This window comes from Hemitrygon akajei, chromosome 12 (genome assembly GCF_048418815.1).
Source record: "Hemitrygon akajei chromosome 12, sHemAka1.3, whole genome shotgun sequence".
NCBI classification, from domain to species: Eukaryota; Metazoa; Chordata; class Chondrichthyes; order Myliobatiformes; family Dasyatidae; genus Hemitrygon; species Hemitrygon akajei.
The window spans coordinates 24,785,328-25,938,760 of NC_133135.1; the positions used below are offsets into that span (position 1 = coordinate 24,785,328).

General features: G+C 40.5%; 1 protein-coding gene and 2 long non-coding RNA genes across 6 annotated transcripts; all 3 read right to left on the minus strand.

Moving 5' to 3' along the window:
- Nucleotides 1-63,986: 63,986 nt before the first annotated feature.
- LOC140736808 (dihydropyrimidine dehydrogenase [NADP(+)]-like) lies at nucleotides 63,987-952,854 on the minus strand. Of its 2 annotated transcripts, none has more exons than XM_073062742.1 (23): nucleotides 952,674-952,854; nucleotides 820,827-820,937; nucleotides 740,716-740,798; nucleotides 616,003-616,090; nucleotides 611,944-612,105; nucleotides 585,602-585,798; nucleotides 563,436-563,517; nucleotides 561,009-561,096; nucleotides 538,749-538,856; nucleotides 533,347-533,516; nucleotides 518,174-518,384; nucleotides 479,234-479,418; nucleotides 459,475-459,690; nucleotides 321,693-321,857; nucleotides 281,145-281,213; nucleotides 270,593-270,676; nucleotides 251,887-252,007; nucleotides 251,464-251,583; nucleotides 223,138-223,280; nucleotides 186,666-186,845; nucleotides 125,608-125,748; nucleotides 119,983-120,123; nucleotides 63,987-65,537 (listed from the first exon to the last, which is right to left on the minus strand). In XM_073062742.1, the coding sequence occupies exons 1-23, from the start codon at nucleotides 952,710-952,712 to the stop codon at nucleotides 65,379-65,381; spliced, it is 3,063 nt and encodes a 1,020-aa protein (XP_072918843.1). In that variant the 5' UTR covers nucleotides 952,713-952,854; the 3' UTR covers nucleotides 63,987-65,378. The 2 variants fall into 2 exon arrangements, with proteins under 2 accessions (XP_072918843.1, XP_072918842.1); XM_073062741.1 differs by having other exon boundaries at nucleotides 125,608-125,751.
- Nucleotides 952,855-1,083,929: 131,075 nt separating this feature from the next.
- LOC140736807 (uncharacterized) lies at nucleotides 1,083,930-1,096,603 on the minus strand. 2 transcript variants are annotated; one of them, XR_012101010.1, is made up of 5 exons: nucleotides 1,096,494-1,096,603; nucleotides 1,096,108-1,096,240; nucleotides 1,094,352-1,094,474; nucleotides 1,094,123-1,094,195; nucleotides 1,083,930-1,084,845 (listed from the first exon to the last, which is right to left on the minus strand). It is a non-coding gene; the product is annotated as an uncharacterized lncRNA (long non-coding RNA). The 2 variants fall into 2 exon arrangements; XR_012101011.1 differs by lacking the exons at nucleotides 1,096,108-1,096,240; nucleotides 1,096,494-1,096,603 and adding an exon at nucleotides 1,095,673-1,095,899.
- Nucleotides 1,096,604-1,099,993: 3,390 nt separating this feature from the next.
- Nucleotides 1,099,994-1,103,192, minus strand: LOC140736554 (uncharacterized). Of its 2 annotated transcripts, none has more exons than XR_012100968.1 (3): nucleotides 1,102,842-1,103,192; nucleotides 1,100,870-1,101,038; nucleotides 1,099,994-1,100,205 (listed from the first exon to the last, which is right to left on the minus strand). It is a non-coding gene; the product is annotated as an uncharacterized lncRNA (long non-coding RNA). The 2 variants fall into 2 exon arrangements; XR_012100969.1 differs by lacking the exon at nucleotides 1,099,994-1,100,205 and adding an exon at nucleotides 1,100,505-1,100,751.
- Nucleotides 1,103,193-1,153,433: the final 50,241 nt, after the last annotated feature.

The following is a 1,153,433-nucleotide window of genomic DNA, read 5'->3' on the forward strand; positions in this document are numbered from 1 at the left end:
TCTTTCCTATAACATGATGACCAGAACTGCACGTAAAACTCCAAATATGGTCTAAACAAAGATTTATACAACTGCAACATGATTTGCTAACTTTTATACTTAATGCCCAACTGATAAAGGCAAGCATGAAATATACCTTCTTTATAACCCCTATTGCTTCTTTGTGGGAGCTATGGATTTGCACCCTCAGGATCCCTCTATGAATGGCCCTGCTATTTATGAATACTTTCCTTTTGCATTTGACTTTCCAAAATGTAACGCCACATACTTATTTAGAATAAGCTCCATCTCCCATTCCTCTGTCTAAATTTCCACCTGAACTATATCCTGTTGTATTCTGTGATAGCCTCGCTCGTTATCAACTCCTCCAATTTTCATGTAACCTGTATACTTACTAATTAATTAGTCTACTGACTTTTTCATCCAAATCTTAATAGATATTACAAACAACAGAGGTCCCAGCACTGATCATAGCAAAAAAAAAATCACCAGTTACAGATCTCCAATCAGAAAAGTACCCATTCATTGAATTAGTAATACACACAAAATGCTGGAGGCAGTCAGCAAGCCAGGCGGCATCTATGGAAAAGAGTAAACAGATGACATTTGGGCTGAAACCCTTCATCAGGATCGGAAAAAAGAGGAAGAGGTACAAGGTGATAGGTGATATGTGAAACCAGGGGGAGCCTCCTCGGGTGACTTAGAGTGCTGGGAAGTTAATTGGTGAAGAAAATAGGGCTGGAGAAGGGGAAATCTGTTAGGAGAGGACAGAAGGCCATGGAAGAAAGGGATGGTGGAGGAGCAACAGAGGGAGGTGATGGGCAGGTAAAGAGATAAGGTGAGAGAGAGAAATGAGAATAGGGAATGGTGAAGGAGATGGGTGGGGGGATGGAATTAGCAGAAATTTGAGAAATTGATGTTCATGGTTGGAGGCTACCAAGACGGAACATAAGATATTGCTCCTCCAATCTGAGTGTGGCCTCATTGTGGCAGTAAGGTAGAATGAGAAGTAGAATTGAAATGGGTGACTGTTGGAAGATCCTACTTTTTTGGCGGATGGAGCGTACATGCTCCACAAAGCACTCTCCCAATCTACATTGGGTGTCACCGATATACAGCAGGCCACACCTGGAGCACCAAAATCAGTAGGTAATCCCAACAGACTTATTCTGAGTCTGAATGAATGACCTATTCATTTCTATCCTCTGTTTTCTATGACCAAGACAATTTATGATGTTTCCCAAATTGCCATAAATCCCATGAGACATAAACTTCTGGACCAGTCTACCATGAGATTCTTTGTCAAATGCTTTACAGAAATATACTTAACAACATCCATTGCCCTATACACTCATAACTGTATGCCAGATTCTGCTCTACCTCCGTCTACAATTTTGCAGATGTGGGTCATATCTCAAAAATGAGTACAGGAAGTAGATAACTTAGTAATATAGTGTCATAAGAACAACCTTTCCCTCGTTGTGAGCAGAACAAAAGATCTGATCATAAATTTCAGGAAGTAGGCTGGGGTACGTGCTCCTGTTTATAATAATGGTGCTGTGGTCAAAAGGTTTGAAAGCTTCAAACCTCCTAAGAGTAAACATTATCAATAGCCTGACCTTCTTCTACCATGTAGTGCCATGGACAAGAAATTTCACCAGCACCTCTACTTCTTCAAGAGGCAAAAGAAGCTTGACATGTCTCCATTAACTCTCACCAATTTGTATGGATGCACTATAGAAAGCATCCTCTTTGGATGTGTCAAAGGTTAAAAGTTCTAAGTAAATTTTATTATCAATACACATAAATGTCACCATATACAACCTTGAGGTTCATTTTCTTATGGACATTCTCATAAATCTTCAAAATAGTAACTATAACAGGAAGCATCAACCAGGGTGCAAAAGGCAACAAACGGTACAAATGCAAAAATAAGTAAATAGCAATAAATAATGAGAACATGATGTAAAGAGATATGGTCCTTAAGAGTAAGATCCAATGATGTAAGCATCACTAGCCTGTAATGTTCTGGATTAAAGCTGTTATCCTCCTTAAATACAATGAAACTGGCTATTCTTAAGTCTTCTTGGACCTTGCCTGTTGTTAAGGAGGATACAAAGATCTTTGTCAAGCCTTTCAAGCCTTTGTCTTGCTTTCTTCAGTATTCTTTAAGTTTTTCAAGATGCTCAACTTAATATCAACATTCTCTAGAATATCTACATACTCCTTCCTTATCTCACCATTACCCATTTCCTTCTCCTTAGAGAATATTGATGCAAGATAGTCATTTAGGGCCTCATCTAAATGTTCAAAGTTCAAAGTAAATTTATTTTCAAAGTACATATATGTCACCATATATAACCCTGAGATTCATTTTATTGCAAGCATACTCAATAAAAGGTTGGTTTGCAGGTGCAAATGCAAAAAGAAAGAAAAAATAATAATAATAATAATAATAATAATAATAATAATAATAATAAATAAGCAATAAATATTGAGAACCTGAGATGAAGGGTCCTTGAGTGTGAATCCATAACTTATGGGAACATTTCTAAAATGGAGCAAGTGAAGTTGAGTGAAGTTATCCCTTTTGGTTCAATAGCCAGATGGTTGAAGGGTAATAACTGTTCCTGAACCTGGTGGTGTGAGTCCTGAGGCTTCTGTGCCTTATTCCTGATGGCAGCAGTGAGAAGAGAGCATGACCAAGATGGTGGGGGTCCCTGATAATGGATGGTATTTTCCTGTGACAACACTTCGTATAGATGTTCTCAATGGTGAGGAGGGCTTTACTCATGATGGAGTGGGTTGTATCCACTACTTTATGTAGGATTTTCCATTCAAGGGCATTGGTGTTTCCATAACAGGCTGTGATGTAGCCAGTCAACATACTCTCCATTACACAAATATAGAAGTTTCATGCTGAATCTTTGCAAACTCCAAAGGAAGTAGAGGCAATACCATGCTTTCTTCATAATTGCACTTACATGCTGGGCCCAGGAGAGGTCCTCTGAAATAATAATAGCAAGGAATTTAAAGTTGCTGACCTTCTCCACCTTTAATCCTCCAATGAGGACTGGCTCATGGACCTCTGATTTCCTCCTCCTGAAGTCAGTAATCAGCTCTTTGGTCTTGCTGACAATGAATAAGAGGTTGTTATTATGTCACCACTCAACCAGATTTTCAATCTCCCTCCTATACGCTGATTCATCACCACCTTTGCTTCAGCTTACACAGGTGGTGTCATCAGCAAATTTAAAGATGGTGTTGGAGCTGTGCTTAGCAATGTAGTCATAAATGTAAAATGAGTAGAGCAGGGTCTAAGTACACAGCCTTGTGGTGCACCTGTGCTACTGGAGATTGTGGAGGAGATGTTGCCGATCTGAACTGACTGGCATCTGCAAGAAAGGAAATCAAAGATATAATTGCACAATGAGGTACTGAGGCCAAGTTCTATTTCCTCTGGCTTCACATATGAATTCTGACCTTTGCCCTTGAGTGCGCCTACCCATTCTCTAGCAACCCTTCTACGCTTAATGTGTAAAATGCATTGGGATTCTTCTTAATCCTACTCACCAAGGACATTTCATGGCTCCTTTTACCCATCCTAATTCCTGGTTTATGTACATTTCTATTTCCTTTATATTTCTAAAGGGCCTTTCTCGACATCAGCTTTCTAAGCCTTATGCATGTTTCCTTTTCCTTTTTGTCCAAACTGAACAATATCTCCAAGGAAGTGCTTTGTCAAGTATATCCCACCGAGCAGACCAGCAGTTTCCTTCATTACTCAATCTACCACACTTCCACCACCCAACAATGGATATTGCACTTGATTCCTAGGCTTTACCTGACTCCAAAACATTCAGCATCATTTTTGGTTTTATCATATCTCACAAACTGGCATCTCATCAACCATGATGTCTGTATTATGCAGAAATTGTGTAGGATTTTTAAAATTTGTAGCAGAAGGTGACACGTATCTTATTCTGCTGTGGGGACTCAGATGAGGATTATAATGGGCTTGGCTACAAGAGAAGATGATTTGATGGACATAATGAATTGTGTCAAAGCAGGGTCTATGTCATGATGCACGGGGGAGTCCAGGACCTAATTGGCCCTGGGGTTCACACAGAGTTTTCAGTCAATATTATGCATCATTGTATATAAGAAATACAGTCTCTTGTTCCTTGCATGAGAGATCCTATTACAGCAAAATCAGCTTTTATCAAAATCACACTGGTACCCTGGAGGCTCAGGCTTCTGTCACTGTGACTCCAGATATCACTATTCAAAGGAGCTTCCAGTGTATCACAACAGTCCATTCATCTTTCCTGCTAGAGATGAGTAGGATTGCTGAAGGCCTGCTCTAGGAAGATTGCGGTGCCCCTGGGAGTATAAACTTGCTTTTTCTCAATCTCAAATTGACAGTGTTCCTGTTGTAAACCCTGCCATTCCACCAGTCCTCATTAATGCCTGTCAGTCATTCCAGGAAGAATCACTGTGACAAATGATCAGATGGAAAATTATCTAGTCCTTTCCCAGAGTACATGATGAACAAACTCTTCTCAGGCTTCTAGCCGCGTGCAGGTGCCGATTTTAACCAACATTTCAATGGCAAACTTTGCCATCTTCATCAGCGATGATGCCTGGGCATGTCTAGTCCAGTGGTATTTATACCCCTGTCATCCATCCCTCCTGATTGGTTAGTCCTCATCTGCTGAAGAATTTACTTCGATTTACCATAAAAGAATTTTGTTGCCAATCACTATGAGAGACTATGCTCTGTTAGGGAACAGAAATAAAGACACAGATCTCAGCATACGGTTAACCCTTTTATTACATGATCACAGGGAATTGTTGTCTTACTACCCTAATAATGTCAAGATACAACTTAGATTTATACAGTATATTTTGGGCAATAACCAATAGCTAAACATACTTGGTCAGCAACTTCCAAAGCACTTGTTAGCACTTGTTGAAGCCAATCCTATGGCCATTGTGTATGCAAAGTTCTGCTTCTGCTGATTCCTCCGGCTAATCCAAACGGGCACACCTCTGTGCTCCTTGATGCGGGTTTCCACCACGCATCCTGTCTGACTGATGTTCGCTGCTCCTCATTCGGAGGGAATCCTGTAAGCACCATTGCACTTGCAATGGCCATAGGATTGACTTTGATGGCACAAAGCTACAGGGCCACGTCAATAGCTTTAGAAACCACCTGGTGAAGAGTATGTTTGCCAGAGGATCAGATGTTGTAGCATGAAGCCAGAGTTTCTAGATTCATCAGTGTTCTGGGATGTCCATCCCACCAATAATGTCATAGCCAGTGGGGAAGCACCTTGTATGAGAATTGGGAAGGGCACAACCACATGCAATACAGTGATTGGTTAATTGTGCACACATGATTGTTGAACAGGAATGCACTGCCAATTAGCCATGCTCCTGTTATTAGCCTAAACCAGTGAAGTTTTAATTATTCAGTCATTCCTTTTTGAAAGTTGCTACTACTTTCATCATCCTTTTAGGCAGTGCACACAAGCCATCGAACAAAAATAAGAATGATTCTCAATTCTCCCTCAGGTATAAACCTGTTTGGTCAGCTTCCCACCACATCGGCCTATGGGTACACTTCCTCTGCTACAAATTTTACCAAGTGAGTGTGAGCAAGGCCTCCGTCAGTCATGGTCAACCATGGATGTTGTGTCCTAGCTGTCTGGATACACAAGCCTGGCCAGTACGATATAGGGAGCAAGCTGTTGCCTAGGGAGCAAGCTCACCCTCTCCATGTATCTGATGAACCAAATGGATGGCAGAGACTGATACAGTTTGGTACCAGCAGCGTCGTAGGTGTTGTCTGCCAGCATTGAACACAATGTTGGACAGCCTTGGGGCTCCACCTCCAGATTTTTCTCCTGAACCCTTCCCCTTGAGTAGGTATAGCTGCAAGGCAGTGGAGGTTTGAGAGAAGAGCTTTCCTTCTCCTAGATGAGTTGCCAACCACAGCTGACGAGCCCCATTTGCCCGAATCGAATGGTTTTAAGGTGCCTGTAACCTGCCTTTGCCCCTTCTCCTGTCAGTAGAAATAATTCCGCTGGGTTTATTAGCTAAGCCACACGTAAAGGCCAGGAGATGAACATGGTTGTCAGAGGCTATTTGACTTGAATGCCATTGGAAGCATTCCTGCCACTGTTTGTAAGGAGTATCACACACAAAATGCTGGTGGAACACAGCAGGCCAGGCAGCATCTATAGGAGAAGCACTGTCAACATTTGGGGCCGAGACCCTTCGTCAGGAGTATGTATGTTTTCCCCGTGACCGCACGGTTTTCCTCCAGGTGCTCTGATTTCCTCCCACATTCCTCCCACAATTGTTAGGTCAATTGGACATTGCAAAATTGTCCCATGATTAAGCTAGGGTTAAAATGGGGGATTTCCGCAGAGGCAGTGTGTCTCGAAGGGCTGGAAGGACCTAATCCACACTATATGTCAATAAATAAATTTCAAAGGTTATGAGAGCTTGTCCCCATTAACACCTTTCATCAATAAGACAAAAAAAAAAGAAAATTATACATTAAAAGTGCTTAGATATTGGAATCTGAAACTGGAGTTGGTTTATTATTGTCACACGTACTGAGATATAGTGAAAAGCTTGACTTGCATACTGTTCCTACAGATCAAATCACTGCATGGTGCATTAAGGCAGTAGAAGATAAAATAATAACAAAAGGCAGAATAAGGTGTAACAGCTACAGAGCAAGTGCACTGCAGGTAAACAAAAAAGTGCGAGATCATAGTGAGGTAGATTGGTAGGCCAAGAGCCTATCCTATCGTACAAGAGGTCCATTCAAGAGTCTGATAACAGCGGGATAAAAGCTGTCCTTTAGCCTGCTGGTATCGCAATACATTGACTGTTGAATCTTTTTTACTCATTTTTTACTCATTTACAGGACGAGGGTATTGCTATCAAGGCTAGTATTTATTGTCCATTCCTAAATTCCCTTGAGAACATTTTGGTGAGCCACCTCCTTTAGCTGCTGCGGACCTTTTACTGAAGGGGTTCCCACCCTGCTGTTGGGTAGGGAATAGCAGAAGTTAGGCTTAGCTTTGTATTTTGTAGATGAATTTTGTAGCTACAGAGAGGGCAGGTGAGAACATTTAGAGTGTGGATTGAGAGCCAGCCAAGTGACCTTCTTTGTCTTGGTTGATGTAATTAAAATCACTATAGACCTCGTGATTATTTGTGTAGGATGTGTTAAGTGAGTCATAATTTTATGGGAAACCTACAATCGGGTTTATTATCAAGGACTATTGTCATTGGATCAAACCTGATGGGCCAAATGGAATAATTATGCTCCTATGGGTTATGGACTAATGAGTCAGCAACATTATAGTTTTGCGGCAGTGGTGCAGTGAAATGATATAAAATTACTATGCCTTACAAAAGGAAATGGAAGAATAAGGCAGAGTTCATGGATTTCAAGGACCATTTAGAAATCGATGACAGGGGAAGAAGCTGTTCCTGAGTCATTGAGCGTGATTCTTCAGGCTTCTGTACCCCTCCATGAGGTAGTACTGAGAAGAGGGCATGTCCCAGATGGTGTTGTTCCTGCGTGATGGATATTGTTTCTTGAGGCCCTGTCTCTTGAAGTTGTCCTGAATAGTGAGAAGGATTGTGATTGTGAGGGAGCCTTCACAGCCTCTTGCAATCCTTTGGTTTGGAGCTTCCATTCCAGGCTATGTTGCAACCAGTCAGAATGACTTCCACTATGCATCTCTAGAATCTTGTAAGTGAAGTACAAAATCTCCTCAAACTCTTAAAGAATTAAAGTCGCTGGTGTGCTTTCTTTTTGATGGTATCATTGTTTTGAGACGAGGATGGATCCTCTGAGATGTCAATGCCCAGGAAATTGAAGCTGCTCACCATTTTCACCACTGATCCCTCAGTGAGGAATAGTTTGTTTTCTCCTGACTTCCCCTTCCTGAAGTCCACAGTCTACTCCATGGTCTTACTGACTCTGAGTGCAAGGGTGTTGTTGTGACACCTATCAACAGCAATGAAGTCATGGGTGATTTACAGACGGTTTTCAAATTGCACTAAGCCACAAGTCATGACAGTAGACAGAGTAAAGCACTGGCTAACCTTTCGAATACTGTAATGTTCACCTGTCACCTATATGAGCCCTTCTTTCTGTCCTCTCAGTTTCAATTCATCCTGCTGTTCTCTTCAACAATATGCTACATGTCACCATGGTTACGTTGATAATTTAAGATAGGCAGATGGATATTTTTGTATTTTAATTCCATATTGGAAATTGAGACCTGTTTTGCATTACTGTGTATCCAATTAAAAATAAAACTAATTTGTTGATTCAATCCAGGTTGAAACCAAATTGCCACTTGTATAATAGGACAAAATAAACCAACATTTTGAGAAAGATTGGCAAACAGTAGTTCATGTCTAATCTCTCTTCTCTAGCCTGAATATCAATGCAAATATAATTTCAGACTTCCCTGCAATGATTTGCTGCAACTGAAAGGCTTCAAGGCATGAATCTTTGGAATAAATATTGAAGCTTTTAGATAAATGTTAGCAGCAAATCAAATACAGATATAAGCTTTCTGGAAGAAGATCTTAGAGTATAGATATCATTACAGGAGGAGAGGGGATTTTACCCAGTAAACAAGCTCAATGTGTTATCACAAATTACTCAGGATCAAGCTTCAAGTTGGAATCAAATTGATAAAGACAACAGTGAAAAACCATTTTTCCATCCTTATCTCTGTATGTTCCTTTAATATTTTCTGGCTATTTTGTTTACTTCTATCCAGACGCCTCTGTTTTTCATTCAATAGCCCTGCTTGTATTATAAAGAAACTAACAAAAGATAATTGACTAAACACATTAACCCTATGTTTTATATTTTCGGTTTGGTTTCAAATTTCCAACATCTGCAGGGTTTTATTTTTGGTTAAAAAGAATCAATATTTTAATCTATTTAGTCTTGCATCTGTCTTTTAGTACTCATGGTTGATATTAATATCTCCTGTCACAATTCATCCTGGAAGGGTCTTACCCATAAACCATCAAGTTAGTTTCTGCCTGTATGCTGCTACTGTACAGGGCAGCATTTTTTGCTGTTTCTGTAACAATTTTTTTTGACCAGTTAGTGTTGTTAGCCCGGAGCTGAACCCCTGGACCTGGAACATCAGTGGAACACACTTAGTCAAGCCTCTGCCCTTTGGCCTGTTTGGTGTGGGTGACACTACCAAGAGCCAAAGCACAAGACCCTAACTCCAGCCAATGTAGATCTCTGGGTCATTGAGGCATGCAAGCCTGAAATCCCTATGACGAGGTTGTGGTCCTCTTGGAGGCCATAACAGAAAGTTCGATACTGATGGTTTACAGCTTCCAAGAGGACCACAACCTTGTCGTAGGTTTTGGAGGCTTGTGTGCCTCAGTGGGCCTATTTTTTAGAGCACCCCCACCACTTTAAAAAATACTCTTGATATTTTAAAGTTATTATCTGAGCTTTCCACTCAAAGAATTTGACCTTATTATGTCTTGATGTCATTGTGGTTGTGTAATAAATATTGAATATATCTAACATGTTCCTTTGTTTCAAATTCTCCCTCCTTTTTTCCCTTCTATTTCAACTTCCACACTATTCAGGTGTATTTTCTCTTTTCACTAAGCTTTCCTCATCCTTCCACACAGCAGAACAGCGACCACAGGACATCTTCAATGTATTGGTGGATTCAACAGATTTCCTCAACTGTCATGTTGGTAAATCCATTCACCACCTTGTCAAGGTATACTCTCATTTATTACATACACAGAACATCATATTTATGCTTTGGCTCTTGGTAGAGTCACCCATGCCAAACAGATTAAAGGGTAGAGGTCAGACTAAGAGTGGTCCCTCGGTCTACCAGGATCAGGGCTAACAACCCTGGCTGGTAAAACAAAACTGTTATAGAAACAGCAATGAAGAATCCTTCTACATCTGTGTGCGATGGTGTTCCTGAATCTTCACTTGGGACTTGCAGAAGAAAGAAGAAGAATCAGTTTTATTAGCTCTGGGTGTCATGAAATTTGTTAACTTAGCAGCAGCAGTTCAATGCAATACATAATCTAGAAGAAAAAAAAGTTAGAGTAAATAAATAAGTAAATGAAACATGGTATATGTATATTGAATAGATAAATTCACAGGCTCATTGTCCATTTGAGAGTCGGATGGCAGAGGGGAAGAAGCTGTTCCTGAACTGCTGAGTGACAGTAGTGAAAACCGAGAAGTTACTGGCATGATGAAGGAAGTCCTGAGACGGAGGAATTTCATGGCTGCTCTAAACACCAGCCGCGTAATGAGCAGTAGGTGGAACAGCAAAGGAAAGGCCCTTCGGCCCACAGTGTCTGAGCTGACCACGATGTCAGGCAGTTCGCATGTTACTTTACATATTCCATATCCCTCTATGCTCTGTCTGTTCATGTGCTGTCTAAACATCTCTTAAACATTGCCATCATATCCGCCTATCCTGGCAGCATGTTCCAGTTACCAGTCACTCTCTGTGTAAAAATAAGTACCTCACAAATCTCCTTTACAATTTCACCTTAACACTATGCCCTCCAGTGTTTCACATAGACTGACTATCCACATTTTCTATCCCTCATAGTTTTCAGGAGTCCAGTCAACATGGTAGCATAGCAGTTAGCACTTCACTTTACAGTGCCAACGATCACCAATTGGGATTTAATTCCTAAAACTGTCCGTAAAGAGTTTGTACGTCATCCCTGTGGCCCGTGTGGGTTTCCTCTGGATGCTCTAGTTTCCTCCCACATTCCAAAAACATTATGCTTGGGGTTAGTAAGATGTGAGCACGTTGTGTTGGTGCTGGAAGCACGGTGACGCTTGTGTGCTGCCCCAGCACATCCTCGGTCATTGATGCAAATGTATCTCACTGTATGTCTCAATGTACATGTGACAAAGAAAGCTAATCTTTTCTATACTTTCTTCAGGCCGCCTTCTCAGCTCCAGGGAAAATAATCCAAGTCTGCCCATTCTCTCCTTATAGCTGAAACATGGTATTCAGGCAACATCCTGGTGAACCTCTTCTATGGTCTCCCAAAATCCTCCATAACCCTCCTATAGTTTGGCAACAAGTTCGTTATTGTTGGGATAGGTAAATCAGTATGACTAGAATGAGGACAAAATAACCAGTATCAATGAACATCAGTAGAATATAAGAATATATTTCCCGTGAGTATAAATTCTGGTTATCACAGGAGAAGCTAGTGAGCTTCAGCCAAATTATAAGCAGCAATGCAAAGGTTGAGCAGTTTAAATAGAGGAGGGTGTCTCCTTGCCAAAAAATACAAGGCATTAATGATCCAGTTGAATTTTTTGACAATTCGTGCTAACTCACAGTTATCTTACCATTTATCAAGGCGGAATTTAAATTGACAGTCTTTGGGTTGTTAATTCTGTAACAGAACTGTGGCAAGTTGTGACATTGTGAAGAAATGTCATGTTTTAGCACCATCTTAAGATGATGATTTTTGCACAGGGGTAGTTAAGAATGAATCCAGGATTACTATGACAGTGTCTAACTGTATTATGGCTTTCATAAAACAAAACTGACCAAAATCTTCATTCCAATCATGTTTCTGCTTTCCCTTTCTCTTATGATGCCTCAGGGAAGCTAATCCTATATATCCTATCTTCCTGATAGTTAACGGACCATAAGATGTAGGAGCAGAATTAAGTCGTTTGGTCCATTGAATCTGCTCTGCCATTACATCACAGGTAATCCAATTCGCTCTCAGTCCCAATCTTCCACCTCCTTCCTGTATCCCCTCATGCCCTGACTAATCAAGAATTTATCAATCTCTGCCTTAAAAATACCCAATTACTTGGCCTCTACAGCCACCTGTGGCAATGAATTCCACAGATTCACCACTCACTGGCTAAAGAAATTCCTCCTCATCACTGTTCTAAATGGAGTCCTATTCTGTGGCTGTGTCCTCTGGTCTTAGATTCCACCACAATAGGAAACATCCTTTGCAGATATCAAGGCCTTTCATAGGCTTCAATGAGATCCCCCCACATTCTTTTGAATTCCAGTGAGTACGGGCCCAGAGCCGTCAAATGCTCCTCATATGATAAGCATTTCAATCCAAGAATCAATGTCTTGAACCTCCTTTGAACCCTCTTCAATGTAAGCACGTCCTTTCTTAGATAAGATGCCAACAACAGCAAAAACAATACTCCAAGTGAGGCCTCACCAGTGTCTTATTAAGCCTTAACATTACATCCTTGCTTTTATATTCTGATCCTCTTAAAATGAAAGCTATCATTGCATTTGCTTTCCTCATCACTGACTCCACCTGCAAATTCACCTTTAGGGAACCCTGCACAAGTATGCCCAAGTCCCTTTGCGTCTCAAATTTTTGAATTTTCTTTCCATTTAGAAAATAGCTTATGCTTTTATTTTTTATACCAAAGTGCATGGCCATACACTTCACAACACTGTAGCCCATCTGCCATTTCTTTGCTCATTCTTCCAATCTGTCTAAGTCCTTCTGTAGCTTCTCTGCTTCCTCAGTACTGCCTGTCCCACCACCCATTTTTGTATCATCCACAAACTTAATCCCAAATCCATTAAATCCTTCTTCCAAGTCATTGACATATAATGTAAAAATAAGCAGTCCCAACACAGACCCCTGTGGAACACCACTAGTCACCAGCAGCCAACCAGAAAAGGCTCCCATTATTCCCACTCTGTGCCTCCTGCCAATCAGCCAGTTTTATATCCATTCTAGTATCCTTCCTGTAATAGAATGGCACTTAACTTGTTAAGCAGCCTCAGGTGTAGCACCTAGTCAAAGGCCTTCGGAAAATCCAGATACACAACATCCACTGATTCTCCTTCGTCTATCCTGATTGTTATTTCTTCAAAGAATTCCAACAGTTTTGCCAGGCAAGATTTTTCCTTAAGAAACCATGCTGACTCCAAGTACCCCAAAGCCACATCCTTAACAATCAACTTCAAAATCTTCCCAACCACTGAGGTGAGACTCACTGACCTGTAATTTCCTTTCTTCTGTCTCTCTCTTTTCTTGAAGAGTGGAATGATATTTACAATATTCCAGTCCTCCAGAACCATGTCAGAATCCATTGATTCCAGAAAGATCATTGCTAATGCTTCCACAATTTCTTTGGCCAACCTGTATCAGAATGCAGGGGTGCAGACCATCTGGTCCAGGTGACTTATCTACCTTCAGACCTTTCAGTTTCTCAGATATCTTCTCCCTAGTAATGGCAACTTCACTCACTTCTGCCCTTTGACACTCTTGAACCTCTGGCATATTGCTAGTGTCTTTTACAGTGAAGACCGATGCAAAATGCTTATTCAGTTCACCCGCCATTTCCTTGTCCAACATTTCTATCTCTCCAGTATAATTTCCCAGTTGACCAGTATCTACTTTTGTCTCTCTTTTACTCTTTATATATCTGAAGAAACTTTTGGAATTCTTTAGCCAACTTACCTTCATATTCCATCTTTTCCTTCTTCAGGACTTCTTTAGTTCTCTTCCCTTGGTTTTTAAAAGCTTCCAAATACTCTAACTTCCCACTAATTTTTGCTCTATTATATGCCCTCTTTGGCTTTTATGTTGGCTTTGACCTCTTGCCAGCCATAGTTGTGTCATATTGTCTTTACATTACCTCTTCTACTTTGGGATGTATCGATCCTATGCCTACGTATATTAGGGAAGAGGGTACTGGAGCCTTAGGCCCCATGCCACCAGTCATTATCATTCAACTGTCAATGTAGTTTCTCATTAATCCCATTGTATTTCTTTGTATCTTCTGTGAATGCTGGCAAGAAAATGAATTTCATAGTACCGGGGTATATGGTAATGTATACACTCTTTGATAATAAATTTACTTTGAACTTTATACTTGGACTATGTTACTTAACTCAATTATATTGTTACCAACTCTCAAACTGTGCCAATTAATAAGCTATTTGCTCTCTGTTTATTTTCCCTCTTTGGATGTGAAGAGAAAAGCCTTGTGGCAGAAATGTGCAACCTGTTGTATTAACTTCCCACCTGCCATGTGATAGAAAAGCAGTAAGCTGGATGAATTGGTTTAAATTACAACAATATTGGCATCTAATAACATTTTACTTCATATGATTATCGCACAGAACCTGACAAAGTGTAACAAAGCCATATGGCCTACTTTTCTCTTAAGCCCACCAAATTCATCATTTTAAAACTTCTTCCATATTTGCTGTTTGAAGTCAGTATTAAATTTGGCTCATACACCCCTTCAGACGGCACATTCTAGATCTTAATAACTCACTGCATGAAAAACAATCTTCTCATCTCACCTCTTGTTCTCTCACTAACAGCCTTAATTTTGCACCCAGTAATTATTTGGTCATAAAGTTATACAGCAGGAAAACAGGCACTTCAGCTCTTCAGGTCTGTACCAACTACCAAGCACCCATCTGCACCCATTTTGTTTTATTTCTCCAATTCCAATTAACTGCTTCCAGGTTTTACCACTCATCCGTACTTGAGAGGCAATGACCTATGAACCAGCATTTCTTTGAGAGGTGGAATCTAGAGTACTAAGTGATCACAAGGAGAGAATGAAAACTCCATCACCAGATGAATCCAGATCATTGGAGCTGTGAGACAATCAGCTCTAAAGCTGTGTCAATGTGCTATTACCATTTGAAACATTTTCTTTTTAATTATTCTAACAAAATCCTACATGGTTTTGAACACCACCTCTGCTTAACATTAGCTACTCTCTCTAAAAGAATGCCAGCATTTCTAATCTCCCCAGGCAGTAAGCCTTGCTGCTCTGCAATGGTTTTAGTAAATCTTTCCTTCAATTTTTTGATAAATGATTCATAAACTTTGGCATAGTTTTCTGGCAATTTTAACTAAATGCCCTTTGTTTATGAAACTAAAGAATCCTTGTGGCATTCCTAAGCAAGAGCTTGCATTGTTATTCAACACGTTTGAACATCTTGGGATCTGTTTCATTTGCTTATGGGGCCGGGTGAAATTGTAGAGGTAGGAAGGGGTAAGGCAAAGGAAGAATATGAAAACAAGTATGTAAATTCTAATTGTCAGACTCATTGCCAATGTGGATTCAATGGAATCAGGAGAAGTGAATGAACATGATTGATGCAAGTCAGGATATGTGCATCAAAGGTTTGGATGAACTTGTTTATGGGATTAGCTAGATTGGATGTGAGCCACCCCTCAATGATCAGGTGCTTGAACCAGAGGGGATAGCTTCACTCATCCTATTACTGGAAAGTTCCCACAACCTATAGACTCACTTTCAAAGACTTTTCATCTCATGTTCTTGATATTTACTGCTTATTTATTCATTATTATTTTTTCTCTTTTGTATTTGCACATTTTATTGTTCTTGCAGATTGGTTGTTTGTCCATCCTGTGTTGGGTGCAGTTATTCATTGATTCTATTGTGCTTCTTGGATTTACTGTGTATGCCCACAAGAAAATAAAGCTCAGAGCTGTATGTAGTAACATATATGTACAGTACTTCGATAATAAATTTACTTTGAACTTTGGAGGCATAAGCTACTGGAGGAGGGTCTCATTAGGAGATGAACTGAACTGGTTAGAGGGAAGATGACTAGAGACGGAAGTCATCACCTCTATTGATTACCTTCCAAAATGCACTAATTTCTACCTTTGTGAATAAAAATATATTTTACCAGTCTGTTCATGGCATCCTTCTTGTTTCCAAGTTTTATAACCCATGAAAAATTTGAAACGCTATCCCATCTGACCATTTCCAGATAATGATAATATATCATGAAGACAATAGTCCTGATTTCAAACGCTGACAGCACGCCAGTGAGTGTTTGTAAAACAGCATTTAACCAGCACTCTCTGTGGTGTACAGATCTATTTCTTGTAGCACAATAACTCCCCTTAGTACTACTTATTGACTGATTACTTACCTATGCGCATTGATTTGTTGCTCTCTCTCTGCAAAGTGAATATATAAGTTAACTTCACCTCTGAGCGCTTGCCTTTATTTATTTCATATGTAGTTGTACAGGCACAACAAATTGGTGATGAGTATGAACCTGAATGTCAGCTAATATCACTAACTGCACTGGCAGTTATGAGATGACAGAATTTGGAGGGAGAGAGGGAGAGGAAAGAGGGAACTAGTACAGAGAAAGCAGTCATGTATGCTAGCACAAGGGTACGTGAGAAACAGTGCACAGTACACAGTAATGGACGCACAACTAGCAAAGCTGAAGTGAAAATAACATCACGATAGCCTGAGTCAGGAAAGTTGACAAATCTGATTGTACTAACGAGGACTGGGAATCCTATATGGAGAGGGTTGATCTTTATTGTAATGCCAGCAACATGGATGAGGAAAAGAATGTCTCCATACTTCTTAGTTTAGAGGGTGCTGAAATGTACGGTCTTTTATGCAATTTAGGAACTCCTGAAAAGCCAGCAAGCAAGATATTCGACAAAATTGTTGAAATTTTACAAAATTAATTGAGCCCAAAGCCTCTACTAATAGCTGAGAGATTTGGAATTCACAGAAGGATCCAGAAGGATGAAAGCATTTCTGAATACATTGCAGAATTGGACTAACTTTCCCAATACTGTGACTGTAGAGAAGGACTTTCTGACACATTAAGAGGCAAGCTTATATGTGGCATGCATAGTCAAAGCACTGAAAAGTGGCTACTGTCAGAAAGAGACCTAACATTAGAACGGGCATTGGCCATTGCAATATCAATGGAGACAGCAGCAAAAGATGGACCAGGACTACAGAAAAAGAGTTTAGAATGTGAAATGCACAAAATGTCCCTGAATGGTGCAAAAAGTCCAAAATGTTATTGATGTGTGGCAAATCCTCCCTTGATGCAAATGATTGGTTCAAAGAAGATGTTTGCAGACCGTGTCACAGATAAGGCCACATAGAGAGAGTGTGCAAGTCTGACTAAAAGCACAACAATAGAGAAAAATAGTGAAAAGTTTCAAACACAAAACTAAACAAATGCATAAAGTGACTGAATGTGAAACTTAATTAGACAACACAGAATCTGACAAAGGTGAGCTGTCATGCCTAGAAATGCACAGCTTTACTGAAGCAGATCGCAAATCCATATGGATCACAACGGATGTGTCTGGTGTAAAACTGAAAATGGAGCTGGATACAGGGCCAGCTTTGTCTGTTATTTCAAAGACTGATTATAACAAACTGTTTTCCAAGTTACCATTAGAAAGTAACTCGGTGATGCTAAAGATCGACAAAGATGGAAAGTGTTTCCTAAAGGCAAACTGAAAGTGAATGTGATGTACAAGGGCAAACCACAGCAGTTAGAGATTTATGTGTTGAAAAGTGAAGAGGCGGCATACTTCAGGTGTGAATGGTTGAGAAAAATCCAATCAGGCTGGCACACAATCAAAGCTCTCAATGTGTCATCAACAGGCAACTGCAGCCCAAATGGTAGTACTAACCAGAGGCTGTCACAGCAGCTTAATGCGAATGAGATGGTGTTTGAGGAGGGCATTGGTAAACTCAAAGGCATGAATGCCAGAATTGAACTGGATGAAACAGGAATGCCAAGATTCTATGAACCGCGTCCAATGCTTCATGCACTATGTCCTAAAGTGGATGCTGAACTGCAGAACTTGGAGGCATCTGGCATTCTCTCCAAGGTTTAGTGGAGTAATTGGGACGTGTCCATTGCCCTAGTGATCAAGAAAGGGAAGGCCAAAGCTCTTTGCACATTCGAGGAGTTTGAAGTGAGCGTCAACCTTGTGCTGTGTACTGTGCACTATCCCCTGCTGCAAAAAAGAAGACACTTCTGTGTCTTTGGCAGGTGGGGAGAGGTCTTCAAAGATTGACTTGTCACAAGCCTATCTGCAAATGGAGAATGAGGTGTCAAGCAAGAAGTTCCTCACAATCAACACTCACAAGGGACTGTTCCAGTATAATCATTTTGTCTTTGGCGTCATACCAGCTCCAGCAATTTGGCAAAGAGCAATGGACTAGATGCTGCAGGATATCCCAGGAACACCATGTTACTTTGATGACATCATTGTGACTGGCAAGAAAGATGAAGAGCACCTCCAGAACCTTGGTAATCTATTTACCAGGCTGAGTGAGTATGGTCTGCACGTGAAGAGAAACAAATGTGACTTTTTCGAGAATGAGATCTCATATGTGGACATGTCATTGACAAGCATGGCTTACGTAAATCACAAGAGAAAACTTAAGCAGTGCTACAGGCATCCAAACTGAAAAATGTATCACAACTCAGGTCATCCTTGAGTTTTGTAAACTTCTACGACAGGTTTCTCCCAAATCTTGCTGTATCTATTGAATGCCCTGTTGCAGACAGCAGCAAAGTGGGAATGGTCAGAAAGTTGTGAAAGAGCATTCAAGGAAGCAGAGACTAATAACATCATATGAACTGCTCGCCCATTATGACTCATTTATATCCATCAGACCGAAGTGCAATGCACCCCCTTATAGCATTGTTGCCGTTTTGTCACACACTATGAATGATGGAACTGAACAGCTAATTGCATTTCCTTCAAAATCACTGACAAGTGCAGAACACAACTACGCACAGATCGACCGAGAGACCCTTAGTCTACTATGGAAAGTATAGAAGTTCCACTGCTACCCCTATGGACAAAAAATTACTATAATGACAGACCACCAACCCCTTGTGTCCATTTTCAATCCCAGGAAGGCAATCGCAGTGATGTCTGCTACCCAGTTGCAACATTGGGCACTTGTCCTACAAGCCCACCCCTACGACGTAGAGTTTAATGATACCAAACAACACAGCAATGCTGATGGCGTGTTATGTCTTCCACTGTTGACAACTGAAGAAGAAAAGTCTTCAATCTGTGACCCAGCTGAAGTGTTCCACACATCATTGGTGGAACAGCTGCCAGTAACAAATTCTGAAATACGAAGAGAGACAAAGACTGGCCTGACATTGTCAAAAGTCTATGTCATCACCACGTAAGGATGGGCAACTCATGGTAATCCTATATTTCCGGAGTTCTCAGTGAGATGAGACCAATTGTCTGCATATCAAAGTACCCTGATTTGTAGATCTAGTGTTGTTGTTCCCTCTGCACAGCAGAGTGTTAGAGAATCTGCATCAAGGACACAGGTACAGTCAAGATGAAGAGTCTCACCTGGAGCTATGTGCGGTGGACAGGAATAGATAGACAGATTGAAGACTTGACCAAAAGCTGTTTCAAAATGTTTCAAACACAAAGTTCAAAATGTGCCCCCACAGACACCTTTACATCATGGCAAAGATTACATATTGACTTTGCTGGGCCATTCATGAACTCCATGATTCTGATTGCTGTGAATGCTCATTTGAAGTGGCCTGAGGTCCTACCAATTAAATCAACCACATCAGAGATTTGTTTGTCAACCACATCAGAGCAGAGGACTACCTTCTGCTCTGAGAACTATCTTCTCCAGAAACAGCTTTGATGCACCATCAATAACTCACTCTGAGACGTAAAGGCAAGATATCGGCTTCTATTGACTGGAAGAAAAGGAACAAGCAGTGAGTGACCACTGTACTACATCCTGGAGACAGAGAGCCCGGGCTCAGACCTCCATCACCTTTATACAGGGGTCTGTGGGAGGAGCCACAGGAGCAGTCATCAGGGGCGTGTCCAGACAGGTATATGTAGTTCACCACAAGCTTACAAAAACAAATTACGGGTGATAAAGGACCGCAATACACATAAGAAGATTTCAAACTATTCATGAAGAAAAATGGCATCAGACATTGCAAATCAGTTTCTCACCACTCAGCAACGAATGGGTTAGCTGAAAACTTTGTCCAAACTTTCGAGTAGTTCATTAACACCATGGAAAAGGAGGACATTTCTTGTCAGCACAAGGTGGCAATCTTACCTTTTGTGTATTGGAACCCTGTTCATGTGACAACATATCAGCACCTGCAATGCTGCTCATGAGCAGGAATCTGAGGTCTTGCATAGACGTCCTGAAACCAGACCTATGGAAGAAGTGCAGAATAAAGAGTTCAGCCAGTTGACAAGTAAATCATCAAGGAGCTTCGAAGTTGGACCTAACGTGTGATTACTGAGAAGACAAGCAGACGCCCGGTACGATAGCTACAAGAACTGGACCACTGATGGCACTGATCTAAATCTATTGATTATAATATATCTTCTTCTTAAGCCTATCTCACATATTGGGGCATATCCTCTGTCCTGTGTCGATAGAAGTTTGATTGACCCTGTGGCTTCTACTTTCACACATGACTACATACGTCTTCTAGTTGAAAATTCTTCATCTCCCAGGGCTGAGATCTTTGAGGTACACAGTGGACGCTGGATATCATACAAGGGGACATCATGTGGACCAGATACTAGATGCCCAGCCAAAGAACACACCTGGGTTGTCTGCATCCAACAAGACAGACTCATTGCACTCACTGGACTTACCTCTCAGTGATGATCATGTCACGAACAGCAACACGACACCTCCAACAGAGAAAGTTGTCTTTGACAAGACACCTGCCAAACCTGATGCCAACGCACAGGTCCAGAGGCGCTACCCTGAAAGAAACAGAGCACCACCCAAAAGACTGACTCTTTAGTATAGTGAAGTTAGTTATGGACTGTTATTTGAAAATATATCAAGCAAACACTTTTGTTGTGAAAGCATGTTTATTTGAACATAGTCTGCTAAAGGGAAGTTGAATGTTTTGTTACATATACGGTTTCATGTTACATTAATCTAAAGAGGGAGGAAGTGTAGAGTACAGATCTATTTCTTTTAGCACAATGACTCCCCTTAGTGCTAATTATTGACTGATAACTTACCCATGTGCTTTGATTTGTTGCTCTCTGCAAAGCGAGTATACAAGTTAACTTCATTTCCGAGCGCGTGCCTTTATTTATTTGATATGTAGTTGTACAGACACAACACTGTCTATTTCCCATCTTTAAACAAATTTCCATTGTAGATTTACATGTCCCCTTGTATCCCACAGAGTTTAAAATTACTAATGTGCCTTAAAACATATTGTAACAAACACTTCAGAAAATCCACACACACATCATCAACTGCACTACAGTCATTAAATCATTCGGTTAATTCCGCATGGATTTCAGCCAAGTTAGTCAGTTAAGAACTTAGTCAAGCCTTGTGTTCAACAAACCTGCATCAGCTGTCACTTCTTAAGACATTTCCTTATTTGCATTATTTCTGTCCTTTTTGTGAATTGACAGCAGACATTTGCAATGAAGTCTCAGCCAAAACATAGACTGGCCATTTCCCTCCATAGATGCTACCTGACCTGCTGAATTTTGTGTTTTTCTCCAGATTCCAGCATCTGCTATCTCTTCCGTCTCCAGTGCACTGAGAGATTATTGTTGGTGATACCACTTTCTTCAAGCTTTCTTCACTCAGCAAGCCATGATGGCAATTATCTGAATCCATTAATTGTAGTATATCTTCTTCAGCCTATCACCCACATTGGAGCGTGTCCTCTGTCCTGGGCCGATAGAAGGTTCATTGACCCTGTGGCACCTGCTCTCACACACAACTTCATATGCCTTCCAGGCAAAGATCCTTTGTCTCCCAAGGTTGAGGTAACTTCTGTTGGTGTTTCTGTAGCTCTGGGTATTTAGGGGATGGAGCTACAAGCCCCATAGTCAACCCTCCTCGTTTTGCAGCTGGAATTGGGACTGTCCATGGTGCAGTTATTGATTATTGAAAATGACTGACTTTTAAATTAGCAAGGACTTGGGAAAACAAAGTCGTCCATTTAGTCTCCTTTAATGAATGCATATAAAAACTCTATGATATATAGACTACTGAGAGTTGAAAACATTCCAAAATTCCTTGAACATGCGTAGACGCTCAGCAATAATAACCACTTGGCTATTATCCTGTATTTAGTTAAAGATTGCTCTAAGAAGAGTTCAAGATCTTCCTTCCTATTGTTTTAACATTTGTTAACATGTGCTTGTTAAAGGAAGAACTTCAGCAGGAATGTTCAGCTCCAAACTCATAGCAGCATCATTTCAGAGATGGTTTACATTTTTGCATAGTTTTGGGGAATTGATAGGCATGGTCACTAATGCTATCGCTAATTTGACACCCACAGCAACTCATACTTGTGTTGTCATAATGGCAGCCATGGCTCACAAAGGGCATTCTTAATTTGAATTTCACACTAGTATTGATCAAGCTCCCTTGTACAATTTTCATGATCTTTCCCCTCCTTTGCCCTTAATGCTAATTTTCCTCATCTGTAACAGTGAAGCATAAACTACAAATTAGAACTTGCAGTTCTAAGACTCCATGTATTAGAAACATTTTTACATTTATGTTGAATTTTCATTGGAAATTTATACACGTAATCCTGTGTGTCAGTAGTTTATACATCAGAACACAAACAGAGCATTCCCTTTTCTTTATAACACAAACATCAGTTGCTCATTATTTATCCTTATTACTGGCTTCCTAAGCAGCACTCTTGTTTCTGTGCACTTTCGTATCTTTGTTATAATGGATTATAGAGTATCCTGTATACATTGCACAAAATAACAAGGCAGTTGGGGTTGAATTCCAGATGTGTGTGATGTTAGTTATTGGTTTCGGGGTTTGAATGTGTGCTCATTACTGTGCCACTCATGAACATATTGGACCCAAACCATCATGCAGTCTTACGCACATCGGTAATTCACATCCAGCCATCTGCTCTTCCATGTAACTTTCTGATTACATCTTACCTACGTATATGTGTTTTAGTTTGCTACAAATGCAAACGGGATAATAGATCCCACTTCCCATAAGACGATTAGACCATAAGACACAGGAGCCAAATTAGGCCATTTGGCCCTTCAAGTCTGATCATGGCTGATTTACTTTTCCCTCTCAGCCGCATTCTCCTACCTTCTTCCGTAACCTTTGACACTCTGACTAATCAAGAACCTATCAACCTCCATTTTAAATATACCCAGTGACCTGGACTCCACATGTTTTTTAGAGCAGCTTGTGGTTGAGCCTATGAAGGGAAAGGTAATTCTGGATTGGGTGTTGTGTAATGAACTAGATTTGATTAGAGAGCGGAAGGTAAAGGAACTCCTGGGAGACCCTGATCAATATATGATAGAAATTCACCTTGCAGTTTGGGAGGGAGAAGATAATGTCAGGTGTATCAGTATTACAGTGGAATAAAGGGGCATGAGAGAGAAACTAGTGAAAGTTGATTAAAAGCAGGAATGATAGCAAACAGCAATGGTTGGAGTTTCTGAGGCAATTTGGAAGGCACAGGATGGATACACCCCAAAGTTGAAAAAGTTTTCTAAAGGGAGGATGAGGCAACCATGGCTGACAAGGGTAGTCAAACAGCATAAAAGCAAAAGAAGTGAGATAGCAAAAATACTGGAAAGTTAGAGGCAAATACAAGGAAATCTGCAGATGCTGGAAATTCAAGCAACACACACAAAATGCTGGTGGAACTCAGCAGGCCAGGCAGCATCTATAGGAAGAAGTACAGTTGACGTTTCAGGCTACGACCCTTCATCAGGACTAACTGAAAGAAGAGATAATAAGAGATTTGAAAGTGGTAGGGGGAGGGGGAGATCTGAAATGATAGGAAAAGACAGGAGGGGGAGGGATGAAGCTAAGAGCTGGAAAGTTGATTGGCAAAAGGGATACACAGCTGGAGAAGGGAAAGGATCATGGGATGGGAAACCTAGGGAGAAAGAAAGGGGAGGGGAGCACCAGAGGGAGATGGAGAGCAGGCAAGGAGAGATTGTGAGAGGGACAGAGAGAGAAAAAAGAGAGAAAAAAAAGAATAAATAAATAAATAAATAAATAAAGGATGGGGTAAGAAGGGGAGGAGGGGCATTAACAGAAGTTAGAGAAATCAATGCTCATGCCATCAGGTTGCAGGCTACCCAGATGGAATATAAGGTGTTGTTCCTCCAAACTGAGTGTGGCTTCATCTCGACAGTAGAGGAGGCCATGGATAGACATATCAGAATGGGAATGGGACGTGGAATTAAAATGTGTGGCCACTGGGAAATCCCGCTTTCTCTGGCGGACAGAGTGTAGGTGTTCAACGACATGGTCTCCCAGTCTGCATCGGGTCTCACTAATATATAAAAGGCCGCACCGGGAACACCGGACGCAGTATACCACACCAGCCAACTCACAGGTGAAGTGTCGCCTCACCCGGAAGGACTGTCTGGGGTGTAGCTCTTGTTCCGCTTACAAGGATAAGTGCCAGGAGGAAGATTTGTGGGAAGGGATCGGGTATCAACTGAAGGCAACTCAAAAGCCATAAAGAGTGAAAAAATAAAACATGAAGGTAAACTAGCCAAAAATATCAAAGAGGATACCAAAAGTTTTTTCAGAAATATAAAGAGTAAAGGATAAGTGAGAGTGCATATTGGACCATTGGAGGACAAAGAAATGGCATACAAATTTAGTATTTTGAGTCAGTCATTGGTATGGAAGACACTGGAAACATGCAAGAAATTGAAGACAGAAGGATTTGTAGTTGTTATTATTAAGGTGCTTGCGAAGCTGAAAAGTCTGAAGGTAGATGTCACGTAGAAGGGATAGACTACACCTCAGGGTTCTGAAAGAGGTACAGTAGTTAAAGAGATTGTGGAGACATTAATAACGATCTTTCAAGAATCACTAGATTCTGGAATGGTTCTGGAAGAATGGAAAATTGCAAATTTCACCCCACTCTTTAAGAAAGGAGGGAGTCAGAAGAAAGGAAATTATAGACCAGTTAGCCTGACATCAGTGGTTTGGAAGGTGTTGGAGCCATTACTAAGGTTGAGGTTTCTGGGTACTTTCAGGCACATGATAAAGCAAGCCTAAATCAACATGGCTTCCTTCAGGGGAAATCTTGTCTGCAAGTCTGTTAGAATTCTTCAAGGAAATAACAGGCAGAATTGACAAAGGAGAGTCAGTGGATGTAGTTTACCTGGATTTTCAGAAGGACTTTAGCAAGGTGTCGCAAATGAGGCTGCTTAACAAGATAAGAGCCCATGATATTACAGGAAAGATACTAACATGGGTAGAATATTGGTCGATTGGCAGGAGGCAAAGAGTCGGAATAAAGGGGGTCTACTCTAGTTGGCTGCTGGTGACAAGAGGTGTTCCACAGTGGCTGGTATTGGGACCGCATCTTTTAATATTTCATGACAATGATTTGGATAATGGAATTGATGGCTTTGTGGCCAGCTTTGCAGATGATACAAAGAAAGATGATGGGGCAGGTAGTGTTGAGGAAACAAGGAATCTAGAGAAGGACTTGGACAGTTTACAAAAATTGGCAAAAAAATGGCTGTTGGAATATAATGTAAGGAAGTATATGGTCATTCACTTTGGTAGAAGGAATAAAGGCATAGACTATTTTCTAAGAGGGAGAAAATTCAATAATCAGGAGTGTAAAGGGACTTGGGGGTGCTAGTGTAGGACTCCCTAAAGGTTAAGTCACTTTTAAGGAAGGCAAATGCACCAATAGCCTTCTTTTCATGTGGACTATAATATGACCCAGGATGTGATACTGAGGCTTTATAAGTAATTGATCAGACTGCACTTAGAGTATTGTGAACATTTTTGGACCCCTTATCTGAGAAAAGATGTGCTGGCATTGGAGAGGGTCCAAAGGAAGTTCATGAGAATGATTTCAGGAATGAAAGTGTTAACGTATGAGGAGGTAAAGGGCTGAAGAAGAAGGAATCTTATAGGAGAGGAGAGTGGACCATTGGAGAAAGGGAAGGAGAGGCACTAGATGGATAGGTGAGGAGAAGAGAAGGGTAAGAGGGCAGCTGGAATGGTGAACAAAAAAAGAAAGAATGGGGAGGGGTAGAAATGACCAGAACTTAGAGAAGTCAATATTCATGCTATCAGGTTGGAGGCTAGCCAGATGGAAAATGAGATGTTGCTTCACCAACCTGAGTTTGGCCTCATTGCAGCAGTAGAGGCATTCCATTCCAACATATTGAAATGGGAATGGGAATTTGGTTTAAAATTGGTGGCAGCCACAAAATTCTGCCTTTCTTGATAGATGGAGCAAAGGTACTTGATGAAGTGGTTCCACTCTTCCCCACCCATCCACCTTGCTCCTTACCTGCTTTCAGCTATCACCTGACACCTTGTATTCCTTCCCCTCCCTCCACCTACTTCTTTATTACTCTCCATAGATGTTGACTGACCAACTCGTTTACAAAAAAAAATCCTACAAACACCAAAGAAATAATCTAACAATACATGCTACTTCTCTTGCCAGCTTCAACAGAAACTCCAACATTCTCCACGTTCTGAAGACCACTTCCAATTGGCTGTCTCTTTCTGTACAATCAAAGATCTCCTGAAAGCCTTTTGCACTGACTACCCCGTGGCCCTCCTGACATTTGCTCCCTGCTTCATCACCTGTTCTGTGAAATGACGACTGGATTGCACTGAGTGAGACCTACCGCCCCCACGTACTGTTCAGGTTCTCTACTGAACTGGCTTGGAACCAGAAGGCCAGAATTCTGAGCTTCACACAACTGAATCGGGTCATGTGACAAGGTTAAAACAAGACCTTCCCACGAAACAGCTGAGGAAACCTTCTGACAGATGGTAAAGCTTTTTAATGCTTTGATATTCACTGATATTCAGAAGCATTCAGACTATTAAAGATGAAATAAAACATCAATTATGTAGTTATAATGTAAAAATGATATAAAGCCATATAAACACACTTTAATATAATTAAAATATTATTGCTAACACAAGAGATTAACACACACCTTTTTTTCTATGTTTTCCTCTACCCAGCTGTAAAGCTCCTTTGAAGTGACTAATACCGTGCAGAATCTATACTCCATCCGCCAGAACACGTGGGATCTCCCAGTGACCACCCATTCCACTTCCCATTCCCATTCCGATATGCCCATCCATGGCCTCCTCTACTGTCGGGATAAGGCCACACTTGGGTTGGAGGAACAACATCTTATATTCCATTTAGGTAGCCTCCAACTTGATGGCATGAACATTAATGTCTCAAACCTCCAGTAATGCCTCCCCCCCCCCCCCCCTTCACCATTCCCATCCCCTTGTCCCTCTCTCATGTTATCTCCTTGCCCGCCCATTGGCTTCCTCTGGTGTTCTTCCCCCCCTTTTTTCTTTCTTCAATGGCCTCCATCTCTTTCACCAACCAACTTCCTAGTTCTTTGCGTCATCCGTCTCCCTCCCAGCTTCACTTGTCCCATGGCATTTCTCTACCCCTCCCCCCAACCTTTCAAATCTACTCCTCACCTTTTTTTTCTCCAGTCCTGCCAAAGTGTTTCTTTTTTTCCATAGATGCTGCCTGGCCTGCTGAGATTCTCCAGCATTTTGTGTGCGTTGCCAGGATCAGTCAGTACACCTCTCTGCTGGCTCATTGCTCAAGGGATCAATCCTCTCTGTGTGGAGTTTGAATGTTCCTTATGTGTGTGTGTGTGGGATTTCATTGAGTGCTCTAGTTTACTCCTACATCCCAAAGTTTTTTTTAATAGGTTAATTGGCTATTTTAGAATCAAGAAGAGAGAATGGGAGTGTGAGACAGAGACGGGCAGCCTGGGAGCATAGCAGTTATTGAAAGGCTAGTACAGCACCAGCCACCCAGCTTCTGTTCTGCTGAAGTCTGTAAGAAGTTTGTACGTTCTCCCTGAAACTGTGTGAGTTTCCTACTGGCTCATTGGATCATAAAGGCCTGTTACTGTACTGTGTCTCTAAATCATGAATTCCCAATCTTTTTTATGCCATAGACCCCAGGTTGGTAAACCTTATTCTAAATGAATAAATAAATATGAAATAAATATATTGCAGTACTACTGGGAATTAAGGGGAGGTGGAATTGGACAAATGGGATAGTCTCCTGGGAGCTGGCATAGATCCAATAGGCCAAGTAACCTCCTGCTGGAGAGTTATATGAGTTGGTAAGTGTCAGTACATCATGTCCTGCCAAGCAGAAAAAATATAATAAAATTAGCAGCTAGAACCTTAATAAATTTGGGATTTATACACTTGGACGTGCACATACTGAAGTTCTGTAACTGCCTGCATTTACTTTGATGAGATTTACGAGCAAGATTGGGTCAATGTGATATACCTGGCTTTGTTGGATGTTCTAGCTGAGTTGTCGAAATTGACAGTTCTTTTATCCTTTCACTGAACAGCAGTCTTAAAATTCCTTTCCTGCAACAGAGCTGACAAAAACTCTCTCAACGAAACTGAGCTGCAAGTCAACAAGCGGAATTGTTCCTGACTGCGCGCACTGTCTCAGCAAAACCAAAGCACAAGTCAGCAACTGTAACGCTATTGGTTATGTTCCCCGTCATAGGTTGACTGCCTGTCTTTCTGTACCGGAGCACAGTGTGATGTGAGAAATTGGACTTAATATGAACATATCCAAATAATAAATGAGGTAGATCTAAAAAGACCAACAAAGCTTTTGCTATTTTTTTACAAAGTCCATGAGATCATAAGACACAAGAAGAATTTGGCCCATCGAGTCTGCTCCACCATTCCATCATGGCTGCTCCTGGATCCCACTCAACCCCATACACCTGCCTTCTTGCCATATCCTCTGATGCCCTGACTGATCAAGAAACTATCAACTTCCACCTTAAATATACCCACAGACTAGGCCTCCACCACAGCCTGTAGTAGAGATTCCATAGATTCACCACTCTCTGGCTAAAAATATTCCGCCTTTCCTCTGTTCTAAAAGGTTGCAACTCAATTTTGAGGCTGTGCCCTCTAGTTCTGCATATCCCCATCATAGGAAACATCCTCCCCACATACATCTTATCTAGTCATTTCAACAGTCAGTAAGTTTCAATGAGATCCCCCACATTCTTCTAAATTCCAGTGAGTACAGGCCCAAAGCTGCCAAACACTTCTCATATTTTAACCCCTTCATTCCCGGAATCATCCTTGTGAACCTCTTCTGGACTGTCTCCAATGATAACACACCTTTTTGAGATATGCTGCCCAAAACTGTTGACAGTACTCCAAGTGTGGCCTGATTATCCTCTTATAAAGGCTCAGTATCACCTCCTTGTTTTTATATCCTATTCCCCTTGAAATAAATGCCAACATTGCATTTGCCTTCTTTACCACAGACTCAACCTGTAAATTAACCTTCTGGGAGTCTTGCATGAGGACTCCTAAGTCCCTCTGCACCTCTGATGTTTGAACCTTCTCCCCATTTAGGTAATAGTCTACACTATTGTTCCTTTTACCAAAATGCATTGACATACAGTTCCCAACACTATATTCCATCTGCCACGTTTTTGCCCATTCTCCCAATTGATCTAAGTCCTGCTGCAATCACATTGCTTCCTCAGTACTACCCACCCCTCCACCTATCTTTGTATCATCCACAAACTTTGCCACAAAGCCATCAATTCCTTCATCCAAATTGATTAATTGACTCTGCCTAATTTTAAACTTATTTTATCTACTTGTATCATGGCTAGTATCAATACATATTTAATATTATGTCATGTAGTTAATGGTATGTGGAGTACATTGGCAAGGCCAGCCTTTATTGCCCTTTCCTAATTGCCCAGCAAAGATGGAGCTGTGCTGCTTGCTTGAGCCAATGTAGTCCACCTGGTGAAGGGCCTCCTATAGTACAGTTAGGGGAGAATAGATAGAGGTATACAAAATTATGAGGGGAAGAGAGAGGGTAAATGCAAGCAGGCTTTTCACTGAGGTTGGGTGAGACTAGAACTAGAGATCAAAGCTGAAATATTTAAGGGGAACATGGCGGGGGACTTCTTCACTCCAGAGTGTGCAGAGAGTGTGGAACTAGCTGTCAGCGGAAGTGGTGAATACAGATTCGATTTCAACATTTAAGAGAAGTTTGGATTTGCATATGGATGGGTGGGTTAGGGAGGTCTATGGTCTGGGTACAGGTCAATGGGATGAGGCAGAATAATAGTTCAGATTAGATGGGCAGAAGGGCCTGTTTTTGCACTGTGATGCTCCATTACTCTTTGACTCCAAAAGCCCTATATGGTAAGAGGTGGCCATAAGGAATGAAAGTGTATTTCCATGTAAGGATCGTGTACAATCTGGAGGGGAATTAGCAGTTTGTGGAATTTGAATGACAATGTATTTTATCGTTTTTCTATTTTACAAAAGTGAAACACCAATGCTTTTTGATGTAATTACACTATTAAAATATTAATATGCTAGCCGTTTCTTTCTGTGTATTTCATTTTAGGAAATAAGCTCTAATGACATGTTTGGGGAAAGTAGCTGGGAGGAGTTAAAGTCTCTTGATGCAAGGAAGCTATTGTAATATCTGTTGATTTAGTATCTTTGTGAGACTGTCATTTCAAATTGGCTATGCATCAGCTTCTTTGCACTATCCAGCTGTGTGGCTCCTGTCAACCTATTCCTCCAGAGGCACCATTACTATTGAGATGTATAAATTGAATTCAACAATAAAATTCATCAAATACAAGAAAATAACAAATTGGGGCAAAGCTTAATTCATCTCAATCTTTAAAGGAATACAGGTGGGTAGATTCTTTTTTAATCAGAATCAGAATGTTTACTATCACCGGCATATGTCATGAAATATGTTGATTTGTGGCAGTAATACATTGCCATACATAATTAAAAATTAAATTACAATTATATACATATAAATTAAATAGGTAGTTGAAAAAGAAAGCAAATAAAGAAAAGAAAGTGAGGTAGTGTACAGGGGTTCATTATCCATTCAGAAATCTGATAGTGGTGGGGAAGGAGATGATCCTAATACGTTGAGTGTGTACCTTCAGGCTCCTGTACCTCCTCCTTGATGGTAGCCAATGAGAAGAGGTCATTTCTTGGGAGATTGGTGTCCTTAATGTTGGATGCTGCCTTTTTGAGGCATTGTATTTTGAAGGTGTCATCAATAATGGGGAGGCTACTGCCCATGATGGAGCTAGCTGAGTTTGGAATTTTCCTCATCTCTTTCCAATCCTGTGCCACTGTCCCTCCATACCAGATAGTGATGCAACCTGTAAGAATGTTCTCCACCATATATTTGTAGAATTTTGAAAGAATCTTTGGTGGCATACCAAATCTCTTCAAACTCCTAATGAAATATAACTGCTGTTGTGCTTTCTTTCTAATTGCATCAATGTGATGCGCACAGGATAGATCTTCAGAGATATTGACACCCAAGAAATTGAAATTGCTCACCCTTTCCACTGTTGAACCCTTGATGAGCACTGTTGAACCCTCAACTCCCCTTCCTGAAGTCCACAAACAATTCTTTAAAATGCACAATCAAACAAAGTCAAAATGAAAAGGGCAAAATAAGAGCCTCACATCAAGAAAGAGACTTGAATGAGGTACTCAAATTTATGAGGGACATTCAAAGTGTAGAGGATGAGAAATAGTTTTAAGCTTTAGAGGAGATCAGACAAAGTACTGTTTTTCACAGAGAATGATTGCAATAAGGAATGCTCTGCCTAAGTGAATAGCTGAAGCAGGTCAAAGAATCAAATAAATATTTTCTTGCTGAAGCTATGATAGGGCATAAAGTAAGGGAAATACACAAGATCCCAGATTGGAGGTCTGGATGTGGTTACAGAAATAGGGGATGAGATGTGATGAAGGGAGTTAAACACCATGATAAGAATTTTAAGGGCATTGATGAACAGGAAGCTAATGTAGCTCAGTATCTTCAAGGATAATGATAACATGTGCTTTATAACTTACGATACAGGCAGCAGAGTTTGGACGTACATTAATAGGGTGGAGTCAATAATGTGTGAGGGTTCTTCACCAGGCAATGAGCCAAGGCTAGAGTAAAAGGCAGTGATACTACAGAAAAAACAATTGACTTCCTCTTTATAAAGGAGAGGAAGTTATAATTTATAAAACATACCAGAGTTTCAGACTATTGATTTTATAGAGGGCAGCCAATGTTCCCTACTAGATTACTGCCCAGGGAGTGCAGAATAAAGTACATGTCATTTAGTGCTGGCAACTTGCCAAATCTATTGCATGGGTGTTTTCTGTGAAAATACTTTGGGCCTCCAACGATAGGAAATGTATTGCTTTCTCATGAGTGTCAGGAGGTACAGGCACAATGCATGGCACATAATTATAATGAGACTGCAGAATAATATTATTTGTGCTAGAAGTATTGGTATTCATCAAGCTTAATCTTGCTGAGCTCCTTCTCCTTTTCAAAAGATTATGTGACACAAATATCCTAAAACAGGTTAAATCAAAGGAAGGCTTACACTTACTTCTGATCAGAGTGTTCTTCATACCCAATGAGGTCAGGCAGCATCAATGGAGAGGAATAAACAGTCAAAATATCAACAGTTTTTTCCTCTCTATAGATGCTGCCTGACCTGCTGAGTTCTTCCAACATTTTGTGTGTGTTGCTCTTGATTTCCAACATCTCCAGAATCTCTTGCGTTTATACCCAATGAAGTACTTTGGGAAATGTGGTATTCAATTTGCATGCAGCAAGATCCTGCCAATAACATTTTATTTATTTATTTAGAACTACCACATGGAATAGGCCCTTCTGGCCCTTTGAACCTCACTGCCTAGAAACCCCCAATTTAACCACATCAATTTACAATGACCAATTAACCCACCCACCAGTATACCTTTGAACTGTAGGAGGAAATCAGAGCACCCGGAGGAAACCCACATGGTCACAGGGAGAACATAAAGGCTCCTTACAGACAGCGATGGGAAATTAAACTGAGTTGCTGGTACTGTAAAGTGTTGCACTAACCACTATGCTACCGTGCAGTGGTTTGCACAATGTGTGAGATCATCCTAGCCAAAATTATTTTAGCAATTTAATCGAAGGAGGAACACTAGCCAAAGCGTGTGGGAAGGAAGGGTCTGACTGATCTTGAAATAAGTTAAAAGGTCAGCCTAACATTGTAGGCTGAATGGCCTATACTATGCTGTACTGTTCGATGTTTTATATTCCGAACCACTCCTGCCCTTCAGCGAAATGGTGCATGACGTCTTTGAACATCCATGGACCATCTGTTTTAATATCTGATCTGAAGGACAACAGTCTTCTCCAGTATTGCGTTGGAATACTCACCTATTGAGAGTGGGATTTAGACTCAAATCTTTCATACTTGGAAAGGAGAGGAATAACATCTACCTCAATGAGTGAGGATTAACCAATCAGATGCTGCATTCAGCTGTCATTACCATACAGGTACTACTTGTGGGAACTGGGCCGCTTCTCCTGAAGAGGTTTTTGGCACAGATTGTGATTTTAGGATGGAGTGGATGACTAATATCTGCCATTAAAAAGAAAACCTTGAAGCAATTTGAACAATCTCATAACACCATGAGAAAAAGAAACAGGAGCAGGTCTTTGGAACCTGCTCTGCAGTTCAATAAGATCATGGTTGATCTGTCCCTCGTCCACCTTGCTTGCCAATAATGATATCCATTAATTCTCTCAGTTTCTCAATCATAGCCATGAATGTACTTCAAGTCTGGACACCCACTACAAAGAGGAGATAACTCCAAGGATGTACATCTCCCCAAAGCCTTATTCATGCGTCCATAGGTGATCTTCCTTAACCGTAGATTTTCCAGATGGAACAAATAACATCTGGATATCTACACTGTTAAACTCATTCAGAATGTAATATCCTTCAGTGAGAACACTTTTCATTTATTAACTCCAGTAAGTATATACCAAACTCGTAGGATAAACTCCTCATCTCAGTGAGCTATCTAGTGAATCCATGCTGGATTAACTCCAATGCAAGTCTATCTTTTCTTCAGTCCAAAGACCAAATCTCCACACAGTCATTTTTCACCAAATCTTTCTATCTGTTTGACTTCTTTAGTTCAATACTCCAAACAATATGTAATTCATGAAGCCCTAGCCTAAGGCAAACACATCTCTACAATTAAGGTCACCTAATGCTTGTAATTATTATGAAAAGAAAGTAGTAATAATTGGGCAAAGCACTTTCTGCCCTTATTCAATATTATTTGTTTACTTGCCTGATGAACTTTGAATGTGAAAGGTTTGGCCTTTAATTATTGATGTTCCGGTATTAACGAAAGAATCAGAAGATAAAACAATCCCAGGGTTGTATGTGGTGACTCGTATGTATTGTGATAATAAATTTTACTTTGAACTTTGAACTTTAATGTTTTTGCCACAAAGCAGTGCAATCCTGCGTGCCTTTAAGCATTTCTTCTAAATGATCTGGCAATACAACTGCCATTGTAATATCCAAAGATTGTTTGTCCAATGCTTCGCTATATTTTCTAGTGATGTCACAGGTAGGTAGAGTGGTGAAGAAGGTTCAACATTCCAAGTTAAGTTATTATCAATGTATAATATATACAAGTTTGAGATTCGTCTCTTTACAAGTAGCCACAAAACAAAGAAACCCAATAAAGCCCACTTAAAAAGGGAAGGCCATCAAACAACCAATGTGCAGAAAAAAAAACAAATTGTGCAAACAATAAGAGTAAGCAAATAATATTCAGAACAGAAGTTCACAATAGTGTGTCCACAGCTAACCCAGCATCCCGTTATTTTGGTATGCTGGCTTTCATCAGTGAATGTGTTGAGTTTAGGAGTTGGGACGTTATGTTGCAGTTGTACAACATGTTAGTGAGGCTGCACCTAGAGTATTGTGTAGAGTTTCAGCTACTCCATTGTGGGAAGATGTCAGTAAGCTGGTAATAGTGCATAGAAAACTTAAGAGAATGTTGCCAGGATCCAAGGACATGAAGAGAGGTTGGACAGGCCAAGACTTTATTCCTTGGAGCATGGAAAACTGAGAGGGAAACTTACAAAGGTGTACAAAATCCCAAGGAACATAAATAGGGATAGGGAGACAGGTAAAGGAAAGGTTCAGAGGGAAATGTGCCAATTTGGGCCAATGGGCATTTTATAAGCAATGGTGAAATGGGCCAAAGGGTCTGGGTCCATTCAGTATTATTTTATGACTCGATGATGCAACTGCTGAAATTAAGGGTGGGCTATAACTCAAGCTTCCTGTTAATGCAGCAAACTCAGAAAGGTTTCTTTAATGCTGACCGGCATTTATTCCTATTTAACACTGTGACTTCAAGGCAGTGATTGTGGGCTAGGGCGGGTGGTGTTTCAGGGGAAATTATGGCAAATTGCAGGGTCAGTTATGGCAAGAGGAAATCAGAAAAGATGATAAAGGACATAGATCAAAAGGATAGCCAGAGACATTCTTTTAGTAGAAATAGCTAATATGAGGGGGCATAATTTTAAGGTGATTGGAGGAAAGTATAGGGGTGTGTTGGAGTAAGTTCTTTATACTGAGAGTGGTGAGTGAATGGAATGCCCTGACAGGTGCAATGGTAGAGGCAGATACATTAGGGACATTTAAGAAACTCTTAAATAGGCACATGGATCCTAGAAAAATGGACAGCTATGTAGGATCGAAGAATTTGATTAATCTTAGAGTTGGTGAAATGGTTGGCAGAACATTGTGGGCTGTAGACCTGTACTGTGTTCTATATGGAAGGTTTGGTGAATCACTGGGAGGGAGGCATATTTGCTTGAGGGACTCAAGGAAGTTTCTTTCTTCCCCTGGACTCCATGTAATAACTCCACTAGAAGTAAACCTCCCCACCACTGTTCATTTTTGAGACACACCCAAGGGCTGCTAAGTTTCTGTTTTAGACTTTTGGGATATTAACATCCCAATCTCACAGGTTTAACGTTACCTCCATTAAATCTGAATCTCTGGAGATATTTTATTTGTTTAGAGATACAGCACAGTAACAGGCCCTTCTGGCCCAACAGGCCCGTGCCACACAATTACACCCATGTGACCAAGTAACCTACTGACCTGTTCATCTTTAGATCATGGGAGGAAACCAGAGCACCCAGAGGAAACCTACAGGGTGATGGGGTGAACATGCAAGTTCCTTTCAGACAGAGGTGGGCATTGAACCCGGGTCGCTGGTGCTCTAATGTCGTTGTGGTAACTGGTATGCTACTGTACCGTTGCCAAAGCTACTCAGCAATTTTAGCATTGCTTTTTTACATATACTGCCTCCACCACAGCAACAGGTCAACAGGCATGCTTTTGGGAAGAAAACTGAGATAGCTTTAAATAATTTGGGCTCAAAGGGATTGTATCAGTGTGAAGTTGTCAGTAGAAGCTATAATTTGGTGACCCTTCTGAATTATAAACTCAGGGAATTAATTGCTCAATTGCCCTTGAAAATGTCTGCCGGAGCATTGTGTACTCTGTGGGCCACACTCAAGGTTTGTCACTGAACAAAAATAAAAGAGAATGGAGGATATTGATTTAAAAAGAGGAGCAGAGAGAAGCCAGGTAACTACAGGCCAGTGAGCCTTATGTCAGTTTTAGGCAAATTAGTTGAGAAAATCCTAACAGATTTGTTCATCATGGGCACAACCTTCCCCACCATCAAAGGGTTGAAGCCTCAGAAAGGCATCATCCATCACTATCTCAGATATGCCTTCTTCTCATTACTACCATCAGGGAGGAGCCATGGGAGCCTGTAGAACCACTCTCTACGATTTAGGGACAGCTTCTCCCTCTCCATTATCAGATCTCTGAACAGTCTGCAAACCCATGAACACTACATTATTCCTCCTTTTGAAAAAAAAATGTTTATGTTTGTAATTTATAGATTTTAATGTCTTTGCTTTGTACTAGAACCACAAATCATCAAATTTCACATCATAAATCTATCATAAATCAGATAATAAATCTGATTCTGATTCTGATTTTGATTCTGATTCTAGAAAGGATTTATAAACTAATAGAAAGACAGGGGCTGATCAGGGATACTCAGCATGGCAGAAATCCTGATTCACTAACTTTATTGAGTTTTTAGGGGGTAACTAGGAAGATTGATAATGGCATACGTTTAAGGTGAAAGGAATGATTTTAAAAGGAGTTTGAGGAGAAATGTTTCACACAGAGAGAGCCTGATTATCTGGAACTTGCTTCCAGAGGGGTTGGTGGAACCCTATTAAGAAACCCTGGACGGGCATTTAAATAATCAAGGCTCTGGCAGATAGAGGCAAATAGCTTGAGTGGAGATGAGCAAAAAGGCCAGCATGCGCATGTTGGGCCAAAGGGCCTGCTTCACTATTGTACAAATCTGACTCTATGAATCTACAATACTCGGCATTTATTCAGACTTTTTGCCACAGGACCTTCACTTCTATGTTCTGTAACTCCCCCAGCTCTTTGGGCTCTACACATTGATTACTATTCTGATATTCCAGAGGACCAATTTTGTCCCTTGCAATCCTTTTGCTCTTAACATATCTGCAGAATCCCTTAGGATTCTCCTTCACCTTGTCTGCTAGGGAAACCTCATGCCTTCTTTTAGCCCACCTAATTTCTTCCTTAAGTGTCCTCTTGCATTACTAATACTCCTTAAGTACTTCAGTAACCAGGGCCTCAATCTCTTGAAAACCAAGGTTCCCTTACATATAATGAATACTGAAGGATGCTTAACAAAGGATGCTTAATCAAGCAATTTATTTACAATATTACTGAAATATTAAATACACAACACTTACATTCATGGAAAGCCAAAGAGAAGGCATATTTTAGAGCAAAGATTAGTGGGAAGTTAAAGGATTGGGAAGCTTTTAAATACCAACAGAAGGCAATTTAAAAAGTCATAAGAAGGTAAAGATGGAACACAAAAGTAAGCTAGCCAATAATATTAAAGAGGATACCAAAAGTTTCTTCAGATACATAAAGTGTAAAACAGAGGTGAGAGTGGATATTGGACTGATCACTGGAAACAATGCTGAAGAGGTAGTACTGGAGAACAAGGAATTGGTGGATGAACTGAATAAGAATTTTGCATCAGTCTTCACTGTAGAAGACACTAGCAGTATGGTGAATGTTCCAGGTGTCAGGGATCATGAAGTCTGTGAAGTTACCATCACTAGGGAGAAGGTTCCTGGGAAGCTGAAAGGTCTGAAACAGATGGTGTACAACTAGGGGTCTGAAAGAGGTGGCTGAAGATATTGTGGGGGCATTAGTAATAATCTTTCAGGAATCACTAGATTCTGGAATGGTTCTGGAAAATTGCAAATATCACTCCACTCTTCAAGAAGGGAGAGTGGTAACAGAAGAAATGAAATCATAGGTCAGTTAGTCTGATGTCAGTGGTTGGAAGGATGTTGGAATCCATTGTTAACGATGATGTTTTGGGGTACTTGGAGGCACATGATAAAAAAGGCCATAGTCAGCATGATTTCCTCAAGGGAAAATCTTGCCTGACAAATTTGTTGAAATTCTACATTTCTATGTTTCTAAGTAACAAGCAAGACAGATAAAGGAGAATTGGTTGATATTTTGTATTTCGTTCCAAACACGAGGCTGCTTAACAAGCTACCAGCCCATAGTATTTTACAGGGAAGATACTAGCATAGATAGAGCAGTGGCCAACTGACAGGAGATAAAGAGTGGGAATAAAGGGAGCCTTTTCTGGTTGGCTGCCAGTGACTCATGGTGTTCCACAGCTGTTTGTGTTGGGACAGATTCTTTTACATTGCATGTCAATGATTTGGCTGATAGAATTGATGGCTTTGTTACAAAGTTTGCAGATGATACAAAGATAGGAGGAGGAGCAGGTATTTTTGAGAAAGTAGAGAGGCTACAGGAGAACACGGACAGACTGGGAAAATGGGAAAGAAGTGGCAGATAGAATACAGTATCAGGAAGTGTATGGTTAAGCAATTTGGCTGAAGAAATGAGAGAGTTAGCTATTTTCTACATGGAGAGAAAATACTGAAAAACTGAGGTGCAAGGGGACTTGGGAGTGCTTGTGCAGGATTCCCTAAAGGTTCGTTTGCATACTGAGTCTGTGGTGAAGAAGTCAAATGCAAGGTTAGCACTCATTTTATGAGGACTAGAATATAAAAGCAAGAATGTAATGTTGAGACTTCATAAAGCACTTGTGAGGCCTCACTTGGAGTATTGTGAGCAGTTTTGGGCCCCTATCTTAGAAAGGATGTGCTGAAATTGGAGAGGGTTCAAAGGAGGTACACAAAAATTGTTCCAGGTTTGAATGACTCGTCATGTGGAGAGCGTTTGATGCCGCTGGGCCTGTATTCCCTGGAATTCAGAAGAATGAGGGGTGACCTCTTTGAAACCTTACGAAAGGTGAAAGGCCTTTATAGAGTGGATGTGGAGAAGATGTTTCATGTGGTGGGAGGGTCTAAGACCAGGCGACACAGTCGCAGAATAGAGGGGAGTCCTTTTAGAACAGAGAGGAGGAAGCATTTCTTGAGCAAGAGAGTGGTGAATCTGTGGAATTCGTTGCTACGGGCAGCTGTGGAGGCCAAGTCTTTCTGTATATGCAGAACACTTCATTTTTTGATCATCCATATGCCTATCTAAGAATTTCTTAAATGCCCCTAATGTATCAGCTTCTACCGCCACCCCTGGCTTTTATTTCTTCCCCTTTTTGATGTTTGGTCTGAACCCCTTAACCATGCATTTTATGTATTGGGGTGCTGCTATGATTGACTGAATAGACAGACACATTCGTTTTCTCCAAACGTTTGTATTAAGCTCTCTCGGCAAGAAATGATGACATTCAGTTAGCTTTCGGAATTACTTACTGCATTTGCACATTAGCCTCTTGTGAACCCTGCACCTGGACACCCAACTCTTTTGTATCTCAGAACTCTGCAATCTTTCACTATTTAATAACGATTTTTCAACCTTTTCTGCAATTGTGGACAACTTCACAGTTTCCTACAATCTACTCTTTACTTACTTACTTAACATATCTACACCTCCTTATTGCTGGAATGAATATTTTACTTGTATCCGGAATGGGAAATTCACAACCAATGAGAAACAAATAGAGGCATAGAGTCGGAGAAAAATACTGCATAGAAAACATGCCCTTCAGCCCATCTAGTCCATGCTGAACTGCTTACTCCCATTGACCTGCCCCAGGACCCTACCGCTACCATTCACGTACCTATCCAAACTTCTGTTAAATGTTGAAATTGAACTCGCATGCACCACTTGCACTGGCAGTTCTTTTCACCCTCTCATGACCCTCTGAATGAAGAAGTCTCCCCTTAAACTTCTCACCTTTTACCCTTAACTCATTTCTTCCCCATTTTGATGTTTGGTCTGAACCCCTTGACCATACCTGTATGACTGTTATGTATTGGGTTGCTGCTATGATTGGCTGATTAGATATTTGCATTAACAAGAAGGTGTATAGGTGTACCTAATAAAATGGCCACGAGTGTATACTTCAGATTTCTTAATATTTTTCTCTGGTTTAGACAGAACTGGTGTTTGTATAAATGCATTACTTTATACAAGTTGTTCTGCCTCCGAGTCAAGCTTCACAATTCACCAATCTTCATTTCACTTCTATTTTCTCTGTTCTATGACCTAACATTTTTTTTAAGGAACATCCCGATGTTTTGAAAAGGTGAAACACTGTTAAACACTCTGTGGATTGAAACTAAAATATTGCCTTCCCTAGCCTCACTCATTCTCCATCAATAGTGAGTATTGAGTTGACAAGTTCAATCACCCCTGTGATTAATGTGCACGTTGCTCCCTGCACTTTAGTCACTGCCTCTTTGTATGTGGCATGTCAGTGGAAATGTATAGTGGGGAACAATATTAAAATATGAAAGCTACTGAACAGCATTGAATTTAATTTTATCATCTGTCTCCTGATGCCTTTCTTATATATGAGCTTTCCCTGTATTGCAAGAAAATCCAGTTTATAAACCGTGGCAGACTATAAATAGGAAGCTTACTGTAAAGAACTATCCTTCAGGAGCAGAAAGCAAGTGAAAATGTAGCTAAGCCTCTTAACCATAAATGCTGTACTCAGGGGACATGTAGAGACTACAAATATTGGGAAGATTAAGAAGCAAAATGGCAGTGAGTGAGTTTGAAAGTCAATTCTTCTGATAGATATTTTAATAAGTATCTGCTATTGGAGCAAATGCTACAGTGCAACTTTTTGTCTCACCATTTTGTCTGGTCACACCGACTCATGTACGTGGTCTGCTCTGAAGCCCTTGAAATGGCCACAGAGGGAGTTCTCACTCTCTCTGCCGCCACTATTCGCAAAGCAGCTCAGGCTGAACATGCTGAGCTTCAGTCAGCAATATGAATTGGAACTTACTTTTTAACCACATGGTGTCATTAGAGTCCTTGCATTTTCAGTACTAAGCCAATCGTCATGGAAATATGGAATCCAAAGTTACCTGGATTTAAGGAGAAAGTCGGGAATGTTTAGAATGCTCCTTAAAAATTCCAGTAGGAGGGGAGTGAAGGATGAAGATTTTCTCTGTTAAGATGCACAGTATGCGTCCAGGAGACCCTGCCTCCAACCTGTGAGATTCCACCCATTCCTTGTTGTGGATTTGGCTGGGGGTGGGCATATATTTTCTGCACTCCCTCCCCTTTCAGTATTTCGAAGCTACCACTCTGTTTGTGACTCCCTGATCTATGCTTTCAGCCCTCGCAATGTGAACAAAACAAAAGAGATGGATGTTGACTTCAGGAGAGCACGGAGCGACCACTTTCTGCTGAACATTGATGGCTACTCCGTTGAGATCGTTAAGAGCACCAAATTTCTTGGTGTTCACCTGGCGGTGAATCTCACCTGGTCCCTCCATACCAGCTCCATAGCCAAGAAAGCCCAACAACGTCTCTACTTTCTGCAAAGGCTGAGAAAAGTCCATCTCCCACCCCCCATCTTCACCACATTCTACAGAGGATATATCGAGAGCATCCTGAGCAACTGCATCACTACCTGGTTCGGAAATTGCACCGTCTCGGATCGCAAGACCCTGCAGCGGATAGTGAGGTCAGCTGAGAAGATCATCAGGGTATTTCTTCCCGCTATTACAGATGTTTACACCACACACTGCACCCATAAAGCTAACAGCATTGTGAAGGACTCCACACACCCCTCACTCTTCTCCCTCCTGCCATCTGGCAAAAGGTACCGAAGCATTCGGGCTCTCACGACCAGACTGTGCAACAGTTTCTTCCCCCAAGCCATCAGACTCTTCAATACTCAGAGTCTAGACTGACATTGTAGTGTCTACTGTGCCTATTGTCTTGTTTATTAATCACTGTACTGCTCTGTACTGTTTTGTGCACTTAATGTAGCCCTATTCAGGTCTGTAGTCTAATCCAGTTTTTATGTTGTTTTACGTAGTCTAGTGTAGCCTTGTGCTGTCTCACATAGTCTAGTGTAGTTTTGTGTTGTTTCATGTAGCACCAGGGTCCTGGAGGAACATTTTTTCATTTTTACTGTGTACTGTACCAACAGTTTATGGCTGAAATGACAATAAAAGCAACTTGAACTTGAACTTGCATGGACTAGATGGGCCAAGAAGCCTGTCTCTGTGCTATAATGTACTGTGACTCTATTGCAATGTTCATTTCCCTTTTAATAATCAAAAATAAAAAGAACGGGAGATGTTGATATTCTGAAATAAAAACTGAAAAGACTGTAAATATTCAGCAGGTCAGGCTGCATCTGTGAAAGATGAAAGAGTCAGCATTTCAGGTTGAGGACCATTTCCCTGAAAGTAGGGTCTTTGACCTGAAATATTAATTCTATTTTTCTGCCTGATCTACTGAATATATCCAGTGTTTTCTTTAAATTTCAGATTTACAGGATCTGCAAATCTTTGTCTCTACACAGCATGCTAACCTTTGTAAGCTGCTGTGTATATTCATTTTCACTAATATGGAAGTTGAAATCGATAGAATTAGACATTTATCCTAAATGGATCCAGTTTTTAGGTTTCCACAGAGACTCGATTTGTGGATCTCAGCATATTTGGTAGAACCTTCAGTGTTCATTTTTAAACATTGCAGATCTTATTCATTTGGAAGATGCATGTTGTATTATGGTTAATATTGTAATGAGATTAAGATAATACTGCCCTCCAATGGCATCCACTAATAGGCTTTAATAATTAAGCAAATTAAGAGCATTTTATAATCACCAGAAAAGCAGTATTACTGAGAATTTATCCCCGGCCAGTCACATTAAACAACTATATAGAAAGTTTGTAAATTATTCCATGTTTCTGAAACAAAACTGAATTTTAGAAATATGAAAACTAGGGAGGAACCTCCAAGTATGTTAGTTTTGGAAAATTTGAAAAGGAATGTATAATATGGATTATGGAAAGAAGCATGGAAGGGATTATGAGATTAACACCAAACACTGCTACAACTACACTCTGTGGCCACCTTATTAGGTACAGCTGTACACCAGCTCATTAACGGAAATATCTGATCAACCAATAATGTGGCAGAAACTCAATGCATAAAAGCATGCAGTCAAGGTCAAGACATTCAGTTGTTCTTCAAAACAAATATCAGAATGGAGAAAAAATATGATTGACCTAAGTGACTTTGACCATGCAATGATTGTTGGTGCCAGATGGGGTGGGTTGAGTATCTGCAGGTCCCTTGGGATTTTCTTGCACAACAGTTTCTAGCATTTACAGAAAATGCTGCAAAAAGGAAAAAAAGTCTAGTGGCAGTAGTTCTGTGGGCAAAAAAGCCTTGTTAATCAGGGAGGTCAGAGGTGAATGGCCAGACTAGCTCAAGCTGACAGGAAGGCAACAGTAACTCAAACAAACACGTGTTTCAACAATGGCGTGTAGAAGAGCATCACTGAATGCAAAATACATCAAACCTTGAAGTGGGTGGGCCCTAGCAGCAGACCATAGACATAGACTCAGTGGCCACTTCATTAGGTACAGGACATACCAAATAAGTGGATACTGAGTGTATGAGTGTATATTGGGGGGGGGGGGGAGAGAGAGAGAGAGAGAGAGAGAATAAATTAAGACAGATTTGTATTTTTAGCAAACCCTTCATGTATAAGACATCTCAGAGTATTTTATAGATAGTTAGGAGGAACCGCAGTGTCATGGTTAAGTTACGCGTCATTATATTCAGAGTTTAGTTTAATGATCCAGAGACACAAGTTGATATCCCATAACTACAGGTGGGAACTTTAAATTTGGTTAATTATATAATCTGGAACTTTTAAAAACTACTAGTTTCAATATTGGTACTGTAAAAGTTTAAAGCCAAACTCTAGGATGCTGGAAATCCATAAGATGTAAGATGCTGGAAATACTCAGGAGGTAACAGCAGATAGGAAAACAGAGTTTGATGTTTCTGGTCAGAACTGAAAATAAATTTAGGAATTAAACATAAGACCATGACATAGGAGGAGAATTAGGTCAATAGGCCCATCGAGTCTGCTCCACCATTCAATCATGGCTGATCCTTTTTTCCCCTCCTCAACCTCATTCCCTGGCGATCTCCCGGTAAACTTTGATGCAATGTCCAAACAACAGCTTATCAGTCTCTGCCTTAAATACACCCAACGACCTGGCCTCCACAGCTGCCTGTGATAACAAATTCCACAATGTCCATCACCCTCTGCCAAAAGGAATTTCTCCGCATCTCTGATTTAAGTGGACGCCCCCTCTATCCTGAGGCTGTGCCTTCTTGTCCTATACCCCCCCCCCCACTATGGGAACCATCCTTTCCACATCTACTCTGTCTAGGCTTTTAGGCTTTGCAATGTTCAAAAGGTTATAATGAGATGCCCCCTCATACTTCTAAATTCCAGCAAGTACAGACCCAGAACTGTCAATCATTCCTCATATGATAACCCTTTCATTTCCGGAATCATCCTTGTGAATCTCCTCTGAATCCTGTCCAATGTCAGCCCATCTTTTCTTAGGTGACGAGCCGAAAACTGACCACTATATTCAAGATGAGGACTCAGCAGTGCCTTATAAAGCCTCAGCTCTTCTATTCTAGACCGTTTGAAATGAATGCTAACATTGCATTTGCCTTCCTCACCACAAATCTCAACCTGCAGGTTAGCCTTTAGTGTGTTCTGCACAAGGACTCCCAAGTTCCTTGGATCTTAGATTTTTGGATTTTCTTCCTGTTTATAAAATAGTCTAACCATTTATTTCTACTACCAAAGTGCATGACCATGTGTAACACGCTGTAAGGTTTCACTGCTAAGGCTGTTGTAATGGCTTCTATGTAATGTTCCACTGTTAAGGTGATGGTTTCTCTGTAGCAGCAATGTTTGGGTTATGGCTGGAGATAATGGGGCTTTGGAATGCAGGGATTAGCCAATGAGGAAATGTTGTTCTTTCTTATGTGTCTAGAAGCCGGGTTTCTCATGGTCTTTCGTCAGGGAGCGATGGAGAGAGAGGATGCAAATGGAGAGAGTCAGAAGACCACCAGACGGTGTTGACTGAGGAGAAAGGGTCTGAGAGCTGGCTCAGAGGCCTCGGAGGTCAACGGGAACAAATGAATGAACAGTGAGCTCCAACGATGCGCAATAGACTTTTTCCTTAAAATGGGCCCTTTTACTTTTTATTTTCTTTACTAACCTTCTATCCAGATTAAGATTTATAAAGTTCAATCATTTAATCGCATATTGTGTACGGTTTGATATTTGTAACTGGGCAACGCATCACGCAGCATCCACACAAATGAGATTTCTCAGTTTGGCGGGGCCAGAAGTTGTTTTCCCCTAGACAAACATGTGCTGGCCAAGCCTGAGGGTTACACATGCATTTTCCAATTATGTATTTCATTTGTCACTTTCTTGCCCATTCTCCTGATCTGTCTAAATCCTTCTGCTACCTACCTGTTTCCTCAGCACTACCTGCCCCTCCACCGATCTTCATATCATCTGCAAACTTGGCAACAAAACCATCTATTCCATTATCCAAATCATTGATATAAATGATGGAATAGATGGCTTTGTTGCTAAGTGCTTTCAAATGATAATACCTCAAAAAATTGATAAAATCTTAAGAGAAACAAGTAACTGTACATTTTCCCTAGGTTGGCTTTTTGAAGTCAATAGATTTCATGAGATCTATTATCAAACAGAAGTATTTTTTGTTAGATAAAACAACGTTTAGTTATTGTTGTTCTTCCATAGTTCTGACATTCACCTTCATGAAGAACTTCAAGAGACATCTGCAAATTTGGCAACAAAGCCTTCTACTCCATCATCTAAATCATTGATATACAGCATAAAAAGAAGCGGTCCCAACGCTGAATCCTGTGGAACACCACTAGTCACTGGCAGCCAACCAGAAAAGGATCCATTTATTCCGAGTCGCTGCCTCTTACCAATCAGCCAATGCTCTAACCATGCTAGTAACTTTCCTGTAAAACCATAGGCTCTTAACTGGGTAAACAGCCTCATGTGGCACCTTGTCAAAGGCCTTCTGAAATCCAAATATACAATGTCCACTACATTCCCTTCATCTCCTCAAAGAATTCCAATAGGTTTATCAGGCAAGATTTTCCCTTAAGGAAACCACGCTGACTTTGTCTCATCTTGTCATGTGTCATCAAGTACTCCATAACTTCATCATTAACAATTGACTCCAACATCTTCCCAACCACTGAGGACAGGCTAACTAGTCTATAGTTTCCTTTCTGTTGCCTTCCTCCTTTCTTAAAGAGTGGAGTGACATTTGAAATTTTCCAGTCCTCCAGAACCATGCCAGAGTCCAATGATTCTTGAAAAGATCATTACTAATGCCTCCACAATCTCCATCTCTACCTTTTTCAGAGCAACAAGGGGCAGTTCTGGGTGACTTACGTACCTTTTGGTCTTTCAGCTTTTTGAGCACCTTCTCCTTTGTAATAGTAGCTGCCCTTCAACACCTGGAACACTGCGAGTGTCTTCCACAGTGAAGACAGATGCAAAATACTCTTCTGCCATCTCCTTGTCCCCGTTATTATGTCTCCAGTCTCATTTTCTGGCAGTCCAATATCCATGCTCATCTCTTTTATTTGTTATATTCTTGAGAAAGCTTTTCCTTTCCACTTTGATATTGTTTGCAAGCTTGCTTTCATCTTTCATCCTTTCCCTCCTAATGATTCTTTAAATGGCTTTCTGTAGGTTTTTAAAAGCTTCTCAATCCTCTATTGTCCCGTTAATTTTTGCTTTGTTGTATGTTCTCTCTTTTGTTTTTATATTAGCTTTCACTTTCCTTGTCAGCCATGGTTGTACTACTTTGCCATTTGTGTGTTTCTTTGTTCTTGGAATACATCTATCTTGCACCTTCCTCATTTTTCCCAGAAACCCAAGCCATTGCTGTTCTGCTGTCATCCCTGCCAGCATCTCCCTCCAAGTTACCTTGGCCAACTCCTCTCTCATACTACTGTAATTCCCTTTACTGCATTCAGATATTGCTACATCAGACTCTACTTTCTCCTTAACAAATGTCCAGTTGAACTCAATCATATTGTGATCATTGCCTCCAAAGGGTTCCTTTACCTTAAGCTGTAGTCCACATCCCAGCTACTGTTTGGAGTCCTATATATAACTGCCACCAGAGTCCTTTTACCCTTGCAGTTTCTTAACTTAACCCACAAGGATTCAACATTTTTTGATCCTATGTCACAACTTTCTAAAGATTTGATGCCATTTTTTAACAGTAGAGCCACACCACCCCTTCTACCTACCTTCCTATAATGCATACTTATTATAGTTAGGACATTCAGCTCCTAACTATAATCGTCCTTCAGCCATTATTCAGTGATGACTTCAAAATCATACCCAACAATTTGTAAAATAGCAAGAAGATCCACCTAGTTTCTTATACTCCGTGCATTGAGAAATAACACTTTGAGTACTGTATTTGCTACCCTTTTTGATTCTGCATCCCTAATGCACCGATACTCACCCTGCTGGCTGCAACTTTATCCTATGATCTGCCTGCCCTTCCTGACAGTCTGACTGCATGCTATTTTGTTTTTCTTTTATCATCTGTCATACCCTGAATCCCTTCACTCCAGTTCCCGCCACCCTGCCAGGTTAGTTTAAACACTCCCCGACAGCTCTAACAAACCTATCCACAAGAATTTTGGTCTCCCTTGTGTTCAGGTGCAACATGCCCCTTGTGCACAGGCAATACCTCCCCCAGAAGAGATCCCAATGATCTAAGAAATTGCTGCCCTGCCCCCGCACCAGCTTCTCAGCTACACATTTATCTGTTTCCACCTTCATTAGCATGTGGCACAGGTAGCGATCCAGAAATTATTATCCTGGAGGTCCTCCTTCTCAGCTTTCTGCCTAGCTCTCTAAATTCTTTCTTCAGGACCTCCTTGCTTTTCCTTCCTATGTCATTGGTACCAATGTGTACCAAGATATCTGTCTGCTCACACTCCTTCTTCAAAGTACTGTGGGCTTGTTCCGATATATCCCTGATGCTGGCACTTAGGAGGCAACATACATAGAAACATAGAAAATAGGTGCAGGAGTAGGCCATTCGGCCCTTCGAGCCTGCACCGCCATTCAGTATGATCATGGTTGATCATCCAACTCAGAACCTTGTACCTGCTTTCTCTCCATACCCCCGATCCCTTTAGCCACAAGGTCCATATCTAACTTTCTCTTAAATATAGCAATGAACCGGCCTCAACTGTTTCCTGTGGCAGAGAATTCCACAGATTCACCACTCTCCATTCAGGTATCCTGTTCACATCCACAGAATCTCCAGTCTGTTCTTCTGATTACTGTGTGGCCTATCACCACCGCTCCTCTCTTCTCCCTCTTTCCCTTCTGCACCACAGACCCATGCTCATTGCCAGTAGCCTGGTCTCTGTGACATTCCCCTGTGAGGTCATTCCTCACAACAGCATCCAAACCAGTATACTCATTATTGAGGGGAATGGCCACAGGAGTGCTCTGTGCTAACTGATAATTCTCCTTCCTATTTCTTCTCCTGACAGTCACTCAGTCTCCTGCAATGTTGGGGTGACTACTTCCCTGTAACTCTGATCGATGATCTCCTCGCTCTCCCGAACAAGCCGAAGGTCATCCAGCTGCTGCTCCAAATCCCTAACAGAGACTTCAAGGAGCTGCAGCTGTATGCACATTATGCAGAGACTCAGGATCTCCCAGGACTCCAACATCCGACATGAAGAACACACAACGGTCATTTAAGCTACACGAAGTACGCCTGACACAGAAAGGAAGAAGGGAAACTTACCCAGAGCGATCGCCTCTTCCGAGCCGTAGCCTGACACTCCCACTCTCACCACTGGCCCACTCCTGTTTGTCCGCTCTGTACTTTTATTTACTCGTCTCTACGCTGCTCCTGCTGACCTGCGAGAAACCTCCTCTCTGTGCGCTGCTCCCACCGCTGATTGGGTCAACACATGATAAACACATGCTGAATGGCATGTGTTTAGATGCAGAGAAAAGAGGGGTGGGGTTGGAAATAGGAGGAATTTTTGGAAAGGTTGGATATCACGAGCTTGCTTACTGCCTATTACACCGCTGGCATTTAGGGTAGAAATGGAGGTCCTCCATCTCTGGCAGTGTTCAATGCTGAACTGAACTAATTCCCTCTGCCAGCACATGATGCATATCCCTCTATTTCCTGCATATCATGTCAGTCAAAAAGCTTCATCAATACTTCTTTTGCATCAGCTTCCAATACCACTCCTGGCGATGCATTCCAGGCACTAACCACTCTGTGAAAATCACTTGCCCGGCACATGCCTTTTAAACTATCCCCCTCTCACCTTAAAGCTCTTCTCTCTAGTATTCACCATTTTTATCCTGGGAAAAAGATTCTGACCCGTCTACCCAACCTGTGCCTCATATAAATTTATAAACATCTGTTAGAAGTTTGCCCAATTTCTCCTCTGTCGAGAACCCTGAGCAACCCATCTTACAAATTTGAAAAAAATTGTCCTTCTAACCTCAGATTTCCAGTCTTCAAAAAATGTAAGAATGTACTGCGTATGTTAATCAAAATGGCTTCTTTGTTTGTTAAAAGTAAAACTGCTTCTTTGTTATGCTAACTGGTGAGAGAGTGTTGTCTGGCAGAGCATTCTCGAATCTTCTCATGGTCTGTTTAGGTTTAGAATTGCTGATAACGGAGACTGTATTCATTTGTTAACCAATGGGGTTGGATGTCATTTTTTTCTTGTGGGTCTGGGAGCGGGGTTTTCGCGGTCTTTTGGGGAGTCGGGGAAGAAGACGCCGAAGAAGGTGGACATGTGACGCACTGCTCGGTCGACCACTTCGGGTGGTCCCAGGTGCGAGGTTGTGAAGGTCGGAGGAGAGCGAAGGGTGGTCGAACGGTTGGATGGTTGAGCTCCAACAATGTGCACTAAATTGACTGAACTCTGATAAGTTTTGGCGCCTTCTTCTTTATTCTTTTTCCTTCATATATACTGTATCATTAGTACTCAATTAGTTCTAGTAAAATTCTTAAGTTATATTCTATAACTGTATCTGGTGTGAGTTTGATATTGTGCGTGCAATGCTGCATTAACTTGTTTTCCACAGCATCTGCATATACGGGAGGCGGGGTTGGCGAGTGGCTGGAATTTCCCCCTAGACATATACCAGCCTGTCGCATAAGCGTTACAAGAATAAAAATGAATAATGGGGTACAGATAAATTGGAACATCTGACAAGCACCTCAGTTACCTGTTGGTACTAAATTCATAGGATTTCTTGTCACGGAGTTATGCAAAATCCTAATTCCCTGCATTGATATTCCTGCGATACTGAAATATTCAGTTCATAATATTTAATCATGGCACCCTACTGTTTGCAATTGTCTTCTATGATGTCTGCCTCTGGCTATAAAATTGTTAAAAACACCCACAAAAGTTCCAGCTGTTTACATTATATGAAACAACACAAATCAGTGTGTGTTTTGGAAGAAGAACACATTTCAGAATTAATGTAACTTTAATAATCATTTAAAATTCTCTTTTTCAGCTTTAATGTCAACTGCATTTTACTGAGATTTTGGTTAATGTAATATTCTGCGCACAGTTTTATTTGGTATTATTTTGCACACGTCTTCTGATTTCACTCACTGCTTCTGATGTCCACATCCAATTTATGATGACATAATGATAGCATGAATTCAATCATGAATGGTCCCAAGCCTGGCTGTGAAAGGAGAAGTGTTAGGCATGGGGCTAGCAACCCCAACCCACTAATAAAAAGCAAGATCAAGAGCTAATAGAACACCTCATCCCTGAGAGAGGAAGTATCTTGAAAGATGGGCTACAGTGGGAACAATTTGAAAAAACTGGCCCAGGACAGAGGACTCTGGGGGTTTGCTGCCAGTGGCCTGTGCTCCATTAGTGGTGATAGGCTAAGAAGAAGAAGGTTAAAGTATGAAAACTGGAAGTACAGTATAATTATATGGTTCAAAGCAGCTATTCCTTGGAGTGAAGTGGAATAACTTGATTGTAGAACTATGCTGGAAGTGTATATTTCTTGAGTTTCGCAAAAGTAGACTCTACTGTTATTGATAAAAACTCAGATGACAGTGAGGAAGTACAAGGGAATGAGACAGATCAGCTTTGTGAGCAATGTCACGACTCATTGCGAGCCCAAGGAGACCAAGGACTTCAGCAAGGGGAAGTCAGGAAAACACGCACTAATAACTCATCTTCTTCTACCCGAGGCCACGAACTTATCAATCACCCATCTGTGGACACTTTCTGGAGGTCCAAGATCCGTATGCTCCACGACCGCTGGACTAAGTGTGTAAATGTAGGAGGGGACTATGTTGAAAAATAAATGTGCTAGGTTTTCTAAAATTGACTCCTTCTACCTTAGGCCATGAACTTATCAATTACCCCTCATACCATACCCTTTAAACTCCTAATGAAGTTGTGTCTCTGGCATACCTTCTTCACAATTGCATTAAAATATTGCACCCAGGGTGGATTATTAGAGTTGTTGATATCCAGGAACTTAAAACTTCTCATCCTGGGGGATGGGGGTCTTTGGGGTTCTAACATTTAACTGTCATTCATTCTTTGTGGCACTCCTTTGTTTTCGTGGATGTTTGTAAGGAAAAAGCATTTCAGGATGTATATTGTATACATTTCTCTGACATTAAATGTACCTTTGAAACCTTTGAAATACATAAGCAATAAATATTGAGAACATGAAGTGAAGAGTCCTTGGAAATGAGTAGGTTGTGGGAAAAGTTCAATGATGGGGTGTGAAGTTCAGTGAAGATATCCCATCTGATTTAAGAGTTTAATAATTGAGGGGTAATAACTGTTTCTGAATCTAGTGATGTAGGTCCTGAGACTCCTGTACCTTCTTTCTGATAGCAGCTGCAAGAAGAGAGCATGTCCTAGGTGGGGGGAGTTACTGATGATGGATGCTGCTTTTCTGTGATAGCGCTCTGGTATAGATGTGCCCAAAGGTGGAGAAGGCTTTACCAATGATGAACTGGGCTGTATCCACTACTTTCTGTGGGATAGTCCTGTCAAGGGCATTGGTGCTTCCAAACTAGGCTGTATTAAAAAGAGTCAATGTACTCTCCACCATGCATCTATAGAAGTTTGTCAAAGTTTTAGATGTCGTTCCTATTCTTCGCAAACTTCTAAGGAATTAAAGGTGCTGTCATGCTTTCTTCGCTGGGCCTGAGACAAATCCCCTGAAATAATAATGCTGCGCAACTCTCCAGTTCTGATCCTCTGTTGAGGACTGGCTCATGGACCTCTGGTTTCTTCCTCCTGAAGTCAATAATCAGCTCCTTGATCTTGCTGATATTGAGTAAGAGGTTGTTGTTATGGTACCTTGCTAATGTCTAACAGACAAAATCCACTGCCCACTCATCATCTACCTTTTTGGATACCTCTTCAAAAAACTAAAAGGTTTGTCAAACACAAAGCACAAAGCCATACTGGGTCATACTGGGCCATTCTTCCTAATCAGACTCGGTCCATCCAAATGCTGGTAGATCCCGTCCATCAGAATCCCCTCCAGTAACCTCCCCACTACTGATGTCAGGATGGCTGGCCTTAGTTCCCTTTTAAAACAATGGAACAACATTAGACACCTTCCAATCTTTGGGAACTTCACCAGTGGCTAACAATGAAGCAAATACCTCTGTGAGAGCCTCCATAATTTCTCCTCTACTCTTCTTCAAACTCTGTTTCCCACAATGCATTACACTCTAACTATGACTCTAACCTGAATCCTTGTCCCCTGCATCAGCTCCTCGGCGACAAATTCATTTAGCCTACCTTTCCATTCTGACCTTACCAACACATGGCACCGGGAGTAATCAGGAGATCACTACCCTTGCTTCTTAACTTCTCACCATTGTAATCTTCAGGGTGGCCATGAGGTTCTCTGATCTCCCATATCTTGTAGGAGGAGCATTCCACTACCATATCTGCCAACATTGGATCATGTGCTAAAGATCAACAACAAAATAAAGCTTTATTTGTTTTTACCTGTGTTTCCTCAGTGAAACATTTTAAGGATCAGATCTCACACCCAACAGCTGGGCCACTTGAGCCCCTACAGCCAAAGCCCCACTGCTACACTAGCCCACTGTCACAATGGCCACTTTACCTGACCTTTCTACTGGCTGATGTTAATTAGCTCATTGTACAATCAACTGTTAATTAACAATCAGCAAATATGTCTCTTTTTAGAGTCCTGCAAAGTGTATTCACCTCTTCCCCCTGAGCGTCAGACCTAATTACAGGGACAAGCCCAATTACTGCTGCTTGCCCTTGAAAGAATATTCCCCTCAACAGTATCCACAGAGGTTTGTCTGTTAGTGAGGGGAATGGCCACAGGAAAACCCTTTTAGAGTCCAGCTGGTGAAACTCACAAGCAAGTCCCGAGACCTACCTCTTTTAAACTCCACTGCTCTCACATCCAAGTCCCAAGACATAGAGTCATAGAGACACTGAGCACTACTAGAAAAAGGCCCTCTGGCTCATCTAGTCTGTGTCAAACTAAAATTCTGCCTAGTCTCATCAACCTGGATCCAGACCATAGCCCCCTATATTCCTCCCATCCATGTACATATCCAAATTTCTCTTAAATGTTAACATCAACCCCACATCCACCACATCTACAGGCAGCTCGTTCCACACTCTCACCACCCTCTAAGTGAAGAAATTCCCCCTCAGGTTCTACTTAAACATTTCTCCTTTCACCCTTAGCCCATGACCTCTAGTTGTCATCTCACCCAGCCTCAGTGGGAAAAGCCTCCTTGCACTTACCCTATCTATACCCCTCAGAATTTTGTATGCCTCTACCAAATCTCCCATTATTCTCCCGCACTCTAGGGAAAAAAGTTCCTGGAGTCCTGTAAAGTGAAACTTCGAGCAGTGTAAAATAAAACTTTTGTCACAATTTATTCAGTTGCTTTTAGAGTCTTTGAATGTGCAATTCTTATTCTGTTTTCATAGAGAACATGACCCAACTCATTTTTCATGCATCTTCATCCATCTTGAGTAAAATCAGTTGAAGATACTTTTCCTGTTGTCTATATATTCAGCCAGGATGAAAAGCTTTGTTTGAAATTCAAATGAATCTATGAAAAATGCAAAGGCAGATTGGCAAGTTAGTACACAATAATATCTATATGAAAAAATGTAGATAGGTGGAATAATGCATTCTGCAGCACGCCGACATATGCCAAAGGGCCACCTTTGAAGATTGTGATATAATTGCATACTAAAAAGTATTACATAATCAGAACTGCAAAGCAGCCGCCTGGGATAATGGATGGTTTGTTCAATTACTAATGTGTTACTGATAAATCATCATCTGAATCAGAATCAGGTGTGAAATTTGTTGTTTTGAACCAGCAGTACAGTGCAAAGATGTAAATTAATATAAATTAAAAAATCAATAAATAGTACAATAGATGAGGTAGTGTTCTTGGACCATTCAGAAATTTGAATAGAGAAGGAAAGAAGCTGCTCTTGAATCATTGAGTGTGGGTTTTCAGGCTTCTGTACTTCCTCCCTAATAGTAGTAATGAGAAGAGGGCATGTCCTGGATGGTGACAGTCCATAATGATGGATATCACCTTCTTGATGTGCCTCCTGAAGCTGTTCTCGCTAGTGGGTTGGGAGCTTAATGTTCATCACAAAGCTGGCAAATCTATGACCTTCTGCAACCTCCTGCAGTCCTGTGAAATTGGAGCGTCCATACTACTGGCTGTGATGTAATCTAACAGTACTACTGTGCAATTGGATCCTCTATTTCCTCATTTACAGAGCCCAGCCAGTTCAGATTGGCAAGGACATCTCCTTCACAATCTCCAACAGCACAGGTGTACCACAAGACTGTGTGCTTACCCCCCCTGCTCTGCTCACTCTATACTTATGACTATTAGGCAAAGCACAGCTCTAATGCCATATTTAAGTTTGCTGATGACACTATTGTTGTTGATGAATGAAGTGTGGTGACAAATCAATGTGTAGGAGAGAGATTTGAAAATTTGGCTGAATGATGCCACAGGAACAACCTTTCACTTGGTGTCAGTAAGACAAAGGAGCTGATTATTGACCTGAAGAGGAGGAAACTGAAGGTCCATGATCCAGTCCTGATTGGGGGAATCAGAGAAGGAGAATGCCATAAACTTTAAATTCCTTGGTGTTATCATTTCAAAGGATCTGTCCTGAGTCCAGCATGTAAGTGCAATTACAAAGACAGCACCGTAGCACCTCTGCTTTCTTAAAAGTTCATGAAGGTTTGGCATGTCATCTTAAACTTTGACAAACTTCTAAAGATGTGTGATGAAGAGTACATTGACTGGTTGCATCACAGCCAGATCTGGAAACATCAATGCCCTTGAACAGAAAATCCTACAATATGACCCAGTCCATCACGGGTAGAGCACTCCTCAATATTGAGCCAATCTACATGGCACGCAGTCGCGGGAAATCAGTATCTATAATCAAGGACCTGCACTATCTAAGCCATGCCCTCTTCTCGCTGCAGTCTTCTGAAAGAAGGTACAGGAGCCTCAGGTTCAGGAACAGTTATTACCTCTCAACCGTCAGGCTCTTGAGTCATGTGGGATAACTTTATTCACACCATCACTGAACTCTTCCCACCATCTATGGGCTCACTTTTAAGGTCTCGTCATCTCATGTTCTTGATATTTATTTCTAATTTATTATTATCATTTCTTTTATTCTTTCTTTTTATATTTGCACAGTTTGTCATATTTTGCACATGTGTTGTTCAACCTTCTTATTGGCTGCAGTCCTTCATCGATTCTATTGTGTTTCTTGTACTTACTGTGATTTCCCAGAAGCAAATGGCAAATGAATCTCAGGGTTGTATATGTCCTTTGATAAGAAATTTACTTTGAACATGCGTCAGAAAAGTAAATGGTCACCTTTAAGGTGCTCCTCTTAGAAGTTTCCACTTCTAGTCCTGAAGAAATAAGTGGAGAAAATTGTGAACTGGAACCCGCTCCAAGGAAGAATCCTAAGGTGATAGGCTAATGGAAAAGCAAGCTGATGTTATGGGGATGCAATAGGGTTTAAATCAATATATATAAAAAAAGCATCATTTGAAAGTTCATATTATATAATACTGTGTAAATAGAATCAGAGTACAGGATTTAACTAGCAAGAACTTTGTTTTTGGAATTATCCCAAAAAATGTATTTACGCCAAGAATAATTTGGAACAATGTAGGCAAAAGAACAGCAATTATTTTAAAATCAATTGGTGATGTTATAGTGGGATAAATTAAGAAAGGCAGAGAGTGACCTCCTTCATCCCCAATTATCACTCTGTCTTGAAAATTGAAGACTTTGACACATGTAGCACATCTTTAAATCAAAACTCACAAGAGCCAGTTCTTAAATCTGTAGTTGCACGAGCTTTGAACAGAACATTTGGTAGCACTGGCACATGATGGTCCATGCTGAAATGTTTCATTAACCTTTACAGTCTGATCTCTGAAATCCATTGATGCTGCCATTGCACTTGCAATTTGTTGCAGCATTGATTATCCATGTTAGAACTAGTGAATAAAGAAGCACTTAACGAAAAAGGTAAGTAATTCAAGTGGCAGTGTATGTGGTTTGCGATTAATTGGGCAACTTTCGGTGTTCTCCAGGTTTATTTTGAAAATTCAGCAAAGATTTAGAACGTAGAACATAGAACAGGCCATTCAGCCCACAATGTTGTGCCAAACCAGCTAAAAAGCAAACCAACAACATCCAAACACTAACCCCTCCTACCTGCACTATGTCCGTATCCCTCCACCTTGCTTACATCCATGTGCCTATCCAAACATCTTTATAAACCTCTACTGTATTAGCCTCTACCACTATACCAGGCAGTACATTCCTGGCATCCATCACTCTCCGAGAAAAGTACTTACCTCTCACATCCCCCTTGAACCTTCCCCCTCTCACTTCCAATGCATGCCCTCTGGTATCAGACATTTACCTAAAAGATGCCTTCTACCAATTCCATTAATCATTAAAGGTGGGCTTCAGTGCTATTCCTTTCAAGATTGAAGGGTATTTTTAATTAGGAAATGTTGCTTATTGTAATGGGCGAGATTACTTCTGTTTAAAAAGTTGGGTGGTGATAAAAGTAGTAACTGATGGTAGGTGACAGATTCTTCAGAAGTGGGCTGCAGACATGCACCTGTTAGTGCAGTGGTTACGTTGTTGGACTAGGATCTAATATTCTGGGCACTTGACTAAGTGGCACAAATTAGGTAGATGGGGAGGTTAAATTCATGCAATCAAATAAATATAGAATTATTTTCTAAAAAGCCTTTTCTATTTTTTAAAAAGCGTTACTATTACTATTACTATGAAAATGATAGATTGTCATAAAATTCTGGCTTACTAATGTCCTTTAGGAAGTAATTTGACTATCCTTATTGAGTCATAACTATATAGTGAGCAGTTTTGGGCCACTTATCCAAGAAAGGATGTGCTGACACTGGAGAAGCTTCAAAGGAGGTTTATAAAAATGATTCCCAGATTGAGCAGCTTGTCATATGAAGAGCGTTTGATGGCTCTATGCCTGTATTCACCAGAATTTTGAAGAATGAGGGGTGACCTAATTGAAACCTATTGAATGTTGAAAGGTCTTGATAGAGTGGATGTGAAGAGGATATTCCCTATGGTGGGAGAGGACATAGCCTCAGAATAGAGGGGTGTCCTTTTAGAACAGAAATGAGGAGGAAATTCTTTAGCCAGAGAGTGGTGAATCTGTGGAATTTGTTGCCACAGGTGGATATTGAGGTTAAGTATTCATGTTCATTTAAGGCAGAGGTTGACAGATTCTTGATAGGTCATGAAGGGATACGGTGAGAAGGCAGAAGATTAGGGCTGAGAGGGAAAATTAATCAGCCATGATGAAATGGCAGAGCAGACCTGATGGGTCAAGTAGCCTAAATCTGGTCTTTTAGCTTGTGGTCTTATTTCAGGGAGTATCAGGATAGACAATAAATGTTGGTGTTACATTTTTAACTATGAATGAATAAAAATATGCCAAATTTTTATGTTTTTCCATAATACAGTATCTAGCTGATGTTTTCTCCTTATTAAACTTTAAATGATAAAAAATTGAAGAATTGTATTTATTTGGTGCCTTATTTTAATCCAAGGAGGTGGAGGGGTCAAATGCTGACTAAATGTTTCAGAATTAGGGAGCTATATCATAGGATAAGATGTCAGATATACTGTATAGGATTAGGTTCTGCGGGAATTTTTGCTGTGGATCTTGAGGATCTCTGCTTCAGAGGGCTCTATACATAATGCGGAGATCAATAAATTTTGGAATTCAGGGGAACAAAGGGATATCAAATTAGCCATGATTTTAAATGGTGAGCATTTCCATAAGGATTTATGGCCTATCCCTCCTCCTGTTTCTTATAGTCAACAAGTCTTTAAATCACCTCTCAAAACATGGCATTTATTTTATTTCTGCAGGTAGTGAGTAATTGAGTAAAGACAGCATACAAACAGGTCCTTTGGCCCAAACAAGATACCCGGCTAAGCTTGTCTGTGCTTGGCCTATACTTCAAGGACCTGTTCAATGTGTTTTTCAAGTGTTGTTATTTTGCCATCCTCGACCACTGGCAGCTCATTCAATATTGCATTTACAGTATATTGGAAAGCAGGCAAATTTGATGGGGTTATTTACATCCTACAAGAACTTGCAACCATTTAGTCAGAAAGGTGGTTTGTGACTGGTGACGTGCCACAGGGATTGGTGTTGTTTGTTGTCTATATTGATGACTTGGATAAAAATGTAGTTGGCTGTCAATGACACCAAAACTTTGGTACATGATCTCAGATTACAACAGGGTCCTGATCAATTGGGAAAGTTTGCCAAGTAACATCAGGTGGAATTTAACTCGGACAACTAAAAAATGTTGTATTTTGGGAAGTTAAACTGGCAGAATTACATATTAAATGACAAGCCACTGGAGAACGCTGTGGCCAGAGAGAATTTGGCTGTGAATACTTAGTTCCACAGGTAGACAGTGTGGTGAAACATGTGTTTGCCAACATTGTCTTCATCAGCCAGGACAATGGGTACCAGAGCTGGGACGTCAAGTTAAATCTGTAGAAAACATTGGTGAAACCACATTTGGAAGTATTGCGTGCGGTTCCAGACTACAAGAAGGATTATATTAAAAGTCAAAGCTGAGTTTATTGTCATGTGTACAAGTATGAAAGTAAGAATGAGATACTGGTTCTGATAGAGCAAAGCTGCTGTACAGAAAGCACATTGTGTTTTGAAGCTGCCAAAGTTCAACAGATTCAGCAAGAAAATACCAGGTGAGAGAAGCCCAAAATAATTCTGTTATGGATAACCAAAGTTAGATCAGAGGTGGAGAGTCAGTAACTTTAAATTCCTGGGCGTCACTATCTCAGAGGATCTGTCCAGGACCCATCATATAAATGTAATTCTGAAGAAAGCGACAGCTCCTCTACTTCCTCAGGAGTTTGTAGAGGTTTGTCATGTCATCAAAAACCTTAGCAAACTATAGATGTGTGGTGGAAAGTGTGTTGACTGGCTGCATTACAGCCTGGTTGGGAACACAAATGCCTTTGAGTGGAAAATCCTACAGAAGGTAGTGGATTTGGCTCAGTATATCACAGGTAAACCCTCCACCTCCCCCCCCCCCCCCCAACCATTGAACACAGCTACATGAAACATTGCTGTAGAAAAGCAGCATCTATCATCAAAGATACTCACCACCCAGATCATGCTCTTTTCTCACTGCTGCCATCAGGTAGAAGGTACAGGAGCTTCAGGACTCAACCCATCAGGTTCAAGAACGGTTATTACCCCTCAACCATCAGGCTTTTGAACTACACTCATCTAAGGATCTGTTATATTGTTATTTCATACTTGCTATTTACTGCTATTTATTTGCATCTGCATTTGCACAGTTTGTTTATAGTTACTGTTCTATTGAGAGATTGAGAGGGGATCTGATTGAAACATATAAGATTATTAAGGGATTGGACAAGATAGAGGCAGGAAATATGTTCCAGATGTTGGGAGAGTCCAGTAGCAGAGGACATGGGTTGAGAATAAGGGGTAGGTCATTTAGGACAGAGTTAAGGAAAAACTCCTCCCAAAGAGTTGTGGGGGTCTGGAATGCACTGCCTCAGAAGGTAGTGGAGGCCAATTCTCTGGATGCTTTCAAGAAGGAGCTAGATAGGTATCTTATGGATAGGGGAATCAAGGGATATGGGGACAAGGCAGGAACCGGGTATTGATAGTAGATGATCAGCCATGATCTCAAAATGGCGGTGCAGGCTCAAAGGGCCGAATGGTCTACTTCTGCACCTATTGTCTATTGTCTATAGATTTGCTAAGTATGCCCGCAGAAAAAGAATCTCAGGGTTGTATGTGGTGACATGTATGTACTCTGATAATAAATTTTACTTTGAACTTTGAAGTCTTCCCGCACCTGTGCAGTTTACTGTCAATCTAGCTGATAATTGGAAATGCTTCAAATAGTGATTCACTATATATTCAGCAGCGAGCAGAGTCGGCAGGGCGGAGGGAAAATTGAAAGCGTCTATCTTTCTACACGTAAATGACATCTACAATAGCTTTCAAACTGATGAGACAGGCTTTAAATTGGACACACTGATGACAAAGTTTGAGGAGTATTTTGTCCCAAGTAAAAACAACATGTATAAAAGATATAGATTCTTTTCTTTGGACCAAGAACAAAGTGTTAGGTTTCACCAATATTTGGCCAAGTTCCACACACTGAGTAAGTCCTGTGAGTTTGGAGACTTGAGAGACAAACTAGTTAAAAGACAAAATAGTTTGTTCCGGTGAGAAGATCTAATGCTAGAAAAGGCTGTGAATATGTGTAGAGCAGAAGAAAGCACATGAGCACAAGCGAAAGAGCTGCACAGGGCAAGAACAACTGTGCACGTTGTGAAAACAGAGAGGTAGAGCACAAAGAGGGCTTCCAAAGCAACAGCATATCAAAGAGGTAGGATCAAGCAGTAAACGCACCAAATGTGGAGGTAAGCACATCCCAAAGAAATATCCAGCTTATGAAAAGTCCTGCAATAATTGTGGGAAGAAAAATTATTTTGCAAAGTGCTGCAAGAGAAAGGTGCACACGGTTGCTGCGGAAATGGAGGAAGTTTTTGTAGATTCTCGATAGACTGGAACAGATAAAACAGAATGGATTGTTCCAGAGACTGTGAATGAGATAGTAATTCCATTCAAACTTAACACCAGAGCCCAGGAGAATCCGTTGTCTATGGATGATTACAAGACTCACAAAGTTTACCCAGAGAAGTGAAAAGTGACGGGCTATACTAGAGAGAATGTTCCAGTAAAACAGGGCCATATAGTGACTTCCAAGCACAAAGGAAAGCACCTAAAGACAAAATACTGATTGTAGAAAAGCAAGTACAGCCAATATTAGGTCTGAGTGCAGGCAAAAGGCTCAACCTGGTGGAAGGAGTTTGTGTAGTGACTTCACAGACCAAAGGGGACCAGGCAACACTCAATAAAGAGTATGCAGATGTCTTTGAGGTGCTCAGATGCTTACCTGATGTAACTCATGAGACTCGTAACAGCATCCATGAGAGATCCAGAGAGGTTATTGCAAGAGAAGCACAGCTCCACTTTCCATAGCCATCTATACCAGCTACACCAGCATGAGAGTCAGGATGCTGGTCCTGAACAGAGTGATCATGAAGAAGAAGTTGCCAGTCGTGTCTCCACATCATGCAGCTGAGGTCCAGAATCTGTCTCCCATCAACTTTCATTTAGAGATTGGAAATCAAAAAGATCTCCATGATCCTCTCTGAAGTTGAAGAGAAAAAAATGAAAAGGAAGATGGGAAGGCACACAGACCCAAAGATCAGGACAACAGTACCATTTCAACACAAACCAGCAGGAAGGGTTGTTATCTATGATACACAGCCAACAGAAGGAACTACGTGAATTGAGACAGACTCAGCTGCAACTTGTGCAAAGTCTCACTGATCACATGAATGTAGTTCAGGGCTCCATTATAAGGCAGTGGATTGAATTATGGCCTCACAACAAGAACAAGAACAGAGATGAACATATAGGATCTTGGCACAAGGATGTGAAAGAAATGGGCATGTCAATCAGAGTACTCAAAAGGACACTCACTGGTATTAACGCAGCAAGTGAATGCAAGACATCTGTGGAAATAGCAATCCAAAAAGAATCATTAAGCTACCATAGAGATGGATTAAGATTGACAGAGTGAATAGGGGATAATATTTGCTCATTACAATTGAAGTTAATGTAAATATCTGTACAACAAAGCATTATTGTGTCTTGCAAGTTTATTTTTATGAGGGCATACTATTATGTTTGTTTTCCTTAAAGAGGGGAGATGTGTTATTATGTCTGTTCATAATAAAGAACATCAGTTCCTAGTGTGCAATGCAGACGGTTCACCCAGTACTGGAAGAGATGTTGGTGAACTGGGCACACATATGCTCTTGGCCGGCTGAAAGTCCTGAATAAAATGTGGTCAAGCTGAAGCCGTTCTGTAAATAAAATTGCTCTAGCATTTTTACCCACACAAGTTTGTTTTTGTTAAAGAACAAATATAACTGTTGTCACAGTTTTGGTAAACTGTATTGATTAAGACTGTAAACACAAGAGATTCAGCAGATGCTGGAAATCCAAAGCGATATACACACAAAATTCTGGAGGAGTTCAGCAACTCCGGTAGCATCTATTGAAATGAATAAACAGTCGACATTCAGGCTGAGACCCTTCTTCAGGGCTAAACAAGGTTAAGGTTGTGTCAGTTGGTTCAAGAACCAAATGGTTGAAGCTGTTCTTGAACCTGATGGTATGGGACTCCAGGTTTCTATACCTCTTGCCTGATGGTTGTTGTGAGAAGATGCTGAGAAGGTAGAGAAAATATTGATAAGGATGTTACTGGGACTAGAAAGTTTGAGTTGTAAGAAGAGACTGGATAGACTAGGGCATTTCTCCCCAGAGCATAGAAGGCTGAGGAGTGAGGTATATAAAATCACAAGGGTTGTAGTGAGGTGAATAGTCTCAGTCATTAGTCCAGCATGGGGAAGTGTAAAACCAGTGGGATAGAATTAAAGTGAGCCAGGAAAGGTTTAAAGGGGACCCGGGGGGCATTTTTCATACAGCAGATGGTAGGTATGTGGAATGAGCTGCCAAAGTGTTATTGGCAGGTATAATCATATTTAAAAGATATTTAAACAGGTACATAGAGGGGAATGGTTCAGAGGGACATTCCTCAATCTCTAGCACATGGGACTAGCTCAGGTATGGAACCCAGTCAACTTGGAAAAATTTCACTGAAGGGCCCATTTCTGATATCTAAATCTAAGGCTTTGGGACTTTAATTGCAATTCTTTATTTTGGGGTCTTTAACCTCAGAGCAGATCACTGGTTAATGAAAAGAATGTTCAGAAGGCCACACAGAATTTATTTTACAGACGTTTTATACTATTGTATGACAAAAAAGTGAATACAAATCTGGATAAGCATTGATTTATTTATTAAACACATTATTTGTAACTTTCCAGGAAAATCAATTAATACTAAAAAATTAGCATTATAATCTAAATCATTATTCCTTGATTAATGGTTTCAATTCCACAATTCACTTAATCCTGATTTCAATTGCAAAACCAACTTCACATTAATAATTTTTTAAAGAAGTACAATATTATACTATGTTTGACTACATTGCTATGACATATTTAGAACATTTGTAAAGCTCTGAAGTAGCAATACAGAATGTCTCTTACAGTGTGCATCATACAAAAATATGTCAAAGGATATTAGTTAATAAGATACAGAAAATGGTAATAATATTGCAAAGTATCTATTTTGTGATCTGCTTAAATATTTCACTCAATTTAAATTATTTATATTTATAATTATTAGTCAGCAAAATAACGGAAAGTTAGTGTGATAGGATCAACATTAAAATCAAAGAAACAGAAGTGAACAGCTAAATGAAATAAAAATAATCACACAGTGTACTTTGTAACGGTTGAGGTGTAGATTAATCATAGGTTAAATTACAAAACTACAGAATAATTTGTTTATAAACTTACCCATTATTAAACATTATTTCCATTATACTTACATTTAATGATTTGGAAGCTAAGATATATATCAGATTAAAATAAAACTTCACTTTTCTCGCACAGTTTTATCATTCTCTTTTTTCCAGTAATTGGTCTCATGATAGCGTTACAAAAATGTGGGATCTGAATCAAATTATGTGAATTAATGACATTGGCAGAAAACAGCCGTTTCTATGGATCTTGGTGAGTTAAATCGCAACTGTAGTTTCCACAAGGGTGCTCAAGGCAGACACTATCAATATAATAGAATATTACTGAAGAAAAATATATCACATTGAGAGGTGAGTGTAGATTTTAGCTATTTAATAGATAGTGAATGTCTCTGTTCTTCTACATAAAAATGTTTATTAATGAAATAACTTTCTAATAAACTAATAGTCTACTAATTTCAGCTTTTCTGCTGTCAGTAGACATAAGAAACTGTTAATGTAGTGAAAGCATGCTAATAGCAATTAATAATTTTAATATAAGCTCTGAGCATGTAGATTGTATCCCGTTGTCATTGTGTATTATATGGTTGACCTCAATTCTATAGCTTTCTGCTTAGTAAAGCACAATTTTGTTTTATAATGTGGACACTTTCCTTCCAATAATTTTAACTCATTGGAAAGTGCAAGTCTACTGAACTAGGTTTAGTAAGATAAAATCAATACTTTAGGAATAACAGTTATCTGTCATGTTATAACACGCGAATGACTAAATCAATACTTTTAAGAACATATGGATATTAAGTCATATTTCCTGCTGGACCATGTAAATTCAACAAACTTGTTAGACTGCGAGAGGAATGCCTCTATTAGGTTCATAAGCGGTTAACCGGGGTATCATTTTAATGCAATCAATGATAGGACAGACACTGTAGCAAAGAGTGCAACCTGTGCAGTTTTCATTTACTCGAGGAAGGTGCGTCTTGGGATCGAAGGTTATGGCCTACAGAGAATTAAACAAAAAACAGAGATCAGAAACAAAGCCACAGCAAAACATATGACAATCAAATTATTTTAAAAAAGCACTTTAGAGCTGTATTTAGATGAAACAATGGCAACATCTATTAAATATATAAAGAACATTTATCTAGAATGTGAATTGCTGGTGTATTTTCAATTGTCAGTGATGAACTGTAGATGGATTAAAATGGCATGCATAAGAAACACTGCATGCTGGCACACATCACTTTTTCATTTGGATTCTTGATGTATGACCTTGCTCTCATCTTCAAAATTAGCATTCATTCATTAGTTAGTTTTCTGGCTGCCAGCTTCAATCTATGAAATTACTTTCAGCCAATTGGGCGCTGAACTATAAATAGAGACAAGCTTGTTTCAAACATCCAACAATGTCACTCACTGGCTAGTCTTAATCTTGCACAAACCTATATTGGGCAACAAGTGATGTTAGCTGTGATATTGCTCAGTCTGATTATAATTTTAGAAATTAAAATATTTCTCAGCAATAATAATGTATAAATGATTAAAGCGTCATTTGTTCTAATGTTTTAAAACTCTTTGGATAATCATGGAGAGATAGAGACAAATTTTTATTTATTTTTGTTTTCTTATTTGGGTCCTTCTGGCCCAATGAGTCTGTGGCACCCAATTACATCCATATGAAATTAATCTAGGTCTTGGAATGTGGAGGGAAACCAGAGCACCCAAATGAAGCCCACAGCATCACAAGGAGAAAATACAAACTCCTTATAGTGGTGGGAATAGATAGATAGATAGATAGATAGATACTTTATTCATCCCCATGGGGAAATTCAATATTTTTTCCAATGTCCCATACACTTATTGTAGCAAAACTAATTACATACAATACTTAACTCAGTAAAAATATGATATGCATCTAAAATCACCCTCTCAAAAAGCATTAATAATAGCTTTTAAAAAGTTCTTAATTGAACCTGTGTCACTGCCACTGTAATAGCATTATGCTAACCACCATTCTACTGTGCTGCACCACTATACAACATGTTATAACATTTTAAAACATGCTATATTATAGCATAATATAATGCTGTAGTTGAATCTGTAATGAATTAAGTCTGTAAATTGTTTTCACAAAACATGGGAAATTTCAACTTTAGGCTGATTTGTGCAAACTTAACTTTGTGATAATTATTTTTGATTTACAAATATTGCCCTATATATCAGGGTTACTTAGAGTTGTTCCACTGCTTGATGGTGGAGTTCTTCAATTCTGGGAAATGAGCATGCAAAACAGATTCCTTTTTCTCTCTCCCCAAACTATTATTCTGCTGAATGTTAGAGTTATCAAATCTTCGTTATCCAAGAAGCTCGGAGACCTTGGCCTTCACCCCGCCTTGTGCAGCTGGATCCTGGACTTCCTGCCAGATCACCAGCAGGTGGTAAGCATGGGCTCCCTCACCTCCACCCCTCTGACTCTCAACACAAGTGCCCCTCAGGACTGTGTCCTAAGTCCCCTCCTTTACTCTCTGTATACCCATGACTGTGTCAGCACCCACAGCTTCAATCTGCTAATTGAATTTGCTAATGATGCTACACTGATTGGCCCAATCTCAAATAATAACGAGGTAACCTACACAGAAGAAGTAATCACCCTGACACAGTGGTGTCAAGGAAACAACCTCTCGCAAAAACAAAGGAGCTGGTTGTGGGCTATGGAGACAGGATAACCCCTATTGACATCATTGGGTCTGGGGTTGAGAGAGTGAACAGCTTTAAGTTCCTCAGCATACACATCACCGAGGATCTCATGTGATCTGTACATACCGGCTGTGTAGTGAAAAAAGCACAACAGCACCTCTTTCACCTCAGATGGTTGAAGAAGTTTGGTATGGGTCCCCAAATCCTAAGGACTTTCTACAGGGGCACAATTGAGAGCATCCTGACTGGCTGCATCTCTGCCTGTTATGGAAACTACTTCCCCTAATCGCAGGACTCTGCAAAGAGTGGTGCGGACAGCCTAGTGCATCTGAACTTCCAACTATTCAGGACATTTAACAAGACAGGTGTGTAAAAAGGGCCTGAAGGATCATTGGGGACCTGAGTCACCCCAACCACAAACTGTTCCAGCTGCTACCATCCAGGAAATGGTACCGCAGCATAAAAGCCAGGACCAACGGGCTCCGGGACAGCTTCTTCCACCAGGCCCTCAGACTGATTAATTCACGCTGATACAATTGTATTTCTGAGCTATATTGTCTGTCCTGTTGTATATACTATTTATTATAAATGACTGTAACTTGCATATTGCACATTTAGATGGAGATGAAACGTAAAGATTTTTACTCCTCATGTATGTGAAGGACGTAAGTAACAAAGTCAATTCAATTCAGATCAAAATACTTCTGCCTTTCTCATTTCCTTGAACAGATCATTTTGTGAGTGTGCATTTATAATAAAATGTTATGACTGATTATAAGAGTTAAATGTGATTCCTCCTTGGTATATGCTAAAACAAAATGGAAGGACGTGGAAATTTGTTGGATCTGTATTTCCCTCTGGCATTCACACAGAGTGGTGGGTGCTTGGAATGCACTGTCAGCGATGGTGGTAGAGGTGGATACAATAGGGTCTTTTAAGAGACTATTAGATAGGGACATGGGGCTTAGAAAAATAGAGGGCTGTACACTAGGGAAATTCTAGGCTGTTTCTAGAGTAGGTTAAACGGTGGGCACAACATTGTGGGCTGAAGGGCCTGTAATGTGCTGCAGTTTTCTATGTTTCTATGATTATGTAAGGGAAAATGGTGTTATCTTGGAGAGGGATTGTTTTGAAAAAGTTAAGAGTTCAAGTCTACAGCCTTGAGGGTAGATAATTATGAATACAGGTCCACAATCTCTTATCCAAAATTCTTGGGGCCAGTTGCATTTCAGAATTCAGAATCGTTCATATTTCAGAATCTCTCTTTATTGGTTCCGGGACCCCCTGCGGATACCAAAAAACATGTATGCTCAAGTCCCTTATTTAGCCTGTCTCAGTGTGGGTGGACTTTAGGACCTGGCGGAGTTCCACACCTATGCACATGCTCCCGTATACTTTAAATGGTCTCTAGATTACTTATAATACCTAAATAGTTGTTATACTGTATTGTTTAGGGAATAATGACAAGAAAAATATTTTATTTCCAACAAAAACATTCAATAAAACATAAAAATATACAGCTTCAAAGGAACCCAATCAAACACATGGTAAATGACTTATTGGAATAAATGTAGAATGTCACTGTCACTATAAAACTTCAGTAACTCATCTTTCTGTTTCTTTAAATCATATACAGTTGTAGTACCCACACCATATTCTTCAGTAAGATGCCACACAGACACACCACAATCAAGCTTCTGCAATCACTCTACTTTCTGTGTTATTGATAATGATATAGATAGATAGATAGATAGATACTTTATTCATCCCCATGGGGAAATTCAACATTTTTTCCAATGTCCCATACACTTGTTGTAGCAAAAACTCATTACATACAATACTTAACTCAGTAATAATATATGCATCTAAATCACTAACTCAAAAAGCATTAATAATAGCTTTAAAAAAGTTCTTAAGTCCTGGCAGTTGAATTGTAAAGCCTAATGGCATTGGGGAGTATTGACCTCTTCATCCTGTCTGAGGAGCATTGCATTGACAGTAACCTGTCGCTGAAACTGCTTCTCTTTCTCTGGATGGTGCTATGTAGAGGATGTTCAGGCTTCCTTCTCTTTTTCTCATTGTTACCCATAGGGGTATCTGCAGCTCTTTTTGACATTTTCACAGTGAAACTAAACACAAAGTCAACAGTGAACACAAAATATCACCGAGCAGCAAATGCACGTGTAACCAGTACGAGAGCTGAGCCACAACTGACGTCTAGAGGCCTCTGCTAGTGCTGCCACCTCACACCTGAGTGACGTCAGCTGTTGGTGAAAAAAACTTCGGCTTTCGGAGCTCTTTGGATTTCGGAATTTCGGATAAGGGATTGTGGACCTGTATATGTTTGTTTAGGGAAGGTGAGGTCATGGTGCAGGTGCTGGTGCCAACTGGTGCCTTATACATGACTGAAGATTGTTTAATGTTATTTCCAGTACACAGGTGTAAAGGAAAATGACATAATTGTTACTCTGGACCCATTACAGCACAAAAAAGCCCAGTAAGTTCAAGAACACAATAATAAAAAAAAACACAATAAGTATAAATGCATCATATAGTTGGTATACATAAATTGACCGAATGTCCATAAAGAGACATTAGACACAGGAGTGTCTGTACATAAAGAGACTATAACTTTATTATTGAAAAGTACTGAGGTAAGAGTCATTTTTGAGTTTTGAAAGGTATAAAAAGGGGTAATTACTTTGTGCAAAAGGGGAATCTTCTCATAGGCTTGCCAGCACTAAGCGTTGGAAATGGAAACAAGGACAATAGAGGGAGAAGGCTGTGTGAAAGTTTGTTGGATCTGTGATTCCCTCTGGCATTCTACAAATCAGCTCATTTAGCAGATGATAAATATCAGTTTGTTTTCCGTACTGCTACTTCATCAACCATTTGTTTTCCTTCTTGTATCGCATCTAACTCTAATAAATTTAATTCTTGTGGTTTAACACGTGTATAGTAATCCCCTTGTTTGTGAGTAGGTATGCGAATACAATTTGCTGAATTGGAAAAGAATGCAGAACAAATTTTAAAATAATTTCATACTCTGATGTCAATATTGTATTTGCTGTTGAATCCAACAAATTGAAATCAACATCTGTATTAACCTCCCACCATTTTCAAACACACTTGCTTTCTCTGGCATGGCAGAGGCTGAGGGGAGATCTGTTAGAGGTTTATAAGATTATGAGCAGTAAGATTTGGTGGATAGTGGGTGCCTGTTTTCCAGGGTTGATATGTCTAATACCAGGGGGCATGCATTGAAGCTGTGGAGGGGTAGGTTTAAAGCAGATGTGAGGGGTTAAGTTTTTCACTCAGAGACTGTTGGATGCCGGGAATGCACTGCCTAGTATGGTGGTAGAGGCAAATTACATTAGAGGCTTTTAAGAGACATTTAGATTGGCACATGAACATAAGGAAGATGGAGGGTTATGGACATTGTGTAGGGAGGAGGGATTAGTGCTAGAGTGATTCTGATTTGCTTTTTAGCCAGTTCAGCACAATACTGTGGGCCGAATGGCCTGTTTCTGTGATGCACTGTTATATGCTCTACTACTGAGCTACACTTCCATTTGCAATTATTCCAACAAAAAGCTCAGCAGGGAACATGTTTAACAGCTGAGTAAGCAAAATATTGTTGGAAAAGCCCAGAAAACATGATTAAAATACTTGGCTGTCAGGTAAGCAACCTTACTGGAAAACAGAATATTAAATTGCCTATATTACAAGGAAATATTGAGCAAATCAATTTTTAGAGTAGTTCAAATGAAAATCTATGTGGGTTTCACTTTTATCCAAAGGCTACATAAATACAATCCAACAAAGTTGGAAATAGTCAGTAAGTAGCTGTGGAGAGAGTACCAGTGTTAATGTCCAAAATTATTGACCTTCGGATATGCAACCAAAACTCCAAAATATGATTTGCTGTGGCTTTTCGTAAGTGTAAACTGATATAAAGTCACCTCGCACAGCAGCACAGAACTGGCAATGGTGAATTGAGCTTCTTCCTGCCCAGTTTTCTTTTCCATTAAAGTTAATGAAATAGAACATATGGGGGAATACAAAATGGGCTGCCAGTGCTATACTACGCGAGACGAGTTTCCATTCTGCTTCTTACATCTGAAAAGATATAACTGAAAATCGCTTTATAACTGAAGATTAAAGCCAAATTTATTTAACCACTAAAAATCATGCAAATTTAGTACCCAGAGTGAATTATAACAAAGACTAACTGTAACAAGCCCCAAGCTGAAGTAAATGTGAAAAATGTACTGGAGTGACACAATAGATGTCAAACTCCATGCCTGCTGCTCCACACTGCTTTGTAGCCCCGATGTTCCTTTGCATGCTTCAATTTTCTACTATTGTCAACTGGCAGGGTATTGACAAATTACTTCATGTGAACTGTTGTCAGCCAACAATAGAGTGTATGCTTTTGAACTCATGAGGTGTCAGTTAGATGACAAAAGCTAGACAAATCCTGAAATACTTGAAACGTGTTGGGGGGGGGGGGGGAGAAATATCAAGATTATCTATTATGTGCGATTGATTTTAAAACTAATCTCTGAAACTAGTTCTTTTGAAATCCTAGCATGTATGAAATCAGGTCCAGGGGATTTTTAGCTCTTGATCCCAGAAAAATTCTCTAATTTTTTAAAAATATTAATTACTTAAGAACTTTAATCTCATTAGACTCTGGCTCCCTACAATTTCCAGTAAAATATTAGTGTTAGCTAGTGTGACAGATGCACATACTAAACTTTTAACATGTGTATCATTTTCTTGTTTATCATTATAAAGTTCCAATATTAAAGTTCAAAGTACATTTATTATCAAGGTGTGTAAGTATTATACAGCCTTGGGATTTCTTTCCTAATAGGCAGCCACGAAACAAAGAAACCCAAAATAACCATTAAAAAAGGAAGACTGTCTAACACCCAATGTGCAGAGATGAAAAAGCAAATCAGAATCAGGTTTATTATCACCGGCATGTGACATGAAATTTGTTAACTTAGCAGCAGCAGTTCAATGCAATACATTACCTGGAGGGAAAAAAACAAAACAAATGAATAATAATAATAATAATAATAATAATAATAATAATAATAATAATAATAATAATAATAATAATAATAATAATAATAATAATAATAATAATAATAAATCTATTACTGTATACAGAATAGATTAAAAATTGTGCAAAAAACAGAAATATTATATATTTAAAAAGTGAGGTAGTGTCCAAGGGTTCAATGTCCATTTAGGAATCAGATGGCAGAGGGGAAGAAGTTGTTCCTGAATCGCTGAGTGTGTGCCTTCAGGCTTCTGTACTTCCTACCCGATGGTAACAGTGAGAAAAGGGCATTCCCTGGGTGCTGGAGGTCCTTAATAATGGACGCTGCCTTTCTGAGACATCGGTCCTTGAAGATTTTCTGGGTATTTTGTAGGCTAGTACCCAAGATGGAGCCGACTAAATTTGCAACCCTCTGCAGCTTCTTTCGGTCCTGTGCAGTAGTAACCCCCCCCCCCCACCCCCATACCAGACAGTGACTCAGCCTGTCAGAATGCTCTCCACAGTACAACTACAGAAGTTTTTGAGTGTATTTCTTGATATACCAAATCTCTTCAAACTCCTAATTAAGTATAGCCACTGTCTTGCCTTTTTTATAACTGCATTAATATGTTGGGACCAGGTTAGATCCTCAGAGATCTTGACACTCAGAACTTGAAGCTGCTCACTCTCTCCACTTCTGATCCCTCTATGAGGATTGGTATATGTTCCTTGTCTTACCCTTCCTGAAGTCCACAATCAGCTCTTTCGTCTTACTGACATTGAGTGCCAGGTTGTTGCTGTGGCATCACTCCACTAGTTGGCATATCTCACTCCTGTACATCCTCTTGTCTCCACCTGAGATTCTACCAACAATGGTTATATCGACAGCAAATACAGAGAGTAGAGCAGTGGGCTAGGCACACACCCCTGAGGTGCATCAGTGTTGATTGTCAATGAGGAGAAGATGTTATCACCATTCCACACAGATTGTGATCTTCTGATTAGGGAGTCGAGGATCCAACTGCAGAGGGAGGTACAGAGGCCCAGGTTCTGCAACGTCCCAATGAGGGTTGTGAGAATGATAGTATTAAATGCTGAGCTATAGTCGATGAACAGCATCCTGACGTAGGCCTTTGTATTGTCCGGGTGGTCTAAAGCCATCTGAAGAGCCATTGAGATTGCATCTGCCATTGACCTATTGTGGCGATAGGCAAATTGCAATGGGTACAGGTCCTTGCTGAGGCAGGTGTTCATTCTAGTTATGACCAACCACTCAAAGCATTTCATCACTGTAGATGTAAGTGCTACCAGGTGATAGTCATTAAGGCAGCTCACATTATTCTTCTTAGGCACTGGAGTAATTGTTGCCTTTTTGAAGCAAGTGGGAACTTCCACCCGTAGCAGTGAGAGGTTGAAATTGTCCTTGAATACTCCTGCCAGTTGGTTGGGACAAGTTTTCAGAGCCTTGCCAGGTAATCCGTCAGGGCCTTCTGCCTTGCAAGGATTCACTCTCTTTAAAAACAGCATAACATCGGCCTCTGAGACAGAGATCACAGGGTCATCAGGTGCAGCAGGGATCTTCACAGCTGTAGTTGTATTCTCCCTTTCAAAGTGGGCATAGAAGGCGTTGCGTTCACCTGGTAGTGAAGTATCGCTGCTGTTCATGCTATTGGGTTTCGCTTTGTAGGAAGTAATGTCTTGTAAACCCTGCCAGACTTGTCATGCTTCCAATGTCACCTCCAACCTCATTTGAAATTGTCTCTTTGCCCTTAAAATAGCCCTCCACAAATCATACCTGGTTTTCTGGTACAGGCCTGGGTCACCAGACTTGAATGCCACAGATCTAGCCTTCAGCAGATGACGTATCTCCTGGTTCATCCATGGATTTTGGTTTGGGAATGTACTGTAAGTCATCCACACAGGTTTTAATGAAGTCAGTAACAACTGCAGCATACTCATCCAGGTTCGAAGATGAATCCCTGAATACAGTCCAGTCCACCGATTCAAAGCAGTCCTGTAGGCGCCCCCGTGCTTCCCTTGTCCAAACCTTCTTGGTCCTCACTGCTGGTGCTGCAGTCTTCAGTCTCTGCCTGTACGCGGGGAGTAGAAGTACAGCCAGGTGATCAGACTTCCCGAAGTGAGGGCGTGGAATAGCACGGTAGGCATTCTTGATTATGGTGTAGCAATGGTCCAGTGTGTTGTTTCCTCTAGCATTGCAAGAGATCTGTTGATGGTAATTGCTCAGTGATTTTTTCAGACTGGCCTGGCTAAAATCTCCCAAAATGATGATGAAGACATTAGGATGTGCTGTTTCATGCATGTTGATCTCATTGCTCAGATCATCTAAAGCCTGATTGACATTGGCCTGAGGTGGAATGGATACTGCTACCAAAATGAGCGTGGAAAACACTTGTGGTAGGTAAAAATGACGACACCTCACTGCTAAATATTCCAGGTCTGGTGCACTCATGTATTTGTGCACCAAGAAGGGTTGATCATGAGGAAAACTCCTCCACCTCTGCTTTTGAGGGACTGATGCAAACAATAAACGCAAGCAACAGCGTTCTGAACTGGTCCACAAAGAGAGTTGTCCCCAAGCCTTTGGTTCAACGCAGAGCAGAGCAGCCAGCTGAGCTGGCCTGTCCCTCACCTCCTTTTCTGACACCCTGGCCCGGTGCCTACATTGTCATCTAAGTATCAGGTTCAGTTGTTCTGATCCACTCTGGGGCTTGGACCCCGCCACCTCAATTCCGTTTGACCTGGCACTTAAATCGTCATTCAAATTTCTGTCCAAAGAGACATGCACTTTTTTTTCTAATTGTCAATTCAAATGCTCTTGCAATTATTTGTTTTCCTTTGATTTTCCCCTAACCTTTATATTTTTGCTCTGCTAACACTTAAAGTTTCTTTTTGGAAACATATGCTATCTGTAACGGTTAGCTTCTCCGATCTTGGCAACTTACTTGCTAATGTTTTGTCACTGTGCTGTTGATCACAATCACAATCAATGTCTCCTCGCATTGTGACAAATCATTTGCAAGTAAATTGCCAAGATTGGAGAACTGATCAAACTAAACGTCAACTGCCCAAGCTACACATTTCCAGCCATAAGACATAGGAGCAGAATTAGCCCATTCAGCCCATCGAGTCTGCTCCACCTTTCCATCATGGCTGATCCCAGATCCCACTCAACCCCATATACCTGCCTTCTCACCATATCCTTTGATGCCCTGACTGATCAGGAAATGATCAACTTCCACTTTAAATATACAGATGGGCTTGGCCTCCACTGTAATCTGTGGCAGAGCATTCCACAGACTTACTACTCTCTGGCTAAAAAAATCTTCATTATCCCTGTTCTAAAGGGTCACCCCTTAATTTTGTCCTCTAGTTCTGGATGCCCCCATCATTGGAAACATCCTCTCCTCATCCACCCTATCTAGTCATTTCAACATTCAGTAGGTTTCAATGAGATTTGCGCCCCCCCCCCACATTCCTCTAAATTTCAATGAGTACAGGCCCAAAGCTGCCAAACACTCCTTATATGTTAACCCCTTTATTCCCAGAATCATCCTCGTGAACCTGCTCTGGACTCTATGCTTAACCTCTCTAGTCATTCCCTAAGAAAAAAAAGGTATTCTTAGTTCTGTAGAAGCACTGGTCTAAGGCCAAGTATCCTGCGGCAAGTTATTCGCTTCCAGACACCCAAGTAATGTTCCACCATCTACAAGGCCCAGTCAAGAATGTGATACACTTGCTCCTTCAAACAGCTTCACCAGGTCAAAGTATCTACTTTGTTTGGCTCTCCATGCTTGAAATATCCTTCTTCTCCAACACCAGTCCACAGTGGTTGCATGTGTAATCGCCACAAAGATCACTAAAGCTACTTGCTCCGACCACTGCAACAGCACCTCCTGAACCCATGATTTCCAATATCAAGAAGGACAACAGCTTCAGATGCAGGGGAAAACCACCACCTTCAAATTCCCCTCCTGGCTCCACACTATCCTGACTGGTGATTGGGTCACCATGTCATCATGTAATTCATCGTTGCTGGTTCAATGGTAGTGTAGTGGTGAGCACAGTGCAAATGACACAGGTTCAATTCCTGCTGTTGACTGTAAGGAGTTTCTACATTCTCCCCATGACCTCATGGGCTTTACTCCAGGTGCTCCAGTTTCCTCCCACATTCCAAAGATGAACTGGTTGGCAGGTTAACTGGGTCATTGTAAATTGTCCTTTGATTAAGCCTGGGTTAAATCAGGGGTTGCTGGGCGGTGAGGCCTGAAGGGCTGGCAGAGTCTACTCCATGTTGTTTCTCAATAAATAAGTAAATAAAAATACTAAAACTCCCCCAAACAGCATTGCGGAGTATTTCTAGCTTTGTTGTATTCAATTAAGTAGCTTAGGATGAAAGTGAAACCCACATATATTTTCATTCCAAATACCTTTTATGTTTTATGTTTACCTTTTAAGGTGGCTTAGGTTTAAAAAAGTGACTAACCACCACCTTCTCAAAGATCGTTAGCAATGGGCAATAATTACTGCCTTGCCACTAATGCCCTGTAATTGAAAATGAATGGGAAAAGAGAAAATCAGAGAGTAATTATTACACAAGTGTCAAACACTGAGACATTCTCCAAGCTGACAAGAGTACTGAGAATGATTTGCAGTATCTTTCATAATATTACTCCTTTTTCTGTCCATACTTAATATAATCATAGAATCGTAATGCTTAACAGCAAGCCCTCAGGCCAAACAAGTCCATGCCAACAATCAGTCACCAATCCTACCCAATTCTATATTTTTCTTCCCATATTCCCATTCTCCCCTTTGATCCTACTTTTCATTCTAAACCAGGAGTAACTTACAGCAGCCAATTAAGTAACTGATATGTCTTTTGGATATGAGAGGAACCTGGAACTTGGATAGCAGTAGAAGGATCAGTCCGAGTCAGTATGGATTTATGAAGGGAAAATCATGCTTGACTAATCTTCCGGAGTTTTTTGAGGATGTAAGTATGAAAATGGAAAAGGGAGAGCCAGTGGATGTAGTGTACCTGGACTTCCAGAAAGCTTTTGATAAAGTCACACATAGGAGATGAGTGGGCAAAATTAGGGCACATGGTATTGGGGGCAGAGTACTGACATGGATTGAAAATTGGCTGGCTGACAGGAAACAAAGAGTAGTGATTAACGGGTCCCTTTCGGAATGGCAGGCTGTGACCAGTGGGGTACCACAAGGTTCGGTGCTGGGACCGCAGCTGTTTACAATATACATTAATGATTTAGATGAAGGGATTAAAAGTAACATTAGCAAATTTGCTGATGACACAAAGCTGGGTGGCAGTGTGAAATGTTAGGAGGATGTTTTGAGAATGCAGGGTGACTTGGACAGGGTGGGTGAGTGGGCAAATGTATGGCAGATGCAGTTTAATGTGGATAAATGTGAGGTTATCCACTTTGGTGGCAAGAACAGGAAGGCAGATTACTATCTAAATGGAGTCAAGTTAGGAAAAGGGGAAGTACAACGAGATCTAGGTGTTCTTGTGCATCAGTCAATGAAAGCAAGCATGCAGGTACAGCAGGCAGTGAAGAAAGCTAATGGCATACTGGCTTTTAAACAAGAGGAATTGAGTATAGGAGTAAAGAGGTCCTTCTGCAGCTGTACAGGCCCCTGGTGAGACCCCACCTGGAGTATTGTGTGCAGTTTTGGAGGAGTCGAACGGTTCGCTGGATGAGCTCCACCGAGTGCACTAAACTGACTGAACTTTGATAAGTTGGCGCCTTTTGTTTTTTTCTTGTATATATATATATATATTGTATTGCCTAATACTCTTTTAATCTTAGTAAACTCTTTAAAGTGTATTTCATACCGGTATTTGTTGTGAGTTTGATACTGGTGGCGGGCACGAGGCATAAACGCGATTCTCACAGCACCTGCGTGTACGGGAGGTAGGTTGGTGTGTGGCTGAATCTCCTTTTCCCCTAGACATATACCAGCCTGTTGGGTAAGTGTTACATTTGTGGGGGCTCGTCCGGGATTGGATTGTCAGGGGGCTGTGGAATCGCGCAGGTAGTGAGCGGGGATGGACAGAGATAAAATTGTTCGCTGGTGCGGATTTGAAGGTGTACCGGTACAGTATGCATGCGTAGTGAGTGGAGTGGATTTTTGAGTTTCGGGAGACACGGTAGTGTGGGGGTTAAGTTTGGTGAAGGGTATGGGGCAGGTAGAATTGGTAGCTAGACGGTGTGGTAAAGAGATGGAGTCTAGCTGGGTGTTGGTTAGTATGAGTGTTGACGTCAGGACGTTGGAACTGCCGGCGACGGTCAGTGTACCGGGGGAGGAGGGGCTGTGGGGGCTCCACCCCTTCTCCAAGGATGAGGCTGAGGAGACATCGGAGGAGGAGCTAGAGCTAGAGGAAAACCCCAGAGAGGTGGCAGGCACTAGCAAAGGGAGGAGGGAGGAGGGAGTCGTGACTAGGCCCCGCCCCCCAGGTAGGGGAGAAGCCTCGGAGCTGGCAGCCGCACTTAACTCCCTGGTGGGAGTGGCCGAGAGGCCATGGCTGAAGCTGGGGGTGTTCTCCGGAGCCAATCCGACTCCGGACGGGGAGGTGGACTATGAGACCTGGATCGAGCATACGTCCTTGATGTTAGAGGAGTGGCCAGGCTCAGAGGAGGAGAAGCGGCAGCGATTGGTGGGAAGTTTGAGGGGTTTAGCAGCCAAAACAGTTCGGGAGTTGAAAGCGGAGAAGCCTGGGGCCTCAGTGGAGGAATGTATAGACGTTTTGGAGGGAGCGTTTGGGTTGTCAGGGGAACCCTGGCTGCTTTTAGCAGAGTTCCAACGCCTGGAACAATGGAGAGGGGAAAAGCTCTCCGAGTACATATTTAGGATGGAGGGGATGCTCTCGGGGCTGCGGCGCCGGGGGGTAGTGAAGGCGCCTGACGTGGCTAGCGTGAGGATGAGTCAGTTATTCAGTGGCTCTCTGGAGGAGGACAAGGTGGCGTGGACTATTTGGCAGGCTTATAGGAAAGGCCCCCCCTCCATCGTTCGGGCAACTGATTAGAGAGGTGCGGGAGGAAGTGAGAGCGTTGGGGCGGAAAAGGGGCGCGGGCCTACAGAGGCGATCATCAGCAATACAGGAAGTGGTGGCTGGTTGGAGGAATGACAACCCACCGAGGGGTAGAGAACCCCTTCTGGAGGGGAGGGACAGGGGAGATACCCACTCTCAGGGGCGACCAGTGCCGTGGGTTGGGAGTGGGAGTCATCCTGGGAGAGGAGGGGCGGCAGGCAGCGTGTGCTTTAACTGTGGGAAAGAGGGGCATTTCAGGCGGGACTGTGGGCGGCCGAGGGTGTGCTATAGCTGTGGGGAGGAGGGACACTTTAGGTGGGATTGTGAGAGACAAGGAGTTCCGCGGAGGACAAGCCCCCCTGCGACTAAGAAGGGGGAGGTGTCAGGAAACTTAGGAGAGGCTCAGTGAGGGAACGGACTGGAGCCTCTGGAGGAAAACGTTCCCAGAGATCAGCCAGGGGACCACTGGGTGCCCACACCTCTATTCCAGATGGGCTGGTAGGACCTCATGCCAGTGTGGGTCTACGGATAGAGGGAGTTTACGCAAAAGCCGTTCTGGATACGGGATCGCAGGTGACCTTATTGTACCGGTCTTTCTACAACCAATATCTAAAGCATTTGCCCGTAACCCCATTTGACGCCCTGCAGATTTGGGGTGTGAGCGAGGGTGACTACCCGTACGATGGGTACCTATCAGTGAGATTGGAGTTCTCGGAGGGCGATGTGGGAGTGTCCGAAGCTATTGAGACGTTGGTGTTGGTGTGTCCTGACCCGGTGGAAACCGGTGGTGCTGCCCTCCTGGTGGGGACTAATTCCCCTGATGTGCGACGGCTCCTGGGAGCTTGTAAGGAGAAAGCGGGGGGAAGACTTTCTGGAGACCCTCTCGGTGCATCCAGTGTTTCGAGCAGTGTTCGAAGAAGGGGTTGCCTCCCTAGGACTGGTCCCGGAGTGTAAACGAGGGACGGTGTGGTGTTCGCAGGCGAGGCCCAAGGTGATCCGACCCGGGGAGGTAGCACTAGTGATGGGGACCCCCAGATTCCCAGGAGTGCCGACGGGCGAAGCCCTGTTAGTAGATGCCCCGGACGATCTTGAAGGGGAGACACGATTTCCGGCGGGGGCGCTGATGAGGCCCGAAGTGCAGAGACCAGGGGTGGTACATGCGAGGCGTATAGCTATAAGTGTCAGGAACACCACGGCAAGAGAAATCACCTTTAAGAGGGGAATGCCGCTGGCACATCTGTTCCCAGTGACGATAATGTCTAGCGCACCAGTGAGGACCCCTAACGGGGAGGGATCGGAGCATCGAAGGGAGCTGACGGCTGAAGTCTTTAACTTCGGGGATTCCCCTGTGTCGCCGGAGTGGAAACACAGGCTAGTGGGGAAGATGCTGAAGATGGAAGCTGTTTTTTCTCGGGGCGAGTTTGATGTTGGCTGCTCCAAAAGCACTCGCCACACCATCCGGGTGACGGAGGACACCCTGTTCCGAGAGAGATCCCGGCGGCTGGCTCCGGCAGATGTTGAGGACATGCGGCAGCACTTGTGCAAGTTGAAGGATGCCGGAATCATAGCTGAGTCCCGAAGTCCTTATGCGTCCCCAATAGTGGTGGCACGGAAGAAGAATGGGTGAGTGCGCATGTGTGTTGACTACAGGACGTTGAATCGGCGAACTGTCCCTGATCAATATACTGTCCCAAGAGTCGAGGATGCGCTGGCCTGCCTGAGCGGTGCGAAGTGGTTCAGTGTGCTGGATTTAAGAAGTGGGTATTACCAGATCCCGATGAGTGCGGGCGATAAAGAGAAGACCGCTTTTATCTGCCCGCTGGGGTTCTTTCAGTTCGAACGAATGCCCCAAGGCATATCGGGAGCCCCAGCCACCTTCCAGAGGCTCATGGAGAGAACTGTGGGGGATATGAATCTGTTAGAGGTGCTGGTGTACGTGGACGATTTGATAGTGTTTGGATCGACTTTGGAGGAACATGAGGAGAGGCTGTTGAAGGTGTTGGGCCGGCTTAATGAAGAAGGGTTGAAGCTTTCCCTGGACAAATGCCAGTTCTGCAAGTCATCGGTTAGCTACGTTGGCCATATCATTTCGCGAGAGGGAGTGGCTACTGATCCAACCAAGATAGAGGCCGTGACCACCTGGCAGAGACCCCAGAAAGTGGGTGCTCTGCACTCATTTTTGGGGTTCTGTGGGTATTACCGGCGATTTGTGAAAGGATACGCCAAAGTGTGTCACCCGTTGACTCAGCTGTTGTGTGGCTATCCCCCGGTGGGGAAGAAAAGGACGGGGGACCAGAGGCAGGACGCTGGAGGATACTGGAACCCGGCGGAACCTTTTGGCTCGAGATGGGATGATCAATGTGAAGAGGCGTTCCAATCTTTGAAAAGGGCACTGACCCAGGCCCCGGTGTTGGCTTTTGCCGATCCCCAGAAGCCATATGTGCTGCACACTGACGCCAGCCGAGAGGGTCTACGGCTGTTCTGTACCAGGAGCATGGCAAAGCATTGAGGCCGGTAGCCTTTGTCAGCCGAAGCTTGTCGCCATCGGAGAGAAACTATCCCACTCACAAGTTGGAGTTCCTGGCGCTGAAGTGGGCGGTGGTGGACAAGTTGGGCGATTACCTGTACGGAGCCAAGTTTGAGGTGCGAACGGATAACAATCTTCTCACTTATATTTTGACTTCAGCGAAGCTGGATGCCACAGGACATTGGTGGCTGGCGGCCTTGTCGGTATATGATTTCAGCCTGAGGTACAGGCCCTGAAACAAGAATGTCGATGCGGATGCTTTGTCTCGTCGGGAGCCGGGGGAACAGGAGAGGGACGAGGAGTGGGAGAGTGTCCCTGCCCCTGGAGTGAAGGCGATGTGTCAGTTTGCTATCACCGTGAAGGCCGAGGGAAGAGGGAGGCTGGAACGAACCGTGGACCTTTTGGGGGGTTTTGATGATGCCATACCCCTAGCTTTCTGTGACCTGACCGCACTGCGGACTAAACAGTTGCCGGAACTGAGTCCGGGGGAAGTGGCAGCTGCTCAGCAAAATGACCCGGGCATTGGCACAGTGTGGAGAGCGGTTGAGAGGGGGGATGGGGCGTTGGCTGAGAAGGCGAAACACCCATTCATGCCCCTGTTGTTGAAGGAGTGGTCTCGGTTAAAGTTAAAGAACCAAATCTTGTACCGGGTAACGGCGCCTCCGGACCAACCCCACTGTTGGCAACTGGTCCTGCCGGAGGAGTATCGGCAGGCTGTACTCCAGGCCCTACATGATGATTCTGGACACTTGGGGGTGGAAAAGACCTATGGATTACTCAAAGACCAGTTCTACTGGCCCCGGATGAGGGGGGAAATTGAAGAATACTGTAGGGGCTGCAGTCGTTGCATCCGGAGGAAGACCCCACCCGCGTTGGCGGCTCCACTGTCGCACTTGCAGAGTGCGGGACCTCTGGACCTGGTATGTATGGATTTTCTGTCGATTGAGCCTGACACCAGCAACACCGCAAATGTCTTAGTCATCACCGATCATTACACTCGCTATGCTCAGGCATTTCCCACTAAGGATCAGAAGGCGACGACAGTGGCGAAGGTGTTATGGGAGAAGTATTTTGTTCATTACGGCCTTCCCAGGCGAATCCATAGCGATCAGGGGCGGGACTTTGAGACCCGCCTTATCCATGAATTACTGACTATGCTTGGGGTTGAGAAATCCAGGACTACCCCTTATCACCCACAGGGAGATCCGCAGCCAGAGAGGTTCAACCGGACCCTGTTGGATATGCTCGGGACGCTGGAGATTGGGCAGAAAAGCAGGTGGAGTCGTCATATTGGACAATTGGTTCACTGTTACAATTGTACTCGCAATGACGCTACAGGATATTCGCCCTATTATCTGATGTTCAGGCGGGAAGCGAGGTTGCCCATTGACTTGTGTTTTGGGGGTGAAGTGGGTGAATTACCTGGGAAGTCCCATCTAAAGTATGTGTCCGACATGAAGAGGGAGTTACAGCGGGCGTACGAGTTGGCCGAGGTGGCGGCTACCAAACAAAATCAGAGGAATAAGATGCGGTATGATCGAAAGGTGAAGTTTGTTCAATTATTGCCGGGCGACCGGGTCCTTTTACGGAATTTGGGACTCCCTGGTAAGCACAAGTTGGCAGATCAATGGGCAGCCAGCCCCTATGTAATAGAGAGCCAGATGCCGAACCTGCCAGTTTACCGGGTGAAACCTGAGGATGGGAAAGGGCCTATCAAGGTACTCCATCGGAATCACCTGCTGCCGCTGGGTCAAGCGGTGCAGTGGATACGGAGCCAGAGTGGGAGGTTACGCCTAGTACAAGGACTCTGCGAGGGCGCAGAGAAAGGGAAGAGCCCGCTGCTGAAGAGCGGGGACGGGTCCCTCGCCCGGAAATGGCTACTGATTCGGAAGAGGACGACTCAGATGAGTGGCCCCTGTTCCCATTCGCTGGTGCTCCAGTACCAGGAGAGGAGGCTCCTGGCCCTTCCCATACTGAATTGGGTGAGAGGAGGGAAGGTCTTGAGGGTCAGATGGAGAGGCAGCCAACATTGGTGGGAGAGAGGGTGGAGCCCGAGCGTGAGCCGGAGAGATCTCAGGTGAGGGAGGACCCCAGTGAGGAAGGGGGTGAGGGTCTGTCAGGAAGACCTGGGGTGTCCGAGACAGTGGGTTCGCAGGTAAAGAGGGAGCCCAGTGGGGCAGAAGGGGTATGGAGATCTCAGAGGATTAGGCGCCCCCCGGAGCGGTTGACATATGTGGTACCAGGAGAACCGAGTGTGATTTCTACTGCTCTGGGTAGTTATGTCACTGCTTTTTGCACCTGGGTTGGGTTTTGTGTGTTGCAAGTAGCTTTGGGGAACTCTAGTAATGCCATGAGGGCATGACATTTGCTGGTGGGGAGAGAATGTACAATGTCCTGTGTATGTTACTCAAAAGGGCTTCTTTGGTTTGTTACGAGTAGGAATGCTTCTTTGTCTGTTAAATGTTTTTCTCGCCGTTGTTTCGCTTTAGAATGGCTGATATGGTAATTGTATTCATTTGTTAATCAATGGGGAATGTTATTGTGTTTTGTGAGGCTGGGAACTTGGGGGAGGGGTTGCGCGGACTTGGGGGTGAAGGGAGTCCGGAGGGAGACGCCGAGGAAGGAGGACGTGCGCTCGGAAGACCACCGGTGAGTCCGAGGTGGAAGACGTGGAAGTCGGGAGGGCAAGCGAAGAGGAGTCGAACGGTTCGCTGGATGAGCTCCACCGATGTGCACTAAACTGACTGAACTTTGATAAGTTGGCGCCTTTTGTTTTTTTCTTGTATATATATATATATATTGTATTGCCTAATACTCTTTTAATCTTAGTAAACTCTTTAAAGTGTATTTCATACCGGTATTTGTTGTGAGTTTGATACTGGTGGCGGGCGCGAGGCATAAACGCGATTCTCACAGCACCTGCGTGTACGGGAGGTGGGTTGGTGTGTGGCTGGATCTCCTTTTCCCCTAGACATATACCAGCCTGTTGGGTAAGTGTTACACTATTGAGGGAGTGCAGCGTAGGTTCACAAGGTTAATTCCCGGAATGGCAGGACTGTCATATGTTGAAAGATTGGAGCGACTGGGCTTGTATACACTAGAATTTAGAAGGATGAGAGGGGATCTGATTGAAACATATAAGATTATTAAGGGATTGGACATGCTGGAGGCAGGAAGCATGTTCCCGCTGATGGGTGAGTCCAGAACTAGAGGCCACAGTTTAAGAATAAGGGGTAGGCCATTTAGAACAGAGATGCGGAAAAACTTTTTCACCCAGAGAGTGGTGGATATGTGGAATGCTCTGCCCCAGAAGGCAGTGGAGGCCAAGTCTCTGGATGCATTCAAGAGAGAGTTAGATAGAGCTCTTATAGATAGCGGGGTCAAGGGATATGGGGAGAGGGCAGGAACGGGGTACTGATTGTGTATGATCAGCCATGAACACAGTGAATGGCGGTGCTGGCTAGCAGGGCCGAATGGCCTACTCCTACACCTATTGTCTATTGTCTATTGTCTATTGGAACAGCTGATGGAATCCCATGTGAAAAACGAGCCGAGGGAGGAAGTTAATAAGCCGGCAGCATCCGTAGAGGGAAATAGACTCTTGATATTTTGGGTCAAGACTGTTCAACTGGACTTGGAGTAGGGAGGAGATGACTAGTATAAAGAGGTCAAGAAAAGGGGAGTGAAAAGAGCTGGGACCAATAGGTGGATCCAGGTGAGGAGTGGTTGATTGGCAGATAGAGTCAGGTGGAGAAGAATCAGGGAGTCTTGGTAGCACAGAGATTAGTACAATGCTTAACTGTACCAGCCACCAGGGTTCAATTCCCACTGCCACCTGTAAGGAATTTGTATGTCCTCCTTGCATGGGTTTCCTCTGGGTGCTCTGGTTTCCTGTCACAGTCCAAAGACATAGGGTTTGGTAGGTTAAATGGTCATTGTAAATTGTCCCATGCTTAGGCTGGGATTAAATCAGGGTTTGCTGGGCAGCATGGCTCGCAGGACTGGAGGGGCTTATTCTGCATTGTATCTCAATAAATGAATAGATACAATAACAAACAAGAGAAAATCTCCAGGTGCTGGAAATCCAAGCAACACACAGAAATGCTGGAGGAATTCAGCAGGCCAGACAGCATCTATGGATAAAAATACTGTTGACATTTTGGGCCGAGACCCTTCGGCAAGACTGGAGAAAAAAAGGTAAGGAGTAGATTTAAAAGGCGTAGGAGGGAGAGAGAAACACAAGGTAATACAAGGAACCGGGAGGCGGAGGGATGAAGTAAGGAGCTGGGAAGTTGATTGGTGAAAGTGATACAGGGCTGGAGATGGGGGAGTCTGATAGGAGAGGACAGAAGTCCATGGAAGAAAGAAAAGAGGGGAGGAGCACCAGAGGGAGGTGATGGGCAGGTAAGGAGATAAGGTGAGAGAGGAAAAAGGGGATGGGGAATGATGAAGCGGGGGGTATTACCAGAAGTTGAAGAAATTGATGTTCATGCCATCAGATTGGAGGCTACCCAGACAGAATACGAGGTGTTGTTCCTCCAACCTGAGTGTGACCTCATCGCCACAGTGGAGGAGGTCATGGATTGACATATTGGAATGATAATGGAAAGTGGAACTAAAATGGGTGACCACTGGGAGATCTGGCTTCTTCCGGCGGATGGAGCGTAGGTGCTCAGTGAAGCAGTCTCCCAATCTATGTTGGGTCTCACCAAGAATAAATACAATAGACGGGATGGTGCAGAGGCTGGGATCACAGAGAGTATGTGCAAACTCCACATAGGAGGCATCAGAGGTCAGGATTAATCTTGGGTCACTGAAAATATGAGGCAGCAGCCTTATTAGCTTCACCACTATTTTCTAAGTTCTGTTGATATTATACAAGCTCCATGCACTGGAGAGACATGAATCTCAGGGTTGTATATGGTGATATATATGTACTTTAATAATAAATTTACCTTGAACTTTGAACCTGGCAATGCTCAGTTTCTGTTACCCTTCAGTGTAACAATGCTAAATTTTGAAGGAGGGAAGCTGGTGCTTTTCTCTCTCTCCTCAATCCAAGAACAGCAAGTATTGTACATCTTCTGCCCAAGAGAAGTCTTTATGACTAGGCCTCCTGGCAATGGAGCAAATCCAAAAACTTGTGAGGATGAATCTTTTAATCAGTAAACCTGCCCTTGATTCAAAGTTTCAGTATTACTGTCTCTGATTTCACGTGCTCCATTTGTGGACCCCCCTGAACACTGTCCTGATGCATTAATGGTTCCACCACCAGCACTTACGACAGAGTTACAGTGATGCTAACAATGATTTTGGAAAATTGGGGCAGTAGAGTTGTGCGATTAGTAGAGCTGCCATCTCACATTTCCAGAGACCCAGCCTCACCAGTTTTGTCTCCCCCTGATAGTCCACTTTGCTTCCGCGTCCCAAAGATTTGCAGATTGATTGGCCATTGTAAATTATTCGTGGTGGAATTATCTGAAATAGCAGGAGAATAAAATGGGATTGATGAAATTAGTGTTAATGGGTGCTTGATGGTCCAGATAGACTTGAGAGCAGAGGGTCTGTTTACAGCCAGGATAACCCAGCTACAGCTTTCCTTAATGTTGTGCTGAACGTGAATTCCTCAGTCATTTACAGAGAATAGAGGGTTTCCAGAATTGTTTTCGAGTGTCAGTTCTTCCTTTATATACTTCTTTATTTTTAGGGAAGTGGTCATTAAGGAGTTAAAAATAGCAGCAGAGAAATAAAAAAATAAGGCAAGACAAGAAGTAGGATTCACAAAAGAACAGTCGTTAATGGCACTTAGTCATCTTCTACTGATGTGCTGAGCACTTTGAGTCTTATTTTTTGCACTTCTGGACACTTCAGGTATGTTGTTCTGGTCTGAAAACAATCTTATTTACTCAGTTAATGCTCTTGGTTTTCCTTTCTCATTCCTTCCTTAAGCCCTCCAAATCCATTCTGCTGCTGTTGAGCTAACTCTGTGATTTACGCTCCTTCACAATTCTGCTTGTGGCGGTCTGACTGGGTAAAGGTGTCAGCCTTCTCCATTGTACTGCTTCACTTGAACCAAAATGGTAATGGAAAATCCTGCTTTAATTGTCAATAAATAATCTCAAAGGAAATGAAACACTTCACGGAAATGAAACATGCAATGCTCAGTTGACAAAATTAATTCATTCAAATAGCAAACCCTGATTTATTCTGCTCTTACATCTTAAGTTCTTATTTTACTTTGTTATACTGGATTGTACACGATATCTTAATATTTGAAAGATGATATTTGGAAAATCCAATACTTCAGCAAATATGTTGGATTTTCATTTGTTGTTCTTTGATAAACAACAACCTACATTTATAAGGCGCCATTGCTGTGTTAGCATAGTGGTTAGCACAACGCCGTACAAAACCAGTGACCCAGGTTCAATTCCCACTGCTGGCCGTAAGCAGTTTGTACGTTCTCCTCGTGACGGTGTGGGTTTTCTCTGGGCATCCGGTTTCCTCTCACAGTGCAAAGATGTACTGGTTGGTAGGTTAATTGGTCATTACAAACTGTCCCGTGATTAGTCGGGGGTTGCTGGGCGGCGTGGCTCCAACAGGCGGAAGGGCCTATTCCGTGCTGTATTTCAATAAAAAATAAAAAACATCCAGGGAGTGTTGAAGAACGGAACAATATCAGCTAGTTGAGTGTTGTCACAGTAACAACCTTACACTCATCGTCAGTAAGACCAAAGAGCTGATTGTGGACTTTAGAAAGGGTAAGGTAAGGGAACACGACAATTCTCACAGAGGGACCAGAAGCGGAGAGTGAGCCATTTCAAGTTCCTGGCTATCAAGGTCTCTGAGGACCTTATTTGGTCCCAACATATTGCTGTAGCTATAAAGAAGGCAAGACAGTGACTATATTTCACTAAGAGTTTGAGGAGACTTCGTTTGTCACCTAAAACACTTGAAAGTTTCTACAGAGTACCACGGAGAGCATGCTAACTGGTTGCATCACTGTCTGGTATGGAATGGGGGTGACTGCATAGGATTGTACTAAGCTGCAGACTGTTGTATAATTAGTCATCTCCATCATGGGTACTAGCCTGTGTAATATCCAGGACATCTTAAAGGATCGGCGCCTCAGAAAGGCGGCATCCATCATTAAGGACCCCCATCACCCAGCACATGCCTTCTTCTCACTGTTACCATCAGGAAGGAGGTACAGAAGCCTGAAGGCACACACTCAGTGATTCAGGAACAGCTTCTTCCCCTCTGCCATCCGATTTATAAATGGACATTGAACCCATAAACAATACCCTCACTATTTTTTTTATTATTTCTGTTTTTGCACTAGTTAGTTAATTTTACTATTTTATAATTCAGTTTTTAAAAATTCATTATGTATTGCACTGTACTGCTGCTGCAAAGTTACCAAATTTCACGACATATGCTGGAGATACTAAACCTGATTCTGATATACTGTACACTGACAAGAAAGAAAACGGCAAGGTTCCAGGAAGGTACAATGGATTACTAGGATTGGTCTTGCAGAGAACTGATGTGAACATAGTGAGTTGAATAACTTGCTCCTGTGCTGTATAGTTCAGAGTCTTGACCTCATAAAGTATCTTGTTATAACCTTACACCTTATCGTCCACCTGCACCGCACATTCTCTCTACTGTTACACCCTGGTCATTATCAATACTCTTCAGAGATTGTCTGCTTGGCATCAGTGGTCACATATCCAGGACGTGATAAGCACCAACTGCTCACATGGCTTCACTTGACCCTTTTCGGGGAGGGGGGTGTAAGCAGGTGCTACACCTTTCCCAAGAGTGACCTGCAGGCTAGCGGAGGGAAGGAGCACCTCACACCTCCTTTGGTAGAGATGTATCTCCGCCACCATCCAACTGCTAGTAGAACAGTTAAAACAGCCGACCAGAGGTTGCAGATACATCTGAATGGCTCAACAGCTGAAGGAAGTGCTGGAGGTATGGAATGTCACAGCAGTAGAGAAAATTTGAACACAAGAATGGAGCTCTCATCAGCCAGTGTAGATGAGCAAACATTGGGATGCACTATAAAGGAAGGTTGGTGCATGTCAAGTTCTAATCACAAATTTTCCAATGTCTTGAAGCTTATGAAGGTTAGGAATGTAGAATGGAGATCACAAATATATCCAGAACAATATTTGGATAAATATATATATATATATATCTCAGCTGTAGATTGGGCAGCTCTCTCACAGCTCCAGTGGGTGGGTTTGATCCTGACATCTGGTGCTGTTAGTGTGGCGTTTGTACATTCTTTTTGTCTGTCAGTGTGTGCATTTTCTCCAGGTGTTCTGCTTCTTCACCTCCCCCGCCCCCACATCCTAAAGACAAGCTATGGTAAATTGGCCTGTTATATTTGTATGATATGGTTTGTTCATAAGTATATGAGTGCTTGGGGAATGGGGTGGCAGGGTGAAGATACACCTCTACCAAAGGAGGTGTAAGGCACTCCTTCCCTCCGCTAGCCTGCAGGTCACCCTTGGGCAAGGTGTAGCACCTGCTTATCCCTGTGATCGGCGTCATGTGAAGCCATGGGAGCAGGTGGTGGGTGACTGTATGAACAGATGGTTCTTATCACAAGTCTTGGCTATGCAACCACTGACACCAGGCAGATAATCTCTGAAGAGTACAGATAGCTGTTGAAAAGAAGGCAATGGCAAACCACTTCTGTAGAAAAAACTGCCAAGAAAAATCACGGTCATGGAAAGACCATGATAGCCCATGTCATGCAACACGACACCTAACGAACAAACGAGCTTGGGGAATAAATGAGAACCAGCACTGACTCATTCAGCTGAGTGATCTCTTGCTGTGAAATATGAAACACAAGTGCATTCAAGTAGCCAGTGAGTGTGTGGGAGTGAGGAACAGGGCTTGCTTGGCTGTTTTTGTTTTGATGTTATTGCTCTGTTGTCATCGCTGCTGCTCGTTTTGTTCCGTGAACATGATGGGCATGCTCTGTTGGTGCCAGAATGTATGATGACACTTGTAGGCTTCCCCATCACATCTTTAGGTTGTGCTGGTTGTTCATGCAAATGACACATTTCGCTATATATCTTGGTGTACAGATTATAAATAAACAAATCTGAAGCTGTGAGGCATCAAAGGCCTCAACAACACGTCTAGCAACAGAGGAGCTGTAGGTAGAGGTGAATGGGCCGGAGTTCAGCAACAATGAAGGGCTAGAATGAAGATTTCAGTAGCCAGAGCACTGGATAGCAAAGAATAAAGGGAGACACTGAGTGGTAGAGACAAGAAGCAAACAAAATTTGTGCTGTATTGGAATCCAATTGAACCACATGTACTAGATACAGTGAAAAGCTTATATTGCGTACAGTTCATATAGATCAACCCATTACACAGCGCGTTGAGGTAGCACAAGGTAAAACAATAAGAGTGCAAAATAAAGTGTAACAGCGACAGAGAAAGTGCAGTGCAGGTAAACAATAAGATATATGTTCATAATGAGGCAGACTGTGGTGTCAAGTCCATTTTATTGTATTAGGGAACCAATTAATAATATTATAATGGTGGATAGAAGCTGTCCTGAAGCCAGAAAAAACAATCAATACTGTACGTTAGTTGCTAAAATAATCAATCAGTCATTCTTTATTCTCCCTCTCCTGCTGAGCTGAAGATACAAAAGCATAAACCACCAGAAAGGACGATGTCTATTCCCACTGTTATCAGACTCTTGAATGGACATCTCATACACTGCAACAGGGTTTCTCAACCGGTTCCATGGATCCCTAGGGTTCCGCGAGAGGTCATGATTAAAATAATTTGAACTTCGCAGGATGTGTCTTGCTAGCACTCGCGTGGTGGCTATGATCGAGCAGCCCTGTTAACAACCTCGTTGAGTTCTCTCAGGTCAGTATGGCTGTGTGCAGTCGGACCATGTTTATTTGGATGAGTCCATTCTCAGTTTTTGCTGTGAGATAGGGGAGGCTGATGATAATTGGTGAGCACTGTGTTGTACAGAGGGAAGGACAGTAAGCTGATGAGGAGCATATAAAATAATGTTTTAGACTACATTTTCATTCTTTTGCTTTGGCTTATGGTTTTTAGTAACTTTACTATTCAACATTATCAATAAATTTTCATGCCGTAAATAGCATTGATTAAAATAAATTTACAATCTTTAGTTAAATTAAATCTACTGAGCCTACCTTTAAAGAAGTTAAATCCCATTTTGGTTTAAGCCAGTTATTTAAAAGAAATTTATGATGTTAGCCTTATGAGTTTTTAAAATTTATGAAAGGGAAAGAAAGAGATTAATTTCAAGAAAGTAGAGCTAAGCTTATCTACCATTTTTTTTTAAGAAAGATTGGCTAAAAATTCATTATCTACTCATAAGAGCACTGACAATTATTTTTAGATTATTATATCTACAACTTACTGATCATGCTAGCATACCATGAGCTGTAGATATAATAATTTTTACACAGGGGTTCCCCGAGACCTGAATATAATTTCAAGGGTTCCTCCAGGGTAAAAAGGTTGAGAAAGGCTGTAGTCTGATATGAACTCTGGACCCCCCAAACTAGCTGATCGGGGTCTCTAAACTTTATTGCTGTTCAGCTACAGTGGCTGCTGTACTTGCTCTGCAACTACAACATTATATTCTTCATGTTGTTTTCTTTTTACTACCTCAATGAAATTTCATACGGTGTGATCTGTATGGATAGGACACAAAACAAAACCGTTTGAGTCTTGGCAGATGTGACAATAATAAAGCAAACTCCAATACCAAGTGATGGGCTCAGGTCTGCTGGAGCAGCCCAGCTGGACATGAGCTCCCAAAAGGAAGTAGATGGACAATTCCATGACAAAATGCTGGAGGAACTCAGAAGGTCTGATCTGATGAAGGGCCTCAGCCTGAAACATCGACTGTATAATCCTCTCGATTGATGCTGCCTGAACCTGCTGAGTACTTCCAGGATTTTATATATGTTATTCTGGATTTCCAGCATCTTCAGAATCACTTGTGTTTAGAATCTGCATAGTATTTTCCATTTAACTCAGATACCATCTCAAGGAAGAGAGAGAAAGAAGGCTAACCAAATAAAGAAAGATGTAGGTTAAATGTCAAAAACTTAGTCAGAGATATTATTCTTATAAATCTGAGAAAGATCTTTCATGGGTACTTCTTGGGTATAGCAAACTGATTGTTAAATCCATATAAATAACTGATGATGCACAACTTCTGTTGCCCCTGCCCAGCACATCTGGCAGTAGAACAACCGTTCCGGCTATCGACATTTCATTAAATTGTTCCACAAAGTAAAAATAAAACTCAGTAAATACACCATAAGCAATGAAGCCCAGACTCTCAGGCAAAAATGACTTCTTCAAAGTCTTGTGAAGGGTAAAGGATAAAAGTCATAAACACTTTAATGACTGGAGAGAAATATTATTTCTTTTTCAATCCATTAAAGTCACATTGGCAGAATGGAATCAGTAGCCTGTGCTTGCTGGTGTGTAAATGAACCTCTGCCTTTCCCAATCTCATGCTGAAGTGAGCAAACATTGAAAACTCTGTTCCTTGCCTACACTGATGTGGAAACAGGGTCAATGATAAATCTGTCACTGCATAATGAACTCACTATTTTTTTTTCTTCTTTACTTTCCTCCTAGTTTCATTTGATTTTTTAATTCCTTTTTTTTTACTTTTTACTTTTCTTATTTTTCTCTAAAGATTAGCTTTAATAAATATTAGATTTATTTGTTTGCAATTACTTCAAATTATTGAAACATACAATGAAATGTGCCGTTTTGCATCAACGACCAACACAGTCCGAAGATTGGGCTGGGAACAGCCCGTAGTGTCGCCATGCTTGTGGCACCAACATTGCATCCCACAACTTACTAACCCAAACCCATACTTCTTTTGGAATATGACAGGAAACTACTGCTAAGTTTGTACATTCTCTCAATCAACTGGAGGAAACCGACACAGTAGGTAAAGGGAAGGAAAAGTTGAATCTAATGGAATTTACAAGAGTAAAACTGGATTTATCAATTATCTGAGAAAGTTCCCATCCCATCTGAGTAAGGTGGATGCACTGCTCAGACAGCTGATCATGAAGGATATGGAATGCTTTTGGTTGGATGCTCATGAAGAAATGTTCGAACAAATCAGCTCAGCAAATGCAGAGTCTTCACTGTGATTACATTTATGATAAGAAGGGGCTGACATCCTAACTGTTGGATCCTAGAGCAATGATCTATGGGTTAGCCAATTAAGCACACAAGCTGGACAAATGCCACACAAGCTGTGATGGTGTTACTTGCTCCAATCTTGTACTGGCAAAGTTTCATTAAATAGATGTGGGAGAATGGTATACTTGAACAGCTTTCACAAGCCACTTGTGATCATTTAACCTGCGTTGCGATTGCAAAGAATGCCTGTGAGGAAACAAATATACAGTGCAAATATTCAGTTCTCTCCTGTCAAAGGTGATCATGAGGCCGACATGTTGAATCCAGCCTCCAATCTGATGGCATGAACATCAATTTCTCGATCTTCTAGCAATTGATACCACTTCCCCCATCTCTCTTTTTCCATTCCCCATTCTGGTTACCCTCTCACTCCTTCTCTTCTCTTCATCTTCCCATCACATCCCTCTGCTTTCCCCCTTCCTTCACTTTGTCCCATAGACCTATTAGAATCATTCTTCTTCAGCCTTTGACCTCTTTCCACATCACCTACCAGCTCCTTTGAGAGACTATTAGATAGGCACATCAATGAAAGAAAAGAAATGGAAGGTAGTGCTGGATTGATCTTCGAGTAGATTAGGTTGGTACAATATTGTGGGCCAATATTGTGTTGAATTAAGCTAATCTCAAAGACACGAGAGGTATCTTAGATTTGTACATCAGTATGGCAAGATGCATTTCCATCTTTCATTGTTGATCCAGGAGAATGAGGTTGTCAGTCAAAAAGAGACAATACAACTTCTGATATCAGTAAATCAATTCCCTGTTTGAGCACTTAAAGCAGACGTTGATGAAGGGATACAGGGAGAAGGCTGAGAATTGGAGCTGATAGGAAATTTGTATCAGCCATAATGAAATGGTGGAGCAGGCTTGATGGGTCAAATGGCCTAATTCTACTCTTATATCTTATGTTCCTATGGTCATTCTAGACCTCTATAGTATTCCAGTCAAGGAACGATGAGAGAACTTTTTTTGGTAGCAACGTGAGAACTCAACTCCCAGCAACAGAAATGCAGTTAAAAGAAAGCACAAAATCTAAGACGACAGAAGTCATGGAGCTGCAGCCTAACAACTCCAACAATCTTGGTTCAATCCTAATCTCGTGCTGTTTGTGTGGTGTCTATACATACACCCTGTGATTGCATATGCTTCTGCTGGGTACTCCAGTTTCCTCCCACTTCGCAAAGACATGGGAGATAAAGATAAAAAAAAGCTAGCTTTATTTGTCACCCATTCATCAAAGTGTCACATCATAGTGAAAAGCATAGCGTGTATCAATGAACAACGCAGTCCGAGATGTGCAGGGGCAGCCACAAATGTTGCCACACTTCCATTGCCAACAGAGCATACCCACAACTTCCTAACCCTGATTCATATGCGTAGGGGGAAAATGGGCTTTGTGTAAATGGGTGAAGACACAATGGCCAAAGGGTGAAAGCTGTGTGATTGCATGTCTCAGTGACAGGCTCACTGTTATAACAGAGATACAAAATACCTCCTAGTCTTTAGGCAGAGGCTGGAGCATTCATTGCCACAGATTTCCATGGAGGCCAAGTCATCGGGTATTTTTAAAGTGGAGGATGATAGGTTCTTGAATGGTAAGAGCATCAAAAGTTATAGTGAGAAGGCAGCAGAATAGGGTTGAGATAACAAGTAATTCATGATGCAGTGGTGGAACAGAACTGATGGGCTGAATGGCCTACTTCTGTTCTTATGCTATTATGGTACTAAGGATTAGAAATATAATGAACGTGAAGTTTGCATCAGATATGGTAGGAGAAAGTGGTGGCTCAATACCTGTTTATCTGAGATTGTATAAATTCAGGAGAGCATTCAATATCAGAAGAGCCAGCGCCAGCTCAGGAAGTCCAACAAAGTGGCTTGTTTATGGAAGCCACTGCATCTGCATCTTATGGAAGATGCAGAGATACTAGACAATGAACTGATAACCCTACACAGTGAGAAGCCCATAGCTCAACAACAGGCTCAGGGAATACCTTAGCAATTGGGACCAAATCTGGGATTGTTGACTGTGAACACACCAGTAATATGAACAAATCTGTGTGAAGATAAGACAGACTGGAGATATATTATCGGCTATTTTTCTTGATTTTTCATCATTATAAGAGGGAGGGAAGATATTTGGGATGTGTGACATTGGTTACCACTTTAAGAATTGTGCCTTGCAGCATCTTTCAGTGCAGAACTGCCAGTGTCCGTGGAGAAAACTACAGCATAAAGAATTATGTCTTGATACCAAACTTTGATTTAATTAAGTACCCCGCTGTAAGTTTGAATTACTATTTTCCAGTAGCTCAGAGAGAGAGAGAGAGATAGATAAAATTTTTGTGTTAAATGTACTAGCTATCAAGGTTAAAGCTTTTGTAAACAAAAGACATCTGAACACACTTGTAAAATGGTTTGCTTTAAAAGGGATCATTTTGCAGAGTGTGAAGATTCTTTTGCACTTGATTGAGTGAACAAAAAGAATGCCATTAAGCCAGCTCCATAAATATAGCAATACTTTTAAACTGATGCAATTTTTATAGAAATTAGTTGCTTTGGAATCAATACAATTTGTACGTCACGATTTATCGTGTACCAGACACACTGCTTAGTATATTTCTGAACTAGATTGACTATATCTTCAAACAATAAAATTAATTGGCCATATGTCTTGCGTTAAACCAGCAAATAGAAATGGAGGGGGATAAAAATAATGGAAATGCCCAAGGTCTCAACTTTATACCATAGTTACTATATATTAATAATAAATATGATGGGGTATTTTTGCCCTTACAAAGATTCTTCTGGTAAATAATTTTTTATTTGGCTTACAGCCAGCTATAAAACTATATCTGGATGTCAAGATGAGTATTTGTAGCTGGTGTGACGTGAGAGAAAATGGAAGAAAACTTGTACCATACATGCAATGGCATCGCTAGCAATTGTTTCCCACAATCATACAACAGAAGCACAGAATATGTTTTTAATAGGAAATGTCTTTTTGATTACAAGAGTCTCACTTGTTAGCCAAATGCCAGAATTCTTAATATGTAAGCAAAACCTGACCTCTCCAGGTCAAGATGAGTTTTCACTGGCTTTGTGCGTCCATGGTTATTAGACGATGTAAGTATCACAGCTGTTGTATTAGAGTGAAGATCCTTTCACTGGAAACTGCAGATATAGCCAAAATAGATAACCTGTAGCAGTTCTATAGATTCAAGGTTGGACCTTCTGAAAATACAGGCTTCAAATCATATGTTAAGATGACATTAATGTGATTTTTATCTGAGATTCCCTCATGCATGAACTTCAATTAAAACTACATAAAGGAGGTTTTTCTCCCCCCTCCCAACTCTAAATTGGAGCAGAGCAATTCTGATGCTTTGGCTTCTATATAGAGTAAAGGGCAGATTTCTGATTCACAAATTCGAATAGGTTAGTATTATTCACTGCTGTCCTGATTTAGAAATACTTGACATTGTTCTGGATCATCTGGTTCCAAGTAATGAGAAACATACTGCCAAGACACTGTGAATTCAGCGGAGTATTTCATTAGCAGAGTCTTAGCTTGGTGGAAGATGAAATACTTTGTTTTAAATTATTTATTTAACTGCTTGAGAATGTTAATCACAATCACAAGAAAATAAGAAAACACTGAAGGTTCACAACAGCTGTGGCTCATTTTAAAATACCATCACCACAGCCTTGGGCATTCAAACCACGGACCATAGACAATAGACAATAGACAGTGGGTGCAGGAGAAGGCCATTCGGCCCTTCTAGCCAGCACTGCCATTCACTGTGATCATGGCTGATCATACACAATCAGTACCCCGTTCCTGCCCTCTCCCCATATCCCTTGACCCCGCTATCTATGAGCTCTATCTAACTCTCTCTTGAATGCATCCAGAGACTTGGCCTCCACTGCCTTCTGGGGCAGAGCATTCCACATATCCACCACTCTCTGGGTGAAAAAGTTTTTCCGCATCTCTTTTCTAAATGGCCTACCCCTTATTCTTAAACTGTGGCCTCTAGTTCTGGATTCACCCATTAGTGGGAACATGCTTCCTGCCTCCAGTGTGTCCAATCCCTTAATAATCTTATATGTTTCAATCAGATCCCCTCTCATCCTTCTAAATTCCAGTGTATACAAGTCCAGTTGCTCCAATCTTTCAACATATGACAGTCCCGCCATTCCGGGAAATAACCTTGTGAACCTACGCTGCACTCCCTCAATAGCAAGAATGTTCTTCCTCAAATTTGGAGACCAAAACTGCAAACAATACTACAGATGGGGTCTCACCAGGGCCCTGTACAGCTGCAGAAGGACCTCTTTACTCGTATACTCAATTCCTCTTGTTATAAAAGCCAGCATGCCATTAGCTTTCTTCACAGCCTGCTGTACCTGCATGCTTGCTTTCATTGACTGATGTACACGAACACCTAGATCTTGTTGTACTTCCCCTTTTCCTAACTTGACTCCATTTAGATGGTAATCTGCCTTCCTGTTCTTGCCACCAAAGTGGATAACCTCACATTTATCCACATTAAACTGCATCTGCCATACATTTGCCCACTCACCCAACCTGTCCAAGTCACCCTGCATTCTCACAACATCCTCCTAACATTTCACACTGCCACCCAGCTTTGTGTCATCAGCAAATTTGCTAATGTTACTTTTAATCCCTTCATCTAAATCATTAATGTATATTGTAAACAGCTGCGGTCCCAGCACCAAACCTTGCGGTACCCCACTGGTCACAGCCTGCCATTCTGAAAAGGACCCGTTAATCGCTACTCTTTGTTTCCTGTCAGCCAGCCAATTTTCAATCCATGTCAGTACTCTGCCCCCAATACCATGTGCCCTAATTTTGCCCACTAATCTCCAATGTGTGACTTCATCAAAAGCTTTCTGGAAGTCCAGGTACACTACATCCACTGGCTCTCCCTTGTCCATTTTCATAGTTATATCCTCAAAAACCCCAGAAGATTAGTCAAGCATGATTTTCCCTTCATAAATCCATGCTGACTCGGACTCATCCTTCTACTGCTATCCAAATGTGTCGTAATTTCCTCTTTTATAATTGACTCCAGCATCTTTCCCACCACTGACGTCAGGCTAACCGGTCTATAATTCCCTGTTTTCTCTCTCCCTCCTTTCTTGAAAAGTGGGACAACATTAGCCACCCTCCAATCTGCAGGAACTGATCCTGAATCTATAGAACATAGGAAAATGATTACCAATGCATCCACAATTTCTAGAGCCACCTCCTTAAGTACCCTGGGATGCAGACCATCAGGTCCTGGGGACTTATCAGCCTTCAGACCCAACAGTCTATCCAACACCGTTTCTTGCCTAATATAAATTTCATTTAGTTCATCCATTACCCTAGTTCCTTTGGCCATTATTACATCTGGGAGATTGTTTGTGTCTTCACTAGTGAAGACAGATCCAAAGTACCTGTTCAACTCATCTGCCATTTCCTTGTTCCCCATAATAAATTCACCTGTTTCTGACTTCAATGGCCCAATTTTGGTCTTAACTATTTTTTTGCTTTTCACATACCTAAAGAAGCTTTTACTATCCTCCTTTATATTCTTGGCTAGTTTACCTTCGTACCTCATTTTTTCTACGTGTATTGCCTTTTTTTAAATCTTCTGTTGCTCTTTAAAAGCTTCCCAGTCCTTCGGCTTCCCGCTCATCTTTGCTATGTTATACTTCTTCTCCTTTATTTTTATACTGCCCTTTACTTCCCTCGTCAGCCATGGCTGACCCTTACTCCCCTTAGGATCTTTTTTCATCTTTGGAATGAACCAATCCTGCACCTTCTGCATTATTCCCAGATATACCTGCCATTGTTGTTCCACTGTCTTCCCTGCTAGGGTATTGTTCCATTGAACTTTGGCAAGCTCCTCCCTCATAGCTCCATAGTTCCCTTTGTTCAACTGTAATACTGACACTTCTGATTTTCCCTTCTCCTTCTCAAATTGTAGGTTAAAACATATCATATTATGGTCACTACCTCCTAATGGCTCCTTTGCCACGAGGTCCCTGATCAAATCCGGTTCATTGCACAACACTATATCTAGAATTGCCTTCTCCCTGGTAGGCTCCTGTACAAGCTGTTCTAAGAATCCATCTCGGAGGCACCCAACAAACTCCCGTTCTTGGGGTCCAGTACCATTCTGATTCTCCCAGTCTACCTGCATGTTGAAATCCCCCATGACAACTGTATCATTACCTTTGAGACATGCCAATTTTAACTCTTCATTCAACTTACACCCTACATCCGGACTACTGTTTGGGGACCTGTAGGTAACTACCATTAGGTTCTTTCTACCCTTAGAATTTCTCAGTTCTATCCATACTGACTCTACATCCCCTGATTCTATGTCCGCCCTCGTAAGGGACTGAATATTATTCCTCACCAACAGAGCCACCCCACCCCCTCTGCCCATCAGTCTGTCCTTTTGATAAGACGTATATCCTTGAATATTCATTTCCCAGGCCCTGTCCGCTTGAAGCCATAGAACCATAGAACACTACAGCACAGTACAGGCCCTTCAGCCCTCCATGTTGTGCCGACCCATATAATCCTTAAAAAAAAGTACTAAACCCACATTACTCATAACCCTCCATTTTTCTTTCATCCGTGTGCCTGTCCAAGAGGTTCTTAAATACTCCTAATGTTTTAGCCTCCACCACCATCCCTGGCAAGTCATTCCAGGCACTCACAACCCTCTGTGTAAAAGACTTACCCCTAGATTAGATTGGGTATTGAGCAATGAGGAAGGGTTAGTTAGCAATCTTGTCATACGAGGCCCCTTGGGTAAGAGTGACCATAATATGGTGGAATTCATTATTAAGATGGAGAGTGACAGAGTTAATTCAGAAACAAAGGTTCTGAACTTAAAGAAGGGTAACTTTGAAGGTATGAGACGTGAATTAGCTAAGATAGACTGGCAAATGATACTTAAAGGGTTGACGGTGGATATGCAATGGCAAGCATTTAAAGATTGCATGGATGAACTACAACAATTGTTCATCCCAGTTTGGCAAAAGAATAAATCAGGGAAGGTAGTGCACCCGTGGCTGACAAGGGAAATTAGGGATAGTATCAAGTCCAAAGAAGAAACATATAAATTAGCAAAGAAAAGCGGCACACCTGAGGACTGGGAGAAATTCAGAGACCAGCAGAGGAGGACAAAGGGCTTAATTAGGAAAGGGAAAAAAGATTATGAGAGAAAGCTGGTAGGGAACATAAAAACTGACTGTAAAAGCTTTTATAGATATGTGAAAAGAAAAAGATTGGTCAAGACAAATGTAGGTCCCTTACAGTCAGAAACAGGTGAATTGATCATAGGGAACAAAGACATGGCAGACCAACTGAATAACTACTTTGGTTCTGTCTTCACTAAGGAGAACATAAATAATCTTCCGGAAATAGTAAGGGACTGAGGGTCTAGTGAGATGGAGGAACTGAGGGAAATACATGTTAGTAGAGAAGTGGTGTTAGGTAAATTGAAGGGTTTAAAGGCAGATAAATCCCCAGGGCCAGATGGTCTGCATCCCAGAGTGCTTAAGGAAGTAGCCCAAGAAATAGTAGATGCATTAGTGGTAATTTTTCAAAACTCCTTAGATTCTGGATTAGTTCCTGAGAATTGGAGGGTGGCTAATGTAACCTCACTTTTTAAAAAAAGGAGGGAGAGAGAAACTGGGGAATTATAGACTGGTTAGTCTGACATCTGTGGTGGGGAAAATGCTAGAGTCGGTTATCAAAGATGTGATAACAGCACATTTGGAAAGAGGTGAAATCATCGGACAAAGTCAGCATGGATTTGTGGAAGGAAAATCATGTCTGACGAATCTTATAGAATTTTTTGAAGATGTAACTAGTAGAGTGGATAGGGGAGAGCCAGTGGATGTGGTATATTTAGATTTTCAAAAGGCTTTTGACAAGGTCCCACACAGGAGATTAGTGTGCAAACTTAAAGCACACGGTATTGAGGGTATGGTTTTGATGTGGATAGAGAATTGGTTGGCAGACAGGAAGCAAAGAGTGGGAGTAAACGGGACCTTTTCAGAATGGCAGGCAGTGACTAGTGGGGTACTGCAAGGCTCAGTGCTGGGACCCTAGTTGTTTACATTATATATTAATGATTTAGATGAGGGAATTAAATGCAGCATCTCCAAGTTTGCAGATGACATGAAGCTGGGTGGCGGTGTTAGCTGTGAGGAGGATGCTAAGAGGATGCAGGGTGACTTGGATAGGTTAGGTGAGTGGGCAAATTCATGGCAGATGCAGTTTAATGTGGATAAATGTGAGGTTATCCACTTTGGTTGCAAGAACAGGAATACAGATTATTATCTGAATGGTGGCCGATTAGGAAAAGGGGAGGTGCAACGAGACCTGGGTGTCATTGTACACCAGTCATTGAAGGTGGGCATGCAGGTACAACAGGTGGTGAAAAAGGCGAATGATATGTTGGTATTCATAGCAAAAGGATTAGAGTACAGGAGCAGGGAGGTTCTACTGCAGTTGTACAAGGTCTTGGTGAGACCGCACCTAGAGTATTGTGTGCAGTTTTGGTCCCCTAATCTGAGGAAAGACATTCTTGCCATAGCGGGAGTACAAAGAAGGTTCACCAGATTGATTCCTGGGATGGCAGGACTTTCATATGAAGAAAGACTGGATCGACTAGGCTTATATTCACTAGAATTTAGAAGATTGAGGGGGGATCTTATTGAAACGTATAAAATTCTAAACGGATTGGACAGGCTAGATGCAGGAAGATTGTTTCTGATGTTGGGGAAGTCCAGAATGAGGGGTCACAGCTTAAGGATAAAGGGGAAACCTTTTAGGACTGAGATGAGGAAAATCTTCTTCACACAGAGAGTGGTGAATCTGTGGAATCCTCTGCCACAGGAAACAGTTGAGGCCGGTTCATTGGCTATATTTAAGAGGAAGTTAGATATGGCCCTTGTGGCTAAAGGGATCAGGGGGTATGGAGAGAAAGCAGGTACAGGGTTCTGAGTTGGATGATCAGCCATGATCATACTGAATGGCGGTGCAGGCTCGAAGGGCCAAATGGCCTACTCCTGCACCTATTTTCTATGTTTCTATGTGTTTCTAATGTCTCCCCTAAACTTCCCTCCCTTAATTTTGTACAGATGCCCTCTGGTGTTTGCTATTGGTGCCCTGGGGAACAGTTACTGACTATCTACCCTATCTATGCCTCTCATAATCTTGTAGACCTCTATCAAGTCCCCTCTCATTCTTCTACGCTCCAAAGAGAAAAGTCCCAGCTCTGCTAACCTTGCTTCATATGACTTGTTCTCCAAACCAGGCAACATCCTGGTAAATCTCCTCTGCACCCTCTCCATAGACCTAAAGATTTGGATGGCAAAATCTAAACCAAACCACAGAGTGTGGTGTGGAAGAGATGCAGCACTGTCAAAGGAGTTACCGTTTGAAACAGATGTTAATGAGGCACTTCTCCTTTCTCTGATAGGTTTAAAAATCATTTAAGAGGTATTTCAAAGTAGTGTGGAGGAATTATAAACACAAGAGATTCTGCAGATTCTGGAAATCCAGAGTAACACACACAATATGCAGGAGAAACTCAGCAGTTCAGGCAACATCTCAGGGGAGGAATGAAGAGAAGATGTTACAGCTAAGACCCTTCACCAGGATTTCAAGTCATGAGTCCCGATGAAGGGACTTGGCCCAAAATGTTGGCTGACTTTCTCCATCATGAAGGGTGGAGGAATTGCCCTTTTGTTATGTATTGTAACTCCAAAAGATAAAATTAATTGGAAGAAAAACAAAGGAGCCTGAGAGATGCATGTAAACTTCATTTTTACTTTAAGTGAGGTGCTCATTTATGACGTGGCGTGAGATGTATGCTATTTACATACTTTGTATATATAACCCGTACTGAATAATGTAAATAAAAAAAGAATGCTTGATCAAACAATATATTTATAATATGACTGAAATATTACTCAAATATTAAATACACATCATGGAATTTACTCTTGTGGGATGTCTTTCCTGACAAGGGGGATCACTCTGCTTGGAGACTTGTGGATGTAAAGCAATCTCTGGTTCTGCAGCCTCCTCCGTGGTGGTTGTAGAAATTGACTCTGGGACTCCCAGAAGTAGTTATGACAGCACCGGACATGAAATCCTGAATAGTGCTTGCCAAGATACTTGATCTGCTAATCTATCTCAGGCCATCAGACAAAGCTTTGAGCCAATGTTTTAATTTTGTCCATGCTGGATGACCAGCACGTAGCTCCTCCAACACATCAGCTCTCAGTTTGGATGGTACAACAACTCTCAATCCCCAGATAAGGCAATCTCCATCAAGAACAAGTTGCATCATTAGTTGTCCTCTTGAGTTTGATCTTGTAGTTCTGTACTCCAAAAAACACAGCCCATCTCTGCATTTGTGCTGCTGCTGTTAGAGGAACACCCGTCTGTAGATTGAAAATGCACACCAGTGGTTGATGATCAGTTAAGAGGGTAAACCCTCTCCAATAGAAGTATTGGTTGAAATGTTCAACACCTCAAACCAGACTCAATCTGTCAATCTGTATATAATTTGTCTCGGCAGCAGAAAGGTAAAGTGATGCAAAGACTATGGGGCGTTCACTTCCATCACACATAACATTTGACATGACTGCACTTATACCATGAGAGGCATCACAGGCAAGTTTTACTAGATGATGTGGATCAGAATGTGTGAGTAAACTGTCCGACATCACTATTTCCTTTGCGTTTTGGAAAGCCACCTCACACTGCTTTGTCCATTGCCAGTTCTTCCCAGTGTGTGGTAATGAGTTCACAGGGTGGAGCACAGTAGCCCGGTTTGGCGGGAAATTGTGATAGTAACTGACAAATCCTAAAAGGCACCACCACTGTGACACATCTTGGCCTTGGTGCATCCACCTTGCCTTGAATGTTCTCAGTGTACTTAACAATCTGTGCATCAACGGTGTCCCCACAGTAAATGATATTTGGTTTAAAGAATTCATGCTCCTTACATTGAGCTCTGAGCTCATAATCTTATAACCTTTTCAACACTGTCCTGAGATTTTTCCTAGTCATCCTCACTGGTAAAATGAAGTCATCCAGGTAACACTGAGGACCTGGGCAGTCTTGCAGCACCTGGTCCTTTGCTTTCGGCTACACTGAAGGTGCTAACAGGTTTGATATGGCCCAGGTGTGGAGTGAGAGACACTGAAGTAGATCGATAGTTCACAAGCGTTAATGTGAACAGTGTTAAAGGGATAATAAACAATAAACGCTAGGCCAAATAAGCCCATTAACTGGAACTCTCAAATGGGAAATGAAGCCTAAACTGCAGCTCAAAAGAAAATCTAAACATTAAACGAATACCGCTAGTCTTCAACGTTAGTTGACTCGAAAGGCCAATTTCTCAGGGAAGGCCGAAAGCAATCAGGCAGCGAAGTGTTGCTGTGCTCTGTCCAAGTCTCGACAAGCACTACGACGACAAGTATGGAGTCACCATTAAATAATAGTTAGCTGACACGTACAAATTCACAAGCACAATTGCCCTATCTACTGCGCTGCCAAATCCGTGGTTGTGACAGAAGGTGCTGATGCTACCCTACAAATTTGCATATTATAGTGATAAAACCCTTTGTGAGTATTTATGGTGAGAAACACTTCCAACTTTTCTTCCATCTCCATCTGTGGATAAGCCACAGTTAAGTCCACTTTGTTGAAGTGTTACCTTCTGGAAAGGTTTGCAAAGACCTTTCCAGAAATCCTCTATATTGGGCAGAGGATCTACTTTCAGCACTGAGTTGATGGTGACCTTAAAATCTTAAAATAACCAAAGATCCTGATAGGCTCATTTATCTCAGCTATTGGGACCCCCTGCATTGCTCATCGGCTCCACTCAACCTTAGAAAGAATTCCTCCAGCCTCCGTGTGATCTCATCATCGGTTACTTTGTCACAGTATAATGAACCAGACAGCCTTTGTAAAACTTAGGTGTTGCATTTTGACAGACAGACATACTCTATTGATCCCGAGGGAAATTGGGTTTCGTTACAGTCGCACCAACCAAGAATAATGTAGAAATATAGCAATATAAAACCATAAATGATTAAATAATAATAGGTAAATTATGCCAAGTGGAAATAAGTCCAGGACCAGCCTATTGGCTCAGGGTGTGTGACACTCTGAGGGAGGAGTTGTAAAGTTTGATGGCCACAGGCAGGAATGACTTCCTATAATGCTCAGTGTTGTATCTCAGTGGAATGAGTCTCTGGCTGAAAGTACTCCTGTGCCTAACCAGTACATTATGGAGTGGATGGGAGACATTGTCCAAGATGGCATGCAACCTGGACAGCATCCTCTTTTCAGACACCACCGTCAGAGAGTCCAGTTCCACCCCCACAACATCAATGGCCTTACGAATGAGTTTGTTGATTCTGTTGGTGTCTGCTACCCTCAGCCTGCTGCCCCAGCACACAACAGCAAACATGATAGCACTGGCCACCACAGACTCGTAGAACATCCTCAGCATTGTCCGGCAGATATTAAAGGACCTCAGTCTCCTCAGGAAATAGAGACGGCTCTGACCCTTCTTGTAGACAGCCTCAGTGTTCTTTGACCAGTCCAGTTTATTGTCAATTCGTATCCCCAGGTACTTGTAATCCTCCACCATGTCCACACTGACCCCCTTGGATGGAAACAGGGGTCACCGGTGCCTTAGCCCTCCTCAGGTCCACTGCCAGCTCCTTAGTCTTTTCATTTAACACTATTTTACCCTTGATATGTCTGAGTTTTCCAATGCCATCCTTAAACACTGCTGCGGCAATATCTAGTACCTTTCTTAATTTGTTACTAGTTGACTCTATTGCAGGGGATGCGGCATACAAATGATGGATGGGTCTGCAGTCAAGCTGGTATTTGTCTCATCCAATCATGCCCCCATAACACTGGACCTCCAGTTTTTATCACATACAATCTCAATGTAGCTTGTTGGTTGTTGTATTTCACTGTTACAAATGTAGTTCTCCCAGGAAACTTTTCTCCAGAATAAGTTCTTAGTTGGATATCTGCAGGCTTCAGCTCAGTACCTTTGAAATGCTGTTCAAATTCATTTTGTGGAATAAATGAAACAGCTAAGCCAATGTCCAATTTCATTTTAATTAATTTGCGTTCACTTCTGGTGAAAGCCATATTGCTTGTCTCTTGTCAGTTTTCACATTGTAAATCTCATGGCTAGTCAATCCTGCGTCACTCTTATCATTATCAGATATTTTATCAGTAGCATGCAGGTTAGTGCTCTTTTTGAAACCGAAACTTACTTTTTATCTTCTTCTCTTCCCAGTGCAGTCCATTTATTTTTGTCTGCCCGACATTCACTTTGGATGTGCCCTACTTTGTTGCGGTTTCTGCAAGTTTCACCTTGAAGTCTGCATTGGTCTGTGTATGTGAACCCCGGCTAAAATGGTAACTTATCTTGATCGCCAGGCTGGCTTCTGTTTAGATGTTGCAATTTTGTTCACGTTCACTTTCTTTCCTGACTGCAACTCAATTACATCTCTGTCTGCTGTTTCTATTCATACAGTGATTTCAACTGCTCTTTTAAATGTAAGTTGTGCTTCAGTTAGGAGCCATTTTTGAATGCTTTCTTGTAAGATTCCACAAACTGAACGATCTCTTGGTGCATTACTAATCCCACCACTGAACTGACAATGCTCAGACAACTTCTTCATTTCAGCCACGTACGCTGAAATGGACTCCCCCTTCCATTTGATTCCATTTATGAAACCTAAAGCATTATGCAGTCAACAATGGTTTTGGCTCCAAATGTTCCTGCATTACTTTCACCAATGTCAGCACAGCTCACGTCGGCTGGTTTGGTTGGAGCAGTTAAACCTCTAAGAGAACTGCACCTAGCACACTGAGCAACGTTGGCAATCGCTTTCATTGGCTATTTCATTTGCTTCAAGCTGCTGCTCACTTTGCTCTGTATACAGTACCTGTTCAGTAATCAAATATGTTTCTGATGCAGACAGCCATTACTACTTTATTTATTTATTATTATTATCATCACTCATGACTCACTGTCCATTCCTGTGCTATTCCAAAGGGAAAAAAAAAGAGCCGTGACTTTTTTAACTTGAACGTCTTGCTGCGTTTCAACTGGGGTTCATTTTAAAACCTCCTCATCACCTATGCTACGTTTTGTAACTCCAAAGCATAAAACCAGTTGAAAGAAAAGCAAGGGAGCCTGGGAGAGGGGTGTAAACTTAATTTTTTACTTCAAGTGAGGTGCTTATTCATGCCACTGTGCCGTGATCATGTTTGCCATTCACGTGCTTTTTACCCATAAGTAAACAAGAAAGAATGTTAATTCAAAAAATATATTTATAATATTACTCAAATATTTCTGAAATATTAAATATATAACAGCGACTATCTGGTATTTTGTTCCATGATACAGACAATTAAGCTGCCTGTCTTTATCTCACTGACTTTCCTGGGAGTTTGCTGTGTGCAAATTGGCTGGCATGTTTCTAACGTTGGACAATAGCTACACTGCTATTTATCTGGCCAAAAACACTTTGAATCTTTTTGAAGGTGGTGTCAAAGGAACAATACAAATGTATCCTTTCTTTCTCTCTCTCTTAATAATTCCACCTCCACCAAAATTGCTCTCTTTCATTTCAGGCAGCCTTCTTCAGGCAAGAGCATGAAGCAGCTTGACCTGCTGCTGCCAATAATGTCATTTATGGTTTAGCTGCAGGTGCAAGTAACCCTTTCTTTGATCTCCATTCCTCCTTGTCATTGAGCACTTGAAGATAAAAGTAAGATTAATCCCTTGGTTTCCAGGACAGCATGATTTCAGGCCTTAGCAGAGACTGATATTCAGCCGATAACATAACGAATTATGCTGCCAAGCTAGTAATTTATTGGATTTTAGATAGATAGATAGATAGATAGATAGATACTTTATTCATCCCCATGGGGAAATTCAACATTTTTTCCAATGTCCCATACACTTGTTGTAGCAAAAACTCATTACATACAATACTTAACTCAGTAATAATATGATATGCATCTAAATCACTAACTCAAAAAGCATTAATAATAGCTTTAAAAAAAAAAAAAAAAAAAAGTTCTTAGGTCCTGGCAGTTGAATTGTAAAGCCTAATGGCACTGGGGAGTATTGACCTCTTCATCCTGTCTGAGGAGCATTGCATCGACAGTAACCTGTCGCTGAAACTGCTTCTCTGTCTCTGGATGGTGCTATGTAGAGGATGTTCAGGGTTTTCCATAATTGACCGTAGCCTACTCAGCGCCCTTCACTCAGCTACCGGTTAAACTCCACAGTTAATGTGAATTATTTGCAAACAGGCCTACAATTTGAATTTAATAAAAATTGACTTTAAAAATTACAACCACATAATTCCCAAAAAGATTAAATAAAGAATGTTTGTTGCACCTCCTGTGTGTATGAAATTCAAGAAATTTGTTCTGATTTTTTTAAAAAGAAAAAATCAACTGTTATTTCTATATAATTTCAACAGTGAGGGCCAAGTAACCTATCTCCATTCATGGTTCACACCTCTCTCTCAAATAAGTAATTTTAAATCTTGTCTAATTATGTGTTTTCAGAGCTTTTCTGACCTTACAGGTTTCAGTGGTAATCAATTTCTTACTTTTGATCTTGAACTCAAAGGGAGTCCTAATTCTTTGTCCAACTCACTTGGAATTAAGTTCTGCTGCAGCAGATTCAGCAAAAGTGCAACTTCATGATCCAAACGATCTACTTGTCACCAATTTCAACCAAACGTCTTTACACTCTGCAAATTTCCCTTCCCACTTGCATAAGCTCAACTTAGGTGGTGAGGGACAGAACATACAGCCTGTCCCTTTAGAACAGAGATGTGGAGAAATTTCTTTAGCCAGAGTTCAAAGTTCAAAGTAAATTTTATTATCAAAGTACATATATATCGCCATATACAACCCTGAGATTCAATTTCCCGTGGGCATACTCAGCAATTTTCCTGCAGACATACTCAGGCTGGTGATTCTGTGGAATTCATTGCCACAGATGGCTGTGGAGGCCAAGTCTTGGGTATATTTAAAGCAGAGATTGATAGGTTCATGATTAGTAATAAGGCAGGAAAATGGTGTTGAGAGGGATAGTAAATCAGTTATGATAGAATAGTGGAGCAGTCTCGATGGGCCAAATGGCCCAATTTTGCTCCTAGATCTTATAGTCTTATGGATATTAAACCTCCAAGTTCCTCCTGCAGACTGTCACTGCTACCACACAACTCTCCTGTTCAAAAGGTTCAGAGTTTGTCCACGTATACCGATACAAGAAAAAGGTTGAATACTGCTTTTACGTACATTGCAGCTTTTGCTTTTTGACTCATTCTAATTAATACACTCAGAGAACATCAACACAAATTATACAATCAGGTCTGATTAAAAACCTTGCTTTTAGCACCAACTATTTTGGTAAATTAAGTTGCAATTCATAAGTATAATTGAAGTCAGCAGCTGCAGTTGATCTGGCTTTATAACAATTCAGAAACTACATTAGCATTGCTACTAATCTACATTTCTTTCATATGAAATACTATAGAATAAATGCAATCTGGAACTCTTATGAGATAACTACTGTGCATAACGAAGTGTTGGGGCCCGTACTTAAAACTAACATGCAGAGAAGTTTAATAATGAATGTTCCAGCACTATAAGGGCCATTTTTCACAAAAGACTCAAAGCTGAATTTTAACTGTAATTGGTTAAAGCAAAACATAGTTATTAACTCAAGTATGAAGCCTATGTTTTTCTTTTGTTTGTACTCTCCATGCAACTCTTTCTACTACTGTAGTTTGTACTGAAATTAAAAGTTGCTTTTTTTTTTAAACGTCCTTAAGTCAGACAGATAGCAATATTATGGTAGCTACTTATTGTCAGCTAGTCTGTTACTATAGCAACAGAGTCTGATTCTTCTGAAGCAAAGACCACAATGCACACATAAAAATTAAAAATGGGAATTTAAATTATGAAAAGCAGATTGGTTTGAAAGAGAATTAAATTTTTTTGTTTATTATGATTCCTGTGAAAATGTTAAAAAATGGCCAAAGATGTGTGTTTCTAGCGTATCCCTGAGAAGAAAATGTCTGTAGAGTTGTGGAGGCTACAGAAAAGAAATGATCAGCAGGGAGAGGTTGAACAGTTGGAATAGGTTGTCAGAACGAGTTCTCACAGTCACATCACTGGAATCACTGAAGCACCACTATACTGTCTCAGTCTTGCCAGATCTGATTGGAAATATTCCCGGAGGTCACATTATCTCTCACCTTCCTTATCATATAGCACTCTTCCTCTCTACTCTAAAACTTCATAATCTAAAAGGTCTAAGATCTGGGAGAAAATAATAATAAAAAAAAATCACACAATATCTGTTTACTAGCATACTTGTTTCTCTTCAAAGCACAATAATTCCTGGTGGAAAGAAGACAGTACAAGAGGGTGAGCATCCATGTACTGAAGTGGACATGATTCAATATTGTAACAACAAATCCATAGAAAGCACTAGAAGTTGTTAGCAAAATGATAGATTGCCATAGCTTTGAGTACTGTAGAAGTTACTGCACGAGTCTTCAAGAGCTTTTACAATTGATCCAGGCAGAATTTCAAATTCTACCAAGGCAGCTAGGGATTTGAAATTCAAATACATCTCTATCATAAAACTATGGGATTGTCACAAATATAAAATCAGAATTACTAATGCCTCAGTCGTACTTCAATGTCACTACAAAACAACCAATTGTCTAATCTCAATCAAGAGGAAATCTGCTGATGTTGGAAATCCAAGCAACCCATGCAAAATACTGGAGGAACTCTGCAGGTCAGGCAGCAGCTGTGGAAAAGAGTACAGTCGACGTTTCAGGCCGAGACCCTTCATCAGGAGTGGAGAAAAGAGAAGTCAGAGTAAAAAGGCAGGGGGATGGGAGAGGGTAGTAGAAACATCAGGTTGAAGGTGATAGATTAACAGAGAGAGGGGGAGGGGTGAGGTAAAGAGCTGGGAAGTTGATTGGTGAAGGAGATACGGGGCTGGAGAAGGGGGAATCTGATGGGAGAGGACAGAAGGACAAGGAAGAAAGGGAAGGGGGAGGAGCACCAGAGGGAGATGATGGGAAGATAAGGAGATAAGGTAAGCGAGGGAAATGGGAATGGGAATGGTGAAGGTGGGGGAAGGGGGGGGGGGGGGGAGTCATTACCGGAAGTTCAAGAAATCGATGTTCAAGTCATCAGGTTGGAGGCTACTCAGGCGGAATATAAGAAGTTGCTCCTCCAACCTGAGTGTGGCGTCATCACGACAGTAGAGAAGGCCATGGACTAACATGTTGGAATAGGAATGGGAAGTAGAATTAAAATAGGTGGCCACTGGGAGACCCCGCTTTTTCTGGTGGCGGAGCATAGGTGATCAGTGAAGTGGCCTCCCAATCACCTCGCCAGGGATAGGGTTCCTTTTGCCCTCACCTACCACCCCACCAGCCTTCACATCCAGCACCTAATTCTCCATAACTTCCGCCATCTCCAACGGGATCCCACCACCAAGCACATCTTTCCCTCCCTCCAATTTCTGCTTTCCGCAGGGATGGCTCCCGACCTGACTCCCTTGTTCAATTGTCCCTCCCCACTGAATTTCCTCCTGGCACTTATCAACAGCTACACCTGCCCCTACACCTTCTCCCTCACTTTCATTCAGGGCCCCAAACAGTCCTTCCAAGTGAGGTGACACGTCACCTGTGAGTCTGTTCGGGTCACTAATGTATCTGATGCTCACAGTGTGGTCTCCTGTATATCAGTAAGACACGATGTAGATTGGGAGACCGCTTTGTTGAGCACCTAAGCTCTGTCCGTCAGAAAAAGTGGGGTATCTCAGTGCCCACTCTTTTAATTCTACTTCCCATTCCAACATGTCCATCCATGGCCTCATCTATTGCAGCAATGAGGCCACACTCAGTTTGGAGGAGCAACAATGTCTAGTTATCTTCCAACCTGATGGTATGAACATTGATTTCTTGAACTTCCGGTAGTGCCCCCCACCATCCTTCCTTCACCATTCCCCATTCCCATTTCCCTCTCACACCTTATCTCCTTACCTGCCCATCACTTCCCTCTGGTGTTCTTCCCTCTTCCCTATCTTCCATGGCCTTCTGTCCGCTCCTATCAGATTTTCCCTTCTCCAGCCCTGTATTTCTTTCACCAATCAACTTCCCAGCTCTTACTTCATCCCTCCCCTCCCCCTCCCCTGGCTTCACCTATCACCTGTCTTCCTCCCCTCCCCCCACCTTTTTACTTTGACTTCTCATCTTTTTCCTTCTAGTCCTGTTTAACGGTCTTGGCCCAAAATGTTGACTGTTTACTCTTTTCTATAGATGCTCCTGGCCTGCTGAGTTCCTCCAGCATTTTGCGTGTGCCATAATGTAATTGCCTCTTAACAGTCCACAGAATTGTCTGAGCAAGTCACTCGGTTCTGGATTCAATTAGGGATGACATTAAAATGACAACAATATTTCAGTCCTCTACAGGGATAAATAAAAATAATATAATACCACAGACCATAAGATATAGAAGCACAATTAGGCCATTTGGCCCATCAAATGTGCTTCACCACTTCATCATGGCTGATGCATTTTCCTTCTCAGCCCTGACCAATCAAGAATATACGTAAAGACTTGGCTGAACAGCTGCCTATGACAATGAATTCTGCAGATTCACCACACCCTGGCTAAAGAAATTCTTCCTCATCTCTGTTCTAAAAGGACATCCTTCTATTTTGAGGCTGTGTCCTCTGGTCCTAGACCCTTCCACCATAGGAAACATCTTTGCCACATCCACTCTATTGAGGCTTTTCAACATTCAATAGGTTTCAATTAGGTCACCCCCTCATTCTTCTGAATTGCAATGGATACTGGCCCAAAGGCATCAAATGCTCTTCATATGACAAGCTGTTCAATAGTGTAATCATTTTTATGAAACTCCTTTGAACCCTCTCCAGTATCAGCTCAACCTTCCTAAGATAAGGGGTCCAAACCTGCTCATAATACTACAAATGAGGCCTCAATATTCTTAACTTTAGAAGATGTACAATTAACAAGCAGGCCTAATTATGCAATTGTATGCCAGAGATCATTTCTCCACCGGAGCAGGTAGGCCTGAGAAACAATCAACACTGGCTTTCATTTAGTAATTAACAAGTTGCATCTTACTGAATGGCATCCACAGACAATTTGCCGATGAGGTAAAAGGGACTATAGATCTGCTGTAATGTCAGCAGTAATGTATCACTACCTGATTCCAAAAATACAGCAAACATTTTCAAAGAGATTTATCCCTCTGGTCTCATCTTACAGCAATATTCTTATGCATACAACTTTAAGCCAGATGTGGGCTAAGTGATTTCGAGCCCAACAAAACCACAAATGGCCTCATTCAAGGTAAACAACTTCCAGGAAGCTTAGAACATGGCAAAGGTCACTTAATAACAATGCATACAGCATAATGCTTCTCCTAAGAATGACATCAGTTTGCCTCAGCAACACCCGCACTGAGGTTACGTCAAATACATTTCCAATATTTGGTCCCATGGGGGCTAACTTCCTGAATTAGACTCATGTTCTCTATTAATTGAAAATCACAGAATTGTGGTTGCTGGAAATCCGAAATAAAAATATCAAAAAACTTGGAAACACCCAGCAGGTCAGACAGCATCAGTGAAAAGAGAATTATAGCTAACATTTCAGGTCAAAAACTTCTCACCAGGTCTGGGAAGGAGAGAAAACATGGGCAATTTTCTCATTTTCCTGTTCTATTGAAGGGTTCAACATGAAGTGTTATCTTAATTTTCCTTTCCACAAATGCTGCCTACCCTGCCAAGTACTTCCAGTGCTTTCTGTTCTTATCTCATGTTCTCCATCTTATCCAGCTGAAAGCAGAAACATTATGATCCAATTTGACCCTGAAAGCAAATCCAACAATTAATTAATCATAACAGAACTGTACCAATAAGTGCTTATTATTAAGTGAGGAGGGAATAATGCACTAAATCTGCTGAAGTATTTTGGAATGTATTCTGATTGAAACAAGTTGGCTGGCTGGCTGTCCATAGCTCCTCAAACTTTTCAGGTGAACTGATACAGAATATATATTATCTATATACAGATATTAGAAGAATGAGAGGGGATCTCTTTGAAACTTATCAAATGTTGAAAGTCCTAGGGAAAATGGACGTGGACAAGATGTTTCCTGTAGTGAGGGAGTCTCGGACCAGAGGCAGAGCCCCAGATCAGGAAGTTGTCCCTTTAGAAGAGATGAAAAGGAATGTCTTTAGCCAGAAGGTGGTTCTTCTTATCGTGTCCACAGACAATCTATACATGGCCCAGCCAGACTGGACACACTTTGCGTCTTGTTGTTTGGCAAGATCTGCTACAGTACAGGGTTCCTCTAGTGATGGACATTGCAGGAGATGTTGCATAGTTTGTGGCTCAGTTTCACATTCACAAGTTGTCGGGCTGGTTGTATATCCCCATTTGCTTAGTGACACCAGAAAGTGGTGAATCTGTGGAATTCATATAACCATATAACAATTACAGCACGGAAACAGGCCATTTCGGCCCTTCTAGTCCGTGCCGAACGCTTACTCTCACCTAGTCCCACTGACCTGCACTCAGCCCATAACCCTCCATTCCTTTCCTGTCCATATACCTAGCCAATTTTACTTTAAATGACAATACCGAACCTGCCTCTACCACTTCTACTGGAAGCTCGTTCCACACAGCTACCACTCTCTAAGTAAAGAAATTCCCCCTCATGTTACCCCTTAACTTTTGCACCCCTAACTCTCAACTCATGTCCTTTAGTTTGAATCTCCCCTACTCTCAATGGAAAAAGCCTATCAACGTCAACACTATCTATTCCCCTCATAATTTTAAATACCTCTATCAAGTCCCCCCTCAACCATCTACGCTCCAAAAAATAAAGACCTAACTTGTTCAACCTTTCTCTGTAACTTAGGTGCTGAAACTCAGGTAACATTCTAGTAAATCTTCTCTGTACTCTCTCTATTTTGCTGACATCTTTCCTATAATTCGGTGACCAGAACTGTACACAATACTCCAAATTTGGCCTTATATGGTATATGGAGGAATTTAAGGTGGGGGGTTATATGGGAGGCAGGGTTTGAAGGTCGGCACAACATTGTTGGCCGAAGGGCCTGTAATGTGCTGTACTATTCTATGTTCTATGTTACCAGTACGTTCCCAAAAGCTTTCTTCACCACCCTATCCACATGAGATTCCACCTTCAGGGAACTATGCACCATTATTCCTAGATCACTCTGTTCTACTGGCCTCAGATAGCTATGGAGGCCAAGTCATTGTTCATATTTTAAGAAAAGGCTGGTAGGTTCTTGATCAGGAAGGACGTCAGAGATTACGGAGAGAAGACAGGAGATGGGGGTTGAGAGGGATAATAAGTCAGCCATGTTGGAATGGCAGAGCAGTCTCAATGGGCAAGATAACCTAATGCTGCTCCTATGTCTTATGGTCTAATATACCCTGTATGTGACAGATTCAACAATTTCCTAATTGGATCTAACCTGCTCTGAAACATTGTATCCAAGCAAATAATAATGAAAATGGTAATAGACCCCATTAATAAATTGATCACAATACTCCATTCTTAAAAAAAATAGTAAAAAACAGCTGAGCTGGTACTCAGTTGGAAAAGTTTCAGGAGATCTGGAGTTAACGTGGAGGCTGTATTACCTTCCATCAACCGTAGGGAAGGAGAGCTTACAAACCAAAATCCACAGAGAGGATATAACTGGAGTGCAACTCTGACCTTCTCTTAGCACTCTGAAGCATCCCAGTTAAAGGAAAGCCAGTTAATCTACACCATGCAAGTAACTGTAGGGAGGCCACAGTTGTGGCTTGTGCCCTTCTCATCAGGGTTTGGGGTTTAAAGTCTTTCTTAACAATAGGTCTTTCCTACCTCTTTGAAGGTCGTGTTTAGAGGTGATGGGCAGTTGTGTCTGTGTGCCGCTCAAAGTAACTGCATGTTAACAAGATGCTTAGTAAGGTGTTGGCAATAATATGCCAGCTAAGGCATCCACCTCAGGACAAGGCATAAATGCCTCCCAAAAAAGCTCTTTAATGTTTTCCTTAACCTACTTAAGGTTGCAAAAAGACCCTTCACCACTCTGCGAAGTGCCAACCTGACCTGTAGAAAAACTGAGTAAACCAAGAGATGAATGTATATGCTGGAACGTGTTTTAGGACAGGCAGAAACTTCCAGAAGAGTCTTTCTCCTTCCCTCTTGCTCGATGCTGCTGCAGTCTATGGGTCTTGAGCACGGCTTAATCGATGCGGTTTGTGGTTTGGACTCTACACTCCACATAATGATGTGTTTCTGGTTGCCCCTTATGTGCTGTTTTGTCTAACTGCACTCGGGGCAGACTAGTGCAGATGGTGAGAGACGCGCTGCTGGGTTGAACTGAATGGGATATGCCCGGACTCTTGCGATGTCTTTATGATTCGGTGGTTTGCACTCTGTGCTCTCTGCTTTTTTTTTGCTGTTTGCACAATTTGTTTATTTTACGTGTGGGGGGGGGTCTGATGTTTTTCTTTAAATGGGCTCCATAGTTTTCTTTGTATCGTGGCTGCATGTGGAAAGACGCAACTCAGGGTTGTATATTGCATACGTACTTTTATAATAGATATACTCTGAATCATTGAAGGTCATAGTTTGAAGTAAGATCAGTTGCTTGAGTAGTCGGAGAGCATCGGAGAATTGTACCATAGAGTCACATAGGAGGGAAACAGACCATTCTTCCTGTTAAATCTGTGTCAACCATCAAGCACAGCTCCAAACAAAATCTATTTTATTCTCTACATATCCCTGTACCTCTCCTATTACATATATTAATTACTGTGGCAAATCCATCAATCTTTATGCCTTTTGGAAGCAGGAAGAAACAACATTATCCCGTGACACTGTACTTCCCAATCTGTAGATCTCTGGAACTAAGGGACTGTGATTTTTCCCATTAGATAGATAGATAGATAGATAGATAGATAGATAGATACTTTATTCATCCCCATGGGGAAATTCCAACTTTTTTCCAATGTCCCATACACTTGTTGTAGCAAAACTAATTACATACAATACTTAACTCAGTAAAAAAATATGATATGCATCTAAATCACTAACTCAAAAGCATTAATAATAGCTTTTAAAAAGTTCTTAAGTCCTGGCGGTAGAATTGTAAAGCCTAATGGCATTGGGGAGTATTGACCTCTTCATCCTGTCTGAGGAGCATTGCATCGATAGTAACCTGTCGCTGAAACTGCTTCTCTGTCTCTGGATGGTGCTATGTAGAGGATGTTCAGAGTTATCCATAATTGACCGTAGCCTACTCAGCGCCCTTCGCTCAGCTACCGATGTTAAACTCTCCAGTACTTTGCCCACGACAGAGCCCGCCTTCCTTACCAGCTTATTAAGACGTGAGGCGTCCCTCTTCTTAATGCTTCCTCCCCAACACGCCACCACAAAGAAGAGGGCGCTCTCCACAACTGACCTATAGAACATCTTCAGCATCTCACCACAGACATTGAATGACGCCAACCTTCTTAGGAAGTACAGTCGCCTCTGTGCCTTCCTGCACAAGGCATTTGTGTTGGCAGTCCAGTCTAGCTTCTCGTCTAACTGTACTCCCAGATACTTGTAGGTCTTAACCTGTTCCACACATTCTCCATTAATGATCACTGGCTCCATATGAGGCCTAGATCTCCTAAAGTCCACCACCATCTCCTTGGTCTTGGTGATATTGAGACGCAGGTAGTTTGAGTTGCACCATATTATGAACAAGATGCTAAGTAAGTATTCCATAAAGTATCATACTCAGTGGCTACTTTGTTAGGTACACCTGTTTGCTAATGCAAATATCTAACATAGCAGCATCTCAATCCGTAAAGATATGCAAGCACGGTCAAGTAGTTCAGTTGTTGTTCCGACCAAACAGCAGAATAGAGAACAAATGTGATCTACGTGACTTTGACTGTGGAATGATTGTTGGTGCCGCACAGGGTGGTTTGAATATCTCAGATCTCCTGGGATTTTCACGCGTAGCAGTCCCTAGAATTTACAGAGAATGGAGCCAAAAAAAACCCCAAAAAATAAAGTGAGCGGCAGTTCTGTGGGTGCAAACGAGGAGAAGGGCAAAACGAGTTCAAGCACGGCGACAGTAACTGAAATAACCATGCATTTCAACAGTGGTGTGCAGAAGAGCATCTCTGATCGCACAACATGTCAAACCTTGAAGTGGGTGGGCTACAGCAGCAGAAGATCACAAGCATGCAAGAGGCACCTAATAAAGTGACCAGTGAGTATACATCCATTTTTTTCCATTTTGAATCCATCACTAAACTAGTTCAATGTTGTTCTAAAATAGACACTGAAAGAGTTAGCTCAATGATTCAATCCTTCAATTCTTCCAGTAGAAGTTCTAGATTTAAGAGTTTGTGATTTAAATGAGTAATTTACATCCATTTATTCATTTTCAGGATTCCCAATATGAATTGATTTACTGTGGAGTGTATCGCCTTCAGCCTGGTTGGACTTGGGAAACAGCAGCCCGCTGAAGATTTGCTTATAACAGATATACACATGGATTTCAATTTGTACATCTAAATGCCTCATAAATCAGAAGTGATAATACACATTGTGCTCATTACTAATGTCTCCTTACCTGATAACCAGAGTCATTACAAGTCAGGTAGCATTTGCCACAGTTAATGCACATCTCCTCATCAATCAATGCTACCACATGGTCCTTGTTATTCAGCACTGTATAGGCTCCAATATATGACAGACTTCGGCCAATTACTTCCTAGACAAGAGCATGAAAAATAACCAATATAAATTGGAAAGGCAAAAATGCATAAAAATCTTCAAACAACACGTAAATTTTGATATAGTGATACAATGCAGTTCAACTATCTATGACTTGAAAGACAAGTAATACTTCGCTCTTCAAATTATTTAAATAAAAGTACACTCAGTGTCCACTTTATTAGGTACACCAGCTCATTAATGCAAATATCTAATCAGCCAAACATGTTGCAGCAACTCAATGCACAAAAACAAGTAGACATGGTCAAGGGATTCAGTTGTTGTTCAGACCAAGCCTTAGAATACGAAAGAAATGTGATCTAAGTGACTCTGACTGTGGAATGATTGTTGGTGCCGGATGGGGTGATTTGAGTATCTCAGTAACTGCTGATCTCCAGGGATTTTCATGAACACGAGTCTCTAGGATTTACACAGAATGGTGTGAAAAACAAAAAATAAAATCCACTGAGCAGCATTTCTGTGGGTGAAAATGCCTTGTTAATGAGAGATGTCAGAGGAGAATGGCCAGTCTAGCTCAAGCTGACAGGAAGGCGACAGTAATTCAAATAATCATGTGTTACAACAGTGCTCTGCAGAAAAGCATCTCTGAATGCACAACACATCGAACTTTGAAGTGGATGGGCTACAGCAGCAGCAGGCCACACTGGATCCTACTGCTGTGGCCATTTTATTAGGTAAACTCCTGTACTCAATGAAGTGGGCAATAAGTGTATTTTATCTCTGTTTTTAACAAAGCACAAGCAAATATATCTACAAACAAGAGAAAATCTGCAGATGCTGGAAATCCGAGCACCACATACAAAATGCTGGAGAAACTCAGCAGGCTAGGCAGCATCTGTGGAAAAGAGTACAGTCGATGTTTCAGCCCGAAACACCGACTGTACTCTTTTCCATAGACGCTGCCTGGCCTGCTGAGTTCCTCCAGCATTTTGTGTGTGAAGCAACTATATCTAATATTGTTTCTTAAGTGTAATTCATTAGGCAGGTCCTTGACTTAATAACATCACCTTTCTTTCCCCAACCCCCTGTTTCCTAATTCCTTTCAGTTTTTAACCTTAATGCTTTTGTTTTAATCTCAGGCCCACTTTGAAGAGTATCCCATTAGCACACTGAATAATATTCACTCTCCTTCATTATGGAGGACAGTAAGTCAATTTTACACGATTGTCTCCGTATCCTTGGAGGATGCAGGCGTGGCTAATCAGTAGAAGCCCCAAAGGAATCACCAGTGATGGTCATAAATTAGAACCTCCGCTGACAACTGTGAAAGGCCACTTTTAAAAATATCTTCCAGCTATATCTTATCCCTGTTTTATGATGCACATTATGCAGTTGTTAAAAAGATACACAGTCTTGAAAAGAACTTTACAATGGCCTAAAACTGTATAAAGTTGCAATGCACATTATTTTGTATTTGTGAATGCTCTCTAAGTGCAGTGATATTTGATCAAAGGCACCTGGATTACAGAGAAGCATCTGCTGTCTATATTAGAGTTGTATCCAACTGACCTGTTCTGGCAAATCCATGCTTGAATCGACTATCATTTTAGAGAGCAATTATAACCCTTGGTATATTGACCCTATCTAATAAGATTCAAGATTGTTCAATGTCATTTCCTATGAATGTAAAGGAGAATACATAAGTGTAAAAGAGAATGAGATAATTGTCACCCCAGATCTGGTGCAGCATGAAAAATAGAGAAAAGATAAAAAATAAAATAATAATAAATAACACCACAAGTATAAATACATAAGATAGCTTATATACATAGATTGATTGTATGTCCATAAAGTGATGCTAGGCTGTACTTAAGGTGACTGACAGGAAATAATAAAGTAGTGGTGGAGTTAGTGAGTGGAGGTGTTGATCAGCCTTACTGCTTGGGGAAAGTAACTGTTTTTGACTCAACGCACACAAAGTGCTGGAGACACTCACTAGGCCAGGCAGCATCTATGGAAAAGAGGAAATAGTCGACATCTTGGCACAAAGTGTTGACTGTTTATTTTTTCCATAGATGCTGCCTGGCCTGCTGAGCTCCTCCAGCATTTTGTGTGTGTTGCTTTGATTCCTAGCACCGGCAGATTTTCTCGAGTTTTTGAGTCAGACAGACTTGACATGGGTGCTGAGTAGATTCCTCCCTGATGACAGTGGGACAAACAGTGCTCGAGGAGGGATTCTGCCATTTGTGTAATTTGTTCTTTTTTTTGCATGTTGGGGGCTTGATGTCTTTCTTTGTAGGAATCCATGGTTTTCTTTGTTTTGTCATTGTCTGTGGGAAGACAAATTCCAGGGTTGTATACTGCTTATGTACTTCAATAATAAATGTACTTTGAACCTTTGAATCTTTTAATCTTTGCGTGGGATCTTTCATGATGTTACTGGTCCTTTTTTTGGCACCTTCTTGTATGTATCTCCTTGATGGCAGGTAGGCTGGTGCCAGTGATGCATTGGGCAGCCTTGCCCACCTGTTGTAGAGCCTTCCAGTCTCCCTCAGTACAGCTTCCACGCCAAACAGTGATGCAGCTTGTCAGGATGTGCTCTACTACAGATCTAGAGAATGACATGAGTATGGACGTGTAAAGTCCAGCTCTCTTCAGGCTCCTCAGAAAGTAGAGATGTTGGTGAGCTTTCCTGTGGATGTGCTCTGGGACCATGAGAGGTTGTGTGTGATGACTGACTCATTCAATTCACCTGTCCTGTGTCTGGAACAACAAGACTACAGAACAATGCGTCTGACATCCCCTTCTGCTGGATGACAACGTGCACAGTCTAATGTCGTCTGTTACCAGCCCCATCCTCTCTAAACTCATCCTCACCGCCATTTGAACAATTTATTTTCTATCTATTTGTTCTTGCAGACTACTGCGATATTCCGCAACTCTTCGTCTTTCAAGGTTGCTGCTTCCTAAATTTGTGTCAATCTTTCTAGTAGTTCTGCTCGGCAACACGATTCCACCCTGCCATAGCACAAAGGCACATGTAACATTGTGGGCCAAAGGGCCTGTACTGTGCTGTCTGTCCTAAGGGCTCAAATGCATCCATGGTAGCGTGACAATTTGTTTTCTCATTGTCCCCATATCTGCTGCATCTTTGCAGGAGAAATCATCTAGAGGCCCTTTGAAATTATTCCAACTTACATAAGATCTTAGACTTGGCATCAGATTCCTGCAGTTCCTATGACCCTCGGCTTCCTAATCTTCAACATCTGATGATCTACTTTCATCAATTCTAATAATTCATGACTACCCAAGAGAGAAAGTTCTTCCTGAGTTTCTAGCTAAATGGCCAAGCCTTTACTCCAAGTTCACAAGAGATTAGGTGGAGCTTTTTACTTGCTGAGGCCATGAAATCAGCCAAGAGGAATATTATGAAACTGAAACTGTTTTATTCTGAAACTGTGTCCCTCAATTTTTGGTTCTCTCACTAGGGGGAATAACACCCTCTCTGTGTCCACCCTGCCAAGCACACTCAGGACCTCAACTTTCTCAGTAAGTTCACCTCTTTTTCTTCTAAACTGCTGTTGCTGCATGAGTGTATTCACCGGTGACATGAAGCAGACACTATTGAAACAAAATAACACAAATAAACTGACAGCCTTTGGAGTCACAAGAGAGGGAGACGGAGGGAGAACCCCCCAAAATCCCTCAGACACTGCAATGGGCAAGAACACAACTTCCTTATCTGCTGCAAATAAGGCAACTAGTTTATTCCTAGTGTAAACCAAGCACAACTCCAAATCATCTCTTCATGTATCCCCCTTGATTGATTTCATGGCCTCAGCAAGAAAGAAGCTCCACCTAAACTCTTGTGAACTTGGAATAAAGAAGATAATAGCCAAAATTTCTACTCCAGTTCTCCTGCCAATGCATTTGTAATGCATATGAGTGTAGGGCAGGGGTTCCCAACTATTTTATGCCCTGGATCCTTACCATTAACTGAGAGCTAACTGGGGTTGGGAACCCCTGGTGATAAAGAACAGGGTGAAAAAACGGACTGTTATTGACTGCCAAGCCTGACCCTGTTGATCACCGTCTATCTGCACATTCGAAGAACATCCCCTTCATCTGAACAAACTGATGCAATCGTACACTGCCATTACAGAGAGCATCCTGTCTGGCTTGGTGCAGCATCTTCTCACAATACACAAAAACTACAACAAACCGTCATTGGTTGCAGTCGACCATCACTGCAGAACTTACGACCAGGACAAAGAAGCAGGCAGGAAAAATCACCGCAGACACTACCCATGCTGCAAACTGCCGTTTCCGAAAGCTCCCTTCAGGAAAGCATTATAGAGCTATTCAAACAAAAACTCCACACCACCTTAAATGTTTCTTTCCCCAGTTAATCTGATCAACCATTCTAGTTAGTTCCCCCCACTTCCCTTTATCTATTACCCCTTTCACTGCACTGCAATGTGACCATGTAAACCACTTTTTATAATGCTGTTTATATTGTAAATACATGCTGATATTTATGCATTTATGCACATTTTATTCCATATCTGCTCTTACAACTTTATTTTTATCTAATTCTTTATTCTGAAAAAGTGATAGATATTGTTTCTATTGGATGTTGCTCCAACAGCCCACAGAAAATCAGAAAATTTTAATACAGTGCATGTAAAAGTAAATAACAAGTAAAATTGATCCTGATCCTGATGCTCGACCAAGACACCAGAAGTCTCCCTTAAGAGCAGCCATAAGGCTGTAGAGGTCCGTGCCTACTGGAATACCTCCTTCCCTTCCTGCTTTGGCTGAGCTGAGATGCAAAACCAATTGAGAGTTTCCTCTCTTTTCATGCTGCATTCTTCACTGCAATTTTGTCTGCCCTCCCCGAATCCCACACACTCTCTTGCACCTCTTCTCAATCCACCAGATTAGTGCCTGCTCCACCCCAAATTAGTGGGAACACCAGGATTTAGGTAAAGAATGCTGATTGGCATGGGAACATTTTGTGCCTTGTCCTCCTCAATTGTGGAAAAGCTTTGCTTAGTACAACACACACACACAAAATGTGTGGCTTAAGATTTCAAACATCTGCAGAATCTGAGCCACCTAAATTTGTAGCAATATTGGCAATTATACATCTTCAGCCACTTGACTCCATATTCTGATACACTTTGAAACTCACCCACCTGATTCCCCTCTTTTAAAGTCCTTTTTAACATTCATCTTGTGGCTATTCCATTAAACCTCAAATCTTTTTCCCACCCCAGTTTTCTTCCGAATCATTCTGGAGTGCCTTTCTTAATTAGAAGGCCTCTGTTACTTCTGTTGAACTATCTGTCTCAGCAATAACAAAACAATAACAATTATATGGATGGGATGGGAATGAAGGGCTATGGTCCATGTGCTGGTCGATGGGACTAAGCAGAATAACAGTTCAGCATGGACTAGGTGGCCGAAGAGCCTATTTCTATGCTGTAGTGCTTGGTAACTTTATGACTCTATTCATTACCTGGACCCTTGGAATGGGTTTTTTGATCGTGAATGAGTCTGCACTACTCTCCTGCTCCACTTCATTCAACTCTGTCTGCTTGAGCTTTTCTTCAGCTATAATTTTCTTACGCTGTTCCAGGTAAGGGCCAAAGTTGGGCAACTGCTGAAACAAAGCATTTGGAAGAAAAACATAATAGAATTAGAGTATTTTCTATAACTTTCCATGTACATTTTGTCTTGACAAGTGAGTGCATAATATTAAACGTATAGATTAATAGAAATTCTAAAGAACATATTTAAATTTCCTATTGTACTTATAAAAGTACCAACATAGTATAAACATAAGCGATTCTGTAAATGCTGGAAATTCAGAAGAACACTCAACAGGTCAGGCAGCATCTATGGAGAGGAATAAACAGTCCATGCTTTTAGTAGAGACCCTTCATTAAGACTAGAAACGAAGGGGGAAGATGCTAGAATAGAAGGTATTATTAAGGTACAATATAAAGGTAGATATGCTAGTGTAAGTTTCATTCCTGGTTAAGGCTGAGCTTGGAACTCTAAATAATTAAACAATTTTATCCTAAGATGACATTGAACAGATACTACAACTAACTGTGTAATGTAGTAATTGTGTAATTGTGTAATATGATGTAGAGATGGACCTCAGATAAATTGATACACAGTTACTAACTCTACCAAACTTAATTCTTTTACGTGATTGCAGTGTTCTGCTACTTCTCTTTGCCTTACCCAGTCAAATTTTACAAAACTGTCCATTATTCTTTGAATACACTTCTGATGTGGGAAGCTTCTGAGAAGGCTCTCCATAAGCATTTCCTGAGATCTTTAAAATCCTAATGAGATGGTTAAATTGTTATTCATTTTTCTGAATATGGGTATCACCAGCCACACCAATCAATATAAGAACATAAGAAATAGGAGCAGGAGTAGACCATCTGGTCAGTCAAGCCACTCCTGCCAATCAGTGATATCACAGCTGATCTGAACATGGACTCATCTCCACCTACCAACCTTTTCTCCACAACCCTTAATTCCCCAACTATGCAAAAAGCTGATAAATATATTTAAATATCTGCTATGGTGAGCCACTGTTTTAGTGCTGGAGCTGCACTGGTTAAATTTTCTTTATTTATACAGAGATAAAGCACAGTACAAGGCCCTTCCAGCCCAATGAGCCACACAACCTAGCAACCCTAGCCCAATCACAGGACAATTTACAATGACCAATTAATCTACCAACCAGTATGCCCTTGGAACGTGGGAGAAAACCGGAGCAATCCGGGGCAGCCCATACACTTACGTACAAATGTTTTACAGAATGCGTCGGAACTGCACTCTGAACTCTGGAATGCCATGAACTGTAACACCATTGCATCAATCACTATGCTATCCTGGTGCCCCTTGTAGGTGTTGCTGTTGAAGAGTCACTTTCAAGGACTCTACAACCCACCTTTACAGTATTGTTTTTTTTTAAATTTGCTTTTTTGTATGTGTAAAAGAAGACAGACTGTCTTCTGTAAGGGTTTGTCAGTGTTTGTGTGTAGTTCTTCATTGATTCTATTGTATTTCTTTGTGTTGACTCTATTGTTCTACTGTGAATGCCTGCAAGAAAATGAAACTCATATGCGTATTTAATAATAAATTGACTTCGAACTTGGGATTTTGAGAGACAATTCCAGGATTTAGAACCAGCAGAGATGAAAGACTGGTGATATATTTTTAAACCAGGATGATGTGCAGCTTAGAAGATGGGTGATGTACAATGTGTTGCAATCTATGAGGCTCTCCTTTGTCCTCAAGATTCTTGAGAATTGTTGGAACTGCACCCATCCAGATAAATGGAGAGTGTTCCACAGATTTTTAGATAAAATCTACTTCCTTTGCTTGTCAATTCAATAGCACAGAGGCAAAAAGGGCAAAATTCATCTTAGGTCATGAGGAGTTAAATCATCAGATGCTAGTTGGGCTTGCCTCCACAAAAATAGTTCCACTATGATGTGCGTATTGCCAGACCTGTGATCTTGGGCCTGCCTATCTTTCTCTCTTTGTCAGCTATTTTATAACTCAATAAACAAACATTATAAGCATAAACCAATATGGTTGCCTGGTTGTTTTCAAAACTCAACACATGCAAACATTCAAATCTTAAGATAAATAAAACTCTCTCTACTTTAATCTATTAAATAATCAGATTGGTCAAGTTTCTGTAATCTGTATTCTTTGCACTTTTAACATAAAATTAAGATTATAAAAGCCAAATTAGGGGTATGCAACATGCTAGAAATAGATTTAGGATTTTACACACATGCTCCTGTAAATCTGTAACAAAAGCAAAAAAATTTGGAAATCTCAACAGCTGTTGACGCACATGTGCAGAGAGAAACTCTGCTTTGCTCCCCATATACTTTGTCTGTCCTGTTGATCATTTTCAGTGCATTCAGTTTTTATGATCATTAATGCTGCAAGTCTGATTCACTGATTTCTTGGCAGACAGCATAGATGGAAGGCGGAAAAGCTGCATGGTCGCGGGCCTCTAGCTGCGGTGCTGTCTGTTTACAGCCATCCAGGACAGAAGCATCAGAGTTGGTGCGCTCCACCAGAGAGCTGGGGGGCATTGTGGCATGGTGTCTGAGCTGGAGTTGGTGCTGCATCCAAATGCTCACCCAGCAGAAGACAAGGCATATTGTGTTCTACGGCAACATTCATGGAGTCAGGGTCTTGGACTATATTTCTATGTGATTGCATTTTATTGATATCTTACATGTGATAGCTGTCTTATATGCACTACATGTGCCTTGTGCTGTGTATTACTGTTGGGACTGTGTTTTACACCTTGGCCCCAGAGTAACACTTTGTTCGGCTGTATTCATAAGTATTCGTGCATGGTTGAATGACAATTAAACAAATTTGAATGTGGCCAAGCAAAAGTCAGAGACATAAAAGACTGCAGATGCTGGAATCTGAAGTAACATGCAAAGCACTGGAAGAACTCAGTGGCTCAGGCAGTATCTGTGGAGGGAAATGAACAGTTGACATTTCATATTGAGACCAGCCAGGTGAAGGATCTTGACCTGCAGCAGATGACCCACTGAGTTCCTCTAGCACTTAATCTGTTGCTCCAGCCAAGGTCTGAACTATTTGTGCCCAGTGTGGTTGTCAACTTCACCCAAAATGTCACCCAGAATCAAAAACCAACAAATCATTTGAGGTCCAAGACCAGAAACATCCCTTTTTGTAGAGCAATAAGAACGGTTGTGCATTAGAACACATGTATGCCTAATAGAGACACATTAAACAGCCTAAGTATAATTGGAATTCTAGAAATGTGTTTATTCTAAAGTCACGCACAGGGCTTTAGCAGAACTTTTATTACCGCCAACAGTTTTTTTTTCCCCAACAGAGCAATTTTGGTTGCTGCCCACTGAGACAAAAAGGTTTAGGAATTAGAAAATTATGCACATCACACAACTCTTTTTTTTCCTCTTGTTGTTCACTTAGAGTGATCAAAGCAGTTTTTGTGACAGATGCACACATTCAGACAGCATAAGTTATTTTAGCCATGCCTTTCCCTTGGGGAACATCACTAATGTATCTGGTCCCAATAGAAGTGCTAAATCCACCCCGTCTGCAGATAATGGGCACTTTCAGTTGCAACCTCTCTCCATCTTCTGAAAGGTATTAGGCTTTAGTTAGAGGCTGACAACATAATGAATCATCTGATGCACCAGAGCAGTCCTGAATTAGGAAAGCTTTTACAACAGTCACAGGACAAAAAAAAAACCCTCTCTATTATAATTGATTTGCAATCAGCTCTTAGCTAATTGAAATGCTCATAAGTTAAAATATCATACTGATGCAACATTAAAGAACTATAATATGACTGCCAAGGACAGTACAAGTCAAAGGCTTTGACATTAATCATACATTTCAATTTTTCAAAATTATTTGCACACTTAGTTCAAGATGCAAAAAGCTTTTTTTTTCCAGAATGGATACAACTAGTTGTCAGCAAAATTAGTGGATCAGTTTAAAAACTCCTATTCCAACAGAGTACAGAAAAACAGTACAAAGCTTCAAAGCATTTTCACTTTCTATCTGTTCACTGTTAGATACCGTTTTTGAATACTAATTACAATAATACTATTAATATAATGACAACAATATACCTATGTCTTTTCTATCACTTAAGAACTAACTCTTTAAACAGAGTTATGGAACCAAAAAACCTAGCTATTCAAAATTGTGCTAGACTGTATCATGGTAAAATCACATTTGATGAGCTAAGTGACATTTACTCACACCTGATGTTGATATTCTTAATTACATTTATATTTTTAGCTTTGGGGAGTCAAGGCATATCATAAATAATTATAAATAGTAGCTGCAATAAACCCCCCACCCCCAACAACACACACAGAAGGGTCTCCAAACCCAGGAAGCCCACCTCCGGACCTTTGACCTCCATGCCATGGTCCCAGACACACCAACCTCAGGGCTTCAACCTCTGGACCCACCATCTTCTGGTGTTCAGCCTCAGGATTCACTGATCACCGACCTCAGGACCTGCCAAATGATCTTGACCCACTAATTCTGGAACCCCCACTGACCTCAACCCTCATTCTTAGGCGCCCCCGAGGTCTCGAACGTCCATCTCAGCCTGCAACCTCGTAGTGCTCTGACTTGAATTCTGACCTTCAGTTCCTTCCTCTTACGCTTTGTTTGCCACCCCTGAGTTTTCACTTCCCTCATCCCTGCCCCAAACCTAACCAGACCCCTAACTTCCCCAATCAGTGCAATATAACAATTCTTTCCACCGGCTCTCATTTGCAATGACCTGCATTGCTTGCAGAACTTAATGAAGCTGGAGTCGCGTCATCAATGGCTCCGCTTAGTCATTCAGAATGGCACACCAGAATCATGTTTAAGATCTTCGAGTCAGACACTGCAAAAATCATTGACGAGATGGATTTCTTACTGAAGTCAAAGATGTACCATGCTGCTTGGCTTTGGACCATATTGCTCCTTACAGCATGGGCCTGGACGCACTATTCTTTGGAAGTTGACACCAATTATGCAGAGGTGATTCAGTGTGGTGCACTGCAACTCAGCGCCTCTCCAGTGGAAGAGGGTATGGCATGTATAAAATGGCTCCAGCAACCAGGGGCTACCACCTTCATACAATACTAAAAACAGAATTGTCAGGTTGCTTAATACTGTTGCAATAAATGATGCTTCACAAGAGTAACCCTCAGAAGTGACTAGGACTATCAACTTAATTCTCCTAGTTTATCCCTAATTAAAAATCACAGAAACAGGTAATCCAGTCATTACTGTGCTGCTCTGTATGCTAACTGACTGCTGGAAGACTGTCTGCCCCCAGCCCCTGGGCTAATCTCTTGGCCACTGCCACAGTGTCCACAGCACCTGTGCAAGGAGCAGCCCCTTGCTCTCAAGGGGGTTGTTCGGCTTCAGCTGGATCTTGAACCTCTGCGCTGGTACCGCCATTAGAGTTTTCCGTCTGTCGCCATCTGTGATACTTACATTCTTTGGGCTAAGAGATTAGCCTGGGGCCTGAGTGCCCTCCCATCAGGCAGAAGATGCAACAGCTTGAGAACATGTACCACCAGGCTCAAGGACAACTTCCATCCTGTACTTATAAGACTTTTTTAAAAGATATCTTTTACAGTAAGGTGAGTTCATCTCTCCCTCTACCTCATTCTACCTCCCTTCTACTTCATTCATCTACCTGTGTTGCACTTCCTTTGTAACTCTAACTCTGTATTCTGCATTCTGGTTATTTTCATTTGTCATAACTTGAAACACTTACGTATGGAATGATCAGTCTGGATTGCATGCAAGCCAAAAGATTTTCACTGTATTTGGGTAGATATGACAATAATAGACTAATTGATGCTGAGATGCATCCTAATATGTGCCGGGACACATCATCAGTGATACAATCCAGGGTCATCGGGTGTTTTGGGCCTTTCAACAACAGACACCCTTACCCAGGTGACCCAATCAGGATTGATCAGGCCTCGGCCCGTACTCCAGCAGTACTGGTCCAGGGGTGACACCCCTTGGTCCATAGCTACCTGGAGGCTTGCTCAGAAATGCTCCGTGATGGTTCTGATGGCTCGTTGCACCCCCATAATGCCAAGGAGAGAGCAAGTTCTACAGAGCGAGTAGCCAGCAAAACGTCTACACCCCACCTCTATAGGCTCAGATCTTGCCCTTCACCCTTGCCTCTGGCACTGTTCTACCAGCTCCAGGTATGTGGCCTTCTTATCCTCGATCACCTCATCAATCTGATCTTCCCCAGGCACCGCCAGCTCTACCATCACAACCTGATAATTAGTATTCAAAGACGTGTGGAAATAGTTTAAATTAAATTAATTTTAAAAGATTTAAATTAAAAATTAATCAATCAATAAAATTTAGAAAAATATATAAATTTGAACAATATAAAAATTAATTTTAATAATTACATCAGCTACTTTTTAATAAATGATGGTAATCCTCTTCAAACACAGGAGGCTGCCATTTGTACTAACCTTTAGAAAGTACTTCCTGACTATAAAGCGCATCAGAATTCCCTAAGGTCATGGAAGGTTTTTCTTTAAAGCTACATACGTAGTGCCAACATTACAGCAAATCAGAGTGCAAGTGACTGGATAATCCCCACCTCATCAAGATTAGTGAGTTGTCTTCTTTATCTTCTTCTAGTTAAGTTTAATGGCGGCTGGCAGACCAATGTAAGGTGCATTACTGCCATCTACTGAGCTGGAGACTGGACCAAACACACAGGAAGTGCACCCGCTTTAATCCCCACCCAAAAGAACAACTAAAATAATATCAAAAACTCTAATGCTTTCCTGAAAGTCAAATATGCACATATATATATTACAAAGGCAGTGATATTCGAACAAACTTTCCATCTTAAACTGTGTCTGTCACAAAGATCTCAATTTAGCAATTAGAAGTTTCCTTTGCACCTCATAGTATCTGCATTCAAACAAAATATGTTGCACCTTTTCTTGACAAGTACCCTCCCTAATAATGCCTGTATCATGCATATTAGTTCTAAACAAGGAATTATTCTGCCTATTATGTCCAATATGTAACCGTGTAAGAAAAACTTCTTTCCTTCCGTTATACCCATCTCCCAGTTGAGTTCCCACCATCCTCTGAATTTTACATAAATGCTGTACTTACTTTTCCTTGTCCCAACTTTGTTGTCACTGTAATCAAATGAACTTTATAATAATGGCTTTCACCTCCCTTTTATTCAAAGCCACTGTCCTTGATTTTTAGTGATTGCTTGGCTAGAATATCTGCCATTTCCCAACAAGGACAGGGACCCATAAGAAACTGAGATATACGCCTTAACCCTGCAGCTTCAACAGATGTTGTCCCGTTTTTAGAAGAATGTCTGGCCTACAATTTAAAGTACCTGTTTTAATAGATGACAAAACCAAAAATGATCAGAGCATAGAAGTACATAATCAGGATGTACATTTTTAATTTCCAAGGCTAAAGTGATAGCAACATCTCAGGTGTGAATACTGATACTTTATCTGATAACCTTTTCTTCATAATCACCTGAAACTTTGGTGCATAAACAGAAACTACTGAATAACTTGCCAATGGATCTTTTGAACCAACTGTATAGATATGTAAGAAACCACAATATCTGCCTTGGATGTATTGCTAAACTACTTTTACCACTGATATATAATCAATCTTCATCATGATCTATTATTGAAGGCTTAAATCAACCACATGCAAAGGGAAAAAAATACGGAGTGACAGAAAGGGTTTCACTGGGACCATTTTCCATGTTAAACAATCCCAAGATTTTGTACCCGTTCATTTCCCATCCACCCAAAACTAAAATCTTATGAATGAAACGCTCCAATCACTACTAATGTTGCCAATTTTGGATGACCAACTTTTTGTCCTCTTACGTTAACCATTAAACCATTACCAACAGTAACATGCAGAGATATAACTCAACCATTTCTACCAGTAATGCCAAAACTGGGGATGATTTAATAGCGCCACAACATCATTTCAATATTTGACCTTGAACTTTACCTGGAGGCTTTAAGCATAAGCAACACATCTATAATCAAAGACAGATCTGATTAAAGTGCAGCAGTAAGTGCAACGCTATTAAAGCTCAGGGCGTTCTGGGGTTTGAAGTTCAAATCCAGCACTGTTTAGTAAGGAGTCTCTCTACATCTTTCCTATGGAATGTATGGGCTATCTCTGGGTCCTCTAGTTTCCTCCTACAGTCCAAAGATGTACCAGATAGGTTAATTGGTCATTGTTGTCCCACGAATACAGTGCCTATTAAAAGTATTCACCACCCCCTTGGAAGTTTTTTATGTTTTATTGCTTCACAACATTGAATCACAGTGGATTTAATTTGTCTAGCCTGAAAGTTTGATTGTACTTTTTTCCATAGATGCTGCTGAGCCCTGCTGAGCTCCTCCAGTATTTTGTGTATGTTGCTTGGATTTCCAGTATCTGCAGACTTTCTCTTGTTTGTAATTAACTGAGTTTATTTTATACACATAGGTTGTATGTTTGAATCCCTCACTCACTTCAGGTTACTAAAGAAATTATTTTCCTTTTATTTAAGAAGTTGCTATTAATTTTTGTTCCCTTCCATTTTTAGACTTTGTTTATGAAGCAAACTGGTTTTTATTTTTGAATTGGGGCATACGGCTGGCTATCTACAATGCATTGATTGTTCCTGTGTTTTTTTTCCAATAAATAATGCAAGATATGTTTTGACAAATACTAAATAAATTAAACAGAAAAGCTTATACTGAAAATGTTTCAAAATCTCGAAACACTTAAAGAGTTTGAGTTCTTTCATCCTTTTATTCCGTCAAAGACAGATCCACAGTTATTTGAAGGTTAAATATCCAGGAAGAAGTTAGGAAATATATTAACAGAGTATTTGAATTAAAGACAGTCACAGTATGGGATAATGAAGTCTTTCTCTTCAGCCTCTCATGAGGAAAAACTCTACAAACAACAATGATTAATGGGGCAGTTAATTGGCACTAATTGTTATTAGGTTCAGTTGCTTGGCTACTCCTGGAAATGACTCTACTTTTAATCGTTACCATAGTAATGGAACTTCAGAACGTAGCTTTACTGGTGACTTTGGTAGCCTTGTGCCTGGCAAAGCTGCATTGTAGGTTTATAATGCAGCCATTCTTGCATGCCATTTTTATTTTGCATTTCTTTGCTCTTTATAGCTATCAATTAATGGTATAAATAATCCAAGTGAAATACTGTCAGTTCATTGGGGACGAGCAAAGTTAATTTGTTTTGATCATGTAAAGGGTGCAACCTATGCCTTGATTAGGATGTATTGAAGAAATTTTATGACCCTTCTCTACTGCCATGGAGTCGCAGAGAGAAAGAAGAAAACAGACCCTTCAGCCCATTGCTTGGCACTTAGCTTCCATTTATACTAATCCTATATTAATCCCATTTTTGGTTCTCTCCCAATTCCCATTCTCTCTCTCTCTCTCTCTCTCTCTCTCTCCCCCTCCCTCCATTCCCCCCCTCGCTCTCTGTCTGCAGTTTTGAAATAGTTAGAGTTATCATTTGATTAGAAATGGATGAAATGGGTGAATCCAGAGGGTTTGTGTTGGGATTAATAATTTATAATTGGAAATTACATTCAGTATATCCAGCCCAGCGATTAAAAAAAAATGTCTCCCCTCTTTCCTCTGTTTGGATCTTTCTGTGAGTTTTTAATTTTTTTTTTCTCATTTTGACCTGTAGTCTTTCATTTGACTCAGCTGTAATGAAATTCTCATGAAAAGTCTCGTAAAAAGATCCAGTGAAACATTTTAGATGGTTGAGTGATGTCACTGTGATTGTGGACTTTAGGAAGAAGTCTGGAGAACACACACCACTCTTTGAGTGTTCAGTGGGGCAAAGAGTGAGCAACTTCAAGTTGCTGGGTGCTAACATCTCAGAGGATCTATCCCGGGCTCAATGCCTTGATGCAATTACAATAAAGCATACCAGCAGCTCTACTTCATTAGCATTTTGACATAATTTGGTATATCATCAAAGACATGATAATTTCTGCAAATATACAGTGGAGAGCTTTCTAACTGGTTGCATCACAGTCTGATATGAAGGCTCCAACGCATAGGATCACAAGAGGCTGCAGAGGGCTCTCAACTTAGTCAGCTCTATCATGGGCACAACCCTCACTGTTATCAAGAACATCCACAAGAGGCGGTGCCTCAAGATGGCATTCCTTAGAAACGATCCCCATCATCCCGGATATGCCCTCTTTATACGAAGCTGAATTCGGGTCATCTACCTACAGGAGAGGTATCAATAAGTTTGAAACATTGCAGGGAAGATTCACAAGGACGTTGCGGGGACTTCATTCTTTGGGGTTTTTTCTGTTTTGTTGATGTCTATGAAGAGTATGGATTTCAGGCTGCATACTGTATACATTCTTTGATATTAAATTGAACCATTGAACTTGAGGACCTGAGCTATAGGAAAAGGTTGAATATGATAGGACATTATTTCCCAGAGCAAAGGAGCATGAGTGAAGATCTTATAGAGGTATGTAAAATTAAGAGGATTATAGATAGGGTAAATAATACAGGCTTTATCTCCTGAAGCTGGGTGAGATGGGAACTAGGTTTATGGTGCAAGGTGAAATATTTAAGGAGAATACTTGAGGTGGAATTTCTACACTCAGAGGGTGGTGTGAGTGTGGAATGAGCTGCAGGTTCATTTGCAACAGTTGAGATAAATTTGGATAGGTACATAGATGTAAGGAATTTGGAGGGCTGTGATCCAAGTGTGGGTAGATGGGAATAGGCTAGCATACAGTAGATGGGCAAAGAACCTGCTTCTGTGCTGTAGCACTCGATGTTTTGTGACCATTGACGAGGAGGCCACTGAGCCTGCAGACTCACACAGTGTTTTAAGAGTAGCTTCGTCCCCTCCACCATAAAATTCTTGAATAGTCCGTGAATCCATGAACACTAAATCGTTAGTTTTCTTTTGCATTATTTATTTAGTTTTGTAATTTATGGAATTTTTATGTCTTGTACTGCACTGCTCCATGAAACAGCAAGTTTCACAATATTTGTCAGTGATAAACCTAATTCTGAATTTGAATTTGATTCTGAGTCTGTCCTCTTCCTCTGCATTCATCCTCCAAGCTGTACATTTCTATTCCCTTTTCTTCCCAAGACTGTCTGTCTCTTAGTCTAGATTGTATCATCGTGAGGTTCAGCCTGTCTCCGGCTTTCAGATGTTAGTACCACAGTGGGCACATAAATTTCAGCCAAGAAACTCAACATATATTGCTTATGCCAGACTGAAAGCCCCTGAAAAACATTCATTCTTAGATAAGTAGAAGTATGAAAAAAAAGATGTTAAGTCTTCATGATGTGATGTAACATGATTTTACACATCAAAGAATACCACCAACGGGTGAGTAATTTTCCTCTGTTAAATTTTCAGTTTAATCATACTCAGATTGATAAAACTTCAACTGTGCTTCTATAAATGGTCATATTTGTGACACGAGATCAGTCCACCATTCAATTCAATTTCATACTTGTTATGTTGATGCACTTATCTTGTGTGATAAGACCATGTCGCCAAAATCCATTCCATCGCTATAGTTGTTTAACGGGCTGCAGACAGAACATATTTCCTTTCCTGGGAAACCAGACTTGGGCTGTAAAAGTGGCTGTTTCAGCTTTGCCCACACCCCATCAGCAACATTTATAAAAAGTCAGAGTGTCAGAATAACTCCACCATGGATGGTCCCAAGCCTAGCTGGGAAAGGAGGAGGGTTGGGCATGGGGCTAGCAACCCCATCCCGTAAAAACTTATAGCTACAGAGACACCAATAGAAGCTCCTCACATCTCATCCCTGGGAGAAGAAAGATCTTTGATGATGGTCTACATCCGAGGACAACATAAAAGTCTGGCCCAGGACAGAGGACTCTGACAAACTGCTATCGGTAGCCTATCCCCCCGTAGTGGGGATGGGCATAAGAAGTATGGTATCAAAATCGAAAGGTTCACTGAAATTAACATTGTGAGTTTATTAGTTCAAAAATAGCTGGAAAAATTACAGAAAAAGTCGCAGTCCAGCATTACTGATAGCAAAGGAAAAAAAATCAGCAATTTGTGAAAGGAAATGATTTTCAAATTAATTTGTTGCTGTGCAACTTTCTTCTTCATAAGCATCAGAAATTATATACCATTTTCCCCAAAGATTATAAAAGCAATTGCTGAAAGCATGCCTCTGTTATGAATGGATTGAGTTGGAGCTATCCAAGGCTGGCTTTGAATGACGTGATCTATGATTCTGTCTTACCATTGAAACTGCATGACCAAGGAACGGAACAATTGACTCCTTATAGGTATTAAATTATTTCCAGATTTCCCAATTCTTATATTATGTTTCTTGTTCTTAAGATGGTGGTGCATTCAAATGCAGCAGCAGCCTCTCGGGGGCCAACCAAATGTGTTTTTGTCTTTTTATGATCACAGGACAATGATGGACATTAAGAACTTCAGGTACTGCCGATCTAACCCATCAGTGAGCTGCTTGTTGCTAGGGGAACAGAACTTGGTGCAGACCATGTTACTGCCTGCTACAGCAAGGCATTGGAGTTGGTGTGCAGTCCAACAGTGAGTGATTGTCTTGGATGTTTCTCTTGCAATCGCAAGACCCCATTGGACACTGGTAATGTAAAATGCTGCAAGTCTGTTTCCCTCATATACTGCGGGGTACTGTGTGGCCTTGGTTGTAGTGAGGGCTAGGCCTAAGCCGCGTGTTTGCCTCTTGCAGTAGTCAGGATAGGGGACTCCAGAAGTGGTGTAGCGCAGTAATCATGCTGGCCCCTCCCATTAGTGCTGCCCTCCAGTGTTCGACTGGTGGAATGACAAGCTGGATTGTGTGTGTGCATGTGTACGTTTGTCTCTGCACTCCTATGAGCCACTTATCTTGCCAATAACACCCATGCAGGATATGTCACTCAGAGAATTGGGATTTTTTTTTGTGTGACTGTATATTAATCACTATCTCATATGTACTATAGGTGCCTTGTGCAGTGTATGAGTGTATGACCATTGGTACTTGTTTGCACCTTGGAGGAACGCTGTTTTGTTTGGCTATATTCATGGGTATTCATGTATGTGTGGTTAAGTGATAATTAAATTTGAATTTGTTTCATATTACTTTTTTTCATAAATTCTTTCTTAAGCCAATCACCCTCTCTACCTGTTTAATTATCTTCTGTATTGAGTTGAATTCACCCACATCTCTCTCTCTGCTGTTTGTGCTTTTTGTTCTATCCTTCAGTTTCATGGTTAATGAGACCAACTATAAAGATTAGCTTTATTTGTCACTTGTACATCGAAACATAGAGTGAAATGCACCAGCTGTATCACACAAATCAGCGAGCACTGTGCAGAGCAGCTTGGAAGTGTTTCCATGTTTCTAGCGCCAGCACAGCATTCCCAAAACTCTCAAACCCAAACCATACATCTTTGGCACGTGGAAGGAAACTGGAGCACCCAGAGGAACATATCAACTCCTTACAGACTGCAGCAGAAATCAAACCTTGATCTCATAGCTGGCACTGTCATAACGTTACACTTACCACTCGATAACAGTGCTGCACCCAATCTTTCCATCTGTGGATCGAGTATTCCCAAGGTCCCAATTTTAACACCATAATGTTACATTTCCAGATAATTCTCACATGAGAATTAAAGACCATAACTTTCAAAAAACTTCATTCTCATCTGGAATTGGTCTAGGGATAGTGGCATGTCCTTCGTATGAGATGTGGGAACTCCGGTCTCCTTGGTAACTACATCTGCATGAAGTGTATTGAGTTGCAGCTCCTTAAAGATTGTGTTAAGGAACTGAAGCTGCAGCGTGATGAACTTTGGCTCATACAAGACAATGAGGAGGTGATAGATAGGAACTATAGGGAGGTAGCCATCCCTAAGATGCAAAAAGAAGATTGCTGGGTGACTGTCAGGAGAGGGAAAGGGAATAGGAAGCCAGTGAAGAGTACCCCTTGGCAGTTTGCTTGAAATATAATACCACTTTGGACATTTTTGGTTGCGAGGAAAAGAACTAAAATGGTGAATCTGCAATGATCGGGTCTCTGGCACTGAGTCTGGCTCTGCGACTCAGAAGGGGGAAGAGAGGAGTACAGTAGTGATAGGGGATTCCATAGACAGAGGAGCAGACTGAAGGTTCTGTGGATGTGAAGGAGATACTTGGATGTTAGGTTGTCTCCCAGGTGCCAAGGTCAGGGATGACTTGGATTGGATCCACAGTGCTCTAAGGAGAGAGAGTGCACAGCCAGAAGTGGGCGGTACATATTGGTACCAATGTTTTAGGTAGGAAAAGAGATGAAGTCCTGAAAAGAGATAAAGGGACTTAGGTAGAAAGCTGAAAAGCAGGACATCAAAGTAGTAATCTGGATTGCTGCCTGTGCCAAGTGCCCGTGAGGGTAAGAATAGGATGATTTGGCTGATGAATGTGTGGTTGGGGAATTATTGCAGGGGCCAGGGTTTAAGATTTTTGGATCATTAGGATTTCTCTGGGAAATGTATGACCTATACAACAAGGACTGATTGCACCTGAAATCAAAGGGCATTACTATCCCTGGAGGCAGGTTTGCTAGAGCTTTTGGGGAGGTGGAAATGGAGTGATAGAACTGAGAATGGGGCAGTTCGTATACAAGTACATGCAATGTGTAGTGAGACTGTGGGGATGGGACAAAATTACATTCAGTGGGACGAGGTGAAGTGTAATATGAAAAGGGTGATGAGAAAAGGACTGAAGGTATTCTATTTGAATGCACACAGAATAGGGAATAAGTAGATGATCCTGTAGCACAGTTAGAGATTGGCAGGTATGACGTGTGGGTATCACTGAGTCGAGGCTGAAAGACGATCATAGTTAGAAGCTTAACATCCAAGGATATTAATTGTATTGAAAGGACCGGCAGGTAGGCAGAGGGGGGTGGGGTGGCTCTGTCGATAAAAAATAATATCAGATCTTAGAAGAGCTGACATAGGATCAGAGGATGTAGAATCATTGCAGTTAAGATGTTGCAAGGATGAAAAGAATCTGATGGGAGTTATGTACTGGCCTCCGAACAGTTGCCAGGATGTGGGCTACGAACTACACAGGAGATATATAAGCCATGTAAAAAGGGGAATGTTATGATAGTCATGGGGATTTCAATATGCCGGTAAATTGGGAAAATCAAGTTGGTACTGGATCTCAAGAGACGGAATTTATAGAAAGCCTAGCTGATGTCATTTTAGAACAGCTTGTATTTGAGCTCACTATGGAAATTCCTTATTGGGTGTTATGTAATGAACTGTATTTGATTAGGGAGCTTAAGGTAAAGGAACCCTGAGGAGAGGTGAGCATAATATGTTAGAATTCACTAGATTCACCTGCTTCATTACCAGATGAACGCAATGCTTTCTATACCCACTTTGGAAAGAGAATATAACTACAGCTGTGAAGATCCCTGCTGCACCCGGTGACCCTGTGATCCCTGTCTTGAAGACCGATGTTATGCTGTCTTTAAAGAGAGTGAACCCCTGCAAGGCGGAAAACCCTGACAAAGTACCTGGTAAGACTCTGAAAACTTGTGCCAACCAACTGGCGGGAGTATTCAAGGACAATTTCAACCTCTCACTGCTACGGGTGGAAGTTCCCACTTGCTTTAAAAAGGCAACAATTATAAGTGCCATTGTTGCAACCATGTTAGTAACCTTCCTGTAATACCTTGGGCTCTTAACTTGGTAAGCAGCCTCATGTGTGGCACCCTGTCAAAGGCTTCTGAAAGTTCAAATATACAACATCCACTACATCCCCTTTACCTGTCCTAATTTTAATCTCCTCAAAGAATTCCAACAGATTCGTCAGGCAGGGTTTTCCCTGAAGGAAACCATGCTGACTTTGTACTTTCTTGTCCTGTGTCACCAAGTACTCCATCACCTCATCCTTAACAATTAACTCTAACATCTTTCCAACCACTGAGGTCAAGCTAACTGGTCTATAATTTCCTTTCTGCTGCCTTCCTCCTTTCTTAAAGAGTAGAGCGACATTTGCAATCTTCCAGTCCTCTAACACCATGCCAGAGTCTGAGGATTTTTCAAAGATCATTTCTAATGCCACCACAGTCTCTAACACTACCTCTTTCAGAACCCAAGGGTGCATTTCATCTGGTCTGGGTGACTGATGTATCTTTAGATCTTCTAGCTTTTTGAGCACCTTCTCTCTTGTAATAGTAACTGCACCCACTTCTCTTCCTTCACACACTACAACATCAGGCACACTGCTAATGCCTTCATGAAGACTGATGCAAAATACTCATTTATTTCATCTGCTATCTCCTTGTCCCGTTAGTATTTCTCCTGCCTCATTTTCTCACGGTCCTATGTCCACTCTCATTTCTCTTTTCTTTTTAACATACTTGAAAACACCTTTACTATCCACTTTTTAGTTGCTCTCTGTAGGTTTTTAAAAACTTCCCAATTCTCTATCTTCCCACTAATTTTTGCTTATTTGTTTGCCCTTCCTTTTGCTTTTACAATAGCTTTGACGTCCCTTGTCAGCTATGGTTGTACTATTTTAACATTTTTGGAATACATATGTCCTGCACCTTCCTCATTTTCCCAGAAACGTATGCCATTGCTGCTCTGCTGACATCCCTGCCAGCAGCTCCTTCCAATTTACTTTGGCCAACTCCTCTCTCATACCACTGTAATTTCCCTTACTCCACTGAAATACTGCTACATCAGACTTTACTTTCTCCCTATTAAATTTCAAGTTGAAGTCAATCATATTGTGATCACTGGTTCCTAAGGGTTCTTTTACCTCAAGCTCTCTTTATTGCCTCTGGTTCATTACATAGCACCCAATCAGGTACAGCTGATCCCCTAGTAGGCTCAGCAACAAGCTGCTCTAAACATCCATCTCTTAGGTATTCATCAGAGTTAACTTTTCTGTTGGAAGAACGTCTCCAGCATCTATCATGATGGAGGACCTCAACGCTGCCCTTCAAGCAATATCAACCTTAGGGTATAGGTCCTTTGTATCCTTACACTGTGCCTCTTTTTAACAGGTTGCATTGGTAAATAAGCCTTTTTTGACTTCTTATAAGATGAATAGGCTGACTGTTTAAAAATGATGGGAGCAGGATGCACCTCAGTGCAGTTTAGTGATAGGAATGTATATCATCTTCTTCAGGTTTTGATCTAATTTAGCAGTGATTTTACTTGGCAGGTAAAAATCGCTGAACACCCTCACCATCCAGAACCTACCCTTAATATCTAATGCATGGGGCAGAGGTCAGAGTGTGTTCAGTTTCTTTGGTTCAAATTTTGTGACAGGGAACTATCAAGGCTGGCAAAATGTTTGAAACGAAGAACCTCAATTGTGCAGCTGATTTCTCACATGCAAATACTGTACCTAAAGCATCAATCTTTGAAAAGTACAAAAAAAGTCTTATTTTTTATTTTAGACTGTATCCTTGGTTCCAAATGCTTACAATATTCTTTTTTAGCATTTAGTATTCAAAACTCATAGCCTCATAATTATGTTGAAGTAAATGGATAGAAAGAATAACCTGGAAATTATTGTTGCTGTCACAATGAACATCTGTAGTTCCAGTTGGTTAAGCAGCCTGTCCTTTAAGTAACTCCTTAAAACATAATTTGACGCTCCAGCATTTGAACACTTGCCTAATATGTATTATTGCAGCTCGGAATCAGATTGTTTCTGCTGCTATTCCTGGAGATTGTTTTGAGATGGTTAGAGGTACAACATGTTTGCAAAAGACTGCAAGAATATTATATTAAATTAGAGAGTTTGTGGCTTTTTGATGCATGCTGCCTATTTACTGTTAGATGAAAATAGCTTTTATATTGCTGGTGACACACAATTGGGTTCCCAGATTAATTACTGCTGATTTAATAGATTTTTAACATATTTCTCCCCCAACAATTTAGGTTTGTAGCAGAGGTTTCACTTGGCTTAAATGAAAAGAGCGAGTTAAACTATAGCTGTAGAACGTTACATATTTTGGGTGCTGATTTACATGCTCCACAAGCACTGCAAAATTTTTTTCTGACATTGGGCACATGTGACCAGTGATGTGCCAAGGTTGGTCCCCTTTTGTCTGTCATAAATACCAATGATTTGGATAAGAATGTAGGTGGATTGTGGATGACACTGAAACTGATAGTGCAGTAGGCAGTGAAGGTGATTGTCCAAGATTACAACAGGATCTAGGTCAACTGTGAAAGTGGGTAAGGGAAGGGCAGATGAAATTTGACTCAGAAAAGTGCAAAATGTTGCATTTTTGGAAGTTAAACCAGGGCAGGATTTACATAGTAAATGAAAGGGCCCCAGGAACGTTGTAGAGCTGAGAGACCAAAGGGTACAAGTTCACAGTTCCCGGAAAGTGTAACATGTGTTGACGAAATGGTAGGAAGAGAACACACTTGCCTTTATCAGTTGGGACATGGAGTACAAGAGTTGGGACATATTATGCAGTTCTGGGTCCACTTTCTAAGAAAGAATGTGCTGACATTGGAGAAGATTTGAAGGAGGATCACGAAAATGATTCTGGGATTGAAAGGCTTAACATATGAGGAGCATGTGATGGCTCTGGATCTGTCCTTGCTGGAATTTAGAAGAATGAGGGGGGGATCTCATTGAAACCCGTTGAATGTTGAAAGGCTTAGATAGGGTGGATGTGGAGAGAATGTTTTCTATAGTGGAGGAGTCTAGGAACAGAGGGCAGTGCCTCAGAGTAGAGGGATGTCCGTTTAGAATCAGAGATGTGAAGGAATTTCTTGAGCAAGAGGGAGGTTAATCTACAGAATTTGTTGCCATAGGCTGTGGAGGCCAGGTCATTGAGTGTATTTAATGTGGAGGTTTAGATTTTTGATAAGTCAAGGTGTGTAAGGGGAGAAGGCAGGAGAATGAGGTTGAGGAAGAACTAGATCAGCTCGGATCAAATGCCAGAGTGGACTCGAAGGGCCAAATGGCCTAATTCTGCTCCAATGCCTTGTGGTCTTGTGGTTACAGCTGTACAAGACATTGGTGAGACTGCCTCTGGAATATTCTGATTGCCACACTATAAGGAAGGTGTGATTCAGCCAGAGCAGTGCAGAAAGCAAGCCTGTTGCTGAGATTGTAAGGCTTGAGTTATAAGGAAAGACTGGATAAGTTGTAACTGTTTCTTTGGAGCAAAAGAGGTTGAAGGATGACCTTTTAGAGAGCTATAAAATTACGAAGATGGTAATTATAAAATTATGGGATGATGCAGATCGAGACATTCTTTTTCTCAGGTTAGGGGTGTCCAACACTAGTGTGCAAAGGTGTAAGAGGAGAGGGGAAAATCAAAGGAATAAGATTTTTGCAGAGAATATTGGATTTATAGAACAAAGTGCCAGTGAACTGACAGAGACAGGTACAATTACAATGTTTACATGGACTGGAAAATTTTAAAGGGACATAAGTCCAAAGCAGGCAAATGAGATTAGCTCAGGAAGGCACCTTGGTTGGCATGGATACCACTTAGCCTCTGAGGATAGTCCAAAACACTAGGATATTTATTTTTCAGAGATGTTTGAACCCGTTCCTTTGCTGCAGCACAGAAAGCTGTTTTTAGAGTAAATTTGCAACCTATGTGAGCATGCAGACACTGAAGTCTAAGTGGTGAGGTCTTTACTGCAGAGAGGTTGCATCACAATGCTGAAGATGCAAATTATCTGAGCCATTGTAGCACAACGTTTCAGTACATTTAATAGTTTTTCGTTAGTGTACTCTCCCACTTACTTTTTTTATTATGTATATTAGTCCCTAGTCCCGCAATTGCCACTCCAGCTATAAATTTGCATAATGGCCATTTTTAAAACATTTCCAGAATTGAAATTAAATATTCCAAGCACTTTGCTAATATTAACTAGATTGTGAATAATATTTCAATTAATTCCTTTTTATATTCCCAACATTTCTAGGTTACAGAATATTACCTATTACCAGCATGTTACCACTGCTTGGAGAGTAGGCTTTGAACTAAAATGACAGAACCACTCATGGAGAGGGAAAATAGAAAACAGAATGGCACAATATGGGAACAGGCCTCCCGGCCTACAAAGTCTGTGCCGACCATAAAGCCTAATTAAACTAATGCCATCTGCCTGAACATGTTCGACATACCTCCTTCCATTTACCGTTTGTTCAGCTGCCCATCTAAATTTTCTTAAATCGAGCTATGCAGATATGAGTTCAGTGGGGCTGGAACAAGCTGAAACAATGGGTCTACCTGAATGGGTCCTTGACTCTGTTTTATCCCCCCTATTATAGTCCCTTCCTAACTACATCCGTAACACTTCACACACTCCTGACCTTTTCAATGATTTCAGGTTCCCTAGCCGCCATCATCTTACTTTTACTATGGATGTCCAGTCCCTATACACCTCCACTCCCCACCAGGAAGGCCTCAAATCTCTCCATTTTTTGCTGGACATCAGACCTAACCAGTTCCCCTCACCACCACTCTCCTCCGTCCAGTGGAATATGCCTTCACTCTAGATCATTTCTCCTTTGGCTCCTCCCACTGTCTTCAATCAAAAGATGTGGCCATGGGCAGTTGCATGGGCCCTAGCTATACCTATGTTTGTTGGCTATGTGGAACAGTCTATGTTCTAAGCCTACACTGGTGACCATCCTGCACTTTTCCTACACTACATCAGCGACTGCATTCGTGCTGTTTCCTGAACCCATGCTGAACTTGTCGACTTCATCCACTTTGCCCTCAAATTTGCCTGGTCCATTTCTGACACCTCCCTCCCCTTTCTCGATCTCACTGTCTCTATCTCCAGAGACTGCTTATCCACTGAAGTCTACTATAAACACACGAACTCTCACAGCTACCTGGACTATACCTTGTCCCACCCTGCTACTAGTAACAATGCCATTCCCTTCTCTCAATTCCTCTGTCTCTGACGCATCTGCTTTCACGATGAGGGTTTTCATTCTAGATTGAAGGAGATGTCTTTCTTTTTCAAAATAAGGGGCTTCCCTTCCTCCACCATCAATGTTGCCCTCAACCACATCTTTTCCATTTCACGCATGTCTGCACTTACCCCATCCTCCCACCACCCTACCAGGGATAGGATTCCTCTTGTCCTCACTCACCACCACATCAGCCTCCACGTCCAGCACGTAATTCACCAAAACTTCTGCCATCACCAACGCGATCCCACCATCAAGCACATCTTTCCCTCCCCCACTTTCTGCTTTCCGCAGGGATCGCTCCCTATGCAACTCCCTTCTCCATTCGTCCCTCCCCAATGATCTCTCTCCTGGCATTTATCCTTGCAAGCGGAACAAGTGCTACACTTGCCCCTACACCTCCTCCCTCACTACCATTCAGGGGCCTAAACAGTTCTTCCAGGTGAGGTGACATTTCACCTGTGAGTCTGTTGGGCTCATATACTCTGTCTGGTGCTCCCAGAGTTTGGGTAGCCTCTAACATGGTATCTCGATTTTCTGGTAATGCACCCCCCTTCTCCATTTCCCATTCCCTTTTCCCTTTCTCATCTTATCTCCTTGCCTACCCATCGCCTCCCTCTTGCGCTCCACTCCCCTTTTCTTTCTTCCATGGCCTTCTGCATCTTTCACCAATTTATTTCCCAGCTCTTTACTTCATCCCCTCCCCGTTCTGGTTTCACCTATCACCTTGTGTTTCTCTCTCCCCTCCCCCCAACCTTTAAATCTACACCTCAGCTTGGTTTCTCCAGTCCTGCTGAAGGGTTTCAGACCGAAATGTCGACTGTAATTTTTTCCATAGATGCTGTCTGGCCTGCTGAGTTCCTCCACACCTTTCTGTGTGTGTTGCTCTGGTATCAGGTTCATCAGCCTATAATTTCCTGTGTTATTCCTAGATGTTTTATATATAAGACAATAAGCTACAGGAGCAGAATCAGGCCATTTGGCCCATCGCGTCTGTTCTGCCACTTTATCATGGCTGATCTATTTTTCCTCTCAGTCCCAATCTCCTGCCTTCTCCCCGTATCCCTTCATGCCCCGACTAATCAAGAATCTGTCAACCTCTGACTTAAACGTACCCAATGACTTGGCCTCCACAGCTTGAATTCTACAAATATCTCTGCTAGAGCCCTGCAATTTCTGCACAAGCTTCCCACAGGATCTGTGGGAAGATCTATCAGGCCATGGGGATTTATCCAACCTAATTTGCCTTAAAACAGCAAACACCTCTTCCTCTGTAATCTCTATAGGGCCCATGACGTCGCTGCACATTGCTTTACATTTTTAGACTCATGTCCATCTCCCAAGTAAACACAGGGACAAAAAGTCTATTTAAGATCTCCCCCAACTCTTTTGGATCCACACATAGATTACAACTCTGATCTTCCAGGGTCTCTTATAATCTTTTTGCTCTTAATACTGTACTGTTTATCTGTTGAAGCCCTTCTGATTTCCTTCTTAAGTGTTCTATTGCATTTCTTGTACTTGTCAATTACCTTTTTTGTTCCTGCCTGCCTACACCTGCTATGAAACCCAGAATTCCCAAAACCTGTTATCCTTGCTCTTTAATCAGACAGGAACTTAGAAACACTGTACTCTCAAAATTTCAGTTTTGAAAGCCTCCCACTTACCAAATACATCTTTGCCAGAAAACATCCTGCCTCAGTCCTCTCTTGCCTGGTCCTTTCTGATACCATCAAAATTGGCCTATCTCCAATTTAGAAACTCAACCTGAGGGCCAGACCTATCCTTTTCCATAGTTACCTTGAAAGTAATGGCATTATTACCACCATAACACCGTAAGACATAGGAGCAGAATTAGGCCATTCAACCCATCGAGTCTGTTCTGCCATTCCATCATGTTTCAACCTCATACACTTGTCTTCTCGCCACATCCTTTGGTGCCTTGACCAATCAGAAAATGATCATCTTCCGCCTTAAATACCCATGGACTTGGCCTCCACTGCAGTCTGTGGCAGCGCATTCCACAGATTCCCTACGCCATGGTGAAAAAAATCCCTCCTTACTTCTGTTCTAAAAAGTCACCCTTCAATTTTGAGGCTGTGCCTTCTAGTTCTGGACACCCCCACCATAGAATACGTCTTCTCCACATCCACCCTATCTAGTCCTTTCAACATTTGGTAGGTATCAATGAGATTCCCCCCGCATTCTTCAAAGTTCCAATCAGTACAGGCTCAAAGCTGCCAAACACTCCTCCTATGTTAACCATTTAACTCTGGGAATCATCCTCGTAAACCTCCTCTGGACTCTCTCCAATGACAACACATCCTTTCTGAGATATGGGGCCCAAAACTGTTGACTATACTCCAAGTGTGGCCTCACTAGTGCCTTACCAAGGCTCAGTGTTATCTTCTTGCTTTTATATTCTATCCCACTTGAAATAAATGCCAACATTGCATTTGCCTTCTTTACCACAGACTCAACCTGTAAATTAACCTTCTTGGGAGTCTTGCAAGAGGACTCCTAAGTCCCTCTGCACCTGTGATTTTTAATCTTCTCCCCAGTTAGATAATAGTCTGCACTATTGTTCCTTTTAATAAAATGCATTTTCATTTCTCAACACTGTATTCCATCTGCCACTTTTTGTCCGTTCTTCCAATTGTCTAGGTACTGTTGCAATTGCATTGCTTCCTCAGCACTACTTATCCCTCCACCTATCTTCATATCATCTGCAAACTTTGCCACAGAGCCATCAATTTTATTATGCAAATCACTGACAAACAATGTAAAAAGTAACGGTCCCAATACTGGCCACTGAGGAACACCACTAGTCACTGGCAGCCAACCAGAAAAGGCTCCTTTATTCCCATTCACTGCCTCCTGCCTGTCAGCCATTTCGCTATCCATGCCAGTATCTTTCTTGTACGCCATAGCATTTTATCTTGTTAAGCAGCCTCATGTGTGGCACTTTCTCAAACGCCTTCTGAAAATCCAAGTAAATGACATCCACTGCCTCTCTTTTGTCCACTCTTCTTGTTATTTCCTTGAAGAACTCTAACAGATTTGTCAGGCAAGATTTCCCTTCACAGAATTGCAGGTTGACTCTGGTTAAGAATTCGTATGGTGTATTGGCCTTCATCAATCGTGGAATTGAATTTAGGAGCCGAGAGGTTATTTTGCAGCTATATAGGACCCTGGTCAGACCCCACTTGGAGTACTGTGCTCAGTTCTGGTCGCCTCACTACAGGAAGGATGTGGAAACCATAGAAACGGTGCAGAGGAGATTTACAAGAATGTTGCCTGGATTGGGTAGCATGCCTTATGAGAATAGGTTGAGTGAACTTGGCCTTTTCTCCTTGGAGTGATGGAAGGATGAGGGGTGACCTGATAGAGGTGTATAAGATGATGAGAGGCATTGATCGTGTGGATAGTCAGAGGCTTTTTCCCAGGGCTGAAATGGTTGCCACAAGAGGACACAGGTTTAAGGTGCTGGGGAGTAGGTACAGAGGAGATGGAAGAGGTAAGTTCTTTACTCAGAGAGTGGTGAGTGCGTGGAATGGGCTGCCAGCAACAGTGGTGGAGGCGGATATGATAGGGACTTTTAAGAGACTTTTGGATAGGTACATGGAGCTTAGAAAATTAGAGAGCTACGGGTAAGCCTAGCAATTTCTAAGGTAGGGACATGTTCAACACAACTTTGTGGGCCAAAGGGCCTGTATTGTGCTGTAGGTTTTCTATGTAGAAACCATGCCAACTTTGACTTACTCATCATTAGTCTCCTAATGCTCCAAAATTTCATCCTTAGCAATAGACTCCAACACTTTGCCAGCCACTGAGGTCAGACTAACTGGTCCATAATTTCCTTTCTTTTGCCTTTCCCCCTTCTTAAGGAGTGGAGTGACATTTACAATCTTCCAGTCCTCTGGGACCATGCCAGAATCAAGTGAATCTTGAAAAATCATGGATCATTTGTTATCGCTGCAGCAACCTCTCTAAAGACTCTGGGATGTAGTTCATTTGGTCCAGGCAACTTATCAACTTTAAAACCTTTGAATTTGCCTAGTACTTTTTCCATTGATAAACTAGATACAAATGTTACCTTGCACAAACGTCTGTCACCTGCCCTGTTTCATTCCCTAATAGGAGATCTAGTATTACAATCTCTCTATTTGGGACTTCTAGGTACTGATGAAGAGAACTTTCCTGAACACATTAGACAAACTCTTTCCCATCTATCCCTTTCACAGTATTGGAGTCCCCGTCAATATGTGGGAAGTTAAAATCACCTACTATAATAATCTTATGTTTATTGCAACTGTTTGCAATCTCTTTACAAACTTGCTCCTCTAATTCCTATGAACTATTGGGTGGTCTATAACATAATCCTGTTAACGTCGTCATATATTTTTTATTCCTTAGTTCTCCCCATGAAGCCTCACTAGCTGAGCTCTCCAGTCTGTCCTGGCTGAGCACGACAGTGACATTTTCCCTGACCAGTAATGTCAGCCCTCCCGCTAATCTCCCCCACTCTATGATGTTGAAAACAACAGAAAGCTGGAACATTGAGCTGCCAGTCCTGCCCCTCCTGCAACTAAATATCACTAATGGCTCCAATCTCATAATTCTATGCACTGATCCATGCCTCCAGCTTATCTGCCTTTCTTACAATATTCCTTACATTGAAATGTATGCAGTTCAGAACATTAGTTCCACCATGCTTGAACTTTTGATTGCTTACTTTGTATGTAGGCTTAACACATCTTTTTACACAACTATTCCACTATCTGTTCCAGCACTCTGGTTCCAATCCCCCTGCAGCTCTTGTCTAAATATTCCCATGCAGGACGAGCAAACCTTCCTGCCCGAACATCCTCTACATAGCACCATCCAGAGACAGAGAAGCAGTTTCAGCGACAGGTTACTATCGATGCAATGCTCCTCAGACAGGATGAAGAGGTCAATACTCCCCAATGCCATTAGGCTTTACAATTCAACCGCCAGGACTTAAGAACTTTTTAAAAGCTATTATTAATGCTTTTTGAGATAGTGATTTAGATGCATATCATATTTTTTACTGAGTTAAGTATTGTATGTAATTAGTTTTGCTACAACAAGTGTATGGGACATTGGAAAAAAAGTTGAATTTCCCCATGGGGATGAATAAAGTATCTATCTATCTATCTATCTATTACTTCCCCTCTGGTTCGGGTGCAAATTATCCCATCAGTACAGGTTCACCTTCCCTAGAAGAGGGCACACTGATCCAAAGATAAGAAGCTCTCCCGCATGCACTGTCCGTAGCCATGTGTTAAACTGCATGATTTTCCAATTTTTGGCTAACAAGCACGTGGCACGGGTAGCAATCCTAAGATCACAACCCTGGAGGTCCTGTCCTTAACTTATCACTTAACTCTCTGACCTCATCACCCCTCTTACCCATGTCCCTCCTATATGGACCATGACCTCCAGCTACTCACCCTCCCACTTGAGAATGATACAGACTTGATCCAAGGTGTCCCTGACACTAGCGTCCGGGAGGCCAAGTCAAGTCAAGTCACTTCTATTGTCATTTCAACCATTACTACTGGTACAGTACATAGTAAAAATGAGACAACGTTTTTTCAGGACCATGGTGTTACATGACACAGTACAAAAACTAGGCTGAACTACGTAAAAAACAATACAGAAAAAAACTACACTAGACTACAGACCTACCCAGGACTGCATAAAGTGCACAAAAAGTTGCAGGCATTACAATAAATAATAAACAGGACAATAGGGCAGTAAGGTGTCAGTCCAGGCTCTGGGTATTGAGGAGTCTGATTGCTTGGGGGAAGAAACTGTTACATAGTCTGGTCGTGAGAGCCCGAATGCTTCGGAGCCTTTTTCCAGATGGCAGGAGGGAGAAGAGTTTGTATGAGGGGTGCGTGGGTTCCTTCATAATGCTGTTTGCTTTGCAGATGCAGCGTGTAGTGTAAAGGTCCGTAATGGTGGGAAGAGAGACCCTGATGATCTCAGCTGACCTCGCTATCTGCACAGGATCTTGCGATCCGAGATGGTGCAATTTCCGAACCAGGCAGTGATGCAGCTGCTCGGGATGCTCTCAATACAACCCCTGTAGAATGTGATGAGGATGGAGGGGGGGGGTGGGGAGATGGACTTTCCTCAGCCTTTGCAGAAAGTAGAGATGCTGCTGGGCTTTCTTTGCGATGGAGCTGGTGTTGAGGGACGAGGTGAGATTCTCCGCCAGGTGAACACCAAGAAATTTGGTGCTCTTTACGATCTCTACCAAGGAGCTGTTGATGTTCAGTGGGGAGTGGTCGCTCCGTGCCTCCTGAAGTCAACAACCATCTCTTTTATTTTGTTCACGTTCAGAGACAGGTTGTTGGTTCTGCACCAGTCCGTTAGCTGCTGCACCTCCTCTCTGTAAGCTGACTCGTCGTTCTTGCTGATGAGACCCACCACAGTCGTGTCGTCGCCGAACTTGATGATGTGGTTCGAGCTGTGTGTTGCAGCACAGTCGTGGCTCAGCAGAGTGAATAGCAGTGGACTGGGCACACAGCCCTGGGGGCCCCCGTGCTCAGTGTGATGGTGTTGGAGATGCTGCTCCCGATGGCAGCACGCTATCCGGGAATCTTGCCCTTGTCCATAGAACCTCCTTTCTGTTCACCTGGACAAAAAATCCCCAATCACTGCAGCTCACTCTTCTCCCCCTTCCTTTCTGAGCCACAGAGCCAGAAGCAGTGCCAGAGACCTAACCACAGAGGCTGGGTTAACCGTATCCAAAGCAGCATACGTGTTGTTGAGGGGAACGGCCACAGGGGTACTCTGCACTGGCTCTCTATTCCTATTTCCCTTCCTGACGGTCACGAGTTACCTTTGTCTTGCACCTTGTGTGTAACTCCCCTCTGTATATCTTGTCTATCAACCCCTCAGCTTCCCGAATGATCCAGAGCTCCCCAATTCCAGCTCTGACTCCTTAACACGGTCTCTTCTCTTCTTGCAGGTTAAGTCATCAGGGACACTGCTGGTCTCCCTGCCTTCCCGCACCCCACTGCCCATGCTGTGGGGATGCCTCACTTCAGCAGGCCCTGGAAGGCTGTTGAAGGTAGAGGGTAAAATGAATGCAGCAAAACACAGGGAAATCCTGATGCAGTCTGCAAGAGAGCTGCAACTTGGAAGATTTATTTTCCTGTAAGACAATGACCCCAAGCATAAAGCCAAAGCTACACAGGAATGGCTTAAAAACAACGAAGTTCATGTCCTGGAGTGGTCCAGACCAGAATTCAATTGAGAATTTGTGGCTGGACTTGAAAAGGGCTGTTCACTCACAATCCCCATGCAATCTGACAGAGCTTGAGCAGCTTTGTGAAGAAAAATTGGGGAAAAATTGCAGTGTACAGATGTGCAAAGCTGATAGAAACCTATCCACCCAGACTCAAGTCTGTAATTACTGCCAAAGATTTATTTACTAAATCCTGATTTGAAGGGGGAGAATACTGATGCAATCAATTAGTCTGTTTTATATTTGTAATTAATTTAGATAACTTTGTAGAGATCTGTTTTCACTTTTAAGAGTATTTAAAATAATAAGAATATTTTTCTACTCAAAAAAAGCTAAATTAAATCCACTGTGATTCAATGTTGTAAAACAATAAAACATGAAAGCTTCCAATGGTGAATACTTTTTATAGGCACTATACTTTTCCTTCTCACTAGGGTCAAATGTAGCCCACTCTTAAAATCTTTTAGCTTTATCCATATGTATTTCTATACATAGGAAAGGTATTTTTTCTTGGTTAGCTATGTGCAACATTTGCAAGCCTTTATTGCATGAGTATGCTTTAAATATGAGAGTAATAAATAACCTGATGATAAAATAAAAAGGCTCCATGGACGGTGATTTGAAGAAGCACATAGTTCTGGGGCATTTCTTTTCATTGCCCTACTCTCTCTGCTATTTTAGTTTGGCCTCAAAGTGCAAAGTTTTCCAATGGAATTATAAACACAAGAGATTCTACAGATGCTTGAAATCTTGAGCAACACACAGAAAATGCTGCAGGAACTCAGGAATAAATAGTCAAAGTTTTGAATTGAGGCCCTTCATTGGGGTTAGAGAGGAAAGGGGTTCTGGGTTTTATTCCTTTTCTTTCTAGTCTTGATGAAGTGTCTTGGCTCAGAACATCGACTATTTATTCCTCTCCAAAGGTGCTGTCTGACTTGCTGAGTTCCTCCAGCATTTTGTGTGTGTTTCCCAATAGAAATATTGGCTGATTCTACAGTCTCACATCTAAAATTGTGGCTGTAAGGCTACTGGTTGGATGGATAGATCACTATAAAAAAGTTCAAAAGTACAAAGTAAATTTAGTATCAAAGTACGTATACTTCATACAACCTTGAGATTTGTCTCCTTACAGGCAGCCACAAAAGAAAGAAACCCAATAGAACTCATTAAAACAAAAGAAGACCATTAAACATCTGATGTGCAGAAAGAAAAAAAACAAGTTGTGCAAATAAAATAGCATCCAGAACTTCACTTTATATCAAAGTGTACACTATAGAGTAGAGCTAACATCAGTGATCAGCAGATACTGCAAGCTAACTTTTTGAATTAATTCCTCTTCAATAAGATAAGAGAAATATGCTAATTCAACAATTTGTCATGTTGGCTATATTGAATTTGCTAGTGGATGACCTGACATTCAAATAGAAGGGCGACATGAGCCCTTTAGCATGTCATTGCCTAACATGAAATTCCAGGGCTAGATCCAGTTGGGTATACAGCTTCAGATATCATATGATACTTTTTCAGCCAGACGTTAAAGAGTAAGCTTTTTATTTCTTGTGACCTGGAGTCTAGGAACCCTTCAACCAACAATAATGAAACCGATGATCATGTCATTACCATACTGTTGCTTGTGGGAGCTCACTAGGTGCAAATTTAATTCTTCATTTCCTACACTGAATAAGCTTCACAAAGTACTTTATTGGCTGTAACTTGACTTTGGATATCTTAAGTACCTAAAAGTTAATATATGAATGCAAGTTTTTCCTTATTTTAAACATGAGAAAGTCTGCAGATGCTGGAAATCTGAAGCAATACACAAAGTGCTGGAAGGGCTCAGGACAGTCAAGGTTCTGGGCCACGACTCTTCATCAGGTCTGAAAAGGAAGGGGCAAGATGCCAGAATAAAAAGGTGGGGCAGGGAAGGAGGCTAGCTAGAAGGTGAAAGGTGAAGTTGGTTGGGTGGGAAAGGTCAAAGGCTGGAGAAGAAGGAATCTGATAGGACAAGAGTGTAAACCATAGGAGAAAGGGAAGGAGGAGTGGATCCAGGAGGAAGTGATAGGTAGATGAGAAGAGGTAAGAGGCCATAGAAGATGAAGTGAGGGGGAGGGAAACATTTTTTGCTGGAAGGAGAAATCGATATTCATGCAGTCAGTTTGGAGGCCACCCAGACAAAATATAAGGTATTGCTTCTCCACCCTGAGGGTGGCCTTATCTTGGCACATGATGGAATGGAGTTACTCAAAGAAGCAGTCTCCAGATTTCTTTACTTTAAATTTGTGTGCTGTTTTATAAGCTCTAATATGAGTGGTTTAATTTGTATTCTGACTTGATGAATCATAATCCAAATATGATTGTTTGTGTTTTTATATAAAAATTCTACAACTAGGATATCTTTTCAAGAGGAAAATATTTTAAGACAACCTTTTTCAGAGTTGTGGTAGCAGCTTGTATCACTTAGCTAAATAGTAAGATAATCTGTTTTCCTTTATGTGCATGCCATTACATATCCTATATGTAGTACTTTGATGAAAGGGAAAAAAAAATCAGGTATGTACCTTTTTTTTTGCAAATGATATTTAATATCCCAAAAGTACTGTTCTGGGTTGTTAGGGATTTTTCATTGAAATCAGATACAGTTCTTATCATCCTAGCTAATTTGAAATGCTTCTATGTGCTTACTGATTGGCTTACTGTATTGAGAAACTGCAACCTCACAGGAACACGCAAGAATTACAGACAAATTACTGACTATTGTGCTTAATAAGAGGAAGCACAATAGAATGTAATTTGATACTAAAATTGAAATATTATTGCACAAGATGGGTCCAGGGCAGAAAATTGCAAGAAGATAATTGAACTTTGGAAACATAATCAAAATATGGCAGTAGCTGCAAAGACAGACAGAATATTAGAGTGGAAAAGATGGTGCAAAAACAATCAGACTAAGAAAGAGGCAGATGGCTTAGAAAGCACAGATAAGATGTCAAGTTAGGTCCAGCCGTGCTCACCACACTTAGGAGTGAATATAAAAGCAGTGGAAAGAATTTAGATAAGAGGAAATGTGGTTCCATGTTTTGGATCATTGAGCTGTGAAGGGAGCCTAGAAAAGATAGATTGTCTCCCGTTGCAGGAAAGTAATGGGCCACATACTCAGCAAGAATCCTTAATGGCACAATTGAAGCTGATTCAGAAAGAGCATGAAACCGGTGGGAAGGTCATTATTATTGTCACACTAGACTAAAAACACAGATAAATTAAAAACTAGATCTTAAAGGAAGTCATCAGTTGAGACATTAAAACGTTACAACAAAGTTAAGTTAGACGTACTTGTAAGCACATTTGTGGAAATAAAAATAGAGCGGGAATGATTTTTAAGTTGTACTCAAAGATGGGACAAAAGGTTAGCTGCTATTCCCATTTTAATCAGTTAACAGAGCAGAGAAAAATGGTCACGCTGTGAGGTGGAAGGGGCATTTTGAACAGACCTATTGCCTCTCTCACCTTAACTCCTTACCAGCCCATCACCTCCCTCTGGTGCTCCTTCCCCTTCCTTGAAACCATTCGAATGTTGCAAGGCCTAGACTAGATGTGGAAAGGATGTTTCCCATGGTAGGGGGAGTCTAGGACAAGATGGCAGAGCCTCAGGATTGAGAGGCCTCCATTTAAAACAGAGATGCAGAGAAATTTCTTTAGCCAGAGGGCATTGAATTTGTGGAATTTATTACCATGAGCAGCTGTGGAGGACAGAAGGACAGGTCGTTGGGTATATTCAAGGCAGAGCTTGATGGGTTCTTGATTGGACATGGCATCCAAGGCTGCAGGGAGAAGGCCGGGGAGTGAGGCTGAGGAGGTAATAGGTGGAGGAGGTAAAGGGCTAAAGAAGAAGGAATCTAATATGAGAAGACAGGGTAACCATGGAAGAAATGGAAGACGGGCAAGCAGAGGGAGGTGATAGCTGGATAAGAAGAAGAGAAGGGGTGAGAGGATAACCTGAATGGGGAATGGAAAAAGTGATAAGTGGGAGAGGGCAATAATTACTGGAAGTTAGTGAAGTTGATGTTCATGCCATCAAGTTGGTGGCTACTCGGACAGAAAATGAGAAGTAGCTTTGACAGCTGGTAAGCCCTGGATTTACTAGTTGTAAAATTTTGTCTCCTATCTTGAAAACCACAATTGAATAGCACTGTTCTGTGTCACCAAACCTAAACTGCTATGGTCTTGAACTCAACCAAATTTATGAAAATATTGTAAAATAGTGTTGTGATGCAAGATGGTGTCAGCAACCAATGGCGACATTTTGCAGACAGCTTACAAAATTACTAGATACTCGAGTAGATATACTGTACCTCTGAACTGTGTTCACTGCAGTCTGCAGCTTGTCATTTTCCTTTAAGGGATGTTCTTTTGAACCAACTGAATGATCTGGCACTTCTGTGAGGATCTGGAGGATTCTGTGAACTATAATCTAGAAAGTACAGGTGGCCATCGCTGAGTGTGGGTGCTGCGATGAGGCCTGATGGTGGAAGATGAACCTGTGATTGGCTCCATTACAATGCGCCAATTAAAGCAATCAGCGAGATTAAAATCACTGAGGATGAGAGTGGAAAATGAACATCTTTTTAGCGGTGTCCACCTGCATTTGGCCAGTATTCCTCTCTTCTTGCTTCTAATGTCGGGAGGGAGGTGCAGAGCTTTAGGTCCCACACTGCCAAGTTCAGGAGCATCTGTTGCCTTGCAGACATCAGGCTCCTGAACGGGCTCCTGGGATTGGCAGCTGTGGACTCACTTTTGGAGACTCTGCAGTTTACGTTCTGTTTGTTTTTGCCTGTTTTTTTTTGCTGTTTGCACGATTTGATCAAAACATCAAGCCCCAGGACAAGGGACAAACGGTGTTCAGCTCACAAATCCGCAAGAGTTACTCACTTCAGTACTGAACTGACTCTGTAGCTGTGGACTACAACCGTTGGCACTCACCTCAGCAAAGTACTGGCTCTGTGTCTGTGGACTCATTTTTGGGGACCCTGTGGTTAATCTTTGTGTGTTATTTATTTACGTTTTTATTGCTTGCACCATTTGTTCTTTTTTCACACATTAGGTGTTTGTGGGGTTCCTTAATGGGTTCTATTGTGTTTCTTTGTTTTGTGGCTGCCTGCAAGAAGATGGATCTCAAGGTTGAATACAGTGTACATACTTTGATAATAAATCTACTCAGAACTTTGATAACCATGAATGATAATTTGCAATCCATCAATATAGCTAAATAGAAAATGCTCTTCACCCACTTGATCTTTTAACTGAGAAGGCTATCAAAGTGATGGTTTTGGAAGAACGCACAAGTTATTTTTTAACTCACACATATTTTTTAACATGTCACACTTACGAAACAAGCTGTAACATAAAGTCATGTGCCCATGGAGCAATATCAATTGCATTTGATTGGAAGTTCCAGATATTCTTTTACTTAAGATCATAAATATGAAATATAAAAGGTCCGTTAGGTCACATTTAAAGCTACCTTATCATTCTGATTGGGATAGTTTCCTCTTTTCTAATTTCCATACTTAAATGCCAGTTGGAAAGAGTATCTGACATCTCAAGATTCACCATTGTCAGAATCAGAACCAGGTTTATTATCACCGGCAGGTGTTGTGAAATTTGTTAACTTAGCAGCAGCAGTTCAATGCCATTCATAATATAGAAGAATAAATAAATAAATTAGTAAATCAATTACAGTATATGTACATTCAATAGATTGAAAATTACACAAAAACATAAATAATAAATATTAAAAAAGTGAAGTAGAGTTCTCAGGTTCAATGTCCATTTAGGAATCAGATGGCAGAGGGGAAGAAGCTGTTCCTGAATCACTGAGTGTGCACCTTCAGGCTTCTGTATCTCCTACCTGATGGTAACAGTGAGAAAAGGGCATGCCCTGGGTGCTGGGCATCCTTAATAATGAACGCTGCCTTTCTGAAACACCGCTCCCTAAACTTGGGTACTTTGTAGGCTAGTATCCAAGATGGAGCCGACAAAACTCATGACCCTCTGCAGCTTCTTTCGGTCCTGTGCGGTAAACACTCCATACCAGACAGTGATGCATCCTGTCAAAATGCTCTCCACGGTACATCTATAGAATTTTTTGAGTGTTTTTGTTGACATGCCAAATCTCTTCGAAATCTATGAAGTATAGCTGCTGTCTTGCCTTCTTTATGAGTACATCAATATGTTGGGACCAGGTTAGATCCTCAGAGATCTTCACATCCAGGAGCTTGAAACAGCTCACTTCTCCACTTCTGATCCTATGTGTTCCTTCATCTTACCCTTCCTGAAGTCCACAATCAGCTCTTTCATCTTACTGATGTTGAATACAAGGTTGTTGCTGCGACACCACTCCACTAGTTGGCATATCTCACTCCTGTACGCCCTCTTGTCTCCACCTGAGATTCTACCAACAATGGCTGTATCATCTGCAAATTTATAGATGGTATTTGAGCTATGGCTAACCACATGGTCATGGGAATATTGAGCGTAGAGCAGTGGGCTAAGCACACACCCCTGATGTGCATCAGTGTTGATCATCAGCGAGGAGGGGATATGTTATCACCAATCCACACAGATTGTGGTCTTCTGGTTAGGAAGTCAAGGATCCATTTACAGAGGGAGGTACAGAAGCCCAAGTTCTGTATCTTATCAATCAGGATTGTGGGAATGATGGTGTTAAATGCTGAGCTTCAGTTGATGAACAGCATCCTGATATTGGTGTTTGTATTGCCCGGGTGGTCTAAGGCCTTGTGAAGAGCTATTAAGATTGTGTCTGCCATTGACGTATTGTGCAATTTCATGCAATTTCACCATTTAATGCAATTTCATTGCACAAGTGTAAAGGAGAATGAATAATTGTTAGAGCAGATCCAATGCAGCAGAAAGAAAAACACACAATGAGATAATCAGAATCAGAATCAGGTTTAATATCACAGACATATGTTGTGAAATTTGTGAATTTCCCGGCAGTAGTACAATGCAATAAAAAAAGAAATAAAAACGGAATTACAGTATTTTAAGTTAAAGTAAGTAGTGCAAAATGAGAAATCAAAAAAAGTAGTGAGGTAGTGTTCATGGGTTCATTGTCCATTTAGAAATCCGATAGCAGAGGGAAAGAAGCTGTTCCTGAGTTACTCAGTGTCTGCCTTCAGGCTCTGTACTTCCTTCTTGATGGTAACAATGAGAAGAGAGCATGCCCTAGGTGGTGGCGGTCCTTAATCACGGATGCCACCTTCATGAGGCACTGTCTCTTGAAGATGTCTTGGATACTAGTACACACGATGGAGCTGACTAGTTTTCCATCTTTCTGCAACTTACTTTGATCTTGTGCAGTAGCCTCCACCCCCCCCCCCACCACACTCCATACCAAACAGTATAAGTTTTCGAGTGTTTTAGGTGACAAACCAAATCTCCTTAAACTCCTGATGAAATATAGCTGCTGTCTTGCCTTCTTTATAGCTGCATCGATATGTTGCGACCAGGTTAGATCCTCAGAGATCTTGACATCCAGGAAATTGAAACTACTCAGTCTCTCCACTTCTGATCCCTCTGTGAGGATTGGTTTGTGTTCCTTCGTCTTAGTTTGTCTGAGTGTCCACAATCATCTCTTTGACCTTACTAACATTGAGTACAAATTTGTTGGTATGACACCCCACAATTAGCTGGTTTATCTCACTCCTGTACGCCCTCTCATCATGATCTGAGATTCTACCAACAATGGTTGTATTAACAGTAAATTTATAGATGCCTTTTGAGCTATGCCTAGCCACACAGTCACGGGTGTAGAGAAAGTACATTGGGCTAAGCACACATCCCTGTGGGGTGCCAGTGTTGTTTGTCAGCAAGGTGGAGATGTTATTTCCGATACGCACAGATTGTGGTCTTCTGGTTAGGGAGTTGAGGATCCAGTTGCAGAGAGAGGTACAGAGGCCCAGAATACAATAATAAGAAACATAATAAATACAAATACATAAGATAGCTCATATACATAGATTGATAGTATGTACATAATGTGGTCTAGGTACAGGAGTACCTGTACATAAGGTGACCGACAGGAAATGATAAAGTAGTGGTAGTGGGTGTTTACGTTCATCAGCCTTACTGCCTGGGGAAAGTGACTGTTTTTCTGAGTCTGGTGGCCCTGGTGTGGACGTAAACATAGTCTCCCCCCCGATGGGAGTGGGACAAGCAGTTCACGAGCAGGGTGGGTGCGATCCTGCATGACGTTGCTGGCCTTTTCCCGGCGCCTTGCTGTATAAATGTCCTTGATGGTGGGTAGGCTGGTGCCGGTGATGCAACGGGCAGTTTTGACCACTATTGCAGAGCTTTCCTTTCCGCCTCAGTGCAGTTTCTGTAGCAGGCAGTGATGCAGCACGTTAGAATGCTCTCTTCTGTGCATCTGTAGAAAGTCTGAGTTATGATGTGTATAGTCCAGTTCCCTTCAGCCTCCTTAGAAAGTAGGGGCATCGGTAAGCTTTTTCTGACTGTGTAGGAAGTGTTATGGGACTGTGATTTCCCTCTCATGTTTGGGATTGTTTAGTGGAAATGTTTGATAGACTTGCAATAACAATGATAATGTCCCTAATGTCTTGCAACAGCAAGGAAATCATATCCTAAGTATTTACAGTCATTCAGCCATCTCTTAATGAACTATAGATTCAATGTAGGCCTTTGAGAAAGAGGAGGGTTTGCTTTTATATTTTATAATGAAATATAGTATTTCATGTTTGTACACTCTCCCCATAACTGCGTTAGTTCACTCTGCGTGCTCTGATTTCCTCCCATAGTCCAAAGATGTACTGGTTGGTAGGCTAATTGGCCATTGTAAATTGTCTCATGATTAGGCAGGGTCAAGTTGTGTGTTGCTGGACGGTGCTTCTCAAAGGGCCAGAAGGGCCTAGTCTGTGCTGAATGTCAATAAGTAAGAATAAATTAATACATTCTGGAGGTAAATAAAATAATCAGGATCAAAATCAGGTTTTTATTACTGACATATATCATGAAACTTACTGTTTTGTGACAGCAGTATGGTGCAAAACATTAAAATTACCATAAGTTACACTGAAAATAAATAAATATATATTATAATATTGCAAATAAATAAAAGGGGAGCAGGAAAGTAGTCTTTGTGTGTGCATGGACTATTCAGAAATCTGGTGGCAGAGGGGAAAAAGTCATTCCCAAATAGCTGAGCATGCGTCTTCACGCTCCCAAACCTCCACTCTATTGGTAGTAATGAGAAGTGGGTATGTCCTGGATGGCGAGGGTCTTTAACGATGGATGCTAACTTCTTAAGGTACAGCTTTTTGAAGATGTCCTCGATGGTGGGCAGTGTCATGCCAGTGATGGGCTGGCGAGTCTACAACCTCTGCAGCTTCTTTCAATCCTGCACATTAGTTTCTCCATACCAGGGCATGATGCAACCAGTCAGGGTGCTTTTCACTGTATATCTGTAGAAACTTGCAAGTCTTTGGTGACATACTGAATCAGCTTAAGTTCCTAATGAAGTATAATGAAGCATGCTTTCTTCATGATGGCATCTATATGTTGGGTTCCAGAGAGATCACCTGAGATGTTGATATCCAGGAACCTGAAGTTGCTCACCACATCTACCACTGACATCTCAATGAGGACTGGTGTATGTTCTCCTGATTTCCCCTTCCTAATTCCTTGATCTTGTTCTGTTGAGTGCAAGAATGTTGTGGCACCACTCAACTAGCCAATCTCTCTCACTCCTGTACACCTGCTCATCGCTATCTGAGATTCTGCCACCAACAGCGTGTCTTTGCAATTTGCAGATGGCATTTAAGCTGTGCCTAGTCACACAGTTATGAAAATAGAGGGAGTATAGCAGTTGGCTAATTGTGCAGCCTTGAGATCACTTGTGTTGATTGTCAGCAAGGAGGAGATGTTATTACTGATCCACATTGACTATGGTGTGAATGTCAAGGATCCAGTTGCAGGGTGAGGTACAGAGGCCCAGGTTTTGAAGCTTGTTGATTAGTCGTAAAGGTTCAATGCTGTTGAATGCCAAGCTATAACTGATTATCAGCAGCTTGGCATATGTATCAGCGTGTTTTAAAGCTAAGTGGACAGCCAGTGAGATTGTGTCCACTATAGACCTGTTGTGGCAATCGGCAAATGACAGCAGATCCAGGATCCTGCACAGGCAGGAGTTAATTCTCGCCATGTCCAACTTTCCAAAGCACTCTCATCACTGTAGATGTGAGTGCTAATCTACTTAAATGTAAAATATAGTGCTTGGAAGAAATTTAGATTTTGTTCCAAGCTATGATGCTACTTTTAAACAAAGTGATATGATTCTTTAAAAGATACATATTTAACCATCAGTGATTGAACGTAATAAAACGTGGAAATGCCACATGAGGGGCAGCAGCGCTAGAACTGTTATGGAAAGTATTGACCATATTGTAAAGAATGGAAAAGCATGGAATGGTTTATTCTGATAATTAATATTTTTATAGTAAATAAAGTTTACTTTGTTAAAAAATATATTTCACATTTCTGAGTACAAATGTCCTAGATAATTTTTGAAGTGCAGTTACATGATATTTCATGATGAAAATATTGTAATTAATGCTGGAAATGTTCAGCAAGACAAGTGGGGGAGAAGAGAACAGATGTCACCTGACCTGGTGAGTATTGTCCTAGATATTTAATTTTACCTCAGACATCCAACATCCGCAGAAATTTACTTATCAATAGCGCAATTAAGAGATGAAAATATCAGGAAAACCATAGGTTTAGAATGAAAAAAAGCAAATCATGGAATCATCAGCAACTTGTAATAAATCTGCACAGATATTATCTTGCATATATCATTTGATAACTGAGCCTAGGACATAGAAATACTTCCATGTGAATATGAATCAGCAATTATGAGAACAAAGCATTCAAATAATTTCTTCATATACTTTTCTATATATCACACTCAACCAATGATGTTAGTGTTTGTTAACCATAGTGGGTATTACATATGACAGATTATGATAGAAATTAATTCAAACTAAAATGATAATGGCATTTCCTCTCTCATTTAATTTTGCTACTTATTACATTTTGAACTTATTTTTCTTACATCCCTTTGCCTATGATCATTCCCAAAAAATAAGAAAATGAATTGCAGAAGCTGGAAATCAACAATAAAAACTGCAGATGTTGTATGTACACAACAGTTTCTGCTGTATCTCTGGGAAAAGAAAGAGATAATGCTTTATGTTGAAACTTTCTTGTCAGAACTGTGAAGGAAAGAAAAAAAATTCAGGGAGGCTGAAAGAGAGGTTAACTCTGAAATGGTGAAAGTGGGGTTAAACCGGAAACAAGGTTATCCTGTCAGTGAGTGAATGCGAGTGAGAACACACACAAAATTCTGGAGGAATTCAGTATGTCAGGCAGCATCTGCAGGGAGGAATAAACCAAATATGTCTTGGGCCGGGGCCCTTTATCAGGACTGGAAAGGAAAAGGGGCAGAAGACAGAAAAAGATGGGCGGGGAAGGGAAAGGAGTACAAGCCAGAAGGTGATAGGTGAGACAAGGTGAGGGTGAAGGAGGGTGGGGGAGGGTGGATGACATAAGAAGCGGGGAGGGGATAGGTGGAAAAGGTAAACAGCTGAAGAAGAAGAAATCTGCTAGGAGAGGACTGTGGATTATGAGAGAAAGGGAAGGAGGAGGAGCACCAGAGGAAGATGCTGGGCAGGTGAGGATAAGGGGTAAAAGGAGAGCCAAAATGAGGAATGGAGAAAGACAGAAGAGAAGGAGGAAGTTAGAGAAATTGATATTCATATATGGAATATGAGGTGTTGCTTCTCCAACCTGTATGAGGCCTCATTATGGCAGTAAAGGAGGCCATGGATTGACATGTCCAAATGGGAATGAGAAATTTAATCGAAATGGGTGGTCTCCAGTGGATGGAGCGAAGGTGATGAAGAAAATGGTTCCCCAACCTACACTGAGTAGAGTAGAGTAATCTACCGAATCTACACATCTCACCGATGTAGAGCAAGCTGCACTGGGAGCACTGGATACTGCATCAGCCCTCAACAGACTTACATAGAGAAAAAAAAACATAGACAAAAGAGGTGCTGCACAATGCAAAACTGAAATTAATGCCCATCAGATCGAGGTGAACAGTCCTCCATTTCCACAGGAAAGGAAATAAAATGGGGAAAATACAAACTGAGCCGCTATCACAGATGGAAGACAAACAGAGACAGAAATCAAGTTACCTGAAGTGGTAGAATTTGTTATTGAGTCTAAAGGGGTCAACATGCCCGGACAGAAGATGATTGCTGTCTCTGAGGCCTGATAAGTCCTCATTTGCAACAGTGCAGAGTCCCCATGGTCACCAGGGTTTCAGCCTATCATGAATGTTCATCCTCCCCCACCCTCCCTGCAGTTCTGACAAAGCGTCTTTGACCTGAAATGTTAATCTCTCCCCCCCCTCCTGTTGAGTGTTTCTAGCATTTTCTGTTTTAATTCATTCCTATTATCAGATTTTTAAAAATATTTTATATGTATAGTATGTTGGAAGACATGGTTATATGTAACAAGCTGTAAAAGACAGTCAGTCCCCTGAGGGTTACGACTGAAATCTCTCAGATGTGAAGCGATTTAGACATGATTCACGCTGGAGATATGTAGTATCAGTCGCTATCACTAGTTTCCCTGTTTCCCCTTCTAATAGTTAGTAGAAGATGATAGTAATCTGTATGAAAAAGCTTAGATATAATGCTTGAGAAACAAAGTGTGCATGGTTAATTAGGGAAGACAACAAACTACCAGCTTTAAAATGCCACCCTGACACTGTAATTTATCCATTCAGAATGTACTGTGATATTCCATAATTAAATTTGAAAACCTAAATACATCATTTTGCTCAGCTGTTATTAATTCAACAGGGAGAGCCTGTGTTTCTTTACGTTTGTTTAGCCAACCAGTGCCTCAAAGTGTATCTTAGTAAACAGAATACATAATCCTAAAGTATTAGTACAAAGGATTCCAGGCCTATGGTCAACAAGAAATGTGTTTAAAGATTGCTGTGCAGCTGTAATGCAGGGAAGGAACTCACTTAGCTGCCTCAGACCTGTCTCATGTTCTGCATGACAGCGGATTTATGTTGCATAATAATTCATTCTGAGTTCCTTTAGAGGCATGCGAACTGCTGAACTGTGGCTACTTTAATGAGAGCCACTGGTGATGTGCATAATCTGTCAGGCAGGTGGCCGACTTAAGAAGAACAGGCCCCAGCTGGATAAATGCAGAGTGTTGCCACATTTAGAAATCTGTCAAAGTTGCTTCATGAAAGGGCAATATTACAAGTGCTGGAAAATGTACCTGTCAACTAGATGTTTCGGTAATCATTGCACCTGAGGAAGCAAAAACTTAAGCTCTATATAAAAAAAAAATCCTCTAAAAAATGCAACGAGCACAATTGTTGAATTAAAAGCAGAATGCTGAGTAAGACAGACAGGAACTGTGGAGAACGTAACAGATTTGAAGAACCATTGACCTAGATTGAAAATTCAAGTATTTCAATTTTTATGTTAACCCACAAATATTCTGCTTCTGCATAACTGTTGAACATAACTTCCAGCTGCTGTTTACCAGGGATGTTAATGAGGTGGCCGTGATACTACCGGAACTCAGAAAATAAAACCTCAAACTCTTAATCTGGGGGCACTTATTAGACTGTTAATTATGAGACTATTATATATAAAAATCAGTTCATTAGAAAACTGATAGTGACAGGAAAGCCTGATAGTTAACGTAATTCTTGTACAAATCTGAAGAACAGGAAATCAGATAACTTGAAACTAGTGATAGGAAAGATAACAGAATATTTTCTCAAAGATGTAACAAAATAGTAATTCGAGTCAAAAATAAGATAAAAATTTATATGAAAATGTCATGCATGATCAATCCATATGAAGCTTTTGAATAAATGATTGAAAGCTCAAGTTAGATAATGTAATAGATGCAATGTGTTTACATTATTGACACTATAGCTTGACCAAAAGTACGAGTTCATGGAGTCGGGAGGTGGGATGGAGAATGGATAGCAAGCTGGCTACAATGCAGAAACAGCGAATGGGGGTTAACTCAGATCTTGAAAGGTGGACTACCTTATCCATAATGAGATACACACAAAATACTGGAGGAACTCAGCAGGCCAGGCAGCACCAACGGAAAGGAGCAAACAGTCGACGTTTCAGGCCGACTGGATCTCCGGGCTGTGGATCTCCAGCATCGGCAGATTTTCTTCTGTTCTTAATGATATACTGTAAGCTGGTTCAGAATTTACACAAATAATTTGGACTTGGGTATCAGCAGAAGATTTTTTAAATTTCCAGTTGACAATGATGAAGGCATACAATTTCATACAAAGAAAGAATGCTGGCAAACTAATTATTTGTGTGAATTCCCAAAATGGCCCGAAACATCAACTGTTTACTCTCTTTCCATAGATGCTGCCTGGAATGATTGTGCAAATTAATTTCGGTATAGATCAGTGTGAGGTGCCAATTTCTAACAAACGATAAATAGTTTGTAGACTGAAATGGAATAGTATGGATGAAGAAAGGGAACTTCTAGTCCCTTTCGAGAGCCTGGTGAATTGATGACCCCTGAGTTTGAACCTGGAGTTCTTGGTTCTGTTATCGACTAGCCTGGGGTCAACATTTAAGACTGAAGCCTGAACATAGATTGAAGTCCAGAGGTCAAAAGCTGGAGACCGGAGGCGTGTCCTGTGGTTAGAGGATTTCTGCTTTTGTGGATGGGAGTGAAGGGGCTTGTTTTGCTGTTGCTATTTTTGTTGCTTATGTTCTGTGTTGATCTGCCAAGTGACACATGCAGGTTGTCCCCAGTAAATCGCGACACATATGGATGCCCCCAGCAAATCCTGAGGCTGTGTTGGCTGATAACGCTAAAGATGTACTGCACTGTATGTTTTGATGTAAATGTGATAAATAAATGAATCTGAATCTCATGGTCCAGATAGGTGCATCTCTAAAATAGTGCTGCAGATTTTTAAAGTCATTAAAAATTGTGTAATTGTTCGATAGAACTGAAAAGTTATGAGTTCTGACTTATGAAGAATCTTAGTTAGCCCACATATGGAATAATAAATACAGTCATAGTCATAGAGTCAACGAGTCATAGGTTGTCCTTGACAAACTTGCCAACCTGAGCTTGTCCCACTTGCCTGTGATTTGGCTCATATTCTTCTAAGTCTTTCCTAAACAGTTTTGGTTGGCATATTATAAAAAGATTGTAGAAGCATTGGAAAATATTCAAAAGTACTTATTAGAATGATTTTAAAACTGAGCTTATAATCTTCAGAAAATGCTAGAAGAATTTCAAACGTAGAATATTGAGATATTTCAGACTATACACGCTCATCGATTCAAGAACAGCTTCTTCCCCTCTGCGTACCGAATCCTAATTGGACATTGAAGCCTTGGACACTACCTCACTTTTTTAAAATATATAGCATTTCTGTTTTTTGCACGATTTTTAATCTATTCAATATACGTATACTGTATAAAGTATACTGAATAAGATTTACTTATTTATGTATTATTATTTTTTTCTATATTATATATTGCACTGAACTGCTGCTGCTAAGTTGACAAATTTCACGTCACATGCCAGTGATAACAAAACTGATTCTGATACAGATTGAAAAGAAGCTGAAGTCCGATGTATCAGTGTAACTATAATCTTTATGAGTATAAGAGGTTATATTACAGCTGTACTGAACATTGGTGAGGTGAAACTTGGAGTGCTGTGTACAGTTCTGGTTCTACACTATGGGAAGAACCTGCTAGCATTATACAGAGCGCAGGAGTTCACCAGGATGTTGCTTAGAATGAAGGCCTGTAGTTATAAGGAGGCATTGATAGGTTGGGTTATTCTCACTGAAACATAGGATGCTTAAGGGTGACCTTATAAAGTTTGTTAAAAAGATTAGGTTGGGTAAGTAGGTAATCAGAGCATTTTTTTTCCTGTGGTGGGGGAGTCTGAAACTATGGGGTGTAGGCTTAAGATGAGATGAGCAAAATTTAAAGGAGGTCTCAGGGGAAAGTTTTCAACACAGAGGGTAGTGGTCATATGGACATGCTGTCAGTGGAACACTTAAAATGTTTAAAAGGCACTTTGATAATTACTTGGATAGAAAAAAGCATACGGACCTAATGTGAGTAGTGTTGATAGATAACATGGTCAGCATGGATGAGATGGGATAAAGGCCCACTTCTGTGCTTCTCAACTCCATGTCTCTCTATATTGAAATAACTTCAATAGATATGAAAAAAATATTTTTACATTGGTTAACATTAAAATTGGGGACCATAACCATAAAATTCATCAATAAGTCTTGGCTGGCACCAGACCAGGAATGGATTCTCAATATTCCTGGATTTCAGTGCTTTAAAAGGGATAGTGAGGGGGGCAAAAGGGAAGGAGGGGTGGCATTACTGGTCAGGGATATTATTACAGCTACAGAAAGAGTGGGTAATGTAGCAGGATCCTCTTTTGAGTCAGTGCAAAAATAAGGTGCAAAAATAACAGGGTTGTTATCATGGGTGACTTTAACTTCCCTAATCTTGACTGGCATCTGATTAGTTCCAATGGTTTAGATGGGGCAGAGTTTGTTAGTGTGTCCAGGACAGATTCCTGTCACAGTATGTTGACAAGCCGACTGGGGGAATGCCATACTGGATCTAGTATTAGTTAATCAACCAATCAGGTCACAGATCTCTCAGTGGGTGAGCATCTGGGAGACAGTGACCACCGCTCTCTGGCCTTTAGCATTATCATGGAAAAGGATAGAATCAGAGAGGCCAGGAAAATTTTTAATTGGGGAAGGGCAAATTATGAGGCTATAAGGCTAGAACTTGTGGGTGCGAATTGGGATGATGTTTCTTCAGGGAAATGTACTATGAACATGTGGTTGATGTTTAGGGATTTCTTGCAGGATGTTAGGGATGAATTTGTCCTGGTGAGGAAGATAAAGAATGGTAGGGTGAAGGAACCATGGGTGACAAGTGAGGTGGAAAATCTAGTCAGCTGGAAGAAGGCAGCACACATGAGGTTTAGGAAGCAAAGATCAGATGGATCTATTGAGGAATATAGGGTAGCAAGAAAGGAGCTTAAGAAGGGGCTGAGGAGAGCAAGAAGGGGGCATGAGAATAGGTTGAGAGCATGAGAACATGAGAATAAGGGGCATTAAGTATTTAAAATTAAGAGGGAGATAGATAGAGTTGACGTGGATAGGCTTTTTCCAGTGAGAGTAGGGGTGATTCAAACAAGAGGACATGAGTTGAGTTAAGGGGCAAAAATTTAGGGGTAACACGAGGGGGAACTTCTTTACTCAGAGAGTGGTAGCTGTGTGGAACGAGCTTCCAGTAGAAGTGGTAGAGGCAGGTTCGATATTATCATTTTTTAAAAATGGATAGGTATATGGACAGGGAAGGAATGGAGGGTTATGGGCTGAGTGCAGGTCGGTGGGAAGGGCAGGTAGAAGGGCTGAGATGGCCTGTTTCCGTGCTGTAATTGTTATATGGTTATATGAGAAGGCCTTGGCGAGTAGGGTAAAGGAAAACCCCAAGGCATTCTTCAATTATGTGAAGAACAAAAGGATGACAAGAGTGAAGATAGGACCGGTTAGAGATAAAGGAGGGAAGATGTGCCTGGATGCCGTGGAAGTGAGCGAGGTCCTCAATGAATACTTCTCTTTGGTATTCACCAATGAGAGGGAACTTGATGATGGTGAGGACAATATGAGTGAGGTTGATGTTCTGGAGCATATTGATATTAAGGGAGAGGAGGTGTTGGAGTTGTTAAAATACATTAGGACAGATAAGTCACGGGGGCCTGATGGACTATTCCCCAGGCTGCTCCACGAGGCAAGGGAAGAGATTGCTGAGGCTCTGGCTAAGATCTTTATGTCCTCGTTGTCCACGGGGATGGTACCGGAGGATTGGAGGAAGGTGAATGTTGTCTCCCTGTTCAAAAAAAGGTAGTAGGGATAGTCTGGGTAATTATAGACCAGTGAACCTTACTCTGTGGTGGGAAAGCTGTTGGAAAAGATTCTTAGAGATAGGATCTATGGGCATTTAAAGAATCATGGTCTGATCAGAGACAGTCAGCATGGCTTTGTGAAGGGCAGATCATGTCTAACCAGCCTGATAGAGTTCTTTGAGGAGGTGACCAGGCATATAGATGAGGGTAGTGCAGTGGATGTGATCTACATGGAATTTAATAAGGCATTTGACAAGGTTCCACACTGTAGGCTTATTCAGAAAGTCAGAAGGCATGGGATCCAAGGATGTTTGGCCAGGTGGATTCAGAATTGGCTTGCCTGAAGAAAGCAGAGGGTCGTGGTGGAGGGAGTACATTTGGATTGGAGGGTGGTGACTAGTGGTGTCCCATAAGGATCGGTTCTGGGACCACTACTCTTTGTGATTTTTATTAACGACCTGGATGTGGGGGTAGAAGGGTGGGTTGGCAAATTTGCAGATGACACAAAGGTTAATGGTGTCGTGGATAGTGTAGAGGATTGTCGAAGATTTCAGGGAGACAGTGATAGGATGCAGAAGTGGGCTGAGAAGTGGCAGATGGAGTTCAACCCGGAGAAGTGTGAGGTGGTACACTTTGGAAGGATAAACTCCAAGGCAGAGTACAAAGTAAATGGCAGGATACTTGGTAGTGTGGAGGAGCAGAGGGATCTGGGGGTACATTTCCACAGATCCCTGAAAGTTACCTCACAGGTAGATAGGATAGTTAAGAAAGCTTATGGGGTGTTAGCTTTCATAAGTCGATGGATAGAGTTTAAGAGTCGCAAGATAATGATGCAGCTCTATACAACTCTAGTTAGGCCACACTTGGAGTACTGTGTCCAGTTTTGGTCGCCTCACTATAGGAAGGATGTGGAAACATTGGAAATAATATGGAGGAGATTTACCAGGATATAACCTGGTTTAGAATGTATGCATTATGATCAGAGATTAATGGAGCTAGGGCTTTACTCTTTGGAGAGAAGGAGGATGAGAGGAGACATGATAGAGGTATACAAGATATTAAGAGGAACAGATAGAGTGGACAGCCAGCGCCTCTTCCCCAGGGCACCAATTCTCAATACAAGAGGACATGGCTTTAAGGTAAGGGGAGGGAAGTTCAAGGGGGATATTAGAGGAAGGTTTTTTACTCAGAGAGTGGTTGGTGTGTGGAATACACTGCCTGAGTCAGTGGTGAAGGCAGATACACTAGTGAAATTTAAGAGACTACTAGACAGGCATATGGAGGAATTTAAGGTGGGGTGTTATATGGGAGGCAGGGTTTAGGGGTCGACACAACCTGTACTGTGATGTACTATTCTATGTTCCATATTCTATGTAAGTCCAGTAAAGAATTCACGTGAAGCCTCTTTGGCCATAGAAAAATAGAATATGAAACACTTCAGTATTGTTTTATATTCTGAAGAAGGTTCTTCAAAAGTTGAATTCTGAAGAAGGGTTTTCAATCGTAATCATTAACTTGTTTTACCTCCCACAGATGCAGATTGACCTGCTGAGTATTTCCAGTATTTTCTGTTTTTATTATTGATTTCCAGCATCTGCACTTTAAAAAAAATCAATACTGTATCAAGGTGCGTCATCGTTCCACTCACATTAATTGTTTGAGGGCAATCAATGCCTCACGTTATTCCCGATTGTAGAAGACAGTATAAGTGAATAGAATTACCAATCATTTTAAGGAAATTACAATCACATGACCCTAGATCTTGAGAATTAAAAAAGAAATTAAGAGAAGCAAAAGCAAGCAGGTGAAATTTTATGAGAGGATGAAAAGTCAAATTGAGCTATGAAAAAAATTGTGTGTAATTCTCAGCGTATTTTGAAATTCTTCAATGTGCTATGTTGGACTCAAAACACAACAACATAATTCAACACTGCTTGATCAAAAGATGATCAAATTTCTCAAATTTCCATTCCGGGCTATTTTCTTTTGTAAATGGAAATTTATGAAAAGAAGGCATGCTTTAGTTATAATGGGTCCTACAGACAATAGCTCACCTTCCCTAACTTACCAGATTCTGAAATGAAAGATATTACCCATCCTAATTATTTGAAGACTGCTGCTCGCTCTATAATTGTTTAAATTAACTACCTAAGGAACAGACACAATGGGCCAAATGGCCTAATTTTTCTCCTAATGGTCTGCTGGTCCTTCCAATAAAGGAAAAAGAGGTAAAGCTGAGTATGTCCAAGAGGTAGAACAAAATTTGAATTTTTATTGGAAATGGGTGATGCTCCTACTGTTACTTTGATGACAAGTCATTTGTAGTTACATTTCAGCTCCACAGACCAACAACAACAAAATTGAAGTTAATATTTGAATTATGCAGACCAATCGTGTGCATTACGCGGAATAACATTCGTGTGCATTGAATGTCATGCAAGTATTTTACTCATGTGACCTATTCTCTATAAAGCTTTATATGACCTATAAAGCTAATGGCATGCTGGCTTTTATAACAAGAGGAATTGAGTATAGGAGTAAAGAGGTCCTTCTGCAGCTGTACAGGGCCCTGGTGAGACCCCACCTGGAGTATTGTGTGCAGTTTTGGTCTCCAAATTTGAGGAAGGACATTCTTGCTATTGAGGGAGTGCAGCGTAGGTTCACAAGGTTAATTCCCGGAATGGCGAGACTGTCATATGTTGAAAGATTGGAGCGACTGGGCTTGTATACACTGGAATTTAGAAGGATGAGAGGGGATCTGATTGAAACATATAAGATTATTAAGGGATTGGACACGCTGGAGGCAGGAAGCATGTTCCCGCTGATGGGTGAGTCCAGAGCTAGAGGCCACAGTTTAAGAATAAGGGGTAGGCCATTTAGAACAGAGATGCGGAAAAACTTTTTCACCCAGAGAGTGGTGGATATGTGGAATGCTCTGCCCCAGAAGGCAGTGGAGGCCAAGTCTCTGGATGCATTCAAGAGAGAGTTAGATAGAGCTCTTATAGATAGCGGGGTCAAGGGATATGGGGAGAGGGCAGGAATGGGGTACTGATTGTGTATGATCAGCCATGATCACGGTGAATGGCGGTGCTGGCTAGAAGGGCCGAATGGCCTACTCCTGCACCTACTGTCTATTGTCTATTGTCTGTTCTCAGTGTTAAAGTGAATTAATATTTATTATGCCAGAAATGCAAGTTTAAAGAAGAACCCCCCACAAGAAGACTCAAGCAAAGGGATAAAATTACCAGAAATGCACAATAAGTTACTCATTACCTGTAAAAGTGAAACACAGGTTGATACTTTACAGAAGTTAGGAACTGTTGGATGAAAATCATCCAACATTTGTTGAATTATCTTTGTCCATTTCATTGGTCACACAAAACAATGTTAACAGAATTACAGTGTAATTATTTATTTAGCGATACTGGGCAGGGTAGGCGCTTCTGGGCCTTTGAGCCGTGCTGCCCAGCAACCCCTGACAACCCTGATTTAACGCTCACCTAATCATGGGACAATTTACAATGACCATGTACCTACCCGGTACATCCTTAAGCTGTGGGAGGAAATTGGAGCACCCAGGGAAAACCCACGCATTCTACGGGGAGGATGTACAGAGTCTCCTTACAGATTGAGCCAGAATTGAACTCCTTACGTCCACAGCCCAAACTGTAATAGAGTTGTGCTAGTCTCTACACTACCGTGGCTAATTGCTGTAGTCAAAAAAGGAATTGAGGCATTGATCGTGTGGATAGCCAGAGGCTTTTTCCCAGGGCTGAAATGGTTGCCACAAGAGGACCCAGGTTTAAGGTGCTGGGGAGTAGGTACAGAGGAGATGTCAGGGGTAAGTTTTTTACTCAGAGAGTGGTGAGTGCATGGAATGGGCTGCCGGCACCGGTGGTGGAGGTGGACACGATAGGGTCTTTTAAGAGACTTTTGGATAGGTACATGGTGCTTAGAAAAATAGAGGGCTACAGATAAGCCTAGTAATTTCTAAGGTAGGGACATGTTCGGCACAACTTTGTGGGCTGAAGGGCCTGTATTGTGCTGTAGGTTTTCTATATTTCTACGTTTCAATCTCTAACAAAGCAATTTATAATAAATTCAGGCAGAAGCCTCATAAGAGGAACATTTTGAGAACCACAGGTGTAACATCTGAAGTGAAACCCTTCTTTAAACTTGCTGTGTTTACCCAATATTAATTTCTCTTCTGCAATTAAATACTAATTAAAGGTACTGTATATTGGACCAGTGATACCTTCCATATGGATGGCCTAGATGCAGCAGAATGGAATTCAGTTTTCAGATCAGTTGTTTCAATCCTCATGTGCATGACAATGTCTACTTTGGATGGATACATCAGAGTCAAGAAAATGAACACTAAAAATGGACAAGGCATAGGAGGAGACAGAAGACACTGCTGATGCTGGAATCTGGACTGTAACCTTGCCTTTTGGATTATATCTCTGGGCTGGTACATTGATAAATAAACATCCTTAATCCCTTCAGAAATGCTCCGTGATTTAGTCAGACTGTGGTTGATTTGCCCCCATTTTACTGACCTTACCTTCTTATCCTCTCATACCTTCACTCTGACCTTCAAGAAAATTGTTTTCTTCAGTCTTCACAACATTAGTTAATCCCTCAAAGGTGATGCTGCTAAATTCAACAGTCTAGATTGCTGATCTTGGGCAATACACACAAAATGCTACAGGAACCTAGCAGGTCAGGGAGCATCTATGGAGTGGAATAAAGAGATGACATTTCAAGCTAAAGGACCTCTCTTTTCTCCCCTCCTTTGTAGATTCTTCTATCTTCAGAGACAGATTATCTACTGACATCTTTTACTAGTCTCTGAATTGCTGAATTGGCTATGGGGCGTCTCAACAAGGGAAAAGGGGCATCCAGGAAATAAATGGATTAAGTAAGCTGATGGTGCAACAGACACTCTTTGCTTATCATCCACATAAGTTAGTCTGCGAGGGGAAAAGATGTAATTTGAAGGAGAGAAACTAAGCTTGTTTCTATCCTCCCCCTTGTGTGTCCTCTGTGGTTGGTGGGGTGCAGATACGTCTCTATCAAAGAAGGTATAAGGTGCTCTTTCCTTTCTACAGGTCATCCTTGGGCATGGTGTAGCACTGGCCCCTCATTCAGGATCAGGTGAAGCCATGGGAACAGGAGGTGGAATGTCGTATGAGCAGCTGGTGCATATCACGGGTCCTGGTTGTGCGACTTCAGATGCCAGGCAGGCAAACTCTACAGAGTATTGGTAAAGGCTGGGGCCACATGTCTTGTAAAGACACTGTCCAGAAGAAGCCAATGGCAAGCTACTTCTGTAGAAAACTTTACCATGAACAATCATGATCACCTACATCATACGGCATGGCACCTAATGAAGATGACGTGTGGCCCTCTTGCTCTATGCAGATTCTTAGGCAATGTCTCTATTGTATTTTCATTGAAGGATTAGGGAATTTGATCTTCAAGTGTGATTTTGTTCTGTCACCAACTAAATGCATAATTTGAAAAACTAGTGTGCTGTCTATTTAGGCAGATTTTATGAACTCATGCATAGTTTATCGGGTGGCTAAGTATTTTTCTTATGAAAAGGTGATGGGGATATTCAAGGGCAAACTGAGTGTAATGTGATTACCTCTGATAGCTTATGAATGAATACTGCTAGACAATAGTCAAGCATTCACATCAGCATTATTCTAGGTTCTTTTCTATGTGTTTATACACTTACAGCATTTAATGGGCTACCAGTAGTACCAATTTATTATCAAGAGGTATGGATGTGTCACTTTATTCTTCCCACAAGCTCAGTGTAATTCATTGCGCTAGGTCCCACTGGAGACTGTCTGCTCCCCGCATTCGCTTCTCATGGGATGTCTGCAATCACATTTTCTTGCCTACCTTCTGCAAGACAGTATGGGCTACAATCAGTGACTGGGCTGCAGTGACAGATACTAAAACCATGCACATACATTGCCCTGTCATCTGTCTCACAGCTCAGGCAGACAGAAACATCTTATACCATCTCTAAATGGTCCTCATATACGTTTAGAAACAGTTGGAAGATATTAAGATATTTAAATAATTAAGAATTTTTAAAAGGAGATAATTCAAAGTAATTTTGAATCTCATTTAACGTATACAAATTATTGAATAAAAACTTGTTAAATAAAGCCAAATATTTAACTTTTAGTGAAGGCTGACATAATCATTGAAATGAGTAGGGCTTCTCTGATTAGTCCAGTCATAGTTGCCATAGAATTAGGTAGCAAATCCAGCATCTGCACATTTTCTTGTGTTTTAGCGTATTTATTTACATACTGAGATACCGCGCAGAATAGGCCGTTCTGGCCCTTCGAGCCATGCCACCCAGCAACCCCGAATTAACCTTGGCCTAATCACAGGATGATTTACAATGAGCAATTAACCTTCTAACGGGTACATCTTTGGACCATGTGAGGAAACTGGAGCACCCAGAGGACACCCACATGGTCACGGGGAGAACATCCAAACTCCTTACAGGCAGCAGCGGAAATTGAACCTGGCCCCCTACTGGAATACAAACCTGCTTCTTAACTCACGGGTGAATAGGCCATCACAAAATCATGGAACATGATGACACGCACAGTGCAGCTGCCCAGTGCCACTTAACGGGATTGTTGGCTAGACATCAACATAATTCAGTCCATCATGTATAATAGTTTCACAGATTAAATTATTAAATTGGTTTATTACTGAGATACAGTGAATAATTTGTCTTGTATATCATCCATACAGATCATTTCATTACAACAGTTCATTGAGGTAGTATAAGATAAGAGAGATAGCAGTACAGGAAACGATAAGGTGCAAAGTCATTTTGAGGTACATTGTGAGGTCCATCTAACTGTAATAGACTTGTAGTAAGACTTCATAACAGTGGGATAGATGCTGTCCTTGAGCCTAGTGGTGCATGCTCTACGTATATGTGGGTATGAATTTATACACAGAATACCTCATAAAACTTACATATGATTGTGCCTTCTTGATAATCACATAATGAAAATAAAGCCGACATGACAAACATGCCTCCATTTAGTATCTGAAGTTGTCATGGGAAAACGACAGGCAAAGTTTGTTTCTGATATTAGAGCACTCAGAAGGGTGTTGTGGTCTAAACGGAGACAGGTTTATTGAGGCAATACTGAATATCAGGGCAGAAGAAGCCGGAAGTGTATCAGTGTGTGCAGGGATGGGAATAAACATTTGACGTTTGTGGAAGGAGCCGGAGGTTTGGGTAAGGGTACAGAAGAGATTTACCAGGGTGTTGCCTGGATCAGCGAGTATTAGTTATAAGAGGTTGTACAAACTTGGACTGTTTTCTTCGGAGTGTCAGAGGCTGAGGGGACGATGCAACAGAAGAATATAAAATTATATACTTATAGGCTATGAGGCTGCAGGACATAGAAGAAGAAACAGGCCGTTTGGCTCATCGAATCTGCTCCAGCATGCCATCATGGCTGATTTATTAGACCTCTATTTATTATTTAGCCTTATTTATTTATTAGCCCTCTTAATCTCATTGTCCAGGTTTCTCCCCATAACCTTTAATACCCTTACTAATCAAGAACCCATGAACAGACAGACAGACATACTTTATTGATCCCGAGGGAAATTGGGTTTCATTACAGTTGCACCAACCAAGAATAGAATAGAGTAGAAATATAGCAAAATAAAACCAGAAATAATTAAATAATAATAAGTAAATCATGCCAAGTGGAAATAAGTCCAGGACCAGCCTATTGGCTCAGAGTGTCTGACACTCCGAGGGAGGAGTTGTAAAGTTTGATGGCCACAGGCAGGAATGACTTCCTATGACACTCAGTGCTGCATCTCGGTGGAATGAGTCTCTGGCTGAAAGTACTCCTGTGCCTAACCAGTACATTATGGAGTGGATGGGAGACATTGTCCAAGATGGCATGCAACTTGGACAGCATCCTCTTTTCAGACACCACCATCAGAGAGTTCAGTTCCACCCCCACAACATCACTGGCCTTGCGAATGAGTTTGTTAATTTTGTTGGTGTCTGTTACCCTCAGCTTGCTGCCCCAGTACACAACAGCAAACATGATAGCACTGGCCACCACAGACTCGTAGAACATCCTCAGCATTGTCTGGCAGATGTTAAAGGACCTCAGTCTCCTCAGGAAATAGAGATGGCTCTGACCCTTCTTGTAGACAGCCTCAGTGTTCTTTGACCTGTCCAGTTTATTGTCAATTCGTATCTCCAGGTACTTGTAACCCTCCACCATGTCCACATTGACCCTTTGGATGGAAACAGGGGTCACCGGTGCCTTGGCCCTCCTCAGGTCCACCACCAGCTCCTTCGTCTTTTTCACTCCGCTATAGAGTAGATTTTCAGAGCTTTTTTCCAAGGATGGGAATATCAAATATGAGAAGGCATTAAGGGGCAAAAAGTTTAAAGGAGATTTATGAGGTAAGTATTTCACACAGTGGTAGAGATCGGCACGTGCTGATGGAGAAGTGGTGGAAGCCGATATATGAGTAATTTTTAATAAGTGTTTAGACACATGAACAGGTAGAGAATGGAGGGGTATAGGTCATGTGCAAAGCAGATGTTCAGTTTAAATTGGCATCATAGTCAGCACAGACATTATGGGCCAAAGGACCTACTCTGTTCTGTACTGAATCCGAATCAGATGCAGATTTAATATCACTGGCATTTGTCATGAAATGTGTTCTTCTGTGGCAGCAATACAGTGCAATACACTAAAATACTGTAAGTTACAACAAGAAATATACATATTAAAAAAATAAGTTAAATAACTAGTGCAAAAAGAGAGCAAATAAAGTAAGGTACAGTACTTAGTGCAAAAAAAAACCGTCCAATCAGAAATCTGATGGCGGAAGGGAAGAAGCTGTTCGTAAACCATTCAGCTCATAAACACTTTATGGAAATTCTGTAATTAAAATCAAGGCTACTCAACACAAGAGCCAAGAAATTCTTTCACATGGTGCAGTGTTTTGGATTCAGGTACTTTTAGAAAGACTTCAAGATTCCGGGTCTTCTGTGCATATTTTTTGCTCTTGTGGGAAGGTGCCTGGATGTGCACGGTGGATACCCACACACGTGCTTGAAACATATGCATGCCGTTGGCACCCACACTCCAACTTAGCTTCAAAGATGTCAGGGTCTACTAGTCTGAACCCGCAAGGTCACTCCATGTACAGCAGTCAAATCTGCATGCCTTACTCTGGTAAACAATGGTGACTGTGGTTCTTGTCACCACAGTAAAAGAACGATGGGGTTGTATTCGAAAGAGTACAGAGGAGATTCATTAGCAGGTTAACTAGAATGGAGGACTAGATTGGATGGACAAGACTTATCTTCCTTGGAGAAATGGAAGCTGAGGGGTACCTGATACAAATATATAAGATTGTAAGAGGGATTGATAGGGTAAATAGTCAATATCTTTCTTCCCGTGGCAGCTGTATCAAAAACAAGACTTCATAGTTTTAAAGTGAGAGGAAGGAGATTTAAAGGGTGTTTGAGGTTAAAACTCAAGAATGTATGAGGAGTCTTTGATGTCTCTGTGTTTGTACTTGCTGCAGTTTAGTGGGGATATCAATGAAGCTTATAAAACATTGAAAGGCCTAGATAGAGTGGACGTGGAGAGAATGTTTCCTACAGTGGGGGAGACTAGAGCCAGAGGACACAGCCTTGAAATAGAAGGATATTCCTCTAGAACAGAGATGAGAAGGAATTTCTTTAGTGAGAGGCTGGTGAGTCTGTGGAATTCATTGCCACAAACTGCTGTAGAGGCCAAGTCATTGGGTGCATTTAAAGCAGAGGTTGCTAGGTTCTTTATTAGTCAGGGCTTCATGGTTACAGGAAGAAGGCAGCAGAATGGGGATTAGACGGAACACAAGTCAGCCATTATGGAATAGCGGAACAGACTCAATAGGCCAAATGGTCCAACTCTGCTTCTATGTCTTAAGGGCTTATATCTAGAAACATGCTGCCAGAAGGAACATAGAAACATAGAAAACCTACAGTACAATACAGGCCCTTCGGCCCACAAAGTTGTGCCGAACATGTCCCTACCTTAGAAATTACTAGGCTTACCCATAGCCCTCTTTTTTACTAAGCTCCATGCACCTTTCTAAAAGTCTCTTTTAAAAGATCCTATCGTATCCGTCTCTACCACTATTGCCGGCAGCCCATTCCACGCACTTACCACTCTCTCTTATCCCTGACACCTCCTCTGTACCTACTCCCCAGCACATTAAACCCATGTCCTCTTGTGGCAACCATTTCAGCCCTGGGAAAAAGCCTCTGACTATCCACACAATCAATGCCTCTCATCATCTTCCGTCGCTCCAATGAGAAAAGGCCAAGTTCACTCAACCTATTCTCATAAGGCAAGCTCCCCAATCCAGGCAACATCCTTGTGAATCTCCTCTGCACCCTTTCTATGGCTTCCACATCCTTCCTGTAGTGAGGCGACCAGAACTGAGCACAGTACTCCACGTGGGGTCTGACCAGGGTCCTATATAGAAGTAATGGAACCAGACACAATGACTATATTTAAAAGGCACTTAGATAAACACTTAAATGCAGGTAAATGGGACTAGATTAGATCAACAAAAAGGTAGGCATAGATATAGTATAGTGGGCTGAAGGCCCACCCTGTGCTGCTGGACTCTATGACTTGTTGTTAGGTGGATTAGCAAATTGTGAGAAGAGCAGAAAGAACCTGATAGGTTCTAGGTATAGATAGGCTAAGCAAGGGGGCAAAAGAATCGCCAAATAGGCTATAAAATAGGAGATTATCCACTTTGGATTCAAGAATGAAACTGCATTTTACTACTTAAAGGATTGAAAGTTTAAAATTTTGCAGCACAAAGGTGCTAGTACAAGAAAAAAAGTGGTTAGAGTGCAACTTCAGAAGGTAATTAGGAATGAATGTTCACAGTATGTCAGCTTTTACTGCAAGCAATATAAAAATAAAATTGTATACGAGTGTTCGTTTTTTTTGAGGAATGATACATTTGCATTGGAGGCAGTGCAGAAAATGTTCATCAGCTGGTTCTTGGACTGAAGGAGCTAGTGAAGAAAGACTGAAGAAATTGCACTGAAACTTAATTGAATATAGAGGAATGAGAGTAACTGTACTGAAATACAGAAGGTTCTAAAGATGTCAAGCGGTGAATACTGTTTAATACTGAGAGGACCTATCTCCTAATAAGGAACCTTAGAACTAGGCAGGGAGGCATAGTTTCAGAATAAGTGGGTGCCTGTTTCAGGTGGAGGCGAGGATGAATTTTATCACTCAGAGGGGTAATGAATATTTGAAATTCTCTTGGACCCTTTGGGAGCTGTGTAGTTAGAGATATTGAATACGTATATTGACAAGCGACTTACAGAATAGCGGAGAGAGTAGGGAAGTGGTGTTGAGATAAGGATTGAACTACCTTGATCTCCTGAACGATGGACAGGTACGATGGGCTGATTGGCCTTCTTGAACTCCTTTTTCTTACTTGCTTCTAAAGGACTTTTAAAGGACTATGTCTGTGTGTGGGTGAAAGGGAGGAGTGGGGCTTGTTTGGCTGTGGTAATTTTATTGTTAGTTGTGTTCTGTGCTGTTCTGCAAAGCATTATAGTCATGCTATATTGATGCCAGAATGAGTGGAGACACTTGCAGGCTGACTGTAGCACACACTTCGGTGTGCAGGTTGCTAATACAAATGACACATTCCACTGTATGTTTCAATGTGCATGTGCTAAATAAAATTGAATCCTGATCTTGAATCTCGAATCTTCTACTCGGCCATCCCTAAACCAACAAATGTTGCAGGTCAACTTGCTACATCCCATCATCAAAGCTGAAGCCAATCATGGACCATTGCCCAGCAGATTATGACTACCCCTTGCTTCCCTAATGTCCTGGCCTGACCCAGCTCTTCCTCTCCAACCAACAGCACCTTCTCTATTCTACTGCAACCTGGCTCTTCAGCACCATCCTCCTCCTCCGCCTAGGTTCAGTGACCAGCCAGATTTCTTCCGTTGGTCGCACAATGGTAGAGACATTGGTAGAAAAATCTACACCAATGCTTGTTTTTAATGCGCATGCATGTTTAGAATATTGCTGAAAATTCAGATTTAGATTTATTTTTCACATCTACATCAAACGTACAGAGAAAAGGATTGTTTCCATTAACAACCAGCACACCTAGGGATCCAGGCGTTGTCCCATTGTGCAAAACAAGCTTAAGGCTCTTTATAAGAGACAACACAGAGTCAAGACTGATAACCTTTGATCCTGATGCCATATTCTATGCAGATTATGGATAATAGTTGTATGTGGTCTGTTTAAAAGTTGTAAATTACCATTTTCCACTGAAGTTCTTGGGTTTGTAAACTATAAAACATGTTTGGTTCTGTGTGAAAACCACATTTAATAACATTTTACAACAGATTTCTTGCTCCACAATTACTACAACGTAATCTCTGTGGGCTGTACTTTGAAATCACTCATTTAAGGCTCTGCCAACAAAATCCAGTATACTTCTCCAGCTGTGTACAGACAGAATGTTCCCTCCGCACTCATCCGTTGGCTGAAGCCATTTGTTGAAACATTCAATTGTGATGTTTCAAGCAAGTGCCAGAAGAATCATTCCGAGGCATTAATTGCATGAAATCTCTGGAGTAACATTAGTGAGTTACTCACAAAAGGTTTCTGGAAGAATTAGACAAGACAGGCCAATGACTACACATTCATGCTCACACTCTTCATCTGTGCAACATCTGCAACAAATGGCCATCTTTAGTATTATAATAAAAGTAGCTAGTGAAATGAGCAAATGCAATTACCGGAAATAATTCAGTTGCAATTTTCTTTCTGTTTATAGGTAAACCTTCCATTACTGAGAAAGTCACCCACGTTATTGTGTTTTCATGCCTGGTCAGTTTCTGAGACTGCTTTGTATACTTTTAAATTAGGCAAAATGATGATCAAATCATGTCTGTATTTGTAATAACTTTCATAAAATATAAATAAATGTAAATAATGAAAATAATTAATTATGAATGACTGGAAATATGACAGAAGTTTGAAAGGCTGAATTTGTAAAATAGTTGAATTTTATGGCAAGGTTTCTCTTGGCATCACTAAAATGGCATAAATTTGATTCCCAGGTTTGGAGTGTGGCTGCTGGAAATCCGAAGCTGGGCTAAGATTGAGCTACACTAAAGACCATTGAATCTGTATTCCAATTATCGAATTATAGACCATTTGAATATGTTTTCATTAAACCTATCATAGAGATGAATGCAGTCCAATTACCCTTAAAGACAAATGCAATATCCTCAGCACAGCTTAATGGGTTTTGTCACAGAATCATTTAATTCTTCATGCCAGGGCTAGCTTCATACTACCACTGCCAACTCTGAGGCTGTCGTGTTTTATGGCACATAATTGGCAACCTAGAAGTAATTAGGTTCAATCCCATCACAGCAAGCTGAGGGGCAAAATTCAACACATGTGGTCACTTTCTAGGTTTGCTCTTCCAGCTCAAATCATCTTAAGTACCAAAGATCTTACCACTACTATGGGCAATAGTTTGTAATAATTAAATTTCCATATGAATATTCTTTTTCCATTCTATTAACAGAGTTTGTTTTAAATGGATGGAATGCCCTGTAAGATAGGAAGTTAACTTACTACACTTAGGTAACACACACAAAAATAAAACGCTGGAGGAGCTCGGCAGGTCTAACAGCATCGATAAGATGAATAAACAGACGATATTTCAGACCATGACCCTTCATCAGAACTGGAAAGGAAGGGAGAAGGAGCCAAAAGAGGACGCTGGCAGGAGGGGAAGGGATACATGCTGGCAGGTGATAGATGAAGCCAGGAAAGGAGTAAGGTAGGTGGGTGGGATAGGGGATATGAAGTGAGAAGCTGGGAGATGATATGCAGAAAAGACAAGGGGCTGAAGAAGGAATCTGATAGGAGAGGCGAGTGGACCATGAGAGAAAGGAAGGAAGAAGAGCATCAGAAGGAGGTGATAGGCAGATGAGGTGAAGAGAGGGGAATTTACTACTTGTTCACTTCCAAGCATTCATGATATTTTATTTAAGACTCCGTTGACAAGCATTTTTGGCCGACATGTTAAATTACTTTCTGCTTATTCACCAACCTGTTAATGTGTCAAAAACCATATTGAATAGAATTGCAAATTAGTAAGTTGGTATTCTTTGTAATTGTTTAAGACAATAAACGTTGAAGAAACCAAATATGAAGGCTTAAATTATACTATGAAACTATGAGCATGGAAATCTAATAATGAGGGGAATTTTAATGAAACCCACATGTAACTTCAATTCACATATGTGTGGATGTGAACTAGCTGGGAGGTTAGAACACGAGCACCATCTTGATCATGGCAGTTGTGGTGACTCCCATTACAATAAATTTCCAATCTACCACAGATCTACCTACAGAAATATGATGAGGATTTGCAGTTGAAGATAGAAGCAAAGGGAGAGATGAAAGAAGTTAAGAATTCATACCTGTCCAAATATACCAGAGATTTTAGCGACCGGCTTTCCTTTCTGATGAGTCATTGTTGGAGGACTCTGCCCATCCCAGTTTTGTAGTTCCTCAATGCTTTTCAAATACAGCAGTGCTTTCAATCCTGTGCAATAGTCATCAATTAAGGTAAAGTCCTGGTTCTGAACTGCACTGCATACCTGTAATCACAGAGGTTATTTTAGTTTAACAACATACTGGAAGCTTTTTGTCTGCAAAATACATTAATAAAAAATCATTTAACTGTTTGGCAAAAGATCTTTAATAAAGGTACAGGATGCAGAATCAATTCCTTGCTTGGATTAAAAGATCCTGCAGATCTCATGAAATGATTGCCTCTTCAAATGTGTTCAGTGCATCTATTATACTCTAAATGCAGCTTTATGGAATGATGTTCTGACTTGCTTTAAATGCCATCATTATCATCATACAACTCACTGCAATAAACTGGGGTGTCATAGAAACGCAGGAAAAAATAGAAGATTGGATTAAAAAAAACTGCACTGTCCATTTGGCCTATTCAAAAACGTAATAGCTTTGATTTACACTCACTTAACTAATTCTTTCTTAATCTTTCGATATTATCTGCCCACATTAACTCCCTAGGCACCCACAGTGTGAAATAGTTATATTACAATGTTCATACATCTTTCTTCCTATAAATATGAGCCAAATTCTCCTTGCTAGGAGAATTTGATCAAACCTTGAGTAAGCTATTCTTTTTAACATTTGTTATTATTTGAACCATCTCTCCCCTGAGTCTCCTCTCCAAAATAAACAATCTCAGGCTTTTCAAACCTGCTTTGAAGCCAATCTACAGAAAATAACATTATTTGCAATGCTCTGCATTGCCTCTAGAGCCAGAATATACTCGCTCTATAAAAGTGACCAGCACTTCATGTAGTTCTTAAGGTGCAACTGTATCAATGCTTATTTGGCTCATTATAATCTGCTGGGATTTGCTTGGCAACATACCTCAAACCTTTTCTTACTTCTGATTTAGAATATGCTATTGATTCTTTTGAACCAGCCAGATCCTTCATGTACTTTATTTTAAACCTTTGAGCCATTTAGTTTGTACTCCCATTGTTTATTTTTCTTTCTTAGTCTCTTTGTCCATATTATATGCTTTTTCCATTTGATCCCGTCTAGATACCCCCTATCTTGGTGTGTTTCTCTTTTATTCTTTGACTTCCTGTTTACTTTTCCCAAAATTGATGCAATCTGCAAATGTACTAGATGTCTACCCAATTTTTCAGCTCCAAATTTTTATGCATTGTGCATACAATATTTTCTTAACTTGTTTTATTAATGTATAGCCATTCACATCTGCTTCTACTTTCTCCAATTTTGCTCATGGTCAACCCGCTGTCCGGATTTCCTGCCCTGTGCAATTATTGTTTGAATGGCTCAGCCTCGCTGGGTTCTGGGCATCATGGTCCATTGGCAACAGAATTTGTCAATATGTTTTCCATATTTTTCTAATTTACTTTCAAAAATTGATTATGCATTAGCTCATTTCCAAACATCTGGTATTTACATTTCTAATATTTCCTAAAGATAGAGTTCGAAGTTCAGAAGTTCGAAGTAAATTTATTGTGAAAGTACATATATGTCACCATATACAACCCTGAGATTCATTTTCTTCCAGGCATACCCAATAGATCTATAATAGGTTAATAACCATAGTAGAATCAATGAAAGACTGGGCATTAAACTAGTGTGCAAAAGACAACAAATTGTGCAAATACAAAAAGAAAAAAAGTCATAATAAATAAATAAGCAACAAATATTAAGGACATGAGATGAAGATGAAGAATTCTTGGAAGTGAGTCCATAGGTTGTGGGAACATTTCAGTGATGGGGTAAGTGAAGTTATTCCCTCTGTTTCAAGAGCCTGATGGTTGAGGGGTAATAACTGCTCCTGAAACTGGTGGTGTATGTCCTGGGGTTCCTGTATCTTCTCCTTGATGGCAGCAGCGAGGACAGAGTTTGGCCTGGATGGTGGGGATGTCTGATGATGCATATTGCTTTCTGCATCAGTACTCCTTGTAGATGTGCTCAAAAGTGTGGAGGGCTTTATCCATGATGGACTGGGTCATATCCACTATTTCTTGTAGACTTTTCTGTATAAGGTGTTTCCATATCAGGCTGTGATGCAAGTCTCCACCACACACATGTAGAAGTTTGTCACAGGCTCAGGGGTAAGCAAATTCCCTGATCACTTTTACACTATCAAGGGATGAAACCAAGGGACTTTTTTCTTACCTTGCTTTATGCAAAATTGCTATTTCTTATGGATGCATTTTCTTTTCTATTCTGTACTCCTTTTTGGGAAATGCAGTTTCAGTAGTATAAGAGTTGCCATGAACATAGCAGAGAATTAATTTTGTTCATTTCCAACCATTGGTCACTTTTGTTATTACATCTCCTGGAATGAACAATTCCTTTTTTATTCACATGGACTTGACATCGTGCTTAATATACTTAAGGTCATTTTCTACTTTGTATCTGCAAAGTCACCACTGATGCTTTCTTAGTAACTGCAGATGTGCCATTTTAATTTCTATGAGTTTGCCTATCTCAACTTACTAGTTCAACAAGGTGACCATGTGCACCACATTCTAGTTGCACCCATGGAGCCTTCAGCCTTTATATCACAACTTGAAGTCAACTAAATTTGATGTCAGTCATTATACTGCATGATGTGTATGGAGTTTGGAAAGATGTAGGTACAAGTTTATTGGAGTTAAAGTGCTGAATATTCTTTTTGTAAAGAATCCAGGAAAGATGATTCAAATCCCATGCTAGATATTAGATTTGAGGAACTAGGGAATTCTTTAAGAACGGTATGTGCAAAAGCAAAATATTCAATGAGACACAAGAAAGACTGGATGTTGTTAATCTAGAGCAACACACAAAATAATGGAGGAACTCAGTGGCAGGGCAGCATCCATGGAGAAAAATGGACAGTCAAACTTTTGGTCCAAGACCCTTTATCAGAATTCTTCAGAAATATTCTCAGTGATATAATTTTGGGGATCTCCCTCCTGAAACATTCATTTCCAGGATTTTCTTGATGCAAATAGAGCTTCCATTTCTTGAGACCTAGTGAACATAATATATAACCTAAGGATGAGTAACCAATACTCAAAGTGATATATGATGTATATTGTTTCATGCACTGTGGGCAAGCTATGAAATGTACCTCAGACTTTTCTGTCTCAACGACATACTCAGGTAACCACATCACAAACATTGTTCCCACAATATCACACAAGGGATATGGGGAGAAGGCAGGAACGGGGTACTGATTGTGAATGATCAGCCATGATCACATTGAATGGCCATGCTGGCTCGAAGGGCCGAATGGCCTACTCCTGCACCGATTGTCTATTGTCTATTGCCCACTGGAGATCAGAATTAATTGTATCACAGGCTTAGAAATTTGTGCCTAGTTTCATCATGACCCTAAATAAACCAAACTGATATTTTGTATCCTGTATTCATTACCATTTGTACAGTGCTAACTGTATCCAATGCACAACTATTTAGAAAAAACATTCTCATTCAAATAGAAATAAATGTAATTACAGTACAGCACAGAACATTTAAGGGAGGATAAGTAATTTTCTGAAACAAATTTAAAAATGCAACTTGTAAAGAATGGATTGAATAAAAACAGAAAATTCCAGGCTTCCAGGCGTGGTATCAAACTCCCCAACTTTAGTTAGATCACTCTTCCTTTCTGCTTCATTCTTGCTGAACTAATAAGTTGAATCACAGGCAAACTCATGGAAATGAAAATGGCACATCTGCTTCAGATGTGGCCATTTCAGGATGCTATCATTTGGCAGATTTTGTTTATTCTATTCATATGGTCTGGCCTGTTCCACAGTCTCACCATTAACAGCAAACTGTGTGAACAAAGAAGTATAATGTGCTTCTTATTGCCACAATTAAGCTACTTGGACTCAGCCTGACAGAAATATTCCCTATACCCTCCTCCATCTTCTCTCCTAAAAACATATAAGAGATTCATAGGCACACGGATGGAAGGAAAATGGAGGGTGATGTGAGAGAGAAGGATTAGGTTGATACTACAAGCAATAATAATGCATAATAAAGTGTTACAGCTACAGAGAAGGTGAAGTACAGGTGAAGAATAAGCTACAAAATCATAATGAGGAAGGTTGTGAGACAAGAGAACTGCTTATCGTACTCATTTATTCATGATGTGCCTTGTCATATGATGTGGGCAGTTACGGTCCCACGACCATGATTGTTCATGACAAATTGTTTTTACAGAAGTGGTTTGCCTTTGCCATCCTCTGGGCAGTGTCTTTACAAGATGGGTGACCACAGCCATTATCAATACTATGCTAGATGCTTCACTAAGGTAGTGAGAGGGATGGACAGTGTCCATAGAGGGGAGGCTGGTTTCCACTTTATCCTCCAACTCTGGAACTAAATGGCAGAGTTTTGTGTGACTGTGGATTATAACAAGCCCCAGCTTCAAATCTCCTCGGATAAATAGCAAATGGAAAGCTCCTCACTAGATTTTATGTCCATCAATGTGATCAAGGATATTTTTTCCCCTGCTTCTGAATGTCCCTGTCTGTAAGAAAGAAACTTTTAAGATGGTGTAAAGCCTTTGTTTTAATAGCCAGAATGGAGTTTTTGGAAAAGGTCATTTGCTGGGTAGGTAGTGTCCACAATTATTTTTCCTACCTACTTCTTTGTCCTGGTCACATACAGTACAAGTGAAATAGACATAAAAAATTAATAATGTCCTCATTCAAATAAGTGGGGTCACTTATTCTTTGACAGATTTAATTTGGCACAAAATCCACAGTATATTTCCTTGCTAAATGTCGGGCAAACTCAGAAAGCTTCTGACCCACTACAGATGTCCATGAGATATGAAGTGATGATACACAACTAGCAAATCGCTGGCACCTGATGAAGGGTCGTGTCCTGAGATGTCAACTGTTTATTCATTTCTATTGGTGGCACCTGCTGAGTTCCTTTAGCATTTTGTGTGTGTTAATTACTGGCAGAGTTTGGAAAGTAAGTTTGGGACATCTATGTTCACACAGGAGCCCCAAACCTTTAATTTATTTCATCCCGAGATACAGTATGAAACAGGCCACACAGCCCTCAGCAACCCACCTTAGCCTAATCAGGGGACAATCTAAAATGACCAATTAACATCAACCAGCAGGCCTTTGGACTGTGGAGGAAACCAGCACACCAAGAGGAAACCCCCGTGCTCATGGGAAGGACGTGCAAACTCCTTATAGACAGTGCCAGGATTGAACTCTGAACTCTGATACCCTGAGGTGTAATAGCATCAGATGAAATCCCATCTTGACAAATGCTCGCAGACCCCAATGGAAGAGCCAGGAAAAGCCAGCAAAATCGGAGCCATTATGAACAAAGGTATTCCTCTTGTACTCAAATGTGTGATATATTTTACATGGAAGAACAGAAGTAGGAGCAGCAGTCACATGCTGCTTTGACATTCTGATGTCTCTGATTACATTTCGGCATTAACTAAATCAAACACTCTTCATCAAAAATTGATTTATTTGCATCTTTAGCCTGTTGTTTGCATCTAAGAGCACAGCATATATGTGGAAAGCAAAAATAGTTTGCATTGTGTATGCTTTTCATCCCCTAGATCACAGAGCTGAAGTAAAAATGGAAAATGCTGAAGATGCTCAACAGGTCAGGCCACATCTGTGGGACGAGAAGCAGAGTGAATGTTTCAGATCAAAATCCCTTCCATAGAAAGGGGAAGGAAATGAAAGAATCTCGTCAAGCAGCTGGGAGGGTGGAGAAAGTGAGGCTGTCTCCGACAATGTAAGAAGGGGGCAACTCAGGGTTTGATGCGGGAATGGGAGCAGTTTGAGTGTGAGGACATTAACAAAAGTACATGGAAACAAGAATGTGAGAGTTGTGAAATGCAAAGCAGGAAGCCACGTTGGTCAGGCAGACCATGTCCTCTGCTCCTAGATGGAAATAAGAACAATAGTTTAAAAAAAAACAAAGAGGCAGAGCCAATAACACAAATGGACAACTGGTGTGGGTGCACAAATCAAATTATATTGAAGACACAGGATGTACTGTGGATGCTGGAAAGCTAGGGCAATACACACAATGTGCTGGAGGAGCTCAGCAGGACAGGCAGTACCAAACAATGGGAATCAATGAAAGTCTGAGACCCTTAATCAAGATTGGAAAGGAAGGGGGAAGAAGTCAGTAGTCAGAAATAAGCAAATTATATTAAAATTCATGATTGAATTCAGAATATTACAGTTATTCAAAACATTGGTTGGCAGCATTTGGACTATTGTGTGCAGTTGCGGTCATCATACTAAAGGAAATATGTTAATATGCTAGGATGATGCAGAAACGATGCACAAACATTTTGTGTGGATTGGAGGACTTGGGTTCTCAATAAGTATGTTGGCCAGAAAGAATGACAGTCTACAAATCAGTGAATTCAAATGAATCAAAGACAGTGGAAGCAGACAGACTAATTGTCTTTGTTCTTGCCGCATGTTTGGGGATGAAGGCTGCCATTTTGTGAAGAAACTCTATTCTCCATTTTGTCAGCTTGACATGCTGGGCTTGATCAATGTTTTAAAGAAGACACAATGATACTTCAGGTAATCTGTTGGACTGGAGATAATTTCCACATAAGAAGTTATTTATGAGATGTTCTTTGGTTGGCTATAATATGCAGTTTGTGAATGTTGGGGTTGGTGTCTGCCTGGAGTGATTCAAGCTCATTGCTGATTGAGAACAATGAGCCGTAAATTATCCACTGTCACTTGATGGGAAGAGGGCAATAAATGGATGCTGGATTGGAGCAGAGCCGATAACAAGGTGCTAAAGGACAGACACATGGCCTGTGGCCAATGACACTGGAATACAATATTTGAATTGATAAGGAATGGATATCAGCGTGGATGCTTTGTGTGTGCTGGTAGCAGTAACTTCAAAGAATAACCATTGCAGATATAAACATGAACAACCCTGTGTGAAACACGTAGCAAGTGAATCGGGGCAACGAGGAACACCTGGCCAATGTAAACTCCTTTGCCCGGGTAACACCTTTGCTATTCTTTGACTATTCAGGAGAGTCAGCGATACTTAACAGGAGTGCACACAAGGTATATAGTGTATGAATTCACGTACTAGTTAGATTAAACAATAAAAGTATATGTCAGTAAATACATATCTCTCTGTGCTTCACTAATCATCATTATAAAAATTATTTTCTTTTACAACAAGTAGGAACTGGATCTTGAGCAAAGGACTCTGAGAGGTGACATGATGGAAGTATCGGAGGCATAGAAAGGGTAGGTATCAAAGTCTTTCCCATGTTAGGGCTGTTAAAAACTGTAAAACATATGGTGTGAGGGAGGAGATTTAAAATGGGCCAGAGGGGTTTGTTTTTCAACACAATGAGTAACTGATAAGATCATCAGATATAGGAGCAGAATTAAGCCACGGGACCTATCCAATCATTTCTGCCATTTAATCATGGCTGATCTAATTTTCCTCTCAGCCCCATGCTCCTGGTTGTCCCTATATCCCTTCATGCCCTAACCAATCAACCTGTGCTTTAAATATACATAACGACTTGGCCTCCACAGCTGCATGTGGCAAGGAATTCTACAGATTCAACACTCTCTGGCTAAAGAAATTCATCTTCATTTCTGTTCTAAAATGACTCCCCTCTATTCTGAGGCTGTGTCCTCTGGTCTTAGACTCTCCCACTATAGGAAATATCCTCTCCACATCCACTCTATCAAGGCCTTTCCCCATTCAATAGATTTCAATGAGGTCACCCTCATTTTTTTTAATTCTAGTGAATACAGGCCGAAAGCCATCAAATGCTCTTCATTTAACAAGCTATTCAATTCTGGAATCATTTCCGTGAAACTCTTTTGAGACCTCTGCAGTTACAACACATTCTTTTGAAGATAGTGAGCCCAAATCTACTCATAATACTCCAAGTGAGGGATCTCCAGTGCTTTATAAAGTTCCAACATTACATCCAGTCTTTTATATTGTAGTCCTCTTGAAATTAATGGTAACATTGCATTTGGATTCCTCACCAGACTCAACCTGAAAATTAACCTTTAGGGAATCCTGCACAAGTACTCCCTAGACCCCTTGTGTCTCAGATTTTTGTAATTTCTTTCTATTTAGAGAATGGTCAACCCTTTCATTTCTTCTACCAAAGTGTGTGACCATACACTTTGCAACACTGCATTCCATCTGCCATTTCTTTGCCCATTCTCCTAATCTGTCTAAATCCTTCTGTAGCCTTTCTACTTCCTCAAAACTACCTACCCCTCCACCTATCTTCATTTCACCTGCAAACTTTGCAATAAAGCCATCAATTCTGCCATCCAAATCATTGACATATAAAGTAAAAAGAATCGGTCCCAACACAGACCCCTGTGGAACACCACTAGTCACTGGCAGCCAGTCAGAAAAGACTTTCTTTATTCCCGCTCTTTGCCTCCTGCCAATCAGCCACTGCTTTATCCATGCTAGAATCTTTCCTGTAATACCCTGGGCTTGTAGCTTGTTAACCAGCCTCATGTTTGGCACTTTGTTAAAGGCCTTCCGAAAATCCAAGTACACAACATCAGCCAACTCTACTTTGTCTATCCTGCTTATTACTTCTTCAAAGAATTCCAACAGATTTGTTGGCAAGTTTTCCCCTTGAGGAAACCATGCCAACTACTGCCTATTTTATCATGTGCCTCCAAGTACCCTGAGATCTCATCCTTAATAATTGACTTCAACATCTTCCCAACCACTGAGGTCAGACTAACTGGCCTAGTTTCCCTTTTTCTGACTCTCTCCTTTCTTGAACAGCGGAGTGACATCTGCAATTTTCCAGTCTTTCAGAACTATTCCAGAATTTAGTGATTCTTGAAAGATCATTACTAATGTTTCCACAATATCTTCAGCCACCTTTTTCAGAACTCTGGAGTGTACACAATCTGGTCCCAGTGACTTATATACCTTCAGCCCTTTCAGTTTCCCAAGTACGTTCTCTCCAGTTATAGTAACTTCACACACGTCACGATCCCAGATATCTGGATCTTCCACCATACTGCTAGTGTCTTCCACAGTAAAGACTGGTTCAAAATACTTGTTCAGTTCATCCACTATTTCATTGTCCCTCATTAATCTCTCCAGCTGCATTTTCTGGTGGTCTGATATCCACTCTCACCTCTCTTTTACACTTTATGTATCTGAAGAAACCTTTTGTATCCTCTTTTCTATTATTGGCTAGCTTACTTTCATATTCCATCTTTTCCTTCTTAATTACTTTTTTAGTTGCCTTCTGTTGATTTTTAAAGGTTCCCAATCCTCTCACTTCCCACTAATTTTTGCTGTATTATATATTCTCTCTTTGGCTTTTAAATTGGCTTTGATTTCTCTTGATAGCTACAGTTATGTCATCTTTACTTTAAAATACTTCTTCCTCTTTGGGATGTATATATCCTGTGCCTTCCAAATTGCTTCCATAGATTCCAGCCATTGCTGCTTTGCCATCATCCCTGCCAGTGTTCTTTTCTGGCCAGCTCCTCTTTCATGCCTCTGTAATTCCCTTTCACTCCATTGTAATTCTGATACATCTGACTTTAGCTTCTCCTTCTCAAATTTCAGGATGAATCCAATCATACTATGATCACTTTTACGTTAAGCTCTGTAATCAATTCTGGTTCATTGCACAACACTCAATCCAGAATAGCTGATGCTCTATTGGGCTCAACCACGAGCTGCTCCTAAGAGCCATCCTGTAAGCGCTCTAGAAATTTCCCCTCCTGTAATCCAGCACCAACCTGATTTTCCCAATTTACCTGCATATTGAAGTCCTCCATGACTATTGTAACATTGCCCTTTTGGTATGCATCTTTTAACTCCCAAGGCTATTTTTAGGCCACATCCGTACTACTATTTGGGATTCTACATAGAACCCCATAAGGGTCTTTTTACCCTTGCAGTTCCTTAGCTCTATCTACAATGATTCAACACCTTACAACCCTATGTCACCTCTTTCTAATGATTTGATATAAATTTTTACCAACAGAGCAAAGCCACCCCCTCTACTTCCCTGCCTATCCTTTCGATACAATGTAAATCTTTGGACATTAAGCTCCCAGCTACCATCTTTCAGCCATGATTCTGTGATGCTCATGCCTCCTAATCTGCAAAGGTGCTGCAAATTCATCTACCTTATTCAGTACATAGTCAGCCCTCCTTATCCACGGATTTTGCATGCACGGATTCAACCAACCGCTGATTGGGAAAGCCCGGAAGTTCTCTCTCCAGCACTCGTTGTTTGAGCATGTACAGACTTTTTTCTTGTCATTATTCCCTAAACAATACAGTATAACAACTATTTACATAGCATTTACATTGTATTAGGTATTATAAGTAATCTGAAATGACTTAAAAGTACAGGCAGTCCCCGGGTTATGAATGAGATCCATTCCCGAGTCCATCTTTAAGTCAGATTTGAAGTCGGAACAGGTACATCCGGTATTATTTAGCGTCAGTTAGTCAAACATTTTTCTTAGTATATAGTACATATTTTACCTTTCTATGCATATAAAACACTTAAGAAACATCCGTATTTCAATAATTAAACTACTGCGTTGCTTAGTAATAATTGTAGCTTTCATCGGGACAGGGCCTTTCACATGCTCCGTTAAATTGTTCCGATCATTGACCGACTGTAGCCTAACGCTTTTCCAATGACCGATGGTATTTCACCTCTTTCTGATCGCTTTATTACTTCCACTTTATTTTCAATTGTGATTGTGATTATTTTCATAAACAGAAACACCGCGGATTCAGAGCTGCGACGCCAGGTCATAACGTCCACCACACTGAGACAGGTTAAATAATGTCTGGGGTTCCGCTGGGTCCTAAAGGCCACTGCACTGAGACAGATTAAATAATGTCTGGGGTTCCGCTGGGTCCTAAAGGCCACCGCAATGAGACAGGTTAAATAATGTCTGGGGTTCCGCTGGGTCCTAAAGGCCACCACACTGAGACAGGTTAAATAATGTCTGGGGTTCCGCTGGGTCCTAAAGGCCACTGCACTGAGACAGATTAGATAGATAGATAGATAGATAGATACTTTATTCATCCCCATGGGGAAATTCAACATTTTATCCACATTTTTTGGTATCCGTGGGGGGTCTCGGAACCAACTCCCCACGGATAAGGAGGGCCGACTGTACTGCACACTTTCAGATACAACCCCTTCAGTCCTGTATTCACTATTTTCAATTTTGTCCATATTTTACATTACAACTCGCCCTATTGACTGCAATTTTGCCCTCTGTTTGTAAACCAGCTACCTCATCTTCAGCACTATTATCAGCCTTGTGTACAATTCTTCTTGCATTGAAGTATAGGCAGCACAGGGCACCAATTGCACCATGCTCAACCTTTTGATCCTAATTCTGTCTGAAGTCTTACCAATATCTGCCTACACAACCTCTACACTAATTGTTCTGGCACTCTGGTTCCCATCCCTCTGGAAATCTAGTTTAAACAGCACCATGCAGCATTAACAAACTTTCCCAGTAGAATATTAGTCCCTTCCAATTCAGCTGCAAAGCATCTCTTCTGTACAGGACCCACCCTCCCGAGAAGAGAGCCCAATGATCCAAAAATCTTACGGCCTCCTTCCTACACCAACTCCTTAGCCATGTGGTAAACTATATAATCTTCCTATTCCTGGCCTCACTAGCACATGGCACTGGTATCAATCCTGAGATCACAACCCAGGAGGCCCTGCCCTTCAAATTAGCACCTAACTCCCTGAACTCCCCATGTAGAACCTCATCACTCATCCTATACATGTCATTGGTACCTACATGGACAATTACTTCTGCCTGTTCACCTCCCATTTAAGATTGCTGAAGACTCGATCGGAGATAATCTGGCCCCTGGCATCCAGGAGGCAACACACCATCCGGAAATCTTTTTCTCACCCACAGAACCTCCTGTCTATTCCCCTAACTAACAAATCCCCTTTCGCCACAGCATGCCTCTTCTCCCCTCTTCCCTTCTGAGTAACAGAGGCATACTCATTGCCAGAGATTGGACCACTGTGACATTTTCTGTTAGGTCATCCACCCTGATAGTATCTAAATTGATATATTTGTTGTTGAGGGGGATGGCCACAGGGTACTCTGCATTGGCTCCTTAACCTCTGTCCCCTTCCTGGCTGTCACCCAGTTTCCTATGTTTTGCACCTTGGGTGTAACTACCTCTCTATACGTTCTATCTATCACCCCTTCAGAAAGGCATGATATCCGAAATGAGGTGAGGAAAATGAGAACAGTAACAGCACTTCCAGAGTCACAAAGTCATAGAAAAGTTCAGCAGAGAAACAGGTCAATTGGCCCATCTAGTCTGTGCTGAACCCTTTAAACTTACTACCAGGACCATTGCTGTCTACACCCATGTATCTATCAAAACTTCTCTTAAATGTTGAAATCAAGCTTGTGTGCACCACTTGCGCTGGCAGCTCATTCCACGCTCTAATGACCCTCTGACTGAAGAAGTTTTCCTTCATGTTCCCCTTAAACCTTTTGACATTCACCGTTAACCCATGACCTATAATTGTTGTCAGAAACAACCTTAGAGGGGAAAAGCCTACTTGAACTTACTTTAGCTAAATCCCTCATAATTTTGTACAGCTCTATCAAATCTCCTCCCAATCTTTTATGTTCCAAGGATTAAAACCTTAACCTAATCAATCTTCCTTTATAACTCGGATTCTCTAGTCCCAGCAACATCCTTGTAAATTTTCTCTGTAATCTTTCAACCTTATTTACATCTTTCCCATAAGTGGGTGACTAAATCTGCACACAGTACTCCAAATTAGCCCTCACCAATGTCTTATACAACTTCAACATAACATTCCATCCCCTGTCCTCAATACTTTGATTTATGAAGGCTAATGAGACAAAAGCACTCTTTCCAACCCTATCTGCCTGTGATGCCATTTCCAATGAATTATGGACCTGTATTCCTAGATCCTTTCGTTCTCCTGCGCTCCTCAGTGCCCTACCCTGGTTCTGTAAGGCCTAACCCAGTTGATCCTACCAGAGTGCAAGATTTCACACTTATCTGCATTAAATTCCATCTGTCATTTCTTAGCTTGTTTTTCCAGCACGTGTAGATTCTACTGAAAGCTACAATAGTTTTCTTCATCATCCACTGCACCTCCAATCTTGCTGTCATCTGCAAATTTATTGATCCAGTTAACCACATGATCACCCAGATCACTGATATAGTTGGCAAACAACAATGGACCCAGCACCAATCCCTGCAACTCTCCACTTGTCACAAGCCTCCAGTCAGAGAGTCAACTATCTACTACCACTCTCTAGCTTCTCTCACAAAGGCTGTATCTAATCCATTTTAGTGCCCTATCTTGAAAGTTGAGCAACTGAACCTTCTGGACCAACCTCCCATGCGGGACCTTTGCGAATGCTTTGCTGAAGTCCATGTACATAACAGCCACAGCCTTGTCTTCCTCAACTTTCTTTGAAATGTCCTCAAAAAACTCTGTAAGATTGGTTACATGTGACCTATCACACAAGTAGCCAAGCCGTTATCAGTGCACATCTATCCAAAATGTCAAAGGTAGTTTAACAACATTTACTGAGCATGATCTAAAGGGATTAGGAGCTACTGTAAGCAAGTGGCAATAGAATGAATAAGACTGAGGACTGGCGTTGATGCAATGTGCTGAAAGGCCTGTTTCTATACGGTATATCTCCATGACTCTAAGGCTGCAACAGGCCCAGACAAGGAACAGAACAAGGTGCTGTTCCACATGCTTGCAGTAGAACTTATTATAACAGTCTAGGAGACAACAGACTGATAGGAGAGTTAAAAGTGATAATTTTAAACTTTATCCTTTAAAAATAAACGTATGTATTGAAGTGGTCTGTGGCTAGTACAATTATTGGATTTGATGGGCTGAATGGTCTCTTTCTGAGCTGTTACAGTCCTGTGCATTGTTTCCCACTGGAAGTATCATGTGTGTCATTATTCTATATTAGAACAAAGAACTGTACAGCACAGTACGTGCCATTCTATGCATGATGCTGTGCTGAATTTTTACCATATTCTGAAAGCAATCTAACACTCCCCTTCTACATAGCCATCCATTTGCCTAGCTAAGAGTTTCTCAAATTCCACTATTGTATCTGCCTCGACCACCACCCCAGCAGGGTGTTCAATGTCCCCATCATTCTCCATTGAAAGAGCTTACCTTTGACATCTCACTAAATTTCTGGGGAAACAATTTGTTAGAAATATACACTCAGTGGCCACTTTATTAGGTAAACATGCAGACCAGCCAGTTAATGCAAATATCTAATCAGCCAATTATATGACAGCAACCCAATGCATAAAAGCATGCAGACATGGTCAAGAGGTACAGTTGGTGTTCAGACCAAACATCAGAATGGGGAGGAGGTGACTTTGAATGTGGAATGATGGTTGGTGCCAGGTGGGGTGGTTTGAGCATCTCAAAAATTGCCAATTTCCAGGGATTTTCAGGCACAACACTTCCTAGAATTTACAGAAAATGGTGTGAAAATTTAAAAAAAACTTCTAGTGAGCATCAGTTCTGTGGGTGAAAATGCCTTGTTAATGCGAGAAGTCAGAGGAGAATGGCCAGACTGGTTCAAGCTGACAGGAAGTTGACAGCAACTCAAATAATCATGCGTTACAACAATGGTGTGCAGAAGAGCATCTCCGAATGCACAACACGTCAAACCTTGAAGTGGATGGGCTACAGCAGCAGTAGACCATGGACATACACAGAATGTCTAATAATTAGGTATAGGAGGTACCTTTTAAAGTGGCCACTGCTCGTTTGCCAAACAAAGAGGCCACTGAGTGCATTTTAAAGTCTGTGCTTTGCCAGCTAGTGGAGTGGTGCCGCAGCAACAACTTGGCACTCAATGTCAGGAAGACGAAAGACCTGATTGTGGACTTCAGGAAGGGTAACACAAAGGAACACATACCAATCCTCATAGAGGGATCAGAAGTGGAGAGAGTGAGCAGCTTCAAGTTCCTGGGTGTCAAGATCTCTGAGGATCTAACCTGGTCCCAACATATTGATATACGGTAGTTATAAAGAAGGCAAGACAGTGGCTATACTTTATTAGGAGTTTGAAGCGATTTGGCATGTCAAAAAAAATACACTCAAAAACTTCTATAGTTGTACCATAGAGAGCATTCTGACAGGCTGCATCACTGTCTGGTATGGGGGTGGGTACTACTGCACAGGACCGAAAGGAGCTGCAGAAGGTTGTAAATTGAGTCAGCTCCATCTTGGGCACTAGCCTACAAAGTACCCGGGACATCTTTAGGAAGCGGTGTCTCAGAAAGGCAGCATCCATTATTAAGGACCTCCGGTACCTAGGGCATTCCCTTTTCTCACTGTTACCATCAGGCAGGAGGTACAGAAGCCTGAAGGCACACACTCAGTGATTCAGGAACAGCTTCTTCCCCTCTGCTATCTGATTCCTAAATGGACACTGAACCTTTGGACACTACCTCACATTCTTTTTAAAATACAGTATTTCTGTTTTTGCTTGTTTTTTTAATCTATTCAATATATGTAATTGATTTACTTGTCTATTTATTATCATCATGTTTTAGTTTATTTATTATTATTATTTTTCTCTCTGCTTAGATTATGTATTGCATTGAACTGCTGCTGCTAAGTTAACAGATTTCACGTCACATGCCGGTGATAATAAACTTGATTCTGATTCTGATCCATACTGAGGAATCATTTCTAAGATATAAGCATGATTTTACAGAAAGAGAATCCTATCTAGAATAATAAAAAAGAGAATGCAACTTGATTGTGTAAGTATAGTATTTAGATTCTTCAAGGAAATCAGAATCTGCAAAATACCGACACAGAGGCGTTTACCACGATGCCTAACAACACAACACTTTTTTTACAATAGTGTTGCTGAAGGGGAGTTTTATTTGCAGGATTTGTTTTGTGATCATCAAATATTGTGCTAATTACTTATAAGCAAACCTCGTGGATCTCCTATATCCAGTGTATCACTGCATCTGAATTATACATTGGATAATGTTGAAACACTCTTGCATATTGTTAACTAAACACTAGATGGCTCCCAGATGAGGTAAATGCACTCAAAGCTCTGTCTCGCACAGCTTTTGTTAAACTTTGATGGAATATTTATCAGTTTAGAAATAACAGTAGCTAATTATTGCCACATTCACTTCGGTATTTATTTGCATGCAAGAGCTCCCTGCACTCACCAAACACTACAAAGAATCAATTACAATAAGTCACAGAGAAGGATATTCATAATCAAGCCTGTACTGATCTTAATTTTCCAACAATACGCAGTCAGCTTTCTGATATCAGTGCTCAAGGCATCTTACTCGTGAGCTTGGAAAATTGGTCTTTGCTTTGCTTCAGAACGACCCTGATCGCCCCCCAGGCCAGTTTACAGTCTCTTCCCACCCGGGCCATGAGACTATTCTACTCCCTGCCATCACCCAGGACTCATCGTGTATTAAAAGCCAGAGAACAGTGAACCTGTGGAATTTGTTGTCACAAGCGGCTATGGAGGCCAAGTCATTGGGTATATTTAAGGCAGAGGTTGATGGATTCTTGATTAGTCAAGGCATGAAGAGATATGGGGAGAAAATGGGGCTGAGAGGGAAATGGATCAGCCATGATGAAATTGCAGAGCAGACACGAAGGGCCAAATGGCCTAACTCTGCTCTAATAAGTAAATATCTAATGGTCTTATGGTCTTATATAGTTTACTTTAAGACCTCTGTTTTAAATGCATCTTACTCTAAATATCAATCTTCTGGAATATATTTTATTACTTGTTAATTTATTAGTGGTAATATTACTTAATGTGTTTTGTGTGAGTTATATGTACTGTGTTGTGGTCTTTGGTCCAACAGAAAGTTGGCTTATTTTAGCAGTATATATTCGAAAGACAATAAACTTGAAGTTTAAATTAGTAAACTGGCATATTATTGTGACAAGCACCAAGATACAGTGAAAGACTTGTCTGGCAAACCATTGTTAAAGATCAATTCATGAAACAGTTGATTGAGGTAGTACAATAGCAGTAGAACGAGAACAATTATAATACAAATAATGAGAGTATCCTCAGAGAGCAGTTTGCAACGAATCACCACACTCTGGCCCCATCGTCAATCGGATCTGGGAATCATTGAGAAACTGCTGAAAGCACAAATGGCTTTGTGGCTGAGAGCAAACGAATGGTTTGAAGAATGAAAAGTCTGATGCCAATGTAACAAAGCTGAGAACGAGTATGGTTTCAATGTTGACAGGCAGGGTGGATTTTCAGAAGGTAGTGCGTATCTTTTACCACCACATCCTGCGGATTTATTCCACGCCAGATTCGCAGCTTCAAAAGTTGGCTTCATTAAAAAGTTTGTCTTAGATGCAGATAGGGGGCATGCGAGCAAACAGGTTCAAATCCTTGACCCAGAAAAAGATGTCCAATCCTTGATGACACTAGAGTGATGGGGATGTTTGGAAGTGTGAGAGGGTGTATCCTCAAACACAGAGTGTTTTGGCTGGGGGTGAATAGTATACATGGTGAACTAATGGGGATAGGATAGCTGGAGGGCTGTGTGTGTGTCTACTGCTCTGAATGCTAGATCACTGGCTGTTCAGGAAAGATATTTACATTCTCCTGAAAGTGAATCCCACCAACATCCAGATACAAATGAGGTTTAAACTGAGACCATCATCGTATCAAGTTTCTTAAATGCGATAATAATTCACCTCTGTAAATTCCAGAAGAATATATTTTGAATGAAAAGTGCACTGGGCTTTCAGACTCTTAAAATTTTATCATGTTGGCAACCTCAAGCTATCCATTTTCTATGAGTTAAAACCCAGCCTCACCTCTCACTTCTTCCTGTCATAGCGGCAGCCCAGTACATATTTTACATGTAAATAGCTTTGACCAGCAAACATTAATCTTGCAAGGTGTGCCCTGAAACAGCAATGCCTCCGGAATCTCTATTATAATTGATTCCTACAGTAAAGGAGCATAACCCTGGGCTCTTGGGGACTGTTGCTGAGCAAGTTGTGTATAGCCCATTGGTTATACTGTTAAGTGTGATTTCATGTCATATGAGGACAGGTTGAGCGAACTAGGGCTCTGTGGAGCAAAGGAGGATGCAAGGTGACTTGATAGTGGTGTCCAAGATGACAAGGCACAGATTGAGTGCAGAGCCAGACACTTTCTCCCAGGACGGAGATGGCTAATATGAGGGTGCATAGTTTTAAGGAGATTGGAGGAAAGTATAGGGGGAACGTCAGAGACAAGTTTTTTAAGTTTTTATACAGAGGATGGTGGAGGCAGGTATTTTAAGGGCATTTAAGAATCTCTTCAGTAGGTACGAGGATGATAGAAACATGGGGGGTTATGTAGGAAGCAAGGGTTAGATTGATCTCAGAGTAGGTTAAATGGTTGCCACAGCATCATGGGATGAAGGGCCTGTACTATGTTCTAACGTTCCATCTTCTATGTTCTTAACAGGCAATCAATAATTGGGGAAAAGAGATAGGAAGAAGACCGTCCGATCTGAAACAAATGCTGCAGATGGCTGTTCACAGGGGTTTAGCTGGGAAATATGCGAGTGGGACAGCGGGGAGGAATGGGCAGTGGCAATTTAACTTCACAGTTCCCAGCCTGAATAGATGTCAGCCCCAGTGAGCTGGGAGGGCTTTCAGAAGCAGCCACAAGACCTAACAGTACGCCTGCAGTTAATTCAGCAAGTGAGGACAGTTCTGTGGGTTGAACTCAGCCTTGGGCTGCTAATTCTTTTCTCCCAGGATTAATCTAAAATCATTATCCAACTACATTGTGGCTTGATGGGACAACAAGCCCGAGATTGCAAGAAACTGCAGAGAGTTGTACACACAACTAAGCACATTATGGAAACCTGCGTGAATACTCCAAGTATGGTCTTAACAATGCTTTATAAAGCCTCAGCATTACTTTTATATTCTAGTTCTCTAGAAATGAGTGCCAACATCCCGCTCTTATAAGACTAGTGAATGGACTTGTATGATGGCTCCAGACCTCACCATCTACCTTGTTATGGCCTTGCACCTTATTGTTTACCTGCACTACACTTTATCTGTAATGTACTAATCTGTACTGTGTATGAATGTCTTACATTCTACTACCTTAATGCATCTATTTACCTTTTTAAGTAGGTAAATTGGTATATTATTGTCAAGTGCTTTGACACACTCTGAAAACTTGTCTTGCATACCATCCATACTGATCGATTCATACAACAGCTCACTGAGATAGTACAAGGGAAATTAGCTATAGAACGAGAACAATTATAGTTGAGGCAATGAGTAGACTAGCAGAGAGCAGTTTGCAATGAATCACCACGCTCTGGTCCCACCGTCAATTGGATTTGAGCATCGTTGAGAAATTGCTGAGAACGCGGATGACTTTGTGGCTGAGATCAAACTAATGGTTTGAAGAATAGAAAGTCTGATGCAAATCAGAATCAGAATCAGGTTTAATATCATCAGCATATGTCCTGCAATTTGTTAACTTTGTGGCAGCAGTAAAATGAAATACATAGTAATATCAAAAAATAAATGTATAAGTAAATTAATTACAGTAAGTATATAGATGAATATTAAATATTTAAATTAAAAACGGTGCAAAAACAGTAAAATAATAAAAGTGAGCTAGTGTTCATGGGTTCAATCTCCATTTAGGAATCGAATGACAGAGGATAAGAAACTGTTCCTGAATCATTGAGTGTGTTCTTTCAGGCTTCTGTACCTCCTTCTTGATGGTAACAATGAGAAGAGGGCATGTCCTGGGTGATGGCGGTCCTTAATAATGGACACTGCCTTCCTGAGGCATCGTTCCTTGAAGAGATACCCAAGATGAAGCTGACTAATTTTCGACTTTCTGTAGTTTCTTGCAGTCCTCTGCAGTGCCCCCACTCCCATTTCAAACAGTGACGCAGCCTGTCAGAACGTTCTCCACGGTACATCTGTAGAAGCCTTAGGTGACAAACCAGATCTCCTCAAACTCCTAATAAAATATAGCTGCTGTTTTGCCTTCTTTATATCTGCATCAATATGTATTTAACCTCATTACACAGTGACCTATACAGCACACAAAACCAAGTTTTTCACTATACCTCGGTACATTTGACGATATTAGACCAATTTACCGTTGGACCGTTCCTAGCAGAATTTGGCTGATGATGAGGAGATTTGATGTGGTTATTGATAGAGGTGTGTAGGGGTTGGTTTTGCTCAAGTGGCCAAGGCAAACACTCCTGATTCTGCTGCTCTAAAACATAGGGCTGTGGAGTTTCTCTGTGAGTAGGCTGTGCCCAGAATCTAACCTCAAGTTCAGTTAAATCAATATCTTCCTGCTTCATTGTTATAGAGAGATACATATAAAAATATCAGTTTACTTTCCTGAAGCATGTTGGCTGCTGAACCCTTGTACTCATCTCAGTGTCACTTTAAAGGCAGTGGATTGAATATGGCATTCTCAATATACAGTAAACTCCCTAGGACAAAACCCCCACACACTCCAAACCTTACAAGCCCCTAAACACTGATTTTGAAGTATTTGGGCCCAAGTCCATTAACAGTGCGCAAGGTCAAACTCTCAGTGGCCACTGTATTAGGGACCTTCTTAGCTAATAAAGTGGCCTCAGAGTATATGTACATGGTCTTCTGCTGCTGTAGCCCATCCACTTCCAGGGTCAATGTGCTGTGCTTTCAGAGATGCTCTTCTGCACTCCATTTCCTGTAAACTCTAGACACTGTTGTACATGAAAATCCCAGGAGATCACAATTTCTGAGATACTCAAACCACCCTGTCTGGCACCAATTATTCCACGGTCAAAGTCGCTTAGATTACATTTCTTCCCCATTCTGGTGTTTGGTCTGAATGACATCTGAATGGCTTGACCATGTCCTTTTATGCACTGAACTGCTGCCACATGATTGGCTCATTAGATATTTGCATTAACGAGCAGGTGCAGAACCGTACCTAATAAAGTGGCCACTGGGTGGAGGTTTGCCAACTGGATGCTTCACACGACAAGTATCTTCCTGTCATTAGCTTCATTTCATTCACACACAGTTACATTCAGACATATTTTAACAATATCTTAGCAAGCTACCTCAGCTTGATGGGATCTCTCCTGACACCATTGTAGGACACCTGCCTTTCCTACCTCTCCGTAACGCAGGTGCGGGTTTCACAAGGAAGGTAGCACATCATGGCGTGGTGCATCAAAAGCACGGCGTGACGCAGGCAGCGGGATGGATCCGGTGCCTGGGGACATTCAGACTCAGAGCTTGAAATGGGAGCAACAGATGAAACACAAGGAAGCAAAAGCAAATGGAGGTGGCAGCCGGGTACAGTAACAGGCCTGTGCATTCGTTAGTCATCTGACTCTGGGATTCGGTCTACCCTCAGAAAGGAACACCGGATGAGTAAAACCATATTTTCTCAGAATTTAATAAGCACCCTAGAGTTTTGTGAGCTCTGTGTGTTTGCAGCAATGTGCAGCAAATGATTCAAATATCACACACCTTGGAGCAACTTCTATAGCATCTGTATGACCTACGGTGCTGTATAGACATGACGGGCTTTTAAAAAACAGTACTTATTGTGGAATTGTGGAAATTAGCCATGCAGCAATATGATAGCTGCTGGATAACGCTTACTCTATAAGTTACATGGTCAGAGAGAGAAAAAATGGGTCAGGGCAATACCTGCTTTCATTCATGGAATGGCTTACAGCACCCGAGAGGGAAGATAGCCTCTAAGTTTTATATCCTACCAGTTCTATGGGAGTACTGCATTGGCGAAAGAGGCTGTATTTCCTGTTCAAATTTCTGGAATGGGACTTTAAGCCACCACTTCCTGGCTTTCGGGCAGCAGGAATGTGACCCACCGAGGCGTGGATGACCACACATTGCTCCCACAAGTACAGCAGCCATTGATTCTGTGAAGCCTAAACAAACGCTTCACAGGTTTAATGTGCTTAGTTTTGTTTTTTGTGGGCTGACACAACACATGCAACGAAAGAGTGGAAGGTTTTGCTGTTCAATAGAACGAATTTAACAGGAAAAGCTTGTTTGATCTCGTGCACACTATTTATGACATCCCGTGCTATTGCAAATGGTGTCATCCTATAAAACCCTGTAATTGTACATCCAGCTGATGCAACCTATCCCTCAGGAACATAATGTTCCAGCTGTCATTTGCTTAATGTGTCTTTCAACTGTATATAGCCTGATCCTGTATATTCTCCCTGTGGTGAGCTGGGAGTATTGTGTTTCATTAATGCAATGGTAATCTTTGGATTCACTTCTGTCAAAGGCTTCTGCACCTCAGCAAGGATCAGAGGAGACACATCAACAATGCCTTCCTTAGAAAAGCAGAGTTGCCAAAGGCAGGCTTTGTCTTAGAGGCTCAGGCAAGTGTACTCATAGTGTCACACATTTATTTAGTACAGCAGCAGGCTCTTTGGCCCATCACATCTGAACTAGACACCCCCTGTTAAAGCGTGTCCAAAAATAATAATGCCAACATTATAATTCTCTGCGCCGTGGTTTTTTTTTATTGGAGACTGCAGAGATATTTAATTCAGGAATTAAAAATTACAGGGGGCATTTGCAGGGTAAACTCAAGTTCAATATTACTTTATTGGCACTGGCATGCACACACGGGGTATAAATGACATGAAAAATAGCATTTTGCAATAGTATACAAACAGCACAAACATAAATTAACATAAATTTAAATTACCATATATTATATATACTTTATGCGAGCAAAAATAAGCAATATAGTGTCACTAGTGCAAGTTGAGAGGGACAAAAATATATAGTCCAAGGTAGAGCTAGGATTAACAGAAAACAGAGAGGTCACAAACCAGGGACCATGGATTTAATTGGTAGTGGACTGGAAAAAAACTACTTCAGTTAATGGGTTGTGATGGGGAGGGAGAGGTATTGTTGGAACTCATTGTCTGAGGCTGAAGCCTGCGCCCCCCCCCCCCCATACTTGAAAGGAATCTTGTTCAATACTTAACTTGCTGGGACTGAGAGCTGAGGAGACCCAGGCAACTGTGTCTGCTGGAATGACCTGGGAGGCTAGATTAATGTTTTGTTGATTTTTGTCTAACATGGATAAGATGGGCAGATTAGCCTCCATCTGTAATTTCTATGACTCTATGAGAAGATGCAACTGAGGCCTTTCTTGCCTATGTTAAAATAAAAACTCCTTCAACTTGTGGAACATGATTGGTACCCCCAAATGACTTCTAAAGCAAATTAAATCTTACCACCAATGGTGAAAATTCTGGTTCAGTGAATACACACTCATTTTCCATCATGCCAGCAACACCAGGAGGCAGAGAATGTCAAGAGAAAAAACACGAGGTCCAACATGGAGCCTATTAGCATCATTTTCAACGCTCCAGCCAGTCTAGTGCTGGTTAGTAGTGCAGCTAATAAATTCAATCAATGACACAAACTGCAGATTCGATGGATGGGCATCTCTGTTCAGTGTTACCACTGTTCTGACCCCCAACCTTTCTTACTAGCAGCAGGGTCTGGCAACTTTTACCGTAGGAAGTTACAGCTTTTGTTTTACATGTTTAGCTTATGTTCCTGTATTGATGGTAAGTGGAAGGGATCTGGGTTGAAGAATGCGATGGGACTGGGAGCACATTTCCGTCCAAATAGTCTGGGAGTATGTAGGTACTTCAGGATACTCTTAAGGGATAATAGGCCTTGTGTGAAAAGTCCCTAAATTGAGCTGTGTACCACACATGACTGAAGTATCTGATTCTGGTCATTGTGGAAGTCTTGTGAAGTTTATGTCCAGATATAAACATATAAGAATGATATTACCTAAAATTCCAGTCTTTCCATAATTTTAGGACTTTTTTTTAGCCAAAATAATACATTTCATCTTCTAAAAACAATATTTTAAAAATTTGTATTGACATACAATGTGGAATAGGCCCTTTCAGCTCTTCGAGCCATGCTCCTCAGTAACCCCCAATTTAATCCCAGCCTAATCACGGAGCAATTTATAATGAGCAATTAACCTACAGACCGGTACATCTTTGGACTGTGGGAGGATACCGGAGCACCTGGAGGAAACCCACGTGCTCACTCATATGAACTCCTTACAAGCAGCTATGGGAACTGAACCCTGGTCTCCGGAACTGTAAAGCGCAATGCTAACTACTGAGCTACCGTGCTGACGCATCCCTCCCAGTTACCAATTTTGCTTGCTATAATAAATATTACTCCACATCTTGGTGTATGCATTTGTAATTACACATTTTCTTTATACAAAAATACTTTGAACCCACATTTCTAAATATCATACACAAAATGCTGGAGGAACTCAGCAGGCCAGGCAGCATCTATGAAAAAAGTACCGCTGAAGGGTCTTGGCCCGAAATGTTAACTGTACGTTTTTCCATAGATGCTGCTTGGCCTGCTGAGTTCCTCCAGCATTTTGTGTGTGTTGCTTATTGCCAGCATCTGCAGGTTTTCTCTTTTTTCTAAATATCATGCCTATTGTACCCAAATACAGTTTACTATAGGCATTGGACACAATAAAAGCTTTCAGAGAGGACATTCACAATTTACAAATGCTTTTCATCTGGTTGTATTTAATATAGATTATTAAATGTTGTTCATTCAATGAATATGTTTTTTTCATTGGTTAGATTCCATTATTTTGTATTTTCTCTCTTTTTGAGCAGATCTGACAATAACATTATCTTCTTATTTTTGTGTAATAAATTGGTTAAGCAATCTATGTTGACCTTAGCTGGTAAGACTGCATGCGCTCAAATTGCTGAAGCACAGAAACATCAAAGGTGGGCTTCCTCACAACACATTTAGTACTAATGTAACTGGATATCAAAATGAATCAAAGTGAGAATTTCTTAGTAGTTTTCTGGCAATCCTAACATCAGTCCCTTTCATCTGTTCTACAACTGTGGCACTGCATTAATTGGAACTCCTTTTAAGGCGTTCACTGCTTTTACATGATGAAATCTCAAAGGAATTTTTTACTGTTATAAAATTCAAGCATTTATCGAAATAGTAACTTGCTTGTCCTACAATTGATTAGGGTGCATTTAGTTTCCTAAAATAGGAAGGCTTTGGTTGGTTGGAAGTTAAAAAATTTGGAAGTTCCACTTACCATACCTTCGCCTAATTCATCGTTTCCAAATTTAAAAGTCATAAAACATGCAGCAAATCTGTCACTAGGGGATGGATCAACTGGAAGTTATTTCTGGAGACCATATTTCTCCATTTTAAGCTGATTTCTGTTTCTTGCTTTAGTGCGCTGATTTCTTTGGTCAAGGGGAATGTGGAAAATGTCGGTAAGAGACAAGAGACCAACAGATCATGAAGTGGGAATATATTTCATCCTGCCAGACAAAGTATTCCATAACCTCCACTTATTGTTTTTTATTTATATTTGCATTTGCACAATTTGTCGTTCATTGATCCTGTTTACAGTTACTCTTCTCTAGATTTGCTGAGTATGGCCACCGGAAAAGGAATCTCAGGGTTTAATGTCGTGACATGTATGTACTCTGATAATAAATTTTACTCTGAACTTCTACATTACTCTGCAATGCAGTCTCTCAACCCTCCCAGTTTCCGTGTAAGCCCAATTTGGCATTAACCTGTGCAAGGATTGTTCTTTAGAATACTCGGTGAAACAAGTTGAAACAAGTTCCAGTGTTAACAGGCATAGTCAAGTTGGCAGCTACTGGCAGTTCCATAGGGTACCAGGGAATCTCAGGAAAAGAAAGGCATACAGGTGCTATGTGACAACTTCAAACTGTGGCTCAGCTGGGAGATATATAAAACACGCATTTTAATTATGACTTTGACTATCTATTCTACACTGCTGTGCTTGTAGATAAATAGAATTTGACCACTTTAAAAGCTATTCACCAGATCCTTAAAAAAATCAACTCTTGAAAACAGATGCAAGAAATATAACAAAAGGATCAGGTGTTACAAGTGGAAGCATTCAGTATGAAATAAAGTTGTTAGCACGCTGGCCCTTTCATTACTGTGCTTGGAGGGTGTTTATGTGATGCAATAAGTCACACAGTCATGGAGTTGTACACAGAGCTAAAGACTTCAGCCCAACACATCCATGCTGACCTTTCTGTCCATCTATACTAACCCCATTTGCCCAGAATAGGGCCTTCTGTGTCTTGCCTATATAAATACCTCTTAAGTGTCCTGAATGAATCTGATTCCACCAGTAGGTCCCCAATCACAGTCTGTGTAGATAACTTTTCCCCTCAAATACCCTTCAAAACTCCTTCCTTTCATCTTAACCCTAAACTCTCCTGTTTTCAATACCCCCTACCATGAGATAAAATTTCTGAGCAATACTCTTTCTCATATGACTTTCTAAACTTTTCTCAGTTCACCCCTCAGCTTCCTTCATTCCAGGGTAAGCAATCACAGGCTGTTATGTTTTGCAACTCCAATACATAAAACTAATTCCAAAAGGCAAACAAGAGAGCCAAGAGATGCGAGTCTTAGTTCGTGTTTTACTTTAAGCAACGTGTGCACATATCATCCAGTCAGGATGACGCCTGCGTACAATGCTCCTTTAGTTGACATCTTCTGGATAGATCATGAAATCATATATTTTACTTCTTTTATGTTTGTTTTGGTCTTGAATGTGATTCTGGAACTGTTGACGCCTGTCATTTGCAATTCAGAGATTGTTTGGGTGTTTCAGCGCTCTGCTGTCCCCAAGAGGATTCTGGGAGGCAGAGGCAGCATGCACGAGCCTTGTGGCAAGAAGGCTGCAAGCCGATGTTTAACTCCATTTTGCTGATTAAAGCTTCCATTGTTCGCCAATTAAAGTGATGAGAGAGATTGAAACATTGAGGTGAATGCAGAGGGGGAGCACCGGTTGCCTGCCTGTGGATCTCTGCTACCAGAGAGGGGAGACTGTCTTTTGATCGCTGGTGGGGTTGCTCTGCTTCAGCAGCGGGAAAGGCTTGCCGCTGTGCCCCAAGAATGTTACCCAAGTTTTCTGCGTTTTGGATATGGACTTGGACTTTAGACCTTTATCAGTCTTATAGCTTTTTTTATATTCTGTGTACTTCGTCCAATCTTTCTTGCTTTTTTTATGTGCATGGGAGGGGAATTGGGGAGGGGGGGTCGATGTGCCTGTTACATTTTTGTTCATTTTTTGTGTGGGGGGGGAGGAATTTGAGGGGTTGATGTTTGTGCTGCTGTTCTGTTCTTTCTTGGTTTCGTGGCTATCTGTACAAGAAGAATTTCAGAGCTGTATACTTCGATAATAAATGAACCTTTCAATCACGTGGCAGCATCGTAACATATGCAATTCACGTGTCCTTACATATAACCTGCAATGCATTATGTAAACAACAAAGAATGATTAATCAAACAATCATCATCATTATGTGCTGTGTTATATAATGAGGAGGATAATGGCCTTCCATCTGTCTTTAATCTGGGAAGTTCTAATAATCTCTTCAAAACTTTTGCTTGTCCATCCCTTTGATGTAACTCAAGAATGTCACACACAGTCAACTGTGACTTTGTCTTCCATTGATTTTTCCCAACAATTATTGGTGGCATCTGTCGGTCTCGACAGACCATGGATCTACGCCTGGAGTTTCCAGGGTGCAGGCCTGGGCAGGGTTGTATGGGAGACCGGCAGTTGCCCAAGCTGCAGGCCTTCCCCTCTCCATGCCACCGATGTTGTCCAAGGGAAGGGCACTAGGACCCAAGCAGCTTGGCACCGGTGACGTCGCAGAGCAATATGTTGTTAAGTGCCTCGCTCAAGGACACAAACACGCTGCCTCAGCTGAGGCTCGAACCAGTGACCTTCAGGTTACTAGTCTGATGCCTTGCCCACTAGGCCATGCGCCAACACTATATATATCCCAACAATATATTTATATTACTCAAATATTAAATATACAACACAGCCTAATCAACCCCACCCATATCTAATGTCTTCCAGTCCTCTGTCTATCCTGGACAACCACTGCACAACCACATCCTTCCTGTTGGGAGTACAAGGACTCCCAATCTGGGATCCATGGACCCCTTGCTTAATGGTAGTGGTCCATGATAAGAGAAACTGCTATAACACTGCTAAAGTATTACAACTGGAACTGTATATGATAATCTGAGCATGGTCTAACCGGAGTTTTGCAAAGTTGAAATGTAACATTCCCATTTGAAGCTCCTGGCCTAAACATGTGGTTTCTGTGCACTGACCTATGAAAGCAAATATATCACATGTCTTCTTCACTTCCCTAGTTACGTGTGTAGCCACTTCCAGGGGCCCGAAAGGGATTTGACGGACACTGCTTTAAAACCCTTATACTTATGCAAATCACTGCTTTGAAACTATTGCTTTGAACGTGTTTGACCTTTGGTAGGAAAATAACTGAAGAGTTGTTTTTAAAATTTTAGTTTCATGAATATTAATGAATTAATTAATTTACACAAATTGTTTTTAAATGAAGATTTTTAAAAATTTTTAAATGTTTTTTTAAAGTGTTTTTAAATGTCTCTGATGATGAGAACCATTTAGAAACACTGAAAAGGTTACTGGCTCCATGAACTGCCGGAAGGTTGCCAGGGCAGTCTGTGTGTGGCGGAATACTATCTGTTGTAAGTAGCCTGGTTGTGGTTCCTGAAAGTTGTTACAGCTGGAATTGCGGGGTTGAAGGCGGGTGGTGGTGCTGAGGATAAACTCCTGCTACCTAGTAAGTGCCAATGGCGTGTGTCTCAAATAGCCTCTGACAACCAAGTCCAGCTCCTGACCTTCAACGTGTGGCTCAGCTACTAAGCCTGGCAGAACCATTTCTACTGACAGGAGAAGGTGCAGAGGCAGGTTATTGGCGCCTTAAAACCAGCTGCTTCAGGCAGATAAGGCTCGCCAACCGTGGTTAGCAGCTCATCCAGGAGAAGGAAATCTGATCTCAAACCTCCAGTGCTTTACGGCTGTACCCACTCATAGGGAAGGCTTCGGAAGTAAATTGTGAGGAAAAAATACACAGCTAGTGTCCCTAAGGCAGTCCTACATTGAGTTCAGTGCCGACTGACAACTCCTGGCACACCACTGGTGGCAAAATATATCGGTCTCTGGCATTCCTTTGAGCTCAGGAGAGGCTCAGCCTGCTGTATGGGCAACAGCTTACTCTCTATATCGTACTGCTCTGGCTTGCTTTTCATGTAAACAGCTGGACTGAAACATTCATGGTCGACCCCCACCAAAGGAGGGCCTCAACCAGGTTGAGGCCATGGTCATAGAGGAAAGATACTAGCATGGACATAGCAGTGGCTGATTGGCAGGAGGCAAAAGAGTGGAAATAAAGGGCTCCTTTTCTGGTTGGCTGCCCATGACTAGTGGTGTTCCACAGGAGTCCTTGTAGGGACTGACTCTGATTACATTATATGCCAATGATTTGCATGATAGAATTGATGTCTTTGATGCCAAGTTTGCAGGTGATATGAAGTGGAAGGGCAGGTCGTTCTGAGGAAGTAGAGAGGCTAGAGAAGAACTTAGTTTAAGAGGTGGAATACAGTGTCGGGAAGTGTAGGGTCATGCACTTTGGTGGAAGAAATAAAAGGGTTGACTATTTTCTATATGGAGAGAAATTTTAAAAAATGTGAGATGCAAGGGGACTTGAGAGTCCTTGTGCAGGATACCTGAAGGTTAATTTGCAGGTTGAGTCTGTTGTGAGGAAGGCAAATGCAATGTTAGCATTCATTTCAAGAGGACTAGAATATAAAAGCAAGGATGTAATATTGAGGCTTTATAAGGCAGTGGTGAGGCCTCACTTGGAGCATTGGGAGCAGTTTTGGGCCTCTTTTCTGAGAAGGATGTGTTGTCACTGGAGCGAGTTCAAAGGAGGTTCATGGAAATGATTCCAGGATTGAATGGCTTGTCACATGAAGAACATTTGACGGCTCTGGGCCTGTATTCACTGGCAAGCAGAAGAATGATGGGGTTATCTAATTGAAACCTTTTGAATGGTGAAAGTCCTTAATAGAATGGATGTGAAGAGCGTCTAGGACCAGAAAACACAGCCTTAGTAGGATACCCATAGAAGGGCATCCTTTTAGAATGGAATTTCTTTAGCCAGTGAGTGCTGAATCTATGGAATTCGTTGCCACGGGCAGTTGTGGAGGCCAAGTCTTTATGTATATTTATTCAGAGATTTTTTTTTAGATTCTTGATTGCTCAGGGCACAAAGGGATATAGGGAGAGGGTAGAAGATTGGGGCTGGGAGGGAAATGGATCAGCTGTGATGAAATGGCAGAACTGACTCGAAGGGCCAAATGGCTGAATTCTGCTGTTGTATCTTATGGTCTTATGGTTGCTACTCATGACTGAATGACTTAATGAATGGTTGCAGCAGGAGGACTGCCAGTACATTAGGAGCTGCAAACCCGAAACAGACAAATGCAACAGTAGGCACCTGGAGAAAGGCAAGGCCATTGAGTGGTCAAATACCGCAAAGGGCCAACACTCCAAACTGTTTTTTCAGATTCGTATCACATGTCCCATCCTGAGTCACATCTCCATAAATATTATAGCCAATGAAATAGCTTTAAAAATATTTTCTGCGCAAATAATTGCAGTCATAATAATATTTTAAACAAATTGTGCATCAATAATTCAATTTCTTGCCTATTTAATTTTGACTGCTTTGCATTTTATATTTTATTTAGACAACAATACATGAAAAACTTTGGTAATATTAAAATGTTAGATATTATACCTAGAGATACAGATTGGAACAGGCCCTTCGGCCCCACTAAGATATGTTGCCCAGTAACCCACCAATTTAACCCGAAACTAATCAAAGGATAATTTACAATGAACAATGAACCTACTAACTGCTACATCTTTGGACTGTGGGGAAAAAGGAACAGCGCACCCGGGAGAAACCCATGCGCACATGGGAAGAACGTACAAACTTTCCTGCAGACGAAACCGGAATTGAACTCCAAACTGAGCGCCTCCAGCCAATAGCAGCATGCTAACTGCTATGCTAGTATGTTAATTGTGACCTTAAATAAAACAAGTAGGTTAATATCTTAGGAGAAATATCAAAATCAACAAACAGCTTTTTGTCTTATTAGCTCACTACACAGTGCAGTAAATACCCCAATAGTGTATTCTACTCTAAGACATGCCTGCAAGACATCTTCTTCTTTGATGTTGCAATTTTAATTGAAATATGATAAACAAAATGAAACAGCCAATGATCATGTTCTCAGCTATTAAGGCAACAAACTGATAATCTCCAAGGGAAATATAAAAGGGCATGTTGAAAATTTGTAGAGTGGAAAGATGGGATAAACACAGAGAAGCATTAAAGAGAGATGACGAGAGAAGTTAGTGGAGGAGAATAAGAAAGATGAGATGTTAGTTTGTATTTTATAGTCAGTGTACAGCACGAGCTTCAATGCTATGAGATAAAGTAAAGTTTGATTAAAACATTTGTTAATCAACAAGTGTTATTTTTCATCCATGGTTCAACCGTGGGAAATTCAAAGCAAGTACCTAACATGCATATAAAAATCAACAGTGCACCATTTTTAAAAGCCATGTCTCTTTTCTTTAAAAGCCAGCTCCTGAAAATTAATGCAATATCTATGCATCACAGACATTGTCTAGAAATGGGAACAATCGCTAGGATAAACATGCAAATAAGAAACCATTTTAAAGAAAATGGATATGCTGGACCCTCCAGCAATGATAAGGTTGTGCTCCCTTTCAGTAACCCAGTTGCAAGTGCTAATCCTCCAGTCAAAGGCTGCTTCAGTAGTTGCAGCCTACAGCATTTGTGGGTTTCATCTCTGCATGCCCTTTGTCACCACTGTGTATATCCAGCATAAAAAATGTTGTTGTTTGCTGTATAATTTTTGACTTCAGGTCTTTGCTTTTCCAAGTCAACTACTGATCCAATCAAAAAGAGTAGGTTTGTGTAAACAGGACGCAGAAACAAAATAAACTGTGGAACACTGCCTCTGGACTTGGCTTTTCTGAGAAAGATTTTATTTTCTGATACTGCTTGAAACACACAGCACTCCCAACTTACCACCTTAAGAAAGCATGTTTTAGCTGTGCTTCTCAGCTGTTCACTCCTCCTCGAAGCATCCAAACCACTGTAGCAAGAATTTATAACAGATCGCATTATCAATCATAAGCATGCATTTAAACAGGACACCTTGTAAGGGAAGCAACCTGACTTATTATTTACTGTCTGTACTTCCAGTCTAGACTGCACACCAAACTCCACATCTAGGGCATAATCAAGGACTCAGCACTACCAGGAAAACAAAGTGAAAGAAAATCTAAACATACGCAAAAGAATATTATTCAAATGAATGAAAAATTAGTTCAGTTATTTAAAAATAAATGTGAACATTAATTTTATTGTTTATTCCATTGACGTATGCTGATGTGTAGCATTCAAAGTCCTGTATTCCTGCCAATGGAGTGGAGAGATGCTGGTTATAGATCACTCCATGGTTTCAATTAATGGCACACCTTTACAACACCACATTTTTTCTGATGATAATTGTAATAATGTCAATTATGTCTTCACCTGGTTAATTTTTTTTGTCATGTCTTTAGAATACTCACTTTTGTAAGTCTTACAAAAGCTTTGGACTTTTTATTTAGAATTGTGTTGAGTTCTTCATGCTCACCACCTGCATAATTCCTACAGTTATACTTTCTTTATGTAGCTGTGTGGGTCTAATTGAGTTTGAAGTCCTCACTGCTGCAGCTCTTGTTATGGTCTGGTCTGGAGCTCGCATTCCGGGTCTCGATCCGGTCCGTGGACTCCAGACTCCGGGTCTTGTAGCCATCCCTCCTTTCATCCTTGAGCCCAATTAGTCACACCTGTGGATTTCGTGGCTTGTTGGGGCTCAAGGAGGCGCACCTGATGCCCATCGGCTGGCGGTGTATATAGGGGGCTCTGGGACTGAGTGGAGTTGGTGGGTTGTCCTGCCTAGGAGTTCCCATTGTTAAAGATGAGTTCTTTGAGTAAGTCTGGCAGTCGCCCTGGACCTAGTTCCCTTCCTATCCCTTGCCTCTGTCGGGCAAGCCTGGCTGGACTGCTGTTGTCCGGTGGGGGACTCTGCCCCTTTCCATCCCTGGCTGCTGATGGGTTGTGCCCTGCAACCTACCCAGGTGCCCCTTGACCTGCTCAGGCCCCCGTGTTCCTGCATGGGAGGTTTGGGCCCTGCCTAGGAGTTATACGGCCTGCCCAGAGGTCTCTGCCCCTACCTATCCCTCGCTGCTGACGGGTTGTGCCCCGCGACCTGCTCAGGCCCCTGTTTTCCTGCCAGGGAGGTCCGGGCCCTGCCTTGGAGTTATGCGACCCGCCTAGTGAACTCTGGGATCCTGCCTTGCCTGAACTCTAAGACTCTCCCGGAACCCCAGGATCACCTTGAACGTCACATCCCTCATGCACACCACGGTCAACACATCTTGTCTATCGTTTAGTTGTTCCCGTCCTGCCCCTAGTACTTCAGTGCCTGTGTCCTGCACTTGGGTCTGGTCTCCTGTCCCCTATGACAGCTCTCTCACCTGGCAATGATTAGGTTTTAGATGGTGGGTCCTGAGATATTGCTTCCACTCCATATATAACCATATAACAATTACAGCATGAAACAGGCCATTTCGGCCCTTCTAGTCTGTGCCAAACGCATGCTCTCACCTAGTCCCACCGACCTGTGCTCAGCCCATAACCCTCCATTCCTTTTCTGTCCTGAAATACTGTAAGAACCTCCAAAATGTCTTTGATGATCAGACAGTCAAGATTTATTTAGATAATACACAAAAAGAAATGCCAAACAAAATAGAAAGTAATAAATGAATAAAGTAAAATAAAAAGGTGAAATCACTTTCCTTTTCCATCAAGGTTGATGACCCCATTTGTATAAAGTCTTGTTGCCTATGCCAGGTAATGTTGGCATAAAGACATGAGGCCAAGTGTGAATTGCCCCTCCAGCCCCTCAGCTCAAGATGTCTGTGTTTCAGCACTGGAATCAATGTGGAGTCCAGTAGCAGAGTGACACCAGCACCTAACTTCCTACTTTGTCTGACTTTTGAAACGTACAATGGTGTAATATGGTGACAAGTTGTCCCAGAAATGGTTTGAATTCAAGGTTTAAAAATTTAACCAAAATGAACTTCATTTATCCTCCAAGAGAACCACAACATTTGTCATGGTTTGGGGGCAAATGTGTCTCAATGACCCGGAGAGCTGTATTGGCTGAAGTCAGGGCTTTGTGCTTTGGCTCTTGGTAGGGACAGAATAAGAGTGGTCCACCAGTCCTCCAGGTTCAGGGGTTCAGCTCTGGACCAACAACCTTGAATGGTAAAACAAAATTGCTATGGAAACTACAATGAAGAATCCTTCCACATTTGAGTGCAATGGTATTCCTGAATCTCAACCAGGAACTTGCATGACTGACAGTAGTGAAAACCGAGAAGCTCCTGGCATGAGAAGGAAGTTCTGAATACCACCAGAGATGGAGGACCTTCATTGGTGCCCTAGCTGCCAGCAGCATAACAGGCAATGTTTCAAACTTTATTCATGATAAAAGTATTTACAAGAATAAACTGTGCAATGTCTTTTTGTTCCTACATTCATAGAAAATGTGTTAAGTAGTGCTCAATTATATTTCTTATAACCAATTACTCTATTGCCACTCATGTGTCATAGGCACACATGTACACACCAGATATTATTGTCATGAAAATTAGCTTTTTACAGCAGCAGCACAATATATTACAAACACAATAAGCATAAAGTTATCCGCTGAACTAGTGTCCACAGATAGGCATGTTTCAAAGCACTGGCATGAAAAGTTGAAACTATATATTAAATCTGAAACATGGAAAAATAATTGTGCATTTCATAAATGTTGAAAAAATTATTAGAACATTGCATAATTACAGACCTGGAAGGCCATTGAGGTCCCATTGTGTCATCTATCTAGTGTCATGTGGAGAAGTCTATCTCCACCGAAATAGTTAGAACAAAGCAACATAGATAGATTTTGATCAGGACAATCTTACCTATAAGGGCTCTCTGACGCAGCCACTCATTCAATCAGTCTAAATCTACTGTCCTTTTCACACAGCTTTGTTAAATCTTTTCCAACAAATACAACTCAGTTTTGCATTTTAACTACAACCTTGTTTCCATTTCTCTTTCAGGTGGTGCATCTGAGATCACACTAACTCTCTGTGTAACATCAGAGTTTCCTCACATTACCATTCATCGGGCAGGTGGGACAGATCATCTGGGTCCTCCAGGCACCGGGGTTCAGCTCAGGGCTAATAGCCCTGACTGGTTGCGGCTATACCCACTCATGGGGAAGGCTTTGGGAGTAAATCCCAAGGAAAAATCCAGAACTGGAGTCCCTAAGACAGTCCTACATTGAGTTCAAATCTGACTGGCCATACGTGTAATGCCGCTGGTGGTTAACTGTATCAGTCTTTGTCAATCCTTTGGATTCTTCAGCTGCATGGAGACGGGGAGCCTGCTGCAGGGGCAACAGCTTGTTCTCCATATCATAGTGCCCTAGCTTGCATATCACATAGTCAGCCGGGAGGCAACATCCATGTCGACCCCAACCAACAGAGGGCCTCAAGTATTACCTTTGCCAATTGAACCTGTGTTCTTAAGTTTTTTTTTGTCTTTCACACAAGCAATTGGTACCTTTTACATATGATATGTAAGTACTTAATGGCAAACTTAACTCTCCATCTGTCATGGTGCCTCTGATATCACACAGTTGCTTATTAATTTCCTTTGAAGACCGTTGTTCCCATCAAACCAATCACCAGCCTCCACATATGTAAAGCTTATACCTGCTTTTATATTTGTACCTCAGGAACAATGAGCCCAGAGACACAAATTTATTTAGTATAAAGAGATTCAAAGCAGAAAATCTGCAACAGAAGTATAATACTGTTGTAAATAAAGGGTTAAGTAGTTATGAACAATAAATAGCCACATGCAATCTTTTCTAATCCTGTTCTGCTTCCAGTCTCCCAAAAGACATAATTTAATAGTATTGTACTATTCACTGTGGTTACAGAGACACCTCCAGCATTAGTATTAAGATTTAAAAAGCTGACAATGGTCCTTGCAGATTGTTTGAATGTATAGCAGTAATCACAGAGATCTGCACAACTCTGCTGGTTAAATAAAATTTACCTGCAACAGAGAAGCACCACAATGTAGAAACTGTAGTCCTGCCTCAGCTGAATCGATCCCTCCAGCCGCTAGAATTGGAAACCCTGGTATTGCCTGGCCGATGGTAGATACTGCTTTTAAAGCTACTGGCCTCACTGCAGTCCCTAGAAAGTAAGACCGTAGATTATTAACATGGACCGTGTGGTAGAACAGTCATGTTTTGATTTTCAATGCAATGCTGCTCCAGTAAATTTAAAATGATATACTTAAAGACATTCACAGAAAATGTATGGATTCATTCAGGGAAGGATGAAATGAAAGTGCATATGTCTCCAAAACAAATCTTTGGTTTACAAATGTAGCAAATCCTTTATGCATTTTGCATGACATTTTGAAGGGTCTTGAAATTCATATAAAGGATGAAAATAAATTGAAAGTTGCAATCATAATACTCAAAGAACTACTCCCACTTCACTTAATAAAAAATGCATGTCAAAATTTAAGTTGTTATTTGAGTACAATAGTATAATATAGACTTTAGAATTCTGCTTCTTACAGGTAATTACTGAATGGAATTTCATATTTCATAGCATCTTGAAAAATGTGATGATAATTTAACTCAAAAGAAAGGTGTAGGATGCTACATAGAGCTTGGAGAACAAATAACATTAAAAAAATGTCAAAATTCGTCTGCATCAGTAATATGCTTCTCAGAATTAATTAATATAATCTGATTATACAGGACAATTGTTCTGTTAATTTTTACACTAGCTATTTTTTCAGTTGTGTTATAATGTTATCTAATTAACCACTGCAATGCAGAAGTGTTTTTGTCTTCGCTGATCTATCGATGTCCAATATGAGAACAGCCTAATAGTGTAAAAGCTTCTCCATAAAGTGGATGTGTATTTTGCCAAACCCACTTCTTGAAGCAAGTGAAAGCCCAACAGAGACATGAAAATCTGCAGATGCTGGAAATCCAAGGAACACACACAAAATGCTGGAGGAACTCAGCAGGCCAGAGAGCAACTATGGAAAAGAGTAAACAATTGGTGTTTCGGGCTGAGACCCCTCCCAGTCCTTGATGCTGTCATTCTTTAACATAAGCTCAGATCATCCAGTAACTTTAATATTTCTGAACACTGGTTCTGCTCCACCACCGTAACATCACTAGAAGTGCAGGTGAAATACCAGTTCCAGCACACCTCTGGAAAAATGACAGCCGCAGGCTGAAAACAGCTTTGGGAAAATCAACAGGTCAGGCAGCATCTATGGAAAAGAACAAACAGTCAACATTTCAGGCCAAGACACTTCTTCAGGACTGAGAAGGAAGGGGGAAGATGCCAGATCAAAAAGGTCGGGGGAGAGGGAAGAGGCTAACCTGATGGCAATTGAAACCTGTTATAAATTGGCAGACCTCTTTGTCGAGCCCCTCCACACTATCCACCACAAGCAGAACTTCACACTGGCCAAACGTTTTAATTCCGGTTCCCATTCCCGTTCCGACATGTCGGTCTCCTCTTGTGCCAAGATGATGCCAATCTCAGCGTGGAGGAGCAACACCTTATATTCTGACTGGGTACACTCCAACCCGATGGCATGAATATCGATTTCTCCTTCCAGTAAACCAATTGTCCCCCTTCCTCCATTCCTCATTCTGACATTTTGCTTATTCTCAACTGCCTATCATCTCCCTCTGGGTCTCCTCCTCCTTCCCCTTCTCCTATGGTCCACTCTCTTCTCCTATCAGATTCTTTCTTCTCTAGCCCTTGACCTTTCCCACAATCTTGGCTTCACCCATCACCTTCCAGCCAGCTTCCTTCCCCTCTCCCCATTTTTTTATTCTGGCATCTTCCCCCTTTCTTCTCAGTCATAAGAAGGGCCTCGGCCCAGAACGTCGACTGTTTATTCCTTTCCATAGATGCTAACCAACCTGCTGAGTTCCTCCAATGTTTTGTGTGTCCTGCTTTGGATTTCCAACATCTGCAGACTTTCTCATGTCGAGGGAAATCAGTCTTACTACCTCATGTAAACATATTTAATCATATTTCTCAAATATCTCAAACTGTAACATAGAAATAGAGATTTTTGAAGCATATCAACAGTGGAAATTTATAATGTATATTCTCGCCTATTTTTGGATCTTGGTATGTTCAATATTTGCAAACAACATGCCTGTAAATTGTAATGCTAAACATCTAAATGGTAGTGAAAGGAGATGGTCTTCTTTCCTCCAAATTGTTACGTTTTGTAACTCCAGGAACTAATCAGAAAAAAACACCCCTGAGCCAGGGATAACTCATCTCTACTCTTAGTTTTGTCCTTACTTTTAGTGAGACATGCACATATGAAGAGGTGATGTAATGACATGTGCCATTCACGCACTTTGTACATACAACTCATAATGACTTATATAAACAAAAAACAATGCTTAATCAAACAATATATCTACATTATTCAAATATTACTTAAATATTAAATACACAACACTTCCCTGCTTAGCTATTATCTCCAACTCAAGATAGGAAGCATCTCAACTATTTACACGGTATACTACATAATACAACAACTATACAGGCATCCACAGCATAGTAAATTTTAAATAGTCCCATTCAGGGCCTTAGATTTAATCACTGTGGTGGATTTCTTAAACTTGTGGGATAACATTTTTCCTGACAAGGTGGGGAAGGGGAGTCATTGCTTGACAGGTGAGACTTGTGGTGATGAAACAATCTCAGGTTCTGCGGCCTCTTCTGTGGTGGTTGTAGGAGTTGACTTTGGGACTGTAGAAGATGGTTCTGACAGCTCTGAACGTCGTTCTTCTCCAACAGTTGACTCTGCTCTCCTCAAGTGATTGATGTGTCATCTCCAGATGACATCAGATGCAATCTGCACTGTGTAGGAGAGTGGTCCAGTTCTGTCCTTAATCTTTCTGAGTACCCACTTTGATCAGCTCTGTAGTCCCTTGCTACGACTGCTTGTCCAGAAGTGAAACAACGAACCTCCTTGTTTGAGGAGCTCTAAATCTGTCTCGGCTGTTTGTCTTGCCTATTCCTTCTGAGGTTGTTTTTGAGGAGATCCAAGCTTCAGCGCAAGGGACAACCCAGGAACAGCATAGCTGGTGAGTTGTTGATGGTGGAGTGTGCTGCATTATGATATAAAACGAGGAAATTGGCGAGCTCCTGATTCAGTGTTAGTGTAGTGCGTTCTGCTGTCATTGCTTGTAGTGCATTCTTTAGATCTGGGCAAACCTTTCTACCAAGCCATTTGTAGCTGGGTGGTACAGTGCAGACGTAATATGCCTTACTCCGTTCATTTTCAGGAATGACTGAAATTGTTCTGCAACAAACTGTGGTCCATTGTCACTGACTAAGCATTCTGGAGCTCTATCCTTGAGAAGAGTCTTCTCAACAGATCAGCAGTGTGCAAGGCTGTATGGAGGCTATTGAAACACTTCAGGCCACTTTGTAGCTGCATCCACTACTCTACCAAGAACTTTGTTCCCACGAGTAGCCCAGAACAATCCACATGATGCCAGGGCAGTGAAGGGATGGAGAGTTGCTGCCCCTGGCATCCTCTGATCTATCCCAGGTCACCAGACAAAACGTTGAGCCGACATTTACATCTTGATCACGCCTAGATGACCAGCATGTAGCTCCTCCAGCACCTTAACTCTCTGCTTGGATGATACTAAACTTCTCAATCCCCACATATGCAATTTGGCACTGGTAAAACTAGGGGAGCTGGAGATTCTGCTCCACATTCCAGCCATTTTAGGTGGCCATGTAGACCTGAGACATTATGGGGTCTTTTCTGGTTTCTCTTTGGATCACCTTTGATGTAATAGGGAGAATTTTGATTTGCATTACAGAGAATACATCAAAAGGAGTGTCCTTTTTTTGTAAATTTCTCAGGTACTTCCTATTCCAAGGGTAAACTGTACAAACCATCAGGTAGAAACAAGCTGGATGAACTCAGCAGGTCAGGCAGCATCCATTGAAATGAGCAGTCAACGTTTCAGGCTGAGACCCTTCGTCGGGACTTTGTGTTCACAAACCATCAGCACTTCCATGATTAGTTATACTCTTGAATTCAATCTTGTAATTGTGTACTTCAAGAAACAGAGCCCATCTCTGCATTCATGCTGCTGCTGTTCGTGGAACACTCTTCTGTGGATTGAAAATGGACACTAGAGGTTGATGATCAGTAATGAGGGTAAACTCTCTCCCATACAAGTACTGGGTGAAACGTTTTACACCTCAAACCAGACTCAAGGTCTCTCTGTCAGTCTGTGCATAATTTTTCTCTGCAGCGGTAAGGGAACATGAAGCAAAGGCTGTGGGGCGTTCCCTTCCATCACTCATGTGACATGACTGCACCTCTACCGTAAAGCGAGATGTCACAGGCAAGCTTCACTGGATGATGAGAATCATAATATGTAAGTACAGTGTCTGACGTCACCACTTCCTGTACCTTTTGGAAAGCCACCTCACGTTGCTTTCTCCATTGCCATTTCTCTTTGATCTGTGGTTGAAAATTAGTTGGTATATTTTTTTTCCACTGGAATAGAATTGCTTTAATTGAATAATTCCTTTGCTCCCATCAGTTTCCATGAGTCCCTCTGTGTGCTGCATACACATCACCACACCCACTATAGACAATAGGTCAATACTCAGATATTACAGCATGTCACCATAACTGGAAATGTTGCAGGAGAAACAATGAGAATGCTTAGAGGAGGATGAATTATTTATGTGAAATTTATTTCTGTTGCTAACATCCTGAGATGTTGGTCAATAGAGACCGTTGGAGATGCGGAAGCAACTGGACTGTATCCACGTCATGGCTCAGTTTCTGTATCTTCTTGTTCTTTTCCCTAGCTCACATTCAGCAAATCATTTACCGGGAGTTTTCACCCTACTGTTCCCTCCAGTGAAAAGACAAGGCAGGGGTGAGATGGGCTCTCCTGGCAACCCTCCTCAGAACACACAAGCACTTGGCCGTTTGCTTTCAAGCCTGGATACAGAGACATCGATCCCACTGATTTTAGAAAATACATCAGAATACGGCATTAAGTAGAAAAGTCACACCTCATGCAGTGTTCCTGTGGGGCACTGTCTGGAATATTAGTTCACATTAGTGGGAACTCTCAAGCAGCTGTATTTCAATTGTAACGTCCCTGCAGCATCACTATTTAAGAAAGGGAGGTTGGCAGATACCTGGAAAAGGCCCTAATCGGGGCTGTTATCTCCTTCCAAGTTGAAGCTGAACAGCTTGGCAACACCTCTCCCACATACTAAACCAGCCCTGCCCCTTACCTGCTCCACTTCCACAGCTTCCTGACAAACATACCTGCTGTCATCTCTCATCCTTCACGCCAGGCTCAAGTGACTGGACCCATGGTCCAGTCTCTAGGCTCACCTGCTGAAGGCCAAGCCCTGGTCTGTCACAGCAGAAATCAAGAACAAGGCCCTGGTCTGCAGGACGAGCCTGTATGGGCTTTTGACTGCTTTTCCTCTCCTTCACTCATACCCAACTTATGTAAGATCTAAGCCTAGATACACGGCGTTTTCATTCGGCCCCTTTCCAACTTGTAAAGTGTACAAACAGTAAGGACTAGAGCCTTAGTCCTGAAATCTGCTGTGGCAGGCTTTGGACCTGGGACAATGGATGATGCACTGTGCAACAGCCCTTTAGCAGTCATCAAAGATCAAAGCAAATTTCCTATCCAGTGCTTTTCAAGAACGTGATAAAATGAGAAGAGGAAAAAAGCTATCACTACATGGGGAAATGCTGACATATGGGGTGCAATGCCACTTCTAATGAAATGCTGTAACTGATTGTCTTCCTCTGTAATTAATAACTCACTGGTAATATTGTTGTATTGCTTACTTTGACACATACAGCTACTGACTAGTGTGCAAAATCTGTTTTTGTTAACAGTGATAATAGCTGTCAATATTCTGCTTAGGCATTCCTCAGGATTGAAGTTGTTTGAGGTGACGGGTTCATTCCAGGCGATCTCCATGGATGCGATTAAATATTCCTGTTTCCGCCTGATACAGCTGAGAATCACAACTGCTTCCATGGTCTGTACAGTTAATAAAGATGTCTTAACGCACCTTAGAACAATCTATCGCTGCTTAAAACTGACGGAAACAATGTTGATTGTGACCATACTTCTTGTTGGACTCCTCAGAGGAAACATGGCTGCTGATCAGGGATGCAGGTGCCTTTCAGAAAATGGGATTTTTGACTCCCAGTACCGATGATCTTGCTTGGCAAATGTACAGTCTCTAGTAAATAAAATCAAAGATCTGAGCTAGGGTGGTGTATCAGAGGGATATTGGGACCGCCTGTGTCCTTTGTTTCATGGAATCCAGGTTAACCCCTTCCATACCACAGTGATTCAGATTGACGGGTTTGCTACATACCATCAGGATAGAACTTCCGAGTTTCTCAGATGCAGAGATGGAGGTGTCTGCCTCATGATCAACTCCTCTTGGTGCACAAATGTATCCGTGCTGTCCCAATTCTGCTCACCAAATCTGAGATATCTTGCAATTATGTGCTGTCTATTTTACCTGCAGCGGGAGATTTCTATGATCATTTTGGTAGCGGTGTACATTCCACCTCAGGCCAATGTCAAACAGGCTCTGGATGATCTGAACAATAGGATCAACATGCACAGACCAACACACCCTGAAGCCTCCACCATCATTTTGGGGGATTTTAACCAGACCAGCTTGAAAAAGTCACTGAATAATTATCATCAGCAAATCACTTGTACCAAAGGAAACAACACACTTTTATATCACCATCAAGAATGCCTGAGACCGAAGACTGCAGCACCAGTCATGAGGACTGGTGACCCAGATCGGTACAAGAAAACCAGGTACCGTATGACTCACAGAGGGCTATTTCAAAAGCGAAGAAACAATTCCAAAACAAGGCTGGAGGTGATATTCAGGCACTCGTCAACTCTAGCAGGGTTTGCAGGACATTACTTGCTACAAAGCAAAACCCAATAGCATGAATGGCAACGATGCTTCACTACCAGATGTGTTCAATGCATTCTATGCCTGCTTTGAAAGGGAGAATACATGTATGTAGTAGGCCTCCGTTAGTCTCGATAGACCATGGATTTGTGCCTTGGAAAGTTTCCAGGGCACAAGCCTGGGCAAGGCTGTATGGAAGACTGGCAGTTGCCCAAGCTGCAAGTCCCCCCTCTCCACGCCACCAATGTTATCCAAGGGAAGGGCATTAGGACCCATACAGCTTGGCGCCGGTGTCATCACAGAGCAATGTGTGGTTAAGTGCCTTGCTCAAGGACACACACGCAGCCTCAGCCAAGGCTCGAACTAGCAACCTTCAGATCACTAGACGAACTTGGCCACGCGCCAACACAAAAGGGAGAATATAACTACAGCTACGAAGATCCCTGCTGCGCCCAGTGACTCTGTGACCTCTGTCTTGGAGGCTGATGTTAGGCTGTCTTTCAGGAGGGTGAACCCATTGGACTACCTGGTAAGGCTCTGAAAACTTGTGCCAACCAACTGGCCAGAGCATTCAAGAGTATTTTCAACCTTTCACTCCTAAGGTCGTAAGTTCCCACCTGTTTCAGAAAGGTGACAATTATACCAGTGCTTAAGAAGAGTACTGTGAGCTGCCTTAATGAGTATCATCCACTAGCACTCACATCTACGGTGACAAAATGCTTTGAGAGTTTGGCTGTGGTTAGAATGTACTCCTGCCTCAGCAGCACCTGGACCACTGCAGTCTGACGATCGCCACAATAGGTCTATGGCAGATGCAATCTCAGTGGCTCTTTGCACGTCCTTAGATCACCTGGACAATATTAACACCTAGGTCAGGATGCTCTGTTTAACACCACCATACCCACAGTCCTGATAGATAAGCTACAGAACCTGGGCGTCTGTACCTCCCTCTGTAGTTGGATCCTCAACATGGGCATTGGTAATAATATCTCTTCTTCACTGGCGATCAACACCCGAGAACCTCAGGGGTGTGTGCTTAGCCCACTGCTCTACTCCCTCTATACCCATGACTGTGTGGCTAGGCACAACTCAAATGCCATCTGTAAGTTTGTTGATGATACAACCATTGTTGGCAGAATCTCAGATGGAGATGAGAGGGCGTACAGGAGCGGGATATACCAGCTACCTGAGTGGCATTGCAGCAACAACCTTGCACTCAATGTTAATAAGACAAAAGATACGACTGTGGACCAGGTAGGCAAGGCAAGGGAACACAAACCAATCCTCACAGAGGGATCAGAAGTGGAGCATGTGAACAGTTTCAAGTTCCTGCGTGTCAAGATCTCTGAGGATCTAACCTGGTCCCAACATATCGGTGCAGTTATAAAGAAGGCCAGAAGGCCAGAGAGCAGCTATATTTCATTATGAGTTTGATGAGATTTGGTTTGTCATCGAAAATACTCGAAAACTTCTTTAGGTGTACGATGAAGAGCATTCTGGCAGTCTGCATCACTGTCTGGTATTGGTGGAGTGGGGGGGGGGTTGCTACTGCACGGGACCAAAAGAACCTACAGAAAGTTGTAAGATTAGTCAGCTCCATCTTGGGTACTAGCCTCTGTAGTATCCAAGTTATCTTCAAGGAGTGGTGCTTCAGAAAGGTGGCATCCATTTTTAAGGACCCCCGTCACCCAGGACATGCCCTCTTCTCATTGTTATCATTAGAAAGAAGGTATAGAAGCCTGAACACCCACACTCAGTGATTCAGGAACAGCATCTTCCTGATTTCTAAATGGACCTATGAACACTACATTAGCTCACTTTTTTAAAATGCATTATTTCTGCGTTGCACCATTTTAATTTATTTAATATACACAAAACACACACACACACACACACACACACACATATTTACTGCAATTGATTTACTTATTTATTTTTTTAGATTATTATGTATTATGTTGCAATGCTGCTGCTAAGTTAACCAATTTCACAACATATGCCGGTGATAATAAACCTGATTCCATCACTTATGCAGAGTTCCTGCGTGCTACGAACTCAAGGATTCAAGGATCTCAATACCAACTCAGAACCCTACATCTCCAGATTCCCAGGAGTGCAACTGATATGCCTAGTGCCTGACGTGCACATTTTCACTGCATCCAAGTCTGAATGCAAACTGCGACATTGATTGAACACTGAAAAAGGCAGGAGCACAGGGGTACAGCTAGTAGAGCTGTAGTCTCACAGCTCCAACAACCTGGTTCGTTCCTGGCCTTCAGTGCAGTCTCTGTGGATTTTCTCCACAACCATGCTGATTCCTGATAGCTGTTCCGGTTTTCTCCTGCATCCCGATAAGGTGCAGATTTGCAGGTTACTCATCCACTGTGAACTTCTCCTGGTGGGTAGGTGAGTGGCAGACTTGTCGGATGTGGGGAAATGAGTTGGAGTGGGATTAGTGCAAAATTGGTTGCCTGATGGTTGACGTATACTCAGACGGCAGCACAGTAGCGTAAGACTATCATGGCGCCAGCTATAAGATGGGGGCTCGATCCTCCTCACTCTCCGTAAGCAGTTTGCTCATTCTCACCGTGAGTGCGATGGTTTCTTCTGGGTGCTCTGGTTTCCTTTCATATTCTAAAAGGCGTACAGTCAGGGTTGATGAGTTGTGGATGTGCTATGTTGACACCGGAAACACGGCGACACTTGCAGGCTGCGCTTGTCGACTCGATTTTACGCAAACAACACATGTTTCGATGTACATGTGACAAATAAAGCCCATTTTTAAAGGGCCAGTCCCTGTGCTGTATTCCTCTATGATTATAACAGGTTAGGCAGCACAGAGATGTCCATTTTTATCAATGATATCATGACCAGTATTATTTTACAATTTTCAACTGAGTTGCAGTCTCATCACTGCGGTTTGTAGTAGGTACTGTACCTCCAAGGTGCATTCTGCAAACTCACCTTGACTGGTCATGCCGCATCTCAGATGGCATGGGACCTGGTTGATGCAGATGGCATGGGACCCGGGGGCCTCCACACACTGTTTCCCACGCCCTGCATTTTCCCTTGCCTCCATTTTGTCATTAATGTAAGCTGTGACTGCTACGGTAAACACTTCCTTTAAGATCTGATATGTTTCCCTCGGATTAGTTTGGCACAGGCATGATAGCTGGCAGCTTCTTCCCTTGAGACCTGCACAGGTCCTGGATTGGCATGATTCACGATGTAAACCCCATCAGTTTCTGCATCCCTTTACCAGTCAACAATTCATTATCTTCTTGAATATCTCCTTACAGGATGTGGAAACCATAGAAAGGCTGCAGAGGAGTTTTACGAGGATGTTGCCTGGATTGGGGAGCATGCCTTATGAGAATAGGTTCAGTGAACTCAGCATTCTCTCCTTGGAGCGAAGGAGGATGAGAGGTGACCTGATAGAGGTGTATAAGATGATGAGAGGCATTGATAGTGTGGATAGTCAGAGGATTTTTCCCAGGGCTGAAATGGTTGCCACAAGAGGACACAAGTTTAAGGTGCTGGGGAGTAGGTACAGAGGAGATGTCAGGGGTAAGTATCTTACTCAGAGAGTGGTGAGTACATGGAATGGGCTGCTGGCAACGGTGGTGAAGGCGGATATGATAGGGTCTTTTAAGAGGCTTTTAGATAGGTACATGGAGCTTAGTAAAATAGAGGGCTATAGGTAAGCCTAGTAATTTCTGAGATAGGGACATGTTTGGTATAACTTTGTGGGCTGAAGGGCCTGTATTGTGCTGTAGGTTTTCTATGTTTCTATTTCTAATTTTGCTTCAACTAAGCTCTGAATATTGTACATTTAGCCAGGCAGCAAGCAGAAATTTCCTCCAGTCTGTAGTCAACCTCACCATCAAGGGAAAATAAAAATTAACGTGGATTGATGCGTAGATCAGCCTTCCAATTTATCTCCTTTTACTCCATGGCAGAAGGGTAAACTGGTTGAGGTATTAACTCTAGAAATCAAGTCAAGAACCTCTTATAACCCCTGCGAGCAGCTAAAATCAAATGTTCATTATGACAGGATTTTAATCTTGGTTGAAATAACTCGATTGCTATTCTGCTGTCAAAAAATCTCTTTAAGATGACAGAGCAGACAAAGCAGTGCTGAGAAACTAATGATGGGGCAATGGAATGACCTGCTTCAAGGAGCACCAAAGAGATTAAAATCTGTGCATTCTGCAGGAAGGATTCCAATCTGGTGATTCTACAGGCAACCAATAGGTGGCTTCAAAGAGCTGCATTTAAACCAACACTGGAGAGAAACTGTCTTCTAACACCTTACCTTTGTTGAAAGTCTTTCATATTTATCGTCAACATCTCTGAAGGTTTTTTAAAAATTCTTTATTATAAGATACAGCACAGTAACAGAACCTTCCAGCCCAACAAGTTTATGCTTGCCAATTATACCTGTGACCAATTAACCTCCTAACTGGTCGGTACCTCTTACGAATGCGGGAAGAAAACGGAGCACCCGGAAGAAACTCGCATGGTCACAGGAAGAACGTGCAAACTCCTTGTAGAAAGAGGCGGAATTGATCCCAGGTTGCTAACCGCTATGCTACCGTGTTTTGTATAAATCTCTCACTTGCTGGGAATGCTAGAAGGTGAACATTCAGTCTATTACAACACCAGTTCATCCTTACACTCTTCTTGTGTTAAGTCTGTTCTCTTTAATGGTTCTAGTAGAGTCAAATACAGTGTTGCCTTAAATGTGAACGGAGCCACTCTGCACTCTTGTCTTGGCAACTTTCCAATAATCAATGTTAAAGTTTAGTTTTTGTTTTGGGAGATTGCTTTTATTTTAACTAATCATTTAACCTGCCTCGCTAGTGTCACTTTCTCCCTATAACCAGGATAAGCCTTAACAATTTCAGGTGCGGGCAGATTAAAACAAAAGCAATCTCCTTTAAGTGTTTAATGAAGAAACATTTGGGCTATCTTGTTGCGGTGTAGGCTGGCTTAATTGTGAGAACATTATGGTCCGAATCAGAATCAGGTTTAATACCACTGGCAAATGTTGTGAAATTTCTTAACAGCAGCAGCAGTTCAGTGCAATACCAGATAATATAGAAAAAATAACTACAGTAAATATATATATATATATGTTTGTTAAATAGTTAAATTAAAAATAGTGCAAAAACAGAAATAATAAAAAAGTGAGGTAGTGTTCATGGGTTCAATGTCCATTCAGAAATTGGATGGCTGAGGGGAAGAAGCTGTTCCTGAATCACTGAGTGTGTGCCTTCAGGCTTCTGTACCTCCTTCCTGATGGTAGCAATGAGAACAACGCATGACTTGAGAGATGGGGGTCCTTAATGTTGGATGCCACATATCTAGAAACATAGAAAACCTACAGCGCAATACAGACCCTTCGGTCCACAAAGACGTGCTGAACATGTCCTTACCTTAGAAATTACCTAGGGTTACCCATAGCCCTCCATTTTTCTAAGCTCTATGTACCTATCCAGTAGTCTCTTAAAAGAACCTATCATATCCGCCTCTACCACCGTTGCCTGCAGCCCATTCCACACACTCACCACTCTCTGTATAAAAAACTTACCCTGAAATCTCCTCTGTACCTACTTCCAAGCACCTGAGGCATCACTCCTTGAAGATGTCTATGTGGCCATTGCATTTAAATATTGTTAATCATCTATATATGAGGCAAAATAATTTTCATTGTTCTAGCTGTCATGATCGAGTGATGTGAGACATATCTCAGCTTATCCCTCTCACCATCTTTAGTCAGTCACCTCACGGTTGTGGAGGAGTGGTGCGGAGCCTGTTTCAGAAAGGCTGGCCCAAATGGGTGTGGTCACTAGCACAGTTTGTATCAATGCTAACTCTGAGGGAGGGAAGAGGGGAATAAATATGGAAGGATGAATGGCATTAGAAAACCCATATAACAATAACACGTCTAGTAGAACAGCTGCAACAGACAAAAAATGGAGGGACCCAGCAGGCCAGGCAGCATCTATGGAAAGGAGTAAACAGTTGACATTTCGGGCCGAGACCCTTCATCAGGACTCACTCCATCCAGGTTCCACCTTGACTCTGGTACCGTCTGTAGGAGTTTACACATTCTCTCCAGATCATGTGGGTTCCCTGCTCCAGCCCAAAGATATGCAGGTTGGTAGGTAAATGGGTCTCTGTAAATTGTCCTTCGTGTTTAGATATCATATATGGTAAAATTGTGGGGGAGATTAAAAATGAAATTAATGTAGAGTTACTGTAAATGGATAGCTAATTGTCAGCATTAACTTGGAAGGCTGAAAGCCTTTTTTTATGCTCTCTCTGACTCTCATGGAAATATAACCAGAATAACCATGCCATCTTGACATGGTGCCTTGGTGTCTATTCTGAACAATTCCTAACCAACCCTAAAGGTTCCTTGAATGATTATCAGTTGCTGCCAACTGTACAGTGTCACCCGGAAAGTCAGGCAGAGTGTGTAAAACAATGGTCGGGGGTGAAAATATCAATGAGAAATTATCAACAGCGCTTGAAAAGCAATGAAGGAAAATTATCTCGACTTTAATTTTGCACGCCGTGAATCATATCGCTACACTGTTCCTTGAAGAAACAAGTCAAATAATTAAATCGAAACCCTTGTCCTACACTCCTGTAGTCAGCCTTCAAATAATATACTGAGAGTCCAACCAAATGACAAGTAAGTGGAGAGGGCAATAAAATGTCAAATGAAAGGCACTTATTCTTGTGCTGTGTAGTGTGTGAATGGTGGCTGCTTTAGTTGGTTCACTGCATGCTCTTGGTGCATGTGCGTTGCTTCAGATGTGTGACACTTAACTTACCGCTCTTTCTATGTGATTCCCTAGTGAGAGGAGTGAGTATATTGGCTGCCTGCAGGATTTAAATGGCGGTCTGCTGGGAATCCTCTGGCTGTGCTCTGTGTGCGATTTAGCTACAACCAGGTCTCTGCTGACTGATTGTTCCTGTTGCTTTTGAGAGCCCCTCTCTCCGGCCTGATGTGCCAGATGTTTTTCTGGCTGAAAGGGCAACAGTTTCTTAATCTGTGTGTCAGGTGAATCTTTACAACTCCATGGCTGTGAAGCGGTTTCAGCGTACTACAAAATGTGCAGTCCTATAGCAATTCTACTGTCTTCGAAGAAATTTCAGGTGCCTGATCACTCGGCTGCAACACTCTGCTGATAAAAGGGATTAATTTTATTCCTTTAATAGGTGACACAGAGTGGGAGAGAAAGCTTGTATTTTAATCTGGAGGTAGCAAAATTAATAACTAGTGGAACTTTTACAGAAAAAAAAAATCATAATGCCTCAGTGTAGCATAATGGCATAAAAAATTAAGAACGCTTTAAAAAGCTGCTAGGACATCCAATGATCTTCCCTGATAGTCACGGGCAATGCTGACGTTCAAGATTCAAGATTGTCATTCATTCTACATGAATATGAAGGAGAATAAAATGATTGTTACTCCTGATCCAATGCAGCATAATAAAAACACAGTATGATTTAAAAAAACAAAAACAAACCAGAAAAAATATAAATATAAAACACAGCGTACAATGAAAGGGGTTGGGTCTTCCGTTGGAGTGACAGAGGCTGTGAAGAAAAAAATCGGGTCTTAGAAATGGCATTCTTGCCATAAAGGGATTTGCACAGGGGCCTATAAAATTGTAAACTGAGGCCTTACTGGACAGAAACCAGAGCACATGAACAAACACAGCGTTACAAGGAATTAGAACCAGTTACATTATATTTTGATGCTTGACAGGAAAGCATGAGTGATTATTAGAGTAGCAGGTCGCATGGAATAGGATGGGGATTGTTAACTTGCAAGAAGGAGCCCTCACAATCGACAGTAAATGGAGTTGAAAGCTTAAATCAGTATCAAATAAAGCACCAAAGTTAGTGTTTGATTTGATCATGTGGTTCAATCTGAGGGAAACTAGTAAGTGCTTCCGATCCGTCGCTAGGGAAAAGACGTGACACAGAAGGTAAGAGCTTTCTCAATATTAAGTGGGAGAATTTTCCTCAGACAAAGAGCTGGACAGAGGATGTGAGGATTTAAATTTAAAGTTGAATATATTATCGTATGCACATCTGCATGTATGCACAGGTGCAACGAGAAACTTAATTTTCAGTAGTGTCACAGGCACATAGCATCATATAGGTAACATTAACATGAAAAATATAAATGGAACATAAATTATGCACAATATTTTACAAGAACACACAAATAGATCTAAAATGTCCATTTTAGTGCAAAATATTCACAGTATTCATAGACATAATTATGACCCAGAGTCTACTGCTGCCAGGGATGATAGACATAGTCGTTGAGTGCTTTCAGGAAGTATCTTCATAGATACTGAAGTGAACGTTATTTGTTGTCTAGCAAATAAAAGTGGCGAAACGGAACTGACCAAACAGCTACAAGAGGCCAGTTCAAGATTCAAGATTGTTTAACATCATTTTCAGTACACAAGTGCAAAGGGGAATGAAATAATTGTTACTCTGGATCCAATGCAACAGGAAAAAAATACAATTACTTAAAGAATGCAATAATAAAAAACACAATAAATATAAATACATAAGAGCTTATATACGTAGATTGATAGTATGCACATAAGGTGATGCTAGGCAAAGGAGTGTCTGTACATAAAGTGACTGACAGAAAATAATGAAGTAGTAGTGGTAGGGATGTTAAGGGGTGTATTATGGGGTGGAGAAGTTGATCAGCTTTACTGCTTGGGGGAAGTAACTGCTTTTGTCTGGTGATCTTAGCGTGGATGATATAACACCTCCCTCTGCAACTGGATCCTAGACTTCCTGACTGGGAGACCTCAGTCAGTCCGGATCGGGAGCAGCATCTCCAACACCATCACAGTGAGCACAGGGGCACCCAGGGTTGTGTGCTCAGTCCACTGCTGTTCACTCTGCTGACCCACGACTGTGCTGCAACACACAGCTCGAACCACATCATCAAGTTCACTGATGACACGACTGTGGTGGGTCTCATCAGCAAGAACGACGAGTCAGCTTACAGAGAGGAGGTGCAGCAGCTAACGGACTGGTGCAGAACCAACAACCTGTCTCTGAATGTGAACAAAACAAAAGAGATGGTTGTCGACTTCAGGAAGGCACGGAGCGACCACTCCCCACTGAACATTGACAGCTCCTCGGTAGAGAGTGTTAAGGGCACCGAATTTCTTGGTGTTCCCTTGGCGAAGAATCTCACCTGGTCCCTCAACACCAGCTCCATAGCAAGGAAAGCCCAGCAGCGTCTCTACTTTCTGCAAAGACTGAGAAAAGTCCATCTCCCACCACCCATTCTCATCACATTCTACAGGGGTTGTATTGAGAGCATCCTGAGCAGCTGCATCACTGCCTGGTTCAGAAATTGCACCATCTCGGATTGCAAGACCCTGCAGCAGATAGTGAGGTCAGCTGAGAAGTTCATTGGGGTCTCTCTTCCCTGCCATCACGGACGTTTACACTACAAGCTGCATCCGCAAAGGGAACAGCATTATGAAGGACTCCGTGGACCCCTCATACAATCTCTTCTCCCTCCTGCCGTCTGGGAAAAGGCTCCGAAACATTTGGGCTCTCACGACCAGACTATGTAATAGTTTCTTCCCCCAAGCTATCAGACTCCTCAATACCCAGAGCCTGGACTGACACCTTGCCCTATTGTCCTGTTTATTATTTATTGTAATGCCTGCACTGTTTTTGTGCACTTTACGCAGTCCTGTGTAGGTCTGTAGTCTAGTGTAGCTTTCTCTGTGTTGTTTTTTTACATAGTTCAGTCTAGTTTTTGTAATGTGTCATGTAACACCATGGTCCTGAAAAACGTTGTCTCATTTTTACTATGCACTGTACCAGCAGTTATGGTCAAAATGACAATAAAAGTGACTTGACTTGACTTGACTTGATTGGAGTGGGACAAACAGTCCATGAACAGGGGTGAGGGGTGTGGGATCCTTTCTGATACTGCCGGCCTTTTCCAGATACCTTTTTGTATACAGTATGTCCTTGATGGAAGGTAGGCTGGTGCACTGAGCAGTTTAGACTACCAGCTGTGGGACCTTCCTGTCCACTGCAGTGCAGTTCCAGTAGCACACAGTGGTGTAGCATATTAGGACGCTCTCCACTGTGCATCTGTAAAAAGTCATGATTATTGATGTACATAGTCAAGCCCCCTTCAGCCTCCTTAGAGCTTTCTTGATTGTGTAGAATGTGTTTTGGGCCTATTGGAGGTTGTGTAGGGTGTGCACTCCCAGGAGTTTGAAACTGCTTGCTACTGATGTTCAAATTTCAAAGTTCATTTCTTATCAAAATATGTATACATTATACAACCTTGGGATTCTTCTTCTTACAGACAGTCGCAAAACAAAAAAACCCAAAAGAACCCATTAAGACAAAAGACCAATATACACCCAATATGCAGAGAGAAAAAAAATCATATTAAAAATAAAAGTAAGCAAATAGCAGCTAGAATGAAAGTGAGTCCTCAGATACGAATCCCAGAGCAGGTCCTTTGCCTCAGGCTCAGTTCATGCATAGTGGAGTAAATTTTGCCGTGCCCACAGACCCAACACCTTGACCTCAGTGCAGTGCAGAGCAGAGTAAATGTTGTGGAGCAGCGAGCAGAGCCCTCCCAACCCTCACCTCCGGTTCCACCACCCTGCCTTTTCAAACCTTCTGGCCCAGCGTTTAAATTGTCCAAACATTGGGTTGTTCCTTGCTCTAAGAGCCAGGCCCTGTAACATCAATACGCTCTGGTGAGGACCCGGCCCATAACCAACTCTTCCAACTCAGTCTAATGCTTACATCGGTCAAACCTCGCTCTCCATTTAGGTTGACGAGCCTCAAATCTGCCTCTCCTCTGCTCCACTCACCCGAATTTGCCTTGACTTTGTCTCGCACCTGCGTGCTTCAAACCGTAACATTGTCTCTGCCTCCATTCTGGTGCTGGATTATATAGACTTAACTTGACGTAAAATATGCACGTTTTTAGTTGTCCATGCAACTCATGACTCTTAAACTCACATTTTGCTAATCTTTATTATACTAATCAGTTTTTGAATGTTAAGTATCTTCACATCAGCAGCACACACGAGTAATTAGAGTGTTAGCAGTTTCAATTGATAGTAAGCTCCTTTTGATCAGGCCTATTTGTTTTTTTCCCCAATGTATCAAAGATGGTACTAAGTACCTGACTATTTAAAAGGAAGGATATCAAAGCCTCCTAAGATTAAACAAATCAGATGGAAGTTTCGGAAGAAGGTGAAGCACTGCAGGGCATGGTTTGCGTAACACTGCTACCACCCCAGCGACCCCGGTTCAATTCTGCTGCAGTCTGTAAAGAGTCTGAGGCTCTCCCAGTGATTCGTGTCACTTCTCCAGGTGCTCCGGTTTCCTCCCACATTTCAAAGTCATGCGGCTTGGTAGGTTTAATTGGTCTTGTGGGCGTAATTGGGTGGTGTGGGCTTATGGGCCAGAGTGTCTGGTGCTATGCTGCATCTCGAAATGAAAAAAAATATAAAGAAGTAAAGTGAGCGTTCATAGCTTCCTCAAAAAAGGAACAGGTGGGTGTTTTTTTAATCCTGAACAGTGAAAGCTGAGGTATCAGTTAATAAATTTGTAGGGCTATCGAAATTTTGGTTGGGTCTACCTGGAGATGATTCCCCATGTGGAGTTAATTCAAAATTAGGATTCATGAATAGAAGATAGTCACCCATAAATCCAATGGTGAATCGGGATAAGTTACTCCTCTTGGTGGCTAAATGTGGAGTTCACTGTAGAGGTCACGTGCTGAGCGTCTAATCACTCATTCATTCCTCGGGGAAGGTCTGAGACAAGAGCCAAGGACCGCCCTAGCAGGGTGTCACGTGCTGAGAGTGTGGAAGTTACCAGGCATATGGTCTGGGTAGTAGCAGAAAGCAGGAGAAGCAGCCACTAATGGGGCTGTGGATGCAGCTTCTACTCAGAGTGGGAATGGCTTCCGGCTGGCTAGCTGAGTTCAATGTGTGAAATGAGACAAGGAAGTCTCACAACTCAGTTCAGACTACTCCCTCCCCGCACATTTTGGTAGGTCAAATATGATGGCAGAATATAGCATTAATGGCAAGACTCTTGGCAGTGTGGAGGATCAGAGGGATCTTGGGGTCCGAGTCCATAGCACGCTCAAAACTGCTACACAGGTTGACTCGGTGGTTAAGAAGGCATATGGTGCATTGGCCTTCATTAATCATGGGATTGAGTTTAAGAGCTGAGAGGAATGTTGCAGCTATATAGGATCCTGGTCAGACCCCACCTGGAGCACTGTGCTCAGTTCTGCTTGCCTCACTACAGGAAGGATGTGGATACCATAGAAAGGGTGCAGAGGAGATCTACAAGGATTTTGCCTGCATTGGGGAGCATACCTTATGAGAATAGGTTGAGTGAACTCGGTCTTTTCTCCTTGGTGTGACAGAGGATGAGAGGTGACCTGACAGAGGTGTACAAGATAATAAGAGGTATTGATCGTGTGGATAGTCAGAGGCTTTTTCCCAGGGCTGACATAGCTAGCATGAGAGGTCACGGTCTTAAGGTGCTTGAAAGTAGGTACAGAGGAGATGTCAGGGGTAAGTTTTTTACGCAGAGAGTGGAGAGTGCATGGAATGGGCTGCCAGTGGCAGCGGTGAAGGTGGAAACGATAGGGACTTTTAAGAGACCCCTGGATGGATACATGGAGCTTAGAAAATTAGATGGCTATGGGTAAAGCATAGGACATGTTCAGCACAGTTTTGTGGGCTGAAGGGCCTGTCTATGTTTTCTATGTTTCTACATGGAGTGGTAGAGGAATCCATAGTACACTAATTATCAATGTATGAATGCAGTATACAATGTAAGATCCATCTTTCTTCAAGATGAATTCAGGACTGTATACTGCATACACACTTTGATAATAATCTACATAAGTCCATAATGGAGAAAATGGGTGAGATGAAGTAAACTGAACATGTGAGGCAGAAATATCACAGGATAATCAGAGCAAGTAACATATTTCTTCACAGTAAATTCTGTGTTATCTTGGTAATTACTGTGAATGAAAATGTTAAATCTTGGTCTTGGAGCATCTAACAAGTTGCATCACTGCATTGTACAGAAACTGCATTGCAGCAGCCAGGAAGGCTTTAAACAGGTAGTCAAAACTGCCCAACACATCACCGGCACCAGTTAATCCACCATAAAGGACATATATACAGAGAGATGCTTGGAAAAAGGCCAGTAATATCATGAAAGATCCCACCCAACCTGCTCATGGTCTGTTTCTCCCACTCCTGTCAGGCAGGAGGCTACTTAGCATCCATACTAGGACCGCCAGACTCAAAAACAGTTACTTTCCCCAAGCAGTAAGGCTAATCACCACCTCCACCCACTAACCCACTGCTCCACACCCCCACACTGCTACTTTATCATCATGTACAGACGCTCCTGTGCCTAGTGTCATTTAATGTACTACATGTAATCAGTGTATATAAGCTATCTTTTGTATTTATATGTATTGTGCTTTTTATTAATTTTGTTTTTTTTATCTTAGAGGATTTTTATATGCTGTATTGGATTTGTAGTGGGAGAGTCTGGGGTATCCAGGGAGGGTTGCACCTCTTTGAGGCTTTGATGGCTTTGCAACCAAGTTTGCAGACAATACAAAGATGAGTAGAGGGGCAGGTAGTGTTGAGGAAGCAGGGAGCATGCAGACAGACTTAGAAAGATTAGGAGAATGGGCAAAGAAGTGGCAGATGGAATATAGTGCAGGGAAGTTTATGGTCATGCACTTTGGTAGTAAAAAATAGAAGAATTGACTATTTTCTAAATGGAGAGAAAATTCAAAAATCAGAGATGCAAAGGCACTTATGAGATCTTGTACAGGATTCCTTAAAGGTTAACTTGCAGGTCGAGTCAGTGGTAAGGAAGGCAAACGCAATTTTAGCATTCTCTTCCAGACGACAAGAATATAAGAGCAAGGATGTGATTGTGAGGTTTCATAAGGCATTGGTCAGATCACACGGAGTATTATGAGCAGTTCTGAGCCTCTTATCTAAAAAATGATGTGCTGGTATTGGGGAGGTTCCAGAGGCGGCTCACAAGAATGATATGGGAATGAAGAGCATTTGATGGCCCTAGGCCTCTTCTCACAGGAGTTTAGAAGAATAAGCGGGCAATCTCATTGAAAACTATCAAATATTAAAAGGCCTAGATAGAGTGGGTGTGGAGAGGATCTTTCCTATTGTGGGTGAGTCTAAGACCAGAAGGAACAGCATCAGAATAGAGGGACGTCCATTGAAAACAGAGATGAGGAGGAATTTCTTCAGCCAGAAGGTGGTGAATCTGTGGAAATTATTGCCATGGATGGCTGTGGAGGCCACGTTTAAAATGGATGATGATAGGTTCTTGATTCATCATGGCTTCAAAGGTTACGGGGAGAAGGCAGAATAATGGGGTTGAAGGGATAATAAGTCAGCCATGATGGAATGGTGCAGCAGACTTAAAGGACTGAATGGCCTAATTCTGCTCCTATGTCTTATGGTCTCTGATGAAAGGGCTGTCGTGTCCATTCTGGGGCAGCTCACTCACATTTGGTCCCCACTGGACACTCAGCTCTCACTTGTGGCTCTAAATAGCTGTTTGCATGTGACAGGGCCCCCACTCTGGTTTGCCACGATGACAGGGAGGGCAGCCAAAGGGGCCTCATATCCTGGAGAGATAGGGACATGCCTTTCCTAGCATGCGAAGTCAGTTCCAGCAGAACAGACAGATCAGATCAACAGCAAAATCGAATGGCCAAGGAGGTGGTTCTGCAACACTTTCTGGAGAGTGAAGGGCATGAAGGGGCACCAAAGAAATCATGGTCATCCACTGCTATCAAGGAAGACCCCAGTTGTGACAACTATTCGTACCACTGGACCCAGACATCTGTGGTCAAGAGAGTGGAGCTGCTCCAATAAAAGAGGCTTTACCACTTTAAAACTCTCCCGCACGAGTTTCCTGTCATCATTGGATATGATCGACAGCCAACAATTGGATCACAGTAACAATTAATTCATGCCCCTTTACACTTCTTTACTGGAAATGACACTAAACATTGTTGAAATCTTGAATCTTGGAGTGCCCCAGAGTCACTGACTGTTTTAGAACCAGGTCTATTCTATGTGAGATGTTCTCACATAGGGTTGTTTCTTTTCCCCCTTAGTATCCTTGAGCTATAGAGGAAAAGTCACTGGCTAGAATTGCTGCTTAAAATAACAATCCAATATGTGTAGTTATTCACTTTATTAATGGAGAAGTTTTGGCAATTGTAATGAGATTCACATGTAAAGGTTTTGTTCATTAGCTCTTTCTTGATTGAGATGGTTATTGGTTAGCATTTACATGGTGTGGAAGTTACTCGGTTTAAATCAGCCTAAGCCTGACCGTTGTCTAGTTATGTCATTTGCTGAAGAGTTACAATTTGAATTTAACATTTATGCAACCATCAGCATACCACTCCATTTCTAAACTCATGACCTCCTCCGTTGATATCCTCAGATTAGGAAGATTGACCTCCTAAGAATACCCATCACCCAGGACATGATCTCTTCTCATTACTACCATCAGTGAGGAGGTATAGATGTTTGCAGATGTTAGCATTTTAGAAGCGACTTCTTCCCCTCTGCCATTAGATTTCTGAATGCACAATGAAACACTCCAGGAACACTACCTCATTATTTTCCTCTCCTTTACCACTTCTTATTTAATATACTGTATATCTCATTGTAATTCATAATATTTTTATGTATTGCACCGTGCTGCTGCCGCAAAACAAGAAATTTCGTAACATATATAAGCGATAACAAACCTGATTCTTATTCTTCTTCAGATTCTCTACGATGTAGCAATTTTCTTTTGAGTGAGACATGACATTAGTTTTACCTGGGCACCATGATGTCACACTCATCCAAAATATCATGATATCATGACAGTCATTCTCACCTTGTTTCTGAAATTCAATTGTTTAGTCCAGATTGGACCAACACTTTAAAATCTGGAAATACTTAATCTTGCTAAAACTCGAAAAGGACACAAGGTTATTGGTGAGTAAATCCAGTACCTCACATGTGGAAACCTGTTCTGGGAGCCTATTTACAGCTTCGATACCATACCCCTAATGCAGCATACTGAGACAGGAGGAAGAATTTCTCCTTTGGAAAATAACATTGGTGACAAGTGAGTAAAGCTCTATCTTCTCTGAAATACAATAAGTAACTTTTGCATTATTGCGGGGAAATGGTATTTCCAATCTTTACAGTCATAAAGGAAATATAAAACAAAGATTAATAGCTGTATTGTCTAATTATAAAACTACATCTTGAAATTCTAGTCTCATATGACATTCATTGTAAAATTCCCCATGGTGATCAAATGTACTGGTCTCTCGTGGGCTGTTTGGACACCAAGACTATACTGAAATTTAAATAGTGGTGATGTATCCTTCTTCCTGGCTATACAGAATTGTGGCAGTATCACAGTTTCATTTGGAAGGGATGACTGTTAAAGACATTCTGATCAAAATAATCTACAGTCAAGTTGCAACAACTGGCTTGTAGTCTCATCTTTAGCTTAACTATTTGGAATGGTCTTCATCCTAATCTTCTCACAACAAGCAGATTTACATGGCTTTAATATGTATCCATGTTTCATTCTTTCAGGTAAATTTCTTTCTTGGCTCCCTTGAATAAAATGGGTCCAGTTGATGGATAGTATCTTCAATTCTAAGAAATGGAAACCTAAATTGTTGGTTCTCAGTTGTAAGTATCTGTGTGTTAATTAATGGGTATAATAAGAAGCAGATGGGATCAGAAGTGGGAAGAGTGAGCAGTTTTAAGTTCCTGGGCGTCAATATCTCTGAGGATTTAACCTGAACCCAACATATTGACACAGCTACAAAGAAAGTTTGACAGTAGCTATATTTCATTAGGAGTTTGAGGAGATTTGATGCGTCACCAAATCACTTGCAAATTTCTACAGATGTACCATGCAGAGCATTCTAACTGGCTGCACCACCATCTGGTGTTGGGTTGGGAAAAGCTACTGCACAGGATCAAAATAAACTGCAGAGAGTTGTAAACTCAGTCAGCTCCATCATGGGCGTGAGTTTCCATAGTATCCAGGACATCTTCAAGGACCGATCTCTCAAAAAGGAGGCATCCATCATCAAGGACCCCACCACCCAGGTCATGTCTTGTTCTCATTGCTACCATCAGGAAGGAGGTACAGAAGTGCAAGGGCACACACTCAACGATTCAGGGGCAGCTTCTTCCCCCTCTACTGTCTGTTTTCGGAATGGACGTTGAACCCATGAACACTACCTCACTAATGTTTTCATTTCTATTTTTGCACTACTCATCTAATTTAACTAAATAACATATATAAACACTTACTGTAAGTCACATTTTTTCTGTTCTTATATTTTGCACTGTATTGCTGCTAAAAGGTCAAAATATTTCACAACATACAATATACTGGTGATATTAAACCTGATTCTGATTCTGACCGTATTTAGTCAACTGCATCACAATTGATTATGTATCTTTCAACACCAGCTTTCAAACATTTTTTTTCAGACATTCAATAAAAAGCCCATATTTTAAATTCTCAGTCATTAACTGTAGGTCCACTTATCATCTAAGCCTCCAAACACTTTCCCTAATCTCCTTCCTCATTCCTGAACAATGTACGGATTGTGATCTTCACAGCTAAAGCTGAAGACTTCATAAAGGCTTGATAATAATACCCTAAGGCAAACCAGGCTAAAGGAATCAGCTGTTTCCACTTTATTTCTTCTTCAAAAAAACTGAATGTGCAATGCAAAAGGTCACCTGTAATTTTTCTTCAACAGGGAATAAAAGTGATAAAGACTGAAAATCATTTTGTCTATGAAATTAATCCACACACATTCTCTGCCAAAGGTGTTGATAATTCCTTAATATAGACAGACATTGTTACCAAACCATATTGTCCTTCGTACCAAACTCAAAGGAAAGATTACACTTGGGTTTCAATTTAATGCTGTAAGATAACCACTTCATGCTTGGGTTGTAACAGGAATTTAAAGGCATTAAGTCGGCTCGTTCTATTTTGCTTGCTAGAGCATGGTCATCAATGGACCGCATCACGTGAGCTCACGTTTCTGCTCCGCCACCCGATGCCTGCAGCTGCACTAGTCTCCTGCTGCCCTGCAGGTCTGGCTGACCCTGGGGATTTGCTGCTGCAGCCATCTTGTGGTCCCCAAGTGGTGTCTAGGCTTCAGATGGTGGAATCGCAGGTTCCGCCTTCTGAGTGTCCTGATGGCTCTTTCGAGTGCTTCTGCATTCAGGTGCCACTTTATTAGGTACACCTGCTTGTTAGTACAAGTATTCAGTTAAGCAATAACTCAGTGCATAAAAACATGCAGACATGATCAAGAGGTTCAGTTGTTGTTCAGACCAAACATCAGAATGGGGAAGAAATGTGATCTAAGTGACTTTGACCGTAGAATGATTGTTGGTGCTAGATGGGGTGATTAGAGTATCTCAGAAACTGCTTTTCATGTGCAACAGATGCTAGGGTTTACAGAAAATGGTGAAAAACAAAAGTCATCTCTAAAAAGTCTATTCTGTGAGTAAAAATGTCTTGTTAATGAGAGAGGTCAGACTGGTTCAAGCTGATAGGAAGGTGACAATAACTCAAAGAGCTACACAATGCAACAGTGGTGTGCAGAAGAGCATCTCTGAATGCACAACACATGGAACCTTGAAGTGGATGGGCTACAGGACCAGAACATCCACACATCCACTCAGTGGCCACTTTATTAGCTACAGGAGGTACCTAATAAAGTGGCTAGTGAGTGTATACACCTCCGAGAATTACAGAATTATTGAAACAGTTGAAATAGATCTTAAAATATGGAAAACAACATTAAAGATATTTGGCTGCTGTAAATTAATTTAAAGCGCTAATATTGATTAAGATTAAAAAAACCAAACCACTCACTTTTTCCATCCAGATCAATGACTCCTTTCAAATGAATGAATCCACATCTTCCTTATGAATCCAACAGTGTGCAGATCAAATGCAATGGCATCTGATCTCCAGTCTGTTCTGTACCTCCCCGCTGCAAATTGCAGGCTTGGAGGTCAGGGCATACTGACCTGTGTGCAGCAGCTTGCCAGTAGTCGGTCTTTCAGCCGGATATTTAACTTCCAATGTGCATGATACAAATTTACCAAAGCTAACTTTAATACCAGCTGAACCAATTCTCAAAGACTAGATTTTAAAAAAAGAGTTTAAATTTTTTCTATTCCACTAACTCTGGTTGTTTATTTTCCTGTTCTGTAAACACCACACAATTCAAATATAACTCTTTTTGAAACCGTCAACGGTGCTTAGATGTGCTTTGAATTTAAACGCTACAAAGAACAGTTAGCAGATAGAGATAGTAAAGAATTACATTCTAGTCACACCCACCTTTCCTAATTTTCCTTTCTCTGTTTTGTCTCCTTTCCTGTTCCCTGAGGACTGGAGTGATTGATAGCCTAATCCAATCATTGTATTACACCAGCCTCAGTTGGAATGTTTCCTTATCATTAACAGTTACCCTATGGTTAAATTCACAGCTCACTGCTTGATGCAGCCCCTGAGATTTAAAGGTCTGGCCTTTAGAAAATATTTAAAATAAAATTGAAAACTTGACAATACCAAGATCTTCATACTTTCCTATGTCATTTTTAAAAAATTAATTTGATGTAAAGTACACAGGTCCTATGTAAGTCCATAATGTGACCAGCTATGTTAACAGCTAACTGAAACTTAAGAAACAACTAGCTGGGATAGTAAAATAAATATATTTGACTTGGTTTATGTGTTGACTAAGAGTAATATTTATTCTAAAAGAGGAAAGCAGACAATATGGCTCCAATGCACTGATTTAAATCACTGCTCGTCTGAAGCAGTCAGAGAGAGCAGAGGTGCCCTGAATGCAGCTTAAGCTCCCAAAAGACAAAAAATATGCATCTCATAAACTTCCATTCTGTAGAAATGTCAACCTGTGGTTGTGTGGTACTTCAAAACATGCACTTGGCATTTTATGCTGTCTACTCTACCTTCATCTGTAAACATGAGCATTTAACATTTGTGTAGGGCAGGTAACTACAAACTTGTTATCTATTACCATCCTTTTATCCTCATTATCTACTTTCAGTTGTTGGGCTGCGGAGGTGGGCAAGCAATAAACTTTGTCAAATAACTAAATTAACCTTTTCACAATTTAATTTCCGTTAGCTAATTTTACAATAAGAGACAATACTTCATTTCTAATACCACTCCAAGAAGGAGGGTGATCAATATGGTTTGGTTCAGTTTCTGCATGACTTAATCTGAAATGCAACTTGACAACCTCCTATCAAGAACAAAAATTTGATCATTGGAAGATACTCAAGGCAGACAAATGAGAAAGAGGAAATGCAAAATGAATTCATGAGCTATGAATCTGAAATAAATATGCACCCTTTTAAAAATAACGAAATGACTGCTAACTTACAGCTTTGACAAGCTGACTGTTCTAAGAAGTTGGAAAACACTTTGAAGTACTTTCTCATTCAGAAGTAATTTTCTATCAAAATTATTTTGTCTATTTAAAAAAACTCTAGGTATTCCCACATTTGAATTTACCCAAATGAACAGACTTTATTCCTTTATCTGAATGTAAATGATTAAAAAAGTGCACTAGAAGCAATTACAATTTGGTGTAAAGTGTTCACATTAAAATAGCAAAGCAGTGCAGACTGCATTAGAACATAGAACATAGAATAGTACAGCACATTACAGGCCCTTCGGCCCACAATGTTGTGCCAACCCTCAAACCCTGCCTCCCCTATAATCCCCCACCTTAAATTCCTCCATATACCTGTCTAGTAGTCTCTTAAACTTCACTAATGATATGAATAAGTTGAAGTTTGTGGTTTCTATTCAAAATTGAGTGTTAACTAAATCTTGAAAAGAGAAACTGTGCTAATATAAGTTACTACAAAGGGCTTCAAGGTACTTCTTTCATTTATCCATTAACTTCTCCCCACCCACTTTACTGAAGCATTGTGCCAATAAAAGAAATTGCTATTGGAAGTGTTTGCAGACTTGTCCATCTGTCAATATGATTAGTTATGTTGACCAGCAGAAAGCAAGGTGCCTTGAAAGGGAATTGATATTAGAAGTTGTCACCGTTTTGTCTATAGTCTCAGAGGAAACACTGCACAATGGTGAAGGCAATGCTTACCAGACAGTCCGCCATATGTGGTTCGCTTGTCTCTACCAACGGCGGGCACAGGTGTGCCATCTGCAAGTAGCCCTATCAGCGCAGAGACTGTGTTGATTGCTGTAATACCATTTGCACCACCTGTGAGAAAATACAACAGTTATTTAAATTCAAATCCACAGAATAATATCTTTTGATTTTGATTTCAATGTAATAGCTAGAGAATAGATGGCATGAGTCATTTCAAAGTTAGTGACACAGGGACTATTATCAAACAAAAGGGATGTGTTTTTAATTGATGTACGTAAGCTATTTGAAAATTAATGTAACAGGAAGGACAATCAAAATCAAAGATTTAAAGAAGTAATTCTCAAGAACTAAAGAGTTATTCTCAAGTAGAATTTTAATCTTTTTTATATTCAGTTCCCACTGCCATTTTCTTACCTTCCTGAGCTGCCATCGCTATGTTTACAATGTTGGTGACGTTCGGGGTCAGCTTGGCAAAGAACGGTATCTTAACAGCTTGCCGTACCCAGCGGCAGATGTTTTGCACCAGGTTTGGATCCTGTTCAAATGGGTCAGTTACAGAACTAGATGAGAAACTAATCTGATAAAGCTGTGCAGAGAGACAGGCATAGCTTCATGCTGCCAGTCTGACTGCACTGTGTGTGACATTGAAGGGACTACAACCCTCTCATTACTTGATCCTCAGATCACAGCAATAAACAGCAGAGCAGTAATAATATCATCTAACACAATTGCATTTTTCTTGTCTACTAAATAAGCCGAATGAATCAGCCTCCATTATAGCATAATAGCATTACTTGACTAATACTGATCGAGAAAGGTGATTACAATGAATTATCCATTAAGGTATTGAAACTACTGTTATTAATAAATTTCCTTTCTTACGAATAAAGAAAACTTAATTGCTGATACTAAATCATTTTTTTCCACTTTCTCATTACTGCTCCCCTGCTTTTTTGAAAGATTAGTTTCACTTTTTTTTTAACAATTCATTACCCTTTAAACATTCACTCAAGTTAGATTAATTACACATAGAGTGTGGCCAGTCTGTGCCACTGTGGGTTGGAGGTGATTGGCAGTTAAGTAGGTTTCTGGGTGGCTGGAGCAATGCTCAGTCAAATTTGCCTCTGTTGTCTTTTAGCAGTGTGATGATAGAGGCATTGTGGTTAATTTATTAGACTCGTGATCCACAGTCTGGGCTAAAATTTCAGATATGTGAGAGGTAACATAAGCTCAAGGGATTCTGCTGGAAATTCAGAGTAACACACACAAAATACTGAAGGAACTCAGTAGGCCAGGCAGCAGCTATGGAGAGGAATGAACAGTTGACATTTTGGGCAGAACTGGAGAGGTAGTGGCATGCAAGTAGAGCCAGCTACAGCAAAGTAAGTTCAGTTGTGGCCTTGGGTGCTCTCTGTGCTGGCACATTCTCTCTAAGACCACATGGGTTTCCTCCATTTCCTCCTGTTTCTTCCCACTTCCCAAAGCCATGTGGGTCATTAAGTTAATTGGCCACTAGCATGTAGGGGAGCGGCAGAATCGGGGGGAGCTGATCAGAGTGTGGGGAGAAATATAAAAATGGGTTTAATGTACGATTAGTGTAAAGATGAGCAATTAAAGATTAGCTTTATTTGTCACACTTACATTGAAACATACAGAGAAATGAATTGATGCTTAACGTCACCAAAACCAAGGAGATGATCGTCCATTTTAGACGGTCTCAGCCTGAGCACACACCCCTCAGCATCAGCGGCTCCACAGTGGAGAGAGTGGAAAACATCAAGTTCCTTGGGGTGCAGATCTCAGACAATCTCACCTGGTCCAGGAACACCACTGGGATTGTGAAATGGGCCCAGCAGAGATTGCACTTTCTGAGGAAACTTCAACAAGCATCACTCCGCACTAACATCTTAACTACATTCTACAGAGGCATGGTTGAGAGTGTGCTGACCTTTTGCATCACAACCTGGTACTCCAGCTGCAGTGCTGCCGACAAAAAAGCCTTGCAGAGGGTGGTTAGGGGAGCAGAGAAGGTTATTGGGGTCTCCCTACCTTCTGTCCAAGACCTCTGTCAGGGTCGATGCCTCCAGAAGACACAGTACATCATTAAAGACCCCTCACACCCTCTCCATGAACTATTTGTTCTTCTGCCAACAGGCAAACATTACAGGAGCATCAAAACTAAAACCACAAGGCTACTAAACAGCTTCCTCCCACAGGCAGTCAGACTGCTAAATAGCTGCTCTACCTGACTCTGCTTTGGACACTTTTAACTTGCACTGGACACTTATAACTTGTTTTTAACTGACATGTGGCTGTTGTGTTTTACTATTTATTGTTATGTTTATTATTTAGTGTTGCATTTGTTATGTTATGATTGCACTTGCCCCTGGGAAACGCTGTCTCATTCTGCCCTGCAGAGCTGATGTACGGTTAGAATGACAATAAAGTTTTTGAATCTTGAACCTTGAATCGTTTGCATCAAATCAAATCAGTGAGGATTGTGTCAGGCAGCCATGCTTCCAGAGCCAACATAGTATGCCCACAACTTTTAACACTAACTCGTACATCTTTGGAATGTGAGAGGAAACGGGAATACCTGGAGGAAACCCATGTAGTTCCAGGGAGAACATATATACGCCTTACAGACAATAGTGGGAGTTGAACCCCGATTCTACAATTGCCACTGTAAAGCACTGTGCTTACCTCTCTGCTATTGTGCCATCTCTAGTTAAGTAAATGGGTGATTGAAGGTCAGTGTGGAATCAGTGGGCTGAATGGCCTGCTTCCTTACTGCACTCTATGACAGCCGGGGAGCTGAAATTTGGTTGCTTTAACCTATCTGTTGTATAAGTGCCAGCGACAATGACCACAGAATTGATGGATCGGCATGAAAACTTGCTCGCGTCACTGCTGTCTTCAGGCTAGGCCGTCTGCTGCCTTTATCTGGCTTGATCTGTGCGAGACTCTTGACTGCCCACTGAAATAACTAATGATGTCAATCATTCAATACAAGAGAAATATCATGCGATAGCTTGAGTACAAGCCAGCAATGTTCTCAACCATAAATGAGTAACATAAAACACAAGTAGCCCATGACTCAATTGATTGACGATACGGCTTGAGCAGCTAAATGCTCGGTGGTTCCAATACACCTCATGAAATAGTCATCAGGAGCAGAGATGTGCAAACTGATTTCTCAACCAGTTAGGCTCTACAAACACAGTACAAAATGACTCTGAACTTGAGGTCCTATGAAGGGTCACAACTGAAACAGGGTAGGACTTTTACCAATGGTGCCGGAGTAAGATTGCCATGGTGAGCAGCAGGACTCTGAAACAACTCCCTCGTTGAGACTGAGTGGCTCTGATACTGGCTAAACTGTTGAGGTGGGTGCAGAAGGCTCACAATTGGGAGAGTGCAGGTTTATTTTTTTTGTACTTAGAGATACAGCTTGGTAGCAAGCCCGTCCAGTCCAAAGAGCCCACGTCACCCAATTACACCCATGTGACCAATCAACCTGCTAACCTGTACGTCTTTGAAATGCAGAAAGAACCGGAGCAGCCAAAGGAATCTCACATGGTCACGGGGAGAATGTAGAAGCTCTGTACACACAGCAGCAGGAATCGAACCTGGGTGGTTGGCACTATAATAACGCAAAGCCAACCACTACCCCCTGTGCTAACTGCCGCCCCACAATAATGTTTAATGAAAATGTGAGCAGTTTTCAGTTTCCCACTGAGGTTTTTTGAACACCTCTCAAAACCAAGACTTCTTCCACCAAAAAGGATAAGGGCAGCAGGTATAACAGGAGGTGCTGGTGCCAGCTTCAGCAATCTACATTCAGCCTGACTTGGGTGCTGTCCAAATGAAGTCTGCATGTTCTCCCCAATGGACTCATGGGTTTCTCTGGGTGTTCCGGTTTCCTCCCACATCCTAAACATGCACAGCTTTGTAGATGATGGTCGCAGTCAATTAACCTCACTATTGATAGGTGATGGGGGATCAGGGTGGAGTTGATTGACACATGAGAGAGAAAGAGTTATAGGGCATTAAGACGCAGGGAAGGTGACTGATGGTTCTGCTCAGAGAGCGATCATTGAATCAAAGGGCCGCTGCCTCCTATATATTAGAATATTAGAAAGGTGGATGGGAACAGGTTTCCCTCCAAGCTATGAACAAATGTGCATTGGATATACCATATATTACTGTCCTTCATCAGTATGTCTAAATGCTGAAGCACCCCACCGGCTTCACTGTGGAAATATCTCATCAGAAGGCTTTAATGATTTTAGGTGACAGCTCACAATTGAATTCTTGAGGGCAAGTAAGTACTGGCCTTATAAACAAGTAGTCAAAAGAAAACTGCAGAATGAAATCTGGAACAGGTATTAGGTCCTTGATTTGCAGAAACAATAAACTTTGTTCCTGTGTTAGATTGGTGCCCTTGACGATTATATCACGTCATGACCAATATGGCTTACTGCACAATGCACGTGCATATTCGATGCAATGAACCATATTGGGTCATTTCACAGAACATTGCACAATTAACCTTCCAATGAAGATGTCTGCTGTTCACTTGTGAGATAAACTGCCCTCATCCCCAAGGCAGGAATTTTGTTCCTTTCAAAGTTACTGAGATTTTTAATAAACTTATAATTAATACACCAGGAACAGAGTAGTTCAAATTTCACAACATACAGTATGTCAGTCATAATAAAATGTTATTCTCTTTCTAAGGCTGCAAAGCCTATTGAGTGTGCTCTGCTCTTAGACAGTAGCTGACATGTAGCTTGATTCCATTTATCTGCCTTAGGCTATTTCTCAAAGCTATCACCAATAAAAACCTATCAATCTCAGTTTTGAAAATTTAAATTTTCCAGCAACCCCGATCCTATCTGCGAAAACTTGCTTTCTTAGCAACACGCACAAATGCTGGAGGAACTCAGCAAGTCAGGCAGCATCTTTGGAAATGAATTAACGGTGAAAGCTGCACAAGGTTGTAAAGTTACTCAGCTCTGTCATGGGCACTATCCTCCTTAGTATCCAGGACATCATCAAGGAGCGGTGCCTCAAAAAAGTAGTGTTCAACATTAAGGAGCCCCATCAACCAGAACATGCTTTGTTCTCATTGCTACCATCAGGAAGGAGGTACAGAAACCTGAAGAGGCACACACTCAATTATTCAGGAACAGCTGCTTCCCCTCTGGCATCCAATTTCTGAATGGACTTTGAATCTATATCATTACCTTTTTCATTTCCTTTTTTAGCACTACTTACTTAATTTAACTATCATATATATGTACGGTAATTCAAATTTTTTTCTCTATTATTATGTATTGCATTGTAATGCTGCCACAAAGATAACAAATTTCATGACATTTGCTGGTGATATTAAACCTGATTTTGATTCTGAATTTCCCTCATCCTTTCCAGGCCTGATGAAGGGTCTCAGCTCAAAACGTCAAGTGTTAATTCATTTCCAAAGATGCTGCCCGGCCTTCTGAGTTCCTCCAACATTTTGGGTGTGTTAATTTGGATTTCCAGCATCTGCAAACCTTCTCCTGATCATGACTTGCTTCCTTATTTGACTTGTAAAGAGCCTGGCTCTGACTTTAACATTATGCTTTCTTAAACTAGATCCACCCTCCAGAGGGAATAATTTCTTTGTATATAAACTTTTGAATCACTTAAACATTCTAAACATCTCAACATATTACCCTTATAAACGTCAGGGGAAAACATGACAAGTTTATTCATCCTTTACTTCTAGTGCAGCTTTGTATGCCATATCCTTTTCAAGGTGAGTGCATCTTTCCATGCATCCAGTGCCTAAGATTAAATTAGTCTCTCAAGTAATGTTTGATACATGCTGCATTGTAACCTCTTCTGATAAAGATCAACACAATTTTCGCCCTTGCGATTGCTTTGTGTAGCCAAGAGATAACTTTTAGAGACTGGAATACATGGACATTAATCCTCTTGGTTTTCTGTGGCTGATATTCAAATTTGACTTTCCTAGATCTAAAGTGTACAGTATAATCTCACTTTCTCACATTGAGCATCACCGACTATTTTTGTCCTACTCTCTTTATCCTTCTCTAGGTCTCCCTTTATCCGGATGCATGATAGACCTTAAAAAACATAAGACAAAGGAACAGAATTAGGCCATTTGGCTCATCAAGTCTGCTCCACCATTACATCATGGCTGATTTATCATCCCTCTCAACCCCATTCTCCTGCCTTCTCCCTGTAAACTTTGACACCTTGACTAATGAAGAACCTGTCAGTCTCACCTTTAAATATACCCTTTGACATCTATATGTGGCAATGAATTCCATAGATTCACCACCCTCTGGCTAAAAAAATCTTCCTCATCTCTGTTCTAAAGGATTCTGAGGCAGTGCCCTTTGGTCTCAGACTCACTCACTATAGAAAACAACCTTTCCACGTTAACTCTTACTAGACCTTTTGTAGCATAGTGCTTTGCAGTGGCAGTAATCTGGTTCAGTTCCCACTACTGTCTGGAAGGAGTTTGTATGCTCTTCCCTTGACTGTTGGATGTGGAAGCTATGGAGAAGGTGCAGAGATTTACCAGGATGTTGCCTGGTTTGGAGAACAAGTCATATGTAGCAAGGTTAGCAGAGCTGGGACTTTTCCCTTTGGAGCGTAGAAGAATGAGAGGTGACTTGATAGAGGTCTACAAGATTATGAGAGGCATAGATAGGGTGGATAGTCAGTACCTGTTTCCCAGGACACCAATAGCAAACACCAGAGGGCATATGTACAAAATTAAGGGAGGGAAACTTAGGGGAGACATCGGGGTTAAGATTTTTACACGGAGGGTTGTGAGTGCCTGGAATGACTTGCCAGGGATGGTGGTGGAGGCTAAAACATTAGGGGTATTTAAGAGCCTCTTGGACAGGCACATGGATGAAAGAAAAATGGAGGGTTATGGGGTAGTGTGGGTTTAGTACTTTTTTTTAAGGATTATATGGGTCGGCACAACATGGAGGGCTGAAGGGCCTGTACTGTGCTGTAGTGTTCTATGGTTCTATGGACTGCGTGGGTTTTCTCCGGGTGCTCTGGTTTCCTACCACATTCCACAGATATACAGGTTAGTAGGTTAATTGGTGGCATGGGTGTAATTGGCTCGTTGGCTTAGAAGGGCCTGTTACCAAGCTGTATCTCTAAATTAAATAAGTAAATAGGTCTCATTGTAACATCTTCTTTCTTACTGTCTCCTGTTGAATGGCATCTGACAAAAGGGCTACACACTTCAGTAATGTTTTAACTCAGATATTAAAAGGACAAGTGAAGCTCCAGGTATAGATCCCCTGGATAGTATCATGCATGCCAGTAGATGGACAGTTATCACTTCTGTTTATGCTCGCTTTATCACAGGAGCAATCACTGTTCCTTCAAAGCTGAGCGGGTGCGCAGCCATGCAATTACTGAAATGCTCCCGTGCATATAGCCTTTGCTGTTACACAGATGGAATTTTCTTTTATATAATATTAAAATGAAATACTAGGCTGTTTTCAGGTTGTGTAAAAATGTACGGCTCAGAATGTGTGGATAGGTCTCTACCAGCTTTGCACATCTGATCGCAGCAATTTCCCCCCGTTCTTCTTTACAAAAGTGCTCAAGCTCTGTTAAGTTGCATGGAGATTGTGAGTGGACAGCCATTTTCAAGTCCAGCCACAAATTCTCAATTGGATTGAGGTCTGGACTCTAATTTGATCATTCCATGAGAGCATAAGATATAGGAGCAGAAGTAGGCCATTTGGCCCATCGAGTCTGCTCCGCCATTCAGTCATGGGCTGATCCAATTCTTCCAGTCATCTCCACTCCCCTGCCTTCTTCCCATACCCTTTGATGCCCTGGCTAATTGAGAACCTATCTATCTCTGCCTTAAATGCACCCATTGGCCTCCACAGCCACTCATGGCAACAAATTCCACAGATTTACCACCCTCTGACTAAAGTAATTTCTCCGCATCTCAGTTCTAAAAGGACGTGCTTCAATCCTGAAGTCCTGCCCTCTTGTCCTAGACTCCCCTACCATGGGAAATAACTTTGCCATATCTAATCTGGACTCCAGGACATTAACTTTGTTGCTTTTAAGCCATTCCTGTGTAGCTTTGGCTTTATGCTTGGGGTCATTGACTTGCTGGAAAACAAATATTCTCCCAAGTTGTAGTTGTCTTGCAGGCTGCGTCATTTTCCTCCAGAATTTCCCTGTATTTTTCTGCATTCATTTTACTCTCTACAAGCCTTGCAGGGCCTGTTGCAGGGAAGCATCCCCCCAGCATGTTGCAATCACCACCATACTTATGGTAGGGATGGAACGTTTTTGATGATGTGTGGTGTTTGTCTTATGCCAAACATAGCGTCTAGTCTGATGGCCAAAAAGCTCAATTTTGGTTTCATTAGGCCATAGAATCTTCTTCCAGCTGATTTCAGAGTCTCCCACATGGCTTCTGGCAAACTCTAGCCAAGATTTCATGTGAGGCTTTTTCAACAGTGGCTTTCTCTTTGCCAGTCTCCCATAAAACTACAGCTGGTAAAACACCCTGGCAACAGTTGCTGTGTGAGCAGTCTCTCTCATCTCAGCCACTGAAGCTTATAACTCTCCCAGAGCTGTCAAAGGTCTCTTGGTGGCCTCCCTCTCTAGCTCCCTTCTTGCACAGTCACTCAGATTTTGAAGACGGCCTGCTCAAGGCAGATTTACAGCTGTGCTATATTCTTTGTATTTTTTGATGATTGATTGAATTAACTGTACTCTAAAGGATATTCAGTGATTTGGAGATGTTCTTGTATCCATCTAATGAAGCAACTGTTCCATATTAGCTACCTTCTACACTTTGGAAATTTCACCAGTGGCTAACAATGGAGCAAATATCTCCACGAGGCACACTGCAATTTCCTCTCTAGCCTCCCACAATGTTCAAGGCTGCACTGAGTCAAGTATCTTACAAATGACCACTTACAGATGAATTGTTGCTTGAATTAGAGACCCAATAAATCTATCCAGTCTCAATCTACATTTGTTATAGATTTTCGCACCAGCCCTTTGAACTTCCCAGTGGAATAGTCCCAAATTTTTGCCTGGTGTATTGATCTTGGCTGAAAACATGAAAGATTTTAATCCCAGCAGTTTCTACACTAGTGGCCACATTATTACACACCTCCTGAACCTAATCATGTGGCCACTGAAGGTGTGTTTGAGGTCTTTTGCTACTGTAGCCCATCCAATTCAAGGGTCAATGTGTTGTGCATTCAGAGATGCTCTTTTGCCCACCACTGTTATAACACGTGGTTACTGCCATCTTCCTGTCAGCCATTCTCCTCTAACCTCTCTTATTAACAAGGGATTTTCATCCACAGAACTGCCACTCATTGGATGTCCTTTTGTTTTTCACACCATTCTTTGTAAACTTTTGAGACTATTGCATGTGAAAATTGGTAGTTTCTGAGATACTCAAACCATGCCTAAATGGTTTTATGTACTGAATTGCTGCCACATGATTGGCTGATTAGATACTTGTATTAACAAGCAGATATATAGGTGTACCTAATACAATGGCCACTGTGTATATAAATATAGTTAGGCCAGACAAACAATAAAAACATTAAAAAATCTTGCTGCCCTGTATTGAATTTATACAGGCAGTAGTGAATGTGTAGATGAGTTTGCTCATGTATTAAAAAGCATACCTTTACTCGCGAGCACACTTTATAATAATAGTTAAAGCAAATATTTTAATTCCCATTAGATTTGGATCAGAAAATGTAACATTGTTTTCTAAATGATGCAGAACTATTTTATCCATCCTGAACCATATTCCCTTCCCCCATCCTGCTGCTAGCTTTTATTCAAAGTGGCATGACTTCAGTTTGTCAACGTACATGAGCAGAATGCAAATTGAAACCATTTTATCTAACAACACTTTAAGGCATTATTGAACCATATGCATGATGCTACCCAAAGTGTACAAGATGAAACTGCAGCATTCATTTTGAACAATGTATTTCCAAAAGTACCAGAAGTGAATTGGACTGTCTTTTGCATAAGGATTAGGACTGAAAGGGGTTAGTTCAATTATATATAGGAGATATAAACACATTGTATGCTCGTGTAAAAATATGCGTTAGTTTGGACGTACATTGATTTATGATGTACTTACAACCTTTGAAGGAGTTATTCCTTGTACATGCAATAAAATAGCTTGAAGTTTCAAAGATACTATGTCAAATCAACTCATGAGGAGTTCAGTAGTTAAATGATTGCTTTATGTTGAATACAGTGGGTAATAATAACAAAAGATTCATTTTGTAAGAGGTAAAATATGGTCATTTCATTTTCTTTTTATTAAGAAGTGCACAATGCCCTCAATTAGAATAATTATTCCGCATGTATTTTTAAAAGAATTTTATCAGTTCTGGATTAAGTAAAATATATCCATCTATGAAAACAACCATAATTACTAAACTAGGATGAATAAGCGTTACTTTAAATATAGATTAATTCAGATGAAATGGTATTGCTTTGAACATTTTGGCAACTAGTTTTCAAAGTATGTAATTTTTCTAAATCCTTTCTTAGCTATAACATTGTCTGATATAATGCTAGTAATTTATTAATTGCATAATCTAACAATTGCAGTAGTGAATGGTACCAGAATAACACTTCTGTCCAAATGTATTTATGCATTTGAAATTACTCTTTGTGGAAGACATATTCCAATTTGCCATTTTGAATTAAATTTTAATTTGTGCATCGTACACTCCCATTATTCTAAAGATGTATATTCTTAGGGAAAATCTGACTACATATATATTAAAATGTAGATTACGGAGATCCATATGAAATTACAATTTCACACATAATGGTTATAAATGAAGCACACAGAGGATCAGTCATACAAAATTATAATGAACCAAACAGCTGGTACTGAAAGATGCTTCCAAAAGCTGGTTTACTAATATATTAGCTGTTTGACAGAACTTAAACCCAAAGACAATTCTTCTTACAATTTTCCATCACTAAACCATCCAGTAGTTTTTTTTTAATTGAGCTGATCTGGCTGTCGTCAATTAAGACAGTAATTAGGAACTGTCAAGAGGCACCAAGGATTTTACCATATTTATATATTATAATAATATTTACAATTAGATAGGGTCTTTCATGTTGAAACATCTTAAAGCTGCTTTGCACAATGTACTGCTTCTCTATTAAAGTGCACCGATCACTGCTGTGCTGACAAATCAAACTAGGAACAGTCTACAAGCACAACAGGATGTTTTTAAATGCTCCTCAATCAAATGCACATACCGCATGAATAATATAATCTCACCAAAGATATTAGATCTCTGCTGCCATTATAAATATTAATTAACCCTTAGAACTCCATGGAGAACATTACTCACTTAGCTGGTACTTGATAAGGAAATCTCTGCTGAATTACTATCTCGCCAATAGCATCTGGAAGCTGGCTCACTTCCAGTGGAAAATTTGGTTTATAAAGAGCTGCTCTAAACTAAATGGTGCGGTGGGATATTCCCTTTGTTGACCTTTTCCCAACTTTACTTGCAAACTATTGCCCTACCTGCAACAATTTTTACCCCTACAATGACTTTAGAACATGCTGCTTACCTATTTTTCTGATTGGAAAGATATTTACCATACCATAATAAGATTTCCTGGCAGTTTGCTGTTATAAAAATACTAATACGTTCTTCTTAATCTGTCTACAACCTTTATCTTGGTTGGCCATGAGGCCAGGATACATAGAAATAGAAGCAGGTCCTTCAGCCCTCCAAGACTGCTCTACCACTCAAAATCATGGCTAATCCAACTTTCACCATGTCTTCTTTCCCATCCTCTCCCCGATACGCTTTGATTCCTTATTTGTTTAAAAACATATTTATCTCAGGTTTTAACTATGAGCTTACACTGCCTTTGTCTCCAGGAATTCCAAGAACTTGCAACCCATTAAGAGAAGAAAATTTCTCATCCTCTAATCCTTAATTGAACTGTTTATTCCAAAACAATGTTCCCTGGATCTGGCCTAGCTCATGAGGCAAAGTATCTTCCCAGAATTTAATCTATTAACATCCACCCACATTCCTAGAAACTTTCTTGTTTCAATAAGATCTTCTCTTAGGTCTTTTAAGCTCAAGTGAATCCATACTCAGCCTCTTCAAACTTTCCTCATAAAGCAGTTCTTCCATACAGTCTGATTGTTCTAATAAACTTCTCTAAACAGCCTCCAATGATAATACATAATGGGACCACAACCATGCTTAGCACTCTGGATGTGGTCTCAATAGTGACTTATGTAATATAGAAAGACTTCTTGACTATATTAGTCCAACTCCTGTGATATAAAACCCAACATTCCATTGGACATCCTGATTACCAGCTGTAGCATTGTGCTAGCTCTGTGTTAAAATAGGAGGACCTTCACATCCATTTGAACTGCATTACTTTTTGAATTTTTCCCTTTTAAAATAATAGTCTGCTTCATTGTTCATTCTTTCAAAGCTACCTCTTCTGTCATCTTTCCTGTGACACCACAGTTGAATGTTTCCTTTGAGGTTTCCTACTATATCATCGTGACAAAAGTCCGAGCACACTCTTCTTCCTCTGCTCAGATTGCAGTCCACAAACCATCAGTACCAGGAGATCTCTTAGCGTTTAGTTCCATTAGTTGTTCAATACTAATGCTCAGATGACATTGAATTTCTCCATGTGTGCATTATGAGATGTTCAGAGTGCTTTATGCCATAAACCCTGATGCAAAATACTTCATAAACTGCTGCGTCTCATCTCCCATAAGTATTTCCTCAGCCTACTTGATGAAGGGACTTATGTTCACTTTGACCCTTCTCTTCCTGTTCATATTCTTAAAGACCTTTCCATCAGTTTTGATGTTTTTTCTGATTTACACTCCAGATATTTTCATTACTTATTCTTTCTTTTATTCTTATTGCATATTTAGGGCAGTGGGGATACCAGACAGGAGAGTGGAATGCTCCTCTTGTGGGTTGTGGGAAGGCAGGGGGACCTCCAGTGTCCCTAATTACTACATCAATAGGAAGTGCATCCAGCTGCAGCTTCATTCAGAACTTGTTAAGGGATTGGAGCAAGAACAAGATAAACTCCAGATCTTTCAGGAGGCTGAGGGTTTGACAGACAGAACATACAGGGAGGTAGTTACACTCAAGGTGTGAGACACAGGCAACTGGGTGACTGTCAGGAGGGGAAAAGGGATAGGTAGCCCTTGTAGAGTACCCCTGTGGCCATGTCCCTCAAAAACAGGTATGTATACCACAGCAGTCAGGTATCTGGCACTGAGTCTGTCACATAGGCTCAGAAAGGAATGGGGGTGGGGGGAAACGGAAAAGAGGCTAATTGTGGTGATGGGGGTTCAGTAGTCAGGGGAACTGAAAGGAGATTCTGTGAATGAGAATGAGATTCTTTTATAGTTTGTTGCCTCCCAGGTGCCAGGGTCAGAACATCTTGGATTGAGTCCACGGTAATCGTAATTGGGAGGGTGAGCAGAAAGAGGTTGTGGTCCACATCGTTACCACGTGTAGGAGTGTCGAGATCCTGCAAACTGAGTGCAGAGAGTTAGGTGCTAAATTAAAGGACAGGACCTCCAGGGTTTTGTCACGTGCTCGTTAGCCTGAAATAGGAAGATCACACAGTTTGACACATGGCTAAAGAGATAGGGCCGATAGGGGGAGGGCAGGGCTTCAGATATTTGGATCATTGGGCACTCTTCTAAGGGAAGATGGGACTTGTACAGAAGGAATGGTTTACATCTGAACTGGAGGGGAACTAATATTCTAGCAAGCACGCGGAAATCTGCAGATGCTGGAAATTCAAAGAACACACACAAAATGCTGGTGGAAGACAGCAGGCCAGGCAGCATCTATAGGGAGAAGCACTGTCGACGTTTCGGGCCGAGACCCTTCGTCAGGACTAACTGAAATAAGGTCTCGGCCCGAAACATCGACAGTGCTTCTCCCTATAGATGCTGCTTGGCCTGCTGTGTTCCACCAGCATTTTGTGTGTGTTGTTTTAATATTCTAGCAGGAATGTTTGCTAGTGCAGCATAGGGGGTACTTAAACTAGAGTTGCAGTGGGATGCAAACTAGAGCATTAGAATAGATAGTGGAGTGGCTGTGGAGTGAAATGTTGTTAAGCCTACATAGAAAGTCAGGAATCAAAAAGTCGAGCTTGGCGGGACTAATGTTCTGAGCACAATATATTTCAATCCAAGGAGTATTATAGGAAAGGTGGATGAGCTAAGGACATAGATCAGCATGTGGAATTATGACATTGTAGCTGTTACTGAGACGTAATTGCAAGAAGGGCAGGACTGAAAGCATAATGTTCTGGGGTCCAGTTGTTTTACATGTGACAGTCAGGAAAGATGAAGAGGGAGGGGTGGCATTACGAGTCAGAGACTTGGGCAGTGCTCAGACCGGAGAGCTTGTCTACTGAGAAATAAGAAGGTATGACCACATTAACGGGACTATATTATAGACCGCCCTACAGTCTGCGGGATTTAGAGGGGCAAAATGTAAAGAGACAAGAGACTGTTGCAAGAAACATAAGGTTGTTATAGTAGGTGAATTTAACTTTCCACATACTGACTGTGACTCCCATACTTTGAAAGGGCTGGATGGGAAAGAGTTTGTCAAAAGTGTTCAATCAGAACATACAAGTCTGAAGGCCAACTCAAGAGAGTGTGGTGCTATTAGGGAATGAGACAGGGCAGGTGACAGACGTTTGTCTAAGAGAACACTAAGCATCTAGTGATCATAATGCCAATAATTTCAAGGTAGTTATGTTATGGAAAAGGATATCTGATCCTTAAGTTGAACCTCCCTTGAGGTTCTAAATTGGAGAAAGGCCAATTTTGATGATATCAGAAAGGATCTGGCAAGTGTGGATTGGGACAGCTATGGTCCGGGTGCAGGTCAATGGGTCTAGGCAGATTAATGGTTCAGTATGGACTAGTGGGCTGAAGGGTCTGTTTCTGTGCTGTAGTATTCTATGACTCTAGGACTCCATCTCCTCCTTCTTGATTTGTTTGTTTTTCTTGCTGGAATTTGAATTTATTCTAATTTTTGGGCTTTTCACTATCTCTTGCCCCTTACATAATTTCTACCACGTTGTGCCTTACAGTACATTATATAAAGAAGCTTAATGTCCTGGCAAATCCTATTCTAACTGATCCCTTTGGAAACCTATGGAGCTAGCCTCAAAGTCCTTTTTCTCAGTTACATGAGAACACATGGATGTTTGTGAAGAAAAAGAATTTCAGGATGTATATTGTATATATTTCTCTGACATTAAATGTACCTATTAAACCTATGGAACACTATCTAAAAACATTAAGTTACTGTGATACTCACATCAATGTGAAAACCACTGTTCTTGATTTATCCACAAACTGTAACATATTTCATTAATTTTCTGAAATTTAGTATTGATCCTAAAATCTCTGATCTCTTGTGCTTTGAATATCTCCACCAATGGCAGCCATACCTTCAGTGGCCTGGCCTTTAAATTCCTGAATTACTTTTACCTCTTTATCTTCCACTCCTTTTCTAAGTATATAGGTGCAAGTTGTTATCGTGACTTGGGTAGGAGTCCAGCCGGGAACAGAGGGATTAAACATCCACTTGATGAACCAGTTGTAATGATGGTATAGGAAGTGAGTATCTGTCCAGTTTTGGAGGCATCTGTCCAATAATTTGCTCTTGCATGAAAGTTCCCCTCAATGAATTTTGAGATGGTCATTAGATATAGATATTGGTCACATTGCTGCACTGAGGCAGATGCTGACGAATAGTAATGGGTTTGCACTTCAGTTACATATGCCAGCATTTTACAATCATTCAGTATTTTCATCAGTGAATATAATAATTACAAGTAACCTGATGGCAAACGGCCAATGTCCTTGACTCCAACCATTTCCAATTGTAGAGAGGAAGGTGGTATGCAATCTGCCCAAGGTGTCAAGCACATCTCAAAGTGATTATTCAACATAACACCACTGATAGTCAATAACTTGTTGGGAAACGATGATGAAAGAGAAGTACTCTTAAACGGTTCCTTTCCTGAAGTGTCCTACCATAATCACCTTTGCACAGGCCCTCAGGATCTCTACAATGTACAATTCAACAGTTCTTGATTACATTTCTGCTGATGTTTAGACCTTGGTAATCAGTGATGTTGCAAGTTGTGCCAAAGTGACTCAGATGAACTATCGTCAGCTTTGTTCAGTTAGGTTAGTTTATTTCTGAATCAGAGCATAGAAATTCTGATTTGTGCCATCACTGGCCAGCTGAACCAATTGTAATGATTTAGGTTCAGTGGGCTCTATGAGAGTTCTGCTTGAAGACCATCGATCCTTAGCTAATGAGGCCTGGACTCAAAACAAACACTGTGTTGTCCAAAGCATTGGATAGTCAGTGGCACACTCTGGCAAGCACAATGCCAAGTCAACCCCAATACTCCTCGGAGGCAGCAACAGTGAGCGCTCTTAACGTATGAAAAATTATACATGAAGCATTAAAGGTAGCTGTTTGTCAGACTTGCAAAAGACATTTAAAGATTCAGAAAAAAAGAATCCAAATGTCATGATTCAACATTATAATTCACGAGAACTCAGCAAAGATGTTAATGAAATTGATGAATATAGAGTCGAACTATTGGGGAAAAAATGATGGGATGGGATGATGAACAGAGGAGTGGAAATAACCAGTTACTACTTTCAGATTACTGGTACATTTGCTATTCAACTAAATGCATCCAGGTAAGGTTGAAAACTGTAATAAATGGGCATAATTATTATAAACACTGCAATTATACTAAATACTTGTCTGCAAATTCAACACTGGTGACAAAGGTGGTTTCCAGTTGGAAAATTGGCATCATTTACAAAATTAAATATTATACCTTCACCAATCTTCACACATGCTATTTTTTTCTGAATTCTGATAAATGGAATGTTGTTTAACATGACAGATGCTTGTACATCTATATTTTACTGAATCCTCAATGGTGTTCAGACCACAGTATAATAACAAAGGAGATAGAAAATTGGTGGTAAAACTTAGAAAAGTTTTCCCTTGCATTAGAAAAACACAAAATCACTCCTTGATTGATGGGCTTATTTAGGCCTGAATTAATGTTAGGATGAGCTTACTTAGGAACTATCTGGAGCACATTCAGTAGCCAATGGCATGCATTAGTGCCATTGTGCACAGTAGCTATAGACATGAGCTAACGTTCAGGGGAAGTGGCAGTCCTGGTTTACAGGAGGTTGTGATGATCCTCTTTGTCCCAGCTGAGTGGCCAACTTGAATTGCGTAATTAGAACAATTCAGAGAATAGTTGAGGATCCCTCTCCTCCAACATGGTGTAGTAATGCTGAGTAGGATGGAAACAGACTGTTCAATCGAATATCTCCATGCCAACCTAGATTCATTCCAAGCTAGTCCCATTTGCCTACATTTGGGTCATATACATCTAAAGTTTTTTCTATCCATGTCTACATCTTCTTTTAAACATTGGACAGTACTGTGCAAAAGTCTTAGGCAGTCTAGATTTTTAATGCGGTTTTAGATGATAATGCCTCCACAGAGCCCTGAAATCAACATTATCGGGGCTGCCTGGGATTACTTGGAGAGAAGGAGCAAGTGAGACAGCCAAAGGCTGCAGAAGAACTGTGGCAAATTCTCCAAGATGCTTGGAATAAACTACCAGCTGATTTTTGTATAAAACCACACAACAGTGTTCTTGAAATAATTAATGCCGTTTTAAAGGCAAAGTGTAGTCCCACCAAATATTGATTAGATTTCTTTTTACTGTTTAGAATCATAAAAAAGTACAGCACAGAAACAGGCCCTTCAGCCCACCTAGTCCATACTGAACCATTTAAACTGCTTACTCTCATCAAACTTCACCAGGACCATAGTCATCCATGTACCTATCCAAACTTCTCTTAAACATTGAAATCAAGCTTGACGTGCACCACTCGCACTGGTAACTTGTTCTGCACTCTCATAAACCTCTCAGTGAAGAAGTTTTATACTCATATTCCCCTTAAACTTTTCAACTTTTACCTTTCACCCTCAACCCATGACCTCTAGTTGCAGTCTCACCCAACCTCAGTGGAAAGAGCCTGCTTATATTTACCCTAACTATACCCCTCATAATTTTGAATACCACTATCAAATCTCCCCTCAATCTCTTTGTAGTTTTTTTTTATTTTTAAGGAACTTTTCATTTCATTATTTTGAAAGCATCATTGCCTTACAGCTTTTATGTACATGGGCCCAAGATTTTTGCACCGTGAAGATTAAGTGTGCCAAACTCCTTCTCCACACCATCTATCCATATTGCTGCTCACAGGGAACTATGTACATGTACTGTTTGGTATCTCAGATCTACAATACTTTCCAGGGCCCTATCAGTTACTGCGTATGTCCTGTCCTGGTGTAACTGACCAGAATGCAACACTTTGCTTTTATCCATTATAAATTCCATTTGCCATCCCTTGGCCCATTTCCCCAGTTCATCTAGACCCTGTTATACTCTTATACAGGGTGGCATGGTAGTGTAGTGGTTAGCACAATGCTTTACAGTACCAGTGACTTAGATTCAATTCCTAGAAGGAATTGATGGTAATTCTCCCCATGACCTCCGTGTGGGTTTCCTCCAGGTGCTCCAGTTTCTTCCCACAGTCCAAAGACCTACCAGTTAGAAGGTTATTCTAACTGGGCATTATACATAGTCCCATGATTAGGCTAGGATTAAATTGGGGGATTGCTGGCAGTGTGGCTTGAGGGGCAGGAAAGGTCTACTCTGCATTACATCTCAACAAATAATTAAAAATAACCTTCTTCATACATCAGTTGGCCATAAAGGATGCAGTCAGAGGTGCTGTCTCATCACACCACTAGAGGAGCAGTAGGAAAACTTGTAATACTGTGTTTGGTTTCAGGCCACATTCAAGAAACCACACTGCTATTCTAGCAAGGGTTTGCAGTACAGTCGAGAAAGGTTTTAATGAATAAGGTTGATATTTTACCTGTCCACAGGCTAGGCCCATTCCTCTTTCTCCCATGCCATGTGGGCAAGACAAGTTTAATTCTAAAGCATCTGCACCGGAATCCTAGGAAGAAAGAAAAGTTTAAGTTTGCTGGAAAAGTAAAATCTCAAACACAGAAGATTCTACATATTCTGGAAATGTTGGGAGACGCACACAAAGTGCTGGAGGAACTTAGCAGGTCAGGGAGCATCTATAAACAGGAATAATCATTCGATATTTCAGGCCAAGACACTTCATCAGGACTGGAAAGGAAGGGAGAAGTCAGAATAAGAGAGTGGGATGAGGGGAAGGAGTACGAGTTGGCAGATGATAGGTAAGGCCAGTTGAGAGAGGATGGGGGATGAACTAAGAAGCTAGAAGGTGATAGAGGGCTGAAAAAGGAGTCTGATAGGAGAGGGCCATGGGAGGACGAGAGGAAGGGCACCAGAGGGAGGTGATGGGCAACTGAGGAGAAGAGAAGGAGTAATGTTTAGCGTTCAAGATTAAGAAAATAAAACAAATAACTTCTTGGTACCAAATTTGATTGTCATATTTCTTAGAAAATAGACACATTAAAAGTAGATCATATTTAAAAATTAGTCGACAATGTTATTTTTTTGAATAATATCAGAAATTGCAATGATCCTAAAATGGCTTAGGAAGCTTTCAATAATAAATATTACACTTTTGAAATCCAATGACTTTGTTTAACAATCTGCTTTCATGTACAAAGATGAATGAGTTAGTTTCCAAAATAATGTTTATTGAAGTGATGGAGAAGGCTGTTCCTCACACACTGTTTGGATCATGGCATAAATGGGAAATAATCTAGCAGAGGCTACAAAGTTCCCTAGCTGAAATTTGAGGGAACATTTGCAGGAAATCACAGCATTTTGTGTTTTGTTGGCTTTTGATGTTGAAGGGACTTAGTTTTCCCTAGATATTGCAAGCAAATACTGCGTTGGCACAGGGAAGGTACAGTTGTATTGAAATGGAAATGGTATAGGTGCGAAATTGGGTCTATCTGATGGTGAGAGAGCCAGCATGATGGGATGACTTACTTGGCCAATTGCTTTCAGACTTCTCCACCACACAGAAGGTAGAAGCAAGAAAAGGCCATTCTGCCCCATGTGATTTCTCCACCACTCCATAGGATCTTTTACCTCAGTGTTACTTTCTTGTACTAAGCTTGGACTCTTTGACTTGGTAACATTTAAAACCCTACAATCTCCAATCATCTCCCACCTCATCTGTGACCCGCGAAGATTAAAAGTACCTAGCAAGAGGTCCAGCATTCACTTTCATCATCTCTCATTACAGCCTTCGATTCTTCCCTGGTTATACTATTGCCCTAATATACTCAATAAAATACTTTGAGATTTTCCATAATCTTATCTATCTGTGATAATTCTTGACCCTTCTATGTCCTTGCAATTTCTTTTTTAAGTAAGTGCCCTCCCTCAGACTTTCTATACTCATGTAGCTACATATTTTCTATACTTGTGAAAGGCCTTGCAAGTTTTAGTCCTCTGTATCTTTCATATGCCACTCTATGTCCCTCACTCTTGATATCCATTCACATCTGACATTCCCTGGACTTGCTGTCCTTATGTTTTACCTTCTCAGGTACATGTTAGCCCAGAACCCTGATTATTTCACTTTTGAATGATTCCTACTCATCAGATGTAGAGCTCTCTGCAACTAATTGTCTTCGTGTGGGGAGATCAGATCTCACCAGGGCCCTGTACAGATGGAATAAGAAGTCTCCATGCTAAAACTGGAATTCTGCTCCAATAAAGACCAATGTATCAGCTGAATTTCCAATCAGTCTCCACTATTACAAACATTCCTTTTGATCACTGCATATCTCTTCCTGTTCCACAATCTAAAATATATTTAAATATCTGACTGTTCCCCATTTTGATGAAAGGTTATCAATTTGCAGCTTTAACCCTGCTTCTCTTTAAACAGATGCAGCTTGACCTGCTGAAAAATGTAAAATTCGTCAGCTCATCTTGGGTACGCCTCCATAGTATCCAAGACATCTTCAGAGCGGTGCCTCAGCAAAGCCAACATCCATTATTAAGGATTCCCATCACCCAGGACATGCCCTCTTCTCATTGCTACCATTAGGAAGGAGGTACAGAAGCCTGAAGGCACACACACAGTGATTCAGGAATAGCTTCTTCCACTCTGCCATATGATTCCTAACTGGACATTGAGCCCATGAACACAATCCCACTTTTTAATATATATTATTTGTTTTTGTACTATTTTTAAACTATTCAATATACATATATATATATACTTACTGTAATTGATTTACTTATTTCTTTATTCATTTTTCTACATTGCCATGTATTGCATTGTACTGCTGCTGTTAAGTTAACAAATTTCATGACACATTTCATTAAGAAAGATGATGTGCTGAAGCTTTTGGAAAGCATCAAGTTGGATAAGTCACTGGGACCTGACGAGATGTACCCCAGGCTACTATGGGAGGCGAGTGAGGAGATTGCTGAGCCTCTGCCAATGATCTTTCCATCATCAATGGGGACAGGAGATTTTCTGGAGGATTGGAAGGATGCAGATGTTGTTCCTTATTCAAGAAAGTGAGCAAAGATAGCCCAGGAAATTATAGACCAATGCGTCTTACTTCAGTGTTTGGTAAGTTGATGGAGAAGACCCTGAAAGGCAGGATTTATGAACATTTGTTGAGGTATAATATGATTAGGGATAGTCAGCATAGCTTTGTCAAGGGCAGGTTCTGCTTTACGAGCCTGATTGAATTTTTTGAGGATGTGACAATACACATTGATGAAGGTAGAGCAGTAGATGTAGTGTATATGGATTTCAGCAAGGCGTTTGATAAGGTACCCCATGACTTATTGAGAAAGTAAGGAGGCACGGGATCCAAGGGGACATTGCTTTGTGGATCCAGAATTGGCTTGCACGCAGAAGGTAAATGTGTTTGTAGAATGGTCATATTCTTCATGGAGTTCGGTGACCAGTGGGGTGCCTCAGGGATCTGTTCTTGGATCCTTTCTCTTCGTGATTTTTAAGAATGCTCTGGATGAGGAAGTGGAGGGATGGGTTAGTAAATTTGCTGATGACACAAAGGTTGGGGATGTTGTGGATAGTGTGGAGGGCTGTCAGAGATTACTGCGGGACATTGATAGGATGCATCTGGGCTGAGAAGTGGCAGATGGAGTTCAACCCAGTTAAGTGTGAGGTGGTTCAATTTGGTAGGTCAAATATGATGACAGAATATAGTATTAATGGTAAGACTCTTGGCAGTGCGGACGATCAAAGGGATCTTGTGGTCCGAGTCCATAGGATGCTCAAAGCAGCTGCGCAGGTTGACTCTGTGTTTATGAAGGCGTATGGTGTATTGACCTTCATCAACCATGGGATTGAGTTTAAGAACCGAGCGGTAATGCTACAGCTATATAGGACCCTGGTCAGACCCCACTTGGAGTACTGTGCTCAATTCTGGTCACCTCACTACAGGAAGGATGTAGAAACTATAGAAAGGGTGGAGAGGAGATTTACAAGGATTTTGCCTGGATTGGGGAGTATGCCTTATGAGAACAGGTTGAGTGAACTCGACCTTTTCAACTTGGAGTGATGGAGGATGAGAAGTGACCTGATAGAGGTGTATAAAATGATGAGAGGCATTGATCATGTGGATAGTCAGAGGCTTTTTCCCAGGGCTGAAATGGCTAATACTAGAAGGCACAGTTTTAAGGTGCTTGGAAGTAGTTACAGAGTAGATGTCAGGGGTAAGTTTTTTTATGCAGAGAGTGGTGAGAGCGTGGAATGGGCTGCCTGCAACGGTGGTGGAAGCGGATATGATAGGGTCTTTTAAGAGACTCCTGGATAGGTACATGGAGCTTAGAAAAATAGAGGGTATTGGTAACCCTAGGAAATTTCTAAAGTAAATGTTTGGCATAGCATTGTGGGCCGAAGGACCTGTATTGTGCTGTAGGTTTTCTGTTTCTATGTTTCTATGCCAGTGATGATAAACTTGATTCTGATTCAGAATGTTTCCAGACATTGCTAAGTTTATTTCTCTTACAACTTCTTTCCTCCACAGAGAAAAATTTCAGCCTCTCTGTCTAAGCAAAACTGAATCACTTCTGCAGAAATTCTATAGCCCGGTGACTAGATCAGGACGCAATACTTCTTGTGCAGCCTATTAGTTTTATAAGAATTTGTTTGTAGGGGATCAATTACCACAGTCCTAGGAGTGAGAGCTCCTCACATCAATGCCATTGTTAACCATTTCATTGACAGTGTGTTATATCCTGTGATGGACGGCACTGTAGTGGATACAGCCCTACCCATCACAGGAAAAGCCCCCTCCACCATTGAGCACATCTACAAGGAACACTGCCGCAAGAAAGCAGAATCCATCATCAAGGACACCCACCTTCTCACTGCTGCCATTGGGTAGAAGGTACAGGAAGCTTAAGTCACACACCACCAGGTTCAGGAACAGTTATTACCCTTCAACCATTAGGCTCCTAAACCAGCATGGATAACTTCGCTCACCTCACCACTGAAGTGACTGCTGAGCACAACCTATGGACTCACTTTCAATGACTGAAACAACTCCTGTTCTCAGTAATATTTATTTATTTATTGTATTTGCACAACTTGTGTTTAGCCCATTGGTTGCTTGTTAGTGTTTGTGCGTAGATTTTCACTGATTCTACTGTATTTCTTTCTTCTACTGTGAATGCCTGCAAGAAAATGTATCTCAGGATAGTGTGGTGACTATCAGTATTATTGAGGAGATGATGATGGACTTATAACACTGATTGATGGACAGCATACTCTTTGGGCATTTTCCTGATATTCATGGTAGAGCACTAACCAATGTTGCAAGGGGCATAATTATGATAGATTGATATTGCATGTGAAAAACAGGCACTTGCAAATTAAGTTCTACACCAATATGTTGGAACTCTTAATTTTGAACTAAAGCATTAAACGTATCTTATTCCTTCAAAAACCTGCTCCTGTCAGTTATGATTCCTCTCGATCCATTGCTGAAGTGAAAAAATAATAATAAGCACTGTGAATCAAATCGACAGTAAAGGAAGAAGCTCCTTGATAAAGCCATTCATCATTGTTGGCATTTAAACAGTGAAGCTCGAGTTAAGCCAGAATTCAGTGGCAGATTTCATGGTCAATCAGGCCAAAATCGGTTTAAAATGAATCTGGAGCTTAATATCAGAAAACCAATTACTAATAGCATTTAATTTAATTTCCCTTCAATAAGCTCTCTTAACCTGGGATTTTGTAGTAAAGACTGCAGTGTTCACACAAAAAAAATGACTAGCAATTTCAGGAACATCACTATGAGTATATACAGTCTGTGTTACAAGGAGATGCCGTTGTCAATAGCTGTAACTACAGAGAGATAAAGTTGATATTGTAGGATACTGAAATGCTACGAGCCTACATGCATTATGCTTCAAAGCAGGTGTGAAGTGTTAGGGACTGAAAGCGACGGTGACGATATAAATCTTTCCAAATCTAACTCAGTGAAGGTTTAGATTTACTTTTAATGGCCTCATCTGGAAGTCATGCAGACTGACTGGCTCGATCACTCATCAGATGAGGAACGTTCTTGACAAAGACAAGCTGTAGAGCTGGGAGAGTCAGGGGAGAAAGGGGGGCATTGTAAAGCTGTGTAGCTATGGTTGAGGACTGGTCCGTGATTTGGGCAAAGCGTGACACAGGTAGGGTGATCACAGAGCAGAAGTGTTGGGTTGTGAGGTGATAGTGCAGAGACACAGTGGATGGAGATATGAAGGTGGAAGGTACAGGATTTATACCAAATTTAGTTAGACCTGAAGGAAATAGTTCTCTGTCCAATAATACAACCTTAAAATGAAGGCTCACATCTTTCTTAATGACTGCTTAATGCTCAACTACTTTTGGGAGTTAAAATTACCCCTCATATTTCAGACTCATTGCAAGCTCTTTAAAAGACTTTTACCGTCATGAGTAATGTGGTAACAAGAAACAAAATATAGGAAATCAATCACTAACTCTGTCACGCTAATGTGATCAAATGCACATCACAGGAGGACAATGAAATTCATTTTAGTTTTATTCCACTTCCATTATAAATGAAATCTTTTTGGCTGACTTCCCTTAATCTCTCCCTCCAGTTTAAAACTGAGCAATTTTTTTTTCCTGTCCAGGAAAGGCATATCAGACTGGTTATGTGTGGTGGGATGGAGCAAGGGCTTGCTGTTGTGAAATTCTTTTAACTTATAAGGCCTAAGACTTTGTGTCCAATTCAGCAATCCTGTACAGGGAAGTAGTGAAATGGAGATGCCAGGATGGCATGGAGGTTGGGCTGCTACCTCTCAGGTCCACAGTCTCAGGTTCGATCCCAGCCTTCAGTGTTCCCTGTGTCAACTATGCATCTTCTTTCTCTGATTGCTCAGGTTTCCTCCAGGTGCTCCTGATTCCTTCCTCATTTCAAACACGCTGGTGGTGAACTGGAGTTTGTAAACTGTCACGAGGTGCAAACTAATGGCAAAGCGAATCAAGGGGAAGTTAATATAGACAGGAGAGAGAATGTGTTGGAGAAAAATGGGGAAATAGGAGAGGGGGAATGGGATTATTCTCTGGACGTTGGCATGGACACATGGACCAAATAGCTTCCATTTACATCCTTATGCGTTTGATTTAAGACGTCAATCAGAGGAGGTGAATTTGTGACATCCCCCCCGCCCCCCCGGATCTGATCAGAACCTGGAGAACAGAGCTTGTATTCAGGTGTGTGAGGTTCAAGATTAGGATCATAGTCAGTTCCAGCTCCGATGTTCGTAGTCCAAGGTATACTCACAGTGAGGTCTGTGCTTGTTGGCTAAAGGCTAATGCTTTGCAGGTTTCTTTCAGATATACCTAGAACAAGCCTCAGATTCATCAGCAGGAAGTTTCTGCAAGAGTTGTCTGCACTGTGCGGGGTATTTATATTCAAATGTAGTATGTGTTGGACATCATTGGATGCCACTTGGATCGTCCATCTAACTCACTGTGCTGGTGCATCAAAAGCACAGTGAACCTTGAAACAATTCCTCAAAAAGTAAGCTTAAATGTTTATCTCATAAAGCATGTAAATATTGTACCAAATGCTAAGTTTATAAACCTAACTCCCTTTTAAGGGGAGTGGAGGAAATTTCAGGGGAGATGTCAAAGGTAGGGATTTTTACTCAGAGAATGCTATGTGCCTGGAACACACTGCTGGTTATGGTGGTAGAGGCTGATACAATGCAGTTAATTTAGAGACTCTTGGATAGGCACATGGATGAAAGAAAAATGGAGGGTCATGGGACATGTAGGAGGGAAGGGTTAAATTGATTTTGGAGTGGCTTAAAAGGTTGGCACATGATGGGCCAAAGGACCTGTACTGTGCTGTACTATTCTCTGTTCTATGTTCTACATTCCAAAAACGTTCTCCTCAATCCAGACATATGATCTCACTAATCTCATCTCAGTCAGCGAAAAAAAATCTCTTTTATTCTTTGCCACACCCATATGCACCCTATTTCCTTCTGCAAAGTCCCATAGAAGAAGCTTCTGCCCCAAGTAAACCTGCCTCACTCTTCTATTTTAGCTGCCACATATGTGCCCGTGCCTTTCTCTACATTTGTATTCATTAAAACTCCTACTCTCATCCTGAAGCAGCAGAGATTTGGGGAGATGGGGTGGTATCATTCCTCCTAGTAAATTTTCCCATAATCACTGCCCTAATTTCAAACAATACAGGTTTACAAGTTTATTATGCGTGCCCTGTCAGATCTGGTTGGATCACATCGGGTCCCCTTTGATGTTACTATAAAATTGTCTGAATATTCACATAAATGATTTAACTGTACCAGTAATCCAGCATAACTGGGCAGATAGGAATTGGAATTGGGTCACTGGAATTGGTATATTACTGTCACAGGTACTGATGTACAGTGAAGTGCTTGTCTGGCATATTGTTCATACAGATAAAATCATTACACAGTACATTGAGGTAGTACAAGCTGAAACAAGAACAAAATGTAGAATAAAGTGTAACAGCTACAGAGAAAGTGCAGTCCAGGTAATCAAAAAAGTGCAAGAACACAACAATAGTCAATAGTCTATTTTACCGTACTAGTGTCATGGTGTGTGCTGACGATGTCGGAACCTGGATGCTGAGGATAGACAGAGTCCAATGTAGCAACGGTGATCAGTGTAAACCATGAACAAACCTCGGACACCCTGAAAAGTTCTGAGAAACCCGGAGGGCCATGGGAAATCTGGGCGACCTTGAGAACCTTGACAACCTTAAGGACTGGAAGTCTTCGAACGGGAGAAAGCCTTGAGACTTGGCAAAAGCTTTGAACATAGACTTGAGAAGCTTGGAATGTGGACTTGGAACATGAGACTTGAGAAGCTCGGTACGTAGACAAGGAAAGTTCAGAGCGTGGACGCAGATCATGGATTTGAAAAACTCAGAATGTAGCCTAGAGACAGTCAGAACATTGACTCAGAATGTGGGCTTTAGAAACTCAGAATGGAGACTGTGAACTCTCTGAATGTAAACTCAGAACGTGGACTTGAGAATAGATGACATTCTCACATAAAGCCAGCCAATGTCAAAACACTGCTGTTAAACTTTCCAGAGGTCCGTTATTGGCAGACTCTTTCTGATATGATGCCAGACCTCAGGTGCAGAGCATAGACAAACTCCAATGTAGAAACTCCAATGAAAGTGACCAGAGTTTATTCATAATAATTCGAACAGAACATCAGTGGCTTGGCCAAATGACATCGTGAGATGTAACATTCTCAAAACTAGGACCCTGAAATTAGCACTAATTGGGGCTCCGCTTAAATAATACAAGTAACAGGGAATTCCTGAGCCTAACAAAATAAACTTAACAAGTTTAAACAGAAAGCTCCAGGTGTCCATATTACAAAGAGCGAGAAAAACACAAGCAAATCTAAACGATTAAAGACACCAGCTAAACAACAATTAACCAATTCAGTTGCATTAAAAACCTCAGAGCCCAATGCTCTTCAGCTCCCCACATAGGCCTGGAGGCCTGTTACAAATAGTTTTATAACATTACGGTAGAAGCTGTCCTTGAGCTGAGTGTTAAATAATTTCAGGCTTCCGCCTAATGGGAGAGGAGAGAAGGGAGAACATCAGGCACTTTGATTATGATTATGCTGGTTGCTTTATCGAGGTAGTAAGAAGTACAGATAGTGTTGACGGAGGGAGGCTGTTCTCCCTGACATGCTGAACTGTGTTGCAGTTATCTGCAGTTTCATGGACAGAGCAATTGCCCTACCACGCCATGATGTATCCAGATAGGATAGTGTATCTATAAAAATTGGTAATGGTCAACAGGGACATGCCAAATTACTTCAGCCTTCTGAGGAAGTCAAAGCATTGGTGAGCTTTCTTGTCTATGGGACCTATGTGGTTGCACTAAGTTAGGCTGTTGGTGATGTTCACTCTTAGGAAGTTGAACCATCCAAATTTCAGCACCATTAATGTAGACAGGAGCATGCAAACTGCCTCCTTCCCGAAGTCAATGACAACTTCTTTTGTTTTGCAGATATTCAGTGAAATGTTATCATAGCATCATATAACTAACCTCTCTATCTCCCAGTTATCCGAAGGCATGGGTTCAAATCCCTTGATGGGAATTTGAATTCAGTTAATTAAATCAATCTGGCCTTAAAGGCTGGTTTCAATACCAGTGACCACGTTTTATCAACTTGTCATAAAATCTCAATGGTTTATTAATGTCCTTTAGGGAAGGAAATCAGGAAATGACTTCAGGGCAGAATGAGGTCATTCAGCTGGTTGAGTCTGTACTGGTTCTATGCAGGAACATATTTATAAATCTGCCATCAATACCTTGTCTGGTCTATGTATGACGTCTTCCTTAACTCTTCAACTTTATTCATCTCAGAGCTACCCAGGAACAAAATTTAAAAACCAGTTGAATTGCTAATTCATTATCAATACAAAGTTGGATCATTTAAATTAATTTCACTGTAAGAGTGGAATTGAAATTTGTTGCAATTTAAAATATTTGTTAAGGAAATTAAGCCAAATTTCTTTACCTAATGTCAATATTTGTAAATGTAGTCACACACCAGTGTGGCTGACTCGATTAAATGTCCTCTAAAATTGTCCAATGACCGGCTCACTTTTTCCAAGTTACTGTAAAAAATGTTATACAGGTTCTGTGCCTTTCAAGAAAAAGACCTACTACATTTAAAGTCAACTGTGGTGAGTAAATCCCATTCTTGCCAATACTATCCACATGCTGAAACTGAATTAATTGCCTGTCCCATCCTACCAATCAGCAACAGTTTAAATCAAAACTCCCTTTATTCGATGAAGCATTATCTTAAAATGAAAATGCTAAACTTTGTTGTCACTCTATCTACATTTAATATAATGTCCCTAAACAAAACACAAGGCAAAACTTAACATTTAAAATCAGTTCTAGTGTCACAAAGGCAAACAATCTACCTCTGCCATTTTTGCAAGCTCTGTCCAGTCATTCCTGTTGTAAGTGCACATAAGGCTGGCAATGATGATCTGTTAGGAGATAAATAATACAGCAGTTTTAAGAATAATATTCAAGAAAAAGGTTACTTTATAACAGAATTATTACATATCTATTAGACCTTTACAGGATGCTTTTAATGAATAAATGAATATTTTAGTATGAAGCAATATTAAATGTTTTTAATGCAAAATAATATCTCACAAATAACATTACTATGGTCACATTAAAAACAAAATTATGCATTGTGCTGACATACAGTCTGAAATTTGATCTATTGTTGCCCAGGGCACATGTATGAACAAAATTATATTATGTACAAACACATCTCTTGCCACAAATGCAAGACGTTTCTATAATGCAAGATCTTTTACAAAACAAAGCTACAGATTTTATTGTATTTCCTCTTGCTGTGGCTAACAGGCCAAATCTTCACTTATAAGATCATGCTTTTCTAATATTGGGAAAAGGGAAATGATCATCTTTGGTGTCCACCACTGTTATCACCTCTTTCCCTTGCAGCTCTTAGAAAATGAATCATAAAGCTTATGCCACCTTTGCATATTGAGTTGAATTCTGGACCTCATTTTTGTGTCGTCAATAAAACTATTTCCTCCTCCTGCAGGTCTGGCCACTTCCCCCTCATTAACTCACCTGCAGGTGAAAGTTTCATCCATGCCCTTCCTTACTTCAAAATCCGATCATTCTACACAACTAAAACCTACGGTCACCCAAACTGCTGCCTATGTCCCAAAATGTATCGAACCTCATTTACCCAGCACTATGATCTGGTTGTTACATCGTCTTTCAGTTAAGCAGCACCTCAGATTTAAATTCCTTCTTATTATTTTGAAATCCTTTCAGTATCTTCCATTCCTTTAACCTTTCAAAATGTTCATGTGTCTCCAAACCTGGCATCACTGAATTTGATTTCTCCACTATGAATGGCTGTATCTTTTGCTGCAAAGATCCTGAGCACTGGAAATTCCTCTCCAGTGTCCTTATTTGTGAGGCATCAGTTGGTCAGGGTCAACTATGGATTTTGCACTTTGGCTGTCTAGAAATCTAGGCCAGGGCAGTACAATAGGGAGAGCAAACTGTTGCCCATGTAGTATGCTCCCCCTCTCCATGTATCTGATGAACCCAAAGGAACTTAGAGACTGATAAAGTTTGGCAGCAGCAGCATCGCAGGAGTTGCCAGTCAGCGTTGAACTAAACATAGATCAACTATCTTAGGGACTGCTCCAGACTTTTCCTGCAAGGTTTACTCCTGAAGCCTTCCCCATGAGCGGGTATAGCTATAAGGCAGTGGGGGTTTGAGAACGGAGTTTTCATTCTCCTAGATGAGCTGCCAACCACAGATGATGAACCTCATCTGCCCTTATTCATGAAAGTTATAAAACAAAATATTGAATAGTGAATATCTGAAATAAAAATAAGAAATACTCATCAGCTCAAGCAACAAGCATGGAGAGAGAAAAAGAATTAATATTTCATGGATATCAACCTTCAACTGAAACTAGTCAATAAGTCAGGTATGAAAAAGAGTAGGTAGAAGGGAAAACCACATTACCTATCCTTTTCTAAATATTTAATTTATTGACTAAACTTTTGTTTATCTTCCCTTTGTATTGCCTTATGTGACTTCATTTTTGTATCTTGTTTGGGTTGGTATTGTAGTTAAAAGCACACAAATTAAATACTGTTTTGAAGAAGTAAGATATTCACTTCAATAATATATGGCTGACAGTTAAACAGGTTTATGAAATTTATATTATTGCCACCTACAGTTAAAGAACCATAATTACTTTACAGGATCTCTTCATGTAGAAAGTAGCACATAACTAATTAAAAGCAGTATATATACTTTTGACACTAAGATAAATGCTATCTCTAAAACTTCTAGTATACACAGTTAAATTATTAAGTGTGCAATCCTGGCTGATCTATTATTTACTATTGTGTGAGAAGAAAAGTTCCCTTCATTATCATACAATTACAATTTATAGAAATTCTAATTTACTTCAGTACTTTATCTGATAATGACATTTGCCTGAGGTTTTATTTCAGCTTTTTTTTAATGGAAGTGTAAAGAAGAGGGTATGCAAAGTAGTTTCTATGGGTACACCAGTCATAGATCTTCAAGGGTAGTTCTGTTGGATGAATATCCACAGAGTTGGTCACCTAGCATTAAAAGGTGACATGTGGAAAGACTATGGCCTGAGAGCTAGAACTGTTTTATTTGTAGATGGTGTCTGGTTTTCCCCAGAGAAATCTAGGGATAGACCCATGGAGATCTTACCACTGGTGACCCAAGGCATGAACAAATCAGGGAGGAAAGTTCAAGGAGCTTTTTGAGCTTAAGCAGTTTATTAGGGTGAACTAGGAGTCAGCATAAGTTGTTTTTTTCTGCACTTAAGTGCAATTTTCAGCTACACATGTGAATTACTATTCCCCTATATTCTGAAAATCATTCCACAAAACAACTGTCTTCTGCCAAACCATCCAAGGAAACTGCGTGATAGTTCTGAATCGGAAGATGACCACATCCCTGTCCTGATGGTAAAATGGCTGCTCCCTCCTACCCTGAGGGCTATGTCTCGGTGAGCACAGCAGCCTAACTCAAAGGACATGTGCAAGTGCAAATTGGGCTCTATTTGACACACAGGAACTTAATTACCATTGTAAGGTTGTGCTGGGTCAGGAATGCATTATTCGCAGACTGAACAGTATTTCCTTGTGGCAGTGCATCTAAAGATAAGCTCAACAAATAAACTTACAGTTCTTCCTGTGTAGTTGGTAACCTAGAAATATTAGGAATGGACACTCAGTCCCCAGAGCAAGTTCCATAACTCAATATGATCTTATCTACTCTGCAGTCTAATTCCATATACCAAACTTTTTTCCCATATCTCCAATTCCTTTCGGTGACAAAAACTACCAATCTCAGATTTAAAGTTAAGAATTGTCACTTAGAGAAACAAATTGCTATCTTTTGCTAGTTTCCTTATTTCAGTCCTGAACATCTTAAATTTTAGACGATGCCACCGAGTCCTACATCAGTAACCAGTGGTTGTAATTTCTTTATATCTGTCCTTTAACTTCCCTCAATCTTCCCTTAAATATCATCAAACATTAACTTCTAAATTACAGGCAACGAGACTATGGTGTCTATAACATCATCTGGTAATTTAAACTTTAGACATCCAGATCTCATTCTAGTTCAATTTTACTCCTCTTAGTACTAATATATCGTGAAAAAGGTGCGGTGTTCAAAACTGTACACACAATGTGAGTACTACTGATGATAATCGCAGTGCTCTGGGATTAGTTATGTTTGGCAGAGGTTAGAAATGGGCATTCTTAGTATTTATCTTTAATACACAAAATGCAGTGGATACTGACTATTTGGGACACATTGGGGCAAAATGTATAAAAAAGACTAACTACCATTTAACTGAGGAACAAGTTATGTATTTAAATAAAATACAGAACACATTAGACCAACCAATAATACTGCAGTACTACAAAACTGTGTATTCGTTCCTAATAGTTATCAATAGAGGAATTCATCTTGTGTGCTGCATCTTGATTGACTGTAAATGAACCAATTCAGCAGGCACCTAGTGTAGATAATGGACAGCCTTCATACAATACTTCTTCTTCTTCCTCCTCTTAAGCCCATCCCTCTCAATAGGGCATAGGCCACTGACAGCAATTTACCAGAATAATCTGACCTGGGCCCCAAATTGTCCCAATATGTGGCCCAGGTCAGATTATTCTTCAAAGAGAGGAATTATCTTCAAAGATACTTCCTCTCCCAGGGATGAGGTCTTTGGAGCTTCTGTAGTAGTGGATTGTTACGGGATGGGGTATTGCCAATTGCCAGCATACCCAACCCTCCTCCTTTTGCAGCTGGACCGCGGACCCTCCGTGGCAGAGTTAGAATATTGTAGTGACCACAACAATTAGACTTCCCCAAAGTATTTTCTTATTCCCAGAGGTGCATTGGCCCTATATCATTCCTCAGCATCCCCTGCCATTAGGCTGCAGTGTGGAAGGTACAAGTTAAGCAGAGCTAAACTGAATGTCCCCTCTTTTGAAATCCAATTCAGTTAAGCACCTATCTTGGTCTATATATTCTATCCTTAACAAACATTTCAGTCTACAGTATGGCTAAATATAAAACATTAAATCACAATCCCTATTACTTGCCTCAGTGGTATTCATTTGTAAAGATTTCTGATTCTATCTCTTATCTAGAATACAACGAAAAAGCAAGCTCAAGCACAAAACTAGCTTGTTGATGCTTTTGTAGATCTTTATGTATTTGTTAACTGAAAACAGAGAGAGTACAGAGGAGATTACTAGAATGTTACCTGGGTTTCAGCACCTAAGTTACAGAGAAAGGTTGAACAAGTTAGGTCTTTATTCTTTGGAGAGTAGAAGGTTGAGGGGGGACTTGATAGAGGTATTTAAAATTATGAGGGGGATAGATAGAGTTGACGTTGATAGGCTTTTTCCAGTGAGAGTAGGGGAGATTCAAACAAGAGGACATGAGTTGAGAATTAAGGGGAAAAAGTTTAGGGGTAACACGAGGGGGAACTTCTTTACTCAGAGAGTGGTAGCGGTGTGGAACGAGCTTCCAGTAGAAGTGGTAGAGGCAGGGTTGATTTTGTCATTTAAAAAAAAAATTGGATAGGTATATGGACAGGAAAGGAATGGAGGGTTATGGGCTGAATGCAGGTAGGTGGGACTGGGTGAGAGTAAGTGTTCAGCACGGACTAGAAGGGCCAAGATGGTCTGCTTCCGTGCTATAATTGTTATATGTTACATGGTTATATCTTTGATGTGCTAAAGATCAAACATACATCTCCTCCAGGCATTCCAAAGTCCAATGAAGCATTTCTTAAAGGTGGTCACGATTGGAATACGTACAAGTAATGCAGTGAATAATTTGTGCTCAAAGTGCTCCCATAGTCAGCAGAGCATTTTTTTAAGAGATGCTGGTTGAAAGTTAAGTAGAGTCATTAGAGCAGTACAGCACAGAAACAGGCCCTTCAGCCCATCTAGTCCATGCCAAACTGCCAATCTCTCTAGTCCAATTGACACGCACCTGGATCATACTCCTCCATACCCCTCCCATCCACATACTCACCAAACTTCTCTTAAACGTTATAATCAAATCTGTATACACCACTTCTATTGGAGATCATTCCACACTCCACCCAGTGAGTGAAGAATTTTCCCATTTCCTGTTAAATATTTCACCTTTCACCCTTAACCTACAACCTCTAGTTCTAGTCTTACCCAACGTCAATGGAAAAAGTCCATTTGCATTTACCTTGTCTATGTATAGTCTCATACGTTCCAGGGAATAAAATCCTAATCTCTTCAGCCTTTCCCGATAACTCCTGTCCTCAAATCCTGATAAAATCCTTGTAAAATTTCACTGTACTCTTTCAGTGTTTTTGATATCATTTCTGTAGGTAGGTATGAGAACTGCGCACAATACTGCAAATTTTCCCTCACCAATGTCTTTTACAACTTCAACATAACATCTCAACTCCCAATCTATCAAATGTGGATAGATGTTTTTTTGCTGTCCATTGGCGAGGGCAGCAACAGACTTGGATCAATATCCCTTCCTCAGCTCAGTGTAACTGAGAATGCAGCATTCCCTTGGTGCTGTGCTGATGCACCATCAATAACTCTCGGAGATGGGAGACGAACAATAGGCTTTTATTAGCTGCAAGAGACCATGATTAGTAGTAAGAGACCACCACACAACATCCTGGAGACTGAGGGAGGACCAGTGCCTCCAACCGTCTTTATACAGGGGTCTGTGGGAGGAGCCACAGGAGCAGTCAGCAGAGGGGCGTGTCCAGACAGGTATATGTAGTTCACCACATTGTGCCAAGCTGGAACATAGGTACTCCAGCCCCTGAAGCAGAACTTGAAGGCACATATCAGCGGCACAGAGGTTAGATCATAGAGCCATTGCTATAACTTAGTTTAAAGCCATTATTTTGCCTTCAATTCCTCATTCCAGAAAAAAAGCTCAGAGACTCTGTAAAGCATTGTTATGGTAAATGTGCCCTTAGGATATATTTCCATGTATTATAATAGTACAGCACAATGATTAATGTGGAAATTAGTCTTTAGTCAATAGCACCAAGCTGTTCAATTCAGAGGTATAATGGTGGTGATACTTCCATGGAACCAGAAATCACAAAGAATTCCCATCCTACTGCGAAAAATATGCTAACCTACCCTTCTGACTTCAATTGTTTTTTTATGGTGACAGAACCCCTATGCTCACATCCCAGTGACCAAAAATTAATTACATTCATTCTCTTCAAATCAATGTGCCAATAAGTTCACACTTTTATGGGGATTTTGGGTATTGCACTAAATTACACACTGTATTCACTTCATATTGAACTATGTCACCATATCAGAGGCAAAATGTTCTGTACTCTAACTGTACTTGAATTTGACATGGTAAATCTAACAAGTCTATTCTCAGCAATTTCCCAGAATCTAGTTAGACTTTTCCTAAATTGAAAGCAGTGATCATAAATGAGAACTATATATTGATCTTTGCATCATCAATGGGGACGGGAGAGGTTCTGGAGGATTGGAGGGTTGCAGATGTTGATCCCTTATTCAAGAAAGGGAGTAGAGATAGCCCAGGAAATTATAGACCGGTGAGTCTTACTTCAGTGGTTGATAAATTGATGGAAAAGATCCTGAGAGACAGGATTTATGAACATTTGGAGAGGTATAATATGATTAGGAATAGTCAGCATGTGAAAGGCAGGTCATGCCTTACAATCCTGATTGCATTTTTTGAGGATGTGACTAAACACATTGATGAAGGTAGAGTAGTAGATGTAGTGTATATGGATTTCAGCAAGGCCTTTGTTAAGGTATCCCATGCCAGGCTTATTGAGAAAGTAAGGAGGCATGGGATCCAAGGGGACATTGCTTTGTGGATCCAGAACTGGCTTGTCCACAGAAGGCAAAGAGTGGTTGTAGATGGGTCATATTCTGCATGGAGGTCGACCACCAGTGGTGTGCCTCAGGGATCATTTCTGGGACCTCTACTCTTCATGATTTTTATAAATGACCTGGATGAGGAAGTGGAGGGATGGGTTAGTAAATTTGCTGATGATACAAAGGTTGGGGGTGTTGTGGATAGTGTGCAGGGCTGTCAGAGGTTACAGTGGGATATTGATAGAATGCCAAACTGGGCTGAGAAGAGGCGGATAGAGTTCAACCCAGATAAGTGTGAGGTGTTTTATTTCGGTACGTCAAATACGATGGCAGAATATAGTATGAACGGTAAGACTCTTGGCAATGTGGAGGATCAGAGGGATTTTGGGGTCCGAGTCCATAGGATACTCAAAGCTGCTACGCAGGTAGGCTCTGTGGTTAAGAAGGCATAAGGTGCATTGGCCTTCATCAACTGTGGGATTGAGTTTAAGAGCTGAGAGGTAATGTTGCAGCTGTATAGGGCCCTGGTCAGACCCGACTTGGAGTAATGTGCTCAGTTCTGGTCGCCTCACTGCAGGAAGGATGTGGAAACCATGGAAAGGGTGCTGAGGAGACTTACAAAGATACTGCTAGGATTAGAGAGCATGCCTTATGAGAATAGGTTGAGTGAACTCGGCCTTTTCTCCTTGGAGTGATGGACCATGAGAGGAGACCTGATAGAGGTGTACAAGATAATGAGAGGGATTGATTGTGTGGATAGTCAGAGGCTTTTTCCCACAGCTGAAATGGGCACAGTTTTAAGGCCTTTGGAAGTAGGTACAGAGGAGATGTTAGGGGTAAGTTTTTTTATGCAGTGAGTGTGGAGGTGGATACGATAGGGTCTTTTAAGAGACTCCTGGATAGGTACATGGAGCTTACAAAAATAGAGAGCTATGAGTAGCACTAGGTAAGTTCTAAAGTAAGTACATGTTCAGCATAGCATTGTGGGCCAAAGAGCCTGTACTGTGCTGTAGGTTTTCTACCTTTTTATGTTTCTATGTATATGATGGCTTAATGTTCTTTAGTTCATAAGAAGCAAAAGTGATAGAGGAGCAAGTTCATATAGTCATAATATTGGATTAGCATATGAATGCAGATACAAATCTTCAAGGATTATCATCTAAGAGGAAGTAGATGGGTGGGTTAGGAGCATTTGGAGAAACATAGGTTACGTCCGCACTAGAGCGGATAATTTTGAAAACGCCCGTTTTGCGTAAAAACAACAGGCATCCACACAAAGTGTTTTTGAAAATACCTCTGTCCACATTAAAACAGGTATTTGCGTGAATCTCCTACTGGGCATGTGCAAGACACATCTACAGAAAACAAGCGACATGTTTGGTGTCGAATCTCGATGTGAAAGTGTGCATTTGTGCAGTTACAGACTAGAAAAACTTAAAGAAATTGCCAAACAATGGACAGCTGTTGGCTCTCGCACAGGAGGACTTCAAACTAAAAAAAAACAAATACTGGAGCATATAGAGGCAACCGACAGGGAGTTCACGGACAGTATGACCCGGCTGATGACGAACATTGAAAAACTAACCAACTCTGTTGCATTAATAAAGCACCTTGTTAAATGTATAAAACATGTCTGCATCAGTGTTATCTTGTATTTCCATACAATGTTACATTAGGCTGTTACACATCTATTGTCAGAGAAGTACTTGCATAATTAGGTAAACCACCTTCATACAAGCAAGGACAGAAAACAGGGCAAAGTAAGTATACTTATTTATTCAGTAAGATATGGGTCAAAGTATTTGGTGAGTACATTCCTAACTCTTCTGGCTTCAGTATCGTTACCGTCTGTTCTGAAATTGTTAGGTTGTGTGGAGGTTGCATTCAAGAAAACAATGAAATGCCACACTGCTGCCACCATCTGTTCTGGCACGTTATGTAAGCGTTTTAAAAAATCTCTGGTAACCCCGTCCACACTACTCTGCCCAATCGGCGTTTTCAAATTTACACATTCTGGAGGGCATTTTATTAGGGATAAATTTATTAGTCTGATTAGGGATAGTCAACATGGCTTTGTGAGGTACAGGCCATATCTCACAAAGAATCGAAGAGGAGGGACATTATGCTTTTGGTTAATAGAGCAGAGGTATTTGACAAACCGATTCCCCGATTTTCGATGAGGAGGCTGCATCAGGAACACCAGATACAATCCCAACAGATTCACAAGTGAAGTGTTGTCTCACCTGGAAGGACTGTTTGTGTCATAATGGGGGCGTTGAGAGCGGACCCAAATGTAAGACACAGACACCGAACTACCAGGAACAGGACTAGGCGTGAGAAGGAAGCAAGGAAAGTGGGGAAGAAAGGACGCTGGACATGACACAGGCCCTGGACGAGACAAGGATTCCGGGCCTGGGCTGGGATTTGACTAGGATAGTGGAACCAGGACATGGAACTGGGAACTAGGAGCCTGGGCTTGGACTCCAAGCCAGAGACTGGACAAGGACCCAGAACCTGGGTCTTGACTTGGGCTCGGACTCCAGAACTGGGCGAGGAGATGCAACAGGACTAGACGTGAGACTTCTGGACAAGACAAGGGATCCCCAGCACAGGACGAGGGAACCCCAGCACCGGGTTGGGCAAGGTACTCCTGGGCTGGGCGAAGCACATGGACAAGATGAGAAAATAAAGCCGTGGCTCGGACAGGACAAGGTGCTAGGATGTGGCTAGGACTGGACAAGACCACGAAACCTTGACTTGGTCGCAGAAGAGACAGGAACGCAGAGCCTTGGTCAAGGAAGAGACAGGAACATGGAACACAGAGCCGGGATCCCTCCTTGGGTACAGGACGTAGGGCTGGGACTCATTACACAGAACACAGAGCCGGGACCCCTCCTTGGGTACAGGACATAGGGCTGGGACTCATTACACAGAATGCAGAATATGACGAGACGGTTCCTAACACAAGGTAGTGGCAGACGGCCGGACCTACCTAGCGAAGGCATGGACACAAAGAGATTTCAAAACAACGAAAGACAGTTCCTTAACTTGTTCCGGTGGTTGAACTTGACAGCAGAGAAGGTGAAGCAAGGCGAGGCAAGGCTCCAGGTGGAAGGTGAAGGGATACAGACAGGGGGTTTGGACAGGAACAATCCAGCAGCCAGAGGCTGAATCCGGATGTTATTTATGAAGGCAGCCCAAACGAGAATCAGCTGCCTCAACAGAAACTGGGGAAAACCGGGAAACCTGGAATAAGGAATATGGACTGGACCGTGAACCGGAATGCGGATTTCATGGACTGGACCATGACAGTTTGGGGCCCTGAATGGAGGTGAATGGGTAGGTGTAGCACTTTGGCTGTTTGCAGGATTAAGTGCCAGGAGGGCGATTAGTGGGGAGGGATGAATGGACAAGGTAGTCATGGAAGAAGTGATCCCTGCAGAAAGCGGAGAGTGGAGAGGAGAGGTAGGTAAAAACGTATTTGGTGGTAGGATCCCTTTGTAGATGGCGAAAATTGCAGAATAGAATGTGGTGGGGTAGGTGATGACAAGAGGAACTCTATCTCTGTTAAGGAAGTGGGAAGATGTGGAGAGTGCGGATGTCCAGGAAGTGGAGGAGATGCGGATGAAGGCAGATCAGTGATATAGGAAATGAAACCCTGTTCTTTGAAGAAGGAGGACATCGCTGAAGTCCTAGAAAGTAAGGCCTCATCCTGTCAACAGATGTGGTGGAAATGAAGGAACTAAGAAAGGGAATGTCATTTTTACAGGAGACAGTATGGGAAGAGGTATAGTCAAGATAGCATGGGAATCAGTAGGTTTATAAAAGATGTGATAGACAGTTTGTCTCCAGAGATGGAGGCAGAGAGATTGAGAAAGGGGTGGGAGGTGTCAGAAATGGACTGAGCGAATTTAAGGGCAGGGTGGAAGTTGAAGAGAAAGTTGATGAAATTGACAATGTCAGCATGGGTGCATGAAGCAGCACCAATGTCGTCGGCAATGTAGCAAATGAAGATTTGGGGAGCATTACCAGGGAAAGCTGGGAACACAGACTATTATACGTAGCCAACAAAAAGGATGTCATAGCTGGGGCCCATGCAGGTAGCTATGCCTACACCTTAAGTATGGAGAAAATGTGAGGAGACAAAGGAGAAATTGTTGAGGGCGAGGACCAGACCTGCCAGATGGAGGAGGGTGGCTGTGGAGGTGAACCGGTTGATTCTTTTGTTGGGAAAGAAGCAGAGTGTTTTAAAATATTCTTGATGGGGGATAGAAGTGTGAAGTGACTTTGGAAGGTCAAATATGAAGGCAAAATACAGTGTTAATGGCTTGATTCTTAGCATTGTTGTGGATCTGAGGAATCTTGGTGTCCACATCCATTGTTGTCATGCAAGTTGATAGGGTGGTTAAAAAGGAAAATGGTGTGTTGGCCTTCCTTAGTCAGGGGATCAAGTTCAAGAGCTGTGAGGTAATTTTGCAGCTCAATAAAATTCTGGTTAGACCACACTTGGAATATTGAGTTCAGTTCTGGTCACTTTATTATAGGAAGGATGTGGAAGTTTTAGAGAGGCAGCAAAGAAGATTTACCAGGATACTGCCTAGATTGGAGAGCATATCTTATGAGGATAGATTGAGTGAGCTGGGGCTTTTTGCTTTGGAGTGAAAGAGGATGAGTGGTGACTTGATAGAGGTATACAAGGTGATCATAGGCATTGATCCGGTGAGCAGCCAGAGATACTTTTCGCAGGGTGGAAATGGCTAATATGAGGGGGCATAATTTTAAGGTGATTGGAGGAAAGTATAGGAGGGATGTCTGAGATAGTTTTTTAACACAAAGACTCAAAGGTGCTAGAGCAGTATGGGGTACATTAGTGGTGTGACCTTTAAATCAGCACATGGGAAAAAGAAAAAGTGGAGGTCTATGTGGGAGGGAAGGGTTAGATTGGCCTTAGAGTAGGTTAAAAGACTGGCACAACATTGTAGGCTGAAATGCCTGTATTGTGCTGTACTGTTCTATGTTCTATATTCTAAGATAACACTGGTCTGAAATTTCCCCCCACTCCTGTAAATTGACTATACAATCCAAAAGTAAATATACCAGACAAAGCTGCAAATGTATCAGAACAACTTTGTTTTGGTGATGCAACTCGCTTGTTCACTTCCCAAGCACTGCAAATAAGTCTTTGTAGATTAGGGGTAAAATATCACATGTTTACAAGAAAACTATCTCCGTCTCACCCTTTAGAAAGTATTGGAGTGCATCTGAAATAAAAATGGTGTAGTATTTCAGGATCCCTCACCTGAAACTCACTGAGGACTGACTTGCTGCTGCAACTTCAGTTTGTGGATTATTCCAGAGAACTGTTTAGTAGGTGCTGGGAATTCCACTTCAGTAGAAATTGAGATAGACAGTCTGCCTGAGCAAAATTCAAAATTCATAGTTCAAAGACATACCGGTTGGTTGTTTAATTGGTCATTGTAAATTGTCCTGTGATTAGAGTCGGACTAAATCAGGAGGTTGCTGGGCAGCATGGCTCAAAGGGCCAGAAAGACCTATTCTGTGTTGTTCCTCAATAAATAAATTTATTATCAAATTACCTACATGTCACTATATACTACTCCGAGATTCATTTGCTTGCAGGCTTTCACAAATACACAAAGAAATACCATAGAATCATTGAAAAACTACACAGAAACAAAAACTGACAAGCAATCAATGTGCAAAAACAAAAGCAAAACAAACAAACAAATAAATAGTGCCGAGAACATGAGTTGTAAAGTCCTTGAAAGTGAGTCCATACATTGTGTTCAGTGATCAGTTCAGAGCTGAGGTGAGTGAAATTACCCACGCTGGTTCTGGAGACTGATGGCTGAAGGGTAATAACTGTTCCTCAACCAAGTGGTGTGGGACCTATGGCTCCTGTTCCTCATTACCGATGGCGATTGCAAGAAGAGGGCATGAACAAGAGATTCTGCAAATACTGGAAATCCGAGCAACACACACAAAATGCTGGAGGAACTCAGCAGGCCAGGCAGCATCTATGGAAAAAAGTATAGTTGACGTTTCGAGCTGAAACCCTTCGGCCGGACTGGAGAGAAAAAAAAAAGCTGGGGAGTAGATTTAAAAGGTGGGGGGAGGGGAGAGAGAACCATCAGGTGATCGGTGAAACCTGGAGGGGGAGGGATGAAGTAAAGCGCTGGGAAGTTGATTGGTGAGATGAGGTGAGAGAGGGAAAAAAGGATGGGAAATGGAGAAGGAAGGGGAAGGGTTGGGGAGCATTATCACAAGTTTGAGAAACCAATGTTTGTGCCATCAGGTTGGAGGCTACCCAAATGGAATATAAGGCATTGTTCCCCCAACCTAAGTATGGCCTCATCACGACAGTAGAGGAGGCCACGGATGGACATATAGGAATGGGAATGGGAAGTGGAATTAAAATGGGTGGTCATTGGGAGATAGATCTCAGTTGTTCTGGTGGACCGAGCGTAGATGCTCAGTGAAGCGGTCTCCCAATCAAGAAGAGAGCACGGTCTGGATGGTGGGGGTTCTTGATGTGGATGCTGCTCCTTGTAGATGAACTCAATGGTGGGGAGGGCTTTTCCTGTGATAGACTGGGCTGTGTCAGCCACTGTTTGTTAGCTTTTCCATTCCTGGACATTGGTGTTTCCATACCAGTCAGGATACATCCCACTGTGCACCTATACAAACTTGTCAAAGTTTGTTAGGGGGAATACTTATAAATTGAATTCAATGTTCATAAGCCATACCCTGCACTTTTTGGAGAGGAAGTTCATCTCCATTGAATTTGTATTGATAGCAGACTGTGATGATGCGGTCTACTGTTTGATTAAATTTATTCACTTCAGAGACTTGCTTTTTAACTTTTCAGTCTGACAGTCATAACTTTGAATACTAAACATATTGCTGCGAAGTTCATTTAGCACTTAACTATGGCAGTGCTTTATTGATCTTGTTGAAACTCAGGATAGAATGTTGTCATTAGAAATCAATATAAGTCATGTCTCTGCTAGCTCACCTAAGTGCTGATTAAATATTGCTGGCAGTGATGATCACAACAGTGTTAATACAGGAAATTCATTGTGGCTTTAATTTTACAAGAAGCTCTGATAATTAATTCCACTGCCTCACCCAGTGGGATTAACAGCAGAGGTCACAGGAACTTTTTGTTTATTTGAAACTAGACAACGGGGTGACCCACTGGGGCACCCTTTGAGAGAAGGGTAGTGCAGCCTGATGTGACCAGAATGAACATTAAATTTTCCTGAATGCTATTGGTATCGCTTTGCTTTGGAAATTGAAGAAGAAAAACCAGTTTATTGAAGAAAGATGCGTAGCAAGGCAAATATAGCTCCTCCTCGTTTAACGAAGGACACTTCTGATGGCAACATTTCTGGTTGTTCTGCCACCTTTGTTCCTCTTGTTGTCATTCCAGAGACGTGCAATCCTTTCATGCGCCATCTCTTCTGCTGTTTATTCTTTGTCTCTGATCTTGGCGACGTGCATTTCTCAGCTCCTTTGTCTCTTCCACTCTCCTCCTCCTGTGCCTGTTGTTGTCATTCTGAAGACGTGCATGCCTCTCCTCCTCTGTCTCTTCTTCTCTCATCTTTTTAGTCCTGACTCTTTGATCCTGGAGTTGTGCGGCCCTGGCCTCATCTGATTCTTGTTCTCTCCCTCTCCTTGCCGCTTTCCGACGACATTTGGCATCATCTTTGACCATAATGTCCCCCTCCTCTTTCCACGTGGCATAATTAGGCTGACAATTATTTTTTACCCTAATGCTGGATAGAAGATACGAAGCACTAATACCAAAGGAAGCTGATTATTCTTGATGATGTGGTTGGCATTCTCCTAAATGGACGTGATATAGTCAGCGCTGCCCTTTGACTACAGCAAAGGGTTTTATGGGTGTCTCGAAGTACGTCATTACGGGTTACGGGATGTTATGTCATGCTTACATTTAGAGAAGATCTGATGTTCAGTTTTTGAATCTAGTCAAGACTTTTTTACATTGTGGGGACCATTTTTGAGTTATTTTCAAAACCTTTTATTTGATGTAAAAGTACAGATGGTGGCTAATAATATATTTTATTATATTTATTATATTTTATATATTGTATTATATTTTATTATATAGGGTTATTTTCCCTTTTTACTTGCTTTTTCTATATTATTATATATTCTATATTATATTATATTTTATTATGTAGGGTTTATTCCCCTTTCTTCTTGCTTTTCCTAACAGCTCTGACTTTGGTAGCGGGTTTAGATTTTTTTTCTATATAACAATATTATTATATTTCAATATTATGATTTAATTTAATTTTTATGACTACAGGGTTTTGTGATTGTAACTGTATTTTTAAAACAATGTATTTGGTACTTTTTTTTACTTATAATATACACCTTCTTGTACTCTGTATTCCTTTATGCAAAAACTAATAAAAATATTGAAAGTACGTCATTACAATAAGATTTAATGATCCCTTATTGATGGGTGGCAGTTAGATCTGTCCCAATCCTGCACATGCTGATGGTGATACGTGACCGCTCGAAATAGAGCTGTCCTGCGCTTTTGCTCTGGTTGGTGTCACTGCTGAGGCTGGCTGTGCACATGCCTCTTGGTGTCGCGTCCCAATTTCCATGATGGCGGATCAGCTCTCAGGTGAAAACAGGGCAGTTGATTTTGGCAAATGAACAATTTTATATGAATATTTAATCTGAACTTTGCCTGCATTTTGTAAGTTAGCGCATTTTAAGTTGATTTAGCCAAAAACAGTGCCGCTGTAATGTACCATTTGCGCTAATTGGAGGTCACAAACAGACTGACAGAGCATGAGAGTTTTAGTAGTATATAGATAGGATCTAGTGTTTTCCAGAATATATACAAATAAACTCTTTCCGGGCTTTCAGCTGGGTGGAAGCCCGAGAAGAATTTATTCGTCGTATATTTGTCTGAGGACGTATATTATTCATCCTATTCGTCAGGAAGGCACTAGATCCTTTTTCACTTACTTCTACGGGGAGGAAGTTCACCGCAATATTCGTCACTTTGAATCATTGCGTTAAGAGAAGACAAAGATTCTTTGTTCTTTAGCCTTCCTTCTGAGATGCCGGGACAAGTTTCTATTCATTTAATTATTCATTTTTTTATTGAGATACAGTGCAGAATAGGCCCTTCTGGTCTTTCGAACCGTGCTGCCTGGAAACCCCTAATTTAACCCTGTCCTAATTATGGAATAATTTACAATGACTGGTATGATTTTGGACTGTGGGAGGAACCCAGACCATCTGGAGGAAACCCACGCGGTCACGGGGAGAACATACAAACTCCTTACAGGCAGCAGAGGGCAATTGAACCCGGGACATCTGCACCGTAAAGTCACTACACTACCATCCCACCCTGTGGTGTGGTAGAAGGAATAGTGTGAGTCCCACTTGGAAACTCTGCATCCTTACCTCCAAATAAAAACTTTTTGTTGGAATAGCATGAACATAAAGCAAGTGCAAAATTATAGTCCTCAAGGCAGAAATCATTTAATTCCTCTGTTCAAACAGCCATGGAAAAATCAAATGATTCATGATAAAGGAAATGTGATGGGAGTCAAAAGAAATTGACATTAACCTATTAGATTTCATAGTTCATATAAATAACACAGGTAGGTTGAGAGACTGGGCTCTGTGATTGACGTAGGTCAAAGAAGTATTGTTTGTGGTCCAATTTCAGTTTCAAAGCAATATATTACTCGAGGTGAGGGAAGGTTATTTCTGCCTAGAAAGCTTTGCTGTGAAGATTTAACAAAGTACACATACTACCATTATTTTCCACAAAACCATTGGATAATGTCACTCTATCAATTATTTCTTTGTAGGAAGGATTTTCTGAAAACAGCAAAGCAAAACCATACTGGTGTGTTTTTAATAGGTTTTAAGAATGTAAGTGTGAAAGCACTAATCTTTGACAGCGATAAGCAAATCCTGCAGCATTAATTATTAGATGCAGAAATTAAACCTTCCACTATTGTAGATGTGGCCAGCTGTGGAAAGATTTGCCACGTACACTGATATTGTGCATAAACAAAGGTTGTCCCAATTCTTACTGAAATTCTTGACAGTTTGTTAAATGTCAAGGTTTATTTCTGTATGGAAGAGAAGATAACCACCAACAGTTGCAAACAACTCAAGGGAATGGTGTATTGTTGGACGGGAACTTCATAAATATTTGAAGTTTTAGGAACCTCAGAAGTGGAGGTAACGCATCAATGATCCAGATTGAAAACCTATGCAAAAAAAAAAAAATCTTGGAAAATGCTAACAACTCATTTTCAAAAATTCATGACTATGCCCAAGAGAGGGAAAATTATTGAGCTGGGAAGAACCTATTGTATACTGCTTCTGTCATTATCTGCACATAGTGCAAAATACACATTTCAGAATGTGTAAATGTTTTGGCTCTCAGTTTTAATTTAAATACATTCAGTAAAAAATAGTTCAAGGTCCAAATTTCTGAAATTTAAAAAAAAAATCTCTTCCCCTATTCTGAATTTTCAAGTAAAGTAAAACTAATTTAGTTAAAAGAGGAATGTGTGTTCCATATCCTTTGAAGCACATACCTTGGAATCGGCAGTCATGGCTTAGATCAGGCATTCTCAACCTGTGGTCCATGGACCTCTTGTTTAATGGTAGTGGTCCATGCAGTAAAAAAGGTTGGAGACCCTTAGTTGAGATTAAATAGTATTTAAATTACTAGACTCATTACCAGACACATGAAATATTAATCTAGAAATATGAGTTTGAATCCTAACAAATCAGCTGGGGCACTTATAAACCTTAAGATAGTAACAGAATTAGGACATTTCAGCCATAAGACCATACCTTAAAACATGGGAGCAGTATTAGGCCATTTGACCCATCGAGTCTGCTGCACCATTCAATCATTGCTGATCCTTTTTCCTCCACTCAGCCCCACTCCCAGCCTTCTCCCCATAACTGCTCATGCTGTGGCCAGTCAAGTACCTGTCAATTTCCATCTTAAAAACACCCAATGACCTGGCCTCCACAGCTGCCTGTGGTAACAAATTCCACAGATTCACTACCCTCTGGCCAAATACATGTCTCTGCATCTCTGTTTTAAATGGACACCCTTCTATCCTGAGGCTGTGCCCTCTTGTTCTAGACTCCTCCTGTGGTGATATCACATGTCACGTGTAAGAACGTGATTGGACGGAGCTATGAGCATGCACAGAACTGACAGAATGATCTAGAAGCATGGCAGTGTTAAACGTGGTTGCTGTTTGCTGTTAAGTAAAAGTTCTAGTTTTAATTCTTCCGGAATATGGTTTGTTCTTAGTAACCCACGCTAAGTACAAAGAACACAACATGATATCAGAAGTTGGTCTGGAAGATTAGTTCGTTTCGCTAACACGGGAGAAGTGAAGATAATTGAAAAAAAAAGCACAAACTTTTTTGTTGTTTGCTAACAGATTGAAGAATGGAAGTTTTGCAATCCGCATCGACACTTCAGCTGACTGGAAACATTGCTGAAAACTGGAAAAGATTTAAACAGCGTTTTGAAATTTATTTATCGGTGATCGGAGCAGAAAATAAAACGGAAAAAACGAAAGCTGCCATTCTACTCCACATGATTGGGGATGACACAGTTGAGGTATATAACCATTTTACTTTTGAGAATGGAGATAATTTGAATCTAAAAGCAATAATCGAAAAGTTTGAAGCATTTTGTATACCGAAGCGCAATGTGACGTATGAACGGTACAAATTCTTTACATGCAAGCAGAAAGCTGGTCAAATGATTGATCAATTTGTTACAGAATTGAGAAACCACAGTAAAACATGCGAGTTTGCAGAGCTGACAGACTCTGTCATTAAGAACAGAATTGTTTGCAGCATTCTGGATAATGCTCTGAGAGAAAGACTCTTAAGAGAACCAGATGTGAATTTGGAAAAAATTCATGTCTGCAAGCTTCAGAGACCGTGATGTCGCAGGCTACAGAGCTTTTTATCGAGAATGGCAGCGTAGACACTTTAATACGCAAACATATTAGAAAAATAATGAAGCGACAACAAGAGCAACAGAGAGCATGACGTCATCTGAAAGAAAAAAAACCTTGTGATTGCTCTGGGCAGCAACATCAGCCAAAAAAGTGTCTAGCGTATGGTAAAATGTGCAACGACTGCGGTAAAAGTAATAATTTTTCACAATGTTGCAGAAGTAGAAAGGAAATAAAACATGTAAATGCAGTGCTTGAAAATGAACGTGAGGAGTTTTATATCGATGTGCTTTGTGAAAATAAACAAAGTAAGAATGACCGGACTATGCCACTGCAAGTGAACCAATACATTATTCTGTTTAAATTGGATACTGGAGCACAAGTAAATGTCCTTGCAGAATTTGAGTTCAATGCATTAAAGCCAAGACCAAAGTTACATCAGACAAATATAAAAGTGACTGGGTATTCAGGTGCAGACATTCCAGTTAAAGGAACATGAGTGGCAAATGTATCACACGAAAATATGGTGCACACGCTTTCATTTGTAGTCGTGCCTAAGAATGTACAATCAATATTGGGAAACTGAATGTGGTGAAAAGAGTCTTAGTCCTGGATAGTGACGCAGAGTCAGAATACAGAATACAATGATGAAAGAGCAAGAGAGAACAGAATTTGATTCCAACGTGGCAAAAGTAAAAGGAATCATAAAGAAAAATCCCAGACCCATACTTTTGTTACCAGCATCTGAAAAAGCATTGACACCAAAACCAAACTTGCCGTACAGTACAATACAGGTTTTCCCCCGCAATCCGAAGGTAGAGCGTTCCTATGAAACTGTTTGTAAGCCGAAATGGCATGAAGCGAAGAAGCAATTACCATTAATTTATATGGGAAAAATTTTTGAACGTTTCCAAACCCAAAATAATAACCTACCAAATCTTACCAAATAACACATAAAACCTATATTAACACAAACATATAGTAAAAGCAGGAATGGTATGATGAATATACAGCCTAAAAAAAGTAGAAATATTGTATGTAAGGTGTAGTTTCACTTAACAGAATCGGGAAGAAAGCAAGCGAAAATCGATTTGGAGAAATAAAATCGGCACGTACATGCATGTGCACACAACTGCTCGCACAAGGCTTCACGGTCATGGTAGTCTTTCTCTGGGTAAACACACGTATAAAGAGAGCGTCTTTTTTTTGTAAAAGTGAAAATCCTCTTTGGTCAGTGAAAACAGGTTACTACTGTAGGTCTTTCATAACAGCGAGCTGTCGTAAAGCGAACATTCGAAAAATGGGGGCCACCTGTACTGATCTGAAGCCAAAGAGTGACAAGAATCAGGATCCAATTGAAGAAGTGAAAGCACAAGTGAAGGAATTGAGAGGTTTTATTGAAATGATGAAGTCTCAGCATAAAAACAGATTAGTTAGTGAATGAATTGTGATTTCTTCTCAAAGACCTCAAGAAAGAGCCAACTTCAGAGTTTCCATTAACTGATGCAGACCAGACGAAACATGAAAATAACAATGAAACGTAAGAACTGTGTGAACCACTTAGAAGATCTACTCACGTTCGTAAACCCCCAGAGAGACTGATAGCGACGTGTTAAATTATGCATTTGTTTTGATTAATGTTGCTAACTGTTTTTCTTTTTAAGGAAAGGAAGATGTGATAATACCACATGTCACATTTAAGAACGTGATTGGACGGAGCTATGAGCATGTGCAGAACTGACAGAATGATCTAGAAGCATGGCGGTGTTAAACGTAGTTGCTGTTTGCTGTTAAATAGAAGTTCTAGTTTTAATTCTTGCAGAAGATGGTTTGTTCTTAGTAACCCACGGTACGTACAAAGAACACAATAGCTCCAACATGGGAAACATACTTTCCACATCTACTTTGTCTAGGCCTTTCAACATTCAAAAGGTTTCAATGAGTACAGAATTCCAGTGAGTACAAGCCCAGCGCAATCAAACGTTCCTCATATGATAACCCATTCATTCCTGGAATCATCTTTGTATCCCTCCACTGAACCGCTTCCAATGTGAGCACATCTTTTCTTAGGTAAGAAGCACAAAAATGTTCACAATTTTCAAGCTGACGCCTCACCAGTGCCTTATAAAACTTCAGCATCACATCCCTGCTCTTATCTTCCAGACCTCTTGAAATGAATACTAACATTGCATTTGCCTTCCCAGCACTGACTTAACCTTCAAGTTAAACTTTAGGGTGTTCTACAGAAAGACTCCCAAGTCCCTTTGCATATCAGATTTTTGGATTTTCTCCCCATTTAGAAAATAGTTTGCACATTTATTTCTTCCACCAAAATGCATGACCATGCATTTTCCAACATCGTAGTTCATTTGCCACTTTCTTGCCCATTCTCCTAATTTGTCTAAGCCCTTCTGCAGCCTCCCTGTTTCTTCAACACTACCTGCCCCTCCACCAATCTTCATATCTTTTGAAAAACTGGCACCAAATCCATCTATCCCAATATCTAAATTGTTGATGTACAGTGTAAAAAGTAGTGGCCCCAACACCAACCCCTCCAGAACACTACCAATCACTGGCAGCCAAGCAGAAAAGAATCCTTTTATTCTCACTCACTGCCTCTTACCAATCAGTCAATGCTCTAACTGTGCTGGTAACTTTCCTTTCATATCATAGGCTCTTAATTTGATAAGTAGCCTCATGTGTGGCACTTTATCAAGGCCTTCTAAAAATCCAAATATACAACATCCACTGCACCCCCTTTATGTATTTCACTTTTAATCTCCTCAAATAAATCCAACAGGTTCATCAGGTAAGATTTCCCCTTAAGGAAACCATGCTGACTTTGTCCTATTTTGTACTGTGTCACCAAGTACTCTATAAACTGATCCTTAATAGTTGACTCCAACATCTTCTGAACCACTGAGGTCAGGCTAACTGGTCTAGCATTTCCCTTCTGTTGCTTCCATCCTTTCTTAAAGAGTGGAGTGACATTTGCAATATTCCAGTCTTAAGGAACCATGTTAGAATCCAATGATTCTTGAAAGATCATTACTAATGCTTCCACAATCTCTACCGCTACTTCTTTCAGTTCATCTTTTCTGGGAGACTTATGCACCTTTAGGCCTTTCAGGTTGCTGAGCACTTTCTCCCTTGTAATAGTAACTGCACTCACGCCTCTTCCCACCTGGCACACTATTAGTGTCTTTCACAGTGAAGACTGATGCAAGATACTCATTTAGTTCATGCTCGTCACCTGTTATTATTTCTCCAGCCTCATTTTCTAGTGGTTTTTATATCCACTCTCATCTCTCTTTTTCTTTTTATATACTTGAAAAAGCTTTTTCTATCCATTTTGAAACCACACACACAAAATGCTGGTGGAACACAGCAGCATAATGATGCTGCCTGGCCTGCTGTGTTCCACCAGCATTTTGTGTTGTTTGAATTTCCAGCATCTGCAGATTTCCTCATGTTTGCTCTATCCACTTTGATATTGTTTGCTAGCTTGCTTTCATATTTCATCTTTCCTGTCCTAATGATTCTTTTGGTTGCTTTCTGTAAGGTTTTAAAAGTTTTAGATGTTTTTGGAATACATCTATCCTGCACCTTCCTTATTTTTTCCAGAAACTCAAGCCATTGCTGCTCTGTTGTCATCCCTGCCAGCATCTCCTTCCAATTTACCTTGGCCAACTGCTCTCTCATACCACTGTAATATCCTTTACTCCACTGAAATACAGCTACTCCTTTACTTTGTCCCTATCAGATTTCAGATTGAACTCAGTCATATTGTGCTTACTGCCTCCTAAGCGTTCCTTTACCTTATGTTCCCTGATCACCTCTGGTTCACTACATAACACCCAGCCCAGTATAGCTGATCCCCCAGAATGCTCAATAGCAAGCTGCTTGAAAAAGCCATCTCATAGGCATTCAACAAATTCACTCTCTTGAGATCCATTAACTGCCTGATTTTCCAAATCTACCTACTTGTTAATATCTCCCATGACTATCATAATATTGCCCTTTTGACATGACTTTTCTATTTCCTGTTGTAAGCTGTAGTCCACATCCCAGCAACTGTTTGAAGGCCTGTATATAACTGCCATCAGAGTCCTTTTACCCTTGCAGTTTCTTAAATCAACCCACAAGGATTCAATATCTTCCGATCCTATGTCACATCTTTCTAATGATCCGTGCATAGATTCTGCTCCAACATTCCATCATGGCTGATTTATTATCCCTCTCAACCCCATTCTCCTGCTTTCTCCCCATAACCTTTGATACCCTTACTAATTAAGTAGCCATTAACCTCTGCTTTAAACATACCAAATGACTTGGCCTCCATAGCCACCTGTGGCAACGAATTCCCCAGATTCACCACAGCCTTGCTAAAGGAATTCCTCCTCATCTCTGTTCTAAAGGGATGTCCTTCCATTCTGAGGCTGTGCCTTCTGATCCTAGACTCCTCCACTTTAGGAAACATACTCTCTACATCCTTTTAATATTCGATTGGTTTTATACTCAAACTTCAATGAAAAGCTAGTCTGGGCAATGATGACTGGAATTTTAAAAGAAATATCAGATTCACATATCTCACTGAGAGATGGAAATTTGGTTAGTAGTCTGGTTTACATATGATCCCTCGACCAACATCAAAGGTTGCTACTGAAATGGTTTACCGATTTCTAAACTGATTTGACATTGATCCAGCAGCTCTCAAAATAAAAAAGACCAGCAGATAAAGAACTGAATGAGGCTTAACAGAATCAGGCATTCAAAATCCTGTTCTTAGCTTATGAGATGAATCATACTTCCATCTTCAGGGTCAGAACAAGACCAAGCTGCTGTATTTATGAAGGTGCAGGTGTCAAAATGGATGGAAATCAGTAAGGCTAATAGTAGCTTAAAATCAAGAACACAAGGGGCAAAGGTATAACAAAATATCCAGTAAATACAGGGTATATTCAACGGGTCAGGTAAAATCTGTCAAAGAAACATTATTGACATTTCACATCAATGCCCTTCCATCAGAAGTGACACAGCTGTGGCCTGATCTACAGAATGCTTCTATTATTCCTTGTTTTTTATTTCAGGCTTGCATCATCTGCAGATTTTTGATTTTCAATACTTTACAAGTCAGCATGGTGCACAAGGCCACGTCTACTCTGTAGAAAAGACAAATTGGTTATTGCTTATGCCGTCTATTGCAGTAATGCTCGAGGCTGGGATACTAGCATTAATCTAAGTGGCTACATATGTCGATGGTTCCGGACCTAGTGGTCAGAGAATACATAAATTATGAAAACACTTTTTTATGGTTCGTTGAATTGGTGCTCTTAATTATTCACCCTCATCCTAAACGTATCTCTGCTCAAGCTTCTCCAGTTCTGCAGTGTTTTTCACAGAGGTCGATCTAAGCCTCTTCAATTCTTTAGCTCCTTCAGCTGAGCAGTGGGCATTTCCATCTCCCTATTAGTTCCTTACATTTCCTCTGCATCACTGCTCATCCTTGAGTCTTGTAGAAATGAAATGTGCTAACTTTGGCAGTTAATATGTACTCTGAGTAATTTTTTTATAGGTAGCTTGGTAACAGGCCCTTCTGGCCCAATGAACACGCACAATTACACCCAAGTGACCATTTAACTTACTAACCTGTACACTTTTGGAACATGGAAGGAATCCATGCGGCCACAGGGAGAACGTACAAACTCCTTACAGAAAGCAGCAGGAACTGAACCCAGATACTGGTGCTCCAAAGCTTTATGTTAACCACTACACTACCATACCGCCTCTTTTTAAGTCATAATTTTCAAAATACTTTGGTTGTAAAGCTGTACATTCACCAAAAATCTTCATAAATATTGATTTCCTCCTAACATTCTAATTCAGAATTATTGTGCAAATTGCAGCAATAATCTCAAAAGACTACAAAAGGCACTAGGCATGCATGTTGATAATATTCTCATTTAACCCTCACTGTGAAAACAAACAGCCTATTAAACATGGTTGTGCATTAAAGGACTAAAGAGCAGCTTTCAAAAAGCCTAAGGAACGTGCACTTTCCTGCATTAAAAAAATAAGAAAATGCATTTAAAGTTTTCTATGCTGTGTATGTTCATGTGTGTCTGAACTAGACAAAGAGAACAAAGAAATGCATGCGATTTCAGATTATGCCGTTGGGCACCATTTTATGTTTGCATTGCCCATGTCAAAACCAGTAAAACAATAACGTGGAATATGTTACTCCAACTCACCCTTCTGCTCTCAACCTTCCTCCCACTCAAACCTACTCAGCCTCCCCCCCTCACCTACCAGCAACTCCTTTCCATAGAATGGAAAATACTGTTATTGAGAGAGTTAACAGCTGTAAATTCTGTTATGTCTCTGAAAAGCATAGGAATTATCTTGTTATCAATTTAATAACAGAAGCATGAAGTAAGTGATGCCATCCACCGACACCAGTAACGTTGGGTCTCTTTGGGAATTCTCTTGTGCAGCAACTGTCAATCTAGGTAGATATGAACATATTAAACATTAAGGACAATGTACAAGGCCCATAAATCTATTCTTTCTGTGCCACTGGAATAGTAGATTCCATGAAACGATAAAGACAATCAATGCGGAATGGCTGACAGCCATGACCTATAAGGCTTCCTATTATAAGATTTTCTTTTTATGAATAATTTTGAAAAGTATTAATCCCTGACCTTCAATTCTGTGTGGCTTGCATTTAAATAAAGGTTGAGAATCTTTTTGTGTGAACTTCCAAAGATAATATAGATTAAATAGAAGAAATGCGTGTGATTACTGCAAATTACCACTTTTAAATCTGCAGTGTGTGACAAAAAAATATGCGTTTAACAAAACCTAGATTGTTAGTTAGATCAATTTTAATAAACTGAAGATAAGCTATGAGTACTTCAAACATTAACCGGTCAGTGAAGGTGACAGAGTTTCTGATCTAATTAGATTTGCTATGCCAAAGATGCAAATAGTCGTCATCGTCTCATTCTTCCTCCTCATCAACATCAAATCCCAGCCATATAATTTTATTCCAACATCACATTAAGCGATCTGGGAAATAAGTCACATTGTCAACAATATCCATTGCTCAGAGGCTTTTGGTGATTTTGCATTGGAACACATCAGCTAACAAAACTTTTATTTGCATTAACACCAATCAGTTTTAGTCATCAATAGAAGATGTGCCCTCATATGTATTGTTAGCATTTATTACAGCAGAATAATTCTATAAATCACTGCAAGTTCGATGTGAGATGAAAATAATGAACTACATTACAAAATATAGTATTTTTTTTAATAAACTACTTCTCAGTTGTCTGTAAAACAGAAGCATGTACTGACAAACAGAAACAGACTAATATAGTCACTCCTGTGGTGAAATTATGTTGAGAATTGTGAGTAGCTTAGTTGAAACCAATTAGGCAAGTGATCATGCATAATATTGCATAGCAAGAAAAAAGTCAAAATTCAAATTATCGTTGTTGTTAAAAAGCAGTATTTTATTGGTATCATTACAGAAGAAGTTGCATCAGCGACGATGAAGGGAAAGAAATAAAGCAAGTGGCTTGTAAGGAAAATTAATGAAACTATACACATGTGTAGAGACTGAAGCTGCTGCTCTAAATGCCCTCCAGGGACAGAACAGGAGACTGAATGTCATGTTTTTGTTTGATGTATTTAAACCAGTCTGCTACCAAAAGTGGCTAATAGGAATGTCTGTTTGAAAACAGGAAACTTTTCAGTTTTATTTTGAACAGACATTACATTTGACGGTTGTGTACCTGAACACTTTCATCAGGAAGGGTAAGGAAATTAACAACTGAATTGTTTTTGATTTTAGGCTTTGGAGATTCGTTCATTGACTGAGGAATTAAAAACTTCATTTGCAACCAAATGCAGAGTCCCTTTGGTCTTTATAGTCATAACTTTTTAGCACCTTTAATAAAATAAATCAAATCTACTGGCAGAAATCACTTCTAACAAAAAGGACAATTATAGGTATGAAGTGATTTACGTTTCTGAACATGATAATTTTTCAGAGGAAATCAAGTACCAGGTTGGATTATACTGGGTGAGGCTTGAAGAGGAGGCAACAACACCATTGTTTTATTAGATTATGGCGAGGTGTTATATGAAGAAAATTTTGATCTCGTAGCAAGCAGACACAAAGAACTAAAAAAGGTATTCATAAACTCAGACGGAAATTCAATATTTTTAACCTAGTAAGTAATAGATATTATTACTACAAAATACCTGCATTTACGGGGAAGCTAAATAAATGTGGGGGAGAAAGAATCGGAAGGTCATGTGATGTATCATTGGAAAAGGGGCACAAGGGCAGCACAATGGCATAGTTATTAGCACAATGCTTTGCAGTACCAGTGTCCTGGGTTCAGTTCTCTCCATTGCCTGCAAGGAGTTTGTGCGTTCTCCAAGTGACTGTGTGGGTTTGCTCTAGGTGCTCCAGTTTGCTCCCGTGGTTCAAAGATGTAGCAGTTAGTAGGGTAATTGGTCATTGTAAATTGCCCCTTGATTAGGATAGGGTTTAATCAGGGGTTGCCGGGCAGTACAGCTCAAGGGGCCGAAAGGGCCGGCTCTGTGCTGTATTTTAATAAATAAATTAAAGGTGGAGCACGTAGTTAGGTATAAATGTTGACATCAGCTGGACATAATAGCTTCCTGAATGGTTGACCTTCTGTGTAACCCTGCATTAAAAATTCATCTTTTCAGTTATTACAGTTGATGGAATATTAAACTTACAAAACTCTCACCAGCTATCACTGGGTCAATGAGTCATTGGGTACCAGGTTAAACTCATCAACCTCTCAGTAATTCTAGTTGGAAAAACTCCTACTGTAGGAACATAGGAAGTACAACATTTTCAGGACTCCATTATGAAACAGAAGTAGAGACTCACTTTTTTAGCTAGAAATAATCTTGTCGAGCCACATACAAGAGGCAGTTCTTTTCTTGGTAAATATGTAGTTATTGCCTTAATCGTACAAACAGGGCACAAAAGTCAAGTGCTCTGCCTCATTTAGTAAACGTGTGAAGGATTTTCTAATAATCAGAGAGATGAATGCACAACACAGAGATGTGAGTTCAAATGTAGAGTTTAAATTCATTAAAGAAAAAAAAACAATGCTAACCACAAGACTGCCATTTTTTTGTGAAGGCCCAGTTGGTTCATAAATGAACATTAGGGAAGGAAATCTATTGTTTTTAACTAGTCTGGTCCAGAAATGAATCCAGACAAATCAATATGATGGACTGTTAAACACCCTCTGAAATAGCTTAGTACACCACTCAGTGATGTCTTTCTGACTGCAGCATTGATGCCTTGGTACACAATGTTCCTGTCTGCAAATCACAAAGGAGATTGCTCCCTGTACAGAAAGATATGGGCTCCAGATTAGTGCTTGTTTTCTTTCCTTCCTCCTTCCTCTTCCAGCTGTCTGCTCTGCTATGTGTGCCTCTCCTCATTTCCCCAACCATACAGTATTCTACAAGAACACTTGCTGCAGCTGGGAGGAACGGGCTCACCTCTAAACTTTAAAATCAGGACAAATCTTTCAGCACACACCACACCCTTTCCTATTCCCCTTCATTATCATTGTGTGCCGTGCCGTCTGACTACAACCATTATCAACACTCTTCAGAGATTGTCTGCCTGGCGTCAGTGGTCACATAACCAGGACTTGTGATATGCATCAGTTGCTCATATGACCACCCACCACCTGATCCCATGGCTTCACATAACCCTGATCGGGGGGCTGAGCAGGTGTTACACTTTGCCCAAGGGTAACCGGCAGGCTAACATAGGGAAAGAGTGCCTTACACCTCTTTTGGTAGAGACATATCTCTACCCTACCGCCCACTATTGAAAAAACACTTGCCAAATGATGACACAAGAGTCTGCAGAAGCTGGAGGAACTTAGAATCTAGATGAAGGGTCTCCACCCAAAATAAGTGTCCATTTCCCTCCATAGATCCTGCCTGAACCACTATTTCCTCCAGAGCTTTGAAAGTTGTTGCAGAATTCCATGAAAAGTTGACTCTTAATTCCTCTCCATAGATGCTGCCCGACCTGCTGAGTACCTCCAGCATCTTGTGTGTTTCGGACACTTTGCATAACTTATTTACGTTACTGTTTCCTTAAGCTCCCACTACCTACTAAATGCTTCTAACGGCGTCCACCTCAAATGGCCTCTGACAACCATGTCCAGCTCCTGTCCTTCATGTGGGGCTTAGCTACTAAGCTCGGCAGAACCATTTTTATTAACAGGAGAAGGGGCAAAGGTGCAAAGGATTACTAGTGCCTTAAAACCAGTCGCTTCCGGCAGATGCGGCTTGTCAGCCGTGGTAATCAGCTCATCTAGGAGAAGGAGAACTCTGATCTCAAACCTCCACCACTCATGGGGAAGGCTTCAGGAGTAAATCCTGATGGAAAACACAGAGCTACAGATCCTGAGGCAGTCCTACATTGAGTTCAACGACGATAGGCCAAAGTGTATCAGCTTCTTCCGTTCCTTTGGGTTCATCAGATGTGTGGAGAGAGGGAGCTTGCTATGTGGGCAACAGCTTGCTCTCCAAATTGTACTGCCCTGGCTTGTGTATCTAAACAGTGAGGATGCAATGCCTATGGTCAACCCTGATCAGTGGAGACATAGTAGCAGAATTAGGCCATTCAGTCCATTGAGTCTGCTCTGCTCTTCCATCATGCCTGATCTCGGATCCCACTCAACCCCATACACCTTTCTTCTCACCATATCCTTTTATACCGTGACCAATCAGGAAACTATCAAATTTCACCTTAAGTAGGCCCATGGAATTTATCTCCACCGCAGTCTGTGGCAAAGCATTCCACAGATTCTTTACTATCTGGCTAAAAGGTCTATCTGTTCTAAAAGGTCACCCCTCAGTTCTGAGGCTGTACCCTCTAGTTCTGGACACCCCCTTTATTGGACACATCGTCTCCACATCCATCTTATTTAGTCCTTTCAACATTTGGTAGGTTTCAATCAGGTCCCCTGAATTCTTCTAAATTCCAGTGAGTATAGACCCAAAGCTGCCAAACGTTTCTCATATGTTAACCCCATTCATTCCCAGAATCATCCTCGTAAACCTCCTCTGGACTCTCTCCAATGACAACACATCCTTTCTGAGATATGGGGCCCAAAACTGTTGTCAATACTTCAAGTGCAGCCTAACTAGCGTCTTATAAAACCCCAGCATTATCTCCTTGCTTATATACTCTATTCCCCTTGAAATAAATGCCGACTTTGCATTTGCCCTTTTCACCACAGACTCAATCTGTATATTAACCTTCTGGGAGTCTTGCATGAAGACTCCTAAGTCCCTTTGTACCTCTAATGTTTGAATTGTCTCCCCATTTACATAATATTTTGCACTATTGTTCCTTTTACCAAAATGCATTACTGTATCATATACTTCCCAAAACTGTATTCCATCTGACACACACAAAATGCTGGTGGAATGCAGCAGGCCAGGCAGCATCTATAAGGAGAAGCATTGTTGACTTTTTGGGCCGAGACCCTTCATCAGGATTAACTGAAAGGAAAGATAGTAAAGATAGTAAGTAAAGTAGGAGGGGGAGGGGAAAATGCAAAATGATAGGAGAAGACCGGAGGGGATGGGGTGAAGCTGAGAGCCAGACAGGTGATTGGCAAAAAAGATACAGAGCTGGAGAAGGGAAAGGATCATGGGACGGGAGGCCTAGGGAGAAAGAAAGGGGCAGGGGAGCACCAGAGGGAAATGGAGAACAGGCAGAGTGATGGGCAGAAAGAGAGGAAAAAAAAGGGGGGGGGAAACTAAATATATCAGGGATGGGGTAAGAAGGGGAGGAGGGGCATTAACAGAAGTTAGAGAAGTCAATGTTCATGCCATCAGGTTGGAGGCTACCCAGCCGGTATATATGGTGGTGTTCCTCCAACCTGAGTGTGGCTTCATCTTGACAGCAGAGGACGCCATGGATAGACATATCAGAATGGGAATGGGACGCCACTTTTTTGCCCCTTCTTCCAATTTGTCAGAGACCTGCAGCAATCACCTGCCCCACAAGAATATTGGTCTCCCTCGGAATTAAGTGCAACTGGTTCTTTTTGTATAGGTCATACTTGCCCCAGAGGAGGTCCCAATTATCCAGAAATCTGGATCCTTGCCTCCTGCTCCAATTCCTCAGCCATGTATTTATCTATCACCTCATTCTATTCCTATCCTCACTGTCACGTGGCACAGGTAGCAATCCCGGGATAACTGCCCTTGAGGTCCTGCTTCTCATCTTCCTTCCGAACTCCCTATATTCTGTTTTCAGAACCTCCTCGCTTACGTTGTTGGTACCAATTTGTACCAGAACTTCTGGCTGCTCACCCTCCCTTTTCATGATATTGTGGACACAATCAGAAACACCGCGGACCCAGGCACCCGGGAGGCAACTACCGTCCTTTGCTTTCTTGCATTCACTGAATAGCCTTTCTACTCCCTTAACTATAGAGTTCCCTATTACTCCTGCCATCCCCTTCTGTTCCCTACCCTTCTGAGCCACAGGGCCAGACTCTGTACCAGAGGCCGCTGTTGCTTACCCCAGGTAGGTCATCTAAAATGGAGTACTCACTGTTGAAGGGGACAGCTGCTGGAGTGCTCTCCACTATCTGGCTTTCTCTCTTCCCTCTCCTGACTTAATACCTTTACACTATTCTATTGCACTCTCTTGCTGCTGCAAAACAACGAATCTCACGACACACGTCAGTGGTAATAAACCTGATTCTGTGTTCCTGATTCACGCAGAACAGTTTAAAATTAGTGTAGTCACTTAATAGCCTCTGCTCCATGGAAACAAACTCACTCTCTTCAGTTTCTCTTTAGCCATCATGCTCCGATGTTGGCAGCAATAGTTTACCACCCACTCCCGAACAATCACGTCCCTCTGTTTCTGTGATGACCAGAAGTGCTTATTGTACTCCGGAGGGGCCTAACTGATGTTTTATAAAGCTGTAACAATGACAACCCAGCTCTCATAGTCTATATCATGGCCACTGAAGGCAATCACCCTATTTATTACCACCTTATCTATTTGTGCTGCCACTTACAGTGTCTATGGAGCTCTGGGCCCTTCTATTCATCAACACTCCTTAAAGCCCAATCATTTAGTGTGTGTGTCCTACTTTTCTTTGCACCTCAAGGTGCATCACTTCGCGGTCCGAAAATTGGGGAATGGAAATAGGGTTGAGAGAACAAAAAAGTGAAACAAAGCCTATTTTTAGTTTTTCTTCAGAAAATCAATTCTGAGGATTTTTTCCCCCAGTATTGATTGTTTTCTCTGAGCAGACCCCACACTCTGAAAATGTAATTTTTCATGCTCTGGATTTGTCTGTAATTATCACTTATTTCACCATTGAAAACTCACTTACTCCTGGATGGGAAACATCATTCCTCACCTTCTCACTTACTAATAGGCACAATTCCAAGGTTCACATTGGTGAGATTATATCAGTCCAAAATTAGAGTAATAAGATCAAAATTATGTATGTTTCAAATTTTCATTGAAGTATATCATCTTGGCATGGTACTAATTTAGGGGCAGTTATCAGCCTGAGGATCAAATGCCTTCCAAGAGCATGAATTGGCAAGTGCACGTCTGATGCAGTTTCCAGGCAGACTGCTCATGGCAAGTGCAATTGGGAAACTCTTGCAGAAGGAAAAATAAGCAAGAGTGGCAGGTTCACTGCGAGAGGAATACTTATCAGCTTGAGAGGAGTGAAGGAGCAACTATTTCTGGCACTCATTGCATTTGATTGCCAGCCTGAGAATGGGGAAGGATTTGAAATGGAAGAGAATGGTTAAAAAAAAAATCACACAAGCTTCTGTTTGTCTTCAGCTTCCATTCCCTTACAGGGAGCACTCTCCATTTCAGTCGAAAGTGAACACTCCACTCTGTTTGCTGTCGGAACAAGACAACAGGGAATACAACACACCACTGCCACTGGTGTCATACCAACACTGCGCTTGTTACTTTTCCAATACTTTGATGAGTTCTGATGAGGTGTTGTTTTTTGTGATGAGATAATTTCATGGTGATTGGTGCTGGTGATGGGGGGGGGGGGGGGAGAGAGGGTAAGAGAGGGGAGTTGAAGAAATGAGTTGCTATGAGTGTTTTCACTGACTTGCACCTTTAAAAACCCATGATTTATCTTTCCATAAGACCGTAAGATATAAGAACAGAATCAAGCCATTTAGTCCTTCGAGTCTGCTCCACCATTTCATCATGGCTGATCCAATTTTCCTTTCAGCCCCAATCTTCTCCCTTCCCCCCGTATCCATTCATGTCCAGACCAATCAAAAATCTATCAATCTCAGCCTGAAATATACAGAAAGACTTAGCCTCCACAGCTGCTTGTAACAAAGAATTCCTGATTCACCACTCTCTGGCTAAAGAAATTCCTCCTCATCTCCATTCTAAAAGGACGCCCCTCTATTCTGAGGCTGTGTTCTCTGGTCTCAGACTCTCCCAGCAGAGGAAACATCATCTCCATATCCACTCTATCAAGGCCTTTCACCATTTGATAGGTTTCAATGAGGTCACCCCTCATTCTTCTGAATTCTAGTGAATACGGGCCCTGAGCCATCAACCGCTCTTCATATGACAAGCCATTAAATCCTGTAATCATTTTCCTGAACTTAATTTGAAGTCTCTCCAGTTTCAGCACATCCTTTCTAAGAAAAGGTGCTCAAAACTGCTCAGAATACTCCGTGAGAAGTCACCAGTGCTTTATAAAGTCTCAACATTACATCTTTATTTTTATATTCTAGTCCTCTTGAAATGAATGCTAACATCACATTTGCCTTCCTCACCACAGATTCAACCTGCAAATTAACCTTGAGGGAATCCTTCACAAGAACTCTGAAGTCCCCTTGCACCTCAGTTTTTTTTTGTATTTTCTCTCTATTTAGAAAATAATCAACCCTTTTATGTCTTCCACCAAAGTGCATGACCATACACATACGGTTAAGATTAGTAAGTTGTTGGCACTGGAAATGTGGCAGCACTTGAGGGCTGCCCAGCACTACTTTCTTAATTTGATTTGACACTAACGATGCATCGCGATGTTTTGGTGTATAAAAGTATTAGGCACAAATATATAGCTAGGTCTGAGACAGTTGCAAAGTACAGCAGTAATTTTACGTATTACACTGTACTGCTGCAAAAAAACCCCCACACATTTCATGAACAACATGACTAATGATAAACCTGATTGCGATTTAGGTCTCTAGTGTGGACTTAGAGTGGGAAGGGGGCAGGGAGAGGGGAATCATGTTTGAGAAATGGGGAAGGGAGTGGGGAGGGAGCAGGAGGCAGTAAAGAGACATTCTGGAATAATCAAAAAACAAGTGTTTGGAATCAAATGACCCTGGCTGGTGTCTCAGGGTTGGGGGTATCTGCATATAAGCCACCATTCATCCCAACAATCCTGTTCTACACCCCTCCCATGATACTCATCCTCATGATTTCCAACATCTTTTGCAAAGAAATGGAGGGATGGGTTAGTAAATTTGCTGATGACACAAAGGTTGGGGGTGTTGTGGATAGTGTGGAGGGCTGTCAGAAGTTACAGCAGGACATTGATAGGATGCAAAACTGGGCTGAGAAGTGGCAGATGGAGTTCAAACCAGATAAGTGTGAGGTGGTTCATTTTGGTAGGTCAAATATGATGGCAGGATATAGTATTAATAGTAAGACTCTTGGCAGTGTGGAGGATCAGAGGGAACTTGGGGTCCGAGTCCATAGGATGCTCAAAGCTGTTCCGCAGGTTGACTCTATGGTTGAGAAATTGTGGGATTGAGTTTAGGAGCCAAGAGGTTATGTTGCAGCCATATAGAACCCTGGTCAATCCCCACTTGGAGCACTGTGCTCAGTTCTGGTCGCCTCACTATAGGAAGGATGTGGAAACCATAGAAAGGGTGCAGAGGAGATTGTTGCCTGGATTGGTGAACATGCCTTATGAGAATAGGTTGAGTGAACTCGGCCTTTTTTCTTTGGAGAGACAGAGGATGAGAAGCGACCTGATAGAGGTGTACAAGATGATAAGGGGCATTGATCGTGTGGATAGCCAGAGGCTTTTTTCCAGGGCTAAAATGGCTAGCACCAGAGGGCACAGTTTTAAGGTGCTTAGAAGCAGGTACAGAGGAGAAGTCAGGTGTAAGTTTTTTACGCAGCGAGTGGCGAGCGCGTGGAATGGGCTGCCGGTGACAGTGGTGGAGGCAGATATGATAGAGTCTTTTAAGAGACTCCTAGACAGGTACCTGGAGCTCAGAAAAATAGAGGGCTATGGGTAACCCTAGGTAATTTCTAAGGTAAGGACATGTTCGCACAGCTGTGTGGGCCAAAGGGCCTGTATTGTGCAGTAGGTTTTCTATGTTTCTAAACTTTCCCTATAACTCAGGGCCTCAGGACCCAGCAACATCTTTGTAAATTTTCTCTGCACTCGTTCAGTCTTAATTACATTCTTCCTGTAGGTAGGTGACCAAATCTGGACACGATACTCCAAATCAGATCTCACCTAGATAAACATCCCAACTTCTGTGCTCAATACATTGATTTATGATGACCGATGTGCTAAACATTTTCTTACAACCCTATCTACCCATGATGCCACTTTCAAAGAATTATGAATTTATATTCCCAGATCCCTTTGTTCTATCACATTCCTCACTGCCCTATAAGATCTGTCTTTGATACTGTAAATCCCATTGACTGTTGGGTGGTTTATAATATAACCCCATGAATATGGTGATACTTATTCCTCAGTTCTACTCATAAAACCTCACTAGACAGGCTGTCCAGTCTGTCCTGACGAAACACTGCTGTGACTTTTTAAATCTTCTATCTCACTGCCTGTAAGAAACAACTTCAAGACTAGCTTTGGATATGCATAGTAGAAAAGAAGTAGTCGGGCTTCAGGGACCACGTGGCAGAATGGGACAGACAGTCCAATCCATGTCATTTTCCTGCCCATTACTTGTTATACAGGAGGGGCAACAGTAACATTTATAAATGAGTAATGTGAGATTGTTCTGTGATGGCAGCACGTTCAGTATCAATGGAGAAACAGATTCAGGGATGTGCACTGTGAGCACCTAAGTAACATTTTGGTATGTCTAAAGCTGATTCAGTAAAACAGCTAAACTGAACCTGCTTTAGACAGATAGAAAGATTAGTGGGTATGAAGCTGTTATGCAAATAATGTTAGACTCAACAGAGAAGACAGCTTTGATCTGTTTCTGTACTGCACCTGCTGTTGTAAAACAACTCCTTAACTGGACTGCCTGCAAAACTTTACAATTCATATTTAATTTCTTTATTACTAATGGCAAAATGGCTCTGCTATTGATTATTCACTGGTCTTATGAGTATTCAAATACTGAAACGCTCTGTAGTCTGAGATAACAAACGACATGCAGCTGGTAATGCAAGCTGGCTGGTGATGCTTCAAGCAGGTGGCATCCTTTCAAGGACCCCCACTGCCCAGGACCTGTCCTCTTCTCATTGCTACCACAGTTACAGGAGCTTGAAAGCACGCAGTTAACATCTTAGGAACAGCTTCTTCCCCTCTACCATCAGATTTCTCAATCATCCAAGAGCTCATGAAAACTACCTCGCTACAAGCTCTGTGCTTGGAGCAAACAGTTTTTTAATAGCATCAAATGTATATATTTGTGTTCAAAAAGCAGTGATTTTTGTCACTGACAGTTGGCAAGAACTAAGCAGTAAGACAATTCAGAACTGTTTTCCTCACTGCAGTTTTTAGTATTCAGGCTTGGAGATCCTAGAAGTGAAAATGAAACCATTTCACTAATTCAACAAGTTATTTACTATGAAGAATTTGAAGGTATCGACAATGTGTCTGCAATCATCTTGTTCACTTACAGTCCATCAAAAGAACAAAGCAGCTGACACTGTATGAATTCCTCTGTCAATAACAATTAGGAACTAATACACAATTTTACAGTACTGTAGTAATGTTCTACTTTGCTCTGTATTTCATTCAAATACACAATTTATTATTCAATTAAACGGTAGCTTGTCTTTTTTTTTATACCTTGTAAACTATTTCCATGAAACTTCAGTTAACTGGGGCAGCTGTCTATTTGGGCCAAAATGTACTGATGTTGATGTGTCCCAATTAACCAAACTCCACTGTATAACTTACAGTATAATTTCACTTTACTGTTGACACAACACCATAGATTTCACAATGGATGTCAGTGATAGTTGGTCCTGATTCTGTTACATTGCTCCAGAAAGCAAGAGACCTTAAGTGATGGTGCAATGAAATCCCAAACACTCAAATGAATGCTTGTCTAGGAACAGGAGAAATCTGAAAACTGTCAACCTACTAGTAATCACCTGCTAGTCACAGACATAGAGCATACAACAATATAGCAAAATACAAGCATCTTTGGTCCACAATGCTGTCCCAACCTTCTAACATTCCTCTCACATAGCCCTCTATTTCTTTCATCCATGCTCCAATCTAAGAGTCTCTAAAATCTCCCCTGGCAGAAAAAAGTACTGTATTTTAAAGTTGTCCATTAGATCTTAGTTTTGGGGGACTTTCCTGGTATGTAATGTCCTTTCTTGGTTATTCTTGGGATTCTTCTATGGCCCCTATATACTCTGAGGCTTGTGAAGGAATCCAGTGCAAGTGTCTTTGACAGGTTCTTTGGACAAACACTATTCTGAGCTGGTTATAAATTGGGACAAATTGAAAGAAGCTCCAATTTAGCTACATCTCTTGAGTCAACTTCTCCATCCTACCAGGAACTGTGCACAATTCTTCAAATACAAAATGCTGGTGGAACACAGCAGGCCAGGCAGCATCTATAGGGAGAAGCGCTGTCAACGTTTCGGGCCGAGACGGCGACAGCGCTTCTCCCTATAGATGCTGCCTGGCCTGCTGTGTTCCACCAGCATTTTGTGTATGTTGTTTGAATTTCCAGCATCTGCAGATGTCCTCATGTTTACAATTCTTCAAATGCAACCTCACCAATAACATACGTAATTTCCAAAAATTCAACAGATTTCAATGAGATTCCCTTCTTTCTTCTAATCTCCAGTGAATATAGGCCTTGAGCATCAAACTCTCTTCATATATTAACTCTTTTATACCTGAGATTTTTGTCATGAACTTCCTCTGGAGCTTTTCTAATGCCAGCACATCCTACCATAGCCAAGATGCACGAACAGCTCATAATACCAGTTTGACACTGGATCACTGAAGCTGAGAGGGAGCAGCTACGTCCCCTGAGACACTCACCAAGTTTTATAAATGTACCACAGAAAGCACCCAATCTGGATCCATCATGACTTCATATGGCAACTGCTCTGCCCAAGACTGCAAGAAACTAGAGAGAGTTATGTACACAGCTCAACACATCACAGAAAACAGCCTCCCCTCCATGAAGTCCACCTGCAAATCTCACTGCCTCAGAGAAGCAACAACAGTTGTCAAAGATCCCACTTAGCCTGAACATTCTCCTTTCTGCACCCTTCCATCATGCAGAAGGTAAAAAAAAAACATGAAAGCGTGCACCACCAAGCTCGAAGACAGCTTCTATCACATTATTAAGTAATAAGCCTAATTCCTGGTACAATAAGATGGACTCTTCACCTCACAGTCTATCTCATTATGGCCTTGCACTAATTGTCTGCCTGCACTGCACTTTCTTTGTAACTGTAATACTTAATTCTACATTCTGTTATTGTTTTCCCATCTACTACCTCAGTGCACTGATGTGATGAAATGACATGCAAAACAAAGCTTTTCACAGTACCTCAATATAAGTGACAATCATAAATCAATTTACCAATACGAACTGCACCATTCTGCTACCACACCTTCATTTTTTCATGTAGTTAATTCAAATACAAACTTCTCAGAATAAATGGCTACCAGACGCTGCTGGTTATAATCCTGGTAGACCTACTTTTGCATATTATTCTCAGCAGGCTAGATTTGCAGCTCTATTGATTGAAATCCTATGTTAAAACATACACTCACTGGCCACTTTGTTAGGTACAACTGCAAGGCCAAGATAGAGTGGATATTAAGAGGATGGTTCCAATAGTGAAGTAGTCTAGGACCAGAGGACACAGCTTCAGAAAACAAAGACGTCCCTTTAGGACACAGATGAGGAGGAATTTCTTTAGATAGAGGGTGGCAATCGGTGGAATTCTGTGGAGGCCAATTCATTGGATATATTTGAAGAGGAGGTTGATAGGTTTTTGATTAGTAAGGGTGTCAAAGGTTACAGGGAGAAGGCAGGAGAATGCGGTTGAGAGGGATAAAAAAACCAGCCATGATGGAATGGTGGAACATATGTGATGGGCTGAATGGCTTAATTCTGCTCTTATGTCTCATAGTCTTAAAGTCCAATCCTGACTGTTGAGGTGAACTTTCTATGACTGCTCCCACATCCCAAACTGCAGACTGGTAGGTTCATTGGCCATTGTATATTGCCTTTAGCATGTGGATGTTTAGTAGAATTTGAGGAGGTTAGCAGCAACATTGGGGAAATATACTAGGTTAAGTTGCGATTAGAAAGAAATTTGGTGATGATCAGCATAGATCTGGTGGGCTAAGTTTCTTTGCTGCCTCTCTCTATGACTCTTATTTGAAAACCAATGAACTGGTTCATTGTTTTGCTTTCATTTTGACTGAGCAGTAACCTCCATGAGTAAGTAATAAATCATAAAGTTTTCATTCTCTATTTGTAGGCAGTTACTAAACTGCCTGTCATAAATTATATTAATTGCTTTATTAAATACTATGGCTGTATTCTGAAAATCAGGAGACCCTGAACGCATTTCTCACTCCCTACTTCATAGTGCAAGTCCACAAAGCACCAGGAGAACCAAAGATTATCTAGATGTGAAGAGCTTTAAGATTATTTCTACATTGAAAGTCAAGATGATAATTTGTAAATTATGTGGCATGATACAGTAGCAGAGGGGGAAGCACAGCAGTGCAGGGGGTGGAATGGTAGTGCAGTGATTAGTGTACTGCTTTGCAGTACCAGCAGTTAAGACTGGGGCTCAATTCCCACTGCTGTCTATAATGAAATTTTATGTTTTCCCCGTGATCATGTGGGTTTTCTCGTACAGTCCAAAGATGCAAAGGTTAAGATTAGTAAGTAGGAGAATGCTATAGTGACAATGAAAGTATGGCAAACACTTGTGGGATTCCCCCAAGTGCATCCTCTGGCTCTGTTGGCTGTTGACACAAAATGAGAGGTTTCACTGTACACAGTACTTTGATGTTTTGATGAATGTGTGACAAATAAAGCTAATCCTTATTCTGCCCTTTCTGTAACAAAATAGAACTTTAGTTCCGTAAATGTAAGAACAGCTTGACAAGGCAAATTCGAAATGGTTACGGTACTCACGTTATTTGGAAAATCAGCCTTTAATTCTGTGATGCTTTTGCACCAGTATGCACATGTTTTCTCACTGATGAGTTCTATGTTTAGGAAAGAACTCTGTCCAGGGCCATAGAGTGGGCCAGAAGTCATTCCATGTAAAATTCTTGGAGAAACATTGGTCACAATATCCTGTTAAATAAAAGTGTACAGGTCAGTAAGATATCCATGCCAATAGTAAGGTATGACTTTTTGTGCCCCGCATTTTCTCTTGGCTTGCTCCAGGTTCCCTCGATTTAAGATGTGTTTAATTTCTAACTTCCTTGTTCAAATGGATGGCTGCTTTACCTAAGACGTCAAGTCTGCGCTCTCTCCATATGCTGACTATCTCAAGCATTTATTTTTATCTCAGTTTTCCGACATCTGCAGGAAACTCCACACACTGCCACACAAGTCTCGAGAGTGGGACTTGAACCTAGTAACCTCTGATTGAAAGAGGCAACAGCACTACCAGCTGACAATGCAATGGAAATTGTCCACGCTCAGAAGCCTTTGGCTCTTCCTAAAGGAGCTGGTATATTCACCTTAGTGCTATAGGTGCGTAACACTAGACATTGAACTTCAGCCTAATTTGTACCTGTTCACATCAACTTTATAGTGGACATCTACCAGAATGGCTATGAATAAATATCATGCGGTGCTACAGCTAGATCAAGTAAAATTTTTAAAAACTATTTAATCTATTATGCTGTATTTAATTTAATTACTAATAAAATCTCACAACTGCCAGATATAATAGAAGTATGATTTTAGATTTGTAAACTCTAGTAAAATAAACACTCTATAATGCATTTAAACCTTTAAGTTTATATTTAGACAGTCTTTACATTGAAAATTAATTTCCTTACAACGATTTTTTTTCAAATTTCAGCTCTTCTAAAGATTGCACATGTTGCAACTAGGTTTCATTTAATACGATATTGCCATTATGCAGAAAGTTATAAAGTGCACAATAAAATCATGAAGAAAAGTTCAAACATTCACAATTACTTAAAGGACCTGCAGGCATTCAGAGATGAAAATGATGTTGAACCCGTTTTCTATGCATAAACCAAAACGTAATTACACATCTCCCGGCATGCTAATGCTGTGCACATAGTTCACAGGTTGGACACTGTAATGCTCACCTTAACACTGTTATTTGACAGTTAAAGGACCAAATAGCAAATAAAATTACAGCTTCAGGTTTAAATTAGCCTCAACATTAACCTTAATTGGTAAACCATAGCACAAAGATAATTTGGTAGTAAGATTGATAAAAATCTTGAGAATTAAAATATTATGGAGAGGATTGGTTAACATATTTAAGGTTAGCACTGGGATTGTAATGAAATGCTCACAAGCCTCTGTAACATACCCCGTAACTGGGTTAACGGACCAGCAGAAATGGAAGGATACGTTGGAGTCTGGTGGTACTGTAACTAAAGGTGTTTATTAGTAAACTAAGCAGTACAGTATCAAAAATGCAAATATACATATAAAACAGGTTAGCAATAATAAAGTCAGAAGTGTAGGAATAATAATCAATAATAAGAAACAAGCTCTATCAGTGTCTAGGGGTAAATGAATTGTCATAGAAGAATATAAAGTTCAGTTCAGTTCGTTCGTGCTGAGGTAGTTGGTTGTTGTGATGCAATTGTTGGAGAGAGAGAGAGAGAGCGAGCAAGAGATTTGGCAGCTCCAGCAGGCAAACCATCTGTTGTCTTCTTGTTCCGTTGTACCGTTGTGGTCATTCGGTTATGACCCCTCCGTTCTCAGCTAGACTGTTCTTTCGAGGTGAGCTCGTCAACTCTGGCATGAGTGGACACACACACAAGCCCCCACCAGCCCTGCTGTAACACTGTGAGCTTTGTGACTGATCTCCTGATTCGGTCCTCTAAGCCCCCACCTTCCTGTGGGTGCACAACACTCTTTCAGTGTCCACTGGTGTGTCTGAGGGGTGTCTCCCCAGACCCGTCTTTTATCCCCACTGACGGGGTATCAGCCATCCATCAACTCCACATGTCTATGTCCATCAAACTAGGCCACCCCTGCTGTCTCCTCAGGAATGTTAATGAGCAAAGAAACGTCCTTGCAGCAAAAGGTAAATAATCAGTGAAGAGCCAAAATACATAAATCAACTGTCTCTCTCTCTCCCATCTGTAGCAGATGTCTCTACCTCTGTTCTTCATCTCTCTCTCTCTCATTAGCAGCATAGTTCTCGGGGGGTGGGGGTTAACTCTGGACCCATTTTCCATCAGGTCTGTCCAGCACTCATAACACCTCTTATACTTGCAAAGATATAAAAAAATACATCTTGTGCATCAAAATTACATCACTGGTATTCCCCAGATTATTTGGGAGAACTGCAGAATGGATGGGATGAACTTGCCAGTAGCTGTGGATTATTGACATCTTCTCCTGAGTGGGAACAAGCCATTTCCGTGTGCCTTCTTTCTTCGCCCCACATTCCAGCCTGAGCCACAACAATTGGAAGCTGGAACAAGCCAAGCAGAACTGGGAATGCTAGGCAGACATCCTTGCTCGTTCACTGAGGAAGTGAAGCTGGATGACTGCTGTTCCTGTCACACCTGTAGCTGTTTCTGTAACATCCTCCTACACATTGTTTAAGCTCATTTCCAACTTCCAAACAGTTCAGGTTGTGACCATTTCTCAGGTACAGAACCCACAAAATTCTGAAGGAGCTCTGCAGGTCAGGCAGCATCTATGGAGAGGAATAAACAGTCAATATTTCAGGCTGAGGCCCTTCATCAGAACTGACATAGAATCTCAGCCCAAAAAAGTTAACTGTTTATTTCACTGCATCGATGCTGACTGACTTGCTGAGTTCAACCAGAATCTTGTTTGTATTGCTTAAGATTTCCAGCATCTCCATTATCACTAGCGCTTATAACCTGAGGACTGCCCGTATGCTCAATGTGTGACCACCATCATTCTATGTCATAAGTTACTTGTACTTTGAAATCCTTATTTTGAACATTCGCTTCAAGTTTATTATGATAGTTAACGGATACCAAACAAAATTTTGCAGTCAGCTGATAAAGAGTGAGGCTTACTGTTCAACTCTCTGACAATTTGCCAACAATGTTTTTGTTGAGCAAGACAATGCAGACTTTCTCCTATCTAGTATTTGATGAAGCACAGTGCTCTACTGCAGTCTACGAGCAAGTTAAAAGAAAGTGCGGTTCTTCAGCAAACTAGACAGAAGAATTATCACTGCAAAGGGGAATGTGAATCAGGGAGCGTAAGTTAAATGTAAATCATATCCAGGCAATAGAATAAAACCGAGTGTTAGAGTCAAGTCATACATCACAGAAATAGGTCCTCAGACCCGTCATATCCATTCCACCTTCTGTGTGAAAAAAATCTACCCCAGATTCCCTCTAAATCTCCTACATCTCACCTTAAACATATGTCTTCTTTCTTAGACCACGGGAAAAAGATTTTTACTACCCCCAAACCTAATGTCCTTGTACAGCAGCTCCCACCTCCCCCCACCAACTATCTTACTTTCCTCCAGGAAAAAAAATCATAGCTTTTCACACATTTTCTGTTTATAATCATAATGTACCAATCCGGGAATAGCCTGGTGAATCTCCTCGGCACCCACTCCAGCACAATCACACTTTCCCTCCTGCATGATGACTAGAACTATACACAGTATTCCAGGTATAGCATAACTAATGCTCTATAAAGCTGTAACATTATCTCCCAGCTCTTACGTTCTATGTCAGGGCCACTGAAGGCATGCATTCTTCCATACCCAATCCATTTGTGCTGCCACTTTCAGAGGTCTATGGACTTCTACCTCTCGGTCTCTCTGTTCATCAACACTCACCAGAGCCCTACCATTTACTGTATACATGCTGCCCTTCTTTGATTCCTCAAATTGCATCACATTGTATTCGAAAGATTAGGAAATAAACATGACATGGGGAGGAAAAAGTAAGTCAAAACTTGTTTGAGTTTTTCTTTAGAAAATCAATTTTGGGGATCTTTTCCCCAGCATTGATTTTCTTCCTGAGCAAAGAAGGCTCCACCCTCAGAAAATTAATTTTTACAGTCTGGATTTGCTAGTAATTAATATTTATTGAGCACTTACTTCTGGGTGGAGTCCTTCTGGTGCTTCCCTTTGGAATGAATGTGTGTGTAGGCCTCCCTTAGTCTCGATAGATCACGGATTTGCGCCTTGGAAAGTTTCCAGGGTGCAAGCCTGGGCAAGGATTTTTTTATGGAAGACCAGCAGTCGCCCAGGCTGCAAGTCTCCCCTCTCCATGCCACCAATATTGTGCAAGGGAAGGGCATTAGGACCCATACAGCTTGGCACCAGTGTCATCGCAGAGCAATGTGTGGTTAAGTGCCTTGCTCAAGGACACACACGCAGCCTCAGCCAACCTTCAGATCACTAGACGAATGCCTTAACCACTTGGCCACGCGCCAATGAGTAATCAGAATCAGAAGCTGGTGGCATATGTCGTGATCTTTTTGTTCTGAGGCTACAGTACATTGCAATATATAATAATAAAAACTGTAAATTTCAATAAGTATATATTAAAAAATAATGGGTAGTGCAAAAAGAGAAGTTAAGAATACTGAGGTAGTGTTCATGGGTTGATTGTCCATTCAGAAATCTGACGGTGGAGGGCAAGAATTTGTGCCTGAAATGTTAAATGCGTGCCTTTAGGTTCCCATGTCTCCTCCTTGATGCTAGCATTGAGAAGAGGGCATGACCTGGGTGATCTGGATCCTTAATGATGGATGCTGCCTTTTTGAGGCATTGCCTTTTGAAGGTGCCTTGATGATGGCGAGACTGGTGCCCATGATGGAGGTGGAAGAGTTTACAATGTTCTGCAACTTTTTCTCATCTTGTGCGGTGGCCCCTCCATACCAGATGGTGATGCAACCAGCTGGAGTTCCCTCCACAGTACATCTGTTAAAGCTTCATGTCGTCTTGCACATACTCTGTTTGTGAGGAAATGTAACCCTGTGTGCAGTGAAGGATCAGGGTATAGCTGAGAGCTGCATTTCTATGCTTAAATTGAACATGGACATTCTCAACAACAGATGTAAAATGCTAGACCAACTCAAAAGGCCTGCTGAGTTCCTCTAGCATTTTGTGTGTATAGTTCAGATTTCCAGCATCTGCAGATTTTCTTGTTTGTGGATGCACATTCTCAAACTTGTGACCATATTTTTTGCATTATACCAGAGCTAGAATTCATTTAAAAAAAATATATTTTTATTTAAAAAAAGGTGGCTTCAAGATAACGTCAGCAAACAAAATGGTGTCATCCTTCAGACAGTTCATGAAACTAATTCTTTAACTTCTTCCTTTAAATATGACTCTCCTTCAAACTGCATGTGATTAGAATCTGTGATTTACATTTTGATGGTGTTTTAGTGCTGATTGAATGACCTGGCGTTGTGCTGTCTCGAAGGGAGTTCGGGGAGGTTTGGAGTGGAGCGTGAGGCCTGGTGGTCTGGAAGCCTGGAGACAGGACATGTACGCATGATTGACTCCATTGCTCCCTCCAATTGAGGTGTCGAGCAAGGTTGAAGTCAATGAAAACGGAGGATGGGTGGATGTTCAGCATGGTCTGCCTTTATTTGACTGGTCCTCCTCTCCCTCTTGCTAGCTGCTGTCAGAGGAAAGTGCAGGATCCGCATTACAAGGATTGACTGGCAAGGCTTGTGGCTGTGGATTTGTTTCCGGAGACTTCGTGGTTCATGGTACAATTGGCTCTGGATTCTGGTCACTTATTTGTTTGCTGTTTTTGAGCAGCTTGATTGGGGCAATCAATGCGGTCTTGGGCACAGAACAGAAAACACAGAACATTGCAGCTCAGGAACAGGGCATTCAGCCCACAATGTTGTGCCAACCAGCTAAAAAGCAAATCAAAAATATCCAGACACTAATCTTTCCTACCTACACAATGTCCCTCCATCTTCCTCGTATCCATGTGCCAAATCTTAAAAGCCTCTAATGTATATGCCTCTACCGCCATACCATGCAATTCATTCCAAGCGTACCCGATTCTCTGAGTAAAAAACTTACACCTCACATTCCCCTTGAACCTACACCCTCTCACCTTCAATACAGGTCCTCTTGGTATTAGACATTTCAATCCTGGGAAACAGATACTCCCTGTTTAGCTAGTGGCACAGAGATGTATTGAACTAAACTGAATTCTCCTGCACTCTGAGTTTGATGTTGATATTTAATACATTGTTTGCCTAGTTTTTGCAGCTTGTGCAATTTGCTCATTTCTTACGTTGGGTGTTTGATGTTTTTGTCTGAACGAGTTCCATCGTGTTTCATAAGAACATAAGACCATAAGAAACAGGAGCAAGAGTAGGCCATCTGGTGCATCAAGCCTGCTCCGCCATTCAATAAGATCATGGCTGATCTGACCGTGGACTCACCTCCACCTACCTGCATTTCCCCCAGAACCCTTAATCCCCCTACTATGCAAAAATCTATCCTGCCATGTCTTAAATATACTTACTGAGGTAGCCTCCACTGCTTCATTGGGCAGAGAATTCCACTGATTCTCCACTCTTTGGAGGACCAGGAGATCAGTGCTGAGTGTATAAATGTTAGGGTGTTTAGGAATCAAGGAGGAGGTAATGTTGGGCTTCCTAATGAGCATTAAGGTGAATAAGTCCACAGGGCCTGATGGGATTTACCCCAATTTATTGAAGGAGAAAAAGGACAAGATTAGTGGGGCCTTGACCAGTATCTTTATGTCCTCCTCATCTTCATCCTAAATTTACTCCCTCTCGTCCTACTCTCACTTACCAGTGGAAACAACTTTCCTGCCTCTTTCTTATCTATCCATTTCATAATTTTATATGTTTCTATAAGATCTCTTCTCATTGTTCTGAATTCCAGCAAGTACAGTCCCAGATGGCTCAATCTCTCCTCATAGTCTAACCCTCTCATCTCTGGAATCCACCTAGTGAACCTCCTCTGCACTGCCTCCAAAAACAATGTATCTTTCTTTAAGTAAGGAGACCAGAACGGCACACAGTATTCCATATGTGGCCTCACCAGTACCCTGTATAGTTACAGCATAACCTCCCTGCTCTTAAAATGAATCCCTCTAGCAATGAAGGCTAATATTTCATTGGCCTTCTTGATAGCCTCTGCACCTGCAAACCAACCTTTTGTGATTCATGCACAAGCGCTCCCAGGTCCTTCTGCACAGTCCTTCTTTGTTCCATGGCTGCTTTGCAGGAGGATGAATCTTCTGTATATATTCTGTATTCTGTATACATACTTTGACAATAAGTGTATTTTGAATCTTTGAATTTTTAACAGTTAAAACCATGGCATTTATTTTGAGCTTTATCAATTGAATTTTAAGGACTTCACAACATCATGGCTTGGGAGCAATACATTCTGGACTGGGTTTGACTGTTGAGTGGGATCCAGGATTCTCAAGAAAAAATCATCTTGTCCAGAGCATTACTGTTATCGTTATTTTGGAGGCCAATGTTTCTTCAAGGCCTAACTCACTGTACAGTGGAGAACCATGTGCTGTAAGCATGCCACTTTCTACAGAGGCCTATCGGTCTAACATGCCTCTCTTGATTCTCCACCCTCCTCAAACAAATATCAACTTAGGTTTCACTTATGCACGGTAATTAATAATGGAAATACATTTCCATCTCAGTTCCTGAACATGAAATCCACATTTAGTGATGTTTACCAACAGATCTAAATTCTGCTAAGCCTGATTACAACAATGGATGCTGTTTGCTTCCTGATCATTTGACTGCAACACTTAGTGGGTTAAAGTCATGTTGCGTAATATTTTGGACAATATGTTTCAATTTTCATATGAAAACATTCATTAAAATGGACGATAAAGGAAATAAAAACAAAATGTTAAAGAGATACTCAACAAGTCAAGCAGCATTCATGGAGAGAAAAACAATCAATACTTTTAGTTAATTATCCTACATCAGAAAGATCAAAACTCAATTACAATCATAGAACACTACAGCACAGAAACAGGCCATTCTGTCCATCTAGCCCATGCCAAGCTATTATTCTGCCTCGTCCAATGGATCTGTAGCTGGACCATATATCTCCATATCAACCCCCGTCTGCAAACCATATACCTATCCAAATTTCTCTAAAGAAATGAAAGTGAAGATGAAAGTCAACAAGTGCAAAGCAGAGGAAGAGTTCTGATACATCCTTTCTTTGTACAACAGTATGATGTTCCTTTACACTGAATTAATCTGTAGCAGAAAATGATAATTAGATGTGGAACTGTGGAAAAAATCCTGAGGATGGTTGGGGTTATCAATCATTTTGAAAAGCTGCTTGGAAATAATTTTAAGGTCATAATTTTTTTTAGCAATGAACAACCTAACTCTTAATTGACTGTGTGCTGGTTAGCATTATCTTTTTTTTCAATTCAGGCACTTGCTTTGCTACACAGGCACTTCTTTTATGCTGCACCCCACAATGCCAGCCTAGTACATCACAAAGAAACAATACGCCAAAAATCTCAAATAAAACCAGAAATATCTGCAAAAAAAAAGGAGGAAGAAAGAGTATAAACCTGGAGACCCAAATCCCATGTTTGCAGCTGCTGAATCTTTCAGCTTCTTTTCCATTTTGTCTCTCTTGCACTATCCCTCCTGGTTGTATCATCTGAGGCCTCCTCTTGCCGAGTGTACTGTCAATTACTGTTGTTAATTTTATTCTGGGCCTGCTATTCAATGAATTCTTATAGAGATAATGGTGTCCAGAGAGATATTTATATCAGGGAATGAGTGGAAAAAGGTTGCTCAGATGCATTGATGCACTGTTGCTAAGGATACCACTTTAATCCAAGGAATTTATCTTGCTAATGAACTCACTATCAATGTCCTTGTAAAGAACAGTCTTCGGATTACTAATACCACATCTGGTTGAGATCTATATTTCTTAGCTAAATTTTATAAAGCACAGTATGTAACCATGATGCAAGGCTTGCTTGGGAGCACTCAGCTGTGATAGATGTCAAGGAAATGAAACCTTGCCTTTTGTACTCCTGTAGTTGGCTCAATGAGCACCATCATAAGTACATGGCAATCACTGTACAATGTTTCACTAGTGTTCAGCTGTGGAAATGAACTTGTTAACCATGAAATAGATTCCTGTCTTTCCAGAATAGACTGGATAACCTCCTGATGAATCCACTGCGGCAATTCTGACCAAATTTTACATTTGAACACTACATTAACTGCAATGGTTACAGACCAGTTAAACCATAAGATATCGGAGCAGAATTAGGCCATTTGGCTGATCCAATTTTCCTCTCAGCTCCAATCTCCTGCCTTCTCCCCATTAACTAATCAAGAATCTATCAACCTTGGCCTTAAATATACATAAAACCTTGGCATCTGCAGCTGCATGTGGGAAAGAATTCCACCAATTCACTACCAGAGGGCATGTATTGAAATTCCTCCTCATCTCTGTTCTAAAAGAACGCCCCTCTATGCTGAGGCTCTGTCTTCTGGTCTTAGACACTCCCACCATAGGAAACATCTGGCCTTTCACCATTTGATACGTTTCAATTAGGTCGCCCCCATTATTCCAAATTCTAGTGAATACAGGCCCAGAGCCATCAAAAGCTTTTCATATGATAAACTATTCAATCTTGGAATCATTTTCATGAACTTCCTTTGAACCCTCTCCAGTTTCAGCACATCCTTTCTAAGATAAAGGACTAAAAACTGCTCACCATACTGCTAGTGTTATAGACAGTGAAGACTGATGCAAAATACTTATTCAGTTTGTCCGCCATTTCTTTATCCCCCAATAATTACTCTCCAGCATTGTTTTCCAGGAATCCGATATCCACTTTTGCCACTTTGTTACTCTTTATGTATCTGAAGAAACTTTTGACATCCTGTTTAGCATTATTGGCTAGCGTACCTTTGTATCCCATCTTTTCCTTCTTTAATGACTTCCATAGTTGCATTCTGGTGGTTTTTAAAAGCTTCCCAATCCTCTAAGTTCCTACTAATTTTTGTTCTCTTATATACCCTCTCTTTGGCTTTTATGTTGGTTTTGACTTCTCTTCTGAATTACAGATGTATCACCTTACCTTTAGAATACTTCTTCCTCTTTGGGATGTATATATCCTGTGCCATCCTGATTGCTTCAAGAAACTCCAGCCATTGTTGCTTTGCTGTCATCCCTACCACAGTTCTTTCCCAATCAGTTCTAGCCAACTCCTCTCTCATGCCTCTGTAATTTCCTTTAATCCACTGTAATACTGAAGCATCCAACTTTAGCTTCTTCTCAAATATCTGGATGAATTTGATTACATTATGATCACCTCCCCTAACAGTTCTTTTACCTTAAGCACTCTAATCAGTTCTGGTTCATTGCACAATACCCAATACAGAATAGCTGATCCCCGAGTGGCCTCAACCACAAGCTGCTCTCAAAAGCCATCTTGGAATCCAGCAACAATCATGATTTTCCAAAACTACCTTCATATTGAAGTCCCCATGACTATTGTAACATTGCTCTTTTGGGATGCATTTTCTATCTCCCATTGTAATTTGTAGGCCCCATTCTTACTACTGTTTTGGGGTCTGTATACAACTCCCATCAGGGCTGTTTTACCCTTGCAGTTCCTTAGCCCTATCCACAATGATTCAACACCTTCCGATCCTATGTCGCCTTTTTCTAATGAGTTGATTTCATCTTTTACCAACAGAGCAACACCACCCTCGTTGCCTCCCTGTCTGTCCTTTTTATACAATGTGACATCAAGATCCCAGCTATAATCTTCTTTCAGCCATGATTCAGTGGTGCCTACAACACACATGCCAATTTGCAACTGTGCTGCAAGTTCATCTACCTTGTTCTGTATACTGTGTACATTCAAATATTACACCTTCAGTCCTGTATTCACCTTTTCGATTTTGTCTACCCTTTACGTTGCAACTCATCCTGTTGACTGCAATATTGTCCTACAAACAGCCCCTCCTGACTACATATTGCCTCTGACTAGTTACCTCATCTTTAGCACTATTCTCCACTTTTCCTACATTACTTCTTGCATTGAAATATACACATCTCAGGACACTAGTAACACAATACTCAACCTGTTGATTCCTGACTTTGAGATCTTACCAGCTTCTGCCTCCACAACCTCTGTGTCACTCTGTTTCTCATCTCCTGCAACTCCAGCTTAAACCCCACTGTGCAGAATTAACTAACATTCCCTCTAGGATATTAGTCCCCCTCCAATTCAGATGCAAACTAGTTCAACGATTAGAGACTGCAATTCCTTTTTGCCTCAGTTATAAGAACAGGCATAGAGTTGCAATCAAGCACAGAACTTGGCCCATAACATCCACATGGGACATTACAACATGCGATTTCCCATTTCCAGTACCTGACTTCATTTGGGATTCTATGCTAGATATGAATATGGCCGTTAGCATAATATTATTGTAACACCAGCTATGAGATCGGGGTTCAAATCCCGCCACTGTTTGTTTGTAAGGAGTTCGTACATTCTCCCAGTGATGCCATGATTCCCTCCAGGTGCTCTGGCTCCCTTCCAGATTCCAAAGGGGTTTAATTAGGGTTAGTGAGATGTGGGTCTGCTATGCGTGTGCTGGAAATTAGCAATGCCTGTGGGCAGCTCAGAACAATCCTCACTGATTTGACATATTTTTCATGTGCGTGTGACCAATACAAATTATCTGTATCTTTGTTTTCTTGCTGGTGCAGTGGAGACTTATTAGAAGTTTATAAAAGAAGCATAAATAAAGGTGACAGACAGTAGCCTTTGCCTCTGGTTGAAATCTGTTTGAAACTTTGACATGTTTAATATTTGAAGGCATGTAATGGGGATGGGAAGGATTTTTTTTTCACACAGAGGCTGGTAAGTGCCTGGAATGTGCTGCAAGAGGTGGTAATAGAGGCAGATACAACAGAGGTAATTCAGAGGATCTTAGCTTGGCACCTGAACCTGTAGAGAATGGAGCGATAAGGACCACATGCAGACAGAAGAGATTAGACGTCATTAGCTTTAATAGTTCAGCACAACCTCATGGACTGAAGGGACTGTTCCTGTGCTCTACTGTTCTACATTCTATGCTCCTTGTCTTCCTTAAAAAAGGGGATATTCTCACTCTTACTTATTGCCCAGCAGCGTCTCTACTTTCTGCGAAGGCTGAGGAAAGTCCATCTCCCACCCCACCCCCCCATCCTCATTACATTCTCCTGGGGTTGTATTGAGAGCATCCTGAGCAGCTGCATCACTGCCTGGTTCGGAAATTGCACCATCTCGGATCGCAAGACCCTGTAGCGGATAGTAAGGTCAGCTGAGAAGATCATTGGGGTCTCTCTTCCTGCCATCATGCACTACACGCTGCATCCGCAAAGGAAACAGCATTATGAAGGACCCTGTGCACCCCTCATACAATCTCTTCTCCCTCCTGCCGTCTGGGAAAAGGCTCCGAAGCATTCGGGCCCTCACGACCAGACTATTTAACAGTTTCTTCCCCCAAGCTATCAGACTCCTCAATACCCAAAGCCTGGAGTGACACCTTGCCCTATTGTCCTGTTTATTATTTATTGTAAATGCCTGCACTGTTTTTGTGCACTTTACGCAGTCCTGTGTAGGTCTGTAGTCTAGTGTAGCTTTCTCTGTGTTGTTTTTTTACATAGTTCAGTCTAGTTTTTGTACTGTGCCATGCAACACCATGGTCCTGAAAAACGTTGTCTCATTTTTACTATGTACTGTACCAGCAGTTATGGTCGAAATGATAATAAAAGTGACTTGACTTGACTTGAAAAGCATTCAATTGTTTTCATGATGCTGCAAGGATTCCGTGATTAAGAATAGCTAGTGATTCTTGTGCACACTTTAACAAACATTGACAAATTATTTAGCTGGATGTTTGTGTTACCGAAAGTAGCTGAAGGTACTACTTCTTACCCAGTTCCTCATAATATTTAATGAACATTTGGGCTTATTATGGACTTGGTAGGAGGGAGGGCTTTGGAGCTGGAGAGAGTAAGCATATTGATCACCATTTTTAGTTCAATTTTTAGGAAAGATTGAATTCCCATTGGAAAGACTTTGCTGCTTTACAAGACTGCCAACCAACCAGAGTGTCTACTTCTAGTTCCTTGAAGCACAGTTCTATGCCTGTTCACCCTATCAATGCAAACAAATATAGCAAGATCCTGACTACGTAGGTTGATTCAAGTAATGTACAATATTCAGGCCACTGAAAATGCCAGATGAGCAGTTTGATAAACAGCTCTGGGATGGTAAATGGGTTTGGTCATGAAGAGCTCTACACATTGGTTTTTTTTTGTCTATTGGATGTATATATCAACGGCAAGACAGTAGTGCAGAGCACTGCCTTGACATTTGATGCCCTTGGATAATTCTCATCTTTCTGCCATCTGGGGGTTATTTGACTATAAAACAAAGGAAGACAGGAGAGTTGGTGGTGTTGTGGATAGTGTAAGAGGTTAGAATAGGTCATTGATAGGTTGCCGAGCTAGACTGAGAAGTGGCAGGTGGACTTCAATCTGGAAAAGAGTGAAGTGATATACTTTGGAAGGTTGGACTTGAAAGAAGACTATATGGCTAATGGTAAAATCCTTAGCTGTGTGGAGGAACAGATGGATTTTAGGGCTTATGTCCATAGATCTCACAAAGTTGCTGCACAAGTTGATAGAGTGGTTAAGAAGGCATTTGTTGAGTTGCCCTTGATTAGCCAAGGGATTCAATTCAAGACCTGTGAGTTAATGTTGCAGTTCTATAAAACTCTGGTAAGACCACACTTGGAGTATTATATTCAGCTCTGATCACCTCATTATAGGAAGGATGTGGAAACTTTAGACAGGATGCAGAAGAGATTTACAAGGATGCTGTCTAGATTAGAGAGTATGACTTATGAGGAAAGGCTAAGTGAGCTAAGACTTTTCTCTTTGGGGCAGAGGATGAGAGGAGTCTTGACTGGTGTGTTTCAGATGATAAACTGCAATAATATTGTTGAGAGTCGGCAACTTTTTCCTATGCTGCTATTGGCTGATGTGAGAGGGGTTTAGAGAAAAGTATAGGGGGGATGGCAGAGATAGGTTTTTTACACAGAGATTGGTAGGTACATGAAATGTGCTGCTGGGAGCGGTGGTAGAGATATTAAATATTAGAGATATTTTAGAGATTTTAGACTGGCACATGGATGAAAGAAAAATAGAGGACTATGCAACAGGAAACTATTAGATCCTGTTTAACATCATGGGCTTATACTATGAAGGGCCTATACTATGCTGTACTGTTCTGTTCTATGAAATGACATCCAAAGCAAATAGGTTCCCTTAAAAACATCAACTGTCAAAAGTATTGCTATGACAACATCATGCTCCTTCCTCCCTTACCCAAGTAGCATTTGGTTTTTGGACCCATTGCCATAATCTTCAAAAAATAATTCTCAATTTTCATAGGATTTCCAATTTTATATTTGTGCATATCCAAAAATAAATGTAAAAGGAAAAACAAGGCCCAAAGATCAGACTCAGAAATGCTTAAATGAACTTACAGACAATAGCATTCAAGAGGAATGCAGTGAATTTGAATTCATGTTCTCACTAATACTGCATTGATTTTTAAAGAAGCATTTAGAGTATATGAGCTACCAGCATGTAATTATACTGCTGAATCAGCAAAGACTGACTCTGGTAAACTACAAATCAATTGCATGTTGGCTAATTAAGGAAATGCAAAAGGAAGACTTTAGACTATGAGAGATGTCGTTATACTTTGTTTTTAAATATTTAATATTAGCATACAAGTGCAAAGCCAAGTTATTGTGAGATCTATCAATCAGCAACTTGCAGTTGTTATTAAACCATACTTTTGAGCACAAATTTGACAAATACACTAAACACTGGGAATTGTGTGGTAAATGCCCAATTGGTTCTTCAGGAATGAAAAGGGCTGGTTCAGGCCAGACCAGGCCTACTGTCTGAAGTCACATCCCAAAGTTCCTATGTGTTAAACCTATGTTCTGGGTAAAGACGTCGCCACTTACTGGTTTGAGTGACAACTCACTGCTGGCAGAGGAAACAAAGAAAGCAACTAAATACTTTGTTATTTACACTTTTCTGGTAAGTGCTCACTGCAAACAGTGGCCCATGGCTTTCCTGTCAGTGTTATGCAAACTCGCCTGTACAAACTGACATTTTTGTGGTGTGGCTGCAGTCTTCCTGGGACAGGACAGTTGCAGCATATCAGGCCTGGAGTTGCTGGAGTGGGGCTGGAAATAATTCGATGTGGCAGAGCCAAAGCAAGGCAAGGAAAGATCCGAAGGCTGATCAATTTAAGAGCCGAGCTGAATTGGTACAGGCCTTATTGAGGTGACAGAGCCCGAGCCCTAGGGTGAGGAACGACCTGAGGATTGGATGATTTAAGCGCCGGGCCAGATTGAAATGGTTGGGGTCAGAGGTGAGAGACGGGCCGGTTTGGCTCACTGCTCCGTGGGGTTTGCTCAACTCAATGCTGGACTGAGGCATTCTGAATCGGGTTCTGTGACTTCAGAATCAGCACAATTTGTTTATTTTCTCTCTGCACATCAGGTGTTTGACAGTCTTCTTTTGTTTTTAATGCGTGTCTTTGTTTCATGGCTGCCTGTAAGGAGATGAATCTCAGGGTTGTACAAAGATTACAAACTTAGATAATAAATGTACTTCAAAATTTGAACTTTGCCTGCATCATCTCCTTAGGTTAAACATATTGGTCTATTTTACCGGCACTCTTCATTCCCAAGGTCCAAAATGTAAATGGATCATTCATAGTTGAGGGCAGCAGTCTTGTCCTCAACAGCAGGCAAAGCAGAGTATGTGGCTCTAACAGCTGTGAAAGCTTTTTAATTTAAGAAAAATACTCTGATATTCAGAGATATTTATGACAAATGTGAAATTATATTAACATTATTAAATAATAACATAAAGAGGTAGAATTATACAAAAACAGAATAATTTAATTTTTTGAAAGATGTTAAGTACATCTTGATTTGTCACATGTACATCAAAACAGACATTAAATGCATCATTCGTGTCAATGATCCAAACTGTTTGAGGACGTACTAGGGGCAGCCTGCGAGTGTCGGCATGCTTCTGATGCCCATGTAGTATGCCCACAAGTTACTGACCCTAACACATACGCCGTTGGAATGTGGGAGGAAATTGGAGCACCAGGAGGAAATCCACATGGTCACGGGGAGAACATACAATTTCTATACACACAGTAGCGGGAATGAAACCGCGATTGCTGACCGCTAGTGCTGCAAAGCATTGTGCTAACTGTACACCAATGTGCACTGCCTCCTTAAAAAGAAACGTGCACAGGGTTCGATTGCAGGAACCTTAACAAGACCAAGCGCTGTTGTTGGACTGCGTGTGTATTACAGCCCAGCTAAACGGACTGATTTCAACAAACCATAGCGCATGCATCTAAGCCTAGCACCAGGACTAGCCTGAGTGAACAGAGACCAGGCGCCAGCTATCTGCTGATAATGATAAAACGCAGTTATAATTATATTGAGGCAAAAGGTTACACGTCTGAACATATGCATTTTCAGTAACAAAAACAATCTGGCCTGGAGTCTGGAAATATACTGAAAAGCTATGAGTGGTTATGCTTTCAATTTTTCCTAAAATATACTTTGTTCATGAAACTGAAATGATGCATCCCTGTATAGTCAAAAAGCTGCATTTCACACAGCGGATTGCAGATCAATTAGGTTAATACTACACATGGTACTCCAGAGTGCCTAGGTCCACTTATTGAGTTATTGCTTGACATTTAACATTTTCTGATACACACAGCCAAAGAATTTTATATTGCTTCTTGACCTTTGGTATGCACTGCTGGGAGAGCTCTGAACTGTGGCTTATTCCCATAAGCCTTCACAGTGGCTCCAGCAAATTTTGCATGTGGTGCTGAATTGTGCGATGGAGAGCTCCTTGTATTGGAAGTCCAGTAAATCTTGGGCAGATCTGCACAGCATTTTCATTATGTTGATGGGATTTCAGCAGCATTTCCTGCTGTCTCACAATGCTGCTCTGGGAGTGTACATTATAAAGTGATGTGTGATGAACCATAATAAGAGAAAGTGTCTAGACTTTCTTTGAAAAACAACATTCCAGAAAGAGACAGGGAATGGACTCTTCCCTGCTGCAGCAACATCAGGGGCAGGTGCTCAATGGGTGTGCATTTTCTAAGCCTTACTTTGGGTTCATTTGTATGTCCCAAAACTGCCAAATAACATTGACAATTTCTATAGGAAAGGATAATTTTTTTACCTGAACAGATTGCCAAAATGGAATCTTGAATAATTATGCACAGAGCATTGTGATTGGCTTGTGGTTGATGGTAGTGGGCCGCATCTCAAATGAGTTAGAGCACAGGAAGGAGATAGAGGGCTTAGTGATATGGTGTCATTACAATAGTATTTCCCTCAATGCCAACAAGAGAGCTGCTCATGAAAAGGGTGGCAGTGCATGTGCTCCTGCCTAATTCAGCAGTGTTGAGTTGAGAGCTTCAAGTTCCTAGGTCTGTCCTGCTCCAACCACGATTATGGCATGACTAAGAAAACTCATCAACAACTGTACTTCCTCAGAAGGCTAAAGAAATTTGACAAGTCCCCAATGTCTCTTACCAGTTTTTAATCGATGCACTAAAAAGACATTGTGTCTGGATGCATAATGGCATGGTATGGCAATTGCTCTACTTGGACCCACTAGAAACTGAAGATAGTTGTGGGCACAGTTCAGCACATCAGAGGAAACAGCCTTTTGTCTATGGACTCTGTCCATATTTCTTGCTGCCGCAGTAAAAAAGCCAGTAGAATCAAATATCCCCCCACCCCGAATGTTCTCTCTTCTCTCCTGTCCCATCAGGCAGAAGATACAAAAGCCTGAAAGCACATACCACCATGCTCAAGGACAGCTTCTATTAAACTGCTAGCAGACTCTTGAATTCTTGCTACGATCGTGCACTTTATTCTTTACCTTCACAACAGTTTTTCAGTCATTTTTACATATTATTCTGCATTTTTAAAAAAACTGTGTAATAACTTGATCTGTATGAACAGAATGCAAGACAAGCTTTTCACTGTATAATAATAAACCAATACCCATATTATCGAAGAGGAAATGCAGTGTGGTTCAATAAAATGAAACTTTGTTGAAATACCCATTTTTTGTAAGACCAGGAACAGATGGAATCTCATCCATTGATACTATTGTTTAGTTTGAATACATACAGGACATCCTCAATGTGTGATGCCTCAAAAAGATGACATCCATCATTAAAGCCCCATCACCCAGGTCATGCCTTGTTCACTTTGCTACCATCAGGAAGAAGGTACAGAAGGCATACACTGAATGTTTCAGGAACAGCTTCTTCCCCTTTGCCATCTGATTTCTGAATGGACATTGAACCCATGAACACAACCTCACTTGTTGATTTCTATTTTTGCTCTATTTATAAATTTATATATATATATATAGCCGGCTGGTGGCGTAGTGGTATCAGCGCCGGACTTCGGAGCGAAGGCTCCTGAGTTCGAATCTGGCAGGCTCCAAAACCCTGGAGTGGGATGGGCTCCGCCAGGTTTCAGATGCCCAAGACACACCGTATGATGAGTAATCACCAAAAAGATTGGTGGATAAAGCTTGTCACGATGGTGCCCCGACAATTCCACCAGGAGTTATGGGCGGGCGCGCGTGCGCACACACACACACACACACACACACACACACACACATATATATATATATATATATATATATTACTAATACTTTAAATAATATATACATGAAATATTAAATAGATTTTTATTGTAAATCACAATTTTTACTGTTATTGTGTATTGTATAGTACTGCTACCGCAAACACCACAAATTCCACGACGTATGCTGGTGATATTAAAACTGATTCTCATTCTGATTCTTGATGCATGAAGGTAGCTGGAAGAACAATGATGGAATTGGATAGATTTCTTCAGAAATTGTCCCACCCCTACCTGGATAATACACACACAATGCTGGAGGGACTGAGCAGGCCAGGCAGCAAGATCATGATGCTGTCTGCACTGCTGAGTTCCTCCAGCGTTTTGTGTGAATTACTTTGATTTCCAGCATCCGCAGGTTTTCTCTTGTTTGTGATTCCTTTACCTGGATAATTGTACTTGTGACATTGTGGACCTTTTTATCCATCACATAAACTGGAAGATGGCTCAAGTAATAATTGTTATGGGCCATACACAGCAACACTGAAGACCTGGCAATTTTTATCAGATTCTTATCTGCAATCCAGACACACCACTCGACCTGTAGTTTTATTACATGGACATGTTATGTTATTGCAGTGCCATGTTGATATATATTGTTTTGGAAAACACTGTTGGTACTTTGTCTTTAAGAACAACGCAATAATTCTGTGTACGTCTAGAATCTTGGGGGCAGCAATAAAGAAAACACTATACTCAGCAGCTAGAATATATATTAATCACAAATACAAGTGCTAATAGAGTCAGAATTTACAACTTTGTTACACTGGGCATGTTTGACAGAAAAAATACTGTATCTACGTATGGTAAGTAGAAAGCGGCATAGTTGGAAATGCGTCTCCCAATCATCTTTACCTTTTGGAAATGGCTTCATTGACATAAAGAAATTTTCCAAAATGTTGTTCCTGAATTGGCTTTTTAACACTACCATAAGACTGAAGGGACAATAATGAGGATGGAGAAGCTGTCCAGTGAGGATACTGCTGTTGATGTCACTGACTAGAAAAGGCTTGAGAGACAACTGGACAGAGATTTTATGTTTTCACATACTGAAGCTTGCTACTAATTAGATTATACAAGGAGTCATTTATTAAAATACTTAATCAATGTTGCTTGTTAACTTTTGCTTAAAAAAAACATTGCTTCCAATCAACTGCATTAACCCAGTGTTTCTTTTCTGATGAGACAAACCTGAACCGAACTCTTTTACTATTTACCAATTAACCATAATTTACATATTTTAATTAAGAATCAAGCAATATAAAACAATTAGGGTAATCAGTGTGCTAACTGGATTGCATAACATTTAGACAGTTTTCCAGGGAGATAGGAAAAAACCTTAATTAGTGCTAATTAGTACTGATTTGCATATGTTTGATAAAGCATATAGTTGCCATAATATAGGATTATTTATCTTTGTATCTGGCATTTTATAGGATGAAATAATTTTCACACTCGATTTGCATGTTAAGTGGCTTAAAGAATGTGTTGAAGCCACATTAATTTATTTGCAAACCCTCATATTTACAAGTCAAATTTTATCAACAAAAGAAAAACAGACCCATAGATAAATACAGTGATTGAAAAGTAGTCTAAAATCTATTAAAAGTTCATTAACTTTCATCTATTTTCAAAACATCACATGGTCTGTAGAAACAAAACCTTACATAAAATTATTTTTTAACATGACTATGAAATCATTTAGCTGCCAATACCATTGTAATATTTTCCTGTAAATTATAGTCTATCCTTAGACAACTTGCATCACCATATTCATTACTGACCTAATTTATCTCATACAAAATATCAGGCTTTCTAAGATATGTTTAAAAGTATTCATAACAGAGAGCCACTCTGAGTATCCATTAGAACCATAACTTTGAACAACTGAAATGGCAAAATAACCTTTGCAATATGCAAATGGTGGAAATGTCATTTCAACCAAAGAAAATTTATAGCAAAGAATGATATGCATTTTCTGATAATGAAAATAATGAAGTATTTGAATTGTAATTTGAATTATCTGACATGTGTTAAATAGTAATTAATGCTTCCCGTGTTTTTTTCTAAGTCTCACTTCGACCTCTTGCAGCAGCAGAACATATTTGCACATAGGTTTATAGACTTGTACAGCACAGAAACAGGGACTACAGCCCATTATGCCCTTGCTGATATATTTTCCAACCATATTAATTCCATTTACCCACTGTAGGTCCTTTTATGCCACCACATCTGTTCAAGTGCATACTTAAATATAATGACTGTGTCTGATTCCATAATGTCTTTTCGGACAGACTTTGAAATATAAATACTCTCTGCGGAAAGAAAACTTTTCCTCCTGGACTCCTTTAAAATTCCTTCCTCTCACCATAAAGCCATGCCCTCTTTTTGATATCCTTACCAGAGGGGAAGAAAATCTGACTATCTTCTCTATGTCTCATAATTATATACACCTCTATCATTTTGTAGACCTTTTAAAAATAGTAATAACGTTTAAATCTGTGAATGTTATACTGAAGGACTGATTTCTGAAGGTTACTCTGGAAAAATTTAGATAACAGCGTATTCTGTGGAGGAGTAGGGAACCTCTAACAGCAACTTTTGCATTCCTGAATCTGCAGTCCCACAGTGAAATAATAGTAGGCAGAGGTAAGTTCCACTGAATTCAGTTCATGATGATTTGATATGAAACTTTAACTTACTAGGCAAACAGTATTTAATTATACTTACTTACAAGGAAACAGAGTATGTTTTCACTGATGCCCAAGCAGTTCAATCGAGTTAAAAACAAACCACGGTTATCAAAGAAAACTATTATTAATCTTTCAGTGGATTATATCATACAATGAAACCAATATGAATTATGAACAGCTGTAAAATCCTGCAGACTATAACATATTCTGTTTAATGTGCAAGAAACAATGAGATATTTATAAACTTGTTGCCTGGAGTGTGCATTTAGTTTGTATTTTTTTACAGTTCTGTTAGCTAAGGATTGGCTAAAACATTGCAGCATTTTGCAGAATTTCAACCACAAATCCGATCCGGCTCAAACTGACTTTCTATGATCCACTGCCGAACTTTTGACTGTTTGAGCCGGATTGTGACCACACATAAGCTCACCCCCTACACCATCCCCACCCCAGATCTAGTTGATCACCATTGCAGGTTTGATGAACGGCACCAGGTACATGTCTTTGAGAAGTTCCTTAGTGTTGACTACTTTCGCAAAACATGTACAAAGCATCCAACTGCAATGTACTAAAATAACTAATGTGAGCATTTTGAAAGACTTTTTAAATTTAATTTCAATTACTTAAATCTGGTTACATACATTTGGTTACTGATTAAAATGCTTATGTTTTAGGCCATAAGACTATCCGATACAGGAGCAGAATTAGGCCATTTGGCCCATCGAGTCTGCTCTGCCATTTCATCATGGCTGATCCAATTTTCCTTTCAGCCGATCTCCTGCCTTCCTCCTATATCCCATCATGCCCTGCACAATCAAGAATCTATCAACCTCTGCTTTCAATATACATAAAGACTTGGCTTTCACAGCTGCTTGTGGCAAAGAATTCCACAGACTTGCCACTCTCTGGCTAAAGAAATTCCTCCTAATCGCCATTCTAAAATGACACCCCTCTATTCTGAGGCTGTGTCTAAGACTCTCGCACCATAGTAAACATCCTCTCCGCACCCACTCTATCACCATTCAATAGGTCTCATGAAGTCACCCCTTATATTGTGTGATATGCCTGATTTAAGATAGGAAACTGCACCAGGATATCATTCTTAAATATACAAAGGAATATTTTAAAATCATTAGGAAGCATTTAAAAAATCTAAAACACTACCCTATTTCCCTGAATCACATTAATCACTACGTTGTCATACCACTTCAAGGATTTTACAGTATCAACGTATAATTCATATGAAGTGAAATGCTGGGGGTACTTCAAGAAAAAACTGTGAATATAAATTTATTTTAGAAACCTTTCACATACAGATTAGAATCAGAATCAGGTTTAATATCACTGATATATATCATGAAACTTGTTATCTTGTGGCAGCAATACAGTGCAATACATGAAACTAATTTACAATAAGTAATATACATATATAAAAATTCAAATAAATAAGTAGTGCTAAAAGAGAGCAAAACGAGTGTACATGGGTTGGTTCATTGCCCATTTGGAGGGGAAGAAGCTGTTCCTGTGCAAGTTGAGTGCATGTCTTCAGGCTCCTGTACCTCTGCTTTGATGGTAGTACAGTAATAAGAAGAGGGCATGTCCTGGTGAGGAGAGCCCTTAATGATGGATGCCGCTCTTTCGAGCCATCAACTACAATCACTGATTGTAGGGCAAAGTAGATACTGTCAGACCCTTGGAACAGTACGCTGACATAGTGATTTACTTAGAGGGTGAGCATTCAGAGGTCAGAACTGTTTACTGCATACATGAGTTGAAATCCCATTAGCAGAGCTGGGAATAAAAATTCAAGTAATTAACTAGGCCAGGAATTATATCTACCATGAACCTATAGAATGGTTGCTTAATAACATCTCTGATTCACTAATGTTCTTCAAGAAGGGAAATCTGCCAGTCCTACTCCTCTAATGTCATGACTTCAAAGTACTCAAAATGCTTGACGATTACCTACACAATTTACAATACACAGTAAATAATATTCACCTGTGCCATCTATATCCAATGATGATCAAACAAAAATGTTAAGTTTTTGAATAACTTAAGACACAGAAACCAAATTAGGCAATTCAATCAATCAAATCTGTTCTTCTATTACATCATGGCTGATTTATTATCCCTCTCAAAACCATTCTCCTGCTTTCTTTCCATAACCATTGACATTCTCACTGATCACGAACCTATCAATCTCCACTTTAAATATACCCTTTGCTTGGCCTCCACAACCATCTGAGGCAATGAATTCCACAGATTCACCATCCTTTGGCAAAAACAAAAATTCTCCTCTTCTCTATCTCTGGACCTCTATCTGAGTATGTAGTTTCTGGTCCTAGACTCCCCCACTATGGGAAACATCCACTCTATGTCCACTCTATCTAAGCCTTTGAATATTCGGTAGGTTTAAATAAGATGCCACACCCACCCCCCATCATTCTTCTAAACTCTAGTACAGACCCAGAGCTAGCGAGGGTTCCTTTACATTAATGCTTTAAGTCCTAGAATCATTCTTATGAACTTCCTCTGTTCTCTCTCCAATGCCTGCACACCTTTTCTTAGATAAAGACCCAAAACTACACACAATATTCCAAGTGTGGTCTGACTAATAAAGTCTCAGCATTACATCCTTCCTTTTATATTCCAGTCCTTTCAAAATGAATGTTAATATTGCATTTTCCTTCCTAATCACCAACTCAACCTGAAAATTAACATTAAGAGAATTCTGCACAAGGACTCCCAAAAATCTTTGCACCTGTTTTCTGAATATGCTCCCCATTTAGAAAATAGTCTACACCATTATTCCTTTTACCAAAGTGAATGACCATACATTTCCCTACACTGTGTGCCATCTACCACTTCATTGCCAATTCTTCTAATATGACTCCTCTGCAGATCCCTGCTTTCTCAACACTGCCTGCCCTCTACCTACCTTTGTATCATCTGCAAACTTGACCACAAACATTGACATATAACGTGAAAAGTAGTCCCAACACCAAAGCCTGTGGAACACTACTTGTCACAAACAGGCAACCAGAAAAGTCTTCCTTTATTCCTACTCTTTGCTGCTTGCCAGTCAACCGATCTTCTATCTAGTATCTTTCCTGTAATACCATGGACACTTACCTTGTAAATCAGCCTCGTGTGTGGCACTTTGTCAAAGGCTTTCTGAAAATCCAAGTAAACAACATTCACTGACTCTCCTTTGTCTATCCTACTGTTTTGTCAAATAATTCTAACAGATTTTTCAGGCAATATTTCTCTTTAAGGAAACCATGTTGACTTTGGACTATTTTATCACGTGCTTCCGAGTACCCAGAAATCTCATCTTGAGAATTGGACTCCAACATCTTCACAAACCACTGAAGTCAGGCTAACTGGCCTATAATTTCGAGTCCTTTGCCTCCCTCCCTTCTTGAAGAGCAGAGTAACATTTGCAGTTTTCCATTCCTCCAAACCATTCCAGAATCTAGTGTTTCTTGAAAGATCACTACTAATATCCCTTCAGCTATCTATTTCAGAATGTTAAGGTATGGTCCTTCAGGTCCAGATGACTCATCTACCTTCAGACCTTTCAGTTTCCCAACTATCTTCTCCTTTGCAATAGCACCTATGCTCACTTCTGTCTCCTCACACGCTCAAATTTCTGGCATACTGGTGGTGTCTTCCACAGTGAAGGATGATACAAAATAGTTCTTGCGTTTGTCCATCATATTTGCAGAATTCTTAATTATGTGTTAATTTTAAAAAATATATTTTGAAGAAACAACCGCTAGTACATTGAGAGGCAACTCAAATGACAGTATGAATTCAGGAAGAAATATGCTAGACAAAGTGAGCTGCCGGTACTGGTCTATCCATAATTATGCATTTACAGTCAGAAACATGATGGAGCAGAACAAAGTAACTACATATTTAATACATCAGCAAGAGCTATTTCTTAATTTCAAATTATTTCTCACCCCATCCTCCCATCACCACAACAGGGACCGTGTTCCCCTTGTCTTCACCTACCACCCCACCAGCCTCCGGATCCAGCACATTATCCTCCGCAACTTCTGCCACCTTCAACAGGACCCCACCACTAAGCACATCTTTCCCTTTCTACCCCTCTCTGCTTTTTGTAAGGATCGTTCCCTTCGCAACTGCCTGGTCCACACATCCTTCCCCACAGATCTCCCACAAGGTACTTATCCCTGCAAGCGTAAGTGCTACAACTGTCCCTACACCTCCTCTCTTACCACCATTCAGGGCCCCAAACAGTCCTTCCAGGTGAGGCAACATTTCACTTGTGAGTCTATTGCATCTGGTGCTCCTGGTGTGGCCTCCTCTACATCGGCGAGACCCGACGCAGATTGGGGGACTGCTTCATCGAGCACCTCCGCTCTGTCCGCCACAACAGACAGGATCTCCCGGTTGCCACCCACTTCAACTCTCCTTCACATTCCCATTCAGATATGTCCATACATGGCCTCCTCTACTGCCATGATGAGGCCAAACTCAGGGTGGAGGAGCAACACCTCATATACCGTCTGGGTAGTCTCCAGCCCCTTGGTATGAAGATCGAATTCTCCAACTTCTGGTAATTCCCTCCCTCTCCCTTCCCCATCTCACTTTCACTCTGCTTCCTCTTCTAGCTGCCTATCACCTCTCTCATGATTCTGCCTTCTTCTACTACCCAAGTGCTTTCCCCTTACATTCCTTCTTCACCCGTCCAGCCTATCTCCTCCCTGCTTCCCCTCCTCCCACTTTCTTTATAGGGCCCCTGCCCCCTCCTTCTTCAGTCCTGACAAAGGGTCTCAGCCCGGAACGTTGACTGCTTCTTTCAACGGATGCTGCCCGACCTGCTGAGTTCATCCAGCTTGTTTGTACGTGTTCTGAATTCCAAAACTAGCAGGTTTAGTACCTAATTGATCACTTAATTATCAGTAGAATTAACATCCATTGTCTGGAAGTTTCAGTTTTCATATTCACTTGTGGATTTACTCCTAGCCCACTATAATATGCAGCAGAAGGTTGTACTGGTCAGTGAAGGGACAGCAATCATTTTGACGTGGATCATGCCTCCCGAGTGTATGCTATATGGACCTGTTGCTTCTTTTAATCCACACCCTATAGATAATCGAGCATCTGAATGCCCAACAACAGGAGCAGAATTGGGCCATTCAGCACATCATGGTTGATTATTCATCCTTCTCAACACCATTGTCCTGCCTTTTCCCTGTAAAATGACACCCTTATTAATTAAGGCCCTATCACCCCTCACTTTAAATATACCCAATAACTTTGCAGAATGCTTTGTCGAATAGCAGAATAGCATTCAGGCTCTCACGACCAGACTGTGCAACAGTTTCTTCCCCCAAGCCATCGGACTCCTCAATACTCAGACTCTAGACTGACATCTACATCATTTATTGTTATATTGTAATTTGTCCTCTACTGTGCCTATTGTCTTGTTTATTAATTATTGTACAGCCCTGCACTGTTTTGTGTACTTTATGTAGTCCTGTACAATAATTAATAAACAAGACAATAGTGTAGTTTTTATGTTGTTTTATGTAGTCTAGTGTAGCCTTGTGCTGTCTCACATAGTCTAGTGTAGTTTTGTGTTGTTTCATGTAGCACCAGGGTCCTGGAGGTACGTTGTTTCCTTTTTACTGTGTACTGTACCAGCAGTCTATGGTCAAAATTACAATAAACTTGAATTGATTTGACTTGACTTGATATAAATCCAGGTCCCAAATGGGAAGCAGCTTAAAATTCACTGTGGCTGCCAGATATTATTAAGCCTTCAAAAATACAAGAGTGAAAAGTGGTGGGATCTATGAGGATGAAATCTGGCTGCTCCTTTCAGTACTATTTCTGGGCCAGCAAGATCAGTGATCTTTCCATATAGCCCACCACCAGATCCTTCAAGGAAACCTCTACCATCCTGATCACAGGGTTCTTGCCCACCTCCCCTCCCAACCCTTTTTCTATCAACCTCGGTTTTATGCCTTTCCCCTTCCTCTGCTTTTGACTCTCTCAGACTTCCTGGTGCCAGGAAGAATCCAAAGCATTGGAAATTGTACCTACAACTACTGTTATTATTTTACCTCTCACTCAGTTCCCAGTGTCCATTTTTATGGGCTCTTTGTAAATAAAAAAACGTGCATGAGATCCTTCTGTCAAATTTGGCAGGACCTCTGCGTCCCCACTCCTACCAGTTCTTCTTCCATCTGTGCCCTTGCCTTTACAATTATGGGATGATAGCAGAATCAGAATCAGGTTTACTATCACCGGTACACTGTATGCTGTGAAATTTGTTGACTTTGCAGCAGCAGCACAATGCAATACATTTTATACAGAAAAACTGTAAGTATTATACTAAATAGTTAAATTAAGTAAGTTGTGCAAAAAAAGAAATAAAAAAGTAGTGAGGTTGAGTTCATGAGTTCAATGTCCATTCAGAAATCGGTTGGCAGCCGGGGTGAAGAAGCTGTTCCTGAAATGTTGAATGCGTGCATTTGGGCTTCTGTACTTCCTTCTTGATGGCAGCAATGAAAACAAGACATGACCTCCATGACAGGAATCCTTAATGATGGATGCTGTGAATGTGTCCTGGATACTACGGAGGCTAGTGCCCATGATGGAGATAACTAAGTTTACAACTCTTCGCAGCTTATTCCGAACCAGTGCAGTAGCCCTCACTCCCAGTTAGAATGCTCTCTATTGTACATCTGCAGAAATTTCTGTGTGTCTTTGGTGATATACAGTACCAAATTTCCTCAAACTCCCTATGAAATAAAGCTGCTGTCGTGCCTCCTTTGTAGCTGCACTGATATATTGGGTCCAGGGTAGATCCTCAGAGATATTGACACCCAGAAACTTGAAATTGCTCGCTCTTTCCACTTCTGATCTCTCCATGAGGAATGGTGTGTGCTTCCTTGTCATACCTTTCTGAAGTCCACAATCAGAACCTCGCTTCTTTGCAATCTCAGAGCACCACCATTGGAAGACTAGCGTGTGATAAGACTTCTTTCCCTTTTTGACCTTTCATTCTTATAAATTGTACTTCATGGCTGATCTCGTCGCAATTTTCTTCACTCTAAGCTATACATGACTTGGATTTTGGTACCCTCATGTTGTAAAATCTGTAGATCAACATCGCTCACTATATAAATTGACAGGGAATCAATTGGTCGAGGCCAGGTAAAAAACACTTTCGAAAGGAAGCCAACAAGAGAGGCCATGAAATCGGTTTTCAGAAACACAGCTCCCAATCTAAAACAGTAATGGTAAAAAGTTGTCAGACTTGATTCATGCAGATATAACAGTGTGTCAACCACAACTGCCTCTGGAAAACTCATTTCAAATCAGAGCTACCCAACAGCAAAACACATTTTGCAATCACTTGTGTGCTGTTAAATTAAATTTCTACTGCTTTTTTTTGTATCTTTATTCACTGTTGTTTATCTGACTGTGTCCAAGAGAGTTCGTGGTGTGCAGGCAATGTGAACGTTCCAATATGAATGAGCAAAATGCATTCGTTCAACTCAGACTCTGATTTTTCTTTCTCCTGCTAGGTGACATTACAGCTTCCACATGACAAAAGCCTTGTCAATATGACAGGTATTAGAAACGGAGAACTTTGCAGACAAAACTCCAGCAAGTATTTTAGATGCTGGCTGGTGCTTTTAATGCCTTGACTTTACCAAAACAAGCATTAAAAAAGATAGTGCCACAGCAGTCCAGGAAACGCAAACGACAGAAATGGACAAAACACTGAACTGAAAATCCTAGTATTTCTGGTAACGTTGCTAGCATTTGTGTACAAGGAACGCAGCATATGGGGACAGGCCCTTTTGTCACACATGTTGCACCAGTCTGATTACACTTGTAATTAAATGCTTAACTAAAACGGTCCTTCCTGCCTATACAATATTCACGTCCCTCCCTTCCATTCTCTGCAAATGTATTTGGCTAACGAAGAACCTTTTAAATGCCTCGATCATATTTGCCTCCAATGCATTCCAGGCACCCACCATTCTCCATGTAGAAACCCTGCCCCACGCCTTAATCCCTCACCTTAAGTGCATTCCCTCTAATTTTAGACATTTCATAGAACATTATAGCACAGTACAGGCCTTTTGGTACATGATGCTGTGCTGACTTTTAAACCGATTCTGATATCAATATAACCCTTCCCCTCCTACGTAGCCCTCCATTTCTCTATCATCTATGTGCCTATCTAAGAGCTTCATAAACACCACTAATGTGGCAGAGTGTTCCGTGCACGCCAGCCTCTGTGTAAAAAAAAACTTACCTCTGAGATTTTGACTCTGGAAATAAAGATACTGGCTGTCTACTCTGTCTACTCGGCTCTTAATCTCATCGACTTCTATCAGGTTTCCACTCACCCTCTGCTGTTCCAGAGAATACAACCTAAGATTGTCCAACGTCTCCTTATCACACATACTCACTAATTCAAGCAGCATTCTGGTCAATCCCTTCTGCACCCTCTCCAGAACACACATATCCTTCCCATAATGGGGCAATCAAAATTTAAATGAAATACTCCAGCTGTGGCCTAACCAGATTTATAAAGCTGCAACATGACTTCATAACTCTTAAGCTAATGCCTCAATAATAAAGGCAAACATGTTATCACTTGCATTATCAACTGCTACCTTTAGACCCAAGACATAGATGTACGTGGTTAGAACATGAATCTCAAAAACTTCTGAAAGAGTCAGTAAATACTGAACCACATTGATGGATGGCAAAGCTCTGAGTCAACCACTGGGAAACCGGGGATCTGCTCATGCAAAGTTTCATCACATTGACTGAGCCCTTCTTTGGATTATACACTGAGTGGCCACATTATTAGGTACACCTGCTCGTTAATGTAAATATTGAATCAGCCAATCATGTGGCATCAACTAAATGCATAAACACTTAAAGAAACGGTCAAGCGATTAAATTGTCGTTTAGATCAAACATCCGAATGGAGAAGAAATGTGATCTAAGTGACTTTGACTATAGAATGTTCGTTGGTGCTTGTGTATCTGAGAAACTGCTCATCTCCTGGGATTTTCATGCGCAAGTCTTTAGAATTTACAAAGAATGGTGCAGAAAACAAAAAGAAGTCTACTGAGTGGCAGTTCTGTGGGTGAAAAATGCCAGGTTAATGAGAGAGATCTGTGGAAAATGGCTAGACTGACAAAAAGGTGAACATAACTCAATTAACCACCCATTACAATAGTGGTGTGCAGAAGAGTATCTCTGAATGCATAACACGTGCAACTCTGAAGCGGAAACAACGGAAAGCCATGAATTTCGCTGGTCTGGGAGGTAGCTAATAAAGCAGCCACTGAGTGTAATGCTGACAGAGGGAAATGTGGGGTCAGACTAAATGAACTGAATCTAGAACAAGTTCTTTAAGACTAACAATTCACAATATAAATGCCTTGGTTCACTAATATCTTTCACAGGAAGGAGTCAGTCATTCATATCTTGTGGCCTGCACGTAACTCCAGACCCACCAGGGTAGTTGACTCTTAACTGTCCCCTCAATTAACCTTGCAAACCTCCTACTTCAAGCACACTTTGAATAAATAAAAAGTGCTGGATTTTCACAATATTGGCACAGTGTGAAGGGATAAAAACCCATTGCAGAGACTGGAATTTGCAGCAAGGTAAAGGTTAGGCAATGTCTAGGTAAGGATAGTTTACTGATAATGTGCAGTCAACCCCAGGCAAGAAAAGTCTTTGAAAATCATAGCTTGCCACAGCAGGGGACTGGAGCTATTTGGTATACTGAGACAAGATGAGAATATTACAAACACAAGAAAGTCTGTAGATGTTGGAAATTCAAAACAACATACACAAAAATGCTGGAGGAACTCAGCAGGTCAGGCAGGATCTATGCAAAAGAGTAAATAGTCGATGTTTCAGGCTGAGACCCTTCAGAAGAGTCTTGGCCTGAAACATCAGCTGTTCACTTTTTTTCCATAGATGCTGCCTGACCTGCTGAGTTCCTCCAGCATTTTGTGTGCATTGCTTGAGTTAAGGATGTAATCAGGAGATATAAGGCATATATTGCTTTAATCGGTGAAATAAAGTTGAACATCAGCTTGCGCCTCCCACAGCCTCCTCACACGAGGCTCGCTGCTTCCCGGAATCCTCTCAGAGAGAGCAAAGCACTGGATCACCCAAAAGATCTCCAAACTGCAAATGACAGGTTCCAACAGTTCCAGAATCACATTCAAGACAAAAAACAGACGTAAGAGATAAAAAAAAGAAGTGAAATAAATAGTTTTGTGGCTTATCCAGAAGATGTCGACCGTGGGAGCATTGATCAATTGACCAGAGTAAATTAGTCAAATCTATATAAAATATTTTGTTCATATTTCCGAACAGTTTGGTTACATGGGCCATGCACTCTTTGTGTACAAGTAAAGAAAGTGTGATTGAGGAATAAGTGCAAGTTTTCAAAGTCCAATTGATATGCAACAACATGGAGCATTACATTCTGGGTGATGCTCTAGTGTGGACAGTTACCTGAATGAGTGCTATATGTCAGTGGAATTGTCACTTTATGTATGAGTCATTAAAACCTCTCAGACAAAGTTGTAAAAGATCTCAAGGCACCGATTTGAAAAGGAGGAAGGAAGTTATTATCATTGACCAGAATCTCTCTCATCCATCAATACTAACGCCAACAGGAGAAAATGTGCAGATGCTGAAAATCTGAGCAACACTTGCACACACAAAACGCTGGAGAAACTCAGCAGGCCAGGCAGTATCTGGGAAAAGAGTACAGCCGAAACCCTTCAGCAATTTTAGGAACAGCTTCATCTTCTCCGCCATCAGATCTCTGAACGGTCCATGAACCCATGAACACTATATTACTATTTTGCTCTCTTTTTGTACTATTTGTTCATTTTTTATACATTATAATTGTAATGTATAGTTATTATCGTTGGCCAGAATGTCTCTCTCATCCATCAATACTAACACTCTGGTTTATCTGGTTTCAGTCATTGTGTTTGTGGGAGATTGCAATGTGCAATTTGGCGGCCACCTTTTTTAAGATTCAAAATATTTTAGAATGGCCAAAAAGTGCTGCCAGAAAACAATTAAGTTTCACAACAAAATGTTAGTGATAATAAATCTGAATCTGAAAGGTTGAGCTGCATGACAGACTATTCTCCACATGGTACTGCTGAGACTTGCACACAGTTTGCACCTCCACATTTAAGGAAGGTTACATTCACTACAGAGGTAATGCAGAGGACATTCATCAGGTTTGTTTCTGGAATGAAGTTGTTGTCATGAGAATAGGTAGAGCAAGATGAGCCTATACTCATTGGAATTTAGAAAAGTTATCTTAAAAGGATTTGAGAGAGACTTACAGGATGGATGCTATAAAGATCATTTATATCCTGAGGGAGTAGAATTGGACAAACTAGTTTTCATTGAGAAAGCTAGTGTGCTGCAGATGGGCTGAATGGTTTGTCTTTTTTATGCTGTTACATATTGTGGTTCTATAACATCAATCATCTTTCACATCACCAGTGAAAGTGACATTCATCAAACTCCAAGCAGACAAGCCATGCACATTGTTCAGCCAACCATGGGCTAAATAATTCCTCAATTCAATAGGACTTTAGCTTAAATCATAATAAATAGGCTTGTGTTTGTTTTCTTTATGTACTTTCATACATGACAATTTTCTGCTGAAAGAGCTGACTCTTTACTGAAATAAAATTCTATCTGTGAAGCCCTTCGCCAATATTTCTGTGCAAGAAAACTATTAGACCATAAGCATGAGCATTAAAAAAAAATTGGCTCTGGAATGTGGATTGCTGGTAGGTCAACATTTATTGTCTGTTCCAAATTGTCCCTCAATTGAGCAATCTGGGACATTCCGGGCACTAGTTAACAGTAAAGCACACTGCAGTGGATCTGGTGTCATAGCCAGAAGGTATCTTTTCTCCTTGGGCATCAATTGGGTTTTACAACAAATATACACACCATAATTGATATAAGATTTATATTCCAAATTAATACAAATGCCTGATTTTATATTTACTGTGAAAGGATTGAAAGACATGTCTCCAGACCAATAATCCAGATCTTTCAACAATCGTGGAATTATCAAACAAGTGCACAACAGACTTATGAAAATGCGATCAGGACTCGAGTGAGTGAGTAATGGAGAGAGGTTAATCAGGTTGGGTCTTCATTCCTTGAAGCGCAAAAAAATGAGCAGAGATCATATAGAGGTTTATAAAACCAGGAGTAGCATAGATAAGATCAATCTGCACAATTTTATTTATGGGACCGTGAAATTAAATCTAGAGGGCGTAGGTATAAGATGTGAGGGGAGAGATTTAATAGGAATCTGAGGGGCAGTTATTTCCCCCAGAGGGCGATCAGCATATGGAATGAGATACCAGAGGAAGTTACTGAGGCAGGATCAGAATGTGCCATGTTGTGTGTTGAGGCCAATCATGGTCTCATAACCATCATTCTTTTTGGCAAGTTTTTCTACAGTAGTGGTTTGCCATTGTCTTCTCCTGGGCAGTGTCTTTACAAGACGGGTGACTCCAGCCATTATCAATGCTCTTCAGAGGTTGTCTGCCTGGCGTCAATGATTGCATAATCAGGACTTATGACATACACCAGCTGCTCACACACCATCCTCTACCTGTTCCCATGGCTTTACATGACCCTGATCGGGGGGTGGGGGGGGAGAGAATTCTAAGCAGGTGCTACACTTTGCCCAAGGGTGACCTACAAGCTAGTGGAGGGAAGGATTGCCTTACAGTTCAGTTCCTTTGTTAGAGACATATCTCCACAGTAGCAGTCATTACAGTACATTAACAACACTTAAAATAAACTTAGATAGGAAATAGTTGGAAGGATTATGCACCAAATTCAGGCAAATGGAACTCACTTAGATGGGAATCCAGGCTGGTGTGAACCAGTATGCCAAGGGACCTGTTCCAATGCTGTATAACTCCATGCCTGTTCTGGTTCCTTGTGGTGTGATCTGTTCAGTGTCATTACCTGCTCTTTTCTCCCTAGCTCTGTGAATTACTTTCATTAAGCACCAATTCTCTTTGAAAAAAAAACTTTGTTTCCACACTTACTGCAGGCAAGTTACCTAACAATTTGGCCAACATACGCATGAGTGAGTTCTGAAAAGTGACTTTGCCTAAGACCCCGTAACACCTGAACTCTTGCAGTCCTAACACGTACGCTTGCTGCAGGTTGTGATTAGCCTCCAGAAACCTGGCCATCTTTTCCATCGTTAGCCCAGCAGCTCCAAGACTTACAGTAATGAATCTACCGTTAGCCCAGTCACAGACCACTGAATCAAATCCTTGGTGTCTTTCTTATTCAATTGCTGACTGCATGGAGTTGCTTTATTTAGCAAATAATAAACAGGGTTACTGGGCCATACTGGATAAGACAGTGAAGTTACATTTAGTGGCTACTTTATTAGGTACAAGTACCGTGGTTACTGAGTGCATTTCTGTATGTTTGTGGTCTTTTGCTGCTGTAGCCTATCCACTTGAAGGTTTGACATGTTGTGCATTCAGAGAAGCTATTCGGCATGCCACTGTTGTAACGTGTGGCTATTTGGCCTTCCTGCCAGCCCCAACCAGTCTGGCCATTCTCCTCTGATCTCTCTCATTAACAAGGCATTTTCACCCACAGAACTGCTGCTCACTCGATGTATTTTGCTTTCTGTACCATTCTATTTAAACTCTAGAGTCTTGTGTACGTGAAATTCCTAGGACATCAGCAGTTTCTGAGATACTCGACCCACCCTGTCTGGCACCAACAAGCGTTCCACGGTCAAAGTCACTTAGATCAAATTTCTTCCCCATTCTGATGTTTGGTCTGAACAGCAGCTGAACCTCTTGACCGTGTCTGTATGCTTTTATGCATCAAGTTGCAGCCATATGATTGGCTGATTAGATACAGTATTTGCATTAATGAGCAGGTATGGTGTACCTAATCAAGTAGTTACAAAGTGTATATCACAAGCTTAGTAATGCCCCATGAGTAACTGAATGCCAAAGAAAAAATATTTTCCTCTTCTAGCTTCTGTAACAATTATTGACTCTTCCTACAGGCTCATCATGCATCCGTTGAGGACATTTTGCTGAAGCAGGAAAGGTTTAATCTGTTTATGTTCAGGTGCTATGTATCAAATCAGCTGTGTGGGTCAGCTACTCAGGCATCACCAACATCTCATTTATCAACGCCACTTCTAAACTAGGCAGAAAGTTTACAAGAAGGGGGTTTGAATGGCAGATGCTCTTAGGTAAGATATTAATCTAAACACTTCACTTGCCAACTACATGTGTGATCATTTTAATGAAAGACATCTCCTTTTGCACAGATGACAGAAACTGTCACAGACAATTGAATTTATGTTGTGCTTTTAACATGGTAAAACATCCGGAGGCACTTCATACAGGCACAAGGCACACTCGATGTAAAGCAACAAAAAAGCAAAGATTCTGAGAACTTACCAGAAGTTGAGTCAAAGAGGTCAGTTTGCAGGAGAGTGTTAAAAGAGAAGTGAAGAAGCTTTTGGAGGAAATTGCAGACGTTGTAATGTGGATGGTGTGAAAGAGGATGCAGGAAGTGAAGTGGGGATGAGAGGGGATTGGAGAGGGGTTGTATGTAGGAGGGTGAAGGAAGCTACAAGGATGGTTAGGAACAAATTCATAAAGAGATTTCAAAGAACTTCAATTTTTCACTAAAAAATGGGAACAAATGAAAATGGAGTAAGTTTGTACAAGATCCAGGCGAGGAAGTTTTGGTCAACACAGTTTAATAAGTGTTCATGGCAGGTAACAGGCTGCAAGAACATTGAAGTAAATAAGTGTGTAAATAAACTTTGAAGTAAACTCTGAAGCAAATAAAACAAAGAATCGAGCAGCACTTTTAGTAGTATTAAGCTATGTAGGTTTGGATGGCTTTGTTAGGGAAAGACAATATTACAGCAGTGGGAGAGAATGTCAGAGATGGAATTACAAATTAGAAAGATATGAGGTTATACAATTCTGTGTATGTAAAAGTCAAGCATAATATTTGTTAAGTGCTGAGAGATTGGATAATGCTAATGTTCAAAGTTTGTACACAAGGAATTGAGTCTGGATTATAAGAATATTTGAATACAAGAGTATGGAGGTCTTTTGCAGTTTTTCCAAGGCCTTGGTGAGACTGCACCAGGAATGTTTATCAAAATAGCAATGTATACAAAATATTTACTAGAGTAAGAACAATTCAAAATCCAATTTTCTGTTTAGGTTCCAAATCTCAAATGAAAACCAAATTCCTTTTTAGTCAGAATCAGTGAGATTCATTTGAATAACCTTTATCACTCCAATTTCTCTAACTAATTAAATATAGTGGTATTTCCTATTTAAAGGTTTACAGACTAACATTTGCATTTGTATTTATCCCTAGTTAGTTAGAATACTATTTGAATTCCTATTTTTGGGTATTATGGTTAACCTCAGTTTCAGTTCAGGTCAGTATGTCCACAAATTCAACACCCATAAAAACAAGCTAAACTTCTTTCATGACAAATCTCAAAGTAAATCACATACAACATATTAAAGTCTGCAAAATAATCAGTTCTTCTAGAAATCAAATTCAGATGATTCAAATGAGAAATAAACTTATACATCCAACTATATTAAATCCTCTACGTCTTGTAACATTTCGTTCCTGTGCTGGTTCTTCTATCTTGAATAGCTAGGCATCTTGTTTCTTGGCTTGTTGGATGAAATAGTGGATCATCCGCGGAAAGTCTATTCACAATACTAACACAATAAAAAAACTGACCAAATCCCTTGGTATGATTTAACACAACTAATTCCAGGTTACATGGTAGAGATCCTGATATAGTCTCCTATAACTGGTGCTCATTATAGTCGTAGCTTCAATAAATCTTTTATTGATATCATCCCTCCTTCAGGAAGTAGAGTAGAACTACTCACTACTAATTCCACTTTTAATAGTTTATATCATTTGCTAGTTTCAATAGTTTACTGCATCTCTGTAACTTGTCCATGCCTGCATCAGCCATGCGTCGTTCTTGCATTGCTATTTTTTCAAGTTCTCTTTTTTTATAAATTTAGTAATCTTGCTTTCATCCCTCCACTGGTGGAGTTTTCTAACATTACATCTTGGGGTTTAATTAACTTGGGTTACAGTTACAACTTGCAGCTTGCTGGCACTCTTTCAGACATCTTGAAAGTAAGTAATAGCTTACTGTAAGTTATCTGATAAAGTTCATATAAATCCTTCCTACCTCTGCCCCTTGCAAAAATTCCCTGATTAAATTCTAGTCTAATTCCCTGACTATATCTGAAACCCTTCATTGGAATCCAGTGTGTAGTTACCTCCTGCTTATTTGATATTCAATTTATAACCACCTACAACTCCCCACCTTCTGTCCCTGAGAATCTCTCTATTAGATTTACCTGTAATGCACCCCTGATTGTCTTATAGTCTACATACAAATATCACAAACTCTTGATTAAATGCCTGTCTGTTAATCACTCCTGGCCATCAGTATACTATATATAACCCCGCATCTTTCAATTTGATTCCAGTTTGTTTCTAACTTCTGCATATCTGCCATTCTGCACCTACACTGCCCAACTCCCTAGCAGATTTCATTATTTGGTGTTATATTATCTGTGTCACAATGTCTGGATATTAGGTCAGGAAGCCCTTTCCTGGACATGATACTGTGGACTTGGCTAGCCTTTAGTAACTGTGTTGATTTTCCACAGCAAGTGGACATTGAAAATTGATATATCATTTACTATGACCTTTCAATATCAGAGACAACAGCAATATTTCATCAACTATTCATGGGGAGCAAGTCAGACAATTTTGCTAATACTTCATGAATTATGAAAAAAAAAAATTTAATTTTAAAATGTTAAAATTTTAAAATTAACATTTTAAAATTAGCGTTTTAAATTTATTAAAATTAAATTTAATTGGAAAAAAATGTTAGCAACACACACAAATGCTGGAGGAACTCAGCAGTCCAGACAGCATCTATGGAAAAGGGTACAGTTGACACTTGAATTTGACAGTAAGACTCTTGGCAGTGTGGAGGCTCTGAGAGATCTTGGGGTCCATATCCATAGGACACCCAAAGCTGCTACGCTCGTTGACAGTGTTGTTAAGAAGGCGTATGGTGTGTTGGCATTCATCAACCATAGGACTGAGTTCAAGAGTCATGAGGTAATGTTACATCTATATAAGACTTTGGTCAGACTCCACTTGGAGTACTGTGTTCAGTCCCGGTCACCTCACCACAGGAAGGATGTGGATACTATAGAGAGAGTGCAGAGGAGATTTACAAGAATGTTGCCCGGATTGGAGGGCAGACCTTATAAAAATAGATTGAGTGAACTTGTCCTTTTCTCCTTGGAGTGACGGAGGATGAGAGGTGACCTGATAGAGGTGTGTAATATGATGAAGGGCATTGATCATGTGGATAGCCAGAGTCATTTTCCCAGGGCTGAAATGGCTAACACGAGGGGGCGTAGTTTTAAGGTGCTTGGAAATAGGTACCAAGGGGATGTCAGGGGTACGTTTTTCACACAGAGAGTGGTGGGTGTGTGGAATGCACTGCCAGTGGTGGTGGTGAAAGTGGATACAATAGGGTCTTTTAAGATCCTCTTATATAGGTACATGGAGCTTAGAAAAATAGAGGGCTATGCGCTAGGAAAATTCTGGGCAGTTTCTAGAGTAGGTTACATGGTTGGCACAATATTGTGAGCCGAAGGGCCTGTAATGTGCTGTAGATTTCTATATTCTATGTTCTATTTCGGGCCGAGACCCTTCATCAGGTCTGATGAAGGGTCTCGGCCTGAAACATTGACTGTACTCATTTTCATAGATGCTGCCTGGCCTGCTGAGTTCCTCCAGCATTTTGTGTATATCGCTGGGATTTCCAGCATATGCAGATTTTTTTCTTGCTTGTGATTGGAAAAAAATGTTAGATAGCATAATTAAGCTACTGTCCTAAGCAAAACCTCCACATTATTTGCAAGTGCATCAAAAATGTTGGTAAAAAAAATGTTGGCTTTTTTGTATTTTGTGTTCATTTATTTATTTTTCACGCATCATTTTCAGAAGAGTAAATTTTAATCTATACCTCAGATTTGCGAACTCTGTAGGGGTGAATTTCCACAAACCAAGAAGCCATAATGAGAGATTCGTCCATAATGTCTAAATTTTGGTCTCTTTCCCTGAGAAGGCATGTGCATGCCATAGGAACACAAGAAAGATAAACTCAAGAAGCACAAGATGGCAAGTCGGTCCTAAAGCTAGGTGGTATTCATTCCTCATCTCCTCTCACATGCTGGTTCCATTTGGCCCTTAATTCCCTGACTTTTCAAAAAAAAAAATCTGCCTTCTTGTTGAATACTTCCAGTAGTTCAGCCTCCACCCTTCACTAGGAGAAAATTCCAAAGATGCACCATTTACTTTGAGTAAAAATATCTATGAAACTCAGTTTTAAATGGTGACCCTATCTTGTGACCCTGTCGCCTCAGCCAACTCTCTCCCACTCATAGAAACATCAACACTACCATGTCGTCTTATGCTTCACTAAGATCACCCTCACTTTTCTCATTTCCAAATCAAAATGCAGTCTAATTGATAGGACGTGGATAAACCTCTCATTCCAACCAGGTATATCTGTTCTTCTACAGTACTCCCAATTTAGTATATTTTCTTATACATAAGTGTATCAAAATCAGTTAAATATTATTTCATTCTCTTATAAAATATAAAGGGGAAATAACGTTTGACTCTGATAGAAAAGGCAGATTTGACACATGGACAGTAAGACAGAGTTGAGTCTGTGTTCTCTAGAATTTAGAAGAATGAGTAAAGAACTTATCAAAACATATACATGTCTTAAAGGAGCAACACACACAAACTGCTGGAATAACTCAGCATGTCAGGCAGCATCTATGGAAATATATAAACAGTCAAGTGTTTGTTTTGGGCTGAGACTGTTCTTCAGAACTGGAAATGAAGGGGGAAGATGCCAGAATAAAAAGGTGGGGCGGGGGTTAGGAAAGAGAATTAGCTAGAAGGTGACAGGAGGAGCTAGGTGGGTGGGAAAGGTAAAGGACTGGAGAAGAAAAAATCTGACAGGAGAGGAGAGTGTACTATGGGAGAAATGGTAGAAGGAGGGACACCGGGGGAGGTGATAGGCTGGTGAGGAGAAGAGGTAAGAGGCCAGAGTGGGAAATAGAAGAAGAGGGAATGGAGAAGGAAAAAATTACCGGAAAGAAAAACTGATGTTCATGCCCTCAGTTTGGAAGCTACCTACACGGAATATGAGGTGTTACTTCTCTATCTTGAGAGTGGCCTCACTGTACCAAAAGAGGAGGCCGATGGGTCGACAAGTTGGAACAGAAATGGGACTTGGAATTAAAATGGTTGACCACTGGGAAATTGTACTTTTGGTGAATGGAATGCAGGTGCTCAATAAAGCGGTCCCCCAATTTACGTTGGGTCTCAACAATGTTGAGGAGGCTGCATTGGGAACAGCGGATATAAAAGACAGCTCCAACAGATTTTCAAGTGAAGTGTTTCCTCACCTGGAAGGACTGAATGGAGTGAATGGGCAGGTGTGGCATTTCTGTCGCTTGCATGGATATGTGTCAGGAGATAGATTAGTGGGAAGGGACAAATGGATAAGGGATCCATGGAGGGAGCGATCCCGGTGGAAAGCGGAGAGCAGGGAGTGGGTAAAAGTACATTTGGTGGCAGGATCCCATTGAACATGGCGGGAGTGATGGAGAATGTTGTGATAGATCCAGAGGCTCATGAGTGCTAGGTGAAGATAAGAAGAACTCTATCGCTGTTAAGGTGTCGTGAAGATGGTGTTGAGTGCAGGCGTTCAGGAAATGGAGGACATGTGGGTAAGGGCAGCACCAAGGGAAAAGGAAAAGAAACACTGTTCTTTGAAAAAGGAGGACATTTCTGATGTCCTGGAAAGGAAAGCCTCATCCTGGGAACTGATGAGGCAGAGAGAATGGAACTGAGAAAAGGGAACGTCATTTTAGGGGACACCATAAGGGAGAAGAAGTATAGCCAAGATAGCCAATAGGAATCGGTAGGTTCATAAAAGGTGTGGGTAAACAGTTTGTCTCCAGAGAGGGAGATGAAGGGATTGAGAAAGGGGAGAGGTGGGTCTGAGTGAGTTTAAAGGCAGGGCGGAAGATGGAGACAAAGCTGATGAAATTGATGAGCTCAGATGGGTGTATGAAGCAGCTAAACAGCATCAATGTGGCACAATAAAAGTTGTTTTAAAGGCCTTGACAGACCAAAAGGAAGACGTCTCCCCTGGCCGAGGAATACAGGCCCTGAATGGACAGTTTAAAAGTATGGAGTGGCCTGTTTCGGACTAATCTGAGCAGAAATTTCTTCCAGCGGTGGATGGTGAAGATTGGGATTTCTTTGCACCAGCAAGCTGCAGATGTTGATTCAAAACCAAAAATCGACAGATTCCTTCACAATATTGGAATCAAGGGATTGTGCTGGAAAATGGCATTGAGGTAGATCTTCCATGTTCTTAATGATACAGAACAAGTGTAAGTGTTAGGATGATCCAACCCTGTTGCAACTTAATTTTTCAGTTGCAGGCAAGGTAGAGATGAGAGACTGCTACATTACATAATTTAAGGCAAGTAGGCTTGGGAACTGAAATGTTACAGAAACATTGGGTAGGTTGGGGTAGGGGATTAGTGTGTTTAAGTAGTATCAACTAGGTAGAAGTAGGGGAAAACAGTACTGGGGTTAAGTCAGGTGTCATCAGCAGACAGTGATGAAGAAGGAGCTTGTTGAGGGAGGGATGTTTGAGTAGACTTTGAGTTGAGATTCCCATAGATGTTATAATGCAAGGCTATGACGATTCTTTCAATAGGAACTTGTTGCATTGTCCACCAATTAGCTTTAACTTTCTGATACTTGTGTCAGAAGACAATAATGCAATATGGACAGTCAATCATTTTGGAATACTAGTGTAGGCATTGTGGGAGACACTTCACTGTGTTATACTGTATGAGGATTTGAAAGTATTTTTCATCTTACTTGTAGGGCTTGTACCAACAAAATCATAACTACCTTTAGAAATTTTGACATGGAATAGATGGGCTGAATAGCCTGTTTCTCTGCTGCAGTTCTCTATGACTCTAAGATTGTGGTGTGACATACTTTGTTTCTTTCCCATCAACAGTACTTCTGCAGATATTAAAAAAAAACTTAATATGATTAAGAATAATTAAAGGCTCCACTGGGTTTATTGCAAACTATTAAGTACCTTTTCTGAATTAAAATTTAATTCTCAGTTAGAAGCATATTATGATGCTTTACTGTTATTGTGGCTTTCTCATGTGTTTACAAGAATTAGATCCTGATGAAACAGCATAAGGTAACAGATATGAGTTGAGGTTGAGCAGGAGTGGGTCTGTGGAGGCCAGGAGGAAATATGTGTCCCATCAGCCATTTAATGGTTGTTGGAATCTCTGGATGCACTGCAAAAAAAAGAGCTCCACCAAGTCTTTCGCAAAGTTTCAATAGCTAATACAGTGGGGAAGCCCTGAAACTCGCAGTTGGTATCACTGGAAGCACTATCAGTAGTAATAAAATATCTGTCTGAATGGAAAAGTACTTTCATAAATAGTAAATACCATCATCTTCAACTGTAGCTTAACAATAAAGAAAATTCTAACAGCCCTTTTATAACTTACACCATTTGTTTTCCCTGGCTAGCATCTCTTACACCCTTCCTGGATCTGACCAATCATTTCTGGTGAACAGTGTGCCGAGGGTCAGCTGCAGTCCAGTGGACCAATGCGCACGATGTCAGTGTATATATTAAACATTGGGGAAAGTCAGTACTCAACATAGTATCGAGCATTTCAATTACACTGTGAGTAGAGTCAGAATGAAATGCAAAGAGGAACAACGTGTGATAGAAAGTTAATGTTAAATTAAGTTTTTTTCTATTCATTTTAATATCCTTTTGTTTCCTTTTCAATTCCCAATTTCAACTTGGAAAATAATCAACCTGCTTAAAACTAAATACAAAAATGTAAAATGATTGCCTTTTAATTACCATGAGCAAATCATTTAGTGATGTTAATTCTTACTGATAACTTAATAAATTGATGAAACTTCTCTTGAAATTTCATATATTTCATTTTGACAATTACACAGGTGTAAAGATGTGTGGTAGCAATGATATACTGGTTGCCTTTTTTAACTTGCAGATGTTTAATAACACATACTGTATATACCTTGATGTAAATACTTTATTTCTGCCATTTATCTCATATTTATCATATGTAAGCTGTTACAAAATCTGAATTACAAATCTGACCTATTGTGTGAGTGTTCATGATGTTTTCAGCTGCAGGTTCAAGTGGATTTTTATACAATAACATGGTCTCTATTCTGCCCAATAAAAGTTATGTCTTGACCTCTTTACAGCAATCCTAGCTGCCTCGTATGGTACGTTTCCAATTCTCACATCAGGTACCTTGCAGCTTTTTGGTGTGAAATTGCCAATTTCATGTCATTTAGTGCTCTGGGCTTATGCCAATTGGAAGCTAGAACACATACTGTCCGAACACATTTCAGACCACGATTATTACAGCCAGCAGGGACAGGTAATGTCATTCTCATCTAGATTCAAGCATAAATCACAAAAATACAGAGCTTCTGTCTAATCAGTCATTTCAATTTATTTACTGTACAGTCTGGACAATTATTCCTGTTAAATTAAATAGACTTAGCTTGGTGAATCCTGAAGGCAAATGAACAATAAGAAGGGAATATTTTAATAGCAACGTGCATTTATACTTGTGTGGTATTGTTGGTGCCATCAATATGACCCTGAGGGATCATGACAGAGTGGATATAGAGAGAATGTTTTCTCCTGTGGGAGAATCTGGAGCCCAAGGGTCAATGTTTAAAAATAAAGTGTCACAAATTTAAGGCAGAGATGTTTTCTCCCAGAGGGTCACAATTCTTTGGAACTCTCTTCCTCAAAGAACAGTAGAAACAGAATCTTTGAAAATGTTTAAGGCAGAGGCATATTGATTTTTGAAATGCTAGGGAGTGAAGGGCTGACAAAAAGGCCAGACTGAGGTTACGGTCAGATCAACCAGGATGTTATCAAATGGCACAGCAGGCTTGAGGGAATGAATGGCCTATTCTTGCTCTTAATTCCTCTGTTTGTCTGGTGCCTTTAATGTAGCTGATGTCTCAAGGTGACATGGGCAATTATAAAACAAAATTGGAAAACTAACCACATATTGCGTTGTCAGTTCAAAGAGATAAATTTTAAAGATTATCTTAAAGATGAGAAGAGAAATGGATATGTTTGTAAAAAAATTATATTCTAGAATGGAAAGGGCGCTGAGATCTCTGAACATGGAGAGATAAGATAACTGGCCATGAAAAATCTGTAAACAAAGATGAAATTTTTATAATCAAGGCACTTCCAGATCAAGAACATGATCAGTAAACAGAAAGGGTATCAGGAGATAGAGCAGTACATTCTGGAGATTGAGGTCAGTTTATGGAAAGCCACCCAGCAGAGAATTAGAGTTTTCAGAGCAAAAGCAGAGATGAGAGCTTCAGTGGCAGATGAAATGAGGAAAGAAGAGAGTTGGACAATGCAGCCCAGGTGGAAATAGGTAATCTTCATTGGGTCATTATCTTATGGATCTGTGCTAGTCATCTGTACAAACTATACTAATTCCTTAATGGTACACTTTCAATTTTGCTAATAATACAGATCTGAGTAGCATTCTCTCATCTAATACAGATACAAGTATTGATATACAAGATACAGATAGCAAGTCCAAGTGACTTCCTTCCTGTGATCTCCACATGTTAGGTGGGAACATTATGTGTGCAGAGGTTTTCATGTTTTACCAAAGAGACTTAGTGTAAGGCTTAGGTTAGTTAGCAGACAGTATAATATGGCAGAACCTGAGTCTGTTCATTTTAGTACAATGAATGGAACAAACAATATTGTTGGATGGGAAGAAACAGATGTATATGCATTCCAAAGTATCTTGGTAGCCTTGTAAACAAATTGCAAAATTCAGATACAGCGAGCAAATAAAGAGATAAATGGGAAATGGTGTAACACACACAAAATGCTGGTGGAACGCAGCAGGCCAGGCAGCATCTATAGGGCCTTGGCTCAAAACGTCGACTGTACTTCTCCCTATAGATGCTGCCTGGCCTGCTGCGTTCCACCAGCATTTTGTGTGTGTTGCTTGAATTTCCAGCATCTGCATATTTCCTCGTGTTTGGGGAATGGTGTATTCTATTTTAAAGTGAAGGAACAATTATAGAGGGAAGTCTCGCTAATACTGTACAGGAAGTCTGTGAGACTGCAGCTGGTGCACTCACCAAATTCCTGTTCAATATTAGAGATATATGCAGAAGATGTTTTATTAGAATATGTGAGATGTGGAGGGGAGCTCAACAAACAAAAAGCAGAAATTGGATTGTTTAAATAAGTGCCAAAGTGAATGCTCCAAGACTTTTCTCTAACTTGATAGTACAGACAAGGGTAATACTGTATCATATATTAAATATTTTACTCCTAGGATTCAGATAAATTCTCTTGTGAATCATTAGATTACAAGAAGGGAAGAGGATGAAAGGTGACTTGATAGACATGTACAAGATGATAAAAGGATTAATTTGAGTGGATAGCCAGAGACTTTTTCCCAGGGTGGAAGGCACACCACTCAATGATTCTGGAACAGCTTCTTCTCTTCTGCTGTCTGATTCCTGAATGGACATTTAACCCATGAAAACTACTTCACTATATACTTACAGTAATTCACTGTTTTTCCTTTATTATTATGTATCATGCTCTGCAAAGTCAACAAATTTCACGACAAGTGCCAGTGATTTTAAATCTGATTCTGAATACCAGGTGCAGAATTTTAAGGTGATGGGTGGAAAGTTTAGGAGGGATATCAGAGGTAAGTCCTTTACACAGATAGTGGGGAATGCATGGAATGCTCTGCCAGGCGTTCAGGTAGTTACCTCAGGGGCATTTCAGAAACCCTTAGACAGGCACATGGATGGTAGAAAAAAATGGAAGGTAGGAGGGAAGGGTTAGATTTATCTTAGAGTAGGTTAAAAGGCCGTCATAACTCTGTGGGCTGAAGGGTGAGTACTGTGCTGCAATATTCTATGTTCTAACAAGACTTGAATTGCCAAATCCTGCATGCAATTATTTGCCTCTAGAATACCAAGCTTGTGAATGGCCTGAGTCAGGCAATTGGTGAAACCATCTCCATGGAATGGAATGATTTGTGGAGAATCCAAGCAATGATACTGTTCCCCCCATTAATTAACTAAACAAAGTTTATCAATACTTATTTGGAGGACTTCCAACTCAAACGCAGGTTCCCAGCCTTTTTCATGCCATAGACCAAAACTATTAAGCAAGAGGACCGTGGACCACAGGTTGGAAACCCTTAGGTAGATGATGATTTTACTGGGTTGAGTTGCATAAAATTGGAAGCAAGCATAATCAATCCTACCAAGCCAGACAGCTAAGGTGAGATGACACAGAAGGTCATCATAATCAAGTTGGCAAAGACTGGGGACATTGGAAAATATGAGGTTTTACTTTTGGTGGTCATTATTGAACATAATGTGATTTGTGACTTTGATGGGGGCTATTTCAGGGCTGTGAAGTGGGTGGAAACATAGTTGCACAAATTCAGAAGGTACTGTGAGAGATTTGGGAGTAATTTGCCAAAGATGAAATGTTCAGGGACTTTGGCCAGGAAGCAGACGATAAAGGTGGAAAAGGGGATTTTAACATTAAGAGAACGATCACAGCATGTACATTAAAATTGTGATATTGGTCATCAAGAAAAATGTTCTAATGATGATATCTTTCTAACTAAACAAGTGAAGGAAGACTGAGAAAATAATTCACGTAGAAAAATTGTCCAAAATGATATTTCACATTGTATAAACATCACTTCAAATAATTGATCTAGCAGTATTATAACAGTTGACAATTGGTAATCAAAAAGTGAAATGAACATATTGTTTTAAAAATATCCAATTTTATACGTCTCGACACCAAATCTTACAGAACTCTATTATATTCTGCAACAATTTCCACTCCTGCCAGGTTTTTATTAATACAAAGCATCAAGTCTTACAGTGATGAAATCAGGTTGAATATATTCAATCAAATGTCTTGTGGACCACCTAGTTATTCAATAAATAGGAATTTGTTTTTCACAGTTTGAACTGAGTGGACAATAAATAATTTGATTTAAAAAATCATAAAAAGCTCTTCAGATTGACTGATATTTCATTTGACATGAGGGGAAGTATTGTTCTGTGTTTGCATAATGTTAATTTACTTTTTGCTTAACCAAAACAGATAAGATAGTTGGTAACAAGAGTGGTTATGTCACAACATAACGTTAAGCTCATTCTGAAAGTATCTTTTTGCTCATTGTAAAACATCACAACAAGCTGGAGAGTGAATAGTGATAACACCAGCATTTTGAGTTCCATAAAGCTGTAAGATTATTTGTTGCCAGCAGTAAATCTCTATGTCATATAATTATAGTAAATTAGAGAGAACCAGGCATTAATTATTATAAATAGATGCAACAGAAAAAAATCAGTGCTCTACTGATAGTACACATCAACATGCATTAGCACTTCAAGTATCGTGTGCAGAGTTAAAATGTTAAATACAATGCTGATAAAAAACTTGAAGTATTTTTATTGCAACAATTATCCTGGGGTTATAACTTTAAACACAGGTATATGCAGTTTGGTCTTGCAACCTCCTATGAATAAGTTTGACAAAATTATCAACATATAAGCCTCATTAGCAGTACCCTACTAGCAGATGCTAACCATCAATTATTTAAGATAATCCAATAGCCAGCCACAACTCATTCTCTTCAGCAACCTGACTCAAATCTTGTGATAATGCCTCATTCTCAAATATTTTCACTTAAAATATTGGCTAGTGTATTCTAAGTTTCAAGATTCAAGGTTGTTTAATGGCATTACCTCTACACAAGTGTAAAGGAGAACAAAATAACTGTAACTCCCGATCTGATGCAGCACCCAAAAAAACACAACAAATCACAATAAATATAACTTAACATAGTTGATATACATAGATTGATTGTACGTCCATAAAGTGATGCTAGGGTATACATAAGGTGATTTACAGGAAATAATAAAGTAGTGGTGGAGATAGCAGGTGGAGGTGTTCATCAACCTTACTGCTTGGGGAAAGGAACTGTTTTTGAGTCAAGGAAGTTCACCAATGCCTACAATTATCCTATATTTTGTTAGTCCTGACGAAGGGTCTCGGCCCGAAACATCAACAGTGTTTCTTCCTATAGATGCTGCCTGGCCTGCTGTGTTCCACCAGCATTTTGTGTGTGTTGTTTGAATTTCCAGCACCTGCAGATTTCCTCGTGTTTTGTTTTGAATTATGACTTTCCTAAATTTGCTTAACTCGCTATTAAAATGGATCTAAATTATATCTGTAATTAGTGTCATTATATGTAAAAAAAAACTAAATTATTTATTCATTCTTTAAAGTTATCTTATGTCCTATAGACTGATAACAGCACTAAAGACAAAAGCAGCATGTTAAAATGGAAAAAAAGAAACATGACTGATAAAATTTTCTTTAAGGCTTTTCTTTTTAGAATGCCATCACCTCCTAGGCCATGCAGCAGCCACGCTAGGACAACCAATCTCCAAAACATTTGAATTGAATTGACTTTATTTCTTACATCCTTCACATACATGAGGAGTAAAAATCTTTAAGTTACATCTCCATCTAAATGTGCAATGTGCAATCATAGTAATTTATAATAAATAGAACAGTCAATGTAATATAGAGTACATTCAAATCAGCGTGAGTTAATCAGTCTGATGGCCTGGTGGAAGAAGCCGTCCCAGAGCCTGTTGGTCTTGGCTTTTATGCGGCGGTACCGCTTCCCGGATGGTAACAGCTGGAATAGATTGTGGTTTGGATGGCTTGGGTCCCCAATGATCCTCCGGGGCCTTTTTACACACCAGTCCTTGTAAATGTCCTGAATCTTGGGAAGTTCACAACTACAGATGTGCTGGGCTGTCTGCACCACTCTCTGCAGAGTCCTGTGATTAAGGGAGGTACCAGGCAGTGCCACAGCCAGTCAGGATGCTCTCAATTGTGCCCCTGTAGAAAGTTCTTAGGATTTGGGGCCCATACCAAACTTCCTCAATCATCTGAGGTGAAAGAGGCACTGTTATCTCTTTTTCACCACACAGCTGGTGTGTACAGACCCTGTGAGCTCCTCAGTTCCAATGATGTCAATGCGGTTAGCCCATCTCCATTCCTCCTCTAATCCACAACCAGCTTCTTTGTTTTTGTGATATTGAGGGAGAGGTTATTTTCTTGACATTTTGTTTCCCAAAGCCACCTGACTGACCAAATGCCACAACCACTACATAAACATCACCTAGCATCACTTTATATACATACAATCACTCTATGTATCTGACAGTTACTTGTATATTGTGTTTTATAGCATTGCTTTTATATTTACATTTATTGCTTTTTTATTCTGTTCCTTATTCTTATTGTGCTTTTATGCTGCATCAGATCCAGGGACAATCATTTTGTTCTCCTTTCCACTTGTGTACTGAAAAATGACCAAAAAAAAATCTTGAATTTTGAATCTTCCTTCCCATACATTCATAAATGTATATACATACAGCACCCTCATGTGGCCACACTCCTTTTTTAACTATGAGGCTAAAGAAAAGCACAATTAATTGATTTGATGTTTGCACGTACAGTACATAGGACAGAAAGAAGTGTGTAACTTTGACAGTAATCTACAGAGTTAGGAATAGTTGTATGCTCTTTTTTATTGTGGAAAAATGCTAGCTTTGGTCACAAATTAATACCATGAACCAACCAAATAAGTTTTAATAAATACCCATTGTGATTAAGAGCATCACTTGATTAATGCACACAGGAAAAATGATATGTAGAGACTAAAGAATGTACAGTAAGTAATAATATGGAGAGACTCAATATGACACAAAAACCTTTCTGATTAGGATTTGTGAAGACTGTAAAGATTGAGAAGATCTACACTTATATTCTTATCCTAATCCAAATAATAACTCTGATTTTCAGTTGGCTCATAGAGTCATATATTTACAGAAGAGTACACCATCAGCCCAACTTATTATGCTGCCTAGCCCCTTTGATTATAGCCCTCCTACCCTTCTCATCCATGTACCTAACCAAATTTCACTTAAATGTTGAAATAAAACCTGCATCCACCACTGTGCTGGCAGCCTGTTCCACACTCTCACCACCTTCTGGGTGAAGAAATTTTCCTTTATATTCCCCTTAAACATTCCACCTTTCATCTTTAACAGAAGATGACTAGTTCAGGTCTTACCAAACCTTAGTGGAAAAAGCCTACTTGCATTTACCGTATCTATACCCCTCCTGACCTGACCTATTCACGCTGACCGGTTCAACCTTTCCCTATAACTCAGGTCATCAAGTCCTGGCAACATCCCCTGTAAACTTTCTCTGCATTCTCTCAATCTTAATAATATCTTTTTTCCTGTAGGTAGGTGACCAAGGCTGGAAATAACATGCCACATTAGGTCTCACCACCATCTTACACAACTTCAACATAACATCTCAACTCCTGTACATAATACATTGACTGATGAAGGTCAATGTGCCAAAACCTTTCTTTACAACCCTATCACAGTGTCACAGTGTGACTTTCGCAGAGGTCGTGGGACTACTGACATGATTTTTGCCGCGCGATAACTTCAGGAGGAGTGTCAGGAGCAGAATCACGAACTCTACACAACTTTTATTGACCTCTCGAAAGCCTTCGACACTGTCTGCCGACAAGGCCTGTGGAGGGTCATGTCAAAGTTCGCTGCCCCGCCAAATTCATTCAGATGATATGCCAATTCCATGATGGCACGATGGCCAGTGTGCTGGACAGCAGAGAATCCTCTGAGGCATTCCCAGTCACCAATGGTGTCAAACAGGGCTGTGTGCTCGCACCCACACTGTTCAGCATGATGTTTACTGCCGTGCTGAATGATGCCTTCCAAGACAGTGATGCTGGGAGCAGCCTCAAGTACAGAGTGGATGGGAAACTCTTCAACCTGAGGAGACTTCAAGCTATTACCAAAGTGTAGGAGACTGTTCTGAGAGACTCCCTCTTTGCCGATGGCTGCGCCCTGTATGCTGGCTCAGAGCCAGAGATGCAAGTCAATATGGACAAATTCTCCACGGCTTGTGACAACTTTTGGTCTCACCATGAACATCAAAAAGACCGAAGTCATGCACCAGCCTGCTCCTCGTGCACCGTACACAGAACCGAAAATCACAATCAAAGGACAGAAACTACAGGCCGTTGACCAGTTTACATACCTTGGCAGCACCCTCTCCGAGCAGTGACTGTTGATACAGAAGTTACCTGCAGAATAACAAAGGCAAGTTCTGCTTTCGGAAGACTGCGCTCCACTGTATGGGAACATTGAGGAATCAGCCCAGCAACAAAACTGAAGGTCTACAGAGCCGTGGTACTCACTACCCTCCTGTATGCCTGTGAAATGAGGACTGTGTATCCAAGGCATGCAAGACAGCTCAACCATTTCCACATGACTTGTCTTTGCAGAATATTAGGCATCAGATGGCAAGACCAAGTACCAGACACTGATGTTCCTCCAGAGCAAGTCTACCATCAGTTCACACACTGCTGATGAGAGCACAGACCCGGTGGGCAGGTCATGTCATCCGCATGCCAGACGAGCGCATACCCAAGCAGCTCCTTTATAGGGAACTTTCTGCTTGCATGACGGGCAGAAGAAAAAGGCACACTAAAGGCCTCCCTGAAGTCACTTGACATGGACACGATCACCTGGGAAACGCTGGCTCAAAACCGCCCTACCTGGCGCGGCCTCATCCACAAGGGCTGTCAATCTTATGAAGCAAGGCGCACTGCTGAAGCACAACATAAACACGGGCTGCGCAAGTCCAGAGCCACCAGCGCAACAGCTGCAGTGTCTAAATGTGCCAGGACATCCTGTGACTGAATTGGCCTGACCGGTCATCTTCGGACACACCACATCCAGTCTCAAAGTGACTAATGGTGTCGAGGTCTTCATCGACGATGATGGACGAACCAATCTACCTCTGATGTCACTTTCAAAGAATTATGGATCTGCATTTCCAGATCCGACCGCACTCCTCAGAGCCTTACCACTCACCATCTAAGTCCTACCACGGTTGGTTCTCCCAAAGTACAACACCTTACACTCGTCTGCAATAAATTTCATATTTCTCTGAGCATAATTAGTACAGAACAACTCATTATGGTGGAGATATTGTATGAGGTTTTTATTGGCTACAACTGTTGTGATCTTTGTCCTGACTGGCAGGAATGATCATACAGACCTTTGTCTATACTGATTGACTCCCATGGATAGTTATTTCCTATTTAAGGGAGAATAAGTGGCTGGAAGAGATGGAGATTCAAGATTCAACATTGTTTTAATGTCATCTCCGGTACACAAATGCAACATAGAATGAATAGTTCTTACTCTGAATCTGATGTACCACAAAAAGACACAATAAGGTATGGAATACAAAACACACACAATAAATATAAATAGTTTATATAAATAGATTAATTGCATGTTCATTAAGTGATGCAAGGCTCTGGAGTGTTTGTACGTAAGATAACTGACAGGAAGTGATAGAGCAGTGATGGTTGGGGTTGTGGAGGGCTGGCTTAGTGAGTGTTGTGTTGATCAAATTTACTGCTTGAGGAAAGCAACTGCTTTTGTCTGGTCGTCCTAGTGAGGATACTCCTGATGGGACTGGGACAAACAGTCCATGGGCTAGGTGGACGTGATCCTTCATGATGTCACTGGCTCCTTTCCGTACATGTATCCATAATGGCAGGTAGGCTGGTGCCGGTGATGCATCGGGCAGTTTTGATGGTCCATTGTAGAGCCTTCCTGGTCGCCGCAGAGCAGTTTTTGTACCAGGCAGTGATGCAGCTTGTCAGGATGCTCTCCACTGCACATCTGTAGAATGACGTGAGTATAGATGTGCATAGTCCATCTCCCTTCAGCCTCCTCAGAAAGTTGAAGCATCAGTGAGCTTCCCTGATGGTGCAAAATGTGTGTTCGGGACTATGAGATGTGCATTCTCAAGAGTTTGAAACTGCTCACAGTACCTGCTGCTGTGCCAAAGAGGGGTGTGGGTGGTGGAAGTATTCCTGAAGTCTTATTGATAGAGGAAGAGGTTACGTGCCTGGCACCAGGACTCAAGCTCTTCCACCTCCTCTCTGTAGGCCTTCTCACTGTTGTTGGTGATGACACCTACCACTGTCGTGTCATTGGCAAACGTAACAATGGGATTACTCAGATGTTTGACTGTGTACAGCAATGGTCTCAGCACACAGCCTGGCGGACACCTGGGTTGAGGATGATGGGGAGGGAGTAGCAGTTTTGCATCCTAACTATCTGAGGTCTCTTGGTTAGGAATTCCAACACCCAGTTGCACAGTGGGGTATTTAGACTGAGGCATAGAAGTTTGTTCACCAGGGTCATGAAGAAGGAAGAATAGCTAAGTCTTTGCATCAGCTTTGAATCCAGTACAACTGGTTAACGGTTATTCCAGGAAAAATGTTTTGAAGCGGATAATTAACTTTCCCGACCAATTCCCATTGAGCAAGCTGTACTGTTAAGGGTTGTGAAGGGTTTAATCAATATTTGACACCTGATCTTAGCTGACTTTGTTGATTAAGATATTCAAAGACATCACATCTTCACTGACTATCTTACTCAACAAGGGTGACAACTGGACTTGATTTCAGAATAAATTAAACATACAAAATTATACAGCTTAGTTTCCAAAGTGTTTGATACCTAATTCATGTTCAGGAAAGAAGACCACCATATTGAGACCTGTTGTGGAAATGTTCAATAGTTTTTAGCTGCTTATATCTGCACCAACACAAGCTATCCTTATTACAGACTCTGAGAAGGTCCAACAACCATTTTGATTTGAAATGTTCCCTGCAGTATTAAATTTATTTCACTTGGCTGGAATCCAAGAAGTGGGATGGACCTATGCGATAGCTTGGCAGTAAATACCATGTTTGTTTTTACAGGTACATTATTACAATTACACTTGAATATACTTAATTGGCAATGTAGCACTTTGCAACATCATAAGATAATAGAAGAATGCTAATTATTTACTCTTCTCTTAAGAAATCAATGTCTAATTGGCTGATGACTAAGCAGGCAAATATTATTGATATTCAGTCTTTAGCCTATTTGGAAATGAAATATCGTTATAATAGATGGACAGCAAAGTAGTTGGATATTATTAAAAAACTATAGACAAGCCGCAATGATCTAAATGATTTGTTGTTTGTTGCAATTAACATCCTAAGTTACTAGTAATAGGATAGTGCAATTTGTGTTAATTAACTAATGATTTCAATATTGTTTGACTTCAAGGTAGAGTGATCTATGTAATAGGTGATGACTATTGGATTGAAAACAAGCTTTCTTAAAGTACTTGTATTTATGTTGTAAAGAAATTTTTTAAAAAAATAATAGTTTTTAAATTAGCTATTATCTTATTGGCCATTTGAAGCAATGGAATTAAGACACAGGCAGTCAATTTACTAACTCTATCTAAACACAATACCAAATAGAGACAATCATTTGTGTCAGAGCAAGCATCTAAATAAATGGGTTAGCAGAGAAAGGAATCTGCCAGGGATAAAGGTCACATAATGCTGCACAGACAAAGATAAATAAGTTATATGCAGCAAAATGTGAATACAGTGGATTTTAGGTGGTTTCACTACACATTGAAAATTCAACCAGATGTTTCTTGGCTGCCCAAGAGCACCAAATTACATCATTTCCTGTGCTACACACCTGTTGGAGTGCTGTGAGGTTAGCTTTGGCACAATCATGGACACTCTCAAGACTGCAAAGTCTTCAAGGCACAGCACTGTACTCAGAGCTCACTGGGCCCAAAGTAAGCTTTTACTCTGTTTCCCCGTTGTCTTTTGGAACCAACTCACAAACCTTCCTTTCACTTGAAGTAACAATCTCTGATCCTTCAAAATTCCCCTGTACATTGTATTAAAACGATTGCTACTGTTGATAAACCTCTGCCTGTTACACTATTTCTTCCTCATTCCTGCCTTAATCGGGCCTTAGAAATGTCAAATATCTCTTTCAGAACTTAGTGATGACACAGTTTAGGGGTGCACTAAGATTTCAAGGCCTTTGACTTTTTGAATTGCACTGTGGCTAATCTTAAACTTATGTTAAATACACTCCTGCAGGTCTGCAGTTGAAAAGGGCACAGGCTGGAAACAGATCTATAACATAGTGCAACTTTATCTGTAATCCCTTCGAGATTGCTCCTCTCTTCAATCCTCTTTGAAAGCAATAACAATATTTTATTTGTTCATTTGCATGTAATGTGGATATCGCCGGCAATACTTTTTTATCCACAAGGAATAGTGAGGTATTTACTGGAAAGCTTCTGGTAAGGGTACACCCACACTGATGCTAGTTGGAGAAAACCAAGTTGCAGACCCATTAATGAAGAACTGGCAGTTTATTTTTAATCAGGAACAGCAGGCAGCCTGGGGATGCAGTACCTGCCACCATTTGTCTTTTTTGATGACACTATTCCTGGTCAGATGGCCTACTTCTGCTCCCATTTCTTATGTTCAATCATTTGTCAAAATTATCATGAAGCCTATACACAGTAGTGTAGCAGTTAGCACAACCTTTTATAGTGCCAGCGATCACGGACTGGGGTTTTATTCCTGCTACTGGCCGTAAAAGGTTTACATGTTCTCCCCAAGACTGTGTGAGTTTCCTCTGGGTGCTCCGGTTTCTTCTGACATTCCATAGAGGTATGGCTAGGATTAGCGTTAGTATTAGTGAGCTGTTGGTACCAGAAGCATGCCGAAACTTGTGAGCTACCTCCACAACAGTCTTTGGACTGTGACAACTAATTATACTGTATGTTTCGATATATGTGACAAATGAAACTAACCTTTATCTTCCTCACAACTTATGTTTCCATCTTTTTACACTGGACAACAAAGATTTTGCTTCTTGAGTATTTTCGAGTGTATCTTATGGATTTGGGGCCGGTGATCATGAAAATCACCACAAAATTTCCCTATCAGGCACTTTAAATCACCTATTTAAAAAAGAATTCAATTCATTATTTAAGTCCGAGGAACTGATGCCAAGATTAAGGAAGGCATTTTTTATTGATCCACAAATCAGACAGGTCATTGATGACAGGCAATTCGAAGAACTTCTAGAACAGAGAAAATCGCATGAAAGATATTCAAGGATGTTGTAAATTTTCTTGGCAACTACAGAGCACCAAACTATGTGCAGCTGGCTGACAACATACTTCAAGCATACAAAACCATTAAGTGCAACATGTCACAAAAGATTCATTTTTTGTATTCCCATTTAGACTTCTTCCCTGCAAATCTTGGCACTGTCAGTAAAGAGCATGGTGAAAGGTTTTATCAGGACATTGTGGTTATGGAGAAAAGGTGTCAGGGCAACTGGAATCCATCAATGCTGGCTGATCGTTGTTGGACACTTAAGTGAGTAGCTTTAGACAATGAGTATAAATGAAAATCGTCAACAAAACATTTTTAGCTTAGTTGAACAATTGCAAAGCATTAGCACCGTTATGCAATTAAGCACATTATATTCAACAAAATTCAATCTCTTGTTTCTCCAATTCCTATGTGATACACATAGTCTGAAGTTATATTTGAGTTCAGCTTCAAGCAGTCTATCTAAATGAAAAAAAATTCAGAGTAAGCCACACTTTCAAAAAATTTGTTTTCCAGTGCTACACTTAGAACTTTTACAAATTGTTGCCGCATCCAAGTAATTGATAATCATGATTTGTGAATAGCTAGAATCCAAACATTAATTTCAGAATTAAGCTGCTCATCAGCCTCGCTGTAAGTGCTGTCTATGTTTACAGTACATGGGCATTGAGTTCTTTACATTGACGAACCGTGAATAGTTTTCCACATTGTTTAATAATCAACAGACTTCCATGCTTTTGACATTCTGAAACAGCAAAAGATGGTTGAGCTCAGGAAACCACCAGCAGTACAGAGGTAGCAGGATAGGAAAAGAACATGATGACAATGTAAGACTATAAGATGTAAGAGCAGAATTAGGCCACCTGACCCATTGAGTCTGCTCCACCATTCCATCATGGCTGATTTATTATTCCTCTCAACCCCATTCTCCTGCTTTTTTATGGTAACTTTTGACATCCTGACTAATTGAGAACCTATCAGTCTCTGCTTCACCAACCTCTGGCTAAAGAATTTTTTCATCATTTCAACTAAGGTGTCCATCCCTCAATTCTAAGGCTGTGCCCTCTCGCCCTAGACTTCCCCACTAAAGGAAACGTCCTCTCTACATCCACTCTATCTAGGCCTTTCAATATTCGATAAGTTTCAATGTGATCTTCCCTCATTCATCTGAACTCCAGCGAGTACAGGTCCAGAGCCATCAAACACACCTCATATGTTAACCCTTTTATTCTGGGATCATTCCCATGAACCTCCTCTGAACCATCTCCAATGGCAGCACATTCTTTCATGGATAAGGGGCCTCAAATTGAATTTTCTCCTCATTTAGAAAATCATCCATCCCTATATTCCTTCTGCAAAAGTGCAAGACCATACATTTCCCTATACTATATTCCTTCTGCCACTTCTTTGCCCATTCCTCAAATCTATTTAAGTCTTTCTGCAAAAACGTTGCTTCTTCAACATTACCGGTCCTCCACCTATCTTTGTATCATCCACAGACTTGGCCAAAAAGCCATCAATTCCTTCACTCAAATCACTGACATATAACATGAAAAGAAAAGGTCCCAGTACAGGCATGGCAGCCAACCAGAAAAGGCTCCCTTTATTCCTATCTTTTGGCTCTTGCCAATCAGCCAGTCTTCTATCCATCCTAGTATCTTTCTTGTAATACCATGGGCTCCTATCTTGTTAAGCAGCCTCATGTACGGCACCATGTCAAAAAGCCTTCTAAAAATCCAAATAAGCAACATCCACTGACTCCCCTTTGTTTATCCTGCCTGTTTTTTCCTCAAAGAATTCCAGAAGATTTGTCAGGCAATATTTCCCCTTTAGACTTTGTCCTATTTTACCCTATGCCTCCAAGTTCCCCAAAACCTCATCCTTAAGAAACGTGTCCAACAATTTTTCAACCACTGAAGGCAGGCTAACTGGCCTATAATTTCCTTTCATCTGCCTGCATCCCTCCTTTCTAAAAGAGTGGAGTGACATTTGCAATTTTCCAGTCATCAACAACTATCCCAGAATCTTGTGATTCTTGAAAGATTATTACTAATGCCTCCACAATCTCTTCAGTTCCCTCTTTCAGAATACTAGGGTGTCATCCATCTGGTCCAGTTGGCTTATCTATCTTCAGACTTTTCAGCTTCCCAAGCATCTTCTTCTTAGCAACGGCAATGACACTCACTTCTGCCCCTACCCCTGACACACTCACGTTTCTTATTCAGTTCATCTGCCATTTCTTTATTCCCCCATTACTACCTCTGCAGCGTCATTTCCCAGCGGTCCAATATCTACTCTCATCTTTCTTTTACTCGTTGTATATCTGTGAAAACTTTTTGTATACTCTTTTATATTACTGGCTAGCATAATTTCATATTTCATCTTTTCTTTCCTTTTGCCTTTATCATTGCCTTCTCTTGGTTTTTAAAAGCTTCCCAATCCTCTTCTTCCCCACTAATTTTTGATATAATATATGTCCTCTCTTTATGCTGTCTTTGACTTCCCTCGTCACCCACGGTTGTCTCATCCTCCCTTTAGAATACTTCTTCAGATTTGGGACGTATATTTCCTGCAACTTCTGAATTTCTGTCCGAAACACCAACATTGCTGTTCTGCCATCATCCCTGCTAGTATCCCCTTCTAATCAACCTTGGCCAGCTCCTCCCTCGTGCCTCTGTAATTCCCTCTGCTCCACTATAATACTGATACATACAATTTTAGCTTCTCCTTCTCAAATTGCAGGGTGAATTCTATCATATTATGATCATTGCATCCTAAGGATTCCTTTACCTTAAGCTTAATCAAATCTGGGTCATTACATAACACACAATCCAGAACTGTCATTGCCCTGGTAGATTCAGCCACAAGCTGCTCTAAAAAGCCATTTAGTAGGCATTCTTCTAATTCCCTCTCTTGAGATCCAGCATCAACCTGATTTTCCCAATCTACCTGCATGTTGAAATCCTCCATGATTATGGCTACATTGACTTTTTACATGCCTTTTCTATTTCCCATTGTAATTTGTATCTCACATCCTGACTACTGTTTAGAGGCCTGTATATAATTCACATCAGGTTGTTTTTACCCTTGCTATTTTTTAACTCTACCCACAAGGATTCTACATCTTCCAGTCCTATGTCACCTCTTTCTAAGGATTTGATTTCATTTTTTCTACCAAAGTCAAAGTATATTTATTATCAACGTATGTATACTTTATACAGTTTTGAGATTTGTCTTCTTACAGGCAGCTACAAAACAAAGAAACCCAAAAGAATTCATTAAAAGACTGTCAAACACCAAATGTGCAGAGAAAAAATAAAAAAATTGTGCAGACAATAGAAGTAATTCTTTCCTCATAGTTTCACTACACGCAGCATCGTGTTGTAAACCAAATGTCCCATTCTCAGCCCTTTCTGTTCCTATCCCCTCCTGTCAAATTAGTCTAAACCCTTCTTAACAGCTCTACCAAACCTGCACACAAGGATATTGGTCCCCTTGGGATACAGGTGTAACCCACCCTGTTTGTAAAGGTCATACTTTCCCCAGAGGGTATCCCAGTGATCCAGAAATCTGAAACCCTGCTCCCCACACCAATTCTGCAGCCATGCATTCATCTGCCAAATCATCCCGTTCTTACCCTCTCTGGCGCATGGCACAGGCAACAATCCAGAGATTACTACCCTAGAGGTCCTGGGTTTCAGTGTTCTGCCTAAATCTTTATATTCTCCATTCAGGATCTCGTCCCACTTCCTACCTCTGTTGTTGGTACCTGTGATCTGGAGAGCAGGTTTAGGATCCAATAAGCTAAACAGAAGAGACAGATTTAAAATGGGTACATTAACTATTTGTTTGAAAATTAACAGTTAATGTACCTATTAAACTGGTGTGTTTAAAGGGTGCTAAGTCAGGCACCTAGCTAAACAAGTGTTCGTATAAACTATCCAAAACCACAATATTGGACATTCAGTTACCCTTTAATTGAATCTCCCTAAATTATAAAACCAAAGGATTAAGGATTCTACAAATGGATATTTAATTAAACAAACGCAGGGGCCCATCTGTGTCTTCAGCGCTCTTTTGCAATGGTCCTTCAGCACTGGTCTTGACTTCAGCCTGAAGCAGACCCCGTGGATGGCAGGAAAGAGGGCGATCCTCTCGCACGTGCTACTCTTACACCTGTTATGGATGAACAACTCTGATGGGCAGAAGGGTGCAGAGTGCCCCCCACTTTTGGAGAATTGCAAATCACTACTATTTCGATGCTGCTAACAAGGAAGTAAGAGAGACAAAAGGAAATCTGCCAGGGCAGTTGTTATTGATAACAGCTCATGAAAGTTAATGAGAGAGAGAGACAGCTCAGAGATACACAAGGTGGAATGTCTCCTTCTGACAAAAGCCATTGATTTACTGCTATTGTCTTTTGGAGAAGGATTGTTTACTTGGTACTGTTCTATTCATTGAAACCCCTCGGGGGCAACCAGAGTGAGCTGGTTTGATGGGTTACATCATCCCAACCTGATTGACACCTGAGACCCTGTGAGTGGGGATAAAAGTGAGGTCTGGGGTAACACCCCTCAGACGCACCAGGAGGAACGCTAATGAGCATCAGAACCCCCACGAGACAGGGTGGGCGACCGGAGACCGAACGAAGGGTTGGTAAATTTTAACTCACAGTGTTTTATAGCGAGGCCGGTGGGGGCTTGTGTGTGTGTCCACCCTTGCCTGGGTGACGAGTCCACCATGGAAGAACGGTCTAGCTAAAGGACGGAGGGGTCATACTTGAATGGCCACAGCAATAACACATCGATGGATCAAGATCGTAAAGGAAAGTTGGCAAGTCAATAGCTGTTACTGTTCGCTCTCTCTCTCTCTCCAACAATCGCAACACATCGACCAACAACTACCGCAGCCTGCATGAACTGAACTGAACTTTATATTTCCATCTGACAACTCTTTATCCCCTAGACAACGATAGAGCTTGTTTCTTATTGATTATTATTATATCCGCACTTTTAGGTTTAGTATTGCTGACGTATATTATCTGTATATTTGCATTGATATTATTTTGCATATTTTTACTAATAAATACTGTTAAAAATAGAATCACCAGACTCCAACGGACACTTCTACCTTTGCTGGTAAGACACCCAGTTACGGGGTACGTAACACACCCACGAGGTGCCCAGAATCGGAGATAGGTGCCATGACGCGCAAGCCACCCAATGGGAAAGAGTGGCCGCATCTTTTAAACGGGCCACTCATTGACCGGCATGGCAGAGGCAGCGTTTGATCGGTGAATAAGCCACATCCCCTCACCACAGTACCAATACGTACCCCAATTTCCTGCTGCTCACCCTCCCCTTTTAGAATGCCCTGGACATGAGCCAGGACATCCCTGACCTTGGCACCTGGCAGGCAACCTACCATCTAGGTGGGTCTCTTTTTCGTTCACAGAATCTGCTTTCTGCTCCACTAATTATGGAGTCCCCTATCACTACCGCACTCTTCTTCTTCCTCCCGCCCACCTTCCCTTCTGAGCCACAGATCCTGATTCAGTGTCAGAAACCCAATCATTCCACTTGCTCCTGGTAGGTCACCCCCTCACAACAGTTTCCAAAGCAGTACACTTATTACTGAGAGAATTGGCCACAAAGGTACTTTGCACTGGCTGCCTATTTCTTCTTTCTCTCCTGACAGTCACTGCCTCCTGTAACTTAGGGGTGCCTACCTCCCTGTAGCTCCTATCTATCACCTCCTCAGTTTCCCATAGGAGCTGAAAGTCATCAAGGTGCAGCTCCAGTTCCTTCAGGGGCTGGAGCTCAAAGCACTTTGTGCACATGTAGTTATCCCACATCTCACACAGAAAAGAATTACCCCTGGAGCTATTCTCCGCACACTAGCTATGTACCAATAGAGGGGGGAAAACTTACTAGAAACCTTATCACTTACTTACTTGGAACCTCTGCCTGCGCTTGCCCAAGCCTGTTGAGCCAAAGCTGCACCACTCTAACACTATCCCACTCCAACAATGGCTGCTCTGCTTACACCTCCTTTCTTTTTATTGGCCCTGTGCTGATTGCAGCACGCTGAAAAAGAGCTCTTAAACCTTGTGCTACATCACCAACGAATGACCTCTCATACTGATTGCAGTCTACTGAGAAACATCTGAGTTCTTTTTAAACCATGAACTGGGGATGGTAAGAAGTCAATGATTAAATAACTGCGGCCTTAATTGGATGTTAGAACATCGAACAGTATAGTATGGTTCAGGCCCTCCTGCCATGGTGCTGTACTGACAATCTAACCCTTCTTCCTTACATTACCCTCCATTTCTATATACCTGCAACATTGAGTTGTTGGGTTTTAGTTGTCTTGATTTGTGCTTTAGCAGACATTGATATGATTGCTATTATAGTGTAGATAGCATCATGGGAGTAAAACACTCTGAGGATTTTGGTTTTCTTTCTTCATTATCACTCATCAGTGATGGTTATCACTGCAGGGCCAGATTTACTGGCCTTCCATCGTTGAAACTGCCTAAAATTTTATGCTTGTGGGGAACTTCTTCAGAACTATAATGGCACCACAAATATTATTAATGAACAAGTGCCGAGAATGAGGTAAATATAGTGACAGATGCACTCAGTTCACTGTCAGCCTGTCAAGACTTTTCCTTATTGTAGGAGGTAGCTTTAATAGGTTGAGCACATGGTGTACACTTCAAGCATTATGTGAAGTATAGATTGCAATGTAAATTTAGAGCTTTGGAAAAATAGCTCTTTAGAAGGTGAGAAACAATTGTGGGATCAAGTGTTGAGACCCCATTGCAACATGTGTAAACTCTGAGATTCCCTATTAGCAGAGCAAGTGCCTATCCCCTGTAGGTTTCTAGTTAGTGATAGTGTGGAAGGGTGAGGCTGCTGTGAGGTAAAGGAATGGGTGATAGTTGTGCTCTTTAAAACAGAAGGGGCATGGTGAGGCTTCCTGATGATGAAAACAGTAGTTATCCACCTTTATTGTGGCACAATGACAAATTAATACTCCAAGTCCCTGCAGCAAGAACTTCATTGAATTAAAATTAAAATTTTAATTGTGTTCTGATGATTCAAATGTTTTAATTTTAATAAGCTTAAAGTAGTTAATATTATTAGTTTTGGAATGGCAGATTTTTATAAACATTTTAAGTTTTTGACAGCTGTGACAGTTGGTAAGATGGAGATTGTGACTTAGCCAGCTGTCAAAGAATTCCAAAGGTAGGGTTTGCTGTTTACTTATAGAGTATCTTCTCATTTTGAGATACAGCCTGGTAACTGGCTATACCAATTGCACCCATGTGACTGATTAATCTACTAACCCGTACGTCGTTGGAATGTGGGATGAAAATGGAGCACCTGGAGGAAACCCATTTGGTCGCAGGGAGAACATACAAACTCCTTACAGACAGTAACACGAGTGAATCTGCAGATGCTGGAAATAAATAAAAACACAAAATTCTGGCAGAACTCAGCAGGCCAGACAGCATCTATGGGAGGAGGTAGTGACGATGTTTCGGGCCGAAACCCTTCATCAGGAGACGAAACCCTCCTGATGAAGGGTTTCGGCCCGAAATGTTGTCACTACCTCCTCCCATAGATGCTGTCTAGCCTGCTGAGTTCTGCCAGCATTTTGTGTTTTTATTCCTTACAGACAGTGCTGGTTTGCACTCTGCAAGCCTTACTGGTCAAGTTAGACTCCAGTTTACAAGCCATGTTGATGCTGGAAGATCCACTTCAGCAACGTTTGGTCCTGATGGATGGGGAGAGGAGATTCCAGGTAGCATGCTCCTCTGGGGGAATTCCGGTACATGGAAACAGGCAAGAGGCTCAAAACAATCCTGAAAACATGGTTGATGCAACACTCACCACGCTCACTTGTAGCAAGATGGAAACAAAGGAAATAAAATATAAGGTATACTACCAAATGTGCACAATTCACGTCTGAGTTGGTCAAGTCAAGTTACACTTCAAGTTGAAGTGTAAATGATGAAAGGTCTCTGCCCAAAATGTTGACTTTTCCATAGACTTTTCCATAACTCTTTTCCATAGATACTGTCTAGCTTGCAGAGTTCCTCCAGTATCTAGTGTGTATTGCTTGGATTTCCAGCATCTGCAGGTTTTTTCTTGTTTGCGATTACACTTCAAGTACTGGATTCAGTTTTAATCACTGAATAACAAGAGACTGCCATTATGGTTTGTAACTCTAAAATATTAAACTAATTCAAAGGAAAACAGAGAAGGAGAGTTGAGAGATAAGACATGTACTTTTTTTAAACTGAAAGTGAGGCGTGCTCATATCACACGGTGGCATCATGACGTATGCAACGCCTACGTTCACCGGTCCTGTTCACCCTGTACACATCAGACTTCCAATATAACTCGGAGTCCTGCCATGTGCAGAAGTTCGCTGATGACACGGCCATAGTGGGGTGTGTCAGGAATGGACAGGAGGAGGAGTATAGGAAACTGATACAGGACTTTGTGATATGGTGCAACTCAAACTACCTGCGTCTCAATATCACCAAGACCAAGGAGATGGTGGTGGACTTTAGGAGATCTAGGCCTCATATGGAGCCAGTGATCATTAATGGAGAATGTGTGGAGCAGGTTAAGACCTACAGGTATCTGGGAGTACAGTTAGACGAGAAGCTAGACTGGACTGCCAACACAGATGCCTTGTGCAGGAAGGCACAGAGTCAACTGTACTTCCTAAGAAGGTTGGCGTCATTCAATGTCTGTAGTGAGATGCTGAAGATGTTCTATAGGTCAGTTGTGGAGAGCGCCCTCTTCTTTGTGGTGGCGTGTTGGGGAGGAAGCATTAAGAAGAGGGACGCCTCACGTCTTAATAAGCTGGTAAGGAAGGCGGGCTCTGTCGTGGGCAAAGTACTCGAGAGTTTAACATCGGTAGCTGAGCGAAGGGCGCTGAGTAGGCTACGGTCAATTATGGATAACTCTGAACATCCTCTACATAGCACCATCCAGAGACAGAGAAGCAGTTTCAGCGACAGGTTACTATCGATGCAATGCTCCTCAGACAGGATGAAGAGGTCAATACTCCCCAATGCCATTAGGCTTTACAATTTTACCGCCAGGACTTAAGAACTTTTTAAAAGCTATTAATGCTTTTTGAGATAGTGATTTAGATGCATATCATATTTTTTACTGAGTTAAGTATTGTATGTAATTAGTTTTGCTACAACAAGTGTATGGGACATTGGAAAAAAAGTTGAATTTCCCCATGGGGATGAATAAAGTATCTATCTATCTATCTATTTTTACGTATAACCAAAATTAAGGAAAATAAACAAAGAATGCTTAATCAAACAATATATTTACAAGATTGCTCAAATACGACAGAAATATTAAATACAAAACAGGGAATTGCAAGGAAGCTGGTATATTGAATCAAAGCACTGGTCTGATTCAAATTACCACTCTGTGGTAATTTAATTAGGCACACCTGTATACCTGCTCATTAATGCAAATATCAATCAGCCAATCATGTGGCAGCAACTCAATGAATAAAAGTATGTGGTCATGGTCCAGAGATTCAGTTTTGTTCAGACCAATCATCAGAATGGGGAAGAACTGTGATCTAAGAGTCTTTGACCATGGGAATGATTGTTGGTGCCAGATGGGGCAGATTGAGTATCTCAGAAACTGCTGATCTTTTGTAATTTTTACACACAACAGTCTTTAGAGTTTACAGGGAATAGTGTGGTATGAAAAATGACAAGCATCTGGTGAGCAGCAGTTCTATGAGTAAAAGTGCTTTGTTAATGATAGGTCACGGAGAATGGCCAGACTGATTCAGGCTGAGAAGAAGGTGACCATAACTCAAAATAACATGCATTGCAACTATGGTATTCAGAAGAACACACAGCAGCTCTACCCCTGAGCTGGATGGGCTACAGCAGCAGACTACCACACTTGGGTTGCAAAGTGTACCTAACAAAGTGGCCACTCAGTGTATAGAAAGCTTAGTCCCTTCAGGCTTGAAAATGATTAGAAAAAAAGAGAAACCTTTGAGATATGATATTGAATTCCACTGTAGCCCAGTGGAATTTAAATTCCAGTAATTAACTCTGGAATGACAAACTAGGAATTGCAGTGATGAATTGCCATTAGAAATAAAATCTAGTTGGTCCACTGATGTCAATTCTGGATGGAAATTTACTGTCCTTACCCAGTGTGAGTTTGTGACCCCGTCCAACCAACACTGACTCTTTACTGCCTCCTTGATTAATTTTTTTAAAGTAGGGTTCCCCCACCTTTTTCGTGCCATGGATCAATACCATTAAGCAAGGGGTCTGTGGACCCCGGGTTGGAAACCCCTGCCTTAAAGGATAGACAATAAATACTGGTGCTACCAGAGACAGCTAAACTCTGTGAATGAACAAATAAGTGCAAAACAAAATTATCTTTTAAGTTAATCCGCAATTGTACAATAAAGACATGCTAGCGAAGGGCAAATTCTTTAATGTTGTCAAAAACATTTCACGTAGGAATTCGGTATCTGGAATGGTAGATCAAAAATCTGTTATCTTTGGGAGTATTGGTTTCTATTAAGGGAAGGACTGTGTTCTCCATTTTCTGTCATATTGTGATTTCTACCATATGATAACTATGTTAATAGCACTTTAATGCCGTGCTTGTCTGACATGTAGTGTAATGCTCAGAGCAGAAATTTCTTTGCACTGAAGAGTAGGAGGAGTAAATCTTCTGTCCCTTTCACAAGCGCCAGTTCCTGGCCATTGATTCCAACTCTCTGTCAGCCAAAGGCTAAACCAGACTGTTTGCAAGTTTAGTGTCATATTTGTTCCCAAGTTGAGTTATCATTGTTGTCGCTGAGACTACCTACTCACATCTTTGTTAGCTGTTGATTTACTCCCCCATCACTATATCACACACTGCTATGTCCAATCTCCCTCTTCTCAGACATTGACCATAAGACCTTCCACAGTCTTGCATACTCATTGATGAAACCTTCAGCTATGCCTTGTTATCCCTCTGTTAACTGATTCCAGCCAGACTCTGTCATTGTGCTCACTGTAAATCCACACCAGTCAAAGCTCCACTTCCCTCTATAGATGCCACATGACCTGCAGAGTACCTCAAGCATTTTGTGTATTGCATCTGCATTCCTTGTGTTTTCCTTGGGTGTATTTAATGTGTAAGTTACACACACAAAATGCTGGTGGAACGCAGCAGGCCAGGCAGCACCTATAGGGAGAAGTGTTGTCGACGTTTTGGGCCGAGACCCTTCGTCAGGACTCAGGACCTCAGGACGGGTCCTGACAAAGGGCCTCGTCCCAAAACGTCGACAGCGCTTCTCCCTATAGATACTGCCTGGCCTGCTGCGTTCCACCAGCATTTTGTGTGTGTTGCTTGAATTTCCAGCATCTGCAGATTTCCTTGTGTTTGCCTGTTAATGTGTAAGTTGATAGGTTCTAGATTAGAAAGGGCATAAAAGGTTTTGGCGAGACGGGAGGAGAATGGGGTTGGAAGGGAAACTAAATCAGCCATAATCAAACGGTAGAGCAGCCTTGATGATCAAAATGCTCCAAATGTCTTATAGTCTTATGGTTCCCAGTGAAAGCTACTTGCCCACATTCTAGCTGACATTCACTTGTCATGGCCACACACTCTGATTTACATGGACACTCACTAAAGCAGTGCCTTGGTTTTAAAATTCTCACCCTTGTTTTCAAATACTTCCATTGCCATTAGCCATAAGCACCTTAGTTTCTTCCGTTCATACAACTCTTGAGGGTTATTTTTACTGTTCCAGCTCTGACCTTCTAATCAACACATAATTAGTTAATTAATTAATTAATTATTCACAGCCATGCTTTTAGCTGCCTTGAGCTCTGAGATTTTTCCCCAAACTTTCATGCCTCTCTACATTTCCTCTGTTCATTAAAATGTTCCTTACAACATACCTATTTGACTAGACCAGAACAACACACACAAAATGCTCAGCAGGTCAGGCAGCATCTATGGAAAGGAAAAAATAGGCAATGATTCGGGCCAAGACTCTTCATCAGAGCTGGCAAGGAAGGGAGATGAAGCAAGACTAAGAAGGTGGGGGTCGGGAAGGAGTACAAGCTGGCAGGAGATACCTGAAACCAGGTGAGGGGAAAGCTGGGTGGACAGGTGGGGGAGGGTGGGAATGAAGAAAGAAGCTAAGAGATGATTAGTGGAAGACATAAAGGGTTGAAGAAGAAGAAATCTGATAGGAGAGGAGAGTGGACTATGTCTTTGAACAAATATGTACATTGAGGTTGGGTAGTAAATTTTGTTTGATGATGCTCCTGTGGAATTCTGTGCAACGTGTTCCTACCTTTCAACCTCTACACTGGTTACATGAACTTCCAATGTTCTTTTTTTTAACGTGAATGTAATAATCAAAAAGTTTTGAGTGAATGTGCAAGCAAGATAGATTCAGATTTTCACATAAAGAACACTCAACTCTCTAAGATTGCTCTCAAATGTAATATTCTAACATTACAATGTTTCTGTTTTGACAAACTGAAATCTCATTTTATTTTGTTACTGTTGGTATGCTGAACTTGGTGATGGTATACAGAGAATCATGAAAGGACATATTGGTTATATTGATCATTGGCTCCAAACCCTCAGTCCAGCTATTGATCAAAATACGATATAACTCAATCACTATTACCTAGATAGCAAATGGCTCAAGATAGCATGGTTTTATGGGGTATCTGGGATATACAAGAATTTCTTTATATCAAATTACTTTTTGAAATCTCCTCCCAACAGTCTGACAAAATTCATTTGAAATACTGCTTCAATATTCAAAAAATCAATAATTTAAACCACAGGTTGAAATTTTTTACTGCGTACACTACAGACTCTTATTTTTTTTTTCCCAAAATGAAAATGCTAATGACACCAAGGGGAAAAGCCAAAGCCTGAAGACATGCTTCATGTTGAGTACTAAGCGGCTGGCAATTGAGTTTTTAATCTCACTCTTAATCATGTGTGACAAGATATTTCCTGCAAACCTGCAGACATAATATCAATGATTCTAAGGAAAACTCTAATTAATTAAAAGTCTTGAAGTAATCCAAAAGAAGAATGGCAGCTAGAATTAAGAATGGATAATTTCTAAATTATCACTACACTGACATTTAACTTTTATTGAAAAGTGAAGACCTTCAATTGAGAATGTAGTTCAGTTATGTTCACAGGGGCCTTCTTCAACTGATAGAAAATCAAATCTTAAGTAAAAATCACATGAAAGAAGCAATTATTTTTAGTTCCCTTTTATCACAATGCTAATACTTATTTATAACCAGCTGCACAACTAACATTATTTGTAATTTTTTCATCTGCTTGGATCTAGAAATTGTACATAATCATTTAACTATACATTTTAAAATATATTTTGATGACAGTAATATTGTAATTACGTTTATCAATGAATTCTTGGTCAAATATTTCATTTTTATTTCTGTTCCAATTTTGGCATGAAATCAAAAACTTTGACAAACTTCTATAGATGTGTAGTGGAGAGTATATTGACTGGCTGCATCACAGCTTGGTTTAGAAACACCAATGTCCTTGAATGGAAAATCCTACAAAAAGCCCAGTCCATTATGGGTAAAGCCTTCCTAATGATTGAGCACATCGACACGGAGCACTGTCATAGGAAAGCAATATCTACCATCAGGGACCCTGCACTCTCTTCTCACTGCTGCTATCAGGAAGAAAGTACAGGAGCCTCAGGACTCACGCCACCAGATTCAGGAACAGTTACTAACCCTCAGCCATCAGGCTCCTCAATCAGTGGGGATCACTTCAATCAATATCACTTGCTCCATCACTGAACTGCTCCCATACCCTATGGACTCACTTTCAAGGACTCTTCATCTCATGTTCTCGATATTTATTGCTAACTTATTTATTATTATTGCATTTCATTGGCTTTGTATCTGTACTCAGTCCAATGACAATAAAGTTGAATCTAATCTAATCTAATCTAATTATTATTACTTCTTCCATTTTGTACTTGCATAGTTTGTCACCTTTTGCACACTGGTTTCCCACCGTCTTGGTGCAGAGTTTCTTTGATTCTTTTCTGGTTATCGGATTAATTGAGTATGCCCATAAGAAAACGAATCTCAGTGATGTATATAGAGACATTTATGTACTTTGATAATAAATTTACTTTGAACTTTGGAATTGACTGTTGATGATGCCAATTGCCTTTAATAAATCTTTACTTTTTTGTATTGTTCAATGATTTATTAAGTATATTTAATGTATACTTTCTCTTCCAACCTTCACCGAACACCTATACCTCATTCCTGGTAACCGTATTACTTTTCAAGATGCATTGTTGTTGCTTAACTGCTTCATCTTCAATACTCATTTAGAGCAGTTAAACAGATTCAAACGTACCTGATGTTCATTGGAGCTTATATTACCGTAACAAAGAAAGATCAAGTAACTCCCCTCAGACAAATCTAAAGATGATCCTCATAATACCAGGAGGTTAAGGATAACTGTACGTTCCTATATAACAAAAATAAGTGTCTTCTTTGCTGGGATGATTTTGCAACTGGCTAAAAGAATCTTATTCTCTCCTTTTGAGAAGCTCACAGTTCCGCAATAAATGAGAACGACAAGGTAGTGTAACAGTTGACATGGTAGTGTAACAAAGCCTTAAAGTACCAGTGATCCCCAATTGGGGTTCTATACCTGGCACAGGATGAAAGGAGTTTGTACGTTCTTCCTGTGACCTCATGGTGCTCTGGCTTCCAAAGAAGTACAGGTTAAGGTTAGTAAGCTGTCAGCATGATATGCTGGTGCCAGAAACGTGGCGACACTCGTGGGTTGCCCTCGGCACATTCATGATGCAAACGGAGCATGAATGCATGTTGGGTGGGACTACAACTAGAGGTCATGGGTTCAGTGTGAAAGCTGAAAAGTTTAAGGGGAACGTGAGGAGAAACCTCTTCATTCTGAGGAATGTGAGAGAGTGAAATGCACTGCCAGCACAAATGGTGCATGCGAGCTTGATTTCAATGTTTCAGAGAAGTTTGGATAGGTACATGGATGATAGGGTATGGACAGTTCTGGTCCCAATGCAGGTCGATGGAAGTAGACAGTTTAAATGGTTCAGCATGGACTAGATGGGCTAAAGGGCCTGGTTCTGTGCTGTGCTTTTCTATGACTCTATGACATATTTCAATGTGTATTTTGATGTACATGTCACAAATTAAGCTAATTTTAAAATTTTTCTTTCCTTTCTGCAGTTTTTCCCCTTCTAACATTACTAACTTACTACCTTGTGGTCAATTGCACTCATTGTACGATCACTGCATTGCTAAGGTATTTCAAAACCTGGAGATGGTTTATATTTATCTGCGAGCCACACCCACTCTGACTCGAATTGCAATTCAGCACAGAATGCAGTTTTGGTTTTTACCCCACCCCTTACAATTAGAACATCCAGTAGACTTTCTTGATAAAGCAGAGCGGTTACTGGGCGCTGTTCCTCGGATACCAGCCTTGGTTTAGTGGTAGATCTCATCTCTGAATCAGTATACATGTTGATAGATCAGTGAATTACAAAGGCGAGGTTGGCATTGTCAAAATGATGAGCCTATCAGAGGCTTCACAGATGATAGATAATATCTTTGAGGGGGTTTTTCCTCAATTCTTATCTATAAACTAACAACACTGAACAGATCAACACACACAACATGCTGGAGCAGTCAACGTTTCAGGCCGGGAACCTTCTTCAGGACCCGATGAAGGTTCTCCGATTGAAATGTCAACTATTTACTCTTTTTCATAGATTCTGCCTGACCTGCTGAGTTCCTCCAGCACATTGAGTGTGTTGCTTTGGACTTCCAGCATCTGCATATTTTCTTGTCTTTATAACACAAAACAGATCATCTTTCTGTCACTGATAACCATATGAAGTTACAGCAGTAAAATAACTGCTGAGATCCTAATTACAATTCTACCAATATGTATCAATATGTACTTTGATAATAAATTTACTTGGAACTTTTGAACACTTACCTACACTTCAAAAGAATTTCAGGATTTGCTGGAATCATGCTAAGCTACTGTATAAACTGTTAGTTCTTCCTTCCTTCTAACTTAGGCAAGAATCATCTTTTTAGGCTCTTAAGAGAAACTTTACATCAGGAGGTTACACTTCAGCTTGTACAAATAATCAATCAGTGAAGCAGTCTGGATAGCCCAGGGAGCCAGCCTTGGCCACAGGCAGTGAAGTTCACCATCATAGAAACATAAAAAAACATACAAAGCTGTGCCAAACGTGTCCCTATCTCAGAACTACCTAGGCTTTACCCATAGCCCTCTATTCTTCTAAGCTCCATGTAGCCATCCAGGAGTCTCTTAAAAGACATCATCCTGGATTTGGTCAACTCAGGCTCCTGTCAGAATCCTTTGTAAATTACTTGCAATTTCAAAATATAGTGTAACGTACCCTGTAACTGGGTGTCTGACCAGCAGAGAAAGAATCCGTTGGAGTCTGGTGGTACCAAACTAAAGGTGTTTATTAGTAAACTACACAATACAATATCAAAAATGCAAATATACATATAAAACAAGTTAGCAGTAATAAACCTAAAAGTGTAGGAATAATAATAATCAATAATAAGCTCTATCGATGTCTAGGGGTAAATTAATTGTCATAAGAAAGTATAGAGATCAGTTCATAAATGCTGAGGTGGTTATGGTTGTTGTATTGAAATTGTTGGAGAGAGAGAGAAAGCGAGCGAGATGTAACAGCAACAGCTGCGGCAGGCAAACCTTTTGTGGCTTTCTTAATCCGTCGTATCGTTGTGGTCATTCAGTTATGACCTCTTTGTTCTTCAGCTAGACCGTTCTTCTGTGGTGGACTCGTCACTCTGGCATGAGTGGACACGCACACAAGTCCCCACCGACCCTGCTGTGACACTGTGAGCTTTACTGACCAATCTCCTGGTTCGGTCTCCGAAGCCCCCACCTTTCTGTGGGTTCCCAACACTCAGTCAGTGTCCACTGGTGCGTCTGAAGGGTGTCTCTCCAGACCTGTCTTTTATCCCCACTCACGGGGTCTCAGCTATCCATCAACTCTGAATGACCATGTCCATCAAACCAGGCCACTCCTGCTATCTCCTGAGGAATGTTAATGAGCTAAATAAAATCCTTGTAGTGAAAGGTAAATAATCCAGGAAGAGTCAAAATACAGTAAATCAACAGTCTCTCTCCCCCTCTTATCTGTAGCAAATGTTCTTGCCTAGGCTTTATCTCTCTCTCTCTCAATAGCAGCATAACAACAGCAATAGTTCATAGTTCTCAGGAGGGGGGGAAATGATTAACTCTGCACCCCATTGTCCATCAGGTCTGTTCATCACTCATAACACCCCGATCCTTCTGGAAATTTTCACCAGGGTGAAAATTAACTAATAAAGCATATTACTGAATCACAGAGTTTAACAAAATACGGAAGTGGTCTTAACTACAAGAATAATACAGATACACTTTCAAATTAACATCTAGATAAACAATCAGCAATTAGATTGTCACTCCCCTTTACATGTTGTATTTTAATATCGAATTCCTGTAACAACAGACTCCAACTTAATAACCTATTTTTATTTTTCATGTTAGCCAAGAATACCAAAGGGTTGTGTGCGGCACAGATGCAGACCTCAAAATGCTGAATTGCCAAGATAAGTGCCAACAATTCTTTCTCCACAGTGGATTAATTCCTCTGATGCACATTGAATTTTCGAGAGAAATACGCCACTGCGTGTTCCACTCCATCCCCTGCTTTCTGCAATAGGACTGCCCCTGCAGCCTCATCACTTGCATCAGTCGCCAGGGAGAAAGGTTTCAAGAGATCAGGTGCTTTTAACACAGGGCGATGGCACAGTGTGGTTTTCAACTTCTCAAAAGCTTCCTGACAAGGACTGCTCCACTCATATTTTTCTTCCTTCTGTAGGAGCTTTGTAAGCGGGAGGGCAATGTCCGCAAAGTTCTTACAAAATTTTCGATAGTACCCCACCGTGCCCAAAAACCTTCTCAATGCCCTCTTATTTGTTTGGACAGGAACCTCGGAAATAGCCTGTACTTTAGCCTGCACAGGAGCCAATTGCCCCTGTCCTACCACATACCCCAGGTACGGGATCGTGGCATGGCCAAACTCACTCTTTGCGAGGTTCACTTTGAGGTGGGCTGCAGACATTCGTTTAAACAGTTTCTCCCCAGCTTCAATGTGCTCGTCCCAAGTGTCACTCCAAACTACTACATCGTCAATGTAAGCCTTTGTGTTTGTTAACCCTTTAATCACTGCGTCAATCATTCTCTGAAATGTCCCTGGAGCGTTTTTCATTCCAAATGGCAACACATTGTATTCATAAAACCTTGATGGTGTGACAAAGGCTGAAATTTCTTGAGCCCTGTCAGTCAAAGGAACACACCAGTATCCCTTTAGCAGGTCAATTTTAGTGATGTATCTCGCTTTACCCACTTTATCAATACAATCATCCAACCTGGGGATAGGGTAAGCATCTGATTGTGTGATGGCATTCACCTTTCTGTAATCTGTACAGAATCTTATACTACTGTCCAGCTTCGGTACAACCACGCATGGAGATGCCCATGCAGAGGAAGATTCACGAATAATACCAGCAGCTAGCATATGCTCAATTTCTTTTTCCACTAGCTTGCTCTTTTCCAAATTCATCCGATAAGGGAATTGTTTAATCAGCTGGGCTGAGGTAACAATAACATCATGCTCTGTTACTTTGCACCTTCTGGGAACATCTGGGCATAAATCTGCATGCCGGTTAATTAGCTGTGTCAGTTGCTCTCTTTGTTCAGGCTCCAAGTGACTGACTTTATCAGCAAAGTTGGCCAAAATAACAGAGTTCTCTAGTCTGGTGAGTACTATGCTTATCTTTTCAAAACGCTCGGACCCCTCCTTATCAATCCTTTCTGCCTCATCGGTCTTCGGGACAACGCCGACCACCGTGGGGGTCGCGTTATGATAACCTTTGAGCATGTTAACATGAACCAACTGGCTCGGCTTTCGTCTATCAGGTGTTTCGATCACATAATTCAGAGAGTCTATTTTCTTAATCACTTTGTACGGCCCTTGAAACCTCGCCTGTAGGGGGTTGGTAACTACAGGGAACAGGACCAAAACCTTATCGCCCACTTGAAATTCTTGCTCTCGGATCGTTTACCATACCATTGTTTCATTTTAGTCTGGGAGTCTTTAAGATTTTGCTTCGCACACTCGCAAACTTTATGGAGCCTTTCACGGAACCTCAAAACATAGTCGATCACATTGACTTGCGCATTTGGACTAGACCATTTTTCTTTGAGTAAGGTTAAAGGTCCTCTGGGCCTGTGACCAAAAACGAGCTTGAATGGACTGAACCCCAGAGATTCCTGAACCGTGTCCCTCACTGCAAATAACAGAAGTGGTAATGCATCATCCCAGTCACGAGTGTTTTCCTGACAGTAAGTTTTAATCATAGTCTTTAAAGTTGCGTGGAATCTTTCCAATGCTCCTTGAGATTCTGGGTGGTATGCAGAGGCTAGAATTTGTTTAACTCCCATCCGTGTCAACATTTGCTGAAATGCACGGGACATGAAGGCACTCCCCTGATCTGACTGTATCTCTCTAGGTAACCCTACCGTGGTGAAAAATTTAATGAGGGCTTTTACCACCGTAGGAGTCCTAATGTTCCCCAGGGGCACAGCCTCTGGAAATCGTGTAGCAGCACACATCATGGTCATGACATACTGCCGCCTGCTCACAGTTCTAGGCAAAGGACCCACAAAATCCACAATGATTTGGGAAAAAGGCTCCCCAAAGGTGGGTATCGGTCTGAGAGGTGCCTTAGGGATAACCTGATTTGGCTTTCCTACCACCTGACAAGTATGGCACCTTTTACAATAGTCAACAATATCCTTCCTCATATTTGGCCAATAAAAATCTTTCATAACCCTATCTACTGTCTTCTTTACTCCCAAGTGTCCACCTAGAGGTCCCTTGTGAGCCAAGTTCAAAATTTCATCCGATAAACCTTCGGAACCACCACCTGGTGTACCACTGCCCAGTCCTCATTGACTGGCACCGTGGTCGGCCTCCACTTCCTCATTAACACTCCCTCCTTCAGATAGTATCCCCCTGGTTCCTTATCAATCTCTACTTCAGAAAGAGCTGATTCTTTCAACGGCACAAGCTCCTCATCACGACTCTGTTCCTTTATAAAATCCCTCCTTGCTAATGGTAGATCTACCTCCTCTCCTTTACTCTCCTTAACCCCACTATCCTTTTCCTTCTCCTCCCGTAACCCCTTTTCATACAAGGTCAGCAAAAATGTCTCCGTTAAATCAACCCTGGACTCATTTAAACTGTCTCCTTTCTCAGCCGCCTTTCTAGACATGCTGCAAGTGATTGCGTATGCGGGATAAATCTTGGAATCTATGGGCGGGTCCTCAGCACTTACAGGCTTACTTGTCAGCTTCACTGCTGAATACACGTCACCACCTGTCACCAAGTAGGACGTCCACGCCGTCCATCGGTAGTTTCGACCGCACCCCTATTTCGACTGGTCCAGATACCAGGTCACATTTCAGAAACATCCTGTGCAAAGGTACGGCCTCGGTCCCTTTTCCGATACCTCTTAACACAACCTCCCCAGTCTCAGTCTCAGGACCGAAGTCTAACATCTTCCTTAGAATCAATGACTGATCAGCCCCAGTATCTCTCCAGATCCGCACTGGAACTGGGGTTTCTCCTTCCTTCACAGACACCGTCCCTTCCGAGATAAACTTCTCACGCCCCTCTTGTGCTCTATCTACCTTTGCCTTCCCCATCGATCTGTTGACCGACTCAATGCAACCAGTTGGGACTGCCATTTTCCCTTTTCCTGTCTCCTTCTTCGGAGCAAAGCACTTAGATGTTATATGACCAGCTTTCCCACAATTATAACACGTAAAGTTGGGAACCTTACTGCCAGCCTGTTTTCCCTCCTCACCTTTTCCACTAGCTCCCGGCTTATTCTCTGCCTTAGCTGGTGGGCTTTCTCTACCGTCCCTACTGCCTTTCTGGCAGCTCTTATTTAGGGAAAACTTTGTTTTGTGGGTTAAAGCATACTCGTCTGCTAATTTGGCAGTCGCAGACAGAGTCACTGTCTCCTTCTCATCCAAGTACATCTTCATCCTCTCAGGGATACAACCTTTGAACTGCTCCACCAGTATTAACTGTAATAGTTTATCATAATCTCCAACGACCCCTTTTGCGGCGCACCAATGCTCACAATACATTTGCATCTCACGGGCAAACTCTAAATACGTGTGGTTCCATGGTTTTCTCAAGTTCCGGAACTTCTGCCGGTATGCCTCTGGCACCAACTCGTAACTCCTCAATACAGCCCTTTTTACTTCCTCATAATCCTTAGACTCATCCATAGACAATGCCGAATGCGCTTGTTGAGCCTTCCCCCTAAGTACGCTGTGTAACAGAACAGCCCATTTCCCCTTAGGCCAGTTCTGATTCACAGCCACTTTCTCAAAATGAAGGAAAAACTTATCAACATCCATCTCTTCGAATGGAGGTACTAACTAGATCTCCTGACCAATCTTGAACCCCTCATTTGGGTTTGCAACCCGGTCTCTTCCCTGCGATGCCTTTAACCTCTCCATTTCCCGTGCAAACTGCCTCTCTTTCTCTCTGTCCTCCCTCTGCCTATCAGCTTCTTCTCTCTGCCTTGCAGCTTCTATCTCCTTTATCTGGAGCTCATGCTCCCTTTCCTCCTTCTCCTCAACCAACCTTAATCTTTCTATCTGTATCTGAAGTTCACCCTCGACTAGTTTTTTCTCAAGGAACAGGTCCATACATCCGATGTGAACACACCCTCGGATACGTAATGCACAGCTATTGCTCTCCATATATCCAACTTGTTCATCGACGATTTCACCGCCAAGAGATTTAATCGTTTTGCAACGCTCACCAATTCCGCCTTCTTGGCATCCTCTAATGCCCCCAAAGTCGGGTCTTTAAAAAATTTGTCAATTTCCATCCCTGCTGGTTTCCCGTCTGGTTATCCACAGAACCAGATCAGATAAGGGACTTTTATCCCGATTCACTGGCCTCCCAATTTGGTAATCAAATCCCAAACGAGCCCCCAATTTGTTATGTACCCCGTAACTGGGTGTCTGACCAACAGAGAAAGAAGAATCTGTTGGAGTCTGGTGGTACCAAACTAAAGGTGTTTATTAATAAACTATACAATACAATATCAAAAATGCAAATATACATATAAAACAAGTTAGCAGTAATAAACCTAAAAGTGTAGGAATAATAATAATCAATAATAAACAAGCTCTATCGATGTCTAGGGGTAAATGAATTGTCATAGGAAAGTATAGAGATCAGTTCATAAATGCTGAGGTGGTTATGGTTGTTGTATTGAAATTGTTGGAGAGAGAGAGAAAGCGAGCGAGATGTAACAGCAACAGCTGCGGCAGGCAAACCTTTTGTGGCTTTCTTAATCCGTTGTATCTTTGTGGTCATTCAGTTATGACCTCTCTGTTCTTCAGCTAGACCGTTCTTCTGTGGTGGACTCGTCACTCTGGCATGAGTGGACACACACACAAGTCCCCACCGGCCCTGCTGTGACACTGTGAGCTTTACTGACCAATCTCCTGGTTCGGTCTCCGAAGCCCCCACCTTTCTGTGGGTTCCCAACACTCAGTCAGTGTCCACTGGTGCGTCTGAAGGGTGTCTCTCCAGACCTGTCTTTTATCCCCACTCACGGGGTCTCAGCTATCCATCAACTCTGAATGATCGTGTCCATCAAATCAGGCCACTCCTGCTATCTCCTGAGGAATGTTAACGAGCAAAGTAAAATCCTTGTAGTGGAAGGTAAATAATCCAGGAAGAGTCAAAATACAGTAAATCAACAGTCTCTCTCCCCCTCTTATCTGTAGCAAATGTTCTTGCCTGGGCTTTATCTCTCTCTCTCTCAATAGCAGCATAACAGCAGCAATAGTTTGTAGTTCTCAGGAGGGGGGGAAATGGTTAACTCTACACCCCATTGTCCATCAAGTCTGTTCATCACTCATAACAACAGAAACATAGAAACACAGAAAACCTACAGCACAATACAGGCCCTTCGGCCCACAATGCTGTTCCGAACATCCGAACATATCCTTACCTTAGAAATGACCTTCGGTCACCCATAGCCCTCTATTTTTCTAAGCTCTATGTACCTATCCAGGAGTCTCTTAAAAGACCCTATCATATCCGCCTCCACCACCGTCGCCGGCAGCTCATTCCACGCACTCACCACTCTCTGTGTAAAAAAAACCTTACCCCTGACATCTCCTCTGTACCTACTTCCAAGCATCTTAAAATATAGATGCACTGGATGGATACACACAAAATGCTGGAGGATACCATGGATACCAATCACTACAGTCCATTTCCAATCAATGCCAAAACATTGGCGAGTAAGTCAGGGTATTCTCACAAGGCAGTCACCTCTCTATTGGCATCCAAGCACTGTGTGTTTGTTATCAAGAAATGTGACACGTCTATGGCACATGCTACTTCACAGGAAATTAACTCATTGCAATTTAAATTAACAGGGAGATATTCCGACAATTACTTCTTCACGAATGGCAGTCGGGAATAACAAGGGATGTAATGTTGCTTGAGAAGTGTCTAATTTGCAAAAACCTTCTGCCTTGATGAATAGCCCTGTACAAACAGAACCTTTTAAAGAATGCCTCTCCTTCTCCATGCATAGATCCTTCTCAATCAACCTGAATAAACTGAGCCTTATGCTGAATAGCCTGTATTGATTGCCCATCGAAATACCCGGTGTCTGAAACTGTCAATTCACACTATTGCCCAGTCTAGCTATTCTGATGTATTCATATATTAGGTATGCAGGAGAGCCATAAACAGGATTTCAAAATTGTTCCATGCGTTAATAAATTAGATTAAATTGACATAATTTATGGTTATGTAGAGGGTTGTAGACATAGCCAGCACCATCATTGTCCCAACCTTCCCCACCACTGAGGATAACTTCAAAAGGCTATGCCTCAAGAAGGTAGTATCCTTTGTTAAGGACCTTCACTATCTGCACATGCCCTCTTCTCATTACTATCATCAGGGAGGAGATATAGGAGCCTGAGGACACACTCTTAATGTTTTAAGACCAGCATTCCCCCTTTGCCATTAGATTTCTGAATGGTCCATGAATCTATAAACACTACCTTGCTTTTTCTCTTTCGCGCTGCTTGTCATTTAAAGGTCTAAAGGTTAGCTTTATTGGTCACTTGTAAAAGGCAATAAAGGAAAGGTACTGGCATGGATAGAGAAGTGGCAGGAGACAGCGAATGGGAATAAAGGGGGCCTTTTCTGGTTAGCTGCCAGTGAATAGTGATGCTCCTCAGGGGTCAGTTTTGGGACCACTGCTTTACACACTGTTTATCAGTGATTGAGATAATGGAATTGATGGCTTGGTGGCAAAGTTTGCGGATGATACAAAGTTAGGTGGAGGAATGGGCAGTGCTGAGGAAGCAATCCAATTGCAGCAGGACTTAGGCAAATTGGAAGAATTGGCAAAAAAAAATGGCAGATGGAACGCAGTGTTGGGAAATGTGTGATAAAGCATTTTGGTAAAAGGAACAATAGTGCCGACTATTATCTAAATGGGGAGAAGGTTCAAACATCAGAGATGCAGAGGGACTTAGGAGTCCTTGTGCATCACTCCTAGAGGGTTAATTCATAGGTTGATTCTGTGGTAAAGAAGGCAAATGCAATGTTGGCATTTATTTCAAGGGGAATAAAATATTAAAGAAAAGGAGATAATGCTGAGTCTTTATAAGACACTAGTCAGGCCGCACTTTGAGTACTGTCAGCAGTTTTGGGCCCCATATCTCAGAAAGGACATGTTGTCAATGGAGAGAGTCCTGAGGATGCTCACGAGGATTATTCTGGGAATGAAGGGGTTAACTTATGAGGAACATTTGGTAGCTTTGAGCCTGCACTCACTGGAATTTAGAAGAATGCATGGGGACCTCTTTGAAACCTACCAAATGTTGAAAAGACTAGATAAAGTGGATGTGAAGAGAATGTTTCTTTCCTATGGTGGAGATATCTAGAACTGGAAGTATCCAGAACTAGAGCGCACAGCCTCAAAGTAAAGGTTGATCCTTTAGAACAGAGGGAAGGCGAAATTTCTTTTAGCCAGAGAGTAGTAAATCTGTGGAATGCTCTGTCACAGACCATTGTGGGGGCCAAGACCATGGGTATATTTAAAGCCAAAATGACAGTTTCCTGTTTGGTCAGGGCATCAAAAGTGATGGCGAGAATGCAGGTGTACAGAGTTGAATGGGATCTGGGAACAGCCATGGTAGAGCAGACTTGATGGGCTGAATGGCCTAATTCTGCTTCTATGTCTTATGGCTGTGTTGACCAGGAAATGTGGTAGCATACGAGCACAACAAAGTAATTAAAGCCTAATTTATTATCAGCAAACAGAAAGCACAAATAAGTTACAACAATTTCCACATAGGTGTCAGCGCTCATACTCCACTTGATTGTTGCTGGCTTCAAGGGAACCTCCAAATTTCAACTCATAAAACCACCCTGGGTCTGCGCTAGGCACCGATCGGTCGCAATTCCTCGGTCTAGGTGAAATCCCAAGAACTGAGCAAAAGGTGCCTCAATAAATAGGAGTTAAATCCATAAGCACAGTGAGCCGCACAGAGACAGACAAACTCTTTGGTCTTTTGTTCTCATGCCACGAGCTCAGCACAGTTTCTGTAGAAGGTCCACAAGCATTGAGAGGTGTGCAAAGATGGATAAACTCCATGGTCCTTTGTTTTCATGCCACTGATGCCTTGAGGCCAAGAAAGAATCCAGCCGCTATCAGCACACGTTTAGCAAACCTACAGTGCTTAACTTGTACAGACACCTTATATGCTGCGGGCTCACAGAGTTAAGGTGTCGCTTGGTATTGTTCAGACTTTCGTCTAACATTTTTATAAAATTTAATACACCATAACACACTTGTCCATTGTAACATCCAGTGAAATGCATCATTTCTGTCTACCGAGGATGTGCTGGGGGCAGTCGGTAAGTGTCATGTGCTTCCAGCGCAAACATAGCATGCCCTCAACTTACCAACCTTTACTAACCTGTACGTCTTTGGAATGTAGGAGGGAACTGGAGCACCCAGAGGAAGCCTGCGTAGTTACAGGGAGAATGGCGGGAATTGGACCCCATCCACTGGCGCTGTAAAGTGCTGCTTTAGCCTCTACACTACCCTGCCGCCCACTATCTAACCATCTACAGTTCACAGTAATTTTTAATATCAAGGTACACATATGTCACCATATACAACCCCAAGGTTCTTTTTCTTGTGAGCACAATCATTAAATCTACAAAATAATAACCATAACAGAATCAATGAAGACTGCCCAACTGCATAAATACGAAAGGAAGAAATAATAATAATTGTAATAAATATCGCAAACGTGTGATAAAGATGTGTCTATTGGCTCTGGGAACATTTCAACGATTGGGCAAGTGAAAATGAGTGGTTACCCCCTTTGGTTCAAGAGCCTGGTGGTTGAGGGGTAGTAATCATTCCTGAACCTGATGGTGTGAGTCTTAAGGCTCTTGTACCTTCTTTCTGATGGCAGCAGAGAAAAGGGAGCATGTCCTGGTTGGTGGGGGTCCCTGATGATGGACGCTGTTTTCCTGTGACAACATTACATATAGTCATGTTCAATGGTTTGGAGGGCTTTACCCATGATGGACTGGGCCATATCCATCCCTTTTTGTAGGGCATTGATATTTCTACCAGGCTGTGATGCAGCCAGTCAATATACTCTCCACCGCACTTCTGTAGAAGTTTGTCAAAGTTTTAGATGTTATGCCGAATCTCTGCAAAGTCCTGAGGAAGTAGAGGTGCTGCCAAGCTTTCTTTGTAATTGCACTTAGGTGCTGGGCCCAGGACAGGTTCTGATCCGCTGATTTCAGTTTCACTCTCCTGATTCCCTGCTAATACAGTTTATTTCATCATGGACCTCTGGTTTCCTACTGCAGTCAACAGTCAGTTTCTTGGTCTAGTAGACATCTATCTATCTAGAGTAAAACATAAAATGCTGGAGGAACTCAGGTCAGGCAACATCTATCGACAGGAATAACAGTTGATGTTTCAGTTGAGAACCTTCTTCATGATATCTATTTATGTATTCATTTTTATATTGTGACATAATAATTTTTACCCACGAATACAATGAACTGGTAAGTGAGGCTTTGGGCCTACTCCAGGGTTCGGACTTGAGGACTCAATTTTGGTTCGGAATGTTGTTCGTTTCATTTTGTGTTTTTTTTTCTGTGTCTTGGACTCTGAGTGTTGGTCTTTTTTTTCTTTAATTGGGTTCTTTTGGGATTCTTGGTTTGTGTTTACCTGTGAGCAAGCAAATCTCAAGGTTGTACAATTTATACATTCTTTGATATTAAACGTACTTCAATCTTTTTTATGTACTGTGACCACAAAACAACTAATTTAGTGTTGTAAGCGTGTAATACTAAACCTGATTCTGATTAAATTGTCAGGGATGGATACAATGGTTAAGTCAGTACATAATTAAAAATTAAATTTCTGAACCCAGTAACTTTATTCTTTTGTGCTCGTTCTTACAATACTGTTATGTACAGTGGTTATTGGTGGAATAAAGAGTTGTTCATTTCCTCTGCCTGGAGTTCCTCTCTATAATCCAGAGAAAATATGCTGTATTAGGATGGAATCAGGAGAGTGAAACTGAAATTCTTAACAAGGTTAATACTGCAGAGGAAGGCACAGTAACTCCAAAGCAAAATCACCTTCTAACAAGGAAGGATAATGTGAAACTAAGTATTAATAGGAAAATGGGATCGCTACAATGATGTCCAGAATTCAGAGGCTTCAGAGAGTATTTGATCATTGTGTGTCTTTGTTAATCTGTTCAATCAATGCACCTAAAAGTGGTAAAAAGATTGTCCATATTAACACATGTTGAAGTGGCCAGAATGGCAATAAACAGCAGTTGAAACTGACTAAATCTCCATATTATGAACAATGCAGACCCTAATTTTGCAATGAAATGGGAATGTTACACCCATGTGACCAATTAGCCCACCTACCTGTATGTCTTTGGAATGTGGGAGGAAACTGAAGCACCCAGAGGAAACATAGAAGATCATAAACTTCTCACAGGCAGTGGTGAGAATTAAACCTGGGATGCTGATGCTATAAGAGCGTAATACTAACCACAATGCTACCAGGCTGCCTAACCATTAACCTCTCGTGCAATCACTTCCATTGACTTTCAATGGATCTAAGTGCATGGTTCTGACACTCAACTACTTGGAGTTATGAAGATTGCAATCATCCTCACTATAATCAGCTAACTCTATGATCGCTTACTGATGTGAAGCAAGCTTCCTTCTGAAAGACTTCTGCTCATTTGGGGATGTGGGAAGTGGCTGGTGGTCTGGAGAATTAAAGATGGACTGCCATTTAATGCTGCAGGCTTTTTTGAAGAGCACTTTGTTCTTGATTTCTTGAACAAAGAAATTGTTTCCAGAAATACCAGGCTGAAATCCGAGCCCACAATCTGGCTATCCATACTCAGGTTTAAAAATCTCTTTCATGACATTAAATGTTAAAAGTATAAAAGGAACCTAACATACCATGTTACTAAGGACCACTGACCTCTAATACTTCAAACTAAGCAAACCAAGAATAGTACAATGAATAAAATCGAGAAATGGAACACAGAAAAGTACATTTTCAAGAAATGTCAAATATTGCAGAGAAAATTGTAGAGATTGTAGAAGATCAATGCAAGTACTTCCTAGCAGGGTTATCATATGAATTTAAATTATATTCTATTACCTCAATTTAATTATTGTAATTTACTTTGGAAAAGAGCCAGCCAGTCTATTAAAATCATTACCTTGATTGCATAACCAAGTTGAAAAAAGAGGTACATCATTGTCTTGTTACTAAAAAAATTAGCTTGAAAGGCACATTTTGATTTTTAGTTGGGAATTTGAATTTACAACCACCTTCTTACTTTGGTGATCATGTTTTAATGAAGCTTATGTACTTGTAATCTTGCATATGTTAAATACTCCCATATTAAATGAGATTAAAGGTTTTAAAAGTATGAAGAAATTAAGAGCCTGTCATTCACCTCATGCTTGTAATAACGTGAAGTTGTGAAGCTAGGATTTTCCAAAACAGTCCTTTTATCTACATTGTTAATTTATTTATTCAGAGAATTGGATGATTTCTATCACATATCCTCATTGCTACTTAGACATTATTTGAATCCTCATGAACCTAACCCTAAAAATTATTTTTCCTCTAACATTTATAAAATTCCTTGTTCATCTTTGTGATTAACTCTGCTTTAATAGTTATTTATGACAATGTACTTTATAATTCAATGAGTATGAATGGAAAATTTCTTCTCAGCAGTTTCTGTGTGTATAAGCATTTTTCACTATTAACTCAAGATCTTCATGTATATAATGAATCTAATCTTGCTCTTTTTTCTGTTTTTAATTAGTAGATGTAAAATTGATGATTCATCTGATGCCAGTAAAGTGCAAATGAAACCATTAGACTGGTAGTGCCTTACTGGTTCTTTAATATTCTCCAGGGCAGGAAATGTAAATTCCTCTTCTGATCTTACATAAGAGTTGAGTCCCACACCAAAATGGCTTGACTCTTAAATGAAATGGTCTGGCAACCCATTTCATTGAAGTAAATTGCTAGTTAAAAGAAAAGTTAAACTAAGGATACCAGAGAGCTCTGACAAAGGCATCACTTCAATCAAAAGATACATCCAGTTAACCCTCTGCCCACATCTCGAAAACCAGCATAACTTTTGGGAAGGGAATTCCAGTCTACTGATCAGAAATAGTTATTGAACAATGGGCTGATTATGGATCAACATTCTAACCTTAATATGGCTTTGAAGCCATGCTGGATGTTAAACACTGATCAATTTGATGGTAGTAACAGAATGTTTTTTTGCTTGTTGACGTGCTTCAGCAGCACTCATATCAATTGCCCAGCTTCTGTCATCTTTGAAAAGTGGCTGTTAAACCTAAAGTTTGTGTGACAAAAGTTCACCTACACCAATTGTTTGCTGCACCAAGCTACAACAAAGGGAGGCAATATTTAATCAAAAAGGATGACACATGACTGACATGGATAAATTAAAAGCAACAATGATAATCCTGTGTTGACTTATTCTTCTGAATATAGATTAAAGATGTAAGTCAACAAATTTACTTAAATTCCAAATACCAAAAGGCACATCTTCCATGTCTATATTCAAAACTCATCCCAACATATACATTAAAAATTATTATTATTTCCGTCCATTGCCTGCATTTGTAGAAGAAAAAGCAAGTTATCTGAGCTTTATTATCAATTGTGCTCCTGCTCTCAACCATGCAGAGAATTTCTGTGAAGTCAGGAGATCAATAAAGTCGGGATTTACTGAACATATTTCAAAAAGTTATCATATGTTTCCTGCGGTATCAAATCTCCCTCACAGCTCTGTTGTACTTGTACAAGCATCAGAATGTATTGAGAAGAAGAGGAAGTTAACTGTTAGGATAGGAAACAGTAAAGTTCAGGTGAAGAAAGCTGGGGAAACTAAACCTTGGCAATATGATTATCATAGAACATAGAACACTACAGCACAATACAGGCCCTTTAGTCCACAATGTAGTGTCAACCTTTTAACATATTCTAAAACCAATCCTTCTCTGCGACATAACCCTCTATTTTTCTATCATCCATGTGCCTATCTAAAACTTTGTTAAATGCCCCAATGTACTTGCCTCAACCACCAACAGTGATAGTGCATTCCATCTACCCATCACTCACTGCGTGAAGAAATTACCTCTCACATACACACTTTCTTCCAATCACCTTCGAGTTATGACCCTTGTATTAGCCATTTCTGCTCTGGGAGAAAAATAAACTCAGCTTTCCATTCTTTTGATGCCTCTTATCATCTTATACACCTCTATCATGTCACCTTTCATCATCCTTCAGTCGAAAAAAAACCCTAACTTGCTTAATCTATTTTCATAAGACATGGGCTCTAATCTAGGCAGCGTACAGGTAAATCTCCTCTCCACCCTCTTGAAGGATTCCACATTGTTGCTATAATGAGCTGACCAGAATTAAACAGAATATTCCAGCTATGATCTAACCAGGATTTTATGGAGCTGCAATTTAACCTCATGGCTCTTGAATACAATCCTCTGACTAATGAAGCCCAACACACCATGGTCTTCTTAACCATGCTATCATCTTGTGTGGCAACTTTGAAGGATCTATGAATAACGAAGTGAGTAATTTTGCTCAGGCAGTAGTCATATATATTTTGGTATCCAAAAACGTTTCCATTCAGTATTCTTACTGCAGCACAATGACAGGAGAGCCACCGCTTCGCAATGCCAGAGGCCTGAATGCAATCCTAACTCCAATACCGTCTGTTTGGAATTCTGCAGTCCTCTCTAAGTTTCTCTGGGTGCTCTGCTTTCCTTCTACACCCCAAATACATATGGATTGATAAGTTATTTGGCCACTGTGAATTGTCCCCAATGTTGTGGGATTAATGTAAGATTAATGTAAATAGATGGTCAGAGAAGACTTGGTTGGCAGAAGGACCTCTTTCTGTGCTGTATCTCTCCATGACTCTATGTATTGTAGGTTGTTATTGTGATTGTTCTTTTGTAACCACCCTTTTCAAAGTAATTATCATTGGAATTTGCGCATCGATCAGTGATACACCTCAGAAAATGGACCTAGATTCAAAGTACATTTATTACCAAAGTATGTATAAATTATACATTCTTGAGATTTGTCTGCTTACAGGCAGCCACAAAGCAAGAAACCTGAATGAGCCCAATTAAAAGAAAGACCAACACCCAATGCCCAACGCGTAGAGAAAGAGAAAAAAACACACACAGGTCATGCAAACAATAAAAGCGAGCACCAGCCTTCCAAATCAAATTGAGTCCATAGATCCAAATCCCCAGAGATACTGGAGCAGCCCCAAAACCACTGTCTCAGTTCATCGTATTGGCAGGGCAAAGCACCGCGAAGCTTGCAGACATGAAGCACAGCAGCACGGGCAGTCTCACAGCCTTAGCACCGCGGAGAGAGGAGTATCCTGGATGAGCGAGAAAAGAGGCCGGAACCTCGCCTCTGGTCCCAACATCCTGTCTTTCTAGTGTATCTGGACCAGTGTTTAAATTACCCAAGCACCGGACAGCAGCTATAGTGAAATCAGCCTGTGTTAATCTTATTGACCAACTATAAGAAAATAAGATATAGACAGGAGAAGTCATTCAGTTCTTTATACCTGTTTCAATATTCAGTATGATCATAGCTGATATTTTGCCTCAGAGACACTTTCCTACACAAACTTTATTGAAACAACACACACAAAATGCTGGTGGAACACAGCAGGCTAGGCAGCATCTATAAAGAGAAGCACTGTCGACGTTTCGGGCCGAGACCCTTCGTCAGGACCGAAATGTCGACAGTGCTTCTCCTTATAGATGCTACCTGGCCTGCTGTGTTCCACCAGCATTTTGTGTGTGTTGTTTGAATTTCCAGCATCTGCAGATTTCCTCGTGTTTGCTCAAATTTTATTGAAGTTCTCTTGTAGCAAAAGTAAGCATCTTTACATGATGATGAAGATGTTTGACAAACTGGCATTTTGAGTTGGGACTTCATATAACAGGTGTACAAGATGTTGGTGAGATTGTGTGCAGTGCAGGTGGCCCAATAACATGAAAGATGTCCTTAAGCTGGATAGGGTTTATATAATATTTACAAAGGTAGGGCTTGAATTATTAGGAAACACTGCTCTTTTCTCCTCAGGAGTGTAGTAGGCTGAGGAATACCATATAGAGTTTTATAAAATTGTGAGTGGCATGGTTAATGGCCTCAGTCTTTTTCCTCATGATAGGGAAATCTAAAACTAGACGGCATAGGCTTAAGGTGAGAGTGGAAAGAATTAAAAGGACCTAAGGGGCAATTTTTTCACGCAGTAATGGGTGAGTATATGGAACAAGTTGGTCCTGGTACCAGCAGGAAGAATTACAATATCCAAAAGCCATTGCGAAGGTTTAGGGAGATATTAGCCAAACACAGGCAAAGGAAACTAGCTAAGGAAGGCAATTTGGTCAGCATGGGCAAGATGGGCTGAAAGGCCTCTTTCTGCGATATATAACTATTAGATTCTAATTAAACTCAACAATTAGAATATTTGGGAGAGAAATCAGTAGCCAAGATCCATACTAAACACAACAAATATATTTCTGTTTCAAGTTCTGCTTTACTAAAAAGGCAATACAGTAAAAAAATATTTTTATATAGATAACATTTATGTTATTTTGTTCTTCATTTTACATCTAACTTTCTAAAAACTGTAATCTAAAAGGGGGCAAATAATACTTTCAGTTCACAGATGACAAATAGTTTCCACGAATAATAAACTGTAGATAATTTAAGAACATCATTCAATCTGTTAAAATAGCATCCACTAGAGTTAGAAATTTATTGAACCACTTAAATAAATGGGCCTTGGGAAATACGTTGCATTATTTTTCAAATCCATGAGAGAGTTTCCCAACAATATTAATTCCACAATATTTTTTTCTCCTCGGTTCTTGAGCTTAACAATCAAACTTATTCTTCAAAGTTTGGGTCAAGCTTAATGTCCTGAACAGCATGTCCAGTATTTGTACCATAAAATTCCAGACTGCATCTAATTCTAAGATAAATTTTAATTTGTAGTGAGATGCACTCTTTTGCATTCATTATTTGGTTGTCTGTCAACTGAGTTTCAATTATCAATAGTAATGCTATATGAAGTAACTACCAAAAAGTGTTCTGACAACAATGTGCACCTCACTCGCTATCTGACTGTCAATGTGGTTTAAATTAGTTTGACACTGAAATTATTCCATGACCTATGGACTCACTTTGAAGGCCTCTACAAATCAAGTTCTTAATATTTATTCCTTATTTCTTTATTTTTATTATTTTGTTTTTCTTCTTTTTTGTATTTACACAGTCTGTTGTCCTTTACGCATTGGTTGTTTGTCTATACTTACTTGCAGTTTTTAAATTGATTTTATTGTGCTGTTCTTTGTACTTACAGTGAATGCTCACAAGAAACTGAAATAAATATCGGGGTGGTACATGGTGACTAGTGCAGTATATTCTTTGATGATAAATTTACTTTGAACTTTGAAATAGGTGCTGGTGTTAGACTTTTTCAGTGATGCCGTTTACATGGTTCTGCATTTTAGGTTAAGATATATCTCAGCACACACTATATGTGAGGCATTTGATGTGAAATAATATAAATATTAGTGTACTAAAGTAGCTTTGTTAAAGACGATTTCACAATTGTAAGTTTAATAGTTTGAAACTCGTAAATAATTACTGCACAGTGAGCTACTCTTACAGGACTCAGTCTCAAGCACACAGGTTAAAAATTCTGTCTAATGGTACATATGCTTTAGATTTTGCAGGACAGATTTGAGCTCTAATGATGTGCTAATGGGAGCTGGCACATCCAAATAATGGGAAATTGTACCACAACCTTCCATGTGCATATGTGAGCTGGTGAGTACACAGTGATAGCTATTGACCCTCAATATCCATGGGACTGTGTAATATTTAAACATGAAAATGCACTTTGGAAATTTCATGGTGGCGATTGGAGGATCAGTTCATAATGAGCTGAAGAATGCCTAATCAAGTAAATCAATGATCAAGGATACTCCCCAGCATCAAGAATATCTTTGAAACGTGCTGCCTCAAAAAGGCAGCACCAACATTAAGGACCCCCATCACCCAGGACATGTTCTCTTCTCTCCACTGTCATCAGACACAGGAGCCTGAAGATACACTCTCAACGTTTTAGAAATAACAAATCACAAACACGAGAACGTCCGCAGATGCTGTAAATCCAAAGTGACACACACAAAAAGCTGGTGGAACTCAGCAGGTCAGGCAGCATTTATGGAAATGAATAAACAGTCGATGATTTGGGCCAAGACCCTTCTTCAGATTCTTCACCTCTGGGCAAAAGTTTTCTGAATGGACAATAAACCAACCCATGCACACTACCTCACTATTTCACCTCTCTCTTTGCACTACTTACTTTATTTATATATATATATTCCATTAATGTTATCCAGTCTCATCCATTTATGGTTTGTTCCAGTAGCCAGATGGTTCCGGTTCCCAACCATTCGTGCACACCTTGTTAATCTAGCCAACGTCCCAGCTGGCACAACTCTTCTTGTTCTTGTCACTCTCATCTGGGGGTTCTTGTGGACAGAAGATCAAGATCAGAGCCATTGACACATTCGTCCCATCAGTCAACAGATATCCAGCCGCAATAGTGTGCTGGCCATGGAACGAACTGGAAGCCGCTGACATTAAGACCTAGAAACTACTAACAATACATGGAGGGTTCCATCCAAAGTCCAACGTCAAATGACTGTACACCCACTGGAAAAAAAGAGGATGGGGACTTGGAAGTGTCAAGGCCGCTGTCCTGGAAGAAATGCGAAACATCCATGAATATGTCAGGAAGATGGCCCCCAAGGATGATCTGCTAGCAGAGTACCTCAGACAGCAGGCAGAGGATATGGAAATGGAAGTGGTTGATGTAGAGTCAGAAGACCAGTGTCCATGGCAGGACAGGCCATTGCACGGGATGTGTCATCGCCAGATACCAGAGGTGGCTGACAAAAGAAAGTCTTACAAAAGGCTGGAAATGGCAGGGCTGAGGGAAAGCACAGAGTCACTGCTCATGGCTGCATAAGAACAGGTTCTGAGCACAAGAGTAGCAGAAGGAGGGGCCACACCAGACAAGAGCCAAGATGCAGAATGTGCAAGGAATCTGCTGAGACCATCCCACACATAGTAGCAGGGTGCAAGATGCAGGCAGGAATAGAGTACAACCATGTTGCAGGAATTGTGTACAGGAACATCTGCGCTGAGTAAGGACTGGACACTCCCAAGTCCAAATGGGATACACTTGAGAAACTAATGGAGAATGACTGAGCTAAGATCCTGTGGGACTTCCAAATACAGACTGATGAGCAGGTACGGGCCAACCAGCCACACATAGTAATACTGGACAAGGAACAGAAGGAAGCAATAGTCATAGATGAGGCAATCCTGAATGACAGTAACATCAGGAAGAAAGAATATGCGAAGCTGGAGAAATACCAGGGCTTGAAAGAGCAGATAGAAAGGATGTGGAACATTAAAGCCAGAGTAATCCTGGTGACGATAGGAGCACTTGGAGCTGTGACACCAGGACTGGGAGAGTGGCTCCAACAAATCCCGGGACAGCATCCGAGATCTCGTTCCAGGAGAGTGCACTACTAGGAATGACAAGGACACTGCACCGAGCCCTCAAGCTCCCAAGCTCCCAGGCTGTTAGAGGACCTGAGATTGAGGGAAAATTACACACAAGCACCACCCATAAGGGGTGAGAAAAAAATATGTAGTATAGTGACGATTTTTCATACCACTGGACCAAGAGTTTTGAGGTTGAGGGAGTGGAACTGCCAAGTGCAACAGCCTTTTCACTATAAAACTCCTCCTGCACAGGTTATGTCATAATTGGAAACAAAGGACAACCACACACATAAATATATCTTCTTATTGTATTTTATAGTTTTTCATGTGTTGCACTGTACTGCTGCAGCAGAGCAACAAATTTCACAACACGCAGTATGTCAGTATATTAAGCCTAATTCTGCTTCAGATTCTGATAAGGTCTTTATCTGATATAATATTAGTGTTCCTACAATCAAGAAATAAATGTAAAAGGTCATCAGTCTCCAAAATTGGAGGAAGCCTTTATTTTTATTAAATCACTGGGATCCCAATGTTTCCTCTGTGTACCTTACTTCAGTGTTATAGCGTGGTGTCTATTCCCACTTCCAACCCACCACATCAAGGAAAAGCAAAACTCAGGCTTTCTCACTACTTAAAGAAAAGGGTGATGTTTGAACTATGGCTTTAAGAGCTCCTGATACAGCAAGAGTGTATCCTTTTAAGTTCAAAGTTGTCTTCAGTTGTGCCAAGACGAGGCACCCTCAAGGTGAAGGAGCAACACCTTATATTCTGTCTGGGCAGCCTCCAACCTGACGGCATGAATATTGATTTCTCCTTCTGGTTATTAAAAAAAAATCCTCTCTGTCCCCTCTTCTTGTATTCCCCCCTCTGGCCTCTTAATTCTTCTCACCAACCTATCACCTACCCCTGAGTCCCCTCCTCCTTCCCTTTCTCCTATGGTCCAGCCTCCTCTCCAATCAGATTCCTCCCTCTTCAGCCTTTCACCTTTTCCATCCACCTGGCTTCGGCTATCACCTTTTAGCTATCCTCCCCCTACCCACACCTTTTTATTCAGGCTTCTTCCCCCTTCCTTTTCAGTCCTGAAGAAGCATCTCGACCCGAAGAGTTGACTGCTTTCATTGATGCTGCCTGGCCTACTGAGTTCCTCCAGCATTTTGTGTGTGTTGCAAAATACCATGTGTTGTTTCAGTTCACCTACCTACAGGAAAGATATCAATAAAAAGAGAAATTTTAACAAAGCCATTGCTGTGCCTTGAGAACCAGAGTTACAGGAAAAAGATGAAAAGGTTCAGACTTTATTCACTGAAGTACAGCAGATCTAACTAAGGTATACAAATTATGAAGTGTATAGATAGGGTGAATGCGTGCAGGCATTTTCCCCTCAGCCTGGGTGAGACTAGAAGTAGAGATCATAGGTTGAGGGCAAAAGGTGAAATATTTAAGAGGAATCCAAAGTAAAACTTCTTCATTTGGAGGGTGACGTGAGTGCGGAATGAAATGCCAGCAGAAGTGGTTGATGTGGGTTCGATTGTAATATTTAAGAGAAATTTGGATAGTTACATAGTTGGGAGGGATTTGGGGGGGATATGGTCTGAATGCAGGGAGATGGGACTAAGCAGAAATCAGGTCAGCATGGACAAGATGAGCTGAAGAGGCTGCTTTGATGCTCTAGTACTCTGACTCTATGATTATGCAAGAAAGTGGTGCAAGTACCCAGTAAATTTTAGTCTGCCTTTCTAAGTGCAATGGAATTTTTGTGTCCTTATCTTTCATCAAGGATATGGAAGGGTAATGCATTTTTATGACTGAACAATGCATGGCAACACATCGAAGCAAAATTACATAGCATATTGAAATTAACTGCATTACCAATATGGTGATCATGCATGACTGGGGAAAATATGGTGCTTCTTTATCTAAAGAATAAAAAGATGTTGCGTTTTTCTTCAAAGCATTAATATTGCTCTTAAAATCTGAAAAAAAATGACTTGTCTCATGCCATTTTCAGCCACAGGGAGATGCTTTATTCTGGTACCATGCATCACAGCGTACATATGCACTCAGTGGCCACTTTATTTTGTATACTTGTACACCTGCTTGTTAATGCAAATACTTAATCAGCCAATGACGTGGCAGCAACTCAGTACATAAAAGCATGCAAACAAGAGCACGACATTCAGTCGTTCAGACCAAACATCAGAATGGGGAAGAAATATGTTCTATGAGACTGTGGAATGGTTGTTGGTGCCAGACGTGGTGGCTTGAGTGTATGAAGATCTCCTGGAATTATCATGCACAACAGTATGTAGAGTTTACAGAGGATGGTGTGAAAAACAAAAAAAAAATGACTGCAAGCAGCCATTCTGTGGGAAAGCTGCTGGGGGAGAGGTCAGATCAGTTCAAGTGATGAAAGGCAACAGTAAGAAGAGCATCTCTGAATGCACAACACCTTGAAACCTGAAGTGGATAGACTACAGCAACAGCAGACTGTGAACATGCACTCAGTGGCCACTTTATTAGGTACAGCAGGTAAGTATTAAAGTGGCCACTGTGTGTATATTTGTTAAAGTTATTACCTTGCAAAGGATGCAATTATGTATTTCCTAAAAGTAAATATTTGATTTTTAAATATTTAGCATCTTGTGCATGTAAATTTATAAAATACTTTCTATGATTAAAAACATAGAAACTTTACTCTGACAACAACAGCAAGCAAGTTTTGATTATTTTCAAATTTATTATTGAAATCTTTTCAGAAAACCTCACTGCGAATTACAATTTTACCCTAATTTTCAAGCCCAAAAAAGAAAAGCTAACAGTACTTTTTAATTAATGGGCATGCTTACAGAATTATAAGCTATGTATGTGAACTTACTAATGGTGCCTTTTGGCTTCCTGATTCACAGCCATGCATTCCATTAAAATGGCTATTCACTAATGGAATGGTACAGCTGTCTGATTTTGAGGAAAAATTTCTTGTCGCTCAAGAACACAGATTAGTTTCCCATATCCAAAATAAGCTCAACTGCACATGACAACTCTTTGTTTGAACTACATCCTGATTCTGTCAAAAAAACGCCTCAATGTTAACTCGAGCTATGTTTTCTGCCAGTCTTTTCTTGTGTGCCAATTACATAAGGCACTTCTCAGGCATTAGACAGAAATTCCACAAGGCTGGTGTGCTAGCATACCCTAATTAACCATCAGCTTAATTAGACAATTTACTGTGTAATTAGCAGGCAATTAGTCAGCACCTCTCAGTTCTTATTGACTGCTGTGACAGCCATGCACATTCCAACACTAAACAGTCAAATTGTGTTGCTTGCAGACCAGAACATTTCTGTGACATGTCATAATGTTTCACCCTTATTGGAGTTTACAACACAGCATTGTGTTCTGCTGATTTTCTTTACTCGGATTCAGTTCTTTCAGGGATGATGCATCACTAGGATGCTTGGCTGCATGAGCCAAAAAACGTAAATTGAAAATAAAAAGAGTAATGAAACTAAGGTGCAAGCAGAAACATCGGGATGATCGGATCTTACTACAAGGCTCTGCTGAACAAGGATGATGATAAAATGAAAGGAGGACTCTGTGGGGAATATACTAAAAAGATACATTCTGCTCTGCTGTTATAGAAGAAGCTCTAAATCTCCCACATATAACAGCCAAGTAACATGATTAAGGACCACTCCCAAATTCAACCAGTCTCTCTTCTCCTCTCCTGCTGGGTAGAAGATACAAATGCTTAGCAGTACAAACACTGACAGGGATGACAGCAATAGCTGGAATTTCTGGAAGCAATTTGGAAGGACAGGATATATACATCCCAAAGACAAAGAAGTATTATAAAGGAAAGATGACATGATCATGGTGAACAAGAGAGGTCAAAGCCAACATAAAAGCCAAAGAGAGGGTATATAATTGAATAAAAATTAGTGTAAAGTTAGATGATTGGGAAGCTTTTTAAAACCAACAGAACACAACTAAAAAATGTCAGGTGAATCAGGTTGGTCAAGGAAGTTTTGAGGAGGACTTCATAGAATGCATCCGTGATGGCTTTCTTGAGCAGCATGTTAGTGAACCTACAAGGGAAAATACTATCTTAGAGCTAGTCCTGTGCAATGAGACAGGTAAGATTAATTATCTTGTAGTCAGGGATCCTCTTGGAAAGAGTGATCATAGTATGATTGAATTTTGCATTCAGATGGAGATAGTTAGATCTAAAACTAGTGTATTATGCTTGAACAAGGGAGACTACAACAGGATGAAGGAGGAATTGGCTAATGTGGATTGGGAGCATAGGCTATTTGGTAGGACGGTCGAGGAACAGTGGAATACTTTCAAAGAGATTTTTCACAGTGCCCAACAAAAGTATATTCCAGTCAAAAGTAAGGACAGTAAGTGTGGGGAGAGACAGCCTTGAATAACTAAGGAAATAAGAGATAGTATCAAATTAAAAGCTCATGTGTACAAAGTCGCAAAGAGTAGTGGGAGACTGGAGGACTGGGAAATCTTTAAAAGGCAACAAAGAACAACTAAACAAGAAATAAGGAAAGGGAAGATAGAGTATGAAAGTAAATTAGCACAAAATATAATAACATAGTATAAGTTTTTATAAATATATAAAGCGGAAGAGGGTGGCTAAAGTCAATATAGGTCCCTTGGACGACGATAAGGGGAAATTGATATTGGGTGATAAGGAAATGGCGGAGGCATTGAACGACTATTTTGTGTCAGTTTTCATGGTGGAGGACACATCTAATATGCCAAAAAATGATGTTGTGGACGAAATGGGAGGTGAGGACCTTAATAAAATCACTGTCACTAAAGAGATAGTGATGAGCTAACTTGAGGGCCTGAAGGTAGATAAGTCCCCTGGTCCTGATAGGATGTATCCCAGGGTACTGAGTCAATTGGCGGAGGTTATAGTAGACGCGTTGGTAATCATTTACCGAAGTTCTCTAGTCTCTGGGCAGGTCCTGGTGGATTGGAATACAGCAAGTGTCATGCCACCTTTTAAAAAAGGGTGTAGGCAAAAGACAAGCAACTATAGGCCAGTTAACTTAACATCTGTAGTCGGGAAAATGCCTGAAGCTGTCATTAAGGAAGAAATAGCGAAACATTTAGAAAGCAGTGGTTCCATTAGACCAGTGGTTCCCAACGTGGGGCGTATGCCCCACAGGGGGGTAATTTGATTTTTAAGGGGGGCAATTCGAGAATGAGTTATTAACAGTGAATTTTTTCTAGTAAGTCTGTGTGAGTATGAGTATGTGTGCGAATTAATACATATGTGTATATACAGTATGCATACATAAAAATACTTGTGTGTATGTACATGTGTAATTGCGTATGTACTGTATATATAGTGTATCATCATCATTACAACCATCAAATGGCTTTCATAATTAAATTAATGAATTGACTGATGTAGGAAGGAACGAATGAACAAGTCCAAACGCGTAAGAAACTCGTACGAGGTCGCGCCAATGCTGCTTTTTGCAGTAGCTTTCGGTTCTTGGTGGTGTGAAGGTGTGTACATTGTGTCATCTCTTTTAAACGGTGTATCTGTTTTTGTATGCTGTAGAAACGAATCGGCATTGTTTTATTTATTTATTATTATTATTTTAATATCACTTAATGTTCTTTTTTTACAATTTCTTAGTAATTTCTTCCTCAGAACTTTAACAGTCCTTTGGTTCTTTTATTTTCCTCTTTCATGAATGCCATGTTCTTTGGAAGCTTGTTTAAACCAAGTTAATGGTCTTTTAGGCTTCCTCCAGGTGAATAGGAGTTCACTTTTTGAATAATAAGAATTATATATCACCACAGGGGGCATCAGGATTTTAGAGGTGATTAGGTGGGGCATGGCCAAAAAAAGGTTGGGAACCACTGCATTAGACAGACGCAGCATGGATTCAGAAAGGGCAGGTCCTGTTTGACAAACGTACTGGAGTTCTTTGAGGACATAATGAGTGCAGTGGATAGAGGAGGACAGGTGGATGTTGTATACTTTGATTTCCAGAAGGCGTTCGATAAGGTGCCACACAAGAGACCTATAAATAAGATACGGATGCATGGAGTCGGAGGAAGTGTATTGGTATGGTAGTGGATTGGTTAACTAATGGAAGGCAGAGAGTTGGTATAAATGGGTGTTTCTCCGATTGGCAGTTTGTGGTGAGTGGGATGCTGCAGGTGTCGGTGCTGGGCCCACAGCTGTTTACCATTTACATGGATGATTTAGAAGAGGGGACTGAGTGTAGCGTAGCAAAATTTGTTGATGACACTAAACTGAGTGGAAAAGCAAATTGTACAGAGGATGTGGAGAGTCTGCAGAGGGATATAGATAGATTAAGTGAGTGGGCCAAGGTCTGGCAGATGGAATACAAGGTTGGTAAATGCAAGATCATCCACTTTGGAAGGAATAATAGAAGAGCAGATTATTATTTAAATGGTAAAATACTGCAGCATGCTGTTGTGCAGAGGGACTTGGGAGAGCTTGTGCATTAATCGCAAAAAGTTGGCTTGCAGGTATAACAGGTTATTAAGAAGGCAAATGGAATGTTGGCCTTCATCGCTAGAGGGATTGAATTCAAGAGCAAGGAGGTTATGCTGGAACTATACGGGGTACTGGTGAGGCTGCACCTGGAGTACTGTGTGCAGTTCTGGTCTCTATACTTGGCTTTGGAGACAGTGCAGAGGAGGTTCACCAGGTTGATTCCAGAGATGAAGGGGTTAACCTATGAGGAGAGATTGAGCTACCTGGGACTATACTCTTTGGAATTCAGAAGAATAAGAGGGGATCTTATAGAAACATTCACAATTTTGAAAGGGATAGATAAGATAGAAGTAGGAAAGTTGTTTCTAGGTGAGACTAGAACTAGAGGACATTGCCTCAAGATTCAGGGAAGAAGATTTAGGACAGAGATGAGGAGAAACAGTTTTTCCCAGAGACTGGTGAATCTGTGAAATTCTCTGCCCAGGGAAGCAGTTGAGGCTTCTTCACTAAATATATTTAAGATACAGTTAGATTTTTACACAGCAGGGAAGTTAAGGGTTATGGGGGAAAGGCAGGTAGATGAAGCTGAGTTTACAGACAGCTCAGCCATGATCTTACTGAATGGCGGGGCAGGCTCAATAGGTTACTCCTGCTCCTATTTCTTACGTTCTTATAAGTCATTAAAAAGATAAAGATGGAATACAAAAGTAAGCTAGACAATTAATATTAAAGATGATAGCAAAAGTTTCTTCCAATGGATAGAATGTTAAAGAGAGGCAACAGTGGATATTGGACAACTGGAAAACTATGCTGGAGAGGTAGTAATGGGGGGCTACGAAGTATCAGATGAACTGAATAAGTTTTGTGCATCAGCCTTCACTGTGGAAGACACTAGAAGTATAGAGGAACTTCCAGGTGTCAGGAGGCATGAAGTGTGTGAAATTACTAGAGACAAAATTGTTGGAAAACTGAAAGGTCTGAAAGTAGATGGACCAGATGGTGTACACCCCAGATTTCTAAAGAATATGGTTGAAGAGATCATGGAGGCATTAGTAATGATCTTTCAAGAATCCGGAAGACTGGAAAATTGCAAATGTCACTCCACTATTCAAGAGGGGAAAGTGGCAAGAGAAAGGAAATTATAGGCCAGTTAGTCTGGCCTCACTGGTTGGGAAGACGATGGAGCCAATTATTAAGGATGTGGTTTCGGGATACTTGGAGGCACATGATAAAATAGGCCATAGTCAGCATGGTTTCCTCAAGGGAAAATGTTGCCTCACAAATCCGTTGGAATTCTTTAAAGAAACAAGCAGGATAGGCAAAGGAAAATTGATTGATGTTGTGTACTTGGATTTTCAGAAGGCTTTTGAAACACAAAGCTGCTTAATAAGCTCCAAGACCATGGTATTACAGGGAAGATCCTACCATAGATAAAGCAGTGGCTGATTGGCAGGAGCCTAAGTGTGGGAATAAAGTGAGCCTTTTCTGTGTTGGGACCGATTCTTTTTACAAACGTAATAGGTCAATGATTTGGATGATGGATTTGATGGCTTTGTTGCAAAGTTTGCAGATGATATGGAGATAGGTGGGGGAGGCATGTAGGTTTGAGGAAGTAGAGAGGTTACAGAAGGACTAAGACAGATTAGGATAATGGGCAAAGAAATGGCAGATGCGATACACTGTTGGGAGTTGTGTGGTCATGCATTTTGGTGGGAGAAATCAAAGGGTTGACTACTTTCGAAATGGAAAGAAAATACAAAAAAAAACTTGGGGTGCAAAGGGACTTGGGAATCCTCGTACAGAATTCCCTAAAGGTTAATTTGCAGTTTGAGTCTGTGGTGAGGAAGGCAAATGCAATGTTAGTGTTCATTTCAAGGGGACTAGAATATAAAAGCAAGGATGTAATATTGAGACTTTATAAAGCACTGGAAAGGCCTCACTTGGAGTATTGTGAGCAGGTTTGGCCCCTTAACTTAGACAGGATGTGCTGAAACTGGAGAGGGTTATGAAGAGTTTTTGATAGCTCTGGGTCTATAATCATCGGAGTTCAGAAGAATGAGGGGTGACCTCATTGAAACCTATCGAATGGTAAAAGGCCTTGATAGAGTGGATGTGGAAAAAATGTTTCCTATGGTGGGAGAGTCTCAGACCAGAGGACAAAGCATCAGAATAGAGGAGAGTCCTTTCAACCTTTTAGAATGAAGATGAGGAATAATTTATTTTGCCAGTGAGTGGTGAATCTGTGGAATTCATTGCCATAGCAGCTGTGAAGTCCAAGTCTTTATGTATATTTAAGGCAGAGGGTGATAGATTCTTGATTTATCAGGGCATGAAGGGATACAGAGAGAAGACAGGAGATTGGGGTTGAGAGGAAAATTGGATCAGCCATGATGAAATGGTGGAGCAGATCCAATGGACCAAATGGCCTAATTCTGCTCCTATATCTTATGGTCAAACCACCAGATTCAAGGACAGCCTCTATGCATTGCTATCAGATTCCTGATACATTTAAGAAACATTTAATACATTTACGTAAAATATTGGGTAAGTACATGGGTGGGAGGGACATGGAGGGCAATTGTCCAGGTGCACGTAGATGGTATTAGGTAGTATAAATGTTCAGCATGTACTAGATAAGCTAAAGAGACGACTTCTGTTCTATGCTGTTATATGGCAATGACTATGACTATAAAAGTATTATGCCTTTTCAGGCCAATAAGTTAAATTTCAACTGCGATGGTCATATAAAAATTAATTTATTTGAATTCTTTAACTGTCCTACTGCAGCCTACTTCTCACAGGGCAGTCAACAGTGGGACCTACTGCTTGATCAGAACTGTGAGTCAGGGCTGGGCGCGGGCAGGAACCAAATCGTGGATATTCTGGTCCTTCCCTTGCTATCCTAAAGTTATATTGTTGATACTCTTGCCTAGATAACCTATACTACTCTCCATAGACACTGCCTGATCTACCAGCATTTCTAGCATTCCTTTCTGTTACAGATTTATCAGCAACCACTGTGTCCTGCATTTTACTGTTACAGCATCCTCTTCCCTCATTCCCTAAGAGCCCCCATTTAACCATGAATGGTACAGCTTCAAAAGTATCTACTAAGGGTAGCACATCGACACCCTAAGTCTCCATCCTATCACAGACGTTCTCTGTTCTCTTCCCCCATCTCTGCACCTTCAAAATACAATTCTTTTCCTCACTTTTCTATTTATGAAGTGCATCGACTGAACTCGTTTATCCTCCCGAATATTCTCTTTGACTTTGTTTACTATTTAAAATGTATATAAAATGATTATAGAATTAAGGATGTTTTTAAATATTATGGAGGTTATGATATATTTAGTCTAGGTAATAATTTGATAATAGATGCATTTCCAATGCTTGCTCTTTCCAATATGGGTTTCTAATCAAGTTAATATATTTTAAAATGGCATAATAGCTCTACTAACTTCAAAGCCTTTAGAAATATGAACCATCTAGTGCTTTGCTCCCTTTTGGAATGTTTATATTCATTTCAGGAATTTTTTTCTCATTGTAGCAAAGAAATCCATATTGGATTGTCAGGTGAATGCAATTTTCCTGTGAAATCCAAATTAGTTGAAGGAAGCAAGAAAAATCCAACAACCCAGAAACTATAGTTAAATTTTTTTCACACACTTCAGTCAGTTTATTTAATAACTGACAGTTAGAAATTCTAGACATAAACGCACACAATCCTACGCTGCTTCTGTAGGATCGATACTGCCATACACCTCCCCCCTCCCCCTGCCCCATGTTGGGTGATCCAAGTTCTTGATCTTGCTGGAGACAATCTGCATAATGTTGACAGACACCCACACCATCTTGTGTTCACCTACTGTGTGGGAAGAGGGAAGAGGAATGGAGCACTGGATAGCTGCTTGCCTGGCAGAAGAGTTAAAAAAAAAACTGGCTGCTAATCAGTTCTTCTTCTCTGGAAGGTCACTGTTGCTGGGATTATTTATCTTCTGAATGCTCAAGAGCTGTGAACTTGACCTGGAACATGTTACATGTACAAGTTACCTGAAGACTAGAAATATAGGCTAAGGGATAGAAAGAGATTTCTGGGATGTGCAGAATACTCTTGACATCAAGAGATGCATCCTAGGGGAGTGGGATTAGGGTTTGATGACTAATGGTCAAAGTGACTTTAGTATGGACAAAGAATTAAGATGCCTGCCAAGGTGTTGCAGCTAAAGAGCAAAGGCACATCACGCTGGATGCCTCCACTGGGATGTAAGAAAGACATCAGTCTGACAGCTTTATGATTCAGGTCATTATAAAAGTCATTTTTTGAAGGAAGGACTTGGGTTTATATCAACACTACAACATCTAAGCAAGGGGTCCCCAACCTGGGGCCCAGGCGCCCCTTGCTTAATAGTATTGGTCCACGCCATGAAAAATGGTTAGCGACACTTGATCTAGACCTATATTGCTTTTTAAATTACACTCATTGCAATCTGAAGCATGTAGTTTTCCTTTAAGTACGTTAAGTTCCGTTATGAAACTCAGATTTCAGTCTTCTGAAGGACTCGGTGGACTTAGCTCTCAAGCAGGTATGACAGCTTTAAGCGTACATACGTAATTACCACGGCTGGAAGCGAGGCAGGAAGGGCTGGGGAACCCCAAACCAGGCTGAAAAACAAAGGAATAAGAACCCCTCCACCCAGTATCTTATTAGCAAATGTGCAGATGCTGGAAAACAAAATTGAGGACCTGAGGGCAAGATTGCTATATCAGAAGGAAATGAGAGATTGTGTTATATATAACACAATCAAGACATGGCTTACTCCCAGCTTGCCAGATATGGTGATCAATCCCGAAGGCTTCTCAATTCTGAACCAAACTGCTGATTAGAAAAAGGCAAAAGGTAGAGGTGTGTGTTTCATGATAAACTCTCAGTGGTGGTTTTGTTGAACTTGTGTTCCCCGGACCTTGAACACCTAATGGTTAAATGCCATCCATTCTATTTACCTAGGGAGTTCTCCTCCATTATCCTGACCAAAGTTTACATAAAACCAGCGGCCAATTAAAATCTGAGATACTGCATGATGTATACTGCACAAGAAACAGTCCATCCCAATGCATTTCAAATCAAAGTCAGAAACTTGCTCCAGGCCAGTTTGTAAAAATCCCTGCCCAACTACCATTAGCATATAACCTACATTACCAAGTGTACTAGACCACAAGTAAAGGAATGCTTACCATTCCATGTCCAGACTGCATTTCAGGAAATCTGATCACTTGGCTGTCCTTCTGCTTGCATACAAGCAGATGCTAAAGAGCAAAACTCCAGAGATCAGGACAACAAAGAGGTAGTTGTCAGAAGCAGTGGAGCAGCTTTCAGGATTGTTTCAAGTTAGTGGACTGGGCCATGTTGAATGTTTCATCTGTGGATCTGAGTGATTACACCATGGTTGCATTAAAACAGTTGTAGACAAGTGTGCCCCCCCCCAAAATCATTCAGTCTTCCCCAAGAAGCAGCTCAGGATGAACCACGAGATCTACAATCTGCTGAGGGCCAGGTCAAAAGTGTTCAAGTCTGGTGACAAGAAAGTTACAAGTGGTCCAAGTATGATCTCTGGAAAGCCATCCCTTGGGCGAACTAGCAATTCCGGACTAAACTTGAACCAATGAAGGATGCTCGACAGTTGTGGCAGGGCTTGTATGTGATCACTTCTTACACAGTAAAATGAAGCAACATAGGCAACAGCAGGGCTTCGCTTCCAGATGAGCTCAATGCCTTCTGTGCTCACTTTAGCCATCAAAACATGGAGGAATCATCTCAAAATCTCACAGCCCATGATGAGCTTGTGATCTCAGTCTCTGAGGCTGACGAGAGCAGGCTTCAGGAGGGTGAACCCATGAAAAGCACGCAGCCCAGATGGGGAACCTGGCCAAGTAATAAAGACCTGTGCTGATCAACTAGCTGCAGTGTTCACTGAGATCCTTAACCTCTCACTTTGGTAGACTGAGGTGCCCACCTACTTCAAACAGACTTCACTTATACCGGTGCCTAAGAAGAACATGGTAACCTACCTCAATGACAATCATCCAGGATGACAAAGTGTTCTGAGAGGTTGGTGATGCAACATAACAAATGCTGCCTGAGAAGCGACTTGCATCTGCTCCTATTTGCCTACTAGAGCCACAGACCTCCACCAGATTCCGTCTCAATGGCTTTTCACTGAACCTTGAAACATCTGGACAACAAAGCTGCATACATCAGGATACTCTTTATTGATTACAACTCAACATTCAATACTATCATCCCCTCAAAACTAATCAATAAACTTCAAGACCTTAGCCTCAATAACTCCTTGTGCAATGGGATCCTTGATTTCCTCACTTGTAGACCCCAGTCAGTTTGGAGTGGCAACAACATTTCCCCCATAATCTCCATCAACACAGGTGCACCACAAGGCTGTGTGCTTATCTCCTTGGTCTACTCAGTTCACACTTATGACTGTGTGGCTAAGCACAACTCCAGTGCCATATTGAAGTTTGCTGATAATGCCAATGTCATAGGCCAAATCAACGGTGGTGATGAATTAGCATATAGAAGGGAGATTGAAAATCTAGCTGAGTGGTGCCACAGCAACATCCTCTTACTTAATGCCAACAAGACCAAGGAGTTGATTATTGACTTCAGGAGGAGAAAATCAGAGGTCAATGAGCCAGTCCTCATCGGGGATCAGAGGTGGAGCGATCCCTCGATGTTATCATTTTGGAGGACCTTCCCTGAGCCCGACTTGTAAGTGCAGTTACAAAGAAAGCATAGCAGTGCCTCTAAAGAGTTTGTGAAGATTTGGCATGACCTCTAAAAATATGCCAAAACTTCTATAGATGTGCAGTGGAGAGTATATTGACTGGCTGTCTCATATCCTGGTATAGAAAAACCAATGCCCTTGATCATAGAATCCTACAAAAAAGTAGTGGAAATGGTGCAGTTCTTCACAGGTAAAGCCCTCCCCAACATTAGGCAAATCTACATAAAGCACTGTCGTAAGAAAGCAATATCCATCATCAGGGACCCCTACCACCTGCGTCATGCTCTCTTTTCGCTGTTGTCATCAGGACGAAGATACAGGAGCCTGTGAACTTACAGCACCAGGTTCAAAAGCAGTTGTTACTCCTCAACCATCAGGCTCTTGAACCAAAGGGGATAACTTCACTCAACTTCTCTTGCCCTATCACTGAAATGTTCCCACAACCTATGGCTCACTTTAAAGGCCTCTTCATCTCATGTTCTTCATGCCTATTGATTATTTAATTATTTATTATTCTTTCTTTAATTTTGCATTTGCACTGTTTGTTGTCTTTTGCACACTGGTTAAACGCTCAAATTGGTGCAACCCTTCATCGATTCTTCTCTGGATTTATTGTGTAGAAAGTCATAGAGTCATAGAGAAGTACAACAGCCTTCAACCCATCTAGTCCATGCTGAAACCATTTAAACTGCCATCGACCTGCACCAGGGCAATAGCCCTCCATATTTTCTCACTATTCCTATACTTACCCAAATTTCTCTACAAGAAAATAAATATCAGAGTTGTATATGATGACATATGTAAATGTATTTTGATAATAAACTTACTTTGAACTTTTTAATGTTGTCTGCCATTCAATTTGCAACAAGCAGAGCACAATCACAGCACCAGCAGTAACCATGAAGTGCTCCATTTTGTAATAGAAGGCTCAGGGCAAGTTTGGCAATTACTACAGACAGCCAAGAAGGATGGATTCAAAAACCTCATTGAGCTAACACTTTTGTTCCACCCTCAAGATAGAGCTCCAAAGGCTGTAAAGAGATGATTTCTTGCTTTAACGAATGGGAGCAGTCGGTGGTTTTCTTTGGGACAAGGTGTTGTCCTGTGGGCACTCCTTCAGAAGCAATGAGATCTCATTGCCTACAGAACAGGGCAATCTGGAGCAGGAAAATAGCAAATCAGTTGGTCAGGAAACACACTTCCAGATCATAGACACAAGGGACTCTTCTGATGCTGTGAATCTTGAGCATCAGACTCAAAATGCTGCAAGAAGACAGCAAGACAGGCAGCATCTATGGAGGGGAATAAACTATTGATGTTTCCGGCTAATGCTCTTCATCAGGACTCATTGACTTGCTGAGTTTTGTGTGTGTTGTTCCAAATCATAGTCAGCTTTCCAATTTCTCTGTAATTAATCACTATTGTTGCTCCCTCAGCTTTGAGAGCTGCATATTACTAGGTCAAATGAATAAGTAGCTCATATGAAAATATAAATCTACAATATCTTGTGAAATGCTGTGACAGACAGTAATCATATGCATGGTATAATAAAACGTCACTCAAAGTATATCTGCACACTTTGATTCCAGAAAAAGATCAACCTAAAAATACACAGCTGAACAGATAAAACAAATACAGTAGATGCTTCACAATTTCAAACTCGTCAATTAGAAAGATGTGACAGTGACCGGAAGCCCTGAGCAGTAAGATATTCCTCTCTCCTTCTCTCTGTGCAGTATATAACGCCTTTAGTGTCCGTTGTATTACTTACTTACTGCCCGTTATGCCACAGGCATTTAGAGCTGCAGTGAAGATCCTCCATCTCTGTCTGCTCTCGGGCACTCAGATGCAGAAGTATTCCTCATTGCTGTTTCCGTAACAATCTTGCTTTACCAATCAGGGTTGTCAGCCATTGTCTGAACCCCTGAACCTGGAGGACTGGTGGACCACTCCTAGTCTGGCCTCTAACCTTTGACCTGTTTTGCATGAGTGACCCTACCAAGAGCCAAAGCGTAAAGCCCTGACTTTAGCCAAAATCGTTCTCCAAGTCATCAAGGCATGCAAGCCTCCAAAATACCAGACCTGTGGTCCTCTTGGATGTCTGTTGTTTACTGGATTAAAATATTTCCATACAAGCTAGTGCTCCTTCATTGTAGGATCATCAACATTATCATGTTTCTGTCCAGATCAACATTATTATAACTTAACCCACATTCATTCTGGTACAATGTAAAGTTCCGGTTGGCAATATTGCTTTCCATCACCCTAGGTTGCATTTATTTAAGCTCATTAATAAGACTATGTGCGGGTGCCAACAGACAAAATCCACTTTTCTCTCCATTCCTTTCAAAGAAATGTCAGAATTAACTTTGTTAAAATGACAGAAATGTATACACTCCACAGGTATTGTGCATAAGTTTATTACAATGGCATATCAATGCGTAATGATGGCTATAGGTGCAAGATGGCTAATCAGGTCATGTAACTGGAGGAATTGTTAGTTCCTGATGGAAGTCCCAGCCCGAAACATCAACTGTTTATTCCCCTTCATAGTTGTTGCATGACATGATGAGTTCCTCAGCATTTTGTGTATGTTGCTTTTAATTCCTGTAAGACCATAAGACATAGGAACAAAATTGGGCCATTCAGCCCATTGAATCAGGTCTACCATTCCATCATGGCTGATTTATTGTCTCTCAACCCCATCTCCTGCCTTCTTCCCATAACCTTTGACACCCTGACTAATCAAGAACCTATCAACCTCCACTCTGAATATACCCAATGACTTGGTCTCCACAGATATCTGCGGCAATGAATTCCACAGATTCACCGCCCTCTGTGCTCACCTATTCTGTAATGTATGTACTGTACATAAGAGAGAATTTTGGTAAGGACTAGCAAAAATGTTCAGGGGAAGAACTTAACTGAATAAATACAATGATGTAACTTCAAGTGTGCGTGCAGTCTGTAATAACGAGGCTTCGGATAAGTCCAATAGTATGGAAATGTCTTTAGAAAGGCCTCAAACTAGTTCAGTAGTCAGAGGAAGCAGATATTAAATTAAGCAGGTACAACATGTATTCTGTTGTACCCATGAAGGGAAAAATTTACAAAAAGTAGTGAATACAGCCCAGTCCATCACAAGAGACACCCTTCCCACTAGTGAGCACAACTACAATGAAGGCTGCCACAGTAAAGCAGCATCTATCTTCAAGGAGCCTCACCATCCAGGCCATGTTCTCATCTCACTGCTGCCACTGGGGGTGAGGTGCAGGAGTGTTAGCTTCTGCACCACTAGGTTCAGGAACCATCAGGGTCAACAGCCTATGGATTCACTTTCAAGGACTCTACAACTCATGTTTTCAGTATTGTTTGTTAGTTTATTTTTATTCTCTCAGCTCAGCCGCTAAAACCTAATGTATGGGCAATAGCCAAGTATGCTCATTTCTCAATTGCTAGGAACTTCCAGACTATTCTAGTGGCACTTAGTAATACAGCTTTCTGCAGATTTACAGAGATACTCTGTTGCTGTGTAGCCCTAATTGTTTAATGCCTTTGGGATGATACCAGTTGTAGATATTACTGTCGGAACAATGTACACCCTGTTCATATTCCAAAGTTCTTCAATTTCCTTTTTAATTCAGTGTATTTCTGGTGTTCTTCACTTACTGGTTTCTGTAAGTTGTGTGTGTTTGGAATGGCTATATCTATTAAGTAAGTTGTTCTTTCTTGTTTATCTTGTATTATGTCGTTATCGATTGTCCTATCTCTAATAATACATTGGTCATAATATAATTTGTGGGATTCTGACTCAAAACCAGATTAGTCTTGTATTTATAGTAAGGTATGACTTTTTTATGAGGTTGTACTTTAAATATTATTATTATTATTATCATCATTTTTTATTTGCATAGCTTGTCTTTTTTCACATTGATTGTTTGGCAGTCTTTGTAATTCAATTTCTTTGTTCTATTGTGAATGCTTGCACGAACATGGATCTCAGGGTAGCATATGGTGACATATACGTACCTCGATAATAAAGTTACTTTGAACTTCAAACAACAATTTCAGAATCGGAATCAGGATCAGGTTTAATCCAATGATAATAAATACAATAAATTGCAATTAAATATATATTTAGAAAAATAAATTAATAGTGCATAAAGAGAGGAAAAAATACTGAGGCAGTGTTCATGGATTCATTGCCTATTCGCAAATATGACGGCCGAGTAGAAGAAACTGTTCCTGAAACATTGAACGTGTGTCTTCAGGCTCTGTACCTTCTTGATGGTAGCAATGAGAAGAGTGCATATCCTATGTGATGGTGGTCTAGAATGATGGATGGCACCATTTTGAGGCATCGCCTTTTAAAGTTGTTCAGGGTGCTGGGGAGGCTAGTGCCCATGATGGAGCTGGCTGAGTTTTCCACTTTTTGCAGCTTTTTCCAATCCTGTGCAGTAGCCCCACCTTAACAGATGGGGATGCAACCATTAGAATGCTCTCCATGGTATGTCTGTAGAAATTTGCCAGTGCTTTTGGTGACAAGCCAATTCTTCTCAAACTCCAAATGAAATATAGGTTCTGTCACACCTTCTTTGTAACTGCATCAATATATTTGGACTTAGGATAAATCCTTTGAGATGTTGACACCCAGGAACTTGAAACTGCTCGCCCTTTCCACTGCTGAACCCTCAACTTCCCCTTCCTGAAATGTACCATCAATTCCTTGGTCTTACTGACATTGAGTGCAAGGTTATTGCGGCAACATCACTCAACAAACTCACCTATCTTGCTCTTGTGCACTTCCTCATCACCACCTGAAATTCTGCCTACAATAGTTGTATCATTGGCAAACTTATAGATGCCGTTTGAGCTAAGCCTCGCTACATAATCAAGCGGGTAGAGAGAGTAGAGCAGCTGGTTAAGCATGCGTCCTTGAGGTGTGTCAGAACTGATTGTCAGTGAGAAAGAGAAGTTACTTCTGATCTGCACAAAGTGTAGTCTCCCAGTGAGCATTTTCTTGTGCATGGTATCACCAGAAGGGTACAAAAAGGCTGTTCAGATTTAAACTGGCTATATTGGATGTGTGAGCCTTCTGATTTACGCATAAATGGCATGGTATTCAGCACATAGTTATTCTATCCTCCGTAAATGATGAGGCGCAGAGGTAAGTAAGAGTTGTAAAAGAAACAGGTATTACAAGAGTGCTCAATTTTAATGACGAGTCATCAATTTCTAATTATTGCTAAACTACACAACAAAAGCATATTGCACAAAAGACTTACAGTATCTATGTAAAAGACTTGAAAATCATTTGACAACACGAGTGAATCTGCAGATGTTGGAAATAAATAAAAACACAAAATGCTGGCAGAACTCAGCAGGCCAGACAGCATCTATGGGAGGAGGTAGTGACGACGTTTCGGGCCGAAACCCTTCATCAGGAGACAAAACCCTCCTGATGAAGGGTTTCGGCCCGAAACGTCGTCACTACCTCCTCCCATAGATGCTGTCTGGCCTGCTGAGTTCTGCCAGCATTTTGTGTTTTTATGAAAATCATTTGAGTTTACTTAAGACAAATTTTATGGAGAGAATAGAAAAGAAGCATTTGAGACAGAAACAAAATAATAATTGAATTCATGAAGAGAAATATATTAACAATATGAAAGAAAGTGTGTGTTAATAGCACGCAATATTCAGAAAAGGGTTCTGGAGTGATGGGTGAAGTCTGAAGAACATTCTTGTGTAAAAACTGAAATACAATCAGAACTCTATACACATAAATCACTTAATTCCTTTGGGAGTTATACAATCAAGATTGCATTCAAAGAGTTGATCCAGTGGACTGTGGAGAGAACAATACACGGTTCTACTCAATTGCATCAAGAAGTGACACCTTCCTCATGTAAAGTGGACACAATGTCCATTAAGTAGATCAAGGAGATTCAGAGCACTTTTTAAGAGATTAAGTCTCTAAATAGGGTGAATAGATGAATTATGATTTATTTTCAATAGTTGAAAAAGGATTTCATTTTCTACAAAGAAGAACATGTATATTTGTAGATCAATGAGAGAAAGTGTCTTTTCACCGCTCATTATATTCCTGGCATTAACTTCCATTAGAGAAAGAATAAACTTGTGCAATGCAGGGTCCAAATATCTTGGTCCCCTATCCCCCAATCTCAGGGTTGGGCATTAAGGTGACTAGGGCTCAGCCAGCCCCCATACTGCTGAGGCCCCGCCCTCCAAGAATACCCTTCAGTTCCTGGCATGAAGGATGGGGCTGGCATCACATTTCCATTCACAGGGAAACCAAGTGACATGAAATAATACTAAACTATAGATAAAAATAGATTAAATAAATAAATTATTAAAATAATGTAAAATGAAATTACCTTCCTTTCCTCAAACTCTAGGCTGAGCATCCAGGTATCATGTGACATCAGAATAGCAGATTGCACATTGGAATGCTGGGAATCCCCCGATTATACGTTTTGTCTTTGGATTCACGTGGATATCCAGAAATGGAGAATGACAGCTCATCCTGACATACTTACTGTAGTCTACATAAGTCCAGTTTGTACTAACCTGGGAGAGCTAGATGCCATAGTTCCTTTGGAATCATCGATTGCAGTCAGCTCAGGAAGCCCAAGAATTCAGCTGCTATGTAGGATACCACATAAATATAACTGCAGCATTAAATCATTAAAGCTGAAAGCTGGGATGACTGACTTATCCTGCAGGATTCAGGTGATAGGCATGTGGCATGCTATCTGAGCTGAACCTAAACAAATGCCTGTGATAATGAACAATGACTGAAAGTCTAGACACTCTATCCTTGTGATACAATGCCTTATATAAAACAGGCTATAATACTCACTCAGTGCTGCTCCGTTAAACATTTACCCTTCTTTCATTCAACCATGGTTAGGGTCTTGAATTCATCTTTCGTATTTATTCTACGCCGTTGCCATACTTGCATTTTTAGTGACTGCACTTTAGCAGACATTCAGCAGTCCATATTTTCAGAAGGCTAACTTTCATGGACATATTTTAGCGAAGATGCAAGCCTCCGAATATAAATCAAAATCGAGCAATTCTCCTCAATTTTTAGGTATCAGCAGATAGTTTTTTTGTTGAATATGAGGAAGATTTGGCCGAAGGTATCTGTAACATTTAAATCCTGGGCATTCAGTTGAAATAATACTGTTTCTGAGATCTAAACCAATTAATATAGCAATGGTCAAATTACTGGTACAAAGCAATTCCTTCAATTTTTTATTTTGCTATTTGACAGCCTGCTTAGTATATCCCCAAGAAGCCCTTTCACAACTCATACACCTTTTACATAGAGCACAAATAATGAAAGTATAATAACATTTCTGTTTATTGAGATACCAGCTGGCATTTCAATGCAAGATGTCCATGTATAATCAGTAACAGTATATTAGGCTCTCCACCCATTCAGTCTCTCTTATACAAATGTCACAAATTTATCAAAAAGAACTGAGAAACATGTACTAAATTCTGAAAAAAAGCAAAGTTCACTCGAACATATTTGAGCCAGAAATGACTGCTGCATTCAGCTGTCAATCTACTTACACGACTAGGGAGTAACCATGTCTGTAGGATAGGATAATAAAATTTCAAGCAGATGTTCAGTCAGAGCTTTGATTCTCATTTAAGTCCCCTGGTAAGCATTTCATTTTGTCGTTGCAAGCAAGCAAGGCAAATCACACTTCATCAAAAGCATATTCTGAAATGTTACTAATTCATATTATAGTACGTAGATGAAGAAACAAGCTTTGTCATATAAAAATGATCAAAATTTAAATGCCAAAGCATTATGGCCTGCAGATGCTTGATGTTCTCAATTTGCCCAACATTAGACAGAAACCAGAGGACTGCAGATAATTTCAACCAGCTTCTTAGCTAGTTTGTGGTCATGCTTGGCATCTAGACTGATAGTCTATGTCATATCACATTGTTAAATTGGAATTTAATATACTTTCAGCTAAGTATTCAAAGAACTATACAGTAACAATTGCCAGATTCTATCAAACATGGCTACAGAAAAAGTACGAGCTGGGCATAATTTGCTTGAACTTACTTCCCATTTCAGATTAATGTGAAGAAAGTCTTTCAGCCTATTTAATTTTAACATCCACAAGAACTAATCATAGTATTTCACCATGGCAGTATCAAACTACACTCAATGACTTCTTTTTAAGGTACATCTGTACATTAATGCAAGTATCTAATCAGCCAATCATGTGGCAGCAATTCAATACATACAGGCACGCAGACATGGTCAAGAGGTTCAGTTGTTGTTCAGTCCAAACTTCAGAGTGGCCAATAAATACGATCTAAGTGACTTTGACTGTAGAATGATTGCTGGTGCTGTTTGGGTTGTTTGAGTATCTCAGAAATTGTTGATCCGCTGGGATTTTCACACACAATAGCCTCTAGAGTTTAAGAGAATGGTGCGAAAGCAACAAAAAAAACACATCCAGTGAGCAGCTGTTCTGTGTGTGAAAGTACTTTCTTAATGAGACAGGTCAGAGGAGAATGGCCAGACAGAAAGATGCCAATAAGCACGCATTACAACAGTGGTGTGCAGAACAGCATATGTGACAGAACAACACGTTGAAACTTGAAGTGGAAGGGCTACAGCAGCAGAAGGCCACAAACATACACTCAGTGGCCATTTTATGAGGTACAGGGGGTACCTAATAAAATGGCCACTAACTTTAGTTCTCACATTAATACAGTATGCCCCATTCAGAATACGAAGTGTTACTGATATTAATTACAGGTTTGCCTTCAAACCATCAAATTCTTTTCCATTGACGATCCCTCAGGATCGAGACTGATTTACTTTCATCCGGATTTTGTGTGTTTTTAGGTGGATAATGAAGTTAACGTGCGAACCACAGACTCCTCAAATAGTGTGGGAGGCTGCTAGCAGGTTGGGTGCATGAGTGATCTATGGGAGGTCTTCCCCTTCTGCGACGTATACAGGGTTCATGTGTGCTCTGGAAGCATGGCCTGCAGATTACAAGCCATTGCAGATCTTCATTCTTCACTTTGAATAGCAATAGTACTGAGATTCCCAGGAGTCAGTGGGAAGTTGATTTTCTTTAAAGAGGCTTTCAGCATATCTTTTAATCTCTTTGTCGGTCCACTTGGTATTCTCTTCCCATTACAGAGCCCGGACTAAAGTTTGTGCTTCAGGAATCTGCTGCCAGGCATGTCAATGATAATAGCCTACCAATGTACTGACTGAGTGTAACTATAGGACCTGTTTGGGAATCGTTGACCTGGGAGAGGACAGCGATGTTGTCCACTAAAGAAGCTGGAAGTTTTATGGAGCCAGTGGTGGTGGTATTTTCCCAGTCATTTAAGCGTGCATCTGCACACATCCACTTTGCACGTGTTTAACTTGCTACTTTGTAGTACCTGCAGAATATCTTTATTACATGCAAGTCCACTAAAGCTGAACAAAGATACGGTGAGCACAAAGAAATGTTAGAATTGCAACACTTAAATAATAATCAGCTTTTAGAGCTTGTGTTCTTTTAGAACTGGTGCTTATCACTGTGTACTGATTTCAATCAAGGCAACACACACAAAATGCTGGAGGAACTCAGCAGGCTAGGTAACGTCTATGGAAAACAGTCGACGTTTCGGGCCGAAACTCACCATCTGCAGACTTTCTCATGTAACAGATATCAGTTATGCATTATGATAACTGGTCTGGTGGTATTAGCAACAAATAATCTGCTGGAAGAACCTAGTAGGTACAGGAGGGTCACAACCCAAAGTGTCAACAATTATTTTCCTCTTACAGATGCTACTTGACCTGTTGAGTTCCTCTTGTATATTGTTGATTTCTGTACACTTCAATGTCTGCACTCCTGTACATATCTATTGTCACATTACTGTTTTATTACTGCTGAAATTGTGGGGTTGGGAGAGGGGTTTTGAAAAATAATTGTACATTGAATAGTTTCATGCCTGCGTGTTCACAAATATATAGAATATTGGATTATAACCCTCTACTCGTTAAGCCTTGGTGGAAGGTAATTTAATATTAAGATGGACTTTTTAAATTAATATTGAACAAGAAAGTAACTTGGCAATAGGAAATATTACGAATATTTGAAAATACAAAAAAAAACTGCATTTGAAATATCTAAGCAACATAGCAGAAACTGAGCAGGCCGGGTATCTATGGAAAAGAGTACAGTCGACGTTTCAGACCGAGACGCTTCATCAAGACTGGAGAAAAAAGTTGAGGAGAGGAGAGGATAGAAGGCCATGGAAGAAAGAAAAGGGGGAGGAACAACAGAGGGAAGAGATGGGCAAGTAAGGAGATAAGGAGAGAGAAGGAAATGGGAATGGGGAATGATGAAGTTTGGAGGGGGGGTATCACTGAAATTCAAGAAATTGATGCTAATGGCATCAGGTTGCTGCTCCAGTCTGAGTGTGGCCTCATCGTGACAGTAGAGGGGGCCATGGACTGACGTGTTGGAATAGGAATGGGAGGGGGGAATTAAAATGCTGGACTACAGAAGATTCTATTTTTTCTGTTGCACGGAGCGTGGGTACTCGGTGAAGTGGTCTCCCAATCTATGTCGGGTCTCACCAATATACGGGGGCCACACTGGGAGTACCAGGTACAGTAGGTGACTCCAGTAGACTCGCAGCTGAAGTTTCGCATAACCTGGAAGGACTGTTTGAGGCCCTGAATTGTATTGACAGAGGAGGTGTAGGGACAGGTGTAGCACTTGTTCCGGTTGCAAGGATAAGTGCCAGGAGGGAGATCAGTGGGGAGGGACAAATGGACAAGGGAGTCACATAGGGAGCGATCCCTGAGGAATGTAGGAAGTGGGAGGGAGTGAAAGATGTGCTTGGTGGTGGGATCCCGTTGGAGATGGCGGAAGTTACAAAGAATTATGTGCTAGGCACGGAAGCTTGAGGAATGGTAGGTGAGGACAAGAGGAACCTATCTTTGGTGGGATAGCGGGATGATGGGGTGAGGGCAGACGTGCGTGAAATGGAAGAGATGTGGTTGAGGGCAATGTTGATGGCGGAGGAAGGGAAACCCCTTTCTTTGAAGAAGGAGGACATCTCCTAAGGTCTGGAATGAAAAGCATCTATGTATTTATCTATTTAAAATAACCTATAGTCTCACATTCAAGGACTCAACAACGCATGTTCTCAGAAGTACTTATTTATTTAACTATTTACTTACTATTTGTTTTTTTTTTAATCTGCATAGGTTGCTTTCCTTTGCACATTGATGATTTGTCAGTCTTTGTTGTATATATTTTCATTGAATCTATTATATTACTTTGTTATACTGTGAATGCCTGCAAAATGAATCTAGTTAGTATATGGTGACATATAAGTAGACCATAAGTCACAGGAGCAAAATTAGGCCATTTGGCCCATTGAGTCTGCTCCACCAATCATGCTGATTTTTTTTTCTCGCTCCATAGCCCCACTCCCCAGCCTCCTCCCCGTAACCTTCAATACAATGCCCAATCAAGAACCTAACAATCTCTGCTTAAATACACCCAATGACCTAGCCTCCACAGCTCCCTGTGGTAAAAAATTCCACAAATTCACAAACCTCTGGCTGAAGAAATTTCTCTGCATTTCTGTTTTAAATGGACATCCCTCTATCATGAGGCTTGCCCATTTGTCCTAGACCTCTCACCATGACAAACATCCTTCGCACATCTACTCTGACTGGACCTTTCAACATTCAAAAGGCTTCAGTAAGATCCCCCCTCATTCTTCTAAATTCCAGTGAGTACAGGCCCAGAGCCAGCAAACATTCCTCATACGTTAACCTTTTCATACCGGAGTCATCCTTGTGAACCTCCTCTGAACCCTCTCCAATGCCAGCACATCTTTTCTTAGATAAGGAGCTCAAAACTGTTCACGATACTCAAGCTGTGCCCTCACCAGTGCTTTTTAAAGCCTCAGCATCACATACCTGCTCTTATATTCTGGACCTATTGAAATGAATGCTAACATTGCATTGGCCTTCCTCACTACTGACTCAACCTGCAAGTTAACCTTCAGGGTGTTCTGCACCAGAAGACTCCCAAGACCCTTTGCATCTCAGATTTTTGGATTTTCACCCCGTGTAGAAAATAGTCTGCATATTTATTTCTACTACCAAAGCGCATGACCATGCATTTTCCAACATTGTATTTCATTTGCCAATCTCTAGCCCATTCTCCTAATCTGTCTAAGTTCTTCTGCAGCCTACTTGTTTCCCCAACACTACCAGCCCCTCCACCAATCTTTGTAGCATCTGCAAACTTGGCTCAAAGCCATCTATTCCATCATCTAAATCATTGACATACAGAATAAAAAGAAGTGATCCTAACACCAACCCCTGAAAACACCACTAGTCACTGGCAGCCAACCAGAAAAGGATCCTTTTATTTCCCCCTTGCTGCCTCCTACCAATCAGCCAATGCTCTACCCATGTTAGTAACTTTGCTGTAATACCATGGGCACTTAACTTGGCAAGCAGCTTCATGTGTGGAACCTTGCAAAAGGCCACCTCATAAAATTCCAATAGGTTAATCAGGCAAGATTTTCCCTTAAGGAAACCATGCTGAATTTGTTCTATCTTGTCCTGTGTCACCAAGTACTCCATAACCTCATCCATAACAACTGACTCCAACATCTTTCCAACCACTGAGCTCAGGCTAACTCAATAATTTCCTTTCTGCTGCCTCCCTCCTCTCTTAAAGAATGGAGTGACATTTTCAATTTTCCAGTTCTCCAGTACCATGCCAGGGTCCAGTGATTCTTGAAAGATCATTACTCATGACTCCACAATCTCTATCGCTACCTCTTTCAGAACCCTAGGGTGCAGTTCATCTGGTCCAGGTGACTTATATGCCTTCTGGTCTTTCAGCTTTTTCAGCACCTTCTCCCATGTAATAGTAACTGCACTCACTTCTCTTTGCCGACACCCTTCAACACCTGGCACACTGCTAGTGGCTTCCACAGTGAAAACTGATGCAAAATACTCATTTATTTCATCTGCCACCTCCTTGTCCTCCATTATTATTTCTCCGGCCTCATTTTCTTGTGGTTCGATATCCACTCACATCACTCTTTTATTTTTTATATACTTAAAAGATTTTTCTATCCACCTTGATATTGTTTGCCAGCTTGCTTTCATATTTCATCTTTTCCTTCCTAATGAATTTTCTAGTTGCTTTCTGTAGGTTTTTAAAAGCTTCCCAAATCTCTATGTTCCTGCTATTCTTTTTGCTTTGTTATTTGTCCTCTCTCTGGCTTTTACATTAGTCTTGACTTCACTTGTCAGCCATGATTATACTGTTTTGTCATTTGAGTATTTCTTTGTTTCTGGCATATATCTATCATGCACCTTTGTCATTTTTCCCAGAAACTCAAGCTACTGCTTCTCTGCTGTCATCCCTGCCAGCATCTCCTTCCAATTTACTTTGGCCAACTCTGCTCTCATACCACTGTCATTTCCTTTACTCCACTGGAATACTGTTATGTCAGGTTTACTTTCGCCCTATCAAATTTCAAGTTGAACTCAATCATACTGGCTCCTCAGGGTTCCTTTACATTAAGCTCCCTAATTGCCTCTGGTTCATTACATAACTCCCAATCCAGTATAGCTGCTCCCCTACTTAGGCTCCAGAAACTGCTCTAAAAAGCCATCTTGTAGGCATTCAACAAATTCACTCTCTTGAAATTGATTACCAACCTGATTTTCCCAATCTGCCTGTATGTTAAAATCTCCCATGACTATCATAACATTGTCCTTATGAAATGCTTTTTCTATTTCTCATTGTAATGTGTAGTCCACATCCCAGCTAATGTTTGGGGGCCTGTATATAACTGCCATCAGGATCCTGTTACCCTTGCAGTTACCCTCAGTTTACCTTCCTATCCCTCTGATACAATGTGTAACCTTGAACATTCAGCTCCCAACAATAACCATCCTTCAGCCACGATTCAGTGATGGCCACAACATCGTACCTGGCAATCTGTAAAAATGCAACAAGATCATCCACTTTATTTCTTATACTCCATGCATTGAGATATAACACTCTGAGTACTCTATTTGCTACCCTTTTTGATTCTGCATCCCTAATGCACTGATACTCACCCTGCTGGCTGCAATTTTCTCCTATCATCTGCCAGCCTTTCCTGGCAGTCTGACTGAACGCTATCTTTGCTTTATTAACATCCATTCCACCCTGATTCATTTTATTCCAGTTCCCATCACTCTGCCAGATTAGTTTAAACCCTCCCCAACAGTTCTAACAAACTTACCCAAATATTGGTCTCTCTCAGATTCAGGTGCAACATGTCCCTTTTGTATAGGTCATACCTCCCCAGAAGTGATCCCAATGATCCAAGTACTTTGATAATAAATTTACTTTCAGCTTTGAGTTTTTGAACTTCGATTTTTAGAAATGCTGACATAAGAGCATCCTTCAGGAGAGTGAATCCATGGAAAACATTGGTCCAGACCCATACTTGGCCAAGTACCTAAAACCTGTGTTGATCAGCTGGGTGGATGTGTTCAGTGATATCTTTAACCTCTCTCTTCTGCAGTCTGAGACACCCATTTGTTTCAAGCAGGCTTCAATTATACCAGAGCTGATGAAGAATTGGTTAACCTGTCTTAACTGGTTATTGTCCAGTAGCACTTACATGCACAGTGAAGAAGTGCTTTAAGAGGTTGGTGATAAAAGGCTTCAATTTTGTGAAGCAACTTGGATCCGCCCCAATTTGCCTACCTTCGCAACAGGCCAACAGCAGAAATTATTTCAATGGCTCTTTGCTCAACTCTGGAACATCTGAACAGCGAGGATGCATTCATCCGGACGATCTTCATCGAATACAGCTTGCCAGCCATTCAATACTATCACCCCTAAAAATCCAACCAATAAGATTCAAGGCCTTGGCCTCATATTCCTTTCTGAAACTGGATCCTCAATTTCCTCAGTTGCACACCCCCATTAGGATTGGCAACAGTATCTCCTCCACAACCTCCATCAGCGGAGGTGCACCAGAAGGCTGTGTGCTTAGCCACTGCTCTATTTGCTTTCTACTTATGACTGTGAGGCTAAGCACAGCTCCAAAGCCATATTCAGGTTTGCTGATGACACTGCTGTCGGCTGAATCAACTATGATGTAGTACCATTGACACATCTGCCTTTTACAAAATCTCTTCACCAACTCACAATATTTAGTTAATACTCCCCAAACTCACCACCTCAGCCCATATAATAACATATAAGGAGTGGACTAGAAGAACTATGGAAACCCTAGCACATATAATTGCCCTTTCAAGGTGTATATCAACATGATTTGGAAATGTTTTATCATCACTTATCATTACTGGGCCCATGTTCTTAAATATCACACGAAAACATTGCGTGTATTCATACACCACAAACTCATTAGCAAAAACTGTTTACCATTTTCTTCTCATGGTTAATGTGCAATGACACCTTGTCACTGCTCCGAATTCTAGTCCTTATCCAGTACCATTATGGTTCTTTTCAGCAATTAGCTGCTGCTAAACCAAACTGTTTTGGGTTTTACTGCCATATTTAACCCTAATCTCATATCTTTGCGAACTCTTGAATCACTATTTTCATCTTTGTCGCATCATCTCTACTGCTTCAATTCATCTGCCAATGAAATAATCACCCACATCTTTGGTACTTCATAATTCCAATGCCTGTTTACCCAGCAGTCTTGTGTACTCTTTCAGCTGCCTTGGAAAATCAGACAGCATAATCAAAGAACCTTACTATCCCAGTCGTTCCTTCTTCTACCATGTTCCATCAGCCAGAAAATACAGAAGGTTGAAAACACACACCACCAGGCTCAAGGATGGATTCTAACTCATTGTTCTAAGACCTCATGTACAATAAAAGTGAACTCTTGATCTCTCATTCTACCTCAACACGTCTCTTGGACCTTATTTGTCTACCTGCACTGTACTTTCTCTGTTACACCATCTTCTGCATTCTGTTCTTTGTCTTTATATCTCCTTGATGAACTTATATTTGGAATGAGCTGTCTGAAGGCATGTGTTTCAAAATATCTCAGTACATGTGACAAGACTGAACCAATTACCAAACAGTAAACAAGCTGTAATACAATGACTTCCAACTAAAGAGGCTTTCAAATTCTTGTTTTTAATTTTTTTCCAAGGCCTTCAAGTCATCAGACATAATTAGAATATCTGTGCTTTTGCAATTTTGGCCTCTTGAGCATCACAAGTTTTATTGATCCACCAAGGATTTAAACTAAAATAAAATCCCTTATGTAGCTCTGTGGCTACCTTTCATTTTTAAGACATAATTTATTACTTCACCGCTTATATAGCTTGGTTTGATGGAACGGAGATTAGATATACAATTTGCTGTAAATCTGGTAGAGGAAGTTAGGAAGCATGCCAGGAGCAGGCATAATGATGCTCAAAGGGACAAATAATGAAGGAAGGGAGTGCAGAACTCCCAGGATCCCAATGATTGTGCACCTCCTTACACTATATTCCATCTGCCACTTCTTTGCCCATTCTCCTAATCTGTCTAAATCCCTCTGCAGACTCTGCTTCCTCAACACTACTTGCATCTCCATCAATCTTTGTATCATCTGCAAACTTGGCCTCAAAACCATCAAAAGTGGCATGGTAGTGTAGCAGTTAGCACAATGCTTTACAACACATGCAATCTGGGTTCAATTCCCACTGCTGCCTGTAAGGAGTTTATACGTTCTCCCCATGACCACGTGTGTTTCTGCCAGGTGCTCTGGTTACCTCCCACATTCCAAAGATGTACCGGTTAGTCACTTAATCGGTCATTGTAAATTGTCCCATGATTAGGCCAGGATTAAATTGAGGGATTGTTGGGTGACGCAGCTCGAAGGGCCAGAAGGGCCTACTGTATCTAAAAAAAAGAATAAGTAAAAAGCATTGTCATATAACATGAGAAGAAACAGTCCCAACACTGACCCCTGCAGCACACCATTATTCACTGGCAACCAACCACAAAAGGCCCCCTTTTATCCTGCTCTTTGCCTACTATCAGTCAGCCAGCCTTCCATCCATGCTAGTACCTTCCTTGTAATTGTAATTGTCTCTTATCTTGCTAAGTAACCTCATGTGCTGCACCCTGTCAAAGCCCTTCTGAAAATTCAAATAAAGAACATCCACTGACTCTCCTTTGTCTATCCTACCTGTGATTTCCTCAAAGATTCCAACAGGTTTGTCAGGCAAGATTTCCCCTTTAGAAATACATGCTGATTCTCACCTAATTTAACACGTGCCTCCAAGTATCCTGAAATTTCATCTTTAATAATAGACTTCAACACCTTTCCAACCACTGAAGTCAGGACAACTGGCCTATAACTTATTTCCTTCTGACTCCTTCCATCTGTAAAGAGTGGAGTGACATTGGCAATTTTCCATTCCTCAGGAAACATTCCAAAATCTGGTGTTTCTTTAAACATCACTACTAACACCTCTTTAGATACCCCTGAGGTATGGTCCGTTTGGTCTTATCACAGTGTGACAAGACTTTTCAGCTTCCCAAGGACCTTCTCTTTAGTAATTGTAACAACACTCACTTCGGTCCCTGACACGGTCATATTTTTGGCAATCCACTAGTGACTTCCATAGTGAAGACTGGCGCAAAATGCCCACTATGTTCGTCTGACATCCTTGTACCCCGTCCCTACCTTTCCATCATCATTTTCCACTGGTCTGATAGCCACTCTCATCTCTCTTTTACTCTTTATATATCTGAAAAAATACTCTTTTTGTACGCTTTCATATTCTTGGCTAGCTTACTTCCATGTTACATGTTTTCTCTCTCTATGACTTTTTTAGTTGACTTCAGTTAACTTTTAAAAGTTTCCCATTTCTTAGCATTCACACTAATTTCTGCAATATTATATGCCCTCTCTTTTGCTTTTATGAGTAATATCTGATTTTTTGGGAAAAAATGTGTGGCAACAGAAGTAATACAATTGGCGAGGAATGCTGACAGCCATACACCAATGGGAACATTGGTTGGCCAGGCACAGTAGAAATTATTACCTCCACTTGGAACGATGGCTACTGAATTCTCCAGGGTCAGCTTTTAACAGGTAGAGTTCCCTGGACTGTATATATCTATGAGATTACCAGGTCTGGTACAATTGGATTTAACATAAGTTATTTCTCAAAGTGTGGTGACAAGGTGCCCACGGAGCATTACAGCATATTACCCTATTCCACTACAAAATGCTGTGTCTCACAATCTCCTTTTATTTGTCTATATTGTTCCACCTTCAAGATCACAAAATCTACATAAAATCAACTGGGATGTTGAAGGACACGATTATAAGTAAAAATAACACCAACAACTAAAAACTGACAAATTTTTCCAGGAATACTTAAAATTTTCAGCTTCTTTAAATAGAAGTAGCTTCTAATTTCCCACACATGACAGAAGAAGATGACCATTTTGGACTAATATTTTGATTGTCCAATGTAAACAATGAACAATCAGAGGACATACTGATGGGTTTCCATGGGATCATACTGCAGAGGGGGAAATTGGCACAATGTCCTTCTGCTAAATCTGTGAAAGAACAAATCCAATTGGTCCTCCCTCCTCCCTCCCCCACCCCCTACTATTTGGCCTTTCTCATTCAATCTACAGCTAGTTCCTTTTCTTTCTACATTAGATTCTCCTTTGTAAACCACTATTGAATGTCCAACATCCTTGGAAACTTCATTCTGTTTTAAAAACACATTCCAGATGAATAGAGGTTGGAATGAAAATAGGAAACCTAACAACGGAATGAGTGGTCTAAAACCAGTTTGGCATTAGACCAGTTACTACACAAATACTGTATGTGCTTTGCTGGTAAGAAGCAGCATTTGAAGGGTGGAATTCAGATGCATTATGGAAACAGACCCTGAGGTTATTCAGTATGCTCTGCTGCGACACAGGGGAGCAGGTACATTTCTTCAAGGGCTGAGCTTCCTTACATTTCGCTATAAGCTCCCTAGGTGGTCTACCGAAGGCTTTGTTCAGCTTCAGCAAGAGGGATTTCAACTAAACAATTTTGCAATAATCCAAGTCATCCTGCTTGCTGCGATTAGTCCTCCCTCGGACAATCCAGACACAGTGATTTTTCAGTTCCTCGACATCCCTTTCAACTCCCATCTCAGAGAAATTTAATCTCATCCATGGTGTACGTGCCTCCTATTTTCACTTCCTGGACATTGTACTCTGAATGCTACTTGTCAGTGCAGGGTGCAAACTGTAGCAAATTTACCTTGAAATACTTGGCTGTGCCCTTGGAATGTAAAGCCACCCTTAGCCTAATGTTGTACGTGAATATAATTACCTTGTATTGAGACTGAGACACAACATCAAGGTTGCAACAAGTATCGACTATGATTGATGCAGGCCCAGCACTGGTTACAAACCTGAAGTTACTTTTGATCCTGACTATATACAGTGGGCCCTCCTTATCCGCAGGTTCCGCACTTTCAGATTCAACCAACAGCGGATCGGGAAAACCTGGAAGTTTGGCATTGTTTGCCTCGTGTCTCATTCGTTCGCTACTTGTGTTGTGAGCGGGAGGAAGGAGTTTAAGGCTTGTAAGGGATGGCTGGCTAGCTATGTAAAGCGCAAAAGCCTCAAGAACTTAATGATCACGGGAGAATCGGGATCGGCTAATGCCGAGGCGGCATCAGCATTCCCAGAAGAGCTATGATGGTTGTCTCTGTACTGAACATGTACAGACTTTTTTTCTTGTCATTATTCCCTAAAAATACAGTATACAACTATTTACATAGCATTTACATTGTATTAAGTTATCGTAAATAATCTAGAGATGATTTAAAGTATACGGGAGAATGTGCGCAGGTTATTTGCAAATACTATGCCATTTCATATAAGGGACTTGAGCATCCACGTGTTTTGGTATCCGCAGGGTGTCCCGGAACTAATTCCCAGTGGATAAGGAGGGCTGACTGTATTCACATCATAACCAGGAGCCTGCATAAGAAATTCCATTAACTCCTTTCCTGATCAGTAGTTATCCACAGGTTATCTTTTTTCTACACATCTCCTCTCTTAATATAAAATAACTTCAGTTGATTTCAAGTTGATCTCCAGTTCAAGTTCATTGTCATTCGACCGTATGCATGTACGTCACCAAATGAAACAACATTCCTCCCGACCAAGTTGCACAACACAGTACATATAACTCATACACCGCAAAGTAATATTACTACAAGTAATTTAACAAATAATAAAATATATTCCAGAAGATTGACATTTAGCAAAAGGAGCATTTACAAGTTAAAAAGTAAAAGTCTAACAATACTGGCACTTCAGACGTGATGAGACCTGGGTGGTGGCAGTTCAGTGCTCTTGCTGCCTGTGGGAAGAAGCAGTTTCCCTTCCTAACAGTTCTTGTTCTAATGCCATGGTACCTCCTACCCAACGGTAGGAAGTCAAAGAGATTGTGGGTCAGCTGGGAGGAATCTTTGACAATCCTAAGGGCCCTGCGTATGTAGAATTCCTGATAAATATCTTGGATGGGTGGAAGAGAGACCCTGATGATCCTCCCAGCAGTCATCACAATCCTTTATACTTATCCACTCCTGTTATTCTTAAGCTCCGCTAATTAATTGTCCTAAATCCTTTTTAAAAATGGCATTTTCCATGACTTAATTGGCTGAAAGAAAGATAGCCGGGTTTCCAGCTGGTAAATTTTAGCATTGCGTCTGCCCTAAATGAGGCAGAAGCAATTGGGATGGGCTCCCTTCCAGAACAATAAACAGACAGCCACTGTGAGAGCCAGCCAGGTGAACTGGTAGACAAGACAATCTGCAGTAGACGGAATAAAAAAGGATAACCTTCACAAATTCAGAACAAGTAAAGGGCAATATATTCATCAACACTAGAAAGTTTATAAAGCAAGATTTAAGAGATATACTTTAAATTTCCTTTTCATTGTTTTTTTTATATTGACAAGGCAATCTTCTGAAATGGTAGCAGAAAGTGGAATTCAAGTTTAAAAGTTGAATACTTTAGTAAGTCAAAGCCCTAAATATCTCGAAACCAATGATTTTGCCATAGTAATGGGGTTATGACTGACTGCAAGGGGCAAGAATTGACACCCATATTGGTAAATTTGCACCTCCAATGCATTTGTCCCTTCAACGTAAGTCCAGCTGAAAGGTCTCAGCCTGAAATTTTAGTTGTTTATTCCTCTCTATAAAAGCTGCCAGGCCTGCTGAGCTCCTCCAGCATTTTCTGTGTGTTGCTCTGGAGTTTATCCCCTTGATGTCCTCTAACATCAAATATCCCAGGAGATGTTAATGCCTCACTCATTTCAAATGCTGCCTTCATCTCATTTCTGGACTTTGGCTCTTCAGTCTGTTTTCAATTCAAAGCTGTGACATGAGCAGGAGCTGGCCAAAAACCCAAATCAATCATCGGTGATCAGGTTGTTGGAGAAGTAGTGTCATGTGCAAGCACAGTCCATAAAACCATCTGCCACTTTGGTGATGATTGCGATGAGTCTAGATCAGTCAATGAATTAGCTATATTAGTTATGAACTGGACATACCTGGACAGTTTTCCACACTTCAATACACAAGAGACTGAATATGCTGGAATATGGAGCAACACTAAATCTGCTCAAAGAGATCAGCAGATCAAACAGGAACGGTGGGAGGAAATGTGTTCACTGTTCTACCGAGCAGCGCGGGCATGCTATGTTGGCGCCAGAATGTGCGGAAACACTTGCGGGCTGCCCTCAGCAAATCGTTAGATTGTGTTGATTGTTGACACAAATGATGCCATTTCACTGCATGCTTCAATGGACATGTGGTAAATAAATGAATCTGAATGTTTTGGGCCTGAAAAATGCAAAGTTTTGGCCAGAAAATCAGCCAAACATGGATAATTTTTTCTTAATACCAATGCTGTTCAACCTGCCAGAGTTCTTCCAGCAGATTGTGTTTTGCTCAATTTTCCGCACTGTGACTGTATTGGAAGAGTTTGGTTAGATATGCCACTCGTTCTTCAGCATCATAGCTGGGGAATAACCTGTGATACACCCAGTGCTCAAATTTATTTCTTGATACTATACCTCTATGAATTGAATTATCTGAGGACTGGCTTCTGTGTTGACCATCAACACCCATTTACTCTAATCCTACATGAATCCCCTGTTTTAACTTATCCACATTCTTAACAGTTCCCACCAGATTCTACCGCTCACCTATGCACTAGGGGTAATTTACGGCAGCCAATTAACCAATAAGCCGCCACATCTTTGGGATGTGGGAGAAAACTAAGGCACCCTGCGGAAACCTAGGTGGTCACACCAAAAATTTGTAAATTCCATGTGGATAGCGACTAAAGTTGGAATTGAATTGGACTCTCTGGCAGTGTGAAGAAGTGGCTCTGCTAGCTGCATCTGTGTGCTTCCTTCAGCCTTTGACTGAACAAGGTAGGCAATGCTTTCACCAGTTACTTAGCTCTCGGATGCTGGGGTGGGGCTATCCTTGCAGTTTGTGGACCAACATTCATGGCCCGATATTTATTTATTTCATAAGATACAGTGCGGAATAGGTCCTTTGAGCTGCGGCACCCAGCAATCCCCTGATTTAATCCTGGCCTAACTACAGGACAGTTTACAATGACCAATTAATTAACCTTCCAACTGGTGCTTCTTTGGACAATGGGAGACAACCGGAGCATCTGGAGGAAACCCACAAGGTCACAGGGAAAACGCACAAACTCCTTCTAGGCAGTGACAGGAATTGAACCAGGGTCACCGGTACTCTAAAGCATTGTGCTCACCACTATGTTACCATGTGGCAGGACTGTGGCTCTATCTTTCTGGTACTATATTTTTGCCGTTTAGTAAGGTTGTCACTTTGTGTTGTAATTTGACCTGGCATGCTCTTCTACACCAGGGTTGATGCATTGGGCTTGATGGTAAAGGTGGAATGAGCCTTGAAAAGGGCCATGAGGTTTCAGATTGTGTTGGTACACATTTCACCTCCTGCTGTTGTTCCACTTCGCTTCATGGATGCACAGTTTTGAACTCTCCTATATCTATATATCTCCAGTCAGATGTCCCCTATATCCATTCCATCACAAACATAGAGGCAAGTCTATGGTGTGAAGACAGAACTTAGTCTCCGTGTGGACCAGTGTGGTGACCACTATTACCATGAAATCATGGACTGATACATCTGTTACAGGATGACTGCCGAGGATGGGGTCAAGTAGGTTTAACCCTTAGATTATTTCACATGCTGTCTGCCTCAGACTTTGCCTGGCTGTTATGTCCTTTGGGACCTGAGCTGCTGATTCTGTGACAGTACTTCTTAGTCATTCTTGCTTATGGGTACATCATTCCCTCACTTGAAGTACATTCTGTGCCCATGTTACTTTCAGTATCTTGGGGACAGGCATTCTGTGGGGGTTGGGGATGGAAGATGCAAATAGTAGGTAAGGGACAACTGGGATTAGAAGTTGGAAAGACATTTGGATGGGCAGTCTAAAGGAAATGGAGATGGATTGTCAAAAGGAACTGGGATAATGGTTGTCAGAGAAAAGTAGCTTCTAGAAGCAGAGTTAAGGGTTGATGATGGGGAGTTAAGAGGGTTTCGAAGGTAAATTGGTGTCCAATGGTTGTAAGAACATATTGACACGTGAAAGGCTGGAGTCAACCTTCCAATGAATTAGTAGATTGGGTAGGTGGAGGGGATTCTCCATTCAAAGGATTGGATGCACATGGGGGGATTGCTGGGGTTAGCTGGATTATCTATAGAGGGAGCTTGGCAGTCACAGCAATGTGGAGAATTGCAGGGCAGCCTGAGGAACAGCCATCGCGATGAATGAAATATCTTACTCCAGTGAAACTCACCTGATGCTCCACAGGCTCCATAACTTTGCTTCTCAAATATCAACCTTTGATCTGAAGATGTTGCTTCTCCATCTATCACTTGTAAAACACCGAAATTTACCAGGGTTAATCTGGATGCTTTTGCTTCATTGCCTCCAGTAATTAGATGTCTATTTTATTTCTCGGTGACCAGAAACAGATGTAATATGCAATTTAAAATGTAAAGAACAGATGTGGTCTGACCAGAGCATTATAAGGGTTGATCATTACTTCCTCCCTCATATACATTAGCCTGCATGACATTTAGCTACAGCATTTTATGACATTAGATTTCAATTGCTTTTATTATGTCTACAGATATATTTAGTCCAACTCATTCTTTAATTCCTGTGCTAGCCATCCTAAATTCTGTCTGGCTTGGCATCATCTGGTTTGGAGTCCTGATAAAGGGTCTCGGCCCAAAATGTCAATGGTTTACTCTTCTCCAGAGATGCTGCCTGATCTGCTGACTTACTCCAGCATTTTGTGTGTGTTGCTTGGATTCCCAGCATTAGCAGAATCTTCTGTTTGTGGTACCTCTGCACTTTTGATTTGGTTTTATAACAGAAATTATTTATACAAGTTTGAACCACTACTGAAATCTGAGGCATACTCTGTAGCACTGAAACATTGGGCATGGGCCATTTAGTTTTCAAGCATTTAATTCTAACTTTCAGGTCATTCGTTCCTACTATGTACATTCAATCTATTTACCTATAACTTAACTAGCATCAAGAGGGCTGGGACATTAATCTGTTGGAGTTAAATTGAAATATTTGAATAAACCTAGAATCCCACCTGGTGTTATCCCTCAGTGAATGGAATCTACAGTCCTCACCAAGTCTGGCCTTACGTGACTCCAAACCCACTGATGTGATTGACTCTCATCTGTCCCCTCAGGTCAGGGACAATTAATGATCAGCAGTAATTGCTAGCAATGTCCAGATCTAATGCACAAATGACGTTAAACTTGTTGATAAACCACCGAACAGGAACTGATTGACCCCAGCCTCGAAAGATTTAACTTTTGGGACAGAAAATCTACGCTTCCACTCCTTTATGAGTGTCACATAGAGCTGTTGACTCACAGCTCTTACGACCCTGGTTCAACATTGACCACCATAGTTGTCTATGTGGAGTTCGCTCAATTTCCTTGTGACTGCATGAGATTGCCAAGGTCCCCCACTTTCCTCCTAAAATATAAAGTGTTAATTATCTACTGTTAGTTCTCCTTAATATGTAGGTGAGTGATAACATCAGGGAGAGGTTGATGGATATATGGGATGAACAAAATAGGATTAAAGTATGGTTAGTGCAAATGGGAGTTTTGTGGTCAGCATGGAGTCAATGGGTTGAAGGATCTCTTTCCAAGCTGTATTACTCTGTGACACTGTCTGTGCATGAAGCCCTTCTTGATTTCTCTTCAAAGCAAATTTCTCTTCAATATTTTAATTTTAAAATATTGCTGTTTTGTTTTTCATTCTTCCCTAAGAGGAGTTAATTTCTCTGTACTTAACCCTCTAAATACTTCTAAGAGTTTGGAACTTGCGTGAAATATGTCAGACTGCAATGGACACTGTTTCAACTTTGCCAAGGTGAAATTACATTGAAGTATCTATACAAGTAAATCCAAATAAGCCTGAACATAAAACCAATCATGAATCAGCGTAATCAAGTATTGTGAAGAAGGATTGCCAGGAAATGAGCTATTCTTCATCTGTTAAACTAATTGAACTATGGCGGAGCAGAGCACATCAAATGACTGATTTAATACTCTCGGTCTTACTTTTAAATTGGCTTCACTCGGTTGGCCACTGCTGTCTACAATTAACTAATTACTGCAGTAGGGCCAAACACACCTGTGTGGCTTCAATTAACTGCTGCTGGTCACAGGCCATATGTATCAAGGTCAAATCAACTGAATGAATTTAAAATAATTTAAACCTAACCTAAAGTGATTGTTGAAGTAGGAGCATTAACAGACCCGGACCAGGCTTTCATCCACAGCTGGTCAGGTTATTAATAGTTATGTGTCCTACAGGACCAGGATTTGGGTACAATACAATAAACACATATATTCAATACCAATGAGCAGACAATTGCCATCCAGGTAGACCTCCAGATGAACATGTTGGATCAGCAAGTAGTTATGTTATTTTTCTTGTATTTTATTTGTAGTTTAACTTCCCTATGCTTGTTTGAATTTTTATATAATCACTTATATGCATGTGATTGTTCAGTGAATTTTCCAGCATTTACAGTATGGTTGCTTTTGTATTTTTCTCAAGGTTTCTTAGTTTTCTTTAGCAGATGTCACACCACGTGAATCTGGCTATTTTATAAGTTATGTGTTATCATTGGAATTTCATTATCTCTAGTCTTTGAGTCTGAGATGATCATGACTGCGTTTTCCTTTATCATCTTTTTGTTCTCTTGGCTCTTTTTTAATTGCTCTTTTTTCTTGTAACACTTAATAAAACGGTTGTAAACAATACATTTTATGCCTCATTCTTGACTTCCACAGAACCTTTGGCTCTCAAACGCATCATGACCCAACAACGGGTGTATGCTGAAATATCCCTCTGAAGGTGTTGCCAGAAGTGGGCAGTCAAGTTCCTCCAGTAGTTTGCCTTTTGCTGCAGATTACGATATCTGTGTCTCCACTTGCCGTTCTGACACAAAGGCAATGACCATGGCCAGTTTATGAACACAGACTGCTTTGACAAAAGTAAGTTGTTGAATAAGTATACCAGATTACTGAATATTCCTGCACAGGGTGGTTAGGGGCACCACTCTGTAATTGAACCTTATTGCTGTTGTTTATTTAGCTCTCGTATATTATAGAGAAACTCTTGCTTTATGGCCATGATGTGCCAGAGTCAAGGATAGAAAAGGCATATTTATGCAAGCTACTCAATTCCAGGTATCAGCATATATCTGGAGTGTTCTGCCCATGGGAGCCACTCTTGGCTTGCTAGATTTGTGATCTTTCGAAACTGTTTCCTGTGACCCTTGCCACATCTTCCAATTTTCTGCTTACTGCTCTCTGGCTATATTCCTACTCAAGAGTTCATCTACTTTTCCTGTAGTTCATAGGAGCAGGAAGAACAGGCACAGGCAACTGCCCGCATTGTAAAGTTTAGCTACGACTGTTCCTGCACAGAACTATTTGTAGTGCCTAAACTTTGCAATATGAGTAGATGCTTCTTCCTGCCAGAAGACTTTCATGGCAATTTGCTCCTAGAAGCACCTGGCTACAGCCATGGAGTATCTCCACACGAAGAATCAGCCCCTTGTGCGTAGCATTCTACGCCTGTTTGACCAAATCATCCTGAAGGTCATAGAGTACTCCCTCAGTCTCTCTCAACACTTCTGCGTCTACTCACTGAGTAACAATATTTCACTATTGCTGGAAGAGTGGTGTTTGTATCTGGGTATGTCTTCTGAAGGGTTGAAAATAAAGATTGCAGCTGCTGAGCTAACTGCTTACAGCCGTGAAAGCTTGCAACAGACCGATAGAGAAATCCTCTTGGATACTAAATTTCTAGGCATTGTGTTTAAAATTGATTTGAAATGACCTATTTTTTTTTAAAAGATTCCCTATTGCTTGTCTTTTATTAAATAAACATACAGGACATGCATAATAGAGTATCTCAGTTAGAACTCGGCTGAAAAGCTGGTGCAGGGAGCAAGGATTCATGTTCTTAGACCATAGGGATCTCTTTTGGTGTAGAAACAACCTTTATAAGAGGAATGGATTGCAACTGAACCAGAGGGGACCAATATTCTTGCAGGGAAATATGTTATTACTATATGAAGAGGTTTAAACTAGATTGGCAGATGTGTGGGACTCTAAACAGGAGCAAGTTATGGAATAAATAGTAGCTAACAAGAACAGTTCTAGTCATCAGGATAGATAGGAACACAGTAAAGGCAGGGAACGTAATACCCAACAAAGGAACATTTTGAGACTTTATAAAGTACTGGTGAGTATTGTGAGTCATGGGTGGAGTATTGTAAGCAGTTCTGGGCCCCTTGTCTTAGAAGGATGTGCTGAAAGGAGGTTTACGAAAATGAATCCATGATTAATGGCTTGTCATATGAACAGCGATGAATAGCTCTGGCCTGTATTTGCTAGAATTCAAAAGAATGAGGGGTGGCCTCACTGAAACCTATCGAATGGTGAAAGGCTTTGATAAAGTGGACATGGAGAGGATGTCTGCTATGATGGGAAAGTCTAAGACCAGATCACACAGCCTCAGGATAGAGGGGTGTCCTTTTAGAATGGAGATGAGGAGAAATTTCTTTAACTAGAGTTTGGTGAATCTGTGGAATTCTTTGCTACAGGAAGTGTGGTGGCCAAGTCTTTATGTATATTTAAGGCAGAAGTTGATAGATTCTTGATTGGGCAGGGCATGAAGGGATACAGGGAGAAGACAGGAGATTAAGCGTGAGATGAAAATTGGATCATCCATGATGAAATGGCGGAGCAGACTTGGTGGGCCTAATGGCCTAATTCTGTTCCTATATCTTATGGTTTTATTGATTTCAATATACAGTAGAAGGTTTAACAGGTAAGGAGGACAAAATTAAAGCATGAATTGGCTCTGAGGACTGCAGTGTTATTGGAATAATGAAAACATGGCTGATGGTAAGGAATAACTGGCAGCTCAATATTTCAGGAGACAGATCATGAGGAGGAGGAGGTGCAGCCCTTTTGATAAGGGAGGACATAATAACAGTACTTAGAGGTGACCTTCTTCAGGGATCATCCAGTGAGGCCATATGGGTGAACATAAGAGATACTGCAGATGATAGAAATCCGAGTAACACACAGAAATTTCTGGAGGAACCCAGCAGGTCAGGCTGAGTTCCTCTCCTCTATGGAAAAGAATAAACACTTAATGTTTTGGGTGTAGACCCTTCATTAGAAATGTGGATAGAATTTAGAAACAAGAAGGAGAGGGTCACTCTAGTGTGGTTGTATTATAGGCACAATAGTCAGTAGGAACTTAACAAGTTTATAGAGAAATTGCTCATAGTTGTCAGAATAATAGGGTGGTATTAGTGGGGCATTTTAAAATCCCTATTATTGACTAAGCCATCCAGAGTGTTAACGGACTGGACAGAGTGGAATTGGTGAAATATATCCAGGAAAATTTCCTGAGTCAGTATACAGGAGGCCCTGCTCAAGGGTGCAATGAGGGATTCCTCTATGGAATGAGATCGTTCCTATAACTAAAGTACAGTCCAGGTGCACTTTGGCTCAAGTAACAATAATTTTTGGTAGTGATGTAGAAGGTTGGACAGATCCGCAGGTGAAGGTCCTAAACTGGAGCAGGGCTAATGCATCCAGTTGTGATAGTCTCTACTGTGCAAAGATGTCTGTCAAAGTTGTTGGTGACATGCTAAATCTATGAAAAGTAGAAGTGCTGTCATGACTTCTCTATGAGGACGCTTATGTGCTGGTCTCAGGTCAGGTCTTCTGAGCTGTTAATGCCAAGGGATTTAAAGCTATTGACCCTCTCCATCTTTGCTCCCCTAATGGGATTCGTTAGAGCTGAGACCACTTAAACCCTAACTCAACATAAAGATGCACTTAAACTGTGAATTATTATTTCAATTCTGAAAAAGAACACGGACAGTTTTTATTGAAATTCAAGCTGGTAACATAATTCATCTTCACATGATATAAACGGGAAATTCCATTTTGAAATACCAGTCCTATCATAAATGGTAACACTGGACAACAAAGATTTTGCTCCCTGAATACCTTTAGCTGTATCTTATGAATTTTAGGCTGCTGATCATGAAAATTACCATGAAATTTCCCGATCATGCACCATTCTTAAAATAAACTTATGTTTATTATTTCAATTCATAATTCAAGTCAATTAAAATGTTGCCTACAATGTAAGCTGGAAAGTTTCCTATCTTATCCAGGTATATTTGGGCATGCTTAGATGGTACGGCTGCTGCATGACAGGACAGGTTTTAGTAATAATTATTGGGTTCAGCACTGTAAGGATTTGCTATTTGAGACAAATGTTTCCCAGAATAACTGATGCCAAGATTAAGGAAAGCATTTTTGTCGGTCCATAAATCAAACAGGTCATCAATGACAAACAATTTGAAGAATTTCTAGCGGGACTGGAGAGCATCACATGGAAGGCATTCAAGGAAGTTGTTGAAATTTTTCTCGGCATCTACAGAGCACCAAACTACATGCAGCTGGTTGAAAGCATGCTTCAAGCATATAAAACCATGAAATGCAACATGTCACTAAAGATTCATTTTCTGCATTCTCATTTAGACTTCTTCCCTGCAAATCTTGGTCCTGTTAGTGAAGAACACGGTGAAAGGTTTCACCAGGACATTACGGTCATGGAGAAAAGACATCATGGCAACTGGAATCCATCAATGCTGGCGAATTATTGTCGGACACTTAAGCGAGAAGCCTCAGACACTGAGTACAAATGAAAATCATTAACAAAATATTTTTAACTTAGTTGAACTATTGCACAGCATCAGCAGCATTATGCAATTAAACACATTATATTCAATAAAAGTTAATTTGTTGTTTCTCCAAATTCCTATGTGATACAAGTAATCTGAAATTATATTTGTGTTCATCTTCAAGCAGTCTATCATAAACAAAAATAAATTCTGAGGAAGCAACACTTCTGAAAAAATATGTTGTCCAGTGTAATAAAGTGCCTATTGTCCCAGAGTGTTGAATATTTGTTATTACTGCATGAGCAAATTGCAAGCTGCTCATTTATTTTTTTATGTGTTCTTACCTTATCTAGAGAGAATGTTTTAGTCAGAGCAAAGGCCCAGCCTGCCTCAAATGCTCTTCGAATCATTGCAGAGTTAGTTGTTGGAGCGGCACTGGCTAAGCCAAAAGGATTCATGAACTTCAACCCAGCGAGTTCAACGCTAATGTCCACGAGGTCAATAGGGGTGTAGAAAAGAGGTAGTTCTGGCTCTCCAGTCACCAGGCAACCATGTAATGACTGTAAATTAAAAATCAAAATAATCAAGATTAAATTACAAAGAGAATCTTATTAAACAGCTTCACAAAATCTGTCCTTGAATTATGTTAAACAATTTGTTTACAATACAATTCCTTACCATCTCCGAAAAAACTCATAAACAGATAACAGCAGTCTAGACTAAATAATACATGTTTTTTTTTACTCTTGAAAGAGAGCTGACATTTATGCAAATTGTCTTTTTTCAACTAGCCAAAGATATGTTATAATATGTCTTCACAGGTGCGGTATTCCATTTATGTTTGGCAATTTCCAATTTATCTTCTCTAGACTGGATGTAACCGCATCAACTTGTGTTATGCTAACATTTAAATATTCATTAATCCATCATCTAATGCACAGACCTAAGCGACACTGGCAGTTCCAATTTCAAACTACTCAAACAACCAAAGCAACAGCACTACTCTATCAATGTACCAGACATACACTTACAGTACTGTTAATATATGTGTTTAAAGTTGTGAAATTTATCAACAGTTTGTTTCAATTACAAACAATCTAAAATAGAAGGAGCTGATATCTCTACGTGCAAGTCCAAAGACAGATGAATTGTTTAATCTATCCAGAATTGAGTTGATCAAATATTGCAGATCGTTAGGCTCCTGTTAATTATGAAGGACTCAGTTAAAAATTTGTCAGAAATGCTGAACAAAATATTAAAGTGAATTCATGTCCCCACCCAGCACTTTGCAAGCCCCCTCTCCATGTTTGCCTATTCCTTTTAATAATACAAATATCTCATATTTGTATTTTTAACACAAATATCTCATCAGACCGTCAAGTGGCAGCAATCCAATGCAAAAAAAAAAACATACACACAAGGCCAAGAAGTTCAGTTGTTGTTCAGTCCACATTTCAGGATGGGGAAGAAACATGATCTAACTGACTTTCCAGATGGGTTAGTTGAGTATATCAGAAACTGCTGATCTCCTGGCACAACAGTGTCTGGAATTTACAGAGGATGGTGTGAAAAGCAAAATCAAATGAGCAACAGTTCTGTATGCCCTTTATGTAAAATCTAATGTCCCTACTAAATGCTTATGACTTTGTATTTCCATGAAATGAGACCATAAGATACAAGGGCAGAATTAGGCCATTTAGTCCATCGTCCACTCCGCCATTTTCATCATGGCTGATCTATTTCCCTCTCACTCCAATCTCCTGTCTAATCAAAAATCTATGAATGCCTTGGCCTCCACAGCAGCCTGTGGTAATGAATTCCACAGATTCACTACTCTCTGGATAAAGAAATTCCTTCTCATCTCCATTCTAAATGGACATCCTATTCTGAGGCTGTGTCCCCTGGTCTTAGACTCCTGCACCAGAGGAAACATATGACGTAATTGTCATCTGACAAAAATCAAAGACAAAAGCACTGTATTTCTTCAGGTAAGGCTGCTTCAATTGTTTTTAATTCAATTGCTTAGGTTTAGTACACTGGGCTTGCTACACATTTCCTCTGACTTATAGAGTTGTTTCTGTTGTTGTTCCCCATGATTGTCCAATTGTAATTATACAGCTGCCTATTGTTATGCTGCTGCTTGGTGATTTTGCAATGACAACCACTCACATCCTCCCACCCAGACCATCCAATTCCCGCACTTCACCCCACCCACACACAGTTGCTGTTGTTCCAATTACAGCCACCTCAGCGAAGCCAATTGGCATTGCCACTTCTCTGCATGGCCGCCAATCAACCTCTCAAAAGCTCTGAATTTAATTTTCCCAAGTGAATCCCCAATCTTTATAATCCCCCAGAGAAGCATCTCTCTTTAATTAATTAATTTCCCCAGAGAAAACCCGTCTTCAATTAGTTTCCCCAGGATAACTTCTTGTCATTAATTAATTTGTTGACTGAAGCTTGGATCTTTATTTAATTACATACCTAATATGTAAACACCATTTCAATTCATTAACCCTACTACTCTAGATATTTTGAACATCCTCCCTGGGATAGGGATGACCTGACTTACGGAAATCCAACTTTATGCAAATTGTCCAGTACATTTTAAAACATCTTTCAAGATTTTACTATTAACAAAATATTTATTAGTCCTCATTCATGTTTCTATAGTACATATATTCCATTAGTTTAATTATAAATAGTGTTAGGGTGATTATTCAATGAAAAGAAAGAATTATAGCAAGTGCACATAGAACAATAACATACGTGGTGCTGCAGAGAACAGACATCTCTGACTTATGGAAAAATCAGCTCAAGCACATCTCTCAGGAATGGAACCTTTACATGACCTGGGTGGGGACTGCTGGTATTTTTTGGTGTAATACCGCTTTATATTTATGAATTGCAAATATTCACTTCAGACTTTTTTAAAATCTTTTCCATTTCTATTTTCTTTGATGCCGTGGTACTTCTCCAGCTCTCTCCATGTCCTGTCCTTTTCTTATCTTCCGTCCTGGCAGTTTTTTCTCCTCTTCTACATCCTATTTATTCAAGATTCCTGCATCTGCTCCATGATTACCTGAGTTCTAGCAGAGTCTGTATTTATTTCAGCTTTCTGGCATTGCTCTGATATTCTCTGCCGATCTCTCTAATGTTGATCTAAATCTGTCTAGAGGCCTTCCTTTACTCTTCATCCTTTAGCCACCTCTCTGTTATATGTATTTCTCCACTGACATGTTAGCACCAATACATCACAGCAAATTTGTAATACATGTAAATGCATATGGCAAATAAAGCTGACCTTTCATCTTTGAATCTTGAAATAATATAGAATTGTTTCACTGCATATTCACACAACCCACATCCCTCTCCACAATCCCCATCTTGCCCTCCCTGCATATTCAATGTTTTAGGAACAGCTTCTTCCCCTTTGCCATCAGAGTTTTGAATGGTCCGTGAACCCATAAAAACTGCTTTTTTTACTTGCCTTTTGCACTATTTATTTTGTAACTTATAGTCAGTTTTATGTCTTGTGCTGTACTGCAGCCATAAAACAGCAAATTTCATGACATATGTCAGTGATAATAAACCTAATTCTGATTCTGCCTGCATATTTTCCTGTTGCCATATTCCAGGCCACTACCTTTATATTGTACTTTTCCTTAAACTGCTTTGCCCTGAAGACTACACAGTTTTTGACCCTTGTCTTCAATGATCCATAAAGTCAAAACTATAAAATTTAATTGACAGAGAGGCGAGGCAAAAAGGTAGACAGGGAGGGCAAAAAGAAGGTATATAGATAAAGCAACTTTTAAACTTAAGCCATAAGGATAAAGTAAATATGGTAACCTGGGAAACATTCTAATTTGAAACACCATTTAGGCAAAAGGAAAGGGAAAGACAGAGATAAAAATGTCATGAGAAATGCTCAATATTTCCATATACGAATTTCAAGTTGGAGTCTGAGTTACATGACCCAGAAGCTGCTGCATGCTGTCCAAGATTCCAGTCTAAGCTACTCATTTCAAATGCATTTGGCCCACATCCTTCAAATCTTTTCTATCCAATTACCTTTTGAAGGTTGTTAACGTACTTGCCTCAGCCACTTCGTCTGGCAGTGCATTCCCTATACTGACCACTCTCAGGGTGTAAAAAAGTACCCCTTAAGTTCCTATGAAATCTCTCCTCTCTTACCTTAAACCTATGCCTGCCAGTTTTTTCTTTATAGTAAATTATATTAGTAATATAATCAAAATATTAATAGTAATAAAAGTAAATTAATAATGCAATAATCATGATAGAATTATCAATGCAAAATGCAAAAAAATTGCAGATACAATTAATATGAAATAACAATAGAAAATACAGATGGAGAGACTCAGTAAGTCAGGCAGAATCTGTGAACAGAGAAGCAAAAGATATTTCAGTTCAATGACCTTTCAACAGAACAAATACTGAAAAAAAATGGGGAAATTGAAGCATTCGTTAGACACAGAAGATTGGGAAAATTGTTATTTGTCGAGAAGAGGAGAATATGAATGGAGAGAAGGAGCGCCATGATCAGAGGTTACTTTCCAGTTCATCCTCCACACACACTGCCTGACCTGCTGAGTAATTTCAGCATCTGCTCTTTCTATTTGAACTTCTAACCTTACTTCACCATATCTCCACTTGACATATCTTTCAACTGACAGCCACATACACACACATCAGCCCTGCTATACCAGTGAGGCTGGGTCAATGAGAGTGATATTGGGATGAATCGGAAATGGTATGAACCAGGGAGTCCATTTCCTTTAATTATTACATTGATGTATCCAATGAGGTGAAACATGTTGGCCCCCAGATCAGTAAAAATTGATGTAGAAGAATGGCCAATTTGAAGAACTAAAGATACATTTTTTTAAAAAAAGATACGTAAGTGCTGAAAGCTGACTAGGAGAGAGTTCTGGAGGAATTGTGAAGTATGCAATGCAAGAGGTTTTATTCTATCCATTACTGAATCCCAAGGTGATTCACTAGACCAATAACACAACCTCCCTTTTCAAAGCACAGTATGAGAGCCCAGGAGAAAGTTGCTAGTGGATTAGAATTCCTGGAAGACAGAAATAGATAAAGGAGTTTTAGGAATCTATACATTTTAAGTGAGAACAGAAAGAATATTGAAGTTAATGAAACTTACAACATGAGAGGGAAGTACAACTGGAGATCGAGACTCTCACATGCAGTTAGCGCAAGCAATTAATGTCAGAATTATCCTTCAGTGCAATAATCAATGGATTGTATGGCTTGCAATGAATATAAGGAAGGCAAAGACTCTGCAGGCAAAGGGTGGAACTATTAGGGCAGGTGTTTTTCATGACTGTCTTACTAGCAATAAGCTGAGAGATCTGTCTAATTGTTTAAGTAAGTTTATATTTAGTAAAGGGAAATATGCCAGAAAAGCAATTAGTAGGAATGCACTCTCACATGAAAAGGTGTTCAACAAAATTTCTGAACATCACTCTAAATCCCATAAAGCAAAGACTGCATTAAGAGGGACTAAATATTTTAAAGAGCCTGGTCAGATTCTGACTTGTGGCCAAAAGAATAATTACTGATTATTTCTCAACAGGGATAGAGAAAAGAGAGTTAGAATTAGTATAGATAAAGTGGTGAAAAAGGCACATGAAATGCTTTTCTTCATTGGCCACAACATGGAGTACCTGAGTGGGGACATCATATTACCCTTGCACAAGCTGGGACGAAGGGCTTGGTTCCCTACTGTATTACTCTATGACTATTTCCAGCTTCTGGAACACTTCACTATTTTCTCTTCACAGATAGTAAGCAATGGGGTGGTTAGGGAGAAAGCTATTGACTGTTGTTGGGCTGCTCCTAGGGATCGCAGAGGTGTTGGTGCCCCGATCAACTCCTTTAATGTCCTCTTCACTTGCAACTCAGCCATTCATTCTGTTCACTATCCAGAGAACAGTGGCATAATTTCCTGACACCAGTCCAATCTCCTGCACTCAGCATATTGCTCTCTCCAATTTAAAAAAAAAGAAATAACAATGCTGGAAATATAAAATAAAAATAGGGTGAACTGGAATAAATTTTTCCAATATATGGTAATCAACAAAAACCCTCTTTTTTCTTGATCTCACACACACACACCACGCCTACCCGCATACTTGCAATATTTTCTAGTCTTCTTACTCTGTTGCCACTCACATTGATCCATAACCTCCCAATCCTCCACAGCAGATCTGAAGTCAGATATCCCATGTCTCCCTGTTTGTCTCTCTCCTCTTTCACTCTTAATTCTACCTTCTCATTCCTATTGCTTTTTAAAATTCAATCTACTTTGACAAATGCATTGAAATGAAAAACTTCCTGTGTTCAACCATAACTATATCACTATATACTGCATGCGCTCTCAGAAGTTTAGGGCACAAGCATTAACATTTCCCAGTGTCCCAAAATATAAACAAGGTAATTATTTCAAAATTTAACTTTATTTGGGGTAATTTTATTCTGAAAATCTTCAACAACTTATTTTCACCCATCCTTTTCCTTGCATTCTTTCTCTTTTTTATCTCAGACCAGTACGACTCAGCCTCTCTTTCTCTATTGGGTTTACAGAACCCAATAGAGAGAAAAAAAACTAGCTATCAGATTTCTTGCCCTCTCTTTCATTAATAACATAGCCTATCCTGAAAAAGAAAGTGTCAGCATGAACTTCACCTCAGTAAAAAGTTTGACATTTGTGAATTTTTGAAAAAAACTTCTGAGCAGAAACTATTAGAAACCAAAGAAGAAATATATCTTGTTAAACTGACTGACAGAACAGTTGAATTCTGGGAAATGAGGTTATCCGTGCAAGCTGAGACTGCAATCCAAATTCAGCTCACAGCATTTCAGCTCAAGGCAAAAATATCAACTCTCGATCCATCTGCCAAGATACTGGACTCCCACAATTCTATTAAAACAGTTTCCTTCTTCCTTCTAACTCAGCAACTGTTAAAAAATTGGACATTTCTCAATGTTATTTAATTTCTTTTCGCAATGGATTGACCTTTGTATCTGTTAAATCCTTCATTAAAGTTTTAATGTGACACTCTTGGCATTTCTAAAGGTTTGTTTGTTGTCTGATTCAGTATAGTATTTTCAATTACATGCTTATTACATTCAAGAGAATGCATTGAAACTTGCGCTTTCACTTTACTGTGAAACTCCCGCCCTTGCTTCTACTAAAACTAGCGAGGGAAGAAAAATGTAAAGTAGCATGTTAGTATAGAATTGCACATATGTTCATAGCAATTAATGAATGGAATATCTAATACCGGCAGCTATAACGAATACGTAGTTCTGGACTGCTATGCAACAACACCTCACAAAGAATGGTGACTCTTTGGAATGGGCTGCCCAGGCTGATGAGCGAGGCTCATAATATCATTAAATTCAAAATGGTTTTAAACTAGATTTTGTTAGCAGATTAGATGCACCATATAACTAGTGAATTCTCAGTAGTGTTTTATGCTCTATCCTTGTAGATTTTTCTAGTCTTGCATGGGCAACATTCTCGTAAAGCAGTCTTACACTATTAGTACCGAAGATACAGTGGCAAAGATGCATGAAATAATTAATATAATTTCACAATAACTTAACTTGACATGACTATAATATTGTTACAGTCTGTTGCATTAGAGTGTAAAATTATTATTTTTCTAGTAATTTAACTTTTACTATGTTTGCTCGTATCGTTATATATATGCAATTGCTCAGTGAATTGTTTAGTAATTGTAGTATAGCTGACAGTGCATTTTCTAGTTGCTTCTTAGTTTACTGCACCAGGTGTCATGTCACTTTAATCTGGCTATTTCATAGGTAATTTGTTATCACAGTGGCATTGTTATCTTTCTAGTCTGAGCTAGTTTTTACTAAAGATCAGCCACGATTTTGTTGTTCTTTGTCTTTTTTCTTTGTTCATTTATTTGCTCTTATAACACCTAATAAATGGCCGTAAACAACAAATTTTATACCTCATTCTTGACTTCTGAAGCACCTTTGGATCGCAAAATTACTCAAATCCAACAACTTGCACAGGTGCTACCTCATCTACTGATTATTTCACACATTTTTTGTTTCTATTTCTTATTTTTGGGAGCTGCAGTTTTCTGCTCCCTGTTTCACTTACATTTTGTATTCTGGTACTCAAACAATCCAAGGGCAAGTTCAGGAAAACAAATTAAATGCTTAATAGTATTTACATAAACAAATGATATTCCTCTTTCTATCCTCACCTAAATAATTATGGGGAATTCAGTTATCAGGGAGCAGTTCATTTGAACAGAATAAACATTTTTCAATTTACTGAAAAGTGCTTTAAAGACTTTTCATTGATTCCTATCCTCTATCATTTTCCATTACTGAGAAAGCAAAATGATCTGTAATCTCTCGCCGCCACTCTGAACAAGAGATCATTTACTCCGGAAATAAATTCTTAGCTTCCCTTCTAATAGATAAAGGTAGCCTTAATTTAATAATTAATGGGCAAATAAACTCAGTTATGCTTAAGATGGCACAGCCTATTTTCCAAGCATGCGAAAAATGCTGAAGAAAACCTAAACAGGATTTCAAAAATTAGACAAGAAAATCTGCATTTGCAGGGAATCCAAGCAACACACACAAAATGCTGGAGGAACTCAGCAAGCCAGGTAGCATCTATGGAAAAAAGTAAATCTGAAGAGTCCTGGCCTAAAATGTCGACTGTTTACTCTTTTCCATAGATGCTGCCTGGCCTTCTGTGCATCTTGTGTGTGTTGCTTTTAAAATTTAGACAAAAGTTGTCTTTAATATATTAGTAAACCTGGAATAAGTAGACTACCTCATTAGTAGAACAAGTCATGCATATTTGGATGCATGCATTAGATTTGTAGCAAATATCCTGAGTGGCATTTTTGGTACTTCCTGCGAAATTCCTGAGGAAGTTTTAAAAAGCAAGGTATAATAACCAAAAATTAACTTTTCTTTTTCCTTGTGGAAACTATAGAGAGGGTGCACAGGAGATTTCAAGGATGTTGCCTGGATTGGGGAGCATGCTTTACGAGAATAGGTTGAGTGAACCTGACCTTTTCTCCTTGGAGCAATGAAGGATTGGATACGACCTGATAGAGGTGTATAGGATGATGAGAAGCATTGATCATGTGGATAGTCTGAGGCATTTTCCACGGCTGGAATGGCTAACACAAGTGGGCACAGTTTTAAGGTACTTGGGGATGTACAGAGGGGATGTCAAGGGTAAGTTTTTTTACGCAGAGAGTGACGAGTGTGTGGAATGGGCTGCTGGTGACTGTGGTGGAGTTGGATACAATAGGGTCTTTTAAGAGACTCCTGGACAGGTTCATGGAGCTTAGAAAAATAGAGGGCTATGGGTAACCCTAGGTAATTTCTAAAGTAAGTACATGTTTGGGACAGCATTGTGGGCCGAAGGGCCTGTATTGTGCTGTAGGTTTTCTATGTTTCTAAATAGGGAGCTATGCATCCCATTAAATCTATGACAGTTTACAGAGCAATCCTAATATACCCGTTCCTTGTCTTCTCTACACAAGAGATTCTGCAGATGCTGGAAATCCAGATTAACACACACAAAATGCTGAAGAAACTAAGCGGGTCAGGCAGCACCTATGAAGTTGACATTTCGGGCCATAACTGTTCATTATGTCCTAATTAAGAGTCTCAGCTCAAAACATCGACTCCTTATTCCTTTCCATAGATGCTGCCCAACCTGCTGATTTCCTCCAACATTTTGTATGTGTTAGTCTGTCAGCTATTCTCTCTGACATACCCGTTAATTCTATACCCATCTACATTAAGGGCAATTTGCTGTACCCAATTAACCTACCAACCAGCACATCTTTTGGATGTAGGATGAAACCAGAACATGCAGGAGGAACCCATATGGTCTCTGGAAGAACATGCAACCCACACAGGTACCAGGAAAGATCAGGACTGCTGGAGCTGTGAGATGGCAGCTCTCTGCTGCATTACTATGCCAGCTTCAGCATAACGACCACCAGGCTAGGCTAAAAATTCAAGAGAAAGGAACTAGCATTCATCTGTACAGGGAGAGGGAACCAAGTGATTGTGATAATTTGAGTATGTTTCACAAGTCTTAAGAGAGCAGGGAGGTGGCATGGGACACTAGTACCATCTGGAGCTTCAGACACACTGAGGATTGATGTTCATGATTATGAGAGCAGAACAAATAGTAATGGAATCAAAGACTTTTCCAACAGCCATCAGGTCTGAGAGCGCAGAGCAAAAGAGAACAATTGTCATTGTCAGCAAAGAAAAAAGAAATCCAGTATAAGATAATTAAAAAGGAAAAAAACTAGACTATGCCCTTCAAAAAGGTTCAGAAGGTTGTCATAGCTGGGGGTGGTAGTGGGGATAAGCTCCCATTACTTATAAAGTGATCAAATGGCTTCTGTCTCTAACAGCCTCTGACAACCAAGTTTAACTCTTGGCCTTCACGTGTGGCTTAGCTACTAGGCCCGGTGGAACTATTTCTACTGACAAGAGAAGGGGCAAAGGCAGACCACTGGTGCCTCAAAACCAGTTGCTTCGAGCAGGTGGGGCTCATCAGCCTTGGACAGCAGCCCACCTAGGAGAAGGAAAACTCTGATTTTAAACCTCCGCTGCCTTGCAACCATACCCACCTATGGGAAAGGCTTCGGGAGTAAACCCCGAGGAAGAAATCCGGAGCTGGGGTGCCTAAGGCAGTTTGATGTCACTCTGGCAGCCTATGCAACGACACTGGTGCCAAGCTGTATCGGCGCTTGCCCTTCCCTTGGACTACATCAGTGACGTGGAGAGGGGGAACGCGCTGCGTGGACAACAGCTGATTCTTCATACCTTCCTGCCCAGGCTTGTGTCCTAGAGAGGACACAGTCCACTAGAGGCACAAACTGTGATCCCCTGGGATTGACAGCTGCCTACTATTACTCAAAAAGAGTAATTGTAGGCAGCTGTGTTCTGATCTTGGCCGTGTTCTCTTGATTTTCCCATAATTCTTGAATCTCTGGTAGTCCAAACATGTGTCTACCTCTACCTTGAATATAGGCCATGATTCTGCCTTCACAGGTCTCTATGGCAGAGAAATCCAAAAAATTTATGGCCTCCTAAAAGAAGAAGTTCTTCCTGATGTCCGTACTCTAAAACTCTCATTCCAGACAGCTTCTATGAGGGAAACCACTTCCCAGCCAAGAACATTCAGAATCTTACACATTTCAATGGGAATAATGGGTGGAGTCAGCAAACCAAAGGCTATGATAGTCTGAGCAAAGGATAGTAAAGATGCCTATTAATGCCTCCAAAGAAGAAAAAAATATCTTATCTGCAGTTTCTACAAAAGTTGTTTCAGTCAGTTGACATAAATCTTCAGAAACCATAGGTGTTTAGGTTGCTTCTCAAGCATCCCCTTTTTTCACTTTTCAGTTCTCATGGATTTTGTATCCCATGTGTCCAAGGTCACTTGCACCCCATCTTTTCTCAGAATTAACAGTCATTAAACTTGCTATTAAATTTGTGATTGAATTCCATGTACTTCTATTTCCACTCTGTAACTTTCTAGCTTCTAGCAAACTGTCTCACAAAAGTCTAAAGATTACACACTTGAAGTCCTCAATTGATCCCAAACCTGTTGTTTTGAATGGAACAATTTCCAGATTTTTGCTTCACTATAATAAAGTTGCATATGGTAAAATATGGCTCTGAAAGGCAATATGCTTCTATATCTCCTCTGAGAAGATGAGAATACTATGGGTAGGCTAGCACTTGAGAATTAGGTATTTCATAGCATAGGAAAGCTCAGAGAAGAGATTATTTAAAATTACAGATATATATGGTCCCCCAAAGCAAGCACTTGGCTCAAACAAGCTTTTAAGATCTAACTGAGCCTCTCTCCATATTTCCCTTTTCAAATTTACCAGCATTGTTCAGCGTTCCCTTCCCCCTCCTTTACTAATCCAGCCTCTAAAATGCATCCATGTCATTTGTTTCACTCATTCCCTGTGGGAGTGAGAGGCACATTCTCACCATTATAAAGAGGTAACAAAGTATCTCCTGAATTCTCCATTCGATTTATTGGTAACTATCTCGTACTACTGGTCTCTCGAAATGCTCTTTATCAACACATTACATAATCTGGAAGACCTCTATTAGGTCACCCCACCGCCTGAAATTCTCAAGAGAAATGAGATCCGTATATCCTTTCTTGACATCTCTACCCCTATAATTCTCCTTTAATCCTTGTAGATGTTTTTCTGCACTTGTTTCAGTCCTTCCATAGTCTTTACACACCAACCTCAGTATTTGGCTCTTATGGTGCAGAGAATGGTTTTAAGATTCTGTATATAAATAATCACTTTTCCAGGGAGCTGTTTATTCATAACAGCGAGATACCAAGTTAACTCCTCTCCTTTAACACAGTAAAGGGCTATTTAATTTTAGAGAACAAACGCTGTGCAATTGCCTATTTTTAAGCACTGCCATATTTAAAACATACAATTGACATCATCTCCTTCCCTGGTGGCAAAAAAGAGAAAATCCAGAGTATTTTCCAAGCATGGGCACACACAACAGATTGTTCCTCCTTCGATTCAAGTGAACCTGCAGGATAAAACTCTACAAAATGTTGGAACCTTCTCCCAGGCCTAGGCACTGCACCCTGCTACCTTTCTTGGCTGATTGTTTCTGAGGCGCCAGCTGGAGATCTTTTTGATTGATGAGACACGCTGTGAGGTTATCTGCAAAACATGGCTCCACCGGTTACAACACTCTCCAATGCCCAACCCTACAGAGCTGGCTGTGTGTCAGTCCATGGCAACACTACTGAGCAGAGAGCCTTCATTCAGTAACAACATGAGCGCTTGTAGTTGGATAGCAAGCTCAAATCAGAACTTGGCCAGATTTGTATCTTTGTACCCTTAGGCTAATGGAATACACTGTAGTGCCAGTTCAGTTGAGGTCAGGCATCAGCTCATACTGTTAGGTCAATATTTTCCATCTAAAAAAATGCTTGTGAATTTATATTATGATCACAACAAACTGAAACGCATCTTAAAAACAAAAGTGATAATTTCTTTCTTTCACTGTTTCCAAAGCTTTTTTGGCTATCTACCAGTTTTCATCTAAGAGGCTGGCAGGTGCCTTTCTGTTAAGATCCTGGTATTATGTTTAAAATGAGGGAAATCCTTGTAGTTAGTGACTAAATTCCACCTGCCACCTTTCCTCAGAGCACAACTAAACAAGTGAATATGGGCATTAATCCAATCATTTTAGACTAGATCCAAACTTTGACTGAATACCAGTAATTACATACTGTAACAATGAATGGCTTAGAGTATTTAAGACCATAAGATATAGGAACAGAATTAGGTAATTTGGCCCATCAAATCTGCTCTTCTAATTCATCTTGGTTGATCCATATTTCCTCTCAGCCTCAATCTCCTGCCTTCTCCTCATATCCCTTCATTCCTGACCAATCAAGAATCTAAACCTTTTTAGTTTGTCCCAATATATTAACCGAAGCTTTATTCAACAAGATGTCTTAAAGTTCATATACTGCACTTGTAATCATCCATCATTAGTATCAAATTGGAAATACTGTTTCTAGTATATTGCAGAGCGAACGCCAAAGGGGGCCATGTTTTGGATGTGATCCTACATGATGGGCAGAGCAACATGGTAGTGTAGCAGTTAGCGCAGTTCTTTACGGTGCCAGCTGTAAGATCGAGGTTTGATTCCTGATTCCATCATCAGTTGTCACCCCCTCAACTGTCTTGCATCTGAATTTGAATTCCGCAGAAGACCCTCCAAATCCAGTTTCCATAACCCCTTAAAGCAATTGTACTGTGAAGAGAGTCCTTGATGAGGATGGCTTGGACCTAAATGCTGGAGTAACTGAAGCAAGGATTGAGACACAGTATCAAAGTGGACCGAGAACTGAGCGTAAAACAAACACAAAGAAGAAATTACTAGTAGGCTTACCATTGAGCAGCAAACCTCAGTTCAAGTGTTCCTTAAATACGCAATTCCTGGCACCCGAAACGTGATTACCGATTAGTGGGACTACCCTGAACCCTTAAAGGGGCTGCACCAGATATCCATGCTCAGGGGAGCTAGAACATCTAAATCCTGGAAGCAGGCATGGTCGGGAGTGTCTTGTAGCATCATCATTACTGCTCTGACACAACTTGTCCTTTGCTTTTCTCCCATTCCAAGACATCGAAGTGGCAGCACTTAAAAAAAAAGGTTCTTCTAGCTCGCCATCTGAATAGGAAGATGCAGTATTCTGATATACTTTAAGTATTTTCTTGAGCAGTGACTGAGATCATGGAATTGTTTTCCATGTTACCTCAGGGGCAGCTTCAAGGAAGTTCAAATTAGAAGAGGCTTGCAGATTTAGACAGTGGTAATGTTTTGATTTGGCACTTTACACTTAAACAATGTAAAATATTGTAGTACACATAATACACGAGTACCTATGAAGGTAAGGATAAAATCTATATATGAATCACACATAAATAACAAAATAAAGTGCATTAATATTAAATATTATAAGGTATGGAACAGATTAACCAGTAATACTTTGAATATGATGCAACATATAAAGTACTCGACATGCTGTTGAAGAGGGAATTCCATGATTTACACTCAGTGACAGTAAAGGACTGGTCATATATTTTCATGCGGCTGGTGCTGCAGTGGCATCCACACCAGACTTCAAGGTGAGTGGTTCCAGCTTTGAATCTGGTTGGGTCCCTGCACACTCTCCATCCATGCCTGGTTGAGCATTGAACTAGCAACTTGGCTTCAGAGAAAAAAAGTCAGATAAAAACACTAAAAAAAGGCAAGGTTGCTGCCTGATGCTGCGTAAGGCGCAGAAAGGAACAACAACAATATATATTTCCACGTTAGCTTCAGATATTAGGCTTGCAGCTATACATCTGTATATTTTTTATCCTAAAGACCTTTTACAAAATCCATGCCAGGGGCCAAGATTTCACTAACAGGACTGCCCATACCACCCTCTGGCCTCTCCTTCCCAACCTGCTCATCTTTCTTCTTTGGCTCAAAGTCCAAATGTCTTAATTGCCTAGAACTGTGCAAAGTGCAGGATATCAAAACCATCTAAGGGCTTGTCTCAGATCAGCATAGGCAGCCGAAGTGTACTTCCTTCATGCTGGTGACTTGCTTAAAACAACATCGAGAACTTAAGCAGCATTCATCATATAGTCATTTGCCTCACTTCTGACTATTTCACAGAGGTGTCATCAAAATCAAGATCAGGATTCAAGTTATTCATTATGTTTACATCAAAGCAAACAGTGAAATGCATCATTTACATTCACAACCAACATACCTGAGGGTACTCTGATGGCAGCCCGGAAGTGTCACCACACATTCTGGTGCCAACATGGCATGCCCAGAATGCTTGTCTGATCAACTATCTACTTTAAGAATAAAGATGGGCTGACTGCTACCTGCTTACTTTGCTCCCCTGTGTGAGGAATTAATTGCAGCTGCAGGCCAGTTGACAGAATGGAAGGAATATTTTGGGAGATTTATCCATACCCTCTGAGTGGCATTACAGCAGGCGAAGTTCACGTACCTGCCAGCATTAGCAAAGAAGCTGTCACTGGTTTGTTGCATTTATATGCTGCTCACTATGGGAGCCTGCAAATGCCTTCAGTAAAACCCTGGAAGGACACCGGTCGCAGTGGCAATGACTTTGACAACTGCTGGTAAAGTGCAGAAACCAGTGCAGGATGCAATCTTATTTCTCTAAGGACCTCCAGTGTATTCCTTCTTACTTGCCCATCAGTTCCCAATTTAATTCCTTTTGCCTCTTTACCCATACAAAGGGTAATACAATGTTGTCAATTAAGCTACCAGGACATCTTTGGGTGTGATGGATATTCACTATCCAGGGTCGTGGGGCATTTTTGCCAAGCTCAGCTTTCTAATGCTGCAGCTGACACTTCTACATAACAATGTAAGAACGTAAGAAATAGGAGCAGTAATCGACCATTTGGTTTGTTGAGCCTGCTCTGCCATTCAATAAGATTATGGCTGATCTGGCCATGGACTCATCTCCAGCTACCTGCCTTTTCCCCATTATGCTTGATTCCCCTAAAGATTCTTCTAGAGGAAAAAGGGTTGCTTTTGAGTAAGTTAAACTTTCAACCAATATTCTTTGTTCAGCTTCTTGTTGTAAACAGGAGCCAGTTTTCAATTCTTAATGTAAATGGCAAGCAAATATCAGTCTGAAGTTAAAAGGACAGTTTCCCAAACAAAAGGCACTGCCTACAGAGCACAGTTTACTAGCTCACAGCATGTGGCTGACCGCTCAAGAGATGTAGTGTAAGACAATGGGTTATGTTAATTGGCCTCCATCAGACCAGACAACACTGACTAAGTTATTTAGTACGAAGAAATTTGCAGACCAGACTGATACTATCACTTAGCACATCAAATAGTTTATATATCAGGTGGTGGCATCCGTTAGTCTCGCGAGACCATGGATCTGCGCCTGGAGGGTTTTCAGGGCGCAGGCCTGGGCAGGGTTGCATGGAAGACCAGCAGTTGCCCATGCAGCAAGTCTCCCCTCTCCACGCCACCGATGCTGTCCAAGGGAAGGGCAAGGGCCAATATACCTTGACACCAATGACGTCGCAGGAGTTGCCAGAGCAAGGTTGAAGGCAAAGTTGGACTGCCTTAGGGACTCCAGCTCTGGATTTGTCCCTAGGGTTTATTCCCGAAGCCTTTCCCATGAGTGGGTATGGCCACAAGTCAGTGGAGGTTTGAAATCAGAGTTCTCCCTCTCTTAGATGGACTGCCTTCCCAGGCTGACAAGCTCCATCTACCCGAATTGATATATCAATAGCTGGGGGATTTGTGTACTCAGAGGGTTGGCCTTTACTGCATTAATACTGGGCATTTGGGATCTCTTTCTGCAGAAACTTATAGACCAAATATGTGAAAAAGTATCTGAAAAAGATCACATGCATGTGGTCACCAAGTAGCAATATACAGTACAAACGTAAGAGAGAATTCAGGCTTCTTAGGAATGGTCAAGGGACAAAAAGAAAAATGGAATCCATCCCTCTGCACCTTCAATTCCTACGACTGATTCATCTGCAACTCATAGGCATGTCTTTTTAACTTATTGGAATTGTACCTGTGTTTTAGAAATGTTTTGGAATATGAGATAGACATATTCTGCATCTTTTAAAAATGTTCTTAGAATTTTATCTAAATTTAAACATGTATCACTAAAAATAAATGAACTGTGTTAGACTATGTTGTGAGTAGGAATGATCTCCTCCTTGATATGAAGAGGGGAAATCCACTGCTCAATAGTGAGCATTGGCAGCTAAACTCATTGTAGAGAGTAAACAGGGAAGTGATCTAGCCTTTGAAGAGTAGGTGGCTACAGTATAACCTCTTTTTAATGAATATACCCATAGCTATCTATATTGGATAGAATGTAAGATCTTTGTTTGAGTTCAGAACTTTGCAGACAGTAAACCCAATCCCATCGCATAGGATAGGCAAGAAAACTGGAACACTTAATGGTTATGATATGAGAAGTTGCACAAGCAAACTCTCGTGGACATCCTCTCACACACAGAAATGCATGTAAATGCTCATTATTTACTGGGAAATTCCCCAATCATGCCTTCAGCCATCTCAAGCAACTCTGTCATTTGATGTTACTTCCACTAGGAAATTCCCAGGGAATGTCAAAAAACCATAACCCATGAGCCAAGTCATCAAAACCCCTGATACACCATGTTGAATGTTGCATAGAAACACAAGTAAATAAGAACAATAAGACCCTCCAGACTGCCTGACTCTTCAATATGATCATGACTGATCTGGTCTAGGCCTCATATCTTCTTCCGTGCAAGTATCCCATAGCCATCAATTCTCTGATCATTCAAAGAAATTCCTCTTTAAATACCTTCAGTATTTAAAGCTTCCAACTTGCCTCTTACAAGGAGACTGGGTCATGAAACATGAAGCCCAACGTACCAGCTTAAATTCAAAAGGTACTTGACTGGAAATGACTTTCCAGTTCATAGTAAAATTTGCTATCAAAGTGCATATACTGTGTTACTGATGCACCATCAATAACTCACTCTGAGACGTAAGAAGCGAGATATCGGCTTTTATTGACTGGAAGAATGAACAACACTACATCCTGGAGAATGAGGCCGGGCTCAGGCCTCAATCTCCTTTATACAGGGGTCTGTGGGAGGAGCCACAGGAGCAGTCCAGACAGGTATATGTAGTTCACCACAGTTACCATATACTACCTTGAGATTCAGGCATTTACAGATATAAATAGAAATACAATAGAATTTTATGAAAAACTACACATGTTTAAACAAAGAATGATAAACAGAACTGTGTTGATAACATTAATACTGAGACCATAAGTTACAAAGTGTCCTTGAAATTAAGCCTGAGTGTCACAGAATCAAGTCGTAATAGTGGTGACTGAAGTTATCTCATGCCTGTTCAGAAGGCTGAGAGTCTAAACTGTTCCTGAACCTGAACCCAGTGCTACTGTACCTCCTACTTAATGGCATAGCAAGAAGAGGGCATGAACTGGATGGCGGAGGTCTTTGATGAAGGATGCTGCTTTCTCTTGACTGTGCTCAATGGTGAGCAGCTATTTGCTCATGATGCACTGGATGTAGTCACCTCTTTCTGTAACTTACTCACACTCAAATCTTTGCACTGACTCATTAAAATTCCCCCGTAGTTTTGGAGATATATCAGTTCCAAAGATTATATACAACAAATCATCTGAATAGCTTTAAATCGGGGTACACCTATCACTTGCTCATAATCAGCCTAGCACCCATTCCCTTCATTCTCCACATCAGAAGGTACTGACTTATTGAAATTCAAGATTTAAGATGGTTCATTATCATTCTTTAGTACACGAGTGTAAAGGAGAGCAAAATGATTGTTACTCTGGATCTGACGCAGCACAAAAAACTCTTTTGGGAAGTTTCTGGGCAAAATGTAATGAGAAAATAATTTAGAAATGGTCAATTAAGTGGAAAACAAGAAAGGAAATGGGGAAAAAACACCTCTGACTAGTATAGCAGAAGCAAGTAAAAAAAAGGATTGAAAAAGGAAGACATCTGTAACTGCATAAGGAGAGTAATCTAGAAAGGAAGAAGGCCTATAGAGATGGAGCCTCTAACTCTGTCTCTGCTGGTATTACTGTGAGAATGTTCTCTAATTCAGGATTAAGCATGTACAAATAATAATCTTCCGGTAACATGGAGGCACAATGATCACAGCGGTTTCAACGGGGCCGACCAAAGTTACTATTCTCTTTTTAAATGTATTTTTGTACAATCACAGGACCCTAGTGGATGTTAAGAATTGGAAGTACTGCAGGTCCATCCCATCAGCAAGTTGCTCGTGGGCAGAGGAACTGAAGATCGTGCTGTTGCCTGCTCAGAGAGGCATCACAGGAGTCAATGCACAAAGGCAGTGTGCAGTCTAATGGCAAGTGATCATCTTAGTCACCTTTTTTTGTTCTTAAAAGACCCTGTTGGACATTGTTAATGTGCAAAGGTGCAAGTCCGATTCACTGATTTATTAGCAGATGGCACAGCAGACGGCAGGGGAGCACCTTGGCCCTGAACTGAGGCTGTTTTGTTTGGCGGTATTTATAGGTGTTCAGGTATGGTTGTATGACAATTAAACTTGAACAAAAGATCAATGAGTGTGTCATAGTACAGAAACTAAATCAGTTTAGCAAATAACACCTTATTCTATCAGTAGCATGGGCTCATTCGCTTGAACATTTCAATTTTGGCCTACAATGCTGTTTTATGTTTTAAATGGCTGAAGTGTCCCAAAAGCAAATGTACTTTAGCACATTTAATAAAAATAACTGTGCATGAGAGAGCAGCATCCAGTCCCAAGTAAAGGATAATGTGCTACGTTGACAGAATCCACACAATGAATAACAAATTCTATAATAAATGAAGTCTAGTGTGTGTCCAGTCGAATCTTACTCACCTGTAAATATTGGTGAATGTGCCATGACGCCTGCTTTCCATCATTCACAGACTCAACAGTGGTGTTAGCCAAACCCGTGATATCTCCACCTGCAAAGACCCAGGGCTCACTTGTCTGCATGGTCTCTGCATCAACATCTAAGTAGCCCCATCTGTTAAACTTGATATTCGCCATGGCTGCTTTCACTGTAATAATGGAAATTAGAAAGAAGCTTAGTGATCTCGAAATTCATGCTCAACACAGATCAAAACCAGAATTACTTGTCTTTTTAGTATAAAGGCTTAACCTGATGTGTGAAATTATTAGCGAGGCTTATGACAAGTATTCAACTTTGTAAAAATATAGTCAAGAAAAAAAATCCATTCCACAGCAGAGTGCCAAATGAATATAAAATAACTTCCTCAAGCTGGCAGAACCACAATTCGATTTAATAAAAAATGCGTTGCTTGAGTGGAACATCACCAATAAGCTATTTCAAAAAATATCTGATAACATTAGAGTTCAAATTGTAGCCTTTGAATATTATCATTCGAATTTTACTTAAGGGTATAATTTTGCCTTTCTGATGAAGGACAAACATTCCTCTCTCTCTCTCTCTCTCTCTCTAGACTGGACGGTAATCTCTATTGCCTTCCACACAATCGCAGGTCATTCTATTCCACCTTGCTTACACCATGAATCTTACTTAATTTTTTCCACTGCCTGTTTTTAATCCAATATTCCTTGGGCAGGACAATTATAAAACCTGATATAAAATGGCATGCAGAACGATGTTTTTAAGTCTGTTCCAGGGAGTGGGTAGCACCCGAAAGGCAGCATTCATTTTGTTTTCACTCTTGTTCAGATGTCATATGAAAGGCACAAGGTAATATCACATTGTATTTGTGCAACTTTTTAAACCTAGAATGAAAATTGGCTCATTGATGTAGAGTTGCATAAATGGGTCTTTTATCAGGTTGGAAGGATCTAACTAGTGGAGTGCCCAAGAGATCCGTTCTTGTCTCTCAGTTATTTACAATTTCATAAGATGACTTGGAGAGAAGGGCAGATGTAAAGTATTCAGTCTTGTCAATGACATGAAAGTAGTTGAGAGGGCATGATACTAAGGGGATATTGAGACTATTCCACTAGATGTAGGAAGTTTGAGACAATGGACAAGAAAAAACTTGTCAAAAGTTATTTAATGTGTGAGAGTGTAAAGTTATACACTTCACTAAGAGGAATCTAAAGACAGACTATTATCTAAATGGAGAAAGATTGCAATTGAATGAAGTACAGAAAGAGCTAGGTGTACTTGTGCACAAATTACAACATATTACTAGTGGTTAGGATGGCAAATGGCATATTGGCCTTTATTGAAAGAGGATTGCATTTGAGAAAGAGGAAATATTGTTAAAAATGTGCAGAGTAGTGGTGAGGCCTTACTTTCTGTGCTGTGCACAATTTTAGTCCCTTTATTTAAGAAAGGATAGACTGGCATTGGTGAAATTCCAGACAACATTCAGTAGTCTCATTTCTGGGATAAGAAGGATGTCTTCTCACAGATGGATAAAAAAAATTATACAGTATCTATATTCTTTGGAGTTCATAAATAAAAAGGTATGATCAAGATCCTTAGGGGACATGACTAAGTAGATGTTGAGATGTTTCAATTAGTAGGAAAATCTCATAAGATACAGTTACAACATTTGGGAGCTTAAAATTGAGTTATATAGAAACTTCTTACAGGAGGAAGAAATAAATTATTGTAAGATTAAACAATTGAAGAAATGACACCGAAGAAGAGTTGATGGTTGGTGCAGATCGGCCTTAATCATACTGTATAGTGGGATAGGCTTGATGGATCAAGTAGTCTATTTCTTCTATTCTTTTATATTGCTATTTTCTCAAGCAAACCACTTTTAAAACACATCATTGTTTTCTCATCAAATCTCATGGTGGTATATAGTACTTATGCCTCTGGTCATTTCATGCCATTCAGGGTTTAATTGTAGACTGGTGGACTATAGGTAAGTCAACATGGAAATGACCGTGTAACTAGATATGTAGAGGCATCAAAAGACTCACTAAGATAGTGGGTAGGTGAAACTTTTTCTGTTTTGCTTCTCTCTGTTCTAACATTGTCTATACATTTGTATAATATTTATGCACATTTTTATTCAATGAGAGAAAAAATAAATGGAAGATATTGGTACTCAGCCAGTCAAATTTTATTGTGCTGAGAGGAATGTAAAGTTAAAATTTGAGATCTATCAGAACTTAAACATCTGGATTAGACAAAGCATCATCAACTTAAAACATTAACCACGTATTACATAGAAAGTGCCTGGCAGACAGCATTTTTTTTATTTCAGATTTCTAATGTCTTTGGAGTTTTGTGAAATGATCTTATTGTCTAAATAAATGATATTTTACTAAAATTACATCAAGGAGCTAGTGGAGCACAACAATACATAAGGGTAATTCTAGTTCCATTATCCAAATACATTTGTGGGGATTGTTAGTGCAGGACTTTGATCTTAGCTTTCCAGTCAAGGATCAATACCAATATGTATGAACTGCAGAAATTCACTGGCAATAGTTACAGATGATTAACACTACAATAGTTAGTTTACATAAGATATGGTTCACTGCACTATTTCCAACAATAGGGCCTGGGAGAATAAAAAGCAGATTGTGTGTCCAAAGCATCATCACAGTAAAATATGAGATAGTAAAAGCATGTTTGACAAGAAAATAGCAAATGTAATGTGATGACAGCAACTGGATATAGTGAAAATGTAAGAATTCAAGGCTAAAGTGTAGTTTAGTACCAGGCTTAGTTTTAAATCAACTACAAATCTAAACTGAATCCAAAAATTGCTGGAATTGCTCAATGGATCATGCAGAATCTATAGAGAGTGAGAAAGAGATGGTTTTAATGTTTAAAGTCAATGATCTTTTGCTAAACTCCTGCTGAGTATTTTCAGGATTTTTTTGTTTATATTGCACATTTCCAGCAACCGTGTTGCTTTGCCTTTTATCTTTGATCTAACTTTGCGTCATTTAACCCAAGGTACCTCATAAATAATTGACAATGGATTCTGTTCTTAATTTAAAATTACATTGCATGTGGTAAGAAAAATAAACATTGTTAATCAATAAATTCATAACTGCATTATGTGGAATCAAACTTTTTCATTAGGATGCCAAGTAAAAATCATATTAGTCCACAACTTCTATGTCTCTTGTTTCAATTTTACAACAATAGGTGATGAAACAATGCATCTTTATAGGGTAATCCAGACCTGCAGTCGAAATGGAGTAATTGATAACATAAACAGCTGCCAAATTTAACTACCACTGTCTCATTCCTTTATTGTGTCTGTTGCCATCGTGGCACAGTTCTCTTCTAAAAGAACACATTCTCTAAATGAATTCAGGATATTAAAAGTGTGGAATTATAAAACATTATGAATCATAGTGTCAATCAATTTGCTGTAATTTAATTGATGCCCCTTAATATCAGACACATAGTCAAGATAACCTTTTAAATTGTTTAAAAATCTTAAAATGGTACTTTACTAACATTTATGGTTTAGTCATGATAATGGATGTTGATTGAATATAAATCATTAAAATATTAATTGACAATTTTATTTTGAATTCTGTATTTGCAGAGAATCACTGGCATTTTTAGAAGTAACAGCAAGGACGAATGGGATTTTGTTCTCATATAAACAATTAAACAGCATTAAACATGAATAAATTAAGATCAAGTTCAAGTTTATTGTCATTCAGCTATATTGATTAATTGATTGGTTGAGATACAGTGCAGAACAGGCCCTTCTGGTCCTGTGAGCCACGCTGTCCAGCAATCCCCCAATTTAACCCCAGCCTAATCACGGGACTATTCACAATGACCAATTATCCTACCAACCGGTACATCTTCGGACTGTGAGAGGAAACCGGAGCACCCGGAGGAAACCCACCTTGTCACAGGGATAACGTATAAATTCCTTTTATATGTACTGTACTGTTGTGCTAACTACTATGCTACCATGCCATATGCATGTATACCACCAAACAAAATAATGTCCCTCCAGACCAAGGCACACAATACAGCACATTTAACTCACACACAACACACAAATATTACCACAAATAAATTAACAAATAATAAAATATATTCCAAGTATTTACCATACCGGTATCATAGAGGTTAAAAAACCTAATTTTCCAAATGCTCAAGTACAATCAAATAATGATGAAAGAGCTACAGGAATTTAAATTCAATAAATGAAGGCATAAATCTATTGTAAAAAGGTTACAGTAAACGTACAGAAGCCTTTGGCTAGATAACAACTGCTGTGCTATGTATGTTTTTAAGTTCTCCATTACAGTAAGAACATGAGGTCTGTAGAGACCTTACAGTATAGATTCATTAAAATATCAGAAAATGGTTCTAGGAGACATTTCAGATAGTGGATGTTTCCACGGTAACAGAGAAGGCTAAGTGGAGACTTAATGGTGATTTTTCAAATGACGAAGGTTTCCGATGGACTGAAAGGGGAAGACTATTTCCTTTGGTGCTCATCTATTATATACTGTCATTAAGAGGCACACAATACAGTTCAGAAGAATTTTCTTAAAAGGGCTTTTAAAGCATGAAGTGCTTCATTGTAAGAGATAGAAAGCATCGAATCGTTTAAGGAGAATATGGTTAAAAAATACCAAGTAAGAGAAAGATAAAGAATACCGCATGATGCAAAATGTTTAGATTGCTCCAGCAAAGAATGGGCAAAACCTTAGATGGACGAATGACTTCCCTCTGTTGTGTTATGTCAAATGGATGCATAGCATAGTGAGGGGAGCTGAAATGAGCATAGCATGCTTTCATCTTTCTGGCATCTATGACAAGCGCATTTTCCAGTGTCAAGCATTCCCCAAACTAAAACTCAATGTTATTTGCTTTAATGCATACTTGCTGACTGCCCATTACGCTGCTGGCATTGAGGGCAGTAATGAAGGCCCTCCCATCACTGGAGGTGTTCGCGGCTCCCTTCATCATGTCAGTAGCTTCCCCGGTTTTCATTACTGTCAGTCATGCAAGACCTGAGCGCAGACTCAGGAATATCTTCACCCGCAGATGGAGAAGGATTCTTCATTGCTGCTTCTGTAACAGCTTTGTTTAAGCTGTCAGGATTGTTAGCCCTGAGCCAAACCACCAAACCTGGAAGACTTGTATACCACTCATAGTATATTCTCTACCCTTTGACCTCTTTGGCATGGGTGACCCTTCTGAGCGCCAAAGCAGAATGCTTCTGCTTCAGTCAATATACGTAGCTCTCTGGATCATTGAGGCACACAAGTCTCCAAACCATAGCAAGGTCCTGGTCCTCTTGAAGGTTTTTAATGCATGAACATTCTTTTTCTTATTCTTTACAAGGTTACTAAAACATTATCATCATTTAACTATTTGCTTATGTAATGCCTGGTTCATATCTTTACTGTCATGTTGTATGTATTTCACTTTGGCAGTTCTGTAAGAGCAGTCTGTTCTGTTTTCCTGCTTGTTTGGGTTATTGTTGAAGATGAGAGATGAGGAGAAATGTCTGCCATCCAATTAGGACAGTCGGATTAAGGGGAAGTTTCTCTGGTGAAGGACACTAAGGTTGGGCTTGGAGCTTTTGTTCGAGAGGAGATGAAGAGAGAAGAGGCTGGGAAGAACCGGTCATAGCATACAATCTGGTGGGAGACCTTTTTATTCAAAATGGACTGCGAGCAACTTTCAGAAGGTGGTGTGTGCTTTCACATTGACCGAGGGCCCAGAGTGTGAGTGACCGTAAAGTTCAAGGTGGGCGCCAACTTCTGCACAGTTGACTGTTTAATGAGAATGGGCCCATTTCTTTTGTTATTCTTTACTAACCCTTTAGCTAAGATTCATAAATATAATTCCTTTAATCATATGCAGCGTACTGTCTGTTATTTTGTGGCATTAGTTTCTAACAGGGTAGCAAATCATACAGCATCCACACAAACCGGGGTTTAGGGCGGGATCGAGCGCACCTCAATCTCACGAGTTTGGCGGGGCCAAAGGTTGTCTTCCCTAGACCTACGTAGCCAAGGAAACCAGGGTGTTTCACTTAATACTGCACACTAAAATAATGTATGTGCATTGTAATGTATAGCTTTTACAAGTACCTCTTAAATCCAGTCCCTTAGGATTAAAGAACAACCTGAAATAAATCACTATTCCAGAGACAGAACAACCTACAAAAAGTATACGGCCCAGTCCATCATGGGTACAGCTCTCCCCACTACTGCGTACATCTACAAGGAGGGCTGTTGTAGGAAAGCAGCATCCATTATCAAGGGCTACCACCATCCAGGCCAATCTTTCTTCTCACTGCTGCCATTCAGAAGGAGGTACAGGAGCCTCAGGATGCACAACATCAGGTTCCAGAACAATTCTTTTCCCTCATCCATCAGGCTCTTGAACCAGAGGGAATAACTTCACTCAGCTTGACTAACCCCAACACTGAACATGGACTTACTTTCAAGAACTCTACAATTCATGTTCTCAATATTTATTGTTCACTTATTTATTATTATTAGTTTTATTTTCTTTTACTTTTTTTTGTAGTTGCACAGTTTGTTGTCTTTTGCAACTGGTTGTTTGTCCCTAGATATTGAGTGTGGTTTTTCATTGACGCTACTGCTTCTTTGTAGCTACTACAAAGGCCTGCATGAAAATGTATGTGCTTTGATAATAAATTTTCTTTGAACTGTGAATGGGAGTTAATTAACAGTAAATGCAGAAACATGTAAAAACATGTAAAAGAAAACATGTAAGCAAGAAAATCCAGCTGCAGAGGACGTTGGAGTTCAGGAATAAACAGACTGAACTGACTAGTGGTGGTGGGGGGGGGGGGGGTGTGGAGAGCAGAAAGTGATTACTAGGGTTCTGACTGGCTGCATTTTGGTTCGGAGATGGACGACATTGTGAACTGGGATAAAGTCAGAGGGCCGGTCAGATCAGACAGTGTGGTGGAAGGTTTATAGACAATAGACAATAGGTGCAGGAGTAGGCCATTTGGCCCTTTGAGCCAGCACCGCCATTCAATGTGATCATGGCTGATCATCCACAATCAGTACCCCGTTCCTGCCTTCTCCCCATATCCCTTGGCTTCGCTATCTTTAAGAGCTCTATCTAACTCTTTCTTGAAAGCATTCAGAGAATTGGCCTCCACTGCCTTCTGAGGCAGAGCATTCCATAGATCCACAACTCTCTGGGTGAAAAAGTGTTTGTTGGTATGCTGTTAACTAGTGGGGTCAATGAGTAAAGTCATGGAAGCAGTTTGCTGAAGGAAACACTTTTGCTCTTAAATAGTCCTCAACCAGTGCTGGAAGGGTATTTATCTTCTGCATTTGTCCCTCCTGACCAAAGATGCAGAGCCTAATTAGAACACTTAAGCATCCAGCCCACTCTGTGGTGTGAGCTAACTGATCAGTCTCCAATCACACTCTGTAAATGAACACAGTATGAACAGGAGGTGTCAGATTTCCTGTTTTAAATTTAAGAGTAAGATTATTAGTATCTAAATATCTAGATGTACTATACATATTAAGTAGGAAAAGCTAATATAACCATTTTATTTTTGTGCAAAACATGTTGTATAGAAATAAAGTGAGGAACAAATGATCTTGGAATTTATTTAGTCAGATAAATACATGATCAACATTTTCAGCACTTAGGCCTGAAACACTTCATCCAGTGGGGCATAGTTTCTTTAACATGGCTTGAATGGATTTTTCCTAAGATAATCAAATGGTTCACAGTTGGTCAGATTGTTAGTGTTTCATGAGTTCATAATGTAATCCATTACAAACTTTGTTCAAATTAAAAAAGGATCTTGTGCTTTCCTGGCATTTCTGATGAATAAACTCTTCTCAGGCTTCCAGCTGGGTCCAGGTATCGTCTATAACTGATGTTTCAATGATAAACTCTGAGGGCAGAGTCTGTTATCGAAACGTTCGTTATAGTCGATACCTGTACCTGGCTGAAGGCTTGAGAAGAGTTGATTCGTTTGCTCAAATTATCGACAATACACAGTTATTTCAAGAAAACATAACCTTCATTGCACTTCTCACAAGATTAATATTTTTGTACACCAGAAATAAGGAAATCCTACTATAAAAGCTACTTTAACCAATGTTTAGTCCAAAATGCTGCTCTGCTTATTAGCTTGCTTAATTAATGATTTCACACCCAACTCTAAACATGTAAGCACATGATCTAGCTCTGTAGCTCAGAACAGGACTGAGAAATAAGCGTACTGCTATCGATGACAACTTTCAGGTATGAAACTCAAAGAGGTGGCCGCTATTTATCTCCCAACCTGCATCACACGGAATATTTGCTCACTGTTGCTCTATGACTAGGTTACCTTCTGCAATTCTGACATAAAGAAGACTGAAAATTCAAAAGTACATCATTAGGTGCAGAACTCTAGGAATGTACATTATCTTTCAGTATCTTTATACACCTTACTGACGTGATTACTTAGTCATTTGTAGTGAATATGAAATAACATTAACTACCTCAGGGGTTGCATTAGAGGTGCTACAGATAGAGGCCTGGATATTGCAGTCAGAGATGAAGAGTTGGCATTCCCTTCCTAGTATCCAAGGCATCTTCAGGGAGTGGTGCCTTAGCAAGGTGGCATCCATTACTACGGATCCCCACCACACAGTACATGCCCTCTTCACACTGTCACCTTTGGGAAGGAGATACATAAGCCTGAAGGCACACACATAGCAATTCAGGAACAGCTTTTTCCCCTCTGCCATCTGATATCTAAATGGTCACTGAACCTACAAACACGACCTCACTACTTTTTGATTTCCATTATTTTTGCACTGCTTATTTTAACTTAATTATTTAGTAGACATATACATACTTAATGTAACTCAGTTTTTTTTTCTGTCTATTTATTTATCACATATTGCATTGTATTGATGCAGTATAGTTAACAAATTTCACAACATATGCCGGTGATATTGAAACTGATCAACACAAACAAAATGCTGGAGGAACTCAGCAGGCCAGGCAGCATCTACAGAAAAGACCGTAGCTGACATTTCAGGCTGAGACCCTTCAGCAGAACTGACTCTGATTCTGATTCCCTCTGACCTCAAAGAACATTTTGCTTAAAGAACTAGTCATCACTGTAACCAGGAGTGCAACACTCCTGTTAATAGTATGTTAACCTCATTCAGCTTTGGGTACTCGTTGATAGTCATACTGTCAAAGTAGCTGAACAACTGCTCACTTTCAGCATACTCACAAGAGGAAAACTAGGAAGCAAACAACTGAGTTTTTAACAGCATGTAGCAGAGCAAAAAATAAAGAGTAAAATTTCATAGTGACACATTTAAAAAACAATAACCTTCTTTGAAATAATTGTCTGAATGAACGACAACTCACACAAACATAAATTATTTCAGGGATTGAGAGGTGGCGAATCAATAATTAAGGCTGGTATGGCATTATGCAGCCACATATGTTGCGAAAAAGCTTAATATTCCAGAGATAATTTTTTCCTCTCTTAATAGTAAGAATGATTGATCTCACTGACTCCTTAAGATTAAACTAGCGAAGGGTTCAAGCAGCAAACCTTGTGGAGGAGTGGCAACTCACAGACAGTAACTTCTATTTACTTTTCCGTGTTTCACTGCGCATATGTGTACTCCAGAAGCTGCTGTCAGTTTCACTCCGTAATGACTGCTGATGCTGACAGTCTCATCATCACTACAACCTCAAAATCTGTGACGCTGTAACTACAGACACATAAGTGAGAAACGGTGTCGGCTCCGAACAAAAAGACGGACATGCGACTGGAATAATGTCATCACAAGGAAGGAGAGCCTGAGATCAGCAGGAGACCAACAGCAGAAAAGGAAGAAAAAAGGTGCACAATGAAATAAAGTTTGATGATTTGTGCCTAGCACAAGAAAATATAGAACAATAGGACATTGGCCATTATTACAGAATAATTCCAAACATGGTTCAGGGATCAATATACACCCAGTAGCTACTTAATTAGGTATAAAGTACTTGTATATTTGCCTGTTAATGCAAATATCAAATTAGCCAATCATATGACAGCAACTCAAAGCATTAAGACATGTAATATGGTCAAAGAGGTTCAGTTGTTGTTCAGACCAAACATCAGAATGGGGAAGAAATGTGATTTAAGTGACTTTGACTGGGGAATAATTGTTGGTGCCAGATGGGGTGGCTTGAGTGTCTCAAAAATTGCTGATCTCCTGGGATACACATCAGTCTCTAGAGCTTACAGAGAATGGTGAGAAAAACAAAACAAAACAAATCCAGTCAGGGCAGTTCTGTGGGCAAATACACTTTGTTAATGAAAGAAGTCAGAGGAAAATAGCCAGGCTGTTTCAAGCTGACAGGAAGGTGACAGTAACTCAAATAGCCACATGTTACGACAGTGGTGTGCAGAAGAGCATCTCTGAATGCTTAATATGCCAAATATTAAAGCGGATGGGCTACAACAGCAGAAAAGCACAAACATACACTCAGAGGCCACATTATTAGGTACCTCCACTGAGTATAGAACTTATTTTTCTATGGATATCAATATAGCTAAATCTTTAAAATGTGTAAAAATGATTAACCTACGCTCTCAGCACAGTTTCAAGAGAGCTCACGAGGGGGCTCTCGACAGTCAACCATATGATTTTTTTTTCTGTCTTACAGTGTTTGGAACAAATGAAGTAACACGAGTGCCAGTGTTTAATTTGTCAGATCTTGCCTCTGGCTCTTAATTTTGTAAGCTCCATGTGAACTTCCATATTTCAGATTTATTATGTTTTTAGCTTGGTCTCAAATGTCACCTGGCCAACTTGCAACACACGTGACAAAGGCCTTGCAAAACCATTTCAGTGAAATTATTCCTTTGTTGCTTTTTTTAATGCATTAGCTCTGGCGTACTGGAAACAAAGGACGTTAGCAATGGAATTCAGAATAAATGAATAAAAATATCAAAAAGCAAATTCTAAGTATTCTTGATAATCATTTCCTGGTTAATTGCTTTGACTGTAATCCCCAAGGACAATTCTTATTTTTTTTCCCCCATCATTATTTTGTTCAGATGTTTCAAACTGCAAAACACACAACGACAATTACAATACATTTATTTTTAATTAGTATGTGACTTTTTTTTCTGAATGCAGCTTTATATTGTAATCCGACATGTAATTATTTTAACAATGCCTCATGGAGCTATGCGCTGAATTAAGTATCAGCATTAATAAAGTTAATAATATTTGGTACAGTTGATTTTATTTATTTTGTTAAAAACCTCTCTTACATCTGCTCTCTCATATTTCCTTTCCTCCACAACCCTACGCAGTATTCATGTGTGTAATTTTCACAGATTATGGAAAGCAGACAAGTGTTGTCCTTGCAATGTCAGATATTTCAAGAAATCCCAAGGCATAAATGTAACTGGCTGCCACCCACTATTTGCCTGAAATGGGGTGAAGTGAACAGATATTCACGAGGGCACTACAAGCAAACAGTGAACATCTACCTGAAGTATACACTGCAAGTGGATCATGGCATTGATCCCCACTTAATTTTGAGTCGACAATGGCACTGTTATTTTACAGACTAATACCTTTGCTAATATTTAGCCTTCTGTGAATATGACACACTTAGTAATTGGAAGAAAATTAGTCTGTACTCTTTAAAGAGATCATCCATGTTACCAGTTGGATGATAGCCAATTTCATCAGAATGTTTCTCTCATTCTGGAAATAATTGCTAAAGTTCTTTCAAGCTATTTGCAGTCAGTGACATGGCCATCACAGAAGAGATCTCGGGATTTTAAAACTCCTGCACAACCCAGTTGAGTGCAGGTGTGTTTATCTGTTAGTAGAGGCTCATCTTACAATACAGTGTGAGTGGGTGAACGAGTGGGGGTCATGCAAGGTTAGACCAGCTGCTGGATAGGGAAGGAAAGGGAGAACTGTCTCTCTAGAGGAGAAAATTTCAACCTGGCATGCACAAGAATGAATTTTTTTATCTCAGTGAGAAGCAATGCCAAAGCTTCAATGAGGATTATCTTCATTGAAATGTTCCACTTGAAGAAGGAACTACTGCAACCTCAGAACAGGCTGAAGATCCCTTGTCAGTTGGTGCAAAGCCAAATGCAGCAATGAGCTTGTACACATCTGCCTCCCACTGGAGTGCAGCTGGAGATATTTTAAGATCCTGAAGATCTCTTTGTTGATCCATATAAGGAAAGTCACAGAGACTTATGTTCTCTGTCTCTTGTCAGAGGAAAGTGACTCTGCTTTTACTGCAGGCATATCTGAGCTCAGGGCACTGATATGGACTTGCAGATCACAATTCTACAACGTCCTTGTGTCTGAAGCAAAAGAATGCCGATGGAATCACAGAACAGAATCATACAATTGTTACTCCATCCAGCCCACCTACACCAGAAAAAAGAAAGTACTTCTGACTTTGCAATTCTTCTTTGTTATTCCTCTTAGGCAGCAGTTCCCAACCTTGTGTCCATGGATCCCTTCATCAATGGTATTGGTCTATAGCATAAAGAAGGCTGCTCTAGAGTATTAGTATAGACCTTTGTAGTTGCTTCTGGACTGTGCTAGAACCTAGCGTTTCTTTAAAGGTGGAAATGCTATTTGCCAACCATGACATTAATTGAAAAATGCACAATATATCTGAGCTTCAAGAAGATCATTATTATTGAAATCTAATCACTCAACATCTAGATGTTTTGTGACTACAGTATTGCCAGCAAAAATCACAGATCAATCCTGGCATGCTGCCTGTGATCACAATACCAATATAAAGATGTTCATCTTAGCTTCTGCTTGTCATTAAGATGGATGTGGAGAACATGTTTCCAATAGTGGGGAAGGCCAGGACAGAGGGCACAGCCTCAGAATACATAAGCATCCCTTTAGACAAGAATGGTTGACTGTCCGGTGCGACATGCTAAAAAAAAATCCCTTTAGAACAGAAAGGACGTTCATGTAGCGAAGAAATCTGTGGAATTCATTGTCATAGATGGCCATGGAGGCCACGTTATTGGGAATATTTAAAGCAGAGGGTGATAGGTTCTTGTTTAGTAAGGACTCCAAAGTTTATGGGGAGAAGGCAGGAGAATAAGGCTGAGAGGGATAATAAATCAGCTATGATGGAACAGCAGAGTGACTTGTTGACTGAATGACCTAATACTTCTCCTATGTCTTATGGTCTTGGGAAACCAAACCTGTTCTCTTGGGATACAAGAACAGTTATCTGATGAGTCAATTGCACTTGAAGCAAGCCAAGTGATCTAGCTTTCTCTCTTGGATCCATATTACCATAATCCGATAAATTATGGTGGAACAATGTTTCTTCTGCTTGCACTATCCTGGAAACTGTGGCACTTCTTGAAGAGTGGATTAAGAGTTCAGTCATTTTCTCAACTTACAACTTGTCACAAGAATATTAAAGAAATACAGGGACAGCTGTAGGCCACCTTTCAATATAATCATGGCTCATTTATTCTGGCCTCAACTACTCTTTTGTCCCAGTTCCCCATTAGCCATCTTCATCTTCTGTATGGGAAAATTGCAGGTCTCTGAACTCAATATCAAATATAATAATTTTAGAATACTTGCTTTCACTGCTTGTTTCAGAGCTGGCCAGTCTGGCTGTCATTCATCCATCTGTCATACTGATCCACTAGCACAACCTAACCTGGTGGCCATTTCCAGCAGCTTTGAATTTCACCAGCTTTCAGATACTCCTTTGTTTGTAAATGTTATCTCCTTCTAACTATTGCCATTAAGGTATTAACTGCTTGCCGTTGTGTACAGTTTATCCCCAAATCAACGTTAGCCTCATCCTATCAGATTATCCCTTTGTACTGTCCATCCTTCTCCCCATCCTCTTTGCAACTGAAAAACTAAACTTGGTTTCTCACTTGCATAGTTCTGAGGAAGGGTCTTTGACTTGAAAGGTTAACTCTGTCTTTCTACTGGCTATCTGTCCTCTACTCTTTCAGTTCAGATAAAGGATCTTGACTGAGATGTTGACTGTCCACTTCCCTCCACAGACGCTCGCTAACCTTTCGAGTTTCTCCAGAATTTTCATGCACAACTTCTGCTCAACTCTGCCTGTAGCCCACAAATAAAGACACAAGAGGCTGCAGGTGCTGGAATCTGGAGCAGAAACCAAGTTGTTGGAAGAGTCAGATCAGGCAGCATTTGTAGGGAGAAATGCACAAACAAAGGAGGTCTTCTCCCTTGTATTAGAGTAAGGGAGATAGCCAGTGAAAGAGGTGAGAAGGAGTGGGCCAGTGTAACCCACAAACACCTAGTTTCTCACTTAGACTGCATAGAGTGACATGATTATGACTGCTGGTTGTGACTGCAAAATCAAGTGCTCCTGCGCTGGCACCATAAGAGTTTTCCTTTATTTTCTTCACTGCCTAGCCAAACTGCTGAAACACAGAATATTACAATGAGCAGAGGGGAAAATTAAGAGGGGTATGCTTACACCTACAATCATGGAGTTATAGAGAAGTACAGCACAAAAACAGGCCTTTTGGCCCACCTAGTTCATGCTGAGCCATTTAAACTACCTACTCTCATTGACTTGCACTGGGATCATAGTCCTCTATATCCCTATTATCCATGTGTTTATCCAAACTTCTCTTAAACATTGAAATAAAACTCACAAGCACCACTTGCCCTGGCAGGTTGTTTCACACTCTCACAACCCCCTATGTGTAGAAGTTTCCTCTCATGTTCTCACCTTACACCCTTAACCCATGACTTCTAGTTGTACTCTCACCCAACATCAGTGAAAAAAGCTGGCATGCATTTACCCTATATATACATCTCAAAATTTTGTATACCTCTTTCAAATCTCCTCTCAGTCTTCTACACTCCAAGGAATGAAGTCCGAACCTTTTCAGTCCTTCCATACAGCTCAGGCCCTCCAGATCTGGCAATGTCCTTGTAAATTTTCTCTGTAGTCTTTCAACCTTATTTACATTTTTCTGCAGGTCGGTGACCAAAATTACACACAATCCAAATTAGGCATCATATAATATCCCATCTCCTGTACTTAATGCTTTGATTTATGAAGGCCAGTGTGCCAAAAGCTTTCTTTATGACCCTACCAACCTGAGACGCAATTTTCAATGAATTAAGGATGTATATTCCCAGATCCATTTCTTCTACAGCACTTCTCAGTGCCCTACTGCAGTGCAACACCACACAGTTGTGAGCATTAAATTCCATCTGCCATTTTTCAGCCCATTTTCCCAGCTGATATAGATCCTGCTGCAAGCTCCAATAGTCTTTCTTGCTGTCCACTGCACCCTTGGTCTTGGTGTCATCACGAATTTGCTAGCCCAGTTAACCACCTTATCATCCAGGGCATTGATATAGATGTCAAGCACCGATCCTTGCGGCACTCCACTAGTCACAGGTGTCCTGTCAGAGAGGCAATCATCTACTACAACTCTCTGGCTTCTTGCACAAAGGAAATGTCTAATCCAATTTAGTACCTCATCTTGAATGTCGAGCAAATGATCCTTCTTGACCAACTTCTCACGTGGGACCTTGTCAAATGCCTTACTGGAGTCCATGTTGACAACATCCACTGCCTTGCCTTCATCAACTTTCCTGCTAATTTCCACAAAAAACACTATAAGACTGGTAACACATGACCTACTACACATGAAACCATGCTGACTGCCCTTAATCAGTCTATGTCTATCCAAATACTCATATATCCAGTCTCTCAGAATGTCTTCCAATAACTTTCCCTCTACTGATGTCAAGGTCACCAGCCTATAATTTCCTGGTTTAGTTTTAGAGCATTTCTTAAAGAGTGAAGCAGCACTGTCTATCCTCCAAACCTGTGGCTAAGGATGATTTAAACATCTCTGCAACGGCCCCAGCAATTTCTGCACTTGCCTTCCATAGGATCTGAAGAAACACCTTGTCAGGCCCTGGGGATTTATTCACCCTAATTTGCCTCAAGGCAACAAATACCTCCTCCTCTATAAGCTGTACAGGGTCCATGAAGTCAATGCCATTTTGCCTCACTTCTAAAGACTCTGTGTTCATCTCCTGAGTAAATACCAATGCAAAAAAATGCATTTAAGATCTCCTAAATCTCTTTTGGCTCCATGCACGGATTACCATTCAGATCTCTGAGAAAACCAATTTTGTCCCTAGCAATCCACTTGTTCTTAACATATCTGTACAATCCTTTAGAATTATCTTGTCTGCTAAGGCAACCCCATGCTTTCTTAAATGTTCTCTTGCATTTATTATACTCCATAAGCACCTCATTTGCTTCTATCTACATTACCTGCAATAGCCCTCCTTTTGTTTCTTAACCAGTGCCTCAATATCTCTTATAAATCAAGGTTTCCTACATCTGTTATCTTTTCCTTTTATTCTGACAGGCACATACAAGATTTGTACTCTCAGAAATTCACTTTAGAAGGCCTCCCACTTACAAAATATACCTTTCCCAGAAAATAAGCTGTTCCAATCCACACTTGCCAGATCCTTTCTAATACCATCAAATTTGGCCTTTCTCCAATTTAGAATTTCATTCCACGGACCAGACCTATCTTTTTGCATATTTACTTTGAAACCAATGGTCTTATGACCTCTAGATGCAAAGTGTTCACCTACACAAAAGTGTTACATGCCCTGTCTCATTCATAGAAACATAGAAAATAGGTGCAGGAGTAGGCCATTCGGCCCTTCGAGCCTGCACAGCCATTCAGTATGATCATGGCTGATCATCCAACTCAGAACCCTGTACCTGCTTTCTCTCCATACCCCCTGATCCCTTTAGCCACAAGGGCCATATCTAACTTCCTCTTAAATATAGCCAATGAACCGGTCTCAACTGTTTCCTGTGGCAGAGAATTCCACAGATTCACCACTCTCTGTGTGAAGAAGTTTTTCCTCATCTCGGTCCTAAAAGGCTTCCCCTTTATCCTTAAACTGTGACCCCTCGTTCTGGACTTCCCCAACATCGGAAACAATCTTCCTGCATCTAGCCTGTCCAATCCCTTTAGAATTTTATATATTTCAATAAGATCCCCCCTCAATCTTCTAAATTCCAGTGAGTATAAGCCTAGTCAATCCAGTCTTTCTTCATATGAAAGTCCTACCATCCCAGGAATCAATCTGGTGAACCTTCTCTGTACTCCCTCTATGGCAAGAATGTCTTTCCTCAGATTAGGGGACCAAAACTGCACACAATATTCTAGGTGCAGTCTCACCAAGGCCTTGTACAACTGCAGTAGAACCTCCTTGCTCCTGTACTCAAATCCTTTTGCTATGAATGCCAACATACCATTTGCCTTTTTCACCGCCTGTTGTACCTGCATGCCCACCTTCAATGACTGGTGTACAATGACACCCAGGTCTCGTTGCATCTCCCCTTTTCCTAATCGGCCACCGTTCAGATAATAATCTGTTTTCCTGTTCTTGCAACCAAAGTGGATAACCTCACATTTATCCACATTAAATTGCATATGCCATGAATTTGCCCACTCACCTATCCTATCCAAGTCACCCTGCATCCTCTTAGCATCCTCCTCACAGCTAACATCGCCGCCCAGCTTCGTGTCATCCGCAAACTTGGAGATGCTGCATTTAATTCCCTCGCCTAAATCATTAATATATATTGTAAACAACTGGGGTCCAAGCACTGAGCCTTGCGGTACCCCACTAGTCACTGCCTGCCATTCTGAAAAGGTCCTGTTTACTCCCACTCTTTGCTTCCTGTCTGCCAACCAATTCTCTATCCACATCAATACCATACCCCCAATACCGTGTGCTTTAAGTTTGCACACTAATCTCCTGTGTGGGACCTTGTCAAAAGCCTTTTGAAAATCTAAATATACCACATCCACTGGCTCTCCCCTATCCACTCTACTAGTTACATCTTCAAAAAATTCTATAAGATTCGTCAGACATGATTTTCCTTTCACAAATCCATGCTGACTTTGTCCGATGATTTCACCTCTTTCCAAATGTGCTGTTATCACATCTTTGATAACCGACTCTAGCATTTTCCCCACCACAGATGTCAGACTAACCAGTCTATAATTCCCCAGTTTCTCTCTCCCTCCTTTTTTAAAAAGTGAGGTTACATTAGCCACCCTCCAATCCTCAGGAACTAATCCAGAATCTAAGGAGTTTTGAAAAATTACCACTAATGCATCTACTATTTCTTGGGCTACTTCCTTAAGCACTCTGGGATGCAGACCATCTGGCCCTGGGGATTTATCTGCCTTTAAACCCTTCAATTTACCTAACACCACTTCCCTACTAACATGTATTTCCCTCAGTTCCTCCATCTCACTAGACCCTCAGTCCCTTACTATTTCCGGAAGATTATTTATGTCCTCCTTAGTGAAGACAGAACCAAAGTAGTTATTCAATTGGTCTGCCATGTCTTTGTTCCCTATGATCAATTCACCTGTTTCTGACTGTAAAGGACCTACATTTGTCTTGACCAATCTTTTTCTTTTCACGTATCTATAAAAGCTTTTACAGTCAGTTTTTATGTTCCCTGCCAGCTTTCTCTCATAATATTTTTTCCCTTTCCTAATTAAGCCCTCTGTCCTCCTCTGCTGGTCTCTGAATTTCTCCCAGTCCTCAGGTGTGCCGCTTTTTTTTGCTAATTTATATGTTTCTTCTTTGGACTTGATACTATCCCTAATTTCCCTTGTCAGCCACGGGTGCACTACCTTCCCTGGTTTATTCTTTTGCCAAACTGGGATGAACAATTGTTGTAGTTCATCCATGCGATCTTTAAATGCTTGCCATTGCATATCCACCATCAACCCTTGAAGTATCATTTGCCAGTCTATCTTAGCTAATTCACGTCTCATACCTTCAAAGTTATCCTTTTTTAAGTTCAGAACCTTTGTTTCTGAATTAACTATGTCACTCTCCATCTTAATGAAGAATTCCACGATATTATGGTTACTCTTACCCAAGGGGCCTCGCACGACAATATTGCTAACTAACCCTTCCTCATTGCTCAATGCCCAATCTAGAATGGCCTGCTCTCTAGTTGGTTCCTCGACATGTTGGTTCAGAAAACCATCCCGCATACATTCCAAGAAATCCTCTTCCTCAGCACACTTACCAATTTGGTTCACCTAATCTATATGTAGATTGAAGTCACCCATTATAACTACTGTTCCTTTATTGCACGCATTTCTAATTTCCTGTTTAATGCCATCCCCAACCTCACTACTACTGTTAGGTGGCCTGTACACAACTCCCACCAGCATTTTCTGCCCTTTAGTGTTATGCAGCTCTACCCATATCGATTCCACATCCTCCAGGCTAATGTCCTTCCTTTCTATTGCATTAATCTCCTCTCTAACCAGCAATGCTACCCCACCTCCTTTTCTTTCCTGTCTATCCCTCCTGAATATTGAATATCCCTGGATGTTGAGCTCCCATCCTTGGTCACCCTGGAGCCATGTCTCTGTGATCCCAACTATATCATATTCATTAATAACTATCTGCACATTCAATTCATCCACCTTGTTACGAATGCTCCTTGCATTGACACACAAAACCTTCAGGCTTGTTTTTACAACACTCTTAGCCCTTATACAATTATGTTGAAAAGTGGCTCTTTTTGCTTTTTGCCCTGGATTTGCCTGCCTGCCACTTTTACTTTTCACCTTACTACTTTTTGCTTCTACCCTCATTTTACACCCCTCTGTCTCTCTGCACTTGTTCCCATCCCCCTGCCAGATTAGTTTAAAGCCTCCTGAACAGCAGTAGCAAACGTTCCCCCTAGGACATTGGTTCCAGTCTAGCCCAGGTGCAGACCGTCCTGTTTATACTGGTCCCACCTCCCCCAGAACTGGTTCCAATGCCCCAGAAATTTGAATCCCTCCCTCTTGCACCATTTTACAAGCCACGTATTCATCTGAAATATCCTCCTATTTCTACTCTGACTAGCACGTGGCACTGGTAGTAATGCAGAGATTATTACCTTTGTGGTCCTACTTTTTAGTTTATCTCCTAACTCCCTAAATTCACCTTGTAGGACCTCATCCCGTTTTTTACCTATATCGTTGGTACGTATGTGCACCACGACCACTGGCTGTTCACCCTCCCATTCCAGAATGTCCTGCAGTCGCTCAGAGACATCCTTGACCCTTGCACCAGGGAGGCAACATACCATCCTGGAGTCTCGTTTGCGGCCGTAGAAACGCCTATCTATTCCCCTTACAATCGAATCCCCTATCACTATAGCTCTCCCACTCCTTTTCCTTCCCTCCTGTGCCGCAGAGCCACCCATGGTGCAATGAACTTGGCTGCTGCTGCCTTCCCCTGATGAGACATCTCCCCCAACAGTATCCAAAACAGTATATCTGTTTAGGAGGGAGATGACCTCAGGGGACTCCTGCACTACCTGCCTACTGCTACGCTGTCTAGTGGCCACCCCTTCCCTTTCTGCCTGTGTAGCCTTTACCTGCGGTGTGGCCAACTCACTGAACGTGTTATTCACGACTTTCTCAGCATCGCGGATGCTCCAGTATGAATCCAATCACAGCTCCAGACGCTCAATGCAGTCTGCCAGAAGCTGCAGTTGGATACACTTCCTGCACACATAGTCGTCAGGGACACTGGAAGTATCCCTGATTTCCCACATGCTGCAGGATGAACAAACCACGGGGCCGATCTCAGCTGCCATGACCTACCCAATACTTGCCTCAACTTTTGAAACTTTCTCCTTTGAAAGGAACTTACCCGGCCTTGCCTCACTTGGAGTAAAGCTCGTCCTCAGCCTCATCTCATCGAAGCCTCTCGAGTCAAAACCTCAGATCTCCACTCCTTCACTGGCCCATGCACTCACTGGCCGCTTTCCCTAATAGCAGATCAAGTATCACACACTCTCTCGTTGGAACTTCTATGTACTGATTAAGAAAACTTTTCGGAAAACATTTGACAAACTCTATCTCATCTAGTCCTTCTAAAGTATGGGAGTGTGAGTCAATATGTGGAAACTTAAAATCACCTACTATAACAACCTAAGTTTCTTGCAACAATCTGTGATCCCTGTACAAATTTCTTCCTCTGAATCCCTCAGATCGTTGGGTGGTCTGTAATGAGGTTATACCTTTCTTATTGCTGAGTTCCACATGGCAATAAAAATGTAGATTGATGGGGAAAAGAGATGTGCAAATAATCATGGAATGTACATATATAGTCACCTTCAATGGTTCTATCCACTTCTGAACCTCTTGATGACGGCCAGCATTCTCTCCTCCAGGGAGTTAGGATATGCAGGCACATTCATCCCTCTAGTTATCTGTTGCTACCCTTGTTTGTGTACTAATTAGTCCTGCAAGAGTTCAAAGTTCAACATAAATTCATTATCGATGCACATATATCACCATCATCTGAAATTCATTTTCTTGCATGCATTCACAGCAAATACAAAGAAACACAAGCAAGTCAATGAAAGTATGCATACAGCAAAGATGAACAAGTGACCAATATGTGAAAAACAACAAACTGTGCAAAAACAAAAAAGAAAAAAAGATTAATAATAAATAAGTAAGCAATAAATATTGGAAGCAAGTCCATAGTTTGTGAGATCTATGTTGGGATGAGTAAAGTTGAATGATGTAATTCTCTCTAGATCAAGAGTCTGATGTGTGAAGGGTAATAACTGTTTCTGAACCTGGTTGTATGGGTCCTGAGGCTCCTGTACCTCCTTTCTGATGGTAGCAGCAGTGAGAAGAGAGCATGGCCTGGATGATGGGGGTCCTTGATGATGGATTCTGCTTTCCTGTGACAAGTTTAACTTGACATGTCAAATCTTCACAAACTTCCAAGAGAGAAGGACGTTTGTCAGTGAGTGCCAGATTAAGAAGATATGGCCATCATGGGTGTACAAACATGAAGAGTGGATGCTAAGTGGCCACGTCATTCAATACACATGTATATCTGCTTGTTAAATGTGGCAGCAACTCAATGCTTAAAAGCGTGCAGACATGGTCAAGAGGTTCAGATGTTGTTCAGATCAAATATCAAAATGGGGAAGAAATGTGATCAAAGTGACTTTGACCGTAGAATAGTTCTTGGTGCCAGATCTCAGAAACCTCTGGTCTCCTGGGATTTTCACACACAAACGTCTCTAGGATTTACAGAAAATGGTGCAGAAACAGAAAAAAAACAATTAGTGAGCAACAGTTCAGTAGGTTAAAATGTTTTCTTAGTGAGAGAAGTCAGAAGAAATAGATTGGTTCAAGCTGACAGGAAGGTGACAGTAACTCATATAAACTCATTAGAAAAGCAATGTGCAGAGGAGCATCTCTGGATGCACCACATGTCGAACCTTGAATTGGATGGGCTACAGCAACGGAAGGTCAATGGGCTGAGTTTTCTGGGAGAATGCAACAGTAAACTGTGTCTGAAATATGATACAATATTTGAATATGCATTCACTGACCACGATCATTTGTGAAAGGTCATTTAAACTCCACATGTTTTTGCACCTTAGGGCTTGACTTTTGGCATAGAATGCTTTGGCTTTTTGCTCCTGGTGTGTCTGAGTGTGCATCTGAGGAACATCTGGCTCGATGAGGAATCATCAACTGCCCTCCCTTAATAGCTCCGTCACCAAGGCCAGTAGTACAAAGACAAGAACCTTGCAGCCCACCCTGTCCCATACTCTGCCATTATCTACCGCATCTCAAGCCATTTTCATTAGAATCCTCACCACAGGAACTGTAACAATTTAAAAAAAATGCCTTGCACTTTGCACATTTTTTAAGAAATCTAAAGCACCTCTAACTGGCCACTCACATTTCAGTTCCCCTGCTAATTTGACCAGCCAACAACAGCATAATTGGTGTTCAAGATTCAAGATGGCTTATTGTCATTCTTCATATACAAGTGTAAAGGAGAATGAGATGATTGAAACTCTGATGCAGCATAAAAAATATAACATAAGAACACAATAAATATACATGCAATGTTATAAAACTCAATGTACAATTAACTATTAAGTGTGGCCATATAAACACAAGATCAGCTTATATACATACCAGGGGTGATTGATAAGTTTGTGGCCTAAGGTAGAAGGAGTCAATTTTAGAAAACCTAGCACATTTATTTTTCAACATAGTCCCCTCCTACATTTACACACTTAGTCCAGCGGTCGTGGAGCATACGGATCTTGGACCTCCAGAAAGTGTCCACAGATGGGTGATTGATAAGTTTGTAGCCTAAGGTAGAAGGAGATGAGTTATACAGCTCTCGTTACATGCACATGCAGTTCAACTCTGAGTGATTATGCAGAAAGTTTGAAGTTAATAATTCATCTCCTTCTACCTTAGGCCACAAACTTATCAATCACCCCTGCTGTGGACACTTTCTGGAAGTCCAAGATCCATATGCTCCACGACCGCTGGACTAAATGTGTCAGTGTAGGACGGGACTAAGTTGAAAAACAAATGTGCTAGGTTTTCTAAAATTGACTCCTTCTACCTTAGGCCACGAACTTATTAATCACACCCTGTTAACTGGTTGTATGTGTATAGAGTGATACTAGGTGTAGGTATTTCTGAACATTAGGTGACCCTGACAGGAAATGATTAAGTGACAAAGAGACTCTTAGCAAGAGGAACTCTTCTAGGTAGCAACAGGGTTTAAGAAACCTGGGATGGTGGGGTAGGTTAATTGGTAAGAGTTGTTGATCAGCCTGCCAGATTGGGGGAAGTAACTGTTTTGAGTCTAGTGGTCCTGACATGGATGCTATGTAGCCTCTTCCTAGATGGGAGTGGGACAAACAGTCCATATGGTTCATGACTTTGCTGGCCTTTTCCCTCTGTGTACTGCAATTCCTCACTCTCTTTGGTTCTTTCTCCCAAATGATTTAACAATGCACTGTATGAAGGATTATATTGGTAATGTTTTAGAAATGGAAAGAGGACGTTACATATGAGAATGGGAATCGAAGAAAAGGAACACAGTTCTTGCACTACTTCTTTGCAACTGGCATCAACTCCTTGCAGAATGGGTCACCAAAATATAAGGCCTGTTTCTCATCTCATCGCTCTATACTTCTTGATTTTAATATAAAATAGGAATTCTTCTTTCTAAGTGAATGGAGAACTTAGGAGATACTGTACAATCATTATGAACTTGGCTATGAATCATCATATTAGATGTAGGAGAGGGCCATTCAGCCCCTTGAACACGGTTCAGTTTCCAACAAGCTCAGGCTGCAAACTCAGCTCCACATTTCAGTCTAGAATTTACTGGAATCTAGTTTAGATTTACTAGAATGTTACCTGGGTTTCAGTACCTAAGTTACAGGGAAAGTTTGAACAAGTTAGGTCTTTATTCTTTGGAGCATAGAAGGTTGAGTGGGGACTTGATAGATGTATTTAAAATTATGAGGGGGATAGATAGAGTTGACGTGGATAGGCTTTTTCCATTGAGAGTAGGGGAGATTCAAACAAGAGAACATGAGTTGAGAGTTAGGGGGCAAAAGTTTAAGGGTAACATGAGGGGGAATATCTTTACTCAGAGAGTGGTAGCTGTGTGGAACGAGCTTCCAGTAGAAGTGGTAGAGGCAGGTTCGGTATTGTCATTTAAAGTAAAATTGGATAGGTATATGGACAGGAAAGGAATGAAGGGTTATGGGCTGAGTGTAGGTCAGTGGGACTAGGTGAGAGTAAGTGTTCGGCACGGACTAGAAGGGCCGAGATGGCCTGTTTCTGTGCTGTAATTGTTATATGGTTATAGAATTAGATTGGAACAATTTACTCAAGATTCAAGTTCCAAGATTGTTTATTATGATTCTTCAGTGCACGAGTGTAAAGAGTGTCACTCCAGATCTAATGCAGCATAAAAAAACACAATAAGCATAAAGAACTCAATAAAAAATATCCCTTTGCAAGTCTGCAACAAAAGCCTTACAATGAGGCCACTTCTAAAGATAGTTTAGGGGAATGGGCAAAGAAGTGGCAAATGAAATACAATGTTGGAAAGTGTATGATCGTGCACTTTGGTGGAAGAAATAAATGGGCAGACTATTATTTAGATAGGGAGGGAATTCAAAATGCAGAGATGCAAAGGGACTTGGGAGTCCTTGTGCAAGATACCCTAAAGGTTAACCTCCAGGTTGAGTCAGTTGTGAAGATGGCGAATGCAATGTTGGCATTCATTTCTAGAGGTATAGAATATAAGTGCAGGGATGTGATGTTGAGGCTCTGTAAGGCACCTGTGAGACCGCACTTGAAGTATTGTGTGCAGTTTTGGGCTCCTTATTTTAGAAAGGATATATAGACATTGGAGAGGTTTCAGAGAAGATTCATGAGAATGATTCCAGGAATGAAAGGATTACCGTATGAGGAACATCTGGCAGCTCTTGGGCAGTATTCCCTGGAATTCAGGAGAATGAGGGGAGATCTCATAGAAACATTTCGAATGTTAAAAGGCCTGAACAGATTAGATATGGCAAAGTTATTTCCCATGGTAGGGGATTCTAGGACAAGAAGGCATGACTTCAGGATTGAAGGACGTCCTTTTGGAACTGAGATGTGGAGAGATTACTTTAGTCAGAGGGTGGTAAATTTGTGGAATTTGTTGCCACAAGCGGCTATGGAGGCCAAGTCATTGGGCGTATTTAAGGCAGAGATAGATAGGTTCTCGATTAGCCAGGGCTTCAAAGTGTATGGGGTGATGGCAGGGGAGTGGGAATGACTGGAAGAATTGGATCAACCCATGACTGAATGGTGGAGCAGACCTGATGGGCCGAATGGTTTACTTCTGTTCCTATAACTTATTTGTGAGAGTAAGCATTTGGCACGGACTAGAAGGGCCAAGATGGCCTGTTTCCGTGCTGTAATTGTTATACAGTTATGGTCTTATGGTCTTATTATATACGACTTTGGCCTAAAAGGCTAACGTGGTTAAGGAACTGATGGGAAAAAAAGATTGAAACACAGCAGGGGTTATATATTCAGTTCAAATAAGTTGTACTGAAATGTCCCTACACATAAAAAATGTATAACCTTCTACAGCCTATCAACAGAAGTTGGAAAATTCATAAGAAATATGTAAACTGCTATTTGCCACATGAGTAGAACAAGGATAGTTTTACTGATAAAAGTCAAGTATATAGCTTCTAACTCATGAAAGGTACATATTAAAACCCCCTCCCTTCAGATTTTATACTGTACATTACTCTGAAAAAGGTATCCTAGATAATCAACATTCACCACTTTAAAAGTCACTTTCTCCAACACTGTGTATTAAGGTTGGGGTGCTGTGGATAGTCTGGAGAGCTGTCAGAGGTTATAGCGGGGCATTGATAAGATGCAGAACTGGGCTGAGAAGTGTCAGATGGAGTTCAACCCAAATAAGTCTGAAGTGGTTCATTTTGGTTGGTCAAATTTGAAGTCAGAATATAGTATTAATGGTAAGACTCTTGGTAGTGTGGAGGATTAGAGAGATCTTGGGGTCCGTGTCCATAGGACACTGAAAGCTGCTGCACAGGTTGACACTGTTGTTAAGAAGGCATACAGTGCATTGGCCTTCATCAATCATGGGATTGAGTTTAAGAGCCGAGAGGTAATGTTGCAGCTATATAGGATCCTGGTCAGACCCCACTTGGAGTACTGTGCTATGTTCTGGTTGCCTCACTACAGGAAGGATGTGGAAACCATAGAAAGGCAGAGGAGATTTACAAGGATATTGCCTGGATTGGGGAGCATTTCTTATGAGAATAGGTTGAATGAACTTGGTGTATTCTCCTTGGAACAACAGAAGATGAGAGGTGACCTGATAGAGGTGTTAAAGATGAATAGAGGCATTGATAGTGTGGATAGTCAGAGGCTCTTTCCCGGGGCTGAAATGGCTAACATGAGAAGGCACGTTTTTAAGGTGCTTGGAAGTAGGTACAGAGGAGATGTCAGGGATAAGTTTTTTTTATGCAGAGAGTGGTGAGTGCATGGAATGGGCTGCCAGTGCCTTTTAAGAGACTCTTGGATAGGTACATGGAGCTTAGAAATATGGAGGGTGATGTGGTAGGGAAATTCTAGGCAGATTCTAGAATAGGTTACATGACTGGCACAACATTGTGGGCCGAAGGGCCTGTAATCTGCTGTAGATTTCTATTTTCTATGTTGTAAGTATGAAGTATCTAGAAAATACATCAGAGTTAATTTACAAATCCTCGTTGACAAATCCTCTCCAAGTTACTACTTGTGCCATCAAGAAGGATAAGAATATTAAGATTGTGGGAATTTCAGTATCAGCAGATTCCCCCTCAAATATCACATCTTCTTGGTTTGGAAATATATCACTGGTAGCGTTCTTGGCAATAGGAGGTAGAGTGGTAGTTGAGGATTGTTACTCAGATTGGTATGCCACAGGGATTAGTGTTGGGTCCATTTATGGTATATTAATTATTTGGGTGCAAACGTTGGCGTATGTTTGCAGATGACACTGTGGGGGCACTGCAACATCTACTCAGCTTTGTGCTGAACTGAAGGTGAGGCTGTGGCCTGCTCCAGGCTTTGTGTCTATGGACTCAATTTTGTTCTGAATGCTATTCGCTTACATTCATTGTTTGCATGATTTGTTTATTTTTCTCTCTGCACATTGGGTGTTTAACACTCGTTTTTATGAGTTGTTTTGGGGGTTTCTTTGTTTTATGGCTGCCTGTAAGGAGACGAATCTCAATATACAACGTATACATGCTTTGATCATAATGTACTGTGAACTTTGAAACCAAAACTGGTGGTGTGGTGGATGATGAAGAGGCTGGTCTGAGGTTACAATGGGATCCAGATCAACATCTGTGATGGTTGATAAAGGAATGGCAGAGCAATTTAACTCAGAAAGTGTGCTTTAGGAAGTTAAATCAGGGTAAATCCTATACATTGAATGGCAGGGCCCTGAATTAGGGGTATAAATGCATAACTCCCTGAAAGTGGCAACATAGTTTGGTGAAGAAGACATTAATTATTGGCCTTACAGTCAGATACGAATAAAAATAATCACTTTCTCATGTCATTATATATTAAATAACATTCTTTTATTTGCATTATGTTCTCCTTCAGCATTTTAAATATCTGTCTCCCTTTATCATTTTTTCTCTAATAAAACATTCCGTTCTGAAAGTACCTCTGGAATTATCCTCATTGTTCTTTGAATGCTCTCCAGCATATAAATGTCCTTTTGAAAGCAGAATAATAAAATTGCACAATGTTCCAAATATGGTTTGACTAATAATCTACTCAAGGTCTGAGTAACTTGAGTAGTCACTTTTATTGAATGGTCTGTATTCACAGGCATATCACTTTGCTTCTCCACTCTTATTAATGAGAAACCTTTCATTATGTTCAAGTTTATTGTGTCCTTTGGCAATGGGTCATTTCTTAAGTCAAGCAACTTAATTTCTGCATCTCTCCTTGAAGTATTACCAATCTTTCTCACACGTATCACTTTTCCACACTGCAAAATGCTGGATCAAAATTTTACAATGCTGAAATAAAGAACATATTTATTACTTTCTGATCTCATTTCTACTCACTGCGTTGCCACTTAGGTTTTTCCATTCATCAAGAAACATTTATTTTGGAACCACCATGTTATTATTAGAGAAAAAGAGAGCCCCTTAACATGCCTCTGTATACAGCAACATTTAACAAGCAAGGGTCTGGTTCTCTTTGGTGTTTATTGAAGCATTTAGCAAATAAACCAAATTGAGTAATTGTCAAATTATGAAACCAAACAATTATTTCTTTTCAAAATTACTAAATATCCTTTCTTCCTGAAGTTTTTTTTTATTTGGAGCTGCAGCACAGTAACAGGGCCTTCCGTCTGAACAAGCCCACACCTTCCAATTACACCCATGTGACCAATTAACCTGGATGCTTTTGGAATGTGAGAGGAAACCAGGGCACCTGCAGGAAATCCAGGTGGTCACGGGGAGAACATGAACTCTCCTTACAGACATTGGTGAGAATTGCATATGGTTCCCTGATGTTGCAATAACATTATGCTAACTGCTATATTACCATGCTGCCCAGGAGTAAAGTACCCAGTACTTTTGATATCATTCTGCAAAATGTTAAGCAGGAAAAATTATGTTCTGATCCCTGTGAGGCTGGTATTCAATACCGAAGGTTGGAATGTAAACCTCAGATTTCTGAATCAGAATCCATTCATTAAGGGCAAAGCCCCACCAATGCCATTAGCAATCATGATCAACAGAAGAGCCAAGAAGCAGCATCGAGCTAAGAGATCTGACATAACTGTAGAATTAAATAAGAACCTAAACAAGAAAAATACTTCCATGGGAGGCAAACTAATTACTAAATTGTAATACAATATTTACAAACAGAAGAAGGTTAGCCCTTTAAAAAATGAATGGGATAAATGTCATATTATTATATAAGTAGTGAAAGTGGGATCAGGTAACTACAAATATTTGTTCTGAAAATCATAACTGAGGAAGTGCTGAAATCAGAATCAGAAGAGGACGAGAGAAATAGCATAAGCACCAGTTGCAGAAAGGGAATTGATAACTTTGGATATCAACGCTGCATGTGTGATGCAAAGCATGATCAAGTAGGTTTATCAGGAATATGTACACATATCTCATGTAATCAGAAATTCCAGAATGGGCCACCTTATTGAAACTGCCCTCCAGCAAATCGGTGGTTGGTGTATTTCATCTAAAACCTTTAAATATCTTAATTATTGTTGACAGCACATGATACTTTGATTCCTGGGTGCCATTGGACATCGGGACCGGTACCAGCCAACATCAAATATCCAAAATCATACTTTAGTGAAAAATCTACATGTAATGTCATTCCAAAATAAACACCCCAAACTTCCAGATCAGAGGGCATAGAGAAATACTGAAAAGAACTGACAGTATTCGATTTCGCTCAAGAATCTGATAATTGTTTAGAAGTTCCTTTGTCCTTTCTATTGGAATTGGAATAGTTAGTTACTTATTTACTTATTGAGGTGCAATGTGGAATTCTGGCCCTCCTGGCCCTTCAAGCTGGTCCGTCGTCCCCCCCCCCCCCCCCCAGCAAACCTCCGATTTAATCCTAGCCTACCATGGGACAATGTACAATGAGTAATTAACCTACAAACCAGCACATCTTTGGACTGGGGGAGGAAATTAATATTACTTGCCCTCTTGACCTGTGCACTCTCTCAGGAGCATTATTACAAGTTTAGGGCATTGACTTACAGATAGTATCTTAAATACAGTAACTTTGGTATTCTGATAAGCAATTGGAGTATCCATCATTTAAAAAGTGTATCATTTAAATACTGCATATCCAACATCTAGTTATCTAAAAGTGTAACCCACAAGTGTAACAACAGTACCCTCTTGTGATCTGAACTGGATATTCATGTCTTTCATTCACGTGTGTCTCTAATCCTTTCAAAGCAGACCAAGAGAAGATGAGGTAAGACACAGCTAGGTGATGATTATTGAATCCATTTGTTCACTGCTAATGGACACATGTTGTAAGTCAGTATCAGATACATTTTCCTCAATAATAACAAAGATAATTTGAACAGTACAAAATAACAAACACCTGCTTCCCCACATCAGCAGGGTGTCTTGTTTAAGTAAAATAACTCCATACTCTTTTGCATTTAAAATGTTTGATCATGACTTTCAGCTTTCTGTTTTATAATCCTGTGTTAAACCTTACTTTTAATGCCCATCAGTCAGGAAAATAGGAACCAAGGAAGAGGAGTGAGCCGTTCTGTCTCTTGGGCCCCTCTGAGAATAAGTTTTGTATCTTTGAATACAAACTCAGAATCAGAACCGGGTTTAATATCAATGGCATATACCAGTACCTTAAAATTTGTTACCTTAGTGGCACCAGTGCAATGCAATACATGATAATAAAGAATGAAAATTATAACTAAGTAAATCAATTACAGTAAGTATATGTATTTATATTAAATAGTTAAATTAAAATAGAGCAAGGACAGAAATAATGGAAACAAAAGTGAGATAACGTTCATGGGTTCAATGTCCATTTAGGTATCAGAAGGCAAAGGGGAAGAAGGTTTTTATATCGCTGACAAACATCATGAAATTTGTTGACTTTGCAGCAGCAGTACAATGCAATAAGTAACAATAAAGAAAAACATCAATCACAGTGTATATAAATATATATAATAGTTAAATAAAATAAGTAGTGAAAAAATAGAAATAAAACATTAGTCAGGTAGTAGTTCATGGGTTCAATGTGCATTTATAAATTGGATGGCAGAGGGGAAGAAGCTGTCCCTGAATCGCCTTCAGCCTTCTGTACCTCCTTTCTGATGGTAGCAATGAGAACAAGGCCTGCCCTGGGTGATAAAGGTCCTTATTGATGGACACTGTCTTTTTCAGACATCACTCCTTGAAGATGTCTTGGATATTACAAAGGCTATGCTCATGAAGGATAATCAAATTCAGTTCTAACATTTTAAATCTAACTTCAACAGCTCTTTAGTAAAGAATTCCAGATTTCTATTATTCTCTGCATGAAAAGTTGCTTCCTGATGACGTCCCTGAATGAGGCAGTGATAATTTTGTCGATAATGTCTCCTTATAGTCTTACCACAGAAAATGATTTCCCTAAATGTCCTCTGCTCAGTTCTTTTATTTACTGGGAGATGGGCTAGACATTGTAGGACCTAATTAAGAGCTTGTCTAAGGCAGGTCATGAGACCATTAAGTATCCTAGGTAATAGTCTAGTGTAGACTGTTGGTCATGTAGAGGTCGAGGAATCAGTAAATTTATCAAAACAGGAAACAGAAAGATCAGAAAGGTGTCTGATGGCTGAAGGTTGAAGTAGGTATCCTGAATCCAGAAGTCCTTGTCCTTTTATAAGAATTGAGATTCCTGCTCCCTTGAAAGCAAGATTTCATTTAAATGGTGGTTAAATATATGACTCAGTTTCAGTGTCATAGATAACTACATCACAGAAACAGGTCCTTCATCCCATCTAGTCTGTGCCAAAGCATTTAAGCTAGAAAATAGAAAACCTACACGCAAAACAGGCCCTTCGGCCCACAAAGTTGTGCCAAAAATTTCCCTATCTTAGAAATTACTAGGCTTACCTATAGCCCTCTATTTTCCTAAGCTCCATGTACCTATCCAAAAGTCTCTTAAAAGACCCTATCGTATCCGCCTCCACCACCATTCCCGGTAGCATTCCACGCACTCACCACTCTCTGAGTAAAAAACTTCCCCTGACATCTCCTCTGTACCTACTCCCCAGCACCTTAAACCTGTGTCCCCTTCTGGCAACCATTTCAGCCCTGGGAAAAAGCCTCTGACTATCCACACGATCAATGCCTCTCATCATCTTATACACCTCTATCTGGTCACCTCTCATCCTCCGTCGCTCCAAGGAGAAAAGGCCGAGTTCACTCAACCTGTTTTCAACCTGTTCTCAACCTGCCCCAATCCAGGCAACATCCTTGTAAATCTCCTCTGCACTCTTTCTATGGTTTCCACATCCTTCCTGTAGTGAGGCAACCAGAACTGAGCCCAGTATTCCAAGTGGGGTCTGGTCAGCGTCCTATATAGCTGCAATATTACCTCACGGCTCTTAAACTCAAACCCACGATTGATGAAGGCCAATGCACCGTATGCCTTCTTTACCAGAGAGTCAACCTGTGCAGCTGCTTTGAGCCTCCTATAGACTCGGACCCCAAGATCCCTCTGGTCCTCCACACTGCCAAGATTCTTACCTTTAATACTATATTCTGCCTAGTTCCATTGACCTGCAGCCAGACCATAGCCTCCATAACACTCTCATCCATTTACCAATCCAAAGTTCTCTTAAACATTGAAATTGAAATCACATCACTTGAGCTGGCCGCTGATGGCCTGAAGATAAGGTCTTAGCTGTCCATTCTATCTCACTCTAGCTCATAATCTTATGAATCTCTATTAAGTGGTCTATAAAAACATCTTAAAATCATAGTGAATAATTAGAAGTAATAATATAAAGCAAAATTAGAAAACAACTTGGAGATACAAGAGGCTCAAACAAGAGAAAATTAGCAGATGCCGGAAATCCAAGTATCAGGCACAAAATTATACTTGGAGGAACGCAGCAGGTCAGACAGCATCTATGGGAAAAAGTGCAGTCAATGTTTTGGGCTGGGTAGCATCTGTGGAAAAGAGTGCAGTCAATGTTTTGGGCTGAGCAGCATCTATGGAAAAGAGTACAGTCGTTGTTTCAGGCTGGGCAGCATCTATGGAAAAGAGTACAGTTGATGTTTTGGGCCAGGTAGCATCTATGCAAAAGAGTACAGTTCATTTTTCGGTCTGAGACTCTTGACTGCTGAAGGGTCTCGGCCCGAAATGTCGACTGTACTCTTTTCCATAGATGCTGCCTGGCCTGCTGAGTTCCTCCAGCATTGTGTGTGTGTTGCTTGGAGATACAAGAGACTATCAGTTTTTGGAATCTGAAGCAAAAATGGATCATCTGTAAAGGGATGTTCAACGTTTCAGCTCAAGATCCAGCACCAGGCTCTGCAGATGCTGCTAATTTGCTAAAAAAAAACACTTGATGTTTTACAGTGTCAAATTACATTCGCACACTAGACAATCTGTAGGTAGAGCTGAGAGACCAGATCTGAGATGCAAGTAAGGAACAGTTCTAACATGGGATCTTTTGCTAAAATGTTGTTTCTTTTCCTATAGATGCAGCTTGACTTGATGAGTATTTCAAGTGTTTTTTATTTTTTGTTTCAGATGCAGCCAGGCAGGACACATTTGATGGTGCTTCTGTAGAAAGTTGTTAAGAGTAGGCGCAGGGAACCTTGACTGACTTGCACAGAGTTAAGCTGTAGATCAGATAAGGGCACAATAGTTGGAGACAAGGTAGCCAACAGATGCCTATGGAAGTGTCAGCAAAAGGCAAGCATGTTCTGTCTCATTGTATTAATAACGCTGGAGGTCTGTCTTCCTTTGTAGCCAATGTAAAGTGGCTGGAATGAACTAGACATCTTCAAGATCAACTGTGCAATGTCGTCTATTTCCAGTAATCAGAACACAGAACAGTACAGCACAGTATAGGCTCTTCAGCCCACAATGTTGTGCTGACATTTTAACCAACACCATTATCAATCTAACCCTTCTCTCCTCTGTAGCCCTCCATTTTTCTTTCATCTATGTGCCAAAGAGCCTCATTTGTTCAAACTCCATTCCCAGGAAGCAGTGTACATGAAAGTACAGTTAAAATTTCTTTTTAGTGAACCCAGCTGTTCACCAGAGTTTGGGAATAGGCTGATTTCCCTCCTTTGAAAGTCTGAGGTGACATTCATATTGCCAAGGAGGAGGTACTCACACCCTTAGAGCGCATAAGGTGAATAAGTCTCCAGGGTCTGGCAGACTACATCCTTAGACTTCTTGGGAGACTACAGAGGAAATAATACAGACCCTTGCAGAGAAATTTGCTTCTTAGTTGGTCAGTTGTGAAGTTCCTGAAGACTGGAAGGGAAGTAAGGGATAAACCAGAGAACCATAGGCTAGTCCTGAACTTCTGGTATCAGCAGCAGAAAAGTTACTGGGGAAGGTTCTGAAGGACAGGATCTACCAGCATTTGGATAGACAGAGGTGATTAGGAGAAGTCAGCATAGCTTTGCTCATGAAAAGTGTGTTTGACAAGCATTTTAAAGTTTTGATGAAGAGGTAACCAAAAAAATAGATGAATGTAGAGTAGTAGATGTTGTTGATTTGGAGACTAGAAAGGCCATTGTCAAAGGCTCTCATGGACGGTTAGATCCCATGATATCCAGTTAGGTACATTCAAATTGACATGGAGATAGGAAGCAGAGGATGGTGGTTGAAGGTTGCTTTTTTTTTAAATCAGAATGGAAGCTGGTGACTTGTGGTGTGCCTCAGGTATTGGTGTGGAGATGCTTGTTATTCATATAAATTATTTGGATCTGAATACACAAGGCTTAATCAGTAACTTTGTGGATGACACTAAGTATTGTTGATAGTAGATTGATTCTAGATTACAAAGGGATCTTGAACATTTAGGGAAGTGGGCTGAGGGAAGAAAAATAGAATTCAATACAGGTATGTGTCAGATAAGTGTTAAATTAAACCAGCATAAATCTTAAACTATTAATGGTAGGGATTAGGGAATGTACTGGATTAGAATTTCCTTGGACTACCAGTACATAATTCATTGATAGTGACAATTTTTCACCTGTGTAAGTCTTTAGTATCAATGAGGTCTTCCCTAATGGTATCTTAGGAAACAGTCTGTTGTAGTCAGCCTTTGAAATTATAAAAAGTTGACCCTGTGTCCAGTTCCATTTACAGTTTTACACCAGACACATCTATTGTGATCCATACAATGTAACGATCTGCTTCAGTTATACTATGCAGTTCTAGGCATGACAGTTCACCCTTGTCAGACTCTATGCAGTCCGATTCTGTTTTACATTCAGTAACTTTATGCATTTGCTTAGTTTTGTGTTTGAGACTTTTCACTCCTTGCACATTCTCTGTATGTGACCTTGTCTGTCACACTTCCTGCAGACATTTTTTTGAACCAACAGTCATTTGCATCTTGAAAGGATTTGCCACATCGATAACATCTTTGGCTTCTTGCACCCTTCGGGGATTTTTTGTGCTCTTCACATTCTAACCTCCTTTTCTGTAGTTCTGCTGCATCCTTTGCTGCAGTCTCTAATGATGTTGCAATGGTCAATGCCTGTTCTAAGGTTAGTTCTCCTTTTGCCACCAGCCTCGTCTGAGTGCTTTGACTATACATGCCACATACAAGCCTGTTTCTTAATGCATCAGAAAGTCCATCTCTAAAGTCACAGTACCAGGAAAGTTTGTGCAGTTCTGCAATGTGTTCAGAAATGCTTTCATCTTTTGACTGGTTCCTTTTACAAAATCTAAATCTCTCAGCTATGCCAGTAGTTTAGTTATCAATTGATTTTGTAAAATTGTAAACATTTTGTTGAGTGTCTTGCTGGTTGGCTTTTCAGGGGTTACTAGATTGCTTAAGAGACTGCATGTTCTTGAGCCCATTAGGCTAAGAAGTGCAGGGGCTTTATTTTGCTCCTCCATGTTGTTGCATTACAATACAGTTCAACCCTCTCAATATGCAACTCCCAGCTGTCATCAGCGCTATCAAATTTGATAACTTTCCCGACTGAAGCCATCGCCACGTTATTTTCACTTTAAATCCCACGCGTAATTCTCCGTTACTCATGTGTTTGTTGGTGTCTGTGACGGCCTTCCCTGTACTAATCAACTCTCACTGTTCCGTCCTGTAATCATGCCGTAACTGTCAGTGTAGTTCATGATATTTTCTGACATTCCAGTTAATACTCGTCACCAATTTGTTGTCTGTGCAGAACTACGTATACATTAAATAAAAGCACAGACAGGGAGATGGGTTTAACATTGCAGCAAGAGAGAGACTGAACAATGTGAATGGGTAGACAACAAATCAATGCGTCATGCTAAGGGAGGGGTGTCATTGCTCTAAAAGAAATAGATCCATACAATAGTTGAGGCTGATAAAATAATATCTGTTATAAAGCATTTTGATAGCTATATGAACAGGCAAGATTTAGGAGCTGAATGCAGAAAATTGGGACTAGCTGGGAGGGCACCTTAGTCAGCATGGACTAGTTGAGCCAAAGTGCCTGTATCCATGTTGCATTGCTCCACAGAGGCTCTAAGATTCACTTCCTTTGCATTCTACTGGTGCAGGCATTCTTGCACTGATGTCAGGAGTAATGCGCCAACAGCAGAAATTAAATATTCAAATGAGATAGCCTGGCACAATCATTTATGTACAGCTATGTACAATGCTTAAGGTGTAGTAGTCCCTGTGTTGTAACTAAAGTATAGCCACCATGGTACAACGACTGCATGGCAATCAAACTCATGCATTTAGTAGCTTTCTTCTTTGATCTTAATCTGTCTACTGAGGATTCATTACAACAGACAATAGAGAGGTGTTGGGGCTCAGTGGATGAAACAGGCAATAGCAAATGAAGGGGAAAAAAAACTTGGGCTTCAATTCCACCAGCTACACAAGACACTTTGAAGTAACAATTATCTGTGTGTGGTATTCTGATAGCATTTAAAGCAGATAAAAATATTAACATTCTTATCAATACAAACTGCCATAACTAATTATGCATCCATGTAATGTGTGTTCAGTTTGCACTTGTTTAAACAGCAGAGATGCTCATTAGCTTTAGTATATCTGTAATGCTTCAATAAATAGTTTAATGGCTGTAATGTTTAACCAGTTTCTGAAGTCTCTGTAATTCTAGCTTTATCAGCTCATTACTGTTTTTTTTTGACAGTGTACAGATGATTTGGCTGCAATTTGATTCCTTTTATCATCTTAAACTCCCAAGATGTCATGATTTACTTCTATGATTAGGGACTACTGAAATATAAATGGCATAAGCTCAACAATAGAGGGTTAATAGTCATTCTTTAAGAGCCATCATTGTACGTACTTTTACATATCGTGATTTTTGGCACAGTTGTTCAATTTAGATTTTTATTACACTTAAGTATGACATTATCATGGATTTTTTTTTATTGCCAGTCATCCAATCAGCGATTGGACACATTTTTAAAAAATCGACGTAACAGCACCCATTAGACGAAGCCTGGCAAATAAAGATAGCAGAGCTACAGTAAAACAAGATTGTGAACAGCAGTTCACGTGGGAATGTTGCTTGATCATTCAGAAGGTCATTAGGGAAAACTCAAAAACCAATGCTAAGCACTTTCTCATTAATTCCTCCACACTACACTTTAGAACTCATTTTCGTGTTATAAATTTGATTCTAAAGGTTTTACTAATTTTTACTTATCTTAATCTATGATGAAAGGAACAGTATAAAAGGACCTGTTTGTTGAAATGAAGGGCTTCCACAATTAGTTCAACTGAAATCATTTGACCCGCCACTGCAATGTAATATTGCAAGAAATTTGGACTATTTTTCTATGTGGAAAGAAATGAACAGCGTGAGAGACTGTATTGGTGCCTGCACAGCTGAGAACTCAAAAATTGCATGATGTTAATGACAGATATGTGTTTTCTGTGAGGTTATAAAAATCTGCTGTTTAAGCTTCACTAATCAATTAAAAAGCATAATCACTTAAGAAAATTCTGCTTTACCAAACAAAATAGACAATAAAACAATGCTCGGCAGATAGCTCATTAACAGAGCAGTTCTGAGGCTTCTCTCAGTTTCACAGTTTCATCTCATTCTTTCATTAGCTGAATAATTCTGCATCTCAAATTACTTTGAGGCTATTGTAGGAATCCTGAACTTGGAGGCATTTATCAATAATAATTACTTAGTACTCAGTTCCCAATCAGTTCAACAAAAACATGGTAGAATTAAGAATTTCACTTAAAAATATAGTGGGGCTATCAGATTTAAGAATTAGGAAATGGTTTGCCTCATGTAAGTTGATATCTAACTTAAGTGTATTGATGGAAGTTCATTGGCCTGAAATATTAATTCTTGTTTTTCTCTCTCTCCAAAATGCTATTTAACCTACTGAGCAATTCCAGCGATTTAAGTTTTAGTTTGGTCATGGTTAAGTTGTTTTCAATAAATAAATTCAAAGATGGAAATCAAGGTAGTTATGAAGAAACTACAATGACAATGACAAGGAGAGTTATATTGCTGTCAGTCACTCAAACCAACAATGTATCAATAGAGAAAACAAAAAGACTTCACAATTAATTTTCATATATTTCTAAACTTGTAACATAATTTTAGATAAACTACAGTGGTTCATAATTGCTTACCTGAAATATTGGAGAGGATGGAGCCAAAAGCACTGATGACAACATTTGCTTTTAAGCGAATAACTTGTTCCTCATCTTCAACCCAATCACCAGCATCATTCTGCTCTGTATGAACAAACTCAATTGCAGAAATGCGCTGACCTTTCAGAATAATTCTTCTTGGAGACATGTAAGGCAAAAACTCGCATTTCTCTTGCTTTGCTAGTTCCACCTAATAGGTAAACACAGGAGAGTAAAACAACACTAATAAGCACCGGGCAACTATGACCTTCATTATAATATTAGTGAGAGATGCATTATAAATTCTGAATGTTGATGCATTTACAGAAATGTCTGCTTCTGACCATCAATCCTAACATTGTATCTGATTTTCTGAACCATAAGGAGCAGAATTAAGCCATGCAGCCCATTAAGTCTGCTCTGCCTTTCTATCACAACTGATTTACTGCCCTTCTCAACCCCACTTTTCTGCCTTCTATCCATAACCTTTGACACCCTTACTAATCAAGAACCCATCAACCTCAGATTTAAATATACCCTCTGACTTGGCCTCCACAGCCATCTGTGTCAATAAATTCCACAGATTTACCACCCTCTAGCTAAAGAAATTCCTCCTTGTCTCTGTTCTAAAGGGATGTCCTTGTATTCTGAGGCTACACCCTGTGATCCTAGATTCCCCCACTAGAGGAAACATCCTCTTCATAGCCTCTTCATTCTTCTTCATTCTTCATCCTCTTCATTCTGTTTCTTTAACTGATCACGGCAAAGAGGCTAGACTGCGCAGGCGCGTGACATAGCACACCAAAGGTTTAAAAAGAAAGACTGCCATATACAGCGGCCATCATTGGAGTGGACTGAGGCAGAGTGGGTCGGCTTTGGCTCAATCAGGCTTTGACGAGAACAGGCAGAGGCGAGGTTTGAACAGGGCACAACTGTGCAAGCACGGGAAAGTAGGCCCATGAGGCAGCAGGAGAATTTAAATAGCGAGCAGAGGCTGAGTACGAGCTTCACTCCAGGTGAGGTAAGGCCGGGTAAGCTCCTTTAATTAATCTAATTAGCTTAGGAGTAGGTAATGGAGCCAACAGTTAGGGCAGTTGAGTGCTCCGTTTGCAGTATGTGGGAAGTCAGGGCGAGGACCGTCCCTGATGACTACACCTGCAAAAGGTGCATCCAGCTGCAGCTCCTGACAAACCGTGTTAGGGAACTGGAGCTGGAGCTGGATGAACTTCGGATCATTTATGAGGCAGAGGCAGAAATAAACAGGAGTTTCAGGGAGATAGTCACCCCTAAGAGTCAGGAGACAAGTAGTTGGGTGATTGTCAGGAGAGGGAAGGGGAATAGACAGGAAGAGCAGAGCACCCCTGTGGCCGTTCCCATCAACAATAAGTATACCGTTTTGGATACTGTTGGTGGAGACGACCTACCAGGGACAAGTTGCAGTGGTTGTGTCTCTGGCACCGAGACTGGACCCTCAGCTCAGAAGGGAAGGAGGGAAAAGAGGAGAGCAGTAGTGATAGGGGATTCAATAGTTAGGGGGACAGATAGGAGGTTCTGTGGAAAAGATCGAGAATCTCGAATGGTCTGTTGCCTCCCTGGTGCCAGGGTCCGTGATATCTCGGAGTGAGTTCTCAGTATTCTCAAGAGGGAGGGTGAGCAGCCAGATGTCGTGGTCCATGTAGGGACCAATGACTCTTCCATGTAGGAAGAGTGAGGAGGTCCTGAAAGGTGGTTTAGGGAGCTAGGTGCCAAGTTAAAGGACAGGACCTCCAGGATAGCAATCTCAGGATTGCTACCAGTGCCACGTGCAGGTGGGTTTAGAAATAGTAAGATAGTGCAGATCAACACGTGGCTGAAGACATGGTGCAGGACGGAGGGCTTCAGATTTATGGATAATTGGGCAGTTTTCCAGGGAAGGCGGGACCTGTTCTGGCGGGACGGTTTACATCTGAACTGGAGGGGGACAAATATTCTTGCAGGTAGGTTTGCTAGAGAGGCTCCAATGGATTTAAACTAGATATGAGGGGGGAGGGAACCAGAGTGCAGTAACAGATGTATGAGAGAAGGAAAAAAAAGACAGTAAAGTTCTTTATACTGTTAGAGATAAACAGAGAGGAAGAGATGGAGAATTTCTTAAATGCATTTATTTTAATGCTAGGAGCATTGTAAGAAAGGTGGATGAGCTTAGAGCATGGATTGATACCTGGAAATATGATGTTGTAGCTATTAGTGAAACATGGTTGCAGGAGGGATGTGATTGCCAACTAAATATTCCTGGATTTCATCGCTTCAGCTGTGATAGAGTTGGAGGAACAAGAAGGGGAGGTGTTGTATTGCTTGTCAGAGAAAATATTACAACGGTGCTCTAGGGAGGCTATTTTGGTGGAATTGAAGAATGGGAAAGGTGTAGTAACACTTATAGGGGTGTATTATAGACCGCCTAATGGGGAGTGAGAATTGGAGGAGCAAATTTGCAAGGAGATAGCAGATATTTGTAGTAAGCACAGGGTTGTGATTGTGGGAGATTTTAATTTTCCACACATAGACTGGGAAGCCCATACTGTAAAAGGGATGGATGGTTTGGAGTTTGTAAAATGGGTGCAGGATAGTTTTTTTGCAGCAATACATAGAGGTACTGACTAGAGAAGGGGCAGTGTTGGATCTTCTTTTAGGGAATGAAATAGGTCAGGTGACGGACGTTTGTGTTGGGGAGCACTTCGGGTCCAGTGATCACAATACCATTAGTTTCAATACAATTATGGAGAAGGATAGGACTGCACCCAGGGTTGAGATTTTTGACTGGAGAAAGGCTAACTTTGAGGAGATGCGAAAGGACTTAGAAGGAGTGGATTGGGACAATTTGCTTTATGGGAAGGATGTAATAGAGAAATGGAGGTCATTTAAAGGTGAAATTTTGAGGGTACAGAATCTTTATGTTCCTGTTAGGTTGAAAGGAAAGGTTAAAAGTTTGAGAGAGCCATGGTTTTCAAGGGATATTGGAAACTTGGTTAGGAAAAAGAGAGATATCTACAATAAATATAGGCAGTATGGAGCAAATGAGGTGCTCAAGGAATATACAGAATATAAGAAGAATCTTAAGAAAGAAATTAGAAAAGCTAAAAGAAGATACAAGGTTGCTTTGGCAAGTAAGGTAAAAATAAATCCAAAGGGTTTCTACAGTTATATTAATAGCAAAAGGATAGTGAGGGATAAAATTGGTCCCTTAGAGAATCAGAGTGGATAGCTATGTGTGGAGCCGAAAGAGATGGGGGAGATTTTGAACAATGTCTTTTCTTCTGTTTTCACTAAGGAGAGGGATATTGAATTGTGTAAGGTAAGGGAAACAAGTAGGGAAGTTATGGAAACTATGATGATTAAAGAGGAGGGAGTACTGGCGCTTTTAAGGAATATAAAAGTGGATAAATCTCTGGATCCTGACAGGATATTCCCTAGGACCTTGAGGGAAGTTAGTGTGGAAATAGCAGGGGCTCTGACAGAAATATTTCAAATGTCATTAGAAACAGGGATGGTGCCAGAGGATTGGCGTATTGCTCATGTGGTTCCATTGTTTAACAATGGTTCTAAGAGTAAACCTAGCAATTATAGGCCTGTCAGTTTGACGTCAGTGGTGGGTAAATTAATGGAAAGTATTCTTAGAGATAGTATATATAATTATCTGGATAGATAGGGTCTGATTAGGAACAGTCAAGATGGATTTGTGCATGGAAGGTCATGTTTGACAAATCTTATTGAATTTTTTTAAAGAAGTTACTAGGAAAGTTGACGAGGGTAAAGCAGTGGATGTTGTCTATATGGACTTCAGTAAGGCCTTTGACAAGGTTCCACACAGAAGGTTAGTTAGGAAGGTTCAATCATTAGGTATTAATATTGAAGTTGTAAAATGGATTCAATACTGGCTGGATGGGAGATGCCAGAGAGTAGTGGTGGATAACTGTTTGTCAGGTTGGAGGCCGGTGACTAGTGGTGTGCCTCAGGGATCTGTACTGGGTCCAATGGTGTTTGTCATATACATTAATGATCTGGATGATGGGGTGGTAAATTGGATTAGTAAGTATGCAGATGATACTAAGGTAGGTGACGTTGTGGATAATGAAGTAGGTTTTCAAAGTTTGCAGAGAGATTTAGGCCAGTTAGAAGAGTGGGCTAAGCGATGGCAGATGGAGTTTAATGCTGATAAGTGTGAGGTGCTCTATTTTGGTAGGAATAATCCAAATAGGACATACATGGTAAATGGTAGGGCACTGAAGAATGCAGTAGAACAGAGTGATCTAGGAATAATGGTGCAGAGTGGAATCTGAAGATGGAATCTCATGTGGATAGGGTGGTGAAGAAAGCTTTTGGTATGTTGGCCTTTATAAATCAGAGCATTGGGTATAGGAGTTGGAATGTAATGTTAAAATTGTACAAGGCATTGGTAAGGCTGAATTTGGAGTATTGTGTACAGTTCTGGTCACCGAATTATAGGACAGATGTCAACAAAATAGAGAGAGTACAGAGAAGATTTACTAGAATGTTACCTGGGTTTCAGTACCTAAGTTACAGGAAAAGATTGAACAAGTTAGGCCTTTATTCTTTGGAGCATAGAAGGCTGAGGGGGGACTTGATAGAGGTATTTAAAATTATGAGGGGGATAGATAGAGTTGACGTGGATAGGCTTTTTCCATTGAGAGTAGGGGAGATTCAAACAAGAGGACACGAGTTGAGACTTAGTGGGCAAAAGTTTAAGGGTAACATGAGAGGGAATTTCTTTACTCAGAGAGTGGTAGCTGTGTGGAATGAGCTTCCAGTAGAAGTTGTTAGAGGCAGGTTCGGTATTGTCATTTAAAGTAAAATTGGATAGGTATATGGACAGGAAAGGAATGGAAGGTTATGGGCTGAGTGTGAGTCAGTGGGACTAGGTGGGAGTAAGCGTTCGGCATGGACTAGAAGGGCCGAGATGGCCTGTTTCCATGCTGTAATTGTTATATGGTTATATAGCCACATGATCTAGGCCTTTCAATGGTAACATAGGCTATTTACAGAAAATATTCTTACAAGTAATAAAATGCCAACATGATTGCAACTCATCATGAAAAACTTCCAAGTTCCCCCTCTAGTGTTTGCAAATGTCACTCCATCCAAAACCCACTCCCTTTAAAGCAAACAGGCGATTGCTAAACAAGATAAACAAATGTTCACTAAACGTGATTTTGTTAGATAGCAGATTGTATTTTCAAACTGCACATTCTTTTACTTCTGCTTATGCTTAGGGGGTTTGCTTCAAAATATATTTATTCTCCCTCAACGTGAATATGATCTTTTTTACTGAGGAAACAATCAGTCGTTACCTTCACTCGATTTACTTGCACTGTTACTGTCAAGATAAAATATCCAACAGAACATTCCAACATCATATCTTGAATATTTTCATGAATCCTTGAGACCCAAAGTTTGCGGTAGGCCTTTGTGGTGAAATTTAATGGCGCTGAAGACCAACTTGGTCTGGCTCTGAAACCTGCCAAGGAGACCTTGGCAATAGTGGCATTGTTGGTTACTATGACTTCTGGAAGTATGGGCAACCAACCAAAACTGGTATACTGAAGCAGTAACGTTCCCAAAGGTCAATGCCAACTCTTATTGCCAAGGCTAACTAATCAGGCCACCAATTAGAGACCAAGAGGTTCTGCAGATTCTGGAAATCCAGTGCAATACACACAAAATACTGGAGGAACTCAGCAGACCAGGCAGCAGTAATGGTGAGGAATAATTAGTCTATGTTTTCATGAAGACTGGAAAGGAAGGGGAAAGAAACCAGAACAAGAAGGTGGACAGAGGGGACCTCTATAGATGTGTAGTGGAGAGTATACTGAATGGTTGCATCACAGCCTGGTATGGAAACATCAATGTCTTTGAATGGAAAATCCCACAAAAAGTAGTGGATACCATCACAGGTAAAGCTCTCCCCACCACTGAGCACATCTACATGAAGCATTGTCTATCGTATCTAGTGTCCCAATGTGGACTCCTCGATATTGGTAAGACCCATCATAAATTGGGGAACCACTTCGTTGAGCACCTTTGCTCCATCTGCCAAAAATGGAACTTCCCAATGACCAAAATTTTAATTCTGATTCCCATTCCCGTTCTGACATGTTGGTCCATGAGATCACTCTGAGGATGGAGGAGCAAAACCTTATATTCTGTCTGGGTAGCCTCCAACCAGATGGTATGAAAATCAGTTTCGGCTTCCGGTAAAAAAAATCTCTCACCCTAGCTTCTATTCTCCACTCCAGCCTCTTAGCTCTTCACGCCTATCACAACCCCCTGGTGCCACTCCTCCTCCTCTTTGCCTAATGGTCCACTCTCTTCTCTTATCAGATTCTTTCCAACCCACCTGGCTTCACCTATCACCTTCTAGCTATCTTCATTACCCTCCCGCTACCTTATATTCTGGTGTCCTACCCCTACCTTTCCCACTGTGAGGAAGGCGTTTGACCCAAAACATCGACTGCTTATGCTTTTCCATGGGTGCTGCCTGACCTGCTGAGTTCCTCCAGCATTTTATGTGTGTTGACTTGGGTTTCATTGTATTGTCAAGGAGCTAATTTTATTTTAAGTAACATTCAACGATAGGATTAGGAAGACAGACACAAATTGCAAAACTTTGGTGAATGCCTACCACATTAAAACATAAAGTTTAATATTGCTAACCAGTTGCTGAAGAAATTGTATCTCATTTTGCCTCTGATCAGTTCTTCATTGGTTTTGTTGAATGAATGTTTATACATTAAAAGTCACTCATCCTTAAGAGCAATAATTATTGAATTATGTTCATATAAGTGCTGATTTAACAAAATATACACCACATTAGATTCTATTTAGTTCACATTCCCATTCAAATTGCTATCAAACAAGATGGTTAACAGAACTAGACATCTTTAAGAGGTTATCAAATTAATCCAATGAATTCTAATCCAACTGTAATAATTAAAGAAATCTTTACAAATGCTATGTAGTCTGGCATGGATGTTCCAAATGAGAAACACATTACAATGAACTATAAATAGTCAGTGCCAGTTATTATATATTTCTTTTTCAAAGCAGAAAATATTGGTTACACCATAAAACTAATTTATTATTAGTAGTCAAGATGACCTACAAGAACAGTATAAATTTTAAAGGTCAGTTTACCATCAAACCTTAATCTGACTATTCAATTTCTTGACAGTGCAGATTTACAGTTATTAACAAAATCTTGCTTATCCTCCCACTTTAAATCAGTTACTTCAAATGTATTGAGAAATTCTGTGGCTCTCTTTATGTGTGTGGAACAAAGCAGAATCAGGTTTATTATCACAGATATAAGCCATTAGATTTGTTGTTCGGAGCATCAGTACTGAGCATAAATGAGTACATTAACAAACCAAATTATTTCCCAGGAATCTGTCAAAGGTGTGGCATAGCTAACCGTGTAATAGTGTGGAGGGCTGTCAGAAGTTATAGCGGGACATTGATAAGATGCAAAACTGGGCTGAGAAGTGGCAGATGGAGTTCAACCCAGATAAGTGTGAGGTGCAAACATGTGGAAATCTGCAGATGCTGGAAATTCAAGCAACACACACAAAATGCTGGTGAAACGCAGCAGGCCAGGCAGCATCTATAGGAAGAAGCACAGTCAACGTTTTGGGCCGAGACCCTTCATCAGGACTAACTGAAAGAAAAAATAGTAAAAGATTCTAAAGTAGGAGGGGGAGGGGAATATACGAAATGATAGGAGAAGACAGGAGGGGGAGGGGTGAAGTTTAGAGCCAGAAAGGTGATTGGCAAAAGGGATACAGAGCTGGAGAAGGGAAAGGATCATGGGACGGGAGGCCTAGGGAGAAAGAAAGGGGAAGGGGAGCACCAGTGGGAGATGGAGAAAAGGCAAGGAGTGATTGTGAGAGGGGCAGAGAGAGAAAGAAAAGGGGGGGAAATACATAAATAAATAAATCAGGGATGGGGTAAGAAGGGGAGGAGGGGCATTGACAGAAGTTAGAGAAATCAATTTTCATGCCATCAGGTTGGAGGCTACCCAGAGGGAATATAAGGTGTTGTCCATCCAACCTGAGTGTGGCTTCATCTTGACAGTAGAGGAGGCCATGGATAGACATATCAGGATGGGAATGGGATGTGGACTTAAAATGTGTAGCCACTGGGAGATCCTGCTTTCTCTGGCAGGCAGAGCTTAGGTGTTCAGCAAAACGGTCTCCCAGTCTGCGTTGGGTCTCACCAATATATAAAAGGCCACACCGGGAGCACCGGACACAGTATACCACACCAGCCGACTCACAGGTGAAGTGTCGCCTCACCTGGAAGGACTGTCTGCGGCCCTGATTGGTGATGAGAGGGGAAGTGTAAGGGCCCCCGAATGGTGGTGAGGGAGAAAGTGTAAGGGCATCTGCCTGCCACCCCACTCGGGATAGGGTTCCCCTTGTCCTCACCTACCACCCCACCAGCCTCCGGGTCCAACGTATAATTCTCTGTAACTTCCGCCACCTCCAACGGGATCCCACTACCAAGCACATCTTTCCCTCCCCCCCCTTTCGGCTTTCCGCAGTGATCGCTCCCTACGCAACTCCCTTGTCCACTCGTCCCCCACCCCCCCATCCCTTCCCACCAATCTCCCTCCTGGCACTTATCCTTGTAAACGGAACAAGTGCTACACCTGCCCTTACACTTCTTCCCTCACCACCATTCAGGGCCCCAGACAGTCCTTCCAGGTGAGGCGACACTTCACCTGTGAGTCGGCTGGTGTGGTATACTGCATCCAGTGCTCCCGGTGCGGCCTTTAATATATTGGTGAGACCCAACGCAGACTGGGAGACCATTTCACTGAACACATACGCTCTGTCCACCAGAGAAAGCAGGATCTCCCTGTGGCCTCATATTTTAATTCCATGTCCCATTCCCACTCTGATGTGTCTATCCATGGTCTCCTCTACTGTCAAGATGAAGCCACACACAGGGTTGGAGGAACAACACCTTATATTCCATCTGGGTAGCCTCCAACCTGATGGCATGAAAATTGATTTCTCTAACTTCCATTAATGCCCCTCCACCGCTTCTTACTGCGTCCCTTATTTATTTATTCCCCCCCCCTCCTATTCTTTCTCTCTCTGCCCCTCTCACAATCACTCCTTGCCTTTTCTCCATCTCCCTCTGGTGCTCTCCTCCCCCTTTCTTTCTCCCGAAGCCTCCCATCCCATGATCCTTTCCCTTCTCCAGCTCTGATTCCCTTTTGCCAATCACCTTTCCAGCTCTTAGCTTCACCCCACCCCCTCCTGTCTTCTCCTATCATTTCAGATTTCCCCCTCCCCCTCCTACTTTCAAATCTCTTACTATCTTTTCTTTCAATTAGGCCTGACGAAGGGTCTCGGCTCGAAACGTCAACTGTACTTCTTCCTATAGATGCTGCCTGGTCTGCTGCGTTCCACCAGTATTTTGTGTGTTTTGGTAAGTGTGAGGTGGATCATTTTGGTAGTCAAATATAATGGCAGAAAATAGTACTAATGGTAAGACTCTTGGCAGTGTGGAGGATCAGAGGGATCTTGGGGTCTAAGTTCATAGGACGCTCAAAGCAGCTGCACAGGTTGACTCTCTGGTTAAGAAGGCATAGAGTGCATTGGCCTTCATTAATCATGGGATTGAGTTTAAGAGCTGAGACGTAATGTTGCAGCTATATAGGACCCTGGTCAGACCCCACTTGGAGTACTGTGCTCAGTTCTGGTCGCCTCACTACAGGAAGGATGTGGAAACCATGGAAATGGTGCAGAGGAAATTTACAAGGATGTTGCCTGGATTGGGAAGCATGCCTTATGAAAACAGGTTGAGTGAACTCGGCCTTTTCTCCATGGAGCGACGGAGGATGAGAGGTGACCTGATAGAGGTGTATAAGATGATGAGAGGCTTTAATCGTGTGGATAGTCACAGGCTTTTTTGCGGGGCTGAAATGGTTGCCACAAGTGAACACAGGTTAAAGGTGCTGGGGAGTAAGTACAGAGAAGATGTCAGGGGGATGTTTTGTAATTAGAGAGTGGTGAGTGCATGGAATGGGCTGCCAGCAACGGTGGTGGAGGTGGATACGACAGGGTCTTTTAAGAGAATTTTGGATAGGTACATGGAGCTTAGAACAATAGAGGGCTATGGGTAACCCTCGTAAATTCTAAAGTAGGGATGTGTTTGGCACAACATTGTGGGCCGAAGGGCCTGTATTGTGCTGTAGATTTTCTATGTTTCTATGTAATTTCTAAGTAGGCCCCATCTGAATTGCGCCATTATTACATACTTCTTCCTGTGCTGTTTTAGATAAAAGAGCGCATTTTAAGAGAGCAATTAATTCATAATTCAGAAATATTTTATCCTTCTGTTGGTCTCACTGCCTGTTAACGAATTATTAAAAGTGTAATGACACCCTACTGTAGAAATTGTCAAGGTAAATCGGGTACAGTGTTGACAACATCATAACTTGGTGAAATCATTGATTTTTCAAGGTAGTTAACATCTTGACTACCTAACAACAATTAACTTAGCACCAAAATTTCAACTCATCTATTTTGTGAGGAGGGAGATTATAGATAGTGTTAATACCATCAGAGAAAATAGTCCATATAACTAATGAACTATTAATCAGATTCTATTTAAAGACTTGACCCTTCAATTTTGATGCTATTGTACTTATACAAGAAGAAGTTCAAAGAACAATATACAAAATGCAGGTATGGAAAAGAGTAAACAGTCGACATTTTGGGCTGAGACCCTCCATCAGACTGAGATGGAAGTGGGGAGATTAATTAAATGGTGGGGGGAGGGGAAAGAGGCTGGCAGGAAGGTGATAGGTGAAGCCAGGTGATGGGAAAGGTCAGGGGCTGGAGAAGAAAGAATCGGATAGGAGAGGAGAGTGCATTATAGGAGAAAGGGAAGGAGGAGGGAACCTGGGGGAAAAATAGGCAAGTGAGAATAAGTTAGAGGTAAGAGTGAGGATGGGGAAGGGGGTGGAATTCATGCAATCAGGTTGGAGGGTACCCAGAGGGAATATAAGGTATTACTCCTCCACACTAAGGGTGCACTCATCTTTGCACAAGAAGAGGGCATGGATCGACATGTTAGAACTGGAAAGGAAATCTAAATTAAAATGTCTGGCCTCCGGAAAGTCTGGCTTGTGGCAGATGGTGCAGAGGTGCTCGGTGAAGCAGCCCCTCAATTTACAGCGGGTCTCACCAACATAGAGGCGGCCGCATCGGGATCAAATAGACACAATAGACAGCCCCAGCAGATTCACATGTGAAGTGTTGCCTCACCTGGAAGAACTGTTTGGCGCTCTGAATGGAGGTGAGGGAGGAGGTGTATGGGTAGGTGTTGGTGTATTCGTTTGCAGGGATAAGTTCCTGGAGGGAGATTAGAGGGATCGGACAAATGGACAAAGGAATTGTGGAGGAAGGCGGATGGGTAGATAAAGATATGTTTAGTGGTAGGGTCCCTTCAGAGATGGTGGAAGCTGCAGAGGATAATATGTTGGATGCAGAGGCTGATGGGGTAGTACATAAGTACAAGAGGGACAAAGCAGGGAAGATGGGGTGAGCACAGGTGTATGAGAAATGGAGGAGATATGGGAGAGAGCAGCATCAATAGTAGAGGAACAGAAACCTTGATCTTTAAAGAAGGAGAACATCTCTGATGTCCTGGAATGGAAAGCCTCATCCTGAGGAACAGATGTGGTGGAGGCAAAGAATCTGAGAAAAGGGAATAGAATGTTTACAGGAATTAGAGTGTGGGCAGATATAGTCAAGATAATCATGGGAATCAGTAATTTTATAAGAGATATTGGTTGACACTTTGTCTCCAGAGATGGAGATAGAGAGATCAAGAAAGCGAGGGAAGTGTCAGAGATGGCCCAAGTGAATTTAAGGGCAGGGAGGAAGTTAGAGGCAAAATTAATTAAATTGACGAGCTCAGTATGGGTACACGAAGCAGCACTAATTCAGTTGTCAATGTAGCAGAGGAAGAGTTGGGAAGTATAACCAGGGGAGGCCTCAAACATCGACTGTTCTACATAGCCAACGAAGAGGTAGGCAAATCTTGGGCCCAAGTGAGTGTCCATGACTATCCCTCAGGTTTGGAGAAAGTGGGAGGAGCCAAAGAAAAATTTGTTCAGGGTGCGGACCAGTTCTGCCAGACAGAGGAGGGTGGAGGGGGAGGGGGATTGGTTGGTTCTTCTGTCAAGGAATAAGCAGAGGACTTCGAGGCCTTTATGATGGGGGATAGAAGTGCATAGGGACTGAACATCCATGGTAAAGTTGAGGCAGTCAGGGCCAAGGGAATTGAAAGTTACAGAAAAGATCGAGGGCACGAGAAATATCGTGGATGTACATGGGAGGGAGCTGAACCAAGGAGAAAGATTAGAATTGAGATACAAGGACATGAATTCAGTGAGGTAGGAGCAAACAGAGACAATAGGCCTACCCGGACAGTCCAGTTTGTCGATCTTGGAGTGGAGGTAGAACATTTCACGACATCAGATGTGTCCTCTTTCTTTAAAGAACAGGGTTTCTCTCCCTTTGCTATTGATGCTGCCCTTACCCGTATCTCCTCCATTTCCTGTACGTCTGTGCTTACACCATCTTCCCTGCTTGTAATAGTGATAGAGTCACTTTTATCTTTACCAACCACCCCATCAGCCTCTGAATCCAACAAAATATTCTCTACAACTTCTGCCATCTCCAAAAGGACCCTACCCCTAAACAAATCTTCACCTCACGATCAGGTTTATCTGTGCCTGCTCATGCTGTTTCTATGCCTGATGCGAGAACCTACACACTGGATAGAAGCTTCCTTCACTGTGCTATCAGAATTTGGAAAAGCCTTCCAGATGCTGTGGCTGGAAACATCTGAGACAATAGGGTCCAAGCGTTCAGGAGTCAAGTGCACAAACACCCATCTTCTCTGGGAGGGAAGTCACATGCTTCTTCATAAGCTATCATGAAGGGGACCAGGATAGCAATGCTTGGTTGTCGGCAGGTAGGGTTAATACCTGACTTTCAAGAGCAGTTGTGAGTTATGTTCTGGCTGGACTTAGTCCTTAAACTGCTGGAGAACATTGCGGAAAGATCAGGTGCTGTTTTCTCCCGGTAGGGATTAGTTTTTAGTTCTAAGTGCTCCTTTCATGTTTTGTCACCCTGTAACCTTCTCCTTCAAACTCTCTGAATAATGGAGGACAGCATGTGTATAAATGTCTCTCTCCAGCAGACTTTATCATGATCGACATGACTCCAGTATTTCTACTATATTTTAATGTTTTTTAATTGTACATATGATATATTTATGTTCTATCACTGAGCAGCAGTGAACCATCTGATTGGCCTATCAGAGTTCTCTTTGCAGACTAGTTGACTTGATCAGCATTTCTAATCTGGCTATTGTTCACGATTGCACTTAATAAAAAAAAAACCTCCTCCCCCCTCGGCTTTCCACACAGATTGCTCCCTCCACATTTCTCTAATCTATTCACTCCCTCTCCACTAATCTCCCATCAGGCACTTATCCTTGCATGCAGCCCAAGTGCTACACTTGCCCATACACCTCCTCCTTCACTTCCATCTTGAGTCCCAGGTAGTCCTTCCAGGTGAGGCAACACTTCAGCTGTGAATCTGCTGGGGTTGTATTTTATGTCTGGTGGTCCCAATGTGGCTTCCTTCACATTGGTGATACTCGTCATAAATTGGGAGGCTGCTCTGTTGAACATCATCGCACCATCTGCACAAGCAGGACTTCCTGGTGGCCAAACATTTTAATTCCCATTCCCATTCCCAATCCGGCATGTCAATCCATTGCCTCCTCTTGTGCCAAGATGAGGTCCACCTCAGGATGGAGGAGCAACAACTTATATCCCATCTGGGTACCCTCCAACCTGATGGTATGAATATTGATCACTCCTTCCAGTAAATAAAATCCACCCACCCCCTCCTTTATTCCCCAGTCTAACCTTTTACTTCTTCTCACTGTCTATTACATTCCCCAGTCCCCTCTTCCTTCTCTTTCTCCAATGGTCCACTCTCCTCTCCTATGTGATTCTTCCTTCCCCAGCCCTTGACCTTTGCACACACCTGGCTTACCCATCACCTTCCAGCTAGCCTCTTTCCTCTCCCAACACCACTTCATTTGGGCATCCCCCCCTTCCCTCTCAGTTCTGAAGAAGGGTCTCGACCTGGAACATCAAATGTTCATTGTTTTCCATAGATGCTGCCTGGCCTCCGAGTAGCTCCAGCATTTTGGGTGTTGCTTTGGATTTCCAGCATCTGTAGCTTTTCTTGTGTTTGTAACAAACCATGCTTAGGTTTAAAATAAATGAACTATTAAGTCAAGGAAAGGGAGCAAAATAATTTCAGACCAAAGAAATTGAAGGTAAAGGAAATCACAGATTTTATGACGATGAAGCATCGGCAGATCTAACACAACAGATCTGTCTGGTTAAAAGGGAATATATGGTAGCTAATGAGTCTTGGATAACATATCCTGGAGCTCTACAATGGGAGCACACCACTTTATTGCACAGCTGACTTTATAGAAGTTGCTTCACAAGTCAATGGAGAAAACCGGAACACAGTAATTCATATCCTAACAGAAAGATGGAAACAATAGTGGAAGGTTGATGCACTGACTGTGGGCAAGTATATTGTACAGAACAAACAGCTCAGGACGCGGTACAATACAATAGCAATTACTCAATTAGAACAGGATTCAATCTTGCTGCAGTAAAATAAACTTCCTCAGTTTCTAATGATCAATTCTTGCTATAATTTAGTGACTTCCAAGACAAATTTAAGAATGCTGTTCCTGTATTTACTATAAATTGTATGACTCAAAAACATACTAATTATGACAACGTGCTACTAATTTGATACAAAAAAGACAACTTTATTAGAGATATTTCCTGTGATTTCTAATGGAAACTGAGAAAGGATCAAGAATATTATTTCTGGAATAGAGTTGTTAGGCAAATAACAACTAAGTTGTCTTATGATGATCTTGAGATATTAAGTAACAGGGCACACAACTTAATAAAGAAAATGCTTGCAATCCATGCTCCATCTGGTGAGCCTGATTGTATTAAATCCTGAGTGTTAAAGCTTGTTGAATTTTACCTCCTCTGGGACAGCCCTGATATTGGTAAATCCTTTTCTAAAAACCACAAGCACACGGCGAGCTCCACAGCGTAGTGCAGCCGTTGCACAGTCGAAGGCAGTGTCTCCAGCACCAAGTATGACGACTGAGCCTTGCATTGATGGCAGACCAGGCCGACAGGCGCACATTCCTGAGAGAAAACAAAATGGCTTTGTTTCAGAATGCCAGAAATTGAAGTAATTTCAAGCATCACACATTTTTAATGATTCAAAGTGGCATTTTAAACATGAGCAAACTGTGTGCACATAGGATGAAGTATTAGCGCAATCATTAACATATACACAGTGTATGTCTGCTGGAATTATTCAGAGCAAGCAGGTTAAGATATCACTCAGTGTATAATCACAAACAAGAAAAATCTGAAGATGCTGGAAATCCAAGCAACACACACAAAATACTGGAGGAACTCAGCAGGCCAGGCAGCATCTAGGAAAAGAGTATAGTCAACGTTTCAGGCCAAAACCCTTTGGCAGGGCTGGAGTATAATGTTAATTGGACCAGAGGACTGGTGTATAATGTTAATTTTACAACATACCTTTCTCACAGCTCCAGATGATACCCCCTATTACCTTGCATTATTATGTTTGTGCTCAGCAGCAAAAAGGTATAACTTAAAGATATCAGCAGCTTCTCCCAGATCAGTTTCTATCTGACTCCTAATGGGACTTACTATGATTGCAGAGGTCATCGGAGCTTTATGAAGCACTTTAAGGATTCTGGAGCATGTGGGGGTTCTGTGTTACAAAAGCTGAAAGAATCTGAGGACACTGCATAAACTGGCTGCATTAGCAAGTATTCTGTGGGAATACCGCCTGAAGAAGGGATTGGGAAACGAACGCAGGCAGCATGGGAAGTATTTGAATGCAGGGGGTGTAGAAGGGGATCAGGTTTGTCGGAAAGAGCCCATACGCAGTGTAGGTGTCTAGGAAACAACTCTAAACCTCAGCAAGCAACAACGTTCAAGACACTTGAGCTACAAGTCACTTTGAATAAAATCTGCCAGCTGAAGCCACAAAACTGGGCAGGGATTCCTCTGTAAATGGCTATCAAGATGACCATGACAGTAAACCTTCTAGATTGGGAGTATCACCTTTGAAATCCAGGTAATATTGTACTGGATTTCCAGCATCTGTGTTTATAAGTTATTGAGATCCCCTAGCCAAACTGCATTTTATTCTCCCTTACTGAAAGAGATATGTGGCTTTATGATGATTGTAAGCACTTTCATACCGCATTGGATTCACACCTATTACTTCACAGGCCAAACATGTCAACCATGGCTTATACATGAACTAAAGGAAGCATTCCATTCTCTCAACAATCAGCTCATGTATTATCAAGGGCTGCAAATTATAAAGGTCAGTTGCTGGTATCTGGGTTGCAAGTATGATATCTTAATTCTGCATCAGTCGAAAGCTGAGTTGCATACATACAAACCACAAAGTCGTAGCAGGAAAAGAAGTGGCATCTGCCAATGCCTTGGAACATAGCTCTGGTGTACACCCTTGCACATCTGGCAGGCACATGGTAGACAATCTCACCATTATGCAGGGACACACATTGTGAGCACAAAGAACGGATTTTAAAAGATTAGCCTTATTTGTCACATGTATGTTGAAAGGCGGAATTTACATCAACGACCAACGCAGTCCAAGAATGTGCTGGGGCAGGCCACAAGCAGTGCCATTCTTCCACTGCCAACATAGAATGCCCACAACGTACAACCCGTACATCTTTGCAATATCAGTGCAGGGAAATTGGAGCAATCGAAAAAAAAACCAGTCATGGCGAGAACGTACAAACTTTTTAATGACAGCGGCAGGAATTGAATGCTTGTCATTGCTGGTGTTAAGATTATGCTAACCACTACGCTAACATATACACAAAATATGGTGGAAGAGTAAACATTGGTCAAGGGAGAGGAAAGGATGAGGTCACCTTGTCCAGATTACATAGGGAACACTCATCTAAATGTTCTGCTGGTAAGCACAAACCACTTCTGCTTTCATCAGAAGTCCTACAAGTTATCCCCCTAATATTACTGACTACCATAGCATCAACTTGATATAAAACCAAAAGTCAAACCAACCACAATCAACACTCCAAATAAACTCTAAATAAAAGCATTCTTGTTAGTTTTTGCATCATGTTCTTCATGCTTGTGCTTGCTGACCAGATATCTTTTCTGTCTGACTGTTATTTTGCAGCCAAACCAGTGTCTACAGTGTCAAGGACTGGGTGGTTAGGGGAGGAGGATGTTGCCGATAATCAGTTGAATTTGGAGGATAATCTTAAACAGTTCAGCAGCAGAGGAATGGAACACTACAGGATGATCTCCAGTGGCCTAGGCTCATTGTCTCTCAGGCGACAGGCAGTGGGAGGAAGAAAACTTCTTAAAAGAACACAGCACATCAATGCTGCACATTACAGTGGTACTTACCTGGGCTGGAACCTGTCTTGTGATCTGCTGGTGGACAGATGGCTGGAGTGTTTTGTGACCCTCCAACCCACTTCACGTCCAATGGCAAATCTGAACTTGCAGGGCAGCAAGCTGATTCTGCAAGCCAACAACTTGAGGGTTGGCACCAGCACTGAAACATCAAGTGTCTGTTGCCTGTGGCACAGCTGAACATCAGCTGTCATATCATACTTAGATCCACGATGAATTAATGCAAGTGGCCACCATTTCAGTGCTAGAGGTTCTCTGTTCAAAGTTTTCCGCAAACACCTGCACTCAAAGTTCTCCACAAACACCTGCACTGTTCCCTAAATTACATGGTTACATGTAGTTCAGTATTGGTGTTAGTGGTATCACTGGTGAGGCTTTAGTGAAGAGATGTTCAACACACTATGCCTTTATTCACTGAAGCTCAGAAGATATCTAAACTTACATACAACATTCTGAGGAGACTTGATACGGTACATTGTGTAGGGATGTTTCCAGAAATAGAGGGTCTTCTTTCATCCCAAAGCATTAACCAATGAGAAAAGAAGGAATTTCTTCTTCATAAGGCTCATTATTCTTAGCGTGCTCTACCGTGAAACCTGAATCATTCAATATACAGTCTAAACACAAGAGGTTCTGCAGATGCTGTAAATCGAGAGTAACACATACAAAATGCTGGAGGAACTCATAAGGTCAGGCAGCTTCTACGGAGAATATCAGGCATCTATGGTGCTGATGAAGTTCTCAGCCTGCTCATCAACTCTTAATTCCTCTCCATGGATACTACCTGACCCACTGAGTTATTCCTGCATTTCGTGTATGCCATTCAATATATTGTTGAGATGGGCATTTTTTTTTGGGTCTGTAGCAGAGTCAACTGATATGAGGAAAGGTGGGAGGTAGAGTGAAGCTGAGATCATGATCAGATCAGCCGTGGGTTCAATGAGTAGCTGATGAGGCTTGAAGGACCCTCCAGCCTACTCCTATCCCTATTTGGTGCTCAGCTCCCTGACCTGGTTACAACTTATCCATCAGAAGATGACATTCACAAGGGCAGGGCTAGAGGTTAGCTAGGGTTAGAGGAGAGGGGAAAGTTATAGCTACAACAATTGTGCACTTGCACCTTTGCAGTCAGTGGAGTTTTCAGGATAATGAGAAGAGAAGATGTTATAACAATGTCAACCTCGGATTATTCAACCCCGTCATTGTCAATGTTTGTGAGGGTCACATAATCACATGATGTGATCGCTATGCTTGATATAAGCATTTATTGTGAGATGTGAGTGTGAGCTAAGTATACAAGGATAAGGTGAAGCACACAAGCCCAATTAGATCACTATTATTGTAGCTGAGATAAATAGGGCACTGCTAATATTGAGCGGATAGAATATGGCAATTGATTCACTGTGACCATGAACATATGCAAGAAGTCATTGAATCTACCGTGACACTGCAACAGATCCTTAAGTCTTAAGTTGCAGCACTGACCACAGTGACTCTGCAATTCCAATACAGTCTGAGCATATGTCTGGAGGTCCTCCCAGGAGAACAGAGGGCTTTGTCACTATTTCCCCCCTATTTTCACTAAGTCAGAACTTGAAAACTTGGAGATTGATTCTTCTAAGTGGTGTAATTCTTCACCATGTTCCAAGTCGAATTCACTCCTGGATGACACAAAATGACCTGTTACAAGGGAGCACATAGTCCTTTAAAAAATCCTGGCTAGCTTTAAGCAACATAAATCTGGTTTCCCTTACTAGCTCTTCATGGTATCAGTCCACAGTCAATGAACAGCACGCTAAGACTTTGATGCTCAGAAAAATCACGAGCAGATTGCATAAAGTTGCTGTGTAGTCTGCATTGCAATCAAGGGGTGTGGATTACATGCTTTTGCAGCATCCCTCACTGGATCTTACAGGCTATTCAATTTAGTCCCCAAACTATTCATGCCTGCCATCACAAAGACACAGGAAGATACTTAAGTAAATTGTAAAGCTGTAGATTTTACAATATAGAGATGAACCATATTAGTATCAAATTATTCTGTTTCAATGCAGGGCATTTTTATTCCTTTTAAAATGTATTCATATACATAATTTCACACCCAGCACCCTCAGAAAAGAGGCCTATTATTTTATCTTCTATGGATGACTGCAGGCTACATTGAATTGCAGATTTCAGCAGAAGATATCACATACATTACACTGAAGCAATCAAAAGACTCAATATCTAAATAAATCAGAAAAAGAAACTATTCGTCTTTGATCTTAATGCCTTTTTACTTTGCATCATGCATTTAGTTACTTTACTTTTTGAGGACAATGTCCTTAGGCCACTATACTGATTTTCTTGTCTTTGTTTTGTTAAAGAATGTACATATTCCGCCAGATGTTGAAATAGACTGGCACTGAGGAATAAAGAATTTGATTATTTTAGATTATAAGATCTCTACAAAAATTCCAAAAGTTGTCAATGTGCAAATTCCAAAGTTCAAAGTAAATTTATTATCGAAGTATGCATACAGTATGTCACCATATCCTACCCTGAGATTGATTTATTTACAGGCATTCACAGTAGACCAAATAAATGCAACAGAGTCAATGAATAACTACACACAGACAACGTCTGACAAACAATCCAGGTCTGCCGTCCTGTTAGAAAACTATAAATTGAAAGATACATTCACATTATACATGATAAAGGAACTTCGCTGACAGTTCTTTCACAAAATAAAAGTTCTAACATTTTATAAGCAAGTGTGTGTAATTTTATCTAGCAATAACAATGTATTATTTAATTTATGGGCATGGCATTTCATCTTTGCTTAATCATGTTAGAAAATTAATGATAAAGAGACCAAAAAAAATCTAACTCTAGCATTTAATTCTAAAATTAAAATTAAACCGTAAGTTCTACCTGTTTTGATGGCTTTTGCAACGAGGGGCAGGAATTCCTTCGATGTGTAGAAGCCATGTTCCACTGTTAAGCCTTCAAAGATGAGATCTCTATTTGGCTCTGGTAAACCTATTGAAATGTAGATTGCTTCATTAAATGATAATGCACAAAGTATGAGTTCTCTGCAGTCCTTTGCATCTTTAAAACAAATAGGATACTTTCATAATCTTTTTTACAGCCTACAGATGTAGACTGATAATTTGCAAAAAGTATTTCTCTAATAAATTGGCTGTCTGAAAGGACTTCTATACTTGTTAAATGCACTGGATTCCAGTTAATCGGGCAATTGGTTAATCAGGACAGCCAATTATTTGGGAAAACTATTAAAGAAAAAAAACTAATCAAGAAAATAGCCAGGATTCCCTTTGTTTACTTGGGACATCATGCCATTTAAGTGGGACAGGAAACTGTTGCCAAACAGTATCCAACTAGTATCAGTTGTGTGCACATGTGGACATTAGATACTACACACAGTTTAGAGAAAACAGTTTTTAAATAGTGTCTGTTGCATGTGTTTGTGTTCTTCAAGCAGTGATTTTTGTCATTGATAGTTGATGAGAAATAAGCAGTAAGACAATTCAGAACTGTTTTGCTCACTGCGACTTCAAGCATTTAGGATTGGAGATGCCAGAAACACCCAGGAGTGAAAATGGAATGATTTCACTTCTTCAACAAGTTAAGGCTATAAAGAATTTGAAAGTATCAACAATAATATTGAATGTTACAACGAAAATGAAGATTTGGAGGATGCAATCATCAAAAGCATTGTATGAAGTCAATCCATTATCTTCAACAGGTGTCTACACTGATTTTGTTCACTTACAGTCAATCAAAATAGCAAGGCAGTGTACACTGGATGAATTCCTTCATTGACAACTATTAGGAAAAATTCATAAGTTTTATAGTACTGTACTATATTGGTAGTGTTCTAATTCATTATGTATTTTGTTATGTATTTCATTTAAATACATAATTCCGTACACTGCTAAATAGTAGTCTTGCTTATACCTTTTTATCTATATTCATGAAACTTCAGCTAAATGGGGCAGCTGCTTAATTGTGTCAAAATGCACTAGCCGCGATGTGTCCAAATTAACTAGAATCCACTCTATATTGCAGTCAAAACCAAAATGCAGAAACATATAAGATAGATGTTCCCCTTGAACCTCAGCTTTTCTCTGAAATTATAACATAATACAACACCACTTGTATTGGTTCAGAAATTGTCATCATTTCCTTACATGAATTTTGTACAAATAGACCTATCTGAAATTGGCTAAAACATTATAGTACGTGTTTAAAAAAAGTTATAATTAATTTATCAAGGTTGTCAAGCACCTCCGTATCTTCTACCATTTAGAACCTGTGATGCATGAGCACTGTTTGCACATTTCCTTCCTGTCTGGTAAATCAATGCACTGCAGTATGTATTTAAATATTTATACTGCCAAGAAAGTCCAACATCCTGAACCAACTTTTGAAAGGCACAAATCCAGAAGGAAACACATATCATCTCCCACTATTTAGTTTTCTTTTTTATTTAGGGATACACCACGGTAACAGAGGCTCTTCCTGCCCAATGAGCCTGAGAAGCTCAATCACAACCATGTTAACGATTAACCTACTAACCCGAACATCTCTGAAATGTGGGAAGAATATAGAGCACCCAGAGGAAAGTCATGTGGTCAGGGGGGGAGAATGTCCAAACTCTTTACAGACAGCAGCAGAACTGTACCCAAGTCACCTATGCTGTATAGTACAACACTAACTGCTAAGCTTATCCAAGTCAGATCAATGTTTCACACCAGAGTTACACCAAGTCATATAAATATATTCGCATCATGCTTAGCATAATTTAACTTGCTATGTTTATGCATTTACAAAAAGCATTTTACTCCTGAATTCACATGAAAAGTGATGCATGCTTAATGAGTGCCTTACTGGTAATCACATTTGTTTGGCTAATGTGGACTTGCAGGCACCGTGATGAACAAAGACAAATTGAGGTGGAATGCTTATTTCATTAAATGACAATGGAACTCTGAACTTAACAGACATCATTTACAATTAGAGAAGAAACTAATAACTCACAAGAAATGTAGATCCCTTACCTTTACAGCAAAATTCACACACTTATGTTACCATTTTCTGATTTGTCTATTTGAATGAAATTACACTTGCGCATTATGTACACTCAAAAAGTTCTAATGATAAAGTGGTGTTTGTTAATCACCAGTGTCACTTACGATCTTCAGCAGCTGGCGAGTATTAGTTGGAGGTACCACCCCACATTAATTATGTACAAATATCATGCACATGACAGAAACTGAGCTGGCAAGAAAAATTCAGTTCAGAATAAGCTGCCCGACAGCAAGTTCCTAACAGTCACATAACAAAGTGCTGTGCTTGGAGTTCAGTGCTACAGCCCTAAATCCTGCTCACTGAAGGTATGGACAGGAAGAGTGGGGCCTTTCATTTGAATAGTGCAGGGTATGGGCAATCTCAGGATAATGGGCATTTTCTTTGCATTCAGTTTGCTCTAACGCAAACTGTTTACATCAGTTTTAGGTGTTTTTAAGTGATTTTATTTCTTCTAATATTTGGAGAAGAGAATAAAGTTTTTAAATGCTTTCATTGTTCAATTGATTTCCAATAGCTTATTAAAATCAAAGCCGCCTCTGAAATACAGAAGCATTCACGCCCAGCAAAGCCTGGAGCGTAGCTTTGACAGCTCGCCAGCCGTTTTACCTATTTCATGGGCATTGCTTGTTCAGGGCCACCCATGTGATGACTCGGCAACGTGCATTGACCTTGCTGTTTAAGACCGGCTTGCGAACTCCTAGCATGTCAACATCAGGGGAGCTGTGGAAGGAAGGCTTTGTGTGAGTGTCAACAGTGAGTGAGAATGGTTCCAGCAGCTCAATGTACACTCGGTGGTGACTTTCTTAGGTACACTTTTACCACTGCTAGTTCATGGAATTCATGTGGCAGTAAATGCATAAAAGCACGCAGACATGGTCACGAGGTTCAGCTCTTGTTCAGACCAAACATCAAAATGGGGAAGAAATGTGATCTAAGTGACTTTGACCATGGAATGACCGTTGCCACCTGTTATCTCAGAAACTGCTGATCCTGGATTTGAGTATCTCAGAAACTGTTGAAATCCTGGGACTTTCACACACAACAGTCTTTACAGTTTACAGAAAATGGTGTAAAAATCTAAAAAGTATCCAGTGAGTGACAGCTCTGCGAAAGAAAAGGACATGTTCGGCACAGCTTTGTGGGCCAAAGTATTGTGCTGTAGGTTTTCTATGTTCTATGTTCCATGTTCTGAAAAAGCCTTGTTAATGAGAGAGGTCAGGACAATGGCCAGAATGGTTCAAGCCGACAGGAAGGAGACAATAACTCAGATAACAACACCTTAATAGACAATAGACAATAGGCGCAGGAGTAGGCCATTCGGCTCTTCAAGACAGCACCGTCATTCAATGTGATCATGGCTGGTCATCCACAATCAGTACCCCATTCCTGCCTTCTCCCCATATCCCTTGACTCCGCTATCTTTAAGACCTCTATCTAACTAAAATAGTAGTGTGCAGAAGAGCATCTCTGAATGCACAACACATCATACCTTGAAGTGGATGGGTTATAGCAGCAGAAGACCACAAACTTACACACAGTGCCTCTTTATCAGGTACCTCCTGTACTTCCACGTCTTCAACATCATTAATCTTTCATAAATCAACCAGTCATGATTCATATTGCTTCATGAAGGATCACAACACTGCAGATTGACTATGATATTTGCTTATTCATGGTGTGAAGTACTCTGTGACATTATAATATTACTTTATGTAACATAAACCTTTCTCTCATGCCTGGCACATAATACTGCTGTATTTAACAAAGTACAAGCTACACAGTGTGCAAAACTATTGGGCCATATATTTTAAAATATTATTATCATTTGAAAAATCAATGATGTTGATTAAAAGTACTTTTAAAAGAACAACATAAGCACAATGTATTCTGCAGACACTGGAAATCCAGACCAACATACAAAATGCTGGAGGAACTCAGCAGGTCAAGCAGCATCTATGGAGAGAAATAAACAGTCGACATTCCACGCCAAAAACCATGGTTTTTATATGAATAACTTCACCGCCTTGCTTGTGATATGAATTCCAAGAGGATCATCATAACTGTTCCACTGTTTCAGGGGTGATAATGGACAACAGGGAAAACAAGGCAATTTCTTCTGTTTTGCATTAATTTAACTGCTACATTTAAAACAGTTCTCGGGCCAAGTTTGCCGACGATTGTAACGTTGAGTACCTGGCTTCTAATTCACCATCAAAGGTGATAAAATTATTGTGATAATTTCAAACCACACAAAAGATCAAATGCTAGTAATTGTTAGGATAGTAGCAGTAAACCTTATGTCAACAGCTATACATCAGATGGCACCATTAAAGAAAGCGCACACTTAACTTCAGCCATACAATATGTAATTAAATCTTGCCAGCTGCACAGATCAGCCAGTAAAAAAACGACATGGGAAATTGGAAACGTGATCTACCAAAGCATCTCCAGTAATTGATTTGATCAAGCACAAACATGCACTTTGCATTGAATAGTTTATTCGGAGCACTGATGCATATTCTTCTCTGTGTCCTCTGGTAATCAAATGCCCCCTCTAGACTAGGTACGTAACAAAAACAAAGACATATGTTTTCATAGACCTACCAGCCACTGACAGCAACAGCGTGACTACCAGGATTAATATTTATACAGTGCTTTTCACATATTGAAGCACACTAGGATACATTATAAGAGGAACACACTACGATGATCTAAAAGTGGAGAAAGCACATGAAAGTATCCTCAAAGGGGAAATCAGTCAAGTCTGGCAAGGGACTAAGTAAACCAGAGAGGTTTGGAAAGAAATAGCTGCAGGATGTACCAGCTGGGAATGGAAGAAGCGAGGAGATGAGCAGTAAGAATTTCAAACGATTGGTCAGATGAGACCTTGGAGGAAAATAAGGGCACATATATTGAAGTTATGATACAGACTATGTTGAACTGGAAAATTTATGAATCAGACCATAAACACAATACGTTGACTCTTTATTAGTTTCCATAGATGCTGCCTGACCTGCTGAGTTTCTCCAGCATTTTGTGTGCTTTATGAATCAGATCTACTGTTCACTTTTAAACAGGCACTTGGAGAGATAAGGCTTAAAGTAGGGGTTCGTAACCTGGGATCGACAGACCCCTTACTTAATGCTATTGGTCCATGGCATAAAAAGGTTGGGAACCTTTGGTTTAAAGGGATACAGGCCAGATCTGGAGAAATGTGACCAACTTAGTTGGGTATCATGGCTGATATGGACTGGATGGGCTGAGGGGCCTGTTTCTGCTGTAAGCCTGTTACCTGGGCTTGAATTTTACTCTATCTGGCTCGAAGGTCATTGATGAAACCAAGGCAGCATGCTTCAGGTACAAGCAGCGTGCTGCTTTGGCAGAAAAGATTTGATATCTGGTGATACCCCACACCCAGGCTCACTGGCTGCCAAGAGTTATTACTCAAGTTTAATGTTTGGGAATGTCAGCTTCATCCAATTCCTTCTAAAAAATAAACGTATCAGGAAAAATTAAACTTTTTAAAAAGCTGATTAAAACTTACACTTAACAAGCATTCAAATGAAGTTCATTAAATCAGATAATCTTATCTTCCACCTGGCAACCTATTTCTTCCCTTGGTTTCACCATTACCTGAGGCAGGACTCCAGGTAGACTTCCTACTCCAAGAGTTGGGAAATGTCCTACTGGACGCCGTGATGAGCCCACCAGTGCAGCACAGGTGCCCTGTAGCCTATCCTCTGCTAAGTGGGAGATGGTGTATGCTATAAACACAGGAGATTCTGCAGATCCCGGAAATCCAGGGTGACAAACAGAAAATACTGAAGCCACTCAGCAAGTCAGGCAGCTTCTATGGACAGGAATAAACTGTCAACATTTCGGGCTGAGATCCTTCATCAGGACTGGAAAGGGAGTGGGAAGAAACTAGGACAAGAAGTTGGGGGGAGGGGAAAGATTACAAAAGGATGGGCAGGTAATAGGTGAAGACAGGTGAGGAGAAGGTGGGTTGGTGGGGAAGGGACCGTAAGAGAGAAACTAGGTGGCGATAGATGGAAAACGTAAAGGGCTGAAGATAAAGGAATCTGACAGGAGAGGAGAGGGGACCACGGGGAAATGAGAAGGAAGAAGGGTATGTGAGGAAGGTGATGGGCAAGTGAGGAGAAGAGAAGGGGTAAGAAGGGAGCTAGAATGCTGAATGGAAAAACAGAGAAGGGGGAGGGGTAAATTTTGGCTGGTATGCATGGATCTCGGTGGAATCTTGGCTCCAATGCAGATGTGAAATCTGAGATGATGAAGTGGTCAATAAGGGATTCAGCCCAGAGCTGGATTAAAGCAAGAAGTAAAGTTTCAGAGCTGGAAAGTGGGATTCCTAACAACATAGTGCAGGATGCAAACTATAAATGCATTGGAGATGAGTATTTGAGGATACTTAAGAAAATGCAGATGATGGAATGTCCAGCAACGTGGAAAATACTGGTGGAACTCAGTAGGTCAGGTAGTATCTATGGAAGAAAATACTCAGTTGTTGTTTTGGGCCTCAACCCTTCATCAGGACTGTTAAACATTGAGGATAAGTGCCTTTCAGAGCAGTCTGAGAAGGCCTGAGTTAGTCCTGAAGTGAAGGCCACGAGGTTGACAAGTTTGGAGGTCAATGAGTTTGGATGTCAGCAAGTCTAGAGATTGAAGCTCAAGATTGGTGCATTTGGAGGTCAGAGGCTCAATGACTAGAAGTCCTAAGTCCTTGGTCTGGAGGTGGCCTGCCCTGGGGTTGGAGGCCTATCTATGTGTATGCGTGGCGGGGGTGGGGGTGAGAAAGGGGGTTTGCTTTGCTGTAGTTGATTGCCGTAAGCTGGCTGTGTGTTGTTCTGCTGAACACTGCGGTCATGCTATGTTGGCATCAGAATTTGTGGCACATTTAAGAGCTGCCCCCAGCACATCCTCAGACTGTGCTGATCAGTAACGCAAATGATGCATTTCACAATATGTATCAATGTACATGTGATTAATAAATACATCTAAATCTAAAGTAGCTGGGTGGGGCAGATGGAAACTAATTGGGTTGGTTGAATTTTATTGGAGGTTTAAAAATTAATATCTAAAATTCAAACCACACTCATGAGGCCAAGTCTGGGCTCTATAGAATTCAATCAAGCAGGACTGAATCTCCATATCCCTGTGTCAATTATCTACTGCAGTACAGTAAAGCTCAGAGCCATGGAACATGTTGCTGCTGTGGGGAATAAAACAAAATGGCTCTGGCTCCATGGTATTGATGTCTAAGGGATTCCTTGGAGAAAACTGCAGCAACCCTTTCAAAGGGGAAGATAAAGTTATTTTGGAGGAAGGTTTGGTGGGTAAGAAATGGGCTGTGGGCAGGTTTGAGGAAACTGTAGCTGATAAGAGGAATGGTGGTCTGACAGTAATCGGTTCATTCAGAATCTTGGACAGTTCGGTGGTCAGTTGCTCATAAGGAATATATTCCACGGTAGTGTTATGGTTTGCGCGACACTATTACAGATTTGGGCGCCGGAGTTCAGAGTTCAATTCTGATTTCAACTGTAATGAGTCTCCCCGTGGATTGCAGAGGTTTTCTCCGCGTCATCTGGTTTTCTTCCACAGTCCAAAGACGTACTGGTTATGCACTAATCTTGAGCTTCAACCTCTAGACTTGCTGACATCTAAACTCAGTGACCTCCAAACTTGTCGACCTCTTGGCTTTCACTTCAGGACTAACTCAGACCTTCTCAGACTGCTCTGAAAGGCACTTATCCTCAATGTTTAATGTCATTGGACATTGTAAAATGTTCTGATTAGGCTGGGGTTAAATTGGGGGGTTACTGGGTGCCACAGCTCAAAAGGCCAGAAGGGCCTATTCTGTGCTGCATCTCTAAAAGCACATAGATAGATTAATAAATTACATACATTTAGGGAATAAGGGTGATGGGAATTGCCAAGTGAAATGATATACTGGAATTGGTTTAAGCATTCAAAGAGATGAGAAAAGGGACATAGGAGCTGATGTCTTCTTAAGACGAAGAATGCTTACAGATAATTATTGTAAATTTTTCATATGAGGAGTAGTTGGTATGTGGAGTTTGCTACCACAGACAGTGGACGAGGAAGGAATATTTGAGGGGCATGGAGACAATGAGTAAGGCATGGAGGGATACTGAATTACTGCAGACAAGTGGGCTTGGTATAGATAGTTGGTATGGATGAGATGGACTAAAGGGCCTGTTTCCATGCACCATTTCATGGTAATGATCATCAGCTTACTCTGCTTATGTCTCCTGCAATTCAGTGTGAGGTGTGATAAAGGGACAATGTTCATGACAGGGTTTGAGTTTTGTAATGGGATTAGTCACAATGACGAACTGTCATTTAACTAGAAGAACTAATAACTCATCCAAGGCTTGACGTCGATGAAGAAATGAGACCGTTTAAAAGCAGTAACAGAATCAAGAATGGTAGTTCTTCCTTTTCTTTATTAATACTACCCACTGAAAATGGAATGAACTAATAAAAATAACTAACAATAAATCTGGAAAAGAAAAGGAGAAAAGAGTTAAACTACATTGTATTTCTAGGCAATATGTTCTTTTTACTGAAATCTTCACAATTTGAAATTTTACAATGCAAAAATACTCCTGACAAATCTAAAACTGGTAAGCATAAACAGATTTTAATTATAAAGCAAGAGTACAATCTATTTATGTACTTACTAAGTCCACCATTAAACCTCAACCCACTGCAGATCTCTGTGAAACAAGGTTCTATGAAACAATTCCTTTGCATTGTTTCCCCTTCATTTATAAATCTCTTAATTACTGCCCTAACATACATCATGCTCTGTGTTGTACATTCAATATTTCTAACTGCAACTAATTAATGTCTCACACCAGCTCATTTAACCTAACTCTATAGATGCTTCTTCTAAATGACAACAATTTATCTATCCATGGTAATTATGAGACCATCTACTTTTTTCTCTGATGTGTTGCCTTTCATTCATTTACCAACAGCACCCCCACACCACCATGTTAAATCATCTTTAGTGTCCCTTGTAGTCTCTCACCATACTTAAGGCGAACGACAAAACATGTTTTATTCTCAAACAACAACTGCCCAATTCTTTCAAATGAATAGGAAAAACATCTCCAATCTGAATGATGAAAAGGACAATGCCACAGTGGTATATATATATGACTTCTTTTTTGCCACTGCTATTATTATCGTTGCCAGTATCAAATATTCACTTGTTTAGGAGCATTCTTCCCGTAAATAGGACTTGGGCAATTTCTATAAAACATCACTTTGACATTTTGCTGAGAACACACATTGATATTAAAATGGCCATACAATTTAATTATCTTATTACTGTAAAAATTCACATAATACCAAACTAAATTGCTGAGAGTTTCAGACATTGGTCTGCAATGCACGTTCCAGGCTAAAACCTATTATTAATGCATTTTTCCTGCAGTTCTTTGAGCTAGGATGGTAATAAAAAGCCCTTTCCTGCAGCAGTTACTTGACCTGTGATAAACTAACCTATCGCAACTTCATTCATTATTTCTAAGTGATGGGTTAGCCCTATTCACATATGCATAGAGCCCTCTTCCCAGGTGTTGGAATAACTTGCCCTATATGCCTTGCGGTCACTCAACTGTGCCCTCTAAAACTGTGCAATAGTGTAGATCATGACACCACCTCCCAGAAATCTCTAACTTTCACAATCAATAATATTTGTAACCTGTAAGTGCACAGTTGAGTGGAACACAAGCCATGCCCTATCCTCGTTAACCAGATTGAGCTCTGATACTACAACATATTCCCCAGTGTCTCGTATGATCAATTTTAATTTCCTGACCAGGAATAAAACAACACATGCAGTCAGTCCTGGGCTCACTTCTAAAGGGCGTTATAGATTTCTATGTCTGCAGTGCGAATAGAAAGATTAATTCATTCAACACTTCAAGGAAAGAATACATTTAAACTATTATTCTTTCTCGTTATCCTCAATGCATTTTAGTCTACCTTTATTGATAGTGCAAGTTATAAAATTAAACTTTATTTGGCAACTCACAACATTTTTTTGTTAAAGCATCATTGTGATTGAAACATAAGAGATGAAATTCTGTGTTCTTTAATCAATTTTACATTACAGGGTAATCAATTCAAATAGTTTCTGTCCGAGTATATAAAAAAAAGGGACTGGTTGTTTGACTGGTTGTGAAACATCTCGGTTACAAGCAGGATTTAATTAAGGCACTCTCTTTTGTTTCAATTTGCCTACTGAGCATTTTGTAGAACAAATACATTTCTGTTTTCCAAAGGCAACTATAAATTCTGCCAGTGAAGTAAACATTTTTCCTTTAATAGCTTCCTGGAATAAACTGAAAAATTCTAACATGCATATATTTATAAATTATAGATATGTCTGGAAACAGAAATAAAGAGAGCCTGTATACAACTAATCAGATCCCACAATACAATTTGATACAACTTAGCAGAACAGCTGGCTGTGCATTTCTCTCTACATGAAGGCGGATTTTATAACAAAACACCAATCATCAATCATTACCTCATTACTGAAGTGTCATCTGGACTTAGTCTAAATATATTTTGGCTTGCTGCCACTCTAAAATGTTCAATAAAACATCCTTAAGGCTCTCCATGAGATTAGCTAACGTTACCCACATACAATGTATGATTAAGGAACCTTAACATTGTCATAGTTTAATAGCTAGAGCTATTTAAGCGAGGTTAGCATTTTTTTTTTCTGTATTGCTTAGTTTATCTCATGCGTTATATTTACGCTTTATTTTCAATCTTATACTGTTGAAAAGAAACAAATCGGGAGGGAAGATATTTTCTAAACAACAAATATCAATGGTGCAGATTCTTAAAACTAAAGCTTGAATGTTTATGAATTAAAAATTGTATAATTGACTCATAAACTAATAAATCTAATGCAATTTCTGTAATATGTTCTGTCAGAAAAAACCATCACAATAAATTGGAAGTTTTTAAGCAAGGTAGATGCTGGGCAGAGGGTTGCATAGTAAGGCTAACAACACTCAGTGATGTTATCTGGCAAATCAAAAGCAACTCCCAAAGCCACACAAATGGACGTAATTGAGGAAATATGTTAATTTATGTTTCCTGGTTTACATTTTGCATGTATCTAAAAAGGATCTGCACTGTTGTATTGGTTAAAGTGCCACAGCATTGCTTCACTCTGCGCACACAAGCCAACTACCTCCTTGCAAAGATTTTACGCTGGAAACAACCTCCGGAAATGTAACATTTCGCTCAAATGCTGCGAATTCAATGGCAGGTACTAACGTAATGATTAGCCTGTTCTTCATCTCCAAGAAAAAAATACATGTAAATGATCATATTATTTTGACATAAAGTAGTATCTTTTTCTGACTCATAACAAGTGATCTACTCTGTACATATGATCAAATAATTCATTTATATTTATTTATTGAAATATAGTATGGAATAGGTCCTTCTGGGCCTTCGAGCCCCATTGAGCTGTGCCACTCAGCAGTCCCTGATTTAACCGTAGCCTAATCATGGAACAATTGACAATGACCAATTAACCAACCAACCGGTACATCCGTGGACTGCGGGAGGAACCCAGAGCACTCGGAGGAAACCCACACGTTCATGGGGAGACTGTACAAACTCCTTACAGGCAGCGGTGGGAATTGAACCCTGTTCATTGGTGCTGTAAAGCATTGTGTAGATGCTGTGATACTGGCTGTCTTTTCATGTTTAGGTGATTGGATATGGTAACAATGAGGTAAGGAATACCTGAATTGGGAGTCTGCCATATTCAAGCATGCTCCAATACTTATTTAGATCACGTTGTTCTCCTCGTTGGCTCGGCCTCACTCTCTTGCCTGCACCCTATAATCCTGATTTAGCAATGGCCCTAAAATCCATTTCAATCTTGAAATTTTTGTGGCTATCTGGACGAAAGAGTATCAAAGACTCACAGCCCTCTGAGTGAAAAATATCCTCCCCAGCTCACCTTTAATTGACATCCCTTCTGCCCCACAGTTCTAAAGGAACATCCTCTCAACACCCACCTGCCCAGGTTCCTCAGAATCTGATAAGGGTGGTGCAGCAGTAAAGCCACCTCCTCTCAGCACCAGTGACCCTGGTTCAGTCCTGACCTCATGTGTTGACTGTGTGGAGCTAGCTGTAAGTTTTCTTTGCGACCTGGTGATTTCCGGTGGGTGCTTTGGTTTCTTCCCACATCGCAAATATACGATGATTGACACTTTCGATTGTCCCCTGTGTGTAGCTGAATGGCACAGTTATAGAATCATGGAGTACTATGGCAGAGAAGGCCCTTCAGCCCATCTAGTCCATGCCAAACCTGCATCTTCCCCATACACGTAATTATCCAAACTTCTCTTAATCACTGAAATTAAATTCTCATCCGGCACTCATTCCACAATCTCACAACCCTCTGAGTGAAGAGGTTCTCCCTCACGTTCCCCAAAATATTTCACTTTTCACTTTAGTTCTAAACTCACCTAACTTCAGTAAAAATAGGCTGCTTGCATTTACTCTTATACCCATCATAATTTTGTATAACCTCTGTCAAATTTCCCATCATTCTCCTACACTCCAGGGAATAAAATCCTAATCTACTCAACCTTCCCCTATAACTCTAGTCCTCAAGTCTCGGCACTCTCTCAATCTTACTCACATCTTTCCTGTAGAAAGGTGACCAAGTTAGGCCTCATCAATGTCTCATACAACTCCAACACACAGTCAGATGAATATAGGAGAAGTTTTCTGGCAAGGCCAGAGAATACAAAATCAACTAAGTATAACAGGGTCCAAATGATAGGTCTCAGTCTGAAACGTCGACTGTTTATCCATTTCCATAAATGCCACCTGACCTGCTGAGTTCCTCCAGAATTGTGTGTGATTTTACAGCACCTGCAGAATCTCGTGTGTTCAGTATAACAGGGTGGTTGGTGCTCAGCACAGACTCAATGGGCTAAAGGGCTTGTTTCCTGCTATATCTCTCCAATGATACTAACATTATTCTCTCAAACTCCAGAGAGCCGATGCCACACCTGCTTGACCCTCATTCAAAAAATAACTCCTCCAGCTTGGTACTCAGTAACATACTATTGGATTCACATTCTAGAATAAAGACAGCAAATTCCAGAAATGCAGAAATGGCATTGGTTAATAAGCCATTTGATTACCAGATTAGACACAAGAGATGACTGAGGATAAGGAGGGAGGGAAAGGGAGAGAGGGAGAGAGAGCAAGGGGTAGAAGGGGAGATGGAGGAAGGGGGGAGAGGGAAGGAGAGAGGGAAAGAGGGGAGAGAAGGGGCCAGGGAATGGGATAAAGAGAGAGGATGTGAGGGAGAGGGAGCAAGGGGTAGAAGGGGAGGAGGAGAATGGGAAGGGGAGATGGAGGGAGGGCAGAGAGGGAGGGAGAGCAGGAGAGGGGAGGAAGAGGGAGGGAGGTGAGGGAGCGAGGAGAAGGATAGGGAGAGGGGAGCAGGCAAAGGGGAGAGAGGGGGAAGGGAGTGAAAGTGAGAGGAGATGAGGGAGAGGGAAGAAGTAGAGGGAGAAGGGAGCAGGGGAGGGGGAGAAGGGCAGGAGAAGGGGAAGGGGAGATGGAGAGAGGGAGGGAAGAGTAGGGAGAAGGAGGGAAAGGAAGAGAGGGTGGAAGGGAGGGAAAGAGAGAGGAGTGAAGGAGAGGGAGAGCGGGGAGAAGGAGAGAGAGAGGGAAGCAGGGGAGGAGAAGGGGAGGGGGAGGTAGAGGGAAAGGAAACGCGAGAGGGAAGGGAGGGAAGAGAGAGGGAGTGAGAAAGAGAGAGAGAGAGAGAAAAAGGTGATGCTTAATTAATATGGCAGCTGGAAAACTTCACATTAGAAATGGCTAATTCTAAAACTAACAGGAAAAGTGAGTTATATTAAATTGTTGCATTAGATATTAAGATCTTCACAAACTGAAATTTGGTTGAACAAATTCCATCATGACAAGTTGTAAGTTGCTTCATTAAATGTTAATTAGCAGGCTATCAGACCTTGACCATGTAAAACTCCAAATCTCCTTCAGAGAAGCAAAGGTACAACTTCAGCCCCATGTTTGCTTTTAGAGCTGGCAAAGAATCAATAAGTACGCTATTTATATTCTAATATACAAATACCAAAAATATTGTCAGGCCTTGAGATTAATTACAATATAGTACATTTCCCTCTACTTATAGCTTAAGTAAAATAGGCCCAATGGCCACAACATCTGCTATGATCCACTAAGACAGGAAAAAGTATAACCTGGCCATTTCAGAGATTTGCCAACAGATACCAGCATTAAAAATAAACACAAATTAGTAATCATAGAACAATGTGCTGGCTAACTTCAAATACTTAAGTAAATTTGGAAGTAACGATATTTACATCTGCCTTTACAAAGTTTCAAAAATATATTATTGTATTTAGCAGAAAAGATAAACTACTAGAAACTATAGGTGCTATTTTCACCTATGTGAATCCACTTTAAATATATTATGCAACATTTACCGAGTTGCCTTCTTGTTAACTTGTCTAACAAAATTAGTGGGACCATGGTTAGAAATAAAAGTTAGAAAGCCACTATGTAACTGAATACATTTCATGACCTCTGCTGCTGAGTTACTAATGAAGCAGCTTTATTGTTGAAATGTAGAAAATGCATTTGTGTACTAGATTCCTTAAACCACAACATGATAATGACAAGATAATTGGCTACAAATCCTAATGTCTGGGACAATGGATCTTTTTTAATGTGATCTGCAATACACTTGAAGTTAAAATATAATTACTAAGTTCAATTGTGACTTCCATATATGGAGAAGCGAACAAAAAGGTGGGGAACTACTACTGCCCAGTTTCTCATGCAGGGTTTGAGATTGCGGTGAAACAGTTCATTCTTTCCCGCAGACTAACACCAGAGCACTGAAGGCATTTCATCATCATATTCCACATTCATTGAAAGATACCTCCTGAGATATGGGGAACAGACCTCATTTTCCAGGATGTCACCGTGGACCATTCTTGTGTTAAGACACCGCTGCATTATAGAGTAAGAGTGGTGGGGAACCTGTGATCTGCAGCTGCTAATGCAAGATCTTTTCTCATATATGCTTCAGTGGAGAAGTCAACTACGTCCTGGAACTTGCACTCTGAATGTGCAGATATGCACGCCTCAGCCATAAGACATGCCTCTGCATCTGAAGCTGGATTCACATTGGTTTAGTTGTGGGACTTGAATCATCTGACTTAAAGGTTATCATGATATGGCAGAGCCATGACTGATGCTTGAGTAAGCCAGTTAATGGCTGCATTTGCACTTACAAGTTTATTTTTTTATATACTGGCAATTAGTTTTCTGTCAATTAGTTTGATATTAATTATAGTGAGGATGGTTAAAATTGGTTAATAATTCAATAATAAAATGCAAAAAAAAAACACAAGCAAGATACTCGTCCAGAACTCCATGGCCTTATTTTAATCCCATTGCACATAGTGCTGATAGCTAGAGTCCTCTAATATTAGTCGCAGTTTACATTTTCCGTGCCGTTTTCATCTGCCTTTATCCAATTAGATGTGCATGTGCTTCGTTCTTCTTCTTTCAAAGGTATCCTAAACACTTACTGACAGGACCTACCAACAAATACCCTCCCAACAACACCCTGTCTGCAACCTCCCCTCCCACCACACACAGTCGCACACATACCTCTCACTTACGAACACAAACTTTTACCCACTCCTTCACCTCCTAAAATCCACTTCTGGTGTCTGTGCACTTATTGTGCAATCCCCAACAATGTTTCATCATGTTTCATTATTTCAATGCAAGCTAACTTTGTGTAAAGTGCGAAAACAATTATGCCGCAGTAAACATTTCTAATATTGAAATTAATGCTGGTCAATGGTCTCTCATTTTAATAGAAAAAGCTTTTAAGTAGTCTTATTATACATAAACAATATTAACAAAAGTACAGCTTTAGGCAAAATTTACATCAAGAAGTGCATTCTCTGTCCAAATGATACTCGTGCTATAAAAAGCCACCTGGGTTCCATTTAATATCTTCCCATATCAAAGGGATGAAACTGCCAGTCGAATTAAGGCTTAAATCAAAATACTGAGCAACCTTACTGTCAATGTCTAACAAGAAATTCTGACTTGCAAAGAGAAGAAGGGCACTGCTTCTGATCGGGAAACTATACAAAACACTGTTTTATAAGTTTATTCAAAATAAAACAGAATACCCCAAAAGAAAAATCAAATCTGAAGCTCCATGCAATCATTTCATAGCATTGTACATCATGTACCAAAAAAGCATCATCATCTGTTGCTATGCAACTGGCGTGCTATTATTTGTATCTATGTAAATACATGCAAATTTGTGAGCCTGCACATTGAGACGTTTGTGCATTAGGGCATGGAGTGAAGAATATCAATTCTACAGATTTCTAATAGCTGTTACATTTAAAAAAGAACACATTGCTGGCAGTGATGAAATGATAAATTCACCTGCTGGAGTCTGAATTTAAAATGTTTGTTTTCCTGCAATGTCTTCATAATTATTTGGGAGAAAATATATATATATATATTTTTTTTGCATTCTGTCCACACTCTTGTTTGGTTCAGAATGCTTGTGCTTGCCAGAGAACAACCTTGCCAAGCTGTTGTCATTCCACACCATGAGCCTCCAGAAGATCCTCCACATTTTTTAGCCATGAAAGATCTCCAACCACGCCCTACTCCTTCAGTGTCAGCAAGAAGACATGGCCACAATCATCATGAGGAAATGCTGGAGATGGATTGGGCACATGACAAGAAGATGAGGCAACTCCATCATCAAGGCGGCACTCCAATGGACCCCTGGTGGCAGAGGAAAATGTGAGAGACCAAAGACAATTTGGTGCTGTACCACAGAGGCAGAAATGAGGACCCTGGGGCACAATAGAGAAGATGGTCTAGGACAGAAAGAGATGGAAGACCTTCATTGCTGCCTTAAACACCATAACAGGCAGTAACTAATTAACGATTTGGAAGGAAGTTGGTAGCAAAACAAATTATTATAATATTTTACTAACTAACAAAAATATTCTTTCACATGAGCTCTAACTGATGAATTGGGGAAAAGTACTTAATCATTTGAAGTTTCCTGATATTCCAATTGGAAAGTAACATTGTTTGATTTCAAACATGTGATGGTATTACTGCCTATTTGATCTCCCTGTTGCAAATTTTAAAATATCTCATTGTTAGTGCCAAGTAGACTCTTCTATTTACTGAACAAGAGGATTGTCAATTTAGCAGCTAGACAAGCAGATGCAGATTATACAACTTCCAATTTAACAATTCTTTTTTTCAATACAGTCTCATGAATAAAGAAAGATGAGGGCATTAATGAAATTACAATTCCTGGTTTTATTTTTATAAAATGGACAGAACTTCTATACTGTGGTGCTTTGATGTTAACCTTTTGGACTGGGTGTACAATATTCAACTCGTGTCAAGAAGGAATTCCTCTTTATTTTTTAAAAATATATTTTATTGCTACATCCAATTACAACATTAAAATCAAAAGGTCAAGATTTCTTTCATTTACCGCAGCTTTTTTTTGCTGCTATGCAAAGGAATTTAATCAAAAAACATAATCGCTTCTCATAAAACAGCAAATGCATCTTCTGTGTGTGTGATGCGTTTACTAACAGGTGTTTCTGGATATGTGCAGTGGCATCAAGAGGCATTCAATACACGTTTTGACAGCACTTGCTTGAAATTAATTTGCGTGTTTGTGTGGGCCACGGTCGGTGTGATTCATTCATGCAGCAGCAGCTCTTTACACAGCAGGCAACCCAGGTCCTAGGCTCCTTAAAGAGGACCACCCAGATGAGATCTATGGACTCTGGTGCATGGAATCTCCTGTGGGCACATGCCCATTGAGGTTTTTTCACACCCCATTTTTTTTTCTTCCTTGCTGGGGTTCTTATGTTATGTCCCAAGATCTCCCCAGCAAACCATTTCCACCCCTTCCTAGTCAGTTATTTACAATTCTGACTCCTATCTTTGGCACAGTGATCCCCAAGGTCCTATCCCAATGTATAGTTCAGGCCTCTCTATAAACCACCCAATCTTCTGTGCTAGCTCTGTACTGAGGAACAAAAGAAAGGAAGGCCTCATTGTGTGTTGAATCATTTCAAGTTCAATAATATGGAATTGAATATTGCTGTGTGAGTTCCACTTTGAAATAATATATTGGCCCAGATCTCTGATTTAACACACCTAATTAATTGTCACACTATGCAAAGTGATATGCAAATTGAAATCCTTTTCTTTGTTCCTTGAATTGCAAGAAATTAACTTTACATTACACACAAAATGCTGGAAGAAATCAAGTTGTGTCTACGAAGAGAAACAAATAGTCACCATTTTGGACCAAGACGCCATCAGAACTAATGATGGGTCTCAGCCCAAAACATTGACTTGATGTTAAATGATGCGAAATGATGTTAATCCAGATTTCCAGCATTTGGAGTCAAAACAAACATATATCACTTTTTCAGTAAGCTCCAGAGATGCCTAGAAAATGAGTACAAGCTCAAGGAGAATAACTGTGATAGGGCAGGAATATGGAGTGGAAGAAGACGAATAGCATTGATCTTGATTGATCTTGTATAATTGCAGGGCTGGTGAGAATGGCTGTGTGGGCTATTCCTTCTCCTATTTGTTTAGCTCTGATTCACTCCTGATATATGGTACCTAACCTGGGGTCCAGTGATCCCTTGCTTAATGGTGTTGATCCATGGCATAAAACGTGGTGGGAGCCACTGGCTTAGATGCTAATAAAACAATACACAATATGCAGCTCTGCTCCTCTGCGGAGTTTTTTTTTGTTCCAGACACTTGTTATCAACATTGTCACTGAATATTATTTTTCTGGTTTGCATGATAGATGCCAATAATTCAGTCATGTTGATTTTAATAAAACGCCATGGGAAGATGCACTGGCTGCATTTTTTTAAAAAACTACATACATTATCTGTGTCTGACAAACCTTTCAGCAGATTTGTGATCCCATTTGTCACATGTTCCATTTCATTTAGTTAATTCAAACAAAGGTGCTTAAATCTCTAATTTAGAGGAAAGAAGCAATACCTATGGAATAATAAATCATTTCTTGCAAATCCTTCCTGCAGCATTGAGGCTACTACTCATTAATCAAGTAATGCATCAATGCCATAACATTTCTTCTGCTCAGAAGACAGACACTTCATTTTGATTCTAAACTTTTATTTAGTAGATGCTTCCTGACCCAACCACTTGTGCAGAATTAAAGAGCGACTAGTTTTCATTACGAATCAAGTATCTGTTTTCTTGAACTGCATAATGCTTAATTAATTCCTGTAATATTACAAGCAGCTACTGCACAGTACTCTAAACTATATCAACTGTTGGAGAAATTCATATTTTTCAACATGTGCCTTTGGCATGCAATAAATTAAAAATTATTTTTACTATTTCAACAATGACTGGCTTTAAATTTGAAAGAGATGTTAGATGGAGTATCTTCAAAACATTGAAATGTTTTGCAGAAGTTCATTCTGATGGGTTTTGACTGGTTCAAAATCTTATTTTTTCTATATTTGATATTTTGCTAAATTAAATTGACTCACACTGATGCTTTTCCTCCAAGCAGACCACAGCCTTATTGTAGGGTTTGGAGGCTTGGAGAGCTATGTTCGCTGGAGTCAGGACTTTATGCTTTGACTCTTAGTAGAGTCACCCATGCCAAATAGGTCAAAGGGTAGAGGCCAGACTAAGAGTGGTCCACCGGTCCTCCAGGTTCAGGGGTTCAGCTCAGGGCTAACAACCCTGACTGGTAAAACAAAACTGCTATGGAAACAGCAATGGAGAATCGTTCCTCATCTGAGTGTGACAGTACCCCTGAGTCTCCACCTGGGACTTGCATGACCAACAGTAGTATAAACTGAGCTACAGACACAATGAAGGAAGCCCTGAACACTGCCAGAGATGGAGGATCTTCATTGCTGCCCCAAAAGCCAGCAGCGAAAAGGTCAGTAGGTAGGAAGGTACAGTGATGTTTTTAAAATATTCTAGAATAAATGACAAAGCTTTTAGATGTTTCTGTTATAATATCATTAATAAATGATGGAGGAATTGAGGTCCTGAAAATTTCAGGAGAAATCAGCACCTGTAAAATCATGTTAAGTCTTGGTTGTGTGGAAGACTTATTATGGGATTTAAAGAGGCCATTCAGCTCACTGGATCCGACTCCCACTGAAACAATCCCACCACACTCCCCATCTCTCTTGCATCTTTTTTTTTAAACACACATGCCCATCCACTCCTCCTTAGTTCCTTTGCCATTTACCTACATTAAGGATAATTCATGACTCTTTACTGTTTATTTATGTAGGATTTTGGATATTAGGTGAAGCCAGAACAGCTGGATAAAACACACATGCATTGAACGTACAGGCTCTACACCAGCAAAATACAAGGATAGTACTGAACCCAGAACTCAAGAGCAATGAGTCAGCACTATTGACTAATGTGTCCCTCTGATACCTATTTGGATTATATAAGCATTTGTTTATTCAGTACTGCTGAAAACCCAAGGATGAGGTACTGCTGAAGGTCTTTCCAAGTTCCTCTAACTACATCTGGGATTCCACTGCCTGCACTATTCAGAGATTTAAGCATTGATACTTACAACTGAAATGGCAGAGCAAACTTAACGGGCTGAGTTGCTTAATTCTGCTCCTAAGCCTTATGGTCATAAATGGCATTCTCAAATGGATCTTTAAATGGATTTTCTGCATCTATATTTACTCAGGAGATGGACTGATTAACAGTTAGGCATGGATTAGATGGGCTGAAGGGCCTTTCACTGTGGTATAGAGTTTTAGGATTCCAAGTAGCCAGAAGATTGCTGATTGTATCATGCACCTGTGCCTCTACACTAGCTGGAGAGCTTACAGTTGCACTAGGAAACACAGGTTGCTGCAAGAAAATTGACGAGTTTTTCCTGTAACATCTGTTGTTTCTGAAACTGCAAAACACTACAGAAGGTGTATGACAATTACTCAATTATTTTAGAATTTTTAAAAATAGTATTAAGAAGATTAATAACAGTATTTTAACACTGTGACTTTCTAGAGTATTAAATGGAATCAAATTACTCTTTTTGTTGCTTCATCATCTAACTTTAGATATTTATTCTTACAGAAACATCTGCATTGGTAAAAATTGGCTTAATTCGAGTTAAACATTTTACAACTGAAAACTTATTTATTTATTGAGATACAGTATGAAATAAGCCTTTCCAGCCCTTCAAGTGATGCTACCTAGCAACCCCTAATTTAACCCTAGCCTAATCACAGAACAATTTTAAATGGGCATTTAACCTAGTCTTTGGGCTATGAGAGGAAACCAGAACACCCAGAGGAAACCCACGTGGCCAGGGGAGAATGTACAAATTCCTTACAAGCAGCGGTGTTGAAAGAAAATGACAGAAAAATCATTATTTGAGAACTAATATTGTCATAAGACATGCTGTTCAATATTTTTCACCCTATTGAAACAATCATATTATTTGATAACATGATAAAGCTTTTCAAAAAAATCATTTTGAATGTCATGGAAATCTGCTCATTAGCTTCTTCATTGCTGAAATTATGTCACAATAACAGACATAGCTTGCTTATGATGGTGAAAGGTCAATGTACAACATGTCAGTCGTTAAACCATAAGCCCCAGCATGATTAGACCTGAAGTCAAGTTTTAGTTGTGTAAAACTATCTGACATACAAGAGATATTTTGCTGGTAACACCTGAGTCTTAAATTTCATTTGGTTTTCTTGTTGAACAAACATTCATGATAAGCTTTAAGAAGTCTACTCTCAATTCAAAATAACAAACCTATAACCAGCCAAAGAGTTGCACACCTGGACAGCCAAATCTAGTGCAAGCGAGGGTAAACAGTAACGGTAAAGCTCATGCACATACCTATACCAATGAAGACTGCCTTGTAACCATCTTCCTTTAAGGATTCCAGAGTCATTCCATCAATCCCCAGACCTTTACCATGGACAATCTAACAAAAGAACAAACAAATACTGATCATATGTTTTAGTGTGCATGCATGCCTGCTTTAAAATTGAAACCATGCTTCACTTTTATAATTTTATTATTTTATATCTGTGCTTTAGTTTTACACAAGTCATAGATTAATAGAGAAAGAAAGTGCCTTTAGCCTACTCAGTCAGCCCTGACCATGAAGCACCTTTTGATAATAATCCTATATTACTCCCATTTTTCAAGTTCCCCTTTTCCCCTTAACTCCCCCCAGATTCTACCACTCGACTGCGCGCTTGGATCAGTTCATCTACCAACCAATGCAGTTTGGGATGTGGGAAGAAACTGAAGCACTGGGAGGAAACCCACATGGTCTATCCTTATTTAAAACACTTTGTTTGAATAATAATGTTCAAAATCTCAAATGCAAAGGTTTAATATACTTTTTTTCATATTGAAGCATGTTCAGTGATTGCTATCTTCAAGGCTTAAAGCACTTAATCTGAAAATGAATTGAAGGTTATATGGTTGATTTAATCCAATAGTTTTCTGGTTATCAAAAATTTGTTCCCCATGTGAAAGACATGCTTAATGGGTTTAATGTTGGCCCATGGCCTCCTCTTGTGCCAACAATCCACCCCCTCCTTCCTTTATGCCCCACTCTGGCTTTTTTGCCTCTTCTTACCTGTCTATTACTTCCTCCTAGGCCCCCTCCTCCTTCTCTTTCTCCTAGAGTCCACTCTCCTCTCGTATCAGATTCCTTTTTTTCCAGCCCTTTTCTTTTCCCACCCACTTGGCTTCTCCTATCACCTTTTAGCTAGCCTCCTTCCCAATCTCCAAACCTTTTTATTCTGGCATATTCCCCTCAACTCAAAGGATCAGCCATGATTGAAAGGAGGAGCAGACTAATTCTGCACCTGTGTCTTATGGTCGCCCATTTCAGTCCTGAAGAAGGGTCTTGGCCCAAAACGTCGAGTGCTTGTTCATTTCCATGAATGCTACCTCGACTGCTGAGTTCCTCCAGCAGTTTGTGAGTGTTGCTTTGGATTTCCAGCATCTGCAGATTCTCTTGTGTTTATGCTTAATGGGTGATGTGGGATGAGCCAACATGTTCTGTTTATTGGTTCCCCATTGTAATATTCCACTGCATAAGGTCCAAAGCATGTCAGAGATCTTCAGAATCAGAACCAAATTTATTATCACTGATATATGATGTGAAGTTTGTTGCTTTATGATGTAAAAATTACTACAAATTACAAGAACAAATAAAGTTGTCAAAATAAAAGAATAAGGGAATAGTTAGAGTGCATGGGATCACATACCATTCAGAAATCTGACGGCATGGGGGAAGAAACATTAAACTATTGAGTGTAGGTCTCCGGGTTCTTCTATTTCTTCCCTGATGGTAATAACAAGAAGAAGGCATTACTCAGAAAGGGAGTGTCCTTAATTAGTGATGCCATCACTTTGAGACACCACCTCTTGAAAATGTGCTTGATGGTAGGAAGGGTGTGCTCATATAAACTGGCTGCATAGAGGCCTGTCCTTCAACTGTCCTGCCACTCCAGATCCAGTAAAGGTAGTTGGAGTGGTCAAGGGTCATACAGAAGAGTTTACCAGCAATGACAGTGAGGTTGGGAGCTTCATTTTGGAACTGGAAGAGGGAGTGAGGTGGTTGAAGAGGAAATTTAAGATCTCTGGAGTCGGGACATTGCTGGGGAGAGAGCAGAGAAAAGTGGGACTGTGATCATAACCAACCAGAGAGCTGGGGATGCCAAGGTCAATGACAGTGGTGAACAGTGGTCTCTGGCTTTGCTCTGGTGTGTTTATGAAGAGGGCTTTAAGTGAGTATTAAGTATATAATGTAAATACAGCCTTTGGCGACAACACATTGGAGCTAGTCACGTAGCTCCATTTTTACACTTTACATGCAGAATCAGGATAAGGAAGAAAAGATAACATTTTAAAGGGCAGGACCATTTGTAAGTCCTGTCCTTTAAAATTTTATCATTTCTTTCACATTCTAATTCTGTATGCAAAGTGTAAAATCCAGTTCAAAACAAACCCTGGTTAAAGCAAAATGCTAAATCTACCCAACATAGTAAGAAACTGTTCCACTCAAAAAATTAATTGCATGTGTGCAAGACACGACAGAAATATTGATTGCCCTTTTTCAGACTGGTTGCATTCAAAATATAGACAGACAAATGCTCAGAACTAAATCAGGTATCCTACCCAATTGAAACAATTGGCGACATTTAATTGTGCTTTATTAATGTGTGTGACATTTTGCTGTTAATCATCAGTAAACTTCAAGCCATTCTTCATTTTATTTTTTGCATGCACTTTGGTGGTTACCTTCACTCCAAGGTCTTTCATCAGCTTGATTTCAAACTTGACAACATCATAAGGCAATCTGAACTGAGGAATCTCAGATGTACTACAAAAAAGGAAAAGATATTTCATGATTCTCTAATTGCCATTAAAGCATCTTTTAATGCAGATCAATAATTCTCATTTGCTGTTATTTTACAGTTTGAATAGATTTATGGATAGGAGACAGAACAAAAAACAAAATATGGGTCAACAACCTTCTCTGGTGCTGTAGCAATGCTATGATAATATGTTATAAAGAATGACCATAATTTCTCTATATAATTTAAGCTTTCAAATGTAAAAACAGCAAATTTGATCTGAATCTTTATCTTAAAGCATCATCTTCATAAGATATTTATCAATTATGTTAAAAGGACATAATGTACTTTAAGTGTATACCTTATGATATCATCTTAATTTGCTTTAAGCTGATAAAAAAACATTAATCTGTCCTTCTAAAAAGCAGGTTTGATGATGCATTTGACAATTTTTTGATCTCTGAATGATATTATTTGTCAAGTAAGTTGCTGCATTGCACACAATAGTATACTCCTCTATTTCATAAAACTAGTTAACCAATCATTGAAGTTTGCAAAAGAATATCATTTGGTTTCGTGCATTTGTGCCACCTATGCTTACTACTTTGCGTTTTCCTCCATGGCTCTGGAATTTTTTTAGTTCTGAAGCACAAATCTTTTTAATGTTATCATTTAATCTTTTTCCACCATTTTTTTCAAACAGACCATTTCAGATCTTGGTGTTGAAAACCTTCTCATCTGGTTCTTTTGCAATTATCTTTATTCTGCATTTCCTAATTATCACTTCCAGGTAAGGTAAAGTCATCTGTGGAATAATACTCAAACATAGTGTGCTTTGGCATCAACAACAAATCATCTCTCAAGACCATCAATGTGATTGTTGTTATTTCACTCAGACTTTGCTGGTGCAAGTGGGAGGGGGGAGTGTCGATGCTTCTGCTGCTCCTTGTGCATGGGAGGGGAAGGGTTGATGCTTTTGTGTGGGACGTGGGTGGGGCTTTGGGTTTCTGATATTTCTGTCATTCATACTGTGTGTTTTTCTGCTTCATTGATAACTGTGAAGAGTAAGAATTTCAGACCGTGTACTGTATGCATTCTCTGATATTAAACTGAAGCATTGAACCATTGAACTTGATAATGTACAACTATTAATTTTGATTGTGTATAACATTACTACAATACAGCTTGATATTTGTAACTTTTTAATACTATATATATTAAACCATGCTCTGTGATTGTATTATTAAATAGTTGATATTTTAAACACATTTAATGAAGCCATTAATTTGATTAATTTGTTCACTGTAAGTACAGTATCACATTATGATCAGTCCAAAACTAATTTTATATGTTTACAATTAATCAACTTCATTATATTGGATTTAAACTTATTTGTAAACTACTAATTGGAAGCCTTTGATATACGAAATTAATTAGATAAGTGCACTGTTGTATGATATAGAACAACAGCTGCTTTCTTTATACAACACTGGACATGCTCAGAACCACATGCTGAGGGAATGGACACTTGGAACAGAAAATATACTAACAGCAATAGTAGCTTTACTTTCTGCCTCTTAAAGAAACCATTTGAAACTCCCAGCCTTTAAATCAATTTGTTACAAAGTCTATTGGATATATACACTCATTGGCCAGTTTATTAGTACTTTCTGTGCCTAATCAAGTGGTTACCAAGTGTATGTTCATGGTCTTCTGCTGCTGACACCCATCTACTTTAAGGTCCAGCATGTTGTCCATTTGGAGCTGCTCTTCTGCTCACCACTGTTGTAACGTGTGGTCCTGTGAGTTATTGTCACCTTCCTGACAGCTTGAAGCAGCCTGGCCAATCTCCTCTGATCTCTCTCATTAACAAGGCATTTTTCTCCACAAAACTGCCAATCACTGGATATTTTTGTTTGTTTGTTTCACTGTAAACTCTAAAACATATATGTCAAACTCAAGGCCCGCGGGCCAAATCCGGCCCATGGTGGAATTATCTTTGGCCCGTGAGAAAATATCTTAATTACTATTAAAGCTGGCCCCAGTAATCGAAGCGCCTATGGCGTATGATATGGCTAATGCTGAGTTTATTCAGGTACCAGGTTTTCAGGGTTTTTAGTGTTTATTCGGCAGTCTTGCTCAGCAGTCTTCTTCATAAGAAACGGAATTTGTAAAGTGAAACACTTCGTAGTTATAGCAGAGATTGAGACACATGAGAGCAGGCTGAAAAAACGGAGGCAACGAAAGCTGCGTTCGCACGCGTCCGACTGATCCGGCCCGCATGAAGCTGCATTTTGCTCAATCCGGCCCATGACCTAAAATGAGTTTGACACCCCTGCTCTAAAAGCTGTTGGGCATGAAAATCCCAGGAGATCAAAGGTTCAAAAACGGGTTCATTTCATTATCCAAGTATGCACACAGAATGCAGCTCCGAGATTCATTTTCTCCAAATAGCCATGTAATACAGAAAAAAAATGACAGTCATTGAAAGAAAAGACATCACCCCCTCCACCACATGGAAAAGATGAAGAAACAAAACTCTGAAACCCCCCCAACCCCTCCCTTGCTCAAAAACTAACAGATCAACAGATCACCCGCCCAGGCACGACAGCTAAATCATCAAACCCCTAACCCCCAAGGCCCTCCCATGCAAAATAATACTCAGTGACAATAACATCAAACCCCCAACCCCTCACTTACCCAAAAAAGTAACACGTCGCCCACCCACCAATCAGCAACAAGAAAGAAAATGCAGAAAAACTGAAGGGGACCAATGTAAACTACAGTCCACACCAATAAAAACATGTCTCGGGATTTCAAAAACGTCCTCCGCTAGCATCGAGGCGAGCGACAGCTCCAACTCAGTCCTTCCGTGGGGCCTTCATCTGCCGAGACGCAGCCCCCCAAACTCCGGTCTGACACAGCCTCCCATGAAGATCAGCAGTTTCTGAGATACCCCAACTATCATTCCACAGTCAAAGTGACTACAATCACATTTCTTCACATTCTGATGTTTGGTGTGAGCTTGACTATGCTTGCATACTTTCATGCATTGAGTCACTGCCACATGATTGGCTGATTATGTATTAGCATTCTTCTTCTTCAGCTGCCCATCGATTTCGATGTTGACTGTGCTGGAAGTCTAGTCTCTGCAGGCACGTTTATGGGCCACAAGAACAGCATTGGATCGGCACTGTCCCCCACATCGGTTGCATTTGTGATTTGACTGGTCTAGCACCAAATGTCTGCGTTCATGACCTTTCTTCTGCCTTATCTCCTCAATAGCTGGGAATGACTTCTTGACAATGCAGTGCCAACTTGTTATTTGCATTAACAAGCAGGTGTACAGGTGTGCTTAATAAAGTGTACACTGGGTGTAGGCTTCTCCTCACGCTATGCTTTATATTATTGCTTTCCAAATGTGAGGGTAGTGGAGGGTGCATCAATTGAAATATTTCAACTTCGTTTTCAAATTCAAGGTTGCCCATTCCGGATTTGCCGGCAGCAGATGATGTTTCAAGTGCATGATATTTTGTGAAACATCCAGAGCTGTGATCAGGAAACCCTTGATGTCAGTAACTTGAAATGTTGGATGTCATATAGAGTTGCTTGCTAGCTTCAGAATCAGATTTAATATCACTGGCATAAGTCATGAAATTTGTTATATATATCTTATATAGTCATGGAGCACATCTGAATTCCACGTTATTGTTCTCATCAGACTTCATGCTGTATCTGTATTGTCAATGCTGATAATCAATCCTGTCGGTATCCCTGAAGATATTTTGCAGACAAAGCAGACTGCATGTACTCCTCTCAATAAATACAACATTGCTTTGTTAATCAACAAAAAAATTACAATGACACAGCCTCCTGGACTTACTTTCACCATGAACAGCCCAGTTTTTCTTTATTATTCATACAAATTTCTCTAGAGCAGGGGTTCCCAACCTGGGGTCCATTGACCATTTAGTTAATGGTAGGGATCCATGGCATACGTAAGGTTAGGTACCCCTGATTTAGATTCCCACTGGCTCAAGGCCAGTGAGGTGACTTTATGATGAGTGAAACCAAAGGAAATTGGAAACTTCCTAGTCATCGATTTTAAACAGCTTTCAATTCTTTATTCTCTCTACTTGAGGAACACCAATAATGCAGATACAATTAACATTTGAGATGGCAACCTCTGCTGCAGAAGACAGATGCTTTTTAATTACAGGGAATCTACTATACCCATCAATAGTGACGAGCAAATAATCACAGGAGTATATATCTGAGAAGTCAGCACTAAGTTTGATCTATGACCTTTAGGGTAATTTACATTTTATTGGTTGATTTTGTGTTAATCAACTAATCCATTCAGGGGACCGTAACTTCTTCCCTTTACAATTTTTAGATTTCATGATCCTTTGACAGGCTTTCTGAATAATACCCATAATACATTTCATTCATGACTACAGGATGACAGTGATTACCTCATAGCATGACAGATGAGGTGGGTTCAATTATAAGCTGGTTGTACATCTTCAGTAGCATGGGAGACATTATTGAAGTTAGCATTTTCAAAGTTCAAAGTACATTTATTATCAAAGTATGTATTCTGTATACAAGCCTGAGATTCATAAAGCCACAAATCAGTTTGAGATGTGACACTATATGCAGGGATAGATTTTAGCTTTGTGTTCAATGTCATTGTTATGGGCACTGCATTCACACTCACATAACTGCGAATGTTGCTCTGTAGCCTTTTCTTCATGGCTAGTGAGGCCGTTGTCGGCACCACCAATACGATAATAAGACCATAAGATATAGGAGCAGAAGTAGGTTATTCGGCCCATTGAGTCTGCTCTGCCATTCAATCATGGGCTGATCCAATTCTTCCAGTCATCCCCACTCCTCTGCCTTCACCCCATACCCTTTGATACCCAGCTAATCAAGAACCTATCCATCTCTGCCTTAAATAACACCTAATGACTTGGCCTCCACAGCCGCTCGCAGCAACAAATTCCACAGATTTACCACCCTCTAACTACAGTAATTTCTCCACATCTCAGTTCTAAATGGATGTCCTTTAATCCTGAAGTCTTGCCCTCTTCTCCTAGAATCCCCTACCATGGGAAATAACTTTGCCATATCTAACCTGTTCAGGCTTTTTAACATTCAGAATATGTCAATGAGATCTCCCCTCATTCTCCTGAACTCCAGGGAATACAGCCCAAGAGCTGCCAGACGTTCCTCAGACGGTAACCTTCTCATTCCTGGAATCATTCTCGTGAATCTTCTCTGAACCCTCTCCAATGTCAAATGCCAATGTGAAGAACTGACACAGTGTTGAAAATCAGTGGAATGAGATGCCACAAAACTTTCATCTATTTGAAAGTCACTTGCAATGAAAATATATTTCCAGAACTATCAAAGGCATGGTATTGCTATAAGAAAGCATTACAGTATATCTTCACTGAGCGAATCAAGTGACAGTGAGGATTGTGGAACCTTTTTTTCAAACATCAGCAAATACAAGTTTATCAGCTGTACTTTAATTGTCAAGCTGTGTTCACTTACAGTATTGTTCTAGATTAATCCTCCAGTCAGTGCAAAGACTAAAAGTCAGTTTCATCAGAAAAACTGTTAATCTCTGCATTAGTTCCAACACTTGCTACGCACCAGGTTTGCTGAATGACCCACTGGTGAAGTAACATGACTAACATTGTTTCCCCTTAATAATCTGCATTGCTGGGCTGCTTCCTTCACCATATTTTGTGTTCTGCAGGTATTTATTGTCTGTTTATGGCTTTAATTCAAATGCCCTACTCTGGACTTTGTTTATTTACTCTTCCAATCTTATCATCTTATATTACCCTGTGGTCTTTTTATCTCAATTGCTCTGTACTCTCAATGATCTTACTAATGGAAGTAGCCCAAACAGACTGATGCCCCATTCAAAGGATTCCCTTCAAAACTGCATCATTCAACAGTCCACGCTTTCAACGCTCACTCGAAAGCAGAAAAATCACATTTTGCATCACAGTGTCCCCAACACTGCAATAGTAATCAAGGAGTTTGCCTCTTGCCTTGTGAAATGGAGCACTATTGCACAATTGATAAAATGTCATTAATATCCAATAATTTTTCATTACCACAGTATAACATTGACATTTCTTTGGATATCATTTATTATTTCAAATTCTGTCACTGCTTATTCAAAACTGCAAAGCCATTTATCCCAGAGGGATAAACACAAGTGATGCTGCAGATGCCAGAAATCCGGAGTAACACACACACACACACACACACAAAATGCTGCAGGAACTCAGCAGGTCAATCAGCATCTACAGAGAGATATAAACAATCGGCATCTCAGGCCAAGACCCTTCATCAACCTTCTGTGCATGTTATCCCAGACGAACAAATCTGGGTGGTTCAGAATGCATGTCAAATGACACGAGTTAAGCATCTTAATGTCACCCAAAAACAATATTCGTTTTTTGGATATTAAATGCTATTGTTTATTTAAGTATATATTTTTGACACTGACTAGTCTGTATAGATATAAATTAATTTGATTCTGCGTTAAGATTCACTGCCACCTCAGCTATTACTGGTAATTGTCTGCAGGGTGACTCATATACATAGACAGCAAGAAAGGGTTTTGTGCACACAGCATTAATGATCAATAGTGAAAGTACGTTCATACATACAAAATACTCAAAATGACAAATGCTCACCTTCATCATGAATGTAAACTGACTGCTAAGTCCTTGATATTGTCGGTTAACTAGACAAGTTACCCTTTGTGCGATTGTCGGACAAATGTGTGCTGTTCTTATTAAAACGCTTGCTCTGAACTACACACGACCTTAGAAAGAGCACAGAACATAAAGCAGTACAGCACTAGATTGGCCTTTTGGCCCACAATGTTGTGCTGATGCCTTAGCCTACCTCAAGATCAATCTAACCCTGCCCTCCCACACAGCCCTCTGTTTTTCTTTCATCCATATGCCGATATAAGAGTCCCTTGAATACCATAGAAACATAAAAACATAAAAACATAGAAAACCTACAGCACATTACAGACCCTTTGGCCCATAAAGTTGTGTGGAACATGTCCCTACCTTAGAAATTACAAGTCTTTTCCTTAGCCCTCTATTTTTCTGAGCTCCATGTACCTATCCAAATGTCTCTTAAAAGACTCTATCATATCCACCTCCACCACCACTGCCGGCAGCAAATTCCATTCCATTACCCATCACTCTCTGAGTAAAAAACTTACCCCTGACATCTCCTCTGTACCTACTCCCCAGCATCTTAAACCTGTGTCCTCTCGTGGCAGCCATTTCAGCCCTGGGAAAAAGCCTCTGACTGTCAACATGATCAATGCCTCTTAATGTATTTGTCTCAATCACCACCCCTGGCAGCAATTTCCATATGCACACCATTCTCAGAGCGAAAAAAAAAACCCATCTCCACAATATCCTGCAGTAGGAGGGAGAACAACCAGAGGACGTGGTACATATTGGTACCAATAACATAGGTAGGAAAAGGGAAGAGGTCCTGAAAAAGGACTACAGGGAGATAAGGAGGAGGTTGAGGAGCAGGACTGCAAAGGTAGTAATCTCGGGATTACTACTGAGTCTCTGTGGGCGAAGGTTAGGAACAGGCAGAGGTGAATAACCTTACTGGGTGTGTTTTATAGGCCGCCCAATAGTAACAGGGATATTGAGGTGCAGATAGGGAAACAGATCCTGGAAAATTGTAATAATAACAGCGTTGGTGTGATGGGAGATTTTAATTTCCCAAATATCAATTGGCATCTCCCTAGAGCAAGATGTTTAGATGGGGTGGAGTTTGTTAGGTGTGTTCAGGAAGGTTTCTTGACATAATATGTAGATAAGCCTACAAGACGAGAGACTGTACTTGATTTGGTATTCAGAAATGAACCTGGTCAGGTGTCAGACTTCTCAGTGGGAGAGCATTTTGGAGATAGTGATCAAAATTTTAACTCCTTTACAATAGCATTGGAGAGAGATAGGAACAGATAAGTTAGAAAAGTGTTTAATTGTACAGGAAATTATGAGGCTACCAGGCAAGAAATTGGAAGCTTAAATTGGAAAAAGTTGTTCTCAGGGAGTAGTACGGAAGAAATGTGGCAAATGTTCAGGGGATAGTTGTGCGGAGTTCTGCATAGGTACGTTCCAATGAGACAGAGAAGTTATGGTAGGGTACAGGAACCGTGGTGTACAAAGGCTGTAATAAATCTAGTTAAGAAGAAAAGAAAAGCTTACAAAATGTTTAGAGAGCTAGGTAATGTTAGAGATCTAGAAGATTATAAGGCTAACAGGAAGGAGCTTAAAAAGGAAATTAGGAGGGCTAGAAGAGGCCATGAGAAGGCCTTGGTGGGCAGGATTAAGGAAAACCCCAAGGCATTCTACAAGTATGTGAAGAGCAAGAGCATAAGACGTGAAAGAATAGGACCAATCAAGTGTGACAGTGGGAAAGAGTGAATGGAACTGGAGGAAATAGCAGAGGTACTTAATGAATACTTTACTTCAGTATTCATTATGGAAAAGGATCTTAGTGATTGTAGGATTGTAGGATATGGAGCCAGTGATCATTAATGGAGAATGTGTGGAGCAGGTTAAGACCTACAAGTATCTGGGAGTACAGTTAGACGAGAAGCTAGACTGGACTGCCAACACAGATGCCTTGTGCAGGAAGGCACAGAGTCGACTGTACTTCCTTAGAAGGTTGGCGTCATTCAATGTCTGTAGTGAGATGCTGAAGATGTTCTGTAGGTCAGTTGTGGAGAGCGCCCTCTTCTTTGTGGTGGCGTGTTGGGGAGGAAGCATTAAGAAGAGGGATGCCTCACGTCTTAATAAGCTGGTAAGGAAGGCGGGCTCTGTCGTGGGCAAAGTACTGGAGAGTTTAACATCAGTAGCTGAGCGAAGGGCGCTGAGTAGACTACGGTCAATTATGGATAACTCTGAACATCCTCTACATAGCACCATCCAGAGACAGAGAAGCAGTTTCAGCGACAGGTTACTATCGATGCAATGCTCCTCAGACAGGATGAAGAGGTCAATACTCCCCAATGCCATTAGGCTTTACAATTCTACCGCCAGGACTTAAGAACGTTTTAAAAGCTATTATTAATGCTTTTTGAGATAGTGATTTAGATGCATATCATATTTTTTACTGAGTTAAGTATTGTATGTAATTAGTTTTGCTACAACAAGTGTATGGGACATTGGAAAAAAAGTTGAATTTCCCCATGGGGATGAATAAAGTATCTATCTATCTATCTATCTATCTAGTGCTGTCTTGCAGCAGACTAAAAGGCTTGAGCATGTAAATATTAAGAAAAAGGATGTGCTGGAACTTTTGGAAAGCATCAAGTTGGATAAGTCGCTGGGACCAGATGAGATGTACTCCAGGCTACCGTGGGAGGCGAGGAAGGAGATTGCTGAACCTCTGGTGAAGATCTTTGAATCATCAATGGGGATGGGAGAGGTTCTAGAGGATTGGAGGGTTGCGGATATTGTTCCTTTATTCAAGAAAGGGAGTAGAGATAACCCAGGAAATTATAGACCAGTAAGTCTTACTTCAGTGGTTGGTAAGTTGATGGAGAAGATCCTGAGAGGCAGGATTTATGAACATTTGAAGAGGTATAATATAATTAGGAACAGTCAGCCTGACTGAATTTTTTGAGGATGTGACTAAACACATTGAAGGTAGAGTAGTAGATGTAGTGTATATGGATTTCAGCAAGGCATTTGATAAGGTACCCCATGCAAGGCTTATTGAGAAAATAAGGAGGCAGGGGATCCAAGGGGATATTGCTTTGTGGATCCAGAACTGGCTTGCCCACAGAAGGCAAGGAGTGGTGTAGACAGGTCATATTCTGCATGGAGGTCGGTGACCAGTAGTGTGCCTCAGGGATTTGTTCTGGGACCCTTACTCTTCGTGATTTTTATAAATGACCTGGATGAGGAAGTGGAGGGATGGGTTAGTAAGTTTGCTGATGTCACAAAGGTTGGAGTTGTTATGGATAGTATGGAGGTCTGTCAGAGGTTACAGCGGGACATTGAAACGATGCAAAACTGGGCTGAGAAGAGGCGGATGGAGTTCAACCCAGAAAAGTGTGAAGTAGTTCATTTTGGTAGTTCAAATATAATGGCAGAATATAGTATTAATGCTAAGACTCTTGGCAGTGTGGGGGATCAGAGTGATCTTGCGGTCCGAGACCATAGGATGCTCAAAGCAGCTGCGCAGGTTGACTCTCTGGTTAAGAAGGCGTACGGTGCATTGGCCTTCATCAATCATGGAATTGAGTTTAAGAACCGAGCGGTAATGCTACAGCTATATAGGACCCTGGTCAGACCCCACTTGGAGTACTGTGCTCAGCTATGGTCGCCTCACTACAGGAAGGATGTGGAAACCATAGAAAGTGTGCAGAGGAGATTTACAAGGATGTTGCCTAGATTGGGGAGTATGCCTTATGAAAACAGGTTGAGTGAACTCTGCCTTTTCTCCTTGGAGCGACGGAGGATGAGAGGTGACCTGATAGAGGTGTATAAGATGACGAGAGGCATTGATCGTGTGGGTAGTCAAAGGCTTTTTCCCAGGACTGAAATGGTTGCCACAAGAGGACACAGGTTTAAAGTGCTGGGGAGTAGGTACAGAGGAGATGTCAGGGGTAAGCTTTTTACTCAGAGAGTGGTGAGTGTGTGGAATGGACTGCCGGCAACGGTGGTGGAGGCGGATATGATAGGGTCTTTTAAGAGAGTTTTGGATAGGTACATGGAGCTTAGAAAAATAGAGGGCTATGGGTAAGCCTAGTAATTTCTAAGGTAGGGACATGTTCGGCACAAGTTTGAGGGCCGAAGGGCCTATATTGTGCTGTAGGTTTTCGATGTTTCTTTGTTTTCTATGTTTTCTCTAACATCAGATCTATTCTTTCTTCCCAATACCATAAAATTATGCCCCTTTGTATTAGCCATTTCTGCCCTGTGAAAAAGTCTCTGGCTGTCCACTTGATCAATGTCTCTTATCATCTTGTACACCTCTATCAAGACATCTCTCACTCTCCTTCTCTCCAAAGAGAAAAGCCTTTGCTTGCTCAATCTATCCTCATGAGGAGAATCTGTGGAATACATTGGTGCAAATGACTGTTGAGGCCAAGTCATTGAGTATATCTAAAGCAGAGGATTTTGATTAGTAAGGGTGTCAAAGGCTATGGGGATTAGGCCAGGAAAATAAATCAGCCATAATCGAAATTTGGAGCACATTTGATGGGCTGAATGGCCTAAATCTGTTCCTGTGTCTTATGCATTTCTGCCACTTCACAGCACGATGCCACTGGTCAGCACCACAGCATGCCTGCAGGAATTGCAGCCAAGTTTGAGGCTTTTACTGGCTTGTGCCAATCTGTGGGCATGAGCAAGTTCTGTGTTCCTGGCGACCTTGCAGCAGATGGCAAAGCTTGGCATTCTCCTCTCCGCTGATTCAGATTCTGAGAAAGGCAAGTTACCGCAGTCAGTCCCAGCTGGGTATGCAGAGGCTGCAGAACTGGCTCATGGCAGCTTGGTAGGTGGGACCAAAAGGGCGAAGTGGGCTCCTGATCACCTTGGCATGCCTTCTTTCATGCAATATCATGTAAAACATGACATGCTGTGATTGTGATGCCACTAAAGAGCTTCCAGCATAAAGGTGAAACAGGTATTAACATCTAATTACAATGTCACTTAGGGCCTGTAGGCACAGCTGGCATCAAGATGAAAATCCTCTGTCAACAACATATGCCAAGTGAGCTTTGCTACTTCTCTTTGCGGATGTTGGGGCGTAGGGGTGGGCAGGAGACACCTGACCTTTCTGGCTTCTTTCCATTTGCCACCCCACCCTCTCCTCCACCTCTCCCCCTCCCCCAAACATATTGCTGTAACAGATTCCTGATGCCAATAGAGGATGCAATGGCATACAAACACAAATACATATCTACATCTGGCACAAAAGCTCATGAAAGTCTAAGTGCCAGCTGGAAGCAAACATAACAACAAGAATTGCATACATACTTAAAGCAATTGCTTTTCCAATCCTCTTATCAGTGCACATCCATCCCTGTTGTCTCTCACTTCAGATTACAATATTGTTTCCAGAAGGCCCCAGCCAAAAGATGGGTCAGGGGAATTTGACACCCTCTTTTCTTTCTCTTTTGCATTCAGACATCAGAACTGATGTAAACACTCTACAGAGTATTAACTGAATATCCAACTGGCAGGCCAGAATTCTGTCAAGTTCCTCACCCCTCCATCATCTCATGCCTAATGGATGTCAAACTGATTGCAGAACAGAAACCGAACGAGAGGGGTAGAGGTATAAAGTGAGAGAGGTAAGACTTAAAATGATTCCTGAGGGGCAACTTTCCACTAGGTGAATATATAAAACTATAAGATATAGGAGCAGAATTGGGCCAACTGGCCCGTCGAGTCTGCTCTGCCATTTTATCATGGCTGATCCATTTCCCTCTCAGCCTCAATCTCCCGTCTTCTCCCTGCATCCTTTCATGCTATGAACAACCAAGAATCTCTCAAACTCTGCCTTAAATCTACCTAGTGACTTAGCCTCCACAGCTGCCTGTGGCAACGAATTCCACAAATTCACCACTCTCTAGGAAGAATCCTTACTCATCTCCGTTCTAAATGGAGTTCTAAACGCTCTATTCTGAGGCTGTGTCCCGATCTCAGATTCTCCAGTCTTAGACTCTAGATGTAGCAAGCTACCAGAGGAAGAGGTGAAGGTGAGTGCAGTAATGGCATTTAAAAGATACTTGGACTATATATGTATATATGGATAGGAAAGATATAAGCAAATGGAATATGTCAGTTAGGCAACATGGTTGCCATGAATGAGTTGGGCCATCAAGCCTGTTTCTGTGCTCCAAAACACTTTGACTCTGACTGCCGGAATCCCTTAGCATCATTGCAGTGAAATTCATGATTTGACATTGGATGGTCTCCGATTAGCAATAGTGCAGATCAGGAACCAAAGCCCCAGCAAATGGGGGTGGGGAGGAGGATCAGCTTCTCTTCTCTGTAATTCCTGGCTCCAAGAAGTTTTAAATATGTCCAAGGAAGGGACCTGACCCGAAATATTGACAATCTATTTCCCTTCACAGATGATGCTCAACCAATTAATTTTCTCTTTCAGTTTTGTTTATTTTTCTCTCCAACTTCACATTCTGCTGCACAATATACAGGGAAGTTCCTTTGATGTAGCAACATAAAGAAGCAATTAGGCCCCTTCCAAACTTAAAAAAGAGACTAAGGTGCCAGAGGATGGCTACTCTTTGCACGTGGATCCAATCAGATCTTCTCATTACATCTGTTTTGATGGTCCTATTCTTTTAAATGGGTGGCACAGTGGAGATACATCTGTACTGACAGAGGTGTAAGGCACTCCTCCTCTCTGCTAACCTGCAGCTCACCCTTGAGCAAGGTGTAAGCACCTGTTTAGCCCCGCCCCACCCGATCAGGGTCACGTGAAGCCACGGCAGCAGGTGGTGGACTGTCGTATGACAGCTGATGCATAACACAAGTTCTGGTTATGTGACCCCTTGACACCAGCAGACAATCTCTGAAGAGCATTGATAACGGCTGGGGTCACCCGTCTTGTAAAGACACTGCCCAGGAGAAGGCAATGGCAAACCACTTCTGTAGGAAAATTCGCCAAGAACAATGATCGTCATGGAAAGAACACAGTCACCCAACACCATACGACACAGCATATGACAAATGAACAAATTCATTTAAATCTCATTTCTGCCTCTCAAACTGCATTGTTTTCTTTTTACCACTACGTACTTACGTATGGCATGATCTTAGAGTCATAATCATAGAGCAGGAAAAGAGGATCTTCAGCACAACTGGTGTATGTCAACCTGCTAGTCTCAGTTGTCCATGTTTAGCACATAACCACCCACACACCCCAGCCCTTCCTCTCTATGTAACTATCCAAAAGCCTCTTAAACGACCACTTCCTCTTACAGTTCATTCAAGTACTCATGACTCACATTCCTGGAAGGCACACTAACAAAATCTCTTTCACTGAATATCCGTACATGATAATAATGAGCAAATTTGAAATTATACATTTCACTCCTAAACTGGGTGGACTTAAAAGGAGCATGCTGCATCTTACTTTTGATTGTACACTGAGGTGCGACTACATAGGGAAATCCCAGCAGGTATTTGTGGTTTCCCTCTTATCTTTCTGCAATATTACTGACCATGACTGTCATGCTGGTTCCTTTCCCACTCTTCTCATCCCCAAACCACATACTATGGTGGTCTGTCCACCACTGACTGCTTCTAAAGGGTCAGGAAGAGCTCACCAGAAATACGATGATGAGGCAAGAGGCCTAGTTATGGACAAGCCTTTAGCCTAAAACTCAGTCTGCCAGCCACTGACAGTCCATATATTTATTTCCTTTGCCACAGAAGCTCCCCAGCTAATTTTCTCCTCCAGCATTTTCTCCAACAGTTGCATTAATTTGCTTTAGTAATATTGTTTATGTCACTTCGACTTCCCCTCCAGAAACTTCTTGTTTTTAGACAAACCACTGTTCTCTCCAAGGAGGTTTTGCTTGTTCTTTTTACCACACTTACTTCTGTAGTTTTCAGTCTTTATTGCCAATGCTTCCTTCCCTCATCTCTGCACCTTCAAACTTCTCATGAAAGTACATTAAGCACTAACTTTGTTCCTCTCTACATTTGTTACTCAACTGGTCAATATTTTCAGCTTTTTCTAATTTTATTTCAGATTTCCAACACCTGCAATATCTTGCTATTTGTTTAGTTATTAGACATACAGCACAATAGTAGTTCCTTCTGGCTCATGGCCCACGCCACCCATTTACACCCATGTGACCAATTAACCTACTAACCCATACGTCTTTGAAATGTGGGAGGAAAGTGGAGCACCCAGAGGAAACCCACATGGACAAAATACAATCTACTTGTACACGGTAGTGGGAATTGAACTCTGGTGGCTGGTGCTGTAACAGCAGTATGCTAACCACTACACTACCTTGCCTTTCAGAAGGTCTTTGACAAGGAAGATGAACCAGGAGGTACATCATCTGCTGCATACTAGATCGGCAGCATTCAAGTCTGGCAACTCAGGCCTGTACCGGAAAACCAAGTATGATTTGCAGAGGACTATTTCAAGAGCGAGAAGACAATTTCAAATAAGGTTGGAGGTGACATCGTATGTACAACAACTCTGGCAGGGTTTGCAAGACATTACTTCCCACAAAGTGAGACCCAATAGCATGAATGGCAGCGATGCTTCACTACCAGATGAACTCAACACCTTCTATGCCTGCCTTGAAAGGGAGAATATAGCTACAGCTGTGAAGATCCCTGCTGCACCTGATGACCCTGTGATCTCTTTCTCAGAGGCCGAAGATAGACTGTCTTTAAAGCGAGTGAACCCTCGCAAGCCCGAAGGTCCCGATGGAGTTCCTGGTAAGACTCTGAGAACCTGTCCCAACCAACTGGCATGAGTATTCAAGGACATTTTCAACCTCTCACTGCTATGGGCAGAATTTCCCACTTACTTCAAAAAGGCAACAATTATACCAGTACCTAAGAAGAATAATGTGAGCTGCCTTAACGACTATCGCCCAGTAGCACTCACATCTACAGTGATGAAATGCTTTGAGAGGTTGGTCATGACTAAACTAAACTCCTGTCTCAGCAAGGACCTGGACCCATTGCAATTTGCCTCTTGCCACAATAGGCCAACGACAGATACAATCTTAATGGCTCTTCACATGGCTTTAGACCACCTGGACAACACAAACACTTATGTCAGGATGCTGTTCATTGACTATAGCTCAGCATTTAATACCATCATTCCCACAATCCTGATTGAGAAGTTGCAGAATCTGGGCCTCTGTACCTCCCCAATTGGATCCTCAATTCCCTAACCGGAAAACCACAATCAGTGCAGATTGTTGATAACATCTCCTCCTCGCTGATGATCAACACTGGTGCATCTCAGGGGTGTGTGCTTAGCCCACTGCTCTACTCTCTATATACACGACTGTGCGGCTTGGCATAGCTTAAATTCCAGCTATAAATCTGCTAACGATACAACCATCGTTGGTAGAATCTCAGGTGGTGACGAGAGGGCGTACAGGAGTGAGATATGCCAACTAGTGGAGTGGTGCCACAGCAACAACCTGGCACTCATTGTCAGAAAGACGAAAGAACTGATTGTGGACTTCAGGGAGGGCAAGATGAAAGAACACATACCAATCCTCACCGAGGGATCAGAAGTGGAGAGAGTGAGAAGTTTCAAGTTCCTGGGTGTCAAGATCTCTGAGTCCCAACAAATCAATGCAGTTATGAAGAAGGTAAAGCAGCAACTGTATTTCATTAGGAGTTTGAAGAAATTTGGCATGTCAACAAATACACTCAAAAACTTCTATAGATGTACCGTGGAGAGCATTCTGACAGGCTGCATCACTGTCTGGTATGGGGGGGGGGGGGGCTACTACACAGGACTGAACAAAGCTGCAGAGGATTGTATATTTAATCCGCACCATCTTGGGTACTATCCAACTAAGTACCCAGGACATCTACAAGGAGCGATGTCTCAGTAAGGCAGTGTCCATAATTAAGGACCTCCAGCACCCAGAACATGCCCTTTTCACACTGTTACCATCAGGTAAGAGGTACAGAAGCCTGAAGGCACACACTCAGTGATTCAGGAACAGCTTCTACCCCTCTGCCATCCAATTCCTAAATGGACATAATGAACATTGAACCCTTAGACCAGGCATGGGCAAACTACGGCCCGCGGGCCATATGCGGCCCGTTAAGCTTTTTAATCCGGCCCGCAGAACTTGATGAAATTATATTAATAAACCTTGTTAACACCTCAGATCCATCCTGAGAATCGCCACAACAAAACTAAATCCAGACTTTGATGCACTGGCTAAAAAGGGAGACCAACAACACTGTTTCCACTGAAATTAAAAATAAGTTTCTTCGTTTTGTTATGTAAAAATTGCATTTGAAAATATTTTTTTCAATAAGCCTTACATGTTACATGTCATTTCTGTTAAGTGATGGACATGAGTAGTGCGCAGGTGCACGTACGTTCTCAAAATAAAAAATGCGCTCCAGATCAAATAACGCGCTCCGCATACTGGCGCGCTGTCACTGTTCTGTCAGTGACACTGGTCGTTGTTGAGTTTTGGCACAGGGGACAATTGAATAAGAAGGAGTAGGACAAGTAGACCTGCATCTCCTACCGTTTTTGAAATAAAGACAGTCAGGAGGAGAGTGATGATGATAATATCTTGAAGGATAACAGAATTTTCAGTGCTTTAAAATAATAACTGTTACTATTAAAAAAGCTGTATTTTATTCATTTAATTTTCAGTGTTTTAAAAGTCATTTCAATAAATAACTAAATACCATGGGACTTCAAAGACAGATATTTTGTTGTAATGCATTTGTTCATTTTCAATTGAAATTAAAGCACATGTTTTCTACATATCCCATGATATTTTATTTTCTCTTATGAGGTGTATTACCAAAACACTCCGTCCATCTGCTCCTGGTCCGGCCCCCCTGTCAAATTTTAGAACCCTTTGTGGCCCACAAGTCAAAAAGTTTGCCCACCCCTGCCTTAGACACTAAGCCACTTTTTAAATATATATTATTTCTGTGTTTTGCATGATTTCTAATCAATTCAATATACAAATACTGTAAATGATGTACTTATTTATTTGTTTGTATACTTATTATTATTTTATTTTGCTTTTTCTTCTTTATTATGTATTACATTGAACTGTTGCTGCTATGTTAACAAATTTCACAACACATGCCAGTGATAATAAAAAAAAAGGTGCCATATATGAGGCTGCTTACCAAGTTAAGAGCCTGTGGTATTACAAGTGAATTACTAGCATGTCTACAGCTGACTGGAAGAAGGCAGGAGTGGGAATACAAGGATCCTTGTCTGGCTGCCGGCCAGTGATTAGTGGTGTTCCACAGGGGTCGATGTTGGGACCACTTCTTTTTATGCTGTATGTAAATGATATGGATGATGAAATAGATGGCTTTGTTGCCAGATTTGAAGATGATACGAAGATTGGTGGAAGGGCAGGCAGTGTTGAGGAAACACATCGGATGCAAAAGGACTTAGACAGATTAGGAGAACGGGCAAGAAAGTGGCAAATGAATTATAATGTTGGAAGTGCACGGTCATGCACTTTGGTAGTAGAAATAAATGTGCAGAATATTTTCTAAACGGGGAGAAAATCCAAACATCTGAGATACAAAGGGACTCGGGAACACCCTCAAGGTTAACTTGCAGGTTGAGTCGGTGGTGAGGAAGGCAAATGCAATATTAGCATTCATTTCAAAAGGTCCAGAATACAAGAGCAGGGATGTGATGCTGGTGAGACCTCAACTTGAGTACTGTGTACAGTTTTGGGCTCCTCATCTTAGAAGAGATGTGCTGGCATTGGAGAGGGTCCAGAGGAGGTTCATAAGGATGATTCCAGGAATGAAAGGTCTATCATATGAGGAACATTTGATGGCTCTGGGTCTGTACTCACTGGAATTTAGAAGGATGAGGGGCATCTCATTGAAACCTTTCGAATGTTGAAAGGCCTAGCAATGGTAGATGTGGAAAGGGTATTTCCCATGGTAGGAGAGTCTAGTACAAGAGGGAACAGGCTCAGGACAGAGGGACAACCATTCAAAACAGAGATGCAGAATGACTCCTGATGAAGGGTTTCGGCCTGAAACATCGTCACTACCTCCTCCCATAGATGCTGTCTGGCCTGCTGAGTTCTGCCAGTATTTTGTGTTTTTATTTATTTCCAGCATCTGCAGGTTCACTCATGATGCAAAGAAATTTCTTTAGCCAGAGGGTGGTGAATTTGTGGAATTTGTTGCCACATGCAGCTGTGGAGGCCAAGTCATTGGGTGTATTTAAGGCAGAGATTGATAGGTTCTTGATTGGACAAGGCATCAAGGTTACGGGGAGAAGGCCGGGAAATGGGGTTGAGGAGGAGAAAAAAGGATCAATCATGATTGAATGGCACAGCAGACTCGATGGGCCAAATGGGCTAATTCTGCTCCTATGTCTTATGGTCTTACTGTCTATGCCACCCCAAACTGGGTCTATAATCCTCTAATCCTCTCCTATCAATACACCTGTCAAACTAAATCAGTAAAGTTACCTCCTTTCAAAATCTTTTTAGATTAACAGAACATTTAAGGATTCATTTTATCTGTTTCAAACAAGACTTATTTGATTTTTCATTTAGTTTAACACAACAACAGACAAATTTAAAGGACGCTGAACACAAGATACATACATTTTTAATCAGTGTATCTTTAATAACTTAACTTCTGCAAATGACTTAGAGGAACTTCAGTCATTTAAAATTTACCGATAGATCTCCAACATATTTGGCATGGCTTTATCACGAAGCAGAATAGCTTTTGCAGAATACCAATGAGACCCAGGTGAAGCACTCTACATTGAAAAGTATATGACATTATTGAATCTGCTATCATTACTGTTCTGCTTCAAGCTTCTTATCTTTCCACATTTTTGTGATAGGAAAGGGTGTGGAAGTGTTTCACTAGGATGCTGCCTGCAGTAGAGAGTACGAGGTATAAAAAGAGCTTGTACAAACTTGTGTTATATTTTCTGGAGCACTGGAAGCTGAGGAGAGGGCTGTTAGAGGTTTATAAGATTATGAGAGGCATATTTCGGGTAGGCAGACAGAATCTTTCCCCAGAGTGAAATGTCAAGTACTAGAGAACATGCATCTAAGGTAAAGGAGGACAGTTTAAAGGAGGTTCACAGGGCAAGTTTCTTTACCCTGAGAGTGGTAAGTTCCTGCCACAGGGTAGCGATGGAAGCAGATACGATAGTGCTGCTTAAGAAGCTGTTGGATAGACGCATGAATATATAGGTAATAGAGGGATACGGATCATATAGAGGCAAAAAAGACTTAGCTTCGTTTGGCATCATGTTCCGTACAGACGTTGTGGGCTGAAGTGTTCCTGTTCTGTACTATTCTCTGCTCTATGATTTCATTAAATAAACAGATATTAATAAACACTGCTAAAAAGGCAAATGTCATTGTAGAAGAAAATTGACTAAACCTACAAGCAAAGGGTCAGTTATTTCACACTCTCTTACTGATGAAAACTAATTTTCAGTGAATGATGTCTCAGGTGTCAAGGTGGATTAATAAACGGAGGCTGTTTTTATTCTGCTTTGAGTCCCAGATGAGACATGAGCATTTTAAATGCAAAACTAAAATCCCGACTTATTTCCTAGCAACATTGCAAAACTTTTTCTCTGTGTCTGTTTTAGCAGGTAGGTCACTCATTTCACAATATTAAGAACATAACAATGGGAGACGTAGAGCCCAACGCATGTTCTGAAGCTCGTATGCACAGATTTCTTTATCTATTCTGCCATCTGTGCATTGCAGCTGGCAAGTTTGGGTCTCAGACTGGAGGCTGCTATATAACTACAGTCTTAAGTGACTGGGGAAAAAAAACATGTGCATCTGTTCTTTTCAATCTTCCAAAACGTCACTGGCACTGGTAGAATGGATGACAATGCTGTCTACACAGAGCTTTGATTTCTCCAAATATACTCTACTGCACAATGTAAATTTCATGTCAAAAGACAAGCAAAAAAATCTGAATTTAATATATTATTTTCCTAACAGCTATTTCTAGGAGTTTTTTTAATAAAAATGGATTACCAAAATTTGGCTTAAAGTACTTGTTTATTATATAGATGGCCTGGTCCAACTTGTGGATATGAACACATTCTAAACAAATACTACTCATATTGCAACATGAGGAAATCTGCAGATGCTGGGAATTCAAGCAACACACGCAAAATGCTGGTGGAACACAACAGGCCAGGCAGCATCTACAGGGAGAAGCACTGTCAAAGTTTCGGGCCAAGACCCTTTGTCAGGACTAACTGAAAGGAAAGATATTAAGAGATTTGAAAGTAGGAGGGGGAGGGGGAAATGCGAAACGATAGGAGAAAACTGGAGGGGTGGGATGAAGCTGAGAGCTGGAAAGGTGATCGGTAAAAGAGATACAGAGCCGGAGAAGGGAAAGGATCATGGGACAGGAGGCCTAGGGAGAAAGAAAGGGGGAGGGGAGAACCAGAGGAGATGGAGAATGGGCGAAGAGTGATGGGCAGAGAGAGAGAAAAAAAGGGGGGAGAAATCTAAATATGTCAAGGATGGGGTAAGAAGGGGAGGAGGGGCATTAACGGATGTTAGAGAAGTCAATGTTCATACCATCAGGTTGGAGGCTACCCAGCCGGTATATAAGGTGTTGTTCCTCCAACCTGAGTGTGGCTTCATCTTGACATTGGTCAGTTCTCTTATGTCTTTCTAATATCAGTATGATACGTTTTCAAAGTCAAAGAAAATCAGGCTTGATTGCACTCAGTGGCCATTTCATCTCCTGTACCTAAAGAAGTGTTCACTGAGTATATGTTTATGGGTTTCTGTTGCTGTAGCTCATCCACTTCATGGTACACTGTTTGGTGCATTCAGAGATGCTCTTCTGCACACCACTGTTGTAACATGTGGTTATCTAAGCTACAGTCACTTTCCTATCAGCTTGAACCAGTCTGACCAGTCACATCAGACCTCCCTCATTAACAAGGTGTTTTCGTCCAAAGAATTGCCGCTCACTGCATGTTATTTTTGTTTCTCACAGTATTCTCTGCAGGCTGTACAGAATGTGGTGCGTGACAATCCCAGGAGGTCAGCAGTTTCTAAGATACTGAAATCACCCCGTCTGGTACCAGCAACCACTCCACGATCAAAGTCTCTTAGTTCACAGTTCTTCCCCATTACCCATGATTAGCTGATTAGATATTTACATTAATGTGCATGAGTACCTAATAAAGTGGCCAGTAAGTGTAGCAGAAAGTGGTATCAAGAGGAGGACCATGTCAGGAATGCGCTAAGTGTGCAGCTTTGGATTCCATTTCTATTTAATCATCGTTACAGAAGTAAAGTGCAAAATCTACCTCAAGCCTCCAATGTACTCCTCCTTTTCAAATATTGTGATGTCCGAATAGCCCAATCGAGCCAAAAATGAAGCACAGCTGATGCTGGCAGGCCCGCATCCAATCAGAGCGATCTTAGCATGGAAACTCTTCGGTAGTTCTTCAGGCAGTGGAAGTGATGGATTCCGAACCTGAGGCACTTTCATCTCTTTGAACACCTGAAGTATAAATGAGAGTGCATTCAGAATCTTATTACTTTCAGTTCACCAAACAAAAAGTAAGAATTTCGAACTACCCAGCTGGATTAACATCAGAATCTGCCTTCATTCTTTTCTGAGGTGCTAAACTGTTGTTATGTCTAGCAATCACCATTCAGCTGCCGGGCAAGAATGTGTGGAAAGGACCAAAGAGACAGGGTTAGGATGATTTACACCCAAAGGTGTGCAGCGCAAACCTATCTGATGGGGCAAGCTTTATTTTGGGCAGCCATTGAAATCAACAACAGAAAAGAAAACATCCATAGAAGTACACACCCCTGATAGTAATACTGAAGTCATAGTGCAGGAGGAAATTGCTCAGAGAGATGTTTTATATACTGAGAAGACAGGGACTAAAAACCTGCTCGGACCCTATCAGAAGTGTAAGCTGAAAATGTCTGGCATGATGTTGGTTAGGAGCGACATGACAAGATTCAAAGGTAAAAGATAAAGATAAGAATTAGCGTTATTTGTCACATGTACATTGAAACATACATTGAAATGCAACAACTGGCACAGTCTGTGTTTGGCAACTCATAAACTTCGCATGCTTACAACTTCCTAACTCTGATGTCTACGTCTTTGGAATGTGACTGGAGGCTGGATCACCTGGAGGAGCACCATGCAGTCTTGGGGAGATACAAACTCCAGAAAGCGGCAGGAACTGAACCCCGGTCATGGACCTCTGGCATGTAAAGCATTGCACTAAATGCTACACTATCACGCTGCCCTTTCAAGAAGAACGAAATGCGGCATGCCCTTTGCTGAATTTCAAAGTTCAAATTAAGTACATGCCACCATATACAACCCTGAGATACACTGTCTTGGGGAAATTCTCAATAAATCCATTACAGAATAATAACCATAATAGAATCAATGAAAGACCACCTCAACATCAGTATGCAACCAGTGTGTAAGAAGCAACAAACTGAACAAATACAAAAGAAATATTAATAATAAATATCAGGAACATGAGATGAAGATTCCTTGAAAGTAATTCCATAGGTTCCGGGAACAGTTCAGTGATGAGGCAAGTGAGGTTCAAGAAAGTTATTGTCACTGCTTGAAGAGCCTGATGGCTCAGAGCTAATAACTGTTCCTGAACCTGGTAGCATGAGTCCTGAGGGTCCCGCACCTTCTTCCTGATGGGGGCAGTGAGGAAATAACATGACTTGGGTGCTGGGGGTCTTTGATGCTGCCTTCCTGCAAAGGTGGTCTGTGTCAATGTGCTCAACGGTGGGGAGGGCTTTTCCTGTAGTGGACTGGGCAATGTCCACTACTTCTCGTAGAATTTCCTGTTCAAGAGCACCGGTGATTCCACACTAAGTCCTGATGCAACCAGTCAATATATTCTCCACCACACATCTATAGAAATCTGTCAAACTTTTAGATATCAAGCCCAACCTTTGCAGACATCTAAGGAAGTAGAGGTGCTGCTGTGCTTTCTTTGCAATTTCACCTACGTGCTGGGTCCAGGACAATTCCTTTGAAATGATAACATGAAGAATTTAAAGTTGCAGACACTCTTCACATCTGATCCCCCAATGAAGACTGGCTAATGCACCTCTGGTTTTCTCCTCCTAAAGTCAATAATCAGCTCCTTCTCTTGCTGACATTGACTGAGAGGTTGTTGCTGTAGCACCACTCATCTAAATTCTCCCTCCTGTATGCTGATTCATCACCACCTTTTATTCGGCCAACAATAGTGTCGTCGTCAGCAAACTTAAACGTGGCGTTGGGAGCTGTGCTTAGCTTCACCTTCATAATGTCAAAGTGAGCTTAAAAACTAGAAACCAATGAGCTTCAGCCTGACATTTGGGACCAATAAGCCAGATGGTACCACTAGGTTACAGGCTGACACCTGGCATGAGTGAACTACAATAACATAACTGTGGGCTACAGTCTGACACCAGTGGACTACAGTCTGATGCTCGTGAACTACTATGTGACATTTATCCCTAGCAGTGGGCTGCAGTCTGACACCTGGGCTGGTGTATCTGTTCTGGGCATTGTTGGGGGTGTTGGGGATCCACTCCTCGCTACTGCCCCACAAGCCTCAGACAAAGACAACCAATGGGATGCTGACATGCAGGTGTTGAAGTGGAGGCTCTTGAGCGCGAGAGATGGCAAGGAACGGGGAGGAGTCCACTTCCAGAGTCTCAGAGAAGCTTGTGTGCTGCTCTGGGGCCAGCCATAACCTCCACTCTGGACATCACGCACTCTTATTTGCAAGAATTCATGGACAACGTGCTTGCTTCTAAGATTAAGCCAAGGACACATGCTGGTACGGTGAACAGTCAATGGCTCATTAAATCAGCAGTGGTACCTCTGATCACTCATGCTGAGAAGTGCAAAATGTTACATTCTAGTAAAAGATAAAAGGCGCTATAAAGAAGAAGAAACAATTCAAATTGCAGCACCGTTGCTGCAATCTGTGGGTATTAGTGCAAGTTCGTTGAAAGCGGCAGGACAGCTTTAGAAGCTGTTTAAAACAGCATATGGCATCCTGGGGTTTATAAACAGAGGTTCAAATACAAGACCAAAGTTGTCATAGTATACTCTGTAAAATCAGCCGCAACTGTGTCCTCTAGACACTACATTTTCAGAAAGATGTAAAAATTTTCCTGACACCAAATACCTGTGTTCTACAGGGTGTGAAGAGTGTACAAAATGGAATTGGTAAAATAATTTCAGGGACAAGGATTTTCATCTGCAAGAATAAACAGGAGAAGGTGCGCTGGTTCTAAGATTAAACCAAACATGCCGGTTAAAAGATCAGCTAAACACCATGAGCCAAATGGCCAGGACTGTGCTGTAATTTTTTCTGTTCTACGTTCAGTGGGGGCTTTATCTGGTATTTTCTGTACCTAATAAAGTGCCCACTAAGTGTATGTTCAAAAGTTCATTTGTTATCAAGGTATACAACTTGAAATTCTCTTCTCAGTGTAGCCATGAAACCAAGAAAGGGAAGGAAGGCAGCATAATCATCAACCCCCCCCACGCAAAAAAATGAACAAAATGGAATAGGCACATCGACCCCCAAACTTCCCACTCTGCGCAGAAAGAAAAGAAAGATCGAGTGAAAAACACAGAAAAACACTGTAAAACTGAAAAAAAATCCACAGTCCAAGCCCATATCCAAAATGCAGAAAGGCTGGGCTCAGCGGCAGACCTTTCCCTCTCTGTAGCCAAACATCAACTTGCAGCCTGCCCACCATGAGGTTCATGCACGCTGCCAACCAGCTTGAACCAGTCTGGCTATTCTCTTCCGACTTCTCTCAATTAATAAGGTATTTTCACCTATGGAACTGCTGCTTACTGGCAATTTTTACAGTTTTTTTTGCAGCCTTCTCTGTAAACTGTAGAGTCTGCTGTGCATGAAAATCCTAGGAGATCAGCAGTTTATGAGATAATCAAACCAGCCGATTTGGCACAAACAGTCATTTCACAGTCAAATTCTCTTAGCTCACTTTTTTCCCCAAGCTGATGTTTGGTCTGAACAACAACTGAACCTTTTGACCATGCCTGCATGCTTTTATTCATTGGCCTGCTGCCAAATGTCTGATTAGATATTTGGTGTTCAGTTGTACCTAATAAAGTGACTATTGAGTGTATAGTCTCTTTGGTCCAGAGGTGGTCCAGAGGGAGTTTCTTGAAATTCATGAAGTGTTTGGAGAAGGCACACAGAGAGGGAGAGCACATGGACAGAAATTTTCCATTGACAGAAGAGATTGGCAAAAGAGCCAAAGTGCCTCAAGGACATGGTTGGGGTCTAGAATGCACTGCCATGGTAGTAACGGAAGTAGAATCAACTAAGGCACTCAAAGGGGAACTAGATAGTATATGGAATGAATGAATTTACCAGCAGAGGGTAAAAGTGTGGTGGAGATGGTGGGATGTCTGAGTGGCTGCTGAGGCAAATGCTCTTACATGGGCCAATAGGGTTGGCCTCTATGCTGTAACCTTTCTACAATTCCATAATAAATAGCAGAAGTTGTCTGGCCCTTCCAGCCTCCAATATTCACTAACATCATTGAACATAGAAAAGTACCACACAGTACAGGTCCTTTGGCCCACAATGTTGTGACGATCTTTTAACCTACACCAAGATCAATTCAACCCTTTTCCTGCCACAACATCTATTTTCTGCTTATCCAATTTCCCATCTAAGAGTTTCTTATATGTCCCCACCACCGCCAGCATAAAGCATAAAAGGTACTCAACCTATTATGTGAAATTTATTGCTTTGTACCAGAACTACAGTCCAAGGAAGAACGTAAAAGTCTATAAATTACAAAAGTAAATAATGTAGAAGCAAGGAATAATGAGGCAGTGTTCATGGTTTCAAAGACTCTTCAGGCAAAGAGAAAAAAATGTTTTCCTCAATTGTTGAGTGTAGATCTTCAGGTTCCTGTACATCCTCCCTAATAGAAATAATGTGAAAAGGGCATGTCCTGGATGGTGAGGGCTTGAAAGATGGAAGCCACATTCTTGAGGCAGTACCTACTGAAGATGTCCTTGATGATGGGGAGTCTGGTGTCCATGGCGGATCTGGCTGAGCCTTTTTCGATGCTGTGCATTGGAGCCTCCATGCCATGCAATGATGCAGATAATCAGAATGGTACATCTGTAGAGTTTTGCTCAAGTCTGGGGTCCTCAAATTCGTAATGAATTATAGCCACTTCTTCATGGTAGCTTCAATGTGATGGGCCCAGGATGAGGTCTTTAGCACAGGTTCATGCCATTGAAGTTACCCTTCTAATGACAATTCTCCTGTGACTGAAGCAATTCAGTTAACTATGCACCACAGCTATAATTCCCTGAGAGCTCTTTCAATTATGTCCAGCGGGCAGGTATAAGACTGCTCATGCCAGGCAGCAGTTCTCCGTGGCTCATGAAATAACATGAAGACTTATCATGGAAGGGTCTGCAGCCACAGATGGGAGACAACCAGGACTCCACAGTCCACAGAATTTGTCTGACTTATAGAGACCTTCCAGCCCCACTTAGAGCCATACCGACTATAATACAGGATTTCCATCAGATCCATTCCCCTTTTCTTTCCCCCCTGTAATTCATCCTCTCCCACATGCCCACCGACTTCCCTGTGGTACTTTCTTGTCACTAACACCAGGTTAGCAGTGATAACCAGCCAGCTGATTTTTGAATGTGGACGAAAGCATAACACTCAGGTGAAATGCGAATGGTCATGGCAAAAGTGCAAACCCCACACAGCCAGTGCCGGAAGTTAGGAACAAACCTGTATCACTCGGCTGTGAGGCAGCAGATTTGACTGCTGTACTGCCCTCCTGGCATGCCATGGCTGTGAACAGGTAAAGCCCTTGGGCGCTAAATTTCAGAGCAGAACGTTACGCTTTTCAACTTTTGTATTGTTTTCCATTATTGGATTTGTTTTGATGCCATTGCCACATAGCCTCAGTGACTTGGGTTCACTCCGAACTTCCAGTGCTGTTTGTGTGGAGTTTGCAAGTTCTACCTTTCGGATTTCTGCCAGTGGTTCTGGTTTTTAACCACATCCCAAAAACATGCTGGTAAGTTATTGTAAGAAAGTGATAAGAGAGGTAGGGAGGAGTTTGTGGATATAGAACAGAAAATGGGCTATAGGAAGGTAAAGTGGTAAAGATACTGATGAATAGGACCTGAATCAGCACAAGGTGAAGGGCAGGATGGCCTCATTTTGTTATGAAATAAGGGAATATAAAAAATCTTGGTACTGTTGGAGGAACAACTTCAGAGGTGTTTTTGTATTGGCTTATCACCAAACCTATTGATTTCTTCTAAATTTTAAATATCAGAAGTCAAACCGCATTGAATTACATTGAGATATGTAAAGGACATTCTGAATTCCCCTAAAACCCAGTTTTAGAGGAAGTAGCATCAAGCGGTCTTCCAATTGCAAATTTAAAATTTCTTCTTTCTCTTGCATGAAACCAGAATCAGTGAAAATCAGAAACAGTGACAACTGCCAAAAAAGGCTCAGTTGATAAATAGATAAATTGATAAATTGGTTTATTATTGTCACATGTACAAAGGCAAATGACTAACAGCTATTGTATTTGGCACACTCCTAGTTACTTTTATAAAATAGAACATCAGCACCCTTTCTTCGGAGGTTAAACAATGAAAAGATATTTGTTAGTCTGAGTGACTCATCACATAAAGCATTGGCCCCTTTCCAAAAATATTCAACATTAGAATTCTCTTTCTGTGAACTTCACAGTTGAAAGAACACTGGAAGTAAAATACAGAAATTGCCAATAAACACAGCAAAAGCATAATAATTTTCATTGAAAATTAGTTTATATAGAATTTGATAGCTCATTTTAGGTTTTATCTTGTATCTTATTAGGCCAAGCACTAAAGAAGTATGTGAACTGACTCGCTGGAGTATTTAGACATATCCATACTGTCGTTAGTGTGATCTGAGGTCGCCACCTGTGTCAGAAAGGCATCTATTGTACCGATGCCCAAGAAGAGCATTGTGACCTGCCTCACAGTCCAACAGCACTTACATCAACCATAATTAAGAGCTTCGCGAGGTTGTTTATGTCACAGATCAATTCCTTCCTCAAAGATGACCTGAATCCACTTTAGTTTGCCTACTGCCACAATAGTCCTGCCTTACACCCATCACCTACTTGTAAACCTGCAGGCTCATCCTCAGCTCTGTCATACTGGTTCCCAACCCCTTTTGGCAGTGGTTTAAACTAATACGGCAGGGGGATGGGAACTAGTATGGTAGAGCTGAGGAGCAGCCAGCAGGTTTACAATTAGATGATGGGTGTAATATGAATGTAAGGAGGAACAAGCCAATGACTGGGTGAAAATGCAGACAGTACAGGGTTAAATTGTACGACAGAGGCAAATTTTAAAAGAGTGAAGAATGCAGGACTGAAGGTGCTGTTTTTAAATGCATGTAGTATTCAGAAAAAGGTGGACCATCTCAAGGTACAATTAGAGATTGGTCGGTACGATGTTGTGGGCATCACTGAGTCGTAACTGAAAGAAAGTCATAGTTGGGAGCTAAATAGCAAAGGATATATGTTGTATCGAAAGGACAGGCAAGAAGGCATAGGCAACGGTGTGGCTTCGTTGGTAAGAGATGAAATTACATAATTAGAAAGAGGTGACAGAGGATCAGAGAATGTTGAATCTTTGTGGGTGGAGTTAAGAAATTGTAAGGGTAAATAAAACAATATAGGAATCATATACAAGACACTAAATAATAGACAAGATATAGGGTTGAGATTGCAAAGGGAGCCGGAAAAAGCATGTAATAAGGGTAATGAATGGGACTTCAATATACAAAGGGATTGGGAAAAACAGGTTGGCGTCAGATCGCAAGAGAGGGAACTTGCTGAATGCCTAAGAGATGGCTTCTTAGAGCAGCTTGTGCTTGAACCTACACAGGGAAAAGCTATCTTAGATTGGGCGTTGTGTAATAACCCAGTTATTATTAGGAAATTTAATGTACAGGAACACTTAGGAGGCAGTGATCATAATATGATTGAACTTACACTGCAATTTGAGAGTAGGAAGCATAATTTGCATGTATTAATAATGAGGGAGGAGTTTGTCAAGCTGTACTGGAGGAGGTTATGGGCGGGGATGATGACAGAGTAGAGATGGCTGAAGTTTCCGGGAAGAGTTCACAAGGTGCAGGATAGATATGTCCCACAGAGGAAGAAGTTCTCAAATGGGAGGGCTAGGCAACTGTGGCTGACAAAGGCAGTTAAGGACTGCATAAAAGGCAAGACCATAAGAAGTAGGAGCAGAATCAGACTATTCAGCCCATCGAATCTGCTCTGCCATTACATCATGGCTGATTCCAAATCCCATACACCTACTTTCCCACCATATCCTTTGATGCCCTGATCGATCAGGAACTGATCAACTTCCCCCTTAAATATACATATGGAATTGGCCTCCACCGCAGTCTGAGGCAGAGCATTCCACAGATTTACTACTCTCTGGCTAAAAAGTTCCTCCTTACCTCTGTTCTAAAGGGTCATCCCTCAATTTTGAGGCTGTGTCCTCTAGTTCTGGGTACCCCCACCATAGGAAAAATTCTCTCTGCATCCACCTTATCTGGTCTTTTCAACATTCAGTGGGCTTCAATGAGATCTCCCCACATTCTTCTAAATTCCAGTGAGAACAGGCCCAAAGCTGCCAAATGCTCCTCATATGTTAACCCCTTCATTCTGGGAATCATCCTCGTGAACATCCTCTGGACTCTCTCCAAGGACAGCACATCCTTTCTGAGACATGGGCCCAAAACTGTTGACAATATTCCAGGTGCAGCCTGACCAGTGCCCTATAAAGCCTCAGCATTATCTCTTTGCTTGTTATATTCTATTCCCCCTTGAAATAAATGCCAACATTGCATTTGCCTTCTTTACCCCAGACTCAACATGTAAATTAACTTTCTGGGAGTCCTGCAGGAGGACTCCAAATTCCCAATGCACCTCTATTGTTTGAATTTTCTCCCCACTTCGATAATAGTCTGTAGTTTTGTTCCTTTTACCAAAATGCTTTTCATAAAATTCCCAACAATGTATTCCATCTGCCACTTCTTTGCCCATTCCTCCAATTTGTCTAAGTCCTGCTGTAATTGCATTGCTTCTCAGCACTACCTACCCCCCAACTATTTTTGTATCATCTGCAAACTTTGCCACAAAGCCATCAATTCCATTATCTAAATCACTGACAATGTGAAAAGCAGCGGTCCCAATACTGACCCCTGAGGAACACCACTAGTCACCAGCAGCCAACCAGAAAAGGCCCCTTTATTCCCACTCACTGCCTCCTGCCTGTCAGCCATTCCTCTATCCATATCAGTATCTTTCCTGTAACACCATAGGATTTTATCTTGTTAAGCAGCCTCATGTGTGGCACCTTATCAAATGCCTTCTGAAAATCCAAGTAAATGACATCTTCTGCCTCTCCTTTCTCCACCTTGTTTGTTAGTTCCTCGCAAGATTTCCTTTACAGAAACCACGCCGACTTCGCCCAAGGGAAGGGCATATAAGGTAACAAAAGTGAGTGGGAAAATGATGCCAGTGAGGTAGTAACAGGGGACAAAGAAATGACAGATGAACTTACTGGGTACTTTGCATCTGTCTTCATTGTGGAAGACACTATTATTGTGCCAGAGGTCCATAAATGTCAGGAAACAGGAGTGAGTGTCATTGCTATTACAAAGGAAAACTCATAGGACTTAAGATAGATAAGTCACCTGGGCCTGATGGATTACATCACGGTGTTTGAGAGAGGTTGCTGAAGAGATAACGAATGCATTGGTCAGGATCTTTCAAGAATCACTTAATTCTGGCATGGTCCCTGATGACTGGAAGATTGCAAATGTCTCTTCACTCTTTAAGAAGGGAGGAAGGCAAAAGCAAGGAAATTATAGGCCTTTTCAAATCTCTTACTATCGTTCCTTTCAGTTAGTCCTAATGAAGAGTCTCGGCCTGAAACATCGACAGTGTTTCTCCCTATAGATGCTGCCTGGCCTGCTGGGTTCCACCAGCATTTTGTATGTGTTGCTTGAAATTATAGGCCAGTTAGCCTAACCTCAGTGGTTGAGAAAGTGATGGAGTCTATTATTAAGGATAAGATTTCAAGGTATTTGCAGACTAATGATAAAACAAGTCAGCATGACTCAGACAAATTGGAAGAATGGGCAAAAAAACTGACAGATGGAATACAGTGTTGGGAAATGCATGACAATGCACTTTGGTGAAAGGAACAATAGTGCAGACTATTATCTAAATAGGGAGAAGGTTCAAACATCAGAAATGCAGAGGGACTTAGGAGACCTTGTGAAGGACTCCCAGAAGGTTAACTTAGAGATTGCGTCTGCGGCAAAGAAGGCAAATGCAATGTTAGCATTTATTTCAGGGAGAGTATAATATAAGAGCCAGGAGATAATGCTGAGCCTTTGTAAGACACTACTCAGGCCGCACTTGAACTATTGTCAACAGTTTTGGGCCCCGTATCTCAGAAAGGATGTGTTGCCATTGGAGAGAGTCCAGAGGAGGTTCACGAGGATGATTTCTGGAGTGAAGGGGCTTACATATGAGGAGTGTTTGGCAGCTTTGGGCCTGTACTCACTGGAATTTAGAAGAGTGTGAGGGGGACTCATTGAAACCTACCAAATGTTGAAAGGACTAGATAAAGTTGGTGTGGAATGTTGAAAAGACTTGATAGGGTTTCTTATGGTGAGGTTATCCAGAACTAAAGGGCACAGCCTCAAAATTTAGGGGCAACCCTTAAAACAGATATAAAGAAGAATTTTTTTTTTATCCAGGGAATGGTGAATCTGTGGAATGCTCTGCCACAGACTGCAGTGGAGGCCAAGTCTGTGGGTATACTTATGGCAGAAGTTGATCTTTTCCTCATTGGGCAGGACATAAAATGATATGGTGAGAAGGCAGGTGTATGGGACTGAGTGGGATCCGGAAGACCATAAGACCATAAGACAAAGGAGCAGAAGTCGGCCATTTGGCCCATCGAGTCTGCTCCACCATCTCATCATGAGCTGATCGTGATTTCATCATGAGGAATCAGTCATGCTGGAATTGCAGAGCAGACTCAATGGGCTGAATGGCCTAATTCTGCCCCTATGTCTCATGTTCTTATGGTCTAATTATTTTGTGTATTATATCTGAATTAACTTACATCACTTTGTAGAGATCTGTTTTCACTTTGACATGAAAGCGTCTTTTTCAGTTGATCACTGCCATTAAAAGCCAAATTACATCCACTGTGAATCAATAAAACATGAAAACTTCCAATGGGGGTAAATACATTTTATAGAGACTGTACATCAGGGACTTCTAAGAGATGTTTATATAGGTACACAAATGAGTAAAATGGAAGGATATGAACATTGTGTAGGCAGAAAAAATTAGTTTAGTTGCCCATTTGATTACTAAATTAATTAGTTCAGCACAACGTTGTGCTACCACTAATCATTTGCAATTGCCATAGTATTGACTTCAACGGCAAAAAACCCTTGTGTCATGCCAATGGTTTTTGGGACTGCCGGGTGAAGAAAGCCATTGAAATAAAACCAGAGGAAAAGAAATTTAACAAAGACAAAGGTCTTGCTTTAAATAAGAACTGGAATTTGATTGTAAATAAGGTTGGACATTGCAAACCTGATTGGATGAGGACTAACCAATCAGGAAGGATAGACTACAGGAATATAAATACCACCAGACTAGACTTGCATAGGCATCATCCCTGATGAAGATGACAAAGTTTGTTTGTTTGACAGAACCCGAGAAGAGTTTATTGATCATATATACACACCAGAAAAGGTTAATAAGTGTTCATAAGTTGAGGGCATGCTATGCTGGTGCCAGAAGCATGGTGACACTTGCAGTTCCTCCCAGCTCAATCCTCAGACTGTGTTGGTCATTGACCCAAATAGCACATTTCACTGTATGTTTTAATGTACATATGACAAATAAAGTTAATCTTTACCGTCATGTTTCACTGCAGAAACAAATAATCGTATACGATGCCGTTTGCACAGCATGAGAGTAACACGACATTTTATCAGATAATTTGCATCAAATGCTCTTTTCATAAGAGGAGCAAGGCAATTTATTGATCTTAGAGAGAGGGCTAATTAGGACTAATGAGCTATAAATTCATACACCACACAAACTGGCATTTTGACCCATCACATCCATGCCAACTTTATTGCTCACCTACTCTTATCCCATTTGCCCAAATTTAGACTGATTCCTTCTCCACCTATTTAAGTGATGAAGCGCCACTTAAGCAGAATGGTGGTATCCGATTGAACCAACTCCACCAGTCTCTGTGTAAAAAAAAATTACCTTGCAGATTGTCTTGAAAAATCCTTCTTCAAAACATAAATCCATGCCCTCTTGTTTATGAAACCCACACCATGGGGAAAAATTGTTACTACTTACTCTTACATTCTTTATACTATGAAGCTAGGCACAGCTTAAATGCCATCTATAAACTTATCAATGACGCAACTATTGCTCTCTGAAAATCAGATAGTGACGAGAAGGCATACAGGAGCTAGACGGATCATTTGGTTGAGTGGTGTCACTGCAATAACCTTGCACTCAACGTCAGTAAGACCAAGGGATTGATTGTGGAGTTCAGGAAGGGAAAATTGAGGTAACAATCACTGGTCCTCATTGAGGAGTCAGCAATGGAGCGGATGAGCAGTTTCAAGTTCTTGGATGTCAAAATCATTGCAGATCTATCATGGGCCCAACATATTGATGCAATTAAAAAGAAGGCACAATAACAGCAGTACTTCATTGGGAGTTTGAGGAGACTTGGCATAACACCAAAGACACTCACATATTTCTACAGATGTACAGTGGAAAGTTTTCTAACTGGCTGCATCACCATCTGGTATTGGGGGGGGGGGCACTGCAGAAGATTGGAAAAAGATTCATAAAATTGCAAACTCAGCCAGCTCCATCATGGGCATTAGCCTCGCCAACAACAATAAAGGTGATGCCTCAAAAAAGTGGCATCCATCATCAAGGACCTCCATCACCCAGCACATGCCCTCTTCTCGTTGCTACCATCAAGGAGTAGGTACGGGAGCCTGAAAACATACATTCAACATTTCAGGAACAGTTGTATCCCACCACCACCAGATTTGTGAATGGACAATGAACCCATGTACGCTATCTCACAATTATTTTTTCCCTCACTTACTGCACAATTTTTTGAATTACATATATATTTATTGCAATATACTGTTGCTGCAAAACAACATACTTCATGACATATGCCAGTGATATTAAAACTGATTCTGATACTGCTAATATCAAGTCACATCTCAACTTCCTTCATTCCAGAAAACACAAGCCCAGCCCATGCAATTTTTCCTGAATAAACTTGCATCCATCAACCTGTGCAAATTCAGGTGAATCTCCTTTGCACTCTCTTCCATGTAACCACATTCTGCCTACACTGTGGTGAGCAGAACTACATATAATACTTTGGGGTGTAGCCTTACCAGTGTTTTGTAAAGTTGCAACACAAACCCTTATATTCTATGCCTTAGCTCTTTAAAGCATTTATACACCACTGTATGCTTTCTTCACCATCCTAACTCCCTTTGTTGCCATCTTTAGGGTTCAATGGACTTAAACCCCCATGTCCCTCTGATCATTAACAAGGTTCCTGAAAACTGGTAATTATATGAATTTGGATTGCTGTCTGATATTGAGTAGGTTGCCAGTCTTCCTAATGTTTCCCTAAATTCAAGCAGAATATATGCTCAGTGGCCACATTACTGAGCATTTCCTATTCCTAATAAAGAGGCTACTGAACGTCTATTTGTGGTCTTCTGACGCTGTCGCTCATCCACTTCAAATTTTGACATGTTGTGCATCAGAGGTGCTCTTCTACACACTGCTGTTGAAATGCATGGTCATTAAGTTAGTGTCATTTTCCATCAGCTTGAACCAGTCTGGCCATTTTCCTCTGGTCTTCGCTTACTAAAAAAGCAAATTTCACTCATAGAACTGCCGCTCACTGGATTTTATTTATTTTTTGTTTTTGCACCATTCTGTGTAAACACTAGAGACCGTGGTGTGTGAAAGTGCCCGGAGACCAGCAGTTTCTGAGATACTCAAACCACCCCATGTGACACCAACAATCATTCCAGTCAAAGTCACTCAGATCCATTTCTTCCTCATTCTGATGTTTGGTCTGAAAAAGAACTGAACTTCTTGACCATGTCTGCATACTTTTATGCACTGAGCTGCTACCATGTTATTGGCAGATTGGATATTTTCTTGACCATGAGAATTTACTCACTGGAATTTAGAAGATTGAGGGGGTATCTACTCACTGGAATTTAGAAGATTAGAAGATTGAGGGGGGATCTTATTGAAACGTATAAAATTCTAAAGGGATTGGACAGGCTAGATGCAGGAAGATTGTTTCTGATGTTGGGGAGGTCCGGAACGAGGGGTCACAGTTTAAGGATAATGGAGAAGCCTTTTAGGACCGAGATGAGGAAGAACTTCTTCACGCAGAGAGTGGTGAATCTGTGGAATTCTCTGCCACTGGAAACAGTTGAGGCCGGTTCATTGGCTATATTTAAGAGGAAGTTAGATATGGCCCTTGTGGCTAAAGGGATCAGGGGGTATGGAGAGAAAGCAGGTACAGGTTTCTGAGTTGGATGATCAGCCATGATCATACTGAATGGCGGTGCAGGCTCGAAGGGCCAAATGGCCTACTCCTGCACCTATTTTCTATGTTTCTATGTCTGCATACTTTTATGCACTGAGCTACTACCATGTTATTGGCTGATTGGATATTTTCATTTAGAAACAGGTGTACATAAAGTGGCTACTGAGTGTGCAAGCATCGTTCAAAAGAAAAACAAGCATAAATTATTCACTATTTTTATAAGAAAGAACTCAATTATAACAAAAGAAATTAAGTCCACTTTAAGTGCAACTTAATCAAAATGGTCATGATTTGGCCAGTCAGATATTTGCATTAGTGAGCAGGTGTGCAGGGGTACCTAATAAAGTGGCCACTGAGTGTATATTTTAGGATTTCTGCCTGTCCTTAGGTAGGCTGCCACTCTCAAAAGAAAGCGTTCCGGTCTTACTAATTATTTCCCAAATTAAAGCATACATTTAGTGCTACACATATGGGTATATATGATGATTGTGAGTTGGTTCCTTCAGGTTGTTATCGCTGGGGATGGGAGTAGAGATGAGCTCCTGCTACTTATTAAATGCTTGCAACAGTATGAGTCTCAAATAGCCTCTGACAATCAAGTCCATCCCCTGGCCAATATTAAGCCTTAGCAGCTTAGCTACTAAGCCTCGCAGAACTGTTTCTACTGACAGAAGAAAGGGCAAAGGCAGGTTACTGGCACCTTAAATTCAGTCGCTTAGGGCAGATGGGCCTCATTAGCTGTGGTTGGCAGCTCAGCTCAGAGAAGGAAAACTCTGACCTCAAACCTCCGCTGCCTTGCAGCTAAATCTATTCATAGAAAGGCTTTGGAAGTAAATCCTAAGGAAAAGTCCAGAGCTGGAGTCCCTAAAGCAATCCTATGTTGAGTTCAACACTGACTGGCACTCCTGCCACACCACTGGTGCCAAATTGTATCAGTCTCTACCATTCCTTCCGATTCATCAGCTGCGTGGAGAAGTTGGGGGGGGGGGGGACTGCTACATGGGCAACATCTTGCTCTCCATATCATACTGTCCTAGGTTGCATATCACATAAACAGCTAGAATGTAATATTGATGGTTGACCGTGACCAGCAGAAGGCCTAAAAGTTGTGAGTGGCTCCACAGTTCACTATGAGGATGCCGTACAATTTTGTGCCGTTAGTTATAAAAATTTCTGCCAGTCTACCTGTTATGTCGGACCCTTTTTCTCCAATTAGTAAGGCAGCAAAGCAGTAAGATGCATAAACTCTTCTCAGACTTCCAGCAGCTGGGTCCAAGAATTTATTTTAACCAACATTTTGATGACAAACTCTGCCATTTTCATCAGGGATGATGCCTAGGCCTGTCTAATCCAGTGGTATATGTATTTAACTTCCATTGTCCATTCCTTAACCAAGTAGGTTCTCCCTGTTCCGCCTTGTTTAAAATCATATTCCAGTTCTTATTTAGAGCGAAACCTTTGTTTTTTGTTGAATTTCTTATTCTCTACTCTTATTCAATGGCTTCCTTTACCAGGCAGTCTCAAAAACCACTAGCAGGTCAAGTTGTTTTGTGCCGTTAAAGTCAATCCTGTGGTCCTTGCATATGCAATGTTCTGCTACCGCCAATTTCTCTGGGTGACCCATACGGATACACCTCCTATGCTCCTTAATGTTTGGTTCAGTGCACCCCAGGCTCAAGAGGCTTGGACGCAGTGACACATGTAGATGGCAACCTTCTTACAATAGAGTCACAAAAAGGAACAACTAGCAACCCTAGTATAAAGAAACAAATCTAATTATTTGAAACAAGAAGTGAAACCGGGATGCCTTATTCCTAAATTTTAAATGAAATGCAGTCCTTAACACAAGTGACTGAAGTTGTACCTTGTCCAGATAGTTGTTCTCTAAACACTAATCATTTTGCTGTTGGATTTATCACAACTGTGACACCTATTATAAGCCTAATCTTCTTTCTTTATGTAAGTCTATATTTCTAATACTGAATCTGACATTTATCAGGCAGGTGGATTGACTGTACAAAAGGCACCACAATCATGACTACTTTACCGGTATTAGGTGACAGACGCTCACTGTCAAAAGCACCACGACTGCAATAACAGCACCTTACAGTTGTCATTAATACTATCACTGCTTTTGGTGTAAGGTACTCCATCACATGTAATGTCAGCATGTCCTGCAGAAAGCTATCTTTTTTTGTCAGCCATCAATAACACAAGTATAACCAATAATAAACTGGATGAATATATTCAATCCTGCCAGAAACTACTGCAAAATTCATGCGTGGTGTTTTTATTGAGACCGTACTATATTATGAACTTCATTTAAATGTGCACAGCTTTCCAAACAGCAGAAATTCTGCTGTTATTGCAGAAAGTATTAAAAAAATATGGACACAAACTAATCAGGTCTTTTCCTAGCATTTGCTTTGTAAAGTGTTACTGTCAACGTTTATATATTGCATATGGTGATTATTACAATATCAATGCATAATAGTTATAACCTATTCGACCCTCTGCTGCCTCTAAATTGTCTGGCAGCTTGCCCAACACCCAGTAGCGGAGGATCAGAAATTGCCTCCAGCTAAATACTGGGAAACCCAAAGCCATTGGTCAGCTTTATAATAACTGCTAAGTGACAATTCTGTAACCAACCACCAGCAAGACCGGCTGGAACATGCCTGACCTCTTGCAAAGCCCCAGGCTCACCACTGAGTTCAATGACACTTCCTAAATGTATTGATTCGAGAGGGTAGATTCACTTTGTGTTTCTGACATGGTTCCATTCTTTAGAATGCGATCGTTGCTCTTCATTGAAAAGTTAAGGTTAACATTTTTTGAAAGTTTATTTACTGTACTTAATAGGTTATTTATGTTATAAAGCCCATTCTCTCTTTTCTCTCTCCCATCCAGCAAAGATACAAAAGCCTGAAAGCACATATAATCAGGTTCAAGGACAGCTTCTCCCCTGCTGTTATAATGGTTCTCTACTATAATAAAATGGACTCTTGACCTCATAATATGTATGTCATTATGATCTTGCACCATATGGTCGACCTGCACTGTATCTTCTCCACACAGTTCGTCGTTACACTTTATTCTGCATTCTGTTTTTGTTTTACTTTGTACTACATCGATGCACTGAGTAATGAATTGACCTGCACGAACAGGAGGCAAGTTTTTTCACTGTACTTCAATACATGGTTTAATAATAAACCAATTCCAACTCAAATTTCAATTAAACATACGTATTTAAAGTGATTTGAATTCATTCATTGCTTTTATGTTTAATATTTTAATCATCAGCATCTTTTTAGATTATTCAAACAACTTCACCAACTTTTAATATTGCTGGAGGGTCAGGACCACAGGATGCTAACACAGAACAACTGACGGCCATTCTCAACCCACTCCACCTCACAACACAGCTGGGAAATAAGGCCTCCAGGTCACTGTGCTTGAAAATGTTGGTGAGCCCTTGAGATTTGGATGTAGGTCAGGTCAGCCCCATGACTTAATTTCCAGCCAAGGTCTGAAGGGCTGCATGTCCTAATACTGTTCCTAAATCTTATGGTAAGTCAGTAACCCCTTGCACTGACCTTGCCCACAGTCTGAGGCTGAGCTGAGCTTGGAAGTTCAATACCTTCTTAACCCACTTGAATCCAAAGAGATATGACCTCATGTCCAAATGAACAGCTCCCGCCAGCAGTGTAACATTGCCATTTTCTGTCTCCCTGCTGCTGGCACTCTCACTTGGGCCAATCCTTTGTGGTTATCTTCTAGTGCAGCCCAGGCAGGCAATCTTATTCTACATTTGTAAAGACATCCAAAACATCTGTACCTCGGCCCGAACTGGGCCACCGCGCATTCTTACTGACCAACCGTGACCATCAATTAAGCATTTTTATAATCACATCCTTCATTTTAAATCCTTGTCTTCTCCTTCCCTATCACTGGTATCTCCTCCAGTGCTTCAACCTTCTGATGTGTACCCACCTCATTTTAATCACCAAGTCATTAATAGCCAGGCCTTTAATTTTAAGGGCATGGGTTATTGAATTAACAATCTTTAAACAGTTTATTTTAATTGAAGAAAGCCCCCATTAAAGTTGAGCAATAAACTTCGATGAATACAATATGCACCTATCAGTCGTGGTGTCAGCAGTTTCCATCGTGTCTAAACCAATCACAGCGCATCAGTGATGTCAATATACCGGCAATATCAACCACACACAAACTTGAGAAAAGGAGCAGCATTTTGTGATTATTGGACACATACACAATTACTTCTTGGCAGGTGGTGAAGCCAGAGCATGTTAACAACCGTTTAACAATAGAATCATTAGAATGATTTCCCAACATGTGACTTAACACAACCTTTTACTGTTTTACTCACTACATTTCATTCACAATATTTTCTTCTACGGCCTTATAAAGGGGAACACATTTCTGTTGATAGGGTGTTGACAGGATACAGCTCAAGATGACTGAAAGGGAGACCTCAAGGGTGGAGCACAAGTGATCTGAAGATGTGATGGCGGAGAGGGCCTGAAAGAGAGGAGACCTAGTGGACTGTGTAAGGTGAACCGGGAATAAGACGAACAGCGCGGAGGGGGCAACAGTAATGATCCAGAGGACGAAGAAGGGAGAGCAGGGTGATTGGAAGTGGAGCAGGCAATGTGAGAAGGTACTGTCTGGCAACTCAGCGCAGCAGATAGGGGGAAGAATGAGCAGGTTAGGAAGGCAAAGTACGCAAATGCGTCAGGCACAAAGAAGCGCAGAGATGGCAGGACGACCCTGAGTGGATCTGGCAGATTGGCTGTGCACCTGACTAGATGTTGCTCAAGAGGACATGAAAGAGTGAAGTCAAGGTGAAGCTCAATTAGACCTTAAAGGGAGACCATAGGGTGCAGCTCAGGCAAACCACGAAGTGTGAAGGCAGAATAACCCTCAGGCAGACGAGAAGGACATATCAGGGAGCTGCTCGAGCAAACATGGAGGCATCACAGACCTCAGAAGGACCAGGTAGGGTGAGGGCATGATAGAGCAGAAAGGTTAGAGTGACTGGAAGTGAACCAGAAAATAACACATGCACAGGTACTGCAGAGTGTAGCAGAAACAATGGGGATAAACAGGATTAATATTGATAGGTACGGGGGTAGCATTGCCTTGTGGGCAATAAGGCCTGTTTCAGTGCCTCTTCCTCCTCCTTTATTTTCAGGTCTTCTGCTTCTTCAATAGGTCAGTGAGGAAAACAATCACTGTACATCACTTACCTCATAATCAATCAAGAAAATGTGCCAGAATCTATGTGCTAGCTTTCCTGGAAAAGGGTACATCATTTCCCAAAGGCAATGCATCATCACTACAAACCAGTCTATAAATCAATGGGTTGCCAAAGTGGGTGATATCGCCAAAGTGGGTGATATCGCCTCCTGGGTGGATGTTTCTAAGGGGGCAATAGAGATAAAGGGGGCTGTGGAGATGGGTGCTCGGTCACAAGAGGGACAAATAAAGGAATATGGGCTTAATTTTAAAAAATGAATTACTTATTTTAAGCATTTTATCCTCAGAACCTCATAATTGATTACAATGATCAGATAGTCACCTCATTTCTTGCTAACTCACCATTCTCTTAGACTTTGCTTGAAGCATGTTATAGTGGTTGAAAAGCAATGTAACACTTCTGTGTTTGGCATCTCATGAGGAATCTGTACTGAAGAAATCGTGTTTTTTCTGGGTCCAGACAGTGTGTTATTGCTATTCAGTGCTGTAGTACTGTTTTAGCTAGTATGAGTCCCATACTTTAATTACGCTGTGATACAATTCCTGTGAATTAGGGTACGGTGCTCAATAGGGTAAAGCTCCGAATATGCCCTTCTTGACTGAATTTCTCTAGCCCATAGCCCAAATAAGATATTGCTGCCTCACACTATGTACAATGCCTTGTAAAAATAATCAGCCCCCAACCCTTTGTTCACATAAATGAGTATTACACCCAAGGATTTGGATCAATTTAACTAAGGATTTTTATTTGTGAGTCACTTGCACCCTTTTCACAGTGGAGCCCAAAAATCAGAGAAAATTGTAAAGCATGACAAACTAAAAACTCCAAAACTGAAATGTCAGCAGTTCAGAAGAATTCATCCCCTTTCCTTAGTACTTAGTTAAACTATTTTACAACCAGTAATCTTTTTGGATAAGTCTCCAATAGCTTTCCACAAAGTGATGGAGCAAAATTTGCCCATTTCTCCTTGCAAAATTGCTCAAGCTGTGCCAGGTTAGTTGGAGAGCAGCAATGAACAGGAATCTTGAAGTCCTGCTAGAGATGTTCAATTGGGTTAAGGACAGAACTCTGACTGGGGGTCACTCAAGGACATCAGTTTTCTTCATTTGAAGCCACTTTTGGGTCATTGTCCTGCTGAAAGACTAAGCTTTCTGGCAGAGGTTAACAGGTTTTGATCCAGGATCTCTCTGTATTCAGCAGCACTCATCTTCCCATCAACCCTGCTCAGATTTTCAGTTCCTGCTGCCGCTATCATCCCCATAGAATGAAGCTATCTCCACCATACTTTACAGTAGGGATGGTGTTACCTGGCTGGTCTGCAGTATTAGATTTACGCCACACGTACTGCTTAGTGTTGAGTCCAAAAGGTACACTTTGTTCTCACTGCCAACCACAAGACCTTCTTCCACATCTTCACAGTATCTTCTCAGTGATGCTTTGTAAAGCCTACACAAGCAAGGATATGCTTTTCGTTTTAGTCAGGGTTTCTTCCTTGCCATTCTTCCATAAATACCCTTTCTGTGCAAGGCCTGGGAGATTGGGGAGCTGTGAACTTCTTCTTCAGTTGCAGCCATTGACTTCTACAGCACACTCACAGTGACTGTTGGAATCACAGTAGCCTCTCTTACACGTGCTATTCTTCTCCAGTGACTAGGTTTAGAGGGGTGGCCTGACCTAGACACTGTGGCTATAGTGTAATATTTTTTCCACTTTTTCATGATGATCTACTCTGAGCTCCAAGGTATGTTCAATGCCTTTGAAATGGTCTTGTACCCTTCATCAGATTTGTGTTTCTCCATTAACAATTTCTTGACTTGAATGCTCTTTTGTCTTCATTTTGGTTTGGTCTGTTGAAAATCTTTTATACTATTGCACTTTCCAGAAAGAGGGGGTATTTATTCTTATGAATTCATTGAAAACTTGTGATAGTTCAACTTTCTATGTAAACAAATTGGGTGAGGTAATATAGATTGTATTGCGCCTAAGGAAAGTTAGCGTCATAATTATAAAGGGAATAAATATTTTTTCAGCCTCATGATTTTGATTTTCAATTTTTACTAAATTGTTGACAAGTTTTGGACATCCTCTTTAGATCTGATATGATGCATAATGTTTTTTGTAGATTAGCTCAAAAATCCTACATCAAAAAATTTTAAATTTAGAAAATGAGACAGTAAAATGTGAAAGTAGTTATGGAGGCTGAATACTTTTTCAGGGTACTGTACCTTCAGGCAGAGAGTCAGGTGTTGCCTGAGCAATCTTTCCTCTTTAGGGATCACAGCGCTTGAGATTGGACTTAAACAATATGTGATTGACCGTGGCTGTTAATCCATAATGAAAATGGCAGTAGCAGACCAAACGAAAAAGGAGTATTGTGGAGAATCTGAAATTGGATTTGTACCAGCACCAGGCAAACAACTGCAGCTAATGTGTCTGCTGTGTGACAAATGGGGCAGTGAAACCGCCCAGGCTCCTTGAAAGTTTGAAGAGCATACAAGCTGCTAACTGAAACAAGAATTTGGCTAATTTTCAGTCACTTCATGAAAAATTTCAGAAATGGAACACACTTCAAAATATGTTCAAACACTTCACAACAAAACAGTCATGGTTTGTGTGCTTCATACAACATTACATTGCTCATTACTAAATCTGAAAGCCCCATCCAATTGGGGAAGAACTGACTCTGTCAGTAGCACGGTTATGAATAAGTCACCAGACCAAGTAATTAAAATGATTCCATTCAGCAACAACTCTGTTCAAAGATGAATAAATGAAATGTCTGAGAATGTGGAAGACACATTGTGCAACATTCTTCTGATAATAGAATTTTCTCTGCAGATGGATGAGTTAACTTTGCTAGGCAATCATTTTTTGCTTCTTGGTTATGTTTTCTTCATAAAAGATGGAAGTGTGGTTTAAGAGTTGTAATGAAAGCGGACTAGAAACAGATACAGAGTCATTATTTGTTGAGAAATTTGTCAAAGAGAAGGTCATTCCATTCAGCAACATTCTTCTTTGTGCAACAGATGTGGCACCATGAATGACAGGGCACCACTATAGGGTTATTAATTGTCCCCACATTTCTGCTCAAGTTAACTCTATTTCAGTGCAACCTTGGCAGCCACTATCTTTTCCAATTTCCAATCTTCTCTGAGTTGGAAGAGAAAGAAAGAATACCATATAATGATTTTCAAGTATTTTGTGCACACCTGTGTGAGCTGCAGAAAGAGATGGCACAGAGAGTTCAGGATCTTCTCTCAATCCAATTCCAGATTTGGTAATAAATCCATTCATGAGCACTTGTAATGAGGAATTATCAGGAAGATGGAGGAAGGACTGATCTTGCTACAAATTGACTTTGAGCTTCAAAAAATCATATCAAGACTTTTAGTTGCAGAAAGAAATCTTTGAACACTATCCTGCATTGTGGAAAAAGGTAGAGATACCCTATTGTCTTTCCAACATCAAACATAATGGAGCACAGTTTCAGTGCGGTCACCTAACTTCTTTCAAAAGAATGAAACAGACTGCAAATCACTGAACATGTGGATCTGAGTGCCCTTCTAAATGACGTTCAGCCTGATTTTGAGAAGCTGTTATCACTACACCAAGCCCATCCATCTCATTGAAAGGTGAAAAAGCAACGAAGTAGTGAATAATTGGACTACTAATAAATACTCTAAAATTGTTGAAGAAGATTGTTTTTACTGTAATTAAATAACAAAATAATTTTATTTAAATTTAAATAGATTTCAATAATTGCAATTATTTGTCACTGCTTTGAAATTGCAGTTCCTATTTTCTTTCACTGTGCATTGTTAATCAAAATTCTTCATTATGTAATGGCCAGAAAGGTAGAGGGAGGGGCTGCAGACATGGTCTCAGAGCAAACGGGGAGTAACCCAAAAGGATTGGGAAGAACTGTTAATAATAAAAATGTTCCAATAAAGCAACTGACATAACTTGTGTTGTGTCAGAAATGCTTCACTCACCACGTGAACTGTTTAGGAAAGCTATGAAACAAGTATGGGTGAACACTGTCTACAATGCAATCTTTTAATAAATACTACAGTGCTTCTTCACATTTCAATGCTATACCAATAAGACCAATGTAAGAAAATCTTCTCACAGAATACTCTCAGAGGCTCTGGCAGAGATTGCTCAAGCTATTAGTGTGCCAGTAACCCAGGTTCAATTCTGCCATTGACTGCAAGGAATTTGTATGTTCTCCCCGTTTCTGCGTGGGTTTCCTGTGAGTGCTCCAGTTTCCTCCCACATCCCAAAGATGTACAGGTTAACAGGTTAATTAGTTACATGGGTGTAACTGGAAGGCATAGGATCATTGAGTGGGAAGGGCCTGTTACCTCGCTGTATCGCTTAACAAGTAAATGTCTTATTTGTTCATATTTTCTTAGTGACCTTACAGTATGAGTGAGATTGCTTTAAGATCAAGATTACTTCCATGAAATGCTTGGTTGACACTGCAGTGCACCTACCTTGTTATTGGGCCTCATATTCAACATCCACAAGACAAAGGTCCTCTGCTGACTTAGCCAGTTTGCACAATACTATACACCAGTGTAGTATATAGTCAACTAAGAAAAAAGGTACCTGAAGATCAAATCTCAGGCATGACAGAAAACTTGTGGTCTACCAGGCTGCAGAGATCCATGTCCTCCTAGATGTCTCTGGAATAACCTACAGCAAGCATGTCAAGGAACTGGAAAGACACCGCCAATACCTTCTTTGCCAAATCCACAAATTCACAATGGAATGCTGGGAATACTAATAATTCCCAGGCCATCCTCCCCAGTACTGTGGCCTTGAAAACACTCAGTTGTGTTGGGCAGGCCGAGTCATTCACGTGCCCAGCATACGGCTCCTGAAGCAAGTCAAGTCAAGTTGAGCTTATTCTCAAGTGCCTAAGGTATGGGGAGGGAACTTGCTTACAGCAGGTATTTAGGTACTGACAGCACAGAGAACACAAATCATGCATAAATTACACAAGACTGAGACGTAAGAGATAAATAAGCTGTTGCAATACAAGAACTTAAGAGGCCGAGGAGGCAAGTCCACAATAGTGCAAGGGTGGTTTGTTGTGTTCCATTGTTGAGGTAGGGTTAGGATTCTGCAGGTCAGTTCTAAAACCTGATGGCTGTGGGAAAGAACAGACTATTTCATCATTCATCACAGCAAGAAAATGCCAGATAGACAAAGGAAAGGGTTCATGGATGTGTTCAAAGCCTCCTTGAAGAAATGGAATATAGTCACTGAATTAGAGTAATAGAGTTGTACAAAACAGGTGCAGGTCCTTTGGGATACCATGGTCAAGCCTTCCTTTCATCCCCTCTACACTCATCCCATTTGTCCACTGTATCCTTCTTTGACTTCTGGGAATTCCAGCCCAAACAGAAGGAGCTTTCAAAATGGTATCAAAGACCTCATGCCCATGAACTGAGAACATGTAGAACAAAAGGCAGAAGGAATGCATCTCTTCACAATGAATCCACCCCACCAGACATCTCCTGCCTTATATTCTTCTCAACGGCCTTAACAGTGGCCTCTGAACCCACAGAATGGAGTGGATAAAGTTATCCTTGACCACTAATGTCTGCCTAAGAAGAGTAAAAGATCTTCCTAGAGGGAAGTGTTTCACTGTTGGAAATCATTTTTCCTTCAGAGGAAACTTTAAGTCTGTCTTTTCAGTTCAAAGATCCCATGACATAATTTCAGTGATGAGACAGATGGTTATTCTCACCACGAACATTTACCTTTCATACAAAATACCACAAAAGAATATCAGGGGTTAATATATAACGTTTGCTATAAAGATGACACCATTGAGCGCGTGTTCAGAGCCATCTACCAGCTTGCTGCTGCTCTAGGGAGTAGTCTGTGTGTGATGGTCTTCCTTTCCCTCTCCCTCTTACTCTCTCCCCCTTGCTCACTGCTTCCGAGGAAAGGCTCCTGTGTTGGAATGATCTCCCTCACCCCTGATGCTTCTGGAGGATGGTACCGAAATTCTGGGTCTACAGTCTGTGGACTGGACTGTGGTTCGATTGGACTCATTCAATTTTGTGCTTTAATACTCTATGTTATCATCCATTCTTCTTGTTGCTTTTTGCACGTGGGGGCTGATGTTCTTGTTCCCTTTCGTGCAATTTGCTTTTATGTCATGTTGGGGGGTGGAATTGATATTTTTCTTGGTACGGGTTCCAAGGTTTTCTCTGTTTTCTGGCTGCCTGGAGCAGAAGAAATCAGGATTGTATATTGCATACATACTTTGATAATAAATGTACTTTGAACTTTGTTTATGAGGTAAATTTGGATGCTGCATTTGCTAAGAAATAGCAATGACAACATTTTGACAAGAATAGATTGACAATAAAATATTTTGGCACATCAAATAATGCACATTAAAGACAAAATAAATGCAAGAGCTTTATTACTAGATGAAAGAACTAGTGATATAATGAATAATTCTTTAAAAAAGTAAATTCTTAAGTAATAACAATATAAATATATAATGATTCCTGTTTATAAAGCTCTTCATTGAATATTGATATTTGAATTCTCTAGCAGTTTCTACATACCTCTGTAGCAAACTGTTGCAAGCCACCTATGTTAATAGCTCCTTCTTCAGTTGCATGTAAATTGCATCCTCCCACGCAGAGGTCTGATGTTGGACATACCATCCCACAAGTTAGACCAAGGGGATTGTCAGACAGAATGGCTTTGGCAGCACCATAGTAATTCTGTCAACCAATTAAAAAAAGACTCAGAAATAGTGCACAACATATTAAGAGTTCCTTATTTCACACTAACTAAACCTTATTAGCGTGCTGTTTATTAACAGTGAAGAGATTTCAAAACAGAAAAATCAATGCTTTAGAGCAACAAAAACTAATTCAGGTGGCCGTGCAGAAGGCTATTCAAGAACAGAAGTTAGACTATAGGAAAGGATTCTGAATGTGCTCAAATTTATAGAAGGAGAGAGATGATGGGCTAGTTAGGAGATCAAGGGAATGAATAATCTACTTCTACTGCAATGAATTATGAGGGGTACAAATAGGGTAAATGAAGTAGGCTTTTTCCACTAAGGTTGTGAGGGTCTACAACCTGAGGTCATAGGCTAAGGGTGAAAGGTGAAATGTTTAAAGGGAACATGAAGGGAAACTTCTTCACTCAAAGGGTTGTGAGAGTGTGGAATGAGATGCCAGCAGAAATGGGGCATGCAAGCTCAATTTCAATGTTTAGGAGAAGTTTATATAGGTAGATGGATAGTAGGGTAGGGGTATGGACAGCTATGGTCCCGGTCCAGGTCGATGGGAGTAGGCAGTTTAAATGGTTTGGTATGGAACAAGTGGGCCGAAGGGCCTGTTTCTGTACAGTACTGTTCTATGACTCTATGACTCTTCAAAAGCCCTGATGAGTTAGCAACAGGTGGAGTGAGACGGGGCAGCGATGAGTAATAATACAACATATCTCGGTGATAAAGTGGATGTGGTGTGTAAAGCTAATCTCATATTCAGATAATAAGGCAGCAAACAGTCTGGTTCAACTGCCAACAGCAGTCAAGGAAAATGGTGAAGCTTGTGACCAAGGGGTGGGTTCTGTGTTAGGGTTTGGAATCAACAAGTTTGGTCCTCTCAGTGTTTAATTACTGTGCCTTATCCAGCACCAGATATCAGGCAAGCAGCCTGGTGTTATCGAGAGTATAAGAGAGGTTGTTCAACGAAGTTGGCTGTGCTGCTGCACTCACTGAATCCGATCAGTTAAGACATTTGAGCTGCTGAAGAAAGAGAGATGAAACGAGATGGGCATCTTTGTGAAACTGCTCCCACTTCTCTTGATTGATTGGAGTTCAGCCTCCCACACTTTCAAAAGTATGTTGAATGCTGGCTGCACTGTGGTGGGCACTAAAATCGTGGGTTTCCGTCAAGCCCCTCAACCATCAGGCTCCAAAGGGATAATTTCACTTGCTCCATCTCTGACTGTTCCCACAACCTATGGACTCGCTATCAAGAACTCTTCATCTCGTGTTCTCAATATTTATCACTTATTTACTTCTTCTTATTAGTATTACTTTTTTTCTTTCATTTTGTATTTGCACAGTTTGCTGTCTTTTGCACATTGGTTGCCTGCCCTCTTGGCATGGTCTTTCATTGACTCTGTTATGGTTATTGACTTTATTGAGTATGCATGCAAGAATGTGAATCTCAGGGTTGTACGAAAATGGTGACATATGTGTACTTTGATATACATTTACTTTGGACATTGATGTCTGCGTGAGGAACTCACAACTGCTGTGTCATTGTTAGTAGGAGGTACCAAGTAATCTTGCTGGGGTAGCCACAAGATGGATAAAAGTCTGCCATGGAGGTGAGGGAAAACACAGGAAGGGGTAATTGGTAAACTCGTGTGCATAGGTACTTTCATTTCAAATCACTTGCCCCAATTGAGTGCCATGCTGTGTGGAATGGCACAATAAAGGAGGCAGATCATGCAGCATGGGGCTCAAATGCTATATGAATTCATGGGTTGCAGACAGAGAAGCAAGAGCCAGCGATGAAATCTCCATTACCCTGAACACTGAAAACTGAGGCAGGAAGAACGATATGTGGATAAGTGCAGAAACAGGCCATTTGGCCTGACTGGACCATGCTGAACAAGATGCACTAGTCCCATTTCCCAGTGTTCGGCCTTTCCAAACCCTTCTAATCAATGTACTGTAGCTGTCCAGCTGTCTTTTCAAAATTGGTATTACACCTACTTTAATCACTTCCTCGGGTTACTGATTCCACAAAGATACCACCCTTTGTGTAAAAAAATCTGCCCCTCAACTTCCTAGCAAATCTTTCCTCTCTCACATTAAACCCATGACCACTACTTCTAATACCCCAATGCTGAGAAAAAGACTTGGGTACATTCACCCCATCTATGCCTCTCATGATTTTATATACCTTTCCGTCTCCTACTCCCTAAGGAATAAAGCACTAGCCTGTCTAACCTCTCTCTATAACTCAGTGCCTTAAGTACTGGCAACATCTTTGTAAATCGTTTTTGTACTCTCTCCAGTTTAACAACATCTCTCCTATAGCAAGGCGACAAAAATCAAATACAATATTCCAAGTGCAACCTCCCCAGTATCCTACACAACCTCACCGTTACCTCCAAATTTTTATACTCAATATCCCAACTTATGAAGGTCAGCATTCCTAAAGCCTTCTTCACCACCATTTCTACCTGTGATTCCACTTGCAGGGAACAGCCACTTCGACTCCATGGTCCCTTTGTCCTACAACACTCCCCAGGTCCTGCCATTCACTGAGGAAGTCCTACCTGGATTTGATTTTCAATGATGTTATGCCTCATACTTATCCGAATTAAACTCCACTTGCCATTTCTCAGCCTACTTAACTCAGCTCATCAAGATGCTCCTGTAATTTTTGATAACCTTCTTCATCTATACCACGTACATTAGTGTGGTCTGTAGATTTACTCACCGTACATTGTACATTTTTATCCAAATCATTGATAATAGATGACAAACAACGATAAACTCAGAACCTGGCGCTGCAACACACACCTCGTCTATATCATGGATGTTTTAATTGAAATGTTATTGATAATCACTGCATTCTTTGTTTTTTATAGGTGTACAAACAAGATAAGTTGCACCTAAATGCTCCAACTTAGGCCATTAATAATGGAAATGAGCACTGCATCACCTCTGATATCATTTGATGCATGACTGATGCCATGAATGCATCAGCCATGCTAAGACTGTTGGAGCAATAATTCGATGTGTTCAGTTTCACTCAGAAATGGTCTTACCTATAGCATAACTTGGGGAAATATGCGTTAGTCTGCAACTAGTGCACAAAAACACATGCAAATCATGTAAAATACACAAAATGCTGGAGAAACTCATCAGATCAGGCAGCATCTATGAAGAGGAATAAAGAGCCAATAATTTGGGCTAAGACCCTTTATCAGGACTCCTGATGACTGATCTTCACATTCTGATGAAGGGTCTCAGCCAGAAACATCAGCTCTTTATTCCTATCTATAAATGCTGTGTATATATTTTATAAGTGTTACTCTGGATTTCCGGTATCTTCAGAATCAGTTATGCTTATGATATGCAAGTGGATTAGTTCTAATCTCGTGTTTTATTGTTGCTTCTATTGGTTAAGATACCAGTTATTTTGAAAGAATTTGCTCTGATTTAAATTAGAACAAACTGAATTAAAGAAAATACATATATTAGATTGTTATCCCTAGTGGATTCCTGTGTGTTTTGTTTTATCAGCTTGCTCTTTTGGACAAATAAATAGTACATTCAGCATTTCTGATGTAAATGAAGGATCATTTCTGGTTAGATTTTCAACCAGAAGCAAATTCCTTAATGCCACAAAGCTCGCAGGTCAATGGGAGCTGCGCACATCTTGAGAAAAATTTTCAATCCTCAACAGAACAGAAATAAAATGGATGTGTTTGACCTGAGGTTTACCACCCCATTACTAATCCCATGGCATCCAAAAGTCAACCTCTTGAACTGGTTAGGTTCTTGCGGCTTTGCTTCAGGAATTTAATTTTGGTAAGCTTTACTTCACATCATTTATCCTTAAATGCCAGTCATTTCCTACCTTGTTTGCAATGCTGGTGATAAATGACTTTATGTCCAGATTAGTTGGACAGCTCTTCTGACAAGGAGCGTCAGCACACTTCAGGCATCTGGAAGGCAAAGCAATCTGGTCAAGAAACATCAATTACAAAAAATTGTTTGAGTCCAGCTGAGATAAAAAATGACTCCTCCCACCAAATGAACAAGACGAAGAAGTGAATTCACATTTCTGTGAAGCATGAAAAATTCCCAACAGACAACAAATTTCACCTTGGCCTAAAACCAGCTACATCTGTATCCATAACATGTAGCAACAAGAAAACAGCTCCTAGGAGCAAATCAAGAGAATATTATTTCAATCTTGTATGTGTAAAACCGAAACACATTATCAAAAACAATTCCAATAAATAATGTGACCAATATATCAGATCAAAGCATGTAGAATAATTTGATTTCATTATACTTGTGTAATAAAGCATTTAAAAAATCAAATGTAAAAGCCCAGAATATTTTGATAAGTCATGGGCAATAATTTGACAAATATTATGGCTTAGTTTACAACAAACCACCTTTTTGCGAATTATACTCAAATACTGAGGAACCAGTGAAATGTAGCTGGATAGCAACATAAGCAATAATGGCTCTAAACTTATGACCCTAACCATCAAGCACCCATTTACATTAATATAAAACTAAACCAATTTGCCAATGACACAATGATTTATGGCAGAATCTCAGATGGTGACGAGGTGTACAAGAGTGAAATAGTATGGATGGTTGAGTGGTATCACAACATTAACAGTTCATTCAAGTCAGTAAAACCAATGAACTGTGGACTTTAGGATGAGGAAGTCGAGTGAACACACACCAGTTCGCATTGAGAGGTCAGCAATGGAAAGGGTGAGCAGTTTCAAGCTCCTGGGTGTCAACATCTCTGAAGTTCTATCCTGAGCCCAATATAATGATGCAATTATGCAGGAGGCTCTTCCCGATGCTATACTTTATCAGGGGTTTGAGGAGATTTGGTACGTCAACAAAGACATGAGCAAATTTCTACAGATGGGAGTAGAGAGCATTCTGACAGGTTACATCACCATGTGCTATGGAGGAACCAATGCACAGGATTGGATAAAGCTGCAGAGGCTTACAAACTCAGCCAGCTCCATCATGGCCACTAGCCCCCCCAGCAACAAGAACAGATTATCTCAAGAAGATGTCATCCATCATTAAGGAACTCCATTAACCAGGACATGCTCTCTTCTTATTACTACCATCAGAGAGGAGGTAAATGAACCTGAAGCGACACACTCAATGTTTCTTCACCTTCACTATCAGATTACTTAACAAAGAATAAACCAACCCATGAACACTTACTCACTATTTTTGCTCTCTGTTGCACTATTTATTATACATATACAGTGGCATGCAAAAGTTTGGGCGTCCCTGGTCAAAATTTCTGTTACTGTGAATAGTTAAGTGAGTAGAAGATGAACTGATCTCCAAAAGTCATAAAGTTAAAGATGAAACATTCTTTTCAACATTTTATGGAATTATTATTATTTTTGTTTTGTACAATTTTAGACTGGAAAAAAAAGTAAAGGAGCACCATGAAAAAGTTTGGGCTCCCAACAGATTTGAGCTCTCAGATAACATTTACCAAGGTCTCAGACCTTAATTAGCTTGTTAGGACTATAGCTTGTTCACAGTCATCATTAGGAATGGCCAGGTGATGCAAATTTCAAAGCTTTATAAATACCCTGACTCCTCAAACCTTGTCCCAACAATCAGCAGCCATGGGCTCCTCGAAGCAGCTGCCTAGCACTCTGAAAATTAAAATAAATGATGCCCACAAAGCAGGAGAAGGCTAAAAGAAGATAGCAAAGCATTTTCAGGTAGCCGTTTCCTCAGTCTGTAATGTAATTAAGAACTAGAAGTTAACAGGAACGGTGGAGGTCAAGTTGAGGTCTGGAAGACCAAGAAAACTTTCTGAGAAAACTGCTCATAGGATTGCTAGAAAGGCAAATCAAACCCCCGTTTGTCTGCAAAAGACCTTCAAGAAGATTTAGCAGATTCTGGAGTGGTGGTGCACTGTTCTACTGTGCAGCGACACCTGCACAAATATGACCTTCATGGAAGAGTCATCAGAAGAAAACCTTTCCTGCGTTCTAACCACAAAATTCAGCATCAGAAGTTTGCAAAGGAACATCTAAAGAAGCCTGATGCATTTAGGAAACAAGTCCTGTGGACTGATGAAGTTAAAATAGAGCTTTTTGGCCGCAATGAGCAAAGGTACTGTATGTTTGGAGAAAAAAAGAGTGCAGAATTTCATGAAAAAAACACCTCTCCAATTGTTAAGCACGGGGGTGGATCGATCATGCTTTGGGCTTGTGTTGCAGCCAGTGGCACGGGAACATTTCACTGGTAGAGGGAAGAATGAATTCAATTAAATACCAGCAAATTCTGGAAGCAAACATCACTAGTACTACGTCGACTCAGGCCTAGGGGGCCCGGCGTCGGGCAAAGGCAAAAGGCAAACATCACACCGTTTGTTTAAAAAAAAAGCTGAAGATGAAAAGAGGATGGCTTCTACAACAGGATAATGATCCTAAACACACCTCAAAATCCACAATGGACTACCTCAAGAGGTGCAAGCTGAAGGTTTTGCCATGGCCCTCACAGTCCCCCGACCTAAACATCATCGAAAATCTGTGGATTAGACCTCAAAAGAGCAGTGCATGCAAGCTGGCCGAAGGATCTCACAGAACTAGATGCCTTTTGCAAGGAAGAATGGGCAAAATTCCTCCAAACAAGAACTGAAAGAATCTTAGCTGGCTACAGAAAGCGTTTACAAGCTGTGATACTTGCCACAGGGGTTGTTACTAAGTACAGACAATGCAGGGTGCGCAAACTTTTGCTTCGGGCCCTTTTCCTATTTTGTCATTTTGAAACTGTAGAAGATGGAAATAAAAAAGTAATCTTGCTTAAAATATTAAAGAAATGTGTCGTCTTTACCTATATGCCTTTTGGAAATCTGTAGCCTAAGAAATTTGCACAGTACTATAGTTATTTTATGTATTGCACAGTATTGCAAAACAAATGTCATGGTATATGTGAGTGATGATAAACCTGATTCTGATATGGGTCTATATTATGGATTGGAAGTAGGAAGGGGGCAGGGACAGGGGAATCATAGTTGGAAAAAGGGGGAAAGGAGAGGGATACACCAGAACGACATTCCGTAATGATCAATAACCCAAGTGTTTGAAATCAAATAACCTTGCCTGGTGTTTCAGGGCAGGACGTGTCTGCACCCGCTCTATCTCCACACCCCTAGCACCCCTTCTCTGCCACCTGTCTCACACCCCTTTCGCTGTGCTCCACCCTCATCATTTCCAATATCCTTTGCTCCCACTGGATTTACGAACTCGCTCTCCACTTCATGTTGACAAATACGGTACTGTGCAAAAGTCTTAGGCACCCTAGCTATATATATGTGCCTAAGACTTTTGGACTGTATGTATATACAATATAATGTGTAATGTTCAGTATTTTTATGTATTGCACTGTATGCTGCCAGAAAACAATAAATTTCATGACACGTTAGTGACTCGTAGCCTGATACTGATTCCTTAATTTGTTCACCATCTCATCAACTTCCTCCAGATTCATCCTTAAAAAGGGAAACTCACGTGTGTGCCAAGCAACACATTATTTTTGGGATGCAGGATATAACTGGAGCTTCCATGAACTCTATCACCGGCTGAACGTGCAAACTCCACACAGGGAGCATTGAAGATCAGGACTGAACCCAGGTTGCTGGTGTTGTGAAACAGCAGCTCCTGTGGATATTACACTATGCCACCAATTAGGTGCAGAATATTTTTCCTGAGGTCTTGCAAATTTTACATCCAAATCTGATTACAGTTAGGCATTGTACCAATGCACTTAAGCTACCAACCACCTAATCTTTGTCAATCTCCACCAAAATATGACATTATAATCAACTTGTATGACTGACTTCCTGTAAACTTTCAGGGAACCATTTCCTGGTTTGGTAAGTTAATGATTCAAGGTTCAAGTTCTAGTTCTTCCAATATACATTTAAAATTTACTCAGACTGGCCACATAAAATATTGATTATGCTTTCAGATCTAATCATGTTATTTTGACTTGGTTTAAATCATTGAATCATAGAACTGTCACAGTACAGTTTATGAGAGTTTCTATTCAATCGCATTTTTACACTCTTTCTCCCTGCTCCTTCAAATTTGTATCCCTCAGAGCAGTTCAATTCTCTTTCGAGAGTCCTGATTGACTCTTCTTTCCCCAACTCTCCTGAGAGTGAATTTCATATCACTAAAATTCTCTCTGTATAAACTATTTTCTTTTCATGTCCACAGTATCCATTTCTTTTGAATGGTGCCCGGTCCTTCTCCTATCATAGAACGTAAAACAGTACAGCATAGGAACATGCCCTTTAGCCGAAAGTAAGATATAGAGATAGGAACAGAATTAGGCCATTTGCCCCATCTGCTCTGCCCTGCCATTTCATCATAGCTGATCCGATTTTCCTCTCAGCCCCAATCTCCTGCCTTCCCTCCTTAACTCTTCATGCCCTGTATAATCAAGAATCTATTAAGCTCTGCCTTAAATATACCCAAACACTTGGCCTCCATAGCCACTTTTGGCAATGAGTTCCACAGATTCACCACTCTGGCTAAAAACAACTGTGTCATACATAATTCTGAATTAAACTAAATCCCTTCTGCCCGTACATGATCTGTAAGCATCTATTTCCTGCATATTTATGTGTCTATCTAACAATAACAACTGTTGATTCTGCTTCCACCACTACTATTCCAGGTCTGTGTAGAAATGAATGGGAAGCGTTTCCTACTTTTTAAGCACATCAAAATCTGTTATGATATTGTGCACTTTGATCAATCTCCTCTCATCCTTCTTTGCGCAAAGGTAAACAATCTCCAGATCTTCTTGCCTAATTTTGTTCATTCATTCAGCTCTGGAATCATTCCATTCATTTGTCCAGCCCCTCTCTAGGACATCCATATCTTTTTAATGGTGGCACAACCAGTGACTCATTGAGCTTAAATCTAATTTCTCTGCTTTTGTACATAGGCACTCATCTCTGTATAACAGTTTATGAGTTTGTCTCATAAAATCAAATCATGAATAGTTGGTCTGCATATTCAGCCAGCAAATTGTAAATGGCATGAGGATTACAAAAGTATGTTCGTGGACACATAGACGCTCGGAAGCCAGTTTAGTGAATACGTATGGAAGCTGATCCAGGTGAATTTCAACGAGAAATAAGTGAATGATCTGATTCAGAAAATCCTGTCATTGCACCATGCCATCCAAAGCGAAACCTATGCATTTCCAGCATTTTCTGGAAACTTCAGGAACCCTTTTATGCCGTGTAAAGAACATTTGCTAGATATTTTTGTCAATAGGGCTTTGTCGACACTTTTCACTGCTTTGGTAAAGCAGCCAGCGTAATCAAAGACCCAACAACTCCGGACAAGCTCTCTCCCTCCCCCCACCTCCTGTCAGGCAGAAGATGCAAAAGCCTGAAAGTATGTCTCACCAGGCATAAGGACAGCTTTGACCCTGCTGTTACAAATCCATTGAATGGTCCCCTAGGCTCTTGACCTCACAGTCTACCTTGTTATGCCCTTCCATCTTATTATCTATCTGCACAGCACTTTCTTTGTAATGGTAACACTTTATTCTGCTTTCTATTTTTGCTTTTCCTTGTACTATCTCAATGCAATGATGCGATGAAACAATTTGTACGCACGACATTCAAAACAAAATTTTTCACTGAATCTCAGAACGTGACAATAAACCAACTTACCGAAGATTAAATCAAGAAGTTTTGAATCAGTGCTTAATATACAGTACATTCTCCACCAAAAGTGCATTATTATAGCAAAGCTTTAAACATTATTTTGAATTTTTATTATATTTTAGGACTTTGTTTTTCCCAGAAAACTGGAATTGCTTGCTGTAAAAAAAAACAAATTCTGAAACAACAGGTTGCCAGATTGCTGGGAATGAAACCTCATTTTAAGGCAGAGGTTCCCCTTCATTTGTCATGCTCCATGACAGAGATTTCTTTACTCCTCCTTTCATTTTCCATATAAGATAAAAAAAAAGTGAATTAAAATTATTTATTCTTATAATTGCAACTCACCCTTCTAAACTTACAATGCCTCCCCATTGAATTATAGCCTGCCTCTGCAGTTTTATATTATAATGACTGTTCTATATACGTAGAAAGATAAGCATTATCTAACTGAACTGAACAAAAAGATTGACAGTTTGGCAACTTCCTCTGATGGGTAGAATTAAAAGCAGGGGAACATTAACTTAAAATTCAATCTAGGTTATTTAGGAGTGAAGTTGGGGAACAGTTTCCCCAAATGATAGAGTGGAACTCTAGAACTTTTTCATTAAGGAATTCAGAAATTGAAATTTTCAAGAAAGATATCATTACAAGGCATTGGGTGATACAGACTATGGGCAGATAAATGGAATTAAATGTTAAACCACCCATGAACCAACTCAAAGGCAGAAGACGCTTGAGGTTAGTGAGTTTCTTCTGTTCATTGCACATTACTATAATGTGCTACAGAGATGTAACAAGGTCCTGCAGAATTCAAACACCCAGCAGCTATCAACATATGAATTCAGAACACTGTTCATTCAACCATAAGAGAGATTTTTGCCCACACTATTTTCCATAATAGCACTGATTTATTCACTGGTAGTAACACACACTTGTGCAGAAATTCATCTCCCCTTAGTAGCATGAAATGTGGGACAATGCACTCGAACTGCAAGATCATTCCACTGAATTTCTAGGCAAATATTCCTCAAGATGATATGCATACTAATTTCAATAATGACATATTAAACAAGTTCAAATTTAGTCTGCTGGTATGAATGTGGCATTTATGCCTAATAAATATTCAGACTTTGAAGCACGACTAGTTAATTGGATTTTCTTTCTCAGTAGCACAATTGGTGTTTGTAATTAATATGTTAGAATTTTGTGCACTGCTATTAATATTTCCCAAACAAAATGAGCGCCTGAGTGAAATGTCACTCTGTGTAGATGGGTCAGGATCTTCTGTTCTCTAGGAGAAAAGAACAGTGATGATGAGGGGATCATTTGCTGCAAAGGAACAAATATTATTGGACAGAGACAGCGGGTTTTATCAAGGGGAAAATCGGTGATACAACTCCCCTGAATTGTTTGCTAAAATGGCAGCGAGCTTATTGCATAAATTGATGGGCTATTTATGCTAGTTCATCACGAGCCAAGAAAAAAACAGCCTCCCATCCTCAACCAGTTATGTTTGGCAGAACATTCTAACTCAGGAAGAGCATTTTTTAAAGGGAAGAGTCTCTGCTGACCTGGTTTAATTCCATCTATAATTTTATCTGATTGTGAACCTTTTTGATACCAAGCTCCAAGATGCCCAGTTACCTGCACATTCGCAGCTGTGTAAAACAAAGGCAAGGGAGAAAGTCTAACATAAGACAAAGAAGCAGAATTTGGTCCTTTGAGCCTGCTCCACAATGATGTGTGTTCTGACAAAGTACGATTTTACTGTATTCACTTCGCAGTTCATATGACTTTGCAGTCAACCATATTCATGTCAAATAATTCTGTAAAAGTCATGATGGTAACATGTTTACATACACTTCACTCAAGACCAAAGCATAATTATATAAACTACCAGAAACCTTTGTCTAAATACTTTGTTTGAATTGGTCAATGGTGATTCTCAATGCCATCATCAGAACATCAACCCTCTTCAAGGTGCAAGATGATTACTTCCTTCGCAATTTCTGTGAGTTCTGAGGTGGTGGAGGAGACCAATAAGTGTACTGGCACTGCCATTAGCTAATCATTATCACATGTACTGAGATAAGATAAGATTAGCTTTATTTGCTACTTGTGCATCGAACCATACAATGGAATCTGATGCTTGTGGCAACAGTGCAAGGACCGTGCTGGGGATAGCCCACACGTGTCACTGTGCTTCTGGTGCCAGCGTAGCATGCCCACAACTTACTAACCCTAAGCTGTATGTCACTGGAATGTGGAAGGAAAGCGGAGCACCCAGAAGAAACCCCAGCGGTCATGGGGAAAACATACAAAGGAATGTAGAGGGACCTTCTGATCCCTGGCACTGTAAAGCATTGCAGTAGCCATTAAGCTACCCCGCTGCCCTTGTGAAAAGCTTTTCTTTTGTGTTGCATCCAGACAGTTTACGCCACACATAATCACAACAAGGAAATAAAAAGAAAGAGCTCCAGAGAAAGTGCACTGCAAGTGGAAAAATGAAGTGCAAGGGACACGAGAATGTAGATTGGGAGATCAGGAGATCAAGAGTCCATTCTTTAGCAGATGAGGGGTCAGTTCAAGGGCAAACAAGAGAAAGCCTGCAGATGCCAGAAATCAGTCCTGATGAAGTGTCTCAGCCTGAAATGTTGACTGTACTCTTTCCACAGACGCTGCCTGGCCTGCTGAGTCCCTCCAGCATTCAATCCAAGAGTATGATAACAGCGAGGCAAAGCTGCCTTTGAGTCTGGCAGTTCTACCAGAGGCTTCACGGTGGCACAGATCCAGGAAACTGTGATTGATCCTGAGCACACGTGCAGTTTACAAGGATTAGTACATTCTCTTCAAGACTGTGTAAGTGTCTGCTGCATGGGCCAGTTTATTCCCACGTCCAAAAGAGGTGAACTGCATATCACCCCTTGGTTTAGGAAAGTGCCACCACACAATAAAAAACAAAGGGAAGTGAGTAGAGACAGTAAACTGAGCAATGTATTCTCTCAACTCACTTTCCTTCTCTGTGTTTTCATATAGCTGCGCAGCAAACTCTAGAGAGAACAAAGTGCACAGGAGATTGCTCTGGTCAAAAAGGTTTTATGGGGTGAGTGGATGGCGTGGATTTTTACTTGACAAAGAGTGCCAGGGGTTTCAAGTACACTTTAGATGCTCTTCCGTTTTGAGTGGCCACAAGGAATAGATTTGCAGAAGCTGGTGAGAATCTCACATTTTAGCCCAGGATTCATTCACAAGATCTTTGAATTATTTTCTCTGGCCACCCGGTAAGCCAATCCTTTGCCATGATCAAGCTCAGAGTAGAGTGACTTCCTGAAGCTTTTTGAACGTCTGATGTTGGGCATGCAGACATTGTAGTTCATCTATTTGAATCAGCTGAGGGCAATTTGAAGATGGGAGACGATGCTGATACTGCGTCACTTAACCAGCCAGTGGAATTGGAGGATTTTGCAAAGAAAATATCATCAACTTGTGAACCATAAGAATGCTCCCATTTACAAATGGAGTTTTCAAGGGAACAGACACCCAAGTTAAAAAAAAAATACTCAATTCTTATTTCATTAATATTGGTTCATTAATATTAATACCCTTGGGTTAGGGTATCCAAGGAGGGCTAGCATCTCTGGTGAATGGATTTGCTATGTCCATTCTGGGGCAGCTTACTCATCTTTGGTCCCCACCGGACACTCAGCGCTCACCTGCGGCTCAAAGTAGCTGTTCGCATGTGACAGCAGTGACACTCTGGTGCACTGCTTCGATAGGCAGGCTAAACCAGATGAAGCCAGTTGGCAGACTTCACACTCCAGTGAGAGAGAGACATGTCTGTCTAGTGGCTGGGCGGATGGGATCAACAGTGAGATCCAATAGCTTTTCCCCTTTAATAAACTATCCTGCTTACAGGTTTCCTGTCATCATAGATGGACAACCAACTGCACTGATGTATAAACCATGCCAATCTGCAAAAAGCTTTAGAATTTATTACATGTCACAACATATGTTAAAAAATAGAACCTAGAACAGTACAGCACAGGAACAGGCCATTCAGCCCACAATGATGTGTTGAATCTGCTAAAAAGCAAATCAGAAACACCCAAACACTGATCCCTCCAACCTGCACAATGTCCATATCCTTCCAACTTTCTTACATCCATGTACCTATCCAAACATCTCTTAAAAGCCTCTAATGTATTTGTCTCTATCATACCAGGCAGTGCATTCCAGGAATCTATGAATCTCTGAGTAAAATAATTACCCCTCATATCCCCCTTGAACCTACCCCCTCTCACCTTCAATGTAAGCCCTCTGGCATTAGATGCTCCATCCGTCCACACTATCTCTGACTCTCATAATCTTGCAATTGCCGGCGGTTGGTAAGAGTGGGCTCCATCACCTCCAACCCTCTGACTCTCAACACAGGAGTCCCTCAGGGCTGCGTACTGAGTCCCCTCCTTTACTCCCTATATACCCATTGTATCGCCACCCACAGCTCCAATCTGCTAATTAAATTTGCTGATGACACTACATTGATTGGCCTTATCTCAAACAATAATGAGGTGGCCTACAGGGAAGAAGTCATCGCCCTGACACAGTGGTGTCAAGAAAACAACCTCTCCCTCAATGTCGCAAAAACAAAGGATCTGGTTGTGGATCACAGGAGGAATGGAGATGGGCTAACCCCTATTGACGTCAATGGATCTGGGGTTGAGAGGGTAAGTAGCTTTAAGCTCCTTGGCATCCACATCACTGAGGACCTCACGTTGTCTATACACACCAGCTGTGTAGTGAAAAAGGTGTAACAGTGCCTCTTTCACCTCAGACAGTTGAGGAAGTTTGGTATGGGCCCTAAAATCCTAAGAAATTTCTACAGGGGTATAATTGTGAGCATCCTGACTGGCTGCATCACTGCCTGGTAAGGGAACTGTACCCCCCTTAATCACAGGAATCTGCAGAGAGTGGTGCAGGCAGCCTAGTGCATCTGTAGTTGTGAACTTCCCATGATTCAGGACATTTACAAGGACAGGTGTGTAAAAAGGGCCCACAGGATCATTGGGAACCCCACTCACCCCAACCACAATCTATTCCAGCTGCTACCATCCGGGAAGCGGTACCGCAGCATAAAAGCCAGGAGCAACAGGCTCCGGGACAGCTTTTTCCACCAGGCCGTTAGACTAATTAACTCACGCTGATTTGAGTGTATTCTATGTTACATTGACAGTTCGATTTACTATAAATTATTATAAATTACAATAATTGCACATTTAGATGGAAATTTAACATAAAGATTTTTACTCCTCATGTATGTGAAGGAAGGATCTAAGAAATAAAGTCAATTCAATTCAATTAAACTTCTATCAGATCTCCCCTCAGCTTCCGATACTCCAAGTTTAACCTCACTTGCTCTCTGTAAAACAAATTAACTTTTTCCGCCAATGATACTGCTCAAGACAAAGTAAATGGGAATATAGAAGATAAATATTCTAGTAAGTTTTCAGTTGCTCCAGGATATTGCCACTTCTCTGCAACAATTCAAAACTAATTCAGACAAGTTCATAGCTTCCTAAAGTGGCTACACAGCTTGATAGGGTAGTTAAGAAGGCATATGGCATGCTTGTCTTTATTAGTTGAGGCATTGAGTTCAAAAGTCGAGAAGTTATATGCAGCTTTATAAAACTCTAGTTAGGCTGATTCTGGAATATTGCATACAGTTCTGGTTGCTCCATTATAGGAGGATGTTGAGGCTCATTGAGGGTGCATTGGAGGCTTTCCAGGATGCTGGCTTGATTAAAGAGCATGCTCTACAACAAAAGGCTGGACAAACTTGGGTTGTTTTTTGCTGGAGCAGTGGAGGCTGAGGGCAGATCTGATAGGGGTTTATAAGATTATAGGAGATATAGATAGACCAGACAGACAAAATCTTTTTCCAAGCATTGAAATGAGTACCAATGAGTATGCATTTAAGTGAGAGGGAGTAATTTGAAAGGAGATGTGAAGGGGAAGTTTTTTTTTTACACACAGATTGATGGGTGCCTGGAATGGGCTGTCTGGGGTGGTGTAAGAGCCAGAAACATTTTAAGAGATGTTTAGATAGGAACGTGAGTGTGAGGAACAGATTAGGATATGGACATTGTGTAGGCAGAACAGATTAGTTTAATTAGCCACTTGATTACTAACTTAATTGCTTCGGCACAACATTGTGGCACAAAGGGCCTGCTCCTGTACTATTCTGTGTTCTATTTTTGGTTGCAAAGACTAAGCATTTGGAGTCCTGTGTTCACCTTGATTTATGAAGACAAAGAAATGCTATTAAGTGTTTGCATTCGTTTCTTGGATGAGCCTGAAGGCAAGGGCCGATTTACTTTTTATGATAATTATACTCAGAGAGTAAAATAATCATGATGGACTTTAATCTACATGTGACTGGGCAAACCAAATTATCATTCCATGCTCTATGGCTCTACGACCAAAAAACTGTATGGAGGAAAGTGTATAAGAGATAGCCTGCCAGATCACTATGTTAAAGAACCAACAAAGGAACAGACTATTTTAGATCAAGTGTTGTGCAATAAGAGAGTGCCAATAGATGATTTGGTAGCTAAGACTCCTTCAGCGAATAACTATCATAATATTGTAGAATTATTATCTACAGACTATTAATGATTCAGTTAAGTCTGAAACCAGCATGTTAAACCTGAATATGAAAGAATGAGGTGCAGGTTGCTGTTGTAGATAGGGGAACAACATGAAAAGGCAATAGCTCTCTATCAAAGAATTAGCACATAGTATATAAGTTATATATATGACCTTAAGGCAAAATAAAAACAAGAAAAATAGTCTGATGTGGCTGTCGGAAGAAGTTAAAAAATAGTATTAGATCAAAGGGAAAGGTTTATACTGTTGCCAGGAACAAGCAAAGCCTGGGGATTGAGAAAATTTTCTGAATTCAGCAAGGGAGAACCAGGACATTAAAAAGGAAATGGAATGCCAGAATAACAGGCCAGCAAGAAATATAAACACAAATTAGAAAGTGTTCCACTGATATACAAAAAGGAAAGGAATATTTGAAACTAATCTGTTTCCCTTCTGACTGAGTCAGAAATCGATGACTAAGTGACAGGAGAGTGCTTAAACAATATTTTGCGTCCCTTTAGAACAGAGACGAGGAGGAATTTCTTTAGAAAGTACTGGGCCAGATTGAAAAGATCAGCGTGTCAGGATTGGAGGCAAGGGACGGGCCAGCACTGCTCGCTGATCCAAGAGGTTTAATTGTCTTTGCACTGAACTTCAGTTTGCTGCTCCACAAGATTTACTCATCTCTGCGCTGAACTGAGGCTGGGGCCTGCAACTAACAGGCTTCTGAATCTGCCTGGCTGAGGACTTACTTTCGTGGACTTTAGTTTTGAATGCTTACTTTCACTGCTTGCACAATTTGCTTATTTTTCTTTGCGCATTGGGTGCTCGGCAGTCTTCTTATGTTTTAATAGATTCTCTTGGGGTTCTTTGTTTTCTGGCTCCCTGTAAGGAGACGAATCTCAAGGTTGTATAAAATATACATACTTTGATAATAAATGTACTTTGAACTTCGAACTTTTGGTAAATCCTTGGAATTCATTGCCACTGACAGCTATGAAGGCCAAGCCATTGGGTATATTTAGAGTGGAGGTTGACAGAATCTTGATTACTGAAGGTGTCAAAGGTTACAGGAAGAAGACAGGAAGATGAAGGATAATAAATCAGTCATGAGGGAATGGTGGATCAGACTCGATAGGCCAAATGGTCTAATTTTATTCCTATGTCTTATGGTCTTATGATGTTCTATTTTGCATATGTTTTCAGAGAAGAAACTACAAAACATTTGTTGGAAGTAAGGCTACACCCACAAAATGCTGGAGGAACTCAGTAGGCCAGGCAGCATCTATGGAAAAGAGTACAGTCAAAATCTCGGCCCAAAATGTCGACTATACTCTTTTCCATAGATGCTGCCTGGCCTACTGAGTTTCTCCAGCATTTCATGTGTGTTGGCTTGGATTTCCAGCATCTGCCAATTTTCTCTTGTTTGTTTTTGGAAGAAGGGAATAGGTTATAGTAAGTCAAGGACTCAGAGAATCAAGTATCATTAAAAAGCTGGTAATGGAAGTATTAATGGAGCTAAATCTCCAACTTTTCATGAACTCCATCTCAAAAAAATTGAAGATGAATTAGTTGTTCCCTACTAATATTTCAGAGATTTGAGAACAGATCAGGAAAAACTAAATGTAACCCTATTATTTAAGAGGAAGAGGAAAATCAGAGAACTAAACCCCATTTATCCCAACATCAATAACTGTGAAAATGATGGCAGCAGCAGAATTAAGCAGAGTCAACATGGATTTATGAATCGGAAATCATGTTTGACAAATCTGTTAGAGCATTTTAAGAATGTAACGAGCAAAGTAGACAAAGGCAGACCTGTTGACATAGTATATTTCATAAGATATCACACAATTCAGTGCATTCCTAAAGAAAACTGGAGCACATGGTGGTGGGGTAATAAATTGTTCTTCTGTGATTGGTTAACAGACATGACAAAAAGTAGGAATAAATAGGCTTTTCTTTGGATTAAAAAAAGATGTGATTGGTAGTCTGCTAGGGGTGGTCAGTGATCTGTAAAAGCCACAGCCGATCACAATTAAATGATCTGAGTGAGAGTGTCAAAGTGTAACGTAGCCAAAATTGCTGCAGATACAGAAGTGTGCAGCAGTGGGCAATGTGGGCTGAAAGGACGAAGCAGATGCAAAAAGGCCTCAGCAAGATATAAAAATGCTGAATGAGGATTCAAGGAGATAACAGATGAAACAAAACTGTGAAAACATTTTCATCTCTCAGAAACTGGTTGGAAAGCTGAGCCTACTGGGTCTGAACACCTCCCTCTGCAACTGGATCCTAGACTGGGAGACCTCAGTCAGTCCGGATCGGGAGCAGCATCTCCAACATCATCACACTGAGCATGGGTTCTCCCAGGGTTGTGTGCTCAGTCCACTGTTCACTCTGCTGACCCACGACTGTGCTGCAACACACAGCTTAAACCACGTCAAGTTCGCTGATGACACGACCGTGGTGGATCTCATCAGCAAGAACGACAAGTCAGCTTACAGAAAGGAGGTGCAGCAGCTAATGGACTGGTGCAGAGCCAACAACCTGTCTCTTAACGTGAACAAAACAAAAGAGATGGTTGTTGACTTCAGGAGGGCACAGAGCGACCACTCCCCACTGAACATCAACGGCTCCTCAGTAGAGATCATAAACAGCACCAAATTTCTGGGTGTTCACCTGACGGAGAAGCTGACCTGGTCCCTGTGGTGAACTACATATACCTGTCTGGACACGCCCCCCCCTGCTGACTGCTCCTGTGGCTCCTCCCACAGACCCCGGTATAAAGGCGATTGAGGCCTGAGCCCTGCCCTCAGTCTCCAGGATGTAGCATGGTGGTCAATTGCTGCTTGTTCTTTCTTCCAGTTAATAAAAGCTGATATCTCGCCTCACGTCTCAGAGAGTTATTGATGGTGCATCAATTTTATTGACTGGAAGTTTAAACCATGGACAGCATTTTACGTCCGGAAAAATTAGACCTTGATCCGCAAGACTCCGAAGCAGCTCTTGCCTTTGAACTCTGGCTTGCATGCTTCCATTCATACTTGGAACAGATTCCAGTGAGTCTGCCACAATGTACAAAATATTACTATCTAGAGTAAGTCCGAAAGTATTCTCCCTTATCAGAGACCTACTGACCTACCAAGAGGCACTGGACGCCCTCAAAAGACAGTACCTGCCGCCGGTGAACACCGTCTATGCAAGACATCGCTTAGCAACGCGGCGGCAGCGACTCGAAGAGTACTCGCGGTTCCCCTTTGCCAGCCCCTGCCCCAACACCACTGCCACGTCCGTCATAAAAGCCCTGCGCCAGCTCTTCACTCTGTTCGGATATCCCTGCTATATCCACAGTGATAGAGGGTCCTCCTTTATGAGTGATGAGCTGCGCCAGTACCTGCTGGTTAGGGGCATTGCTACTAGTAGGACTACGAGCTATAATCCCTGGGGAAATGGACAGGTGGAGAGGGAGAATGCCACAGTGTGGAAGGCCACACTTTTAGCCCTTAAGTCAAAAGGGTTGCCGGTCTCTTGATGGCAGGAGGTCCTCCCCGAGGCACTCCACTCTATCCGCTCCCTGTTATGTACGTCCACCAATGCCACCCCTCACGAGCGCCTATTCTCTTTTCCCAGGAAGTCTGCCACTGGGACCACCCTACCAGTTTGGCTGACATCCCCAGGGCCAGTGCTGCTCCAGAAACATGGGAGGAGCAATAAATACTCCCCGCTGGTCGAGAGGGTTCACCTTCTACATGCGAATCCCCAGTATGCTTACGTGGTCTTACCTGATGGGCGGGAGGACACGGTCTCCGTCTGCGACCTGGTGCCCGCAGGAGCAGCAGACCACTACCCCGAACACTCCACAGTAACTATGAACCCTGTACCCGAGGTGACACCGCGCACACCGAGCCCTGCACAGACTTCTCACGATACTCCTATACCGGGCGTCTCACACGCACATATACCAGGCGCCTCGCACACGCATGAGGGATCACTGACGCCTAGTGGGCTGACACCTCCAGTTAGGCCGGAACCAGCACAACCACCGTCTCCGGTGCAATCACCACCGGCACCTGTACAATCACCACCACCGGCATCTGTGCAATCACCACCACCAGCACCTGTGCAATCACCACCTCCGGCATCTGTGCAATCACCACCACCGGCACCTGTGCAATCACCACCACCGGCATCTGTGCAATCACCACCACCGGCACCTGTACAATCACCACCGGCACCTGTGCAATCACCACCACCGGCACCTGTGCAATCACCACCGGCACCTGTACAATCACCACCACCGGCATCTGTGCAATCACCACCACCGGCACCTGTGCAATCACCACCTCCGGCATCTGTGCAATCACCACCGGCACCTGTGCAATCACCACCGGCACCTGTGCAATCACAGCCGGAGCTACGTAGATCGCAGCGACAGATTCGACCACCTGATAGACATAACCTGTAAATATACTTGTAAGAAACTTCGCCCCATGGGGACTCTCTTTTAAAACAAAGGGGGGGTGAATGTGGTGAACTACATATACCTGTCTGGACACGCCCCCCCCTGCTGACTGCTCCTGTGGCTCCTCCCACAGACCCCTGTATAAAGGCGATTGAGGCCTGAGCCCTGCCCTCAGTCTCCAGGATGTAGCATGGTGGTCAATTGCTGCTTGTTCTTTCTTCCAGTCAATAAAAGCCACTATCTCGCCTCACGTCTCAGAGAGTCACTGATGGTGCATCAGTCCCTCAACACCAACTCCATAGCAAAGAAAGCCCAGCAACGTCTCTACTTTTTGCGAAGGCTGAGAAAAGTCCATCTCCCACCCCCCATCCTCATCACATTCCACAAGGGTTGTATTGAGAGCATCTTGAGCAGCTGCATCACTGCCTGGTTCGGAAATTGCACCATCTCGGATCGCAAGACCCTGCAGCGGATAGCGAGGTCAGCTGAGAAGATCATCAGTGTCTCTCTTCCCACCATCACGGACATTTACACTACAAGCTGCAGCCGCAAAGGAAACAGCATTATGAAGGACCCCATGCACCCCTCATACAATCTCTTCTCCCTCCCGCCATCTGGGAAAAGGCTCTGAAGCATTCGGGCCCTCACGACTATTTAACAGTTTCTTCCCCCAAGCTATCAGACTCCTCAATACCCGAAGCCTGGACTGACACCTTGCCCTGCTGTCCTGTTTATTATTTATTGTAATGCCGGCACTGTTTTTGTGCACTTTATGCAGTCCAGTGTAGGTCTGTAGTCTAGTGTAGCTTTCTCTGTGTTGTTTTTTTTTATTACGTAGTTCAGTCTAGTTTTTGTACTGTGTCATGTAACACCATGGTCCTGAAAAAGCGTTGTCTCATTTTTACTATGCACTGTACCAGCAGTTATGGTCGAAATGACAATAAAAGTTGACTTGACTTGAAAATGTGAGGGCTTCCACTTATTTACTTCAGTAAAACAAATAGATGTGGTATTTATGTAAAATGGTGGGAGGTCTAAGCGATGTTAGTTCATGCATGAAAAACTTTGTTAATGTTCAGGTATAAGAAGCAATTACAGAGATAAAGATGCATTCAAGGACACCTTCTATCCCACTGTTATAAGGAACAGTGAATTGTCCTTTTTTTAGTAAGATGGTCACTGCACCACAAAAACTACCTTCCCATGGCCTTGCACCATCTGCCTGCCCGCACACCACTTTCTCTGTCACTGAAACATATTATTCTGCATTCTGTTGTCGCTTTTCATTCGTGCCTCCTCAATGTACTGACGTGACGAAATGTTCTGTATAGATGATGCGCAAAAAAAATACAGTTTTCACTATAACTGAGAATATATGACAATAATAAACTAATTTAGTAATTTACTGTACTTTTCAAAGTGGCCTTATTAGTCATCTCAGACCCCACAGAAGTGAAAACAAGTCAGCATCTATTTTGAACATCAGCCGAAGCATGCCACGGTAGCGTAGCGGTAAGAACCACGCTACCACAGCTCGGGGCATTACTGATTCTGGAGTTCAATTCCGGCGCTGCTCTCTGAGGAACACATCCAAAATGCTGGAGGAACTCAGCAGGCCAGGCAGCATCTATGGAAAAGAGTAAACAGTTGGCGTTTCAGGCCGAGACCCTTCATCAGGATTGGAAAAAAAGATGAAAAGTTAGAGCAAGAAGGTGGAAGCAGGGGAAGAAGAAGTAGAAGGTGGTAGGTGATTGGTGAAACCGGGTGAAGGGAAGGGGTGAAGTAAAGACCTAGGAAACTGATAGATGAAAAAGATAAAGAGAGGGAAGATGACTGTGGAAGGAAGAGAAGGGGTTGATGGATTTTTGAACTTCCGTTTTGCACTCTCCCCCCTTCCCTTCCTCTCCTCTCCTATTAGATTCCTCCTTCTCCAGTTCTTTGTCTCTTTCACCTATCAGCTTCCCCCTCTCCCAGTTTCACCCATCACCTACCACCTTGTACTTCTTCCTCCCCTCCCTCCACCTTCTTGCTCTAACTTCCCATCTTTTTCCCAGTCCTGATGAAGGGTCTCGGCCCAAAACACTAACTGTTGATTCTTTGCCATAGATGCTGTCTGGCCTGCTGAGATCCTCCAGCATTTTGTGGGAGTCTCTGTATGTCCTCCCCGTGGAACGTGTGGGCTTTCCGCAGGTGCTCTGGTTTCCTCCCACAAGCCAAAGACTTACTGAGTAGGTTCACTGGTCAATGTTAGTTTCCCCATGTCTGAGTTAATCGGGGTTGCTGGAGCGGCATGCCTCGAAGGGCTGGAAAGGGAAAGGAAAGGAAAAAGGAAAGAAAGAAGGAAGGAAGAAAGAAATAGACAGTGAGAGAAAGAAAAAGAGAAAGGAGCTCATTTATTTCTTGAGAGCTGTCAGTCTAGATAGTCTAGAGAAAACAAGGGAATTCCTGAGTTCAAATACACTGATTACTAAAAGCTGTGCCACAGCTTAACAATGCCATAATAAAAGCAAACCAAGAACAAGAGTTTATTTTTAGAGGGACAGCGTTAAAAAGTAGGGAGATATAATTTAAAACATGTCTGGAACCGTGACTCGACCAAGCTTGGAATATTCTGGTCACCATACTTAGACGAGGATATAGAGACACTTGAGGATACTAAGGATGTAGAAAGCTACGATTAGAATTGCTGCCCCACAGAATCCAGATCCATTCCTGAGCTTGGGCACTATCAGTGTGAAGATTTCACATTCCTGTGACCACATGAGGTTCCGCCAACATTCCAAAGTCATCAGTCAGTAGATTAATTGGCCACTGTAAATTTCTTGTTGCTTTTGATAAACACTGAAATCTGGAGACATTGGATTGTAATGTGAAACAATAAAATGCAATTAGTGTAGGGTAGAAATAAATAGCGGGTTGATGGTCAGCATGGTCTCGATGGGCCAAAGAGCCTGCTTCCATGTTGTAACACCCTATAAGATTTACAAGAGTGGTTCAAGTAATGTGAGGGTATACCCATCAGAAGCAGATGAACAGTCTGGGCCTCTTCTTGAGCAAAGAAGTTCAAAGTTTAAAGTAAATCTATGATCTAAGTGCATATTTGTCACTGTATGCAACCCTGAGATGCACTTTCAAAGGTTCAATGGTTCATTCATTATCAAAGTATGCAACTCTGAAATTCTTCTCCAGATAGCCACGAAACAAAGGAAGGAAAGAACAGCAACAAGATTATCAATCCCCAAACACCCCCTCCCTGCACAAAAAAATGAACGAAAACAGAACAGGCACATTGGCCCCTCCAAATCCCCCTCTCCTGCAGTCTCCCCTCTCTGACATCAGAGCAATCTCTCCAGCGATCAAAAGGCAGGCAGCCAGCGCTCACCTTTCATATTCACCTCAACGGTTCAATCTCCCACATAGCTTTAATTGGCGCACAATGGAAGCTTTAATTGATGAAATGGAGTCTAACATCAGCTTGCCACAAGGTTCATACATGCTGCTTTTACCTCCCAGAATCCCCTTGGAAACTTCCGAACGCTGATGTAAAAGACATAAAAGAAACGAAATATATGGTTCCATGGTCAATCCAGAAAATGTTGACCGTGGGAGCATTGTACACAGGCGCCATGATCACCTTTCTTATGGGTATACTCAATAAACCTTTAGTTAAATAATAACCATAGTAGAATCAATAAAAGGCCACACCAACTTGGGTATTCAGCCAATGAGGAAACGACAACAAACTGTGCAAATACAAAAAGAAAGAAATAATAGTTATCAATAAATATGCAACAAATATCAAGAACATGAGATGAAGAGTCCTTGGGAACATTTCAATGATGGAGCAAGTGAAGTTGAGTGAAATTATCCCCTTTGGATCAAGCGCCTGAAGGTTGAGGGGTAATAACTGTTCCTGAACCTGGCGGCGATGGTCTTGAAGCTCCTGTACCTTCTTCTGATGGCAGCAGCGAGAAGAGAGCAAGACCTGGGCTGTAGGGGACCCTAATGACGGATGCTGTTTTCCTGCAACAACACTTTTGATAGATATGCTCAACTGCGGGGAGGGCTTTACCTGTGATATATTGGGACGTATTCACTAATTTTTGTAGAAATTTCCATTCAAGGGGATTGGTACTTCTATAACAGGCTGTGATGGAGCCAGTCAATATACTCTCCACCACACAGCTACAGAAGATTGGTGAAGTTTTAAGTGTCATGCAGAATCTTCACAATCTCAGAAGGAGTAGAGGCGCTAACATGCTTTCTTCATAATTGTACTTGCTTGCTGGACCCAAAATAATGCTTGCTTGCTGGACAAGTGCTCCAAAATAATAACACTGAGGAATTTGAAGTTGCTGACCCTCTCCACCTCTGATCCTCTGATAAGGACTGGTTTATGGGCCTCTTGGTTCCTCCTCCTGAAGTCAATCATCAGCTCCTTTTTTTTTGTGACGTTGAGTAAGACATTGTTGTTATGGCACCACTCAGCCAGATTTTCAATCTCTCTCCTGCATGCTGATTCGTCACCACTTTTAATTCGGCCTACGACTGTGGTGTCATCAGCAATCTTGAATATGGCATTGATGCTGTGCTCAGCCACACAGTTATGCGGTTAAAGCGAGTACAGCAGGGGGCTAAGCACGCAGCCTTGTGGTGCTCCTGTACTGATGACGAAAGGTGTGAGGTGACAAAATAAAGGCCCAAAAGCTTCTTGCATGCAAAGAAGATGATTGCCACTTCAATATTTGAAATTCAACAACTTCATCAGGAATTGTTGAGCTATTAACGGATATATTTGAGGGATGAGAAAAAAGCAGAATGAGAAAAATAGAAGGAAAATCAATTGTATAATGAATGATAAAATACTCTGGTTTCTATATTTACTGTATATCCTATGCAGTACTATACAATGTATTTACTTCGATTTTACCAAGTGCTAAATGTTTGATCCTGAGACATGGTTTGTTCTTTGTACTGTCTTAATAACCTAGTGGACAACTTTTAATTAAAAGGCAACACGAGTGAATCTGCAGATGCTGGAAATAAATAAAAACACAAAATGCTGGCAGAACTCAGCAGGCCAAACAGCATCTATGGGAGGAGGTAGTGACGATGTTTCCGGCCGAAACCCTTCATCAGCACCCTCCTGATGAAGGGTTTCGGCCTGAAACGTCGTCACTACCTTTTCCCATAGATGCTGTTTGGCCTGCTGAGTTCTGCCAGCATTTTGTGTTTTTATTAACTTTTAATTAAATGTGTTTTTTGTTGTTCTTTAGGATTCCTTCATTCTTCTACCTAATCAAACACCTATCACAAAGCATTAGGTTCAGATTTTTAAAATTAAAATATAAAAGTATTTTTCCAAGTATTTAGTAGTCCTATCTAGTACTCAAAGGCTCTGAATACAAGCAGATATGGATGAAGATACTGCAATGCTAAAGAAATTAAACCGCCAGTTAGAGTTTCATTGGTATGAATGAAATGCATGTCAATCTAGTGCCTTGATACAAGAGTCAATGTTTCAGGTCAATGTCTTTCGACAGATTTTTCATCTGACGGAAGTCACTGAACTGAAAGATTCACTGAATTTCTCTCTCCACAGATGATGTCTGACCTTCTGAGTGTTTCCACCACTTTCTGTTCTGATTTCTGGTTTCCAGCATCTTACAGTGATTTGCATTTCGATTGCTGAATGGCTTATATATTTCATGTGCTCTTAATCATTTATCCTAATGGTTCAATTTAATTCACCACTCCTACAAGTCCTTGAATTATTTGTGTTTATTAATATTTATTAGATATAAATCTTCAATTTGGCTTTTAGCTTACACATTTATCTACTGGGCAATCTTTAAAGCAGCGACAAAGCCAATTTTGACTAACGTGAATTTATCCAAAAGGAAATGAAACTGCCAGTATAACTTTCATTGGTATGGTTTCAAATGCATGTCAATGTCGTGCCTTGATACAAATTATATTGTTTCAGAGCACCATGCCAGACTTGAAAGTAAGGGGTTTTCCAGTTACTCAGGAAGGAAAACAGAGAAATACACTGAATTTTGAATTGTATCCAAAAGCCTATAGTGAGCTACAACACTGGGTACAATTTAATAGCAGGGAATGGTAAATAAGATTGTTAAATAAGAGTTGAACAGAGTTTTTTTTTGGCGTATCCATTTTTCCATGATAAATTGTAAGCTACTGCGGTTTGTATACACCAGATGGTAAAGTGTGACATCTGTGCAGCTCGAGAGTTTACTTTTAGGTAAGCCAGACTTAAGGGCTGCCCCTCTAGAGAAAATGCATTCCCTAGAAACCTCATTATAGGTTGTTTCCATTACTATTCAAACAATAGAAGACTATCCTTAAAGAGGAGTAAAGTTTACATAGAACAGTACAGCAGAGTACAGACGCTTCAGCCCACAATGTCGTGCTGACCTTTTAACCTCCTCAAGATCTATCTAACCTTCCCTCCCACATAGGCCTCAGTTTTCCTTTCATCCATATGCCTATCTAATAGTCTCTGAAACATCCTTAATGTTTCTGACTCTAACACCATCCCCAGCAGTATGTTCAATGCACTCTGTGTAAAAATACATTTGACATATCTGCTGAACTTTCTTTCCTCCAATCACCTCAGAAGTACAGTATGCTCCATTGTACTAGCTATTGCCACCCTGAGAAAAAGAGACTGGCTGTGCAACCTATCTGTGCCTTATATCACAGGGTGCACCTACATCACTCATTCTCCTTGGCTCCAGGAAGAAAATCCTTAGCTTGGTCCACCTTTCAAAGTTCACTGTTCAAATTAAATTTATTATCAAAAGCACATGTATGTTCCCATATACTACTCTGATACCCATTTTCATCCAAGCAATTACAGGAAATGCAATAGAATTTATGAAAAAACCTATAAATGAACAGACAAAGGCTGACAAAAAAAAAGATCAATGTGGAAAAGAAGACAAATAGTCAAAATAAAAAAAATTACTGAAAACGTGAGTTGTGAAGAATCTTTGAAAGTGAAGTTGGGAATGTCCTCCTAAGAAACGTTCTCCAATCCAAACAGCATCCTAGTAAATCTCTTGTACATCCCTTCTGAGGCTTCCATGCCCTTCCTATAATGAGTGATCAGAACTGACCACAATACTCCAAGTGTGGTCCAACCAGAGTTTTTATAAAATTTACCTATCCTAATGATTTTTAAAGTTCCAGCACATCCTCTATATTAACCATGACATTTCTTCAGCATATTAGTTTATTCTATGCTGTCCTCACATTCCTCAAGGTCGATCTAACTGGTAAATATTGAAGCAAGGTACTTAGCCCAGTCCCTGTAATGCCCACAACGTCGTAGTTCCACGTACTAATCGATGTCTAAGTTAATCACCCTTTTTTCCTGATACTCCTTGCATTAAACACATTTCAACCCATCTGTCCACTGCCTATCCTCCCTCATACAGTCTCCATAGATTGCATCTACCTTTTTCACCAACTGCTGCATCATTTGACTTGTCACTCTATACACAGGGAAATACATTTATTGTTATATTATTCGGTGAAACGTATTTTATCTATAGCACATCATTTCTTTCACCAAACAAGATCACATTTATTTTCAAAACACAGGAAAGTTTCTAACCCATGCAGAAACCATTTATCACATGGCAGTTGTGTTCCTTATCAACAGGATTTTTCAGTAACACAACGGAAAATAACTTCTTTCCTATAACTTAGAAAATACAGATAAAGCATATCTTAAAGCTGTGTGTATAAACGTGCAGACAAGAAGACCCAAAAGAATCTAAAAAAGTCTTGCACGCAAGATGCTGATGTCCAAATCAATAAAATGACTTCCTTTGGTTCACCAACTGAAATGTAACTCACAGGCCCACTGGTTCAGATCCTAATGCAAAAATGGAATCAACTTGAGTTGACCTACAAATTAGGCAAAACAGAAAACATCTACAGAAGTTATTTTTTACCACTCAAATATAGTAATGTGTGGTTAAGATATAATTCAGGAAATTAGAGGTGCACGAGATGGGAATAATACAGATGAAATCAAAAATGAAAAGAAAAACATGTATTTATACATCCAAAGGTCGGGTCCCTGAGCCTCTGAGTCCACTGGAGGTTGGAGGCCACAAAATAGCCTGTCCTAGGGTTGAAGGACTGTCTGTGCGAGTGTGTCAAGATTGCTAAATGTCATTTGCCATACACAAGTGTAAAGGAGAACAGAATAATTGTTACTTCTGATCCAAAGTAGCACAAAAAAACACAATAAGATAAAAAAAATAGTAAATATAAATACGTGACAGGTTATACAGATTGATTGTATATCATAAAGTGACACCATGCACAGCAGTGTCTTTACATAAGGTGACTGACAAAAAATAATTATTAAGTAGTGGTAAGGTGGAAGGTGTTGAGGGGTGGGTTACTGGGTGGAGGTGTTAATCAGCCTTACTGCTTGGGAAAAGTAATTGTTTTTGAGTCTGTTGGCCTTGCTATGGATGCTATGTAGCCTCCTCCCTAACGAGAGTGGGACGAACAGTTCATGAGCAGGATGGGTGGGATTAATCATAATGCTACTGGCCCTTTTCCAGCAACAATCTGTATATATGCCTTGATGGCAGGTAGGCTGATGCCAATGATGCGTTGGGTAGTTTTGACTACCTGTTGTAGAGCATTCCTGTCTGCCGTAGTGCAGTTTCCATACCATGCAGTGATTCAGCATGTTCGGATGTTCTCTACCATGTATGTGTAGAATAAAATGAGGTTAGATGTGCACAGTGGTGAGACGAAGGAAAGGGGTGTGATTTGCTGTTGTTGTTCTGATTCTGTTGTTGTTTTTGCTTGTTTTGTTCTGCTGAATATTGTGGGCATGCTATGTTGACACCAGAATGAGTGGCGACAATTGTGGGCTGCCTCCAGTACATGTTAGGATGTGTAGGTTGTCAAAATGCAAATGTTGCATTTCACTGTTTGTTTCAATGTACAAACTAATCTAAATCTGAATTAATCTGGAACACTAACATACATATATAATAGGTAAGTCAAATGTACAGAAATAAATTGGATGTTGAATTATTAGAATGTAAACAGAATGCTTTATTGTCAACAGGTTGAAGATCCAACTTGGAGTAACATGTTCATTTCTGGTCACCTCACTACAGGAAGGATGTGGATACCATAGAAAGGGTGTAGAGGAGATCTACAAGGATGTTGCCTGGATTGGAGAGCATGCCTTATGAGAATAGGTTGAGTTAACTTGGCCTTCTCTTCTTGCAGCGACGGAGGATGAAAGGTGACCTGATAGAGGTGAATAAGATGATGAGAGGCATTGATTGAGTTACCAAGATGGCGGTGCAATGCAGCAGCTTGCAGCGGCCACTCCGGAGCTGATATCTGTATTTGTTAAGCAGGATGCCGTGCTCAATCCTAATCTGATGAAAAACGGACGTGGGAGCACGGAGGAACATCTGGAAATCTCCAGGAAGGCCCTCTTCGTTGCTGCTGCTGCTGTGAGGTCCGGGTCTCTGCTGAGAAGAACAGGCCCCCAGTCCTCGGGGTCACGTTGCCGGTGGCCGTTGGTGGGGGCATCTTAATACACTCGGCAGAGGATGGTGCTCGGAGAAGGTGTGCTGGAGGGGATGGTCGGAGGCTCGGAGGTTCGACGGATTTGGAGTCCGCTGTGGTCGGAGCACTTTCATTGTGTGCTGCGTCTGTGAGGCTGAGTCCAACGCCGTGGAAGTCCATAGCGGGGGTATTCCCTTCTGCCGCCGGCGTGGAATGATGAGTCTATCAGGACCCTGAGGACTTGTAGAAACTGTGTGGTGGTTTCTTTCATACTTATAGTCTTTTAACATCTCTGGACTATTTTTACTGTGCCCATGGTCTGTTTTTTTTAAAATCAATTATGCTATTGTTTGCACTGTTGTAACTATGTGGTTCTGTGCACGTCTTGTAGCTTTAGTTCTTGGTCTTGTTTTGTCTGGTGGATTTGGAGCTCCTTTCCGGGGAACGCGCTAAGATGGTAGCACGATATTAATATGCAGCAGCCTCTCCTGACTCTGGATTGGGGATTGCCAAACATTATGTGGATTTTCTGGTGTAGTCTGTTTTGTCATATGCTTTTGTGATATCATTCTGGAGGAACGTTGTCTCATTTTTTAACTGCATTGCATTTGTGGTTTCTAAATGACAATAAACTGAATCTGAATCGGATTATGTAGATAGCCAGAGGCTTTCTCCCAGGGTTGAAATGGCTAACATGAAGGGACATAGTTTTCAGGTGCTTGGAAATAGGTACAAGGGGATGTCAGAGGTAAGTTTTTCCACACAGTGGTGGGAGCGTGGAATGCACTGCCAGCGACAGTGGTAGAGGTGGATACCATAGGGTTTTTAAGAGACTCTTAGATAGGTACATGGAGCTTAGAAAAATAGAGGGCTATGCGCTAGGGAAATTCTAGGCAGTTTCTAGAGTAGGTTACATGGTTGACACAACATTGTGGGCCAAACGACCTGTAATGCTCTGTAGATTTCTATGATTTTATGATGACTGTAATTTCAAGAGGATTTTGGGAAAGAGTAACTATTATATGATAGAATTTGGACATTGAATTTAAAATTCTGGTCAAACCTAAGCAAAGAAAACTACGAAAGTATGACTGGGGAGTTGTTGATTTGGTGAATACATTGAAAAGTACAATAGTAGACAAGAAGCAGATATGATTTAAATAAATAATGAAAAAAAGACCTTTAAGACACAAACCCAAAAGGAAGGCAATCTATCTGTGGTTGACAAGATAAATTAAATATAGTAACAAGTCAAAGGATGAGTTTCAGAAATTTGTCAGGTTCAGCAGTAGAGTTAAGGATTGGAAGATTTTAGAAATCAGCTAAGAAAAATTAAGAAATTGATAAAGGAAGATAGGCTATGAGATTAGAAGGATGGGAAAACATAAAAAAGTAAGACCTATATGAAAAGAAACAAAAACTGAACATGGGATAAAGTGCTTTTCCTCGTGTGAGAAGTTATTATGGAAACAAGGAAATAGCAAAAGAGTTAAACAACTTATTGGTACCTGTCTTCATGGAGGAAGACACATAAAAAGTACCAAATATATTACAGGACAAAGATCTATCAGAATGAGACACTAAGGAGATAAGTATTAGCCTAGAAATAGGACTAGAAACATTTGTGAGCATAAAATGTAATAAATCACAAGGACCAAATGATCTACGTCCCAGAATTTTGAAAGGGTTGTTCTTAAGACAATGGATGTGTTGCTTAGTATTTAACAGGGTTCTGTAGATTGTGGTCTTATTCCTGTGAATTGGAGAGTAGCAAATGGACAGAGAGAAAATAGAAATAGTGATTTATTAGTTAAACTTTGGTGGTAGGGAATTGCTGAAACCTTTAAGGCAGAGAGTAAAATAAAGCACTTTGAAAAGATTAATACTATCGAGGAAGGTCAGCACAGATGATTTCAGTAATGCACTGGAGCCCACTGAGAAGGCAGCCACTACAATAGGTAAGAGTGAACTACTGGATGTGGTGCATTTGGATTTTCAGAAGATTTTTGATATAGGATGGCCAATGTAATTACAGCACAGAATTGGGTTAATATACTGACATAAGATTGCAGTTTTCCTTTTTCAAAGTGGGAATAAACATATTTTCATATTGTTTGTACATGACCAGTGAGATACAACAGGGACTGGTGTTGGGGCCCAGCTATTCAAGATCCATAGCAATAACTTGATTTAGGGGGAATTAGGGATTGTACTCATGAGTCTGCTGATATAATATATTAATTGGAATTACCAGCATGAAGAAGGATCTAAAAAACTTCAAGGGGATAGAGATAAACAAAGGCGTGAATGAGGACATGGCGGAGAGAAAATAACATGACAAAATGTCAATTTGTTTACCTTATGTACAAATTGATATACGTACCAATTTATCATAAGTCACTGAAGGTCGCCATGCAAGTGATAGAAGCAATTAATAAGCCAATTTTTATGTTAGCCTTTACTTCATAAGGTTTGAATATAGAGCTAGGTAAGTCTCATTGCAATTGTGCAGGGCCCTGCTGACACCACATGTGCAGCACTGAGTACAGTTTTGGTCTCCTTATGCGAGAAATATATTGACCATAAAAGCAACAAAAAAATCACTGGACCTGGCCCAAGAATGGTAGTTTTCGTTAGGAAGGGAGATTAAGTAGAATTTGAATTGTATTCCCTTGGCTTTAGAAGGATGAAAGGAGATCTAATTAAAACTCAAAAAATTCTTCAAGATAGTAAGTCAGATGTAAGCATTATGTTTCTGCTCAATGAGGAATCTAGGACCAAGAATGTGAGCACAGTTTCAGAACAAGGGGTAAACTATTTCAGACCGAAATGAGGAGATTTATTTTTTCATCTAGAAGAGAGCAAACCTCTGGAATAGAAACTGTGTTCCTTCAAAACAGAAATGGAAGGATTTCCAAACAATGGAAAATCAAGATATATCAGAATAATGGCACTGAAGTGGAAGATAAGCCACGGACTACGAGTGGCAGAGACATCTTGAAGAACCAGGTAGCTTAATCATGCTCCTGCTCCTCAATTCCTTATGTTTGTATGTTCAAAGTACGAATTTCTCCTTTGGCTCCTCTTACTTCCTCCAAACTCAAGGGGTAGCCATGCGCACTTGCATGGGCCCCATCTATGCCTGCTTCTTTGATGGCTATGTGTAACAGTCCATGTTCCAAGCCTTCCCTGGTAATGCTTCCCAACTCTTTCTGCACTACATTGACAACTGCATTGGTGCTGCTTCACATGATCAGGCTGAGCTCATCAATTTAATCAACTTTGACCTCACCTTCCACACTGCCCTTAAATTCATTTTGTCCATTTCTGACACCTCTCTTCTTTTTCTCAATCTCCCTGTCTCCATTTCTGGAGACAATATTTCTACTGACATCTTTTATAAACCTACTAATTCCCATGGCTATCTTGACATCCTGTCTTCCCACCCCATCTCCTGTAAAAATATTATTCCCTCTTCTCAGTTCCTTCTTCTCTGCCACATCTGTTCCCAGGACAATGCTTTCCTTTCCAGGACATCAGAGATATCCTTTTTCTTCAAAGAATGGGGTTAACTCTCCTCCACCATTACTGCTGCCCTCACCCACATCCCCTCCATTTCCTGGACATCCGCACTCACCCCTTCTTCCTGCCACCTTAACAGGCTAGAGTTCCTCTTGTCCTCACCTACCACCCCATGAGCCTCCACATCCAACACATCATTCTCTGCTACCCTTGCCATCTTCAACGGGGATTCTACCACCAAATGCATCTTTACTGCCCCCCCCCCCCACTCTCTGCTTTCCACAGGGTTGGCTCCCTCTGTGATTCATCGTCCATTTTCCCTACCCACTAATCCTCCTCCTGGCACGAATCCTTGCAAGCAAGAGAAATGCTGCACCTCCTTCATCACCTTCATTCAGCCCCCTAACAGTAATTCCAGGTGAGCCAATGCTTCACTTGTAAATCTTTTGGGGTTGTCTATATATCTGGTGCTGCTGATATTACATTGGTGAGACCCAACGTAAATTGGGAGACCGCTTTATCTAACATCTCCATTCTATCCGCTAAAAACAGAATTTCCAGTGGTCAGAATTTCCAGTTCCCATTCTCATTCCAACATGTCAGCCCATGGCCTCCTTTTCTGTAATAGTGAGGTCACTCTCGGGGTAGAAGAGCAACATCTCATATTCCACCTAGGTAGCCTCCAGACTGATGGCATGAACATTGATTTCTCCTTCTGGTAATTTTCTTTTCTTTTGCTCTCACCTTCCCTCTTCTTCTATTCCACGCATTGGACTCTTACCTCTTCTCCTTACCTGCCTATCAACACTCCCTAATACCCCTCTTTCTTCCTTTTTCACCCAAGGTCTACTCTCTTCTCCTATCAGATTCCTTCTTCTCCAGCCCTACCCTTTCCCACCCACCTTACCCATTGACTTTTAGCTTGCCCTCCTTCCCCTCCCCCTCATCTCTTCATTCTGGCATCTTCCCCCTTTTTTCCCCAGTGCTGATGAAGGGTCTCAGCTTGAAATATTGACTGTTTATTCACTACCATAGATGCTGCCTGACTTGCTGAGTTCTTCCAGCAATCTGCGTATGACGTTCAGAGTAAGTTGTCTTCCGGAAGGCAGCTAACATAATCAAGCATCCGTCCTACCCTGTTCCTTTTCTCTTTTCCCTCTCCAATCAGTCAGAGACCTGACAGAATGAACTACAGGCCCATTGTTATCAGTCTCTTGAATGGACATCTAATACGCTAAAAGATAAACTTTTGATCTCCCAATCTATCTCATCGAGGCCTTTATGATTTAATTGTTTCCCTGCAACACTACATTCTGCATTCTGTTTCTATTTTAATTATGTTATGTGATCTGTCTGTATCTCAGTACAGACTAAGAAATAACATTAAAAAGTTCGCCTTTTCCCTTTACCCCTCCCAGCTTTTCATGGAATCACTCTGGGACAGCACTGGATTATCATGGATCTCCAACTTCAGAATAGAAATTTATGACTTCATCATGTTTATTCCATAAACTAGAAAATCCCTTTGAACAAAATAAAATTGTTTTCATATTTTCTGTAATTTTTTAAAAATCCTGCAGGTTGCAATATGCAGAAGTAACACAAGAGAGGAATAAACTCTCAATTTACAGATGTAAAGGGTCTATAAAATTGATCACTTCTAAATAGCATGGGGAAAGCAAAGATGGATTATAACAGGTTTTGCACTGAAAAAGCGGATATTGATTTCAAAACGGAACAAACACCATGGAGGAAAAGCTGGGATACAGTTTAGATGTGGACAATATAAATGCTCTTTGCCACTTTTTGGAAATTACTGAAGCTGGAATGGGTATAAACATTTCAAATTGTTCTTGAGTGGCATTATTATTGTATGCTCTGTGCTCAAGCTAAGATCCAATCACAGATTCAAAAATTAGTTGTGATTGAAGTAATGTGACCATTTGCTTTCCTCAGATTTTAATGAAACAGAATCAATATACTTTTTTAGTTTATATCAGAGGAAGAGAATGAGAGACCAGAACCTAAGAAAGCCAGAAAAAGATAGTCTCTGGGGCTGCATTTGAGCTGTGCACTGGGCCATCAATCAAAATCTGCCAGAAAACCCTGTCTCTACCCTGCTTATCTCCTGGGGCTGTTGGTTCCAAGACCTTTGGGACCAGAGTAATGGTCTGGTAATTGTCCCACTGAGAACTATAGGTGCTAGGCAATTGATTGTTACAGCAGCCTCTTCAACACATATTTCTCTGTCATCATCAGACAGGTAACTGGTTGTATCCAGAAGTTAATGTGGTTAATCAATGCCTCCCATTTCCAAGAGGTAGATTTGAAATGCCCTTTAGTCATTTTAAAAGCCTTTGTTTTTTTAAGTACTTTACATGATATGTTACAGCATCACTATTTTACATTCAGCAGCCACTTTATTAGGTACATCTGTACACCTGCTCGCTAATGCAAATGTCTAATCAATCATGTGGCAGCAACTCAATGCATAAACCAATGCAGACATGGTCAAAGTGTTCAGTTACTGTTCAGGCGAAACATCAAAATGGAGAAGAAATATGATCTAAATTACTTTGACAGTGGAATAATTGTTGGCGCTAGACAGGACGGTTTGAGTATCTCAGAAACTTATGACCTCTTGGGATTTTCACGTACAACAATCTCTAGAGTTTGTACAGGCCAGTGCAAAACTAAAAAAAACATTCAGCGAGCAGCTAATCTGTGGGCAAAAAAGTCTTGTTAATGAGAGAGGTCAGAGGAAAATGGCTAAACTTTATTAGGTCAAGAGAATACCTAATGAAGTGGCTACTAAGTGTATGTTATATTTTAACAAATCTATAATATGTGATAGATCTATAATATGATGTATTTTTATAAATGAATCGAGCAAACTGAAGCATCCATTGGAGATTTGAGAAAAACAATTAACTTTTCAAAATATTTTTAAAGTACAAGATAGAATATACAAATCCTAAAAATATGACTTAAGATTTTTTATCCTGATGTAGGGTCTCAGCTCAAAACATTTATTCTTTTCCATAGATGCTGCCTGACCTGCTGAGTTCCTCCTACATCTTATGTGTGTTTCATAGGATTTCTTTGCTGGTCAAGATAAAACTGGTTGCCCCAACATGAAATATTGTAAGTGTTCCAACGTATTATTCTTCTTGAGTATAGTTGAAACAACATCTATAAACTGACTTTGTGACTCATAAGCGTTTTAGGAGGGGGAATTTATCTTAAAGATATCTTCACTGAATTTGTGTTGAGCACAGGAGATGATGGCATGGGCACCATTCAATCTGTCTTTTTATTTACTCATTTATGGGATGTGGGTATCATCAGCTAAGCCAGTATTTATTGCCCATCCCTAGTTGTCCTTGAGAAGGTGGTGATAAGCTGCCTTCTTGAACTGCTGCAGTGTCTGGGGTGTAGGTACACAAACAATGCTGTTAGGGAGGGAATTCCATGATTTAAGCCCAGCAACAATGAAGAAATGGTGATATGTTTCCAAGTCAGGATGGTGAGTGACATGGAGGGGGATCTCCAAGTGGTGGTGTTCCCAGGTGTCTGTTGTTCTCATCTTTCTAAATTGTATTGGTCATGGGTCTGGAAGATGCTGCCTTAGGAATGTTGGTGTGTTATTGCAACAGACCTTGTAGATAGTAGACGCTGCTGCAACTGTTCATCGATGGTGGAGGGATTGGGTGCTTGTGGAAGGGGTAGCAATCAAGTGGGCTGCCTTGTACTGGATGGTGTCAAGCTTCTTGAGTGCTGATGGAGCTGCACTCATCCAGGCGAGTGGCGAGTATTCCATTACGCGCCTGTCCTGAGCCTTGTTGATGGTGGACAGGCTTATCATATTTACAGATGGAGAAAGGGTTTGATTAACTATAATCTATTAAGTGACTATTTCATCCCAGTTCAAATTTGAATCCTTTCTCAATCCACCCAAGTCCTCACAAGTCTAGGATTAGGTCTGTGCAATCAACAATTGAGGTCACTGATCATTTTATTTTGCTGCTTTACTCTCTCTTATGCCTCTGACCTTGGCTTCTTCCGCTATTCCAAAGTGCAAAGCATTCTCATTACCAAACATTAGGTAGAAATAATCACATGGTTTCCATGCAAATATTGAAATGCACCTGGTATACTGACGTCATTATTGCTCTTTAGAAAAGTAAGTTCGCTTTTGTATTTTACCACTTCTAGGTTATTACCCCTCTTTGTAAACAAACATAAGGAGGAGCAATCCTCATATCCCCTTGCTTTATCTTTCAATAGGATTCTGAACTTCAAGTCCATTTCACTGAACAATTGGTGTAAGCCTTGATTCTTATTTTTTTGTGCAGTTACATACCCCATAACTGGGTGTCAGACCAGCAGAGATAGAAGTATCCGTTGGAGTCTGGTGGTACCAAAAACTAAAGATGTTTATTAGTAAACTACACAATACAGTATCAAAAATGCAAATATACATATAAAACAAGTTAGCAGTAATAAACTTAAAAGTGTAGGAACAATAATAAGCATTAATAAACAAGCTCTATCGATGTCTAGGGGTAAATGAATTGTCATAGAAAAGTATAAAGTTCAGTTCATGCGTGCTGAGGTAGTTATGGTTGTTGTATTGTAATCGTTGGGGAGAGAGAGAGAGTGAGAGATTAGGCAGCTGCAGCAGGCAAACCTTCTGTGGCTTTCTTAATCCGTCCTGTCGTTGTGGCCATTCAGTTATGACCCCTCTGTTCTTCAGCTAGACCGTTCTTCTGTGGTGGACTTGTCACTCTGGCATGAGTGGACACACACACAAGTCTCCACCGGCCCCGCTGTCACACTTTATTGACCGATCTCCTGATTCGGTCTCTGAAGCCCCCACCTCTCTTGTGGGTCCACAACACTCAGTCAGTATCCACTGGTGTGTCTGAAGAGTGTCTCTCCAGACCTGTCTTTTATTCCTACTAACGGGGTCTCAGCTATCCATCAACTCTGAATGACTGTGTCCATCAAATCAGGCCACTCCTGCTGTCTCCTGAGGAATGTTAATGAGCTGAGTAAAGTCCTTGTAGTGAAAGGTAAATAATCCAGGAAGAGTCAAAATACAATAAATCAACAGTCTCTCTCTCCCTCTTATCTGTAGCAGATGTTCTTGCCTGGGCTTCATCTCTCTCTCTCAGTAGCAGCATAACAACAGCAATAGTTCGTAGTTCTCGGGGGGGGGGGGAATGGTTAACTCTGCACCCCATTGTCCATCAGGTCTGTTCATCACTCATAACAGTGCAAGCTCTTTTATGTTGCTGGCTGCGCAAACAGCAAAATCGTAGCCAGAAATTTATTTATTGCATGCAGTAACTCTCAACTAATGGAGCAAATAATACAGTCAGCTCTTAAAGATATACGCACACTTATTTAAACTACAATTCCATTGTCTGCAAAAGACTGCTGATCTCAATCTTGAAGTTAGGCAATAACGGAACATCCACACTCTTTGGACTGGAGAACTCAAGTTATCCACTAAATCCTCAGAATTATTTTTCTCTGCCCCATTCCAAATGGTATTCCACTTCTCTCAAGTATATCCCTATTTTCCAAGAAGCAGATTTATGAGTCAGAATCAGCATAAACTAAATACAATTTAAGGCATAAATTATTTGGATTTAATTTATGTAATAGATTGCTATATACAGGAATGAACTTTGATTAATTTAAAGAAAAAATTAAAAGCTTGTCAAAAATATCTTCAATGTTGCTATTCAATGGTGTATACAGTTTAATGGGGTCTGAAGAGGTTAGGAGAGTGTTTTTTCCCCCTGTTTTTACTCTGTTTGATGTGTATTTTTTCATTTTATCTGCACAATCAAGATTTCAGTATTCTGAAATTTGAAATCAAAAACCAGTATCAAAAGTCTGTTGGACTTTTTAGAATCTTCTTAATGTCAGAATCAGAAGAACCAGAATCAGGTTTAATATCACTGGCATATGTCCTGAAATTCTGTTAACAGCAGCAGTAGAATGCAATACATGATAAATATAGAAAAATAAACCAATCAACTCCAGTAAAAAATATATAAAATAGTTAAATTAAAAATAGTGCAAAAACAGAAAAATAAGTGAGGTAGTGTTCATGGGTTCATATAGAAATCGATAGCAGAGGGCAAGAGGCTGTAATATTTTGCAGAATTAAAGAATAGTTAAGGTACAGGTGGTAATATTTACAACAAAATATTTTCATGCCTTGCTTTCGAAGCAGAGTAAATAATTTATCACTCAACTACTCATATTTACAAAAGCCATGACACTTCATTTAGTGCACAGCTTTCTTGCCAAGACTGTACAAAGTACTTAACAATAAATCATGTATATTTAATCAATATAAAACAATATATATATTTTGTGCGACACTCCATTTTTAACATAGCAATCTTTCGGGACCAAATATTTTACTCAAAGTACTTACTAAAAAATGGGGAAATAGTGAAGCAAATACTCCCCCAGCATAATGGCTCATCTTTAACAAAAGGACTAAATAAATGAATATAAAATCCCAAATTGGATTTAGTCACACTTCTAAAATATAGATTAAGAAAATAAATTGAATCTAAATTAAAAGAGGCATTTGCCAAATTAGCAAATAAACTATTTAAAAGTAATTATTCTCAGTGCATGATTTAGTCTGCAAACTTTTCTTAATATATCTTCCTTCAGTCTTAAATTGTGTTGATGAAACACGAATAAAACATAACAAAGTAGTTATATTCTACCAACCATTCAGTTCAATGAAAATGCTATGACATGGTTGAAATAATTTTAGAAAAAGAATATACAATATATTACAGCTTCAACAATTGAGACATTTTACATGAAACAGCGCAAAGGCAGCATTCATGGCACATAATGAAACAAGCAATGACCGTGCATTATTTTAAGTGACATGCTGCATGAATATTGAATAGTGAGTGGGCTTCCCTTTGTGGTTCTCTGTAAAAGATCCCTTTTTAATGAGCAATCAAACCATTGCAGTATATTTCTGAAAAAAAAACACTTCATTTGGGATTTGGTAACTGACAACTAGATATGCATATATATCTGTTACTATGCTAATGAAATAGTTGATGTGTTCTTATTTTACTCCAGTCAATTAATCCAATCATTCAAAGTCCACCTGAAATTCTCTGCATGAACATAATTGGCAACAAGTCTTGAAAAGGGGACAGAAGCAATTAATTTACAATTTACAATTAGGTGAAAAGTAATAGGTTGCAGTAAGTATATCACTTAAAATTTCTAATCAGGAGGATTAATTAAAACTGTAATACCCTTTTAACTTTTACATTATGTTAAAGGAGTATCGCAATGAAAAGGTATTTTGCACTGACATAGATCACAAATAAATAGTTGTATCATTTGTGCTGGCTGTGATTCTGACGAAAGTAACCCAGGACTCTTAATCTTGCAAAATCGTTTGCCATATAAGTAATTTCAATAAAGATAACGGGCTATAAGTTCGTCCTTGGTTGTCAGCATTAAACTTGCATGAAAGCATCTCCTATATATAGTATATTACTTATTCAAAGTTCAAAGTAAATTTATTATCAAAGTGTGTACATTACCATAACTACCTTGAGATTCATTTTTTTTGCAAGCCCTTGCAGGGAAAAATGAAACAGAATAATAGTTCATCAAAAACTATACATAAACAAAGACTGAAAAAACAACAAATATGCAAAGGAAGACCAATTGTGTAAATAACAAAAAATAATACTGAGAATGAATCCTTGATAGTGATTCTGTAGGTTGCGCAGGGTAGTGATTGAAGTTATCCGAGCAGGTTCTGAGTGTGATGGTTGTAGGGTAGTAACTAATGTTCTCTCTAATTTGTAATGGCCAGTGTGCACAAAAATCTTGTACTGTGCACAAATTTTTAAGTGTAAGTAAACCTGAAGCTCTTCTAAGATTAATAAACTACCAAGTCCAATTTGCTGTTCATTGTTTAAAAGAAATAAAACAATATACATCAATGAGTCTTATTTCTCATATACTATACAACAGCATGTAATAATATCAATCTTTTCATATACCATTAAACATGTTTGAAATGGTCAAATAAAACTTATAAAATTACAAAGCTAGTTGACAAATTATCCAGATATGTGTTTTATTTGGAAATCACTGTGTACAGCACAGATTTTGTAGAAATAAGTTGTGTGTGCATGCTTGCACACACCTTAGAGGGGACATTGGTAGTAAGTATTCCTGAACTTGCTGATATGGGGCCTCCAGCTTCTGTACTTCCTATAGAATGTATGTCGGCAGTGAAAAGAAGACATGGCCTGGATGGTGGTGGTCTCTGATGATGGTTGCTGCCACAATGTAGTGGCGCTCCATGTAAATGTACTCAATGGTGGGGAGAGCTTTGTTGGTAATGCACTGAGTCCACCACTCTTTCTAGTCTTTTCCAGTCTTGGGCTTTGGCACTTCCGTACGAGGCCATGATGTAACCAGTCAGGTACTCGCCACTGTGCTCTGCAGAGGTTTGTCAAAGTATTTGGTGACAAACCTCTAAGAAAATAGAGGCGCCTTCGTGCTTTCTTTGTGATAACACTTAGGTGCTGGTCCCAGGACAGAACCTCTGATACGTTAGCACCAACGAATTTAAAGCTACAGACTCTCGCCTCCACTGCCCTCATGAGAATTGGCTCGTTGACCTCTACCATCTTCCTCCAGTCAATAATTAATGCTTTGGCTTTGCTGACAACCAGTGAGAGGTTGGTGTTGTGGCACCACTCAACCAAATTTTCAGTCTCTCTCCTAAATGCCAGTTTGTCACCGCCTTGATTTACCTTGATTAAAAACCTTAGATTAAATGAAGAAAAATTATGAGCTGAAGAACAAGGTGGGTGTTTTAACAATTAAGTGAGCAATAAGGGAATGACAGATGTGCTTAACGACTACTCTGCATTGATATTTATTGCAGAGGCAGGAGGTAATGTTCAAGACATCCTAGGAAAGTTAATATTTATGGGACGACCTGACCAAAATTAATATTATCGAAGTAACTATAATGAAGAAAATAAAAAACACTAAAGAGTGACAGATCCTCAGAACCAAGTTGATGCTGCGCCTGGAATTCAAGGAATTAATAACACTGCAGATCTTCCAATTATAATCTTAGCTGTCGGAATTTTATTTTTATTTAAGAAATTATAACCAAGAAATTCTATTCCTGCTTTTAATTTGTGCAATTTCAAAAAAACGCTGCTTATTTTCCATCGTGTTGTCTGTTCCCTCACGTAACTGATGAGTTGTGTCACTTCCAGGGTGTACTGCTGCCAAACAAACAAACAGTCAGGGTCAGCAAGACCAAAAAATCGACTGTGGACTTCAGGAAGAGGAAGTCAGAAAAACAAAAGCCATTCCTCATCGAGGGGTCGTCGATGGAAAACATAAACAGCTTCAAGCTCACGATAACCAACATCTTAGAGGATCTATGCTGGAACCATCACTTTCATGTAATCACAAAGAAGGCATGCCAGCAGTTCTGCTTTATTAAAAGTTTGAAGGAGATTTTGTATGTCACCAAAGATGCATGAAAATCTCTAGAGCTGTAACATGGAGTTCATTCGGACTGGTTGCATGGTGTGGAGCCTCCAATGCCACAGGACTGCAAGAGCCTGCAGAGGATTATAGATCAGGCAGCTCCATCATGGGCACAACACTCAACACCTTCAAGAGGTGGTGCCTCAAGCAACATCTATCATTAAAGTCCCACGCCATCCAGGACTTGCGCTCTCCACATTACTATAATTGGGGAGGAGGTACAGAAGCCTAAATAGCACCCTAAACGTTTTAAGAACAGCTTCTCCCCTCTGCCATCAGATTTCTGAACGACACATAAACACCACCTCATTATTCACCTTTTTCACTATATATTTATTTTGTAGCTTATAGCAATTTTTATGACTTACACTATACTTCTGCCGCAAAGTAACAAATTTCATGACATGTCAGTCCTTCTACAATCTAAAGACGTACCGGGTAGGTTAATTGTTCACTGTAAATTATTCCAAGATTAGGTTAGGGTTAATTGAGTTTGTCCAGGGTTACTGGTGCAGTGTGGCTTAAAGGGCTGCACGGGCCTATTCTGCCACTGTATCGCTAAATAAACAAACCTAATTCTGATATGGATCTACTTTAAAAACCTGGAGATGTACATCTAATTTTGTGACTTAGCTCTCAGGGGACCACTTCGAAATTTTTCATCTGGTTAGCCAGCTGGCATATGTTTCTGATGTTCTGTAAACCTAAAACTGCAGATGCTTGAAATCTGAAATCTAAACAGAAAATGAGGAAAGCACTCAGCAGGTCAGGCAGCGTCTGTGAAAAGGGAAGGGGAATTAACATTTCAGGCAGGAGACTCTTCATTATAAATGAGAAAGACAGAAAGCAAAGGTACACAATTTGTTCTGTAGAGCCACAAAGTTCTGGTTGGATTGCATGTGAAGTATTAACAGCTCAGCTTGGAAAGATGCATGAACATCTAATATTCAACTGCAAAGCAGGTTTACACAAAACTGGGCTTGAAGGTGAAAAGTTGGATTGACCAAAGATTCAAGATGGTAAAGAAATTGTTTGAGAAGCCAGGAAGAAAATACTTCTGTTATCCAGAGTACCTGGGAGACGATAGCATAGGATTGAAAGAAAAACATCCTGACTTTTCCAGACTGAAAACAGAACAAAGCTTCCACCAAAGAAGGTGGTTTAAATTGCATCTGTTCTGCCAATTAGATCTGATTCTAGATTAATCACTAATTTTAAAACTGTCTGGTATATTTTTGTCATTTAGAATTATTAGACAATATTGTACAAAAGTGTCTATCTGGAGTTTGGTTCCATGGTAGATGGCAGAAAAGAAGTTGCGGGTAAAGTGTGTCACTCCTCCTGCTATGTTTAAAAATGCATTTAGGAAAGAGACTTCAGAACTCAAAATGTTCCATGTAATCATGATAGATTAAATATCATCAGTACAATTTTCTAATACTGTAAAGATATTCTACAGTTACTTTTTTAAGAGGTCCAAAAATAAGATAGAGGGTTTTAAGGTGTCACAGTCACTAGACTAAAAACCCAGAAACCTGAACTAATGATCAGAGTCCAAATTCCACCATAACAGCTAAGGAATTTAAATTCAATTAGTAGTTTAGAACTTGGTGGAAAAATTTGGTGGAGCTTTCAGTGTGTGCTGCGTCTGCGAGGCTGAGTCGGGCGGCGCCATGGAAGTCCATAGCGGGGGTACTCCCTTCTGCCGCCGGCGTGGGATGGCGAGTTTGTCGGGATCCTGGGGACTTGTGGAAACAGTGTGGTGATTTCTTTTGAACTTATAGTCCTTTAACATCTTTGGACTATTTTTACTGTGCCCATGGTCTGTTTTTTTTTAAATCAATTATGCTATTGTTTGCACTGTTGTAACTATATGCTGTAACTATGTGGTTTTGTGCAGTTCTTGTAGCTTTAGTTTTTGGTCTTGTTTGTCTGGTGGATTTGGTGAACGCGCTAAGATGGTAGCGTGATATTAATACGCAGCAGCCTCTGTGGACTCTGGATCGGGGATTGCCAAACGTTATGCGGATTTTCTGGTGTAGTCTGTTTTGTCATATGCTTTTGTGATATCATTCTGGAGGAACGTTGTCTCATTTTTTAACTGCATTGCATTTGTGGTTTCTAAATGACAAGAAACTGAATCTGAATCTGAATCTGAAAATAAGTAACTGTTCATCAGTTACCACAGTGGCGAAAACTGCTAGATTGTCATCAAGCTTCAACCTGATTTAGCAATGCCTTTCAGGGTAGGAATCATAATTCAGATGATCCTACAACTGACTCCAGATTTAGCCCATCTGTTTGACTCTTAAATGCCCTATGAAGGAACCTAGCAAATCTCCCATTGTGTCATGATTAGACAGAATGGATAAACCCAGAAAGCAGCTGAATGCCGAGAATTTGGAATGACAAACTTGCTTTAAGACCAGTTGACCTTGCAGAACCCTCCTCATATGAATTATGAGAGCTATCCCACTGTCCTTACAGGCCAAAGCGGAAAAAGTTTGCCATTATCTCACTCATAGAACGATACCACCTACACAATGTGCCAGGGTCCATCATAATCATTGGGTAGACCTTGTCCCATCTATAGTAGCAGCACATCCATATGAGACAGTAACATCACCATCGTCTTCACCATTGATTTCAGATACCATAAAATCTCAAGGCATCAGATCAAATGGCAGATCATAGGACACCACTGCCTGATTACCAGTACTTCCTAAGCTAATGAACCGGCTCTTTTTTTGAACAACATGGAAGGAGAAATGCAAGAAGCATGTGAACAGAATGGGAGACTTTAGTGGTTATGAGTGAGAGTGGCTAGACAGCACCAATTCACACCGAGCTGGCTGAGTCCTACGGGTCATAGCGACCAGAATGGGTCTGCGGCAGGTAGTGAGTGAGCCAACACAAGAGATAGACTTTCTTCACACTGTTCTCACCAGTTTTCTTGTGGCAGATACTTCTGCCGTGACAGAACAGGTAGAAATAAAACCACCGAATAGTCATTGTGAAGACATAGTTCAGTCATCACATCAAGGACACTTTGCTACTCTGTGGCACCAGATCTGCTAAATAGGGGGATGGATCCAGAACAGGTCTGGTTGATCAGTTCTGCAGTCTTACCCAATCTGGCTGATTCATATCTCCAGACCCACCAAAGTAATTGACCCTTAAAGGCCTTCTGAGCTGACCGAGTAAGGGTATCATCAATAGCCTCCCCTGGTCCAACCATGTCGATCTCATAACAAAGAAAGCCCACCAATGCCTCTACTGCCTCAGGAAGCTAAAGAAGTCTGGCACGTCCTTGTCAACCCTTACCAATTATTTTTTCAATGCACCATAGAAGGCATCCTATCTGGATGTAAAGTGGTTTGGTGTGGCAACAGCTCGACACTTGACCACAAGCAGAGTTGTGGACACAGCTCAGCATATCATGGACACGAGAATCACTTCCATGGATCCTGCCTGTACTTCTTGCTAATCCAGTAAAGCAAATCCCACCACGAAAGCTGTTTTAAATCCAAGGAAATACTGAAATTTGGAATTACAGTTTTTTTTTCCCTTGATATCACTAACCCTAAAATGACTGAAGCTCTGGTAGAAACCTCAGTGTTCATTGATGTCCTTCATGGAGAGAAATCGGCCATCCTTATCCTGGCCAATAGGTGACTGCAGACACAGCAATGTGGGTGGGTCTTAACTGCTTCCACGGTCAAGTCAAGTCACTTTTATTGTCATTTCGACCATAACTGCCGGTACAGTACATAGTAAAAATGAGACGTTTTTCAGGACCATGGTGTTACATGACACAGTACAAAAACTAGACTGAACTACATAAAAAACAACAGAGAAAAAAACAACTACACTAGACTACAGACCTACCCAGGACTGCATAAATTGCACAAAACAGTGCAGGCATTACAATAAATAATAAACAGGACAATAGGGCAGTAAGGTGTCAGTCCAGGCTTTGGGTATTGAGGAGTCTGATAGCTTGGGGGAAGAAACTGTTACATAGTCTGGTCGTGAGAGCCCAAATGCTTCGGTGCCTTTTCCGAGACGGCAGGAAGGAGAAAAGTTTATATGAGGGGTGCGTGGGGTCCTTCATAATGCTGTACGGGGCAATGAGGGAATGACAGAAAATGCTGGTGCTACCAGTGACATTACAGCCTTTGAATTAATAAATAGAAAAAAAAGTTGAGGATGGTCAGTTAATCTGCCATGCAGGCTTCACAAATAAGATTTTGCAGTTATACTGTAGGTAAGGCCAGAGGTGAATGTTGGTTGACCACTATAGCAGTAATAATACGGCTATAGTATTCTAGCAGGGGTGGCATGGTAGCTTAGTGGTTGCCACAAATCTTTACAGCACAGACGACCCAGATTCAATTCGCCGCCTCTAAAAAGTTTGTACATTCTTTCCGTAACTATGTGGGTTTCCTCCCAGTGCTCCGGTTTCCTCCCAGAATCCAAAGACGTACTGGTTGGTAGGTTAATTGGCCATTGTAAATCAGGCTCAGGTTAAATCGAGGGTGTTGGGCGGCATGGCTCAAAGGTTTGAAAGGCCCTATTTTGCGCTATATCTCAATATATAAATAATGCAGCTGATGTTTATGATGCAACATGTTTTCACATTCCCTTGCAACAGACAAACTATTTGGCCTATTGAGCCTATCCAGGCACTTCGAGCAATTCCACCTTCCTTAAGAAGATCCTTAATTCCTTGAATATAGAAAACAAAAATTTGCAGTAACCATCATGTGCTCATCATCTCCTATCATCTGATTCTCCTTATATCCAGCTATGCTAGGGGATATTTAATCTGGCCATTTAGCCTACCATCAGAACATCCTTGGGGTGTAGGAGGAAACCAGCTCACCCACGAGAAACTCACCTGGTCAAAGGAAAGTCACAAACTCCACAAAGACGGCACCCGAGGCCAGGATTGAACCCAGGTCACTGGAGCTGAGGGGCAGCAGTCCTTCTCGTTACCATGTCAATAAGAAATTTAAATTACACTCACCACTGGGACTCAGTGAGGCACAGCATCCAGTAATCATCAAGTGCCAATAAAAACTTGATCTTCGTGGATCCCCACAAGGTTAGTACGACTCCCACAAGCACACATGAATTTCTGGTCTGTGCAGCATTACTCATGTACCTGACTGAGTCATTCATGATGTGTGCTTTTTATTCCCCACTAACTCCGCTTATACCTTGAGCTGGTTATTAAGTATTATTTTGACTGGTAATGACGAGTCCTCCAAATAAAATATCCAGGAACCGTTTGTGGGTTAACACTGTCAGATTAAATAAAGCTTTACAATGGGGCTCATATGTGAGAAGGAGTAACAGAGTGTACTGCAATCTGATTGGTGTTTGACATTGTGTTCATGAATCATTTATTCCTGGGTAGCAGCAAGAGGCTGCAATAACTTTGTTGATCTTTTTAATAAAAATCAGTGCAGTTATAAATAAAGAACAAAACAGTAAGTGTAAATATTACTATATTATAAAATATTATTTACAATAGGAAGTGCATAAGTAAATGTATAACTTCTGACTTATTCCCAGTATTTTATCAATAGGTCATTCATTCTATTATACTACAGTAGTTCCACTCAAGACTTAACCACTTAGTCCTTTTCCCCATACACTTTACAGAGTAATTACACAAACTAGCATTGCATCAATTTTACATGGCATACTGTTCCTGTCCTCTGAAAACAGTACATCCTCTGACTTTCCATGAGTAATGCCACAAGAGAATTTCTATATAAATAGGCCAACAGTGTGACCCCATTTGGCTAATTTACCTTTTAACCATATGCAAAGACAAAATATGGCCACATGCTTGCTGCATTGTAGTGTGATTGCTGCCATTGACAGAAGTAAATTAAATTTAAAAAATCTCCCGCACTGGCAAGTGCAGTCAATCACTGCAATTGTTTTGACTAGGCAACACAGCCTTTTAAAATTACATTTTGTCCGGTAGCCCCTTAGCAACACTGGACAAATGGGACGTATTTGTCATTTGTGTCTTATTACAATGCAGCTCATCGTTCCAATAGCTCTCTACCTTATTTGCTGCTTTCAAGTCCGTTCAAAGTCAGGAGGAATGAGAAGAGGAAATTTTCTCTCAGCGTAAAGCAGGAAGCACTGGCGCAGCATTTATAGCTGTAATGCGAGCGTAACTGTCAGTGCTCGTCATCGTTATGGTGTAAAGCTGACAGCAACTTCTGGTGTCTGGCTGCGTGCAGTTAAACACTGGCAGAAAGACCATTTTCCTCCATAGGCTGCTCTGTTGCAGGTTTTGTTGATGCAAAGATCGACTGGGGAAGGTCGGCAAGATGCCTGATTGCCCCAGTCGCCCGCCTTGGAGAACACTCTTTTCCTGCAGTATGCTCTCTTCCCCGGGGAACCAGCAATCAGAGACCCCGGAGATGGCAAAGCCCATATGAGTGCCTTACTCCCCAGAACGCCTTTAACTGCCAGTGATTCCCTGCCCCAGGCTCACCGGCTGCCAAAGCTGTTGCTAAAATTAAATGTCTCTGAATATCTTCAAAATTCAAAACCACCCAGCACTATTGAAAAATAAGGTACCGTTGTATAAAATAACTTAGGACACCAAGGGTGGTGAGAGCGTAGAATGAGCTATGAGAAATGGTGGATGCGGGTTCGATTTCAACACTAAAGGGAAGTTTGGATAGGTACATGGATGGGAAGGGTATGGAGAGCTACGGCCCAAATGCACGTCAATGGGACTTGGCAGAGTAATTGTTTGGTATGGGATAGATAGGCTGAAGGCCCTGTTTCTACACTCTGATGTTCTATGGCTTTATGACTAAAACTCTACTTCAACATAATAGGCAACAACTCAATATAATGAAATAAAATTGGAATTAACTTGTCCTTGCCAATTCTCTTTTCTTTTGCTTCCCCCCATTGAATTCAACAGTCAGTAAGAATCGCACCTGGACTTTCCTCGCAAATGCTCCACTAACGGACTCTCCAATCCAACTGATGGGAAATCTAGGAAACTCTGACTTTATAGAGGTGCACCATTTAGCTGGACAATAAGCATGTGTTCATGAGTCCCAAATAAGTGCCATTTTAAAGGATGGTAGATATGAATGGATCTGTTCGCTTTTCAGCAGAAGATACCCTCCAAAGAACTGCTGCAAACTTTCAAATTTATTCCCACAACTCTTAGGCACTGGGTCAAAATCCTGGAATTCTCTATTTATCTGCACTATAGAAATACCTCTGCTACATGCAATCAAATAATCAAAAAGGTTCATCACCATCTTCCCACGGGCAATAATAATTAATACTAATTTATTTATTTATTTATTTAGAGATACAGCCCCGGACAGGCCTTCCGGCCCAATGTGTCACACTGCCTAGCAACCCACCAATTTAATACTAGAAAAAAACTGTTAAAATTCTTTGAGGAAATAATAAGCAGGGTGGACAAAGGAGAGGCAGAGGATGTCATTTACTTAGATTTTCAGAAGGCATCTGATAAACTGCCTCACATGAGGCTGCTTAACAAGATGAAACCCGATGGCGTTACAGGATACTGGCATGGATAGAGGAATGGCTGACAGGCAGGAGGCAGTGAGTGGGAATAAAAGGGGCCTTTTCTGGTTGGCTGCCAGTGACTAGTGGTGTTCCTCAGGGGTCAGTACTGGAACTGCTACTTTTTACATTGTTTATCAATAATTTAGAAAGTGGAATTGATGGCTTTGTGGCAAAGTTTGCAGATGATATGAAGATAGGTAAAGGGGTAGGTAGTGCTGAGGAAGCAATGCGATTGCAACAGGACTTAGACAAATTGGAAGAATGGGCAAAAAAGCGGCAGATGGAATAGTGTTGGGAAATGCATGACAATGCATTTTGGTAAAAGGAACAGAAGTGCAGACTATTATCTAAATGGGGAGAAGGTTCAAACATCAGAGGTGCAGAGGGACTTAGGAGTCCTCTTGCAAGACTCCCTGAAGGTTAATTTACAGGTTGAGTCTGTGGTAAAGCAGGTAAATGCAATGTTGCCATTTATTTAAAGGGGAAAAGGATATAAATACAAGGAGATAATGCCAGAGCTTCACAATCAGGCCACACTTAGAGTATTGTGAACAGGTTTGGCTCCCTTATCTCAGAAAGGATGTGTTGTTATTGGAGAGAGTCCAAAGGATGTTCACGAGAATGATTCTAGGAATGAAGGGGTTAACATATGAAGAGCGTTTGGCAGCTTTGGGCCTGTACTCACTGGGATTTAGAAGAATGCGGAAGAATCTCATTCAAACCTACCAAAAGTTGAAAGGACTAGATAGGTTAGATGTGAAGAAGATGGTCCCTCTGGTAGGCTATCCAAAACTAGAGGGCACAGCCTTAAAATAAAGGGGGTGACCTTTTAGTTCAGAAGCAAGAAGGATTTTTTTTAGTCAAAGAGTGTTGAATTTGTGGAAAGCTCTGCCACGGACTACAATGGAGGCCATGTCTGTGGGTATATTTAAAGTAGAAGTTAATAGATTCCTGATTGGTCAGGGTATCAAGGTATAAGGTGAGAGGGATGGTATATGGGATTGAATGGGATCCGGGATCAGCCATGATGAAATGGCAGAGTGGACTGGATGGGCTGAATGGCCTAATTCTGTTCCTATATCTTATGGTGTTATGGCCTAATGGTTCCTCCCACAGCCATAATGGCTTTGGAATGTAGGAGGAAACTCAAGCACCGGAAGAAACCCTTGCGGTCATGGGGAGAATGTAAAAACTCCTTACAGATGGTGTCAGAATTGAACTCTGAAATCTGGAACACCCCAATCTGTAACAGCATCACGCTAACCGCTATACTACATTGGCAGCCTATCCCCCTGGCTAAACCCAATCTCATAAACACATTTGTAAACGCTGAAAACTGAATTTGCTCATTGAAAGTGCTCACAGTCCACACACGCAAGTCCACTTAGCTTTTGGGAAAATTGTTTGGCAACTCAATGGCAACCATTGTTCATTTACTACTGCCTGCAAATTCAGGGCCAAACCCCCTCCAATGTTAACACAAGTACGCATTTTCTTCACACAAGAATGGACAACATTTTAACTAACTTGCAATAAACTGGGACAGTGATGTTTATCCTCTATATATGCCGATACCATGGGGCTCACAGTTAGTTGGGGTCAAATATGGATATTGCATCCTAACTGCCTAAGTGATACACAAGACAGTACGCAAGCCAGGTCTGTATAATATGGAGAGCAAGCTGTCGCCTATGCAGCAGGACTCCCCTCTCCGTGCACCTGATGAATCTAATGGAACAGTGGAGCCTGTTACGTTCTGGCACTAGTGACATGGTAGGAGTTTCCAGGCAGTGTTGTACTCAACTTAGGACTGCCTAAGTGACTGTAGCTCCGGATTTATCCTTGTGATTTACCCCTGAAGCCTTCCTCATAAGTGGGTACAGCTGCAAGGCAGCAGAGGTTTGAGATCAGGGTTTTCCTTCTCCGAGATGAGCTGCCAACCGCGACTGAGGAGCTCCTTCTCCTGTCAGTAGAAATGGTTCCACCGCCTCAGTAGCTAAGCCACACACGACGGTCAGGAGTTGGGCTTGGTTGTCTGAGGCTATTTGAGATTCACACCATTTGGAGCACTTAATAGGTAGTGGGAGCATTTCAGCACTACTCCCCTAGCTATGTCATTCTTATCTTAAGGAACCAGGCCTACACCATGTACATAAATTTTGAAATGATTTATTAAGATAATAATTTGGAACAAATTTACATTTTAAATAATCATTAAAAATTACATAAAATGACAAATACATGAATAAACCTGAAGTGCAATTGCTAATATTAATAAGAATTAAAGTTTTAAAAATATACTATAACAAATTTAATAATTTTAAATGTCAATAATTAATTCAAATTTTTTTCATTCTCTTTAAAAGAAACCTGCCTGTTGTTTTGGTCTAGCTGAGTTTCTATTTAATAAATTCTACCTTCTCAGTGAGTTTTCTAAGTGGATCATAGCTATAATTATTCTTAATACTGTTTAGAACATGGCATTTTAGGCGTTTTGTCTTTAATCAGTCAGAGAAGTTACCACTGTGTGAATGACATCTTTGTCAGAATTAAACAAAAGCAAACTTCTGGCTAGAATGGGCAGAGAGAATAGTACCGACAGTAACCAGATCTTCGGCTAAAAAGATTAAAGAGTTCTGCACAAACTACCACAGAGGGTAAGGCCTGCAACCTTTAAAAAATCTTAAATGGAGACATCTGGTGGAATACTACTGTTCATGTGACTTCTGGGTTAGGTTCTCCAGGGACTTGTGACAGCTGTGAATGTTGTCATGGTGACAAATTCTTCCAGCAGTTTGAATTGCACACAGGTCATTGTTGTTTGCCTTTGACTCCAGACTCAGCTAGCAGGAGGGCATGCACTGTAGGGAAGACAGTAGTCGGGAAAGAAGTAAGAGTCAGGAAATGTAATGTCTTACTTCAGGCAGTACATGAACGAGTACTCAGTATATTCTGCACATGTAGCCTAAATCCCCTGGTAACCCGACATCTTGCTTTGTTTTAAGAAATAAAGACCAACATTTTATGTTCACCACGAGTTCTTCTATGATACATTTTGAATATTCCGTTGCAAATGTATTGCATTTTTGGTAGTTCTCTAGGCTGCAATATTGGATGAAAAGTCGTCATAAATCATTGCTGTGGTATTGGCCCTGGCAAATCAAATTGCTGGAAATTTAAATACACTTTTAACAAAAGCAATGAGCTGATGAAGCTTTGGTATTTCACTTCACAAAAATAAGCACTGTGATGGAAGAGGGTGCTTTTCTCTCAGCATTGTTAGACGGCTTCGATGGTGCGACATAGATCGAGGTTAAGTTGAAGCAGAGATAGAATAACTGGATTGAAGTGCACAGATGTTACACATATCCATTTTAAAATCATATATTTTGTACTAATTTATATTGCGTACTTTAACCTCATATCATTATAACTCTCATAATTCAAAACCAGGCAGTTTTGTGTTAATATGATTTGCTCACTATAACGAGCTAGCTGCTTTTATACAGACAGATACAACCCTAACTTTCTCAGAATGCTTGAATTCTGCAGTACAAGTGTCGAGGATAAACACTTTCAAAGCAAGGTCACCGTTCTCATTATTACAATGAAGTTTATAATTTCAGTCTGGTTCTAGAACAACTCCTTCTTTCAAGCAACTGGCAAAGTGGTTTGAGTGACTCACACCCCTCCAGCGCCATTCTGTGATGGTTTAAGTGGCTGTGACAATCATAGTAATAATAATTAATCAAACTTAATCTTGCCATTAATTAACAGGGGCACAGAGTTATGATAATTAGCTGTTCAATTCTTTTGGCAAGAATCTCTGTGGAGCAGCACGAGTCCTAGCAAATTATGCAATGGCATATGTGTTCCTCATTTCCTTACCACACAGAAGGAAGTCAATTCAGTTCATTCATTTCCCTACCAGCACACAGTGCAAACCCCTTTTCCCCTAATTTTCTCTGTACCATATTCTCCCCACGTTCCCATCGTCTCCCCATCCCAACCACACGCCTGCACACGAGGGACAACGTGCAGCGGCCAATTAACTTGGCACCTGCATGCCTTTGGGATACGGGAAGATACTGGAGCACCGGGAGGAACCACATGGAGTCACAGGGAAAAGGTGCAAACTCAACAGAGAGTTGATATCACCAGATATCAGGATATCAGATATCAGATTCACTGGAACTACGAGGTGGTGCCACCACCAGCTGCAGAACTGTGCTGGCCTTATGTATGGCACAAGTCAGATGCTTCTAATGTTCCTGGAATTTCTGCACAATAGCAAGTTCAAAGTTCAAAGCAAATTTATTATCAAAGTACATACGAAACCATATACCAGCCTGAGATTCATTTTCTTTCAGAAATTCACAGTAGACCAATAAAACAATGGAATCAATGTACAAACCCCATTTCCAGAAAAGTTGGGATATTATCCAAAATGCAATAAAAACAAAAATCTGTGATATGTTAGTTCACGTGAACCTTTATTTAACTGACAAAAGTACAAAGAAAAGATTTTCAATAGTTTTACTGACCAACTTAATTGTATTTTGTAAATATACACAAATTTAGAATTTGATGGCAACAACACACTCAACAAAAGTTGGGACAGAGGCATGTTTACCATTGTGTTACATCACCTTTCCTTTTAATAACACTTTTTAATCGTACTAATTGTACTAATTGAGGATACTAATTGTAGTAGATTTTCAATTGGAAATTTTGTCCATTCTTGCTTGATATATGACTTCAGCTGCTCAACAGTCCGTGGTCTCCATTGTCTGATTCTCCTCTTCACGATGCGCCATACATTTTCAATAGGAGATAGATCTGGACTGGCAGCAGGCCAGTCAAGCACGTGCACTCTGTGTCTACAAAGCCACGCTGTTGTAGCCCGTGCAGAATGTGGTCTGGCATTGTCCTGCTGAAATAAGCATGGACATCCCGGGAAGAGACATCGCCTTGATGGCAACATATGTCTCTCTAAAATACTAATATACGCCTCAGAGTCAATGGTACCTTCACATACATGCAACTCACCCATGCCATGGGCACTGATGCACCCCCATACCATCACAGATGTTGGCTTTTGCACCTTTCGCTGATAACAATCAGGATGGTCGTTTTCATCTTTGGCATGGAGAACCTGACGCCCATTTTTTTCCAAAAACTAGCTGAAATGTGGACTCATCTGACCACAGCACACGGTTCCACAGTCTTTCAGTCCATCTGAGATGAGCTCAGGCCCAGAGAACCCGCCAGCGTTTCTACATAGAGTTGATATATGGCTTCCTCCTTGCATAATACAGTTTCAAGTTGCATTTCTGGATGTGGAGACGGACTGTGTTAAGTGACAATGGTTTTCCGAAGTACTCCCGAGCCCGTGTGGCTATAATTGTCACAGTAGCATGATTTCTTAGGCAGTGCCGCCTGAGGGCTCAAAGATCACGCGTATTCAACAGCAGTTTCCGACCTTGTCCTTTACGCACTGAGATGTCTCTGAATTCTCTGAATCTTTTCACAATATTATGTACTGTAGATGTTGAAAGACCTAAATTCTCTGCAATCTTGCATTGGGAAATGTTCCTTTTGAACTAACAATACTCTCACGGATTTTGGCACAAAGGGATGAGCCACGACCCATCCTTGCTTGCAACATGCTTGCTTGCTTGCTTGCCTTTGATGGATGCTACTTTTATACCCAGTTATGTTACCTCACTTGCTACCAATTAGCCTGCTTAATGTGGAGTCTTCCAAACCAGCATTACTTGAATATTCTGTGCACTTTTCAATCTTATTTTAACTCTGTCCCAACTTTTGTTGAGTGTGTTGCAGCCATCAAATTCTAAATTTGTGTATATTTACAAAATACAGTTAAGTTGGTCAGTAAAACTATTGAAAATTTTTTCTTTGTACTTTTGTCAGTTAAATAAGGGTTCACGTGAATTAACATATCTCAGATTTTTGTTTTTATTGCATTTTGGAAAATATCCCAACTTTTCTGGAAATGGGGGTTGTAAAATTACACACTAACACTGAATAACCAATGCACAATTGAATACAAACATACAAAAAAAATCAAACAATGGATAGATAGATGAGTGAATGAACAAATACAGACAAATAAATGAAATTAAGAACATGAGTTGTAGCGTCCATGACAGTGAGTCCACAGGTTATGGAATTAGTTCGGTGTCAATGTGAGTGAGGTTTTCCACGCTGCTTCAGGAGACTGAAGGATTAAGGTTATTACCGGTACATGGACCTGGTGGTGTGTGACCTACAGCTCCTGTACCTCCTTCCCGATGTCAGCAATGACAAGAAAGCATGTCTTCAGCGGTACAGGTCCTCGATAATAGATGCTGTTTCTTTGTGGCAGCGCTCCTTGTAGATGGCGGGGAGGGTTTTCCTGCAGTGGACTAGCAATGAAGTACAGCAGCAGCGGCCCAATTTCCATGAGAGAAAATGTCACTTCAAAAGGCCATTTCACCATCTACACTACCAGCATAAAGTGACATTTGTCAAAGGATCTTCAAACCTAAGGCAGTATGAGAAGCACTTACTGACTCGCAGCACAGTTACATTTGCAGACAACGTTGAAAGTTTCATGCTCAGGCAGCTGATTAATGCTGATAGAGGGACGTCTTCCCAAAGGAAGCCAGTGTAGCAGATCCAATGACGTTATTATGTTAGATACTTCCTTGAAAGCATATCAATGACAACGTGGCAAAACGTGAAAAAAGACGTGTCAGGGTGATCAAGAGCCAAGATGCCCTGAATTCTCACACCTGCCAAAATACCACCAACCACTTCTGCAGTCTGTGGCATGCCCATTGAGTAAAAACAGCAGGGAGCTCTGTTTTAGGCTACGGATGATTAGTAAGACAGATGCACAGCTGAACCTTCATCTGCAAGGTCACCTGTAAGTAGAATATAAAAAGGGACAAAATTGCTGTCACCACTGTCTTAAAATCTGGGTCTACTTACCTTGCGAGTATGTTATAATAGTTTCACACAGTGGGGCAGAGGACAATATGCCTTACATCCATCTTTTACAGCACAATCTCTCTGCATCAGCAGCCATTAAGAACAGGTGTTAAGTGCCAAGCTCCTTTGTTACCCTGTTACAGTGCTAGGTTTAATTTTTGTTTAGTCTAAACCACCTTTGTTCTCAAACATATCTACTTCAGAACAGTCTGGTGAAGGTTTGAGGTTCTGAGGAAGTCGTGTCTATTGTGACACTTCCCAGTAAGTTGTCTGTGGCACTTTAAACCTCAGCTGCATAATATTCTTCCCAGCGAATAGTTTGTGCATTATATCTCTCCACTGATACACCTTAAGCAATCCTAACATACTGGCATATGAGTTGCAGCCCCACCTACCACTTCCTGATGCACCCAGTGGCTTTCCTGCTCAACTCAACCTTCCCAGAGCTCTGACAGAGGAAAAGCAAGTAATGCGCTCTTCGTATCTCTGATCTCTTAGACCTTAAGACATAGGAACAGAATTAGGCTATTTGGTCCATTGAGTTTGCTCTACCATTCCATCATGGCTGATTTATTATCCCTCCCAATCCCATTGTCCTGCCTTCTCCCATTTGACACCCCTACTAACCAAGAACATATCAACCTCGCTTTAATTATACCCAATGACTTGCCTTCCAGAGTTGACAGTGGAAATGTTATTACACACAGTCACCACTATCTGGCTGAAGAAATTCCTCCCCTTATCTGCTCTAAGGGGGCATCCTTCTATTCTGAGGCTGTGCCTTCTGGTCCTAGACTCTCTCACCATTGTAGAGGTTCCCAACCTGGTTACACTCCATGGCATAAAAAAACATTGGGGACCCCTGCAGTATAGGAAACATCCACTCCATGCCCACTCTATTTCAGTCTTTCAATATTCAATAGGTTTTAATGAAATTCCACTTTCCATCACCTCATTTTTCTCAACTGCAGTGAGTACAGGCTCAGAGCTGTCAAATGCTCCTCATCTATTAACTCTTTAATTCCTGGGATAATTCTCATAAACTTCCTCCGGACTCTTTTCAATGCCAGTACATAAGGGACCCACAAATGCTCACCAATGCCTGATAAAGCCTCAGCATCTCTTCTGAACAGTACCCTTGCCACCCATGACTGTTGGGCCACAACGACAAGCTGTTGATGGAACAGAGGGATTACCATGCCTACCTTATAAAGGGAAGACCAAACCACCACATGGAATATTATGATTATAATTTGATCTAATTTTCAGAAAGAAAATAATATATTTGCTATAGAGGGAATACAGGAAGCTTCAACAGGTTCGAATTTTGCGGAAAGATGGTAGACTAAAGCTACTTTTTCTCTAAAGTTGCAAAGAACGAGAGAAGATCTCAATGAAACCTACAGAATTCTTACAGTACTTGATGCATAGAGGATATTTCCTCTGGCTGAGGTGTCTAAAACCAGGGATCATAGTGTCAGGACAAGAAAGCTATTTAGGAATGAGGTGAGAGGAAATTTCTTCATGAAGAGGGTGGGGAACATTGGAACTCTCGACCCTAGAGTACCGTGGAAGTTTAGACATTGAATTCATTCAAAACAAAAACTGTTAGATTTCTGGTGATTAAGGGAATCAAGGGATATGAAGATAGAAGCTTGAGGTAGGACCCAGCTATAAATGGCATTCACTCAGTGGCCACTTTGTTAGGTACAGAACGAATTCAATATAGTTTTCTGCTACCATAGCCCATGTATTTGAAGGATTGATGTGTTGTACATTCAAAGATGCTCTTCTGCATACCAATGTTGTAACGGATGGTTATTTGTGTTACAGTCGCCTTCCTGTCAGCTTGAACTAGTCTGGTCATTCTCCCTCGACTTCTCTCATTAAGAAGGTGTCCTTGCCCACAGTACTGCTGTTCATTGAATATTTTCTGCATTTTTTTGCACTATTTTCTATAAACTCTAGAGATTGTTGTGCCCAAAAACCCCAGGAGGTCAGCAGCTTCTGAGATAATCGAACCACCCCGTCTGGCACCAGCTATCGCTCCATGGTCAAAGTCACTTAGATCACATTTTTCCCCTATTCTAATGTTGATCTGACCAACAAATGAATTTCTTGAGCACGTCTGCATACTTTTATGCATTGAGTTGCTGCTATATGAATGGGTGATTAAATATTTACATTAATACGCAGGTATACAGGTTTAGCTAATGAAGTAGCTACTGAGTGTAGACCCAAGAGCAAAGTGACTATTGTAGTTTAAACTCTTATGGATATGGGCAGCATGATGATGTAGTGGTTAGCACAACACTTTACAGTACCAATGACCCAGGTTCAATTCCTGTCACTGCCTGTAAGGAGTTTGTATGTTCTCCCCATGATTGTGTGGGTTTCATTGTAAATTGTCCTGTGATTAGGCTAGGTTTAAATTGAGGATTGCTGGCCAGCGTGGCTCGAAGAGCCGGTCCATCCTACTCTATGCTGTATCTCAATAAATCAATCAATAAAAGAGCAGTGCCACTGAAATGTTTGCCAACTAGAAGGAATGTGAGGACAGAAGAGAAAGAAGGTTTATTTCCTCATTTAAAGGGCATCCAACTGGGTTCTGAAAATTTTCAATGCCTGTCTAAGCCTCGTTGATTGTTGTTACAATACTCTTTGAGATGTTCAAGTATTGCAAATTCCCACAGTAATCTAATTTTACTCATTTTTGACTTAAGTCAATTTCACTCATTTTAACTACTAATTTGTAGTGTTCACCAGCATGCAACAACGTTGTGTAAGATTCAACGTCTCATGCTCCTACTTACCTTTTGTGATTAGCATGATACTCTCGTCAACAAAATGCTTGGTCTGAAGTGCTGAATGGCAAAATGCTTTTTCAATTGTGCAGAAGAGAAGTGAAAAACATTGCAATTCCCAGCACTTTGTCAAAATCAAAGTACTCCATTATTAAATATACATGTTGTAGACATTACAGCTTCATTCAGCTAGTCATCGAACCAGGCATTATTAGCAGGGTTCAGTACTTATGCATATTTAATGTGAATAGTCAGATGTTGCTTTTTATAGAATATACGTGACATTGTTGTAATAATTAAATAATTGTAAAATTAGTTTTTAACTGAAAAGAAAGAACTTTAATTTAGATCTTCAGAAGGACAAACTGCTCTATCGAAGGAGGAACAGGAACCTCAAGTTCCACACCACCAGGTTCACGAATAATTACCACCCTTCAACCTTACGGCTCCTGACCCAGCATGGGTAACTTCACTCATTTCAATGCTGAACTGATTCCACAGCCTATGGACTCATTGCAAGGACTCTGCAATTCATATTCTCAATATTACTCATTATTTATTTATTTATTTATTTATTTGTTGTTATCACTTGTTTTGGTCTTGTATTTGCAAAGTTCTCTGTTTTTGCACATTGGTTGTCTGTCATTGTGTGCAATTTTCACTGACTCTATTGTGCTTCCTTGTACCTACTGAATCTGTACCTGTACCATCTCCCCTACCAGCACTCCTTCTCTGCCACGTGTATCACACACCTCCTGTGGCACACCACCCTCACCATTCCGAATATCCTTTGCTTCCACCAGATTTGCAAACTCGCTCTCCACTCCACATTGAGAAATACAATGCTGTGCAAAAGTCTCAGCCACTCTAGCTATATATACTTTATGTGCCCAAGACTTTTGCACAATACTGCACTACTTTGATAATAAATTTACTTCCAACTTTGAACTGTATAAAGTACCGGCTTATTAATTAGGCAGCAAACCTTTTCCGTAATTTCTTCAATCAGATTGCAATTATTCTCCAGTCATTAGGGGCATCCCCAAACCTGTCAGAATGTTGGAAATTACCATTACATAAGTTTGAGGGAGGGAAAAACTGCCCTCACTTTGGCAAGACCTGTTGCGTATTTAATATTTCAGTAGTACTTGAGTAAGATTGCAAATATATTGTTTGATTAAGGATTATTGTTAATTTAAGTAATTCATTTTGGGTTACATGTAAAAATACGTGAATTGTATATATCATGATGCTACCACATGTTACATACACACATCACTTAAAGTAAAAAAACAAAGTTAGATATGTTATTCCAGATTTGTTTGTTTCTGTTTCAATTAGTTTTATGTTTTGGAGTTACAAAACATAATAGTGGTGATGAGAAAGTTTTGAACAAGCCTGGGATGACTACCTACCCGTTGAAGCATAGTGTGACGTTCCAGTAAAAAAGAGTGCAGCAAGAAACAGCCAAGGAAGCAAAAATGGCTGGCTTCATCAGAAAGTTTGATGTATTAATTACAAACAACTCAGTATTGTAAACTGAGCAAATTAAGCAGTATTTTGAAGCAAATGAAATAGCCAATGAGAAACAAGTATCACTTTTGCTGAGCGCATTGGTAGTTTGCATAGGAGTTTGGCTGCTCCAGCCAAACCAGCTGAAATGAGCTTTGCTGATATTGTGAAAGTAATGCAGGAACATTTAGAACCAAAACCATTGTTAATTGCAGGACGCTTTAGGTTTCGTAAGCGAAATCAAAGAGAAGAGGAGTCCATTTCAGCATACGTAGCTGAATTGAAGAAATTGTCTGAGCATTGTCAGTTTAGAGATGAGAGGTCATTTAGTTTGTGGAATCTTACAAGAAAGCATTCAAAGACAGCTCTAACTGAAACACAACTTACATTGAGAAGAGCAGTTGAAATAGCTGTATCAGTGGAAACATTAGACAAATACACAAGTGAATTGCAATCAGGAATAAAAGTGAGTGTGGACAAAAATACAACATCTAAACAGGAACCAGCCTGACTGAACAAATTATGTTACCACTGTGGCAGCAGCTCACATTCACCAGACCAATGCAGGCTTAAAGGTGAAACTTGCAGAAAACACAACAAAGTAGGATACGCAGTACTGTGTAAAAGTCTTAGGCATATACAGTATATATAACTAAAGTGCCTATGACTTTGGAACAGTATTTGTCAATGTGCAGCAGAGAGTGAGTTTGTAAATTTGGTGGGAGTAAAGGATGTTGGGAATGGCAAGGGTGGAGCAGTGTGGCAGGGGCTGGGACAGATGGCAGTAAAGGAGTGCCAGGGGTGGTGGGTGGCAAGGGTGCAGACACACCGAGCCCTGAGACAGAGGCAAGGTCACTTCATTCCAAACAAATGGTTTACTGATCTTTAGAGAATGATTCTTTGGTGCTTTCCAGTTCCTCCAATCTTCCTTTCCCTTTTACCTACCATGATTTTCCCACTCCCTGCCCCCTTCCCACACTCAGTCCACAATAGAGGCCTATATTTGAATCTGGTTTATCATCATTCACACCTCATGAAATGAGTTTTGTTTGCAGCAGCAGTACAGTGTAATACATAAAATTACCACAGTACTATGCAAAGGTCTTAGGCAGCCAAGCTATATATATGTATACCAAGAGCATGTTGGTCAGACAAAAATGAATGGACTGCACAGGGAAGAGAAAAAGATAAAAAGCCAAGTTACAGATTCTGAAAGAGCACTAATCTGCATGCTGTTGATAAAAAAACTGACAATGATGATAGTGTCACAGGACTGTGTAACCTTGAGATTTACACCGTGTAAACTAATAATGGTCAAGCAATATGGCTTACACCAGAAGCAAATGGCACATTAATTAAAATGGAACTGGACACTTGCTCATCCTTTTCAGCCATTCCACAAAATGAGCTTGAATGGCATTTCAAAGATACTGAACTAAAGCCTGCAGATATCCAACTAAGAAAAGATAACTCCTGTGGGAATGATAGTTGTAACAGTGAAATACAACTAACATTGGGACTGTATGTGGTAAAAACAGGAGGGTCAGTATTGTGGGGATGTGAGTGGATGAGACAACTACAACTTGATAGGAGATCCTTCCACTATTTACATGTCACATCTCCTCAAAAGAATCAACTGAAAGCGAATTAAGAAATGTACTGTATGACACCACAATTGTCTCCAAGCTGTATACCATGAACTACCGCCCAAAAAGGGGTTAACAGGTGTTGGTGCCAACTTCTGTGCCTCTGGTTGGAAAACATATTGGACCAAGGAAAGACCATGCTGCTCAGAGGAATTGTGAAATAGATGAAAGCAGTTGTCCAACTACAATAGTTTTTTTTTTGTCGGCAAGTATCTGATATGTTCTGACATGTTAATCAGGCAGTATTTGCAAAATTTAGCTTGGTTATAAGCTGGAAGATAGTTCAAGGAGCTTCAGTAAAGTTAGAAGCATTCAGTCTTTATGAGTGTAAAGAAGCAGAATCTCCTCCGAGTGCATTGAGTTAATTGCGTGAACTTAAAGTGGGAGACAAAAAGCTGCTGATATACTGTAACAAACAAGACAAAATCTACAGATGCTGGAAATCCAAGCAACGCACACAAAATACAGCAGGAGCTCAGCAGGCCAGGCAGCATCCATGGAAAAGAGTAAACAGTCGATGTTTTGGGCCAAGACTGTAAGTCCGTGCAGACAAATAGCAAAGCGCAGCTGGATGAATGGAAGGCCGTCACTGGAGATATGAAAACAGAGCATTCGGCAGATGATGTCGTGGATAAGGAAACCAAAATGGGAGAGCAGATCATAAAGGGAGCAATAGAAGAATGAATAAGTGAATACTCCAGTGAACTAAATGGACCTTTCAAAGATCAAGATGCACATCCTAGGAAAAAGAAAAAGGAGAGGGATGACAAGTACAATGGAAATGGAAGAGGATAAACAAGACCCAATTTCTTGAGAAATTAGCAAATTCAGGGATACTTACAAGAAATTTGTAGAAGAAAAAGAAAGACAAGAAGTTGAAAATGACAGAATAGATAAAGAGAGAAAGATGGTGGGACCAGGAGGGAAGCAAGTATCCAGCAAGAAAAGCTTAGAAAAAGAGGCAAAAGGTGTCCAGAGGTGTCAGAACCAGTTCCTGCAGTCTCGCAGTTGGCTCCTACAATCACTAGAAACTGAGAATGCTTTCACAGCCACAAGCCTCACCTGCCAAACAGAGTGACCTCCCTTGTCATTGAAAAACATTATCCCACAAGAGTAAAAAACGCTCTATAGCAATTAAATATTTAGGCCTGAATGAAACAATTTAAAATTTTCTATGCTGTGGATGTCTACAGCATATAGCAGTTGTATTATACAGAATACTGTATAAACAGAGAATTCACCCCCCTCCGGGAAGATTTCATGTTTTATTGCTTTACAACATTGAATCATAGTGGATTTAATTTGGTGTTTTTTAACACTGATCAACAATCAACAGAAATAGACTCCTTTGCGTCAAAGTGAAAACAGATCTCTACAAAGAGATCTAAATTAACTACAAATATAAAGCACAAAATAATTGATTGCGTAAGTATTCACCCCCTTTAATATGACACACTGAGTCATCACTGGTGCAACCAATTGGCTTCAGAAATCACATAATTAGTTAAATGAAGATCTGTTTTTGGAGACTTGTGTGCAGTCAAGGTGCTTCAATTGATTGTAGTAAAAATACACCCTTATCTGGAAGGTGCAACTGCTGGAGAGTCGGTATCCTGGCTAAAACTACACCATGAAGACAAAAGAACATTCCAAGCAACTTTGTGAAAAAGGTTATTGAAAAACACAAATCAGGAGACGGATACAAGAAAATTTCTAAGTCACTGAATATCCTTTGTGTACAGTTATGTCAATCATCAAGAAGTGGAAAGAATATTGCACAGCTGTAAATCTGCCTGGAGCAGGCTGTCCTCAAAAACTGAGTGACCATGCAAGAAGAGGACGAGTGAGAGAGGTCACCAAGAGACCTATGACAACTCTGGAGGAGTTACAAGCTTCAGTGGCTGAAATGGGAGAGATTGCACAAACAACTGTTGGCTGGGTGCTTTGCCAAGTGGCAAAGAGAAAGCCACTGTTAAAAAAAACTCACACGAAATCTCAGCTAGTGTTTGGGAAACTCTGAAGTCAGCTGGAAGAAGTTTCTATAGTCTGATGAAAGCAAAATTGTGTTGCTCCATCCCTACCATGAAGCACGGTGGTGACTGCATCATGCTGTGGGGATGCTTCACTGCAGCAAGTCCTGGAAGGTTTGTGAAGGTAGAGAGTAAAATGAATGCAGCAAAATACAGAAAAATCCTGGAGGAAAACCAGGCGCTGTCTGCAAGAGAACCGCAACTTGGGAGAAGATTTGTTTTCCAGGAAGACAATGACCCCAAGCATAAAGCCAAAACTGCACAGGAATAGCTTAAAAAAACAACAAAGTTAATGCCCTGGAATGGCCAAGTCAGAGTCCAGACCTCAATCCAATTGAGAATTTGCGGATGGATAAGGGTTCTTCACTTCATCCATGCAATCTGACAGAGCTTGAGCAGTTTTGTAAAGAAGATTGGGGAAAATTGAAGTGTTCAAATGTGCAAAGCTGATAGAGACCTATCCACACAGACTCAAGGTTGTAATTGCTGACAAAGGTGCATCTACTAAATACTGACATGAAGGGGGTGAGTAGTTACAAAATCAATTATTTTGTGTTTAATAATTGTAATAACTTTAGACCAATTTGTAGAAATTTGTTTTCCCTTTGACACGAAAGAGTCTTTTCTGATAATCAGCATCAAAAGAGCCAATTTTAATCCACTGTGATTCAGTGTTATAAAACAATAAAACATGAAAACTTCTAAGAGGGTGAATACTTTTTGTAGGTACTGCATAGAATAAGCGAATTGCATATGTCATGACACTACCAAGTGATACTTGCACACGTCGCTTAAAGTAAAAAAAACTAAGTTATTTACATTATTTAGGACTCCCCTGTTTTATTTCAACTAGATTTATGTTTTGGAGTTACAAAACAGCATGAGTGACTAAGGTGTGAGGAAAGTCTGTTGTGCAAAAACTGGGCAAAAATCTCTGCAGAAATCATTAAAAAATTAATTTCAATTATGATGATATAATCAGATCTCAAAAGGAGAAAACCAGGTCCTTTTCTGATATTTTGAATCCAATTTCTTATCTTCATATTTAAAAAAGTGTGAGAGAAGTGTAATTAGCAGGACAGATGATACCACCCTTCCAATAATCTTAACTCTTTCTGTGATGTCACAGGAATGGAATAGAACAAGGAACACCCACCCTCAGAATTGGGGATTTGAAAGAAATGTAAATGAAAGTCGGCTTCGAATCCATGAGTTCTCTGTCAACTTCACCCCCAGCACCCACATTGCCAGGTTCGGGAGTAACCATCGGACTCCTGGGTCAGTATCACTCGCCTCAGCACTGAAGGAACTCTGCACTTGCGGCCCGCAGCCGTCAGGCCCCTGCTTGGCCCGCTTCACTCGCCTCAGTATATTGTATACATCCTTTGATGATAAACTTACTTTAAAATTGAAGCTACATGCAAAATGGGCTTGGGCTACTAAAGCCCAGAAAATTCAGCACTGAAATTTTCTGTCTTATCTGCTTTCATAATCTATTCCCATAATAAGTACATTCCAAATAGTTTTTCAGAAGTTTAAAACCAGCCACCAAAAGAAGAAAAATAGCTGTCCAAATCATTTATTAAGTGGCTATCCCTCCTCCCAACATGTGTAAATTCTGTAACTTCAGTAAATCCAATGTCCTCAAAAGGCTGCCTTGAAAACTCATTCTCATGGATTCAGAAGGCCAATATACAAATTCCCTCAGACTTAAATATCAGAACCCAGCCATTTGAACGAATTGATCCTCTGTCATGTGGCTCTCCAATTTCTCTTCATCCAGCTCTATCGCTGTAATCTTCCTGCCTTCTACTTAATACGTTCACGTAGTTTCCACTTAAACGCTACTCTGATCAATTATAGTTCTCAGTTGTAGCAGGCCTATGTCCCAACCACTCTTTCAGTTTCTCACAGATTTCCTCCAGGATTTCTGAGTGACAGAGTGCTGAATTTCAGACTCCCCCACAATTGAACGAGACTCCAGCATGGTATGTTGCCTCCCTGGTGCAAGGGTCAAGGATGTCTCTGAACGACTGCAGGACATTCTGGAATGGGAGGGTGAACAGCCAGTGGTCGTGGTGCACATAGGTACCAACGATATAGGTAAAAAACGGGATGAGGTCCTACGGTGAATTTAGGGAGTTAGGATATAAACTAAAAAGTAGGACCACAAAGGTAATAATCTCTGGATTACTACCAGTGCCACATGCTAGTCAGAGTAGAAATAGGGGGATATTTCACATGAATACATGGCTTGCAAAATGGTGCAAGGGGGAGGGATTCAAATTTCTGGGGCATTGGAACCAGTTCTGGGGGAGGTGGGACCAGTATAAACAGGACGGTCTGCACCTGGGCTGGACTGGAACCAATGTCCTAGGGAGAGCGTTTGCTACTGCTGTTCAGGAGGCTTTAAACTAATGTGGGAAGGGGATGGGAACAAGTGCAGAGAGACTGAGGGGTGTAAAATGAGGGTAGAAGCAAAAAGTAGTAAGGTGAAAAGTAAAAGTGGCAGGCAGGCAAATCCAGGGCAAAAAGCAAAAAGAGCCACTTTTCAACATAATTGTATAAGGGCTAAGAGTGTTGTAAAAACAAGCCTGAAGGCTTTGTGTGTCAATGCGAGGAGCATTTGTAACAAGGTGGATGAATTGAATGTGCAGATAGTTATTAATGAATATGATATAGTTGGGATCACAGAGACATGGCTCCAGGGTGACCAAGGATGGGAGCTCAACATCCAGGGATATTCAATATTCAGGAGGGATAGACAGGAAAGAAAAGGAGGTGGGGTAGCATTGCTGGTTATAGAGGAAATTAACGCAATAGAAAGGAAGGACATTAGCCTGGAGGATGTGGAATCGCTATGGGTAGAGCTGCATAACACTAAGGGGCAGAAAACACTGGTGGGAGTTGTGTACAGGCCACCTAACAGTAGTAGTGAGGATGGGGATGGCATTAAACAGGAAATTAGAAATGCGTGCAATAAAGGAACCGTGGTTATAATGGGTGACTTCAATCTACATATAGATTGGGTGAACCAAATTGGTAAGGGTGCTGAGGAAGAGGATTTCTTGGAATGTGTGCGGGATGGTTTTCTGAACCAACATGTCGAGGAACCAACTAGAGAGCAGGCCATTCTAGATTGGGTATTAAGCAATGAGGGTTAGTTAGCAATCTTGTCGTGCGAGGCCCCTTGGGTAACAGTGACCATAATATGGTGGAATTCTTCATTAAGATGGAGAGTGACATAGTTAATTCAGAAACAAAGGTTCTGAACTTAAAGAAGGGTAACTTTGAAGGTATGAGACGTGAATTAGCTAAGATAGACTGGCAAATGATACTTCAAGGATTGACGGTGGATATGCAATGGCAAGCATTTAAAGATCGCATGGATGAACTACAACAATTGTTCATCCCAGTTTGGCAAAAGAATAAACCAGGGAAGGCAGTGCACCCGTGGCTGACAAGGGAAATTAGGGATAGTATCAAGTCCAAAGAAGAAACATATAAATTAGCAAAAAAAAGCAGCACACCTGAGGACTGGGAGAAATTCAGAGACCAGCAGAGGAGGACAAAGGACTTAATTAGGAAAGGGAAAAAAGATTATGAGAGAAAGCTGGCAGGGAACATAAAAACTGACTGTAAAAGCTTTTATAGATACGTGAAAAGAAAAAGATTGGTCAAGACAAATGTAGGTCCTTTACAGTCAGAAACAGGTGAATTGATCATAGGGAACAAAGACATGGCAGACCAAATGAATAACTACTTTGATTCTGTCTTCACTAAGGAGGACATTAATAATCTTCCGGAAATAGTAAGAGACCGAGGGTCTAGTGAGATGGAGGAACTGAGGGAAATACATGTTAGTAGGGAAGTGGTGTTAGGTAAATTGAAGGGATTAAAGGCAGATAAATCCCCAGGGCCAGATGGTCTGCATCCCAGAGTGCTTAAGGAAGTAGCCCAAGAAATAGTGGATGCATTAGTGATAATTTTTCAAAACTCCTTAGATTCTGGATTAGTTCCTGAGGATTGGAAGGTGGCTAATGTACCCCCACTTTTTAAAAAAGGAGGGAGAGAGAAACCAGGGAATTATAGACCGGTTAGTCTGATATCGGTGGTGGGATGATAACAGCACATTTGGAAAGAGGTGAAATTATCGGACAAAGTCAGCATGGATTTGTGAAAGGAAAATCATGTCTGACGAATCTTATAGAATTTTTTGAAGATGTAACTAGTAGAGTGGATAGGGGAGAGCCAGTGGATGTGGTATATTTAGATTTTCAAAAGGCTTTTGACAAGGTCCCACACAGGAGATTAGTGTGCAAACTTAAAGCACACGGTATTGGGGGTATGGTATTGATGTGGATAGAGAATTAGTGGGCAGACAGGAAGCAAAGAGTGGGAGTAAACGGGACCTTTTCGGAATGGCAGGCAGTGACTAGTGGGGTACCACAAGGCTCAGTGCTGGGACCCCAGTTGTTTACAATATATATTAATGATTTAGACAAGGGAATTAAATGCAGCATCTCCAAGTTTGCGGATGACACAAAGCTGGGTGGCGGTGTTAGCTGTGAGGAGGATGCTAAGACGATGCAGGGTGACTTGGATAGGTTAGGTGAGTGGGCAAATTCATGGCATATGCAATTTAATGTGGATAAATGTGAGGTTATCCACTTTGGTTGCAAGAACAGGAAAACAGATTATTATCTGAACGGTGGCCGATTAGGAAAAGGGGAGATGCAAGGAGACCTGGGTGTCATTGTACACCAGTCATTGAAGGTGGGCATGCAGGTACAGCAGGCGGTGAAAAAGGCAAATGGTATGTTGGCATTCATAGCAAAAGGATTTGAGTGCAGGAGCAGGGAGGTTCTACTGCAGTTGTACAAGGCCTTGGTGAGACCGCACCTAGAATATCGTGTGCAGTTTTGGTCCCCTAATCTGAGGAAAGACATTCTTGCCATAGCGGGAGTACAGAGAAGGTTCACCAGATTGATTACTGGGATGGCAGGACTTTCATATGAAGAAAGACTGGATCGACTAGGCTTATACTCACTGGAATTTAGAAGATTGAGGGGGGATCTTATTGAAACATATAAAATTCTAAAGGGATTCGACAGGCTAGATGCAGGAAGATTGTTTCCGATGTTGGGGAAGTCCAGAACGAGGGGTCACAGTTTAAGGATAAAGGGGAAGCCTTTTAGGACCGAGATGAGGAAAAACTTCTTTACACAGAAAGTGGTGAATCTGTGGAATTCTCTGCCACAGGAAACAGTTGAGGCCGGTTCATTGGCTATATTTAAGAGGAAGTTAGATATGGCCCTTGTGGCTAAAGGGATCAGCGGGTATGGAGAGAAAGCAGGTACAGGGTTCTGAGTTGGATGATCAGCCATGATCATACTGAATGGCGGTGCAGGCTCGAAGGGCCAAATGGCCTACTCCTGCACCTATTTTCTATGTTTCTATGTTTCTATGAAGACATGAGAAGAGATTTGTAAAAGAAACAAAACAGCAGCACCATTAAACAGATCAAAAGCACAGAAGTCACAACGTCACGGACCTGTGCTTCAATGCTTATATCCTGGGCAGTATATTAAGAAATACCTTGTGGATCTTTCCCATGATGATACAGCTGATAATAGCTTAGATTCAAGGGCATGATCTCAATCTGCACCAGAATATGGCACTATGTTATCATGGAGTCAAGAAAACAGCCTCTTTTATGTACTAAAATATTCATTGAATGTTTCAATACTCAAAATATGTAACCGGTCTTGGTTAAACTTGTATTTTGTAGCATCATAATAAGATACAGACAATAGCAGCACTTCAGTAAAAGTCTTTACCAATTTGTTTTACCTTTATTATTGAACAGGTTCACAAATAAACAGCTGTTGAAAATGTCAAATGTTAATGAGGCAGGGCAATACTATAGTAAATTGCAGCCATTTTTCCGCTGCTGTGATTACCTTGGTACAGACAAGTACCTATAATAATAATCCCATCTTGCAATTCTCTAACCACTCTGCAGACTAAAGTGCATCAGCCCGCCATTAATCCCACTTATCACACTGACAGCTAGGTAATTACACTAGTGCTGCACCTAGGTAGTCCTAGTAAAATATCAGCTGCTGTTAAGGAATGCATGACGGGTAGGTTTTAAGCCCTTGTGGTTGATGATCATCAAGTGACGTTACTACTGACCTATTTTTTTAATGTGGTAATAAATTATCCCCTGACTAAAGTGTTGTGCAGATTCTAATGTGCAATTATAGAATAATAAAGGTGTACCATTATTTAGCATTTCATGAAATGCACACATGTGAAAGAGGTAAAAAAACATCATTCATCAGGATGCAATTAAATGTTTCAAAAGCAAGGAGATTTCCTAATGCAACTCTTTCTGAATAATTTTCATCACATAAGCAATAGATTTCTAAATCAACACACACAAAATGCTGGAGGAACTCTGCAGGTCAGGCAGCATCTATGAAGATGAATAAGCAACTGATGTTTCGGGCTGAGACCCTTCTTCAGGACTGGAAAGAAAGAGGGAAATTTACCAGAATAAAAAGGTGAGGGGAGGGGAAGGAGGATAGCTGGAAGGATAGAAGAATAGGATTGATTTCTACTTTGGTGTCCAAGTTGCAAGATGGATTTTAAGAACTTTCTAGCATTGAGGAATATACATATCTGCAATGAAGTAAAATGAGCCCAATGATGCAGCATTTCTTCCCGAATCATCAACAACTTTTTCCCCTCTTATGGATGCTGCTTGACTTGCTGAGTTCCTCCAGCAGATTGGCTGTTGCTCCAGATTTTGGCAGATGCAGTCGCTTGTGTCTCCACCAGTGAGTAAGTTATTGGTAAGTATTAGGTCATTTACGTTTTATTTTTACAAAGAACTCAAGAGCTTACTTTAATGAATTTACTTACCTATAAGTGGTAAATATTTGATTTTGTTTATACATTGTCAATTGTTTACTTTCCATGCGCTTGGCATAATTGGAAAAATCTTGGGATTAAGTATGTCATCTGCTAAAAGCATTCTTCAGCCATATTGGGTGAGGTTATGCATGCTACACCCACCTTGCGACAGCAATCTGCATCATGCAGAGCCTCGCAATTTAAAATCAGGACTGCATTTAGAAACAGATTATTAGCAGCAGATCTACAAGACTATATTTCCTCTATACATCAGTGTTACCATAATCTGCAGTTGACTGTCCTTCAAATATGCTGCTAATTTGCAGAAACTCGCAATCTCTGAAATTATAAAACAGGATCTGCTTTTCCAGAAGGCACAATGTACCATGTAAAAATATTATGTAGGCAGACACCTCATTGAAGAACCATTCACCCAAGTGTAAACTATAAAAAAGCTCATTTTTTTCTGAACTTATTTGCTAGTAACATTTATTGATGAAGAAATTTAATGTGGTCCATCAACTTGTATAAAGATTTGAAACAGAACAACATCCACAGTGACAAGAAAAGAGCAGGAAAATGGGACTAATGGCATTGCTCCCTAAGGTCTGGCGCAGCCTCGGTAGATGGAAATGCTTCCTTCCATAACAATTCTGTGGTTCTCAGTATTTGACACCTCCATTTATATTGTAGTGCTGGTTTTGTCAGTCGCTTTGGAGGAGTTAGCAGCAAAGCAGGAAAATGCATCCCAAATTCTGTGGTGTTAGAGGTGAACCACTTTAGGTAAAATGGACATGCAATTGCCTGGACCTAACATCAAGGTAGATGCGCATCATTATGTGATTATTATTCTTGGAGACTGGTTTGGCCCAGGAACTGACTGGGATCAGACACTGCAACACAATCTGCAATGTTTCTTTCTTATGTAGTGGAGAGTGTACTGACTGGCTGCATCACGGCCCGGTATGGAAACACCAATGTCTTTGAACAGAAACCTACAAAAGGTAGTGGATTTGGCCCAGTACATCACGGGTAAAGCCTCCCAACCATTGAGCACATCTACATGATATGCTATCGTAGGAAAACAGGATTCATTATCAGAGATCACCGCCACCCAGGCCATGCTCTTTTCTCACTGCTGCCATCAGGTAGAAGATACAAGACCACCAGGTCTCACACCACCAGGTTCAAGAACAGTTATTACCCCCCAACCATCAGGCTCTTGAATAAAAGAGGACAACTACACTCACTTGCCTATCCATTGAGATATTCCCATAATCAATTATCTGACTTTAAGAACTCTATATTGTTAGTGCTTCAGCTCTAGTGGCGTTAAATCCAGGTTGGAATCTCCTGCTGTTGCTGCTCACCCCTCTAAACCAATTAAGTAAAAACTCAGCACTGAGTTTACAATGTTGCAGGCAAAATTAGATACACGTGTAAGCCATAAAGCTGAAGCACAGAGTAAATTCCTGGTTAATCTTTTTCTTTAACTTTTCTTTCCTTATTCCTCAGAACCTTAATGACCTTAGACAATATCCACATTATTCCTTGCAAGTATCCTCTGCCCCTTTTACAACAATGTCAGTTGTGTGAATTTAATACAGAGATGTGAATCAAATAACTCAAGTAAGTTTTAGCATTTTCCTTTAATTGCTATTTAAATATTTCATGAAGAAAAAAAAATCAATGTCAGTGATGTGCATTGGATTTGTTTACCCCAAGGAGCAATTTAGGGACCATGGCCAATAGTTTGTATTCAGTCCATTAATGTTAAAACACAAAATTACTGCAACTTAAATGCAATGTACTACAGTGTACTACTGTTAGACACAAAGTGTCAAAAGCCTTGAGTAAGCAGTTCAGGTTTAGAATGGCTTCACAAAGTTCTATGTGGGAATTTTTGACTTTAAGCATTTCAAGCGTCTTAATTCACACCTAAGCAATTTGGGCAGAAATAAGTTTTTGTCTTTGTCTTTATATGATACAATGATTGACAATTTTGTAATATCAGATGAAATTATATATTGGAGTTCATGTTTTTAATTAGAAATAAAACTGTAGGTAGGTTATGATGCTGTCTCATTCAGTGAGCCCATTTATCTTTTGGGTCAATATTGCGTGATCTTATGAAATGTCAACAAAAGATTGTACAACAATTGGTCCAGGTCATGATAATCTATGATGGTATATAGAACAATATGTATCAATAACATTTTAGGTGCTACATGTTTATTTTAATACTGTCACCAACAAAGCTATTGTGCAATTTTTATTCTAAATCAACAGCATTTTGAACAGAGTGCAAATGCATCTTTGTTTATTAAATCTATTGTATTTCTTTGTTCTACTGTGAATGCCATAAGAAAATGAACCTCATGGTGATATATGGTGACATATATGTACTTCGATAATGAGTTTACTTTAAACTTGGAACTTTGAAATGCTCTAATTGAACATGGAAATTATTCCGTTAACATACTGGGATTCATAATGTATCAATAACTATTATGCAATTTCAGATCATAATTATACATAGGTGGTACATAAAACTTCTAAATGAAATATAAAATAACATCTCTGTCATTTTTCACCAGCTCTAGCATTGCATGCACAGTATGTCCAATAGATCTATGGCCTAATTCCATTGTTCTGCGCTGCTCTTCCCACACCCCACGATTTTAAATCTCAGAAAACAAAGTTTAAATAATGCAAGAGCAATTTTTTTTTCAGAAGAAAACTTTCTCGTACTTTAAAGTAATTTAATGTGCCTAAGTTTATTGTGCGTATATATTTTTACATCTTTAATCTTTACTTTAGTTCAGTTTTTTTCTGTGTAATTAACTTTGGCAAAATTAGATATTTTTAGGTTCTTAAAATAACATAAGCAAGTGGTTCAACATTCAGTTTCTATAACAAATTGCCACTAAACTTATAATGACACCTTCCCATTCAAAACCACCCACACTTACAATAATCTGGATCCACCTATGACTCTTGCCCAACTAATTTAATCAGTGATTAGTCCTACATATGATTTATTAATGAATGTTTCAGGAATTGCAGTCTTAAGTTAAATTGGATGACTGATATTAATAAAATATATTGTCAATAAAGATTTTACTGATGTGTTAAAAGAGAGGGATTTTTAAAATGGCATTTGTTTTTTTCTGTTATAGGTAGTATAAAACAAAAAATATATAATCATGGCCTAATTATATATAACATTGTGATAATTAGTAAAACAAAGTCAAACCCTGCACCATCAATCTCATCTAACCACCCATCCTGGGACTTGTCACATGACAGATCCTTGCCTCCCTGTTTTGGGGCAATATCTGGCCAGGGAAATGAGGTCTGGGAGTTACTGTTGGTCAGCCCTCCAAGAGACAACAAATCTAGAAGCAGTCTGCACATCCCAACAGCTCCCAGCTCAGAAATATAAATACCTTTTTCTTTTGGTCTTTGACTTCAAGCTGGAGGAAGCAAATGCTTAAGGTGAGCCTGATATTCTCCTCTGCTGCTAGATGGCTTTTCAGTAGATGAGCAGTTGTGAAATTAAAAATTAGCCATGGTCTTGGAAAATGGAAGTGTCGAGTCAAGACCCTTCATCTGGACCTTTTATCGTTTCCCTTTGCTTTTAAAGAAGAGCAGCTGAAAATATTTGGGCGAATACAGCCTGGATGTCCAGCTTTTTTAGATATAGTATACAGGACATTAGCCTCAAAGAAATTACACTGGATTACTGTTCGCATGCTTTTAATGGTTAAAGTGTTGTTCCCATTAGGGAGGTTCACTGGAAATAAGATGGAGCAGGAATGCAATAACCTGGAATGCATTAATCAATGCAATATCTATGTGCCAGTGTTGAAGATCCAGTTCTAGAAGTTCTATCCATGCTGGAAATAAGGCCTTCTTTATCAAACAACCATCAGAAATTTATTTTGTTGGAAACTGTAACAGTCTTGAATTTTAAACAATGTACAAAATGTATTAGGTTGGAACAGAACCTCTAAAATGTGTACATTCATGACTGACATGCAATATAAAAAAGATGCATTTGCAAACATTTTGTGGTCAGCATACTGTATATTCTTCAAATTATTAATTTAATACTATTTCACCCACCCCAATGTTATGTTTTGTAAATTCAAAGCATTAAACTAATCCAAAGAAGATGGGAGTCTGAAATATAAGAGAGGCATGCACACAATCACATGATAGCATGAAGGCATATGCAATTAACGTATTTTTACATCCAACCTGTAATGAATTATTTAAACATACAAGAATGCATAATTAACATACATACAAGATTACTAAAATATTATAGAAATATTAAATACACAACACTCAACTGCACTGTGGAATAAAGAGATGTTTAGTTTGCATTGCAGCATTCATGATTATTTTTAATATATTGGATCATTTCACTGGTGTTAAACTATGATGAGCAACAGCTCCTTAACCCACTGACACTGATCCCTATGCAACCATCCAGTCAACATCTCTTTGAACCTGTCTGCTTTGTTAAAGGTTATTATTAGATTTATCCGGAGAATTTATTTCATCCAAAAACGTACTCTGGGGAAGGGGAAAAAAACCCATTTCCACATATACTGGTCTGAAAGTAATCACGTGAAATGATTGACTTGATGCAGTAAAATAAATTATCATTACTTTCCACTCTCAATAACACCTTAAGCTCTTCTTCCATCTGCCGACCTCAGAGTTGTGGTCTAACCACACCGTACCAACAATGGTCTGGGAGGTTTCTGTCTTCAGGCTCACTACGTTACTTATCACAACCACAGTCTTCTTTCAAATATAAGACAGCTGTTACATGGTGCTTGATATCCTTTGATCCCTGAAGACCTCAGAGACATGATGCTCAAAAGCCTTCCAAGCACAGAATAATCTGGTTATAACGTTCACATTTTCATTTATTGCTCTTTAAATGATAGCTTTCTGACTCTACACAATACATTATTTACAGGATGCCCAACGTTGGCTTAACTACATCTGGCACTTTTATCTCTATACATGACAGAAATTACATTTAACCAATATCCAAAGATTAAGACACATTCCAAGACTTCATGGGGGATAAAAAGATTTCCTAAAATATACAAAAAACTTCTTAAAAAATTGTGTTTCATGCTAAAAAATGAACACACAGAGCAAGCAGTCCAAATAATTTGCAACTTTAAATGATTGTACTATTGTGTTAATTCCTGACAGTTTCGACCTCTCAAATTAATTACTTCAATCTCATAAAGCTTCTATTATAATTATGCTTAATGCCAAAAAGGAAACTTACTTTGCAGCGTGGATAAAGCTGGAAGATGCTCTAGATATTTACAAGTGTGCATCACACATTTAGTTGAGGAATGAGGCAGAAAACCTGGAAGCCAAGGCTTCAATTTTACTTTAGAGTCTGTGCACTTCTGTTCAATGATTAGAAGTCAATTGTTTTGGTAAGTTGTGCTTTGAGCCTAGCAGAAGATAACTGGCATATGGCAGGGGATCTGTTCACTCTGATGTTTAGATAGATACATGCACAGGGAAGTTTAGAGAGATGTGGGCTAAACACAGTTAAATGAGAATAGCTTATATCAACTTTGTGAACAGCATGAAAGAGTAGTGCCGAAGAGCCTGTTTCAATGTAGTCATACTGTGATTCTACTTCTCTGACATCTGCCTCAGGAGACAGGGCTCGAATGCAAGGAGAAGCATTTGAGGGGAGAAACATAACTGTCTCCAAGTCGTTCCTTGACTAAAGAAAGTTCCTATCAGTGCTATCTCCTGCTCCAAAAGCCTGTTCCCTTCCTGCCACAACTAAAGGGTTAATAGATGCTTGGAAATTCGGTCACTCACCACTAACTGAGAGACTATCCCTTTGTTAAAATGTGCCAAATTGCCTCCTGCGAAAAGAATGGCTGCCTCTCACTTGCCCCAGTTTACTAATCCTGGAAGTCAGTGGATCTCTTTGTCAAGAGATGGTTGACATTTTTATCTATTCTGAACCATCCCTCTAACCAAGCCACCATCCACTGTACTGCGATGGATTAAAATTTCCATAGCGGCTGGCATAATACTTTATATCATCAGCAATCAGGGTTCAATTCCAGCCACTGTCTATAAGAAGTCTGCACGTTCTCCCCATGACCATGCTCCAGTTCCCGCTAACATTCCAAAGGTGTACAGATTAATAAATTGTAGGCATCCTACGTTGGAACCAGAAACACGGTGTTACTTATGGGCAGCTCCAGCACATTATCATAATGTGACGATCATTGGTGCAAAGAACACATTTCACTATAAGTTTTGATGTACATGTGACAAATAAAGCTAATCTTATCAGATCATTTTGAGTCACACGTTTAATGAATATCATAGACCACTGAAGAAGCTGAAGATATTTAAACAACCCCCACCTCTCAGTGATTTTGAGATCTAATACCACACTGTTAATTTCTGGCCATTTATTTCAAAACAAACTGAAACACACTGATCTGTGAATTCTTCCAAGCATAAAAATATCTGCTAAAATGGGCCTCATTCTCAGGCAAAGGAGAATGATTTTTCTGAGCACAGGACAGGCAGACTCTCATGTACTGTATGTAAACAGATCTTTAGCACAATCCTGCACTGTAATTTGGGAGATCTGTACATAAGTGTATTTTTTATGCACAATGTTCCTTCACTCTTCAAACATCAGGCTCCTGAACCAGCAAGGAACTGATTCCACAACTGATGGACTCACTTTCAAGGACTCTACAACTCATGTTCTTTGTACTAATTAATTAACATTTTGTATTTGCAGTTTACATTCTTTTTGCATGTTGGTTGATTGTCAGTCTTTCTTTGTGTGTAGCTTTTTTTTTCCTTTTTCAATCTTTTTATTAATAGCAACATGATAAGATTAGTACATAGATAATGGGATTACAAACTTACAAAATTAAAATGAACATAAAAGGATACATAAGCAATAAGTACATTATAGTTGTCTTCCCAAATCATGAATGATACAAATATCATATAAACGAGTCAAAAAAACTAAGTAATTCATGTTGAAAAAAAACAGAAAAGAGAAAAAGAAAAAAAAATTAATACCCTAAGAAAAACTAAACTATTAAAAAAAAGGAGGAAAATAAATAAATAAACACATAAATAGAGAGATAGATAAATAAATAAATAGATGGGCTGTTTATAGTATCTATTTAAAAAATATCATCAGTGTCCCCAACTCCGATCCTCTCAACATATATATATATAATCAAAACCGGAAAAACAAATAGGATTGGAACAGGGTCAAATTACATCATGTGAAAATATTGAATAAATGGCCTCCAAATCTTTTCAAATTTAATAGAAGGGTTGTAGCTTTTTAGTGACTCTATCGTACTTCTTTGTCTATTATGAATGCCTGCAAGAAAATGAATCTCAGGGCAGTACCTGCTGACATATACATATTTTGACAATATACTTGATTTAAGTTTGAACTTCAAAGCAACGATGATTAACAGAAACTATTACTGGAAGTAGTAGAGGATGTGGGTGCGTAATGGTAATATTAAGACGGATATGGGACTTCTCCAGTAATCCAGTGGACATTTATGCTGGGTCTGGGTGAACATTCAAGGAGAGACTCTAAGCAGTTATCACCACTCACACCCACCCTGTTGTGTTTTCCATGTGGAAAAATCTCTGCGCCAGTGGTTAGCAGCATGTTTGGCAAATACATAATTTTTTATCAATAGTTTGCCAGAAGTTAAATCTCCACCTGCAGAATGTTGGCGTTCTGGTGCATTGCACTGTGCAGGGAATCTGGACTCAGCAAATACTGCATACTCATTTTGCTGCTCCACTATTCTCACTGATTACCACAATACATTAACAATTTCAACTTTGTCGAAAGTATTCCCGATACTGCCAGCAGGTTTCTTTCTCACATTCATCCTCCCAACTTTCTTTGCATAACCATTTCTTCACACTGGATATCACCCATTATACTCCTGCACTTTCTTTTCCACATTTCATATGTCTTGGCCAAATTTTAAAAAAATCTTACTTCAACTACCACTGCACTTGAAAATACAAAATATTGTTGAATCCATTCCCACTTTAAATGTGATTTTATTACAGGCATTTATGATCAAATTTTATTACATATTCTCAAATTAAAATCAGTTCATGTAAGGTTCAATATTGAAAGGTTACCAGTGCATATTAATTCCTCCACTCAGAGGTGAATCCAGTATTTCCTGTTTACAGAACATAATTGCTTCCAAAATAATTACAGATTTCTTTACTCTACCAAGAAATCTTTCCCAGAAGTTGATTTGTCTTTACATTAATAAAAGTTTCTTGAAGGTATTCTCAGTATTTTTCATAGATAGAGTTCATGGTGATCATAGAGTTAAACAGCATGGAAGCAAGCCATTTGGCCCGAGTGATCCATGCTGACTAAGGTGCTCCATTAAAGCTAGTCCCATTTGCCAGCTTTTGGTTCATTACATTCTAAACCTTTCCAATCCATGTACCTGGATGTCTTTTAAATATTACGATTGTACCTGCATCAACCAATTCCTCTGACAGCTCATTCCACATATATACAAAGAAAAGTTGACTTTCAAATTCCTATCAAATCATTCCCCTCTCATTTTAAGTCCATGCCCGCTAGCTCTTCATTTCCTAACCCTGGGATCTTATACACATCTATAACATCATCTCTCAGCCTCCTATGCTCCGAAGAATAAAGAACTAACCTCCAATCTCTCCTAAAGTCAAAATCTTTCCCTAAATCAGTCCTGGCAACATCGTTGTGAATCTTCCTTGCTCATTTATGAGAAGTGCATATTACAGGCATGACTACAATTTATTGTCTCTTCCCAGATCACTTGATAAGGTGATGGTAAGCTGTCTTCTTGAAGTACTGCAGTCCAATTACTGAAGGTACTCCAGCAATGTTATTAGGTATAAGTCCCAGAATTTTGACCAAATAGTACTGAGAGAGCAGTAAAATGCCAAGATGAGGAGTGACCCTCACAAAGGATGTTAAAATGATACAAGGCATAGGTAGAGTGGACAGCCAAATATTTTTTCACAGGGTAGAGATGGCTAATACAAGGAAGCATAACATTAAAGACACTCACAAATTTCTACAGATGTACCATGGAGAGCATTCTAACTGGCTGCATCACTATCTGGTATGGTGGGGGTGGGGGGGGGGGAGGAATACTATACAGGATTGAAATGATCTGCAGAGAGTTGTAAATTTAGCCAGCTCCATTGTGAGCACCAGCTTTGTAGTTTCCTGGACATCTTCCAAGAGAGATGCCTCAAAAAGGCAGCGTCCATCATTAAGAACCCCGATCACCTAGGTCATGTCTTGTTCTCATTGCTGCCATCAGGAAGGAGATACAGAAACCTGTAGGCGCACTCTCAACATTTCAGGAACAGCTTCTTTCCCTCTGCCAGCTGATTTCTGAATTGGAATTGAACTCATGGCCATTACCTCACTACTTTTTTATTTAGCTAATTAATATGTAATATCTTCTGTTTTATTCTACTATTCTACTATTTTGTATTGCCGCAAAGACAACACATTTCACAACATATGCCGGTGATATTAAACCTGATTTTGATTCTGATACTATACCTTGGAGACTCAAGTGCTCATCCAGATGCTTTTTACCTCTGTGAGAATATCTGGCTCCTCCACCTTCTCTGACAGTATAACCAATATTCTTCTTCAGATTCTCTCAAAATAGCTTATGTCTCATCTTAAATCTACATTATGTCCACTGGTCTTAGTTGCTTCCATCCTGGTGAACATATCCCATAAACCCTCTCAATATCCTTTGTACCTACACTTCCATCTTTGAACTTGTATATGAAGATCACTTCATTCCTCAATATTCTTCAGGGGCTGCCAGACCTTTTCTTATTGGACCCCCTCAAAATGCACCATCTTACAGTTGTCATTGCTTACTAACTTACTCACTAATCAATATCATTCTGTAAACTCTGACAACATTCCTCACTATCAACAGCATCATCAATTAACATGTTAGCTGTAAACTGAGCAATCAAACCCCCGACGTTCACACCACCAATCCATTGTTAAACGCTTCAAAATCTGGATCCTTTATAAACATAACTCAAGATGACAATTGCCAGAAATTAATAGCATTAGCTAAACAACAACTTTTGTTGCTTAAGAAAATACCTTTGATGTGCTTTATATTTAATTGCAAGTTATTGTAGCAACTTATTGCTGATCATGTAGTTTTTTTCCTACATTTAATTATCAACGTGTATTACAAGAGTATCTATCTATCAAAATACCATCATTTATCCTGCCATGCAGACTTTGAAACAATTTCATTTATAAAACGGTGAGTCATTTAAGTAATAGTCTTTCTTTGAATTTTGTATCATGGAATGATTTAAGCTAGCCCGAATACAGCTTGGAATCTAAGCTTTAGGCATGATGACCTCAGAATGCTCCTGAGTAATGATATTATGATTCAGAAGCTAAGATTTATTGTTTTCAATATAATACATGAAAATACAGTATGCAGATCCCGATGAGTCAATTACAGCTCCTGGCCTTCCCTGTGTGGAGCTGCTACCTCAACCAAAGCTAGAAAACTGCAGACTGTGTCTGTTTCAAACCTATCCTTGATGTAATTAAATTCTGCTTGAACGAGGATGTTCCAGGTAATCAATGCTTTGTTTGCATTGCTCACAAGGAAAAGTTTAACTCATTTTCTTAATATCGACATTAAAAACTGAGATGACCAAAAGAATCGTAATTTAACTAATCTTCCATGTATTACCACAATTCAAAATATTTAGTCTCCTTCTACTCACATTTCCTTACTTGCTCCAATCTAAAAGGCATTTCCAAATTTTATTACTGTGGTGATTCTGAATTTTTCTCAATCAGTTGATGGTTATCAAGCCCAACTTTTCACTTTATTCATCTGGAAGAAGTGAAGCTCAAATAATTTAAATATTATCTAGACTGATGATAAGATTTATTCAACACATAGTGATTTATGAAATTGCATTAAAACTCACACTATTGATAACATTATGTGACCATTTTTAAAGTCCAAAACCTACAAAGTTGCCCTTTTCATACTGGTTCCAAATCAGAAACTAACTAAATTTATCTATCATCTTATGGAAATGAATAGAACTGTCAATGAGACATTTCTTCAGGACTGAGAAGGGGAAGATGCCAGAATAAAAAGGTGGGTGGAGGAGAAGGAGATTAGCTGGAAGGTGATAGGTGAAGCCAGATGGGTGGGAAAGGTCAGGGGCTGGAGAAGAAGGAATTTGATAGGAAAGGAGAGTGGACAATAGGTGAAAGGGAAGGGGGAGGGGACCAAGGGTGGAGTAATAGGAATGTGAGAGGAGGTAAAAGGTCAAAATAGGGAACAGAGGAAGGAGGGGGGATTTATTTATCCCTGCAAGTGACCTAATTGCTACACCACCCATACACATCCTCCCGCATCTCCATTCAGAGCCCCAGGCAGTCCTTCCAGGTGAGGCAACACTTCAACCTGTGAACCTGCTGGGGTTGTCTATTGCATCTGATGCTCCTGATGCGGCCTCCTCTTCATTGGTGAGACCCGTCATAAATTGGGTGACTGCTTCTTTGAGCACCACTGCACCACCCACCACAAACGCGACTTCCCAGTGGCCAAGCATTTTAATTCTGATTCCCATTCTCATTCTGACTTGTTGGTCCATGGCCTTGTTTTGTGCCAAGATGAGGTCCCCCTCAGGGTGGTAGAGCAACACCTTATATTCCACCTGGGTGGTCTCCAAAGTGACGGCACGGATATCGATTTCTTCTTCCGGTAAAATAAATATGCCCCCACCCCTCTTTTCGTCTAATCCCCATTCTGGCTTTTTCCCTCTTCGCACCTGTCTATTACTCTCCTCTAGGTCTGTTCATTTCCATAGATACTGCCCGACCTGCGGAATTCCTCCTGCATTTTATGTGTGTTGCTTTGGATTTCCAGCATCTGGAGACTTTCCTGTGTTTAAATTTATCTATGTGGCAAATGAATTTATCTAAGTTGAAATAGCAAGGATTATTAGCAACATACTTAGTTAATGTATTTATTTTGCTATAAGACCTTCCAAATTCACTTGAACTAGAGCGTTCTATGCTTCTGCTATTTGACAAGATTTCAGATTTTGGACAAATCCCGTATTTCTGACCATTTCCATTTTTTTCTGAATGTGCCCTAGCTTCAGATTTGACAGCAGAACCAATTTGAAATTATAAGCGGATGGAGCCTGTTCCCAAAACAGAAACATAATTAATTAAATTAAAATTAAAAGCAAATGCACAGTATATATCATTTGTTTTCTGCTTTACAAACATCAAGAATAGCATTAACATCCATAGCAGCTGAGACCACGCTATGCTTTTAGTTTTGAACATTAAGTCGTGGTTAATGGCTACCTGTCACAGCTTTCTTTCACCCTCTCTTCCTCATCTTTAAATAGAAAGGTTGCATTTTGTTTCCTGCCAATATATAGAACTATTCACGAAACAGCTGAAATTTGGAAATGACTGCAGCCAATATCTCCATAGCGACTTCCTTTGAAACCTTAGGATACAGGTAATCAGTTGCTTGAATCTAATCTGCTTCCAATGCAAGAGGATCAAGGATTCGCCATATACATTTACATGTGTTAGGAACTGGCTGTGGTGTGTTGGAGAGGGTGTAACATGCAACATAAAAGCATCAACATTCAACAATTATAAAGAATAAAGAAGTACGGCATATAAAAATTAGAAATAGAGAGATTGAATAAAATGTGCATAACTACAATAATGTGGCCTCTACATCTATTAGTGGCAATGAATTCCATAGATTCACTACCACCTGGCTAAAAAACTTCCCCCTCATCTCTGTTCTAAAGGGATACCCCTTTATTCTGAGGCTGTGCCCTCTGGCCCTAGCGTCACCCACAACAGAAAATATCCTCTCCACATTCACTCTATCTAGGCCTTTCAATATTCAATAGGTTCCAATGAGATCCTTCCCTCATTCTTCGAAACATTCGCAAGTACAGGCTCAGAGCTATCCAACACTCCTCATACATTAACACTTTTTAATTCCCAGAATTATTCTTGTGAACCTCCATTAGACTCTCACCAATGCCAATACAAAACTGCTCACAATGCTCCAAGTGTGGTCTGACCAATGCCATATAAAGCATCAGCATTATTTCCTGCTTCTCGCTTCTAGTCCTCTCAAAATGAATGCTGACATCCCACTTGTCTTCCTTACCACCAGCTCAAACTGCAAGTTAAACCTTAGAAAATCCTGCAAGGACTCCCAACTGCCTTTGCAGCCCTGCTTTCTGAATTTTCTCCCCATTTAGAAAAAAGTCTACCTTTATTCTTCTACCAAAGTGCATTCCATACACTTCTAAACACTAAATTCCATCTGCCACTTCTTTGCCTGTTCTCCTAATTCTGCCTAAGTCCTTCCACAAATTCCCTGATTCAACGTTACCTGCCCCTTCACCTATCCATATCGTCCACAAACTTAGCCATAAAGCCATCAATTCTGTCATCCAAACCGTTGTCATATAACGTGAAAAGAAGCGACCCTTGTGGCACACTACTAGTCACCGGTAGCCAACCGGAAAAGACCCCTTTATTCCTACTCATTGCTTCCTGCCAGTCAGCCATTGCTTTATCCATGCTATAATCTTCCTTATAATACCATGGGCTTGTAGCTTGTTAAGTAGCTTCATGTGTGACACCTTGTCAAAGGTCTTTAGAAAATCCAAGTAAACATCCACTGCCTATCCTGTTTTTTGCTGACTTTGGCTGATTTTACCATGTGCCCTCAAGTACCCCAAAACCTCATCCTTAATAATGGAGTCCAACATCTTCCCTACAACTAAAGCCAGGCTAAATGATCTATAATTTCCTTTATTTCGCCTGGTGCCCTTCTTAAGAGTGAGTGACATTTCAACTTTCCACACCTCCATAACCATTCCATAATCTAGTGATTCTTGAAAGATCATGACTAATGCCTCCTCAATCTCTTCAGCTATCCCTTTCAGAACCCTGGGGTGCAGTCCATCTAGTCCAAGTGACTTACCTACCTTCAGACCTTTCAACCTCCCAAGCACCTTCTCCTTAGTAATAGCAACTACACTCACTTCCGCCTCGTTACAATTTCAAATTTCTGGCAAAATACTAGTGTCTTCCACATTGAAGACTGACACAAAATGCAAAGTACATCTGCCATTCTTATGTCCCCCATTACTACCTCTCCAATATCATTTCCCAACATTATCCACTCTCATCTCTCTTTTATTGTTTATTGGAGAAAAAAACTTTGGTGACCTCTTTTGTATTATTAGCTAGCTCACCTTTATATCTCATCTTCTCCTTGTGGCTTTTTTAGTTAGCTTCTGGTGGTTTTTAAAAAGCTTCCCAATCCTCTAACTTCCCACTAAATTTTTCTCTATTATATGCCCTCTCTTTTTATGTTATGCTATTTTTGACTTCCCTTCTCACCCACAATTGCTTCATCCTTCCTTTAGAATACTTCTTCATCTTTGGGATTCTTATTTATCCCCAGAATGTCCAGCCATTGCTCTTCTGCCATCATCCTTGAGAGTGTCCTTTCCAATCAACATTGGCCAGCTCCTCTCTCATGCCTCTCTAATTCCCTTTTATTCCACTGTAATTCTGATACATCTGATCTTAGCTTCTCCCTCTCAAACTGCAGGGTGAATTAGGTAGCAATGGCGGATGAGAAGATTCTTTCTCTGAAAATCTTTCAAATACTGATTGTTTATTGATGATAAATCCTTTCTATTTCTCGTTCAGCGCAAACTTGTAGTTTTCCACCAGACGTATTCCGTGTAATAGACACAAAATGCTGGAGGAACTCAGCTGGTCAGACAGCATCTATGAAAATGAATAAACAGATGAAGTTTCAGGCTGAGACCCTTCATGAGCACTGGAAAGGAAAGGGGAAGATGCCAGAAAAAAAATCGGAGGAGGTGAATGAAGAGAAGCTAGAAGATGATAGGTGAAGCCAGGTGAGTTGGAAAGGAATAGGAGAGGAGAGTGGACCATGGAAGAAAAGGAAGAAAGAAGGGCACCGACGGGAGGTGATAGTCAAGCAAAGAGAAGAGGTAAGAGGCCAAAGTGGAGAATAGAAGAGGAGGGAAAGGAGGGGGGAAGAAAAAAAGAGAAAAACATTACCAGAATGAGAAGTCAATGTTCATGCCATCAGGTGGGAGGATACCTGGACAGAACGTGAGAGTAGGAACATCATGGCAGAAGAGGATCATCGTGGGGTAGGTATTATGGTTGGTCACCAAGAAAGGCTTCTTGATAGGAAACCGATACACTTAGGGACTGGACATCCATGGTGAAAATGCGGAAGTCAGGACCAGGGAATCAGGAGTTGTTGAGTACATCAAGAGCCTATAAAGTGTGTTGAAGAGCTTGAGAGCATTTCTATGTCTTGAATGGAAGTATTCTATGTCTTTTGTGAAGACAGACACAAAACACACTGGATTTTGGTTAATTGCTCTATTGGTTAATCAGGGCAGCTGCTTATTTGGGACAACTCTTAAAGAACAAAACCTAATCGAGAAATTTACCAGGATTTTCTTCATTTATTTGGGACACTATGTCACTTAATCAGGGCAAAAGACTTATGAACAGTTTCTAGTCAAGTGTCAGTAACGTGCACTTGCTTGGTGATTAGACACTACACTTTACTTCGAGTGAACAGATTGTAAATAGAGCATGTGCTTGTGATCAAAAAGCAGAACTTTTTTCTCTGACAGTTGACGAGAAAAAAAGCAGTAAGACAACTCCTAACTGTTTTGCTCACAGCAGTTTCAAGCATCCAGAAACAGCTGAGTCTGAAAATGAAATGATTCCTCTACTTCAACATGTTAGAAACGACAAAGGATTTGAAGGTATTGACAATCATCTTGAATGTTACAAAGAAAATAAAGAATTGGAGGATGCAATCATTGACACTATTATATGAAGACAATTCATTATCCGTGCTAGGTGTCTGCACTGATTGTGTTCACTTACAGTCAAAAGAAGGCGATGAGGAATTCCTCCATCAATAAGTATTAGGAACTAATACACAGTTTTATAATACTGCAGTAGTATTGGTCATGTTCTAATGTGTTCTGTATTTCTTTTAAATACATAATTTGCTACTCAGTTTGTTTTTTATATAACTTTTAACCATTTCAATAAATTTTCAGTTAATTGGGGTAGCCACTTAATTAGGCCAAAATGTACTGGTCTTAATGTGTCCCAATTAACCGGAATCCATTGTACTTCTTTGATTTCTCAGCTATTACATGATTTCTCTGAAAGGAAACCTCATTAATTTTAGTGTTTTATTTTCCTCATTACACATGAATAGATATCTTTATAGTCTGGTGTGGAGTCTCTCCAAACTACTCCAGTATTCTGTTTTCCTTTTGCTTACTAATGCTTTCACATCCATTGCTGAAGTCTAAAATTCTCAAATCGTCATCTTTATCGTTTTTTTGCCAACGTTGGAAGTCTCTTCCTTTGACTTGCCATTATCTTGATTAGCTCTAGCTGGACCACTTTCCGTGTTGTTTTTATGCTTAAATAGATATATATTGCTTGCTCAATGAATATCAACCAATGCTCATTTACTGTAATACCTTTTCATTTAGTTTTTAATCTACCATAACCAACTCATGCCTCCAGCTTTCTTATTTGCTTTGTTCAAATCAAGCACACTGACAATGACTTTTGTTTAATCTGAAACCATGTTATATAAAATATCATATGATGAACACTGTGTTCTTATGTTTATCAATTTACCTTTTCTCCACACAATACTGCATTTAAATAGCCCTGTTCCTTCACTGGTTCTCAAAATACTTGTGCGGAAAACCACCTTACATAACTTTTCTGAATTCATGCTTGATATGCTCACTCTAAATGTAGATTATAATTCCTCATGATTACGATGTTATCTTTCTTATATGCACTTCTAGTTCCAGATTTATTTCTGCAACCTTTATTACAACTACTATTTAGTGGCTTGGTGCTATAACAACACCCCACAAAAATTGCTGTAATTTGTTGCTTTTTAGCTTCACCAAAACTGAATCTACTTCCTGATTTTCTGGAGTAAGATCCTTTTTCACTACTATCCTCATTGTTTTCATTAATATCAGGGCTATTGCTTCAATTCTGCTTATTTTTCACATATTCCAGAATATTAATCCCATCTGTAGTCATTTTACAATCACATCTCTGTACTGCTTATTACACTGTATTTCTATTAGTGTTAATAATTCATACATATTGTCATTAATATGTGTATTCTGATAAAGAGATATCATTTTAGCATTTTTTCCCATTTTCATTACTCTGTCCTGCTTAGAGAGATATACTTGTATGCTTTATGCACTGCCTCTTCTTAAAAGTCTTGTGTTGCCATTAGCTACTGTCACCCTTAGGTTCGGCCAACAGCATTAGTCTAAGGGAAGACAGTCTCTGGCCCCACTAAAGTTGTGAAATTGTGTTTATGTAGATGCTGCGTGATGTTTTTCCATTACAAATCAGTACCACAAAATAACAAACAGTACACCATATGCAATTAAACAAATGAGCTTTATAATTCTTAATTTGACTATAAGATTACTAAAGAAAACAAAAAGAAAAAGGGTCCATGTTAATGAAAAAGTCTAATGCACGTGTTGGAGCTCACGGTTTTCCTGTCTGGTTCATTCTCCATCAATTTCCCCTGGGTGTCATCGACTCCAACCCCATTCCAAGTCCGCTCCATCCTGTGGACTACAACCTCTCTATTCTGGCATCTTCTCTCTCCATCTTCTACCAAACAAAAGCCCGCGAATGACTTGCTCTCAGGCACACAAGAAAGAAAAACACTTCCCTCATTGGACACCGTATATTCCAAAGATACCATTATCGCTAATCATAACCGAAACACTGCTGCTACAGAGAAACCATTACATTAGCAGTGAAACCTTTCCCAAGGTGCTACACTACAGTTTGCCAATGCACATAATCACCATATTGCTTCTTTTCCATCACCAGAATCTTTTGTCACTCAATTTAGCTGAAAGCCTTAACTACAGCCATAGTTATTCAATTTCATTCATGATTGGTTCTAGCATGAATCAAATGAAGTTTTTCCCAATGGATCAACTGCTCTATCCCTAATAATGATGACAGTGTCCCACGAATGGAAACCCACTTATTCTGCACAATTTTCTAGTCATGAATTCAGTTCCCTGATCTGATTTAACCTATGTGAATTTGTTTGTGATTTAGGTCATAATCCAGAGCTAATTTGTATGTAGTTCTGCTTTTTAAGTTAAGCCTTAGATGCTCAGAAGAAACTCATTCTTTATCATATCTATGTCACCGCCTAGTCCAGAAATGTAGATATCTCCCCAGGGCTAAAAGGAAATATCTTTACCCTGTAGTCCTGAAAAGACATCCACGAGTCTGATACTAGGCAACCAACAGAGTTTTCAGATATTGCAATTACAGCTACAGAAAACAAGTGGGCACCTTCTCCCTCACCTGGTCACTCGCATTCTCTCTCACCAGTCACCTACCTTCCACTCACCTGGGTCTCATCAATCACCTGCGATCTTCTACCTTTTCCCCTCCCCCACCTGCTTATTCTGGCCATCAGCTAGAGAATTGAGAGGAGAAGGGTTGAGAGAGGAAAGAGGGCAATGGGGATGGGATGTGCAGAGCAGCGGGAAGATGAGGTCATTCTCTTCTGCCCCCCTTCCTTTCCAGCTTTGATGAAGGGTCTCAGTCCGAAAATTCAACTGTTCACTCCCCTCCATAAATGCCGTCTGACTTGCTGAATTCCTCAGGCATCTTGTTTGCGTTGCTTAAGAATCCCAGTATCTGCAGAGTCTGGGTTAATAAGTGAGAGCGTCCTCAGGGATAAACACCATTTATTTTTCACAACCTCACCTTGAGTTAGCAGAGTTCCATCTCAAACACCCAAAATGGCAAGTGGAATTGTGAGGAATATGGAGGGTATCAAAGCAGTTAATTCACAGGACTATTACTCAAGGGCCCTCCCAATGGATCCGCTCCCGTTGTCCCCAGCAATACAAAGGCTACAGGAGGCTACATAGCCATGCGTAAGTGGATGCATGCACGGTAACAAAACAACGAGCCCAGTGCAACAAATGCACCTGACGATAAATGCATGCACATGAATACATCAGAGTTAGGACTTGTCATGAGTTGAAGGCTTTCTGAATCACTAGCCACTCATTAGTTGGCTCAATAATCGCTCAACATTCCTTGGTAAAGCATCATTTATGAATAGCACAAGAACCACAGGGGTTTAGCATTAAAAAAAAACATAGTGAAGGTCTATACCACAAGCACTCAGTAAATTAAGTTGTCACTTTTAATATACCTACTGGTCCATCATGTTATTTGCAGAAGAGGGATACTTTTCAAAAGTGAAGTTCTTAGCCAAAAATAAACAGCTAGAGCAACTAACATTTTTTGTGTTATAAATATCTAATAAAAGGTTATGTTACCGAGAACAGAATACAGAGAGGGACTGTGCAATAATATGCATCTATATTCTCACTGGCTGTGTTGCCTTTCATCTGTTGCTGGTTCTCTTCCAGAATTTCCTCGAAAACCATTAAAAATGTGCATCTCTGGAGATCAGCGTGTTCCCTCTTTTGCCTTCCAAACATCCAGTGCATTGAACTCACCCTCCACTGTTTGTTCAGCGATAGTCCCCTTAGATGTAAGACTCTAAACCACTTCTTACCATCGCAGACTACCCATTTTTAAGGAGCCAGTTCTTTTATTTCTCTTTCCCTTAAAAAAAAGGTGCCTTGCATACTGGAGGCATGAATAATAATGTGAATGCTGAGTCAAGATTACAATCAAATCAGTGATAATTTTATTAAGTGGTAGAGCATGCTTGACAGGATGAATGACATATTCCTCCTCCTAATTTGTATATAATACCAAGAACTGCAGAGGAACAGAGGGATCTAGAAGTCAACTTCTGGAAATCCCTGAAGGGTAGTAGAAAAAGTAGATGAGGAAGGATTCCTAAAGGCTTTAAGATGTCCAGTTAAGAAATACAGTACAATTTCTTGAGATACAATCCAGATTCTTTTGAACAAAATCAGTGACTGAGAAAAAGAAGGTCAGAGCAGGAACAGGGTGAAGAATTATGATGATAAGTGATGGTCAGCTTTGCTCTATCACTCGGAGTCTATACATAAACTCCTATGTTAGAACATACATCACAATGTCGAGCCTTGAAGATTCAGTTAGAATGCATGCATGTGACTGTATATGCATGCTTTGCACGTGTGTGTGTGTGTGCGTGCACACACACGATTGTGCTTATTAGTGGTCCACAGAAGCAACTAGATGTGGACTAGGAGTTTCAGACATGTTACAGAAAGAGGCTAGCAGCTAGAGAATTGAGAGAGAAGGAGTGTGTGGTGGGGGGTGGAATTAGGTCATGTACCAGTGGAAATGAAATGGTGGATTATTATATTATAGACAGCTGTGCAGTTGAGTACATGATTCTAAAAATAGCAGTTAGATGTAAAAAGTAAATAAAGCAAATGACATTTTGGACAGGGATTGGAGTTTGTGAATTGGGTGGTTTGATTATGGTTGCACAGGGGATTGGTAATGCCACACTTGGAAGATTATGCAACACACATAAAATGCTAGAGGAACTCAGCAGGCCAGGCAGCATCTATGGAAAAGAGTACAATGAACGTTTCGGGCCTCGATCTTTCAGCAGGACTTGGAATACTATGATCCTCTTACGTAAAAAAAAATGCATATATTGACATTAATGGTAGTTTGAAGGAGATTCACCCAGGGCAATTCCTGTGGTGAGGAAGTTATCCTATTAAGAGAGGCCAGACAGATAGCTTTTATACTTCACTGTGGTGGAACCAAGTCATAGAAACACAGAAAACTTATTGCACAATACAAGCCCTTTATCCTCACCCCAAGACTTTCTTTGAAGAAGGAGGCTCAGAAGGCAAATTGAAAACTTTAATTTATTGGCTAAGGCATGGAAGCAGCTACAATAATGGGTACCATTCTGAGCATCACAACACAGGGATGATACAACAGCACAAAAGTGAATGCTGATGCAGCAGATGTTGCCGGTACTGAAGAAATATTGTTACAAGAAGTAACAGACAGTACTCTAGAGCAGTCACAATCTCATAGGCTCCCTATTCGACTTTGGAGCACCTACACAACAGCAAAATATTTTACAACTTAGCATTCAACACTATCAACTCCTTGGTAATTTCCAACAAACTTCAAAACCTGAGCCTCTGTAGCTCTTTAGCTACTAAATCCTTGATTGCTTCATTGGGAGACTACAGTCAGTATGATTGCAAATAATATCTCCCCTTTGCTGACCATTAACACAGGTGCATCTCAAGAATGTGTGTGGAGCCTACTGCTCAACTCTCTCTGCATGCATCCGTGTGGCTAGGCACAGTTCAAACTCCATGTATAAATTCACTGATGACACTACTCTGGTTGGCAGAACCTCAGATGATGATAAGTAATGTTGTGAAAACAACATTGCCCTCAATGTCAGCAAGACCAAGGAATTAATTGTGGTCTTCAGCAAGGGAATTTGGCTGACCTACAACCAGTCTTCACTGGGGGGGTTAGCAGTGGAAAGGGTGAGCAGCTTCAAGTTCCTGGGTGGCAACTTCTTGGAGGACCTATCCAGGGGCAACACCATCAATGCCATCTTCAAGAAGAGGTGCCTCAAGAAGGTGGCATACATTATTAAAATCTCTCACCATCCAGGACACGCCCCATCAACGTTACTATCATCAGGGAGGAGATACACAGTGCCTGAAGACCAATACATAGTGCTTTAAGCACAGCTTCTTCCCCACCATCATCATCATCCATGAACCCATGATCACCATGTCATATTCATCTTTTGCACCATTTATTTATTTTTGTAACTTATTCAGATGTATTACACTGGGCTGTTGTAAAACATCAGATTTTATGGCATATATCAATGATTCTGATTCAGATTATATTACTGTTTTTCTTCATTTTAGAAAAATAGAGAATATTTAACTAATGTCAGCTCTGACCTTTGAAGGTATATAAAATCATGGCAGGAAATACCTATTTACAATAAAGAGATGTCAATAACTGTGGGAATAGATTAAAATTCTGACAAAGGATTGTTGACCTGCTGAAGTTTTAACTCTGTTTCCCTTTCCATAGATGCTGCCTGATCTGCAGAGCATTTTCAACATACTGTTTTTAATAATAGAGAGAAGTTAACTAATAGAGAGGGGAGTCAAGAGGTGAGTGACAGAATGTAGAATGTACCAACTGAAAGGATGGTAAAGACTGAAAGGATGGTAAAGGCTGAAAATATTGCCATTTTTATCACAAACCTGGAGTGGGTCCATTCTGAGGAAGCTTTGGCTTTGCACATTGGGTCAGCGACAGGAGAACACACCATGCATATTCTGTCCTTAGGTAGATGGAACATCGTACATAATTTTCTCTAGATAATTAATGATACTATATATATATATATATATATATACACACACTCATTTTTATAATGTATGGTTTCAGGAAGGAGGGCTTCAGAGTTGTGGATCATTGTGCACTCTTCCAGGCTACGTAGGATCTATACAAACAAGATGGTCAGCACCTGAAATAGAAGGGAATTTATATCCTTGCTGGGAGATTTGGGAGGATTTAAACTCGGGTGGCAGGAGCATAGCACAGGGCAACAGGTAGTAGGGATGAGGGCAAGAGAAATAATATGGCAAGTAAGACTGAAAGGAAAGATATCAAAGGGGGTAGGGGCTAATAAAATACTGTGGGCTGAAATGCATTTATTTCAATGTTGGAAGTACTATGGGTTTGGAGGATGAACAGAGCCTGGATCAGTGTAGTGAATTGTGATGTTTTTACCATTACAGAGAGCTGGTTGCATGATAGACAAGACTGGCAGCTCAACATTGCTAGGCTTTGTTGTCAGAGTGGAGAAGTAGCTGAGGGGTTGCACTACTGATAATTGAGAATGTCACAGTAGTACTCAGGGAGGATACGCTGAAGGGCTCAACTGTGCAGATAATCTGAGCGGAGATCCAAAATAAGAAAGGCTTAATTATGTTATTGGGGTTACACTGTAGATCTCCAATAGCCACTAAGAGGTGGAGGAACAGATAATGTAGTCAGATTATGAAAAGATGCAGAAATGATTGGATTGTCATTGCAGGGAGCTTCAACTTCCCCAGTCTCAACTGGAACTTTCTTAATGCAAGTGGTTTAGACGTGACAGGATTTCTTCGACACATCCAAGAGGGGTTCTTGAAACAGTATGTGGAGAGTCCAAATAAAGGAGAAAAGTTTTGGGAAATGAGTTAGGTGGCAGACCTGTTACTGGGTGAACATTTTGGGAATAGTGATCATAACTCATTATGTTTTATAATATTTATGAATAAAGATACATATAAACATGGTAAAAGATAATGTGATGAGCAAAGATGAGTAAAATCAGATTTTGTGAGAAGGTACTAAGCTGGAGGAGGAAAAATTTTGACAGGATAAATCAAGACCTAAGGGGTATAGATTAGGGTCAGCTGCTGTCAGACAAGCCTGCGTCTGATAAGTAGGAGTGTTCAAAGACCAGCTGATCAGAGTTCAGGATCGGTATGTTCCAGTAAGAACTAAGGACAAAGATGGAAAGGTAAGGGAACCTTGGGTGACCCAGGAATCCTAAGTTTAATCAGGAAGGAAAAGGAAGCATAGATAAGGTTTAGGAAGCTAAAATCAAGCAGGGCTCTTGCAGAATATAAAGAAAGCAGGAAGTGCTCAAGCAGAAGGAGCCGTGGATGTACTTGGTGAGCAGAATCAAGGAAAATCTAAGTGGTATAGATTAGGAGAAACTGCTGTCAAACAAGGCATTAAGAACAGGATAACTAAGGATAAAGGAGACTATGTGTGCTTGGAGTTGGAGTAAGTAGCTGAGTTACTAAATGAATACTTTGTATTGGTATTTACTGAGGAGAAGGAATTAGAGGATACTGAGTGCAGAGTGGGGCATGCTAATGTGCTGAGACATTTTGAGCTTAAAGAGGAGGTTGTGCTGGGTCCACTGAAAAGCATTAAGGAGAATAAGTTGCAGGGCCAGAAGACATACATTCAGTGGCCACTTTATTAGGTATCCCCTGTTAATTTACTGACTGAATGTTAGTAGCTTCTGCTGCCGTAGCCCTTCCATTTCAAGGTTTGGCGTAATGTGTGTACAGAGATGCTCTTCTGCAAACAGCACACTGGATTTTTTTTTTGTTTTTCGCATCATTCTTTGTAAGTTCTAGAGACTGTTGTGTGTAAAAACCCCTGGAGATCAGCAGTTTCTGAGATACTCAAACTACTCCATCTGGCACCAACAATCATTTCTCAGTCAAAGTCACTTAGAACACATTTCTTTGCCACTCAAATGTTTAGTCTGAAAAACAACTGAATCGTGTCTGCATGCTTTTACGCATTGAGTTGCTGCACACGATTGGCTGATCAGATATTTGCCCTAACAGGTGTACGCTAATGAACAGGTGTACAGGTGTATCTAAAAAGGTCATCACTGAGTGTATATCGCAGAATTTTTAGAGAGGCAAGAGAGGGGATTGCTGGAGCTTTGACAAAGATCTTTATTATCTCTCCAGCAATAGGCAAGATCCCAGAGGTCTGGAGGGTAGCAAAGGCTGCAGCTTTGTTCAAGACGGGAAATAGGAATAATCCAGGTCATTTTAGACAAGTGAGCCTCACATCAGTGGTATGGTTGCTATTGGAGAGGATGCTGAGAGATAGGATCTACATTTGCAAACATATGGCATGCTTAGGGACAGTCAATATGGCTTTGTGGAGGGAAGATCATGCCTTACAAACTTGATTGAGTTTTTTGAGAATCTGATGAAAAAGCTAGATGAGGTAAAATGGTGAAAGTTATGTAAATAACTTTTAGTAAGCCATTTGATACATCCTCATGATAGGTTGATTCAGAAGATGTAATGGGTCCAGGTGAATTCAAGGTTTAGATTCAGAACCAGCTGGCCCATATCAGACAGAAAGAGTGTTAGTACTGGAAAACTGTGATTCTGACTGGAGGTCTGTGACCAGTGGTGTTCCGCAAACATGGGAAATTGGAGTTGTTTGTTATAAATACCAGGTAAAAATTTACGTGGTTGAATTCGCAAGTAATCTGCAGGTGACATCAAGATTGGTGGACTGGTGGAGTTATGGACAGTGTAAGGATTATCAAAAGATAAAGCAAGATATACAGCAGATCATGGGTAGTGAAAGTGGCAGATGGAGTTTAATCTGGGAAAGTGTGAGTTGCTGCATTTTTGAGAGGTCAAATAAAAGGAGAAAGTATACAGTTAATATTAAGACCCTTAATAGTTCTGACATATACAGAGATCCTGGGGATCAGGTCCCTAAATTACTAAAAATGGCTACACAAGTAAATATGGTGGTAAAGAAGGCATGTGGCAAGTTTGACTTCATTGGTAAAGGTGTTGAGTATAAGAGTGAGGAAGTCATGATCCAGCTAGTAAAACATCAGTTAGATTGCACAGGAAATATTGTGTGCATTTCTGGTCATCCCATTATAGGAAGGATGTGGAGACTGAAGAGGGTGCAGAAGAGATTTACCAGGATGCTGCCAGGATTAGAGGGCATGTGCTATAAGGAAAATTTGGACAATCTTAGGTTGTTCTCCCTGAGGTGTTGGAAGCTGAAGAGAGACTTGGTGAAGGTCTTTAAAATTGAGAGGTCTAACTAGACAGTTAGAATCTTTTCCCCAGAGTAGAAATGTCAAGGTTAGAGGAGGGGAAGTTTAAAGGTAACATTTTCTTCACAGAGGTAGTTTAAGAGCCAATTAGACAAATAAATATAAAGAGATTGGAAGGATATGGATGATATTCAGGAGGAGGACATTTATTATAAATTGGATTCAAGATCAGCACCATATCATAGGACAAATGGCCTGTTGAGTGCTGTACTCATCTAAAATAATCTACTTAGGCATCCTCAAACATATATGTGGTTGAAACTTAGTTATTTTTAATTAAATCCAACAGTATCAGAAGCTGCATCATAAATTTTCTGCCAAGTGATTTTTGTGGAGAGAAGCATTTCAAATCCGACCCAGATGGGTTCAAATGGCACTCTTATTTTGGTGTTAAAATCATACTGTGAACTGTGCAATATCAGTAATGAATATGTTAAAGCACTTGCATAACATTCTTGCCGTTTCTATTTTATCAAAGGCACGAGCCTCTTCAAAATTATGATGCTTTTTAAAACAACTGATAAAGGAAATTCTTATTTATATATTTGTGATTACCTGCCAATAGTCTAGAGAAATACAAAGGGGTACCAAAGTTTGGAATTCTCAGTTCTGTAATTATTAGCCTAATTGCTAATTTTCTAGTTGGGCAATGTTGCTTAATATGTTACTAACTCAGAGTGCTAATAGTTTTACAAACCAGTATTTAATTCTCTAATCAGTATTAATACAAATAATACCTCGCATTTTAGTCCATGTATCCTCTTGTGATACAAAAATATTCATAATATCTCCCTGTATGCATATAATTCTATAGAACAGTCAGTCTTGAAAAATGGTAAGTACATTTACAAAAATAAAGGTCCAAAACCTGCCTATACATGTCACTCTATCATTTATTTCAGGACATCAAAAACCACTTATATACCCACTGAAATGAACTCACTACTACTAATTGACAAACATAGCAACTACCTTATGCACAGCAAATACAGACATGATCACATCAAGCATTCCTGCCAATATTAGTTGTCAGGGGAAAGTTAGAGAAGAGGATTGTATGTTAAACATCTTACCTTTCTTTCAAATAACTGTGACAACAGATTATTTTACACACACCTAAGTTGTCTGAAATTGCCTTTATTTAATAAACTTTAGCTAAAGGAAGGCTACTCTAATAATGCATAAGATTCTACCTGCCATAAGATAGAAAAGGATATGAGGATCTGGAGAAGGGACAAAGAAGACATATAAAAATGACCCCAAAAATATGAGGGGATGAATGGCTCACTCAGCAGAGGTCTTTAAAATAAAGAGCAACACAAACAAAATGCTGGAGGAACTCAGCAGGCCAGGCAGCATCTAAGGAAAGGAATAATGAATCGGGGTTTCAGGCCAAGACACTTAGTAAAGTGTTTTTATTGCTTGCAGAGGGAATGTTTCTAATTCTAACTAAAAGCATATCTAGTGAGGATTCAAAGAAAACTTCATTGCCTAAGGATTGGTGACAATGTGGAACTCACCACATGGATGAATTGTGTAGATATATTTAAGGACATATATAGGAGGTATAAAGAAACTACTGACAGGTATAGGTGAGAAAAGATAATAAGAAGCATTAGCAGCATAAGCACTGGTATGGACCAATTGGATTTAACAGCTTGCTGTGGTGCCAAATATCCAATCTAATATGTGAAATTTTCCCTCACTATTCCACTGAACGCAAAAGCCAGGAAGCTGAGTTTAAAACAATCACAACTTGAAATCATAACTTTCAAAGCCAAACAATCTATCAAAGAAGCTAATACAGCATCTGGAACGTCAGTTGTCTACATACAAACTAGTGTATTTCTGTCCTCAGCTGACTTTTGCACACATTCTGCGGATGAGTAAGTAAAAAAAAACTGGATCTTTCACTGAATTTAAATCCATGTTTTATACACAGACTGTAACTGGAATTGTTAATCTCGTAATTCTTCTCAGAACCACAATTCTTATTGGTATCTATCCTTATTTTAGGAACTCTCTCCTCTAATACCTGCAAAGTAACAATGCCAGCAGTTGATTGCACACTGAAATTTAATCGAAATCTAATCCAATAGCAAGAAAGAAAATAATTGACATAGTCTCAATTCTAGTATTTAAACAAATAGCCACACAGAAGGGTTGTGTTTTACAGTACAAGTACCAGGCATTGCTTATGGCTTGTGAATTCCTCTGAGATTTCTACTGACAGAGAAGAGCTGACAGACTACTCAGCACTGATCAATTATTGTAAAGAAAATTACAAAAAAGCAAGATAGAGGTTTTTGCTTTTTTCTTCAAAATTCACCCTTTAATCAAGTTTCCCCACAGTTGCAGGTACAATATAGGGAGAAACGCATTCCTAGCGCAAACCTGCTTCCTCCAGGTGGTCTCGCAACATGCTAAAACTCGCATGCAACTGTGAAGTCTGATGCTTTATTACCATAGAATTGGCACTGAGACAGCAAAAAGCAATATGTTGCACTAACACTAAAAGTACAGTAAAACAGGATCAAAATAATTCAGTTGTCACAATAATAATGGCCGCACAAAAAGATGGGTTTTTAATAGAAATAATAGAAGTTAATCAAATATTTCTGAAAACCCAAATAGCTTTGGATTGTACTCTGTCTCTCAGAGGAAACAGTTAGATTAAGGATAGGGTTTTAAAATGTTTTTTTTTGGTTTTAAATGAATGTGTGCTTACATTAAGGGTACTTGAAAAGAATAGTGCAGATGTGACCAGGAATAGAAATGGCTTACACTTTCTTACAGAAACTGTTCATCTTATTCAAAATACTTTTCATGTATATTGCTTTATATGAAAGATGAAGATTTTTCAGAGCATGCTTTATTTCCTACAGATGTGAATGAAGAACATGAATTTTGTTGTAGTCAGACACGTTATGGCTATATCCATCATGTATAAAACACAGCATCAATGGGAAACATAAGCTTATAGTTACAAACCAACCAAACCAGTTTTCTATTGAAAAAATGATTCATGGTAGGTGGAAAGAAAAGGGAAAATATATAAACTAATATTTTTCATATTTCTGTAAATGGGGTCATTTTGGTTGTGGTGTGCTTGTGCCTATAGTTGTGCCAATGACATCCATCAATCACAAATTGTCCCTTGCTGCATGCTCTTTTCCAACATTTCTCTAGTCGAGTCAATTGATCTGCATGAAAAGAGCGTGAATATGCAAGATCGGCTTGTCAAAATGGAGACATGCTGCAGCATTCATTAGTGGATCTGTAGTAACTAATGCTGTAGTAACACATTGTTGACCTATTCTGGAGGCCAGTGCTGCCAGAATGCAATCACAGTCACCTATTTTTGTTCAGTAATGCTAAATATTGACTGCAGCCACTGAGGAAACATTATCTGTTTCAAGTACTCTATGTTGAAAGCATGTTTTGCAAAAGTACTCACTGCATGCTCATTTACTGTCAACTTCAATATATGCAATAATGAATTAAATGTTTTAATAACCCACTTTCCATTTAAAAATAGGAGTATAATAGTGGTTTTCCATTCTTTTGTTGAATTTCAAGCAAGCCAATACTTATTTCTTCAATGACAAATGAAGTAAGCATAAATTACCAGAGTTATACAATCAGAGAAATTTACTTTAGCCATTCCTATTCTGTCTTTAACAACCACTCCAAGATCTGCAGGCACAAGGATGGTGCAGTCCACTCTTATCTCTCCAGAAGGAAATTTTATGAGCAATCTTACATATTCTTTCAAAAATTGGGTTGATTATTGACCAACATATTGCTATTTTTGCTAGTGTTGCTATTATAAATCGCCAGGGACTGGGGAACTCCTTGAATTTGTGTAAAGATGGACTGGGAACCTCGAAGTAAATGAATTCTGTTCCTTGAACAATTCTGCAATTGTGTGAACAAGGTATGCAAACATAATTTGCTCCGATTTTTGTTTCACATCCTGCAGCCTTTAACATACTTCTGCAGTTGAAATTTTATCTCACTCAATACATAGTTTTGAGGATGGCACTAGCTGGGAAATTAAGTTGCTGCTCTTCAGTATGGCTTGTGAGCTTGTGCATGTCACTTCCACAACATAATGTTAATCATAATGCAACACTCGTTTACAGCATTAAAAGTAGAAACTGGAGCTTGTAGTTCCTGGTCAGGACAAAGTTGGATCACTCCAATAAATCAATTCTTTTTTAGATTAGATTAGATTCAACGTTATTGTCGTTGTGCCGAGTACAGATACAAAGCCAATGAAATGCAGTTAGCATCTAACCAGAATGCAAAGAATAGTGTTATTTACAAAATAACTGCGAATAAAAAGTAAGTGCTACAACACACAAATATAAAAGTACTGAGACAGTACAATGTGGGTGCAATACTGGTTAGCACTGTGATGTGAGGTTCAGCAGGGTCACAGCCTCAGGGAAGAAGCTCTTCCTGTGCCTGCTGGTGTGGGAGTGGAGGCTCCTGTAGTGCCTACCGGATGGGAGGAGAGTAAAAAGTCCATGGTTATGGTGAGATGCATTCTTGATAATGCTTTTCGTCCTGCCCAGGCAGCGTTTATGGTAGATGTTCTCAATAGTGGGCAATTGGGTGCCGATAATCCGCTGGGCAGTTTTCACCACACGCTGGAGTGCTTTGCGGTCTGATACAGGACTTACCACATTGAGATGCAGTTTCAGTATTTTTGTCACATTTTGTGATGACACAGAGGGAAGTCACTCAGCCTTTTGTGTCTATACCAGTGCCCAATGCGATCTATTCAATCCCATTCTCCTACTTACTTTTCTGTAACCATTCCTCACGCATGTGCCTGACAATTTCCCAGTCAATCCCTACCGATTTCCCTATCACTCAAGTGATCAGCCAAATACATGCAGATCTTTAGGATTCGGAAGAAAAGTGGTGGTCAGGATTGAACCCTTGTCACTGGATTGGTAAGGTTACAGCCCCCTGCTGTGCCACTGAAGTGTTCTACACAAAGCTGGAGTCTGATGCAGAGTACTCTGGAGGCTGGCAGGTGATTCTGAACACTGCTCCAATCAACCACAGTGACTTTGGATGACATTTACTGCCATTCCCATGATTAAAAGGTTCCTCCAATGGCCCTAAAAGCACACCTACTGACACTGAATTCATCAGGTCCAACCGTTATGCTGAAATTAAAAAAAACGTTTCATTTCATTGCTGCCAAGAAAAGCAGACAGAGGCAGACAAGTAAGAAGAAGGATGAAAATCACATCGAACGCAGAGTAAAAGCGATAGAGAAAGGATGAAATTAGCAGTGGAAATAAAAGCACAAGAGAGTGTGCAACAGAAAGTAGATTAGAGCTATGGACAGGAGACATATTGGCGATATATTGTGTGAGAGACTAGTGAGAGAAAAAGAAGATCACAACTCAGAGGAAAATAAAGAGAAAAATGTAAAAGAACAGATGCTCTGAAATGGATGTGGGAGGAGAGAGAACACAGTGAAGCAGTGCAGCACCATCCAAGGTGGTATCTTCTGGATCAGAAGTTAAACCAATATCACCTTCACTGGATGGAAGAGATCACATGACACTATTTCAAAGAAAAACAGAGATGCTATCACCGATGACCTGGTTGATACTTATGCCTAAACTAACACCAAAGAACTAATTATTTGTTCATTATTATATCAACTTTTGGGAAGTTGCTAGGCACAAATAGACTGCTGTGATTCCTTTTATATATATTGCAGAAGTGAATGCACTGCAAAAACATTGAACTGGATACAAAATCCTCAGAAATACTTTGAAAAGGAGTTGAAAAAGTGATAAATGTAAGATTTTTTTGTCTAGTTAGTAAGTGAAAATAGGTAAACTGGAAAGAAACAAAGTCAAAGGTGGTACTAAGAAGAAGGAAAATGATAGAAGGAAGGGCTGTAGCAGTGAAAAAGGTTGCCTTGAACTGAATGAACTGTGAAAACCAGATGGCTCGACTGCTGAAGTATTCCATTCTTGGGTTATAGCAGGAGTGAAGCACATTGCAAGTAAGTGTATAATAGAAGAAATTTCTTATAATATAATTGGTTAAATAAAATGAAACTAGATGGACAAAAGATGGTAATCATCTAGATGTCCCAGTGCAGGTTTTGAGATTATTTAGCAGGCAAACACATCAGTGCATTGAGAAGGAAAGAAATTTCAAAGTGTGTTAAAGAAATTGAAAAAGAAAACCTGCAGATAGAGAAGTACATAAATATAAGGAAGGAGAGAGAGAAATACAAAAGCGATAAGCTCAATTGGTGAAAGACATTTGATTTTATATTTCTCCTGCATGTGGCACAAGGCATTACCAACAAAATTTTAACAAATTTGTACATTTAAAAATGGCAGTATTAGCAAAACTTAAACCTTCTGTTACTCTGATTATGGTTTTACGAGACAAGCAAATTAAGTTTTCCTCTAGTAACACAAAATTTTTAGGTTGGATAAAATAAATTATCTAAGACAAATATTATAATTCCTGCTGTGTTTTTCTTATTAGATCAAACAGAAAGCTGCATTATGGTTTTTTGCTGATTGGTACATCACTGCAAGACTGCAGGGACCACAGATAATTCCAATTATAGTAAAAAATTGCTGTCTTTAATCAACCGATTCATGTCAACTTTGCCACTGCAGTGCAAGTCAAATTGCAAATACTAACCATAATATTATTCCTGAATCAACTGAAATAATTCCATTATATTAAAAAAATTACTTTTTGCTACTTGGTTGTTAAATAAATATAAAAAAGGATGTAATTTTTGTTGTTATTTTTGTGATTATATATTTTATGCTTTTTATATTTGCACAATAAAAAGCAATAGGGTTTATTGTACATAAGATACACCCAACAGATACATGAAATTCATGAATCTGATTGAAATGACCAGAGTCTGTCATATTTATTAGCATTCAGAAACAAATGCAATGCGTATATAATGCAATATAATGTTAGGTCAGAGTAAGTACACCTAACAGTACATGTTCAACTTAACTACTTTTCTGAGATTCAAATTCCTTGCTGCTGTAGCAAAGAGCACAAATTCACAAGGCATAATTTTAGAACAGCATTGAGCATTATTTGGAAATACTGCTTATATCCAACAGTTACTGCTTATTTATTTAATTATTTATTTATTGAGGTACAGCCGGCCCTTCGAGCCAAGATGCCCAGCAATCCCCTGATTTAATCTGACACTAATCACAGGACAATTCACAATGACTAGTTAACTGACCAATCGGTACGTCTTTGGACTGTGGGAGGAAACTGGAGCACCAGGAGAAACCCATACGGTCACTGGGAGAACGTATAAACCCCTAATACACAGTGACAGGAATTGAACCCAGGTTGTCTGTAATATAAAGCATTGAGCTGACCTCTGCAGCCCTAATGTTCTTTACATATTTGTCACAAAATTATTATCGATACTGGGTATTAGGGAGAATTACTTTTTACAAGCAAGCTTCTTAGTATAACTGTTTGCACAGGGAAATATAATTTCTATTCAGTGAATTTAAATGTTCAGGAATTCAGAGCAAATTGTAAGTTCTGTGTTACAGCTAATTTTGTCATAGAAGGTTTAAGAAGAACTAGCATAGATACAAGGGGCCAAGTACCTTCTTCTTTGCTTTAATAATGTATGCAAAGGGAATGGACTGCTCATACACATTCAAACATGCTCAACAATACACAAAAATTGCTGGAGGAACTCAGCAGGTCAAGCAACATCTATGGAGGGGAATAAACAGTCGACTTTTTGGGCTAAGACCTGTGCTCAAATAAGTAAGTACCTTTCGGAACACATAACTGATGAAAAAAAATAAAGCTATGTCTGGTTCAGTAACCATCTCACAGCTAGGGCAAGAGGGAGAGCACACACTCGCAAAATCTTTCTCCCCCATGTGGCTGTGTAGTTTGGTGTTAGGCCTTGATGGCTTTGTAAGTTGGTCTTGCTTGGAGCCAGTGCACCAAAATTGTGCAGCAACATTGTAAAAATATTATTCTGCTGGGGCCACGTAGCTCATGGTCCCGTGCATTGGTGAGGAAGAAATCACTTCAGAGTACATAAGCTCTTTTCAACGATTTGCAGTGATGAAATTTGGTACTGGCGATGCACATAATAATTCAGTGCACAAGGAAGTTACAACCTAACTTCTTCACTACTGTATACACAGAAAATCTCTTGAGTACTTTATCTAAAAACACAGATTAGTGCCATGCTAGTCTATACTACAGGGTCAAGGAGTGCTTGGCAATTGGCATCTTGCTCAGATCAACCTTCCACAATGTTTACACCCAGAGCAGCAACAACTGTTGCAGAGAAATAGGCTTGAGTGCAGCTTGGATCTCTGTAGCCAGAGGGTGGGGAATTTGTGGAATTCCTTGCCAGATTGCTGTGGTGGCCAAGTAAATGGCCATATTTAAAGTGGGGCTTGATACGTAATGACACCAAAGGCTATGGGGAGAAGGCAGGAGAGGGGAAATAAATCTGCCAATACTAAATGGCAGAGCAGACTTGATAGATCAAATGGCCTACCTCTGCTCCTCTGTCTATGGTCTTACTTCACTGCAGGTTCTAGATGTGTCCCTCCACCCCACTGCTGCATAATAAGAAGTAAACTGAATAATTTAGTATACTGCATCTGGAAGCCTGGCCTATCGATTTAAGGAAATGAATTTGAATTACACCAGCATGAGAATTAGTAATTAATTAAATTGAAAGAAAAGTTTGGACCAATTATGATGACAATGAAACTATCAGATTGTTCTAAGAACTCATTTACTTGCAGGTAGGAAATTGCCTATGATTACTTACTCTGGTTTATACAGGACTCCAGAATCACTGACAGAGCTGCACCTTCACTTCAGCAGCAACTAGGGTTATCATAGCTCGTATTTTCTTACAACATAAGAAAAGGTGGAGAGCAGGGAAAGTTCAGGCATAAAAGGAAGACACTGCCTAGTGGAGAGGTCATCGATGGAGCGGTCTGAGTCAGGGTAGTAGGGCTTGGCTCATTAGGGAGGAGATGAGGCATAATCACAGACAGTGGGATGATTTAAAGCAGAAAGCAACAAATACCGGACTGAAAGTGTAATTATTTGAATGCACGCAGCAAAAGAAATAAAATGGATGATCTTGGAATTCAGCACAGATTGGCAAGTATGATATTGAGGCCATCTCTGAAACTTGGCTAAAAGATGGCTGCCATTGGGAACTGAACATCCAAGTAGATACAGTGTATCGAAAAGATAGGTTACTAGGCAGAGGGGGTGGTGTGACCCTGTGTGTATGCAATAATATTAAATAATTAAAAAGGGATGACATAGAATCGGAAAGTGTAGCGTCTCTATGGGTATTAAGAAATCGCAAGGGTAAAAGGACCTTAATGGCAATTGTATACAGGCCTCCAAACAGCAGCTGGGATGTAGATTACAAATTACAGCAAGAGATAGAAAAGGCTTGTCAGAAGGGCAATGTCATGATAATTGTGGGGGTTTTTAACATGAAAGAGGATTGGGAAAACCTGGCCAATACTGGACCTCCAGCGAGAGAATTTGTAGAACGTCTGAGGGCTGGCTTTTTAGAACAGCTTGTTGAGTCCACTAGGGGATCGGCTGTACTGGATTGAAAGTTCTGAAATGATCTGGAGGTGATAAGACAGCTTAAGTTTAAGGAACCCTTAGGGAATAGTGATCACAGTACGATCGAGTTCACTTTGAAATTTGAGAAGGAGAAACTAAATTCCAATGTATCAGCATTTCAGTGAAATAAAGGAAATTGGAATGGCATGAGAGGGGAACTGGCCAAAGTTAACTGGAAAGGGACACTGTCAGGAAGGACAACAGAGCAGCAATGGCTGGAGTTTCTGCAAAAAAAAATGACAGAAGTGCAAGACAGATATTTTCCAAATAAGAAGACTTTTTTGAATGGAAGAAGGACACTACCAAGTGAAATCAGAGCCAAAGAAAAGCAAAAGAGAGGGCATACAAGGAAGCCAAAACTAGTGGGAAGATAGAGGATTGGGAAGCTTTTAAAAACTTGCAGAAAGAAACTAAGAAGGTCATCAGGAAGGAAAAGATGAATTATGAATTGAAGCTAGTGACTAATATCAAAGAAGATATTAAAAGCTTGTTTTTAAGTATATAAAGGGTAAAAGAGAGTTGAGGGTAGATATAGGACCAATGAAAATGACACTGGAGATATTGTAATGAGAGATGCAGAGATGGCAGAGGAACTGAATACATATTTTGCATCAGTCTTCACAGTGGAAGACATCTGCAGTATACCGGACATTCAAGAGTGTCAGGGAAGTGAACTAGGTGCAGTGAAATTTACGACTGAGAAGGTGCTCAGGAAGCTTAATGGTCTGAGGGTGGATAAATCTCCTGAACCTGATAGAATGCATCCTCGGGTTCTGGAGAGAGTGCAGAGGCATTAACGATGATCTTTCAAGAATTGATAGATTCTGACAGAGTACCAGATGACTAGAAAATTGCAAAAGTTACTCCGCTATTTAAGAAGGGTGGGAGGCAACAGAAAGGAAACTATAGACCTGTTCGCCTGACATCAGTGGTTGGGAAATTGTTGGAACCGATTGTTCAGGATGAGATTATGGAATATCCAGAGGCACATGACAAACCAAAGCCAGCATTGTTTCCTGAAAGGAAAATCCTGCCTGACTAACCTACGGCAATTCTTTGAGGCAATTACAAGCAGGGTAGACAAAGAAGATGCAATAGATGTGATGTACTAGGATTTTCAGAAGGCCTTTGACAAGGTGCCGCACATAAGGTTGCTTAGCAAAATGAGAGCCCATGGAATTACAGGGAAGTTACAAGCATGGGTGGAGCATTGGCTAGTCGGCAGAAAACAGTGAATGGGAATAAAGGGATCCTATTCTAGCTGGCTGCCGATTACTAGTGGAGTTCTACAGGGGTCAGTGTTGGGACCACTGCTTTTTACAATGTATGTCAATGAATTGAACAATGGGATTAATGGGTTTGTGGCTAAATTTGCCAATGATACAGAGATAGGTGGAGGAGCCAGTAGTGTTGAGGAAACAGAGAGCCTGCAAAGAGACTTACATAGTTTGAATGGGCAAAGAAGTGGCAAGTGAAATACAATTTTGAAAAGTGTATGGTCATCCACTTTGGTGGAAGAAATAAACAGGCAGGCTATTATTTAGATGGGAAGAGAATTAAAAATGCAGAAAGGTAAAGGGACATGGGAGTCCTTGTGCAGGATATCCTAAAGGTCAACCTTCAGGTTGAATCAGTGGTGCAGAAGGCGAATGCAATGTTGGCATTCATTTCTAGAGGTATAGAATACAAGAGCAGGGATGTGATGTTGAGGCTCTATAAGTGACTTGTGAGACCACACTTGGAGTATTGTGTACAGTTCTCTATTCTTTAGCCTCCTGAGGAAATAGAAATTTTGACATGTCCTCATCGACCCTTACCACGTTTATCGAAGCACCGTAGAAAACATCCTATCTAGATACATCATGGCAATCGCTCTGTTTGTGACCACAAGAAACTGCAGAGTTGTGGATGCAGATCAGCACATCATGGAAACAAGCATTCCCTCCCTGGACTCTGTCTGCACTTCTGGCTGCGTCAGTAAAACAACCAGCATAATCAAAGACCCTACCCACCCTCTTCTCCCCGCTCCCATCTGATGTAATTTACAAAAGCTTGAAAACATGAAGCACCAGGCTTCTACCCCACAGTTATAGAACTATTGAATGGTTCCCCAGTATAATAAGGCTCTCAACTTCACTCTCAAACTTATTATAATCTTCTAATTTATTGTCCACGAAACACTTCAGCAGTTAGCTGTTAATCTTTATTCTGCATATTGTTATTGTCTTACCTTCTACTACAGCAATGCACTATATAACAAATTGATCTGTATAAACAGCATGCAAGACAAGCTTTTCACTGTACAGCAGTAAATGTGACTATAATGAACCATTCCTAGCTGAGCTGAGTTGTTCTCCGATCTTGGCAATCCATTTGCAAATGTTTATCTCCATGCACGGAGACATCATCAGTGCCCCGTTCACTTATGATGTGTGCTCCGAATGCTTCACTTTTATGTACATATCAATCAGTTGATTGGTCGTCATTACAGAAACTCAATTGTGATGCAGGGAGGAGATCTCACCACTGATTAGTTGCGTGGTGAACCCTACGAGTTGTCTGGAATTTGTCCACATTGGCTTATAAAGACGAACAAAGTCTACATGTCAGTTTATAGAACTGTTTGTGGAAAACCATGCTTCTAGGAATTCTCTTGCATTCACCATGCCTTACACTGATGCCCAGACCAATTTCTGCCCCTCATGATCTTCATGGGTAGAGTCTAGAGAGAGTTGGCCATTCTGCTCTACAGCCAGTTGATGTTCATAGATCCCTGTGGATAGTTTTTTTCCTAGTTTGGCTGATGTAATACTAGATTGGTCTCGTCCAATAGCCCAGTGTTTGGAAACAATTCTATAAACAGACATGTAGACCTTGCTCCCACTTATAAGCCAAATGAGGGCAAAATTCCAGACAGAGTTTGCCATGCAACCAATCGGCAATGAGACACCCTCTCTACATCACAACTGAGTTTCTGTAATGACAACCAAACAACTGATTGATAAGTATATAAAGGCCAAGAATTTGGAAGACACACCACAAATGAACAGGGCACTGAGATGGTGTCTCCTTGCACGGTGACAAAACATTTGCAAATGGACTGCCAAGATCAGAGAACAACTCAATCCAACCATCAACAACATGAGCTACGCATTTTCCAAGTTATTTCAAACCATTTCTAATTCTAATTCCACACACCTCTGTGACTATCCCCCTGGATAAGGTCAATTTTCTAGGGAACTTCTGCTTTGAAAGCTGGAGGCAAGTTTTCTAGGTCAAATAAACACTTAGGTAGGGTATTGGCATGTGAAAACTTCCCTGCTCATCCACCTCTTAGTTCACATCCTACGGCCAGAATAGAACAGCCAGAATTATTCTCATCTTTGAGAGAAGCTATTACTTCCTTCAATATCTCAAAGATGCTTCAGGCAATGCTAACAAGTCTTAGTGATTTTTGCAGAAACAAGCAACACGAAGTTGTTTCCCGAATAATTCAATAAATTAGACCCGCATTGACATTTTCATACTTTGACATTTCTGATTAGAGTCGCAAATTTGAGAAAAGAAATGGATTCATTCCAGAAGGACCCTGCAGATCCATGCTGAGGCCTGTCCTGCCAAATAAATAAGCATTTGAATATTGAAGATAACATAAGAACACAAGAATCATAGTTGTCAGGAATCATAGTTATAAGAATATAGGTAATAATAAGAGTATGCATTTTTAACTGGACCGCTCAGAGTGTTATGGGACTGGACCAGAGGGAATTTATGAAATACTGTATATCCAGGAAAGTTTTCTGAGTCAATATATAGAGGACCCTGCATAAGGGTGCAATACTAAACAAAAATCTTAAATATTTGATTGTTATCCCTCATTATTCTAAACTTCAAGGAATACAGACCCACAATACTTGGTCTCTCCCAGTAGAACAGCCTTCTCATCCCTGGAATGAGTCTGGTGAATTTCCTCTGAACTACCTCCAATAGCAGTATTGCAGGTAAGGCCACACTAACAGCTTACAGAATTGCCAGGAGACCTCGCTATTTTTAAACTCCAACCTCTTTGAAATGAAAGCCATGGTGTAATTTGCCTGCTTAACTACTTGCCAAATCTGCCTGGTAGCTTTTTTGTTCTTCAAGTATCAGAATACCCAGAGCCCTCTGGACTTCACTTACTTGCAGGAAGATTACATTTTCACACTGCAGTTATCCACTTACACTGAAAGAAACAACACTAAGAGATGAAACATGTCACAAAGTAAAACCTGTCCTCTGTGCATTCCACCTGATGGAAGCTACTAGTTCTGCATTAACATTTTCCAAAAGAACAAGTGTACTTTCACAGTAACATGGCAGTCCTTGTGCGCACCGCATTCTCTAAGGAAGTTCACATTCAATAAACCAACATCTGAAGAGTAGTCACTGCTGCTCTTCCATTGGGAAAGGAAATAATATCTTTGGCCATTCTATGACTCGGTCTTACACCTGTGTCTGTATAGTAGAAGTAGTTGAAAGCCAACAAAGTAGGAGCATTGTCCAGGTTGTATCAACTTATTGCCACCCTTTCATTCTATTACCAAGACAGGTATTAATTCAGCCAGATAATTTGCAAATCTTTTATGTCTGATTTTTCTCAAAAAGCCTCATTTAGATCAACTTACTATAACAAACAGTGTTTTAAAATTCATTAATCTCCTGATTGCTCAGTTAGTTGCATCCACCTTGCATCAGGAGGCCTGTTCTTCAAGCTCATGTGGCATTCCTGAATAATCATCTCAGGACAGGCTTTAGGCTCTGACTCACCTTTCACTTGCTTAGCATTTGAATATTTTTATTAAAATAAATAGTTTTCAGGTGCAGCCTCTAAATGCACAAAAGGAAATTTCTCAGTCACAAAGAATCCTTCCTTTGAAAGAATTTACAGTATATTAAATTTTCATGCCTATCATCGAATCAGAAAGCTGATTGTTAGTTTTCTGCCACTAAATATATGCAACAAAAACTGGTGAAGCAAGATCCTTCGCCCTTCATCCAAGCAATGAAATGATCAACCACTCTTTAATCCAACTCTGGTTTTGATTAACAGTTTTTTGACATGAAAAGCTCTATTTCTCTTTCCAACATCAAGTGAAACTGAAAATTTTTTAAAAATCACAAAATGCTGGTAACACTCAGCAGTTCTGGTTTATTATTGTCACATGTACAATTATTGTCACATTCAGTGAAAAACTTGCAAAATCATTTGTGTCTTGGTACATGCAACAATATTAAAATAATTCCAATACTAATATCACCTATGCTACCAGACCGTTAGTGTTTCTAAAAATTTCTGTGTTTTTCTTTCAGCTTTTCTTAATGTTTTTGAAATATCATTTTGAAAAAAAAACACGTATCTTGTTTAATCTTTATTCCCAAAGTAACATTTTAACAATTAGAACAGAAAAATCTTGCATAGATAAAACTTTCTAAATAGAAAAAATAATAAATTCCCAGTCATGAGCATAGAATTCACTATGTGCTCATACATATTCCCTGAAGTTCATTCCACAGTAGAAGCCAAGTATATTGAACATACACTTTCTGGCCAAGTTATTTGGTTAATCTGAACTCCTGCTTGCTGCTGCAAATATCTAATCAGTCAATCATGCAGCAGAAACTCAAAACGTAAAAGCATCCAGACATGGACAAGAGGCTCAGTTGTAGTTCAGACCAAACTGCTGATCTAGGATTTTCATGTTTAGCAGTCTCTAGAGCAGGGCTTTATATGCCATGGACTCCTACCGTTAATTGAGGGGTCTGAGGACCCCAGGTTGGGAACCCCTGCTCTAGAGTTTGCAGAAAATGACTGGTTCAAAAAACAAAAATAATCCTGAAGCAGCAATTCTGCAGGTGAAAACACCTTGCTTTTGAGAGAGGTCAGGGAGAATTGCCGATCTGTTTCAAGTCGGCAGGAAGCCGACAGTAACTCAGATAATCACACATTAAACCAGTGATGTGCAGCGGAGTATCTCTGAATGTAGAGCACATCAAATCTTGAAGTTGATGGGTTACAGCAGCTGAAGACCATGAATATGCACTCAGTGGCCACTGTATTACTTAAAGGGGATACCTAATAAAATGGCAAATGAGGGTATGTGATTATTGAGTACCCAGATGTTTAAACTACATTGGGAAATGTTTTACTGACTCCAGTAGTGGCCAGAAAAAAAAACTGAATATGGTGGTTATCATGCTTCTTTGCAGAAGAGGAAATAAGATACTTTTTCCATTGCATCACAGTGAAAAATATGTTACATAATTGAATCTGCAGGCAAATATGACTTTGTAACATGCTGTTCTTATGATTTTTAATGACTTTGGAATCATGGAAGTATGCAACGTGGCCAATGATAGAAAATATTTTCTTCCAAAAGGTAATTTATTTATAATCTAAACACAAGAAAGACTGCAAATCCAAAGCAATACACACAAAATGCTAGAAGAATTCAGCAAACCAGACAGCATCTATGGGAAAGAACAAACAGTCAATGTTCTGGGCCAAATCCTTCCTCAGGACTGAAGAAGGCTCTAGGCCCAAAGTGTCAACTGTTTATTCTTTTCCATAGATGCTTTCTAACCTGCTGAGTTCCTTCAGCATTTTGTCTGCATTGTTATTACTAAGCTATATTATTTGCTTTAATGGTAGAATAAAAGTCCTTGAAACTTCATCAGAACAGATAGACTTAGTAAGGCATTCATGAAGTAGATTTAGCCAACTATATTAGTGGGTTTAGATTTGCATATCGATTGGATCAGGTAAGCTTGGTAGAATTCCTTTCCTGAAGATAAGGATTAAACTAATTCAGTATTGTTCCTGAAATAAGTTTTTTTAAAATTTTTACTCGATTACAAGATAGGAGTACTTTTATCTTCATAGTTGACTGTTTCTTGGATATTTCTCAATCAGGTTGTAATTGATAACAGATGCAAAGTTGCCAGATGGAGCAATCTTCAGATATTTACTGAACAATATTAAACTCTGTATTAAATGCCTTTGCCATATTGTTTCTAACAGCTGACATACACAGATGTCTTCTCCTGTCCCTCACTAAACTTTTGCTGCATCTCCCACTATGACTTCTGTACCCCCATTCACCAGTTAGTGTTTCCCTAGATTGTGGAATACACACACAAAATACTGAAGGAACTCAGCAGCTCAGGCAGCATCTATGGAAAAGAATAAACAGTAAATGTTTCAGGCCGAGATCCTTTTACTTCTTCTCACTTGCCTATTACTTCTCCCTAGGACCCCTTCTCCATCCCTTCCTCCTATGGTCAACTCTCCTCTCCTATCAGATTCCTTCTTCTCCAGCCCTTGACTTTTCCCACCCCTCTGGCTTCACCTATCACCTTCCATCTAGCCTCCTTCCCCTGCCCCACCCTTTTTATTCTGGCATCTTTTCGCATCTTTCTCAGTCCTGAAGAAGGTGTCTCCGCCCAAAATGACAAATATTTACTCCTTTCCATGGGTGCTGCCTGACCTGCTGAGTTCCTCCAGCACTTTTTACGTGCTATTCTGAATTGCCAGCATCTGCAAAATCTCTTGTGTTTGCGGAAGACATTCTATGAAGAAAGAGACCTCAGGCACGGATTTAAGTAAATTGGTTTGCTTTGTATGTGCACAGTGGGAAAGCAGAAGATTCACAGAACATAGAATCAGGAAAAAATTAATTTTTTCCCTAATCTTTCCTTACTTAGGCAGAGTCAATGCAATGATTAACACACTTATAAATGAGACATACTGCAGCCAGTGAGGTACTACTGAAGAACAGTCACCGCTGTAATACAGGGAATGACGGTAACCAAACAGACTCAGCAAGCATCCAGAAATAAAAGAACAAACAGCCTCTCTGAGTAATGTTGGATGCATGATAAATATTGGCCACGGAACTGGAGGAACTCCACTGCTCCTCTACAACCAGCTGTAAAGGATCGTTATACCCATCTGAAGGAAAAGACACGTCTCTAGTTTGACGTCTCATTCTTGAGACGACACCCCTGAGAGCACAGCATTGAACCTAGATTATGCACTTGGGTCTTTGGAGCGGGACTCAGTCCCACTGCTACTGAAGTCAAATGCTATACTAAGAAATGGTTAATGCTGATCGAAATTATTGATTAGGAATAGGATAAATGATAGACACTGGAAATTCTAATTTGACAAGTTTTGGAAAAAAGTCCCTTTTAAACAAGATCATAGGAAGAAAGCAGTCAAAGTCTTAAATTAAACTTGCCTGAAGTTTCATAAGAACTTGAGGAAAGAGCCCAGTCAGAAACATAAAGAGGAGTTGCAAATTGTTCACAATTACAGAAGGCCCCCAGTTATTTTCAGGGGGTACAATCATTCAAAATTCAGTATGTTGAGGAAACTTGAGGGCATTTAAGGTTCAGTAAATGTTTAACATCCTCAGTAGAAATATCGAAGTCGACATGAGCTCTCACAGTGGTAAGAATTACAAGAAACACATCGATCATTTTATCTTCTACTTCCGACGCATAATCCATTTTAATGATTTAAACTATAGCACTGAAAAGTTCAGCAATGCGAAGTACTCCCTTATGGAAAGAACACAACCGCCTTTCATCACTCACTTAACAAAGACAAGCTCAGTATACAGCTCATTCCCATGAAGAAAATAAAAAAATCACTCCATTAAGTAAATCTCCTTCATTTGCATAGAAATCAGAGTTTTAATGAAGCTCACACATAAATGTGTATAAATTCACTTCAGACTACCCGATACAGCTTGCTGAAAATCTGGATCCATGTTTAACTTTCTAGCATGTTCCTTTTTCATGCAGGCATAAACGATTCCTCAAATTATTATTTTCTTAAAACATATTGCTATCTTCTGACTGAAGGATTGAGTCTCAAACTGGGATCATTATTTCACTTCTAATTCACAATCGCATCTCCCTCATACTGCACCATGTTAAAAGATTGTGTTCCATGGTTGATAAGTTAAGCGATTCTAAAACATATGTTCAACCCTGTTAGCAACTGGATGGTTCTATCATTGCACAGAACTTTTATCAGCAGGTGTTGACAATATCCCAAAGGTTTGACCCTCTCTACTTCTGTAGAAGTTATTTGTGAAAGAAGGGATTGAATGATCAGAACAATTTACACTTTGGTGAAACAAATAGAGGCACTGATGATTAAGTATTCCACATAATAGAACTGTAACTCTCATGAGAAGGAAGATGTAATATCTTATGGCTAATCAATTAGTCATATTAGAAAAGCATTAACAATAAGGCAATATTTTGATATTTTGGAATATTGTCATATGTTACAGTTCATAGGACTAGATGTTTCAATCCCTTTGATAAGCAGATCCTAACTCGGGTCATAGCATAGAGATCTTGAGGCGGGGCTTGGTGGGCAGCAGATGCTTCCCACGGGCCAACAGGTGCGCACCCCCTTCTTAGTCCACTACATCTCCAGAGGGTTCAACAGTGCAACCCAGTGTCCCAAGTGCACCCACTTCACACCTGGCCACCCATGGTTGATCTTAGGGCGCAGCTGCCATCACTCCTCTTCATCCATAGCCAGTGGCTGCTTCACTCGGCTACCTTCAAGAGTTCTTTTATAGCTTGCTGCTGGCCCTGGCCTCGGACTCCCAATCCCTTCAGCAATCTGACCATGGAAGTAGCCACAAATCCTCTGCAGCCAACCTCTACTGGGAAACTTGGCACCTTCCATCCACGCTGCTTAGAATCTGTGGCCCACTCAGAGTATCTTACATGCTTCCATTCATACGCCTCACAGACTGCATCTTCCTTGAGCTTCCTTGAGATTTCTGCAGTCTTCAGGCCAAATCTGTTCTGAGGGGAGTAGTGACTATCTCCGGGGGAAATATTACCCTTTTGTCAAGGTCAACTGCCATGTTGCAGTCACAAGCAGGCTCCAGTATGCCTGACATCAACCATGTCACTGAGGGTGGCACTGTCTCTCCTTGTGTATGTTGGAAGGTTTAGTTTGGTTAGTCACAACCAAAAATTTAATAATTTGGAAGGAGTCAAAGGGAATGCAAAATGTGCATTCATGTGGAGAGAAGTTCATTTTTTGGTCTCAAATCTTAGCTGGTGTGTTTGTGTAAATTTGGTCTTAATCTAGTTTCATCAATTGAAGATGCTAAGTTATTTTAATCTCTTGCTTTTGATATTCTTTCCTACCCATTTTGACTGGAATGAATCACCAAAAACTGTGTAAACCTGATATGGTATACAAAACAAATCAATTTGGTTTCTTAAGACATTATTGTATCATTTTCTGCAATTTTTTGGTATTGCACCTTTTTTCTGTACAAGTAACATCTAGCAAATTAAAGATACGAATAACAACTACAACGTGCACTTAGGCTATGTCCACACTACATGGGATAAATCCATAATCGAAGCTTTTTCTCTTCATTTTTACCCTCCGTCCACACTAAAACGGCATATTCGTCCCCCGAAAACGGAGATTTTCAGAAACGCTCTCCAGAGTGTGTAATTTTGAAAACTCCGCTTGGACAGAGCAGTGTGGACGGGGTAACCAGAGAAATCTAAAAACACTGTCATGACGTGCCGGAACAGATGGTGGCAGCAGCGCGGAATGTCATTGTTTTCATGAACGCAATAGAACAATGCCGCAGCGGAAACGGAAATAGTAAACCGCTTCCTCTTCAGTTGCTTTCTGTAGGTGTGTCCTGCGCACGCCCAGGATGAGGAGATTCACCCAAATATCTGTTTCAATGTGGACAGACATATTTTTAAAAACACCTAGTGTGGACGCCTATCATTTTTACATGAAACTGGTGTTTTCAAAATTATCCAGTCTAGCGTGGACATAGCCTTAAGGAATATTGGAAGCCTAATTTTAAGTGTATTTAATAGTTGATAAGAGGAGCATATTTAATAAGAAGAAGGAAAATAACTCCATCATGGATAACTTAAATTTAAATTGTAAAATACAGATAAGTAAAAGTTACAGAATTTTAAAGTAAACAGTAAAGAGAGGAATTAGTTAATTTATATTTTTTGCACAAACTTCAAAGAATTTGAGCACCCTAAAACTAAATGTAGAACAAGAAAGAACTGAAGATCATTTGAAACAAAAATATATAGGATATGCTCATAAACTTGCCATGAGAATGGATTTAACAAAAATATAAAACAGAAAATAGGATTTCAATTTTGTTGAGAATCTGACCAGGTTATTAGGTGTCTGAATCTCCATTGAAACAAGATCAGATACTATTCCATCTGAGTCATCACCACTCCCCGCTGTTAGCAAGAAGAAGAAGAAGAAGAAGAAGTGGGACTGTATAACATCAGCTTCTGCTCCAGCTTACTATCTGTCTTCACATAACCCCGATACCTTAGAAACGAATATATTCAATGACTCCACTCCCACGCCTCTCTTGGAGAGGGAATTTTAAAGTTTTAGAAGAGCATGACAGAAGAAACTCCTCCTTATTTCCTTCCTAGATGGGTGACCACTCCTTATTTTGCAAATGTACCCAAGACCCAGATATCCTCAATGGGTAAATATCTTCTTGGCATCTGCTACTACAAAACATTATATGCTTCAACTAGATCACCATTAATTCTTCTAATCACTAATGACTAAAAGCCCTCACAAGACAATAGCTTCATCTCAAGAATCAGCCGTTAACCTCCTTTATATCTTCTCTGAATATCCCCAGTGCAAGTATCCTCCTCCTTAAACAAGTATATGCAGTACTCCAAATACAATCTTAACAGTGCAAGACATTTTTTTTTTACTTTTATACTCCACCCATTGTAATACAGGGAATTAATTATGCTCTAAATGTAGTTTCAATGTCCTAATATGCTTAAATACATTCCCATCTTTACAAAAAGTTACTATAGAGACAATAAAATAACTAACATAAGGAAATGGAGATCCTGTTTCTTGACGTTCCCATTTCACCCCTCTTGCCCTTTTTAATTAGTTTATTGGTGAGTTTGCTTCCAGTTTGTATTACTGTACATTGGAAATCAAACCTTTCTTGATTTTAAATCTTGATGAAATTGTTACATATTACCATCAGTTTATGTTTAATAACTTTATTAGTGGATCCACAACATTTTGAAGGTCATTGGACATTGGTATTTAAAAAGAAACCAAAATAGAATATAAGGTAGGTGTATGGAGGTATATGGTCCAGGTGCAGGTCAGTGGGACTAGCAGAAAAATGGTTCGGCACAGCCATAAAGGGCCAAAAGGCCTGTTTCTGTGCTGTAACGTTCTATGGTTCTATTACTGATTGTTCAAGAGTAATCCAATGCAGTTTCCCATCAGAACATTTGATATAAAATAACCAATAAAATACAAACCTTTAAAATTCCATATTGCATATAAGAATTTAATACATCCACCGAATGTTGGAGGATAGAATCATCCACTCAACTAAAGACTACAGTGACATCACTAAAGGTCACTTTAATTGCCAAATACAGCTAGCTTTGGGTCAAATAGGAAATATGGCATATCAGGAAATCGAACTAAAAACTACAAAATATATCCAGTAATTAATTCAGCAAGGCATCTAAATGAAAAGATGCTTCCATACAAACTTGCATTTATCCACCAATACGCAACTCAATTACTCCCGCACTTTCTTCAACCGTAACATCCTTCAAAATAACGCTGCAAAGTTTTTAAAATGGAAATTTAGTGGGACTGATTCAGTGTTAAAACATTATTGGTTGGTACCATATCTGTAAAGATCCTTATCAGTACTTAGAAAGCAGTCTACGTGCATTTTCTTTCTTGAATGGGAAGTTAATATTTAGAAACATAGAAAACATACAGCACAATTCAGGCCCTTCTGCCCACAAAGCTGTTCCAAACATGTCCCTATCTTAGAACTACCTAGGCTTTACCCATAGCCCTCTATTTTTCTAAGCTCCATGTATCCATCCAGGAGTCTCTTAAAAGACCCCATCGTTTCCACCTCCACCGCCGCTGCCGGCAGCCCATTCCATGCACTCACCACTCTCTGCATAAAAAACTTACCCCTGACATCCCCTTTGTACCTACTTCCAAGCACCTTAAAACTATGCCCTCTCGTGCTAGCTATTTCAGCCCTGGGGAAAAGCCTCTGACTATCCACACGATCAATGCCTCTCATTATCTTGTACACCACTATCAAGTCACCTCTCATCCTCTCATTTTTTTTTCAAAAAAGTAAGACGATCTCCAGTTTCTGCTGCGCAGCTATGAAATTTACAGTGGAGATGTAGGAATAAGCGCCTGAACATCACAAATAGTCCAGAACAGGGGTACCCAAGCTTGGGGCCCATGGACTCCTCGGTTAATGGTAAGGGGTCCATGGCAAAAAAAGGTTGGAAACCCCTGGTCTGGAAATACACTGGTGAAGCAGAAGTGGGGATAAATTGCACACACCGTCGCACAAAATGAATCTGGTTTATAAGCTGCCTGATATCTACCCTGTTTTTTTATTACTTAAATGTTAAATAATGCTAAATTACAACTAAGTTAATTAAGTAGGGATGAAGGATCAGGTGATGTGCTGTAGTTGAATGGTAATAAGATTAGAGAGTTAAATGTGTGGCTCAAAGTTTGGGAGAAGTTGTTTGACTTCATGTACATTGACACCGGTGTAGGGGAAGGAAGGAATTGTTCTCGTGAGATGAGCTTCACTTGAACCATGCTGGGATCAAGGTCCTGGCAAACTGTATAACTAGCGCAGTGGATAGAGCTTTAAATTAAATAGTTCGGGGAGAGGGTTGGGGGGGGGGTGGGTTCAACAGCTTGGAAAAATAAGGATACGGTAAAAGGGAAGGAGAGTGCAGGAGTGGTTAATAAAGTCTCCAAAATAAAGAATAAGATGGAAAGATTAGAAATGTGTAATAATTAAACTTCAGGCAACATGGAGACAAATTGAGAATAAGGTAGTGAATACAGGACTGAAGGTGTTATATTTGAATGCATGCAGTATATGAATTAAGGTAAATTAGTAGTTAGAAATTGGCAAGTGTGACGGCATCACTGAGTTGGGGCTGAAAGAAGATCACCGTTGGGAGCTTAACATCCAAGGATACACATTGTATTGAAAGAACAGGCAGGTAGGCAGAGAGCTCGGGTGGCTCTGCTGGTAAAAAATTAAATCCAATCCTTCAAAAGAGGTGACACAGGACAGGAAGATGTAGAATCCTTGTGGGTAGAATTAAGGAACTCTAAGGGTAAAAAGACAACCACAAGAAAATTTGCAGATGCTGGAAATCCAAAGCAACACACACAAAATGCTGGAGGAACTCAGCAGGCCAGACAGCATCTAAGGACAGGAGTAAACAGTCCAAAATGGGTCAGAAATGTTGACTGTTTATTCTTTTCCAAGGGTAAAAGATACTGATGAGAGTTACAGACAGGCCACCGAATTGTAGCCAGGCTCTGGGGTACAAACTACAACAGGAGATAGAAAAGGCATGTAAAAAATGCAATGTTATGATAGTCACGAGGATCGATTGTAGATTGTAGAGTGGGAATTAGTAGCAAGTCTTTGAGACGCTCTTTAGAGCAGCTTGTTGTTGAGCCCACTGGATTAGGTGTTGTGTAATGAACAAGATTTGATTAGGGAGCTTATGATAATGTAAGCCTTAGGAGGTAGTGATCATAACGTCATAAAATTCACCTTGCAGTTTGAGAGGGAGATGCTAAAATTGGATGTATCAATATTACAGTGGAGTAAAGGCAACTATAGAGGCAGGAGGGAGGAGCTGACCAAAGCTGTAAGGGGACACTAGCAGAACATCAATGGCTGGAGTTTCTGGGAGCAATTTGGAAGTGCAAGATAGATACATCCCAAAGGAGAAGTAGTCTAAAGGGAGGATGAGGCAACTATGGCTGACAAGGGAAGTCAAAGGCAGCATAGCAAAGACAGCATGCTATACAGTGGACATATAGCACTGGGAAGTTTGATCATTGGGAAGCTTTCAAAAACAAACAGAAGACAACTAAAAAAGCAATAAAGAGCGAAAAGGTGAAATATAAAGAAAAGCCAGCCAATAATATAAGGGGATATAAAATGTTTCTCAGTTACATAAAGAGTAACAGGGTGTGAATAGATATTGGACTACTGGAAAATGACTCTGCTGAGGTAGCAAAAGGGGACAAAGAATTACAGATGAATTTAATAAGAATTTTGTATTGGATCTACACTGTGTAAGACACCAGCAGTATACCAAAAATTCAAGAGTGTCAGGGGGCATAAGTGCGTGTAGTTGCCATTAATAAGGAAAAGCTGCTTGGGAAGCTGAAAGGTCTGAAAGTAAGTAAGTCACCTGGAACTGATGGACCACACCCCAGGGTTCTGAAAGAGGTAGCTGAAGGGATTGTAGAGGCTGTAATAGCGAACATTGAAGAACCACTAGATTGTATAATGGTTCCAAAGGACTGGAGAATTGCAAATGTCACTCCACTCTTTAAGAAGGGAGGGAGACAAAAGACAGGAAATTATAGGTGCTAGCTTGACATCAGTGGTTGAGAAAGTGTTGAAGTCCATTATTAAGGACAAACATGAGGAAATCTGCAGATGCTGGAAATTCAAGCAACACACACAAAATGCTGGTGGAACGCAGCAGGCCAGGCAGCATCTATAGGGAGAAGCGCTGTCGACGTTTCAGGCCAAGATCCTTTGTCAGGTCTAACTGAAAAGATATGCTTACTATCTTTCCTTTCAGTTAGTCCTGATGAAGGATTTTGGCCCAAAAAGTCGACAGTGCTTCTCCTTATAGATGCTGCCTGGCCTGCTGCGTTCCACCAGCATTTTGTGTGTGTTACTTCCATTATTAAGGATGAGGTTTTGGGGTACTTTTCGCACATGATAAAATAGATCAAAGTCAGCATGATTTCCTTACAGGATAGTTTGTCTGACACATCTGTTTAAATTATTTGGGAAAATAACAGACAGGATAGACAAAGAAGAGTCAGTGGATGTTCTTTACTTGGAATTCCAGAAGGCTTTTGAAAAGGTGGGGTGGTGGGGTGGAGATATGTCCCTACCAAAGGAGGCATCAGGTGCTTCGTCCCACTGCTAAACTGCAGGTCATCCTTGGGCAAGGTGTAGCACCTTGATCAGTGTCATGTGAAGCCATGGCAGGGGGTGGTCATATGAGCAACTGGTCTATATTACATGTCCGGTTATGTGAGCCCTGATGCCAGGCAGACAATCTTGTGTAAAAAAAATTTGCCTACAAGAACACAATCACCTACATCATACGACATGGCACATAATGATGATGACGATTTGAAAAGATGCCGCACAAGTTTGCTAAATAATATTACAGCCCATGATATTACAGGAAATATACTAGCATTGATAGAAAATTGTCTGACTAGCAGGAGGCAAAGAGTGGGAATAAAGCAGGTCTTATCGCAAACAAAAGAAAATCTGCAGATGCTGGAAATCCAAGCAACACATACAAAATGCCGGAGGAACTCAGCAGGCCAGGAAGCATCCATGGAAAAGAGTACAGTTAACATTTCAGACCAAGACCTTTCCTCAGGGTCTTTGCTGTTCAGATGTGAATGGTGTTGTGCAGGGATAGGTGTCGGATTTACTGCTTTTCACATTACAGTGGATTCCGATTAAATCCAGCTATCTGTTAATCAGGGCAGCTGATTTGAGACAATTCTTAAAGAACAAAAAAGAATCAAGAAAATAGCTCAAGTTCCCTTTGTTCTTTTGGGACACTATGCCACTTAATTGGGACAGGAAACTGTTGCCAAATAGTTTCTAACTTGCATCAGTCGCAAGCACTTGCCTGGCCATTAGACACTACATCTTGCTTAGAGCAAACAGTTTTTAAATAGCGTGTGTTTCTGTTCAAAGAGCAGTGATTTTTGTCACTGATAGTGGCTGATAATTAAGCAGTAAGAAAATTATGAACTGTTTTGCTCACTGGGATTTCAGGCTTGGAGATGGTAGAAGTGGCCGGGAGAGGAAATGAAACAGTTTCATTACTTCAACAAGTTAGGAAATATGAATAATTTGAAGGTATCCACAATCATCTTGAATGTTACAATGAAAATGAAGACCTGGAATATGCAGTCGTCAAAAGCATTGTATGAAGGCAGTCTGTTATCTGCATTAGGTGTCTGCGGGAATTTTGTTCATTAACAGTCAATCAAACAACACGGCAGCACACACTGGATGAACTCTGTTGATAACTATTAGGAACTAATACTGTTTTATAGTAATTTAGTAGCATTGGTAGTGTTTTAATTTGTTCTGTATTTCATTTAAATACATAATTTGTTTCTCAGTTAAATGGTAGCTGGTCGTTTAAATATCTTTTAAACATTTTCCAAGAAGCATCGGCTAATTGGGCCAAAACGAAATTGCTCCTGATGTGTCCCAATTAACCAAAGTCCACTGTATATAGTAATGACCTGAATAACGGAACTGTTGGCTTTGAGGCTATGTTTGCAAAGATGCAAAGATAGGTGGAGGGGCAAGGAGTGTTAAGGAAGCAGAGAGTCTGCAAAAGGATTTAGGCATATTCGGAGAACAGGTCAAGAAGTGGCAAATGGAAAATCAGCATAGGGAAGTGTATGGTCATGTACTTTGAAAGAAGGAATAAAGACATAGTCTATATTCTAAATGGAGAACGAGTTCAGAAATTGGAGGTGTAAAGGGACTTGGGAGTCCAAGTGCAGGATTCCCTAAAGGTTTACTTGCAAGTTGCGTCAGTGGTAAGGAAGGCAAATGCAATATTGGCGTTCATTTTGAGAGGACTAGAAAATAAAAGCAAGGATGGAATGCTGTGGCTTTATTCAGCATTGGTCAGTCCTCACTGGGGAATATTGTGAGCAGGTTTGGGCCCTATATCCAAGGAAGGATTTGCTGGTACTGGAGAGGGTCCAGAGAAGTTTAAGAAGAATGATCCCAGGAATGAAAGTCTTAATGTATCAGAATGAAAGGGTTAATTGCTCTTGGTCTGTATTGCTGAAGTTTAGAGAATGAGGGCTTTTCTCACCAAAGCCTACCAAATATTGAAAGTCCTATATAGAGTGGACATGAGCAAGTCATTTCCAATAGCAGGGGAGTCTAGGACCAGAGGGCATAGCCTCACAGTAGAAGAATGTTCCTTCAGAATAGATATGAGGGGGAATTTCTTTAGACAAAGCACGGTGTATCTGTGGAATTCATTGCCACACGTGGCTGTGGAGGCCAGGACACTCGGTATATTTAAAATGGAGGTTGATAGGTGCTTGATTAGTAAGGTATCAAAGGTTATGGGGAGAAGGCAGGAGAGTAGGATTGAAAAAGAAAATAAATCAGTTTTTATGATTGAATGGTGGAGAAGATTCAATGACCTGAATGGCCTAACTCTGCTCCTATGTCATATGATCTTATAGATATAAGAGAGGATGGCTATTAGAGATATCATCAATTTGTCCAATTCTATTCTCACCCTCAGGTGATGGGAGCGTCAGACTCAAATTTACTGCTTTTAATGGGGCATCATTATTAACTATCATAGAATTAAATTTAAAAGATGAACTAAATCTTACATTATAATTAATGATACAATTAATTATGCTAGCAACCAAAGGTAATTTCAATGTTATGAAATTTCACATCTCTGCTAAGCTGAGTTAACCTCCACTAACTTACATATACAATAACATTTATGCAAATTAAATCGATCTAAAGAATAATAAAGAAAATTAGCAGAATGTGATTTCTGACAGATAGGGCCAAATCTCACAGTGCCCAAAGTAGTGTTGTGTGATTTCTGTTGTCCTACATTCATCTGAACCAGATCAAAGGGACTAGGCCTCCATATCTTCAAGATGTCGGTGAGGTGAAGTAGATCTCAGATCCTTGATTCCCAAATGATGGGCGGCAATTTAAAATGGATGAAAACTGGGGCTGGGTTATCTCCAACATGACACTGGAAACTGAATGTGGTGTCCAGCCACAAAACTGAGTTTCGGGATTGACAGCAGACTAGAACTGCCAATCCCCTTCAGCAAGATCTGCCCACCGTATCAAGTCAGGTGATGTTACATATCTTACGATTACACTGCACCTCACCAATTATGTTACAAACACAATTTCTAAGAATTAACATTGTTAGCATTGACTGAGAATGAGGTGTCCCATCAACTCCCAACTGGCATTAAAATTTAATCAAAGTGTACAAGAATCACTGAAACTCTACATGAGCAGGCTGCTCTTTGTCAGCATTACCTTACATTGTTTAAGAAGGTATTTTCCACAAACCAATACCCACACTTCAGCAAAGTTGGGAAAAGAAATGGACATAGAAGATTGCAAATCAATCTAAATGAGAACTTATCATCACTTTTACTAAATCAACTGAATGAGCTATAACTCACCTATCACTTTAGTGTTTTAGTTATACTACCACGTCTTTAATAAAAATGGTATCTCGTAGTTTAAATGCAAATAATCCACTTTTTATGAAATTTAAGATTCAGAGAATGGAATTGATAAAATTTGCTACAAATTTACTTTCGACTGGAATATTTCTAGACACAAAGTACTCCCAGGGGTGAAGAAAATGTCATAATACCAATCAGCAGTTGAGCTAAAATGATTGAGCTCCTCTTAAGTGGTTGAAGACCTACAGAAAAAAAAGCTTTTTTTTTGCTTCTGGTAGCAGGGAGCTGAAGTGAAAACATTATTTAAATTCTGAGTGCACACACAAGCTGAACTAGCTGCATCCTTGCAACCTAAGCACAGCCTCAAGGGAAGATGCTCTACTGACAAATTAATACCTTAGAGAAAAGATCAGAATGGTGGCAATGAACTCATTTGTTCCTCACAATAATAAAGAATGGCTTTTTTCATTACCACGGCGGTGATTGTTGCCATGGTGACTTGGACTTACCTCATTGCTTCACGAAGTGCTCCTCGCTCACTGAGAGTGGTGTGTTTGATGTCATCAAAATTATTCTCTAGCTTCTCATAGCTCTGGAATAAACCAAAAGGTAAAGACATTTCTCATATAAGCATTCACTTTTATCCTCATATATTAAAACACATTTCTTTTCAAGCAACATACCCTATGGAGTGACTCCGATGCATAATCAAAATTGACATTATAAACCTGCCAAAAGTCAATCTTATTCACAATGTGGTTGTCATGGAAATCTTATCACTAACTCCCCATGTATGAGAGGGATGCACACAAGAAGCGAAGCATGTATATCTGATTACAAATACTCCATTCTAATGCATATCTTAATATTTTATGCTTGAAACTATATATGTTTCCCATTTAAATAGTTTGTTTTCCCTAAGGCAGTTTTTCTAAGGGTGGAAAACTAGCTGCTTCTGAATAACTCTGTGTGAGATGTAAATATCCCTGGGACAAGATAAATCACAGGACTCTAACAAATAAAGTAATATAAAACATACACACAACAGCAGCGATCATACTCTTAAGTTGTTTTGAGCCTCAGCTTTAAAGAGAGCTGTCTTTAAACAGCCGGGTGTTTTTAGAATCCCAAGCATATTTTGATTTAATTTTCTTTAAATGGAGTTTTAGAAATGAAATAGGAAAAAGTAGGAACAGAAGAGAATAAGGAAAGCAGAACACAAATGTTAGAACAGGAATTTGCAGCAATAAATTAAAAAAGGAAGGTTATTGAACAGAGGAAATAAAGGAGAACAAGGAAAAGAGAGAGAGCATTTAACAGACATATTCCAAACCAGAACATAAATTACAATGAAGCACTATTAGATTATAGCAAGGAATACAGCAAATTCATAATAATTTGGATATCATTCAGATTCATTGCACATAATCAAACCCACTCATTTTCCTTTTCTTCTTTTATTACCTCCTGAACAACACTGGATGAATTGTTATAGTTATTTATATATTATTGAATCATCACTTCCCATAAATTGCACCTAACAATTTTGATAACCTCCATATCATTATATCTGTAGCAGGAGAATCTTATTTGTATCCACTTTACACTGACCTCAACATAAACTTTCAGTTGTTCAAGAAACCATTTAGAAAAGAGAGTGCAGAGAAAAGTTACAAGGATTTTGCTAAGAGTTAGGACCCGAGTTAAAGGAGAAGGATATGACTTTTATTCCCTAGGGCGTAGGAGAATGAGGTTCAAAATTACAAGGGGCATAAATAGGGTAAATGCAAGCAGACTTTTTCCACTGAGGTTGGGTGAGATGAGAACTAGAGGTCATGGGTTAAAGGTGAAAAGTGGAATGTTTAAGGGGAACACGATGGGGGATATCTTTACTCAGAGGGTGCTAATAGCATGGAACGAGCTGCCAAAGGAGATGGTGGATGTGTGTTTGATTTCAACATTTAGGAGAAATTTGAATAGGTACATTGATGGGAGGCATATGGAGGGCTATGGCCTGGGTGCAGGTCAATGGGACTAGCCAGAATAATATTTGAACATAGAACATAGAATAGTACAGCACATTACAGGCCCTTCAGCCCACAATGTTGTGCCGACCCTCAAACCCTGCCTCCCATATAACTCCCCACCTTAAATTCCTCCATAAACCTGTCAAGTAGTCTCTTAAACTTCACTAGTGTATCTGCCTCCACCACTGACTCAGGCAGTGCATTCCACGCACGAATCACTCGCTAAGTGAAAAACCTTCCTCTAATATCCCCCTTGAACTTCCCTCCCCTTACCTTAAAGCCATGTCCTCTTGTATTGAGCAGTGGTACCCTGGGGAAGAGGCGCTGGCTGTCCACTGTCTATTCCTCTTAATATCTTGTACACCTCTATCATGTCTCCTCTTATCCTCCTTCTCTCCAAAGAGTAAAGCCCTAGCTCCCTTAATCTCTGATCATAATCCATACTCTCTAAACCAGGCAGCATCCTGGTAAATCTCCTCTGTACCCTTTCCAATGCTTCCACATCCTTCCTATAGTGAGGCGACCAGAACTGGACACAGTACTCCAAGTGTGGCCTAACTAGAGTTTTATAGAGCTGCATCATTACATCACGTCTCTTAAACTCTATCCCTCGACTTATGAAAGCTAACATCCCATAAGTTTTCTTAATTACCCTATCTAACTCTGAGGCAACTTTCAGGGATCTGGGGACATATACCCCCAGATCCCTCTGCTCCTCCACACTACCAAGTATCCTGTCATTTACTTTGCCTTGGAGTTTGTCCTTCCAAGGTGTACTTCCTCACACTTCTCTGGGTTGAACTCCAACTGCCACTTTTCAGCCCACTTCTGCATCCTATCAATGTCTCTCTGCAATCTTCGACAATCATTTGACATGGATTAGATGGACCAAAAGGCCTGTTTCTGTGCTGTATTGTCGAATGACTCTAAGACCCTAAAAGCATTTGCAGATTTACCCTTCATTATTTACAAGAGATCAAAGTAATTAATGGTTTTTCTTCACTGCCTAAAGGAACATAAACTGGAGTCGCTGGAGTCCTAAGATATATTGTCAGTGGTGAGTTACCGTGTCTGCTGTTAGACCTATAGAAAATATTTATATATATGTTTTTACAAAATAAGCTTAAAGCATAAGAGATTCTGTAGCAGCTTGAAATCTTGAGCAATATGCACAAAATGCTGGAGGAACTCAGCAGGTAAGTCAACATCTATGGAGAGGAATAAACATTCCCAATGAAGAGTCGCGGCCTGAAACACTGATTGTTTATTCCTCTCCATAGATGCTGCCTGACCTGCTGAGTTTCTCCAACATTTTGTGTATGTCCATCAAAGATGTTTTACTGTTAAGTGAAATCTAGATCTGAAATGTTGAGGCCCTGCATGATTGCAGATTTTTGTGCTGCAAAATGCCTTTATATGCCAGAACTAGCTGTGCTGCATTGTATTAAATATTGTAAACATATTAGATGAAACTCTGAACAATTCCAAGCAACACTTTAACTCTTTGTGAACTCGCTGCATGTAGGATGTTTGTACAAATTAAACACTGTAGATTTGTTAAATGCTTGCTAATAGTGGCTGGATTCCTTTTGGCCTTAGGCACTACTGACATGAGAACAAAAGACCAGCAAAGTTTTCTGTCTCTGCGTGTCTCCCAATGCTTGTGGATTGAACCCCTATTTATTGAGGTACCTTTCGCTCAGTTCTTCGAACTTCACCTGGACTGAGGAATTGTGATCATCAGTGTCTCGGATAGACCTCAGGGTGATTTCACGAGTTGGAATTAGGTGCTCCCCCAACAACAGCAATAATCAACTTGCCTGATGACAGCAACAATCAAGTGGAGACTACAAATCAAATCTGAAATCTTTGTAGCTCATGACGTAGTATTTAGTGTGGTTCATTTGTGCTTTCTGCTTTAATGCTAACAAATTAGGCTTAAGTTACTTTGTTGTGTTCACATGCTTGCTACCACATTTCCTGGACACTCAAGTTGGTTTGGATCTTTTGGGTCTGATCAACCCACACCCCCCCAACCCCGCCCAAAATGAAAAAAATGTTGACCACCAGTGTTGCCAGATATCAAAGCTGTCAATGACTGTGAATGCTTCTGAACCATTCAGATGTCTTCATTTGAAAGTAGAGGCTGCTGAGGTTGAACTGAACGAGGGATATTCTATGTGATTTTTCTGGCGAATCAACGAGAGCATGAACGTAGGAAATAATGACCTCTGATATGTAAAATTGTTTGGTTTTTAATAATTATAATTTTAGAAACATTTAAACATTTTAAAAGCACTAGAAAATATTTAAAACTATTAAAGCAAACATAGTCAATTTAAAACATGTATATTATCTGGTACTTATCCTTCTCTATTGCAAAAATGGCTGTGGAACTCAGTAAGATTGTGTACTACCTTTGAACTTCAAATAGAATCAGGAAGCGATTGAGAATCCCAGCCATTAAACTCATCACTTCTGTGCTGAGCAAGTTAATCTGAATTGTGCTGCTCACAATTTCCACCACATTCAGGACGAGTGGCTTTAGGTTCAGGCCCACAAACCACCAAGGGTGACAGACTGTGAAACTGAACAGGATACTTGCAGGAAAATTTGAATATGCTTACAATTTGGGAATAAAGGAAATGTGTGGAAAACTGCAAAGTTCTTTACAAAAGGGACAATAAAAATTCTGGAATATTTGCTGATCTGCACTGAGCTTTCCTAAGGAGAACATAGCTACAATAAGAGGAAGACAAAAGGAATATACAGTTGTAGGTGGAAATCTGTTGACATTACTGTATTAGCTCATGACTTAGGATTTAGTTGTATATAAATGTCTATCTGCATAAAGAACAATGATTTACTTGTGTTTTCAGTCGACTGTGGCTTATTACTACTGACGCTGAAGTGTCGTGGCAGAGAAGAAGAGCTGGATGTTAAAGCAAGGGCTCGCCAGTGTCCAGAATCATCCAAGGACTGGTGACAGTGATTGTTTGGGATAAATGATCAAAGCTTGAGCATGATGCTGCTGGAATTCCTCAAGGAACCATGCCCAGAGCAACCATTGTAGTTACTTCATTCTTCTGATACAAAACCAGGAGTGGAATTAAGAGAAGGATATAGCTTGGGAGAAAAAAAAAACACTCCTTATTGAACAATATTATGGAACCACGTTCTCCAGCAGCAGTCTTTAAAGAATCCAAAAACAAGCTTCTCAAGAGCTTTCATATTCCAGGATAAATAAAACAAGTTTTCATTACACTGAAGATGGAACACAACAGCACATAAACAGGTACTTAATTAGCCATGAAAATTAACTTATACGAGAGCTGCCTTGTGATAGGCTGTGGATGGTGAATGCATCAGTCCATGGGGAGATGATTCCAGGTATTGGAACAGGGAAGTCACTTTCGCACAGGGTCAAGAAATTCTACGTTAAGTTTAACAGGACTGTGAAACAGAATCTGGTTAGATAGCCTGATGTTAAAATATCACTCAGCTAAGGGGTTAAAAATCCTGATATCCATTAAAAGACTGTGCTAGATACCAGTCGGACATAATAATTTAAATGATAACTAGGGTAAGATGACAATAGGGCCAGCATGAGAGAAAACCTAGATGACAAATTCTTTTATCCAAAGCATTAATAAAGTGACCAGTTACTGATCAGAATTTGTCTGCTATGTGGCAAAGGTAAATAACACTATTAGACTCCAGAGAGTGCATACAATTGTTTAATAAAATCTTTTGGATGAGGGGCTTCCATAATGTGGGTGGAATGGAGAATCTGAGATTAGTAGCGAGTAGAGATACTCAGTGCTTTGGCTTAGTGGGGGAAAAAAAGACATGCCCTTTTGTTGGAAAGATCATAAACCAAGTAAATGAATTTAAAACATGCAGGCCTCCTGCAACGAGCATGATCGGAGGATAATCTGAAATTCATGGCCTAATGCTTCAGATCATATAGAAACAGCAAACACAGCCCATCAAGGATGTTCTGATTACTCCATGTTCCTGTCTAATATTTAATTCCCATGCAGTTCCAAAACCTTGCAACCTCTGCCTCAATGATACTTAATGTCTCAGCACTCATGGCTCTCCGGGATTGAGCGTGGTGGGCACAGAACAGTTATCACTTTCAAAAGGAAAATGGAAAGATACCAGAGAGAAAGAAAATACGCAGTGTGATGAAGAAGGAACCTGTTGTGTTTCTCTTCATAAAGATGAACAGTACAGGTAAAACCTAACGCATTTTTATTTGGGACACTCCAACCAAGACAACCACATGCACCCAGCGCACTAATGTGTTATCCAGTACTGAGCCTGAACTGCACGCTAGGAATTGAAGTTCTTTATTACATCAGAGCATTGAGTATAGGAGTTGGGATGTAATGTTAAAATTGTACAAGGTATTGGTAAGGCCGAATTTGGAGTATTGTGTACAGTTCTGGTCACCGAATTATAGGAAATATATCAACAAATTAGAGAGAGTACAGAGAAGATTTACTAGAATGTTACCTGGGTTTCAGCACCTAAGTTACAAGGAAAGGTTGAACAAGTTAGGTCTTTATTCTTTGGTGCGCAGAAGGTTGAGGGGGAACTTGATAGAGGTATTTAAAATAATGAGGGGGATAAATCGAGTTGACATGGATAGGCTTTTTCCATTGAGAGTAGGGGAGATTCAAACAAGAGGACATGATTTGAGAGTTAGGGGGCAAAAGTTTAAGGCTAACCCGACAGGGAATCTCTTTACTCAGAGAGTGGTAGCTGTGTGGAACGAGCCTCTAGTAGAAGTGGTAGAGGCAGGTTTGGTATTGTCATTTAAAGTAAAATTGGATAGGTATATGGATAGGAAAGGAATGGAGGGTTATGGGCTGAGTGGAGGTCAGTGGGACTAGGTGAGAGTAAGCGTCCGCACGGACTAGAAGGGCCGAGATGGCCAGTTTCCATGCTGTAATTGTTATATGGTTATATTACATACACACATATGGCACAAACCAGGGAACAGGATGCTTTATAGTGTTCTTGCAGGAATGTTAACTTCTAAGTGTAGAAGTTTATTTGGACGTGCAACCAAAATTTATCATCCATTACGTTTAGATTCCAAATTCAATATTTTCTGACAGAGATCCCTTGCCCAATTCCCTTACCCTCTACCTTACAGGGGAAAAAAATCCTTTCTGTTGCGTTTGGTATATTTCCTTCTACAATGGTTCATGTGTCTTTTATCGAAGTTATCAGCTTCATCTTGTGTTTCAGTAGCACAATTGGTAGCTCCCCAATAGAAAAGAAACAATCTTATAGATTTTCTTTTCCTTGTAAAGAATAATCACCCATAGCTTTGTTTTATCCCACCATTATTTCAAGTTTTATCTCCCTTACACTCACATTCTTTAGGGAATACTTTAAAACCAAAGCCAATCTGCCTGTACCAGTGGAAGCTAAAGAAACCTTAGCACTCAAAATGGCCATTTAAACAAATGAGAGAACAATGCATTTAGAAATATTGGGAATTTATATTTAAAAGCAATAAATGATCAGTGTTTGGAATCTGCTCCTTGATGTGCAAGTGGGAACAAATTAAATAGGAAGCTGCTAAGTGTAATTAGACAAAAGAAAATTTTAAGGAGAAAATAACTGTGCGAATATTGGAGAAGTGCCAGCCAATCTGACAAACTAGTTCTGAAAAGAGCCTGAGTCAATTTGATGGACGAATAGCCTTTTTCAAAGCTGTCCTTTTTATAATTTTATTGATAGTAGTACCTTGATCAGAAACAAAATAAAGGCAGTAAGGTAACTAAACACAGTCCACATGGATTTTAGAAAAGCCTTTAATCAGGACCTCACGACAGACTGGCCAAAACTAAAAACTCACAGGATTCAAGGGAGAGTGGCAATTGAATTAAAAACTGGAAAATCAAAGGATTACAGTTGATGGGTGTTTTTGAAGGTTATTATCTGCAGGATAATAATCCACATGACTCAGTACAATGGTCCTTTTTTGACATATGTATGATTGACATAGATTTTACAGAAGGATCATTATAAAGGTTATCAGGTGATACAAACATTGACCAGGAGTTTAACTGTAAAAAGGAAAACATTAGATTGTAGGAAGACATGGCTGGTTGGAATTGGAATTAGTTTATTATTTTTACATACATCGAGGTACAGTGAAAAGCTTGTCTTTCATACTGCTGGCCAGCTCCATCATGAACACTAGCTTACCCACCCATCAAGGACAGATTCAAAAGGAGATTCATCGAAAAGGTGGCATCCTTCATTAAGGACCCCCACCATCCAGGACATGCCCGCTTCTCATTATTATCAGAGAGTAAGTACAGGACCCTAAAGACACAAACACACAAGATTTTAGGAACAACTTCTTCCCCTCTGCCCTTAGATTTCTGAATGGTCAATTGTTCAATGAATCCATGCACACACACACTAGAGACAGAGAGACAGAAAGAGAGAACATAGAACATAGAAAACCTACAGCACAATACAGGGCCTTCGACCCACAATGCTGTGCCAAACATGTACTTACTTTAGAAATTACCTAGGCTTACCCATAGCCCTCTATTTTTCTAAACTCAAAAGACCCTATTGTATCCACCTCCACCACCACTGCCAGCAGCCCATTCCACTCACTCACCACTCTCTGCATAAAAAACTTAACTCTGACACCTCCTCTGTAATTACTTCCAAGCACCTTAAAACTGTGCCCTCTTATGTTAATCATAAAGGGAGATACAGTAGTCAGCACTGCATTTCTGCCACATTACAACAAATGTCAGTGATAATAAAGCTGATTCTGATTTTGCTCATATAGCTCAAACCATTACATTATCCATTAAAGTAGTACAAGGTAAAACAATAACAATACAGAATAAAATGTAACAGCCACAGAGGAAGTGCAATGCACATAGGCAATTTGGTGCAAGATCACGAGATAGCTTGAGGTCGAGAGTACATCTTATACGGATGGAGATAAAAGAGCAATGGAATATAATCTATTTGGGAAATACAGCAAGACAAGAAAATATGCAATAAATAGAAGCTTACTAAGAGATGTGGAGGAACAAAGGCAATTTAGGGTGTTTGTGCAGAGATTTTTAAAGATAGGTAAAAAAGCAACTGTTAAGCCTTATTGACTGGGCAGAGAATGGAGTACAAAAGCAGGGATATTCTTGTTAGAAATGCAACTTCTCTTCTTAGGCAGACCTTGAAAATTAACAATAACTTGCTTAATTCCAGTTCTGGGGAATCTGAGGTGGCTGATATACCCAGTGTGAGATGCACAACACCTGCTACAGATGGGGCAGGAATTGCTCGAAGAGGCAGGTGACAGAGCTGTTCAAAAGATCAGCATCTCTTCTGCAGCTTTTTCTCCTGTTAAAAAGACTTGAGACATTTAGTGCCTTCCCAAATGTCCCTTCTCCATTTTGAGTGCTATCAAGGATAAGCACAGATCAATGAGAATGCAGCATCTTGTTTCAGGGGAGGCTGTGAGAATATTGTTGAAATCATATCCATGTTGTCTAGGAAATCTTTTGATTTGAGAGCCTGGAGCAGCTCCTTTAGAGTTTGAGTGTCAGTCGTGAAGATAATGTAGCCTACCTAATGCAGCTGGTTGAGTACAATCCGTGCCTCAATGCTGTAAATGCTGGTGTGGGTGTGGACAATTCTATTGATTTGCTTACCCTGACACTGGATTTCAATGATATTGCAGAGGAAGCATTGAAAACAACTGCCCAGGGCTTCGAGGTGCCTGCTGAATGTAGTCCACGTCTCTGAAGTATACAGGAAGGCAAGGGCTGCTACTACCTGCTAGACCAAGCACATGCTGGAGTTGTAGTCTTCATCTTCTAATACACGTTTTCCTCTGGAGATAAAAGGCTTTGCCAATGCCATCTCTTTATGGATGCCTTGCTGAATTACAACTTGAAAGTGATTTTTAAAAAAAAATAATTTGAGAACCTCTTAATAAGGCTTTATGGCATTGTAAAGCAAGGCTAAGGTGCTAGAGTTACCGCACTCTAAGTCCATTAGCTCACATGCTTTACTGAATGAGTCACTGATGGCTTTGAATTTGCTATTGCAAAGTTTACATAAGTAAGCATCAACTGCACAATGCATCTAAAGTAATTTTGGTTCTGCAGCAGAGATGAAAGTCATCCCTGTAACTTAGTTCCAATTTAGTTGGAAATTATTTGGAGGTGAGGTGCAATATTGTTTTCTTCATTCACTTATGGGTTGTGGGCATCGCAAGCTAAGCCAGCATTTATCACCCATCCCTAGTTGCCCCTGAGAAGGTGGTGACGAGGTGCCTTCTTGAAAGTCTTCAGGCCGTGAGTTGTAGGTAAACCCACAGTGCTGTTAGCGAGGGAATTCCATGATTTTGACCCAGCGACAATGAAGGAATGGCGATATGTTTCCAAGTCAGGATGGTGAGTGACTAGGAGGGGGATTTCCAAGTGGCGGTGTTCCCAAGTATCTACTGTTCTCGTCCCTCTAGATGAAAGCGGTCATGGGTCTGGAAGGAGCTGCCTTGGGAATTTTGGTGTTGTTGCAAGTGCATCTTGTAGACAGTATACACTGCTGCAACTGTTCATCAATGGCAGAGGAACTGGATGCTTATGGAAGGGGTACCAATCAAATGAGTTGCATTGTACTGGATGGTGTCAGGCTTCTTGAGTGTTGATGGGTTACTCGGCACTCATCCAGGTGAGTGGCGAATATTCCATTACAGCCTTGACCTGAGCTTTGACCTGGACAGGATTTGGGAAGGCAGGATGTGAGTCACACACCGCAGGGTTCCTAGCCTTTGACCTGCTCTGATAGTCACAATGTTTATATGGCTAGACGAATTCAGTTTCCCATCAAAGGTAACCCCCAGGATGTTGATAGTATGGGATTCAGTGATGGTCATGCCACTGAACATCAAGGACAATGATTAGAGCTTTCATGTTGAAGATGGTCATTGCCTGGCACTTGCGTGGCTCGAATGTTACACATCACTTGTCAGCCAAGCTAAGATGTTTTCCAGGTCCTGCTGCATTTGAACTGCTCCTCTATCTGAGGAGTCACGAATGGTGTAGACCATTGTGCAATCATTGGGATAAGGAAGACCAAAGATGGATTGAAGCAATGTCTTTTCAGACTGAGTCAGCGGTAAGGAAGGCAAATACAATCTTAGCATTTCATTTTGAGGACTAGGATATAGGAGCAAGGATGCAATACTGAGACTTTATGAGGCATTGTACAGACTTGGAGTATTATGAGCAGTTTTAGGCCCCTTATCCAAGAATAGATGTGCCAGCATTAGAGAAATGTTCATGTATGAGGGTGTTTGAAATCTCTGGAGATTAGAAGAATTGGGATGAAATCTCATTGAAACCTATTGAATATATTAAGGCCTAGATAGAGTGGATGTGGAGAGGATGGGTAGGTTAGTTCACCAGAGGGCACAGCCTTAGAATAGAAGGACCTCTATTTAGAACAGAGATGAGGAGGAACTTCTTTAGCCAGTTGATGTTGAATCTATGGAATTCATTGCCACAGAGGGCTGTAGAGACCTTGTCATTAAGTATATTTAAAGCAGAGTTTGATGGCTTCTTGTTTAGTCAGGGCATCACAGGTTAATGGGAGAAAACTGGACAATGGGGTTGAGAGGGATAATCAATCAGCCATGAAGGAATGCAAGATTAGACTTGATGGTCCAAATGGTCTAGTTCTGCTCCTATGTCTTGTGGACTTATGGACATTGCTTGAGTCCAGTCTGCACTGGGCTTTCATATGATTGTGAAGTAGACATAGAAAGAAAACAATTTTTAGAGGCTGCCACATTTAAAATAAGGGCATATATAGTGGTTGAAGTTTTCTTCTTACTAGGACTTCAAAAGTGAGGAAGATCACATGCAGAACGCTTGTTGCTAGACAGATAGAATTCACACCACTCTTTGGCCACTAGGAGGAGGTGGTTACCAAAAATCATAGAGATGACTTTTCCCTTGGCCAGCAGCAGAACAAACCCTCTGTACTGGCTATAATTGGATTTTCTTTCTTGAAAATAGCAATGATTATAGCATCTTTGTGGTCCTCTGATACAAGCTGCTCTTTATTAATTTGGAAATGAGGTCATGAATACGTGCCCACATTTCTCTTCCTCCAAGTTTCAGAACTTCAGCCATCTGCTCTAGAGGCATTGTTATTTTTCAGCTGGCCGTGAGCTATGGGTGGCCTCAAGACTGCACTAGAGAGTATACTGTGGGATGGGAGTTAATTTTCTTTGTGTCAAAGACACAGTCTGGTTCAGGAGGCTTTTGAAGGACTCGTTCCAACTGATGTGAACATCTCTCTGCCTGAGTTTATCTCCACTCTTGGTTCTTAGTAGGTTTAGCCTTGAACTGTACTGCCACAGAGGACACAGACAGCATAAGTGAATCCATAAATTTTCAAAACTGACAGATAGCTACTGCACTCTTCTAACCCTCATGCATTCTTCAGGTCATAGGTTTCTTATCAAATGCCAATTTCAGGAGGCACTAGATTTTCTTTTTTGTCCCCTGTGAAATGAGGGGATTTGAAATGAGTCAAACATTTGTTTGACTGTATGTGCAAGGACTTGGCCCTGGAATTTCTGTCGTGGAGTAGGCTCAGAGATTTACGAGATCTTGCCAGGATTCAAAAAATGTAGCTATGAGTAAAGATTAAATTAGTTGGGAGATGCTTACCATTACTTTCTAAAAAGTTTGTGTAGATTCAGTATGTCACTAATAACTGAGAAACTTCCGTTGATGTACAGTGGAGAGCACTGTCATTTGTTGTATCATGGCTTGGTATGGAAACACCAATGCTCAGGAATGGTAAAAGCTACAGAGAGAGGTATATACAGCCCTGTCGATCATAGGCAAAACCCTCCAAAGCCCCTCTCTCCCCATCAATTGAGTACATGAAGTGATGCCACAAGAAAATGGCTCCTATCATCCAAGATACCACCATCCAGGACATGCCCTCTTCTCACTACTACCATCAGGCAGGAGATACAGAATCCTTAGGTCCAACACCACGAGGTTCTGGAACAGTTATTACCCTGCTATCATCAGACTCCTGAACCAGGGTGGATAACTTCAAACATCACTCCTCTGAACTAATTCTATGACCTATAGACTCCCTTTCAATGACTCCATGACTCAATGACTCCACAACGTTATTTTTACTTTACACAGGTTATCTTGTTTTGCACACTGGTTTGTCAGTCTTTGTTTATGTATAGTTGTCATAAAATTCTATTTGGTTTTTTTTACATATACAGTGACATATACGTACTTTACAAATACATTTCCTTTGAACTTTGAAACAATACATTGAGAACTCATATTTGTAAACTATGACTGGACTTGCTAAAATAACAAAGGCAATACTTTTAACAAGAGATCAAACTCCATGTACAATACACTTAAATTATTTGGTGAAAGAATCTGATGGCGATGAAGCCAAAAGATATTCAGCCAGTGGGATTGAAGTGATGTGGAATTCTTGACATGAAAGGTGATGGTGGCAGAAAACCTCATCACATTAGAAGTGCTATTAGATAGATTAGATTCCCTTTGGCTTGCATGGACATGAAAGACCGAATGGCTTTCATCTGTGTTGTAAATTTTCTACAATTGGAAAAAGATAGCCACAAATCAGAAAATAGCGGATAGGAATTCAATGCAGTGCATTTGGAGTGGCTGAAAATGCAAACTGAAGTTCCACACCAAAATACAGAAAGACAAACCGTTTGTGGCAGGCAAATAAATGGCATACAAAATTCAATGTAGCAAGTGTGAGGTGGCTAATTTTGGAAGGAGGCTATTTATTCGCTAGAAGACAGAAAGCTAAGTGAGGCAGAGGAGTGAAGCTTTTTGGGAATACAGATCAATAAACAGTTGAATATTGAACCATGTTGATTCAGGCAGAATTACTCTATTCTGTCTTTTACACATATCCCCTTGGGATCCTGGGCTTATAAATAGATACATAAAAAGCAAAGTCAAATCTCCAAATACCTCTGAACAAAATCGCTGAAGTCTGCACCAGTTCAGCCATGAATATTATGTCCAGATTTCAGCACAACACTTCCAGAAGTTTGAGAAATCTTTAGAACTGGAGTTCACAACCTGAGATCGATGGAGCATGAAGGGGTCTGTGGTATAAAAGGTTTGGGAACCCCTGCTTTGGAAAGTGTACAATAAAGATTCAGAGAGGCTGCAGAAAAGATTTTAATACATGATTTCAGACATGAGGGATTTCAATTATGTGGGTGCAATGGAGAAGTTAAGATTGTTTTTCATTTTGCAGAACAGATTGAGTGCTCTTAGAAAGAGTCAGTATGAGCTTGCTGGACTAGATTCTCAGACTCTCAGAGACATGTCATTAATCATGAAGTTCTAGATTTCTCAACCTCAGAGTCTCCGGCATTTTCCTTTCCTTTGAAATACATTTTGTCTAAATTATTAGATGATACTCTTAGAATACCTTCTCTGAATTTGGTTCCAGCATTACAAATGTTTTATAAATCCAAACACTTGTTACAATAAAAATGATCAAGTACATGCATAAAATACATGAGAAATTATTTCTCTCAACGACTTTCAGATGACATGTTTACCTTTTATAAACAGTTAAAAGCAGGGCTCATCGGGGAAATGACAAATCTATACACAACGTACAAGTTTTGTGACTGCAGAATTCTAACATCATTTTGCATATGCAAAATTACTCACTGTGACATTGTGTAAACTAAGCAACCGTGGATACCACAAAATCTGTAAGCATAATGTGGAAATCAAAAGAAGAAAAATCATGGAAATATTACTTTTGGCATGTGTTTTGCATTTCTTCCTACTGTTCTTATTTTAGACTTTATGGCAGATTCCACTTTCAATATCTGTAATACATGGCACAGAAAATGACTGTTAAACGCAACAGGTGTGTGCCAGTGTTTATAACCTTCTTCATATCTTGCTTAACCTAACTCTATCCCCCTTTCACAATGTGATTATCCTCTTGTCTAGCTGTTCTTTAAAAGCTCACAACAAGCATTCCAGGTGGTGGCAAATTCAGCTTTCTCACCAATTTTACAGCAAAGATGTTCCTCCTGAAAATTTCTTTGGGTTTATTTGTGATACTTGATTATAGATCTCCATCCCACCACCACTCATTGGTGACATAGAAGTATTTTCTACATATCTATCCTTGCTACTGCACAGGACCGAAAGAAGCTGCAGAGGGTTGTAACTTTAGTCAGCTCCATCTTGGGTACTAGCCTAGAAAGTACCCAGGGCACCTTCAAGGAGCAGTGTCTCAGTCTAGTTTTTGTACTGTGTCATGTAGCACCATGGTCCTGAAAAACGTTGTCTTGTAGCGATGTACTACATACAGAGTCGTTTTGAGACTAGTTTATTCAAACTTCGCGGCACTGGCATTTAATCCCTAGCGCCCGCCCTCTCTGGGCGGAAATGACGTCAGAGGTGCATTACCAAAGTCTCTTCCCGCGCGCTAGCTATTTGTGAGCCAGTTCGCCTGTGCAGAAAGTGGGTCGCCACAGTCTCATTTTTACTATGTACTGTACCAGCGGTTATGGTCAAAATGACAATAAAAGTGACTTGACTTGATTTGACTTGAGAAAGACAGCATCCAAGGACAGCATCCCAGGACGTGCCCTTTTCTCTTTGTTACCATTTGGTAGGAGGTACAGAAGCCTGAAGGTACACATTCAGCGATTCAGGAACAGTTTCTTCCCCTCTGCCATCCGATTCCTAAACAGACATTGAACCCGTGAACACCACCTCACTTTTTTAATATATATTATTTCTGTTTTTGCACGAGTTTTAATTTATTCAATATACATATACTGTAATTGATTTACTTATTTCACTTCTACATCACGTATTGCACTGAACTGCTGCAGCCAGATTAACAAATTTCACGATGGTAATAGACCTGATTCTGATTCTGATTTATAAGTTTGAAAGGCTCAAAAGTCACTCTGTAGCTTTCACTTTTCATTTTGCTGTTTTGTGCTGTGTTATATTCTGTGGACGATCACCATGACCATGATTGTTCTTGGCAAAATTTTCTATGGAAGTGAAGTGGTTTGCCATCGTCGCCTTCTGGGCATTGTCCTTACAAGACGGATGACACAAGCCAGTATCAATACTCTTCAGAGATTGTCTGCCTGGCATCAGTGGTCACATAACCAGGACTTGTGATATGCACCAGCTACTCATACGATCATTCACTACCTGCTCCCACGGTTTCACATCAGAATCAGAACCAGGTTTAACATCACCGGCATGTGACATGAAATTTGTTAACTTAGCCGCAGCAGTACAATGCAAAACAAGATAAAATAATAAAAAAATTTCTAGAATTACATTATACGTACTTTGAATAGATTAAAAATTGTGCAAAAAACCCCCAGAAATACAATGTATTTAAAAAGTGAGGTAGTGTCTAAGGGTTCAATGTCCATTTAGGAATCAGATAGCAGAGGGGAAGAAGTTGTTCTTGAATCGCAGATTTTGTGCCTTCGGGCTTCTGTACCTTCTGTTTGATGGTAGCAATGAGAAAGGAACATGCCCTGGGTGCTGGAGGTCCTTAATAATGGATGCTGCCTTTCTGAGACACCACTCCTTGAAGGTGTCCTGGGTACTTTGTAGGCTAGAACCCAAGATGGAGCTGACTAGATTTACAATTCTCTGCAGCTTCTTTCAGTCCTGTGCAGTAGCCTTCCCCCATACCAGACAGGGATGCAACCTGTCAGACTGCTCTCCACAGGACATCTATAGAAATTTTTGAATGTTTTTCTTGACATACCAAATCTCTTCAAACTCCTAACAGTCACAGTCTTGCCTTCTTTATAGCTGCATTGATATGTTGGGACCAGGTTAGGTCCTCAGAGATCTTGACAGCCAGGAAATTGAAACTGCTCACTCTCTCCACTTCTGATCCCTCTGTAAGAATTGGTATGTGTTCCTTCGTCCTACCCTTCCAGAAGTCCACAATCAGCTATTTCATCTTACTGACATTGAGTGCAAGGTTGTTGCTGTGACACCACTCCACTAGTTGGTATATCTCGCTCTTGTATGTTGTCTCATCTCCATCTGAGATTCTACCACCAATGGTTGTATCATCAGCAATCTTAGAGATGGTATTTGAGCTTTGCTCAGCCATATAGTCATGGGTATATAGAGAGTAGAGCAATGGGCTAAGCACACACCCCTGAGGTGCACCAGTGTTGATTGTTAGCGAGGAGGAGATATTTTCACCAATCCACACAAATTGTGGTGTTCCTGTTTGGAAGTTGAGGATCCAATAGCAGAGGGAGGTACAGAGGCTCAGGTTCTGTAATTTATCAATCAGTATTGTAGGAATGGTGGTGTTAAATGCTGAGTAATAGTCAATGAACAACATCCTGATGAAGGTGATTGGGTTGTCTATGTGGTCTAAAGTCGTGTGAAGAGCCACTGAGATTGCATCTACTGTTAACCTATTGTGGTGATAGGCAAATTGCAATGACTCCAGGTCCTTAGAAACATAGAAAACCTGCAAAACAATACAGATCCTTCGGCACACAGAACTGTGACGAACATGTCCCTACCTTAAAAATTACCCAGGGCTACCCATAGCCCTCTATTTTTCTATGCTTCATGTACCTGTCCAGGAGTCTCTTTAAAGATCCTTTTGTACCCACCTCCACCACCGTCACTGGCAGCCCATTCCACGCACTCACCACTCTCTGTGTAAAAAACTTACCCCTGACATCTCCTCTGTATCTACTTCAAAGCACCTTAAAGCTGTGCCCTCTCTTGCTAGCCACTTCAGCCCTGGGTAAAAGCATCTGACTATCCACATGATCAATGCCTTTCTATCAGGTCACCTCTCATATTCCATCGCTCCAAGGAAAAAAGGCCAAGTTCACTCAACCTATTCTCATAAGGCATGCTCCCCAATCCAGGCAACATCCTTGTAGATCTCCTCTGCACCCTTTCTATGGTTTCCACATCCTTCCTGTAGTAAGAGGACCAGAACGATGCACAGTACTCCAAGTGGGGTCCTATAGAGCTGCAACATTACCTCTTGGCTCCTAAATTCAATCTCATGATTTATGAAAGCCAATGCACCGTATACCTTCTTAACCACAGAGTTAACCTGCGCAGCAGTTTTGAGTGTCCTATGGACTCGGACAGCAAGATCCCTCTGTTCCTCCACACTGCGAAGAGTTTTACCATTGATACTATATTCTGCTACCATTTCTGACCTACTAAAATGAACCACCTCACACATATTTGGGTTGAACTCCATCTGCCACTTCTCAGCCCAGTTTTGCATCCTATCAATGTCTCGCTGTAACCACTGACAGCACTCCACACTACCCACAACAGCCCCAATTTCATTCTAGTCATGACCAACCTCTCAAAGCCTTTCATCACTGTAGATGTGAGTGCTACTGGGCGATAGTCATGACCCCAATCATGGGGCTAAGCAGTTGCTACACCTTGCCCAACCATGACCTGTAGGCTAGCGGAGGCTTACGTCTCCTTTGGTAGAGATGTACCTTGACCACCCCACCATTCTTTGATACTTACCTCCCCTTCAATTCCTGCATTATTCTTACAAATTAATTTATTGACTTTCACCAAGTGGTTCTATTTCATTTCTATTCTATGTATAAGTCTTATAGAGTAGTTCCAATTACAATGTTCTTCAATGTATCTTAACCAGCTTCTCTGCACAAGAATGTTTTTAATAATATTCCCAGTATAACAAGCAGAGGATGATAATTATTTTTGCTACTAGCTACATCTTAAGGTTTTGGAGTTGCTTCAGTTCTCAATAAAACATGGAACATCACAACACAAGGGACTGCTACAGACACAGAAATTCAGCAGAAACCTAAATTTCTCCTTAAAGCACAGTAATAGGTTTCTGAATAAATCTTTGTTTCTGCACTGATGCTTTCTCAGTTACTGAGGTTTTCAAGCACGTTTTAATTTTAGATTTCCATCATCTGTATGTTTTTTTTCATTTTTTAATGCCAGTATATTATTTACATAATTAATATGCAGTGTTTCTACTCTAAGATCTATCTAACTCTTTCCTCCCACATAGCCCTCCATTTTTCTTTTATCCCTGTGACTATTTAAGATCTTTAAAAAATGTTCCTGAAGTATCTGATTTTACCACCACGACTGGCAGGGCATTCCACAAAACAACCTCTCTCTCAGAAAAAAGACTTACCCCTCTGACATCGCCCTTCTACATCCTACAAACACCTTTCAGCTATCAGTATCATATGATAGCTATCAGCATCATTGTTGTATGACATAGGTGATCATGGTCTCATGGCCTTGATTATTCTTGGCAATTTTTTCCTGCAGAACTGGTTTGCCATTCCCTTCTTCTGGGCAGTACCAGACGTTATTAATACTCTTCAGAGATTGTTAGCCTGCCGTCAGTGGTGGCATAACCAGCACTTGTGATATGCACCAAGTAGTCTCCACCACTTATTCCCATGGCTTCACATGACCCTGACTGGGGGACTAAGCAGGTGCTATACCTTTCCCAAGGGTGACCTGCAGGCTGTTGGAGGGAAGGAGCACCTTACCCCTCCTTTGGTAGAGTCGTGTCTCCATCCCACCACCTCAAAGCTATGCCCCCTTATATTAGTCATTTTCATCTTGAGAAACAGTCTCTGACTCTCCACTCATCTATGCCTCTTATCATCTTGTACACTCTATTAATCTCCTTTAATCCTCTTTCACTCGAAAAAGAAAAGCCCTAGCTCACTTGACCTATCCTCGAAAGAAATGTTCTCTAATCCAGGAAGTATCCTGTTAAATCTGCTCTACTCTATCCTCTCCATATATTAAGTTGACCAGAAATGAGCATAATACATCAACTGTTGGCCAACTAGAGTTTTATAGAGCTGCAACATTACCGCGTGGCTCTTGAACTCAATTCCCTGACTAATGAAAGCCAACGCACCATTTTCCTTTTTAACCACCCTATCAACTTGCATGGAAACTTTGACGGTTTTATGGACATGGAATCCATGACCGCTCTATTCCTTCACACTGTTAATTCTGTATACTGTCTTCGAGATTGACCATGCAATGTAAATCACATCACACTTTTCTAGAATGAACTCTATCTACTACTTCTCAGCCCAGGACTGCATCCTACCAATGTCTCATTGGAACCTACTAAAACATTTTACACTATCCATTGCACCACTGATCTTCATGTCATCTGAAAACTTTCTATCTACTTCTACTTCTTCATCCAAGTTATTTATAAAAATCACAAACAGCAGAGGTCCCAGAGCAAATCTTTGACCTGGTCACCAACCTTCAGGCAGAATACTCTTACTTACTATCACCCTCTACCTCCTGTGGGCAAGCAAATTCTGTATGTATGTAGCCAGGTTCCCTGGATCTTCTCTTATAAATTTCTTAAAAAATTAGCATCTGTGCTGGTCTGAATTATAAAAATACAATACAGATAATGTAATGTGATCTCAGCACTTTAATATTCTTGGAAATATCACCAGAACATTCTGATTGAGTAACATTTGATGACACTCATAAATATTTTGAATATCAGAGAATTGATCTTAGGTTTATAATAGGAAACAATTTGAATCTTACATCATAGAAAGAAGCCATTCAGCCCAACCTGCACTTGCTGAATTTCTGTTAATTTGCACCCTACGATGCATTGCCTTCAGCACCACTGTTAGTTTCCAAAGTAACAAAACCTCAAGATGATTATCTAATTTCTACATTTATCTCTTTCATTAGTCTAGAGTGAAAATCATCAGGCCTGAAGATTTATCAAAGCTAATCTTATATTTTTAATTCATTCCGCACTAATGTTAAAATGCATATTGAATTCTGTAATTTTAACACCTTGATTTTTTTTCAACTTTCCTCCAAACCTGAAAGGTTAATGGTGTGAATGGTGCAGAAGTTTGTCGTAGATTACATTGGGATATTGATAGGATGCAGAGTTGGGCTGAGAAGTGGCAGATGGAGATCAATTCAGAAAAGTGCTAAGAGTCTTCGGAAGGTCGAACCTGAAGGTAGAATACAAGGTTAAGGGCAGGATTCTTATCAGTATGGAGGTACAGATGGATCTTGGGGTCTATGTATATAGATCTCTCAAAGTTGATAAGGACGTTAAGAAGACATATGGCATATAGGCCTTAATTAGTCGGGGGATTGAGTTTAAGAGCCATGAGGCAATGTTGTAGCTCTATAAAACACTGGTTAGCCCACACTTACTTCAGTTCGGGTCAAGATGTGGAAGCTTTAAAGAGGGAGCAGAGGAGAATTACCAGGATGCTGCCTTTATTGGAGAACATGTCTTACAGAATAAGATGAGCAAACTAGGGCTTTTCTCTTTGGAGCGATCGAGGATGAGAGGTAAATTAATAGAGGTGTATAAGATGATAAGAGGCATAGTTTGAGAGTCCAGCCCGAGACCTCTTCCCAGAGTGGAAATGGCTAATATAAAGGGGCACACCTTTCAGAGAAAGTAGACGGATGTGAAAGATAGCTTTGTTTTACAAAATAGAGTGTTAAGTGCATTGATTCCAGTAATGAAATGTTTATTATATGAGGAACATTTGATAGCTCTAGGTCTGTACTCCCTGGAATTTAGAAGGATCTCATTGAAACCTTTTGAGTGTTGAAAGGCCTTAACAGAGTAGATGTGGAAAGGGTGTTTCCCATGGTGGGGGAGTCTAGGACAAGAGGGCACCGCCTCAGGATAGAGGGGCATCCATTTAAAACAGAGATGTGGAGACATTTTTAGCCAGAGGGTGGTGAACTTGTGGAATTTATTATACACGCAGCTGTGGAGGCCAGGTCATTGGGTGTATTTAAAGCAAAGCTTGATAGGACACGGCATCAAAGGTTCAGGGGAGAAGGCCAGGGAGTGGAGCTGAGGAGGGAAAAAAAGGATCAGCCATGATTGAATGGCAGACCAGACTTGATGGGCCAAATAGTCTAATTCTACTCCTGTGTCTTTTGGTCCACACTGCCAGGGGAAGTGATAGAGGAAAATGCATTAGGGACTTCTAAAAGACTCTCAGAGAGCCACAGGGATGAAAGGAAAATAGAGGACTACGTGCAAGGGAACAGTTAGATTGATCTTGGAATAGGTTAAAAATTTAGCACAATATCATGGGCTGAAGGGCGTGTAACCTGCTACTTTAATAGACTATTTCTCATTCTCATTGTCTCACCTAAAAAATGTGTTTTCTTCTGTATTTTAGTTGGTCTCTTCTCTCTCTTTCTCCCACTATCTGTATTTCCCAATTTTTGTTTTGATTTCTTTGTGAAATTAATGTGCAAGTTATATCTCTGAGTATGACGTGTGGATTTTGGCTAAACTAGAAATTCAGTTCCCTGGTGCATGGTCATCTGATGCAGGAGCTGATAAGAAATGGACAACTGATCGCAGGTCTGTGACCAGTAGTTTTAAATCCATCGAACACAATGTGAAGTCATACACAGGCCGTAAAGTGTGAGTCATCCTGACATCGAGCTGCTGGATGCAAAGCAATGACATCAATCACCATGCAAATCATGCACAGTTTCTAACTAGCATCAGTCACATGCACTTGTGTGGCCGTTAGATACCACACCATGCACAGAACAGTTTCTAAATAGCGTCAGTTGCAAGCATTTGTATTCAAAACGCAGTGATTTTTGTCACTGAATAGTTGAGAAGAAATTAGCAGTAAGACAATTCAGAACTGCTTAGCTTGCTGCAGTTTCAAGCATTCAGCTTCAAGATGCCAGAAACGATGGCAGTGAAGCTGAAATAATTTCACTACTTTGACAAATTAGAAAATACAAAGAATTTGAAGTTATCAACAATCATCTTGTATGTTGCAATGAAAATGAAGATTTGGAAGATGCAATCATCAAAAGCATTGTATGAAGGCAGCCCATTATCTGCACTAAGTGTCCACACTGATACTGTTCATTTACAGTCAATCAAAAACACAGCAGTGTACACTGGATGAATTCCTCCATCAATAACTATTAGGAACTGGTACAGTTTTATAGTACTGCACTAGTATTGGTAGTGTTATAATCTGTTCTGTATCTCATTTAAGTACTTGAGATACTACTCAGTTAAAATTATTAAGTCTTTTTTATCTTTTCAACTATTTTCATTACATTTTGACTAATTGTAGCAGCCGCTTAATTGGGCCAAAATATACTGGTCTCAATGTATCCCAATTTAACCGGAATTCACTCCATGAGAATGCCTGGACTGAGTTTTTAAAGGAGATCTATGAGCCACTTTCAAGCCATTTGCCATTGATATCAGCCAAGGGATCCTGACTTGTCGGGCTTGACAACCCTGCAATCGATGTTGGCTAGTTTATCTTTGATGGTTTAGTCAATCATGGAGGAGTGCCAGGTGGGGGGAGCCAACTGAACAAATGCCTCTATGAGTGCATATCTTTTCCTGTACATGTCTCATTAATAATTGGAGACAAGGGTTCCTTCTAGCTCAAGTTTATTGTCATTCAACCATACACCTGTATACAGCTAACCAAGCTATGTATTGTCCTCTGGGACCAAGCTGCAAAACACAGTACACCTACTCACACACATTGTTATGTTATGATCCAACACACAATATTCAATATTAGCACAATCTCTAAGTGGCATGGCCTGACGATTGACAGGTAGACATAAAACGTGAGGTGCAAGTTTATGTAAAACAGCATTACATTACTGACATTATCATAAATGCAGTAGCATAACTACGTGAAACAGAAGCAATAAAAGATTAAAAGTGACCGGTGCTAGATGACAGTGTGTCTGTGAGTTGGGGAGTGGGGGGGGGGGGGGGGGGGTTGGTGGTGCAGGGTGTCCATACAGGGTGTACATGTGTACTGGGTGGCAGCTGGGTGTTAAAAAGTCACAAGTCTGGGAGGAAGAAGCTGTTACCTAGCCTGGCAGTTCAGACTATCTTTACTTCACTGTTGGGAGAAGAACATTTAAGAAACATTTGCAGATGGAGTTTAATGCTGATAAGTGTAAGGTGCTACATTTTGGTAGGACTAATCAAAATGGGACATACATGGTAAGTGGTAGGGCATTGAGGAATTCAGTAGAACAGAGTGATCTAGGAATAATGGTGCATGGTTCCCTGAAGGTGGAATCTCATGTGGATAGGGTGGCGAAGAAAGCTTTTGGTATGCTGGCCTTTATAAATCAGAGCATTGAGTATAGGAGTTGGGATGTAATGTTAAAATTGTAGAAGGCATTGGTGAGGCCAAATTTGGAGTATTGTGTACAGTTCTGGTCACCGAATTATAGGAAAGATGTCAACAAAATAGAGAGAGTACAGAGGAGATTAAGTAGAATGTTACCTGGGTTTCAGCACCTAAGTTACAGGGGAAGGCTGAACAAGTTAGGTCTTTATTCTTTGGAGCGTAGAAGGTTGAGGGGGGACTTGATAGAGGTACTTAAAATTATGAGGGGGATAGAGTTGACGTGGATAGGCTTTTTCCATTGAGAGTAGGGGAGATTCAAACAAGAGGACATGAGTTGAGAGTTAAGGGGCTAAAGCTTAGTGGTAACACGAGGAGGAGCTTCTTTACTCAGAGAGTGGTAGCTGTGTGGAATGAGCTTCCAGTAGAAGTGGTAAAGGCAGGTTCGATTTTTGTAATTGGAAAAAAAAATTGGATAGGTATACGGACAGGAAAGGAATGGAGGGTTATGGGCTGAGTGCAGGTAGGTGGAACTAGGTGAGAGTAAGTGTTCGGCACAGACTAGAAGGGCCGAGATGGCCTGTTTCCGTGCTGTAATTGTTATATAGTTATAAACCCTTGAAAGAATGGGCAATTATGGTTTTCAACAGTTTTCTCATTTTGCATAACCATGCTGAAAGTCCAAAACTTCTAACATTTATGCCTATCACTCCTGTACATCATGTGGATAAGCAAATTGCTTCTTCCCTATAATTAACTGATGCATGTCCCCTGCACAGTGTCATTTATGGCACATTTCTATATGCAGTTTAATTTCTGGGCCAGTGAACAACAAAGAAAATAATTCAATCTGATTGTTAAAGAACCTCAAATCTCCTTTTACTGTTATTGTTATTCTTTTACTTTATTCCAGCTCAATGCACTGTGTAATGATCTGATCTGTATAAACAGTATGCAAGACAAGTTTTTTATTGTATCTCGGTACATGTGGCAATAATACTAACACCAATTACACTGTGATTTTTTAAAAAAAAGAGTAGAGGAACTCTCCACCAACAATTCCAATGGCAGCATTTGAAGTAAGCCATCTTTTTCCTGATTTATCTTTGAGGATGTGTTTGACACTGACAAGGTCTGCATTTATTGCTCATTCCTGATTTCCCTTGGGGAAGTGTTAAGCTACCTCCTGGAGGAGGTACTCCCACAGTGCAGTCAGAGTGCTCCAGTATTTCGACTTGTGATGATGAAGGAGCAGCAGTTCAGGTCAGGATTGTGTGCACCTTCATTTGTTACAACTCTTCTCTACCTGCTGACCTAGTCTATCATGGAGGGAGAAGTCATGGGCCTGTGAGACACCCAAGCGTCTTGTAGAAACACAAACAGAAAATGCTGGAGAAACTCAGAGGGCCGGGCAGCATCCACGGAGCGGAATGAACACTTTATGTTTCAAATTGACACCCTTCATCAGGACTGGAAAGGAAGGGGGAAGAAGCCAGGATAAGAAGGTGGGGGAAGGGAAGGAGTACAAACTGGCAGGTGATTGGTGAAGCCCATCTGCTGGGTGAGTTGGGGGGGGGGGGGAGAGGGTGATGAAGTGAGAAGCTGGGAAGTGATGGGTGGAAGAGGTAAAGGGCTAAAGAAGAAAGGCATCTATTAGGAGAGGATAGTGGATCATGGGAGAAATGGGAGAGAGAGAGGGAAGTGATAGGTGACAAAAAGAGAAGGAGTATGAGGAGAGCCAGAATGAGGATTAGAAAAGCCATTGGAGGCTACCCAGATGGAATACGTTGTTCCTTCATCCAGAGACTGGCGTGCAAATTGATTTACAGACTTCACTTTTAATTGAGCTATCACCAGTGACCAATCCAGGCATACGATCTTTGAGAGGTGGGGTTTTGGGGTTGTAGACCAGTGGTCCCCAAACACTGGGCCACGAACCAGTACTGGGCTGTAAAGCATGTGCCACCGGGTCGTGAGGAAACGGTATGATTTGGCGATATGAAACGATATGAGTCAGCTGCACCTTTCCTCATTCCCTGTCACCCCCACTGTTGAACTTGAACACACGCGAGGTTATTACCCATGCAGGGTCATCAGTTCATCATTAACCTACAACTACTCGATGAGTAAAAAACAAACATCGCTTGAGAGTTTCTTTGGAAGAGGTGGTAGGGCACATAAAAGGCCTAACGATGATGAAAAAGCAGAGAGAGCTGATGTCAAGACTGCAAAAAAAAGAAAGCTTCCTTCAACAGAATACATGACTAGTCGTACATAAAATATGGCTTTAATGTGACCGGTGACTCGCACGCTCCAAGCCCCCTGTTTGTGATATGTGGAGACAAGCTGTCTAATGAGGCAATGAAGCTCTCAAAACTGCTTCGGCACCTCGAGTCCAAGCACCCTGCACTTAAAGACAAACCTGTTGAATTTTTTGAGCAGAAAAAACGTGAGCAAGCGGGACAGAAGCAAGTGCTGAGAGCCACCACCTCCACAAATGCTGCTGCTCTGAGAGCGTCGTACTTAGTGGCTAGCCGTATTGCTAAGGCTAAGAAGCCTTTCACTGTTGGTGAAGAATTGATTCTGCCTGCTGCCAAGGACATGTGCTGTGAACTGTTTGGAGAACCTGCAGCTAACAAGATGGCACAGGTTTCTCTTTCAGCTACCACAGTTTCAAGGAGAATCGACGACACAGCGGAGGACATCGAAGCACAGCTGTTGGAACGGCTTAACGAGTCACCATGGTAGGCTATCCAGTTCGACGAGTCTACTGATGTCGACAACAAGACAATACTGCTGGTTTATGTGCGATATAGAGTTCAAGACGATATGCATGAGGATATGTTGTATGCAGTGCTGCTGCCAACTAACACAACTGGGCAGAACTATTCAAGTCTTTGAATGACTACATGTCAGGCAAACTGGACTGGTCATTCTGTGTTGGAATATGCACAGACGGGGCTGCAGCTATGACTGGACGGCTGTCTGGTTTCACTACCCAAGACAAAGAGATTGCTCCTGAATGCCAGTCAACACACTGTGTCATACACAGGGAAATGCTGGCTAGCCGAAAAATGTCAGCTGATCTTAACAGCATATTGACTGACGTTGAAGTTATCAATCACATCAAAGCAAAAGCCCTTATCTCACGTCTGTTTGAGCAGCTTTGTGAGGAAATGGATGCAGAGCACAAATGCCTTCTCTTTCACACTGAAGTCAGCTGGCTATCAAGGGGGAGAGCCCTGGCCAGGGTTTTTGAGTTAGAGAGCCGCTACAGAGATTTCTTTCAGGGAAAAAGTCAACACTGGTAGCACACTTCAGTGACACGGAGTGGATAGCAAAACTCGCTTATCTGTGTGACATCTTCAACCTGCTCAGTGAACTCAATTTGTCACTTCAGGGGAGAATGACAACTGTCTTCAAGTTGGCAGATAAAGTGTCTGCTTTCAAAGCCAAACTGGAACTGTGAGGACGGCGAGTGGACAGGGGCATATTTGGCACGTTCCTAACATTAGCTGGGATAATGGGAGAGAATGAGGTTGTACCGTCCTTCTCACAGCTGGTGCGCGATCACCTATCTTCGCTCTCGAAAGAATTCGAGCGTTACTTCCCAACCGCAAATGACCCAAGACGTGCAAAGGAATGGGTCCGTGACCCATCTGTGAATGTCCCCGGTGAATCATCCATGTCAGCGCAGGAAGAAGATCAACTCCTCGAGCTTGCAAATGACAGTGGGCTGAAAAGTATGTTTGACATAACATCTCTGCTGGCATTCTGGATCAAAATCAAGGCTGAATATCCTGAGATAGCCACGAAAGCACTGAAAACGTTGCTTCCATTTCCAACATCATATCTCTGTGAAGCCGGGTTTTCTGCAATAAATGCAACAAAAACTAAATTGCAGAACAGACTAGACATAAGGAACCCCCTGCGAGTATCGCTGTCTCCCATCAACCCTCGATGGGACTGTCTTGTTGCAGGGAAATAAGCCCAGGGCTCCCACTGATCCAGCGATATTGGTGTGTTGCAATGATTTTATATGTTCATACAAGGAAAATATGTGTTGTATGTTTAATATCCAAACAACGTTACTTAAAATGTTATCAAGCCATTGACTTATAAGTGACATAATTGACTTATCACTATATTCATGTGAGGAAAATATGCGCTGTGTGTTTAATATTAAATTCGCTAGATAAACCCTTTTAGAAACAAAGTTCAGTGTATTAGCCACTTACAAGTGACTTATAGTTGACTTATCACCTATATTCTGGTCGTGATTAACACCCCGCCAACCGTCCGCCAGTCAGCAAGAATATTGTCAATATTAAACCGGTCCACGGTGCAAAAAAGGTTGGTGACCCCTGCTCTAGAAAACCAGAATGTTAATCCATGAGTGGAGCCAAATTGGATGGGGGAGATCGTAAATGAATTCTTTGCATCTGTATTTACTCAGGAGGTGGATATACAGTCTATAGAAGTGAGAAAAAGCAGCATCAACTTCATGGACTCTGTGCAGATTACAGAGGAGGAGATGTTTACTACGCTGAGGCGAATCAGGGTGGATAAATCCCCAGAGCCCAAGTAAGTGTTCCCTTGGACCCTACAGGAGGCAAGTGCAGAAATTGCCAGAGCCCTAGCAGAGATATCTGTAACATCCTTAGCGACAGGGGAGGTACAACAGAATTGGAGGAAAACCAATGTCATTCCACTGTTTAAAAATGGCTCTAAACATAATTATAGGCCCCTGAATCTGACATCAGTTATCGGAAGGTATTCTAAGGAAGCGGATATATGATATTTGGATAGCCATAGACTGATTAAGGATAGTTATCATGGCTTTGGGCGTAGTAGGTCATGTCTGTGGAATTCCTTGCCACAGACAGCTGTGGAGGCCAGTCTGTATGTATATTTAAGGCAGAGGTTGATAGATTCCTGATTGTTCAGGGCATGATGGGATACGGGGCAAAGGTAGGAGACTGGAGCGGAAAGGAAAAACTGGAACAGCCATAATGAAATGCTGCAGCAGGCTCAATGGACCAAATGGCCTAATTCTAACCATTCTTATAGAGCAGGGGTGTCAAACTCATTTTAGGTCACGGGCCGGATTGAGCAAAATGCAGCTTCATGCGGGCCGGATCAGTCGGACGCGTGCGAACGCAGCTTTCGTTGCCTCCGTTTTTTCAGCCTGCTCTCATGTGTCTCAGTCTCTGCTATAACTACAAAGTGTTTCACTTTACAAATTCCGTTTCTTATGAAGAAGACTGCCGAATAAACACTAAAAACCCTGAAAACCTGGGACCTGAATAAACTCAGCATTGGCCATCTCATACGCCATAGGCGCTTCGATTACTGGGGCCAGCTTTAATAGTAATTAGATATTATCTGGTGGGCCAAAGATAATTCCACCGCGGGCCTTGAGTTTGACATATATGTTATAGAGTTTTTGAGGAAGTTACCAAGAAAGTGGATGAAGGCAAGGCAGTGGATGTTGACTGCATGGACTTTTGGAAAGCATTTTGACAAAATCCTGCATGGGAGGATGTCAAGAAGGTTCAGTCACTCGGAATTCAGGACGAGGTAGTAAATTGGATTAAACATTGGCTTTGTGGGAGAAGCCACAGTGTGGTAGCAGGGTGTTACCCCTCTGACTGGAGGCCTGCGACTAACGGAGTTCTACTTGGATCGGTGCTGGGTCCTTTGTCACCTATATCAATGATCTGGATGATAATGTGGTGAACTGGATCAGCAAATTTACAGATGACACCAAAATTGGGGGTGTAGTGGTCAATGAATAAGGCTATTATGGTTTAGAGTGATCTGCATCAGTTGGAAAATGGGCTGAAAAACTGGCAGACGGAATGTAATGCAGACAAGTGTAAGGTTTTGCACTTCGGTAGGACCAACCAGGGTAGATCTGGCACAGTGAACAGCAGGGCACTGAGGAGTGTGATAGAACAAAGGGATCTGGGAATACAGGTTCATAATTCATTGGATGTGGCATCACAGGTAGATAGGGTTGTAAAGAACGCTTTTGATGCGTTGGTTTCATAAATCAATGCATTGAGTACAGGAGATGGGATGTCATGCTGACATTGTAGAAGACCTAATTTGGAGTACTGTGTGCAGTTTCGGTCACCTATGTACAGGAAAGGTGTAAATAAGGTTGAAAAAGTACAGAGGTACAGAGAAAATTTGTACTGGATGTTGCTGGGTCTGGAGAACCTGACCTATAAGGAAAGATTGAATAGGTTAGGACTTTATTCCTTAAAATGTAGGGGAGATTTGATAGATATGTACAAAATTATGAGGAGCATAGATAGGATAAAGCAAGCAGGCTTTTTCCACTGAGGCTGGGTGGGACAACAACTAGTAATCATGTGTTAAGGGTGAAAGGTGAAAAGTTTAAGGGGAACATGAGGGGTAACTTTTTCACTCAGAGGGTTGTGAGAGTGTGGAATGAGCTGCCACACCAGTAGCACACACAAGCTCGATTTCAACATTTAAAAGAAGTTTGGATAGGTACATGAATAGTTTGGGTATGGAGGGCTATAGTTGCAATGCAGGTCCATAGGATTAGACATTTTAGATGGTTTTGGCATGGACTAGATGGGCCAAAGTACCTGTGTGTGTGCTCTACTTCTCTGTGAATCTATGGCTTCATCAGTGCACGAGCTAACAAGTGCAGATGTTGGAAGAAATGAATGTACAGTATAAACTGGTTCATGAGATGCAAACAATATTTTGTCCTGAATGGCATCAAATTTCTTGACATTTCTTGCAAGTAACTGGAAGGTATTTCATCACCTTGCAGACAGGCTCTCATCTGTCAGGCTCTGGGGTGGCAGGAGATGAATCGTTCATTGTAGAATACTCAGCCTAAAGCCATGGTATTTTTGTGCAATGTGTAGTTACACTCCTGATCAACAACATTGTTGTTGAGGACTCGACAATGATAATACTATTGAATATGAAGGGTAATATTTGGAGCCTCCCTTGTGGGAGATGCTTTTTGCCTGGAAACTTCATGATGCAAATGTTACTTGTAAACTTCCTGCTCATGCATGATCATTGTTCCCTTCATTCCCATTGGCCAGCATTACCAAGGCTCTTTGATACCACACACTACTTTCAAAAGTTGCCTTGATATAAAGGGCTATTTGATGGGACCATCAATGACGTCTTCCAACTGTTTACAGACAAGGCAAGGGCTCTTCATCTGCAAGTGGAACTGATCTTTGCCACTTCTAAAGATTTGTTTTATTTGTCACACGTACAACAAAACACAGAAACATACAGTGGAATGCATCATTCTGCATCAATGTCCAACAGAGTCCAGGAATTGTGCTAAGGCAGCTTGCAAGTGTCACTATGCTTCCAGCGCCAACACAGCATGCCCACAACTCACTAACCCTCAATGTACATCTTTGAAATGTGAGAAGAAACCAGAAAACCTCTAGGAAACCCATGCAGTCATGGAGAGAACCTACAAACTCCTCACAGACAGCAGTGGGAATCGAACTCAATAGATAATCTCTGGCACTGTAAAGTTATGGCACTAACAGCTATGTTACCATGCCACCTGACTTTATAATGGATGGAGGTCATAAAAGCTGAAGATCATTGGGCCTAGGACAATTGATGTCCTGATTTCCTGAGACTGAGCAGATTGACCTCTAACAACCACAAAGGACCTTTGTGTGAGATTTGACTGAAGGACTGATTTCCTATTTATTCCATTTGACTTCAGCATTACTATGGCTTCTTGTTGACTCATACATTCAAAGGTTGCTTTGATAGGAAAGACAGTTACTCTCATTCCGTTTGTGGGACTCAGATTTATGGTCCATGTCTGGATAAAGAATATAGTGAGCAATACTGTACCTACCACTTGATGGGACCATTGATGACAACTTTCAACTGTCTACAGATGACAGGGAATACACTGAATGAGTAATAATTAGCTGGATTCAACATGTAGAGCTCTTTTTGTGAACAGGATTTACATGGACAATTTACCAAATTGTTGAGTGGATTCCAACTGAGCCACTGTACTATTACAGCTTAGCTTGAGGCACACACCATAGCTGATGGTTCACAAGAACTCTGAGAGCCACAGGCCCGCTTTGTTCTTGTATGGCTCTTTGACTCCATAATTAAGTATTCAGAAATAAGGCCAGAATACTATCTGGTTCCATTGCCTTTTGCTGGATCCATTGTCAGAAATAAGGCCAATCTATTGCTACTGAAATGAAAACTTGCTTCCTCTGATAATAGTCAAGTTGTTACTTTCTTTAATTTGGAATGTATCTCCCCTCACCCAATTAACCTGCCACCCACCTTGCAATACCTGTCCTGACAAGTTACCATTTAATTCTGTGGAGAAACAAGAGAGTGAACACGTATCTGAATGATACTGTACTGCATTTTCTTACAGTTTATCTGGGAGTTTCACACTTACTTTTCGTGCTTTTCATAAAAGATAAGAAAAATGTCTCAGATCAATAGATAGCATAGCCTCCAGCCATAACACATCAAAGCTCTGTCTGGAAACCAATTAAACATTGCAAACAGATGAAATGGTGCATCTCACTCAGTTTAAGCTACTGGAAAGATTTTGGGACAATAATTCTGTCTGAAAAATATGCATTTCCTTACAGCTCATAGCACTTGGAAAAAGTGAAAAAAGGAACTATTGCCTTTGAGCTGGATAGCATTCTAATGATTCAAAATAATTAATGCAAAGGACTTTATTTATTATTCTTTAATTGATTGCACGTCAATGCTTCACGTATACATTCATTTGTGTATCTGAGTATTTGTCAATCCAAAACTTAATCTAACATCAAGCAATGCTCCTAGAGCCATAGTCATTGATAAGTACAACTAAGAAACAGACTCTTTGGCCCATCTAGTCTGTGCTTAGCTACTTAAACTGCCCAGTCCAATAGACCTGCACTGGGACCATAACAGACCCTTACCATCCATATACCAATCCAAACTTCACTTAAACATTGAAATCAAGCTCACAAGCACTACACTCTCATGACCTCTGATGGAAGAAGTTTTCTCCTCATGCTCCCCTTAAACTTTTCACTTTTCACCCGTATTCCATGACTGCTGGTTGTAGCCTCACTCAACCTCAATGGAAAAAAATCTGCTTGCATTTATCCTATCAACAGTAGAACTCTCATAATTTTGTATACCTGTATTAAATGTCCTCTCCATCTTCCAGATTCTAAGGAATAAAGTCCTAATCTATTCAATCTTTCATTATAGCTCAGGTCCTCCCGACGTAGCAACATCCTTGTAAATTTTCTCTGTACTCTATCAAACTTATTTACAGTGCTTATAAAAAGTATTCACCACCATCTCTCCTCCCCCCACTCATCCTGGAAAGTTTTCATTTTTTATTGTTTTACAACATTGAATCACAGTGGATTAAATTTGGTTTTTTTTTGAGACTGATCAACAGAAAATGACTCTTTTGTGTCAAAGTGAAAACAGATCTCTACAAAATGATCTAAATTAATTACAAATATAAAACACAAAATAATTGATTGCATATGTATTCACCCCCTTCAGTCAGTATTTAGTAAATGCAAATTTGACAGCAATTGCAGCCTTGAGTCTGTGTGGACAGGTCTCTATCAGGTTTGCACATCTGGACTCTGCAATTTTTTTCCATTCTTCTTTACAAAACTGCTCAAGCTTTGTCAGATTGCATGGGGATCGTGAGTGAACAGCCCTTTTCAAGTCCAGCCACAAATTCTCAATTGGATTAAGGTCTGGACTCTGACCTGGACATTCTAGTACATTCTAGTATATTAACGTTGTTGTTCTTGAGCCATTCCTGTGTAACTTTGGCTTTATGCTTGGTGTCATTGTCATGCTGGAAAACAAGGCTTCTCCCAAGTCGCAGTCCTCTTGCAGACATCAGGTGTTCCTCCAGGATTTCCCTGTATTTAGCTGAATTCATTTTACCCTCTACCTTCAGAAGCCTTCCAGGGCCTGCTGCAGTGAAGCATCCCCACAGCATGATGCAGTCACCGCCATGCTTCATGGTAGAGATGGTGTGTTTTTGATGATATGCAGTGTTTGGCTTATGACAACAAGGTGTTTAGTCTGATGGTCAAAAGGCTCAATTTTGTTTTCATCAGAACATAGAACTTTCTTCCAGCTGACTTCAGAATCTCCAACATGTCTTGTAGTAAACTCTAGCTGAGATTTCATGAGAGTTTTTTTTTAACAGAGGCTTTCTCTTTGCCACTCTCCCATAAAGCTGTGACTAGTGAAGCACCCAGGCAACAGTTGTATGCGCAGTCTCTCCTATCTCAGCCACTGAAGCTTGTAACTCCTCCAGAGTTGTCATAGGTCTCTTGGTGACCTCCCTCACTAGTCCCCTTCTTGCACAGTCACTCAGTTTTTGAGGATGGCCTTTTCTAGGCAGATTTACAGCTGTGCCATATTCTTTCCATTTCTTGATCGACTTAACTGTACTCCAAAGGATATTCAGTGACTTGGAAACTTTCCATTATCCATCTCCTGACTTGTGCTTTCCAAAGACCTTTTTATGGAGTTGCTTGGAATGTTCTTTTGTCTTCATGGTGTAGTTTTTGCCAGGAAACTAACTCACCAGCAGTGGGACCTTCCAAATACAGGTGTTATTTTTTTTACTACAATCAATTGAAACACCTTGATTGCATACAGGTGATCTCTATTTAACTAATTATGTAACTTCTAAAACCAATTGGCTGCACTAGTGATGATTTGTGTCATATTAAAAGGAGTGAATACTTAAGCAATTAATTATTTTGTATTTTATATTTCTAATTAATTTAGATCTCTTTGCAGAGATCTGTTTTCACTGACACAAAAGTATTGTTTTCTGTTGATCAGTCTCAAAAAAAGCCAAGTTAAAACCACCAACTCAATATTGTAAAACAATAAAAAATGAAAACTTCCGAGGGGTGAGGGAGGTGAATACTTTTTCAAGGCACTGTACATCATTTTTGGAGGTAGGTCACCAAAACTGCACACAATATTCCAAATTGCACTACACCATAATACAACGTCCCATCTCCTGTACTCAATACGTTTATTTATGAAGGCCAACATGCTAAAAGCTTTATTTACAGCCCTACCTTCCTGTGACACCACATTTTTACAAATTATGGACCTGCATTTCCAGACTCCCTTTATTCTACCACACTCCTCTGTGCCCTACCAATCCCTGTGTATGACCTACCCTAGTTGGTCTGTCCAATGTGTAACACCTCACATCTGTCAGCATTAAATTCCATCTGCCATTTTCAGCCAGTCTTTCCCTGCGGATGCAGATCCTGCTGCAAACTCTTGATAGCCTTCCTCACCGTCTACTACACCCCTAATTTTGGTATCATCTGCAAATTTGCTGATTCAGTTACCACATTATCATCCAGATCATTGATATAGATGGTAAACAACAATAGACCCAACACTGATCCCTGCGGCACTCCACTAGTCACAGGCCTCCAGTCAGAGAGGCAAGTATCTACTACCACTCACTGGCTTTTCCCACAAAACCATGAATAATTCATTTAACTATCTCATCGTCAATGCCAAGTGTTAACCTTCTTGACCAACCTCCCATGCAGGTTCCTGTCGAATGCCATGTTAAAGTCCATGTAGACAACATCAACTACCTTGACCTCATCCACTTTCTTGGTAACCTCCTCAAAAAATTCTAAGAATGGTTAGACGTGACCTAGCATGCATGAAGACATGCTGACTATCCTTAATCAGTCCATGTCTATCCAAATACTTTTATATCCAGTCCCTTAGAATACCACTACTGATATCAAGCATACTAGCCTGTAATTTCCTGGTTTAGATCCTTTATTAAACAACAGAATTACATTGGCCATCATCCAATACTCTGGTACCCTCCTGTCAATTAGGATGATTTCAACATCTCTGCAATTTCTGAACATGCCTCCTGTAGGGTCCGAGGGAACACCATTTCCAGCTCTGGGAAATTCTGGGAAATTATCCACCCTGATTTGCCTCAAGACAGCATGCATCTCCTCCTCTGTAATCTGTACAGGGTCCATGAATTTGATGCCACTTCTATAGACTCTTTGTCAAGTAATTAGTACTTGACAATTGTGTAGGGTGTTGGAAGAAGGAAGCCATGATGTGTAAAGTTAAAGGGATTAAGGGGTAATATTTATATATACACTGTATAAATAAATAAAATATAGAGTGGATGCGGGTTAATTGAGACACATCGGGACCAGTACATTGTGGACTAATTAAGTGGCTGCCTTAGTTAGTCAAAATTTCATGGAAATAGTTAAAAGGGTATTAAATAAAAAACGATTTGCCATATTACTGAGAAACAAATTATGCATTTAAATTAAATACAGAAGAAATTATAACACTACACTACCTATACTAGTACAGTACTATAAAACTGTACCAGTTCCTAATAGCTATCGATCAAGGAATTCATCCAGTGTACACTGCTGTGTTCTTTTGATTGACTGTAAATGAACAAAATCAGTAGAGACACCTAGTGCAGATAATGGACTGCCTTCATACAATGATTTCAGCCACTGCATTTTTCAAATCTTCATTTACGTTGTAACATTCAAGATGATTATGATATCTGCAAATTTTTTGTACTTCCTAACTAGTTGAAGTCATGAAATCGTTTCATTTTCGTTTCTGGCACCTCGAAGCCTGAATGCTTTCTGAATTGTCTTACTGATTATTTCTGGCTACTCTCAGTGACTAAAATCACCACATTTTGAACACAAGTACATGCAACTGACGCAATTTAAAAACTACTGTAAGAGTACTGTAGTGCCTCATGACCAAACAAGGGTGTGTGTGACTGCTGCTAGTTAAAAACTGTTCAGTAGCATCCTGTCCCAATTAATCAGCATAGTGTCCTAAATTAACAAAGGGAATCCCAGCTATATTCTTCATTAGTTTTTGTTCTCTAAGAGTTGTCCCAAATAAGCAGCTGCCCTGGTAAACTGATGGCCAAATTAACTGGAAGCTATTGTGTGCATGCATGTGTGTATGTGTGGCGTGTGTGTTTACACATATATGCTGTATATTGTTCAAATATTAGGTTGCTTTATACATGCACACATGCTGTACAAATGTATGTCCTTGAAGAGCTACATGTAACTGAATTGTGTGCCCGAGCACCATGCATTTTGGATGCGCGTGTCCGTGTGAATGAGAGATTGTAATGTGGCTGCCATTTATACACTTGCGTGTGTCGCAGGGTTGGTGCCTATGTGTGTGCCTACCTCTGTATACAATGACTGTGTGCTGTGCGAGTCTGCCAAACTTATAAGGCAGTGTTTGCAATATTGGCTACTTTTAAAAGTGTGCCTGATTACAACAGCAATTCCAATATGCACAATCTAATTGTGCATTTGCAGATAAACAAAATTAACTTCGAAATAGGTTTATTCAGTTTCATTACTGAGGCGTGCGCACTTGGGAAAATATTACCATTAAATTTCTCAAATCCTTTAGTGCACATCGCAATTCTGATTTTTCAGGTCAATCAATCGCTCTAAATTAACCCCTTTCAGTCTTTACTGCAAAACCTTCTCAACATCAGGAAGGCCATCTAAACTTTTAATTTCCTTTAACTTAGCTTAATCACTTCCAGCCACATGACTTCCATTTAGGTATCTGGGTACCAGGAAGATTTTTCAACCCTTAATAAATATGTTGACAGCAGGATCTCACATGAGGTTTAGAGGAGTGAGATAGATCAGCTGGTTAAGTGGCGTTGCAATAATAACCTTGCATTCAACATCAGGGAGACCAAGATTTTGATTGTGGACTTCAGGAAGGGGAAGTTGAGGGAGAACACAACAGTTCTTATCAAGGGATCAGCAGTGGACAGGTGAGCAGTTCAAAGCTCCTGGGTCTCAATATCTTGGAAGATCTATCATGGGCCCAACATATTGATGCAATTATGAAAAGGGCACTTCAGTGACTGTATTTCATTGGGAATTTGAAGAGATTGGGTATCTCACAAAAGACTCCAGCAAATTCCTACAGATCATATATGTCAAACTCAAGGCCCGCGGGCCAAATCCGGCCCGCGGTGGAATTATCTTTGGCCCGCGAGATAATATCTACGGTAATTACTATTAAAGCTGGCCCCAGTAATCGAAGCGCCTATGGCGTATGATATGGCTAATGCTGTGATAATTCAGGTACCAGGTTTTCAGGGTTTTTAGTGTTTATTCGGCAGTCTTGCTCAGCAGTCTTCTTCATAAGAAACGGAATTTGTAAAGTGAAACACTTTGTAGTTATAGCAGAGACTGAGACACATGACAGCAGGCTGAAAAAACGGAGGCAACGAAAGCTGCGTTCGCACGCGTCCGACTGATCCGGCCCGCATGAAGCTGCATTCTGCTCAATCCGGCCCATGACCTAAAATGAGTTTGACACCCCTGCTACAGATATACATTGGAGAGCATTCTAACCGATTGTATCACTCTCCAGTATGGAGGGGCTACTGCACAGGATTTGAAAAAAATTGCAGAGAGTTGTAAACTCAGCCAGCTCCATCAGGACAACTAGTTTCCCCAAACATTGAGGATTTCCTCAAAAGCTGATGCTTTAAGAAGGAGATTACATCATTAAGGACACCTACCATGCATGACATGCCCTAGGAACAGATGAGGTCGTAGATAAACACATAGCTGAAGAACTGGAGCAGGGGACAGGGATTCAAATTTCCGGATATTTGAGACCTCTTCTGGGGTAGGTGGGATCTGTACAAAAGGGACAGGTTGCACTTGAATCTGAGAGGGACCAATATTCTTGTGGACAAGTTTACTAGAGCTGTTGGGAGTAGTTTAAACTAATATGGCAGGGGGATTGGAACCGGTATGATAGAGCTGAGGATGAGCCTGCAGGTTTACAAGTAGGTGATGAGTTTACTACGAATATAAGGAAGGACAAGCTAAATGATTGGGTGAAAATGCAGACAGAGCAAAGAATTAAATTGTACCATAGAGATGAAATTCAAAAGGGCAAAGAATGCAGAACTGAGGTGCTACATTTAAATGTGCATAGCATTTGGAATAAGGTGGACTAACTTGTGGTTCAATTGGAGATTAGTTGGTACGATGTTGTGGGAAAGGCTATCTTAGGTTGGGTGTTGTGTAATAATCCAGATCTTAGTAGGGAGCTTAATGTAAAGGAACCCTTAGGAGACAGTTACCTTAATATGATTGAATTCATATTGCAGTTTGAGAGGGAGAAGCATAGGTCACATATATCAGTATAGCAATGGAATAAAGGGAATTACAGAGGCATGAGAGAGGAGCTTGCCCTGGTGGATTGGATGAGGATACTGGTGGGGATGACGACAGAGATGGCTGAAGTTTCTGGGAATAGTTCATAAGGCACATGATAGATATGTCCCACAGAAGAAGTTGTTCTCAAATGGCAGGGATAGGCAACTGTGGCTGACAAGAGAAGTTAAGGACTGCTTGAAACCAAAGAAAGGGCATATAATGTAGCAAGAAAAAAAAAATGGCAAGTTGGATGATTGTAAAGCTTTTAAAATCCAACAAAAGGCAACTAAAAAATCTGTAAGAGAGAAGTGGAAAATTATGCCAGTGAGGTAGTAATGGGGGACAAAGAAATAGCAGATTAATTTGCATTCTCTTCACTGTGGAAGACACCATTAGTGTGCCAGAGGTCCGTGATTGTTAGGGAGCAGGAGTGAGCACCATTGCTATTACAAAGGAACAAGTTCCTGGCGGACTCAAAGGTTGTATGGTGGATAAGGCACCTGAACCAAATGGACTACATCCCAGAGTGCTAAGAAAGGTTGCTGCTGAGATAATGGTCGTGATCTTTCAAGAATCATTTGGTTCTGGCATGGTCGCAGAGGACTACAAGATTGCAAATGTCACACCACTCTTTAAGTAGAGAGGAAGGCAAAAGCAAGGAAATTATAGGCCAATTAACCTAACCTCAGTGGTTGGGAAAGTGCTGGAGTCTATTATTTAAGGATGAGGTTTCAGGGTATTTGGAGACTAATGATAAAATAAGTTGAACACAGCATGGGTTTTGAAAAGGGAAACCTTGCCTGACAAATCTGTTAGATCCTTTGAGGAAGTAACAAGCAAGGTGGACAAAGGAGAGGCAGTTCATGCCATTTACTTGGGTTTTCAGAAGGCATATGATAAGGTGCCACACGAGGCTGCTTAACAAAATAACTTCCTATGGTGTTACAGGAAAGATACTGGCATATATAGAGGAATGGCTGACAGGCAGGAGGCAGTGATTGAGAATAAAAGGGACCTTTTCTGACTGACGGCCAGTGACTGGTAGTGTTCCTCAGGGGTTAGTATTGGGACCGCTACTTTTCACATTGTTCATCAATGATTTATATAGTGAAATTGATGGCTTTGCGGCAAAGTTTTCAGATGATACAAAGCTAGATGGAGGGGTAGGTATTGCTGAAGAAGCAATGTAATTGCAGCAGGACCTAGCAACATTGGAAAAAATGGGCAAAAAAAAGGCAGATGGAACACAGTTTTGGGAAATAATTGATAATGGATTTTGGTAAAAGGAACAATAGTGTGGACTATAATCTAAATGAAGAGAATGTTCAAATATCAGAGGTGCAGAGGGATTTGGGAGTCTTCATACAAATCCCCCAGAGGTTAATTTACAGGCTGAATGTGTTGTAAAGAAGGCAAATACAATGTTGCATTTATTTTAAGGTGAATAGAATATAAAAGCAAGGAGATAACACTGAGCCTTTATAAGACACTAGTCAGGCTGCATTTGGAGTATTGTCAACGGTTTTGAACCCCATATCTCAGAAAGGATGTATTGTCCAGAGAAAGTTCACAAGGATGATTCCGGGAATGAAAGGATTAACACATGAAGAGGATTTGGCAGCTTTGGGCCTGTACTCACTGGAATTTAGAAGAATGCAGGAAGGTGGGGGTGGATCACATTGAAACCTACCAAATGTTGAAAGGATTAGATAGGGTGGATGTGGAAAGGATGCTTCCTATGGTGGGGGTATCCAGAACTAGAGGGCAGAGCCTCAAAATTGAGCAGCGTCCTTTTAGAACAGAGGTAAGGAGGAACTTCTGTCGCCGCAGAGAGAGAATCTGTGGAATGCTCTGCCACAGACTGCAGTGGAGGCCAAGTCCATGTGTATATTTATGGCTAAAGCTGATAGTTTCCTGATTGGCCAGGACATCAAAGGATATGGCAAGAAGGCAGTTGTATGGGATTGACTGGGATCCAGGATCAGTCATGATGAAATAGTATAGCAGACTCTAGGGGATGAATGATTTAATTCTGCTCCTACGTCTAATGATTGTTTATGGTCTTCTCAATACGACCATCAGAGCACAATTGCAAGAGCCTGAAGACACACATCAACATTTTAAGAACAGCTTCTTCCCCTCTCCCATCAGATTTCTGAACAGACAATGAACCCATGAACATAATCTCACTATTTTTGTTCTGTTTTTGCATTAATTTAATAATCCACACAGGACCAAGAAGAGATGATTACATTGAAGGAAAACTTAGGGAATAGGTGTAAGGAGTAGCAGTGGGAAAGGCGGTGAAGCAAATTTAATTAACTGTGGCACTGGGCAGCCAAGGTTCAAAGTCAGGTCCAGAGTAAGCATCCTCAATTAGAGAAAGGCCAGCTTCACTGAACAGTCACACAGCAGGAGGACTGAACAAACCAGCCTCGGTGTAGTGTGAAATACGTACCGTGTGGATAGTGAGGGTGCAAGCAAAATAGCCCACACAATAAAAAGTCCATTAACACTGGAGGCTTCTGAGTCTCAGACTGCATATAGGGTAGGTAAGGCAAAACATGGGGAAGGTTTGCATTGGTCTTAACAATTAATGGGGAAGGGACAATGCAATATTATAGTCAAAGGGGAATTTTAGATAAACATACATAAAGCTTTTAGTAAATGGTGTAAATCACTAACTGGAAATAAAATAGATCAAAGCCTAATTAGAGTCACAGGGGAGGGAAAGGCTAGTGTTATTTTTTCAGCCTGTGGCTACCTGGTGTCAGATGACAGATGCACAGCTATCGTGAAACCTTTGTTTCGGAAAGGAGAAATTAAGTTCAAAGTTCAAAATCCAGTCACCAGAAACAATCCTGAGATTCATTTTCTTGCAGGCATACTTAATAAATCAACATCAAAATAAGGTTTAATATCACCAGAGTATGTTACAAAACTTGTTAACTTTGTGGCAGCAGTACAATGCAATACATGATAATCTAGGGAGAAACTATGAATTACACTAAGTATCTATCAAATAGCTAAATCCAGTAAGTAGAAAGACCGGAATAAAAACATAGTGGGGTAGTGCTGACGGATTCAATGTCTATTCAGAAATGTTTATGAAGGCTTATGTACCTCTGTCCTGATGGTAAATGAGAAGAGTGCATGTCCTGGGTGGTGGAAGTCCTTAATCACAGACACCGCCTTTTTGAGGCACAGCTGCTTGTAGGCGTCATGGATACTATGGAGGCTCATGCCCATGATGGAGCTGACTAACTTTACAACGCTCCGCAGCTTACTTTGATCCTGTGCAGCAGCACCCCTCATACCAGACGGTGAAGCAGCCGGTGAGAGGGCTCTCCGCAGTACATCTGTGGAAGTTTACAGAGCCTTACCAGGAACTCCATTGGGACCCACCGCATTGTGAGCGTTCACCTCCACCCCCCCACCCCCCCCAAAGGATAGCCTGATGTCGGCCTCCGTGATAGAAATCACAGGGTCAACAGGTGCTACAGAGACCCTTCAAGCTGTAGTTTTATTCCCTCTGTCAATGTGAGCATAAAAGGCATTGAGCTGGTCTGGGAGTGAAGCATCACTGCCATTCATGATGTTGGGTTTCACTTTGCGGGAAGTAACAGCCTACAAACCCTGTCAGAGTTGATGTGCATCCGATGTCGTCTTTAAACTCGCTCGGAATTGTTTCTTACTCTTGAAATAGCCCTCTGCAAGTCTTAACTAGCTTTGTTATACAGACCTGGGTCATCAGGATTAAATGCCACAGATCTAGCCCTCAGCAGTCTACAAACCTCCTGGTTCATCTACGGCTTTTGATTTGTGTATATACAGCACATTCTCGTAGGCACACACTCATCCACAAAGGTTTTAGAGAAGTCAGTTACAGTTATGGTGTACTCATTCAGACTCAAAGATGAACCCCTGAATACTGTCCAGTCCACTGATTCAAAGCAGTCCTATATGTGCTCCTGTGACTCCATTATCCTTACCTTATTTGTCTTTGCTACTGGTGCTGCAGTCTTCAGTCCCTGCCTATACTCAGGGAGTACAGTTAGGTGATAAGACTTTCCAAAGTGCGGGGGTGGGATAGCATAGTACGCACTCTCAATGGCATTATAACAGCGGTCCAGTCAGTCGTTTCCTCTGGTACCATAAGTGATTTGTTATTAATAATCATTCAGAAAATTATTCAAGCTGCCCTTGCTAAACTTCCCCAAAATGATGGGGAGGGCATCAGGACTAGCAGCTTCATGTTTAGAGCGTGTTTGACATTGGCCTGAGGTGAAATGTACACTGCTACCAAACTCCATTGAACATTAACCATACCAGGATCAATGGAAGACCGCACCAACTTGGCGTTCAACCAGTTTGCAGAAGACAACACACTGTGCAAATACCAAACGGTATGGCAATCTATGCACTGAGCCAAACGAGATGGAGGAAGATCTTAAGTATATCACATGCATCTGTATTTACTCAGGAGATAGACACAGAGTCCTTAGATGTGCGGCAAAGCAGCGGTGAGGTCATGGACAGAGTTTACAGAGGAAGAGGTATTTGCTGTCTTGAGGCAAACTCCCAGGGCTCAACAAGATGTTCCTTCAGAGAGGCAAGTGCAGAAATTGCAGGGGCCCCAGCAGAGAAACTGAAATCATCCTTAGTGAAAGGTGTGGTACCAGAGTACTGGAGGATAGTTAATGTTTTCCACTGTTTAAGAAAGGCTCTAAAATTAAACCTTGAAAGTTTAGGCCAGTGAGCCTGACATCAGTAGTGGGAAAGTTATTGGAAGGTGTGGTGATATCACATGTAATGACGTGCAAGAACGTGATTGGAGAGAGTTCTGAGCATCCACAGAAATGACAGAATGACCTGGAACATGGCTTGGTAAAAACATGGTTTGGTTTTGTTGCTGTAAATAAAAGTTCATATTCTTCCAGAATATGATTCTTTATTGTTAACCCACGGTATGTATATATATAAAGAACAGAACATGGTGTCAGAAGTTGGTCTGGAATAATAATACATTTCCTAAAATGGGAGAGTCAAAGATAATCGAAGAAAAAAAGAGTTCAAACTGTTTCGGTGTCTGCTGACAGTTTTACAAATGGAAGGTTTGCTACCTTCACTGACACTTCAGCTGACTGGAAATGTAACTGAGAACCGGAGAAAATTTAAGCAATGTTTTGAAATTTATTTATCAGGGATCGATGCTGATGAGAAACCAGAGAAGACACAAGCTGCGCTTCTACTCCACATTATAGGTGACAACGTAATTGAGGTATATAATCAGTTTATTTTTGAGGATGGAGATAATTTAAACTTAACATCGATAATGGACCAATTCGAAGCATTTTGTATACCAAAGTGCAATTTGACATATGAAAAGCATAAATTTTTTTTACACGTGTGCAGAGAGCTTTTGAAACAATTGATCAATATGTTACTGAGTTGAGACACCAGAGTAAAACATACAATTTGCAGAACTTACAGACACTCTCATTGAAGACAGAATTGTTTATGGCATTCGGGATAATGGTCTGAGAGAAAGACCGTAAAGAGAACAAGATTTAGACTTGGAAAAAACTTTGATGTTTTGCAAAGCTTTGGAAACAGTAACGTCGCAGGCTAAAGAAATTTTCACTGAGAGCTGATACGTACATGCTGTGCAAAAGCGCGAACATATTAGAATAAATAATAATACGACAACAAAACTGACAGAGAGCAAGACATCATCTGAGAGAAAAAGCTATGTGATCGCTGTGGGCGGCAGCACCGACCAAAACAATGTCCAGCGTATGGGAAAATGTGCAACGATTACAGTAAGAGTAATCATTTTTCATGCTGTTGCAGAAGTAGAAAGAAAATAAAACAAGTAAATGCAGTGCTTGAAAATGAACTTGAGGAATTTTATATAGCAGTGCTTTGAGAAAACAAAGTAAGAATGACGGGACTATTCCATTGCAAGTGAACCAAAACAATATTCTTTTTAAACTGGATGCTGGAGCACATGTAAATATTCTTGCAGAATCTGAGTTTAATGCATTAAAGCCAAGACTGAAGTTACATAAGACAAATATAAAAGTGACTGGGTATTCAGCTGCAGACACTCCAGTTAAAGGAACATGTGTGGCGAAAGTATCACACAAAAATATTGTGCACACATTTTCATTTGCGGTAGTGCCAAAGAATGTACAGTCAATACTGGGTTTATCTGCCTGTGAGAGACTGTATTTGCTGATAAGAGTATTAGTCCTGGACCGAGACACAGAGTCAGAATATAGTGACAAGAATCAGGATCCAATTGAAGAAGTGAAAGCACAAGTGAAGGAATTGATTAGTTTTATTGAAATGATGAAGTCTCAGCATAAAAGAGATTACACAGTCAATGAATGAATTAGATGAAAAGAAGATTTGTACTTCATTACAAATGCAAGTGGAAGGAATTAAGAAAGCTACAGTAGTTGAAGAAGTACAACCCAGATCATACATGGTCCAAACAGAAGAAGGAGCAGTGGTAAGAAGAAATCGCAAAGACCTCAAGAAAGAGCCAACTTCAGAGTTTCAGTTAACTGATGCAGACCAGACAAAACATGGAAATAACAATGAAACACAAGAACTGTGTGAACCACTTAGAAGGTCTACTCGTGTTCATAAACCCCCCCGAGAGACTGATAGAGACATGCTAAATTATGCATTTGTTCTGGTTAATGTTGCTAATTGTTTTTCTTTTTAAGGAAATGAAGATGTGGTGATATCACATGTAATGACGTGCAAGAACATGATTGGAGAGAGTTCGGAACATGCGCAGAAATGACAGAATGATCTGGAAAATGGTTTGGTTTTGTTGCTGTAAATAAAAGTTCTAATTCTTCCAGAATATGATTCTTTATTGTTAATCCACGGAATGTATAAATATAAAGAACTCAACAGAAGGTATTCCAAGGGACCGGATATATGAGTATTTGGATAGACAGGGACTGATTAGAGCTAATCAGCAAGGCTTTGTACGTGGTAGGTCATGTCTAATTTTATAGAATTTTTCAAGGAATTTACCAGGAAAGTTGATGAAGGCAAGGCAGTCAATGTGGTCTACATGAACTTTAGCAAGGCACTGACAAGGTCCCACAGGGGAAGTTACTCAGGAAGGTTCTGTGGCTCAGCATTCAAGATAAGGTAGTAAATTGGATTAGACATTGGCATTGGCGGGAAAGCCAGAGAGTGGTAGTAGACGGTTGCCTCTCCAACTGGAGGCCAATGAGTAGCGGAGCACCACAGGGATCGGTGCTGGGTCCATTGTTGTTTGTCATCTATATCAATGATTTGGATGATAATATGGTAAACTGGAACAGCAAATTTGCAGCTGTCACCAACATTGGGGATATAGTGGGTGACGAGGAAAACTATCAGAGTTTGCAGTGGGGTGTGGACCAGCCGGGATAATGAGCTAAAAAACGGCAGATGGAATTTAACGCAGGCAAGTGTGAGGTGTTGCACTTTGGTACGACCAACCAGGATGGGTCTTACACAATAAATGGCAGAGCACTGAGGAGTGTGGTAGCAGAAAGGGATCTGGGAATACAGGTCCAGAAATCATTGAAAGTGGCAACACAGGTAAATAGGGTCATAAAGAAAGCTTTTGGCACATAGCCTTCATGTCAAAATATTGAGTGCAAGAGATGGGATGTTATGTTGAAGTTGTACAAGATATTGATGAGGCCTAATTTGTACAGTGTGCAGTTTTTACCCCCAGGACAGATGTAAGTAAGGTTGAAAGAGTACAGAGAAAAGTTACAATGATGTTGCCAGGACAGAAGGACCTGAGTAATAAGGAACGGTTGAATAGGTTAGGAATGTAGAAAATTGAGGGAAGATTTGATAGAATTATGAGGGGTATAGATAGGGTAAATACAAGCAGGCTTTTTCCACTGAGGTTGAATGGGACAACAACCAGAGGTCATGAGTTAAGGGTGAAAGGTGAACTGTTTAAGGTGAACACAAGGGAAAACTTTTTTACTTAGAGGGACATGGTTGTGTGGAACGAGCTTCCAGCACAAGTGGTGCATGTGAGCTTGATTTCAATATTTCAGATAAGTTTGGATAGGTACATAGATATTAAGGGTAAGGATGGTGGTGGCCTGGGTTCATGTCAATGGGACAAGGCAGCTTAAATGATTTGTCATAGACTAGATGGGCCAAAGGGCTTGTTCCTGTGCTGTACTTTACTATGACTCTTCGGCTCTAAAAGGAAAGAAATAATAATAATAAATAATTAAGCAATAAATATCGAGAACATGAGATGAACAGTCCTTGAAAGTGAGTTCATTGGTGGTGGCAACATTTCAATGATGGGGTAAGTTAAGTTATCCCCATTGGTTCAAGAGCCTGATGGTTCAAGGGTAGTAACTGTTCTTGATCTGATGGTGTGAGTCCCAAGTCTCCTGTACCTTCTTTCTGATGGCAGCAGTAAGTAGAGAGCATGTCCTGGGTGGTGGGCATTCCTAATGATGGACGCTGCTTTCCTGTGAAGGAATTTCATGTAGATGTAGTGGGGAGTGCTTTACTGGTGCTGGACTGTGCTGTATACACTGCTTTTTGTAGCATTTTCTGTTCAAAGCTATTGGTGTTTCCATACCAGGCAGTGATCAGTCAATATTCTCTCTACTGGAAGAAGGTCAACATTTTGAGATGTCATGCCAAATCTTCACAAACTCCCAAGGAAGTAGTGGCACTACCATGTATTTTTCATAATTACAGTTAAGTGCTGAGCCTACAACAAGTCCTCCAAAATATAACACCAAGGAACTAACTTAAAGCTGCTGACCCTCTCCACCTCTGATCCTCTGATGAGGACTGACTCATGGACCTCTTTCTTCCTCTCCTGAAGTCAATAATGAGCTCCTTGGTCTTGCTGACATTGACTATGAGGTTGTTGTTAAGGCACCACTCAGTCAGATTTTCTATCTCCCTCCTATACGCTGATTCATCGCCTCCTTTGATGCGGTCTACGACGGAGGTGTTGTCAGCAAACAGTAAAAAGCCAGTCAGCTACACCTCAGTGGTGGGAAAATTAGCAGAAAAATGTGTGATGGACAGTGCTAATTACCATTTAGAAAGGCACATTAGTCAAAATCAGTTGGCAGAGATTCGTTAAAGGTCAAATTTGATTGCATTTTTTGAGGGCATGGTGAGGTCAATGAGGATAGAGAATTTCCTCCCTGTCTACATGAATTTTAGCTAGATCCCATATAGCAAATTGTATTCCCATTGACAGAAAAATAGCAAGTTGAATCTGGAGTTGTCTTAGTGGAAGGAAATGAAAGGTTGTACTCGATAGTACAGCTGTGTTCAATGATGTTCGACAGGGCTGAATGACTTAATATCTGTACATCCAATGATTTAGGCATCCATTTGGAGCATGATTAAGCAGTTCACTGACAAAACAAATACTGTTCATGTAATTGAGAGCAAGATACAGAAGGTTTGGCTGTCCAAAGATGCCCACGGACTGGGCAGTTAGGTAGAAAAGTGATGCATGCAATCCAATGCAGAGAAGAGGTGATGCATTGAGAGACATTGAGATAATACAAGTAGATTGGCAAGAATCAGGACATATTCTATAAATGGTAGGACACTCAAAGGATAGAAGGAGAATGGAATTTAGGTCTGCAAACTTCCAAGTACAACAAGAAAGATAGGCTTGGTGATTTAGAGCTCATGCGGCTTTGAAGAATGTTCAGTAAAGTGGAATGTCAACTCCCCATCTTCCTTACATGCTGCCCAACCTGCTGAGTACTAGTAAGACCTTAATCTCAGATTCCTAGCATCGAGTAATTTGTGTTTGAATAACTAATTGGGCCACAATAAGAGCACTGCAAACAGTACTAGTCACTACACAAGAAAAAAGTAATTAATTATACTAGGAATGATTCACAGAAGATTACAAAATATTTCTCTCCAATTCATTTTCAGGATGAGGTTGTTAGTTATAAACCCAAACTTTGTTGCTTTTTTCCCTAATCATTCTTGAAAAGATTATGATGGTTTGACTTCTCAAACCACTGTGGGTGGTGGATGGACCTACACTGAATTTTTGTAGACGGCAGGATACACTCCCAAACTTTGAAATGACTGGATTATTTTCACTTAAAAATACTGGCTAAGATCAGTCTGATTTCATAGAGTAGAGGCAACTGAGGAATTATTTAATCATTTAGAATGTGTTATCTTATACAGTATGCATTGTATAGATAAGTAGGACCTATATCTTTTAGCAGAGGTTTAATGTAATTGGCACATGATAAGGAAAAAAGGTGGACAGAGCTGAAATATTGCTCGGAGAAGTAACAGAGGCAGAAGCTCTCACTGCATTAAAATAGTTCCTGTACATACACCAGATTACTGATCAAATTGGATTAAGCCAGATTTCTAGCTCCAGAGCCACTGAAAGAGTGGTCTGAATTGCCAACTTTGTACTGTAAATTTCTTCAATTATGTGAAAATCCACTTTGAGAATGCAAAATGCATTTCCACATGGATTCATTTACTTTCAAACATGTGGGGACAATGACCTTACAATTATGGGAAAATATATTTTTCCTTAAGAAGCGCACACGGTGTATACAGATCGCCACAATTCTGAAGGGAAAATATTTGATTTTAGTCCCCACACTACATAAATTTTATATGACTTTCAGAACTGAATTATATTTATTTTGGTAGACAATCAGCCGGTCGTGTTTGTTTACAGAAACAGCAGTCTAAGACAAATACTTCCATAATTTTTCATACGGTGAATTGCCAGAGGCACTCTAATGTCTGTTCTGATTTTCACCTCAAAGCAACACTGAGTTCAGCTGCTTCACTTCAGTAAATTGCAATCACCTAGTTCAGAATCAATGTACACATGTCTCTCATAAATGAAAATCAAAACCTTTGTAATGTCCTTTGGGTTTCAAACAACCATTACCTCACTGCCAGATGGACTAACACAATCTAATGAGGATGTCTGCATCACCCATTGGGCTTGAAGTACAGACAAGGATCTATTCAGAAGGATCAATATGCCATTCAATTCCGGGATTCAATGTCAAAACGTACAACAGTTTTGCTAGAGTTAAAGCACAATGCTTCCACAACTTTGAGGAATATTTTACACTTCATAGTGTAAATATACTTATTAGAATGGATGTTTTTCCAAAAGCTTTGATCAGTTCCTCTTGTATCCTACACAGATGACAGTGAATTAAGCTTTGTTCGCTTCAGGCACTGTTCAAATCCAGCATTATCACACCTCATCAAAAAAGGAAGACACCCTTAGTCTCTAGAACTCTCACCTTTATTTCTCTTTAAAGTTCTTGAGAACACTGTCCCTCTCCTGGGACTGTGCCTATCTCCCCTGGCGTTTCATGTTTGTATCATTCATTCCACAAACTTCCCTGCCAATTTTCATCACACATGACTGTGGCAGACATAGCACAAATGTGTATTTGTATTGTTAAACAGACTGGTTCTGATAGTTTTTCCTCAATTTCTTCGCATTTAAGTATACATGAAAGGTACAGAAATGATATGTTATACTCTTACACTAATGCAGCTGAGATGAACAAGCAGGATTAACAACTCTGTGGCGAGATAGAAAATTCTGCTCTTTGTTATTGATATAATATAATTGATCACACAGTTTATTTGATTGACTATATTTAAATCAACTTTCTAGTGCTAATTTAAATTGACTATGTAAATTCGGAAACTTTTGACCTTGATGCAGATGAATTTAACTGCATGACAACCAGTCATTCTGTTGGGAATTGACAGTTGTCAGCCATTTGTGGATTTTTTCGCCTTCAGTCTCCATTAATGTTTGGTCAAGTGCAGAAGTCCAAGATGGGTTAGAGGTTAGCTTTATATCTCACCAATGAACACAATGCTAAAGTGCATCCACGATGAAGAAATGGGTCAATGCACTTCATACCTGGCCTCAAGTTACACACAGAAGATACTTCATTAGGTACTTCCTGTACCTAATAAAGAAGCTAGAGAGTGCATGTTTGTGGTTTTCTGCTACTGTAGCCCATCAACTTCAAAGTTTGATGTGTTCTGCATTTAGAGTTGCTCTTCTGCACACCACTGTTGTAACACGTTTATCTGAGTTACTGGCACTTACCTGTCAGCTTGAACCAGTCTGACCATTCTCCTCTAACAAGACGTTTTGTCCACAGAACTATTACTCACTGGAATTATTTTTTGTTTAATCGCACCATTCTCTGCAAACTCTACAAACTATTGTGTATGAAAATCCCAGGGTATCAGCAGCTCCTGAGCTACACAAGCCACCCACATCTGCCATCTACAGTCAAAGTTACTGAGATCACATTTCTTCCCCATTCAGGTGTTTGGTCTGAACAAAACTAAACCACTTGACTATGTCTGCATTGAGTTGCTGCCACATGACTGACTGATTAGATTTTTGCATTAAGGAGTTGTCCAAATGTACTTAATAAAGTGACCACTGAGTGTACATTCAGCTGATAGAGGCATTTTTAAACTACTCAAAAGCCCTTGACAGTACTGAGCTATAAAAGCCATCTGGTTATTGCAGGATTGAACTTCAGGATATGACTTCCATGGCCCAGTCACCTCACAGAACTCACTCTGCCTCACGGGTGTAAGAGGGTTAGTTGATCTGGAATAGGTCAGTGTGGGCAGGCATCCATACGTATCAAGTACGGACACCAGGCCAGGTCCAGACAATATAGCAAAGGCAACCGCAGGTCCATCAAGTGTGGAAAGCTTTTCAAAAAGTTCCAACACATATTGGATATCTCACACCAGTTTATCATGAATTAGGATATAGAACATGGACAATACAGCACATGAACAATCCCTTCAGTCTACACAGTGCGTCTACGCTGACCATAATGGCAATTTAAACTAGTCCTATTTTCTGTGCACGGTGTGTATCAAAGTTCAAGTAAATTTATTATCAAAGTACATACAAGTCACAATACACAACTCTGAGATTCATTTTCTTGCAGGCATCTGAGTAAAAGTCATTGTTATGTTCATTGTTATATGCACAAGTACATGTATGGTCAGATGCAATGAAAAACTCAGACACATAGCTTTAAATAAACAGCATTCACAAGACAAAAATGAAACTAAACATAACTTATTACACAATTTGTACAAGCAACATCATAATTAGAACAAAACGAATTTCAAAGTCAATTTTAATGCAAAGTGATCAAAGAATTGTCCTATTTCCTTTTTGTTTTGTGTCTGTCAAAATGACTCTTAAACTTGTTATTATATCTGCTTCTACCACCTCAATGGCCGTCTATTCCAGCACATATCACTCCCTGAGTAAAAATACTTGCCTTGTACATCTACTTTAAACTTCCTCTGTCTCCCTTAAAGCTAATGTATGCCCTGTAGTATTTGCATAGAAACATAGAAAATAGGTGCAGGAGTAGGCCATTCAGTATGATCATGGCTAATCATCCAACTCAGAACCCTGTACCTGCTTTCTCTCCATACCCCCTGATCCCTTTAGCCACAAGGGCCATATCTAACTTCCTCTTAAATATAGCCAATGAACCGGCCTCAACTGTTTCCTGTGGCAGAGAATTCCACAGATTCACCACTCTCAGTGTGAAGAAGTTTTTCCTCATCTCGGTCCTAAAAGGCTTCCCCTTTATCCTTAAACTGTGACCCCTCATTCTGGACTTCCCCAACATCGGAAACAATCTTCCTGCATCTAGCCTGTCCAATCCCTTTACAACTTTATACGTTTCAATAAGATCCCCCTTCAATATTCTAAATTCCAGTGAGTATAAGCCTAGTTGATCCAGTCTTACTTCATATGAAAGTCCTGCCATCCCAGGAATCAATCTGGTAAACCTTCTCTGTACTCCCTCTATGGCAAGAATGTCTTTCCTTAGATTAGGGGATCAATTTGACATTTCTATTTTGGCAAAAGATTCTGACTCTCCATCTATACCTCCCATAATTTTATATATATAGATAAAGTCACCACCCCCCAACCTCCAACATGCCAGTGAAAACACTACACATTTATCCAAACTCTCCTTATATTTAATACTCTCCATTCCAAGCTGCAGCCTGGTGAATCTTTTCAGCATCCTCACCAAAGACTTCACATCATTTCTGCAATGCAGCAACTGCAACAGCACGCAATTCTCCAATTGTGGCCTAATCAAAGTTTTATATAGATGCCACATGACTTCCTAACTTATATACTCAATGCCCCAACAAATGAAAGCAGATATTCCATATGACTTTCTTTTGAACTATTATATTGCTGCAACCCAAGATCCCCCAGTACTTCTATGCCCTTAAGGGTCCTGTATAATTTCCTTTTACATATGACCTCCCAAGATGCAACAACTTACATTTGTCTCGATTAAATCCACCTGCCATTTCTCTGTCAAATTTCCAATCTTCTTCTCAATTCACAATTCTACCAATTTTCATAATTTTCATAATTTACAACATGAAGAACAAATTGAACAATACAAGAAAAGGAAAAAAGTTAATGAAATGATGTGGTGCTACTTCTGCAGTCGAGTCAGTCATTTTAAACAGTATAAATTGCTATGTTAATTATCCTTCCGAGATTAAGGAGAAATTTTGACCTCGTGAAGTGTTTAACATTTTTTGACTCTTCGATTAAGTTAGTTGGGCATAACGACAATGAATATTTCATCTAGCTAATTGAAAATAGCAGTATTAATCATTTGATGTGGCAAATAATGTGCCAAGTTATTCTCAATTTATAAAATGAAATCGTTACTTAATACTTAACCAGGCTCTGAACACCATTGCTGCAAGATTAAAGGAATGGTGGGGCACCAATTCAGGAAAAGATCATTGTTGAACCAATCAAATTAAATCTGAATGGCGAACTTTTCATTGAACAACAGATTGTAGTTTGGCTAACCCCATGGTTTATTACTGCTGCTCTGTAAAGCATCTTAAGATATTTAACTGCAGTAGAAACACCACCTCAAAGAAAACTACTGTTGATAATTCAGATTGTTTATCGTCATTAGAAACCACAAATGCAATGCAGTTAAAAAATGAGACAACATTCCTCCAGAATGTTATCACAAAAACACATGACAAAACAGACTACACCAGGAAATCCACATAACATTTGGCAATCCCCAATCCAGAGTCTGGAGAGGCTGCTGCGTAATAATATCGCGCTACCGTCTTAGCACGTTCCCTGGAAAGGAGCTCCAAATCCACCAGACAAACAAGACCAAAAACTAAAGCTACAAGACCTGCACAAGACCTGCTCATAGTTACAACATATAGTTATAACAGTGCAAACAATAGCATAATTGATAAAAAGCAGACCATGGGCACAGTAAAAATACTCCAAAGATGTTAAAAGTCTGTAAGTTCGAAAGAAACCACCACACAGTTTCCACAAGTCCTCAGGGTTCCAATAGACTCGTCATCTCACGCCAGCAGCAGAAGGGAATACCTCCGCTATGGACTTCCACGGCGCTGCCCGACTCAGACTCGCAGACGCAGCACACGATGAAAGCTCCGTCGAACGCGACCTCGCAGACGCAGCACACACTGAAAGCGACCTGACCGTAGCAGACTCCAAGTCCATCGAACCTCCGAGCCTCCGACCATCCCCTCCAGCACAGCTTCTCCGAGCACCATCCTCTGCTGAGCGTATTAAGATGGCCCCGCCAACGGCCATCGGCAACGTGACCCCGAGGACTGGGGGCCTGTTCTTCCCAGCAGAGACCTGGACCTCACAGCAGCAGCAGCAATGAAGAAGGTCTTCCTGGAGATTTTCAGATGTTCCTCCATGCTCCCACATCTGTTTTTCAACTGATCATGATTGCGCACGGCACCCCACTTCACAAATAACAGATAATCAGCTCTGGAGTGGCCGCTGCAAGCTGCGTTGCGCCGCCATCTTGGATGATAATGATAGGATCCTTAAGCAGTTACAATTTTACTGTAATGGCACATGTATGTAGTAAGGCAAATCTTTATTACCCATTCCAAATCTTGAATTTGTTTGGTGATTCCAGAGGGTAACTAAAATTTCTGAATAAATATCATCAGCTTGATTTCTTCTCTCTCCACAGATGCTGTGGACAAGCAGAGCAGACAAAGGAAAGCCAGTGGATGTCATTTACTTGGATTTTCAGAAGGCATTTGATAAGCCACACATGAGGCTGCTGAACATGATAAAATCCCATGGCACTACAGGAAAGATATTGGCATGGACAGAGGAGCAGCTGACCGGAAGGAGGCAACAAGTGTGAATAAAGGGGGCCTTTTCTGGTTGGCTGCCAGTGACTAATGGTGTTCTTCAGGGGGTCCGTACTAGGAATGATACTTTTCACATTGTTTGTCAATGATTTACCTAATGGAATTGATAGCTTTTGCAGATGATATGAAGATAGGTGGAGGGGTAGGTAGCGCTGAGGAAGCACTGTGATTGCAGAAGGACTTAGACATATTGGAAGAATGGGCACAAAGTGGCAGATGAAATATAGTGTTGGGAAATGCATGATAATGCATTTTGGTAAAAGGAACAGAAATGCATACAATTATCTAAATGGGGAGAAGCTACAAATGTCAGAGGTAGAGAGGGTTTTAGGAGTCCTTGTGCAAGACTCCCAGATGGTTAATTTACAGGTTGAGTCTGTGGTAAGGAAAGCAAATGCAAAGTTGGCATTTATTCCAAGGGAAATAGAATAAAAAATCAAGGAGATAATGCTGAGTTTTTATAAGGCACTAGTCAGGCTGCAATTGGAGTATTGCCAACCATTTTGGGCCCTATATCCCAGAAAAGATGTGTTGTCATTGGAGAGAGTCCGGAGGAAGTTCATGAGGTTAATTCTGGGAATTAAGGGGAATAAGAGGAGCATCTGGCAATTTTGGGCCTGTACTCACTGGAATTTAGAAGATGCGGGGGAAACTCATTGAAAATTTCCGAATATTGAAACAAAAAGGTACGGTGGAGGTGGAGAGGATCTTTCCTACGGTGGGGGTGTCCAGAACTATAGGGTACAGCCTCTAAATTGAGGGGAACCCTTTAGAACAGAGGTAAGGAGGAATTCTTTTTTAGCCAGGGAGTAGTAAATCTGTAGAATGCTCTTCCACAACACATGTGGAGGCAAAGACCATGGGTATATTTAAAGCAAAAATTGATAAGCTTCCTGATTGTTCAGGGCATTTAAGGTTATGGCGGGAAGGCAGGTGTATGCTGTCAAGTGGGATTAGGGATCAGCCATGATGGAATGGTTGAGCAGACTCAATGGGCTGAATGGCCACATTCTGCTCCTATGTCTTACGGTGAATGATTTGCATAATTTACTTTTTTTTTGTTTCAGATTTCCAACACTATTTTGTACTTTTTCCACACTTTGTAAGAATAGAAGGGATGCTTCAAAATAAATACTTCAATGGTGTAAACTCACCTGGGATATCCTGAGATGGTGTAAAGAGTTGTTTAAAGAAAAGCATTTTTTAACCTTTTTTATGTAAGTAATATAAATAACATATTCTATGTATAGCTAAATTTGACAATCCACTTGCTTTCATGTGCCATCTCTTTGTGGTATATGCTTGAATTGCTTGCTATTTTAAAATGCTGGGTCATGTTTGGCGTACATATGCAGAATGCAAAGTAGCAAAAATAAAATCAGTTACAAACCACACTAGTCAATTTGCCTCTTCATTTGCTTGACAAGTTTTCATTACAACCGGTCTCGGTGGAAATATCAAAGAAAAAGTAGGTTAATTCCAAAAATGAATCAAGTTTCTGTATGACAAATTTGTTTCATGAATAGCTTCCCAGAGATTCCAGTTACAAATTGCAACAGTCTATACAGTTTTGACATCAACTTTGTACATTCCATCAAGAATAGAGCATAACAAGTTATTCGCCCAGACCGCATTAGTTCCTGTTAATCATGCACGCAAAATTGGATTTTATTTCCATCACATGACTTGAAAAATCTTTAACCTCATTCTAAATATCATGGACATCTAGTGAATTTTTCCTCTGAATATGTAGGCATGATAGAGAGCACAGAAGAACTGAACAACACAACACTGTGTTGATGTACATACTCAAAAAGAAAGGAAGTATTATATACATAATTTTGATGCAAATATTTTAGTTATTGTATAAAATTATCAAACTGCTCTAGCAAAGGAAGAGGTAAATTGGTTCATCAAGAATATAACCAGATCTTCTGATGGCTTTCTTGTCAGTGAAGTTTTCCCACTCTTCCCTAACAACACCGAAATTTGTTTATATTTAATTACTTATCCAATTCTGTTCTGCATATCTTCAGGCAGTACGTTAAGCATACATGGGACACTAATGCAAGTTTTAAAAATTAGACAAGAAGGCAATACCATCCCAGTAGCCTGGAAACTTATTTGAGACTGAACTGAACAAGATAGAAGGAACAATCACGGTATCAGAACAGACAAGATACTCAATCCATTACTCCAGTCCTCAATGTTAAGCATCAGGCCTCAATGACATGGCATCAGTGAACTGCTGGCACTGGTTGGACATCCATGGTGATTTGCCAGCTGAGTGGATTGTGATAAGCAAAGCACGAAGTTCAAAAGACAACTGGGGCTGTGCACTAATTAAATACCATTCCACCTATGTTTCAAAAAGGTTTTCAGAAATGTTCATGTTAATTCTTTATTTGGCAAGACCAATATGGTATGAGTTCAGAATGTGCAATTCTGAGATGTATACTATAACATCAGACACCTGCATTAATCATGTGTACCTATCCCTTTAGCAATTTTCCATAGTAATTCATTGTTTTCAATTTATATATGGTCATATTCTTAGCTGGGCTGAAACCAGCTGTCTGTTTGTTGGTATGGATTCAGACTGTAACTACTTTGAGAAATAAAGCATTCTAATAACTTACCTACCAGTTATTCTCCAAGATTTAGAAAGTGAAACATATAACCTTACTAATCAGTATTTTACCTGTTCATAGGGATATGGTCGTCAAAGCTTGTGTTCACACAATCATTCATGGAACAATTAGTTAAATTTAGATGCACTAGAAGGTGCTCTATGGGGTGTGTTCAAACAAGATACTGGGCGAGATAAAGAGTTGTTGGATTAAACAGCAAAAGTTTGGATAAGGAGGTAGATGCCATAGAGCAACTGAAAGCATGAAAAAAGCTGTAAGCTGTAATGCAATTTCTAAAATTAGAAATTTGACATTGACTGACTGTAAGCAATATAGTTCAACAAGCATGGGAGTTAGGGATGGATTAAATGGTCTGAGATATTTTACTTGTAGGTTTTTGAAAGTTCAGAGTGAAGAGGTATCAATCTTTGATCAATCACTTTTTTTTTCCCTTACGAAATGCAGGCTGGAGCTCTGCTCACTGCCATCTGAAAGATTTTCTGTGTAAAGGATGTAACTTGAGGCAACATTGTAAAATTCTCTCTCTTCTCACTGCTGCTATTGGGAAGGGGGTACAGGAGCCTTAGCTCACATTCAACCAGGTGTAGGAACAGTTATTAACCTTCAAAGATCAGGCTCCTGAACTACAGTAGAAAACTTGACACGCCTCAACTCTGAACAGATTTCACAACCTATGAACTCACTTTCAAGAACTCTACAACTCATGTTCTCAGTATTATGTATCTGCAAACTATGTTTTCTTTTGCATATTTATTGTTTGTCAGTCTTTGTTTTTGCATGGATTTTCAATGATTCTATTGCACTTCTCTGTTCTACTGAGAATGCCTGCAAAAAAAACGGCAGTGGAGCGGAGTAATGATGGCGCTAAATGACAACTCCTTTGCTTGCACCTTCGGAAACAGCTCTAATTTCCATCTTTAATATTTTTATTTTTCCCTTTCATGGTTCACTTGAAGACCCTGACCTGCAGTTGTACGCTGACTACGGTTCTTTGAGGGAATGGGACCTGCTCTTGGGGTTTCACAACCGGCTGTTGTTCAGCATGCCGGCGGCTCAGCCTAAGAGTCTGGCTCGGATTTGGAAGCCTGAGATCTCAGGGCTCGGTGGATCGAGGGTCTGTGTCACAGCAGGAGACCCGTGTGTCGTTGGGGGAGTCGGAATATCTGCAGTTGTGCGCCCAGTTTTTTGGGGACAGAGCTTGAAAAAAGTGACATAACTTTTAACATCATAAACCAGCGAGTTGTTTGTTATGTTTCCCCGCTCACTGGGAAAACGGAGACACCTATTTCTCCCTTATTAGGGAGAGAGAGAGCCTGTGGTATGTCGTATACCAGGTGAAACACAAAGTCTTTGGGGTAACTGCAAGGCTGTGTCTCTGCTATTGCTTTGCTCACGCCTGAGTGCTCGGTGGCAAGTGCCGATGGTTTTTTTTTGCCGGTGAGGGAGGGGGGATTGTTGCTTGCTGCTGCTTACACACGGGAGGGAGGGAAGCTGGGGGGGGGGGAGGACTTTGGGGTTCTAACATTTAACTGTCACTCATTCTTTGGGGCCCTCCTCTGTTTTCATGCGTGGTTGCGAAGAAAAAGCCTTTCAGGATGTGTACATTTCTCTGACGTTAAATTGGACCTTTGAACCTTTGACAATGAATCTTCAGAATCAGAATCATGTTTAATATCACTAGCATATGTCATGAAATTTGTTGTTTTGCAGCAGTACATTGCAATATACAATACTAAAAACTATAAATTACAATAAATATATATAATAAATTAAATACGTAATGCAAAAAGGAGAAAAAAGATAGCATATAGTGACATAAATGTACTTTGATAATAAACTTACACTGAACCTTTGCAACTTTTACCATCTAGAAACTTGTCATTTAGCTCATCATACCTTACAGTATATTCCACCTATCCCCAAACCATTTATTTTTCAGTTGTTCATTGCACTTCCATTTAAGGTAGAACAGATGACCTCTTCCAAGTATCTGGTAAAAAATGACACCAATATCTTTTCCCTTTTTCTATTTGGTAAACAGGTGTAATTTCCAACCTTTTAAAGAGACTCACCAACCCCTGTAAACACCTCTTTGCTACATACCTTACAGAAATTAAAATTATTTGAAATCCTCACATCAGATTCCTTACTACTTTCCTTGCACTAATGGAAATTGCCCAGTTTCCTTGAGCTCTCCTTACATGGAAACTTAATCTGAATGAAATAATTTATCTATTTGCAATGATCTTAATGTACATCCCAGAGAAGGCCATAAAATGAAATCATTAAGTATTTAAAGTGAGGACCCCCGGTTGTTTTTTTAAAGTAGTATTACAACAAAATATCTCATTATAGCTTCAAAAAAATTCTACTGCCCCTTATCAATTTAGGAACGTATATGGGTGTTCTGAGCTGCTAAGCTGTAAATGTAGAAGTACAACCCTATATTAAATTTATCTTTATACACAGTGGATATATTTAAATAGTGTCATGAGGTCCAATAAATGTCTTTAAGCATTCACCAAGCTAGTTCGTCACCATATTGAAATTAGAAAGGTTAATTGAGCCTTTACTCTTTTGCATTAGAAAATGAGTGGTGATCTCATTGAAGCATACAATATCCTTGGTTTGAAACAGCAGATGCAGCAAAGAGATATCCTTTGATGGGACATCTAGAAACAAGGGTCAGAGTCTCAAATTCATCTATTCAGGACTGAGTCAAAAAGTCAGCGGAAGCAGTTTTATAGCAATATGCAACCTTATACCCATGAGCTAAACAATTCATCCTATTTTTTTCATTATTCAGAAGGAACGCTAATAGCTTCGTTGACTGAATTGGTTTTCAAGATGGTAAAAAGTTCATAGTAGAAATGGGGCAGTAAGAGGCTCACAGAGTCAGTAAAGTTTGGAAGCACATAGGCTACTTTTCATAACCAAAGGTATAATCATGAACATAATAAAGAGGAAAAGTAGTATTTTATTTCTTTGAACTTGCAGACTGACTGAAATGATGTAGACTGGCTAGAGGGATCCCAGACTTGAATATTCCTATGAAACTGAGTGCAGCTCACGAAACCTAATGAGTATAAATGAGCCCTCCACATTTTTAATAGTCCTCATTAAAGCTACATAAAAATGCATAACTAATGAATAAAACAAATGTTTTATTCATTAGTCATGCATTATATACACCCAACAATGAAGAACCATAAGACATAGGATTTGCTCCACTCATGAATACCTTTCTAACTCATTACTTTATTATTTGTGGAATTAATCTGATATATCAAAGCTCTCAATTAAATTTTATCTATTACATCATTGGTAAGTAAATGATTTACACACAATCCACAATAATCACATTCACTCTGCACCATGGCTATAATGAATTGGATGTTATATAAAGGAAGGCATCTTCAATTTTGTTCTGCTTTGAATTTACATCTATATGCGGCTACTTGGTCTGCTCAAGATGAACAGAACTGTTACCTTTGGATTCTTCATGAATTTTATACTGTATTTTTAATAAAAAATTATGTTGAATATATTATAATTTTTCTCAGGAATTTTACAAACAAAATTGTTTGAAAACTATAATTCTTTTCCCTATCAATGCAATTAAATGCATATGTGTGATAGCTCTTCAGAGGAACACAGATGAAAAATAACACTATTTTCTCATAAAGAAATAGCAATAGTTCCAATGATTTAATTGCTGCTGCTGTTTCAAAGGATTACAGTAGCCAGAGGCTCAAAACCTTCAATGCATTCCCTAGTTGAATTCTTTTTTTAAATCACCAAAATGTTTTTTTTTGCAAAACTGACTTAAAATTAATTTAAAAGAAGCTATTTACATTGTATTCTGAAATACAGCTCATCATTCAAACTGTACCAGGAGTTTCACAGCTCAGCTTTTTAACATCAAGTGGAATAACATTTTGGGCCTTCTTTCTGATCACAGTTTTATGTGTTAAGAAGCTGTAGGAACAGCAATAATTAATTAATAAGCATGCTTCTGGTATCCTAACATTCATTAGGAGTTCTATTAATGGCATTTCTGTCTGCCTATACCTTCAACTTACAATTACATTTCAACCTTAAGTTTTACTCAATTCAGTGGTGAACTCCTTTTAATTATACGATCACACTAATGTTTCATGCAGCACCACCTCCTCAGCAATTATTTTATGAAATTTCACATCAAAAAGCATTTCCTATCTTTCTTTTAACAAGACAAAGCCGTGTCCAGATTTAAAATGGACACTGCCAATGTAAACATGTCACACCATAATTGTGCCCTCTCTTAAGTGGAAGTGCTGTAAGAAGCTATAATTACAGCATTTACATGAGCAATTCCTTTATAAATGCAGATTAGGGAATTTACACTGGTAATACGAAACTCAGGGCTGAATTAATGATTCTGAAATAAGCAGAGAATTACATTTGTGCATGCTGGTACAATCATCTGATTTTCCAGCTCCACCACCTCAAGACTAGACGTGGGCTTGATTCTTTATGTAGAGCCCCCTGAGAAAAAGACAAACCACAAGACCTAGGAGCATAATTAGGCAGATTTGATCCATCGAGTCTGCTCCGCCATTTCATCCTGGCTAACCTATTTTGCTTCTTAGCCACAATCTCCCACCTTCGACCTGTATCCCTTCATGGCCTGACTAATCAAGAACCTGTCAACCTCAGTCTTAAGCATAGCCAATGAATTGGGTATGTTTCTAAATACCCAACTAGGACTTCTAGATTACCTCAAAAGTGAGGCAATACTTCATCTGCAAATCTGCTAGGGTCGGCTATTGCATCCTGTGCTTCCAATGCAGCCTCCTTTACATTGGTGTAACCCGTCGCAAATTGGGGGACTGCTTCGTCAAACTCTATCTGCCAGAAGCAGAGTTTCCCAATGGCTAAACATTTTAATTCTAATTCCCATTCCCATATATCGATCCATGGTCTCCACTCATACCAAGATGCCTATTCACTTTCCCCTTAGTACTTTCTTCCTTCCCTTTCTCCTACGTCCATCTTCCTCTCCTATCAGATTACTTTTTCTCCAGCCCTTAACCTTTCCCACCCACTTTACTTCACCTATCACCTTCCAGTTATCCTTCTTCCCCTCCCCACACCTTTTTATTCTGGCATCTTGTCCCTTCTTTCTCAATCTTGATGAAGGTTCTCAAACCAAAACGTCAACTACTTACTCATTTCTATAGTCGGGCCTAACCTGCTGAGTTCCTCCAGCATTTTGTATGTGTCGCTTTGGATTTCCAGCATCTACAGACTTTCTTCTATCCTCTAACAAATTGTTTGTTAGACCAGAAGAACAGCTTAAAGAGGGTAGTCAACAGCTTACTGACTGCAGTAGCTAATACAATAGTACATCAAAGTCCATTTCAGGAGGTTGGTATCAGCTATGCAAGCAACACCTGTGATATGATGGCAGAAGATGGCCAACTGTAGTATTAATGGTAAGACTCTTGGCAGTGTGGAGAATCAGAGGAATCTTGGGGTCCAAGTCCATAGGACGCTCAAAGCAGATGCACAGGTTGACTCTGTGTTTAAGAAGGCATACGGTGTACTGTCCGTCATCAATCGTGGAATTGAATTTAGGAGCCAAGAGGTAATGTTGCAGCTATATAGAACTCTGGTCAGAAAATAATATCGTCCATGGATGCATCCACGCCCTCAATGTGCTCGTGTAGCATGTGAATGGTTTTATGGTACACTTCAGGAGCTGATGCAATTCCAAATGGAAGCCGAAGAAAACAGTATCAGGCAGAAGGAGTGTTAAAGGTACACAATTTTGAACTCGGTTCATCTGGTTTAAGTTGCCAGAATCCAGAGGATGCATCTAATTTACTAAAGTACTTTGCATTAGCAAACTGTGACATAAGTTCTTCACAAGTAGGCAATTTGAAATGCTCTCTCTTTTAATGGCTTGATTCAAGGCTCTTAGATCTAAGCAAATCCTCAAGTTTTCCATTTTTCTTATCAACAATAACAAGCGAATTGACCCATTCAGTCGGCTCATCAATTTTTTGTATGCCTCCTAACCGTTCCATTCTGTCAAGCTCTGTTTTGAGTTGACCATGTAATGTAAAAGGTACTTTTCTACACGGATGTACTACAGGTGGTACTGTGTTGTCAATTTTAATCGTGTGCTCTCCTGGAAGACAACCAAGCCCTTTGAACAAGTCCTCATACTCTTTTATCAAGTCACTGTATTCTGACTCAGTGTCACTATCCAGGACTAAGATTCTTTTCACCAAATACAGTCTCTCACAGGCAGATAGACCCAGTACTGACTGTACATTTTTTGTCACTACCACAAATGAAAGTACGTGCTCAATATTTTTTGTGTGATACTTTTGCTACACATGTTCCTTTAACTGGAATGTCTGCACCTGAATACCCAGTCACTTTTATATTTGTCTGATGTAACTTTGGTCTTGGCTTTAATGCATTGAACTCAGATTCTGCAGGAACATTTACTTGTGTTCTAGTATCCAATTTAAACAGAATAATGTTTTGGTTCACTTGCAGTGGCACAGTTCAGTCATTCTTACTTTGTTTGCAGACAGGATAGACAGGAAAAAAAAGGAGGTGGGGTAGCATTGCTGGTTAGAGAGGAGATTAACGCAATAAAAAGGAAGGACATTAGCCTGGAGGATGTGGAAATGATATGGGTAGAGCTGCATAACACTAAGGAGCAGAAAACGCTGGTGGGAGTTGTGTACAGGCCACCTAACAGTAGTAGTGAGGATGGGGATGGCATTAAACAGGAAATTAGAAATGCGTGCAATAAAAGAACAGTAGTTATAATGGGTGACTTCAATCTACATATAGATTGGTTGAACCAAATTGGTAAGGGTGTTGAGGAAGAGGATTTCTTGGAATGTATGCTGGATGGTTTTCTGAACCAACATGTCGAGGAACCAACTAGAGAGCAGGCCATTCTAGATTGGGTATTGAGCAATGAGGAAGGGTTAGTTAGCAATCTTGTTGTGTGAGGCCCCTTGGGTAAGAGTGACCATAATATGGTGGAATTCTTCATTAAGATAGAGAGTGACATAGTTAATTCAGAAACAAAGGTTCTGAACTTAAAGAAGGGTAACTTTGAAGGTATGAGACGTGAATTAGCTAAGATAGACTGGCAAATGATACTTCAAGGGTTGACGGTGGATATGCAAGGGGAAGCATTTAATGATCGCATGGATGAACTATAACAATTGTTCATCCCAGTTTGGCAAAAGAATAAACCAGGGAAGGTAGTGCACCCGTGGCTGACAAGGGAAATTAGGGATAGTATCAAGTCCAAAGAAGAAACATATAAATTAGCAAAAAAAAGCGGCACACCTGAGGACTGGGAGAAATTCAGAGACCAGCAGAGGAGGACAAAGGGCTTAATTAGGAAAGGGAAAAAAGATTATGAGAGAAAGCTGGCAGGGAACATAAAAACTGACTGTAAACGCTTTTATAGATACGTGAAAAGAAAAAGATTGGTCAAGACAAATGTAGGTCCTTTACAGTCAGAAACAGGTGAATTGATCATAGGGAACAAAGACATGGCAGACCAATCGAATAACTACTTTGGTTCTGTCTTCCAGAAATAGTAAGGGACCGAGGGTCTAGTGAGATGATGGAACTGAGGGAAATACATGTTAGTAGGGAAGTGGTGTTAGGTAAATTGAAGGGATTAAAGGCAGATAAATCCCCAGGACCAGATGGTCTGCAACCCAGAGTGCTTAAGGAAGTAGCCCAAGAAATAATGAATGCATTAGTGATAATTTTTCAAAACTCCTTAGATTCTGGATTAGTTCCTGAGGATTGGAGGGTGGCTAATGTAACCCCACATTTTAAAAAGGAGGGAGAGAGAAACCAGGGAATTATAGACCGGTTAGTCTGACATCGGTGGTGGAGAAAATGCTAGAGTCGGTTATCAAAGATGTGATAACAGCACATTTGGAAAGAGGTGAAATCATCGGACAAAGTCAGCATGGATTTGTGAAAGGAAAATCATGTCTGACGAATCTTATAGAATTTTTTGAAGATGTAACTAGTAAAGTGGATAGGGGAGAGCCAGTGGATGTGGTATACTTAGATTTTCAAAAGGCTTTTGACAAGGTCCCACAAAGGAGATTAGTGTGCAAACTTAAAGCACACGGTATTGGGGGTATGGTATTGATGTGGATAGAGAATTGGTTGGCAGACAGGAAGCAAAGAGTGGGAGTAAACGGGACCTTTTCAGAATGGCAGGCAGTGACTAGTGGGGTACCGCAAGGCTCAGTGCTGGGACCCCAGTTGTTTACAATATATATTAATGATTTAGATGAGGGAATTAAATGCAGCATCTCCAAATTTGCAGATGACACAAAGCTGGTCGGCAGTGTTAGCTGTGAGGAGGATGCTAAGAGGATGCAGGGTGACTTGGATAGGTTAGGCGAGTGGGCAAATTCATGGCAGATACAATTTAATGTGGATAAATGTGAGGTTATCCACTTTGGTTGCAAGAACAGGAAAACAGATTATTACCTGAATGGTGGCCGATTAGGAAAAGGGGAGATGCAACGAGACCTGGGCGTCATTGTACAACAGTCATTGAAGGTGGGCATGCAGGTACAGCAGGTGGTGAAAAAGGCAAATGGTATGTTGGCATTCATAGCAAAAGGATTTGAGTACAGGAGCAGGGAGGTTCTACTGCAGTTGTTCAAGGCCTTGGTGAGACCGCACCTAGAATATTGTGTGCAGTTTTGGTCCCCTAATCTGAGGAAAGACATTCTTGCCATAGAGGGAGTACAGAGAAGGTTCACCAGATTGATTCCTGGGATGGCAGGACTTTCATATGAAGAAAGACTGGATCGACTAGGTTTATACTCACTGGAATTTAGAAGACTGAGGGGGGATCTTATTGAAATGTATAAAATTCTAAAGGGATTAGACAGGCTAGATGCAGGAAGATTGTTTCCGATGTTGGGGAAGTCCAGAACGAGGGGTCACAGTTTAAGGATAAAGGGGAAGCCTTTTAGCACCGAGATGAGGAAAAACTTCTTCACACAGAGAGTGGTGAATCTGTGGAATTCTCTGCCACAGGAAACAGTTGAGGCCGGTTCATTGACTATATTTAAGAGGAAGTTAGATATGGCCCTTGTGGCTAAAGGGATCAGGGGTATGGAGAGAAAGCAGGTACAGGGTTTTGAGTTGGATGATCAACCATGATCATAATGGCGGTGCAGGCTCGAAGGGCCGAATGGCCTACTCCTGCACCTATTTTCTATGTTTCTATGTTTCTAAAACAGAGAGTTCTGAGAAGAGACCTTACATATCCTGAGCGGGCCCTGTTGTTTTCAGCAGGCTTCTTAGCTAAATCTTCATGCATTATTCACAGTGATTACCGTGCGTTTCTATATCTATAACACAGGACATCAAGTTGTTGGAAGAACGTTACAGCAGTGTAAGTGTGAAGCATCTCAGAGAGGAGTACGGTGCTGGAGCAACCACCACCTATGAATGAGGAAACAGAAGGACAAAATGTTAAAGTTCTATGCTAAAGGTAATGAACAGATGTTAATGGAAGATAGAAAACCACAGTATAAGTGAGAAATGAAGATCTTGATCGTGTATTGAAAGAGTGGATTCATCAGTGTCAGAGTGAACAAGCTGCTTAACCACGCTGATAATGAAACAAGCAAAGGTCTATCACAATTAACTGAAAAATGAAGGTAATTAGAATATTCAGCAGCCTGGCTGGAGAAATTTAAGAAAAGGCATGGTATTTCATTTTTAAGGAGGCTTCTGATCATGGAACAGCAGAGAAACCGAAGGGCTAAAGCAGCATGCATTCATAAAAGAACAAGAAATCATGCCGGTTTAAATCAATTAAATCACAATGATATAACCTCTATCTCAAGCTTTTCAGACCTGACATAGTTGCAGCGTTTGGTGCTGCATTTATCTTCTTCGGTAAAGTGAAGATCATTCCGCTTTTTTTTTGGTCATTACAAAACACATTATTTTTGCATGAATTCTGAATTTCATTTCCACCTAAAATCCTACGGTAAGAGTGTAGCATGACCAGCATCATTGTTACATGAAAGTTAAAATGCTGACTTTTTTCACAGTTCTCATTACATTTACCAGTAATTAAATTCAGACTTTTGTTTTTATACCTTACATAAAACTTAAAAAAGTAAAATACAAATACATTGTACTGTAACCAAAGCATGGCATCATAGATGGAGACTGAAAGCCTGCCATTGTTGTTGTTCAACGACTGATTCAGATATTCTCCAGATGCTGGTGTGCTGCTTTTTTTACCCTGCACACATTATATTTTCACTATATTAATGGTACGTAATAACTTTTATTGTTAAGTGCACACAGCATGTGCAATGAACAAGTGTAAGACAAAGACTGCTTTCCGGTAGCACATAAATTCAGAGTTGCGAATGATGGTGATGCCACTGACTGTCCACCTGGCTGGCTGAAGCAGTGATAGCTTACCTTTCTGATGGTTCACTGTACACCTTGTTGTTTCATGCACAAAATTATTAAAAACATTGTATAAAACCAGTTTCAATGTATACGTATTCGCTGTACATATAGCGTAAATGGATTTTATGTTTAGACTTGGGGCCCATCCCCAAGCTATATCACTATATAAAAGAAAAAAAATCCAAAAAAAATCTGAAATCCAAAACACTTCCAACCCCAAGTATTTTGGATAAGGGGTGCTCAACCTACACATGTAAAAAAATTGTAACAATACTAGTTTTCTAAGATTAAATAATTTTTGATGACCTTTGTATTACTCAAGTTGAGAGACATCAGGTGGCGGAAAACAAAGCCTTGTAAATATTACATTTCAACACTTTCTTCTGAGTCCGACCAACTGGGTTGTACACAACTGAACCTCATTTAATTGTACCAGAGCAGTTCCAAGTTTGCCAGCAGAAGATATGCCTCTGAAGTCCAAATAAAAATTCTGTGCAGCTAAATATTGCCAATCCTTCCACTAGCTGATTCTAAGTGCAAATGGCATTCTGGTTCAGATGACTTTAAATACAGAAGCAACATATACTAGGCTTCCAGGTAGCTCATGTGAATCCTGCTTAGTATACTGTGATCTGTTTCTGTCTGTGCTATTTTAATGCTGTCAAGAATCCATTTAAAACAAATCAGGTTAACGACGGAGTTATAATAGCATAGACTGAAATTTATCATCAACATGTTAACCAGTGCATTAAATGTAGTACTGTGCAGAATTTAAAGCTATCGACTTTCAAATTTCAATTCCAGTTTAAATGAATAAGATATGCTACATCATCAAATCAGCTTCTCCTGTTCTCAGCTTGACTGCCACATAAAATACATGGTGGCACAATGTTCATTTGGGTAAGGCAGAAGTAAAAGAGTAAGAAATCTATCAAGGTCACTTCTGTCCTGCAAAGCAACGCTCTGCAGTTTGCAGTCCGCAGCAAGTAAACAGCACAGCGACTCATTAGGTTTATATCCACTGGGAGACTATTGTGCACTGGAATGTTGTGCACTGGAATGTTGTGCACTTGGAAAGCTCCACTAGCAAACTTCCATCAGGGATCAGTCACAAAACAAACAACGGTGCATTTTCTTAACAATCACATTAATTAATAATCCACACCAAGCTGCAGAGAGTGTGAAACAAGAATTGGAAATTTGGAATAGTTAATTCAATGAAGTGCCGCACAGATAAAATTAACTTAAAGGATCGGAGATCTTTTTTCCCCGAAGGTAGAAAAATTCAGAGACTTTTTCTCAGGGTGGAAATGGCTAATGCAAGGTGCATAATTTCAAGGTGATTAGAGAAGAGTGTAGGGGATGTCTGAGGTTGAGTTCTTTACACAGAGAGTGGTGGGTACGTGGAATGTCCTGACAGGGGTGGTGGTAGAGGCAGATATATTAGGAGCATTCAAGAAACTCTTCAGCATATGAATGATGGAAAATTGGTGGGCTATCCAGGAGGGAAGGATAAGATTGGTCTCAGAGTAGGTTAAAAGATCGGCACAACATCATGGGCTGAAGGGTCTGTATTGTGCTGTAATTTTCTATATAAGTGTAAAGATGAGAAGAGAGAGGGAAGCACAAGAAAAGTTAATAATATTACAAAACTACATATTTTTTATTTTAAATTTCCAATAATAATCAACTTCTGAAAAATCTAAGACTCCACACTTACAAATTATCTCTCGATGAAGAAAAAGGTTCTCGGCTCCCCTCAGTGCTTTACAGCAAATGATTTAACTCCATGGCTCTTGCAGTCAACTTCTCAGCCAATGGAAATAGGCCCTCCCTTCTCACTTTTCTTATTTCATTTTCTTCTCAGTCACCTTTGCTCCAAAGGTAAAACCCCTAACGAATCAAACTTTCATATAATTTTGTAATTGGCAATGTTTTTGTGCATCTCCTCTGGATCCCATCACATATTACCACTCTGAAATGTGGTTACTGGAACAGTACACTGTACTCAAGCAATTAGTCTCTTATCGCCCCATGTTTATGCTCTGGCGCACGAACACAAACTCATTTGTCTCTCTATCTCTTAATCTACCTGCCTTGCCCCACTTTAGGGATCTCAGGATATTCAATCCAAAATTCCTATTTTTTAATCTTTCTGATGTACTCAATTTCCTATGTATTCTTCTGCCTACTTTGCCCTGAGTAAGTGCTTTCTAAGTTCAAAGATCAAATTAAATTTACTAGCAGAGTCCATATTGTACTACCCTGAGGTTCGTTTCATTGCAAGCTTTCGCAACAGAACAAAGAAATACAGTAAAATCAATGGCAAGCTGCACACAAGCAAAGAGCAACAAACAGCCAATGTGCAAAGGAATACAAACTGGAAATCAAAGAAAAACAAAAGAGGCAGGGAGGGAGGGAGGAAGCAGAGTACATAAGCTGTTCATGTTGGTTCAGGAGCCTGATGGCAGAAAGGTAGTAACTGCTCCTGAACCTTGTGGTATTTGGACATTCACTCCAAAATTCACATTTTCTATCTTTCTGATTATACTCAATTTTCTGTACAATCTTCTGCCTATTTTACCAACAACGTATTATCACACTTTTCACTGGAATAACTATCATTTGACACTTTTATGTACACCAAACAAGTCCATTGGTGTTTTCCTGCAGCTTGAAACTTGTTTCCTTACTTCTGATCACATTCCAGTCTCGATATTTTAAGCAAACTTCTCAATCACATCTCCTAAATATAAAGCAACACACACAAAATGCTGGAGGAACTCAGCAGGTCAGGCAGCATCTATGGAAGAGAATAACCAGTTGATGTTTTGGACTGAGACCCTTCTTCAGGACTGAAATACAAATCTTGGTTATTAGATTCTGCTATGTTTCAAAGATTCTTCTCTGTTTTAGTATCACCTTTGCAGAAGATACGCTGAATAGCAACTTGCTAATTTCTACACTTATTTCTTAATATCATGGGCACCAATACACTTGCTTTTACATTTCCTTTAAATTAGGTGAATCATGTTAGTAAACATTAACATTTAATATGCATTGCCGGATAACACACTTTGGGAAAGATGTCAAGGCGCAGAGGAGATTCAATCTATGTTGCAGGGTACACAAAGTTTCAGTTATGAGGAGATACTGAACATGCCGGGGACCTGACAGACTTAGACAACATTACAAGAAGTTTACATTGGATAGAGAGTAGGGTTTTTTTTTAACCTATGGTAGATATTCTTAGGAGGAATAATGAGATTTAGAGGGGATTTCAGGAAGAATTCTTGCATCCAGAGGATGGGTGAAATCTATAATATGAGTTCTGAGCATCAGAGACATGCACACTATTTATCAAGCATCTGGATGAGCACTTGAATTGCCAAGTCATTGTAGGATATGGACCGACTGCTTTCAAACAAGATTTGTATAGAGAGGTACAGTGCTGCGTAAGAGTCTTAGGTGCCCTAGATTATTTTACATGGTTTCAGACGGTATGGTCTGCACAGAGCCCTGATCGCAACATCAGCAAGATTGCCTGGGATTATCTGGAGAGACAGAAGCTAGCAACATAGCCAAAGCCTGCAAAAGAACTGCAGACATTTCTCCCAGAGGCATGGAACAACCTACCAGCCGACTTTCTTGTAAAACTGCATGGCAGAGTTGATGCAGTTTTAAACGGAAAGGGTGCTCACACCAAATATTGATTTGATTTATTTTTGTTTACTGTTTACTACTCTTTATAATTTTTCTTATATTTAGAAACTTCTCATTTCATTATTTTGAAAGCATCTGCACTTTACAAAATTTTTAAAGATGTGCCTAAGACTTTGGCGCAGTATTGTACTTGATGGTTGGGGCTGACATGGTGGATTAAAGGCCTTGAATGATTTTATGACTCTAGGAAAACAACAGTCTGGAAATTCACCTGTATATAGGCATTGAAAACCATTTCCAGTTTGGATTATGCTACCAGAATCAGAATCAGAGTTAGAGTTACTATCACTGATATATGTTGGAAAATTTGTTGCTTCATGGCAGTAGTGCAATATATAAAATATACTATAAACCTAAAAACTACAATATAGGCTCCATGGTCGCTGAATATATGTCTGTGGTCATCTGCTGCTGTAGCCCATTCACTTCAAGATTCAATATATTCTGTGTTTAGAGATGCTCACCACTGTTGTAACCTGTGATTATTTGAGTTACTGTGACCTTCCTGTCAGCTTGAACCAGTTTGATCATTCTCCTCTGACCTCTCTCGTTAACAAGGTAATTTCACCCACAGAACTGCCACTCACTGGACCTTTATTGTTTCTTTTGCACTATTCTCTGTAAACTCTAGAGAATGTTGTCTGCGAGGACTCAGGAAATGAGCAGTATTTGTGACACACTGTTTGGAATCAAGATCCACAGCCAAAATCACTTAGATCACCTTTCTTCCCCATTCTGATGTTTGGTCTGAACAACAACCAGACCTTCTGACCATGTCTGCAGGAGACATGAATTGATTGGAGACCAAAAAGGATAGCTTTTCATGGAGGCAGAGGCTGTGAAAAAAGGCAATAAATGACTATTTCTCTTTAGTTTTATCAAGGATAATCAATGGCAGAATTAAACAGAAATGGCTGGTATGAACTAGGTTAAAGCAAACCCTGTTTAAATAAATCAATAAAGATTTTTTGATGAGGTAAATTCAATTGATGTGTGGTACTGTCAAAAGATAGCCAATAATGTACTGTTAAAAAAACTAGACATGAAAAGTAAAGTAGATTTTTAAAAGCACCATTTGAGTATGGACAGAGAACTGGTAAAATGGAAGAAGCTCTAAAGTCCGCCTGAGGATCTCAGCTCGAAACTTCAGCTGTACTCTTTTCCATTGATGCTGCCTGGACTGATGAGTTCCTCCAGCATTTTGTGTGTGTTGCTTGGATTTCCAACATCTGCATATTTTCTTTTGTTTGTGGAAGCACAGAAGTGTTGTTTCTTGGAATAATTTGATGTGCAGTGCAGTTCCCCATGTAAAACATACAAAATGTTGGAGGAACTCAATAAATCAGGCAACATCTATGGAGAAGAATAAACAGTCAACATTCTGAGCGGAGACTGTCCATCAGAACTTGGTGAATTATCAATCAGACAACACACATAAAATAAGGAAGGAACTCAACAGGTCAGGCAGCATCTAGGAGGGGAATAAACACTCGACATTTTGGGCAGAGACCTTCATCAGACGGATCTGGCCAAAACATTGACTTTTAAATCCCCTCCATAGAGGCTGCCTGGCCTGCTGAGTTCCTCCAGCATGTCGTGTGTGTTGCTCAAGAATTCCAATATTTGCAGAAAGTCGTGTCTATAATTCACAGATCCCTAAAGGTCAGTTCTATAATTATTCCTTTTATTTATATTATTGGCCTTGCATGTTACGCCTGCAATTTCCAAACATGCAGATAATAGAAAATTCAGAACATGGAGCTGGATCCCAGGAGAGGGAATTTTTAGAATGCCTATGAGATGGCTTTTTAGAGCAGCTCATGGTTGAGTTTGGGCTTTGTGCAATGAACCATAATTGATTTGAGAGCTTAAGGTAAAGAAACCCTTGGGGGTAGTGATCGTAAAATGGTCAAATTAACCCTGAAACTTGGGAAGTAGCAGCCAGATGTACTCGTATTGCAGTGGAGTAAAGGGAATTACAGAGGCATGAGAGTCAAGTTGGTCAAAAACAATGATAAGGATGATGGCAGAGCAGCAATGGCTAGAGTTTCTGGGAGCAATGCGGAAGGCAGACGATACATACATCCCAAAGAGAAAAAAAGTATTCTAAAGGCCGGATGACAAAACTGTGGCTGAGAGGAGAAGTCAAAGCCAACATAAAAGCCATAGAGACAGCATAGACCAAAAATTAGTGGGAAGTTAGAGATTTGGGAAGCTTTTAAAAACCAACTGAAGGCAACTAAAAATTTAACAAAGAATAAAAAGATGTAGCTAAGCTAACCAATATTATTAAAGAGCACAGTATATCAAAAGTTTCTTCAGATACATGAAGTGTAAAAGAGAGGCGAGAGTAGATATTAGGCTACTGGAAAATGATGCTGGAGAGGTAGCAATGGGGGACAGGGAAATGGTGAGTGAACTGAATAAGTATTTTCCATCTGTCTTCACTATAGAAAACACTTGGCAGTATGCCACAAGTTTGAGTGTCACAGGGCAGAAATGTGTGAATTTGCATGACTAGGAAGAAGGTTCTTGAGAAACTGAATGATTGGAAGGCAGATAAATCACCTGGAACAGATAGTGTATACTCCTGTGTTCTGAAAGAGATGGCTGAAGAGATTGTGGAGGCATTAGTAATGAGCTTTCAAGCATCAGTAGACTCTGTCATGGTTCCAGAGGATTGGAAGATTGTACGTCACTCTGCTCTTCATGAAAGAGAGAGACAGAAGAAAGGAAATTATAGAGCAGTTAATCTGACCTCAGTGGTTGTAAAGATGCCGAGACTTGATTGTTAAGGATGCTGTTTCAGGTTACTTGGAGACACAGGATAAAATAGGCCGCAGTCAGCATGGTTCTCTTAAGGGAAAACCTTGCCTGAGGAATCTGTTGGAATTCTTTGAAGAAATAACAAGCAGGATAGACAAAGGAGAATCAATGGATTTTGTGCGTTTGAATGTTCAGAAGGCCTTTGACAAAGTGATACTAGCATGGATAGAGCATTGACTGATTGAAAAGAAGAAAAGAGTGGGAATAAAGACAGCCTTTACTGGTTGGCTGCCGGTGACCAGTGGTGTTCCACTGGAGTCTGTCATGGTACTGCTTTTTATTACATTATAAGTCAATGATCTGAATGATGTAATTGATAACTTTGTGGCCTAGTTTGCAGATGACATGCAGGTAGATGGAGGGGCATGCCATTTTGAGGAATAGAGCGGCTAAAGGAAAACTTACACATATTAACAGAGTGGACAAGGACGTGACATAGTGTTAGGAAGTGTATGTTCATGCAGTTTGGTATAAGAAATAAAAGGCATAGACTATTTTCTAAATGAAGAGAAAATTCAAAAATTTAAGGTCCGAAGCAATTTGCAAGTCCTCTTGCAGGATTTCCAAGACTACAGACTGAGTCAGTGATGAGGATGGCAAATGTGAATTTGGCATTCATTTCAAGAGGACTGAAATGTAAAAGCAAAGATGTAATTTTGAGGCTTTATAAAGCACTGGTGAAGCCTCACTTCGATTACTGTGAGCTGTTTTTGGCTCTTTATCCAAGAAAGGATGTGCTGACACTGCAAAGGGTTCAAAGGAGGTTCATGAAAATAATTCCCGAATTGAAAGACTTGTCCTAGATGAAGAGCATTTGATTGCTCTGGACCTCTATTCACTGTAATTCAGAAAAAATAAAGGTAATTACATTAAAACCTATTGAGTGTTGAAAGAGCTCAATAGAGTGGATGTAGAGATGAAGTTTCCTATGGTGAGGGAGTCTAAGACCAAAGGATGGTTTCAGAGTACAAGATTGTCATTTTGGAACAGAGATGAGGAGGAATTTCTTTAGCTAGAGTGACAAATTCATAGCATTTGTTACCAAAGCTGGCTATAGAGGCTAAGCCATTGGATATACTTAAGGCAGAGGTTGATAGATTTTTGATTGGTCAGGGCATGAGCAGATATGGAGAGAAGGCAGGAGATTGGGGATCAGAGGAAAAACAGATCACCCATGATAAAATGGTAGAGAAGATTCGATGGGTCAAATGGCCTAATTCTGCTCTGTGTCTCGTGGATCTGGTCTTAATACAAGTTTTATTTGTATTTTTTTGTTGGAGATACAGAAAGCAGTTAAACAAGCCCATACTTGTAGGATCATGGACTTTGTATATGGGGCACTGTATTCAAGTGCATTGATTTCTTGATGAACCTTTATAAAACAGTGCCTTAGACATAGATGTTGAATCATGTTCAGTACAGGATTGAATTAGGTATGGTGCAGCTCGGAAACAGCTGCTACCTTACCTGTGCAAGGGTGCCACAAAATTAGTCATTAGTTGATGGCCTGGAAGAAGTTACATGGAAAGATCAACGAGTCTGGGGTTGCTTGCCTGGGAGGAATTCCAAATGGGTTATTTAAAATCATGAAGAATTTTGATGTAGTAGACAAAGAAAATTTGTTCATATTGGTGGAATAATAAAAAAATAGAGGAAACAACATGATGAGAATTGATAAAGAAAAGTAATAGTGACATGAGTCAAAAGATTTTTGCATCAAAGAAATTTCTCCACATTTCTGTTTTAAATGGATGTCCTCTTTCCTGAGGCTGTGCTTTCTTGTCCTAGACTCCCCCACCACGGGGAGCATCATTTCCACAACTACTCTAAGTCTTTCAACTTTCGAAAGGTTTCATTGAGATACACCACCCCCCCCCCCCCCCGCCAACCTTCTAAATTCCAGTGAATACAGACACAGAGCCCAACGTTCCTCATATGATAACCCTTTCATTTCTGGAATTATCCTTGTGAACCTCCTCTGAACCCTCTCCAAGATTGGCAAATCTTTTCTCAGATAAGGAGCCAAAACTGCTCACAAGACTCAAGGTGAGGCCTCATCAATATTTATAAAGCCTCAGCATCACATCCCTGCTCTTATATTCTAGACCTCTTGAAATGAATGGTAACATTGCATTTGCCTACCTCACCACTAACTCCACCTGCAAGTTAATCTTTAGGATGTTCTGCACAAAAGGACTTCCAAGACCCTTTGCATCTCAGGTTTTTGGATTTTCTTCCTGTTTTAGAAAATATTTGCACATTTATTTCTTCTACCGAAGTGCATGAACATGTATTTTCCAACACTGAATTTCATTTGCCACTTTTTTGCCCCTTCTCAAGTCCTTCTGTAGCCTTCCTATTTCTTCAACATTACCTGCCCCTCCACCAGTCTTCATAACATCTGAAAACTTAGCAACAAAGCCGTCTATTCCATCATCTAAATCATTGATATACAGCATAAAAGGAAGCAGTCCCAACACCAACCCCTGTTGAAAACCATTAGTAACTGGCAGCCAACCAGAAAAGAATCCTTTTATACCCTCTTGCTGCCTTCTACCAATCAGCCAATGGTCTAACCATGCTAGTAACTTTCCTGTAATACCATGGCTTTTAACTTAGTAAGCAGCTTCATGCATGGCACCTTGTCAAAAGCCTTTTGAAAATCCAAATATAGGAAATCCACTGCATCCCCTTTATCTATCCTACTTCTAAACTCATCAAAGAATTCCAACAGTTTCATCAGGCAAGATTTTCCCTGAAGGAAATGATGCTGACTTTGTACTATTTTGTCCTGCGTCACCAAGTACTCCATAACCTCCATCCTCAACATCTTTCCAACCACTGAGGTCAGGCTAACCAGTCTCTATAATTTCCTGCCTGCTGCCTCCCTCTTTTCTTAAAGAGTGGACTGACATTGGCAAATTTCCAGTCCGTCAGAACCATGCCTGAGTCCAATGATACTTGAAAGATCATTACTAATGCCTCCACAATCTCTTCCGCTATGTCTTTCAAAAACCTAGGATGCAGTTCATCTGGTTTGGGTGACTTGTACACCTGTAGGTCTTTCAGCTTTTTGAGCACTTTCTCCCTTGTAATGGTAATTGCACCTATTTCTCTTCCCTCACGCCCTTCAACATCTAGCTCACTGCTAGTGTCTTCCACAATGAAGATGCAAAATACTCATTTATTTCATCTACCATCTCCTTGTCCCCGTTATTATTTCTCTGGCCTCATTTTCTAGCTGTCCATTATCCACTCTCATCTCTCTTTTATTTTTTTATATACCTGAAAAAGATTTTTCTATCCACCTTGATTTTGTTTGCTAGCTTGGTTTCATATTTTATCTTTTCCCTTCTAATGATTCTTTTATTTGTTTTCTGTAGCTTTTTAAAAGCTTCCCAATCCTCTATCTTCCTGCTAACTTTTGTTTTGTTGCATGCCCCTCCCTTTTACTTTTACATTAGCTTTGAAGCATAAGGGAGAGATGAACAGTTGAGGAGAAGAGAAGGGGAGAGAGGGTAATCAGAATGGGAAACAGAAAAGAGAGTGAAAACAGAAGAGAGGGTAATTACCAGAAGTTAAAGAAATCTTGTTTATGCAATCAGGCTAGAAGTTGCCCAGAAAACATATGAAGTGATGTTCCTCCAATCTGAGAATGGCTTCATTGTGGCAGTTAAGAAGGCCATGGACATACATGTCAGAACGGGGAATTGGAATTGAAATGGGTAGCGCTGAGGGATCCTGCATTTTGCAATGGAGATAACAAAGGTGTTTGACAAAACAGTGCTCCTGTCTGCACTGGGTCTCAACAACGTTCCCTCAAAGTTGTGCACGTGTGTCCATGCACTCATCTTTTCCTACTAGTGCACGGAGGAATTTAAACTAGTTACAAAAGTTTCTCACCCTCTACCTCATTGGCATGTTAAGTATATTTCACAATCGTACGCAAACACATTTCCTTTTCAAGTTTCTGATGTGGTTAGTGTTGATAAAACAGAATTTGCGATGATTTGCCTGCAGATTTTAGAACTGGTTATTTATACTATTTTTACTGAAGAAATTATTCAGTACACACATGTTGTTGTCACTGGGCAAAACATTGCACTGCACAAGACTTTTGCACCCTCTCTGGTCATTACAAATCAGAGGAAACATTACTGTAGATGCGGCTGCACTCGGGCAACAAATCAATAGATTTCTTTGACAGACTTACAGGTGAAATGTTGCCTCACCTGTGTTGCTCTTGGGTTGCTGAGTGATGGTGGGAAAGGAGGTTAAGGGGCAAATGCAGCATTAGTCATCCTCACAGGGAAAAATGGCAGAAGAGAAGTCAATGGGGAGGGATGATTGGACAAGGGAGTCATGCAGACAGCGATCCCCATGGAAAGCGGAAGGGATAGGGTAGGGAAAGATATCCTCACTGATAGCATCCCGTTAGAGATGGGGGAAGTTACAGAGAATGATGTGCTGGATATGACTTCTTCATCCCTTTACCTCTACTACCGATCACCTCCCAGCTTCTTACTTCAGCACCCTCCCCCCGGCCCTGTTCTCAACTATCATCTGCCAGCTTGAACTCCTCCACCCTCCATCTTGTTCTAACTTCACCCACATTTCCCCCATTCATTTCTTGTCCTGATGAAGGATCTCGGCCTGAGACATTGACTGTTTATTCCCCTCCATGGATACTGCCTGACTTGCTGAGTCCCATCAGCATTTTGTGTGTGTTGTTCAAGACATCCAGCAGCTGCAGAATCTCCTGTGTCTAAGACAGCGGAGTGGAACTAGTTGGAGTTGTTCTGAAAGTCAGCACAAGTTGTGTGTGATAAGTTTTCTGTGATCCTGCACCATATACATACATTGCCTTTGGCACACCAATACATACTCTCTATAATTTAGTATGTCAGTCATAATGCCGACTGATTAACCCCAGGAAGAAATGCTTACAGAGCAGTTTTTTGCAGTGTTCCTTTTCCAGTGGGCTTTGTCTGTCTTGGTTTTTGCTGTCGATCGAAGGGAGGCACATGTCTTCACCCGTGGATTTAGCATTAGTAGATTCTATCGGAAAAAAAAACAAGAACATTGAGGTAGCACCCTGTTTTTCAGGCAGTTAAACTAACAGTATAAATTAACTCTATTCCTCCAGGATGCTTGTGACTCAAATTCAAAGCCATTGATGTGTTTAGTGAATGGAAGAGAAGTAGAGCTTATCGGAGAAACATCTATGATCATGTTGGATTGGTAGGTCAGGCTTGACGGGACACATAGTTCTCCTGATACTATCCATCATCCAGGCCATGCTTCCATTTTGCTTCTACCACTGGGAAGGAGGCACAGGAGCCTTGGTCACATACCAACAGGTTCAAGAAAACCTTTTACCTTACAACCATCAGGCTCCTGAACTACTGTGGATAACTTTACTCACCTCAATGCTAAACTGATTCCAAAATCAGTAGAGTCACTTTCAAGGACTCTATAACTTATGTTCTCAGTATCAATTTTTAAAAATAATTTGCACAAGTTGTCTTACTTTGCTATTAGTTGCTTGTCAGTCTTAGTTGCTGACAGTTTTCTATAAATTCCATTTTATTTCTTTATTTACCTGTAAACTCCTGCAAGAAAAAGAATCTCAAGGTAGTATACAGTATACTGACATATTATATATATAATGCTGGCATGTGGCCAAGTGGCTAAGGCGTTGGTCTAGTGATCTGAAGGTTGCTAGTTCGTTGTTGTGTCCTTGAGCAAGCATACATTGCTCTGCGATGACACCAGTGCCAAGCTGTATCAGCCCTTGCCCTTCCCTTGGACAACATCAGTGGTATGGAGAGGGGAGACTTGTAGCATGGACAGCTGCTGATCTCCCATACAACCCTGCCCAGGCCTGCGCCCTGTAAACTTTCCAAGGCGCAAATCCATGGTCTCTCGAGACTAACTGATGCCTATATATACATATATATGTATATATATATATATATATGTATGTGTGTGTGTGTGTGTGTGTATATATATATATATATATATATATATATATATACACACATTGATAATAAATTTGCTTCAAAATTTGAATATTTTCCTGTGTTCTTTTGCTCTTACTTTTTTGTGTTCTTGCATTCTTACTTTCCTTTTGTTATACAAAGCACAAGGTAAGTAGTCATTCAATTCTCTGGCACCGCTGCTCAAACCAAGGAGAATTGAAATTTCAGTCAGAGCTCCGTGATTCCAAGTTCACTTTTGTCTTTTAATAGTCTGGGATTAAAAGTTTATTGTCCTATTTTTCAGTCACTGTAAGAATGACCTCAGGTGATGCAGCAGCCCTGTGGTGTGTAGAGTTTGTATGTGCTCCCTACAGCTCTGTGCATTTCCTCCCACATCCCAATAATGGGCTGGCGGGTAGGTTAAATAGTCATTGTAAATTGCCTCCAGTGAGCAAGCACCAGAATCTAGGGCACCGTTGTGTGATGAGGTGGTTAAGAGAATCTAGGGATAATAACCTACAGGGGAAATTATTATGATTTTTCCATGATCCAGCATAGATGGAACAGGCAGAAATAGCTTGTATGAAAATATGGAAATACATGAAACATGGACATTTCCCAAGGGAATCCACAAGCCAATATTCATGCAACAACAAATTTGGTGCAGTCCAGAAAGTGTTTTGGATGATCTTAGGCTTATGGAGAATAGAGGATTGTGGCTGCAAGGGCATCCAAGAGAACACAGAGCCAAATGAAGCAATCCATGTTCTTATTCACTCATTCAATGTCCTTATGTTAAGATTGGTTGTATTAAGTATTTAGATTTTGTTAAGGTAAGTAATATAGCAAAAAGTGCATGTAAGAATAAATCAGAAGAATAAACAAAATTTTGTGAATGTGTTGGTGGCCACATTTTTACAAGGAAGTAAAATGAAAAAAATCAAGCTATACCAAGTTATTTGTATAGATCAATATCCACAGTGTCAGGTTTGGTTCAATAGTGACAGTCTTGCTTCCAAGTGAGAAACTTGTGTGCAAGATGACGGGCTGTGATACTGGAAATTAAATTGAAGTCTCATCTGGCCCCCTCAATTGGACATAAAAGATCCCATGGTACTGTTCATAAAATGCTCTTTCAGTGTCTGTACAGAACTAGTCCTTCAAACCAATATGAATAAAACACATGATCTGGTCATGCACCTCCTTGTTGGAAAATTACTGTGCATAAGTTTTTTAGATCATTCTACAACTCTTCAGTGGTTGTTAAACACATTGATATAAAGAGATATATAAATGAAACTCTCTTTTCCAAGGTTCAGCACGGAAGGTTAGTTAGGAAGGTTCAATCGTTAGATATTAATATTGAAGTAGTATAATGGATTCAACAGTGGCTGGATGGGAGATGCCAGAGAGCAGTGATGGATAACTGTTTGCCAGGTTGGAGGCCGGTGACTAGAGGTGTGCCTCAGGGATCTGTATTGGGTCCAATGTTGTTTGTCATATACATTAATGATCTGGATGATGGGGTGGTAAATTGGATTAGTAAGTATGCAGATGATACTAAGGTAGGTGACACTGTGGATAATGAAGCAGTTTTTCATAACTTGCAGAGAGATTTAGGCCAGTTAGAAGAGTGGGCTGAACGATGGCAGATGGAGTTTAATGCTGATAAGTGTGAGGTGCTACACTTTGGTAGGAATAATCCAAATAGGACATACATGGTAAATGGTAGGGCATTGAACAATGCAGTAGAACAGACTGATCTAGGAATAATGGTGCATAGTTCCCTGAAGGTGGAATCTCATGTGGATAGGGTGGTGAAGAAAGCTTTTGGTATGCTGGCCTTTATAAATCAGAGCATTGAGTTGGGATGTAATGTTAAAATTGTACAAGGCATTGGTAAAACCGAATTTGGAGTACTGTGTACAGTTCTGGTCAACGGATTATAGGAAAGATGTCAACAAAATAAAGAGAGTACAGAGAAGGTTTACTAGAATGTTACCTGGCTTTCAGCACCTAAGTTACAGGGAAAGATTGAACAAGTTAGGTGTTTATTCTTTGGAGCGTAGAAGGTTGAGGGGGGACTTGATAGAGGTATTTAAAATTATGAGGGGAATAGATAGAGTTGACATGGATAGGCTTTTTACATTGAGATTAGTAGAGATTCAAACAAGAGGACATGAGTTGAGAGTTGGGGGCAAAAGTTTAAGGGTAACACAAGGGGGAATTTCTTTACTTAGAGAGTGGTAGCTGTGTGGAACGAGATACCAGTAGAAGTGGTAGAGGCAGGTTCGGTATTGTCATTTAAAGTAAAATTGGATAGGTATATGGACAGGAAAGGAATGGAGGGTTATGGGCTGAGTGCGGGTCAGTGGGACTAGGTGAGAGTAAGTGATCGGCACGGACTAGAAGGGCCAAGATGGCCTGTTTCCGTGCTGTAATTGATATATGGTTACATGGTTATATAATGAAAGTAGTAGGAGATCAACTCCCAGAATTTCAGAATGTGAATTTACTTCAAAAACACAATCAGGAATAAACAGCTTGTGGATAGACAATAGAGCAGTACGACACAGTACAAGCCCTTCAGCCCACAATGCTGTGCCAAGCTTTTAACCTACAAGATCAATCAAATCCTTCCATCCTAGCCCTCCATTCTTTGTTCATCCATATCCCTATCTTAGAATCTCTTAAATGTCCCTAATGTTCTACCACCACCCCCAGCAATGCATTCCAATGCAATACCACTCCCTGTGTAAAAGAAACTATCCCTGACATTCCTCTATACATTCCTCCAATCATCTTAAAGTTATGCCCTCTTCTATTATAGAGACAAATTTTGCAGATGCTGGAAATCCAGAACAAAACACAGTAATTACTGGAGGAACTCAGCAGGCCAGGCAGCATCCCTGGATATTTGAAATTAACTGGTTTCCATCCTTTGTAGTGGCTTGCGAACAATTCAACTGCGGCAATCCAGCGAGCTCCTTCCTTCACTACACGCTAAAGACTGGTTTAAGACAACAGCCCACCATCAGCATCAGGAAAGAAGGAATATCAGCCTCAATGTTGCCCATTCCAGAACATAAATAAACAGTGACAAGCGGGATGTACAAGTAGCAAAATAACTATCTGTTTGGGATCCAAAGTTATTAACTGCAATAATAGCATATCAAACAACATTCTGCAACAGCAAGTTTGCACTTCCAAACCATTGATAGAAAATGATGTGTTTTTGATTTCCTGTAGGCTCTAGACTTATGAAATAGAAATAGCATTCTGTTCTTTCTGATTGTTGTAATAGCTGTAGGATTGTTATTTTTCTTGTAGTTTAATATTCCCATGCTTGTTTACAATTTTATATCATTACTTACATATATGTAATTGTTCAGTGAAATTTCAGTAATTTTGTATAGCTGATTCTATGTTTATAGAAGTTACACTGAAGCCTGTGTCACACCAATGACTGAACATGACATGCCTATAGGTTACCTCTTATCACCAAAATATGCTGTAACACTCCAGTGAGCTAGATTTAGAATCAGAAGCCAATGATTTTTTTTATTTTCATTGTTTTCCTTAACTTCCTTTCTCCTCTTACAGTAGAATGAGTGGGTAACCGTTATTTTATGTTAATATGAACACCCAATAAAATGCCTATAATTACAAGATTTATGCCTCATTCTTGACTTCCCTACCACTTCTGTATCACCTCTGGATCAATACCACCAAATCCAAATGCCTTTGCTGCTGTTCAACAAGATCCTGGTTGATATTTTATCTTGTTGGCACTTCCCCACACAAACCCCTTAAAATATCCAAAAATTTATCAGTCTTTGTTTTGAGTGCACTCAGTGAGACTCCTGCATTCTCTCTGCTTGGGGGCATGCACCGCCCTCAAGGGGAATGAATTCAAAAGACTCATCATGCTCTGGGTGAAGAAATTTCTCTTCATCTCTGTCCTGAATAGCCAAATCATTTTTTTTTATATATGTCCTTGTTCTAGACAGCACAGGAAATGGAAGTGTCCTTCTTGCATCTACCCTATCAAGCCCTGAGGGAATTTTGTACCTCACCTCGCATTATTCTGAACTCTGAAGGACATTAGCCCAGTTTGTTTAATGTCTCTGTCTTGGGCAAACACTGTTTCTCAGAAATCAATCCAGTGAACCTTCATACGGATGGTAATTTTAATCTAATATACCAGGTGGGAAACTGATGGGATCTGTATTAGCCATCTACTTTACAGTCTGCCAATTCTAATTTCCACAGTAGTCAATGCAAAGCAAAATTAAATGGGGTACAAAGCAAGCAGTGAATCAGATGCCATCAGTTTCCCATCAGGCAAGTTAGATTAAATTTGACCCCACACTGACATAGGAATTGCACTATCACTATAATTCTCTTCCAGGAAATGAATGTCAAAAGAGTTTCAGTCAAGAATTTTGACTAGCATCTGTGGATATCCTAATTCAAGTGACAAATAACATATGGCTCATTTACTAAAGTGATTGATTAACATACAGTTACTGGAGCCAAGAGTTAGGGGTGCAAGGAAAACAAGGATTCTGAATTGCACCACGGGACACCAATGTATAAATATTTAACATGATAATCTGAAACTGCTTTGCTATTTTATTGAAATGAAGTTCAAATGTTGTATTAACTAACAATGTACATTTTATTTGAACTCACTGTTTCTACTAGTTTCAAAAGAACAACTATTTTGAATAAATTCCCCTCTCTAAAAATAAATTGCCTCAGTTCTAAAATGGCTAAAGTTTTAAAACATGAAGTTCACTGATAGAGTATCTAATTTTCATGAAAAATAATAATTCATGTTTACAGATTTATATATTCAGTTTGACTCTTGTTCAAAAAACTGGTGGCTATAGTCCCAATTTTAAACATACTGAAATTAGGAAATAATTACACGAATATTAACTAATTTAATATATAATCAAAACAGACTTTTATTTTTAATACAAAGTCCTCAAAAATGCTTTTACAAAAACAACCAACTAAAGAGGTCAAAAGGAATATTTATTTTAATCATGTTTAAAAGAATGCTATTATGGATTATTGTTTATCCTATTACTCTTACTGCCTGAGAATTTCCTTGTCACTGTAAAAATATTTAAGCAATTACTTTTAGGGGAAGTCTTCAATGTTGACAAATATCTTTTCTTCAAATAGACAGAAACACAGTACAAACTGAAGTTTAGCTGACATACAAGTTGATAACACTAGCAAAAAATAATTAGAATCTTAATTTTAACAAAATATATAACACACGAGATCACAGAGCCTTGACATCATAACATTGTAGATAAGAAGATTAATATAATAAGCAAAATTATTTCAAAGCTGAAGATGGGATTTGAGAAAAGCACCAAGCATTCCAAAAGCTTACTGCTTGGTGTTCCGCCAGCTACTCATTGATATTAAATGTTTTAACTTATTTGAAACAACTTTAAGAAACAACTTAAAATTTTTGGGACTACCAATATCAAGGTGACCATATGACCATAATTAGGCCATTTGACCCATCCACTCTGCTCTGCCACATTGGCATGGCTGATCAATTTCCTTCTCAGCCCCAAACTCCAGCCTTCTTCCAGTAACCCTTCATGCCCTGACTCATCAAGAAATTTACCAACCTCAGCTTTAAATATACCCAATGACTTACACCCCACAGCTGCCTATGGCAATGAATTTCACAGATTCACAATTCTCTGGCTAAAGAAATTCCTCCTCATCAAATGCTCTTCATATGATAAGCCTTTCGATCCCAATAGCATTTTCATGAACCACCTTTGAATGTCAACATATCTTTTCATAGATAAGGGGCCCAAAACTATTCACAATACTCCAAACAAGGCCTCACCAATGCTTTATAAAGCCTCAACATTACATCCTTGCTTTTATATTCTAGTCCTCTAGAAATGAATGCTAACATTGCATTTACCATTCCCACCACTAACTCAACCTATAAATTAACTTTTTGGGAATCCTACACAAGGACGCCCCTTTGCACTTCAGATTTTTGAATTTTCTCGCCATTTAGAAAATGGACTACACTTTTATTTCTTCTACCAAGTGCATGACCATACACTTCCCAACAGAGCATTACTTCCACCTCATCTCTGCCTAGTCTCCTAATCTGTCTAAATCCCTTTACTGCCCCTTTGCTTTCTCAACACCACCTTCCCCTCCACCTATCTTCATACCATCCACAAACTTGGCCACAAAGCCATCAATTCCGCCATCCAAATCATTGACGTATAACACAAAACGAAGCAATCCCAACACAGATCCCTATGGAACACCACTAGTCACCAGAAGAGAAGCAGAAAAGGTTCCCTTTATTCCCGCTCCTTGCCTCCTGCCAATCAGCCAATGCTCTGTCCATGCTAGTATCTTTCTTGTAATACCATGGGCTCTTATATTGTTAAGCAGCTTCATGTGTGGCACTTTGTCAAAGGACTTCTGAAATTCCAAGTACACAACATCCATTGATTCTCCTTTCTCTGTCATACATGTCATTTCTTCAAAGAATTCCAACAGATTTGTCAGACAAGATTTTCCCTTAATGAAATTCTGCTGACATATTTTATCATGTGCCTCCAAGCACCCCGAATTACCCAATCTACCTGCATATTGAAATCACCCGTGACTATTAAAACATTGTCCTTTTGACACACATTAGGAGAAAACAGGAGGGGGAGGGGTGCAGCTAAGAGCTGGAAAGTTGATTGGCCCCTCCCCCCCATCTTCTATCATTTCGGGTCTCCCCTCCCCCTCCCACTTTCAAATCTCTTACTATCTTTTCTTTCAGTTAGTCCTGACGAAGGATCTCGATCCGTAATGTCGACTGTATTTCTTCCTATAGATGCTGCCTGGCCTGCTGCGTTCCACCAGCATTTTGTGTGTGTTGCTTATATTTATATTTATTGTGTTTTTTTTTTGTTTTTGTTATTGTGTTCTTTATGCTTAGTGTTTTTTATATGCTGCACTGGATCCAGAGTAACAATCATTTCATTCTCCCTTACACTCTTATATGGAACAATGACATTAAGCAATATTGAGTCTTGAATAAGTGAAAGCATGAAAAACACAGCTTCTTTTCAGTTTCTTTTTAACATAATGAGAAAATCCTACTGAACTGCAAGATTCTCCGAAATGTGGAAAGTTGTGAATTCAAATGTATTATGGAGTGAAAAATACAGATTGCATCAGCATTGATGTCGCCCGTTTAAAAAATAAAGTGTCTTTAAAATCTGAATAGGTATAAAAGAAATTATCATAATTTGGTATGCAAGTTAAACTGTCAAATATATTTTATGTTCTTTAAATATTAAGATTCATAATTTTTACGAAAAAATGAAATAAATGCCAACTACAGAAAAAATGCAGCTGGGTACAGCATAAATTATCCCATAAAATCTATCCTATAGCAGTTTTATTCAGAACATGATTCAGGAAATAATTACATAATTTTATTGGAAAGAATTGTCTTGGTGGGATCAAGAGCACAATGCTGAGATTTTGATTAAATGAATTACTTGAATGCAAGTACCATTATAAGCCGTGTGACAGATTCACTCAAACTGCAAAGGCTTGCTGTAACTATAAGGAAGCTAGAATATTAAAAGGAACATAATTCCACATTAAAGATTTGCTCACCTATAAAAATGAACTACTGTATGAGCTACAAGAGGCATGGGAGAGGAATAGGCCAGTAAGTTCAATCATCCACTGAATAAGATCACGGAGAGAGTGATAAAATACTACAGCACAGAAACAGGCCCTTCAGACTATCTAGTCCATGCTGAACTATAAATCTGCCTCATCCTGTTGACCAGCACCCAAATCAGGGTCCTCCAAACCACACCTATATAAGCACTTATCCAAATTCTTCTTAAATGTTGAAATCGTAACTGAATTATCTGCTAGCAGCTCATTTTCACAGTCTCACCACAATGGGAGTGAAGACAACCACCCCCCACCCCCCCAATGCTTCCCTTTAAAAAGTTTAAATCTCCCTTCATTCACCTATGCTCTGGGAAACAAAATCCAAACATTTAAAACTTTCCCCTACAACTCAAGCCCTCAAGTCCTGGCAACATCCTTGCAGATTTTCTCTGCACTCTTTCAATCTTATTGATATCTTTCCTGTAGGTAGATGCCTAGAACTGCACCCATTATAAAATTTCAACATAACAGTCCAACTGCTATACTCAATACTTACGTTATGAAGGAGAATGTGCCAAAAAATCTCTTTACAAGCACACCACTAGCCACAGGCCTCTAGTCAAAGGGTATCCCTGTGGCAGTTCCCCTCAATTATACCTGTAACTGAGGGGAGTAGCTGCAGGGGAACTCTCCACTGGCTGCCTAGCCCTTTCCCCTTCCTGACAGTTCCCAGTTACCCGTGTCCTGAACCCTGGGTGTAATTATCTCCCTGTATTGCCTGTCAATCAACTCCTCAGCCTCCTAAATGATCTGGAGTTCATTTAGTTTCTGCTCCAGTTCCTTAACATGGTCTGTTAGAAGCTGCAGCTAGATGCACTTCCTACAGGTGTAGTCATCAGGGACACTAGAGGTCTCCCTGCCTTTGCACATCCTGCAAAAAGAACCTTCAGGTACTGTGCCTGGCATCCCCACTGCTCAAAATGTACAATATGACAGAAAGATAAATAAAATGAAAAACAGTTCTCCACCTCTCTGAACCAAAGCTTGAACACTTCATTCCAACACTGGCCCACTCACACAATTGCCACTCCACTTAAATCTTACTTCCTTTTATTGGACCTTGCCAAGTACCTAACTGCAGTATACACACTGAACATCTCCTGTGATGTGTGGTGACTGTCTCGACCACCCAGCTCGCGTATTTTGAAATCTCTCTCTTGCTACATACACTCCAATGTCCTTAAGTGACATGTGGCCTGCAGAATGTCTTGACTGCTCTCTCTCACTTCTTGAAATCTCTCTCTTGCTACACACACTACAGTGTCTCCAAGACTTCAATATTTCAACCTGTATCTTTGGTTCATTAACCCAACTTGAAGACAAATCTCTTAAAAGCTAGTTATAATCTATCATCTATACCTCCTCCCATCCTAAACAACCACTACTTCCATCATCAATGTACCATTATTGCAATGATGGCCATCAATGAACTTCATTGTCATTACTCATCAAACTTACTTTGGCAATCTTATTCCAAAGTAATGAAGGGATTGACTTTGTCTGCTGAGGAGGAGGAGAACTCTTTGCTGATGACACAAATGTTGGGGCTGCTGTGGATAGTCTGGAGCATTGTCAGAGGTTACAGCTGGACATTGACAGATTGCAGAACTGGGTTGAGAAGTGGCAGATGGATTTCAACCTAGGTAAGCGTGAAGAGGTTCATTTTGGTAGGTCCACTTTGAAGATAGAATATAATATAAATGGTAAGACTCTTGGCAGTGGGGAGAATCTGAGAGATCTTGGGGTCTATGTCAATAGGACACTCAAAGCTGCTGTGCAGGCTAACAGTGTTGTTAAGAAGGCATATGGTGTGTTGGCATTCATCAACCGTGGGATTGAGTTCAAGAGCTGTGAGGTATTGTTAAAGCTATATACGACCTTGGTCAGACCCCACTTGGAGTACTGTGTTCAGTTCTGGTCACCTCACTACAGGAAGGAGGTGGATACTATAGAGAGAATACAGAGGAAATTTACAAGGATGGTGCCTCGATTGGAGGGTGTACCTTATGAGAATAGGTTGAGTGAACTGTGCCTTTTCTCCTTGGAGCGACAGAGGATGAGAGGTGACCTGATAGAGGTGTATAAGATGATGAGGGGCACTGATCGTGTGGATAACCAGAGGCTTTTTCCTGGGGCTGAAATGGCTAACATGAGGGAACATTGTTTTAAGGTGCTTAGAAATAGGTACCAAGCGGATGTCAGAGGTAAGTTTTTTTAATGCAGTGTGGTGGGTACGTGGAATACACTGCCAGCAGTGGTGGTGGAAGCGGATACAATAGGGTATTTTAAGAGCCTCTTAGAGAGGTACATGGAGCTATGCACTAGGGAAATTCCAGGCAGTCTCTAGAGTAGGTTACATGGTCAGCACAACATTGTGGGCCGAAGGGCCTGTAATGTGCTGTAAATTTCTATGCTCTATGAATGTGCTGCTAGGATGCATCTTATAGCCTTGAGGTTGCAAGAGAACTGTGGAATTAAGTCAAGTCAGACACCGTATAATTTCAATCAACTATTTCTCTGTTATTGTGACTTCAGCTGGCGAGAGATCCGAGATCTACAGCAGGCATGAATCACCCTCTTGCCGACCGGATCCCTGTCCTAGGTACTCTACCTTACATACAAGATGCCATCCCTCTTATACAGGTATTTTGCAGAACTTCTAACAGTTACAACAGCTTTTGAGTTACTTCCCCATAAGCAATCAGCACAGCAAAGCGTCCATATTTGTCCATATGTTAGCCTCGCATGCGGATCTAGGTGCAAAGCCTGCTCCGACAGTTTCGACCACAAGTTAATTATAAAGCAGGAACAATCTTAAACAAAACGGGAACAGTACAGTCTGCCATACTTCGCATACGTGACTAACTAAAATTTGCCATTTCAGCAGAACAGCTAACAACCTTTTAGCCTTAAAAGGGGACAATAATGCACCAAAAAATCCTTTAGCCGTAAAAGGGAATAAGACAGTACCTCCATTACATTATCAAGGATCCCTCCTCTTTCATCTCAGAGCTCACACATAGTGTCAGTGGGTGCCCAAAGGCAGCAAGGTCTTGGCACCATTCAGACTTGGAATGACAAGTATCCAGTTAACATTGCACCACCCTACTGCCTAGTAGCAATGAACCTCCATCAAGTGGAAGTCTCACTAAGTCTTCTCATTACTCCTCAACATTCAAAAGCATTCCCATTGCATATTGCTCTTTCTCCCACTTCAGCATTTAAGGGGTTGATGACACAGATGACAAAATGCTCTAGATCAGGCAGTTAATGACTGTGTCTATGAATGTATATCCTGAAGCTCTGTATGCTGCTGCATGGAATTCCACTCCTGATTTGCAAAGTATTCCAGCACTTTCAAGTTATAGCTACAATCCCATTCCAATTCTGATGTGTTAGTCCATGGGCTCTTCCATTGCCATGATGAGGTCACTCTCAGGTGGGCGAACAGCACCCCATATTCCATCTGGGTAGTTTGCAAACTGATGGTATGAACACTAGATTTTTTCCAATTTCTGGTCATTTCTTCCCCTTCCTTCTTTTTTAGAATCCTGGCTCCCTTCTTACCACTTCTCCTCTCCTCATCAGTGCCCCTCCGCCTTCTCTTTCTCCCATGCTCCACTCTCCTCTCCTATCAGCTTTCTTCTTCAGCCTTTTACCTTTTCCACCTATCAACGTCCCAGCTTCTCTCTTCATTCCCCCCCTCCCCCATCCACCTACCTCCCCCCTCACCTGGCTTCATGTCATCTTCCATCTGGTATACCTTCCCCTTCACCTTCGTACTCTGTCTTCTTCCCCCTTCCTTTCCAGTCCTGATGAAGGGTCTCAGTCCAAAATATAAACTCTGCATTCCTCTCCATTGAAGCTGCCTGACCTGCTAAGTTCATCCAGCATTTTGTGTGCATTCCCTTGGATTCCCAGCCTCTGCAGAATCTTCTATACAGCTACAAAGGCACCGAACAATTTATATTTAATTGGCATAAATTAATGCTTTGTAATACCAAGCCAATGATCCAGTCAGCCTGAAAAATCCAACACTGCCTACCTCATTACATCTCAACAACAATTGCTTTCCAAATAGTGAAAAACTACAAACTTTACCACCTGAAATAACACAGGCTGCTGCTGATACTTCAGTTCCTTTAAGATAGATTCCAATTTACACATCTTTGCTTCCCAATATTATTTCACTTTCCAATATAATTACTCATCTATTGTATCGAGCCTACATCCAGCACTAAAGCCCTGGAATTCTGGAACTTAGGAGAAGAAGTTTGCCTCTAGCTATCCTAACTGGTAAATAAGGATGATTAGTAAATGCTTACTTTCCACCAATACCATATGCACACTGATAACCACTGATGGGATGACAAATCCCTAAAGCAACACAGTTCCTACATTGCAATCCCTCTGTTACTGATCTTTATCAAGTTCCAATTGACATGAACCTTAAAAGCAAGAACCAAAAAAAATTAACAAACTAAATATCGTTAAGCAACAAAGACAAAAGTCACACAATAAGCTAGTCTGACATTTCTACCCAGGAGAAAAGTGGGTAAATTGTATCCCTAAGATTCCTCTCCAACAGCTTTCCTACTGCTGATGAAAGGTTAACCGGCCTATAATTTCAGGGATTTTTGAACAACAGAAAAACACTTGACTCTCACCAGTCCTCTGGGGCCTTGTCTGCTGTTAGTGAGGATACAAAGATTTCTGACAAGGTCTCAGCAATCTTCTCTCTTGCCTCTTTTAATAACCTATGATGTATTCCATCAGACTCTGGGTACTTACTCAGCTTTATTCTCTTTTTAAAAAAAAGCATTACTTCCTTCTTGTTCTCCAAATGCCCCAGCACATTAACCTTCACTAAATTCAACATCTTTCTCCTTGGTGAATATCAACTCAATGTACTCACCTGGTACTTCATACATGTTCTTGGACTCCAAGCACAAAATATCTCCTTTATTCTTCAGATGTACATTGTCATTCAGCTCTTTCGAGCATTCAGATCCACAGTATTCTGTCACTATTCTCTCTGGTCACATCCTGCTTCTTCAGTTTCATTTGGTCCTTAGCGGATTCATCAGTCTTCAAGACTCCAAGGTGTCTACCATTAACTGTGATTTTGTAATCAGCACATTGCCAGGTCTGTACTATCATCTTTCTTTTCAATGTTCCCAGGCTGCAAAATAACTTCCAGCAGATTGAGTGCTCATCTCCCCATTAATAAATGTAGGAAATGCTGCAAATTAGTGTTGATGAAGTTCAGCTTATTCTTGGAATTTCGCCTGTCTTCTTGTCTATTAATAGGGAAACATTGTGACGAGTGCAAGAATCCTTGTAAGGGGACTCGTGCATGCATTTTGAAAATCATGCACATGCAACACCAGGACACACTTGCAAGCTTCCCCCATGCAGTGCCCAATTCCTGAGTCAATGTAACACTTCATTTTACCTTATGTTACAAGTTAAAAACACAAAAACAGCATCCATAAACATCACCCAAAACATGCCACATTAAAAGGACGCTGCAATGAGTATATGTTGGACTTCCCTGGAGATATATCATCAGTTGGTGAACTAAGAGCAGAAAGGAAACTACTTTGAAAGAATGTGACAATGAAGAAGCTAGCACTGTGATTTTACCTCCAACATAACTAGGTCAGAAGGAATTCTAACCCAGTTAATATTGTTATTTGCATTTGAATTGAGCAAAATATTTTTAAAAAATGAATCTGCACTGTATCAAACTACAAACATTTTCCATTACATCTAGAATTAAAAACTCAAGGCCCGAAAAGCAATGGAACACAAAAATGATTATTAAGAACACTATGCCTAATAGGTTCCTGGTGGTCACATGCCAGCTATTATAAACTTCAGTGGTCACCAATGCCCACAGCCTTTGCCAAGATATGGGGGGAGCTAGATGGTTGGGAAATGTGTTCAAGACTAGTGAACTGGCTGTTATGTAGTGAAGCCTCATTCGTAATCAGACGGGAAGAGATGTACCTCCCCTCTTTGTGGAATGTAGGTGTGGAGAAAGCTGAAAGGATCTGTGTTATGGTTCGTCTTGAGCAGCTGCGTGGTGGAGGACTCTCCAAATCTATGGGCGCTTCCCAGGGACACACGCAGAGACTGACATCAATTGCCACTGGCAGGTCGCCAACTCAGCGAAAATCGCTCTTTGGCCTGCCCAAAACCTTCTGGTCTGCCAGCACATCGAGATGCCCGTGGAGGAATGCCGCCAACCGGCACACTTCAAGTTGATGGAGTACGTGCTGAGGGACACACCAATACTGGGTGCTGCTATGACAAGGGTTCAGCGAGGAGAGACCACAGTGTAGGGTTTTTTTTCTGCTACTTGGGAAGGAGAGGACACATTGAGGGAGGAAGCTCCCCCCCCCCAATTATTGCAATAGTATAACATCCCCAGCCACCACAGGAGTGGCAACAGTGCTATTGATTGATGTGTAGGAACGTAGTACTAAAAGCATTGTATTAGAATGTAAATAATGAAAAGGTAATGCAGTATTTATTTTGAATTTTTTATTATGAATGTAGTTTATTTTATTTTTAAAAATGTCTACTATTTCAAGTAACATGCTCCGCCTTTGTACCTTTCCCACTGACAGAGGTCCACGATCACACTCTTACCTATTTTGTTTCTCCCTTGGTTCACTTTTCCTATACACTCCCCCATCTAGTTCTTTCCGTCCTTCATCCCTCTCTTTTCTGGTTCCACCTATCACCCACCAGCCTGTCTTTACACTCCCCTTCCTCTCTCCCACTCAGCTCAGTCTGCTTTTCTTCTTGGGTTTCTACCCATCAGTCACCAGCTCCATCTAAGCACTCCTTACTCCCTACTCTAACTGGCTCCATCACCTGGTACCATCTATCATCTACCAACCTCTGTCTCACCCCTCCCACTGACTTGATTACATTGGCTACCACCCCTCTCAGTCCTGATACACACAATGGCAGCCCGAAATGTCGACCACCAATTTTTCTCTGCAGAAGCCACTTGACCCACGGCGTTCCTCCATTAGTTTATTTTTTTTTAGCTCCAGGTTCTATCTTCTCCATAAACTGGGTCAGAGAGATCTGAGACTCCATTATGACTTTAGAAGAATCACAAACATTGTAGGACTCATTCAGATGGACGGGGAGGTAGGGAAGTGGTGGAGGTCAAGGTCAATTAGGTTAGGGTCATTGGTCGCTTGGGTTAAAAAAAAGGTAATGATGAAATTAAATTTTGTCCCAATCAGAATCTTAAGTATTGAAAAATAGTTCTCCCAGTGTGCCCAATGATGGCTGATACCAAGACTATTTGGTCTAGTTTCTCATACAATTGTCTAAAAGGAATGTATCTTCATTAGTGATACAGTGTGATGTTCTTGTTTAATGCTACTATGAATCCATCCACTTGCAAAGAGTAAGCTACTATTGCCACATTTCTCTTTATAGGAAGTAATCCTGTGATTTTGAAATAAACTGCTACACACTCTAATTTCTCCACAAGATAAATGCTCCCAAGTTAATAAAGGAATATTTTTCATTATGATAATTATTGGCCCACTGTTAATTGAAATGGTGCTAAAGTTAATGCAACCAATTATCAAAATTTTGATATTTGGTACATAGTGATTTTGTGGTGTTCAGTTTTTGCAAAATGCAAGCTGTTCAACACAATAAGCTCTGAGAAGCAATGGTGTTTTTACAAATATAATCAAAAGCTGAACATTGCAATATAAATAGGCACTAGCATGGCAATTTCTAGAAATTCAGTTTTGCATCCTCCTTCTCCCTTTATGCTTGTATTGAAATGAAAAACTCATCAATTCTTCGCTCGTTCTCCTACGCTCCACACTTCTTTTCAGGTGTTCCGCATCACGACAGATTCATATCCCTGCTGATCAACTTCTTTGCCCTGACACACAGGCACTTCACTGTGGCACTCATTTTTTTTGGGCCGAGACCAACTACTGCTCACACATTTGGATTGTGAAGAGTTGCTCGTCGTGTGGAGGTACATTGTGTGAAGGCACTCTCTGCTTGGAAGTAAAAGCTTCCAACCTTCTTCATAGATTAGTGAAAAGAGAAAAAGTAATTGGTGCAGAATATTCAGAAGGTGTGCCAAGGGTTTTGAGTGAAACAAATTTGAGGAAGTCTCGACTCAGCATGGATCCATGAAGAAAATTATCCATGCTCTGCAGGAAAACTGGCTGGATAGCATAACGTGTAAACTATATCTTAAAACTATACATTTAACACAGCCATAGAGTAGTTGTACCTATATGAGCTCCAAAACATACCACAATATCCATGACTTGAAATACATGCTAGATAATTGTCAATTATGCACATCCTGTGATACTCACTATATATCCTGCATGGAATGCAGATTTTTCACACAGTGTGATTCTGTTCCTATGAAAACGTGAACTGCAATTGAAAACTGGGGACATACTGCAAGCAGTGAGAAGTCTGACACTTTCCTTCAGAGTTCTATATGTGTATGGTACAATAACACGTGGTGGGATCAATGGTTGCGATTGATGTATACAGTGACATAACATGCATACGGTTGAATGACAATAAACTTGAATTTGGTGTCCAAAGGCATGCCATGTATGCCTATATGTCCCATTTGTAATTTGCATTGATCCATATGCTAGGGCTTGAATGTCAATTTTATCAGGGGTTCTGTTGATAGCAACCTTAAATACAAATGAGAAGCCCTCTTCAAAACACAAACCTGTTCGTATTTAACCTACAAGCAGAAATCCAACAGACCACCATTGTCTGTTTGATTACAGGTTATCAGTTCACAGAGGGAGATCAATTAACAGATACACTTAGGAAACGGTCAAGACAATATCTTCCACTGATACTTGAAGAGATTTCATGAAACCACGTCACATCTATTGATAAGCTAAAGGCATGGAAACAACTCATTGGGCTTTCTGGTTTTGCACTACTGCAGAGGTGAACAATAAAGTAATGTTTATGGTAATCAGTTTGCATTGAAACTTCAAGGATGAGATCAGAGAAAGGATTAAGTAGCCATCTGTGTTCTGTCAGTTAATATTCTGGGTGATTGTATATCCATATGTCCACCTCTCAATTGTATGTTAAAAGAATACATTTTGAGTGCCACGGGTTTTGGAAACATCCAGGGGTGTTTGAGTATTAAAAAGCTGCCTTGTCAGTTAAGAGCTATTCCCATTCTAAATATGCAGTTCTTCAGAGCTACATGTCTATAACCATGAATCTTTGTAGAATGCATGTTTAGAGTAAATACCCTACCTATAGCTATCAAAACACTCTTTGTATACCTAGCATTATCTTTGTGGTTACAGACGATAAAAACTTGACATAATTCAAGATATTTTTGAGATACTTCCAAAAGGAGTTTGTTCTAGAACACCTGCTGGCTGTGCATGGTTTCCACCTGACTTATTCAAACTCAATACAGAAGTACGGTCTATGCCATACGTGGCCCACTCATATAGAAGCAGACAGCTTCAGATTTACTTAAAGGGAACCTGCCCTCTCCAATATTGGGAATGCAAAGAAGAGAGAACTTGTTAACAAATGTACTTCCCCAACTTCCCTAGTTTGGTGTGACCCTTATCATTACTCTTAACCTTTATTCCTACCTGTTCTCCCCCCCCCCCCGCCCAATGAATCTGACAATCCACCTCAATGGTACCCCTTATTAAACAATCTATCACCTTGTCTGCTGACCACAACAAAATACACCCAACTATTGATTATAACCCCAGTACCCTTACAATCCTCCCCCAACAACAAAACCTTTATAGCAACACACACGCACCACAAAAGCACTAAAAAACTGTGTAAGTGAAGTCCATGTAATAGAATGTAGGTATGCAGCACAATTATTGAATTGAATTGACTATTACTTACATCCTTCATATACATGAGTAAAAATCTTTACGTTACGTCTCCGTCTAAATCTACAATGTGCAATTTATAGTAATTTGTAATAAATAGTATGTCCAACAGGACAGTCAACATAACATAGAAATACAGTTGGATCAGCATGAATTAATCAGTCTGATGGCCTGGTGGAAGAAACTGTTCTGGACCCTGTTGGTCCTGGCTTTTATGCTGCAATACCATTTCCTGGATGGTAGCAGCTGTAACAGTTTGTGGTTGGGGTGACTCGGGTCTCCAATGATCCTTCGGGCCCTTTTTACACACCTGTCTTTGTAAATGCCTGAATAGTAGGAAGTTCACAAGTGCAGATGCAGAGGGCTGTCTGCACCACTTTCTTCAGAATCCTGTGACTGAGGAAAGTACAGTTTCCGTACCAGGCAGTGATGCGGCCAGTCAGGATGCGCTCAATTGTGCCCCTGTAGAAAGTTCTTATAATTTGGGGGAAACAGACCAAACTTGTTCAATCGTCTGAGGTGAAAGAGACGCTGTTGTGCTTTTTTTTAAAAATCACGCAGCAGATATGTACAGTCCACATGTGATCTTTGGTGATGTACAGAATCCTTAGATTCTGGATTAGTTCCTGAGGATAGGAGGGTGACTAATGTAACCCCACTTTTTAAAAAAGGAGGGAGAGAAAAACTGAGGAATTATAGATCAGTGAGTCTGACATCGGTGGTGGGGAAAATGCTAGAGTCAGTTATCAAAGATGTGATAACAGCACATTTGGAAAGAGGTGAAATCATCGGACAAAGTCAGCATGGATTTGTGAAAGGAAAATCATGTCTGATGAATCTTATAGAATTTTTTGAAGATGTAACTAGTAGAGTGGATAGGGGAGAGCCAGTGGATGTGGTATATTTAGATTTTCAAAAGGCTTTTGACAAGGTCCCACACAGGAGATTAGTGGCAAACATAAAGCACACAGTATTGGGAGTATGGTATTGATGTGGATAGAGAATTGGTTGGCAGACAGGAAGCAAAGAGTGGGAGTAATCTGGACCTTTTCAGAATGGCAGGCAGTGACTAGTGGGGTACCGCAAGGCTCAGTGCTGGGACCCCAGTTGTTTACAAGATATATTAATGATTTAGACGAGGGAATTAAATGCAGCATCTCCAAGTTTGCGGATGACACGAAGCTGGGCGGTGGTGTTAGCTGTGAGGAGGATGCTAAGAGGATGCAGGGTGACTTGGATAGTTTAAGTGAGTGGGCAAATTCATGGCAGATGCAATTTAATGTGGATAAGTGTGAGGTTATCCACTTTGGTTGCAAGAACAGGAAAACAGATTATTATCTGAATGGTGGCCGATTAGGAAAAGGGGAGGTGCAACGAGACCTGGGTGTCATTGTACACCAGTCATTGAAGGTGGGCATGCAGGTACAGCAGGCGGTGAAAAAGGCAAATGGTATGCTGGCATTCATAGCAAAAGGATTTGAGTACAGGAGCAGGGAGGTTCTACTGCAGTTGTACAAGACCTTGGTGAGACCGCACCTAGAGTATTGTGTGCAGTTTTGGTCCTCTAATCTGAGGAAAGACATTCTTGCCATAGAGGGAGTACAGAGAAGGTTCACCAGATTGATTCCTGGGATGGCAGGACTTTCATATGAAGAAAGACTAGATCGACTAGGCTTATACTCACTGGAATTTAGAAGATTGAGGGGGGATCTTATTGAAACGTATAAAATTCTAAAGGGATTGGACAGGCTAGATGCAGGAAGATTGTTTCTGATGTTGGGGAAGTCCAGAACAAGGGCTCACAGTTTAAGGATAAAGGGGAAGCCTTTTAGCACCGAGATGAGGAAAAACTTCTTCACACAGAGATTGGTGAATCTGTGGAATTCTCTGCCACAGGAAACAGTTGAGGCCGGTTCATTGGCTATATTTAAGAGGAAGTTAGATATGGCCCTTGTGGCTAAAGGGATCAGGGGGTATGGAGAGAAAGCAGGTACAGGGTTCTGAGTTGGATGATCAGCCATGATCATACTGAATGGCGGTGCAGGCTCAAAGGGCCGAAGGGCCTACTCCTGCACCTATTTTCTATGTTTCTATGTGCATGCCAAGGAACTTAAAGTTGTTCACCATTAACATCACAAACTTTTAGCCACAGTTCACAAGTGTCCTTGAGCTCAGTTGGGAAAATATTTAATGCATCAACATCCATTAACATCCTGGGAAGAGAATCCCAAAGATTTATTGCCTTCTGAGTGTCAGAATTTCTCCTCACAGTCCTGATGTGCATTACCTTATAAGATATACGACCATAAGATATAGGAGCAGAATTAGGCCATTTGGCCCACTGCATCTTCTCTATCACTTCATCATGGCTGATCCAATTTCCCTCTCAGCCCTAATCTCCTACCTTCTCTCCACCCCACCCCGTATCCCTTTATGCCCTGACAAATCAATAATCTATGTACCTCTTCATTAAATATACATAAAAACCTGACCTGCGCTGCTGCCTGTGGCAAAGAATTCCACAGATTCATCACTCCCTGGCTAAAGAAATTCCTTCTCATCTCATTTCTAAAAGGACACCCCTCTATTCTGAGGCTGTGCCCTCTCTTTCACCATAGGAAACATCCTCTCCACATCCACACTATCAAACCCTTTTTACCATTTTGATAGGTTTCAATGAGGTTATCCTTCAATCTTCTGAATTCTAGGGAATACAGGCCCAGAGCCATCAGACACTCTTCATATGACAAGCTTTCAATCCTAGAATCATTTTTGTGAACCTCCTTCACACCACCTCCAGTTTTAGCACATCCTTTCCAAGATAAGGGGCCCAAACCTGCTCACAATACTCGAAGTGAGGCCTCACCAGTGCTTTATAAAGACTCAGCATTACATCCTTGCTTTTATATTCCAGTCCTCTTGAAATGAAAGCTAACATTTCATTTGCCTTCCTCACCATTGACTGAACTTGCAAATTAACTTTTTGGGAATCCTACCAAGACCCTTTGAGGCCCCACGTGCCACCTAGGCACAAAGGGTTCAGACAACAATGACCAGCTCCCTTTGCATCTCAGATGTTTTTATTTTCTCTTCATTTAAAAAATAGTCAACCTTTTCATTTCTTTTATAAGAGTGCATGACCACACACTTCCCGATACTGTATTCCATCTGCCTTTTTGCCCATTCACCTTGTCTATGTCCTTCTGTAGCCTCTCTACTTCCTCAAACTATCTGCTCCTCCACCTATCTTCATATTGTCTGCAATCTGAGCAACAAAACCATCAATTCTATCATCCAAATCATTGACATATAACGGAAAAAAAAGAATCAGTCCCAACACCATTAGTCACCCGCAGCTAAGCAGAAAAAGCCCCTTTATTCCCACTCCTTGCCTATCAGCCACTGCTAGAATCTTTCCTGTAATACCATAGGCTTGTAGCTTGTTAAGCAGCCTCATGTATGGTAACTTGTCCAAGGCAAAGTTGAGTCAATCATTTAATATGATCCTTGTACCTGAGGGCTTGAGAATCAATAAAATAGTCAATCCTTTAATATGATCCTTGTACCTGAGGACTTGGGAGTCAATAAAATAGTCAATCATTTAATATTATCCTTGTACCTGAGGAGTTGGGAGTCAATAAAATATATTCTGGAATACATTTTAATAGCTGTAAAATTTGTTGTAATATTACTTTCTCTGTCGGGTGTAAGCTATTATGTTCTGTGATGTGCACTTTAGTCCAGAGGAACATTGTTTCACATGGCAGTTACACACGTATACAGTTGAATAACAATAAACTTGAACTTGAATTTAACCTTCATTCTATCATTTGCTCTGTCTTTACTTTGGATATAGCTAACAGAATTTAAGCACTAATGTTATAGCACAGTGCATCATCAACTTCCACATTGCAGAAAGGACAGCAGAAAGTTTAAGAGGTTAATTGACGGCAAGACTTGATCCATAGTGTGTAGATTAGCTGTGGGACTCGAAGGGAATATGGGGAGAATAAAAGAGGAGGATCAGTGAATGATTAGTGTAAAAGAGTGGTTGATGATCAGCACTGACTCCTAGGCTAAAGGAACTGCTTCCATGCAGTATGAGTAATTTAAACTATTAATTTCCAATACAGCTAAAGATACACCATCAAATTAGTAATCTGTATGGTGGGAGCTAAGATATACTAGTAATGATGTGGAATTTCAAAAGTATTTGATAAATTACCAAACATGAAAGAAGAGCAGATGAGCAAGAAACCTGGAGTATGAATCTGTCTAGAAAAGCTGAATCAAACTGTAGAAACTGCAAGTTGTTAAAATTGATTGCCGGATTTCACAGGGCTTCCTTAAGGAACACTTCTGTCTACTGCGTACATCAATGATTTACTTGAGGTTATAAAAAGTGAAGTATTGGATCAGAGTTCACACACAGACAGATGGGATAATGAGCATTAATTTAAAAAATCTCTATAACATCATTTATAAAAGAATGGGGGAATAGGATGAGTTTACCGGGACTTCAGAAAAAAAATTCCGAAGTGAGCTATTTGGGCTAAGTGGCATGTTTGTGCTTTGTAAGGAAAAGAAAGGCATCTTAAAGGAATAATGGCAAATTGAGAAAGACAGAGGAGGGGGTAAGCTAGTGACTGTTTAGAAAGATTAAACGGTGTGCATGTAAAAGGAAGCAATCAAGACTGTTTTGGCAGATGGGACAGGTAATCATTTTTGATACCAACAGGCTCGAACATATTAATATTCATTTTTAAATTGCATGTCATTTTTCTCCCCACTCTGAACTCCAATATTCCTTGCTTGCCAAATGAATAATTATCAGGAGACAAATTTACTGAACATGATGCATATGTCTGATCAAAATACTTAATGATAAATTGTGTAAAGCAGCCCAGAGAGGACTGAGTTTTCTAAGAATTAGTACATTCAGGAAATACTTCTCTGGACAGTATTTTTTTTACTTAAAAATTAGATTATGGCAGCACCCATTCAAGTATGAAAATTTTGAGGTAATAGGATAGCAGACAAAATAGTGGTAGTGAGTAAAATAATATCAATAAGACTTATTGATAAATAATTAACCATAATTGATAAAGAGTACAGGGAAAATTTACAAGGATGTGGCCAGAACTTGACGGCCTAAGTTATAGAGAAAGGTTGAATAGGTTAGGACTTTATTCGCTAGAGCACAGGAGAATGAGAATTTGAAAGAGGTAGAGGTATAGATAGGGTAAATGGAAGTAGGCTTTCCCACTGAAGTTCGGTGAGACTAGAACTAAAGGGAGAAAGGTGAAGTGGTTTATGGGAACATGAGGGCAAACTTCTTCACTCAGAGGATGGTGGGAGTGTGGAATGAGCTTCTAGCAGTAGTGGTGGATGTGGGCTCAATTTCAACATTTAAGATAAATTTTAATAGATACATGGATGGGAGGGCTATGGTCCAGGCACAGGTCGATGAGACTAGCAGATTAGTAGTTTGGCATTACGTAGATGGGCTGAAGGGCCTGTTTCTGTGCTGTAGTGTTTTATGACTCTGTGAACTATATTAATGATAATCCATTACACATTTAAGGCAATTATTGCTAAGCTTTTGTCTCTTCATTACCTTCATCCATCAGCCTCCTTTAAACTCTTCTCTGAAGGTTTAATTGTTATAACTTTCTGGCTAGTTATCCATTTTTATATCTCTTAACAGATAAGCAACATTTTCATATTTGCAAGATACATTGTAAATTCAACTTGCTATTATGGTCTTGTGCAAATAAAGTAAAACAGAGTGCTGAATCGATAAACCAGCCACACAAATTCAAGTTCCCTTGTCACAGTTGAACAGTTTAAATTCAATTAATTAAAACAAAACTACCGGATGGGTCATAAAAGCTCAAGTATTTCACTAGCATCAGTAATTTGGTGAAGGAAACCCGTCATTCTCAACCTTACTGAGTAATACGATGATACTGAAATCCCCCCTTTGAAATGTCCAGTTATGTCAAACTACTGGGAAAAATAAGAATGATGCTTTATCTAGTCACTAGAGAAGACAAAAGCTCACACAGTCTAGTTCATCCTGCAAACTCATCCTAATTAATACCTGGGGATTCTCAAAATTCTGAGAGCTGTGACAAGGACAAGTCAAGCAATAGCCCAACACAAGTGTAATCACTTAAAATGGATCCAAAACTTCTGCCTTAGTGCTTGTCCATGTTCCCTCCCATTCAAAAGACAGAGTCGCTGGTGTTAATTTGGTAATGAATGGTGTAGGGATTCTATAATATCTCGTGGCTCAACATCCAGCATCTCTTACCCCCACTAATTACTACCTTATCCCAGCTAATGGATCAATGAACCTCCATCTTGATGCAATGAGGGAGCAGTAACATAAAATTTACATTTTGAAGGGGACCTCAGTGTTCAACATCAACAGTGGTTCATTCACTGTCACAGATAATAAAATAAGATGTACACTGTAGAAGCAAAATTAGGCCATTTGGCCCATTGAGTTAACTCTCCCATTCCAACATGGCAGATTTATTTTCCTTTTCAAACACATTCTCCTGCCTTTTCCTCAGAACTAATCAAGAATCTATCAACCTTTGCTCTAAATATATCCAATGACTTGGCCGCCACAGCCATCTGTGGCAACAAATAACACAGGTTCACCACACTCTGTCTAAATAAATTCCACCTCATTTTTGAGAGGATGCCCTTCCATTCTGAGGCTGTGCCCTCTGTTCCTAGACTCTTCCGCTATTGAAAACATCTTCTCCACATCTACTCTATCCAGATTTTGCAATGCATCTATCCCTACAAGCATTAACTGAAATCTTAAAGAGCTCATACAAGCAAAGACTTAACTTTCACCAGTTAGTGTAGTATAAAATCTCATAGTACAAAATTGGATAAATTCAGGATAGATTAGTAAGTGATAAATGGGTAGTCAAGGGGAAAATGAGAAATAGAGAGCATCCCACTGCAATCTTATCATGTGGACCAGCATAACACTAAGATCAAAAGAATGCAGGAAGGTGGAGGATATGAGACCTCTCAAGACCTGTCTACCATCTTGTAAGATTTTTTCCTCATGTCAGTATATTCACACAATCCCCATATTGTCTGATCTGTTTAGTGTTCAGAAAAAATATCAGTATCAGCATGAATAGATAAAACAAGCACAAGGGTTCAAGTCCATCTGGGCAACTCCTTAGAAAGTGCAGAGTTCCAGTGACCAGCTTCAATTCTGACTGTTGGTGTTCTCTGTGTGAAGGTTGCATATCTTCCCGGTTAATATGAGACACAAGACATAGGAGCAAAATTTGGCCATTTGGTCCATTGAGTCTGCTCCGCCATTCAATCATGGCAGATCCTTCTACCCCCTCTTCAGCCCAATTCCCCAGCCTTCTCCCCGTAACCTGTGAAGCCATGTCTAATCAAGAACCTATCAAGCTCTGCCTTAAATACACCCAATGATCTGGCTTCCACAGATACCTGTGGGAATAAATTCCTCAAATTCATCACCTTTTAGCTAAAGAAATTTCTCCACATCTCTGTTTTAAATGGTCGCCCTTCTATCCTGAGGCTGTGCTCTTTTGTCTAGACACTCCCACCATGGGAAACCTCCTTCCTACATCTACTCTGTCTAGGCCTTTCAAAGTTCAAAAGGTTTCGATGAGATCTCCCCTCATCCTTCTAAATTCCAGTGAGTATAGACCCAGAGCTATCAAACATTCCTTGTATGATAACCCTTTTATTCCTGGAATCATCCTTGTGAACCCGCTCTGAACCCCCTCTAATGCCAGCACATCTTTTCTTAGATGAGGAGCCCAAAACTGTTCACAATACTCAAGGTAATACCTCATCAGTGGCTTATAAAGCCTCAGCATCACATCCCTGCTCTTGTGTTCTGGACCTCCTGAAATGAATGCTAACATGGCATTTGCCTTCCTCACCACTGATTCTACCTGCAAGTTAACCTTTAGGGTGTTCAGCACAAGGACTTCCAAGTCCCTTTTCATCGCAGATTTTTGACTTTCTCCCCATTTAGAAAATAGTCTGCACATTTATTTCTACTACGAATGTGCATGACCAAGCATTTGCCAATATTTTATTTCATTGGCTGCCTTCTTACCCATTCGCCTGATGTGTCTAAGTCCATCTGCAGCCTACCTGTTTCCTCCACCAATCTTCATATCATCTGCAAACTTGGCAACAAAGCCATTGATAAACAAAAAATCCGACCCCTGTCGAACACCACTAATCACTGGCAGCCAACCAGAAAAGGATTCTTTTATTCCCACTCGCTCCCTCCTATCAATCAGTCAATATTCTAAACATGCTAGCTGATTTCCTGTAATGCCATGGGCTCTCAACTTTGTAAGCAGCCTCATGAGTGGCACCTTGTCGAAGGCCTTCTGAAAGTCCAAATACACAACATCCACTGCATCCCCTTTATCTATCCTACTTGCAATCTCCTCAAAAAATTCCAACAGGTTTGTCAGGCATTTTTTTTTTTCCCTTAAGGAAACCATGCTAACTTTGTCCTATCTTGTCCTCTGTCACAAAGTACTCTATAACCTCATTCTTAACAATTGACTCCAACATCTCCCAACCACTGAGGTCAGGATGACTGATCTATCATTTCCTTTCCGCTGCCTTCCTTCTTTTGCAATATTTGTGTTTTCCAGTCCTCTGGCGCCATGCCAGAGTCCAATGATTTTTGAAAGATTATACTAATGCCTTCACAATCTCTACTGCCACGTCTTTCAGAACCCTTAGCTGCAATTCATATGGTCTTGGTGACTTATATAGCTGTAGGTCTTAATTGTTGTTGTTCCTTTTCATGCCTTGTGCCCCACTGAGCGGCATTTTTGCCATTTCTGTAGCACTTGACTGCTTTTTTTTTTTACGAGATCAAGTTCCTAGCTCAAAGCTCAACCCAATGGGGATGGAATGCATGCAAGGAGCTGGCGGGATTCGAATTCATGACCGTTCACCTCGAAGTCCAGTGTTGATGCCACTACACCGCAGGGTCTTGATTAGCAAAGGTGTAAAAGGTTACAAAAAGACTGCACGAGAATGGGGTTGAAAAGGTTTTGTGTTCTCTCACCTATAACTACCGATGAGACCCGAAGCCAGACAATAGAATAAACTGGAATTCAGAATAACTTTTTATTTGGTAAAAATACACCAACCTCAAAACTCAATACAAACTCACACTCGCCAGTACAACTGTTTAAATAGTTTACCCATGAACAATTTAGTCCCTGATTGAGACAATGATCAGTAAAATTCACCCTGGGATTTGTTTCAGCTGACCACTAAGGTGCTGATTATCCTGACTTGCCAGAACAAAAAGGATAATAGATCAGCCACGATTGAATGGTGGTACAGACTCAATGGGCTGGATTGCTTATTGCTGCTCTTATGTCTTACACTGCATGTTCGGCTGATTGATTAACGCAAGTTATCCCTGTTACTGTTCATGGTAGGAGGATTGTGGGGTGCGTTAAACGGCATGTGAGAAAGGTTATAGGAAAATATGGGACATGGAATTGTTTCAAGAGCTGCAAGGATTAAAAGGCCAAATGGATCTATTTCCAAGCCCTAAGGAGAAAAACGGATTGTAAGCCTTGAATTTTCCCAACAAATGAGCATGCATACTCTCCCAAAAAAAACAATAATCTGCTGTATAGAGAGTATTCTCCTCATTTCAGTCCTAAAGGTCCAACTCCTTTCCTGAGATTGTACCCAATAGTTCTTGAGGAAACATCCTCAAGACATTGTTATTGCGGTATCACTCAACTAAGGGTTCTCTCTCACTGACAGTAAAGGAGTTTACAAGTGCTCTCTCTCACTAAGGGTAAAGAAGCTCTCTTCAAGGGAGCGGGCCAGATTCGAACTTGGGACCTCTCACCCCGAAGTCCAGCGCTGATGCCACTACGCCACCAGCCGGCTTTATGATGGTGTCGAGACTAGCGGTTGATCTGGGTTTAAGTGAGGGAGAGTTGCACAGCGTCAGCCTCACTCTCTCTTCCCAATTCCCATCTGGATCCAGTGGCAAGACAAGAGTCGAGATGGCTAGAGATGGGACTAGGCACAGTGGATAACCAGGACACCTTCTGTGTCTTGACGTGCTCTACGTGTTCCCTGATACTTGCAGAGACTGCCTTCTTGACCGTTGGACCTTCCACTGGTCTCATCCGCTCAGTCTGCCAGACTCTGTCTTCACATGCTGGGATAGACAACCAAATCTCTATCTCACCAAGGGTTTGAGATTCATCGGCTACCCTCACCTGGTTTAGCCGGCTTGTCGAAGCCGTTGCCCGGGGCGTGGCCGCTGTCGCATGCAAACAGCTACGGGGAGCCACAGGTGAGAGCTGAGTGCCAGGTGGGGACGAAAAGTGGACAAACCGCCTGAAAAGGACATGATATGTTCCCCTACCGGAGGTACTACCCCTCCCAGTCACCCCACACCCCCAACTACAACAACCTAAATGAACCAGAAGTTGCTAGCACAACCTTAAGCATAGTTTAACAACACTATGGCCACTTCAATCACTTTGATAGATAGATAGATAGATAGATAGATAGATAGATACTTTATTCATCCCCATGGGGAAATTCAACATTTTTTTTTCCAATGTCCCATACACTTGTTGTAGCAAAAACTCATTACATACAATACTTAACTCAGTAATAATATGATATGCATCTAAATCACTAACTCAAAAAGCATTAATAATAGCTTTAAAAAAAGTTCTTAAGTCCTGGCAGTTGAATTGTAAAGCCTAATGGCATTGGGGAGTATTGACCTCTTCATCCTGTCTGAGGAGCATTGCATCGACAGTAACCTGTCGCTGAAACTGCTTCTCTGTCTCTGGATGGTGCTATGTAGAGGATGTTCAGGGTTTTCCATAATTGACCGTAGCCTACTCAGCGCCCTTCGCTCAGCTACCGATGTTAAACTCTCCAGTACTTTGCCCACGACAGAGCCCGCCTTCCTTACCAGCTTATTAAGACGTGAGGCGTCCTTCTTCTTAATGCTTCCTCCCCAACACGCCACCACAAAGAAGAGGGCGCTCTCAACAACTGACCTATAGAACATCTTCAGCATCTCACTGCAGACATTGAATGACGCCAACCTTCTAAGGAAGTACAGTCGACTCTGTGCCTTCCTGCACAAGGCATCTGTGTTGGCAGTCCAGTCTAGCTTCTCGTCTAACTGTACTCCCAGATACTTGTAGGTCTTAACCTGCTCCACACATTCTCCATTAATGATCACTGGCTCCATATGAGGCCTAGATCTCCTAAAGTCCACCACCATCTCCTTGGTCTTGGTGACATTGAGACGCAGGTAGTTTGAGTTGCACCATATCACAAAGTCCTGTATCAGTTTCCTATACTCCTCCTCCTGTCCATTCCTAACACACCCCACTATGGCCGTGTCGTCAGCGAACTTCTGCACATGGCAGGACTCCGAGTTATATTGGAAGTCTGATGTGTACAGGGTGAACAGGACCGGAGAGAGTACGGTTCCCTGTGGCGCTCCTGTGCTGCTGACCACCGTGTCAGACCTACAGTCTCCCAACCGCACATACTGAGGTCTATCTGTCAAGTAGTCCACTATCCAATCCACCATGTGAGAGTCTACTCCCATCTCCGTTAGTTTGTGCTTTAAGATCTTGGGCTGGATGGTGTTAAAGGCTAAAATAGACTAAAATAGATTATTTTTTCATTCTAATTCAATCCTTTCTTGTATGAATGTGCATAATGTATGTTTAATGTACAATATGCTTTTCTTCTGAATGCTGCTTCTATGATCGCATGTACTTCTGATACTGCTGCAAGGCAGTATTTCATTACAACTCTGTATACATGCGCCGATACATATAACAATAAACTTGCTTTTGACATTGACTTTGTGATATTGTGCCTCATTTTTTTCTAAACTCCTGTAAGCCAGGCTTCCTCAGTATCCCACTGTAAGCCAACACAACCTCCCAGGACTAGCAAATTTACATTCTCCTTGCCTTGAAGAAATTGTACAGAGGCCTTGAAGATTTCTCCAAAGAGATTTAAGAGATTTCCCCAAAGCCCTGGCCAATCTCAGTAAGATCTTCTTAATTTTGTACTCCAAAACCTTGCAGTAGATTTACCTTTTGCCTTTCTAAGTACTTGATAATCTTCATGTTTACTATCTGTGTGTCAGAAACTAGCACAGGGAGGTTCCTTTTTCCATTAATATTTTCTAATTTCTCAACACTTACAAATATTCTACTTCTTTTATTCTTTTTATTAAAGTGGAGCATCTTCTCTAAAAGCATTGCATATGTTTGAGACAGCAAATTGCCTCCATCTTCCCAAGGGCAATGAGCAATCAACAATAAATGGTGGCTTTCCCAAGTACTTCCACAAAAAGTGAGCAATAGAATAGTACAGCATTGGAATAGGCCCAATGTTCTGCTGAACCCATTAAATTGGAAATCAATGGCCAACTAAACTAATCCCTACACAATGTCCATATCCTTCCATTTTCCTCCCATTCATGGGACTGTCTGAATGTCTCTTAAACGTTTCAAATGTATCTGCTTTTAGCACCACCCCAGGCAGCACATTCCAGGCACCCAACACTCCTTGTAAAAAAAAACTTACCCCTCATATCTCCTTTGAAATTACTCCCTTTCACCTTAAATGCATGTCCCCTGATACTGGACATTTCAACCCTGGGAAAAATATACCATCTGCTTACTCTATCTTCCATGTCTCCCATAATCTTATAAACACCCCTTAGGTATGAACACACTACTCCAGATTCAGTGTAATTAGAGTTTTATAAAGCTGCAACTTAAGTTCCCAATGTTTGAACTCCATGCCTCAATTAATACAGACAAGCACGCCATATGCCTTTCTTAACCACTCCATCAACCTATGTAGCCACTTTCAGGAAACTACGAACATAAACCCCAAAATCCTTCTGCTCATCAACACTGTTAACGGTCCTGTCTTCAACAGCATACTGACTCTTTACATTTGACCTACCAATGTTTCCTATTCACCTGGATTTAACTCCATCTGCTATTTCTCCTCCTGTATCAGCAACTGATCTATATCCTGCTATACTCTCTGCACAACACCAGCAATCCCTATCATCTGCAAACGTACTAACCAACCCACCTACATTTTCATCCAATTCATCCATTTAATCACCAACAGCAGCTGTCTCGGTTCAGATTCCTTCAGACAGAACTCCAGGTGTAATAAGTCCCTTCGACCACTACCCTCTGTCTTCTACGCCATGGGCAAGCTAGCTCTGATTAAAAAAAAACAGCCAATTCACCATGGATCCCATGCATTTTAATCTCCTGGATAAGCTTCCCATTACGGACCTTGTCAAACGTCTTTCTGAAATCATGTAGACAACATCCACAGATCTACCTTCAACAATCACCCTCATAATTTTGTCAAAAACCCAATCAAGTTAGTAATACACTTGTCCTACACAGAGCTATGCTGTCACTTCCTAATTACACCATAGTTTTCCAAAAGCTCACAAGTCCTATCTCTAAGAACTCTTTCCAGTAACTTCATAACCACCGACATAAGACTCACAAATTATAGCTTCCAGCATTATCCCTGGTTCCCTTCTTGAATTATGGAACAGCAGGAGCTACTTTGTTAGTCCTCATCAAGACCACAGCATTCTCTTCTCTTGCCTTTCTTAATAACCTGTGGTATATCCCATCAGGCCCTGGGGATTTTTCCACCTTATTGCTCTTTAAGAGACCCAACTCTCCCTCCTCCTTTACTTTGAAATGCCCTAGCAGATTAATAAATTTTACAATAATCTCCCTATTCTCCACGCACTTCTCATACACTCATTAAGGACCTCACCCAAATCCTCCACATCGCAGCAAATGTTTCCTCCTTTATCCTTGATTGGTCTATCACTCTCCTTCTTGCTCCTGCTGTATGCATAGAATGCCTTGGGATTCTCTTTAATCTTACTTGTCAAGGATGTTCAGTGGCCCCTCTTGGTTTTCCTAATTCTCTCTAGTTCTTTTCGAGCTTCTTTATAATCCTCAAAGGTTCTGTTTGATTCTAGCTTCCTAAGCTTTACACACTTTTCCTTTTTCTTCTTGACTAAATGCATCACCTCTCTCGACATCCTAGGTTCTCTTACCTTGCCATCCTTATCCTTTCTTCTGACTAAAACATATCTCTCCTATATTCTGTGCAGTTGGTCTTTAAGAATCCTCTACATGTCTACATGTCAGATGCGGCCTTGCCCAAAAGCACTTTTTCACAATTAACTTTCCCTAGTTCCTGCCTGAAGTTCTTGTAATTACCAAGTCCCAATTTTATAATTTTCTGCAAGGTCCATACTTAATTCTTATCTACAGCTATCTTAAAAGCAGCTGCAGTCACTGCTCCCTATCTGCTCTTCTACTGAGAGGTCGATCACCTGGCCAGAATTATTGCCCAACACCAGGTCCAGTACAGCCTCTCCTTGTGTTGGATATCTACATATAGAAATAAGATACCCCCCTGAAAGTACTCAACAAATTCTCCACCAACTAAACCTTTTGCACTAAAAAATTCACAATTTATATTAGGGTACTTGAAGCCCCCAAGACAACAACCCTATTGCTTTTACACCTTTCTTTAATCTGCCTCCATATCTGTTCCTCAAAGTTCTGATGGCAATTGGTGGCGGGGGAAGGGAGGTCTGTATTATAATCCTATCAGAGTGATTGCAGCCTTCCTATTTTTGAGTTTTACCCATATAGACTCAGTGGATGAACCTTCCATTATGTCTCCTCTGAGTGCAGCTGTGATATTGTACCTAATTAATAGCACAACTTCCCCCTCCCCTCTTTTAACCACCCTCTCCATCTTTTCTAAAACATCAGAACCCTAGGGCATTAAGCACCCATTCCTGTCCTCCTTTCAAATGAGTTTCTGTAATGACCACAACATCACAATTCACTGTAGTGATCCATGCTCTAAGTTCATCACCCTTATCCATAAAAGCATTAAAATACAAACACTTGAAATTATCCATCACATTATTTCTGTTACCTTGCTCCTGCCTGTTTTTACTGACCCTGGCATTTACCTTTCTCTCCATCCCTCCATTTTCTGACCTGGTGATCAGTTTGCCATCCTCTTACAAAACTAGCTTACATCTTCTTCAATAGCACTAGCAGAACAGCAGGTCAGATACTAGTTCCCTTCCAGTTCAGGTATACCTGACTCTATTGTATAGTTCACCACTGCCTCGGTAGACATTCCAGTGATCCAAGAAATTACAAATAATCCATGATCAGAGGAGTTAAAAATAATAGTCCTGTTCAGCTCTGATCATTATTTGAATCTATCCTGAATCAACCATGAAAATTCTCTTTCTAGCCTCTTTAAATTAACAAAATACAAAAACAGACTCTTAGATAGGCATGTGAAGATGCAGAATATGAAGGAATATGGACCATGTGCAGGAAAGGTAGGTGTTACTAACTTAGTTTGACACAATATTATAGGCTAAAAGACCTGTTCTTGTGCTGAACCGTTCTATATTATATATTTGATAATTGGGCAGGTTGCCTCATGAGGCTAGCTTTGCAACCACCAGAGATTAAAAGGATGATAAGGGATTTATTTGAAAAATGCAATAACCTGAGGGGTATTGCCAGTGTATTAAATGCAAGTGCTCATTCTATAATTTAAAAAAAAGCAGCAATGGTTTGGACACGAGCACTCTCAGTCAACATTGTTCCTATCTTCACACTGTGATGATTGAGGCAATGACCAAGGAACGCAATGATGGCATTGCCTTCCCAAAAAGGATTCAGTTGGCTTTGTGGTCTGGACTTCCTCATTCCTGACATCAGCTGCAATCCGACACTTGTTCCGGGGACTATGGTGGCCAGTACTGATATCAACTGGTTGTATAGCCAGTCAAATGGAAAAACTCTGACAGATACCAAAACCAAGGACAAAATTTCAACCTGCATTTTAAACTAAAATATGCATGAATTAATTTAAAGATACTTTACAATAAACATTCCTTTACTTTAAAACTATTTAATTTTAGAAATAAATATTCAAAGCAAATTGCAGTTGAAACACAGGGAAGTTTTCGCGCGGCCCCTGGGGGATTGATCAGGAGTAATTAGGGGTTTGCAGACTGCAGTATACTGTGACACTGCCAATCCTGTTTTCACATACACCATGTAAACTGATGTCACTGTGCCTGCCAGTGGTGGATGGGCATAGCAAGAGGACTCCACTGAAAACTTAGTAATGCTCCATTTGTAAACACTTAAAATAACGTGCAAGTTCATCAGATGATTCTTTTGTTGTTTTTATTATAGCATGTGGCTATTTCTGAAATACACACTGGCATGTTGCAAAAGTTGCTGCTAGATTTCCTCTAGTATAAAGGTGAGCAGTGACTGCCCCACTATTATTCACATCAAGTGCCAGCGTATTATCTTTCACGTTAAAAACACGCTACACCACTATTCTCAATAGCTTGTAATTGACAAAAGGATTTGCTAAATGCGATAATCCTTCTCTATTATCAATCTACATTAGATCTTAAGGTTAAAGATTTGAAATATTATGGTCTGGAAACATTTGGAATGCAACTTCAAATGATGTTTAATCATTTAAAATAATTATAATGTCATTCAGTGACACACTCAAACATCCAAGTTATCTGAATTACAATTACGTGTGTGTGTATGTGTGTATTGTATGTATGTATATATATATATATATATATATATATATATATATATATAGCTATTTCTGGATACAGTTGATAGTCACCAATCCTCCAAATATACGTTCTGAAATAGCCATTAAAAGACCAGTCAGAAACACAACTGTTAAAAGGATTTTCTGTCCGTTGGGCATATGTGACGTTTATCAGGCTTCTCTGCTGACACACGTAATATTGTCCTGTGTCAAACTAAGGTCAAGTAGAAAAAGTGCAATTTCCTTTAGAGATTTTTTCTCTTACAAATCATCACAGTACTACTGTGTAAATAGAGGGGAGCAAGAGGATGGAGACGATTACGAAGGGAAGTGCCAGCAGAACATCACCATCTTCATGTCCCAATGGAGTTTTGGGGGAGGCATTGACTGCAAGAGTAACAATGATATACATGCATCTTTCTAAATCATAATCTCACACTCAGAGTGAGTTTTTTCACACTCTACTGCTTTGCCCTAACAAAGTTCACCAATAACCAGCAAAAGAGCCCAGATAACAGATAACAATCCTTCACATCCTCATTTACAGGTTCACCTACTCTGATCATAGCATTCAGTGAATGACTCCCTGATCTAATCCAGTCCAGCTTTCTCCAGCCAGTCCACTTTCACAGTACGATGCTTCAAGACTGCTAGTAGCATCATCAACGATTCCCTTTTCTCTCTTCAGTCTTCTGGGAGGAGATACAAGAGCTTGAAAGCCTAGACATGCACAATCAAGAAGAACTCCTCCCTCCAACCTCTGCAGTCGATCTTCTAAAGCAACCGCATCTTTTACATCCACTACTCAGTGGTGCTGCCACATATTATTCTGTTGTCACTTGGTGCACTCCTTTCGACTGCATTACTGTCCTCGCACTGCTCTGCTGTTTTACCTTCAGCATTTTAGATAGATAGATAGATAGATAGATACTTTATTCATCCCCATGGGGAAATTCAACTTTTTTCCAATGTCCCATACACTTGTTGTAGCAAAACTAATTACATACAATACTTAACTCAGTAAAAAAAAATGTGATATGCATCTAAATCACCATCTCAAAAAGCATTAATAATAGCTTTAAAAAGTTCTTAAGTCCTGGCGGTAGAATTGTAAAGCCTAATGGCATTGGGGAGTATTGACCTCTTCATCCTGTCTGAGGAGCATTGCATCGATAGTAACCTGTTGCTGAAACTGCTTCTCTGTCTCTGGATGGTGCTATGTAGAGGATGTTCAGAGTTATCCATAATTGACCGTAGCCTACTCAGCGCCCTTCGCTCAGCTACCGATGTTAAACTCTCCAGTACTTTGCCAACGACAGAGCCCGCCTTCCTTACCAGCTTATTAAGACGTGAGGCGTCCCTCTTCTTAATGCTTCCTCCCCAACACGCCACCACAAAGAAGAGGGCGCTCTCCACAACTGACCTATAGAACATCTTCAGCATCTCACTACAGACATTGAATGACACCAACCTTCTTAGGAAGTACATTCGACTCTGTGCCTTCCTGCACAAGGCATCTGTGTTGGCAGTCCAGTCTAGCTTCTCGTCTAACTGTACTCCCAGATACTTGTAGGTCTTAACCTGCTCCACACATTCTCCATTAATGATCACTGGCTCCATATGAGGCCTAGATCTCCTAAAGTCCACTACCATCTCCTTGGTCTTGGTGATATTGAGACGCAGGTAGTTTGAGTTGCACCATATCACAAAGTCCTGTATCAGTTTCCTATACTCCTCCTCCTGTCCATTCCTGACACTCCCCACTATGGCCGTGTCATCAGCGAACTTCTGCACATGGCAGGACTCTGAGTTATATTGGAAGTCTGATGTGTACAGGGTGAACAGGACCGGAGAGAGTACGGTTCCCTGCGGCGCCCCTGTGCTGCTGACCACCGTGTCAGACCTACAGTCTCCCAACCGCACATACTGAGGTCTATCTGTCAAGTAGTCCACTATCCAATCCACCATGTGAGAGGTGGATTCCAATAGATTCTATTGGAAATGCAAGAGGTTCCACAGATGCTGGAAATCCAGAGTGTCTCACTCACACACACACACACACACACACACACACACACACACACACACACACACACACACACACACACACACACACACACACACACACACACACACACACACACACACACACACACACACACACACACACACACACACACACACACACACACACACACACACACACACACACACACACACACAATGCTCGAGGAACCCCAGCATCTATGGAAGAGAGTAAAGAGTCGACGTTCCAGCCCTCATCAGGACCAACTCTTTATCCCTTTCTATAGATGCTGCCTGACCTGCTAAGTTCCTCAGGCATTTTGAGAGTGCTACTCATTGTGTTTATTATTATGAGGTACACTGTTTACTCTATGGGCTTCATGCCAACCTGGAATTCCATTGCACCCTGGTGCATATAGCTATAAACTAATCTTAGCTGACTGTTTTTCCCTCAACTCCACTCACTTTCTACTCCTGTCCATTTTCACTGCAGGCCTCCTTCACCCTCAACATTCTGGTACTGCAATGCAAACACTAGCGTTGCTTCCTGTACCCACACAGAGCTTGAGAAATACATTACTTATGCTGCCAATTTCCACTCTGTCCTCTTTTAATGAAGAGCCCTAGATCTTAAATGTTATCTCTGTTATACCTTGCACAGATGTTGCCTCACCAGCTGAGTCATTCCAATGTTTTTGTGTTTTAATTTTAGTCATAATTATGTGCAGGTCTGGTCATCTACCTACAGGAACGATACCAATAAGATATGAAGACTACAGAGAAAATTAACAGGGACGTTGCCAGAACTTGAGGATCAGTGTAAAAGGGAACAGTTGAATAGGTGAGGACTTTATTCCCTGGAGCGCTGGAGAATGAGGGGAGATTTGATATAGGTATATAAAATTATGAGAGGTATAGTTAGGGCAAATGAAAGCAGGCTTTTTTCCCCACTGCGGCTGGGTGAGATTAGAACCAGAGGTAATAGGTTAAGGGTGAAAGATGAAATGCTTCAGGGGGAATTCTTCACTTAGAGGATGGTGAGAGTGTTGGCTGAGCTGCCAGTGAGAGTGGTGAATGTGGTTTCTATTTCAACATTTAAAATAAACTTGGGTTTGTACATGGATGGGAGGGGTCTGGAGGGCAATGGTCCAGGTGCAAGTCAATGGGACTAGGCAGAATAATACTTTGGCATGGACTAGATGGGACAAAAGGCCTGTTTCTGTGCTGTAGTGGTCTCTGAATCTACGATGCGCAATGCTGGTGTGTAGATGCAATGAGGAGTATGCCTTTAAGCACCACATCCTTATCAGATTGGCACGCTGCCCAGTACCGAAGGCTGCATTCAATGTGAACCTCGTCCTGTTGGGAACCATGATTCCACTTTATTGCATTTTTGTGGTTGTAAACAACCCTTACATCTTTTTTTACTGCATTTTTGGGCAATTTCACAAATCCTTCACAGGAAATCCAGCCAGACACTGGCATAATATGCATAGCATCTTTAACCCATTTAAAAAAGGATGAAATTCAATTTTCAAGCTCTCAATGATGGATCTCAAATGACAAATTTCAAGCAATTTTCTATAAGGTGGAAAAGATTTAAATGGTTTAACTTTAATTTGAAATGGCAGATGAGTGCACATAGGGATTCATACAATCAATATATGTATTTGCCACAAGAATAAGGCTGAAACATACCCATATTTTTAAAAATATACCAGAGGAAGCTGATGCCAGATAGAAAGGGTCAGTAAAGCACCAAATGAAATGCAATAACAGTACTGCAAAGCCCCACTTGAAAATTTAATAGAGCTCAGGATCCGCTGGTAGACATATTTAATCAACCACAAAATGTCACCTGAACAACAGGGTGCCCAAGGAGAAAGAATCAGAGAAATAAACAGAGCATTAAGTGCAAGGTGAAACAGTGGCAATGACAGAAAGTAGCCCTGATTTTTCTAATCCTTGCAAAAGTTGCAAAGAGCAGCAGCCTACTCATAAAGAGGAAACAGCTCTTAGTACTTTATTCCTTCAAGGTACTGAGCCAAAGAGGAGCATTGCTCTGTAGACGAGATCATTGTACACACAATAATAGAAGGATTACCCAGACAAAATATTTCTATTTTCCCTTTCAGGGTTCTTTTGAAGACCCTGACCTGGAGTTACACGCTGACTTCGGTTCTTTGCGGGAGTGGGACCCGTTCTCAGGGTCTCATGACTGGCTGTTATTCAATATACCAAGGACACAGCCTAGAAGACTAGCACACCTTCAGGGTTCCCGGATTTTGGATTTCGTGGCTCTGTGGCGGGGGGGGGGGGGGGGGGGGTGCAGACTCGAGGTCAGTGCCACCGCTGAAAACCGGTGTGTTGTGTGAGAGAGGAGATTGAAAGCAGCAAGATGGCTGCTGGCTGTGAGCCCAGAGACCCAAATTATTTGGGCACACAGCTCAGACAAAGCAACGCAGTAGACTTTTAACATCATAAATCAGCGAATTGTTTGTTACGTCTCCCTTCGTGCTGTGAAACGGAGACATCTTTTTTCTCCCTTATAAGGGAAAACAGAGAGCCTGTGGTATGTTGAATTACCAGGTGAATGATTAATCTTTGGAGTACTGCAAGTCTGTGTCTTTATTGATGCTTTGCTGCACACATTGAGGGCTCATTGGGGGGTGGGGGGGGAGTGCCAATGCTGGTGGGGGAAGGGGGGAGAGGTTATTTCTGTGCTGCTTCTTATTCATGGGTGGTGGGAGCTGGGGGGGGCGCTTTGGTGTTCAATCCTTCTTAGGGGGACTCTCTGTTTTCATGGATGTTTGTGAAGAAAAAGAATTTCAGGATGTATACTGCATACATTTCTCTGACATTAAATGTACAATTGAAACAATAAACTGTCTAAAGTTGAGCAACAAGAACATTTCTTTGAGCAGCCTGGGCCAGGAAAGGACATATACAGGGTACTTGTGATCTGCTCTTGTCTTTCAAATCAAAAACAAACACATTTGTTCATGTACATCTAACAAGTAAAGAGAAAAAAATTTAGATTAGTTTTATTTGTCATTTGTACATCGAAATGTACTGTACAGTGAAATGCGTCGTTTGCATCGCATCAAATCAGTGAGGATTGTGCTGAGCAGCCTCACACGTTATGTCAGTCTGTCAATCTTCAGGCTCTGCCACTCAAAGACTTGTGCTAATATTATTTTGTAGCTGTTTGTGAGTAACTATACTGTGTGTAACCATGTGTATTGTGTTTTGTACCTTGGTCCCACATGAATGATGTTTCATTTAGCTGTATACATGTGTATGGATGAATGACAATAAGCTTGAACTTGAAGTGTTGCTATGCTTCCAGTGCCAACACAGCATGCCCCCAACTCAGTAGCCCTAACCGTACGGTCTTTGGAATGTGGGAGGAAACCAGAGCACCTTCATGGGGAGACAGTACAAGGTCCTGACAGACAGCGAGGAGAATCGAAACCCAGTTTTACAGATGGCACTATAAAGCATTGCGCTAACTACTTTGCAACTTTGCTCTCCATACCCAAGCCTGCTCTCAACAACAGGAGTGATTGAGAAAGGGAGAAAATTGCTAAGGTTAAAACCTGACGACCTAATCGTATCAAATCAGTGACGTGTGGATGGGCATGTGAGAGAGAACAGGTAACAGGGGAAATAATTGGGGCAATTCCAATGACCAGATTACTTTGAGAGCCAGCATAGACTCTGTCAACTGGTTTCTTTCATTTACATTAGGAAATCCAATCCTGACTGAACCTTAAAGATTTAACACACTTTTAGAGCTGACTCCACTAAACCGGATGCACACCCAACTGAGCAAAGCTTTGAGAAATATGGAATTATGCAGGCAAGTGGGATTACGTAAAGCAACCATAATAATCAAAGACTTCAACCACCTTGGATGTCATTCTTCACTCCTTTCCCATCAGAAGATACAAAAGCCTGAAGGCACAAACCACCAGGCTCAAGGACAGCTGATGTAATAAGACTATCAATGGTTCCTTAGTACAATAAAATGGTTTCTTGACCTCATAACGTACGTTGTTACGACCCTGAACTTTAATTTCTATTGCACTGCACTTACTCTGTAGCTCTTGCACTCTGTTCTGAATTGTTATTATTTTCAATAGACGATAGACAATAGTTGCAGAAGTAGACCATTTGGCCCTTCGAGCCTGCACCGCCATTTTGAGATCATGGCTGATCATCTACTATCAATACCCGGTTCCTGCCTTATCCCCATATCCCTTGATTCCCCTATCCATAAGATACCTATCTAGCTCCTTCTTGAAAGCATCCAGAGAATTGGCCTCCAATTCCCCTTGCACTACCTCAATGCACTGTGTAATGATCTGATCTGTATGAATAGTATGCAAGAAAAGATTTTCACTGTGCTTGGCAATAATAAACCAAAGCCTAAATTCAAATATATACAGGTCTGTTTCTATGCTGTGCAATTTATAAAAGGAACTTATCATTGGCCCTTCATTCAAATAGCCAATCTGGAGACCTGGGAGACAGATTCAGTTCAAACAATAAAAATCTGTGAGGAAACTGTCCTCATCCAACACAGCTGTGATTGGTTTTGGAGAAGTTGAGCCAAAAATGATGGTCGCAACATTGAGGATTTTACCTCAATTTGCTTTGATTCTTCACATTACTCCTCCTTTGGTCAATCCCACAACAGAACCTACTTATATTACTCGCCTTCAGGAAGCTCTGTAAATTATCTGCGTCAGAGACTATTATCTCAGGAATGAATGATCAATGCCATTTTATTTTCTTATAAATCTGCACCAATATAGACAGCCAAAATGGGAATAATGTCACCAGTGTAGCTAACAAATTTCAAAGCAACATCCATCCAGAGAAGACACAAGAGACTGCAGATCTGGAATCTGGAGCAACAAACTATCTACTGCAGGAACTCAATGGGTTGAGCAGCACCTGTGGGAGGGAAGGAAGTGTCGACATATCAGGTCGAAACATTACATTAGTACCCTCAGAGAAGGCACTCAACAGGGTCTCTTCCTATGTTGAGGAAATATACAAATTTGGAATACAATATATGAAATCTGAGGTCATTAACATAATGAAAAACACTAGTTCTAAAAAGTATCTTAAAGAAATCACTAAATACTTCCATCAATTTGGAAAATCCATTTTTATTATCCACACAGCCATTGTCCCATTAATCCAATAGTCTTTAGCTTTGTTAATAAGTCTATGATTTGGTACCTAATCAAATGTAATGTTAAATAATGTGTTTAGATAATATCAACTGCATTGTTACTTCATCAAAGAATTCAATTAAGTTAGTTAAACAAAGAAGAAAGCATTTCTTAGCCTATTCTTTACCAGATACCAGTTACTTTTGTTCAAGATTGTCTCCAAAGTTTGCCAAAACAACATTAAGCTGATTAGCCTGTAGCTGTTAATTAATCTTGATCCACTTTATTGAACAAAAGTATAACACTTCCAAACTGCTAATCCTTTGCTATCACAAGGAAAATGGAAAATGAAGACCAGGTGCATTATTGCCCAAAGTCATCTAGACTGCATTCCATCTGGATTGTGTAGCAACACTTAGAATTATGAAGAATGTCTCGTTTTTCAACAAAATTCATTCAATTTCAGTGCAAACTCTTCATTTTCTCTTACTCCAGCAATGTACTCTTTCATAATAAAGGCAGAAACAAATTGCTCATCTGATGCCTCAACTATGGTGTCTCACCTCATAAGGAGGTTTTCTTCCATTATGTCTCGTATTTTCCTACATCACTGAGGGAAGCCATACAACTCAACAAGACAATGCCAGCTCGCAAAGCAATCTCATCAATGATATTCAACCAATATTTTCCCTGTAATCTATTTTCTCTCATGTGCTCACTTACACACATCTCCCAATATTCACTTACCGCTCACCTACATTAGGAGCAATTTACACTGACAAATTAATAAATCAAAACATCTTTGAGGCATTAGTTTGGGGAGGGCAGCACCTTGAGAAAAGCAGTAAGGTTATAGGGAAAATAAAACTCCACACAGTCAGTTTTCATTCAGGTTCAAAAAAAGTTCAAAAAAACTTTTTATTGTCTGAGTACATATAAATTCACAACCTTGAGACTTAGTTGTCTATTTGTCTGCTTACAGGCAGCCACAAAACAAGAAACCCAAAAGAACACAATTTGAAAAAAAAACACCGAGAGAAAATAAAAACACTAATCAAATCGTGCACAAAATAAAGCAAGCATCAGCATTCAGAAAGAAATTGAGTCCTTACACCCGAAGACAGGAGCAGACGTAATCGGCCCACAGTCTCAGTCTCCGTCCATCACACAGAGGCAAGTCACCGAAAAGCACACAGATGCTAAGCCCCGTGCGCGACACAGCCACAACATCAGCGCCAAGGAGTGCCGAGTAAAACGTCGCGGAGCAGAACTGGCTTAACCCTCGCTTCTGCTCCAGACACCCTGCCTTTTCGGTCCATCTGGCCTAACATTAAAAGTTTACAAGCGCCAGGTCATCCCTTGAACCTGGGACCGGGCCGCACCACAACAGTATGTTCTGGGGCAGATCCAGCCCGTGCTTGATCTTTCCAAATTGGCGTGGCACTTGGATGGATGAAACCTCGCACCTGGTGCAGATGGATGGGCTCTGAGACAGCTCAGAATCAGCTTTTCTCCACTTCACTTGCTCTAACTATGTCTCCAGTTCCAACACCGACTCTGATTCCATTTTCCTCTGGAACATGCCTCGACCTTACTCCAGCTCTGTCTCACACCCGCATGCCTTGACCCTCGGAGCAGCGTTGCCTTCATTTGTCTCTTCAACGTTTATGGTGATCATTTACCACAATTTTCCATATAAAAAAGTGTTATTAACCGAGTATTTAGTCAAATTTCTTGCTTTAAGTACCATCAGTAATCTGCTGCCCACGTTCAGTAGTGCTACTTTAAAATTGGGTCACCAGAGTCATGAGAGAGGAGGACGAACTGCTGCAATCTGCTACTCCATTTATGTCCCATCTGCAGCTCCAATCTCCATTTTATTATTTATACATTTTTAAAAAAAACTGGGTTTCCTGGGCTAGGGGGTTTGATGTTCTTGCAGTTGTTTCTCCAAGTGGGTGATCTATAATCTTTTATGCGAGGGAAGGGTTGAGGGTTTGAGGTTTGCAAATTTTCGTTTATGTGGGGGGTGTTACAAGGGAGGGATTGATGTCTTCCTTTCAACTACTTCTATGGTTTTCTGTATTTCATTGCTATCTGGAGAAGACAATTTTTAGAGCTGTAACCTGCATACTTTGATAATAAAATTAACCTTTGAACCTTTAGGAACAACTTCTTCCCAGCTGCCATCCAATTTCTGAATGGACATTAAATCCTCACTGCTGTTTTTTTTTATAAAAAGAGAAAATATATGACCATAAGATACAGGAGCAGAAATAGGCCATTTGGCCCATCAAGTCTGCTCCGCCATTCAATCATGGGCTGATTCAATTCTTCCAGTCATCCCACTCCCCTACCTTCACTCCATACCCTTTGATGCCCTGGCTAATCAAGAACCCATCTATCTCTGCATTAAATACACCCAATGACTTGGCCTCCACAACGTTCATGGCAACAAATTCCACAGATTTACCACCCTCTGACTAAAGTAATTTCTCCGCATCTCTGTTCTAAATGGACACCCTTCAATCCTGAAGTCGTGCCCTCTTGATCTAGAATTCCCTACCAAGGGAAATAACTTTGCCATATCTAATCCATTCAGGTCTTTTAACATTTGAAATATTTCTATAAGATCTCCCCCCCTCATTCTCCTGAATTCCAGGGAATACAGCCAGACGTTCCTCATATGGTAACCCTTTCATTCCTGGAATCATTCTCATGAATCTTCTCTGAACCCTCTCCAATGTCAGTATATCCTTTCTAAAATAAGGAGCCCAAAGCCACACACAATACTTCAAGTGTGGTCTCACGAGTGCCTTATAGAGCCCCATCATGGCTTTGACTTCACTTGTCAGCCATGGTAGTGTACTTCTTCCCTTTGAAAAATTTTTCTTATTTGGAATATATCTGTCTTGCAATTCCTTCATTTTTCGCAGAAACTCAGCCATTGCTGCTCTGCTGTTCTTCCTGCTACTGTCCCTTTCCAGTCAACTTTGGCCAGGTCCCCTCTCATGCCATTGTAATTTCCTTTATTCCACTGAAATACCGACACAATGGATTTTATTTTTTCCCTCTCAAATTTCAATGTGAACTCGATAATATTGTGATCACTGTTCCCTAAGTGTTCCTCAACCTTAAGCTCTCTTATCACCTCCGGATCTTTGCACAACACACAACCCTGCAGAGACGATCCCCTAGTGGGCTCAACTTAAGCTGTTCTAAGAAGCCATCCCTTAGACATTCTACAAATTCTCTCTCAATGTCCAGTACTGACCTGGTTTTCCCAATTCACTTTCATGTTAAAATCCCTAACGATTATCATTGCATTGCCCTTCTGACATGCTTTTTCTATCTCCTCTGCAATTTGTAATCCACATTTGGCTGCTGTTTAGAGGTTTGTTTACAGCTGCCATTAGGGATCTTTTACCCTTGCCATTTCTTAACTCAACCCATAGAGACGCTACATCTTCCATTTCTAATGATTTAATATTATTTCTTATACACAGGGCTACACCACCCCCTCTGCCTACTAACCTATCTTTCCGATACACCATATATCCTTGGACATTCAGCTCCCAATGGCAGCCATCCTTTAGCCAAGTTTCAGAGATGGCCACAATGTCATATTTGCCAATCTGTAGCTGAATTTCAAGATCGTCTATTTTATCCCTTATGCTGAGTGCATTCAAATATTACACTTTCAGTCCAGTATTTGTTGCTTTTTTTTTTACCTGCACCATGCCTCTACTGCCCTGTAACCCATGCCACTGGCTTTGATGAAGCCTCATCTCCTGCCTGTCCTTTCTATCATCTCTGTTGCACGCTATCTTTGATTTATTTCTATTTTCCCCTTCCTCAACTCTAACACTCTGGTTCCCATGCCCCTGCCAGAGTGCATGGAGAGGAGTCTGGATCTAGAGGTGTCCGTAACTGCAGTATCTTGCAGTCAGGACAACCCAGTGAACTGCGGGTCAGTGGGACTAACATAATTGGTGTAAAGTTACCGGAAGGAATTCAGAGAAACAGGATCTATTTAGAAAGGCAAGGACTGTTCATGGATTTGTGCATAAGCAGTCATGTCTCATGAATTTAATTGCGTACTTTGACGAGGTGACCAAGAAAATTAATGACAAACATGCAGTGAATAGTGTCTGCAGGGGACTTAACCAAGGCCTTTGACAAGTTCTGCATAGTAGTCTGCTCTAGTCCAATACTGAACTCAACCAAGAATCTAATGATGGGTTGGGAGCTTTCTAGAATTCCCCAGCACTTCTGGGGAATCTGCATGTTCTATGAGCCCACTCAAATTATACAGTTGCAAGGTAAGAATAAAGTATTTTAGACTTTTTATTTCTTTATTTGTGTTTTGTATTTTATAATATATTGCATTTTGAGTTATATAAAGAACAGTTGCTTATCTGGAACAAAGGACTCAGTCAAAATTTGAACAAGTTAAAATTATGAGACATTGGCAACAGAGTAGAGACAAGTAGAGATTAAAAACAGAGTAGAAAAGTTTCCTTTAGCAGAGACAACAATGATTAAGAAGCATAAATTTAAAGTAATTGGTCAAAGGGGAACTGAGGTAATTTGTTCTCAGTCAATGTGTAGTGTGGGTCTGAAAATCACTGCATGAAAGATTGATGGAGCAGAAACCTTTACCTCAGAACATTTCAAAAACCACAGCCTGTAAAGTTGTAGACTAAGAGCTGGGAAATGAGGCAGACCTAAAATCCATTTCTGGACACCCTGGGTAGGAGATGTCAAAAAGTCTCACTCTTTGGGGTAAGTTTATGTGTTTTCTGTAGATTTTTTTTTCTTTGCAGCTATATTTCTCATCTAGTACCAAAATTATCTCCCATGACCTGAGATTCCAACTTATCTGGACCAAATCCTGTATCAACTGATGGGATTATTCTCTGACACCTGGGTATTTTCACATTTGATTTTATTTTTCTGGTCCTTTTTTTTATATAGTTGTTACACCTGCTGGTAGAATTTCTAATACAATATTATAAACTTTTAAAAAGAGTAAGCTAGAATCGATTGGTTTTAATTTTTCCTATGTGATACACTGACAATAAGGTGCTTGCTGCTTTTCTCAGGGTAACACTTCGGAAGTACATTTACGAGATCGACAACCAGCTGTATCAGCATCTTTTTATTTATGATCAGTAACTCAAATCCATGCTAGTTTTTTTCCCTTTCAATAACATGGCCTGCACCAGAAGATAATTAACTATATAAACTGAACATTTTTTTGATGTCTGTCAATTCTCCCCATCCTTTTCTCCCCCATCAAAAAGAGGCACTTGTCCTTTCTTAAGTTTGATCACATTAAATCTCTGACTGTATTGTATGAGACACTCAGTCAAGGCTTTCAGATTGCACATTTGTGGCTGGGGCAGATTCAGCTGATACAGTCACTGGGAAATGTTTGCTGTATCCTATTAGAATAAAAACAATACAATAAATCTTGCAGAGTAAATCTCAAATCTAACTATTAAAATTGTATTACAAAGCAATTTACTCCTCTCATGCAGTAAAATGCATTGCTCCAGATACTGATAAAAAAGTAAATACATGGAACACAGTGAAAGGACGGTCTTACAAAACTAGTTTAAGAACTGGTCTAAACTTACTAAAGTTTAATGCGAATTTTCTTTGATTTCTTGCTGTTGTCTTCAGCTCAAGGTATGTGAAATCCATTCCACTGATCAAAGCAATGAATTTCATCACAAGGAGATGAAAACCCATTTGATTTATCAAAAGGAATGAATTTAAAGTGATTACATGACTGTTTAAGGTGTTATCTGTGGTGAAATTACAGGACCATGTGTGAAATACACATGAAATTAGTTGCCAGAAAATTGGATCAGCTGCAACTGCAACAAGAACATCAAACCATCCCCCTCACACACACAAAAAAAAGCAAACGGCAGCAGAGAACCAAACCTAAGCCCCACCCCCCCACAAAAAAACTAACGAATCACGCAAACAGCAACAATAAAGAACGGATGAAAACACAGAATATAAAAGCATAAAACTGAAGTTGCCCAATTTGAACTACAGTCCACAGCCCAATCCATAAATCACAGAATATTGGTAACATCCTCCGACAGCATTGAGGGAGAGGCAGGTAATCGGCACTGAACACTTGCACACCTTCCGCATTCACCTCGATATTTCAATCTTCCTCACGCCTTAATTGGCAAGAAGTGGAGTTGATCATGGGTTCCAAGCTTCTTTGCCTTGGGTCACTCACCTTCTGGGATGTTCTTAGAGACAGCAAAGCACTTCAAACTGTAAATCACAGACTCTGATAGTATCAGAAACACATTTAAATTAAAGAAGAAGATGTAGTGAAGTGAAATAAAAAAAGAGTTTTGTGGACTATCTGGAAGATGTTGCCTGAGGAAATGGTATTCGCTGGTGACAAATCTAAACAGAGACACAAAAGGCTGCAATTGCTGGAATCTGAAGCAATATATGAGCTGCTGGAGGAACTCAGCAGGTCAGGCAACATTTGCAAAGGAAAATACAGAGGCAATATTTCAAGTTGTGGCTCTTTAGCTGGGCTAGAAGAGTAGAGGGGAGTTACCCAGTATAAAGAGGTGAGGGGTAGGGGTTGGACATGAACAATAAATCAACAGGTGATTTCAGGTGAGGAGGGATTGATTGACAGATGGAGTCAGGTGGAGGAGGGAAGTTGAGGATAGTGACAGAGCTGCAGGTGATAAGTGGAGACAATAAGCACATTTGGAGTTTAAGAGGGGAGTGAAGAAATCAAGTCAGTTGGTTTTACATTAACAATTGGAAACAAAATGGCCAAGAGAAGGTAGATGTCCAAAAGGTGGGTGTCATAATGAAAACTATAGAGTGCAATCTACAAAAGTCATTGAACTTGTAAAGCACAACATTGGCGTCATCTACTTTGTTGAATTTGTTGCTACAAAGCACTACTCTGAAAGGATCTCAATAAAAACATGCAAAACAATCGCTCGCACTGTGCACCATCCAATGGTACATGTCAAGTCCAGGTGATATCACAACCCTACACAACAAGTCTGGTTCCATCGCTATTGAGCAACTTGCTGATGGGATAGTCCTGGTATCCAACAGGAACTTGAGATCATAAAAAAGACATACAATATGAACAAATACTCCTTTGATTGGACCCAGAGTGGCCGCCTTGTCCAAGCGCCATCTCACTGTAAACATACCATCTTTCCTGAATGCCTAACAAAAACTATGTCCTACAGTCCTTTTACAGAAGGACACTTGACTGCCCTGCTTCAAAGCTCATTGCAGTCTGTTCACACACCTTCCAACACTATGAGTTCTTCAGTTAACAGCAAGTGTCATCACCAGAATTTAGCAGCTGAAAAATTTACTCAGTAGATACCTCAGTGATAACACCAATAACTTTATTGTAGGAACTGGTATGGCAAAGTCAGATCAGACAGGGCTGATCAGGGGAACGGACCAGAGGTACAGACATTCCCGTTTTTCAACAGCCTCCTCCTACAGAACCTCAGAAACACATCTTACTTGAAATTCATGGGTTAATAATGTATTTTCAGCCTCAGATTTACCAGAGCTTCTATTATTTAGTCACATCAAATGCTGCATGGTCTTGAGCCATGTGACTAGAGTACTCTCTCTATGAAAATTAAAGTAATAAATATACTTTAATAATAAATTTACTCTGAAATTTGAAGGTTAATGGCAGGATTTTTAGCAGCAGCTAAACAGGAACAGCAGGATCATGAGGTACAAGTCCATAGATCCCTCAAATGTGCCACAGAATTTAACTGGGTGGTTAGGAGTGCATTGGGTATGTTGACCTTCATAGTCAGGGAACTTTCAATATCACGAGGAACAGGTGCCATCTTGGACACTGGGATTTGCCACAGAAGCTGGTCTCACAACACTGATTTAACTTGTGGGCCTATTAGGACTCAACTGTTCACCCAAGTAGAAAGGTTTCCTCTCTTCAATGATCATGTCACTGCAGATGGTGAGAGGAATCTTCCGATACTGAATGCATGTTTCTGGGTAACACAAATGAAGCATATGTACAGGGTGTCCAAATTTCCAACATTTTTCACGCTGCCTTCAGTGATGCTTCCTGGAGTTAACAAAATGCTGTTAATGATCAGATGTGGTTTCATTGCATTCATCATTTTGGAAGCATATTCACGTACATGCCCAATGCAGAGGGAAATTTCATTGTAATCTGCTGCACGGTACATAAACTGACCAATAAGAGGGAATAGGCAGGATCTGGCAAAGAGCAGCTAGAAGACCTGGGCCTGACGAATGGAAGGCACAGAACAGGAACAACATGAAGTAGGAGAAAGAGGGGAAACATCATCAGCTCCATGTCCCAGCAGAGCAGGAAGACATTAAGAAACCCCAATGAAGTGCTGAAGTCGACCAAATTGTCCTTTCTACACCCTAATCCTTAACGCTAATGTAATTTGCTGCAAAACACCTGAGAGAGTCCAGGTGATAGACAATAATCCAGATGTTCTTCTTGTCAGGTCTAGTTATGGCTGAGCTGATCATGACACAACAATGAATGGAATCCTGATTTAGGCAGTCAAGTGGTATGCTCCTTGTGATATCCATTTCCGTAATGCTCAAGTGAGTGGAAATTCATCCGCCTGGAGGAGCCATTTCTTGTCAGGCTCTTCCCATGCCTTACCATCCAATATCATTCCACTCCTTTGTACCTCATGGATCAAGACTTCCTTATCTATCTGAATGAAACTGGCAGTTATCTCCTCTTTTTTTTAACCTCTTTTCCATCTCAACCATTAGGTCAGAGTCAAGAAGTCATACAACACAAAACCAGGCCCTCCAGCCCACTCAATCCCTACTGACCATTAAGTACCCAACCATACTAATCTGGTTTACCAGAACTTTACACATGGTTTTCCATGTGTTGGTGGATGGAGCTCTCATCTAGATTCCTCTTAGGAGGCTGTACTTCAAGAAGGTGGCATCTATCAAAAAGGGCCCTTCCCATCTAGGACATGCCCTCTCCTCATTACTACTATCAGGGAGCAGACACAGGACCCTGAAGATACACACTCAATGTTTTAAGAACAGCTTCTTCTCCTCTGCCATCAGAATTCCAAACATCTATGAACTCCTGAATACTACCTCACTAACTTCTACCATTTTTATCTTTATCTTTCTTATTGCCACTTATAGTAATTATTTTATGTACTGCACTGTACTGCAGCCACAAATCAATAAATTTCACAACATATATCAGTGATAATAAACCTGACAACACACACAAAATGCTGGTGGAACACAGCAGGCCAGGCAGCATCTATGGGGAGAAGCACTTCTCCCTATAGATGCTGCCTGGCCTGCTGTGTTCCACCAGCATTTTGTGTGTGTTGTTTGAATTTCCAGCATCTGCAGATTTCCTCGTGTTTGATAGTAAACCTGATTCTGATTCTGAGAATCTCTGCCTCCACTGCCCTCTCAGGCAGTGCATTCAAAATCCCAACCATTATCTGGGTGAAAATAAACATACTAAACCTCTTATTCTTAACTTAAACCTATGCCCTCTTGTTATATATGCCCCTGTTACAGGATAATATATAATACTTATCGAACCTATCTATCCCCCTCAATTTTGTTGACCTTTATCAGCTCTCCCCTCAGCTATCTCCACTCCAATGAAAAAAAAAACTATCCAGTTTATCCTCATGACAAAGATAATCCATCCCAAATAATTGTCAGGTGAATCTCCCTGGACCTTCTCCAGTGTTTTGCTGCCTTTGAAATAAAAAGCAAAATTACAGCAGTAAATAAACCAAGAGCTACAAATGCTAAAAATCCAAAAAAAAAAACAGGGCATGCTGAGCAACACACACAAATTGCTGGAGGAACTCAGCAGGAACTCATAGGCAGCATCTATGGAAAAGAGTACATTCAACGTTTTGACTGGGTACACTGGAACCATTCATCAGATCAGGTAGTATTCAACAGAAAAGACAAGAGAATTGACAAAAGACCTTCAACTTGAAATGTTTTAACTATTAGAATCATCTGATAAAGGTCATCAACCTGAATCTGTCTCTCCTTCCATGGATGCTGCCTAAACTGCCAAGTGTTTCCAGCAGTTGATGTTCATATAATATCAGGATTCCATCTTCCAATCTTGTCAATGTCAGATAAAAAGGAGCTACCCCGGCTACAGTTTAATGAAAGAATGAAATCCATTTTCTAAGGAATTTGAAGAGTAATTTCTTTAGCCAGAGGGTGTTGAATCTGTGTAATTCATTGCCATAGTCAGCTGTGGAAGCCAAGTTGTTGTGTATATTTAAAGCAGAAGTTGATAGGTTCTGGATTAGTCAGTGCGCTGAAGGTTATGTGGAGAATGCAGGAAAACGGATTTGGGAAAGATAATAAATCAGCCATGATGGAATGGCAGATGAAACTCGCTGGGCTGAATGTTCGAATTCTGTTCCTATGTCCTATGAACGTGGTTTTATGGTGATAAAGGAGAATGCCATGGGGACTGTACCCTTTCCAGATTGTTAATCACATGATTCACATCTAACTGAGGAATTCATAGATTCTATTTCACTGCATGATTCTGAGTGCAAACCACACAAACACTATTTCAGAAGTCCTTCTGGCTGACTTCACGATTCTTAGCAATGGATTAAACTGTGCTGGAGGATGAAATGCAATGAGAGATTAATGAATGGATGAAGTCCAATTGTTAACAGTACTCTTCTTTGTTTAAAATGTCCATTTAACACATTCCAGTGGGAGAAAATATTAATTTCACCTCAAAATGCCTGCTGTGCCACTACCTGAGCCCAGCAAAAGGAGGTCATGCCAGAGCCACCCTCAGGCACCAAATGTTGCCTCCAGTTGGCCAGGTTTCCCAGGATGCATTACATTACCATGAAGTCTCCATTCTCATGGAGTGTATATAATCTGGACTGGTGAATGCAACAGAACCGCACCTTCTGGAGACCAACAACATCCTCCACTAACATGCTTGTAGTCGTTTGGCTCTTACTGTAATGCCACGCAGTTGGCGTGATCAGAGTTCACGGGTGTGAGGAGCCAGAGAAGTAAGGAGACTTCTTGTCAATTGGAAAAGCACAAAGTACAACACAAAACTCTATATAGAGGATGTGAAGAACACCTGAATTATAACATTCGCCTTTGGAATTGGTCTGCTGCGAATTAACAGCCTAGGGTCTACAAATCAATTTCCGAATTAAAAGATGGTGTGATAAATGTTTCATTTTAATTAGAGTTTTGAAAATGAATTCCTCATGATCAAATAGATGGCATTCAGTGAGGGTGATAATTCCAAAGTGGTTTTTGAATTTAGATCAGAATGGTTCACTAATTTAAATTGTCACCAGCTGTATCAATGTGAATTCCTGGCAAGGCCATAAGAAGTCTATTTTTTGTTTCCATTATAAATTTTGCACAGCACATTGGCAAAATCAACAGTGAAGTGTGTGAAAATGCCTAATCCCTAAAATCACTCGGTCATACGTGCGAAAATATTTGATATCATAAAGCGTATTTAAGCATCCGTATTTCAATGCTCCCTGAAACTGTTTGATTTCTTGTGTTATCTGATGAATCATCAGATGGAGGACTCTCTGCAAACTCTTTGCTAAGGGAGCTCATGCAATGTGATATGCCAACACCATAGGAGGTGGAAGCAGCTGAACACTTCTTGACAATAAAGCAGGATGATTTTCAAGTCTAAGGATGCAATTCTTCACAACAGCCAAGAAATTGACTGAATACAAGCATTTTCTGGATTTATCTGGCATTTTAAAAATTTTTTTACTTTACTTCACATTTTATTTGATTATCATTTTGTTCAGTGGTGAGCCCTGGTCCAAGGTCATATCCACGTTTCCATTGCAGGTAAGCTAAGTGCTTGTATGCTCTACTGAAAGGAACAGCATGCAGGTTGCAGGAAAGTGCTGTTGAACCCTTAAGATAAATTACAGTTATATAAAATGCCCAAAATTGTAACAGAAGGTTATGTGGAGGTGTAAACTGTGAGTAGAATTTCTCTTGATCTCCACAGGAGCAAGAGAGAGCATGCCATCTGCTTGATTGCCACACTTGCTCTGCTCTAGTCTTTCAAAGGGTACAAGAGTGAATATTTTTCTGTCTTATTGCCCTATCCTAACAAATAGTTTGTTTTTTTTTTGCAGTTTTTTTATGAATGTAAAATACCTTCCAAAAACACGGTTTTCAATCTGTATCACTCATTTCAACTCTGAATCTCACTTCCAACATTTTCCAACATTAGGAATTCTGCTTGTTCATTTTGCTTATCTGAATGAATTCTGCTCAGATCTGCAATAGGCAGCTTTCCTAAACCAATGCTAACATTACCTGTCGCTGGTTATTACTTCCCCAGATGAATTGTGGATGATAAGATATACAACTCTGTTGGCTATCTGGTTAATCCCAAAATAAATACATGCCTGGCTCTGGATTCTTAAGCATTTTTTTTAAAGTTCCATTTTTTACGCTTGATCTCTGTAGGAGCAGGAGAAAGCACACATCTTGCCACGCTTGCTCTTTAACTCACAATGTTAGAAAAGAGAATTTTATTGAGGGAAAATAATTCTGGAGTGCAAGAAAATTAAAGGTAAGTAGTTAGTGAGGAAGCTTCTAATCAAAGTGAAAGAAGAAAGTGCAGAAACTGGCTTGTTGCTCAATGCTACGAAAACCAAGATTATGTCAACCATAATCTTTTAATTTATTAACACCGAGGTAATAAATGAAAGGAAGTGAAAGCAGTGACATATTTTGTCTTCCTTGGTTTAAAGATTTCTATAGATGGTAACTGCAGCCACGAAATTAAACAGCGCTTACTTCTGGGGAGGTCAGCAATGGCAAATTTAGATACAATACCAAAGAGCAGATACAGAACATTGTCTACGAAGATCTGTATAGTCAAATCTCCAGTTGTGGTGTACGGCCGTGAGAGCTGGACTATTAGTAAGACTGAATACAAAAGAATCAACACCTTTGAACTTGGATGCTGGAGGAAAGTGTTAAGAGTTCATTGGACAACAAGAAGATCCAGCAGGTCAACACTTGAAGAAATACAGAAACACTGCTCACTGGGAGGCTTGATTATGAGACAAAGCTCAAATGTTTTGGCCACATCATGGGGAAACAGGACTCCTTGGTGAAGACTCTCATGTTAGGTAAAACAGAAGGTAAAAGAAGGAGAGGCTACAGAGGCTACGATGGATAGATAATATTACTCAGACAATGCACATGACCTTGGGGGATCTTAGGGAGGCAGTTTCCAACAAGAAGGCTTGGTGAGCAGGAGTCCATGACGTCACAAACAGTCAGACTCAACTTAATGACTGAACAACAACAACCATTAGTCTGAGTCCAAATTCACAAGCAAATGGGCTAAATGAAGTACAGAGCCCACAGTATATAAATCTACAGGAAGTTTATAACCTATTTAGTTGTCCATATTTCAGTGAGAAGTAATGTAGTGTGCACGATGCTACATTTACCAGAAATTCTTTCTTAGTGATGAAGACATACTGGTTAAATATCAAGTCACAATTCAAAATTAACAGTAATTAGTAAAGCAGATGGAAGCCTGGGATTCTTAAAGCATGGGAGCATGGTATATAAAAAAAATAGATATCTTGTTTTAAACCTTTATGAAAGATTAGTCTGGCTGGAACTGTTGAAGTAGGCCCAATTTCCCCCATTTTGGGAAGAATGAAATGGTCTTACTAGAGTGAGAGCAGAAAAGACTGACCAGAATCATTTTTCTAGCGGAAGATGTTAGTGATAAGGTTAGAATAGCGATGCTAGGGAACACAGAAAATTAACAGAGGTCTGCAAGATCATGACTGCTTTAGACAGAAGCAGAAGCACCAAATGTAAGAAATGGGGCTTGATTCCTGTCGCTGTGTAAGGAGTTTTTGTGTTCTCCTTTTGACCGTGTGGGGTTTGCTCCTAGTGCTCTGGTATTCCCCCCCCCCCCCCCACACACACATTTCAAAGACGTATGGGTTTAGGGATAGTGAACTGTGGGCATCCCATGTACCCGGACATGTGGCAATACTTGTGGATGCTCAGCACAACTCTTGCTGATTTAATTGGATGCAAAGTATTTCACTGTACATTCGAACATAGGAGTCAACAACCATGTTTGCACCGCGGACCGTTTTAATATTGACAATATTTTCTGGTGGACCGGCTGACGGGGGTGAGGGGAGGGTGTTAATCATGACCGGACTATAGGTGATAAGTCAACTATAAGTCACTTGTACACTCAATTTTGTTTCTAAAAGGATTTATCTAACGAATTTATATTAGACACACAACGCATATTTTTGTCGCATAAATGTAGTGATAAGTCAATTATAACTCTCTTTTAAGTCGATAGCATCATATTTTAAGTAACATTTTAAGTAACATCCTTGGACATTAAACACACAGCACATTATTTTCCTCGTATGAACATATAAAGTCATTGCAACACACTAGTGAGAGGACAAGGAGAGGGCCGGAGGTCCCTGTGCCAGGACCACGACGGTCGCAGTCTGGAGAGAGCGAGGAGGAGTACGACAGGGCACGCACCCACGGCCCCCCCCCCCCCGTAGGTAGGTAGGTAGGATCTATCAGCCGACAAAAGTTTCGCTCAAGGGATTACTTTCAGTAGATCGCTGCGATGTACGGTAGTTGCCCTGCTTCTTAGGAAACCCTAAGCCTGAATTAGGTCGTCTGCAAATATTTTAGCACTGGGTTCCCCACGAACATTTGGTGTGGTAAACAGGTTTAGAGGCGGTGTCCATCTGTCCGCGCTCCAGGCCAGTAGTAACGGCACTTCTCGCTGGCAGCACGAGGTGGCTGGTTACCTGAGGCCAACCAGTGATCCCTGGCGCGAGGGTATCACTGCGTTTAGGCAACTGATGACCTCATTGCATTCAAGTTCAACAGTGGACGTGACAGGGAATGAGGAAAGATGCAGCTGACTCATACCGTTTCATATCGCCAAATCATATCGTTTCTTCACAGAACATGCTTTGTGACCCAGTACCGGTCCATGGCCTGGTGGTTGGGGACCACTGTTCTAACATACATGTGACATATGAAGCTAATCTTTCTTTCAAATTTGAATTTGAATGATACCAAAGAGAATATTGGATAAAAAAAACCCAGAAGACTGGAACTCATGGTCTGCTACCTACTGCTAGTCTGGTTCCTGTCAGGAAGGTTTCCTCTTTAACTGTCCAGTGCTCCTTTCGGTTCAAGCAACACATTCCCCATCAGGTAAACTGTTATCAGATTCCATCTGCACTTACACATCACAATCGGAATCAAGTTTAATATCACCGGCATAAGTCATGAAATTTGTTGTTAGACGGCAGCAGTACATTACAATACACAATAATGAAAACTGTAAATTATGGTAAGTATATACACTTCAAAAAGTTAAGTTAAATAAATGGTGCAATAAAGAGGAAAAAAAGAAAAAGTAGTGAGGTAGTGTCCATGGGTTTAATATCCATTCAGAAATCTGATGGAAGAGGGGAAGGAACTATTCCTGAATCATTGAGTATATGCCTTCAGGCTCCTATATCTCCTTCTTGATGGTAGCAATGAGAAGAGGATATGTCCTGGGTGATGGGGATCCTTTGTTTTGAGGCATCGATCCTTGAATACACCCTCAATGCTGGGGAGGCTAGAGACTGCTAGAGGCTAGAAGTGGCTTCCCTTCCTCCACCATCAACTCTGCTCTCAAACACACCTCTCCCATTTCACGTACATCTGCTCTCACCACATTCTCCTGCCACCCCACTCGGGATAGGGTTCCCCTTGTCCTCACCTACCACCCCACCAGCCTCCGGGTCCAACATATAATTCTCCGTAACTTCCGCCACCTCCAATGGGATCCCACTACCAAGCGCATCTTTCCCTCCCCCCCTTTCTGCTTTCCACAGGGATTGCTCCCTACACAACTCCCTTGTCCATTCATCCCACCCATCCCTTTCCCACCAATCTCCCTCCTGGCACTTATCCTTGTAAGCGGACCACGTACTACACCTGCCCTTACAATTCCTCCCTCACCACCATTCAGGGCCCCAGACAGTCCTTCCAGGTGAGGCAACACCTCACCTGTGAGTCAGCTGGTGTGGCATATTGTGTCCGGTGTGGCCTTCTTTATATTGGTGAGACCCGACGCAGACTGGGAGACCTTTTCACTGAACACCTACACTCTGTCTGCCAGAGAAAGCAGGATCTCCCAGTGGCCACACATTTTAATTCCACGCCCCATTCCAATTCTGATATGTCTATCCATTGCCTCCTCTAATGTCAAAATGAATCCAAACTCAGGTTGGAGGAACAACACCTTATATACCGGCTGGGTAGCCTCCAACCTGATGGCACAAACATTGATTTCTCTAACATCTGTTAATGCCCTCCTCCCCTTCTTACCCCATTCGTTATTATTCCCCTCCCCTTTTTTCTCTCCTTTCTTTTTCTCTCTCTGCCCCTCTCACAATCACTCCTTGCCTGCTCTCCATCTCCCTCTGGCACTCCCCTCCCCCTTTCTTTCTCCCTAGGCCTCCCATCCCATGATCCTTTCCCTTGGCCAGCTGTGTATCCCTTTTGCCAATCAACTTTCCAACTCTTAGCTTTATCCTTCCACTTCCTGTCTTCTCCTATCATTTCGGATTTCCCCCTCCCCCTCCCACTTTCAAATCTCTTACTATCTTTTCTTTCAGTTAGTCCTGACGAAGGGTCTTGGTCTGAATCGTTGACAGTGCTTCTTCCTATAGATGCTACCTGGCCTGCTGTTTTCCACCAGCATTTTGTGAGAATTAGCTGAGATTGCAATCTTGGTCAACATCAACCAGTTGGGCCAAAGGGCCTACTTCTCTGCTCTATGACTCTATGACAACATTTCTATTGATTCAACCAAAATAATTCAGATCTGACCTAAAAGAGGCCCACCACTTGCCACAGTATTCGAGTACATGCCTAAAGTGGCACAGCAGTATAGCAGTTAATGAATGAATGAATGATCTTTATTGTCATTATACATAGATACAACGAAACTCGGTTTGGCTTCCTCTCAGGCAATTAAATAAAGCAGTAGATAAAAACAAGACAGTAATAGAAAAACAGTATGAAATAGATAAGTAGCAGAATATAAGTTGCAGCAGCACCAGAATATCACAGTAATGCACAAAGTGCCATTAGTGCAAGTATTTGAGTCCTTGTGTGTGCATGTGTGTGCTCATAGTTTTGGTCATTGTTCTGTGGGAGTGGTGTGACAGAGGCCACAGCTCTGGGGTAGAAGCTGTTCCTCAGGCTATTTGTTCTGGCTTTTAGTGTCCTGAACCTTTTGCTGGACGACAGCGGGTCAAACAGGGAGTGGCCGGGGTGTGTGGTGTCTCTGGTTATGCTGATTGCTTTCCTCCTGAGTCTGCTGGAATAGATGGTGTCCAGTCCTGGGAGCTCCATCCTGACAAATCGCTTTACAGCACCAGCAACCACTGACTGGGGTTCGATTGATGGAGGTACAGGAGTCAGAAGACGCATACTCAATGTTTTCAGAACAGTTTCTTCCCCTCTGCCTTTTGAATGGGCAATGAACCAACCCATGAAAACCACCTCACTATTTTTGCTCTCTTATTGCACTATATTTTTTTCTTATTGTAATTTTAGTGTGTTATGCATTGCACTGCAAAACTAAAGAAAAATTTACAACCTTTGTCTTGATATTTAACCTGATTCTGATTCCTGCTGTTGTCTGTAAGGAGTTTGTACATTCTCCCTGTGACAGCATGGTGCTCCAGTTTTCTCCCGTATTCCAAAGACAAACATTTAGAGTTGGTGATTTGTGGCGTTGCTATGTTGGTGCTGGAAGTGTCGCAACTCTTGTGGGCTGCCCAGCACAATCCTCACTGGTTTGATTTGACCAAAATGACAAATTTCACTGCATGTTTCCACATGCATATAACAATAAAGGAAATATTTTTCTTTATGGCAGAAAGATGACATCAAAGTACTGTCCTTATCGCCCACCTGACATATGCAACACTCTTCAGCATTTATTTTTCCACCTCATTATCCACTTTAAACCATGTGGACTGTTCCTGATCCTTTTAGCTTATATCCTCTCGCATTTGGGGTGGCGGGGTGGGGATACACCTCTACCAAAGGAGGCGCAAGGCACACCTTCCCTCAGCTAGCCTGCACGTCACCCTTGGGCAAGGGGTAGCACCTGCTTGCCCACCCAGATCAGGGTCACATGCAGCCATGGGAGCCGGTGGTGGATGGTCCTGCGAACAACTTGTGCATTTCACAAGTCCTGGTTACGCGACCACTGACGCCAGGCAGACAATCTTAGCAGAGTATCAGTAATGGCTAGGTTCACCCATCTTATAAAAACACTGCCCAGAAGAAGGTAAAGCACTTCTGTAGAAAAATTTAACAAGAAGAATCATTGCCGTGGAAAGACCATGATCGCCTGCATCACACGACACATCACAAAACGAACAAACCTTTCTCATCATTGCGAAGTTTACAAATTTCAAGAATTACAGGACTGTATAATATATCCTACTTTGTAACAATTCTACCTGTGGGATATCTTGCATAAATATGGAGCAGCCAATTGGAATTATTTATTTAGAAATACAGCACAGGACTTCAGGCTCACAAGCTCCACCACCCAGCAACCCTAACCTAATCACAGGTCAATTTACAATGACTAATTAACCTACTAACTGGTATGCCTTTGGCCATAAGAGGAAACCCATGCAGTCATGGAGAGAACGTAAAAACTCTTTACAGACGGTGGAAGAAGTGAAATGTGATCTCCAAGGCCCCATGCTGTAATAGCATCATACCCACTGCAATGCTACTGGGTGCCAAATCCTAACTATGTTCACAAGCCACTGTAAATAAAGGAACACATCCAAGGAACACTGCTCAATCAAAATCTGGGCCACTGTCGATAGAAAATGACCCTAATGTAAGATACATAATATATAAGCATATATGAAATAGAGGGACAGATATAACAAGGTTAAGGATGGTTTCAGTGTGAAAATGCAAAACAAATGAACCATAATTTGTGTTGCTCTTGTGTAGCAGAGATAAAAATCACCTTGTAGGAGTAAAGAAAGAAGAGTTTAACTCTGCATGTGGTTCATGTAATATTCAACTAGGAATTTTTCATACTGACATCTGATGACAAAAAAGCAGAGAAGTTAATTGTACAGAGCAAAGGTTTCTCAAAAGCAAAGGGGGGGGGGGAACTGTACCATTACAGCATTACTCTTCACAAGAATAAAAGGATTAATTCAAGTACAAGAATGAAATGGTATTTGTGTAATATAAATATACATACTCTTCTCAGATGTAACAATAAATTGGATTGAATTTCCAAGCAGCTTATACAGAATTCTTTATTTGAGAACACTCAGAATTTACATTTAACATATAGTGGCATCCATGGGTAGCAAAGAAGTCCTATGTTTATAAATGTCCATAATCAAATTTGACCATAAGTTAGTGGGACAGAAAGACAGAGAGACAAATGTATTTGTTTCTAGCAACTTCAGTGGAAGTGAATTTCAGAAGCAGACTTCCATGTACTAGCTCATAAATAATGGATGAACTTCCAAACCAATGCCTTTGATAGGTTTGCAACATTCTCCTAAAGCACGAGCAGCAGCTTTCTTTAGCCTTAGCTGAAGCTCAGTTATTACACACTTATTTGCATATCAGAACATTCACACTTCCAGTCCTTACACACAAAGATCCAGCCTTCTTGCTATATACTAAGTGCACTGTTGAAAGATCAGCATTTCAGATAGATACTCCTCTCGAAAATGATAGTTTACCCAGGCAGAGCAAACAAATTCTCACCAATGTTTTGGTTTATCCCTCACCTAACTTCATCAAAATCAGGTTGCCTCAGGGGCTCCCACTTTTTTTATGCCATGGACCCTGACCATTAATTGAGGTTGGGAACCTCCGAATTATCTAGACATCACAATGCACATTGCTATGAAGCACTGCTGAATGTCCAAATGGAGCAGTGAATTTTTGTCCAAGACATCCAAGCACAAAGTTCTATCCCCCTTGAGGCTCAAGGGAGCATACTTTACAGTGCAAGGTGTTTCTATTGTGCAAGGCCTTTCCTGTGCTGATTCTGCCACTGGACAGATGAACTTGGCAGCATGGGCTTAGAGTCACGTGGATGGGTACAGAGAGCAAATGCAGATATCAAGAGGTTTAAGGACTTTGGAAAAACTAGTGGAATGAATCTGTGTGACAAGTCAAAGCATCATACAGGCTAATGAAACACTATTGGTTTGGGAATGCAATGGGTGGGAAGTGGTAAATTGGGATGATAAAATGAAGTATAGTCAGGGCCTTGGACTGGAAGAAAGGAAATTGAGAGTCTCCAGCCTTCTGTATAAAGAAGCCCTTTCCCTCCTTCTCCTACAATGCTTTTAATTCATTCAGGAGAAAAGTACATCCTATTACTAAAGGAATATGCAGTTTTTTGATTTCCTTTGATAATAACAATGACGTTGGATAGAAAGGGAACCAACACATAGACATACAATTGAAGGACAATAGCTGGACAGGAACAGAAAACGTAAAGACTTTCACAGTGAAGGGTCATAATATTACATCAGGAAAACTAAATGAAAGGGACGTTCAACTTAATTATGATGAATGATTTTGCGCAGTAGCATGAAAAAGGTTTTCTACTGTATATAATGCATTATACTTGGCTTATTCCATTCATTGTAGGAACTGCTATGGAAATTTGAAAGTACTTTCATTAGAAGGAAATTACTGTCATATGGATTGCTTGCAAAGAAAAGCAGAGTTGTGTTTTAGAGGAAGCTGGGGAAGGAAAGTGAAGTAGCGGGAGAGTAAAACAAGTATGGTGTGAAGGTGTGAACCAGATTAGTTAGTCCAATGAGGTGAGAGCAAGCAGAGGGATTAAATCCATAATCCTTCTTCTGCAGTAGATTAAAAGCTTGGCACAACATTGTGGGCCAAAAGGCCTGTACTATGTTGTAATATTCTATGTGTGGGGGGTGAACAATGTTAATTGTAAAAAGAAAAAAATTATAGAAACATGCATACATGTTCACTCCATGAGATGATGGACGCTTACAAGCATTTCTCTAAACATCAGCATTGCAATTCCTGCCACGTCCTCATACGTTGGTGCCAGAATGTGTGGCGATGCTTGCAGCTCCCCCTCAAGCTGAGTAGGTTTTTAGCACAAATGATGCATTTCACTATATGTTTCAATGTGCATGTGATAAACTTGAATCCTGAATAAAACCAAATGACCTACTTCTCCTCTGTACGTTCAACATCGAACTTCTACACTTCTTCTGAAAGGTGAAATGTGATTTCTTGCTCGTCTCCAGACCACAAAATGATCCGTACATACTTCCTTCCCTTTTTCCAAAGAATTGCAAAGGGTCACTTTATCAAAGCAACAATATACAGTATTTGGTTTAGAAAAGAATTAATTCTAATATAACTCATTGAGAGGCACCTTCACGTGATCAGGATGCTCAGATTTGCCCTCAGTAGCAGTCAGTAGAATTGCTGCTGCACAGTTCTAGCGACATGGTCTCAGTCCTGACCTATAGAATGCTGCCTTCATGGGGTTTGCACATTCTCCTTGTGATCATATGGGTTTCTACTGTGTACTCGAGTTCTCTTCTACGTTCCTAGGGGCACACAACCTGCAGGCTAATTAGCTACTGTAAATTGCAACTGGTTTAAAGTTCGAAGTACATTTTATAGCCTTGAAATGAAGAACCCCAATAGAACCCATTAAAAACAAAAGACCATCAAACACCCAGAGTGCAAAGAGAGAAAGAAAAACAAATTGTGCAAACAGCATTCAGAACCAAAATTCACAATGCAGCCAATCTAGACATCCACTAGTGGCAGACCACAGCCCCAGTCTTCCGAAGATTTGAGCAAATCCTTTGGAGCCGTGAGCTGAACTGATCCAACAGCGAGTGGTATCAATTAGGAGTTGATGGATGGAATAAAATCGGATCACCTTCATTGGTTGCTTGTTGGTCGGTGTGAACATCATATGTCAAAAACCCTGTCTGCTGCTGTGTATGCTAACTACAATTCAATTTACATATTTTATTCGGAGTTGACACCCAGCAATTACTGAATCACAGTGGTCATTGTGAATTTGCAGGCTTGTTGGTGAATTCTGTTTCGGTGACCTGTCTCATCTCACCTAAATCTGCTGGGCTCAAAGAGAGAAAAGCTGGCTAGCGAAGAGTGCTTCGTGAGCTACATGAAAAGAGCCTGTCAGTCACCAGTGAGGACCATGAAAACACAGGAAGCAGAAAGGATGATTTAGCATGACAACACAAAGCAAGATAGGTTTTTATTCAACATTGCTACACCACCATCAAGAAGGCCTACCGTGCTATTCCACGCCCTCACTTCAGGAAGCCTGATCACCTGGCTGTACTTCTACTCCCTGAGGATAGGCAGAGACTGAAGACTGCAGTGCCAGCAGTGAGGACCAAGAAGGTTTGGACAAGGGAAGCACGGGGGCGCCTACAGGACTGCTTTGAATCGGTGGACTGGACTGTATTCAGGAATTCATCTTTGAATCTGGATGAGTATGCTGCAGTTGTTACCGACTTCATTAAAACCTGTGTGGATGAGTGTGTGCCTACAAAGACTTCCTGTACATTCCCAAACCAAAAGCCCTGGATGAACCAGGAGGTATGTTGTCTGTTGAAGGCTAGATCTGTAGCATTCAAGTCTGGCAACCCAGGCCTGTACCAGAAAGCCAGGTATTATTAGCATAGGGCTATTTCAAGGGTGAAGAGGTTGGAGGCAATATCAGCTGCATGGCAACTCTGACAGGGTCTGCAGTACATTACTTCCTACAAAGCGTAATCCAATAGTAGGAAAGGCAGCAATGCTTCACTACCAGATGAACTCAACGCCTTCTATGCACACTTTGAAAGGGAGAATACAACCACAGCTGTGAAGATCCCTGCTGCACCTGATGACATTGTGATCTCCGTCTCAGAGGGTGAACTTAGACTGTCTTTATAGACAGTGAACCCTTGCAAGGCAAAAGGTCCCGATGGAGTATCTGGTAAGACTCTGAAAACCTGTGCCAACCAACTGGCAGGAGTATTCAAGGACATTTTCAACCTCTCACTGCTATGGGCAGAATTTCCCACTTGCTTCAAAAAGGCAACAATCACACCAGTACCTAAGAAGAATAATGTGGGCTGCCTTAATGACTATTGCCTGGTAGCACTTAGATCGACAGTGATGAAATGCTTTGAGAGGATGGCGCACCTCAGGGGTGTCACTGCTCTACTCTCTATATACACATTACTGTGTGGGTAGGCATAGCTCAAATACCATCTATAAATTTGCTGACGATACAATCATTATTGGTAGAATCTCGAATCTTAGGTTGTGATGACAGGACATACAGAAGCGAGATATGCCAACTAGTGGAATGGTGCCACAGAAACAACCGGGGCATGCCCTTTTCTCACTGTTCCCAACAGAGAGGAGGTACAGAAGCCTGAAGGCACACACTCAGCGATTCAGGAAAAACCTCTTCCCCTCTGCTATCCGATTCCTAGATGGACAATGAAGCTTTGGACACCAACTCACTTCTTTAAAAAATATACAGTAGTTCTGTTTTTGCATGTTTTTTTAATCTATTCAATATATGTAATCGATTTACATGTTAATTTATTATTATGTTTCGCTTTATTTTATTTATTTTTTCCTTTCTGCTAGATTATGTACTGCATTGAACTGCTGCTGCTAAGTTAAAATTTCACGTCACATGCTGGTGATAATAAACTTGATTTTGATTCTGAAAAAACATGCTCCTTATAAATCCGAGCTATATCCAAACTGATGAAAGCATTTTGGTCTGAAATGTTGACTGTTTATTCCCTTCCATCGATCCTGCCTGACCAGTTGAGTTCTTCAAGTATTTTACATGTGTTGCTCAAGATTTCCAACATCTGCAGAATCTCTTGCATCTATATTCAAACAATTAAAGTTTGGGGGTAAGTGGAATGAGTAAAGCTTTGTTGTTCTGTGAATAAAGAATAATTGTTTAAGACCATTACAGATACGTTTTTGTGTTTTATTATTGGTGATATTGTACAATCATATGAGGTATAACAGCAAATAATTAATTTCCCTGTGGACATTGAGATACCACAAAATGTGCACAGATTTGTCGAACCAAAATAATGCAGTTCATTCTCTGAAGGATTTGCTGAGCAACAAATAACATTGTCCTGAGCAAATACAGGGGCCAAACTTGCATCAGGCACAAAGGGCAACTCCTCTAGGAAATGCCTTGACAAATTTCTGGCATGATATCAAACGGCCCAGAAGTGTTTCCCAATGGAAATTTTCAATTACAAAACCCTGAAAAGAGTGAAGCAATTGAATTTCTATGCAGCTTCTTTAAACAAGAACTTTAAACTTGTTTGTCTGTTTTGTGTATCAGTGTTTTACTGAGCTATTGATTCATGGAACAGATTGTCAGTTTGGCATCTCTGAGCAGAAGAGGGCTAATGTTTTCTGTCTTTTCAAGGCAGTAAAACCGTGTTTCACATTGAAGTAATTGGCCAGGCTACAAAATAGCATGAGAGTAATAAGGATATTCATTGTATTATGGCATTCTGAATAATCGTATCTCCGTTTTCAGGCCGCATTGCATCATTACTTTCCTTCTCTTCCAATTCCGAAATTGCACTTCTCCTTTTCCTTCCATTAGTATCTTTTGATATAGGTATATCCAATGCTTTGCCTTTTTGAAGCATGTCTCTAAGTGTCTGCCCCATCAGAATACTCCACTCACACACCTGCCTGCCAGAACTGCAGCATACTGACACTACCCACTGGTAGCCTGAGGCTTAATATGCCATTGCCCAGATTATGAAAGAAACTTCTGAGCCTTAATTTTGCTTGATGTTTCTTTTGAGGACTAAGTGGGCTCAATTTGATATTCTCTGAAGAACACAGATCAGACATACATTGGGGGATAATTTGAATGACAAGAGTCATAGTTCATATCCTCTTTAAGCTTCATTTACTTTCTCATTGCCCGCTTCTTCTTTGAACTTGTCTTTGTCATCTTTTGTTTTTACATTCTGACTCCAAAATGTAATCTTCTTTCATGGCTGAGTTCAAACCACTTTTGCCTACAACTTGTTGTCACTGTAGCTTCTCCGTTTCCTTTCCCAACTATGCATCCTCCTCTCTATCCTACCTTATGTCAAAACTTACCATCCTAAGTGCAATGAATATCATAGAGTAAAAGCACAGACCCAGGCTCTTTGACCCAACTAATCCACGCCGACAAAGAATTCTATCAGAGCTCGTCCCATGTGCCTATGTTTGACCCACATCTCCCTTTGAAGCATGTCACGTGTTTGTGCCACTCATTGTGAATTTGCTGCCTACAGAATAGCTCACCGTGAACTGTCTATCCACTCCTATGTTGCTGTTCCTTTACAATACCTCAGCTGCATTCATTTCCATCTCAGTTTCAACATATGCTGTACTCTTAGATTCCAGGCCAATCCAGGGCTTTCTCTGTCTATGTATACGGGGTATCTGTGGCCTATCACCATGTTTGCCATAATTTGTCTGAATGCCATGCAGACTCGGTACATATGGCCATAATAAACTAATAGTAAATGCCTGCGTTACCCTTAAAGATTTTTTGAGGTTAACCAGCATCATCTTGTGTGAAAGACAAACAATACTCTTATAACCATTTCCCAAGTTGGTGCAGTCTTTCACTGATTCTACTATAGTAATTATTCTATTATGGATTTATGAAGTATGCCCACAAGAAAATGAATCTTAGGGTTGTAGATGGTGAAATATATGTTCTTGGATATGGGAGGAGGAGCTTAGGAGAGTCAATGGCACCGAACAGTGACTCTTTTGCTTGCATCTTCAGAAACAGCACTATTTCTATCTTTAATATCTCTATCGTTCCCTTTCAGGGTTCTTTTGAAGACCCTGGTGTTACACGCTGACTGTGGGAATGGGACCAGCTCTCAGGGTCTCACGACTGGCCGTTGTTCCAACGTACCACGGGTGCGGCCTAAGAGCTTCGCTCGCCTACGGAGGTCCGAGGTTTCGTGGCTCTGGAGATGGGCGGATTAAAGGTCGGTGTCATGGCATGAGATTGGTGTGTCATCGTGGGAGTGGTTAGATCTACAGCCGTGTGCCCAGAGACCGGAGATTCTTTGGGCACAGAATTTGGAAAAAGCGACACAATGGAGTTTTAACATCATAAACCAGCAAGTTATTTGTTATCTTTGTCCTCTCGCTGTGAAACGGAGACACCTCTGTCTCCCTCGTTAGGGAGAGTGTGTGTCTGGGGTATGTTGAATACCGGGTGAATGAGTAGTCTTTGGGGTACTGCAAGCCTGTGACTTTGCCATATGCTTGAGAGCTCGGCGGTGGGAGCCGATGCTTTTTTTTTTGCTGGTGGTGGGAGGGGGGATCGTAGCTTGCTGCCGCATACGTGCAGAAGGGAGGAGATCTGGGGGGGACTTTGCAGTTCTAACGTTTGACTGTCATTCATTCCTTGGGGCACTCCTCTGTTTTTTGTGGATAGTTGCGAAGAAAAAGCATTTCAGGATGTATATTGTATACGTCTCTCTGACATTAAATGTAACTTCGAACTTACTTTGAACTTTGACGGTCTTCTCTGCTGCTATTTATTTTGAGATACAAACAGTAACAAGCCATTCTGGCTCTATTTGCCTGCGCTGCCCAAATACTACCATATAACAAATTAATGGCAAAGGATGGTAGGGTACAGGAACCAAGGTGTACAAAGGCTGTAGAAAATCCAGTCAAGAAGAAAAGAAAAGCTTAGAAAGTGTCAAAAAACTAGGTAATGATAGAGATCTAGAAAATTGTAAGGCTAAGAGGAGGGAGCTCAAGAATGGAATTAGGAGAGCCAGAAGGGGCCAATAGAAGGCCTTCATGAGCAGGATTAAGGAAAACCTCAAAGCATTCTGCAAGTATGTGAAGAGCAAGAGGATAAGACATGAAAGAATAGGACCAATCAGGTATGACACTGGAAAAGTGGGTATTGAACCAAAGGAGATAGCGGAGGTACTTAATGAACAGTTTGCTTCAGTATTCACTACTGAAAAGAAACTTGGCGATTGTAGGGATGACTTACAGCGGACTGAAAAGCTTGAGCATATAGACATTAAGAAAGAGGATGTGCTGGAGCTTTTGGAAAGCATCAAATTGGATAAGTCGCTGGCCCAGATGAGATATACTCCAGGCTACTGTGGGAGGTGAGGGAGCAGATTGCTGATCCTCTGGCAATGATCTTTGCATCATCAATGGAGATGGAAGAGGTTCTGGAGGATTGGATGGTTGCAGATATTGTTCCTTTATTCAAGAAAGGGACTAGAGATAGCCCACGAAATTATAGTTAGTGAGTTCTAATTTAATGGTTGGTAAGTCGATGGAGAAGATCCTGAGAGGCAGGATTTATGAACATTTGGAGAGGCATAATATTATTAGGAATAGTCAGCATGGCTTTGTCAAAGGCAGGTCATGCCTTATGAGTCTGATTGAATTTTTTTGAGGATGTGGCTAAACACATTCATGAAGGTAGACCGGTAGGTGAGTAAGTACAGAGGCATGGGATCTAAGGGGACATTGCTTTGTGGATCCAGAACTGGCTTGCCCACAGAAGGCAAAGAATGGTTGTAGATGGCTCATATTCTGCATGGAGGTCAGTGACCAGTGGTGTGCCTCAGGGATCCCTGTTCTTTGTAATTTTTATAAATGACCTGGTTGAGGAAGTAGAGGGATGGGTTAGTAAATTTGCTGATGACAGAAAGGTTGGAGGTGTTGTGGATAATGTGGAGGGCTCTCAGAGGTTACAGTGGGACATTCATAGGATACAAAACTGGGCTGAGAAGTGGCAGATAGAGTTCAACCCAGATAAGTGTGAGGTGGTTCATTTTGGTAGGTCAAATACGATGGCAGAATATAGTATTGGTTGATGTGGCCAAATTGGGCCAAAGAGCTTGTATAACTCTATGATCTTCTTCTGAGGTAAATTGGAGCCAGCTTCTTGAAGGACTGAAGCTTTGGTGCAAAGCATCTCATCTTATAGTGCCCATCAACACTGTGCTACTTGGAATGGGGATTATAATTTTCGATGTCCAGCATGGCATCCAATGAAGCAACCCATGAACACCACTTCACTATTTTTGTTCTCTTTTTGCACTACTTATTTAATTTATATATATAATTTAATATAATTTTTATATATAGTGGATTCCAGTTAATTGGGCCATTGATTAATCAGGGCAGCTGCTTATTTAGGACTGCTCTTAAAGAACAAAATCTAATCCAGAAAATAGCCAGGATTTCCTTCATTTGGAACACTATGCCACTTAATTGGGACAGGAGACTTTTGCCAAACAGCTTCTAACTAGCATCAGTCACATGCACTTGTGGAAGATGAGTGTGCTTGTGTTCAAAGAGCAGTGTTCTTTGTCATTAAGCATTGGCAAGAAATAAGCAGAAAGATCAATCAGAACTGTTTGGCTCACTGCGGCGGAGAGTGAAAATGAAGCAAATTCACTTCTTCAGCAAGCTAGGCCAAAATATACTAGTCCCAATGTGTCCCATTTGACTGTAATCCACTGTATATATCATAATTTATAGTATTTATTTAGGTGTTACACTGTACTGCTACTGCAAAACAAAATATTTCATGACACGTCCATGTACATTCATCCCTTCCCGCTATTCTCCCTCCTGTCACATATCTTAGCAAAAAAACCCAGACATCATCTGGCTCAACTTCAAAATTCCTCACTCCTTTTCCAATATTACCCCTTCTGAACACACTGCCCTCCACTCTCTCCGCACCAATCCCAACCTTACCATTAAACACACAGACAAAGTGCTGACTTTTACCTTGCTTAACTCTGGAGAACTCCCCTCCACTGCCATCACACTCATAGTTCCCATACCCCACACTACTCGTTTCTACCTTCTACCCAAGATCAACAAACATGACTGTCCGGGTAGGCCCACTTCTGTCCCACTAAACTCGTGTCCATACACCTCAACTTCATTCTATCCCCATTGGCTCAGTTCCATTTCTCAACTCTATCCATGAAACTTCACATGCTCTCAATCTCCTCAAGCAACTTTCAATTTCCTGCCTTTGACCACCTCATTTTCACCATGGATGTCCGGTCGCTATACACTTCTAACCCCCATCAAGAAGGCATTAATTCTTTCCACTTCTTTCTCAACAAAAGACCCAACCAGTCCCCCTCCACCACCACCCTTCTCTATAAGGCAGATCTGATCCTCACCCTCAACAATTTCTCCTTCGGCTCCTCCCAGTTTCTCCTTACTCAAGAGGTAGCCATGGGGACCCACATAGGCCTCAGCTATGCCATCCTTTTTGTTGGCCACGTTGAACAGTCCATGTTCCAAGTCTTCCCTTGTAATGCAGCTAAACTTTTCCTGTGCTACGTATTGATGCTGCTTCATGCACCCATGCTGAGCTCATCAATTTCATCAACTTTACCTCTTTCTCCACCCTGTCTTTAAATTTCATTTGGTCCATTTCTAACACTTCCCTGCCCTTTATCAATCTCTATCTCCATCTCTGGAGATGCAGTCCACTGTAATCTTTTATAAACCTATTGATTCCCATGCCAATCTTCAGTATACCTCTTCCCATTCGGTCTCTTGTAAAAATGCTATTCATTTTGTCAGTTCCTTCGTCTCTGGCACATTTGTTCTCCTGGCACTTATCCCTGGAAGCGACAGAGATGTTACCCTGCCCATTTACCACAAGATAAAGGAGCAGAACTGCAGCAATTGGCCCATCGAGTCTGCTCCACCTTGTCATCATGGCTGATCCAATCTTCCTTTCAGCCCCAATCTCCCGCCTTCTCCTCATATCCCTTCATGCCTTGACCAGTCAAGGGAGAATTTTCTCCTTCCTTAGCTCCATTCAGGGCCCCAAATACTCCTTCCAGGTTAGGGAACACTTCACCTGTAAATCTGCTAGAGTCATCTATTGTATCCGGTGCTCCTGATGTGGATTCCTCTATATTGGTGAGACCCAACGTAAATTGGAGGACCGCTTTGTTGAGCACCCCTATTCCAACCACTAAAAGCAGAATATATTCCATTGGCCAACCATTTAAATTCCTGATCCCATTCCTGTTCCAACATGTCTGTTCTTTTGCCATGATGAGATCGCTCTCAGGGTGGAGGAGCAACATCTCGTATTCCTTCCAGGTAGCCTCCAACCTGATGGAATGAACATCGATTTCTCCTTCCGGTAAAGTATTTTTCCCTCCCCCTTCCCTCTTCTATTCCCCACACTGTCCTCTTCTCCTCACCTACCTATCACCTCCCACCCCCCCCCCACCCATAGTGTCACTCCTTCTACCCTTTCTCCCATGGTCCACTCTCCTCTCCTAACAGCTTCCTTCGTCTCCAGTTCTTTAACTTTCCCACACACCTGTCTTCACCTATTACCTGCCCCCCCTCACCATTTTATTCTGGCATCTTCCCCCTTCCTTCCCAGTCCTTAAGAAGTATCTTGGTTAAAAACGTTGACTATTTATTCATTTCCATAGATGCTGCCTCACCTGCTGTGTTCCTCCAGCATTTTGTGAGTGCGTTGCACTGGATTTCCAGCATCTACAAAATCTCTTGTGTTTATATTTTATGACATATGTCAGCGATATTAAGCCTGATTCTGATAATAATTCTGACTCCTGTATGAGCTCTGGCAGCACTGGGCTCACTTCTGTCTTGCTTCTCCACCTCTACTGCCCTCGAACTTGCCTTCAAGAACAGCTCCACACATTCTGATTCTACTCATTCTGTCTGATCTGTTTCATGCATTCACTTTTTGCCATGCCTACCATGTAGGTTTCAACCCAGACAGCATAGTTCTCTAGCTTCACTACAATACATCGATTCTCCCGTTCTTATGAGCAAAAACATGGAAAACCAATTGCCAGGGTGGTAACCTTGAGGTTCTCTGGCTTTGCCACAAGTAAAAGCATGCAAAAGAGACAGAGGTACAATACCATCTCATACAACAGCATATCAAAGGCTAAATTGCATGACGCACACTTTTCTTAAAATTCCTTTGGAATCCGCAGGGGGAGAAATAAGAGGAAAATGTGCTTTGATACTGAAATAGAAGGATATGGAAACTATTGTGGGGAGAAACGCAGGGGAGTTCAAGATCAACTGTGCTCTTGTTTTGGTAATGCAGATTTGCTTTTCAACACCCTAGTCCAACTCCCTGGTCCCCAGACACCTTTCAATGCAAGGACTGGAATTACAGCACTGATGCACCATCAGTAACTCTCTCTGAGACGTGAAGGTGAGATATCGGCTTTTATTGACTGGTAGAAAGAACAAGCAGTAGTTGACCACCATACTACATCCTGGAGACTGAGGGCCGGGCTCAGGCCTCAATCGCCTTTTTACCGGGGTCTGTGGGAGGAGCCACAGTCAGTTGGTGGGGCGACAGGAGCAGTCAGCAGAGGGCGTGTCCAGACAGGTATATGTAGTTCACCACACCTATGCCCCCCCACCCCTGCATGGTTTGGACTCCACTACCCTGGGGGAGTGTTCACCACAAACACAAATGCAACAGAATGGAATTCATGTTGGAAGTTAAAATGGCACTGACTTCATTATTGCTGTACTAGATAATTAAATACTCAAGTTGAGAGATACAAGCATTAAAGAAGCACTATCATAAAATAATTCCCCAGATATCAATAAACTATCATAATTATTGTCTGAAAAATATATGTATTAAATTTTTTGTTATTAATTGAGGCATGGTGTCTTAGAACATGAACTTTTTATTTAAAATAAAAAATGAACACATACATTTTGTGACACCACACCACCAAAAAACACCCAACTAGCAGATTTTAATAAATGTTCCAGCCACTAATTTGCACAGTGCCCACAACTCTGTGACACGCACTGCTCATGTTCAAATGTGCTTGCCAAATTTACTCTTAAGACTGAAGTATTACATTAGCTTCAGTAAAATGAATAATTAGAGGAGTTCTGTTGAAAAAAAAATGACCAACCATGCTCTATAAATGTTAACACAGCATCATGATGCCAAACCACCTGGCTTATATGTAGCAAGTTGCCATTTCAGAGATGGCATTCATTTGCTAAATTGAAACAGATCTGAATTTAAACTTCCTCTACCCGACAAAGGTCACCCTTAAACATGTGCTGCGGCTTCACAATACTCCCACGCTTGATGGGACAGGGTGAAGTAGAGGCAGATGTTCAAGCTGCTCTTCAGCGTGACTGTGGGTGGTAATAACTGGAGTGTAAAATTGAACTTGTAGTTCCAGTGATGCTTGTTGAGCAAAGCTAGAAGCCAATGCCACGACAAGTCGGTAGTCTTCACGTTGAAGGCCTTCTCCAAAGATCGGAATTTCCTGTTCTTTCTTCAATGATGAAGCAATTATTCTGAACAACATTCCAAGTGTTCTAGCAATACTGTAAAGATGGCCAATTCTGTTGATTTATAACATTCTGATGCCAGTCTTTGATTGAGAAGATATATGCTTGGAAACCCATTCACTTAGGACCTAGGTGTTCATTTTCTTTTTGCACTGTTATCTACATCCACTTTCAACAGCTTAATGGGAAAGGAAAAAGATTTTTGAATTTTGAAGGATCCAAAGCTGAAAAACTTTAGCCATAAATATTAACTAATGACATATATTTTTTGACAGCCAGATGTAGTAAAGTCTACCCAACATCTCAGCTATTTTTTTTGTTTGTTTCTGAACACATCCCTGAGAAGCACCTGGGGCTATTTTCCCATGTTCAAGTCAGTTACAAATGCTAGGTATTGCAGTCCCTAAAAATACACCAAATATTTTTATCTCTCTGTTCTATGCCTCAATTTATAAACCTCAAATTCCATTGTTTATTTTTATAGTTTTATGAACCTGGATACACTAAGGAATTAATATGTTAGTATCTGTCTTTTGTTGTTATGCCTTTTCCATCAATGTCTTCCTTCTGAATTTAAATGTCCATTCTTTTTTGCATCAAAATTTCTGTCTCAAATTTTAAGTGGAGAGCTGCATGTAGCCTTTCTGTCCAGTCCATCACACTTTCAGAATGTAGTTGTTCACACAGTCGCCTCTGTTCATCGGATCATTTGTTGTTGCATTACTGTAAAAGCTGATGAGATTGTCTACCAGCACTTTTAATAAGCATATTGGACTGCACTCCAAAATTCATCTAGATCCACTGGTGGCCAGTGGGAGAATGGCCATGGCAATTCTAGTGTTATTCCACCTCTTGTTTGTCCAAACAGCAGCCACCCATTTAAAGGCATTATCCATTAAACATAACCTATTACCATAACTGCAAAGTGGATTTTAAGATACAAGTTCTGATCAGTATTCACCATTCTCAAAACAAGCAACAAATTCCAACAGTAAACCAGAGGACACCTACATAAAATGATCCAACCTGTTCTTTAGATCCCTACATCTACCAGTTTATATTTGGGTGCCCCATTCCTTGACTAATTAAAAAAGTTTCACATTAAATAAACCACACAAACAGCATGCTAAGAGAATGAAATAGAGAAAGGAGTACACTGAAACAATGTCTTTTTATGGTCTTGCAATGTTCTAAGTCATAATACAGCCAATGAAGTTCTGCTTCAATGTATCATAGTAGTATTCACATGTTGTGCTTTTGCTCTTGATTAACATCCAATATGGGGAACACAGTAATTCCTGATTGACAGCACTTGACAATGTAAAACTGCCTTAGAAGTGGACTGATAGCAGAAGTGGAGTGACAGCCTTCATTTTTTTTATTCAACTCTCTCAAGTGACCTATGTTTGAACTTGCACCCTTTCTGATAGATAGATAGATAGATACTTTATTCATCCCCATGGGGAAATTCAACTTTTTTTCCAATGTCCCATACACTTGTTGTAGCAAAACTAATAACATACAATACTTAACTCAGTAAAAAATATGATATGCATCTAAATCACTATCTCAAAAAGCATTAATAATAGCTTTTAAAAAGTTCTTAAGTCCTGGCGGTTGAATTGTAAAGCCTAATGGCATTGGGGAGTATTGACCTCTTCATCCTGTCTGAGGAGCATTGCATCGATAGTAACCTGTCGCTGAAACTGCTTCTCTGTCTCTGGATGGTGCTATGTAGAGGATGTTCAGAGTTTTCCATAATTGACCGTAGCCTACTCAGCGCCCTTCGCTCAGCTACCGATGTTAAACTCTCCAGTACTTTGCCCACGACAGAGCCCGCCTTCCTTACCAGCTTATTAAGACGTGAGGCGTCCTCTTCTTAATGCTTCCTCCCCAACACGCCACCACAAAGAGGGCACTCTCCACAACTGACCTATAGAACATCTTCAGCATCTCACTACAGACATTGAATGACGCCAACCTTCTAAGGAAGTACAGTCGACTCTGTGCCTTCCTGCACAAGGCATCTGTGTTGGCAGTCCAGTCTAGCTTCTCATCTAACTGTACTCCCAGATACTTGTAGGTCTTAACCTGGGGTGAATGTGCTGCTAATCATACCAAAGCTGCACTTTATGATAAATGGAAAGACAATAGTTGAGCTGCATCAGTGTGGTCAAACCAGAGTGGATGACACTTGGAATCACAGACTCTGAGCGACACTGAGGTGATTTTCTATCCAACCTAAAAGTCAACATTGAAAGGCAAGTCCGCGGTTCTACAAACCTACTAGCCCGACTGTACTCAATCCGGCTCATTCCTCGCACTCAGCTCCTCCTCAGTCCCAATGGGTTATTGCCCTTGCACTGGCATTTTTAAATATTCTTAAAACCTATGATAATCCAAGACATGCAAAAGCATTCAAAATAGATATAAACAATTTAAAAGATTAAAATACTATTTATTTAGAAGTAAGCTTAAGTGATAAAACTTAACTAAAATGCCAAGATCAAAGACAATGAAATAAACTCATTATCTACACTCACTTTTTCAATCCAAGTCTGCATTCTTATGAAATAAATTGGGTGACATTATTTACATCTGGCATGACCGTCATGTTTGTGCTACTGAAAAGCCAGGAGGCCGTAAGTAACACACAGGAGGTGGAGAAGTGTGGAACTAAGGTGCTGGTGTTTATTTTACCTGCAAGTCATCTACCCAGAATATGCTCTCTCATCATGTTCAGCAAGTAACACACAGGGGATCTTGAAAACAACCCATAAGAGTCAAAATATACATGAATACACAATATAGCCCTCACTCCTTATTTTAAAGGTTTTCCCCTTTCCCATACACAGATAAGTTGCAGAACTATTAACATTTAAGGGAGCAATCATCAAATTCATCCAACAACAAAAAAACATTTTTTTCTCAATTAGGGGAAGAGTGTAGACAGCTCTCGAGAGAAGGCTCCCAAGTTCAAATCCAGCCGGCCCCCTTGCACGCTTTCCATCCGTGCTGGGTTGTGTGTCAAGCTAGCAACTCAGCCTTGTAAAAATAAGAAAGCCTGCTAAAAAAACGTTGTCACGATGGCGTCCCGATGACTCCACTCGGAGTCAAAGGATTTCTTCTTTCTTCTTCATGCTGATGGTCAATCATTGAACTAGAGATTCAATCTGTCTGGAAGCCACCTGTTTCTATGAGGGTATCAATAACCTGGAGATGACACCAAAGTCATTTTACCTCTTGGTGGTGTATGTATAGATTTTGGCTTGGGTACTGCATTGTCAGTATGGGGCACCTCAGGAAGCACAGGTGATGGGGGACAAATTGCCTTGCTGATTAAGGTCTGGCCTGTGATGATTCTGATGCCAAGCACGTCACTTAGAATATCTTGGGATGAAGTCTGCATTATAAAGGGCAGAACAATTTCAGGAAATTTTGCCTTCATACCGCTAAATAGCATATTGAAAGCGGTCACCTCTGTGTCTTTTTTTGTATTTGTTGAATGCCAGGTGATGAAGATAGAGTCTGGCCCAGATATTCCATCAAGAATGGAGTTGGCAAGCTTCTACTAAGATTTCATTGCTAGATCTTACAGTTCTGCTGTACTGTGTTCAGTTCTGGTCACTCACGGCAGGAAGGATATGGCTACTACAGAGAGAGTGCAGAGGAGATTTACAAGGATGTTACTTGGATTGGAGAGCATGCCTTATGAGATTAGGTTGAGTGAACTTGGCCCTTTCTCATTGGAGTGACGGGGGATAAAATGTGACCTGATGGAGATGTATAAGATGATGAGACACATTGATCCTGTGGATAGCCAGAGGCTTCTTCCCAGGGCTGAAATGCTAACATGAGGGGGCATAGTTTTAAGGTGCTTAGAAACAGGTACAAGGGGTACATTAGAGGAAAGTTTTTCCACACAGAGAGTGGTGGGTGCATGGAATGCACTGCCAGCAACAGGTGGATACAATAGGATTTTTTAAGAGACTCTTAAGTACTTGGAGCTTAGAAAAATAGAGGGCTATGTGGTAGGGAAATTCTAGGCAGCTTCTAGAGTAGGTTACATGGTCGGCACAACATTGTGGTCTCAAGGGCCTGTAATGTGTTATAGATTTCTATGTTTCTGCCTATTTCAAAGACAAAACCATGGCAGTCTGTGAACTTTCCTTTAAGTTCTCCTTGTTGGCAGTGACACTGGACAGCAGTGATTTCACATCCACATTTGCTTTTCATAATATTTCTAAAATATCAGTATTTTTTATTAATCTCCTTATTGTCTTCTCGTGATGGAATAAGAGCAAAGTAATTTCCAAGCTGTGAAGAGGTAGGGATCCTTTGCTTCAGACCAGCAAGTCTCTCAGTTCTTCCTGTGGAATAGACCACAGTCTATTGGAGTAACTAACTGAACCAGCTGGATGACTGTAATCCTCCACCAAGCACCTCTTCAATCAACAGTGCTAGTCCAGGTACACTTTTCTCCATGTTGAAAAACTCACTGAAGGCAAAGTCCTCCAATGAGGGTTCAGGCAGGACTGCTCCTTAAGGAACTTCTCGGTCAGCTTCTGATGCAGAAGCAGTAGGCATCTCTGCTTGGGCATCACCATTGCATTCTGCACCTTCTTTAAGGGCTTCTGATCATTTTCTCCACCTCCTTTCCCAACTTGGATTCTCCAACAGCGCTTCATCACCAAAGCTTGTCAGCTTTATTGTTTCTGATTGACTAGTGGAGCCAGCAGAAAACCTTTCTGGTTCCTCTTCACCTCCGCTCACCAAAAATGTGTTTTGCCATTACCAACTTTCCCCTAGGGTCCTTTTCCTTGTGGTCTCATTCTCTTACTCTTCCAGCATTTCTTGTCACACAAATCTTTGTCTCTGCCATCCTGATCAAAATTTCTTGTTGCCATTATGCGCCCACATCCAGTTCTCCATTAACAACCCAACCCACAAATATCTTCATTCTCGTTATTTTCCAATGAGCTCCAGATCATTGAATATTGGCGGTATTGGTCACATGACAGCTTATGCAAAGCTTTGGCTTTAAGGACTGAGTACAACATCAAGATCCTTTTTTTCCTTTATTCTCTCTTGTGGATCTGCATTTCTTCGTTTGAGAACTGTTCTCTGAAAATCTGAAGCACAGTTGTTCTAGCAGCTTTTCCTTGGAATACCTATATGGTTTCTTCATGCCACACATTTTACTGCATCATTTAGTTGATCTTTACCCTCAGTCTATTTCTTTTTATCCATGCCGCCACCAAGGCTTAGCATTTGCCTCCACCACATCACTAAGAACCCAGGCTTAACAGTGATTCTTTCCATACTGCTCAGTTCTTCATTGAATACCTCTGTGTGTTTCTTCAATACCTCTTGTAAAGCAGTGTTCCCACCAATCAAGTGCAGTTTGTGCGAGTTGAGTTTGAGCTGCTTCAACCATGAGTGGCCCAGAAGCACTGGATAACTACTTTTAACAAAGTAGACAGACAGACAGACATACTTTTCCCGAGGGAAAGTAGGTTTCATTACAGCCGCACCAACCAAGAATAGTGAAGAAATATAGCAATATAAAACCATAAATAATTAAATAAAGTAAGTTAATCATGCCAAGTGGAAATAAGTCCAGGACCAGCCTATTGGCTCAGGGTGTCTAACACTCCGAGGGAGGAGTTGTAAAGTTTGATGGCCACAGGCAAGAATGACTTCCTATGACACTCAGTGTTACATTTCGGTGGAATGAGTCTCTGGCTGAATGTACTCCTGTGCCTAACCAGTACATTATGGAGTGGATGGGAGTCATTGTCCAAGATGGCATGCAACTTGGACAGCATCCTCCTTTCAGACACCACTGTCAGAGAGTCCAGTTCCACCCCCACAACATCACTGGCCTTATGAATGAGTTTGTTGATTCTGTTGGTGTCTGCTACCCTCAGCCTGCTGCCCCAGCACGCAACAGCAAACATGATAGCACTGGCCATCACAGCCTCGTAGAACATCCTCAGCATCATACAGTAGAAGTTTATTTCTCTGTTCATTAATCTCCACAGTAAAAAGCACTACTCCTCTTATTGGAACAACCTCACCAGAGTTTAAAATCAACCTTGCCCCTTCTTGGGTGAGATGCTGCTAGTTCTCCTCATAACCTGTTTCTGACACCTGTGTCCACCTGCATCCTCATTGTGGCCCCATCCAACCACGGGGGTCACACAATAGTCATCATTGTGTCCTGAAACAGATTAAATATGTGAAGCTTCTTCTACCACAGAGCAAGAGACACTGAGTCCATCCTCGGTATACTCCATCTTGTTAACATGTTTCTTTTTGTCATATTTTTACTACTTTGTTTTCGGTTACAGAACTTTTTTACTTTTACAGGCACATTCAAAATGTCCCTTTTTGCCACAGCTTAAGTATACCAGCATTTTGCTGAATGCCCAGTTGTGCCACAATATTTCAATAGGTGTCCTGCCCTTAGGAGCAGTAATTTTATGAACTTGAGAGGATGTGCTTAATAGCTGTGCTTCTTTAGCTGCCATCTCCATAAATGTACTAGCCTCAATTGCATTATTGTTAGTTTGTCTTCTGTAAGCAAACATTTCGGAATTGCCTCACTACGCAGACCAAATATGTGTCTATATTGCAATGTGTCATTCAGTGACTGCCCAAAATCAGTGTTCAGTCAATTGCTTCGGCACTGCCATAAACTCAAAGAAAATCACCTCCCTCTTGATTCCTTTTATAAAATCTAAACTTCTCAGCAATAATCAAATGTTTAAGTGAATAGTGGTCCTTTAAAACTTTAACTATGTCTTCATTAGGCTTATCACCAGGCTTAGCAGGTTGCATTAGACTGCTTAATAAATTAAATGTTTTTGCACCCATCAGTCAGAAAAGATGAAACATGAATATCATCTGAAATTTCATTTGCCAGTGCAAAATATTCAAATCTTTCAGTATATGAACTCCATTGTTCTGTCGTTTTGTCATACTTCCAAGCATTATTGCTGTTTTCAAACACAAAGCTGAGAGGTCAGATGTGAAAGATATCCTCCAGGTATGCGAATCAACAGGCCTGGAGTTCAAGGCCTAGTGTTCCAGGTCTCTTCCTCAGTGAAAATGGAAGGCAAGGGCTGGAGTTCAGATCCTCTTCAACGGTATTGGCAAGTCCTTGGGGTCAATACTCAAGATCGAAGCCTGAAGGTCAATTAGAAGCTAAATTAAAAGCCGTGCCTCGAGTTCATTGGGGATATCAAAGGCCCAATGTCTGCAAATCCAAGTCCACAGGCTGAAAGCCAAAGATGGCTTGTCCTGGTGTTGGAAGAGGGTGTGAGTGTGAGGGAGGAGTGAGGCTTGTATTACTATTGTTGTTTTGTTTTTTGTTGTGTTCTATTTTGTGTCCTTTGCTGGATTGCTGAGCCTTGTGGGTATGCCATTTAGGTGCCAGATTGTGTGGCGACACTTGTGCGCTGTCCCCAGCACATCCTTGGATGTGCTGGCTGTTAAATGGTGCATTTCTCTGCGTATTTTGATGTACATAAGGAATAAATCGGAATCTGAAAGGCAACTGGACCCTCTAAACAATACAACTGATTGTCAGCCTTGCTTGAATGCCAAGTCCAGTGATGGAGCAGGAGAATGGATACTTCAATATGACCTCTGGTTTGTTACTAAAATGCGCACTGCAACATGCAAGCACAGAAGTCAGGTGCAATCTGACACTGGCACAGCAACTAGCTCACCATTCACTACAGAATTGCCAGCTAGCGTGCAATAAAATTAGTTCTGCGTGAATGAACTAAACTGGGAAGGAACACTGCAGGCCAAGAATACATGTAGGATCCACACTAAACACGCCTGTTAACAAGAAAATAGCTGTCACTTCTTGGAGTCCACACTAACCCATCCACAATCCATGGATAATAGCCCAACACCCACATCACTTCAAATGCAACGTTAATATAAGTCACGGCTGACACTTTTCATTACAAAATATAACAAACAGGTTTACAGAGAGATAATCATTCACAGAAACAAGCAACAGACATTGAACCCTTCTGCAAATATTGCTTCAAAGCTCTTGTGTTCAAATAACAGAGTTCTTTTGAAATGGTTCATGTCAAAACAGGCGGTTATGTTCCACTGAAAGTTATTATAAAGAAAGCAGAACAATAAAGAAAATCTATCTGGAAGCAGGCACACAACAGATATGTTGACTTCAGAGTTCAATGTTCAAAGTAAATTAATTATCAAAGTACATAAATATCATCATATAAAACCCCAGGATTCATTTCATATCAGGCATAATCAATAATTACCATAATAGAATCAACGAAAAACTGCACAAACCTGAGCATTCAAACAGGGTGCAGAGGATAACAAACTGTGCAAATACAAAAAGAAAAAAAAATAATAATGATAAAAAATAAGCAGTAAGTGTTCAGAACCTGAGATATAGAGTCCTTGAAAGTGAGTCGATAGGTTGTAGGAACATTTTAATTTTGTGCAAGTGAAGTTGATTGAAGTTATCCCTTCTCTTTTAAGGGCCTGATGACTGAGGGATAATGATTGTTCCTGAACCTTGTGGTGTGAGTCCTGAGGCTCTGGCACCTTCTTCCTATTGGGAGCAGAGAGAAAAGGGCATACCCTGGTGGAGGGGGTCCCTGACGATGGATGCTGCTTTCCCATACAACAGTTTGTGTGGATGTGTTCAATGGTGGAGAGGGCTTCACCTGTGATGGACTGGGCCATATCCACTAATTTTTGTAGGATTTTCCTTTCAAGAGCATTGGTGTTTCCATACCAGGCTGTGTGGAGCCAGTCAATACATTATGCACTACACATTTATAGAATACACTTTATTATATAATACACTATATAGACTTTAGAACACACTGTATAAGACTTTATAGTACTTTATAGAATTTTGTTTCTCAATAGCTTTGTCAAAGGGCTACAACAAAAAGTATCCAGCATTTACATGTTACAAGCTCGCAAACCTCCAGTGATCCTATTGCAAAATATGTTTTCACAAATCAAATGTTCTCTACATTACAGTGGTCCCAATTATACCACAATATTGCTTAGCTGTCTTTGATCGATGTCAAAATGTTTCTAGCAGTGCAGTACATTCAGTTATTACCACCAGAGCTAAGCATTTGGGAATACATTCAATGGAATTGCCTTAATAGGTGGTTTTCCAATAAATCCCAATGGCTATGCATGAAGTGCAAGTTAATGTCACAGCATGCCTTTTGAGGAAATTATTTTGAACATTGTTTTTAAATTATGTTCTTTAGAAAAAATAAAGTCACTAGCCAACAGATAATCATAAATAAGGCACAAACATAACTTGATGCTGGTCACAAATGCTCATGCCAATCCAAAATACATTTATGCTTTTGGAAGTCAGAAGATACTTGTAGTATTGGGCCCCCTATCCATGGACAAGCTGAAATTGGAGATGGTCCAGAGGAGGTTCACGAGAATGATTCCAGGAATGTAACTGTTAACATGTGAGAAGTATTTGATGGCTTTGGGCCTGTACTCATTGAAGAATGAAGGGGAACTCAGTGAAACCTATCAAATATTGAATGTCTAGATAGAGCGGATTTGAAAAGGATGTTTCCTGTAGTGGGAGAATCCAAGACCACAGGTACATCACCAGATATAAGTATGACCCTTTGGTCCTCTCTGAGATGAGGAAGAATTTCTTTAGCCCGAAGGTAGTGAATCATTGGCAGAGATGGCTGTGGAGGCCAAATATTTACCGTAGGTATATTTAAAGTCAATGTTGAGAGGTCCTTAATTAGGGTGTCATGCCTTGAGAGGGATAATAAATAAGCACTGATGGAATGGCAGAACAAACTTGATGGGCTGAATGGCCTATTTCTCTTTCAAAGTTTTATGGTCCTATAAAGTTGCACACAAAAGTGATGTGGGTTCAGGTACAGGCAGCAAACTGGGTGATAGGTTAGGAAACAATAAGAACCAGTTTGTTAGGCAAGTTTGATGCGGAGAGATATAATGCAATGCACAGGGCTCAAGTATCAGAGCTGCTGTTAATTACTATTTCGACAAAATAACCAATTCAAACTCAATTCAATATGATTTAGTTTCCTTCACAGAAAGGACCATGTATTACAAAATAAACTGAACTAATAAATGTGTGCACCAATCAATTGGAAATAATGTTAAAATGGCCTGGAAGGTCATAAAAGAATTACACTCAGTGGACACTTTATTAGATACAGGAGCTACCTAATAAAATGACCATTGAGTATATGTTCACAGTTTTCTGCTGTTCTAGCCCGTCCACTTCAAGGTACCACGTGTTAAGCATTCAGAGATCCTCTTCAGCCACTGTTATAACTTATGGTTATTTGAGTTACTGTCACCTTCTCATCAGCTTGAAACAGTCTGGCCATTCACTCCTGATCTTTCTCATTAACAAGGCATTTTTGCTCTGCAGAACCATGGCTCTCAGGAAATCAGCAGTGTCTGCGATATTCAAACCACTCTATCTGGCACCAAAATCACTCCATGTTCCAAGTCATTTAGATCCCATTTCTCCTCCATTCTGAACAACTGAACCTCCTGATCATGTTTGCATGCTTTTACACATTGAATTGCTGCCACATGATTGACTGTTTGTATTAACAAGCTGTATCTAATACAGTGGCCACTAAGTGTATATATACATCTACAGAAAGATATTAAAACAGCCAAGGACAATTCTGAAAGAATCAAAGTTAAACTTGTTCAAATACTGTAATCAATAGAACCGGGATAATAATAAATGCCCAAATCAAAGTATGCAACCCAGAAGAATTAGTAATTAAGCTAAATAAAAATATAGTTACGAGAAATTTTTTTTGGTTTCAAATTCCGGTCATTGAAAAAAATACAGCAAATATTTAAATGTCATAAGGTGGTACAGAGAATGGGAAGAAGACAGCTTTCTGGTTTTAAGTGTAGTAGTTCAAATCAAATATTGAAAGCTTTCAGCTCGAGTAAGGAACATCCAAGAGATGTCAGTAACTTTAAATTCCTGGGTATTATCATATCCGAGGATCTGTCCTGGGACCAGCACTAAATGTCCTTTCAAAGAAAATACAGCAATGCCTCTACTTTCTCAGAAGTTTGTCAGTTTTAAATGACATGCTGAATCTGTGCAAACTTTGATAGAGGCACAGTGGAGAATATCCTGATGGGTTGCATCTTGGTCTGGTATGGAAAAGCCTACAAAAAGTAGTGGACACAAACCCCTTTGTCACAGGAAAAGCCCTCCCCAACACTGAACAGATCTACAAAGGGTGCTGCCATGAGAAACTAGCGTCTATCATCAAGGACACCACCATCCAGGTCATGCTCTCTTCTCAATGTTACTATTAGCAAGGAGCTGCAGGAGATTTACTGTAAATTCCACACCACCAGGTTCAGAAACAGTTATTACCTTTCGACTATCAGGCTCCTGAACCAACATGGATATCTTCACTCACCACAACACTGAAAATAATTACTGAACACAAACCATGGATTCATTTTCAAGTCCCTACAACTCACAGACTCAATTTATTTCTTCTTATTATTATTACTATTACTGGTTTCTTTTTGTATTTTCACAATTTATCAAACTCTTTGTGCAGTTTTTCCATTGATTCTATTTGTACTTCTTTGTTTTGCTGTGAATGCCTGCAAGGAAATGAATCTCATGGTAGTACCTGGTGACATATTTGTATTTTGATGTAAAATTTACTTTGAACTATTAAGAAATAACTTTATGAACATGCACCTGATAGTAAGTAGAACAGTAAGAATTATTTCAAAACATCAACATAAAACTAAACAGTGCTCTCCTTGCTGTGAAGGATGTTAACAGATGACGGGTGAAGTTCATAATCATGCTTTTGTGGTGCTAATGCATTGAAGAGCCTGGATACCAACAATGCTAACTTCAATTCACCTATAAAACTTGCGTGTGTGGTCCATGCACTCTTCCGAGTGAAATCCTTCATGAGCAATGTGCCACCTGTATTGACAAAGCATTAAAGGACCTTGATTGTGCAAGATCCAGTCCAAGAAGTCCAACCCTGTGAAATGGCTGCTGACAGATGCCCTTGAAGATAAAATAAAACACACTTGGCTTCTTGTCTTCCTTGAGTCCCCCATTATCATGTTTTGGCCTGACTTTTATCCCAAACATAAACTCTAATCGTGCTATCCTCAGGGCCTCTCCACCACTATTTTCCCCACTCCCCAGTTGCACAACCTATCTAACCCAGTTGTTGTCCAAAGCTTAATATGATTGTTTGTTAGCCTGCCATTAAAACCTTCTTTACTTTTTCCAAACACATTATTTGTATAGCAATCCTCTTCTTTGTTCTTCATTTTCCCCGATGTAAAGTTTAAACCCATAGAAACATTATCTTGATAGGTTAGATCCGGGTTGTCTTTTATCCAGGTTGGGATGTCTAAATCTAAGGGTCGCAGTCTCTAAATAAGAGGTCAACCATCAGGGATGATCAGGAGAAATTATTTCACCACATGGGTGATTCATTTTCTACTCAAGAGGGCTATGGAAGCTCAGTTAAGAACATAGAGCAGAATTCTACAGCACAGTAGAGCCCTTCAGCCCAGGATGTTGAGCAGATCTTTTAGCTCTAAGATTGAAATAATGCTTCCCTCCTACACAACCTGCCATTTTTCAATCATCCATGGGCCTATCTAAAATTTCTTAAATGTCTCTAATGTGTCTGTCACCAACACCACCCTCTACATGGTATTCCATGCACTCACCACTTGTTGTGCATAAACAAAAATTACCCCTGACATCACCCCTATATATACTTTCCTCCAATCACCTTAAAATTATGCCTTCTGGTATGATACTTTTCTGCCCTGGGATAAAGTCTTATACCTCATGATCCTGTACACTTTTATCAAGTCACCTCTCGTCTTCCTTCACTCCAAAGTGAAAGCACCTAGTTTAGTCAATCTATCCTCTTAATCCAGCTATTATCTGACGAGTTTAATAAAGAGACTGGTATATATTTAAATACTGGCAAAATCAGGAGATAAAGGACTAATGCAGGAAAGTGATATGGTGGCAAAAGATCATACACGATCTGAATGAATGACAAGAACAGGCAAAAGCAGTCAAATGCCCAACTCCTGCTACTTCTTGCATTCTCCTTTCTAGTCTGCACTGAATTCCACAGAACCATTATCCTCCCATTCCTGCTTAAATCCTATTAAATCTGTCCTTGGCTTTTTCTCTACCCATCCCCTCCAGCCTTAAAACTACATCAACCACCCCATCCTCAAAACCCTTTCTCCTTTAACTCTGATCAAAAACATGCACAGTCTCCTTCTTTTCTTTATTTATGAAGGTATTTTTAGTTGTCTAGACATCATCTTAAAATTCCTCCCATATCCCTCTACCACTTCTGTTGTTGCTCCTCTCTGCGCCTCGTGCCGCAACGGGCAGCAACCTTGCTGTTTCTTTAGCGTTTGCCTGGCTTTGACGAGGCCACGTTGCGAGCTTAATGCTCGACCCAGCACGGACTGGAAGTGTGCAAGGAGCCAGGATTCAAACCCAGGACTACTTACCCCAAAGTCGAATGCTGATGCCACTACATCACCGGCTGGCCTCTACCACTGTTAGACTCTGCATTGTTCTTCCTTTGAACAGCAGTCCCCGTTTATGTTACCCTCTGGATATCCTCTTTTGCAACTGAATATTCATTTTGCCTCACTGCTTCTATGAAGTACCTTTGGCATAGTATTCTAAAACACACAATAATAAATAAATTGTTGTTCCTATGTTTCCTGTGACAATCAGTTAGGTTCTCTAAAAGGGTAATGTGTTACCCCACATGGACAAATTATTGTTTTACTCCAATGACATATCTCATCCACTTTCACTCCGAGACATACATATCCAAACCCAAAGCAGTAAACACCTAGACAAAGCTATTGAACCCAGTTCCACAAACATAGTCTGTTTCCTTCCTTCTGTCTGCATTCTGGTTTCAGTGAGCAAGTTAAACTGGTTAGGCCACAGTGATAAGATTAGCTGCTTGTTAATTAGCTCAAAGACATTGACTATCCCTTGGATTAAAAGTCAGAAAGTAGTGGACTTAAATTCCCATAAATTTAAAGTGAAGGAAAGACTCTTGTGAACTCTGAGATAGCAAAAATGAACAGAGATAATGGGCCATGCCAGCCTTTGTATGGGAGGATGATGAAAATACTAACAAGTGCAGTAACTAGAACAGGGTACTTTTAAGGGGAACCCCTTTACAGAAGGCTAAAGAAAAACAGGTGCATGAGTAGGCAATTAGACCCTCCATCAAACTTCAGCATCAGAATGGATGATCCAATCCACATTATCCTACATCTGGAACTCAACTCATCTTACCTTGAAGCCTTTTTGTATCTTCCTCTGAACTCGAGTCCACCCATCTGCAAACTGACTACAATTGGCTCCCTCAGCCGACTCACTGATTCATACATCGAACTACTGGATCCTAAGCACCGCTCCCTGTAGTATTCCTCTCATTACCTCCTGCACTGTCAAAAGACCAGTTTATTCCTACTCTTTGTTTCCCGCCTGTCAGCCAGTTTTCATATCATTATATTACTCCCAACCCCTTGTGGCTTTTAGAGTTCAAATCCCACTCTAGAGGATCAAATACAGAAACACAGAATGATGCTCCAGCAGCACACTGAAAGTATGCAGTATTCTCAAGGATGCCATCTGGCAGATGTGACGTGAGAACATTACTGTGTGCCTTTCAATTGCATGTAAAAGATTCAGCAATTCAATTTAACAGCAGGAGAGTTACTTCTGGCATTCTAGACAATATTTGTTCCTTTATTAACATCAATAAGAAAATATTATCTGCCTTTTACTACTTTGCTCCTCATGGGAGCTTGCAATGTGCAAATTCTGTGTGCAATGTTGTCCTCCATTCAGATTTTGACCACACTGTTGCAAATATTTTTCTCTTGGGATCAGGGACGACTTGTTTCCACTTTTGAATCATCAAGTTTAAGGAGGCTAATGGGACCAAAATGGGAATGACAGACTTTTCCCAAGTTAGCAAGGTTGGGTGAACCTTTTGACACTTACACAGGGCTTCTCTGTGAAGCTGATGCATGGCCTTTAAGTTCTCAATACGATTCCAACTGTTCCTTCTCCACTTGGAGAGGTCACAGGCTGGAGGGTCAGAGGCACTGGGGAATTTACTTACTCAAGGTGGCGTTGTTACTGAAGCAGTGGGTTAATCACTATGCAGTGCCAGTAAGTGGAAGATTGGGATTAAATTCCCGCCACTATCTGTAAGGAGTTTTTACGTTCGCCCTGTGAGCACATGGATTTCCTTTGGGCTCTCCAGTTTCCTCTCACGTTCCAAAAGGGCACACAGTTAGGGTTAGTATGTTGTGGGCATACTATATTTGTGCCAGAAGCAAGATGACCCTTGTGGGCTGCCCCAGCGTATCCCCTAACCATATCGGTTTTTGATGCAAGATTATGCATTTCACTGTATGTTTCAAGATACATATGACAAAATAAAACTAATTTTGCAAAATCTTTTATCTTTCAGAATTCCTCTCAAAATCTCTCTATGTTTCTCTCTGTTTGCCTGGTAACTTTCAAAGGCACAGCCCAGAATTGAATATCTGATGTTGGGCATGCAATCAACATGACCTGCTCAACATAGCTGATTGAGAGAAACTAAGACCTCATTGCTGGGGACATTAGTGTAGGAGATGATGCGTACATTGATTCACTTATTCTTCCATTGGGTTGGGAGGATTTTTCAAAGAATATATAATTAACATTTTCCAGTGCCTTCCAATGCCTGCCATATGTGGTCTTGGTGTCAAAACCAAATCGAGGGCAGAGACCAATGGAGCCCTGTGGATTACAAGATTTGTTTTCAGAGACTCTGACCTTCAAATACCCTTTAGCTCAATTAGCTGAAGTCTCTGAAGGCATATTAAAGGAAATGCTGGACTTCAGCATTGACATCTACCTTTCCCAAGAGATGACTCCTAATATATGGGAAATGGTCCACATTTTCTTGGGTTTTGGTGTGAAGCCTACCAACTTTTAATCGAAGCATCCATAAGGAAGTCGCCAGCTGAATACATCCCACCTTGGTATGGCAACCGGTCTGCACGGGACTTGCAAGAAACTGCAGAGAGGGATGGACACTGCTCATGGAAACAGGCCTGCCCTCTGTGAACTCTGCCTATACTTCTCCATGCCTCAGTAATGCAGCCTGCATAATCAAAGTTCCAAACCACCGTGGACATTTTATCTATTCCCATCTCCCATCGGGTAGAAGAACCAAAAAGCACTTGAATGAATGCATGCATGAAATGAATGAAATTAATTTATTTCGGTCAGTACAAACATAAACATCATTTACAACAATGATTTCATAGGACAAAATTACAACAAAAAAACATGGATATTCTTTAAAACAGACCAAAAGGGTGTAGGCTGAAGCTACAGCTCATTACAGCTACCCCTCTTACTTATACAACATATTTGGCCACAATCATCACATCAAAAACAAAAAATTTCATAATTTAAAAAAAAACACAAAATCCAATTCCAATTACCATTTATTTACATTACTCCCATTCATTTTAAATCATGTATTTTATATCTGTTCATTAAATATTTTTTAAACTTGTTAAGTGTGGTGCATGTTTTTAAATTCTTACTACAACTGTTCCATAGATTCACCCCTCTGACTGAAATACCATGATTTTTTACATTTGTTCTTATCCTTTGTTTTTGAAATATACATGTTCCTCTCAAATCATGTTGACTCTCTCGCACTTTAAACAACCTTCAGATACTTTGTGGTAACTGTCCATTTTTTACTTTATACATAATTTATATTATTTTAGAATCTACAAAATCTCTGAATTTTAAAGTGTTTAGTGTAAGTGTAAAGTGCTTACCACCAGGTTCTACCCCACTGTATAAGACTATTAAGTAGTTCTCTAGTACGAAGATGGACTCTCAACCTCACAACCTATAGTACCTCGTTGTGATCTTGTACCTTATCATTTACCTGCACAGCACTTTCTCTATAGCTATTTTAATTAATTCTGCATTGTTGTTGCATTACCTCGTTTAGCCATGATGCACAGGGTAATGATCTGATAAGGCAATCTTTTCACTGTATCTGGGTACATGTGACACTAATAAACTAATACCGTTATCGGCTGAGGGCAATGAGATGTAGCAGAGGTAAGCTAGTAGACAACCTTGCTCCTGCACTCTCCTATATGCTTTTAAAGGAGTTTGTATGAATCCAAGTATCACCTGCATGCTGTAGCAGGCAGGTCCTCTGAGCATTTGGTGATCTTGGTTCTTTCTGTCGTCGAGTATCGTCTCTGTAGTTTGAATGGTTTCCCTAAGTTCTGAAGATTAGCTGTAGGAAATTTGAGGTGAGCTGCAGCATAGTAGTAAGGAAGGAAGATTGAGAAATGATTGGAGCAATGATGCAACTTCTTTGACACTGATCTTTATTGAAAATGGTGTCACTATGTGACAAAAGACTAAAGTTGTTGCGTCAGATCTATTACCTTTCATCAAATATCTTGTTCAGTTGTATTCTTATCTTAGATCATTATTGTCCAACTGCTAAGGCCAGACAGCCTGGAAAAGAAAATTTTGTTTTTGTATACTAATCACTGAGATACGTATCTCTTATGGGAAATTCAGAGTAGTGTGTGGACTGGAACTCAGGTAATCGGGTACCATTTTGAGTTGCATTCAATGCATAATCTGGAGAAATTTGAAGGAAAAGAAGCAAAATAACTGTTCCAAAATGGCTTATTAAGAGAATATACCCATCTGGGTTTATATAGTTCAAGTTCATTGTTATTCAACCATATTTCATGCATACCATTTAAGGAAACATTTCTCCAGGACAAGTTGCACAACACAGTACATGTAACTCACATACTACACATAAAGTAATATAAACATAAATAATTTAACAAATAATGAAATATTTGTTAAGCCACAGTACCTGTGGCTTATGTCAATACCTATTAAGATGGACTACAGAATAATTTGGAGCACAGTTACCCAGATTCTTTTTTTCAGTGCATTAGATTTGCAGATGGGTGATAAAGGATGGTGCTTAAATTTATACTGCATGTGGCTGTCATAATTCACAAACATGAGAACAAGCTTAAATAAAAGCAATTATCACATGGCCAAACCTCCATGGCACAGAACTTAATAGCTTCACTAAACAAGGTGATCTTGGACTTACTGAGTCCTAAATGAAGACAACTAGACCATCAGCAGGTGACACTGGAATGAACAGTGCCCCACCAGTGGCGAGACATTTCAATGGGAATAAAAGCCACGATAGCTAAAAGTGTGAACAACTCTAATTAATAACTCTTAAACACTATTAAATGATAGGTTTTCAAGATACGTTGAAGTCATGTTAGTTGAGCGATTAGAATATTAATTCTAAATTTTCATTTTCACTTGATTGTGCTGAAAAACTCTAATTTCTCAGTTTTCTTTTTTAATTAATCAAATCACCAACTGTTTCTGACTACATGGCTAAGCTAAATGTGCCAATTATCAATTAACAGTCAAGCCTATGCTTGGCTGGTCAAAATATTGTTGCAGCTGATAGTGGGCTTTCTGTATACAAGCAGATTATAATTTTCACCATGAGGAATCTATCTGCCAACTGCAAGAACACATGCTGTTAGAGTAGGCAGATGAATGACATTTTAGTCTATACGTACCTCAGGTGAGAATCATGAAGAGGTTTATCGGCTGTGCTCGGGATCTCAGAGGCTCACATTGTTTCACAGATCCCACTATCTATCCAGCAGTTACCTTCTCTGCCCAACTCATCTGTGATGTGACTGGCATATTATTATTACAAACCTGCTCACAACTGCCTCCAGCTACATCAATCGCACAAGCTGCCATGATTGATCACCAGGCAACTTGCCAAACCTACCACTGGTTAAGTGTCAAAATTGCTGAAATCCCGCCAATTCACTGCAAGCCTCCAAACTACATGCTATCATATAATTTTACCCCATCTGAATTCAAAGGTCTGCTACTAGGCAGGAAGATCTTTTGAGAGCAACTGTTTTCTTGTAAAATCCAAACCTTGCGTTGGCACAACCCAAGCAATTTCTGTTCAACTTGCAGTTTCTAATCCCTTTAAAAAAAAAATCAAAAAACATAAAAATTCCAAATTTTAATCACGGATTTTGTGCTATTTCTCAGGTTCTGACAAAACAATGCTTTTGAGGTTTAAAAAAATAAGTTGTCTACCACTTTGGTGACACAATTTACTCCATTTTTACTTGAAATGACCAGATTGTGAAGTTGTTCCTACTTGCTAAAATCTTGATTCCAAAAAAATTAGTAAGATGATCCATTTTCAGATAAACAAGAAGCAAGATTGAAGAGTTTCACATTACTTAGTGTGCAAAGGCACAAGTGACCTGTCTACTTGGTTCAGGATAAATGTATTCCCCTGTACTGTACAGCTGAAAATGGACATAAACTAACATGTTTTAAAAATGAGAACAAAAATCAAACCACGCCGCTTTATTATGGCAAATTTAAATTCTCTATACAAACATTTTTATTCATCTACAGTGGCTTAAAGTACCTGAGGATTCAAAGGATTATAGCCCTCAGCAAATTCTTATAATGACACAGAAAAGGCCATTCAGCCCATTGAGTTCATAGCAGATTCCAAGAGAACAATCCAATTAGGCCCAGTCTACCTCCCTTCACTTTCCTTTGACCTGCACAGAATAATGTCATGACAAATAAACAGACACAAAATCTCCAAAGTAGTACTGGAATTAGACCCATTAATACAACCTTCACAAGTTGCATTTTGATATTTGTCACTAAAAATAGTCCATAAATAAAACTCATGACGCTGACAGTATCTATTCAGATTGAGAATGGACAGACTTGCTGCAATTGAGGCACTGAATATATATGAGAATTCAATTAATCTGTCAGGTATCTTAGCCATTCTATCATATTGGATGATAGATTGCGCAACATATTTCCACCCCTTGCATGATGATAGCATCCATGCAGGCTGAGAGTAGAGGAGATTAAGCACCTCTCCAGGAACGTTAGAAAACATGCCACAGGATAATTACAAGTGAGTGTGTGATTCTGCCCATAATTCTTCATCAATCTACAAGCATCCTCAAGTCCCCAACTAAAGTTTCAAATTATTTCTCATGAAGTGGAGGTAATTTCATCTCATTGACCTTATTGATCTAAAATAAACTTTAATATAAACTTTGAACCTTTTTAAAAGGAACATGAAGTTTTAAAATGAGAAAAAAATAATTATGCCTAAATGGACGATGCATACTTTTGCACAAGGTAGCAAAATACTTCACAGGAGTGTGAGCAAGCTAGAGGTTATTTGGGAGATTTAAGGTCAGATTTAAGATCAGTGCAAGGTGAAGGAAGTAGAAAGCAAAAAAGGGAGACTGATGGATTGGAAGTTACTGTGCAAAGTCTTAGGTACAGTACATGTATAGCTGGGTTGCTAAGACATTTGCACAGTACTGCACATTATGTCTTCTCAGTCACCAAATAATACATAATAATTAAAGCTAAGTACTCTTATTTCTGGTTCCTGATAACAGCCTATTTTAAACAATTACAGTACTGTACAAAAGGTACTCTAGCTATATATGTGCCCAAGAGTTTTGCACAGTACTGTCCCAAGAGAAGTGAGCATAGGCATTTTTCAGAGCAAATATCTTTGGGCATTGTAAACAGAGAAGAATATATTTTCTGTGATAATGAGGTCAAGACGATGGAGTAAATCTGAAAACAAACGCTACAATTTTAAGATCAAGGCACTGTTTAACCATGAGCCAAGAATGGCCTGCAAGAACAGGAACAATCGGCAAGTGGGATCTGGTGCAAGTTAGAACGTGGCCAGAAGAGTTTCAAATAATATTAAGCATACTAGAACAGTGTTGAGTAGCGGACATGCATTGAAATCATCAGAGGTAGCAATGCAATGGAAAAAAGTTTCAACAGAAGGCAAGCTGGGACAAGTGCTTAAGAACTCCAAAACATTTGAAGTTCCATAAATACTGAGCTATAACAGCAGTTAGCAGAATGTATTTACAGCACCAGCTGTAGAATCAGGGTTTGAAACCTGCCGCAGTCTGTAAGGAGTTAGTACATTCTCCCTGTGATCCCATGGGTTTCCTCCACTTGCTCTGGTTTCCTCCCACATTCTAAAGACGTACAGTCAGAGTTAGTGAGTTGTGAGCATGCTGCTGGTACTGAAAGCATGAAGACACTTGTGGGAATGCTCAGCACAATCAATAATATCTTGCTTTGGCACAAACAAAGCATTTCACTATATTCACATGTGATAAATAAAGAAAATATTTAATCCTCCTTCTCTTCAGGACCAAGTTTTATTTTCAGTATTTGTTCCACCATTTTACACTGTCAGGCTTTTACTGGGTCCATCCTCAAAAAGAAGTGAGGAGGGAAAAAATAAAAGAGGTGTGTTGCAAACATACATTCACCCACACTTTATACGTTTTTTGAGAGTACACACCCAACTGAAAGCATTTTAAAACAAAACTCTTCAACGTGGAGCTGCAACATTACACCTCATTTGCTTTGAAACAGATTAGTGGAACATTGAATGCATACTGATATTGACCTTATAACAACCTCTTAATCTCACCCACATGACGAAGCAGGAACAAAAGGTGAAAGGCAGTTAATTTCTACAGGGAAGTGGAGAATTAAATTCATGCATTCTTTTCAACTTTGGAGGCAATGCATAGTGATTACAATCACTTAAATTTGTCAGAGTCATGGATTAATACAGTGGGAAAACAGGCCCTGCCTGCCAACCAGTCCATTCTCTGTACTAGTCTCAGTTGTCCGAGTTCTGTCGATACCCTTCCATGCCCCTTCTGCCACCTGCCCCCATACACCTACTTTAATGCCTGTTAAATGTTGAAATTACACCCGCCTTGGCCAGTTCCTCTGGCAGCTCAATCCAAGAATTCACTACCCTCTGTGTAAGGAACTTAACTCTCAGGTTTCTTTTAAATCTCTCTCCTCTTACCTTGTATCTATAAACTCTAATTTTATACTCCCCAACCCTGGGCACAAGAGTATGACCATCCACTTTGATCCACACCCCTCATGATTTTATGAACTTTTTTTTTATTGCTTATTATCATGCACTCCAAGGAATACAGACCCAGCCAATCTCTTCCAAAAACTCAGGCCCTCTAATCCAGGCAGCGTCATTGTAAATCTTTGTTGCACACTCAGGCTGTTGCTTGATAATGTCTTTCCTAAAAGAGGGTAAACAAAACTGTATACAATACTCCAAGTTTGACCACACCAATGACTTGTATAACTGCAACATAATGTTCCTACTCTTAAATTTGTTGCTCTAACTAATGATGGCCAGGCTCTGCATTGTCCATGGTGACATGTATGTACTTTGATAATAGATTTACTTTGAACTTTGCTAAATTGCTTCTTCACCACCCTTTCTACTAATGCAGACACTTTCAGTGAACTGTACACTTGTATTTACAGGTCTCTCTATTCCACAACACTTGTCAGTGCCATGCCATTCACTGGATAGATCCTACCCTGGTTTGACGGTCCAAAATGCATCATCCAATACTTATGCAAATAGAAATACATTTGCCATTCCTTAGCTCATCTACCAGCTAATCAAAATCTCTTTGAAATTACACGCACTCTATTTCACAAACAAGACCCTACAGTGACCTTTGGTAAGATGCCAGCATACTTGGTAACAGTAGGCAAACAAATGGTATAAATGTTTGTCTTAAATGTTTATCTTGTGATCACAAGACCCCATTGGAAATTGGTGATACAAAATATTGCAAGTCCAGTTCACTGGAGAAAACAACAGTGTGGGAGCTGTATAGCTTCAGCGTGTTGCACAGACCAGAGTACCAGGAAACAGCGTCACCTGCTACAGCTACCCGGGGAGGAGGCACCACAGGCAGTGTGGGAGAGAACAGAGACGCAGCAGCCGCAATGGAATCCGTGGTGAACTGGGAGCTGGCCCCTGCAGACCAGCTCTCCCATTTGTGCTGCTCTCCAGTGTTCGCTCCCTGGAAGGCAAGCTGGGTAGACCTCACCTGTGGATGACCCAGAGTGAGATGAGGAATTGCTACATGTTTGTGCATGCAGAAGCGTGGCTCCAGGTCAAAATCCCTTCCTCCATCAGTCTTCAGACCACATCAATCAGAGACTTGTGCTAATATTATTCTTGACTGTATGTGCTATCGCAACTATATGCTTTGTACTATGTGTGACTAAGTGTACTGAGATTTGCACCTTGGTCCCCGAGGATCAAGGTTTCATTTAGCTGTATACATGTGTGGCTGAATGATAATTAAACTTGAATTTGAACTAATTTAACATCATCAGCAAACCTGACAATTGTGTATGGACATTCAAATCCAAATGATGGACATAAATTTTGTCAAACAGACCTGGAGTTAGAGAGCAAAGCAACAAAAAAGCAACATTATAAAGCAAGGTGGTGGGTTAAGTGGAGAGAAGAGGATTAGGAAACTAGGATGAATGTAGTAGAAAGAAGGAGGAAAAGACACAGGAGGGGAAGGTATTGAATGAAGGGAGGAAAGGGTAAAGGCAAGCAGTAGTTGAAGACAGTGACGAGGAGGCATACAGCAGTGAAGCAGATCAAATGAATGAATGGTGCTGCAGCAACAACCTTGCCAAGACCAAGTTAATTAATCATTGAGACAAAGGAATTGACTGTGAACTTCAGAAAGGGAATTCAGAAGAACACACACCTATCCTCAAAGGGTCAGCAGTGGAAAGGGTGAGCAAAATCAAGTTCCTGGGCATCAAAGGATCAATACTTGGCCCAACATATTGATGCAATCATGAAGAAGGCACCCCAGTGGCTATTAGGATTTTGAGGAGATCTGGTAAGTCACCAAAGACTCCAGGAAATTTCTACAGATATATTTTGTGGAGAGCATTCTGACTGGACCCACCACTGTCTGATTTGGAGGCTCCAACGCACAGGATCTGAAAAAGCATCAGAGGGCTATTAACTCAGCCAGAACCATTTTGACACTAGCATCCCCGCCATTAAAGACATCTTTGAAAGGCAGTGCTTCAAGGAAGTGTCATCCATCATTATGGAGTTACACTATCCAGAACAAGCCCTCTTCTCATTTCTACCATCAGGGAGGAAGTACAGAAGACTGAAGACTCATTCTTAATGTTTTAGAACAGCTTTTTCCCCCTCCTCAACTTGATACCTGAATGATCCATGAATCCATGAATACGACCTCTCTATTCTGCCCCTTTGGAATATTTATTTCTTATTGTAACCTATAGTAATTTTGTATGCATTATCCTGTATTGCTGCTGCAGAAAAACAAATTTCCTGATATATGTCAATGATAATTATGTTGCTTCTGATTCTTCTAAGGAAAATTCAGACCAGCAGAAGGTAACCACACAATAGAATAGATGGCCACTGATGAAGAAGAGTTGTATTACTATAAAAGATGTATTGTCTGCAGAAAATAACCATCAATATGTACGTGTTTTTGCCCAACAAATTAAGCAGCATGTGTGGAGGGTAATGTTTAGAGTTGATGAACTTTCATTAGAGTTCTAACAAAATGCCAATGACTTGAAACATTAATTCTGAGATGCTGTCTAACCTGCGAAGAGCATTTCTGTTTATGCTCCAGTATCTCAGGTATTTTACTTTGATATTGTCAGTAAGAACAGAAATAAGACTATTGTAACACAAGATTTATGTGTGTGATACTTGAGTTTATGTGGAGTCTCCAAAGAAAACAAGATCCAACCCAAGTATAATTAATTGTTCATCTGACTTTGACAAGATTTTGGTGTAGCAAGGTATCTAGCAGGATCAGTTTTGGCCTGATTCAACCTTATACATTTTGATTTTGACAATGCTTCCATGGCAAGTTTTTGCAAAGAGTAAACTGGTCACTGCACAATGAAGGAAATAAGGCAAGTGACGATATTCTAATCATGTTGAAGGATGCGTCATTACAAGTGGAAAATTGATGAGGAAATGCAAATTTAGAGAGGGGAGGTTAAATTTTCAGTCATTAAAAACATGGCTTAGAGAAAGAAGAGGTAAAAATAAAGTTTTATGGTGTTGCTTTTGGAAACCACTGGGTCAGATCTTATTGGGACTGAACTTATACTTGGTTTCAACCCAATACTTGTCCCATTGCCTAGGATTTTCAGCTGCAATTCTCTCAGCAGCATCAAGGCCTCACCGCCATGTCAACCAGCCATTCAGCAACCTGGCCTCAGGACATGCACAGATCACTCTGATGCTTGGTTCTGCTTTCCAATACCTCTGCACGGCTTTCAAATGACTGTTGTTTGGCATCAGTTGAAAAACATACAATTAAAGTGAGAAAAATGTATTTTGGAAGAAAAATTAAAAATCACAAATATCTTGAAATTGACTGTTGTTAACTACAGTAAAATAAACAAAGCAAAACTACTTTATTTAACTCAACGTTTTAATGAAGGATAGTCAAATGAATGAGGCCGTGGTTGATTCCCCCCATTAATGGCTAACATAAAGCCTGGCAGGCAGGTGTGAAAAATACCCAACCCCTCGGCTCAACAGCAAACCTACAGGTTCTGCATCAATTAGGAAGGCAAATAGGACTTTCATCTTTATTATTGAAAGATATGAGAACATTTGGTCCCAGGAGCAGATAAAGAAATCAAGAGCTTGCGAATCTGACTTCTCCTGTATCCATGATTTCTGTGTTATAGAACACAGAGGGAAAAGTAGAAAACAAGCACCACATTTTTCATGTGGGTAACAACCCTGGGCTATCATACTAACAACTTTTTCTACAACTGGTAGGCTTATGACCAGTGGCCAATCCGGACATCAGAAGCTTTGAGAGGAAAGGACTTCAATCAGGTCCACTGCCCAAGGATAAACGGCAGCAACAGTTCATCACTGCAAAGAAAGAGCTGTAACCAGCACCTAACTGGCATTCGGGATTGATAAGCAAGAGCAAATTAAAAGGCATGGTCAAGCACAACAGCCATCCTCTGGGTGGACAGAGTCAGTGGTGATCTTGAGGCTTTAGCTCTTCGAGGCTTCAGTCAGAAAAAAGCAAAGAAAAGCTCAAGTTTTTTTCCTTCTCTTCTTTATTTCTTCTCAGCTAGGACAGTAGGGATGACAAGCAGGACAGTCAAATGCTCCTCTTGCAGAATGTGAGGAAGGCAGGGTACCTGACGATTTCAACTGCGAGAAATGCATCCAGCTGCAGCTTCTAACAAACCATGTTAAGGAGTGGAGCTGGAACTGAACGAAATCCGGATCATTTAGAAGGTTGAGGGGGTGATAGATAGGACATATAGAGAGGCAGTTGCACTCAAAGTGCAGGTCACAGGAAACTGGGTGGCAGTCAGGAAGAGGAAGGGGGTTAAAGAGCCAGTGCAGAGAACCCCTGTGACCATCCCCCTCAACGACAGGCATATCACTTTGGATGGTGTCTGGGCGGAGGGGGTAAATGACCAAACAGAGGAAAGTCACAGTGTCAGGTCTTTGGCACTGAGTCTGGCTCTGTGGCTCAGAACAGAAAAAGGAAGAGACATGCTGTGAAGATAGGGGATTCATTAGTTAGGGGAATGGACAGGAGGTTCTTTGGGTGAGAATGAGATTCCCGGATGGAAAGTCGCCTCCTGGGTGCCAAATCCATTGCTCAACATTCTTAACCCAGAGGTTGTGGTCTACATAGGTACCAATGACGTGGGTACGATGAGTCATGAGGTTCTGCATAGGGACTTCAGGGAGTTAGGTGCTAAGTTGAAGGGCAGGACCTCCAGGGTTGTGATCTCAGGATTGCTACCTGAGCCACATGCCAGTGAGGCTAGAACTAGGAAGATTATACAGTTTAATACATGGCTGTGGAGTTGGTGTAGGAGGGAAGGTATAATATATTTGGATCATTGGGCTGGGCTCTCTTCCAGGGAAGTTGGGACCTGTACAGAAGGTATAACATGTGCCTGATCTGGAGGGGGTCTAATATCCTAGAGGAAAAAAGTTTGTTAATGCTGCATGGTGGGGTTTAAACTAGAGTTGCAGGGGGATGGTAACCAGTGTGCCAGAACAGTTAGTGGAGAGGTTGTGGTGGCAGATGTTGGCAAGACTTCAGACAAAAATAGGAATCAAAAACTTGAGCATGGCGTGACTAGTGTCCTGAGCTGCGTATATTTCAATACAAGTATGGTAGGAAAGGCGAATAATAGTGCTGAAGATGAGGTAGCTGGTTTACAAACAGAGGCAACGTGTAGTGAGGAGAGGTTTTTGATAGGGTAAAATTGCAATGTAAAAGGCAGACAAAATTAAAAAGGGTGAATACAGGACTGAAGGTGTTATACTTGTTATACACAGTATCTGGAATAAGGCAGATGAACTTGCAGCACGGTCGCAGATTGGCAGGCATGATGTTGTAGGTATCACTGAATCATGGCTGCAAGAAGATTATAGCTGGGAGCTGTATGTCATGGATACACATTGTATCAAAAGGACAGGCAGGAAGGCAGAAGGGTTGGCGTTGAACAGTTGGTAAAAAACAAAATCAAATCATTGCAAAGAGGTAACATAGGGTCAGAAGGTATTGACTCATTGTGGACAGAGCTAAGTAACTACAAGTGTTAAAAGACCCTGATGGGAGTTGGAAGACACCCAAAGAGCAGTAAGGATGTAGCCTACAAATTACAAAGGGAGATAGAAAGTGCATGCCAAAAGGGCAATGTTACAATCGTCTTACAGGACTTCAATATGCAGATAGATTGGGAAAATCACATTGATGCTGGATTACAAGAGGGGAAATTTCTAGAGTGCCTACAAGATGGCTTGTTAGAGCAGCTCATGGCTGAGCCCACTAGAGGATCAGCTATTCTGGATTGGGTATTCTGCAATGAACCAGAATTGATTGGAGCGCTTAAGGCAAAAGAACCTTTAGGGGTAAGTAATCATAATATGATCAAATTTACCCTGAAATTTGAGAAAGTGAATCTAAAGTCAGATGTATCAGTACTATTGTGGAGTAAAGGGAATTACAGAGGCATGACAGATGAGTTGGCCAGAATTGATTGGAAAAAGAACAGGTATTATGGCAGAACAGCAATGGCTGGAATTTCAGGAAGCAATACGGAAGGCACAGGACATATACATCCCAAAGAAGAAGTAACACTGAGCATCATAGGAAGTCATTCCTACCTGTGGCCATCAAACTTTACAACTCCTCCCTCGGAGTGTCAGACACCCTGAGCCAATAGGCTGGTACTGGACTTATTTCCACTTGGCATGATTAACATCATTATTTAATTATTTATGGTTTTATATTGCTATATTTCTTCACTATTCTTGGTTGGTGCGGCTGTAACGAAACCCAATTTACTTCAGGATCAATAAAGTATGTCTATCTGTCTATAGTATTCTATAGAAAAGATGACATGACCGTGGCTAACAAGTTAAAGAGAGGGGAAAGAATAGAGCAAAAAACTAGTGGGACGTTAGTGGATTGGGAAGCTTCTAAAAACCAACAAAAGGCAACTAAGAAAGTCATTAAGAAGGTAAAGATAGAATACGAAAGCAAGCCAGCCAATACTATTATAGAAGATACCAAAAGTTTCTTCAGATACATAAAGTATAACAGAGAGGTGAGAGTGGATATTGGACCACAGGAAAATTATGCTGGAGAGGTAGTAATACAGGACAAGAAAACAGCAGATGAACTGAATAAGCATTCTGTATCAGGCTTCACGGTGGAAGACACTAACAGTATGGTAGAAGTTTCAGTTGTCATGGGATAAGAAGTGTCTGAAGTTGCAATAACTAGAGAGAAGGTTCTTGCAAAACTGAAAGGTTTGAAAATAGATAGGTCACCTGGACCATCTGGAAGAGGTAGCTGAGGAGATCGTGGAGACATTATTAATGATCTTTCCAGTATCACCAAATTCTGGAATGGTTCTGGAAGACTGGAAATGTGCAAATATCACTCCACTCTTCAATAAGAGAGAAGAAAAGAAATTATAGACCAGTTAGTCTGACCTCAGTGGTTGGGAAGATATTGGAGTCGATGATATCTCAAGGTACTTGGAAACACATGATAAAATAGGTCGTAGTCAGCATGGTTTCTCCCATGACTCTTGTCTGACAAATCTGTTGGAATTATTTGAAGTAACAAGCATAATAGGCAAAGGAGAATCCGTGATATTGAGTATTAGGATCTTCAGAAGGCCTTTGACAAGGTGCCGCACATGAGGCTACTTAACAAGAGCCTACGGTATTACAATAAAGATTCTACCATGGATAAAGCAGTGGCTGAGTGGCAGGAGGCAAAGAGTGGGAATAAAGGGAGCCTTTTCTGACTGGCTGCCGGCAACTATGCATGTTCCATAGGGGTCTGTGTTGGGACCAATTCTTTTTACATGATGCGTCAATGATTTGGATGTTGGAATTGATGGGTTTGTTGCAAAGTTTGCAGACGATATGAAGCTAGGTAGCAGGACAGATAGTTTTGAGGAAGTAGAGAGCCTGCAGAGGGAGTCAGACTGATTAGGAGAATGGGCAAAGAAATGGCAGATGGAATACAGTGTTAGGAAGTGTATGGACATGAACTTTGATAGAAGAAATGAAAGGGTTGACTATTTTCTAAATGGAGAAAAAATACAAAAAATCTTTCATGCAAATAGACTTGGGTGTCCACGTGCAGGATTCCCTAAAGGTTAATTTGCAGTTCAACCCCGTGGTGAGGAAAGCAAATGCAATATTAATCTTCATTTCAAGAGGACAAAGATATAATGTTGGGACTTTATAAAGCATGCGTGAGGCCGCACTTGGTGTATTATGAGCCATTTTGGGCCCCTTATCTTAGAAAGGTTGTGCTGAAAACAGGGAGGGTTCAAAGGAGGTTCACAAAACTGATTCCAGGATTGAATAGCTTGAAACATGAAGAGCATTTGATGGCTCTCGGCCTGTATTCACTAGAATTCAGAAGATGAGGGGTGACCTCATTGAAAAAAGGACTTTAGATAGAGTGGATGTGGAGAGGATATTTCCTATGGTGGGAGAGTCTAAGACCAAAGGATACAGCCTCAGAATAGAGGGGCATCCTTTTAGAATGGAAAATGAGGATGAATTTCTTTAGCCAGAGAATATTGAATCTGTCGAATTCTTTGCCACAAGCAGCTGTGGACGCCAAGGCTTTATGTATGTTTAAGGCAGAGGTTGATAGATTCTAGGTTGGTCAGGGAATGAATGGATACAGGGAGAAGGCAGAAGATTGGGGCTGAAAGGAAAATTGGATCAGCCATGATGAAATGGCAGAGCAGATTTGAAGGGCCAAATGGCCTGTTTCTGCTCCCATATCTTATGTTTTTATTGAGTTTGAATACAAATATCCATTACCAATGGCTTTCTATCATGTTTTCTCATTGCCTTTTATAGTTGATACCCTCAATTACATACCATTCATTCTTCAAATCTAAATATAGATGGGGAAATTATTTCAGTTCGCCCTGTGAAATTTCCTGCTTGAAGTAATAAGAAAGAAACAGCTGAGCCAATGCTGAATCTAACCAATCAAGTACTACCATTTGGAAAAGAACTTGAAGAGTACTTTTAGAAAGGGGCTATTTTTTAATGGTTAAGCGAATAAGGCAGGAGTGAACAGAGCACGTAATTCAGTTGAGGTGCCAAACCTACTATGAGAGACTTCAGGATGACATGAACAAGAGCTGACAACGTAAATCGAGTTATACTGATTAGGTAATACCATCGCTGTGCTTTAAAACAGTGTTCTACAGTAACTCAAAGGCAGACCATTCAATAAAGTAATCATAATTTTTGAACAAATGTCCTCTACCAGCAATACGCTTGTTCACCTCATCAAGTATATTCCTCAATATACACCAACAGCACAGTAATTCAGAGTTACATAGAAGTTATTTGCTTGTGAGCACTTGGAAGAATCAGAATCAACACGTATTGATCTTTTTTCCCCCCCAGTTTAGGTAGCAGAGAAACTACTCAATAAATTCTAACAAGGAACCTGGTCTGGAATTCGCTGAGCAGGTAAACCTTGCGCTGCTCTTGGAGTGCATTTCATTTGCTGTCCACAGAATGCTACACTCCACATTCTCTGAAGCCATTCACAGCCACTTAATTATTTATTATGTAGATATTCATCGATTTCTACAGCACAGAAGTAGTCCCTTCAGCCCACCTGGTACATCCTGAACTATTACACAGCCTAGTCCCATTGACCTGGACACAGACCATTGCCCTTTTACCCCTCTCATCCATGTACTTATTCAAACACCTTTTAAATGTTGACATTGAACTTCTGCTGGCAGTGTGTCCACATTCTCACCACCCTCTGAGTGAAGATGATCCTTCTCATGTTCCCTTTAAACATTTCACCTTTAGCTCTTAGCCTATGAAACTCAAGTTCTAGACTTACCCAACCTCAGTGGAAAAAGCCTACTCGCATTTACCCTATCTACACACATCATAATTTTTATACCACTAGCAAATCTCCCCTTATTTTCTAACACTCCAGGGAATAAAGTCCTAACCTATTCAACCTTTCCCTATAACTCAGGTCCTCAAGTCCCCAAAACATCCATGTAAATTTTCTCTTTCAATCTTATTGATAGCTTTCCTGTAGGTAGGTTGCACCATGAACAGAAACTTCTGTCCATTTTCCACAAGCTCTGCTTTGGGTGGATGATTTAAAGTGACAGGATTAAGTGAATGAACATCCATGATAAATGATGGTTTGTGCAAGAAGGCATGACACCACATTATCTAACCCAATTGTTGCAGATGAAGCACTGTGCTTTTGGGACTTAGATTTTATCAGCTCGGAACCAGTGTGTATCTGGAAATGGCCAACTGGTAAAATGGCTTTAAATGAACTGGAATCTCATGAGGTGTTGCTCAATGCTCAATGATTGTGGACTTCATTGTCTCAGGGGTTTTACCATACCATATAGGAGCAGAATTTTGCCCCTATATACATCTTACTTAATAAATGGCAATCTGAGCAACATGTAGTTAAGTACATTTAGCCCAAATACTGTAACTGCAATGTTGACTATTAATTTTTAACTTTGATGCTAAGGGTCACAATTTCAAAGGTTAGAGTTATATGTGGAGCTGAGATGAACACAGGTTAAACATTTCTTTAAAATAGAAACAAAGAGATTTTGTAGCAAGCCCCGTGTAGCATAAGAGTCACGGTAGCATAATAGTTAACATATCTCTATTATACAGCCTGTGACCTGGGTTCAATTCCAACATTGTCTTTAAGCAGTTTGTACATTTTCCCCATGTGCACATAGGTTGTGCCCACATTTCAAAGACATATGGGATTATAGGATAATTGGTCACATGGATGCAATTGGACCTGAAGTGCCTATTACAATACTGTATATCTAAATAACAATAGATAAAATTGAAGGAATAGGACTAATTAAGTAATTTAATTCAGGTGGTGTTCACTCACCAATAGTACTGGTGAAACCTAAAGCCAGGCAATAGAACAAAGCCAGACCTGAAAAACGTCTTTATTCAGTAAAGCCAAACCACACAACTACAAACCTCATACTCAAAACTCAACTGTACATCTCTAAGCATGACCAAAGAATATTCATGACATTGATTGGAACAAAGATCTTCTGGTGGAAGTCAGACCAGAAGACCACAATATATAGGAACCGAATTAGGCCATTTGGCCCATCGAGTCTGTTCCACCATGTCACCATCACTAATCCAATTTTCCTCTCAGTCCCAATCTCCTGTCTTCTATCTGTATGCCTTTATGCCCTGACCAATCAAAACTACCAACCTCTGCCTTAAACATACATAAAGACTTGGCCTGTACAGCTGCCTGTAGAAAAGAATTCCACAGATTCACTACTCACTGGTTAAAGAAATTCCTCCCCATCTCCATTCTAAAAGGACACCCCTCTATTCTGAGGCTGTGTCCTCTGGTCTTAGACTCTCCCACCACAGGAAACATTTTCTCCACATTCACTGTATCAAAGCCTTTCACCATTCATTGAGTTTCAATAAGGTCACCTTCATTCTTCTGAATTCGGGGGATTACAGGCCCAAAGCCATCAAATGCTCTTCATATGACAAGCCTTTCAATCCTGAAATCATTTTCACGAAACTCCAGTTTCAGCACATCCTTTCTAAGGGGCTTAAAACTGCTCACAATACTTCAAGTGAGGCATCACCAATGCTTTATGAAGTCTCAACATTACATCTTTGCTTTTATATTCTTCTCCTCTTGAAATGAGTGCTAACATCACATTTACGTTCCTCACCACAGATTCAACCTGCAAATTAGCCTTTCAGGAATCCTGCACAAGGACTCCCAAGTTCCTAGGTGCCTCCATTTTTGTTTTCCTCTCCATTTAGAAAATAGTCAACCCTTTTATTTCTTCTAGCAAAGTGCATGCCCATACACTTCCCAACACTGCATTCCATCTGCCATTCTCCTAATCTAAATCCTTCTGCAGCCTCTCTACTTCCTCAAAGGTACGGTCTCCGAGACCTCATCCTTAATAATCGAATCCAACATCTTCCCAGCCACTGAGGTCCCTCAGTACACTCAAGCACAAGCTGCTCTAAAAATCCATCTCACTGGCATTCAATAAATTCCTTCTCTTACGATCTGACATCAACGTGATTTTCCCAATCCCTTGCATATTGAAGTCCCCCATTACAATTGTGTCATTACCCTTATACATGCCTTTTCCAGCTTCTTTTGCAATGTAAACCCAACATCTTGGCTACTATTTGGAGGCTTATATATAATTCCCATAATGGCTTTTTCACCCTTGCAGTTTCTATCTCCACCCACAGTGATTCGACATTCTCTGACCCTATGTCACCTCTTTCTAAAGATGTAATTCCATCTCTTACCAACAGAATCACACCACTGCCTATCCTTCTTGCCTGGCCTTTTGATACAAAGTATATCCTTTGATGTTAAGCTCCCAATCATGGCCACCTTTGAACCATGACTCAGTGATGCTCACAATGTCATATGACCAATCTCTAATTGCGCCATGAGTTCGTCCACCTTATTGTGAAGGCTACACACATTTAAATACAACACCTTCAGTCCTGCGTTCTTTACTCTTTTGAATTTTGCCTCTGTGGTACAATCTAACCCTTGACTTTGTCTGCATTTGTACCCAATCACTGGCTTGACCTTTCTTACATTCATGTTGCATCCATCATCTACTTGTAATCCTGCTGGCTCATCCTTATCTCTACCATACTGATTTCTATCCCCCTGCCATATTAATTTAAACCACTCCCAACAGCTCTAGTAAACCTGACCACAAGAATATTAATCTGCCTCAGATTCAAGTGCAATCCTCCCTTTTGTACAAGTCCCACTTGCCCCAGAAGAGGTCCCAATTATCCAGAAATTTGAATCCCTGCCCCCTGCTCCAATTCTTCAGCCACACATTTATCTGCCACCTCATTCTATCCCTATCCTCACTGCCATGTGGCACAGGCAGCAATCCCAAAATCTCTACACTTGAGGTCCTGCTTCTCAGCTTCCTTCCTAACTTCCTGTATTGTGTTTTCAGGACCTATTTTCTACCTATGTTGTTGGTACCAATATGTACCATGACTTCTGGCTGCTCACCCTCCCTTTTCAGAATATCATGGATGCATCCAGAAACATCTCGGACCCTGGCACCTGGGAGGCAAACTACCATCCGGGTTTCCTTTTTGTGTCCACAGCATCAACTCTCTGTCCCCCTAACTACAGCATCCCCTATTACTGCCACCATCCTCTTCAGTTCCCTACCCTTCTGAGCCACAGGACTAGACTCAGTGCCAGAGACAGGGCCGCTGTTGCTTAGCCCAGGTAGGAGATCACCCCCCCACCCCCACCGCAACAGTACTCAAAATGGAATACTTATTGTTCAGAGGGATGAACACAGGGGTGGTCTTCACTATCTGACATTCTCCTTCTCCTCTCCTGACAGTCACCCATTTACCTGTCTCCTGTAGCCTTGGGGTGACTACCTCCCTGTAGCTCTTCTATCACTGTTTCACTTTCCATAACAAGCCAAAGTTCATCGAGCTGCAGTTCCAGCCCCTGACACAGTCTCTAAGGAGCTGCATCTCGATGCACCTGGTTCAGTTGTGGCCATCAGGGAGGCTGGAAGTCTCCTGGAAATCACATATCCGATACCTAGAGCAAAACACTGGCTCTGTAGACATATGTCCTATTCTCTCAAGATTTAAATAATAAATAAGGAATGAACTTACCTTGTCTCCGCCTGTTCTTGCTGAAGCCTTATTGAGCCAAAGCCATACTACTCTGCCTCAGACTACTCTGATGACGACCACTCCCATGATGACCGCTCACTAGGTAGTACCTCTCTTTTATAGAGACTGGGTTTTTAAAGCTCTTTGCCAGACTTGCACGGGAACACTTCTGTGCATCTGGGCCATACTCCAATCAACGATTGTTATGCTTCCAGTGCCAGTATAATGAGAGTGTACAAGATGATGAGAGGCATTGATCATGTGGATAGTCAGAGGCTTTTCCCCAGGGCTGAAATGGCTAGCATGAGAGGGCATAGTTTTAAGGTGCTTGGAAGTAGGTGCAGAGGAGATGTCAGGGGTAAGTTTTCTTACGCAGAGAGTGGTGAGTGCGTGGAATGGGCTGCCGGCAGCGGCGGTGGAGGCGGAAACAATAGGGTCTTTTAAGAGACTCCTGGATGGCTACATGGAGCTTAGAAAAATAGAGGGCTATGGGTAAAGCCTAGGTAGTTCTAAGGTAGGGATATGTTCAGCACAGCTTTGTGGGCCGAAGGGCCTGTATTGTGCTGTATGTTTTCTATGTTGCTATATTTCTATGCTAATATAACATGCCCACAACTTATTAACTTTAAGCCGCATGTCCTTTGAATGTGGGATGAAACCAGAGCACCTGAAGGAAACCCAGACAGTTACAGGAAGAACATTCAAACTCCTTACAGACAGTGGTGGGAATTGAAACCCAATCAGTGAGCGTCGGTGCTGCAAAACATTGAGATCACCACCGCACTACCATGCTGTCCCATGTCTCACTTGTTCTAGAGAGAATGTAGAACAAGTTTTCTGCCCCCAAGTCACATAAACATGATTCAAAGTACGTATTGTATGACAAGAGACAATGGTTGGTGCACTCCTGTTGCTGAGAAAGAGTCCGGTGTACTAGCATGGATCAGGTGCAGAAGCATGCTCTCCAATTCTACAATAGACATCTTTTCACTGGGTAGTCATCCCTTGCTTTATCTACTTTAGGGTCAATGAAAAATATCTCTAAGCAAAAATGTACATCACATGTATATTTGGGGGTGCAGGATGGAGATAAGTCTCTACCAAAAGAGATTCAAGCCACTTCTTCCCCATGCTAATGTGCAGGTCATCCTTGGGCAAGGTGTACACCTGCCTAGCCCACTGATCAGGGTCATGTAAAGTCATGGGAGCAGATCCTTGATGGTCATATGAGCAGTTGGTACACATCACAAGTTCTGGGTACATGACCACTGACACCAGGCAGAAAATCCCTGAAGAGGACCGATAATGGCTGGGGTCACTGATCTTATAAAAACACTGCCCATAAGGCAGCAATGGCAAACCACTTCTGTAGAAAAATTTGCCAAGAACAATCATGGTCACTGAAAGACCATGATCACCCCAAGTCATATGACTCGGCACAGAACAAATGAACGAACATCACATGGATAGCAGGAAAAAGAATTTGGAATTTAAAGCCAAAACTATAGCAACTTCTCCCAATAAAAGCAGGGCAATTTCTCCACACCAAATAAAACAATAGTTTATGCAGATTATCTACAAATTCCATGTTCAAAATAAATCAATTAGAACAGCAACATCAACAGGCTTGACTGACAGGGGAATTACCCACACAATTTCTCTCCATCTGGGAACAAATTTATTTTTAGGCATACAGTGCCTACAGTTTCTCCAGCAAGTTGTTGGTAATACATTCAGTGCAACTGTGCCACTGTTTTCTGGAGTAGTTGCCTTGATCTTAAATATTTCCATGCTATTGGATGAAAAATTCTCACAGCAAACCCTGCTTGCCACGGTGATAAACAGCCAGCTAGTGCGGATTTGCAGTCTCAGCAGAGCCAGGGAATGGAAACAAGAGAAGGGAACTAATGCCACATTCACGATTTGCGATCAATATGTCATTTTGTGCAATCACCCATGCTCTGCAATGTATATCCTAAAGTTAATTTCATATTATTTCAAAAAGAAAATATCCACTGAAGCATAAACAAAAATGAAATAATCCTTTTTTTCCTTTATAAATTAAGAATGATGAAAAGTGCTGAAGTATTTTGAAATTCCCCCCCCCCCCCCTTTCTGAACAACTGACAAAGAATAATCACTATTTGAATTCGGCAAGATCAGAATAGTCACCCTTTGACTTCAATTTGCTTCTTTAAGCTGAACTTCCCAGAACAAGACAGCTGAGAAAAGCAGACTACCACCCAAGCACACATCTGCTATGCAGATGGAGACACGTTTTCATTTGTATTATTGATTTCAATTTTCGCATTTTGGATCTGACTTAGAGTTTGATGAGCTGTGGCCAATTTGGATTAAATTGAACAAGCTAATCACTATCTATGATGGCAATTATTCTGAGGGTAAATAATAATTACCTTTTCGTTATTAATGAACAAGAAACTGCATTAGCAAACTACCTCACAGCAATCAACACAGATGGGTAAATGTAACTCTGAATATCACTCAGTTTTGAACAGAGGCAGATAATCTGATGGCAATAACTGACATTGTTGTACAATAGTTGATTTTTGGTATTGCCCCTTCTGTCGGTGTGCCCTCTGACAATGGACAGTCATATTTAAGTATATTGAAAATGACACAGTTATTAATAGTATATTGGATGTGAAATGATGATTCAGCATTACTATAATCTACATAATGCTAGACCAACATTTTGTGGTCCACAAGAGCTATAGTGAATGATTTCGCTCTTGACCTTTCTCTGCTGAGGTCTATTTTAAGATCCATTTTGTAGATTCACCTTTAAGGTACCCGACTCTTTCAAATTTCTACAGAGGCTGCAATGTTATATTCCTCTTCTTCATCATCACCTCCAAAACAAATGGCCTCTGTCTTAATTAAAGAGCAAAGAAATTGACCTGAATAATTCACAGCAACACCCCCAACCTGCATGACGCCTTCTGAGTCAAGCCATCCTGATTTGGAATAATATCATGGAACACTTTACTTAATGGATCACCTTAATCTTACAGAAGCAGGAAATGGCCTTCTATGCACCCTGTAAATGAAGAGAACTCTCGTTGTTCATACCCCACAGCTGCAATAAAACAACCAAGCATTGGTTGTTTTTCCTGCTGAAAAACATTATTTTTGCCACTGCAAAATATGGTCAAAATCAAAACTGCAGCCAAATATTGCACTAGAATTCACTTCAAGAGGACAAGAATACAAAAGCAAGGATGGAATGCTAAGCTTTTAAGGCACTTGTCAACTGCAATTGGAATACCGTGTGCAGTTTTGAGCTCATTTCTAAAAGATGTGCCAGCATTGGAGAGGTTCCAGAGAAGCTTCACAAAAAATATCCTGCGAATGTAAGGGTTAACATTTGAGGAGCAGCTGGTGGCCCTGGGCTTGTACTCACTGGAGTTTAGAAGAGTGAGGGGGATTTCATCCAATCCTATCAAGTATTGAAAGGTCTAGACAGAGTGGAAGTAGAGAGTATGTTTCCTATAGTGGGGCAGTTGACCAGAGTGCACAGCCTCAGAATACGAAGACATCCCTTTTAGAACAGAGATGAAAAGGAATTTCTTTAGACAGAGGGTAGCGAATCTGTGAAATTCACTGCCACACTCAGCTATGGAAGCCAAGTAATTGGGTATATTTAAAGTGGGGATTGACATGTTCTTGATTAGTAAAGGTATCAAAAGGTTACAGGAAAAAGGCAGGAGAATGAGGAATAATTAGTCAGCTGTGATGAGTGGTGGAAAAGACTTAATAGGCCAAATGGCTGAATTCTCCTCTATGTCTAATGATATAGGAGCTGTGGTGCTCAAAAGGTTTACTTTGTTTGGTAAAACTCAACTTTCAAAGTTAGCTTCATACAGATGCACCAAGCAAGTCAAAAGCTTCCATTTCATCACCTTCTCCAAACACAGTGCCAGTAGTTTGGCACCCAGTAACTATGAAACTTGACCCAATCCAATTCTTGTCCCCCTTTTCCTAATAGCACACACATAAGCACTGGCAGTAGATAATGATCAATCCTTTGATGCAATTAAAGTCCAACTATTTCAGTGCTAAGAGAAGAAAACCAATCAGATCTTTGAAAGTTCCCATACCTTCACACATATTTTCAGCAGGCTGCTTTGTTTTAAGTACATGATTAAATGAAGCCAGTCAAACTTCTAATTGGGTTTTATTTCTTAGTCCTGAATGCACTTATAGGTACATTTCATTAAGAAGGAAGGACAATTTTGGCAAGGTAAGGGAAACTTGAATGTTGAGAGAGGCAGTAAGTTTAGTCAAGAAGCAGAAGGAATTGTAATCAACACACAAAAAATGTTGGAGGAACTCAGCAGGCCAGGCAGCATCTATGGAAAAGAGTAAACAGCCAATGTGAAGGGTCTCAGCTCGAAATTGAACATCTACAGGGTAATCAACAGGTCAAAATCAGAATCCAACTACTCAACTTTTGTACAAGAAGGAGGTGGTGGTGGGTCTCTTAAAGACTATTAAGATGGTTAAGTCCACGGGAGTGGATATGATATTCCACAGATTAATGAGAGGCACAGATATCCAGGCTATTGATCAAGATTTTAGTGCCCTCTCTAGCCACAGACAAAGTCCTAGAGGACTAGCAAATAGCAGAATAGGAATAATCCTGGAAATAGTAGATTGATGAATTTCATGTCAATGGTAGAGAAGTTGCTGGAGACCATTTAACAGATAGGATTTATGAGCATTTGGAATTTCATGGCTGATTTATTGACCATCAGCATGCCTTTGTACTGGGCAAGTCATGTCTTACTGATTTGATTGAGCTTTTAAAGAAGATACAATGATGAAGGTGGAGCTGTGGATATTCTCTGCATGGATTTCAGGTGTTTGACAATGCCCCACAAGCGAGTCTCATCCAGAAGATTAAGATGCGTGAGATCCATAGTGAATTAGTTATCCGGATTCAAAATAGGCTTGTCCACAGAAAACAGAGTGGTGGTGTGGGGGGGGGGTTCAACTTATTCAGGAAGTCTGTAAATATCGGTGCTCTGCAAGAGTCCATTTTAGGACCTTAGCTGTTTGTGATATATACGACATGAATGAAAATGTAGATAGGCGGGTTAGTAAGTCTGCAGAAGATACAAAGATTGTTAATGTTGTGGATAGTGTAGGAGATCGCCAAATGATACACTAGGATATACAGTAGATCAGTTGCAGTACTGGCAGAAAAATTGCAGATGGAGTTTAATCCAATGAACGTGAGGTGTTGCACTTTGAGAGAGCAAGTATAAATGAATGGTACACTGTTAATGGCTAGACCCTTAACACTATTAATATGCAGAGGGATCTTAGGGTTCAAGTCGATAGCATCCTGAGGAGAGATCTTACAGGATGTTTATGAGATTACGAGAAGCAGAGAGTAGACAGCCAGAATCTTTCTCCCTAGGTTGAAATGTCTAATATTAAAGGGCATGCATTTAAGATGGAATAGGTATGGGGCAAGTTTTCTTTAACAGACAGACTGCTTTGTGCCCCCATCTTTTGTAAAAGCTTCTGAAATATTTCACATTAATCTCAGGTTCAATTATAAAACTGATTTCTACCTTTAAAAACACTGGCTTGTGACTATTTCAGCAAGCAAGAGCACAAAGTTCTGCAAACCACATGTATTATTTCTAGCCCCTATGATCAATTTGAAATCCTGCAGAAATACCACCCAGAGGAAAAAAAGGCACATATCTGAACAGGGACATTCTTCATTAAGCAAGACTTAAGTATGTAAATTTGGTGCCTGTAGACTTTTTGATGCAACTGCTTAATAAGGCAAGTAACAGAGATAAATCTACCAGCAAAATATGCTGTTGAGATAACTGTCAACCAACAGTATTGGCTCATTCAGTGTATCAGAGGTCATAACATCTGAAAAACTCAGTTCTTAAAGGTACACACACATACACAAATTCCATAATGAACCAGCTGCAATTCATTCACTTCCATAAAATTAATAAGAAAGCTTCTTAGATACATGAAAATATTCAATTGAATTGGTGACATAATCAGAACATAAATTTATTCATCTGCATTCTGTCTTTTCATACTGTAGCTGTGCTCAGGATCACTACAGTGTTTATTCTGGGTACTTTTGACTGAAGTGGATCACCTTATCAGATAGGCTTCATCCACAAATGATTTTATATTATAGACTGCAATTGTCACCATAGCATAGCTCCACACTATGTTCAGCTATAAATATAGAGCATTATATGCTCAGTGACCACTTTACTAGGTACACCTGCTCGTTAACGCAAATATCTAATCAGCCAATCATATGGCAGCAACTCAACACAGAAAAGTCTGTGGACGTAGTCAAGAAGTTCATATCAAACATCAAAATGGGGAAGAAATGAGATTTAAGAGACTTTGACCATGGAGTGATTGTTGATGTCAGACAAGGAGGTTTGAGCATCTCAGAAAATGTCTATGAAAATCCCAGTAATCTCTAAAGTTTAAAGAGAACGGTGCAAAAAAAAGGGAAAAAAAAATCCAGTGAGCAGCAGTTCTGTGGGCGAAAATGAGAGAGATGAGAGGAGAATGGCCAGACTGGTCAAACTGACAAAAGGCAAGAGTAACTCAAATATCCATGCATTACAACAGTGGTGGGCAGAAGAGCATCTCTGAACACACAAAACATTGAACCTTGAAATGGTTATGCTACAGCAGCAGAAGACCACATAGAGTTCCATTCCTGTACTTAGTAAAGTGGCCACTGAGTGTATATTGTATTTGATACACAGATTAACCAAATGTGTTGTTCTTTTAACTCCATCTCTCTATCTCTACCTTCACTCTTTCTCATATCCTAACTTCCACTTTAACTTCTTGTCAACACTGATTACCACATTTCTGCATTCCGCTCCCATCATGCAGAGTCACCTCCTCTGACTTCTCCTCGCTGGACAATATAGGTAATGCAATTCCTCCACAACTGTTGTCAGTCTTGACATATCCAGCCTGCATTGCATTAGGCTGACATGGTGAAATAACACTGGCTTTGACATCTCTCATTGGATCTTCAGAACTTTTGATCTGCCTTCAACTCACAGTAGGTCTCCATCCAACTCAATTTTCGCTTGATTCAGACTATTCTCATAACAAATGCCCTGAAGATGCTGAAACTCTAGCAGTCTCATGTTTTGCAGCAGTACTCTGTGCACCAGAATCAATTGAAATTTCCTTATTATAATACCTTACGCTGAAGTATCTTAAGGTTCATGCAATGGTGGTATAGGTGTTATCCTGAAACACTGGTGAGCTAGCTCTCTCCGTGCCATTTACAGGGATTATGAGGACTTCCAGGGAATCATTTGGCATCAAGGATTGCGAGTACCCCCCCCCCCAATGTTCTGGAATACTAGATCATTTTCCAAAATTTACTGGTGGTTTACATTGGACTGTCCTTCACTTTGGGGCATGCCACAGGGTCTAATCTTCTAGCTTGTTACTATGCTTTGCAGGTTTCTTTTTCAACCTATATGCCTTCTGCAAATACTTCAGCAGCAGAATCCTAATGTCTGAGTAACTTGCCAACAAGTCTATCGCGATAAAGGCGAGTTGCACTGAGGTAAGCAATTGTTCAACTCTTGCTGAAGGTATGTACCTGGAGAGCTAGAGTACAAATCGATCGTTTTCAAAGAATTATCTTCATCCTCTTGTAACATGACTTAAAGTGCAAATTTGTACCAAAACCCCCAATGACACATTCAATGTTTTAGGAATAGCTTCTTCCCCTCCACCATCAGATATGTGAATGGACAATGAATGAACCATGAAAACTACCTATTTTTGGTCTACTTATTTAATTTACTTTTTAATATATTTCTTATTGTAGTTTATAGCTGTTTATATATTGTATTGTACTACTGCTGCAAAAGAACAAATTTCACAATACGTCAGAGATATTAAACCTGAATCTGATGACTACAGTTCACTGCCATTAACAGCAGTCCTCCACTCCTTTCTCCTTCTGATGTTCCAAGAAGACCATTCTCTAGTACTTTAACTCATTCAATGACTGCATTTAAAACAACCTTCCTTTTCCATGGCAACTTCCCATGCAGCCACAGCAAAAGCAACACCTGCCTTTCACTATGAAATAAGTAGCGCCCACACTCATGCAAATAATATCATGAGGGCAATTTACTTCAATTCTCTACTTAATGCCTTAGCTTCTTAAATAATTACAAAGAACAGGCGAATCATCCCTCGAAAGAGGCTAGAATTTGCACCTGCATAAGCAGCTGGTAAACAGAAACAATTATAGAACATTACAGCACAATATAAGCCCTTCAGCCCACAAAGTTGTGCCAACCTAAAAAAGCACCTCCATGATCAATCCTTGAGTCCGGATGAAGGTTATTGGCCCAAAAAGTCAACTGTTTATTCCTCTCCATAGATACTGCCTGACCTGCTGCATTTTGTGTTACTCCATGATCAATATAATCCTTCCCTTCTACACTGCCAATAACCCTCATTTTTTAAAAAAAATCCATTGCCCATCTAAGAGTCGCTTAAATGTCCCCATTGTATCAGCCTCTACCACGAAACTCGGCAATGCCTTCCAGGTATCTACCATTCTCTGTGCTAACAAGTCTACCTTTGACATTTCCTCTAAACTTCCCTCCACTCATGTTGAACAGATGTCCTCTGGCATTGCCCATTGCTGACCTGGGAAAAAGTTGGTAACTCTCCACTATACCTGCATTACTATCAACTAATCTTAAACACCTCAATCAAGTTACTCCTTATCCTCCTTCACACCAAGGAGAAAAGCACTAGCTTGCACAACCTTTCCTTATAAGACCTGTTCCCTAATCCAGGCAGCATCCTGGTAAATATCCTTTGCACTCACTTTGCAAATTCCACATCCTTGCTATAGTGAGATAACCAGAGCAGAACACAATATTCCGTGTAGTCCAACCAGAGTTTTATGGAGTTGCAACATTACCTTGCATGTCTTGAATTCAGTCTCCTTACTAATGAAGATCAACACACCATATGCCTTCTTAACTCCTTGTCAAATTCTGTGGCAACTTTGAAGGATCTAGGGATTCCTACCCTTAGATAACTCTGTTCTTCTTCACTGCTAAAAAAAAATCCCGCCATTAACCCTTTACTCCTGCTTCAGGTTAGGCTTTCTGAAATTTATCTCTTCACACTTAACTGGATCAAACTTCATCTACAACTTTTTCTACCCAGCTCTGGATGACAAACTTCTACTATCTATAATATCACCAGTCTTTGTAGCATCTGTAAACTTACTAACCCATTCTTCTACTTCCTCATTTAAAGCAGTTATAACATCATAGAGTAAGGGTCCCAGAACAGATCTCCATGGAACACCACTCCAGGCAGAATACGCACTATCAGCAACCACCTTGTACCTCTGTAGGCAAGCCAATTCCAAATCTAGGTGCCAACATTTCCATGGATCCTATGTCTCATGGATGAGTTTACCATGGGGAACTTTGTTAAACACCTTACTGAAATCCATATACCCCACATCCATCAATTAGTTTTGCTACCACCTCAAAAATCTCTATCAACCTTGTGAAACATGACCTGCCCTTCACGACATCATGCTATCTCTAAAAAGACGATGCTACTCCAAATGCTCATAAATGCTGTCCCTAAAAACCCTCTCCATTAGTTTGTCTACTATTCATGTAAAGCCCACTATAACTCCCAAGATTAACCCCAATACATTTCCTTAACAACTGAGCAATAGTTGCCATCCTCTAATCCTGTGGTATTACTCCTGCATCCAGGAAAAAAATCAAGATAATACTCAATGTCCCAGCAGTATCTTCCCTCGCTTCCTGTAGAAACTTGGGGTACATTGTTGATGAATAGCTTGTCATTTGGCAGGGAGTAGAGTTAAATACGCAAGATTAGAAAAATTGCATTGCTTTATTACCTATATATAATGTTACTGATTGCCCTTTAACAAAAATTGTAATTACCTTGCTGAATAGAAATATCTTATCCCTGTGGTTAAGATATAATTAATCTTTTTTTTAAAGAAATGATTGAGTTGCAAAATCAGTAATCAGGAAGGGACACACAGATGGTGCAGGTCATGCCATACTTGTAGGAAGAATGTGATTAAAGGAAGTCTCTTAACAATATGGGACTAAAGTGGCAAGGCTAGAAATTAGTCACTTTGACATTCAATATTTCTAACCTGCTCTTATGACTGTGATTTTGCCCTAAGTAACCTCTTTTAAAAATTATTGAATTCATTTTTTAAATGCCTTCAAGTATGTGTTCATGTTAATGGAAACGACCTGGAGCATCAGCAGCACAAGTATTCCATCAGTGATACCTACAGCTAGCTGCAAAGTAAAACCACAGCTGATAAAGTACAGCTATCTGTTCCTGTGAACCTAGGGCCTTTAATGCATGGCTGAACAAAATGGAGATATTGCCATAACATTCTAAGCTTGAAAACTTGGAAGCTACAGATAATCCTTAACTGCATGGAGCACTGGAAAAGTCATGTTCCAAATAACTGAGCAAGCGACACTCCCTAGCTGGCTGATTTAGAGCAGAATATAGCTTTTCAATCTGACAGGGTACTAAAATCTAAAAATCAAGATTTTCAAAGCTTGATTTTTTTTTTCCTTTTGCACAAAGAAAGGAAGAAGCCAAAATTTCACATGCCAGTTCAAAACTCATCATGTGAAGTGGGGATTTAATCTCTCTTGCTGCTTTAAAGTAAAAGAAAGTGAGGTGCACCATCTTAATCACGCTGTATGCTTGATGCACCTAGTTCCAAGAGATGCTTTGGTTGCTGGCTGAATAATGTGAGATTCAGTGATGGACTGCACAAAGAAAATGATTGTTCTCGCTAAGGATCATAGAGAGCATCAGTGGGAGTTGGGTGTGGGGATTAAAAGGATCAGGAGTGGGGAACCCTTTTCAAGACCTTAGGAGTAACCATAATCAGGTCTGTAGGGATGGGAAGGATTAAGCTTGCAGCAGGCATTACCAAAGGTCCTGGGATCATGACATTCATGGCGGACATTAGAGCTGGATGATCTGCCAAGTGGAGATTGTTCCAGTCACCACTATGAATGTCCCACTAGCTGAGTGATCAGTTCTCATCAAAGGTCCTTCCTGTGTACCCCTTCACCTATACCTCAATAAGTTCTGGGTCAGCCATAATGTGGAGCTCTCCTTCCATTGTCTCTGCCTTTGTGCCTATTTCTTAGGCAAGGTGTCCTCATCCCCCAATCCCTCACCCCCAGATAATCCCTTCTCATGTTACCAACACTCCCCTCCTGCTTGGACATCCCTTTCAGGCTTTTCACCCCCCCCCCCTTCACATCATCTCTAATTGTCACCATGACGTCAATGGCCTTGACTTCTGCACTCTCTTAGCCTACTCCAACCACAACCCCTCCAAACACCTAGCTCTTAATTTGTACAAATAACAACCTCATGACCAACAGTAGATAAGGATAGTGCTGTTTTAGTCTGGTGGACTAACTTCTAGCTTGCAGACAGCTCTTGGATATTTCCTCTTACCAACATGACCTCACCAACAAACACCAGGCAACCATCTCGTTCATTCAAATTAGACCAGGAGATCTCACTTGCATAGCCACTGGCCCAATAGTGTCTTACCCCCACATTTCCAATTCTATTCCTTACCCCAGACCCACAAACATGAATGTCCTGTGTTATGTACCCCTAGGGTTCATATTTTCAGTGGACTATCACTTTAAAATGTCAGGAGAATGAGACTGGCTTTTGGACACTGTTTGAGCTGTTACAGAGAGAGAGACGAAGCCTGCCTTGAGATGGTGTTTAAACGAACTCTAAAACTTGTTTTGAATATACAAGGACACTGCCTTCTTGTGAGTTCTTAGAGAAAGAGTGAGCAATGAGCAGCTCGTGGGTCGCCATGGTGACCGAGGGCGGCACTGGTGTTCAGCACGGTGAGATAAATAGGTCAGCTGATAGACCTACAGACACATGGTTTTGGACACTGAATGGGCTTTGTTGTGCCCACAGAAAAGGTGGGTTTTTGGAGGATCGATCAGGTGGATTGATCAGTGGCTCTCCCAGCGTGAAAGGGTGTGACCAACCCTTGCCTGGGTTGATAATTCCACCATGGATGAACGGTCCCCTTTTTTGTGGTCACAGTCGGTGACTTCTAAAGGATTTTGGAGGACAACAGGAAGATCAATGGCATCAGCTCACCTGAAGAACTAAACATCTCTCTCTCTCTCTCCATCACTACTCGACTCAATACCACGAACTGAACTGAACTTCACTCATCATCGTAAGACTGTATCCATTTACCCCTGGGCTTGAAGAAGCTTGGTTTACCTATTTCCACATATATATAAAAATTAATGCTAACCTGTTTGATATATCTGCATTTATATTACTGTATTGCGTAGTTACTAATAAATAGCATTAGTTTATAGCAATACCAGACTCCACGGTTTTTTCTATTTCTGCTGTTTCTTTAACCTGTCACAGGGTACGTAGTAAAATTGGGGGCTCATCCAGGATATGAACATAATGGTTGGGGGGGCTTGTTTGAGTTGATTGGGGACAATCCCTTTTGATTTGGTTGTATGGAAAACAGCAGAAATGGAAGTTGAGGATTTTCTGGCAATGCCAGACCATGCGGGCTTAACAAAGCTAAAAAGGATGAGTTGTGGGGAGTTGTTAATGCATTGAAACTTAGGGAGGCAAAAAAGGGTATGACGAAGGTGGAACTCTGAAGGATAATAGTCGAGCATTATATTTCTATGAAGCAATTTAGTGAGGAGGAGTTAAAAACATTTCCTTTAGGGAAAGAGGAGCTCCAGTTGCAAATGGTACAAATGAAGCTAGATAGACTTCGATTAGAGAGAAGAGGCAGAAAAACAGAGACAGTTTGAAAGGGAGAAATTTATGTACTTTAATCGCTGGTACACCTCGGGAGGGGTAACTGAGGGTTTGGACAGCTTGAAAGAGCTGGTCTTGATTGAAGACTTTAAGAGGTGCGGTCCTGATGATGTAGGGGTATACCTAGATGAAAAGGATGCTACTACCTTGCAGGAGTCTGCTAGGCTAACAGACAAGGTTGTTTTAACCCATGAGGTTGAGTTTACTCTGGATGAGAGTTTCCCAGAGGGTAGCTGGGAGGATCAGGGTAACCTGGAATTTGAAACTGGGACTGGTATTGAAAGCCAAGAAGAGGCAGCTGTCCCGATTACCTGTGTTCAGGTTGTTGAAGCACCTGTGAATTTCCAAGGTGTTGAACCTTGTGTTGAAACTCAGTTAAGGTCTGAGGAGTCTGACTTGGTTGAAAAGGAATGCAGTTTTTTTGTGTCAGATGGACTTGGTTCAGTGAATAAAGGGTTAAACTTGGTGCCAGTGGAAATTGAGGATTCTCAGTCACTTGTGTTAGTTGATGTTGAGATGAAAACGGGTGAGGTAAATGTTATTGAAGATATTGAGAAAAGTGTTGTTTCTGGACTTTTGAAAAAGGTAAATTTAAAGTCTGGACTGGTTTCAGGACCTTGCTGAAGGGACAGTGTTTTGGTAACAAGGTGCCTGCCAGTCTGTTCCAGTTTGTTTCGGAATTTAGGAATAAACAACGTGGGCTTGTTTACCAAGTTTGCCAAGTGTGGAGAGGCAAAACTTGAAGTGTTGTTTTGACCAAGAAGGACCATCTGCAGGTGTTATTATGGAAACTAACAGAATAAAAGGTCTTGAAGATAAAATCAATGACTTGCTTGAAATTAATGAGTTGTTTGGATGTTCAGCAAATGGGCTTAGTTTGGAAAACTTTGGTGATAAGCTAGCACTTGTGCAGGAATTCTATGAAAGCCTTATCCAAGCTGGTAAGCACGCTGATCATGTGATGGTTACTTGTTCTGTGGTGAAGTGGACAAGGGACAATGGGTGATCAAACTCCATTTTCAATACAACAGGATCTGGTTTTGCAGGAATTTCACTTTTTTTTGGTAACAAAGCATGTGAAAGATAAAGACAATATCATGGTAGACTGACTGTTTGAATGTTAAGTTTAAAAGTGAAATAGAGATTAATATTTATATTTGCTTCTGTAATGTGCTGCATGATAATCCCTTATGTATTGCTTTATATTCTGTAATGTACAGTTAAAAAATTTTGTTCTTTGATCAAAATTTTGCTTTCTTGGGGGGAGGTGTTATGTACCCCTAGGGTTCATATTTTCTGTCGACTATCACTTTGACGTATCACGTGACACTGGGTAAATGTATTGTTTTTCTGCCTGCTCTGTCCCAAGATGAAGAAACTTATCTCTTCTTACATCAACTCCATTCTGTCTCACCTTGTCCAGTCCTTTCACCTACCTACAGGACACCTCGCACGCCCTTCAACATTTGGAGAACTTCCAATTCCCTGGCTGACAATGCCTTATCTTCACTGTGGATGTCCAGTCTTTATACAACTCCATTCTTAAGAAGATCCAAAAGCCCTTTCTACAAATATCCAAGCAGGTCTTCTCCAGCAACACTCTCATCTTCCAGGTTGAACCTGTTTTGAGTTTCAACAACTTCTATTTTGACTCCTGTCACTTTCTACATATCAACATTGCAGCAATGGGCACCCATGCAATCCTTGGTTATGCCTGTCTTTTTGTTGGCTAAACCTTCTCCAGTACCTCTCTCCAGCTCTTTCTCCATTACACTGATGACTGCATTGGTGTTGCTTCTGGCACCCGTGCAGAACTTGAAAAATTTATCACCTTCACCACAAACTTTCACTTTGCTCTCAATTTCACATGAATCACTGTTGATACCTCTTTCCCATTTCTAGATCTCATTATCTCAATCTCAGGAGACAAACTGTCCACTAATATTTACTATAAACACATCGATTCCCACAGCTACTTAGACTATACTTCTTCCTTGAAAGGATGTCAGTCTTCTGTTCCAGTTTCTCTGTGCCCAATGCACCTGCTCTCAAGACAAGGCTTTCTGCTCCAGGACATCTCAAATGCCTTCCTTTTTCAGAAGCATACCTTCCTTACAGCTGTAGTCAATGGAGCCTTATTTTGCATCTCTTGTTTCTCATTTTTCTGCTATCATCCCGCCTCCTCCCACACAGAACACAGACAGGGGAATGAGAAGGGATTGCATTGAAAACTATTAAATCTTAAGAGATCTACACATTAATAGGAGAGTCTAGGACCAGAGAGCAAAACCTGAGAATACAATAACCTGCCTTTAGAATGTGGTGGTGAATAAATTTCTATAGCAAGAAGGTGATGAAATTGTACAACTCATTGCCACAGATGACTGTGGAGGCCAGGTCACTGGGTATATTTAAAGTGGAGGTTGACAAGTTCTTTATTAGTAAGGGTGTCAAACATTACGGGGAGAATGAGATTAAGAGGGATAATAAATCTGCCATGATCAAATGGCAGAGCAGAGTTGGTGGGTTAGATGAGCTAATTCTGATCATAGGGTCATACTGACTTGTCCACCCTTGACCTCTCTACTGCCAGAAAGAGGCCCAACACAAACGGGAGGAGCAACACCTCAGATTTTTCAGTTTTAGGTTAGCACCCCACTCCTATTTTCCCTCTTCATCCCCCTTTCTTCCCCTCCTATCTTTCTGATTCTCTGGTATTCCCATTTGTGTCCCCCTTTCCATTCTCACCCCTAATCCATTCAATCATTTGTGTTCCCTTCCCTCTCCAAGCTCCAATCACACACAAGTTTCCACAACTCCCCACTTCCCCCATTTTGTTCCAACTGATGTTGGTATAGAAGCTATAGGGCATCGGACTGAAAGAACCTACAGAGGATAGTAAAACTGCTCGTGGGGTCTCTAGAATCTTCCTTCCCCCCTCCCCCCCCATTTGTGACATTTACCAGGAAAGCTGTACATGAAAGGTGCAAAGCATTTTTGAGGATCCCAATCACCTATTCCACAATCTCTTTGACCCACTAGCAACAGGAAGGTGGCACAGGAGCATCCTGACAAGGATTGTCAGACTGGGTAACAGCTCCTTCCCCCGGGCAATCAGACTGATGAATACTCTGCCTCCACCAAGGTCTCATAACTCTTTGCAGTACTGTTTACCTGTGCTGTGCACTTCACATGCATTTTGCATTATATTTTACTTGCTTATTTGGGATAATAATTTGTTTTATGTGCTGGGTGTGATATCTGTATTGTAGGTGTACCATGGTCCGAAGGAACGTTGTTTTGTTTGGTTGTATATATGTACAATGAGAGGACAACAGACTTTAACACGAACTTGTTTAGCTCTCCCTTCTCTAATGGTTCCCCTTTTCACCTCCGTATCTGTATCCAGTTTATCTCTCCTGTCATCTTCACATTACTTCCATCCACCTTGCTCTATTTATTTTGCCTTTTCCTCTCTTTCTCTGTCTGTCTCCATCTCTCATTAAGCTGCCAACTTCAACCCTGCTCATCACCCCTACTTGGCTATAATGTGGGCGGCACTGCTGCATAGCGGTTAATGTAATTGCTTTCCAGCACCAGTGATCAGGTTTTGATTAGCACCGCTGTTCCTAAGGAGTTTGTGCATTTTCCTTTCGACTGTGTGTTTCTTTCCACATTCCAAAGATGTACCATAAGGTTAGGGTTATTGAGTTGTAGGCATGCTATGTTGGCACCAGAAGTGTGCTAACACTTGTGGGCTGCCCCCAGCATAATTGTTTGACTGTATTGCTCACTGGGGCAGAACAATGCATTTCACTGTATGTTTTAATATTTCGATGTTCATGTGACAAATCAAGCCAATGATTATCTCAACCCCCCCCCCCCTTCTCAGTCCACCAATGGCCTTGTAATCCCTTCTTGCCACTCCCTTTTTCTTCTCTCTTGTGACCCACTCATCTCACCACCCTCAGCCCTGATCCAGGGTTTTGACCCAAAACGTTGACAGTGTCTTTTCTCCTACCCATGCTACTTGATCCACTGAGTTCTTGCAACAGATTAAATGTAGATCCAAGTTCTAGCATCTCCAGTTTCTTGTATTCTCATGCCAGAAAGTTCATAAACTACCTTTCTGTAGGTTGAACACAACCTGGGAATAGTCATTCTTATGTTTCAGACAGACAGAGAGACATACTTTATTGATCCCGAGGGAAATTGGGTTTCGTTACAGTCCCACCAACCAAGAATAGTGTAGAAATATAGCAATATAAAACCATAAATAATTAAATAATAATAATAATAAGTAAATTATGCCAAGTGGAAATAAGTCCAGGACCAGCCTATTGGCTCAGGGTGTCTGACACTCCAAGGGAGGAGTTGTAAAGTTTGATGGCCACAGGCAGGAATGATTATTATGACGCTCAGTGTTGCATCTCGGTGGAATGAGTCTCTGGCTGAATGTACTCCTGTGCCTAACCAATACATTATGGAGTAGATTGGAGACATTGTTCAAGATGGCATGCAACTTGGATAGCATCCTCTTTTCAGACACCACTGTCAGAGAGTCCAACATCACTGGCCTTACGAATGAGTTTGTTGATTCTGTTGGTGTCTGCTACCCTCAGCCTGCTGCCCCAGCACACAACAGCAAACACGATAGCACTGGCCACCACAGACTCGTAGAACATCCTCAGCATCGTCCGGCAGATGTTAAAGGACCTCAGTCTCCTCAGGAAGTAGAGATGGCTCTGACCCTTCTTGTAGACAGCCTCAGTGTTCTTGACCAGTCTGGTTTATTGTCAATTCATATCCCCAGGTACTTGTAATCCTCCACCAGGTCCACACTGACCCCTTGGATGGAAACAGGGTTCATTCATCCACGATGCATTTTTGATCATGTAATGTTGAAATTAAATGAAACAGCGGCACATAATCAAATGTATAGGTGTGTAAGGACTTGAGCAGAATAGAAAGAGCTGCAGAACTGTGATACATTCTCTCTAGTTATATTTAGCCTGGTCAACCCGATGCTGAAATGCCAACTATTGTCTGATTTGCAATTATAAGTTTAGTATGAATCAGAGGGCAGTGAAATATTCTGCAAATGCTGGAAACCTAAAGCAAACTGAAATTAAATTAATCAAACTGAAATTTAAAAAAAAATGAAGCTAATGGCGAGTGATCAAAGATCGTGGCAAAACTTGCAAACAATAGCTTTGGAAATTATAAAAATGGATATCAGACAAGCAGTCTGATAGTACAAAAGCATTGGAAGGGAGTGGGAAGGCAGTAAGGAGGTATGGTAGGGGATACAGTAGAAATTGTTAGAGAGACATGGAGCCTGACATAAACTTTCGTTTGGTGTCATTAATGGGTGGCAGGTACCTGAGAGGTAGGAAGGACAAGAATGGACGACACCAGAGGCAGCAGGCAAATACTGTATTGTCACGTTCCAATGTTATCAACAGTCACTTACCACAAAACACAATCTGTATTAATATATGTACTATCTTTTACACAGTAAAACATCCCAAGTGCTTCCTGAGATTGTTGCAAGAAAGGTTTAACAGCATGAAGATTTTAGCGCTGATGGCCAGAAGCTTGATCAAACAGAGAGATTTTTAGAGGCATAGTAAAGAATGTGGAGAGCTGGGTGGAGAGAGTCAGGGATTCCAGAACCTGGGAGTATTAACAACTGAAACTATATTTGCCAATCACAGTGAATGCAAAAGCCTACAAAAAGTATTGGATACAGCCCAGTCCATCAGAGGCATAGCACTCCCCACTGTTGAGCACATCTGAAGGGAGCATTGCCACAAGAAAGCAACATCTACCATCAAGGACCCCCACATCCAGGCCGTGCTCTTTTATCACTGCTGCCATTGGGACAGAGATACAGGGGCCACACCATCAGGTTCAGGCACAGTTATTACACTTCAGAAAGTTCTTACACTTCAACATCAGGCTCCTGAAACTGCATGAATAATCCAACTCTGAACTAATTTCACAACCTAATTTCACTTTCAAGGACTCCATAACTCATTTTCTCAGTACTACGTATTACTAATATTATTTTGTCTTTGTACAGTCAGTCTAATGTTTGTCAGGCTGTGTGTAGCTTTTCATTGATTTTATTATATTTATTTGTTCTTCTGTAAATGGCTGCAACTAAATTAATCTCAGGGTGGTGTTTGTGACATAGAGGTACTTAGCTTATAAATTTTCTTTAAACTTTGATTAAACACCTGATTATTCAAAGTGGCAGAATTGAAGGAGCACTAATAACTTGGAGAGCTGCCATTCTGGAGGGTATTATAAAAATAGCAGAGGGGAGGATTATTGAGGGGCTTGAGAGCAAAGTATGAAAATTTGAAAATCAAGATGCTGCTTAACAAATGATTAATGAAAGTTGATAAAGTGAATGAGGTTTGGTGCAAATTCAGTCATGGATAGCAGAATTTTAAATTATTTTAAACTTTTTGAATGGGAAGGCAGGGCCATTGGAAGAGGAAGGGCATGAATGAGGTCTTCCACAGCAGATGAGCTCAGGGAGGGGTTGATTCAGGTAACATTACTGAGGTGAAGACATGTACTCTTCGGAGAGGGGGGAGAGACAAAGAGAGCATCCTGATTGGTCTCTCTTTGTGCTAAGTAGACCTATCCATCGTCTCTGTGGGCGGGCTTTACAGTCAACCCCTCTCTCTCTTTCATTGCCCATCAGTTCAGTTTGGTGTCCTGCAGCAACATGGCAGAGTGTTCCAAAAAAACAGAAATTTATAAAATCTACTTCACACCAGACTACACTAAAGTGTACCCCTACCTAAAATAATGACAGTGTTCTCACTGAACTGTTTAGAACAGTGACTTTTCTATTGCCCATAGTGGGTTAAATGATTGCAAAAGACATGTTGAGGTGAGTTTAACTGGTGTCATTCATTCATTTGCATTGCTAGTGTTATTTAAACTAGCTGGCTAGCCGCTAAGGAGTTACTCTATGCTCAAACTCCATGTAGACTTGCTTAAAGTTGTAATAGAATCAAAAAAGGACTCCATGATAAGTACATCTTTAAATGTCACATTTTATGCATAAGACAATATAATAAGGGTACACCTTAAGCTTTTATTTCTTTTAGGAACCGCAACATATTAGGGAAGCTTAGCGCACAGAAGGCTGCTCAAGTACTTCACAGTTCTTTTCAGCAGAAAACCAAAGTCTGACAGAGAAGGTCACTAGAGCTGAGGTGCGCTTTACACCTTTCATCGTTGAACGTAACCTGCCATTCCAGGTATGTGAGCACACAGGCAAGCTACTCAGGAAAATGTTTCCTGATTCAGAAATAGCAAAAAAACTATGCCCGCTCATCAACCAAGACAGCAGCTATTATGAACATGGCGCTGGAACCTGATGTGTGTGTGTAAATAGTTTCAATATGTGATCAAATAAATTGGGTTCTTTGATAATCAAATGTCCTGTATACATACACCCTTGGAGGTCAACACGTGGGGGGGTGGGGGGGGGCTACCTCCCTGAAATGAGATTTTGCAGGGTGGGATGTCTGTGTTCCACACTTGCTGCCTGGCTTGCTGAGCTCCTCCAGCGTTTTGTGTGTGTTGCCTGTAACACCTATAGTTTGATTAAGCATCTCCGGGAAATAGAATGGAGACTGTAGCAAGAAAGTAGGTGGCATGGACAAGTGAATCAGTTTTAGACTCAGCAATACCTAAATGAATGAAATTTCTGATTCACAGCTGGATATCAGTTTGACAGAGGTAATCAAAGACACACATCCAGGAAACTACTGTCGGCTATTAGGGCTGGGGGGGGGGGGGGGAAGAAGGACGGAGTTGTGAATTAACAAGTCTACAAGACAAGAAAGACAGAGGAGGATGAAGAGATTGCTTTTCTCAGTCATACAAGGAAGCCATTCTGCGACTTGATGTTGGTCAGACAGCATTAATGGAGGAAAATAATGGATTTTTGGTGCAGAGGAAGCAGGAGAACCATGTTGAATCCATAGAGTAAGAAATTGCAAGAAACTCGCCCCCCCCCCAAAAAAAAAGTTTTGTCACGGGGAAAGAAGTCTTGTACCCTTACCTCGATATCGGGCGGGTCAAAGCTCAACATTCGCGACATGGTGGAGAAGGTATTCTGATCCTGAGTGAAAACTTTGAAGACTTTCTCTTCTCTATCGCAGGAGTAACTAGTACGGCGTGTATCGCGGTATTGAGTGCGCAGCAATCACGGGAATTTCACAGGCACTATTTGACCTGGGACGCATTCCGAGCCAACAGCCGGGGGCGGGGTTGTCAAACGGTACCGCAACTCCATGGATTCAATCCCCCAGAGTTTGCGGAATCAAATTTGTACTTGGATTTATTATTGTAAGATTGAGGAGATCAAAATCAAACTTTTATCATTCAGCATAAATAACATAAGTTAGTTTAATAACCGATGCAACCGCAGTGAATAGTTAATTATTATCTATTATTACATTATTATTATTAATAATAATAGTTAATTATAAATAAATTATATTAATCAATACATGCCTTGTAGAATGACGTTAGCGAGCATGGTCTTGACCATAACGGTTCTTGGCATTTTTGTTTCTACAGAAGTGGTTTGTCATTGCCTTCTTCTGAGCAATGTCTTTTACAAGACGTGGGACCGCAGCCATTGTCAATATTCTTCAAAGTTTGTCTGCCTGGCGTCAGTGGTCGCATAACCAGGACTATGGCGTGCATCAGATGCTGGCAAGACCATCCAACACCTGCTCCCATGGCTCTACGTGACGATGATCGGGGGTGGGGTGGGAGCTGAGCAGGGTGCTGCACCTTGCCCAAGCCCGATGACTTGCTTGATAGAAACATTTCCCAATCTCCTCACCAGAATGGTTAATGTAGATCAGGGGTTCCCAACGAGGGTCCACCGACCGTTTGCTTAATGGTATTGGTCCATGGCATAAACAAAAAGTTTGGAACCCCCCTGATGTACATGTTTAAAGCAAAGTATGGCAGATGCTTGAAGATATGATAGAAAATGGGAAATGCACAAAAGCTGCCTGTCCTGTGGAGTATTCACAGGTTTGGAAATTGCAGAAGGAGAACACCACTTACCCATCAGACTAGTCAGCCACTTCCTGCCGCGTATGTGGAGGAGCCCGCAGCTTCCACATGAATCCAACAGTCACCTCAGAACCCATCAAAGCAAAATGAACTCACTGGAGGAATTCCAGGGGTCAGGTATTATCTGCAGATGTTGAGGAGAACCTGCAAGAGGACACCAAACTGGAATACAAGTAATTCATTCTCTGTTTTTGTAAAAGGAACCCATATGAGTAATGTGTTTAGTTCTGATTACCTCACTACAGGAAGGATGTGGATGCTATATAGAGAGTACAGAGGAGATTTACAAGGATGTTGCCTGGATTGGAGAGTGTGACTTATGAGAGGTAGGTTGAGTGAATTTGGCCTTTTCTCCTTGGAGCGATGGAGGATGACAGGTGACCTGATAGTGGTGTATAAAATGATGAAAGGCATTGATCGTGTGGATAGTCAGAGGCTTTTTCTCAGGGCAGAAATGGCCAACAGAAGGGGGCATAGTTTTAAGGTGCTTGGAAGTAGGTACAAGGGGGATGTCAGAGGTAAGTATTTTTACACAGATAATGGTGGGTGTGTAGAATGCACTGCTAGTGAAGGTAGTAGAGGTGGATACAATAGGGTCTTTTAAGAGACTGTTAGATAGGTACATGAAGCTTAGAAAAATAGAGGGCTTTACAACAGGGTAATTCTAGGCCGTTTCTAGAGTTGGTTACATGGTCATTACAACATTGTGGGCAGAAGGTCCTGTAATGTCCTATGGGTTTCTATGTTCTATGTTCTACGATGACAATATATCAAAGGGAGCAGTGGTATGTGGTAGAAAAGCATGTTAAAATTTTTTCCAAGTCAATCTGGAAGGAGAAGCAACATTTCAAAATGACCTCTGGTATCTCAGTCATCTTGAAAATGTTGTTGGATGCATAAAACCAGGTGAGTATTATGTAGCGGGATCATCAAAACTATTTTCACATGGATACTCAAGCCTTCTGGAATTAAAAGCAATGTTGTAGGCTAGAAAATTCTTCTTAGCATTCACTGGATTAATTGTGAATAGAATTCTGCAAGAAGCAGTTGTAGGGTAGTTGCTGTCCACAGTATAGAGGCATAGCTACAAAGGCAAAGGCTAATGAGCGAAGTTCCAGAAGTAAGAAAAATAAAAGGGTCTCAAAGCAGCAGCTATGGAACTACTTCAAGTTAGTGTACTGGCCATGTTCAGGGTCTCCTCAGAGGATCTGTATCAATATGCCACGGTTGCCATTGATTTTATAACGTTTGTTGTGGATGGGTGTGTCCCCACAAAATCATTTAGAGTCTTCCCTAACCAGAAGCCCTCAATGAACCAGGAGGTCCACAGTCTGCTGAGAGCTAGATCAATGGCATCCAGGTCTGGTGACCAAATAGAGTATAAGAGATCCATGTATGACCTCTGGAAGCATCTCACACGCAAATTGGACCAAATCGAAATCACAGAAGGATGCTTGATAGCTATGGCAGGGCTTGAATGCCATCAACTCCTACAAACAAAGACAAGAAACATGTGTGGCAACTCCCACAAAATGCTGGAGGAACTCAGCAGGCCAGCAGCATCTATGGAAAAGAGTATATTCAATGTTTCAGTACAAGACCTTTTATCTCAGCCTGAAACATCGACTGTACTCTTTTCCGTAGATACTACCTGGGCTGCTGAGTTCCTCCAGCATTTTGTGTGTGTTGCTTGGATTTCCAGCATCTGCAGATTTCCTCTTGTTTGTGATTGAACAACATATGTGACAACAAGGTTTCACTCCCAGAGGAGCTCAATGCATTTTATACTGACTTTGACCAACAAAACATGGAGGTACCTTCATGAACTCTCACTGCCCCCAACAACACTATGACTTCAATCTCTGAGGTTGACATGAGAATATCTTCAAGAGGGTGAACTCACAGAAACCAACTGGCCCAGACAGGGTACCTGGTTGAGTGCTGAAGATCTGTGCTGATAAATTGGCTGTTGCGTTCACCAGTTTCTTTAACCTCTCACTTTGGCAGTCTGAGATGCTCATTTTTTTCAAGCAGGCTTTAGTTATACCAGTGCACAAAAGGAACTTGGTAACCTGCCTCAATGACTATCATTCAGTAGGATTTACTTCCACAGTGATGAAGTGTTTTGGGAAGTTGGTGATGAAACAAGTCAACTTCTGAAGAAGCAACTTGGATCTACTTCATTTTACTTATCGTCATAACAGGTTAACAGCAAATGCAATTTCATTGGATCTTCACTCAACCTTGGAACATCTGCACAGAGAAAATGCATGCATTGTTGACTATAGCTCTCTATTTAATACCATCATCCCCTAAAACTAATCAAGAAGCTCCAAGACTTGGGCCTCAATACCTCATTGTGCAACTGGATTTTCCATTTGCTCACTTGCAGACCCTAGTCAATTCAGATTGGCAACAAACCCACAGTCACCATCAGCACAGATGTACTACAAGGCTGTTTGCTTAGTCCCTGCTCTACTCACTTTATACTATTGACTGTGAGGCTAAACACAGCTCCAATGCTATAATTAAGTTTGCTAAAGACACTACTATCATTGGCCAAATCAAAGTAGTAATGAATTGGCATATAGGAGGGAGATTGAAAATCTGATTTGTGGTGCCACAACAACAACCTCTCACTCAATGTCAGCAGGATGAAGGGGCTGATTATTGACTACAGCAGGGGTAAACCAGAGGTCCATGAGCCAGTCCTCATTGGGGATCAGAGGGGGAGAGGATAAGCAACTTTAAATACCTCAATGTTAGTGTCTCACAGGATCTATCCAACACCAATGCATCATTACAAAGAAAGCATAGCAGTGCCTTTACTTTCTTAGAAGGTTGCAAAGACTTGACATGTAATCTAAAACTTCGACAAGTGTCTATAGATGTGCGATGGAGCATGACTGAGTGGTTGGATCACGGCATATGAAAACATCAATGCCCTTGAATGAAAAAGCCTACAAAAAATAGTGGATACAGTGCAGTCCATCACGGGTAAAGGCCTCTCCACCACTGAGCACATCTACACAGAATGGTGTTGAAGTCAAGCAGCATCCACCATAAAAGAACCCACCATCCAGGCATGCTTTCTCTTCACTGCTACCTTCAGGAAGGAGGTACAGGAATCACAGGATCCACGTCACCAGGTTCTGGAACAGTCATTACCTTTCAATTAACAAGCTTTTGAACCAGTCAGGATAACTTCACTCACTGCAACACCGAACTGTTACCACAACCTATCGACTCACGTTCAAGAGCTCTTCATCTCATGATACTTATTGTTTGTTTATTTATTATTATTGTTTTTTTTTTCCTTTTTATATTTGCACAGTTTGTTGTCTTTTCCATATGGGTTGTTTGTCCATCTTGCTGTGCGTAGTTTTTCATTGATTCTGTGCTGTGTCTTTGTATCTACCATGAAAGCCTGCAAGAAAAGGAATCTCAGGGTTGTATATATGTGACATATATGTACTTTGATAATAAACTTACTTTGAACTTTGAAATTAACTGGATCAAAGCACTGGAAATTTCAGAAAATTTGCAGATATTGAAAATATTTGTTCAATTATGAGGTCCTTAGATTTAAAAAAGAAAATAGAACTATGGGGTTGGAAGACTCACCTGATGAATGTTTTTGTTGTTGGCAATGCAACTACATATAGTACATATGGGTAGAGCCAATGACAAATGTGTACATCATGCAGGGTTGTGAACTTAAAGGACAAACCATGAACAAGATCTCCATGTTGGAGTTCAAGTTCAGGTCATTTTGCAAAAGCAGTCTAATAGACTGTCAAGGTGATCAAACACAAACAAAAATACATTTTATAAATTAGACCTTGGACAGGGACCCTTAAAATTACTCTAAGGATGATAAATATTTCCTAAAAAATTCAAAATTGATTAAAACCATTTTTGTTTCTTATAAGAACATCACAGCTTTGACGTACTTAAATTGAGTTCTTTGCAACAATGGCAGTATTAGATTTGATCCATCCGAATAATGTTTTTGAGTTGAGTAGGAGGGGAACCAGTGACATAATGACCATTAAAATAGACTAAAACTATGTCAGATATCAGGATTCTTTATGTTTAACAAGGAAATCAAACATTAACTAGCACAATGGACTTTATATAGGGAGATATTGTTGCGTACGTTGGCAAAACAGAACTATTTTTCACATTGCACATGATATTCATATGGTTGGAATCAGGTAGTCTTAAACATTCTGTACCCTGCAGATAATGTGAGAAGCATATCCAAGCTTGGCTTTGATTCATAATTTGTAAGAAAACATCATTATGAACTATGTTCTCAGTTGACTTTCATTGACCTTGTGATACACCCCAGAATGTTTGTTGTGAGATGCTGCTACAAACTGTTCCAGCTGCTACCATCCGGAAAACGGTACCACAGCATTATAGCCAGGACCAACAGGCTCCGGGACAACTTCTTCCACCAGGCCATCAGACTGCTTAATTCATGTTGACACAACTGCATGTCTATGTTACATCGACTGTCCTGTTGTACGTAATACATACTATTTATTATAAATTACTATAATTGCACATTGCACATTTAGATGGAGACATAACATAAAGCTTTTAACTCATGTATATAAAGGATGTAAGTAATAAAGTCAATTCAATTCAATTCATCTTTTGAAATGATTGATTCCTTTCTTAATATCTCATTACATGCGGAGTGTTGAGTCTTTTGTAAACTCCCCAGCTGTACTGGCATATAAAAATGATTGTGAAATTTAAAATACTGCTGAACATTCTGCACAACACTTACTACTTCAAGTATTCTTGCTGAATTTATCATTTGATCTTTAAGGAAAGCTCCGCTATTTGATCATGGCATTTATTTTCCCTCTCAACCCCATTTTCCTGCCTTCTCCCTGCAAAATGTAATGACCAGCACAGCTTTGTGGGCCGAAGGGCCTGTATTGTGCTGTAGGTTTTCTATGTTTCTATGACCTTACTAATCAAGAACCTATTAACCTTCTTTTTAAATATACCCAATGACTTGGTCATATGTGGCAATAAATTCTGCAGATTCGCCACCCACCAACTTAAGAAATTCCTCCTCATCTCTGTGCTAAATTCTGAGGCTGTGCCCTCTGATCTTAGACTCTCCCAGTATTGGAAACATCCTCTCTGCATCCACTCTTTCAACATCCGGTAGGTTTCAATGAGATCCACCCTCATTCTCCTATACTCCAGCAAGTACAGGCCCAGAGCCATCAATAGTCCTCTTATGTTAACCCTTTCATTCCCAGGATTATTCACGTGAATCTCCTCTGAGCCCTCTCTAATGCCAGCACATTGTTTTTTTTTTAAAGTATTGGGTCCAAAGCTGCTCAAAATACTCCAAATTAGTCCAACCAATGCCTTATAAAGTCTTAGCGTTATATCCTTGCTTTTGTGTTCTAGTCCTTTCGAAACAAATGCTAGCATTGCATTTGCTTTCCTTACCACCTGCAAGTTACTTTTAGCGAATCCTGCAGGAGGACTCTCAGGTCTCATTTTGGAATTTTCTCCAGTTAAGCAAGACTTCAGATTTAAAAGTCTAACATGTAGTTTCTGTGTCCACCATCAACAATCACCCCTCTCCCAAACCTCCAGGATCCAGATTAAGAACTTGCAATGGAGTTGCACTAATGTCAAAATTCCTGAATGATCTTTCACAGTAATGACAGCCAATAAAGCCACACCCCAGCTCTGCTGGTTGTTAAACCTTTCAGGGTACTTAAATGGATCTGAGTTCAAGTTCACCAGCAATAGTTTTTAAAAAGTTATAAAATATTTGAAATAATCTAAATATAGTTCGGACATATTTAAATGACTTAAATGTTCAAAACAATATTTAAAATGCTATACACTAAATATATTTCAAATACATTTCAATGATTTAAAAGATAAAACTATGAATAATTTGGAAAGGAATTTACCTTTCCCTCACTTTACTTCTCTGCAGCAACCCACTTCCCCCCCCCCCCCATTCAAACCAACAAACAAGTACTAAGCCTAACTTAACCGTGATCTGTGAGCTGATTTCTCCAAGTTGGCAATCATCAGCACGATCTTCTGTACTGCTGGTTTTTGTTTTCAAATCACTTCATTATGAACTCTTTCCCAGCTCTTAATCTACTCAGATCTTGCTTCGTCAGTATAATCTATGATTGCCGAATCAACAAACCATTGCAAAATTGATTGTATAATTTCAAATACCTTGGGTGTTTGTTCTAGATTAACTCCCTGAAGCACTGATTCTCCATTGTCATTTATAATTCCCCTACTGCACTAATGCCTCTAAAAATAATATATTTCACTTGATAATGCTCTTATCAATTGGATAAGAGCATTATGCACTATATGCTCCCTTTAAACACTTACGAAGTTTTATACCAATACAACATAGAAACATTTAAGCCTCATTTCACATTTACACAGAGAACAATGTCATACAACTCATTCTTCCGTGATCTACATCATCCTTCCCAGCAATAAACACTGTTTTGAGTATCTTGAAATCCATTAGTATTGACAATTCATTATAATGGTGCACAGTATTTAGCCTTGCCAATTGCATCTTTGTGAACCCATCAGCCAATGGAATAGAAGACATACCAAATATGAATCAAGGAAATCACCAAGTGAGATTACCCAATAATAATATAGAGGAACACTAGAAATTTCAATGGAGCAACAGTAAGTGAGCAAAATCTCATCACTGACTCTGTGAACTTGACAGCACTGACAATTTCCCCATGGGGATGAATAAAGTATCTATCTATCTATCTATCAATTTCTCTAACTTCTAGTAACTATCGCTTGTGTTTCCTTACTCTCTCTTTTGTTTTTCTTCATTTTTGTGGCTCCCTCACCCTTTCTCTTCCCCTCTCCACACTTATGACCTGCCTATCACTTCCTTCTGGCTCTCCACCTCCTTCCTGTTTTTCCACAGTACTCTCCTATCACATTCCTTCTCCTTCAGCCTTCTGTTTCTTCCACCTGTCACTTCCTAGCTTCCTACATCATTCCCTCTCATCCCCTTCTCCCACCAAACCACCTTCCCCATCTCAACTAGATTCATCTATATACCTGTCAGCTTGTGCCCCCCTTCCTCATCCATCTACCTTTTTATTCTGACATGTCCTCTTCCTTTTCTAATCTTGATGAAGGGCCTCAGTCTGAAATGTTGACTGTTCTTTTTCCTCCATAGACTCTGACTGGTCTGCAGAGTTCCTCCAACATTTTGTGTGTGTTGCTCAAGTTTACCAGCATCTGCACAATCTTTTGTGACGTAGACTCTGTGAAGCCAATACTAAAATTAGTCAGTAAAAACAATATGAACCATCCCAAATTGGAAGTAGACCCCAAAGAAGTTACAGTCATGTTGCAAAAATCAAAGTTAAGCCATGCCCTCACTCAACTTTTCTGGGGCATAGGCAGGTATTCATATGGCCAGAACAAATATATAATTTGTTCCAAAATCTGTATGTCATTACATAAATTACAATGATTGCCTACAAATAAAATTGGAAAGAAATTTTAAGGTGTGAATCTAAAAAAAATGACTGTAATTAGAAGTGTCTTCCCAAAAGATCGCATTGGCAGAGACATTCAATCTTGGCATGGACATTTTATGCTTTGATGATAAGGTCCCTATTTAAGCAAATTGATTCTTAAACAGCATTAAAAGAGTGGAAACCATGAACACAACACATCTACATTTTTTACATTAACTGATCCCGCAAGCATCTGGCAGATTTTAATTTCTTCTCATCTTATGAGGAAAGGTTGAGCAAACTTGGGCTTTGCTCTTTGGAGTGAGGGAGGATGAGGGACAACTTGATAGAAGTGTGTAAGATAACATGAGGAATAGATAGAGTTGGTGAACAGCCAGCATATTTTTTTTGGGACAATACCAGAGGATATCTATTTAAGGTGAGTGGAGGAAAGTTTAGGTGAGATGTCAAAAGCAGGGTTCTTTTACACAGAGAATGGTTGGTGTGTGGAATACACTGACAGGGACAGTTGCAGGGGTTGGTACAGTAGGGACATTTAAGAGACTTAGACAGGCATATGGATGTAAGAAAAAATGAAGAGTTATGAGCGGTATAGGGGGGATGGGATAGATTGAGAGTGGCAATAAAAGTAAAATGCAGGCCAGGCTGCACCTATGGGAAACAGTAAGCAGTCGATATTTCAGGCTGACTGTTTACTTTTTTCCATAGACGCTGCCTGGCCTGCTGAGTTCCTCCAGCATTTTGTGTGTGTTGCTTTGATTTCCAGCATCTGCAGATTTTCTCATTTGAGACTGAGAGTGGATGAGGTTTATACAGTATAAGTCTCTGCCACATTGTGTACTGTTCCCTGTTCTATGTTTTATGTAAAACAAATTGAAGCAAGCAGTATTGATAGTAGTTGATCAGCCATGATCTCAAAATGGCGGTGCATGCTCGAAGGGCCGAATGGTCTACTTCTGCACCTATTGTCTATTGTTTGTTGTCTATTGTAAAGTGCTTCCTTATTCTCAGGAGAACTGCAGTACCAAGTATTAAAACATTGGTGATCATCTGATATTGTTCACAGGTTGTCAACACATCAAAACTGATGAGGGCTTCTTTGTGCATCATTATCAAAATAAAGAATACTACCATCAGAATATGAATTAATATATGTTAGGAAGGGCTACTGTCAGGAAATGGTGCACAGCAAATCATTTTAAAAAGGCCAATTATTAAAAAACAGGATCTGGAAAATAAATAATCCAATTTATGAATTGATTTTAATACTTTGGTTCAGCTTGTCATTCATTGCAAATGTTAACATTAACATCACATTTACTGATAAAGGATCCTTTTAGTCATTAAAACTATTGCTATCTTAAATAGGTCCAAACGCACTGTAGAATTGAATTGATGAAGGAAAGTATTAAAATGACCAATGTAACCCTCTCACTGAGGCTCATACACCAACTTGGCTCCTTAGCTAGCTCTGCTAACAGCCACGTGACTCGGTGGTATAAAGGCCACCTTTAATAAACAAGATATGTCTAGGGTCAGTATAATTTGGGATTCAACCAAACAGGGACATCATAATGTTCTGATTAAAGGAACCTCAATTTGAATGAATGATGTGTAAATACTGCCCATACTCAGTATTCGGTAGCCCAGAAATGACATTATACACCAGCATCACATTATAAAGACAGTATATTTACCAATTTTCAACTTTTTCAAACAGTTAACAGAGAAAAACAAGTAAAAGGGCCATTACAGTTAAACCAGCTTAGATGTGCACATAAATGTTGGATTTGATTCTATTGAGAAATATACCTGACATAATCATTATATATACCTGAAATATAATCACTATGTACTAGCTATTTACTATACTATGTAATCACTTCTAGGTACTGAATATTACTATGTATTATTTTACTAGACACATTTTGCTATGTATTGTTTTAACTAGATACTTTGTACTCTCTTAGCTGCATACTGTGGCACTTACAGAACACCTGTTTAGCTAGCAGCACTATTAGCTGAAATGTACCCCATGTATTACACTCAGCCTTTGTTTAGTAAGAGATAACGGTGGCGGACAGGATGGTGCGAGCAGGAAATGTAATGTGAGGGAAGTTGTCTGGAAAAATAACCTTGGCCAGGAATGGGGCCCCAATGCGAACTGGAAAGAAATAATGGTGACGCACCAAGAGCTAGGCAAGAGCGATTGATTAGTTAATGAATAGATGATATGCAATTAAAACTTGATTGGGTATGCTGATAAAACCGAAATGTAACTGAGATAAGAAATTACTATAAAGAATGCTGTACACCGGAGCTCGGTGGGCTTTCGGTGACAAGTTCATTGATTGCCTCAGCCTTTGTTTGCAGATAAAGGTTTAAACTTCTCAAAGAATTGTCTGCGTCTCCTGGTCATTTCAAGTAACCACGACAATTCCTGTAGTAACTGGGTGTGTCACTTAACTCACAGCACTGAATTCTCATCACCAACCACAGGTAGAACTTCCCTTTTTGGAATCCTCTGTCTCACAAAGCAAAAGGGTCTCCTCTCTGAATGGGATCCTCCGGGCATCTTCCCTGGTGCTCTTCTCTCAGCTCCTCCTGCCAAATGGCCCCAAAACCAGGCCACTGTCATTCAGAAAACTCTCCCCCGCCCAGTTCTTGAGAACGTTCCATGCCATCCTACTCCTGATTGGCTGACACAACATTCGATGTTGGACAACATGCCTCATTATCTTCAGCCAAAGCCAAAACACTCTTACCAACAGGGCACACTGCTTTTACAGAAAACTGCTAAAATAAAAACACCTCACAGCTTAGCAGTCAACATTTTAAGCAGGTCATTACACCATTCGAAATTCAGATATTATATCAACAAAATATCAGTTGACAAACATGTGCCCAAAGTAGATCGAGTGGAATTCATTTCCGGCTGTATGACCTTAAGATATTGAGAATTTAGTTCAAAAGATTTCTCAAAAGATGAGCATTTAATAGATTTCTCAGGGATATTGAATAGGAAGTGTTTATATTGTTCAAAAAAGGATCATAGCCTATAAAAATAAATTTGCAAATTGTAAACAGCTTTTTCTGAAACATGTCACACACAAACAAATCTTTAAGGTTTGTGATGGAAATTGTCTGGACGTGAACACAAGAAGTAGCTATTGATATTAGCCTAATAAGAATAATTTACAGTTGGATCAGGATGTCTTTGCTTCAGAAAAGCATAGGACAGCTCCTAACCATGATCATTGTTATTATACTGTAATAAGTAATGACAAAATGCATCTGTTTGCATGAAATTAGGTTCTCTATTAGGTACAGAGATGCTCTCAACAATTGGACTGTTTTCCAGAGAATTTGTTACTTAAGAAAAACATATTTTGTGGGATTAAAATAGTTCATGATTTATAGATCTCCAGGCATCAGTTACAACAAGCTTTCATCAATTCTGTGATTAACAGGAAAAAAATAGATTTATAATGTTTGACTCATAATAATCCTCTAAAATTTCTTCCACTCACCTTAAATTATGTTAGATTAAAGAAGAATGAATTCAGCATCTTTAACGATGGAAGAGATCACCAGCTCCCTAGTTAAAGGACATCAAAGATGTTTTCATCTCTGTGATCTCTGTCCTGAAGTTTCCCGGATGACACTAACAGCCAACTGTTCGACATGTTGTATGGACATTTCTTAATGTAAGCACCAGCAAATTCAATATTTTAGCTTCAATGCACATCTGGATTCACTGACTGGGCTCTGCCAGTGATTTTCCAACTCTGTTCCACTGCTGGACTTTGCAAGATTTAGCAATGAAGTGCCAACTTACTGGAATCCCCTCACTCCAGTTTTTTTTATATATTGAATTCACATTGGATTCAACTAGATTATACTGGCACAGGATATCTGGGCAAAAACATAATAGGATAAGATACATTAATTGAAATAATTTCTGTTTGCTGTAATGTTTTCCATTTTTTAAATTGCTTTAAATATTTTATATAATTTCAATTAAAACTGCTTTCACCCTTTTTAATAGTTGTTATACAGGAACGAGCAAGTCCTGAGCTGGACAATCATTGTAGAGTACTCTAGCAGAATGCCAGAAATGCAGAAGTGTCAGGGTCAAAAGTGAATATTATTCCTAATACCAAGGAGAAGGTGCTTGGGAACATGAAAAGTCTGAAGGTATGTAAATAAGTCACCTGGACCTGGTGGACTACATCCCAGGGTTCTAAATGAGGTAGCTGAAGAGATTGTGGAGACATTACTAATGATCTTTCAAAAATCACTAGATTCTGGAAGGGTTCTGGAGGACTGGAAAATTGCAAATGTCACTTAGCTTGACTTCAGCTTGGAAGATGTTGGAGTCTATTATTAAGGCTGAGGTTTCAGGATACTTGGAGGCACATGATAATATAGGGCAAAGTAGGCATGGTTTTCTTAAGGGGAAATCTTGCCTGACAAATCTGCTGGAATTTTTAAAGGAAATAATAAGCAGCATAGATAAAGTAGAGTCAGTGGATGTTGTTTATTTGAATTTTCAGAAGGCCTTTGACAAGGTGATGCACATGAGGTTACTTAACAAGATAAAGAGCCCATGGTATTGCAGAAACCATATTGGCATGGATAGAAGATTGACTGACTGGATGGAGACAAAGAGTGGGAATAAAGAGTATCAATTTTGGTTGGCAGCTGGTGAGGTGCCACAGGGATTGGTGTTGGCACTGCTTCTTTACATGTTATATGTCAATAATTTCAATGAAGGAATTAATGGCTTTTTGGCCAAGTTTGCGGATGATACAAAGATAGGTGGAGGGGCAGGTCATATTGACGAAACAGGGACTCTGCAGAAGGACTTAGAAAGATTAGAAGAATGGGGAAAACAAGTGGCTGATGGAATATAGTGGTCACGCACTTTGACAGAAGGAATAAGGACATGGACTATTTTCTAACTGGGGAGAGAATTTTAAAAAAAAACAGAAGTGCAAAGGGATGTGGGAATCTTCATGCAGGATTCCATAAAGATGTGCTGGCTTTGGAGATCAGCTACTGATTACATGCTACTCACTTTATATTTATGACTGTGAGGCTAAGGACAGCTCCATTGTCATACTTAAGTTTGCTACAACACCGCTGTCATTGACTGAATCAAGAAAAGTTTCAAATCAGCATGTAGGAAAAAGATTGAAGCTCTCGCTGAGTGATGCCACAAGGAGCAAGGAGATAATTATTGTCTTCAGGGAGAGAAAACCAGAGGTTCATGACCAATCCTCATCAGGGTGTCAGAGGTGGAGAGGGTCAGCAAGTATACATCCCTTGGTGCCATTATTTCAGTGGTTCTGTCCTGGATCCAGCACATAAGTGGCATTATGAAGAAACACGGCAAAGCCTCTACATTCTTAGAAGTTTACAAAGATTTGGAATGTCATCTAAAACCTTGACAAGCTTTTATAGATGTGTGGTAGAGTGCATATTGACTGGTTGCATCATGGCCTGTTGTGGAAACACTAATCCCCTTGAATGGAAAATCATATAGAAAGTAGTAGATACAGCCAAGTCCACCACAGGTAAAGTCCTCCGCACAACTGAGCACATCTACACTGTGTGCAGTCACTGCAAAGCAGCATTCATCATTAAGTATCCCCTCCATCCAGGCCATGATCTCTTCTCACTGCTGTCATTAGGAACAAGGTACAGGAACCTCCGAACCCATACTACCAGGTTCAAGAACAGTTTTTACACCTGTCATTAGGCTCTTGAACCAGAGGGAATAACTTCGCTCAACTTCACTTGCAGCACTAAACTGTTCCCATTGTAATGGGCTCACTTTCAAGGACTCTTCATCTCGTGGTCTTGATATTTATTGCTTATATATTTTTTATTATTATTACTATTTCTTTATTGTCCCTTTATACTTGTATTTGCAGTTTGTTGTTTTCTTGCATAATGGTTGTTGTCTGTCCTATTGGGTGTGGTCTTTTTTGATGTGATTCTGCTTTTTAATGTACTATGATTTTTGTATGTAAAATGAATCTCAGTGTTGTATACCGCAAAGAAGAAAAAAATCAGCAGATGCTGGAAATCCAAGCAACACACACACAAATGATAGATAGATAGATAAATAGATAGATAGATACTTTATTCATCCCCATGGGGAAATTCAACTTTTTTTCCAATGTCCCATACACTTGTTGTAGCAAAACTAATTACATACAATACTTAACTCAGTAAAAAATATGATATACATCTAAATCACTATCTCAAAAAGCATTAATAATAGCTTTTAAAAAGTTCTTAAGTCCTGGCAGTAGAATTGTAAAGCCTAATGGCATTGGGGAGTATTGACCTCTTCATCCTGTCTGAGGAGCATTGCATCGATAGTAACCTGTCGCTGAAACTGCTTCTCTGTCTCTGGATGGTGCTATGTAGAGGATGTTCAGAGTTATCCATAATTGACCGTAGCCTACTCAGCGCCCTTCGCTCAGCTACCGATGTTAAACTCTCCAGCACTTTGCCCACTACACTTTTTTCCATAGAGGCTGCCTGGCCTTCAGTGTTCCTCCAGCATTTTGTGTGTGTTGTCAAGATTGTGTATGGTGAAATTCTCCATATCTAGTTTGATAATAAATTTACTTTGCACTTTGAACTTTGAACATTTATTGGAATGGAAAGCTCCCGAGGGAGGTAAGAAATTTCTCATTATCCTCAATCCAAAATCAGGCACTGGCACTGCTTTCCACTGATTTTAGGACACACTGTAAAGTAATTAGCCAGCAGAAATTAAGCATGACTAATAATTGGTAGCTGTTGAACCAGATTATGCTGTATGCTTTGAGCTTGCTGTAAACCTTCCCAGTCCCCATCAGTACCAGCAGTATGATTCTTAGGGCTGTACATGGGACAAATCCAGTATCAGATCTTGTTTCCATGGCATCCTGTGAAGCAGAGTAGTCTTTGAGCAGCAGGTGATAAATCTGAGGCCCTTCCCCAAATAATCTTCATGGACCTGCTTACAGCTTGAGCTCTCAACCACCCTTTCAACTCTTTCTAAAAAAGAGTTTAAATAATTATAATACTTAAGAATCAAAATGTAATGCATTTATTGGAAAACTACTGACATCCATTCAAATCTAATAATTAAAATAAAGGAAAAAAAAAACACAGACACAAGAGGTTCTACAGATGTTTGAAATCTTGAGCAACAGGCTAAAATGGTGGAGGAGTTCAGCAAGTCAGGCTGCATCTAAGAAGGGGAATAAACAGTCGATGTTTCAGGATGAGACCGCGTGTAGTGCTCAAGAGAGTGGAATCCATTTGCTGCACTTACCTTTTTCACATGGTGGGAAGCCTGGATTGAATTGGACCATGCCATCTACATCGACCATGGTGGAATTGAAGAGTTGGGCATGCAACAGATCCTCATTTCACTGCACAGTGGCAGAGTGGGGTGGGGGGGGGGGGGCTGGGATGGTGGACTGGATGCAGTGGTCATCTACACTAAGCAGCACACTTCGAATTTTCAATGCGGACGAAGATTTCCAATCAATGAAGTGGTCATCACCAGCAATTCTCTGGTGAGGATGTGAAAGCTTCAGAGAGAGTGCAGAGGATGCTGCCTAGATTGAAGAGCATGTTTTCTGAGGAAATGAGGATGAAAGGTGACTTGATGGCAGCGTACAAGATGATAAAGAGAATAGATCAAATGAATAGGCAGTGTCTTTTTCCTAGGGTGAAAATGGCTAATATGAAGGTGCATAATTTAAGGTGATTGGAGCAAAATATAGGGTGATGTCAGAGGTAAGTTTATATACAGTGAGAGTGGTGGGTGTGGGTAACAGCCTTCCAGGGGTGGTGGTAGAGGCAAATACATTAGGGGAATTTAACAAGTTTTTTGATAGGCACATGGATGGTATAAAAATGGAGGGCTATACAGGAAGAAAGGATTAGATTGAGCTTAGAGTAAGTTAAAAAGTCAGCACAACTTTGTGGGCCAAGGGGCTTGCACTGTACTGCATTATTCTGATTTATGTTCCGTATAAATTGTCAGCAACACCACGAGGACCACAACGTTGTTGTGGTTTGGAAGCTTGTGTGCCTCCGTGACTTAGGGAGCAATGTTGGAGAGTCAAGGCTTTATCATTTGGTTCTTGGTGGGGTCAAAGGGGAGAGGTCAGGCTAGGAGTGGTCCACCGGTCCTCAGTTCAGGGGTTCAACTCAGGGCTAACAACAACCCTGACTGGTAAAACAAACCTGTTACAGAAACAGCAATGAAGAATCCTTCTACATCTGAGTGGCCAAGGACAGACAGAAACAGAGGACCTTCATTGCCGCCCTAAACACCAGTGGTGTAAACTGTGCAGTAAAACAAAAAAACTGCCAACAACATTTGGTGGACAGGACTGAAGATACCTGAATTAATGGCAAGCAGCAAACTGTTTTCCCACCATTTTATAGGAAGTATAACTAGGAGAAACTTTTCAGCTGCATTTCAAAATTGTGGGGCCCTATAATGTATCTTGCATATTTAATTAACCTCTCTCTGTTAGCAAGACGTGTACCATCAGTCTCTTTAATGATCTGCATGAGTATTCCGTCATATTTTGGCTACCTGTAGGTCAACTGAGGGTCCCCAGCCCACTTCAATATTTCCAATGAAATTTTTAATTTCACATCCATTAAATAGCCATTAAGCAGCTCTCCAGGATTAGCTGGATGTTTTGTCCTTCATTATGATGGCCAATTCAAAGTCGTTTCTTCTACCACTTGAACTGACCAATACAGCAAATTCCCTGCTTTTATATGTGATCAAATGTTTGGTCCAGTTTTTCTGAAATGAGTACCTTAAGAAAAGTAGCTGGATGAATAAATTACAGCAATATTTAAGGCAGCAAAAATAAGCATATAAACAAGTGGTTGTTTTTATAATTGGCTTCAATTTTTCTGGAAAACATCATCCACACCATTAAACATATTCATTTAGTTTCCTGTTGGAGGTTATTGTGGTGAGGGCATGTTTTAATTTTCTTTCATTTTGGACATTGTCCATGGATGTTGCTAATGGTATTTCGGATGAAGCAGCACAATTAAGTAAACTTCCTTAAATCATGTTTTATTAATAGTCATGCATAAGAAAGCATGGTAAATGTGGAGTTATATAAAAGGTCTTTGGCTTGATAAGTAACACTCACAAAATGCTGGAAAAACTCAGCAGGCCAGGCAGCATCTATGGAAAAGAGTAAACGGTCGACATTTTGGGCCGAGACTCTTTTCCATGGATGCTGCCTGGCCTGCTGAGTTCATCCAGTATTTTGTGTGTGTTGCTTGGATTTCCAGCATCTGTAGATTTTCTCTTGCTTGTGATTAGCCTGATGAGGTGGTTAAGAAGGTGTATCATGTGTTGGTTTTCATTCATTGGAGGACTGAGTTCAAAAGCTGGAAAGGTAATGTTGTAGTTCTATAAAACCTTGTTTAGACCGTGCAGATTATTGTGTTCAGTTCTGGCTACCTCATTATAGGAAGATGTAGTTTGGGAGCTTGCTCCAATGAGCTCCTTTCCACCGAAAAAGCTGAATTTCCTGGTGGCCACCCATTTCAATTTTACATCCCACTACCATTCTGATGTGTTAGTCCATGGCTTCCTCCATTGCCCAGATGAAGCCACATTCAGGTTGGAGCAGCCTGGGTAGCCTCCAACTTAATGGCATGAACACTGATTTTTCAACATCTGGTAACTGCCTGCACGCTCCACTATTCCCCATTCTTGGTTACCTTTTTACCTTCTTTTCTTACCTGCCCTTGACCTCCCCTCTGGTGCTTCTCCTCCTTCCCTTTCTTCCATGGACTTCTGACCTCTCCTATCAGATTCCCCTTTCTCGCCAGCCCTTTATCTCTTTCGCCAATCAATTTCCCAACTCTCTACTTCATCCCCCCCCCCCCCCCGGTTTCACCTATCACACCTGCCATCTTGTATTACTTCCTCCCCTCCCCCCACTTCTTACGCTGACTTCTTCTCCCTTCCTTTCTACTCCTGGCGAAGGGTCCTGGCCCAAAACATCAGCTATTTATTCCCATCCATAGATGCTGCCTGACCCGCTGGGCTCCCCCAGTATGTTGTGTATATTGCTCATAGGCTGCGGATGCTTTAGAGATGATGCAAAGGAGGTTTACCTGGATTAAAGAGCATATCTTATGAGGAAAGGTTGAGCGAGCTAGGGATTTTCTCTTTGGAGCTAAGTAGGATGAGAGGTGACTTGATGGAGGTGTACAAGATAAGAGGGATAAATAGAGTGGATAGCCAGTGCCTTTTTCCGCAAGGTAGAAAGAACAACACAAAAGGGTATAGGGAGGCAAGTATAGGGGGGATATCAGAGGTATGATTTTTTACACAGAGCGTAGGGGTGTGTGGAATGCATTGCCAGGGGTGATGGCAGAGGAAAATACATTAGGGACATTTAAGAGACTCTTAGATGGACACATGGATGAAATAAAACTGGAGGGCTATGTGGGAGCTTGACCTTGGAGTGGGATAAAAGGTCATCATAACATTGTGGGCTGAAGGGCCTGTAGTGTACTGTACTTTTTTTTTTGTTCCACTTTCTAAAAAAAAGAAAAGTGAAGCTCTTGTTTTCAAAACAATTGGTGCTTACTCCGGAAACTTATTTCTTCGAGCTGTGCTAACTTTGTAAGAGGATAATTCATAAGTGGATAATTAAAGAAATCTTTGTGAATATAATGTTCTTCATGATATGGAATATAATGAGCAAATGCCCACCTGTGCAAAGGTAAATGAAAGATAATTCATGGCAGCCCAGTAGAGACAGCAACAAATCAGCAATAGCAACAAAGGTGTGCTGAATAATAAACAGGTTGCCACTTTGCTGTTCTGCTGCAAAATGACTCAAAAATAAATTGTCTGGTCTCATTTAGAAAATCCTCCAAGACGTAATTCACTTTAGATTTCCAGCGGAGGGCTGAAAGCATCATCTGATTTTAATGACAATTCATTGCAGAGTCCAAGCACAAATTAACTTTCTCCCTCTACATTTCATCCATTTATACAGCACTTTACATTTTTGCTGTAACTGCACTTTTAACAATAATTAGCTATTGTCAGAAGCTTTGTTACATAAATGTATCAGATAACCAGAAATCATTTAACATACAAACATAAACAAATTATAAAAGGCACGGACTTAACAGTTTATGCTTCTGATAATTTAAACTTTGTTATGTACCAGCAGCAATAGATCACAAATTGAGTCAGGTTTTAATGTTAAAACCATTATATTTATTAGTATCTACTCAAGAATATAGAAAATTAAATCAAATAAAGAGAAGTTAACAGTGTTATGCATGTGTGGCTCCCAAACTATCAAGCTTAGGAACAGTTCTTAAAGTCTAGAGATGGCAAACTAGAAAGGTCCGTAACCCATGAAATAAATGAGGGAAGAAACTTATAAATCCACGTAACTGTGTAGAGAAGAGGATCACGAAGAATTCCACAGGTTCCCTGCTGGAAAAACGAAGTAACAGTCGCCGAAGATCCTATTCGTCAAGTCATTCTGAAATCCATGTAGAAATATCCCAAAGGTGACAGTCACAGAATATCCCTTCGCTCAAGTGGTTACCACATAGCACACCCGAATCCAGGTAAGGGTTAACAACAGTGGTCGCCACAGGATACTCCAGCAAAATCCACGTATGGATCATATGAAGTGTCAGTCACACATCCAATGTGCACTGTGTGCCATTGATCAACCCAATCCTTGGGCATGGGAAATTGAATTGAATTGAATGATCTTTGTTGTCATTATACATAGGTACAATGAAAGTCTGTTTGGCTTCCTCTCAGGCAATCAAACAAAGCAATAGATAAAAACAAGACAGTAATAGAAAAACAGTATGAAATAGATTAGTAGCAGAAAATAAGCTGCAGCAGCACCAGAATATCACAATAATGCACAAAGTGCCATTAGTGCAAGTATTTGAGTCCTTGTGTGTGCATGTGTGTGCTCACAGTTTCAGTCATTGTTCTGTGGGAGTGGTGTGATGGAGGCCACAGCTCTGGGGTAGAAGCTGTTCCTCAGTCTACTTGTTCTGGCTTTTAGTGTCCTGAACCTTTTGCTGGACGGCAGCGGGTCAAACAGGGAGTGGCCGGGGTGTGTGGTGTCTCTGGTTATGCTGATTGCTTTCCTCCTGAGTCTGCTGGAATAGATGGTGTCCAGTCCTGGGAGCTCCATCCTGACTTAAAGTATCAGACTTTACCCATTGTCACAGCAAACTACTACCAGCAGCTTGCGGTCCAAAGCTTCCACTCTCTCGCTCTCTCTTTCTTCTTCTACTGAAAGTCCAAGCGGTCTGTTGCAACTTGTTATACTAATGTCATAGTCCTGCCTCATCCAGGCATTTTAAAGTGACACTCACAGTAAACAAAACCGTGGTCACGTAACAACTTTTTTTTGTAAAGGATAAGACGTTCTCGAACTGATAACATAAATATGGACACCAGAAATTACAGAAATGGCTCCTACAGCTCATATGTTTCAAAAAGGATCAATAGCCACTAAGTAATACCATTGAAAAATAAAGAAATAATGTGCATTTCAATAGCATTCCCAACCTCAGGACATCGAAAACACTTTGTAACACATTTAGAACTTAGAATTGAATTGACTTTATTTCTTACATCCTTCACATACATGAGGATTAAAAATCTTTATGTTACGTCTCCATCTAAATGTGCCATGTGCAATCATAGTAATTTATAATAACTTATAATAAATAGTCAATGTGATATAGAGTATACTCAAATCAACGTTATTTTATCAGTCTGATGTCCTGGTGGAAGAAGCTGTCCCAAAGCCTACTGGTCCTGGTTTTTACAGCTGGAGTAGATTGTGGTTGGGATGAATTGGGTCCCCAATAATCCTAGGGGCCCTTTTTACACACCTGTCCTTGTAAATGTCCTGAATCATGGAAAGTTCACAACTACAGATGCGCTGGGCTGTCTGTACCATTCTGCAGAATCCTTTGATTAGGCAGGTACAGTTTCCATACCAGGCAGTGATGCAGCCAGCCATGATGCTCTCGGTTGTGCCCCTGTAGAAAGTCCTTAAGATTCGGGGGCCCATACCGAACTTCTTCAACTGTCTGTGGTGAAAGAGGCGCTGTTGTGCCTTTTTCACCACACAGCTGGTGTCTACAGACTACGTGAAATCCTGAGTGATGTGGTTGCCAAAGAACTTAAAGCTGTTCACCCTCTCAACCCCAGATCCATTGATGTCAATAGGGGTTAGCCTGTCTCCATTCTTCCTGTAAACCACAACCAGCTCCTTTGTTTTGTGACATTAAGGGAGAGGTTGTTTTCTTGATATCACTGTGTCAGAGAGATGACTTCTTCTCTGTAGGCCACCTCATTATTGTTTGAGATTAGGCCAATCAATGTAATGCTGTCAGTAAATTTAATTAGCTCTTCAGTCAATTTGCTAATCTCAAACCTTCACAAAAGATAAAATGAGAATAAGAAAATAAATATTTAGTTCACTGATGTTTCTCCCAAAGAATGTGTGGCGCATGGCCAAGTGGTCGTGAGTTCGAGCCCCAGCCAAGGCAGCATGCTGTGTCCTTGAGCAAGGTACTTAACCACACATTGCTCCAGTCCGCCCAGCTGGAAATGGGTACCTGCAAAATGCTGGGAGTTAACCTTGCAATAGACTGGTGCCCTATCTGGTTGGGGGGCGGGGGGGGGGGGTAGTCTCGTACTCTCAGTTGCCACGGAAACCGGCATAAGCACCGGCCTGATGAGCATATGAGGCTCGGGACAGACTTTAACTTTATCCCAAAGGATGCAACTCTGATGTTGCAGTACTTGCTGAGTTCTGTTCTCCCCATGTGATCACATAGATTTCCCCTGCTTTCCCCAGACACTCTGCAGGCGCATGATAAGGGTTAGTGAATTGTGGGCATGCTATGCTGGCACCAGAAGTGTGGTGACACTTGCGACTGCCCAGCACAATCCTTGCTGATTTGATTTTACGCAAACGATGCATTTCACTGCAGAGTTCGATTTACTTGTGACATTAAGCTAATCTTTCTTCCCAGTATTCTACCGGCCTTCCAGGCATAAGACTTTGAATTGACACATGTAAAATGTTCTGGCTTACAGATGTGAGAGGTCTTCCCACAGCCCTGAGAAACAGCTGAAGGATTCACCTATTTCCACTATACTGTACCGTCATTTTGTAAAACTAGCTTAATCTTTTAAAATAACAAAAAATATTTTAAAAGCATTTCTAGGAATCTTAAAGTAAATGGGTAATACTTCAGGCCTACATAATTATTTATGGTAATCCATAGAAAGTGATTATAATGTACAGAAAAATCTTTGTTCAAGATCAGTGGAGGTTTTGACCTTCTCTGAACAAAGGTCCAATATATCCACTTAGTGTTCAGGTAACATCACCTTTGGCTACGTTAGATATTAAAGTCACTTTGTATATCAAATGTGAATTTTCTAGAGCCGCCAATTGAATCCAGTAAGTAGATGAATCCACTAAATCAATATCAGTATTCAGCTGTAGCCTGTCAACTTAAGAGAATAGGGGAGGGCACTAATGGCTCTCACCTTCCAAAGAAAGCCTTTATCTGGCTCTTTGTTCTACTTGCTGAATTAAAGTTCTAATGTGCTATTATGTCTGATTATGGACTATTTTAAAATAAAACAGAACTGTCTGATCCAGCCGATTTATGTCTAGGTTAACAAAAATAATGAGCTTTTTGCAGGTATTTTTGATTGTTCAAATTGAATGTGAGAAAGTGAACCAAATTACATCAGATTCAGTAAATGCTTTTAGCTCAGTTAATAATAAGCAATATATTTGGTATTTTACTCTGTGACATCTCTGCTGAATTGGATGACAATTCACAGGCAGTATGTGGTGAGAAACGTATTAAATATTTATTAAAAAGTTTAAAACAAATTTCTGCAAGTGTAAGAGCCTGCATTTCTGTGCTTAAATGAAAGGCTATAAAATGGACCCAAAGAGCAAAACATTGTAATTATGGAAATTAATGTCATATTTTCTCTCAACTAATGAGTGCCAGCTGGTATCAAATTGCAGTGTCACCTTATACACTGACAATTATGATGCAGTGAACACTAGAAGCTAGCTATTATGATATAGTACTCTGCTTATTCCATTGGTACTCAAACAAGTACATCTCAAGAATCATAGGAAATGACGTTAGTTTAACTTTACATTTTTCAGGAATGGAATATAATTTTTTTGCAGAAGGTTTTGTATCAGAACAGTCAAATTCACTTCCTTTTCCAATGTTGTTCAGCTAAACCTGAAATTGAATAGCAAAGTACAGGCAAACTTGACTTTTTGCACAACTCTATGTAAAACTATTACTTCTCTCAAATACTAGTCATATTGGAGACATATGACCATGAGATTCAGAGCAGAACGAAGAACATAGAAATTTGCAGCACATTACAGACCCTTCAAACCACAATGTTGTGCTGACCATGTAACCCACTCCAGAGACTGCCTAGAATTTCTGTAGTGCATAGCCCTCTATTTCTCTAAGCTCCATGTACCTATCTAAGAGTCTCTTATAAGACCCTATTGTATCCACTTCCACCACTGCCGCCAGCAATGCATTCCATGCATCTACCACTCTCTGTGTGAAAAACTTACCCATGACAACCCCTCGGTACCTATTTCCAAGCACTTTAAAACTATGTTCCTTCATGTTAACCATTTCAGCACTGGAAAAAAACCTCTGGCTATTCACACAATCAATGTCCTTCATTACCTTATACATCTCTATCAGTTGACCTCTTATCTTCCTTCACTCCAAGGAGAAAAGGCCAAGTACACTCAACCTATTCTCATAAGGTACACCCTCAATCCAGGCAATATCCTTGTTAATCTCCTCTGCACTCTCTCTATAGTATCCACATCCTTCCTGTGGTGAGGTGACCAGAACTGAACACAATACGACAAGTGGGGTCTGACCAAGGTCTTATATAGTTGTAACATTACCTCATGGCTCTTGAACTCAATCCTACGGTTGACGACTGCCAACACACACCTTCTTAACAACACTGTCAACCTGTGGAGCAGCTCTGAGTGCCCTATCGACATGGATCCCAAGATCTCTCAGTTCCTCCACACTGCCAAGAGTCTTAACATTTATGTTATATTCTGTCTTCAAATTGGACCTACTAAAATGAACCACTTCACACTTATCTGGGTTGAAGTCCATCTGCCACTTCTCAGCCCAGTTCTGCATCCTATCGATGCCCCACTGTAACCTCTGACAACCTTCCAGCCTATCGACAACACCCCCAACTTTTCTGTAATCAGCAAACTTGCATCCCCACAATTGCCAAGGTCTTTTTCCCAGGTGAATACTGAAATAAAGTATTCATTGTACCTCCACTACCTCCTCCAACTCCATGCACACGTTTCAACTATCGTACCTGATTGGTCCTATTCTCACATGGCTCATCCCCTTGCTCTTCACATACTTGTAGAATGCCTTGGGGTTTTTCTTAATCCTGCTCACCAAGGCCTTCTCATGGCCCCTTCTGGCTCTTCTAATTTCATTCTTAAGCTCCTTCCTAACAACCTTGTAATTTTCTAGAGCTCTAACAGTACCCAGTTTCTTGAACCTTTTGTAAGCTTTTATTTTCTTCTTAACTAGATTTTTTGCATGCTTTGTACACCATGGTTCTTTAACTCTACCATCCTTTCCCTGCCTCAATAGAACATACCTATGCAGAACTCAAGTACAGCCTTATCTGCATAGTTGGCTTATCTGCATATTGTGTCAGGAAACCTTTGTGAACACACTTAACAAACTCTATCCCATCTAAACCCCTTGTGCTAAGGAGATGCCAATCAATATTAGGAAAGTTAAAATCTCCCCTCACAGCAACCCTATTATTATTATTATAACATGCCAGAATCTGCCTCCCTATCTGCTCCTCGATATCCCTGTAACTATGAGGGGGTCTATAAAAAACACCCAGTAGAGTTATGGCTCCTTTCCTGTTTCTGACTTCCACCCACACTGACTCTGTAGACCATCCCTCCATGACTTCCTCCTTTCCCACAGCAGTGACACTATCCCTGATTACCACTGCCGCACCCCCACCTCTTTTGCCTCCCTCTCCGTTTTTTTTGGAAACATCTAAAGCCTGGCACATTCAGCAGCCATTCCTGCTCCTGAGACATCCAAGTCTCTGTAATGGCCACAACATCATAGTTCCACGTATTGCCCACACCCTAAGCTCATCTGTCTTGTTTATGATGCTAATTAGGAAGCAGTATACTAAGCAGAATTAGGTCATTTGGCCCATTGAGTCTGCTCTGCTATTTCATCATGTCTGATCTATTTAAAATTAAATACACGTATATAGAAAGTAGGAAAAACTTCCTCCTGATATTGTTAGAATCACTGCCATAAATTTACTTACAATGCAAAATTAAATACAGCATTTTGTATAAAATTGAATATTATAATGCTAGTCCTCAGGTTACAAAAGCAGAAGTTTTTGGGCCATAGGCTAGGTATTCTGTCCTTTGAGTCTGCACTCCATTACAATATGGCTGACTTTTGCTCACATCTCTGCTTTCTTGCACAATATTTATGATTAATAGAATCCAAAATTCTCTTAATCTCAATCTTAAAAATATTCTGTAACTGAGAACCTATGAATATTGTCAGAATCAATGAATATAGATTCTCATAGGTTAATAAGGGTGAAGCCATTTCCTCTCATGTCGGTTCCAAATAGCCATCGCTTTACCTAGTCTATGCCCCATAAACAAGCCTTCTCCAAGCTGGTGAACCAGATCCAGAGGGTCTAGGCTCAATCAATACAAACTCTCTCCATTAGTCAACTATTTCATACCAGAATTAATAAAGTAAACTTCGATGAGCTGCCTCTAGGTTAGATGCATTGTTGTCGTCACTAAGAGGTGCCACGACAACAACCACTCACAATGCATCTAAGCTAGAGGCAGCTCATCGAAGTTGATTATTGACGGCAGGAGCAGGAAGCTGGAGGTCCATGACCCAGTCCTCATCAGGGGATCAGAGGTGGACAGGATCAATGATGAAGCTGGCTGAGTTTACAACTGCTTACAGTTTTTTTTTCCAACTCTGTGTAGTGGTCCCTCAATTCCAGATGATGAGGCAACTTGTTAGAATGCTCCCCATGGTACACCTGTAAAAATTAGTGCATCTTTCATGACAAATCAAGTTTCCTCAAAGTCCTAGTGAAATATTGCTGATGTCCTAACTTCTTTGTAATTGCCTCACCATGCTACCCAGGGCAGATCTGCAAAGATGTTGATATCCAGGAGCTTGAATCTGCACACTCTTTACATTGTTGATCCCTCAGTGAGGATTGGTGTGTGCTCCTTTGACTTCCTCTTCCTGACATCAATTAATTCCTTGGTCTGTTGACATTTAGTGCAAGTTTGGTGCTATGACAAAGCTTAGGACACTACAACATCGACAACTCTGTATCTGTCATCTTTCAATAAAAGTCTACATACTATTTGCCTCCCAGCTGTCTGATGAATATGAATGGTAGAATCTAGAGAATGCTGAATAATTATTAACGACAATTCAGGAACAGTTGTTTGCCCTCTACCATCCAATGTCTGAATGGATATTGAACCCATCAACACACCTCACTACTTTTATATTTCTTTTTGTCGTACTACATATTATTTAAAGATTTAATAGACATATTCATACTGTAATTCATAGTTTTTTTTCTCTATCATTATATACTGCTGCTGTAAATTTAACAAATTTCATGACATATGCCGGTGATATTAAAACTGATTCTGATATTCTACAGCTTTTCTAAAGAAACACCTTGAATACAGATCATCAGAAATAATGTTTTATGCCTTTATTTCCATATTTTTGTATTTTGTTTACTCTAACTTTCTTTTTTTTCAGTCATTTGGTGAAGAGTTATGATAATTTATGGCAGAAATAAAAGATCTGTTTAAGACATTCACCATTTCTTTATTGTTCATTTTTACATTTTCTGTCTAATGTTTAATTCTACTAAGTTATGGGTGGTGTCACAATCTATTTTTATATTTCATGCTAATTTGCTCTTTTTCTACTCTCTGTCAGGAGTTCTACTCTGCAGATTTGCAGCCATTATGAGCAATATTTCAAGCCTCATCTATTAGTGATTGTAGTGATGACTTGCAGCAGACTGAAAAACTTGAGCATATAGATATTACGAAAGAGGATGTGGTGGAGCTTTTGGAAAGCATCAAGTTGGATAAGTCGCTGGGACTGGATGAAATGTACCCCAGGCTACTGTGGGAGGCAAGGGAGGAGATTGCTGAGCCTCTGGCGATGATCTTTGCATTATCAGTGGGGATGGGAGAGGTTCCAGAGGATTGGAGGGCTGCGGATGGTGTTCCTTTATTCAAGAAAGGGAGTAGAGATAGTCCAGGAAATTATACACCAGTGAGTCTTACCTCAGTGGTTGGTAGGTTGATGGAGAAGATACTGAGAGACAGGATTTATGAACATTTGGAGAGATATAATATAATTAGGAGTAGTCAGCATGGCTTTGTCAAGAGCAGGTCGTGCCTTACAAGCCTGATCGAATTTTTTGAGGATGTGACTAACACACATTGATGAAGGTAGAGCAGTAGATGTAATGTATATGGATTTTAACAAGGCATTTGATAAGATGCCCCATGCAAGGCTTATTGAGAAAGTAAGGAGGCATGGGATCCAAGGGGATATTGCTTTGTAGATCCAGAACTGGCTTGCCCACAAAAGGCAAAGAGTGGTTGTAGACGGGTCATATTCTGCATGGAGGTCTATCACCAGTGGAGTGCCTCAGGGATCTGTTCTGAGACCCTTACTCTTCGCGATTTTTATAAATGACCTGGATGAGGAAGTGGAGGGATTGGTTAGTACGTTTGCTGATGACACAAAGGTTGGAGGTGTTGTGGATAGTGTGGAGGGCTGTCAGAGGTTACAGTGGGACATTGATAGGATGCAAAACTGGGCTGAGAAGTAGCAAATGAAGTTCAACCCAGATAAGTGTGAAGTGGTTCATTTTGGTAGGTCAAATATGATGGCAGAACATAGTATTAATGGTAATACTCTTGGCAGTGTGGAGCATCAGAGGGATCCTGGGGTCCGAGTCCATAGGATGCTCAAAGCAGCTGTGCAGGTTGACTCTATGGTTAAGAAGGCATACAGTGTATTGGCCATCATCAATCGTGGAATTGAATTTAGGAGCTGAGAGGTAGTGTTGCAGCTATATAGGACCCTGATCAGATCCCACTTGGAGTACTGTGCTCAGTTCTGGTCACCTCACTACAGGAAGGATGTGGAATCCATAGAAAGGGTGCAGAGCAGATTCACAAGGATGTTGCCTGGATTGGGGAACATGCCTTATGAAAACAGATTGAGTGAACTTGGCCTCTTCTCCTTGGAGCAACGGAGGATGAGAAGTGACCTGATAGAGGTGTACAAGGTGATGAGAAGCATTGATTGGGTGGATAGTCAGAGGCTTTTTCCCAGGGCTGAAATGGTTGCCACAAGAGGACACAGGTTTAAGGTGCTGGGGATTAGGTACAGAGGAGATGTCAGGGGTAAGTTTTTTACTCAGAGAGTGGTGAGTGCGTGGAACGGGCTGCCGGCAATGGTGGTGGAGGCGGATACAATAGGGTCTTTTAAGAGACTTTTAGATAGATACATGGAGCTTAGTAAAATAGAGGGCTATGGGTAAGCCTAGTAATTTCTAAGGTAGGGACATGTTCGGCACAACTTTGTGGGCCGAAGGGCCTGTATTGTGCTGTAGGTTTTCTATATTTCTATGTTTTCATTTTATACTGTATTTCCTGTCACTTCTTAGCTGCAGATGGGTCACTTTTTTCATTGAGCTGCTTCCCAATAGAGGTCATAAGAACATAAGACATCGGAGCAGGAGTCAGCCATCTGTTCAGCCATTCAATAAGATCGTGGCTGATCCGGCCATGAACTCACCTCCACCTACCTGCCTTTTCCCCATAACCCTTAATTCCGCTACTATGCAAAAATCTATCCAACCATGTCTTTAATATATTTACTGAGGTAGCCTCTACAGCTTCATTGGGCAGAGACTTCCACAGATTCACTACTCTCTGGGAAAAGCAGTTCCTCTTCATCTCCATCCTAAATCTACTCCTCCGAATCTTGAGGCTACGTCCCCTAGTTCTAGTCTCATGTACCAGTGGAAACAACTTCCCTGCCTCTATTTTGTCTATCCTTTTCATAATTTTATATGTTTCTATAAGATCCCTGTGAGTTCATAAGCATTGACAATTGTTAAATATTTCATTAACTATATGACTTGCTGTCTGTGCGGTTTATTTTTCACCCAATTTGTCCACTTTAGTCTTATACAAAGTTCATTGTCTTTATTTACAGTTGAAGATTAGAAATCTATTTGAGGCAGCGGTACAAAATGGGTGGCAGTCGACTGTTCACTCTTTTCCATAGATGCTACCTGACCCGCTGAGTTCCTCCAGCATTTTGCGTTTTTCCGGTGCTCTCAATGCACCCTCCTCGACATTGGCGAGACCCATCATAAATTGGGGTACTGCTTTGTCGAGCACCTCCGCACCGTCCGCCACAGGCTGAACTTCCTAGAGACCAACTATTTTAATTCCCATGTCAATCAGGGTGGAGGAGCAACAACTTATCTTCCACCTGGTACCCTCCATCCTGATGGTATGAATATCGATTTCTCCTTCACTGAGCAAAATTTCCCAACTCCCCTTCCTCTATTCCTCACTCTGACCTTCTACTTCTTCTCATCTGCCTAATAATTCCCCTCTGGGTCCCATCCTCCAACCCTTTCTCCTGTTATTCACCCTCCTCTCCTATCAGATTCTTTTTTCTCCAACCCTTGAACTTTCCCACCTATCTGTCTTTACCTGTCACCTTCCAGCTAGCCTCTTCCCTCTTCCCCCTCCCCTCCCCACCTTTTTTATCCAGGCATCTGCCCCCTTCCCTCTCAAAAGGATGGGTCTTGGCCTGAAACTTTGACTGTTTACTCTTTTTCATGGATGCTGTCTGGCCTGCTGAGTTCCTCCAGCATCTCGTGTATGTTGTAGTGAATCGGTCTTCTGTTTTATATAGTTAATTGAAAGTGATTCATTTCATTAGCTTGCAATAAAAGGCTGATCCAATATCATCGTGCATTCCCATGCCTGGGACCAGTTTATGAGACTAAGACCTTTCTTCAACTTTAAACATTCTATTCACAAACTCAGTGTAAATGTTATTATAATTTGACTGATCTTCCATGCTAAGATTACCAATGAATAATTCTATTAGACAAGAAAATATCTAACATAGAAATAAAATATTTTAAAAATATTGGTTTCAGCAAATCTGAAATTGAAGATTACTATATAATATAGTTACAAAGCTTTGAGGTGAAGAAATAACAGTTTTAGGCTCTTTAGCATGATCATCAGCCACAGTGGTGATAATACTTTGTGGCGTTAGTACTTTATCACAGCCTGAAAGGATGATAAAGACAGAACCCCTCATGACACTTAAACAGTACTTGGATGTATACCTGAAGAACTGTGTCCTACTGGGATATGGACCAAGAAATGGAAGGCACAAACAGGCTTGGTATCTCTTTGTCAACCAAAACAGCCAACAAGCTAACCAACTCTCAACTGCTTCTTTCTGTGCCGTGAGTTTTCTTCATTCCAATCTATAATATTATGTTCAGAGTAACACAAACCCAAAATGCTAGAGGAACTCAGTGTTGTTCTGGAATTGCATCACCTGCAGAATCTTTTGTGTTTATAATATTATAATACTGGAATAGTAACTCAAAAAACCAATCAAATAATTTGGAAGCAATAAATTCAAACATAAGAAACAGGGAAATTAATTTTAGTCATTTAATGATTCTTAAAGAACATGCTGCTATCAGTAAGGCTGACAATGATCAAAATAGGGTTGCTATAAAAATCCAATTCACAAATGCCCTTAGAGAAAGAAATCTTCCAATCTTACCTGGTTTACCTATACCTGACTTCAAACATACAGCAATTTGGTTGACTCTTATTTACCCACTGAAATAACTTAGCATATCAATTTGTTCAGGGACAATTAGAGGTGGGCAGTAGCTGCTTGCCAAGCTAACAGCGTGTATATCCCACGATTAGGAAAAACACACCACTACTACAAAGAGCTGCACAGGAATGATCCTTAATAACACCTGTTAATTATCATGAACAGATGGAATTGAGCTGTGGGATTCATTTCTTTCCTCTAGATTTGATGTTATATTAATATTTGTTATGAAGTGAGGGCAAAGTCTCATAAGACGGGAATGGAGGCAGCACAGAAAACTGCCAGAGGATGAATTATGGCTCTGAGAAAGTAGAAACAGACCTACCATTTAGACTATCCAGTTACAGCCAGGGTGAATGAAGCAAAGATGCCAAAATGACACCGAGGTTTGCACATCGCAACTTGGGTGCACTTCTTCACACCTTGAGCTGAAGGGAAACCTCATGCTCTCTCACCTTGCCTTGCATTATGCTTTGTAAAATTGATACAAGTGTTTCCCTCCTGTATTGAAACACAAGTGGGATAACAACAGTGAGAGCTGAAAATTGTTGGTGTATTGTAAAAAGAAACAACAACTTTTTTCATGAGAAATATGCTTGAATACCATGAGAATTCTGATAGCAGGGATTACAAAGGCGCAGCACCTTAAACCCAGAAAACCTAACTCTTTCCACCTGCTGGAGTTTGGAAGGAAACCTTAGCATAGAACTTAAGGACAAGGTAACATAATGGTGACAGGTGACGTTCTGCACATTCCTTCAACTTGTTAGGGCGCTGGAGCAGGGATCCAATTGCAGATCCAGTACTGTGCACACAGTGATATTAATTGAGTAACAAATCCAGAGGGGCAAACAAAGTCAGCATTAAAGTTCAGGCAGAGATCAAAACATCCAGAGAAATCCAAAAACCAAAATCAGGAAACAGGCAGAGTTGATATTCAGACAGACAGAGTACAGACCCGAGGTGCAAACAAAGTTGGTGTCAAAGTTCAGGCAGAGATCAAAACATCCAGAGATCAGGAAATAGGCAGAGTCAACAGACAGACAATAGATACAAATGCTGGAAAGGTTCAGTAAAATTCACTGGCATAATCTGGCAACAAACAGTTGAAAACACGAGACTGAAATCACTGAACAATGAACAGAGAGGCAGATGATAGGTGGAGCACAATGAGACACAAGTGGCAGCAATAGAGGTAATGATGAGAAGCAGATGAGAGATGGAGTACTCAGTAATACAGGGGCCAGAGTAGAGCAGGAGCAGGGTCAGGAGCACATGGCTATACAAAACCACAGACTGACAGCTAGGGGGAAACCCACGAAAAGACGGAGTTCAGCTGGAGGTACTGACACTACTGTAATGTTGATATTGCCTGATGATGGTCTTCTGGGTGAAGTGAAGATTCCTGACCTATCACATTATTGTGACAAGTTAACCTTTATGTCTGTCACACCATGACTACCTAGCTGAGTTTATTGCATAATTATACAAATATTGGGGCAGACCAATCTTACAAAAAATTCCTTTAAAAGTGCAATATTAACAATAAATTAGCACTAGCAATTAAAGTTTCTAAGAAAGGATCTAGTGATTTCCCGGAGTATATGACAAATAAATTCTTCTTGGACTTCCAGCCGGGTACAGGTATCCGGTACTCTGCCATCCAGAGTACTCTCCAGAGTACATGGTACTCTGCCATCTTCATCACGGATGATGCCTAGGCATGTCTAGTTAGCTGGTATATATACTCCCATTGTTCAACCCTCCTGATTGGTTCATCATCTAATCAGTTTTCCGCTGTCCCATCTTACTTATAATTAAATATTTTGAATATTTCTGCTACAACCTCAGTGACCAATGACGAAACCCTATTCAGAAGCAGTACAGGCACTTTCAGCACAGTAGTGTAGTGCTTAGCACAACTCTTTACAGTACCAGTGACAGGGGTTCATTTCCCAACGCTGCAATAAGGAGTTTGTACATTCTCCCTGTGACCCTCTGGGTTTCCTCCAGGAACGCTAGTTTCCTCCCACGGTCCAAAGATGATGCCCTCCTCCCATAGATGCTGTCTGACCTGCTGAGTTCTGCCAGCATTTTGTGTTTTTATTTCTTTCCCGCATCTGCAGATTCACTCGTGCTAGCTGGTAGGTTGTAGACAGGCCAGGATTAAATCAGAGAATTGCTGGGTGGCACAATTTATGGAAGGGCCTATTTTGCACAGTAGCTCAATAAATAAATAAATAAACAATGCCACCGCATTCTGGACTCTTGGGTTGAACGTGTTTAATCTGGTGTAATTATCTCTTTGCAGTAAATAATTATGATGTGATGATTAAATAGTTATGTCACTGGACAATGGAGAAAAGTTTACAGATCTACTTAAATATAAATGGTATTGCAATCCATTAAAACGTAAATGCAGCACATATAAACAAATGCTGTATAGAGAATGCATCATTTGTCTGTACAAAGTAAGCAGCAATAACTCTTTCTATTGATTGTATGAGTGCCACAAATAATTCCAGGAGTCCTATCTAAGTAGAAACTCTGTTTACTTGTGCTAGCCTTGTCTGAATACCTTGCACAAAACACCTGTTTACTTGCAACCACTTTCAGCACTATCCAATTTTAAAAGATGTACCTCATAATTATTAGCTCAGATATATTAAATTCTGTGTCTAGGGTATGGTGATCTTGACAACCAATATCAAGGGAAGTTTGCAAACTCAAGCCTATCACAAAATACTTAACTTACTCAACAAACCCCAGGAAGGTAACTTTCCTTTTCTATCCCCTTTAAGTTGTTGTAGTTACAATATTCCAGGTACTGAGTTGGGAAACATTATTTGTCAGTTTCCACTACAAAGTGTTGTCTAATTACACTTACTTTCTCAGAGTAATATGGATAAAGATATTGGTTTCTTTCTGAATGCAATACGATTCAAGATCTCTGTGCCCCTCAGCAGGGAATAATCTCCATCAGTTAACACCATAAGAAGAAAATTGGCAGAAGTACATCTCCAACAATGCTGGAAACATGAAATAAGTCAGGAAGCATCTGATGTCAGAGAAAAAAAAAACAGAATTAATGTTTCAGATCCAAGACCCTTCATCAGTTCTCAAACTTCTATCAACACAAAATCTGGAAATTGTTTAGAAATTGTATTACAGATCACAACCACTTGAGATTGCAGAGTGTTAAGAATTTGGAACCAGCAAACAGAAGACTGGAAAAACATAGATAACTGAAGTGCTAATATTGGAGACTTTTTGGATAGAGTCTTATGGGTAATCTGAGCTATTGATCTACATAATGAGAAGATGCCAAGAAAATGTGGCATTGATTGTGTGGATAATCAGAGGCTTTTTTCCCAGGGTTGAAATGGCTAGCATGAGAGGTCATAGTTTTAAGGTGCTTGGAAGTAGGTTAAGAGGAGATGTCAGGGGTAAGTTTTTTACACAGAGGTGGTGAGTGCGTGGAATGGGCTGCCGGTGGCGGTGGTGGAGGCAGAAATGATAGGGTCTTTTAAGATGCTCCTAGATAGGTACATGGAGCTTAGAAAGATAGAGGGCTATGGGTAAGCCTAGGTAGTTCTAAGGTAAGGACATGTTCGGCACAGCTTTGTGGGCCGAAGGGCCTGTGTTGTGCTGTAGGTTTCCTATGTTCTATGTTCTAATTTCTTGGCATGAGAAACCTTGATTTTGACAGAAGGTTTAATTAGTCCTGAAAAGCAAAACCTATGGGACTAGGGTCAGACAATGTCAGTGTTTCAAGGAATGGTGTGTATATATCTCTAGAGCAGGGGTTCCAAAACTGAGGTCCATGGACCCCTTGGTTAATGGTGGTAGGGGTCCATGGTATAAAAAAAAGGATGGGTATCCCTGTTCTACAGAGATGAAAGAATAAAATTTAGGACAGTGCAATCAGCAATTGCGAACAGAGTAAACATAGCCTACAATCATTATGTTTTAGGCTGGTATCCACTGTTTCAATTCCAACAGAGATTTATAATTGATTCAAAAGACTGCAGATACTAGAATCTGGAGCACCACACACAGCGCTGGAGGAACTCATTGGGTCAGGTTGCATTTCTGGAAAGAAATGGCCAATTGTCATCTGAAGTTGAGATTCTTTATATGGTCCAAAAATTAGAGGAGAGATAGCCAATACGAAAAGTTGGAGGGAAGTGGTGGAGCAAGAGCTGGCAGGTGGTAAGTGAGAGGAGGGAGTGATAAGCAGATGGAGGAGGGGAGATTGGGGAATAGTGCCAGAAGCTAAAAGGTGGAAGTGACAAAGGGCTAAAAATGATAGTGGGACTTGGAATTGTTCAGCATACAGATTCAAATACAAAAGCAAACTTTTAATATGAGTTGTAAGACAAAAATTAAAACATATTGGAAAACAGTTAAACACAAATGTGCACTGTGTGGATTGCTCAATAGTTTGGAGAGGATTGGATGATAATGTTTGCAGATATGAGAACATGTTTCCATAAGACCATAAGACATAGGAGCATTGGGCCATTTGGCCCATTGACTCTGCTCCGCCATTCAATCATAATTGATCCATTTTATTTCGCTCCCCAGCACCACTTTATGGTTAAAGGTTCCCTGTAACCTTTGATGCATGTCCAATCAAGAACTTACCAATCTCCGTCTTAAATACACCCAATGACCTGGCCTCCACAGGTGGTGTGGTAACAAATACCACAAATTCACCTCCCTCTAGCAAAAGATATTTATCTGCATCTCTGTTTTTAATGGACACCCCTCTATCCTGAGGCTGTGCCCTCCTGTCCTAGGCTCCCCCACCATGGGAAACAGCATTTCCATATCTACTCTTTCCAGGCCTTTCAACATTCAAAGGGTTTCACTGAGATACCTCCCACCCTCATCCTTCTAAATTCCAGTGAGTACAGGTCCAAAGCCATCAAACATTCCTCATAATAACCCTTTCATTCCTGGAAACCTTTTCTTGCAAACCTTTTCTGAATCATCTCCAGTGCCAGCACAGCTTTTCTTAGATAGGGATCCCGAAACTGTTCACAGTTCTCAAGGTGAAGCCTCACGGGTGCCTTATGAAGCCTCAGCATCATATCCCTGATCTTATATTCTAGACCTCTTGAAATGAATGCTACTATTGCATTTAAAAACATAAACACGAGAAAATCTGCAGATGCTTGAAATTCAAGCAACACATACAAAATGCTGGTGGTACGCAGCAGGCCAGGCATTTGCCTTCCTCCCCACCAACTCAACCTGCAAGTTAACCTTTTGGTTGTTCTGCACAAGGACTCCCAAGTCCCTTTGCATCTCAGATTTTTGGATTTTCTCCTCGTTTAGAAAACAGTCTGCACATTTATTTCTTCTACCAAAGTGCATGACCATGCATTTTCCAACTTTGTATTTCACTTCCCACTTTCTTACCCACATCTTTGATTTTTTTCACCATCCATCCTATCCTGAGTCCCTTCTCTCTAGTTCCCACCCCTCTGCCAAATTAGTTTAAATGCTCCCCAAAAGCTCTAACAAACCTGCTGTGAGAAATTTGGTCCCCCTCAGGTTCATGTGCAACCTGGCTCTTTTGTACAGGTTATACCTCCCTCAGAAGAGATCCCAATGATCCAGGAACCTGAAGCCCTGCCCCCTGCACCAGCTTCTCAGCCACACACTTACATGCCAAACCATTCTGTTTCTACCCACTGCTACATGGCACAGGTAGCAATCCAGAAATTTCTACCCGGAGAGCTTTCTGCCTTGCTCTCTCAATTCTCTCTTCAGAACCTCATTGCTGTTCCTTCCTATGTCATTGTTACCATTATGTACAAGAAACCTGGCTGCTCTCCCTCCCTCTCCAAGAGGCTGTGGATGTGATTTGAGATGTCCCTGACATCAAACCATTGTCTTGGATAAAATCAAATATAATGCAGAATATAAAGATAAAAGGTGAAATTACTATTGGCTATTGCAAACTATAGAAAATTTCCAAGCAGTAGAACAAGAACTGAAGATTCACTTGGATGATGCATTGCACAGAAAGGAATGAAAAGCCAAGGAGACTAATTAGCAAAATTGATAAACACATGGACTAACAGTAAAATGGGCAACTCTGTCCAAAATGCAAGGAACATAAATCCTTAGTTTGTTACTGTTCATGGAAAATGAGAACACAGATTAGAGATTTATAGAACTGAAAAATCCTCTGAATGTTTTCTTCAGGGGCAAAAAAATACCAGTTATTATGATCAGAACATCAGCCAACAAGACATTTGGTCACACACATCTTATTGTTTGAAGAACAACTATAAACAGTACTTGAATCTATTGGAGAACAGATCGCCAGGATAAGAGGTAGAATTAGCACTGCCTGAAGTAGGGAAACAATTCTTTTATTTTCAGAGTTAAACTGGATTATAGAATACTGTTCATTAAAATTTGCCATACAAAACCACACTAAAGAATCTCAACAGATTTTTGAAGAGTCTGTCAAGATGATCATCACAGATGCTTTTCATAATGATCCAAAAAACTAAGGCAATGCATGTGTCGAGGCTGAAAGGAAAAAAGTTGCAGCAACAGCATCAAGCCAAACATGGTATTGGGGTCAAACATTGACCCAATTCTCCTGCTTTCAGAAATAACAAGGATTCATTTAATATACAAGGTGGACAAAGAAATGGATCTGGCAACATTGTTCCACATCACAGAACAACTCAAACACGACAAAGGTTAAACAAATGAATGAAAATCATAAGACAAATCACAATTCTAAAAACTCAATGTGACAATTTCTTTAAGGTGTCTGATTATTTAATATCAACGCTGTCTTCGAAACATCTTAGATATCAGCTGGGAAGATAAAAGAACCAATGTCAGTGTGCTAAATGAGGCAAAAACAACAAGAATTGAAGCCTACATCATCAAGAACCAACTAAGATGGAGCAGTCATGTTGTTCCGATGAAAGACGAATGTCTGTCGAAACAAATCTTCTACTCCCAGCTTAAAGAAGGCAAATGTAAACGAGGTGGACAACAGAAGAGATTCAAAGATGTCTTAAAAGCCAACATGAGGAAATGTAACATCGACATCAACAATTGGGAAACCAATGCCAAGGACAGGAAACTCTGGCAAACCATTATCTGAGAAGGAACAGCAACTTCCAAAGCCAACAGATGTGCAGAATTGGAATAAAAGAGAAGAAAATGGAAACAGAGGCAGCAACAACCAAAACCCAATCTGCCATCTGGATCTACCTGTCCTGAATGCAGAAGAACTTCCAAAACCAAGATTGGACTCATAAGCCACTTGATAACCCATAAATAGATCAACGGAACGAAGACCATCATCCTCGACCTTGAGGGATAGCCACAACTACGGAATATAATCTTGAGTTCACAAATTCCAGCTATCTCTTCTTTTTTGAGCAGACTACGTGCAGACTACGTGTTCATAGATAAACTACATCTCCATTTATAATTGATATCTACAGAGATAGCTTATCTAACGTGCCTGATCGTGAAAATTCTGTATGGTACAGAGCATAGCATTCATCACCGTTAAAACATTTTGAATACCAAAGAAATAAAGCACAAAAGCAGTAAGATACCAGAGAGACAAAGACTGCCCTAAAGGATACACTGACAGTTGTAGCCGAATGAATGTTTCACCGTCAACTTGTCACCAATTTTTGTAGGTGACTGTTGGGCAAGCAGCTGAGATGAAAGTGGAGATTGTTGGGTTAGTTAGAGAGTTAGGATATGAAATCACAGAGTCAGACTCATTAGGAATAGGATGATGTGAAATGGCCACTGTTTTGTTTCACGTTCCAAAGTAGTTGCTTTCCAATGATATTGTGCCAGAATCAACCTGGTCTAATTTCCAGTCAACGTGGTCCTCCTGAAAACCCCGCAGTTCATTAAGTAAACAAAAAATAATAATTCTGGAAGTGGATTTCCTCCTTGCGGCTTGCATAATTCACTTTTCTATGGTGTTTTCATCATGGAGAATTAAAAGGATTTTTTTTTCCTTTCCCATGCATTCATTATGTCTCAGGAAGATGCATGCAATTGAATTAATATATTTCATTCCATTGTGTGCTATTGCATCATTAGTTGGAATAATTTAGTACTGAGTGTGAATTTTGATTCTGTTTCGTAATTACATTTATTATTATTGACTTATATAAAGTGAAATTTGTTGATTTGCAACAACAATACAGTGAAAAGACATAAAATTACTATAAATTACAAAAATCAATAAATTGTGCAAAAATGGGAATAATGAGGTAGTGTTGATGAGTTCACTGACTATTCGGAAAAAGAAGCTGATTCTGAATCGTTGAGTGTGGGTCTTCAGACTCTAAGGGGAGTGGAGACATTTAACTCCTCAGAGCAGCTGGGAAGGCAGCAATTCTCAAACCTGCCACCAAACTGCACATACCGTAGTTGCCTTGGGTGTGTATGAGAAGGCTGTGCCTGGAGGTGGGCAATTGTCATCAAATATTAATGAAGTTTATCTGAAGACTTTTTTTTAACAGGGATTTAAAATTAATGTCTCCCACTGGGGTTTCTTGGGCTTGCCAGTCTCTGCAATGAAAATGAGGCAAGGAAAAGCAGCAGTTCGTATGGCTGCTTAAACTTCTGCTGCAGATAATAGCTCAGTATCTGCAGTCATGCCGGCTGGTGGTGTAGTCGCATCAGCACCGGACTTCGAATCAGGTGATCCTGTGTTCGAATCTGGCTGGCTCCTTGCACACTTTCCATCCATGCTGGGTTGAGTATCAAGCTAGCAACTTGGCCTTGTAAAAAGCAGATAAATGTGAAAGAAATGGCAAGGTTGACTCCCAATACACCACAACGTGTAAGAGGAACAACAATTTTCAGTCATGTTCTCGGCTGCCTCTGCCATACAAGCAGTCTTGAAATAATGCATATGTAATTTATCAGTGTCAGGATTGGGTGAGGCGGTGGTCAAGATAGCTTATCTTTAACGATGGCACGTGGATGCATGAGAGAAGAGAACAGTGAGCAGCAGACGTGAGAACAACAAGGGCTTAGGCTGAAGAACATGTTCCTAAAGAAATATTGTCAAGACATAGATTTACCTTTCTGAATTTATTTGCACATCATGCATTTACAGACTCAGCTGGACATATAACAATCTCAAATGTCTTGGCAGTGTGCAGTATTCTGCACAATGCTCCACATTAGAGATGGAAAACAAGCTAAGCATTCATAAATCATTTCTTGAAGAGGACATGGCTGAAGACGAGGAGAATGAAGACCAATTTGAATACAACATCAATTTCTGGACCAGCCAAATGCTTCACTGCTTAGGATGCCAGGAGTAACCTGAAAGTTTTGAAGGTTCATTCAGTTAGTCTGAATAAAAATTAAAACTGAAATTATCTGTCAACCTCTCCTGTACTGTTCTCACCATCCCTCACTTACTCTGTACAAAACAGACAATCAATCAAGCAATCACCCATTGCATATACCCCCAAGGAGTTCCATCATGCATGCACATCCATCAGGAAGCAACTGAAAAGATAAGCTGGCACTTGGGACGCAATAACGGGTAAAATGCGAAAGTGTTGCCAATCATTAAATTTAATGTACCACAGTAGACAAAAGGAAACAGAGTAATTTAGCATTTTGTCAAACATGCCTCTGGATACACCAGGTGAATTGTAATTGCTTTCTTTTACATTTGCTATTGTTTCTACATGCTGTATCCCTTGCATCACCAGTGTCGGAGGCAGGCTACTTAGCCTCCTGCCTGACAGCTGAAATTCTTTCTTGCTTCATTTCTGTTTGGACACTTATAAATGTGGGAAGCATTAGTGGATGTGGACAGAAGGTGAAAAGTGGTCACACTCTGACTGAAGTTCTTTCTTGCCTGCTCCCTTTCATCTACAAGCTACTCCTAAAAGAGAGACATATCAGCACCAGTGCTCTGCAGAGAGGCAGGGTCATACAGCTCAGTGACTCAGTGTAAGGCTGTTTGTGAGGCTACATATTAATCTCTAGGTCATGCCTTGGTTCTTGTCCCTTATTTATCCAGCTAGAAAATAGCATTACCATTAACTGCAGTAATGAAAATAACCTGATAGTCACAAGTTAAGCATTCAATTCTTTGCAACAACACAAGTAACCACTGTTCTCATCCAATGATAGATTATCAATGACAATACACATGACAATACCAGCTGAAGTTTTAAAGTCAAGCAGAGTTAAACAGCGGAAAATAATTGGACTGAGACCAGACGCGGATTGGAGCCCAGAAGAGCAAAACCTCTTTACTTGAGATTGATAGATTACAGTAAACTGACACTGAAGTGCATTACCCCTAGTCTCTACAGATTTATGCTATGAACTAAAGCCTTTATTTACTCATGACAATTTTGAGAGGGCAATCCACAAATAAACCAATAAACATATTGTACGTTCTGATGAGTGAATAGGACTTGTGCAACCTTGGGGCTATGAGGTCTTACTTGTATGGGTAAAACTTTTTGGCCAATAAATAATAAAACTAGCAGTTTCTCCTTTGTTCTCAAAGCAAATTTCTTATTCTAATTGGCCTCATGCCCACTACAATCTCTGGGTAGCCTCCATCCTACTGAAGCCTACTGGAACATGTGGGAAGTTTCAAACCTACTGGAATCTCTGGAAAACCTCCAACCTACTAGAATGTTTATGCAGCCTCCAGCCTCAATCTACTGGAACATCCGAGTGTCCTCAAACCTGATGGAATGAATGTTGATTTATCTAATTTCTGCTAATATTCTCCTCCCCCGAACCTTTCATTCCACTCTACTCTCTGGCTCTCTTACCTCTCCCTTACCTCTTCTCTTCTTCTCATCTGCCTAATATCTATCTTTGGTGCCCCTCTGTCCACTTCTTTCATGGGCCACTCTCCTCTTCTAACAGATTCCTTCTTCTTCAGCCCTTTACCTTTACCTTTCTCATCAATCACCTACCAGCTTCTCACCTCATTTCCCCCCTCTCAGCTTGTACTCCTTCCTCTCCCTCTACTTCCTTATTCTGGTCTTCCCCCTTCCTTGTCAGTCCTGAGGAAGCGTTTTGGCCATAAACATCGACTGTTTTTGTCCTTTCCATAGATGCTGCCTGGCCCGCTGAGTTCCTCCAGCACTTTGTGTGTGTTTCACATTCCCTCAACCTTCCTCATAACACTTCAGCTTTCTTTCCCTTTTCCTACCAGGCATCTATGCCAGCTGTTTGCTACAAACTTTAAATGTTACAAAATCATCAATCGGATCTAGAAGACTGAGTACTAACTCAAATGTTACAATAGAGGATACTTCAATAACGTTTCCAGTGTGCAGACAGTTCAAGGAAATTATGCATTCAGATCAGAAATGTTTTAACTTTGGAAAATAAAATCTTCCAAACTTTAAGACTTCCTAACACCTGCTTCTGTTGTTTAACCAACTTAACTTTATATTAACATCAAATACCACCTGCAAGCAGACAACTCCTGAATATTTGTACTTCTGAATTCTTATTAGGATAAACTCAGGTACAGAGCCTATAGCTTACAGGAGCTTTGTGAATGCTATCGCTCTCCTGAAAATCAAAACCACAAGAGTTCTGTCATCTCTCTTTCTCTCTCCCTATCAATCAATCTATCTATCTATCCCTCCTTCCCACAACCCCCCCTCACTTACTTCTGCACCCCATCCCTTCCTTGGGTACTATTGCCACAGCTTGTATATCCACAGAACCTCTCAATGCTTTGTGATGCTAATTACTTTCTGGAGTTCTTTACCACAAACTGTCTCCTCCTGTACACTATTCTGTATATCTGCCCAATCCCATTTACGTAAGTAGAGTTGCCACCCTTATTTTGCTGGTCCTGCTGTATCTCTACTGCATGGTGTTGTGCGTCAAGCCCAGTCGTCATCGTCGTGGCTATCCCTCGAGGTCGAGGATGATGGTCTTCATTCCGTTGATCTATTTATGGGTTCTCAAGTGGCTTATGAGTCCAATCTTGGCTTTGAAAGTTCTTCCACATTGAGCACAGGTGGTTCCAGATGGCAGATCGGGCTTTGGTTGTTGCTGCCTCTCTTTCCATTTTCTCCTCTTTTCTTCTAATTCTGCACATCTGTTGGCTTCGAAAGTTGCTGTTTCTTCTCGGATGATGGCTTGCCAAAGTTTCCTGTCCTTGGCATCGGTTTCCCAATTGTTGATGTTGATGTTACATTTCCTCATGTTGGCTTTTAAGACATCTTTGAATCTCTTCTGTTGTCCACCTCTTTTACGTTTGTCTTCTTTAAGCTGGGAGTAGAAGATTTGTTTCGACAGACATTCATCTTTCATCGGAACAACATGACCGCTCCATCTTAGTTGGTTCTTGATGACGTAGGCGTCAATGCTTGTTGTTTTTGCTTTATTTAGCACGCTGACATTGGTTCTTTTATCTTCCCAGCTGATATTTAAGATGTTTCGAAGACAGTGTTGATGGAACTTTTCAAGTGCCTTCAGGTGTCGTCGGTATGTTTTCCAGGTTTCCCTCATCGAGTTCCAATACACAGATGACAACAGAGTTGCAGCTCTTTCAGAAAACCACCTACAACAGATTCTGACTGCCTTCAATCATGCATACACGAAACTTGGACTTACCATCAATTCCAAGAAGACCCAGATCATCTACCAACTGTCACCAACTGAGACAAATTGGATTGAACCATCAATTCAACTTGACAAAAAAAACCCTGGAAAATGCGGACCACTTTCCGTATCTTGGAAGTTACCTCTCCTCCAATGTCAACCTTAATGATGAGATCCAACATCATCTTAAATGGGCTGGAACAGCTTTTGGACGTCTCTGAACAAGAGTCTTTCATGATCGTGACATCTGAACAGACACCAAAATGTTAGTGTACAAAGCAGTGGTAATCCCAATGCTCCTGTATGCATCAGAAACCTGGACAACATATAAGCCCAGTACAGATTAAAAGAAAGACTTGGGAAGCACATGGAGCACTTGCACATCAAAAACTAACCCAGATCATCCATGACTCAGGATTCACAGCCATATTCCTGTTATGAGTGATGAACAGACCTGATGGACAATGGGGTGCAGAGTTAACCATTCCCACCCCTCCTGAGAACTACGAACTATTGCTGTTGTTATGCTGCTATTGAGAGAGAGAGAGATAAAGCCCAGGCAAGAACATTTGTTACAGATAAGAGGGGGAGAGAAACTGTTGACTTACTGTATTATGACTCTTCCTGGATTATTTACCTTCTACTACAAGGACTTTATTAGCTCGTTAACATTCCACAGGAGATAGCAGGAGTGGCCTGACTTGATGGACACGGTCATTCAGAGTTGATGGATAGCTGAGACCCTGTGAGTGGGGATAAAAGACAGGTCTGGAGAGACACCATTCAGACACAGCAGTGGACAATGACTGAGTGTTGGGAACCCACAGAAAGGTGGGGGCTTCGGAGACCGAACCAGATCGGTCAGTAAAGCTCACAGTGTTACAGCAGGGCTGGTGGGGACTTGTGTGTCTGTCCACTCATGCCAGAGTGACGAGTCCACCACAGAAGAATGGTCTAGCTGAAGAACAGAGGGGTCATAACTGAATGACCACAAAAATGCGACGGATTAAGAAAGCAACGGAAGGTTTGGCTGCTGTAGCTGTTACATCTCGCTCACTCTCTCTCTCTCTCTCCAATGATTCAATACAACAACCATAACTACTTCAGCATTTATGAACTGAACTCTATACTTTCCTATGACAATTCATTTACCCCTAGACATCGATAGAGCTTGTTTATTATTGATTATTATTATTCCTACACTTTTAGGTTTATTACTGCTAACTTGTTTTATATGTATATTTGCATTTTTGATATTGTATTGTGTAGTTTACTAATAAACACCTTTAATTTGGTACCACCAGACTCCAATGGATTCTTCTTTCTCTGCTGGTCAGACACCCAGTTACGGGGTACGTACAAATTGGGGGCTCATCTGGGATTTGATTACCAAATTGGGGGGGCCAGTGAATCGGGATAAAAGTCCCTTTTTTGACCTGGTTGTGTGGATAACCAGACTGGAAACCAGCAGAGATGGAAATTGACAATTTTTTTAAAAGACCCAACTTCGGGGGCATTAGAGGATACCAAGAAGGCGGAATTGGTGAGCGTTGCAAAATGATTAAATCTCTCAGCGGTGAAATCGTCGATGAGCAAGTTGGATATACAGAGAGCAATAACTGTGCATTACGTATCCGAGGGTGTGTTCACGTCAAATGTATTGGACCTGTTCCCTGAGAAAAAACCTGTCGAGGGTGAGCTTCAGATACAGATAGAAAGATTAAGGTTGGCTGCGGAGAAGGAGGAAAGGGAGCATGAGCTCCAGATACTCCAGATAAAGGAGATAGAAGCTGCAAGGCAGAGAGAAGAAGCTGATAGGCAGAGGGAGGACAGAGAGAAAGAGAGGCAGTTTGCGCTGGAAATGGAGAGGTTAAAGGCATCGCAGGGAAGATACCGGGCAGCAAACCCAAATGAGGGGTTCAAGATTGGTCAGGAGATCCAGTTAGTACCTCCATTCGAGGAGATGGATGTCGATAAGTTCTTCCTTCATTTTGAGAAAGTGGCTGTGAATCAGAACTGGCCTAAGGGGAAATTGACTGTTCTGTTACACAGCATACTTAGGGTGAAGGCTCAACAAGCGCATTCGGCATTGTCTATGGATGAGTCTAAGTAAAAAGGTCTGTATTGAGGAGTTACGAGTTGGTGCCAGAGGCATACCGGCAGAAGTTCCGGAACTTGAGAAAGCCGTGGAACCACACGTATTTAGAGTTTGCCCGTGAGATGCAAATGTATTGTGAGCATTGGTGCGCCTCAAAAGGGGTCATTGGAGATTATGATAAACTGTTACAGTTAATACTGATGGAGCAATTTAAAAGTTGTGTCCCTGAGAGTATGAAGACATACTTGGATGAGAAGGAGACAGTGACTCTGTCTGTGACTGCCAAATTAGCAGACGAGTATGCCTTAACCCACAAAACAAAGTTTTCCCTAAATAAGAGCTACCAGAAAGGCAGTAGGGATGGCAGAGAAAGCCCACCGGCTAAGGCAGAGAATAAACCGGGAGCTAGTGGAAAAGGTAAGGAGGAGGAAAAACAGGCTGGCAGGATGGTTCCCAACTTTACGTGTTATAATTGTGGGAAAGCTGGTCATATAGCATTTAAGTGCTTTGCTCCGAAGGAGGATACAGGAAAAGGGAAAACGGCAGTCCCGAATGGTTGCAACAGATCGATGAGGAAGGCAAAGTTAGATAGAGCACAAGAGGGGTGTGAGAAGTTTATCTCGGAAGGGACGGTGTCTGTGAAGGAAGGAGAAACCCCAGTTCGAGTGCGGATCTGGAGAGATACTGGGGCTGATCAGTCATTGATTCTAAGGAAGATTTTAGACTTTGGTCCTGACACTGAGACTGGGGAGGTTGTGTTAAGAGGTATCGGAAAAGGGACCGAGACCGCACCTTTGCACAGGATGTTTCTGAAATGTGACCTGGTATCTGGACCAGTCGAAATAGGGGTGCGGTCGAAACTACCAATGGACGGCGTGGACGTCCTTCTTGGTAACGATCTGGCAGGTGGTGACATGTATTCAACAGTGAAGTTGACAAGTAAGCCTGTAAGTGCTGAGAACCCGCCCATAGATTCACAAGATTTATCCCGCATGCGCAATCACTTGCAGCATGTCTAGAAAGGCGGCTGAGAAAGGAGACAGTTTAAATTAGTCCAGGGTTGATTTAGCGGGGACATTTTTGCCGACCTTGTATGAAAAGGGGTTACCGGATGAGAAGGAAAAGAATAGTGGAGCTAAGGAAAGTAAGGGAGACGAAGCAGATTTGGTGTTGTCAAGGAACGGAATTTCGAACCTGGCTCACAAGATACCCCTAGGTGGACACTTAGGAGTGAGGGAGGAGGTTATGGAGGCACAGAGTAAAGATGAGAAACGGATGAGGCAGTTAGAAGGTCCAGGGTTGGACACGGATAATCTGTCTGGTTTGACAAAGCTGTTTTCAGTTGAGGAATTTAAGAGTGTTCCCGATGATGTAAGGGTAGTCCTAGATGAAAAGGATGCCTCTACCTTGAGGGAGTCTGCTGGGCTGGCAGACAAAGTTGTCTTAACCCGCAAGGTTGAGTTTACTCCGAAGGGGAGTTGCCCAGAGAGTATCTGGGAGGATCAGGGGAACTTAGAATTTGAAAAGGGGACTGGTATTGAAAGCCTAGAAGAGGCAGATGTCCCGTTTGCTTGTGTTCAGGATGTGAAGGACGTGGAGTCACAGGATACTGAACCTAATGTTGAAGCTCAGGAAAAGTCTGAGTTATCTGATTTAGTTGAAAAGGAATGCAATCCTTTTGGGTCAGATAGACTTGGTTCAGTGAAGAAAGGGTTAACCGTGGCACCGGGAGGAAGTGAGAATTCTCAGTCACTTGTGTTAAAAGTTAGTAATGAGATGAAAGCTAGTGAGATGGATATTATTGAAGGGAAAGGGAAAAGTATTGTTCCTAAACTTTTGAATAAAGAAAATGTAAAGTCGAGTTTGGTGTCAGAACTGTTGACAAAAGTGAAGGGACCGTTAACTAAACAGTGGCTTGTTAACAAGGTGCCTGTGAGTCAATTACAGTTTGTCTTGGAATTTAAGGATAAACAACTTGATGATGTTGTTCAAGGATGTGATTTGGAGAGGCAGAACTTAAAGTGTTGTTTTGACCAAGAGGGATCACCTGCAGATGTTAAACAAGAAACTAACAGAATTAAAGATCCTGAAGATAAAATTAATGACCTGCTTAAAATTAATGAGTGGTGTGGAAGTTCAGCAAATGGGCTTAGTTTGGAAAACATTGGTGATAAGATAGCTCCTGTGAAAGGAGTCTGTGAAGGCCTATTCCACATTGGTGAGCACGCTAACCATGTGAGAGTTAAGTGGAAAAGAGGCAAAGGGTTGACCAAATGCCACTTTGAATAACAGGATCTGGTTTTACGGGAATTTGATTTTTTTTTTGAATAAAGCATGTGAATAATAAAGACAACATCATGGAAGATTGAATGTTAAGTTTAAAAGTAAAATAGAGATTAGTATTTGCACAAACTTCTGTAATGTACCACAGTATAATCACTCATGTATTGGTTCACACTTTGTAATATACACCTAAGCTAAGAACACAATCCCTGGGTATTTTTGGCTAACATGAAAAATAAATAGGAGGTTATTAAGTTGGAGTCTGTTGTTACAGGAATTCGATATTAAAATACAACTTGTAAAGGGGAGTGAGAATGTAATTGCTGACTGTTTATCCAGATGTTAATTTGAAAGTGTACTTGTATTATTCTTGTAGTTAAGACCACTTCCCTATTTTGTTAAATTCTGTAATATGCTTTATTAGTTAATTTTCACCCTGATGAAAATTTCCAGAAGGATGGGGGTGTTGTGAGTGATGAACAGACCTGATGGACAATGGGGTGCAGAGTTAACTGTTCCCCCCCCTCCGAGAACTACGAACTATTGCTGTTGTTATGCTGCTATTGAGAGAGAGAGTTAAAGCCCAGGCAAGAACGTTTGCTACAGATAAGAGGGAGAGAGAGACTGTTGATTTACTGTATTATGACTCTTCCTGGATTATTTACCTTCTACTGCAAGGACTTTACTCAGCTCATTAACATTCCTCAGGAGACAGCAGGAGTGGCCTGATTTGATGGACACAGTCATTCAGAGTTGATGGATAGCTGAGACCCCGTGAGTGGGGATAAAAAGACAGGTCTGGAGAGACACCCTTCAGACACACCAGTGGACACTGACTGAGTGTTGGGAACCCACAGAAAGGTGGGGGCTTCGGAGACCGAACCAGGAGATCGGTCAGTAAAGCTCACAGTGTTACAGCAGGGCCGGTGGGGACTTGTGTGTGTGTCCACTCATGCCAGAGTGACGAGTCCACCACAGAAGAATGGTCTAGCTGAAGACCAGAGGGGTCATAACTGAATGACCACAACGATACGATGGATTAAGAAAGCAACGGAAGGTTTGGCTGCTGTAGCTGTTACATCTCGCTTGCTCGCTCTCTCTCTCTCCCCAACGATTTCAATACAACAACCATAACCACCTCAGCATTTATGAACTGAACTTTATACTTTCCTATGACAATTCATTTACCCCTAGACATCGATAGAGCTTGTTTATTATTGATTATTATTATTCCTACACTTTTAGGTTTATTACTGCTAACTTGTTTTATATGTATATTTGCATTTTTGATATTGTATTGTGTAGTTTACTAATAAACACCTTTAGTTTGGTACCACCAGACTCCAACGGATTCTTCTTTCTCTGCTGGTCAGACACCCAGTTACGGGGTACGTAACATTCCCAAGCTGGAACCAATACAATTCCAAGGTAAATTACAAAAAAAATACTCAATAAAAGGAAATTGGAACAATGAAACGGAATCACTCCACAACATCACCTGGTGGCTGGATTGCACATCTCAACAGGTAAACGTCAGAAGTATCAACGCAGAAATGTGACCTTAAAAATCCAAAAAAAAAGGAAGTAAATACTGATAGACAAGAACAATGCACAAGCATAACAAATTAATTTTGTTAGTACATATTTATAGACATTAAGATTTCATTTCCAAGTGAAAGTTTTGATCTGTTGGGAAGTCAAAGGCAAATACAGAGTCCCAAAAATTCAAGAGAAAGACATTGTTGTAAAGAATATACATGTAGGCAATGCAACTCAGTAGAAAATCCTAGTATATAATTTATGTTAAGTTTCCTAAGTGACTATGGATGCAGTGTTTTTAACACCTACAGACAGGAATATGCAAGCAGTAATCAGTTTAATGCAAATTTATAAATGCTTTAATACATTTGCTTTACAATCGTTAGTTGAAACAAAATATTCTAGTCAGAAGACTTGAGCTAAATGTATTCATTTAGTTTCTAATTCTGGTTGTTAACTTTGTAATCATTGGTTTGACATTTTAATTAAAGGAAACCTAGAGCATAAGATATTTCCATGAACATTTCAAATCCCGTGGTGTATATAGTTCATAATACAAATGAGAACTGCAACTCAGAACAGAGGCAGTATTTACCTTCGGTAATAAATAGCAAAGGCACTTGTACGCATGCAGTCATTCTCGTGGTAATGTATTATTGATGCACTGAAAGTCACATTATGTTGACATTTTAAAGTACTGTATCTCTGATAGATGTACAGAATGTGTCTACTATTTTAACACAGCTTTATTGACTCATTCGTCTGCTGATTTCCTTTTATACATCTTTATAAGATGAAAGTTTGAGGCATACAGGTCACTAAATTTTGGAAATGTTCAGCAACTGTTTGCATGCAGGCATGTATACAATTCAAAACCTATACTTATCGGACATCTAGTTTTATTAAACCATCTGAGTTAGTGCTAAATAGGTTTTGTCCTTTAAGGTTTATCTCCCATAAAATTTGGATGAATTTCCTGCTGCAGCATTTGCATTGGCTGACAATGGTGCATTTTCAGGATGGGCAACTTTATAAAATAAAAGCAAGGTACTTAAAGAGAATGCAAATCTGAAATAATCAGACAATTCAGCTCAGAATAGGCTTAATATCACCGGCATATATCCTGAAATGTGTAAACTTTGTGTAGCGGTACAATGCAATATATGATAATATAGAAAAAAAGATCAATTACAGTATATGTATACATAACATTTAAATTAAATAAGTAGGGCAAAAACAAAAATAAAAAGTAGTGAGGTAGTGTTCATGGGTTCAATGTCCATTCAGGAATCAGATGGCAGAGGGGAAGAAGCTGTTCCTGAATCGCTGAGTGTGAGGCTTCTGTACCTTCTTCTTGATGGTAACAATGAGAAGAGGAGATATAATGTTGAGATTTTATAAAGCACTGGTGAGGCCTCACTTGGAGTATTGTGAGCAAGATTTGGCCCCATTATCTTAGAAAGGATGTGCTGAAACTGGAGAGTGTTCAAAGGAGGTTCAAGAAAATGTTTCCAGGATTGAATGGCTTGTTATATGAAAAGTGTTTGATGACTCTGGGCCTGAATTCACTAGAATTCAGAAGAATGAGGGGTGACCTCATTGAAACCTTTTGAATGGTGAAAAGGCATTGATGAAGTGGATGTGGAGAGGATGTTTCCTATGATGGGAGACCCTAAGACCAGAGGACATAGCATCAAAGTACAGGGGGGTCGTTTTAGAGCAGAGATGTGGAGGAATTTCTTTGGCCATAGAGTGGTGACTCTATGGAATTCTTTGACACAGGCAGCAAGTCTTGATGTATGTTTGAGGCAGAGGTTGATAGATTCTTGATTGGTCAGGGCATGAAGGGATACAGGGAGAAGGCAGGACATTGGGACAGAGAGGAAAATTGGATCAGCCATAATGAAATGGCAGAGTCGACTCAATGGGCCAGATGGCCTAATTCTGCTCCAATATCTTATGGTCTTATTTTCTGGGCGGTGGTGGTCCTTAATGATGGATGCTGCCTTTTCGATGCAACATTCCTTGAAGATATCTTGGATACTACAGAGCCCAGTGCCCATGATGAAGCCGACTAATTTTACAGCTCACTGCAGCTTACTTTGATCCTGTGCAGTAGTCCTCTGCTCCCATACAAGATGGTGATGCTGCCAGTTAGAATGCTCTCCATGGATCTGGAAATTCTCAGGTCAATAAGCATCTCTGAGGGGAAAAATAGCTGATATTTCAGGTTGGATGGAAGACTATGAACTTGAAACAGTTGAGCTGGATTGTATTGTTGGAAAAGAGAGAGAGAGAGATACCGCTTCTACTTCTTCCAATGATTCTGAGTGAGGCACAGAGAGATCTGTATTTACTGACAATTATCTTTATTGTTCAAACTAACAAGTACATTAATTCATACACTAAATACCTTGTGCGCACACCTGCTAAGTATCCCTGACTCTCCTGGATAGTCAAAGAATAGCAAAGGTATTACCCGGGCAGAGGAAGTTATGCTGGCCAGGCGTTCCTTGTTCCTCGTGGTCCCGATTCACTCTCCACATGCTTCACACAGGGTTCTTCTCGCTTGTATCTGCGATGGTTATTCTTCGAAGTTACCGCCACAAGCCCCCACAAAACATCCACTTTTATATCCATTCCTTATCAATTCAAATGTTGCATTCCTGTTTCATTGGCCGCAGGTCATGTGTCTGGCCTTTAACACCTGGTCATTGACTCTGGTCCAAGCCAGCATCCATCTATTGTCCTCTTCCCATCAAGGGACAGTTGCTGACTCATGGCTCTTTGTTCTCAGTCAGCAATGAGCTCGAATCACCTCAGGCATTCACAATCCTGCATGTTATAGCCAACCAAAGAACACCTCACAAATAACTCCTTATTTGGAAATGACCTCCAGTCCAGCAGATTACCTGATGTGTCTTTGTGTCTTCTTTAAAACACTAATCAAGCCCAGCATATCAAGCTCACAAAATGAAGAATAGAGTGTCTTCACAAAATGGCAGCCTCCATCCCCCAAGCACACAGCAAGAACAAAGACTGCTTCCACTGTCCTTGATTCATTTGAATTCACTGATTTGAAGATTGTCATTCTTTCTGACCAACAGTATCCACACCTCACTCTCACTTCCCTCAAAATCCTGTGTTTACTCTCACCCAAAATGCTGGGGCTGGTACTTAATGCCCAGAAGGTTGTGAGTGGGCCTCAAAGTGAAGCCTGTTCTGACAACACTGATGACTGACCACCAGCAACAAGAGCAAATGACTACATGACTTTCTGGACAAATTGCAAATTGCATGCTGCTCCTTTTGTTTGTGCCTGCTTTGAAAACATTATGCCAGATTGTAAAATGATCCAATAAGGCAGGAGTGCATCTGTGGGAAATCAATCATCATTTTAATTTCTGCTAATTGTACAAGTTTGCTTCTATTCCATGAAGAGACCAGAAATCAAAGCGGGGCATCAAGACAATGCCTGTTACATTTTGAAAGGGTTGATGTCTCAATCTACTTGTTATGACTTTCTTATGCAGTTGAAGCTGTCAACCATAAATGTAATGAAAAACTGCACGAGTAATGTTAGCTGTGCTGTGAATACCAAATGGAAAAATTGCATGTGTGCCCCATCTCTCAGCTTCTCTGTACCATGTTACCTCTAATTTGTAATGACCAGTGTGCACAACAATCTTGTGCTGTGCAATTTTTTGCCCAGTGACTACAAAGTCTGCACACTGAATTCTTAAGTGGAAGTAAACCTGATGCTATTCTAAGGATGATAAATTACCAAGTCAAGTTTGTTGTTCACTGTTTAAAAGAAATAAAATAATACACATCAACGTGTCTTATTTCTCATATACAGTTTCTACTGTTTCATTATACCATGAACTAACTATTCCTTTGCGCTTCGTGCTCTTTGCATCTTCGGGATTCGACATTGTGCATCAATAATTCCTTCAATAAAAAACAGTATAAGTAAGCCTGTTCTTAATTCTGCAGACAAATCATCGCAAACTCCACGTTATCATCGCTGTCCACATCAGAAACTGCGAAAGGAAATGTGATCATGTATAATATACTTAACATGCCAACCAGTAAGAGGGTGACAATCTTTTGTGCACTGTTTAAATTCCTTTGTGCGCTAGTCGTAAAAGATGTGTGCGTGCGCACCTTCGAGGGATCATTGAAACCACGTAGGAATAGTGAATTTGGATTTCTAAGAAGCATCTGATAAGGTATCACATAGAAAGTTATTGCACATGGTAGAAGCACATTGGGTTGGGTAATATATTGACATAGATAAGAGATTAGTTAACTAACAAAAAGCAGACTTGGTATAAATTGATTAGCAATCAGTAATGAATGAGGTGAAACATGGACCAGTGCTTGGGTTTTAACAAATGGAATCGATATTAATGCCTTGCTTGAATGGACCAAATGCATCTTGCTAAATTTACTGCTGATGCAAGGATAGATGGATTTACAAACATAGAGGAGGATACTAAGATGCTGTAAAGGGACATAGGTGGAACAAGTGAGTGGGCAAGAAGTTGGCAAATGGAGTAGGGAAATGAAGTGAACAGTACAGCAGTTAGTGATGCTACGCTTAACTCCAGGGAACTTGGGTGTTTTTTAAATCTCATTACGATGGTGTGAGTTTCCACTGGGTGTTCTGATTTCCTCCTACACCTCAAAAACATGCTGGTGGGTTAATTGGCCAGTGTAACTTATCCCTTAGTGTAGTTGAGTGGGCAGGGAACAGGGAATAAGTAGCACGGTTCCAGCAACAACATCTCCACCCACTATATCCACCACTACTATTTCTCACCAGTCACCTTTCATACAGTCTTGCGTCACCTTATGGATGTACAATCACTCTATGTATAGACACTATCTTATGTAATTATATATAGTGTTTTTATATTATTATTATTGTGTTCTACATCTTTGATGTAGTTTTATTTGTGCTGCACCGGATCTGGAGCGACAATTAATTTGCTCTCCTTACACTTGTGTACAGGAAATGGCATTAAACAATTTTGAATCTTGAACAGGGAAATAAGAGGGGGAATAAAACTGATTGTATTGCCCTGCTGGGAGACAGCATGGATCTGATTGGCTGTAGGGCCTTTCTTCTGAGCCATAATAAGAAAATAATTCATTAAATGTGAGATTATCCGCTTTGGACTGAAAGACCAAAGAAGCAAAAGTATTAATTAAATGGAATAAGATGACAAAATGCTGCAGCAAAGAGTGATCTGTGAATCTGAGTATATGAAGCACAAAAATTGAAAATACAAGTGCAGTAATTATTTAGGAAGGCTAATGAAATGTTAGACTTAATGTCAAGAATTATGGAGTATAACAATATGGAATTTTTAATGATACAGGACACACCTGGAACAGTTTGGGTAGTTTTGGCATACATATTCATGAAAGGGTATCCTTACACCAGAGGTAGTGCAGAGAATGTTCTCTACTTTAGATTAAGGTTCATTTATCACCTGCACATTGAAACATACAGTGAAATGTATCATTTGCATTAACATGCAACACAACGTAAGCCTGTGCTGGGGGCAGCCCACCAGAGTGTTAGTACATATTTACTGCACACATTGTGGGCACGCTGGAATCCATATAGGACTGGTGGTTCGCGCCTCCTATCGATACTGCCCTTCAGTGTCTGCTCGGTGCTGCCCTCGAGTGTTCACTCAATGGAAGACAAGCTGGACTCGCACAACATCGCTATGCTACCCAGGGACTTGGAATACATTTTTATTGTGGCTGTATGTTTTTCTGCTATCGTTAAATAATAAGCAACAAACTGGCCTTGGTAGTTTATTATCCTCATAATAAATTTGGGCTTACTTCCATTTAAAAATTTGTGCACACACGTTGCTGTCACTGGGCAAAAAATTGCACAGCACAAGATTTTTGTGCACACTGGTCATTGGAAATTAGAGGGAGCATTGCTTGGTTTCTCTTTTTCAATTGTATTTGTTAAAATCCTCAAAGATTTCATAAAACTATATGAAATCTGGTTGACATAATTTTCTAAATGCCCTGCTGTGACCTCTACAACAATGGCTTCATGCAATTTTCCAGCGATAAATGTTCTGTTAATCAGCTTTTGCTTTCAATCTCTTTACTTTTTTGAATTGTTGTTGTCATATCTGTAGTTTTCCATTTCCCTGGGAGATTTCCAGAATCCAGGGAACCTTAGTTGATAACAACCAATTCATTTACAACTAGCCATTTCCTTAAGATCATAGAATGCAGGACATCAAGTCCAGTGGATGTGTCAGGCATTCCTCCAATGAGTTTGCCGAGGACATTTTTTGAGTGATAGAGAATGTTTTCTATAATCTTGCAATTATCTGCTGGGATGCTTTTAGTATCTTGTGCTGTGAAGACTGACCAAAATAATCACATAGTATCTATGTTGTTTCTCTATTTTCCATTCTTAATTCCCTATATCCATCCTCTCAGAAACTAGCATTTACTTTTGTTACTCTTTGCCTCTCTATATACCTGTAGATGCTCTAACTGCCTGCTTTCATGCAATACTTTATGTACTTGAATAGTGGAGAAACAAAATTAGACAGCCTTATTTCTGCAATTTTGAAAGATGGAGCTTTTGTCATCAATTGTTACATAACTACCGGTAGTAAAAGTCTCTGACTATTCAATCAATCTATGCTTCTTATGATCTAGAGTTGTCCAAGAGGATAAAAGGAATAGACTGAGTGGAGAGCCAAAGACCTTTTCCCAGGGTAGAAATATCTAATACCAGGGTGCATAATTTGTAGATGTCTGGAGGAAAGACTGGGGTGTTCTCAGAATTACTTTTTTTATATATACAGAGAGTGTGTGGAATACCTTGCCAAGGGTGGTGGTGGAGGCAGATATATTAGGGCCATTTATTCTTAATTCTTAAATAGGTACATCAATGATAGATAAATGGAGGGCTATACTGAAGGGAAGGATTAGATTGATATTAGAGTAGGTTAAGAGCTTGGCACAACATCATAGGCCAAAGGCCTTATACTGTGCTGTGGTGTTCTATATTCACTATTTCTATTACCTTTTGTAACTCCACAACATAAAATTAATTGAAATAAATCACAAACCAAGTAAATAACATGTGTACTCTAGTTTTGATTTTACTTTTAGTGGGGCACATACTTGTGATGTGATGACATAGTGACATATGCCATTCATATATTTTACATATAATCTCCAACGACTTATGTAAACAACAGAGAATGCTTAATCAAATAATATATTTACATTATTAATCAAATATTAAACCCACTACACTCCTCCCTGCTTAACTATAAACTCCAACTCAATATAGAATACATCTCAACTTCTATACATATACCCAGTATACAACTACTATTTAGACATCCACATCATAGTACATTTTAAATTGCCCTATTCACATCCAATGATTTAATGGCTGTGGAGAATGTCATATTCTTGTAGGAAAATGTCTTCTCGGAGAAGGTGGGATCACTCTGTTTAACAGGTGAGATTCGTGGCTTTGAAATAATCTCACTTTCCGGGGTCTCCTCAGTGGCAGTTTTAAGAGTTGACTCTGGGATGTTAGAGTGGTTTTTGGGTTTAGGACATGTACATTTGACAATTGATTTTGGCTACCAGACTTCACATCTGAAAATGTATTGTGCATTTAATTTGGCGTGCAGCTTTGAACAATCGGTTCCTGAAAACTGTGAATCCCACTCCAGACAAGGCTGATTAAAATTCATTTGGATGTCTATGGTATGGATGCAAATCAGGACGTGTGAAGGTTGTGTGTAGCTTCAAAGAAAGCATTGTCCATGCATTGTAAATATGGAGTTGTCCTTTGATGTCTGGCACATAAAATATGAAGCCCCATGTTGGGCCAGCAGACCTTTTGACTGAAAGCGTCCCCATATGTTGTGTGCTTTAATTTGTTTTGTTGAATAAAGAAGCTGCTTTGTATCTACCAGTAATTTTCTCCAGTGACTTCATTCACGCAACAACAGAGACTACAGGAAGTGGTTCCAACAGCTCTAGACACCTTTCATCTCTAATAATTGATTCTGCTCTCCTCAACTGATCGATGTGTCATCTCCTCTGTACAGGAGAGTGGTCTGGTTCTGACCTTAATTTTCCTTGCCAGGAATGTTTGTCCAGGAGTGAATCATTGAACCTCCTTGTTTGAGGAGACCTCAATTTGTCTCAGCTGTTTCTCCTGCATGCTGCTTCTGAGATTAGGTTTGAGCAGTTGCAAGCGTGAGGGCAAGGGATAACCCAGGAACAAAATAATTGGTGAGATGTTGGCTGTAAAATGTCCTGCAATGCAATATGCTGCTTTTGATATAGAGTCAATGCAGTGTGTTCTGTTGACATTGCTTGCATTGTGTTATTCAGACTCTGGATAAAACTTGCTGCCAAGCCATTTGTAGCTGGGTGGGACAGTGCAGATGTAATACATATTCTATTCATTTTCAGGAATGACTGGAACTGTTTCACAACAAACTGTGGTCCATTGTCACTGACTAAGTGTTCTGGAACAACAGAAGAGGCTTCTCAACATGTCAACAATGTGTGAGGAGGCTTTTGGGAACTCTTCTGGCTACTTTGTAGCTCAATCCACTACTACCAAGAAATTTGTGCCAAAGAATAGTCTGACAAAATCCACATGAATCCTCTGCCAGGGCAATGCAGGCACTGCTCCTGCCATCTTCTGTATATGTTGGCATCTCAAACAGTGCATGGCAAACGTCTTGATCTACTAATTCATTCCAGGCCACCAAATGAAGCTTTGAGATAACACTTTCATTTTGACCATGCTTAGATGACTGGCGTGCAGCTCCTACATCACTTTAGTTCTCAGCTTGGATGGTATAACGACTCTCAATCCCCAAACAAAGCAACCCTCATCAAGGGCAAGTTCGTCCCAGTGCTGGTAAAAATGGGGGAACTGGAGTTTCTGCTGCACATTCCCTCCATTTTGGGTTGCTGTGTGGACCAGAGACAGTGTGGGGTCTTTTCTGGTTTCCCTTTGGATCACCTCTGCTGTAATAGGGACACTTTTGATTTGCATTAGGGACAATACATCAAGAGGAGTGTCCTCTTTTGTAAAAAAATTCAGGTATTTCCTTTTCCAAGGGTGAATGGGACAATCCATCAGCACTTCTATGTTTAGTCGTCCTCGTGAATTTCATTTGGTAAATGTGTTCACTAAGAAACAAAGCCCAAGTCTGCATTTGTGCTGCTGCTATTAGTGAAACACCCATCTGTGGGTTGAAAATGGGTACTAGTGGTTGATGACCAGTAATTAGGGCAAATGCTCCCTATACGAGTAACTGCTGAAACACTTTACACCTCAAGCAGACTCAAGGCATCTCTATACTTTTACATATAACCCATAATGAATTATGTAAATAACAAAGAATACAATATATTTACAGTATTACTCAAATATTACTGAAATATTAAACACACAACAATGTCCAGCATCTGGACTTTACTTCAGTTTAAAAGAGATGTAACTGAACTCCTTCCTTCCTGTCAATACTACATCAAAGTTCAAAGTTCAAAGTAAATTCATTATTGAAGCATGTGGATGTCACCATATACAACACTGAGATTCATTTTCTTTTGGGCATACTCAATAAATCCAATAACCATAATAAAATCAATGGAAGGCCATGCCAACTAGATATACATCCAATGTGTAAAAGACAATAAATTGTGCAAATATAGTAAATAAATAATAGCAAGAAATATCGAGAACATGAGATTAAAAGGTTCAAAGTTTGAAAGGTTAATTTTTTATCAAAGTATACAACTCTGAAATTCTTCTTCTCCAGATAGCCACGAAACCAAGAAAGAAATGAATGGCAACATGATCAGCAACCCCCAAATCCCCCTCCCCTATACATAAGAAAATGAGAAAAATTGTCAAAAAACACAGAATATTAAAAACTACAAGACTGAGAAAAGTCTCTAGTCCAGGTCCACATCAAAAATGCAGAAAACCTGTGTAACATTCTCTGGGCACAGGGGCAGGCCTTTCCTTTGCAGTAGTGAGCCACCCCATCAGTGATCAAAAGGCCGTTGCCCCTGTCCAGTAGCAGAGTGAACCCACCAGCGATCAAAGGGCAGACTTCATTCTCTGGCAGCACAGTGATCACACCTCCGATCAAAAAGCAGGCAGCCAGCCCTCACCTTCTGCATTTGCCTTAAATCTTCAATCTCCCTTGTCACTTTAATCAGCGAACAATGGAAGCTATAATTGGTGAAGTGGAGTCAAACATTGGCTCTTGCCCCACGGCTGTTCTATAGCCTCTTGCCACAAGGTTCACACATGCTGCCTCTGCCTCCCAGAGCCTTCTCAGAGACTCCAGAGTTCTGAAACAACCAAATGATCTTCAAACAGTAAATCACATGCTCCAACAGTTCCAGAATCACGTTAAAGATGAAAAGGTATAAAAGTCATGAAATATATGCTTTTATGATCTATCCAGAAGATGCAGACTGAAGGAGTGTTGCATGCAGGCTCCATCTTGACCAGGACCTAAGAGTCCTTGAAAGTAAGCCAATAGGTTGTGGGAAAAGTTCAGTGATTGGGCAAGTGAAATTGAGTGAAGTTATCACTTTTGGTTCAAGACCCTGATGTTTGAGGGGTAGTAACTGTTCCTGAACCAGGTGGTGTGGGGCCTGAAGCATCTATACCTCCTTCCTGATGGCAGCAGTGAGAAGAGAGAATGGCCGAGGTAGTGGGGGTCCTTGGTGATGGATGCTGCTTTCCAGCAGCAGTGCTCCGTGTAGATGTGCTCAGTGATGAGGAGGGCTTTACCCCTAATAGTCTAGCTGTATCCAATACTATTTGTAAGATTTTCTGTACATGGAATTTAATGCTTAAGATTTTTGAGGGTCCAGGTAAAATGTAAAATTTTTATTAAATTGTTATCTGGACTTAACCCATGTTCAATCATTTATTGGCTGGGTAGGAGGACGATAGCCAACTCCTCTCTAGGCAAGAATCAGACAGGGACAAGGCAAATGGTAGCACATAACGCTCAGTCAGGGTGGGACAGTGACTCAGTTAATATAGCTGTTACTGCACAACTCCAGTGACTAGAATTTCATCCCTCGCTTCAGTCTTTGCCATGGGAAGTTTCCTCATTCTCCCTTAGATGACATGGGTTTCCTCCTGGAACACCTGTGTCCTTACACATCACCAAAATGTCCCAACATACACTGTGAAACTTGCAGGCTGCCCAGCTCAATCCCCACTGTTTTGATTTGTAATGACTCATTTCACGGTATGTTCTTAATGTTTTGATCCGCACGTGATAAATACCAGTAATCTATATTTGGTTGCTGTAAATTGCCCCCAGTATGTACATGAGTGTTAGTATCTGGGTGTGGGGAAGGGGGTAGTTGATGGGATTTGGGCTGGATTAGTCCATGGTGTGTATGTGGCTGCTGAAGGATCTGCTCTGATGCCGAAACCCTCAGTCATTCTATGGCTTTCTAAATTAGAGGAGCTGAAAAAAAAAATCAAGACTTCTTAGTCTGTGTGGCAAAAAAAAAATCATCTTCAAAAAATGTTGGAAGTACTCAGCAAACCAAAGAGCATAAGTGGGAAGTGAAATAGAGTAACATTTAAGGTCATTCGCCCTTTATCACAACTGGAAAAGTGACATAGAATCATGTTTCATGTTGCAGCAAGGGGAGGGCTAGGGAGAAAAGTGGGAATATCCATAAGTGAATACAAGCCAAAGATATCTCGAAACAATTTTCTTAATAACTGTCAATTAGAGGGATTCAAAAGATTTATAGTAATGTAGGATTTACAGCATAAGTAGATATAAACGGTTATGGTATTCTCATATTATGAAACAGTATCTTAATCTTCGAAAGTTGAACTCAATTCTTTTCAACCTGAGTTTCTGTTAAAATATAAACAAATTAATTGCGGCTGATAATCACAGATGGAGAACAGAATGAATATATTTATTTGGTTAATCAAGCTGTAAATCCCTGCAAACCTATTTAAATATTACTGTTGGTGTAATGACCTCAATTGAGGTGTACAGTATGGGTAATGATTTAACTGTGGTCAAATGTAAAGATTTGTTTATTTCATGCTACCAGTGCACTATTTCAAAAAAAAATTGTCAATTTAAAACATTTGATGGAAAGGGCTAGGGAAGATATGAAGGCTTCATTCATCAAGTTTGATTTTTTTTGAGTTACCATAGCAGGAGAAGGGGAAAAAAAGATCCAAACTGGAACAGGTTTAAAAGGACAAGTCTTCTGTAATTATAATTGCAGAAAAGCTTAAAGGTCACTTACTTCAATTCAGCACAGAATGAAAATCTCCCTATAATGACAAATAACCTTTCAACTTCCTCACCATCATTTGCAAAGTAAAGTTATCAAAATGTTAAATATTTTGATGGTTTAACTTTACAGAGGACTTTAATAACGAGCCCCTTAGGCCTCTGTTGAAAGTTAAAACACTTCTTTTTATATTCAACTGTAAAGCTCTTCTTTTTCATGAATTCTTGCCTAATCTTCTAGAGGTTTTCTGTGAAATCATATATGAATGTGATACAACCTGTACATTTTAATTCAATTAGGTCATATATGCATGGAGGCATTGATGTAATGATAAACATACAGCATTTCAAGGTTTTTAACAAGTGTATAGGATACAATTGGAACAAATATTTATGATTGAATTGGATATTATTATTAGAATTAATAAAACATCTGTTAAAAATTTCAATATTAAATATCTGAAACATCTTGAATTACTCAAGGAAATAGGAAGTAATGTATCTGGGCTGTTCATTATTAACTTCCTTTAAAAAGAACCAAGGACAAAGTGAAGGATTAATAAGAAGCAAAACATAGCAGAGTCTGGAAACCTGAAATATAAAATCAAAGGAGCTGGACGTGATTGGCAGGACAAGTAGCTCATTGAGAAACTTGGTACTTGGAATAGATTTTTTAACCTTCAAAACTCCATAGTGAGGTCAATAAGTTTAGATTATAGCTGGCAGAAGGCAATCGTTGGTTATGCCCAGTTACACCTTCTTTGAGCCCATCTCTTGTTTCCACCACAGTGTGAGTATCACAATAGTCATCTCACACCATCATCCTTTTTGTTACTTGACCACTCCAGCCTTCAACTCTATCACAATCTTTCCTTTCGGTTTTCCCCTCTTTTCTTCATTTTCTCCTTCCTTTTCTTTGTTCAGACTTCAGAAGTTCTGAAGGAAAGTAATCAACCAGAACATGGGCCCTGCTCTTTCTGCAAATATTACCTAATCTGTTGTGTACTTCCAACAAATTTGTTCTTGGGATTACTGGATAAGTGAATTAACATTGATTTAGAGAAGTTATTGTAAAACATTGTGCATTGAATTACAAAAAGAACATTTAATATTGCAAATATCTCTTGGAGATATTTCCTTAAAATTATGATGTTTAAGGATGGCTGCCGATGATAGATGTTGAATTCAATTTTCAGAAATACATATATAAAGAGTATGTGTGTATAGCTGTATAAAGAATGAGAAGTTTATTCATACAATCCCAAGCTTCTGTAAGAATGACGTGTTCAGAAAGACTGTTGGAAGTTGGATCATTCTGTGATCCTTGAATCTTTCAATTGCAGTTTCTACTTAGATTTTACTTTTGATGCCATTAGACAATTGAAGAAGTGGCAGAATGCATTACTGGTAATTTTGTATACCAAGGTCAGTTATTAACAGGACATGTTTGGATGAGTTCTATTGAGATCTTGAGTTTCCTGTGGCATTTTATTGATCCTTTTGTAATTGTGATGATGTGAAAAAAAATCATAAGTAGTAGCAGATTTCATTCAAATTTCGTTCTGGATTTCATTCAAAATGCACAAAGTTTTCTGTGAACTCAAATTTTAGAAATCATTTCACCTGCAAAATTGAAAGCAAATTCACTTAATGATATGTTACTTCCTTCTGTATTTCTGTTCCACTTTCTTACTTCACACAGCTTCAGTTATGCTCTGACAAAGGCTCAAATTTTAGGTTTCACAATATTCATTACTCTTTATTCTTGCCTATTTTTCATAAAAGTACACCAGCTGCCACCATGTGGTGGTGTGAATTCATATAATCAGAGTGGAACATGGAGAAACGTTTAACAGCATAAAGCTATTCATGCCTGACAGTTACTCTTTCTCTGGTCTCCACTTAAAAGAAAGCTCAAATTATGGCTTGCGTGCTAGATGCAGTTTATTTTTTACACCATGGACACACATTCAATGAAGACAAAACAGCTGAGTTTCTATTTGCACTGTGAAAGCTGGATTTCTGAATTTGTACTACGCGGCTGCTTGCACTCATTGGGGAATTGCAAACATGTTGCCTTTCATCAGAGCACCAGCAATCTTGTGATGTGCTGCTGGATGAGAATCTCTACTAGAAATGTGAACGGGGACAATGGCTCCTTTTTGTCTTAATTGCTGGTATATTCATTTTTGATTCCTTAAAATTGATAGCTTGAAAAGGCTGCTCTCAAGCTGTTGATTCATTGATGAGCAAGGTATAAATATGAACAGTGAGATTGATTAGAATCCATCTTTTGCTACATATATATATTAATTGGACTATTGACTTGACCTTTATATATTGTTTCACATAAGTCATGCGCAAAGACAAAAAGATTTAAATTTTCTTGATCCACTCTGCGTAGGTCCTGAAACTGTTTAATGTAACTCTGTACAATCGCTTGAAAAGTTCAAGATGGATCATTACGGCCATGAATTTAAAACAGACATTCTTACACAAAGCGCATAAAAATGAGATACATTTTGATAGTGTTGGTACCTATTCACCTATGTAATCCATCTCTGCTTGTGGAATATTCAGAATTGGATTAGAAACTCCTCTTAATTAATATTGGGAAGACAAGCCATACTTATTAGTCTATACTACATAGCCCATTTACCTGCTACTGGCTTCATCCTGTCTTGGGAATCATCTGAGGCAGAATAGACTGCAAACTAATTTCATATTTAATTCTGGAGTGATTTAACCACTTAACTGAGGCATTACGAAGTCTGCCAAATCAATGATTGCCTAAGACCACCCCACCACACCTCATCGTCCACTAAAACCTTTATCCAGTTCTTTCTTATCTCTAGCCATGACTATTCCAACACTATCTTGTCAAGTAGTTTACCTTCTACACTGAATAAACCTAGTACCATGTATCCTGCTGACCATACTTAACCTTTTTAAGTTCCAAAGTCGAATGACTCAGAAGAGCTCACAGTAAAGTCAGCCCTGATTTAAAAAATTTCTTTCAAATTCTTTAATTATCTAGTTTCCTCTTTATCATTCTAAACTCCAGAATCTTCTAATAAATGCAAGAGATTCTGCAGATGCAAGGAATCCAGAGGAATACACACAAACTGCTGGAGCACTTCAGTAGGTTAAGAATCAGTGGAGTTGGGACCATTCATGAGGCTACAGTCCTCTGATGCCTGTGTCCTCCAATTCCAACCTTGGGACTTTTTTTTTAATTTTAAAGCTGTTTCATTACAACAGAATTTCTTATTTATTATATATTCCACAAGCTGCCATCAATTTAGTAATAACTTTTGTTCATTTTTATTGCTTTCATATTAGACATTGAGACATGTTTAGGACTTCTGTTGGAATTGCTACCTTTATTAAGCAATAATCAAGAAATACTACCTGGAATGAAAGGGACCAGAGTATACATTAAATAATATTAATTATTTATTGAAAATACAGTATTGAAGCCCTTCTAAGTTTATCAATGCCAGATTGAAATGGTCCTCATCTATTCATTTCGCCTACTGGCAGTGACAGCTCCCCAAACAATTCAGGTGTGGTAGAGTATCATTTGGTGCCCAATGCAATGGCACGGTTGCATACATATCAATGGTAGTGCGTTGGCATGAACTAAGCTTCATGCTGATTGCGACTCAAAAGTGGAGCCACTGAGAATGTGAGCTCGATTGAAATTGAAGGTGACATGGTAGTATAGTGGTTAGCACAACTTTCCAGTGTCTACTGTAAGATAGGGGTTCGATTTCGACCATTGTCTGTAAGGGGTTTGTACATTGAAAAAGGATCTAGTGCTTTCCTGGCATATATGACAAATAAATGCTTCTTTGGCTTCCAGCCGGATACAGGTATTGCTCTTAACCAACGTTTTGATGACAAACCCTTCATTAGGTATATATACACCCATTATCTGACCTTCCTGATTGGTTAGTCCTCATCTAATCAGGTTTCCGCTGTCCCACCTTGTTTGCAATTGAATTCAAATTCCTACTTAGACTGAGACTTTTGCCAATACCTGTGCCTGGCTGGAAGCCCGAGAAGTGTTCATTCACTTTAGACAGTCTCTCAGTGGTTTCCTCCAGGTGCTCTGGTTTCCTTCCATATTCCAAAGATGTACAATTAGAGTTAATGAATTGTGAGCATGCTATGTTGGTGCTGGAAGCACGGTGACACTTGCCAACACAATCTTCGGTGATTTGATTTGACAAAAATGACACATTTCACCATATATTTCAAATTATATGTGGTAAATAAAGCTTATCTTTATTTTTACTATGTAATAAAAGAACTGAACCTGGCTTCATTCTCTTTGTAGTACATTATAGTTGATTATTTGCTGGCAATTAACCTCACCATATATTCTGCTATGTAACTTATACTGTGGAAATTTTTGATTAACAGAAAACAAATACTTTAATTGGGCTACAGGAAATGATATGGTATTCATATGAAACATAAACACAAGAATATTCTTGATGGGTTAAATGGTCTGCATGCTTGTAGTAAATGATTCAAAATAATTTATAGTCAGAGAGTAGAAGATATTTTGTTCCAGATAAAGCATCATGTTTATTTAATAATATTAAAATACTTGATCATAAAGTTTACTCAGTCTTTTATTTCAAAAATATAGAGACAGAATTGGTACCATTCTTTATTTATTTTGATGTATTCATTATGTGCATTCTAATACTCATTGTTGTCTGCATTGCTTGTTAATGTTCAGACTAATATTTGCATGTTACCTAACAATAAAAATCAGATTGATAACTCCTGTGTACAACCACCATGTATGACATTGGAATAACAACTCCACAATTCACTGCCAATATCCATCAATATTTTATATATTAACTTTAAAATAACAAAGAGTGGGAAGGTCTACAAAATAAAGAAAAGATCAATAATATTGGATCATTTTTGTTACCACGATCCCATTTAAGTACATTGTGTATATATACATAGTTATATAAAATACTGTAGCTTTATGTTGAATACTATATGACTTCACTAAAGTACTTACTGTCATCACAAGTTGGAAAGAGCATTTGTTCTGTATCAGGAAACAACATCATCACAGTTAATATCAAACTGTCAGTTACAGTTTACATAAATTGCTAAGAGATTTTGTATGGACTGTAGATAATTTTGGCAGGAGTTCAGATATTTACTATTTAAACTTACTTTTTATTTGTTTAATATTTAACATTTTTGACATGATAGTTCCCATTCGTGTTATACAATTTTGACCTTCAAAGCTTTAATGACTGAACCACTCAGAATTGCAAATATGTATGTCTGGCTTTCATTTATCTTTCAGTAATATGATGAGGTGGAAATAGCTCAAGTATAATTGTAGCTTATAATAATGTCCACTTAATTCAATAACTTAACTATACCCATCAATCAGCTACTAAACTGTACATGACAATTATTTCTATTCTTGTTGTAAGGTAGCACTTAATTTTGAGATAGCCCATTATCAAACAGCATTATTATTACCCTTTTGTCTTGAAATATTTTACTATGTACTGTGTATGTTGATATCTTTTGTATAATTTGACAAGTATAGTATCTATCAAAAAAGTGAATGCCATTTTTGTTAATATAGTAAACTATATGCCTTTGTATCTAAAGTAATCAGTTGCGATATGCATGATAAAAAATAGCACAAACATAACAATAGATATTAGGAAACTGTTGTGCTCTTCCATTAATATTAGCATTATAAACTTCTACACCAAATTATGATTACAGTTTATTATGTTGAATTGAATTGTCTTTATTTCTTATATCCTTCACATACATGAGAAGCAAAAATCTACATTACATCTCTGTCTAAATGTGCAATGTGTACAATCATAGTAATTTATAATAATTTATAATAAATAGAACAGTCAATGTAATATAGAGCACACTCAAATCAGCGTGAGTTCATCAGTCTGATGGCCTGGTGGAAGAAGTGGTCCTGGAGCCTGTTGGTCCTGGTTTTTATGCTGTGGCTCTGTTTCTTGGATGGTAGCAGCTGGATTTGACATTGGCTTCACGGGAGAAGCTGAAGAGTGGTAGGAGATGGTTGCTTCTCTGACTGGAGTTCTGTGACTAGTGGAGTGCTGCAGGAATTGACGTTGGGTCCATTGTTGTTTCTCATCTATATCAATGATCTGGATGATAGACACCATGCTATTACAGCTTAGGATGTTTTGAATTTTGGAGTTCAAATCCAGTGCCATTCTCTAAGGAGTCTCTATATGCCCTCCCTGTGGAATGCATCAGTTTTCTCCGGGTCTTCTGGTTTTCTCCCACAGTCCAAAGACTTACCAAGTAGGTTAATTGGTCATTGTAAATTGTTCCGTGCTTAGATTAGAGACAATCAGGTTTGTCGGGAGTTCCTGGTACGGCGTGGCTCAGAAGGCCCAAAGGACCTGTTCCATACCGTATCCCTAAATAAATAAAAATAAATAATGTGGTAAATTGGATAAGCAAATTTGTAGATAACAGCGAGATTGGGAATGTAGTGGACAGCAAGGAAGACTATCAAAAATGCAGTAAGATCTGAGTAGCTGGAAAATGACTTAAAAACAGCAGATGAGGTTTAATGCAGACAAGTGTAAGGTATTGACTTTGGGAGGACAAACCAGGGTAGGACATACACAATGAATGGTAGGGCACTGAGGAATGTGGTAGAACAGAAGGATCTGGGAAGACTGATCGATAAATCCTCGAAAATGGTGTCACAGATAGATAGGGTCATAAAGAGAGCTTTTTGTACGTTGGCCTTCATAGATCAAAGTAATGAATACAGGAGCTATGATGTGATATTGAAGCTACACAGGTATAAGAAGTAGGTGCCGCCAAATTTGGAGTATTGTGTGCCTTTCTGGTCACTTGCCTACAGGAAAGATATTAATAAGAATGAATAAGTACAGAGAAAAATTATAAGGATTTTGCTAGGACCTGGGAACCTGAGTTATAGCGAATGGTTGAAGAGGTTAGAACTTTATTCCCTGAGAGCATAGGAGAATGAAGGGAGATTTGATAGAGGTGTCCAAAATTATGTATGTTACAGACAGGGTTAATGCAAGTGGGTTTCTTCCACTGAGTTTGGGTGACATTGGTACTAGAGGTCATAGCTTAAGGGTGAAAGGTGAAATATTTAATGGGAACCTAAGGGCAAATTTTTCACTCAGTGAGTTGTGTGAGTGTGAAATGAGCTGCCAATGGAAACAGAGAATGCTGGTTCAATATCAACATTTAAGAGAAGTTTAGATAAATACGTACATTGGAGGGAATGGAGGCCTACGTTCCAGGTGCGGGTCGATGGGACTTGGCAGGATAACAGTTTGGCACAGACTAGATGAGCCAAAAGGCCTGTTTCTGTGCTCTATGACTCTGTGATTCCATAAATACATTACTGGCAGTGCTAATGCAGCTCATATTGTTAAATCATGTTATCTGTTGATTCTATAAATATCTTCAATAGTTTCAAAACTTAGTTTTAAAAATGGCTTTGTAAACTGTTAGTGTTAAAGTGCAACATGTAAGTTAAAATCACTGGGTCTTTTAGTCTTTTAGTCAGCAGTTCAGAACTGAAATCTCTATAAATAGAATATGAAGGAAAATAGGCTAAAAATTCTTCAACATAAGGAAACAAGTGTTAGAGCAAAAGGGAAGAGTTAATGAGAATGCGTAGATTAAAAATCTTTGTTCATGGATTCCCCACAATAATAGTCAATCACATACATGGCCCAAAACATCTAATATGATACAATAAGCTCTACACACCACAGGCATAATAATAATGTCATTCCCCAGCTAGATTATTGTTGTGGAAGTAGTGGAGGAGGACTGGAGTGGAGGTGCTGGGAGCATTTGGTGATTGGGCATTAGATTTGTCAGACATTCAATCAGAAGGAGTTTAGGGTGCTGCACATCTGAGAGAGAGGTGGGTGTAAGGACTTCAGAGGTGTATTCAGGCAAAATTCTATTGTGTGGTGGTAGAACCTTTGTATATGCCTCAGTACAGGGTAATAGTGGGGGTGTGGCTGCACATACACTTGGCTGGTGCTGTTGATTGTGTGATCAGTTTGAGAATCCTCTTGAAGGATTCCCCAAGGGTTAACTTGCAGGTTGAGTCGGTGGTAAGGAAGGCAAATGCATCGTTAGCATTCATTTTGAGAGGACTAGAATATAGAAGCAAAGATTTAATATTGTGGCTTTATAAGGCCGTACTTGGAGTACTGTGAGCAGATTTGAGCCCCTTATCTTAGAAAAGATCTGCTGGCGTTGGAGAGAGTCCAGAGGAGGTTCACCAGAATGAGTCCGAGAACAAATAGGTTAAAGCATGTGGACCCTCTGATGACTCTAGGCCTGTACGTGCTGGAGTTTAGAAGAATGAGGGAGGATCCCATTGAAACCTATCGAATATTGAAAAGCATACGCAACACAGACACATGCTGGAGGAAAACAGCAGACCAGGCAGTATCTATGGAAATGAGTAAACAGCTGATGTTTCCAGCCGAGACCCTTCATCAGGACCGAAAAGGAAGGGGGAAGATGCCAGAATAAGAAGGTGAGAGGAGGGAAAGCTAGAATGTGATAAGTGAAGCCAGGTGGGTGGGGGAGTTTGGGAATGAAGTAAGAAACTGATTCAGAATCTTGATCCTCAAGCCTAACTGTCCAGGTAGCCCCATTGTCAATTCCTGCCTCTGACCCACTGAACTCATGTCCTCATACTCTGACCCATCCAATTCCCCTTGACCCATTGTCATTTCCTGCCTCTGACCCACTGAACTCATGTCCTCATACCCTGACCCATCCAATTCCCCTTGACCCATTGTCAATTCCTGCCTCTGACCCACTGAACTCATGTCCTCATACCCTGACCCATCCAATTCCCCTTGACCCATTGTCAATTCCTGCCTCTGCCCCACTGAACTCATGTCCTCATACCCTGACCCATCCAATTCCCCTTGACCCATTGTCAATTCCTGCCTCTGCCCCACTGAACTCGTGTCCTCATACCTTGACCTATTCCCCCGATTCAGTGTCATCTCACCTACATCTGCAATACTTCTCACGCTCCTGATCTTCTCACTAACTTTCAATTCCCTGGCCCTGACTGCCTCATTTACACCATGAATGTCCAGTCCTTATACACTTCTATTTCCCCATCAAGACAGATTCCTTCTTCTCCAGCCCTTTGCCTTTTCCACCAATCACCTCTCAGCTTCTCACTTCATCCCCCACTCTCCCATCCTTTGCCTTTACCTATCACCTTCCAACGTGCTCTTGCCCCTTTCCCCACCTTCTTACTTTGGTATCCTCCCCCCTTCCTTTCCTGTCTTGATGAAGGGTCTCGGTTGAATCATCAACTGTTTACTCATTTCCATAGATGCTGCCTGACATGCTGAGTACCTCTAGCATTTTGTGTGTATTGCTTTAGATTTCCAGAATCTGCAGAATTTATCATATTTACTCAATGGCCTAGATAGAGTGGTTGTGGAGAGGAAGTTTCCTACAGTGGGGAGTCTTAGTTTAGAGGTACGTCCCTTCAGAACTGAAATGACAAGGAATTTGTTTAGACAGAGGGAGGTGAATCTGCGAACTTCACTGCCACAGAAGCTGTGGAGGCCAAGTCACTGGGTATATTTAAAGTGGAGGTTGGTATGTTTTTGATTAGTAAGGGCACCAAAGGTTATGGGATAAGGCAGTAGAATGTGGATGAGAGGGATAATAAATCAGCCATGATGGAATAGTGAGCAGACTAGATGGGCTGAATGGCCTAATTCTCTTCCTACAGATAACCTTATGGTCTTATTCGGTGTGAAATGAGGTAGAAGGGCTAGAGAAGATTGCATATCCATAATCAGTTTATCCGAGGATAAGTGGGGAGTGAGTTGTTGGGTACTGGATATGGGATTAGGTGGGGTCTGACAAATGATTTGGGCAATATCTATGGGTTGTGGGGAAGATTCAGGAAAATATTGATCAGCTGGTGTAATGCAAATGCTGCAGAGTTTGGCAACTGTGAATAGAAACTTTCATAGTCTGAAGACATACTGGCTTGGTTAATTGACCGTTGTAAATTGTCCTGTGATTAAGTTAGGATTATTCAGCTTTGGCATGGTTGCTGGGGCGTCGTGGATTGAAGAGCTGGGAGGGCCTGCTCCATGCTGTATTGCTATAAATAAATAAATATATATATATATAAATATTGGTGTCAGGAATGGGGTGTGGGGTGAACTGTGTGCAGGGGTAAGCTCCGAGGTAATGCTGAGTTGGCGTGATGCTGCTACAGGTCAGAGTGTTCCAGAGTTCGGAATTCAATTCTAGCACTGTTCTGTAAGGAGTCTCTATACATCCTCCATGTTGAATGCGTGGCTTTCCTTCAGTGCTCCAGTTTCCTCTCCAAAGATGTACTGGGTGGGTTAGTTGGTCATTGTAAATTGTCTCGTGATTAAGTTAGGGTTAATCGAGGTTGTCGGGGTTGCTGGGGTGGTGTGGGTTGAAGGTCTGGAAAGTCTACTCTGCACTGTATTGCTCATTAAAATAAATAAATAAATAAATAAATAAATAAATAAATAAATAAATAAATAAGAGTCATAATGTTGTGGAGTTACACGGTGACACAGCACAGAAATAAACCCTTCAGCCCACTGAGTTCATGCGAACCAGCAAATCACACTAACCCGGTATCAATCCCGCTTTTTTCTCTCTCCACTTTCTCATCAACATTGACTACCCCGCTAAGTTTTACCACTTACCTACATTCTAGAGCAACTTACAGTGGCCAATTTATCCGCCAATCTACACAAGTTTGAAATGTGGGAGGAAACCCAGGAGGTCACAAACAGAGCATACAAGCTCCACAGACAGCACCTGAGGTCAGGATTGAACCCAGATCTCTGGCACTGTGAGGCAGTGGCTCTACTAGCTGCACTACATTGGTGCCCACAGATGGATAGGTAGGGTCAACGGATGTTAAATATACGAGTAGGGTTAGTTACACTGGAAGATAACGGAGATTGTAGGAGTGATCAATACTTGAAAGGGATCCCAGCGCCAAGCTGACAGAAACTCCCAACACCCAAGCCAATTCCTTTTAGCTATTCTGTTAACAGGCATGGACCATTTCAGTTAAGGTCAGTTAAGTCAGTTTGCTTTGTGTGAGCAATGCATGCGTTTCCAGACCCTATTTATAAATAAGATCAAAGTAAGCTTTGCATCTGTCTGGTAACCTTGGTGCATATAAATTTGGTCCAATTAGTGGAGATGCATCAGGTGTACTCAAAAGATCCACTGGCATCTCTTGATAGTACCTTAGGCAATATTCACTCAGATGGCACATAAAAACTACTATGTGAGACAATTTCATACCTTTTTTTTATATACCTCAAGTAAGGAAGGTAGGCATTTGATTACATTATGACAATTTAATAACACTTGAACATGTATCTCAAGATGTCCCAGTGTATCTTTTACACAATTAATTACCTTCAGAGTGAACCTGCTGTTCTTGAACAGGGAGAAAGCTTTAGAGCTCCCTGAGCAGAAGGTAGAGGATTTGGAACGTTTAGTGGACAGGTGGTAGAAACAGATTGCTGCATAGATCAAGCATTTGGAGAAAAAAAGCCTACAGTGATCTTTCTGAAAATAGTGCTGTTGATAGCAGCCTCATCACAGAATTATAGAATAGTTTCAGAATGGGAAGAGGCAATTGACCCCATCAAGTCTGTATTAGCTCTTCATATTCAACATTCAAAGTAAACTTATTAACAAAGTACATATATAACACCATTTACAACCCTAAGATTCATTTTCTTGTGGGCATATACAATAGTGTGCAAAAGACAATAAACAATGCAAATACAAAGAGAATTAATAATAATCTACTAATAATAAAATAAGCAATAAATATCAAGAACATGGGATGACTGCTCCTTGAAAGTGAGGTCATTGGCTGTGGGAACAATTCATTGATGGGACAAGTGAAATTGAGTGAAGTTGTCCCCTTTAATTCAAGAGCCTGATGGTTGAGGGGTAGTAACTGTCCCTGAACCTGCTGGTGTGAGTCCTGAGTCTCCTGTACCTTCTTCTTGACAGCAGCAAAGAGAAGAGAGCATGACCTACCTAGGTGGCAGGGGACCCTGATGATGGATGCTGCTTTCCTGCATCAATGCTCTGTATAGATGTGCTCAATAGTTGGGAGGGCTTTACCCGTAACAATTCAGCTAGTCCCATTCCTTCACCTTCTTTTCCCGGCCCACAAAATTCTTTCAGATGATTGTATAGCTCCCTTTTGAACCCAATGACTAACTCTGCCTTCTTGATATTATGTTGTCTACTTCTACTACCCCTGGAATTGCATCCTAGAGCATTTCTGATTGTTCCATCAGAACTGTGAAGCACATATAGAAATGGGCGATCAACACTTTTCTTATTGTACTCCCAGAATTACTCTTAGCTCCTAGTTAAATAAGGTCTGTATTGTGTATTTAATATTTTGGTAGTATGTGATAAATATTGTAAATATATTGTTTGAGTAAGCATTCTTGTTTTGTTTTAACAATTATTACCACTCAGTACTCACTCTTAATGAACCCATGAATTTTTCCATTTTCTGACATTTTAAAAATACTCAATTGTGCTTTTCCTCCAAAAGACACGTGCTGCACCTTTTTTAAACTCTACTAACTCTGTAAGTGCTGCACTGTGCTGTGATTCTTTCTTACTTGCCTTGTATGGTTGCTTATGATAAAGACCGATGAATAACTATGGTTTATGATAGAAAGCAATGTAATAACTGCATTTAAATATTTCTTTCAGCTGATGCTTTCTCTTCAGTGTTGATGACGGCGAAATTGAGAAATTATACTGTTTGCTGTGTCATTGGGGCTTGCCATGTTAGGGGAAGGTGCTGCCAATTACAACAATGATTGTGGTGAAATATTTACACTCAATACCTACTTTATTAGGTACATCTGTCCACCTGCTCGTTAATATCAAATCAGCTAAGCATGTGGCAGCATTGCATACAAACATGCAGACTTGGTCAAGTCAAGAGGTTCAGTTATCGTTCAGACCAAACGTCAGAACGGGGAAGAAATGTGACCTAAGGGACTTTGACCATGGACTGATTGTTGGTGTCGAACGCGGCAGTTTGAGTATCTCAGAAAATGCTGATCTCCTGGGACTTTCACGCACAAAAGTCTCTAGAGTTTACAGAGAATGGCACGAGAAACAAAAAAAACATCCGGTGTACAGGAGTTTTTTATCTTTACTTATCTATCATTTAATAGAATGTGGGTGTTATAGTCAAGACCAGCACTTATAGAAGATCTTAAGTTGTCTGCAAGAAAGCGATAGTAAGCCACCTTCTTGAACAGCACGCTGTGTGCACTAAACTGTTGGAAATTAGTTCTAATTCTGTTGCTAAGTGGTTATAGATATCAATAAAGGAAGTGAAATGGCATATGACCTTTGACATTGCAGGCCTGAAATGGACGGCTACAACGTTTCTATAGTACATCTGTAGAAAGCATGAAAGCATTGAAATGTATTTGGGGAAAGATTATAGTTCAAACACAACAGGCGTATTAAAGAGAACACTGTGTTGAGGCATAATTGAAGTATTTAAGATGATTAATGCATTTGTGAACAGGTAGGCTGAAACTGTTTCCTCTGGTAGAGGAGCCCTGAACAATGGAATAAACCTTTAAATTAGAACTATGTCTTTCAGCGGTGATATGCCAAAGCATGTCTTCATACAAATGTTAGTGGAAACTTGAACATCTCCTGCTAAATGCCATTGGGATTAGCTCAGTCATCAGAAGTTTCATAAGTGAAATTGATAAATTTTGTTTAACAAGACTTGTATGGTTAATGGAAACAGAGCAGATTAATGCACTTAAGGTGCAGGTCAGCCTTAAATTAATTAATAGAATTCAAAACAAGCGTGAGGGACAGAATGTTCTTAAATAAATAAATGGCTGTCATACAGACTTTATTTTCGAGCCTCTTCGAAATGATTTCCTGTTCAAATAGCAGAACATTAGTAAGAGGTCATTTTTACATTGGATCATGGGAACTGAGTGTGATGGGTGTGGTTGGTACTTTTTGCCGCAGCCTCACGTGTACTGAAACTATTTGCCTGGCTTTCCAGGTTTGGAGTCGTATATCAGGTCATGTGAGTGTGAGAGATTTCCTTCCCTAAAGGGTAGTGGTGAACCGGACACATTTATGCAATCACCCCATGGGTTCCTTGGTCACAAGCCTTTTAATCCAGTTTGATGAACTGCTTGTATTTTAGTTCCTCTGCTGAAGTGGTGAGATTTGTAATGTAGTGGTGAAATTTGTAATTTGGCTTTGGACTGCTGGTCCAGTAACATAACCACCAGGCTGCCATACTTGTGACAGCAAACAATCCTCATCATTCCAAATTCCCACCCCAATGATTTCATACATTCCAATAAAAGGTTCTGTCTATTATCTGCAGCCAAACAATCTTGTTTGTCGTGCCAAAGGTCTGTGCAATATGGATTCTCTCCTATCTAACACTGTGAACACTACAATAACTTAGCGGGTAGCATGGCGCTTGTACAGCTCGGCTCATCGGAGTTCAGAGTTCAGTTCCAGTGCCGTCTGTAAAGAGTCTACACACTTTCCCCTGTGACCACAGGAGTTTCCACTAAGTGCTCTGCTTTCCACCCACCGTCAAAAACCATACTGGTTAGTAAGTTAATTGGTCATTGTAAATTGTCGTGTGATTAGGCTAGGGTTAAATAGGTGGGCTGCTGGATGCAGCAGTTCATTGAGCCAGAAGAGCCCATTCCACGCTGTATCTCTAAATAAATAACTAAATAAGAAGTATTTGCCAAAAGCACTTGAGATTATCATGACTGCTTCTTGGCATCAGGAGACCAAGACTTTCATTTTAGTGCTGATATCACTCTTGAAGCTATTCCTTCTGATTATGTTGACCATAATGGCAACAACCTTGGCAGGTGATTCAGTTGCCCGTTTAATGGTGTAGTCATGTCACCTTTCAAAACATATTTGGTGTCTTCTTACAGAGAGACAGGTAAAATATTAAAGAATGTATTGTACCTAAAACTGCACACTTATTGGTGGCTGTGAGCCTGCAGAAGCATTTTAAATTAAAGATACAAATCACCTCCATATTACATCAGATGAATTCATATTTGATCTCATCCATCCTCATCATCTCTTACTCCTCCAGCATGTTAACCCTACAGATTTATTTAAATAACACAGCCCCTAGGCTTCGAAGGCCTCAGTTCTGTGACTGGAGTACAAAGCATTGTAAGCAGTAAGTACTAATATAGTGATGCATCATGGGGCTTGTCCTCAGCACTACCCTGACAATCTTTGTTTCACTTAGTGTAAATGGTTCTGATATTACAATCTATTTAAAAAGACTGCAAATCAAATTAAATGATTAAAATTGTAAAACAATATATAAAATAATACACATCAAAATTATTAACTGACAGTTAATTATTTAAGACATACACTCAGTGGCCACTTAATTAAGTACATAAGAACATAAGAAATAGGAGCAAGAGTAGGCCATCTGGCCCAACGAGCCTGCTCCGCCATTCAATAAGATCATGGCTGATTTGGCCATGGACTCATCTCCACCTACCTGCCTTTTCCCCATAACCCTTAATTCCCCTAGTATGCAAATAGCTGTATACCTGCTTGTTAATGTAAATATCTAATAATCAAGATATTAATGCAAATATCTAATCAGCCAATCATTTGGCAGCTACTCAACACAGAAAAACATGAAGACGTGGCAAGAGATTCAGTTGCTGATCAGATCATACATCAGAATGGCGAAGAAATGTGACTTTGACCGTGGAATGATTGTTGATGCTAGACGGAGTTTTTTGAATACCTCAGAAACTCAGAAAATCTCCTGGGATTTTCATGCACAACAGTCTCTAGAGTTTCAGAGAATGATGCAAAAAGCAAAAAAAAAAAAAAAAAAATCCAGCAAGTGCTAGTTCTGTGGGTGAAAATGCCTTGTTAATGAGAGAGGTCAGAGGAGAATGGCCAGATAGGTTCAAGCTGACTGCAAGGCAACAGTAACTCAAATAATCACACAGTGGTGTGCAGAAAAGCTTTTCTGAAAGCACAACACACCTTGAAGTGGGTGGGCTACAGCAGCAGAAAACCATGAACAGGAGTTCAGTGATCACTTTATTAGGTACATGAGGTGTGTATTAAAATGGCTGCTGAGTGTAAGTATGTGATGAAATAACATAAAATAAAAGCTCTCCCCTTTTAATGAAGGTTAACATCCCCCCATTGAAATAACTGAGGTCACTGGTATGGCCAGGTGTAAGGTCTATTTCGTTCTCCAGCTCAGCTTGTTCAGTATTTGCCTCTGATACTGAATCATGTGAGGGCTCATTAGGCCGTGCAACTGAACTCCATCACGTTCCGCAATTCCACTCTATGGTGCATAGACACAGAAGTCCAGAACACACTAATGCAGGTGAAGACACTAACTGCTTGCTAACCATCAGCACAGCTTGATCCATTTACTGTATATTGTCACCCATGGACTCACCTGACAATGATAAACATATTGCTAACTTTACTCCCTCCCTGGGAAAATATTGGCTTGTAGCCATTGCAAAAGGAGAGCAATGAAGAAGTTTGAAGATTGATCAGTCAGCTATAAGCACTCTTCATTTTAAACTGGATTTGTAATTTCAGATCCAATCCAGATTCCCAGAGACATGGACATGGAAATGGAACAAGCTCTCTGCTGCAGTGTTGAGGGAATGATGCACAGTTGAAGAAGCTACCTTTTGGACAAAATGTTAATGTCTCTCCAAGCTCATATTTTTAGCTTCATTGACTACAGGTTAGCACTCAACACTACCATCCTTATTAAAACTTATCACTAACCTTCAGGACCTGGGTCTTGGTACCTCTCAGTGGAACTGGATCCTGGATTTCCTCACTGGCAGACCCTAGTCAGAAAGTATTGACAACATCTCGTTCACACTCAGCATCAGCTAGATTGCACCAAAGGACTGTAAGCTTAGCCCCCTGCTCGACTCAGTTTATACTTATGATTGTGTGGCTAAGTACAGCTCCAACGCTGTATTTAGATTTGCTGACAACACCACTGTTATTGGCCAAATCAAAAATGGTGGGTGACAATTTGGCATACGGGAGGTAGATCGAAAATCTGGTTGATTGGTGCTACAACAACAAACTCTCAATTTCAGCAAAATCAAACAGCTGACTATTGACTAGCTCTCTTTGACTTAGTACTGTTAGGAAAGAGATACAGAAGTATCAGGACTAGGAAGGCCAGACTAAGTAACAGCTTTCTCCCTCAGGCTGAGAGACTAATGAATATCCTACCAACACGGAGGTCTTCTCACTAGGACAAAGAGCTATTTACTGCTTACTGCTTACCTGTGCTGCATACTACTACATACAATTTGAATTTTATTGACTTTTCTATAGTATAATATTTTGGTTTATGTGCTCTGTGTGATATCTGTTGTGTGGGTGATCCAGAGGAATGTTGTTTTGTTCGGTTGTACATATGTACAGTCAGATGACAATAAACTTTAACTTGAAGTTAAAATTGAGGTTCTGGAACAGTTATCACTCTATCACCAGCATGACTAATCTCACTCACCTCAACTGATTTTCCAAACTACAGTTTAACTGACATTTTACAACTCGTGTTCTCTAGAGTATAATTTTTATCTTGCACAGTTTGTCTTCTTTTGCGTATTTGTTGTTTGGAGTCTTTGTCTCTTTATATATAATTTTTCATAAAATGCTATAGTATTTATTTATTCATGTAAATGCCTGTAAGAAAATGAATCTCAGGATAGTATATGGAAATATACCATTGTAATAGACCTCCACTCCTGATTATCGTACTGGCAAATGCAGTGTCTCTGGAAAATGAAATTGAAAACCTCATAACAGAGTTGTACCGGAGAGATATCCGAATGTGCTGTGTACTTTGCTTCATGGAACCACGGCTCACCGGCACCATTTCCAATGCAGAGCCACAGCCTGATGGCTTCACCATTGCCATTAATGACAGGTCTGTTGAGTCCTTTAAAGGTAGAGGAGGTGGATTATGCTTTATCATTAACTCATTGCGATTCACAGATGTGGTGGATCTGTCTCATTCCTGCTCACCCAACCTGGAACAGCTATTGGTTAAATGTCATCCTTTTTATATGCTGAAGGAGATTTTCACCATCACCTTCTTGAAAGAGGTTTTGCCTTCGGCCTCCAAGACAGAGATCACAGATACACTGGATACTGTAGGTATCCTCATAGCTGTAGTTGTATTCTCTCTTTCAAAGTGTGCATAAAAAGCATTGAACTCATCTGTGAGTGAAGCATCTCTACCATTCATGATGTTAAGTTTTGCTTTATAGGAGATAATGCCCTGCAAAGCCTGCCAGGCTTGATGTGCACCTGATTCCACCTCTAACCTCAATTAAAATTGTTATTTTGCTCTTGAGATAACCCTCCATAAGTCATACCCGGCCTTCCTGTATAGTCCAGGATCACAAGACTTGAATGCCACAGACCTAGCCTTTAGCAGACTACAATTCTCTTGGTTCATCCTTGGCTTTTAATTTGGGTAATTATGGTATATTCTTAGGCAAACACTCATCAACACAGGTTTTAATGAAGTCAGTGAAAACTGTGGTAAACTGATTCAGACTCAAAAATGAAAAATACCTTGCACTCGAGAAATTGATTATGGACTTCAGGACCAGGAAATCATAGCAGTCCTCATCAAGAGATCAGCAGTGGAAAGGGTGAACAGTTTCATGCCCTTGGGCATGATCATCTCTGAAGATCTATCCTTGACCCAACATATTGATGTAATTACAAAGAAGACATGACATTGGCTACATTTCAATAGGAGTTTGAGGACACTTGATATGTCACCAAAGACACTTGCAATTTTTTTCAGATGTACCACAGACAGTATTTCTACTGGTTACATCACCATCTGGCATGGAGAGGCCACTGCACGGGATCAGAAAAGCTGCAGAAAGATCCCATCTAGCTCCATCATGGGTACTGCTCTACACAGGATCAAGGACATCTGCAAAAATTCAGCATCGGTCATTGAGGATCCCCATCATCCAGGACATGACCTCTTCTCATTACTACCATCAAAGAGGAGGTATAGGGGCCTGAGGATAAACACGATAATCTCAAATGATAATGAGGTGGCCTACAGGGAAGAAATCATCTCTCTGACACAGTGGTGTCAAGAAAACAACCTCTCCCTTAATGTCGCAAAAATAAAGGAGCTGGATGTGGATAACAGGAGGAATGGAAACAGGCTAACCCCTATTGACATCAATGGATCTGGGGTTGAGAGGATAAACAGCTTTAAGTTCCTCTGCATCCACATCACCGAATAATATCAGCAAGTTTGCTGATGATACTAAGCTGGGTGGCAGTGTGACATGTGATGAGGATGTTAGGAGAATTCAGGGTGACTTGAATAGGCTGGGTGAGTGGGCAGATACTTGGCAGATGACGTTTAATGTGAGTAAGTGTGAGGTTATCCACTTTGGGAGTAAGAACAGGAAGGTAGATTATTATCTGAACGGTGTAAGGTTAGGTAAGGGAGAAATACAAAGAGATCTAGGAGTCCTTGTTCATCAGTCACTGAAGGTGAATGAGCAAGTGCAGCAGGCAGTGAAGAAGGCTAATGGAATGTTGGCCTTTATTACAAAGGGAATTGAGTACAAGAGCAAGGAAATCCTCTTGCATTTGTACAGGGCCCTGGTGAGACCACACCTGGAGTATTGTGTACAGTTTTGGTCTCCAGGGTTAAGGAAGGACATCCTGGCTATAGAGGAAGTGCAGCGTAGATTCACAAGGTTAATTCCTGGAATGTCCGGACTGTCTTACGCAGAGAGGTTAGAGAGACTGGGCTTGTACATGCTGGAATTAAGGAGATTGAGAGGGGATCTGATTGCAACATATAAGATTATTAAGGGATTGGACAAGATAGAGGCAGGGAATATGTTCCAGATGCTGGGAGAGTCCAGTACCAGAGGGCATGGTTTGAGAATAAGGGGTAGGTCATTTAGGACAGAGTTAAGGAAAAACTTCTTCTCCCAGAGAGTTGTGGGGGTCTGGAATGCACTGCCTCGGAAGGCAGTGGAAGCCAATTCTCTAGATGCTTTCACGAAGGAGCTAGATAGGTATCTTATGGATAGGGGAATCAAGGGATATGGGGACAAGGCAGGAACCGGGTATTGATAGTAGATGATCAGCCATGATCTCAAAATGGCGGTGCAGGCTTGAAGGGCCGAATGATCTACTTCTGCATCTATTAGCTATTGTCTGTTGACTTCACATGGTCTGTACACATCAGCTGTGTGGTGAAAAAGGCACAACAGTGCCACTTTCACTTCAGATAGTTGAGGAAGTTTGGTATGGGCACCCAAATCCTAAGAACTTTCTACAGGGGCACAACTGAGAGCATCCTGACTGGCTGCATCACTGCCTGGTGTGGGAACTGTACTTCGCTTAATTGCAGGATTCTTCAGAGTGGTGCAGACAGCCCAGCGCATTCACAGTTGTGAACTTCCCATGATTCAGGACATTTACAAAGACAGGTGAGAAAAAAGGGACTGTAGGATCATTGGGAAGCCATCCACAATCTATTCCAGCTGCTACAATCCGGGAAGCAGTACCGTAGCATAAGAGCCAGGACCAACAGGTTCCAGGACAGCTTCTTCCACCGGCCATCAGACAGATGCTGATTTGTGTGTATTTCAATGTTACATTGACTGTCCTATTTATTATAAATTACTATGATTGCACATTGCACATTTAGATGGAGACGTGACGTAAAGATTTTTACTCCTCATGTATGTGAAGGATGTAAGAAATAAAGTCAATTCAATTCAATTCTTCCCCACTGCCATCAATTTTCTGAATGGACAATGAGCCCAGGAACATTACTTGACTATGTTCCACCTCTATTTTTTACACTACTTACTTAATTAATTAATGAATCGCAGTTCTTATTATAATTCATAATTTTTCTTATTATTATATATTGCAAAGTACTGCTGCTGCAAAACAACACATTTCATGACATATGCCTGTGATATTAAACTTGCTTCTGATATATATTTTATATATATATATATATATATATAGTGGTTGGTGGTTGGCATCTGTCTATCTCAGATGACAATGGGTGAAGATGATCATTATCACAAGCCTGAGCAGAAGGTATAAAGATCCTGAGATGCCCAGTCATCAAGGTCCCCCTCTCAGCCTCACCAGTGTGGTCCAAAGGAAAGCTTATGAAGCAATATGTTTGGCACCCGCTTGGCTGCAGGAACTGCTGGAAGGATGTTCAGTGATGTCCAACTGCCTTGGGGTTCCGCTCTGGATTTCTTGTCTGGGTTTACTCCCTTAGCCTTCGTCTCTCCTGAGGCTGCCCACAGGGCAGTGTGTCTATTTACCCAGAGCTGGTGATCTGGTTCATGAGCACCAGGGTGTGTCCACACAGTGGTAGGACTGCATGCTATGTGTGCAGGGGCCAAACCTCCACCCTGTCCTCTGTAGTTTAGCCTGAGTGTGAAAGGAGTTCAGTTTCTGTGTGTCGCCAGCACATATGTGGCTCTGATTTTGAATAACAGAGGATTTACTCGTCATGCAAAATATAAATAAATAATGTGAAAGAAGAAGAGTGAGGTAGTGTTCACGGGGTCATTGAAGGTTCAGAAATCAGATGGCATGGGAAAGAAGCAGTTCCTAATTATTGACTGTAGGTCTGCAGGCTCCTGTACCTCCCCCACCCCCCAATGATAGTAATATTGCAACATTTGCAATATCCAAACTTCAACGACTTCATTGACTGTAAAGCACTTTTGATTGCAAGAGATCATAAAAGATATATAAATGCAAAGTCTTGTTTGAAGTTGTGGACAACAGAACCTAGGACTATGGAGGGGAGGTGGTGTGGGGAGCAGATGAAAGCAATATGAAATTGCAACAGAAAATTTGTGTAAGTTGTGAAACACTATCATCAATTGTGTTGACTGTCTGTCCTCACAGAGTGTTACAATATCCTCACACTTAGTGGCTATTTCTGCTAGTGGGGAAAGTCATTGTTTGTGCAGATAAACAAACTCTTCTGTGCTTCACATCGATATTATGATCCAGGCAATCTTGCGGAGAACTGGCTGCAGTACCATAATCTCCAGCTGCTGTCACTTTATCACATTTCACGTCAGCTTCTCTGTACGAGCATCAGCACAGAAGCACACAGCCAGGAGTAAGTAGTTAAGGAGAGGGATCATTGACTGATGCAGGAGCATTAAGTAGAGGAACAGGTGGGTACAGTTTTCCATTGGAGGAATGAGAAGCTACCATCCCTTTAAAATGCTGGATCTCAGGCCTCAGAGGCCCAGTCGTAAAGTGCAGTGATGAGAGAGTCTCATGAAGTTCAAGTTAAAGTTTAATTGTCATTTAACCATACATGAAATCCCCCAAATGCAACAAAATGAAACAGCATTACTCAGAGACAACGAACAAAACAGTTCCAACAGACGCATACAGCACAAAGCGCATATATTACAGACAGTATAGTTATGTTAGCTGTAAACATATAGCCACACAAAACAATACTATAATCCAAGTCCTTAAGTGTCATGTCTTGTAGATTGATAGTGCATGCGATGTTGTCAGTAAGAACAAGCGTGCAGCAGCCCGATCATCATGTCATGCGCTAGTGCAGCTGCAGACAAATGCAATCTAGCATTCACTGAGCGAACACTGGGAGGGGCCAGTCTCTAACCCGACCTGGTCTCCAGCACACTCACCGCACCTCTGCTCTGCCACACTGCCTCCAGCTTCTCCCATCTACTCAGCTGCAACAGGCGACCCAGCGGAACGTGAGCCTGGTCTGTGACAACCGAGGCCATCCAGCGGCCCTGCCATCAGTCTTTCCAATCAACCGGTGAACCAGACCTGCTGTATTCTACATTGCAACGTCTAACAGGGTCTTGCGATCAGAAGACCAACATCCAAAACAACCACTCGCTCCAGTCGTTAGATACCACTTTGGCACACCAACTCCGACACCTTCCTCTGGCAGGCAGCATCAAGTCCAGCTCCTCCGCTACCGAGCAACTCGCTGGTGGGGCAGACCTGCTGTACTTGATGTTCTTAGTATCCAACAGGGTCTTGCGATTACAAAAATGACGTAAAGAAAGAACGACTACACATTTGGTTGGATCCACAGTGGCCACTGAGATCACGTGTGGCAGCATCTTACCAAAAGCTCCTCTTGAACTTGATAATATTGACAGAGAGCAACAATATTATCACGTTCAAATTTAATTGCCAGTCATTAGCATAAGTCACACATAGCACAAGTCACATTCAATAATGATAGCAGCAAACATATAAACACACAAAAATATAATAGTAATATAGCCAAGTCCCTGAGTGTCATGTCCTGCAGACTGATGGTGTGGGGGACGTTGACGGAAAGAGCAAACCCACATTACGTAGAAGAGGTGGAGATAGTTTCTGAGTACATGATCAGATTATGGGAACGCACTCAGGTATCTCCTGTGCCTAATAAAGTGGCCAATAAGTGTATGTCCATGGTCTTTACATGGCTAATATTTACATTAACGAGCAGGTGTACAGGTGTATCTAGTAAAGTGACCACATTGATCTGAACTTCATTGATCTTAGAACCATAGCAAAGCCTGGTCTTGCTGGGATTCCTTAACGTTACACTGAGCAACCTACATTCAGATGCTGGAGAAGGTCATACATGGCATAGGATTGCAGTCAGAGATGCTTATGATGATTTTTGTTCTTTTTTCAGCTTTTGAATCAGACGAGAACATTTGTTTTGAGAGGTGAACTCACTTATTTTTAATATACAGTATTTCTGTTTTTGCACTTTTTAAAATATATTCAATACACGTAATTGATTTACTTGTTTATTTATCATTATTATTATTTTCATTTTTTTTTTTTTTTCTCTCTGCTAGATTATGTATTGCATTGAACTGCTGCTGCTAAGTGAACAAATTTCACATCACATGCCGATAATGATAAACCTGATTCTGATGGACTGTTGCATAAGACTGCAGGTTTAAGAGAACACATATGTGTGATGCAACTTTGTTATATAGGTAACGCTTATAGTCATGCAGTCATAGACTGTGTCTAATCTAGCCTGTGAGAAACTATTATTTTACCTAATCCCATTAATCTGCACCCAGATCTTAGTTCTCCATACCCCTCCCGTTCATGCACCTATCCAAATTTCCCTTAAATTTTGAGATTGAATTCAGATCCTCCATTTCCATTGGCAGCTTATTTGCACAGCACGTCACCCTGTGAATGAAGATATTCTACCTCAGGTTTTCCTTAAGTGCTTCACCTTTCACACTTAACCTATGACCTCTAGTTTTAATCTCACTGAACCTCAGTGTATTTACCCTATTTATACCCCTCATTATTTTGTATATCTCTATCAAATCTCCCCTCATTCACCTATGCTCCAGACAAAAAAGTCCTATCCAAGGGAAAAAAAAATCCCAAAGCACCTTTAATTGAAAGCTTTGGGATAGCAATGATTCCATTGTAAGTTCCTTTGAGGGAACTTCTTTGCTCAGCAGATGGTGAGAGTGTGGGTAGGAATTTGGGTAGGATCATGTATGAGAGGGGTGTGGACCATTATCGTCCAGTTGCGGGTCAATGGGTCTAGGTAGATTAATGGTTTGACACAAACTAGATGGGCCAAAGGGCCTGTTTCTGTGCTGTAGTGTTCTCTGAATTTATGATTCATTTCTCCTCCAGCTGTTAACTGTCCTTTCCTTCATCTTGTGCGCCATCATCATAATGTTGGCTTGGAGGCCTCTCCATCCTCTCATAATTCTCAGTTTCATCTTTCAGTAGTGGAAAACCTACATTCAATGCCATATTATTTGAAATGCCAATGTTGAGACCTTGGCCAGCATACATTTCAGGCCACCCCCCCACCCCCACCTCCAATTTATTCAGGCACCTGAAAGAGATCTTTGAATCCACAACATTTCCTACAACGGCATCTGCCTTCAGGCATCTTCCACTTCTTCTAAAGTAAGTTTTACAGGAGTCATCCAGCCATGGCTGCAGGCAATAACCCGGTATGCCAATCAATTGTAGCTTTGAGTTATGATAGATTACTGCACAAGAGCTTCAAGGCAGCTTCCTCATTCTTGGCATTGATGTGCAACATAAAATGATTGACATCACACATTAGTTGAACATTAACAAGATTAAAGACTATTTTTCCTAAATCAAATAAGTTGTAATAAAGTAGTGCACTCCAGCAATTCCCATTATGGGAACTCACTGTTCTTCAGATTAGTGTAGTTTTCTTTTGTTTTCTCTTTGACTAAGTAAAACAAAGATTCTTCAGCCTTTGTGAACACAGCACTAAAGATTTATGGCTGCCCCGACGAGTGGTTGGCTGATGAATGTGGCAGAAGAAGCACCTGGAAGGAGGAGTCTAAGCTACTTCAGAAAGAAATGCTGCTATATCTCCATCACCTCAGGTGCTAGGGATGTAGGAAGTGCATCTTTCTTAGAAAATAATGAAAGGAATAGTTCAGTTAAAGCTATATCAAGATCTCCATCAGAACGGGTATGCACAGATGAGAAGGAAACATCAGTTATGAAGATTGGATTTGAGTGAATACATTAGAGTTCAACAATTAACCCTCATTATACAGACTCCAAATTTGGATGTGAGGAAGGCACTCCAGACCCTGATGACCAGAAATAGCCTCCCCACTAAGGTTTGGATATGTACAAAACATGGAGAAATACTCATTGGGCTAGGTAAGCAACTGATATGGTCCATGGTCCCAGAATCATATATTTAAGTTTATATCACAAACACCTCTATCAACATCTGGCGGATCTGACCCAGAAAAGTTGGAAGCATATGGAATCAGCAGGGATTGGAGCTGGGAATCGTTGACATTGCACTCCACAACTTAATCAGTAACTCTGCGTTGCAAGTTAGGGAGTGGTGTCTCAGAAAGGCAGCATCCATTATTAAGGATTTCCAGCACCCTTTTCTCACCATTACCATCAGGTAGGAGGTACAGAAGCTTGAAGGCACACACTCAGTGATTCAGGAACAGCTTCTTCCCCTCTGCCATCCGATTACTAAATGAACATTGAATCATTGGACACTACCTCACATTTTTAATATATGTATTTCTGTTTTTGCACTTCTTAAAAAAATCTATTCAATATATGTAATTGATGTACTTGTTTATTTTTGTTATTTTTATTTTATTTTTTATTATTATTTTTCTCTGCTAGATTACGTATTGCATTGAACTACTGCTTCTAAGTTAACAAATTTCACATCACATGGCAGTGATAATAAACCTGATTCTGATTCATGTTCTTATGCTACACATTTATTTATATATTTTTATTGTAACTTATGGTAACTTTTACGTATTGTACTCCATTGCAAAACAATAAATTTCATGACATATATCAGTGATAATAAACCTGATTCTGATGAGGGGGATTCAGGTGAATTGGAACATAGCCACCTTCACTTTCCCAACAGGTTGCATACCAGCCTGACGTAGAAGCATCCTTCATTGTTACTTGGTCTAAATCCTACAACTCTTGATCTGAACCAAGTAGAAGTACCTTCAGCAAAAGGACTCCAGTGGTTTAAGATGGCAGTCTTCTAAAGGACATCATGTGATAGGCAATAAATGTTGGGCATCTTTGTTTCACCTGGATCTTAAAAATAAAAAACAACAAATCAATATAGTGGAAGCCTTCAAGATGGCGACAGTGAACAATGCAACTGTTTGCAACGTCTTGCAGAGAGTTCACAAAACTACTACTTCTTTCAAATATGATTCTACTGCTAAGCTGTGTATGGTTGAAACTTGTGACTTTATTTCTGATGGTGTGTCTTTGGGTCAATTGAGCAATCTGATGCTTTGCCATCTTCAAGGGAGTTCGGTGAGATTGGGAGCAGAGCGTACGGCCTGGCGGCCTGGAAGCTTGCAGATGGGGTGCAAGCCCATGATTGGCTCCATTGCTTCTCTCTGACTGAGGCATTGAGCAAGACTGAAGTCAATGACGGTGAGAGCAGAGGACGGGCATGTGTTTGGCGCCGTCTGACTGTGGTTAACCAGTTTTTCTCTCCCTCTTGCAGGATTCTTGGGATCCACATTGCAAGGATTGATCAGGGAGGCTTGTGGCTATGTACTTGTTTTAGAGGGGGGACTTTGAGGTTCATGATGCATGTGTTACTGGACTCTGGTTACTCTTAGTTTTGCTGTTTTTAAGTAGTTTGATCAGGGCACACGGTGATGACTGGGTTGCTTCGGTGACGACTGGCTCTGTGGCTTGCAGTTGGCTAATGGCACTGAACTGAACGAAACTGAATACTCCCAGACTCCCGGTATGATGTTGATATCCAATGTGTTGTTCACCCATTTTTTGCCGTTTGCATAACTTGTTCTTTCTTTGGTCATTGTTTGTTTGATATTTTCTTGAACATGTTCCATGTTGTTTCTTTGATTTGTGGCTGCCTGTGAGATGATGAATCTCAGAGTTCTATTCTGTATACATGCTTTGATCATAGATGTACTTTGAATCTTTGAACATGATGATATGTGGATGTTATCTTGATCATCTGATATCTCATGGTAAAATCTCCATCACAGATTAAAAATCACATTCTTTACCATCTACTCTAAACCATCAATTTAATAAATGAACACTCCTTCATATTTAATATTACTTAGAAAAGGTACTGAGGCAACAAGATCATAGAACATGCTCTGGGCAATGGATTTCAATCTTCTTTACCCAGTGTGGCATGGAAACACCACCACTGGATGCATTAGCCAAGTCCAGAAGGACAAAGCCATGACACGTAATCAGAAAAACAGAATGAAGAGAAAATTAAACTTCCTTAGCGTTCTGGCATTTACAGTTTTATTCTTAATTTTCTTTTACTAACCTTAGATATTAAGTCTGAATCACTTTCAACCCTTGTTCTTACCTTACTGAGAGGTACCACCATTTCTGTATGCATTTTAATTGAGTTGAAGTGTTCAAGTCCTGGTTTAAAATTTGATTCACCTCCATTAAACACGACATTAGAAGTACTAGAAGAACTCACCAGTCAAGCAGCATCTGTGCAAAGAGAAAACCTGACCTGAACTATCAACTTGTTTCTTTCTCCGTTAACCTGTTTGACTGACTGAGTTCTTCCAGTATTTACACTTTAGTTTCAGATCCCGCATCTACAGATTTATTTGTGCTTTTCTTCTGACACAGTGCGAGTTTGAAACAGAAATAATTGCTTGCAGAAACTTCGCCATGTGATTTTAAAGATGGGATGAAGTAATGTCCTAATGTTAGGATGAGATGGAAAAGATGGAGATAGGAAAGCAGTCTGAACAGTCATTGAAGTTTCCACTGATAAAAAGCTTCTATCAAAACATGCAAAATGGAAACCAGTACCACAGTCATTTAAAATGATACAAGTTATTCAAACCTTATAGATTTGTAATGTTATGTCCAACGTCCGGTATTAGATATCAAGGGATTCTTGGACTATGCACTTGCTTCAGGTCTGCAGCTACAACAGAGTAACTTTTTATTTTATTATTTATTTATTTTATTTGTAGATATATCGTTGTAACAAGTCCTTCCTGGACAATGAGCCTGCAGCACTTAATTACATGCATATGAGCATTTGCCCTACTAACCTGTAGGTCTTTGGAATGTTGCAGCAAAACCAGAGCACCCAGAAGAAAGCCACGCAGTTACTGGGAAAATGTACAAACTCGTTACAGGTAGCGATGGGAATTGAACATTTGTTGCTGGAGCTGGAACAGTAGTATGTTAACCGCTACACTTCTGTGTCACCTTCATTTTTCTCACAGTAGATTTATTTTTAAATTTCTTTTCCTATTATTTACAGTAGACCAACTGGTGCCTAAACGAATCGACTCGATTGAGATGAGACATGGCAAAAAATATTAATTTAAAATTAAATTATATTTCAATATGATATAATCTGCTTCATTTACCTCCCAATTAGATGTATGCTACAAATATTTATCTGTCATAGAGTGTTATTTGTGGTTTCAATTAGGGGTTTGTGGTTTTTAATTGTGAATCGATAGGTGGTAGTATATGGGAGCAGACATAAATCATTAACAAGACCGTAAGATATAGGAGTAGAATTAGGCCAATCGACCCATCGATTCTGCTCTGTATGGAAGCAGAGTATGGAAGATTTCTTACTATTTACTGTGTCCTGTATAATACATGGCAACTGCAGTACTTTCTCTCTTGCAAACGTGGAAATGTAATTCGTTATTCTTTTAAGATACAATATATATTGTTTTAGAAAAATTGATTTTTTTCCAACTATTTTTTCTCCAGGGGGAAAAAATCCTAAGCCAAATTAATACTTGAAAAATCTATTTTAATTTTTATGTGCTGATCTGGTTTGTTTAGTAAATTAAAATGAAAGCATACTTTATTTAATTCATTTGCATTGGTTAAACTCATGTTTTTGTTCCCACTTAATCTGCTTTTACAAATAAGTTGTCCTTGCTCCATCAACGTTCTACCAATTAGTACGCTAATTGAATGGTATAGGCACTATTTTCTGAAAATGTCACTCCTTAGTTTTCTAATGAAATTTATTTTGATTAGGATGAGCAAAGGATTACGCATCACTTTTAGCAATGAAAGGCAGATATGATCGGGACATTTAAGAGCCTATTAAATAGGCACATAGATGAAAGCAAAATGGAAGGTTATGAGGGTAGGAAGGGTTAGAGTGATCTCAAAGTTGATTAAAAATTTGGCACACCATCCTGGGCCAAAGGGCCTGTACTGTGTGCATTGTTCTATGTTCTATAATGCAAATGGAGATGAATTCAGATCAGTGAAGAGTAACAAACTAAGTTCTGAGTTGTAAAGCAGGTGGGGAGGGGTATATTAGTGAAGAGTTTCTATAGTTAGGCTAAGGATACTAACTTGAAGAACTGCCTCATACTAAGTTGGCAAGTTGTCTTACTCATTTAGTTTGTGCCCCACATAAGCCAATAAACTTTTATTTGGTTGTTTATTTAGAGAAATATCACGGTAACAGGCCCTCCTGACCCAGTGAGTCTGTACTGCCCAATTAAACTCATGTGACCAATTAACCTTCTATCCGAATACAACATCATGGGCTGAAGGGCTTGTACTGTGTGGTAATGTTCCATATTTTGTGTTCTCTTCCATGAATAACAAAGTAGTCCTTCATTTTATTGAAATATGATGCAAAGCAATATGGTGCGGAATGATTATGTTTTTCTTGTGCTGTTGTATATCTCTGTGGTAAGCTGTCATACAGATGAACTTGCCAAGTAATTTGAAAAACATATTGAGCTTGGTTTCCCCATCTGACTGATTGATGATTGGCATATACACATATATCAATTAAAAGTCCACACAAATATATTAGGAGAAATATCATAGAAGTTTTCCTTTTCAAGTTTGTGCAAAGTAGCTACTGTGGGCTGGTTTCACATTTCATGGAGACTTTGTTGGGGCTTAATTTGGAGTATTGAATGGAGTTCTGGTCACATACCTACAGGAAGGAAATCAATAAGATTGAAAGATTGCAAAGAAAATTTACAATGATGCTCGGACTTGAGGACCTGAGTTATTGGAAAAGACTGACTAGGATTAGGACCTTATTCCATGGAACACAGGAGAGTGAACAGAGATTTGACAGAGGTATACAAAATGATGATGGGTATAGACAAGGTACATGCAAGCAGACTTTGACTGAGGTTTGTGAGAATACTACTAGAGTTCATTGGTTAAAGGTGAAAGGTGAAATGTTTAAGCAGAACATGAGGGAAGACTTCTTCACTCAGAGGGTGGTGGGAGTGTGGAATGAGCTTCCAGCGATAGTGGTGGATGTGGGTTCAATTTCAGTACTTAAGAGGAATGTGGATAAGAACATGGATGGGAGGGGTATGAGGAGCAATGGTCCGGATGCATATTGATGGACAGAATAATAGCATAGGATTTGAAATATGCAGAGAAGGTACTGATGTTAGATTAAGCAGGAACTCTCCATGGCTTGCTGGATTTGTTTGATATTCCTATTCTTTACCTGCATCTTGTTATCTGCACCAGCATCCCTAACTCAATCTCCGTGCCGGTGTCCTGCACTTGGGTTCTCCTCAGTCACTCTATGCAACATCTAGTCTGTACTGAACTATTATTCTGCCCATCAATCTGCACGGACAGGAGGTTTGTGGGCAAAAAAAAATTCCCAGATGGTAAGCTGCCTCCCAGGTGTCAGTATCTGGAACATCTCCGATGGAGTCCTTGCCATTCTTAAGTGGGAAGTTGAACAGCCAGAGGTTGTGGTCTATGTAGGTACCAAAGACTTGGGTAAGACGAGTGGTGAGGTTCTGCACAGGGAGTTCAGGGTGTTAGGTGCTAAGTTAAAGGGCAGGATGTCCAGGATTGTGATCTCAGGATTGTTACCTGTGCCACATGTTTCTGGGGAGGCCAGAAACAGGAAGTTCATAGAGTTTAACCTGTGTCTAAGGAGTTGGTGTAGGAGGGAGGGCATAAGCTTTTTGGATCATTGGGCTCCCATCCAGTGAAGGTGGGACCTGTACAGAAGAGACAGTTTGCACCTGAGTAGGATGGGGACTAAAATCCTAGAGGGAAAGTTTGTTAATGTAGCACAGTGGGGTTTAAACTAGAGTTGCAGGGGAATGGGAACCAGAACAGTTAGTGGAGAGGTTGTGGAGGCAGATATTGGTAAAACCTCAGTCAAAGTCAGAAATCAAAACAGTGAGCATGACACAACTAGTGCCCTGTCTGTGTATACTTAGATGCAAGAAATATTGTAGGAAGGGTGGAGGAGCTCAGGGTACAGGCTAACATGGAATTATAATACTGCACCTATTAGTAAGACTTGGATACAGGAGGGGCAGAACTGGCAGCTCAGTATTCAGGGGTTCAGTTGCTTTGATGCAACAGAGCAGTAAGGATTAAAGGAGGATGTTACTAGTCAGGGAAAATGTCACAACAGTGCGCTGTCAGGACAAACTCAAGAACTCAACTAGTGAGGCATTTTTGGAGGAACTGAGAAGTAAGAAACATATGACCACATTAATGGGGCTATATTACAGACCACCCAACAGTTTGCATCGTTTAGAGGAACAAACTTGTAAAGAGATCACAGACTGTTGCAAGAACAATGAGGTTGTTATAGCAAGCAATTTTAACGTTCCACATTTTGACTGGGAATCTCATACTGTAAAAGAACTAGATGGGATAGAGTTTGTCAAATGTGTTCAGGAAAGTTTCCTTCATCAGTATATGGAAGTCTGAACAAGATAATGTGTGATACTGGATCTGCTATTAGAGAATGAGACAGGGCGGTTGACAGAAATTTGTGTGAAGGAACACTTTGCATCCAGTGACCACAGTTATTAGTTTCAAATATGCAAGAAGAAAGGTCCAGTCTACGGGTTGAGATTCTAAATTGGAAAAAGGCCAATTTTGATGGTATCCAAATTGACCTGCCAACTGTGGATTAGGACAGGGTTGTTTTCTGGCAAAGGGGTTCAAAATCAAAAGTTTGAGAGTACAGAGTTAGTGCCTGTCAGAATGAAAGGTAAAGATAGCAAGTGTAGGGAACCTTAGTTTTCAAGAGATATTGAGGCCCTGGTTAAGTAGGAACAAATGAGGTGTTTATGGAGTATAAAAAATGCAAGAGAACACCTAAGAAAAAAATCAGGAAGACTAAAAGAAGGCATGAAGTTGCTCCAGCAGACAAGATGAAGAGGAATCTTAAGGGATTCTTCAAGTATGTTAAGAGCAAAAGGTTTGCAAGGGACGATATTTGTCCTTTTGGAATACCAAAAAGCTAATCCACAAGTGAAGCCAAAAGAGATTGAGGAGATCATAAATAAATTCCTTGCATCTGTATTTACTTAGGAGGCAGAAACACAGTCTATGGAAGTGAGGCAAAGCGCTATCAACTTCATGGACCCTGTGCAGATTACAGAGGAGAAGGTGTTTGCTACCATGAGGCAGTGGATAAATCTCTAGGGCCTGACAAGGTATTCCATTGGATCCTACATGCATAAATTTCCAGGGCCCGAGCAGAAGTATTTAAATATTTAAATCATTCATAGTGAGAGGAGAGGTACTAGAGGATTGGAGGATAGCTCTTTAAAAAAAGGCTCTAAACAGAAACCAGGAAATTATACGTCCATGAGTCTGACATCAGTTGTGGGGAAGTTATTGGAAGGTATTCTAAGGGACCGGATATATAAGTATTTGGATAGATGTGGACTGATTAATGATAGTCAGCATGGCTTTGTGCATGTTAGATCATAATTAACCAATCTTATAAAGTTTTTCAAGGAAGTTACCAGGAAAATGGATGAAGGCAAGGAAGTGGATGTTGTCAACATGGACTTTAGCAAGGCATTTGACAAGGTCTCACACTGGAGGCAGGTCAAGAAGATTCAGTCACTCAGCATTCAGGAAGAGGTAGTAAATTGAAATAGACTGAATTGAATTGAATTCCATTGGGTTTATGGGAGAAGCCAGAGAGTAGTAGTAGATGGTTGCCTCTCTGACTGGAAGCCTGTGACTAGTAGTGTGCCACAGGTATTGGTGCTGGGTCTATTGTTGTTTGTCATCTATATCAATGATCTGGATGATAATGTGGTTAACTGGATCAGCAAATTTGTGGATGACACCAAAATTTGGGGTGTAATGGACAGTGAGGAAGGCTATCATGGCTTGCAGAGGGATCTACATCAGCTGGAAAAATGGGCTGAAAAATAGAGATAGAATTTAATGCAGACAAGTGTGAGGTTTTGCACTTCGGTAGGACCAGCCAGGGTAGATCTTTCACAGTGAAAGGTGTGAAACACTAAGAAGTGCGGTAGAACAAAATTTTGAGTACTTTTTGAAGTTTTGGTCACCTATGTACAGGAAATATGTAAATAATGTTGAAAGAGTACAAAAAAAATTTGTAAGGATGTTGCCAGGTCTGGAGGACCTGAGTTATAAGGAAAGATTGAATAGATCAGGACTTTATTCCTTAGAATGTAGAAGGTTGAGAGGAGATTTAATAGAGCTATACAAAATTATAAGGTGTATAAACAGAGTAAATACAAGCAGACTTTTACCACTGAAGTTGGGTGGGACTGCAACCACAAGTCATGGTTTAAGGGTGAAAGGTGAGAAGTTTAAGGAGAACATGAGGGGAAACTTCTTCACTCAGATGGTTGTGAGAGTGTGGAATGAGCTGCCAGCACAAACGATGCATGTGAGCTCAATACCAATGTTTAAGAGAAGTTTGGATATTTACTTGGATAGCAGGGGAATGGAGGGCTATGGTCCTGGTGTAAGTCAATGGGAGTAAGCAGTTTAAATGGTTTCAGCATGAAATAGATGGGGATAAGGGTCTGTTTCTGTGCAATACTTCTCTATGAAAAAAAACTCTGTGAAAGGCAATAGAGAATGGAGGGATTTATAGGCATATAAATTTGAATAGATTACAGGGAGAGAATGAAATTAATTGGATTGCTTGAGTGAAAGTCTAGACAATGGGACAATGTCTCCTTCTATGTTTTAGGTGAAAATTAGAGAAATAATCAGAGAATTGAGATATGCAATTAAAAGAGGGGAAATGTTGCAATTGAATACAGTACATAGTTAAAATGGTGCCAAGGTGCAGCCTCTGTTAAGATTGCGGCTCGGGCATAGTTGTTTTACCAGTTCATAGAGATGCTTTTGGGGACTGAGAAGGGAGATAGGGGTCAGATTAGGTTTTGGGACAGTGATGTGAGAGAGTTAGAGGTCAGAATAAGGTTTAGGGACAGAGTTATGGAGGGGTTAGGAGTGAGGCATCCACTCTGCTTTTTGAAGGGCATCTTGTGTTGAGACCTTTGTTATTCTCTGATAGGCATGCAATTTGGACATGGGACAAAGGACATCTGGAGTCTACACCTCTGCTTCACACTTGAAGGCCAGCGACTGAACGTGTGACGAATGTCATCCGTGGATGTTGGGATGTCCATGATTGGTGGGTCCTGGGAGATCAGATAGGTCTGAGAAAGCAGAACACTTGAGGAAGCACAAGGGCTGATCAGTCAGCAATCCTGGAGCGTGAGCCTGGCGTTAAGGTCCCATCATCGGCTAGCCCAGGAGTTGATACCAAAGAATAGAGAGAGTGTGTGTGTGTGTGTATATATATAGTTGGGAGGGAGGGAGGAAAGGGGCTCGTTTTACTGTTGTTTTGTTCTGTGTTGTTCTGCTGAGCACTCGGGCATGCAGCTTCGGTGCCAGAATGTGTGGTGACACTTGCGGGCTGCCCCCAGCACATCCTCATGTGTGTTGATTGTTAACACAAACAACACGTCTCATGTGCATGTAATAAATAAATCTGAAGCACAATTTGAGATCCAGCAAGAAGAGAGTAGTTGGTAAACATGAAGGAGGAGCCAAAGTTACAATCAGGGGGCTTAAATGGAGCTGTGATTGGAAAGAGATGTCAATGCCAAGTTTGGGATTGGGGAGAAAATCCATGATTGGAAAACAGGCAAAAAACTAGAATGGAAGAGTGGAGTCTGCAATCTTGTAGTTTTGATTGACCTATGGAAAATTCACACAGCAACAATGAATCCTAAATATTCACAAAATAAGAGCATGGTTTTAATATGTTAATGAAGCTTGCCACCATTGGACAGCAGATCTGCTCAAAAAGGGTAATGGATGGATGTTGGAGGCCATGTTGGGATGTATGAATGAGGCATGATGAAGGATATTAAAGATCTTTAAAGATTAGCTTTATTTGTCAAATGTACATTTTGAGTCTTCCCCAACCAGTAGCCCTGGATAAACCACGAGATTCACAATCTGCTGAGGGTCAGATCAGAGACATTCAAGTCTGGTGACCAGGAGAGTTAGAAGAGGTCTAGGTACAATCTCCAGTAAGCCATCTCACAGACTGAGTGGCATTTCCAGACTAAACTTGAATCAATGAAGGATGCTTGAATACTCTTACCTCTTATAAAGTTAAATCAAGTGTCATATGCAACAACAGGGCTTTGCTTCCAGATGAGCTCAATGCCTCCTATGCTCACTTTGACCATCAAAACATGGAGGAACCATGAATCATGAACTCCCATAGCCCTAATGATCCTGTGATTTCAGTCTCTGAGGATGACGTGCGACCGGCTTTCAGGAGGGTGAACCCACCAAAAGCATCCAGCCCAGACAGGTTACTTGGCAAAGTACTAAAAATCAGTGCTGATCCACTGCCTGGAGTGTTCACTAAGATCTTTAACCTTTTGCTTTGGCAGTCTAAGGTACCCACCAGTTTCAAGCAGGCTTCAATTCAACTGGTGCCTAAGAAGAACGTGGTAACCTGCCTCAAAAACTAGCATCCAGTAGCGTTTACATCCACTGTGATGAAGTGTTTTGAGAGGTTGGTGATGAAAGATATCAACTCTTGCCTGAGAAGCAACTTGGATCTGCTTCAATTTGCTTACCTGAGCAACAGGTCGAGAGCAGGTACCATCTCACTGGCTCTTCACTCACTTCTAAAATATCTGGACAGCAAAGATGCATACGCTGGGAAGCTCTTTATCAACTGCAGCTCAGAATTCAATGTCATCATCCCCTCAAAAGTAATCAATAAGCTTTAAGACCTTGGCTGAATATCTCCTTGATCAACTGGATCCTCGATTTTGTCACCCGTAGACCCTGGTAAGTTTGAATAGGCAACAACATCTCCTCCAAGATCTCCATCAGCACAGGTGCACCACAATGCTGTGCTTCGCCCCCCACCCCTCCCCGACCCCACTCCACTTTACTTGATTTACACATATGACTGACTGGCTAAGCTAAGCACAGCTTTAAAGCCATATTCCAGTTTGATGATGACAGCACTCTACTGGGCTGAATCAAATGTGGTGACAAATCAGCATATAGGAGGGAGATTAAAAATCCGGTTGTGTGGTGCCATAACAACGATTTACTCAATGTCAGCAAGACCAAGGAGCTCATTATTGACTTGAGGAGCAGGAAACCAGAGGTCCACGAGTCAGTCCTCATCAGAGGAACGGGGTGGAAAGGGTGAGAAACTTTAAATTGTGGAGGACCTGTCCTGGGCCCAGCATGTAGTTGCAATTATAAAGAAAGCACAGCAGTGCCTCTACTTCCTTGGGAGTTTGCGAAAATTTAGCATGACATCTAAAACTATAGATGTGTAGTAGAGAGTATATTGACACTACATATCTGCCTGGTATGGAAACGCCAATGCCCTTGAAAAGAAATCATCACCTGTAGAGCCCTCCCCACCACTAAGTACATCTGCACAAAATGTTGTCTCAGGGAAGCAGCATCCATCATCAGGGACCCCCACCACTCAGGCCATGTTCTCTTCTCACTGCTGCTATCAGGAGCCTTAGGACTCACACCACCAGGTTCAGGAACATTTATTACCCCTCAACCATCAGGCTCTTGAAACAAAGGGGATAACTTTACTTGCCCCATCATTGAAGTGTTCCTACAACCCGTGGATTACTTTCATGGATTCTTCATCTTATGTTTTCAATATATATTGCTTATTTATGTATTAATATTATTTCTTTCTGTTTTGAGCAGTTTGTTTTCTTTTGCACACTGGTTAAGTGCTCAAGTTGCTGTGGTCCTTCATTGATTCTATTATGCTTATTATTCTATGAAGGATTTATTGAGTATACAGGCAGGAGAAAGGAACCTCAGGGTTGTACGTGGTGACCTATATATACTTTGATAATAAATGTACTTTGAACTCTGAACATACAGTGAAATGCATCATCTGTGTGAAATCAGATCAGGGAGGATTGTGCTAGGCAGCCCTCAGTTGTCACTACACCTCTTTTATTTTTTCTTATTTCGAAATTTTAAAAAAGAGTGCCTGTTGAAGAGCGTACTGAGGTGCATGCTGGAGTGCAGGTACAGACACAATCTCTGCTTTCCTACTGACAAAATACCACCTGCTGAGATGCACAGAGTTAATGTAAAGGTAATTGTTCCCGCTATTAGCTTTCCTCCTTAAGATTATGTAACACTAATCAGCCTTTTTCACAGAAAACATTAGTAGTGTAGTATGAGTGAGTAGCTGCATAGGAAATCATCCTTATTCAGGGTGCAATTTTCTGTCAGCTCCTACATCTGTGTACTTGGCTGAAATGAACTCATTTTGTTACCTCCTGATTGATATCAGGGAAGTGAAAGGATGCTGGCCTGTGTGATTCCAACAGTGTTGCTTCCATTTAGACTAGTAGCAGACGTCATCTGAGTGGCTCCCCGCGGAGAGGAGCGATCTGCAACGGAGAGCCTCTATAATGTGGTAAAACACTCCAATTAGTGTTATTTTTGTACTGATCTTCACAACATCCAGGAGATCACTTCTTATGGCAACTATTACCTTGATTTTTTTTTTAACTATTGCAATACTTAAATGATTATGCATCATTGCCAGTTAAGAAAAAAACTTTATTTCTGAATAAAGAGGTGGGAATGAGGAAGAAATCAGGGTGGTGATATACTCATTCTTGGGTCATTCAAGTGTTATAATCTAGCTGTCTAGAATTTTCAATTCACCTAACAACATCGAGTTATAGAGTTGTTTGACAGAGAAACAGAGCTCGCGGCCCTTCATGTCCATATGCCGATCGTCGTGTCTATGATCATCCTGATTGATTGCATTAATTTTGCATCCGGCTAAGTCCTGTCAAGTACCTGTCCTGATGCCTTTTGGGTGTTGTTACCGTTCCTGGCTCCATCACCTCCTGTGGCAGGTCATTAAATTTGACCTTTGTTAAGATTACAGGTATGATTTGCACACAGACTTCAGAAAGAGCATGCCCTTCTTAGTGGTGGAAGAAGTAACAGCTATTCACACCCTTCTATTGTTCTGTTCTCTGTCAGTATCAGTCCTGGCTGGCCTACCATACCAAACTGTATGAGCCAGGCAGCAGATGCTTTACTCAGCCGGCACATCACCAAGTGAATTTTGTGACAAAAGGAGAATTGAAGTTGGATTTCTTATCACTAGGATTTGTCCCTGGAAAATCCCATAAAAGCCTTAAACAAATATAATGTAATCACAGCAATGCTATTGGAATCAATTCTGTTCCAAACTGGAGGTGTTGTATGCAGTGTTTTATGGTATTTGCTAATGCTTTGGCTAATTTCACAAACATTTTTGTTTAGTCACAGTACAACCATTCCTCTAGATGTTAATAATATAGGGTTGGTATAACATTCTGTCATATTCCACAATGCAAGAACTTATTGGTTGTTTTAACCATTTCAGTAACTACTTAGAGTCATAGAACACTACAGCACACAAACAATCCCTTCGTCCCATTCAGTTATTGAACAAACTGTTATTCTGCCTGGTCCCATCGACCTGCACCTGGACCTTAGCCCTCCATATACTTCCCATCCATGTACATAACCAAACTTCTCTTAAATGTTGAAATCGAACCCACATCCACCACTTATGGTAGCAGATCGTTCTCCACCCTCTAAATGAAGAAGTGCCCCCTCATGTCCCTCTTAAATATTTCACCTTTCACCCTTAACCCATGACCTCTGCTTCTACTCTCACCCAACCGCAGTGGAGAATACGTGAAGAATTGGAAACCAAGGAAGTAGTAAACAGAAAGAGGAAGCAATAATTAACTGAGATGAAAGTCGACTGAAAAGCAGTGTCTTATACACTAACTATGCTGCAAGATTTTAACACTTGTTACATATAATCATGAGACAGATATTGATTTTTTAACATAATATAATGCAGCTAATTGCATGTTAATTTGAATTAATGTATGATTACATAATTTTCTGGCAGTCTGCCATAAATTATTATTCAATGAACTAACATTAATTGTATCACAGTGCTTATGTATTTTGTCATTTAAATATATAAATATGGAAATTTTCCGACGACTACAGCTGAAGAAACTGTTTGCTGTCGGTATGTTGTAGAAATTAATGTAAGATAAATGTCTGTACCACCTGGGATCTCAGTGAATATCATTGCATAACGAATTCAAAGCTGTTGGTCTAAATGTCTGTGCACTGTAAATGGTTTACTATCAATAGAAAGTGCTAAAAAGCAAATCAAACTGAAATTCGTGACTCAGAATGGAACTTTTCATATAATAAAATCAACTAATGAAAAATAAGTGAACTATTTTGAGCACACATAATTTTTATTATAGTACATTCTCATTGGTTACTTTAGTGATATCTTATAAACACTAATAATTATCTATTTTTATAAAGGTAGGGGATAATTTTAACGTGATTGGAGGAAAGTATAGGGAGGATGTCAGAGATAACTTTGTTTTTACACACAGAGTGGCGATAGAGTCAGACCCATTAGAAACAACTTCTTAGATAGACAAATGAATCATAGAAATTTGAGGGCTATGTGGGAGTGAAGGGTACTGTTTTTAGAGTAGGTTAAAAGGTCAGTTCAACATCATGGGCCAAAGGGCTTGTACTGTACTGAAATGTTCTATGTTCTATTTATGTATTTGCTTTAAAATAGAAAATCATACCATGTCACTTAAAAGATGACAATAAGAGCTTTTGAGCTTCCAAGATTTGTTGCAGCTACACCACTCCAGCAAGTGAAGAGCTTCCTAATGAGGATTTTACTTCACTTGCAATCAAGTGGCTTTGAGTCAGAAGGTGAACTACTCACTACAGACTTACTGCTCTAGTAGCTATGGCATGTGTATAACTGTTGCAGTTGCATCTCCAAACAATGGTTCTCTAAATATGTTGGTGATGAGAGATTGTATTGTAAAACAGATATTCAGAATCTAAAGCAACACACACAAAATGCTGGTGGAACTCAGCAGACCAGGCAGTATCTCGGGAAAAGAGTAAACAGTCAACGTTTCAGGCTGAGACCATTCATTAGGACTGAACAGGAAGGGGAGAAGTCAGACAAAGAAGGTGGGGGGGGGGGGGTAAGAGAGAAAGAGGAACAAGGTGGTATGTGATAGGTGAGACCAGGACAGGGCAAGAGGGTGGAATAAAGAGCTGGGTTCTTTGATTGGTGGAAGAGATACAGGGCTAGAGAAAGGGGGAATCTGATAGGAGAGGATCAAAGACAATAGAAGGAGGAGGAGCACCTGAGGAAGGTGGTAGTTAGAGCTGAGATAAGCTGAGAAAGGAATGGGGAATAGTGAAGGGGGGGCAATTACCAGGCTTGAGAAATCAATGTTCATGTCATCAGATTGAAGGCTACCCATATGGAAGATAAGGTGTTGCTCCTCCAGCCTCAGTGTGGCCTCTCTGTGGCAATAGAGGAAGCCATGGATTGACGTCCAAATGAGAATGGGAAGTAATATTCAAATAGGGTCCACACTAGGAGTGCCAGATATGGTAGATGACGCCAACAGACTCACAGGTGAAGTGTTGTCTTACCTGGAAGGACTGCTTAAGGCCCTGAGTGGTCATAAGTGAGGAGGTCTAGGGGCAGGTGTGGCACTTGTTCTGCCTGCAAGGATAAGTGCCGGGAGGAGAGTAGTATGGAGGGACAAGTGGACAAGTGGGGGTGAGGGAAAGATGTGCTTGGTGGTGGGATCCCATTGGAGATGATAAAACTTATGGAGAATTATGGTGCTGGACGTGGAGGTTAATGGGGCAGTAGGTGAGGACAAGAGGAACCCTATCACTGGTTTGGTGGTGGGAGGATGGGGTGAGAGCAGACGAGGATAAAATGGAAGAGATGCGGTGAGGGCAGCAATGATGGTGGAGGAAGGGAAGCCTGTGAGGGTCATCCGCTGCATCCGGTGCTCCTGATGGGACCTTCTGTACATTGGTGAAACCTACCATAGATTGGGAGACCCCTTTGCTGAGTACCTACGCTCGATCTGCCAGAAAAAGTGGGATCTCTCCATAGACACCCATTTCAATTCTACTTCCCATTCCCATTCTAACATGCCAGTCCACAGCCTCCTCCACTGCCACATTGAGGTGACACTCAGGTTGGAGGACTGCCATTTTATATTCCGTCTGGGTAGCTTCCAACCTGATGGCACGATCAGTCGATATCTTGAACTTTTGGTAATTGCGCCCCCACCCCTTCACTATTCCCTTTTCCTGTTTCTCTCTTCTTTCTAGTCTGGATGAAGGGTCTCAGCAAGAAAAATCAACTGCTTACTCTTTTCCATAGATGCTGCCTGCCCTGCTGCATTTTGTGTGTGTGGCTTTGGATTTCCAGCATCCGCAGATCTTCTCAGCTTTGAGATATTGAATGTCTATCTTACTTATAAGTAGATATCTAAATGTTGCAGACTACAAATTGTAAGACATAAGACCTTGAAGCCATTCGGCCCATTGAGTTGCTCTGCGATTTTATCTCGGCTGAGCCAGTTTCCTCTCAACCCCGTTCTCCACCTTTCTCCCCATAACTATTGAAACCCTTAAGTATCAGGAATCTATCAACCTGCACCTTAAATAAACTCAATGACCCGGCCTCCCAAGCTGCCTGTGGCAATAAATTCCACAGATTCACCACCCTCTGGCTTCAGAAATTTCTGCTCATCTCTGTTCTAAATGGATGTCCCTCTATTCTGAGGTTCTGCCCTCTTGCTGTAGACTCCCTTACTATAGGAGACATCCTCTCCACATCCACTCTATCAAAGCATTTCAACGTTTGATGGGTTTCAGTGAAATTCTTCTAAATTCCAGTGAGTAAAGGCCCAGAGCCTTCAAATGCTCCTTGCATGATTAAATCTTTCAATCCTGGAATCATTTTTTGTGAACCTCCTTTGAACCATTCCCAATACCAGCAAATATTTTCTTCGTTTTGTGGCCCAAAACTGATCACAATACTCCACGAGGTTTCACCATGCCTTTGAAAGCCCCAACATTACATCCTTGTTTTTACAGTATATTCTATTCCTCTTGAAATGAATGCTAACATTGCATTTGCCTTCCTCACCACAAGCTCAACCTGCAAGATAACCTTTAGGGAATCCTGCATGAGGACATCCAAGTCCCTTTGCACCTCAGATTTTTGAATTTTCTCCGTTTAGAAAATAGCCTATGCTTTTATTTTCTCTACTAAAGTTCAAGACCATACACTTCCTGACCCCATATTCCATTTGCCACTTCTTTGCCCATTCTCCCAATCTGTCCAAGTCCTTCTGCAGACTCTTTGCTTCCTCAACACTGCCTTACCTCCAGCTATCTTTGTATCATCTGCAAACTTGACCAAAAAGGCATCAATTCAATCATCTAAATAATTGACAAACAATGTTAAAAAAATAGGTCCCAACTCCGACCCCTGCGGAACACCACTAACCACTGGCAGCTAATCAAAAAAGTCTCCTTTTATCCCCACTCTTTGCCTCCTGCCAATCAGCCAATGCTCTATCCACCTTTCCTGTAATACCATGGGCTCTTATCTTACTAAGCCGCCCCAAGCACAGCACCTTGTCAAAGGGCTTTTCAAAATCCAAGTACTCAACATTCACCGATTCTCCTTTATCTATCCTGCTTTCTATTTCCTCAAAGAATTCCTACAGATTTGTCAGGCAAGATTTTTCCTTAAGAAAACCATGCTGACTTTTGCCCATTTTATCATTTTCCCCTATGTACATAGAAACCTCTTCCTTAACAATCGACTCCAACATCTTCCCAACCACTGAGATCAGGCCTATAATTTCCTTTCTTCTGCCTTACTGCCTTCTTGAAAAGTGGCGTGACATTTGCAGTTTTCCAGTCCTCCAGAACTAAGCCAGAATATGTGGTTCTTGAGAGATCATTAATAATCCCTCCACAATCTCTTCAGCTACCTCTTTCAGAAATCTTGTGTGTAGTCCATCTGGTCCAGGTGAATTATTTTCCTTCAGACCTTTCAGCTCCCTAATCACCTTCTCACTAGTAACAGCAACTACACTCAGATCTGACCCCTGACACTCTCGAACATCCGGCATACTTCTAGTGTCTTCCACAACAGAGATTGTTGCAAAATCATTCAGTTCATTCACCATTTCCTTGTTCCTAATTACTACCTCTCCCACGTCATTTTCCAGTGGTACGATATCTACTCTCACCTCATTTACATTTTAAATAACTGAAAACACTTTTTGTATATTATTGGCTAGCTTAACTTCATTTAATTTTTTCGTTCCTTATGACTTTTTTGAATTGTTTTCTGTTGGTTTTTAATACCTTCCCAATCCTCTAACTTCCCAATAATTTTTGCTCCATTATATGCCTTTTCTTTTGCTTTTATGGTGGCTTTGATATCTCTTGTGTCATGCTAACATTGGAATACTTCTTCTTTGGGATCTATCTATCCTGCACCTTCTGAATTGCTCCCAGGAACTCCAGCCATTGCTGCTCCTCCATCATCCCATTGCCACCTTCCAATTAACTTTGCCAGCTCCACTCTCACCCCTCTGTAATCCCCTTTACTCTACTGTAATACTGATAAATTTGACTTTAGCTTCTCCTCAAATTGCAGAATGGATTTTATAATATTATGATCACTGTCTCCTAAGGGTTGCTTTACCTTCAGCTCCCCAATCAAATCCAGTTCATTATAAAACACCCAGTCCAGAATAGCAGATGCCCTAGTGTGGTGAACTACATATACCTGTCTGGACTGCTCCTGTGGCTCCTCCCACAGACCCCTGCTGACTGCTCTTGTGGCTCCTCCCACAGACCCCTGTATAAAGGCGATTGAGGCCTGGGTCCGGCCTCATTTCTCCAGGATGTAGTGTTGTTCATTCTTCCAGTCAATAAAAGCCGATATCTCGCTTCTTACGTCTCAGAGTGAGTTATTGATGGTGCATCACCTAGTGAACTGAACCATAAACTGCTCTAAAAAGCCATCTCATGGGCATTCTACAAATTCTCTCTCTTGGGATCGAAAATCAGCACAAACCTGATTTTCCCAATCTATGTGCATATTGAAACTGCCCATGACTCTCGTAACATTGCCATTTTGACATGCATTTTCTGTCTTCCATTATAATTTGTATCCCACATCCTAGCTACTGTTTGGAGGCCTGTATATAACTCTCATCAGGATCTTTTCACCCTTGCAGTTCCTTAACTCTATCCCCAACAATTCTGTTTCTTCTGACCCTATGTCACCTCTTTGTAAGGACGTGATTTCATTTTTTACAAGGTGAGCCAACCCATCCCCTCTAACAATCTGCTAACTTTTGATACAGTATGTATCCCTGAATGTTAAGCTCCCAACTATGCTCTTCTTTCAGCCATGACTCAGTGATCCCTACAACATCATTCCTGCCAATCTCTTACTGTGCAACAAGATCATCAACGTCATTCTGTATACTGCATGCATTCAAATATAACACTTTTGATCCTGTGTTCACCACCTTTTTCGATTTGGTCCCTGTTATATTGCAACTCATTCTACTGACTGCAGTTTTGCCCTATCTTCTGCCAGTCCTTCCTGACAGTCTCACTACATGCTGCCTCTGTTTATATACCAACTGCCCCATCCTCCACCCTATCACTGAGTTTCCCATCCCACTACTCAATTAGTTTAAGCACTCCCCAAGAGTTCTAACAAACCTGCCTGCAAGGATATTTGTTCCCCTCAGGTTCAGGTGTAACCCATTCTTTTTGTACAGGTCATGCCTTACCCAGAATAGATGCCAGTGATCCAGAAATCTGAAATGCTGTCCCTTGCCAATTCCTCAGCTATGCTTTCTTCTGCCAAGTCATTCTATTCTTACCCTTACCGCTGTCTGACTCAGGCAGCAACGCAGAGTTTACAACTTTGGAGGTCCTGCTTTTCAGCTTTCTACCGAGCTCCCTAAATTTTCTCTTCAGGACCTCCTCTCTTTTCCTACGCATGTCATTGGTAGCAATAAGTACCAAGACTTCTGGCTGTTCAGCCTTCCCCTTTAGAATACCATGGACCTGATCTGAGATATCCCTGACCCTGGCACTTGGGAGACAACATGCCGTCCGGGTGTTTCTATTTGTCCACAGAATCCCGTGTCTACTCTATGGAATCCTCTATCACTACCGCTCTCCTCTTCTCCCCCTTTCCCTTCTGATCCACAGAGTCAGACTTAATGTCAGAGAGCCAGTCGCTGCGGCTTCCCTGGAAGGTGGCCCAGTATCCAAAGCAGGGGAACAGCCACAGGGGTACTCTGCATTGGCTGCCTATTCCATTTCCCTCCCCTGACCGTCACCCAGGTACCTGGTTCCTGCAGCTTAGGGTGACTTCACCCATTCTTCGGTTTCCTATATAAGCAAAGGTAATCGAATTGCAGCTCCAGATCCTTAACATGTTCTCTGAGGAGCTGCAGCTCTGTGCATCTGATGCAGATGTGTTTATCTGGGAGGCTGGAGGTCTCCCAGAATTCTCACATCTCACACAAGGCACACAATACAGCCCCCGGAGCCATTCTCATTGCTCTAACTATGTGCTAACAGATGAAGAATGAAGAACGGAGATAACGGTCGATGATAGATGTGAGATAACAGCTAAAGCTTTTCTCTTTGGAGTGAACAAGGATAAGAGATGGCTTGCTAGAGGTTTACAAAATGATACGAGGCATAAACTGAGTGGACAATCAAGAGACTTTTCTGCCGGGTGAAAATAGCTAATACGAGGGGCTTTGATTGGAAGAAAGGATGGGGGGTGGCTGTGGTAATTTTTTTTACAGTGAGGCTGGTGGGTGCATGGAACATGCTGCCAAGGGAAGTGGCAGATCCATTAGGAGCATTCAAGGGACTCTTAAATAGGTGCATCGATGATAGAAAAACAAAGGACTACGTCGGAGGGAAAGGTTAGAGTGATCTCAGAGTTGGTTAAAAGATTGGCACAACATCATGGGACAAAGGGCATGTACTGTGCTGTATTGTTCTATGTTCTATAATGCAAATGAAGCTGAATACAGATCAGTGGAGAGTAACAAACTGAGTTCTGAGTTATAAAGCAGGTGGTGGAAGGGTGTTGGGGGGATATTAGTCAGGAGTTTCTACAGTTAGGCTTAGCTCTGCCATGAAGAGCTGCCTAATACTAAGTTGGAAAGTTGTCTTGCTCATTTAGTTTGTGCCCCACATAAGCCAACGCATTTTTATGTAGTTAGTTATTCAGAGGTAAGGCACGGTAACAGGCCCTTCCAACGAGCCCATGTGGCTAATGAACTTATTAACCGAACACCCAGAGGAAATCCACATGGTCACAGGGAGAAGGTTCAATCTCTTTACAGGCAGTAATGGGAATTGAATCTAGCTCGCTGGCATTGTAATAGTGTAGTGCTAACTGCTATGCTCTTGTGCCACTCCCAGCATGAAAGTATCTTTCCATTGTCTCACATGAAGTGAGCTCGTGGCAGAAAGCACATATTCAGCAAAAATTAGCATCCCAGATTCACACAGAGAATGGATGTCAGCGGATGAAAACTCTCATAGTTTGTTTTCCAGTCTGTGCCATACCTATTCTGGTAATTTATGATGCCAGCATGGATGAAAAACGTATCAAAGAGCTTGAAGAACAAAATGAAGCACCTTATTTCCAACAACTAAGACACAACATCAGGAAGAAATAAAAGTTTATTTTTCATTCTTAGAATAGATAGGGTGTCACTGGGAAAGTTTGATTGCCTATTTTGATCTATACTGAGATGATGATTATCTTTTCTGAACAACCATTGCCATGTAATGGTATTCCCACAGCATTCTTTAGTCAACAGCGTTATTTATAACTTTACAGCAAAGATTGTGCCTTCGTTGAAGCAGCTAGAAATTGCTGGCCAACCACACTTTCCTGAGGAACACTTTCAAAGTATTTTTTGGGTGAAATGATTGATCTCCAAGCTATAATTTCCTTCCTTAATGCTGGTTACGGCTCCAGCTACTGGAGATTTTTTCCTCTTTACACCACTAACTTACCAAAGATAAACAGTGGTATACTTGTTCAATTGGTGTCTTATGACAAATGGGTTCACTGTCGCCTCAGCACAAAAATGCAGCTGGTTTGTTCTTGTTTGGAGTAAAGTAGTATTGAGATCTGTAACTGAGATAACCTTAGAGAACCCACTCATAGCAATTTGTAATGACAAAGCCAAAACACACAAAAGACGTATCAGTAGTTCAGGCAGCATCTATAGAAAAGAGTAAACAGTCAATGTTTCGGGCCGAGATCCTTCTTCAGGACTTGAAGAAAGGTCTTGGCCTGAAATGTTGACCGTTTTCTCTGTAGGTTTTCACAAATAAAATGAAGTCAGGCATTTTATGTTTAATGAAGCCCGTAACACATTTTATTGAACTCCACAAAAACGCACTGAAAATCTTTATGTAACAACATCATCATGTCAGAACAGCCTCATCAAGTGAAACCACAATTCAACGTCCGTGGTCGTGAATACCGTACACTTCTCCCAATTAGGTTACCCTTCACGGGAGCCCCAAGAATTCATTAAAACCAGCATTGTGAGCCTGTCTGGAGCACAGACAAGCTGCCTGGTTTGGGGGTCGTGTTCAGTGTGGAGGAACTGCAGGTGCCTCTGACTCGTGCAGCGGTGCGTTGACATGCTCGCGGTCATGTTGCGATGTCAGTGGCATGGTGGCAGAATCCTTCAAAACTTGGTGGGCCAGTTTAAGGCAATCTACCAAAATACACTCAGGTGCATCCCTCTTATCTATAAAAGTCTTTTCTCCCCATTCCAGAACACTAATTAAGGGGCGTGCCTAAGGGGATGTTGGTGTATGTCATGATAGATGAAGACAAACGAAGCGTAATGTAGGTAAACAAGAACCTGAGAGTGCTGTACGCCATGGTGGGAGGTAGGAATAGGTGAAAAGGAATTGAACTTACTGAGGAGGGTGGAATGCTGTTGAGAGGCTAATCAGGTTGTTGTGGCGTCAGGAATGAAATCTCCGGGCACTTGTAATGGCTGCCCATATACCAACTCAGCCACAGATGACTGAAGGTTCTCTTTTGGAGCATTTCTGAGCCCCAGCAGGACCCATGGGAGCCAATCATGCCAAGACTCATTGGTCAGGGAAGCTCTCAGAGCAGCCTTTAAAGAGTGGTTAAAAATGCTCACATAGGCCATTGGACTGCAGGTGATATGCTGTGGTGATGTAGCTTAACACTGAGATTCTGGGCCATCACAGCCCATAGGTCTGAAATGAACTGAGGAAATATCAGATTGGGTGCCAAACAGAGCAACCCAGGTGCTGATGAATGCCTGAGCCACATCTGCGGCTGTCATCGATGCTAGGGGGATGACCCTTGGCCACCTGGTTGTACAGTCCACCTTTGTAAGGAGGTGTGTGAAACTGCAGGAGGGGAGAAAGAACCAACAAGGTCCACATTGACATGGACAAACCATCGCTCAGGGACCTCGAAAGCTGCCGACGGTGCCTGAACGTGACGGATAATGTTTGCCCGCTGGCACTCCACACACAGCCTTTCTGAGGCTGTGCCAAACAAACTGTAGTGCGACCAGTTTCTGTGAGGTCTTCCACCCCAGATGCGAGATGCCATGTGTGGAGTCAAAAACGATCCGTCTGCAGTTCGTGGGCACGATGGGGCCAGGGCAACTGGTTGACACATTGCACATGAGAGAAACCCCGATTTCCCTGAACTTAATCACAGCCAACCGCAGGTCCATGATTGCTATTCAGTAAGACTGGACCTCTTGTTTTGCTGCCATGCCAGCATAGTCAACCCCTATGTGTCCAGCCTCAATGACCAGCTGTGAGAGGCAATCAGCCATGGCATTATTTTTCCACTTGATAGCTGGTGTATCCATTGTGAACTCCGATACGTAGGCCAGGTGGCATTGCTGCCACGCAGACCAAAGGCCTGTTATTTTGGCCATTGCATGCACGAGGGGTTTGTGGTCAACTGGCACTGTGAAATGGAGACCCTCTAGAAGAAAACAAAACTAGCAGGCAGCCAGATAGAAACCCAGAAGCTCAAGGTCAATGTGCTATAATTCCTTTTGGGGGAACAGAGCCGGAGGCTGAAGAAGGTGCGGCTGCCACACATCTCCAACCAGTTGTTCATGCACAGCACCCACAGCATAGTCTGAGGCATCAGTAGTAATGGCTATGGGTGCATTGGGGAGCAGGTGTGCCAGGAGGGTTGTATTAGGAAGAGCTTGTTCGATATCATAAAATGCCCTGGTCACATCCACTATCCTGTCAAGCACTTGATTACGGGTATTGCCTATAAGTGCACTATACATGGGGAGCACAAGTTCAGCAGATCGCGGAATGAAGTGGTGATAAAATTCACTGTGACTAAAAGTCCTGTAGTTTTTTTAGTGGTGCAGGGCAGTTGGAAATCCATAATACCGGCTATCTTTGATGGGAGGGATTTCGCATCTTCTGTGGAGACTTGATGGCCAAGGAAAGCCAATTGTTGACAATCAAACTGGCATTTAGCAGGGCATTAAATCAACCCGTATTGGCTTAAGTGCTTGAAACGTGTGCAGAGATGAGAGATGTGTGTTCAAATTTGGACACATTGGCCACAAGTATGCCATCCAAGTAAACAAAAAGAAAATCTAAATATTTTAATGCCGAGTCCATCAGCTGTTGGAAAGTATGTGCAGCATTTTTCAGTCCAAACGGCATGCACAGAAATTCAAAAAGGCCAAACAGGGTGATCACAGCTGATTTGGGGATGTCCTCTGAGCACTCAGGCACTCCATGCTTGCCCCTAACTAGGGGAGGTGGCCTCATTAAAGCATTAGTAATCACCACATGGGCAGCAACCAGCATCTGACTTATGGAGGGGTAAAGCCCAGGGGCTATTTGACTGGCATACAATTCCGAGTCTTTCCATGTTGGCAAATCAGCCTTCGCGGTTGCCAACTTTTCTGGGCCCAGTCCATGCGTGCGGGCATGGATTGGTGGGCCAGTTGTGGGAATGTGGTGCTCGACTCCCATGTTTTGCGACTGTTATGGAGAATGTGGGCCTGGTGATGTCTGGGAATCTGCCCAGCAGTTACGTAAACCCACAAGCAGTAGTGCATACACTTGACACAGTCATTGTGGGGAACATTGTGGGGAGTAGCATAAGGAACTAAAATCCTTGATATCCACAGGGCAGCAGTTCTTAAGATCAGCCAACAGTCCATGGGCACAACAGGAAGTCCGCACCGAGAAGAAGTCAAGCCACTTCAGCCAGGAGGAAGTCCCATGTGTGATGTCACCCACTGAAGCAGAACATCACCCGTAAGTCCTGAAAGGGTGCCTGTAATGTACAATAGATGACTCTGGTAGCTAGAACCCATGGTGTTAATAGACTTCTGATGTCTCCATGTGCTGGCACTGTCAAAGATGCAAGGCGGTCGGCACTTCCTAGTGTTCCTCCCAAAGCATGCATGGTAAAAACACAGACCTAGCATTGTCAGTTTCACAGCTGCATGAGTCCTTCAGTTGGGGCCTATGCTGACCAGGCTTACAGGTAGAGAAAGGAGGAAGAATGATGCACCACTGCCTAGATGAGTGTAGACTATCAGCCATTCCAGCAAGCTTCCTGCAGTTCATCACGGGTGCATTAGCAAGGGCTTTGCGAACTTGATCAGACGTTTGCTGCAGAGGAGTTCTTTAAGAATAAAACAACAATTGTATTTTCCCAGGAGAGATAGCAGGTAGTCCATTAGCTTTGGAGGCCAAACATCGCTGAAACCGGATAAGGACAGTAACTGTTTGGCGCGCTCAGACGCCGATAGTCCTGAAGTCTGTAAAAGGTGAGTGTTCAGCAATCGGTATTTAGCGTGTTCAGGCGGGTGCTCAAGCAAACTCACCACTCGTGCAGCAATGGAACTGCTGAACAATGCTACCACATTGTAGAATTTGCTGTCATCAGTGGAGATCTCTCACAGAGCAAACTGGGCCTCAGCTTGTACGAACCAAGCGACAGTATTTTGCTCCCAAAACGCCGACAGTTTCAAAGCTGCTGCATTGGCCAACTTGTTCAATCGTCTTAAGAGTGTCGGGGTCACCAATATAGGTATTTGCAAATAAAACAAAGTGAGGCGTTTTAAGTTTAATGAAACCCGCAATACACTTTATTGAACTCCAAAACCTAAACACAAAAGTGCGCTAAAAATCTTTATGTAACAATGTTATCTCGTCAGACCAGGCTCTTAAAGCGAAACCCCAACTCAACGTCAGTGGTAGTGAAATATGTACATTTCTCCCAATTATCTTACTCTACAACTCTTTCCAGTAGATGCTGCCTGACCTGCTGAGTTTCTTTGGCATTTTTTGTGTCTGTTGCTATAATGACTTTGTAGTCTTGTCTGAAGATAACTTAAACCACTCTTATGAAAATACAATAGATTCTTTAGATGCTGGAAATCCACAGCAATATATAAAATGCAAGAGAAACTTGGCAGGTTAGGCAGCATCAATTGAGGGGAATAAACGATCAATATTTCAGGCTGAGTCCTGATCAAGGGTCTCGGCCTGAAACGTTGACTGTTTATTCCCTTCCCCAGATACTGCTTAATCTGATGAGTTTCTCCAGCATTTTGTTTGTTGCTCAGAGATAAATCTATGGACATGGACTAGAGAATATTTTCACTTTCTTGGATAGATACAAGCACTTTAGGTACACAGACAGCTCGTAAAAGTCTATATCTGGAATGTGTAGTCACATGGCCTGTGTGAAATGAATTTATCTGTATTTTGGCTGCAAATGCATTATCCCTGTTTTTGCACTCATATGTTGGCTTTTGTCATTATTCTGACTGCTCTCTTTTTCTTGTTTGTTATTTTAAAAATATTCTCACTACCATCCAAAATTGCATTCAGAAGGGATAAGCTCCGATACTTAGCTGCATGGTTTCTAACTCTAATTATAGCATGCACACTGGTCTAAATTTTAGTATGCAAAGTTTAGATGCATCTTGGCCTGCTTTCCGTTGATTGATATATTCACTCAGGTATGTCTGAATAGGATATAATTTCCACTGACCATGATGATTGTCTTCAATCAATAATTTTTAAAATCATAAAGCATTTATTTGGAAGAGAACAGAAATATGTGTTCATTTTAATTAAATATTAGAATTATAATTTGGTTCACAATTTACTGTAAGAGAAAGCATTTAGATGGGAAATTATTTGGAACATATTTTTATAGCTTTTGTTATAGCCTAATGAATTAATTCAATGAATAAATAATTTGTAGAAACCAGGTTTAATCCCTGGTGCATACTGAGGTTGTATGAGTGTTTTAACAATTGGACCTATGCTTCTAAGTGAACGTAAGTCTATCCAGGGTTCCTGTTGCTGATTGTGATGTAGCAACCAGTGTCAGAAGTAAAAAAGAAATGAATGGCTTGAATGAGATTAGCTTGACTGTGATGACCCATTAGGTTAAAGCTTGCTATTACTGACTGTAATGACAAATTCAACAAGCTCCTGGAGATTGATCAGAAACAGTGGATTTATGCTCCACAGCACATCAATTCTTGTTGAAGAGATAAGAGAAAATTGACCAATTGTGATACTAATATCTTTTTAGAAATAAGTAAAGGACTGAAAATTGTTTATCAAATGGATGTATATTTTTAATGGATCATTCATCTCCATTCTTTATGGACAGTGAGTTTTGGATTGCCATTTTTCTTGCAGAAGATTTGAATCTGAGCCATAACAGGTTGATTGTGAATTCGACATTTTCTGTGAAGCAAATCCAGTTCCAAAAATCTCTGGAATCCAGTACAAAGCTGGCCGGCTATTTCTTTAGTTAGATGTTTATAAGCAACATGGCTTCACTGGCAGAATATTGAATTTTCAGCTTCGAGTCTTGACTCTATTCTAAGTTATGAATATACTAGTCTTGAATGCCAATGTGAGCATTGACATTGTAGAGTGTTGTCAGAAATGTCAAAACTTGCTCTTCACTTCATGGTTTTCCAATGAGGAAATTAGACTTATTCTAAGGCATATTTATTGACAACACTCAGCAAGTAATTAGAGATAGGGTAGGATTTATGACTCACAGTAAGCTATCTCCGGTTCAGCAAACAAAGCCAACTTACACAGAAATAGACTCTACTTACAATTTAGACAAAGTAGAATCAGAGAGACACAGAATACAGAATATAGACCAGTAGAGCTCTGGAACAGGCATTTTGGCCCACAATTATATGCCAAATCAGTTAAATTAGTAATTCAATCACCAACTAAACTAATCTCTTCTGCCTACGCAATGTTCATATCCTTCCATTTTCCTCACATTAATTTGCCTACCTTAGTGTCTCTAAAAATTCTTTGATCTGTCTCTAACACCATTCCAGGAACCCATCACTCTCTAAATAAAAAAAACCTGCTCCTCACATATCCTTTGAAATGATTTCTTTTCACCTTAAATGCATGGCTTCTGATATTCAATATTCAACTATGGGAAAAAGATACAATCTGTTGATTCTATCTATGCCTGTCATAATCTCATAAACCTCTAACAGATCTCCCCTCAGCCTCTGCCTCTCCAGAGAGTACAATCCAGCCTCTTGTTATAGCACTTGCCCTCTAATCCAAGTAGCATCTTGGTAAACCTCTTCTGCACCATCTCCAAAGCTACAACATAACTTCCTCACTTTTGAACTCAGCGTCTTGAAAATAAAGATGGGTATGCCATATACCTCCTTAGCCATCCTATCAATCTGTGCAGCCACTTTTAGGGAGCTATGAACTTGGATCTCAAGATCCCTTTGCTCATCAACTTTAACAGTGTACTGTCTCTTTATATTTGACATACCAAGGTGGCTGGGTTAAACTCCATCTGCCATTTGTCTGCCCATATCTGCAACTGAATCGTATGTCGCTGTTTTCTTTGCAAGTCAGCCTTGCTAACCGCAACACCATCAACTTTTGTATAATCTACAAATTTAATAACCTACCCATCTATATTTTCATTTGGGTCATTTATATGCATCACAAACAACAGAGGTCCCAATACAGATCATTGCAGAATATCACTAATCACAGACCTCTGGCTAGAATAAGTCCCTTTGACCACCAAAGGGACAAGCCAATTCACCATATATCCCATACATCTTAATCTTCTGCATGAGCCTCCTTTGAGGGGCTTTGTCAAAAGCCTTAATAAAATCCATGTAGGCAACATCCACAGCTCTAACTTCAACAATCACCCTCGGAACCTTGTCAAAAAACTCAATCAAGTTAGTAAAAAAATGACTGGCCCCACACAAAGCCATGCAGACTCTTCCTGATTAGGCCATGATTTTCCAAATGTTCACAAATCCTATCCCTAAGAATTCTCTCCATTAATTTCCCTGCCACTGACATGAGACTCATGAATCTAGTTTCCAGGATTATCTTTTGTACCCATCTTGAATAATGGAACAACGTTAGCTACTCGTCTATCCTCTGGGACCTTGCCTGTGGCTAGAGAGAACACAAAGATATTTATCAAGGCTCCAGCAATCTCTTCCCTTGCTTCTCCCAATTATCTGGGGCATATCCCATCAGACCCTAGGCATTTATCAACCTTAACGCTCTTTAAAAGGCCCAATACTACCGGCTCCCTTACCTCAAAATACCCAAACATATTAATATATTCAGCACTGATCTCCCTATCCTCCACATCTTCTCTTTGATAAATACTGTTGTAAAATACTCAGTAAGGACTTCAGCCGCATTCCCCACATGCAAGCAAATGTTCCCCCTTGATCTTTGAATGGCATTACCCTCTTCTGAGTTATTCACTTGCTCCTGACATATGTATCAAATGCCTTGGGATTCTCTTTCATCCCACTTACCAAGGACTTTTCATGGCCCCTCCTGGCTCTCCTAATTCTTTTAGAACATGGAAAGCCTACAGCACAATATAGGCCCTTCAGCCCACAAAGCTGTGCTGAACATATCCCTACCTTAGAAATTACCTAGTGTTATGCATAGCCCTCTATTTTTCTAAGCTCCACGAACGTATCCTGGAGTTTCTTAAAAGACCGTATCATATCTGCCTCCACCACTGTCACCTGCAGCCCATTCCACACACTCACCACTCTCTGCATAAAAAACTTACCCCTGACATTTCCTCTGTACCTACTTCCAGGCACCTTAAAACTGCCCACTCATGTTAGCCATTTCAGCCCTGGGGAAGAGCCTCTGATTAGTCACACAAGCAATGCCTCTCATCATCTTATACACTTCTATCAGGTCATCTCTCATCCTCTGTTGCTCCAAGGAGAAAAAGCCAAGTTCACTCCACCAATTCTTGAGTTCTTTTCTAGCTTCCTTATAATCCTCAAGGGCTCTTTTTGATTCTAGCTTCCTAAGTTTTAAATATGTTTCTTTTTTCTTCTTGACTAAATTTATCACCTCTCTGGACATCCAAAGTTCTCTCACCTTGCCATTGTTGTCCTTCCTTCACATTGGAATATACCTGTCCTGTACTGTGTGCATCTGGTCTTTAAACACTCTCCACATGTGGACTTGCTCAAAAGCAGCTATTCCCAATTAACCCTCCCTAGTTGCTTTTGTAATTTGCCCTCCTCCAATTTAGTACTCTGCTGCAAGGTTCATACTTATACGTACTTTTCTATGGCTGTCTGAAAACTTAAGGATTTCTAGTCACTGTTCCCTAACTGCTTACCCACTGAGTAGTTGGTCACCTGGCCAGGCTCATTATAAAAACACAATGTCCATTACAGCCCTTCTTCTTGTTGGACTACCTATGTATTGATTTAACAAACCCTCCTGGATGCAATAAATTCTGCACCATTAAATCCTCTTACACTCTAAAAGTCCCACGTCTCAATAAAATTCCAAAACATCCAGCAAGTTAGAAGCAGTCATAAAATAATTGAATACAATTATAAATCTGAATCTGTTTCCAAGATTGATTGATGGGGGAATTATCCAATCATTGTCACTCTGGGTAACTACAGGGTCCTAAGTAGGCTATATGTCTCCTTCTGGGATAATAGCAACAGGAGTATGATACTGAATTAGAAGTGAGACTACAGACGTTGGAAACTTGTATCAACATGCAAAAAACCCTTAAGGTGGAACTCAGCAGTTCAGGCAGCATTTATGGATTAGAATGAACAATCGACATTTCAGGCCAAGACTCTTCATCTAGATCCTTCATCAGGATGCTGCCTGACCCATTGCATTCCTCCAATGATATTGATATTGGTTGATATTGAATTACATGAAAAATCTTCCATTCTTGTACCATTAGCAACTATTAACCATCTGGTCCATAATATCTTTTACTTTAACTATTGTCGAGCATAAAGTAAATAAACTCTTTGTTATTCCAGGAAGGAATAATGCGTTGGGTGAGTCCTTCTGGTACTAGAAGGATGCTTATCTTAATTTGCAGGGGAGACATTTAGGTTCTTCAAATTTTGAGTTGCCATCGCTTCATGTTGGATGCGAAACAATTTATATTCATACTTATATACAAACAAATACAATTAACTGATACAAGATGAAACTGCACAAATTCATACCTGAAGGAATGAAATGCATGTTCGCACACTAGTCTAAATTGCTTTTGCCTCCAGTATAAGATTTGCTTACTGCATATATAAGGTGAATCAAACATTAAAATGCATTGTGCCATTACTTACAATAAATAAACAACATTGTCCAATGCGTAAACCTGGAACTCAACACCTCCCCATGCAACTGAATCCTTGACTTCCTGACCAATAGACCACAGTCAGTAAAGATAGGCAGCAACACCTCCACCACTATTATACTCAACATTGATAACCTGTTCTGGTCTAACCATATTGATACCATTGACAAGAAACCTCTCCAGAACCTCTATTTCCTCAACAGACTAAAGAAATTCTACACGTCTCCTCTGACCCTCATCAATTTTTTTTGATGGACTATAGAAAGCATCCTTTCTAGATACTCACGAGGAAATCTGCAGATGCTGGAAATTGCAACAACAACACACACAAAATGCTGGTGGAACACAGCAGGCCAGGCAGCATCTATAGGGAGAAGCGCTGTTGACATTTCGGGCCGAGACCCTTCATCAGGACTAACCGAAAGGAAAGACTTTCAAATCTCTTACTATCTTTCCTTTTGGTTAGTCCTGATGAAGGGTCTCGGCCCAAAACGTCGACAGTGCTTCTCCCTATAGATGCTGCCTGGCCTGCTGTGTTCCACCAGCATTTTGTGTATGTTGTTTTTTAGAAACTCCACGGCTTGGTTTGGCAACTGCTTTGCCCATGACTGCAATAATCTGCACGGCTAAGGACACAGTTCATCACGTCATGGAAACTAGTCTTCCTTGACTTTCTATGGAATACTTTCTGTCATTACACTGTTCCCTTTTCACACACTTTGAGGAAGGGTATGAATTTATCACTGCCTCATCTTACATTGATCGGGATTTTGTGGGAGTGATGGTAGAATAACCACCATGATACTTGAAAATGTTAATTAACTTGGTATTTGTGTACTTGTGCATTTGAACAGGGAAATACAGAAATTGACTGCAAGTTTGAGGAGCATATTCTATGTGAAATACTAGCAATGAACAAAAAGCTAGACTGATTGTCCACTATTTATAAAAAGAACTTACTTGAAGTTGTTTTGCACTGGTCCAAAGATGCATAAGAAATGCTTCCACATTGGTATTAATGGAACAGAATGATGCAATGGATTTCAAAAGACACTAAAAGACTTACAAATATTTTTCAGTTGATAGCATTAATGAAATTAGCATCATTAATAAGCTTTACAAACTTCGAAAGACCTTTCAAAATATTTCCAAGACCTATACTTTTCAAGAAATACTCTTTCATTGTGAGATAATTTAACTTTTTAAAAAAGTTACAGTGTGTTTTGGAATTTTAGAGTCATTGAGTTGCCCAACACAGAAGCAAACCTTTCATCCCAACTCTTTCATGCCGATCAAGATGTCCGCCCATATCCCTCTCAATCCATGGCCTTTTAAAAGTTAGTGAAGTATTGTTATTTAGTTTTTAAAATTCTACAACATCGTCTGCTGCTTGTAAATATTTCTTAGTGATTTATGATGCCTCAGATAATTAAAACCATTAATTATTTTAAAAAGAATCAGAAGCAGAGTCAGTTTATTATCATGTTCTGAAATTTCTTGTTTTGCAACAGTAATACTGCACAAGACATAAAAATTACTATGTTACACAAATAAATAAATTGTGCAAACGACGAATTAAAAAATAGTGCTCACGGTTCATGATCCATTTAGAAATCTGATACTGGAGGGGAAAAAGCTGTTCTTAAAATGTTGATTATGGAGCTTCTGGCTCTTGTTTCTGATGGTAATAACACAAAGAGAACATGTCCCGGATGATGAGTGTCTTTAATAATGGATGCCACCTTCATGAGGCATTGCCCTTTAAAGATATACGATATAGTGGGGATGATTGTGACCATGATGGAATTGCCAGGACTCTAGAACACTTGGTAGCCACTTGTATTTCTGTGCATCGGAGCTTCCATATCAGGTTGTGTTACAACCAGTTAGGATACTCCACTTTACATCTGTAGACATTTTCAAGAGTCTTTAGTGACACACCAAACCTTCTCAAGTTCCTAATAAAGTAGATCCATTGGTGTGCAGTAATATGTTGGGTCCAGGATAGAGGCTCTGTAAGGTTGACGCCCAGAAACTTAAAGCTGCTCACCTTTTTTACCACTGACTCCTCAATAAGGTCTGGTGTGTGTTCTCCCAACTCCCCCGTTCTGAAGTCCACAAAGAATTCTCTGGTCTTGCTGACATTGAGTGTGAGGTTGTTATTGTGACACCACTCAACAAGCCAAACTATTTCATTGCAGTATGTCCCTTCATCACCATCTGAGATTCCACCAACAACAGCTGGGCCATCAGTGAACTTATAGATGGTATTTGAGCTGTACCTAGACACACAGTTATAAGTGTAGAGAAAGTAGAGGTGGACTAACCATGGTTCCTTAAGTGTGCCTGTATGATTGTCAGTGAGGAGGAGATGTTATTATCAATCCACACTGACTATGGTCTCCCAACAAGGAAGTCGAAAATCCAGTTGCCACAAAGAGGTACAGAGACCCAAATTTTGGAAGTTGCTGATTAGTAGTGAGAATGTTAGTGTCGAACATCAAGCTATAATTGATAAATAGCAACCTGACATATGTTTTGTGGTTCTCCCAGGTGCTCCAAATCCGAGTGGAGAGTCACTGAGATTGTGTTTGCTGTAGATCTGTTATGGTAGTAGGCAATTTGTAGCGGGTATTTGTTTGGGCAGGAGTTAATTCTTGCAATGACTATCCTCTCAAGGCAATTTAGCAGTCTGTCTGTGTCTGTAAGTGCATGAGATTTGTGGCCAAGTTTGAGTGTGACTCAGTTTGCTGTCATATATCATTCACTTTTTGCGGGGTATGGTTAGTTATGGATACTCTGCATGATACCTCCTGTATCTTGCAGAAGAGAATAATTTACGAATCTTACCATGCAAGAACCTCCTAATTATTAAAACCTGTGATAGAGGTATCAGGAACAAAAGCTACGACGTTGTCATGATTCTTCATAAAATAATGGTTCAGTCTGGAGTTTTGTATTCCGTTCTCGGCACAGTGCTTGCAGATACATCAAAGCCCTTAGTGAGGATACAGTAGAGAATAACCCAAGTGATTCTGAAGATGAGGGTGTTTAATTTTGTTAATGGACTGGAGAAACTAGAGTTATTCTCCTTGAAACAGAAGAGGATGAGATATGTAGGAATTCAACAAAATGGACGACTTTTGACAGAGATCGAAAAACTTGTCCCATAAGTATACGGGTCGTTTACAGAGGATATAGAATGAATGAGATGGGTACATAAACAGAAAATGACATGAAGTGCCAGAATATAGCATCAATGGTAAGACTCTTGGCAGTGTGGAGGATCAGATGAATTTTGGGGTCCGAGTCCAAAGAATGCTCAAAGCAGCTGCGCAGGTTGACTGTGTGGCTAGGAAGGCTTACAGTGCATTGGCCTTCATTAATTATGGGATTGAGTTTAAGATCCGAGAGGTAATATTGCAGCTCTATTGGATCCTGGTCAGACCCCACTTGGAGTACTGTGCTCAATTCTGGTTGTCTCACTACAGGAAGGACACGAAAACCATAGAAAGGGTACAGAGGAGATTTACAAGGATGTTGCCTGGATTGGGGAGCATGCCTTATGAGAATAGGTTGAGTGAACTTGGCCTCTTCTCCTTGGAGCGAAGGAGTATGAGAGGTGACCTGATAGAGGTGTACAAGATAATGAGAGCCATTGATCATGTGGATAGTCAGAGGCTTTTCCCCAGGACTGAAAAGGCTAGCATGAGAGGACGTAGTTTTAAGGTGCTTGAAAGTAGGTACAGTGGAGATGTCAGGGGTAAGTTTTTTATGCAGAGAGTGGTGAGTGCGTGGAATGGGCTGCCAGCAGCAGTGGTGGAGGTGGAAACGACAGGGTCTTTTAAGAGTCTCCTGGATAGGTACATGGAGCTTAGAAAAATTGAGGACTATGAGTAGAGAGTAGGTAGTTCTAAGGAAGGGATATGTTCAGTACAGCTTTGTGGGCTGAAGGGCTTGTATTGTGCTGTAGGTTTTCTATGTTTCTAAGTAAAATATTTTAAGGCAGCTAGTCGTGAGGGGATGAAGTAGAGTACTGGGATCCTAATGAACACAGATCATAGAACATGTTGACTATCCCTAATCAGACTATGCTTTTCCAAATGCTTGTAAATCCTGTCTCTACGGATCCTCTCCAATAGTTTGTCTACCACTGATGTAAGGCTCATAGTCTATAATTCCAGGATTATCCCTATTACCTTCTTCAAACAAAGGAATATCTTTTTCTATCCTCCAATCTTCTGGTACTACCTCTGTGGCTAGTGAAGAAGCAAAGATCATTGCCAAAGGCACAGAAGTTTCTTCCCTTCACAGCTGTTGTAACCTGGGGTACATCTCGCCCGATCCCAGCGACTTATCCATTCTAATGTTTTTCAAAAATTCCAGCATATCTTCTTTCTTAAAGTCGGTATGTTCTATGATGACCATTTTGTTCATCAATGTCCCTCTCACTGGTGCACAAACTGATGGCAAAGTACATCAATCAGGGCTTCCCTTGCCTCCTCTGAGTTCAGGCAAGTTTCTTCTTTTACCCCTGATTGCTCCTACTCTCAATCTAGACAACCTCTTGTTCTTCATGTAGGTATAGACCACCTTGAGTTTTTCCTTAATTGTACTGGCCAACGCATTCTCATGTCCCTTTCTAGCTCTTCTAATTCCAATCTTAAACTCACTCCTGGCTAATTTATAACTCTCAATAGTCCTGTCTGATTCTAGCTTCCTAGTTGCAGGCATGCTATGCTACCACCAGAAGTGTGGCAACTCTTGTGGGCTGCCCAGCCCATTCCCGCTGATTTGATTTGGTGCAAACAATGCATTTCATTGTACGTTTCGATGCACATGTGACAACTAATGATAATCTTTATCTTTTCTGCTTCCTTCCTTGAAGGCAGATTCAAATGGGGCAATTAAAAGCCAAACAAATAAGTAAAAAGAATGAAAGGAGTAAGTGTGTAGGGCTGGGGAAGGTAATGGGTATGGTGGACTACCCTAATAGTTCATGCATGCAGATAGCACTGACATAATGGGCTGAATGGCCTTGTTCAGTTCTGTGATTTTGTGGTGCTCTCTAAGGTTGCAAATTAAGGACTGCCCAAGGTCAGTTATGAGTAGTGTCAGTTTACCAGTCTCAGCAAAGGCCAGACTTCAGTTGCTTGGAGGATTATTCATCGTATAGATTCACAGTCATACTGCTTAGGAACAGGCTCTTTGGCCCACTGAGTTTATGCTGACCCATTTACATTTATCCTAATTGTGAGCCCAATTATCACTTGCCTCACTACGATATACCAGAGCAGTAGGGCAATAACTGTGGACATTAACCTGACAAACTCTGGCAACAGAAGAGTCTATAGATGTTGCAATCTGGTGCAAAAGAAAACTGTTGGAGGAAATCAGTGGGTCAAGCAGTATCTGTGAGTGTGGGGGTGGAATCAGAAACATAGAAAACCTACAGCAGTAGGCCCTTTGGCCTACAATGCTGTGCCGAACATGTACTTACTTTAGAAACTACCTAGGGTTACTCAGCCCTTTATTTTTCTAAGCTCCATGTGCCTATCCAGGAGTCTCTTAAAAGACTATCATATCTGCCTCCACCACCATCGCCGGCAGCCCATTGTACACACTCAACAATCTCTGCGTAAATAACTTACCCCTGACATCTCAGGGGTACCTACTTCCAAACACCTTAAAACTGTGTCCTCTCGTGTAAGTCATTTCAGCCCTGGGAAAAAAGCCTCTGACAATCCACACGACAATGCCTCTCATCATCTTATACACCTCTATCAGGTCACCTCTTATCCTCCGTCACTCCAAGGAGAAATGGCCAAGTTCACTCAACCTATTCTCATAAGGCATGCTTCCCAATTCAGGCAACAGCCATGTAAATCTCCTCTGCACCCTTTTTATAGTTTCCACATTCTTCTCTGAAATGAGGTGACCAGAAATGAGCAGAGTACTCCAAGTAGGGTCTGACCAGGATCCTATGTAGCTGTAACGTTACCTCTCGGCTCTTAAACTCATTCCCACGATTGATGAAGGCCAATACACCATATGACTTCTTAACCACAGAGTCAACCTGCGCAGCAGCTTTGAGTGTCTTATGGACTCAAACCCCAAGATCCCTCTGATCCTCCATATTGCCAGGAGTCTTACCATTAATACTATATTCTGTCATCATATTTGACCTACCAAAATGAACCACCTCACACTTATATTGGTTGAACTCCATCTGCCACTTCTCAGCCCAGTTTTGCCTTCTTTTGATGTCCAGCTGTAACCTCTGACAGCCCTCCACGTTATCCACGACAGCCCCAACCTTTGTGTCATCAGCAAATTTACTAACCCATCCCTCCACTTCCTCATCCAGGTCATTTATAAAAATCACAAAGAGTAAGGGTCCCAGAACAGATCCCTGATGCACACCACTGGTCACTGACCATGCAGAAAATGACCTGTCTATAACAACTCATTGCCTTCTGTGGGCAAGCCAATTTTGGATCCACAAAGTAAGGTCCCCTTGGATTCCATGATTCCTTACTTTCTTGCATGGGGTACCTTATCAAATACCTTGCTGAAATACAGATACACTGCATCAACTGTTTTACCTTCATCAGTACTTTTAGTCACATCCTCAAAAAATTCAATCAGGCTCATAAGGTGTGACCTGCCTTTGACAAAGCTATACTGACTATTCCTAATCATATTATGCCTCTCCAATTGTTCATAAATCCTGCCCCTCAGGACCTTTTCCATCAACTTACCAACCACTGAAGTAAGACTGACTGGTCTATAATTTCCTGGGCTATCTCTACTCCCTTTCTTGAATAATGGAACAACATTTGCAACCCTGCAATTCTCCGGAATCTCTCCTGTCCCCATTGATGGTGCAAAGATCATTGTCAGAGGCTCAGCAATACCCTTCCTCACCTCCCACAGTGGCCTGGGGTGCATCTCATCCAGTTCGGGAGATTTATCCAACTTGATGCTTTCTATAAGCTTCAGCACATCCTCCTCATTGATGTCTATATGCTCAAGCTTTTCAACCTGCTCTAAGTCAGCCCTGCAATCGCCAAGATCCTTTTCCATAGTGAATACTGAAGCAAAGTATTCTTAAGTATACTTTCATTAAGTTTACTTTCATTAAGTCTCTGCTATCTCCTACCGTTCCATACACACTTTTCCACTGTCACACTTGATTGGACCTATTCTCTCAAATCTTATCTTCTTGCTTTTCACATACTTGTAGAATGCCTTGGGGTTTTCCTTAAACCTGCTCCCCAAGGCCTTCTCATGGCCCCTTCTGGCTCCCCTAGTTTTATTCTTAAACTCCTTCCTGCTAGCCTTATAATCTTCTAGATCTCTATCATTACCTAGTTTTTTGCACCTTTCTTCTTGACTAGATTTACAACAGCCTTTGTACACTACGGTTCCTGTACCATCATCCTTTCCCTGTCTCATTTTAATGTACATTTGCAGGATGCCACACAAATATCCCCTGAACATTTGCCACATTTCTGCTGTACATTTCCCTGAGAACATCTGTCCCAATTTATGCTTCCAAGTTCCTGCCTGATAGCTTCATATTTCCCTTATTCCAATTAAGCACCTTCTTAACTTGTCTTTCCTATTCCTTTCCAATGATATGGTAAAGGAGATAGAATTGTGATCACTTTCTCCAAAATGCTCTCCCACTGAGAGACCTGACACCTAACCAGGTTCATTTCCCAATACCAGATCAAGTACAGCCTCTCTTCTTGTAAGCTTATGTTTGGTATACCATACAAATTGTTGATATTTCAAGCTGAGATCCTGCAATGGGACTGATAGTGGACAGGAAAGACAGCTGGTATAAGGAGGAGAGTGCCCATCTTCCCTCTCCACTCTCAGTCTTGATGCAGGGATTAAACCTGAAGCATTACAATTCCATTCTCCTGACAAATGCTGCTCAAATTGCTGAGCTTCTCAATCAGTTTGGCTTTTTTTTTGCACATTGTTCAAAAATGAACATAAACTGGAACAACCATGTATGTGGTCACAGGAAGAATATGCAAATTTCCCAAAGATAGAAACCAAATTTGAAATTGAAATTGTTGAAACTATGAAAAGCAAGTCTTTTAGTTGCAACGGTATGATGCCTGTTGCCAGTCCACTGGCTGATTGGCCTGAAACATTTACTTTGTCTTCTTTTCTACAGATACTGCCTGGCTTGCTGAATCATTCTGATAGAGCTTCCAATTTTATTTCTGAAAGCCCATCTATTGGATTACTGGTGTTCCATTCTTGTCATTCTCTCTGCTGCATAACAGTCTTTATATAAGTGTTTATGTAGTATTTTACAACATTAAAATGATATCACAAGTTAAATTAAGGAAAATCTGCAGATGTTGGAAATCCAAGCAACACACACAAAATGCTGGAAGAAGTCACCTCGAGCCTTAGCCTGAAATGTACACTATACTCTTCCATAGATGCTGCCTGGCCTGCTAAGTTCTTCCATCATTTTGTTTGTGTTGCTTGAATTATCTCTATATTGGGTGCAATTTGCTAGTTATCATGAAAAAACCCCAGCAATTACTCTATGTTTTGTTATATAATACATGTTGCAATTTGCTTTATCACTTTTTTTATTACGAAATCTCACCGTCTTTCAAAAAGAGTTGATCAGTAGAACACTTTGACATGATAAGATATTAATATACTAACTGAAGACTGTTGGGAAGTTATATTAATATATTAACTGAAGGCTATTGGGAAATGTAGTTTAATATACTAACTGAAGATTTAAAAACTAAAGACCAAAAATTTAAAATACTAAGTAGCTGAAGACTATTGGAAAGTACAGGTATATTTTCAGGCAGATTATGCTAACTCAATTTGGTATTTACTGGCTCGGTCTCCCCAACCCTTTTTTGAAATCTGGTTTGTTAGATCTGGCAGCAACCCTGTGCCCATGACGCTGTGCTGACATTTTAACCTACTTCAAGATAAATCTAATGCTTCCCTCCCCCAATGTCCTCCACTTTTAACTCAGCTATGTGCCTGTCTGAGAGTCTCTTAAATGTCCATAATGTATCTGCCTTTAACATCATCCCTGGCGCTCACTGTGTAAAAAAAACCTACCTCTAGTATCCCCTATACTTTCCTTCAATCACCTTAAATTATACCCTCTCATATTAGCTATTTGCACCCTGGGAAAAAGGAGTGACTTTTGTCCCTTCCCATCCTAAAGGGTCTTGACTCAAAACATCAAGAATTTACTTCCTTCCATAGATGCTGCCTGACCTTGATCTCTTCAGCATTTTGTGTGTGTTGCTCAAGATTTCCAGCATCTGCAGAATCTCTTGTGTCTTCTCAGGTTCAGATGAGTAGTGCTAACCGTGTTGGCTGAACCATTGCAGACTTCATCACTGGCAGCAGTAACTCTGGCAAGTGTGCTTAAGAGCCTAAGCCTTGGAACTTTCCCTGGAGCTTTGACTCCTGGCAAAGCCCATTCCTCAGTTCTGCTGGCCGTAAATCAGTCAATACCATATATTGTATTTAATCCCTAGTATTTTGAGACATTTAAATGTTTAGAATTGTTGGAAGTATTTTTTTAAAATTTATTGAAAGGCAAAAAAAAGCATCCCTAAAAGGAGCTGACACACATAATTAGGTTACACTAAATTGGAGCAAATTAAAGATAAGTAACTTACCTTTCTGCTAGAGGTGTATAAAATCATTAAGAGAATGTTCAACATACTGTAGATGGGCAGAAACGATTCCCATTGGTGATGGTCAAAAGCACTGAAGATGACATGAGAAACATATATTTACACAGCATTTGGTTAGGGCCTGGGGCAAGGGGTTGGGATAACTTTGATTACTTTTCCTTAGGCTGCATAGAAACTGGATGGCTTACATCCCCCCATGCTGTAATCTTCTGCAGTTGTAGTTGCTTTCAATGCTCGACCCACAGCCCAACGAGCTGATTTGCAATGAACAGGATATGGGATCTTTATCAGATCTAACATGTTCTAGATGATTCATCTTCTACAGGAAATCTAGAACCAGAGCTGTTTTCTCAGGATAATGGATTGTTCATTCCAGACTGAAATGAGGAGGAGTGTACTGTATTACAGCACTTTAAATCTTGTGATTTTCTACCCAAGGGAATTGTGGAAGCTGAAATTTAGTTAAATCAGATTTGTGGCAATATAACAGGAGAATGGAACCATTTTGTCAAACCATTGCTGATCCCAAAGTTGACCTTGACTCTGCTTTGCTACTTAATCCCTTAGGTAGAAACTATTGTCCTACTTCCAGTTTGCTGGATAACGGAAAATAACTCCACATTTACTATCTCTGCATTATTGCTTCAATAAGTCAAGTAAGAACTCTAGAGAATATGCGTAACTCTGGAGACTCACAGTGTTCTGAGAATTACACATGCATCAGCAATTGAGCAAAAGGCTTTTTAAACAACTAAATGCTGTTCCATTCAGCATCCTTAGCTTTTGCTAATGAGATCCATTACATCTAAATGCTTCTGTTAATAAAGATAAAACAAAATTATCATTCATTATTGGACCAGATTTTCTTGACAAACGCCAGCAGTGTGCACCCACTGAAGGCCAAACTTCCTGACTGATATTTTAATGGCAATTTCTGGACTACATTCCAATGTTCTATGCCTCATGGAATTCAGAAATTATATGCCAGCTTCCCGCAGTTTTCTTAGTTCACAGAAACTAAATCAGGTTAGCCTATGGGTTAGTTACACTCTTTTGACTGTATTATATTAACTTAAACTGATTTAATGTTTGCTTTTAATGATTATACATTGTATGGTGTGAATAACGTTTGTGTTTTAATATTACTGAATGTCAGACAAGCACTCCAATTCTTTGACAGTCAGTATGACTCAGGCTTGATTTAAGTCAGTTACCATGGAAATTCTGTGGCCAGGGAATGCCACTTATGGTCAAATAGCCTTCTGCTGTCCACATTGGACCCGGTGTTGCTGGGATTGATGCTGCATGAAGATCTGCTCCAGATAAATGCCGGATGGAAGCAGCAAGAGTGAGTTGCTCACTGCTACCAGGATGTTCAATGGTAATGTTTTATAATTAGTGCATTGGATCTTGCATGATGAAATCCCAATGAAAAATGCATTTCCTCATCTTTGCTTTTGTCACAGCATTGATATTCTGAAGGATAAGCCACAGTTCAAATAGGCATTTTCTACATTAAATTTGTATCCTTGGCATGTCACAACTGGAAGACAGTCTGAAATTTGAAAGGATCCATGTAATCTACATTACAGTTTCAGTACATTACATTACAGTTCTATTGGGAATAATGGCCAGTTGCTTGATATCAGATCCACTGTTAATGACATCATAATGCATTGATATATTAACATCTCAGTAGTGGAAGACTGACATATGATATATGTCACAACAGCCCCAAATCAAAGAGCAAAATAGAGAGAACATGTTGTCCATTTCAGTGTCCCTAAAACTAAAATTTCACAAACTACAGTATATTTTGATTATAGCATACAAATAGTAAATTAATTTCATGTTAATTATTTTATATTTATATTATATTATTTAATGTAGGATCTCCTTAAGAGTAAATATAAACACTTCAGGTGCAATAGCTTGTTTTGCAGACAAAACACACTGTTTAGGATACTCCTTTGATGATGACAATCTCTGAAAAACCTAGAACTTAAAAAAAATGAAGATATTAAAATCAGTAACATCTATTACTGTCACCGTGCAACATTGTTGCAAATTCAGTTCATCAATTCCCCTAAAATAAACAGGAGGTAGCTTCAGGTGAAGATCTTGATGTTTCTACATATTAGAGCCACTTCCATAATTCACTTCTGCCAAATAACTTCTTGATTTCTTACATTGTTCTGGAAATGGTCACTCAATCCCTGTTACTATTAGCCTGGCTTTCATCCATATATCATTGAAATCGAACCCAGAACTGGCGGATGTAGGTTTGATTTGGAGAGGTATATGAATGGGATGGTTATGGTGGGCTATGGTCGGTGCAAGTTGATTGGGATAGACAGAATAATATTTCAACATGGTCTGTATGGGCTGAGGGGCATGTTTCTGTGCTGCATTGTTCAATGACTCTATATCTTAATAAGCTGGATAAGGAATAGTATAAAATATTTATAATACATTGTGATTTCAATCACAATGGAAATAAAAAGCTAACTCATGGTTATACGAGACCCAAATTAAGCACTTTAGTTGAGCCTTAAATTTACCTCATTCAACTGGTTGTAATTTCATGTCAAATTAATGTTACCATACCACTGGAAACATTGTCATTTCCCTCATCAGTCATTCTTAAGACATTGGTGAGACTGTGTCAAATACTTGAACACAAAGGTCCTTGACATAAGAAAAGATATGTTCAACTGAAACAGGATGTTCCTGAAATAGCCAAGTTGATGAATGCGTCAATACATATTGAGTGTGTTTACTTTTACTAATAAACTCATGAGGTTCTCCAAGCAGATTTTACTATTGGCACCACCACTTGTTGTTCATACAGCAATAGAAGAAACCAGTAGAAATATTATTGTTAATTCCCCTTTTTGAATTATTTAATATAATAGCTTTATAAAACTTCCCTTCAACATTTATGTCTAGTCAATAACCATCTGCCTAACAATGCTGTCAAATAATTAACTTTAGAAAATAATTTGGTTAAATAAATTGAAGATCAATTAGTTGAAGAAAATTCCAGAAAATCACAAGATTTAAAGAAAATTCCAGAAAAAGGCAGAAATATTATGGTGAAAGGAGAACTTGAAACTTCTATAACTTGATGATCATGTTAGCACAATAAAATAAGCCCCATAACTTTTAAGAAACATCACAGACTTTTGGAGATAAAACACTTAACGATGGCACTCATGTCTGGACAAACTGAAACACTGAAGCCTTTGTTCAAGAAACTTAGCAAGAAAACTATAAACTAATCATTGTTTACGTTATGTATTTCATCCTTTTTCTAATACAATTCAGATGAATGGACCTTGAAGAAGTTGTTACCTTTCTTAAATAGATTTGTAAAGTTGATAGCTGACACCAGGATCACTGAATGCACAAGTGATGGACACCACCACAAGAGCTCTTACCATTCTAATCTGACTTGCATAAACATGCTCTTTTCAAATTACTAATTACATAACATAAATGTAAAAGTACACTTTGTTGGATTTGGCTGTAGAATTGTTATTTTCTTGTAATTTAACTTTCTCTGACTTTCTGTATTTTATATAATCTCCTATATGCATGTAATAGTTCAGCAATTTTTTCAGTGTTTATAGTTGCCTCTGTATTTTTCTGAAAACCTCTTGGTTTCAGTGGTAGGTGCCGCATTAGTCGAGCCATTAATGGAATTTCTGTTATCAGTAGTCAGGTATAAGAAGATCACACTACTTTGAGTCTTTCTCTTTCCCTGTTCCATCCTTTTCTGTTCTCCTTTGTCTCTTACCATACTTTTTCCTTTCATCTTTGCTCTTGTAACACTTCATAAAATGATTACAAGAAATAAGTTTTCTGCCCCATTCTTCAGAAGAACTTTTGGATTGCAAAACCGTCACCATCCAAACAGCATCCTTTAGCTGTTTTGTCACAGTAACGTTAAAAACAGGTTTTCATCATTTTTCCATAGTTATTTTTCATTTTGCCAACTATACATCTTTTTGAGCAATATATTCTGGATACTCTTTCTACTCCGACACTATTTTTCTTTACTTTTGTATTCTCTGCCCTCATCTGAACATGACCCTCATACATGAGAGATGTACACACTTTGAATCATAGGCACTTTGGTGCAAAAACCATCAAGAAAACAGGGCCGAATATAAATTGAAAGTCAACATTGATAAAGGTATCTTGGAAATAACATAGAAGAAACTAGATTCTGAGAAATCAGACCCTAAATACCTTTCTGGAATATTAAGTATGAGATATAGGGCCTAATATTTTGGAGTACTCATTAGAGATGAACCCTGAAAACAAATCTGGTGTGCTGGATATAGTTCTGTTCCATGGCCAGAAGCAAGATCATGAAACCTGTGAGTGCCACTGCAGAAGATAATAAGGCAGACATAAAGGAACTGAGCAAATGAACAAAAACCTGGAAGGCTTCACAAGTGTGATGAAATAGTTTCAACTGTGTTGGAAAGAGAGATATGAAATGTGAAGGAAACTAACAGAAACAGATCCAATAGGGAATTTTCAAAAAAAAAATACATTGGGATTACAATCTAAGAAGCTACCCTTAGGTTACAGCAGAGTTATTGGGAGTGGAATGGATTTAGGAATGTAGAAAGATTATAACTTTTGGAAGAATTTTTTTTCTTCACTCTTTGACATGTTTATGGATGTCATCTTACAAACTTATGGTTCTACAAATGCAGAATCTAAATATATTCAGCTGCTCTTTTCAGCAGCAAAAAAAAACCTTAGTGTTACAGTGGTTTATTTTGAATGCTACTTGCTTTATCATGCCTTATGGTCATATGGAGGAATTGTCAGGTAGATGTCGCATAAAAAGTTTTAACTGTTAGAGGTCATTTTCTTGAACTTCAGTAAATCTACAGGATAGATTTATCACTCATTTAGTTATAGAGCACAGTAACAGTCTCTTCTGACCCAATGAGACCATGCTGTCCAATTACACCCATATGACCATTAACCCACTAACCCATCTTTGGAAGGTAGGAGGAAACTGGATCACCTGATATAAATCCACTCAATCCTGGGAAGAATGTACAAACTCCTTATATACAATGGTAGAACTGAACTTTGGTTGCTGGTGTTGTAAAAGAATTACTTTAAGTGCTATGCTAACCATGTTCTATAACATTTATCACAGCACTGCATAGACTCAAAGAATAAATTCATTTTGCTGAGATAAAACTCCTTCTTTATTTCTTTACACTTTATATAGCAAATGTCTAATTACCAAAGCAAAATGGCATTTTATCATTGTCAGACATGATGAGAGTATTGAAACTGCAGTGTGCATTATACTCAGCTTCAAAATATGTGAGCATTCTGATGTTGGGAAAATTGTTTGTAAATCAAATTTTAAAAAAGACCATACTAATAGCTTCAAAGAAGGTCATCTAGCTAAGTGACAAAATAAAAACTGATAAACTAAAAATGCTTGAAATACTCAGCCGACCAATCAGCATCTAGGAAGAGAGGAGAAAGAGTTATTTTTTTTGGCTAATAACCTTTCATCAATCTAGATAATTTCATCAGACAATCAGTTGTCTTATCATTTTATTTCTGTGACCTTCTACTTAGCAAAAATGTTATACTTCTGGAAAAGTTGTGCTTGCCAAGTTCAAACAACATTGCAATAGGTTAAGTTTTTTGATGAAGATATCCAAAGAATATGCCACAATTTTGGAGGATGTATTTCAAGGAATGCTATTTTTGTCTTGAATGTCTGAATATGCATACATACTAAATATGTATATTGCAGCAAGCATGTTAAAGCTGTAAGAATAATCATTTTACATTCTATAAATATCTTCTTGATCCTTTCAAAATACTCCTATCCATTCAAAGAAGCAAATAATTCAACATATCATAAATACTCATTTGCAACCTCTAGAAAACGTCTATCTTTAAAAGAACCATCATAGAATCAAACCATTTTCTTTCAAGATACTATTTTTAACATTTTGATAAAAATCTCCAGCTGTTCACAGATTTTAAAAAAACTGTGTTAGTTTATGTACTTCCAGAAATAGTGTCCTAATTGGAAAAAAAGGGAATATTATGCTGCTCAAGATAAGGCTTTCCTGGAATCCCATACTGTTTAGGTATGTGTGATTTTTTAAATTTTTTAACTCTTCCGAAGTGAATAATTTTCACTGATCTGTAGGTTCTGACTCACCAGTGTCTTAATGCTAGACATGGTATAAAGTGAGAAGAGTAATGAACACCTGCTAAAAAGTGTTCATCACTATTTTAACTTCAAAGTACACCCATCTTAATATTAATGTACATATGGGATAATGGGAACTAAGCACCAACATGAAAGAGTATTGTATCAATTAATAGTTCCAATGTGTGTTTTTTCCAAAAAGAACTACACAGCTACATGATTAATTACAAAATCATACTATTGTTGTGAAATAAGAAATAATAATCAATAATTTGGGCAGAAAATTGGATTGTAATTAAGCAATTTACAAAAACTTGATGTTGACTTATGAAGTTATATTGATTCCTTTATTGTAGGAAGTTATTCCCAAATTATTACAACTGTTGTAATTAATTACCTTAATTAATTAATTGTCTTATATTAATTACCTCACTATACATTTTAACTGAAACCTGCATTTTCCTACTGGTCACAAAAATATATATATTGGTATCAGGTAAATGCAAAGTCCTAATAATCTGACTGCATCAATGAAAATGTCTGAGTCATCCAATGACAGCATTTCATACTACAGAGGATAGTAACCATTAAAATTAAAGAATTATTTTATTTTCCCTTGTGTTTTTTTCCTACCTATAACATGATAAACATTGTTTGCTTCAAATTCAAAAGGAAAATCATGACATCTGTCTATCAGTACTATAGAATCACATTAGAGCACTACCTCCTTAGTAACAAGCATATGGATGAAAAATAGGCTCCATCTGATGCTCTTCAATTTTAATCTGTTCTGCTCTTTTAATTTTATATATGATGATGTCAAGCAAATATGTTATGCATATCTCAGGTATTTCAATATTTTTGCTTCAAGAAGGAACTACATTGATATTGCAAAATTTCATTTGCTGCTTATAATCTTCAATAAAGATGAAAAGTATAAAAGCAATAAACAACATTTTGAATCGTATCTTTGAGTGCCACGACTGTTGTTATAATCTAATTTAGATTAGTTACCTGGAATGTAATCGTCATGTTTGATTTAATTAAGACAGTTTATTCGGAATGTTGAAAATCGTGTTTTATGGAAACAGTGATATCGACGCGATGAACATAAATTATAAAATAGGGCAAGCCTTTGGTTTACTCTGATCTACTGAACAATATAGTACCGAAATCCATTGAAATTTGCAGTCCTATATACAATATATAAATGATGTCAAGTCGAAATAAGAGTAAGGAAATTCCTAACTCACTGTCTCTTTTGAACAAACAGCAAATTATATCATAATTTGTATCCGGGTGCTGAAATTCTATGGCAGCCTTCAAAGGGCAATGCTTTCGCTATCATCCTCTTTCTTCAGCAGTGCATTCTTTACAATTATCATTATCGTCATTTTGTGGAGGCAGCGGTGACATTTGTTCTGACATTGAAATAAAAGCACTGTCACTTCAGAAAAGCGCGTTCCTAATGTAAAATTCGAAGCTCAATAAAACGTTCATTTATCTTTACTTCTATCCGCCAATGTCGAGATACTTGAAGTTAGTTATAACAATTCAGTCATCGCGATTTTAAACAGAAATGTGTTGGCGGAGGCGAACTGCGGTTGTCCGTGCTTATTTATTCATCATTCCCTATTTTGGTAGTCCATTACTTTTAAATCGGATTCTTGGGATTCACTGACCACCACTATGTTTGTGTATTCTGCGAGATTAGACTGAATGTATAAAGAAGAGCGATATTTTTTCATTTAACTTTCGCCATGGTGCAATGTTAGGATCATAGATCAACAGGGTCATGGTCATTAAGGAAATTTGACGTGGGATAATACTAGTAAACGATATATTTGTGTGCAGGCCAATCTTTCGCTTTATTTGTTTCTGTCAGCATTGTCATGGTCAAGGATAACGTATTTCACGATTTTCAAGTTACAATGGAACTGTGCGTGAGATCAGTTCCCCAAATAATTGCATAGAGAGAGAGAGTGTGTGTGAGAGAGAGAGAGAGAGAGAGAGAGAGAGAGAGAGAGAGAGAGAGAGAGAGAGAGAGAGAGAGAGAGAGAGAGAGAGAGAGAGAGAGAGAGAGAGAGAGAGAGAGAGAGAGAGAGAGAGAGAGAGAGATTGAGAGAGAGAGAGAGTAATTGCTAATATCGCCAATGCAAACGAGCAATTTCTTTATGTTCCAAAATTATAATCTTAAATTACTTTCGAAGCTCGTCTGTGCTCATCTGGGGAAAATATATGTCCCAATATTCCAAACTTTTGTATTGCACAGTCTACGAAAAGTTAAATTACGTTTTCTAAAACTTATTTTCTTTGTTAATTTTTAATGCCAATATTCTATAGTGCTTTACAAATGTATATTATGTATATTGAAATAAATTGGAGGCAATGCTGCCACCTATGTCACGTAGTAAATTATTGGTCAGGGCAGGAGCTTGGTTAAGTGGGGTTGATAAATCACCATGTTATATATTGGAGTTTAGGGGCACTGGGTAAGCATCACATTTTAACAAAACTCATGTAATTATTGAAAACAAATATATGATGCGACCTTTCACCTCGGTATGGGTGGAAGCACGTGGTTATTTCCGAAATATATCTTGCGAAAAAATAAGTTTGTGTAACTTATTTCCTGTTTGGAATAGCGAACGAGACGTCCATTGTCGTTTTCGAAAGCCATTTTGCAATTACTGGTATCAATTTACTTAGAATTATTAAGATACTTTTTTTATATCAAGTATCCAGTAAATCCAAAGTTCCTTCATTGAAATAATAGCTTGATTTAGTGTCACTGTTTCAACATCCGAGTGCCCCAGATTGAAATGCATTGCACGATCAATAGTAGGTATTAGCGGGACATTATTTTAATTAGTTAAACACTTTTAGCTATTATAGACTTGTAATTAATACTATTTTGTGCATTCAAAACAAAACACCATAAGGCAATTGCATGTGAATATCAATTGTTTCCACTCACAACTGTTGCCAGGCCTATCCCCGATGTAAGCTGCTCAAGGTTTAGATTTGGATGTGAAGAAGGCAGTATAGCGTGTAGTTTCGCTCTGCTTCCGCGGTGCTTATGTTACTTTTGGGCGTGGCACACATCAAAGTATGTACCACCAGGAAAAAAAACATGTACCACTAATTAATCATAGGCTATGTCCTACTTTTAACATCTCTATTGAAAACGTATTTGGTGCAACATTTTTTTCCACATAATAAAATGTAGCAAGAGGGTGTCATTTTGATACGCATTTCCTAGAAAATATTTATAGCTTAAAAAACGCCATCATCAAAAAGCGCCGAACCGATCTGTACAAAGCAAGGACATGGAAAACTAGCAGATTTGAACCAGTTAGTTTGAAAACAACCTGTCACGGTGCCATGCAATCTCCTGTGCATTCTGTAGTTATCAGCACTACGCCAACTTAATCTCCCTTTAATAAAATATGAGCAGTGATTAGCTACGAGTTTCTGGTGTATACATGGTAAAATATATGGGGGATTATTGTATTCTTATTACACGGCGAAGGAACGAAATTGCTCTTTCTGGTTGATGAGCTCTCATTATGGAGAAATAAAAGTATTACATCAATTACTTCCTAGCTATTATCGGAAGCCATTTTGCTCTCAAAAGCGGCCCACTTGATTCGGCACCTACAATACACTCACAGTCTGGCCAGAATATAAACGGGGGCGGGGGGGGGGGGGGGAAGAAGTAACTCGGCAAAATATGTACCGCAGTGCTAGTACGTACAATGCCATATTAATAAGCTGGCAGTATTGTGAATAAAGCTACGAGGTTTCTTTGAGTGGAATATACAAGAAGTGATGGCAAACTGCGGTGTAAATGTGAACCTCTTAACAATCCCATTTATTAACCTTAGCATGGCGAAAGTGGAGATGGAGGGGGTTCCCGGGTGATGGGGAGCAAATTAGCTGAGCAGGCACATGGGAAGGAGTGGCTAGGGCCGGCTCAGAGACGGTGCAACCATGTAATCCCTTTAGGATATGTATTAGATTGCTGTCGTTTTGCCCACTGATAATGGAACTACACGAACATCTTGTCAAGAAGTGGCTTTAATTGAGTGATACGCCCGAAATCCAGTCTGGAAAATAGTTCCTCTTGGCCGTTTAAAAGAAACAGATGAAACAGATGCTTAGTTTAAGTAAAGCTTAGAGTATCAACATGCATTAATTCCACTAATATTTCAAATTGAAGAAAACACATTGCCATGTAAATTTACTTTTTAAATCACTCAGAAGCTGAGAAAACAGCAACTAGCTGTTGCTAGCGTCAATCTGTATTCTGAAGTTTTATTTCTTCATGATACAGAACTACAGGACAAGCCTAAGAGTGACTACTTGGTCCCCATATTCACACATTGCATGTCTGATTGGTTCCGTAGCAACGCCTCAATAGCAAATTGATATTACAACCACATGAAACATACATCCCATAGAAATAAATCTATTGAACATGAACATAAAAGAAAGCACAGTTCTTTCAAGACACGGTGGTAACGCTACACTAACGCTCTGCGTCAGTCATTCCTATTCGTTCCCCAACCTAAATGCACTAAAAAAATCGAACCGGCATAAGTATTTGAAAGTTGATTTCTTCCCCTATTCATTTAGCTGGTGTCGCATGGTCGCACTTACAATTGGTATCCTTAGCAAATGACACAAAGCGTTGGAGTTGGTTCCTTCTCCAACAGATCGCTCCAAAGGTTAGGAGGCGGGGTCCTATTGTTGATATGCAATGCAAATACCTTAAATAATAGAAACGCGACTCGAATAAAAGCACAGGCGCGCGTCTCGTGCTCACGTTACCATTTCTTATGAAGAGCTGTTGTCGGCCATCAGAAACCCTCAATTTCTTTATGTAAAACTGTGCATTTGGTTTTAGTCCATTGAAGTGCCGTAGAGTGTACTCTCCTCGACTACGCGTATTCTTAAGCAATAACAACGTAATCCGTATTATACACCCAAGAATACCCGTCACCGAAGAGAGTCTGAATAAATCTAGCAACATCTAGCCAATCCAAAAAAAAAAATCCACACCTATCATCAACAAAGACGGGTTCCAAAGAATGAGTAGTCGTCCCCTCTTAGGCGAGTTCCCAGCAATGCCACTCTGCAAAGGGAAATGAATAAAATGCATTTTGAAGTACATGGTTTTGTGCGTATTTTGTGACCATTTGATTTCTGTTTCCAAAAGTACACCGTTTGAAATTACAAGCCTCTCAGAAAGGACAGATCCTAAAGCGTAACGCTCAGGAAGCCAACTCACCTGCCCAAAGCAGCAGAGCATTTTACGGAATGTCGTGCAGCATTCTTCCATTCTCCACATTTCATTCTGAACTGTTAACATTCCCTTGATCGTTTAATCGGAATCCGCCCAGAAGTTAAGTTCCTGGGAAGGGTGTGGGGATATGGAAGTTCAAAGGAAGGAAAACATTAATTAATTCGTTTATGAACGCCTTCATCCAGTTATGCATTTCTTTTTAAATAATTTAGGCATAGGAGGAACAACAGTGAGTGGGAGAGAATGTGTGTGAGAGGAAAGCTAAGTATTAAAGGCTGATGACGGAATATCAATGTGAAATATTCAAAGATAATCTTTACTTAGCAACTGTGGGAAAAATAACGATCCAATAGTCATTTGTAAAAAAAAATGTATCTACCAGAGCGGTTGTCCACATCGATAGATAAGGGCAGAGAGAGCACGATGAACTGAGGCGAAGATACCATTGCAGGCCTTCACATATAATCCCTTAACTACATTCCCATAAAGGCAAGGAAGAAAAGACTACAATTCTGCTTTAATGTAATTCCTCAGATGTTGTTTGTTGAATGGTGATCCGTGCATCCGGAGCTTCGTATTTCCTTTTTCTCCCCAATGAAAGGGTTGGAGCCCAGGAAAAAGACAGCCAGAAGATGTTTTCCCCCTGTGTGGTTACTTCATTCTTCAGGTATTGTAATAAGACTGCTTATGTGTTTTTACTGAATACTACCCAGTATCCCGAAATCTCCATGGCGGATGAGATTGACAAAAAAAAAATCAACAGTAAGGGGCTTATGTTGAATGCCGAATTTCATAATCGGCTAGAGGCAGCTGCCTCTAGAACACTACGAATACTGGTGTGTTCTTGGTTGAAATTCCAAACAATTGATTTGAAAAATGTTTTATCCTAAGTATTGTTGTTCATAGTTTCCAAAATTAGTACAGTTTTCCCCTCTCTAAATGCGAGGCGAGACCTTCAACTCCGAACGTGCTGTTACCTTGGTTGCGCCCATTACACCAGTCATAGCACTCTCGGCTTAATATTCATAATAACAATTATATCAGTGCATTAAATAAAAAGAATCAATTTATTGCGCAGGTTTCCCTGATATGAAGATATCTGTACAATTCCTTTCTTATGCCAGATGATCATAGGAAAGAGACCAGCAGCATCTACCACGGCTCGTAGTAATACGACAATCAAATTATGAAATGCGCATGTACTCGACTCTCCAAGATACCAGCTACCGAAAAAAAATATTTAAAAGCTTTCATCTAAATTGCAATGGCTAGTCAATATATTCAACAAAGTACAGACAAATCTTACCCTGGAAGAGTCAATGGTTTCAGCACTACGGACAGCTCAATCCTAAGAGACGCACGCAGGAGCGACACTGATGCTCAGCGCAACAAAAGCTCTTGTGAATCGAATCTGAACCAGGCGAACTACTTAGTAGCACCATTTCCTATGAGACCGATGCCTCTGGGTGCATATTCATACCCCACCCCCTCCCCCAGGCTATGGTATTCCTAAAAATGACTGTGCAGGGCACTGTCAACCAGAGCACACAAACCCTGTGTTACATCGTGCGAACACTGAAATATCTCCCAGCATCAGCCAAGACACATCATATGCTAAATACCTTTGTTCATTGATTCCCACGTTGCATCTAGTCAAAATAGCATTGCAATTACCCTTCAATAATTCGATTAGCCATTACGAGTAGATTTTTTATTCACATTTCATTCGAAGTGAACGTACCCACAGCATAATCCTGCTGCATTTCACTCATTCTCGCGACATATTCGTGCATACTGAGCAGCCTTTTGTCAGGTCCTCTTGTTTTGCAATGATCCACAGCGGTTCGGGATTGTGGCTCCCATTTAACAGGACCCTTTGCAGAGAAAAAAATAACGTAGACTATGTTACTTAATCGGTAAACAAAAAAAAAACAGAACACAGTAATTTAAATCAGTCCAGATAATTTGCGCCTTCACACACTTGACAACAGATGAAAACAGATGACTGGCGGAAAATCTCAGAGCAACGCTGAACAGCAGCGGTTTAAAAAAAATAACGGAAGATGAAACTCCGTGTTGCTATTGACACCACTCTTTTTAACTCCCCCCTCTGAAGACACCGCTTACCTTTTTTTTCAATGGAGGTTCAAAGGCACTCTCCTGCGGGGTCGAGACGCGGTATCGATGTGTTTCTCTACCTCTGGTATCGAGGTTGCTTTCTGTGAGGGGGAGGGGTGTGGAGAATGGGGGTGGACGATGCGGGGGCTGACTACAGCTCCAAGCCTCGGGTAAAAGGTTCTTCCCGGAGCCCCCACCCAACCCACCCCCCGCCACCCTTTCAGCAATTTTTTAATGCAACACTGTTCCGCTCTGGGGTCTACGCGGCACCAGAGATGTTTGCAAAAATATCTAATCAAAGTGAAACAATTACGACCAGTTGTCGCCTGCCACACCGAATGAGTGTAACTCGATACAAAAAAAAACATTAGTTGGGTAGCAGATCCGCACAGGGTTTATTTGCCAGATAAAGTGATTAGATCTAGGCACCATTTAACATAATACGTGGATCCCAAACATGCTAATGGTGGATTAATTGAGGAAGATCTGACGCGACTACTTCATAGTCTCTTATTCATGAGTTCCCAGTAGGAGACGTTTAATACCTTTGGGACGCTGTTCATATATATACTGTGTGCAGTGAAAGGCAGCTAGTGACTTAAAGATCAGGATTCCAGTTATATCCAAGCGCTGACACATGGCAGCTGAAGTTTAATAAATAAAAAGAGATATTTTATCATCATAATAAGGAGCGAGTGATCTCTTAAAAAGTTAGTGTTGTATCTAATCCTCTTATCATACCGAGTCTATTTCAAATATCTGATCAAAAAAATGAGGCGATTTTTTTGTTCTTTCTTGGGAAGGGACATACGAATCAATAATTGGGCCCCAAAGAATAGACTTCTAACAAACCACTCGCTAGATAATTTCACTGGGGTTGACGCCGCAGATTTTGCATCTCAGTTGTGCAATGGGATGAGTTTCTGACTTTTGGGGCTTTGAAGAAGGGGAACTCGGACTTCCGAGCAATGAGCTGGCAATTGATAATTTCGATTGATTTTGCGTGCCATCATATTTGAATGGAAAAGTGATATATGTTTGCGATGCCGGTGCTTTCAAGGTTAAATTTACCACCAACTATCTGATTCTATTTCATGTATGTTAATGTATATGTCATGCTCCAATTTGAAAATACAATTCACATTACAATCAAGATGGCGGTTTACATGTTTGCCAAAAGAAACCCTTCAACTAGCCTTGAAGTTTCAATTTACCGGTTATGTGCGCCATTTGCCAAACTTCAGACTGGATGTATTATTAATTTGTTGTTTTGCCAAACTCACAATTACAAATTCCGGAACAAACCCTTAAACTGTTCTGAGTGGACACAAAAACACAATGGATGCATGCAAAATTGTTTGAATTCTTTAGAACAGTGATTTGACAGCAGGTACCAGAAGCATTAAGCAGGTAGAGCAGTTTGGCGGAGGTATCTATCCCCAACTAATACTGCGGTATTTGTTCACGTCTGTTTCACGACACTTAAATTCACCCAGACAGCAACTCATTAACATTACACCGACTCCGTCTGGTTGAGGCTGTGGATCGGTAAAACATTTTTTTTTAAAAAAAACCTTCGCTTTCTAGTGGGATTGTTGAAAATTAAAGGAAGGAAAAATAGGACTTGGGTGTCCTGCTCTCAACCCCCGGCCCGCAGCGCACCACCCCCACCCCGCCTTTCATAACCAACACCCCACCACCACCTTCTGTACATCCACGACAGTTAAGTAATCCTTCTGAGACTGTAAGCGGTTACAGTCTCTTCACGGGCCCCCTGACAATTCAACTTCCATTTGAGCCCCAGAAGAGCGCTCTGCCCATTGCCACCTGCTATGCTCCGCTTTTCACATCTAGCCGACGCTTCAGAAACTCATCGTCAGAGGCGGTCATTTATACATATTGCAGGTTGAGCGGAAATCCGCAATTTTTATTGCAATTGTCGCAGTTAACAATACAGCAAAGGGCACATTTAGTAATTTAATTGAGCTCCGGATCTTCAGTTCTAATGGGCAACATATTAACAAAATCTTCCTGCTTCAGCCCTTTATTAGATGTGAACCAACAGGCTGCTTTATTCCTGCCAGGCGCCACGAACGTCAAACTGCTGCCACCTGCAGGCCAAGTTTATATCTTTTCACCGTTTTTCGCTTGACCGAATTAACAATTGCATTGAAAATTCTGAACCGCGAATGCGTTCAGTATATTTATGTCAACCCTCCACCAACTTAACATATTGTTTCCTTTACTTGGGAAGATGACATGTTTTGAAGTCGATTTGTTATTCTGACAAACACGGGATGTAATGGTGACAATATCAAAACAGTGTTGTGCTGGGAATCTGGAAATTCTGAAAATTCTCAGCTGGCCAGGTAGTCTGGAGAGAGGAAGGGAGGTAACACGCCGGGTCACTTTTTTTTTAATCAGCAATGTTTCTCTCCCCACAGAGGCTGTATGTCTTGTTGAATATTTGTAATGCGGTTAGAAATCCCACCACTCCTTGTAAAATGTTGAAAACTATGTGAATTTATTTAGATTAAACTTATGGCAAAAATAAACTGATTAAAATATGAATATAATTATAGGCTCCCAGTAATGTTATAAGCAATATTCACATTTTGAATTTTATTCAGACAATCGAATTAATTTTCGTTAACATTTACGGCATTACTTGGAATTGAATAAGCGTTGATTTATGCTATTGAATCTGCTGTTATAGTGTACATTTAGACTAGAATCCAGCACCCCAAAAGCACTTGATTAATTGTCCTCTAGTTTAAGCGATATTGGGAAGTGTTCTTACACAAGCTTTGGTGATATCGTCTAATTTATACTTCGCAACGCGCTTTGCCAACTCTACAGTTTCCAACTAAATTGGCGTCATCCTTCCCTCCGCTATCGGTCATTAGGTTCCGATATCGATCCAAGAAATGGTAAGATTTTCTTGATTAGACGTTAAAGGAGGACTAGTTTGTTCGGGTCCATTCCAATTACCACGAACACAATAGCAATCTGTATAAGTCTTTTGGGAGAACTTACACTCTTTTGAAGGCGAACAACAATTAGATCATCAAAATATTAGTTAGTTTATAAATTATTCAATCTTTCTCTCGAATCTTCTTGCCTTGTTTCTGCTGAATCCCACCTTCCAAGTATGAATAGCCTGAACAGCACATGCAAAGAGTGGGTGAACAAAGCTCTTTGCAGGCAAGTACATATGATATGGAATGATCAAAGACTAACTGCTGCATTAAACTGTATCTGGATTATTTTAGATTAAGATGATCGACAAATCGCAAATTGCAGTACGTAAAACAACCAAAAAACACCAACAATATTCCCCGTTCCTTTCGAATGTGTATAGAAGTAATATTCTGCTGAACACACCTTTATTAGATATTAAAAATAATAAATTAACACAGAAGCTTTAATATCCATTGTAGTTACAAGGAACAATATTATTTAACCATTAACATAACCTAAGCACAAATATTGGATGTATATCTGTTTAATAAAATAAGCTATTGTATTTTATGATCTGATTTTGGATTCCTCTGTCGAATTGGAACGGGGCTATTTAAGGATAAAATTCTGAAGTGGCCAAACCAGGATGTTTTCATCAGATGGATCGCGGGCGCCACCTGCCGCTTAAACACAACACTGAAAACAATCGGAACTCCTGACAGTGCATCAGCCACATTGATTTCCTCTCAATCCTGAAAGACTGCAGCAAAAAAAAGATGATCATTTTTTTATTTCTTACTCTGATTTAGGATGACATATTAGCACATCATTACGTGAGCAAAATAAAACTATTTTAATGTACATGTTAACTATGAAGTTAAGTTAATTCGCTAGACAGCAGAGAAGGTGAAATCACTAATTACAAAACACTACTTAGTCGATGAGTTGTTACTTCTAAGCTAATTAAGTGATTCAGTTGTACAAATGATGGCTATATTAACAAAGGAAGTCTTCACGCCGTCACCGTTTCAATAATTTTATTTAAAACTTTCAGCCAAGGTATTATGTATTGGACAGAACAGCCATTCTCACACACAATACAGCCCATCACACAGAGTCAATAATTTTTAAAGCTATTCTGGCTCAGAAGAATATATGAGTTTACAAATTTAATTCAAGACGTTATTCTAAAAATCTAACTGGTTTAAGTTATAATCGTGAAAGACAAGAATCAGAATTCTGTCTAATATGTGTCGAAGAATAATAACTCTTCTTAGCACGTTCTGCATTTCCTACGCATACAGGGCTGCAAAATAAAATCACACGTTACGGGATTAATAGGCGCTCATTAATAGATACTCAATAGGAGGTATACGACAACATTTCAGGCAATGGCCAGTTTAAATTCAGTAGAAGAGCCTTACCACTGGAAAGTCATCCTGAAGATGCGTTCATCTTTCTGTAGTGCGCTTCCTTGAGACTGATGTTGTGGCAAAAAGATTCAGAAATTTTTCGTTTACAATCAAAACAAGTTAAAATGATAAACAGTCTTTTAGTATCCATTTTTATGTGCGGGTTGTCTTAAGTTTGAGCCTGCAGAATAAAAGCAAAACTATAATTGAAATAGATCACAAAAGAGTAGAAAGTCTTCCCAGTAGAGTCGCTAACCGTTTTGAAGTCTCCTCTTTCCTGACAATTTACCATAAGAGCAAATACGTTTGTATTTTAAGATTTTGGATTTTCGCTGCGAGCAAACAACGCTTGTTACTTTATTCTGAAATGTCTATTTTATCCCACACTCCAGCATATAACAGCGTTCACCCAGGTTTGTTTATCTCCTGATGCTGTGATTGACAGGTCAGGCTAAGGCAGCACTTACTCACTTCGAGGCCTGGTTTGCAAAGGGAAGGGGGACTTCCTGCTTTCTGTATTGAAAGGTGTCAATCATTATTACCAATAAATATTACACAAAATACCCCTCTGGGCTGTTTCGAGCATTGTATATATTCACTAGTGCTAAATCTGTTTAAAGGCAGCAGCAGGCGTGTCAACAGCACTTCATTTCAATGTGCGAGTTGAAGACATGCCGAGAGGGGAAAAAATACTCGGGAAGCAAACAGATAGAAAACATTACTTAGAAGAATTTGAGGTTGACGATGAGGGTGGCGAAGAGAAGTTAGGTGGAATGGCCTGTGAATTAGGGCTTTGCGTAGACAAACAAGAGGATTATTCACCGGATTTTCAAAAGCACGGGGAATACACAAAACTCCAGTCCAGGGAGATCATTCAACTTCCTGGTTCGCGCTGTCGCTATGAAGGGACATTTTTACACACGCCTTACAGTAATCCAGCAATCCCCGAGAGGAACACTGACTGACAATTTTGATCAGAGATACAGATCGCTCAATTAGACACAGCGAACAAAATTACCCATTAGTACCCAGTTTTATTTTTTTAAAATGCCGTGTATGACAATGTATTTCACAAACTATATGTGATACTAATACTGTTGAGTATGTCTTCATTCATGCAAAATATATACTCACTGGATATTAAAATGACGTTTATAATCACTCCCCCAGAATCCGTTTCTGTTTTTACCTTCCGTTAATCCTGCAGCTAATCCTGAAAGTTTGTTTACTCGAAGACCGTAGCTGAGCGAAAATATTCTATTTAAGCAGTCGTGTTTGAAATAATGTGGCCGCAAGATCCAGTCGTGTTTGTTTAACAGGATCTATTTCTCAGCCAGCATTAATAGTTTTACAGAATGTCTCTCTGCTTTTTGAATTTCTCCTGACTGGCAACAGAAGACGAAATCGTTTTACTAATATTTACAACGATCTGGGATATAATGACTTACAGAAAATATAACTTTCTATCTTGTGTCCATTTAGCTTTCATTGTGCATTCATCAGTTTGGAATTTCAGAAGTCGGTGCTAATGATTGTACCATAAATCAATTTACATTCATGACTTGCTTTACATTGTGGAGCAGTGGGATCGATGAAACACAGATCAACGCACTCGGTGTGTTCAATGGGTGTGTGCATTTGCTATGCGATGCCGGCAAACAGAAATCTTTTAAACCCATGCCAAAGCTGCCTTGCATTTTCGCAATCTAGTTCTTAACTACATTTGACTCTGCTGTAAGCTTAACCCCGTAAGCACACCACAGCCATCACCAAAACCTAACCCCTGCCTCCCGCGTCCACAGACCGCCTGGCCCGACGCGCCCCCTGTTTTAGTTCACGGAGGGAGGGTGTATTAAAACGATCGTTTGACATACAGCATGCTAACATCCCCACTGAGGAAATAACCACCCCCCGTGAAAAGAAAACATTGCAGTTGGATGAAGCGCGCTCCCAATCAATAAAATCAATAGTTTCCGAAACTTACGCGAGCTAAAGAGATAAGGTCACGGATGCTTTGAACCGGTGGCCGCCCAATCCTTAATTAGGGCGCACATCTTACTCACTGCTTACAAGGTCCTGATTGGGAACACAAATGAAATGAAATCTGTTACACGCTCAGCTACAAATAATTTAAGGCGCTCATATGTAACGTCCACTTTGTCAATATTTGATCATCAGTCTTGCATTCTACGGGAAATATTGATTCCAACCACTAAGTGTGGCTGTTTGGACATCAGCTATGCTCCTTTGTACAAACCCTGTTACAGTCGGCTGGTGTTTAACCTCCCTCCATCTCAGCTTGCTCACTGAAAGCGGGCTAATTCAGCACAGCCATTCTCACAGACCCCTACAATAATGGGCGCTGTTCGTTTTCGCGAGTATGATGACCAGTATGATGATCGGTAAGTCAAAATACTACGTACAAGAGAGAGATTCAGAAATCCAAATCGAGTCGGCAGATTTGGCCATTAAATCGTTCCACGACCACCCTTCACCCATCCAACCTCCTCTGGCATAAAAATGGTGCTTCAATTATTCAGTGAATCTGTCCTTTCTCTGTTCAACACAATCACTCTTTTCTTCGCAAGCTTTGCTTTTGTAGTTTAATATTATTTTAAATAAAAGCAATATTTTGAAAATAGTCAGTTGGTCAGGTAGCATGTATAGAGAAAGAAACAGATTTAACCCTTCAGGTCAACAGTCAGGCCTGCTGAGTATTTCTGGCATTTCCTATTTCAATCCAGATGCCCAGCATCTGCAGTATTTTATTTTAGGGTAGATATTTCCGTACAGGACCACTTTTGACTACTTTTGCATAAATTAACAATTAGCCAAATCAGCTTAGCACCAATGGAAATATACTTAAATATTTATTTCACTGGGAATTATGGTACAAAAATTATGGAAGAAGATGTCAGCAAATTTTGAAGACACTTTATGTTACAGGTGAATCTAGTTGCACTATTTTTTAAAGGGTTATCACATATACTCTAAATATAATTTAGCTGAAACTATATTTTCTAAATTGAGTCCACAACAGTTGGAGGAACCACTTTTAATTGATCTCAGAAGGGATTTTGGTTGGTCAAAATTTACAGGATGTACTTGCAGGACAATATCACACCCTACGTTAAATTCAAAGTTCAAAGTAAATTTATTATCAAAGTACATATATGTCATGATATACAAACTTGAGATTCATTTCCTTCCAGGCATACTCCATAAATTCAGACTAGAATAATAACCATAATAGAATCAATGAAAGATCACACCAATTTGAACGTTCAACCAATGTTCAAAAGACAACAAACAGTACAATTACAAAAAGAAAGAAATAATGATAATAAATAAGCATTATACAGTATATAGGAAGAACATGAAATGTACATCCTTGAAAGTGAATCCATGGATTATGAGAACATTACAATGATGGGGCAAGTGAAGTTGAGTGAAGTTATCTCCTTGGTGCAAGATTCTGATGGTTGAGGGGTAATAGTTGTTCCTGAAGCTACCGTACATTCTTCCTGAAGTGGTGAGAAGAGAGTATTCCCTGGGTCGTGGGGGTCTCTGATGATGGGTGCTACTTTCCAGCAGCAATGCTCCGTGTTGATGTGCTCAGTGGTGAGGAGGGCTTTACTCATGATGGACAGGGCTGCATCCACTGCTTTATTGTAGGATTTTCCATTCAAGGGCATTTGTGTTTTCATACCTGGCTCTGATGCAACCAGTCGGTATATTCTCCACTACATATCTATAGAAATTCTGTCAAAGTTTAAGATGTCATGCCAAATCTTCACAAACTCCTAAGGTAGTAGGGGCTGTGCTTTTATTGTAATCACACTTACGTGCTGGGCCCATAACAGGTCCTTCAAAATAATAACATAGAGAAATTTAAAGTTGCTGAGCCTCTCCAGCTCTGATTCTCTGTTGAGGACTGGCTCATGGACCTCTGGTTTCCTCCTCCTGAAGTCAATAATCAGCTGCTTAGTCTTACTGACATTGAGTAAGAGGTTGTTCTTATGGAGCCTCTCAGCCAGATTTTCAATCTCGCTCCTATATGCTGATTCATCACAACCTTTGATTTGGCTTATGCCAGTGATAATAAGACCATAAGATACAGTGCCTATAAAAGTATTCACCACCCCCCTCCCCTGGAGGTTTTCATGTTTTATTGTTTTACATTGAATCACAGTGGATTTTATTTGGCTTTTTGTGACACTGATCAACATAAAACAACCACAGTTTAATACCAAAGTGAAAACAGATCTCTACAAAGTGATCTAAATTAATTACAAATATAAAACACAAAATAATTGATTGATTGTATAAGTATTCACCCCCTTTAATATGACACACCAAATCATCACTGGTGCGGCAAAATGGTTTTAGTAGTCACATAATTAGTTAAATTGATATCACCATGTGCCATCAAGGTTTTTCAATTGATTGAAGTGAAACTACACCTATATCTGGTGAATCAGCATCCTGGCAAAAATAACACCATGAAGACAAAAGAGCACTCCAAGCAAAAAGGTTATTGAAAAGCACAAGTCAGGAGTTAGATACAAGAAAATTTCCAAGTCACTGAATGTCTCTTGGTGTACAGTTAAATCAATCATCAAATAATGGAAAAAATATGGTGCAGCTGTACATCTGCCTAGAGCAGGCCGCCCTCAAAAACTGAATGACCTTGCAAGAAGGGGCTAGTGAGGGAGGCCACCAAGAGACCTATGACAACTCTGGAGGAGTTACATGCTTCAGTGGCTGAGATGGGAGAGACTTCACCTACAACAACTGTTGCCTGGGTGTTGCACCAGTTGCAGGTTTATGGGGGAATGACAAAGAAAATACTCTGTTGAAAAAAACAACTCACATGAAATCTTGGCTAAACTTTGCCAGAAGACGTGTGGGAGACTCTGAAGTCTGCTGGAAGAAGGTTCTATGGTCTGATGAAACCAAAATGGAGCTTTTTGGCCATCAGACTAAGGGCTATGTTTGGCATAAGCCGAGCACTGCACATAATCAAAAACAGACCATCCCTACCATGAAGCATGGTGGTGGCTGCATCATGCTATGGGAATGCTTCACTACAGCAGGCACTGGAAGGCATGCAAAGGTAGAGGGTAAAATGAGTGCAGCCAAAATATAGGGAAATCCTGGAGGATAACCTGATGCAGTCTGCAAGAGAACTGCGACTTTGGAGAAGGTTTGTTTTCCAGCAAGACAATGACCCTAAGCACAAAGCCAAAGTTACACAGGAATGGCTTAAAAACAATAAAGTTAATGTCCTGGAGTGGCCAAGTCTGATTCTCAGACCCCACCTGGAGTACTGTGCTCATTTCTGGTCGCCTCACTACAGAAAGGACTAGGAAATCATAGAAAAGGTGCAGAGGAGATTTACAAGGATGTTGCCTGGATTGGGGAGCATGCCTTAGGAGAATAGGTTGAGTGAACTCAGTCTTTTCTCCTTGGAGTGATGGAGGATGAGAGGTGACCTGATAGAGGTATACAAGATAATTAGAGGCATTGATCACATGGATAGTCAGAGGCTTTTCTCCAGAGCTGAAATGGCTAGCACGAGAGGACATAGTTTTAAGGTGCTAGGAAGAAGGCACAGGGGAATAAGGTCAGGGGTAAGTTTTTTTATGCAGAGAGTGGTGAGTGCGTGGAATAGGCTGCCAGCAGCAGTGGTGGAGGTGGAAACGACAGGGTCTTTTAAGAGTCTCCTGGATAGGTACATGGAGCTTAGAAAAATAGAGGGCTATGGGTAAGCCTAGGTAGTTCTAAGGTAAGGACATCTTCGGCACAGCTTTGTGGGCCAAATGGTCTGTATTGTGCTGTAGGTTTTACGTTTTATTTTTGTAATTAATTTAGATCACTTTGTGGAGATCTGTTTTCACTTTGACATGAAAGAGTCATTTTCTACTGATCAGTGTTAAAAAAAAAGATAAATTAAATCCACTGTGATTCAATGTTCTAAGAATTGAAAACTTCCGGGGATGGGAGCGGGTGAATACTTTTTATAGGTGCTCTATAGGAGCACAATTAGTCCATTTGGCCCATAGAATTTGCTCCACCATTTCAACATGGCTGATCCATTTTTCCTCTCAGCCCCAGTCTGCTGCTTTTCCCCCATATCTCTTCAAGCCCTGACCAATCAAGAATCTAATAAAACCATAATGTCATTAGGAAACTTGAATATGGCATTGGAGCTGTGCTTAGCCACATAGTCATAGTAAGTAGAGCAGGGGGGTAAACACACAGCTTTGTAGTGAACCTGTGCTGATGGAGATTATGGAGGAGGTATTTTTGCCAATGCAAACTGACTGGAATCTGCAAAAGTGAAGAAATCAAGGATCCAATTGCACAAAGAGGTAGCGAGGTCAAGGTCTTGAAGCTTATTGATTAGTTTTGATGGGACGACGACACTGAATTCTGAGCTATAGTTGATAAAATGCATCTTGATGTATGCATCTTTGCTGTCCAGATGTTCCAGGGTTGAGTGAAGAGCCGATGAGGTGGCATCTGCTGTGGACCTGTTGCTCTGGTAGGCAAATTGGAGAGGATCCAAGCTGCTTCTCAAGCACGAGTTAATACGTTACTTCACTAACCTCTAAAAACACTACATCACTGTGGATGTAACTGCTACTGGATGGTAGTCATTGAGGCAGGTTACCACGTTCTTCTTAGGCACAAGTATAACTGAAGACTGCTTGAAGGAAGTGAGTACCTTAGACTGCTGAAGTGAGAGGTTAAAGACCTCAGTCAGTTGATTAGCACAGGTCTTTAGTAGTTGGCCAGATTTCCTCCATGGGCCGGATGCTTTTTGTGGGTTCACCCCCATGAAAGTGAGACTGTCTTTAAATTAATTTAAAGATTCAAAGCACACATAATCAATCAAAGAATGTATAAGTTATATGCCTTGAAATTAGTTTGCTTACAGGCAGCCACAAAGCAAGAAACCTAAACAACCAAATTTTAAAAAGTGAAGACCAAAAACCACAGTGCAAAGAACGAGAGAGAAAAAAAACCACAAATACTGCCAACATTAGGAGCAAGGCAGGAGCATTCGGAAAAAGACTGAGAATCAGATCTGCTCCTGGAGCAGCTGGTGTAGGCCTAAACCTCAGTCCCAGCTCATCACAACAGCAGGGCAAAAGCACAGAGCATCCTCAGCACCATGGAGAAAGGAATGAACATTCACGAGAGAGTGAGCAAATCAGTCTGACCTTTTCCTCTGCTCCTGATACTTGGACCTCCAGACTATCTGTGCTGGTGTTTAAGTTGTCCATGCATCCTTGCATGTTGTCCTTGCTCTAGGACCTGGACACTGGTGCCACGAAACACCGCCCAGCCCAAAGCTCTTCTTGATCTTACCAAATCAGTTCAGCAATTGGAGCAGTCCAGCCTCACACCTGGGTTAGGCAGATGGGCATCAAATTTCTTCCACATTGACGCCTCTCCAGATTACTCACTCCAGTTCTGGTAGCGATATGAATTACGTCTGTGACCCTGTTTCGAGCATAGTGCCCGTCACAATGCCTCAGCACATCACCTCCACCTGCCTGCTCCCTGTCTGCAGTGATAGTTCACCCCGCAACTTGCTTCAGAAAAAATATTATAAGTAATGTTTTTAGTGGAATCTCTTGCCTTTTGATCTACCAGTAAGCTGTCATGTGCCTATGGTAGCAGCTTCTGAAACCGTAACTGGAACTCAACATTTCATAATTGCTAACACTTTTAAACAAGATGCAGATCATAACTGAAGCAGGGAGCATGAGTGAAACAAAATTCCATGAGGAAAATGGCAACATAAATGATGTCCAACTACTGAAAAAGGTCTTAATTAAAATCCCTGAAATATACAATAATTAGAGCTCAACTTTTGCTGCTAGCTTGTACTTTGCAATTGCTCCCATCAGCTACCAAGTAACATCTGTTTAAATAAAGCCTGTTCCCTTTGGGAAGAACTTTGCAGCTTGAAAAATCAAAACTACTGCCTGATGAGTACTGGATGGTTAGTACTTTGGGCAATGCCTCTGTATAAAGCAACACGGAATACTGCCAATCACCTCAAGATTGATGTAGCTTGGTTCATAACAATGAACTATTAATTCATAAGGTCAATCTGCTAAACCCTCACTTTTGGAACAATCGGATTATGATGCTGAAAATAAATCTTCTCAGTGGTCTCAGGATGGGATCCATTGCCTCTCCCCTCATCTTTAACTTGGAAATGATTTTGAATTTCCTTTATTGCACTGTAAAGAAAGAGACATATAGAGATTTGGATGCAGAGTATATAACACATAAACTTCAATTTTAGATTTCCAAAAAAGGCAACATTTGAAGAAAATCAACAGCTGGCCAGTTCTACCACTTAAAATTAATAAAGAACAACTTTTGGAAATAAAGATAAATTTCATTCTAGTCACAAATTGTTGCAGCTCAGAGATTCTCAACTTCTTCTAAGATTCCACTTTTCTTTCAACTAATTTATCGTCTGAACCCTAAAGGCTTAACAGATAACCTATTAATGAGAAAGTTGTAGGTCACTACACATATATTACTAGATCAATACACAAAAGTAAAACTATTGATTATAACTTTTGCTCATTCAGCTAAAGATGCTCTTTCAGTTATTCCCTTGTAAATTTTCATTGCCGTGACAACCAGTAGCCAACTGTGGGCAACCTTTTTTTTTGAATTAGTGAAAATCAAGTAAACTATTATTTAACCCTCTACAAAGCATTTTGCTAGCCCAAAGAATAAAAGGTCAGATAACAAAATAGATTAAAAAAAACAGAATTTCTTATACTTTTCTAATTAAGGTGACAATTATCAAAGATGGTAATTATTTACCATTCTAACACAATTTCAGTTAAATGAATACTTTCTGCTTTTGAACTGCCAGGTTAGAGGATGTACACTCAGTTTTCACTTATTAGGTACTTCCTTTACCTAAGAAAGTGGTCACTGTGTATATGTTCATGGTCTTTTGCTGCTCTAAGGTTCAAAGTGTTGTGCGTTTAGAGAGGCTCTTCTGCGCACCACTATTGCAATGCATGGTTATTGAATTATTGACCCCTTCCTGTCAACTTGAACCAGGCTGACCATTCTTCTCTGACCTCTCTCATTTACAAGGCATATTTTTGCCCACAGATATGCCTCTCACTATATATTTTTTTTGTTTTTCACACCATTCTAGGAGATCAGCAGATTCTGAGATACTCAAAACATCTTGTCAGGCACCAGCAATCATTCCATGGTCAAAATCACTGAGATCACATTTCTTCTACATTCTGATGTTTGGTCTGAACAAAAAATGAACCTCTTGACCTGGTCTGCATGCTTTAATGCATTGAGTTACTGCTACATGTTTGAATAATTAGATATTTACATTAACAAGCAGATGTAGATAACAAGGTGTAGTTAATAAAATAGCCACTGAGTGTACTTGTATTTAGGGAACAGAAATTAAAGCATTTTAGAAAATTGTATCAATGCAATTTCATGTTACTATCTCATTATAAATGACAATAGACAATTTAATTGCAACCAATTTGAGTAGGCATATAAAAAATGATATTAAGATATATGTTCTGCTGAAATCTTCTCAAGCAATGTTTGAGACAGCTGCAGAGTTAATTTGTTCAAATAGCCAAATGTATCATTTTTACTAGCATGTCTCATACACAGTTACATAACACCAGTCAAAAATATGATTTGCTTAAATAAAGACCAGAAATTACCAGGGATCTCATGACACTATGTGTTATTCATCTGCTAAAGCTCATTTATTAGCTGTGTCGGTTTAAGGTCCCAGGTGTAATCCTGTCCTCTGTTGCTGTCTGTGTGGAGTTTGCAATGTTCTCCCTGTGACCTTGTGCATTTCTCCTGCATTCCAAGGACATGCGGGTTGGCAGGTTAATTGGCCCCTTACACGTTACTGAGTAATGGTGTCTGAGTCAAGCTGATGGCAGACATAAGAGATTGCAGATGCTGAAATATGGACCAAAACAAAAACTGCTGGAAGGAACTCAGGGAACATTAGTAGAGGGAAAGTGGAAGTCAATATTTTGGGTTGAGTGTCTTCTTCTGGGCTGACTGATGGGAACATGGGAGAATTAAAAAAAGATTAAGGGAAGATGAAAATAATTTGATACTTGGCTATAAGACTCAGTGGGCTAAAAGGGCTGTGTCTGTGCTGTGGTTCATGGCCCCGTGACACCATGGTCTGTGAAGTATAATTAGTAATTATTATTGAACGATACTTATAAAAGCTTCTTTGGCAAAAAGGTGTTCTTAATGTCAGAATATGGTTAAAGTATATTATAAAGTTGTCTGCTTTCAAAGTTTTGAAACATTGAATCAAAACAGCAATGAAGAAAGTTCATTAGATGAAGAATTCTACATAGAACATAGAACATGACAGCATAGTACAGGCCCTTCAGTCCGTGATCTTGTGCCAATCTTTTAACCTATTCTGAGATTTGCCACTCCCTTCCTATATAGCCCTCCATTTTTCTATCACCATTGTGCCTATCAAAGGGTCTCGTAAATGTCCCTAATGTAGCTGCCTCTATCACCACCCTTTGTCAGCACCTTCCATGCATTCACCATGTTCTGTGTAAAAAAATATTCCTCTGACATCCCTCCTGTATTTTCTTCCTATTATCTTAAAATTACACCCACTCATATTAGCCATTTCTACCCTGGAAAAAAAGTCTCTGCTATCCCTGGATCTGTTCCTCTTATCATCTTTTATTCTTCTATCATCCTCCTTTACTCCAAAAAGAAAAGCCCTAGCTTGCTCATTCTCTCATCATAAAATATTCTTTTAATCCAGTCAGCATCCTGGTAAATCTTCTTTGCAACCACTCTGAAGTTTCCACAGCCAACATAATTATATATATACACAAACATATATATATTATTTTTCTGCCACATTGGTCTTTAAAAAAAAGGTAAAAATCCTTGAATGTGAAATGGGGCAAAATGTTTGACCTTGCTGGAAATAATATAATAACCATAGAACACTACAGTACAGTACAGACCCTTCAGCCCTCCATGTTGTGCCAACCCGTATAATCCTTTAAAAAAGTACTAAACCCACACTACCCCATAACCCTCCATTTTTCTTTCATCCATGTGCTTGTCCAAGAGGCTCTTAAATACCCCTAATGTTTTAGCCTCCACCACCATCCCTGGCAAGTCATTCCAGGCATTCACAACCCTCTGTGTAAAAAATTTACTCCTGATATCTCCCCTAAACTTCCCTCCCTTAATTTTGTACATATGCCCTCTGGTGTTTGCTGTTGGTGCCCTGGGAAACAGGTACTGACTATCCACCCTATCTATGCCTCTCATAACCTTGTAAACCTCTATCAAGTCCCCTCTCATTCTTCTACGCTCCAAAGAGAAAAGTCCCAGCTCTGCTAACCTTGCTTCATATGACTTGTTCTCCAAACCAGGCAACATCCTGGTAAATCTCCTCTGCACCCTCTCCATAGCTTCCACATCCTAAATAAAATGTTAAAAATTTTGTTTGTAGCTCCATTTCGCTGTATGTTTCAATATACATGTAATAATTACATATGAATCTGAATAAGAATAACTCCTTCAGGTTTCAGAGTCAGCAACAACACCTTTCATGGCACTATATATTACAACTTTACAACATGATGAAGGGTCTCGGCCCGGAACATCAACTGTTTACTCTTTTCTATGGATGCTGCCTGGCCTGCTGCATCTTCCTCCAGCATTTTGTGTGTTTTTCTTGGACTGCCAGCATCTTCAGATTTTCTCTTGTTTGTCTTTACAACAACAGTTAATTTTAGAACTTTTATGTGCAAACGGGGGCATGATATGTACAAGAGTTAGTGCTTCTGTATTATTCATTTATTGAATTGTTCTCTCTTTCATTGAAGAATTTATTACTTGCTCTTCCTTGATAGCCTTTCCTCATAACTGAATCACATATTCTTTGTGAATTTAGAAATGATTGATTCTTATCTCATATTCCTTAAAGCAGGGGTGTCAAACTCATTTTAGGTCACGGGCCGAATTGAGCAAAATGCAGCTTCATGCGGGCCGGATCAGTCGGACGCGTGCGAACGCAGCTTTCGTTGCCTCCGTTTTTTCAGCCTGCTCTCATGTGTCTCAGTCTCTGCTATAACTACAAAGTGTTTCACTTTACAAATTCCGTTTCTTATGAAGAAGACTGCCGAGCAAGACTGCCGAATAAACACTAAAAACCCTGAAAACCTGGTACCTGAATAAACTCAGCATTAGCCATATCATACGCCATAGGCGCTTCGATTACTGAGGCCAGCTTTAATAGTAATTAGATATTATCTTGCGGGCCAAAGATAATTCCACCGCGGGCCGGATTTGGCCCGTGGGCCTTGAGTTTGACATATATGCCTTAAAGGGAAACCAATCAGTTGCATGATTACAGTTGTGATACCAAAGATGTCATGCTTGATCCAGCATGGTGGGTAAAATGAATGATGGACAGAGATTTTATATAGGTTTAAAAATAATAGATTATTCACATGATTTTTTTAGAACCACTGAATTGCAGCATCAAATTGGCTTCTGTGATCAGAGTCAAAATGATTCAGTCACTGTTGCCTTGAGGAAAGTGATGAGCAAACACCCAGCATTCTTTGTGCTGCAAGCTTCACCGTTTCTGATGTTGGTTGCTGTCAGTCATCACTTCAAAGGGATCCTTCAATGAATGCTGGCTGAGTAGCCAGTCATGTTCTCACAAGCAACAAGCCAGGTAGGGAAAAGAAATAGCTATTAGCTAATATTCTTGACATTTAAAGGATTACCAAATAAAAAATAGCACTTGCACATGTAAAAGTTAGAGGCAGATATATCACAAGTCCTGATAATACCTAAGACCTTAAGACATAAGACCGTAATTAGGCTACTCAGCTCATTGTGTCTGCTTTACCATTCTATCATGGCTGATTTATTATCCTTCTCAAATCCAGTCTCCTGCCTTGACTGATAAATTTTGATGCCCTAATTAATCAAGTAATTATCATCCTTTGCTTTAAATATACACAATGACTTGGCCTCCACAGCTGTCCATGGCAATGAATCCAAAAATTCACCACCCTCTGGCTACAGAAATTCCTCCTCTTCTCTGATCTAAATGTTTGTCCTTCTATTCTGAGGTTATACCTTCTGGTTCTATTCTCACCTACTATAGGATTCAGCCTCTGCACATCCACTCTATCTATATTTGATAGGTTTCAAAGAGATCGCCCTCTCATTCTTCCAAACTCCTGTGAGTGCAGGTCCAGAGCCATCGAATGCTCCTCGTATATTTACCACTTAATTCCTGGAATCATTCTTATGAACAATTTCTGGATCCTCTCCAATGCCAGCACATCTTTTCCAAGAGAAAGGGCCCAAAACTGCTCACAGTACTCCATGCAGTCAGGTCACTGCCTTATAAGGCCTCAGCATCCCATCCTTGCTTTTATATTCTAGTCCTCTTGAAATGAATTCTAACTTTGCAGTTGCCTTCCTTACCATGGACTTAACCTGCAAATTAACACTTAGGGAATCCTCCACAAGGAATCCCAAATCCTTTTGCACCTCTGATTTTTGAATTTTCTCCCCGTTTAGAAAATAGTCTCCACCTTTATCCCTTCTACCAAATTGCATGATCATGCAGTTCCCTGCACTATATTCCATCTGCCAATTCTTTGCTCATTCTCTCAATCTGTCTAAGTCTTACATGCCCCTCAATCTATTTTTGTATCATCTGCAAACTTGGCCACAATGTCATCAATTCCGTCATCCAGATTGATGGCATATAATGTGAAAATAACAACTCCCTGTGGGAAACCAAAATAGTCCCCTTATATTCCTAATCTTTGCCTCCTGCCAGTCAGCCAATCTTCTATCCATGCTATTATCTTTCCAATAATAATACCACGGCTCTTATCTTGTTTAGCAACCTTATGTGTGGCACCTTATCAAAGGCCTTCTGAAAATCCAAATAAATAACATCCACTGATTCTCCTTTGTCTATCCTGACTGTTATTTCCTCAAAAAATTCCAACAGGTTTGTCAGGCAAACCATGCTGACACTGGTTTACTTTATCGTGTGCCTCAAAAATCCCAAAACCTCATCCTTAATAATAGACTCCAACATCTTCTCAACCACTGAAGTCAGGCCAACTGGCCTATAATTTCTTTTCTTCTATCTCCCTCTCTTCTCGATGAGTGGAGTGACATTTGCAATTTTCCAGTCCTCCAGAACCATTCCAGAATCTGGTGATTCTTGAAACATCATGACTAAAGCCTCCACAATCTCTTCATCCACGTCTTCCAGAACTTTGTGGTGTAGTCCATCTGGTCCAGGTAATTTATCTACATCCAGACATTTCAGGTTCCTAAACACCTTTTCCTTAGTAATAGTAACTTCACCCGCACCTGCCCCTGATGCTCTTGAATTTCTGGCATACTGTCTTCCACAGTGAAGACTGATGCAAAATACTTATTAAGTTTGTCTGTCATTTCTTTGTCTCCTATTATTATCTCTCCAGCCTCAACTTCTAACGGTCCAATATCCACTCTCACTGCTCTTCTACTCTTTATGTATCTAAAAAAAATGATTTCTCTTTCTTCTTTCATAATCCTCTTTCATATCATTGGCTACCTTACCTTCATATTTCATCTTTTCTCTCCTTGTGGCTTTTTAGTTGCCTTCTGTTTTTTTTTAAAGCTATCCAATCCTTTAGTTTCCTGCTAATTTTTGCTATATTATATACCCTCTGTCAGCCATAGTTGCCTCATCTTCTCTATGGATGCTTCTTCATCTTTGGGATGTATCTATCCCGCACCTTTGGAATTGCCTCCAGACATTCTAGCTATTGTATTCAGCTGCTGTCCCTGCAAGTATCCCCTTTCAATCAGCTTTGGCTAGCTCCTCTCTCATACCTCTGTAATTCCCTTTACTCTACTGTAATACTGATACATATGACATTATTTTCTCCCTCTCAAACTGTGGAGTGAATTCTATCAAATCATATCTTTCCTAAGATTTCCTTTACCTTAAGCTCCCTAATCAAATCTAGTTCATTATTCAACATCCAGTATGAGTGTGCTCAACCACAAGTTGCTCCAAAAAGTTATCTTGTAGGCATTCTACAAATTCCTTCTCTTGGATCCAGAACCAATCTGATTTTGCCAATCTACCTGCATATTGAAATCACCAATGAGTGTGATAACATTGGCTGATTACACTCCTTTTCTCTCTCCCATTGTAATTTATATCCCACATCCTGGCTATTGTTCAGTAGCCAGTGTATAGCCTGTCTATAGCTCCAATTTGGGTGTTTTTACCCTTGCGATTTCTTAACTCCACCCACAAGGACTCTACCTCTTCCGATCCAGGATCAGTTGAGGTAGAATCCTTGTGGGGAGAGTTAAGAAATCTATTTTAAGGATTTGATTAAAACCATTTTTAAGGTTTTGTTTTCATTTTACACCAACAGTGACACCCCGGCCCCTCTGCCTACATGCCTGTCCTTTCGATACCAGGTGAATCCTTGGGTGTCATTCACCCAACTATGACGCTCTTTCAGCAAAGACTCAGTGATGCCCACAACATCATATTTGCAAATCTCTAACTCTGCTACAAATTCTCTATAATGTGCACATTTAAATATATTATCTCCAGTCCTGTGTTCATCACCCTTTTCAATTTAACTCTTCCCATGGACAGTAATTTTGCCCTGTTATCTGCCTGTCTGTCATCACAGTCTCACTAAACGCTGTATCCACTTCTGTACCAATTGCTCCATCCTCAGCTCTATAACTTTAGTTCTCATCTCCCTGCCAAATTAGTTTAAACCCTACCCAACACCTGCAAGGTTATTGGTCCACTCAGGTTCAGTGAAACCCATACTTCTTGTACAGGTCATACCATCCTTAAAAGAGATCCCAGTGATCCAGTTATCTGAAACCCTGCCCCCTGCACCAGTTCCTCAGCCACCCATTCATTTGTACTATGGTCCTTTTTCTGCCCTGAATATCACATGTCACTGGGAGCAAACCTTATCCTTCAGCCTAACCCTAACCCTCTATACTCACTATGCAGGACCTCTTTCCATTTTCTACTTATGTCATTGGTGCCAATGTGCACCACAACGTCTGGCTGCTTATCCTCCCTCTTGAGAATCTTCTGCAGCCACTCTGAGACATAGTGAACCCTAGCACACATCATACTGGCTTTTCTTTCTGGGCCACAGAATCTGCTGTCTGCCCCCCCCCCCCCCCCATCACTATCACTCTGCCTGATTTTACACTTCCTTGCTGAGCTTCAGAGCCAATCATAGTGCCATCGGCCTGACTGCTGCTGCTATACCCTGATAGATCATCTCCACCCCCCCCCGCCCCCCAGCAATAATGAAAGGGGTACACAAGGGCTACAGGGGAACCCTGTATTGACTGCTTGCTCTCCTTTCTTCTCCTGGTATTCGCCCATCTCGTATCACCCATCAAGCCTGAAGGGTCTAAACTCAAAATGCTAGCTGCTGTTTCCCACTTCAGATGTTGCCTGACCCACTGAGTTTCTCCAACATTTGTTTATTGCTCCAAGTTCCAGCAACTGCAGTCTTTTGTGGCTCTGTATCATAAAGATATGTTTTAAGAATAAAATACCTTTATACTTTATACTTTACTTTATTGTCACCAAACAATTGATACTAGAGCATACAATCATCACAGTGATGTTTGTTTCTGCGCTTTGCACTCCCTGAAGTACAAATTGAAGTAAATATAATAAAATTTTAAATTATAAAATCATAATTAGAAAATAGAAAAGGGAAAGTGAGGTAGTGCAAGTCAGGTCCGGATATTTGGAAGGTACGGCCCAGATCCGGGTCAGGATCTGTTCAGCAGTCTTATCACAGTTGGAAAGAAGCTGTTCCCAAATCTGGCCGTACGAATCTTCATGCTCCTGAACCTTCTCCCGGAGGAAAGAGGGACAAAAAGTGTGTTGGCTGGGTGGGTCTTGTCCTTGATTGTCCTGGCAGCACTGCTCCGACAGCGTGCGGTGTAAAGTGAGTCCAAAGATGGAAGATTGGTTTGTGTGATGTGCTGGGCTGTGTTCACGATCTTCTGCAGCTTCTGAACTTTGGTATTAAAAGGACAGCTGCAATCTCACTGTTATGAGATGATTGATTGGACCTCTTGTATGCTGAATGCCTGATATCACAGTGTACCTTGAGAAACACACACAAAACACATACAGAATGCTGGAGGAATTCAGCAGGTCAGGTAGCATTCATTGAGAGGAATAAACAATTAACATTTAGGACTGAGGGCTTTCATCAGCACTGTAAAGGGGAAGAAGCCAGAATAAGAAGGTGGGGGGGGGGGGGGGTGGGGTTGGTGTTGGAGACGGAGTACAAGTTAGGGGTTGGTAGGTGAGGCTAGGTAAGTGGGTGGGGGAGGGGTAAGAAGTGAGAAGTTGAGTGTGATGATAAACAGAAAAGGTAAGGGAGCTGAAGAAAATAGAATCTGATAGGAGTGGAGAGTGAACCATGGGAGAAAGGGAAAGAGAAGGGGCGCCAAAGGGGGGTGATTGTGCAACTGAGGAGAGGAGAAGGGGTAATTCGGTTTTTAGAATGTGGAAAGGAAAAATGAGCAAAGGGAGAGAGCGGAGAAATTACCAGAAATTAGAGAAATCAAAGTCCATGCCATCAGATTGGATGCTACCCAGACAGAATACGATGTGTTGTTCCTCCAACCTGAGAGCGGCCTCATCGTAGTAGTGGTGGAGACCTTGTATCAGAATGGGAATGGGGAGTAGAATTAAAATAGTTAATTAAAATCCCGCCTGCTGCGAACAGAGTGAAGCTGTTCAATGAAGAAGTGTGCCAATCTACGTTGGGTCTCAGCGGTGTAGAGGAGACCACAGTGGAGCACCAGATACAGAAACCTCTGGCACCTTATCATCTACCTGCACTGGGCTTTTCCTGGACCAATAACACTGCATCTGTGCATTCTCTTATTGCTTTTCCCTTGGTCCACATCAACGGACATTCATTTTGAAATTATCTATATGCGTGAAATGCAAAACAAAGTTTCTCACTGTATCTTGGCACATATGACAATAATAAATAAGTCACCAATCACTAAAATATATTATATTTGGAAATATTAGGGAGTTAAAATCCACACACACAAATTATTTCTTGAACCATAGGGTTATATATTAATGCACCATTGAAAGCCATGACTAATGCGATAAAAGAATATTTCTAGCATGTTTTATAGAAGGATGAATTTGCAAGTCACTGTAGTTTTTACTAATTTACTGTTTTTTTTTCTTTCTGTGAATATTTCAGAGGAGGCTGCAGAAGAGTGTTACTTGTGGAGGAGTGTTACATTAGTGAAAACTGCTCATGGGTGAAAATGTCAAACTTGTTATTAATTTCTGGATTTGAACATTGTGCACAGTGATTGTTTCAACAATATTTCTACTGGAACTCCTGGACAACAACTTTTTCATCTTAGCCGATTTAGGAAAGGTACCTCCCTACTATTACTTCAGCAATTTCAAATTGGGGAACAAGCTTCTATGGTCTTGAAGATGACAAAATATTGGAAACCAGGAAATAAAACTCTTACTGCTTGCAATATAGCACATATTTTTACCCATCTCAATTTTCCAATATTTTCGTTATATATGCCTTCACCAAAGAATGAAAGGATTGCAAAAAGATTAAACATAAATTCTAACATATCAAAAATGCTAATTATTGAATGATTAAACTTATGTTAATTAAATAGAATCTGTTGTGTTTATATGACACAGGTTCTGACGATAAGATTCCCATGCATGTCAGTTGTTGCTGAGTTCAGGATGTTACTTAGAAAAGAAAAATTGCGTAGGGTATAATAGATGGTTGATACATAACTGTAATTTTTCACCAGCTCGCAAACTGAATTTTCTTCTTCAGGTTTAACTGTTAAAACAAAGGGGCTAATGGAAAAATATGAAAGATGGATTGCAATGTACATTTCTAGATTCTTTTATTTTATAAATAGGTCTATATTATGGCATTGATTCTCAGTATAAATATCCTTAACAAATAAATGCTTAATTCCTTAATGCTCAATTTTACCAAAAAAAGATTAGTCATCCATAATATGTCCTCAAATAATTTTCATACAAATATTTTCTAGTGCAATACCAGTCCCAGTGCATTGGACTTAGCTCCTGACACTCTCAAACATTATTTAAGAAAACTACAAACCAGTGAAAATTTGCAGAAGCTGGAAATCGAAGCAACACGCACAAAATGCTGGAGGAACTCAGTAGGCTAGGCAGCATCTATTGAAAAGAGTACAGTCAATGTTTCGGGCCAAAACCCTTTGGCAGGACTGGTTTTGATATTTGGTATTGATTTGCAATATCATGGGGTTAATTTTTATTGAATTCTATGTTATTATTACATTGTTACTCTCATTAATGAAACTGATTTGGAAGAAAGGTTGAGTTTATCACTTTGCAAAACTTAGGCTTGGAATGTTTAATTCTTAATAATAGACTTTACCAGAATGTTATTATTTAGGAGAGATTTTTCAATATCATGAGCCCATTTGTCATTTCTTTTTCTTTATATTTGTTTGTGTTATTGAATTAATTTTGACTTCCTTACAAACAGCTAGACTGAAAATACTTGTAAGTAGATCGAAAGTATTCTTGTTTTTGCACTGTATAGCATTTACAGTGGGTATTAAGCGATTATTGTTGTGTCCCTTCCCCTATTTAAAGTATGTGATCAGATCTTCTATGAGTAATGAGCTACCTAAGCACATTGATTGTTGCTATTGGACCAGTGTGGTTTGGGGCTCTGTCCTCTGAAGGAAAGCCAGCTTCATGCTAATCATGAGATTGACTCTAATAAATGGCTGGTTCTGCTCCAGATGCTCCTGAAACTGCTGAGGTCCTGCCCAAGGTTCACTGGCTGGTGAAGCTAGCAAATAGCAAACAGCAGTACCTGGACAACAAAGGTTTTGCTTTCTTTATACTTTTGTGTGTATCTTACAGATTTTGGGCTGTTGATCATAAGAATCACCATGAAGTTTCCCTATCACACACCTTTTATTTCAAAATTGCCTGTATTTGTTATTTCAATTCACAATTCAAGTCAGAATAACTTTTGACAAGATTAAGGAAGGCATTTTTGTTTTTCAACAAATCGAACAGGACGTCAATGACAGGAAATTCGAAGAACTTCTAGTGGGACTGGAGAAAATCGCACGGAAGGCATTCAAGGATGTTGTTGAATTTTTTCTTTGCAACTACTGAGCATCAAACTACATGCAACTGGTTGACAAACTACTTCAAGCATACAAAACCATGAAGTGCAACATATCACTAAAGATTCATTTCTCTAATCCCAATTAGACCTCCTTCCTGCAAATCTTGGCGCTGTCAATGACGAGCACGGTGAAAGTTTTCACCAGGACATTGTGGTCATGGAGAAACTGTATCAGGGCAACTGGAATCCATTAATGCTGGCTGATTATTGTTGGATACTTAAGCAAGAAGCCTCAAACACTGAATACAAATGAAAATAATCAACAAAACATTTTTAGCTTTGTTGAACTATTGCAAAGCATCAGGACTGTATTGCAATTAAATGTATTATATTCAATAAAAGTTAATTTCTTGTTTCTCCAAATTCCCACGTGATACAAGTGGGCTGAAATTATATTTGTGCTCTGCTTCAAGTGTTCTATCATAAATAAAACAAAATTCTGAGGAAGCAACTTTTGAAAAAAAATACTAGCAGGTGTAACTTAAGTGGACTAGGTCATTCAATGACAAATCAGAGAGGAAGAAAAGTGACAGAAGTATTGGGCTCAAGATGCTGTCATTTTACTAATAGCAAGTATTTAACCCCCAACTTCTTCTGGGGTCACTAATAGCATTTCTTCATTACCTGTACCAGTTTATACTTCATATTAATAAGATCTCAGTTTGTTTTCGTTGTTGTATCAAGTGGGAATTTCTAATGACAATTGAATTGTGCCATTATCTCTGTCCCAAATCACAAACAAAAGACAAATGTTCCATGGGTTGAAAATGAAAGAATCAAAAACAACAGGGTAATATGGTTATGGTGAGTAGCTTGTGTTTTCAGCTTCAAAGTTTCAACCTTGGGCTTTGAGAAAACTATCTTGGTGATCCCACAACTCCAGCGTAGTCAGGGACATAAGCTCTATGTTGGGGATCAGCTCAACAATATTGTGACTCAGATGCAGGAATGACACCACAGACACATAAGGGTATTCTTTTGATTTTTATAACTATTCTGCCAGTCCCTGGGTCCAGAGCAGCCTGGGATACTCAGAATTAAACCCAAAGGAGCCCATCTCTGAGACCGGCTGGTTTCAATGGACAGAAGGGAAGGATGTGACTCTCTTTGTTTGAGTAATCCAGAGCCCCATTGTCACCAGCAGGAGAGGTCATCTGCCACCACAAGGGCAGGAAGATTTTGTTGTGAGCTGAGTTCTGTAGAGAGTTCAACGTCATGGTGGAGGTCCCTGCCGTGTGAGTAGCAGAGTAATAGAAAGAAAGGCAAATGATGCCTAACCTGCTTGCCTATATTCTAATAATTAAAGACTAGAGGTGAAGACAGCATTAGGGTGAAAGATATCCCCGTATCTATCAGTAGTGCTCCTCCTGTGTCTCAATCACAAGGTCATGAAGTCAGATTTGGACGTATTATCTGTGCAATGCAAAGAGACGGCTGCATTCCTGGTGCTGCCATCTTTCAGATGTGATCTTTAACAAAGCTGCAGGGTTCAAGTCTCCCTTTTGACCGTTTGAAGAGGTTTTGGAGAACACTTCTGACATCCTGATTAACAAATATCCTTCCAGCAAGATCTACTGTATAAAACAAATTATCTGATTGTTGGCACTTTGCAGCCTGCACATTGGCTGCATGGTTTACCTATTTTGCAATAGTAACAATAGTTCAACATTACAGTTCCTGGATCTCCAGAGTCTGCGAATGTGCTGTATAAATGTAAATTCCTTCTGTAATGCATGCTGTGGCTGCTCTGAAATGAATCGGCACAATGCATTAATTTGTGCGTGCACAAAAGCATAGAAAACCTTATTTCTCACAGGATATAAATGTATGCCTTGATATGAGATCTACAGGTTCAGTTAGTAGAGTCCAGCATTGGTTTTCAGAAGGAATGGAATCCAAGCACAAAAATAAATGTTTTTGTGAGATCATTTCAATTAAAAATTATAGGCTGCAGAAATGAATTGTTCCTACCTTCTGAGCACTCACTGCTGTGTCCAATTCTCCTGTGCGTGAAATAAATAATTGGGCACAGAGGTAATGAAAGTACATTGCATACTAATTTAAAGATCATTAAAATTCTTATCTTGTCTAGTGTCTGATGGTAGATGGTTGGTCTTGCACATTCATCCGATCATAATTGCACTAAATTTTGCATTTTGCCTTCAGTTGAATTCTGCAAAACAAATTGCTTTAAGAAGACTTATGAAATGCCAGCAGGTACAAGGGAATCCTAGCATGTCCCATTACAATGCTGGTTAATTTTGTAGTTTCCTTTTATTGGTGATTCCTCCTGTGACAAATGACCAAAAGAAATGACCACTGGACTTATCCCACGTGCAGCTATTAAGCTAATGCTAAAAGAGAATGTGAATAGGAAGTCATGGTTACAGAATTCACGTAAAATCCTAGCTACGGATGTTGGCCATTCGGGCTATCTAACATATCTTACTATTCAAAGTAAATGTTATTATCAAAGTACATGTATGTCACCATATACAACCCTGGGATTAATTTTCCTGCAGGCATACTCTGCAAATCTACAGAATAGTTACCATAACAGGATCAATGAAAGATCAGAAGACAACAAACTGTGCAAATGCAAATATAAATAAATAGCAATAGATAACAAGAGATAACAAGATGAAGAGTCCTTAAAGTGAGATAATTGGTTGTGGGAATGTCTTAAAGAATGGCAAGTCAGTGTAGATATCCACTTTGTTCAAGAGACTGATTGTTGAGGAGTAGTAACTGCTCTTGAAACTAGTGGTTTAAGTCCTGAGGGTCCTGTACCTTCTAACAGATGGCAGCAGCGAGAAAAGAGCATGGCCTGGGTGGTGAGGATCTTTGATGATGGATGCTGCTTTCCTATGACAGTGTTTCAAGTAGATGTGCTCAGTGGCTGGGAGGGCTTTACCCTTGATGTACTGAGCTGAATCCATTATATTTTGTCGCATTTTCCATTCAAAAGTATTGGTGTTTTCCTGCCAGGCCAATTAGGTCTTGTATTAGATATATATTTTCTGTGTATTTAAGGTCATAGAGTCATGGAGCACAGAAACAGGCCCTTAGGCGTACCACATCCATACCACACATCAAGAATCCATAGAGATGTCACATACTCTGCAACCTTTCATGCACTTATCGAATATAATTCTTTTAAAGAGATGCGACAATATTCCGTATATTTCTCTAAGGCATTACTATAATATTACATGCCAGCCATGGTTTTGAGGGGGAGTTTTGTGAAGCTAAAGCATGTAGCTTCAAGTCCAACTCTAAAGAGAAGAATTGACACTGATATGATTCTGAAGTGTTCAGGAGTATTTCACTCTTGAAAATGCCAGCCACTATTCATTTGAGATATGAAACTGAGATTCCTTCAGTTTCCTGGTGAGCAGAAAAGATCCCAGAACAATATTTTAAAGAGGAATAAGTTTTGGTCAATGCTCTGACCAAAACATCTTTCTGAAATGCAGGGAGGCTGTAAATTTGTTATGCAGCTCTTGATATTTAAGGGGTTTTATGCCAATATGTTTCAATATGTAGTCCGAAATGTGCATCCCTACCTGGCTATGTTGTCTAAAGCTAGGTCATCACACTGTACTAACAATAAATAACTAGGACAGTTTCTTAGTCATCAATGGTTTTCTTCTCGCCTTCTTCTGTTGCTAATCAGAAGATTAGCAGATTAGCAGATTGGGGCTGAGAGGGACAATAGGTCAGCCATGATGATATGGCAGAGCAGTCTCTATGGGATAGTTCTGCTCCTATATCTTATGATCTTATTGACACCATCACTTGGTCACAATATCAAACTGAAAGGAAATGCAGAATCAATATTGTTCAAATACTGGGTTGACCATTCAGGACAAATATGAGAAGCAATCTCTTCACTCAGAGGTTGGTAAATCTTTGGAACTCTCTATCCAAGAGGGCTGTGGAAGTTCAGATACTGAGTGTATTCAAGACAACCATTGTGAAGTTTCTAGATATTAAGGGAATAACATGATACATGGTCCATGCCAAAGAGTGGCAGTGAATAAATGGTCAGCATGATCATCTGAATGAGAAAAGCTAACAGAACAAATTGAAAGACCCTTTGTGGATCTACTGAGTTTAAAATGGTCACATGAAAGACACATTCTCTCTTAAAAGTTGATCTTGTAAATGTTCTCATGCTGGTTTCCACTGACAGCTTTAAATACCGATACACTGACAATCACAGCACCATTATCTTCCCCCATTAATCCTGCAATCACTTCATGGTGTATAACCATCCACAAATCTGAATGGTTATAGCCCATGATGTGATTGCCAGTTTCATCACTGGTCTACTCAGCTGTGACAATGGTTGCCCCCTATAATGTAAGTGAGTAGAGCTGAACTAGAAAGCAGAGAATCATTAAATAGATTTTCCTTCCAGATTCTCCAACAGCTCCATTGCCTGTATATGTATTATGTGAGGATTGGATTAGTCTCAACTTGACTCTCCTTCATGAATTCTATAGAATGCTGATCTTCTCTGTATTAACTATCAACCCAGATTCAACGTCATTCACAAGATAGAAACTAACCTTGGATAAAATAATAATTCAAAGATTATTATTAATGAGATTCTTTGTTTCAATTTGGACTCCATCTCTTTAAATTTTCTGACCAGAACCTCATTCCTAATTTAACTTACTGTATGTTGTCAATCCTTCCATGGTCTATCTTCTCCCTGCCATTCTGTGTTCTTCTTGAGTTAGAATGGTAATAAACCTGCCTCAAACCAGGCGTCAGCCCGAAGAACTTTTGTCATGGCTGGGAGAGTGATTGCCAATTTTGTGACTCTAGTTCCACTTCAGTTCTTGAAGCAAAATCTGCTAATGCTAGAACTCTAAAATAAAAACAGAAGACATCTACCCTTCTGTGTGTTCATGGTATTCTCTGTTTCTCTTTCTTTTCATTCCTATCATTTTAATCACTGCCTGTATCACAATGTGACTCTGGGCAGTTTGGTCACCTACCTTGTAGAAGCTGCTCTTGTCCACATAGTCATCAACAATCTCACATCTGTACGAGAAACGCTGCTCCGGCACTACCTGTCCTTGTAAGCTCCAAAATAAAATTGTATCTCTCCTCACCCAGAAAACATATTAAAATGCCTCTAACGACATTACAAGTCTCCCTGCTTAAAACGCTTTTAATAGGCATGTGTGTGTGTGAAGGGTCTTGGCCCGAAACGTTGACTGCTCGTTTCCACGGTTGCTACCCGACCTGCTGAGTTCCTCCAGCTTGTTTGTACGTGTTAATCTTCATTGCTTAGCTTTCATTTATCATAGCTATACTTAAGTAGTGATGTGAAATAAGATCTATAATCTCCTATCCAACACAAAGCATTTAATATTATTTGACTGACACCCCAACCAATAGCCTAAATATTCCCTTCCTCCAGCACTGGTGCACAGTGGCTATTATGTGTACCACGTACAAAATGCACTTGTGTATGTTATTAATGCTTCTTGTGTTTTTTTTAATTGGATCTGGACTAACAATCATTTCATTCTCCTTTACACTTATGTACTGAAGAATGACAGTCTTGAATCTTGAATCTTGAGTTACTCACCGAGGCTAATCTAACAGCGCGAACCTCAGTTCAGCCTCTGTCCTCAAGGAAGGCAAGTGGAGCAGGTGCATACTGCAAATTCCGCTCTGGGTTTTGCAGCATCTGATTTGTAAATTTGTCATCATCGTTTAATTGCTGCTGAATTTAAATCCCAGGACACCATCAACAGCACGATGGGAGTACTTTCACCAGGAGGACAGCAGCAGCTAAGATGAAGTTTATGGAAGGGAAGTTGTAAGAGGCCAGTCAAGGGTAGGTCGGAGTTAACAAACTCTAGGATGAAAGCTCCAGAGCAGGTAGACATAGGCAAATGTTGAGATGTGAAGGCAAGCAAACATTGTGACAGGACACTGGCAAGAAGCTCAGCTCAGATCAGATCAACACTGAGTGCTATGTTGTAACTAAACGGAGAAGAAAATAGTCTGATAAACATGGAGCTTTCCATATTTTACTACTAATAATACCTTATTAGGAGTTTGAAGCATTTTGGCATGTCAACAAATACACTCAAGAACTTCTATAGTTGTACTGTGGAGAGCATTCTGACAGGCTGCATCACTGTCTGGTATGAGGTATGAGGGGTATGAGGGGGGGCTACTGCATAGGACCTAAAGAAGCTGCAGAAGGTTGTAAATCTAGTCAGCTCCATCTTGGGCACTAGCCTACGAAGTATCCAGGATATCTTTAGGGAGCGTTGTCTCAGAAAGGCAGTGTCCATTATTAAGGACCTCCAGCACCCAGGGCATGCCCTTTTCTCACTGTTGTCATCAGGAAGGAGGTACAGAAGCCTGAAGGCACACACTTGGTAATTCTGGAACAGCTTCTTCCCCTCTGCCTTCTGATTCCTGAATGGACATTGAAGCTTTGGACACTACCTCAGTTTTTTTAATAAACAGTATTCCTGCTTTTGAACACTTTTAAATAACCTATTCAATATATGTAATTGATTTACTTGTTTATCTATCATTATATTTAATTTTATTTATTTATTTTTCTCTCTCTCTGCTAGATTATGTATTGCATTGAACTGCTGCTGCTGCTAAGTTGACAAATTTCACGTCACATGCTGGTTATAATAAACCAGATTCTGATTCTGATCCTGATTAATGGAATTTATTCTCACGTAGGAAAAATTCCCTATCCCTGACAATGATAAAAGTACAGAGACATACTTTCTTCAACCATTTTCTATGTTCGGATCCTCCAAATAGTCTTACCTATCTTTGTGATCTCCCTTACCTTAAATTAGGTATGTGCAGTTACAACCTTGTTTTTCATCCCCTCAAAATTTTAATCTATGTATTAATTACTTTCATTATTAATTACTATTCTGCCTACAAGAAAGTGAATATCAGGGTAATATTTGGTGACACATACAATTTGATAATAAATTTGCTTTGTACTTTGAACTATTTTTTGCACAATATCACCACCTGTATCACAATGTGACTCTGGGCAGTTTGGTCACCTATCTTGTAGAAGCTGCTCTTGTCCACACAGTCATCAGCAATCTCACATCTGTACGAGAAGCCCTAACCCTAACCCAACCTTTTTTTGAGACTCCTTGAAAGTTCATTGTTGACATCAGGCATTAGAGACGAAGATTTATTATATATCCTTAATCACCTCTATACTATGCAGCCGTTAAGAGTGAGCCACTTTCACATGTCTAAAGTCATAAAAAAACAGACCCGTTATGGACTGGAAATCCAGATGGATTTTTATCAGAATCCAGTAGTTTTGTGGCTACTGTTTTTGGATTCTTAATTACATGTTAATTTAAACAGTTGAATTTAAATTTGTCAGCCGTTGTGGGTTTGGGCCACTAGACCATTGTGATGTAGTACCATGCTGTAAAAGTGTGGGGCTGCACTATCACCTCTCGAGTCTGGTTCCATAAGAAGATTATTGACAGAACCATACACAAAGCTCTTAACTCCTTGCCAAATTCATTGATCTGAAACTTTAGAAGGCACCTGTAAATTTTATGCACAGCACCCTTCTGCATCTTGCTTCAAGGAAAGATAGACTGCTTCCAGTTAAAAGAAAGAAAGGGTCAGATATACATAGTGTCTTTTGCAACCTCAGAATAATTTAAAAATTGGATTGAACTTGCTGTGGTAGCAACTAATTGTGAATTCACAAGATGCCTTCATAAATATTAGAAGGTGAGAGAGATTATACCTTGTGCTTTAATACTTCAAGCAATATCAATAGAAAGAAAAAGACAACCAGTTATTTCACTTACTTAGTTTTGGCTAAGTATATATTTTAGCCACGACAAAGGTAATTTCTCTTGCCTTCAACAAAGAAGTCACACATTCCTTTTATGTTCACCTGACATTATAGACAATTTAACATCATACCTGAACTTAAGGACCTCTGACTGCACGAAAGTGGTGGTGTTCATGTTGTGATCAAGTTTCAGGAGCAAGTCTTGTTCTCCTAACTGGGAAGGAAGTGTTTCAACTTGAAATGTTGACTGTTTATTCCTCTCCATTGATGGACTGCAAAGTTCTTCCAGCATTTTGTGTGTGTGCTGTGGGGTTCCAGCATCTGCAGAATCTCTTGTGTTTATGTATTCATTCAGTTACTAGAGGGGAATTAGTGGTTCTGTTGAAACAAAGCCCAGGTTGTTATTGTTAGTGTAAATTCCAGCTCTATTTCCCTACACATTAAAATCTGCCTGCTATTTCTGTGAGCAGAACTGCAGAGTTTCAACTCACATCTAATGGAATGAGTCTTGAATGCCTCTTTAACAGCCTCATCAACCCACTGCACCTCATTCATAAGACTATAAGAGATAGGAATAGTATTAGGTCATTCAGCCCAGCATGAGTCATCATGGTGATTCATTTTCCATCTCAATGCCTGTCTCCTGCCTTTTCCCCATAACCTTTGGCACCCTGGCTAATAAAGAAGCTGTTAACCTCTGCCTTAAATACATTAAATGACCTGGCCTCCACAGCTGCTAGTGGCAACAAATTCTACAGATTTACCACTGTTCAGCTGAAGAAATTCCTCACCTCCGTTCTATATGGATGCCTGCTATTCTGAGGTTGTGCCATCTGGTCTTAGACTCCACCACTATAAGGAAACATTCTCTCCACATCCACTCTATCTAGGCCTCTATCCTTGTTTTTATATTCTAGACCTCTTGAAATGAATGCTAACATTGCATTTGCCTTCCTCACCATCAACTCAACCTGCAAGTTAACATTTAGGGAATCCTGTATGGGGTTCCCAAGTCCCTTTGCACCTCAGATTTTTGAATTTTCTGCCAGTTTACAAAATATTCAATGCTTTTATTCATTCTAACAAAATGCATGATCATACAACTCCCAATACCATTCCATCTGACACATTTTTGCACATTCCCCTAATTTGTCTAAATCCCTCTGCAGCCTTTCTGTTTCCTCAACACTACTTGCCTAACTTCATATTGTCTGCAAACTTGGCCTCAGCCATCAATTCCATCTTCTAAATCATTGACATATAACGTAAAAAGAAGCGGTCCCAACACCGACCCCTGTGGAACGCTGTGAGTCACTGGCAGCCAACCAGAAAAGGCTCCCTTTATTCTCACTCTTTGCCTCCTGCCAAACAGCCAATCCTATACCCATGCTAGTGTCTTTCCTGTAATACCACGGGCTCTTATCTTGTTGAGCAGCCTCATGTATGGCGCCTTGTCAAAGGCCTTCAGAAACATCCACCAATTCTCCTTTGTCTATCCTGGTTGTTATTTCCTCAAAGAATTCCAACAGATTTGTCAGGCAAGATTTTCCCTTGAGGAAACCATGCTGACTCTGGCCTATTTTATCATGTGCCTCCAAGTACCCTGAGACCTCATCCTTAATAATTGATTCAAATATCTTCCCAACTACTGAGGTCAAACTAACTGGTCTATAGTTTCCTTTCTTCTGCTCTCTCCCTTCTTGAAGAGTGGAGTGACATTTGCAATTTTCCAGTCTTCCGGAACCATTCCAGCATCTAGCAATTCTAGAAAGATCATTACTCTTCAGCTAACTTTTTCAGAACCCTGGGCTATAGTCCAGGTGACTTACCTACCTTCATGCCTTTCAGCTTCCCAATCACCTTCTCCCTAGTAATCACAACTTCACTCATTTCTGCCCCCAATGCTCTCCAACTTTTGGAGTACTGCTAGTGTCTTCCACAGTGAAGAATGATGCAAAATACTTATGCAGTTCATTCTCCATTTCCTTATACCCCATTAGTACCTCTCCAGCATTCATTTCCAGCAGTCTGATATCTACTCTCACTTCTCTTTTACTCTTTATATAATTGAAAAATACATTTGGTATCTTCTTTAATATTATTGGTTAGCTTAACTTCATATTTAATCTTTTCTCACCATATGGGCTTTAAGTTGCCTTTTGTTGATTTTTAAAAGCTTTCCAAAGCTCTAACTTCCCATGAATTTTTGATCTATTATATGGCCTCTCTTTTGCTTTTATGCTGTTTTTGACTTCCCTTGTCAGCCACGGTTGTGGTATCCTGCCTTTAGAATTCTTCTTCTACTTTGCCATGTATCTATCCTGCATCATATGAATTTCTCCCAGAAACTCCAGCCATTGCTTTTCTGTTGTCCATCCCTTTCCAAATAACTTTGGCCAGTTCTTCTCACATTCCTTTTTAATTCCCTTTACTCCACTGTAATGCTGACACTCCCTCTCAAATTGTATGGTAAATTCTATCATATTATGATCACTCACTCCTAAGTGTTCCTTTACCTTAAGCTCCCTAATCAGATTCGGTTCACAACACCTAATCCAGAACAACCTTTCCCTTAGTGGGCTCAACCACAAGCTGCTCAAAAAATCCATTTTCTCTCTTGGGATCTAGCACCAACCTAGTTTTCCCAATCTACCTACATATCGAAGTTCCACATGATTATCGCATCTTTATTCTTTTTACACATTCTATTTTCTAATTTCTATCCCTTATTGTAATTTGTAGCCCACATACTGGCTACTGTTTGGAGGTCTGCATATAACTCCTATCCTTGCAGTTTCCTAACTCTGCCCACAAGGATTCTACATCTTCCGATCTTATGTCACTGCCTTCTAAGGATTTGATTTCATTTTTTACCAACATAGCTACCCCACCCCCTCTGCCTACCTATCTGTCCTTTTGATAAAATGTGTATCCTTGGATGTTAATCTCCCAACTATGATCTTCTTTCAGCCATGACTCAGTGATGCCCACTGTCACACCTACCAATCTCTATCTGCGCTACAAGATCATCTACCTTATTCCATCCAGTGCATGTATTCATGAATCTATGGATTTGTCCTCCAACCTCCTTCTATTCTTTCACAACCCCGAATGTACCACTATTTATTATGCATTCCATTTCTTCTTTTGCCAATCCCTCCATCCACTAATGGATTATCTCATACTTCTCTGGATTGCACTTCATTTGCTAGTTTATTGCCCCTGATCATTGATATCTTCCTGCTTTCTTCCTCACTATTGCACATCAGCTCCAAGTTCTTAATGATGGCTATTACCTGTACCGCAACCAACCAATCCATCAACACTAAACAGTCTGTCCAGAAGTGAAAGTTGAAGTCTGTCCCTGATTGCTTGCAATAACCAGTGACCTTTTCTCCCGTTAGTAATAATCACTGTTTATACAGAAAAACTCCAATGGGAAAGAGAAAAAAATATTAACCTGGAAGTAAAATAAAAACTCTTGCATGATGCAGTATACCAAAGCTATAGATTAAAAACAACATTAATGTCCTGAAAAGTAAACTTAATCACGCAAGGGCTGATTCTAAAATGTCCTTTACGTGAAATGACCTTACTTTGAAATTTGCAGATGTGGTTTGTATTTTAATTGAGATTCATTGACCTTTTGCTGGTGATATTGTACTATCACTGATAAGGCAGAAATACAATATTAGTAGTGCTATCTGAAGGTAAGCATTACCCTATGACTTCTATTAGTTCCGTTGAGATTGCCTTTTTAGCAATCAATACAGATAGGATGTGGACTCAGGTTGTTAAACTAGATCTGTTAGTGTAAAAAAAAAATCAGCAATAAACGTAGTGCTATTTTGTAGGCTGAACACATGCTATTGACACAGATGCTGCTGGGAGTTTGTTGAACTGGGATAGGTCATGGCACATCTAAGTCTGACCAATCAGTTATTGTCAGACTAATCATTGTGCCGACACATCTTCAAACTACAATGACACCATGTTAGCTCTGCCAAAGTCTATTTATTCTTTTTTGTCTTGTGTTCGTATATTCCTCAGTTACAATCTGTCAAGATTAATCAGCTTGATTGCCAAAATTCATTAAAGATCAGTGAGCATTTTGTCATAAGTATATTCATTGTCATGAAACAATAAAACAAATTACAGATGGTGCATGGTTTAGAAAATATAGCAGACATTTCATATGAAAACAGAATACCGGCATAAGCTGATTTTCCACGTTTTACCTGTCCCTCACGTTAGCTGGTCTCCAGAATTAATTTCACAATTTCTTTGGTTTCATTTCTTTTTTTAATAAAGCACTGCAATTCTGAGGCAGTGGTCATGATCTATCAAATACTGCACCATTTTATAGAAGGAACCTTATGAAACATAAGGCGTTGTAACTCAAGTTGTGTTTAATTTTATTCTTTTTATTTTTAGTCTAGAAAGTGTCATCACTTGCTACACTGGAAACCCTGAGGTCAAGTACAAGTTAATTGGAATTGTAGAGAAGGTTTGCAAATTTACACTTGCTTGTAAATCCGTACTTTTATGTCGGAAAAAAATCAGATAGAATTAGAAATGTTTTTATTTGGTGTTTTAAAGATTGATATCTGACGTGTGAAAAGAATTATTTTAGTATTATACAACTACTCCATGTTCAATTGCTGTCAGATAAAACAATTTTTCTTTGTATTTTTGTTAGTTTTTAATTAGTTAGCCATAAATTTTAATGCTAGTGTCTTATTATGTAGTTTAGAGTTTGTCAACATTAAGTGCGTGGAACTTGTGTATTACAGATTGCAACAGATGTGGGTACACGGCTTGTTCTTGATACACCAGCACTTATGGAAACCTACTCATTTCTTTATCCTGCAACAATAGTATGTATAAAATTTCCCTGTGGTCATTAGCAACATAATTATTTAAATCATTCAAAAATATTAATGCCTCTGCATGATCTTGCAAGCAAACAAGATACAGTTGCTTAATTACTGAATTAATAATCCCGAGAGAGGATCTAAATCCAGAACCCCAAGTTCAAACCCAACCCGCCATAGCAGTTGGGAATTTTAATTTGGTTAATCATTGAGAATTTGGCTGAACAACAATTGGCCTCAGTCGTGATAATTACAGTGGTTACTTGAAAACGAATGGACAGAGCAGAGACCGAGTACGGGAACTGGCGCTGTGTGATGTGCTCCCGAATAACTGAATTCCAAGTCGAGAAAAAAGGTGTGTGATCCTTTATTATAAAAGCAGCAAAGATGAATAATCTTATAGCTATATTAGATATTAAATAAACTAAACTAACAATGTAACAGAATAAGAGTAATTAGCATTCAAATTAACATAAATAAGTGGTCAACAAAAAGAAATAATTTCCCCCCCGTTTCCCCCACCGGCTCACGCCCTCTTATTTAATCAAACTGACCAGGACAAAGCAATAATACGTAACTATACTCATTTGCTTCTACCATGCCCCAATCTAGGTGACAAATTACCAAAATCCGTAATAAATGCAGAGAGAAAATAGATACATGGCTCTTACAATAATCATAAAGCCTAGTAGATTTTTGTTTCAAGATTCTATCTGTTTTATTAATAACCTTAAAGAGAGAGAAGAGGCTATCTTCAACTCCTCCAGTCAATGTGAAACTCCATATCTACACTATGTTGTTGACTGAAGCCACCCAGATAAAGGATCTGTTTCTGCATCTGTCTTCATGTCAATTGTTTGACATGGTGTTACCAATGAAATACTTTCAATAATTCAGAACATAGTGCAAATACAGAGCAGGGAGATGAGAGGGCATACAGAAGCGAGAAATGCCAACTACTGGAGTGGCATCGCAGCAATAACCTGGCACTCAATGTCAATAAGATGAAAGAGCTGATTGTGGACTTCAGGAAGGGTAAACAAAAGAACACGTACCAATCCTCATAAAGGGATCAGAAGTGGAGAGAGTGAGCAGTTTCAAGTACCTGTCGTGTCAAGATCTCTGAGGACTAAACCTGGTCCAACATATCGATACAGTTACAAAGAAGGCAAGACAGTGACTTTATACTTCATTAGGAAATTGAAGAGATTTGGCATCTCAACAAATACACTCAAAAACTTATATAGATGTACCATGGAGAGCATTCTGACAGGGTGCATCACTGCCTGGTATGAGGGTGGGGTGGGTGGGTGGGCGGGCTAGTGCACTCGACCAAAAGAAGCTGCAGAGGGTTGTAAGTTTAGTTGGCTCCATATTGTGTACTAGCCCTCAAAGTACCCAGGAAATCTTCAAGGAGTAGTGTCTCAGACAGGCACTGTCCATTATTAAGGACCTCCAGCACCCAGGACATCAAGTCAAGTCAAGTCAAGTCACTTTTATTGTCATTTCGACCATAACTGCTGGTACAGTATGTAGTAAAAATGAGACAACGTTTTTCAGGACCATGGTGTTACATGACACAGTACAAAAACTAGACTGAACTACGTAAAAAAAAAAGCAACACGGAGAAAACTACACTAGACTACAGACCTACACAGGACTGCATAAAGTGCACAAAACAGTGCAGGCATTACAATAAATAATAAACAGGACAAAAGGGCAAGGTGTTAGTCCAGGCTTCGGGTATTGAGGAGTCTGATAGCCTGGGGGAAGAAACTGTTACATAGTCTGGTTGTGAGAGCCCGAATGCTTCGCAGCCTTTTCCCAGATGGCAGGAGGGAGAAGAGATTGTATGAGGGGTGCGTGGGGTCCTTCATAATGCTGTTTCCTTTGCAGCTGCAGCGTGTAGTGTAAATGTCTGTGATGGCGGGAAGAGAGACCCCGATGAACTTCTCAGCTGACCTCACTATCCGCTGCAGGGTATACCTTTTTCTCACTGCCACCATCAGGTAGGAGGTACAGAAGCCTGAAGACTCACACTCAGCAATTCAGGAACAGCTTCTTCCCCTCTGCCGTCCGATTCCTAAATGGACATTGAACCCGCGAACACTACCTCGCTTTTTAAAATATATATTATTTCTGTTTTTTCTGCACGAATTTTAATCTATTCAATATATGCATACTGTAATTGATTTACTTACCTATTTATTATTACTATTATTATTATTATATTTTTCCTCTTCTTTTATATTATGTTTTGCATTGAACTGCTGCTGCTAAGTTAACAAATTTCACGACACATGCTGGTGATAATAAATCTGATTCTGATTCTGATTACTGAGGCACATATGCTTAGAAGGAGACATTAATGATGAGAAGTTGAGGAACTCCCATTGGAAATGACTAAATTTAGAGCTGTAACATGTTTTATACAAACACAAAAGCAGGGTGGGTTGGACGGAGAACAGTATGAAAGGGAAACATTGATAGGGTGGAAATGAAGTGAGTAAAAGAGTGTTTGACAAAATGGAATTGTAATGTAACAAGTAAAGGAACAGAAACTGCAACCAGGGAATGTAATACAGGCAATGGTAAGTCATTACCAATAGATGTTGTTTCGAGAGGAAATCAAATTCAAAGCTGTGGAATTTTGAAAGTTGTCAGATCTACAAATGGAATATTACTTCTGAGCTTTGTTATTATAGGAAAAGAGACCGTAAACAGAGGTCAGAGTAAGACAGCTCTCATACTATTTATAAAAATTGCAGAACTGGAAATCTAGCGTCAGCTTGCAGAATAAATGGAGGTGTCACACAAATCAAACACTTATTCTGTAATTAGTTGCTCTTGTGTAAAGGAAAATTGCATTGTCAGCAGTAAATTCAATGCTGATTTGAACGCCCTGCGAGAAGCTTACTCTTTCTCACGGGCGCCATGGGAGCGTAGCGGTTAGCGCAACGCTATTGCAGCTCAGGGTGCTCCGGAGTTTGGAGATCAAATCCGGTGCTGTCTGTAAAGTGTTTGCACATTCTCTCCGGGACCACGGGGGTTCTCTTCGGGTGTTCAGGTTTCCTCCCACAGTCTAAAGAACCCACAGTTAGTCGGTTAATTGGTCATTGTAAGTAGCAGAACAGACTCAATGAGCCAAATGGCCTTATTCTGCTCCTATATCTTATGGTCTTATAGACTATTTTCTAAACAGGAAGAAAAGTAAGAAATCTGAGGTGCAAAGAGACTTGGGAGTCCTCATGCACGATTCCCTAAAGGTTAACTTGCAGGTTGAGCTGGTGGTAAGGAAGGTAAATGCAGTGATAACATTCATTTCAAATCTACTCCTGTTGACTGTAGTCTTTTCTATTGATGCTGCCTGGCCTGCTGAGTGTGTTCATATAAAAACAAGTATGTAATGTTGAGACTTTATTAGGCACTGGTAAAGACTCACTTGGAGTATTATGAGGCCTTAACTGGCTGCTGTAATTATCATGGGTGTAATTAAATGAAAGAAAGAATTAAAACTCCTTATCTAAGAACAGATGTGCTGGCCTTGTAGATGGTCCAGAGGAGGTTCATGAGAATGATTCTGGAATCAAAAGGTTAATGTATGAGGAGGTTTGATGACTCTCGGGCTATACTCACTGGAATTTAGAAGAATGACAGGTATCTCATTGAACCCTGTCCAATGTTCAAAGGTCTAGATAAAGTAGATGTGGAGAGCATGTTTCCAAAAGTGAGGGAGTCTAGGACCAGAGGACACAACCTCAGAATAGAGGGATGTCCATTTAGATAGGAGATTAGGAGAAATTCAACCAAAGGGTGGTGAATCTGTAGAATTCATTTCCACAGGTGCCTGTGGAGACCAGAACACTGAGAATATTTAAGGCTGATGTTGATAGATTTGTGATTAGTCAGGAGAGAAGGCAGGAGAATGGGGTTAGGAAGTGAATGGGTTGGCCATGGTGAGTTGGTGGAGCAGACTTGATAGGCCGAATGACTTAATTCTGCTCCTATGTCTTATGGTCTTATGGTCCTGTGATTAGGCTAGTGTTAAATAGGTGGGTTGCTGGGCTGTGCGGCTCTTTGGGCCTGAAAGGCCTGTCCTGTGCTGAATCACTAAATAAAAAATAAAAATCTGTTTGGGGCCCTGGATGTAAGGAAGAGAGGCGATGCACCTTGGCAAGATAGCAAGCAGTTAGCATTATGCCAGCACCAGCGATCCGGGTTCAATTCATGCTGCTGTCATTAAGGAGTTTGTACGTCCTCCCCACTACTGCATGGGTTTCCTCTCAGTGCTCCAGTGCCCTTCCTAATTCCAAAGAAATATGGGTTAGCATGTCAATTGGTCGCATTGGTGTAACTGGGCAGTGCGGTTGTGTTGAGCCAGAAGGGCTTGTTATCGTACTTTATCTCTAAATAAATATTTAAAATACCTACAAGGAGCTGGATTGTGCCTTGAAGGTTGCTTAGGTGCCTTCTTTCTGCAATGCAGCTCCCGGTATTCTGGCAGTCCTGCTGCTGTGGGCACTCTGCGAGATAAATAGTTCACAAGCAGCAACCAGGCCACAGACAACAACAAAGTCCCTTCCCATGGATCACCTGGAGGGACTTCTGATAAGTCATACAGTCAGGGGCTTATTTCCCTGCTTCTAAGCATCTTTAACGATGACAAGCAAAACCACTAAAACCTGTTTTAGCAATTATCGAAAAATATAACATTTTGAAATTTAGACCCACAATCATCCATGAAAGTACATTTAAACATCAATATGAATTACCGTTCACTCACTAGTTTAGTGAAGGCAAGCATTCCCACCCATGTGTGTCAGGCCTGGCTAGATACATAACAGCAGATAATGGAAGGATAAGGAGCCAGATATGAAAAGCATCCATTTCCTCTGCTCAGCATATTATTAAACAATCCTAGAGGAAGTGGGGCTGGAGGTCAGGATCAGCAATTGACCTCCATTGCTTTCCATATTGATGCATTGCAGTGTGTTGTGCAGAAATCAAATTATAGCTGGCTTCTGGCTCTTTTTGGAAATAATAGGCCAAAAATCAATATGATCAATGGAAGTTTTATAGTCGTTCTACTTACCCACTATACCTTACATTGGTTCAATTACAATAATATCTCTATTTTAATATTTCAAATCAGGGAATCTGTCTTGGTCTCCTTATGCTCGCTCCTTTTAGGAGACATCATTAAGGAGCAGAAAACTGATTTCCACAGTTATGCTAATGACACCTGAGCCTGATGATGATAACGCCCTATCTTCTCTGGCTTCTAGTCTCTCTCTTTACTGCCCATTGTGCGGCTGGTGCTTAGGGCAGTCTTCCATCTCTGGCTGTGATCAGGGCTCCCGTCGTTGTGTCAGTAGCTCTCTGACTTCTGATATGGCTGCAATAAACAAATGGATGAGCAACAATTTCCTAAAACTAAATGAAGATAAAACTGAAATACCTCTGGTTGGTCCCAAAACCTTTAGAGATAGACTTCTTGATAAACTTGGGAACTTGGCTCCCCTTGCAAAATCAGAAGTAATAAGGCTGGGTGTTACCCTTGATTCAGATTTGAATATTAATTCCTACATAAAGAAAGTGAGCATTTTTGCACTTAGGAAATATTGCAAAGACAATGATGCTGAAAAAAATCAGTTAATGCCTTTATATTGCATAGATCAGGTTACTGCAATGCACTTTTTATTGGCCTTCCAAAGCAATCTGTTGACAAACTTCAAATCATTCAGCAAGCCACTGCTAGACTTTTCACTAAAACCGGGTCGAGAGAGTATATCTGTCCCATTCTAGCTACTCTGCATTGGCTTCCTGTATATTTTAGAACTGATTTTAAAGTTCTTACTTTCTTATAAAACTCTCAGTGTTCTGGGACCAGAGTATATCACAGAATCACTTTTGTCTTATAATCCTGCTCGAGCTATCAGCTCTTCTTCCACCTGTGTCTTAAATTTAAACATTCTCCCTCAGAAGATAATTGGCAGGTCAGCTTTCATAAACTACCCTCCTAAACTGTGGAATTCAGCATGAAAATCTATAAGGGATGCAGACTCGGGTGACACATTTAAATTACAGTTTATTTAACTTTTCTTTTAATGAACATCATTTTATTGCTTAAGCTGCCAAAGCAAAGCTGGAAGCAGAAAATATTAAAAGCAAGTAACAGTCATTTGGGGTAAAAAGAAGCAACAAGCACAAAGTGCTGGAGAAACTCAGCAATTCAAGCAGCATCTATGGAGGGAAAGGAACAGTCGATATTTTGGGCCAAGACACTTCATCAAAGATAAAAAGTAGATAGAGTTTCAGCCTGAATTGTTCATTAAATAGGTAATTGAAATAAAGACTGATACTGTAATCATAGGAACATAGAATCGTAAAACACATTATAGACTAGAGGGCCTTTCTAGTCTAAATCATTCATGCTGATCATGAGGCATACTTAAACAATTCCTTCTCCAAGAATTAGATAAACATTATAATCATGTCTGTCTCCAGCACCTCCGCTGGCAGATTGTTCCTGATAACCACCATCTTCTATTTAGAAAATGTCATGTTTAGATCTCCTAAAAATATAAGAATAATATGACGGAAAGAAACAAAATAGTAATGGAATGAAAGATTGAGAATACCTGTAGATGTTTATCTTTCTTCTTCCCCAAGAACAGATAACTTCCCTTCATTTCTTGAAATAATGGTTGGCTTTACTGGCTGGGTAGGTGAGCTGAGGAATACAATTCAGGAAAGTGCAACTAAGTGGAGATAAGTGTGAAGTGTACATTCATAAATGATATATTAAAGTAAGACTTTTGCATTGAGCAGAAGCACCTGGGTATTGTAGAGTAGAGGAACCTTGGAGTATGGTGCATTTTTCCCTTAAAATGGACTCATGGCTCGACAGGGAATTGAAGAAGGCTTCTGGTGTGCTGACCTTCATCAGTCATTGAATATAGAATTTGAGGGGTTATGTTGTAATTGTATTAAATGTTGGTGAGGCCACACTTGGAGTACTGGGTTTAGGTTTGGTCATCTTGCTGGAGGAGAGATATGATTAAATTGGAATGTGAGGGGAAAAAAAGATACAAGGATGTTGCCAGGACTCAAAGGACTGAGTTATAGGGAAAGGTTAGGCAGGTTGCACCTTTGCACCAGAGCGTGTAGGACACTGAGAGGTATGCAAAATCATGAGGGGCTTCGCTAGGATGAGCAACCTTTTTTCCAAGTTTGGGGAAGCAAAAACTAGAGAATATGGTTTTAAGATTTGAGGAGAATGGTTTAATTAGAACCCAAGGGGCAGCATTTTTCAACAGCAGGTGGTAGATGCGTGGAAGCAGCTGCCAAGGAAGTAGCTAAGGCAGGTACTGTACATTAGATACATTTCAGAAGTGTGTGGATAGTTACAGTAGATGTATCAGCCAAGTGCTGGGAAATGGGATTAGCTTGAATATGCATCCTGGTCAGCATAGACACATATGGGTTGAAGGGCCTTTTACTCTGCTGCACAACTCCATGACACTACAGCTGAGTTTTTGATCACTCTACACTTCCTTCAGTCTTTTGATCCACCAGCCGTAAATGATTGCTCAACTCTTTTGCCTACAGCAATATTAGATTGAAATGAGTTTTGGCTGCTGAACTGACATTGTACGGGCTGGCGATTACATTGCAGGTGAGACAACATAAGGGCATAATATTGTCGCCGCAGAGCCTCTGTGATGCCAGCAGAGATGCAGCCGTCCTTCAGTTTAGCCATCAGATTGTATCAGATCAAACCGTAATTCTAAGAGTGTGATAGTGGCCGGTTCAATATCGTGAAACAAGATAGAAAATCGGAAGCTAATTATTCATCTTTCCCGATTTACCTTATTGCTTTTAAAATCAACACAGTTATAGCATTAGTGAGTTGTACAGCAATCAGAGATCTGAAGCCACTGTTATTACACAGTCAAAATTATTTGCTATATTTTATTGTGAAGTAGCCTTGAGTGGTGCAGGGTAGACAGAAAGTGCAGATGCACTACTTTTTATGGTTAGCACTGTTGGGACTGATCATCCCCCACAGGAATGGATAAATGAACATCAGTAAAATACGAGACTTTACTTCTTTGCATTTTAAGGTTTTGACAATGCAATTAACGTACATCGAAGGTCTTGCTATTTTTTTCTACACAGTGGGCATGCTATTAATTAGCTTAAAGTAAAGGAAAATTTTCATACCATCACCGATAATAGATCCTTGTATTTATTGGAACAATATGGCAGATCCATACACTGGGGAAGGAGAGAAAATAAATTAACCCAAACAGTGTTGATTAAGCAAATGAATATCCAGCCAATTCAGAACAAATGACTAACAGTTCTTCTTCAGTAAGGAAACTATGGTTTATCTCCTAAAAGTCACATGTAAGATTTCCCCAGAATTTCTGTTTTACAGACCTGATCCAGACTTAAATGTGTCCTATTTTTATAGCAACCGATAAAAGTAGCTGTTACTAAAATGTTAGCATTATATTGTAAAAATATTATTTGAAAGGTGGTTCTGCACTTTCCTATAAACCTCAATCGATGCAGATTCTGACAGCAATTCAGCAATCACATTTCAGAATGAATTTAAATGCCTCATTATAAAATAAATGATCTGCAGCCTTGGATGTGAAGTTCTGAATTAATTCCTTTAAAATATGTGTTTCAGACTGTTGAGCTGGTGCATTCACATTCATGTAGAGAGGCTGACGGACATAATGATAGGAGGGTGAAATAAATCTTCCTTCTTCTGAATGGTAGACCATTAAGTCAATAGCGATATGCGCCGTAAGTACTGAAGGAGAGGCTTCGCTCCATGTGAATTTGTACTGGTCACAAATAATTTGAAGGGACAGAATCGCACATTTTATTTCATTTCAAAATTAAGTCAGTTTGCTTGCAATCTGAATAATAAAGTGTGGATGCTGCATACATTAGGAACCAAAACAAAATGGAGATAGTGGTTTAAATTCGTTGAAGGCAATGTACAACAGGGAACTTGCAAATAAAAACTGAAAAATGCTGGAGATACTCTGTAGATTTGGCAACTTCTGCGAGACTGTCAGACTGACGACCATTCATGAACCCTCTCACTTCGAGATGTATGTATGGATTCAGCATGTCATCTAAAACTTTCACAAACTTCTTAGATGCACAGTGGAGAAAGAATGTCTTGACTGGTTCTATCGTGGCCTAGTAAGGAAACACCAATGCCCAAGAACTGAAATGCTGACGTAAAATGATGAACACAGCTCAGTCCATCACAGGAAAAGCCCTCTCCTCCGCTGAGCACATTCACAGAGTGTTGCCACAAGAAAGCAGCATCAAACCTCAAGGGCCCCCACTGTGCTCTCTTCCAGCTAATAATATTGGGAAGGAGGTAGAGAAGCCTTAGGTCCCACACCTCCAAGTTCAGGAACAGTTATTACCCTTCAACCATCAGACTCCTGACCAGGGTGGATAACTTCACTCACCACAACACTAAGCTGATCATTGAATACAACCTACGGATTCAGTTTCAAGGACTATACAACTCATATTGTCAGCACTTATTTATTAATCTATCTCTTTATCTATCAATCTATTTATTTATTTATTGCTTGCTTGTTTGTTTGTTCACAGTTTGTCTTATTTTGCACATTGGTTGCTTGTCAGTCTTTGTATGTAGTTTTTCATTTATTCTATTGTATAGAGGCAGTGCGTAAAAAGAGCTACCGCCAGTCAGGTCTGCGTTCAAGATTTAAAAAGCAGAGCTTCGCGGCAGTTTTCTCTGAGTAGGACAATCAAAGTCAGGGCTGCGTAAAAAAAGCGACCTTTTAATCAATATGGCGATCAAGATTTTTAAAGGCAGAGTTTTGTGGCTGTTTCCCTGAGTTGAGGAGCAACCAATCAGCAAGAGAGCTACTTTTCAGTCAGGTCCCCGTTCAAGATTTAAAAAGCAGGGCTTTGTGGCAGCTTTCTTTGAGGTGGACAATCAAAGCCAGAACTGTTTAAAAAATAACCCTACCTTTTAATCAGGACGGCGATAGAGATTTCACAGGCAGAATTTTGCGACAGTTTCTCTGTGTTGAAGAGTAACCAATCAGCAAGATGGTTACTAGAAATAGAAAGGGGGAATGCAAGTAACGCAGGTGGAAGTGGAGCGGCCATTCTTTTGTCTGTGTCATTCTTTAGAGTGGCTTTGGCTCATCAGGCAGGCAAAATCAGGCTTGGGTGAGATAAAGTATCTCATAAGTTACTCTCTTTCTATCTGTTCCTTCCTCATTTGTTAGTGTTTAGTAGTTTAGTGAGAATGGCTCCAGGGGCAGTCTTTTGTACTGTGTGTGGGATGTGGGAAGTCTGGGTGATCTCCAGAAACATATCTGCACTAGGAGCACCCAGTTGCAGCTCCTGGGAGAACATATTAAGGAGCTGGAATTGTAGCCCGATGGCTTTCGATTCATGCGGGAGAATGAGAAAGTGATGGAGAGGAGCTATAGGGAGGTAGTCACCCCTGGGTTGCAGGAGACGGGTAACTGGGTAATTGTTTGGAGGAGGAGGGGAAATGCACAGCCATTGCTGAGTATGCCTGTGGCCATTCCCCTCAATAATAATTAAACAACTTTAGATACTATTGAAGGGATGACCTACTGAGGGGAGACACAATGAGTGGGTCTCTGGCACTGAGTCTTGTGCTGTGGCTCAGAAGAGCAGAGAGGTGAAGAGGACTGGAGTGTTCATAGGAGATTCCATAGTCAGAGGAGGCTCTGTGGACACAGTAGACACATGAGTGGTATGTTGCCTCCCTGGTGCCAGGATCAACTATTTCTCAGATTGGGTCCATTGCATTCTCAAGGGCAAGGGTGAGCAGCAAGCTACCTTGGTACATATTGGCACAAATGATGTAGGTAGACAAGGTGAGGAGCTCCTGAAGAGAGATTTTAGGGAGCTAGGTAGAAAGTTGAGAAAACAGGACCTACAGGGTAGTAAGCTCTGATTGCTGCCTGTGCCATGTGCTAGCGAGGGTAAGGATAGGATGAGTTGGTAGGTGAATATTTGGCTGAGCTGCAAGAGGCAAGGGTTAAGATTTATGGATCATTGAGATCCCCTCTGGGGATCGTATGACCTGTACAATAAGAAAGGGTTACATCTGAACCAGAAGGGGTCTAATATCCTTGCAGGCAGTTTAGCTAGAGTTGTTTAGGTGTTTTTCAATTAATTTGACAGAGGGATGGGAACCAGAGTGATAGCGCTGAGGATAAGGTAGTTGGTTTACAAACAGAGGCAATGTGTAGTGAGACTCCTAGCAAGGAGAGGCTGATGAGTGGGCAAAGTCACAGTCAACAGGATGAGTTGCAATGTAAAAGACGGACAAAATCAAAAAAGGTGAATACAGGACTGAAGCTGTTATATTTGAAAGTGCACAATATACGGAATAAGGGAGTTGAACTTGCCACGCAGTTGCAGATTGGCAGGTATAATGTTGTAGGCATCATTGAATCATGGCTGAAGGAAGATTATAGCTGGGAGCTTAATGTCGAAGGATACACATTGTATCAAAAGGACAGGCCGAAAGGCAGAGGTTGCTCTGTTGGTAAAAAATTAACTCAAATCATTAGAAAGGTGACATAGGGTCAGAAGGTTGAATCATTGTGGATACAGCTAATGACCTGTAAGGGTAAAAAGACCCTGATGGGAATTATATACAGACACCCAAACAGTAGAAAGGATCTGGTCTACAAATTATAACAGGAGAGAGAAAACGCATGCTTACAAGGCAATGTTGCAGTAATCATGGGGGATTTCAATATGCAGCTAGATTGGAAAAATTAGGTTGGTGCTGAGTCCCAAGACGGCAGAATTTCTAGAGTACCTATCAGATGGCTTTTTGGAGCATCTCGAAGATGTGCCTACAAGGGGATCAGCTATTCTGGATTGAGTGTTGTGCAATGAACCAGAATTGATTAGAGAGCTTCAGGTAAAAGGACCCTTTGGGGCAAGTGATCATAATATTATTGAATTCACCCTGAAAATTAAGAAGAAGTTGAAGTCAGATGTATCAGTATTAGAGTGGAGTAAAGAGAACTAGAGAGGCATGAGCAAACACAAGGAAATCTGCAGGTGCTGGAAATTCAAACGACACACACACAAAATGCTGGTGGAACACAGCAGACCAGACAGCATCTATAGGGAGAAGCACTGTCGACGTTTCAGGCCGAGACCCTTCATCAGGACATGAGGCATGTACAGAGGCCTGAGAGAGGATTTGGCCAGAATTGACTGGAAAAGAACACTGACAGGGATGATGGCAGAGCAGCAATGGCTGGAATTTCTGGAAGCAATTGGGAAGGCACAAAATACATGCATCCTGAAGAGGAAGAAGTATTCTAAAGGCAAGATGACAGAATTGTGGCTAACAAGAGATATCAAAGTCAACATAAAAGCCAAAGAGAGGGCATATAATAGAGCAAATATTCATGGGAAATTAGAGGATTGGGAAGTTTTAAAAACCTGATAGAAGGCAACTAAAAAGGTCAATAAGAAGGTAAAGATAGAATACGAAAGTAAGCTAGCCTATAATATTAAAAAGGATACCAAAAGTTCCTTCTGATACATAAAGTGTAAAAGAGAGTTGAGAGTGGATATCAGACCGTTGCCAAATGATGTTGAAGAGGTAGTAATGGGGAACAAGGAAATGCTGGGCAAACTGTAGAAGCATTTTGCATCAGTTTTCACTGTGGAAGACACTAGCAGCATGGTGGAAGTTTCAGGTGTCATTGGTCATGAAGTGTGTAAAGTTACCATCACCAGGGAGAAGGTATATGGGACACTGAAAGGTCCGATAAGCCACTTGGACCAGGTGGTGTACACCCTAGGATTCTGAAAGAGGTGGCTGAAGAGATTGTGGAGGCATTAGTAATGATCTTTCAGGAATCACGACATTCAGGAATGGTTCCAGAAGACTGGAAAATTGCAAATGGCTCTCCACTCTTCAAGAAGGGAGAGTCAGATAAAAGGAAATTATAAGTTGTTGGAGATGTGTTAAGGATATGGTATTGGGGTACTTGGAGAAATTTGATATAATCAGTATTTTCAAGGGAAAATCTTGCCTGACAAATTTGTTGGAAATATTTGAAGAAATATCAAGCAGGATAAGTAAAGGAAAATTGGTTGATTTTGATAACCTGGATTTTCAGAAGGCCTTTGACAAGGTGCCTCACATAAGCCTACTTAACAAACTACGAGCCCATGGTTTTACAGGAAAGATTCTAGCATAGATAAAGCAGCGGCAGATTAGAAGGAGGCAAAGAGTGGGAAGAAAGGAAGCCTCTTCTGATTGGCTGCCGGTGACTAGTGGTGTTCTACAGGGGTATATGTTGGAACGGATACTTTTCAATGTTATATGTCTATGATTTGGATGATGGATTAGTGGCTTTGTTGCAAAATCTGCAGACAATATGAAGATAGCTGAAGGGGCAGGTAGTTTTGAGGAAGTAGAGAGGCTACAGAAGGACTTAGACAGATTAGAAGAATGGGCAAAGAAGTGGCAGCATCGGAAAGTATATGGTTATGCACATTGGTAGAAATGAAATGGTTGACTATTTTCTAAATGGAGAGAAAATACAAACAACTGAGGTAAAAGGGACTTGGGAGTCCTTGTGCAGGATTCTCTAAAGGTTAATTTGCAGTTTGAGTCTGCGATGAGGAAGGCAAATGAGATGTTAGCATTCATTTCAAGAGGACTATACTATAAAGGCAAGAATGTAATGTTGAGACTTTATGAAGCACTAGTGAGGCATCACTTGGAATACTGTAAGCAGTTTTTGGCCTGTTATCTTAGAAAAGATGTGCTGAAACTGGAGAGAGTTCAAAAGAGGTTCAAAAAAATGATTCCAGGATGGAATGGCTTGTCATGCGAAGAGCGTTTGATGGCACTCCTGCTGGCTGTTTTCACTAGAATTCAGAAGAATGAGGGGGTGACCGTATTGAAACCTATTGATGGTGAAAGGCCTTGATAGAATGGTTGTGGTGAGGATGTTTCCTACGGTGGGAGAGTCCAAGACTAGCGGACTGTGGTGAACTACATATACCTGTCTGGACACGCCCTCCCACTGACTGCTCCTGTGGCTCCTCCCACAGACCCCTGTATAAAGGCGAATGGAGGCACTGCTCCTCCCTCAGTCTCCAGGATGTTGTGTGATGGTCTCTTGCTGCTGATAGTGCTTTCTCTTCCAGCTAATAAAAGCCTATCTCTCGCCTCACGTCTCTGAGAGTTATTGATGGTGCATCAAGGACACAGCCATGGAATAGTGGGGCGTCCTTTCAGAATGGAGATGAGAAGGAATTCTTAAGCCAGAGAGTGGTGAGTCTGTGGAATTCTATGCCGCACTCAGCTGTGGAGACCAAGTCTTTATGTATATTTAAGGCAGAGCTTGATAAATTCTTGATTGGTCAGGACATGAAGGGATATGGGGAGATGGCAGGAGATTGGGGCTGAGAGGAAAATTGGATCAGAAATGATGAAATGGCAGAGTAGACTCAATGGGCCAAATGACCTAATTATGCCCCTATAGATTATAGTCTTACCGTGTTTAGTGCACGCTGCTCCATGTTTTCTGCATTCTGTCTTATGTCAGCATTTAAAGAACAATTATTTTAGCTTCAGAGCATTTACTCTAACACAACAGCATTCCAAAGAAATGGATATTTCAAAAAGATCTGTTCCTGCCATTGTGCCAGAGACTCATTCAATACAAAAAAAAGGCATTGCTATTGATTAAAAATTTGAACCCATCGGAACTACAGACGTGAAGATCTTCAGTTGAGGAACACATTGGCAAAGTTAATGAAGAAATGACAGTATGAGAAAAGGAGACTTGTTCTAAAGAGCTGATTGTGGACTTCAGAAAGGGTAAGATGGGGGAGCAAAAATCAATCCACATAGAGGGATCAGAATTGGAGAGAGTGAGCAATTTCAAGTTCCTGGGTGTCAATATATCTGAGGACCTAACCTGGATGCAACATATTGATGCAGCTATAAAAAAGGCAAGACAGCAGCTATATTTCATTCGGAGTTTGAGGAGACTTGGCTTGTCAACTAAAATGCTTGGAAACTTCTACAAATCTACCCTGGAATTCTGACTGGCTGCATCACCGTCTGGTATGGAGGCGGGGGGGGGGGGGGGGTGCTGCTGCTGCACAAGATTGAAGTGCATTGCAGAAACTTGTAATATGAGTCAGCTCCATCATGGGTACTACCCTCTGTAGTATCCAAGACATCTCCAAGGAGTGGTGCTTTCAGAAGCATCATTAAGAATCCCCACCATAGAGAAGGAGCTACAGAAGCCTAAAGTCACCCACTCAACGATTCAGGAACAGCTTCTTCCCCTCTGCCATTTGATTTCAAAATGGACATTGAACCCATGAACACCACCTCACTACTTTTTGAATTTCTGTTTTTTTTTGTATACTAAATATTTTAACTTAACTATTTAATATATATATGTTTATTGTAATTCAGTTTAGTTTCTCTATATTTATTTATCATGTGTTTCATTGTGCTGGGGCCATAAAGTTAGCAAATTTCACAACATATGTTGGTGATACTAAACTTGATTCTGATTTTGATTTGAGTAACAGATGAAGGATTTTTGTGGAATTTCGTCTCACTGAGATTTAAGGAAACTCTTCTCATCTTTGCAAGTGTATTCTATAATAGACAGCCTCAGGATTCAAACCTGCAATGGTGCTTTGTTTGGAACACCAATCTCATTTACTAGTCCAGTAAGCAATGTACCTTTATTATGCATTTTTATTGCATGTCTTGTAAATATCAGCTATGCTACAGAGCTACCAAATCAACAGCATCCCCTTCTGAATCATGGAATTTAACAAAAGCAGTGAAATGTGTAACCATTTTCATGTGTTTGACAGTAATTCTTCATCACATAAACAAATGGCTGAAGGTTCAGGTTGTCTCAGACAGTTATCAAGAATGTGCACCATTTCAAGCATCTTTAATTGTGATCATAGTTTATGTTTGACACAATTGTTTTTTTGAAAATATTCCTAGCAGAGTTGCCGAGCCTGCCTCTGCTTCAGGTGGTGTAGTATTGTAGTGGTTAATACAGTGTTATAATGGTTAATGCAATGCTTTACAGCAGCCAGCTGTAAGTTTGGGCTTCAATTCCTGCAGCTGACCACACATTCTCTCTGTGATTGTGTGGGTTTCCTCCAGGTACCCAAGTCAAATCAAGTAAAGTCATGTCAAGTTTATTGTTATTTAACTATATACATGTATACCATCAAACAAGACAACGTTTCTCTGGACCAGGGTGTAAAGCACAGTAGTACATACAACACACATTTAACACACAATAACTTTGGAAAGTAAGAATTAAATCTGCAAATAAATTACGCATAAATAAACTAAGAAAATTGAATAAATTAAATATTGTCAGGTTCAGAACAGATTAATGTAACACTCCTGATAAATGTCCCCGATGGATGGTAGGGAGACCCCTATGATCTCCTTGGCCATTCTCATTGTCCTTTGTGGGGGCTTCTGGTCCAATGCTCTGCTGTTACAATACCAGATGGAGATGCAGCTTGTCTCCTCCCATATTTTAAAGACATATGGAGTGAGTTGTGAGCATGCTGTGTTGGCTTAGCTCAATTTGATTTGATGCGAATGAATGTCGCTGAATGTTTTGATCTACATGTGACAAATAAAGCTAATAGTCAATAATCAAGATATTTAATGTTTATTCTTAAATCATGTCTGATATTTCCTGTCCTTCTTCTGGCAGATTTCTCTGTTGTCTTGCACTATTTAACTATGAACGAGAATGGATCTCTCACCTTCCTTCAAGACAAGTAGGCAGCAGAAAACATCGGCAAAATAATTTTTTTTAGATTTGGGAGATAGAGTTTCCCTCTACTCTCTTCCTCATCCCCCCCCCCACCTTTCATTCTCTCTCACCCTCTCTCTCTTTCTCTTTCTCAATACTCTCCTCTCAATGCAACTGTTCTAGAACATATTTCTTTGAAATTTTTTCTGTCATAAAAGGATTGTCTTTCACCCTTTGATCTGCTGCTGGCTCTGCGAGCAATCCCATTAATCCAATTCTGCTCCAATGACCAATGAAGTCAAGTGTATTGTCATATGCACAAATACAGTGAGGTGCTGATATGGTAAATTTCTCTGTGACTTATTCTTCACATAATCCCCCATCCACCAACTCCTGCAACAGCACCTCAACCCACACCCAATCCCAGCTTGATAAGAGAATTTTCAAAGCCAGTTCACCTCTATGAGATGTGGGATAAACTGAAGCACCTAGAGTTACCCAGAGTGTATAACCACCCATGCGGTCATAGGGAGAAAGTACCAGCATCACACTGGCGGTAACAATTATACACAGGTCACTGGAATTGTGACAGAGCAGCTTGAGAAGCTGTGCCACTGTGTTAGCCTATGATCTAGGTCAGCCTTTCTCAACCTTTTTGCCCTGGAGGAATCTTTGAAACAATTTTCAGGTCTTAGCGAACCCCTGCATAAAAAATATTATATCTATAGCTCATGGTTCATTAAGTTGTAAATATAATAATCCAAAAATAACTGTCAATGCTCTTTTGAGTAGAGAATGAATTTTTAGCCAACCTTTCTTGAAAAATATCAGGTAGTTAAGCTTACCTTACCTTTCTTGAAATTTCACTTCTATAAAATTTAAAAATTCAAAAGGCAAACATAATAAATTTCTGTTAAATTACTGGCTTAAGCCAAAATGGGATTTAATTTTTCTAAAGGTAGGTTTGGTAGATTTTAATTTAACTGAAGGTTGTAAATTAATGCTATTTACAACATGAAATTTATTGACAATGTTGAATAGTAAAGTTACCAAAAACCATAAACCAAAGCAATATTTAAAAAATAACCTAAGCCACAATTTTATATAAGAATTTGAAAAAAACATTTTCTAAAAGTGACATCAGGCTAAAATATAGGCCTAGCATGTGAAACCTGTGCTTGCTTTTTGTTGCACAAATACTCAATTCAAGTGAAATGATACGATTTCTATCCTTGCTCTTGATGCTTGTTAAACAAGAAAAAGCTTGCTCACACACGTAAGAAGTTGAAAACTGCAGCAAAATGTTGATTGCTTTCTTATGGGAGAAAGAGGTTGATGTCACAGCCCAAGCTGGGTGAGTACATCCAATGCTCGTTAAGCGCATTTCAGGCTCCTCAGCAGCCTCCCATCCTCCCCTCCATGCAATACAGTGCTCACCAATTACAAACAGGGCTGCTCAGTCACTGCCACTATTGCGAACTCTAGCGCGAAGTTCAATAAATAATGGTTTTTTAAACCACAATCCCTTAGGTTCTGCAGAACCCTGGTTGAAAACCCTGCTCTAGGTCCTTGTAGAGCCAGTTGTATACAATTAAATTAGCGCTTTGACAGAAACTTTCCCTACTTGTAGTACAGCATCTAAGCACAGCTTTACCCTCCTGCTTGACCCCAAATTTCCAACCTCATCTTTTCCTCTATAATGCAGTATTTGCTTGAAACTTCCACCTCCAAATCTCCCAACCCATCTACACTCAAACCCTTCATATGGCCGTTACCTTCAAAATTACTCTTCCAGTTTTCACTCAGCCTATGCCTCATCCTGTATTCCCACATATTTCTATATATCTAGAGCCCTGCAACATATCCTGTCCTCCACTCTAACCTACTTCCTCATCACTTTTCCACTAGCCAGTCCATATGTTGTTGAATAATTTAATAATCTTATTCATACTTAATGATTTTATTTGTTTATGAATTAGTAACCTGAGAAAGTATTTGTTAACCACCAATAGAAATGAATGATTAACTGTTGAACCATTTGTCTTGGCTCTGCAACAAAATTCTGGGGAATCAAAGCTGAACAGCAGAAATTTGATGCCTTTATCTGTATTTCTTGACTTTATAAATCTATGAATGTGATTTAAGATGGAACATAGAGGTCGATCATTAGTGACATGGCATGAGGTTTAAAACGGGTTCTGTTGCTTTTGGCTTTTTTGGTGGGTTACAATCAATATGGGGCTGATAAAAAGAAGGGAGGTGTGGGTGTGGCTATTTTTGGAGTAGGCCACTGTTAGACTGGTGAGACTTTAGCCTAGCGGGCTTGGGTGAGAACAGGATTGAGCAAGCACAGGCAGGAGGTTCTAATTAAGTAAGTAAGTTTGTCGTAAGTTTTTTTTATTCTGTTAATTCTTAGCTAGTACACTGAGAATGGGTTTGGAGGTAGTGGTATGTTCTATGTGTGAGATGCAGGAACTGTTGGAGACCTCCAGTCTCACTGGTAACTATCTGCATGAGGTGCACCGTGCTAAGGAACTGGAGCTGCAGCTCAATCAGCTTTGGCTCATACAGGAAGAAGAGGTGACAGGTTGGAGCTACAGGGATGTAGTCACCCCTAAGGTGCAGGAGTAG

Coding starts and splice junctions, on each gene's coding strand:
- LOC140736808 (XM_073062741.1), bottom strand. CDS start 952,712: ATGTCGCGAATGTTGAGCTTTGACCCGCCCGATATCGAG. Junction 479,419..518,173: donor CATCCTCTCCAATATTTCAG/GTAAGCAATTAT, acceptor CCATTATTACAG/TGAAAGCAGCCATGGCGAAT. Junction 270,677..281,144: donor AGCTTGCAAAAATGGCAGAG/GTAGATTGTTTG, acceptor CTTTCTTCCTAG/GATTCCGGTGCAGATGCTTT.